The 1,153,433-nt window shown below is 32.8% G+C and overlaps 8 protein-coding genes, 1 long non-coding RNA gene and 1 other non-coding gene across 22 annotated transcripts; 5 read left to right on the top strand and 5 right to left on the bottom strand.

Annotated features, from left to right (window-relative positions):
- Positions 1–31,198: 31,198 nt before the first annotated feature.
- LOC126890114 (uncharacterized) lies at positions 31,199–34,533 on the bottom strand. The gene is made up of 2 exons (XM_050658961.1): positions 34,522–34,533; positions 31,199–31,918 (listed from the first exon to the last, which is right to left on the bottom strand). Exons 1-2 carry the CDS (start codon positions 34,531–34,533, stop codon positions 31,199–31,201), a joined length of 732 nt encoding a protein of 243 aa, XP_050514918.1.
- LOC126890707 (zinc finger protein 570-like) lies at positions 34,447–130,086 on the bottom strand. Of its 2 annotated transcripts, none has more exons than XM_050659873.1 (5): positions 129,767–130,086; positions 128,743–128,865; positions 109,022–109,147; positions 103,099–103,215; positions 34,447–35,556 (listed from the first exon to the last, which is right to left on the bottom strand). In XM_050659873.1, exons 1-5 carry the CDS (start codon positions 129,885–129,887, stop codon positions 34,712–34,714), a joined length of 1,332 nt encoding a protein of 443 aa, XP_050515830.1. In that variant the 5' UTR covers positions 129,888–130,086; the 3' UTR covers positions 34,447–34,711. The 2 variants fall into 2 exon arrangements, with proteins under 2 accessions (XP_050515830.1, XP_050515831.1); XM_050659874.1 differs by lacking the exon at positions 34,447–35,556 and adding an exon at positions 51,003–51,664.
- A 6,357-nt stretch (positions 130,087–136,443) lies between these two features.
- LOC126890700 (zinc finger protein 227-like) lies at positions 136,444–270,992 on the top strand. 6 transcript variants are annotated; one of them, XM_050659860.1, is made up of 6 exons: positions 136,444–136,774; positions 157,695–157,817; positions 164,721–164,846; positions 166,486–166,602; positions 217,247–218,506; positions 226,324–226,649. In XM_050659860.1, exons 1-6 carry the CDS (start codon positions 136,654–136,656, stop codon positions 226,356–226,358), a joined length of 1,782 nt encoding a protein of 593 aa, XP_050515817.1. In that variant the 5' UTR covers positions 136,444–136,653; the 3' UTR covers positions 226,359–226,649. The 6 variants fall into 6 exon arrangements, with proteins under 6 accessions (XP_050515817.1, XP_050515818.1, XP_050515813.1 ...); XM_050659861.1 differs by lacking the exons at positions 217,247–218,506; positions 226,324–226,649 and adding an exon at positions 269,713–270,992; XM_050659856.1 differs by lacking the exon at positions 217,247–218,506 and having other exon boundaries at positions 224,809–226,644.
- On the bottom strand, positions 147,866–148,771 carry LOC126890703 (uncharacterized). The gene is made up of 2 exons (XM_050659866.1): positions 148,467–148,771; positions 147,866–148,402 (listed from the first exon to the last, which is right to left on the bottom strand). The coding sequence occupies exons 1-2, from the start codon at positions 148,725–148,727 to the stop codon at positions 148,301–148,303; spliced, it is 363 nt and encodes a 120-aa protein (XP_050515823.1). The 5' UTR covers positions 148,728–148,771; the 3' UTR covers positions 147,866–148,300.
- On the bottom strand, positions 217,583–225,816 carry LOC126890704 (uncharacterized). The gene is made up of 3 exons (XR_007700413.1): positions 225,694–225,816; positions 225,274–225,441; positions 217,583–217,708 (listed from the first exon to the last, which is right to left on the bottom strand). It is a non-coding gene; the product is annotated as an uncharacterized LOC126890704 (long non-coding RNA).
- A 147-nt stretch (positions 270,993–271,139) lies between the features above and the next one.
- On the top strand, positions 271,140–311,471 carry LOC126890701 (zinc finger protein 271-like). 3 transcript variants are annotated; one of them, XM_050659865.1, is made up of 5 exons: positions 271,140–272,632; positions 274,100–274,225; positions 291,841–292,014; positions 304,156–304,470; positions 311,236–311,471. In XM_050659865.1, exons 1-5 carry the CDS (start codon positions 272,512–272,514, stop codon positions 311,424–311,426), a joined length of 927 nt encoding a protein of 308 aa, XP_050515822.1. In that variant the 5' UTR covers positions 271,140–272,511; the 3' UTR covers positions 311,427–311,471. The 3 variants fall into 3 exon arrangements, with proteins under 3 accessions (XP_050515822.1, XP_050515819.1, XP_050515820.1); XM_050659862.1 differs by lacking the exon at positions 311,236–311,471 and having other exon boundaries at positions 304,156–305,506; XM_050659863.1 differs by lacking the exons at positions 291,841–292,014; positions 311,236–311,471 and having other exon boundaries at positions 304,156–305,506.
- On the top strand, positions 311,471–318,233 carry LOC126890113 (zinc finger protein 235-like). Its single transcript, XM_050658960.1, has 2 exons — positions 311,471–312,206; positions 316,685–318,233. Exons 1-2 carry the CDS (start codon positions 311,661–311,663, stop codon positions 317,369–317,371), a joined length of 1,233 nt encoding a protein of 410 aa, XP_050514917.1. The 5' UTR covers positions 311,471–311,660; the 3' UTR covers positions 317,372–318,233.
- A 48,422-nt stretch (positions 318,234–366,655) lies between these two features.
- On the bottom strand, positions 366,656–1,029,995 carry LOC114336268 (calcium-activated potassium channel slowpoke). Of its 5 annotated transcripts, none has more exons than XM_050659851.1 (25): positions 1,029,462–1,029,995; positions 953,049–953,110; positions 952,829–952,840; positions 875,143–875,239; positions 844,231–844,342; positions 829,620–829,771; positions 818,508–818,675; positions 759,364–759,455; positions 721,186–721,296; positions 713,370–713,475; positions 688,459–688,611; positions 675,119–675,274; positions 639,853–639,965; positions 603,759–603,914; positions 599,195–599,271; positions 455,404–455,433; positions 445,590–445,731; positions 429,951–430,016; positions 409,249–409,423; positions 404,539–404,763; positions 398,524–398,803; positions 390,706–390,842; positions 390,536–390,648; positions 381,456–381,705; positions 366,656–372,838 (listed from the first exon to the last, which is right to left on the bottom strand). In XM_050659851.1, the coding sequence occupies exons 1-25, from the start codon at positions 1,029,783–1,029,785 to the stop codon at positions 372,719–372,721; spliced, it is 3,429 nt and encodes a 1,142-aa protein (XP_050515808.1). In that variant the 5' UTR covers positions 1,029,786–1,029,995; the 3' UTR covers positions 366,656–372,718. The 5 variants fall into 5 exon arrangements, with proteins under 5 accessions (XP_050515808.1, XP_050515807.1, XP_050515811.1 ...); XM_050659850.1 differs by lacking the exon at positions 639,853–639,965 and adding an exon at positions 618,636–618,748; XM_050659854.1 differs by lacking the exons at positions 429,951–430,016; positions 639,853–639,965 and adding an exon at positions 618,636–618,748.
- Positions 916,413–916,484, top strand: Trnaf-gaa (transfer RNA phenylalanine (anticodon GAA)). The gene has a single exon. It is a non-coding gene; the product is annotated as a tRNA-Phe (tRNA).
- Positions 1,029,996–1,094,454: 64,459 nt separating the features above from the next.
- LOC126890698 (carbonic anhydrase 2-like) lies at positions 1,094,455–1,144,107 on the top strand. The gene is made up of 4 exons (XM_050659849.1): positions 1,094,455–1,094,807; positions 1,127,365–1,127,612; positions 1,136,488–1,136,712; positions 1,143,782–1,144,107. Exons 1-4 carry the CDS (start codon positions 1,094,519–1,094,521, stop codon positions 1,143,953–1,143,955), a joined length of 936 nt encoding a protein of 311 aa, XP_050515806.1. The 5' UTR covers positions 1,094,455–1,094,518; the 3' UTR covers positions 1,143,956–1,144,107.
- The last annotated feature ends 9,326 nt before the right edge of the window (positions 1,144,108–1,153,433 follow it).

The raw sequence follows: 1,153,433 nt of genomic DNA, 5'->3' as shown, positions 1-1,153,433 counted from the left end.
TGGGTTCAGCATAGTCAAAACTAAAATAAAAACATTTTTTATCAAAATAAAATGTTGAATTCACCCATATTCTTAACATTTTTTATACAAAACAATTGTTATTGTTTAAACAATTAATAAACAATTAGCGGCAAAATTTGTGAGTAGAACTTTTTACTTTAACATATTTATAAACTAACAAAACCAGTTTTAGAAAAATATAACCTTGTTTGATTTTTTCCGAAACATTGTATCTTTTCGTTCTAATTGCACTCCCCTACATGTCTAATTTTGAAAATCGGTTATACCATTCAAAAAGTTACCGAGCTCAGAAATGTGACTTAATTTCTATTTAAAAAAGGGAAAATGTTTGTGGATATGTGTATGTATGTGGAAAAGTTAAACCGATCTGAATTTTTTTTCTGTGTTTGAAGAGGGGGGTCAGGGCCGATTCAGAACCGGTGTAGTTTTTAAATTTTGACCATCCATAAGCCAGCTATAGGACTTGGTAAGTGCAAAATGGCATATTTTTGGGGGGTATATATCTTCGGTTCAAGAAGAGACAGGAGAACCGCAAATACAACAAATCAATAGTATTGAGTTATGCTTTCAAATAGTAATTAAGCTGTCAGGATTAGACATACACACAGCTCAGTATAGCCGAAAAACTGAAAAACTAAACTTTGAAAATTTTGGTTTTTCGTAAATTACTCAAAATTTCAACCTACGAATTGCGCCAATAACTGAGCGTTTGTAGAAGGACTTTAGACGAATTTAACGGTGTATACCTAATATCCGGGAAAATTCTAATTTTTAAGTTATATACTTCATAAGTATGATCAAATCTATTTCCTATGGAAAAAACGGTTTTTCAAACTCAATAATTCCTGTAATAGTTTTAGTTATCATATTTGACCTTAGATGCATCAGATACTACTTGTCAATACGTTTAAAACTCATGTTTAGTGATCAAAATCGGTTAAGCCGTTTAAAAGTTATTAAGCCACAAAAGTATAATCCAATTAACGATTATTCCCGAAATGGTTTATATAGTTGTAGTGGTTACGACGCTAAATTTGATCTGGCAACGGGCAATCCGAGTATATTTACCATCCCCATATTTTTTTTCAATCTATTTCGAACAGAAAAAAATCTAATGTACATTCGATGGACAACTAGATCATTTGGGAGATAATGAGACAAAGGCGACCATTTATAAAGCTTAACGTATAATCGAGAAACACTGCATTCAATTTCATACATTTAATTTATAAATAACTTTGAAAAACTCCTGATACAAGAATAAAAAACCGCTAAACGCCGTAAAAATGAGTGGCGCATACAATATTCCAGCTACAAAAGATCTGATATGAGTATTACGTGGCGCGAAAATGTATTTTCCTTTTGATGTAAAACAAAATTCTAGTTTGATTTTGAAAGATTTTTTTATATTTGCTAAATTTGAAGTAAACGCGCCACAAAAGAGTTTCATTTCAAACTGTATCAAAGTTACTCTTTTGTGGCGCGTTTTACTTCAAATTGGACAAATATTACGGAAAAATCTTTTAAAATAAAACTAGAATTTTGTTTTGCATTAAAATGAAAATACATTTTCGCGCCACGTAAAACTCGTATCAGATCTTTTGTAGCTGGAATATTGTATGCGCCACTCATTTTTACGGCGTTTAGCGGTTTTTTATTCTTGTTTTTTAAATACACTAATCACAAAAAGTATCGCATAATTTTTGAAACAGAAAACAAGTTTAAAAATAATTTTTAATTTTTAACAGATTGTTATAAAATATTATATAATTATAAAGTATTATATTATAAAATACTCGTCTACCATCTTATTTAGGTGTCTACCAGTGCCGGTTTAACCTAACTTCCGGCCTTGGGCGCTGGATGTTCGGGGCCCCATTCATTGCTATTTGTGGTCAGTTTTTTAACAAGAAAACACATGCATTAACTATAAAGGTTTATTGTAAAAGCCATAAAATAATTTTTTAAACAAGCAAGAAGAATAGCAACTGTAAAAAATAATCCCGGGCCGGCATAGCTCAGGCGGTAGTATGCTTGATTCGCGTGCTGGTAGGTCGGGGTTCAAATCCCAGCGTCGGCAAGAACAACTAGACATTTTTAAAATGTCTATAAGCCCCAGGTCGACTCAGCCTGAATAAAATGAGTCCCTTGGGGTAAAGCCAGGGGTAATAATAGGCGGTTGAAGCGTAGCACTGGCCCTGTTACCCTCATTTTATACCGTAGGCCCTAGATATAGCAGACTAAACTGCTATAATCCCAAAGCCGCGTCAGCAGTATAAAACTAGAGACTATTATTATAAAAAAATAATCCAAAAAATATATTTAAAAACATAAGTCAAAAACAGAAAGTTTCACAAAACAACACATGACAAACAAAAAACATATTCCAAGAAATACATAAAGAAAAAAATTAGATCACTTTTTTTCTTGACGTGGCATTCGTAAACTGCCATATAATATTATCACAATTAAGTTTCTCCAGTTCTTCATTCTCTATAGGTATACAATAGTGATAATGCGTCTAGGTTTTCTTGACCCAAATTTGACCTGCTTAAGTCCACAGTTTCTAACGTTTTGCTTATTGCATTCACTCTTTCCAAAATTCTTGCCAAATCAGTGTTAATAGAGCTGTCTTAAGGTATCCATTTTATTGTACAGTGTCTTGGCTTCACGTCTATCTGCTGGTTTTTCATCTCTATTATTGCTTAACTGGAAAAAATATGTTTGATGGATCCGTAGTTTTAAATAATGCATTTACAGCGTCAAATCGGGCGGACCATCTAGTTTCAATTAATCTTTTTATACAACATTTGCCGCTTTCTTTCAGTAAATTCCACATTTGAGGAGAAGCCGAAAAATAACGTGTAGATACTTTGAACAGTTCTGAAATAACTAGTTGCTTCTAAGCTGGATTCACATACAAAATTTACTACAATTCGAAACATCTTTCTGACAACTTTCTGTAGTTTTTGGAAAAGGGCCCCACCACAAACATTGGCACGGGGCCCCTGTGGGGCTAGGCAACGCCATTGTGTATAGGCGTGAAGAGATGTAACAATAGAACATAGGCGTTTGCAGTGTATTGGCGTATTTGCGTATGAGATTATTTTCAGAAAATATGTAGATTATTTAGCGACTTTATTTTTGCATAATTAAAAGGAACGGGTCCCTCCGTGACCCGGGCCCCTGGGCGCCCGCCCCATGCGCCCAGTGGATAAACCGGCACTGGTGTCTACAAATCCATAACATTTCAAGTTGAAGCGTGTTTTCGCAGAAAAAAAAAAAGAATTTTTTGTGTATCCTCCACTTTTTCTATTCTTAAAGCTCTTGAAACGCTGGATTGGTGGTTTCCCATAGCATCAGTAAGATATTTCTGCGATCGCCCATCTCCAATTATAGTCCAGTCGGGTTAGACGAATAACAGGCCTAACCTTGCATTAGGAGCTGCCCCAAATTTTATTTTTCTAATCTTTAGGGAGGGTCAATATTAGTATAAATTTAAAATCTCGACTGAATTCCACCGTTGCGTTAGCCGCCATCTTGATTTTAAACGAGAACCGTTTTTGCTCAATATCTCCGCCATTTTAATTTTTTGACAAAACGTGTAGAAACTGAAATTGTTGAAAATGCGATTTTCTAAATTTCATTTATTACAATTTTTTTCGTGCGGTCGATATTTTCCGAGTTATGAGGGGAAAATAGTGACGGAGCATAATTATTGAATTATTGAATTATCTCGTTTATTATTAGTTTTACAACAAATATGTACCTGTATAAAAATGAAGGGAATTAAATTCTACACAATTTTGATCTCTTTCATTTTTTTGCTAAAATTAATATTTAAGGTAGTACGTATGCGGTAATGGCGCGAGCATAAGACCGGATTGATTTTATAGCAATTGTTTTTGTTCAATATCTACGCCATTTTCAACTAAAATTGTTCAAAATATAATTTCCTACAATTTCTTTTTAACAATTTTTTTCATGCGGTTGATATTTTCCGAGTTACATGGGAAAATAGTAAAAAGTGGTGGGGGGAGCATAATTATTGAATTGAATTTTGTTTCCGAGCTGCGCCAAATTTTATAATTCTATCCTTTAGGAGAGATCAATAGTAGTGTAAATTTAAAATCTCGACTGAATTCCGCGGTTGCATTAGCCGCCATATTGATTTTAAATGAGAACTGTTGTTGCTTAATATCTCCGCCATTTTCAACTTTTCAACATAAATGGTGGGAAAGAAAATTGTTGGAAATGCAATTTCCTACAATTTCTTTGGCACAATTTTTTATACGATCAATATTCTCCGAGTTAAGGGGGAAAATAATGGAAGCGGAGGGAAGCATAATTATTGAATTGTGTCATTTATTATTAACTTTACGACATAATTGTACATAAACAAAAATAAAGAGAATTATATTTTATACAATTTTTGAAACTTCCACTGAAACATCAACCAAACTAAGTATACAGGGTGTTTCATTAATAATTGTCCATATAGTAACTGGAGAAACCTTAGCACAAAATACGAAGATTTAACCTAAAACACTTAAATAAAATGTGGTTCCTTACTGAGTTACAGGGTGTTTTATCTAAAATATTAAAAATTATTTTTGCTCAGCATTTTAAAACTATTCGAGATATCCGTTTCATACTTGGCAGAAAGTGCGAATACTAGACACCCTACTAAATTGTGATAAACAAACGTTTCTAGCTACTACCAGAGGCGTACGACAGGGGATGGTGAATAGTTGACCCTTCTCAAATTCTACGCTACTGGAGGAATTACTATTTTAGTGCCATTTTTAGATTCTCCAATACTTTTTACGTAAATAATATACTCTTCATTGGCAACGATAAAGTCATTAGTTTTCGAGATATTTGAAGTTAAATATGAAATGACACAATTATTTTGATTAATTTATAATATGATTCATATGATTAAAATTTAAAAATTATATGTACCCAGTACTTTAAAACTAGGTGGCGTATCCTTATCATACTTGGCAGAAAGTGTAGGTACTGCACACCCTACTAAATTAAGATAAATAAACGTTTCTAGCTACTACCAGAGGCGTACGACAGGGGATAGTGGCTGGTTGACACTTCCCAAATTCTACGCCACTGACGAAATTGCTATTATAGTGTAATTTTTTGATTTTGCAATACTTTTTATGTAAATAATATACTCTTCATTCGTAACGATAAAATGATTAGTTTTCGAGATATTTGAAATTAAAAATTAAGCGACACAATACATTAATCAAAATAACCGTGTCGTTTCATTTTTAACTTCAAAGATCTCGAAAACTAATGACTTTATCGTTACGAATGAAGAGTATATTATTTTCATAGAAAGTATTGGAGAATCCAAATATTGGACTAAAATAGCAATTTCGCCAGTGGCGTAGAATTTGGAAAGGGTCAACCATTCACTTTCCCCCATCGTACGCCTCTGGTAATAGCAACAAACGTTTTTTTAACATAATTTAGTAGTTTGTACAGTACCTATACTGCCTGCCAAGTATGAAAAGGATACGTCGAATAGTTTTAAAATGCTGAGCAACAATAGTTTTTAAATTTTTAGATAAAACACCCTGTAACTCAGTAAGGAACAACATTTTATTTAAGTGTTTTAGGTTAAATCTTAGAATTTTGTGCTAAGGTTTCTCCAGTTACCACATGGACAATTATTAATGAAACACCCTGTATAAAAGACATAAGACATTATATGCATTAAGTTCACTTAATTTTATTAACTAGCGGGTTTTATTGGTTGAATTTGTCTGTCGATATTTTAAGTTTTATGTCAGCTAATATATCGTGATGTTTCAACAATTTTTTTTTTAAATTTTGGACCCTGTTGGGGGGAATTTTCCCATTTCCCCCCTTGTAGACCCGCCACTGGTTCTCTCGAAAAATTGTAGTAAATCGTAATTGCAACAATTTCAGTTCTTACACTTTTTGTCGAAAAGTTGAAAATGGCGGAGATATTGAACAAAAACAATTGCTACAAAATCAATCAGGTCTTGCGCTCGCGCCTTTACCACATACGTACTACCTTAAATATTGATTTAATAAAAAAAATGAACGGCATCAAAATTGTACAAAATTTAATTCTCTTCATTTTTGTATAGGTAAATATTTGTTGTAAAACTAATAATAAACGAGATAATTCAATAATTCAATAATTATGCTACAACGGTCACTATTTTCCCCTCATAACTCGGAAAATATCGACCGCACGAAAAAAATTATAATAAATGAAATTATAGAAAATCGCATTTTCAACAATTTCAGTTTCTACACTTTTTGTCAAAAAATTGAAAATGGCGGAGATATTGAGCAAAAACGGTTCTCGTTTAAAATCAAGATGGCGGCTAACGCAACGGAGGAATTCAGTCGAGATTTTAAATTTACACTACTATTGACCCTCCCTAAAGATAAGAAAAATAAAATTTGGGGCAGCTCCTAATGCAAGGTCAAATGGTATCCCGACTGGGCTATTAAAGCTAAATTTGGGCTTCTTGTTGCTGTTATATAACTCATTTTTTGTAAGAACACACGTGCTCATTGAAAACTCAAGCAGACATGGTGCACAGATCAAATTCTCGAATACAAATAAATATCCATTCTCTTTTGACAACGTTTTGTTTACTGTTTTTTTTTCTGCAAAAAACGCTTTAACTTGAAATGTTATGGGTTTGTAGACATCTTGAGAAGACGATAGACGAGTATTATAACATTCTGCTAAAAATTAAAAATTATTTTAAAACTTGTTTCCTGTTTCAAAAATTATGCGATACTTTTGTGATTAGTTTATTTTTGAGAAAAAACAATATCCTGTGCAAAATTTTTTTTATACATTGCATTTTTACAATCTACTCTAAACACAAAGTAATAAGTAAATAGTCTGAAAGTAAATTAAGGTGAGTTAGGTACCATCCAGTGACGGTTCTCTAAGTATTATTGTTTATTGTGGCAGGTCCTCTGGCCATATTCTCTTTAGTCTTCTTTCAGCAAGTGGTTGGGTGAATAAATTATTTATCAATTCGTTGGTGTGGTCAGTGGTGCGATTTTTATATTTTATTGAACGATTCTTTATTAAGTCCTTGATTAGTGGGATGTCCAGATCATTGTGAAGTGCCTGGTTGGATACATACCGTGGAGCTTTACTTATCATACGGAGAATTTTGGATTGGAATGTTTGGAGTATCTTCGTATTTGAAGGTTTACTGCAGCCACATAGTTCTATTACGTAAGACCAAACTGGTATAAGTATAGCTTTGTACAGAAGCAGTTTATTTTCAAGAGATAAATGAGACTTCTTGTTAAACAGCCAGTTCATATTTTTTAGTTTAAGATCTAATTGTTTACGTTTAATTTTAATGTGCGTTTTCCATATGAGTTTTTCATCCAGATGCAATCCCAAGTATTTGACAACTGGCTTGATGGGAATCGGAGTATTATTTATAGAAACTTGAGGACATGTAGATTTTCTGGTTGTAAAAGTAATTTGTACTGATTTGCTGGCATTAACATTTATTTTCCATCGCTTGAGCCAGTTTTGTAATTGGTCTAAATGATTTTGAACTTTTTGTGATGCTACATTAGGGTTGACATCCACTGCTAAGATTCCCGTATCATCGGCAAAAGTAGCTAAGAAGGTATCATTTCTGGTTGGAACGTCGGCTGTAAATATCAGATATAGAAATGGGCCGAGAACGCTACCCTGTGGTACGCCAGATTGGATGATGTGGTAATTTGAGAAGTTGTCTTCAATTTTGACTTGGAAATATCGGTCAGTAAGATATGATTTTAGAATAAAGTATAGTTGGTCTGTTAGGTGTAATTTCAGTTTATAGAGGAGACCTTGATGCCATACCCTATCAAATGCCTGTTGTATATAGAGAAACACTCCAGCGCAAAACTTTTTCTCTTCAAGAGTTGTTTTAATTATATTTACTATTCTGTGGAATTGTTGTATGGTTGAGTGTTCACGTCTAAATCCGAATTGGTGTTGTATAATTTCGTTTATGGGGACAACTTGCTCGATTTTATGTAATAGTTGCCGTTCTAATACTTTCGACATTATTGGGAGTAGGCTTATCGAGCGATATGAATTTGCTTGTGTTGCGGGTTTACCAGGTTTCGGAATCATAGTAACTTGAGCTAATTTCCATTGTATTGAAAAGTAGCGAAGACGTAGTATGCTGTTGTATATTACTGTTAATAACACCACTGCTTTTCTCGGTAGCTTCTGAAGCAATTCTCCTGGTATCAAATCATAGCCAGGAGCTTTCTGAGGATTTAGCATTTTTATTTGTTGTCGAACCTCTGTCGGAGTAAATGTTGTCAGAGGAAGAGATAGTTGACATGGAGTTTCGAGGTACTTTTTTATATCGTCATCTTCATCGTCATTGTTTTCTGGCGCTGAGAATACAGTTGCAAGATGCTCTGCGAATACTGTCGTTTTTTCTTCATTTGTGCGGACCCAGGTCATATCTGTTTTTCTTAAAGGTGAATTTGTTATTGTCGGTCGTTTAAATTTTTTTGTAGCTTTCCATATAGAGTGGTCTTCACGTGAGAGGTTCGAAACATAAAACTGGAAGGAGTCGTTTTTTTCCTCATGTAGTGCTCTATTTAGTCTATGACATCCTATTAAAATACGTTTTATTTAATGGATTTCTCGTTTGTTGCCATATGCGTCGAGCTCTTCTCTTTTCTGCTACAAGTTCTCTTATATGGAGGGGAATATTATAGTTTTCTTGAACAGTTCCTTGACGCTGCAGTGTTGCTTCCCACCCTGCTGTTTGTAAAACTGTTGTTAAATAGTCTACTGCTTCCTCTACCTCTTGATTTTCTTTTATCCTAAAATCTAGTCTAATATTTGTATTTACAGAATTTTGGAAATCCCAGTTTGTTTCTTTAGTTCACAATTTGGGTGGTAATCTTCTTCATATTATGTGTGTGCTTAAAGTTATTATTATTGTGCTGTGGTCTGATGTTAAATCGAAGTTTGACTCTATTGCACTATGGATGTCAGATATCCCTTTTGTTACAGCAAAATCTACCAAATCTGGGATTTTGTTGGGGTCCGTAGGCCAGTATGTGGGTTCTCCTGTTGATAAATATCTTAAGTTATTTTGCTGAATAGTATTCATTAATGCTCGACCTTTAGGCGTGATTAATCTGGAACCCCATGTGGTGTGTTTGGCGTTCCAGTCTCCTGCTACTATGAATTTGGATCCAAGAGTTTGTATAAAATCATGATACACTTCGCTTGAAATGGGATGTCTAGGTGGGCTGTAGATAGATGCTCCACTGAGAGAGGTATTTGTTTCGAGTTTAATGATTGCTGCTTGAATTTTTTCCGTGATGTAAGGCTGGACTGCATAGTGTTTAATTTTTGATTTAATAATAACGGCAGAACCTGCATGTGCTCCTCCGTCTGGATGGTTTGCGTAGTACACAGTATAGTAAGGTATCTTAGTAACCGTTCTTTCTGTGGCATGGCTTTCTGATATTAAGAGAATGTCTATATTATTTATTTTTAAAAATAGTGATATTTATAGTATATGGTTTGAAATGCCATTAGCATTCCACGACGCAATTCGTACCTAACGACTTTGTCATTATTTTGTTACTTTGTTAATGACTGTGGTTAACATGGTTAAAATCATGCTATTTTGGTTTAAGAGTTGACAAAACATATTTTTGAATTCGTTTATGAAATTTGATAGTTGATCTGCTAATTCATTGTTATTTTTGTTGTCTTCATTTATGTTTCCAATGACAGCATCTCTATAACTGATTCTGTTGAAATTATGGCTATGATGTTGGGTAGGTATATTTACATTGGGAGTATCGACAGGATTTTGAGTGGTGATTTGTTATTGTATCTGGCATTTAATAGTTCACGATAAACAGAACATCCTCTATAATTAGAAGGATGGTCTCCGTTGCAATGAGTGCAAATTGCTGGCGTGTTTTTTGGTTTCTTGCAGTCCTTTGTGTTGTGTGATCCAGTGCATTTTACGCAATTATATGGTTTTGCACAGTACGTTTTAGTGTGGCCATATTCTTGGCATCGTGTACATTGTGGTATATTTCTTTTAATTCTCGGTGGTTCCACCAAAAAATTATGCGATACTTTTGTGATTAGTTTATTTTTGAGAAAAAACAATATCCTGTGCAAAAATACGAAGAAGTAACTAAGCAACTTTTTTATTCCTAGAGTATTTTTTTTATTGGCTTTAGGATTAGACCATGCGGCCAGAAACAAAGAAAGTAGTACATAATATAACATAATATATCTTATCTAAATTATCTAATTATTAATCTAAGTTCAAGTTATCTAAGTCTGACCGACCTTTTTGTTAGGAATAGATATAATAAACATTTTTTTTTCAAAGTGAATTTTTGTTAAATTAATCTTAAACCTTTTGGGATAAGGACAAAGGTCACACTTTTCTCATCCAAGGATTTTTCTTAGCATTTTTTATTAATCATTGATTACCTACATACCCACCCCACACGGTAAGGCAGGCATGTAGGCAATCAAAAGGAAAGACATTTAAGGTTACAAGCCTAATCTAGTCATTATATAACTTAATTTTCCAGCTATATAGGAAAAACGAAATAAAATCAAAAATACGTTTATCACTTAGTGCCAAAAAGATACATAACATTATAGGGACCGTAAACGTTTAAAATTCTTACATTTTTTGTAAGAATGTACGTCTGATGTGTGTACTTCTTACAATCAACGGCGGATCCAGCAACCTTGCAAGGAGGGGGCAATGAAATAAAAATTTTCTCGTCACTCGCGTACGCAGGATTCTTTTTCGTAATGGGCTGTTTCTTTATTTTTTTCTTCATGTACCATGTCCTTTCAGAACGTTTGTTACTATCATAGCTATCTTAGTTTTATTCACTGCCACCCTAAATCAACCACGAAGTGCTTCTTCGTCCTGGACTGCGTTTGCCTTCTATTTTCACTTGCATAATATTTTGTAGTGACCTATATTTTGAAACTTCTCATTACATGTCAAAAATACTCCACTTATCTCTTCTTAATGCCTTCTATAGTCTCAGTAGTCTTGCTGAGACGTTCTAGTGTTGTGGAGTTTCAAATCTTCTTCACCCAAGATAAAATTCTTCTATAGAACCACATTTCGAAAGCCTCAAGGAGATTTAGGTAAGTAGATCGATTTTATTCACAGTCCAAGACTCGATAACATACAGTAAGACCGAGAACACATACTTTGGAGAAGGAATTCTGTTTTAAGTTTCATTCCGTTATTCAGTTATCAACAGGACACAAAACCCACTATTTATTTTCAATCGTAATTATCTCTTTCTTAAAAAAAGGCGACACCAGGCGAAGTCTCAAGGAGGAGGCAATTGACCCCCTCTTGGATCCGCGCCTGCTTACAATTAAAAAATATATGATCTAAGTCTGCCGTTTCATTGCAAATATCACAAAGATTGTTATCAATTATTTTTATTTTGTATAAATGTGCCGGATAGCAAGCATGTCCAAACATCATCCGAAATATGGTTGTTATGGAACTTCTCGGATAGTCGTAATTTTTAAACCAGTAATTTTTTCGAATAACGGGTTCTAGCAATGTATATCTTGTGCCTTTTGTCAAAATGAAATGTTTGTATTGTTTAGACCATTTTTTATATAAATTATCCTTAGCAATATTTATTCTCTCATATAATGTTAATAAGGGTGTAAGTAACATCTTCTCCCAACTGTATGCTTTCTTTACCCGTTTATCAGCTTGTTCATTGAATGTGATACCTGAGTGTGCTTTTAGCCACACAAAAATAAGTTTTCTCGTTTTTTGCATTTGAGAGAGCAAAGTTTTTATTTTGGCTATGCAAGGATGACTATATGCGGAGTTGATTTGTAAGTGTGATTGTAAGCTATTTAAAACCGAAAGTGAATCAGAAAAAATTATGGAGTATGAAATGTTATTTTCCATTATAAATTTTATAGCTTTCAAAACAGCAAACGCTTCTGCTGTAAAAATGCATGTTTTTCTACTCAATTTAAATCTGCGTTGTACTTGCAGTGGGACAATAAACGCCGTACCTGTGCCATAAGGATCTTTTGATGCATCTGTGTAAATGGCAGTATACATTTGATATTTATTTAAAATCTGATTGATTATTTCATTATTGAGATATCTTAATTCAGAATATCTAGGTATAATTACCTGAATGCTAAATGTTCAACAATAAAACATCTAAGTTGACTTTAACTGTTGTATGGGTGAAATCTATTGTGTTTCTAAATCCTCCACATAAAGGAAGTGAGTTTCTATTAGTCCAGTATGATCCTGTAAGGTCCTGAATATTTAGGGTGGAGATCTTTTGAGTAAGTGATGAATTTTTGACTTTGCACTTGATTATCATTTTTTGTGCCAATAATTGCCTTCTCAGCTCTAACGGAGGTTCCACAGTTTCTGCTCTTAAGGGCACCCAAAGTTATGATTGAAAATTATTCTCTGAAATCTTGTCTTTCCAACGGTATATAACATATTATAGTACAAAATTTACATGGTTACAAGACTATTTGTTTTCTGAACGTCTGCACTCAATTTACCGTGTACCGGTAGCTTTATAGACTATTAGAGTGTTTTACGTCTTTGCGATTTCCCGAATACTAGGTTTTTAACTTTTGATGTTAAATATCTCTGGTTCCTTAGATGATCTAAGGTCCAAATTTTTACAGTAGTTGTAGATAGATAATATCTAACACAGCGTAAAGTTTTATTGAAAAATGTACAAAAACAAGTAAAATAAAAAATAAAATCTAAACTTTTTTGGGTTTTTTTTGTAAGAGTATTTTAAAAAATTTTAAAATAAATGTTTCTTTTACTCTAACTTTACAAAAATCTACACGGGACTAAACAATACATGTAGTTTCAAAATAAAACAAAAATTAGGTCTCTAAGTGCTTTGGTTACAGAGCTATCTGACATAATGTTAACATTGTCGTTAAATGGGACTTTGGGTGCCCTTAACGGTTCAATTGGAGTTGATTTCATTGCACCAATGCAGAGTCGCAATGCTTTGTTTTGTAAAGTATCTATTTTTTTTTAATAAGTTATTATTAGCACTGCCATATAAGAAGCTGCCATAATCTATAATGGACCTTATATATGATTTATAAAAAATGAAAAGGCTGTTTATGGCTCCGCCCCCCAACATGTTCTCATAATGAATTTCAAGAAGTTTAATCTCTTACTACATTTTTGTAAAATTTCTTCAATATGTGCTCTAAAGGTTAATTTTTTATCTAGAGTGATTCCGAGATATTTTATTTGGTTGATTAAAGAAAAATTCATATCATTCAACTGTATGGTCATATACTGATTTATTTATGCATGTATTTATGTAGAGTTTGAGTATGGTGTCTGTTACTTCTTCTGGAATTTGTAAGTTGATTATTTTATTTCGTAGTATAGTCCAATCTACATGTGCGCAGCTATTGAAACAAGAAAAAGTGAAGAAAAGGGAATGGATGACTGAGGATATCCTTGACATGATGGAAGAGCGACGGAAGTACAAAAACAAAAACGAACCAAAGTATCGAGAAATACACAAAAAAATAAGAACAAAAATCAGAAAAGCTAAAGAGGAATGGCTGTCGGAAAAATGCAAAGAAATTGAACAATATGAAAAGAAATACGATTACCAAAACATGCACAAGAAGAAAAAAAAAAGAAATGACAAATAAAAGAAAATACAACAGCCCAGCAACTGACATACTTGACAACAACGGAATTTTGATCTTAGAACCAGCAAAGATTCTAGATACATGGAAGCAATATGTTGAAAACCTCTTTGCTTCAGACCGCCCTAATAATTACTCAATTGAAATCATCGAAAACAGTCCTTCCATTCTCAATTCAGAGGTAGAAAAAGCAATATGCTCCCTCAAAAATAACAAATCTCCAGTATCTGACAATATTCATGCTGAAGTGCTAAAACTCTTATGCGAAACGGACAACTCGTTCCTAGAAACCCTAACCACTATTTTTAATAATATATACGATAGTGGCAGAATTCCGGAAAATTGATTACAATTAACCTTCGTGGCCATTCCTAAAAAACTAAACACTAAATTGTGTGACCAACATAGACTGATAAGCCTAATTGATCATATCACCAAAGTCTTCACCAAAATCATATACAACAGAATCTACAATAAGTGTGAAGCGGAAATCAATGAGTCACAATTTGGTTTTAGGAACGCTTTGGGCACAAGGGAGGCAGTGTTTTGTCTGCAAGTACTAGTACAGAGGTGCAGAGATATGAACAAGGATGTCTACATGTGCTTTGTAGATTATTCGAAAGCCTTTGACAATGTGAGACATGACCAAGTAATTGAAATTCTACAAAGCATAGGAATTGATAATAAGGACATCCGAATTGTGACAAGTCTCTACTGGAATCAGACAGCCAGGGTAAAAGTCGGCAATGCGTCCACAGAGATCATTGATATCAGAAAAGGTGTGCGACAGGGATGTGTTCTCTCCCCTCTACTTTTTAATATCTACTCCGAACAAATTTAAAAAAAAGCACTGGATGAAGCAAACGAAGGCATAAAAATGAATGGAGAATTGACAAATAACATCTGATATGCGGACGATACACTCGTACTTGCCAGTAGTATCGATGAACTTCAGTATCTTATCGACAGGGTACAAAGAGCGAGTGAAGAAAGAGGACTTAACCTCAACATAAATAAAACAAAATGGATGCTGGTCAGCAAAACTCAAAAACCTACCAGACAATTGAAAATAAAAAACCAACTAATTGAACACGTTGACTCGTATATATACCTTGGAACAGTCGTTAACTCGAAATGGGATCAAACAACCGAAATATGATCTAGAATTGAAAAGGCCAGAGCAACATTTAACAACATGAAAAATATATTCACCCATTCCGACATATCTCTTCCACTTAAAATACGGCTGCTAAAGTGCTATGTATTTCCAGTCTTGCTGTATGGCGCAGAGGCATGGACACTGACGGAAACATTAATGAGAAACCTGGAGGCATTCGAAATGTGGGTGTATCGACGTATCCTCAAAATATCCTGGACGACTCACACCACCAACGTAGAGGTACTGCGCCGAATGGGAAAACAAAAAGAGATCTGTTTCACAATTAAGAAACGGAAACTTGAATACATCGGTCATACTATGAGACATGATAAATATCATATACTCCAACTGATAATACAGGGTAAAATAGAAAGCAAACGCGGACCCGGAAGAAGAAGACACTCATGGTTTCAAAACTTACGCCAATGGTTTGGACTAACATCGATCGAGTTATTCAGAAACGCCGCAAACAAAATTAAAATTGCTATGATGATAGCCAACGTCCGCAACGGACAAGGCACATGAAGAAGAAGAAGTCCAGTCTCACTATCATAAGCTCCTTTTTAATAATTCAAAGTAATAGAGTATTTTAATAATTCAAAGGTTTTAGTAGGAAGGTACCTAAGTTTTGAGTAATATAATGAAATACGTTTATGACTTAATTGATTTATTGTTTCTCCGATACAATTATCTGATTTGTAGCCTAAAGGTAGTTCACATTCTTTCATCAACAATAAATACAATTTTTAAGAAAAATAATCAATCCCGGGTACTAATTCAAGAGTTGATTTGCACGACCGTGCCAAAATAATTTAAAACGGACATTTGTTTGGTTTTTATCTAGTATGAGTTTTTAAATGTCTTTTCCAACTACCTTTATGAGAAAATTGCCTAAAACAAATTTCACACTTGTATGGTTTTTGCCCGGTGTGAACTTTCGTATGCATGTCTGAAGAATTTTTATAAGCAAACTCTTTGAAGCAAATTTCACACTTATAAGGTTTCTCTCCAGTGTGCAACCTCAAATGATTTTTCAAACTGTGTGATGCAGTAAATGCCTTAAAACAAATTTCACACTCATAAGGTTTTTCCCCAGTGTGCACTCTCAAATGTTGTTTCAATTCACTTGTGGTATTACAAGGCTTAAAACAAATTTCACACTTATAAGACTTTTCACCAGTGTGCACTCTCACATGTTTTTTCAAATTACTTGCATGGTTAAACTGTTTGAAACAAATTTCACACTTATAATGCTTTTCACCAGTGTGCACTCTCACATGTGTTTCCAGCTGACCTGTTTTGCTAAACTGTTTAAAACAAACTTTACACTTATAATGTTTTTCATCAGTGTGCGCTCTCAAATGTCTTTTCAAATTACTTTCATCACTAAATTTCTTCAAACAAATTTCACACTTGAAGGGTTTTTTTCCAGTGTGCAATCTCAAATGTGTTTTCATTGTACCTGCAAGGCTAAACTGTTTAAAACAAACTTCACACTTGTATGGCTTTTCCCCAGTGTGCACTCTCAAATGTCTTTTCAAATTATTTAGTTGGCTAAACTGCTTAAAACAAATTTCACACTTGTAATGCTTTTCTCCAGTGTGCACTCTCAAATGTATGTTCAAAAGACCTGTTCGACTAAACTGTTTAAAACAAATTTCACACTTATAATGCTTTTCTTCAGTGTGCACTCTCAAATGTCTTTTCAAATTACTTTCATCACTAAATTGCTTCAAACAAATTTCACACTTGCAAGGTTTTTCCCCAGTGTGCACTCTCAAATGTGTTTTCAAATGACCTGCTTGGCTAAAGTGTTTACAACAAATTTCACATTTTATTGTTTTTTCTTCAATAGGCAGATGCTTGTTCTCTTCAAGAAAGCCTAAAATAAAAAACAACAATTTATTTCCGCTGTGTATAGGTGCACGCTAACGTGTACGCAAATAAAAAAGTTAGGTACACGCGAATTAAACTTCATCAAGCCGGTGACGTCATTATTTAACGTGCGCAGTGACTTTATATTTTGGTACACGCTATTTTGATATGTTTAGGCCCGGTACTTTATGTCTCGATTAACAGCCGGTTAGCTAACTGGGGTTTAATCGGGACCTCTTTAGGGTCTCTTGCGTTGTAATAAAGGCAATTACAAGTATTATTAAATATAATTATAAATAAGGATAATAATAATTTTAATTGCATTTATTAAAACGCAAGAAACCCTAAAGAGGTCCCGGTTAACTAACCGGCTGTTAATCGCGACATAAAGTAGTAAGTAGGGCCTTAGTGTTTGTTGTTTGTTTGATAGAAAATATTTTTATTAAGGGAAGGGGAAGGGAAGCAAAACTATTCAGATGTTTTAAATTTAATTGTAATAAAACAACTGTGTATAAAAGTATATATTCAGGTTAGCAAAATAAATATTAGTTAACATGATATTATATACAAAATACTGCTAAAATAATTTTTATACGTAAGTTAATTATACCAGTTTATATTGGTGTTTATTTTTGCTGTTGTTTATTTTTATTTATACAGGGAGTTGAACTTGTTACGATTTTCATAGAAAATTGGTTATAACTTTGTAAATACCCTGTATAACATAATAAACCTTTATATTTTTGTGATATGGAAGTTAAGATTTCGAACATAAAATAAAATATAGGATGTTCCATTTCCATTTAAAAAACATAAGTTTGGTCTGCCACTATATTATCGAACGCCCTGTAACATTCTAACTAATTTTAGTAATTTTGTAATATGAAGCTCAAAGTTTGCTAAAATTTTTGTTACCAACTTTTATTGCTATCTATTACTATTGGGACCGTGCAAGTTCGGCAAAGCGACACCTGGTTTCTAAGCTGTGCAACTTAATTTGCACTTTTAATTATATTGGCCAATTATATTAGTCCTGGTTACTGGATAATTGTCAAGGCCATAGTCCAAAAAAATAATAAGAAGAAAAAATAAGATTCAGGTTATGTTATTAAAACGTAAACAATTGTATGTAGTAAATAAAATTAGTTATTAAAATGCAGTACTGTAAGCAAAATACAATTAATTAAATTTACCTTTATATAATAATTGCATATCATATCAATATTGTGGAGCAATATATAAATTTTCTTCTTCATTGACAGTAGATATGAAATATACGTCAGTTTGACACTTTCAATTGACAATGAATTATTTAAGAAAGTTGCAAGATTTCTCCGCTATTCGCGCACAATCGTTTCTCGTATCCCTTCCAAGTATTTGTACACCGCGAATAGCGGATCTACTGAGCTTTATCACACTAATCAATCACCCCGTATATTTTGTCTTATTACTTCTGTTACCCTATCACGAATTTTTGTCTCGTATCTTTTTCATACTGTTTTAGAATGTTGTTAAACTCATTAAAAGAACTAAATAATTGTCCACACTCCATACTTGAATAAAAAAAACACTAAACAAGTAAAAATAAGGAAACTCTTTACAAATCAATATTAAACTGTAAACATAACGCGATTAGACAAATTCTAACCAAACTCTGACACTCTGATACTTACATATTACAGATACTTAATACCACAGCATACACGCGGCTCAAATTAGCGTGTACCAAAAAACCCAGCACTTTTTCCTCTAAGAATCCTGAAAATTGAGCTACGCTGTCTGGCACTTTTTCATCAAGAACCAATATTACGCTTAAAAAAATAATTTCAGGTACTTATCCAAAAAGTGATGTGTATGACTATTCTTTCAAGGTTTTTATCAAGTATGAATGAATTCTCAAATGGCTTTCCAAATTCCTATTCCGAGAACAGTGTTTTTGTCCAGTGTGCATTCTCAAATAACTTTGCAAATGTTTTTTCTGGGAAAATTGCGACAAACGGATTTTACACTTTTTTTGTGTTTCTTCCAAACAACTTTCACGAGTAAACAGCTCAAAGCAAGTTTTGCATTTGTGAGGTTTTTCTCCAGTGTGCAAGTGCAATCTCAAATGTTTATTGTTTTCACCCAATTTCGAAAAAATGTGAAAACTTTGAATAGGGAACTTGCATAAAATTTTAAATTCGAAAAAAATGTTATAAATCACAACAGAACATAATTTAAAACATATCAAAGATAAAAAAAGTTGTTTTTGTGTTCCGTTTAGCCCCTCAAGACGATTCTAAATTCAAATTATTGCAGCTAGCCCAAAACGCAGCAGAAGAAGCAGCAGCAACAAATAACCAAAGATAATTATATAGAAACACCAAGCGTTTGGCAAACAGGAACACAAACAATAACAAACCACAAAAAGACAAAAGAGGGCAAGTTCTCACAACGACAGAAGAACAGACCCATAGATGGCAAGAGTATTACCAAGAACTCATAGCAGAGCAAGAAAACGAACCGTTGGCGCAAGAAGACCATGCAGCAGGACCAATTGAAAACTGTTTAAAAATAAATGCAGAGAGCCCAACGAAGAAAGAATTAGGTGAAGCAATCCGTCACCTGAGGAATAACAAAGCAGCAGGAATTGACGGTATCCCATCCGAATTGTGGAAAGCTGATATTGAGGGAACAGTGGAGTTACTGGCACCATTGCTGATAGAGATGTGGAATGAAGAACACGTACCTACAGAGTGGAATAATGGAATCATAATAAATCTCCCAAAAAGTCTAGCTAAGGTGTTCTACTTTGCAATTATTATAACAAATATGCGTGATGTAAGTGATGTTTATTGTTTTATAAATAAATATCTAACGAATACTTTAGTTAATTCAAGGATTTTTAGAAAATCTTAATAATAAGATAAATCCCATTATAAGGTGACGCGCAGCTATGCGAAAACTGGAGAGGAGTAACACTATTGTGTTCTATAAAATACTAGCCTATATTGTACATCAAAGAATTAACGTCGAAATCGATAAAAATCTTCGCAATGAACAAGCGGGTTTTAGAAGGGGAAGATCCTGTATTGACCAGATTGCTACATCACGTATCATCATAGAAGAAATTAAAGAAAAGAATGCAGCACTGATAATGACGTTTGTAGACTTTGCCAAAGCGTTTGATAGTATAAAACACAAAGCGCTTTGAAACATTTTAAGCCACGCGAAAATTCCACCTAAGATCATTAGAATAATACAAATGATGTATAACCGAACAACATTCCAGGTATTACATAAGGGTCAAATGACGGACAAAATAGAAATAGAGAAGGGGGTAAAGCAAGGCTGTATACTCTCACCTCTACTCTTCAATATATGTCTCAACTACATTTTACAAAAAACGGAATCCCTTGGAACTACTTAGATGGTAAGAAACTGGCTGATATGGAATATGCAGATGATATATGCCTGGTATCCCATACAATAGATGATATGCAGAACATGCTAAGTAAACTGGAGAAAGAGGCGGCAGCAATTGGTCTCCGAATAAATGTCAATAAGACAGTTGAGATGAGAATAGGCCAACTCCGACAGGAAAAATTATATATCAGTAAAGAAGAAGTAAAACAGGTACAAGAATTTTGCTACCTAGGAAGTATACTTGGCGTACATGGTGGAATCGAGGCGGACATTAAACATCGACTTAGAAAAGCACAACAAGTATTTGGAACACTCTCAAACATATGGAGGTCAACACACACAATTAGTCAAAACACCAAAATAAGACTGTTTAATAGTAATGTTAAAACAGTATTACTGTATGGATGCGAGATCTGGGCAATAACAGACGCAACTGTCAAAAAACTCCAAGTATTTGTAAACAGGTGCCTCCGAAAAATTTTGAAAGTATATTGGCCCAACATCATAACAAATCAAGAACTCTGGAAGAAAACCAAACAAGAGCCAATTGAAATTGCAATTAAAAGGAAAAGATGGAATTGGCTGGGACACACCCTGAGGAAGGACAACTCAGATATAACAAAGAAAGCTCTAAAATGGACAGTAGCAGGACGAAGAAAGCAAGGACGACCCGCAACGACCTGGAGAAGAACAATTGAAGCTGACTACAAAGGTATGAGAAAGAGCTGGGGAGAGGTAGCAGCTATGGCCAGAGACAGAGTCCAATGGAGAAGCTTCGTGGATGCCCTATGCTCCTTTACGGAGTAACAGGAAATAAAGCAAAAAAAAAGCACAAAACGCATATGCGATATCGTGACGTCCTATGGTTGTGTGTTTACATTCTGCACCAACAAAGTAAACAAAATTGTATATTATAATAATTTAGTAGAAAATTCGTTTGATAGTTTGAACTATTTAACAATATAGAAAACTTGTACTTTTATAAAATGGTACTAATCAACACTTATAGTGTTTTATTTTATTTTCCATAGTAAACCTTCATTCCTTTCCTTCAAAAACTGTATCAAGCTCCAATCTCAATAAACTGGTATATATTATTACAATCATCATCATCAGTTGCGTTACAGCTCTTTATGAGCCAAAGCCTTCTTCAGAACAATCCTCCATTCGCCCCTGTCTCTGGCAACTCTTCTCCATGCTCTAATTCCAATAGATTTTAAATCAGTTTCTATGTTTTCTTGGTACCTAAGTCTCGGTCTTTCTCTTGCTCGTTGTCCTATCGGCAATCTTCGGTCAAAAACTTTTCTGACTATGGCATCTTCCTCTCGCCTGATTACATGACCTATCCATCTAAGGCGTGCTACCTTAATGAATTGTACAACGTCAGGTTCTCCTATACTATTACAATGACATACGATAAATGTAATTAGAATATACATTTTTCCCTTATTCCGCGACGATGAGCTGGCCAAGTAGGTGGAGGCCAATAAACTAAAAAAGAAGAAGAAGAATACGCCTAAATATAACCATAAATATAAACATAACCATAAAGTTAAACTATGTGACGTCACGGGTCGTTTGAACTATTTTAACTCGCAGAAGACTTTAAATTTGTACTTTTAAGTTATTATTAGTTTTTGAAGCGTGAAATTTTGGAAATCTCATTTTTAAACAAAACTGAACATTATCATGTGTAGAAATATATAGTCTGCGTTAAAATCCTTATTAGGGAATAGACACTGTAATAAAAGAGAAGCAGTTTTTAGTTTTGTAGACGTAGACAGATTGAGGTTATGTAATAAGATGTAAGAATGTGAGACACGAGGTATGAAGAATAAAGACTGTTTTAGCATGGTATATTTTATTTAATGGATGAAACTAGGAAGCCGAGAGATAATTAGAAGACCAACAAATCCTACATTATGCAATACACGCTTTATACCAACAATAAATTGAACAAGAAATTGACCAATTTATTCAAGGCCAAATTTGACGTGTTCTCAAAGCACAATTTGACATCCAATTTTGTTCGTTATTCACGTCAATAAATTCGTAATTATGTTCGTTATTAACTTCACGTAGATAACAAAAGTTAACTTATATCTATATTATTACCGATTTCTGACAACTTCTAATTAGGCATTCCAATGAAACGTCAAACATGGCCGGGTGTGGGCAAAATCTAACCTTACATCGACATTAATTTGTAAAGAAAATCCTGTTTGGTTGTTTTTTATGTTAATTGTGTAGGGAAATCTGCGAAATTGTGATATCAAATTAAATATGAAGTGGTTTATCGCCTACAGAACTGGATTATCCCATATTAGTTACCAGTTTGTGTCAATACCTACCTACTATGGGATAATTCAGTTATGTAGGTGATAAACTAGTTTATATTTATTTGCTATCACAATTTCGGTGCACAATTAACAATAAAAAACAAAACCAAACAGGATATTCTTTACAAAAACTGATGTAAGCCCTATATTATTAAATTTTTGCCCACTGCCGGCCATATTATATCACGTGATTTGGAATGGTCAATTGATGCCATCTGTCACCTGTTGCATTTTCGAGAAGGTTCTCCACTCTTTTTATAAACTTTTAATTTTTTATAAAAAATAGTGTTTTTTATTATTTTGGTGATTGTTTTATATTGTTCAATTATCCTATAAATAGACCGTGTACGTTTTAGTTGTTTTTTTTTGTTTATTGAACTATCAAAAAACTTCGTCAAACATTTGTAACAAATTTGTTACATTGCCAAGTTAGGGTTATATTTTTTTTTCAATGTAAATTTTTGATTTTTTTATCACTGCAATATTTTTATGCAATTTTATTTGTTTTGCAGATAGATAGGTTGACATGGTGACAATGTAACAAATTTGTAACATAGGTCCTAGGTAAGTTCTAGGTGACTTGAGGTGCATTTTGTTACTCACATTTTGTACTAATAACATAAAACTGTCCGTAGATAACAATAGTTAACTTATATCTATATTATTAGCGATTTCTGACAACTTCTAACTGATGCCATCTGTCACCTGTTGCATTTTCGAGAAGGTTCTCCACTCTTTTTATAAACTTTAATTTTTTATAAAAAATAGTATTTTTTATTATTTTGGTGATTGTTTTATATTGTTCAATTATCCTATAAATAGACCGTGTACGATTTAGTTGTTTTTTTTTGTTTATTGAACTATCAAAAATCTTCGTCAAACATTTGTAACAAATTTGTTACATTGCCAAGTTAGGGTTATATTTTTTCTCAATGTAGATTTTTGATTTTTTTATCTCTGCAATATTTTTATGCCATTTTATTTGTTTTGCAGATAGATATGTTGACATAATGACAATGTAGCAAATTTGTAACATTTTCATTTTAGGTCCTAGGTGAGTTGAGGTGCATTTTGTTACTCACATTTTGTACCAATAACATAAAACTGTCCGTAGATAACAATAGTTAACTTATATTTTTATTATTACCGATTTCTGACAACCAATTTGTGCCATCTGTCACCTGTTGCATTTTCGAGAAGGTTCTCCACTCTTTTTACAAACTTTTAATTTTTTATAAAAAATAGTGTTTATTATTTTGAGGATTGTTTTATATTGTTCAATTATCCTATAAATAGACCGTGTACGTTTTAGTTATTTTTTTGTTTATTGAACTATCAAAAATCTTCGTCAAACATTTGTAACAAATTTGTTACATTGCCAAGTTAGGGTTATATTTTTTCTCAATGTAGATTTTTGATTTTTTTATTTCTGCAATATTTTTATGCAGTTTATTTATTTTGCAGATAGATATATAGGTTTAAAAATAGGGTAGACAAAATTATTTCTATGTTTTGTAAATCAGGCACTACTTCCTTTCAGTGCACAAAATGTGAAGGGATAGCCGACTTTGTCTTAATGGCAAAGGAAACTGTTTTTACGCATATCATCAAAAATAAGGAGTTACCTAAATCAAAAGGATTTTACTAAAAGGGGTAGTTCCCTGGGTTGGCTGTATACCTTATAGTTAAACAAACTGGAACATGAAGTAAAACCACTTAATTTACTCTACCTGCCATTTCGTACATTTAGACTAATTGCTGGGTTTGAGACAGGTAAATACTTTATACAGGGTGTAACAAAAATACAGGTCATAAATTAAATCACATATTCTGGGACCAAAAATAGTTCGATTGAACCTAACTTACCTTAGTACAAATATGCACACAAAAAAAGTTACAGCCCTTTAGAGTTACACGATAAAAATCGATTTTTTCCGATATATCGAAAACTATTAGAGATTTTTTAATGAAAATGGACAAGTGGCATTCTTATGGCAGGAACATTTTAAAAATAAATTATAGTTAAATTTGTGCACCCCGTAAAAATTTTATGGGGGTTTTGTTCCCTTAAACCCCCCAAACTTTTTTGTACGTTCCAATTAAATTATTATTGTGGTACCCTTAGTTAAACACAATGTTTTTAAAACTTTTTTCCTCTTAATATTTTTTCGATAAACCAGTTTTAATCGAGATGCGGCTTCTTTTTTAATATGTTTACATAAACATTTTATGGGGGTTCTGTGCCTTTAAACCCCCCAAATGTTTGTGTACGTTCCAATTAAACTATTATTGCGGTACCATTAGTTAAACCGGATGTTTTTAAACTTTTTTGCCTCTTAGAATTTTTCCGATGAGGCACCTTTTATCGAGATGTGGCTTCTTTTCTAATATGGTTCAAAATATACCTCAAACTGTAATTAATAAAAAAAAAATTCATATTTTTACCAGGTCTCTACAATCGTACTTAACCATATACAAATATGTGGTGGATTTGACAAATATTCAAAATATCTCGATAAAAACTAGCTTTTCCAAAAAGTACTAAGAGGCAAAAAAGTTTTAAAAACATTGTGTTTAACTAAGGGTACCACAATAATAATTTAATTGGAACGTACTAAAAAGTTTGGGGGGGTTTAAGGGAACAAAACCCCCATAAAATTTTTATGGGTTGCACAAATTTAACTATAATTTATTTTTAAAATGTTCCTGCCATAAGAATGCCACTTGTCCATTTTCATTAAAAAATCTCTAATAGTTTTCGATATATCGGAAAAAATCGATTTTTATCGTGTAACTTCAAAGGGTTGTAACTTTTTTTGTGTGCATATTTGAACTAAGGTAAGTTAGGTTCAATCGAACTATTTTTGGTCCCAGAATTTATGACCTGTATTTTGTTACACCCTGTATACAGGGTGTTTCATTAATAATTGTCCATATAGTAACTGGAGCAACCTTAGCACAAAATACGACGATTTAACCTAAAACACTTAAATACAATGTGGTTCCTTACTGAGTTACAGGGTGTTTTATCTAAAAATTTAAAAACTATTTTTGCTCAGCATTTTAAAACTGTTCGACGTATGTTTTTCATACTTGGCAGAAAGTGCGACTACTATACACCCTACTAAATTATGATAAACAAACGTTTCTAGCTACTACCAGAGGCGTACGAAAGGGGATAGTGAATGGTTGATCCTTCTCAAATTCTACGCCACTGGAGGAATTACTATTTTAGTATCATTTTTAGATTCTCCAATACTTTCTACGTAAATAATATACTCTTCATTGGTAACGATAAAGTTATTAGTTTTCGAGATATTTGAAGTTAAATATGAAACGGCACAGTTATTTTGATTAATTTATGATATGATTCATATGATTAAAATTTAAAACTTATTTGTACCCAGTACCTTAAAACTATTTGGCGTATCCTTATTATACTTGGCAGACAGTGTAGGCACTGTACAAACTACTAAATTAAGATAAATAAACGTTTCTAGCTACTACAGAGGCGTACGACAGGGGATAGTGGCTGGTTGACCCTTCCCAAATTCTATGCAACTGACGAAATTGCTATTTTAGTGTAATTTTTTTATTTTCCAATACTTTTTATGTAAATAATATACTCTTCATTTGTAACGATAAAATGATTAGTTTTCGAGATATTTGAAATTAAAAATGAAGCGACACAATACATTAATCAAAATAACCGTGTCGTTTCATTTTTAACTTCAAAGTCTCGAAAACTAATGACTTTATCGTTACGAATGAAGAGTATATTATTTTCATAGAAAGTATTGGAGAATCCAAAAATTGAACTAAAATTGTAATTCCGCCAGTGGCGTAGAATTTGGAAAGGGTCAACCATTCACTTTCCCCCGTCGTACGCCTCTGGTAATAGCCAGAAACGTTTGTTTAACGTAATTTAGTAGCTTGTACAGTACCTATACTTTCTGCCAAGTATGAAAAGGATACGTCAAATAGTTTTAAAATGCTGAGCAAAAATAATTTTTAAATTTTTAGATAAAACACCTTGTAACTCAGTAAGGAACCACATTTTATTTGTTTTAGGTTAAATCTTCGTATTTTGTGCTAAGGTTTCTCCAGTTACTATATGGACAATTATTAATGAAACACCCTGTATAATGACCTGTTTAATGTGCTTTGAATTCGGAATTTTTTAATTGTTTATGCAAATAATCGGATTAAGTGTTACTAAGAACGAGTTACTGAGATAAGTCTAATAAGACTGTAACAGAACAAATAGTCATAATTAAAGTGTATTTAGACTTTGCATACATTATAATACATTTTAAATATTTTTTTAGCTAATATTAATCGTCTTCTTCCTCACTTTCATTTTCTTCCTGATCTGTATTTTCGTCGCTATCCTCTTCATGATATGTAGTTGGAGTGCTTGCTCTCATTAAATTGACCGCCTCTTGTGAAATCGGTTTTGATTTTTTATGCTGCCTTGGTCTGCTACAGTTCAAATATGGGTCTGAACTTAGTAACAGTCTGTTCAGTACATCTTTATTACACTCAACTCGTGAGAATTTTCGAGCAAAATTCAGTCTGTATTGACGGAAATGTTTGTTACGGGCTTCAGCTGCTTCCTCCGATAATTGGCCAATCGGATGAGATATGACTTCAGCTCCATGCATCAAAATCTTGTGAATGGTTGGTGACATAGGGTGCCAACCATATAAATCTGTATACAGTTTTGCCGTTTCATGTGCATACGATTACGGGTAGCGGGTAGGAACTCTTTAAATTCTTGAAGACAGTCCTATCAGGGAAAATGAATCAATCCCTGCCCACCGCAGATTCCGGGGGTTTCCTGACCCGGGAAACTAGCACCTGTTTAGGGTCAACTAAGTGGCAACCCTTGATGTTAGGGTTAATATAAAATCAATTTCCTGGAGACGGAAGCAGCGTTTTCAGTACCAAGTTGTGGCGTACAGGAATAGATCCTGGACCGGCTCATCATTGGATACTAAGAGGCATGACTGAAACAGTTTTAATGGCTTCTACACTGCGATGAAGAAGGCAACGGGAAACCACCTCATTAAAATCCCTAGTAAAATCATCATGACTACAAGTAATGAAAGATTAAAGATTACTGATCATGGAACACGGAAACCAAGATCCGGCAGGAGTGGCATGACAACATACTGCAGGGTCCCTCTGGTCGTCAGCCTGCGAAATCCCTGCATAAAAATTGCTATATGGAATGCGAGAAGTCTATATTCTCCAGGTAAAATCGATAATGTTGTATCCGAAATGAAACGACTGAAAATAGATATTCTCGGCATAAGCGGGGAAACAACAATCCAGCTCATCTTTATGGAGTCGGTATTGTTCTGGACAGTCGCATAAATGATTCGATGATAAATTTTGTTCCTTATTCAGATAGAGTAATGCTGATACAATTAAAAGCACAACCGAAGAACATTAATATTATTCAGGTATATGCCCCTACAGCAGATAAGGATGACAATTTAATTGAGGACTTTTATACACAATTACAAGCGGTCCTCAAAAGTATACAGAAAAAGGAACCCATAATAATAATGGGTGATTTCAACGCCAAGGTGGGTCAGGGTAGAGTGGAAGATTGTGTTGGAGACTATGGGTTAGGAGACCGTAATGAACGTGGTGACAGAATGGTTCAATTTTGTCAAAATGAAAAATTTGTAATTACAAACACAATGTTTAAACTCCCGAAGCGTAGACTTTACACATGGAAATCCCCTGCCGATGGTAACGGGAGGATGATTAGAAATCAAATAGATTACATTCTGGTTAACCACAGATTTAGAAATTCTATACTATCAACAAAGACCTACCCAGGTGCGGACATTTACTCTGACCACAATCCGGTTGTATCTGTGTTAAACATAAAATTAAAGAAACTAAAAAAGAAAAAAACGACTCGGATAGATTTCACTAGACTAAAAGATACAAGAACAAGAGAAGACATAAAAGAAAAAATTAATAAAAACTTGAAAGAAATTAATAGCGTGAACTCCGAAGAAGTTGAAAATAATTGGAAACAGATAAAGGCAGCACTAACAACAGCTGTTAAAGAGACGTTGACTCCTAAACGAACTGAGAGAACTAAAAGAAAGGCATGGATGACAGAAGAAATTCTTAATTTAATGGATGAGAGACGTGCCTATAAGAACAAAAACAAACAACAATATGATGCAATAAATCGAACCATAAAGAGAATGATCAAAGAGGAAAAAGAAAAGTGGCTGTCAGACCAATGCAAGGATATTGAGGAATGTGAGAGAAAGTACGATAGTTTCGGCATGCATAAGAAGATCAGAGAAATGACTGGTACAAAGAAGAAGACTCATAGTGGAATGGTGAATGATTCAGAAGGCAAGATTATAATAGATTTCAAACAAAAACTCACAAGATGGAAAGAATACGTAAAAGAACTTTTTGACGACGAAAGAGAATTAATAACAGTGAAACGAGAAGAAATGAAGGGTTTAAGGATACTTAAACAAGAACTGGAATATGCTTTAAAAAACACCAAGGATGGTAAGACACCAGGGCCTGATGAAATACCGGTTGAAGTATTAAAACTTATTGATGGAGAAGTGATGAACATGATACTCGAGTTATTTAACAACATATATGATACTGGAACAATACCACAAGACTGGTTAAGGTTCACATTCATTTTAATACCTAAAAAATCAAATGTAAAAGAGTGCTCGGATTACAGAACGATTGCCTTGATGAGTCATATGCTTAAAGTTTTTCTAAAAATCATTCATAATAGAATTTTCCGCAAACTTGAAGAAGATATTAGTGAAACACAAATGGGCTTCAGGAACGGCCTTGGTACGAGGGAAGCGCTCTTTGGTGTGGGCGTACTATTTCAACGGTGTTTGGATATCAATCAGGATGTATACGCCTGCTTTATAGACTTTGAGAAGGCCTTCGATAGAGTCCGACACGACCGACTGAGACAACTTCTAGTCGAAAAGAACATTGATGAAAAAGATATTAGAATAATAACTAATTTGTATTGGAATCAAACAGCACGAGTCAAGGTAGATGATGAAATGACTGAGGAAATCAAAATATGTAGAGGAGTAAGACAGGGGTGTATTCTGTCTCCTCTTTTGTTTAATTTTTATAGCGAAGTCATATTTAAAGAAGCTCTGTCGGACGTTAGTTGTGGTGTAGTGATCAACGGAAATACAATCAATAATTTGAGATACGCTGACGACACAGTGATATTAGCAGACAATCTTACAGATCTGCAACGACTGATGGAACGCACTAACCACTACTGCAACAGCTACGGACTTACATTAAACCTCAGAAAAACTAAATGGATGGTAATAACAAAAGCTCCACACGCCAGTTGGTTGTCAATAACACGGTTATAGAAAGGGTATCCTCCTATAAATACCTTGGAGCTTGCCTGGATCATACAGGCGATCAAACAAAAGAAATAAGAGCAAGAATAGAAATAGCTAGATCAGCATTTAACAAGATGAAAATATTTCTCTGTAGTCGTGACATAAATCTTGATCTGAGAGTGCGTATGCTGCGGTGTTATGTATATCTTCTCCACTTTATTATACGGAGTTGAGTCATGGACCATCAAGATGGGCAGCATTAAAAACATTGAAGCTTTTGAGATGTGGTGTTACCGTAGAATGCTACGTGTATCTTGGGTGGACCACGTGACGAATGCCGAAATTTTACGTCGGATCGGAAAAGGATGTGAAGTTGTACTTACTGTTAAAAGAAGAAAGCTTGAATACTTTGGCCATGTTATGAGAGGTGACAAATACTCGCTGCTGAGACTGATCATTCAGGGTAAAATCAGGGGTAAGAGAAGTATCGGTAGGCGCAGAATATCTTGGTTAAGAAATCTGAGGGAATGGTTCGGCTGCAGTTCCATCGACCTATTTAGGGCAGCCGCCAGTAAAATAAGAATAGCTGTGATGATTTCCAACCTCCAATAGGAGACGGACTTGAAGAAGAAGAAGTGCATACGATTCAAATTTATGGACATCAACACTGTTACCACTAGAAATCACTTCTAAAATGACTTTAAATCGCTGTATTAGTTGGACATTCACGCCAGTAATTCGAGATGCACTTTCTGGGCCAACAAAAAATCGCCTTGATGTATTGCCATCATTTGTATTTCCAAATCCTGCTTTAGGAACATCAACCAGTATCCCCATTTCTTCTTTAAAAGCTTTTTGAATTTTCTCTTTTGTTTTCTTTACAACTTTTTTTTCTTCATCTGAACGTATTTGCCACTTTTCTAATGGAATTTTATAAGCCAAATGTAATAAAAATTCAAAAAAGCGTATTCTGGCATGCAAAATAGACAGGCCAAACTTCAGTGTTTCTACATTGACATCTTTTTTAATTAACTTGTTAAAGTCTTTAGATGTTTGACCGCAAATATAGCATCTCATGGTTGATGTGGTATCAGTTGCAGCATTACAAACCTTGCCATCAATCATCGTAAGCATAATCTGGTGCTTTATTTTAACTCCATCCATTTCTGTTGCCTGAAGCTGAGCGGCTTGGTTTTCAATATATGAAATTTCTTCCTCTGTAATATCTTTGGATTCACTTACGTATTGTATGCGAATCTCACTGAAGAGGGAACTGGGTTCTGCCAAATAATTTTTTTTGTTTTTCATTAATCAGTACTACCAATCTTAAAGGTACAAGTGAGCTCTGAAAGATGTTTTCGTCACTGTCCGCGCTATCTTGAAACTTTTGTTTATACTGGGTTTGTTGTGATCCATCACATCCCCATTTACAAATTAATGTCAAGTTTTGTTTTTCTTCTTGTGAACATGTTTCTATAACTTCGGCTAAATATTTATGTAGACGCAATGTAGTGTGGTCATGTAATGCCTGCAGACGAATTTCGGAACATGTCTCAGTTACGTGTATAGATTCTTCATCAGGATAACACTGCTTTTTGGCCATTTGTACAAATGAATAACAAGGGTAAATGCTATTATTCGATTTGTAAATTATTTCCCACTGTCTCCTGGTAAAGTCACCTTCAACAAAAATGGCTAGTGCTTCCTCGGGTGTATGTTTTTTTATAGTTGCTTGCTTAGTGGCAGTTTTTATCACTTTACGGATTTTCGTAGCTCTGGTTGGTGAAGAAACAATATCTTTAATTATTTTTAACGCATCAGTATTTCCTGAAGTAGGCTGACTCACACCAGCTGCGTATGTCAATTCCTTGACAGGTACGTGCTCTCGTAGCTCTTTTGTCTTGCGTCGTTTGCTGCGATCGCACAGATCTTCAAATGATTTTGGAGGTCTTCCTGTTTTTTTCGTGAAATCTTCAGGCTAGTTAGGTAATTCAATAGAGGTTGTGAGCCACTGTTCATTGCTTTTTAAAAAACGTTTTTCTTTGTAGCTAGCATCTTTCCATTTTTTTATGAAATCGCTCTTGAAATATTTCAATGCGCGAATGAAGTTATTCTTTTCATTATCTGGACAATTAACTAAATTAAAAAGTCTCTCTTCGAATAATGAAAACTTTTCATCCATTTTCTTTCCTTTGACCTCATTTAAGATGTCAAATCTCTTCTAATAAATTGAATGACGGTTCCCGAAAAATCTGTAAAAAAACAAAAAAAATATTTAACTATATTCTATGGGAAATAGGCCACAATTTTACTAAAAATATAATTTTATTAACGTTTCGACGCCCAAGTCGGGTGTCGTTGTCAAAATACAAAATAATACTAAAATAAACAAAAATGTTGCTTAGTAAAAAATTCTTCTAATAATTTATTTAATCTGACGGGTGTTGTTGTATTTTGACGAAACCCGACTTGGGCGTCGAAACGTTAATAAAATTATTTTTTTTTCAGAAAAACATTAAAAAAATATTTACTTCAAAGAATTTGAAAAATTCATTCATAAACTTTAATGTCATAGTAAACAAAATGGCGAAAGTAGGCGGATGATTTAACAACGTTGTTTGTTAGCCAACAAGTTTATTAGTACTACTCTACTATGCATAAATTGTAGCCCGACAAGACCCGACACATTAACAAAAACACTGCTGTTTGATAAATTTAAGTAAAAATATATACCAAAATAATTACTTTTATTATATGACTATTAAATATGAAAAATATTTAATTATTCATTCAATTGTAATTTTAAAATAGAGTACATACCTTCTTCTGCCATATTCACAAAGTTTTTCCTCTAAACTTCTCTACACAAAAACACAGTATTAAATTTAAAATTCACAGAAACCTTTAGATGGGTCGGTTACTTAGGTAGGGGAAAATGAGGTTTAGTCAGCGTTTTATTTAAGTTGCCGATTTCGACTTTTGTCCGGTTTTATTAAATAAATACTCCTGCGTCCGTCTGTAATTACAACTACTCCGTCAATATACCAGCTAGAATGGCAAATGAGGTGTCAAATGAAAGCTTATAATCCAAGGATGGTACTAAAGGTGAGATATTTGACGTAGGTTGTCTGTCCGTCGGTCCGTCCGACCGCGAATATAACTCCTCCGTCATTATACCAGGTAGAATGACAAATAGGTGTCAAATGAAAGCTTATAATCCAAGGATGGTACTAAAGGTGATAAATTTGACCTAGGCTGTCTATCCGTCTGTCCGTCCGACCACAAATATAACTCCTCCGTCAATATACCAGGTAGAATGACAAATAAGGTGTCAAATGAAAGCTTATAATCTAAGGATGGTACTACAGGTGAGAAATTTTAACTACTTAATTTTTAATTTTAATTTTAGCAAAAATGACTTAAAATTAGTAAATTCGTATATCAATCCACGCAAAGTTACACGAAGAATTCAAATAACGTCTTCCAGTTCTACTTTCGATTACTTTGGGTGAAAACCTAGGACTTACGAAGTCCAATTACTTGTTGTAAATAAATAATTATATTTTAAAATTATAAACTTTTTCCATTCTTAAAAGATTTTATTTTCTTAAAATTTAATGGGGGAGGGGGGTGTCGTGACGCGAGAGCACTCCCATTAAATCAGATAAAAGAAATTTCAACTTTATTCTGAGAAATCGGTTCAAACCTTAGAAAATGCATGAACCATCAGTATAATAATAAGGGGTATGGTATTCTTACTTAGGAATAAATTAAAGGTGAAATATTTGTTTAATAAATTTTTAAATAATTCTAGAAGGGTATTGATACAAAGAAAACACAGTTTTCACATTTTTATATCGGTTTGCCAAGAAAAGGGTTAAAAAATGATGACTCATAGTTTAGTAACAATGACTCGAAATTAGTAAAATCGTATCAATCGACACAAGGTTACACGAAGAGTTTAAATATCGATTTCCAGTTCTACTTTCGATTACGTTGGGTGAAAACCTAGGACTTACGAAGTCCAATTACTTGTTCAAATTTCCTTTCTGATAAACATGCTTAAAGTTCGAAATGGGACATTCACAGTTCTGGCTTCACAAAGCTATGTTTTTGTTAAACTGCATTAGGACTGTCGGAAAATCACGAGTTGAATTATTGGTACGAGAGCATACGCATCATCCCTCTTATGAGAAAACAGCAAGAATACATTGTGTAATAGTTCATCATTCTGGCATTTTCATTAAAATACAAATTAAATTTGCATGTTTTTATTTTTGAAAAACAATGTATCAGCTACCAAAATTACATTTCAAGAAAGTTATCAAGTTTTTTACTAAATAGACTAGAGTGCATCAAAGAAATTTCAAACATTAATTTGAGATTAGGGTGTCTGGAAACCAAAAATATCGGTAAGTGGTATATGAAGCAAGAAGGGTAGAGAAACACTACTCTACACGACACCCTTTTGTTAAGTTTTATATTGCTTATTACTGTCGCTTAATTTTCTATTTTTGACATTTAACGTCACAAATATCCTTCAGAAAATCTCCCATACAATATAACTAGGTTCTTTTGTACCCAAGTATCCATTGCCTTGTTGCTTTTTAATTTATCCTAATTAATCTTTTTAGCATTGCGAAGCAGAATTCGGTCAATTTTGGATTGTTTTGCACAGAGGGACAAAGAGCGCGGATAAGACTTTTATGCTCACTAAAAGAGGAATCGCTGGTTTAAACATTCGGATTTTTTTCGAAAGCTGTTTCTTTGATTAAAGATTTTCCCTAGTGTGCACTCTCAAATGTCTTTTTAAATTACTTGCTGTATTAAACTGTCTCATACAAATTTCGCATTCATAAGGTTTTTCCCCTGTGTGTACTCTCAAATGTGTTTTCAAATTAATTGCTTGGTTAAACTGTTTAAAACAAATTTCACACGTGTACGATTTTTCTTCAGTGTGCACTCTCAAATGTTTTTTCAGTGTACTTGCATGGCTAAACTGTTTAAAACAAACTTCACACTTGTATAGCTTTTCCCCAGTGTGCCCTCTCAAATGTGTTTTCAATGTACCTGCATGGCTAAACTGTTTAAAACAAACTTCACACTTGTATGGCTTTTCCCCAGTGTGCCCTCTCAAATGTGTTTTCAATGTACCTGCATGGCTAAACTGTTTAAAACAAACTTCACACTTGTATGGCTTTTCCCCAGTGTGCACTCTCAAATGTCTTTTCAAATGATTTGCTTGAATAAATGTCTTACAACAAATTTCACACTGGTACGGTTTCTCCCCAGTGTGCCCTCTCAAATGTGTTTTCAATGAATCTGCATGGCTAAACTGTTTAAAACAAACTTCACACTTGTATGGCTTTTCCCCAGTGTGCACTCTCAAATGTCTTTTCAAATCACCTGCTGTACTATACCCCTTAAAACAAATTTCACACTTGTAAGGTTTTTCCCCAGTGTGCACTCTCAAATGTCTTGTCAAAGAACAATCTTGTCTAAACTGTTTAAAACAAATTTCACACTTGTAAGGTTTTACATCAGTCTGAACTTGCATACAAGCACATTTTATTGAGTTTTCTTCAATAGGTGGATGCGTATTCTCTTCAAGAATGCCTAAAATAAAAACTAGAATACATATTTTTTCATTTCAGACATTATTAATACAATAGAAGAAAAAAATTTAATAACTCAATAGGAAAAAAAAAACAGCAAACAGATTTGTGGCAGAGATAAATAAAATACTTCATTACCCGACCACAAAAGATATTGACGAAGAATGGAAGAATATACAGATAGCGATGACAGAAGCAACGGAACTGTCTAGGAAAAGTACAAGCAGAGAAACGAAGAGACTGGTTTGACGAGGATTGTAAAATAGCATTGATACGTAGAAATAAAGCAGAGATAGAAAAAGATAAAAGTAATACACAGGATATGACAGAAAAATATAAAATGGGAAGAAGAGAAGTAAAACAAATCTGCAGAAAAAAGAACAGATTGACAAACAGTTAAAAACAACAGAAGAATTTTACATAAACAAGGAAATAAGAAATTTCTACCAAGAATTAAAAAAATCTCGAGGAACTGCAAAGAGTAAAAAAAGTTACTGTAGAAGTACACATGGTGTGCTTTTAGGAGAAACAACAGAAAAATTGAACAGATGGGCGGAGTATTTTGAAGAACTATTAAATGCAAATAAACATACGCAAAGCTTCGGACGGATTTCTCACATCGAGTTCAACTCAAGTTTAACCTGAACTTTTAGTGAACTGCAGTTAAACGTCAAAATCGTCTTTCTCAATTCCCGTTTAAAACGATTTTGGTGGTTTAAACTGCGTTCACTTTGAACGCTGAAATTCGAGCGTTCATGAACCCAGTTCATATGATTTCAGAGATTACGCGTGCCTAGTATTGTCCTGAAACGCTGTCATTAAATATGTCAAAATCAGTTTGTTATCATTCGTTAAATAGATATCTAATCATTACGAAAACATTATTTGTATTTTTGTTAGATTTATTAATAATTATTAAAATGACTGTTTGACTATAAATACTTAAAATATAACGTTATTTAGAGATAGCATAAAAATGTTCATACAAAATGGCGATAGTTTTACCTTTCGCCACCTATTGGCATTTCTCGAAAGTTACCGAATATCTAAGGATATTTGCATTGCCAACAAACATTCAGGCGGGCACGCTGCAGTTTCTCAATTGTCAGTACAGTCGGTAACACAGTCTACGAGAAGTGCGCGGTAAATTGAAGGTGTATTTACAAAAAAAGATTATGTATGTCTCTGTACTCAGTTTATAATGCTCAAAAAATTACGGGATCTGGATTTCAATGCATATTTTTTTATAATTCTCATATCAAAGTTAGGCGTATTAATGACAGTTGACAAACTGCAGGCGTAGAACGTGGGTACGCTGCAGTTTCTCAACTGTCAGTACAGTCGGTAACACAGTCTACGAGAAGTGCACGATAAATTGAAGGTGTATTTACAAAAAAAAGATTATGTATGTCTTTGTACTCGCTTTATAATGCTCAAAAAATTACGGGATTTGGATTTCAATGCATATTTTTTTTTATTTTTATTTTTTTATAATTCTCGTGTCAAAGTTACGCGTTAAGTTAGGCTTATTAATGACAGTTGAGAAACTGCGGGCGACCCGTAGAACGTCTGAAGACTGAACCTCAGTCAATTGAACTACAGATTGACTTAGTTCCTCAGTCAATTGAAAAGCCTACGGAACAATAGCCAATGCTCCATGGGTACGTATCCAACCCCAACCGGGTGAAGTCGAGTTCGCTCCGCTTCGTTCAGGTATATTTTAGAAGGGTACGAATTGGCTCCCGCATGAATGCGGGTAGGCTCTCATATAATCGCGGAAACATTAGACATTGTTGCCAAATCGTGTAATATTTATACTGCTTAGGAAATTTACATAGTGATATAGACTTTTTATAGGAAAATTATACTTTTAGACAAATACTTTTAGAGTTTGTTTTAGTTCAACATTGGCATATGTGGCAATTTTAACACAAATTATTGGTGTCGGCCGGTATGCGCTCGACCGTTTTGCGCTCTTACCTGAAATCGGCCGGTTTGCGCTCTACACTCTAATACCCGAAAGTTAAGTTAGGACCGAAGGGTTAGGTCTTCCTCCTTTCCCACAGATATTTCTAGGAAGGTACCTGTTTCTAACAAAAAGAGAAAATTTGAAAGAAGTGACAACGCTGGGTGATATTTTCGACATGTTTAGGTAAAATAAATTTTGTCTATGGGAGCCAATTCGGACTCTACCTTTTTTAGTTCAGGTAAAACTCTTACCATTGGGAGCGAACTCGACCCCGTCCATCCAACCATACCATACACAATGATCTTGGTATTCCATTCATAAAAGAAGTCATTGACCTTCAAGCAAACAGAGCCAAACAAAGAAATTCCACAAACGATTGCCAAAGCATCAGAGAACTATACCACCCGCGACTACCTACTAGACGTCTAAATAGAACCTGGCCCGAAGACCTTGGCGATTAGGTGAAGACTTGGAGAACTGTTAATGGACGGTACCATTTGTTAAATACTCCTGTAATACTGAGTAGCTTGTAAATTTGCTGTAATAAATAAATAATAAAAAAAAGATTGACTTAGTTATGAGAAATTGGCAATTAAAATTCGGAATGAGGTATCCACAGTTCTGACTTCAGAACGCTATACCTTTTTGTTAACCTGCATTTAGGACTGTCGTAAAATTAGGAGTTGAATACTTGGTACCAGAAAATACGAATCATCCCTCTTATGAGAAAACGGCAAGAATTCATTGTGTATTAGTTCATCATTCTGGTATTTTCAATAAAATACGAATTAAATTTGTCTGTTTTTATTTTTGGAAAAACAATGTATCAGCTACCAAAATTACGTTTCAAGGAAGTCATCAAGTATTTTACTAAATAGGCATCAAAGAAATTTCAAACATTTGAGATTAGGGTGTCTGGAACCCAAAACTTTCGGTAAGTGGTATATGGAGCAAGAAGGGTAGAGAGACACTACTCTACATGTCACTCTTTTTTTAAGTTTTATATTGCTTATTACTATCGCTTAATTTTCCAATTTTGACATTTAACGTCACAAATAGCCATCAGAAAATCTCCTATACATTATAACTAGTTCTTTGTACCCAAGTATCCATTATCTTGTTGCTATTTAATTTATCTTAACTAATATTTTTAGCGTTGTGTAGCAGAATTTGGTAAATTTTGGATTGTTTTGGATAGAGGGACAAAGAGTGCGGATAACACTTTTATGCTCACTGAAAGAGGAATCGCTGGAGCAAACATACGGATTTTTTCGAAAGCTGTTTCTTTGATTAAACTTTTCCCCAGTGTGCAATCTCAAATGTCTTTTTCAAAGTATACATCAGGGCCCCCGCAAGGGTGATTGGCGCCCGCGTGCGGGACATATTTTGGCACCCTTTAAATCTACTATACAGGGTGAGTGGGGAGGAACACACCAAACTTTAAGACTGTATAATATACGTAAAAATAATCAAAAATAACTCATATGCTGTGATTCGATTTTCATTTGTTTCCGAGATACGGGGTGTTAAAATTTTTCTTACAAACTGACGATTTATTTATTGCTCTAAAACCGGTTGAGGTGTGCAAATTAAATTTGGTGGGTTTTAAGACATAGTTGGTGCACATGTTTTGACACATAAGTTAAAAATTTTATATTCGCGATTGGCGCGCGTACGGGTAATAGTCTAAAATTTTTGAAACAAAAAAATAGTACGTAACTGAGACATTTCAAATTAAAAATTATTTTTGAATTCCCTGTTCAATTTCTGACAAACAATATATCTTCATGTCTGTTCATACGACGCTTCGTTTTCATGCAAAAAATAAAATATCTTAACGCTTACAAAGTATTCGAAATAAGTTTCTACACATTCATATCGAAACTTCGTCGAAAACTTTGTAAGCGTTAAGATGATTTATTTTTTGCATGAAAATGAAGTGTCTCATGAAAAAAAATGAAGATAGATTTTTTGTCACAAATTGAACGAGGAATTCAAGAAAGATTTTTAATTTGAAATATTTCAGTGGCGTACCATTTTTATCTTTAAAAAATTTCAGACTATTACCCGTACGCGCGCCAATGGTGAATATAAATTTCGTAATTGTTTGTCAAAACATGCGCAATAACTATGTCTTAAAACCCAGCAAATTTAATTTGCACACCTCAACCGGTTTTAGAGCAATAAATAAATCGTCAGTTTGTAAGAAAAATTTTAACACTCCGTATCTCGGAAACTAATAAATATTTTTGAAAAATTTAAACCCAGAATGAAAGACTACATTATTACTGAGGCCGAAAGTCCCTGAAAACTTCTATAATGCTTATTTTAATAAGTTACAGGGGTGAAAATAAAAGAGAAAATTTATTGTGTGATTTTTAATAATTGCAAATATTTAATTAAAAAGAAACTTTTTATTTATTTTAAGGGACTGTCGGCCCTCGATAATAACGGTATCTTTCATTCTGCGTTATAATTTTTTAAAACTACTTATTAGTTTTCTCAGAATTCGAAAAAAATTAATACATTTAAAACAGATTGAAAATTTTGACAGGCGACATTTTGCGCCTTTCCCCTTAAATTTTTTGCATTATTAATGAAGCACCCTGCATATTAAATTAAAAATATGGTATACATTTAAGTAAATAAACAATAATATTTTGTCATTTCAAAGTTTTCAAACAAATTTTATACAGGGTGTCTACATAACTAGGAACCATATATGATATTATGGGAGACTGTTTTATTATTAATTTTACGAGAAAAAGTTATTCTTTATAAAAAGTTCTGCATTGTCTAGAACTCAACTTGTCTAGAATGCAACTATCAAGATCAAATATCAAATTTTATGAATCTTATACGAAGTATGTCAAAAAATATGAATTTCGGTCAAGAGCAAAGTACGTTTAGTTTTCACAATATTGAAAAGTTATTATGAAAAGTTGTTCAGCATTAAAAACTATGTTTCTATATGCAATGTGCAATTACATCCTTCTAATTGAAATATATTGTGATCTAGAAAGGCACTTTACTTTTGATCGAAACTCATATTTTTTTATATATTGATGTGATCTTGATTTTTGATATGAGATAATATTCTTATATGTCACTTAATTTAATCAATGTATTAATACTAATCTAATTAATTAACCAGATCACATATCAATATGTTTTCAATCTCAGGGCGAATTATAAATTAATTACTTACTTTCGTGGCTTCAAATATTTCTTAATGGTTCCTAATCGGGATAGAAAAGAAAAGAGTAAAAAAAAATACACATATGGGTTACAATTATAATCAAAATATTTTTTATTTTATTTAAAAGGCAATCAATGCTTAATATTTGCTATTTCTTATTATTCTTAAACATAACATTTACAAATGGGAATCTTATTTCCTTTTGGTTTTCAATTGAAAGTTTTTATTAACATTTAACTATTAGGAGTTATTAGGAACAACTCTATTTAACTTTGATGAAGCTTTTCTGATATTATTGATTATGTTATTCAATTTTTTATGTGGAATTTAATACGAAAAACCCATACATTCATGTCCAAACAAATGAGACTGACCTTTTCCTGGTGAACTGAAAATGTCCTCACACAAGACCCGTTTCCTGCTATCCTTGGCTGCGATCAAACCTCGTCCTGGCTTCCAGTAATGTTCTCCTTTGAAAAACTAGCTCGAATAGCTCTCGTTCCTGCTTTTGTCGTGATGCTGTGTTCTACCTTTTTTGAAACTGCTATCAGCTACCGGGACACTCTTGGCTCAAGGAGGTTCTTTTACTCTCGACCTGGCCTACTTCTCGTTCCACGATAGATACTCCACACTCACGGAACTACATCGGCTTTCTCACTCTCCGTACACTAACGTCTACTACTCGACTTCACTTCTCGACAGCTCAAAACATTCTGCCCTCACTTTGTCATCCATTCCCCTCCTTTCTAAATATCCCTTCCAGATTCACAAATCAATCTTCCACCACCAACTCTCATTCGTAATATTCCTCAAAACCAATTTTTAATCTTTCTAAATATGCTTAATGGATTTCAAAAGAAAATATTTAATTCCCATTCTAAAATACTTTCTAACTATTTACAAATTTTAATGACCTATTCTCTCTTTCAAATGAGTCTTATTTAGCATAGGCTAATGATCGAAACCTTCCGCGAAAAACGATAATGAACTATCATCTATTTCACTGAGTTTTATTTAGCATAGGCTAATGATCGACCTTCCGAGAAGAACGATAATGGTACGCGTCATTCACTTTGTTTATCTAAGCACATTGTTCCGAGTTTCGTACGCTTATTCTAATCACTTCTTAAAATTAAATATAACAATTTGTTGTATACAGGTTGTTCTAAATTTATATGCCTGAGGTTGAGAAAATTAAAAATATTTTATATTAAAGTGAATTTTGTTTATAATTATCAAATTTTAATTTTTATATCAAATAGAAATATAACAAATCCCCGCCTTGTATTCGATAAAATTTATCTGCATTTTTAAATAAATTTTCTCGAGGCAAAACCAACTCCCTGTATATTTCCTTACTTTAATCTACGTCTTATATCCTAACTTACTATCTACTTCATGTAATTCTGTCTTTTATTCGTGATATTTGTATACATCGTGAATATTATAAATTCCTCGGATCTTTTCCGAGTTCCTGTGCCTCAACTCATAACTATTTATCCCATTTTCATTATTCACGATGTACGGGCCTTCGAAAACAGGCATCAACTTTGCGCAAATGCCGCCAGGAAGATTTGATACTCGTAATGCCCTCACGAGTACTTTTTCACCCTTTTGGAAAGTCACTGGTCTTCTTTTTCTATTTTGTTCCTGTCTTTGGATATATTTTTCGTTGCTTCGCCGTAATCTTCTCTGTACGGTTTCAATCACCTGTTGATATTCTTTTGGCTCTTGATCTTCCCATGGCCTTATCGGCAGTACACCCTTCATGATGTATTCTGGGGTCTCTTTTGTTACTGTGCTCGGAATTGTATTTAAATACCTTTCTATTTCCGCCATTTTCCTGTCCCAGTGGCGATGTTGACCATCTGTTGCAATGCGAAGAAATTTCGTCACTTCCTGTATGAATCGTTCCGAAGGATTACTCTGTGGATGCCTGATGCTGACAAAATTTGTCTCTATTCCTCGTTCTCGAAGTTGTCCCTTGAAACGATCATTTCGGAAATACGTTGCATTGTCTAGTAGAATCTTTTTTGGTGTTCCTACTATGGCTATAAAATTGTCGATTTTTCTTAATATTTCTTCCCCCTTTGTGGTGCGGCAACTGTATAATTTTACGTATTTTGAAAACACATCCACCATTACCAGAATATGTTTGTTCCTTTTAGTGGTCATAATTAGATCGCTTAACATATCTATTGCTACAATGTCTAGTTTGTTTCGGGCTTCAATATTTTTGGCAACATTTTCGTTTTTGAAATTTCGACTCTTATATTTTTGACATACATCGCACTTCTGGGTAATTTCCTTTGCAATGCGGTAATCCTGTCGGCTGATGTAATTTTCCCTAAAAACGAGCCAAACTTTTCTGCTACCGATATGCCCATTGTCCTCATGTAATTTCTTTATTATCTTTTCGGCCAATGTCTGTGTCACTAAATATAGTTCCTTTCCGTCTATTCTCTTAAAATATATGTCATTTTCTACTTCCGCTCTTCTTTTCTCTCTTTCCTCTAGGTCTTCTTGGTTTGTCCTTATCTCATTTAACGAATATATCCCTTCTTCTTGTATTAATCTATTTAGTCCCACCTGTAGAGTAATTGTTTCCTTTTTTCCCGTGTCCTCATCCCGTGTTAGAGCGTCGGCTATTATGTTGTCTTTTCCTTTTATATATCGGAACTCAAAATCATACTCCTGTAATAATAGAATGCCTCTATGTATTCTATTATTTACTAATCTATTCTTCATGATATGTACTAAAGCTGCATGGTCTGTTTCGATTGTGAATTTTGCTCCCAATAAGTAAAACCTCAATTTGTTTACGCAATATAGTACACTGGCAAACTCCAATTCTGTAACACTATATTTTCTCTCATGTGTTTTAGTCACTCGCGATATAAAACATATCGGCACTTCTTGGTCGTTTTGTATTTGAGACAGAACTCCTGCAAATTTTTGTATGGACGCATCAGTTCGGAGTATAAAAGGTAAATTGTAAATGGGGTGGTATATTTTCGTTCCTTTTGCGAATTCTCGTTTTAATGTTTCGAAAGCTTCCTCCTGTTCTTCTTTCCAATTCCATTTTATTCCTTTTTTAAGCAACTTTATCAGAGGGATTTCCTTTTGGCTCAAATCGGGAATCAGTTTTTTAAAATAATTAATCGTGCCAAGAAAACCTCTCAATGTTTTCAAATTCGTTGGTCTTGGGTATTCATCTATGAGCTTGACTCTGTCTTCGGATAATCTTACTGTTTTGGTGTCCAATTGAAAACCCAAATAAATGACTTCTTTTTGAAAAAATTGACATTTTTCAATGTTTAATTTCAATCCCGCTGTGTCCAATTCTTCCAGAATTATTTCTATGTGTTTCAGATGACTCTGAGTATCTTGTGAAAAAATTAATAAATCATCGATATAATGAACTATGAAATCTTCGTGGCGATTCAAAATGGTATGTAGAGCTCGGACGAGTGCAGCACAAGCACTCTGCAATCCAAACGGCACTACCTTAAACCGGTAGACAATACCATCAATAGAAAAAGCGGTGTAGTTTCTACACTTTTCAGCTAACGGTATCAACCAAAAACTGTGTTTTAAGTCAATTTTCGAAAATATGTGTGACCCGGTGATTCTTCCAAAAATGGCCTCGATGTTTAGAGGTGATTCATATTGTGATACAGTGTGCTGGTTGATATTCCTGGCATCTAAACATAATCTCAATTCTCCACTGCTTTTCTTTACTATCACAATCGGGTTAACATACGGTGAATCACATCTTTCGATGATTTGATCTTCCAACATTTTATTTATTTCTTCTTTCACCTCTTGTCGATACTTGTATGGAATCGGGTAAGTCTTTGATCGAAAATTTCCCAAGTTTTTCACCTCAAATGAATGTTCGTACTTTTTAGCCACTCTGTTTTCCTCATTGATCAAATTTTCGTAGTTTCTTAACATCAACCGCAATTCCTTTTCTTTCCCTTCTCCACATATCAATTTTCTGTCTTTTTTCTCAGATTCTTCACACATGTTTACCGTGCATTCTGCATCCTCGTTTGCATATACCTCCTCTTCAAATACCACTGTTTCAATCATATTCTTTTCACTTTCATTTTTTAGCTTTATATCTTCTTCTCCTGAGCCCGTCTCTTCTTTTGAGGAATCCCAGGTTTCCTTTGTTTCTGATACTCTCAAATTTTCTTCTTCTGGGCTCAACTCTTCTTTTGAGGAGCCACAGGTTTCATTTTCTTTTATCTTTTTCTGACCTTTTCTCCTTTTTCTTCTTTGTCCTTGCTTCGCTGCCAAATTCATTTCCACTGTTTGTTCTTTACCTGATTCGTCCGTATTTTGTTTCTCATGTTCCTTGTCCTGTTCTTTTTCTTTTTCTTCTGTTAGTTTCATCGTATTATTTTTAAAATCTATCACTACATGTTTTTCTGCCAATTCGTCCACTCCTACTATCATGTCATGTGACATGTTTGGCATTATTACACATTGTAGTGCATACATATTCTTGCCCAGTCGTACCATTACTCGTATGCCTTCATTTATAGTTGCCAATGTCCGTTTGTTTGCGCCCACTAAATTTACCCTAGGTATTTTATAAATTAAATTTGTTAAGTTAACTTCTTCTATTAGTTTTCTGTTGACCAATGTTATTTCAGATCCAGTGTCTATCATAATTTTAATTGGTTTCTCGTTGATAAATCCATCCACAAATTTTAAATTAACTCCATTTTTCTTTTCGTTGTTTCCTGCCAATTTAATAAACTCCTTGGGGTGACAAAAGATTCCTGTTTGATTTTTGGTTTTTAGTGAGCGCCGTCGTGAAAAGACGCCGGTTGCTCATCGTTGTTTATATTTTCGTCATAATGTCTCTCTCCGTCATATTCATCTGTCTGGGTATTATTTACTTCTCTTCTATTTTCTCTTGGTCTGTCGGATCTGTTTCGGTTTTCTTGATATCCCTGTTCATTTTGTCTACCATTATTTCTGTTTTCTTGATTTGAGCGTGTGGTGTTTCTATTCTGGTATTCTCGATTTCTGTCCTCATTCCATTGCCTATTTCTTTGTTCATAATTTCCTCTTCCGTTGTCTCTATTTTCGTTTTCCCTTCTGGGATTAAAATCTCGTCTTGTATAGTCCCTCCTATTTTGATTTCTATCTCTGTAATCTTGTGTTTCTCGGGGCCTGTAATCTTCTCGCGACCTTCTTGATTTTCTTTCTCTTAGACGTGATTCTCTTATTTGTAGGAATTGGCATAAACTATCTATGTCTTTGTAATTTTGCAATGTGTTATGGTCTTCCAGCGTTTCCTCGAAATGTCTTGCAATCAGTTCGACTAATTGTTCCGATGAGTAATTATATTGTAAATGTTTTGCATTATTGTAAATTTGCAAAGCATATGTCTTTTCTGATACACCCATCCTATCATTGTATTTCCCATTTTGCAATTCCTTGTTAATTTCCAATTGTTGGACCTTTCCCCAGAAATAATTCAAAAATTTTTGTTCAAATTGTTGCCAATTGCCGAATTCTTCTTCTTTACTATCGAACCATAGGCTTGCTTCATATTTGAGATGGTTTCTGATAGTTTCTTTTGCTGTTTCGAAATTTCCGAAGTGCTGTATTTTCTTTTTCAGGCTATTTATGAACGGCACTGGGTGTAATCTTCTTACATCCCCGCCAAACCTTATCTTCACGTCATCTGTGCTATGTATAACCATTTCTCTTCTTTCTCCGACATTCTGTTGCGTCCTGTTTTCGGTGACTTGTTTTTCTATTTCTGTGATTCTTTTTTCCACTTCTTCTCTGTCTACTTGAATAGCATTTTCCAACTTGTTTTCCAAACTTTCCATTTCTTTTTTCTGGCAATTCGTTAACTCCTTCATTTTATTTTGAATTTTCATTTCTTGTTCTTTCATGTGGTCCTTCATTTTCACTTCATACTTTTCTATGCGTTCCTCCATTTTCTTGTTGTTCTCTTCTATTGCTTGTTTCATTTTTTGTTGTGTTTCATCCATTTTTTTATCCAATTTTTGTTGTGTTTCATCCATTTTTTGATCCAATTTTTGTTGTGTTTCATCCATTTTTTGTTGTGTTTCATCCATTTTCTTTGATGTTTCTTCCTGATTTTTATCCATTGTTCGTTTTGCTTCATCCATTTTTTGTGACTGGAGTTGCATAAGTTGTAATATCTTATCTATTCCTGATAATTCTTGCTGTTCTGATGCCATGATTGTCGTGTCTAAAATATCTTCTTGGTCTGAATATTCTTTTTGTTTTTTGTTGTCCTTGCTTTGGCTTCTTGTCACAGACATTTGTTTTCAAGAAGTACTGTCCCCGCCAAATATGAAATTTTACTAGTATGTTACCAAGACGACTTTTTTTTTACCCAAATATTATAAATTGTCAATAAATATATCAAATGTAAATATCGTAAAAATAAAATATTAAATCAGTTATGTAAAATTTGTACCTAAAGAGATCTAAAATTTTATGTTATCAAATGTAAGTATCTCACTTTTTACCACAGGCATATAAATTTTCAAATACCGGCTTTACTCTTTCTATCCTTCAAATTTGCCACTAGAAATACTTTACCATGCTTTCCACGTTGGACGACAGTTGATGTGATCTTGATTTTTGATATGAGATAATATTCTTATATGTCACTTAATTTAATCAATGTATTAATACTAATCTAATTAATTAACCAGATCACATATCAATATGTTTTCAATCTCAGGGCGAATTATAAATTAATTACTTACTTTCGTGGCTTCAAATATTTCTTAATGGTTCCTAATCGGGATAGAAAAGAAAAGAGTAAAAAAAATACACATATGGGTTACAATTATAATCAAAATATTTTTTATTTTATTTAAAAGGCAATCAATGCTTAATATTTGCTATTTCTTATTATTCTTAAACATAACATTTACAAATGGGAATCTTATTTCCTTTTGGTTTTCAATTGAAAGTTTTTATTAACATTTAACTATTAGGAGTTATTAGGAACAACTCTATTTAACTTTGATGAAGCTTTTCTGATATTATTGATTATGTTATTCAATTTTTTATGTGGAATTTAATACGAAAAACCCATACATTCATGTCCAAACAAATGAGACTGACCTTTTCCTGGTGAACTGAAAATGTCCTCACACAAGACCCGTTTCCTGCTATCCTTGGCTGCGATCAAACCTCGTCCTGGCTTCCAGTAATGTTCTCCTTTGAAAAACTAGCTCGAATAGCTCTCGTTCCTGCTTTTGTCGTGATGCTGTGTTCTACCTTTTTTGAAACTGCTATCAGCTACCGGGACACTCTTGGCTCAAGGAGGTTCTTTTACTCTCGACCTGGCCTACTTCTCGTTCCACGATAGATACTCCACACTCACGGAACTACATCGGCTTTGTCACTCTCCGTACACTACCGTCTACTACTCGACTTCACTTCTCGACAGCTCAAAACATTCTGCCCTCACTTTGTCATCCATTCCCCTCCTTTCTAAATATCCCTTCCAGATTCACAAATCAATCTTCCACCACCAACTCTCATTCGTAATATTCCTCAAAACCAATTTTTAATCTTTCTAAATATGCTTAATGGATTTCAAAAGAAAATATTTAATTCCCATTCTAAAATACTTTCTAACTATTTACAAATTTTAATGACCTATTCTCTCTTTCAAATGAGTCTTATTTAGCATAGGCTAATGATCGAAACCTTCCGCGAAAAACGATAATGAACTATCATCTATTTCACTGAGTTTTATTTAGCATAGGCTAATGATCGACCTTCCGAGAAGAACGATAATGGTACGCGTCATTCACTTTGTTTATCTAAGCACATTGTTCCGAGTTTCGTACGCTTATTCTAATCACTTCTTAAAATTAAATATAACAATTTGTTGTATACAGGTTGTTCTAAATTTATATGCCTGAGGTTGAGAAAATTAAAAATATTTTATATTAAAGTGAATTTTGTTTATAATTATCAAATTTTAATTTTTATATCAAATAGAAATATAACAATATATCTCATATAAAATTGAAAAAATTTGATAGGATTTGATGGTTACATCTGAGATTTTAGACCATGCAAAGCTTTTTAGAAAGAACTTTTTATCGTACATTAATTGTACTTTTCAACAACGCCCTTTTCATTTATTAGAAATAGTATGATAAGTCTTTTATTATTAATAATAAGCCCTTTTCAGTTATTACAAATAATGTGAAAACTCTTTTATTATTATCCATTAATTAATTAATCAATAACAATATTAGAGTTAATTATCGCATTCGTATCTAATAAATGAAAAAGGCGTTGGGTATTTTTTCCCTCTGATTCTGGCCTTGGTTTAGAACTAGAACCTTTAGCCACGTAATTGTATAACTTATCACTAACTCAGGTGTAATGTGTAGTGTGTGTGTGTGTTGAGTAAGTGTCTTGTTACTTTGCAAATTCGAAGTCATTGTCTTTGCAAAGAGACGCTAATTGTATCCGAACGTCTGCGGTCCCTCCGGTGAGTACCGATCCCACAAGGACTCATTGGGTATTTGTAATTTGAGAAAAAAAATTTCAATTAAAAGGATGTAATTGCGTATTAAAACAGTTTTTAATTAATTCCAAACAACTTTTCATAACAATAATTTTCGATATTGTGAAATATAAGGTACTCTTGATCGAAATTCATATTTTTTTTATTTACAAACTCGCATCAGCCTGTACGGCTATTAGCGAAAATGATAGTTTTGTTAACAATAATAATAACTATAGAATACTACAATTAAATTTTATATAAACAGTTTATTGCTTTTAAGTATTGAAGGATCACTTTGGAACCGTACTTTAAGAATAGTATTTTCAAATCGTCCGGGATTCCGAATTGAACTCTTTCCGCACTGTGTAACGGGCACTCCACTAGAAGGTGTTTTATTGTCAGAGGGGTCTCACAAGCATAACACTCCTGTTGAGGATCTCGTGTCATCAGATGACCATGCGTGAGGCGGCTATGACCAAGCCGCAATCGCGAGATGATCACTTGGGAAAATCGATTTGTGGAATTATCAGACCATCGTTGAAATGTTTGTTTTATCTCAAATAACTGCTTCTGGTTTTCATGCCATCTGCTATTCCATATATCAACTATTTTGCTGTGGAAATATGATTTGAGATCTGACGCTGGAGTTGTTGGATAGATCTCTATAGTTGCGTCCTCTAAGGCTTCTCGAGCATGTTTATCTGCCAGTTCATTTCCAGCGATTCCAATATGAGATGGAACCCACAGGAAAGCAACATTTTTGTGATTTAGTTTGTGCAATTCTTGTCTTATGAGTTTGGCCACAGGGTGGGGAGAATAGATTTTAGAGATGATTTCTAAAGAATTTAAAGAGTCCGTAATTATGAGAAAGTTAATTTGAGAACTTTTCCTAACATGACATAGGGCTTTATATATCGCAAAGAGTTCTTCTGTTAAAATAGTGTTTGTCCCCTCTAGTTAATATTTCTTTATTTCATTCTGTGTTACAAAGGCAGATGCTACACAATATTTAGTCTTTGATCCATCAGTGAATAACTGTTCGAATGAGGAAAATTGAGAAATTAAGGTTTGATATTTAGAAATAATTATATGACGATTGGTTTCTTTCTTATTTTCTGACACTAGATCCATTATTAAATGAGGAGAAGGTATTAGCCAAGGAGGGGGAGTTGGTATTTTGCTAGGATAGATTTTGGGAACTTTAAGGTGTAGTTCATTTATGATTCGTTTGCATTTTTCTTGAAAGCGAATGTGAGTTTTTGTATGCTGAGTACTTGAAGAGCAAATAGTTTGGTGAATTTGTGAAGAGTACCGCTTCACTGCATATGTGAGTATTAATTCCTGTCTTCTTAAATCTAAAGGTAGTTCACCGAGTTCGGCCTGAAGACTTATAATAGGAGTTGTTCTAAATAATTCATATTTTTGATACTCATAAGATTGACACAATTTTATATTTGGTTGCATTTTAGTTTTTAGACTATGCAAAGCACTTTATGAAGAATACACTTTTTCCGTAAAATTAATAATAAAAAAGTTTCCCATATGGTTCCAAGTTACGCAGATGAAATGTCTTAATTATTTTCGGGAATAATTATTTTTTCAGTAATAACACAATATTTGATTTTTGAGATTTCTCTAGCTGTTCGTTGTGTGTGCGATCTGCAATGTGTTTTCAAAAAACATGCTTCACTAAACTTCTTAAAACAAATTTCACACTTGAAAGGTTTTTTGTTCAGTGTGCATTCTCAAATGTCTTTTAAAATGACTTGCAGCAATAAACTGCTTTAAACAAGTTTCACACTTTTACGGTTTTTCTTCAGTGTGTACTCTCAAATGTCTTTTTAAACTACGTTCTTCGGTAAACATATTAAAACAAAGTTCACACTTGTACAGTTTTTTTCCAATGTGAACTCTCAAATGTGATTTTAAATTACTTGCTTGGTTAAATTGTTTAAAACAAATTTCACACTTGTAAGGTTTTTCTTCAGTGTGCACTCTTAAATGTTTTCTCAGTGTACGTGTATGGCTAAACTGTTTAAAACAAATTTCACACTTGTAAGGTTTTTCTTCAGTGTGCACTCTCAAATGTTTTTTCAGTGTACCTGTATGGCTAAACTGTTTAAAACAAATTTCACACTTGTATGGCTTTTCCCCAGTGTGCACTCTCAAATGTATTTTCAAAGAACTTAATTGGCTAAACTGTTTAAAACAAATTTCACACTTGTAAGGTTTTTCCCCAGTGTGTACTCTCAAATGTGTTTTCAAATCATCTGCTCTACTAAACGGCTTAAAACATATTTCACAGTTGAAAGGTTTTACATCAGCCTGAACTTTCATACAATCACATTTTATTGTGTTTTCTTCAATAGGCGGATGCGTGTTCTCTTCAAGAAAGCCTAAAATAAAAACTAGAATACATATTTTTTCATTTCACTCAATAGGTACTCAATAGATACTCAATAGGAACAACTCAATAGGTACCTATTGACTAAAGTACAATAAAATTTGGCACTATCTAACATTATGATTTATAATATAATATGGTTTGAAATGAAATTAATGAGGTAGCACAGTCAAATAAATTATACCTTGCGATCACAAAAAGCGGGTCACTCGATGAATTATTAAAGTTAGATGTCTCGAATTTTCTAAACCTTTTGTCCGATTTGAGTGATTTTTTTAGTATGTTATAGCCTTATTCTTTAGCAATATCGCTATAATAATATTATTGCTAGACAGGTAAATTGTCATTATATACCGGGTGTAACAATCATACTCTGTTTATTCCTCAAAGTTCGGAACACCCTGTGAAATGTTTTAGCATAGATAAAATATTAAAATTAAAACTCAATTGTAGCCTTAGGCTTTCTTAACATTTTCTTTTTTGATTTATTTGTTTATGTTGGATATTAAAAAAGTTAGGTACGTTAATAACTAGCCATGTTCTTCATCAATACAGGGTGTTTCTAAATAAGTGCGACAAACTTTAGAGATAATTCTGCATGAAAAAAATAATGACAGTTTGCTTTATAAATATATGTCCGCAAATGCTTCGTTTCCGAGATATGGGATGTTGAAGTTTTTCTTACAAACTGACGATTTATTTATTGCTCTAAAACCCATAGAGATATGCAAATGAAATTTGGTAGGTTTAAAGAGGCAGTTATTGTACATTTTTGACATACAATTAATAATTGTATATTCACCATTGGCGTGCATACGGGTATAAACATTTTAGATACATCCCGTATGCACACCAATGGTGAATATAAAATTCTTAATTGTATGTAAAAAAATGCGCCATAACTACCTCTTAACACTTACCAAATTTCATTTGCATATCTCAACCGGTTTTAGAGCAATAAATAAATCGTCAGTTTGTAAGAAAAAATTCAACATCCGATATCTCGAAACCGAAGAATTTGCGGCCATACGTTTATAAAGCAAACGGTCATTATTTTTTCATGCAGAATTACCCCTTAAAGTTTGTCGCACTTATTTATAAACACCCTGTATTGATGAAGAACATGGTTAGTTGTTAACGTGTGCCTAACTTTTTTATTATCCAACATAAACAAATAAATCAAAAAAGAAAATGTTAAGAAAGCCTAAGGCTACAATTGAGTTTAGATTTTAATATTCTATCTATGCTAAAACATTCCACAGGGTGTTCCGAACTTTGAGGAATAAACACAGTATGATTGTTACACCCGATATACAATAACATTTTACCTGTCTAGCAACAGTATTATTATAGCGGTATTGTTAAAGAATAAGGCTATTCGATCTGAGCGTTAACAAAGTGTCAAAGCAAAATCGACCGACCTGCTCATGGTGGCGGTTTTTTGAAATTTTATCAGGACGCTTTGTGTATGTTTAAATGAGACATTTAAAAAAAAATGCCGTGTCCCGCTAGTGATATTATGTATTAATATAAACAGAAAATAAAAACGCACTTAATCTGATATAAATTCTTCTATTTCCAATATTGATTATCAGTTTGATTTTGTATACATAACCTCACTATCGCAGTTTATGTCAATAAATCTTTATTAACGAAAAAGAAAATATCTTTGTTGCACTATAAATTACAGTATAAATTAATAACTAATGAATTCTAACAATTGTATTCGGTTATTATCACTACAAAATAAAATATTCAAGTTTAACAAAATAATCCCATAAGACTCAATGTTAAAACGTCCTGACAAAATCTGACAGCGTGTCACGTGACTGTAAGTAGAGGGGAGACGCACGGAGCCAATAACATACTAAAAAAATTACTCAAATCGGACAACAGGTTTAGAAAATTCGAGACATCTAACTTGAATAATTCATCGAGTGACCCGCTTTTTATGATCGCAAGTGTAATAGTCAAATCGTCAGAGACTTGACCTCTAAAAATCATACAAACAAGCTGAATTTTGCTGAGAATGTCAATTTTGGGATGCCAAAAAAATACAAAACAGTTTTCCACTCCTACACCCGGGCTTCTGAAACCCCTCCTATAGGAGGGAGGAAAACATCAATTAACCAAGAAGCTTTCCGCCGTAGAAAGAAATGATTTAAACAAGGAAGTGTAGCTGAGTTAAGTTTGAACAAAAATGATTATTAGTATGCTTTTTGAAGAATGAACAATTCTCCAGAAACAACGCTTGAAGCAACCGGCGATTTTGAATGTCAGGAGCGCCAAATCATTTTAAATAAAACTTGTATGAAATCATCGGTAAAAATCGATACTTTTTAATCAGTGTTCTATTGACAAAAATCAAAATCCGTTTTAAAGGTGAAGAGTGCAGATTTTGTCTGCAATTTTTGCATTTTGCCGCAAATACAGTTCGTTTCTATAAAGCTATGAAATAAATAAACGTTGCGCGATTTTTGCCATTTTTACGATTTTCATGAGATCAACAAAATGTATTACTTCCATTGACGTCGCTATGAAATTTCCATTGGTAATTGTGTCTTAAAAATCTATGAAATTTCGATTCTGAGTTTTGGCAACAAATATGAGGTATTTTTAATAGTAGGGGAGGAAAGTATGCTAAATTTGCAGTTACTCGAGCATTATGGAGACCTATTGTGAAGACTAGGTCCTAAAACCAAAAAAGAGTTCAGTGAAGTTTTTCATTTAAGTCGGGACTTCCCATTTTTTAATTTAATTTTCCATTTCCAACAATCGTTTTTTCCGATTATAGCGCCATCTATCCATAATTCGAAAACATGTCTCGAATAAAAGTTACCTACTTATTTTTACGTAAGGAATCCAAATTTACAATAAAAAATGGTGGCTCCTATTTAATATTTAGTAACCCCCAGCCCACCTCCGTGGGGAGTCGTGTTTGGTGTCATTCGATAGACGTCAAAAATATTGAATACGTATTTTTTAGTTTTTAGATCTGACGTTTATTTTTCGAAATATTCGCTTTTTTCTTGTACTTAACTTACTTTATCTTAATCTGACATTTCTAGTTTTTCTAAGGATAGATTTTTTTCGGGCCCCCTTAACGAACTTCTCTGTAGTAAGATTCAATGTATGGTAGGGGTAAATTAACGTTTTTAGAAATTACACAATTTCAGCTATAAATTCCGCTTAATGATTTCTTCGTGGAAATATTGTGAGATCATTTTTTGTAATGTGAAAGTTGGTATTGATCTTTCATTGGTAACTTCACAGGTTTTAGTATGAAAGTTTTGAACAATTATTTGAGTTATAACTAATTTTTCCTCTAAGAACAAATAAATATTATGTTTAACCTTTTCGCGGCGGGAAACGACCGTAGTCGCTAAAACTTTCGGTACACGGTAGACGGGAAACGACTCAAGTCAAATACAAAGAGGACTTTAGGTAGGTATCGGGAATTGTAAATACCAATAATAGTCTAGTCGCAACATAGGGGGTCCCGTGGACACTTTTAGGTCGCCGTGATTTGATGGTGGTATTACAGGTTTTTTGGGTCGCTGAATCCAATGGAAGTGGTCTGGAAGCCCAAATGTGGTGCGTTTAATTGTTATTAACAAATTATGGTAAAATTAGGTGTTTTTCAGGAATTATTAGAAGCCCTGTAAATAAATTGATAGTGTTAAGGTCTTCTCTGGTGTATTTTTAGTCGCTGAATCGATTGCCACTTGTCGTGATAGCTTAAACCACGTTCCGATTTTGTTATTAATAAATTATTGCAAAAATAACGGTTTATAGTACGTTCACCCACGATTTTTGCTCTAGATTTTAAAAAACCACTTTAGACCGGGCAGTATCGTCGCCCCCGCTAGCGAAATTATTCCGATTCGATTTTTTTGCACAAACTTACTCAAAAAGAGGTCCTTATAACATATCCACAGGGTGCCGGGCGGTGCCGTGGTCGAAAAATTGTTTAAACAATTTTTTTTAAACAAATTCACAAAAATAATTTTTTCTTTTCGAACAAAATTTTTTTAGATAAATTGGCTTATTCTGAGCAAAAAAGGTTTCTTGTCATTTTTTTCTAAAATTTATTGTTGTCTAGTTATATGCGATTAAAAATTTGAAAAATGCGAAAATGGCCATTTTCAAAGCTTAATAACTCGATTAAACATTATTATTATGAAATTAAAAAAGACACCAAATCAAGTTTCAAATCCCTTCTTCAAGGTCCTGAAGAGATTTTTGTCATTATTTTATTAGAAAGCTGTTATTTTTAATTATTAACAATTAGCGCTATAGTCCAGGATGCATCGTCGCCCCCGTTAGTGAAATTATTCCGATTATATTTTTTTGCAGAAACTTACTCAAAACGAGGTCCTTATAACATTTCCACAGGGTGCCGGGCGGTGCCGTGGTCGAAAAATTGTTTAAACAATTTTTTTTAAACAAATTCACAAAAATATTTGCTAACGATTTTTTTTAGATAATTTGGGTTATTCTGAGCAAAAAAAGGTCTCTTGTGATTTTTCTCTAAAATTGATTGTTGTCGAGTTATATGGCTATTTTCGCATTTTTCAAATTATAAATCGCGTATAATTCGACAACAATCAATTTTAGAAAAAAATTACAGGAGACATTTTTTGCTCAGAATGTCCCAAATTATCTAAAAAAAAATTTGTTCGAAGTGAAAAAATTATTTTTGTGAATTTGTTTAAAAAAATTGTTTAAACAATTTTTCGACCACGTCACCGCCCGGCACCCTGTGGATATGTTATAAGTCGCCCCCGTTAGTAAAATTATTCCGATTCCATTTTTTTTGCAGAACTTACTCAAAAAGAGGTCCTTATAACATATCCACAGGGTGCCGGGCGGTGACGTGGTCGAAAAATTGTTTAAACAATTTTTTTAAACAAATTCACAAAAATAATTTTTTCACTTCGAACAAATTTTTTTTAGATAATTTGGGACATTCTGAGCAAAAAATGTCTCCTGTAATTTTTTTCTAAAATTGATTGTTGTCGAATTATTCGCGATTTATAATTTGAAAAATGCGAAAATGGCCATATAACTCAACAATCAATTTTAGAGAAAAATCACAAGAGACCTTTTTTGCTCAGAAAAACCCAAATTATCTAAAAAAAATCGTTCGCAATAAAAAAAATATTTTTGTGAATTTGTTTAAAAAAAATTGTTTAAACAATTTTTCGACCACGGCACCGCCCGGCACCCTGTGGATATGTTATAAGGACCTCGTTTTGAGTAAGTTTCTGCAAAAAAATGTAATCGGAATAATTTCACTAACGGGGGCGACGATGCATCCTGGACTATAGCGCTAATAGGGAACTTGCATAAATTTTTAAATTCGAAAAAAATGTTATAAATCACAACAGAACATAATTTAAAACATGTATCAAAGATAAAAAAAGTTTTGTTTGTCTTTCGTTTGGCCCCTAAAGACGATTAAAAATTCAAATTAAAACAGGTGGTCCAAAATGCGTCGTGACGTCACTTGGTTTTACATTTACATTTTTCCAATAAAGTAAACAGAATTTTAAATTAGACGTTATAAACGTCAGTAGAAAATACATTTATGTGACGCTACAAGTGTTTTTGATCGTTAGACCTATTCATAGAAAATTTGTACTTTTACAAAATGGTTTTATTTTCAATAGTAAACCTTCGTTCCTTTCCTTCAAAAACAGTATAAAACTACAATTTTAACAAACTGGTATATATTATTACAATGATATACGATAAATGTCATTAGAATATAAATATTTTTGACTTTTCCACGACGATGAGCTTGCGAAATACCCAAGTAGGTGGAGGCCAATAAACTAAAGAAGGAGAAGAAGAATATACCTAAATATAAGGTTGTGTCTAGGTATACGCTAACGTGTACGCAAATAAAAAAGTTAGTGTCAGTGATTTCTTATTTTTTATTTGTTTAGTGTTTGTTTTTAAATTAACTACGGAGTGTGGACAATTATTTAGTTCTTTTAATGAGTTTAAGAACATTTTAAAACAGTACGAAAAAGATAAGAGACTATAAATTAATATACATTTTTTTTAGTTATAAATGCAATAGTATTACCGTAAAAGATTAAAATAAAAGGAAGACCTAAAGCTTTCACAATAATAATTAACTTGTTCTGAAGCTATTATCCTTGTGGCATTTTTGTAATCAACTATTCTAAATGAGAACTAAGCCACAATTTAACTAAAATATTGATTTTATTAACGTTTCGACTTCTAAACCGGATGTCGTTGTCAAAATACAAAATATTATTAAATTAAACAAAAATGTTGTTGCTTAGTAAAAAATTTTTTCTAATAATTTATTTAATCTGACTAATTTTTGTATTTTGACAATGACATCCGATTTGGACGTCTAAACGTTAATAAAATATTTTTTTTAGTTTGAAACATCTGAATAGTTCTGCTTCCCTTCCTTTAACAAATATGTTTCTATCAAACAAACACTAAACATATCAAAATAGCATGTACCAAAATATATAGTCACTGCGCAAGCTAAATAATGACGTCACTGGCTTGATGAAGTTTAATTCGCGTCTACCTAACTTTTTTATTTGCGTACCAGTTATCGTGTACCTAGACACAGCGAAATATAACCATAATAAAAACTAATGCAAAACTATGTGACGTCACGCGCCGTTTGAACTACTTTATACCGCAGAAGACTTTAAATATGTATTTCTAAGTTATTACGAGTTTTTGAAGCCTGAAATTTTGGAAATCTCATTTTTAAACAAAACTGAACATTATTATCTAATAAAAAAAAATGTGCAAGTTCCCTATTGTTAATAATTAAAAATAACAGCTTTCTAATAAAATAATGACAAAAATCTCTTCAGGACCTTGAAGAAGGGATTTGAAACTTGATTTGGTGACTTTTTTAATTTCATAATAATAATGTTTAATCGAGTTATTAAGCTTTGAAAATGGCCATTTTCGCATTTTTCAAATTTTTAATCGCATATAACTAGACAACAATAAATTTTATAAAAAAATGACAAGAAACCTTTTTTGCTCAGAATAAACCAATTTATCTAAAAAAATTTTGTTCGAAAAGAAAAAATTATTTTTGTGAATTTGTTTAAAAAAAATTGTGTAAACAATTTTTCGACCACGGCACCGCCCGGCACCCTGTGGATATGTTATAAGGACCTCTTTTTGAGTAAGTTTGTGCAAAAAAATCGAATAGGAATAATTTCGCTAGCGGGGGCGACGATACTGTCCGGTCTACTTGGATTGACATGAAATTTAACATACACGTAGCTAACATGTCAAACAAAACAAGTGATATTGTGCCGATGTCTACTTTTACTTTGGGGGTGATTTTCACTCCTTTTCGGGGGTGAAAAAAGAAACCTTTAAACGGAAGTGGATAAACTGGTTGATTCTAAGCAACTTTTGTTCTACATATAGTTTTTTCACTAAGTCAATACTTTTGGAGTTATTTTTGTTTTTTTGTTGAAAAATGAACATATTCACTCGTAAATAACTCGAAAAGTATTGACTTGGTGAAAAAACTGTATGGAACAAAAGTTGCTTAGTTCACTTTATCCAATTCCGGACTTATTTTAAAGATTTCTTTTTTCGCCCCCGAAATGGGGTGAAACTCACCCCCAGGGTAAAAGCACACATCGGCACAATATCACTTGCTTTGTTTGACATGTTAGCTACGTGCATGCCAAATTTCGTGTCGTCATTCCAGGTATTTTTTTAACTTTATAGCAAAAACCGTGAGTAAACGTACTATAAACCATTATTTTTGCAATAATTTATTAATAACAAAGTCGGAACGTGGTTTAAGCTATCACGACTAGTGACAATCAATTTTGCGTATAAAAATACTATGAAAAAGACTACAAACTTGCTGCAGATAACGCATTTCGAGCTTTTCGGTGAATAAACAATTATTTTGTTATTAACAAAGTAAGAACTTATTTTGAGTAATCGCCACTAGTCGCATTCGATTCAGCGACCAAAAATACACCAGAGAAGACCTTAACACTATCAATTTATTTACAGGGTTTCTAATAATTCCTGAAAAACACCTAATTTTACCATAATTCGTTAATAACAATTAAACGCATCATATTTGGGCTTCCAGACCACTTCGATTGGATTCAGCGACCCAAATAACCTATAATACCACCATCAAATCGCGGCGACCTAAAAGTGTCCACGGGACCCCCTACGTTGCGACTAGACTATAAATGATTCATTTACGATTAAAATTACTTGCTAAAGCAAGTTTTATCGGTGACATTACAGTCTTATCTACTTCGTCAACGATATCGCGTTACATACGATTTCATCACTTTTTTATGTACAATATATTTGAGTGTTGATTTAGTTTATAGGGAAGCGCTGTCCGCACCCGCCCAGTCGATCACATTCTGGTAAACCGGTGCCGTACCGAAAAGGTCAAAAAAATAATCCCAGGTACTTATCCAAAAAGTGGTTTGTATGACTACTCTTTCAAGGTTTTTATCCAGTATGAATTTTAAAATGGCTCTCCAAATTCCTAATCAGAGAAAACTGTTTTTCCGAGAAAACTGCGTCCAACAAATTTCACACTTGATTTTTCTGCAGTGGGGAACCTCAAATACTCTAATGCGAGTCCCAAAATGTCTCCAAAAACTGCTTGAAACAAATTTCGCACTTGTAAAGACTTTCTCCTGTGGGGAATCTCAAATGATTATTCAAATTGCCTTTCTGAGAAAACTGCTTAGATCGGATTTCTCATATCGAGTTCAACTCAAGTTTAAGGGCATGAGTGCAAAATGTCCCCTGTCAAAATGTTTAATTTGTTCTAAATGTATTCGAATCCTGAAAAAACTAATAAATATTTTTGAAAAATTTAAACGCAGAATGAAAGACTACATTAGGTTCGTTCCAAGACGACACATTTGTACGATCCCTTGAACCGTCACGAAATCGATTGGACTGTTTTAATGCGCAGAATCTCCCTTAAACGGTTTTCTTTCGATCCCGAACCGATTACCGGTACGTAACCCCCTTGGAACGTATTTGTGTACCATTTCAAGTTCGAGTTGCGCCTGAGCCATTTTCAGTACGAGTACCACTAGTATGTAGTTTGCTAGATGGTTAGAAATTATCATTTCTAACATGTTCATTAAACATCACTTCAACTTCAAAATCTTCATCAGAATCGATATCTGACATAAAATCGCTGTCTTCTATGAAAAAAAAAAAAAAAAAATTATCCATATTTTTAAGATTAATTCGAAAAAAAAAGAATTAATAATTATTTAAACGAAAATCAAGATTCACAGGTACTAATAGCGTGGATTGTGGATTATTCTATTATTGAATCATCAGCTGATCTCATAGCAGTGACCAGTAAAAATGAAAACAATCCTAACTGCGCATGTCAGTACAAATAGTTTCTGCTTGAAAGCATGTATCAAAATGACCGTTCAGTTACCGATTTCGAAACGGTACATGGATCGCTTGGAACAACACGGTGTACGATACGAATCATCGGTAATGTTCGCTTGGAAGGTATTTTTTATAATGCGCATGACGAGGGCAGTACGAAGGACGATTTTCATGTCACTTGGAACGCCCCTATTATTACTGAGGACCGAAAGTCCCTGAAAACTTCTATAATGTTTATTTAAATAAGTTACCGGGGTGAAAATACAAGATAAAATTTAATGTGATTTTTAATTGTAAATATCGTGGGCGTACTGGAAAATCCACTAACTCACAAAAGTAAAGTTTTGAGAAAAACGCATTTAAACATTATTATACCTTATGGCTTACCTTTTAAAAATTGGGTAGACTGGCTGTTCAAGTTTTGGTACCTGGATATGATTTTAAAGGATGTTATCCACAGGTAGTGGGCACAAACATGTACATACATAAAATATTTGGAAAAACATTATTTTATTCATAAAAACTTAGAAAAAAATGGAGTTAGTGGATTTTCTTTGTCATTGAATGTACCGGCTTAAGCACGGTGGATGACGAATTTGGAGATATACGGTTTTTCTTGTTAACATATTGATGTTTGTGGATTTAATGGTAATAAAATCTCAAAATTAAAAAAAAATGGAGTTAGTGGATTTTCCCAGTCCGCCCACGATATTTCATTCAAAAGAAACTTTTTATTTATTCTAAGGGACTCTCGGCGTTCGGTAATAAAGTAATCTTTCATTCTTCGTTTAAATTTTTCAAAAATTCTTAATTTTCTCAGGATTCGAAAAAAATGAATACATTTAAAACACATTGAAAATTTTGACAGGCGACATTTTGCGCCTTTTCTTTTAACCTGAACTTTCAGTAAATTGCAGTTAAACGTCAAAATCGTCTTTCTAAATGCACATCCTAAGTCTTGACCTCACAAAATTGGGAGAAGCTTATATTTGACTCCAAACAATTTTGTTTATAATGTTAAACACTCATAACGAATTTTTAATTTATTGTTTACGTGGTTTGTGTGACAAAATAAGACTTTTTATTTAGGTATTTAGTTAAAGAAACGTGTCAATTAAGAAATTTTTATTCGTTTTTGCCCAGGTGAGTCAATTTAATGCAATGATTAGAACGTAAACAGTTTTGAGGTTATGATTATTTTTAACCAATAGTCGGCGCACACAGTGGAGGCGGTTTCCGCTTACGGTTAAACCGCGCGGACCCGCTTTTAAACGTTTTCAAAAATAATGCACGTCTTTAAATGTACACGAACATAGTCAAAGCAGGTCCGCGCGGGCCAACCGCTTCAACCCGCCTGACCGCTTTTGTGAATGAGAATTTAGTTTATTCCCTCTTTTATAATAAGAATTAATAGTTCTCCATGGATTAATTTTATAAATTGTACATTATAATAAACAAAAATAATAAAGTCAATCTTATTGAAACCGTAATTTTGTGTGAGTTAGGTATTTCTAAAATCATTCCAGTTGTATTATAATGTTGGTATTCGGAACATATCCGATACCGTATACCGTCCGGCGGATGATTAGTCACTGCCTTATGCCACTTGTTGTTTACCCATTCTTGTGTGGCATCATGGTTGTTCAACAATTAATAAAGAACTATAATAACTGTCTCTGGCATTATTTATAATATTATACATGGTGTCAGGTGTGGGGTACGAACCCACGCTCCCTCTCGGGACCCAAGGCTCCACGCTCTCCCTCTTGGCACCCAAGAACGATTGCTTAGAGAAACGTCTCTAACTCTACAAAAAACAATAAACGTTTGTCGTGCTTCAGAAACCAGCAAAAATTTATCAAAAGAGATGCAGGAGGTAGTACAGTTGAATGTGGTTAAGAAAATTGACCGCAAACCATCTAAGCAAGCAGATAGTGGTAGTGGTAGCAGTAACAGCTCAGGTAACAGAGAATCATGCAGGTTTTGCGGGAACTCTCACCCTCCAAGAAAGTGTCTGGCGTATAACAAAACGTGTGCCAAATGCCAAGGGAGACATCATTTTGCTAATGTTTGCAAAAGTAGGGGAAAACTTGGATCGGAAGAGGCAAGTGGGTCCAAACGAAGGGTATATCATGTCGAAGAACATGAACAGACCGATAGCGAAGGTGAAGAGTTTTATGTAAGCTCATTAGGCAGGCATGTTGGGGCGGTTCATGAGGGCAGCAACCACATGTGGACAGAGGAGCTCCAGGTAAATGAGCGGAAAATCAAGTTCAAACTAGACACTGGTGCTGAGGTAAGCGTAATGCCATTAAATGTACTGAATCGGGTGTGCCCAGATGCTTGTTTGCTTAAGTCAAAAGTGACTCTAGTTTCATATGGTAGTATTGATTTTAAAACTAGATCTCTTGGTAAAGTTGCATTAAACTGTTATAATAAAAATAATTTAGGTCATGTTTTGACATTTGAAGTTGTAAAAGCCAATGATCAGATACCTCTGTTAGGCCTGGAAGCTTGTGTAACCTTGAATTTAATTAAAAGAATTAATAGTACACAAGTTTATGAAAATAAGGGTGCTAATTTTAAAACGTTTAATGATGTTATTAAGGCTTATCCAACTGTTTTTGATGGAAAGTTAGGCAAGTTTCCAGGTCAACATCATATAACTTTAAAAGAAAATGTTGTACCAGTGGTTCAACGTGTAAGGAGGGTTCCTAGAGTTTTGTATGCTAGAGTTAGATCAAAATTAATAGAATTAGAAGATCAAGGTGTCATTTCGAAAGTTGATAAGCCCACTAAATGGTTAAACCCTCTTGTCATAGTTGAAAAGAATAATGTAAATAGAGATTTGAGGTTATGCTTGGACCCGACTTATTTGAATAAAGCTCGTGCAAGGAAAATTTTTTACTGGCCAAATTTAAGTAATGATGTAGAATTGTTTATAAAAAAATGCAAAACATGTGAAAACATTAGTAGAAAAAATTGTAAAGAAAGTTTACATCCTTTTGATATTCCAGAACGTCCGTGGCAAAGGCTAGGAGTTGATATTTTTTCTTATTCAGATAAATCGTATCTAGTAGTAATGGACGCATATTCAAACTGGTTAGAGATAATTCATATTAAGGATAAGTCTGGTCCAACCATAATATCAAAACTAAAATCATTGTTTTCCAAATTTGGAGTTCCTGATACTCTTGTCGCTGATAACATCCCATTTAATAGCTCTTGTTTTCGAAGCTTTGGTCAGGAATGGAATTTTATCATTGTGACAAGAAGTCCAAATTATCCACGTGCCAATGGATTAGCGGAAAAAGCGGTATCCATTGCAAAGAATATGATAAAAAAGTGCCTTAATGATGGCACTGACATGCATATTGCGTTACTTCAGTATAGAAACACACCACTTAAGTATATGGACTACTCTCCATCGCAGCTCCTTATGAGCCGTGTTTGCAAAACAAAATTGCCGGTTTCCAATGTGTTGCTACGTCCAAGTTTATGTGAAAATATTAAAGAGAAATTGATCGCTAAGCAAAGAAAGAATTTAGATTATTATAATCAACATGTGAGAGACTTAAGAGTTAGATATTGATAATAATATTACGGTTTATAACCATGTAAAGAAATGTTGGGAACCAGGCAGGGTTGTAGCAAAGCATGATTCACCTAGGTCATTCTTGGTAGAAAATAAAGAGGGGAATGTTGTCAGAAGAAATCGTGTGGATCTTCGACCATCACCCAATACATTCAGGGTGGAGAACCCCATTTTGAATGAAGAATTTGAAAGAGATGATATTTCTTCTGATAACAATCCACCCAAGACGTTACCTATAATAAATAGATCCGCAGAGCAAAACACCCTGTCTCCCACACCGTTTGCTCAACCTGTAAAAGATAATGTAAACAAGGAAGTAGCACTAAATCAAGCGCCTCAGCCTTCAGCTGTGGTCATAACTAGGTCTGGTAGACAGGTTAAGAAACCTAGTAGGTTTAATTTGTGAATTAAAACCAGTTTTATTTTACTCCTGATGTTAAAGACCTTTGTCATTTAAAAGGGGAGATGTATTATAATGTTGGTATTCGGAACATATCCGATACCGTATGCCGTCCGGCGGATGATTAGTCACTGCCTTATGTCACTTGTTGTTTACCCATTCTTGTGTGGCATCATGGTTGTTCAACAATTAATAAAGAACTATAATAACTGTCTCTGGCATTATTTATAATATTATACACCAGTATTAACTATTAACTAAATAAGTACTTGAAAAATAAATTTACAACAAAACTACTTACCTCAATGTTATAACAAGCCTTTCTTCCGGAAGGATTGCCTGCTTATGTAAATTACACCAGTTTTTAATTAAACGATACTCCTTCTTCTTCTTAAAGTGCCTATCCGTTCCGGATGTTGGCGATCATCATGGCTATCTTAACTTTGTTTACTGCAGCGCGGAACAGTTCAGTGGTAGTGGTGTTATACCACTTTCGTAAATTTTGAAGCCAGGAAATGCGTCTCCTTCCCGGTCATCTTTTACCATTTACCTTCCCTTGGAGAATCAGTTGGAGAAGGCCGTAACGTTCTTGATTTCTCATTACATGTCCTAGATATTCTAATTTTTTGTTTTGATGGTTATGAAAATTTCACACTCTTTCCCCATTCTACGCAGGAATTCCACATTAGTAATTCGGTCAACCCAGGATATACGTAAGATGCGCCTATAACACCACATTTCGAAAGCTTCGAGCCGATTCATAGATGCAACAGTTAGTGTCCACGCTTCCATTCCGTAGAGCAGAACTGTGAATATGTAGCATTTCAACAGACGGTATTTTGTTTTTAATGATACGAGTATGTCTCGACTGTTGAAAATGGGTCTCATTCTAACGTATGCTGCTATCGCTTTTATTATTCGCTGTTTAATTTCTGTTGAGCAGTCCCATTGGCTATTTAAATTCGTACCCAGATATGTATATTGGTCAACTCTTTCGATATTCTGTTGGTTGACTGTAAGTTGAGCGTTTAATATTGTTTTTAACGATACTCCACTTTCTTCAAAATATATTTAAAAGTCTCTTGAGTCATTCTCATATACTGGAAGAATCGTTCATTATCTTTTAATTTTTGAAATAGATGATGATATTCTCCATAAATTAATCTTTCTCGATTAATAGGATGTACATCAACTCGCTTTCTTTTCAGTTTAGTCAAAACATATTCTAACGCAATTATATCGTCATCGGAAGACGACATTTTGCTACAAGTAGTAGACGCAACTGACAAATTTGAACGATCTCTCTCGCTTTTACCCCTCTTCACTGTGTTACCATAACCGCGCGCGAGAACCGCACGGTTTGCCCGTAAGCGGAAACCGCGTCCACTATGTGTGCCGCCCTAAGGAATAAAAACCACCTGAGAAAAACGAATAAAAATCTCTTAATTAACACGTTTCTTTAACGAAATACCTAAATAAAGTCTTATTTTGCCACACAAAGCACATAAATGAAAAATTCCTTATGACCATTTAACGTTACAAACAAAATTGTTTGGAGCCAATATAAGCTCCTCCCAATTTTGTGACGTCAGACTTAGGCTGTCCATTCCCGTTCAAACGATTTTGGTGGTTTACCCTGCGTTCACTTTGAACGCTGAAATTCGAGCGTTCATGAACCCAGTTCATATGATTTCAGATTTCATTACGCATGCCTAGTATTGTCATGAAACGCTGTCATTAAATACAGTGGAACCCCGATAAGTCGGCCCCCGATAACCCGGAACTCCGGCTAACCCGGACCGATTTTTATCAGACAAACATTTCAACAATAAAAATTTATTGCTGTTACAAAATCTCGTGAACCTAATTCATTCATTTGGTGACGTCAATATACGAACGAAACGATTGATGAATCCGACATTACTGAAAATATCAGGGTGCAGATGGGACCCTGTCGCGCAATTCGCAGCAAATAAAATAGTCGTATGTTTTTGGCTTCATTTTATTTCGGTTATACATACGCTTTTTCAAGGTTCACGAGGTTTTGTACCAACTCTATGTAATATAATATTTGAGAGATAATGGAACCGGATTGAACTACATATAACATAGTAAAAATGACTCATGGTACACCACATTCATTGTCGAAAACAACATGCACCTGTATTATCCTTTATTTTTTTGAAACTGTCTGTGTTAGCATTGTTTAGAAAAGACTATTAAAATTCTTTTTTTAACAATGGTCTTAGTCATCACTTTTATTAAATAACATAACATCAGAGACGGTATTATGTGTAGTAAAGTCGTATTATTGTTCGCTTCCGTTTTGTAATCGTTCGTAAATTTATTCAGATTTTGTGTTTGCGTGTCTTTTGTCTATAAGGGCAACAAAACGTAAAAATGTTGTAGTGACAATGGAAAAGAAACTAGAAGCATTAAGTAGAATTGATAAAGGTGAATCTTGCAGCATTATATTATGGTGTCGGTACATCTACAGTATCGGATTGGAAGAAAAATAGAACTAAAATCGAAGAATTTTTTTTTCAAAATGATAACAAAAGACAGTTTAATCGGTGCAAAGCTAATAAAGCTAAGAATGAGACTTTTGACGACGCTTTGTATGTGTGGTTTTGTGTGGAATGCGAACGTGGTTTACCAGTGTCTGTGTGACAATTATAACGGAGTTTATCTGTAAGCATACCATATTTTATTAATTTTTACCATTTTCTCCGGCTAACCCGGATTTTCGATAACCCGGATCGGCCGCGGTCCCAATTAATCCGAGTTAACGGGGTTCCACTGTATGTCAAAATCAGTTTGTTATCATTTGTTAAGTAGATATCTAATCATTACGAAAACATTATTTGTATTTTTGTTAGATTTATTAATAATTATTAAAATGACTGTTTGACTATAAATAATTAAATATAACGTTATTCAGAGATAGCATAAAAATGTTCATACAAAATTGCGATAGTTTTACCTTTTGCCACCTATTGGCATTTCTCGAAAGCTACCGAATTTCTAGGGATATTTGCATTGCCAACAAATATTCAGGCGTAGAACGTGAACTACCAATGAGAATTGCATTTCCCGGCATAACCGGAGTTCAAGACTGAACCTCAGTCAATTGAACTACAGATTAACTTAGTTATGAGAAATCGGCCCCTTAAAGTTCGCAAGAAGGGGGCATCCACAGTTCCGGTTTCAGAAAGCTATACCATTTTAATAACCTGCATTTAGGACTGTCGTAAAATCACGAATTCAATAATTGGCACCAGAGCATACAAATCATCCCTATCATGAGAAAACAGCAATAATTCATTGTGTATTAATTCATCATTCTGGTATCTTCAATAAAATACGAATTAAATTTGTATGTTTTTATTTTTGGAAAAACAATGTATCAGCTATCAAAATTACATTTCAAGGTAGTTATTAAGTTTTTTATTAAACAGACTTGAGTGCATCAAAGAAATTTCAAAGCATTTGAGATTAAGGTCTGTGGAAACCAAAAATTTCGGTAAGTGGTCTATGCGGCAAGAAGGGCGGAGAAACACTAATCTACATGGACACCCTCTTGTTAAGTTTTATATTGCTGATTACTGTCGCTTAATTTTCCTTTTTTGACATTTAACGTCACAAATAGCCTTCTGGAAATCTCCCATACATTATAACTAGTTCCCCATACACATTAGTTCTCCCATATATAGTCCAGGAACCGAAGCTTTTCACCTCGCAATTTTTACAGAATGGATCGATTTGCTTGAAAATTTGAGAAAAAGTAGTGGATAGTTCAAGCATCAAAATCTATATAATGCCGAAAGGCGCTTTTACCATGGGGGTGGTTGCCACCCCATCTCGGGGATGGAAATTTTTTATTTTATTTTGACCACAAAAGTTGATAAAAACATTCATTCTAAGCCAAAAACGTTCTATACATGTTTTGATAAAATAGTTTTCGATTTATTCGCTATCGAAAGTGGTATATCTAAAAAATCAATTAATAGTTTTTCGATGGTATACTCATTTACGATTCACTCAATTTTTGCCGTAGAAAAATTTTTTCAAACCTTGTTCTTGGGAATTAAATAACCTACAATTTCATATTTAAACATTTTTTCGTATCTCTGATGCTAATCTTTCTATTCTGAAGAGAAGGGCATGTTTTACCAAATAACAAAAATTCGTTATTCGCTTTAAACTCCAGTTTTTTCAAAACTAATCATTCTAAGCCAGTCAAACTTCTAGAATTTATTAATAATACATAAATAAAGAAAAATGAATAAGGCCAATGACTAAAAACACTGCTAACTTACATTATTATGCTTCCAATTGGATTTCTCCTTAAAAAAAAAAGATATCAATTTTTTAACCGTAACTTTTTTATTTTTTATATTAGAAAGTTTGGTAAAAAATAATTTTGTAGTTTTTTACAAGATCTACACTGCGCGCCAGAGAAAACGGGCATCCCAAAAAGAGTCATTTTTGATGTCTTATATCTCCTAAACCTCTTGTCCGATTTAAGTAATTTTTTAACATTTTATAGCATTATTCTTTAACAATATCACTGTAATAATATTGTTGCTAAAAAGGTAAATTTTCATTGTATACCGGGTGTACGAATCACACTGTGTTTTTTTCTCAAAGTTCGCAACACCCTGTGGAATATTCTAGCATTTATAAAATACTGAAATTAAAACTCGACTACCTGTTGGATAATACAAATGATAGGAACTTTAACAACTAGCCATGTTCTTCATCAGTACAGGGTGTTTCTAAATAAGTGCGACTAAACTTTAAAGGCTAATTCTGCATGAAAAAATAATGACCGTTTGCTTTATAAACATATGTCAGCAAATGCTTTGTTTCCGAAATACGGGATGTTTATTTTTTTTCTTACAAATTTACGATTTATTTTTTGCCCTAAAATCAGTTAAGATATGCAAATTAAATTTGGTAGGTTTTAAGAGATAATTATTGCGCATTTTTTGACATGCAATTAAAAATTTTATATTCGCCATTGGCGCGCATGCGGGTAATAATATGACCGATCATATTGCCGTATGCACGCCAATGGTGAATATAAAATTATTAATTGTACGTCAAAAACTGTCCAATACCTACATCTTAAAACCCACCAAATTTCATTTGCATATCTCATCCGGTTTTAAAGCAATAAATAAATCGTCAGTTTGTAAGAAAAAATTTAACATCCCGTGTCTCAGAAACGAAGCATTTGCGCACATATGTTAATAAAGCAAAGGGTCATTATTTTTCCATGTAGAATTACCCCTTAACGTTTGTCGTACTTATTTAGAAACACCCTGTACTGATGAAGAACATGGCTAGTTGTTAAAGTCCTAATTTTTGTATTACTCAACATAAGTGAATGAATAAAAAAAGAGTTAAGAAAACCTGAAGCTGTAGTTGGATTTTAATTTCAGTATTTTATAAATGTTAGAATATTCCACAGGGTGTTGCGAACTTTGAGAAAAAACACAGTTTGATTCGTACACTCGGTATATAATGAAAATTTACCTGTTTAAAAACAATATTATTACAACAATATTGTTAAAGAATAAGGCTATAACATTACTTAAATCAGACAACAGGTTTAGGAGATACCGAGACATCAAGAATGGCCCATTTTTTACCGTGCCCGTTTTAGGGTGTATAAGGCTATTAATATTAAATCCTTTTAAAATCCCCAGTCACAAAAAGAGGTGACATTGAAAGGGTTGGTAAAGGTGGTTTTTGCATGTTATTACAAGTTTTAATTCTCAATAGCTCACTCAATTTTTGCTGTAGAAAACATTTTTTCAAATCATTCAGGGCATCATTTTTTTTAACGCATCATTCTAAGCCGATCAAACTTCTATAACCTATTAATAATACATAAATAAAGAAGACCAACTCAGGCCAATGACTAATTTTAATTAGGGTGGTGATTAGGGGGTTGTTTTCGATCACTTTTTGCTGAAAAAAATAGGGAATGACATTCTTTTCATTATAAGTCACTTAATTTTTGAGCAATAGACTTTTTTTATTTCTGGAGATATCTACTTTTAAATACTTTAAATTAGTTTGAACAAGTTATCCTCGAAAAATGCATAGTTTTCCCGTCTTTTGACTTTGAAACTACAATATTTAGCATTTGACGAAGAAGAGCTAACATATAATAAAGTATAGCTCGATTACTATTGGTCTTAAAGAAAATTTATTAAAAAAACGGTTTTGTTTATTTTTTTCAAAAGGTACATTTTTGTTAAGTAAAGTTGTTTTGATAAAACGAAAACTTTTGGAGTTATCAGCAGAAAACTAAATAAAAACATTGAATTTTTTCGATATAAAACTAACATTTTCGATAGCGAATAAATCGAAAACTATTAATTTTATCAAAAAAAATGTATAGAACGTTTCTTGCTTATAATGATTTTTTTACCAACTTTTGCAGTCAAAATACATATAAGTAATAAAAAATTTCCATCCCTGAGGTTGTAAAAACGCCTTTTGACATCGTATAGATTTTGATCCTTGGACTATCCACTACTTATTCGCAAATTTTCAAGCAAATCGATCTATTCTGTAAAAATTGCGAGGTTTTGTCCTATTTTAAGCTTCATTACTTGGACTAATAATCAACGTTGCTTTTTAATTAAACGATGTGGGCTCTTTTTACCATTGTGAAGCAAAATTCGGTAAATTTTGCGCGAATAAAACTTTCATGGTTACTAAACGAAGAATTTCTGATTCAAACATACGACTTTTTTGGGAAATCTGTTTCTTTGATTAAAGTTTTTTTCCCAGTGTGCACTCTCGAAATGTTTTTTCAACGGAAACCTCTTTAAACAAAGTTCACATTCGTACGGTTTTTCCCCAGTGTGCACTCTCAAATGTCTTTTCAAAGTAGATGTTTGAGAAAACTTATTAAAACAAATTTCACACTTGCAGTGTGTTTCACAAATGAAGTTCTTCACCGGTGTAAACCTTCATGTGAGTGGCCAACTGATATTTTTGAGAAAATTGCTTAAACCAGATTTCACACTTGTAAGGGTTGTGTTCAGTGTGCACTCTAGACTGTGTTTTCAAAGAATATGCGTGGCTACACTGTTTAGCATATATAGTGAAACTAACTTTTTGAAATTTTTAGCCCCCCAGGTGGTCATGTGACCCACGTAGAGCATAATTAGGGTTTTTATGTTTTTATTTTTTATTTCAGCCGCATCGAGAACTAGCGAAAAACTTTAAATAAAAAAGTTGTAAGGTTTAAAAAGTTCTGTCCGAAAAAAAATTTGTTTTTAATTTTTGGCGGGAAATTTAAACTAGAACGATTTCAAAATTTTAAATGAGTATAAACAAATAACTAAGACATTCGTTTTGACGAAAAAAATATATAACGTGTATTTTTGCATAATGTTTCACCCTGAATTTTTTAAAAATTTTAAAATCGGTGAAACGCACCTTTAAAAATAAAAAACCGCATTTTTTCGGTTTTTGTTTTCGTTTTGTGATACAATTTTATACATATTTTTCAAAAAAGGTGTCACACCGTCATTGGAGTAGGTAAAAAACTGAAAAATAATTGGGGTTTGCTTAATAAAAATTTTTTGTAACGCCATCCATTTTAAAGATACAGGGCGTTGAAAAACCAAAATTTTACACATTTTTTACGATTTTGCCGAAACTACTGGCAACATTGCAATAAAATTTGGCGAGTTTTAAGAGGTAGTTGTTGTGCATTTTTTGACATACAATTCAGAATTTAATATTTATCATTGGCGCGCATAGGGGTAATGGTGTGAACTTTTTAAAGAAAAAAGATAGTACGCCACTGACATATTTCAAATTAACAATTTTTTTCGAATCGTTTCAAATTAACAATCTTTTTGAATCCCTCGTTCAATTTGTGACAAAAAATCTATCTTCCTATTTTTTCATACGAGGCGCCGTTTTGCTGCAAAAAATAAAATATCTTAACGCTTCCAAAGTATTCGAATTAGTTTTTATAACGGATGTACGAGTTTATGTAGATGTAGAAACTACTAATAGTAGTACAGTGGTACCTCGATATACGAGCGCCCTAATATACAGTTGAGTCCGCGAGTCTTTACCCGTGCGTCATCATTTAAAGCATACGAAATAAGTCAGAAATTTACTAAACGCAACGGCAAGTGGATATTATTCCGATCACGGGTTATAGTATAAAATTTGATGTTGTCAAATAAATAGAATGTCAAATTTAAGTTTTGCTTTAACATTTTGGTGCATAATTACAGCTACATTTGAAGTAGCTTAATAAATTATTTTATTATCATTGATTAATAAATAAATAAACAATTTATAAAAGAGTTCAATAACATATTTTCTTTTTGTTATTTTATTCACTTTGGCGGAACCTTAAACACAAGCATTCAACTGTGTCAACAATGAGGTTAGCTTTGTACGTTGTCAAAATTTATCGTAAAATAACATAAATTTATTACAAAATTTCTAACTCCAATATAAAATTAGTTGTGAAAACAACTGTTTGTATACTATAAAGAACTTCAAAATGCAAAAATTCGACAAAATAACAGCAAAAAATTCAACAAACTGACAGCCACAAAAGTAAACAAACCAAAACGTCAGAAATTGTACTTAAAATATGTGAAGACATCCCAATCGTCTTTCTTTGTACCTATCTCTTTTCAATGCACTGAGTTTAAATCGTTCATAAAAATAACATGTGTTGTAACTTAATAACAGGCGGCAGCTAGTTTGTCATTAATTTCATGCGTGAAAGAGAATGATGCTAAATAAAAAGTATGTGTTTTATCTCGCCAGGTATTAATGACGCACGGGTAAAGACTCGCGGACTCAACTGTACGAGTGTTTTGCTTTGAGATGAGAGCAAAATTTGAGATACGGGAAACAGCTTTTTATTAAAATTCATGCCTCTTTTTGACTACCTACTTCTAACTTAAAGGAGGTGATAAAGGGTATAATGCCAGCTAAGGGCGTTACAATAATTTCCAAGCTCCGGATCTCTCTCCATGAAAAGATGGAGAAACTACTGATGGTGTGGGTGACAGAAGCAGTTTTAAGGAGGAACCTTAACACAAAGCATCATATGTAAGATTTATGAAAGGGAACAAACCTCTTTGGACAGACAAACCTCTTTGGACAGTTTTTTTAAACGAGCTGCAGATGAAAATGAGCAAAGTGTGACGAAAAAAGCGAAGACAACTGACGAAAATTATGCGCTTCACATTTTTCTTATTTAAAAACACTTAACAAAAACAACTAAGGTGTTTTTTTGGGACTGGAACGGATTAATGACATTTCAGTTAATTTCAATGGGGAAAATTGCTTTGACATACGAGCAATTTGACATACTAGCAAGGTTACGGACCGAATTACCCTCGTATGTCGAGGTACACTGTATTTTATTTCATAGAAGTTCGAATACTTTGTAACGGTTAAGATGTTTTATTTTTTGAATAAAAATGGCGCGTCGTATGAAAAAAAGGAAGATAGATTTTTGTCACAAATTGAACGAGGAATTAAAAAACGATTGTTAATTTGAAAGATATCAGTGGCGTACTATCTTTTTTCTTTATAAAGTTCAGACCATTATCCCTATGCGCGCCAATGATAAATATAAAATACTTAATTGTATGTCAAAAATGCACAACAACTACCTCTTAAAACTCGCCAAATTTTATTACAATGTTGCCAGTAGTTTCGGCAAAATCGTAAAAAATGTGTAAAATTTTGTTTTCTTCAACGCCCTGTATCTGGAAAATGGATGGCGTTACAAAAAATTATTATTAAGCAAACCCCAATTACTTTTTAGTTTTTTACCTACTCCAGTGACCGTGTTACCTTTTTTGAAAAATATGTATAAAATTGTATCAAAAAACGAAAAAAAAAACCGAAAAAATGCGGTTTTTTATTTTTAAAAGGTGCGTTTCATCAATTTTAAAAATTTGAAAAAATTCAGGGTGAAACATTATGCAAAAATACACGTTATATATTTTTTCGTGAAAACGAATGTCTTAGTAATTTTTTTATACTCATTTAAAATTTTGAAATCGTTCTAAAATTTAAATTTGCCGCTTAAAAAAAATTTCGGACAGAACTTTTTAAAGCTTACAACTTTTTTATTTAAAGTTTTTCGCTAGTTCTCGATGGTCTTTAGGTCAAACGAGTATTCTAAGTGCCGGATTAACCATTGGGCAAAGTAGGCAATTGCCTAGGGGCCTCGGCCCCCAGGGGGCCTCGTAGGGCGCAAAACGAAAAAATAATATGTAATTAGAATTAAATAAAATATATAAATTATATATGTTGAAAAATTCAAATATCGCGCAATACCATAAACTCGGTTTTACACGGAAATCCACAGCTAGTGAAGCTGCAACCAATGAAAAGGCACGTGATGAAATATGAAATAGAAAAAGTTGAAGAAACATAGCTTCCGTAATTGAAAAACATGAAAAAACATACAATGTCAGTTATATTCCAGTTCAAGAAAAGAACCAGAAACCGAATCTAAGTTAGAAATTGAAGTTGAAGGTAAATTGGGCCCAGAATTCCGAAACAACAGGATTATGGAATAACTGATAGAATATAACTGATAGAATATCCACAGAGAACGACAGTTCTCACCAGTGGCGCACAACACCCCTACAAGCGACACTATATATACACGAAATTTTCGATTTTCTAAACCTGACTGAATTGAAAATTGGGCCAAATCCCATCTTAAAGTTTAGGAAAAGACTCGTCCATCCATATGTTACCTCTCCATTTTGGTCCAAGGGTGTGGATTTTACGGCCCTTCCCATTTAAAGCCTATTTTTCGTTCTCGTCCCCAAAACTCCCAAAAATTTCAAAAATTTAAGCCCGACCTTTGCGGCTTCTGATAGCACAGATCATTACCTTTCCAACGCATGTTTAATTTTGAAAATCGGTTATACCATTCAAAAGTTATCGAGCTCAGAAATATGACTCAATTTTTATTTAAAAAATGGAAAATGTTTGTGGATATGTATGTATGTATGTATGTATGTATGTATGTATGTATGTATGTATGTATGTATGTGTGTGGAAAAGTTACACCGATCTGAATTTTTTTTTCTGTGTTTCAAGAAGGTGTGAGGGCCGATTCAGAGCCGATCTAATTTTTGACTTCTGACTACCCGTAAGCCAGCTAGAGGACTAGGTAGATACAAAATAGCATATTTTTTGGGCGTATATATCTTAGGTTCAAGGAAAGACAGTAAAACCGCAAATACACCAAAATCAATAGGGTTGAGTTAAGCTTTCAAGTGGCGCCTAAGCGATCAAGCTGAGACATACACACTGCTCGCCATAGCCAAAAAACTGAAAAATTAAACTTTGAAAATTTTGGTTTTTCGACAATTACTCAAAATTTCAACCTACGAATTGCACCAATAACTGAGTGTTTGTAGAAGGACTCAGGACGCGTCTAACGGTGTATACCTCATATCTGGGAAAATTCGAATTTTTAAGTTATAGGCTTCATAAGTATAATCAAATCTATTTCTTACGGGAAAAACGGTTTTTCAAGCTCAATAATTCCTGTAATACGTTCAGTTATCATACTCGATCTTGGATGCTGGTCAGATACTACTTGTCAATACGTTTCAAATTCATGTTTAGTGATCAACATCAGGTAAACCGTTCAGAAGTTATAGAGCTCCAAAAGTATAATTAGTCCAGGAACTGAAATTTTTCACTTCGCAATTTTTACAGAATGGATAGATTTGCTTGAAAATTTGACAATAAGTAGTGGATAGTCCAAGGATCAAAATCTATATGATGCCGAAAGACGCTTTTACCATGGGGTTGTTGCCACCTCATCTCGAGGGTGGAAATTTTTTATTATATTTTGACCGCAAATGCTGGTAAAAATATTAATTATAAGCAAAAAATGTTCATTATACATTTTTTTGATAAAATTAATAGTTTTCGATTTATTGGTTATCGAAGCTGTTAGTTTTATATCGAAAAAATTACCAGAGAACGGCAGTTCTCGCCAGTGGCGCAGAAATACGCCCCCCTACACGCGACACTATTATATACACGAAATTTTCAATTTTCTAAATCTGACTGAATTGAAAATTGTGCCAACTCCCATCTTCAAGTTCAGAAAAAGACTCACCCATTCATATGTCAACCATCCATTTTGGTCCAAGGGTGTCGATTTTACGGCCCTTCCTATTTAGGTCTGTTTTTCGTTCTGGCCCCCAAAACTCCCAAAAACTTCAAAAATTTAAGTCCGACCTTTGCGGCTTCTAACAGTACTGATCATTATCTTTCCAACGCATGTCTAATTTTGAAAATCGGTTATACCATTCAAAAGTTATAGAGCTTAGAAATGTGACTTAATTTTTATTTAAAAAAGGGAAAATGTTTGTGGATATATATTATGTATGTGTGTTTGAAAGTTAAACCGATTTGATATTTTTCCTCTGTGTTTGAAGAGGGGGTCAGGGCCGATTTAGAACCGGTGTAGTTTGTGACTTTTGACCACCCATAAGCCAGCTATAGGACTTGGTAGGTACAAAACGGCATATGTTTTGGGGGTATATATATTCGGATCAAGAAGAGCCAGGAGAACCGCAAATACATCAAATTAATAGTGTTGACTTAAGCTTTCAAATGGTGTCTAAGCCGTCAGAATCAGACATACACACGGCTCAGTATAGCCGAAAAACTGAAAAACTAAACTTTGAAAATTTTGGTTTTTCGACAATTACTCAACATTTCAACCTACAAATTGCGCCAATAACTTAGCGTTTATAGAAGTAAACCAGACGAATTTAACGGAGTATACCTCATATCCCGGAAAATTTGAATTTTTTAGGTTATAGGCTTCATAAGTATGATAAAATCTATTTCCTGTGGGAAAAACGGTTTCTCAAGCTCAATAATTCCTGTAGTAGCTTCAATTTTCATACTTGACCTTAGATCCATCAGATACTCCTGGTCAATACGTTTCAAACTCATGTTTACTGATCAAAGTCGGTTAAGCCGTTTAAAAGTTTTTAAGCTACAAAAGTATAATCCAATTTACGATTATTCCCGAAATGGTTTATGTAGTTGTAGTGGTTACGACGCTAAATTTGATCTGGCAACGGGCAATCCGACTTCATTTACCGGCCATCTCAATTTTTTTTCAATCTATTTTGAATAAAAAAAAATCTAGTGTACATTCGATGGACACTAGATCATTTGGGAGATAATGCAACAAAGGTGACCATTTATAAAGCTTGACGTGTAATAGAGGAACATTGCATTCAACTTCATACATTTAATTTATAAATAACTTTGAAAAACTCCTGATACAAGAATAAAAAACCGCTAAACGCCGTAAAAATGAGTGGCGCATAAAATATTCCAGCTACAAAAGATCTGATATGAATATTACGTGGCGCGAAAATGGATTTTCATTTGATGCAAAACAAAATTCTAGTTTTATTTTAAAAGATTTTTCCATAATATTTGCTAAATTTGAAGTAAACGCGCCACAAAAGAGTTTCAAAATTCAAACTGTATCAAAGTTACTCTTTTGTGGCGCGTTTACTTCAAATTTAGCAAATATTATGGAAAAATCTTTTAAAATAAAACTAGAATTTTGTTTTGCATCAAATGAAAATCCATTTTCGCGCCACGTAATATTCATATCAGATCTTTTGTAGCTGGAATATTTTATGCGCCACTCATTTTTACGGCGTTTAGCGGTTTTTTATTCTTGTATATTATAACTGAAGAAATATGGAAATTTTGGATTGGGAAAGATTCTTCAGAATGTAAAAAATCTTGATGGAAGTTTTTCAGCATCAAACAGAAATTTTGAAGGCATTACAAGATTTTTTACACAATCTATGGTTTCCGAAAATATATCAGTGTAACAAAAATTAAAAGAGATAATGTACTCTCCCTCAAATGGAAATATTTACTGCTTTCCATGTATTCTTTTTGGCGAACATGACAGCTTTTTGGAAATTTAATTTAGTCAATAACGAGATTACTGGATTCAAGTTCTGAAAAGAGTAGTCTCTGTGGTTAAGTTTTTATCTTCTCGCGGATTAGCGTTTAGAAGTGATACAGAAATCCTTCGTTCACAAAATAATCGAAACTACTTAGACATTTTAGAGCTACTTGCAGAGTATGATCCTCTTTAAACTCTCACTTAGCTAAGTATGGCAAAAGGGTACTTTAAAGCCTTCTTACTTTTCTTCAAAGATCTGGGAAGAAATAACAGAAGTAATGAAAACACGTTTTGAATACCATTGTTAAAGAAATTAAGCAAGCCAAATACTACTCGTTAAGTGTCGATTCAATACCAGATTTGTCTCATATTGACCAGTTGACTCTTTATTAAGATATGTAAATCCGGCTGATGGTAAAGTGTATGAGGGTTTTCTCACATTCATACATATAAGTAGCCATACTGGAGAAAATCTTTCTTTTGCTGTTTTAATCGTTTTAAACGACTGGCATTAATGTAAACGACATGAGGGGACAATCATTCAGCAAACATGTCAGGCAAATATAATGGTATCCAGGCTCATTTATCTAAGATTAACAAACTTGCAATTTACATTCCTTTTGATGCACACTCGCTTAATTTAGTTGGAGTAGGTGCTGCTGAAAGTTGCGTTGGAGCAATATCGTATTTGGAGTTTGTTCAGTCCATGTACAATTTTTTTTTCAGCCTTTACCAACCGTTGGAAAGTTATGATCAAATGCTTAAATGAAACTCCACTAAGCGATCATATTCGCCACGATCTAGTCATTAAAAGAATAAGCAGCATTAGATGTAATGCAAGGGCTAACGCAACAAGAGCTTTGTCTAAAGGTTACAACGTCTTTAAATCTGCTGTGAATTTCCTTGTTGAAAATACTAATCAAAAGGATGAAACAGTTCAAGAGGCTAAGTGTTTGTTGAAAGAAATGTCAAAAAAGAAACCTTCGTAATGAATGAGTTTTGGGCAACAATTTTAGAATCCATCAACGCTGTCAGTAAATAATTACAGAGAGAAGGGATTGAACTTAAAACGCAGATGGAGGATGGAGATGGATGGGTTAACCGAGGAGGTTTTGGAGAGAGAAGGCGGAGGCCTTAAAGGGCCTCATAGCTTGGGTTGCCTATGGGCCTCAAGATTCTTAATCCGGGACTGAGTATTCTACAAGGACAAAGATCCGAATATTCCAGTTAAATGTCATGTCTGTTCTACTCTACGGAGTTGAAACATGGAAAGTGACAAAAACCCTTACAGACAAACTGCAAGTCTTTGTTAACAAATGTCTACGAAGAATTGTTCGTATTTTCTGGCCAAACAATCAGAAACGAAGATCTGCTACACCTGACCCAACAAAAGCGGGTAGAAAATAAAATAAAGTCCAGAAAGTGGGGTTGGATCGGTCACACATTCCGAAAAAATAGTTCCAGTATTGCAAAGACTGCCCTAGAGTGGAATCCCCAATGAAAAAGAAAAGCAGGTCGCCCAGCACAAACTTGGAGAAGATCCATCATGGACGAGATAAGAGGTCAAGTAAAGTATTGGATGAGGTGAAGGTCTTAGCTCAAAATAGAACCCGATGGCGCGTTTTCACTGAAAAGGAGCAGGAACGCCCCAAGTGTTTCCCAAATGACATACTCCCAATGGTGACTTGACTGTGGCTGTAGTGGTTTCCCTGGGTGGTCAAATAAGGGGCTACGACTTCGTTAGGGTTTCTTCCAAATGGCTAAAAAAACATTCCCAGTTTTATCTCCCATATAAACATGAGCAAAAAGTAAAGGGAAGAAAGAAATAAATGAGGAAACTTTTTAGAAGCAATAGTATAGAAAAACCGACCATTAAAAATGGAACAAAAACCAATCTCAAGTAACCTTGAACTATTTTTGAGTGTGAAGACATGAACAACTGACCTTGAATTTGAAATGGGAATATAAAATATGATTTATCTGAGAGAATATCTGTAAAACTATATTGAATTTATAAAATATTGGATGTTCAATAAATTTAAAACCTACAGAGAAATGATAATTATTTCCAATATTAATTGAGAATTGCATATGTTTGGTTATGTCTCACCAAAATCTATTAATATATAATTTTACTTGAATATGGATATTAAATAATCGAAATAATCTATATAACTTCACCTAATGGCTTCACTAAGGAAATTTAACAATGAAACTAATACTCCAATAAAAAACTAACAAAAAAATTATTATAAAAAAGATTTTATTACCGGTGATTTCTATTCTGATTCCAAGAGGGGTTGTTTTACCCCCATGTCTCCCTACTGCATAAAACCATTTGTGGTAACTTTTCACCTCAATTAACACTGCTTGATGTTATAAAATACGTTGGATGAAATCATCCGCCATTTTATGGTACCTATTCGACACAACAGCCAACAGTCAAGTAAAGAACGAGAGCCGTTTCTCCGCCAAGGTAAACGTCAAATTCTCTCAGAACACGAAATAATTCTTGATAGGTGGCGTACATATTACGTTCCATCACCGAGGTATGACGTCACCTCAGTAGTCCTATACGAGAAATTAGAGAATTTAAATGAGAGACCGAGGGAAAATAATTATAAAAATAATTAAAGCTAATTTCGTAACGTGACCGTTACAAGCTCTATACTTCACTTAGGGAGTTCAAAAACATTATACACTCTGGGCCAAAATTAACGGGCCACCTTAAAAATGGGTCATTTTTGATATCTTATATCTCCTAAACCTGTTGTCCGATTTAAGTGTTTTTTTTAATATGTTATAGCCTAATTCCTTGACAATATCGTAATAATAATATTGTTGTTAAACAGGTAAATTTTCATTGTATACCGGGTGTACCAATCAAACAGTGTTTTTTTCTTAAAGTTTGCATCACCCTGTGGAATATTCTAGCATTTATAAAATATCGAAATTAAAACCTAACTATAGCCCCATATTTTCTCAGCATTCTGTTTTTCTATTCATTCGCTTATGTTGGATAATAAAAAAGTTAGGTAGTTTAACAACTAGCCATGTTTTTCATTAATACAGACGATTTAACTCACCAGCAAAATTAACCCCGCCACCTTTATTATTGTTTTGTTTACATTATCTGTGACAGTTTGTTTCCTAAATTTGTGTCATTGAAAGATTTTTGACATATAGTCGTTGTACGACATTGTTGCAAATCTGTTTCCGTGTTTACAACAATTCTTGAACAATGGCCTCTAATTTCATATCATTGTGAGCGAATATTGTTTAAGTTAAAATTTTAGTGCTTATTTATTGTTTGTGATTTTAAAAATGCCACTCGCTCCAACAGATGCTGCTAGGGCAGTGGCTTTAGTTGATGCTGGTTACAGTCAACGTCATATCGCCCGTACGCTCGATTTATCCAGAACTACGGTACAAAATGCCATCAGACGATTTCGGGAGACAGGATCGTACAACCGCAGGCCAGGTCAAGGCCGACAACGATGCACTTCAGTTCGAGATGACCGCTTCATTGCCACCACAGTATTGAGAAATCCCTTTTGCACCGCTCCTGAAGCTCGTAGGTCTCTTTTTGAGGTGAGAAACGTTAGTGTGAGTAGACAAACGATTAGAAGAAGACTGTCAGAAATAAACTTGAGGGCTTTCCGTCCAGCTCGCGCACTACAACTGCTCCCACAACACCGTAGGGCTAGACTTAATTTTGCGCGAGAATATGCTAACTGGACTATGGCGGAATGGAAGAATATACTGTTCTAAGATGAGAACAGAATAGCCCTAAAAGGTCCAGGTGGACGCCAACGTGTCTATAGGCGTCAAAATGAAAGGTTTGCTCCATGCGCTATAACCGAAACAGTGGCTTACCGAGGAGGGTCAATAATGATTTGGGGAGGTATTTCTTACGAAGCGCGTACTGATCTTGTTGTGTTCGGTAGAGGCAGTGTGAATGCCCAAGTATACGTGTAAGAAGTTCTCCAAGACCATGTCATGCCTTTTGCACCATTCATTGGTGATAACTTCAGACTAATGCATGACAATGCACGTTACCATACAGCAAGATCTACCCGTGAGTACTTTACTGAAGTCGGGATTCAAGTTCTACCATGGTCAGCGCACAGTCCCGATCTTAACCCAATTGAACATATCTGAAACAACCTCAAAAGACGGGTAAGAGCGAGAGTACCAGCCCCTGCATCCCTTGAAAAGCTGAACACAGCTGCGGTAGAGGAGTGGCAAAATATCCCCCAATCTGATATCCAGGATATCATGAATGGATTGCCAAACCGGCTCCAAGAAGTCCTAAGGGCTAGAGGCGGCAACATTCATTATTGATACCCAATTTTTTTTTCAATTAGACTTTTATTTCCAAAATATTGTTAATTTGAATTTTTTTAGATTTTTTTCATTTGATATTTGCTGTAACAAACGACTTTTTTTTAAAAAATTATTATTTCTCTTCCGCGGAGGTAGTTTTCACCGTATCCTTCATAAAATGTGGTCCAAGGTTAACAATTTCTGCAAATTGAAAGAAATACAAGGTGGGCGGTTAATTTTGTAGGTGAGTTTATTTATTACTTTAAAACCGGTTGAGACATGCACATGAAATTTGGTGGGTTTTAAGATGTAGTTATTGCACATTTCTTGGCATACAATTAAGCATTTAATATTCACCATTGACGCCCATACGGGTAATATGAGCCATCATATTACCCGTATGGGCGCCAATGGTGAAAATTAAATTCTTAATTGTATGTCAAAAAATATGCAATAAATACGTCATAACACCCACTAAATTGCATTTGCATACCTCAACCGGTTTTAAAGTAATAAATAAATCGTCAGTTTGTCAAAAAAATTTCAACACCCCCTATCTCGGAAACGAAGCATTTGCGGACATAAGTTTATAAAGCAAACTGTCAATGTTTTTTCATGCAGAATTACCCCTTAAAATTTTCCAAAAATTTTTAAAAACACCCTGTATTGATAAAAAACATGTCTAGTTGTTAAAGCACCTAACTTTTTTATTATCCAACATAAGCGAATCAATCAAAAAACAAAATGTTGAGAAAGCATGAGGCTATAGTTAGGTTTGAATTTCAGTATTCTACAAATGCTAGAATATTCCACAGGGTGATGCAAACTTTAAGAAAAAAACACAGTTTGATTCGTACACCCGGTATTCAATGAAAATCTACCTGTTTAGCAACAGTATTATTATAACGATATTGTCAATGAATAAGGCTATAACATATTAAAAAATCACTTAAATCGGACAACAGGTTTAGGAGAAATAAGACATCAAAAATGACCTATTTTTAAGGTGGCCCGTTAATTTTGGCCCAGAGTGTATATATGATCATGATGATGTCAGCTCTTTTTAACTTTGCGAATCAGAATTCGGTAAACTTTAGATTGTTTGCTTACATTGAGGGACAAAGGGCGTGGATAATACTTTTATGTTTAGTACAAGAAGAATTCCTGGTTCAAACAGGATTTTTTTCAAAGACTTTTTTTGATTAAAATTTTTCGCCAGTGTGCACTCTCAAATGTTTTTTCAACGGACTTTTTGAAGAAAACTGATTAGAACAAATTTCACACTTGTAAGGTTTCTCTCCTGTATGTGTTCTCATATGTTTTTTCAAATCCCCCATTTCAATAAACCTCTTTAAACAAATTTCACACTGGTACGGTTTTTCCCCAGTGTGCACTCTCAAATGTTTTTTCAAAGTAGATGTTAGAGAAAACTGCTTAAAACAAATTTCACACTTATAAGGTTTTTCTCCAGTGTGCGTTCGTAAATGATTTTTCAATTCACTTGCAGTCCTAAACTCCTTTAAACAAGTTTCACACTTGTAAGGTTTTTCGCCAGTGTGCACTCTCAAATGTATTTTCAATTTATCTGCTCTTCTAAACTGATTACAACAAATTTCACATTGGTACGGTTTTTCCCCGGTGTGCACTCTCAAATGTCTTTTCAAAGTATATTTTAAAGAAAACTGCTTAAAACAAATTTCACACTTATAAGGTTTTTCACCAGTGTGAACTTTCATGTGAGTAGTCAACTGATCTTTTCGAACAAATTGCTGAGAACAAATTTCACACTTGTAAGGGTTGTGTTCAGTGTGCACTCTCAAATGCGTTTTCAAAGAATATGCGTGGCTAAACTGTTTAAAACAAATTTCACACTTGTAATGTTCCTCTCTAGTCTGAACTTTTATATCATTATGTATAATTTTCTCTCCAATGTATTGACTCATATAGTATTCTTTATGGGATGAATCTTCAAAAACTGTCTCCATACTTTCCGTTTTGTTCTCCTCCTGAGTAAAACCTAAAATACAAACCATTTTTTAAAGAAAAAAAAATGAATTCAGACACAAATTAAGAAACAAGCAAAACGGGATACATAAAATGCTTTTCAGACAGCAAAATTCTACCCAATAGTATACTAAATATCTTTTAGGCACCTGCCTTTCTGTTTTTGTACCTTTGTTCTAAGCAAATCTTTGGAAATCAGTAAAATATATGGTAAGTCAATAACAGATATTACATGAACAATATACCATCTTTAACATCAATCATCACATCACCATCATTGTTGCTATGACAGAAGATGTACCTGGATGTATTATTAAGCTTACTTCTCCATTCCATCCTATTGCTTATAGCTTGACATCAGTTTATAAAGCATTATTTATACACTACTCCAAGAAATTAACGCACCACCTTAAAAATGGGTAATTTTTGATGTCTCGAATTTCCTAAACCTGTTGTTCAATTTAAGTGATTTTTTAAATATGTTATAGCCTTATTTTTAACAATATCGCTGTAATAAAACTGTTACTAGACAGGTAAATTGTCACTGTATACTGGGTGTACCAATCAAACTGTGTTTTATTATCAAAGTTCACCACACCCTCTGGAATATTCTAGCAATTATAAAATACTGAAATTAAAACTCAACTATTGGGACCGTGCAAGTTCGGCAAAGCGACACCTGGCTTCTACGCACAGCAACATTATTCGCACTTTTAATTATATTGGCCAATTATATTAGTCCTGGTTACTGGATAACTATCAAGGCCATAGTCCAAAAAAATAATAAGAAGAAAAAATAAGATTCAGGTTATGCTATTAAAACGTAAACAATTGTATGTAGTAAATAAAATTAGTTATTAAAATCAAAAGCAAAATACAATTAATTAAATTTACCTTTATACAAGGTGTCCCAAAAGTAGTGGAACGGTCGAATATTTCGCGAACTAAACATCGGATCGAGAAACTGAAAAATACGTGTTGAATCATTTTCAAAAATCTATCCAAAGACACCAAACACCAACCCCCACTACACCTCCAGGAGGTGGGGTAGGGAGTAACTTTAAAATCTCAAATGGAAACACCCATTTTTTCTTATAGATTTGGATTCGTTACGTAAAAGTAAGCAACTTTTATTCAAAACATTTTTTCGAACTATGGATAGATGGCGCTATAATTGGGAAAAACGATTTATCCTGAAACCATAGGTAAATTATGGAAACGGTCTAATATCTCGAGAAATACACTTTCAAATGAGAAACCAAAAAAGATTTTAATATTTTTCGAAACCCTATCAAATAACACTAAACATGACCCTCCAACCCACCCCCTGGAGGTGGGGTAGGGGGTAATTTTAATATCTTAAATAGCAACCCCCACTTTTTATTAAATTAAGCAACATTTATTTGAAACATTTTTTAAAATTGTTAATAGATGGCGCTTTAATTTGAAAAATACGATTTATTAGCGCCATCTATCAGCAATTTTAAAAAATATTTCGAATAAATGTTGCTTAATTTTTCATGACGAATCCGGATCTGCAATAAAAAGTGGGGATTGCTATTTAAGATTTTAAAGTTACTCCCCACCCCACCTCGAGGGGGTAGGTTGTAGGGTTATGTTTGGTGCTATTCGATAGGTTTTTGAAAAATATTGAATACGTGTTTTTTTGTCTTTTATTTGGAAGTGTATTTCTCGAGATATTAGACCGTTTCTATAATTTACCTATGTTATCAGGATAAATCATTTCTCAAACATCATTAGCTTGTTAATGAATTGTGGTATAAATTTTTTTTGGCTTTAAGGTAAAACCCACACAGCCAGATAAAAATTTTGTAAAAGAGAGTACAAGGATTTAACACAAGGATTACAATCTTCTCGCCCAGGGGCCGATCAGGGCATTTTATAAACGATCAACGGTAGGCCTCGGATAGATAAGGTAAGATACGTTAAGGAAAGACATAAGGTAGCAGCAAAAGGTACCTATTGTTAAATTTGTATTTTTGTTATTCTGACGAAGTATAACAAACAATCGTAAATTTCTTTTCTGTTTAAAGCAAGAAGATGCATTATGTTATATGGGCTTTCAATGTTCAATTAATTGTAGAAATTTTCTGAACAGTTCATTGGAGCCCTATATTTTTGGCAATCAAAAAAGATATGGTCCAGGTCACCGATTTTATTACAAACTTCACAAAGATCACTCTCAAGTATTTTGATTTTATGTAAGTGTGCTGGATAACATGCGTGACCAAACTTCATTCGACTAAGAGTGGTTATGCTTTTGCGATTGTAATTGTAGGTACTTATTGTACCAAGGTTTTTTCATCAATTTGGTTTCTAGTCTGGTGTAATGTGTTGGATTTGTAAAGGTGTATTCTTGCCACAAGTAGGACAATTTTCTCATCATTTTATGTTTGGATATGTTTATTTGTTCATCCGTAGTTAATTCGCAATTTATGTTCCCCCATTTCTATGCTTTATTTGGCAATTTTATCTGCAATTTCATTGTTTGTTATTCCTACGTGTGCTTTAACCCAGAAGAATTTTATAAATTTATTTTGATCTTGTAATTTTTTAATAATTGTTTGGATGTTAAGGCTATGGGTACATAATTCGCAAATATTTTACGTGTATCCCTACTTTTTCTGCCTTTACACGGCAAATTACGCGTAGTAAAATTCACACTGGTATGGATATGTAAACATTACTAGAATGTCATTCTACTTGAAAATGTCATTATTAATTTCAAGAGATGGGTTTTGAATGTTCTTGGATAACTGTTAGTTTTATAATTGGAAATTATTAATTCAGTTAATAAATGTGATAATTTTTTCACTATGTATTCAGTGATTGTAATAATTTATTTTTACAACAAAGACTAATACTCAATCGAGAAAAGAGGAAAAGTGTTAAAGTGATTTTTTAATAACATATTGTTATGGAAAGCTTAAAATTTTGAACATCTTTAACAACAAAATACTTGTATCACAGAATATATTATCCTGATGTATTCTCTGCTTGGATCTCCCACAAATAGTACACAATAAATAACTTTTTATTAAGTTCACGTCTTAAATCAATTATTTATCAAATACACTATATTTCAATAATATTTAATCAATAACTCAACATATTCCCGATGCAATGTCAAATATTTAAAATTGTCACTGATTGTCAGTGTCTGACTGACAATATATGCTGACAATATTATATTCGGCTGAGTGCGTTGTAAGACAAAGATAGATTTGGAAAATTTTACCACGGCATTGTGTTTATTTTTTTCAAATCCTGAAAAAACCAATAAATATTTTTGAAAATTTTAAACGCAGAATGAAAGACTAAATTATTACCGAGGGCCGAAAGTCCCTTAAAATAAATATAAATTTTATTTTGAATGATATATTTGAAATTAAAAATCACACTAAATTTTCTCTTAGATTTTCACCCTTGTAACTTATTAAAATAAACATTATAGAAGTTCTCAGGGACTTTCGGCCCTCGCTAATAACGTGATCTTTCATTCTGCGTTTAAATTTTTCAAAAATACTTATTAGTTTTCTCAGGATTCGAAAAAAATGAATCCCCATTTGAATTGCATGGCAGCCGAAAATACGTTCCGATCCTCTTAAAGATAATATCATGTGTTGTGTTTGAGTTGTATTGTAGTATTAATCAAAAGGCAAAAAAATAGAGAGTTGATTTTATACATTTTACGCTTTAAGACCAATATTTGGAAATAAGTAATAATATTGATGATATAACAAGAGACCTATTCTCGTGTAAAAGTTAGCGAAAATATATATTGTGCATGTAATGTGGATATAATATAGGTATACAGGGTGTCCCAGACTAATTTATCCAGGCTATATCTCTTAAACGAATGGAGATTTTCGAATGGGACAAAACTGGTCTTTTCCATTTGTAATACACTTAAACATGGCGTAGAAAAAATCATCCGCTAAATATTCATCCCTTAGTTACAACCCCTAACTTTAACTTTTTAAGGCACCCTGTATATTTTTTTATAGTTTTGGATGTGGTCTTCTATCATCTATTCAACAGATTTTTTAAAAGTAAAATCGGTTTGTAAATAATCAAGAAAATATCAGTTTATTTTTTATTTTTGTTAATTATGTGTCCCAAACTAATTTATCCAGGCTATATTTGTTAACAGAATAAAGATATTTTAATGGGGCAAAACTGATCTATTCCATTTGTAATACACTTTAATATGGCGAAGAAAAAATCATCCCCTAAATATTCATCCCTTAGTTACAACCACTAACTTTAATTTTTTTAATAGCACCCTGTACATTTTTTATAGTTTTGGCTGTGGTCTTCTATCGTCTATTCAACAGATTTTTTTTTTCATAAAATGGGGTCGTAAGGAATCAAGAAAATAATATCAGATTATTTTTTATTTTTGTTAAATTAATCAAGACAGTCTTAAAAAGAACAGGGACGCGAAGAAATACCAAGAAATCAACCAAACAATTAAAAAAGAAATACGAAGAGCCAAGGAGACATGGATGCAAGAAAAATGTAAATTAATCGAGGAGCTCCAAGTGAAACACGATCATATAAATATTCACCGAAAGATTCGAGAAGCCACTGGTCAATACAAGAGGAGAAACACACACCTCCTCATAAACAAAGACGGGAACCTGGCGACGACAGTTAAGGAGAAGCTGGTGACCTGGAAAATGTACATCGAAGAACTCTTCTGGGACTACCGAGGCAACCTTCCAGAAATAAATTGCATGACAGGGCCGTCAATACTAGAAAGCGAGGTGAAGGCGGCTTTAAAACAGTCTAAGAATGGTAAAGCTCCAGGTCCGGATGAAATACCCATCGAACTCATTAAGGTGATGAGTGAAGTAAGCACGAAGGAGTTAACTGAACTGTTCAACGCCATATACAACTCAGGTAATATCCCAGAGGAATGGCTATTGTCAACGTTTGTAACAATCCCAAAAAACGATCTGCGAAAACGTGCGAAGATTTCCGGACTATCAGCCCGATGAGTCATGCACTTAAGATTTTTCTTAAAATCATACATGCCAGAATTTACAAGAAATGCGAGGAAACTGTCGGTGAAATGCAATTTGGATTCCGCGATTCCATGGGTACACGTGAAGCACTTTTCACCTTCACGTGAAGCACAAGTTCTACTGCAGAGATGCCGCGATGTTGGTTGTGATGTCTATGCTTGTTTTATTGACTACGCCAAGGCATTTGACCGTTGCCAGCACCAGAAGATGGTCACCGCCCTACAAAGAGTAGGATTAGATGAGAAGGACATTCGGATCATCATGAATTTATACTGGAACCAGCGTGCTCAAGTCAAGGTCGAAGACCAGTTGACCGACCAAGTGAAGATCATGCGAGGAGTAAGGCAGGGCTGTGTGCTCTCGCCGACTCTTTTCAATATATACTCTGAGGAAATTTTTACTGAAGCCCTCACAAACCTAGAGATGGGAATCCGAGTGAACGGTGAATATATTAATAATATCCGCTATGCCGATGACACTGTATTACTAGCAACCAGCCTAAACGATCTACAGGCCTTACTAGACCGTGTGAGAACTGTGAGCGTAACATACGGACTGAATCTTAATATTAAGAAAACTAAATTCATGGTTGTCAGCCGTGTAAATTTAGATCCCGGGGCACTAATGGCAGATAGCGAAGAGATCCAGAGAGTCGACAGATTCACTTACCTCGGAACTACCCTCAACTCATAATGGGACCACGCTCAAGAGATTAGATCCAGAATTGAAATGGCACGGTCTACATTTATTAAGCTGAGATCCTTGCTGTGCTGCGGTGATCTCAGTTTGGGAACCAAGATGCGGATAGTGAGGTCCTACGTTCTTCCAGTGCTACTGTATGGAGTTGAAGCCTGGACACTGACGCAAGCCACTGAAAAGCGGATTGAAGCCTTCGAGAGGTGGATCTACAGGAGGATACTAAAAATATCTTATGTGAACCATGTCACCAACATTGAGGTCCTACAGCGCATGACAAAAGAAAAAGAAGTGCTTAATTTAGTAAAACAACGTAAGCTTGAGTACCTTGGCCACGTGATGCGGAACGAAGAAAAATATCGAGTTCTTCAACTCGTCATGCAGGGCAAAGTATTTGGCAGGAGAGGACCGGGACGCCGTCGTATCTCGTGGTTGAAAAACCTCCGACAATGGTTTGGGATAACCTCCGCGGAGCTGTTTCGCAGAGCAGTCAACAAGACAATGATAGCCTTGATGATCTCCAACATCCGGACCGGATAAGGCACTGAAGAAGAAGAAACCTTAAAAATAGAATAGAAAAGAAATGTGTTTTATTGCCACTGAATGACAAAACTAAATACAACAGAGCAACCCGTCAATTAAAAACGATCCTACAGAAACACAAAGAACAAGAAATAAACTATTTTCTAGAGAATCTGTCTAGCTCTGAAGAAAAGAACTACTCGTTATGGAAATTGTCTAAAAAACTGAAAACACAATCACAAACTAAAGCACCGATAAGAAAAAATGATGGCACCTGGTGTCGAAGTGACGAAGAGAGGGCTAACACCTTCGCTGAACAGCTTCAGTCAGTTTTCCAATCGCACAAGAGAGAGGTTACAGAGAACGAAGAAAAATTTATTACAGATATAGCAGATGAACCCTACTAGATGTGTCTTCCCACCAGAAAAGTTAAAATTACCGAAATTGAAGAAGTAATCAAAAACCTAAATACAAAAAAAGCACCTGGATACGACCTGATAACAGGACTAATACTCAAAGAACTACCTGAAGAAGCAATAAAGCAACTAATGTACACATACAATGCTGTCCTAAGATTGTGCTACTTCCCCTCCCAATGGAAGGTAGCACAAATCATTCGAATTCATAAACCCAACAAAGACACAACCCAACCTTCATCCTATCGTCCTATTAGCCTTCTGCCTTTACCCTCCAAAGTGTTTGAGAGGCTTCTTGTGAAAAGAATAGACACTGTCACTACAGAAAAAACCTAATACCTCATTACCAATTCGAATTTCGACAACAACATGGCACAATCGAACAAGTCCATAGGGTAGTCATAACCGCAAGAGATGCACTCGAGAACAAGAAATATTGTACAGCAGCCTTCCTGGATGTCTCCCAAGCCTTCGACAAGGTATGGCATAAAGGTCTAATATCAAAACTTAAAAGACAATTGCCTCATCCAATCTGCATGCTCCTACAATCATACGTCACCGGCAGATCGTATCAGATAAAACTAGGGGAGACCCTCTCTACTCTACATCCCATCCACTCTGGCGTACCCCAAGGAAGTGTCCTTGGACCCATACTGTACCTCCTGTTCACAGCAGATATACCAACTTCAGATCGTACAACAATTGCAACATATGCTGATGACACTCTCATAATGGCTCGCCACGAAAATCCGACCCTAGCTTCACAGATACTACAAAGTCACTTAAATAGACTTGAAATATGGTTTAAACTGTGGAGAGTCAAAGTTAATAGCTCCAAGTCAACACACATTACGTTTACACTAAGGAAGGGGATCAATCCAGCTGTAACCTTTAACAACACACCACTGTCAATACGAAGTGACGTCAAATACTTGGGGATTTACCTAGACAGCCGCCTAACATGGCAAAAGCATATTTGGAACAAACGACTGCAACTGGGACTCGTTTATAGAAAGATGTATTGGTTCATGAATCAAAAATCACGCCTAAGTCTAGACAATAAACTTCAGATCTACAAATGTGTACTGAAACCCATCTGGACGTATGGCATCAAAATCTGGGAAACTGCCAGTGAAACAAATTTACTCAAGATACAGCGCTTTCAATCAAAAGTTCTAAGGCAACTGTGCCAAGCTCCTTGGTACATTTCCAACGAGCATATACATAGGGATCTCCAAGTCCAAACCGTCAAAGAAGAAATTGTTTCTCTGTACTCCAAGTACCACAATAGACTACAGATTCACCCAAACATATTGGTCACCAAGCTCCTGACACCCCTACAGAACAGAAGACTAAAAAGAACTCTTGACCTCAACACTAACTAATCATTCCCACTTATTACTATTTAGTCCTGTCGCCAGGGGGGGTACAACGGCCTCCTGTATTCAGATGGACTTACCCAAATTTTTTTTATGTATTTTGACCCGTAGAACATGAATTTTTTGGGTAACAGTTGATCCGGATGTCGATAAGATTGTTATAAACAAAGAAGTTGAGGAATTACATAACAGCGATTTCTCGCAAAACAAAACATGTTTTTGTATTTTTTGGGCCATTCTAACCAAAAAGTGTTCCTACAAATTTGTTCGTAGGATGCATAGTTTTCGAGATAAACGCGGTGGAACTTTCAAAAAATCGAAAAATTGCAATTTTTGTACCCGAATAACTTTTGATTAAAAAATAAAATAGCAATTCTGCTTACCGCATTTGAAAGTTCAAGTCAAAGTATATCGGTTTTAGTTATTTGCATTGCTAAAAATTTATTATTTTATTGTTAAACAAAAGTATAAACACCTAGTGCTGGAGTGATTTTTTCAATGATTTTTCATTTAAAATCGAACTAGTAGGTAGAGTAGGTTCAAGTGCAAGCGAGGCTATTTCTACGTAGCATGCATGTAAACGCATGTATGAGGCACGGGAAACACTATGTGTTTATAGCTTTTTTTAGCAATAAACTCATAAATTTTTAGCAATGTATATATTCGAAACCGATAGAATTTGACTTGAACTTTCAAATGCGGTAAGCAGAATTGCTATTTTATTTTTTAATCAAAAGTTATTCGGGTTCAAAAATTGCAATTTTTCGATTTTTTGAAAGTTCAACCGCGTTTATCTCGAAAACTATGCATCCTACGAAAAAACTTGTAACATTTTTTGGTTAGAATGGCCCAAAAAATACAAAAACATGTTTTGTTTTGCGAGAAATCGCTGTTATGTAATTCCTCAACTTCTTTGTTTATAACAACCTTATCGACATCCGGATCAACTGTTACCCAAAAAATTCGTGTTCTACGGGCCAAAATACATAATAAAAACTTGGGTAAGTCCATCTGAATACAGGAGGCCGTTGTACCCCCCCTGGCGACAGGACTAATTGTACTATTCAAATTAATTCAATTAATTTATTAATAACTGTACTAATTCAATCATATTATTGTACTCTTTTAGGTATTCACCACTGGGTAAATACTGACTGTGTCACACTCTTAACACGCATATGTATTGTTTATTATTTTTTATAAAATAGATTGAAATTAAATGGATGTCAAAAAAAATTGTCACTGAAAATTTTACAAATTTTATGGTCAAAGCTTACATCAGAGTCAAAAAATATCAATTACAAATCATCCCCTAAATGTTCATCTCGTAGTTACAACCCCTAACTTTAAATTTGTTAATAGCACCCTGTACATTTTTTTATAACTTTGGATGTCTTTCATCGTCTGTTTAATTTTTTTTTTAAATAAAATGGGTTCGTAAGTAATCAAGAAAATATAAATTTATTTTTTATTTTTGTTAAATTAATCAAGAAAGTTATTATCTTCTGACTCTACATGTAAGCCTTGCCCATAGAATATTGTAAAATTTTCAGTGACAATAAAGCATATTTCTTTTCTAGTCTATTTTTGAAGGCTCTTGATTAATTTTACAAAAATAAAAAATAAACTGATATTTTCTTGATTACTTATGAACCCATTTTATTTATAAAGAATCTGTTGAAAAAGACGATAAGACCGCATCCAAAACTATAAAAAATGTACAGGGTGCTATTAAAAAATTAGTTAGGGGTTGTAACTAAGGGATGAATACTAGCGGATGATTTTTTCTATGCTATATTAAAGTGTATTACAAATGGAATAGATCAGTTTTTGTCCCATAAAATCTCTACTCGTTTAAGAGATATAGCCTGGATAAATTAGTCTGGGACACATAACAAAAATAAAAAATAAACTGATATTTTCTTGATTATTTACGAACCGATTTTATTTTTAAAAAATCTGTTGAATAGACGATAGAAGACCACATCCAAAACTATAAAAAAATGTACAGGGTGCTATTAAATAAATTGAAGTTAGGGGTTTTAACTAAGGGATGAATATTTAGAGGATGATTTTTTCTACGCCATATTAAAGTGTATTACAAATGGAATATATCAGTTTTTATCCCATTCGAAAATCTCTATTCGTTTAAGAGATATAGCCTGGATAAATTAGTCTAGGACACCCTGTATATGTACTTATATGTTAGTGGGTAGACAGCTCAAGTAAAAAATGGTAAGCTGCCATTTAACATTACACTAACAGATAAAATTTATTTATTTGATGTTTCGATTTCGATTTAACGTTTATTTGTGTCAGCCGAAACGAATATACACGAAGGATTGTGACGTCACAATTTTCGATTTTGAAGTCAGTTATCTCGAAGATGGTTCGAGATATCGAAATGCCGTTTTCAGATTTTGATTCAGAAGACAAAATTACATATGAATCCATCAGCAGATCGGCTTTGTATTATAGTATTGCAGGGGTAACAACGCATAAACGAACAGACTTTCCGAATTTATAAACGAAAATTTTGGCGCAACTAATAAATGTGTACTTTTATATTCTCTGATCACTTTACACACACAACTATTCGATACAACAACTTTATCAGCTACTCTTTTCTCAAAAGCAAACAATAGTAACGCCGGATTTTCTTGTAACTCGTTCTAATACACGTTTACAATAATCTCTTTAAATTATACACTCAAATGGCCTTTTTCGATCTCGTTTTGGGGAAACTTAAAGGTATGTTTACGAGTTCATTGGCAAACTTCGTGTCATAGATATTAATTTGTTTTGGTGACTGTACAATATACCAACTGAATTAGTTCGAGCGACTGCATATACAAACCTGCAAAGTATATAGGCTAATATTCTAATAGTAGTCAAAATAATATTAAATTTACTTACTTTAAGTTCATAAAAAACAGCAAACACTTTCGTATAATATATCACTTCAATTTAATGAAATTCGTTAATCCACATACCAAATTCGATAAATTAATTTGAAATTTTTATTCGAAATAAGTACTGTCCCAAAGAAATCTTGATTTATTTTAACTATTCTAACTAAGCACATATTTAAGTACTAAATATTATTGTCACTGGGTTAAGCGGTCGCAATAAACATATAGGTCTGGATCCCGCGTATGAAAAAAAGTTGATTATTAGCAAGCTGAAAATTTGTTAATAGCTTAAGGGTTTCTAGTCGGACAAATTTTGATATATGGGAACACTGGAACAGGGGAAGTTTTAATTATGGAACAGGTTAAAAATTTGGAACGGTCAGACCACGAAAACGGCACATGTATTTTGTCCGACAGAACAGACTTAAACTCTCCGAACAGAGATTAAACTTTCATGCAAAAATCAGACTGCTATTTATCACCAAATGGGCGTTTTAATTAGTGGAACATGTAGAATATGTCAAATGACAGGAATTATGACAGGTGATAAATACCAGTCTGATTTTTGCATGAGAGTTTAATCTCTGTTCGGAGAGTTTAAGTCTGTTCTGTCGGACAAAATAAATGTGCCGTTTTCCTGGTCTGACCGTTCCAAATTTTTAACCTGTTCGACAATTAAAACTGCCCCTGTTACAGTGTTCCCATATATCAAAGTTTATCCGACTAGACACCCTTAAGCTATTAACAAATTTTCAGTTTGCTATTAATCAACTTTTTTTTTCATACGCGGGATCCAGACCTAATAGTAAATTTTAACTATAATCGATTCGCTAATCTGAGACACAGTTGTTTACACTACAATCACAATAAAGATGCACTAGAAATAAACAAGCACGACAAGCACTCCCAAATCATGATTCTAGTCTAAGAACATTCTAGTCTAAGAGCTAGTGAACCCTCCGACTAACGGTCGTCCTGTAAGGCTAGAAATTTGTCTAGTGATAATTCATAGCACACCAAGGCTAAAAACCATGACCTGGCAGGCCTCAGCGGTGCACGTGTATCTACCAGGTGAATCGAAAAGTGCAAATTTAGGGGGTAAAATAAACTTTCTCCTGTAAGGTTTAAATTTAAGTATGTGTTTGAGTAAGTCATTTAGAAAAAATGTGTACAATGACAGGCGATTCTGAAGAGTATAAGACCTTGCCAGGCGAGGGGAAAGATTAGGGGTTTTTTCTAAAATTCTTCTTTTTGCATCGAACAAATTTTTTTTCGGTTTTTTGAATCATTCCAAACAAAAAAGGTCTTTAGTTATTTTTCTCTTAAGTTAATAGTTTTTGTTATATAAGCGATTGAAAATTTTGAAAATTGCGAAATCGGCCATTTTTAACCCTAAATCGGACATTTATCTAAAAATTTCAATGTTGCCAAGGTACGTAGATATTCTTTAAACATTGACTGATGAAATCCCGAAGAGTTTTTTGCAATAAAATATCGAAAACCCCTTTGTTTTTTTAATTGCTAATCAAGAGGGCGCGACACCGTAGTATAAGTGAGGACGTTTGAATTTGCATAAATTAATTATCTCGAGAATGGGCAAATTTCAAGAGAAATCCTCAGACAGGTCGATTTTTATTTTTGAATTAGGACTTTTTGGCATATATATGTTACAGTTCAAGTTGATTATCCAGTTGGAGTTGACTTTTACTAGTTCGTGTCAACTCTAACGGCTGGTTTCAGTAAAAGTTGATTATAAATATAAAATGAAGATTTATATTCAACATTTACTATATAGTAAAAGTAGACTCCAACTAGGAAAAGTATACTCTTCCCAATGCCATTTAGTAAAAGTTGATTCTGATTCACACAAACAGCCGATTCTAGAAATTAAATGTTACTGAATATGTTCAAATTAGTCTAGGCTGTATCGTCGCCCCCGTTAGGTAAATTACTCCGATTCGAATTTTTTGCACAAACTTACTCAAAAAGAGGTCCTTATAACAAATCTACTGGGTGCCAGGCAGTACCTTGATCGATAAATTGTTTAAACAATTTTTTTTAGACAAATTCACAAAAATAATTTTTTCACTTCGAATAATTTTTTTAGATCATTTGGGTTATTCTGAGCAAAAAAAGGTATTTTGTGATTTTTCTCTAAAATTCATTGTTGTCGAGTTATACGCGATTTAAAATTTGAAAAATGCGAAAATAGCCATTTTCAAGGCTTAATAACTCGGTTAAAATCCATTAATATGAAAATCAGAAAGTGACCAAATCAAAGTTTATAGCCCCCTCTACAAGATCCAGCAGAAATTTTTGTCACTATTTTATTACTAAGCTGTTATCTTTAATTATTAACAATGAGCGCTAAGTGTGTATTAGGCGGCCGTCAATGGTGAGTGCTAAAGAGATGCACCATTCCGGCCGTCCAATGGTGAATCTCACTCGCACTCACATTGACGGCCGCCTCAATACATGCTTAGGGCTCATTGTTGATAATTAAAAATAATATCTTATTAATGAAATAATGACAAAAATTTCTTCAGGATCTTATAGAGGTAGCTTTAATCTTAAGATTTTTTTTAGTTTCTGACTTTCATAATATATAATATCGTATGCCATTTTTGCCTTTCGGACAGTTCCGGCGCCAATTACATCTTTAACCCTGTTTCAAGTAACTAGTGTCGATGTACACTAGCCCAGGGGGACCGACGGCTTAACGCGCTCTCCGAGGCAGGGTAAGACGGCTCATGTCATTATTGGACATAAAAATGGTTTGTCTTTGGCAGGGCTCGAACCCACGTGCACTGGCGTATGAGGCCAGCGATTATGCCGTTACTCCACGGCCGCTCGCTCGACTTTCACAATAATTATCTTTAACCGAGTTATTAAACCTTGAAAATGGTTATTTTGGCGTTTTTTAAATTTTAAGTCGCTAATAACTCGACAACAGTCAATTTTAGAGAAAAAACGGCCCAAAGGATCTAAAAAAAATTTGTACGAAGCGAAAAAATTATTTTTGCGAATTTGTTAATCATTGTTTATCGCCAAACGTCACTAAAATCATTCATTATTGTACTCATTTGCCCTCATTTTCGGCAGTAAAATAACACTTTGTTGTATTGAAAGAAGAATGTTACTTTACCTGCCGCGATTATTAATTAAATTAACCGAGATTGAATGTAAGTGGTCAATGGCAGCAATCGATTATTTATTTGAGTGAAATTAAAATTTATTTACTTTAATTATTAAAAATATTGTACAAAATTTATCTTATTATTAATAAAATTTATGTCAAAAAGTAAAATTCTGTAGTGTTTCGCAATTGTATGTGTTAATGTTTTTTATTATTGACGATACAATTTTGTACCCACCACCTTACTCTTTATCGAACGCGTCTGTTGCTCGCTTCGCTTCCTCTGCTCGTAATATCAGACTCGTTCGATAAAGAGTCACTTTACTGACTTGGTACATAAATAACTATTAAACAATTTTTCGACCGCGGTACCGCGTGACAACCTGTGTATTTGTTATAAGGATTGTTATACGGATATATTTCTTTCGAGTAAGTTTGTGCAAAAAATCAAATCAGAATAATTTACCTAACGGGGGCGACGTTACAGACTATACTAATAAGTAGTTGAAACGGTCAAAACAAAGAAACGCACACTCCTCAAAAATGCACTTAGATTCTCGTATAATCAACATTTACTGAATCGATCCAGGAAGAGTCAACTCCAACTAGTAAAAGTTGATTTAAATTTTTAAAATCAACTTTTACTGCTCGTTGCAGTTGGAGTTGACTCCAACTAGTTGGAGTCAACTCTAACTGAGAATCAACTTAAACTGTAACATATATAATACTAGTGACCATCCATCTGGGCGTGATGACGTTATCGATAATTTTTTTAAATAAGAGTAGGGGTTGCGTGATAGCTCATTTGAAAGGTTATTTAATTCTCTATTCCGTAATATAAACATTAACATAATTATTTATACAGGGTGTACAAAAAAATTGTTCTTCTATTTGTCAAATTTAATCAAAGTTAATTTAATAAAAATTTTTTTCTGTACACCCTGTATAAATAATTATGTTAGTGTTTATATTAGTAAATAGAGAATTAAATACCCTTTCAAATGAGCTATTACACAACCCCTACTCTCATTTAAAAAAATCATCGATTACGTCATCACGCTCAGATGGACGACGTCACTAGTATTATATATATGCCAAAAAGTCCTAATTTAAAAATAAAAATCGACTTGTCTGAGGATTTCTCTTGAAATTTGCCCATTTTCGAGATATTGAATTTATGCCAACTCAAACGTCCTCACTTATACTAAAGTATCGCGCCCGCTTGATTAGCAATTAAAAAACAAAGGGGTTTCCGATATCATATTGCCAAAAACTCTTTGGGATTTCATCAATCAATGTTTAAAGAATATCTACCTACCTTGGCACCTTTGAAATTTTTAGATAAATGTCCGATTTAGGGTTAAAAATGGCCAATTTCGCAATTTTCAAAATTTTCAATCGCTTATATAACAAAAACTATTAACTTAAGGCTATGGGTACATAATTCGCAAATATTTTACGTGTATCCCTACTTTTTCTGTCTTTACACGGCAAATTACGTGTAGTAAAATTCACACTGGTATGGATATGTACACATTACTAGAATGTCATTCTACTTGAAAATGTCATCATTAATTTAAAGAGATGGGTTTTGAATGTTCTTGGATAACTGTTATTTTTATAATTGGAAATTATTAATTCAGTTAATAAATGTGATAATTTTTTCACTAACTATGTATTCAGTGATTGTAATAATTTATTTGTACAACAAAGACTAATACTCAATCGAGAAAAGAAGAAAAGTGTTAAAGTGATTTTTTAATAATACATTGTTATGGAACGCTTACAATTTTGAACATCTTTAACAACAAAATACTTGGATCACAGAATATATTATCCTGATGTATTCTCTGCTTGGATCTTCCACAAATAATACACAATAAATAACTTTTTATTAAGTTCACGTCTTAAATCAATTATTTATCAAATACACTATATTTCAATAATATTTAATCAATAACTCAACATATTCCCGATGCAATGTCAAATATTTAAAATTGTCACTGATTGTCAGTGTCTGACTGACAATATATGCTGACAATATTATATTCGGCTGAGTGCGTTTTAAGACAAAGATAGATTTGGAAAATATTACCACGGCATTGTGTTTATTTTTTTCGGATCCTGAAAAAACCAATAAATATTTTTGAAAAATTTAAACGCAGAATGAAAGACTAAATTATTACCGAGGGCTGAAAGTCCCTTAGAATAAATAAAAAGTTTATTTTGAATGATATATTTGAAATTAAAAATCACGCCATATTTTCTCTTAGTTTTTCACCCCTGTAACTTATTAAAATAAACATTATAGAAGTTCTCAGGGACTTTCGGCCCTCGCTAATAACGTGATCTTTCATTCTGCGTTTAAATTTTTCAAAAATACTTATTAGTTTTCTCAGGATTTGAAAAAAATGAATCCCCATTTGAATAGCATTGCAGCCGAAAATACGTACCGATCCTCTTAAGAGAAAAATCACTAAAGACCTTTTCTGGAGTTTGGAATGATTCAAAAAACTTAAAAAAAATTTGTTCGATGCAAAAAAAATAATTTTAGGAAAAACCCCTAATCTCTCCCCTCGCCTGGCAAGGTCTTATTCTCTTCAAAATCGCCTGTCACATTTCTTCTAAGTGACTTACTGAAACATATACTTAAATTTAAACCTTACAGGAGAAAGTTTATTTTACCCCCTAAATTTGCACTTTTCGATTCACCTGGTAGATACACGTGCACCGCTGATGCCTGCCAGGTCATGGTTTTTAGCCTTGGTGTGCTATGAATTATCACTATACAAATTTCTATCCTTACAGGACGACCGTTAGTCGGAGGGTTCAGTAGCTCTTAAGACTATTCAACGTGTCTTAGTCTGTTTATTTCTATATAGTGCATTTTTATTGTGATTGTGGTGTTGACAGTTGCGGCTCAGATTAGCGAATCGACCATATATGTAATTTTACTTACAGATTTGCGTTAAACTTATCCTGTTGTAAATATAGGTCTTAATTTTTCTCCAAAGTCATAGATAATATACATTTCGGTAAGCTATCTCTTGAGCAATCAAACCTCAAACAACAACAATCGCAAAGGACCACGAATATCAAAATAACACAAAATACCACAAAACAAGCGCAAAATTTAAAGCAAAATTTAAGAAATCATCCGTTCTTAAATGCAATCATGCAAATACGACTGAACGAATGAGATTTTTGCAACGCGAGTCTCGATAAAAATGCGACAAATGCGCTGTGCACAATTAAAACGCGGCAAGTACATGATATACGCATGATACTCGAGCACTCATATTTAGTTCAGCACTCTGTAGATACCGCATTTTAATTAAGTTACTACTTAAAGTATGGAAGTTAGGCACATACCGTATACTCCAATTTCTTTATTTTGGTGGTAATTAAAAAGATACGACTTTTAGACATTGTAAAAGCATAAATAAGTTTACAAGGAAGCCACATATAGCGCAAAAACTCGATTTTAAATTTTTTTCAGATACCGCATTTTAATTGAGTACGGCAGCATACATATATTTTTATTATTTATCTCACCTGATGTGTCTTCAGTCTCGCAGTCTCCAAAATCATGGGAAGTGGATGGTTGATTCTCTATATATCTTGGATCATCTTCAACGAACTCGTCCTTAAATTCAGCTTTTACTGCCCTATCTAAAAAAATGGAATTGCATCAACGTGTTTAGTATTAATTAGAGTTGTATCAAACCGTATGTATTTGTTACTAAGTAACGGGTACCTTACCAGACTAGAACATTCGTAACAAATCGTTACTCCCGCATTTATTTCGTTAATCGTATCAGATATTGCTTTATGACGTTTTAATATTAGCTTACTCTTGGAGGTAATGCATACAGAGTATTCGATCAGGACAGAAACGAATTACACAGTAAGGTAGGTAGGGAAGGCGCACATACCATATACCCCAGGCTGTGGGTGAAAAAACGTGATATAATTCAGGAATTTTTGAAACCTATCAGGTGTTGTAAAGGACGATGCCAGGAATAACTTCTACTAAAATGTAACCAAAAATATTGTGCGCTTTTTTTAATTGCGATTTTCATTTGTTATATTTGCAACTTTTAATGATTTTTAATTTTGTAGCTTAGGATATTGATTTTGGAGAAAATCTTTTTAATAGAAAGTTGTAGTAAATTAAAAAACCTACAATTTAAGCTATGGTAAGTTTAATTTCGTTAATTGGTTATTGCAAAACAGCCTGCGAAAGGTCCAAAATGGCCGTTTTTTACAATTGCATTATTGATTGTACAAATAAGTTTTTTATTTTTTAAAGCTTTAAAATGAAGATCTTTCAATTCCAAACATAAAAAAAATTGTAAAGCCAGATTAACGAATTTGTTGGTTAGATATTATTAATTGTTTATCCCAAGAGGTCAAATTTAATGTCGAAGGCTATAACTTTTTGAAAAAAAAAATCGTAGAGAGTTGGTGAAACATCCAATCTCCTTCTAAAGAGTTATATTTTCATATTCTGATGTAAATAAATGCGTAAAACATTTAGAGCTGAAGCGGCCCTGTACATCCTATGAGTTTTTAACTTACAGATTATTGTTACTGAAGATGAAACGAAGATTTATAAAAAAATAAAAAAAATTTACGACCAACTGAAGCCGAGATAATTTTTGGGTTTGAAAATAAGGGGGCAAATTTCGTTATAAACATTTAGAGCTGAAGCGGCCCTGTATATCCTATGAGTTTCTAACTTACAGATTATTGTTGCTGAAGACGAAACGAAGATTTATAAAAAATTAAAATTTTCTACAACCAACTGAAGCCGAGATAATTGTTTTTTTTTTTTCTGCCTTTATTTATAACAATTAAGAAGTTATTTTACAGTCATTGACTAAAGAAAGACTTACATTATCTTAAAATAAAAATTATTATAAAATATAATTACATTTAATTATTAAAAATTATTTTTTAAATCGGTGCTTTTGCAAGCGGCCGAATTTTGCAAATCGCCCGGCTCGCTTCAAATCCGCGCGCTCGGAAAATTTTTACGTAACTTGTATTAAATTTTGACAGAAAACAATTTAATAATATTACAATTATAATATACAGTCTATTTACCACTGTAATTGTTTTCTTGATAAACTTTTATATGTGAAATCCAAAAAGAATAGTCACTACAAGAAGAAAAATTTTTTATATTGTATAGGTATTATAGTAAGAAGTAACATTATTATTATTATATTTATATAACTATGAAAAAATTCAAAATATAGTTTATATATTTCATATATATGTATCATTTTTGTAATATTATTTCTTCAGCAAAGTTTATCAAGAAAAACAAATACAGTGGTAAATAGACTGTATATTATAATGGTTATATTATTAAATTGTTTTCTGTCAAAATTTAATACAAGTTATGTAAAAATTTTCCGACCGCGCGGATTTGAAGCGAGCCGGGCGATTTGCAAAATTCGGCCGCTCGCAAAAGCACCGATTTTAAAAATAATTTTTAATAATTAAATGTAATTATATTTTATAATAATTTTTATTTTAAGATAATGTAAGTATTTCTTTAGTCAATGACTGTAAAATAATTTCATAATTGTTATAAATAAAGGCACTACGACTTAAGCAAAAAAAAACAATTATATCGGCTTCAGTTGGTTGTAGAAAATTGTTATTGTTTTATAAATCTTCGTTTTGTCTTCAGCAACAATAATCTGTAAGTTAGAAACTCATAGAATGTACAGGGTCGCTTCAGCTCTAAATGTTTATAACGAAATTTGCGCCCTTATTTTCAAACCCAAAAATTATCTCGGCTTCAGTTGGTCGTAGAAATTTTTTATTTTTTTATAAATCTTCGTTTCATCTTCAGCAACAATAATCTGTAAGTTAAAAACTCATAGGATGTACAGGGCCGCTTCAGCTCTAAATGTTTATAACGAAATTTGCCCCCTTATTTTCAAACCCAAAAATTAGAGGTTTAAAAATGTTTTACGCATTTATTTACATCAGAATATGAAAATATAACTCTTTAGAAGGAGATTAGATGTTTCACCAACTCTCTACGATTTTTTTTCAAAAAGTTATAGCCTTCGACATTTGACCTCTTGGAATAAACAATTTATAATATCTAAGCAACAAATTCGTTAATCTGGCTTTACAATTTTTTTATGTTTGGAATTGAAAGATCTTCATTTTAAAGCTTTAAAAAATAAAAAAAATTATTTGTACAATAAATAATGCAATTGTAAAAAACGGCCATTTTGGACCTTTCGCAGGCTATTTTGCAATAACCAATTAACCAAATTAAACTTACCGTACCTCAAATTGTAGGTTTTTTAATTTACTACAACTTTCTATTAAAAAGTTTTTCTCTAAAATCAATATCCTAAGCTGCAAAATTAAAAATCATTAAAATTTGCAAATTTAACAAATGAAAATCGCAATAAAAAAGCGCACAATATTTTTGGTTACATTTTAGTAAAAGTTATTCCTGGCATCGTCCTTTACAACACCTGATAGGTTTCAAAAATTCCTGAATTATATCCTGAAATCGACCTATTTTTCACCCACAGCCTGGGGTAATAATGCAAAGACTGAATACAAGGCAATATACTGGAGGCAATAACTCAAATTGTCAGAAAGAAGGAAATGTTAGTGTGTAGGACGCTTCACCTGTGGTAAAAGGACCTGGTGAATATCTCCTGTCCTTCACACAAGAGGGGAACCAGCTTCTATAGTGGTTGATATAATTAGACTCTGATATTCTTTGTCGAGTCGAAGCAAGGTGTAAATCGGTGTTGAAATGATTAAAATACGTTTGGGATAATTAGTTTATTTAAAACAATCACTGTTATTTACAAGTATCGTACAAAATAATTATTATTGTGGTTACTACAACAAAAAACATACATAAATTTGCTATGTACAATTGACAGTAAAGTGAACCGCGATTTAAGAGTGAAACATGTGATTAATAACGAGTGAGAGAAAATTCGCGTGAAAAACCGTGTAATGTGATATGAAAATGCGAGACGTGAATACTTTCAGAGTTGAGCGAGAGACGCGACCGATTAGCTCGGTGGTTGACGAATGAATCATTGAGAGACGAGAGACTAAAAACGACTAAAAATAAGGCCTTTCGCACACACAGCTACTAAAAAGAAACTAAACTAGTTGGTAATCAGAGTTATCAACGGGTTATCAACTATGGCTCGCACATTACGCTACCGAAAATTAATAAAACGAGTCACTTCTTGACTGTACTTTGTACTGAGTAGCTTTGTTAGGCGGTGTTTAAGTTTATATATTATGTTGTCCTGAATCTATTTTCTTGTGAAATTTTTGTAATTAACTAGTTTTTAATGGGAAAGAAGCCACAATTTTACTAAAAAATAATTTTATTAATATTTTGACGTCCAAACCGGATGCCGTTGTCAAAGTACAAAAAATATTAATGAATTAAACAAAAATGTTGTTGCTTAGTAAAAAATTCTTCTAATAATTTATTTAATCTGACTCATTTATATCGGAAATTTAGACATATGTATATTATACATTTTAACGTAGAAGACTTTAAAATCATATTGTTGTTATTATTTATTGTCACCGTTGCATGTAGTTGTATTTTTAAAAGCAGATCACATGTCATGATTTTTTGTGACGGATATTCTTGAGTTGGGGTTGATTTCATGTAATCGAATAAACTATCTTTCAGTAGAGTCGTCCAAGAAACGCAACTCATAAATATTAGCAATATCATTTTAAAGTCTTCTACTTTAAAATGTATAATATATGTCTGAATTGTCGATATAAATGAGTCAGATTAAAAAAATACATATTAGAAGAATTTTTTACTAAGCAACAACATTTTTGCTTAATTCATTAATATTTTTTGTATTTTGACAACGCATCCGATTTGGACTACGAAACGTTAATAAAATCATTTTTTTAGTAAAATTGTGGATTATTTCCCATCAATAGGTACTAGTTAATTAAGTTTATATAGGCACGGATGTTTTCCACTTCTTGCATTAATTTCATATTAAACGATTCCGCCGATTTTGCGTGTTAAACTTTAACAAAATATCACAAAAGGCTAGAAACTAGTCCCCCAGCGACCTGCATGTCCAGTCCGCTGTCGACTGATCATTCCCGCATTATAGACCGGCTGCTAACTAGTAGTGCTGTGTGCGGACGCTCATTAAAATACATGGACAGTGACTACTAAGTAACTGATTGGTAACTAAAATTACCAACTGGTTTCTTTTTAGCAGCTGTGTGTGCGAATGGCCTAAGGATTCCTTTTTCCTTCGGGTTCAAAAGCGAAAAGAAGGGGAACTCATTTATCAAAGTCCTAAGCGTGTCTAATTCACTGGCGGATCCAGGGGGGGTGTCACGGGGGGTCATGACCCCCCCATAATTGTAAACCCACGTATCCTAGGGTTGGTAAGACTAAGTGACCTTGCATCAGAGAAAGATAATTAAATCATCCTCAAGACCCATGACCCCCCCCCCAAACAAAATTTCTGGATCCGCCACTGGTCTAATTTAAGTTTTCAGAAGGAAACAGAAGCTTTAATTTTGTCCGGCAGGGACAAAGCTCCCTATTGATTTTAGGAAACATAAACCTGAAAGGGGAGACAGTTTAAATCACACATTGTTAAGTTAGAGATATAAAGATTGTTCTCAATTTCGACCGAGCCTCTGGGAAACAGGATGTGTCTTAAACTCGAGTAATTTCATAAAGCAAGGGTCTTTGTATCGCAGACCACCCTCCAGAAGCAATGTTTTCTCGGAATTGGTTGATTTTGGAAGCTACAAAGGGCAGATGTGTTCGTTTGAAATTATCAATGATTCGACGAATTTTATTAAGATTAATCTAACAGTTAGAGAGGTATATGCAGCAGAGGTAAGAGAGTGGGAGAGGGAAAGAGAGATAGAAAGTGTGTGTGTGTGAGAGAGAGAAAGGGCTATTCATGTGATGCAGCAGTCTGAAGAGGATCTACCACATAATAGACTGTATGAAGGGGTGGAATTTAATTGGCAGGCAGAGAGCTGTGGGTGTATCCACGAGCATGACTGCGTGCGGATGGACCCTTTCACTATGAATCCAATACACACCAGGTCATCCTTAACCGGACACGGCCTGGTACAGTCTTTAGAACAATAAAAAAAAAAGATTACGCATCAGTAATGCGATACAGGATAATAATAAGTAGTAATGAGAGTCGTATTGGAACACAGACTGCTCAAATTAAACCTGCCTACGGAACTAAAACAAACTGCCAGAATGAATCAGTAAGTTTACATATTTTGTATCTATTGTGACTGGCGACCCAATACGATATTTGATGCTAGTATCAAAACTAACTAGTAACGATACAATAGTAATGAGTACTAAATGTTAAAGTAACGAATACATATTATGGGGATATATAATTATTTTGACAACTCTACTAATTATTATTACTTATCTTACCTGAGTTGTAATCATCTGACTCATTCTTCAATCCTTCCAGATCAAGGGAAGTGGACGGTTGGCGCTCTATATATCTTAGATCACCTTCAAGGAACTCTTCCTTAACACCAGCTTTTATTGTCAGAGCTAATGAAAATAGAAATTACAGTTTATTCTCATACCATATGCACTGGATGTAAACATTAGTTGACAGTGATGTCGTCACCAGCAACGAATGAGGCGGCGACTTGGTTCAGGTTTTTGTTATTGTTGGATAACAGTTACTTATATAATCGCGTAAATGATTCATTATGGTCAGGGATCCCAGGCCCATTTTCACCATTTATTACTAACAAGCTAATTTTTCCTGAGTAGCTTCATTTTGACGAGACGGCCAACTTTGGTTCTTACAACAATTTTTGTTTGTGGTAGCTAACAGAGGTAGCAGGGGTAAAATATGTTGATATGACGATTCTCAAAAATGTATTACTAACTGGGTTTGTTTGTTAATTGTAAAGATAATTATCTCAATTATTCGAAAAAATATTTGTCCTACAAAATACAAGGTCTTATCAAAGTGCCCCCTTTCCAACATGTATAATTAACGAGGTCATAAAAAATAATTACTAACCATCTGATTTTTTTCTGTTGATTAGTTAATACCTATTTATATAATTTAACACCCACATTGTCCTACAAATTGCATGGTACGTTATCCTGGTCTTAAGTTCAAAAGTTGTAGTAAAAATATCCGATATAAAAATAATTACTATCCAGCTGAATCTTGGCGAATAGCTTAGTTTCGATGAGACGCCCAACAATTTCCTGTATAAGAATTTTTGTTTGTGGTAGCCAATAGGGGTAGCAGGGATAAAGTATCTTAATTTGACGATTCTCAAAAATTTGTTACTAACTGGGTTTTTTTTTGTTAATTCTCAAGATAATTATCTCAATCAACAGAGAAAATATTTGTCCTACAAGTTACAAGGTCTTATCAAAGAGTCCCCCTTTCCAACATGTATCATTAACGAGGTCATGAAAAATAATTAAGTACTAACCATCTGATTTTTGAAGTTATTCTTCTTTAGGCGCGATTGAGAGTAAAATTTTTCATAAATCTGCGCGCCTGCGCACACAGACAGTATGTAGTTCCTTGCTAATCTTTCAAGATAGGTCTGTATGTATCTGTATCCGCGCAAATAAGTCATTAAAAGAATATATTAGTGTTTTTAGTAAATGTATTATTTATTATAATTCTTGTGTTTTTGGAATAATAAAATATTATGTAGGTATAACATTTTTACACTGTCTATTTGTCGCCGTGTTGTGTAATTATATCCGAAACTTACGTGTCAATTACAAGGACCTCGCTGGAGTAGTTGGTAGGGCGTTAGATCCGAGATCGGAAGGTCGCGGGTTCCAATCCTGAGCGATTCATATTTTTTTTTATTTTTGATTGTTTTAATAAAAATTTTTTGAAAGTGGTAGATAAGACAGTTAGTTTAATATTTAAATAAAACACAAATAACCTGTTAAGTATATTTACTTCGTTGAAATTACCCATATAATAGAAGAATAAATTCTTACGTGCGTACAAAGTACACACACATTCTTTTTTTCTGTTGGTTAGTTAATACTTATATAATTTAACACCCACGTTGTCCTACAAATTGCTTGGTCAGTCATTCCGGTCCTCCAATTAAATACACACAGTACGTAAATCGTCTAGCTGGACATAGGGAACATACATTATATATATTTAGATACATAAATACATACATTGTATTATATTAAGATAATTGTGGCAACTTCGCTCTCTCAATGACAATATAGTTGTTAGCATTAAGGGGCGTTAACCTCAAAATTGACAATTAATTTCGGGTGACACAAATAAACGTCAAAACATGACATTGTAGTAGAACTATTTTTGACCTAATGGGAAAACTGTGTCTGTTTAATTTGGTAATTAATTTTTAAATAAAAGATTAAAAATTAAAGTAAAATTATTAATTCATCAGTCATAGTCTTTGGTTTTGATTTATTTATGGACTGCCTTGCATTCAAAATTACTCATTCTATTCGTTCTATTCTAACAGCTCTATTGCACCAGAAACTAGTACTCGAACAGAAATTTCAACTAACACAGGTTAGCGCAGTTGCCACAATGATCTCAATGTATATTCCCTATGTCCAGCAGAACGATTTACGTACTGTATATGAAATTCATGAAATTAAAAATCAATTTATTTTCTGCTATTAGAGCTGAGTTACATTAGTACAAGTAGGCATGCGCACAGCGTTGTTTACAGTGTATTAGCAACAAATATAGACACATAGGCATTTTTATTAATTTTTTGTGCGCATGACAATTCTTGTCACACTAGCTATACATACTTGTTTTCTTGTCGGACATTGTTTTATTTGGATGAAAAATACATGTGATACCTTTTGTGATGTATGTAAATAGGTAGTGTTCGGAACGCACTCAAGTTGGTAATATTGTTAGAGTGACGTGACAGCGACAAGTATAAGGTAGCGGAAATAAAACCATTCTGAATCTAGACACGATAAATACAAGTTGTTTCATTATAACCTCTCCTCCAAAGTTAACCTAAGAACCCTACCACGTGTTACATTACATGGTGCCGAAACCGAAACCAAACCGAATACGTTAAGAAAAACATATAAGAAGCATAATGGAATTCAAGGCAGCAATAAAATCGATGCAAATGTCAGGTAACTTGTATGAAAATTGGAAATTCTTCATACAAAGATTCAAAAACTATTTACAAGCGGCAGAATTAACAAAGAAACCTGAAATAACCCAATGTACACAACTACTACAGTTAATAGGGGACGAAGGGTTTAAAATATTTTACACGTTCAAGTTCTCAACCGAAGAAAAAGACAAGTTAGAACTGCTAATAAAAAAATTGAAGCACACTTTAAACCAAAAAGCAATGTCTCAAATGCAAGGTATTGCCTGTTTACCAGAAAACAAGAAGAAGGTGAGTCAGTAGACAAATTTATAACAGATATTATTCGCGGTGTGCAAGTACTTGGAAGGGAAACGAGAAACGACCGTGCGCGAGTCGCGGAGAAATATTGCAACTATCTCAAATAATTCATATTGTCAATTGAAATTGTCAAATTGACGTATATTTCATACCTTCTGTCATTGAAGCAGAAAAATTATATATTGCTCCACAATATTGATATAATTGGCCAATATAATTGAAAGTGCGAATAAAAGTACATAGCGTAGAAATAGAGGTCGCTTTGCCGAACTTGCACGGTCCCAATAAACAAGGCAAAAAATTGTGAGCTAGAGAATTTGGAGGACAGTCTGATTAAGACTTGCATAACTTGTGGGGTAGCAGATGAAACGATGAGACAGAGACTATTAGAAGAAGATGAGATGAGCTTGGAAAAAGCAATCAATCTGTGTAAAAGTATAGAAAGTTCGAAAATCCAGTCTGAAAAAATGAAGTCAGAGGAGGTACACTACATAAAGAAAAGAAACTTCAATAAGAAATATGCAAATAGAGCCCAGTGGGAACACAGAAGAGTTAATCCAACTAATTCGAAGTCCCAAGACAGCCAGTTCAATGGTAAATCTGGAAGCAGTTCAGGGTGCAGTAGATGTGGAATGGAGCACAGAAGCCAACCCTGCAATGCATATAAAGCTAAGTGTAATTCATGTAATAAAATAGGGCATTACGCAAAAGCATGTTTTCAAAAACAAATTAAATATGTAGATGATTCAGAATCAGATGATTTGTTTATAGGCTTGGTAAATACTGAAAATAGCAATTTTGATGATGATTTCATGATAAATTTTAAAGTTAACATGCATAAATTAAGCTGTAGATTAGATACATGGGCAATAGCAAACGTAATATCAATAAATAAGTTAAATTCTCTAGAAGTTAATGTTGAACTACAGAAAACAAACTGCAGGTTAACAACATTTTCGAATGAAACACTTAGGGTCATTGGAAAATGTAGTTTAGAATGCAAATATCAAGATAACATGTACAACATAATGTTTTATGTGGTAGAAATTAATTCACCAACGGTATTAGGTCTTCCTACATGTAAAGCTTTCTGAAAATAATTTGTTTTCTAGAGAAGTTACATTTAAAAATGATTACTCTGATGTGAAAGAAATATTTAAAGAAGTTTTTTCAGGTATAGGCTGATTGGATGAGCCATACAAAATCGTGCTAAATGAAACTGCACAACCAGTTATACATCCTCCAAGAAAGATCCCACTACAGTTAAAAGATAAACTAAAACTTGAATTAGCTGAAATGGAGAAAAATGGAATAATTGAGAAGGTTGATGAACCTACAGATTGGGTCAACTCTATACTCTTGGTAAGAAAACCAAAAAATAATTCCATAAGAGTTTGTATAGATCCTAGAGACTTGAATAAAGCTATCAAAAGAGAGCACTTTCAACTCCATATGATTGATGAAATAGCTGCAAATTTGAAAGGTAACGTTTACTTCAGCAAGCTTGATGCCTCAAAAACATTTTGGAGCATAAAACTTGATGATGAAAGTAGTAAATTATGTACTTTTAACACTTGCTATGGTAGATATAAATTTTTAAGACTGCCTTATGGCATTAGTTCAGCAAGTGAGGTATTTCACAAAAGATTCAGTAAAATATTTAATATGGAGGGTGTAGAAACATATATTGATGATTTAATTGTTTATGGCTCATCAAAACAACAACATGATAAATGTTTATATTAAGTTTTAGAAAGAGCTAGGATAAATAATGTCAAATTTAATTATGAAAAATGTAGTTTTGGTGTCAAAAATATAAATTTAGGATTTAATTACAATAAAGATGGTCAAACTGTTGATAGTGATAAAATTAAAGCCATTCAAGATATGGAAAAGCCAGAAAATAAAAAAGACATACAGAGACTATTAGAAATGATAACGTATTTGTCTAAACACATAAAAAATTTGTCAGACTTAACCGCACCCCTTAGGGAATTAATTAACGAAAATGTAGAATGGCATTGGTTACATAAACATGATAAATGTTTTAGTAAAATTAAGGAAATAATTTCAAAAAGCCCAGTATTAAGACATTTTGATATAAATGAAAAGTGTTTAATATCGGTTGACTGTTCAAAAGACTCAATAGGAGCTGTACTTTTACAAAAAGGTCAACCAGTAGCTTACATATCAAAGACTTTAACACAACAAAATTATGCACAAATTGAAAAAGAACTTCTTGCGAGTTCTGGTTGTATGTGAGAAATTTCATAATTATATATATGCTTCCAAGTTTGATATATAAACTGATCACAAACCATCCATAGTAAAGAAACACTTAATGAATGCGCCACCACGACTTCAAAGAATGTTATTTAAATTGCAGAGGTATGATTATAATCTGATGTATAAAAAAGGGAAAGAATTATAGAATTATATATAGCTGATACGCTATCGAGATGTTGTTCGGAATTGCCTGTAATAAAGAATGATTTAGATATTGAACTAGAATCACAAATTTGTTTAGTAAGATTAAACATTAATGTTTCAAATAATCAACTGCAAAAAATCAAAGAAGAGACTAGCAAAGACAAAAATTTAATTGATCTAAAGACTTTCATCAAAAAAGGTTGGCCAAAACAATTAAATAATGTACATAAAGATTTAAAAGTATTTTTTAAGATTAAAGATGAAATAACCTTATTTGACAGTTTGCTGATGAGGAATAGTCAAATTATAATTCCTTATGCAATGAGGAAAGAAATGTTAAAAAGAATTCACTATGGCCATCAAGGAATAAATAAATTTAAAATGTTAGCAATACAATCAATATATTGGCCTTCCATGACAGTTGAGATTGAGAATGAAGTTAAAGGTTGCCCAATTTGCCCACAATTTGAAAATGCAAAGAGAGGACCTTTGACTCCACACGATATCCCAAAACTCCCCTGGGAGGAAGTTGGCTCCGATATATTTTACATAGGTCAAAAAAGTTATTTAATGGTGGTAGATTATTATAGTAAATATCCAGAAATTTGTCTGTTGAACGATACAACCAGTTCAACTATAATTACACATTTAAAATCGATATTTGCTCGTCATGGAATACCAAAAGTATTTTACGCTGATGGTGGACACAGCCAATGAATTTGTTAAATTTTGTCAAGAATGGGAATTTAAAAATCATAAAGTCAAGCCCAGAAAATCATAGATCTAATGGTCTAAGTCCTAAGTGAAAGATATATTCAAACCTACAAAAAAGCGTTAAGAAAATCTCTTAAAGATGGTAAAGATACATATTTAACATTGCTACAACTTATAGCAACTTTACACCATGTAACTAATTGCGCAATTAATTGCACAATTTCTTGCAGCAATAGAAATTGCATCGTGTCATACGCGAATTGCACAGAAAAGCTGCAACTTCTTGCAGCTAAATAGAACATGTCCTATTTTTCATGCAATTTTTTCTGCAATTTGGTTATATTTTTAGTAACTTTTAAGGCTACACTGTTTGTTTTGACATTCTGTCATCCTAAATTTCAAACTAAACAATTTTTGACAAAACTAGAGGCACTTTTTACCAATTTCACGCTTCACAGATAACATTATTCTGGCGGATAACTTTAATTATGCAACATAGGGATTAAAGAAACTATATTCTATTTTTATTTCTTTTGTATTTAACAACTTGTTTCCTTTTGTAAATGAATATCTAATGTATTATAGGTATACTTGCATTAGGTATTAATTGATTTTGTTATAGGTACATAATACATATTATAATTTTCTCAAATTATAATCTAACATTTTCAATCTAATAAGTATATCTGATAACTCTACTCAAAAAATTACATTTTTAATTTATAAAAACAACATAACCTAAAATTTGTGGTATGTCAAAGTTTCTGTCCATTTCATGTCAGTTTATGCAATTACTTGCACCGTGTAATCACTTTATTGCAGAAAGCTAGTTGCAACTTATTGCAGAAGTTCTTGCTGCAAGAACTTGTGCAATAAATTTCGCAATTACTTGCATCGTGTAAAGTGGCTATTAGAAATATACCAATTGGTTCAAATTTACCATCACCATCTCAACTTTTAATGTCACTAGTACTTAGAACACAGATTCCCACCACTGACAAAATTCTAAAACCAAAATTATGTAATGCTAAAATAGTGATCAGCAATTTTCAGAAAAGACAAAACATTCAAAAAGCTTTGTATGATATAGCCACTTTACACAATGCAACTAATTGCGCAATTAATTGCACAATTTCTTGCAGCAATAGAAATTGCATCGTGTCATACGCGAATTGCACAGAAAAGCTGCAACCTCTTGCAGCAAGAAGTTGCAGCTAAATAGAACATGTCCTATTTTTCATGCAATTTTTTCTGCAATTTGGTTATATTTTTAGTAACTTTTAAGGCTACACTGTTTGTTTTGACATTCTGTTATCCTAAATTTCAAACTAAACAATTTTTGACAAAACTAGAGGAACTTTTTACTAATTTCACACTTCACAGATAACATTATTCTGGTGGATAACTTTAATTATGCAACATAGGGATTAAAGAAACTATATTCTATTTTTATTTCTTTTGTATTTAACAACAACAACTTGTTTCCTTTTATAAACGAATAATGTATTATAGGTATACTTGCATTAGGTATTAATTGATTTTGTTATACATAATACATATTATAATTTTCTCAAATTATAATCTAACATTTTTAATCTAATATATCTACTCAAAAAATTACATTTTTAATTTATAAAAACAACATAACCTAAAATTTATGGTATGTCAAAGTTTCTGTCCATTTCATGTCAGTTTATGCAATTACTTGCACCGTGTAATCACTTTATTGCAGAAAGCTAGTTGCAACTTATTGCAGAAGTTCTTGCTGTAAGAACTTGTGCAATAAAAAGTGGCTAATAGAGGTACAATAAATTTAAAACCGTTTAAAAATAATGAAAAAGTTTATATTAAAGATAAAAACAAATTGAGAGAAGGTCTTATCACACATAAATTAAGAGATAAAACCTACTCGATTAAATTAAGAGATTCTGGGTCGGAAATTGCAAGAAATAGACAATTTTAGCTCGCATTCCTGCAACTTCTGACGATGAACATACAGATAACGAATCTGAAACTATAGTTGATTTTTTTACCAAGAGGAGTAAACTAAAAAGACAGATTCACACCCAAGAAAGTTACTAGAAACGTCACCAAATTCATCTTCTTTTTTGGTTGATCATATCAGCTTTCGATGATAATCCATACATATTATATTATACTAACACATCGCTAAAGAGTTCTAAAAACAACTGTTTTTATATAAAAGCGGACTAAAAATCTACAAATTAAAGGAATAATGCAGAAAACACAAAAAATCGCCGATATACTTAATTAACCTATAAAATGACGGAAGTTCCAAAATTTCAGAAATGTCATTAGTGTCAAAAGTTAATAACAGTGGAGTAAACTTGCCCGCGGTTGGACCAATTAGAAACAAGCATTACGGCGCGGTAAATTTGAATCACTCCTCTTGGTTAAAAAACAAACAATAGTGAGTCCCAAAATCTTGAAAGTGTCTCTGATAATCATTCTGATCATCACTCTCCAATAAACTTACTTCCACAAACCTCTTCAGGTCGAATTGTTAAAAAACCTGATAGACTAGATTTATAAGTAATTTTATTATAAAATAAAGGGTAAATGATGTATGAAACAATTGTGGAAATTTATAAATGTTTATTAAAAGATTTGTTAAAGAAAGTTATGTTTATTTTGTCATTATAAAAAGAGAGGGATGTGATGTATGTAAATAGGTAGTGTTCGGAACGCACTCAAGTTGGTAATATTGTTAGAGTGACGTGACAGCGACAAGTATAAGGTAGCGGAAATAAAACCATTCTGAATCTAGACACGATAAATACAAGTTTTTTCATTATAACCTCTCCTCCAAAGTTAACCTAAGAACCCTACCACGTGTTACATTACACCTTTGTCCTACAGTTACTAATAAAAAAAATGGTCTTGTGGTATTAACAACTTTTGAACGTAGGACCAGGACAACGCACTACACAATTTAATGTTTACAAACATATCTGAAGTCAAAGTAGAACCAGCTGTACAACCTTCCAATGCCTTTACATAATAATCATATAGCTTACACATTTGATCTTTTATGTACTACTAATGTAAGGGATAGTGACGCGCAACGTATAGCCACTCCTATCCAAAAGTCAACCTCACCTGCTCGTGTGATGATCAAGATCATGGTCATCTGGTACATCCTGCTAGATAACTAACGAGGCTCTGGCGTCCGAGTGATTGCCGGTATAAGCAATCCCCCACTTACTGACCAACGGCTTCGGGCGGATGAGTTGGTAAGTGGTAGGGCACTCATTTGTCCTGGGGTTGGGAAACTGGCCCTAAAGGCGGATGAGCTAAGATATTAGTCAACGGCATAAGAATACAGAAGGCAACGGGAAACCACTGTATTAAAGTCGTAAGATATCCCTAGTCGAATCATCATGAAATGAGAAGACAGAGTAAGCAGACGGGTACTGATCATGGGTAGCGGAGACCAAGATCCGGCAGGAAAGGAGTCAGGGCTTTTCAGGTCGTCAACCAGCAAAATCCCTGCCAGAAACAGAAAAAAGCAGACCGTGAATTTAAAATTGGAACGTGGAATGTAACCAGCATGTTCGAATCCGGAAAAACACACAATGTAATCCAAGAAATGAAAAGAGTTAACATCAATATTTTAGGAATAAGTGAAACCCGATGGATAGGAAATGGAAAATGTCAAGTTAGAGACCATACGATATACTATTCTGGGAATAATGACACACAACATCGACATGGCGTAGCAATAATACTGAACAATGAAGTCTCACAACACGTCCCGAATTTTCTACCTTTTTCCGAAAGAGTTATGCTACTACAACTAAAAACGACAGACAGAAAAATAAACCTCATTCAAGTCTATACCCCAACGGCCGAAAAAGATGACGAAGAGGTGGAATCGTTCTATGAACAAATTCAAGAGACATTGAGAACTACCAAAGCCCGTGACGTCACAGTAATAATGGGTGATCTAAACGCCAAAATTGGAAAGGGTAGCACAAGTAACGTAGTGGGAAATTTTGGATTAGGTGATAGAAATCAAAGAGGAGATAGGTTGATACAATTCTGCCAAGATAATAATATGATTGTTACAAACACGTTCTTTGAATTACCTAATAGACGTTTGTACACGTGGATATCGCCAAGAGATAATGAACATCAGATAATGAGAAATCAAATAGATTATATCATGATCAAAGAAAGATATCGGAATAGTATTACAGCAGTCAAAACACAACCTGGAGCAGATATATCATATAATCATAATCTCTTAGTAGCTCACATGAAAATTAAAATGAAAAGAATAGAGAAAACAGCAAAAGAAGAAAGAACTGATATAAGTGCTCTAAGAAATCCAGAAATTAGAGAAAATATCAAAGAAAGAATTAACGAACGTCTAAACACCGTACAGATTGAGGGGGAATACAGTGAAGAAAATATCAACAAAAACTGGGAAAAAATAAAGGCTGACTTAATAGAACCTTCAAAAAAGTATCTACGCAAACCCAAAGAAAAGAAAAAAGATGGGATGACAGACGAAATACTAAACTTAATGAACAAAAGAAGAGCATATAAGGACAAAAATAAATCGTTATACCAGCAAACACAAAACGAAATACGGCGACAAATTCGCATAGCAAAAGAAAATTGGTTAAAAGAAAAATGTGACGAAATAGAAACGCTACAACATAAACATGACAGCTTTAATGTACACAGGAAAATAAAAGAATTAACTAGAAAACCAGAATACAAACAAAATATACTAGTTGATGAAAATGGAGACATAGTAATGGATACAGAAAACAAATTGTTGGTATGCACAAACTATATAGAACAGCTGTTTAACGACAACCGAGGCACAATAGAAAACGAATATTTCGTTGAAGAGACTGGACCAGAAATAACGGAAAGTGAAGTAAAACACACCATTAAAGAACTGAAAACTGGGAAAGCTGTAGGACCGGACGAAATAGCGACAGAAATATTGCAACTTATAGCCGACTGCAATATATACAGTAGGAAAAATGAAAGAATACCCATGAACGAACATATAAAACCGCTGTATTTTCCTGTCATAGTGTCACACTAAAAATTGGCCAGCGCAAGTACATGTAATAATTATTGTTACATGTACTTGCACTGGACAATTTTCTTTGTGACACGGTGACAGGAAAATACAGCGTGTTTTATATGTTCGTTCATGGGTATTCTTTCATTTTTCCGACTGTATGTAATTGTCGAATTATTTAATATCATATACAGAACAGGTATATTACCTAAAGAATGGCTTCTATCAACATTCGTGACTATACCGAAAAAGAGAAACGACAGACAATGTTGCGAACACCGTACCATCAGTCTAATGTGCCACATACTCAAAGTATTTCTAAAGATTATTCATCGTAGAATATACAAAAAGTTAGAACAAGACATTGGACAAACTCAGTTCGGATTTAGAAATGCTCAAGGAACCAGAGAAGCATTATTTGCAGTAAATGTGCTAATACAGAGATGTTTAGATGTAAACCAGGACATCTATGTCTGCTTCCTAGATTATAATAAGGCATTCGATACGGTGAAACATAATCCGTTAATAAAACTACTGAGAACAAAGAACATCGACACTCGGGATATAAGAATAATAAATAATCTGTATTAGAACAAGAAGCTGTCATAAGAATAAATAATTTAAACACCAATAAAATAAAAATCAAAAGAGGCGTTAGACAGGGCTGTGTCTTGTCGCCATCACTGTTTAATGCATACTCAGAAGAAATATTCAAAAAAGCATTAGAAGATGAAGTAGCAGGCATAAAAATAAATGGCCTACCCATATGTGAAATTAGATACGCCGATGACACAATACTAATAGCAGAAACTATTACAGATCTACAAAGAATTTTAAATAAGGTTGTTGCAACAAGTGAAGAATTTGGTCTGTCACTAAACATAAAGAAAACGAAATTCATGGTTATATCAAAGAAAAATATTAGAAACATCAATCTACACGTAAATAATAAGACGATAGAACGAGTTCAGAATTATAACTATTTAGGGACGAACATTAATGAAACAAACGATTATACCAAAGAAATCCGAATTAGAATAGAAAAGGCTAGAAGTGCATTCACTAATATGAAACAAATATTGTGTAGTAGAGACCTCAGCCTAGATCTTAGAAAGCGAGTACTAAAATGTTATGTATTTTCTGTTCTTTTGTATGGTATGGAGACATGGACTCTCAATAAACAATGCCTCAATAGATTGGAAGCATTTGAGATGTGGACGTATCGAAGAATGCTGAGAATCTCCTGGACAGACAGAATAACCAATGAGGAAGTACTAAGGAGAATATAAAACAGCAGGGAGATACTGGATTCCATCAAAATAAGAAAACTTCAATACTTGGGTCATATAACACGTGGTGACAGATATGAACTCCTAAAATTAATTATGCAGGGAAAGATTCAAGGAAGGCGCAGCATAGGTAGGAGAAAAATGTCCTGGCTGAGAAATCTCAGAGAATGGTTTGGATGCAGCTCAACTGAACTCTTTCGGGCTGTAGTGTCGAAAGTGAGAATAGCAATGATGATTGCCAACCTTCGTCGCGGAGATGGCACGTAAAGAAGAAGAAGTACTACTAAAATTAACCTTATGAAGAATACTATTTTGACTTCAGAGATGGTAATTGTATAGCGATAAATAATTATTTGGCAGGTATTAATTGGGACAACTTCTCTTATGAATTAGATATTGAGTCTGCTGTACAAAAGTTTTATGAAACTCTACATGTTGTCTTTAATCAGTTTATTCCAAGAAAACTCATTAAAACCTCTAACTTTCCAAAATAGTTTTCCCTATATTTAAAAAATTTAATAATTTCAAAGATAACTATGGTTCTTTTCATGAGCATTTTTCAGTGCGTCACAGTTTTTCGATTTCTCTCTAACGCATTAAATTGTATGTGACAGAAAAAAACGCACGTCTCTGATTACATTTCGTCGGTGACATTTATAACATTTAATCTAGTTGTCAATAGATGGCGCTAATAATATAATATTAAATAATATTATATTATTCTATATAAAAAAAAATGTAATCTGTACAATTTATAAGACTATACAAATCAAAGAAAATACCATTTTATAAATGCAATAAACACCATTGATTTGTTTTTATACCAAATTGCAAATAAAATGTGACAACTGTCAGATTTAACTAAAATGTCATGTTAGAATAAATGTCATAAATGTGTATTTATCACGGACTAACCTTTTTTCTATCATTTGTGACGCACTGAAAAATGCTCATGAAAAGAACCGTAGTACCAAAAAATATTTACAAACAAAGTCTGAAGCATATTACTTGATATTTTCTGACTTAAGATCTAAATGTAAAATAGAAACTCAAAAATGTCACTCTAATTATATCAAAACTATTGGTAACAACCTGAAAGATAATCCAGCACCTTCCTGGAGATATATTAATGATAAAAAAAAATCAAACAAGTTCCAAATCACACGTACCTTGATAACCAAATGGCAGATAATGCCCAAAACATAGCTAACTTGTTTGCCGAATATTTTGCTAGTGTATATGATTCATCAACATGCCGATTGCCCAAAGCAGACTCATGTTCAAGAGCAGATATTTCTTTGTATACTATTAAAATCTCTGATATTTATGATGGTATATGTCAACTCAGAAACTCTTTTTCAACGGGACCAGATAATATTCAAAATTATTTTTTGAAACGTTCATTTACAATATCCACATCAATATATCTACTGTTTAATTTATCTTTGCTTACATGTTCCTTCCCTACTAGATGGAAAGAAAGCTATGTGTCAACTATTTTTAAAGCTGGTGACAAAAATAATGTAAAAAATTAGCGTAGTATCTCTAAGCAATCAGCAATACCAAAGTTATTCGATAAAATAGTATACAATCAACTATATTGGCAATGTAAAGAATTATTATCTGTGGTTCAACATGGGTTTGCAGCTTACGCATTATTACTAACTTGGCAGTGTATGAAATGGATCTGTTGGAGGCATTGGAGAGGAAAAGTAGACTCAGTCTACACTGACTTCTCCAAGGCTTTCGACAGAGTCAATTTCAACATTTTGCTTGCAAAACTCCTAAATTTAAGATTTTACTAAGGAGACCATAGAATGGATATCAAGTTTTTTAAAGGATCGAAAACAAAGGGTGAAACTATTTAATTTCCTATCTGAATCTTTTGAGGTTTTGTCAGGTGTCCCCAAAGGAGGCCACTGTTCACCATTACTATTTAATCTCTTTACAATTATATTTCTGATAATCTTGAATCATCAGTTTTACTTTTTGCAGACGACTTAATGTATAAAATCTATAGCTGACATACATATTATTGCAAAAGGATATTGACAGGTTATGGACTGAAGTATACAGAATAATCTTACATTAAATATCAATAAATGCTATTATATCAGTTTTTTTTAGGGGGAATAAACAATATGACATAAACTAACTTATGAACATAAGATACAGGGTGAGTCATGAGGAACTGTACATACTCCTACCTCGTATAGAGGCCCCTATGGGGAATAACAAATGACCATTAAAAAGTGTCTGCTCCCATTGTTTAATAATATACAGGGCGAGTTTCGCATTTTGACAGAAATTTGTATTCGTCATAATTTTTGAACGGTCAGATCGATGTGTCTCTTATTTTGGTCAATCGTAACACTATTGCCACCTAATCAACTGATTTATTCAAACTAGAAAAAAATCAGGTCCGGCTTTAAAAAAATTAGTTCGTTTGGGTCTTAGAAAAAATTTCACCCTGTATAAACTTTTTGAAAACTCTAATATGAATTTTACAAATAAGACAAATAGGTAATTAAAATAACATATTTATTTTTTTCCGCACACGATTGCTTAATTTTTTTATAAAAAAATCAAATTTGATTATGAATTAAAAGTTTTGTAAAGTGAACCATAGATTTAACAAAATTAACTTTTATTACCAAAATTAATTTTTTTTGAACAAATATTTAATTTATGTTACCACCAATCCACTGATTTATTCAAACAAGAAAAAAATCAGGCCCGGATTTGAAAAATAAGTTCGTTTTTGTCTTAGAAAGAATTTCACCCTGTATACGCTTTTTGAAAACTCTAATATGATTTTTACAAATTAGACAAATAGGCAATTAAAATGGCATATTTGTTTTTTCCCCACACGATTAATTTTTTATAAAAAAAAATCAAATTTGACTATGAATAATTATTAAAAGTTTGGTAAAGTGAACCATAGATTTAAAAAAAATAACTTTTATTACAAAAACGAATTTTTTTTAACAAATATTTAATTTATGTTATCACCCAATCAACTGATTTATTCAAACTAGAAAAAAAATCAGGCCCGGATTTAAAAAATTAGTTTGTTTGGGTCTTAGAAAAAATTTCACCTTGTATACGTTTTATTAAAATATTAAAATTAAAATGGCTTATTTATTTTTTTCCCCACACGATTACTTACTTTTTTATTAAAAAATCAAATTTGACTATGCATAAAAAGTTTGGCAAAGTTTTTGCATAGATTTAAAAAAATTAATTTTTTTTACAAAAATTAATTTACAAAAACAACGTTTTTCTTAAAATTAAAAGTTTTACCATTTTTTTTTTCTATAATACGTCTAGATCTAAAACTTCCAATAACACTTCTTTTGGACTCTATAGTTTAACATAGACGTGATCAAATTGATAAATTTTAAATTTTTCCACCTAATTTTTGCGATTTACAAGTTTGCAACTTTTACAAGAAGAAGACTGAAAGTCTACAACAATTTTCATAGTCTTCACAATGGTAAGAGGTATGTGCTGTAAAAATTTCAGAAAAAAAATATTAAAATGGAACAGAGTTGTAGCGAGTTAAACCGTGAGTTAATTTTTTTTTTATTTTTAGGTCAAAATTCCGATTTTGACAAATTTGATTTTTTAATAAAAAATTAAGTAATCGTGTGGGGAAAAAAATAAATATGCCGTTTTAATTGCCTATTTTCTTATTTGTAAAATTCATATTAGAGTTTTCAAAAAGCTTATACAGGGTGAAATTTTTTCTAAGACACAAACGAACTAATTTTTTAAAGCCGGACCTGATTTTTTTCTAGTTTGAATAAATTAGTCGATTGGATGGTAACATAAATTACTTATTTGTGCAAAAAAATTAATTTTTGTAATAAAAGTTTTTTTTAAATCTATGGTTCACTTTACCAAACTTTTAATTCATAGTGTAATTTGATTTTTTTTATAAAAAATTAAGTAATCGTGTGCGGAAAAAAATAAATATGCCATTTTAATTGCCTATTTGTCTAATTTGTAAAATTCATATTAGAGTTTTCAAAAAGCGTATACAGGGTGAAATTTTTTCTAAGACCCAAACGAACTAATTTTTTTAAAGCCGGACCTGATTTTTTTCTAGTTTGAATAAATTAGTTGATTAGGTGGTAATAGTGTAACGATTGGCCAAAATAAGAGACACATCGATCTGACTGTTCAAAAATTATGACGAATAAAAATTTCTGTCAAAATGCGAAACTCGCCCTGTATATTATTAAACAATGGGAGCAGACACTTTTTAATGGTCATTTGTTATTCCCCATAGGAGCCTCTATACGAGGTAGGAGTATGTACAGTTCCTCATGACTCACCCTGTATAAAAATCAAGTTAGAGACCTAGGCCTGGGCATCACTTTTAATGAAAGCATTAATTTCAATGACCATATTTCACAGATTACATTGAAAGGTCTTAAACTTCTTGGTTTAACATTGAGAAACTGTAGTGAGTTCCCAATTGATGTAACGAAAGTTGTATATTGTTCTCTTGTACGCTCTCAACTACACTGACGGGCAAAAAATTTAGGTCACTAGATGAATTATACACGTTTGATGCCTCGAATTTCCTAAACCTGTTGTCTGATTTGAGTGATTTTTTTAGTATGTTATAGCTTTATTATTTTAGAATCTCAATGTGTTAATATTGTTGGTAGACAGGTAAATGTCATTTTATACCGGGTGTAAAAATCATACTGTGTTTTTTCCTTAGAGTTCGGAACACTCTGTGGAATATTATAGCATAGATAAAATATTGAAATTAATACTCAATTGTAGCCTTAGACTTTCTCAACATTTTCTTTTTTGATTCATTTGCTTATGTTAGATAATAAAAAAGTTAGATAGTTTAACAACTAGCCATGTTCTTCATCAATATAGGGTATTTCTAAATAAATGCGACAAACTTTAAGGGGTAATTCTGCATGAAAAAATAATGACCGTTTGATTTATAAACATATGTCCACAAATGCTTCATTTCCGAGATACGGGATGTTGAATTTCTTCTTACAAACTGACGGTTTATTTGTTGCTCTAAAACCGGTTGAGGTATGAAACTGAAATTTGGTAGGTTTTAAGAGGTAGTTATTGCGCATTTTTTGACATACAATTATGAATGTTATATTCACCATTGGCGTGCATATGTGATGTATCTAAAATATTTATACCCATATGCACACCACTGGTGAATATAAAATTTTTATTTTTATGTCAAAAAATGCGCAATAACTACCTCTTAAAACCTATCAAATTTCATTTGCATATTTCAACCCGTTTTAGAGCAACAAATAAACTGTCAGTTTGTAAGAAAAAATTCAACATCCCGTATCTCGTAAAAGAAGCATTTGTGGACATATGACTATAAGGCAAACAGTCATTATTTTTTCATGCAGAATTACCCCTTAAAGTTAGTCACACTTATTTAGAAACACCCTGTATTGACGAAGAACATGGCTAGTTGTTAAAATAACTAACTTTTTTATTATGCAACATAAGCAAATGAATCAAAAAAGAAAATATTAGAAAACCTAAGGCTACAATTGAGTTTTAATTTGAATATTTTATCTATGTTATAAAATTCCACAGAGTGTTCCGAACTTTAAGGAAAAAACACAGTATGATTGCTACACCCGGTATAAAATGACATTTACCTGTCTGGCAACAATATTAATACATTGAGTTTCTTAAATAATAAAGCTATAAGATACTAAAAAAATCACTCAAATCGGACAACAGATTGAGGAAATTCGAGGCATCAAACGTGTATTATTCATCTAGTGACCTAATTTTTTTCTTTTTTAGTGTAGAATATGGCATGCTAGTCTGGTCTCCTATGTACGACCAGTATATCAATTCCATTGAGAAAGTTCAGAATAAGTTTCTTATGTATTGCGGTTACAAAATGGGAATCCCAGTTGCAAATATAGACAAAAAATGAGATTAAATCTAACATTAGTTAGATTAAATCTAAAAACACTTTATAACAGACGAATTCAGTTTGATTCTGTATTTATTTATAAATTATTAAATAATTTAATTCAATGTCCGGAACATTTAAGTAAAATAAGCTTCAATATTCCACAGCATAGACTATAAGATCTTTTGAACTTTTTCATATAAACTTTCATGCTACCAATTATGTCTGCAATAATCCATTTGATAAGATTTTAAATAGATTTAAATAGGGCCTTAAGATTTTTAAATAGTTACTGTGATATAGATCCTTTTAATTTGAGTTTAAATCAATGTAAAACCATGATTTATAGTAAACTCTAGAATTATTTCTAAGTATTGTATTTTAGAGTGTAGTTATAAGATAAATTAGATTAAAAGTATAATGTTATTATAATGTTGTAATGGGGTGAACCCGTCTATTTAATAAATAAAAAAATAAAATAAATAAATTTGTAGGACAATGTGGGTGTTAAATTATATAAATATTAACTACTTACTCTTTCTCTTATTTCTTCGTTTCTGATTCTATCTGATCTTTATTAATCACGTGATGTCTTTGGCACTTTTTAACCCCCCCCCCCTTCCCCTTGGTGATACATTGTGAGGTTTAAGACTTAAGACCCACTATATCACGTGTATTGTGACACTTGTATGGACGGCCCCCTTCTGAGAAAATATTAACTAACCAACGGAAAAAAAAAAGAATCAGGTGGTTAGTAATCACTTTTCATGACCTCGTTAATAATACATACATGCTGGAAAGGAGGGACTCTTTGATAAAACCTTGCATTTTAATTGCTCGTCTAATTTAGATAATTATCTTGAAAATTACCAAAAAACAACTAGTTGGTAATAAATTTTTGAGGATCGTCAAATCACATATTTCATCTCCGCTACCACAAACGGAAATTGTTGTAAGGAAAAAAGTTGGGCGTTGTCAAAATGAAGCCACTCACGAAAAATCTTGTTAGTAATAAATGGGCCTGGGATCCCGGACTATTAATTTAAATAAGATTATATTTTCACTATCTATGTATTCAGTGATTACAATAATTTATATACTACACAGTCAAATCTAATAATCGAAAAAGTAATGTTAATAATATACCTACTGTTACTATGGAACGAGTAGATTCATTTTGAACACCTTTAACAAGAAAAATCTTTGTTTACATGCAGTGTATGTATTATTTAAACTTAATATAACAATATCCCACTTTTTAGTGAACCAATTTTTCTTAATTGTCTTACCTGAATTAAATTCAGGTTCATTCTTGAATCCTTCCGGATCAAAGGAGGTGGATTCCTGACTCTCCACATATCTTGGATCACCATCACCAAACTCTTCCTTAATTTCAGTTTTTACAGCCATAACTAATAAAAAATAGGAATTACATTCGATTGCTTAGTACTAATTATTATTACTGTTGAACCCCGCAAATCTGAACGTTTGGCAATCCAAACAAACAGAAAGTGAAAAAAATTTAAAAACATGATTATAAAGAGTTCCTAAAACCAGTAAATTAAACAATTTAGAATTAACACGTCTTTGACATTTCAAATTTCTTAAAAATGAATACGTACTTGATATGTAGTGCTTTTATGTCGGTTGTCTTGTAGTCAACTTAAGTCCAAAAATATTGTCCACACTCTTGCGAGAGCATTTGCAGCCCCAAAGAGCATTCTTAAAGAAGTCGGTCACTTACTTCTGACACATGGAGGTGTAGCAAATTGATGCAGCAAAGTTACACGATTTACGCATAAACATTACATTGACAGGTAAGGCAGCAGAGTTCTGCTCCATGTAACGTAGAGCCACACCCAGCGCTTTCTTGCTTTTTTATCTTCATTAGGGTTGCCTTGAGGTTGAACTAAGTCTACAATGTCTTCATCCGTAAATTCTTGGTGCCCCTTGTAGTCAGCTTCAATCCATTCTGTAATTGCACTTTCTTCTTCGTTTTCTCATCTTGTTGTATGACTTCTAGGAAGTCATCTTGTAATGGAGCGTGGAAAAATGGAGCTTCTTCAAATTGTAAATCTAGCCAGAGATTAGCGACTAAACACAAACAATGACATTGGTTCTGCATCAGTGACATTAATCTGAGATGGGTGGAAGAGAGAGAGTGAAACAGGTGCAGCGACTCAAAATCAAGGACAACGAAAGCTTTGAATTATTAGTTAGGCTAACTTTCAGATAATCCGAACTTTTCGGAATCCGAACAGGCTGTCCCCTCAATTAGTTCCGATTTGCGAGGTTCTAGTGTACTAGTCTTACCTGAGTTATCTTCTGGACCACTCTTAATATGCCCAGGATCAATTAATGTGGATAGTTTATTTTCTATGTGTATTTGACCACTTCCAAGATACTCTTCCTTAATTTCAATCTTAGATTCCATAGCTAACAAATCAAAAATCAAATAAACTGAACACAATACAAACCGCTCCGTCGGTGATATAATATATAATAGTGATTTTTTACCAATTTCTTTTATTATATCCAAATCCAACGGCAAAAATACACAGCAGACAGCAGTAATTATTATTAATTTTATCCATCCATCAGTAAAAATTTGGTGACAATCAATGGAAAATCACTAAAATGAAAATATATAATATATAAATAAAAATATATATAAAATGAAAATATATTGAATGTCGAATGTCAATGTCATATGTCATATCAAATAGGGCATTTCAAGACTTTGACGTTTATGTCACTGCTGGGAGGCAATTAGGGACAGTCTACTGGGACTAGTCCACAGCGAGTAACGCTGTGTCTAGGTACACGCTAACGTGTATGCAAATAAAAAAGTTAGGTATTCGCTCCGAGCGTTAACAAAGTGTCAAAGCAAAATCGACCGACCTGCTCATGGTGGCGGTTTTTTGAAATTTTATAAGGACGCTTTGTGTATGTTTAAATGAGACATTTAAAAAAATGTCGTGTCACGCTAGTGATATTATGTATTAATATAAACAGAAAATAAAAACGCACTATAAATTCTTCACTTTCCAATATTGATTATCAGTTTGATTTTGTATGCATAACCTCACTATCGCAGTTTATGTCAATAAATATTTATTAAAAAAAAAGAAAATATTTTGTTGCACTATAAATTACAGTATAAATTAATAACTAATGAATTCTAACAATTGTATTCGGTTATTATCAGTACAAAATAAAATATTCAAGTTTAACAAAATAATCCCATAAGACTCAATGTTAAAACGTCCTTACAAAATCTGACAGCGTATCACGTGACTGTACGTAGAGGGGAGACGCACGGAGCCAATACGCGAATTACACGAAGTACAAACTTCATCAAGCCAGTGACGTCATTATTTAGCGTGCGCATGCAGTGACTGTATATTTTGGTACACGCTATTTTGATGTTTAGTATTTGTTTGATAGAAAAATATTTATTAAGGCCCCGTCTCACCATCAAATAATTGACAGTTATTTGATCAAACTTGACAGTCAAACTTGACTAGTGACACAAACTATACATACTAACTGTCACTTTGTGTCACTAACTGTCAAGTTTGATCAAATAATTGACAGTTATTTGATCAAACTTGACAGTCAAACTTGACTAGTGACACAAAGTATACATACTAACTGTCACTTTGTGTCACTAACTGTCAAGTTTGATCAAATAACTGTCAATTATTTGATGGTGAGACGGGGCCTTTGGAAGGGAAGCAGAACTATTCGGATGTTTCAAGTTTCAAATTTAATTGTAGTAAAGCAAATGTGTATCGCTGTGTCTAGGTACACGCTAACGTGTACGCAAATAAAAAAGTTAGGTACACGCTTAAACGTCATCAAGTCAGTGATGTCATTATTTAGTGTGTACTATGACTGGGTTTTTTTGGTACACGCTAATTTGAGCCGCGTGTATGCTGTGGTATTAAGTATCTGCAAGTATCGCGAGTGTCAGAGTGTGGTTAGAATTTGTCTAATCGCCTTATGTTTACACTTTAATATTGATTTGTAAAGAGTTTCCTTATTTTTTACTTGTTTAGTGTTTTTTTTTAAATTAACTATATGGAGTGTGGACAATTATTTAGTTCTTTTAATGAGTTTAACAACATTCTAAAACAGTATGAAAAAGATAAGAGACAAAAATTCGTGATTAACGATAGCAGAAGTAATAAGATAAAATATACGGGGCGATTGATTAGTCTGATAAAGCTCAGTAGATCCGCTATAGTAATAGATAGCAATAAAAGTTAGTATCAAAAATTTTAGCAAACTTTGAGCTTCATATTACAAAATTACTAAAATTAGTTATTAGTTAGAATGTTACAGGGCGTTCGATAATATAGTGGCAGACCAAACTTTTATGTTTTTTAAATGGAACATTATATATTTTGTTTTATGTTCGAAATCTTCTTAACTTCCATATCACAAAAATATAAAGGTTTATTATGTTATACAGGGTATTTACAAAGTTATAACCAATTTTCTATGAAAATCGTAACAAGTGCAACTCGCTGTATAAATAAAAATAAACACCAATATAAACTGGTATAATTAACTTACGTATAAAAATTATTTTAGCAGTATTTTGTATATATCATTTAACTAATATTTATTTTGCTAACCTGAATATATACTTTTATATGCATATTGTTTTATTACAATTAAGTTTGAAACGTCTGAATAGTTTTGCTTCCCTTCCCCTTCCCTTAATAAAGTATTTTCTATCAAACAAACAACAAACACTAAAAATATCAAAATAGCGTGTACCAAAATATAAAGTCACCGCGCACGCTAAATAATGACGTCACTGGCTTGATGAAGTTTAATTCGCGTGTACCTAACTTTTTTATTTGCGTACACGTTAGCGTGTACCTAGACACAGCGAATGTGTATACCTTGTATAAAAGTATATAATATATAATATTATTCAGGTTAGCAAAATAAATGTTTAGTTGACATGACATGTACAAAATACCAAATACTGTTAAAATATTTTTTATAAGTAAGTTAATTATATAGTCGGTTCGCTAAACTCAGACACAACTGGCTAGTGATTTTAGTAAGTAATTTTGCCAATTTGGTAAAATTGGCAAAAAAATAATTACTAATAATAGTTAATAATTACTAAATATTTTGTAATTTTGTCAATTTTGGCAAAATTGACAAAAAACAAAAAATTACAGACTAAAATCACTAGCCAGTTGTGTCTGAGTTTAGCGAACCGGCTACCAGGGACCCGGACCGAAATCAAATAAAAGGTTCCGGTCCGGTTCCGGTTCTAGTAAAATTCAAAATTTTAGGTCCGGTAAGGTTCCGGTTTTGTTAAAATATTTCGATTCGGTTCTGACCATTTTTTTCGGTTCCTACAAATTCTCAATTTTACAGTCTGATAAAATAGGAAATATATGGTGTAATTTCTCTAAGTGTATAAAAAAATTTTATGTAAGATATTATATAGTAGGTGAGGAAAGTATACTAAATTTGCAGTTACTCGAGCGTTATGGGGACCTATTGGTTTGTGAAGATTGGGTCCCAAAAATCAGAAAAATTTAACTAAAGTTTTTCATTTAAGTGGGGACTTTCCATTTTTTTATTTAATTCTCCATTTCCAACAATCGTTTTTTCTGATTATAACGCCATCTGTCAATAATTCGAAAAAATATCTCCAATAAAAGTTACTTATTTTTACGTAAGGAATCCAAATCTGCAACAAAACATGGGGGTTTCTATTTAAGATTTTAAAGAAACCCCCATCCCACCTCAGTTGGGGGTCGTGTTTGGTGTCATTTGATAGATTTTTCAAAAATATTAAATACGTGTATTTTGCACTTTTTCGATCTGATGTTCATTTGGCGAAATATCGTGGGGTTCCTATTTAAAATTAACCTCCCACTCCTCTCCTTGGAGTATCGTTTGTTATCATTCGATAGATTTTTGAAAAATATTGAACACGTAATTTTTAGTTTTTCGATCTGACGTTAATTTCTCGAAATATTCGCTTTTTTCTTGTGAAGCTTTGTGACTCACCCATTTCCTTACGCCCCGCTCAAACCGTCAGATTTTTTAAATACACACTGTTCTGCATGTACTTAACTTATCTGAATATCTTAATCTGACAATTTTGAATTTTTCTAAGGGTAGATCTTTTTTTCGGACCCACCTTAACGAACTCCCCTGTATTAAGATTGAATATATGGTAGGGGTACATTTACAGAGTACAAGGTTTCTCCCAGTGTGATTTTCTGACGCCCTCGAGTAACTGCAAAAATCTCCGCTTGGGCTTCCCTACCAATATGGCTCAATTCATTTCATCACAACCAACTCCAAAGATTTGTCACCGATTATCAATTATTATTAGTGACCCCTGATCAGGTGCAAAAGTTAACAATGGATAGAATAATTTTATTATTTTAGAATTTGCTAAAAAGGCATGAATTTAGTTAAATAAAATATTTGACAATATTCTGAAATACAAAAAATTTTATTTTCCTCAACAACTTCAGAAACATTTGTTGACCAGAATTAAAAGAGGAAATTATTATAACATAGTTTTTAAGGTTTTTGAGTTGATTTTAAAAATAATGAAACATATCTTGAAATGTATTTTTTATTTATCAACAAAAGTAGAAAACACTGCAAAGTTGTTTGCATTAGATAACTTTAACAAAAACAAAAATAACAATATTATATACAACAAAACCGAAAAAAAGCGATAAAACCGTTTGAAAAATTAAGTGTTACGGTTCGGTTCCAAAAATTATGTTTAATATCAAATAAAGGTTCAGTTTCGGTTCTGATCCACTAAAAAATATCGGTTTCGGTTCGGTTTTCTGTTTTTATCGGTACGGTCCGGGTCCCTGCCGACTACACCAATTTATAAACCACTGCTGTTGTGTTTATTTCTATTTATACAGGGAGTTGATGAACTTGTTACGATTTTCATAGAAAATTGGTTATAACTTTGTAAATACCCTGTATAACATAATAAACCTTTATATATTTGTGATGGGGACGTTAAGAAGATTTCGAACATAAAATAAAATATAGGGTGTTCGATTTAAAAAAAAAAACGTAAGTTTGGTCTGCCACTATGTTATCGAACGCCCTGTAACATTCTGACTAATTTTGTAATATGAAGCTCAAAGTTTGCTACAATTTTTGTTACTAACTTTACTACTGAGCTTTATAACACTAATCAATCGCCCTGTATATTTTATCTTAACACTTCTGCTACCCACGAATTTTTGTCTCTTATCTTTTTCATACTGTTTTAAAATGTTGTTAAATTAATTAAAAGAACTAAATAATTGTCCACATTCCATAATTAATTTAAAAACAAACACTAAACAGATAAAAAATAAGAAATATCATTACTAATCAACACTAATTTACTAATCTCTTTACCACTCTCGCGGTATTCTCAAGTTAGCATGTATGCAAAAAAACCAGTAACAGTGCACGCTAAATAGGGTTTTTCATCGATTGTCATTTGTTTCGAGCTTCTGTCATGTGTCACATAATATTAATTTATCTGCGTCATACGTCTTTGGTTTGTATCATTGGTAACGCCATAGCCACCTTTACTTAACAAGCCATGAAGTTGAAACTTGGCAACATCTATCGGTAGACCGATTAATTCTGACAGTTCTCATTTGTTTTTAAATAATTTTCACTGTATTTACAGAAAAACTGAAATATTGTACAATATTTCGTGATCCAAATTATAAAAAATATTAAAAGGTATGTTATTAAGATGATTTTAGTTCAATATAGTATATTTTTATATAAACTTGCGTGCATATAGAAATCCGTCCACTTAAAAATCTTGTCATTTTTAATGTCTTATATTTCCTAAAGCTGTTGGCAGATTTAAGTGATTTTTTTAATATGTTATAGCCTAATTCTTTAACAATACCGCTGTAATAATATTGTTGCTAACCAGTTAAATTTTTATGGTGTACCGGGCATTTATAAAATACTGAAATTAAAACCCAACTATAGACTCTGGTTTTCTTAACATTCTGTTTTTTTTTATTAATTCGCTTATGTTTAACAACTAGATTTGTCCTTTATCAATTCAGGGTGTTTCTAAATAAGTGCGACAAACTTTAAGGGGAAAGAAACAAAATGCAAAATTTTGACGCCTGTATTTTAAATGTAATCATTTTTTTCGAATTCTGAGAAAACTAATAAGTATTTTTGAAAAATTTAAACGCAGAATAGAAGATTACTGTATTACCGAGGACCGAAAGTCCCTTAGAATGAATAAAAAGTTTTTTTAATGACATATTTGAAACTAAAAATCACACTAAATTTTCTTAGTTTTTCACCCCTGTAACTTATTAAAATAAACATAGAAGTTTTCAGGGATTTTGGGCCCTCGGTCCTAAACGTAATCTTTCACTCTGCGTTTAAATTTTTGAAAAATACTTATTAGTTTTCTTAGGATTCGAAAAAAATGAATCCCGTTTATATTCTTGTTTTTGGTTTTTTTTTTTGTATAATAAACGTTACTTACAAGGAATTACTTTTAATATTATTTTGTACAAACTTCTAATTAATAATATTTTCTTGTTCGACTCAAAAAATACTATAGATTTTACTAGAATTTGTACTTTAAAATCGTAGTTTCGAAAGCGGTAGTCCGAAAGTCAGACTACCGACGTCATCAATTGCGACGTTGCCTTTTTCTCTTCATGGCTTGTAAAGTAAAGGTGGCGTATGACGTAGATATAGTAATATTATGTGACACATGACAGAAGCTCGAAACAAATGACTGTGAATGAAAAGCCCTATAGTAACGTCACTGACTTGATGACGTTTCGCGTGTACCCAATTTTTTATTTGCGTACACGTTAGCGTGTACCTAGACACAGCGAAATAAAAAAGTTAATTAATTGCCTCCCAGCAGTGACATACACGTCAAATTCTTGAAATGGCCTATTATTGTATATGACAAATGACTTGAAATGACATTGACATCCAATATTTTCTCATTCATTTTCACTTTTCACTAAATTTCACTGATGTATAAAATTAATTACTCCTGTCTGCTGTGTATTTTTGTCGTTGGATTTGGATATAATAAAGGAAATTGATAAAAAATTATACTTTACAGTTTGTATCTTATCACCGACCGAGCGGTTTGTGTTGTGTTAAGTTTATTTGATTTGTTAGCTATGGAATCTAAGATTGAAATTAAGGAAGAGTATCTTGGAAGTAGTCAAATACACAAAGAAAATAAACTATCCACAATAATTGATCCTGGGCATATTAAGAGTGGTCCAGTAGATAACTCAGGTAAGACAAGTATATTATTATACAGTACGTAAATCGTTCTGCTGGACATATAGTCCTGTCGCCAGGGGGTACAACGGCCTCCTTAATTCAGATGGACTCACCCAATTTTTTTTATGTACACACACTGGCAAAATTAGCCGAACACGTTAAAAATGGGACATGTTTGATGTCTCGTATTTCATAAACCAGTGGTCCGATTTGAGTGATTCTTTTAGTATGTTATAGCTATAGCCTTATTATTTAAGAATATCATTGTAATAATATTGGGACCGTGCAAGTTCTGTAAAGCGACCCCTATTTCTACGCTCTGCAACTTTATTCGCACTTTTAATTATATTGGCCAATTATATTAGTCCTGGTTACTGGATAATTGTCAAGGCCATACCCCAAAAAATAATAAGAAGAAAAAATAAGATTCAGGTTATGCTATCAAAACGTAAACAATTGTATGTAGTAAATAAAATTAGTTATTAAAATGCAGTACTGCAAGCAAAATACAATTAATTAAATTTACCTTTATATAACAATCGCATATCATATCAATATTGTGGAGCAATATATAATTTTTCTGTTTCAATGACAGAAGGTATGAAATATACCTCAATTTGACAATTTCATTGACAATATGAATTATTTAAGATAGTTGCAATATTTCTCCGCGACTCTCGCACGGTCGTTTCTCGTTTCCCTTCCAAGTACTTGCACACCGCGAATTGTTGCTAGACAGGTAAATACCATTTTATACCGGGTGTACCAATCATACTGTGTTTTTTTTCTTAAAGTTTGGAACACCCTGTGGAATATTCTAGCGTATGTAAAATATTAGAATTAATACTCGATTGTAGACTTAGGCTTGCTTAACATTTTCCTTTTCGATTCATTTACTTATGTGAGATAATAAAAAAGTTATGTGCGTTAACAACTATCCATGTTTTTCATCAATAAATCCTCATAGTAGGGGAGGAAAGTATACTAAATTTGCAGTTACTCGAGCATTATGGGGATCTATTGGATTGTGAAGAGTATGTGCTAAAATCAGAAAAAGGTTAGGTTGTTTTTGCATAAAGTAGGGGACTTTTCATTTTTTAATTTAATTTTCCATTTGAAATAATCATTTTTCTCCGATTAGAGCGCTATCTATCCATAATTCGAAAAAATATGTCGAATAAAAGTTGCTTATTTTTACATAAAGCATCCAAATCTGCAATAAAAATTGGGGGCTCCTATTTAAGATTTTAAATTAAATCTCCCACCCCACCTCCGTGGGGGCTCGTGACACCCCACGGAGAGGGGTGGGGGGTAAATTAAAAATTATAAATACGAACCCTGCGATATTTTGCGAAATGAACATCAGATCGTAAAACTGCAAAATACACCTATTCAATATTTTTCAAAAATCTACCGAATGGCACCAAACACGATCCCCCCACGGAGGTGGGGTGGGGGTTACATTAAAATATTAAATAGGAGCCCCCAATTTTTATTGCAGATTTGGATCCTTGACCTTAAAATAAGCAACTTTTATTTGCGACATTTTTTCCTATTATGGATAAATGGCGCTATAATCGAAAAAAACGATTAGTGGAAATGGAAAACTAAATTGAAAAATGGAGAGTCCCACACTTTGTGGAAAACTTAACTTAACATTTTTTGGTTGTACCACCCATTATTTACAATCCACTCCAGGTCCCAAGAACGCTCGAGTAATTGCAAATTTAGCATACTTTTCTCCCCTACTATGAGGATTTATTGATAAAAAACATGGCTAGTTGTTAAAGCCCATAGCTTTTTTATTTTCCAACATAAGCAAATGAATCAAAAAAGAAAATGTTAAGAAAGCCTAAGGCTATAATTGAGTTTTAATTTCAATATTTTATATATGCTAGAACATTCCACAGGGTGTTCCAAACTTTAAGAAAAAAACACAGTATTATTGTTACACCCGGTATAAAATGATATTTAGCTGTCTAGCAACAATATTATTACAATGATATTCTTAAATAATAAGGCTATAACATACTAAAAGAATCACTCAAATCGGACTACTGGTTTAGGAAATTCGTGACATCAAACATGTCCCATTTTTAAGGTGTTCGGCTAATTTTGCCGGTGTGTGTATTTTGACTCATACCTAGAACACCAATTTTTTGGGTAATAGTTGATCCGGGTGTCGATAAGATTGGTATAAACAAAGAACTTGAGAAATTACATAACAGCGATTTTTCGCAAAACAAAAGATTTTTTTGTATTTTTTGGGTGATTTTCAGGAAAAAATGGTCTTACAAGTTTTTTTTGTAGGATGTATAATTTTCGAGATAAACGCGGTTGAACTTTCAAAAAATCGAAAAAGTGCAATTTTTGAACCCGAATAACTTTTGATTAAAAAAATAAAATAGCAATTCTGCTTACTGCATTTGAAAGTTCAACTCAAATTCAGAGCCGGCCCGAGGGCCGTCCGCGCCGTGCGCCCGCACAGGGCGCCAAGGGTTTGGGGCGAATTTCCCCCTAGCCAAAAAAAAAAATTAAAAAGCGATCAATTATTTAAATTATGTTAATTTTTAAGCCAATTATTCATTCATTTATGATGAATTAGTAATATTTCACAAAGCCTTAGTCAGTTTTAATTTTATTATAGACAAAAAGACATAATTGTATGTGTGGTGGAATACTGCGCACCCCGCGCCATTTCTTCTACTGAGCGACGGGGGACTGGCGCGGTGCGTCGCCTTGCTCTCTGCATTGTGTGCAACGTGCTTTTTGAATTTAGTCAAGACCAAAAAAGGCTAGACGCATATGCAAGAAATATAGCTACAAGTTTTGCCAAAAAGTTGAAAGACTTCCGATTCATCTGATGCTTAGTAACGTGGCATATGAGTCTGTTTAATATAAACCTCATAAGCAAGAAACTTCAAGAGGTTGAAATGGACATAGCAAACTCTCTTGCTTTGATTTCTGCAACGAAGCAATTTTTTGAAGAAACGAGGAGTGATGAAGGATTCAACAGAATATTAGTCGATTGCAGGGAAGTGGCCGAAATGATTGAAGTTGGCCCAGCATTCCCTAAAGAAAGTGAACTGTGGCCGAGAAAAAAGAAGAAAATGTTTTCTTATGACTCTAGTGATAAAACAGTTCTTGATCCTGAGATCGTGTTCAAAACTAAATTCTTGTACGCGGTCTTGGATCAATGTATCTCTTCTCTGGGAGACAGATTTGATCAGCTTCAATACTATCACCAACTGTTTAGGTTTCTACATTCAAGGCTGCTAGGACTAGTGTTGCCAGGTCCGATTTATTTTTAATCGGTACATCAGCAAAAACAAATCGGGATTTAGGGTTGTAGATCGGGACAAATAAACAACAAGTTTATTTTGACCCAGTAAATGACCGTTTTGGAGTGTAATTTCCAGTCAACTCCTAATTGCATGAAAATCTGGTTTAGGTTCTACTTACTGTCTACTTCAAAGTTGAACTTGTACCGTTGGTTGCTTTTACTTGGGGGGTGGCAGTTACAGTTACCCCTTCTCGGGGGTAAAAAAAAGCGCGTTTAAAGTAAGTCCCAAAATGGATCAACTGACTAACTCTAAAAAACTTTAGTTCTATATAATTTTTAAACGAAGTCAATACTTTTCGAGTAATTTTATCGAAAAAATATTCTTAGTAAAAATGTAGCTTTTAAAAAAGCAAAAAATTGTATGTTCAGCGAGTCTATAAAACCAATAAAAGAAAAGTTATAGTTCATCAAAAGTATGTTTTTATTCGAAAAATTCCAAATCGAATTTTTCAACTTGAAATAACCAAAAAATTAAGCTATTTTCGGGCAAAACCTAATAAAAATTTTTTAAGTGTTTAAAAAAAACTTTAATTTTGTTTTCTATAAAAGTCTCTAGCATTAAATCTAAGCGAGTTACGGTCAAAATAAAGTTGGCCACTTTTTTTGGTAAAAAAATCGTGAAGATCTCCCTCTTTTAGCACCGTAAATAAAGTTAATCGTTACCGCTTTACCATTTACTTTATATGTGTATTGTTTATACGATCTGTAAGGTTTACCGGCTAGGAGTGCTTAGTTTTGAAAAAAAAACGGTTTTATAGTAAAAAAAAATTTTTCCTAAAATATTGGAAAATAAAAGTATTAGGGTTACTAAAAATCTCAAGGAGTAAAAAGTAGGTAGGTTTTGTTTTATAAATATTATAGATTCATTTTGTTTTTCTGTAAGACAAAAATTGGTTAAAATATGGCTGTTCATATTTTGCGTACACTCGTGATTAGTGACTCGTTCAGGCCCTTTCAATCATGTAAAAAATACATAAGTAAAGTAAATTGTTTGTAAAGCGGTAACGATTAATTTCATTTGGGATGCTAAAGGGGGAGATTTTCATGATTTTTTTAACAAAAAAAAAAGGAGTCAACTTGATTTTGAGCATAACTCGCTTAGTTTTGATGCTAGAAACTTTTTTAAAACTTCTTTAAAATAAATCTTTATTAAAAAAGTTTTAATTGGTTTTTCCCGAAAAGTACTTCATTTTTTGGTTATTTCACGTTGAAATATTTGATTTGGAATTTGGCGAATAAGAACGTATTTTTCATGAGCTAAAACTTTGCTTTTGCTGGGTCTATAGACTTTACGAGTTTACAATTTTTTTCATTTTTTTATATTATGCTACATTTTTGCTAAGAATATTTTTTCGATCAAATACTTACTTTTTGAGTTATTTGTGAAAATCGCCTAAAAACGTAATTTTTTTGTCGAAAAATAAACATTTTCAATCGTAAATAAATCGAAAAGTATTAACTAAGTTAAAATTCTATAGAACTAAAATTGCTTAGAATTAGTCAATTTATCCATCTCCGGACTTATTTTAAACGCGCGGTTTTTCACCCCAAAGTAGAGGTGACTGTCACCCCCCGAGTAAAAGCAACCAACGGCACAAGCCGTCCACATTTTCATGTAATTCGGAGTTGATCCTGAAAATTACACGGTATCGCCGTATTTCCCGTTCATTTACTGGACTACAAGGTGTTTCTATAATCTGTATTTAATCCTACATAATAATAATAATCAGACGAAAATACAAAAAAAAATCGTAGATTAAGTAAATTATTTATTTTTTATTAAAATTATATTTCTCATTTGATTTTGCCGCTTTTAGGAGTGCCTTGTTTTTATAACTTAGTTATAAAATTCACTGCAAGTCCTCCTGAAATTGGTTTTCGTGGGTGAAAATCGGGACATTTAGAGTCCCGATCAGGTACAAATCGGTACGCGTACCAGACCCCTTAAAATCGGGACGTCCCGCGCAAATCGGGGCACCTGGTAACGCTAGCTAGGACCTACACATTGCTCTTACTGATGGCCAGCATAGTGACATTGATGGTCACAATGTCGAAAAATAAGACAAAGGCAAAATCAAAGGCGTAGTTGACATATTGAGCTACTTAGCAGACAACGGATTTGTAGGGAACTTTCCTAACTTGTGTGTAGCACTGCGAATCCTTACTCTCCCAGTATCTGTCGCGAGTGGAGAAAGGAGTTTCTCCAAGTTGAAAATAATAAAAAATTATCTGAGGTCTTCATTGTCGCAAGACAGATTGGTGGGACTAGCTTTGATGTCAATTGAGTTTGCAGTGCTCGAGGATATTGATGTTAATGCAACTGTAAATGAGTTTGCCCAGAGAAAATCTAGGAAAGTTAACTGCGTTCAACTTAGCCTATAACATGATAACACAATGTCATGTCTCATTGCCTTACAAGGCCTAACACTTTATGTCCAAAGCTCAACATTGTTATTTTTAAGTTTAATTCATTTTCAAGTTCAATTCTTATTAATTTAATAGTTATTTATGATATAAGTGTTAAAAGTACACGTTTAAGGCACGCATGTGAAAGTTTGCAGAATGAGCGAAGCGAGTGGGGGAGGGCGCCACAATAGTAATTCGCACGGGTGAAATATTACCCATGGGCCGGCTCTGCTCAAATTCTATCGGTTTTGATTATTTGCATTGCTAAAAATGAAGTTTTTATTTGTTAAACAAAGCCATAAACACATAGTGTTTCCTGTGCCCAATGCATGCGTTTTAATGTACGTAATCTATGTAGAAATTGTCTGTATGCGTGCCTACTCGTTCAATTTCAAATGAGAAATGCATTGAAAACATCATTCAATCACTATGTGTTTATAGCTTTGTTTAACAATAAAAATATTAATTTTTAGCAATGAAAGTAATCAAAACTGATAGAATTTGACTTGAACTTTCAAATGCGGTAAGCAGAATTGGTATTTTATTTTTCAATCAAAAGTTATTCGAGTTCAAAAATTGCAATTTTTCGAGTTTTTGAAAGTTCAACCGCGTTTATGTCAAAAACTATGCATCATACAAAAAAACTTGTCAAAACTTTTTGGCTTAGAATGACCCAAAAAATACAAAAAAATGTTTCGTTTTGCGAAAAATCGCTGTTATGTAATTCCTCAAGTTCTTTGTTTATAACAATCTTATCGACATCCGGATCAACTGTTACCCAAAAAATTCGTGTTCTACAGGTCAAAATACATAAAAAAACTTGGGTAAGTCCATCTGAATTTATTAGATTTTATATATTTAATTTAAGAAAGAACTAGAGATTTGACTTTTCATAAAAACTGCTTTTTATTTATTCAACAACTACTACTTTCATTTTTATCAACAACAACCTACTTTAAAAACATTTTAAATAACAACCTAAAGGGTGGTTTATATGAACATTACAAAAACATATTCCAATATTCCCACCTTTTTGTTAAGTTGTTCAACCCATAAACAAACCTTTTAAATAAAAAAAAATATAACAAATGTCCACCAAATAAATTCAAAACTAGCTAACAAAACAAATTACTATTTCTGTTCTGTTGTCCCAATTCCAATTTTCATTCTAAGCATTTCAAATTGATTTTTAGGCAATGCTTTGGTGAAGATGTCTGCTTCTTGTTCTTTTGTATTAACATACTCTGGAAACATATGTCCAAGCTCATACTTTTCACGAACAAACTTGAACTTCACATCTATGTGTTTTGTTCTTTGGTGGAACTCTGGATTTTTAATCAGTGCAGATTTTAATCAGATTTATTGCACTCTGATTGTCTATATATAGAGTGGTAGGCAAACTTGCATGTTCTTCAAGATCTGATAAAAAGTTTTGAAGCCACACCAACTCTTTTGTTGCTTGTGATGCAGCTACAAACTCAGATTCGGTTGTTGATAAAGATACTGATGTCTGTCTCTTGCTTGTCCAGGTAATAGGACCATTTGCCATCTTAAACACGTAGCCAGTGGTGGAACGACGAGTTTCTTTATCACCTGCATAATCTGCGTCACTGTATCCATGCATGTTAACTTGATTGAATGTGTCACAGCAAATGCCATAATTTATTGTGCCTTTTAAGTACCTGATGATTCTTTTGACAACATTCCATTGTGCTGCATTGTAATTGTTTGTATAACGGCTGACTACTCCCACCGCATGTGCAATGTCAGGTCTTGACACTACGGCTAAAAACATTAATGAACCTACAGCTTGTCTATATGGCATCTTCTGGTGTACTTACAGGATTTGCATTTTGTTGACCAAATCTCTCTATTATCTGTTTTGTATAACTTGCTTGACTTAGAAACATTGTACTTTAAGTTTAACTTTAACTTTAAGTTTCTTGTAATTTCTAGTCCGACAAAATAGTTCCCAACTGACACAGTCACTTCAAAACAGTCTTTTAACACGCATAAAACTGTCTCCATTGCTAACTTTTTCTCAGAAAATAACAAACCGTCATTAACGTAAATGATTAAGATCACTTTAATATTGTCTACATATCCAGTATAAACACACTGATCAGCTGATGATTTTTGAAAACCGTAGTTAGCCAAGAACGAGTGGAATTTTCGATTCCAACACCGTGGTGATTGTTTTAAACCATACAACGACTTATCTAACTTGCACACTAGTCCGGGTTCACACTTTAGCCCCTGAGGTGGTGACATAAAAATGTCTTCGTCAAGATGTCCATATAAAAATGCTGTTTTTATATCAAACTGCATGATTTCATAGTCATTTATTGTGGCTAGAGCTAACAAGATTCTTATGGAGTCATACCTTGTTGTTGGTGCAAAAATTTCATTGTAATCTATTCCTTCTTTCTGGGCATATCCTTTAGCCCACAATCTAGCCTTATATCTTTCTATTGAGCCATCTGGATGTCTCTTGACTTTGAACACCCATTTTGAGTCTATAATGTTTTTATTGTCTGGCTTCTTAACCATAGACCATGTTTCATTTTTCAATAGTGCATCAAACTCTTCATTTATGACAATTTTCCATTTTTCTTTGTCACTACTTGACACTGCTTCTTCATATGTCTGTGGTATGTGGTATATCAACTTCAGTAAAATTTACCTCAAAATCATTTAATCTGGCTGGCAAACGTATATGTCGTTGTGGTCTCAAGTTGATATTATCATCATGTTGTAAAACTTCTGTTTCATTATTAACGTTTATTTGTTCTTCTTCTTGTCTCTCTTCAAGTTCATTTTCTTGTATTTCAAAAATTGTCACATCATCTTCTGCTGCTATCTTGATTACATTGTCTTTCTTTGCACTGTACATTTTCTCATTGAAAAACACATTTCTAGATATCACTATTTTCTTTGTTGTTGGGTTGAATAATCTATAATTTGTGGAGTTTTTGTCATATCCAACAAATATAACCTTCTGACTCTTTGCCTCTAGTTTCCTTCTTTTCTGGTCAGGAATATGTACATATGCATCACACCCAAACACTTTCATGTGGTCAAATACAGGTTTCTGCCCTGTCCACTGTTCATAAGCTGTAGAACCTGGTGTCTGTTTGCTTGTAATTCTGTTGCAAATGTAGATGGCAGTATTAACTGCCTCTGCCCATAGTCTCTTATCTACTCCAGATTGGTATAACATACATCGAACCATTTCTACAATTAATCTGTTATCTCGCTCAGATCTGCCATTTTGCTCTGGAGTGTATGCTGCTGTGGTTTCTGACTCTATACCTTCTTGTTCTAAATACTCTTTGAAAGCATTATTTGTATACTCAGTACCATTATCTGTATGCAGTTTTTCAACAGAATAGCCATACTTTGCCTTAATTTTTCTATTATATACTTTGAAACAATCTAGTACATCTGCTTTATGTCGAATAAAATATGCTACTCTATACCCGGTGTACTCATCTTTGAATGTTACAAAGTAACGTGCTCCTCGTACAGATTCAGTTTGCATAGGTCCACAAACATCACTGAATATTCTTTTTCCAGGAGGTAACTTAGTGTGTGGTCTCTCTTTAAAAGTCTTCTTATGTTGCTTTCCCATCAAACAACCTTCACACACAAAATCTTGTTTCTTTTCTGTAACACCTTTGATAAGTTCATTTTTACCATTTCTTCTAAATATTTCTTATTAACATGTCCCAGTCTTTCATGCCATATCTTTAAATCATGCATTATATATTATTGTGCGAAACATCATTTTATATGTGTTGTTTCTATCCTTTATACCAACTGCTGCTAGATTCTCATTTTCATATACTTTGGCTTCATTGTTAATCTTAATTACACTCATACCTTTGTTTGTCAAAACACCTTCTGAAAATAAATTCTTTCTCAACTGTGGGATATATAACACATCATTTATAGTGGATTTAAACCATTGTCCATTGATCAACTTCTCTATTTTAATAGTTCCCTTACCTTGTACTGGTAGTGTTTGATTATTGCCAAGTGATACCTGTGATGTAAAAGTTCTGTCAATATTAAAAAAATATTCTTCCCTGTAACACATATGTGCTGATGCACCACTGTCCATAATCCAATCATCACTTGTATCCACTTTTTCTAGCTGTTTTTCTTCTATGTTGAATGCACTCTCATTATTAACATTATAATATGCGCTACTCGAAGAACCACCATGCTGATTTTCTGTAGAGTTGCCAGCTTGTGCTCTGTCATTCTTTTTGTAACCTTTTCTGTAGTTACTAAAGCCACCTCTGCCTCGATTATGACTTCTATATGACCTGCTACTACTGTTTTCTTGTTCGTTCTTTTTCTCTTTGCAAAATTTGACAATGTGCCCTCGCTTTCTACATCCAAAACATATTACACCCCTTTCTTGACCTTTCTGATCATATTTTCCTTTGAATGACATTGTTGCCAGTGCTTGTTCTGTCTCTAAGGTTACCTATAGTTTGTTTAGCACTGTCTACGGACAACCATGCCTGTATAACATTTCTGTACTTTTGGGGCAATGTACTCAGTATTTTTGTCATAATAGCAATATCACTCACATCATCACCTGCTTCTTTAATTTGCTTAGCAAGATTCTGCACTTTTGCTATGTGTTGAGCGATAGTATCTAGGCTACTCATCTTATATTGATGAAACCGTTCATGCAACATCATTTTATTTGATTCTGATTTCTGCTCATAAATAGACTCAAAGGTCTCCATAATCTCTTTAGACAACTTTCAATCAAAGTAATCTGATTTAAACTCACTGCAGATGTTAAAGTGAACATAGCCTGGGCATCCTTTTTAAACCATGCCTGTAATTCGTCTCCTGCTACTTCTGGTTTGATTAACGAGCCATCAATAACTCCATATATACCTTTGGCTCTTAAGGCACATTTCAATTGGAACTTCCACTGTTGAAAGTTAACGCCATCAAATTTACCAACTGTGGATATATCTATTTTGTCACCCATTATTTTTTTTTGCCTCAAATTTCCGGCGACACACGCCACTCTAGTTCTTTCTTTCACTGGGTCTAGTTCTTTCTTTCAAACCCTTATACTTCGGACACACCGGCAAAGTCTTTAAATATACTTTCTTGCTTTTTCGGACACACCGTTACTTTAAACTAAATATACGCAGTAGTTAAGTATGATCTGGGGTAGTGATGTAACCAATAAAAAACGGTACCGTTTTTTTTTAAAACCGTTTTTTATTGCAAAAAAACGAAGCCTTCGTTTTTTTTGTTTTTTTTCGTTTTTTTTTTATTTTGATTTTTTAAGTGGGTACAGTTTATTTAATGACAAAAACATATAATAAATATAATATTCTGTATAATTTTATAACAAAATAAGTATTATTTCGTTTCATAATTAATTTCGTATAAATCCTTTAAATAAAAAGACCATGGGTATAAACAAAATAAGAAGAGTTTATTCGTTAACTTGCAAAATCAAAGCAAAAATAAGTAATAAAAATTTATCAAATAAAAAAAATAACGTCTTAATGATTGAAAAGGTTCAATTAATTAACCGAATCCCTTAAATGAACACTGATCCGTCCCGTCGCTATCTGCATTTTCTTCAGACTCTGAAGCTTCCTCTTCATCACTTTCAAAGACAGACTCCGACTGATCTGAATTGGATATTATCATTGGTTCCGGTTCAGATTCTAATGCAGTATTGACTGTGAAGCTAGGATAGCTGCAATTGTGTCCTCATTCCATAGAAAAGCCTTTTTGAATAGTCATTCTTTTGCAATAAAATTGACAACGTCAGCTAAGACGGCTGCTTCATCGACATCTGGCATCTTCTGTGCTACCTTGTATATGACTTCTGTCGCATCAGTCTACATTAAATAAAAAAATTAATAGAAATATAACTAAAACCCACTATAACCTAAAAAAAATTACCATCTCATCTGAGCTAAGTTCGCAGCCACGATATTTTGGATCCAAAAGGTTAGCTACAAAATGAACACTATAAATAGCAAACTTCTTCCGATTTTCAAAAATTGCCCTTGTATCTGCTTCCTCTTTGGATAACAATGGACTTTTAGTGACATTTTCTAATGAGGTGTTAACCATTTTTTTAAATAAATGCAGACATTTTGAAATCGTTGGTGTGTCACCTTCTACAGAGGTAATTGTGTTAGCAATTGGTTCCAGAAGCATAATGTATCCTTGTACCCGGTCCCAAAATATATCGCTTAGAGCATTTTTTTAAAGATGGCTGTTTGCTTACTGTCTTTTCAACTTCTTCATTGATAGCCATCCTTTTTATTATTTGTTTGTTAGCAAGCAATGATTGTAGACAAAGAACTAATGATCCCCATCTGGTAGGCACTGGGAGTTTAAGACTGCAACTTATTTTTAATTCGTTTTTTTTTTCCTTTACCCACGCAGATAATATGTGGCTTTGTCGGATGGCCTTTGTAAGGGCAACAGCCTCGGCAGTAAACGATTTCAGACTTGTTAAATTTAGCACTAAATATTATTATATATATAGTTATTTAAATAAGCACTAAACACAAATATTTCCGGCACAAGGCAAGTAAATCACAAAATAACAACAGAACACCTGAAAAAGCTAATCGGTAATTCCCCGGTTGTCTCAGCGCCAACGAATACGAGCGTCCTGCTAAATTTCGGTGATTCCCCAAAAGCAACGACGTAAAAAAATAATAGATAAAGGCAGTAAGGGTTTAATGTTTCAATATTTTTTAAAAAGGAACGTCAAACACTGAGTTTCTAGATGTTTTGGATATAATATTGAAATATTGGGTGATTTTTAGGCTTACAAACAACTCCTAATATTGATATTGTTAATATTACGTTGAGAAACTAATAAAAAACAATTAAAAACAAAAAAAACACGTTTTTTATTGTTTTTTTTTTTCGTTTTTTTAGAATTAAAAAAAAACACGTTTTTTTACATCACTAATCTGGGGCCACATAACCTATTAGATTTTATATATTTAATTTAAGAAAGAACTAGAGATTTGACTTTTCATAAAAACTACTACTTTCATTTTTATCAACAACAACCTACTTTAAAAACATTTTAAATAACAACCTAAAGGGTGGTTTATATGAACATTACAAAAACATATTCCAATAGAATTAAGGAGGCCGTTGTACCCCCACTGGCGACAGTACTAATAGGGAATATTGAATATACATTGAGATCATTGTGGCAACTGTGCTAACCTGTGTTAGTTGAATCTTCTGTTCGAGTACGAGTTTTTGGTGCAATAGAGCTGTTAGAACGAATAGAATGAGTGATTTTGAATGCAAGGCAGTCCATAAATAAATCAAAAACAAAGTATATGACTGATGAATTAATAATTCGTCAGCTTAGTGACACAGAAATCTAACTACATTTCACATTTTGAAGTTCAATCTACGAAATTGAACTTACCTTAGTGAGTTTCGTAGTGAGGAGTTTTCGTAACTCCTCACTGGGGTTTTAGGTGTTCAGAAAGAGGTGTCACTCAAAAGAACTCATTAAGGTAAGTTCAGTGGTGTAGATATCTCAAAACGAGACAAAATGTAGTTAGATTTCTGTGTCACTAAGCCGACGAATTTTACTTTAATTTTTAAAATATCTTTTATTTCAAAATTAATTTCCAAATTAAACAGATACAGTTTTCCCATTAGGTCAAAAATAGTTCTACTACAATGTCATATTTTGATGTTTATTTGTGTCACCCAAAATTAATTGTCAATTTTGAGGTTAATGCCCCTTAATGCTAACAACTATATCGTCATTGAGAGAGTGAAGTTGCCACAATTATCTTAATATAATACAATGTATGTACAGTATTTCTCATGATCATTTTTCAGTGCGTAACAGATGATAGGAAAAAGGGTAAGTCCGTGATAATAGGGAGTTTTTGTGCACACAAATACGTAAACGTAACGCATCTTTTTGACATATACGCTTGCGCATTAATGGTTGAACTCCCGTATCGCGATACGTATTACCTAAGGTTACGGGCTGGTACGTTAGGTTCATACGCATCCCTATCGAGCCGAAAGTCACCGAATGCACACGAGGATCTTGCCCGATTACCTACCAAATGAACATTTCATCAGCGTACTACCCGTTTATAAACATTTTAAGGTTATATTGGTTATTGGTTTAGTCTATTTGAGTAAAATTATTCTGTGTTTGTAATTGGAAATTGGAACTTCATAATATATTTAAAATTTTATTGTTTTTAAGTTGTCTATTAATAAAGCAAAACAAACAAATCTTGTATTAATTTAAGAAATACAGTGATCACCACAATTAATAACTAGATAAACAAATGACCTAGTTTCAGTAAAATTTTCAAATAAATATTACCACACTATTTACATTATACCTACTGGAATTCTGATGTAGGTATACAATAATTTACAACTAAAAAGTAGGTATAAACAAAAATAAAAAAATTTTAACCTAAGGAAAAATAATATTTTTATATTTAAATAGAAGCAATTAAAACCATACAATTTCATCATTCAATTATCTTTTTTTACATTTGTATATTAATTGTATATTGTGTGAACATTGTTTTATTTTTTTAAATGTCAACGGAATTTAAAAATGACTTTACGATTTCGTTTACGTTACGTTAAAGCAGTTACAAAAACTACCTATTTTAACATTCATCCTCTACGACACGTTAGTTGCTTTACGTATACGGAGATGCGTACGTTACGTAGCAACAAAAACTCCCTAATACACATTTATGACATTTATTCTAACATGACATTTTAGTTAAATCTGACAGTTGTCACATTTTATTTTCAATTTGGAATAAAAACAAATCAAAAGTGTTTCTTGCATTTATAAAATGGTATTTTCTTTGATTTGTATAGTCTTATAAATTATACAGATTATATTTGTAATATTATTATCTAATTAAAAAAAATTATTTTTTTATTATGGCGCCATCTATCGACAACTAGAATAACTAGAATAAATGTTATAAAAATGTCACCGACGAAATGTAATCACCGACGTACCTTTTTTTCTGTCACATACCTACAATTTAATGCGTTAGAAAGAAATCGAAAAACTGTGACGCACTGAAAGATGGTCATGAGAAATACTTTATTTATATATCTAAATATATACAATGTATGTTCCCTATGTCCAGCTGAACAATTTACACACTGTATATGTAGCTTTTTTACAGGCCTTTTAGGCCCAGAGCTTTGTTGTTCTTTTCCATAGCTTTCTGTTATTTGTCAACTTCTTACAGTCTGTTATTCCCTTTTCCTTTAGGTCTTCTACTACCGCCTCTCTCCATCGCTTTCGTGGTTTTCTTGTCTTTCTTTTATAATCTGGTACTCTTCATGCTATTTTCTTGAACACTCTATCAACAAATATACATCTCATAGAAGGGTACGGCCCTGTAACATTTTAGCATAGGATTTTGCGTTACAACTGAGTAGGTGCTATGGCGGTGCATACCTGACAGTGACTACAGACTACCACCGCCTGCACTCTGGCCGCATCATCCCTCGTCAACAAACCTGCGTATAAACGTAACCATCTGTTTCATATAAAAGCTTCTTCTATGAGATGTATATTCGTTGACTCTATCATTGTTCATTCTTTCTATATGGGCCAGCCACTGCAACCTTCTTGATTTTATTACCCTATCTATTTGTGATTCTCTGTAAATATTATATACTTCTTCATTTTTCCTTCTTATATACCCTTCCTATGTTCTCTTCCCTCCTAATATTCTTCTGAGTATTTTCCTTTCCCATCTTCTTACTGTTTCTTTTGTTGTTTGGTTGAATATCCATGTATCACATCCGTATGTCACTGTTGGTCTTATTATAGACTGTAACAAACATAAGTTTGGAAGTGTGACATACTGTTTTGCGCAGGTGGACAGGCTGTTTCTATCAGTGGCGAAACGAAATTTAAAATAATTTTTAATACATATATTCAAATAAAGTGAATAATTACCAAACTGGCCTTTTCCATGGTAACACTAGTATATAAGAACCACTGCGCATTGTCGAGAACTTTGTCCCATCTCGCCTTTATCTTCCTACTTTCATAACCTTGCTTTTCTTTTGATTTATTTGTAGACCCAGTTTATGTACTAATCTTTCTGTTATCTCTTTCAGTATCTTTTCACTTGTTTCTACACTTGCCACATCATCTGCATATCCCACTAATTGATGACTCTTGTACAATATGTGTCCATTTCTATTTAAGTTGATATTTCTAATGATTTTTTTAAGTATCATATTAAATATTAGTGTTGATAGCAGGTCTCCTTGCCTAAGTCCTGATCTGACTGCAAAATCTTCTGAGGTTCCCTCTGTTATTCTTATGTTGTAGGTGATATGCTTCAATGTCATCGTCACTAGTTTCTTTAGCTTCGTAGGTATCTTAAATTTTTCCATATCTTTTTCCATAAAGGAATTTCATAAAGTGATCCGAGTCCATATCTTGCATTCTTTATTGCTGTATGATGCCTTATCTATAATAGACCAGTAAGGATCTGTTTTTAGGTGGATGTGAGAGGTGGCATTCAGATTTTTGCGGATAAAGTTAGGTGATAACTTCGTTAATAATAATTGATTTATGCTCCTTCTCAAATATGCCCGGAACATTAATAAAAAAAAAAATAAAATATTTAAAAATTTCAAAAAATTTCGTTTTTTTTTCTACTTTTTTTGCTTATAACTTTAAAACGATTCATTTTGGAACAAAATCGTATAGGAATAAAACAAAGATAATTAAATTTTCTATCAGATGCGATTTGTTAAAAATGTCTTAATTTATCACCCTTGCTGCAAAATAGCAATAAATATAAAATAAGAGGGCAAAACAAACCTGTCCTTATTCAATGATTTTCCATCACTTAGGTTACACTTGGAACCTTCCTAATTCGCTTAGAAAATTTTTGTAATGTGCTAAAACTGTACACCAAATTTCATTAAAATTTACTTACTAGATTTTGAATAATAATTTTGCAATCTAAACTTTTTTTTTAAATTAAAAATTTTTAAAATCTTGCACAACAAAAACTAGAAAATACAAAGATTTGTCAATTTTTTTACATATAAAGAAGTACTCCACCTATCTAATGCACTTTACAGAATTGAAATCGGATTATTTAAGCAGCCTCAGCAATGTTTTAAAGTTATAAACAATTTTTTGGCTTATAAACAAATTAGTGCTGTGGCCAGGAGGGGGTACTAAGGGCTCCTTTATTTAGATGGACTTACCCAAGATTTTCTGTATTTTTTGACCCGTAGAACACGATTTTTTTGGGTAACAGTTGATCCGGATGTCGATAAGATTGTTATAAACAAAGAACTTGAGGAATTACATAACATCGATTTTTCGCAAAATAAAACATTTTTTTGTATTTCTTGGGTAATTCTAAGCAAAAAATGTTCTTACAAGTTTTTTCGTAAGATGCATAGTTTTCGAGATAAACGCAGTGTAACTTTCAAACAATCAAAAAATTGCAATTTTTGAACGCGAATAACTTTTGATTAAAAAATAAAATAGCAATTCTGCTGACAGCATTTGAAAGTTTAAGTCAAATTATACCGGTTTTAATTATTTGCATTGCTAAAAATTAATTTTTATTATTAAACGAAGCTATTTGTTTATAAGCCAAAAAATTGTTTATAAGTTTAAAACATTGCTGAGGCCCCTTAAATAATCCGATTTTAATTCTGTAAGTAAAGTGTATTAGATAGGTAGAGCACCTCTTTATATGTAAAAAAATTAGCCAACTTCTAAATGGTCTACTTTTTGTTCAGAAAAATTTTAAAAAATTTGAACTTTTTTAAAAACATTTAGATTGCTAATTTATTATGCAAAATCTATTAGGTCGATTTTAATGAAATTTGGTACACAATTTAAGTATGTTACAAAGAATTTCCTAAGCGAATTACTAAGCTTCTAAGTGCCACCAAAGTGGTTAAAAACATTGAATAACAACAGGCGTATTTTGCCCCCTCATTTTGTATTTATTGCTATATTGCATAAAAGGTAATACGTTAAGACATTTTTGACCAGTCGTATATCATACAAAATTCAATTATCTTTATTTTATTTCTCTACGACTTTGTTCCAAAACGAATCGTTAGTTATAAGCAAAGAAAGCAGAAAAAAAATCGACGTTTTTCGAAATTTTTAAATATTTTAATTTTTTTATTAATGTTCCGGGCATATTTGCAAAAATCCGAATGCCACCTCTCACATCCAAAAATAGACGTTTTTTTTCACAGATTCTTACTGGTCTATAACTACATGATTGATTTGATTTGTGTATTCCCCATTTGGTGCCATCCAAAATCCTTTGTAGATATCCTTGCGCTTGAAACGTGTGCTCATCACTTTCATGTTCCTTTCTTCCTCAAACTCAATTACTCTCCTTCCATTATTATTTGTTATTTCATGTTTGCTTTCCCCTCCTACTATTTTTCTGTACCTTATTTCTCTTCCTATTTTGGCATTCATATCATCCTCGTGTTTTGCTTGTTTAGTTTATTGTACTCTCTTTCTAATATTTCATAAAATTCGTCTTTTGAAGCTTCCGTCTTCTCTTCTGTTGGTGCATGTGATCTGTGTTGGTGCTCTGTGGTGCATGAATTAGTGAGATGTTACTTTTATCCTTTATTTCTAGGCAGCACACAGACAAACTTCAAGATATTTCCCTTCAATTATTTCTTTACAAGAAAGCCAACTCCATATTTCCTTGTTTCTTCTCCACATGTAAACAAAATATAATGTGCCAGCTCAGTATTTCTTGTTTCTTTTATTTGGGTCTTTTATTGCTAACACATCTAGTTTATATTTCTTTGCCTCCATTTCCAGTGGTTTTATTGCACCTTATCATTTATTCCTCATACATTTCATGTTCCAACCTCAAATGATTTTCTTTTATTTCCCTTTTTTTATGTAAATACTCTTTGTCTTTGTCCTTTTCGTTATCCTGTTTTGTCTCCTTATGGTGGTACGTGGATATTTACTATACTGGAATGGGGTTGATATCAGGAATACACTATGAACTCATAACTCCTTTATTTGGTTAAACTAATACCATATAAATGTATTCAGTTGATAGGTGATTACATAATTCTGCTCTAACGGCAGCAAACCCCCGAACCTAACTAACTAATTCGACTGACCCACTAATGACTCAAATCTGATCGTGTTCCCATATTTATCAAATACTTCGTTTTGTAAATATGTTTGTATATATTCTCGTTAGTGTGTCAAAATGAATAATCGACCTTGTTGATCTAAGCAAAACGTGGACTTTAGCTAAGGTGTCCTACTTTGCAATTATTATAACAAATATGCGTAATGTTTATTGTTTTATAAATAAATATCTAACGAATACTTTAAGGTAATTTAAGGATTTCTAAAATATCTAAATAATGAGATAAATCCCATTATATCCGTGTAATCTATTGGTGCATCCTTTCTTTGTCAATTGTATATTGTGTAATGACTATTATTTGCTGCCTTTACCAATTCATTCTTTTGCTCGTCCCAAAACCATTTTTTCCTGTTTACTATATTAGCTTCATATATCCTACCTTAGTTTGCTTTCCTCTTTTTTTCTCTTCTTTGGCTTTCTGAGCAATCTTGTTCTGAATTTCCTTTTCTTTTTTTTTGTCAGGTCTGGATTAATATATACGATTCTTGATTTTAGGTTCCTTAACTTGTATTTATTCGTAAGAATTTTCAATTTGTCTTCACAGTTTTCCATTTGCACTATACAAATATCCTTAGTCTTTTTTACATTTCTTATCTTAGTTGTTACTTGTAACTCCTTTTCTAAAAATGTCTCTACTTTTTCTTTTAAATTTTCGTTTTTTTTCCTCTTCCTTGACCAACCCTGAGATTGTGATATTCGGCTTCCTTTTGTCTCTCTCTAGCTCTTCTATTTTGTTAGTAAGTCCTTTTATTTCATTCCTCATATCTCGGTTTTTTAAAGATGGAGTTACTACAAATAAAATGGTATCTTTGGATGGTGAAATGATTGTGAAAAGCAATAGTTTTAAGTACATACCTAGGATCGGTATTACAGAGTAATGGAGAAATAGATGGAGATGCATGCAGTAAAATTAGGGCTGGATGGATGAAGTGGAAAGAAGCGAGTGGTGTGTTGTGTGACAGAAAAATTCCAATGAAGCTGAAGGGAAAATTCTATGAAACAGCCATAAGACTGGCTATGATGTACGGAACTGAATGTTGGGCAGTGAAAAAGAAAGAGGAACAGCGAATGCATGTGGCGGAAATGAGAATGCTTAGATGGATGAGTGGAGTGACAAAGAAGGATAAAATTAGAAATGAGTATATTAGGGGAAGTCTAGGTGTGGCACCAATTGATGTCAAAATGAGAGAGCATAGGTTAAGATGGTTTGGTCATGTTCAATGTCGAGACGTTAATCACCCGATATGAAGAATAGCTGAAGTGCAGATTCCTGGAAGGAGTAGGAGTGGAAGACCAAAGAAGGCCTGGGGGGAGACGATAAGGCAGGATATGTTGGTAAAGGGGATTAACATTGATATGACGCAAGATAGAATTGTGTGGAGAAATGCAATTAGGGAAGCCGATCCCACATATGGATAAGGTAAAGAGAATGATGATGATATCTCGGTTTTCTTTCATGATTTCTTCTATGTCTAAGTACTCTCTTTGCCTCATCTTTATTTCTTATCTTTTTCGTACGCCGCCTATGTTTAAATTCAGCTAAATAAATACAACAAAATCAAAGTGCCACACAATATAAAGTTAATAGAGTCTCTTATCGCGTTCGTGTTGCTCCCCGCCTCCACGGCTCAGAGGACCCACAACATGTTTACTAATTTCTAACCTCAACAACGTACCTACTACTAATATGGAAAGTTTTGCCTTATTTTGCGGGTTTTCTTGTTTTCTATTGCACTACACTGCCTTCAACACTTGTCTTTTCACTGACCGTGCAATTTTTCACTTGATACTTCTCGTTATTTTGAGTTGAATATCGGACCAAAACATTTACATGTCATTCACTTTCAGTGGAGTAGTTGTCTTTCAAGTGTTATTCAAAACAAGTATTTAATAATAATTAGTACTAAACAATGAGATGTAATTTCTATTTTTTTATTAGTTATAGCTGTAAAAACTGAAATTAAGGAAGAGTTTGGTGATGGTAATCGAAGATATGTGGAGAGTCAACCATCCACTTTTCTTGATCTGGAAGGATTCAAGAATGAACCAGAATTTAATTCAGGTAAGACAAGTAAAGAAAAATCAGTTCACTAAAAACTGTGATATACTTATGCTAAGTTTAAATAGACATGCACTGCATGTAAACAAAGAGTACTTGTCAAAGGTGTTCCAAGAGGAATCTACTAGTTCCATAGTATCAGTATATTATTAACATATCTTTTTATATAAGGGTCGGCGTAGCTACGCGGTAGTGTGCTTGGCTCGCAAGTCGGTAGTCCGGAGTTCAAATCCTACCGCCGGCAAGAACAACTAGACATTTTTAAAAATGTCTATAGACCCCAGGTCGACTCAGCCTGAATAAAATGAGTACCTTGGGTCAAACCAGGGGTAATAATAGGCGGTTGAAGCGTATCACTGGCCCTGTTACCTTCCTTGTATACCGTAGGCCCTAGATATAGCAGACTACCCTGCTATACTCCCAAAGCCACAGCGGCATAAAACGGGAGACTATTATTATTATATCTTTTTATATTTTCTTGATTATTAGACTTTATTGTATAGTATATAAATTATTGTAATCACTGAATACATAGATAGTGAAAAAATAATATTATTATTTAAATTAATAATCCAGGATCCCAGGCCTATTTATTACTAACAAGCTTTTTTCATGGGTGGCTTCATTTTGATGAGACACCCAACTTTTTTCCTTACAACAATTTCCGTTTGTGATAGCTAAGAAGGGTAGCGAGCGGGGATGAAATATGTGATTTGACAATCCTTAAAAATTTATTACTGACTGGTTGTTTTTTGTTAATTTTCAAAATAATTCTCTAAATAAGACGAAAAAATATTTGTCCTACAAAATGCAAGGTTTTATCAAACTAGTCCCTCCTTTCCAACATGTATTAACAGTGTATTAACAACAAATATAGACACATTAGCCTTTTCATCAGATTTTTTTGTGCGCATGACAAGTCTTGTCGGACTAGCTATACATATTTGTTTTCTTGTAGGACATTGTTTTATTTGGATGAAAAATACACTTACCTATCACATGATACCTTTGTCCTACAGTTACTAATAAAAAAATGGTCTTGTTGTATTAGCAACTTTTGAACCACACAATTTGTAGAACAATGTGGATGTTAAATTATATAAATATTAACTAACCAACATAAAAAAAATCAGATGGTTAGTAATTATTTTTCATGACCTCGTTAATGATATATGTTGGAAAGGTGGACTCTTTGATAAGACCTTGCATTTTGTAGGACAAATATTTTTTCTGTTGATTGAGGTAATTATCTTGAGAATTATCAAAAAAAACCCAGTTAGTAACAAATTTTTGAGAATCGTCAAATTAACATACTTCATCCCTGCTACCCCTGTTAGCTACCACAAACGAAAGTTCTCCTACAGGAAATTGTTAGGCATCTCATCTACATGAAGCTATTCACGGAGATTCAGCTGGATAGTAATTATTTTTATATCATGTATTTTTACTATAAGTTTTGAACGTAGGACCAGGATAACATACCATGCAATTTATAGGACAATGTGGGTGTTAAATTATACATATAAATATTAACTAATCAACAGAAAAAAAATCAGATGGTTAGTAATTATTTTTCATTACCTCGTTAATGATACATGTTGAAAAGGGGGACTCTTTGATAAGACCTTGTATTTTGTAGGACAAATATTTTTTCGGTTAATTAAGATTATTATCTTTACAATTAACAAAAAACCCAGTTAGTAATAAATTTTTGAGAACCGTCATATCAACATATTTCACCTCTGATATCGCTGTTACTACCACAAACAAAAATTGTTGTAAGTACAAAAGTTGGGCGTCTCGTCAAAATGAAGCTACTCGGGAAAAATTAGCTTGTTAGTAATAAATGTTTTTTTTATTCCATTTAATAAAATACATAATAACAACATACAAAAAAAAATACATTAAAAAACCAAGAGCCGTAGCTATGCTGGTTTTGTGGTAACATAATAACATAATAATAAATATAATAAGATCCAGAAAACAACACAGCCCAACAGTGCCTGGATACATTAAAACAAAAACTCTCTGTTTATTCAGGACGACTAAGGAGGTACAAAGTTAGTAACAACCGCAAAAGCGACAATGCTCTTTTTGAAAGTTCTGAAAAGGCGTTCTATCGAAAACTCAATTCCACTGTAGAACGTGTCGATAAGACTTACCCAAGCCAAGAAGAAATTCATGAGTTTTGGGGAAATCAACTTTCCACACCAGCTGCTCTTAACAACAATGCTGGATGGATAGAAGATACGACACAGAACTGCCAACACTACACTACTACTCTCTACGAACCCTTCACCACCGAAGAAGTATCAAATATCATCAAAGAGCTTCATAACTGGAAATCTCCTGGACCAGACGGAGTTCAAAACTTCTGGCTTAAGAAGTTTTGGAGTGTTCATGATTGCTTATCAACACTAATTAATAATGTTATTTCTAATCCGCAGGAAACACCATTATTTCTAACTCAGGGAACCACTTATTTAATACCGAAGGATCAAAAGCCAAGATCCAGCCAAATACCGCCCAATTACTTGTCTTCCAACTTTGTATAAATTGGTCACATCGGTGTAGCCCGGCGTATCTACCAACACTGTGCACTGAACAATATCATAGAGCCGCAACAGAAAGGATGCGCTAAGGGTTCCATGGGTTGCAAAGAACAACTTATCATTGACTCAGTCATTTCTAATCAAGCATATTCCAAAAAGAGGAACCTATTTACTGCCTTCATTGATTACAAGAAGACCTTTGATTCAGTACCGCATGAATGGCTTATCGATATATTGAGAATATATAAAATCGATGATAATATAGTGACCTTTTTACAGCATATAATGACAGAGTGGAAGACTAGAATTCACCTTCAAATACCTGGTGAAAATAACATCGGAACTGAAAATATCGCAATCAGCCGGGGCCTTTTCCAAGGAGATTCGTTAAGTCCACTGTGGTTCTGTCTAGCTATGAACCCACTATCTCAGCTATTGAACTCCACTGACGCAGGTTTTAGCGTCAAAAATAACAACAATGTGGTGGCGAAGCTTAATCATCTGTTGTATATGGATGATTTGAAATTAATGGCTTCCACTCGAAACCAACTAGATGAGATGCTAAGAACTGTAGAATCCTTTTCAAATGACATTAGTATGCACTTCGGACTAGACAAGTGCCGTGTTTTAAATATAGTCAGAGGAAAAGTACAGCCCGGTGGATTCGATATGCAAAATGGCCAGAACATCGAGGACATGGGTGAAAACGATATGTATAAATATCTTGGAGTAAAGCAAGCGCGGAAAATTGACCATAAGCAAATGAAAACTGAGATAACTGCGGAGTTTATACGAAGAGTAAAACAGCTGCTTCGGTCACACCTTAAACAGAAATTTGTTTAAGGCACTAAACACCTACGCATGTTCCGCGCTTAGCTATTCGTTTGGCATTGTTAAGTGGACAAAAACGGACATAGAGAATCTTCAGCGAAAAGTAAGAACACACCTCACAAAGGCACAAAAACACCATCCTAAAAGTGCAGTAGAAAGAACAACATTACCACGGAATCTAGGAGGAAGAGGACTTATGGATATAGGTGAGCAATTAGATAAACAAATTGCTAATTTAATAAATTATCTTCAGTTGCAAGCTGAGACATCTACTCTACATCGCGCTATTTGCGCAGTAGATGACACAACACCAATCAAACTGAGGGAACCAGAAATGCGCATAAACCACCTCACTAAAGACGAAAAAATGCGCACCTGGATGGGTAAACCTCTGCACGGGCGACATCCCAATGAGGTCAGCCAAGACTATGTCGACAATACAGCGTCGAACTATTGGTTGACATCAGGAAAGATGTTCCCCGAAACGGAGGGTTCATTACTGGCCATTCAGGATCAGGTTATACCAACCAGAAATTACCTGAAATATATCATCAAAGACCCTCAGATTCAAAACGACAGATGCCGATATGGATGTCAAGCCCAAGAAACCATCCAACATATTACGGGGGGCTGCCAGGCATTTGCTGCAACTGAATACAAGGAACGGCATGACGCAGTGGGAAAAATCCTTCATCAGGAGATAGCTATCAAGCTGGGACTTCTCCAAACGGACCATCTCCCGTATTATCAATACGTCCCTGAGAGTATGCTTGAGGATGGCAACTACAAGCTATACTGGGACCGCACTGTGCTCACAGACCAAACAGTGGCACTTAATAGACCAGATCTCGTATTGTCCTTTTCATGAGCATTTTTCAGTGCGTAACAAATGATAGGAAAAAGGGTAAGTCCGTGATAATACACATTTATGACATTTATTCTAACATGACATTTTAGTTAAATCTGACAGTTGTCACATTTTATTTTCAATTTGGAATAAAAACAAATCAAATGTGTTTCTTGCATTTATAAAATGGTATTTTCTTTTATTTGTATAGTCTTATAAATTATACAGATTATATTTGTAATATTATTATCTAATTAAAAAAAATTATTTTTTTTTATTATGGCGCCATCTATCGACAACTAGAATAACTAGCATAAATGTTGTAAATGTCTGTAATCAGAGACGTACGTTTTTTTCTGTCACATACAATTTAATGCGTTAGAAAGAAATCTAAAAACTGTGACGCACTGAAAGATGATCATGAGAAAAAGAATACTAGTTAATAAATTAACAAAACAAACAACACTAATTGATGTGGCGATACCTAACAACAATAATCTACGTAGTAAATTTCCTGAAAAGATTGCCAAGTACAGAGATCTGGAAATTCAAATACGAAGGCAATGGAGAATGCAAATTACCCAGACGGTACCGATTATCATGTCTACTACTGGAGTCATTCCGAAGACCCTCCTCGAAAGCATAAAAAAGCTGGGTCTGAATGAACATCTTTATAAGACCATGCAGAAAGCTGTACTACTCGCGACGGCCAGAAGTGTACGAAAATTTTTGGGAGATACACCTGCATTCCAAGTCACCTAGGGCTCGATAACACGGAAAGAGTCCCACCAGAGCTCAATCCTTTTGATACCGTAGGTATCTGGGATGAGTCAATTTTCCCCTTAGAGGGAGTGTGAGCCGTATGGCTAAATATGGAATATAATAAATATACAGTCAGAAAAATGAAAGAATACCCATGAACGATCACATCAATCACTTATTTTGTATTTGCTAACTTTTTCTATAACAAACGTTTGTTATTTATAGAAAAAGACAGCAAATACAAAATAAATGATTGATGTGATCGTTCATGGGTATTCTTTAATTTTTCCGACTGTACTAATAACAGATTACATAACAAAAACTTTTTAGACTACTTTACACTGAAGCTTAAGTTTTTCTATATAATAGTTATTAAGGCATCAAGGGTATTATAAGGATAATAACGCTTGAAGTCAATGGTGTATATACCGAGGGCCTTTTGCCCGAGGGATATACGTTGACCGAAAGCGTTATTATCTATAATACCCGTGGTGCCTTCAACGTTTAATGTCCGACTAAATTATTCTTTATGTGCAAAAAATTTGAATGAATTTTGAATTAATTAGTTTTCAAATAAGTACATTTACCAGCAATAGTCGTAACGTAATTGTGGTAACCATAGTTTTACTTAGGTTGTTATTTGTCAACTTCACAGTATTTAACTAGTTATTTAAATTTAATGCCCTAGGGCATTATTTTTCAAAATAACGCTATATGGTATTATATCATACTTAACTGACTTCGACATCATGTCATTATTTATTAAATAATATACCAGTCGGGCATTAATTCATTAAAGAATTGTATTAAATTATTATTAAATTATTAAAGAATTATATTCAATTAAAGCTGGATAGTAATAAATGGTCAAAATGGGTCTGGGATCCCGGACTATACTGAATCATTTATTCGATTATACAGGGTGGGCCAAAGAAAACAGTCCACCTCGATATTTGGCAGTATTTATTAGTTTTTAAGGAAATGAAGAAACAGGTCGATTTTTGATCTAAGGGGACACATTTTTACGGTACATACATCTGTCATTTGTCAACCCCCTCCCTTCCATTTCCCCCACCCCTTATTTTTAGATAGGGAATAGGGGTCGTGTGCTAGCTCATTTGAAAGGTTATTCAATTCTCTATTCAGTAATATTAACATTGACATACTTATTGATACAGGGTGTCAAAAAAAATTATTTTGAATTAAATTCATTCACACAAAAAGAAGAACGTATTCAATTTATTTAACTCAAAATACATTCTACTGCTGACAGAAAACATAAAAAATGTTTATTGCATAAATAAACATTGTTTGTTGCTTAAATTCAATATTCAACCTACCAAAAGGCAGATGAGTGGCAGCTTGAGCATTGAAATTAAGCGTAAAGCAATGTTTATTTTTCAAAAAACATTTTGTTTCTGTTTTATGACAGCAGTAGAATGTATTTTGAGTTAAATACATTACATACATTCTTCTTTTTGTTCCAATTAATTTAATTAAAATATTTTTTCTTGGACACCCTGTATAAATAATTATGTTAATGTTTGTATTACTGAATAGAGAATTGAACAACCTTTCAAATGAACTACCACACAACCTCGATTCCTTATTTAATAATAAGGGGTGGGGGAAGGGGATTGACAAATGACAGATGTATGTACCGTAAAAATGTGTCCCCCTTAGATTAAAAATCGACCTGTTTCGTAATTTTCTTAAAATCTAATAAATACTGCCAAATATCGATGTGGACTGTTTTCTTTGGCCCACTCTGTATAAGTAACTGTTATCCAACAATAATCAAAACCTGAACCAAATCGCCACCTCGTTCGTTGCTGGTGACGACATCACTGTCAACTAATATTTACATCCAGTGCATATGGTATGAGAATAAACTATAATTCCTATTTTCATTAGCTCTGATAATAAAAGCTGGTGTTAAGGAAGAGCTCCTTGAAGGTGATCTAAGATATATAAAGTGCCAACTGTCCACTTCCCTTGATCTAGAAGGATTGAAGAATGAGTCAGATGAATATAACTCAGGTAAGATAAGTAATAATAATTAGTAGAGTAGTAATAGTATATTACTTTATGAGGCGGAGAAGCATGACTTTTCTTGACGCGCCCGATATTACGCGCCGAACGAAGTGAGGCGCGTAATAGAGGGCAAGTCAAGAAAAGTTGCTTCTTTGCCGAATAAAGTATACTATTTTTTCTTCAAACGTAGCAATTTTCAACCATAAATAGTACACGGGTCACTCTTTACGACGAACTCCAGCAACACTTAATTGATGGAGGCGGAAATCTAGAATGCCTCAAACGACATGGGGGTTGGAAATCAAGCACGGTTGCCGAAGGATATATAGAGGATTCAATAAGAAATAAGAACGATAATGCTCAAAAAATTTTAAACCCTCATGATTCGCCAACATCGGGAATGATTGCTGAAAGTTGTGCTCGACCATCAGTATCATCAACAATTACCAATGCGTATCAAGAGTCGGGAACATTTTTGCACGGTTTCAATTTTGAAAATGCCTCATTAACTAATTGTACTTTTAATATTACTATAAATAAAAATGATGTTTAATTGTTGTTAATGACATTTGTATTGTTGCTTTGTGACATGTTTCATATTGTTGCCATGACAACATTTTTCCCTCCGCCGTAAAGAAATGGGAAAAAAAACTGCTGCCGGCGGAGACATCAAACTTTGACAGGATCAAGTTAGATAAGTAATGTCATCATTATTTGACGTTTGAAGAAAAAAGTAATTATATACCCCCCATTTGTATTCGTTACTTTAACATTTAGTACTCATTACTATCGTATCGTTACTCGTTACTTTTGATACTAGCATCAAGTATCGTATTGGGTCGCAAGTCGCAATTGGTACAAAATATGTAAACATACCGATTCGTTCGGGCAGTTTGTTTTAGTTCCTTATGTAAGTTTAATTTGAGCAGTCTGTGTTCCAAGACGACTCTCATTACTACTTATTTTATTATCCTATATCGCATTACTGATGCGTAATTATTTTTTTATTGTTCTAAAGCCCGTACCAGGCCGTGTCCGGTTAAGGGTGACCTGGTGTGTGTTTGATTCCAAGTGGAAGGGTCCATCCGCACGAAGTCCCCCTAGAGGAGTCATGCTCGTGGATACACCCATAGCTCTCTGCCTGCCAACTAAATTCCACCCCCTCATACAGACTATTATGTGGTAGATCCTCTCCAGACTGCTGCATCACATGAATAGCTCATCTTCCCTCTCTCTCTCACACACACTTTCTATATCTCTTTCCCTCTCCCACTCTCTTACCTCTGCTGCAGATTCCTCTCTAATATTTCCTTCTTTCTGACAATTTGAGTTATTGCCTCCAGTATTTCCTTGTATTCTGTCGTTCCTCTCATTGCTACCTGCATTATAGTATGTGAGCCTTCCCTACCTATCTTTCTGTGTAATAGTTTCTGCCCTGAACGAACACTGTATGCATTACCCCCAAGAGTATGCTAATATTAAAACGTCATAGAACAATTTCTGATACGAGTAACGAAATTAATGCGGGAGTACCGTTTTGTTACTTCGAGTCTGGTACCTTTTACTCAGTAAGGAATACGTACAATTTGATACAGCTCTAATAATTAGTACTAAACACGTTGATGCAATTCCTTTTTTTTTTAAGATGAGGCAGTAAAAGCTGAATTTAAGGACGAGTTTGTTGAAGATGATCCAACATGTATAGAGAGTCAGCCGTCCACCTCCCATGATCTTGGAGACTGCAAGAATGAAGACACATCAGGTAAGATAATTAATAAAATATGTAAGGGAAAGTGGGGGAATGGTGCGCGGCGGGTAGTGGTGCGCTGCATTTTATTTCAAATTCCGTGGAAGATTTTATGAATCCAACCAGCCTACACCTTTCGGCCGATCTCGTGAACAGTTGACGCCATTATCTTCAATCGATCGTTGCACATGGATTAAGTGAGATCCAAGTATTGAAAATTGCAAGAATTCTAGGTTTTCTTCTTCAAAAATAAAGACGTTAAGTTCGTATGCTCTATTCAGTTGGTTTGAACTTATTATTGATTTAAATCATGTTGTTTCCGTACATTTTGGTGCATCTGTTGGTTTATATGGTTCAGCAGTTTTCCATTGGTGATGACGTTTGCTGTTTCAGGCATAAATGGGTAATAATGCGCAGGAGTCCGCATGATTCCTCCACAAAACATGAAATGGTAAATATTAACATTATCACTTAGCCCAGTGATTCCCAACCGGGGGGCAATCGCCCCCTTGGGGGCGATTTGAGATTTTCAGGGGGGCGATAGACCGAAGGGGGCAATAGAGAAAAGGGGGCGATAAGGTGGGCGATTGGCATCTGGGAAAAGAGAAATGGGTAATAGAGAAGAAAAAACAATACTTTCGATCGGATATCCATAGGATAATAAAAAGTAATTAAATGTACACTAATGCAGGTAATAATAACACAAACATATCGTCTAGTAACAGAGGGCTATGAATTATGATACAATTTAATTCTATAGGTAAGTAATACATTATAATTAATTCTGCATTTTTCTTTTATCGAGCTTTCGTATTGGGCGAACATCCGCACAAACGAGAAAGGGATAGAAGTGGGATAAGAATGATGAGAGTAGTTACCGACCCTGCCGATCTGACTCCATTTGTCCAAAGTTGAACGTAGGCCTCCCCCTTATTTTTCCACTCTTCTTCGTTCAGTGCTAATCCTGTCCATCTGGTCTCAGCGTATCTTTTTGGGTCATTCGACCATATCATCTGTGGTCTGCCCTTTTCTCTTTTACGGTCCCAAGGTCTCCAGTGGATTGTCGCTTCATTCCATCTTCCGTCTTTTTGTCGGTTGTTTTATCATGTTTTTAACTAGAGCGTAGCTGCATGTTTGTTATATCTTTCACTTTGGTTTTATTTCTGATCCATGTATTTTTATTTTTGTCACTTATCTTGATACCCAGCATCTTTCTTTCCATTGCCCTTTGAGTATTGGCCATTCTTTCCATATTTTCCTTCGTGAAGGTCCATGTCTGTGCTTCATATGTAAATATTGGTCTTGTCATAGATGAGGTAAATAAAATTAAAGCAAAACCAAAGAATGATGGAATATTTCGTACACTCTGACACTCTGTAAAGAAAATGATGAGATATTTAATACATTGCTACCACAGTACTACATACGAAAGTCCGCTGGCTTTCGAAAGGGAATTGCTTACGGCGGTTCTGCAGTCTCATGGATACTCTTATCGAATTTCTGATAACTACTGACCCCACACTGAGTACAGCACTACAAGAGAAGCGAAATGACATCGCTTAACTATCAGATATTTCTGAAAAATTAAATGAAACGAATCTGAAATTACAAAGGAAGAACATAAATATGGCCAAAGCGAAAGGAGTAGTCGGAGCATTCATTGACAAACTATCTATTTTTGAAGAAAATATACAGAGAGGAGGTCTGACCAAATTCCCCAGAAATCATGTGGTTATTCTGAGGATCTTCAAACATATTGCCTCCACCTTGGAGGGGATTTGAGGTACATAGCTATTAACCAACATTGATCCAGACATAAAGAAATTATGTGAGTATCACCAGGCCCAAGGGAGAAATTAACAATTATTACTAACCATGTTCACCAACACGTGGACAAAATGCAAGAGGCACAAGATCGAAATAGAGGGAAAATTATGAGAGAGATCTATGTCCAGCAGTGGACCGGCGAAGATTGAATGATGACTTACCATGTATCATTTTACGAAATGTAAAAATAAATCAATATTGTACTGAATAATTTTTTGTTTCAATTTAATTGGGGAGGGGGGCGATTATAGTATTCACAACCGGTGAAACCTGTCGTAAGGGGGCGATCATGGGAAAAAGGTTGGGAACCACTGACTTTATATTTCCGCTGCAGGAAATTATATTCTCCTATGTTGATATATCCTTGTAAAATAATGTCTTACACACTCGCATAGCCACCTTTACTTTACAAGCCATGAAGAGAAAAAGGCAACGTCGCAATTGATGACGTCGGTAGTCTGACTTTCGGACTACCGCTTTCGAAACTACGATTTTAAAGTACAAATTCTGGTGAAATTTATAGTATTTTTTGAGTCGAACAAGAAAATATTATTAATTAGAAGTTTGTACAAAATAATATTAAAAGTAATTCCTTGTAGGTAACGTTTACTATACAAAAAAAAAACAATAAGAATATAAACGGGATTCATTTTTTTCGAATCCTGAGAAAACTAATAAGTATTTTTCAAAAATTTAAACGCAGAATGAAAGATTACGTTAGGACCGAGGGCCAAAAGTCCCTGAAAACTTCTATTTTTATTTTAAGTTACAGGGGTGAAAAACTAAGAAAATTTAGTGTGATTTTTAGTTTCAAATATGTCATTAAAAAAACTTTTTATTCATACTAAGGGACTTTCGGCCCTCGGTAATAAAGTAATCTTTCATTCTGCGTTTAAATTTTTCAAAAATACTTATTAGTTTTCTCAGGATTCGAAAAAAAATGATTACATTTAAAATACAGGCGTCAAAATTTTGCATTTTGTTCCTTTCCACTTAAAGTTTGTCGCACTTATTTAGAAACACCCTGAATTGATAAAGAACAAATCTAGTTGTTAAACATAAGCGAATTAATCAAATAAACAGAATGTTAAGAAAACCGGAGTCTATAGTTAAGTTTTAATTTCAGTAATTTAGAAATGCCCGGTACACCATAAAAATTTAACTGGCTAGCAACAATATTATTACAGCGGTATTGTAAAAGAATTAGGCTGTAACATGTTAAAAAAATCACTTAAATCTGCCAACAGCTTTAGGAAATATAAGACACTAAAAATGACAAAATTTTTAAGTGGACGGATTTCTATATGCACGCAAGTTTATATAAAAATATATTATATTGAACTAAAATAATCTTAATAACATACCTTTTAATGTTCTTTATAATTTGGAGCACGAAATATTGTAAAATATTTCAGTTTCTCTGTAAATACAGTGAAAATTATATAAAAACAAATGAGAACTGTCAGAATTAATCGGTCTACCAATAGATGTTGCCAAATTTCAACTTCATGGCTTGTTAAGTAAAGGTGACTATGACAGTTGTGAAAAATGTACTTCTTGATGCTTTATACAAATGTCCCAAAAAGGATGGATGAATACAAAACTTTTTAATGAGTAGCTGTGCCATTTCATAAGACATGCAAAGCAACTGATCCCATCCTTTTAGTGGTGGATAACCACTCCAGCCATATGTCTATTGATGCATATTATTATAATTTTTTTCAAAAAAACATTGATATGATGTCACTTTCACCACACACCTCAGATTATCTTCATGATCATCATCATCTTTGGACTTAACTTTCTTTAGTCTTTTAAAGAGAATGTGATCTTTATCTGTCTAACAGGCCATTAAAAATAACCGAAAGTAACGTCGCTGAGCTGTTAAATAAAGCATTTATGAAAGTAGCCATTATGGAGAAGGCAATGTCAGGGTTTAGTGCATTTGGAATATGTCAGTTAGATCCCGATAAATTTAATGTGGATTATTTTGCTCTTGCCAATCCTGCAAAGGAAATTATAGTAAAGGTCGCTTCTTTACCAGGGGCTTCTACAACGTCTAAACAAAATGCATTTACTGATGAGTCAATGTTATAAATATTATAGATATAGACATTACAAATGGTCAGCCTTCTACATCTAAGGAAAATTCATTTTTTGCTTTTGCTCCAATAACAGCTAAAACAGTTAAACCACAAATTAAAAGAAAATCTCATAACAAGCGACAATCGGAAATTCTTACAAGCACACCATTGAAGACAAAATTGGAGAAAGCAAGGAAAATATGATTACGGGACGAGAATCTCAAGAGAAAGGAGGAACAGAAAGCAACAAGAAAGGTTTTTGGAGTTATACTTCTTTAGACGCGATTGGGAGTGAATTTTTATTATCCTGGGCGCATGCGCACACAGACAGTATGGAGTTCGTTGCTGAATCCAAAGAATATATTACTCTCCGTTTATATTCTTTGCTAAATATTTCAAGTTATGTATGTATCAATGCAATAAAGATGTGGAAAGAATATATTAGTGTTTTTAGTAAATATATTTATTATAATTTTTGTATCTTTGGATTTGTCTTGCTCGGGAGAGTAAGATAATAAGTGTTATTAAAACGTTTTTATTTTTATACTTCACTTGATTAATTTGTCACCTTGATTGTAATTATGTCCGAGAATTGATGTAAGCAGAGCCGTGGTAGTTTATTGGTAGAGCATTCGACTAGAGTTCGAGAGGTCCCGCGTTCAAATCCGGACAATTCATATTCCTTCTTTTTTTTTTAATTTTTGGTATTGTTTTAATAAAAAATGTTTGTAAGTGGTAAGTATTAAAATAAGTTTCATATTTAAATAAAATACAAATAAAAGTATATTTATTTCGTTGAAATCATATAATAGAAGTATAACTTCTTACGTGCGTACAAAGTACACACACACATTCTTTTTTTTTCAATATTAATTTAGTGTGCACCATAAATTTAAAGAATTTACAGCAGAAGCGATTATTGTTTAAGTGCGCATCAATCCCCCACTTTCCCTTACTTTGACCTTCTTTTTGTGGTTTTTGTTTACTTCCATAATTACTTTTCATAGCATTAAGGTATTTCATCTCTAAACCTGATTTTTCTTTGTTTTTCTTATGGCCAGCCATTTTCACCAACAACAAATAAATCAGTGAATAGTTATTCGTCAAAGAAAATTTATTAGTAGATTATATTTTTATTGTGATTCAAAATAATTTTGATACATAATTTAAAGTTAAACTCACGAATTTTCATTGTTGTAGATATTTAAAGCGAGTATAACTTGTCAATTTATTCGAAGAGTAAATATTTATTTGATCAATAAATAAAATAAATCGTCTTAGACGTTAATGAAATGCAGATGTGTCTGGTTGGTGGAATAAGTTTATTCATTAAATCAACTACTATTCGTCTCGTGGATCTGAACTCCTTGGGGCCATCTTCATCCAACTAATCCTGTGTTATTCTTGTGATGTTAGGACAAGCATCATCTTGCATCAGACAAAAGTTGTCTGCAACAAATGGGGCAAACGGCAATACATGATCTTCCAAACATTGCTCAATATATCGTTGAGTGTTCAAATTGCCCCCTTGAATTGTAACAAGTTCTGTATGAGCCTCTAGGGAAATACCTTCCCATACCATTATAAAGGGTGATTCATTTAGAGGTACTTTTTTAAAAAAGAAAAAAGAATGAAAAAAATGAATTTTATTTGAAAATCTTTATTGTAAAAAAGAACCATACTTTACAATTACTACTTAAAGATAATTTCTTTTAAATGTTGACCATGACTGCGGTTAAGACGGTCCATTCTGAAGGTATAATTCTCGATGACGCGTTCGAGCTTGTCGATTGGTATTTGACCAGTGACTCGAGTAATACTGGCCTCCAATGCCTCAATCGTAGCCGGTTTATTCATGTAGACTTTGGACTTGAGGTAGGCCCAGAGGAAAACGACTAGACGTGTGATGTTACAGGATATAGGCGGCCAAGTCACTGGTCCGAAACGTGAAATAAATTGCTCACCGAACCTTTTTCTCAGTAAAGCCATGCTTTCACGGGATGTATGGCAGTTGGCGCCATATTTTTGGAACCAAATGTCACTTAAACTACAAACTTCAATCTCTGGTACCAAATAGTCTGTTACCATGGCGCGATAATGTTCTCCATTCACAGTAACATTCTGGCCGGTCCAAGACATGGACCGACGATGACACCGGCCCATAAACCACACCAAGCAGTGTTTTTTTTAATGCATTAGCAACTCTTAAACCTCTTTCGGTTGCTCATCAACCCAAATACGGGCATTTTGTTTATTCATGTCCTCATTAAGCCAAAAACGGGTCTCATCGTAAAACATTTTTTTTGCTCTAAGCGCACGAAACACATTCCTCATTGAACGCCTATTTTCGTAATATAGGTAAATAATTTCTAGACGTTGTGCCGAGTTAAGTATTTCTAGGATGAAATATCAAACAACACTGAATAAGAAAACAACTTTAGGTGATACCATTCATGCACGATCTCCCAACAAATCCTCACCAAAGAAAGTACCTCTAAATGAATCACCCTTTACCACCTCCACTAAATTGAAGTCTCGGAGTAAAACAACGTTGCTGGTAACGTTTCCCGGCTCTTCTCCAAATCCTAAGCCGCCCATCTGATGAATAACTGTTAAATCTTGATTCTTCCGTGAAAAGCGCAGCACTCTAATCGTCAACACCCCAATTAAGATGTTTGCGAGTGACGTGTAAATATTGCAAAAGTTTAATAAGTCAGGAAATAAAATTCGAAATTATTTATCCTCTGAGCCTTTTAAGTTGGAAAAATAAAGTATAACAGAGTGGCGAAATACTCGACAAGGGAAATCTAAATTCCATTTCACGTCCTGTCATTCACCGTGATAATAATTTTAGCGAACTATTTCCTTTAATATCCACCAAAGGTGAATGAAGTATAAACTAAAAGAAAAGATGGTTCAGATTTGATTACAGTACAGAGCCTCTACTATGTGCTTATACGTATTTCGGAATAACCGTCTCCTCATCGGAGCACCTGGGTAGAGGCACTGAACTGAAATCAAATCCTTTCATCTTTTCCGAGTAATTATCAAAATAATTACCAAAGATGCTATTAGCACCATCTATGAATCAAAAGTCTAATAAGTCAGGAAATAAAATTCGAAATTATTTATCCTCTGAGCTTTTTAAGTTGGAACTTACTTTACTTTTTCGTGTCTGGATCCGACTACAGTTTTTCTGCCCAATATCGGGCTACGTCTACACCCTTTGTATTTGCGAGCCATAAATCATCAAGGGTGCACTGTGATGGGCGAAGTCTGCATACTCTCAGATGCTCCACGCTCTGTATTTCCCCACATTCACAAAGTGCGTCATTATCTGTCTTGATGCCCCATTTAATAAGGTTTCTTTTACAGGGGCAACACCTGTGCGTATTCGGTTGAGTGTCCGCCAGGTTCTCCAGTCCAGGTTCATTCCATTAGGTTGTTCTGGATGTAGGGGGAACCGTTCGGGTGGTTCGACGCTGACATTTCTCATAAACCTTTTCCTTGATTTAAGTCGGCTGATTCCTGGCGGTTCGTCAAACCCGTATAATTGGTGCCTTTGTCGTCTGGTGATGCGAATCCAGCTGCCCGGTACAGTAATGGTAGAGGGGTAGGCTTCATACAACCGGTAATTATTCTACATGTTTCATTTAACGCCGTGGTGACTTGTTGGGCATGTCTAGATCTACCCCAGACGAGACAAGCATATTCCCCTGTTGAGAAACACAAGGCATCAGCTGTTGACTTTAAGACCTGGGGGTTTGCACCCCACTTGCTCCCTACAAGTTTCCGGAGAAGGTTGTTTCTCGTAGAAACCTTTTGTCTTGTGCTCTGACAGTGGAATTTATACGTTAGTGACCGGTCTAGTATCACTCCAAGATATTTGGGCCTATCAGTATGTTCCAAGCGTTGTCCCTCCCAAGAAACATTCAGTTTTACATGCGCCAGATGGTTGTTGAGGTGGAATGCACATACTTGGGTTTTAGTAGGGTTTGGCTTTAATGAGTTTTGTTTGTAGTAAGTTGACATCATGTTTAAAGCCTCTTCCATTGTCGACTCTACTTGTGTGAGTATTTTCCCCTTTACGGCGATACCGAGGTCGTCAGCGTACACAAAACTCTCAGTCCGAGGGTGCATTGGTTGGTCATTGGTGTAGATGTTAAATAGGGACGGCGCCAGAACGCTTCCTTGAGGTAGGCCATTTTTTTGGATTTTCCATCTGCTCTTCTTTCCATTTAGCACAACGTAGAAGCGTCTATTACACAACAGTGATCTAATGATATTTACCAGGTCATAGTCAAGCACAGTGTTATAGATCTTAGTTAGCAAAGTTCTGTGGTTTATCGTATCATAGGCCGCTGTGAGGTCTATCAAGGCTACTCCCACTATCTCCCTCTGCTCAAATCCCTCCTCTATGTGCTCTGTTAGGTTCAGCACTTGGCCTGTGCATGATTTACCTGGTCTTAAGCCTGCTTGTTGTGGGATTAGTTTTGCATCTAATGTTTCCTGGATGCGGTTCAAAATGAGGCGTTCATACAATTTATATAAATGACACAGAAAAGATATCGGACGGTAGCTACTCGGTAGTTCAGGGTCTTTGCCAGGTTTCAGAAGTGCTACTACTTTTGATTTACGCCATATTTGTGGAATCTGGTAGGTAGAGCGACAGATGTTAAATAAGTCGAGCACCCATTGCCTCGCTTTTTGCCCGAAGTGTTTTATCTGCTCTGTTAGGATTTCGTCCACCCCAGGGGATTTTCCATTTTTCATACAGTCAATACCATTTTTAAGCTCTTCGATGGTAAATGGGTTTCGCAAGAGAGTTGTTTCCTGGTCTTGAGTTCTTATTATCTTTGGCGTTTTGCAACGATTGTTTGTTTTGCAATTCAGAAGCAGTTGGTGGGCTATCTGATTTGGCGTTACTGCACATGGCTCTTTCACCTCTGTGGGATCACCATTAAGTTTTTTGATCATATTCCAAGCCTGCTTACTACTGTGTGTCATATCCATTTTACTCAAAGTCTCGCTCCACCGTTCTTGTCTGGAGGCGCTTAGTATTTGCTGCAGTCATAAGTGTACTTTGTCATAATGTCTTTTGCTTCATCGTTCAGACCAGATATGTAATGTTGTTGACATCCTCTGGGTATGTGTTTACATGAGGTTCGTTTTACAGGTTTGATGAACGCATCATAGTTTTTGGGGATCGGGACTATATTTTTCACTTGTGTTTCCAATTCATCAGTATATTTTTTCCAGTTCGCTTTTTTGAAATTAAACCTTCGTTTGAAAGGGATTTTGGGAGCTTTTATAGCGCTGTATACGGATATTCCCACTGGCCTATGTTGTGTCTTTGGTATAGGCTTATATATCTTTCTGACGCAACGGTCCTCTAAAGACATGCTGATGAAGGTGAGATCAGGGTTGTAACCTTTCTTCCATATTTTGCTTTGGAATGAATATGGAAGCTTTGGGTCATGCAGCAGTGCCAGGTTGTTTTGTTTTCCACAAGATCTCCATTTTTATCAGTTGAAGCGTAGCCCCAATGAACATTATGACTATGAAAATCCCCGAGAATGAATCTGGTTTTTTGAGAAGAAAAATTTTTTTTGGGGGAGGGGGAGAAAACAAAGTCTCTCCAGGGTGGTTTATAGACAGATGTAACTGTACAGGCTCCTATTTCGACGACGGTTAGAATTTCAATGTCATTGTAGCATGTTTTTTGGGCTGACGTTACATCAATATCTCTTTTCACGAAGATGGCGCTTCCGTGCTTTGTACTTGGATGTTCAATGATAAGCTGCATTCCCTCAACGCTAGGTCTATTTGCTGATATGTCACGGTGAGTCTCTTGTATGCATAATATATCACATCTGTGGATTTGACACAGTTTAGACAAAATTTCCTGTTTATTACAAGTAATACCCTCAATGTTTATGGTCATCATTGTCAATGTAGGCTCTGAGAAGAGCCGTTGATTCTCGTTTGTTTGTTCGGATCCAGTGGTGGAAGGATTGGCCGCCCGAGGAGCGTTTCCAGGGAGAGCCAGTGACATTTTGTTATTATAATATCACTTGCGTGGAGGCTCCTTCCGTGCTCCCCTTTAAGTTGGAATTTTTTTTTTAAGTTGGAAAAATAAAGCATAACATAGTGGCGAAATACTCGACAAGGGAAATCTAAATTGCATTTCACGTCCTGTCATTCACCGTGACAATAATTTTAGCGAACTATTTCCTTTACTATCCACCAAAGGTGAATAAAGTATAAACTAAAAGAAAAGAAAATATGGTTCAGATTTGATTACAGTACATCACCATTACAGAGGAATCGATGAAAGGATTTGATTTCAGTTCAGTGCCTCTACCCAGGTGCTCCGTTGAGGAAACGGTTATTCCGAAATATGTATAAGCATATAGTAGAGGCTCTGTACTGTAATCAAATCTGAACCATCTTTTCTTTTCTTTTAGTTTATACTTTATTCACCTTTGGTGGATATTAAAGGAAATAGTTCGCTAAAATTATTATCACGGTGAATGACAGGACGTGAAATGCAATTTAGATTTCCCTTGTCGAGTATTTCGCCACTCTGTTATGCTTTATTTTTCCGACTTAAAAAGCTCAGAGGATAAATTTTATTTCCTGACTTATTAGACTTTTGATTCATAGATGGTACTAGTAGCATCTTTAATAATTATTTTGACAATTACCCGGAAAGGATGAAAGGATTTGATTTCAGTTCAGTGCCTCTACCCAGGTGCTCCGATGAGGAAACGGTTATTCCGAAATACGTATAAGCACATAGTAGAGGCTCTGTACTGTAACCAAATCTGAACCATATTTTCTTTTTTTTTGTAAATATTGCCTTCGACGATTAATAAGAGGTCCCGTGACAGGTATGCTGGACCTTAATCCATATTCATTTAAGCGTCTTTGAACGGTATGAAGGGATACTGTTTCTATGGACATAATTTAATCGTTGAACCAGTACTGATGCCGATAATGTGCGATACCCTAACACTTGCAACCTCGATCTTCAACTTGACTTGTGGTTTTTTGTCTCCTGGTGTATTGTCCTGTTCTCCGAAATCTTTGTATTGCATCAAACACTGTACTTCGAAAAATTCCTAAAGCATGTGCGATGTAACGAGTGCTCCACCCATCATCTTGTAAAGCAACAACCTGTGGTACTTCTTCTGGTGTCATAACTTTTTTTTAGTGTAAGATTTAAACAGGAGACAACACAAAAACCTACAGCCGAAATTGTAAACACGTACCTACAGTACCACAATAAACTAAATTAAGCTATTTCATTTAAGCCACTATTTCACATTAATAGCAAAACATTTGTGTTGAAATGTTGTTTGCACAAAACATCTAAACAGGTTCAAACAAGAAAAAAAAACGTTATCGCTGATAAGGCATAAAATACAGTTCAAACAATAATTGATGGATTCGACCGTTACTTGATGGAAATTCATTTTATCCAGGGCTGTGCCGTGCTATGATGTGGTGAGGCAGTCGCATCAGGCGGCATCACAAGGGGGGCGGCATAATCAGTAAAATCAAAATACAAATTGAGCCATTCAATAATTAAAAATACATATTGGACCAAGTGACAGCCGAAAATATTCAACCGGTGAAGGTCTAATTGACTTTATTTTGACAAATTTGGAAAATTTTGATTTATAACTGCTCAGAGGACAATGATAGTGGGGTCAATGTGAGAGGAATAAGAAAGGGTGTGCAAAACAGAATACTTGAAAAATATCCGAGAGCGTTTTACGTGCCATGCGCATGCCTCAACAACATTTTGTATTATACAAGAACTGTGCACTTTTTTTCTGGTTCTACAAAGCGTTGGGAAGTTCTGAAAAAACATGTTTCACAACCAGCTCTAAAACTGTTGAGTAACTCTAAAACTGTTGAGTGCTAGGTACCTACTAGATGGTCAAGTCGAGTAGATGCATTGAAACCTTTTAGATTTCAATTTTGTGAAATATATGATATCTTATTCGAAACAATAGAAGACTTCAACAAAGATTCAGAAACTAAAATCAATGAGATTAGTAAAAAGTATTAAAAATTATAATGTATTTGCCGTGTAGGTAGTTCTTTGACATGCTGTTTTATTCTATATAAATTCAGTCTCAAAGATGTTGCAACTATAAATTTGTCAGATTGTGTAAAAATATTGTCAGAAACTATAGAAAAAATGACAAGTTACAGACATTCTGGCTATGACCAAATGAAAATTACTGCTGATGAAATTGAAGAAAATATTGATACCTTTTCCGTTTCGAATTTTCAGCTGAAAATTAAATTTGAGTCAGGAGAAAAAAGCGTCAATTTGATTACGAAAAATCTGTGGATCAGCTCTCAACAGAGGAAGATAAATTTAAAATAATTTTTTTCATCTATATTTTACACATTGCCATTAATTCTTTGATTGATCGATTTTCGCTTCTAGAAACTCATAATAAAACTTTTAAATTTTTATATATTTTCAAATTGAGGAAAATAGATGATAAAATACTAGAAAAATATTGTATAAATTCAATATTTTCAATAGAAAAAGAATCGGATATAGAAGCAAATTATCTTTTAGAAGAATTGCATGGTATGTCCCAAATGATACCATACTCCATGAAACCTTTAGATGTTTTGAAGTATTTGTGCCAAAATACCCTAATTTCTTTATACCTAAATGTAGTTATATCACTAAGAATTTCATTATTACCCTCTGTCTCGGTAGCTAGTGTAGAAAGGAGTTTTTCAAAATTAAAAATGTAAAAACTATTTACGAAGCTGCATAAGACAAACAAAACTAAAAAATTAGCACTCATTTCTATTTCAATAGAACTTTGACGAATTTGCAAAAATTAAAGTCAGAAGGGTAAAATTCTAATTTTTGTAAATGTTAATTAAAGTTCATAAATATTTCATTTAATTTAAAGTACCTATGTTTTGTTTTTAACATAAAAGTTTACGTTCATTTTGTGTAGTTTCATTTTATAAAAATAAAATTTAAATTTGAATAATATTTAGGGGGCAGCGTTTCGAAGACTTGCATCATATTGAAAAGATTACCGCACGGCTCTGATTTTATCTTACAATAAAACACTGAAAACGTTTGTTTTCTATACTTCCACAAAATGTAATCACATAGTTGTAATACATTTTGTGGAAGTATAGAAAACAAACGTTTTCAGTGTTTTATTGTTAGACAATTCAAACAAATTAAACAAGTTTTGATCTAAACAACAAAATCTGAGTCCGTTTAATTTTGCAACATGAATTAGGAATCTAAAATACTGAAATGTAAACCAATGGGTTATGCTTCATAATAGTATTGCCATAATCATGAAATCATGATATATACGAACATAGCAGATATTTGCCAAGGCTTATATTTGCTTACTTGAGGCTTGATTGATTTTTAAATCTTTCGAAAGTTAAATAAGATTTGTACACATTTTGTGAATTTGTGATAGATTTATTAAATTGAATCAGTCATTTCCGAAAACAACAAAGTCCATATTTGGGATAAAATAACTTTTCGCCGCCATTGATTTCAATATTCAAATCAACCATTCCAAGCGAAAACAACGCAAGTTACTGTTTAAAATATTGTATGACAAGTCGGTATGTTTTTCGGTCAGTTCGAAAATAAAGTATGTCCTTATCCATATCAACGTTTATCAGTTTAAAACATACAGAGCCGGCCCGAGGGCCGTGCGAGCCGTGCGCCCGCACAGGGCGCCAAGGGTTTGGGGCGAATGTGCCCCCTCCCCAAAAAAATTAACATGCGATAAATTATTTAACTTATGTCAATTTTTTAAGCCAATTATTCATTCATTTATGATGAATTAGTAATATTTCAGAAAGCCTTAGTAAGTTTTAATTTTATTGTAGACAAATAATGTCCATGTTCAGAATCATCCAGGAGGTCTACAATTTCTTCTCACGATCACCACATCGTTGGGATGTTCTGAAACAACACGTAACAAACTTTATCTTGAAACCTTTGAGTGAGACTAGGTGGGAGACTCGAATTAATGCGGTTGTGCCACTGAAGTATCAGCTTGGGGAAGTCTATGACGCGCTTTTTGAATGTAGTCAAGACCAAAAAAGGCTAGACGCATATGCAAGAAATACAGCTACAAGTTTAGCCAAAAAGTTGAAATATTTCCGATTCATCTGCTGCTTAGTAACGTGGCATATGATTTTGTTTAAGATAAACCTCATAAGCAAGAAACTTCAAGAGGTTGACATGGACATAGCAAATATATCTTGCTTTGATTTCTTCAACGTAGCAATTTTTTTAAGAAACAAGGATTTATGCAGGATTCAACAGAATATTAGTCGATTGCAGGGAAGTGGCCGAAATGATTGAAGTTGACTATTTATTATTTTTTTTCCATAGAACAAAGTTTTTTTAGGTTTTTTGGATCATTCCAAACAGAAAAGGTCTTTAGTGACTTTTCTCTAAAGTTGATAGTTTTTGACATATAAGCGATTAAAATTTGAAAAATTGCGAAATCGGCCATTTTTAACCTTCAAAAACTATGTGAAAAACTTAAAATTTGAATGTTGCCAAGGTAGGTAGATATTCTTTAAACATCGATTGATGAAATCCCGAAAAGTTTTTTGCAACACAGTATTCAAAACTCCTTTTTTTTAATTTCTATTCACGCGTGCTCGACACTATTTTCCACCGCTGCATGTGTAATGTGTATACAGTATGGTGCAAATGAAAGGAATAAATTCGGTATTTCGTAAACCGGCGAGTTTAATGAAAAAACCCGAAGCAGGTCGATTTTTATTTTTAAGTTATGATATTGTGGCATATATGGTATACTAGAGTGACGTCATCCGTCTGGGCGTGATGACGTAATCGATGATTTTTTTAAATGAGAATAGGGGTCGTGTGGTAGCTCATTTGAAAGGTTCTTCAATTCCCTATTCAGTAATGTAAACATTTACATAATTATTTATACAGGGTGTCCAAAAAAATTTTATTAAATTAAATTATTTGACAAAAAGAGAAGTAGAAGGACACCCTGTATAAATAATTATATAAATGTTTATATTACTGAATAGAGAATTGAAGAACCTTTCAAATGAGCTAGCACACGACCCCTATTCTCATTTAAAAAAATCATCGATTACGTCATCACGCCCAGATGGATGACGTCACTAGTATATTATATATGCCACAATATAATAACTTAAAAATAAAAATCGACCTGTTTCGGGATTTTTCCTTAAAGTCGCCAGTTTACGAAATAACGAATTTAGTCCTTTCATTTGCGCCATACTGTCGGTGGAAAATAGTGCTTGATTAGCAAATAAAAAACAAAGGAGTTTTGAATATTGTATTGCAAAAAACTCTTCGGGATTTCATCAATCGATGTTTAAAGAATATCTACCTACCTTGGCAACATTCAAATTTTCAGTTTTTCACATAGTTTTTGAGGGTTAAAAATGGCCGATATCGCAGTTTTTCAATTTTTAATCGCTTATATGTCAAATACTATCAACTTTAGAGAAATGTTACTAAAGACCTTTTTCTGTTTGGAATGATCCAAAAAACCTAAAAAAACTTTGTTCCATGCAAAATAAATAATTTTAGGAAAAAAACAAAAAAAAAAACGTTTAAAACATATGTGACCCACTTTTGGTCCTGGCAACATGCGAATTTGTTAAAAGGGCTCCTTTTTGAGTAAGATTGTGCAAAAAATCCGAATCGGAATATTTTTCCTAGCGGATGCGCAGTAGCTTTCTGGACTAATAGTCATTAAATTTGTATAACCATTTTCCAAACTGTATTCAGGACTTTTAAATAAAATCTAATTGTATAACTTGTCAACTTTCTTATAAAGTTGAACTTTTGAAAACCAGTTGCCCCTGGAGGGGGGGGGGGCGCCACAATAGAATTTCGCACGGGTGAAATATTACCCACGGGCCGGCTCTGAAAACATATGAAATATTGTATAATTTTTTGACAATGTAACATACATACATAATATACATTCGGAAAAATGACAGATTACCCATGAACCATCACATCAATCACTTATTTTGTATTTGCTGTCTTTTTCTATAAATAACAAAGGTTTGTTATAGAAAAAGACAGCAAATACAAAATAAGTAATTGATGTGATCGTTCATGGGTAATCTTTCATTTTTCCGACTGTATATAAGTTTCTACTCAAATAGCTTCTTGATTGTAACTTCGTTTCTTTAAATAGGACACCCTGTTCATTTTTACATTTTTGGATTCTTCTCGATATGTTCTTTCTTAATTAACTATTTTCTATCGGAAATAAGCCACAATTTTACTAAAAAAATGAATTTATTAACGTTTCGAAGCCCAAATCGGGTTTCGTTGTCAAAATACAAAATAAAAAAAACCCGATTTGGGCTTCGAAACGCTAATAAATTGATTTTTTTAGTAAAATTGTGGCTTATTTCCCATAGAAAATAGTTAATTATAAAAATGCCACAAGGAAATAGCTTCAGTCTTCTTTCTTAAAATATGAGGTTTTGTAATATTATACAAGGTAGTTTAAAAGATAATTACATTTGTTTTTATTAAATATATATCAACATTCACACCCTGTAGAACTGTACTGATTTGACATCAAAAACTCTATTTATGTTCAAATGATTTTTAATATCGTGTACTATTGTTAATTATTCATATGGCGATATGTTTAATTTGAGTATACACGGTTGGTCGAAACTCGGAATCCGTATTTTCTGAGTTTTCTTAAATGGAACACTCTGTATTTTAGTATTGTAATAAAATAATATTTTGTAATATTTTTTATTTCATAAGTATTGCCTATTTATACCTAACTGCGTTAATTTGTGAGTTATTCGTGATTCTTTAAGCCAGACATTAATTGCAACAAAAATTACGTGAAATTTCATTATAGGTTGGCCGTGAAAAAAATCGATCAAAAAAATTTTTTTTCGAAAATAAATATACATATTAATCTGGACTGATCCTTAATTTATTAATATTGGTTATTATAAAAAAATGACTACGTAGTTAAGATTGTTGACGCGTTCAATATTGAAAAAAACATACAATATTCTATCTAGTTGGCCATGACTTTTGACACTAAATTTACTTACACATTGTACTATTTTCATAGTTCCAGTTGCTTTGTTACCATTACTATTAATATGAATTTTTCTAATAAGGAACTGATTAATATGTTTTTTCATATATCAGCAATTCCGTGATAAATAACAACCAAGCGACCTTTACCTTTACTTTGCCTTTACTAGAAAGGTTTTAACGGACTGGAGACATAGATTACGAGAAATCTGATCGATCTTTAAGCCAGACATTAATTGCAACAAAAATTACGTGAAATTTCATTATAGGTTGGCCGTGGAAAGATTCGATCAAAAAAATTTATTTTCGAAAAGACATACATATTAATCTGGACTGATCCTTAATTTATTAATATTGGTTAAAATCATGATACTATAAATGGAAACTGGAGACCGGCAAGTTCGTAATGGTTCGTAATCATTCGTAATGTCCGATTACTTTGAATTGTTAGCGGTTGTATTTTATATTTTATCTTTGACAGTTATTTTGACTGGAATCTCGACACTAAATTCTTTTCGAATACATTGAAGTTTAATGTTATTTTGCTAATTGAATAATTTCATCACATAATGCATACAAATCCCATTTAACTTTAACAAGAATTCAAATTCAACTTCCGGTCTCGTTACGTAATCAATGCGCGAACTCGGACGTATTTGAGCTACGGGAAAATACTATCTCTTTATTTATAGTATCATGGTTAAAATAACAAAATGCCTACGTAGTGTAATCAAAGAATACAGCACCCAACAAGAAGCGAAAGCACCTGTCGGCTCCTTTGATATTCAGGGGACAGAAATATCGGTCAAGAATGATCGGATTTCCACGTATTATTACACTAAGAAAAGTAATGAAGAAATCGCTCAAAACATTAGTCAAATTTTGGTTACACTGAGAAACAGAGTAATAATTAAAACTGTAGTGTTTTTTTTTGTAGATTTTAGTTTTTATATTTTAGATTAGTGTTTTTTAAGTTAATCTGATTTATATAAATTGTATTTTTTTCTGTAAAATTTAATATAACCCATATATCAATTTTGTACCGATAAGTAAAAAGGCCTTAAGTTAAAAATATCGATTTTGACTAAAGGCCGTATAACACTATGCATTTTCTGGAATTATTTCTTATATCGTTTCTGATATTAGAAAGTTATATACATTTTCTTGTATCGTTTCTTGTACGTGCATTTGTGTCCTGTATGACACTATGCAAGATCTTGTATCGAAAATTGTATGTAATTCGGCACGTGATTGGTCGAAATTTTGTTTGCCACCCTGTCACGTAACATTGGTATGGTAGTGCTGCGTCTACAGCTGATTTTAAGAATTTTATAAAATTTATAAACTTTTAAAAACTTATAAATGTAACATTTTAATGTTAACCAGAATTTTTATGTTGACTTCTTGATGTTGATTACATATTTGCGTTTTTATTTTTTTTAATACTTTGTGCTAAAATATTTGCATTAGAATTATCTTCAGTTTGATCCAAATTAGGAACGATTGTATTTTCCTCTATTAAAAAATTATGCAACACAATAAAAAAATTATGAACTTTACTACGAGCTAAATATACCTATGGTTATAATCAGAACAGTAGTCCATATGTATCAATAAAAGATTTATAAATAATACCTACAAAAACACAAATAAATTCAGCAAGACATAAATTACATGATTCCATTTTTAGCCGCCATTATGACATTTAGATGTTTTACCAGCAGGTTATACGTTTTTGCTCTTTGCGCAGAAATTGGCGCAGTTCTTGTACAAGAATCTGTGCCTGACACAAATTCTTGTATCTGCATGACACTATGCATTTTTTGGACATATCAGAAACGCTACAAGAAAATGCATACAGTCCATCTAATTTACTTACCGTTGCACGTCATTATCTGCGCCAGAGATCTAAGTTGACATAGTTGCCAAAGTATAAAAAAATCCTGAATCCATTTTAAATTAAATAGATCACATAATAATTATTGTAAACGTGGATTATACAACAAAACAAATTATTATTCAATGTAAATAAGTAAAAACTTAAGAAAAAGATAACAAGAATTAAGTTATAATCTTTTAAGATTTGCAGTGCAAGCGTTTTTTCACTGCATTGTTAATAATAATTAAAAAACGGCTCCAAACTCTTGGCATGCAGCCGGTAGGTTTCTTTGTATTATGTCTATAATAACAACTAAAAAAGTTGTCAGTTACCTCGATTATTCCAAGTCGTGATAAAATTAGGTGAAATTTATATTTTTATTGTAGAGGATCTTTTTATAGTAAAGTAAATAATAAAAACAGTAAATATAATAAAACAGATACTTATAGTAAAGAATATAAACAAATATGAAGTGTCATCACCGCAACTGTCAAATAAATGTTACCAATTTATTCTAAAATGTCACCTTCGTTCGATTACACTTACAGTGTGATCCGAGCAAATGTGCTTCATAAAAACGCTTTATAATCCTTTTATACAAATTAAATGAAACATAATATTGTGTATTTCTTTAGGTTAACATTAATAGAAATCTTCAAATATTATTTCTGGAGTCCGGTCCTGAACATGGTAACACAAACTGTGTTTACATTTCAGTCCCAAAAAATCATCTTTTTTCAAGTAGTTTATATCCAAATAAACTTGAAAATAAGCAAAAAGTAATAGTATATAGTGCAGTTACCTTACGGAATAAACCAGTGAGTTTTTATTATTTATTTATTCAAAACATTACAAAGCATACCGTTTGTAAGGTTAAGTGACGGCCGAAAGGCCAGTTCTCGGAACTAGTTCTGGTTCTGAAACTGGTTCATAATTACTAATGAGTATACCAAATGATACCAGATCCGACCTAACTAATTTGTCAACAATCATGACTGAAGATCATCAACAACCTCAAAACAAAACCTCATATTCAACTGTGCTTAACAATGCTTCTTCAATTCAATTTCCTTCAAAGCTGCAAGCAATTTTATTTAATTCGCTACCTGATACTAAAATAGAAGAGTACTTAATAGCACTTGGTGAAGTTGTTCATCCACGGAATATTTTATTTTCATCAAGGCTATCAAATAACAGAATATGTATTTATCTCTCCAGCGAATCCCTGGTGGAAAAATTTATGTCCGGTCCAGCAGAAATAACAATTAAAGGCGAAAATCTAAAAGCACGAAAATTGATAACTCCAAACGAAAGACTGTTACTATCGGGTGTTTGCCCTTCTATTCCACATATTCTAATAGAGAATGAGTTAACCAAATTCGGTCTTAAATTAATGTCACCTTTAACCTTCCTTAGAATCGGTAGTCAACTTCCAGAATTTCAACACGTCCTCAGTTTTAGAAGACAAACTTATATTCAACCACTTGCAGATATAGACCTTCCCTCTTCTTTCTTAATGACATATGATCAAACTTCGTATCGCATATATTTAAGTTTAGATAAACCTTCATGTTTTATCTGTAAGAACACAGGTCACATTGCAGCAAATTGTTCAAATCATAATGAACAAAACGATTCCTCTCATATCCAACACCAACCGCAACAACCAATACAACAACAACCAATACAACAACAACCAATGCAACAACAACCAATACAACAACAACCAATACAACAACAACAACCAATACAACAACAACCAATACAACAACAACCACAAGAATCCCCCAAGTCTATTCCATCACCCCTAGAAATGGAACCAAATCATCCAGTCGGTAATTCTAATGCCGAACCTTCACTTAACCAACAAACAGATACTAATTTAATGCCCCCCGTATTAATTATGGAAACTAATTGTATATCTAAGGATCAGTCAACGACCAATAAGAGAACAATTTCGGAAATTAATACTACTCCATCTCCCACTGAAGAATTAAATAAAGAATTTAAAGTACCAACACAAACCAAAAAGAAACAAAAAAAGCAAACTGAATCTACCAGATCAATTCAGGAAATAATGATGCCAACAAAAACAGTATTTCACGATACGTCAAATAATTTTAACTTAACATATGAACAAACACTTGACTTTTTTGAAAATTATACTAGCTCGACTGATCCCATTAGTTTATTACAAACATACACAACGGATATACCCAACTTTATTTACATGTTAACAACAATTAAGCCATATTTTACAGAAAAAAGCATGAAAACCAAATGCACTAAATTAATAAACAAAATCGAAAAAATGCTAGACGATCCCGCTTATCAAGATAGTGATTGTTCGACAAATTCAGCTCCAGAAATAAACTAAAATCTTCGAACCGATACTACAATGGAATGTTAACGGGTTTTATCCCCGTTTAGAAATGCTTAAAAATTTATGTTCAATAATCTCACCATCAATAATATGTTTACAAGAAACAAACTTTAAAGGATATCATAGTTATGACATGAAGAATTATTCTTGTTTCCATAAAAACCGAGAAAACGCAAATATCGCTAGTGGAGGAGTTGTTACGTATGTTAACAAAAAATATGAATCAGAAGCATTAGTAATCAATAGTAATTTAGAAGTAATAGGAGTATCAGTGTCCTTTCCACAAAAAATGAATATCTGTAATATTTATATTCCACCTGACTTACCTATCACAGAAGCAGATATTTCAGATGTATTAGATCAGATTCCCACTCCCAGAATAATCGTTGGTGATTTTAACAGCCATAATCCAATATGGGGATCTCTTGGAATAAATTCCAAGGGCAAAATTTTAGAAAACATAATTACCTCAAAAAACCTAAACGTACTGAATGATGGACAATCAACAAGATATAATATTCATACAGGTACTTCATCAGCTATCGACCTGTCATTATGTGATCCTGTACTGTCAGCAAAATTTTCATGGGATGTAATTCCGTTTTTATTTGGAAGTGATCATTATCCTATTAAAGTCTCTTTTAACAGTAATTATGAAGATACTAATACAACCCCAATTCCAAAATGGAATCTAAAGAATGCCGATTGGTATTTATTCAAAAAGTATATTCAACAGAACTGCCATAGCTTAAAAGAAGTCACCGAAAATCATCATATAGATGAACTTTTGAATTCGTTTATATCATTAATCCATCTTGCCGGTGAAAATCATATAGGTAAAACACAAACTCTACATAAAAGAAATTCATTACCATGGTGGAACGCAGAGTGTACTGATATAATAAAGAAATATAAAAAATCCTTTAACAAATTGAAACGTCACAAAACACTTGAAAATACTATAGAATATAAGAAGTTACGGGCTCAAGCTAGATATTAGTTATATATTATATAACTAAAAAGAACAGAAAAAAATCTTGGCAAGAATTTATGTCATCTATTAATTCCACTATGCCTATAAGCACCGTATGGGAAAAAGTTAGAAAAATATCTGGAAGTAATACCTATAAAAAGATTCCATTTCTATGCAATAACAAACAGATAGTAACATCTAATAACGAAATAGCAGATTTATTAGCAAAACAATTTGAAATGAACTCCAGCAATAACAACTTTTCTAAAGAATTTATCAATACCAAGATGATTTCGGAAAATAAATTAATAGATTTTAATTGCATTGAAGATAATCCTCTTAATATAGCATTTACCATGGAAGAGCTTAATCACTCTTTAAGTACCAGCAAAAAATCGGCGCCAGGACCAGACGATATTCCTGTTAGTTTCTTACAAAATCTACCAGATAATGGAAAACAATATCTTCTTAACCTATACAACAGAATTTGGACTAATAATGAGTTTCCCACAAAATGGACGCAGGCGATAATAGTTCCATTACTAAAACCAAATAAACCACGAACTGATCCCGAATCCTATAGGCCAATTTCGCTTACCAACACAATGTGTAAAATCTTGGAAAAAATGGTGAATAATAGACTAAGGTGGTTTTTGGAAAATAATAAATTAATAATCAATGAACAAAGCGGCTTTCGCAGGAACAGATCCACTATAGATAATTTAATTGACCTAGAATCCGAGATAAATGAATCGTTTGCAATTGGACAGGAATGTCTTGCGGTTTTTTTCGATATAACAAAAGCGTTTGACATGGCTTGGAGATACGACATTCTTAACACACTAAGTCAGTGGGGCGTCAAAGGTAACATGCTATATTTCATTCAAAATTTTCTTAGTAAGAGACAATTTAAGGTTAAGATAAATGGTACACTATCCAGCACTAAAGACCAAACAAATGGAACACCTCAAGGATCTGTTATTAGTTCAACACTATTCTTAGTAGCAATAAACAAAATCTTAGAAAACTTTCCACAACTTGTTAAAGCGAGATTATACGCTGACGATTTAGTCATATATTCAAGAGGAAAAAATATTCTTTCTATACAGAAAAATTTACAATGTGCATTAAATCACCTTGAAAACTGGTCGAAAGCTGTAGGATTGCAACTCTCTACAACCAAAACTAAATGTATTTTATTTTCAAAAAAACGGCAGTCTACAACTCCAGATCTTCAGTTATATGGAAACAACTTAACTTATGTGGAACACTTGAAATTTCTAGGAATGATCTTTGATAAAAAACTATCTTGGAAGTACCACATTATGCACATTAAACAATCCCGTCAATCTGGTCTCAATTTAATGCGTACACTGTGCAATCGTAATTGGGGTTCAGATTGTAAAAGTTTGATTCTTATTTACAAATCTCTAGTACGATCTAAACTCGATTATGGATCAATTGTATACTCATCTGCAAAGAAGACACTTCTTGCTCAACTAGAAGTCATACAAAATACAGCATTAAGAATAGCCACAGGAGCATTCTGTACTAGCCCCATTAATAGTTTACAATGTTTAACCGGAGAACCACCTTTAAATTTCCGAAGAATGTACTTGTCATTAGTCTACGCATCATCCATATATGCAATAGAATCGCATCCCACTTTCCACCACACTATTGCAGAACGTTTCAAAGAAACTTATGTAAATAAAAAAAGAACTAACCCTCCCTTTTACGAGAGAATCAGAAAATATCTCTCTCTCAATAATATTCAATTCCCAAAATTTTTTAATCAGACAAATACAGTTACTTTTCCGCCCTGGACCTTTCCTCCCGCAATATGTGATCTAACTCTTTCTAAATACAATAAGCTTGATACCCCTTATGCAACAATTAATCAATCTTTTCTCAACATACTTGCTTCTTTCCCAGATCATTGTTATATTTATACAGATTCATCTAAGACTGCTGATGGTGTGGGATCGGCAGTTGTAGATTCAAACACTATATTACAATTTAAATTATCTTCCACTTGCAGTATTTACTCTGGAGAACTATATTCAATTCTGCAAGCCCTCATTCACATTCGTACTCAAAAAATTCAAAAATCTGTCATAATTACCGACTCTCTCAGTGCATTACATACGATAGAACAGTTATATACAAGTAATCCTATAAGTATTTTAATAAAAGAACAATTACATTTACTGAAGAACACGATGCAGCAAGTAAGCTTTATATGGGTTCCATCACACATTGGACTTCAAGGAAACGAAAAAGCAGATTTCCATGCCAGAGAAGCAATACACAGTGCGTCTTCAGTGTTAGTGAACTTAGTGCCTGTTTCCGATTACAAACCATTCCTTAAAGAAAAAGTGTTAAACAAATGGGAAAACGAATGGAATCTTTCACAATCATCTCTACACACAATAAAGCCCTCAATTGAACCTTGGTGTGAGATAGACCTAAATCGCCAGCTGTTTGTGAAGCTAAATCGTTTACGCATAGGGCATAGCAGACTTACTCACAGCTACCTAATCTCCAAGTCAAATCGCCCTATTTGTGACCTGTGTAATTGCGACATCAATGTAACACATATATTAATAGAGTGTCCTAAATATCTTAATGAAAGACAAAAACACTCCATACCTCTCAATATAAAAGCAGCCTTAGGATCACACTGTAAGCTTACGCATTTGTTTAATTATTTGAAAGACATTAATGTTTTAAACAAACTATAACCACTGTTAACATTTTATAAACCCCATTCTTAATTTGTAAATTATGATATTGTTACCTAAATGTGAACTTATGTAATACCTAATCAAAATGCTATTAGATTTAAGTAACCATGTATCAATGACAGTACAGCTAATAACCCAAAGTGGTTGATGCTGATAATAAAAAAAAAAAAAAAAAATATTATTTCTACTCGTATATAATAAAATATGTCTAGTGGCTGTAATTCCAGTGTACTCGGCAAAGTGATTCTAAAAAAGAACACACCTACCGTATAAATATTTCGTGTTGGTATCATGCGACGTCACTGACTATGACGCGGATGACGTGCAACGGTTAGTAAATTAGACGAAGTATAGTGTCATACGACCTTAAGTTTTGTACGTTAATAGTATATTATGCAACGAGCATTTAATGATGGTCATTATGAAGAGAGTATGAGGGATAAGAAACGAGCCGTATGCAGCGAGTTTCATAATGATAATTTGACGATTTCACTCGTATTGAGTACGACTTTCATAATGATAATTAAATACAAGTTGTATACACTATGTTTTCTATGATCATGCACAACAAAAAATATATTCAAATTTATTAATTTTGTAGCGCAAACAAATTAATAGTTTGTCAATTTGACAGTTTGTTTACATATTGAGAACTGTCAAAGCGTTGACTCGCCATTAGTCACTGCGCGTATACCACCTTTATCGCGAATGCCATATCGCGATTCTATTGGTGAAAAATCTGTATCGTAATGAAGTTCATTATGATACAGGTAGTGACATCATAATTGATATATTATAGTATGAGAATAGAAAAAAAAAACGATGAAATGTGATGGATTTTTAATGCTTAGTTGAATTTAATAGTTAATTTCAAAATAGAGATGAAAATTTCTATCGACTTCTATTACTTTTTTTTCGAACTAAAAAACTTGTCAAAATCGATATTTTTGACTCAATACCTTTTTACTTATCAATACAGAATTATTATACTTTCGAAATTTCTAATAACTTTGTCTTATGTTGATGACTTTTTTTGTTTCCTTTTGAGGAATCTCTTGACCTCCTTGGCAATTTAAAAGTACATTTGAGAGTGCATACTGAAGAAAAACCATACAAGTGTGAAATTTGTTTTAAACAATTTTCTAAAGCAAGCAATTTAAAAGTACATTTGAGAGTGCATACTGCAGAAAAACCCTACAAGTGTGAAATTTGTTTGAAGAAGTTTTCTACAGCAGGTAATTTGAAAGCGCACTTGAGAGTGCATACTCACAAGTATGCACTCATACCTGAAAAACCTCACAAGTGTGATATTTGTTTCAAGGAGTTTTCTGAAACATATAAATTGAAAAGGCATCTAGTGAGGCACACCGGAGAAAAACATTACAAGTGTGAAATATGTTTTAAACAGTTTAGCCACGCATATTCTTTGAAAACGCATTTGACAGTGCACACTGAACACAATCCTTACAAGTGTGAAATCTGTTTTAAGCAATTTGCTCGAAAAGATCAGTTGACTACTCACATGAAAGCTCACACTGGTGAAAAACCTCTTAAGTGTGAAATTTGTTTTAAGCAGTTTTCTTTAACATTTACTTTTAAAAGACATTTGAGAGTGCACACTGGGGAAAAACCGTACCAGTGTGGAATTCGTTTAAATAGGTTTATAGAAATGGGGAATTTGAAAAGACATATGAGAAAACATACAGGAGAGAAACCTTACAAGTGTGAAATTTGTTTCAAGCAGTTTTCTTCAAAAAGTCCGTTGAATAAACATTTGAAAGTGCACACTGGCGAAAAACTTTAATCAAAGAAACACCTTTTAAAAAAATATTGTATATATGTTTGAAGCAACGATTCCTCTTGTATATAAAGGGTGATTCAGTGAAACGGTACGATTTGAAAACGCATTTGACAGTGTACACTGAACACTATCCTTACAAGTGTGAAATCTGTTTTAAGCAATTTGCTCGAAAAGATCAGTTGACTACTCGCATGAAAGTTCACACTGGTTAAAAACCTCATAACTGTGAAATTTGTTTTGAGCAGTTTTCTTTAACATTTACTTTGAAAAGACATTTGAGAGTGCACACTGGGGAAAACCGTACCAGTGTGAAATTTGTTTAAATAGGTTTATAGAAATGGGGAATTTGAAAAGACGTATCAGAAAACATACAGGAGAGAAACCTTACAAGTGTGAAATTTGTTTTAAGCAGTTTTCTTCAAAAAGTCCGTTGAATAAACATTTGAAAGTGCACACTGGCGAAACACTTTAATCAAAGAAACACCTTTTGAAAAAAATCTTGTATATACGTTTGAACCAGCGATTCCTCTTGTATATAAAGGGTGATTCAGTGAAACGGTACGATCTGACAACGCTGCTGACGATAAAATGGAGGAGCCGCGGGCTTGCGACGTAAACGTTGTGAATCTAGAAAGTGGGAAGTTTAGTTATCATGGATAAGTGGTCGGGTGAACAACGTGCATTTGCTGTGAAAGCTTATTACAAAAATGCTGAAAAGTTTGGTACGTGTACAACGAGCGTTTCGTTTACACGTCCATTTTCCTTCCCATGCTGCAGTTCCGTCTAACATGGCTATTAAGACTTAAGTTAGGAACTTTGAAAGTAGTGGTTTAACGTCACAGAAAAGAGGTGGCAGTGTCAGAACTGCTCGCGCACCACAGAATATTGAAGCGGTGCGAAATTCATTACACGCGAGTTGTCGCAGGAATCTTCGAGGACTTGGATGTAATGAATTTCGTACGAGTGACGCACTGATGTTGACGTTTGTAGACTTTGCCAAAGATTTTGATAGCATAAAACACAAAGCTCTTTGGAGAATTTCAAGCCACGCTAAAATCCCACCTAAGATCATTATAATAATACAAATGATGTATATAAAAGGGTCAAATGACGGACAAAATAAAAGTAGAGAAGGGGGTAAAGCAAGGCTCTACAATCTCACCACTACTCTTCAATATATGTCTCAACTACATTTTACATAAAACCATAGACAGAAAAAACGGAATCTCTTGGAACTACTTAGATGGTAAGAAACTGGACGATATGGAATATGCAGACGATATACATATGCTTGGTATCACAGACAATATATTAAGAACATGCTACGTGAACTGGAGAAAGAGGCGGCAGAAATTGGTCTTCGATTAAATGCCAATACGACGATTGATATGAGAATAGGTCAAGTCCGACAGAAGAAATTATATATCTAGCAAGAAGCAGTAAAGCAGATACAACAATTTTGCTAGGAAGTATAGTTGGCGTATATGGTGGCATTGAGGCAGACAATAGTCCATGTGGTGAGACCGCTCCCGTCTGAAAAAAATTCTGATTCGGTTTCTTTCTGGATTCCTATTCAAAAATGTCTCGTTAAACAAATCTGAAGGGTGCCGGGCGGAATTTTTGGGCAGAAATTGTTTAAACAATTTTTTAAACAAATACAAAAGATCACGTTCTTTTGCTCTGGAACATATATTTTTAGGTTTTTTGGGTCATTTTAAACAAGAAAGGTATCTTGTAATTTTTCTTAAAAATTGATAGTTTTCGAGTTATAGGCGATTTAAAATCTGAAAAATGCGAAAATACGCATTTTCGAGGTTTAAAAACTCGTATTTAAATTAGTATTTTTGAGGTTGCCAGATACTTAAATCGAAGATTAAACATTCAGCTTCAAGATTATGAAGAGTAATCGCGTCTAACCTGAATTTGTACCGTTGTTTTTTAATTGTTAAATATATGCGTGTTTATCGCATGGACATGCAAATTTAACAATTAAAAAACAACGGTTTATATTAAGGTTAGACGCAATCACTCTTCAGAATCTTGAAGCTGAGTATTTAATCTTCAGATTAAGTATCTGGCAACCTAAAAAATACTAATTTAAATATGAGTTTTTAGGCCTCGCAAATGCGGATTTTCGCATTTTTCAGATTTTAAATCGCCTATAACTCAAAAACTATCAATTTTTAAGAAAAATTACAAGATACCTTTCTTGTTTATGACCCATAAAACCTAAAAATATATGTTCCAGAGCAAAAAAATGTGATCTTTTGTCTTCCAATGCAAACTACAAAACATATCTTCTGTAATTTGGTTTGCCTATCTTTGCTCCATCAATTCAAGTACACCTCATTGATGATTGCGGGTTTTCAAATTCGCCTCCCTTTTTACATCTTAGATAATTTATTTTCATTAACTCTTGTATTTATATAATTCCAACACACTGATGTTAGCTGTTATCATTGCTTGTACCATAAACAACTTTAAATTTAGTGGCTGCGTAACCAACATTTCATAAAACTTCAAGTTTCATTGACAATCAGACAGATTCGCTTTTGAAGTCTCATCTCTTAGTTGCCTGTCACCTGTTGTAACGTAATGACCGAATGTTACCTTTTGACCCACTTACCACGTGTGGGAGTCATATGTTGCCCTAGGGCCGTAGCCATAGGAATTTTATTCATCCTTTGGATTTTGCCGTGTTGGCAACTATATAAGACTTTGGACAACATCAAGTTTAGGGCAACCAAACATAACCAATTTGTAGTTGACATTTGAGGTAATCTAAAAACACTGACAGTGTTGCCATGTTGTAAAATATTTCTTACTGTAACATCTAAAATTCAAAATTGAATAGAACACAATATATAATTTAAAAATCGAAAACAAATGTAAAGTGCACTTTACATCAACAATAAATTGAACAAGAAATTGACAAAGTTATTCAAGGTCAAATTTGACTTATACAAAATACCCAATTTTGCCGTGAATAAAAAGAAAATAAAGAAATTTGACAAAATAAAACATATCCAATTGTTCTATTTCATCAAATTCCTTTATTTTCTTTTACAAACCATACATTTTGTACACGTTAAATTTGGCCTTGAATAACTTTGTCAATTTCTTGTTCAATTTATTGTTGATGTAAAGTGGACATTAGATATAAATCAGAAAATATATTAAAAGCATTAAAATTATATAAAAATCAATAGTGGCAATAGTTAATAGAAACACTAAACAATGTGAAGATTTCTAAACTGTAACTAATAAAATATCTAAAATACTAAATAGTAATAAAAAGAAACTAACTTAAACCGTAGACTGTAAACTCTAACTAATAAAATATCTAAAATACTAAATAGTAATAAAAAGAAACTAACTTAAATGAATTAACTAACCTATGAAATAAACATCTAAATTATAAAAAAAAAACATTTTAAACAAGGTCTAAATTCATATGTCTAAATTATAAACAGATATGGCAACACTGTTCACAAAATTCATGCTGTTGCATGGCCCTTGCCCTAAACTTTATGTTGTCCTAAGACTTTTAGTCTGTTTTTGAAAGGCTTTGACCTTTGTATTTTTTGGTTGGCTCACCACGTTCTTGTAAGTATAACCAAACTTTGCTTTTACCTTGGTCATAATTTTAACTTTTAACATTTTGCTTAATTAATATGGTTATACTTATTTTCGGTAACACTGATTATGCTCTTGCTACAGAGCGAAAACGTTTTGTTTCTATGTTTGTAGCCCTATAGGGGCTTTTTAAACTAATATACCTTTTACCAAGCCAAAATTTTTTATTAAATTTTACTTGATCTTTTGTATTTGTTTAGAAAAATTGTTTAAACAATTTCTGCCCAAAAATTTCGCCCGGCACCCTTCAGATTTGTTTAAAGGGGACATTTTTGAATAGTAATCCACAAATAAACCGAATCAGAAATTTTTCCAGACGGGAGGGGTCTCACCACATGGACTATAATCAGATTCCTCTCGTACTGAGCATAAAAGTCTTATCCGCGCTCTTTGTCCCTCAATGTAAGCAAACAATCTAAAGTTTGTCGATTTCTGCTTCGCAAAGATAAAAAGGCCCTACATCGTTGAATTAAAAAGCAACATTTCAATGGTACATGCGTACAACGAACTAGTTATGATATATGGGAGATTTTCTGAAGGTTGTTTTGTGAAGAAATACCAAGAAAAGGAAAACTAAGCGACAGTAAGCCAAATCTCAAATGCTTTGAAATTTCTTTGATGCACTCAAGTCTATTTAATAAAAATAACTACCTTGAAATGTAATTTTGGTAGTTGATACATTGTTTTTAAACCTTTTTTAAACCAAAAATAAAAACATACAAATTTAATTCGTATTTTATTGAAAATACCAGAATGATGAATTCAATGACTCAATGAATTCTTGCTGTTTTCTCATAATAGGGATGGTTCGTATGCTCTGGTACCAATTATTCAACTCGTGATTTGACGACAGTCCTAATTCAGGTTAACAAAAAGGTATAGCTTTCTGAAGCCAGAACTGTGGATGACCCATTGCGAACTTTAAGCAGTTTTCTCAGAAGGGTAATTTGAATAAACTTTGAGATTAAACTTAGGGAGACATTTGGGAACACACATTGGAGAAAAACCTTGCAAGTGCCAAATTTGTTTTAAGCGGTTGAGTGACTCGAGAAATTTAAGAAGCCATTTGAGGTTTCCCAGTGGAGAAAAACCACGTATGAAATTTGTTGGACGCAATTTTCCCAGAAAAACAGTTTTCTCAGAATAGTAATTTATAGAGCCATTTGAGAATACATACTGGATAAAAATTCATACTGGATAAAAATTCATACTGGATAAAAACTTTGAAAGAGTAGTCATACACCACTTTTTGGATAAGCACCTGGGATTATCTTTTTAACCCTTTCGGCACGGCACCGGTTTACTAGAATGTGACCGGCTGGACGGGTGCGGGCAGCGCTCCCCTATTGAGACCGTGCAAGTTCGGCAAAGCGACATCTATTTCTACGCTCTGCAACTTTATTCGCACTTTTAATTATATTGGCCAATTATATTAGTCCTGGTTACTGGATAATTGTCAAGGCCATAGTCCAAAAAAATAATAAGAAGAAAAAATAAGATTCAATTTATGTTATTAAAACGTAAACAATAGGGAACTTGCATAAATTTTTAAATTCGAAAAAAATGTTATAAATCACAGAACATAATTTAAAACATGTATCAAAGATAAAAAAAGTTTTGTTTGTCTTTCGTTTGGCCCCTAAAGACGATTAAAAATTCAAATTAAAACAGGTGGTCCAAAACGCGTCGTGACGTCACTGGGTTGTACATTTACATTTTTCCAATAAAGTAAACAGAATTTTAAATTAGACGTTATAAACGTCATTAGAAAATACATTTATGTGACGTTGCAAGTGTTTTTGATCGTTTGAACTATTCATAGAAAATTTGTACTTTTACAAAATGGTTTTATTTTCAATAGTAAACCTTCGTTCCTTTCCTTCAAAAACAGTATAAAACTCCAATTTTAACAAACTGGTATATATTATTACAATGACATACGATAAATGTCAGTAGAATATAAATATTTTTGACTTATTCCACGACGATGAGCTGGCCAAATACCCAAGTAGGTGGAGGCCAATAAACTAAAGAAGGAGAAGAAGAATATACCTAAATATAAGGTTGTGTCTAGGTATACGCTAACGTGTACGCAAATAAAAAAGTTAGAGTGTCAGTGATTTCTTATTTTTTATTTGTTTAGTGTTTGTTTTTAAATTAACTATGGAGTGTGGACAATTATTTAGTTCTTTTAACGAGTTTAAGAACATTTTAAAACAGTACGAAAAAGATAAGAGACTATAAATTAATATATTTTTTTTAGTTATAAATGAAATAGTATTACCGTCCAAGATTAAAATAAAAGGAAGACCTAAAGCTTTCACAATAATAATTAACTTGTTCTGAAGCTATTATCCTTGTGGTATTTTTGTAATCAACTATTTTAAATGAGAACTAAGCCACAGTTTAACTAAAAAATTGATTTTATTAACGTTTCGACGTCTAAACCGGATGTCGTTGTCAAAATACAAAATATTATTAAATTAAACAAAAATGTTGTTGCTTAGTAAAAAATTTTTTCTAATACTTTATTTAATCTGACTAATTTTTGTATTTTGACAATGACATCCGATTTGGACGTCGAAACGTTAATAAAATAATTTTTTTAGTTAAATTGTGGCTTATTTTGCATTTAGAATAGTTGATTATAATAATTCACTTACGTATAAAAATTATTTTAACAATATTTTGTACCTACATGTCATGTCAACTAAATACATATAATTATTTTGCTAACCTAAATATATACTTATAATATATATATATATATATGTTATTCAAAAAAAAAATCACTATATATATATATATATATATATATATATATATATATATATATATAATTGTTCGTAAGGGGATTTTTCCACATTCTCTATTTCATCTATTTGATTTCGTACGAGTGGTCGTTAAACCAATAACCTTGGATCTTTGGTTCACTGAGTGTGTTTCAAAGATCTACATCTTATGTTTTTAAATATATATATATATATATATATATATATATATATATATAAAAAAACAAAAGATGTAAATCTTTGAAACACACTCAGTGATCAAAAGATCTAAGTTATTGGTTTACCGACCAAACGTAACTAAATCAAACAAATGAAATAGAGAAAGTGGAAAAATCCCCTTACGAACAATTCACACATCCACCATTTCATATATATATATATATATATATATATATATATATATATATATATATATATATATATATATATATACGAATTTCTCTATTTTTGGGTATGGAAGTCAAACTGGGGCCTTAAAGTACACTATTATCCAATATTCAAGCTTTCGGAAATGTTTATTTCCTTTCTCAAGAATTTCTACAATGCAATAAGATAAAATTTAGAACATATGTATGAAAGAATAAAAAATATTAATGAGTAACTTAAGACACCGATATGCTATGACCATAGTTACATTTAGTCTTTGTCAGCCATGTATTTAGAATTTATAAATGAATTTTAAAAAGTCAATCAAAATTAGATCAAAACTTCAAAATTAATCAATTTTTTAATCTTTTCTAAAATGTTTTCTGAAGAATTTTTATTGTTTCTATGTTTTTTGAAATGTTAAACAGCCGTTTTAGTAATAGTATTTTTAATTATGTATTGTAATCAACATTCTTTTATAATCTAAATTCTGGTAAGTTACTCATTAATATTTTTTATTCTTTCATACATATGTTCTAAATTTTATCTTATTGCATTGTAGAAATTCTTGAGAAAGGAAATAAACATTTCCGAAAGCTTGAATATTGGATAATAGTGTACTTTAAGGCCCCAGTTTGACTTCTATACCCAAAAATAGAGAAATTCGTATTTCCTAATAAGTCAATTAAGATACTATTTGTATATATATATATATATATATATATATATATATATATATATATATACATTGATTTATTACAATTAAGTTTAAAACATCTGAATAGTTCTGCTTCCCTTCCCTTAACAAATATTTTTCTATCAAACAAACACTAATCATATCAAAATAGCATGTACCAAAATGTATAGTCACTGCGCAAGCTAAATAATGACGTCACTGACTTGATGAAGTTTAATTCGCGTCTACCTAACTTTTTTATTTGCGTACACGTTAGTGTGTACCTAGACACAGCGAAATATAACCATAATAATATCTAATCTAAAACTATGTGACGTCACGGGCCGTTTGAACTATTTTATACCGCAGAAGACTTTAAATATATATTTCTAAGTTATTACGAGTTTTTGAAGCGTGAAATTTTGGAAATCTCATTTTTAAACAAAACTGAACATTATTATCTAATAAAAAAAAATGTGCAAGTTCCCTATTGTATGTAGTAAATAAAATTAGGTATTAAAATGCAGTACTGCAAGCAAAATACAAATAATTAAATTTACCTTTATATAATAATTGCATGTCATATCAATATTGTGGAGCAACATATAATTTTTCTTCTTCAATGACAGTAGATATGAAATGTACCTCAATTTGACAATTTCAATTGACAATATGAATTATTTAAGAACGTTGCAATATTTCTCCGCTATTCGCGCACGATCGTTTCTCAATTCCCTTCCAAGTACTTGCACACCGCGAATAAACTAAATCAAAACATATATTGTATATAAAAAAGTGATGATATCAAGTGTAACGCGATATCGTTGACAAAGTAGATAAGACTGTAATATTATCACCGATAAAACGTGCTTTAACTTTAATAGTAAATGAATCATTTACTGGTATTTACAATTCCCGGTACCTAAAGTCCTCTTTGTATTTGACTTGAGTCGTTTCTCGTCTACCGTGCACAGAAAGTTTTAGCGACTACGGTGGTTCCCGCCGCGAAAAGGTTAAGCATAATGTTTGTTTTTAATGAAAGTCAGACACCGTCGCACAATTTTCAGAATTCTTAGGGCTAATTTCTCATATCGAGTTCAACTCCAGTTTAACCTGAACTTTTAGTTAACGTCAGTTTAAAGTCAAAATCGTCTTTCTCAATTCACGTCCAACCGATGGCAGTTTAAACTTGAACGCTGGAATTCGGCCGTTCAAAGATTTCAGAAACCAGGGCCCGGATTACGTACACTCGATACGCATCGTATCCGCCATGTTTTCCCATAAGGCGCTACAGTAAAACATGGCGGATACGATGCGTATCGAGTGTACGTAATGTTCAGATGATTTCATGGATTACGCATGCGTTGTATTAACACGAAACGCTGTCATAATATAAATATAACCTACAGTTGAATCCGCGAGTCTTTACCAGTGCGTCATTAATACCTGGTGAGATAAAACACATACTTTTTATTTAGCATCATTCTCTTGCACGCATGAAATTAATGACAGGCCAGCTGCCGCCTGTTATTTAAGTAAAAACACATGTTATTTTTATGAACGATTAAGACTAAGTGTATTGAAAAGAGATATGTACAAAGAAAGACGATTGGGGATGTCTTTACATATTTTAAGTACAATTTCTGACGTTTTGGTTTGTTTACTTTTGTGGCTGTCAGTTTGTTGAATTTTTTGCTGTTATTTTGTCGAGTTTTTGCATTAAGTTTTTTTATAGTATACAAACAGTTGTTTTCACAACTAATTTTATATTGGAGTTAGAAATTTTGTAATAAGTTTATGTTATTTTAATTTGGACGACGTACAAAGCTAACCTCATTGTTGACACAGTTGAATGCTTCTGTTTAAGGTTCCGCCAAAGTGAATAAAATAACAAAAAGAAAATATGTTATTGAATTTTTTTGTAAATTGTTTATTTATTTATTAATCAATGATAATAAAATAATTTATTAAGCTACTTCAAATGTAGCTGTAATGATGCACCAAAATTTTAAAGCAAAACTTAAATTTGACATTCTATTTATTTGATGACGTCACATTTTATAATAACCCGTGATCGGAATAATACCCATTTGCCGTTGCGTTCAGTAAATTTCCGACTTATTTCGTATGCTTTAAATCAGTGGTTCCCAAATTTTAATCTCGCGTACCACACACGAAATTATAAATTAGTAGCGTACCACTGAACTGTGGTAATCTTTAAAAAAAGAATGTGTGTGTACTTTGTACGCACGTAAGAAGTTATACTTCTATTATATGATTTAAACGAAATTAATATACTTTTTATTTATATTTTGTTTAAATATTAAACTAATTTATACTTACTACTTCTCAAACATTTTTATTAGAACAGTGCCAAAAATTAAAATAATAAAAGAATAAAACACACACAAACACATTAAACAAGCCACAAATGATGTCTGAACATTAATTGTCGAAATTTTTTTTAACTAAATACGTATTTTCTGAAAATACAATTATATAATAAATATACTTACAATCATAAAATGTATTAAAAAAAACAAAAAAGAAAGTTTCTATTGGGACTCGAACCAGCGCTGATAAGAGCGGTTGGTATTGGAATTCATTTGCCTTCTCCGCTTAGCCACGGACACTATGTGTCATTATTTACGAAGATCGACTAACTAAACGGATTAAACTTGTGATATTTTGATATTTTGAAAATTGATCAAATTATTTTAATTTTGAATTGAAATAAATTTAGAATTAAAAAATACAACAAAACATAGAGTAAAAAACAATATATTAGGTGAATATTGATAGAAATTTTGATGGTAATCAAATTATATAAATAAAAGTATTACATACTATGTATTTTGGCAGATCAAATAGGTAGGTTTATACCCATGATACATTAACAATTATTACGTACCTGTTGCTTTTAAAAACTATTTAAAAGTCACTACAATATTATAAACTTTTTTGTTTCTGTCCTCACAACAATAAAACTAATATATTATACATTTGTTTACCTTTACCTCCAAACCACAGCTGCCATATCGGATAATTTTTGACATGTCATTTGAACATCCAATCAGAACAAAGTTATAATGCGCATGCGCCGGGCTGATAGGTTTTAACATATAAAAAAATCACCCTCTGTCGCCGGTAAAGAAGTATAACTTCAAAAACCTTCAAAATGGTAAAGTAATAAAAACTGCAACAACTGTTTATGACAACATTATTATTTATTAATTATAGGAAAAAATACAATATACTCAGTGCGAAAAATGATGCTGCATGTTCGAGACAAGAGAGGAAATATCTGGCTCAGTTGTACTTAATTTCAGGCGCAAATTAGTGTCTATGTTAAGCTTGTTAAGATATTTATTTTTTATTATCAACATAGCAGAAAATCCGCTCTCACAGAGATATGTGGTTGTAAATGGAATTAGAAACAGTAATGCTTTTCTGGACAGCGATGGATATTCATTTTTAACTTTTAGCCAAAATTCACACAGCTCTTCTTTGTTGAATTCCACTTGCAAAGCTCCATCGCAAGATAACTCTATCAGAGATTCCTTTTCATTTACACTTAAATTTTCACGAACACTATCCAGATCCGAAACGAATGGGTTCCTTATCCAATTGAACTCCGAATAATATTCTTTAAAATATTCTTCAAATATTTCAACGATCATTTGGCTGTGATTTTTGATGTTATTGATCACAATTTCACTCACTGTAAGTTCATTTTCAGTTATAAAATTTTCTAAATTAGGAAAAGATGCTAGGTTCTCATTCGACACGCTCTTTTCAATCATTTGAAATTTCTTGATAAATGCTTTTATTTTGTCATTTACTGAAAATCTATTTGTAGATCTACCTTGCAAACTTAGATTTAAGTCGTTGATGCGATTGAAAATGTCTGATAAGTAAGCCAATGATATAAGCCAGTGTTCGTCTGTCAGTCGATTGCGTAATTCAAAATCAGTCCCCATCAGGAACAGCTGCACCTCAGAACGTAACTGGAATAATCTGTTCAGCATTTTGCCTCGCGAAAGCCATCTAACCTCTGTATGTAGCAGCAACTGAATATGGTTACTGCCCATTTCGGAACACAAGTTTGAAAATAAACGAGAGTTAAGTGCCCGAGATTTAATAAAATTTACCACCTTGATTGCATCTTGGAGAACATTTTTAAATTGTTCGGGCATTCGTTTTACTGCTAACGCTTGTCTGTGTATACTGCAATGCATAAAAGTACAATTCTTAGCAACAGATTTTACTTTTGTGGCTACACCTCCGAATCTACCTGTCATAGCTCGAGCGCCATCAGAGCAGAAGCCATCGCAATTCATCCAGTCAAGTCCATTTTCAGCAAAGAATTCATCCAGTTTGTTGAAAATTTCATCCGCGGTAGTTCGTGTTGATAACGGCTCACAGAATAAATAATCTTTCTTAATTGTTTTATTTTCATGTATATACCGCACGTAAACCATAAGTTGAGCATAGTTCGTTACATCTGTACTCTCATCAAGTTGTATCGAAAAGAAATCGCTACTTTTTACATGATTGATGACTTTCTTTTAACATTTGATGCCATACTGTCGATCCTACGTTGAACGGTATTATTGGACAGTGATATCAGTTCTAGCTTTTTAGCTGACGCCTCACCCAACATACAGGTAACCATATCTTTTTCTTCAGGTAACAAAACTCTTCGCCAATTGTGTGAGCTTTTCCTGACTTTGCAATTCTTAGGCTAACGAAGAATGATGCCTCTACTGATTTTTCGGTACTACCAGTAAATGAAGACATGACTTTCTTAGTGCTTTTCATTTCTGTTAATTTTCGGGTGAAAAAATCCTTCGGTTTGCTTACTAATGTAGAATGTTTTGTGTTAAAATGACGATTCAGTAATGAGGGCTTCATAATTTGATTTGATAAAATTTCAAAGCAGATGACACACTGAGGGCGTGGCTCATTATTTACATCCGTCACCGTAAATCCAATATTTATGTATTCTGGGTCATATTTTCTACTCATTTTTCGAATTTTAGTAGGTATTTTATCTTCTTGACTTACCGCACAATCTGGCTCCGAAGTGGAACTCGATAATAAAGAATTTTTAACATCATCTTGAATCACTGCACAATTTAATTCTTGAGATGAACTTGGTGGTACATTATTTTGAGCACAAGGTCTTTTTACACTACTAAGCCACTTATCCATGTTAATTCAAATATATTAAACTTGACTTAAAACAAATTAGATAGGTAATTTGACGAATGCTAGCTGGTTGGACGTGCGTGCGGACGCTCGATAGCTTTGTCACTGTTTGACTCGCGTCGCCGAAAGATGCGCTGGCCAGCAAAATAGGCGGAGCTTAATGCAAACTAGACGCGACGCCCCCACGCGCCGTGGGGTTATTAACTCAATAAATTTTACTGTGTATGTCCTATGGCTGCTTGCGTACCACCTTAATAATCGTCGCGTACCACTGGTGGTACGCGTACCACAGTTAGGGAATCGCTGCTTTAAATGATGACGCACGGGTAAAGAATTGCGGACTCAACTGTATTTTATTATATTAAGCCTAACGATAAACGATAACATTTTTGTTTTATTACATTTATTTATAATTATTAAAATGACTATTTGACTATAAATACTTAAATTTAACTTTATTCAAAAACAGCATAAAAAAGGTCGTACAAAATGGCGATAGTTTTTTACCTTTTGCCATCTATTGACATTTCTCGAAAGCTGTAGATCGTGCACTCACAATGGAGGGGCTTAGATGCTAAGGGGTACAAGTGACAAAATATTGTAAACTGAGTTAAGTGCACAAAATAATACTAGATAGTATTAAAAATTTAGTGGGAAAGAGATACAGGTGAATTAAACTACTGGTGGCGACATATCGCATGTTCTAGTTTAACTACTTACGAAATATTTAAAAACAGTTTGCGGCAAACAGGTATAACTTTATTTGTATCCCTTTGCCTGTAAGGTGTTGGATATTATTTTTGGTGATTTGTTTAGTATCTTTGCGAATCAAGCCCTTAAAAAGGATTCAAAATAAGTGAAATAATAACACAAAATGTACCAAGTAAGTTTTCATAAATAAAAATGTTTAATTTTTACGTAATTTTTCTTTTATTTTAATTTAAGAAATTCGTAAGGTACTTAAGTGCAAAATTTTGAAGCATAGGGGTACAAATGCGAACGTTTTTTCCAAATTTCAAATATTTTGAATAAAAATAAATACTAATTTTACAAAAGCTTTTACAGTTAGATAAATAAAAGGTATAAGATTAATTCTAAATAAGTTTATAAGTGATTAATTTGCTGTAGAATTTACTATGTTTTAACTTTGACTTCGTTTTTCTCAATTGAACCATTTTATCACTTGTACCCCTTAGCATCTGGGCCCCTCAATGAGAAACGCATTCCAAACAAAACCGAAGTTCACCGGTGAACCTAGTTCAACTGAACCATAGATTAATGCAGGTATGAGAAATCAACCCTTAGAGGAAAACGTGCTGCGAAAAATAGTTATAACTCAAGTAATTGTATTAAAAAAGTAATAAATTACTTTAAACAATAAACGTATCTCATTATATTGTTTAAAACTTGCATACTAAAACTTGTGAATTAACGGATAAAAGATCAATACCAACTTTCACATTACAAATGATCTCACGTCACGCGAACGTGAGTCGAACATAGTCGAACATAGGCCTCCTCCAGATATTTCCATTTTCGTCTGTTCTGCGCCTCTGCTATCCAATTGCTCACAATTCTTCTGAGGTCGTCGGTTCACCGCTTTGTGGTTCTTCCTTGGGTTCTCTTCTCTGCCCGTGGTCTCAACTCAAACAATTTTTTTTGTCCACCAGTTTGTTTGTAATGTGAAAGTTTAAATTCAACGTTTTTTAGGTATTATTTCAAATACCTCATATTTGTTGCCAAAACTCAGAATCGCAATTTCTAGATTTTTAAGATTATGCTGTAACAATGGAAATTCCATAGCGAGGTCAGTGGAAGTAATACATTTTGTTGATCTCATAAAAATCGTAAAAAATAGCAAAAATCGCGCAACATTTATTTATTTAACAGATTTGTTACAATATACAACGTTAAAAGTAGATGTTGCTCTATAGTTGTACATACTCTATGTAATGACAGTTTAGAAGTTGAAAATTGTAATGTCAAGTTTAGTAATTATAATGTCAGTTATGTTCAAGTAAAATGTTTTCCTATTGTCCTGTAATTGAGTGAATTATAATCGTTGTTAGTCATTTAGTTAGCTCACCTAACTCATTTTATAACAGGTTATGGGCCCAGTTCACGTGAACTGTGAACAGGTGAAAAAATATGGCGACCAGCAATAACGATTATAAAATTCAAGTCGATAAACTTGAGGGTCCTGAAGACTGGGCAAATGGAAATGGCACGTTTCGATGTTATTACGAGCGTATTCACTTGAATACATTGTGAACGGTACGTGTAAGTGTCCCGAGGTTGCTGAAAATTCAACTTCATTGGAAGTAGAGAAGCATCAACAATGGTTAAAAGACGATGCAAAAGCGGCAAGTTTGTTAGCAGGTACGCTAGGAAAAACTGTTGCCCAGCTCGTGTTGACATGTACTCACGCTAGTGAAATATGGGACAAATTACGTGCGCGATTTGAACGTAGCAGTACGCAACGGTTAAACATGTTAATTGAAGCCTTTTTTAGAGCCCCAACGTGATGAAAAGGAAGATATTAGCACACATGTTGCGAAGTTGAAGAAACTGTTTGTAGATTTGAATGATGAATTGCTGAAGCATGATGAAAATGTTTTATCCGAAAGAATGTTAAATGGTCGGATCTTATCAACTTTGGGTAAGAACTTTGATAATTTCAAAGATTTGTGGGACACGATACCATCAAATAATCAAACTTTAAATTTATTGATTGAGAAATTGTGTGCCATTGAATTACGTGACCAAAGTACCACAGAATCTTTTGCGTTTGTTGCACGCACTAGCCCGACAGAAAAATACAAACAGTGCCAAAGTACAACTACTACAAAGTCAAAGAAAAATGTACATCGTGCAAAAGAAAAATTTTCTTGTTACAGATGCAAGAAATTAGGCCATTGGGCGAGAGAGTGTCCATTGAAAAAATCTGCTGAGAATTTAGGCGAGAATAAAAGTAATGATGCTGTTTTTTTGTCTGTTGTTTTAAGTGCCTCATCTAACAATTGTGTTGAAGCTGGGAAATGGTATTGTGACAGTGGAGCCACAAATCATATCACTACAGATAAGCAATATTTCTCATCTTATACAGAGTTTGCTGAACCCGAAAAGATATCACTTGGTAAGAAGGATGTATGTATGCTAGCCTATGGACAAGGAACGGTGAAAATTCAAACGCGTCTGAATAATAAATGGAAAGATGCTGAACTGAAGATTGTTTTTTATGTTCCTGAAGCAAGCGCTCATTTGTTTTCTGTGAAAGCTGCTGCACAAAGAGGGTTCGTTACAGTACTCGATGATAAAGGTATATACACTCGCGATCATGAAATCCGGGTCACCTTAAAAATCACGGATATTTCATTTTTAACGAGCTTTATCGTAAATAATAATAACACAAATACAAGCTAAGACATGTTTCTGACAATTGTTGTCGACTTAGCGATTTCCTTTGTAACAAAGAATTCCAATATTGCCGATTTCGCGGAAACGTGCAAACAAGTCAAAATGAACGGTATCTATAACTGTCAAACGCAGCGAACACCGTTTATTATTGCCGTCATAATTGTTCATTAGTGTCATTATTAGTATTTATTATTGTTTATTTTTTGCCAAAAATGCCTTTGACTGTTGTTGAAACTGCACGAATCGTTGCGCTTGTGGAAGATGGTCACTCTCAAAGACAAGTCGCAAGAACTGTTGGTGTAAGCCTTTCTACGGTTCAACGAGTACTTCAACGATTTCAGGAGACGGGTCTGCTAACCAGACGGCCTGGCTCTGGACCAAAAAGAAAGACCACGGCACGAGATGACCGTTTTCTTGTGTCTCAAGCTTTACGAAACCGGACCTCAACTGCAGTTATGCATCGAAACCGTCTGCAGGAAGTACGAAATTGCAACGTTAGCGTTGCAACAGTCAGGAGAAGACTTCGCTCTTCTGGACTATCTTCTCGGGTAATGGCTATAGGACCGCCACTTCGCCGGGAGGATCGAGTTGCACGACTAGCTTTTGCTCGACAATACGCGCATTGGGGAATTAACGATTGGAGCAAAGTGTTATTCTCAGATGAATCCCGTTTCTGCCTAACTGGATCCGATGGACGTGTAAGAGTTTGGAGGAGAACCGGCGAACGATTTTCACAAGCTTGCATTGCTCCAAGAATGCCATTTGGTGGTGGCTCGGTTATGGCTTGGGGAGGTGTGGCTTCCGACTTCCGCACAGAGTTACCTTTTGTCGAAAATGGGTCCTTAACTGCACAAAGGTACATTACGGAGATTCTGGAGGAACATGTTATGCCCGCCATGGTGGGGCTTGGAGAAGATGCCGTTTTTATGCAGGACAACGCGCGACCGCACGTTGCCAGGATGAGTATGCAATACATGGACGAAGTTGGAATTACGAGGTTACCCTGGCCAGCTAGGTCTCCGGACATAAATCCTATCGAACATATCTGGGACGATTTGAAAAAACGTATTCAAACCCATACACCTTCTCCTAACAACGCACAGGAGCTTAAGGACCTGTTAATTAGAGAGTGGAATAACATACCACAACATTTAATCCGGAGTAAAATTGAGAGTATGCCCCGTCGTCTTCAAGAGGTTATTAGAGCAAGGGGAGGCAATACACGATATTAGTTATTGAAATTTCACTGATGTTCTACCACGTTCTGTACTTTTCATTTTTTTTTTCGTTTGCCTGAATTATTAACAATTTGGTTTGTTATCTGCTATCTCAATAAAAACAATAAAAACCGTTTTTTTTTTTCAAACAAACATTGATGACAAATAAAAAATACATTAGCTTAGCCTAAAAAAAGGTTATTACTGTACCAGAGGCAAAATGTCCAAGAAACTTGAAATTTTCAGGGTGACCCGGATTTCATGATCGCGAGTGTATATATATATATATATATAAAGACAGTTGAAGGTAACCGGGAACGACCCAATACTAAGGAAGCAATAAAAAACGGGTGCTTCTAAGTGAGTGTCTTTTATTAAAAGTCAAGCTTTCGCCACATAATTTTGGGCTTCATCAGAACTTGCTGGAATGGAAAAACATTCTTTACAATCATCATAAATTAAAGATGTTATTTTTTTAATCTTACCTAAATGTTGACACTATTTCTTAGTGCATAATAAAATTGATATGAAACCACACATTGTCACAAAAACAAACCAATCACATCTCCCAACTGGAGGAAAAATGGCAATCAAAGCCTTTATTAAGTATTAAAATTCATTTTTTAAATCACCATGTGGCCGGCATTTTTGACAAGTAATTGTTAATTAAGTCATGTGTCGTTTCGACTGTCAATTATCGAAACGCCACCTGTCTTAATCACTTCTTCTTTTTTCCAGCATAGGACATTAACTTTATTAAGTCACATATTAGACACTTTTTAAATTTCACACAAAATACTATAGAAATATAGGTCCCGTTCTATATAAACATATCATGTTAAATAAATTATGTGGTTTGTATTTAGTGTTGGATATAGTAGTCAACACTCCGATGAGATGTACGTATTACATACCTTTTGTTAAAGAAACAAGTATATCAGTGATGTTGATAGATGAAAAAGTTAGATCTTGTTTACAAAAGGGAAATAACACATCCGTGTAGGTGTTAGTAATGTAACAAGTAATTTCATTGTTGTCTTTTTACATTTACATTCCTTTATGTTAGTGGTATAAACATAATATGTCCAAGAAGGGTTTGACATTAACAAATTTTTTTAAAAATTCAAAATTTGACAAAATTGTCTGGTTGAAAACATAAAAATATAAAAACATGGTCTGTACATGAAGTTAAGTTTTTTTTTTTTTTTTTTTTTTTTTTTTAAATTGTTTTAAAATTATTAACAATTGACTTGTATATTAAATTGAATTCAGTACACATGTAGTGCAGGCAACCATCAGAGTCACAATAAGTAGAAAATGACAACAGTACAATTCAGTGAAGCGTGGAGCACAGTATTATGTGGATCTAATATAAGAAGGTGGTAGTTTTTTATTTTTAGTATAGATGGAACTTAAGTTATCAACATCTTTTTTGTAGTTTAGTGAATTGGAACAATTGTTAATATAACACATCTCTAAGATTTTTCGGTGAGATTCTTTTTCAGCTCTATCTAGAATTATAGTCTCATCATATAAGACACGATGGTCATTATCGTTGACATGAATACTCAAACTTGTTGCTAAGGGTTTGCGTTTGCAATCACTTTTGTGAAGGGCTAGGCGCTTACTGAGTCGTTGACTTGTGTGGCCTATGTATATTTTGCCACATTCACAGGGTATACCGTAGATTACGTTACAGTTTTTATCTAGTGGAACTGGATCTTTTAGTTTAGATCGTAGTTACGTAATCTACGGTATACCCTGTGAATGTGGCAAAATATACATAGGCCACACAAGTCAACGACTCAGTAAGCGCCTAGCCCTTCACAAAAGTGATTGCAAACGCAAACCCTTAGCAACAAGTTTGAGTATTCATGTCAACGATAATGACCATCGTGTCTTATATGATGAGACTATAATTCTAGATAGAGCTGAAAAAGAATCTCACCGAAAAATCTTAGAGATGTGTTATATTAACAATTGTTCCAATTCACTAAACTACAAAAAAGATGTTGATAACTTAAGTTCCATCTATACTTACATTTTACAACAGAAATTTACTAAAAATAAAAAACTACCACCTTCTTATATTAGATCCACATAATACTGTGCTCCACGCTTCACTGAATTGTACTGTTGTCATTTTCTACTTATTGTGACTCTGATGGTTGCCTGCACTACATGTGTACTGAATTCAATTTAATATACAAGTCAATTGTTAATAATTTTAAAACAATTTAAAAAAAAAAAAAAAAAAAAAAAAAAAAAAAAAAAAAAAAAAAAAAAAAAAAAAACTTAACTTCATGTACAGACCATGTTTTTATATTTTTATGTTTTCAACCAGACAATTTTGTCAAATTTTGAATTTTTAAAAAAAATTTGTTAATGTCAAACCCTTCTTGGACATATTATGTTTATACCACTAACATAAAGGAATGTAAATGTAAAAAGACAACAATGAAATTACTTGTTACATTACTAACACCTACACGGATGTGTTATTTCCCTTTTGTAAACAAGATCTAACTTTTTCATCTATCAACATCACTGATATACTTGTTTCTTTAACAAAAGGTATGTAATACGTACATCTCATCGGAGTGTTGACTACTATATCCAACACTAAATACAAACCACATAATTTATTTAACATGATATGTTTATATAGAACGGGACCTATATTTCTATAGTATTTTGTGTGAAATTTAAAAAGTGTCTAATATGTGACTTAATAAAGTTAATGTCCTATGCTGGAAAAAAGAAGAAGTGATTAAGACAGGTGGCGTTTCGATAATTGACAGTCGAAACGACACATGACTTAATTAACAATTACTTGTCAAAAATGCCGGCCACATGGTGATTTAAAAAATGAATTTTAATACTTAATAAAGGCTTTGATTGCCATTTTTCCTCCAGTTGGGAGATGTGATTGGTTTGTTTTTGTGACAATGTGTGGTTTCATATCAATTTTATTATGCACTAAGAAATAGTGTCAACATTTAGGTAAGATTAAAAAAATAACATCTTTAATTTATGATGATTGTAAAGAATGTTTTTCCATTCCAGCAAGTTCTGATGAAGCCCAAAATTATGTGGCGAAAGCTTGACTTTTAATAAAAGACACTCACTTAGAAGCACCCGTTTTTTATTGCTTCCTTAGTATTGGGTCGTTCCCGGTTACCTTCAACTGTCTTTGTTTTACCAGTAACCCGTTACTGTCTTTGACTTTCTTTATATATATATATATATATATATATATATATATATATATATATATATATATATATATATATATATATATATAAACTAGAAATGATCACAGCTGATTAGTAATTATCAATTTACAAATTATTGGGTTAACAGCTGAAATGGAAGACTCAGTGTACTCTTTTCTACATGATAAAAATATATATATATACATGATAAAAATACTCTTGAATCTGTAATGACTGGGTACTTCAGTAATGGCCTGTATGCACTTGATATACGTGTTATGAAACCGACCAATCCCATTCAAACGAACTTACTAGAGTCAACAGATATGTTACAAGTGTATCATGAAAGATTTGGTCATCAGCATAAGCAACACGTAAAGAAGGTCTTGAAGAAAATGAATATAGACATTGATGGGTGCAAAGAAAGCTTTTGCGATGGATATGCAATTGGAAAAATGCATAGATTGCCATTTAAGACTAGGATCAATCGGCCACAAGTCACTGGTGAGCAGATTCATGCAGATGTGAATGGGCCCATGTCTATAGAATCACTGGGAAGAGCACGTTATTACGTATGTTTTAAAGATGACTTTAGTAAGTTTCGGAAAGTTTTCTTTATGAAACACAAAAGTGAGGTATGTACCTTTTTAGAAAAATTTTTAAATGAAGCAAACACAAATGGCCATGTAGTAAAGCAACTAAGATGTGATGGAGGGAGAGAGTTTGACAACAGAAAGGTATCTGAACTTCTTGCGAGTACAGGTATAGAGCATTGTATCACTCTACCTTATACACCTCAGCAGAATGGTGTTGCTGAAAGGGAAAACCGTACCATTGTAGAGTGTGCTCGTTCGATGTTAAACAACCCATGAAAGTTATCGAAAGCATTGTGGGCAGAAGCATGTAATACTGCAGTGTATCTTCTGAATCGCACAGGATCATCAATTGAGAATAAAAGTCCCTATAAATTGTGGTATGGAAAGCCAGTTGTGAGTTTGAAACATTTAAGAATATTTGGCACTGAATGTTATGTTCACGTAAACAAAAATTTTCGCAGTAAATTTGATGATAAAGCGATACATGGTTATTTGGTTGGTTATGTGAATGACAGGGATGGTTTTAGAATATAGATTCCATCTCAAAGAAGAATCGTATCGAGCCACGACGTACGATTTAAACATGAGGCTACATGCAATTTGCGAATTTTTGAAGTTAAAGCCGAATCACTGAACCAGAATCAGTCGGAATGTTTTAGTGTACATGAAAACTCCGAAGAAGTGAAAACTGGTATGAATGCAATTGTGCAATCTGAGAATATAGAAAGTGCAGAAAGTCAAGAAGTGAATAGTCAAATGAAAATCAAGAAGTGAATAGAGAAGAAAGAAGTGATGATGGTGTTCAATAATCTAAGCGTTACAATATGCGTGTTAGAAAGAAACTAAAATTGTTTGGCTTATCTACTTTTCACGTTGAGGGAGTGTTACAATATACAACGTTAAAAGTAGATGTTGCTCTATAGTTGTACATACTCTATGTAATGACAGTTTAGAAGTTGAAAATTGTAATGTCAAGAAATAGAAAATATAATGTTAGTTATGTTCAAGTAAAATGTTTTCCTATTGTCCTGTAATTGAGTGAATTATAATCGTTGTTGGTCATTTAGTTAGCTCACCTAACTCATTTTATAACAAGATTTATAAAAACGAACTGTATTTGCGGCAAAATGTAAAAATTGCAAACAAAATCTACACCCTTTACCTTTAAAACGCATTTTGAGTTTTGTCGATAGAACACTGATTAAAAAGTATCGAATTTTTACCGACGAGTTGATACAAATTTTATTTAAAATGATTTGGCGCTCCTGACATTCAAAATCGCCGGTTGCTTCAAGCGTTGTTTCTGAGAGAACGGTTCATCCTACAAAAAGCATGCTGATCACCATTTTTGTTCTAAATTATCTCAGCTGCATTTCTTGTTTGAATTATTTTTTTCTACAGCGTAGAGTTTCTTGAAAATTCGATATTTTCCGTCCCTCTACGAGGAGGGGTTTTAGGAGCTTGGGAGTAGAAGTGGCAAACTTTTTTGCATCTTTTTGGGGTCCCAAAATTGACATTCTCAGCAAAATTCAGTATAATTTTTAGAAGTCAAGTCTCTGACGACTTTACTATATAATTTATTTGACTGTGCTACCTCATTAATTTCATTTCAAATTTCATAGAAGTGTCAATTTTTATTGACATATATGTCAGAGTTTTTCCAAACCTTTCCAAACAAACGTTGTTTAATGTGGCAAATTCGTATTTTTTATTGTTTTTTCAGTTTTTACAGAGAATATTTCCGTTTTTTGAAATATGTAAGTATTGTTATAGTTACTATGACAATTTTGCTATGACATGACTATGTTTTATATAGATAGCAATAAAATGTATGTATGGGTAAAGTAAGGTTTAGGAGACCGAATTAAGATACAGTGAAATTACAAAAACACTATAATTAAACATAAAAAATAGCACAGGAAGCAAAATTTTAACTTTATACTAATTAAAAAGTCTCGAGTTTCGATAGACGGCCGGAGTGTGATGTCACAGCCAACTGCTGCTATATTCAGTGTTATTATCACTTTTCAAACAAAGATTGTAAACATGTTGAAAAGATAGAGTTTACCGAATCTCAAGACTTTTTAATTAGTGTAAAAATTAAATTAAAATTTTGCTTCCTGTGCTATTTTTTATGTTTAATTATAGTGTTTTTTTTTTAAATTTCACTATCTTAATTCGGTCTCCTAAACCTTACTTCACCCATACATACCTTTTATTGTTATTTATATAAAACATCATGCTTTATTATTTACACAAACTTGTAAAATTGTCATAGGACTATAACAATACTTACATATTGCAAAAAATATGGAAATATTCTCTGTAAAAACTGAAAAAACAATAATGAAATACAAATTTGCCACACTAAACAACGTTTGTTTGGAAAGGTTTGGAAAATCTGACATATTTGTCATTAAAAATTGACACTTCTACGTCATCACTCCGGCCGTCTATTGTTTGTTCCGACATAACGAAAAACCGTCATGTAACGATCACGCTCCTGCGCACAGTTAACAAAATAATACGTTCCATGAGTTAACGTGATTGTTACATGACGGTTTTCCGTTGTGTTTAAACAAATCTATAAAGTTAGATTGTGCAAAATTTTATTGTTGTTTAGTCAATACGTAATAGTTGTTATAACTTTTTCTTTTATTGTATTAAATTTTTGTGAAATAAAAAAAATGTATTCTAGTTTTTATTTTAGGCTTTCTCGAAGAGAATACGCATCCATCTATTGAAGGAAAAACAATAAAATGTGAAATTTGTTTTAAACGTTTTAGCCAAGCAGGTCATTTGAAAACACATTTGAGAGTGCACACTCGAGAAAAACTGTACATGTGTGAAATTTGTTTAAAACAGTGTACTGCTGCAAGTAATTTGAAAAAACATTTGAAAGTGCACACTGGGGAAAAACCCTCTACGTGTGAAATTTGTTGCAAAAAATTCAACCAAGCATGTCATTTGAAGGGGCATTTGAGAGTGCATACTGGGGAAAAACCTTACAAGTGTGAAATTTGTTTAAAGCAGTGTACTACTGCAAGTCGTTTGAAAAAACATTTGAAAGTGCACACTGGGGAAAAACCTTACAAGTGTGAAATTTGTTGTAAGAAATTTATTCAAACAAATCATTTGAAAACACATTTGAGAGTGCACACTGAAGAAAAACCTTATAAGTGTGAAATTTGTTGTAAACAGTTTAACCAAGCAACTAATTTAAAAACACATTTGAGATTGCACACTGGAGAAAAACCTTATAAGTGTGAACTTTGCTTCAAACGGTTTGCTTATAAACTGTCTTTAGACATACATACGAAAGTTCACACCGGGCAAAAACCTCACAAGTGTGAAATTTGTTTTAAGCAGTTTACAACAGCAAATAGTTTAAAAGCACATTTGAGAGTACACAATGAAGAAAATCCCTACAAGTGTGAAATTTGTTGTAAGCAGTTTACAACAGCAAATAGTTTAAAAGCACATTTGAGAGTACACACTGGAGAAAAACCTTATAAGTGTGAAATTTGCTTCAAACAGTTTGCTTATAAACTGTCTTTAGACATACATACGAAAGTTCACACCGGGCAAAAACCTCACAAGTGTGAAATTTGTTTTAAGCGGTTTACAACAGCAAGTAGTTTAAAAGCACATTTGAGAGTACACACTGGAGAAAAGCCGTACAAGTGTGAAATTTGTTGTAAGCAGTTTAAGCAGTTACAGAGTTTAAAAACACATTTGGGAGTACACACTGGGGAAAAACCTTACAAGTGTGAAATTTGCTTAAAACAGTTTATTACAGCAAAATATTTAAAATTACATATGACATTGCACACTGGAGAGAATCCTTACAATTGTGAAATTTGCTTCAAACAGATTGCTTATAAAAATGCATTAGACATACATACGAAAGTTCACACCGGGCACAGACCATACAAGTGTGAAATTTGTTTTAAGCAGTTTTCTCAGAAAGGTAGTTTGGAACGACATTTAAAAACTCAACACTAGATAAAAACCAGGCGAATGTGAATTTTGTTTCAAATTGTGCTGGCACGGTCATACAAATCAATTCTTGTATTAGTACCCGGATTTGATTTTATTCTTAAAAATTTTATTTTTTTTTTATGAAAGAATGTGATGTACCTTTAGGCTATAAATCAGATATGTAATTGTATTGGAAAAACAATAAATTAATTAAGTAATAAACGTATTTCATTATATTGCTCAAAACGTGGGTACTTAAACCTACTAAAACCTGTGAATTAATAAAATGCTCTATAAATTAAAAAGTTGCTTACTTATTCGTGTTTTTACACAGCATATTGCTTGTTTCTCAAAAAAAAATATTTAAAACATAAATTTGTACATTTATATATAAAATGATTTTACTATCCGCTCCGTGCGTGACCATGGTGACGAAACTATGCCAGTGTCCGTAGCGGCGAAATATGACAATATTGGCGAATAATGCTAACGTGATATATGTGTAACCTTGAATATTCCCCAATCACGGTGGGCGGCATTTATGTAGCCTGCCCCAAAAAGAGGGTGTTATTTGCATAACATGAAAATGGAATTGAAATTTGACAAGATGTTGATATGTCATATAAGGTGATGTTACAAAACAAAATTCAACCAAACTTTCACAAAATGAAAATATTAAAAGAAAAATAGTATTAAATCAAAATAAAACAAAAAACATAGTCAAATAAAAAATATACATAATATACAAAATATTATAATGTAACTTATCTTATTTACTCTATACTCAATATGCTATACTCAGTCAATTCTTTATTGTTCTTACGATTCAAGAGAGAAGGAAAAAAATAATAAATTTATATTTTGTAAATCAAACATTACTTATTAAAAAACAAAAAAATGAATCTCTGATCTCTCGGTGTTACAGATTGAGACCAGATTACCAAATAAAAAAAAATGAAACAAAAAGTTCTACAAACATAAAAATGATACCTTTACAATCATTGTCCTGGTTTCTTCTGGTTGTTGGTTGGTTTGTAAGTCCAATACGCTAGTTCACTACGCGAAAATCACTTCACATTGTTAATAGCTACAGCAACAGTACATAAGGTTATCCATAGTTTATTACAAAAGTTATCATAGAAAAATTCAGCTTTCTACTCGAACAAAAATATTAAAAGTTCGTTAAACGGGATCAGAATTTACTAGCAACCTTAGGATCCAACTAGGGGGTTGAAACTAGTAACAGAAAAAAGAAAACTTATTCTGCATAATTCCTGATCTGACTGTATAAAAAAATTAGTTAATACCAAAAGTGGTATGAAATCATATCGGCGATTCGCTTAAAAACAGCGAGAAAATTGCCGGAGCTCACGCTACACACCATCATATACGCCGGGCTGGGTCAACTCAGCCGGCCGGGAAACTGGTAAAAACTACATTTTGAAACACTGACTGGGATTCAAAACTAAACTTCCTTGATGACAGAACTGAACTGCTTGATGGCTTCCAGGGAACTGACTTACTCGATCTCCTCAACCTTGGGTTCCCTCTTTCAAAAAAAGAAGTTAGCTCCTATTCTGACAGTCATCACCTACTTTGTCCAATAATGATCATTCGAAACATTTCTCTACCAATCAGGTAGCTAGAAAAACTTACTCAGGACATCCTACAAATGCCATGATTTTTTCTTTCGACCAATACGAGCTCGCTATCTTTGCAATAACAAAATCCATGAGTTCCCACGAAATTTGCTGCGTCCTAATCTCAGGCCAGTTTCGAGAATTCGATATTTGAGAGATTTATCAACACTATAGACTTATTTATGATGACATTTCCTGTCCCAAAATAAACAAATCTTCAGAACTCTGTCTCAAAATGCCATAAAAATTTCTTATCTTACAGCCTATAACAGCATGTGGCCTGTTCTAGGTACTTGAATTTCGACGCATATTATCAAGTCTTCACCTCGCGTGAGACCTATTGAAAAATATTTCGTGTGCAAAATGCGTCTTATTTCTACCCATCACGACAGGGTCGGAATTAGTTATATTTCGACGGTGACTTTGCGACTGTTTCATATGTACTAAGAGTATTAAGTATTTAATTTTTACCTTCAAAGTAAAGCAAAGTATTAAGATCGTCATCATCATTTCCTACGATAGTACGTTTCTTTAGTTCAAACACTTTTTCATTTATGACATGACGATAATTATATAAAAATGTATTTGCAGAAGCAGTCTGTCGATCTGGATAAATCAGCCTATATTCTCTTTTTGCCGCTTGCTTGTTTTTATTATTTTTTGCATAAATTGAGAATATATCTACTTTCTCATCTGCAGTATAACCCATTTCGGTATGAGGACTGATAGTTTATAATAAATTAATAATTGTTTCATTTTGAAATGTCAGTTGCATAGCCAACTATGGTTACCCTTTTGTAGTGCCATACGCCATTATAGAAGAAAACTAATGCTACACTATGTTATATATTTGTAATCAGGAAATGCACGGCTACTCAAAACTATAAAAAAATACAGGGTGTCCCATTTGAAATATTGAAGATGCATTTTATTGGGCACTCCCTGTATACAAAATTTGGTCTGTTGCTACATTGTTGGTCGGTACAGATAAAATAATACAACTTTTTTTTGTATTCCCGAAATTAAGGAAAATAAGTGGGGGTCAAAATAGAATGAGAAACCCTGTACACTTAATTAGTATTAACATCGACAACTAAACTATATCGAAAAAGTGAAGAAAAACCCTTAAAATTGATATTTTCTTCAGAGAACTTCCAAATATCCGCTTTTTAATATGACGTTTATTTGACACTCGAAGTTTTGTCTAACAATTTTTACCAACAATGGTAAATAAATATTAGGGAGCCTACCTTCCGCGCTTCCTGACAAGATCTCATGGACTGGTTTGCTGCATCTCTTTCTAACACATTGTATCGAAAATCTATGATGACATTCAGTGTGAATATAGGCACGGAAGAGGAGGACAACTGTAGCAGCTTTACTATGCGTAAGAGTGAAACAGCACTAATCCAAATAAAAAAGATGGTGTCGTCACTTGGCTCTGAATGACACTCTCTCTATGCTAATATATAACTCTATGGTACATATTCAGGTCAAATATGTCATATGTATCATGTTTAACGTCAAAATGTGGTTGCCAAAAGTGTCAGACGACTACGCTAGATGTCACGTCAGTCATGCACGGAGCGAATAAATGTGCATTTTGTTTTAACATTTTTCAGAAAAGTCCAAGAATTTTTAATACGGACAATCAATATTGTATATTTGAAAACCATTTTTAATCCTAAACAACTTTTTATGGTAACATTTTTAGATATTGTCAAAAATATGAAAGTACTATTAAGCAAAAATTACAAACCTCGTATAAGGTTAACAAAATTTAATATTTGATGAATGCTTTTTAGATTTTGGACCATTCAGGACTTTTTATAAAAAATATCTGTTTTCCTTTAAAGTAATAATAAATAAGTTTCCCATATGTGTACTTTCATAGACACACTGTATAATGTTGTGGTTCTTCCTTGGGATCTCTTCTCTGCCCGTGGTCTCAAGTCAAACAATTTTTTTTGTCCACCAGTTTGTTTGTAATGTGAAAGTTTAAATTCAACGTTTTTTAGGTATTATTTCAAATACCTCATATTTGTTGCCAAAACTCAGAATCGCAATTTCTAGATTTTTAAGATTATGCTGTAACAATGGAAATTCCATAGCGAGGTCAATGGAAGTAATACATTTTGTTGATCTCATGAAAATCGTAAAAAATAGCAAAAATCGCGCAACATTTATTTATTTAACAGATTTATAAAAACGAACTGTATTTGCGGCAAAATGTAAAAATTGCAAACAAAATCTACACCCTTTACCTTTAAAACGCATTTTGAGTTTTGTCGATAGAACACTGATTAAAAAGTATCGAATTTTTACCGACGAGTTGATACAAATTTTATTTAAAATGATTTGGCGCTCCTGACATTCAAAATCGCCGGTTGCTTCAAGCGTTGTTTCTGAGAGAACGGTTCATTCTACAAAAAGCATGCTGATCACAATTTTTGTTCTAAATTATCTCAGCTGCATTTCTTGTTTGAATTATTTTTTTCTAAGCGTAGAGTTTCTTGAAAATTCGATATTTTCCGTCCCTCTACGAGGAGGGCTTTTAGGAGCTTGGGAGTAGGAGTGGCAAACTTTTTTTGCATCTTTTTGGGGTTCCAAAATTGACATTCTCAGCAAAATTCAGTATAATTTTTAGAGGTCAAGTCTCTGACGACTTTACTACAGTTGAGTGCGCGAGTCTTTACCCGTGCGTCATCATTTAAAGCATACGAAATAAGTCGGAAATCTATTTCACGCAACAACAACTGACAGAAAGTGGCTACTGTTCCGATTACGGGTTTTATTATAAAATTTGACGTTATCAAATATATAGAATGTCAAATGTAAGTTTTGCTTCAAAATTTTTGTGCAGAATTACAGCTACATTTGAAGTAGCTTAACAAATTCTTTTATTATTATTGATTAATAAATAAATAAACAATTTATAAAAAAAATTCAATAACATATTTTATGTTTGTTATTTTATTCACTTTGACGGAAATCTAAACACAATCATTTCTTTACTGTGTGAATGACGTTAGCTTTGTATGTTTTAAATATTAATTGCAAAAATATAATTATTTACCTTAAAATTTCAAAGCCCAATATAAAATTAGTTGTGAAAACAACTGTTTGTGTAATATAAAGAAACTTCAAAACGCAACAATTCGACAAAAACCGCAAAAAATTCAACTGACTGACAAACACAAAAACAAACAAAGCAGAAACGTCAAAAAAATTGTGCTTAAAATATGAAAACATACTGAATCGTCTTTTTTGTACCTATCTCTTTTCAATGCACTGAGTCTAGATGGTTCATAAAAATAACATGTGTTTTTACTTAATAACAAACGGCAGCTGGTTTGTCATGAGTTTCATGCGTGGAAGAGAATGATGCTAGATAAAAGGTATGTGTTTTATCTCGCCTGGTATTAATGACGCACGGGTAAAGACTCGCGGACTCAACTGTATATAATTTATTTGACTGTGCTACCTCATTAATTTCATTTCAAACCATACATTGGAAATCATATAGACGGCCGGAATGATGACGTAGAAGTGTCAATTTTTATTGACATATATGTCAGATTTTTTCCAAACCTTTCCAAACAAACGTTGTTTAATGTGGCAAATTTGTATTTTTTATTGTTTTTTTTCAGTTTTTACATAGAATATTTCCGTTTTTTGCAATATGTAAGTATTGTTATAGTTACTATGACAATTTTTTAAGGTTGTGTAAATAATAAAGCATGATGTTTTATATAAATAGCAATAAAATGTATGTATGGGTAAAGTAAGGTTTAGGAGACCGAATTAAGATACAGTGAAATTACAAAAACACTATAATTAAACATAAAAATAGCACAGGAAGCAAAATTTTAACTTTATACTAATTAAAAAGTCTCGAGTTTCGATAGACGGCCGGAGTGTGATGTCACAGCCAACTGCTGCTATATTCAGTGTTATTATCACTTTTCAAACAAAGATTGTAAACATGTTGAAAAGATAGAGTTTACCGAATCTCAAGACTTTTTAATTAGTGTAAAAATTAAATTAAAATTTTGCTTCCTGTGCTATTTTTTATGTTTAATTATAGTGTTTTTTTTTTAAATTTCACTATCTTAATTCGGTCTCCTAAACCTTACTTCACCCATACATACCTTTTATTGTTATTTATATAAAACATCATGCTTTATTATTTACACAACCTTGTAAAATTGTCATAGGACTATAACAATACTTACATATTGCAAAAAATAAGGAAATATTCTCTGTAAAAACTGAAAAAACAATAATGAAATACAAATTTGCCACACTAAACAACGTTTGTTTGGAAAGGTTTGGAAAATCTGACATATTTGTCATTAAAAATTGACACTTCTATGTCATCACTCCGGCCGTCTATTGTTTGTTCCGACATAACGAAAAACCGTCATGTAACGATCACGCTCCTGCGCACAGTAAACAAAATAATACGTTAGATGAGTTAACGTGATTGTTACATGACGGTTTCCCGTTGTGTTTAAACAAATCTATAAAGTTAGATTGTGCAAAATTTTATTGTATTTTAGTCAATACCTAATAGTTGTTATAACTTTTTCTTTTATTGTATTAAATTTTTGTGAAATAAAAAAAATATGTATTCTAGTTTTTATTTTAGGCTTTCTTGAAGAGAATACGTATCCATCTATTGAAGAAAAAACAATAAAATGTGAAATTTGTTTTAAACGTTTTAGCCAAGCAGGTCATTTGAAAACACATTTGAGAGTGCACACTGGGGAAAAATCTTACAAGTGTGAAATTTGTTTTAGGCAATTTAGTGACGCAAGTAATTTGAAAACACATCTGAGAGTGCACAGTAAAGAAAAGCATTACAAGTGTGAAATTTGTTCTAAACAATTTAGCCAAGCATATTATTTGAAATCACATTTTAGAGTGCACACTGCAGGGGAAAAACCTAACAAGTGTGAAATTTGTTTAAAACAGTGTACTACTGCAAGTCGTTTGAAAAAACATTTGAAAGTGCACACTGCGGAAAAACCTTACAAGTGTGAAATGTGTTGTAAGAAATTTATTCAAGCAAATCATTTTAAAACACATTTGAGAGTGCACACTGAAGAAAAACCTTATAAGTGTGAAATTTGTTTTAAACAGTTTAACCAAGCAACTAATTTAAAAACACATTTGAGATTGCACACTGGAGAAAAACCTTATAAGTGTGAAATTTGCTTCAAACGGTTTGCTTATAAACTGTCTTTAGACATACATACGAAAGTTCACACCGGGCAAAAACCTCACAAGTGTGAAATTTGTTTTAAGCAGTTTACAACAGCAAATAGTTTAAAAGCACATTTGAGAGTACACACTGGAGAAAATCCGTACAAGTGTGAAATTTGTTTTAAACAATTTAGTGAAGCAAGGAATTTAAAAGCACATTTGAGAGTACACACCGGGGAAAAACCTTATAAGTGTGAAATTTGCTTTAAACAGTTTGCTTATAAACTGTCTTTAGACATACATACGAAAGTTCACACCGGGCAAAAACCTCACAAGTGTGAAATTTGTTTTAAGCAGTTTACAACAGCAAGTAGTTTAAAAGCACATTTGAGAGTACACACTGGAGAAAAGCCGTACAAGTGTGAAATTTGTTTTAATCAATTTAGTGAAGCAAGGAATTTAAAAGCACATTTGAGAGTACACACTGGAGAAAAACCTTATAAGTGTGAAATTTGCTTCAAACAGTTTGCTTATAAACTGTCTTTAGACATACATACGAAAGTTCACACCGGGCAAAAACCTCACAAGTGTGAAATTTGTTTTAAGCAGTTTACAACAGCAAGTAGTTTAAGAGCACATTTGAGAGTACACACTGGAGAAAAGCCGTACAAGTGTGAAATTTGTTGTAAGCAGTTTAAGCAGTTACAGAGTTTAAAAACACATTTGGGAGTACACACTGGGGAAAAACCTTACAAGTGTGAAATTTGCTTAAAACAGTTTATTACAGCAAGATATTTAAAATTACATATGAGATTGCACACTGGAAAGAATCCTTATAAGTGTGAAATTTGCTTCAAACAGTTTGCTTATAAAAATGCTTTAGACATACATACGAAAGTTCACACCGGGCACAAACCATACAAGTGTGAAATTTGTTTTAAGCAGTTTTCTCAGAAAGGTAGTTTGGAAAGACATTTAAAAACTCAACACTAGATAAAAACCAGGCGAATGTGAATTTTGTTTCAAATTGTGCTGGCACGGTCATACAAATCAATTCTTGAATTAGTACCCGGATTTGATTTTATTCTTAAAAATTGTATTTGTTTTTGATGAAAGAATGTGATGTACCTTTAGGCTATAAATCAGATACATTGTATTGGAAAAACAAAAAAATTAATTAAGTAATAAACGTATTTCATTAAATTGCTCAAAACTTGGGTACTTATACCTACTAAAACCTGTGAATTAATAAAATGCTCTAGAAATTAAAAAGTTGCTTACTTATTCGTGTTTTTACACAGCATATTGCTTGTTTCTCAAAAAAAATATTTAAAAAATAAATTTGTACATTTATATATAAAATGATTTTACTATCCGCTCCGTGCGTGACCATGGTGACGAAACTATGCCAGTGTCTAAGAGTATAAGTCATAAAAAACCTTTCTCCATTCTATATTTTGAATTTTTTAATTAATAAATAGCTAAATAAATAGTAAAGCCCAATAGCTCCGCTATAGTAATAGATAGCAATAAAAGTTTATAACAAAAATTGTAGCCAACTTTGAGCTTCATATTACAAAATTAGCTGGAATGTTACACTGTTCGATAACAGTGGCAGACCAAACTTATGTTTTTTTAAATGGAACACCCTATATTTTATTTTATATTCGAAATCCTGTTAACTTCTTCATTACAAAAATATAAAGGTTTGTTATGTTACAGGGTATTTACAAAGTTATAACCAATTTTGTATGAAAATCGTAACAGGTTCAACTCCCTGTATAAATAAATATAAGCACAATAACAACGGTTTATTAATGCCATATTTTTTTATTTATTGTCAAAATTTTCAAGAATTATTGACATTGCTAATTTTCTTTATATCAAATAAAGGGTGAGTCAAAACGTACATTATTTTCTCAGTAATGTTAAATGGAACACCCTGTATTTTATATCATTATTGAAAAGAAACATTACCGTACTTTAATTTTTATATAACATTCCCTATGTCCAAATTTATTAGTTTTCGAGATATTTTCATTTTTCAGAGCAAATTATTTTAGGTGTATAAATTTATCTAAATTTTAAGTAAGCCGTGACTGAATTGACAATTCACGATTGCTGATTATCAATCCGGTAATCAATTTAACAATGTAGCAAATAAAGAAATAAAAATAATTTATTGGTAATACATTTTACAAAAAAAAACACAACCTCAACATGCAGCATTTTTGAAACAATTAAAACTACTTTTTTATGTAAATGTAACAAATAAAGAGAGAAAATTGGTAATAAATTTTACCAAAAAACACACAAACACAAAATAAAACATTTTGTAGAGACAATTAAACACTACTTTTTTATGTAAATGTAACAAATAAAGAACGAAAAATAATTTATCAGTAATACATTTGGCAAAAAACATGTTTGAAAAAATTAGAAACTTCATTTAATAAAATATTTTTAATGTTTACTTACATAAGGTGTTCAAAATTACCTATTAACACATTTTATGCACGCCTTAAAACGATCATTGAATGAGCTACTTATTCTACGAAGCATTTGTAAATTAACACATCGAAATACGCTTTGTATTCTATTTTTCATCTCATCCCTTGTTGTTGGAGGTATTCACTATTAACGTAACCCAAAAAAAATCAGTCCAGTTTATTAAATTCTGGTGATTTGGAAGCCACGGTACTGGTCCATTGAAAAATGAAAATATCTCGAAAACTAATAAATTTAGACATCGGGAATGTTATCCAAAAATTAAAGTACGGTAATGTCACTTTTCAATAGTGATATAAAATACAGGGTGTGCCATTTAAAATTACTGAGAAAATATTGTACTTGCGTTTTGATTCACCCTGTATTTTATGTAAAGAAAATTAGCAATATCAGTCATTCCTGAAAATTTTGACAATACGTAAAAAAATATGGCATTAATAAACCATTGTTGTTTTGCTTATTTTTATTTATACAGGGAGTTGAACTTGTTACGATTTTCATATAAAATTGGTTATAACTTTGTAAATACCCTGTATAACATAACAAACCTTTATATTTTTGTGATGGAGAAGTTAACAGGATTTCGAATTTAAAATAAAATATAGGGTGTTCCATTAAAAAAAAACATAAGTTTGGTATGCCACTGTGTTATCAAACACCCTGTAATATTCTAACTAATTTTGTAATGTGAAGCTCAAAGGTGGCTAGAAGTTTTATTTTAAACTTTTATTGCTATCTATTACTATAGCGGATCTATTGAGCCCCACTAATCAATCACCCTGTATACCTAATACATTATAAATACAAAAATGCCCGTCACAGTTTGGACGAGAAATTTAGTTATTAACAAATAAGAGTCAAAAATGAGAGTTTTTTCGTTTAAATCGCTACAGGTGAAAATAGGGTAATTAAATGTCTCATTTATAATATTTTTCTTTTAGTAGATGAGCCAAGGTTTAAAATAGCGTTTTTTGAATTTTGGTCCGATTATTTGTTGCTTCGGATATTGCAAAATAAAACTAAAATTTCGAAAATAAAAAAAAATTTCTATAAATTTTCTGAAAATGAATTTAGGACTCTCATATTGCATTAAATGTTGAGTCAAAGAGTCCTTACAATGCACAAAAAATATTAAGACGATTCGTCAATTAGTTTAAATTTTATTCAATTTGTTTATCCCAAAGAGCTTTTTTTCGCAATGTTATTGTTCAGAAAATATTAATGATACAATTCTGTGAAAACAACATGAAAGAAGAATAGTCATATTTTCAAAGCGTTTAAAAAAATCATTAAAAAGTCATTTATATGACTCAGAAAACATTTTATTAAAATAGAGTCATTTTTGGCTTATAAACAATGTGAATAACTTTGTTAATATTGACTGTAGGCTAAAACTACAATGGAATTTTAAAAACTGGTATTTTTATATGAATTTTCAAAGAAAAACTTTTCGCCTAGGTTAATTACGGTCAAAGTTAGCCACTTTTTTTATTTAATTGACGGCTACTTTGTAACAATTAAGCAACCTAACTAGAGCCATTTTGAAGTTGAAGATATTTAGGTTATGTGTAAAAGTTTGAGTAAACTTTGAACCTCAACAGAGTGGTTAATAAAGCTTTAAAAATGGCGTCCGAACGGAATTAATTCGTGGTCGGTGGAGGGGAATTACTAAAATACGTGCACTCAAAAAATGAAACTGATTCTGCAAACATATGCTGCGATTAATATCGCTAGAACTTGATGGATTTTGATCATAATTTTTTTAATTTGTATGTACTCGTAGTCTTATAGAGTGTAGTCTTATAGAGTACGTTATGTACACACAACCCCACCTAACATTACAAAATGTTAGGGGGAACTCCCCTTATCACTCAGGGATATGAAAAATAGATTACGACCGATTCTAAGACCTACCGAATATACATATATAATTTCATAAAAATCAGTCAAGCGGTCTCGGAGGAGTATGGAAACTAACACTGTGACAGGAGAATTTTATAGATGTAAATATATAGATGGCTATTAACAAATAGGGGTTGGTGATAGAAGAGTGAAAATTAAGGGTTGTATGTATTTTTTAATTCTACATCATATAAAATTAAGGTAGATAATTTTGTCCAAAAAAATAAAATAAAATGTCAGGGGGCAACCCTCCTTATAACTTATGGGTATAAAAAATAGATTAAAACCTCTTCAACGTCCAACAGGATAAACATGCAAAATTTTATAAAAATTGGCCAAGCCGTTTCGGAGTAGTATGGTAACTAACACTGTTACAGGAGAATTTGATGTATATAGAAATAACTGCGAATTAAATAATAAAAGTGGCTAACTTTGAACCTAATTAACCTAGGCAAAATTTTTTTTTCTGAAAATTCGTATAAAAATACCAGCTTTGAAATCCTAAAGTAGATTTACTCTATAGTCAATATTAACAAAGTTATTCAAATTGTTTAGAAGCCAAAAATGACTCAATTTTACTAAACTTTTTTCGGAGTGTAAAAAACTACTTTTTAATGATTTTTTCAATACTTTGAAAATATACCTAACTATTATTCTTGCATGTGATTTCCACAGAATTGCTGTCATTATTTTCTGAACAATAACATTGCGAAAACTTTGCGATAAACAAATTGGATAAAATTTAAACTAATTGACGAATCGTCTTAATTTTTTTTATGCATTATATGGAATGTTTGACTTAACTTTTCTCGTGCAATATGAAAGTCTTAAGGCTATTGTCGCAAAAGTTATAGCTCATTTTTTATTTTTGAAATTTTAGTCTTATTATGCCCTTTTCGAAACAAAAAAGGATCGGACCAAAATTCAAAAAGTGCCATTTTAAACCTTGGCTCATCTACAAAAAGAAGAATATTATAAATAAGATAATTAATTACCCTATTTTTACCTGCAGCGATTTAAACGAAAAAACTGCCATTTTTGACCCTTATTTGTTAATAACTAAGTTTCTCGTCCGAACTGTGACGGACATTTTTATATTTATAATGTATTAGGTATATAGTACCCAAAAAATTCATTTGCAACCTGGCTGCTTAAGTGTCCCGACAAAAACCTTATTTCTCTGGACTACTCCGGTGAGTACCGATCCCACAAGGACAGAAACTATTTTTATTTATTAATTTATAATAAACGAAAAATTTCTGACCCTGGTGAGATTCGAACTCACGACCATTCGGACGTTTCAATCCAAAGGTAGGCGCTCTTACCACTGAGCCACAGAGGGGGTTAAAATAGGAATTAAAAATAGTTAATAACTACAATTATGAATCATATTTCGTCACCATTTCAATATTTAGTTGTAATAGTTATTTTAGCACTGGCAATAAAAACTTTAAAGAGCAGTAGGTATTGAAACATTTTCATTTTTGACATATTATACTCTTAATACGTGGTACGATAGAATGACTGAATACTAATGTTCTTCAATAGATACAGTAGACTCCCTCTATAACGAGAACTGAAATGGCAGACTAATTACCTCGTTATACGCGGATCTCGTTATATCAGACAACAATAATATTGTACATACATATGAATATATAGTTTTCTAAAGTATTAACTTTCTATAGTGAATCCATTCGGAGCAATATAAGATGCTAAATATTGTGTCCTCGACAATAAGGCTTCGCCATCATAAATTATAATTTTTTTTACAATATTCAGTATCGGTCAATAGAAAAACAGAACAGGAAGAAGTTTATTATAGGTATGCGGTGGATTTTATTACAGCACTACCCTCGCGATAACCGCACAGATGTTGGGATTTATGTATTCGCTCCGAGCGTTAACAAAGTGTCAAAGCAAAATCGACCGACCTGCTCATAGTGGCGGTTTTTTGAAATTTTATTAGGATGCTTTGTGTATGTTTAAATGGGACATTTAAAAAAAATACCGTGTCACACTAGTGATATGATGTATTAATATAAACAGAAAATAAAAACGCACTTAATCTGATATAAATTCTTCACTTTCCAACAGTTTGATTATGTATACATAACCTCACTATCGCAGTTTATGTCAATAAATCTTTATTAACGAAAAAAAAAAATATTTTTGTTGCACTATAAATTAATAACTAATGAATTCTAACAATTGTATTCGGTTATTATCACTACAAAATAAAATATTCAAGTTTAACAAAATAATCCCATAAGACTCAATGTTAAAACGTCCTTACAAAATCTGACAGCGTGTCACGTGACTATAAATAGAGGGGAGACGCACGGGACGAATACAGGTAGTTGGGGTATTTACAGACGCACGGGACGAATACAGGTAGTTGGGGTATTTACTTATAGCCATTACAGCGCTAAAAATAGATAAAGAATAATAAAGATACATATTTTACGATTTCATTTTTCCTCGTTATATCCAAATATGCCTCGTTATAGAGGTGTTCAGTTCAATAGGAATTTCATGGGACATCTAGTGTACCTCGTTATAAGCGAAACCTCGTAATAACCGTGTTCGTTATAGAGAGAGTCTACTGTATTTCGCTTACCTTATTACCGTTTTGATTTTTATTATTTATATTTTCATACTGACTTTCTTATATACCCTCCCCGATCTGGTGGTATATTCCTATCATCATCTATTTCCATTTTGTGTTACACACAAAAACACCCCCACCCACACACACACCCACACACACACACACACACACACACACACACACACACACACACACACACACACACACACACACACACACACACACACACACACACACACACACACACACACACACACACACACACACACACACACACACACACACACACACACACACACACACACACACACACACACACACACACACACACACACACACACACACACACACACACACACACACACACACACACACACACACACACACACACACACACACACACACACACACACACACACACACACACACACACACACACACACACACACACACACACACACACACACACACACACACACACACACACACACACACACACACACACACACACACACACACACACACACACACACACACACACACACACACACACACACACACACACACACACACACACACACACACACACACACACACACACACACACACACACACACACACACACACACACACACACACACACACACACACACACACACACACACACACACACACACACACACACACACACACACACACACACACACACACACACACACACACACACACACACACACACACACACACACACACACACACACACACACACACACACACACACACACACACACACACACACACACACACACACACACACACACACACACACACACACACACACACACACACACACACACACACACACACACACACACACACACACACACACACACACACACACACACACACACACACACACACACACACACACACACACACACACACACACACACACACACACACACACACACACACACACACACACACACACACACACACACACACACACACACACACACACACACACACACACACACACACACACACACACACACACACACACACACACACACACACACACACACACACACACACACACACACACACACACACACACACACACACACACACACACACACACACACACACACACACACACACACACACACACACACACACACACACACACACACACACACACACACACACACACACACACACACACACACACACACACACACACACACACACACACACACACACACACACACACACACACACACACACACACACACACACACACACACACACACACACACACACACACACACACACACACACACACACACACACACACACACACACACACACACACACACACACACACACACCACACCACACGTAATAGTTCAATAGACCCAGCTAATTAGGGGAGTGCATATAGAATTTCACCTTGGGAAAAAATCAAACAAGATAGAACTTATTGTAATTTGATTAAGAAATGTTTAATAAACAACATATCAAAAAGTTCTACTCGAGAAGTGGGTGCTTCATTTTTTATTAAACAAAGGAACTGCGAAATTAGATGTATTTTTAAGTAGGTAACTCCGAAAATATAAACTTTATAAAAAAACTGACTTGACCATTGAAAATTCAGAAAATTTTACAAAAAAAAAACCTTATACAGGGTGTTTCATTAATAATTGTCCATATAGTAACTGGAGAAACCTTAGCACAAAATACGAAGATTTAACCTAAAACACTTAAATAAAATGTGGTTCCTTACTGAGTTACAGGGTGTTTTATGTAAAAATTTAAAAACTATTTTTGCTTAGAATTTTAAAACTAATCGGCGCATCCTTTTCATACTTGGCAGGAAGTATAGGTACTGTACAAACTACTAAATTATGTTAAACAAACATTTCTGGCTATTACCAGAGGCGTACGACGGGGGAAAGTGAATAGTTGACCCTTTCCAAATTCGACGCCACTGGCGGAATTGCTATTTTAGTTCAATTTTTCTATGAAAATAATATACTCTTCATTCGTAACGATTAAGTCATTAGTTTTCGAGATCTTTGAAGTTAAAAATGAAACGACACGGGTATTTTGACTAATGTATTGTGTCGCTTCATTTTTAATTTCAAATATCTCGAAAACTAATCATTTTATCGTTACGAATGAAGGGTATATTATTTACACAAAAAGTATTGAAAAATGAAAAAATTACACTAAAATAGCAATTTCGTCAGTGGCGTAGAATTTGGGAAGGGTCAACCATCCACTATCCCCTGTCGTACGCATATGGTAGTAGCTAGAAACGTTTATTTATCTTAATTTAGTAGGGTGTACAGTACCTACACTTTCTGCCTAGTATGATAAGGATACGACAAATAGTTTTAAAGTACTGGGTGCAAATAATTTTTAAATTTTAATCATATGAATCATATCATAAATTAATCAAAATTACTGTGCCGTTTCATATTTAACTTCAAATATCTCGAAAACTAATGACTTTATTGTTACCAATGAAGAGTATATTATTTACGTAGAAAGTATTGGAGAATATAATAATGGCACTAAAATAGTAATTCCTCCAGTGGCGTAGAATTTGAGAAGGATCAACCATTCACTATCCCCTGTCGTACGCCTCTGGTAGTAGATAGAAACGTTTGTTTATCATAATTTTGTAGGGTGTACAGTAGTCGCACTTTCTGCCAAGTATGAAAAGGATACGTCGAATAGTTTTAAAATGCTGAGCAAAAATAGTTTTTAAATTTTTAAATAAAACACCCTGTAACTCAGTAAGGAACCACATTTTATTTAAGTGTTTTAGGTTAAATCTTCGTATTTTGTGCTAAGGTTTCTCCAGATACTATATGGACAATTATTAATGAAACACCCTGTATAAAGATTTTTCTAAAATTAAATCTGTAGCTTTTATAAATTTTTATTTATAACGCTAAAGTCACACTTCTCACAAACATTGGCGCTAGAGATTGCAATTGCTGGATCCAGCATCCAGCAATCCAGCTGGATCCAGCGCTTTTTTTTACATGCTGCATCCAGCAACCCGTGCTGGATCCAGCAGCGCGGATCCGCAAACATGTCAAATTCGAAATAAGTTACCTAATGTCCTCATTAGCCTCTTTATTCAAAACCGTGAGTCGGCAACTTTCGATTCTATCGCGCTAGTAGTAGCTCAGTATGCTGGAAAGTTTTCTCCAGCTTACAAGTTTGCATCGATAAAGTGTTGACTTTATCATTGATTATTGACCACTGCTAGCTGGCGAGTGGTCAATAATCAATGAGTTGATCGCCACTCTTTTACTCTTTAACTGGTGAAACTGGCTGTAGAAGCTCTTTGCAGAAGAGAGTCCACTTTGATAACAGCCGACACAACCATGAAATTTGTCTTAGACAAAATAAATAGCCAGGACTCTAGCCTTAGTGCCGATCTGTAGGAAGCATTATTCGACAGAATCACCGAACGGCGCCTGTTTAAATTACGGGTATATTAGTGTACTTACAAAGTACACTAATTACTTTTTAAAAAAAAGTAAACTTTTTAAAGTTTGACGAAGGACTAAACAATCCTGGTTACTTCCCCATGCCTAAAAAGAATGCAATGCGACAAGAGATGAAAAATTTGTCGAGTGGTATAAATAAACAAGTGATTGTGGAACCGCAGTGCAAGAGAACATATAATAGAAGATGGTCCAACTAATCCGGAGTCCGCGCGTTTTACTTTGGAACAAGAACTTGAGATTGAATTGAAACAAGAAATAAAAAGCTTTTATACCAAAAAAAACTGGTTCTCAAAAAGATTACGAAATGATTTTGGAAACGACATGGCGCTTTATGAGACCGAAGGAGTGAAAGGCGATCATTTGTCCATGGTCTATAACTATTTGATGACCTTAAAACCGACCAGCATAGAGACAGAAAGGGCCTTTCTCTACAACCGGCTATATTTGCAGTTCTGTGCGAAGTATGTGTGTGTGTGAGAGAAAAAATGGCTTGGATGCGGGTCCGTTAGCCACCTGTGCGAAGTAAGTTAGGCGATGTGACGATAGATAAAATATGATTTTTTATGGTCTCACTTCCAAAAAACTACATAATTCATGTTTCTATTGATTAGAAATTTAGAATACACACAAAAAAAAACAATAAAATCGTGTTTTTATTTTGATTCCACATTTTGCTGGATCCGCGCTGGATCCAGCTGGATTAAGGCCAATCTTGCAAAAATCCAGCTGGATTGAAAATGCTGCTAGTTCTTTAACCTTCGGATTACCAAGCGGGGGAAATTGTGACCCCAGCGTATGTTTTTCTTTAATAAATTCAAAAGTATTTTCAATTTTTAACTCATTATTTTTTTATTTGACTTAACATCATTCTAGATATCCTCATATTTTGAAATAAAAAAAATTCCCTATATCTTACGAATAAAAAATATATTCTGAAGTTGATGTTTAAAAAAATACCGTCTATTATGTGTAATTCCAAGTAGTTTTACGCTAATGACGTCGACTTTGCAAAGTCACAAGACACTTACTCAACATACACACTACACATGACACTAATGCTCATGTTGTGACTGGCTGAATGACATAAAGTCCGTGCCATAAAAAAAATTAAAAAAAAACTTCTTTTTTTGTTAATTGTCATTTTTGACCTGGGGTCATTCCACCCCCCCCCCCCCCCCGCTTGGTCACTCGTGTAACAAAAAAAGGTTGGTCATCGGAAGGTTAACTAATGGATCAAATGAAATTTTACAAATTGGACATGAAAGAAGAATAACTAGGCTATCTTATGTTTATATTAAAAAGAAATAAAATGTATGGGCATAAGCACGGTGTGGGCGGAAAATGAGACTTACATGAATTTTGTTTAAAAATGTGTAACTAATACAATATTTTTTATAAAACTCTCAATTTTGCACAACTTACCTTTCACCTTACTAAACGATGTTTCATTCAAAAAAAAAATTCAAAAATTTAATTCAAATGATATGACGTCTCAAAAAATGTAATTTTTGGAAACTTCGTAGTTTTACAGAATTACCACCACTTTAAGAAGGTATTACTCAAGTTTGAACAGATTTATTACCATTTTATAAGTGCTTTTTTAGAGATTAGGATGTAGTCTTTAAGATGCGCTAAATTATTTTACTTTAGAAATGAAATAGACTATTTCTTTTTGAGAAAATTAAGAAAGATAACAAAAATGTAATACAAAAACCGAAAAAAAAACCAGCTAAAAAAATGTTTATACAAAGTGATCAAAACTTTTTTTTGTAAAACTTACCTAAAATACATTTAATAATAAACTTCAACAATAATAAATGTTCAACAAAAAAATTTTTTTTAGCTCTTATACAGTATATCTGCGTAACTTGGAACCTATTAATAACTTTTTTATTATCAGTTTTAAAAAAAAGTTATTCTTTATAAAATACTCTGCAGCGTATATAATCTAAGATGCAACCATTAAATATCAAATTTTATTAATTTTAAATGAGGTATGTCAAAAATTATGGATTTCACTCAAGAGTAAAGTACCTTTATATTTCACAATATCGAAAATTGTTATAAGGAAAGTTGTTTCTAACTAAAAATTATGTTCCAGTGTTCAATTACATCCTTCTAATTAAAATATTGTGAATAATAAAGGCACTTCACTCTTAAGAAAAATTCATATTTTTTACATACCTCGTATAAAATTGAAAAAGTATGATATATGATGGTTGTATCTTAGATTTTAGACCAGGTAGAGCATTTTATGAAGAATAACTTTTTCGTAAAATTGATAATAAAATAGTTATCATACCTACTTGTAATAAAATGATGATTGGTGTCCGTAACCAAATTTGAGAAAAAATTGAATTTTTTTTTTCGATTAGAATGATGTAATTGTATATTAAAACATAGTTTTTAATTTCAAACAACTTTTCCTAACAGCATTTTTTGATGTTCTGGAATATAAAGGTACTTTACTCTTTAACGGAATTCATATTTTTGACATACGTCGTATAAAATTGATAAAATTTGAAATCTGATGGTTGTTTTAAATTTTTGCCTATCCAGGGCATTTTATAAAGAATAACTTTTTTTCGTAAAATTGATAATAAAAAAGTTTTCCATGTGGTTCCTAGTTACGCAAACATACTGTATAAGAGCTTCTGTACAAGAATTTTCAAATTGTAATGCCATATTCGGATTCAGCATATTCAAAAACAAAATAGAAACATATTTGATCAAAGTAAAATGTTGAATTCAACGATATTTTTAAAATTATTTATACACAACAATTGTTATTGTTTAAACAATTAATAAACAATTAGCGGCCAAATCTGCGAGTAGAACTTTTTACTTTAACATGTATATAAACTAACAAAAAAAGTTTTAGAAAAATATAAGCTTGTTTGAATTATTCCGAAACAATGCATGTTTTCGTTCTAATTGTACTCCCCTAAATGTTAAAATTTGATAGTAATAATTCACACTGCCTATTTGCTTTGAATGTACAGGGTTTCTCATTATATTTTGACCCCCACTTATTGTCCTTAATTTCGGGAATACAAAAAAAAGTTTCAAATAAAAGTTTTATTATTTTATCTGTACCGACCAACAATGTAGCAACAGACCAAATTTTGTATACAGGGAGTGCTCAATAAAATGCATCTTCAATATTTCAAATGGGACACCCTGTATTTTTTTATAGTTTTGAGTAGACCTGCATTTCCTGATTACAAATATATATCATAGTGTAGCATTAGTTTTGTTCTATAATGGCGTATGGTACTACTATACTATACTAAGATAAGAAAAAAATATATTTAGAAAAAATATATTTAGAAAGTCAACAAAATTAATGACTTACAATACTACATTTAAGATTCAATATTACATTTAAGATTACAATAGATGCTCAAAGTGCCCTCCATTGTTATCAGTGCACAAGTAATATCTTCGTCTCAAATTTTCTAATGCGTCAGATATTGTGTTACTCGTATTATGACCATTTAAATTTTCAATTTCCTCGCGAACTTTTGCCGTGATAGTGTTAATATTTGTATTTGAATCAAAATACACTTTTTCTTTTAAAAAACCCCATAAAAAGCTATCACATGGTGTTAAGTTGGGACTATTTGGTGGCCATGTAATGGTACCCTTATTGCCGATCCACACATTAAATTGATTATTTAAATGTTCTTGAACGGCTACGACATTATGTGGCGGTACTCCATCTTGTTGCCATATCATACTATTTAATTGATTTTGTGTGTAATTTTGATTTAATAACTCATTTACTTCTGTAATGACTGTGTCCAAATATGATTCCCAGTTAATTTATAATCATAAAACAATGGTCCAACTATTTTGTTTTGAAATATTCCGCACCACACATTTATTGATTTTCTTCCTGACTTTTTTATTTGCTTAATTTTTCTTTTTCTATTATTTTTCTGTTCCCACGAATACCTATTTCTTCTATTGAAATGCGTGAAGTTGAAAAATTTGATTCATCTGTCCATAAAATGTTATAAAAATAATTAGGATCATTGTTCAAATTTGTAATAAGCATGTCTTGACAGAACTGTAAACGCTTTCTCTTATAAACATCGGAAGTTCTTGTACCGGTAATATTTTGTACGGCTTATAGTTGTGCTTTTTTAAAACTCTATGTATGGCTTTTCTCTAACACGGCTTTTCTCTAATGCATTAGTAGCATTGTTTAGACTAGTTTCGGAATTTTCTAAAATAAAAATGTTATTATTAGTATGATAGAATTGATTAAAAAAAAATGACATAACCCAGACATCCAAAGTGAAAGTTATCCTCCAACACCAAATTGTTCTATATGGTCCATATAATGTTTAGAAAAAAGTCACACCTTTTTGAGCGTCGGGTTTGGGGGGGAGAGGGGGGAGAAGTCGGTGAATTCGTGTTTTTTAGGTTTTTCGTCAATATTTCTAAAACTATGAGGTTTAGCATGAACAACCTTCTATACAAAAATGTTCTACATTAAATTTGAAATAAAAAAGGCCCTATACAAAATCCTTCTAAAATGAACGGTTTCAAAGTTACGGAGGTAGTATAGTATAATTGGTCCAAAAAAAGGCCTAACCCAGACATTCAAAGCAAAAGTTTTCCTCCAACACCAAATTGTTCTATATGGTCCACATATTGTTCAGTAAAAAGTTACACCATTTTGAACGTCCGGTTTGGGGGGGGGGGGGGAGATGGGGGAAAAGTTGGTAAATTGTAGTTTCTGTAGGTTTTTCGTCAAAATTTCTAAAACTATGTTCAAGCGTAAACAATGTCCTATACAAAAACGTTCTACATAAAATTTAAAACAAAAATGGTCCTATCCATAATTTTATAAAATCAACGGTGCCAGAGTTACGGAGGGTGAAATGTGGAGGTTTTCGATACTTTTTATATTTTTTGGGCAGTTGATGATGATTTTGGGTGGTGATATTGACGTTTCTTCAAGGGCTTATCACTAACATACCATCTGCCACTGAAATAGCAAATCCTGTTAAAGAAAATTTCTTTCAATCAGTAAAAATATTATAAATTGCCCAAGTAATATAAAAAGTATCGAAAACCTCCACTTTTCATCCTCCGTAACTCTGGAATCGTTGATTTTATAACAATTATGTATAGGACCTTTTTGGTTTTAAATTTGATGTAGAACATTTTTGTACAGAACATTGTTTACGCTAAAGCATATTTTTAGAAATATTGACGAAAAATATAAAAAAACTACTAATTTACCGATTTCTCCCCCATCTCCCCCCCCCCAAACCGGACGCTCAAAATGGTGTAACTTTTTACTGAACAATATCTGGACCATATAGAACAATTTGGTGTTGGAGGATAACTTTTATACTTTGGATGTCTGGGTTAGGCCTTTTTTGGACCAATTATACTATACTACCTCCGTAACTTTGAAACCGTTCATTTTAGAAGGATTATGCATAGGGCCTTTTTGTTTCAAATTTAATGTAGAACATTTTTGTATAGAAGGTTGTTCATGCTAAACCGCATAGTTTTAGAAATATTGACGAAAAACTTAAAAAACTACGAATTTACCGATTTCTCCCCCCTCTCCCTCCCAAACCCGACACTCAAAATGGTGTTACTTTTTTCTGAACATTATGTAGACCATATAGAACAATTTGGTGTTGGAGGATAACTTTCACTTCGGATGTCTGGGTTTGGATCTAGTTATACCTTACTATATGGATTTAATCTATTATTTAAGTATTTAATTTTTACCTTCAAAGTAAAGCAAAGTATTAAGATCTACATCATCATTTCCTACGATAGTACGTTTCTTCCGTTCAAACATTTTTCCATTTATGAGATGACGATAATTATATAAAAATCTATTTGCAGAAGGAGTCTGTCGATCTGGATAAATCAGCCTATATTCTCTTTTTGTCGCTTGCTTGTTTTTATTATTTTTTGCATAAATTGAGAATATATCTACTTTTTCATCTGCAGTATAACCCATTTCGGTATGAGGACTGACAGTTTATAATAAATTAATAATTGTTTCATTTTGAAATGTCAGTTACATATGGTTACCCTTTTGCAGTGCCATACGCCATTATAGAACAAAACTAATGCTACACTATGTTATATATTTGTAATCAGGAAACGCAGGGCTACTCAAAACTATAAAAAAATACAGGGTGTCCCATTTGAAATATTGAAGATGCATTTTATTGGGCACTCCCTGTATAAAAATTTGGTCTGTTGCTACATTTTTGGTCGGTACAGATAAAATAATACAACTTTTTTTTGTATTCCCGAAATTAAGGAAAATAAGTGGGGGTCAAAATATAATGAGAAATCCTGTACACTTAATTAGTATTAACATGGACAACTAAACTATATCGAAAAAGTGAAGAAAAACCCTTAAAATTGATATTTTCTTCAGAGAACTTCCAAATATCCGCTTTTTAATATGACGTTTATTTGACACTCGAACTTTTGTCTAACAATTTTTACCAACAATGGTAAATAAATATTAGGTGCATATTCACGTCAAATATGTCATATGTGATATGTCCTTAAGTACCTTAACCATTGTTTAATTAACAAGACCACTGTCGATGGAATAATTCATATTTATTACTAACATGTCATTCAATACATTTTACATTCAGTTTTCTACCACTCCTGCTTGCCCCGTTGTTCTCTGCTTTTTTGTCAGTCCGCATGGAACATCATCGCAGAACAGTAAGTGTCAGATGGTCATCTCTCTCAGAGCTACCAACTCACTTTAAGCTGTGTTTACACTTAAAACATCCCAACTTATCACCCTCACCCTTAATTTATATCTACCCAAATATGATTAATATGATTATGTAAAACCTAACTGAACAATTTTTTTTTTACTTACTCTAGAATGAAATCATTGTATTTCTTTGGCATATTTGTAACACGTCTGCTTCTACCTGTTTGAGACATATTATCAGATGGATTATTAACAATAATGTTTTGTTCATTATCTGACCTGTAAACTGTATCAGTTGATGATCTGTTGCCAGTGTCTGAAGAAGTAGCCATGTCCAGCAAAACTGGCTCACCTTGGGTTTCCATCGTTAACTTCTCCAAATTTGATTCAGATTGTGTTATACTCTCACCTACCGGATGTACTACGTTTGGTAGTTTTATATATTGAAAGTCATTGTTACTGTCAAGTTCATTTTCCCTGTTGTTTGCAAACTCAGTGCTACACCTGCCTACCTGATTCGTATGACGCTTCCATACCTGACCACTATCTAATCTGCAATAATAAGTTTTCTTACCTACTTTATTTATTATTTTAGCTGCCACCCACAACTTTCGGTTTGTTTCCCTATAGTCTCTTACCATAACCCTTTCTCCTATTTCAAAACATCTTTTCTCCTTTATAGAAATATTTTGCTGTTCTTTACTGGGCTTTTCGGCCATCATTGACATTCTTGTTCGCAATGATCTATTATATACAAGTTCAGCTGGTGACTTTTCTGTTACTGGGTGTTTTGTGTTGCGATATGTTAGTAAATATCTTGATATTAATGTAGACAGCGGAATACCAGAGTTTCTTGGATCATCTAGGGCTGTTTTCAGCTTCATTTTAAATGTCCTGTCATACCGTTCTGCAGCTCCGTTGCTGGATGGATGGTAAGGTGCCCCTGTTAAATGCTTAACCCCATTTTTCTTAAAGAATATTTCCATGGTTTTGTCTACTAATTGAGGTCCATTGTCACTCACACATAACCTTGGTAGTCCCATTCTGGCAAAAACTTCCCTTAGTTTTTCTTGCGTTTCTGCTGCTGTCGCCCTACTCATAGGAAATACCTCTACCCATTTGCTGTAAGCATCCACCAATATTAAGCACAACTTGCTTTTTAATTGTAAAAAATCTATATGCACTCTGTCAAATACTTTGTCCACTTCAGGCCACGGTGAAAACTCTGATGGAGGGTTGTCTCTATTCTTTAAACATGGACCACAACTTTTTACCCTTTGCTCTATGTCGGAATCTATTTTAGGCCAGTAAACATATGATCTCGCCCAAGTAGCAATTTGTCGACTCGACAACGTTGTCTACCGCGTGGCAACGTTTTGTTACAACGTTGTTATTGCCTAGAAGACGACCCTATTCTGCACTAATTTGGTGGACGATTTTTGAGTTGTCTTGACGTTGCCTAGGCAACCTCCTATGAAGCAACATCGTTTCGTAAGCGTTGCATAAGACAACTGAAGCGACTATAAAAAGAACCTGCGCGTGCAATGGTTGCTCAAGGAGTCAGACTAGTTATGTTTTTTTACCTATATTTTTAACACCTGTATGGTGAATGCGAAAACCAAAATGGTAACTATTTTGACATCGTATTAGGTATTTAAATTTATATAAATACATAAAGGACTTAAACAAAATTACCTGGGGTGAGAGCACGCCAAATAGAATTCTATTTTAGTGACGTCACGTTGCCTAGCAACCGTCGATTCTCCCATTGTGAAATTCGATTTTGTGACGTCAGCAAAATAGAATTCTATTTGGCGTGCTCTCACCCCTGATCTGAAAATTTATAAACGCATCTCAGATTACCGTCAAATATGGATATTTCACCTTTAAAAAACACACGCGCTACTTTTTTACGACATTTTTGATAAAAAATATGCAAATTTAAAAAAATCAAATTTTAATATAAAAGTTAAAATTTATGTTAAAGATGTTCTGTATAAATTTAATGTGTTGATGGTGCTTTTAAAGCTATCAGAAAAAGGTATCATTTTTTATATTCTGTATTTTCATTTTCTTTACATCCCAAAAATCTCAAGTAAAACCAAAATGGTGCATTAAACAATATTACCTTATTACTAAAAAAATACCTTATTACCAACCCTAGACCGATAAGTCAACTTAGAAGTCCAATCGCCAACCAAGCCCGGCCGCGCTGACTATCCCAACCATTTTAGAACGCACCCTCTTATTGGGTGACAGAGAGGTCATGTGACCAGTGTCAAAAGTGTAGCATTCTCCTTAACAGCGTTGCCACATTTTGGAGATTTCTATTTTTTTGGTAGATTTTTGATATTTTTTAAAATATTCTAGTAGGTAATATTGTTTAGTAGATTTTTGTTATATTTCAACATTTTGTTATGACTAAAATAAAATTTGCTTTTTAATAGTATTTACCCCATTTCTAAATTAATTTTCACACATTTGGTTACAATTTCCCAATCCGAAAATAAGACCGAAAATAAGATTCAGAATAATTAGGTCATTACCGAAAATAAGATTCAGGACGTAGATGATGAATATTACAGAGAAATGAAACTGGAAACTGGATTCTTGTGTAACAAACTTGCAGATTTCAAGTAACAGTGCAAGCAGTATTTCAGGTGTTATTGAAGAGTTCTGGCATTCGGTGAGCCTATTAGAAGCTAACGATGGAAAACTAAAATATCTAAACATATGTAACTTTGCAAAACACAAAATGTTGTGTTCACGTGTTTCTAATGTTAAATGCGAAACAATTGTTTGAAGAATTTGATCCAGACATGCAGCTGTTAAAATTAGTGGATGACAAAATATTCTAGTTGTTAAATGTACGTATTAATTTTTTTCGAATCATGAGGAAACTATAGTAAGTATTTTTGAAAAATTTAAACGCAGAGTGAAAGACTGCATTATTTAGAAAAACCAAAACGTTTCTTTTGAATGAGATATTTGGAATTAAAATGACACTACATTTTGTCCTTTTTTCACCCCTGTAACTTATTAAAATAAACATTATAGAAGTTTTCAGGGACTTTCGGTCCTCGGTAATAACGTAATCTTTCTTTCTGCGTTTAAATTTTTGAAAATACTTATTAGTTTTCTCAGGATTCGCAAAAAATGAAAACATTTAAAATACATTGAACATTTTAACGGGCGACATTTTGCGCCTATCCCCTTAAGTTAGCTGTTGTTTTTATTATCAAAAATCCCAAATATATCCCAAAAATCCTTAAGTATATTTTAGTTTTTGATTTAGTAGATTTTAGCTAAAAATTGGTAATTACCAGTTGTTGTTTTGGAATAATTAGATTTCCAATTTTTTGGAATTCCTCTTGGACAGTTAAGACGGATATGCAGATTACTGTATAAGTATACTGTATTTACATGGCCTAAAAAGAATCTACTGATTTTGTGAAAGCAAAACTACTAAAAGAGTAAAAACTGACCTGGCAACCCCGTCTAGCAGGCAACCCCGTCTGCCGTCTAGCAAAGCTGATACAAAGATTGAAAGATTAAGGTTATCAAATCTACTGATAAAACAGTGGACAATGGAATGGAAACCAGCTATTAAAAAAACAAACAAACAGGTTGTTAAATAAATCGAAAATTTCCAGCAAAATAAAACATATAATAAGAAAAAAATAAGGTTATAAAGTAAATTCTTTTTCTCCTTCTGAAGTTGCTGCAAAGGTGTCACACACCTAGAACAACACCTAGGGTCGTGACAGACAACTTCAGAGTCGGCCAGGGCGTAAATTAGTTTAGCATTATAACGTTTTTAAGTCGTTGCGATTGTTGAAAAAACAACTGTGATATGTAGTTGTCACAATGGTAATAAATTAGTTGCCCGTGTAACTAAACGTATTACTTAAAGTTGTAACATCGCAATGTCAGTCGGGATAGGGGACGTTGGCCGAAACAACTTAAAATGCTCTCGGGCAACGTTATATACAGTGCATTTGTTTGTACTGACAACCAATGCGTCGAAAAATTGCTACTTGGCTCGCTAATGACTTGCACCTGACTTCCAAAATGTCCTGCATGGAGCTCATCGAGGATTTGTGGTCTTAGACTTGATGGTACCACAATACGATGTCCCCACATTATTATGTGCTCATCTAAATACAACTCTTGTCGTTTATGGTAAAATGGCATTATTTCATCACTTAAATGTTTGGGCCATCTTTCCGTTTTAATATACATCTTTATTGCCCTTAAAATGCCATCTTTGTCTGTTTCTTCTCTAAGTACTTTGTTGTTAATTGGCCAGTATTCTATAGACTCCGTGAAATGAATATATGTCATTCCTTCCGCTGGTTCCTCTACTGTTCCCGTAACCTGCACTGGTGACCTTGGTGACCTTGACAAATAATCAGCTACAGGATTGTTTATTCCCTTGATATGTTCAATACTGTAGTCAAACGATGCCAAAAATAAAGCCCACCTTTGTATCCTGTTTGCGGACATTTTAGGGATGCTCCTGTGTTCTCCAAATAATGCAACTAGCGCTTTTTGATCTGTCCTTAATTTAAACTTATTACAGCAGAGGTACTGGTAAAATTTATTTATGGTAAAATGAACTGCTAAAGCCTCTTTTTTTCAACTGTAGAATATTTTTTTTCTGCTGGCATGAGAGTTCTTGACACACATGCTACTGTTCTCTCCTCTCCCTCTTTAACTTGGCTTAACATGCCTGAAATACCCTTGTCACTTGCATCTGTTGTTACTATTATTGGAAGGTCAGGGTCAAAATAAACTAAACAATTATCTGATGCTATTATATCTTTTATAATATTGAATGCCCTTTCACATTCTTTTGACCAGAAAAACTTTACATTACCTTTTAAAAGCTTGTATATTGGTTCTAAGATCTGGGCAGCCTGAGGTATAAATTTATGGTAATAATTTACTAGCCCTGTAAAAGCTCTAACTTCTGTTATATTTTCTGGTTTAGGTGCATTTATTATTGCAGCAATTTTACTATCTGTTTTCTTAAGGCCTTCTTTTGATATTTTGTACCCCAAGTATTCAACTTCCTCTTTAAAAAATACACATTTCTCTTTACAAACTGTCAGTCCAGCTTTTTCAAGTTTGCTAAGAACTTCCCTCAAGTTAGTCATATGTTCTTCTGCTGTTTCCCCCGTTACTATTATATCATCTAAAAAGTTTGTTACATTTTTCTTGCCCTTAAAGAGATTTTCAATTTCTCGTTGAAATATACTACTTGCTGATTTTATTCCGAATGGTAATCTTTTAACTGCGTACAAACCCCTGTGAGTGTTCCACGCTAACAACTTACTTGATTCAATATTTAAGGAGAACTGTGTATAAGCTAGTTGTAAATCAATTTTTGAAAAACGTTGACCTTTTTTTAGTTTATTCCATAATTTATCAATTTTTGGAAGTGGATATTTCACATCTTCTAAATGTTTATTTATTGTTGTTTTGTAATCCCCACATATTCGTATTTTCCCATTTGATTTTTGAACAAAGACTAAAGGTGTTCCCCAATCTGAATTGTCTATTAGTTCTATTACTCCCTCTTTCTCTAACCTATCTAACTCTAACTCTACCTCTTTCGCATAGGCTAAAGGAACAGCTCTGTGCTTGCAAAAAACTGGTTTAGCATTTTCCACAACTTTAATTGAAATTTCCTTATGATTAAAATTTCCTAACTTACTAGTAAATACGTTTGAAAAACTGTTTATTAGATCTAGAATTTTACTATTACTTACTTACAATTTGATTCATCATTTCAAGCCTAATATTGAAGGCCTTTATCCAGTCTCTCCCTAGAATATTTGCAGAACCTTTTTGCACAACGTATAGCTTTACTGGTATTTTCTTGCTTTTATAGCCCATATCTATTATAAAATATCCCTCTGGTGAAAAGACACTACCTTCATAACTTTTTAGCAACAGATCATCATTGGTTAGCCTAAAATGAGAAAAATTATTTATATATGTTTCTTTTGTGATTGCACTTATACCAGCGCCACTATCAATGATCATCTCATATATTTTCCTTCAATCTTTACCTGGATTTTAAAGGGATTGTCTACCTTGACTTGTACATGGCACAGATCAACAATTCTTGATTCTATGCTGTCTAAAGGCAGTGTTCCCAGATAACTTTTTTGAGGATCAGGAAGTGTCGCCACGAACGATCAGGAGACAGGAGATTTCAGGAGACTCGCTCGCCTCAAAAATTGGTAGAATTCTGTAGTTTCAGTCTTTACGTTTATAGATAGGCAACTAGATGTCGCCACGAAAAATCAGTAGAATCAGTTGGTGGAGTATTTTTACGTTTATAGGTAGGCATGCAACTCTATAAAATCTGTAAGGGACGGCTGTGGCAACGCTAGATGGCGGCTAAAGCATAAAAATAATAAAAAAATGAAATAGGATAAAATTCTGAAAAATTCAAACTCCATACAAAACCGTTCTTGAATCGTTACGCGCATGCGCAATAACGAATAATGCTGCGCAGTAACACATTTTTCGTTACTGCGCATCCTCGTAATCATTCAAGAACGGTTTTGTATCGAGTTGGAACAAAACCAGATGATTTTCAGAATTTCATCACTTCATCAGGAGGTTAAAGGACGCCATCAGTAGATCAGTAGGCGAGGGTCGCCATCAGTAGGTCTCCTGAAATTTCAGGAGGTCTGAGAACACTGTCTAAAGGCCCCGTCTCACCATCAAATAATTGACAGTTATTTGATCAAACTTGACAGTTAGTGACACAAAGTGACAGTTAGTATGTATAGTTTGTGTCACTAGCATAGAGTTAAATATTAGCATAGAGAGAGTGTCATTCAGAGCGAAGTGACGACACCATCTTTTTTATTTGGATTAGTGCTGTTTCACTCTTACGCATAGTAAAGCTGCTACAGTTGTCCTCCTCTTCCGTGCCTATATTCACACTGAATGTCATTATAGATTCTCGATACAATGTGTTAGAAGGAGATGCAGCAAACCAGTCCCTGAGATCTTGTCGTCAGGAAGCGCGGAAGGTAGGCTCCCTCTATGCTAATATATACCTCTATGGTCACTAGTCAAGTTTGACTGTAAAGTTTGATCAAATAACTGTCAATTATTTGATGGTGAGACGGGGCCTTAATGTATAAATGTCCTCTTCCGCCTCACTATCTATAAAATTAACACTATCTTTATGTGCCAAACAGACCCTAGCCAAATGCCCCTTTTTTTACATATATTACAAATGTAATCTTTATATTTACAACTATTTTTGTGTCTATTTCCACATATCTTATGGGGCTAGTACACGTTGGGCCAATCAGTTGGGCCAAAGTGTACAGGACCACTTGGCATGAGTTTGCGATTGGCGGTCAGCGTTGGTCTACAAACCGAATCTTGTCGGTATTTGGTGCACAAATCAAAGGATTTTTGGGACTTGCGCGATCTGCCAAACAGCTGTTTGGTTATGAACACTGAACACGTTGTTGTCGTTGAGTTTAAAATATTTGTTTTCTCTTCTCACAATACTGATACTGTTTATAAGTATTAATTTTAAGGTTGTGTTTTATATGAATACTTTTTTCGGTGTAAAAGCACCGTCGTTTGCGCCATTGTTTTTTAATCACTCTTGTTTGGTACACTTTTCTATAAGCATTGAACGCATTGTACAAATTAATTGCGGCAGCTGCTACAGTCTCCACATCCATATCCATAATCAGAGTTTGTTTTTTGTTTATCCACTAAGAAAGGTTAATGCAGACTGATAACTCCACCAACGTGTAATCACCATGTATTCACTGTTCTTACTTGGCCCAACTCATTGGCCAACTAGTTGGCCCAACGTGTACTGGAGCCGTTACATCTTGACATCTGATTGACACTTGAATTTACATTGACGTTTGAGCTGCCATGCGTTGTCCGCCTTGTCCCATGTTGCCAACCTCCATCCTGTCCCTGCCGACGAACTCGAGAACTCGACGATGACGAAGCTTGCTGATGATCTATCACGTGAACATTTACAGTTGACCTCGAGCTTGTTTTTGAAGCCATAATAGCATTTTCTGTCTTCATTGCCAGACTCACATCTGCTCCATCGTCGCCTTTTCATCCTCTTCGCATAATCTGTCGAGAATTTTACTAGGACACATACCACTCACGAACTTATTTAGCAGCCTTTTGGTTAGATCTGCCCCAAACTTGCACGTAACTGCAGCACTTCTTATCCTAGCATACCAGTCAGCTATTTTTTCCTCAGTTTCTTGCCTCAGGTCAAAAAATGTACATATTTCTCTCCATGTACTCACTTGACCTCGGTAATGGGTAGCTAATAACTTTGATAATTCTGCAAATGTTTTGGTTTTGGGAGCTTCTGGAAAACATAGATCTCTCAACAAGGTGTATGTGGGTGCACTCACCGAACTGATTAGGATCGCTACTTTAATAGCTTCCTCTTCAACCCCATTTGCCACAAAATGTTGTTCCAATCTTTCTTCGTAAATATTCCACGGTTGTAAATCTGGAATAAATTCTTCGAACTTTTTGTTCGCCATCTTGATTCACTAACAAAGGTACCGGACATCGGTTTACATAAAACAATTAGTATTTACTTCGTTACCACTTTTATCCTTGTCGCCATTGATATGTCCTTGTACCTTAACCATTGTTTAATTAACAAGACCACTGTCGATGGAATAATTCATATTTATTACTAACATGTCATTCAATACATTTTACATTCAGTTTTCTACCACTCCTGCTTGCCCCACAGATCACTTAACTCTCTTTAGATGTTTCACGCAGGTATCTCAAGGTCATACTAAACTAAATGTCATTTTTAGTAATGATACGTTTTTTGAGATGTCGCCATGCACCTGGAGTGAAGATTTCTTCTATCACTGAGTCTGAGTGTCATTATAATTTGTCAATTGTCATCATTGTCAGTATGCCTTTATCTTTTATTTTTGTCAGTAAAAGTTTATCTGATTGTTAGCAATAATAAAAAAATCCTGATTTAGATAAAATGGATTCAAATACAGTTTTTGAAACAAAACGAATGTGATTTGAAGATCCCTAGGAAGATCAAATTCCTAGCTTACATTTGCATGGTGAGTTCAACAAGTATTTGTTATTAGAGAACAAGTAACACTGTTAGTGGTGTAGGGAAGCAAACGAATGTAACACCAAGTAAGTAACCCCTACAGAAAATATATAATTAATACAAATTATTTTACGTGAAATGAATATGGTTATTATCAAATCAATTATATTAATTTTTTGTTTTAGTTGGAAGTCCTTCAACAAGTAGAGATGCACACATGTTTCAGTCATTTGAGATACCCTTTTGTAGAAGAATTTGGAAGATAACTATTAATAATTTCATTTGTAAAGATACGATTTCTAAAAAAGTATATACAAAGTGGTTTTGCTGGTATTAAATAAATAAATAAAAATACATTGTCATGTCTTATTTTTTCCCAAATGGTATTTTGTATATTTAAAATTAAAAATAATTTTCATATTTTAAAACCAAATTATTTTTTTTTCAACTATACAAATATTTTAACCTAACATTTTCTTCCCACCAAAATTACATTTTGAAATTCCCGCTTGCATTAGTTCCGATACAAGCGGCATGGAGCGCTGTTTTTCATATTTAACCAAAGCGTTATCGTGAAACATCTAGAGGAGGTAGGTGATCTGTGGCTTGCCCCGTTGTTCTCTGCTTTTTTGTCAGTCCGCATGGAACATCATCGCAGAACAGTAAAGGCCGCGTCCCACCATCAAATAATTTGATCAAACTGGTTTGAGCAAACTGAAAGTGACAAGAAAGTGACAGTTAGTGACGTCACATCCTGAGCGTTCATTGTGGATAATAATGAAAAATTTTAATTTTAAATAAAGTACAAACAAGTTAGACAACTCAATACAAAAAATTTGATCAAACTAGACTGATAGTGAGAGCACAGATTTTTAGAATTTCAAAAAAACTGCATTGTGACGTCACTTTGACGTACTTCCTCAAGTACGTCAAGTTTGCTCAAACTGTTTGATCAAATTATTTGATGGTGAGACGCGGCCTTTAGTGTCAGATGGTCATCTCTCTCAGAGCTACCAACTCACTTTAAGCTGTGTTTACACTTAAAACATCCCAACTTATCAATATGTATCATGTTTAACGTCAAATTGTGGTCGCCAAAAGTGTCAGGCGACTACGCTAGATGTCACGTCAGTCATGCACGGAGCGAATAAATGTGCATTTTGTTTTAACATTTTTCAGAAAAGTCCAAAAATTTTTAATACTGACAATCAATATTGTATATTTGAAAACCATTTTTAATCCTAAACAACTTTTTATGGTAACATTTTTAGATATTGTCAAAAATATGAAAGTACTATTAAGCAAAAATTACAAACCTCGTATAAGGTTAACAAAATTTAATATTTGATGAATGCATTTTAGATTTTGGACCATTCAGGACTTTTTATAAAAAATATCTGTTTTCCTTTAAAGTAATAATAAATAAGTTTCCCATATGTCTACTTTCATAGACACACTGTATAATGATTTGGCGTTCCTGATATTCAAAATCGTCGGTTGCTTCAATCGTTGTTTCTGAGAGATCTGTTCATTCTACACAAAAATTGCTAATAAATATTTTTGCTCAAAATTATCTCAATTGCATTTCTTGTTTGAATTATTTTTTTCTACGGCTTACAACTTTCTTTGAAAATCGATGTTTTCCCTACCAAGGGAGGCTTTAGGTGAAAGCCCGAGAGGAGGAGTTGCAAACTGTTTTGCATCTTTTTTCATCATCGTCATAAATGGCTCGAAAATCCGTTGTGGATCTTGGCCATCTCGCAAAGAAGTCGCCACTCCTGTCGATTCCTGCCAACTTCTCTCCATCTTCTGATCCCTAGAATCTTTAGGTCTTCATCCACATCATCAATCCATCTTCGTGGTTGTCCTCTACTTCTTGTGCCCTCTGAAGTTGATTTCTTAGTGTATTCGTGATCTGGTATTCTAATAGTATAATGTGTCCAGCGCATCTAAGTCTCTGCACCTTAACGAATTTCATAATATCTGGATCGGTGTATAACTGATACAGTTTAAAGTTGTATCTTCGACGTCATAGCCCATTTTCATTTACGGCCCCAAAAATCTTTCTAAACATTTTTCTCTCAAAAATACCAAGAAGTTTTTCATCATTTTGTGATAAGGTCCACGTTTCAGCCCATATAGGTATCGAAACCGGTCTTACTAAGCAGTGGCGTAGCGTAGTGGGGGCAGCAGAGGCGGCCCGCCCCGGGCGGCATTTTTTATTACTTATTACAATTTTTATTACTTATTTTGTGACGAATTTGGGGAATTCCTTATCTTTTATTGATATTTTGTAGCGACTGTCAACAACGTCTATACTGACTTGTGGGAATTCCTCGTTTATGCCTAACAATCAGCGAGAATGACTTCTATTACATACATCGGCAATTATTTTACTACCCTATACGTTATTCAGTGTGTGGAACAAAGAAAACACTTAATTGTTTTAATACGAATTGCAAAAAAAAATTGTTCAACTCTGCAGTCAGGTACAGCCAAATCAGTTGAATCAAATACATTAGACGATAATACATCCAACTGCCACAGAAAACTGGAAGCACGTTGCCACTAGTCAGTGCCGGATTAACCATTAGGCGGACTAGGCGGCCGCCTAGGGCCCGGGCACTTGATGGGGCCCGCATCCCACACAAATGCATTCATTAATATTTAATTATTTAAGCAGTTATTTAAAAAAAAATTAAATGTTAAAAAAATCCAATAGGGCTAACTGAGACAAAAAAAAGAAAATGGTTAATTTATGATTTCCAATCAAACTCAGTTTTTGCTTTGTCTTTTGTCAAATATTAAAAAAATACAACCGACTTCAAGACAAATTAAGCAGTTATCTTCAAAGCCATTTTTATATTCCATGTTATAATCATTCCCTCAATTTGGTAATCAATTTTGCAAGCAAATTTTGATAAAAGCTGGTAATTATTTTGGTATGGTACGTTTTTTTTTTCAATTTCTACCCACCGATGGGCCTTATAGTCCATTCACTCACGGTAAAATATTGCAAAACCTCCGGATTTTAAAGAACCTTTGGATTTGAAACAAGAGCTTGGGATTGACATGAAATTTGGTATAAGCATAGCTAACATGTCAAATAAAAAAGTGATATTGTGCTAATGTGTGTATTTGCTCTATGGTTGAGTACACCCCTTCTCGGAGGTCAAAAAATATACCGTCAAAATACGTCCGGAAGTGGATAAACTGACTAATTCTAAGCAACTTTTGTTCAATAGAGTTTTTCATCAAACATTTCGAGTTATTTGCAAGTGAATATCTTCATTTTTCAACAAAAAATAACACGCTTTTAGAGGGTTTTTCGCAAATAAGTCAAAAATAAGTGTTTTATCGAAAATATATTCTTAGCAAAAATATAGCTTTTAAAAAATTGGAAAAATAATGTATGTGTGTAGCAGTGTTGCCAATCGGCGGATAATTATCCGATTTGCGTACCTTTTTGAGAGTTGTCGTATCTTCTTCGTATCTTTAAATAAATCGGATAGTTGCGGATATTTTTCAGTGTATCTACCATCGACTAAAACTTTCTCATCCATATATTCCCAACACCAACAACACATTCATTTTGTTTGGTTCCACCCAAATTTTTATAAATAGCCTATACTGGATGAATGTTAGTGGCATCCGATACTTTTCATCTTTTGACAAAAGGGACATGTGCCGATTTTTTGTTTAGAATTTAAATGCACAAGTGCATCCACTTAAGGCATACTAATCCAATTCAAATTTCAAAAACCGTCTGCCGTCCGATGTTATTTATGAGTTTTAGTTTTTAGTCTTTAAACTTATGAAAGCTAATTCACGCACGATTTAGTGTTAATTTCATTTTATGTAGTGCAGTGCTTAAGTAAACGTTTCCAGATTTCTCGGACATGAGATGTAGTTAAATCTAGTTCTTTTTTGTAAAGTTCTATCAAATCTAATATCTTAAACAAAACCATTTCATCAAAACATGTTGTACTTACCTAATTATATTTATGATTTTTTTGAGGAATGTAATGGGACTATGCAGAAAAGAACTTTCCGGCACAGAAACGTCACTTTTCTGCACACTACTGTTAGTTATTCTGTGAGAAAATATTAAGTTCGTTAACATAAAATTGTGCAGAAAAATGCATTTGGAATAGTGGTTGTAGAAAAATCTCCTTATTTGAAACTAGTAATATCTAGATATCTACTAATTAACTCAAAAATCCTTCAAATTTTTTGCCTATAAAAATTATTTAGTCGGGCATTAACGTTGAACCCACGACGGGTATTATGGATACTAACTTTGATACCTTAATAACTACAAGATTGTCAAATACATTTCTATTGTTTTAGTTGTAATAAATCTTTAGTTGTTAAAAGAACGTAGGCGCAAAATTTCGGACCAATAATCTTTAAACGTATTAATTTTTTTTGAATCCTGAGAAAACTAATAAATATTTTTGAAAAATTTGAACGTAGAATGAAAGATTACATTATTACCGAGGGCTGAAAGTCCCTTAGAATAAACAAAATGTTTCTTTTAACCCTGCTGTCCTGTTCGGGTCTATTTGACCCAAAAAATAATTTATTTCTTATTTTACAAATTATTACGCGGCGTAACGATTTGGTGTTTCGTGACTTTATTACCTAATATGAGGTCTTTTAATTGCATATGAGATAAACAATCAACTTCCTGATTTTTTTGATAAAAATGAAATTGTTACCTAGGGTACGTTCGGGTCAATGTGACCCGCGTATTTAAACCGTTAAAAACTACCTGTGTATGTGTGTTTAGTTGGCAGTATTCTATATTGGCAGTACCTGTGTGTTTGTCAGCCGGATACGTCTGTAAATAAAAATAGGTTTCTACAAGCTAAAACTTGTAAAATAAACTGTAGTATAGCTGCACGAAGTTGCAAACCAAATTATAAATATGACCAACATGGACGGACAGCATGTCTTTGGAACCAACAGAAAAGACATGAATAAAGTTGTTGGTTTCCAAGCATACATTGGTCTTTTATTTCTAGCTCGAGTTTATAAGTCCCATGGTGAATCAACTAAAAGTTTGTGGAATGAAGAAAAGGCTCGTAGTATATTTCAATCAACAATGTCACTTGTCACTTGATATATTTACAAAAAGTTTGCAAGTAATATGTTTTACAATACGTTTTGATAACAAAATTACTAGACAGGATAGGAGACGTTTTGATAAACTTGCTGCAATACGTGAAATTAATGAAACATAGGTAGAAAATGTACCAAAATTTTTTAACCCTGATGAAAATGTTACCATCGATAAGCAACTAGTTGCTTTTAGAGGCCGCTCTTCCTTCAAATGGTATATTCCAAGCAAGCCAGCGAAATATGGCACAAAAGTCTGGGTTCTTTTGTAATTATGAACAGAAAAACTTCTTATGCCCTAAAATTGCAGATCTATATAGGAATGCGTGTGATGTGTGACTTGAGTAGTGATTTGGAAGGCTACAATTTACGTGTAATAACTTTTTTACATCGTAAAATTTAGGACAATTTCTTCTAAAACAAAGTAGGTACAATGCCGGGGATTATAAGTAAAATACACCGGAGCTGTCAGCACAAATCGCGAATAAAGAAGTTCTTAGCTCGTCTGTTTTGCTTCATGCAAGATACCACTGTTGTTGACAATATTCCTAAAAATAATAGAAATGTTGTTCTTATGAGTACTTTGCATCATGAATCGATGAATCATGCATCACTTTCATCAAATGAAAAAGCCCCAAATTATTTTAGATTACAATTCAAATAAGGGAGCAGTGGAAACTCTAGATTAGCTTGTTGGCACGTATACATGTCGGAAGAGATAAATCGCTGGCCAATGATTGTTTTTTCTACTCTACTGGACATTTCTGCCTACAACGGGTTCGTGTTATGGGCGTCAATAAATATTCAATGGAATACCAATAAATTGGGAAAACGGCGAATTTTTCTGGAGGAATTGGGAAAAAACTAATGAAACCAGTCATCATTTCCAGAAAAAATATACCAATAACTAAAGGCTCTCACGAACTGATAAAAAGGACACGAGCAGGAACAAGTAGACAAGATGGAAATGCTAGTGAACCTTCTATGCACAATCTAACTCCGCCTGCTAAACGAGCAAGCTGTAAACTTGCCCTACAAACGATAACATGACTAATTATTATGTTGTATATATTACAAACATATTTGTAAAATCCATTCTTTTTATTACTGTCCCAGTTGTAAACTAAATTATGTTTTTGTAGATATTTGTTACTAGGCTTTTTTGAAAGAAAAAATGCCTTTTATTTTTGTTAATAAGGTTTAATTTACATTAGCAATATAATTTTTGTTTAATTAACCATAATTTCTTGTTAATAAAGTTTTATTTATCACCATTAGCTTATTTTATTTCGATTAAGGAGCGTAAACCATAGTTGGGTCATATTGACCCGAACAGTACATTTGTGTAGTTGACTCGAACGGGACAGCAGGGTTAAATGAGATATTTGAAACTAAAAATCACACTTAATATTCTCTTTTCCTTTTACCCCTGTAACATATTAGAATAAAAATTATAGAAGTCTTCAGGGACTTTCGGCCCTCGGTAATAATGTAATCTTTCATTCTGCGTTTAAATTTTGAAATAATACTTATTAGCTTTCTCAGAAATTTTGCGCCTATGCTATTAATGTAGCTGTAGTTTATTTTGTATTGATTTATTTATTATTTATTTTTCCAGTACCTAGTTTTAGGTAGTTATTACGTTTTAATAAAATAATATTTAAAAGTGTTTTTTTTTACTTAAATAATTATTATAATAAAATAATATAACGATCCAAATAATGAAATATTTAGATTTATTTATTTATTTAGAATTTAACACTTACGATAATACAAAATACGAATAATATAATAATAGTAAGTAAATAGTATTTACATACATGGATTAGGTAATAATCAGCTAGGATACGAGATTTTCATCTATAAACGAAAATTTTTAAACTGTGAAATAGAGAATCCAGTAGATTAAAGAACCGGTTGTTCGAACGCTAATCAGAAATGGATTCAACTGATCATTATCAAATATTTAATTACTGCAGTGGCGGCTCGTGACATCTGCTATAGGGTGTGCTGCATGAACCACGGCCAATATAAAATAATAGAAATAGAATAACATACGAAAACAAAAACAATAAAATTAGCTTTAATACTAATTAATAGTAACTAATAACGACATGCTATAAAAATCTGATTAACTTACATTTATTGCATTTTTCTAAATTGGAAATTAATACGCCGGTCCTTTTTTGTCGCAAACTTTTCGATTACTTTATCGTTAAAGTTCGGTATTGAAGCGATGAACTTTTTTTCTATCGAGAGTGTGGAAAGGGCTGTTAATCTGTCTTCGCGCATTGAATTTCTTAAAAATGTTTTGATCCGTTTTAAAGTTGAAAAACTACGTTCAGCTTCTGCTGTGGTCATTGGCGTAGTCACCAGAATTTGTATCAACTTTTTGGTTTCTGTTAATGTGTCCTCTAAATTATTAGAAATTATAAATTTTAGTAAAGGCACTGCACCTTTTAATGTTCTACACTCGATATTGGAATACAAAACTGACAGTTCTGTTCGCAAACTGTTTTTATCAAAGAAGTTATAAGCTGTACAAGTTAAATCCAATTCATTTTCAGGAAACTTATTATTATATTTTTCGAAATGTTCTGAAGATAAAAGTGTTGCGGCAACTAGATGATTTGTATATGCAAACCGTTCTTTTGCATTGTTTATAATAACATCACAAACTTCTAGACAGGCAATACGGTGATCCTGTTGGCTGTTATTTGGGCGTTTCCTTTTTTGGACACTAGGCGCCGCATTTAAATTTGAAGCTTGATGTATGATAGGGTCTATTTTATTTCGGACATTGTTAATACTTTGCTCAAAAACATGTATAGCTTTCTGTGCTTCGGTTGGGTCCATGTTCTTTTTTTGAAGATTATTGTACAAAACGTCAACATGTGGCATAATATAATGAAAAACAGTCAGCCAGAAAGTAAAATTTTGATCTTCCAGAATACGTCTAAGTCCTCTTGCTTCCTTGGAAGTAATAGCATTTGACTCTTCTTCTAGTTGCTCCATACACTCAATAATAAAGTCTCTATATTCGTAAACGACATTTACTGTACGAATATTGAAATTCCAGCGTGTAGGGATTGAACGAGGAATATTTTTTCCAACTATTTGATTTAAGACAGCTATTCTTTGAGGTGAATGACTAAAAAATCCAGGTATATCATGTAAATCTCCAAAAAATACGCGTACTTGGGAATTAATAGAACATGCTCTTGACATTATTAGATTCAATTGATGGGCGTAACAGTGCACAAAATGAGCAGTTTCATATTTTCTCTTAATTATTGTTTGCACTCCGCCATGTATCCCACTCATAACAGCTGCTCCGTCATAACTTTGTGCAATGAGCTTATTTTTGTTATTCTTTAATATTGGGTCTAAAACATTCAAAATTGTGTTAGCTAAGGTTTCAGCATCCTTTCAACTGGAGCACCGTTTTTTACATAACGAAAAACAATGACCATTTGAAATTTCATAGAAACATCCGTTGTCTCATCAGCTATCACTGCTAAAAATGGGGCTTCATTGATTTCGTTTAAAATCTCCTCAGCGTATACTTCTAGCATGCAATCCAAAATATCATTTTGTATTGTTTTTGAGGTACCTTTGAAAATTGTCGCATTTGTAAGGTGTTCACTAAGTGTTTTATCAAGTTCAGCAGAAAAATTCACTAAACCACGAAAAATTCCAGGGTTATCTGATGTTTCAGATTCATCGTGTCCTCGTAAGGCGAGCTCAAAAGCCCCACAGAATTTTATACAGTCAATTATTTTTGACAAAACATACCTGTTTTTCGTCACCTCTTCATTGTGTTTTTGTATATTTATCCAATAAGCAGAGTCAAGTTGGGCCTGTATATTAAGTTTCCCAAATAATGCAAATCGCATTTCATTGTTCATATGAGTTTGCGTGTTTTCATGCTTCTTTATTTTTTCACTTAAATGCACTAGATCCCGCACTCCTGTCTCGCGCCACAATTTTTCCTCTTTATCTGCGCCGAATAATGCACACGGAAAACAGAAAAAAGCATTTTTTTCGGAACATCCACAAATCCACTGATTTCGTAGATACATGTCTTTATTAAATTTACGCGTATATGTTTTTCCACGGCTTTTACCGGACACTTCAATATTAAGATCAGGCATAGGACGGCCACGTTCTTTTATAATCAACTGTTGTTGATAGTGAAGTTTTTGAAATTTATTTACACCTAATTTAAATTGAAACTCCATTGTTTTAAACACGCTCGAACAAAACAAATTAAACAAAATTGTAACCTAAGAATTTCTAAACACGGCACAGATGCAACGGTCACGAATAACTGTCGTGAATTGCAGCTCGCAAACACATTTCCGAGGCCGTTAATCAGCCGATTGCCGAAGCACATCGGCTAAGATCGCCGTTTGCCTAATAAATGCATTTTACCGCTGCCAGTGTTTCGGTTGTTATCGACGCGGCTTCACTGGAGCAGCAAATACGTAAAAAGATTGCTTCACTGGAGCACCAAATACGTAAAAAAATTATACGGTTTCACTAGAGGAGTAAATACGTAAAAAAAATAATATTAATCATCGTTGTTGGTGAATTATTATTAACAGTTGATGTTTAATATGATAATATGGCAGATTTGAAATAAAACTATATTAATTATTCTTTAATAATTAAGATTTGCTATGGTTGTTTGGTAGTTCTGCAGCTCAGCAGCACATAAAGAAAAGCCGCCACTGAATTACTGTCAATGTCAACTTTGATTGGGTTGCTGAAAACATAATTGATTACAATTATGAGATTAATTGATTAATTAATCAATTATGTTAATAATTGTTACGTTAATTGATAATTAATAATTAATTAATCAATCAATTATGTTAATTATCATAATGATAATGGATTACAATCAACTGATTGGCGTACGAACAACGGATTTTGTTTTTTGATGGTTGTTAAGGGGACTAAAAGAATAACATTGGCAACATTGATTTTAATAACAGAATAATTTTTGACCTAGCGTACCTTTTCGTGACAAATCGGATATTTTTCGAGCGATCATCGGATAATCTAGAGAAATCCGATTGGCAACACTGGGTGTAATCTGTAGACCCAGTAGAAGCAGAGTTGTAGCTAATGAAAAGTAGGTTCTTATTCGTCAAATTCCAAATCGAATATTTCAACGTGAAATAATCAAAAAATGAAGCACTTTTCATGAAAAACTCATCATAACTTGTTTAAATGTTTTAAAAAAGCATTATTCTTGTTTTTAAAAAAAATTCTATCATAAAAAGTAAGCAAGCTACTCAGAATAAAGTTGATCCCATTTTTTAGGTAAGAAAAACTGGTGAAAATAACCCCCTAATTAGCATCCCAAATGAAATTAATCCTTACCGCTTCACAAGCTACTTTACTTATGTATTGTTTATATGCTCTGTAAGTTTTATCGGTATAAAGTACTTATTTATAAAAGGGCTGTAGTAGAAAGGGCTTGAACAAGTCACTAATCACGAGTGTATACAATTTTTTTTATTTGGCCCAAGCTTAATGCCTCGACAACTAATGGCCATTGGCATGGTACAGTGGATTTTTCCAATCAGGTACCTAGTGTAGTGGGTAGTGTGTGTGTTGAGTAAATGTCTTGTTACTTAGCAAAGTCGTCATTGTTTTTGCAAAGAGACGCTAATTGTATCCGAACGTCCGGCCCATCCGGTGAGTACCGATCCCACAAGGATAGAAACTATTTTCATTTATTAATTTTTAATAAATGAAAAATTCTCTACCCAGTGTATGCAAATTTTGAACAGTCATATCTTAACCAATTTTTATCTTCCAAAAAAGCGAAAATCTGAAATATTCAGAAAATCAAAATCTATATTTTTTACTCTTTAAGATTTTTGGTAACACTAATAATTTTTAAGTTATTTTGAAAAAAGACATTTTTTTCAAAATTTAAAAAAATTTGTTTTACTTTAAATCCCAATGTTTTGAAATATAAGCACTGTGAACCGGTGAAACTTACAGATCATATAAATAATATAAGTTTTTTCAAGATTTTCATAAATTTTCAAGATTTTTGTAAAAAAAAGGAATCAATTTTGATACTTGAAACTTGTTAAAAAAAGCAAAAATAAAACTCTTTTTTAACACTTTAAAAAAGTTGTGATGATTTTTCACCGAAAAGTGCTTCATTTTTTGGTAATTTACGTTGAAATATTTGATTTGGAATTTGTCGAATAAGAATCTACTTTTCATTAGCTCCAGTTCTGCTTATACTGGGTCTACATACTTCATAGATACACCATTTTTTTAAATTTTGTATACGCTATATTTTTTCTAAGAATATTTTTTCGATAAAATACTTAATTTTGGAGTTATTTGCCAAAAACCGTCTAAAAAGGTGTTTTTTTTTGTTGAAAAATGAACATATTCACTCGCAAATAACTCAAAAAGTATTGATTTAGTGAAAAACTCGATAGAACAAAAGTTACTCTTAGAATTAATCAGTTATCCATTATTGTGAATGTATGTTTTTTCACCCCCGAAGGGGTGGCACTCATACCCAGGGCAAAATCACATATCGACACAATATCCCTTTTTTTCTTTGGCATATTAGCTTCTTCTTCTTGCAGTACCGTCTCCTATCGGAGGTTGGCTACCATCACAGCAATCTTAACTTTGTTGGCTGCAGCTCTGAACAACTGTATTGAACTTCACCCTTAAATTTAGCAACCAGGAAATCCTCCTACGTCCCACATTTCTCTTTCCCGAGATTTTTCCTTGGATTATGAGTCTTAGCAGAGAGTACTTCTCTCCTGTCATTATGTGGCCTAGATATTCCAGTTTTTTCGTTTGTATGGTTTTTATGACTTCGCATTCCTCCCCATCTTCAGCAAAACATCTTGATTTGTTACTCTTTCTGTCCATGGTATTTTCCACATTCTCCTGCATATTAGCTATGGAATATTAATGAGAAGTTGTTGCGAAATGTAAAAAAAAAGAAAAATGATCTTTTTTACATTGTCGTAATTTATTTTTGGAGTAACTACTTCCCAAAACAACATAAATATCTGTAAAGTTGTTTTAAGTAAATCGTCGATATAAAGGGGCCTACTTCTTATGGCCGCCTAGGGCCCCATGATGCCTTAAACCGTCACTGCCACTAGCGCCTCTGCCGGCTTGAGTTGAACTAAGTTTTCTCAACGTAAACATACAAATTTAATTTTGTTAATTTTTGGATAATTAATTAGCTAATCTTGGTAAATTGTGTTTGTATTTTTACACAAAATGTCTTATAAAATAGGTTCGGTAAAAATGGATTCTCAGCAAATACCTAGGATGGCAACAAAATTAAGTAAAAAGTGTTTAACGCAACGACGTGTTGCAACGGCGTTTATAGTCGGTTCGCTAAACTCACACAACTGGCTAGTGATTTTAATCAGTCGGTAATTTTTTTGTTTTTGGACACTTTTGCTAAAATTGGCAAAATGACTAATTATTTAGTAATTATTACATATTTAGTAGTTATTTTTTTGCCAATTTTAGGAAATTGGCAAAATTACTTACTAAAATCACTAGCCAGTTGTGTCTGAGTTTAGCGAACAGACTATAGCTGCAATTTCTTTTTACAAGAAGGCTAACCCCAGACTGTATTGGAAATTTATTTTCTATTATTGGGGCTAAGGATACACCTGGTAGTGTGAAATTCAGGTGTAACTTATAAAGGGAGCTTCAGATAAAATTAATGTTATATTTAAAAGGTATTTTTAAAATTATATACAAGAGAGTGTTGAAAATGTTAAATATAATTTAAAATTAAAATGTTACAAGAAACTCCCAAAAATGTATGTACATAAATATGTACCTACAAATTGTCACAAAACTTTTATAGATAAATATTTTGATCTTTTAATAAAAGCGTATGTAAATAAAATTAACGATAGTAAAAAGGAAAAATTATGTAAATTAAAAACTAAGAATATAAAATTAAATAAAATAGCTCACAACTAAATTTGTATTTTGATTTAATCATATAAAATTTTTTTTTTAAGAAATGCTGTTCTTTAGTTACGAGTGCCTAAAATTAAAAATATAAAAAATCAACTAAAAAGCAAAAAATAAAAAAATTGAAAAAATCTAACACATTCGTTAAAGAAAAGCGTGGCGCGTCTTCATCGAATAAACGGTTTTCGCCCCACGCTTTTCTTTAACGAATGTGTTAGATTTTTTCATTTTTTTTTATTTTTTGCTTTTTAGTTGATTTTATATTTTTTTAATTTTAGGCACTCGTAACTAAAAAAAGCGTTTCTTAAATTTTTTTTATATTATTCAATTTTTTACTTTTTAGTCTTACACTTTTCAAACATTAAAATAAATCGTCATGTTTATTAAAATATGTATAAAACATAATATGATGTAGGTACAAACATTAAAAGTAGTCGGAATCGGCAAACAATTTGAAACTTTATTGCATTACGTAAACAATTAACGTAAAAAGAAAAATTATGTATAGTTCATATAATTAGCTACAATCTGTAAAAGTTTCAAGTTTCTTCATTGTAAAAAACAAGAGATTTTAATCATTTTCCGTTAAAATCGTTTTTTTATTTAGAGAATTAATAAACATAAACAATTGTTTATTGACTATTCGTGTATTGTTTCCGCGAATGCATATGTTTGCAAACTTTTAGTCATTTGCATTGAGCAAAAGGCAGTCAAATTAACGTCCAAAGATTTGACCCAAACGATTGAACTAAAGAAAAGCGTTTAATTAATACGCCAAAACGAATGCGTTAATGTTAATTGTAGCACAAAACCTCTCTACCGGTGGTTTTTCTAAGACTACGATAAAAACAGGAATTTTTTTAATTCGAGGTTTGGTTGAATAGAAGTTTTGTTTCGTATCATATTTAAATTTGACACGACTAATAGGGGAGCAAAGTATGCTAAATTTGCAGTCACTCGAGCGCTATGGGGACCTATTGGGTTGTTATTATTAGGTCCTAAAACCAAAAAAAGTTTAGTAAAATTTTCCATTTTAGTGGGAACTTTCCACTTTTTAATTTAATTTTCCATTTCCAACAATCGTTTTTTCCGATTATAGCGCCATCTATCCATAGCTCGAAAAATATCTCGAATAAAAGTTGCCTATTTTTACGTAAAGAATCCAAATCTGCAATAAAAATTTGGGGCTTCCATTTAAGATTTTAAAGTAACCTCCAACCCCACCTCGTGGGAGGTCATGTTTAATACCATTCGATAGATTTTTCAAAAACATAATGAAATTGTATTTTGCAGTTTTTTGATCTGATGTTTATTTTGCGAAATATAGCGGGTTTGAATTTAAAATTTACTCACCAACCCTCTCCGTGGGGGGTCATGTTGGGTACCATTCAATCGATTTTTGAAAAATATTGAAGCCGTATTTTTTAGTTTTTTGATCTGACGTTCATTTCACGAAATATTCGTTTTTTTTTGTGAAATTTTTTGATTCACGCATTTCCTTACGCCCCTCAAGTCGTCAGATTTTTGAAATATACACTCTTTTGCATGTACTTAACTTACCTTATCTTAATCTGACAATTTCGAGTATTTTTAAGGATAGATTTTATTTTCGGGCTCCCCATAACGAACTTCCCTGTGTTAAGAGCCAATATATGGCAGAGGTACATCTGCAGGGTACCAGGTTTCTCCCCATATGATAATCTAACGCGCTCAAGTAACTGCAAAAATCCCCGCTTGGGCTCCCCTACCATAAGCGCCGATTTTTATATAAACAAATATGAGCGTTCAAAATTTGAAACTTCATTGTTTATCTATGAAGCATAACGTAAACAATTAACGTAAAAAGTGAAATTATGTATAGTTCATATCATTAGCTACAAAAGGTAAAAGTTTCAAGTTTCTACATTGTAAAAGACAAGAGAATTTAAGCATTTTCCATTAAAATCGTTTTGTTTTATTTAAACAATTAATAAACATAAAAAATTTTTATTGACTATTCGTGTATTGTTCCCGCGAATACATATGTCTGCAAATTTTCATTCGTTTGCATTGAAGAAATGGCAGTCAAATTAACGTCTAAAGATTTGACCCAAACGATTGAACTAAAGAAAAGCGTTTAATAAAAATACCTTTCTTTTAAATGCATAGTTTGTGGTTACAACCCATACCACTAGATGGCGCTATTTTGTTTGCTTCCACAAAATTAATGGGAAATGTCAAGAGTTGTATGTATTATCGTCTAATGTATTTGGTTGAATGCAATGAGACTTGCATGTATGATCGATTAGGTTTTTGTTCACTGCGAGAGGGTGGTTTGTTCGAACATTTAATTGGTTAGAGTTTTTATAATGCCTTTAATTTTAATTTAATGATTGAGAACAAATTTTTCAGTTGGTTGTTTTCGTATGATTTTTTTTTAAATGCCTTTAATTTTAATTTAGTTATTTATAATTATTGTTATGTTAGTTGGTTCTCTTATAAAAGAATAAATATTTATTTTGTTATGTAAGTTAATTGTTTTTTTTTCGATGCAGTCATTTTCCTTTCTTTGTTTTTTTGGCCTGTGGCAACCGGTGCTACATGAAGTGAATGATGCTCAAAAATATTTACAAACAAGGGGACTTGACATAAGATTGTGTGCTCAAAAAATAAATGCTGTGCAGATGATATTGACAGAGGAAAGAGAGGAATGGGCAAATGGCGCTGTAGGTTATGCAAAAAATATGTGTGAAGAACTTTCATAAAACCTCGGAGGCGCATAACAAGTAATATTTTTGATGACGGAACTAGAGACGCTAAGCGCTTGTTCACAATGGACGTAACCATAAGATGAACGTAAACCGTTATAATTTCGTAAACCGTAATTTGTACATAATTGTACAGGCTGTCTTTACGTAAAATTTAAGTCTATTGTGAACGCTGCATAAAATTATGTACAAATTACGGTTTAGGATATGATAACGGTTTACGTTCATCTTATGGTTACGTCCATTGTGAACAAGCGCTAACTTGTCTTGTGAAAATGAGTTGAGGCGAAAGCTGTTTTTTTCGTTAAAGTTATTGTAGAAATTCGTGAGCGTTTTCAACAGCTACAAAATTTAACTGATAAGTTTGCTTATCTAACGCCGGCTATATTATTAGATCCAGACAACACTTAATGTAATCTAGAAATCTAGACTACGCATCCGACGAAATTGACTAGCAAGATTTTAAGCTGGAAAGAGTTCGATTGCGGACTTTCGTTGCTGCTACAGGCAACAAAAATAAATTGATTAATGCAGACTTACTTGAATTATTTAAATTTATTGTTAAATTCAAGCTGGAAGATACTCTGCCCAATATTTTATTAATGTTCCGAATATTTTTCACAGTTGCTATAGGCAATAGGCAATGCCAGCTGTGAGAGAAGTTTTTTAAAATTGAAATTGATTAAAAATTATTTAAGATCGACAATGAGTATTCTAAAACTAATTTGACTGTTTTGTCTATTGAGCAAGAGGTGTGTGATGCGAAAGACATTGACGGTGCAATAAAAGACTTTGCTCTTAAAAAAAGTAGACGTATAAATTTTTAATTGAAGACGGAAGTTTTGTTTTTAATTCTAACAAATACTCATTACTTTTCAATAAAAATAAAAATATAACATTATATTATCGTTCTAGTTCTAATTAAAAATTGATTTTATTTAATCTTGTCGATCGTCAAGGTGTACCTAATCTTAGTGATAGGTATTGTCGAAGCGAAGATCGGTGGAATATGCGCATTTTATCAATGAAATTCGATATTTTTAAGATATTCCAGAAGCCGCTACAGATAAAATGTTTTAACGATCTATTCATCATTCAGAATTACTCAACGGATATTAGTACAGTTAAAATAATTAAGACGATAACCGGATAACATTGATTTAATGAGTAAAATTTAGTTTTTTTTACTTTAATGACAAAAAAAGCAAGCCCATTAGCAGAACCCAATTAAAAATTATTTTGCACATCATATTTGAAACATTATTTGGTTGAAAAATCTCATTTTTGTTGGCAAAAAAATATATTAATTTATTTGGACTAAATTACAGTTATGCTTATCTTAAAAAGGATATGTTATCATCAACATTCGCACAGTGTTGCCAAGCTGAATTTTGTTATTTTGGGTGTAAATTTTTTCCACGGATCTCCGAGGGTACTATACCTAAAACCTAAGTTACATCAATGTATTTAATTGGTTAAAGTAAAATAATTTTTGTATTAATAAACGTGATTGTAAAAATTAGATAAACTTTTTTATTTAAAACCTAACCTGTATATTGCAAAATAACGATGACTGTTCTCGCCGAAAAGTTCTCTATAATTAACGTATGTAATGTATATTATTATACATTAAATTAAAATACCTAAATAAGAGGACGGCAGAATTGTCTTCCGCCCCGGGCAGCCGACACTCACGCTACGCCACTGTTATTAAGGTCTTGTATATTTGAAATCCATTTGTAATCCTAAATGTTTTTTGGAGTCCCAAAATTGACATTCTTTGCAAAATTTAGCTTGTTCGTATGATTTTTAGAGGTTAAGTCTCTGACGACTGTACTATACAATTCAGTTGACCGTGCTACCCTTATTACTTTCATTTCAAACCATATTTTGGAACTCATTAGTTATATTGTGTCAAATTTTATTGTAGATACCGTAGTCAATACATATTGAGTTAAAAAAGGGTTCAAGGCAGGTTTTCGTTTTCCTCGTAATACATATTGAGTTGTTAAAATTGTTTCTTCTATTGCGTTAAATTTTTTTGCAATAAAAAAATATGCATTCTAGTTTTTTTTATTTTAGGCTTTCTTGAAGACACCCAGCATCCACCTATGGAAGACAAAACAATAATATGTGACATTTGTTTCAAAAGGTTTAGTCGAACAGGTCATTTGAAAACACATTTGAGAGTGCACACTGGGGAAAAACCTTACAAGTGTGAATTTTGTTTCAAACAGTTTAACCAAACATGTCATTTGAAAACACATTTGAAAGTGCACACTGGGGAAAAACCTTACAAGTGTGAAATTTGTTTAACACAATGTAGTACTACAAGTAATTTGAAAAAACATTTGAGAGTGCATACTGGGGAAAAAACTTACAAGTGTGAAATTTGTTTTAAACAATTCCGTCAAGCATATCATTTGAAAAGACATGTGAGAGTGCACACTGGGGAAAAACCTTACAAGTGTGAAATTTGCTTAAAACAGTTTATTACAGCAAGTTATTTAAAATTACATATGAGATTGCACACTGGAGAGAATCCTTACAATTGTGAAATTTGCTTCAAGCAGTTTGCTTATAAAAATGCTTTAGACATACATACGAAAGTTCACACCGGGCACAAACCATACAAGTGTGAAATTTGTTTTAAACAGTTTTCTCAGAAAGGTAGTTTGGAAAGACATTTAAATACTCACTAGGTAAAAACCAGGCAAATGTGAATTTTGTTTCAAATTATTCTGGCATGGTCACGCAAATCAATTCTTGAATTAATAACCGGGACAACAAACAACAAACCATTAGCACTGATATTTGTGGACTCCGAGAAAGCATTCGATACCATAAGCCAACAGAAAATGGTAAAAGCATTGCCAGAATTTCGAGTAGACCATCGCTACACTAACATTATCAAATATATCTATCAAAAGGCAACATCTAGCTTAACCTTCTGAACAACAAACAAATACATTCTGTATACAGCCAGGAGTACGGCAAGGAGACACCATCTCACGAAAGCTATTCACAACCCTTTTAGAACACACTTTTAAGAAGGCAGATCTAAACGAAGATGGTATCAAAGAATATAGACTATGTATAGAGTATAAGATATATGGTATATGGTATCAACATAAATGGAGAGAAGCTCAGTCATTTGAGATTCTCAGATGGCATCATCCTTATTCGCTCCGAGCGTTAACAAAGTGTCAAAGCAAAATCGACCGACCTGCTCATGGTGGCGGTTTTTTGAAATTTTATCAGGACGCTTTGTGTATGTTTAAATGAAGCATTTAAAAAAATGCCGTGTCACGCTAGTGATATTATGTATTAATAAACAAAAAATAAAAACGCACTTAATCTGATATAAATGCTTCACTTTCCAATATTGACTATCAGTTTGATTTTGTATACATAACCTCACTATCGCAGTTTATGGCAATAAATCTTTATTAACGAAAAAGAAAATATTTTTGTTGCACTATAAATTACGGTATAAATTAATAACTAATTAATTCTAACAATTGTATTCGGTTATTATCACTACAAAATAAAATATTCAAGTTTAACAAAATAATCCCATAAGACTCAATGTTAAAACGTCCTGACAAAATCTGACAGCGTGTCACGTGACTGTAAGTAGAGGGGAGACGCACGGAGCCAATAGCCGATCGTATGGATGATGAAATAATAAAATAAGGAACAAATTATATTACGCTTCCTTAGCGGTCGGACTAAAGATTAACATAACCAAGACGCAAATAATGACTAATTTCAAATAATAACACTCGATTGGGAAGAGATAACAGACATGCGAGCACCAACGTCGCATAGGATTAGCCTGGGCAGCGTTTTAAACTGAACTACATTTAAATCGGACTTGCCTATATGCCTAAAAGGAAAATCTTGGACCAGTGTTTTGCCTTGCCTAATTTACTAATTATTATATCTATGACTCCAACACCAAGACGTCCGTCGTTTTGTTTAACCTCTCGTTTTTTAATAATTTAATCTCGTTGTTCGCGAACCCCTACGAGGTTTCGTCCACACACCAAGTTCGCAAACTTAGTGTGTACGCGGCTTAAGACCTTGTTCCGTCAAATTATAGGAAGTTATTTAAAAACTGTTCCAACAGATAACGTGTTAACTTCAGAGATATGTAAAGAAAATAGATCAGGCTAGTCATATGCCACTCAATGCATCGGGGTGTAACGCCGATATCAAGTACGGTGGTCTAGCTATCTTTGTCTGTCGTGCGAGTGTGAGCGTATCTACCAAGAGGTGGGAATAACGGAATGACAGTGACACACCGGCGGCGGCCATCATATGCTAGAGAGAGAAAGCTAAGCGCCGGTAGAGAGAGACAGATAGACCACCGACCCGAACTGTTCCGCGTTACGCTATTTTTCGAACTGGCCTGATCTATTCTGTTATATCTATGGTTAACTTACAGTACAGATTAGGAGCTATGAGCCCAGATGTGCGGGTACGGCTCTTGAACATTCAAGTTTATCAAAAATGAATAACCATTTTCAATTTAAAGTCTTATTCAAGTTTATATTTACGGATCCAGGCCGGATAGCCCTGGCAGATAAGACCAATCAAAAGAAGAGAAGAAGTATTTTCATTGTGACCATCATATTGTGACTTTGACTTGACACTTGACAGTGGCTTTATTTTTAATTTTTATTGTTAACGATTATCCATTAGTTTAGTCTGTTAATCACCTGTTAATTTGTTTAACGTTATTTGTTTGTAAACTAAATACATACTAAATAGTAGTAATAGTTGTGTTTACACGCTTAAAGTTTATATAACCCAGCAAAAATTTAAATACATATTTTCCCTATCAATAAGTAAGAGGATAGATTTTATTTGCTCCTTATGGAATTTAAAATTGAAATTAAAGAAGAGCTTGTTGAATATGACCAAAGACATACTGAGAGTCCGCTATCCACGTCAATAAATCTTGGACACTTGAAGAGTGAACCAGAGGTTAATTCAGGTAAGACAATTTAGAAAAATTGGTTGACTAAAAATCATGGTAAGTGGCTCCACAATCCTGACAATCTGTTGTGAATCTTGGCCTGCTCACAAATAAGTCGCCACTCATGTCGATTTCTGGCAACTTCCCTCCATCTTCTGACCCCTAGAATCTTTAGGTCTTCTTCCATATCATCAAACCATCTTCGTGGTCGTCCTCTACTTGTTGTGCCCTCTGGTTTTGAAAATGTTAACTTCCCATGTATTCGTGATCTGACATCCTAGCAATGAGTCCAGCCCATCTAAGTTTCTGCACTTTAACGAATTTCACAATATCTGAATCAGTGTATAACTGATACAGGTTAAAGTTGTATCTTCGACACCATAGCCCATTTTCATGTATGGCCCCAAAAATCTTTCTAAGAATTTTTCTCAAAAATACCAAGAAGTCTTTCATCATTTTGAGATAAGGTCTACGTTTCAGCCCCATATATCAAAACGGGTCTTTTTAAGGTCTTGTATCTATTGAGCTTTACTACACCTTTTATATTTTTATTTTATAAATGTTTCTGGAGACTGTGAACAGTTCTGTTTGTTATTGCTATGAATGATTTTATTTCGTCACTTATTGTGTTTATTGAGTTCACTAGAGATCCAAGATATGTGAATTCCTTGACTTCCCTCAAAGGTATGGTTGTTAATTTGAATTCTCTGTTGCATATTTCAGGAGTTTTTAGAAACCAACATATAATTGGTTTTTTCCTCGTTTACCACAAATCCTAATTCACTTGCCGCATATCTGCAAGCCTTGTAAAACACTGCACCATGTCTCTCATACGTCTGTCCACTATACTATAACTATATCATCAGCAAATGTGATAATTTGCGTCAATCTATTAAAAATAGTTCCATTCATTCTAATATTTAATTTTCCCACTGACTTTTCCAAGGCAATATTAAATAGGAGGCAAGCCAGCATGTCCCCCTGTCTTAGACCATTATTAATTTCAAAGAACGTAGAGTTTTCTCCTTGAATTCTAACATATGAGCTTACATTTTCCATTGTTAGTTAGGTCAACTTAACTAACTTAGGTGGGATCCCAGAGATGGTGGGTATCTATATATTCTAGTGACTTTTCTAGAATCTGCCTATAATTTGATGTACAGTTGACTTTCCAACAGTAAATCCGCATTGATATTGACCAACAACATCCTTTGTAAAATGTGTCTTTCAAACAATATATTGCCAAAGATTTTATATGCAGATGCTAACAGAGTAATGCCTCTATAGTTCTTACAATCCAGTTGAACACCTTTTTTGTGCTACGGACATATTATTCCCTTTATGTATGTACCCTCTTCTAGTACCAATTCATTTTGCCATATAAGTTCTATTAGTTTATGGATTGCTGCAAAAAGATGATCACCAACTTTTTTTATAAATTTCACTTAGACATGCTTACATACTTATAATTCCTATTTTTATTAGCTCTCACAATAAAAGCTGGAGTTAAGGAAGAGTTTGGTGATGGTGATCCAAGATATATACAGAGTCAACCATCCTCCTCCCTTGATCCCAAAGGCTTAAAGAATGAGTCAGACGAATATAACTTGGGTAAGAAAAATGATAAAATATTGACAGAGTTATGCATAACTGGACCAAGCACAAAAAATAATTTTGAGATAAATGTCTCCAAAGTTTTTGGTTTGGTAAAAATACATTTATTAATAATTATGGAGGGTTCAGAATACAAGTGAACCAAGTCCACTTTAGCTACATTTGAGCTGCACAGGTTTAACGTGAAAGCTTTGTAACAAAATCATCTGTTAACATTTTTAAAAGTATAATACAGTGGAACCTCGATTATCCGTCTCTCCATTAACCGTCACCTCTGTTAACCGTCAGGGTCCGAACATAAGTTGTATTGAGTACATAAGCAAAAAATTGAGTCATCCATTCATTTTTTTTAGCATTGTGATAAGCCAAACGAAATTCGCTGAATTGTACAGTGCGGTAACAAATGAAGTTATGGCTGAATCAACTGTTTTGTTTACGTTGCCTAAAGATGACGAATGGTTAATTTGTGATGAGGACGCAAATGACTATCGATTGCTGACAGCTGATGAAATTGTTGAAATGGCAAAACAGAGGCTGACGAAACAGGTTTAGAAGCTGACACAAACTTGTAATTTGACGGTGGCGATGTCGATGATGCTTTTGCAACTGACAAAGATTTGCCTAAAGAAGCTAGAGAAGCTGCATCTCACATACAACCATTCATCGTGTGGTATTCTCGACAAAAAGAATCCAATAAAGTAGATTGCATGATCTTACGCCGAATAAGAAAATCAGCCCTTGCAAAATGTGAAGCATCAGTAAAACAAACAAAGATTTCAGAATATTTTAAATCAAATTCGACAATATTAACATGAACACAAATTTCTCTTATATCATTAGACAAAACATACAAATAAAATTTGAGAGTTTTATTATCAATTTTTATTTTTTTTAATGTTCTGTTAACCGTCTTTTCGATCATCCGTCATACCCTTCGTCCAGTGCCCTGACAGATAATCGAGGTTCTACTGTATACAAGAATAAAAGAACCGCTAAACGCTGTAAAAATGAGTGGCGCATACAATATTCCAGCTACAAACAAGCTGATATGAATATTACATGGCGCAAAAATGTATTTTCATTATTTATTTATTTATTTATTTTCAACAGGCTGCTGCCCAATATGATTACAAGTTTATAATATAATATTTGAATATACATGTGTGTCAATAATTATTAAAATATAATAAAATAGTTATAATAATACAATAATATATAAATATCACAAACAGATCTACATATCACAACAATGACTATATCCATTCCACAACTACTCAAATAAACATACGCCTGAGGCCCAAAATGAATTCAGCTTTCGGTGCAAAAAAATCTAGATCAGGGTGAATATTTGCCCATCTTAGTGCTCGAGATAAAAAGTTGTTATAAGCATAGTTGGTTCTGTGAATAGTAACATAGAAAGTTTGGTTTAATCGGGTTCTGCGGAGAGGTACATGGAGACCAACCTGCTCAAGTAGCTGAGGATACAAAACCGTTGAATTAAATATGCCGTAAAGCATCTTCGCATCTTTAATGATTTGTCGGTTTTGCAATACTTACTTACTTTCCGTGTCCGGAACACCAACAACTTTAAATTCTGTATTTCCAATGGTTGGCCACATAGATGGCCCTGTCATTTGCTATAATTAAGTCTTGTTCTGTGCAGGTCTCTCTCATCTCTGTGCATGATAGTAGATGCCGGCTGGTCTGAACCGCGCCACAGTCGCAGGTATCGTCCTCCTGGTATCCCCATTTTTTCAGGTTACTAGCACAACGTGAAACGCCGGTTCTTAGTCTGTTTAGCGCTTTCCAAGTCGGATACGGTAAATTGTGTCCAGCAGCCATTTCCTCCGAGGGAGGAAAATGTGTCGCGGTAGCTGACGCTTGCCGTGTTCGGGGATGGATCTTGATATTTTCAGGAAGCTTTTCCGAGATCTCTGCTTGGCTGAGTTTGGTGGTCATATAAGGGGTGTCTTCGGTCCGTCTCCTGCTTTTTCCGTTCTACCTCTGACGTGACCTTCCTCCTGATAGGTGGTGGAGCAATTCCAGCAATGGGGTATACCTCTTCGATAGGTGTCGGTTTCAGGCAACCCGATATTATACGGACCGTTACATTTAGAGCCACGTCGACGTTCTTTGCGTGAGCAGAGTTTGCCCATACTGGTGCTCCAAACTCCGCGGCCGAAAAACATAATGCCAAGGCAGAAATGCGGAGAGTGTGTGGTTGTGCTCCCCATTTTGTATTAGTTAGCTTGCGGATGATATTATTTCTGGCACTTACTTTCTTCTTGACATCTTGACAGTGGTATCGGTAAGACAGAGTTCTATCCAGACGGACGCCAAGGTATTTTGGCGTCTTGTTGTGTTCCAGCATCTGACCACGCCATTCCACCTCCAGCGACCTTCGGGCATGCTTGTTTCTCAGGTGGAAAGCACATACCTGGGTTTTTGTGGGATTGGGTTTCAGATGGTTTTTATCATAGTATTGAGCTAAGTCTCCCAGGGCATCTGTCAGTTTCACTTCGACTTCATTGAAGGTTCTTCCCTGAGCTGCCACCGCTGTATCATCAGCGTAAATAAATTGCCTTGTTTGTTGGTGTATGGGTTGGTCGTTGGTGTATATGTTGTATAGAATCGGCGCGAGGACACTTCCCTGTGGTAGCCCATTTTTTTTGGTCCCTCCACCGACTGTTCTTGGACTGGAGCGTTATGTAGAAGCGTCTATTCTGGAGGAGACATTTCACTAACCTTGTTAGTCGGAAATCCTTTGTAGTTTCGTAGAGTTTTGCGAGTAGCCGTTGATGGTTAACTGTATCATAGGCGGCAGTTAGGTCTATGAACGCTACTCTTGTTATTTCCTTCCGTTCAAAACCATCTTCAATATGTTGGGTGAGATTAAGAATTTGACTGCAGCAGCACTTTCCGGGCCTGAATCCTGCTTGTTCTGGAATAATTTTAGACCTTGAAAAGGTGGCACAAGAGAGATACAGGTCTAAAACTCTTTGTATCCGCCGGATCCTTCCCTGGTTTTAAGAGGGCTACCACTCTAGCTTTCCTCCAGATTTTGGGGATTTGTAATGTACGGATGCAGCAATTCATCATTTTTACGAGCCACTCTACAGTTTTTAGTCCAAAGTTCTTTATTTGCTCTGTTCGTATGTCGTCCAGGCCAGCCGCTTTATTATCTTTCATTTGATGGAGCGCGCCTCTCATCTCCTATAGACAAAAAGAGGTACCTGGAACATCTCTTTCTTCGTCGATATTCCGTTGAGCTCTCACCTTGTTCTTTCTTGATGTCGTCTTACCGTTCATTAGAAGATGATGGGCTATCTGATCGGGTGTGACTTCTGTCATGTTGACTGCCGGAGCAGCGGGATCGTTGCCAAGATTCCGAATCAGCTTGCACCACCTTTCCGTTCTGTTGGCGGATATCGCATGTAACATTTCCTCCCCAGCCTGTATTGTCGCTTCCGAGAAAGGGTCTTCTTCATATAGCTGTTCGTATCTTTTAAGTAGGGGTTTAGATTCTTCATTGAGCCCCGCTATGTACTCAGTTCGACAACTCAGGGATAAATTTCCGTGATACTTGCTTTACGATTTCTACAAATTTATCGTATGAATCAGGGCAAGGTTCTAGCTGGGAAACTCTTGATCCAATGTTTCAGAGAATTTTTCCCATTTTGCTTTAGTAAAGTTGAACCTTCTCTTGAAAGGAACAATTTCGTATCTGATTGCCGCGTTGGAAAGACAAATTATTGGTCTGTGCTGTGTCTTTGGGAGGGCGCTTCCAACGATTTTTGTCACCTGGTCTCCAATTCTGTCGCTGACAAATATATTGTCTGGGTTGTAACCTCTGCGCCATCTTCCGCTGTTGAACGACGCAGGCTGCTTTGGATCGTGAATAAGTTTTAGGTTCATGCTTTCAGCCCATTTTTCTAGTTCTTCGCCATTGGAATCTGTTTCGTTGTAACCCCACGCGACACTGTGATAGTTGAAGTCACCCAGTACGAATTTGATTTGCTGTGATTGAAAGTTATTCGGTTCCTCAAAAGCAAAGTCAGCGTTTGGTGGTTTGTAGATTGACGTTACTGTACAGGAGTTTATCTCCACTGTGAGGATCTCGATGTCATTTTGATCTGTTAGAGATGTGGATGCTACGTCGATATCTGGTCTGACGAAGACTGCGCTACCATATTGGTCGTGTGGTCTCTCCAGTATGAGCTTCATACCCCGAATCCTTGGTCTGCGGCTTGCAGTACCTCTATGGGTTTCTTGAACCAGTAGAACATCGACACCATGTTCTCTGCACATATTAGACAATAGGTCTTCTTTATCTGCTGATAGTCCTTCAATATTAATTGAGGTCGTCATCAAAAATGGCCTTGATAAAGACCGTTTTCATTTTGATTGCATCTGTGTTGTTGGTGCACCGGTGTTGAAAGGATTAGCCGACATTACTCGTTTCCAGGGGACGCACGATTGTATTCACAAGTGATCACAATCTACGTGGAGGCTCCTTTCATGTCCCCCGGTTTTGCAATGAGAAAATGCCAAGTTGGGTTTCAATTTGATGATAATTTACTTGATTTAACTCAAAAGGTATACCCAGTTTATATGCTACATATTTCAAGAACTTGTGTTGGACTGTCTCGATTTTTGATATGTAAATATTATAAGATATATAATAGTATATAATATATCGATACATTTTTGGCAAAGTAACGTAAGTGACATTTTGTGTGTTTTCCATTAAACTAAAGCTATTATTGTTTAGAAGGTACTGCCAAAGTGTAGTAAGTCTAGAATTACTTCAACTAGGCTTACAACACTTTGGCAGTACCTTCTAAACGATAATAGAGTTTGTTTAATGGAAAAGGATGATTCGCCAAAAATGTCACTTACGTTACTTTGCCAAAAATGTATATCTTATAATATCCATACACAAGCATAATACTCTAGATGAGGTCTAACTAAAGAACAATATAGTAGTTTAATTGCTTCAATATTCTGAAAGTCTCTAGTGTATCCTTTTATAAAACCAACCATTTGTAAAGATTTGGAAATTTTTGACGTATAATGTGATTAAAATAAAAGTTTACAGTCTAAGTTAACTCCCAAATCACGAATTTTAGTAACCCAGTCAACAGGAATATTCTGTATATTATAATTATATTCTATTGGGTCTATCGATCGTCCAAAAGAAATAGCATGACACTTGGATGCATTCAGGGCCATGGCATTCAACATACACCACTCACTCAACCGATCAAGATCATGTTGAAGATTAATACAATCTTCTGTATTGTTGATAATTGTGTAGAACTTTAGATCATCTGCAAAAAGAAGATGTGAACTGTGCCGGAAGCAGTGGTGTATATCATTGATGAATATGTTAAATAACAGGGGCCCCAAATGTGAACCCTGAGGTACTCCTGAATGAACCTTAATCTCACTGGAAACAAAATCCCTGATACGCACCATCTGAACTCGGTCCATCAAGTATGTTCTCAGCCACTCAAGAAGTGGACCATTAACACCCATTTGTTTATGTTTAAATATTAAAATATTATGGTTGACCCGATCGAAGGCCTTGGAGAAATCGGTGTATAGTGCATGTACATGTACCCTACAGCCCCTCTCCAAGGCCTTCCTCAGGAAGTCCACAAACACTAGTATATTACATTCTGTTGATCTGCTATTCCGAAATCCAAATTGTTGGTCTACTAGCTGTTTTTCAAGTGAAGCTTTAAGATAGTCACATACAAAACATTCAAATATCTTTGGTATTACACTAATTATACTAATGGGCCTGTAATTATTCACCAATGAATTATCTCCCGCTTTATAAGTAGGTGTTAAAAAACTATTTTTCCAACATTCTGGAAATTCACCCTCATTTAAGGATGGATTAAAGATGAGAAAAAAGGTCTGGATAATATGAAACAACAGTTCTTGAGAAAGCTGGGAGGCAACCCATCAGGACTAGGACTCTTATTCGCATCCAGTTCTGATAATTTTAGATAAATATCAGATATAGTTATCTTGAAACCAGTCAGGTTAGTAAGACCAAATGTAGGTGAGTCACTGGGTATGACACATATTTGAGTGGAATATACTGTAGAAAAATATTCTGCAAAAAGATTTCCAATATCTGGTCCTTGATTGGATTCAACACCACCATACCTTAACACAGCAGGCAATGAGGGCTTTCCCCTCCGTGAATCCACAAACGACCAAAATCCCTTCAAATTATTTCTTAGTGATAATTCTGTTAAGTAGATATGATTTCTGTAGCTTTCAGCTTTTAACAATTTACAATTAGTCCTCAGCTGAGAAAAAGTCTGATAATCCAGAACTGATTTAGATAAAAGATATTTTTTGTGAGCTTTGTTTTTCTCAACTATCAGGTTCTTTAACTCTAAAGAGAACCAAGGAGGGAATCTACGTTTTGAATACCTTTTTAGGGGGATGAATAATTCTATAGCTAAGTAAACTATATCATAAAAAATATTTACAATTTGATTCAATGTTTTTCCTAAAAATAAATTATTCCAACAGAACTGTGACAAAAAATCAATTATTTTCACATAGTCAGCCGACTTGATAGAAACCGTCACTAACCAAACCACTATCATTGGGGTGCCCTTTGGTCATCTTTATCTCAAATTCCAGGGGTGGGTTATGCATACTCAAAAGAGCTTCATCAGCTCTGGACACAGTTACATCAGCATCAGCGACCAACACCAAGTCCAGAATATTACCAGTTGCATTCAGAATAGTGTTGGACTGAAACAAATTGTGGTATGCACACATACCAGATACAACCTGCAGGGCTTCAACTTCAGAAGCTGTGGCATCTGGTAGAGGAATTGTTGTAGAGCACATATCATTTGAAAGCCTGATTTGCCCATATAAATGAGTCAGATTAAATAAATTATTAGAAGAATTCTTTACTTCGCAACAACCATATCTCGGATGAAGTTTGGACATGCTTGCTATCCGGCACATTTATACAAAATAAAAATAATTGATAACAATTTTTGTGATATTTGCAATGAAACGGCAGACTTAGATCATATATTTTTTAATTGTAAGAAGTACACACATCAGTCGGACATTCTTACAAAAAATTTAAGAAGTTTAAACGTTTACGGTCCCTATAATGTTATGTATCTTTTGGCTCTGAGTGATAAACGGATTTTTGAGTTTATTTTGTTTTTCCTATATGACTGTAGAATTAAGTTATAGAAGACTAGATTAGGCTTGTAACCTTAAATGTCTTTCCTTTTGATTTCCTACATGCCTGCCTTACCGTGTGGGGTGGGTATGTAGGTAATCAATAATTAATAAAAAATGATAAGAAAAACCCTTGGATGAGCAAAGTGTGACCCTTGTCCTTATCCCAAAATGTTTATTAAGATTAATTTAACAAAAATTCACTTTGAAAAAAAAATGTTTAACAATAATATATCTATTCTTAACAAAAAGGTCGGTCAGACTTAGATAACCTTAACTTAGATTACTGTTTAGATAATTTAGATAAGATATATTATGTTTACTTATGTTTTGTTTATATTATGTATATTTGTTTTGTTTGTATTTTGTTTATATTAACTACTACTTACTTTGTTTCCGACTGCATGGTCTTATTCTAAAGCCAATAAAAAAAAAACAACATTTTTGTTTAATTCATTAATATTTTTTGTATTTTGACAAAGGCATCCGATTTGGACGTCGAAACGTTAAATAAAATCATTTTTTTAGTAAAATTGTGGCTTATTTCCCATTAAAAAATAGTTAATTACAAAAAATGCCACAATAAAATAGCTTCAAAACAACATTGTCCTTCACTTTCAAACAGCCAAGTCCAGATGGTAAAGTTCGCAGCACTTAAGTACACTTCACCGTTTTCTTTTTGTATAACAAAGAAACAATAGTGGTAGTACAATATTGAATTCTCTATGACTGGTACACTGTGACAACTTCAGCAACAATCATTTATTGACTGCAATTTTCTTTTATATTTGTTGACTGCACTAATTAATTCTCGAAAAAGAATTGCTCACATTTTATTAAAAAAAAAACTTAAAACATTAAATGTTTAATGTAGCTACTTGTATCGGCTTTACTGATAATTCTTCTTCTAAAGGTGCCTATCTTCTGGAGATGTTGGCGATCACATTGACCCGTCTTATTCTATTCACAGCAGCTCGAAATAGATCAGTTGGCGTTAGACCAGTCCACTTCCTAAGATTGGCCAGCCAGGATATACATCTATGTCCAGGGTCTCTCCTACCCTCAATCTTGCGTTGTAGAATCAACTGTGGCAGTCAGTATTTATCATTACGCATAATGTGGCCGAAGTAAGCCAATTTTCTGTTCTTTACGGTGTTAATTATTTCTTTATCTTTTCTTAGCCTCTTGAGAATAGTTATATTAGTTATATTAGTGTGGTGTATATGTTATAGTCAAAGCCCGAATTTCAGGCACTCCTAGGTTTGACTAGGCAATCCTCAGGTCTGACTGATGGTCTTAGTCAAAGCCCGAAATAAATTACAGTTTCGGCCTTTGACTAGTCAAACGTAGGAGAGACTAAGTTGGTCAGGCAAAGGGGCAAATCGGGGTTTGACTAGTCAAACCCCGATCAGCTATTAAAATGTCGTAATTTGTTAGGTTTAATAAAACAAGAATAAAAAACCGCTAAACGCCTTAAAATGAGTGGCGCATACAATATTCCAGGTACAAAAGATCTGATATGAATATTATGTGGCGCGAAAATGTATTTTAATTTTGATGTAAAACAAAATTCTAGTTTTATTTTAAAATATTTTTCCATAATATTTGCTAAATTTGAAGTAAACGCGCCACAAAAGAGTAACTTTGATACAGTTTGAATTTTGAAACTCTTTTGTGGCGCGTTTACTTCAAGTTTAGCAAATATTATGGAAAAATCTTTTAAAACAAAACTAGAATTTTGTTTTACATCAAAATGAAAATACATTTTCGCGCCACGTAATATTCATATTAGATCTTTTGTAGCTGGAATATTGTATGCGCCACTCATTTTTAAGGCGTTTAGCGGTTTTCTATTCTTGTATCCGGAGTTTTTCAAAGTTATTTATAAATTAAATGTATGAAGTTGAATGCAATGTTCCTCTATTACTCGTTAAGCTTTATAAATGGTCACCTTTGTTACATTATCTCCCAAATGATCTAGTGTCCATCGAATGTACACTAGATTTTTTTCTATTCGAAATAGATTGAAAAAAAATATTGAGATGACCGGTAAATGAAGTCGGATTGCCCGTTGCCAGATCAAATTTAGCGTCGTAATCACTACAACTACATAAACCATTTCAGGAATAATCGTTAATTGGATTATACTTTTGTAGCTTAATAACTTCTAAAAGGCTTAACCTATTTTGATCAGTAAACATGAGTTTGAAACGTATTTACCAGTAGTATATGATGGATCTAAGGTCAAGTATGATAACTGAAGCTATTAAAGGAATTATTGAGCTTGAGAAGCCGTTTTTCCCGTAGGAAACAGATTTGATCATACTTATGAAGCCTATAACTTAAAAATTCGAATTTTCCCGGATATAACGTATACACCGTTAGATTCGTCTAGAGTCCTTCTGCAAACGCTCAGTTATTGGCGCAATTCGTAGGTTGAAATTTTGAGTAATTGTCGAAAAACCAAAATTTTCAAAGTATAGTTTTTCAATTTTTCGGCTATACTGAGCCGTGTGTATGCCTGATCCTGACGGCTTAGACACCATTTGAAAGCTTAACTCAACACTATTGATTTGGTGTATTTGCGGTTCTCCTGTCTCTTCTTGTTCCGAAGATATATACCCCCCAAAAATATGCCGTTTTGTACCTACCAAGTCCTCTAGCTGGCTTATGGGTGGTCAAAAGTCACAAACTACACCGGTTCTGAATCGGCCCTTACCTCCTCTTCAAACACAGAAAAAAAATTCAAATCGGTTTAACTTTCAAACACACATACATACATATCCACAAACATTTTCCCTTTTTTAAATAAAAATTGAGTCATACTTCTGAGCTCGGTAACTTTTGAATGGTATAACATATTTTTAAAATTAGACATGCGTTGAAAAGGTAATGATCACTACTAGTAGAAGCCGCAAAGGTCAGACTTAAACCTTTGAAGTTTTTGGAAGTTTTGGGGACGAGAACGAAGAACAGACCCTAAATAGAAAGGGCCGTAAAATCCACACCCTTGGACCAAAATGGATGGTTGACATATGAATGGGTGAGTCTTTTCCTGAACTTTAAGATGGGACTTGGCCCATCTTTCAAATCAATCAGATTTAGAAAATCGAAAATTTCGTGTATATATAGTGTCGCTTGTAGGGGGTGTTGGTGTGCGCCACTGGCAAGAACTGCCGTTCTCTGGTAATGTCATTTTTTAATTTTACTATTTATTATTTTTATATTGTATAATTAAAATAAGAAAATTAGTGTTTATTCGCACATGTTGAGGCATTATGACATTTAGAGTTGCACAATAGAAACCTTTTACACTTCGTAATTTGAAAGAGCATTTCTTATTGCACTAGCATTTTATAAATCCTTTTTCTCTAAATTTAGAATCTTTTGTACTAATTTCTCTTAGAGACAGAGACAGCTTAACATCTGGAACATCTTCGAAATTAGGAAATTTCTCTTTGCATTCTCTTATTTGATTTCTTGAAAAAAATGTGTTTGTTGTTCCTTATTTCGTACCAACTCTATATAAACCGTCAATTGTTTTATCTTGTATGCTCCTCAAAATATTTCGAGTATCCTCTTTGGCTCTATCAAAGCTGGGGATAGGTATTGTTACAGTTTTTCCGATCGAAATTGGAGGACATTTTTTTCACTTAATAGTTTCATAGCACTAGCCTGGGCATGAAGACCTTCAATCGCATTTCCTTTATTTATTGTAATCTTTTCTGTTTGTGCACAACGCATGCTCAAACGCATGACAAGAAGATGCTCGAAATATTTTGGATATCATACAAGATAAAACAATAATTGACAGTTTATATAGGGATGGTACGAAATACGGACAATAAACACACTTTTTCCAAGAAATCAAATAAGGGAATGCAAAGAGAATTTTCCTAATTTCGAAGATGTTCCAGACGTTAAGCTGCCTCTATGAGAAATGAGTACAAAAGATTCTAACTTTGGAGGACAAGGATTTATAAAATACCACTGCGATAAGAAGTGCTCTTCAAAACCATGTAAGTGCAAAAGGTCTAACGTATTATCCAACTCTAAATGCCATAATGCCTCAACACGCGAGAATAAACACTAATTTTTTATTTTAATTACGACAATATAAAAATAATAAACATTACAATTAAAAAATGACGTTCTATTAAACCTAATTTAACAAATTACGACATTTTAATAGCTAATCGGGGATTGACGAGAAATTAAATTTCGACCTTTGCTTGACCAACGTAGTCTCTCCTAGGTTTGACTAGTCAAAGGCCTAAACTGTAATTTATTTCGGGTCTTGACTAAGACCGTCAGTCAGACGGACGATTGCCTAGTCAAACCTAGGAGTGCCTGAAATTCGGACTTTGACTATAACATATATATGAGACCCTCAACATACGTCGGTAGCACCACATTTCAAACGCCTCTAACCGTTTTATGGCATCTTCTGCGAGACTCCAGCTTTCAACTCCTTAGAGAAGGGCACTATAAGGGCACGACGTAACATCTATGAATTCTCATGCTTATATTGATACTTAAAGACAAGTTGCACAGTATCTTCCTAAGACTGTTAAAAGAGCTTCTGGCTTTTTCAATACGAGTTTTTATTTCGTAGCTATGATCCCAAGTATCCTTAATGTTGCAGCCCAGATAGCACATTTTCTGTACTCTCTCTAGGGGTGTATTGTTTAGGGTAATTTGGGCGTTTATGTTGGTGTTTTTACTAATGATCATTATTTTTGTTTTATTTTACAATTTAGTTTTAGGCCGTATTTGTTACATGCTTCTACAACATTATCCATGATCCTTTGGAGCCCCTGCGCACTATCTGCCAGCAATACTGTATTGTCTGCATATCTAATATTATTTATAAGTCGTCCATTCACTGCAATCCCATCTTCGATTCGTCCAAGGCCTCTCTAAAGATGTTTTCAGAGTATATGTTAAATAATGCTGGTGACAGTATGCAACCCTGTTTAACTCCTTTTTCGACTGTGAAGATTTCGGACAGTTCATTTTCGAATCGAACTGTTGCTTTTTGTTGGAGATATAAGTTTGAGACAAGTCTTACATCCTTACCATCGAGTCCTGATGTTTTTAGGATATCGATTAGTTTTTCCATGTGGGACTTTATCAAATGCCTTCTCGAAATCTATGAAACAAGCATACACATCGCAGTTGACATCCCTGGCTCTCTGTTAGAGAATTAACTTCTGACTATTTATCAAAAGAACTTGATATGTTTATTGCACCTAAATGCAAGATATGCCGGGTGAAAAAGATGACATAACACCAGACACTGCACAGTTAACTAGAATCGACTTATTCTCTTGCTCGTCTGATCGATCATCCTTTTTTAGATCGCCATGGATCACTTCCAAGCCTAAGAAAGAGTGATATAAAAACCTCTCTCAAACATATAACAAAACATCTAGTCCAGCCAATTACATTGAGATATCCAAAACTCCTATGACGTATTAACCACTCAGAACAGAGGACAATAGTTCTTTGTTTACGTTCCCAAATTCGCGCTAATAGAGATGCAGTGCCGTAACTACCATTGTGCAACTGGGGCACTGCATAGATTTTAACGAGGAAATAAAAATATGTATTTTAAAAGCCGATCCCAACGAAATATTTTCAAATGACACAATTTCCTGAGGCCTGAGGTAAGCTGGAGCTCTTGAGGCCTAAGCTAAGCTGGGGTCCCCGAGACCTTAACATAAAAATTTAAATTATTACTTAGAAAATTAGTTATTTCGGCATAATAAAACCTAAAATGCCATTGGAAGACGGTCCCGGGCTAAGCTGGGGCCTCCGAGACCTTTCTTAGTGCCGGCGCAAATTGATCTTAAGCCAGACACAGCCTGGCACCGGCGAGTTGCGTAGAGAGTTCTGCGCATCCTATATCAGTGAATACAGTGCCAGGTCTACACATGCGAACGTTTGTCATCGAAACACAGTTTTCTGGTGTCGTGGGACGCGCGACTCAATTCTCAGATGTGGTTTTGGTTTCGAGATGGACGTAGAGAAGCTAATAGAAATCGTTCGGAATTATCCCTTTGTATATGATACCAGATAAAAAGATTTTAAAGTTATTTTATAACATATTTTACTATCAGTAGCGGAGAGATTATTAAATAATTCTGATATTATTTTAAATATGTATTGTGTGCAAAAATAAAATATTCAGTATAAGATATCTTTTTATGGGCCCTATTATGATCAAATTCGATGTTTTCGAAAGTCATGCCGCTACGAGTACTAGGGAGATGTTAGGTATTTAAAACGTTACAAGTACGTAAATACGGATTTAAAGTTGCCTACTCAATTCAGTACAAGGATCAGATACATCTTCTTCTTCTTCAAGTGCCATCTTCGTTCCGAAGGTTGGCGATCATCAGGGCTATACGTATTTTCGAAACTGCTGACCGAAACAATTCGTTGTTGCTACAGCTATACCATTTCCGTAGATTCCTTAGCCAGGAGTTTCGTCTTCTTCCTATGGACCTTTTTCCTGCTATTTTCCCTTGCATAATTATTAGAAGCAGTTCATATCTTTCGCCTCTTGTACTGTGTACCAAGTATTGCAGTTTTCGTTTTTTTGATCGTAAATATGACTTCCTTTTCTTTATTCATTCTTCTCAAGACCTCGACGTTTGTGACTCTCTCCGTCCATGATATTCTCAAGATTCTGCGATACATCCACAGTTCAAATGCCTCTAATTTTTTGGTATCAATCTTTTTCAGCGTCCATGACTCCATTCCGAGGAACAGCATAGAAAGTACGTAACATCTCATCAGGCGAAGTTTCATTTCAAGGCTCAAATCTCTTCCACAGAACACTCTCTTCATTTTAGTGAATATGGATCTGGCTTTTTCTATTATTATTTTGATTTCTGCTGAGCTATCGTTGTCTTCATTTATAAAAGTGCCTTAATATTTGTATTTGCTAACTCGATCGATAATTTCATTGTGTAAATATAAATTTTGGACATTTCGTGTTGATTTCGATATTACCATAAATTTAGTTTTCTTTATGTTCAAAGATAGTCCATATTCTTCGCTGCAGTCTGCTATCTTATTCACCAATGTCTGTAGCTCTTCAAGTGTTTCTGCGATCAGAACGGTGTCGTCGGCAAATCTCAGATTGTTTAATCTAACACCATTTATTTTAATACCTATGGATTGCTCAGAGAGTGTTCTATTCATTACGTCTTCGAAATAGAGATTAAACAGGGTTGGTGACAGTATACACCCTTGTCTCACACCTCGCTTTATTTCAATTTCTTCAGTGGTATTATTCTCTACTCTCACTACTGCTTTCTGATTATAGTAATATTTGCTATTAGTCGGATATCTCGTTTATCTAAATTCTTTTCTGCCAGGAGTCTGATTAGATGATCATGCCGCACTTTATCAAAGGCCTTGTTATAATCTATGAAACACATCAGATACAGATACATCAGTATTTTGTAATCAGTATTTGTACTCATTATCTACCACTGAGACCCGGTATCAAAAGTAACCGTTACACGTCCGCACTGATTTTGCCCGTCCCTCTATTCGTTGCAGAGACAGCCAACGGTTGGGTTTTGTTGTGAACAATATGCGGTGCTCTAGAAAAATAACTACACAGGTCACCCGTCCCGCCGGTGCCAGGTTGTGCTCGCTTAGGATCAATTTGCGCCGGCACTTAACCTTTAACTACACGCGCTGGCGTACTTTGTACGCCAGATATAAGAATTCTACTGGAAATATATTTAAAAATTTAATTTTTGACCTTGCTTATTTTTCTAACCTATCACTGGAATGTGCTTTACAATTTGGTTTTAGTTTCGTTATAATCGTCGTTCTGGAAATATGGTAATTTACATTTTATTATTTGTTGTTTCCGGTGGTGGACAATATACCCCAGGATTATATTACTATAAGTCGTAATACAGAGAGAGTCTGTAAAGTGGAATAAATTCAATATCTCAAATACTAATTGTTTTTTTGGAAAATGCTCAGACCCGTCGATTAGTATTTCAAATTGTCCTTTTTGACATTCAATAATAATGTATACAGGGTGTCCCAATTTAGAGATATGACGTCATCGTCGATTTTCTTAAATGGCAACACTGTCATTTTGATAGCTAATTTGATAGGGTTTGTAAAGTTATACATAACTGCAAAATATCAAATTTTTATTCTCTACCATTTACAAGATAATAGAAAATAACAAAGTTATATCTGTAATTTGGTATATATTCAATAATTAAAATACTAACTGTTTTTTTGAAAAATGCTCAGACCCGTCGATTAGTATATCAAATTGTCCTTTTTGACATATAATAATAATGTATACAGGGTATCCCAATTTAGAGATATGACGTCATCGTTGATTTTCTTAAATGGCAACACTGTCATTTTGATAGCTATTTTGATAGGGTGTGTAAAGTTATACACAACTACAAAATTTCAAATTTGTATTCTCTACCATTTAGATGATAATAAAAAATAACAAAGTTATGAAAAAGAAGTAATCAACTAATAATTGAATTTAATTATTTCAATAAATTAAGCAAAAACTCATAATGTTGCCCTCAATTATTGTCAAATTGTCAATGGGCAACGTTATGAGCATTTGCTTAATTGAAATAAATAAATTCAATTATTATTTGATTACTTCTTGTTCTTCATAACTTTGTTATTTTTTATTATCTTGTAAATGGTAGGGAATAAAATTTTGAAATTTTTCAGATGTGTATAACTTTACACACGCTATCAAAATAGCTATCAAAATGATAGTGTTGCCATTTAAGAAAATCAACGATGACGTCATATCTCTAAATTGGGACACCCTGTATACATTATTATTATATGTCAAAAATGACAATTTGATATACTAATCGACGGGTCTGAGCATTTTTCAAAAAAACAGTTAGTATTTTAATTATTGAATATATTCCAAATTACAGATATAACTTTGTTATTTTCTATTATCTTGTAAATGGTAGAGAATAAAAATTTGATATTTTGCAGTTATGTATAACTTTACAAACCCTATCAAATTAGCTATCAAAATGACAGTGTTGCCATTTAAGAAAATCGACGATGACGTCATATCTCTAAATTGGGACACCCTGTATACATTTTTATTGAATGTCAAAAAGGACAATTTGAAATACTAATCGACGGGTCTGAGCATTTTCCAAAAAAACGATTAGTATTTGAGATATTGAATTTATTCCACTTTACAGACTCTCTCTGTATAAGTACATATTTTAATTGTTTTTTAGTCATTATGGCAAAAAATATATTTTTCTTTGTAAACAATACTTTTTCTCCTGTAAAAAATCACATTTAAAAAAAATTTTATTAGTAATTTTATTTATCATGGAATCCAGTTATTCCATGATTCCAGTTATAAATCCCAATTGGCTTACTGAAAAGGAACTCCAAGTATTCACTGATGCCGAATAAGGTTTATAACAAACAACTAAGTTCATTTTAAAAAAAAAATTAAACAAATCCGCTATTTTTAAGTGTATTTTCTTGTGGCGTACAAAGTACGCCACGCGTGTAGTTATGTTATAACTTGATGCGCGGGTAGTTAAAGGTTAAATATATAAATTGTTACTGAGGAAATTAGTTATTTTGGCGAAATAAAAACTAAAATGCAACCGGAGTAGGGGCCCAGCTACTTTGTCTTAATCAATTTACCCCAGACCCCATTTTGGTATGTAAAAAGAACCAGATTTTTCCGGACCAACCCCCCCCTTTCCGCTGGGGGTAAACCACCAGACCCATCGGTAGGGGGCCCCCAGATCACGTTTGCCCCGGAGCCCCGAACATCGTACTTACGACCCTGTAGAGATGGTTCTATTCGGCTTAAAACGTAAAAGATTGCTCATTATTTAATCCAAATAAAACTTACTTAAGTGCCTATTCTGGCAACACAAAGAAATTCAAATAAACAGATCTGACCGTTTCTTCATAAATTCTATTAGAAAATAAAAATAAGCTTGAATTTTAGTATTCTGTCTTAAAAGCGGATGGGTAAGAAAACCAAACACATGAAATCCCTCGGGAGAACTTTATGATGCGTAGGAAATATTCTCAAGCAGCAATTTTTTAACTACATAGTTTTTACTACAAAAAACTCGTATGATATACAGTAAAATGAAAGATAATGTTTTCTGCAAAAGATGAAATTTAACAAAAAATTAAGTGTTTTTGTTTCTCGTTACAATCTATACAAATGAATTTGGTCTTTACTGTGCCGTGCCAAGCTGTGACGAGCCGGGCGTTCATAATGGCTTTCCTGCTGTAATCGGCCAGACATTTTTCCTTTCTTAAATTAAAACAATATAATAATATAGTTTTTATTTTAGGCTTTCTTGAAAAGAAGAACACATCAGAAACTATGAAAACAAAACTTGTACGGTCAAGTAATAAAGAACAACATATCAGCCAACCTGTTGAAAACAAATCATTTAAATGTGAAATTTGTTTGAAGCAGTTTTGCCAAGCAATTCGTTTGAAAAACCATTTAAGACTCCACTCCGGTGAGAAACCTTATAAGTGTGATGTTTGTTTCAAAGAGTATACTGTAGCAGATAGTCTGAAACGCCACATCAAATTGCACATTGGGGCAGTGCCCATGTGCAGAATTTGTTCTAAGCATTTTAGTACTGCGAGTAATTTAAAAGCACATTTGAAGTTACATACAGGAGAGAAACCTTTCAATTGTGATATTTGCTTTAAGCAGTTTACGCAAGCAGGTCACCTGACGTCACATTTGAAATTACACACTGGAGAAAAACCTCACAAGTGTGAAATTTGTTTGAAGCAATTTAGTGTTGAAAGTTATTTGAAAAGCCATTTGAGATTACACACTGGGGAAAAACCTTACAAGTGCGAAATTTGTTTAAAACAGTTTAGTACCGCAGCTCATTTGAAAATACATTCTAGAACACACACTGGGGAAAAACCTTACAAGTGCAAAATTTGTACTAAACAATTTACTATGGGAGGTAGTTTAAAAATACATATTAGAAAACATACAGGAGAGAAACCTTACAAGTGTGAAATTTGTTTTAAACAGTTTACTTATAGACCTACTTTTAATAATCATATGCAAATACACACTACAGGCGAGTAAAACCGCAGTTTGGTGACTCGTTAGTAAAGCTATTGCAATACCGCGGTTTTATATATCGGCCTCATAAAAATGACGTTGCAGGGTTCAAAAGCGGCAGTCAGAGTAGACGGAAAACGGACCCCCCTGTTTTATAGCAACATGGGAGTGAGACAGGGACACGCTCTATCAACCATGCTATTCAACCTAGTTCTTGAGTCAGTCATCAGCAAAACCAATGTAACCGGCCATATAAACATCAAGAAAGTACAAATTACTGCATATGCAGATGATGTAGCTATCATTAGTAGGAACAAGCTACGATTAATGGAATCGTTCAAAGAAATTGATCTTGAAGCAGGAACGAGGGGGCTTAAAATAAACGAAGTACAAGACCGTCAAAAGAACATTTGACAATGAAAGTTATATCACAACAGACAACTATACTATTGAACGTGTGGATGCCTTCACATATCTGGGCACAGAAATCAATCGAAAGAATTCCGTAAGTAGCGAAATTAATGCACGTATTTACAGCGGGAATCGTACATACTATGCTAATAAAAGATTGATGACATCGAAATTATTAGACAAAAGAACCAAAATGACTATCTACAGAACATTGATTAGCCCCGTAGTAACCTATGGTTGTGAAACATGGGTAATGACGAAAAGAGATGAAGCCTAACTCGGGATATTCGAGAAAAAATACTAAGAAAAGTATATGACCCGGTGCAAGAGGAAGAGAGGCACATGGAGAATCAGGAGAATCGGCGAGGTTAATGAATTGAATTAAGGTTGCGATATTGTACAATTTGTGAAAAGTCAAAGACTGTCATGGCTGGGTTATGTGCAGAGACAAGACAATGAAAAAACAACAATAGTATATTATTCAACGAGCATATAATAATGGCTATTATAGTATGATACAGTTGATCCAAAAAAGGCATAACCCAGACATCCAAAGTGAAAGTTATCCTTCAACACCAAATTGTTCTATTGGGACCGTGCAAGTTCGGAAAAGCGACACCTGGTTTCTACGCTCTGCACTTTTATTCGCACTTTTAATTATATTGGCCAATCATATGGTCCTGGTTACTGCATAATTGTCAAGGCCATAGTCCAAAAAAAATAAGAAGAAAAAATTAGATTTAGGTTATGTTATTAAAACGTAAATAATTGTATGTAGTAAATAAAATTAGTTATTAAAATGCAGTACTGCAAGCAAAATACAATTAATTAAATTTACCTTTATATAATAATTGCATATCATATCAATATTGTGGAGCAATATGTAATTTTTCTTCTTAAATGACAATAGGTATGAAATGTACGTCAATTTGACAATTTCAATTGACAATATGAATTATTTACGAAAGTTGCAATTTTTCTCCGCTATTCGCGCACGATCGTTTCGCGTATCCCTTCCAAGTACTTGCACACCGCGAATACGGTCCATATTATGTTCAGTAAAAAGTCACACCATTTTGAGCGTCGTGATTGGGGGGGGGGGGGAGGTGGGGTGAGAAGTTGATAAATTAGGAGTTTTTTACGTTTTTCGTCAATATTTCTAAAACTATGCGGTTTAGCGTGAACAATGTTCTATATAAAAATGTTCTACATTAAATTTTAAACAAAAAAGGCCCTATGCATAATCCTTCTAAAATGAACGGTTCCAAAGTTACAGAGGTAGTATAGTATAATTGGTCCAAAAAAGGCCTAACCCCGTCATCCCAAATTACAGTTTCCCTCCAACACCAAATTGTTCTATATGGTCCACATATTCTTCAGTAAAAAGTTCCACCATTTTGAGCGTCGGGTTTGGGGTAGAGGGGAAAGGAAAAGTCGGTAAATTAGTAGTTTTTTATGTTTTTCGTCAATATTTCAAAACCTAAGCGGTTTAGCGTGAACAATACTCTATACAAAAATGTTTTGCATTAAATTTGAAATGAAAAAGGTCGTATGCATAATTGTTCTAAAATCAACGGTTCCGGAGTTACGGAGGGTGTAAAGTGGAGCTTTTCCATATTTTTTATATTGCTTGGACAAATTATATTATTACTGAAGAAACTACATAATTTTTTTTAACAGGATTGTGTTTTCTAAATATAATTTGCTATTTCAATTGCCGGTGGTATGTTACTGATAAGCCCTTGAAGGAACGTCAACCTCACCAATAGGCTTTTACAGGCCTAGGCCATATAAATCTCTGGTACGGAGAAACCCAACCTCAACTTTCTATGGACAATGTCGCATGAATATCTTTACAACAGTAAAATTTTTGTTTCAAATTTAATGTAGAACATTTTTGTATGGAATATTGTTTACGCTAAACCGCTTAGGTTTTGAAATATTGACGAAAAACGTAAAAAACTACGAATTTACCGACTTTTCTCCTCCCCTTCCCCCAAACCCGACGCTCAAATTGAATATGTGGACCATATAGAACAATTTGGTGTTGGAGGGAAACTTTAATTTGGGATGACGGGGTTAAGCCTGTTTTTGGACCAATTATGCTATACTACCTCCGTAACTTTGGAACCAACCATTCGTTTTAGAAGGATTATGCATAGGACCCTGTAATGATACGCTGATACGCCGAACAAGCATCGACCTTGGAACCGTGCGATTCTCTTTACCCAGTCCCTGCTCGGGCGCCATTTTAACGGGTAGTTCTTTTAAGGGACGACAGACTCAGTAAAACACAGGTTAAAAATAAAGTAAATATATTAAAGATAATTATATACAGTTTAAAACAAATAAAATATAATTCCGTCTTCTGCAAAAGAAAAACAATATTAAACTTTATTACAGTTATCCGATGATAATAGCAACATTAAAATAATACGATAAACAATATATATTATTATGTATCACTTTATCAATCAAAGATAGAGTAAAAATTTTAATTTTTTAATTATAACGCGGGCACATAAATTTAATACACCCTGTATATTGATTTGTAACTATTTAGTAGAAGGTAGCTTTTACGCAATGGGTTTATCCTTAATGAGTTTTTCCCTGAAGACTTAAAGACATTTGTAAATAAAGCGAAGTGAAAAGACAATTTATTTAGGATTATAATTTAAAAAGATTGTTGGTTACGTGAAAGGTAAAATCCACAGGTAGCTGTAATTATTAGTTTTTAGAAAAATAAAGGTAGAGAGATTTGGAATTTTAAGGCTGTTTGTTTAAGCACAAGAATATTTGTATAATTTCCGAAAAGTGATTAGTTTGAGTAGAAGTATTGTTTGAAAGAAAGCCTGGGTTTTTCGAATGAAAAAGAGGAATGTGGAAAGAGAAATGTTTCTGATTGGCTTGGCAATTTGGAAGGGGAAAAGAGAAGTTTGAATGTTGAGACAGTTTGGAAAAGAAAGATTATTGTGTGGCCGGCATCCGAGAAGGGCAGTCAAAGTTTTCGCGGATAGTTCAGAAGCAAGTACTAGTGGTTGTTTGTTAGTGGATAGTAGCTGAAAAGTGGAACGAGAGACAAATCAAATCGAGAAGAAATACCTCTTTGATTCTGTAAAGTCCAAGAGAGTAAGTTATAGTTATTAAAATTATTTGTGACACCAAGTAAAAAAGATACTTGGGTCTCAGGAGATTATTATTGAGAGAAGGAGAGGAGAGAGTTTTGGAGTTTATTGAACGAGTACTGGTCAAAAGAGGCCTGGCTTGTGTTTTGGAGAAATAGTTGCTGGTACGCTGCTGGATTGATGCTGAGAACGGAGAGGGCTTTGATTGGTAGCCTAACATAGTCAACAAGGAAGAGCTGTTTGGGTCAAGAGGAGACACCATTGTGTGTGAATCAAAAAGGTCAGTCAATAACTTATGTGATAGATGTTCTTTATAATCAGAAGTTAAAATTTTGCGTAAAAGCATATGAATTAAGATTCCAACATTTCAAAAAATTTAATTAGAAGTATAAGTAGTTTTTGCAAATACCTAAATTTGTTTGTTTAGCTTATTTTATTAATGGTATCAGGAACAAAGCGATAAATATTTGTTTGAATTAGATTAATTATATGGTAAAAGTTTCATTTGGACAATTATGCCCACAGGATTTAATTATAGATTTTCAGAGCATTGCTTTTGATAATAAAGGTATTTGTATGTGCTTATTTATGGTTTTTCTATTTATTTCCTTTTCCTATTTTATCCCGATAAGGATCAACTAAGAGATACTGAAGCCACGAGAAAGGATAAGTATAACCTAAGATAATTTAGTTAATTTTTATGACAAAAAGGCACCCTAAGATTTTTTATTAATTTATTTTGTATGATTTGCGTCAATTCAATAATTAATTAAATAAATAGTAATTAATATAAAAGTAAGAGAAAGCAGATCATAACAATATACAATAACAATCTCGCTGCGTTAACTCAACGCTGCCCTATATTCCGATCCGGAGATCATTCCTCGCTACTACCGCCTACTGCGATACCGATCATGGCAAGACCCACGTCACTACTGTGGCGTCCGCCTAGGCATAGTCCCACCTCATATACGGTGCATCTTTTGCCAAGTCAGCTAATGCTAGTTCAATACGCTAGCAGCAGCTGTTGAGCCATGGTTAGTTCAATACGATAGCCACGACTGATTTTATCATTCTCCTGGCTCGCCTTAAATATGCTCTCGCTGCCACTACTCCTTCGATTTCCCCCAACGGCGCTATGCGCCAACACGGATGCTCCTCCGGTCGTCTCTGGTAAAACAGCTCATCGTTTGTCGTGGCATCACATCGTTACAACCTTTTTAATGTAGAAGATTTTTGTATAGAACATTGTTCACGCTAAACTGCTTAGTTTTAGAAATATTGACGAAAACTGTAAAAAACTCCTAATTTACCAACTTCTCCCTCACCTTCCCCCCAAACCCGACGCTCAAAATGGTGTGACTTTTTACTGAACAATATATGGACCATATAGAACAATTTGGTGTTGAAAGATAACTTTCACTTTGGATGTCTAGGTTTGGGTCTAGTTATACCATACTATTACTCACGATCATGAAATTTGCGACACGAGCCGTAGGCGAGTGTCGTAATTTATCAGAGTTAGTAATAGCCATTACATGCGAGTAGAATACTATAGTTTTTCTACGACCCTTTTTATTTTAATTAGTAAAAATTATTATCAACTACTCGAAATTTAAATTATAATAATTTACAAAAATACCTAAATTCTGTTTACCCCTAGTACGTGTCTGAATAATTGGTTGCCTAATATTACCAAATTCTTATGTATTGTAAAAATACAACAAGAAATAGTCAATTCAAGATCTATTCGTTTCCCAAAAATTATAGGCATAAATTTGTACCTACTGTCAATGAATCTAATAAAGATTATTGCTATTACAAGTTAATTATTGATATAAATTACAATAATTATTGTATTGAATATTGTATTAAATAAATAAATAAGTAATTTTATTTGAAGTTTATATACGATTAATGTTAAAAGTGGCATGCGCCACTTGAATCTAACTTCAGCCTATGAGTAATGAATTATTATTCACGGGTAAAGTAACGGGTGCTATTATCTATTAAAAAATAGCGAATAATGAGCATGTTATTAAACGGTCGTAGAAAAAAAATATATTACAATGGAGGCCGATAGGAACGCGATAAAATTCCCCAGAACGAGATGGTTGTATAACGTGGAAGACTACCTGAAAACCATAAACTTTATAAGACAATGGAGAAAAAGGGCACAAGAGAGATCTGAATGGGAGTACACAGGCAGACAGGCAAAGACCCATCCAGGGTTATGATGCCAAAAGAAGAATACCGCGGTTTTTTTATAGGTGTTTCATTAATAATTGGAAATAGCTTAACTGTAGATTCCTGGAATCAAAATAATGTGGTTTAACCTAAATGATCTAGTCCTAAACTGCTTCCTAAGGAAGCTAGAGCTCTTTGAAGAAGGCATTCTAGAACAAACACTGGAGAAAAACCTTACAAGTGCAAAATTTGTACTAAAGAGTTTAATACTATATGGGAGGTAGTTTAAGAATACATATGCAAATTCACACTGTAGACAAACTAATTAAGGCCCTGATCGAAGCGAGTTAATCCGCGGTTTTGTGGCTCGTTCTATAAAGTCGCCAGTGTATCATTGCAATACCGCGGATCTATACAGGGTGCCCCGAAAAGATTTGTTATAAATTATACCACATATTCTGTGGTCAAAAATAGGTTGATTGTACCTCACTTACCTATATACAATAATGCACACAAAAAAAGTTAGCCCTTTGAAGTTACAAAATGAAAATCGATTTTTTTCATATATCGAAAACTTTTAGAGATTTTTTTATTGAAAATGGACATGTGGCATTCTAATGCCAAAAGCATCTTAAAAAAATTAAAGTGAAATTTGTGCACCCCATAAATATTTTATGGTGGTTTTGTTCACTTAAACCCCCCAAACTTTTGTGTACGTTCCAATTAAATTATTATTGTGGCTATAGCAGTTAAATACAATGTTTTTAAAACTTTGTTGCCTCTTGGTACTTTTTCGATAAGCCAGTGTTTATCGAGATATTTTGAATATTTGTCGAATCCACCACATATCTGTATATGGTTAAGTACGATTATAGAGACCTGTAATAATCTGAAAATTTATTTGTAATTTACATTTTCAGGTATATTTTAAAAAAGAAGCCAAATATCGATAAAAGGTGACTTATCAAAAAAAGACTAAGAGGCAAAAATGTTTTAAAAACACTGTGTTTAACTAATGGTACCACAATAATAGTTTAATTGGAACGTACACAAACATTTGGGGGGTTTAAAGGAACAAAATCCCCATAAAATTTTTATGTAAATATATTAAAAAAGAAGCTGCGTCTCGATAAAAACTGATAAAAACAAAATCCCCATAAAATTTTTATGTAAATATATTAAAAAAGAAGCTGCATCTCGATAAAAACTGGCTTATCGAAAAAATACTGAGAGGCAAAAAAGTTTTAAAAACCTTGTGTTTAACTGACGGTACTACAATAATGAATTACTTGGAACATACACAAAAGTTTGGGGGTGTTTAAGGGAACAAAACCGCCATAAAATTTTTATGGGGTGGACAAATTTCACTATAATTTTGTTTTAAGATGTTCCTGCCATAAGAATGATACGTGTCCATTTTCAATAAAAAATCTCTAATAGTTTTCGATATATCGAATAAAAATCGATTTTCATTTTGTAATTTCAAAGGGCTGTAACTTTTTTTATGAAAACATTTGTACTAAGGTAAGTTAGGTTCAATCGAACTATTTTCGATATAAATAATAATAAACATTTCAACATTCATTTCAGTAGTTTATTTTGTCACATACTGAGTTTTACCGTCACTATTAAGAGGCAACATCAGCGCGCGGAAAACGCGTTCCAAGATTGCAGATTTAATTTTAAATATTTTATCGAGATATTTGGCACACATCGTAATATAAGGTTTGTTCCAACATGAACTTTTGGACGGTCCAGCAACCGTCAAGAAACTACTTGTACCGTTTGTTGTGCGCATGTTCGTAATTGTATCGCCCAGCTATCGTCCCATGACGGTAATTTGGAAACCGATGTTGGAATGGTTATCTGACTGATAACTGATTTATCTATCATTGTCATTTGTCATTTTTGTTGGTGACAGGTTGTGTGCTTTTAGTCGATCACGATTCCCGCTTTCGATTTTCAAAAAGCCTCAAAGAATTTAAAGAATTAAATCCTAGTGCGCAAGTCAGTCCAACCGGGCCATTTGCCCGATTATGGCCCGATTACTAAATGATCATCACGAAACCGTTACTGAAAGATCACAGTTCTTGTTGGAACAGTGGGAAGGACGATCCGATGACGATCATATTTTTGTTGAAACGGATTTTGTTTACTGCGCAGGAGCGTTACCGTTTCGTGACGGTTCTCGGTCGTGTTGGAACAAACCTTATGTAAAGAATGGCGGTACACAGCCCAATTTGAGAAATATGTTAGTATGTGGAAATTACTCTATAATTCTATAATTAAATAAAATATTACAAAATCAAGCCTGTATCGCCATTAAGAAGAACAAAAAAATACACTTTTTTAAATAAAGTTTTTTATCCCATGATTAGATTTTGTGTCACATTGGAACTACTAAAAATCGATTATATAAAACAAGAAATCGAGCTTGACTGACTTGACAACATTTAGCGCGCCTATGAGTATAATTACTGGGTGCGTTCGGACGATCACAGCGGCTGACTGTCAGCACAAAGCTGCTTAGTGAATGTATCCAGCGCTAATAGGGAAAGCTTAGTAAATATCTCAGCGACTGACTTCCAGCGGTGTCGTCTGAACACCACCGCTTACTCAGCTGTCCAGCCGCTGTGGTCGTCCGAATGCACCCATTGTTTTTGAGAGTATTAATGTCACTGTCGTACTGCCGACGCACTGTTGAAAGTTCGCAGAACTTTCGAAAAACAATAATATTGATGACGCTCTGATGGATACTCTTAAAATTTTTATTAATATTTTGAAAATCGTCAAATTTAGATTGTGCCAAATTCAACAAAGGACCCCGCACAAACCTTATGGAAAATAGGTCCCAGTGGATTTCGTTCATACTTTGGGGAAAATACTCTTTGAAACATCCTGATAAAAAGTTCTCATGGGCACAACTCAATCGTATGAAGGATTTTCAAGATATAGAGGCCCAACCTCGGAAAATTATAAGATTTACGGGGTATTCCAATTCCGTGAGTTACTGGTTATTTGGCAACATGTAGAGGTTTGGATCAAGGAGAAGTACTAGTAGTCTGATTTTTTCCTGGCTATCCAATGGCGACCTTTACTTTGACCTTGACCTTCAAAGGACGTCATATAAACAGATTACACATGGGTTTTTGGGATCGCTAAACACGAATATCATCATCATCATCATTTGGCTCTACAACTCTATGTGAGTCTTGGCCGCGTTTACTATTTCCCTCCATTGTTGTCGGTCCTGAGCAGCTATTTCCCATTGCTGTACTCCCATTTTGCGTAGATCGCTGGCTACTGCGTCCTTCCATCTCTTTCTTGGGCGACCAACTGACCTTTTTCCATCGGGCCTTTCCCAGAATGTGGCGTTTAGAAGTCTTTCGTCACTTGATCTTAGTACGTGACCCGCCCATCGTATTCTGTTTGATTTAATGTAGCGTACTATGTTTTCATCTCCGTATATTGTCTGGAGTTCATCATTGTGTCTTCTTCTCCATTCTCCTGTTGTCTCTTCTCTGCAAGGCCCATATATAGTCCGCAGTATCTTTCTTTCAAGTACCAGTAATTTTGTTGTTTCCCGCTGATTCAGAGTCCATGTTTCGCTTCCATACGTTATTGTGGGACGAATTATTGTCTTATATACTCTTATTTTTGCTGGTCTTGAGAGTATTTTTGATTTAAGTAGGGTCCTTAATGAGTAGTATGCCCTGTTTCCTGCAATAATCCTGGCTGCCACGTCCTTTTCATAGTTATTTTCAGATGTTATGATCGCTCCCAGGTACTTAAATTCTTTGACGACTTCAAAATTGTATTCATTAATTGTTACGTTTTGTCTAACCCTTGGTCTTGGGTTCTTCGTAACCACCATGTACTTGGTCTTGTCCTCGTTGACCTTAAGACCAACTTCCTTGGCTCCGTTCTCGAATAGGGTGAAAACTTCTTTTGCATCTCTGGTGGATTGTGCAATTGTGTCCACGTCATCCGCAAAGGCTAATAGTATTTTTGATCCTTGGGCGGCAAATCCGTTTGTCAGTTGTGGCTGAGCTTTCCTTACTGCATGCTCCAGTGCGAAGTTAAACAGCAGGGGGGCGAGAGGATCTCCTTGTCTAAGTCCGGTGTCAATGAGAAATTCCTCCGACGTGGTGCTGCCAATTCTGATTCGTGCGGAAGCGTTCTCCGTGCTCACCTTTGTTAATCGTACCAGTTTTCCAGGTACTCCCATTTCTACCATAGTCTCCCACAATGCTTCTCTGCTAACAGAATCGTAAGCTTGTTTGAAGTCCACGAAGATTTGGTGTACATCGCGGTTGAATTCCCAGTTTTTTTCCAACACCTGGCGTAGGACGAAGATCTGGTCTATAGTCGACCTTCCCGGTCTGAATCCGCTTTGGTAGTCGCCTATTATTTCCTCTGCGTATGGAGTTAGTCTTCTAAACAGTATTATGGATATAATCTTGTATGCTGTATTAATTAACGATATTCCTCTATAGTTCCGACATATTTGTTTGTCTCCCTTCTTGTGAATAGGTATTATATGGCTTTCATGCCAGTGTTTCGGTATTTCTTCTCTTTCCCAGACTTCTCTTATAAGATGATATATCTCAAGATGTAGTTTGTCTCCCCCTTTTTTAGTAGTTCCGCCTGTATGCCGTCTGGGCCTGGGGTTTTATGGTTTTTTAGGGACGAAATTGCTGACTTTACTTCAGCTAGTGTGGGCCCTGGTATTTCAGGTTCGGCTAACTGGTACTGTCTTTGTTGCCCTGTCGAACACGAATATGCCATCAGAATTGCCCTCCGGATGACGTGGTGGCCAGAGCCTCTGCAAGGGACGTCATCTGCTAGAGTTTCGATGGTTTTCGGCATTTAATTGATGCAAATTAATTACTGGAGGGTTTTTTGAGGTCGCTATACACGAATATGCCAACAGAACCGACTCCCGGAGCACCTGATTTCCAAGGTCAATAAAAGGGGCCCATAGAGTTTCGAGGGTCTTTGGTACTACATTAATGCAAACGGATTAGTCATAGGTTTTTGGGGTTGCTGAACACGAATACATGATCAGCACAGACACAGGAGCACCTGGTGCCTAAGACAGGTTATCTTCTAGAGTTTCGGAGGGATCAAATGGATTACTCTTAGGTTTTTGGGGTTGCTGAACATGCATGCACTATTAGATCCGACCCACGAATCACATTGTGCCTACAGCACAATGTGATCACGTATTCGTGTTCAGCAACCCAAAAACCTATAACTAATCCGTTTGCATTAATGTAGTACCAAACACCCTCGAAACTCCAGGAGACCCTTTCATTGACCTTGGAAATCAGGTGCCCCGGGAGTGGGTTCTGGAGGCATATTCGTGTTTAGCGACCTTAAAAAACCCTCCAGTAATTCATTTGAATCAACTAAATGCCGAAAACCATCGAAACTCTAGAAGATGAGGTCCGTTGAAGGTCAAGATCAAAGTAAAGGTCGCCATTGGATAGCCAGGAAAAAATCCTAGACTACTAGTACTTTTCCTTAATCCAAACTTCTACATGTTGAAATAACCAGTAAGTCACGGAATTGGAATACCCCGTAAATCTTATAATTTTCCGAGTTTGGACCTTTATATCTTAAAAATCCTTCATACGATTGAGTTGTGCCCATGAGAACTTTTTATCAGGATATGCTTCCAAGAGTATTTTCCGAAAGTATGAACGAAATCCACTGGGACCTATTTTCCATAAGGTTTGTGCGGGGTCCTTTCAGGCAATAGACACTGAATTTTTAAAATGGTCTCTTCTATTGTATTACATTTTTCTTTAAATTAAAAATATATATTCTAGTTTTTATTTTAGGCTTTCTTGAAAAGAAGAACACATCAGAAACTATGAAAACGAAACTCTTACGGTCAAGTAATAAAGAAGAACATAATAATATCAGCCAACTTGTTGAAAAAAAATCATTTAAATGTGAAATTTGTTTTAAGCTGTTTAATACTGCAAGTAATTTGAAAACACATTTGAGAGTGCACACTGGAGAAAAACCGTACAAGTGTGTAATTTGTTGTAAGCAGTTTAGTGGAGCAGGTTCTTTGAAAACACATTTGAGAGTGCACACTGGAGAAAAACCGTACAAGTGTGTAATTTGTTGTAAGCAGTTTAGTGGAGCAGGTTCTTTGAAAACACATTTGAGAGTGCACACTGGAGAAAAACCGTACAAGTGTGAAATTTGTTTTAAGCAGTTTTCTCAAAATGGTGATTTGAAAACACATTTGAGAGTGCACACTGGAGAAAAACCGTACAAGTGTGAAATTTGTTTTAAGCAGTTTAGTGAAGCATGTTCTTTGAAAACACATTTGAGAGTGCACACTGGAGAAAAACCGTACAAATGTGAAATTTGTTGTAAGCAGTTTAGGGAAGCAGGTTCTTTGAAAACACATTTGAGAGTGCACACTGGAGAAAAACCGTACAAATGTGAAATTTGTTTCAAGTCTTTTATTACAACAAGTAATTTAAAAACACATTTAAGATCGCACACTGGAGAAAAACCTCACAGGTGTGAAATTTGTTTGACGCAGTTTACCCAGAAAATTAATATGGAACGTCATTTGAAGGTGCACACTGATAAAATAACTTGTAAGTGTGATGTTTGTTTTAAAGAATACACTGGAACAGATAGTCTGAATAGCCACATCAAATTGCACACTGGGGCAGTGCCCATGTGCAAAATTTGTTCTAAGAATTTTAGTACTGCGAGTAATTTAAAAAAACATTTGAAGTTACATACAGGAGAGAAACCTTTCAATTGTGATATTTGTTTTAAGCAGTTTACGCAAGCAAGTAACTTGACAGCACATTTGAAATTACACACTGGAGAAAAACCTCACAAGTGTCAAATTTGTTTTAAGCAGTTTAGCCAACCAAGTCATTTGACAGTACATTTGAGATTACACACTGGAGAGAAACCTTACAAGTGCGAAATTTGTTTAAAGCAGTTTAGCGTCGCAGTCCATTTGAAAATACATTCTAGAACACATACTGGAGAAAAACCTTACAAGTGCAAAATTTGTACTAAACAGTTTACTGTGGGAGGTAGTTTAAAAATACATATTATGAAAAAACATACAGGAGAGAAACCTCAAGTGTGAAATTTGTTTTAAACAATTTACTTATAGACCTACTTTTGATAATCATATGCAAATTCACCCTGGAGAAAAACTTTAATAAACATTTTATAAACTTTTTGATATTGATTTTATTTTATAAGTAATTTTATGTTTTGAATCCTAATTGATATTGTATATTGCAATTTTAACTCTTAATGGGGTTATTGGAAACATTGGAACTGGAACTAAAACGTCTCTGTCAGGACCAAAATGGCTGATACTGAAATCATAAACATTCAAAGTAGCCCAGTAAATGAACGGGAAATTCGGCGATACCGTGTAATTTTCAGGGGCAACTCCGAATTGCATGAAAATTTGGATTAAGGTTCTACTTACCCTCCACTTCAAAGTTGAAATTGTGCCGTTGGTTGCTTTTACTTGGGGGGTGACATTCACCCCTTCTCGGGGGTGAAAAAACATACGTTCAAGATAAGACCGGAAATGGATAAATTGACTGATTTTAAGCAACTTCTGTTTTATAGAGTTTTTTCGGAAGTCAATACTTTTCGAGTTATTTGCCATTGAAAATGTTGATTTTTCGACAAAAAAACTACGTTTTCAGACGGTCTTTCGCAAATAACTCAAAAAGTAAATATTTTATCGAAAAAAATATTCTTAGCAAAAGTGTAGCTTATAAAAAACCAAAAAAAATGGTGTATCAGTGAAGTCTATCAATCAAATAAAAACAAAGTTGTAACTCATGAAAAATACGTTCTTATTCGTCTAATTCCAAATCGAATATTTCAAGGTGAAATCACCGAATAATTAAGCACTTTTCGGGAAAAACCCATTTAAACTTTTTTAAAGTATTTATAAAAAGCTTTGTTTTAATTGTTAACAAAAGTTTTAGCATTAAAAATAAGCGAGTTACGCTCAAAATAAAGTTGGCCCTCTTTTTTTTTGTAAAAAATCATGAAAATCTCGCCGTGTTTAGCTCCTCAAATGAAATTAATCGCTACCGCTTTACAAACAATTTACTTACCTATCTATTTTTTATATGATGTGTCAGTCTCACCGATTTAAAGTGTCTATTTTTGAAAGGGTTATAATTGAGAAAGCTTGAATGGGTCAGTAATCACGAGTGTATGCCAATTTTGAACAGCCATATTATCTTAACCAATTTTTGTCTTACGGAGAAACAAAATGAAACTAGCATATTTATAATAGCAAAATCTACATTTTTTTACTCTTTAAGATTTTTCTTATCACTAATACTTTTTAAGTTATTTTGAAAAAATAAAATTTTTAGAAAATTTTTTTTACTATAAAACCAAATGTTTTCAAAAATAAGCACTTCAAACCAATAAAACTTACAGATCACATAAACAATACACACACAGTTAAAATAGATGGTAAAGCCAAACGATTAATTTCATTTAGGGTGCTAAATAGAGGGAGGTTTTCACGATTTTTTTTTACCAAAAAAAGAGGCTTACTTTTTTTCAGTCTAACTCGTTTATTTTTGATGCTGTAAACTTTTGTGGAAAGCAAATAATAAGCTTTTTCAATACTTTAAAAATATTAATAAGGTTTTCCCGGAAAACGCTTCTATCTTCAGTGATTTCGCGTTGAATTGTTCTATTTGGAATTAGACGAATAAGAACGTATTTTTCATGAGCTACAACTTTGCTTGTACTTAATTTGTGGACTTAACTGGTACACCTTTTTTTTCGTTTTTTTATAGGCTACACTTTTGCTAAAAATATTTTTTTCGATAAAATATATACTTTTTGAGTTATTTGGGAAAAACGGTCTGAAAACGTAGTTTTTTTGTCGAAAAATAAACATTTTAAATCGCGAATAACTCGAAAAGTATTGACTTACGTATAAAACTTTATAGAACAAAAGTTTTATAGATATATCGAAAAAAAATCGATTTTCATTTTGTAATTTCAAAGGGCTGTAACTTTTTTTATGAAAAAATTTGTACTAAGGTAAGTTATATAGGTTCAATCGAACTATTTTCGATATAAATAATAATAAACATTTCAACATTCATTTCAGTAGTTTATTTTGTCACATACTGAGTTTTACCGTCACTATTAAGAGGCAACATCAGCGCGCGGAAAACGCGTTCCAAGATTGCAGATTTAATTTTAAATATTTTATCGAGATATTTGGCACACATCGTAATATAAGGTTTGTTCCAACATGAACTTTTGGACGGTCCAGCAACCGTCCAGAAACTACTTGTACCGTTTGTTTTGCGCATGTTCGTAATTGTATCGCATAGCTATCGTTCCATGACGGTAATTTGGAAACCGATGTTGGAACGGTTATCTGACTGATAACTGATTTATCTATCATTGTAATTTGTCATTTTTGTTGGTGACAGGTTGTGTGCTTTTAGTCGATCACGATTCCCGTTTTCGATTTTCAAAAAGCCTCAAAGAATTTAAAGAATTAAATCCTAGTGCGCAAGTCAGTCCAACCGGGCCATTTGCCCGATTATGGCCCGGTTAAAATTTAGCCCAAAAAATTAAATTTTTAGAAAATTTTTTTTACTATAAAACCAAATGTTTTCAAAAATAAGCACTTCAAACCAATAAAACTTACAAATCACATAAACAATACACACACAGTTAAAATAGATGGTAAAACCAAACGATTAATTTCATTTAGGGTGCTAAATAGAGGGAGGTTTTCACGATTTTTTTTTACCAAAAAAAGAGGCTTACTTTTTTTCAGTCTAACTCGTTTATTTTTGATGCTGTAAACTTTTGTGGAAAGCAAATAATAAGCTTTTTCAATACTTTAAAAATATTAATAAGGTTTTCCCGGAAAACGCTTCTATCTTCAGTGATTTCGCGTTGAATTATTCTATTTGGAATTAGACGAATAAGAACGTATTTTTCATGAGCTACAACTTTGCTTGTACTTAATTTGTGGACTTTACTGGTACACCTTTTTTTTCGTTTTTTTATAGGCTACACTTTTGCTAAAAATATTTTTTTCGATAAAATATATACTTTTTGAGTTATTTGGGAAAAACGGTCTGAAAACGTAGTTTTTTTGTCGAAAAATAAACATTTTAAATCGCGAATAACTCGAAAAGTATTGACTTACGTATAAAACTTTATAGAACAAAAGGTGCTTAAAATAAGTCAATCAATTTCCGGCCTTATTTTAAACACGCGTTTTTCACCCCCCGAGAAGGGATATGTCACCCCCCAAGTAAAAGCAACCAACGGCACAAATTCAACTTTGAAGTGGAGGGTAAGTAGAACCTAAATCCTAATTTTCATGCAATTCGGAGTTGCCCCTGGAAATTACACTCCAAAACGGTCATTTATTGGGCTATATGGCCCGATTACTGAAATGATCATCACGAAACCGTCACTGAAAGATCACAGTTCTTGTTGGAACAGTGGGAAGGACGATCCGATGACGATCATATTTTTGTTGAAACGGATTTTGTTTACTGCGCAGGAGCGTTACCGTTTCGTGACGGTTCTCGGTCGTGTTGGAACAAACCTAATGTAAAGAATGGCGGTACACAGCTCAATTTGAGAGATATGTTAGTATGTGGCGTGGAAATTACTCTATAATTCTATAATTAAATAAAATATTACAAAATCAAGCCTGTACCGCCATTAAGAACAAAAAAATACACTTTTTTAAATAAAGTTTTTTATCCCATGATTAGATTTTGTGTCACATTGGAACTACTAAAAATCGATTATATAAAACAAGAAATCGAGCTTGACTGACGACAACATTTAGCGCGCCTATGAGTATAATTACTGGGTGCGTTCGGACGATCACAGCGGCTGACTGTCAGCACAAAGCTGCTTAGTGAATGTATCCAGCGCTAATAGGGAAAGCTTAGTAAATATCTCAGCGACTGACTTCCAGCGGTGTCGTCTGAACACCACCGCTTACTCAGCTGTCCAGCCGCTGTGGTCGTCCGAATGCACCCATTGTTTTTGAGAGTATTAATGTCACTGTCGTACTGCCGACGCACTGTTGAAAGTTCGCAGAACTTTCGAAAAACAATAATATTGATGACGCTCTGATGGATACTCTTAAAATTTTTATTAATATTTTGAAAATCGTCAAATTTAGATTGTGCCAAATTCAACAAAGGACCCCGCACAAACCTTATGGAAAATAGGTCCCAGTGGATTTCGTTCATACTTTGGGGAAAATACTCTTTGAAACATCCTGATAAAAAGTTCTCATGGGCACAACTCAATCGTATGAAGGATTTTCAAGATATAGAGGCCCAACCTCGGAAAATTATAAGATTTACGGGGTAGTCCAATTCCGTGAGTTACTGTTTATTTGGCAACATGTATAGGTTTGGATCAAGGAGAAGTACTAGTAGTCTGATTTTTTCCTGGCTATCCAATGGCGATCTTTACTTTGACCTTGACCTTCAAAGGACGTCATCTTCTAGAGTTTCGAGGGTTTTCGGCATTCAATTGATATAAACAGATTACACATGGGTTTTTGGGATCGCTAAACACGAATATGCCATCAGAATTGCCCTCCGGATGACGTGGTGGCCAGAGCCTCTGCAAGGGACGTCATCTGCTAGAGTTTCGATGGTTTTCGGCATTTAATTGATGCAAATTAATTACTGGAGGGTTTTTTGAGGTCGCTATACACGAATATGCCAACAGAACCGACTCCCGGAGCACCTGATTTCCAAGGTCAATAAAAGGGGCTCATAGAGTTTCGATGGTCTTTGGTACTACATTAATGCAAACGGATTAGTCATAGGTTTTTGGGGTTGCTGAACACGAATACATGATCAGCACAGACACAGGAGCACCTGGTACCTAAGACAGGTTATCTTCTGGAGTTTCGGAGGGATCAAATGGATTACTCTTAGGTTTTTGGGGTTGCTGAACATGCATGCACTATTAGATCCGACCCACGAATCACATTGTGCCTACAGCACAATGTGATCACGTATTCGTGTTCAGCAACCCCAAAAACCTATAACTAATCCGTTTGCATTAATGTAGTACCAAACACCCTCGAAACTCCAGGAGACCCTTTCATTGACCTTGGAAATCAGGTGCCCCGGGAGTGGGTTCTGGAGGCATATTCGTGTTTAGCGACCTCAAAAAACCCTCCAGTAATTCATTTGAATCAACTAAATGCCGAAAACCATCGAAACTCTAGAAGATGACGTCCGTTGAAGGTCAAGATCAAAGTAAAGGTCGCCATTGGATAGCCAGGAAAAAATCCTAGACTACTAGTACTTTTCCTTGATCCAAACTTCTACATGTTGAAATAACCAGTAAGTCACGGAATTGGAATACCCCGTAAATCTTATAATTTTCCGAGTTTGGACCTTTATATCTTAAAAATCCTTCATACGATTGAGTTGTGCCCATGAGAACTTTTTATCAGGATATGCTTCCAAGAGTATTTTCCGAAAGTATGAACGAAATCCACTGGGACCTATTTTCCATAAGGTTTGTGCGGGGTCCTTTCAGGCAATAGACACTGAATTTTTAAAATGGTCTCTTCTATTGTATTACATTTTTCTTTAAATTAAAAATACATATTCTAGTTTTTATTTTAGGCTTTCTTGAAAAGAAGAACACATCAGAAACTATGAAAACGAAACTCTTACGGTCAAGTAATAAAGAAGAACATACTAATATCAGCCAACTTGTTGAAAAAAAATCATTTAAATGTGAAATTTGTTTTAAGCTGTTTAATACTGCAAGTAATTTGAAAACACATTTGAGAGTGCACACTGGAGAAAAAGCGTACAAGTGTGTAATTTGTTGTAAGCAGTTTAGTGGAGCAGGTTCTTTGAAAACACATTTGAGAGTGCACACTGGAGAAAAACCGTACAAGTGTGTAATTTGTTGTAAGCAGTTTAGTGGAGCAGGTTCTTTGAAAACACATTTGAGAGTGCACACTGGAGAAAAACCGTACAAGTGTGAAATTTGTTTTAAGCAGTTTTCTCAAAATGGTGATTTGAAAACACATTTGTGAGTGCACACTGGAGAAAAACCGTACAAGTGTGAAATTTGTTTTAAGCAGTTTAGTGAAGCATGTTCTTTGAAAACACATTTGAGAGTGCACACTGGAGAAAAACCGTACAAATGTGAAATTTGTTTCAAGTCTTTTATTACAACAAGTAATTTAAAAACACATTTGAGATCGCACACTGGAGAAAAACCTCACAGGTGTGAAATTTGTTTGACGCAGTTTACCCAGAAAATTAATATGGAACGTCATTTGAAGGTGCACACTGATAAAATAACTTGTAAGTGTGATGTTTGTTTTAAAGAATATACTGGAACAGATAGTCTGAATAGCCACATCAAATTGCACACTGGGGCAGTGCCCATGTGCAAAATTTGTTCTAAGCATTTTAGTACTGCGAGTAATTTAAAAAAACATTTGAAGTTACATACAGGAGAGAAACCTTTCAATTGTGATATTTGTTTTAAGCAGTTTACGCAAGCAAGTAACTTGACAGCACATTTGAAATTACACACTGGAGAAAAACCTCACAAGTGTCAAATTTGTTTTAAGCAGTTTAGCCAACCAAGTCATTTGACAGTACATTTGAGATTACACACTGGAGAGAAACCTTACAAGTGCGAAATTTGTTTAAAGCAGTTTAGCGTCGCAGTCCATTTGAAAATACATTCTAGAACACATACTGGAGAAAAACCTTACAAGTGCAAAATTTGTACTAAACAGTTTACTGTGGGAGGTAGTTTAAAAATACATATTATGAAAAAACATACAGGAGAGAAACCTCAAGTGTGAAATTTGTTTTAAACAATTTACTTATAGACCTACTTTTGATAATCATATGCAAATTCACCCTGGAGAAAAACTTTAATAAACATTTTATAAACTTTTTGATATTGATTTTATTTTATAAGTAATTTTATGTTTTGAATCCTAATTGATATTGTATATTGCAATTTTAACTCTTAATGGGGTTATTGGAAACATTGGAACTGGAACTAAAACGTCTCTGTCAGGACCAAAATGGCTGATACTGAAATCATAAACATTCAAAGTAGCCCAGTAAATGAACGGGAAATTCGGCGATACCGTGTAATTTTCAGGGGCAACTCCGAATTGCATGAAAATTTGGATTAAGGTTCTACTTACCCTCCACTTCAAAGTTGAAATTGTGCCGTTGGTTGCTTTTACTTGGGGGGTGACATTCACCCCTTCTCGGGGGTGAAAAAACATACGTTCAAGATAAGACCGGAAATGGATAAATTGACTGATTTTAAGCAACTTCTGTTTTATAGAGTTTTTTCGGAAGTCAATACTTTTCGAGTTATTTGCCATTGAAAATGTTGATTTTTCGACAAAAAAACTACGTTTTCAGACGGTCTTTCGCAAATAACTCAAAAAGTAAATATTTTATCGAAAAAAATATTCTTAGCAAAAGTGTAGCTTATAAAAAACCCAAAAAAATGGTGTATCAGTGAAGTCTATCAATCAAATAAAAACAAATTTGTAACTCATGAAAAATACGTTCTTATTCGTCTTATTCCAAATCGAATATTTCAAGGTGAAATCACCGAAAAATTAAGCACTTTTCGGGAAAAACCCGTTTAAACTTTTTTAAAGTATTTATAAAAAGCTTTGTTTTAATTGTTAACAAAAGTTTTAGCATTAAAAATAAGCGAGTTACGCTCAAAATAAAGTTGGCCCTCTTTTTTTTTTGTAAAAAATCATGAAAATCTCGCCGTGTTTAGCTCCTCAAATGAAATTAATCGCTACCGCTTTACAAACAATTTACTTACCTATCTATTTTTTATATGATGTGTCAGTCTCACCGATTTAAAGTGTCTATTTTTGAAAGGGTTATAATTGAGAAAGCTTGAATGGGTCAGTAATCACGAGTGTATGCCAATTTTGAACAGCCATATTATCTTAACCAATTTTTGTCTTACGGAGAAACAAAATGAAACTAGCATATTTATAATAGCAAAATCTACATTTTTTTACTCTTTAAGATTTTTCTTATCACTAATACTTTTTAAGTTATTTTGAAAAAATAAAATTTTTAGAAAATTTTTTTTACTATAAAACCAAATGTTTTCAAAAATAAGCACTTCAAACCAATAAAACTTACAGATCACATAAACAATACACACACAGTTAAAATAGATGGTAAAGCCAAACGATTAATTTCATTTAGGGTGCTAAATAGAGGGAGGTTTTCACGATTTTTTTTTACCAAAAAAAGAGGCTTACTTTTTTTCAGTCTAACTCGTTTATTTTTGATGCTGTTAACTTTTGTGGAAAGCAAATAATAAGCTTTTTCAATACTTTAAAAATATTAATAAGGTTTTCCCGGAAAACGCTTCTATCTTCAGTGATTTCGCGTTGAATTATTCTATTTGGAATTAGACGAATAAGAACGTATTTTTCATGAGCTACAACTTTGATTGTACTTAATTTGTGGACTTTACTGGTACACCTTTTTTTTCGTTTTTTTATAGGCTACACTTTTGCTAAAAATATTTTTTTCGATAAAATATATACTTTTTGAGTTGTTTGGGAAAAACGGTCTGAAAACGTAGTTTTTTTGTCGAAAAATAAACATTTTAAATCGCGAATAACTCGAAAAGTATTGACTTACGTATAAAACTTTATAGAACAAAAGGTGCTTAAAATAAGTCAATCAATTTCCGGCCTTATTTTAAACACGCGTTTTTCACCCTCCGAGAAGGGATATGTCACCCCCCAAGTAAAAGCAACCAACGGCACAAATTCAACTTTGAAGTGGAGGGTAAGTAGAACCTAAATCCTAATTTTCATGCAATTCGGAGTTGCCCCTGGAAATTACACTCCAAAACGGTCATTTATTGGGCTATATGGCCCGATTACTAAAATGATCATCACGAAACCGTCACTGAAAGATCACAGTTCTTGTTGGAACAGTGGGAAGGACGATCCGATGACGATCATATTTTTGTTGAAACGGATTTTGTTTACTGCGCAGGAGCGTTACCGTTTCGTGACGGTTCTCGGTCGTGTTGGAACAAACCTAATGTAAAGAATGGCGGTACACAGCTCAATTTGAGAGGTATGTTAGTATGTGGCGTGTAAATTACTCTATAATTCTATAATTAAATAAAATATTACAAAATCAAGCCTGTACCGCCATTAAGAAGAACAAAAAAATACACTTTTTTAAATAAAGTTTTTTATCCCATGATTAGATTTTGTGTCACATTGGAACTACTAAAAATCGATTATATAAAACAAGAAATCGAGCTTGACTGACGACAACATTTAGCGCGCCTATGAGTATAATTACTGGGTGCGTTCGGACGATCACAGCGGCTGACTGTCAGCACAAAACTGCTTAGTGAATGTATCCAGCGCGAATAGGGAAAGCTTAGTAAATATCTCGGCGGCTGACTTCCAGCGGTGTCGTCTGAACACCACCGCTTACTCAGCTGTCCAGCCGCTGTGGTCGTCCGAATGCACCCATTGTTTTTGACAGTATTAATGTCACTGTCGTACTGCCGACGCACTGTTGAAAGTTCGCAGAACTTTCGAAAAACAATAATATAGGGCTTTTCATTCACAGTCATTTGTTTCGAGCTTCTGTCATATTTCGTATAATCCGTGTATATTAATATTATACACAGATTATACAACATATGACAGAAGCTCGAAACAAATGACAATCGATGAAAAGCCCTATTGATGACGCTCTGATGGATACTCTTAAAATTTTTATTAATATTTTGAAAATCATCAAATTTAGATTGTGCCAAATTCAACTAAGGACCCCGCACAAACCTTATGGAAAATAGGTCCCAGTGGATTTCGTTCATACTTTGGGGAAAATACTCTTTGAAACATCCTGATAGAAAGTTCTCATGGGCACAACTCAATCGTATGAAGGATTTTCAAGATATAGAGGCCCAACCTCGGAAAATTATAAGATTTACGGGGTATTCCAATTCCGTGAGTTACTGGTTATTTGGCAACATGTAGAGGTTTGGATCAAGGAGAAGTACTAGTAGTCTATGATTTTTTCCTGGCTATCCAATGGCGACCTTTACTTTGACCTTGACCTTCAAAGGACGTCATCTTCTAGAGTTTCGAGGGTTTTCGGCATTCAATTGATATAAACAGATTACTCATGGGTTTTTGGGATCGCTAAACACGAATATGCCATCAGAATTGCCCTCCGGATGACGTGGTGGCCAGAGCCTCTGCAAGGGACGTCATCTAGAGTTTCGATGGTTTTCGGCATTTAATTGATGCAAATTAATTACTAGAGGGTTTTTTGAGGTCGCTATACACGAATATGCCAACAGAACCGACTCCCGGAGCACCTGATTTCCAAGGTCAATAAAAGGGGCTCCTATAGAGTTTCGAGGGTCTTTGGTACTACATTAATGCAAACGGATTAGTCATAGGTTTTTGGGGTTGCTGAACACGAATACGTGATCAGCACAGACACAGGAGCACCTGGTGCCTAAGGCAGGTTATCTTCTGGAGTTTTGGAGGGATCAAATGGATTACTCTTAGGTTTTTGGGGTTGCTGAATATGCATACACTATTAGATCCGACCCACGAATCACATTGTGCCTACAGCACAATGTGATCACGTATTCGTGTTCAGCAACCCCAAAAACCTATAACTAATCCGATTGCATTAATGTAGTACCAAAGACCCTCGAAACTCCAGGAGACCCTTTCATTGACCTTGGAAATCAGGTGCTCCGGGAGTGGGTTCTGGAGGCATATTCGTGTTTAGCGACCTCAAAAAACCCTCCAGTAATTCATTTGAATCAACTAAATGCCGAAAACCATCGAAACTCTAGAAGATGACGTCCGTTGAAGGTGAAGATAAAAGTAAAGGTCGCCATTGGATAGCCAGGAAAAAATCCTAGACTACTAGTACTTTTCCTTGATCCAAACTTCTACATGTTGAAATAACCAGTAAGTCACGGAATTGGAATACCCCGTAAATCTTATAATTTTCCGAGTTTGGACCTTTATATCTTAAAAATCCTTCATACGATTGAGTTGTGCCCATGAGAACTTTTTATCAGGATATGCTTCCAAGAGTATTTTCCCAAAGTATGAACGAAATCCACTGGGACCTGTTTTCCATAATAAGGTTTGTGCGGGGTCCTTTCAGGCAATAGACACAGAATTTTTAAAATGGTCTCTTCTATTGTATTACATTTTTCTTTAAATTAAAAATATATATTCTAGTTTTTATTTTAGGCTTTCTTGAAAAGAAGAACACATCAGAAACTATGAAAACGAAACTTGTACGGTCAAGTAATAAAGAAGAACATAATAATATCAGCCAACCTGTTGAAAAAAAATCATTTAAATGTGAAATTTGTTTTAAGCTGGTTAATACTGCAAGTAATTTGAAAACACATTTGAGAGTGCACACTGGAGAAAAACCGTACAAGTGTGTAATTTGTTGTAAGCAGTTTAGTGGAGCAGGTTCTTTGAAAACACATTTGAGAGTGCACACTGGAGAAAAACCGTACAAGTGTGAAATTTGGTTTAAGCAGTTTTCTCAAAATGGTGATTTGAAAACACATTTGAGAGTGCACACGCACACTGGAGAAAAACCGTACAAGTGTGAAATTTGTTTTAAGCAGTTTAGTGAAGCATGTTCTTTGAAAACACATTTGAGAATGCACACTGGAGAAAAACCGTACAAATGTGAAATTTGTTGTAAGCAGTTTAGGGAAGCAGGTTCTTTGAAAACACATTTTAGAGTGCACACTGGAGAAAAACCGTACAAGTGTGAAATTTGTTTTAAGCAGTTTAGTGAAACATGTTCTTTGAAAACACATTTGAGAGTGCACACTGGAGAAAAACCGTACAAGTGTGTAATTTGTTTTAAGCAGTTTAGTGGAGCAGGTTCTTTGAAAACACATTTGAGAATGCACACCGTACAAGTGTGAAATTTGTTTTAAGCAGTTTTCTCAAAATGGTGATTTGAAAACACATTTGAGAGTGCACACTGGAGAAAAACCGTACAAGTGTGAAATTTGTTTTAAGCAGTTTAGTGAAGCATGTTCTTTGAAAACACATTTGAGAGTGCACACTGGAGAAAAACCGTACAAATATGAAATTTGTTTCAAGTCTTTTATTACAACAAGTAATTTAAAAACACATTTGAGATCGCACACTGGAGAAAAACCTCACAGGTGTGAAATTTGTTTGACGCAGTTTACCCAGAAAATTCATTTGGAACGTCATTTGAAGGTGCACACTGATAAAAGAACTTATAAGTGTGATGTTTGTTTTAAAGAATACACTGGAACAGATAGTCTGAATAGCCACACCAAATTGCACACTGGGGAAGTGCACATGTGCAAAATTTGTTCTAAGCATTTTAGTACTGCGAGTAATTTAAGAAAACATTTGAAGTTACATACAGGAGAGAAACCTTTCAATTGTGATATTTGTTTGAAGAAGTTTACGCAAGCAAGTAACTTGACAGCACATTTGAAATTACGCACTGGAGAAAAACCTCACAAGTGTCAAATTTGTTTTAAGCAGTTTAGCCAACCAAGTCATTTGACAGTACATTTGAGATTACACACTGGAGAGAAACCTTACAAGTGCGAAATTTGTTTAAAGCAGTTTAGCGTCGTAGTCCATTTGAAAATACATTCTAGAACACATACTGGAGAAAAACCTTACAAGTTCAAAATTTGTACTAAACAGTTTACTGTGGGAGGTAGTTTAAAAATACATATTATGAGAAAACATACAGGAGAGAAACCTTACAAGTGTGAAATGTGTTTTAAACAATTTACTTATAGACCTACTTTTGATAATCATATGCAAATTCACCCTGGAGAAAAACTTTAATAAACATTTTATAAACTTTTTGATATTGATTTTATTTTATAAGTAATTTTATGTTTTGAATCCTAATTGATATTGTATATTGCAATTTTAACTCCTAATGGGGTTATTGGAAACATTGGAACTGGAACTAAAACGTCTCTGTCAGGACCGAAATGGCTGATACTGAAATCATAAACATCCAAAGAGGAATTAGTCAAGGTTGTATACTATCACCATTATTACTCAACTTGTACTCAGAGAAAATCTTTGCACGAGCTCTAGATGAAGCACAAGAAGGAATATAAGTCGATGGAAAAATCGTGAACAACATCAGGTCCGCCGATGATACAGTACTTATTGCTGGCGGTGAAGAAGAACTACAAATTCTGTTAACCAAAGTAGTGCGAGAAGGAGAACTATACGGCCCAAATAGCATGGAAACTTGTGGCAAGTTTGATTCTTCTTTGATTTTAAATTGCTGCATCAAATATGACGAGGCAAGTTTGTGTCAAGTTTGCTGCAATATTGTTATGACAAAGATGGTGATTCAAGTTTGTTGCAACTTTGCTGCAAGCTTAAACCACATTCACATAGCAAATTCCCAACTATAAACAAACGCACGTGTTACTATTCGCGGTCTCATTCATCAAGAGGCTGTTAAATGTAATTTATTGCCCTAAACTAGGCCGATTCTCATTTTACAGGTCCAAACTGGTCTGTCTGCAAATTCAAATTGTAGGTAGCGTGTTGGTTTTTAAGATACACTTCAGGACGACCCTGTTTAGCTTCCATGCGCGTTTGTTTACAGTTGGGAATCTGTAAAATGAATAGACTTTAGATACGCAGTTGCAAAGCCGTCATCTATTATTTGGTGGCAGTGTTGCCAGGTCAAATTTATAAAAGTTACTATATAGATTTCACTGAAAAAAATCACTAGAATTTCACTAGATTACGCGCATGCGCAATAACATAATTATGCGCAGTAGGGATAGGGCTTTCCTAAAATTTTCAGGGATCTCCCTATTTTTGAATTATCCAGGTTAAAACGCAAAAAGACCTTACAATTATGCTGAAGTAATATGTATTCCAAACAACCATAATAGGCCTGGATCCCGCGTACCAAAAAAAAGTTAATTATTAGCAAGCTGAAAATTTGTTAATAGCTTAATTGTCGGCCGAACTTTGATGTACGGGAACACTGGAATAGGGGAATTTTTAATTGTAGAACAGTTTAAAAATTTGGAACGTCAGAGTAAGAAAACACTCATCCATGTATTTTGTCGGACAGAACTTCCAATTATTATTGATTTGTTACTGTTTCATTAAACTCTCATGCAAAAATCAGACTGCTATTTATCACCAATATAATTGCTGTCATTTGACATGTTCTTCGTGTTTTATTAAAATGCCCAGTTGGATAATACCGCAGTCTGATTTTTGCATGAGAGTTTAATGAAATGATAAGAAATCAATTGGAAGTTCTGACCGACAAAATACATGGAACGTTTTCGTAATCTGACGTTCCAAATTTTTAACCTGTTCCACAATTAAAACTTCCGCCCTGTTCCAGATATCTCATACATCAAAGTTTGATCGACTAGACACCGTTAAGTTATTAACAAATTTTCAGCCTATTAATCCAGGCCTATAATTCAAATTTAATTGATAAATAAAAAGCTTGCTAATACTATAAATAGTCCAGAAAGCCACTGCGCATCCGCTAGGAAAAATATTCTAATTCGGATTTTTTGCACAATCTTACTCAAAAAGGACAACATTAAAAGGACTTTTAACAAACTTGCATGTTGCCAGGACCAAAAGTTGGTCAAAAATTTTTTAAACGTTTTTTTTTTGTTTTTTCCTAAATCTATTTTTTTTGCATGCAACAAATTTTTTTAGGGTTTTTGGATCATTCCAAACAGAAAAGGTCTTTAGTGACTTTTCTCTAAAGTTGATAGTTTTGGACATATAAGCGATTAAAAATTGAAAAATTGCCAAATCGGCCATGTTAACCCTCAAAAACTATGTGAAAAACTGAAAATTTAAATGTTGCCAAGGTAAGTAGATATTCTTTAAACATCGATTGATGAAATGCCGAAGAGTTTTTTGCAATACAATATTCAAAACTCCTTTGTTTTTTAATTGCTAATCAGGCGTGCGCAACACTATTTTCCACCGTTGCATGTGTATACAGTATGGTGCAAATAAAAGAAATAAATTAGTTATTTCGTAAACCGGCGACTTTAAAGAAAAATCCCGAAACAGGTCGATTTTTATTTTTAAATTATGATAGTGTGGCATATATGGTATACTAGTGACGTCATCCATCTGGGCGTGATGACGTAATCGATAATTTTTTTAAATGAGAATAGGGGTCATGTGACAGCTCAATTGAAAGGTTTTTCAATTCTCTATTCAGTAATATAAACATTTACTTAATTACTTATACAGGGTGTCCAAAAAATTTTTATTAAATTAAATTATTTGACAAATTGACAAAAAATTAAATTATGGGACACCCTGTATAAATAATTATGTAAATGTTTATATTACTGAATAGATAATTGAAGAACCTTTCAAATGAGCTAGACCACGACGAAAATCATCGATTACGCCATCACGCCCAGATGGATGACGTCACTAGTATACCATATATGCCACAATATCATAACTTAAAAATAAAAATCAACCTGTTTCGGGATTTTTCCTTAAAGTCGCCGGTTTACGAAATAACTAATTTATTTCTTTCATTTGCACCATAACTGTATTGGGACCGTGCAAGTTAGGAAAAGCGACACCTGGTTTCTACGCTCTGCACTTTTATTCGCACTTTTAATTATATTGGCCAATCATATGGTCCTGGTTACTGGATAATTGTCAAGGCCATAGTCCAAAAAAAATAATAAGAAGAAAAAATAAGATTTAGGTTATGTTATTAAAACGTAAATAATTGTATGTAGTAAATAAAATTAGTTATTAAAATGCAGTACTGCAAGCAAAATACAATTAATTAAATTTACCTTTATATAATAATTGCATATCATATCAATATTGTGGAGCAATATATAATTTTTCTTCTTAAATGACAATAGGTATGAAATGTACGTCAATTTGACAATTTCAATTGACAATATGAATTATTTAAAAAAGTTGAAATTTTTCTCCGCTATTCGCGCACGATCGTTTCGCGTATCCCTTCCAAGTACTTGCACACCGCGAATACACATGCAACGGTGGAAAATAGTGTCGCGCACGCTTGATTAACAATTAAAAAACAAAGGAGTTTTGAATATTGTATTGCAAAAAACTCTTCGGCATTTCATCAATCGATGTTTAAAGAATATCTACTTACCTTGGCAACATTCAAATTTTCAGTTTTTCACATAGTTTTTGAGGGTTAAAAATGGCCGATTTGGCAATTTTTCAATTTTTAATCGCTTATATGTCAAAAACTATCAACTTTAGAGAAAAGTCACTACAGACCTTTTCTGTTTGGAATGATCCAAAAAACCTAAAAAAATTTTGTTCCATGCAAAAACAATAATTTTAGGAAAAAAACAAAAAAAAAAACGTTTAAAAACTTTTTGACCAACTTTTGGTCCTGGCAACATGCAAATTTGTTAAAAGGGGTCATTTTTGAGTAAGATTGTGCCAAAAATCCGAATTAGAATATTTTTCCTATCGGATACGCAGTGGCTTTCTGGACTAAAAGCCGGACTCAAACGACTCGTGTACTTGACGAATAATCGTCACTTGCGTATACTTGCTATGTCGTCTGAATGGGTTATTCGTACAATTATTTGTCACTCGTTGCCACTCGTTCGTCTTCCAACTGTTGTCGGTAAAAATGAACCGAGTCAAAGGGATCACGATTATTCGCATACTTGCGAAGTACATACTTGTCTATACTTGCAGAAGCGCTCAAACGAAATGGATAAATAATTGGCATTTACTGCGAATATTCATTTAGACCAGTGCATTTAGCACTAAAAACACCGGAGTAAATCGGTTTTTAAATACACCATCTAGAGACTTGCTAGTTTTGCATTGTGTTCAGGATGATGCCAGGAAAAAAGTCTACAATAGAAAAATGGATGAAAATGTCTAATTAATAATTGCTTTTTAAAGTTCTTAACATGCATTAAAAAGTGCATAAACATGTCAAAATAAGCATATTAAGGGCCAAGTTTTGTTACTCGCGAGGTTTTTGAGGTCGCTGAACATGACTACGCTATCAGAACCTACCCCCGGAGCACCTGGTGCCCAGAGTCACTGCTAGGGCACGTCATCTAGAGGTTCGATGGCTATAACGGCCCTAAATTGATGCAATCAGTTTACATGGTGGTTTGTGGAGTCGCTGAATACGAATATGCCATCAGAGCCGACCCCCGTAGCCCCTATTGCCCAGTGTCACTGCTGTGCACATCATCTTCTGGAGTTTCGAGGGATTTTGATACTAAATTAATGCAAACTGATTATACGGGGGTTTGGGGTGCTGATGAACACGAATACTCCATCAGAACCGACCCCCGGGGCACCTTGTGCCCGTGGTCACTTCTAAGGCACGTCATCTTCTGGGGTTTTTAAGGTTTTCGGCACTGAATGCATGCAAATAGATTTAAGTAGGCGGTTTTTGGGATCGCTGAATACGAATACGCCATCAGAACCGACCCCGACCACCTGGTACACAATGCTAAGGTATGTTATTTTCAGGAGTTTAAGAGGGTTTTTGGGCATCAGGTGCAACGGGGGTCGGTTTTGATGGCGTATTTTTGCTCAGCTACCCCAAAAACTCTCGAGTAATCTCTGTTTGCATAGGTAGGTACCTAAATTTAGTGCCGAAAACCCTCTAAACTCTAGATGACGTGCCTTAGCAGTGAACCTGGACACCACCCACATAACAATGATGTTCGCATCATGTTCTAAGCATATCCTACCAACATTCGTCGAAGTATATCCTTTTTAGTATATGCATAGTACAAGCGTAGCATGTACCATAAAAACATTCTAAATTTCATGTTCTTTGCATGTGCTTCAAAGAATATTCTTGCACCGAATATACTAAGCACATTCGTGTACGTAGTATCTCGGAATGTTCGTAAAAGTTTATTCTTAGAATATACCTTAATCGAATATTCTTAGTATATGCGTAAGTATACGCAAAAGTATATGCTTAACACATACTTGTATATACTTTTAAAATATCTTAAAAATAATATACTGTATGTACCTATAGGAAGAAGAATAATGTTAGCCTATAGATTATTAACTTCGCGTTAAGAATAATTAATAAAATTTAGGTATTTTGGTAGGAACTATACTGAACTATCTAATTCATTTTTTTAAACCGTTTTAATTGTATGGTAAAAAAGTTTAAAACATAATTCTATTAATTCTATTGAAGAAAAATGAGAAATTCTCGTTTCGTTTTCAATTGCAATGAATATACCATTTTGATTTGAGTTTATACCATAAATATTTTTACCTATAATTTTCGGGAATCCGGAAACGGCCATTCATTGTCATTCTGACCTACTACTATCATTGTTTGATTTGCGTGTATAGATATAATGCTATGTAGAAATGCGTTCAATGATTGTCCCCGTTTAGGATTTAGTCCTCTTCAGGGTTTGTAGTGAATGTAAAATGTTGGCAGCAAAAGCAAACAGTCCGAAAAACACACTGGGGCAAGTGCCGTATCCTGGTGTTTTTTGGATCCTGGGTTATGCCGGACGGTGGTGTCCAGAAGGCTAAGAAGTCAACAGAGAAGAAAGTTTGATGGATTGTTGTTGGTTCCATAGACATTTACGTGTACTGTCCGTGCTTTGCTCTCGACCAGTCTCCCTAGAAACCATTGTACAACGACAGGCGAACCTGCGTCCCTCGTGGGCGGTCAGGAGGTGGCTTTGAGCGCAGCGTGGACAGTGAGCGTTCGAGTGGAGAAAATAGTTGCGGCTATTTTCTTGGGACGAACAGGTATAATTGTGCAATGAAGTTGGGAAACCGCAAAAAACCAACTTCTCCCTGTTCGGGGTAGGGAAGAGGATATGTTAAAGGTGGGTACGGTAGGCTAACGGGGTAGCCTCGAGGATGTTTTCGTACTCTACCGGGAGTTCGTCAATGCATGTTTGCATTAGAGCAGACGGTAAATGAATCTTTTTGTGTTTGGGCTTTCGGTAGAGTACGTGGCCGGAAGATGAACAGGAACATTTGAGAGTTTCTTGTGTGTCGGAGGGGGGATCGTTGATTACTTTGATTGTGAAGTTCCTGTTCAGAGAGTTTATTCTCTCGGTGATTTTGGGGATGTTTGAAATGTTATGGATTTCGTTTGAGGGATATCTCCAGTGCTCGTAGTTGCATACACGCAAGATTCTACGTTCCGCTCGCAACAACCTCTCTTGTTTTGCTCTTGTGCAAAGAGTGTAGAGGCATGACTTGTACTCCATTACGGGTCGAATAAAGGTCTTGTAAGTGTGAATGAGAGTCTTCTTGTGTGTCTTGCCAATTCGTCCAGAGAGAGGGTAGATAAGTCTGGCCCTGTTCCTTACCCTATCTAAAGTTGCCTTTAGATCTGCGTCCAGTTAAGAGTCCTGGTGAACAGTACTCCCAAATAGGTTGGTCGTCTTCATTAATTATGATTCTGTGACACAGAAGGGGCGCGAAACACAATTGTTGTTGTTTTGTTCGCGTTCAGCGTGACTCTCCACTTACAACACCATTCTCCGACCCCGTCCAACAGAGCCTGGGCTCTTCTATGGATGAGTCTTGGGTTGTATCGAGAGGTTGTTGTGAGCAGAGCCGTGTCGTCTGCGTACAGAAACAGCCGAGTACCAGGGATATTTTGGTTGGTGATATCGCTGTTGTAGATGATGTACAACAGCGGTGCTAGGACTGAACCCTGGGGAACTCCAGCTTGTGGAGTGAAAGGGGTGGACTTTTGCTCGCTTATTTTCACTCTGACAGTTCGGTTGTGGAGGTATGAGTGTACAATTTTGGTAAATTGTAATGGTAGCCCGATGTCCAGAAGTTTCCGAACAAGTCCGTCGTGCCAGACCTGATCGAAAGCCTTCTGCACATCCAGGAATGTGGCTATGGCGAATGAACCATCGTTGATGGTTTGGGTAACTTTAGTTGTGAAATCTATTAATGCATGTTTAGTAGATTTACCAGACTGGAATCCGTATTGGAATTTTGGTATGATATGTTGTGGTTTTGGAGAAAGTCATTGAGCCTCTCTTTTAGGATTAGCTCAAGAACTTTACCCAGAGTGTTGGTTAAAGATATTGGTCTGTAGGATTCCACGTCGGTTGGGGGTTTGCCTTTTTTCAAAAGCATGATGGTATTGGCCACTTTCCAAGGAGTAGGAAAGTGGCTATTTTTGAGACATGCATTGAATATTTTAGTTAGAAGAGGGATGATACTCTCTGGAAGTTTTTTGAGGCACCTTCGGTTGATGCCATCAGGTCCGGGAGCGCTGTTTTTGCCAATCTCCGTTTCCCTGTTTGTGAGGGGGTCCATGATAGGATCATAGACTGGAATGTGGTGGTTGAGAGTAACATTTACTATGTATTCTGTGTTGAGTTTAAATAAGCGATCAAAGTTCGGGTTGTCTGGAGTTTGAAAATTGTTTTGAAGCGAATTTCTGAATGCTTCGGCTTTCCCTTCTGGGGAATTGACTATGTGATTGTTGACCAACAGATGAGATGGTTGAGATAGTTTTTGTTTTGTTAGGACTTTGAATTTGTGCCAGAATTTACTACCGTCTCTGTAGTCCAGTTTTGAGGTAGCATCTTCCCACCGGCGAACCGTTAGGTTAGATATCTCTCTCATTATCCTGGCGCAGATTCGGTTGTATTCTGTTTTGATTAGTGGATTTCTGTTGGCCTTGTATTGACGTAGAAGACGTCTTTTTTGTTGGATTTTGGCAATGATGTATTGATATCATTCTGACCCTTGCATTGCATATTTTATACCTGCACAAGGGAAGGGGGTAGGTAACAAAAGGGCAAAATATGAAAATAGTTTCATAGATGAGGGGGTGGGGAATAGTTTCCAGTACAGTTCTACAGTTAGGTTAGGCATTTATGCATTTAAGTATTTCTAGCTACAAGGACTAAAATAATTTTAAGAACATAAAAAGCAGCTTGAAAATAATAAATTCATATTGGTATTTCAATATTTCCTAAATACCTAGTAAGTAAAAGTATGTATAATGTATATAGATATCTATAAATTTTAGTAATTTACATACATATTATATATATTTGGCTATTATATAATATATAAGCAGCATTTTTATTTTGATGTGCACATAATAACTAAATATATTACTTATATATTTTATATATAGGCTACTTACCCATATAATATTTATTATACATAGGTACCTATATAACTAACTAAAGTTTATATATTTTATACTTACTTTTTACGTAATATTGTAGAATGTAATATTCTTGTTCTCATGATCATTTTTCAGTGCGTCACAGTTTTTCGATTTCTCTCTAATGCATTAAGTTAGATGAGACCGAAAAAGCGGTAGCTCCGTGATTAAACACAAAAATAATGCAGCATTACAATGGTTATATACATAAGATGTCTATTCCTAACCTACGTTTGATTCGTTGATATTTAGAATGCGCGTTTTTTCTAGCCAATCAAATACACGTATTACGAAGATTTGACGAAAACTTCGTTAATTTTGGCCATTTTTTAGAAGTGTCAAAGAGTCAAGTGATGGTTATTATTCAGGTCAGTATTTTGTGTACCTGTCATTTTGAAATTTCGAATTCGACTTCCCTTGTGTTTCACAACGTCTTTGTGCATTTTTTTGTGTTTTGGTTTAGAATTTAGTTCGTTAAAAGTTAGTCATTGGCGTGACGAGACTAGAGACATTTGAGATGTACCGAAGAGTGCTAAATATCTCATGAGTAGATAGAATAGCCAACGTGGAGGTAATGAGACTTACGCATAAGGAACGAGAAGAACTAACAAATAAGAAGAAAACTGAGATATATGGGACATGTGATGAGAGATGTATATCTAATACTCCAGGTCATTATGCAAGAAAAATATCTATAGTAAGGAGACGTAACTTATGGCTGAAGAACCTTAGGAACTGGTTTGGATGTAATAACAATGAATTATTTAGAGCCGCGGTTTCAGAAATAAAGATCGCTCTGATGACTGTTAACTTTTGAAGCGGAGACAGCACCTAGAGAAGGAGATAAAAACACAATTAATGGATAGTTTTGTGTCATTTTTTAATGTTTCCATATTTATAAATTTAATTAACAATATTGTTTACTTTTTAATTTTATTCCCCTTTATAAAAAATACCTACATGTTAACATATTGTGTAAAAATCAAATATACTAAATTACTAATTAGTTTAATTCCACCAGCTTTTCACCTATGGCTAAGTACGATTCTAGCATCTGTCAAATTCGTCAATAATTACATGAAATAAGTCTCGACACACCCAATACAGTATATGACGTCATAATTAATGACGCACTGAAAAATGATCATGAGAACAAGAATAACTACATTCTCATATGCAATTAGAATATGTACATATAATATATTAGTAGAACCTAGGATGAGATTGGGTGATGTTGAAAACATACTTCTGAGAAATATAGCACATCCTTGGAACATTCTTCCCATATACTAAAAATATGTGCGATAGTACATTCTAAGTATATAAATAGAAGGTTTATAGCACCTCCTTAGAACCTTCTAAAAGGTATGTTCTTGGTATATACTGAAAAGAAGTGCGGTAGTACATTCTAAGTATATACACAGAACGTTTAAGTACTGTAATGTAGTATATACTCAGTATATGCTCTGCACATTCGCAATGGTAATTACGCATATTCTAAGTATATACTTTTTCTGAAAAGTATGTTCTATGAATCTACTAAGAACATGAAATTGTTATGTGGGCAGGTGCCCCGATGGTCAGTTCTGATGGCGTATTCATCCTCAGCGACCCAAAAACCCCTGAGTAACAAAATCTGGCCCTAATACACTTATTTTGACATGTTTATGCACTTTTGGATGCATATCATGCACTTTAAAATGCAACTATGCATTTCCAGCGATTTTTCTATTGTTGACTTTTTTACTGGTGTCATTCTGAACACAATGAAAAAAGTTGTAATTTTTTACGTACTGTATTTAAATATCGATTTATTTTTTCCTAAATGTCCTGGTCTATTTATTAGTAATCACACCACTGATTCATTTGTCAAGGTCGTTAAGCCAAATGTTTACGCTCGCGTACTACATAAATTGTACACGTTGTGTGAGTGTCCTGTTTGTCATCGCAATCGCAAACTCGTATACTTTCCAAGTAGGCGAATAATTCTGTACTTGCGAAGTACACGAGTCGTTTGAGGCCGGCTTAATACATACATTTTTATTGTTGAAATGTTTGATGAAAATCTGTCCGGGTTAGCCGGACTTCCGGGTTATCGGGGGCCGACTTATCGAGGTTCCACTGTATATTAAAACTGTTTTTTTAATTTGAATTTTTTTTTCAAAATAACTTAAAATTTTTTGGTAATACCAAAAATCTCAACTAGTAAAAAATATAGATTTTACTATTGTGAATATTTTGTACTTATTGTTTTCCTAAAGACACAAATTGGTTATATAGGATAAGGCTGTTCAAAATTTGCATACACTCGTGATTAGTGACTCGTTTAAACCCATTTAACTACTGGACCAAGAGCTAGGAACGTCGGGAAAACAGTGCTTTTAAGACACTTGGTTTTTTAATATATTATTCCCTATGCTTCCTTGAACACCTTACCGGCCATCTAGCTACTGATACAGGTTGCGTTCATTACTGCGCAGCGCACCTATGCAGGTAAATATATCGAATTTAAAATTATTTTAAGACGAAAAATTTTTTTGCCATTACTTTTTAAACATTATTAGAAATATGAATTATAATATGCGCCAGACGCCATTTTTTATAAATAATAATTGAAAAATTTAAATAATTTTAGTACATATATCTGAAATTTTAATATTATATTATTTACACATAAATAAATGCAAAATTAATTTGTCAGGCATTAATTCGGTTGCATTCACCAGCCAGATGGATTTAAAATCATAAAAATAATGTGTACTTTCAGCAAAACGATTGCTGGTTGGGTTAAGAAACTAGACAAACAAAAGATACGACAATTTCGGGGGTGAATGTTGTCCGCACATGTATTAAGATGGGTCAGTCACAATTCACAGTTTGTTAACGATTCTTGTCGAGTTTCTATTTAGTGAAAAGTAATTGTGATACAATATAATGGCAAATAAAATACGATGTGTGTTTTGCAAGAAAAAAAAATGAGAATGTAATAACATTTGTGGATGAAAAACTGTTAAAGTGTAACGAAGTTTTAAGTGCGCGTATTAAATACAATTTAAAATATAATAATGTACAGTTATACCGGATCAAGTGAATACCACTGATGGATACCATAAAAAATGTTACAATTCTTTTGTAGTCTTAATGGCTAAGTAACATATCTGACAATAATTCAGTTTTGTCAAATCTTCGTCATACAGCAAGTTCTTCGCTGCCAAGTGTGAGTGACACTGTTTTAGGTAGTGATGAATTTTCCAATTTATCCTCGACAAGTTTAGTTATATTATTATTTATTATATATATCATATTCATAAATACACGTGTAAATTTTAATACGACTTCAATTTCATTTTCTCCTTTTTTTCTATGATTATTTAATTTGAAAACATTAATTTTAACAATTTAAATGAAAAAAATGATTCCCAGAATAAAAAAATATTATTTTTTATTATTTTGTTGAAAATTTCATCAATAATTTTTATTTATTAACATGTTACATATTTAATTGTCATTGTTAGCTAGATCGAGATAAATAAAAAATTAGTTAAATACCGTACGTAGATTTATTCCTGTCTCTTTCCGCCAGTCTACTCTACCGCTATCTTTCTGTAATAACTAATATATTACTGGAATACCCTACAACTTTAATTTGATCTGGCTGATGACTGCAACCGAGTTAATCTCTGGCAAATTAATTTTGCATTTATTTATGTGTTAACAATATAATATTAAAATTACAGACGTACTAAAATGATTTAAACTTTTCTATTATTATTTATAATAAATAGCGTCTGGCGCGCATTTATCAACCACATAAATGTCTGGCAATTATAATTCATGTTTCTAATAATGTTTAAAAAGTAATGACAAAAATTTTTTCATCTTAAACTAATTTTAAATATATTTACCTGTATCTTTTGTTTGTCTTATTTCTTAACACAGCCAGCGCACGTTTTGCTGAAAATATATATCATTTTCAACGATTTTAAATCCATCTGGCTGATGACTGAAACCGAGTTAATGTCTGGCAAATTAATTTTGCATTTATTTATGTGTTAATAATATAATATTAAAATTACAGACATACTAAAATGATTTAAATTTTTCTATTATTATTTATAATAAATAGCGTCTGGCGCGCATTTAGCAACCACAGAAATATCTGGCAATTGTAATTCATGTTTCTGATAATGTTTAAAAAGTAATGGCAAACAAAATTTTCGTCCTAAAATAATTTTAAATTCGATATATTTATCTGTACAGGTGTGCTGCGCGGTAATGAACGCAACCTGTTTCAGTAGCCAGATAGCCGGGAAGGTGTTCGAGGATTCATAGGGAATAATATATTAAAGAATCAGCTGTCTTAAAATACTTTCTCTAAAACGTTGATAGCCATTTAGACTATAGCGTCTGGCATGTATTTAACAACCACAGAAATGTCTGGCAATTATAATTCATATTTCTAACAATGTTTTACAAGTAATGGCAAAAAATTGTTCGTCTCAAAATAATTTTAAATTCGATATATTTACCTGTAAAGGTGCGCTGCGCAGTAATGAACGCAACCTGTCTCAGTAGCCAGATGGCTGGTAAGGTGTTCTAGGATGCATAGGGAATAATATATTAAAGAATCAGCTGTCTTAAAATAGTTTCTCGAAAACGTTGCTAGCTCTTAGACCATACAGCCTTTACAAAAATAAGCACTTTGAACCAACGAATCTTACATATCTTATAAACAATACATAAGTAATTTGTGAAGCGGTAACGATTAATTTAATTTCGGATGCTAATTAGAGGATGATTTTCACGATTTTTTTTCCAAACAAAAAAAGATACCAACAATGAACATTGGAATGAAATTTATATCAACAAAATAGATTCTGAAAATGCATATGATACATTTATAAATAAATAAAAGTTAAATAATTTGATACAAACCTCTAGGGAGATAAACTGTTAAATAAAAAAATATCAAAAAAACCTTGGATAATGGTGGTATTGATATCTTTTATCAAACGAGAAGATTTTCTTAAAAAATAATTAGTGTCTATATTTATCCATATTATCCTTACTACTACATATTGTCTATATTTAGAATTTAATTTCAGTTAATAAGAATTATCTAAAAGTACATGCTGAAGGATGAAAGTGCTATAAATACGAGTATAGAGCATTGAGCCTATGTACTGTATGGGGATTATTTTTATGACCCACCGTATAAAACTTGCATTAATCAGTTTCTGAATTTCTGCAACTTTGTAGTTTACCTACAACTTATTCATAGATCGTGCTAATATAAAAAAATACAAATGTTTGAGTTAGCACGTGTAGGCAGGCACCGGTTAGTCTTTAAACAAGTGTTGAAACAAGGGTTTCGGTATTAAGCAGGTAGGAACAACGAGTAAAGAACCTTACAAAAGCATTCCCTGTGTCTCTTAATTTTTTTTTCAAATTTTTTGATGAATAGGCGTTCTTCGTTTTTATTTATAAGTACCTACACAAAAATTAAAATTTATTAAGCAGTTACATTTCCTAGTGTATACTTGTGTAGTTCACAATGTCCCATCAAATTAGAAACAAAAGAAGCCAAAAGCGTGTAAGAGCCCTTGTTCCACTGGCTAGAGAGAATACTTCTCTTGATTAGCCTGTTTGGATTGTGATGGTACACGACAACCCTCACGGAATTTTCCTAATTTATTTGATTTAACTATGACAGATATAAATAGGAAGGTCGAGTACCTGAGACATCTTTTGTTGTCGTTGCACTCTGTTGCGCTAGTCAAGGGATCTAGTTACCGAGAAATGGGTTATCCGCGACCTATCTCAAAGTCAACATAATGTAATTGTACATTTAATTATATAAGAATAAAGTTTCTGAAAACGTTTACGTTTGTTTGTTCGGGGTACTGTCTTCGTCCAGCAACCCCCAACTTCACATGGCGACCCTGCCTTAAGTTAAATAATGGGGTTTTCTGGTTCGCATATAGATTGAGGTATGCAGCTCTACACTTAAGATGGGAAACAACCAGAACAAAGAAAAAGAGGAACAGATCTTCATAAACCAAGCAGGCAACAGCGGAGGTATGACAGCTGAAACCGGCAAAAACGAGAAGCTACCAATCCCTGGAATTTTGGGAATTGTATCGTTCAGCCTGGCCCTAATCATCGTTGGATGGATACTGCATCGACGATGGAAGAAGCAGCTTCGACGCCACATCCGACAGATATCCAAGTCAATGGAGATGCTGAGGTTAGACGCCCAGAATCCAGGACCAAACGCATAGACACATGTGCCCATATTCGTGAGTAATTTTTCTTTTTAATACAATACAGTTTAACTGCTTATGAAGTAAGTTTTGATGACTACTTTTTTTAATTTTCATATTGAAATTTTGATTTTTTTTTAAATTATATAATTGCTCACTTACTAATTTACTGACATTTTAAATATTAACGGTTATCCAATATTATTGATTATTTTATTTTACTTACATTTATATTTTATTATAATATTTTATATGTTATATTTTGTTATATTTGATATACTTAACGGCAATGATAAGATTTACGAAGTAATTGCAACTTCGAGACACTAGGCCATATACTATTGAGTAACGTAGTCAGGCCAAGCCGAATTTATGTTCGAGGAAAGATTTCAACGTATTCTGGAAGATATAACTATATTAAATAAGAATCTCACAAAAGACACTATAGAACGAAGGAAAAATAAGCTAATCACAGATAAATGGGTGAAAAAACTTGGGACTATCACGGAACAGTTTAGGACGGTGCATAAAGTATACAAAGTTGACAGCTGTAAGGCAGCAGAAGACAAATTTATTGCAGATATTATTGCAAAAATTGGAGAAAAAATCGAAAAGGTCCAAACAGAACTACGGAAAAGACAAGTTGAACATAACAACGAAAAGATGGGAGAGAAATTCGAACTGAAAACAGCAGGGAACCTGATCCCTCACATAGGGAATACTGAAGAATCAATTAGAGCATTCATAGACGCAATTGAACTGTACGATGAATTTTTAGATAATGAGGGAAAGCCGCAACTAACAAAGTACCTGTTGAAGGTGAAACTAACGCAAGCAGCAAAATTACGACTGAAAACTAGTTACAACTCAAACACTGCACTACTAACCGATATTAAAGAAAAGTTTCTAATAAAACAATCTATCCCTGTTCTGTCAGCGGAGATCAACTCAGCGAAACAAGCGAATCGGTCAATAGAAAAATTTGGAAGAAGTTTAGAGGACCTCATGGCAAAATTAACAATAGCACAAGCAGATGGAAACAGAGATGCAGAAGAAGTGCTGGCCAAAGTAAACGAAAAAATTGCAATAAGCGTGTTTACTAACGGTTTAAAAAATGACGAGATAAAGACAATTTTGAAAGCAAAGAACTTTAGCACCTTAGCGGAAGCGATCACAAGCGCAAAGAACGAAGAATCGCTAACTCGAACGGAAACTGCAGGAATGTACCACATGAATAAAACCTATAGAGGCGGAAGAAGAAATACAACAAACGGATACAAAAATAGTTTTGATAGAAGAAAAGAAGGTAACAGGACATATAATAATAGGAATACAAATGGAAACGACATAAGACAATATCATAACAGAGGTAGGTCTCAAAGAAACAGGACATGTTCAAAGAGGGAGAAATAATAATAATTGGTCGCAAGGTAGAAACCCCAGCAACATAAATTCATCAGGAGTATATTTCGCAAAACAGGAGCAGCCCCGCCAAGAGCAGCCACACACACGCACAATACAAGAAGTAAATTTTTTTCGTGGCCCATCGAATGGAGGCAGATAATTCCACAAGTGGATTAGATTATGTTAATGTTTATTACAGAGGAAAACGCAAAAAACTATTAATTGACACTGGCGCAACAGTCAGCGTTTTATTTGAAGAATGTTTAGATGAAAACTACACCGACATAAACAAAAATAGACGTATTAGCTTGCGAGGCGTTACGGGAAAAACTATATTTACAAGCGGAACTTTCTTGTGTGACCTAGAACTATTATATGACTCAGAGAATATAACATTGACACAGGAATTTGCAATTACGAAAAGTTTCACAAATAAAGTCGATGGAGTCATTGGCAGCGACTTTTTGTCCCAATATTTTGCTACAATAAATTACGAAACTTTAAAATTATCGTTGCATGTAGAACGAATGAGAAGAGATTTGGAAATGCTATCTGTGGGAGAAATTTGCACGATAATAATACCTAGGAGACGTGAAAAATTATTTTATTTTGAAATCGGGACACACTACGGAGATTTTGTAACTATACCACAGGAGATAGCGGAAGGAATTTTCTTGGCAGGAACAGTCTCAAAACCCGTTGACGGAAAAATACCAGTAAGGATATTAAATATCAATGAAAGAGAAATAATTGTTAAGAATTTTAGACCGAAGGTCGAAAGATTAGACAAGTTCGACGTTTTCCACATGGGAGAATCAAAACAATCGGTGAGTCGTGCGGAAAGACTTTTGAATATAATAAACACAACAAATTTATCGCTAGAGGAAAAAAGAGCTTCTTCTTCTTCCTTCTTGTATGTAGGCTTTAAAGCCTGTTTCTTCTTCAATATTATCCTCCTAAATTGTTTAGGTTATCGCACCACCTTTTTCTTGGTCTGCCAATAATTCTTCGTCCATTTGGTGACTTATCTCGTGCTATTCGTACTATCCTATCCTCTGCCATTCTACTAATGTGTTCGTTCCACTCCTGTTTCCGTTTTGTCACCCATCCATTTATGTCTTCTATATTGCATGATCTTCTTATGTTTTCGCTCCTCTCCCTATCCAACAGACTTTTCCCTGATATTCGTCGGAGTATTTTCATCTCTGTTGTTTCTAGTAGTCGTCTCGTTTTAGATGTGTCAGGCCTTGTCTCCGCCGTGTATGTTAATATAGGTCTAATTGCTGCTTTATAGATTCTTGCTTTTGTGTCTTGTCTTAAGTGTTTGTTCTTCCAGATTGTGTCATTGAGAGATCCCGCCGCTTTACTTGCTTTTAAGCTTTGTTGTCGTACTTCTTCTTCACCATCTCCGTAACTGGTTATATCTATTCCCAGATATCTAAACCTTGCTTCCTGCTTTATTATTTTCCCATCAATTTCGATTTTACATCGTAGTGGGTATTTAGATGTTGTCATACATTTGTTTTTTTCTGCTGATATTATCATATTGCATTTCTTGGCTGTTGTATTAAAGATGTGTGTTAATCTTTGGAGATCGTCTTCTGTCTCGGCGATTAATGCGGCGTCGTCTGCATAGCGTCGTCGGAAAAAAGAGCAATAGAAAAAATATGTGTAAAATATTCCGATGTGTTTTTCTTAGAAAACGATCCATGCACAACGACGGACGTATACAAAGCAAAAATAAAATTGCAAAAAGGAGTATCACCTGCTTATACAAAACCGTATAGATTACCACATGGACAAAAAACGGAAGTTAATAGACAAGTAGACAAAATGTTAAAAGACGGGATTATTAAAAATGCAGTATCAGAATTCTCATCTCCACTACTTATAGTACCAAAGAAAAATGATGAAAATGGAAACAAGAAATGGAGAGTTGTGATAGATTACAGACAACTAAACAACAAAATTGAGAATGACAGATTTCCATTACCATGCATAGAAGAAATCCTAGACGCTTTATCAGGAGCAACATATTTTTCACATTTAGATTTATACCAAGGGTATTACCAAATAGAACTCAATTCTAAGTCCAGACCGTACACAGCATTCGCAACCGATAGAGGTCAATATCAAATGACACGACTTCCGATGGGGTTAAAGACAATCCCTGGATGTTTCTCACGAGCCATGACTATGGCTACGTCAGGTTTAAATTATGAAAACATGTTTATATATCTTGATGATTTAATAGTCTTTGGCAACAGTCTACAAGAGCATAATCAAAATTTAGTGAAGGTATTAGAGAGACCAAGGAAAGTAAATCTGAAATTAAATCCAATTAAATGCGAGTTTATGAAAAAAGAACTATTATATTTAGGACACAAGATTTCGAATAAAGGTATAGCACCAGATCCGGAAAAGATCACTGCATTGGAACAATATCCAATACAACAAAATGCAAAAGAAGCCAGAAGATTCGTAGCCTTTTCAAATTATTACAGAAAACGTATCAATCATTTTGCAGAAATAGCCGCACCGCTAAATAGACTATCAAGAAAAAATGTAAAATTTGAGTGGACACCAGAATGCCAAAAAGCTTTTGAAAGCCTCAAGACGTCATTATCAAATCCCCCCGTAATGGAATTCCCAGATTTATCGGAGGAGAACACGTTTATTCTACGGACAGATGCATCTGGCATCGCACTAGGAGCAACTTTGTCAAACGGGAATGACAAACCAGTAGCATATGCCAGTAGAACACTTAATAAAGCGAAAATAAATTATCCTACGATAGAAAAAGAATTACTGGCAATAGTATGGAGCATCGCTAAATGGAGACTACCTTCTACAGAAATAATTTATTATTTTGACAGACCACCGACCATTGGTGTACCTATTTGGTATGACAAACCCTTCCAGCAGATTAACCAAATTTATATTGAAACTAGAAGAATACAACTTTACAATTAGATACGTGAAAGGAGCTGAAAATGTAACAGCGGACGCCTTATCACGAATAGAAGTTACATCAGAAGAACTAAAGCAACTAAATAAGGACACAGAGAAAAGTGTATTAGTGATGACGAGAGCACAAACAAAAAATCAGGAGGAAATCGCCAATTCGAAGAACGAATGGACTGATCAACCAGACGTAGTCGAATTGTTGAAATTCCCGCAAAGTGCGGTAGAGGTAAAACTGATAGACAAGGACGATTGCAAAGCAATGAAGCTAGATTCTGCTGAAGTAAATACAGATACTTAGTAGTATATTGTATAACGAAGGAGATGATATTATTTATCTGATTCGAGATTTTCGATCAGCGTCTGCACTACGAGCGTCGTTGAGAAACTCGATATATCAAGAACCTCGATCAACGTCTGCGCTACGAGCATCGTTGAGAGCCTCGATTCAAATGTGCGCACAAAAGAATATAAAGGAACTAGTACTAGTAAAGAATAATAAGAATCAGCCAATTATTGAAGAGATAAGAAAGGATCCTAAAATATTTAAAGAAAAAGATATCAAAATATGTATAGTACCTACAAGACAAACAGAATATATCAGATGAAAAATTAAGAAGAATTATAATTAATGATTTTCACATGTTACCAACAGGAGGGCATGCTGGAATAAATAGAATGTACAAAAATATAAGGAAATATTATTTTTGGAACAGTTTACGAAAAGATATCGAGGAATTTGTGAAGAGATGCGATGATTGTCAAAGGCATAAGCACTCTATCATAACCAAACAACCTCTAACTATCACATCGACTGCCACCTGCGTATTCGACACAATATTTATATGACAGTGGGAATAGATATATATTGACACTACAATGTGAGCTAAGTAAATACATAGAAGGATATGTAATAAAGAACAAAGAAGCCGAAACAGTAGCCAAGGCATTGGTAGAAAATTTTATTCTGAGGTATGGAGTACCCAGAAGAATAGTCACAGACCAAGGCTCAGAGTTTATGGGAAGAGTATTTAAGGAAACATGCTCGTTATTGCAAATAAAGAAACTAAACTCAACAGCATATCACCACGAAACAATCGGAGCTTTAGAAAATACTCATAAGCATTTAAATGCGTATTTTAGGATAGAACTATCAAAATTCCCTACAAATTGGAGTACATGGGTGCAATATTTCTGTTTTTCATATAACATTTCAGTACACTCAGCAACGGGTTATACACCGTTCGAATTAGTGTTCGAAAAAATCTGTAGACTGCCGACAAATGTTCAAAACGAAATAGAACCTTTGTATAATTTTGACGACTATCCCATGGAACTGAAATACAGACTACAAGTAGCTGCAAAGGAGGCCAGAGAAACACTAACACAGACAAAACACAGCAGAAAAAAGTATATGATGCCAAAACGAGTAAAATAACTTACAAACCAGGAGATAAGGTATTAATAAAAAATGAGCCAAACTCAAAACTTAACTCTTTGTTTTCGGGTCCATATACCGTAATTAAAGATGAAATACCTAACGTAATTATCGAGAAAAAGGGTAAACAAGTAGTCATACATAAGAATAACGTTAAGCTGTATAATATTTAAAAAGAATAAGTACTGAAAAGTGTTAAATGAATAGTGTAAAAGTGTAATAATAGTCCACCATAAGACTTTTCCTAGTACTTAAGATTCAGTGTAAATATTTATATATCCAATTTTCTTTTCATATGCTTGTTTAATTTTATTATAAAGGAGAGACGTCAGTCAACATAAATAATATAAAATAGAGATGAAAGGAAATTGTTGCTGAAATTCCCTTTCATCTTCTCCCCGCCCAGAGAGATGTGATGGTATACGACAACCCTCACGGAATTTTCCTAATTTATTTGTTATAAAAACAAGGTCAGAATATTATAGTTGCAATTTGTATAATTTATTACGATAGTAGCAAAGTTCAAAGTATTGAACTCATTTGAAAGACTACAAAGAAAGCACACGTCATATTGAAATACGTATAGAACCTAACCATATATGGTAATACGTATTGGCACTGTTTTTAACTATAACAGATATAAATAGGAAGGTCGAGTACCTGAGACATCTTTTGTTGTTGTTGCACTCTGTCACGCTAGTCAGGGGATCTAGTTACCGAGAAATGGGTTATCCGCGACCTATCTCAAAGTTAACATAATGTAATTGTACATTTAATTATATAAGAATAAAGTTTCTGAAAAAGTTTAAGTTTGTTTGTTCGGGGTAGTGTCTTCGTCCAGCAACCCCCAACTTCACAGCTTTGTTACTTTGTTGATTTGGTTTAATATTAAGGTAATAGAACAGAAAGGAATAAAATGAATAGCTAGAAGGAAAATAAAATATCACTTCTCCTCCACATTACTTTATTTCAACATATTTAATAAAAAATTTAAAGTATTAACAATGTAAAGTTGTCGTTTTCAACCTTACTAAAGTATCAAAAACACAATTTCAAATCACCCTAATATATAAATTCATCAAAATAACAGATATAACTTAAATTATTATTTAAGTTCATATCCACAAGCATAAGTGAATTTGCAAAAGAAGAATAATATTTTAGTTATATGGAAGCTTTTACTACGTACAATAATGAATGTTTTAAATAAAAAGGCGTTATTGATATGCTCATACTACATTTATCTTGTTTGTCTTAACTTGTTTGATTTATTATCAATATATTTTACCTATACATTTCTTAATAGTCAAATAAATAATACAAAATTTATTTGACTTTATTTCCAAAATACTAATAAAAATAAATGGATTAAAAGTAAAAGATAATCGCCTCAGGAATAATCACAACACTAATATATCCCCCATAGCCAGGAATCTGGACTCAATTCTATCCGATTCGATGTATTTTATTTAATTTTGTTTATTTTAATTAATTTTATTGAACTTTAATTTTATTTATTTTTATATTTTATTTATTAATTTAAAAAAAATTTATTTGATTCAATTTAATTTTAGTTCATTTTATTGAATTTTCTCTAATTTGATTTAATATTATTTAATTTTATTTAGTCAACTCCTATACGGTTGAAAACAGCGAACTGAGCGAACCCAGTCAAAAAATGCGTCGCACTACATTTTTCGTAAAAAACTTACCAAATCCATCCCAAGGTACAGAGTTAAAACGAAAACGAAGCCAGTCAAGAAGTGAAAAGCCATATTTATAGGAATGACGAGACAGGAGAAACTGAAATATTATCAAGCTTTTGAATACACAATGCTAGCCAAAAGTCTACTCCCCCTCGTTGACTTAAAAAGAACTAGGAAAATTGAAAAACGTCAATTTTTTTTGACAAGTAACCATAGGCGTATGACTATTCTACACGTTATTTTCTGCAGCGGATGACTATTCCATCCACAATTTTGGTATTTATTTTTTAAATTATTCATTAAAATCAACTTAAACCTAAACAACATCAGTATGATTGAATAGGTATTTTTAAACTTACCTACGTTTCAAACGAGATATCACTTGCCATAAGGTCCCATTTAAAATTTTCGGTCAAAATGGTAGTGATGTTTAAAAAGTAACTATTCGTTACAAAGTACTCGTTACTTACGAATGCCGAAAGTAACGATTACTATACAGAGAGGTAAATCGTTACTTTGATTACTTTGATTACTCTTATTACTTCGTACCAATCGTATCAGAGCGAGTACCTATTTTGATTTTGAGTATTGTATCTACTCGGTTGATATCGGAGTCGGACCGGTATTCCGCGAGTGTTCGGTATCAGTACAGTTAACTAACATTTTATCTATGAAGGGCGAAGGCTATGAAGAGTTTTACAGGATTACAGGGCGCTGAGAAGTAGCTGAAACAGAGGGAGGTATATAATTTAACAAAGCATGCACTCAGAAACAGATGTCTGTACGATTTGTCGAGGTAGATAATTCACAGAATTTCACAGATGTTAGTTCTTTTGAAAATAAAAATGCAACACATTAGATTTTAATAATAAATACATACTATTCTTATCAGGCCTAGAAAAAAATAGCTTAGATTGACCGGAAAATATGTAGAAATGATAATATTTCTAGACTATGATCATCAACTTTAATTTTACATGTAGGTATGGCATTGTTTTTATTAGACCACAGGGCATTTAACACTAAAAACACAGGAATAAATCTATTTTTAAATATAGTAGGTACATAGAGACTTGCCACTTTTTGCATTGTATTTAGGATTAGGATGATGTCTGGAAAAAAGTCTACAATAAAAAAAAAATAGGTGGAAATGCATTATTACATTTTAAAGTGTATAAAACGCATCGAAAAATGCATAAACATGTTAAAATCAGTATATTAAGGGCCAGATTTTCTTATTTCGGGGTATTTGGGGTCCCTGAACACGAATTTGCAATCAGAACCGACCTCCGAAGTACCTGGATGCCCAGGGTTACTACTGCTAAGGTACGTCATCTAGAGTTTCGAGCGTTTGTTTTTGGCACTTAATTGATGCAAACAGATTACTCGAGATTACTGATATTATGGAGCAGCAATGACAGAACAATTAAGTACATATCATTTAATTTCTATCCATTAAATAGATCGATGAAGGTCGTTATATCGGATCTTATACTTATACGAAATACTGAGAAATGCGATTCTCGATATGATTACCGGCACTCAAATGCAAGAGTACTTAATCATAGTAATCAAAGTATCCTACTAATACTAATACAAAATATGTACTGAGAAATGCGGTTCTCGATATGATTACCGGTACACAAATACAAAAGTAACAAAAGTAATCAAAGTAACGAATACTTTAAATGATTACTTTATACAAAAGTAACGATTTGTAACGAATACTCGAAAGTAACTATAATCAACATCACTACAAAATGGCTTTGTAACGTGATCTGTCACTATTACGTTACCTGATATGACTACAGTTGAGAAGCTTACGTTCGTTTTTTTCCTCAATGCAAAGTTCATTATTTTAAGTGTATGACCTTCAAAAGATACGAGAGGAGACCGAACTTTTGACTAATACTGTATAGTAGTAATACACTTTTAAAGTCTCTCATCATAGATTAGAATACAATTTAAACATTGATATTTAAAACAACCTATCTACACCAGGGAAATAAGGCAAAAATATACCATGTTCGGGACACTTGAGCAGCCAGGTTGCAAATGGGTTTTTTTGGGTACTATATACCTAATACATTATAAATACAAAAATGCCCGTCACAGTTTGGACGAGAAATTTAGTTATTAACAAATAAGGGTCAAAAATGAGAGTTTTTTCGTTTAAATCGCTACAGGTAAAAATAGGGTAATTAAATGTCTTATTTATATTATTTTTCTTTTAGAAGATGAGCCAAGGTTTAAAATAGGGTTTTTTGAATTTTGGTCCGATTATTTGTTGCTTCGGATATTGCAAAATAAAACTAAAGTTTCGAAAATAAAAAAAATTGCTATAACTTTTGCGAAAATGAATTTAGGACTTTCATATTGCACGAAAAGTTGAGTCAAACAGTCCATACAATGCACAAAAAATTTTAAGACGATGCGTCAATTAGTTTAAATTTTATTCAATTGGTTTATCCCAAAGAACTTTTTTTTCGCAATGTTATTGTTCAGAAAAAACATAAAAGAAGAATAGTCATATTTTCAAAGCATTTAAAAAAATCATTAAAGTCATTTTTATCACTCAGAAAACATTTTACTAAAATAGAGTCATTTTTGGCTTATAAACAATTTGAATAACTTTGTTAATATTGACTGTAGGCTAAAACTACAATAGAATTTGAAAAACTGGTATTTTTATACGAATTCTCAAAGAAAAACTTTTCGCCTAGGTTAGTTACGGTCAAAGTTAGCCACTTTTTTTATTTAACTGACGGCTACTTTGTTTATAACAATTAAGCAACCTAAATAGAGCCATTTTGAAGTTGAAGATATATAGGTTAGTTATGTGTAAAAGTTTGAGTAAACTTTGAACCTCAACAGAGTGGTTAATAAAGCTTTAAAAATGGCGTCCGAACGGAATTAATTCGTGGTCGGTGGAGGGGAATTACTAAAATACGTGCACTCAAAAAATAAAACTGATTCTGCAAACATATGCTGCGATTAATATCGCTGGAACTTGTTGATGGATTTTGATCATAATTTTTTAAATTTGTACGTACTTGTAGTCTTATAGAGTACGTTATGTACACACAACCCCACCTAACATTACAAAATGTTAGTGGGAACTCCTCTTATCACTTAGGGATATGAAAAATAGATTACGACCGATTCTAAGACCTACCGAATATACATATATAATTTCATAAAAATCGGTCAAGTGGTCTCGGAGGGGTATGGAAACTAACATTGTGACAGGAGAATTTTATAGATGTAAATATATAGATGGCTATTAATAAATAGGGGTTGGTGATAGAAGAGTGAAAATTAAGGGTTGTATGTATTTTTTAATTCTACATCATATAACATTAAGGTAGATAATTTTGTCAAAAAAAAATGTCAGGGAGTCAACCCCCCTTATAACTTATGGGTATAAAAAATAGATTAAAACTTCTTCAACGTCCTACAGGATAAACGTGTAAAATTTTATAAAAATCGGCCAAGCCGTTTCGGAGTAGTGTGGTAACTAACACTGTTACAGGAGAATTTGATGTATATAGAAGTAACTGCGAATTAAATAATAAAAGTGGCTAAGGCTAACTTTGAACCTAATTAACCTAGGCAAAAAGTTTTTTTTCTGAAAATTCGTATAAAAATACCAGCTTTTGAAATCCTGAAGTAGATTTACTCTATAGTCAATATTAACAAAGTTATTCAAATTGTTTAGAAGCCAAAAATGACTCTATTTTACTAAACTTTTTTCGGAGTGACAAAAACGACTTGTTAATGATTTTTTTCAATACTGTAAAAATATAACTATTATTCTTGCATGCGGTTTCCACAGAATTGCTATGTCATTATTATTTTCTGAACAATAACATTGCGAAAAAAAAGCTCTTTGCGATAAACAAATTGAATAAAATTTAAACTAATTGACGAATCGTCTTAAAATTTTTTGTGCATTATATGGAATGTTTGACTTAACTTTTTGTGCAATATGAAAGTCTTAAGGCCATTTTCGCAAAAGTTATACCACATTTTTTATTTTTGAAATTTTAGTCTTATTTGCACTTTTCGAAACAAAATAGGATCGTACCAAAATTCAAAAAGTGCTATTTTAAACCTTGGCTCATCTACAAAAAGAAGAATATTATAAATAAGATATTTAATTACCTTATTTTTACCTGTAGCGATTTAAACGAAAAAACTGCGATTTTTGACCCTTATTTGTTAATAACTAAGTTTCTCGTCCGAACTGTGACGGGCATTTTTGTATTTATAATGTATTAGGTATATAGTACCCAAAAAATCTATTTACAACCTGGCTGCTCAAGTGTCCCGACAAAAACCTTATTTCTCTGGACTAATCTACAACGTACCTATCATTACATATGAAGCAGAGAATTGGGTATTGAACGACAAACAAGAAAAGGGATTACAAGCCGCGGAATGAGGTACCTACTTATGAAAAGTCGTGGGAGTTAGGAGAACTGAAAAACACGTAGCGAAGATATTAGAAGAGAATTAAAAGTAAAAACATTAAAGGAAAAAATTCATGAAAAGAAATTAAAATGGACTGGGCACTTATTTAGAATGAACGACAACAGACAAGTTAAAATGACAGGGAAGCGAGGCCGATAGGGAAAAACAGGAGAGGACGACCAAGGAAACCGTGGAATACAAGTGTGATGGAAATATTGAAGACTAGAGGAAAATCATGGCAGGAAGTTAAAGAATTAGCTAGGGACATAAAAAAGTGGCGTAAGTTCGCAGAGTATAACGTGTAAATAAGATACCTCGACACCTTCCGGTATAAGAGGAACATCGATTAAGTATGTATTATGTATGTTAAACATTAATGAAACATAAAAAAAATCCCATAACAGTTGAATTGCACAATTATGAATGTGTCTAGTATAAGCTTCGATATAACTATCTAATATTACATTTATACATATGTATATATAGTCCAGAAAGCCACTGCGCATCCGCTAGGAAAAATATTCTAATTCGGAGTTTTTGCATAATCTTACTCAAAAAGGACTCCTTTTAACAAATTTGCATGTTGCCAGGACCAAAAGGTGGTCAAAAATTTTTTAAACGTTTTTTTTTTGTTTTTTTCCTAAAATTATTTTTTTTGCATGGAATAAAGTTTTTTTAGGTTTTTTGGATCATTCCAAACAGAAAAGTTCTTTAGTGATTTTTCTCTAAAAATGATAGTTTTTGACATATAAGCGATTAAAAATTGAAAAATTGCGAAATCGGCCATTTTTAACGGTCAAAAACTATGTGAAAAACTGAAAATTTGAATGTTGCCAAGGTAGGTAGATATTCTTTAAACATCGATTGATGAAATCCCGAAGAGTTTTTTGCAATATAATATTCAAAACTCCTTTGTTTTTAATTTCTAATCACGCGTGCGCGACACTATTTTCCACCGTTGTATGTGTATACAGTATGGTGCAAATGAAAGGAATAAATTCGTTATTTCGTAAACCGGCTACTTTAAGAAAAAAACCCGAAACAGGTCGATTTTTATTTTTAAGTTAAGATATTGTGGCATGTATGGTATACTAGTGACGTCATCCGTCTGGGCGTGATGACGTAATCGATTATTTTTTTAAATCAGAATAGGGGTCGTGTGGTAGCTCATTTGAAAGGTTCTTCAATTCTCTATTCAGTAATGTAAACATTTACATAATTATTTATACAGGGTGTCCAAAAAATTTTTATTAAATTAAATTATTTGACAAAAAAGAATTAGAAGGACACCCTGTATAAATAATTATATAAATGTTTATATTCCTAAATAGAGAATTGAAGAACCTTTCAAATGAGCTAACACACGACCCCTATTCTCACTTAAAAAAATCATCGATTACGTCATCACGGCCAGATGGATGACGTCACTAGTATATCATATATGCCATAATATCGTAACTTAAAAATACAAATCGACCTGTTTCGGGATTTTTCCTTAAAGTCGCCGGTTTACGAAATAACGAATTTATTCCTTTTATTTGCACCATACTGTCGGTGGAAAATAGTGTCGCGCACGCTTGATTATCAATTAAAAAACAAAGGAGTTTTGAATATTGTATTGCAAAAAACTCTTGGGATTTCATGAATCGATGTTTAAAGAATATCTACTTACTTTGGCAACATTCAAATTTTAACTTTTTCACATAGTTTTTGAGGGTTAAAAATGGCCGATTTCGAAATTTTTCAATTTTTAATCGCTTATATGTCAAAAACTATCATTTTTAGAGAAAAGTCACTAAGGACCTTTTCTGTTTGGAATGATCCAAAAAATCTAAAAAAAACTTTGTTCCATGCAAAAAAAATAATTTTAGGAAAAAAACAAAAAAAAAACGTTTAAAAAATTTTTGACCACCTTTTGGCCCTGGCAACATGCAAATTTGTTAAAAGGAGTCCTTTTTGAGTAAGATTGTGCAAAAAATCCGAATTAGAATATTTTTACTAGCGGATGCGCAGTGGCTTTCTGGACTAATATTATATACATGTATATATATCATATATACATATGTACCTAGTTCAAAATACATAATATATCTATTCATATTAGAGTCCTTGCCATGTATTTATATATTTAAACGTGAGCTTAAAAAAATATTAACCACCTACTAATAATTTACAAAGGCATATAATTTCATATCTTTTTGGCGACAAATATTATAATTATGAAATAATAGGGCTTTTCATTCACAGTCATTTGTTTCGAGCTTCTGTCATATGTCGTATAATCCGTGTATATTAATATTATACACAGATTATACAACATATGACAGAAGCTCGAAACAAATGAAAAGCCCTATACACTAAGTATTCCTAAAACAAATCATATCACTTCTATTTTATTACTTTATTTTTGGATATGACGAAGACATTTCGAAAAAAGGTAATATCTGATTTTGTTAGACTGTGTTAGTCTTCAGTGTTACTCGCTAGTAATATCGCAACGATAATATATTCGAAGTATTCCCTAATACGTCGATTTATATTTATAATAAAACATATTTTTTTTTTATAAAAATGTCGTCTCTCACTTTACAATACAAAGTATATATATAGCTACCCCACCGATAGCAAATAAGAGGTCGTTTGATAGCGTGTATCAAAGGTTTTATTTTCTATCACATGGTTTAAGTAAAAATGAACTATTTAATTTTTTTTTAGAAAATAGTTCAAAATTTATAATTATGATATAAAAAAATTATAAATAAATTATTGAAAAATGCCACAACACCGATTGATTATCATTTCATGTTTTCAAAACTGCAAAATAGGGCAGTCAATGAGGGTATGTGGCTCCGAATTCTATCCTACTATATCGATTTACGTGATAATTTCACAGTAAGTAGAGAATAGCCCAAGAAACAAAGTCTACCCTATGCCGATGTGTGCTTTTGTCTTGGGGGCGGTTCCCACCCCTTCTCGGGAGTGGAACATTTTTTGCTTAAATAACTACGGAAGTTGCTAGAGAACCTAATACTAAGCAAAAACTGTTCTATAATTTTTTTTTCGAAAACTCGATACTTTTTGAGTTATTCCTGGTTGAAAATTGGCCATTTTCATTGAAACATAACACCTTTTCAAACGGTTTTTTGCGAATAACTTAAAAACTGTGCATGTAACTAAAAAAAACTATATAAAACATTTTTGTAGCTTATAAAATAACAAAGAGATTTTTTCCTTTATGAATCTTCTAGTTATAACACAATAAGAGATATGGTAAGTGAAAAAAACTTGTTTTCTTGGTGCATGCTCAAATCAGTGTATTTAACTTGAAATAACAGAGAAACGGTCGATTTTAGGTGTATAATGCTACAAATAACTTTTATTATGGTTGAAAAGACCTTTAAAATAAGCAATATTAAATGTCGATTACATTCAAACTATGCGAGATAAACTGTAAAAAATTTGATGACTAACGTATTTTAAGAAAAAAATGAGAAGTATCTTAGCCTCTCATCCACAAGAATTTAAATGCATCGTTTTTCTTCTACAATGCATTTTACTATAGTGTTCCTTTTATGTTCAAAAAGTTAGGCTGGTTTAAAATGAATGGTTTTTGAAAAAAATAAGATCAAATTATTGAGCGCATTTTTAAATTTTCTTAAAAATCTTCCTTTTTCTCCATGTAACTCGAAAATGATAATAAGAGATGCCAAAAAAAAAGATGCCATACAAAAATGAAGGTTTCTTCTAGATAAACATTTTGATTTTATTTTTTATAACAGTATCTCTTATCATTTTCAAGTTACATGGAGAAAAAAAGATTTTTAAGAAAATTTAAATATACGCTCTATAATTTGATCTTATTTTTTTCAAAAACCATTCATTTTAAACCCGCTCAACTTTTTGAACATAAAAATGACACTGTAGTAAAATGTTTGGAGAAGGAAAACGATGCATTTAAATTCTTGTGGGTGAGGGGTTAAATATACTTTTTAATTTTTTTCTTAAAATTCGTTAGTCATCAATTTTTTGCAGCATATCTCGCTTAGTTTGAATGTAATCGACATTTAAGTAATATTGCTTATTTGAAAGGACTTTTCAAGCACAATAAAAATATCGGTAGCATTATATACATAAAATCGACCGTTTCTCTGTTATTTCAAGTTGAATACACTGCTTTGAGCATGCACCAAAAAAACAAACACTTTTTACCTACCATATCTCTTTTTGTGTTACAACTAGAAGATTGAAGAAGGAACGAATCTCTTTGTTTTTTTATGAGCTACAAAAATGTTTTATATAATTTTTTTAGTTAGATGCATTCTTTTTAAGGTATTCGCAAAAAACCGTTTGAAAAGGTGTTATATTTCAATGAAAATTGCCAATTTTCAACCACAAATAACTCAAAAAGTATTGAGTTTTCGAAAAAAAATTATAGAACAGTTTTGCTCAGAATTGGGTTCTCTAGCAACTTCCGTAGTTGTTTAACCAAAAAATTTTCCACCCCCGAGAAGGGGTGGGAACCGCCCCCAAAACAAAAGCACACATCGGCATGGGCTAGACTTTGAATAAGGAGATATTTTCAGGCTATTCCTAAAATTTCATTAAAATCCATGCAGTAGGATAGAATTCGGAGGTAATAACCTGTTCTTGCTCTCATTGACTGCCCTAAAAATGAAGATATGTATTTGAAAAAATAATTCTGAATTTTATTTTATTCTTAGTACTTATTACAATGATGCTTAGGCGTATTAAATCGTCCACAAATCTATAGTCCGTCCCACCTTGACTTTACAGTATAAGGAACATACAGGGTTAGTCAAATAAAGGGCCTATTAGTAATATCTCGAGAACGAGAACAAGAAAACCATAAGACTTACTGTTTTCTATTAATTTGGAAAAAAGGGAAAAAAGGCCTTTTTTGACACTAAATTGTTTATAAATAAAAATGGCCGCCATATCCTGCGTACGAAATAGTTATAATTTGTTCTTATAGGTATTACCTGCCGAAAAAACGCTTCAGTACTCTAGCTGCTGAAGTGTCACGAACAGGGTATATTTTTGTCTTATTACCCTGGCCTAATATACTTAGAGGGCACAAAGAAGATAAAATAAGGACAAAAACGTATTCGAAGAACAAGATATTAATCATCTATGGATAAAAATACGAGTGAATAATTTTTATGGAAATGAATGGATTATTGTTAAAGTAATTGATTGATGCATCACTTTGAAATTTTAACCTTATTTTTAACACTATGAGACCCAACTTTCCACGCAATATCAATTTCAGGAATTATTACGTTTCTCGTAGTTTTCTAAGCACTAAATTAGTAAATCAACATTCAAAAATGGCGACTTTAAGTCTTTAAACGTGTTTTATCATGTATTTACCTCTAGCACAGTATATAGAGGTTCCACATTAAAACCACTCCTCTGTCGGCGCTTTGATCTCAAGAAGTAATACAGGCAGTACGCAATTGGTAATTCACCAGTGGTGGATGCGGGTTTTCCCTTTTAAAATCCGTACTTTTCTATGCGACTAGCAATGCGAGAGTGGGGCAAAAGCGACTAAGAACATTGCGTGGTCGCCATGCGCGACTACAGATTTTACTTCCAATTTTTTGGAGAGTGGTTCTACTGTCCCTCTTTATACTGTGCCTCTAGTCTGTTCTGTAGACGAAAGTTCTTTAAATAGAGGTTTGGCTTACCAAGGTCTATAAAACTCGAAAGAAAATTCAGATGGGTGTGGGACGATTGCGCCAATTTTAGCTGAGGTACGTTCAGCTGAGGGCACGATTGCGCCGAACTAATTCAAATGGTCCCTAATCCCTGGGTATGATTGCCCGACCTCTCGTAGTGTTGTAAATGGCTTAATGTCTTTCTTATTGGGACGGGATTATCGTAACGTAATGCAATAATAGATGAAATAAGTTAGGTATACTTATAATTAAAAATTGAACGAAAATATAAGAATTTATTTCAAGAATAGGTATACACTTAGTCGATTTCTCATACCTGAGTTAATCTACAGTTAAATTGACTGACGTTCATCCTTGAACTTGGTTTTGTTTGGAAATGCATTTCTCATTGTAAGTTGAAATGTATTTCTCATTGTAAGTTCACGTTCTAAAGGTACCTTAACTAGTAGCTTCGAGAAATACCAATAGTGGCAAAAGGTAAAACTGTCGCCATTTTGTATGACATTTTTTATGCTGTTTCTGAATAAAGTTAAATTTAAGTATTTATAGTCAGAGTCATTAAATAAATCTAATAAAAATAAAAATAATGTTATCGTTTATCATCAAGTATATTCAAATGGGAAATAAGCCACAATTTTACCTAAAAATGATTTTATTAACGTTTCGACGCCCAAGTCGGGTGTCGTTGTCAAAATACAAAATAATATTATTTTGTATTTTGACAACGACACCCGACTTGGGCGTCGAAACGTTAATAAAATCATTTTTAGGTAAAATTGTGGCTTATTTCCCATTTGAATATACTTGATTATAAAAATGCCACAACAAAATAGCTTCAGAACAACATTATCGTTTATCGTTATGCTTAATATAACATAATAGGTCACATTTATATTATGAGAGTGTTTCATCTCAAGTTGCAATAATACAATGCATGCGTAATACTTGAAATCATCTGAACTTGGTTTGAACGCCCGAATTTCAGCGTTCAAGATGAACGTAGTTTAAACTGCCATCGGTTGAACGTGAATTGAGAAAGACGATTTTGACTTTAAACTGACGTTCACCAGAAGTTAAACTGGAGTTGAACTCGATATGAGAAATCGGCCCTTAGACTTACCTACCTATATCTACTATAATTTTTACTCATGATAGTGAAATGAAGCTGGCTTTACAAAACTGAATCTACTTATTTCATCGCCTTCATGTTTTTGTTCGAAATTATTCTTGCGTAATTACTATTTAGTTTAACGTAAACATTAGTTTTAATTTATGTTAAAAGTTGCATAAATTGCAAAATATTAGGATGGGGATGATAAAAACTTCGTCACATACACGACGATTAAGACTGCCACCGGCGCAATTGTGCCTACAGCTTTAAAGAACCCTTTATCGAGACCGGATTATAGCAGGTAGGTACTACCGGCGCATTCGTCCCCTGCCATGTCAAACTCAATTCCAACGACCGACGCGTTGAAGAACGTGTTGAAGGGGTTTACCAATTTAAACGTCGGCAAAGAGAGATGAAAAATATATAACAGTGAAATGGAAAGAGAGCACAGTTTGCACCCCACAGTACGGTAAAATTAATAAATATTTACTTTTATGATAAAATCAATCGGACCATCATGTCCCCAAGAATATCAAAATAAATCGCCAGTGTGGGCGGTAAAAATTTTATTAAATTAGTTCATTTGATAAAAATCTTAACACAACGTTGTTAGATCATTACATAGGTGGTAAAATTACCACAGCACTGATCGTATCAGCTCCGTAGCTCAGTAGAAAGGGGGATGCTCTAGCACCTGTATGTTAAATTTCTTTGAACTATGTCATTTTATCGACAATTCATCGGAAAAAGATCCCCACTCCTCAGGACAATCAAAATGGTGTAGACAGGCAATAAATTAGTGCTTGGTATTAGCTTAAGAGTCACAAATAAAAATTTTTGAGAGAAATTCGCTATTTCACGTTGCTTTGAATCCCGTTGTCAGTTTTTATCTTATTCTGTTACATTTTTCTATTTCACTCAGCCTGCCGTGCCTACGTTCCTTGGGATTTCTTTTTCAGATACCTGGTCTGGTCAAAGTCACAATCTTTCATGAACTTTTTTCCATTTACGTTTACGAGTAGATGACCAGCCACTTCTCGTTTGGATATTTTTGCAGATATATTATCGTTAACGAATTAGTACAACTTACGCCATGTGATGGTCGTAACACTCAGCCATCTATTTTAAAACCGACATCAATTATTACTTTAGATCTGATTTGTTTTGTTTTAGGTTGAACATACAGTATTTTATCTAATGACAAATAATGAATGGACAGCTTAAAATACATTTAGTTATTCTTAGATTGACACGGGAACTATTACATTATCGGATGCGTCATTTAAAAATATGTAAAGTTTATATACAGCCGTAGTTATGACATTTGTATCTCAAAAAATTTAAATTATTTATGCGCGGATCATTAAAAATGGATTTAGCTTTAGAGAGCAATGATTATGTCTGAATAAAAAAGGTTAAAAAGTTAGTAAATAATGCATTCCTAAAACATAAAAAATTAAAAACGGGTACACACATGCCTGTAAATTAGGGATATAGATGGCATGCCAATTGGTGGCATAAGCCAGTCACTGGCATGCCCAAAGCGCATTTGCGAGTAATTGGCATACCAATAGCTTGCATGCCCATTCTTAAATATGCTTATGCTACCCCACGCATGCGCATTGCATCTCACAGAATGCTGCTAGCACGAAAAATCAAATTGTTTGCGATTAGCTAGCATATTAGTTAACGTCAGTTTGGGGACAGTAGTTGGTGATTACTAGGTACTAGTTACAGGCATGTGTATTCCCGGCGCTATAGCGCTAACTAATCTATTAAAAGTGCTTTTCCCTTAGAACAGGCATGACAAGGATTAAATCGGGTTAAACGCGCGCTAAATTTCTGTATAGCGTTCACATAGTGCGCGATTGTCAGACGTTGAATGTACTCATTATTATCAGCTTCATAAAATATGAAGATCAGTGCTTTCCAAGCGGGTCTTCGTAAGATCATATCTGAACAAACGCTATTTGTCATGTCCCATATCGCAAGACGTTTTGCAATGTCATCTATACTTAAATAAATTCGCACTAAAATCTTTGTTTCCATTTATGAAGATTTATAGACAAATTCAGTGAGCACCTAAATACCTACATCTATCCGCGTTAAAAGCGCGCGGTCAAAGAGCTGTGAACCCTCCGATTAACGGTCTTCCTGTAAGGCTAGAAATTTGTATAGTGATAATTCATAGCACACCAAGGCTAAAAACCATGACCTGGCAGGCATCAGCCCTGCACGTGTATCTACCAGGTGAATCGAAAAGTGCATAGTTTAGGGGAAAAATAAACATTCTCATGTAAAGTTTAAATTTAAGTATGTGTTTGAGTAAGTAATTTAGAAGAAATGTGTACAATGACAGGCGATTCTGAAAAGCATAAGACATTGCCAGGCGAGGGGAAAGATAGGGGTTTTTCCTAAAATTATATTTTTTGCATCGAACAAAGTTTTTTTTAGGTTTTTTGAATCATTCCAAACAGAAAAGGTCTTTAGTGACTTTTCTCCTAGGTTAATAGTTTTTCTTATATAAGCGATTAAAAATTTTGAAAATTGCGAAATCGGCCATTTTTAACCCTAAATCGGACATTTAACTGAAAATGTCGATGTTGCCAAAGTAGGTAGATATTTTTTAAAAATCGATTGATGAAACCCCGAAGAGTTTTTTGCAGTACAATATCGAAAACCCCTTTGTATTTTAATTGTTAATCAAGCGGGGGCGAAACTGTAGTATAAGTGAGGACATTTGAGTTTGCATAAATTCATTATCTCGAGAATGGGCAAATTTGAAAAGAAATCCTTAGGCAGGTCGATTTTTATTCTTAAATTAGGACTTTTTGGCATATATATATATATATATATATATATATATATATATATATATAATACTAGTGACGTCATCCATCTGGGCGTGATGACGTAATCGATGATTTTTTTAAATGAGAGTAGGGGTTGTGTGACAGCTCATTTGAAAGGCTATTTAATTTTCTATTCAGTAATATAAACATTAACATAATTATTTATACAGGGTGTACAAAAATATTTTTTTCTTCTTTTTGTCTAAATTAATTTAATAATTTTTTTTTGTACACCCTGTATAAATAATTATGTTAGTGTTTATATTACTGAATAGAGAATTAAATAACCTTTGAAATGAGCTATCATACAACCCCTACTCTCATTTAAAAAATCATGGATTACGTCACCACGCCCAGATGGATGACGTCACTAGTATTATATTTATGCCAAAAAGTCCTAACTTAAGAACAAAAATCGACCTGTCTGAGGATTTCTCTTCAAATTTGCCCATTCTCGAGATAATGAATTTATGCAAACTCAAACGTCCTCACTTATGCTACAGTGTGGCGCCCGCTTGATTAGCAATTAAAAAACAAAGGTGTTTTCGATATTGTATTGAAAAAAACTCTTCTGGATTTCATCAATCTATGTTTATAGAATATCTATCTACCTTGGCAATATTGAAATTTTTAGTTAAATGTCCGATTTAGGGTTAAAAATGGCCGATTTCGAAATTTTCAAAATTTTAATCGCTTATATAACAAAAACTATTAACCTAAGAGAAAAAACACTAAAGATCTTTTCTGTTTGGAATGATTCAAAAAACCTAAAAAAACTTTGTTCCATGCAAAAAAAATAATTTTAGGAAAAACCCCTAATCTTTCCCCTCGCCTGGCAAGGTCTTATGCTCTTCAGAATCGCCTGTCATTGTACACATTTCTTCTAAATGACTTACTCAAACGCATACTTAAATTTAAACTTTACAGTAGAAAGTTTATTTTTCCCCTAAACTATGCACTTTTCGATTCACGCGGTAGATACACGTGCACGGCTGATGCCTGCCAGGTCATGGTTTTTAGCCTTGGTGTGCCATGAATTATCACTATACAAATTTCTAGCCTTACAGGAAGACCGTTAGTCGGAGGGTTCACTCACTAGCTCTTAGACAATGGTAACACAGACAGATAAACAATGATATTATACTTTTTCCGGGGCCACTTTAACATTTTGTTCTACTGCGTAATTTTTTTTATGATTTATCATTAATTTAATTTTGTCTAGTGATTTTCCGTTGTTTTGATTTTATATTTTTCTTTACTCGTTTTGGTTTGTATTCAAGGTGTCTGTTTTTATTTTACCTCATTTTGGTCCTTGTATGTTTTTGGAGCTTGCGAGGAACACAATCTCATTTTCTTTTCATAAATTATTTGCAGGAACAGGATTCACATTCATATACCTTTTTATTGTATTAAATTGTTTCCATTTTTTTAACAACGCTAGTAAAATTAAATAAAATTTAGGGATTATCTGTGATTGTTCCATGCCCTTTTCTATTGCAGTTTGGACATTGAATAAACGGTTATTGCTATTCCTTATATTCTTACATCACATATTTTTGTTCTATTCATGAGTTGTTTCTAATAGTGTATTTCGTTTAGTAGCTTGAGCCATTATTATAGCTGTCATTACGACTCTCAATTCTCACTTCCAAAATAGGTCTAATCTTGTCCTCGACCTTTTACTAGTTGTGTGTTGTTGTGTTCTAAATTGAACCAATCGGACACATAGGCGTAACCAGGATGATCCTAAGGGGGGGTGGGGTTACAACTACCTGAAAGGGGGGGTTACAACTACTGGAAGGTCTCTGAGGGCTATGGTGTTAAGCGTATAAAGCTCAAAGTACATCCCAATGGGGGGGGGGGGGGGGTTATGACCCCCCAAAACCCCCCTGGTTACGCCTATGATCGGACATGTTCATTGTTTATTTAATTTATTGGTCTGATTTTTAGGTCCACTTTCTATAATCTTTTTGGGAATAACATAAAATAAAAAAGTAAATTTCTATTTAAAGGTTTTGTTTTTAAATATATGCATGTCTAAAATATTGAGGTGTTAAATTAAGGTAAATATTACTTGTCAAGTCTAAGAATGACTTTAGAAATTTTGCCCACCCTCGCAGAGCAGACAGAGAAAGTATTTGGATAGAAAGAGGCTGATGAATGCAGTGACAAGTGTTCCCAGATGACTTTTTTGATGATCAGTAGGTGTCGCTTCAAAAGATCAGTAGATTTCAGTAGTATCAAGTCGCCTCAAAAATCTATTAGTTTATACATAGATAACTAGATGTCGCCCCGAAAAATCAGTAGAATTCAATAGAATTAGGGGGGGGGGGGCAACCAGATGCCTCAAAAAATCGGTGGATTCAACCGATTTTTCGTTAAATTTACCGAATTTCTCTATTAAAATAGGATGATTTTGAGTATTTTAGTAATTTTTAGTATTTCAGTAGGTTTAAGGATGCCATCAGTAGATAAGTAGACGAGGATCGAGATCAGTAGGTCTACTGATTTTTCAGTAGGTCTGGGAACACTGGCAGGGACTCAACTACTTGATTTTTAAACGTAGTTTACAGGTGTAGTTTACTTCTCTTTCTAAAGTTTGCTGCGTATTAAATGGACGTACCGATTGTAGGATTTATGAGTTTCAAGATTTTCTAGTTTTTATTTTCGCCAATGTCTTAAGACGTTCCGGTATAGTCCAATGAAAGGAGTAACATCGAGTAGTAAGTTCTCATTTCTAGCAACACTGTAGTCTAATTTAAATCGCAGATCCATGTTGGATATTAAGCTACTACGTTAACTTTTTTATGTTTGTAACTCGTGCCGGGATTTGAACCAGTAAATTTGTAGAGTACCCACATCGAAAAAGATTAGAAATATTTGTCAATATACAGAACCTTGTAGACCGCTACTATAAATAACTGTGGAGCTAGATCCAAACCATTCTTCCAAGTTATCTGCCTTCCCACATTTCATCGTTTTATTTTATTCTGAATCTTATCTTATCATTCTATTTGCTAATGTTACTCCTAATTGATTATACTCTTTTTTTTCTCCATATGGCTTTTATTGTGATGTTTTCTTAGCTCATCTAGCATTGTCCTTGTACATATTTTTACCTAAAAAGATTACATAAAGTTTTCACAAATAATATTAATGAAGAAAAGAAATTGTGTTGGAAAATATATAATTGCCAAGTTGGTATTGAGGTTATATTATATCAAAAGTTAACCAATTTGGAGGTTTGACCTGCTTGAGTATGGTGTTGCTGGCAACAGCCATGCAAATCGTAAGTTATTAAAGATTTGTGCATTGATAGCTATACCTTCTATTTAATTTGATCTCTTCCTTAAGTATGTACTGCTTCCCTATACACTTTGAAGAGTAATAGTGACATTAAGTAACCACGAAAGGCTCCTCTCTGCTAAACTTTTGAAATTTAGTTTTAGCCCATTGTTTGGTACCTATGAGACGAACTGCAGTTTCGGGCATTTGCAGATGATACTACGATGGTGATGATAATCACTGGGGTTATGTACCAAAACATTCCAAAGTAACATCATGTATGATCAAACAGTGGCGGATCCAGAAATGTGGGGGGGGGGTCATAAATCTTGGGGGTGATTTAATTACTTTTCTCTGATGCAAGGTTACTTAGTCTGACCACCCCTAGGATAAGTGGGTTTTGTGGGTTTTCAGTTATTTTTTGGATGGGCCTAAATTTTTTTTGTTTGGCATGTGACCAGACAATCAAAGATTCTTTATGACTGTTGATGGGACCATTATTTATGTTAATAAATATTAATTCTGTTTAAAACGTAATATATTGAATAGTTTTATGGAGATAAAAACTTAAAATTGCGCCAAAGCTAGCAGAAGCAAAATATTTATTAATTAAAATATGTTTGTTAGTAAAGCAAAAAGCGGTGTTCCATCTAATCAAAGACGGAGTTATATTTATGTATTAATAAAGATAATCTGCTTCTTATATACCTACCGAATTATTCATAAGATTTTTTGTCAAAATACATTTGTCATAATTTTTTTATAAATATAAATCAAAGTTTTATAAGAAAATTTAACTGATTTAGAATTTGGGTTGAATATTTCATATAAAATTTAAATTAATTAAAAATATTTATTACAATATCGTTATTAGCACTAAAGCTTTAGTATTTACAATTTATATATTTTATTATATTTACAATCTTATGGCGCTAAAGAGTTTAAGCGTATTTTTTTAACATTTACATATATTTATTTTTCAGAATATTTAAATTCACATTTATCTAAACTTTGATTTATATTGTAAGATTTTTGTAGATACAGTAGCTCATAAGTGTACAAAATGGTATGAAAAATGGGACTACTATAATATTTTAACTGAAAAATGTAAATCAGACAATAAACATTTCTACAACAGATAAAAATATTCTCGCCATTTTGCATCTTTAATTTTTCTGTTATCAAAAAAATTTAATTTGGTTTATTTATACAAATTTGTTCCTAACTTCTTAGAAAAATTGTAAATTTAACGTTTAAAGACTTATATCTTTCTTTAATAACTTCGAAGAGGCTTTTAAGATACTACTATAGTACATCTTTAGAAGACCAAAAATAATCAACTTTTCAATCGCAAAACTCTTTACATATTAATACCTAACTCTTAGAGAGTACAAAAAAATATTTTTTCATTTGTGCACGTACACTAATATTGCTGAGGGCGCAAAAGTCGAGGCCTCGAAAAATGATGACGGACAGTTGGCGGAAAATTGTCACGTAAGAAACCTTCCTTTTTCAAATGCCGTACGATTTTTTTTTTGTTTCAGAGATCCCAATCCTGAGATTAACTGTCCGCCATCGGACCTACTTTTATTCGAGCCCTCGACTTCGATAAATGAAGAAAGATTTTTTTTTGTATTCTCTAACAGTTATATATTAATACGTAAAAAGTTCTATGTTCATTTCTAATAAAGGTTCTGAGAAAAAAAATCTTGAAAAAATGCTTATTTTTGGTCTTCTAAAGTGTACTAGTACCTTAACAAAGTTGATCGAAACAAGAGTAGGAAACAATCGAAAATAGTGACTGTCCTATAAATCTTTTAGAGCTACTAAAAAGAGTATATTATCAAAACAAAAAAAAAAGTGTTGAACACTGATGAAACAGAACAAACGAAATTGGAGCTGTCTCACTTTTAGATTATTGCATTTATTTATTTTATTTTGTAGTTCTTGTGCATTTTTTGCTATTAGGACGGTATTATCAGCGTACTTGGACCTCGATTTTTGACCTTTCGCTTCGTTATCGATCATTTGCTATCTGTACATTAAACAGATATGAAGTGAATACGTTCGATAACGAAGCGAAGGGTCAAAAATCGAGGTCCTGGTGTTGTCTATTCTGGTTCCGTTAATCTTGATTCCACTTTGGACCTATAGTCTAATGCTTCGCTAAATAGCGGTGATTAGACGCAACCCTGTTGTACTCCTCATAAGATTCGTATATTTTCGGATGCTGTGTGCTTTACATCAGTTGTTGCCGTTTGGCGTCAATATAGTTCTGAGATAATTCGCAAGTCTCGTTAATCAGTTCCAGTTGTTCTCAGAATTTCGATCATTTTTTTATGGTTAACGCAGCCAAATGCTTTTCGAGAAACAATAAAATATGCATAAACATCTACCTTTATGTCTCTGTATTGTTGTTTTAACATATTTGAGACAAACAGAGCTCCTCGTGTTCCCAATCCGTTTCGAAATCCGAATTAAGTGTCATTATCTGAAATTCACACTTCTTCTTCTTCTTCAGCCTTCAGTAATCCAACTTTGGACATAGGCCTCCCCCAATTCAATCCAGTGTTGTCTATTTTGTGCCACCTGTTTCCAGTTGTGTCCTCCAAACTTCTTTATGTCATCGGCCCATCTCATTTGTGGCCTTCCTCTACTTCTTTTTCCCAACCACGGTCTCCATTGTTGTATTTCGTGATTCCATCTTTTATCCTTCAGTCGGGCATTGTGTCCTGCGAAGCTCCATTTTAATTTGGCAACATGTTCTCCTGCGTCTTTTACTTTGGTTTTGCTTCTAATCCATGTATTTGATTTTTGTCTATGAGCCTCACCCCGAGCATTGATCTTTTCATCGCTCTCTGTGCCTTTACTATTTTATCCATATTGGCCTTGGTGAGTGTCCACGTCTGTGAACCATACGTAAGTATAGGGAGGATACACTGATCGTAAACTCTGGTTCTCAAATATTGTTCTATTTTAGTGTTTTTCAAGATCCAACTCAATTTTCCAAATCCTGTCCACGCTAACCTTATTCTTCTGGTAATTTCGGCAGTTTGATTTTCTTTGTTAACTTTCATTATCTGTCACAGGTAGATGTATTCGCTTACTGTTTCTAAATCTATGTCATTCAACTTTATTTTTGTAATGTTCGGTGTATTCGTCATTATTTTTGTTTTTTCCAAGTTCATCTTAAGACCTACTTTTTCCGAAGCTTGAAATAGTCGCGTCATCATGGTCTGTAATTCTTCGAAACTTGTAGCGAATATTACAATGTCGTCAGCATATCTCAAATGACTTAGTTTTCTTCCATTAACATTTATTCCTTTATCTACCCAGTTAATATCTTTGAACACGTCTTCAAGTCCCAGTGTGAACAGCTTTGGTGAAATAACGTCTCCCTGGCGAACTCCTCTGTTGATTGGTATAGCTATGGTTTTATCGTCGATTTGTACTCTCATTGTAGCTTTCTTATAAATATTATGTATGAGCATTCTGTATCGAGAATCTATCCTGCAGTTGTTCATAGCTCGCTATATTTAGACCTCGGTTCTTTTCTATAATTTTTTCTACCTTGTTTTCATTGTAGATCCTTAAGTCTTCCTTTACTCCCTTCTTTATTTGTTTATTCAATTCTTTGAAACCGTCGGTGTTTCGCTTTCCTTCGTTTAGAAAATTCACACACTTCTTGTAAATTCGTGTATGGATGATTCTCCGAAAAATTTTAAGAATATGAGACATCAAGCTTAATATTCGATAGTCATCAAATTGTGAGAAATTGGGTTTATGGTCATATTACCAGATTCGATTTTTGCCAGTGGTACAGTCGAACCCGCTTATTGGAATAGCCTTTGTACCAGGCAAAAATATTCTTATAACCGGGATATTCTAATAACCGATCATTGGTGGCTAGTCGAAATAACTGTACCGAATATACGTAATAATATTATTTACATACTATGCCAATGTGTAGTTTTACATACTATGCCAATATGTAGTTTTACATACTATGCCAATATGTATATCATATATATACCTACATAATCAGTATATGTAAATGTTTTTAGGTCTTTTTACGTCAATAATACAGTAGTGCAGCTACTATTTATCTATGTATGTGTTAAATACCAAACTACATTATATTATGTATGTGAATGAATACAGTAGCAGTAGGTAATTAATATAAAATGTATGCAATATGTAGATATGTAAATATTTTCTTATTAAAATGCATATAACAAAATTACTTATTTTTTCTTGAGAAATTATCGGTAATTATAGCTTTTTATTGTTAATCCGTGTGGTCATCCTTAATCCATTGGTTGAATGGAACTTTTATTGGCGGCAAGAAATGGATGAATTTAACAAAGCCATCTCGCAAACAAGTAGGTAAATACTCTCTGGGTGAATTCTAAATAAACTGCTTCTAACAATTTTATAGCAGGCAACAGTGCCTTTGTGTAGACAAATAAAAATTACTTTATGACCCATGCATTTTTCGGCTAAAGATCGAATTGGTAGGCACTCGTAACAAAGTAATAAATATTTATTACCCTAATAATATCTAATCCAGCACTACAGGCCCTTGACGACTGACCATAATACCAAACATAATTTAAATTTTTAGTAAATTATAAAAAAAAATATTCGTTGACCGGCAAAATAGGCTAATAAGCGGTATTATCTAATTAGAACCTATTCCAATAAAAGGATAAATTTATTAAGGAGTAAATGGAAACGTTTCGGGAACTCGAATTTATATTCCATAAACCGGGATATTCCTATAACAGGGATTCTAATAAGCGGGTTCGACTGTATTTTACCTATGTTGTCACATATCTTATTGAATAGTGCTGTTATCTGAACCGCGGTTTCTCTTAACTCTTACTGCATGGATTAATTCTTTTTTGAATTTCTGGACCTTTAGGTAGGTATATCATCGTCAAAATGTGTCTGAATGTATTCTTTCCATCTCTCCAGTTTGTTTTCCATGCTGCCTAAAATCATTTCGTTATTGTCTTTTATTTCGTTATTTCTCTTAACCCATGCGCTGCCGATCACACGTCAGCGCGTGATATGGTTATTTCAGTCAGGTGCCGTTCAACAAAATGCCTCCTAACCGAATTCCATCCTCTTCAATAGGCAGATAATGTGTTAATATTATTTGTTGTCTTTCTGTGTCTACACGTCTTTTCTTTCACTTTTTTATGGACATTAAAGGTCCCATTAAAAGTTTTCCGAAGTTGTTAAATTTCTAGATACTTTTTGACATTTAGATTATTTCTTTGGAATCTGCAACTTTTTCTTACCATTTTAGTGATTCGTTTTTATCTTATTGGATTCGTTTTATATTTTCATCTCACGTCTACGAGGTCCATGATCTCTTGCGGTATTCATCCTTATTTTAGAATTTTACCAAACCGGTTTATTTGGCGATTCTGTATTACTATACTTATTAACCAAACACCAAGATAGCTAGCAAAAAAATAAAGAGATAGCTGTCAAAAGTAGAGATACCATTGACTTTGCAGAATTAAGCTGTCCTTGAAAACTATGTTGTACATGTACAAGAAATATATTATGTGTTTCTCTTTCTATACGGGTGTGAGACATAGACCCTAAAAACAATTACACATTCTTGAATAGTTGCAGCAGCTATTTAAGGCTTTCGCAGCTAAAGCTAAGGGCATATAACCAAAGGATGTGTTTCTAGCTGCTAATAAGCTCTGGTTCAATATTGCTGTTCACAAGATGATAACGAATCTCAGAAAACAGCCTCTAGACTTCAGTGTGAAAAGTGATTCGACCGTTACTTCCACACTTTACTTCCACAAAAAAGTTATTACAAATCAATATCGCTACAGCTGTTTCGGCAGAGTGCTTTTCTCAAGTGACGTAGGTATTTTACTGTATGTCTACAGTTTATTGTCTTTAACTGAATAGGAAATCTACCGTGAAATCTACTAAAACTTACCCTGGAACTGATATCGGTTCGGATCATAATCCAGTAGTATCTGGATAGAAGCTAGACCAAAGAAAATGAGAGAAACCATCATCCCGGCGTTCGACTTTCAGCTTAAAAGTGAACACCGACGACAAACAGTGCGCGAAGAAATCAACACCGGCCTCAGTGTAGCAGAAAACCAAATCCGCAGAACAGACAACATAGATGAAAAACTGAAGTATATAAACACTATAATAAGAACTACGGGAAAGAAACACCTAACCAAATCTCCAAAGAAACATAAGGTGTGGATGACACCAGACATACTAGAACTAATGGATGAAAGACGCAAATTGAAGAATAATTCAGAAAAATACAGAGAGGTTGATAAGAACATAAAGCAAATAATAAAGAAGGCCAAAGAATCATGGATTAAAGAACAATGTGTAGAAATGGAAGACTATGAAAGAAAGTATGACACATTCAATATACATAAAAAAGTAAAAGAACTTACAGGAACCCAAAGAAGACATGAAATAAGTTTGCTTAAGGACAAAGACGGAAATATTATTAGAGACTTAACAGAAAAAATTAATAGATGGAGTGAATACATAAGAGAATTGTTTGAGGACAACAGAAATAACATTGACACGGTAAATGGTGAAACGGGGCCTGAAATCCTAAAATGTGAAGTAGAAATGGCACTTAGAAATTTCAAAACTGGAAAGGCAAATGGACCCGATGAGGTTCCTACTGAATTACTAAAGCTCTTGAATGATGAATCAATAGGTATAATATTGCACTTATTTAACACAGTATACAATACTCGTATTATACCTCAAGAGTGGCTGCTGTCTACATTCGTTACACTGCCAAAGAAATCCAATGCAAAAGAATGTTCAGAACATCGAACAATATCTTTAATGAGCCATCTACTAAAGATATTTCTAAAAATCATCCACAACCGAGTTTATCAAAAGTTGGAGTCAGATATTAGTAATACACAGATGGGGTTCAGAAAAGGACTAGGTACTCGAGAAGCTCTCTTCGGTTTGAATGTTCTTACACAAAGATGCCTAGACGTTAATCAAGAAGTACATGCATGTTTTATCAATTTTGAAAAAGCGTTTGACAGAGTACGCCACGATAGGCTAAGAGACATTCTTGAAAGAAAAGACATAGATAATAAAGATCTGCGAATAATTCTCAACTTATATTGGAATCAGAAAGCTAACATCAAAATAGAAAACGAGATATCAAAAGCAATAGAAATACGTAGAGGAGTAAGACAGGGATGCATTTTGTCACCACTGCTATTTAATGTATATAGTGAAAGCATCTGTCAGGAAGCCCTTTTGCAAGCAAATGAAGGAATCGTAATCAATGGAGAGGTTGTAAATAATATTCGATACGCAGACGACACTGTACTAGTTACAAGAACAGTAGAAGAATTACAACGATTACTTACAAACATAAATATTGCTTGCAACAATTATGGCATAAACATTAATATCAAAAAAACCAAGTATATGGTCTTCAGTAAAATCATGACACAACCAGCACATATTAGTATAAACGGCATTCAAATTGAAAAAGTATCAAGTTATAAATACTTGGGAACTTTAATAAACGAAACTGGAGACCAAAACAATGAAATAAAAAGACGTATCGAAATTGCCAGGGCCACCTTCATAAAGATGAGAAAATTCTTCTGCAACAGATATATAAGCATCCCTCTACGATTAAGAATGCTAAGAGGCTACGTATTTAACACGCTATTATACGGTGTAGAGGCCTGGACTCTCAAACAGAACAACATAAAAAATATTGAAAGTTTCGAGATGTGGTGCTACCGTCGAATGCTGAAGATAAGTTGGGTTGAAAGAATCACAAATCTTGAAGTAATACGAAGGATAGGAAGAGACCCAGAAATTTTGTTAACGATAAAACGAAGAAAACTCGAGTATTTGGGTCACCTGATGAGAGGTCATAAATACGCATTACTTCAAAATATAATGCAAGGAAAAATAGAAGGAAAACGGAATCCAGGCCGTAGAGGAATGTCGTGGATGCGGAATTTGAGAGAGTGGTTTGGCTGCACCACTAATGAACTTTTTAGGTCAGCTGTAAACAAAGTCAGGGTAGCCTTGATGATTTCCAATTTCCGATAGGAGTGGCACAAGAAGAAGAAGAACTGAATGGGTTGAGGAGGGGGGAGCTGTTTGTCTCAAGTTTTACCATTCAGAATTATATCTATAATTTTTAATTTAATAATTTCCATAGCTTTTAATACAGGTAGTTTAAGGCCATTATTTTGAATAGGTATGGAGAATTTGAAACTGGTCATTAAAAGAATGATTATGATCTAGAAAGTAAAGTACGTACGTAGAATATGATTTTATATTATTGAAAGGACTTTTGTGTTCTGTTATAAGTTTGTTAAAGGTTCTGCCAGTTTGACCAATGTAAGTTTTTGGACAGGAACAGCCACCATATGTAAGTTTATACATATACACACCACTGTGGAAATGCTTACAACATAAGCGAGAAGAATACATTCAAAACGTTTTAAACAAGATTATACATACATATAATATGTAGAAATGGCACCATTTGTAAAGAATATTTTTATTTATTTTACAAAATAATATGTGTTGAAATTCACTATTCAATTTTAATAAACATATGAATTGTGCACTTCACTTTTGTTTTAAATTGTCTTTGTCACGTCTACTACATTATTTTATAAGTATGAAGTTATCATTCGTATTTACAATATTACCGCAATTTCTTATTTACTACGTAAAGAAAAGTTAGAAACGGGGATTGGAATGGATGGTGGGTATTATTACTATCAAAAAAATAGAAAATTACGATATTGGATGTATTTACACGTGGATCAATTTTGGAATTTTGTGTTAAGGCGTAATGTTGCAGTCTCATCTCTTGCAAGAATACAGTTTGACTTAATTTATAGTCTCTCGTTAAAGATAACAACATTTTTACCTATCTATTACAGTCATGTACTTCTAGCCCAGTAAATGAACGTGAAATACGGCGATACCGTGTGATTTTCCGTGTGATCACCGAATTTCATAAAAATTTGGATTTAGGTCCCTCTTACCCTCCACTTCATTACTGGACTTGAGCACATGGTTGCTTTTACTTGCGGAGTGAAAGCCACCTTTTCTCAGGGGTGAAAAAATACGTTCAAGACAAGTCCTAAAATGGATAATATAACTAATTTTAAACAACTTGTTCTATAGAGTTTTTTCACTCAAAAGTCAATACTTTTCGAGTTATTGGTTAGTGAAAATGTTTATTTTTCAACATAAAGCTATGTTTCAGACGGTTTTAGGAAATAACTCAACTAGTAGGTATTTTATCAAAAAAATATTCTTGGTAAAAATGTAGCCTATAAAAAATGTGTATTTATGAAGTCTATCTTCTTCTTCTTCATGTGCCATCTCCTCTAAGAAGGTTGGCAACCATCACGGCAATTCGCACTTTCGATACCGTTGCTCTAAGGAGATCAGCAGAAGTGCAGTTAAACCAAGCTCTCAAATTGTTTAACCAGGAGATGCGTCTTCTTCCGCTACTCCTTCTACCCTGTATTCTTCGTTGTATTATTAATTGTAACAAGTTATAACGCTCGCCCCTCATAACGTGTCCCAGATATTGCAGTTTTCTGACTTTAATTGTATTTAAAACCTGTTTATCTTTTCCCATTCTTCTCAACACCTCGATATTCGTGACTCTATCCACCCAACTTATTCTTAATATTCTTCTGTAGGCCCATAACTCGAAGGCTTCTAATCTGTCCGAAACATCCTTCTTTATTGTCCAAGCCTCCAACCCATAGAATAATACGGAGAACACGTAGCATCTCAGAAGTCTTATCTTTAAAGAAATTGTAATGTCCCTGCTACAGAGTACTTTTTTCAGTTTGTTGAAAGCATTTCTTGCCTGTCCTATTCTTGCTTTAATCTCTTCTGTGTACTCATTAGTTTCATTAATTATTGTACCCAAATATTTATATTTTTCAACCTTTTTAATTTGTTCTCCATGTATTGTTATGCTTTCTTGGCGCTGTTGAGCTTTTGTGATTACCATAAGTTGTGTCTTTTTTGTGTTTAGGGACAGTACGTTTTCTTGGCTGACTTCTACCACTCTGTCAACCATTTGTTGTAAATCCTCAAGACATTCGGCTAATAAAATAGTGTCGTCGGCAAACCGTATATTATTGATTGGTCGGCCATTTACTTTTATTCCCGTGGTTAGGTCTTCTAGTGCTTCCTGGATCGTTTCCTCTGAATACAAATTGAACAAAGTAGGAGACAGGACACAGCCCTGTCTGACGCCCCTCTCAATCTGTATTTCATTTGAAAAGGCGTTGTTCTCTTTTACCACAGCGATCTGATTATAATAGATAGCACTAATGATCCTGATGTCCCTCATATCTAAGTTTTTATTTTCAAGTAATTCGATAAGGCGGTTATATCTGACCTTATCGAAGGCTGTGTTGTAATCCAAGAAACACATATATACTGGCTGATTAACATCCACGCACCTTTGCACAAGTACATTTACAGCGAACAGGGCTTCCCTCGTTCCCATTGCATTTCTAAATCCAAATTGCGTGTCGCTTATGTCCTGCTCATGAGTATGACTCATTAAACTTATTATCCGGTGGTCTTGGCATTCTTTTGCATTTGGTTTTTTTGGCAGTGTTATGAACGTTGACAGCAGCCAATCTCTGGGAATGATTCCTGTACTTTATATTGTATTAAATAAGTCGACCAATATTCCAATTTGCTGTTCTTCTATTAACCGTATTATGTCTACAGGTATTTGGTCTGGACCTGTTGCCTTGTTGTTCTTTGTTCGCTTTATCGCCTCTAATACCTCATCTTCTGTTATGTCTTGGCCGTTGTCGAACTTTACCTGCTCTAGTATTATCTCAGTCCGTTCGTCTTTAAATAGCTCTTGAATATATTCCTGCCATCTTTTAAGCCTTTCACCGACGTCTATAATTATTTTGTCGTTTTTATCCAGCAGTATGTTTGATGTTTTCTTAATATTAGTGCCTGTTATTTCTCTAATTTTCTTATGAATGTTGAAGTTATCATGTTTCTCTACCAACTGTTCAATCTCTGCGCATCTGTCACTATACCATCTTTCCTTTGCCTCTCTGATCTTTCTCCTTATTTCTGTGTGTATAATATTATACATATTTTTGTCTTTGATTTTATAAGATCGCCTTGCTTCCATGAGATCTAGAATCTCCTCGGTCATCCATTCATTTTTATTCTTAATTAGTTTAGGTGTTAGTGATGTCTCACATGTGCGGATAAGAGCATCTTTTAACATGTGCCATTTCCTGTTCGCATCTTCAGTAGGAATAATTTCTATTTTGGTGAGCTCTTCTTTAATTTTTAGTGTGACTTGCTCTTTTGTTGATGGATCTCTCAAACGAGATACTTGTATCGTCTCTACTTTAGTTTTAACCACAGGTTTCTTTAGATTAATTCTAAACCTTCCTACAACTGTGTTGTGATCTGATCTCACATCAGCTCCAGGGTATGATTTTACTGATTTTATGGAATTTCGGTATCGTTTGCAGATGAGAAGGTAGTCAATTTAGTCTCCGATGACGTTATGTTGGTTGTCTGCTGGTGATTTCCATGTATAGAGTCTCCTGGTCGGCAGATCATAATAAGTATTCGTGACAATAAAATCGGTCTCTTGGCAGAATTGAGCCACTGGGCCCTGGACAGTACCCAGTCCAAAGTTTCCAATAAAATCACCTTGACTTCCTCTACCGATTTTTGCATTTAGATCTCCTATTACTATTGTAACGTGAAGTCTATAGGCCCAGTAAAATCAGAGTTGTAGCTCATGAAAAGTAGGTTCTATAGCACATTATGTATATCTTAGAAAGGTCCAGTACACGCGTTCTGATATTTCCTAAAATATGACATTGGTTTTTTACGTATCTTATAACTCAGTTAGTTTTTAAGCTATGAAATACTTAAACACCATTTTTGAGGTTTCTAAAGAGCAATAAGATCATTTAAACTATTTTTTATTATTACTCTTACTTTATTACCTTGTTTATGATCCTTATTCTTGAAAGTCGTAGTTGAAGGACTTGAACTAGTCACTAATTACGAGTGTACGCAAATTTTGAACAGCAAAACCAATTTTTGTCTAAGAGAAAACCAAAAAAACACGAAGGTTCAAAAAAGCAAAACCAAGTCAAAAGCAAAGCAAACATTTTTTATTCCTGTAGATTTTTTGTATCAATAATACTTTTTAAATTATTTTGCAAAAATATGGATTCTTTTTTTCAAAATAAGAAAATTGTTACTATAAAAATCAAATTTTTTCAAAAATAAGCACTTTGAACCGGTCAAACTTACCAGATCATAACATACACTCAATCAAACTTACAGGGAAACATTTCATATTTTCTATAGTACAGTCACTGAAGGTTTTCACCTCCAATTTCGTTGAACCTCCATCGATTTTCATGAAAATTGGTGAGTAATTAGAGGATACCTCAAGGAACAAAGGTGACAAGATGCCAACTTGCGCGTTTACCCTGGGGGTGGATGCCACCCCTTCTCGGGGGTGAAAATTATTTTATTAAAAATAATACCATAAGTCGATAGAGGGACAAATTATAAGCAAAATTTGTTATATAAAGTTATTAAAATAAATCAACACTTTTGAGTTATTTAAGACAAAAAATTTTATTTTTTCGTAAAAAAATCCATGTTTTAGATCGGTTTTCACGTATAAATAAAAAACTATAAGCTTTTACAAAAAAGTTATTATTACTGAAATTGAAGATAATAAAAAACTAAATACATTCCTCATATTAAGAACTAAATTAATGTTAGTTTAAAGTGAGTTATTGGTAATTGAATGTGTATTTTTTTCGACGAGTACTCAAATCTAAGTATTCAAGCTTAAATAACGGGAAAATGATGCAATGTGTAAAATATTCCCGCTAAACATTTGTCAAAGTACTTCGGAATACCTATCAAATGAGCTTCAGAACAAGGTAATAGCATCAAAATTAAGCAAGTTATAATGAAAATAAAAGAACCGTTTCGAATTGTTTAGGAAAACGTGAAAAATAAAACATACGCCATTTCCACAAAAATTAAAATTTATAGTAATCCTTACAAGAACTGATTTATATTAGCATAAGTAATGTTTTCGATAATTTTGACCGGTTTAGAATGCATATTTTTGAAAAAAGATATAATTTATAAAAAACATACTTTTTAAAATTATTGTAATTCTCATAATCTTTTGATAATACCTCCAAAAATACTCAATATACGTAAAAAATTATATATAACCAAATTTTAGTTTTTTCTGTGCCAAATATTTTACCTGTTTTACTATTTCTATAGGGTAAAAAATAACCGAGATAGAAACGTTTAAATCTTAAATTTTGCTGTGGTAACCATGCAACAGGGCTCATTTAACCTTTTATTTTTTTTTAAATAAGGTGTTTAAAAGATTAGATTCAACGTGCTTAAATAGCACTTGAAATTAATTTTCAATCAGTTTTTAGATGAACCTGATATCGTAAACACGAACGGAGTTATAAAAAAAACAATAACATTTTTTGGAAAAATCTTCCAATTTTGGTGTTGAAGACACCAATTTACGTGATCAATATTGTGCTGCTGGGTTAACTCGGGAGCCGGTAACTTCCTCCTGCTGTAATATACATTACTTATATACTATAGCAGGACTATATTGTAGTTCTAGGGCACGGCAACTCTTTTCTTATCGTTTTAACTAAAATATTTACACCTATAGCTTCCAAAAGCTGCAGGTTTCAAATACATAGTGATTCCATATAACTTTGGTTGAGTGTAAACAGTACATCTTTAATGTAAATTGTAAAGCGGCAACGCTTAATTTCATTTGGGGTGCTAATTAGGGGAGATTTTCACGATTTTTTTTTATCAAAAAAGGGAATAACTTTATTTTGAACGTCACGTAGCTTTAATGCCAGAAACTTTTATAAAAAATAAAAATAAAGCTATTAACTATATTTAATGGGAAATAAGCCAATATTAATATTTTTTGTATTTTGACAACGGCATCCGATTTGGACGTCGAAATGTTAAAATCATTTTTTTAGTAAAATTGTGGCTTCTTTCCCATTAAATATAGTTTACAAAAATGTCACAAGAAAATAGCTTCAGAACAACAAAAATAAAGCTTTTGTAAACACTTTAAAAAATATTTGATGATTTTGATATTTGATGAGTAAGAACCTATTTTTTATGAGCTATAACTTTGCGCTTCTACTCGGTGCATAGACTTCATCATTTATTTCGTTTTTTAGGCTACATTTTTCTAAAAATATTTTTTTCGATAAATTACTTACTTTTTGAGTTTTTTTTCCGAAAAACCGTCTGAAAACGTGGTTTTATTTATTGAAAAAGAAACATTTTCACTCGAAAATAACTCGGAAAGTATTGACGAAGAAACTCTTTAGAACGAAATAACGAAAGTTGCTTAGAATTAGTTAATTAATCCATTTCGTGACTTATCTTAAACGTATGTTTTTCGCCCCGGAGAAGGGGTGGTTTTCACCCCGCAGGTAAAAGCAACCAACGGCACAAATTCAACTTTGAAGTGGAGTCTAAGAAGAACCTTAATCCAAATTTTCAAGCAAATCCGTCGTGACTCGGAAAATTATACTCCAAAACGGCCATTTACTGGGCTATTCCTTTAATTTTTACAAACGCGCGCGTCTTGACAAAATTCCAACATTTAAAAATTATCTGGCTCAATTTCTTGCATTTGAAATTTTAGCCGGATTTTGTGTTGATAACTTGATTAACTAACTACTAAATATATGAATATGGTCCATCTGTGAGGGCGCTGCAAAGCAGCAGTCAAGAGTTTTCATCTTTATTTGTTCCTCCGCCACCTGTACCGCTCCCTTGACCGGTGCCAGTACGGCTCCTAACTTGTTTGTATTCTAGACCAGGGTCGAACTGCATCAAAACGAATACCTAAAAAAATCGAAAAATAAAATTATTAAGTACTCCACATATCTTTGTATAGTTGTTCTATCATACAGGCGCTGAAAGAACTACACACAGAGGCAAAATTACCGGAACACCTTAAAAATGAGGCATGTTAAATGTCTCGAATTTTCTAAACCTGTTGTCCAATTTGAATGACTTTTTTAATATGTTATAGCCTTATTATTTAATAAAATCGATGTAATGATATTGTTGCTAGACAGGTAAATGTCATTTTATACCGGATTTAACAATCATACTGTGTTTTTTCCTTAAAGTTCAGAACACACTGTGGAATATTCTAGCATATATAAAATATTCAAATTAAAACTCAATTGTAGCCTTAGGCTTTATTAACATTTTCTTTTTTGATTCATCAGCTTATGTTGTATAATAAAAAAGTTAGGCACGTTAACAACTAGCCATGTTTTTCATCAATAAATCCTCATTTTCTGCTTAGTTTAATAGACAAGCGTAAAGTAGGCTATGAGAGATTAACAATTTAATAGATGCCAAATTGTTAACATTCAAAAAGTGTCTGGTTTGTACTGAAAATTAGTAGATTTATTATTTAAAGTTTCACAATTAAGTTCGTATGGTTTTTGTTGTTTGGTGGAAATGGAACGCGCTACAAAGAATTTGACCCGCGATGAGCGTGTTTAAGGGCAAAACGCAAAATGTTACTCTAAATTATTTGAAATGCATTCACTTTTTTCGAATCATGCGAAAAATAATAAGTATTTTGAAAAATTTAAACGCAAAATGAAAGATTACATCATTGCCGAGGGTAGAAAGTCCCTGAAAATATGTATATTTTAATAAGTTACATGACTGAAAAAGAAGAGAAAATTGAGTGTGATTTTTAGTTTTAAATGTGTCGTTCAGAAGAAACTTTTTGTTTATTCCAAGGGACTTTCTACCATCGGTAATAATGTAATCTTTCATTTTGCGTTTAAATTTTTCAAAAATATTTACATATTAGTTTTTCCAAGATTCGAAAAAAATTAATGCATTTAAAACACGTTAGAGTGATATTTTACACCTATGCCCTTAAGCAGTGATCTTACATAGCGAAGCACTTAGCTACCATGCTATCGGCTCCTTAAATTAATAACAATTTTTTGATAACGCATGATACTGCAAGACCTCACTTTCACAAACTGTAATCGAATATTTACAACAGGTAAATCTTCGGACTTCGAATTGGCCATCGCATAGTCCAGATCTTAACCTGATCGATTACTTATGTATATAACATAATTGGCAGAAGGCTACGACAGTGTTTGCCAACTTAAAGAACCTTACAAAAGGAAGAAACAGTAGCTCTCGAGACTTGGATTGATATTGATTAACACCAAATAGCATACTACATTTGTAATATAAAAGTACATATATCTCTTTTATTATCGAACGTAAGCGAATGAATTAAAAAACAAACAAAATGTTAAGAAAGCCTAAGGCTACAATTGACTTTTAAATTCAATATTTTATATATGCAAGAATATTACACATGTTGTTCCAAACTTTAAAGAAAAATCACAGAATGGTTGTTATACCTAAAGCTCGGATTATAGGCAAAATGCCTTTTTTTGCCTATTTTGACTATTATAATTGTTTTTTGCACTTTTTGCCTTTTTTTCGTAAATTCCGCCTATTTGTGCCTTTTTTAAAATTTCATGGTACTACCCATGATATTATTCTATTACTAAACCATTCTATAATAAAATTTTGGGTCAATAATAAAATATCAATGGTTTGTTTATACAGAGAGAGTCTGTAATTTGGAATAAATTCAATATCTCAAATACTAATTATTTTTAAAAAAAATGCTCAGACCCGTCGATTAGTATTTCAAATTGTCCTTTTTGAAATACAATAATAATGTATACAGGGTGTCCCAATTTAGAGATATGATGTCATCGTTGATTTTCTTAAATGGCAACACTGTTATTTTGATAACTATTTTGATAGGGTGTGTAAAGTTATACACAACTGCAAAATATCAAATTTTTATTCTCTACCATTTACAAGATTATAGAAAATAACAAAGTTATGTCTGTAACTTGGAATAAATTCAATAATTAAAATACTAATTGTTTTTTTTGAAAAATGCTCAGACCCGTCGCTTAGTATTTCAAATTGTCATTTTTGACATACAATAATAATGTATACAGGGCGTCCCAATTTAGAGATATGACGTCATCGTCGATTTTCTTAAATGGCAACACTGTCATTTTGATAGCTATTTTGATAGGCTGTGTAAAGTTATACACAACTGCAAAATTTCAAATTTTTATTCCCCACTATTTACAAGATAATAAAAAATAAGACAGTTATGAAAAACAAGTTATCAAATAATAATTGAATTTAATTATTTCAATTAAGCAAATACTCATAATGTTTGCCTCAATTATTGTTAAACGGTCAATGGGCAACGTTATGAGCAATTGCTTATTTGTAATAATTAAATTCAATTATTATTTGGTTATTTGTTTTTCATAACTTTGTTATTTTTTATTATCTTGTAAATGGTAGGGAATAAAAATTTGAAATTTTGCAGTTGTGTATAACTATACACACCCTATCAAAATAGCTATCAAAATGACAGTGTTGCATTTAAGAAAATCAACGATGGCGTCATATCTCTAAATTGGGACACCCTGTATAAAGTATTATTGTATGTCAAAAATGACAATTTGAAATACTAATCAACGGGTCTGAGCATTTTTCAAAAAAAAAAAACAATTAGTATTATAATAATTGAATTTATTCCAAATTACAGACATAACTTTGTTAATTTCTATTATCTTGTAAATGGTAGAGAATAAAAATTTGATACTTTGCAGTTGTGTATAACTTTACACACCCTATCAAAATAGCTATCAAAATGACAGTGTTGCCATTTAAGAAAATCAACGATGACGTCATATCTCTAAATTGGGACACCCTGTATACATTATTATTGTATGTCAAAAAGGACAATTTGAAATACTAATCGACGTGTCTGAGCATTTTTCAAAAAAATCATTAGTATTTGAGATATTGAATTTATTCCAAATTACAAACTCTCTCTGTATAACAGATTTCTAGGAAAATGTACCTGATCGAGACTTGAGGGTTAACTATTTGGAAATCCCTAAGCTTTATTAGTTTATTATCAGTTGTACAGTCGGTTACTGTATCAGAGTTTAGTCACAAATTGCTATATCCTAGTTTAGTTTTGTTGCGTATACCGAAAAGCAAATAACACGTTTTAAAATGTTTTAGACATTTGTGTGAAAAGTTGACATCTAAATTAAGGCTATGGATCGCACCTTATTCGGAACTTTCTCTAGAAGGAGATGGAGCATTTTGTAAACCATGCGGCAAATCGGTAAGTTTTATTTTTTTCTCTTTTTTTCTCGTCCCACAGCATAACTAAATTCTAAAGCGGTTTTAGAATTCTAATTATTTTTTTTTACTTCTCAGATTTCAAGTAGAAAAAAGTACTTTATTGACCAGCATTGTGGAACCCCACTTCATAAACGTAATTTGGAAAAATTATATTCCTCTAAGTTAGCCCAAATATCTCTGCGGGATAGTTTAAGCAGTTAAAAAAAAGGAGGAAGACGCATTTGAATTTGATTTATGCCAGATGATGATTGCATCCAACATTCCTCTATATAAAGTTAATAACCCTAGTTTTAAATGCTTTTTCGAAAAATATCTTAATAAATCCTTACCGGACGAGAGTACATTGAGAAAACATACTGTGGAAAAATGTTATGTGGAATGTATTTCAAAAATTCAGCGGGAGTTAGAGGGCAATTTTTTGTATATTATCGTGGATGAAACGACAGATGTATGCGGCAGGTATATAGCTAATTTAATGATTGGAATTTTGAACGAAAACTTTGCGAGAAAACCTTATTTAGTTGCCGTTAAAGGATTGGAAAAAACAAACAATTTAACAATAAGTCGATTTGTACAAGATAGTTTAACAAACCTCTTTTTACCCAACCCTATACCAGTGAATTAAATAGTTTTAATGCTTTCAGATGCTGCGGCATATATGTTAAAAGCTGCTGTTAATTTAAAGATTTTTTTTATCCTAATTTAATTCATTGCACTTGTGTAGCCCACGGGGTAAATAGAATTGCTGAAGAAATAAGAAATCTGTTTCCGTTGGTAAATAATTTTATAAATTTTATGAAAAAACTTTTGTAAAGGCTCCGTTGAGGGTGCAAATATATAAAAAAAGAATTCCCGGTGTCCCTTTGCCACCTAAACCAGTAATTACAAGGTGGGGAACCTGGCTCGAAGCAGTTTTTTTACTTTGAACACTGCAATGAAATAGAATTAGTTATGTCAGAATTTGATGATGATATTTCCGAAGCCGTTCGAGAAGCAAAAAAAATATTAAAAAATCCCAAATTGAAACAGGAACTCGCTTATATCAATGACAATTATAAATTAATAGTTACCACAATTACCTTATTAGAAAAAGAAGAGATAAATTTATGTGAGTCAGTAAAATTAATAGATAATTTAAAGACGAAAATTAAATCGGCACCTGGAAGTAACGGTCAATTAATTTTTAAAAAAATGAAATATGTTTTCGACAAGAATGAAGGTTTTTCGTCTTTATCTAATGTTGCTAAAGTTTTGAATGGGACATTTTCCGAGGAATTACAAATTATGCCAGATTTATTATCCGCTCTGAAATATGCTCCAATTACATCTGTCGATGTCGAACGTTCGTTTTCAATTTACAAATTAATTTTAAGTGATCGAAGACATAGTTTTAAGACCGAAAATATTGAAAAACATTTAGTTGTTTCTATTAATGATAAAATTTTAAGTGGTTACAATGTTTAATTATTAATTAACAGTTATTTAGTTACTAGTTTATTTGTATTAATGTTATGATTATGATGTGTAAATATACCTGCCTTAAATTAATATTACGTTAATTCACTTTGTACAATAAATAATAAGTTATATTCCTTTATTGCCTATATTTTGCCTAAATGTTAATATTCCTGCCTTTTTTAATAAAAATCTTAGCCTATATAGGCGCCTTTTTCTTCAATTTTTGTTGCCTATAAATCCGAGCTCTAGTTATACCCGGTATAATATGACATTTACCTGCAGCTAGTTGCAAGTTCTTTCTACTTACGACTTTTGCGTTGCTTTATAAATTCGTACATACAAGCGCACAGCTTTTTTTTGTCCGATATACCAGGGTTTCAAACATTCGAAGCAAACTATATAAGAGCGGCTACAGGCTACAGTAGGTAGAAAAAAGACAATTTAAGTTTTCTGTTCCATAATCCATGTAGTGAAAAAACCAAATTTATTTAGATTATACGAGTGTGGAGAACGGCGATTAAAAAACTAACATCTTGGTGACATCTAACTCATACAGCAAAGCAGATTTAGAGTCCTGTATTGACTCTTCAAAGATGCAACCAAGCTACATCTGCTATATTTTCTGGTAATCATCTGATATATTCTCTGGTAATCATACAGCTCACCAACAACAGTCGAGGAATGATAAAAGAATCCACGCTTAGCATGTCTGAGTATTTATTATAATCTGACTAAGGCTTGTCTTTGAGGCTATCGTGAAGTTGGTACCACATGCGACTTGGATTGCCATGTACTGGTTGAGTATATCAGAATGCGGTATTCTGGTCTGTTTAGTTACACCAATGGACTATGCCATGGACTCCGCTACATGCATAGTATTCTAAGTTTTTTATGACAGGTATATGTGCTATTTCAATGCTATTCTGTATAATGGAAACTATTGACTAGGTAAAGTAACATAAGAGTGGTGTTTGTACCCGGTTAGACATTAAGGCAGCCTTTTAGACATAAGCCATTGACTCTTGATAAATCTGCTCATTCGATCTACTCAATCACTCATAGTGGATTTACACGTTGAAAGATCCAACCGGCCTGATAAGCCTAGAGGAAGTGGCTTTTTTGTAAAGTGGCAAAATGGGTTAGGATTTTAACACGTTCGATATGCATGTCGCTCATCGAGGACGTTCGGTTTTCCTCTCCAGTCGTATGTCTCCTACGAGCGACATGTGCCAACCCACATTATATTACAAAAATTAGTTCAGGTTCTGGGAGAAGAACTTAAAAATATATTCGCAGCGAACGTGTTAGTGGATTTAGATTTGATATTTGGGGATTAAGGTACCTTATAAATCAGGAAAACTGGTAGATACCAATGGTCTGTAGCTACTTATGGGGTATATGGATTGTGGAGTTAGCGAAACAATGATGTAGCCTACATTTCATAATTGGGTGTTCAAGGTGTTCCAAGATGTGTTTAACAAGCGTGTAACTGAGGAAGTAACGAAAAATATTAAAATAGACCAGGGGGATGAAAGTAAGTTCAAGTAAAAGGATTTTTATTCCAAATTCAATTGTAGGTATATCAAATACGTAGTCTGAGTATAAATAACTATTTAACTATACTAAATTTTCTAGCTGTTGGCACATTTATCATGTCCAAAATAACCTGAAACTGGTATATTTTAGCTTTTAACTAGTTTTTACAAATTTAAAAGAAACTTAGTTTTGGTCTTGTAATTTAATCGTTTTTTGACAGTTACGTACATCGTTGAATTTATAATAAAAATCCTTTCGTTTGAACCAACTTTTATTCCACTCAATTCAAAAATACTTCAAATGATAGTAATATTGGTCCAATTAATTTTTTATTCAATATACATATACCGTTGCACGTCATTATCTACGTCAGAGATCTAAGATAACATTGTTGCTCAATTAGAAAAAATATTGAATTCATTTTAAATCAAATATATCACATAATTATTGCGAAGTGGATTATACAACAAAACAAATTAATATTCAATGAATTTAGGAATAGAAAACAAGAATTATGTAAGTTATAATCTTACGTTAAAGTAAATAATAAAAACAGTAAACATAATAAAACAAACACTTAGGGCCGGTTGTTCGAACGCTAATCAAAAATGGAATCAACTGATCATTATCAAATATTTAATTACTGTCACCAACTGTCAATGTCAACTTTGTTTGGAGTGCTGAAAACATAATTGATTACAATTATGAGATTTATTAATCAATTATGTTAATAATTGTTATGTTAATTAATAATTACTTAATTAATCAATTATGCTAATTACCATAATGATAATTAACATAATTGATTACAATCAACTGATTGACGTACGAATGAGGGGTGTTGTTATTTGATGGTTATTAAGGGGACTTAATTATAATCAACTTCTTGATTAGCGTTCGAACAACCGGCCCGTATACGCTCTAAGCTTCACTGGTGTCTCTAACTAGCGGATTACTAATGCAACTTTCGCCGGAAATTTTTAAATTTATTATTACATTTTTATCGCGTAATATTTACAACGCAAAAAAGTAATTAAATTGTAATCGATTTTTTTAAGATTTGGCTAATCATTTTGACGTTCTATTAATGAAATATTAATTTCTTACTTCGGATACTTTCACAATTTTCGTGTATATGGATTTATTTCTCTTAGATTGATTTATAATTACATATTACGATATATTAAAAAAACTTAAATTCAGTATTTAAAACGTAAGTATATTTAAGGTAAAAATATACACCACAGCTTTGACCAACTAATATTTTTTCCTATTAATGTTTTTAATTTCAATGTTTTAAATTAATTACTTTGACATTTATGTCAAATTTCCAGAAAAAGTTCACTGACTTGTCACTATACTGGCACTCACGAACTTTTAAATATCCCCTCTACGTACGAGCTCCAGAGATATGTCAAGAATAGATCTGGCTAGGGATATGCTAAACAATGCATCGGGGTGTAACGTCGATATCAAGTACGGTGGTCTAGCTATCTTTGTCTGTCGTGCGAGTGTGAGCGTATCTACCAAGAGGTGGGAGTAATGGAACGACAGTTACACAGAGGCGGCAGCCATCATATGCTAGAGAGAGAAAGCTAAGCGTCAGTAGAGAGAGATAGATAGACCACCGACCCGAACTGCTCTGCGTTACCCTATTTTTCGGAGTTGGCCAAATCTATGTGTATAAGATCTTTGACGAGCTCACAGCGTATAGTAAAGAATAAAAACAAATCTGAATCGTCAATATCGCAACTGTCAAACAAATGCTACCAATTTATGCCAAAATGTCACCTTTGTTTGATCGCAGTTAGAGAGTAATCCGAACAAGTGTGCTTTATAAAAACGCTTTATATTCCACTTATAAAAGAAATAAAACAAGTTAGGATATGTTTCTTACATTAATAGAAATATTCCAATATTACATATGTCTATGCGTATATAATAAAATATGTCTAGTGGCTGTAATTCCAGTGCACTCAGCTAAACGATTTTAAAAAGGAACACACCTACGACTTAAATATTTCGTGTTGGTATCATGTAACGTCACGTGCTATGACGCGGATGACGTGCAACGGTATTTATATTGTACGGACGGTACTCAGTTTAAAGTATATACATATTACTATTTAGTTATATATTACACACTGTTAAAAATATTAAAAAAACATTAAAAATATTGGAATACCCTATATAAACGCTGAATGTATCTATACATTACCTGATCTGTTGGTAACAATTGAAAATCATCGGGTGGATTGGTAATAACGTATCTTTTACTACTTGCGTCGCACGAAGAACTAGTGTCCCTAAATCTATATAGTCCTATACATAACATGCCGAATTGTTTCAAGGCCGCTACGAAAAGATCTCCATATTTTCCGGTCTCACCAAATTGCGCCAATGGACCATCATATAAGGAAATTTGGCCTACTCTACATCTGTCTCGATTTGATAAACTATCTGCAGTACTGAAAATAAAATACAAATCAGATGTTAAGCACAAACTATACAGTATGTAAAAGCCAAATGGAACAAACTCATTATTTCGTAAATGAGCGATTTTGAAAATAAATCCCACAACAGCAATAAAACAATAATATATCCATATACCTGTATTACGTCTTCCCTGATTACTTCTTATAATATGAAAACAATATTTTAACATTATATTTAACCTCCAATATCATGACAGACGTAAGCTACCATTTCCAATCTCACCAAATGTAATAATGACGTCATATAAACTCGTCACTAACCCTAGCCAACGAAATGCTCGATGTAATAGACATGCCATGTAAAAACATGTGATTATTCTCTCTATGCTTTTTCTCATGAGGATCTTTCAGTGCGTCACAGTTTTTCGATTTCTTTCTAACGCATTAAATTGTATGTGACAGAAAAAAGGCACGTCGGTGATTACTTTGGTAATTATTCTAGCTCGGTGATTATTCTAGTTGTCGATAGATGGCGCCATAATCAAAAAAGAATTATTTATTAAATAAAATAATAATATTATCAATATAATCTGTACAATTTATAAGACTATACAAATCAAAGAAAAAACCATTTTATAAATGCAATAGACACAATTGATTTGTTTTTATTCCAAATTGAAAAAAAATTGACAACTGTCAGATTTAACTAAAATGTCATGTTAGAATAAATGTCATAAATGTGTATTATCACGGACTTACCTTTTTTTCTATAATTTGTAACGCACGTCGTTGATTACATTTTGTCGGTGACATTTATAACATTTATTCTAGTTGTCAATAGATAGCGCCATAATCGAAAATAAAATAATTTGCGAATTATATAATATATCTACGAATATAGTCTGAACAATTTAAAAGACTATACAAATCTAAGAAAATACCATTTTATAAATGCAATAAACACAGTTGATTTCCAAATTGCAAATAAAATTTGACAACTGTCAGATTGAACTAAAATGTCATGTCACTAAAATGTATATTATCACGGACTTACCTTTTTTTCTATCATTTGTGACGTTCTGAAAAATGCTCATGAAAAGAGGCATACCTATATTTTTTCAGATTTAGACTATGGCAATAAGGGGAAAATTTTAGGTGCAATCTTTATAGGGCTTTTCATTCACAGTCATTTGTTTCGAGCTTCTGTTATATGTCGTATAATCCGTGTATATTAATATTATACACAGATTATACAACATATGACAGAAGCTCGAAACAAATGACTATCGATGAAAAGCCCTATTGTTTGACTTTTACTATACCATTCAATTGTTTTGCCACATTCCTTGGACTTGCTCCATTTTCTAGCAATGTAACAGTCTGAACAAATTTTAGATATTTTTTCAATGTTATTAAGAAATAAACTTCACTGTAATAAGGCTCGGTCTAATAGTAAGTTATCTCAGAAACTCTTTAGAATACTACTTCACACAGTTCTTATAACAATCAATTCCGCGAAGTTTGTTGATTCGGAAATAATGAATTTTTTTTCGAGAATTTTATGGTTTAATATGTTTTACGAATTTGTTTATTTCCTTTGCATGCCCAATCTAGCTTTTCAGTACACGTGATAATCTATTTAATTTAATTAACATAAAACAAATTAAAAGAAAATGCCGGAAATTGAAAATATCGGTTATAAGAATATCCTGGTATAAGGAATAGGAATTTGAGGTCCCGAACCGGTTCTACTAGCCACCAATGGTCGGTTATTAGAATATCACGGTTATGGGAATACTTTTGCTTTACAAGAAGACTATTCCAATAAGCGAGTTCCACTGTATATCATCTTTTCTAAATTTTGTGGCTGGCTCGTTTTGTTTGACGCGCAGTTTATATGGGTTGGGATAAAATATGGAACCAAGCCAATATCTTTGAAACGAAAAGAACAATATTTATGAAACTTTGCATGCAAGTACAGTGACGCAAAAGGCAAGTTGCCATATTTTTTGTTACTACTCCACTTCCGGTTTCACCAGAAATACCATTAAGTTATTTATTTTAAATGGGACTCCCTGTATATTTTTGCGGATTTTAAAAGAACTTGTCATTTTTAATTCACACATATCAAATTTGGTAGAAAAAATTGTTAAAAAGTTTCTGTAGATAATTTTTTGTATTAATACAACGTAGTAGGAAAAAAAGAATGTGTGTGTACTTTGTACGCACGTAAGAAGTTATACTTCGAAATATGATTTCAATGAAATAAATATACTTTCGGACAGTTTATTTGTATTTTATTTAAAGATTAGATTAATTTTTACTTACTACTTTCCAAACATTTTTATTAAAACAAAACCAAAAATTAAAAAAAGATTAGAAAACAACAGGATTCGAACCGGGGTACTCTTGATCTCCAGTCCAACGCTATACTACTGAGCTATACCCTTTTGATTATCCGGGCTACAAGATTTCTCAGACATAGTGACAAACAGACGAAGTGAATTATAAAATACTTTAAATATTACTTATTATCTTATTCCCGAGGTAGACAAGTCCAAATACACAAAAATTATAATAATAGTTATTTATGATATAAATGTTAAAAATACAATTTTAAGGCACGTATGTGAAAGTTTCGTGTGAAAGATTCGCTTCGCTCATTCTGAAATTCACATGAGTGCCTTAAAAATGTACTTTTTAACACGTACCTATATCATACAATATTTTTTCTATAAACGTCTAATATATCAACAATTATAATTTATTCATTCTCAATTACAGGACAATACCTACAAAAACTTTTACTTGAACTTGACTGACATTCCGTTTTTATATTTTTCTTGACATTACATCAAAACTGCCTGTACTGTCAATACGTAAATCAGAATAACATCTACTTCTATTTTTGTCTATTCTAACAAATTTTAATAGTTTTTTTTCTACAAACGTTTTAAAAATGCAATACAGTTTAAATTAAATTTAAAAAAACCTTTTATACCACCTTTTTCAAATTGCGCAAGTTGTATTATTAATATCTATTAATGTTAATAAATGAAATATAAATATTTTGACGTTTCACAATTTGACAATTCACTTTTAACTGCAGTGCCATAAAATTTTTAAAGCACCGGTTTAAAGTAGCATTTTTAACGCTCCTATGGAGTGCTATGAATTGCATTTTTAACACGTTTGTAGAGAAATATATTTAAAAACACTAATATATTCTTTCCACACCTTTTCTGGACTGATAAATACATAAATTAAAACATTTAGTAACGAACTCCATACTGCCTGTGTGCGCATGCGCGCAGATTAATAAAATTTCACCCTCAATGAAATCGCCCCTAAAGAAGTATAACTTCAATAAACGAGTACCATCTATACTGTAGACTAAAATTGTTGTTTACATGCACTGCATGACTTATTTGAATTTAGATAGTAGGTAAAACTGAAGTAATTGACAGAAATAAGTTGTATTAAAAATGGTTCATTTTAAGTGAAAAAGAACGTATTGAAATATTAATGATTATTTCATTCATAGGAGATTCTGACCAATAGAAAACTACAGAAATAAAAATTAAACTGATAATCTTTGATAATATCCCGTCGTCGAGTATATTACGTCGGTTGCCCTTCGTTGCTACGAAAAAATACATTCAGTGACATTAATGACAATTAATGTTTTAAAAATTATAAAAGTGATGACTTTCAACCGTCAAATATTTATAACAACTGTGTGTTTAATTGTACTAATTTGTACTTACATATATAAATTACAATAAAATTTTGGGTTTGAACAGTTTTATTTATGAAATAATCGCAACAAATTGCAATCGATCTCTAAAATTATTATCGAATGTTTGCCCTCGTGACACTTTGACATAATTTCACTCCCCTTCATAATTTAAACATAAATTAAAACTGTCAAAGTGTCACTCGGGAAAAATTCGATAATTTTATAGCTCTTGTGCAATTACTACCGATAATCGGATATGGTGAATTTTCATTTTTTGGAAGTGAATTTTCCAAATCGATGGATTGGACGTAGAGGATTTATAGAGTAGCCCGCTCTTTCTCCGGACCTCAACCCGTTAGATTTTTTTCTTTGGGATTATCAAAAATCACGTGTTTACGTTAGGCGACCAACATGTTTGCAGGATTTGAGACAAAGAATAATTGATGAATGTCAACTAATACGTGGAGAAATCTTGCAAAAAGTGACTCACGAATTTATTTATAGCTTTATTTTTTTATTTTTAATATCATTGGTCTAACGTAAATAAATTAACCTATTTTTTATCTGTAAAGAGATTTATTTCTTGTTTTAATAGTTTTTTCTTCCAAACTTGGTATGTATGAATTAAAAATAACAAGTTCTTTTAAAACCTGCAAAAATGTACAGGGTGTTCCGTTTAAAGTAAATAAGTTAAGGGTATTTCCGATGAAACCGGAAGTGGAGTAGTAACAAAAAATATGGCATCAGATGCCTTTTGCGTCACTGTACTCTGGGCTAATTAGCAAAATTCATGGAAAAGTTATTTACCAGCAATTTTATTGCTGGAATCGAATTATAAGATCCTCCATATTAATAATATAGGTATGCAAAGTCCGCAGATAGTGTGCTACTTTTTTTATAAACAAAACGGCGCGGCGCCGACAAATCGTATTTTTTTAAATTATTGCTCTATAACTCCGAAGATTTTAACTTTACAACAAAAACACCCAAATAAAAATTCACCGAAATTAAATTCTGCATAGAGATATGTTTTTCACGATTTGCTCCGACGAAAATTTTCCTCGGAAAATGCGGGTTTTCCTAACAAAAACTCTAATTTTTAAATAAAGTTTTAGGTAAGTAATTATTAATCAATAATTAAATAACTTAGTGACATCAAAGCTTTCTTGGTATAGATTGTAATTCCAGAAGCCGGTGAAAATTAAACGAATATTTTAGCAACAATTCAATTGTTAATTAACAATTTATGATCGCAATAAAAACCAAAATAATCATGATACATTGATCAAACTTATAAAGATTATAAAGATGAGATGCTTATTTAATATTTTATCGACAAAATATAAATTTTTCTTTTTTTTGCATAATCATTAAATTTTGAAAAAAAAAATAGTTATAATACGCTGGTCTAATTAGTAAAGTACAAAGAAAGGTTATTTACCAGCAATTTTATTGCTGGAATCGAATTATAAGATCCTATATATTATTAATATAGGTATGCAAAGTCCGCAGATAGTGTGCTACTTTTTTTATAAACAAAATGGCGCCGACAAATCGTATTTTTTTCAATTATTGCTCTATAACTCCGAAGATTTTAACTTTACACCAAAAACACTCAAATAAAAATTCACCCCAATTTAATTCTACATAGAGGAATGTTTTTCCCGATTTGATCCGATGAAAATTTTCCTCGAAAAATGTGGGTTTTCCCAACAAAATCTCGAATTTTCAAATAATTTTTTTGGGCCAGTAATTATTTATTAATAATTGTATAGCTTAGTGAAATAAAAGCTTTCTTGGTATAGATTATAAATTCAGAAGCCAGTGAAAATGAAACAAATATTTTAGCAACAATTCAATTGTTAATTAACAATTTACAGTCGCAATAACAACCAAAATAATCATGAGACATTGATCAAACTTAGAAAGATTATAAAAGTGTGATGCCTATTTAATATTTTGTCGACAAAATATAAATTTTTCATTTTTTTGCATAATCTTTAAATGTTTAAAAAAAATTGTTATAAACAAATTAACATTTCTCAGAAATTGTTTATTATATTCTAGTTTTAAAAAATACTTAAAATGCATATTTCATAGGTCTTGAAAATGAATGCTTTAAAACATTTTTCCAACCATTTGCCAAAAAAAGTTATGAAACAGCAAAGTAAATATACGAGATCTCCGTTGTTTATAATTGGTTTTAATTGTTTCAAAGCTTAAAAGTGAGTCTATGGTACAATCTAATTGCTCACAAAGAATGTCAAAAATTAGTGTAATGGTTATATTTTAATCAAAGATTAAAAATACTTTTTTTTGTAATTTTTAGCGCAAAAGTAGGCCTGATACAGAGTCGGAGCTAAAATGTTCACTGACACGCAGCATACATTAAGTGCGTTCGCGGGTACCTGTCGGCGACTAGTTGGCGACAAATTAGCAGCAAAACGCATGCGCACTTTAAAATGATATAAATAATATCGGTAATAGATAAATATACAAGGTATATTTACCTATTATAATTTAATAATTAGTTATTAATATTAATTAAAAGTAAATATACCTTGTTTATTTATCTATTAACGATATTATTTATATTAAATGAGGTTAGAAATTGTCGGCGACAATTTGTCGTGTAAAAGTGTACGTAGCGCGGCCGCCGGTCGTCGCTCCGAGTGAACATTTTAGCTACAGTACTGTATTACTCTACTTTCGCGCGTGTAAATTACAAAAAAATATATTTATAATCTTTAATTAAAATATAACCATTAAACTTATAATCGATATTTTTTTGTAAATAATTAGCTTGTACTTCAAACTCACTTCTAAGCTTTGAAAGAATTAAAAAAAAATTATAAACACCGTAGTAATCGTATCTTTACTTTACTGTTTCATAATTTTTTTGCAAATGGTTGCAAAAAAGTTTTAAAGCATTCATTTTCAAGATATTTGAAATGTGCATTTTAGCTATTTTTTAAAATTATAATATAATAAAAACTTTCTGAGAAACGTTAATTTGTTTATAACTATTTTTTTTAAAACATTTAAAGATTATGCAAAAAAATTAAAAATTTATATTTTGTCAAGAAATTGTTAAATAGGCATCTCATCTTTATAAGATTTCAAAGTTTGATCAGTGTATCATAATTATTTTGGTTATTATTGCGACCGTAAATTATTAATTAACAATTGAATTGTTGCTAAAATATTGGTTCAATTTTCACCAGGTTCTGGAACTCTAATCTAAACCAAGAAGGCTTTTAAGTCACCAAATTATTTAATTATTAGTAGATAATTACTTATCTAAAACTTTATTTGAAAATTAAAAATTTTGTTTGGAAAACCCGCATTTTCCAAAGAAAATTTTCGTCGGAGCAGATCGGGAAATACACGTCTCTATGCAGAATTTAATCACGGTGAATTTTTATTTGGGTGTTTTTGTTGTAAAGTTAAAATCTTCGGAGTTATAGAGCAATAATTGAAAAAAACACGATTTTCGGGCGCCATTTTGTTTATAAAAAAAGTAGCACACTATCTGAGGACTTTGCATACCTATATTATTAATATATAGGATCTTATAATTCGATTCCAGCAATAAAATTGCTGGTAAATAACTTTTCCCAAAAATGGCCTATTCTCCGATAATCAGCCCAGAGTACTGGGTTTGTTATAATAGATTAATTTATTTATAAGAACAGAAAACTACATATTTTTTCCAGTTGTAGGCTTTTTTTTAGATAAACTTACTACAAGTGTACCTTTTAAAGTTAAAAACATAAATATTCTCATTTTAAAGCTGTATAATTATTTAAACAATTTTTATTTAAACAAATTAAAATTTTGTGTTATAAAAAATAAATTAATTTATTATAAAAAAACAAAAGCAAGTCTGACATTTAATAATGCATTAGTTCGATGGCTCTACTCGAGTTACTTGGGAACAAAAAAAGAATGAAGGAAATTGCTCCATGGGAAGCCGAGAAAATGCATTTTTTTAACGTATACAGATTTTGAACTTTGAGGGTTACATTTTCTCCAACCTAATTTTTGATTGGAATTTTGCTATTTTTGGCAATTTTCACACGTATTATCGATAGTTTTTATTATAATAATATATGTTATGAGTATTTTAAGGATATGAAAATTGGTGTGGAGAAAAAGGACAAAAATAAAAAGGTGATGGTTTGAAAATTATGATCCTATTGTTTATATCTTTGCCGTTAATTCCGGTCAATTTTGACCGGTTGTATCTCAGGAACTATTCATCATAATTAAACATTTTTTCTTTTAAAAGAAGCGTCCTGCCACTGTTTTTCGAATACCGTTTTCACAATTTAATTTAGTTTAATATTTCCCGAGATATTCTATTTGTTTATAAGCCAAAATATTCTTTTTAATTTTAAAATATTCCTGAGGCCGCTTAAATAGCCCAATTTCAATTCTGTAAAGTACATTAGATAGGTGTAGTGTCTTTTTATGAAAAAATCATAGTTATTCTTATGCATCATAATAATTGTCGTTATTATAGCGACCGTAAATTTTTAATTAACAATTCAATTGTTGCTAAACTGTTTATTCGATTTCCATCGGCTTCTGGAATTATAATCTATACAAAAAGGACTTTTATATTACCAAGTTATTTAATTATTGATTAACAATTACTTATCTAAAAGTTTAGTTTAAAATTAAAGATTTTGTTGGAAAAACCCGCTTTTTCCGGGGAAACTTTTCGTCGAAGTAAATCGGAAAAAACGCGTTTCGATGTAGAATTTAATTGTGGTGAACTTTTATTTGAGTGTTTTTGGTGTAAAGTTAAAATCTTTGGAGATATAGAGCAAAAATTGAAAAAAACACGATTTTCGGGCGCCATTTTGTTTATAAAAAAAGTAGCACACTATCTGAGGACTTTGCATACCTATATTATTAATATATAGGATCTTATAATTCGATTCCAGCAATAAAATTGCTGGTAAATAACTTTTCCCAAAAATGGCCTATTCTCCGATAATCAGCCCAGACTACTGTACTTGCACGCAAAGTTTCATAAATATTTTTCTTTTCGTTTCAAAGATATTTGCTTGGTTCCATACTTTATCCCAACTCTGTATAGAAAAATAACATATATACCTGTATCCTCCACGAAGCCCAGCTCCTTCAGCGAGGATTAATTCCAACTCCGGAGTAGCTCCTCCGGTAATTAATGATCTAATTAATGTTAAGGCATTTTGATTGAAGTACGTCTGAAAAATAAACATAACTTAACTATACTAATCCACACTTGCGTCTAAAGTACTTACTGTCGACATTAAAGAGTCTAAAACACTAACGGCGAAAGCAGTGCCACAAGCAAATGGCTGCGTCAAATACAATTCTGTATCCGGATCATCGTCATCATCTTGATCTAAGAATTGGACGTTGCTGTCATTTACTAATTCTAAAAACAAAAATATCATATTTTATAATTAGAACGAAAATATGCATTGTTTCGGAAAAATTCAAAGAAGCTTATATTTTTCTAAAACTTTTTTTGTTAGTTTATATACATGTTAAAGTAAAAAGTTCTACTCGCGGATTTGGCCGCTAATTGTTTATTACTTGTTTAAACAATAACAATTGTTTTGTATTAATAATTTTCAAAATATCGTTAAATTCATCATTTTACTTTGATCAAATATGTTTCTATTTTATTTTTGATTATACTGAATCGGAACATGGCATTGCAATTTGAAAATTCTTATACAGAAGCTCTTATACAGTATGTCTGCGTAGCTAGGAACCACATGGAAAACTTTTTTATTATCAATTTTACGAAAAAAAGTTATTCTTCATAAAATGCTCTGGATAGTCAAAAATCTAAAACTCAACCATCAGATATCAAATTTTATCAATTTTATACGAGTTATATGTAAAAAAATATGAATTTCGTTAAAGAGTAAAGTACCTTTATATTTCAGAATATCAAAAAATGCTATTATGAAAAGTTGTTTAAAATTAAAAATTATGTTTAAATATACAATTACATTATTCTAATCGAAAAATTTTTTTCATTTTTTTCTCAAATTACGGATACTCATCTTCATTTTATTACAATTATGATAACTATTTTATTATCACTTTAACGAAAAAAAGTTATTCTTCATAAAATGCTCTCCCTGGTCTAAAATCTAAGATACAACCATCAGATATTAAACTGTTTTAATTTTATACGAGGTATGTAAAAAATATGAATTTTTCTTAAGAATTAAGTGCCTTTATTATTCACAATATTTTAATTAGTAGGATGTAATTGAACACTAAAATAAATGTTTTAATTCCAAACAACTTTTCTTAATAACAATTTTCGATATTGTGAAATTTAACGATACTTTACTCTTGAGTGAAATTCATATTTTTGACATACCCCGTATAAAATTCATTAAATTTGATATTTGATGATTGCATCTTAGATTATTTACGATGTAGAGTATTTTATAAAGAATAACTTTTTTTTCACATAACTGGTAATAAAAAGGTTATCAATAGGTTCCAAGTTACGCAGACATACTGTATAAGAACTAAAAAAAATTTTTTGCTGAACATTTATTATTGTTGAAGTTTATTATTAAATATATTTTAGGTAAGTTTTACAGAAAAAGTTTTGATCACTTTATATAAACATTTTTTTAGCTGGTAATTTTCGGTTTTTGTACTACATTTTTGTTATCTGTCTTAATTTTCTCAAAAAGAAATAGTTTATTTCATTTCTAAAGTAAAATAATTTAGTGCATTTTAAAGATTACATCCTAACCTATAAAAAACCACTTATAAAACTGTAATAGATCTGTTCAAACTTGAGTAATACCGTCTTTAACTGATGGTAATTCTATAAAACTACCAAGATTTCAAAAATTACATTTTTCAAGACGTCATATCATTTGAATTAAATTTTTGAGATTTTTTTTGAATGACACATCATTTAGTAGGTACGATGCTTGAAAGGTAAGTTGTGCAAAATTGAGGGTTTTATAAGAAAAATTGTATTAGCTACACATTTTAAAATCATTTTTAAACAAAATTCATGTAAGGCTCACTTTCCGCCCCCACCGTACTTATGCCCATATTTTTTATTTCTTTTTATTATAACCATAAAATAGCTTAATTATTCTTCTTTTAGGTTCGATTTGTAAAATTTCATTTAATCCATTAGTTAGAGAATTACATTATAATAACTCAACCGTGCACTTCGTCGTACGCCAGTTTACAGTGCGCCAATGTTTGTGAGAAGGGTGACTTTAGCGTTATAAATAAAAAATTATAGAAGATACAGATGTAATTTTAGAAAATTCTCTATATAAGGTTTTTCTTGTAAAATTTTCTGAATTTTTCAATGGTCAAGTCAGTTTTGTTCTAAAATTTATATTTTCGGAGTTATTTAAAAAAACATCAAACTTCGTAGTTCATTTGTTTAATAAAAAATGAAGCATCCACTTCTCGAGTAGAACTTTTTGATATGTTGTTTATTAAACATTTCTTAATGAAATTACAAAAAGTTCTATCTTGTTTGATTTTTTCCGAAGTGAAGATCTATATGCACTCCCCTATAAGGGTAATTTAACTCTTATCGACAATAAAACTAAATTTCTTCTGTATGAAACCAAAAGTAAAGTTATGATAGAAGGTCATATCTCTGACAGCTTTAACATCACTAGAGGCCTACGACAAGGTGACCTGTCCACTGCATCAACCTAATACTGGAAAGAATTTTAAAGGAAAGCAATATTCACACTAAAGGCTCAATTTATCACCACAGACATCAATGCGTAGCATATGCGGACGGCCTTGCCCTAATAACAAGAAGACCATCAGAAATTTTTAAAAGATTCTAGAGAAAATTCTGAGAGTTCGGGCGGGAATTACAGTAGAAGCTCTTTATTCGCGTTATACGTGGTTATACGTTCCGTAAATATGCCGCGAATACGAAAACCGTGAATATGGAATGGTAATTTATATGGGGTTATAGGTGATACGTTCTTGGGCGACGAAATAAAAAAGCAAATACCTAAAAATATCTTCATGTAATGATTGATTTCATCAATCATTATTTAAAGAATATGTACCTACCTTAGCAACATTTAAATTTTCAGTTAAATGTCTGATTTAGGGTTAAAAATGGCCGATTTCGCAATTTTAAAATTTTTTAATCGCTTATATAACAAAAACTATTAAATGATGAAAGGGTTGCCAATGCGAGTCCATTATACCACTGGATAAGGAAATGAGTCAATACTCGCAATCTTATAGTTTGTATGTTATTTATTATTTGTTACAATCATGGGGCAACCGGTTTCGAAGCTTACATTTTATGCTTCATCTTCAGGCCCAGTACATATTTATAGTCTTCACATATACAAACTACTAGCTAAAATTAACAAAAAGACAAAACGTACCTACATACAGGGTGAGTCATAAGGAACTGTACATACTCCTACCTCGTATAGAGGCCCCTATGGGGAATAACAAATGACCATTAAAAAGTGTCTGCTCCCATTGTTTAATAATATACAGGGCGAGTTTCGCATTTTGACAGAAATTTGTATTCGTCATAATTTTTGAAAGGTCAGATCGATGTGTCTCTTGTTTTGGTCAATCGTTACACTATTACCACCTAATTAACTGATTTATTCAAACTAGAAAAAAATCAGGTCCGGCTTTAAAAAAATTAGTTCGTTTGCGTCTTAGAAAAAATTTCACCCTGTATACGCTTTTTGAAAACTCTAATATGAATTTTACAAATTAGACAAATAGGCAATTAAAATGGCATATTTATTTTTTTCCGCACACGATTGCTTAATTTTTTATATAAAAATTAAATTTGACTATGAATTAAAAGTTTGGTAAAGTGAACCATAGATTTAACAAAATTAACTTTTATTACCAAAATTAATTTATTTTAACAAATATTTAATTTATGTTACCACTCAATCAACTGATTCATTCAAACTAGAAAAAAATCAGGCCCGGATTTAAAAAATAAGTTCGTTTTGGTCTTAGAAAAAATTTCACCCTGTATACGCTTTTGGAAAACTCTAATATGATTTTTACAAATTAGACAAATAGGCAATTAAAATGGCGTATTTACTTTTTACCTACACGATTACTTAATTTTTTATAAAAAAAAATCAAATTTGACTATGAATAATTAAAAGTTTGGTAAAGTGAACCATAGATTTAAAAAAATTAACTTTTATTACAAAAATGAATTTTTTTTAACAAATATTTAATTTATGTTACCACCCAATCAACTGATTTATTCAAACTAGAAAAAAATCAGGCCCGGATTTAAAAAAAATACTTCGTTTGGGTCTTAGAAAAAATTTCACCCTGTATACGTTTTTTGAAAACTCTAATATGAATTTTACAAATAAGGCAAATAGGCAATTAAAATGGCACATTTATTTTTTTCCTCACACGATTACTTAATTTTTTATTAAAAAATCAAATTTGACTATGCATAAAGAGTTTGGCAAAGTTTTTGCATCGATTTAAAAAAATTAACTTTTTTTACAAAAACAACGATTTTCTTAAAATTAAAAGTTTTAGCATTTTTTTTTTCTATAACACGTCTAGATCTAAAATTCCCCATAACACTTCTTTTGGACTCTATCGTTTAACATAGACGTGATCAAATAGATAAATTTTAAATTTTTTCACTAATTTTTGCGATTTAACTTTGCAAATCACGAATCTGCACCTTTTAATTTTTAAAAATTCATAACTTTTACGAGAAGAAGACTGCAAGTCTACAACAATTTTCATAGTCTTCACAATGGTAACAGATATGAGCTGTAAAAATTTCAGAAAAAAAAATATTAAAATGGAACAGAGTTGTAGCGAGTTAAACCGTGAATTCATTTTTATTTTTTCATTTTTAGGTTAAAATACCAATTTTGACAAATTTGATTACTGCAAACTTTTAATTCATAGTCAAATTTGATTTTTTTATAAAAAATTTAATAATCGTGTGCGGAAAAAAAATATGCCATTTGCCTATTTGTCTAATTTGTAAAATTTATATTAGAGTTTTCAAAAACCGTATACAGGGTGAAATTTTTTCTAAGACCAAAACGAACTTATTTTTTAAATCCGGGCCTGATTTTTCTCTAGTTTGAATAAATCAGATGATTGTGTGGTAACATAAATTAAATATTTGTTAAAAAAAAATTAATTTTGGTAATAAAAGTTAATTTTGTTAAATCTATGTTTCACTTTACCAAACTTTTAATTCATAGTCAAATTTAAGTTTTATATAAAAAATTAAGCAATCGTGTGCGGAAAAAAATAAATATGCCATTTTAATTGCCCATTTGTCTAATTTGTAAAATTCATATTAGAGTTTTCAAAAAGCGTATACAGGGTTAAATTTTTTCTAAGACCCAAACGAACTAATTTTTTTAAAGCCGGACCTGATTTTTTTTGTAGTTTGAATAAATCAGTTAATTAGGTGGTAATAGTGTAACGATTGACCAAAATAAGAGACACATCGATCTGACCGTTCAAAAATTATGACGAATACAAATTTCTGTCAAAATGCGAAACTCGCCCTGTATATTATTAAACAATGGGAGCAGACACTTTTTAATGGTCATTTGTTATTCCCCATAGGAGCCTCTATACGAGGTAGGAGTATGTACAGTTCCTCATGACTCACCCTGTATAAAACATAAAAACAACTATGTCTATAAAACATAAAAACTATTATCCTAAGAGAAAAATCACTAGAGACCTTTTCTGTTTGGAATGACTCAAAAAATCTAAAAAAACTTTTTTCGATGCAAACAAATAATTTTAGGAAAAGCCCCTAATCTTTCCCCTCGCCTGGCAAGGTCTTGTGCTCTTCAGAATCGCCTGTCATTGTACACATTTCTTCTAAATGACTTACTAAAACACATACTTAAATTTAAACTTTACAGGAGTAAGTTAATTTTTCCCCTAAACTATGCACTTTTCGATTCACCTGGTAGATACACGTGCAGGGCTGATGCCTGCCAGGTCATGGTTTTTAGCCTTTTTGTGCTATGAATTATCACTATACAAATTTTTAGCCTTACAGGACTTCCGTTAGTCGGAGGGCTCACTAGCTCTTAGACTATTACCTCAAAGGAAATGCCGATAGATTTTGGAAATTTAATCTAGGTGTAGTAATAAGGTCACTTTTATTTTTTTTTTATTAGTCGATTTGCTGACTCATTGACAGATGGTACCAAATGCTTTTTATTTAGGTATATTATAAAATTTGATCCGCGAATAAAGAAATCTGGGCCGCGAATATAGGAATTGGGTGGCATTTTTTCAATCCGCGAATAGTGAAAACGCAATAGTGAAAACGCGAATAAAGGAAGCGCGAATAAGGAGCTTTTACTGTAAATGAGGAGAAGACCAAATATATGAAGATGGTGGGAAATATTGAACAGTTAGGGCAGTTTTTAAAGTATCTGCCCTAGACAAGGAATATAACTTTGAGATAGTTAGAGAGTTTGATTGTTTGAGAGTAACGTTAACAAATGGAAATTAAGAGAAATGAAGGCTAAAGATAGTAAAAGCGCTGGAAGTCTAAATAAGATCAGAGCAGCAAAAAGAAGAGCATATACTACGGTTATCCGACTGACGGTGCTTTATGCTAGCGACACCTGAATATTAAGCAAAACCATAGAACTGAAACTATACATACATGCATATTGGGAGGAAAAGATACCCAGAAGAATATATGGAGGTATAAAAGAAGGCATATCTGAAAAAGAAGAACAAATAATGTAATAATGAAATAATGCAAATGTATGGACAACAAAACATTTTAAATATTATGAAAGTTCAAAGACTAAGATGACTCGGACACATAGCTAGAATGTAGGAAGGAGGTGTCCCAAAAGAATTAATAAATACTGAAGCTGGTACAAAAAGGAAAAGAGGACGAAAACAAGAGCATGATTTTAGAAGAGACCGGTACATAATCATTCACCTTCTCGTTAGAGGTAAAATCGAGATTCACAGAGTAATTGGAAGGAAGACGATATCATGGCACAAAACATTGATTGTTTAACTATTCCGATTAGCTGAAGATCGTGAACAACTCGCCAATAAAATTGCCAACTTTGGGGGGAACTAATATGACAAAAGAAGAAAAAGAGATAAGATAGGGAAGATTTATACAGGGTGGGCAAAAGAAAAGAGTCCACCTGCATATTTGGTAGTAGTTATTAGATTTTAAAGAAATGACAAAACAGGTCGACTTTTGTTCTAAGGGGGACCCATTTTTTACGATATATACATCTGTCATTTGTCAACCCCCTCCCTTCCACGTCCTTAACACCTTATCTTTAAATAAGGAATAGGGGTCGTGCGGTAGCTCATTTGAAAGGGTATTCAATTCTCTATTTATTATCATAATTATTTATACAGGGTGTTCAAATTTTTTTTTAAATTAAATTAATTGAAAGAAAAGAGGAATGTAAGTAATTTATTTTATTTAAAATACATTCTACTGTTACCGGAAAACAGAAACAAATGTGTTTCTTTCACAAATAAACATTTCTTTTCGCTTAAATTCAATGTTCAAGCTAGCTCCCGCTATTCACCTGCCTCTTGGAAGTTTGAACATTTAATTTAAACGAACATCAATGCTTATTTGTAAAATAAACACATTTATTTCTGTTTTCTGGTAACAGTAGAATGTATTTTCAATAAAATAAATTACATACATTCTTCTTTTTTGTGAATTAATTTAATTAAAAAAAAATTGGACACCCTGTATAAATAATTATGATAATAAATAGAGAATTGAATACCCTTTCAAATGAGCTACCACACGACCCCTATTCTCTATTTAAAAATAAGGTGTTGGGGACGTGGAAGGGAGGGGGTTGACAAATGACAGCTGTATGTATCGTAAAAATATGTCCCTCTTACAACAAAAATCGACTTGTTTCGGCATTTCCTTAAAATCTAGTAACTACTGTCAAATATCGAGGTTAACTCTTTTCTTTGGCCCACCGTGTATATTATACACGATATATTCAAGGATCCACTAAAATCGTATTGTATAACAGTTTAATTCATTTATTAATATAGACCATAATTACCTGTTATCATAGGAACATTGGCTCCATACACTGATCCTCTGCGTTGAAGAATAATAGGACTACCAACAGGCGTACCAGCTTCATTAGTACCATTCGTCTGGCTCAGTACACCTATCGTATCATCAAAAGTCATTGCTTTAATGTTAAGAGATGCTAATATTGCTTCCTTATCTGCTAGAGTAGGATCATCGTTACTTGGCACTTTAGCTGACAGAATGCAACACATATCACATAAGTTTACATTAACGGCACGAAGGTCTGCTCTACTTAAGGGAGATCCCTAAAATAAAATAAAAGTTTAAAGAATTTTATTAATACACACTATATAAAACATAAAGTCCACTCAGTCACATCTTTTTGTATAGAGTTTTTTTTTGACTAAGTCAATACTTTTCGAGTTATTTGCAAGTGCAATGTTGATTTTTCAACAAAAAAAAAATAGTTATTTATGAAACAGTTCGTGAAGTATGCTTTTTGCGAACGCGCCCGATGTTTACAGTGGAGCGACTGCTATATATCGCGTAAGTTCGCAAAAAGTACTTCACGCACAGTTTCATACAATATTTTATCTACGATAAACAAATAAAAAAACTGTAACTCTCCGTCACTGGAATTCATTTCTATTCTACAATTTTTAGAACTTTGACATTTAAAAATACTACCTTCTTTCAAGCAACACAACTGTCAAAACTTTTGTTGTAATTTATTGCTCACATTTCATCACCATGACAACGCGAAAGTTAAGGATATTTGATTATATGAAAGTGTGCCAAAAAACAGTGCGAAAAAGTAAATCCCATTTAAAATACATTGTTACTTCACGCACTCTTTAAATCCTTCACGCAATGCTACCTATAATGAGAGTTTCCACAAACTAAAAACTTATACATAGTATGAGATAAAGTAGATAATAGTTATTTATGAAATATTTCGTGAATAATGCTTTTTGCGAACGCACGCGATGTTAGAGTCTACATATCGCGTAAGTTCGCAAAAAGTACTTCACGCACAGTTTCATACAATATTTTATCTACGATATACAAATAAAAAAACTGTAACTCTTCGTCACTGGAATTCATTTCTATTCTACAATTTTTAGAACTTTGACATTTAAAAATTCTAACTTCTTTCAAACCACAAAACTGTCAAAACTTTTGTTGTAATTTATTGCTCATTTTGTCATCACCATGACAACGCGAATGATTATATGAAAGTGTGTCAAAAAACAGTGCGAAAAAGTAAATCCCATTTAAAATAAATTGTTACTTCACGCACACTTTAAACCCTTCACGCACTGCTATCTATAATGACAGTTTTCACAAACTAAAAACTTATACATAATATGACATAGAGTAGATAAACAAGTTTATAGACGGTTTTTCCCAAATAACTCAAAACATAATTATTTTATCGAAAAAAAAAACATTCCTAGCAAAAGACAGCTTATAAAAAAGTGAAAAAATATGTATGCATGAAGTCCCAGTAGAAGACCCAGTAAAAGCAGAGTTTTTGCCAATCAAAGTAGGTTCTTATTAGTCAAGAATATTTCAACGTGAAATAACCTAAAATGAAACACTTTTCGGGGAAAACTCATCACAACTATTTTAAAGTATTTAAAAAAAATCTATTTTTGTTTTTTAAAAAATTTTCGTTTCTAACATTAAAAGTAAGTATGCTACGCTCAAAATAAAGTTGGTCTCCTTTTTTTGGTAAAAAAAAAATCGTGAAAATCACCTCCCAATTAGCATCCCAAATGAAATTAATCATTGTCTCTCAAAAGTTCCTTAAATTATGTATTGTTTATATGAGCTGTAAGTGTCATCGGTTCAAAGTGCTTATTTTTGAAATGGCTGTAGTTGAAAGGGCTTGAGCGAGTCACTTATCACGAGTGTATTCAAATTTTGAACAGCCATATCTTAACCAATTTTTTTCTAACAGAAAAAAAATCCAAAATATTCCCAAAAGCAAAAATTTTTTTACTCTTTAAGATTTTTGGTATTACTAATAATTTTTGAGATATTTTGAAAAAAAACTTTAAACCGATGAAACTTACAGATGATGTAGTTAAACAATATACATGTAAGTAAAGCAACTTATTTAAATTAAAATAATTCATTTAATAACGATTCTATTCATTTGATCCTTCTCAATTTGCTATTTTAATTTTTAATATTTTTTTTTAATTGAAATTTTGGAAGACCTTTAATGTCTCCAACACAGAGTTTCTTATTTTAGTTTTTTTTAATAATATTAATTTTGTCCCCCTTTTCGGGATTAACTTCCTGAATCCTACTTCCTTGGAAACACTTGACAAATAATTAGATCTACCTACAGCTCCCGGAGCGAATCATAGCCGGTGAGAGAAATCCTCTCTGCTAATGTTTAGATGGGTGTACGACCGACGACAGCGTTTGTCACCGGGCATGATTCGTTACGGGGTCTGTACATCATTTGAAGCCAACTACGTCCATTACCATACTCCACATCCAGCAAGAAATTCTGCGGTGCTATACGTACAATTTTTATTGTAAAGCTATAGGCAGGATCTGCTTGCTTCATTAAAATCTTATTTCATTTTATTGTTAATTTTATTGTTACAACTACATACATTTTACTTGAGACCGTTCACATGTCATGTGAACGGCCTCTTATTGTTATAAATATGTCTCTTAACTCCTAAATTTCTGTGGTAATTCGAATGTTACAGTAAAGCCTAATTAGTTTCCTTTTGATTTATAACGGTAATTAACAGCAACAACATACAGTAAGCTCCACGCTAGTGTACACATGGGTACCTAATTGCTAGACGCTGTGAGCTCGTACGTAGAGGGGATATTTAAAAGTTCGTGAGCGCCAGTAGTGACAAGTCAGGGAACCTTTCCTGGAAATTTTACATAAATGTCAAAGTGATTAATTTAATTAATGAATGGGTTGCATGTGTGTAGTAAAATTTTTTAATATTAAAAGTGCCAAAACAATAAAATCATTAATAACTAATTCAGAATTAAAGTCAAGTGTAAATGTAATGCAGTAAATGAAATTAAATTTATTGTAATATAAAGTTATAATTATCTGTACAGCAATAAGACTTTATGGAATATTACTAAAAAATTGAAAAAAGTAATATATGAAAAAATAATAATAAATGAAAAATATATCATTTATGCTAATATCTGTTGAATTTAATAAATAGTTCAGTAGATTAAAATTTTAAAATTAATCTACTCAACTTAAAATTAATTTTTAATCTACTCAACTATTTATTAAATTCAACAGATATTAACATAAATAAAATATTTTTCACTTATTATTATTTTTCATATATTACTTTTTTCAATTTTTTAGTAATATTCCATAAAGTCCCATTGGTGTACAGATAATTATAACTTTATATTACAATAAATTTAATTTCATTTACTGCATTACCTTTACCTTACGCTTGACTTTAATTCTGAATTAGTTATTAATGATGTTATTGTTTTGACACTTTTAATATTAAAAAATTTTTAGCAAATTTTACCAAATTACTATTGTTCAATTTCAATTTCTCAAACAAATCAAACAAAAATTTTCACAATCAGATCACAACTATTACACAACTGACCAATCTTGTTTAAAAAATTGCACACCCAACCTTACATCTATAAGTTCTTGAATATCCAGAATCCAGAGCATCATCTAATAATCCCTTATGAATAAAATCTACATTATTAATTAAAAATAAAAATAACATCACTTTATATACAACTAACAATTTTTAGTTTCACGGTTTAATGTCGCGTTTCCTTACTAATCCCCTCAAGATCCTGCCAATGTTTTGTTAATATATTACATTCAACTCTGTCCTTCTACCAACTCTCCCTTTAGCATAGTTCATAGAAAAAGTATGATATTGAATACCACTATATTCTTCCCTTATACCGAAAAAATTTAATTTTAGTTTAACCGGGACCTGAAGATGCTGTGAATATTGTAGACAGCGAAACCGGTCGTCAGTTGTAAAATAAATTGTTTGTGAGAACGTCTCTTTTTTATTTACTACAATGATTAATTTAAAATTGAAATTAAAAACATTAATTAGAAAAAAATTTAAAGCACTCATGGGAGTGCCGACAGAAGTGAAAACTTCTTATAGTATATACGGGATGACGGTCGCTAATTCAATACTTTTTCCCCATCCAAAAAGTGAACAACGTCCCTAAAGAAGTTTTCATTTCAAAAATTTATTTCGCCGAAGCGATCACGGTCGCTAATTCAACACCTTTTCCCCACCTAAAAAGTGTATAACGTCCCTAAAAAAGTTTTCGCTTCAAAAATTTATTTCGTCGAACCAATGACGGTCGCTAATTCAATAATTTTTCTCCATCTAAAAAGGGCACAACGCCCTAAAGAAGTTTTCACTTCAAAAATATATTTCGTCGAAACAATGACGGTCGCTAAATTAATATTTTTCTCCATCTAAAAGGTGCACAACGTCCCTAAAGAAGTTTTCACTTCAAAAATTTATTTCATCGAAGCAATGACGGTCGCGATGACGGTCGCTAATTCAATACTTTTTCCCCATCGAAAAAGTGCACAACGTCCCTAAAGAAGTTTTCATTTTAAAAATTAATTTCGCCGAAGCGATGACGGTCGCTAATTCAACACTTTTTCCTCATCTAAAAAGTGTATAACGTCCCTTAAAAAGTTTTCGCTTCAAAAATTTATTTCGTCGAAGTAATGACGGTCGCTAATTCAATCATTTTTCTCCATCTAGAAAGCGCACAACGTCCCTAAAGAAGTTTTCACTTCAAAAATTTATTTTGTCCAAGCAATGACGGTCGCTAATTTAATATTTTTCCCCATCTAAAAAGTGCACAACGTCCTTAAGAAAGTGTTCACTTCAAAAATTTATTTCGTCGAAGCAATGACGGTCACGATGACGGTCGCTACTTCAATACTTTTTCCCCATCTAAAAAGTGCACAACGTCTCTAAAGAAATCCACGAGGAAAATAAACTTCCTGTAGCTGGCTGTATACCATAAATCACAAAAATGCCAAGTTTCTTGTAAAAGGTATATATTAAAATACCCTAAATAAGGGTCAAAATACAAAACGTTTTCGGATTAAGGAATCCATCATCAGTGTTTAAAAGCCCTAAAATTAAGTATAACCTAATTAAATGAGATAAAAGTTAAAATTGACAGAGGTTTTCAAGAACAAGAGGTCATACTTACAAAATTTGCATGCCTGAGCCACCAAAATGTATAGGGTAAAAACCCTTTAAATGTAAATAATAAAGATGTTTTACATATTTATATAAAATTCATCGGATGTAATAGATAAACCTGGATGTTACCCAGGGCAACACAGGACTCTCCCCACGTGGTTGGAACTTTTTTTGGTGAAAACCTCACATATTGGATTTCAATGGCCAACTGACAAGTGAATTAAAGAGCAACCCGAAATGACACCAAGAACTGTCAATGTAACCTAGTTGTAATATTACTTCAGCCACAACGTTAAAGATTAATTTAAATGTTTTAAGATAAAAAACACTATCAAATTTACAAATAGTAAAAATAAAAGATGTTCACAAAAAAAAAAAAAAAATCTTTCAAAAAAAAAAAAATCTTTCATATTTTGTGAACATCTTTTATTTTTACTATTTGTAAATTTGTTTTATAACAATTTGTAATATTGTTTGTCAAAAATGACAATTTTAAATAATAATCGACGGCTCTGAGAATTTTTCAAAAAAACAATTAGTATTTTAATTATGGAATTTATTCCAAATTACAGATATAACTTTGTTATTTTCTATTATCTTGTAAATGGTAGAGTATAAAATTTGATATTTTGCAGTTGTGTATAACTTTACACACCCTATCAAAAATTTTTCAAAAAAACAATTAGTATTTGAGATATTGAATTTATTCCAAATTACAGACTCTCTCTGTATAATATATCTTTAAGCCTTTGAACTCTATGTAAAAGTGGTAAACAAAATATTTAAGATCACATAGTTTTACTTACGTTTAATACAGAAATCTTGGGCAAATTTTGCAACATCTTCCATTCTCTCCTAATGTAGTCGACTGAACCTACTATCACAACATGTTTAAGCTCATGGTAATGGAAGTTGCTAGCTCTCAGTGGCATAACTAAATTTCTAAGGCCTATTAGTGGAGAATCTGGATCGGCAAACAAACATACAACGACGTGTCCATTCAGTACAGTCATTGCCGCCTGGTTTCGATCCTAAACAAAAAACATTTCGATTATATATATCACATGCCACAATTAAAGTGCTTGGATTGACATGAAATTTGGCATACATTTTTGCCCTGGGGATGAGTTTCACCCCTTCTCGGGGGTGAAACAATATACGTCCAAAATAAGTCCGGAAATGGATAAACTGACTAATTTTAAGCAACGTTTGTTCTATAAAGTTTTTTCATTAAGTTAATACTTTTCGAGTTATTTGCGAATAAACATGTTAATTTTCAACAAAAAAAAACACGTTTTTAGACTTTTTTGCAAATAACTCAAAAAGTAAATATTTTATAGCAAAAAATATTTTAGCAAAAATATAGCCCATAAAAAAGTAAAAAAAATTGTATATGCCTAGACCCAGCAAAAGAAGAGTAGTTGTAACTAATGAAAAATAGGTTAATACTCGCTAAATTCCATACAGAATATTTCAACGTCAAATAACGAAAGAAGTAAGCACTTTTTGGGAAAAACTCATTACAACTTTTTTTAAAATATTTAAAAAATGCTGTATTTTTGTTGTATAAACAAATTCTAGCATCAAAAGTAAACAAGTTACCCTGAAAATAAAGTTGGTTCTTTTTTTTTGGTAAGAAAATCGGGAAAATCATTCCCTAATTAGCATCTCAAATGAACTTAACCGTTACCACTTCACAAGTTGCTCTACTCATGTATGTATTGTTTATACAGTGCTAGTCAAAAGTCCGTACCCCCCCTCTTATCTTTTGAACGGTTATACGTACAAAAGTGAAATTTGGAGGGAGGAAATAAACGGACATAAGCTCCTTAACTAGTCATGACAGGTGACGTAATAGTGACAGATGACGTTACAGAGCCACTGTGACCGATAATTTTAAATGGGACCTTATGGCAAGTGATACCTCGTTTGAAAGGTATTTAAAATACCTATTCAGCCATACTAATTTTTTTGGGTGTAGGTGGATTTTTATTTTGGTGAATAAATTAAATAAATATAATATTGTAGTTTCTCATTTAATTAACAAAAATTCAAATGTCTGCCTATGGTTTCTTTGTCAAAAAATTTGACGTTTTTCAATTTTCTAGTAGTTTTTACGTAAACTTCAACCCTTTTGACAAGTAATCAAGGCAGAATTTTGAATTTTTATTAATTAAATGCGAAACTACAATTTTATATTTATTTCATTTTTTCATCAAAATTAGCTTAAACTCAAACAAAATTAGTATAAATGAATAGGTATTTTCAATACCTTTCAAACGAGGTATCACTTGCCATAAGGTCCCATTTAAAATTATCTGTCACAGTGGCGCTGTAAAGTCATCTGTCACTATTACGTCATCTGTCATGACTAGTTAAGAAGCTTACGTCCGTTTATTTCCTCCCTCGAAATTTCACTATTATAGGTATAACCGTTCAAAAGATACGAGGGGGGTACGGACTTTTGACTAGCACTGTATATATGATCTATAAGTTTCATCGGTTGAAAGTCCTTATCTTTGAAAGGGCTGTAGTTGAAAGGGCTTGAACGAGTCACTAATCACGAGTGTATGCAAATTTAGAAACACCAAATTTTAACCAATTTTTGTCTTACAGAAAAACAAAAAAATACAAAATATTTAGAAAAGCAAAGCCGACTTTTTTTACTGTTTGATATTTTTGGTATCTCTTTTTGGTACATCTCTTGAAAAAAAAACCATTTTTTTTCAAAATTGAAAAATTTTAAAAATTTTACTTCGAAACCAAATTTTTTTAAAAATAAGCACTTTGAATCGATGGAACTTAGAGATCATATAACACAACATAAGTAGAGCATCTTGTGAAGCGTTAAGGATTAATTTCATTTAAGTTTTTTTAAAACATTTTAAATAAGTTGTAATGAGTTTTCCCCAAAAAGTGCTTCATTGTTTTGTTGTTCTTTAATTTTAATGTTTATTATTTTTATATTGTTGTACTTAAAATAAAAAAAATATTGTTTATTCTCACATGTTGAGGCATTATAGCATTTAGATTTGCATAATACGTTAGACCTTTTACACTTATATAATTTTGAAGAGCATTTCTTATTGCAGTAGCATTTTATAAAGCCTTGTCCTCCAAATTTAGAATCTGTAGTACTAATTTCTCTTAGAGACAGCTTAAGGTCTGGAACATCTTCGAAATTAAGTAAATTCTCTTTGCATTCTCTTATTTGATTTCTTGAAAAAGGTGTGTTTATTTTTCCTTATTTCGTACCAACTCTATATAAACCGTAAATTATTTTTTATCGTCAACTGTGAAAGAAGGTACTGCAATCGGAGAAAAAACTAAGGATCACCATAATACTAACGAAGCCCTTGGACCATCGTCACTAGGAGAGGAAGAAAATTGTCAAACAATTCAGATTACTTCTTCAGACGTGGTTTGTTGTATTTGCCAAAAAGAGAGCTCTGACGCACATACGTGCATAATTTGTAGTCAAGTGGTACATGTTGTATACGCTGACAGCACAGTTGGTGCATACTATGAAGGTTTTGAAAGAAAACTTACATAGATGCGTTGTGCACACGCAGAAAAGATTAAAATAAATAAAGGAAAGGCGACTGAAGGTCTTTATGCCCAGGCTAATGCTATGGAACAATTAAGTGAAAAAAAAAATTCCTCCAATTTCGATCGGAAAAACTGTAACAGTACCGATCCCTAGCTTTGATACAGCCAAAGGAGATGCTCGAAATATTTTGGGTATCATACAAGATAAAACAATTGACGGTTTATATAGAGTTGGTACGAAATACGGAACAATAAACACACTTTTTTCAAGAAATCAAATAATAAAATGCAATGGGTATTTCCTTAATTTCGAAGATGTTTCAGACGTTAAGCTGTCTCTAAGAGAAATTAGTACAAAAGATTCTAAATTGGGACTACAAGGCTCTATATAATGCTACTGCAATTATAATTGCTCTTCAAAATTATGCAAGTGTAAAGATCTAACGTATTGTGCAACTCTAAATGCCACAATGTCTCAACATGTGAGAATAAACAGTAATTTTTTTATTTTAATTAAGTCAATATAAAAATAATAAACATTAAAATTAAAAAATGACGTTTTATTAAACCTAATCTAATAAATTACGACATTTTAATCTAGATCGATTTCATAAAATTAAATTTCGACCTTTGACTGACCAACTTAGTGTCTCCTAGGTTTGACTAGTCAAAGGCCGAAACTGTAATTTATTTCGGGCTTTGACTAAGACTAGGATTGCCTAGTCAAACCTAGGAGTGCCTGAAATTCGGGCTTTGACTATAACACATACACCATTTTCACTTTTTTACAGGCTATATTTTTGCTAAGAATGCTTTTTCGATACTGAATTATTTGCGAAAAATTGTCTAAAAACGTGTTTTTTTGTTGGAAAGTCAACATATTCACTCCCAAATAATTCGAAAAGTATTGACTAAGTGAAAAAACTCTATAGAATAAAAGTTGCTTAGCATTAGCCAGTTTATCGAATTCTGGACTAATTTTGAACGTACATTTTTTCACGCCTGAGAAGGGGTGGAACTTACGCCCAGGACAGAAGAAAACATCGGCACAATATCACTTTTTCTCTTTGACATATTGGCTATGCGCATGCCGAATTGCATGTCAATCCAAGCGGTTCAGCCGCATGTTAAGCAGCTTTAAAAAACTAAAAAATATACAGGGTGTTTTTATAATTTTTTAAAATAAGGACAGAAATAATTTTATTCCATAAGTGCCTTTAACCCTATATATTATATATTTCATATTTACATGATCTGTATTTTTGTTACACCCTGTATAATGGGACTTTACATTTAAAAATAATTTAATTGATTTTAAAAAAATTGAAGAAAAAATCCTCTGTGTAAAAGTTATATTTATTTTAAAACCCCAATAAAGGGCTACATTAAAAAACAGAACGTTTTCGCTCTAAAGAGAGCATAATCAGTGTTCTTTGCAAGCTCTACATGCTAAGCCACCAAAAATACATGGGTTAAAATCCTTAAAATGTGGACTAAAAGTCTTACATTGACATGTTGTATACTAAATCCTGGCGATGCGCGATGGATGAAATTTCACGAAGCATGTGGGTGGTTGAGTCGATTTCTTTGTCTTCACAACGTTGGCTTTCACCTTTCTCTTTGTGAACACAAAGAAATCGACTCAACCACCCACATGCTTCGTGAAATTTCATCCATCGCGCATCGCCAGGATTTAGTATACAACATGTCAATGTAAGACTTTTAGTCGACATTTTTAGGGTTTTAACCCATGTATTTTTGGTGGCTTAGCATGTAGAGCTTGCAAAGAACACTGATGATGCTCTCTTTAGAGCGAAAACGTTCTGTTTTTTAATGTAGCCCTTTATTGGGGTTTTAAAATAAATATACCTTTTACACAGAGGATTATTTTTTGAATTTTTGTAATAAACGGTATACAGCCAGCTCCAGGAAATTTTTTCCTTATGGATTTTAATTGATTTTCTTACCAATATGCAGTCCTCGAGATTTTTCGCAGGACCCCAGTGAAACATTCCTGTACTATCATATTTCATTTCAGTTTTCTCGAAGTCAAAATCTTTAGCTTGGTCATCAGCCAAACCAACCGGCAAAGCTACTCCATTATTGTTTTGATTGTTGCTTCCACTCGTTCGGCTTGTGGGCCTAAACATAACAATATTAATTAAATACTAAGACATAATATAAACTTTTATTAATAAAGAAGTCACCTGATAAGCCATCATTGCAAGTAATTACACTTTTTTTGTAAAAGATTTTTTTTAGTCAAATAATATCAAATTGAAATCATGCTAAAATGGCAAATGTGCAGAAATTAAAAATAATATATTAATTATAAATATTACAAAATATTTTTTAAAAGGAAATCCTATAATGCAAATGTCTTACCAATTCATTAAAAATGTTGCCATAACAAAACTGATCTAATGCATTTATGGACTCATATGCAGGATATTAAAAGCAAAGCCAAAGGCTCCAGTTGGTTTTTTCCTTGCGTTACCTTCTATTTTATCGTCATGCTATGATCTTGGATTTAACCGATATTTTATTCTCCTTTTTTTATAACATTATATCTCCCCTTGACGTTTATCTTCTACTTATTCTTCTTCTTCTGTCTGTGTAGACATGACTGTTTGTTTTTTAATATACCTCCAGTAACTTGTCATTTCCTTATTTTTGTGATCATCTTCCTATTTGGGAACCATCTCTCGCTTTATTTACTACTATATTTATTGTCATTCGGCTTAAATGTTCGTTCCATTCTACTCTTCTGTTTGTTACCGAGTTTTTAATTTTCTCCACCTTGATTCTCTTTCATGTATATGTACTTTTAGTTAGCTCGGTTCCATCGATTATCGAGTGTCCTGCCATCGATTTTTCGAAGGGTTTTCATCTATGCCATTTCTAGTATTATTTTTGTCCTGTCTGGGCCAGGTCGTGTTTCTGTCGCGTATACCATTATTGGTCTGACAACTATTTTGTAAACTCAGCCTTTCATTTATTTCTCCATATTGTTTAATTCAGGCAACCTGCGGCTCTATTTGCTCTAGTCACTTGATATTCCAATTCTGTTTCTAGCGTTACGTAGCTAAATATATATAGCTATATATTGTATACATTGTTGTATATTTTTTTTGGGAAAAATTTAGAAAATAAATTTATATCAGAGACCACGAAATTATAGATTTTCATCGCCCTGTATATGACGAAAAATTGTACTAGGATAATTTAGTTAGTAATCAGTGTTTTCGCAGAAAGTGAAATCGTTAAGAAGGTGGTTTTTCTTAATGGGTTTTTGAACGGATTTAAAACAATGGTGCGGTCAGATTAGACAATACAGTTTTATTTCGCTTTGCAATGGACAATAAGACATTTTATAAAAAATTCTAAGAAGGTTAAGCGGTAAACAAATTTATTAAGTTTAGAATGTAAGGTTTTTTGTTTAGCATTTTGAAACAACGAAGTAATTTGATGACTCCCAGAATTTAACAAATTGGAAAGTTGTATACAAATTAAATTGGTTCTTAAGAAATGATAATATGGGGTAGTGGGTAGAAAGGATGTTTTGTGATTGGTGGAAAATGATGGATGGAAGGGATGAGAGTTTTAAGTCTGATTTTGACGAGAGAAAAAATACGCACTGTGAAATGAATATCTGAAGACAACAGTCCAGTTTTTGAAAAGTGAGAAGTCAGTGTAAAGTGGTGAAGTTGGCCTTTGCGAGCAGAATCAAGTTGAAACGAAATCGTTGACCGAGTTGAGAAGTTAATTTTCCTGGGTCCGAGGAAGATTCCTGTTTCTGTCAAGTTAATTACGCAATAAACAGGAATTGACAAAATTTGCAGTTACGTCATTCTTATTCCGGGCCGGCGATATTATCACACAGTATTTCTTCTTAATTCCAGTGATAAATAAGAAGCTGGTATTGCACCAGCATGTTGTACAAGCAACACGCTGACATGATTAACTCATCACAAGTTTCAGGCAAAATCGTTATTGATACATAAAATATTCAAAAGACTACAGATAACAAGCCAAAACGTTTTCCACTACACGCAGAGCCCGACATAGTCTGTAGTTCAAAATATCTTTGTGGGTGCGAAGTCTTTCTGAATATGAATTCATTATAAACATATCAAGGGCAAGAGTTTCATCATGCAATGGGAAATATGGCAAAATATTATTTGTTCACGGTCAATTTTCCAGTTCAGCAAAATTGAATGTAGAGTTCTGTATTTATTTCTCATTTCTGACTTTTTAAATATATTGCTATCGTCTTCTTTACCATCAGATCCCACATCAATTGCTATAAATTTTTAATTTGATTCAACTATTGCTGAAAATACTACGGAAAAGTAGTCTTTATAGTTTATAGTTAAAAGAGCCCCACAGTTCTGTGGTAATTTTATACGAACGTTTTTGCCATCGATGCTACAGACGCAATTACCTTCACTATCATTCAAATGACTTTTGACCAATGTTTCATAAAAGCCTCCTTTCAGTCTTGTTAAGTACAATGGTTTTATAAAATTTCTCATAAAGCAACATTAGAATAAAAAAATCGTCGCCTTCTTCTTGCAGAAAAACTTGCAGCATATCGTAATTCATATTTTTTTATATCGAATACACAATCTCAGTTGTTTTATGCCGCCACGTAACTGAAGTGGCTGATACTGACTTCAAATATGCACGACGGCAAATTTTCCACTGACCCGCAAAAGTAACCGGACACGCGAAATTCCATAGTTTTCTCCTTTTAGTTTTGTTGAATTGCCCTGTATAATAATGAAATATACTTAACATAATACGTTGAGAACTCTACATCCAATGTTGCTTAACTTCTAGATTACATTTTGGTAGTGGAGGTTTAATGGTATGGAGCGGCAGTTATTTGGAAGGACATACAGAGATGGTTATGCAAGGTTCTGGTGGCCCTAATGCCGATACGTACATTCAGGAATGTCTGCAAAAACATGTATTACCATATATATGTTACGGTTAACGTCCGAAATCAGGTTAATCTTAATATTACCCAGTTAATATCGAGATTCACCAGTCTAGTTGGTTAATGTCCGAAGGTAAACGATCTTCAGCCTTCAATCGGACATTAACCGGCTAATCTCGACATTAAGACATGTGTCTTGTTAAAGTCCACATTGTTTTGTTGCGTATTCAAGTGGCATTCGTGCAAGAAGTATAGTTATTTCAAAGTGAAAATTTAAGTATTCAATATGTCCAATGAATTTAAAGACCGGTTTTACGAGAATCTTGATAAAGTTATTTCCACAAAAAGGGATGACAACAGTGCTTATTTATCTCGTGAAAAATATGATTTACTTTGTAATCAAGTGAAAGAAGCCAAACGACAAGCTAAGAAAACAGCGTTGTCATATCGACGTTTGGCCAAATACGATGTAGTGAATGTGCACCTTACAAAATTCGTGCAATTAAGAACTTTAACTTCAAAGAAGGCGGATGAAGTAGCTACACATTTGGTAGAAATATTCTGCATTTTTGGAGCACCTTCAATACTCCAATCTGATAATGGCCGTGAGTTAACACAATAATAAATGAAGTGAAAAATATGCTAATAACGTGGATGCAAACAAATAATACATCTAAATGGTCTGAAGGCCTTAAATTTATTCAATTAATGAAAAACAGGGCCTTTCATGCAGGAATAAAACAGTCTCCCTACGAAGCAATGTTTGGGTCGAAAATAAAAGTTGGTCTATCGGATTCTATCTTTCCAAAGGACTGTATTAATGAAATAGATACAGAAGAAGATCTTCAACATTTATTAGATGAAGTAAATAGTGCAGAAGGTGTCAATAATAATAGCAAAGTTGCTGGAACAAATTCATCGGACTCTCATAACAATGATAAGAGAACTACTACAGGTAAATTGTAAAGCCATGGGTAGTAAATAATTATTGTTATTAATTATTCGTTTCTTTATTACTTACAGGTACAACTTTTATAATCAGTTCAAACAAACCAAATAAAAATTACAAATTTAGCTCTTCTGTAAACATTATTCCTCCAGTTATCACAGTCGCTGACAAATATGAAGTACTAAACGAAACTAACCATTCCAAGACATCTGTAAATATTATTCTCCCAGTAACGACAGAAATCGATGAAACAAACGAAGCTCAAAGCAATTCCTGATCTTCTGTAAATCTTCTTCCTCCAGTTAACCCAGAAGTCGGAGGAACACTTGAAGATTCAAATGAATTTAACGAAACGTTAAATGAGAATCTTATACCAAATAAGCGCCTAATTTGTTGTGGTGTTTGCGAGTTTGAATGTTCGAACGGTTGCGTCTGTATCTCGTGCAATATGTTTGTTGAAAAAGTTTCAGTTGTTCAAAAATCTCTTCGTGAAATTGCAGCGACTTCATCTCTATGTGGTGATCAAGGATACAAAAGATGCTCGTGCAAAACCAAATGTGGTTCAAAAAAGTGCTACTGTAAGGCAGCTAATATTTTATGCAACTATAAGTGCCACGGAAGTTTGTCATGTTTGAATAAATAGCAGGTATTTTTTATACAATTGGCAACGTTATATTATTTTCTAACACATTATTCAACATTAACCAAGGAGAGTAGTTAAACTAGACATTAACCTGTTAATGTTAATGTATCTGAATTCGTACGACATTAACATTACATTTCGGTTAAAGTCAAGATTAACCGGTTAATGTCGAGATTAACCATTTTCGAAGTTTAACCGTAACATATAAATTTCGTAGCTGAAAATTTCTCCTAATGGAGGATAATGCTCGGCCGCACATAGCTACGATAAACATGTACCTAATACTTTACAGAGGTTGGTAGTCCGTTACTAGCGTGGTCTCCTAGCATTCCAGAACTTAACCCGATATATCATTAGAGCAACAACTTGGGAATAGTGGTTTTACAAAATTATGGCGAGTTTGAAACTATGATAGCGTTAAAACAGACGCTAATAAACGAGTATACCGCTAAACGGGATTGCTGCCTCGATTCATAATGATAGAAAAGCTGTAATTCAAGCTCAAGGAGGAAGTAATTAATTTTATTATTCTTATATTTTAGAAATATTTTATGATTTTAATTTGAAAAATGTCTTAGGTACTCCGGATTAAAAAAATATTTTTTGTTAATTATAGGATTTTTTCTCTATTTTATTGTTTATTGTTAAATATACAATAAATAGTTATTTATGATATAAGTGTTAAAAGTACACGTTTAAGGCACGCATGTTAAAGTTTGCAGAATGAGCGATAGCGAGTTCTGCAATTCACATGAGTGCCTTAAAAATGTACTTTTTAACACGCATATCATACAATATTTTTTCTACAAACGTAATTACAGGACAATATCTACAAAAACTTTTACTTGAACGTGACTGACATTCCATTTTTATATTTTTTTGACATTACATCAAAATTGTCTATACGGTCAATACGAACTGCAGTGCCTTAAAAATATTTTAAAGCACTAGTGCCTTAAAGTAGCATTTTTAATGCTCGTATGGAGTGCTAAAAATTGCATTTTTAACACGGTAGAAAAAATAATTTATTGGAATTAGAAGTCTTTATAATACTTTTTTTACTTAAAATAATCTTAGGATTCATTTACTTTTGCGGGCCAGTGTAGTTCCTACAGTATATTTGTATATCCACAATGAGAAATTAATATAGTAGCATAATATCACTATTAGTTGAGTTTCGACAGCTAGAAAGCCGGCAGAATAACTATAATTTTAATATAAAAATTATACAGTGTATTTTACACATGTGAACAAACTATGTCTACAAACTGTCAACAAATAATTTAATAAAACCAAACCAAATATTTTGTACCTGAAAAATTATATAATATGACAATAAATTAATTTAACAGGGTTACATAATGGCTTATCGGGTATACAGTGATGAGCGCGCTAATAACCGGCAAAATAACGCAAAAGATGGAAAACATACATACTCCAGGCTGTGGGTGAAAAATAGGTCGATTTCAGGATATAATTCAGGAATTTTTGAAACCTATCAGGTGTTGTAAAGGACGATGCCAGAAATAACTTATACTAAAATGTGACCAAAAATATTGTGAGCTTTTTTTATTGCGATTTTCATTTGTTGAATTTGCAATTTTTAAAGTTTTTTAATTTTGCAGCTTAGAATATTGATTCTAGAGAAAAACTTTTTAATAGAAAGTTGTAGTAAATTAAAAAACCTAAAATTTGAGCTATGGTAAGTTTAATTCCGTTTCTTGGTTATTGCAAAACAGCCTGCGAAAGGTCCAAAATGGCCGTTTTTTACAATTGCGTTGTTTATTGTACAAATAATTTTTTTTATTTTTTAAAGCTTCAAAATAAAGATCTTTCAATTCCAAACATAAAAAAAATTGTAAGACCGGATTAACGAATTTGTTGCTTAGATATTATCAATTGTTTATCCCAAGAGGTCAAATGGCGAAGACTATAACTAAAAAAAAAATCGTAGAGAGTTGGTGAAACATCCAATCTCCTTCTAAAGAGTTATATTTTCATATTCTGATGCAAATAAATGCGTAAAACATTTTTAAACCTCTACTAATTTTTGGGTTTGAAAATAAGGAGGCAAATTTCGTTATAAACATTTAGAGCTGAAGCGGCCCTGTACATCCTATGAGTTTTTAACTTACAGATTATTGTTGCTGAAGACGAAACGAAGATTTATAAAAAATTTCTACAACCAACTGAAGCCGAGATAATTGTTTCTTTTTTCTTAAATCGTAGTGCCTTTATTTATAACAACTAAGAAATTATTTTACAGTCATTGACTAAAGAAAGATTTATATTATCTTAAAATAAAAATTATTATGAAATATAGTTACATTTAATTATTAAAAATTATTTTTAAAATCGGTGCTTTTGCGAGCGGCCGAATTTTGCAAATCGCCCGGCTCGCTTCAAATCCGCGGCTCGGAAAATTTTTACGTAATTTGTATTAAATTTTGACCGAAAACAGTTTAATAATATTACCATTATAATATACAGTGTTTTTACCACTGTATTTGTTTTTGTTAATAAACTTTTATATGTGAAATCTCATTTCTGAAGAAATAATATTATATATGAAATATTAACTATATTTTTAATTTTTTCATTGTTATATAAATATAATAATAATAATGTTACTTCTTATTATACAATATAAAACTTTTTCTTCTTGTAGTGACTATCCGTTTTGGGATGTTCTCGACCATCATGGCAATCTGTACTTGCACACTAAATCGGTACTGCTGCTCTAAAAAGATTTGTAGTTGTTGTGTTGAACGACGTACGTATATTTTCTAGCAAGGTAATCCTTTGCTTTCCTGGTTCTCAGTTTCCAAATGGGGTTTGCCAAATTGCCATGATGGTCGCCAACATCCAAAACGGATAGTCACTACCAGAAGAAAAAGTTTTATATTGTATAATAAGAAAAGTTTTATATAAACATTATTATTATTATATTTATATAACAATGAAAAAATTAAAAATATAGTTATATATTTCATATATATGTATTATTTTTGTAATATTATTTCTTCAGAAATGAGATTTCACATATAAAAGTTTATCAAAAAAAAAAAAAAAAACAAATACAGTGGTAAATAGACTGTATATTATAATGGTAATATAATTAAATTATTGTTTTCGGTCAAAATTTAATACAAGTTACGTAAAAATTTTCCGAGCGCGCGGATTTGAAGTGAGCCGGGCGATTTGCAAAATTCGGCCGCTCGCAAAAGCACCGATTTTAAAAATAATTTTTAATAATTAAATGTAACTATATTTTATATTAATTTTTATTTTAAGTTAATTTCTCTTATAAGATAATAAGACTCTTTCTTTAGTCAATGACTGTAAAATAATTTCTTAATTGTTATAAATAAAGGCACTACGATTTAAGAAAAAAGAAACAATTATCTCGGCTTCAGTTGGTTGTAGAAAATTTTTATTTTTTTATAAATCATCGTTTTCTCTTCAGCACCAATAATCTGTAAGTTAGAAACTCATAGGATGTACAGGGCCGCTTCAGTTCTAAATGTTTATAACGTTTGCCCCCTTATTTTCAAACCCAACATTTAGCTCGGCTTCAGTTGGTCGTAGAAATTTTCTATTTTTTTTTAAATCTTCGTTTAGTCTTCAGCAACAATAATCTGTAAGTTAAAAACTCATAGGATGTACAGGGCCGCTTCAGCTCTAAATGTTTATAACGAAATTTGCCCCCTTATTTTCAAACCCAAAAATTAGGTGTTTAAAAATGTTTTACGCATTTATTTACATCAGAATATGAAAATATAACTCTTTAGAAGGAGATTGGATGTTTCACCAACTCTCTACGATTTTTTTTCAAAAAGTTATAGCCTTCGACATTTGACCTCTTGGGATAAACAATTTATAATATCTAAGCAACAAATTCGTTAAACCGGCCTTACAATTTTTTTTATGTTTGGAATTGAAAGATCTTCATTTTAAAGCTTTAAAAAATAAAAAAAAAATATTTGTACAATAAATACCGAAATTGTAAAAAACGGCCATTTTGGACCTTTCGCAAGCTGTTTTGCAATAACAATAAACGAAATTAAACTTACCAGCTCAAATTGTAGGTTTTTTAATTTACTACAACTTTCTATTAAAAAGTTTTTCTCTAGAATCAATATCCTAAGCTGCAAAATTAAAAATCTTTAAAAATTGCAAATTTAACAAATGAAAATCGCAATAAAAAAAAGCTCACAATATTTTTGGTCACATTTTAGTAGAAGTTATTTCTGGCATCGTTCTTTACAACACCTGATAGGTTTCAAAAATTCCTGAATTATATCACGTTTTCCCACCCACAGCCTGGGGTAACATTGCGAAACAAAAAGAGATGAAACTAGTGGAGGTGGAAATTATCGTTATAAACGTATAAATTTGTGGCAGTAGAATTTTATAAAATACTCCTGTCACAGACGTCTAAAGGTGGGAAACTATGTAATGTAATGTGAATTTATACGTTTATAACGATAATTTCCACCTCCACTAGTTTAATCTCTTTTTGTTTTGCAATGTATTATGTTTTCCATCTTTTGCGTTATTTTGCCAGTTATTAGCACGCTCATCACTGTATTTGAGATATCTATTTTATAACTGTTTACAAAATTTATCGGAAATAATATACAAGCAATATTTAAAGGCATACTAGCTCTAGCTACTAGGTTTACCTAATTATTCTAGAAATGATACATTATAAGAACGAAATATACAATTTATTTGACATGCGGTTACTTTGTAGTCATATTTATTACTGCTAGAAAATATTTGAGGAAATGAAAGTTTGGACTTGAGTTAAAGGGCACCGCACATATCTTAAGGAATATATTATGTCACTCAAATGCAATCAAAATTACATGAATATATTCGTCTTGAAATTACAGTCATTTCATATCATTGGCCAACTCTGAATTTTAATTAATTACTGCATAAATTTTAATTAAAGTTTATAGAAATCGCATTTTTGAAGTCCGTCAAACTCATTCTTAAATACTCTTAGTCTAGTGGCTATTGAATATAGATTAATCGAGCGTAAGCTAAGCCGATTAGACAAACTATACACTTTGGTAAGACTGACCAAATTTTATCTACTTTATAGATAAGAGTAAGCCCCTATATTAATACCTGCAGAAAGATTTATGGGTTGGCGAATCACAAAATCTCTTTTCCCTCTTTAGCTCACCATTCCCTCTCACTCAACCATTTCCAATTTCGTTGCAAAACGAAAATACAGCCGCATCATATTTTAGTCCAATCAGAGAGTGCAGCAAGCACCTCTACCGGTTTCGAAACTTATTAGTCTCTCATCAGGAGGCACATACGCCGCTCTCTCGAACGAACGCTGCAACGAACGAAACGGCATAGATGCCCTAGCGGCAACTGCTAGCAAAAGCCTAAGTTTTCACTATAATGGCATATAAATCAACGTAATGTTATTCTACATCCCACCAGACTGAAAACAGTGGGAACCTTCTCTGGTTACACCTCCGAGGCTTCTACAATTTGCAAGCCATACGGATGCTGAGACTAAGGAAGATGAGGGAATTTTACAATTTATAATTCACGTCCCATCTGCTCAGCGCGGTAAAGTTCCAACGAAAATGGTTCCCTTCGTACTCCAATCAGAGTAAACATGTAAATCAAAAATGAATAACCATTTAAAATTTCGTTGCAAAACGAAAATACAGCCGCATCATATTCTAGTCCAATCAGAGAGTGCAGCAAGCACCTCTACCGGTTTCGATTACTACAGTTTCGGTACTACAGTTAGGTTACTACAAAATTTATAAAAAACCGTAATTATCTTTTAAACTACTCTGTATAATATTACAAAACCTCATATTTTAAGAAAGAAGACATCTAGCAGAATCTAAAAATGTAAAAATATATAGGGTGTGCCATTTAAAAAATGAAGTTACAATCAACTTCCGGTATAACCGGAAGTAACAAAAAGACCAAAATATTTTCATTAAATAGTTCATACCTCAAAACTACTCTATTCCAATTTTCATGATTCTCTTATCTTTAGTTCTCGAGATATTTCTAATAGGCCCTTTATCTGCCTCACCCTATATATTACACCATTATTAGGTGTCAACGTCCTTCGGTAGGGATCTATGGAGGAGTATCACTAAGCCGCAAGCCCTTATCCATTGCCGTACCGCTCCTCCATACGCCGATCAGACACCAGTTTATTCCAGACCAAGCCGTAGATTCTATAGAATTTTATACTACAACGTTGGCCTTTTTATTTTTGAATGACCGGGCTGGGGCTCGAACCTCGAGCCTTATAAAAAACCGTAATTATCTTTTAAACTACCCTGTATAATATTACAAAATCTCGTATTTTAAGAAAGAAGACATCGAGCAGAATCCAAAAATGTAAAAACATACAGGGTGTCCCATTTAAAAAATCGAGATTACAATCAACTTCCGGTATTACCGGATATAGCAGAGACCAAAATATTTTCATTATATAGTTCATACCTCAAAACCCCTGTGGTCCAATTTTCATGATTCTCTTACCTTTAGTTCTCGAGATATTTCTAATAGGCCCTTTATCTGCCTCACCCTGTATATATCAATTTACGCCGTTTTTAATCAAAGTTCAAAGCTTGCGCAATGATATGAAACGCTTTTATTCATGTAAATTATATTTCATTTGAGTGATATTATATCTTCCAATATGTGTACGGTCTCCTTTGTTATAGTCGGTTCGCTAAACTCAGACACAGCTGGCTAGTGATTTTAGTAAGTAATTTTACTAAATAAGTTACTAATTACTAAATAGTTAATAATTATGAAAATATTTTTGGCAAATTTGGCCAAAAACAAAAAAATTACCTACTAAAATCACTAGCCAGTTGTGTCTGAGTTTAGCGAACCGAGTATACTAATACGCCAGTATTTCTAAATAAAACAAGATGCTCATTCCGATGCTTCTTCCAATTAAATAGAAAATATTTATATCAAAAGTTCACAAAATTATTAGTGTTGCAACAGGGACGTGCCTTTTAGAATTAAATATATCTACATTCAAGATCGTATAAACAAAAAAATGTACTGAAGCTATTTGCTTGTGGCATCTTCATACAATTTACTATTTTTAGAGGGGAATAAGCCACAATTTTATATAGAAATTAAGTTTACTTGGCGTTTCGATTTCTACTTTGGAAATCGTTCTCAAAATACAAAATATTGAAAAAAAAAATACACAGCCCACAAAATAAACAACGTTTTGATGCTGGTGTAATAAAACACATTTTAAATATTTTGATGCACTGATTTCAAAATGTCTTTTTTTTTTTTCTACCAGCTCTAGCAGTGCTTTCGGCGTGTGGCGTTTGTCGAAAAAGGTCGATTTCATACCAACAATCTGAAACTGGTAAATCAATAGATTATGATGCCAATGTGCCCTGATTAAAGCTTGTAAAAAAATTTCTATGGTAACCTATTTATTTATAACAATTTTTGAATAAAAAGACAATTAGAGGGCTTTTCGAGGCCATTTTTTAAAAGATTGGATATCGAATTAAAATAAAAAATAAGAGATGAAAGTTTAAGTCAAGTAGTTTCAAATGCGTAATTCGTTTGAACTTTAACGTTATGAACACTGAGTGACTCTTATTCACAAGCTAGATATCGTTTTTGTCGAAAGAATAATATGATGCTACAATATTACAGTAAATATTTACCTTAGTTTACCATGGGAACTTGCTTGGTAAAGTTTGACTAAACTTTTTATGTAATATTGTAGTATCATATTCTTTCGATTAAAATAAGATTCAACTTGTGGGTAAAAAATAAACAATGTGTTTCGAACGTTAAAGTTTAGAGTTCGTCAAAATATATCCAGAAACGCAACGGTATATCAATTTGTTATACCGGGTGTCCACTTATATTTTCCCCCATTTTAACTGCCTATAACTTCTAAACGGCTCAAGATAGAAAAATGCGGTTTTCGCTGAAATGTTTTATTTTAGTAAAAGTTTTGTCTGAATGGACTGAATTTTTTATAGGACTTTCAAATACGAAAAGAAAAAAGGCGGATTTTTGAAAAAAACGTTGTTGACTTTTTTTTAATGGAACACCCAGTATATTTTTTTGTAAATTGAAAGACAGGTCATTCACCTATCCAGCGATATAAAGTTTTTCAAAATCGGTTGTCAAATCACTGAGTAATTAATTTTTAAAATGATAGGTGCAACGTGGATATCACATACCTAAATAACATAGGTAACTAAGCAAATTGATATTAATTTGTGATTTCCACATTGCATCTCTTATTTTAAAAATTAATTGCTCAGGCATTTGACCACTGATTTTAAAAAAATTTATATCGTTGGATAGGGAAATCACCGTTTTTTCAAGTTTTTAGGTAAATGACCATTTTCATGTCGCTTTTAAATAAAAAATCGCGGATTTTTGGAAAAAAAAACGTTGTTGACTTTTTTTATTGAAACACCCAGTATATTTTTTGTAGCTTGAAAAAACGGTCATTTACCTATCCAGCGATATTGAATATTTTAAAATCGGTTGTCAAATAACTGAGCAAATAATTTTTAAAATGAAAGATGCAATGTGGAAATCAAATTAGTTATGTTATTTAGGTATGTGATATCCACGTTGCACCGCTCATTTTAAAAATTAATTACTCAGTGATTTGACAACCGATTTTGAAAAACTTTATATCGCTGGACAGGTGAATGACCTTTCTTTCAACTTACAAAAAAATATACTGGGTGTTCCATTAAAAAAAGTCAAAGTCGTATTTGAAAGCGATATAAAAAATTCAATCATTTCAGACAAAACTTTTACTAAAATAAAACATTTCATCGAAAACCGCATATTTCTATCTTAAGCCGTTTAGAAGTTATAGGCAGTTAAAATGGGGGAAAATATAAGTGGACACCCGGTATATGGTATGGTATATGGATATTTTAAACTGACTTTGGAATATAAAATCTGTAAAAATGGAACTGCTTACTTTGAAATGACTTTACACAAAATATGAGCTTTCATGCCACATTTTGTGTTTTTTTTTTAATTCGATGTCCAACCTACTGAAAAACGTCCTCGAAAACTCTAAAATTGGTTTTTTCCGACATTTTTATTTGTTATTTGCATTTTAGTTTACTTTTAATTTACTTAGAGAAATTTGCTTTAAGAAATACTAACAAGAATATAGTTCGTCTTAAAATCACCCAAATTATTAAAGAAAGAAATTTCGAAGCAAAAAAAGCAATTTTTTATAATAATTTATTTAAAAATAATTGGTATAAATAAATAAATAGGTGGCCATGAAACATTTTCGATAAACGATTAAACATAGAATATTAAGCATATTGACATCATAATCTATTGATTAAACAAAGTTTCAACTTGTGGGTATGAAATCCACCTTTTTCGACAAAGGCCACTTGCCTATTTGTAGGGAAAAGGACGATTGAGCCGATGGTAATCCGATCTCGATAAAGGGTTCTTTCAGCTATGGGTACGATTGCTTCGGCACCAGATTTAATCCTCCCAACACGATTATCGAAAGCTCTCGAAATCGACCTGCCTGCTTCAGAATTTTCACAAAATCTAATGAATATTGTCAAATATCAGGGTGGACTCTTTTGAATGACCAATACCTGTATAAATCATTTCCGTACTAAATGAGCAGTGTAATAAATCCAGTAAAATAAAATACTTCTGATAAATTGTACCAGAAGTAAATAAAAAATCATATTCGAAGATACTTTCAAAGAGCTGTTTTTTTAAATACAGATTTAAGGAAAGAAGAACAGCTAGTTGATGTATATAGTCTAACTCTTCCTCGTGAGCCATTAAATTTATTTATTTATTCTAATTACTTCTATTTTGTTCAATAGATAATAATTGGTAGACTAGATACATGCGATCTTTTATGAACAAATAAAACCATGCCCGAAGGTAATATCTAACACCAATTAAATCACTAAACGATTATTAAAATATAAAATAAACAGAAATTCCATAAAATAATTTGTAATAATTGTTTTTCATTAAACAAATGAAATTTTTAATATACAAAATGTTTTAAAAAAACTTTAGGACCCTTAGTATCGATTCAGAAAGAAATGACATATTAGATTCCATACACTAAGATATCCAATCCTGCTATCTTACAAGGATGTCCAGGAATAAGAAGAACATCCGGGTTGAAGAACCTTAGAACCTGGTGCAACCCAATATCTGTGCAGCTTTTCCGCGCTGCTGTAGATATGATAAAGATTGCCATGGTGATTGCCAACATTCTTCACGAATAGACATATCAAAATGACCAAAATATGGAAGGACTACGAACTCTAAAAATGAGGTTAATCAATTTCTTAATATTCTCAATAGGTATTAACATCCGGATGTGTATCTTGGATTCTTAAACAAGCGGAACGAACAAAGATAGATGTCACTGAAATGTTCTCTTGGAGAAGAATGTTAAGAATTCCGTGGACCGACCACAGGACAAATAACTCAATTTTAATAGAACTAATAGTGGAGTCACTGAAGGTGAATATGAGCTATTACCTCCGATTTCGTTGAACCTCCATGGATTTGCATGAAAATTGGTGAGTGGTTAGATGATAGCTCAAGGAACAAAGGTGACATGGTGCCAACTTGCGCTTTTACCCTGGGGGTGGATGCCACCCCTTCTCGTGGGTGAAAATTATTTTATTAAAAATAACCCCATAATTCGATAGGGGGACAAATTTCAAGCGAAATTTGTTTTATAAAGTTATTAAAATAAATCAAAACTTTTTGAGTTATTTAAGATCAAAGATTTTCATTTTTCTTGAGGAACATGCATGTTTTTAACCAATTTTTCATCAATAACTCAAAAAGTGTAAGTTTTTACAAAAAAGCTATTATTACCAAAATTAAAGCTAATAAAAAATGAAATAAATATCGTACTAGAAAAACCTTTTAATGTGAACTAAAAGTGAGTTATAGGTAATTGAAAGTATATTTTTTTCGGCGAGTAAAAAACTCTAAGTATTCAAGCTGAAATAACGGAAAATTGATGAATTTTATAACATAAACTTATTAAACATTTGTCAAAGTACTTAAAAATATCTATCAAATGAGCCCCCGAACATGTTGATAGCGTTAAAATTTGTGCTTCAAAATTTTTTCAAAATTTATCTTTTAAAAATTTTTCCAAAAAATGTTATTGTTTTTTTTAATTACTCCGTTCGTATTTACGATATCAGGTTCATCTAAAAACTGTTTGAAAGTCAATTCAAAGGTTAAATGACCCCGGTTGCATGGTTCCCACAGCAAAATTTAAGATTTCAACGTTTCTATCTCGGTTATTTTTTACCCTATAGAAATAGTGTAACAGGTAAAATATTTGGCACAGAAAAAACTAAAATTTGGTTATATATAATTTTTTACGTATATTGAGTATTTCTGGAGTTATTATCAAAATAATATGAGAATTACAATAATTTTAAAAATTATGATTTTTTTAAATATCATACCTTTTTTTCAAAAATATGCATTCTAAACCGGTCAAAATTTTCGAAAACATTACTTATGCTAATATAAAGAAGTTCTTGTAAGGATTACTATAAATTTTAATTTTTGTGGAAATGGCGTATGTTTTTTTTTTACTTTTTCGTAAAAATTCGAAAGGGTTCTCTTATTTTCATCATAACTTGCTTAATTTTGATGCTATTAACTTCTACTGGAGCTCATTTGATAGGTATTCCGAAGTACTTTGACAAGTGTTTAACAAGTATATTATATAAAATGCATCGTTTTCCTGTTATGTAAGCTTGAATACTTAGATTTGAGTACTCGTCGAAAAAAATATACATTCAATTACCCATAACTCACTTTGAAATAACTTTAGTTTAGTTTTTCAAGTGGAGAGTGTATTAAATTTTTTATTATCTTTAATTTTGGTAACAATAGCTTTTTTAGAAAGGTTTTTTTAGAAATAAAAATGTTTTATTTTTCACTTTTTCCTAAAAAATTCGAAACGGTTCTTTTATTTTCATTATAACTTGCTTAATTTTGACGCTATTACCTCGTTCTGAAGCTCATTTGATAGGTATTCCGAAGTACTTTGACAAATGTTTAGTAGGAATATTTTATACATTGCATCGTTTTCCCGTTATTTAAGCTTGAATACTTAGATTTGAGTACTCGTCGAAAAAAATACACATTCAATTGCCAATGACTCACTTTGAACTAACATTAGTTTAGTTCTTTATGTGAGAAATGTATTCAATTTTTTATTATCTTCAATTTCAGTAATTATAACTTTTTTGTAACAGTTTGTGCTTACAGTTTTTGATTTATACGTGAAAAACCGATTTAAAACATGCATTTTTTTACGAAAAAATAAAATCTTTGGTCTTTAATAACTCAAAAAGCCTTGATTTATTTTAATAACAAATTTTGCTTATAATTTGTCCCTATATGGATTTATGGTATTATTTTTAATAAAATAATTTTCACCACCGAGAAGGGGTGGCATCCACCCCCAGAGTAAAAGCGCAAGTTGGCATCATGTCACCTTTGTTCCTTGAGGTATCCTGTAATTACTCACCAATTTTCATGAAAATCGATGGAGGCTCAACGAAATCGGAGGTGAAAATCTTCAGTGACTGCACTATAAAGGTTTTGCGATTTCGTGTTTGTGAGTTTTTTAAATTGTGAATTTTTTAATGCATAAATAGTAAATTATGTATGTGTGTATTGTGTGTTGCATGTATATTGTGTATGCTTGAGACCTGTGTTCCACATTTCCTTATCCGCTATTGTTGGTAGATTCTTGTTGTTTACTTCTTCTTTAAATATTGTCAACTAAAGCCTGCTGCATTCTTATGGGTTTTGCTTTGATGCTACACATTTTTCTTTATTTAGTAGGATGTTGGCTACTTCCTTGTTTATTCTATTTCTCATGCCTGCTTCCGTCACGATTATTGATGCATCTTTAAACTGTGGTCTCTATTCATTATTCCAGGCATGTTTGCATATCTGTGCTTTGTTGAACTCCCCGTTTTTGATGTATGTTTCATGCTAGTTTATTCTGACGTTCACCAGCCTCGAAGTCTCTCCCACATAGAAATTGTTGCATTCTCAGGGTATTTTGTAAATGCAGTTCTTTGACCTCTCTTGTGTGTTGTTGGGTTTGATTTTGGGCAGAATAGATTTGAGTGTGTAGGTTGTTTTAAATGTTTTTGTGATGTACAGTAGAACCTCGATTATCCGTCTCTCCATTAACCGTAACCTCTGTTAACCGTCAGGGTTGGTAAATATATAAGTTGTATTGCCTACATAAACAAAAATTGAGTCATCAATTCATTTTGTTTGACCATTGCGATAAGTCAAACGAATCGTTAATTTGTAATAAGGAGGAAATCGGCTATCGATTGCTGACAGATGATCGATGAAATGGCAACAGAGGCGGATAAAACAGATTGAGAAGCTGACACAGACTTGGAATTTACGTAAAGAAACTAGAAAAGCTGCATCAAAAATGCAACAATTCATCGAGTGGTATTCTCGAGTAAGTACTCGAGATGAAGAAGCCAATAAAGTAGATTGTATGATCTTACGCCGATTAAGAAATTCAGCCGTTGCAAAATGTGAAGCAACAGTAAAACAAACAAAGATTTCCATTGGATTTTATCCAAATTGATTTGACTGTACAAACACAAATACCTCTTATATTTTTAAACAAAACATAATATGGCGGTTCGCTAAACTCAGACACAACTGGCTAGTGATTTTAGTAAGTAATTTTGCCAATTTGGTGAAATTGACAAAAAAAAAATAATTTACTAAATAGTCAATAATTACTAAATAATTAGTAATTTTGCAAATTTTGACAAATTTGGCCAAAAACAAAAAAATTACGTACTAAAATCACTAGCCAGTTGTGTCTGAGCTTAGCGAACCGACATACAAATAAAATTTAAGAGTTTAATTTTTAATTTTTTTTTTCGAATGTTCTGTTAACCGTCTTTTCGATTATCCGTCATACACTTGGTCCGATGCCCTGACGGATAATCGAGGTTCCACTGTATTTTTTATTTCCTATCCTTTTTAATTTTTCTGATAAGCCCTTTACATATGGTATTGTTGTCATACTTGAGCTCCTTCTTGTGGGTGTTCTAGCACCATTACACCGTATAATCTAAAAATCAAAACTGCAAAGAAAGATAACGATTCCTGAAGATATGCACACCAACCTATTTGCTGACGAGATTTTGTCCAAACCAACCCCCAAGTCAAAAATAATGTGAAGCATTATGAATAATATATAGGATAATGTCCAGGGCCGGATTTACCGTAAGGCCAACTAGGCCCGGGCCTAGGGGCGCCGAGGTTTGAGGGGCGCCCGCGGCGCCCCGCTTTTGTTAGGCAACCGACAACAACCGTTCATGAATTGATAAAAGTTTAAAAATGAATGCTTATTGGTAGCCTCCATAAATAAGGGAAGGAAAAAACCATGAAGGAAATAGGGAAGTGCAATTTAAAAAAAACACTTTAAATAATTATTCCTCGGACGCAGACACGGTACACACACTATCGTGGGGCGCCAACGGCCATACCATGTTGAATACACCGAACATGCGTAAACCTGCGCAAGTGCGCAGGCTTGCTCGCGCCTCACCGCCTCTCCCACGCCCTCCTCCACCTCGCGCCCGTCCGCCAGTAAACGTCTCGCTGCGGCTGAGATTGCATCCGTTGTATTACCGCTCCGTATTGGTTATGCCTGTGCTTTGTTTGCTTTTAAGATAGTTTTCTGTGAGAGCTAACTCCTACAATTAAGCTACCAATTTATAATAATGGGTAGCAAGTAATTATCAGGTTACCAAAACCGTGTTCGCAAAGCAGAGGAGGATAAGAAAGCCGTAGTTACCCTGTCAAAATGCCGTAAAATTGACGAGATGTTTAGTGTGCTCCCTGATTCTGATTCAAGAATTAAGTCGGATAACAACAATAAAGTTTGCACTGCTGGTAGCGAAATCGACAGCGACAATCATCAGCAACTTGAGGTAACAAAAATTTATTAAACAGGCTTTTGATTTGGTACAATGGTAACTTTCTTAATAGTGACGTAGCGTGCTAGGCATATATATGTTAACTTAATGTTAGTTGTAAAAAAGGAACCATAGTAAATTTTAATACAATTAAAGACTTGAGACACGTTCGTCAGTTAGGCCTTCCGTCATGCGTACCGGTACTTGGTACTTGACTGCCTTGTACAGTAAAGTAGAACTGAGACGTTGTTTTAATCGTGCATTTAAATTAATACAAGATTTTTACTTGCAGCTTCAACAAGTCAAACCTAATGATGAAAACATTGTGATTGAAACTTGGATTGTGAAAATATAATAAATGTGTTTGCCGAAAAGAAGGCAAGGAAGAAAGTGTTCTAGGAACATACTTTTATTATTATTAATTAAAGTTCGATTTTCTCTGTGCTTGTATGTTTTAATCGTAAAAATAAATTCACCCCTTCTATGTTTTTTTTATTAAAGGTTAATCTTCTCATCTTATTCGTCCAAGTAAGCCTTTTAATACCCTTCCTTTCACTATTCATTTGCTCATTCAATTGGTACATATGCAGCTTTTAACTTGCACCGGCGGGGGAGGGGGGGGGGCATCTAGGGAGGGGCGCCATTGGAGACGGGCCTATAGTGAAAAATTTGGTAAATCCGGCTTTGAGAATGCCAATTACCAGCTCCCTTCAGAGCAATTAGTTTATTGTAAACATTTTTCTTCTCGTAATTGTACATTTTAAAACAGCAAATAAAGCGGGAGATTAAAAAAACTGCTTTCTCATCAAACATTTTTTTCACAAGTGAACAATAAACATTTTCATATAAAGTATTTAACCCAGAGACTTCAACATATAAGTTATAGAATTTCTGTTGTAATTGTTTAATACCAAGCGAATTTTATTATTCAAAATCACTAAAAATATACTGGACTCTCTCTACTTCACTAAAAACCAAACTAACTAGCAAATCAGGACTATCAGTCTATTTCCTAATGCAAACAATTTGCAGGCAAGGGAAGCAAGCAACAATTAAGTTAAGTCTGTAATAAAAAATTAGAAATTTGCTAAGCATACATGAGTTTTTTCACTTCATATGCTAGGTGATAACCGGCGTAAGATGTAGCTTCTTGTTCCGGCGCTCTGAAAATAGCACACTGCTGATAGCACCATATATGTTTACACTTAACACTAACAATACACAAATTAAACTTTGTTTATAGCAGTATCAGCTATCTCAGAGACTCATTAGTATTCAGCTCTTTATAATAGGCGGTATGCTATTCTTAGAAGTGCGAAATTATATAAACAAGGGATCTACTTGTTTTGTGAAATGCTCCCTTGTTTATGTAATTTCACACCTCGAACAATCGTAACCCACTGACCTGAATATTAATGAGTCTCTTAGATAGCTGATACTACTAAATTACATTTTCTTCCAATAAGCTGTGAAAATCTTTAAGTTAACAAAATTTAAACAGTTTTAATAGATTATAAAAAAATTCCGCACTAAAAGACTACATTATCTTTTTTATATTAATTAGACATATTCTGGAACTATACAATTATTTTTATATTATGAATAACAACTTTTACTTATAGAAATGATTATCTACTAATTAAATTAACTATTTACTGGACAAATATACAGGGTGTCCACAAACTCTCCTAACAAACGAAGACCGGAGAGACCTCAGGTTATTTTAAGACAATTGAATCCAATTCATCTATACTCCGTCTAATATACTTACTGTTGCACGTCATCCGCGTCATAGCCCGTGACGTCACATGATACCAACACGAAATATTTAGGCGGTAGGTGTTTTCTTTTTTATAATCATTTTGCTGAGTACACTGGAATTACAGCCACTAGACATAATATTTTACTATATACGCGTAGAAATAATATTTGAAGATTTCTATTATTGTTTACTTAAAGAAATACACATAAAGCGTTTTTATGAAGCACATTTGTTCGGAACACACTGTAACTGTAACCGAACGAAGATGATATTTTGGCATAAATTGGTAACATTTATTTGACAGTTGCGGTATTGACACTTCAGATTTGTTTTTTTCCTTACTGTAAGTATTTGTTTTATTATATTTATTATTTTTATTATTTACTTTAACGTAAGATTATAACTTAATTCTTGTTGTCTGTTTCTAATGTTTTAATTTATTTACATTGAATATTAATTTGTCTTGCTGTAGGTATAATCCACTTTTGCAATAATTATGTGATATATTTGATTTACAATGGATTTAAGATTTTTTTTATACTTTGGCAACTCTGTCAACTTAGATCTCTGACGTAGATACGTTGATGACTTAGATCGATGACGTGCAACGGTAAGTATATTAGACGGACTCTAGTTCGAAAATGTTTCCTAAGGGAGTTGGAGCTCTTCAAATTTGCGTCTTTTAATTAGTGTTTTTTAAATACCTCCAGAACGCTTCTATTTAGAAAAACGAGAACAACTAGTTTTATACGCCTATTTATCTTTTAGAGATAAATCGATTCCATTAATTGCGAATTTCCAGTATCGGTCATAGGCGTCCGTTTTGGGTAGGGCAACGGACATTTTATCGCATAACTTTTTTGTCTTTAAGTTTTAAGCATTTTTGACACTGAATTATTAAAGAGCTTACTCTTGCTTTAAGTCGGTAGGATACATCGTTTTTAAAAAAAATCCATTTGAATATTTTTCGTATTTTGAATTAAAAACTATTAAAAATTATTTTGCATTTAAACTATTAGGTATACTAATATTAAAAATTATTTTCGCTTTAAGTTGGTTAAATACACCGTCTTTTTTTTTAATTTTTTTTCAAACATTTTTCAAATTCAAAAAACGAAAAAATTTTCGAATCGATTTTTCTGGAATGAGGCATATTCTACCAACTTAAAGCAACAGTAGCTTTTAGTACTAGTATACCTTAAAACTTAATAATCCATTGTCAAAAATTCAAAGTTATGCGATAAAATAACCGTTGCTCTACCCAAAATGGACGCCTATGACCGGTATTAGAAATTCACAATTGATGAAATCAATTTACCCCTGGAAGATAAATAGGCGTACCCGTATTCGTTTTTCTAAATACAAGCGTTCTGGAGATATTTGCAAAAACTAATGAATGACAATACGTCATATTCAAAGAGTTCTAGCTTTGTCAGGAAGCATTTTCAGAATTGGTGAATTGGGTTAAATTGTCTTAAAATTATGAGCAATCTACGGTCTTTGTCAGGAGAGTTTTTGGGCACACTGTAGAATGTGCAGAATAGATAATGATAGCTACTGTTAGGAAAAATATAAAAATCACCGTCTGAAGCCCAAAGTTTTTACTACCCAAAGACAAACTGATATCCCCACAGCTTAGTGGAAAAAATGCCTCAAATGAATGTAAGCGTAGATATACAGGGTGATTCATTAAGAATGTCAAATCTCTGAGTTGTAAATTCTCGACCTCAAAATATTAAGATTTAACCCAAATCACTTAAATAAAATGTGTCTCCTTACAGAGTTACAGGGTGTTTTATTTAAAAATTGAATAAATATTTTTACCCAGTACTTTAAAACTATTTGACATATCCTTCTCATACTTTGCAGATAGTGTAGTTGCCATATACCCTTCTAAATTATGATAATTCGACGTTTCTGGTTACTACCAGAGGCGTACGACAGGGGACAGTGAATGATATACCTTTCCCAAATTCTACGCCACTGGCGGAATTGCTATTTTAGTACAATATTTCGGTTCTCCAAAACTTTTTAGGTAGATAATATACTCTTTATTCGTAAGATAAAGTCACTTCTTTTCGAGATATTTGAAGTTGAAAATGAAACGGCACAACTATTTTGATTAATGTATTGTGCCCCTTCATTTTTAACTTCAAATATCTCGAAAACTAATGATTTTATCGATTTAAATGAAGAGTATATTATTTACATAGAAAGTATTGGAGAATCGAAAAATTGCAAAATAGTAATTCCGCCAGTGGCGTAGTATGTGGGAAGGGTCAACCATTCACTTTCACCTGCCGTACTACGTCTCTGGTAGTAGCTCGAAAGGTTTATTTAACATATTTTAGTCGAATGTACAGTACCTACACCTTGTGCAAAGTATGATAAACGTATGTCAAATACTTTTAAAGTACTGGATACAAATAGTTAATACTTATGTAACAGGTAAGTTTAATTTAAAAATTATTTGTACTCAGTACTTTAAAAGTATTTTAAATATCCTTACCGTGGTAGAAAGTGTAGGTACTCTACGCCCTACTAAATTATGTTAAATAAACCTTCAGACTACTACCAGAGGCGTTCAACAGGGTAAAGTGAATGATTGACCCTTCACAAATTCTACGCCACTGACGGAATTGCTATCTTAGCAAAATTTTTAGATTCTCCAATACTTTCTATGTAAATTATATAATCTTCATTTGTAACGATATAATTATTAGTTTTCGAGATATTTGAAGTTAAAAATGAAAGGGCGCAATACATTAATCAAAAGAGCTGTCTCGTATCATTTTCAACTTCAAATATCTCTAAAACTAATGACGTTACGAATAAAGAGTGTATTATTTACTTAGAAAGTATTGGAGAATCAAAATATTGTACTAAAATAGCAATTCCGTCAGAGGCGTAGAATTTGGGAAGGGTAAATCATCCACTGTCCCCTGGCGTACGCCTCTGGTAGCAGCCAGAAACGTTTGTTTATCATAATTTAGTAGCAGGCAAAGTAACTACACTTTCTTTAAAGTATCACAATGATACGTCAAATAGTTTTAAAGTATGTACTGGTTAAAAATATTTATTAAATTTCTAAATAAAACACCCTGTAACTCAGTAACGAGGCACATTTCATTTAAGAGATTTGGGTTAAATCTTAATATTTTTAGGTCTAGAATCTACAACCCAGAGATTGGACATTCTTAATGAATCACCCTGTATAAATTGTTATTTTTTAATGATACTGATTCGTTATTTTCGAAAGTTAAATTTAAGTTTTTGGTATAAATGTAAAATTAATGTTTAAAAAGTTTTAATTTTTAAATATTAATATTTTTCGTTTGCTCGAAAAGCTATCAGTAGTTTCTTCTTTCTTTCGATAATAAATTTTGAGATCACTTATGAATAATGAATTTTGTTGTTCTGAAGCTATTTCCTTATGGCATTTTTATAATAATTAACCATTTAGTTGGGAAATAAGCCACAATTAAATTGAAAAAAATAATTTTATTAACGTTTCGACGCCCAAATCGGGTGTCGTAGTCAAAATACAAAATACTGCTAAATTAAACAAAAATGTTGTTGCTTAGCAAAAAATTCTTCTAATAATTTTTTAATCTGACTCATTTAATCGGCAATTCAGACATAAATATATTATACATTTTAGTAGAAGACTTTAAAATGAATAAGTATTGCCAATATTTATTGACCAATTAATATTAAAATGATAAGTATTGCCAATATTTACTTATTGCCAATATTTATAAGTTGTAATATTTATCGCCCGATTTGGGCATCGAAACGTTAATAAAATATTTTTTTCCAATTTAATTGTGGCTTATTTCCCATCTAAATATTTAATTATAATGAATTTTGATACAAAAACGAAATTTCAAAAATGTTTAGGTACATATACACCAAAGTACTAAATGTGAAGTAAGGTTTTCTTGAAATTTTACCGGTAAGTAAAAAATAAATTAGCAACCAAAACCTACCATATATTATGCTGAAGTGTGCTTCTATCTTGGGGGTGTAATCTACCCCAACAGAAGTGTAGGAAGCTTTATATTAAAAGAACCTCAAAAATAGATAGAAAAATATATTTTATGGAAAAAATAATCTATAAGTACATTTTATTTTATAAAAATCAATAGTCTTAGACTCACGTTAATGAAAATTTCAATTTTTCTTCTGTTTTCAATCGATTTATCACGAATAACTAAACGACTTTACATTTCATGGAAAAGGGTGTTTTTTCAAAATAGTCATGGATTTAATTTTTCAAAATAGCAAGTAAGCAAGCAATAGTGATTTAACCCAGCCTGAGAGACTTGCTCACTCCTTGAGAATGACATTCGGGTGATACAATTCATTGGGCGAGGATGATTAACTCATGTAAGCAGGAATCACTCTACCTCGCTCCAATGCTCCAGACCATCCACTTTTCCCAACGATAGCACTCTGATGAGCTATAGAGGCTCTCAATCAGAAAGTGCTTTTTATATGGGAGTCCTGGGTGCACGGACTCCCACATGAAATCCTACCTCAATCAATGCATGGATCAAGTGTTTTGCACCTGAGCGTACAGGGTCATTGATTAGTGGGGTAAAGCTTAATAGATCCGCTATCGTAACAGATAGCAATAAAACTTAATAAGAAAAATTGTAGCCAACTTTGAGCTTCACATTACAAAATTAGTTAGAAGGTTACAGGTTGTTCGATAAGACAGTGGCAGACCAAACTTATGTTTTTTTAAATGGAACACCCTATGTTTCAGTGGCGGCTCTTGGCTTTAGAGACAGGGTCGGCAAGGTTTTTTCTCCTCAGATAGGTATGCCATCTAATTAAAAGGCTTCAATTTCATAGAAAATTTTTGGTTTTTGTTTTTTTTTATATTTTTTTATTTTTTTTGTTTTTTTTTTGTAAACCTGTTTATAAATTAACTCTAGTCTATGTTGTTTCGAAGTAGCAAAATGGGTTATAACGTCATTGTAAAATTTATTATTGTTTTGGAGAGGTTTTAAAATTTTTTTTCTATTGACATTTGAGACAAGTTTAACATTCTCTCTTGTTTCATAGTGTTTCGACAATACGTTTTGACTTTTTTGAGACAAGAGAAATCCCGTTCATTTGAGGCAGAATTTGCCCACCTTTGAGCACAATAATTTATTAAATTCGGGAACAGATTGTTGTACCTAATGAATTGCAGTATATAAAATTAAACATATTTTGTAACATATCCCACCTTCCGAAAATATTTAGATCAGCATATAAAACTGTTAATCCATTTTCTTATTTTATTTGAATAAAGAATGATGGATAATTTTTAATGAACTTGTTTAATAGATATTTTGAAAATTCCTTGTAAATAATAATTGAGTTATCCTTCCGCTCAAAAAGGTCCGGAACATTGTTTAAATAATCAAAATGTCAAAAAATTAAGAAAAACTTCGATTTTTTTCTTCGTTTTTTGATCTTAACTTTCAAAGTATTCACTTCTGAGAAAAGTTACACTGACATAAAAGTTGGGTAACTAAAATTTCCTACAATATGTATAGGATTGGTTAAAAATTTTAAAAAGTGTCATCCTTGTTGCAATACAGCAATAATTGCGAAAAATAAGTATTCGCATTTTACGTTTTTCAACCATTTATGCTAACACTTACGACCTTCATATTTTAACCAGAAAACCTTTATGATATAATAAAACAATACTGTAAATTTCATTAAGATCGATTCAAAACATTTTGCAAAATAAATTTTGCAATCTAGCTTTTGCAAAAAAATTAATTTTTTCAAAATGTTGCTGTACTGACAATAAAGCAGATAGCAAGTTGAATATTTTACATATAGAAGAAAGGTACAGTATTCTTCTATACGTAAAAATAAATTCAACTTGCTGTCTGCTTTATTTTCAGTTCTGCAACATTTTGAAAAAATTAATTTTTTTGCGAAAGCTGGATTGCAAAATTTATCTTGCAAAATCTATTAAACCGATCTTAATGAAATTCACAGTATTTTTTTATTATATGATATAGTTTTTCTGGGTAAAATTATGAAGGTCTTAAGTGTAGCATAAACGGTTGAAAAACGTAAAATGCGAATACTTGTTTTTTATGATTTTTTCGCATTTATTGCTATTTTGCAACAAGGGTGACAATTTTTAAAATTTTTAGCTAATCCTTTATTGTAGAAAATTTAATTACGCAACTTTTATGTCAGTGCAAGTTTTCTCGAAAATGAACAGTTTTAAAGTTATAATCAAAAAATGAAGAAAAAACTCGAATTTTTCCTTTATTTTTTGACATTTTGATTATTTAAACAATGTTCCGGACCTTTTTGAGTGGGAGGATAACTCAAATATTATTATATGAGTTATTTTCAAGCAATTTCTGCAAACAAATATGAGTCACCTCTCAACGTCCAAATTAAATCTCAACGTCCAAGTACGTGTTTTGTTGCCGTTTGCAGATCACCGCTGTGCTCGGCAGATTGTTTTTCTGCCGTACTTGCCATTCAAATAAATACGGGGAATGTATAATTGGTTGCCTATCGGCTAATATTCCATAGCGTCTTATTACAAGCAAATTCTCAACTGGGTACGGCTAGCCGAAGCGGGCCATGAATTCACACAATGGCAGTCGGGTGTATGGCTGGCTAGGATCCTTAATTTGAAAAGTCTCTTACGCACAGCGCACAGGGATCACTTTAACGTATCAGATCGTTCGAATTCTTTTAAAAACAATGAATACAATTTAGTCCGTATTATCTCACAGATATTTTTCTTATTTCACAGAAACGAATATCATCAACTCTGATTAACTTATATATTTAAAAAAATCTATAATGTGTCCATAAATGTGTGGGTCGGCACTGCCGACCCTGCCGGCCCTGACCAGCCGCCACTGCTATGTTTTATATATTTATAATCCTGTTAACTTCTCCATCACAAAAATATAAAGGTTTGCTATGTTATACAGGGTATTTACAAAGTTATAACCAATTTTGTATGAAAATCGTAACAAGTTTATAGTCCATGTGGTGAGACCGCTCCCGTCCGAAAAATTTCTGATTCGGTTTCTTTGTGGATTCCTATTCAAAAATGTCCCCTTTAAACAAATCTGAAGGGTGCTGGGCGGAATTTTTGGGCAGAAATTGTTAAAACAATTTTTTTAAACAAATACAAAAGATCACGTTTTTTGCTCTAAAACATATATTTTTAGGTTTCCTGGGTCATTCTAAACAAGAAATGTATCTTGCAATTTTTCTTAAAAATTGATAGTTTTCGAGTTATACGCGATTTAAAATCTGAAAAATGCGACAATACGCATTTTCGAGGCTTAAAAACTCATATTTAAATTAGTATTTTTGAGGTTGCCAGATACTTAAATAATTATAGATTGAATATTCATCTTCAAGATTCTGAAGAGTGATCGCGCCTAACCTTAATCTATACCGTTGTGTTTTAATTGTTAAATATGCGTGTTTATCCGATTCTCTATTCTCTATTTCAAAAATCTCCTATTTTCCTCTGAAAAATATTTTTTCTATATTATCTAAGATATTCTAAATAAAATAAGTTTCCTGACATTTTTCTCAAAAGTTAATAGTTTTAAAGTTATAAGCGATTTAAACTCCGAAAAATGCCAAAACAACGCATTTTTGGATTTTAAATCGCTTATAACTTTAAAACTGTTAACTTTTGAGAAAAATGTCAAGAAACTTATTTTATCTAGAATGTCCCAAAGAATTTAGAAAAAATATTTTTCGGAGGAAAATTGAAGATTTTTGAAATAGAGCGCGCCGCACCGGCAAAAAAATCGGATGGACATGCATATTTAACAATTAAAAAACAACGGTTTAAATTAGGAATAGACGCAACCACTCTTCAGAGTCTGGAAGCTGAATGTTAATACTTTAATTTAAGTATCTGGCAACCTCAAAAATACTACTTTAAATATGAGTTTTTAAGCCTCGAAAATTCGTATTTTCGCATTTTTCAGATTTTAAATCGGCCATAACTCGAAAATTATCAATTTTTGAGAAAATTTACAAGATACCTTTCTTGTTTAGAATCACCCAAAAAACTTAAAAATACATGTTCCGGAGCAAAAAAACGTAATCTTTTGTATGTGTTTAAAAAAATTGTTTAAACAATTTCTGCCCATAAATTCTGCCCGGAACCCTTCAGATTTGTTTAAAGGGGACATTTTTGAACAGGAATCCACAAAGAAACCGAATCAGAAATTTTTCCAGACAGGAGCGGTCTCACCACATGGACTATTATAAATAAAAATAAGCACAACAGCAATGGTTTATTAATGCAGCAATGGTTTAATAATTTTTATTTATTTTCGAAATTTTCAGGAATTATTGACATTGCTAATTTTCTTTATATCAAATACAGGGTGAGTCAAAACGCAAGTACATTATTTTCTCAGTAATGTTAAATGGAACACCCTGTATTTTATATCATTATTGAAAAGAAACATTACTGTGCTTTAATTTTTATGTAACATTCCCTATATCCAAATTTATTAGTTTTCGAGATATTTCCATTTTTTATCTAAATTTTAAGTAAGCCATGACTGAATTGACAATTATTGACGATTACTGATTATCAATCCGGCAATCAATATAACATTGTAGCAAATAAAGAAATAAAAATAATTTATTAGTAATACATTTTACAAAAAAAAAAACACAACCACAACATGCAACATTTTTGAAACAATTAAAGACTACTTTTTTTATGTAAATGTAACAAATAAAGAAAAAAAATAGTAATAAATTTTACAAAAAAAAACACACAAACACAAAATACAACATTTTGTGAAGACAATTAAACACTACTTTTTTATGCAAATGTAACAATGTAACAAATAAAGAACGAAAAATAATTTATCAGTAATACATTTTGCAAAAAAAATATGTTTGAAAAAATTAGAAGCTACTTTTAATAAAATATGTTTAATATTTAATTACATAAAGTGTTTAAAATGACCTCCCAACACATTTATGCACGCCTAAAACCGATCATCGAATGAGCTACCTACTCTACGAAGCATTTGTAAATTAACACATTGAAATACACTTTGTATTCTATTTTTCATCTCATCCCTTGTTGTTGGAGGTATTTTATAAATTTCATTATTAACGTAACCCCAAAAAAATCAGTCCAGTTTATTAAAATTTGGTGATTTGGGTTGCCGCGCTACTGGTCCATTGAAAAATGAAAATATCTCGAAAACTAATAAATTTAGACATAGGGAATGTTGTCTATGGTAGGTGATAGACATAGGGAATGGTACTTTTCAATAGTGATATAAAATACAGGGTGTTCCATTTAAAATTACTGAGAAAATAATGTACTTTCATTTTGACTCACCCTGTATTTGATATAAAGAAAATTAGCAATATCAATCATTCTTGAAAATTTTGACAATACGTAAAAAAATATGGCATGAATAAACCATTGCTGTTTTGCTTATTTTTATTTATACAGGGAGTTCAACTTGTTACGATTTTCATATAAAATTGGTTATAACTTTGTAAATACCCTGTATAACATAACAAATCTTTATATTTTTGTGATAGAGAAGTTAACAGGATTTGGAATTTAAAATAAGATATAGGGTGTTCCATTTAAAAAAACATAAGTTTGGTCTGCCACTGTATTATCGAACACCCTGTAACATTCTAACTAATTTTGTAATGTGAAGCTCCAAGGTGGCTAAAATTTTTGTAATTAACTTTTATTGCTATCTATTACTATAGCGGATCTATTGAGCTTTACTCCACTAATCAATCACCCTGTATATTCCAAAGTTTCCAGTCGAATAACCATTTCCTGTTACTCTATGTTGAGTTTTTAAAATTTTTCGTTAAATTGTCACCTTGGATGAGTTGATAGATAAGTTTTTGACTTAGGCTTGAAAAATCGATTGAAAACATATTTAATCACGAATACGTCTAAAATTATTAATTTCTCGAAAAAACTCTATCAAACATTTTTCAACCGAATACAATTTTCTATGGATTTTAAAAGTTATTTGCAATTTAAAGGTTTGTAACCCCTAGTTGGAGTGGATTCCACCCTATAACTTCAGCATATAGTATATTTTTAAGGTAAGGGTAGATAGAGGTTAGTAAATGTATTCAATAACGATGCAAGTTGTCGTTGAAAGAAATGGGAGGTTATTCCAATTTTTTTATTGCGTTACACCGGACTACTTATAATGCCACTAGAACTGTAAAGTGGTGTCAGAGAGTAGAAGCGGTCACGTTCTTAACGGACTCTACCATTTGACAAGGGTAGATATTTATTTTCCTCGTAAAAAATCTGGAATCCAGATTGAAAAATAGTAATTTTGCTTTATAATATCATTTTTTATGATTTCTATATAGAAAAGTACCTGTATTCTCTTTTCTATCAAAATAACGGAGTCATAATTGTTGCGATAAAATATTTAGAGGAATCAACCTAGAACAAAATTTAGTGGAGAAATCGAAAGTATATTGAATTTAAAGAGTTTTATGTCAGGCCGGAGATTAGTCAGAAGAGACCAAAATACTGTACTAGTTACGTACAATAAATTACTCAAAAAATATAAAGATGATTATTATAGGAGTTGTACATTTACCACAACTTATTCTTATAATGCAAAGAAAAGTCCAAGGGTCCAAAATGTGATATAGTTGTCTGATAAGTATTTTTTTTTTGTTTTGATCTCAAAACTCATTACTTGATTAAGTTAAACACATTATATTAGACATTAGTTATTTAAGCAAAAAAACTCTGATATACAATAAAACGAAAATAACAAAAAAAAGCAACAACTTACGTTAACAATGCCATTTTGCGCTTTATTCCTTCATACATTTTTGAAAATAAATTATATCATCAACACTTTGAATATAATTAGAAAAATCCCTAACGCATTTAAAGCTAAATCCTCTTTCAATTTATTATTAACAAATTTGGAATAAATTAATTAGTGTTTGTAATCATATTAAGATTTTTTTAACAGATTTCTATGTTTATTTCGGCATTTGTCTTACCACGTAGAAAGAATAAAAACCTTTGCACACAGTAAACATAGTAGCTATTAAAATGAACTATGATTTCCAAATAAATATTTTATTGGAAATAAACAGCAAATTAAAAAATGAATAATGTTAAAAATAAGATAAACAAATCTTTAAAACAACATTCACGGAGCTCTTTTATTCCATTTAAAGCGGTGGATTAGTCCACATACATACTCTCACTATTTTTTAAACATTAATATGTTTTTTCATTGTCTACTATCTTTTCTACTCTCTTCATTTTTCTCTTCTTTTATTTTCCTGATTAGTGCGTATTATTTTCTTCATTATTTTTGTCCAAACCGATGCTAGATCATCCACCTCTATTGAGCTGCACCCCCACTTGCAAAAATTAAAAAACAAATAGCTCTGATTTATGAGCTTTCATATTCCGCAAATTAAAAATTTTGAGCTCGTTATAAGGAGCATGAATTTAATATTTTACTGGGGTTGACTCAGCCCCTCTCTACTTACAAATAGGGATATTGAATCGATCTTTGCGGCCGAATTACGAGCTATTTATGAGCTTTCGAAATGATATAGTTTCGATTGTTGAGCTCATTCCCTTCACCCTCAAACATCCCTTTACTTGATTCAACTTTAAGAGAAAAATGCTGAGAAACATTAAAATATATCGTATCGTGGATATAATTCGTATAACGTATACACTCTAAGGCAAGCCGCACACCAACGAAACATGAAACGAAAACATGAAACATGAAACGTAAAACACGTTTCATGAAAATTAAACACGGCTAAACAAATCTTGAACTCCGCCTACCAATGAAACGAGTGTGATTCATGCTCATAACACATTTTTATTTTCGGAAAGTTTCATAAATGGCCGGACGCCTATTTGTTTAGCAGTGTTTTATTTGCATGAAACGTGATTTACGTTTCATGTTTCTTTGATGTCTAAGAATAAACTCTTAAATTATATAGGCTCTTTTTTATTTTTTTATTATTATTATATAAAATTATATTTTATTATATAAAACATTAAGTGACATTTTTATCACAATTAATGTGACACACATTTTTCAACTTGTCAAAGTGAACAGCACAGAGTTTAGTAAATATTCAAACGAAGATATCAATAAAATGTTAAAATTATTTATAAATACAGTTTTATTCATGAAATAATCTTACCAAAGTACACTCGAGCGCTTAAAATTGCCGATTTTTATTGTCGTCGTGATAATTTGACATTAGATACAGAACTAAAAGTTTATTATGGTTTATTTTCTTAAATGTGACAGTTGTTAAAACTAGGAAACTCGTTGTAAATAAACAGAAGCATCTAGCAATCTACCTAAAAATATTTCCTGTATAATAATAATCTAGGTAGAATATTCCCGGTAGAGTAATAATCTGATTGGACAGAATTAAACACGTGATGAAAAATCTTACTACACGATTGGAAATTAAAATCCTTAAAAAATAACCCATATATAGTAGGGGAGGAAAGTATGCTAAATGTGCAGTCACTCGAGGGCTTTGGGGACTTATTGGGCTGTGATTATTAGGTCATAAAACCAAAAAAAGTTAAGTAAAATTTTCCATTTTAGTGGGGACTTTCCATTTTTTAATTTAATTTTCCATTTCAAACAATCGTTTTTTTCGATTATAGCGCCATCTATCCATAATTCGAAAAAATGTTTCGAATAAAAGTTGCTTATTTTTACGCACATAATTCAAATCTGTAATAAAAAATGGGGGCTCCTATTTAAGATTTTAAAGTAACCCCCCATCGCACCTCCGTGGGGGGTCGTGTTTGGTACCATTCGATAGATTTTTCAAAAATATTGAATAAGTGTATTTTGCAATTTTTCGATCTGATGTTTATTTTGCGAAATATCGCGTGATTTGTATTTAAAATTTTAAATTTACCCCCCACCTCTCTCCGCGGGTGGTCATGTTTGGTATCTCGGTAGATTTTTTTAAAAATATTGAAAACGTATTTTTTAGTTTTTCGATCTGCCGTTCATTTCGCGAAATATTCGCTTTTTTTTTGTAAAACTTTTTGACTCGCCCATTTCCGTACGCCCCGCTCAAATCGTCAGATTTTTGAAATATACACTATTTTGCATGTATTTAACTTACCTTATCTTAATCTGACAACTTCGAGTATTTTTAAGGATATATTTTTTTTCGAGCCCCCTGAACGAACGCCCCTCTGTAAAGAGCCAATATACAGGGTGAGGCAAATAAAGGGCCTATTAGAAATATCTCGAGAACTAAAGGCAACAGAATCATGAAAATTGGAATAAAGGGGTTTTGAAGGATGATCTATTAAATGAAAATATTTTCATCTCTTTGCAACTTCCGGTTATACAGGAAGTTGCTTATAACTTCATTTTTTTAATGGGACACCCTGTATATTTTTACATTTTTGGATTCTCTTCGATGTCTTCTTTCTTAAAATATGAGGTTTTGTAATATTATACAGGGTATTTTAAACGATAATTACGTTTTTTTATTAATTTCGTAGCAAAATTAACACCCTGTAGAATTGTAGTAGTTTGACATCTAAAACTCTACTTACGTTCAAATGATTTTTAATATACTCTACTATTGTTAAGAATCATTAGTATAGCTAAATTTTTAATTTTAGTATACAGGGTTGGTCGAAACTCGGAATGAGTATTTTCTGAGTTTTCTTAAATGGAACACCCTCTATTTTAGCATTGTAACGAAATGATATTTTATGGTACTTTTTTATTTCTTAAGCATTCCCTATACCTAACTGCTTTAATTTGTGCTTAATTGTTAATCGCACCAACAATCTTAACTACGTAGGTATTTTGATAGCTAAACCATTATTGGTAATTTTAAGGACCAGTCTGGATTAATATGTATTTATTTCTGAAAAATTATTTGGGATTGAGTATTTTCACGGCCAACCTAATAAAATTTTACGTATTTTTTGTTGCAATTAATGTTTAGCTTGAATCACCAATAACTCACAAATTAAAGCAGTTAAGTATAGGGAATGCTTAAGAAATAAAAAAAGTACTATAAAATATCATTTCACTACAATACAAAAATACAGGGTGTTCCATTTAAGAAAACTCAGAAAATACTCATTCCGAGTTTCGACCAACCCTGTATACTAAAATTAAAAATTTATCTATACTAATGATTCTTAACATTTAGTAGAGTATATTAAAAATCATTTGAACGTTCTACAGGGTGTGAATATTGCTACGAAATTAATAAAAAAACGTAATTATCTTTTAAAATACCCTGTATAATATTACAAAACCTCATATTTTAAGAAAGAAGACATCGAAGAGAATCCAAAAATGTAAAAATATACAGGGTGTCCCATTTAAAAAAACGAAATTATAATTCCGGTTATACCGGAAGTTGCAAAGAGATGAAAATATTTTCATTTAATAGATCATCCTTCAAAACCCCTTTAGTCCTATTTTCATAACTCTGTTGCCTTTAGTTCTCGAGATATTTCTAATAGGCCAGTTATCTGCCTCATCCTATATAGTAGAGTTGCATCTGCAGGGTACCACATTTCTCCCCATATGATAATCTGACGCGCTCGAGTAACTGCAAAAATCCCCCCTTGGGCTCTCCTACCAATAGAAAATCATAATTATCCAAATAAAGTTTGTAAAATATAGCAGCCTAAGTAATGTAGGCTTCTTCTAATACGTATCTTGTTTGCAATGGTTTTTATTCTTTATGCCTTTAGTGTCAGAATTAATACTTGTGTTAAAACATGCAGTGTTTTGAAAGCACTTTATGTGAGATATAATAAACTGTTTTGTGCTTTTTAATTTCAATAAAAAAGCAAACTTTTTGAATCATTTGTAATTGTCAGATTTTCGTGTAGATTTGTTTATTATACTAATATCAATATTTTACTAAAAATTACCTGGAATTATAATCCGGTGATGTCATATTCTCTCCAGCGTTTCTAGTGATATTTGGTTTCACTTTGTTCACCTGTTTCGTAGAATTCACCATATTCGCCATCGGTATTGTACTGTTCCTGTGATTTTGATTCCTATGGGCCACTATAAACAAATTTTTAGGTAAATAAAAGTATATAACATGAATATTTCAACATCGACATGGATATAGAAGCCAATGCATCACCATCGATGTGACAGTCTTTATGTACAGGCACAATACGTTTCTTACCAGTTACCAGTTCTTATTTAAGTAATAGGTATGTAATTCACCATATTTTTTACTATATGTACTAAAATCACAATAAAGATGCACTAGAAATAAACAAACCAAGAGACGTTGAATTTTATTAGGAGCACTCCCGAATCAAGATTAACAATGTATAAACTTTGTAAATCCTGATTTGGGAAGTACAATATATTTTACATTGTAAATCATGATTCGGAAGTGCTCCTAGTAACATTAAACGTCTCTTGGTTTATTTCTAGTGCATATCTATTGTGATTTTAGTATATACCTACCTGACTGAGCTGATATAAAACAATGTTAGTATAGTTATATTTTTTTGTTTTTGAAAGTCATAAATATGTAATTCACACTTAAAAAAGCAACTTTAAAATATTAGTTGCTTTAGGAGTTTACTTATACTCCCACTCAGTTCTTGTTTAATAACGAACCTGCTGATCAGTTTCTCTTAAGGTACGAATCCACAATGATAGCGAACCTCTTGCGCTTCGCGCTCCTGGAACTGCTCCACATAGTGGATACGTTCAAACTCCCGGACCGTATAACGATGCGCGCTCCGCCTTAGCGGTCCAATCGGTGGCGGTTTATATGTAGAGGAGCACATGTATCCATTGGAGCAGTTGAAGGGCGCGCGGAGCGCAAGAGTAGTGGATACATGTCTTTAGATATCACTTTAACATTAGTTTGTTACACAAGGGGAATTAGTTGCTTTTTCTTCTTCTTCTTCAAGTGCTGTCTCCTAATCGGAAGTTGAATATCATCATCACTATCTTTACTCTATCCACCGCTGCTCTAAAGAGTTTTATAGAACTGCATCTAAACCAGTCCCTTAAATTCTTTAACCATGACACTCTCCTTCTTCCTATACTCCTTCCGCCTCTTATCTTTCCCTGTATTATCAGTCTTAGCATTTCATATCGCGGTCCCCTCATTACGTGTCCCAGATATTGTAACTTTCTTATTTTTATTGTGTTTATTATTTCGCATTCTTTACCCATTTCTCGCAATACTTCCGTGTTCGTTTTCCTCTGTGTCCATGCTATTCTAAGCATCCTTCTGTAACACCACATTTCAAATGACTGTAGCTTATTTATGTGTTCTTGCTTTAATGTCCAGCTTTCAAGTCCATATTGTAGTATCGAGAACACGTAGTATCTCAAAGCTCTTACTCTCAGTTCTAAGCTAAGGTCTTTGTTGCAGAGAACTGTTTTCATTTTTACAAACGCATTTCTTGCTATTTCTATCCTGGCCCTAATTTCTGTTGTTTGATCATTTTTCTCTGAAATCCAGGTTCCTAGGTATTTGTATTTATCAACCCTTTCTATCGGTACATTTCCCAAATGTATGCTTGTTTGTATGTTTGTTTTCTTAGTTATTATCATGTATTTGGTCTTTTTTATATTCATTTTTAGTCCATATTCTTCACAGAAATTGTTTGTTTTGTTTAGTAGTAGTTGGAGTTGTTCAGCAGAGCTTGCCATAATCACGGTGTCATCTGCATATCTTATTTTGTTAATAGATCTTCCGTTAATTATTATTCCTTCACTTTGAGATAGCAATGCTTCTTCAAAAATGGCTTCACTATATGCATTAAAGAGTAATGGAGACACAATACATCCCTGCCGAACTCCTCTCCTGATTTCAATTTCTGGACTGGGTTCGTTATCTATTACAATTTGTGCTCTTTGATTCCAGTAAAGGTTTGTTATTATTCGTAAGTCCCTTTTGTCTATGTATTTTTTCTTTAGAATTTGGACTACTTTTTCATGTCTTACTTTGTCAAAAGTTGTCTCAAAATCAACGTAACAAACATGCACATCCACATTCATGTCCATGCATCTTTGAGTTATCACATTAAAAGCAAATAACGCCTCTCTGGTTCCTAGTCCGTTTCTGAACACAAATTGACTATCATATATTCCTTCTTCTAGTTTTTTATTTATACGACCATGTATTATTTTCAAGAATAATTTGAGAATGTAACTTATTAATGATATTGTGCAGTATTCACTGCAATCTTTAGCGTTTGTATTTTTAGGGATAGCACAAAAGGTTAAGAGGTATCATTGTTTTGGTATGTTTCCTGTTTTGTACACTGTGTTAAACAAGTCTATGAATACGATAATGTCTAAGGTTTCATCATTTATGCATTTTAAGCTTTCTACTGGGATTTGGTCTGGACCTACTGCTTTACCATTTTTGCTGTTTTTTAATGCCGATTTAATTTCTTTTTTAATATCTTCAAAACCGTATCATCTTCTACTTCGACTTCCATCTGCTCTGTTCTATTGTCTTTGAACAATTCATTTATGTATTCTGTCCATCTCTTTAATTTTTCGTTAGTACTCAACACAAGTTTACCATCTGTTTCTTTTAGTATTCCCGGTTTTCTTTTTCTGTTGTTCTGAGTTAATTCCTTAATTTTTTTATGTGTGTTAAAATTATCATATCTTTTCTGGTGTTCTTCTATTTCTGCGCATTGTTCTTTTAACCATTGTTCTTTAGCCTGCTTAATTTTGGATTTTATTTGTTTATCCACATTTTTGTACATCTGATTATCTTTATTTTTATACTGACGTCTTTCTTCCATTAAATCTAAGATTTCCTCCGTCATCCATTGTTTCTTTTTGTATCTGGTTGGTGTAAGAATTTATTTTTGACATTTATCTGTTTCTGTCTTTATTAATAACCATTTTGTCTCTGTTTCAGTATTTTGCTGGATTTGTTCTTTAACATTCATTAAACGGTTATTAATTTCATCTGTCAGGAGTTGTTTTATGAGTGGGTTTCTTAGTTTACTTCTATCTATTTTTACATCTGTTGTTCTGCGTTTTATTATTTTCATTTTGAGCCTAATTTTGGTCACTACTAGGTTGTGATCTGATCCTATGTCGGCACCTGGATAGGTTTTTAAAGATATAATTGCGTTCTTGTATCTTTGTCTAATCAATACATAATCTATTTGGTTTCACCTTTCACCTAATCACCTTTAAAACATTTTAAAAATTCAGAATTTGCTTGATAGGCAATATGCTATGCAAATATTTTAAAAGAAAATCTCTGATGCATCAAATCTTTGATGTTCTACAGGATCAATAGATTGTGGTGACGATCTAGCTGACGATATATGGAATTATTCCAGAGAAATAAACACATTAGTCCATTTTTATATTCAACTGAAAAAATTATATTGTTTTATTTAAATTATTTTAATTGTTTTATTACAGTAAACTTTGCATCTGGGTCTTTTCGTCGTCTTCCTCTTTTTACTAGAGATGTCGCTGTTTTGCGTCTCAAAGGTGATTTGATTCAGAGTTGTGACTGCATAGCTATACTGATGAAGCATGAGATGCAGAAATAGCTATCTTTAGATGGTGGTCCAACTCTGAATCAAATAAAACAAAAACTGCCTTTCACCCTTGTTCTTCTTTACTCAGATTTTTGAGTACTCGAAACTGTCTTTCGGCATTTTTCCTAGACGAAATGGGAGTAGATACGTGACCTTTGTCCTTTCTACTTTCTTCTTTATTCGTCGTCTCCGTGCTTATAAATTGTTTAAGCCGGAGATTCAGGATATAACCAGAAAGCAGTTTTTTTCAAGGAAAATCTTGGATTTAAAATATTGTTTATTATTTTATTTCAATTATTTTAATTGTTTTATTACAGTAAACTTTGCATCTGGGTCTTTTCGTCGTCTTCCTAGTTTTAAAAAAATTATTTTGAATGTCTGTTAGCGCGAGAGATTAAAATATTCTAACTTGAGATTAAAAAGGTTGTAAAAAAATGTACAAATTGTGGAAAAACGAATAAATCTCAAAAAATTAATGAAAAATCGATTATAAAAGGTATATTAAAAAACCCTTTCATGCTACATCACAGGACGTTTTCGGAATAACAATTCCATCATCAGTGCTGCTTAGAGCTGTAGATGCTTTGAGCTACCAAAAATAACTGGGTGAAAACTGTAACATCTAGGGTCCAAATAGTGACGTTTACCCTAAGGACTAGCAACCTACATTGTGGGAAAGTCCTACGTTGCCGTGATACAAAATCAAGGAAAAGTTCAAACATCATAATATAATATTTTATACAAAAATATAACTATAAAAACTGTATAAAATTGAAAGGATTTTCATACAAATATTTTTGGTGGCTCAAAGCATAATATATCCGTAGGCCGCACTGATGATGGGATTTTTTATTCCGAAAACGTTCTGCTATACAGGGTGATTAATTAGTGGGAAAAGCTCAATATATCCCCCACAGTAATAGATAGCAATAAAAGGTAATAACAAAAATTTTAGCCAACTTTAAGCTTCACATTTTAAAATTAATTAGAATATTACAGGGTCTTCGATAACATCGTGGCAGACCAAACTTATGTTTTTTTAAATGGAACACCCTATATTTTATCTTATATTCGAAATCTTCTTAACTTCCCCATTATAAAAATATAAAGGTCTGTTATGTTATACAGGGTATTTACAAAGTTATAGCCAATTTTCTATGAAAATCGTAACAAGTTCAGCTCCCTGTATAGATAAAAATAAGCACAACAGCAATGGTTTATTGATTCCATATTTTTTTATTTATTGTCAATATTCTTAAAAATGATTTACATTGCTAATTTTCGTTATATCGAATACAGGGTGAGTCCAAACGCAACTGCATTATTTTCTCAGTAATTTTAAATGGAACACCCTATATTTTATATCACTATTGAAAAGTAACATTATCGTACATTAGTTTGTATTCAACATTCCCCATGTCTAAATTTATTAGTTTTCGAGATATTTTCATTTTTTAATGGACCAGTAGCGTGGCCACCCAGATCACCAAAATTTAATAAACTGGACTGATTTTTTTGGGGTTACGTTAAGAATGAAGGTTATAAAATGTCTCCAACAATAAGGGATGATATGAAAAATAGAATACAAAGTGTATTTCGAAGTGTTAATTTATAAATGCTTCGTAATGTAAGTAACTCATTCACTCAACTCATTTTGAACACCTTTTGTAATTAAATATATAAAATATTTTACTTAAAGTAGCTTTTCATTTTTTCAAAAATGTTGTATTTTGTGTTCATATGTTTTTTTTGTAAAATTCTTTACTGATAAATTATTTTTCGTTCTTTATTTGTTATATTGTTAGAGGAAAGTTGCCAATTATGGAATACCATTTGGTTTTGGGGATATAAAATAATGCCTTTATAGAAATGAAAACAATTTAATGTTGTGACACATCAGTCATATGTTTTTATGTAGTAATTAAAAGCCTTCTATTAAATATCTTAATTAATAAAAAAAATCGAACAAAAAAACAAAATCCCAAATAAGTAACCAAATATGGAATAGGTACCCATATATGGAATATAGGCATAAACCAACATATCGATAACAAAAATAGATATAAACATCTGAGATCAAATAAATTTAAATAAGAAAATTGTGAAAAATGAAAGAAGTAGCTTAATTCACTTGCAGACATCACAGATCCATGTATGAAACTCTGGACCAGCACAATCAAAATGAGCCCACTTACACTTAATCCACTATTCCATAATTACGCACCAACGACTGTCCATATTTGGATTTGTACATTAGTTCAAACTAGTATCAACAACGTTTCAAGTCGTAATGTTTTTATTACAGAAGGTCATAAAATATCAAAATAAAGGTACTATTGATATACGCAATAGCATAACAAGTCTGTATTCATGCATAATAACCAATAATACTCGTTGAATATATTTACCTTTGAAATTTTCTGTGAGACGATAAAAAAAACGCGCCTGTCAGACACGTATCGTTCGCGCATCTGACACAGAGGTGTGAATACGATAATAAAGAGAGCGACTGAAATAGAGGATGGTCTTGTAGTGCGCTTTCAACTTATATTTTCAGAGAAATCAAGGAATTCCATATTAGGGCACTATTCCATGTTTGGTTACTTTCCTCTACATTTACATACAAAAGTAGTTTTAATTGTTTTCAGAAAATGTTGTATTTTGTGTTTGTGTTTTTTTTTTGTAAAATTTATAACTAATAAATTATTTTTTTTCTTTATTTGTTACATTTACATACAACAGTAGTTTTTAACTGTTTCAAAAATGTTGTAAGTTGTGGTTGTGTTTTTTTTTGTAAAATTTATTACTAATACATTATTTTTCTTTCTTTATTTGCTACATTGTTACATTGATTACCAGATTTATAATCAGTTATCTTAAATTATTAGTTTTAAAAAATTCAGTCATGGCTTACTTAAAATTTGGAAAGATTTAGACCCCTAATTAATAATTTGCTCTGAAAAATTAAATTATCTCGAAAACTAATAAATTTAGACATAGGGAATATTATACAAAAATTAAAGTACGGTAACGGCACTTTTCGATAGTGACATAAAATACAGGGTGTTACATTTAAAATTACTGAGAAAATAATGTACTTGCGTTTTGACTCACCCTGTATTCGATATACAGAAAATTAGCAATATCAACCATTCTTAAAAATTTTCACAATCAACAAAAAATATATGGCATCAATAAACCATTGCTATTGTGCTTATTTTTATTTATACAGGGAGCTGAACTTGTTACGATGTTCATAGAAAATTGGTTATAACTTTGTAAATACCCTCTACAACATAACAGACTTTTACATTTTTGTAATGGGGAAGTTAAGAAGATTTCGAATATAAGATAAAATAGAGGGTGTTCCATTAAAAAAAACATAAGTTTTGTGCCACGATGTTATCGAACAACCTGAAACATTCTAATTAATTTTAAAATGTGAAGCTCAAAGTTGGCTACAATTTTTGTTATTAACTTTTATTGCTATCTATTACTATAGCGGATCTATTGAGCTTTACCCCATTAATCAATCACCCTGTATAAGCCGAAAGCGTCTTTTTTAAACTAAATAATATACTTTTTATAAAGATTTTTTAATTAATTTTTTGTAAAAAAGTTAGTTACGAGTAAAAATGCGTAAGTTACAGAACTGTTTTGTGTCGTACGAATACCTCCTTCAAATCATAACTAATCGAGAAGAGGATCGTAAAACCTATTAGTTTTATAAGACCTTGCTGACTGTGGGACATACTAAATTTTATGTATTGGTAGATGGCATAGGCATAACTGAAAACTGAATCTGTTGAATGTGTTTTTTTGTAAATTAAGAATTTTTTTTAAACAATTTCTGTTTTCAATTAATTTACTCGTAGGTATCTACCACGAATATAAACGATCGCACACGGAATATATAGGCTATTTATTATGTAATTTAGAACGGAACTACAACTACTTTAAACGGGTTTTATTGTTCCATATGGTCCATGGACCCCCAAATCTGAAAAACAGCGGGGTGTTACCATTTAAAGGGGTGCGTTTTTGGGAAAGGGGGGAATTAGTATCTATACACTGGGGAGAATATTGTTGAATTCTATACACTTTTCGTACATATACCTATACATAGCTACGGAAATGTTGTGCAGAATTAAATTTCCTATCAAAATGTAACCTGTTAAAGTCAAATTTTTTTGAACATATGTATTCAGAAACCAAGAAAAAACACAAAAATCGCGAATATTTTTTCCCCAAAAATTTTTTTTTACTGGAGTATTATAGGTAGAGGTATTGCTTCACAGAAAAAGCTTCTTTCCATTGTCTAAAAAGGTTATCTAAATTGGTGACGTCCTTGTTGGCTACTTTGATGTCATAATTCATAATGTTTGATTATTGCCAAAGACCGTATTTGCTGACCCAAAGACAAAATTGAAATCTAATGGGGATCATGTGGCATGCTTTGAGAAGAGAGGACCACACAGCATTGCGTATGCGTTTTTGTTGGCATATTTTTAAATGTAAATAGTGTAAAAAAATCAAACTAATATGTACCTATATTTAACGAGATTATAATTTTTAAATCTGTGAATAATTTTAGCTCTAATCTAAAATGAATATACACCGTGTATTATTTAAACATTAAGTCCTTAAAAATGTAGAGCGTTAAAGGGTAAACATTTAAAAAGAGGATAAGTTTTGCTACATACAAGGTTGCAATATAGGAAAAAAAGATGTAATTTTATTTTATTATAAATAAAGCTATTTATAACAAAATTAAAGCGTCTTTGGGATTTAGTAATGCGTTATTTAGATTTCTTCATTCGAGTTACATCGGATAAAAAGAAGTAAGTAAATTGCTCTATTGGCAGCCGCAAAAATACATCTTTTTGCATATACCGATTTCGCAGTTTGAGATTCAATTTTCTTCAACCTAGGTTTTTTGATATTTTTCGCTCGATATTTTATAGTCCCATTAGTTTTATTTATTTTGCAATATGCTCATTATTATTGAAGTTTCATAATATTAGCTATTAAATAGCTATTTTTTAGCTAATAATATATAAAATTATCAGTTCATTTAGAAACAACTATCAAAATTTATTAAAAACAAAAAATAATTGCAATGGTTATACCTATGTATATAGTATTTTTACTAAAAAAACACGCTTACGTCATTCAAGATTTTTGACGTCAGACCGTTGCCAAAACATTAGAATATGATTTTTCATCATAACCATGTTTCTTGTGCAGTGAGAAACTAGGCATCATTATTTGTCAGAGATATTTTTTTTGTTTTACTTACTATACAAATAATATCTATAATATTATTAATTCTGTATTCTAATTAATGATGTCAAAATCGGTTTTCATTACTTGCCGAATATTTTAATTAACAACAATATTATCATAATAATGAGTAATCAATAAACTCGATCATTTAATATTATAAGGCTAAAAATGACAGATTCATATGTACTGAATAATATTTAATACAAATAAAATATTGTATTATATGTAAGCACGAGATTTTTTATGAATAAATAAACACTTTGGAAAAATTATAAAAGTTGAGGCAAATTATCCTTTATTTTCGTATTTTTGTTTAAAAATCTATACTTTAGTATTTTTTGACTTTTTAGTGTTAGGTTAAGTTAGTAATTTAAATCAACCTGTGTACCTGCGGACACATAATTTAGAAAAAAAAAAATCCAAAACCTTTATTTCTTTATAAACAATCTTGTACTATACCTACAATATTTTACTCGTATTGAATAATATTCAGTACAAGCATCTATCATGTTAAACCTTAAAATATTGAAATATTGAATACACTAAGATAATATTGTTATTAATTAATAGATTTCGGCAAGTAATGAAAATTGAATGACAACATTAATTAGAATAAAGGATTATAGATATTATTTGTACAGTAAACAAAAACAAAGAACAATATCTCTGACAAGTAAGGATGCCTAGCACTGTACAAGAAACATGGCCATGATGAAAAGTGATATTCTAATATTTTAGCAATGCTCTGACGTCAGAAATCTTGAATAAACGTGTTTTTGTAGTAAAAAAACTATAATTTAATCTTACTCTATAAATGTGTCAACATTTAAGGTAATTTTTTAGGGTATTTTAATAAAACCGATTTCTTATACAATTAAATATTACTGAAACTTACAATTGACATCATCATGACGGTTCATATCACCTGCAAATAAAAAGCAATTGATTAAGTTATGCCAACAATTTGGAAAAGCTAAAATAATGACAGAGCTATTATTGCTAAATTAAAGTAATAATAATTGACTAATTTAGAAAGCGAAAGCGGCTATAGCTAAGTCAAAATTAAAAAAGCTAGTACTCATATTAATCAATTCTTACTGTTTCTATTTTAATCCTCTCGTATGATACAATGTCAAGAAGAGTCTACTATAGTTCCTAAACTAGTTCACTGCTAATACTTTTAGTTTTCTTCAGATACGACTAAGAGAGATAGTCTAGAAATATTTAATGTCAACATCAACAGACATAGCCAGGCTAAGGCAATAAGTAACACGGTATCGAATATTTAAACATAAATAAAAATTTAGCTATATGTAATAGGGATCACTATAATATTATAATAAATATTTCATTACATATTTTGTTTTAATGTCCTATACGCTCTGAGCTTCGCTGGTGGCGCTCCTGGCGGATTACTAATTCAACTTTCACCGGTAATTTTTAAATTTATTATTTAATTGTTATCGCGTAATATTTACCACGCAAAAAATTAATTAAATTGTAATCGATTTTTTTAAGATTTTGCTAATTATTTTGACGTTCTATTTATAAAATATGAATTTCTTACTTCGGATACTTTCACAATTATCGTGTAGATGGCGCTAAGATTAATTTATAATTACATATTACAGAACATTAAAAAAACTTAAATTCAGTATTTAAAACGTAAGTATATTTAAGGTAAAAATATATACCACAGCTTTAACGAACTAATATTTTTTATAATTAATGTTTTTACTTTTAATTTTAAATTTATCACTTTGACATTTATGTCAAATTTCCGGTAAACGTTTACAGACTTGCCACTACTGGCGCTCGCGAATTTGTAAATATCCCCTCTACGTACGAGCTCACAGCGTATATCAATAATTAGTGTAACAAATCACCCATCTGTCAAGTGTAATATATTATCAAAGGGCTGTTGTCTATTAATAAAATTGTATTTTTTGTTGTTTGGTTTGTGTCATAAGACAGTTGCTTACTTTTTTTCGTCTTGTTTTCTGACCTTGGTTTGGAACCATTGGCTACGTAATTACTGTCACTAGCTCAGGGGAGTAATGTGTAGTGTGTGCGTTGCGTAAATGTCTTGTTACTTAGTAAAGTCTACTTCATTGTTTTTATAAAGAGACGCTCAGTTGCTCAGTTTTAGGATATAATATAAAAGTTTGTTTTTATTAGTTTTCAAAACACGCTGTTCATTCAAACGATCAATCATCCACTTAGTTTTTTAATAAATTAAAATAAAGGCATAAAATTATATAAATCTAATAACTAATAAATCGATCAGAAATTAAGAACCAAACACCACCACTTTTATTTCAAATCCTTATAGGATTTATCTAATAGATTTCTAAGAAAAATGTATAACTATTATTGTTCCACTTCCATAATTAATTTTCTTAAAATTCTCTCTAATACTCCACTAACGAATATAAAAAAGGAATCTCTTAAGTAGGCTTAAACAGAAGAGTATAGGACAAATGAAAAACGACTATATTAGTAAAAGTCTAGACTTGCTACTTATCGACGCTAAATTGCTGTATATTAAAGATACATTACAGTGCCCTTTTGGAAATGCCGTCATCTTTGTTTTTTGTCTTAATGTGTTTGTTACCCTCTTCCCTTTCATTTGACGCCTCATACGCCACGATCGGACCAATAGAAACGAAAATATGACGTAATGCCCTTTTAGAATGCTCCGATACGCACGGCACATACTGAGTTAAATCTTATGTTTCATCCCCTTTCCAACGACAGCTCATACGTCATCCTACGTTAAGCCGTTTGGCATTTACAACCGACGGCAGTGATTTAAGGGTTGCGATTTAAGGGACGGCCCAGAGCAGCCTTGTCTATCTACTCAGCATTAAGTTATGTTTAAAGACAAGAAGAGAATTACATAATAGGACATGAAAAGGGAGAAAAAGGCAAGAATAGCAAGAGGAAACAAAAAGTTTGGAGCATTGCCAAAATTCTAAAAATTTCGAGCTATATGTGGAACAGTCTTAGCCCATGGAGGAATTTTTACCGTTGAAATTGCGGTGATTTGTGAGGAATAGCAAAAGAGATCTTAGTGGCATCACATAGCGGTCCGCTACGGGAGGCGTTACCGGCTTTTTTCAGATACAAACAATGTTTTAGTATTTTTGGAGATCAAAGTATCTTTGGCAGTACTGTTGTTTGGTAAGAGTATACAGTCAATAAAATAGTGCGAGGTGATTAAATATTCTCCGGAAAGTTATAGAAGGATTGAAGAACAGAGAATTAGTTCTGAACCTCCGTAAGTATAATCTTCTAATTGGTCTCCAGATATCTGGAGCGTAAAAGTTTTTAAGTTGCAGTTTATGGAGGTTGTCGTAAAAGCAGGGCACAGTGCAAGTTTAATATTTTTTCTTCCGTTTTTCTTTTTGATGAAACAAATTAGTGGAAGCTAAAATTTTCTACGGTCAAGCCAATTTTTTTTAACACACAATAAAAACTTACCAGCGTATAATATTAGTGTTGTGAAAAATCCGACAATTAGTATGATAGAATTGATTCAAAAAATGACATAACCCAGACATCCAAAGTGAAAGTTATCCTCCAACACCAAATTGTTCTATAAGGTCCATATAATGTTCAGAAAAAAGTCACACCTTTTTGAGCGTCGGGTTTTGAAGGGAGAGGGGGGAAAAATCGGTAAATTCGTAGTTTTTTACGTTTTTCGTTAATATTTCTAAAACTATGAGGTTTAGCATGAACAATCTTCTATACAAAAATGTTCTACATTAAATTTGAAATAAAAAAGGCTCGATACATAATTCTTCTAAAATCGACGGTTCCAAAGTTACGGAGGTAGTATAATATAATTGGTCCAAAAAAAGGCCTAACCCAAACATCCAAAGTAAAAGTTTTCCTCCAACACCAAATTGTTCTATATGGTCCACATATTGTTCAGTAAAAATTTACACCATTTTGTTTGAGCGTCCGGTTTGGGGGGGGGGGGAGATGCGGGAGAAGTCGGTAAATTAGTAGTTTCTTTACGTTTTTCGTCAATATTTCTAAAACTATGTTTAAGCGTAAACAATGTTCTATACAAAAACGTTCTACATAAAATTTAAAACAAAAAAGGGTCCTAAATATAATTGTTATAAAATCAACGGTTTCAGAGTTACGAAGGGTGAAATGTGGAGGTTTTCGATACTTTTTATATTTTTTGGGCAATAGATGATGATTTTGGGTGGTGAGGTTGACGTTTCTTCAAGGGATTATCACTAACATACCACCGTGTGACTTTTTTCTGAACATTATGTGGACCATATAGAACAATTTGGTGTTGAAAGATAACTTTCACTTTGGATGTCTGGGTTTGGATCTAGTTATACCATACTAAATATAGTTAGTTTTAATTGTGTGGGTTAGTTTTTTTTTAAATATTTCGTGTATGATACTCTCGTAATTCAATAAGCATTACTGTCTTTTTTTGTTCTCTTAACTCCACATTAAGATTGTAAGAAGCAAGTTTATGATTTAGCTATGAATAAGCTATCAATAAAAATATAACCTATACAGGGTGTCCCGAAAAGATTGATCATAAATGATACCACAGATTCTGGGGTCAAAAATAGGTTGATTGAACCTCACTTACCTATATACAATATTGCACAAAAAAAGTTACAGCCCTTTGAAGTTACAAACTGAAAATCGATTTTTTTTCATATATCGAAAACTCCTAGAGATTTTTTATTGAAAATGGACATGTGGCATCCTTATAGTAGCAACATCTTAAAAAAAATTAAAGTGAAATTTGTGCACCCCATAAAAATTTTATGGGGGTTTTGTTCCCTTAAACCCCCCCAAAGTTTTGTGTACGTTCCAACTAAATTATTATTGTTACACTATTAGATAAACACAATGTTTTAAAAACTTTTCTTGCTCTTAGTACTTTTTCGATAAGCCAGTGGTTATCGAGATATTTTGAATATTGGTCGAATCCACCACATATTTGTATATAGGTCTGGATCCCGCGTATGAAAAAAATGTTGATTAATAGCAAGCTGAAAATTTGTTAATAGCTTAAGGGTGTCTAGTCGGATAAACTTTGATATATGGAAGACTGTAACAGGGGCAGTTTTAATTGTGGAACAGGTTAAAAATTTGGAACGGCCAGACCACGAAAACGGCACATTTATTTTGTCCGACAGAACAGACTTAAACTCTCCGAACAGAGATTAAACTCTCATGCAAAAATCAGACTGCTATTTATCAACTGTCATAATTCCTGTCATTTGACATATTCTACATGTTCCACTCATTAAAACGCCCATTTGGCGATAAATGGCAGTCTGATTTTTGCATGAGAGTTTAATTTCTGTTCGGAGAGTTTAAGTCTGTTCTGTCGGACAAAATAAATGTGCCGTTTTCGTGGTCTGACCGTTCCAAATTTTTAACCTGTTCCACAATTAGAACTTCCCCTGTTCCAGTGTTCCCATATATCAAAGTTTGTCCGACTAGACACCCTTAAGCTATTAACAAATTTTCAGCTTGCTATTAATCAACTTTTTTTTCATACGCGGGATCCAGACCTAATATGGTTAAGTACGAATATAGAAAGCTGTTTTAATAATCTGAAAATTTATTTATAATTTACATTATTAGGTATATTTTGAAAAAGAAGCCACATCTCGATAAAAGCTGACTTACTAAGAAAATACTAGGAGGCAAAAAAGTTTTAAAATCACTGTGTTTACCTAATCGTACCACAATAATAGTTTAATTGGAACGTTCACAAACATTTGGGGGATTTAAAGGAAAAAAACCCTCATAAAATTTTTATGTAAATATATTAAAAAAGAAGCCGCATCCCGATAAAAACTGGCTTATCTAAAATATACTAAGAGGCAAACAATTTTTAGAAACGTTGTGTTTAACTAATGGTACCACAATAATGAATTAACTGAAATGTACACAAAAGTTTGGGGGGGTTTAAGGGAATAAAACGCCCATAACATTTTTATGGGGTGGACAAATTTCACTATAATTTTGTTTTAAGATGTTCATGCCATAAGAATGCCCCATGTCAATTTTTAATAAAAAATCTCTAATAGTTTTCGATATATTGAAAAAAATCGATTTTCATTTTGTAACTTCAAAGGGCTGTAACTTTGTTTATGAGCACTTTTGTACTAAGGTAAGTTAGGTTCAATCGAACTATTTCTGACCCCAGAATGTAGGGTATAATTTATGACCAATCTTTTCGGGACATCCTGTATAACAACTTTGTATTGGTTAATTTCTCTAACAATCTTCTTTTCCTATGGACAAAAAAATAATTGCTAACAGGTTTGCTGAATGAATACAAGGTACTAGGGCGGTCAGATAAACACTTAGCCTTCAAAAGGAAAACGAAAATTTTGAAAAAGTGGTGATTTATTTCTGAACATAGTCTCCTTTTAGCTCGATATACTTGACCCAGCGATGCTCCACCTTCTTTAACCCGTCTGAAAAATACTTTTGCTCGAGGTCTGCAAAGTAGGCTTCGTGGCGGCGATGAACTCCCGATGAACACTCGACTTAAATTTCGGCCTGGTGGGTGACTTTTTCAAGTTTGAAAACACAAAGAAGTCGTAGAAGGCCAAATCTGGAGAATACGGTGGACGAAACACCAGTTCCCAGCCCAATTTAGCCATGGCAACGGAGAAGGCGTGAGCCGGAGTGTTGTCATGATGGATGAGTACTTTTTTCTTCCCCCATTGGGGCTGTTTTAGGGGGATGTCTTAGGAACCCCCCACATCCAGTGGCGTAGCTGAAGATTGGGGGGCCCTCCGCGACAATTTTTGTGGGCCCACGTATTATAAACATAACGACAACTAATAACAGTATAACTACTAAAACATGTGTAAATGACAATGTTTGGCCTTTCTTTAATAAGTCTTTATAAGTTAGTGTTAATAGATTTTTGGGAATAGCTATGAAAACATATTACACCTATTAAACCTATCAAACCTATTAAATATGAAAACATGAACTTCAAAACTTTTTTGCTATAAGTTATTTTTTCGTCGCAGCTGAGCCCATTGTAAAATTTTTTATATGTTTTATTGGTTTATTTTTAAATTCCGGTATAATACCCCACTTCTTCTGCTATTCCTGCTGCTTCTGCTAAAGTTTCGGAAACGAATTTCTCATTTCTCAAAGATTATAACGCGTTTTTTCAAAAAGTTGAAGGGCGGCCGTTAACTCTACCGTTTCAGATTGCAAAAGTTAGATTAATAAAGTTAAGTATTTTAGATCGAATAGTAATGATAACGGCAAATTCAAAATTATTTATACGCTCTAATAATGCATAAGCTTCTAATTTTTCATCGTTTTTTAGATAGCAATGGAATTTTCGTTAAAGTTTTGATTACTTGTCGGAAAGCTCGAGGCAAAGCTATAACAGCATCATGTCTGGATGACCGCCGGGTTTCACATAATCTTCTAAGTGTTGGCGATGAATCCAAAGTAATAATAGTACATAGTACATCCCATCTTTTAATACTTGCACTGAAAAACATATAATCTCTTAATTATATCGTAAAAAACAACTCCTGTACACCAGCAACGGCATCACTCAACACTAGGTTCAGATTATTCAGATTATGGGATGCACAATGAACATAGGAAGCTGTTTTTTCTTTGTCAGTTATGCGCCTTTGTACGCCTGAATAATACACCACTCATAACGCTTGTCCCATCACACTCCTTTCCTCAGCAGTTGTGTACCGAAAGGTGCGTTGACTGTATAAATCTTAAAATTTTATTTACAAGACCTTTGCACTTTGGTCTAACATGCGAATAAATCCCAAAAAACTTTCAACAACTTCTTCTTTGGAAGGTAAATTATTTTCATCGCAAGTTATTTTTACGTACCGGAAAATAAAACTAATAGTAGAGGAGGAAATTAGGCTAAATTTGCAATTATTCGAGCGTTATGGGGACTTATTGGGTTGGGAAGATTAGGTCCTAAAACCAAAAAAAGTTAAGTAAAGTTTTGCATTTAAGTGGGGACTTTCCATTTTTTAATTTAATTTTCTATTTCCAACAATCATTTTTTCCGATTAAATGTCTCTAATAAGAGTTACTTATTTTTACGTCAGGAATCCAAATCTGCAAGAAAAATGGGGGCTACTATTTAATATTTTAAAGTCCCCCCCCCCACCTCCGTGGGGTTGTGTTTGGCGTCATTCGATAGATTTTTCAAAATTATTGAATACGTATATTTTGCAGTTTTTCGATGTGATGTTTATTTCGCGAAATATCGCGTGGTGTCTATTTAAAATTTTAAATTTACCCCCCATCACTCTCCGTGTCGGGTCGAGTTTGGTATCATTCGATAGATTTTTAAAAAATATTTAAAACGTATTTTTTATTTTTTCGATCTGACGTCTATTTCTCGAAATATTCGCTTTTTTCTTGTGAAACTTTGTGGCTCACCCATTTCTTACTGTACTTAACTTACCTTATCTTAATCTGACGATTTAGAATTTTTCTAAGGATAGAGTTTTTTTTCGGGCCCCTTAACAAACCCTCCTGTATTAAGACTAATATATGGAAGTTTTACATTTACAGGCAACAAGGTTTCTCCCCATGTCATATTCTGACACGCTCGAATAACTGCAAAAATCCCCGCTTGGGCTCCGTACCATAAGGTGACCTTGTTTTGAAATATCTTGAGTGGTATCAAGTTTGAGTGGTATCAGTTTCTTGAGCCAGCAAATTTATAACTTCCTTTTGTATTTGGAGGCTCAAGTAATTTGTTTTAAGTTATTGTTTTTATCGATTAATTTAGCTACAACAGGATCATATTTAACTGTTAAAAGAACCACCGACAAAAAAATTACCTTTGTGGGATTCACTTTCATCTAAACTACCAATATGTCCACTAAACGCTAAATTGCACCCGGAAAGAGTAAGAGTTACGTCAATTACCTGCTTCATTACTTCCTTCCAAATTCCCTATTTTGATGCTTATTGGGGAAATATATTTTGATCTCTTTAAAAAAAAAAATAGAAGTATTAAGCTTGAAGGCTTTACGGGGCCCCGACGTTAGAGTCAGGGCGCCTTGCGGGCCCTGCGGGCCTGTCAGCTACGCCACTGCCCACATCTCTCCAGACTAAGGCCGCGTTCAGAGTGGACGAGCAAAGAGCAAAGAGCAAAGAGCAAAGAGCAAAGAGCAACGAGCAAAGAGCAAAGAGCAAAAAGTGCACGTTCAGAGTGGACGAGCAAAGAGCAAAGAGCAAAGAGCAAAGAAGTGCTAATAGCGGGTAGTTACGCTAGACGAGAGTTTAGTTCTTTTCCACTCGGCAGTATGGTAGGAACGGTAGGATATTTGCTCTTTACTCTCACAGTAGGCCATGTAGTGAGACCGCTCCCGTCTGAAAAAATTTCCGATTCGGTCTCTTTGTGGATTCTTATTTAAAAATATTTTAAAATTTTCTTTAAACAAATCTGAAGGGTGCCGGGCGGAATTTTTGGGCAGAAATTGTTTAAACAATTTTTTTAAACAAATACAAAAGATCACGTTTTTTGCTCTGGAACATATATTTTTAAGTTTTGTGTGTCATTCTAAACAACAAAGGTATCTTGTAAATGTTCTCAAAAATTGATAGTTTTCAAGTTATAGGCAATTTAAATTCTGAAAAATGCGAAAATACGCATTTTCGAGGCCTAAAAACTCATATTTAAATTAGTATTTTTGAGGTTGCCAGATACTTAAATTGAAGTTAAACATTGAGCTTCAAGACTCTGAAGAGTGATCGCGTCTAACCTTAATTTATACCGTTGTTTTTTAATTGTTAAATATGCGTGTTTATCCGATTTTTTGCCGGTGCGGCGCGCTCTATTTCAAAAATCTCCTATTTTCCTCCAAAAATTATTTTTTCTAGATTTTTTGGGATTTTCTAAATGAAATAAGTTTCTTGACATTTTTCTCAAAAGTTAACAGTTTTAAAGTTATAAGCGATTTAAAATCCAAAAATGAGTTTTTTATTAACTTATAACTTTAAAACTATTAACTTTTGAGAAAAATGTCAAGAAACTTATTTTATTTAGAATGTCCCAAAAAATCTAGAAAAAATAATTTTCGGAGGAAATAGGAGATTTTTGAAATAGAGCGCGCCGCACCGGCAAAAAAATCGGATAAACACGCATATTTAACAATTAAAAAACAACGGTATAAATTAAGGTTAGACGCGATCACAATTCAGAATCGAAGCTGAATGTTTAATCATGAATTTAAGTATCTGGCAACTTCAAAAATACTAATTGAAATATGAATTTTTAAGCCTCGAAAATGCGTATTTTCGCATTTTTCAGATTTTAAATCGCCTATAACTCGAACAATATTAATTTTTGGGAAAAATTACAAGATACCTTTTTTGTTTAGAATAACCCAAAAAACCTAAAAATATATGTTCCTGAGCAAAAAAAAACGTGATCTTTTGTATTTGTTTAAAAATAGTTATTTATGAAACAGTTCGTGAAGTATGCTTTTTTGCGAACGCACGCGATATTTAGAGCACGAGCGACAGCGGAGCGAGTGCTATACATCGCGTAAGTTCGCAAAAAGAACTTCACGCACAGTTTCATACAATATTTTATCTACTCTATCATAAACAAATAAAAAAACTGTAACTTTTCGTCACTGGAATTCATTTCTATTCTACAATTTTTAAAACTTTACTGACATTTAAAAATTCTAACTTCTTTCAAACCACAAAACTGTAAAAACTTTTGTCGTAATTTATTGCTCATTATGTCATCACCATGACAACGCCAAAGTTAAGGATATTTGATTATATGAAAGTGTGTTAAAAACAGTGCGAAAAAGTAAGTCCCATTTAAAATACATTGTTACTTCACGCTCACTTTAAACACTTCACGCACTGCTATCTAGAATGACAGTTTTCACAAACTAAAAACTTACACATAATATAACATAGAGTAGATAAAATTGTTTAAACAATTTCTGCCCAAAAATTCCGCCCGGTGCTCTTCAGATTTGTTTAAAGGGGACATTTTTGAATAGGAATTGACAAAGAAACCGAATCAAAAATTTTTTCAGACGGGAGCGGTCTCACCACATGGACCAAAGAGTGCGAGCGGAGAAATCAGACTTGTTTGGTTTCGCCGCTTTGCTCTTTGCTAGCACTCTGTGTACCTCCATTTCCCAGTATGAGTTTGATTTCTCCGCTTTGCTCTTTGCTCTTTGCTCGTCCACTCTGAACGCGGCCTAAGACTGAGCAACGCGGCCTCGTTCATATTGTGTGCCTCAAATACTGTTCATTGTTTGTTGATGTTTAGCAACATTTGATTTTTACTGATGTTTAGAACAAATCTGAAGTTGATGTTTAGCAAAACGTCCATCTTATGAAATATTATGCAATAATGTTTTAAGATTGTTTCATATGCTGACAGTTTAGTGGGGGACAAAAAATATTCTACGTTTTTTTTCCAAAAATTTATTTGTGGACACGAATTTCTCACTCGATCTACTTTATACAATCTCATGATTATATCTAGATGTTGGTTAGATACAGAATTCGCTCCACTTTGTATTCAATTGTAGACAAGCTTTTATAACCTTAAAATTTATTCTTATAAATATATAACAATATGGTTTAGTCATAAATTAAGATCTTCTAGGCTTTTAAAATCGTAATAATCGTGTAAAACTCTAAAACCTACATTTAATATTACTATTATTATATGGTCTAAAGTAATATAAATTGTTCCATTGCACTATATTATAAAAACATGCTACACAATAATTCTATTACTCTACTTTTAATGCAACGGTCATTCGATTCCCATCTATGTAATTACGAAAGAGCAATATATTAAAAACAAACCTACAATGTTACAAAGAAATTTTACCAACGAGTAACCTAAAAATTATAAAAATCACAGTTCTTAATATATTTTTTTAATTTACTACTAAATTTTAATTTTTATAACTAAAATAATAAAATATATTTTAAGTTCACTGTTTACTGAATTAGATTTTATTCTGGTTTTAGTCGTGCTTTTGCACATCTAAAACGTTTGCATGTCATTATTGGTCTAATGACTGCTTTTCTATATTCTGCCTTTCCTTTGATTCCCAATATTTTTATTTCTCCATATTTTTTCATTCAGGCAACCTACGGTTCTCTTTGCTCTATTCACTTGATCTTCCACTTCTGTTTCGAGCTTTACGAAGCTATAGTCCAAATTCAATAGGATTCTCAGGATATCGCTTAAAAAAATGATAGACTCTGGAGGGGCCCGAGACGAGAGACGAGTGTAGTTAATAGTATGATACAATTGATCCAAAAGATGGCATAACCCAGACATCCAAAGTGAAAGTTTTTCTCCAACACCAAATTGTTCTATATGGTCCACGTAATGTTCAGAAAAAAGTCACACCATTTTGAGCGTCGGGTTTGGGGGGAGAGGGGGAGAAATCGGTAAATTGTAGTTTTTTTTTAAGTTTTTCGTCAATATTTCTAAAACTATGCGGGTTAGCATGAACAACCTTCTATAGAAAAATGTTGCAAAATAAATTTGAAATAAAAAAGACCCTATGCATAATCCTCCTAAAATGAACGATTCCAAAGTTACGGAAGTAGTATAGTATAATTTGCCCAAAAAAGGCCTAGCCCAGACATCCAAAGTAAAATTTTTTTCCAACACCAAATTGTTCGATATGGTCCACATATTGTTCAGTAAAAAATTTCACCATTTTGAGCGCCCGGTTTGGGGGGAGATGGGGGAGAAGTCGGTAAATTAGTAGTTTTTTACGTTTTTCGTCAATATTACTAAAACTATGCTTTAGCGTAAACCATGTTCTATACATAAATATTCTACATACAATTTAAAACAAAAAGGGTACTAAATATAATTGTTATAAAATCAACGGTTCCAGAGTTACGGAGGGTGAAATGTGGAGGTTTTCGATACTTTTTATATTTTTCGGGCAATTGATAATAATTTTTGGTGGTGAGGTTGACGTGTCTTCAAGGGCTTATCACTAACACAAAAACGGCCACTGAAATAGCAAATTTTATTTACAAAACACAATCCTGTTAAAGAAAATTTCTTTGATCAGTAATAATATTATGAATTGTCCAAAACATATAAAAAGTATCGAAAACCTCCACATTTCACCCTTCGTAACTCTGGAACCGTTTATTTTATAACAATTATGAATAGGACCTTTTTTGTTTTAAATTTTATGTAGAACATTTTTGCATAGAACATTGTTTACACTAAAGCATAGTTTTAGAAATATTGACGAAAAACGTAAAAAACTACGAATTTACCGATTTCTCCCCCCTCTCCCCCCAAACCCGACACTCAAAATGGTGTGAATTTTTTCTGTACATTATGTGGACCATATAGAAAAATTTGGTGTTGGAGGATAACTTTCACTTCGGATGTCTGGGTTTGGGCTTAGTTATACCATACTATAAATTAATGATGGCGTGTACCTATATTTTTAAAATAATGGAAAATAAGGTCTAATTAATAAATAAATATATAGCCGCTTGCTATCAGGTGTTTACTAAATAAAAAATGTCTGCCTTGACAATCCTATTAAATTTGAAATTTTAGATCGTGTGATGCCTAGATATTTAAACTCCATAACTTATTATTTTATCTGACTGTTCAGCTCTAATTTACGTCTTAGTATATGTAACGTGGATGTTACAACTATGTATGCATTTTGTTCATACGTTGTAAATCATCTTGACTTTGAGAGATTACATACAGTATTACGTCGTCTGGATAGCAGATTATTTTAAATTATTTTTCTCATTGTACGATCATCTCATGCTATCCCATTGTCAGCTTCAATTGGGTCTGTTCGTTCTTCCTCTACTTTTACTTTTATGGTGTCATTCTAATAAATATTTTCGATCTTCTTCTTCTTTAAGTCATCATCATCAATAGGTCGACAACTCTTTTTGGGTCTTGGCTTGTTCTAGGATTTTCCGCCATTCTGTGCTGTTCCTTGCTTTGTTCTTCCAATTGCTAATCTCAAGTGTTTTCAGATCTTGTTTCACTTGTTCCATGTATCTGAGTTTGGGCCTTCCCTTTGTCCTTCTCCCTACTGGTGTCTGCCTCATTATATGTTTTGGTATTTCAGTCCTTTATGGATGTTATGACGTCTTCATTAAGTACTGTCGTACCGTGCCCAAATTTTAGGCGTGAGTAGCTTCCATGACAATTTGCCGATATCGTTCTCGATCTGCTGATAAGTTCATTGATCAAGGTTTCGGAACCATGAATATTTTTTCCTACCAATTCCACTTTTTCCGTCGATATTTTCGATAGTTTTGATTTATTCGTAGGAGCACCTCTCTTACGTACAATAAGTGGATAGCGTGTATAACTTAATTTTACCCTGTCAAATACCTTCTTATGGTCCACGAAATATAAATATGCCAGTTTGTGTATTCTAATAATTTCTTTTGCGTTAGCCTCATTGTAAACATAGATCTTCCATAGATCATTGATCATGCATGATCCTCCTGGTCTAAAACTTTGTTGTTCTTTTGGTAATGGTATAATTTCACTAAATTTGTTTGTTATTACTTTTTTTTGTTAATTTTAGTGTTGTGTTGAATAAATTATTCCCTCTGTAGTCCTCCGAGTCCATTTGTGAAGTGATTTAAGTAGGTCAGACTAAAGTATTCGTGTCATATTTGATTCGATTATAGTGCTTCTTATTCGTTTATAGTATTACGTCTCATGTATTGTAAAAAGGCTTTATTTTTTCTTCGCATTTTATCTTCAATTCCTCTCTAAACCACGGTGTTTTCTTTTTTATGTTACACATGTTAGTGTTCTTTACTTTTCTCTCTCTGTGATTACCAAGCCGGTTCCAAGCTCGGATAAAATGTAGAGGGTGATTGGTTAGGTTCGCAAACAAACAATAATTGTTATAACGAGTTTTGATCAAAGAAACAACGTAAAGCCTCGGATCTGGATTGATAATAACTTAAACATTGTAACATTTATATCAGTTACCTATATCAAGTTATTCTATTGTAGCATACATAGCTCTGCTGGCTTTGTAAACCAAAAGCGCAAAATTACTTACTAAAATCAGTAGCCAGTTGTGTCTGAGTTTAGCGAACCGACTATATCAGCGATGTTTTGTATCTTCTGCGTTATTCCTTTAATTTTTAGATTATTAGTCTGCTTTTATAAATAAAAAAAAACGAACTAGTGTAAAATAATATTTATGAATTACCATCTAAAGCCGATATGATCAACCAAAAAAGAAAATGTATTTGGTGATTTTTTTAGTGAGTTTCTTGGGTGTGAATCAGTCTTTTTAGTTTACTCCTCTTGATTTAAAAAAACGCCTAGTGCATCTTTATTGTGATATTAGTACAGGAATGAAATATTTTACACACTTTTAAAATATTTATCTTTTTCCATGCATCCATTAAAATAAATGCCAAGAAAGAAATTATTCAAAAATTCGTTTGAAAATGAATCCGCATATTAAATGGTAGGGGAGCAAAGTATGCTAAATGTGCAGTCACTCGAGCGTTATGGGGACTTATTGGGTTGTGAAGAGTAGGTCCCAAAACCAAAAAAAGTTAAGTAAAGTTTTCCATTTTAGGGCGGACTTTCCATTTTAAATTTAAGTTTCCATTTCCAACAATCGTTTTCTTTTAGATTATAGCGCCATCTATCCATAATTCGAAAAAATGTTACTTATTTTTAAGTAAGGAATCCAAATCCATAATAAAAATCGGGCCTCCCATGTAAGATTTTAAAGTAACCCCCACCCCGCCTCTGTGGGGGTCGTGTTTAGTGCCATTCGATAGATTTTTCAAAAATATCGCGGGATTCATATTTAAAATTTTAAATTTGCCCCCCACTCCTCTCCATGGGAAGTCGTGTTAGGCATCTTTCGATAGATTTTAAAAAAATATTGAGCACGTATTTTTTACTATTTCGATCTGTCATTCATTTCGCGAAATATTCGCTTTTTTCCTGTGAAACTTTGGGACTCACCCATTTCCTTACGCCCCGCTTAAATCGTAAGATTTTTTAAATATACACTGTTTTGCATGTACCTAACTTACCTTACTATCTTAATCTGACGATTTCGAATTTTTCTAAGGATATATTTTCTTTTTCGGCCCTCCGTTAACGAACTCCTCTTCATTAAGAGCCAATATATGGTAGAGGTACATTTTCAGAGTACAAGTGTAACGTTTCAATCAGCCGATTGAACGCTACACCAAGCTCCGCTTGGTATTTGTCCCTCGGACTATATATTTCTACAAGCGACCCTAGTATCGTCAAATCAATTATTAGTACATCTCTTCGAAGGTATTTAATCCGATACAAATTTGTACTTGCTCTTTTGCCATTGCCACGTAAATCAGGCACAATATTGGCATACATTATCGTGTTTGTGTATAGGCCGTTAAACAATGGGTAAGTTTGATTATCTAGTTTTAGCCTAAGTTTTTTTACTAATTTCTTTTGCGCAGCAGATACCTACTTTCTTCCTTGAAATAAGCTTTAAAAACTTTTCTAATTTTATTTCTTTTTCTCTGGTATATTATAGTATATTACTTTATTTCCTGTACATAGTTATAATATTTTATTGATAGAATTCTTTCCGTTTCTTTTTATTTTTAATAATACTACGCCGTGGTCAGAGATTTTGCTGAGATCATGTTTCTTTCAATACTCAGCTTTATTTCTGATCAGGCTTTTCTTTTGGGAGAAAACTGATCCTTGTATAAATTTTCTAGCTCCTACCTCGGGAAGAAGACTTTAGTCAAGCACTACCTGGAAAAGAAAACACACTAACTTGGAGAGCGGAACTGGCTTACAACCGTATCCTGATACATCAGTAGAATGAATTAGACAAGACAGCCCTACAGAGACAAGACAGCCCTACAGAGACAAGACAGCCCAACAAGGTAGCCCTAGACTTCCCATAACTGCCGGCGACGACAAATTCTGCAGGGATTGGGGACCTCCTTTAGGGACTGTGACGGGAAGACTTAAAGCTGAGTACATTTTTTATCTTCATAACATTTATACCGGTTACCAGCAGGGTCTCGGTCACAGGCTCAGAAAATTAACTTTTTTGTCTGTATACAATAAAATGATTTTTGTTAAGTTTTTTTTTATATCTGAATAAATAGTGTATTTAAAATGATTAGGTAGACTTTTTATTTCCTGTACCTTTCTGGGATGGGTGTGAAGGAAGAATGAACAGGGAACGAACCCAGGGCTGAGCAGTCGGGCAGAACACCATTCTGATGGATGGAACGGTGGACATTTTTCTTTTGAATATCCTAAGGGATGTTCGAGGAATTCCTCCCCTCGTTTCTCTCAGCAGTGTGGTGTTGCTTAATGCCCTGGTCTTGTTATGATCAGGATGTTACACAAGGTTTTCCTCATGTAATAATCTGACGCGGGGTTCAAATGGGGTAGTGAAGCGCAATACATGATGCTGCTTCCAGTTAGCATCTCTAGCCTCTCCTACTCAATTCCTATCCTCACCTCCACGAAGTGTGGCTTAGGCTGCACGGGTGAACCCCGGAGAACCTGAGCAACCCTGTTGGAGATTGGGTAACCAACCCCAGTGGAAGGCAGGGTCAGGGCTGACGAGGAAGGGAGAAATGGTCCTCCGAAAAGGGGGTTTTGCTATGGACCAGCAACCCATACAAGGAAAAAGAAAGACGCTACGAATCGAATACTATTGCCTCGGAATAGACATGAAACACGGATTAGACCCAAGCTACGAAATAAGGACATTCTTTTAGGCACATGGAACGTGCTAAGCTGGTTCAGGCCCGGAATTGCAACACATGCCATAAAACAGCTTCAAAAATATAAGATGGACGTAACAGCGATCCAGGAAATGAGATGGACAGGATCGGGAAGCCTGCAAATGGAAAATTCCCTGGTTTTCTGGTCAGGAGAAGAGGAAAGGCACGAATTTGGATGTGGGTTTGTAGTTAACGGAAAACTCAAGTCTGCCATAATTGATTTCAAACCAATCAACAAGCGCATGTGTTCTCTAAGGCTTAAAGGAAAATGGTTTAACCTAACCCTCTTCTCAACCCACGCACCAACTGAAGAAGCAAATGAAGATGACAAGGAGGAATTTTATGAAATTCTAGAACAACAGTACAGAATGGCACCCAGACACGACGTCAAAATCATACTGGGAGACTTCAATGCCAAACTAGGTAAAGAGGACCATCTTAGAGCGGTGATCGGTACACATAGCTTACACGATAACACCAATGATAACGGATCAAGATTGGCAGAGTTCGCTGTAGCCAACAATATGGTAGTGAAAACTACACAGTTCCAAAGGAAAAATATACATAAAGTAACCTGGGTGTCAAATGACGGAATCACACGAAACCAGATAGACCACGTGCTCATCGACGGAAGACACTCTAGCAATATCATCGGCGCACACAGTTTAAGGGGAGCAGAAAGTGACTCTGACCACTTCCTGGTCAGAATAAAAATGAGAACAAGGCTAAACACGAGACATCCAAAGCAACGCCAACAAGGAAAGAGATGGGACATTTCAAGGCTCGATCTACCTGATAATGAACGCCAATATCAGTCACTGATCCAAAATAAATTGCAGACAATGGAAGAAGAAGAGACATCAACACCAGAATTGACCATAGACCAGAAATTGCAAAATATAACAAACGCCATAGAAAGCGCCGCAGCGGAAACGATAGGGAAACAAAAGAATAACAAGAAGAAAAACCAGTGGTTTGACCAGGAGTGCGAACAAAGCTTACAGCAGAAAGCAATCAAGAGGCTGGAGTTACTAACGCGACCTACAGAAGAGAACAGGGAAGACTACAACAGAGTAAGGACTCAAACGAGAAGACTTTTGAGAAGAAAAAAGAAACAGTACCTAGAAGCACGAATACAGCAACTCGAGGAGGAACATAGAACCGGTCAGTCTAGACAGTTTTATAGGGATATAAAAACAATGACGGGCAACACGATCAACAGCCCAAGATTTATAAAAGACGATGCAGGACAATTGCTCACTGACGGCGAAGAGATAAGCCGCCAATGGAGAAAGTATTTTGAGCAACTCTTAAATACAGAAAACCCCACAACGACAGGGCAACAAAGACAGTACCAGTTAGCCGAACCTGAAATACCAGGGCCCACACTAGCTGAAGTAAAGTCCGCAATTTCGTCCCTAAAAAACCATAAAGCCCCAGGCCCAGACGGCATACAGGCGGAACTACTAAAAAAAGGGGGAGACAAACTACATCTTGAGATATATCATCTTATAAGAGAAGTCTGGGAAAGAGAAGAAATACCGAAACACTGGCATGAAAGCCATATAATACCTATTCACAAGAAGGGAGACAAACAAATATGTCGGAACTATAGAGGAATATCGTTAATTAATACAACATACAAGATTATATCCATAATACTGTTTAGAAGATTAACTCCATACGCAGAGGAAATAATAGGCGACTACCAAAGCGGATTCAGACCGGGAAGGTCGACTATAGACCAGATCTTCGTCCTACGCCAGGTGTTGGAAAAAAACTGGGAATTCAACCGCGATGTACACCAAATCTTCGTGGACTTCAAACAAGCTTACGATTCTGTTAGCAAAGAAGCATTGTGGGAGACTATGGTAGAAATGGGAGTACCTGGAAAACTGGTACGATTAGCAAAGGTGAGCACGGAGAACGCTTCCGCACGAATCAGAGTTGGCAGCAACACGTCGGAGGAATTCCTCATTGACACAGGACTTAGACAAGGAGATCCTCTCGCCCCCCTGCTGTTTAACTTCGCACTGGAACATGCAGTAAGGAAAGCTCAGCCACAACTGACAAACGGATTTGCCGCCCAAGGATCAAAAATACTATTAGCCTTTGCGGATGACGTGGACACAATTGCACAATCCACCAGAGATGCAAAAGAAGTTTTCACCCTATTCGAGAACGGAGCCAAGGAAGTTGGTCTTAAGGTCAACGAGGACAAGACCAAGTACATGGTGGTTACGAAGAACCCAAGACCAAGGGTTAGACAAAACGTAACAATTAATGAATACAATTTTGAAGTCGTCAAAGAATTTAAGTACTTGGGAGCGATCATAACATCTGAAAATAACTATGAAAAGGACGTGGCAGCCAGGATTATTGCAGGAAACAGGGCATATTACTCGTTAATGACCCTACTTAAATCAAAAATACTCTCAAGACCAGCAAAAATAAGAGTATATAAGACAATAATTCGTCCCACAATAACGTACGGAAGCGAAACCTGGACTCTGAATCAGCGGGAAACAACAAAATTACTGGTACTTGAAAGAAAGATACTGTGAACTATCTATGGGCCTTGCAGAGAAGAGACAACAGGAGAATGGAGAAGAAGACACAATTATGAACTCCAGACAATATACGGAGATGAAAACATAGTACGCTACATTAAATCAAACAGAATACGATGGGCGGGTCACGTACTAAGATCAAGTGACGAAAGACTTCTAAACGCCACATTCTGGGAAAGGACGATGGAAAAAGGTCAGTTGGTCGCCCAAGAAAGAGATGGAAGGACGCAGTAGCCAGCGATCTACGCAAAATGGGAGAACAGCAATGGGAAATAGCTGCTCAAGACCGATAACAATGGAGGGAAATAGTAAACGCGGCCAAGACTCACATAGAGTTGTAGAGCCAAATGATGATGATGATGATGATGAATAATCTGACGCGCTCGAGTAACTGCAAAAATTCCCGCTTGGGCTCCCCTACCAAAAGAAATATTTGATATATATGCCACAATAAAATAGCTTCAGAACAACATTAAGAAATATTTGATACACATATAAAACTGCATTTGCAGAAAACTATAGAGAATATTGAAGAAAATATGGATGACCTGAGAATAATAAGTTACCTAAGGGAAACAGTGAACTATTTGGACTGTTATTAATTACAAAACAAAAACAAAACAAAAGTATAATTAATATGCTAGTAGTGCAGTTACTGAGGGTTTTCACCTCCGATTTCGTTGAGCCTCCATCGATTTTCATGAAAATTGGTGAGTAGTCAGAGGATACCCCAAGGAACAATGGTGACATGATGTCAACTTGCGCTTTTACCCTGGGGGTGGATGCCACCCCTTCCCGGGGGTGAAAATTATTTTATTAAAAATAGTATCACAAATCGATAGAGGGATAAATTCTAAGCAATATATTATGTTATAAGGTTATTAATATAAATCAATACTTTTTGTTAAGATTTTATTTTTTCATAAAAAATGCATCTTTTAAAGCTGTGTTTTACGTATAACTCAAAAACTATAAGCTTTAACAAAAAGTTATTACTATTAATTCAAAGTGAGTTATGGGTAATTGAATGGATATTTTTTTTCGACGAGTACTCAAATCTAAGTATTCAAGCTTAAATAACGGGAAAACGATGTATTTTATAAAATATACCTACTAAGAACTTGACAGAGTACTTCGGATTACCTATCAAAGAGCTCCAGAAGAAGTTAATAACATCAAAATTAAGTTATGATGAAAACAACAGAATTTTCATTTTCTTTTGATAATAACTCCAAAAATACTCAATATACGTAAAAAATGGGTAATTGGGTAAATGGGTAACCAAATTTTATTTTTTTCTATATCAAATATTTTTACTTTTTTACTATTTCTGTAGGGTAAAAATGACTGAGATAGAAACGTTTAAAGCTTAAATTTTGCTACGAGAACCATGTAACCGGGGCAATTTAACCTTTTATTTTAAAAAAGTAAGAAGTTTAAAACATTTGATTCAACGTGGTTTAATAGCCATTGGGATTAGCTTTCAAATGGTTTTTAGGTAAACCGGATATCGTAAAAACTAACGGAGTTATTAAAAAAGAATAACATTTTATGGAACATTTTTTAAAGATAAATTTTGAAAACATTTTGGAGCATAAATTTTAATGCTATCAGCTTGTTCGGGCCTCATTTGATAGATATTTTTAAGTACTTTGACAAATGTTTAATACGTTTATGTTATAAAATGCAGCATTTTCCAGTTATAAGTTTGAATACTTAGATTTGGGTACTCGCCGAAAAAAATATACATTTAATTACCTATAACTCACTATAAGTTAACATAAAAAGGATTTTCTAGTAAGAAGTTCATATCATTTTTTATTAGCTTTAATTTTGGCCATAATAACTTTTTTGTAAAAACTTATAGTTTTTGAGTTATTTATGAACAATCCGTTAAAAACATGAATTTACTCACGAAAAATTAAAATCTTTGATCTTTAATAACTCAAAAAGTTTTGGTTTATTCTAATAACTCTATATATAACAAATTTAACTTATAATTTAATTCTCTATCGAATCATGGGATTATCTTTAATAAATTAAGTTTCACCCCCCGTGAAGAGTTAGCATCCACCCCCAGGGTAAAAGCGCAAGTTGGTATTATGTCACCTTTGTTCCTTGAGACATCCTTTAACCACTCACCAATTTTCGTGCAAATCGATGGAGGTTCAACGAAATCGGAGGTAATAGCTGATATCCACCTTCAGTGACTGCACTATAGATAATCTTATATTATAGGGTGTCCCGAAAAGATTGGTCATAAATTATACCACAGATTCTGGGGTCAAAAATAGGCTGATTGAACCTCACTTACCTATATACAATGATGCACACAAAAAAATTACAGATCTTTGAAGTTACAAAATGAAAATCGATTTTTTTCTCATATATCGAAAACTCTTAGAGATTTTTTATTGAAAATGGACATGTGGCATTCTTATGGTAGCAACATAAAAAAAATTAAACTGAAATTTGTGCACCCCATAAAAATTTTATGAGAGTTTTGTTCCCTTAAACCCCCCAAACTTTTGTGTACGTTCCAATTAAATTATTATTGTGGCACCATTAGTTAAACAAAATGTTTTTAAAACTTTTTTGCCTCCTAGTACTTTTTTTATAAGCCAGTGTTTATCGAGATATTTTGAATATTAAATTTGTCGGATCCACCACATATTTGTATATGGTTAAGTAAGATTATAGAGACCTGTTAATAATCTGAAAATTTATTTGTAATCATTTTTAGGTATATTTTGAAAAAGAAGCCACATCTCGATAAAATGTGACTTATCAAAAAAAGACTAAGAGGCAAAAAAGTTTTAAAAACACTGTGTTTAACCAATGGTACCACAATAATAGTTTAATTGGAACGTACACAATTATTTGGGGGGTTTACAACCCCCATAAAATTTTTATGTAAATATATTAAAAGAGAAGCCGCATCTCGATAAAAACTGGCTTATCGAAAAAATATTAAGAGGCAAAAAAAGTTTTAAAAACGTTGTTTTTAACTAATGGTACCACAATAATGAATTAGTTTGAACGTACACAAAAGTTTGGGGGGGTTTAAGGGAACAAAACCCCCATAAAATTTTTATTGGATGGACAAATTTGACTATAATTTTGTTTTAAGATATTCCTAGGATAAGAATGGTACATGTCCATTTTCAATAAAAAATCTCTAATAGTTTTCGTTATATTGAAAAAAATCGGTAACTTTTTTTATGAGCACATTTGTACTAAGGTAAGTTAGGTTCAATCGAACTATTTTGGACCCCAGAATGTGTGGTATAATTTATGACCGATCGTTTCGGGACACCCTGTATAGTAGGTACAACGTCAACGTAGTAATAAAAAAATTGTAATCGTTGACTTTGTTGACTTTTCCGCTATAAAATAAATTATTTATTGAACACACAACGTTGGAGAAACTATGTCAGAATATACGCAAAATATTTATTTATTTATGATAAAATACCGCAGTCACGCTATTAGAAACTAGGCCTCAAGGATTCCTATAAAATTCAAGACATACATGAAATGGGGAAAACGTATTGAAATATCTTCACGAATAGGGAACTTGCATAAAAAATTAAATTCGAAAAAATTCTATAAATCACAAGAGAACATAATTTAAAATATACATCAAAGAAAAAAAAGTTGTTTTTGTGTTTCGTTTGGCCCCTGAAATCAATAGAAAATTCAACTTATAGCAGCCAGACCAAGACGCGCCCTTATTGGTCGTGACGTCATATCATTAAAATGTTTGTCCGCTCCATTAATTCATTATGCTTGATATTCGTTTACTTATTTTTGTAATAATTTTATGGTGTAGGTATCTTAGTTTTATAATTCTTTAGATAGTTGCTGTGAGCTCTAATATATTTCATAATACTTGAGTGTTTTTGTTAAGACAATTTATTTAAAATGGCCGAACGGGGGTTTTCAAAAGGGCAGTATGATAACTTACCCATTAAGAAATAAATTTTTATTATTATGATTAATTTATTTTAATTTTATAGATAGTAATAAAGTTCCAGAAAAATATTTTATACGCTCTGAGCTTCGCTGGTGCCGCTCCTAGCGGATTACTAATGCAACTTTCACCGGTAATTTTTAAATTTATTATTTAATAATTGATATCGCTTAATATTTACAACGCAAAAAAGTAATCAAATTGTAATCGATTTTTTAAAGATTTTGCTAATCATTTTAACGTTATATTAATGAAATATTAATTTCTTCCTTCGGATACTTTCACAATTGTCGTGTAGATGGCGCTTAGATTAATTTATAATTACATGTTACGAAATATTAAAAAAACTTAAATTCAGTATTTAAAACGTAAGTATATTTAAGATAAAAATATACACCACAGCTTTGACCAACTAATATTATTTCCTGTTAACGTTTTTAATTTCAATGTTTTAAATTAATCACTTTGACATTTATGTCAAATTTCCAGTAAAAGCTTACAGACTTGTCACTACTGGCGCTCGCGAATTTTTAATTATCCCCTCTACCTACGAGCTCGTAGCGTAAAGGTAAATATCATCCAATGTATAATGTTGTACATCTACCAAAATATACCAAGTTATATTTTCTGTTTGCTCATAATATACTTGATTAATTAAAAAAACTATTAAGCAGACAACAGACATTAAATACTTAAATGTTCTTCACATAAATTTATGTACTGTCCGCATGTACGTAACCACTTTTTCTTATCGACTGGTAATCTAATAAATATTTTTTTGAGGGTTTTAATTGTTCTAATTTAACACAACATGACGTACTAAACAACACATAGTATTTACTTTTATATTCCTTAGTAAATACACACAATTCAATACTATCTCTTCAAAAACTGCATTCAACTCAAAAGTAAACAAACGGGTGTATAATTTTTATTTTAGGCATGAAAAATGTCATTATAAAATATTATGACATGACGTCACAATGGTTCGCGCGCTTTCTCGATCGTTTGAAATGATTTAAATATACAGAAGATTTTAAATTTGTACTTCTAAGTTCTAAGTTATTATGGGGTTTTGAGGTGTGAAATTTGGGAAATCTTGTTTTTAAACGAAACTGAATATTATTATGTAATGTGCAAGTTCCTATTCAAAATAAACTATTTCATTTTAATTAAAAAATGTGCAAGTTCCCTATTCAAAATAAACTATTTTATTTTAATCCATTATTTTTTCCTTATAATTCAGTTCGTTTTATGTTTCTCTTCGTCTCAGATAATGGGAAAGTTTTAACTAATATAGCATTTTTATCATTATGATTTAATGTGTTACGTCCATAGTAGAAATCCCTCAGTATCAGCCCTTATTTTATATTCTGGATCTAGTTCTCATTATTTTCAGTGTATCAGTCTAGCAGTCTAGCGTATAACGGTGCGTTCATATCGGAGACCATCGCCTTGTATCCTAGCCTAGAGCAAAGTATCATACTCTTAATTTTCGTGAACGCTCGCATTTAAAATAATGCATTTGTTTTACCTGGCGATCGATAATATAGTACGAGCGGGTCTACCCCAAAATCCCGACAGCCAAAATCCCGACAGCCACAATCCCGACTGCCAAAATCCCGACACGCCAGAATCCCGACAGGCCAGAATCCCGACAGGTTTGATAAGTTTCTTTTTAACATATAATTACATTTATTTCTTGTTTTTTGTTTATGGCCATCTGTTTTTTATTTTTTGTTACTAAACAAAAGTATTTTGTATTAAAAGTATTAAACAAAAGTGGGAATTTTTACTTATGCGAGGATTGTTGCATGTCGGTGTTTTGGCCGTCGGGATTTTGGCTGTCGGGATTTTGGCTGTCGGGATTTTGGCTGTCGGGATTTTGGGCGGCACCGGGTACGAGCAATACTAGGGAGCGAGGGTCGGCGCCTCGTTGTGAGCGCTCACTGAGAGACATTTGCCCACTTTTTTTGCTAGTTCTGGGTCCATTTTGTAATAACTTCTTCAATTACCGGTCATCAGTTTGTTGTACCATTTTTTAAGTCACATCCACTTCAATTTGACAATTAGTTCGATTCGTCGAATACCTAAATGGTTTTTTTAGCAAATCTTCCCATTTTTAATATATCTATTTCTATCTTTTACAGTGATTACTGTAAATGATAATACACACGATAATACACACTGGTAAAAGATACAAAGTATAACTTATTTCTTGGTTGCTGCACTGCTGCACATAGGGATTATACCTTTTCTGGGACAGGGATTATTATGTAAAACTCATGTCATTTCAAAGGTATCTTAATGGCCTTTGGAACGATGCAATTATTTAAATATTTATTTCTACAAGGTTAACCAAAACTGTTGGTTTATAACTGCAATTAACTTATTAGAAATGTTGAAATTCTTTCCTAACGATTTCGGTGAGTTCAGGAGTTATTAGTGCAATTTCCGTTCTTATGCTCCCTTTCAACCCTTTCACATTTTTCGGTCGACTTTGATACACTTTGCTATTCAAATATCCCCACAAAAGTCTAATGGAGTCAAATCTGAAGAGCTTGGCGGCCATTCGATAGGTCCACTTCTACTTATCCATCTACCTGAGAAAACGTGATTTATGTAATTTTGTACCTTAACGCCGTAGTGTGGGGGAACTCCATCCTGTTGAACCAAAAATATTTCTTTTCGTAAATAGCTGACTTGCAGTTAAGTTTTGAAAGATTTAGCTTCTCAGGATCTTGTGTCCTATATTCTTCCATCCAAAATGGATTCTCAGTTGCTCCCTATCGATATGTCTGGCGGTTTACGTGACCATTCAGCAAAAAAACCGCTTCATTTAAAAAAAGTACATTTTCTATGAAATTCTGATATCTATTACATTTTTTCTTTTGTAATAGTTTCGCAGAATCCGATTCTTCTATTAAAGTAGTCTTCTACTAGCTTTTTGACTAGATGTAGGTACATTTTACGGACGCCATTTCTACTTTTTTAGCACTTTAACAACAGTTGATTGGTGGACATTTTCATCTATTACGACCTGCCTCAAATAGATCTGAGGATTTTTTTGAAACGTCATTACAACGTCAAGTTTCCTAGCTTCAATTATTTATTTTCTACCACTTCTGGAAAAATCTTTAACCTTCCCGTTTCTCGAAACTCTTTTTTCAATTTTGCTAATATTTAGCATTAAATAAATTACAAAATTCTGCATGGTTCCTCATTCTATCTCTACAACCAACCATGATTCAAAATCTCGATTCGTTCTGTTTCTGTAAGTTTCAGTTTTATATTGTTAGTTTATTACAAATGTTATACATGTGCCATTAGTGGAGTCACTGAAGGTGTATATGAGCTATTACCTCGGATTTCGTTGAACCTCCATCGATTTGCATGAAAATTGGTGAGTGGTTAAGGATATCTCAAGGAACAAAGGTGACATGGTGCCAACTTGAGCTTTTACGCTGGGGGTGGATGCCACCCCTTCTCGGGGGTGAAAATTATTTTATTAAAAATAACCCCATAATTCGATAGAGGGACAAATTTCAAGCAAAATTTGTTATATAAAGTTATTAAAATAGGTAAATCAAAACTTTTTGAGTTATTAAAGATCAAAAATTTTAATTTTTCTTGAGAAAAATGCATGTTTTTAACCAATTTTTCATCAATAACTCAAAAAGTGTAAGTTTTTACAAAAAAATTATTATTATCAAAATTGAAGCTAATAAAAAATGAAATAAATCCCCTACTAGAAAAACCTTTTAATGTTAAATAAAAGTGAGTTATAGGTAATTGAATGTATATTTCTTTCGGCGAGTAAAAAACTCTAAAGTATTCAAGCTGAAATAACGGGAAATTGATGCATTTTATAACATAAACTTATTAAACATTTGTCAAAGTTAAAAATATCTATCAAATGAACACCACAACATGTTGATAGTGTTAAAATTTATGCTCCAACATTTTTTCAAAATTTATCTTTTAAAAATTTTTCCAAAAAATATTATTATTTTTTAATAACTCCGTTCGTGTTTACGATATCAGGCTAATCTAAAAACTGTTTGAAAGTTAATTCCAAGTGCTATTTAAGCACGTTGAACCTAATCTTCTAAACCCCTTACTTTTTTAAAGAATAAAAGGTTAAATGACCCCTGTTGCATGGTTCCCACAGCAAAATTTAAGATTTAAACGTTTCTATCTCGGTTCTTTTTTACCCTATAGAAATCGTAAAACAGGTCAAATATTTGGCACAAAAAAACTAAAATTTGGTTATATATAACTTTTTACGTATATTGAGTATTTTTGGAGTTATTATCAAAAGAATATGAGAATTACAATAATTTTAAAAATTACGATTTTTTAAATTATAACTTTTTTTTCAAAAATATGCATTCCAAGCCGGTCAAAATTATCAAAAACATTACTTATCCTAATATAAAGAAGTTTTTCTAAGGATTACTATAAATTTTAATTTTTGTGGAAATGGCGTATGTTTTATTTTTCACTTTTTCCTAAAGAATTCGAAACGGTTCTTTTATTTTCATTAAAACTTACTTAATTTTGACGATATTACCTTGTTCTGAAGCTCATTTGATAGGTATTCTGAAGTACTTTGACAAATGTTTAGCAGGAATATTTTATACATTGCATCGTTTTCCCGTTATTTAAGCTTGAATACTTAGATTTGAGTATTTCTTCGAAAAAAATACACATTAAATTGCCAATAACTTATTTTGAACTAACATTAGTTTAGTTCTTTATATGAGGAATGTATTAAATTTTTTATTATCTTCAATTTTAGTAATAACAACTTTTTTGTAAAAGCTTATAGTTTTTGATTTATACTTGAAAAACCGATTTAAAACATGCATTTTTTTACGAAAAAATAAAATCTTTGGTCTTTAATAACTCAAAAAGTGTTGCTTTATTTAATAACTTTATATAACAAATTTTGCTTATAATTTGTCCCTCTATGGACTTATGGTATTATTTTTAATAAAATAATTTTCACCCCCGAGAAGGGGTGGCATCCACCCCCAGGGTAATAGCGCAAGTTGGCATCATGTCACCTTTATTCCTTGAGGTATCCTCTAATTATTCACCAATTTTCATGAAAATCGATGGAGGTTCAACGAAATCGGAGGTGAAAACCTTCAATGACTGCACTACATTTAAATTACATAATATCTCGGTTTGTTTATGTTATGAATCTATATTTTAAGCAACATGTAGAGGTGGCACCAATTGATGCCAAAAGGAGAAAGCATAGAGGTTAATAATATTAGATACTAATACAAAGAATTGCTTTGCCGAGGTGCAAGAAGGCCTGATGGGAAAGGCTTATGACAGATATGTCCATAAAGGGGATAGATAGAGATATTGGTATCACACAATATAGAAATTTACAAAAAAATGTAATTATAGTTATTTCGGACCTTGTATGAAGATAGCAACAAACAGAAAGATAATGATTTCAAGTGAATTATATAAGTTCGTTGACATTAATTCCTTTCTTGATAATTTCGAAATTCCCTCCTCTCATGATAATATATATTTATAGAGGTACTCCTTGCTTTGTCAATAAAAAGGAAGACTATATGAAGAAAACTTTACACACGCATAAAAAAACATAGAAAGAAAAAAAGTATGATCAAGAAAAACCTCGATCGAAGGGATCATTCCAGGGTCTAAAATTCCAGAATGTTGGAAGCCGACCAATGAATAGCGCTAGAACTGTGATAATAGTGTCGATGGCGATTTAGGAGAATCTTAAACCTATTACTAGATATATCAATAGTACCTATATCATATTTTACTATCATAATCATAAATCATAACATTCTAATAAAAGTATAAAACAGTTTGAATGAGGAAACAACTTAGACATTTTTATAGTGATATATTAGTAGATATTTAGAAAGATCAAGTAGCTCAGGTTGTAGAGTGTCTGATTTTTCTCCAGAGGGTCGGGAATGAACCCCAGCGCCGAAGAAAACATCTAAATTTTATCTGAAATCTCCAGGTCCCAGGTAGACGCAGCCTGAATAAAATTGAAAGTAAAAACACGAGTAATACTAGGCGATTGATGCACTGGCCCTGATACCTTCCTTGTTTACCGCAGGCCCAACATCCCAATAGCAATACTAGGCTCAACAGCAGACTAGACTAGACCAAAGGAAGACTATTATCACTAAAAATTTAGATACTAGAACGTACATTATTGTTGTATTTTAGTTGTAGTACATCTAGAGTCATCAATATAAACACGGTATTTTGTAAAACAGAAGATGTCTTTTTTTTTTTGTTTTAATGGCATGGACTTTATGTCAATCAGCCAGTCACAACATGACTACTATATCAAGAAGATTAAATATTTAAAGACCGTAAATCCATAAAATATCAATAACTAAGAAAAATTATTTCAATAGTTGTTGAGAGGTAATTTATGTATTGAAATAAAGATATGGTACTAAGCTGAGGTAAGCTAATTATAGCCTCCTTTCAACATCATAGGTGTGTTCAAAAACGATCTACAATACAATACAATAATAAACAAGACGGTGAGGTCCTCAAAGTTTCATAGCAAGTTTTTTCTTTGTTTTTATCTTCCGCGGCTCTCTACAGAAGATGTCAAATAATGAAATATATACACTTTCTAACTTACCAGCTATTCCGAAGATAACAAAAAATATATATAAAACTAGAACTAATAACATGTTTAGTAGCTATACACTTCATTATACAGGGTGTAACAAAAATGTAGGTCATAAATTAAATTACATATTTTGGGACCAAAAAGAGTTCGATTGAACCTAACTTACCTTGGTACAAAAATGTACACACAAAAAAAGTTATAACCCTTTAAAATTACAAAATGAAAATCGATTTTTTTCAATATATCGAAAACTATTAGAGATTTTTTATTGAAAATGGACATGCGGCATTATTATGGCAGGGGCATCTCAAAAAAAAATTTCAGTAAAATTTGTACACCCCATAAAACTTTTATGGGGTTTTGTTCCCTTAAATTCCCCCAAACTTTTGCGTACGTTCCAATTAAATTATTATTGTGGTACCATTAGTTAAACACAATGTCTTTAAAACTTTTATGGCTCTTACTATTTTTTCAATAAGCCATTTTTTATCGAGATGCGTCTTCTTTTTAATATGTTTACATAAAAATTTTATGGGGATATTGTTCCTCTAAACCCCCCAAATGTTTGTGTACGTTCCAATTAAACTGTTATTGTGGCACGATTAGTTAAAGACAGTGTTTTTAAAACTTTTTTGCCTCTACTAATTTTTGCGATAGGGCACCTATTATCGAGATGTTGCTTCTTTTTTAAAATATGGTTAAAAGTATACCTAAAAATGTAAGTTATAAATCAACTTTCAGATTATTAACAGGGCCTCGATTGTTGATCCTTCGCTTCGTTATCGAACGAATACGCTTCGTATACTAAACATATACGAAGCGAATACGTTCGATAACGAAGCGAAGGGTCAAAAATCGAGGCCCAGGTCTCTAACTATACCATATTCAAATATGTGGTGGATTCGAATAATATTCAAAATATCTCGATAAATACTAGTTTATCGAAAAAGTCCTAGGAGGCAAAAAGTTTTAAAAACAATATGTTTAATTAATGTTACCACAATAATAATTTATTTGGAACGTACACAAAAGTTTGAGGGGGGTTTAAGGGAACAAAACCCCATAAAAATTTTATAAGGTGCACAAATTTCACTATAATTTATTTTTAAGATGGTTCTTGCCATAAGAATGCCACATTTATATTTTCAATAAAAAATCTATAATGGTTTTCGATATATTGAAAAAAAATCGATTTTCATTGTATAACTTCAAAGGGCTATTACTCTTTTTGTGTGCACATTTGTACTAAGATAAGTTAGGTTCAATCGAACTATTTTTGGTCCCAGAATATGTGATTTAATTTATGACCTGTATTTTTGTTACACCCTATATAATAAAAAAATAAACATATTTCAACCAATAGTTATTCAATGCTCTGAATTATATGGTTGCTAAATTAAATAAAAATAGATTACAAAATCTAGAACTAACAACAATAATCTTATGTAGCACGTTGCATCGAAAGTTAACTTACAATGTAAAAATCATTTGTGCCTATATTGAGCTAATATTTCTAAGTCTGTAATCCATTATATCCCTTTGTACGTATAGGTACCTATTATATTGTACTATTATCCCTACTTAAGTAAAAAAGTCAAAGGGAAAATTACAGTGGTTGTCTGTATGTACACCATAGCTTAAATAAAACTTACACTGAAATTAAAAAATTTTTAGATATTTTTTATTAAAAAAATATCCAAATGGATTATACATATTTTAAAAAAATTTTCGATTCAGCCGGACCAACATCAATGAAATATCTTGAGATTAGTTGAAATCAGCCACACTTTTTGTTATAAAACTTTTAGATTACATAATCTTCTTCTTAGTTTTCTATCGTCCATGTTTGGAAATGGGCCTCTCCCAACTCCTTCTATCAATCTCTATCTCGCGCAACATATTTTCAATTTATTCCGACTATTCTTTATATGTCGTCTACCCATCTTATCTGTGGTCATTCTATTGGTCGTTTACCTTCGTAAATTCTCCAATGTTGTATTGTGGTGTTCCAACGTTGGTCTTTTTTATCTAGCAGTGTGTACTGCGACTTGAGCTTGGCAATTTTTGTTGTGACGTCTCCGACTTTTGTTCATCTTGACAGTCGTTCCTCTTTTTAAAATACCATATGGTTGAATGCTCGTGTTCAATTTTCACATGTAAAAAATATTATTATATTTTTTACTGTGTTTAATCTCTTATTAAAACCCTTAACTTTAAATAAATCTCAAGCCAGCCCTGTTCAATAGTACTATCTTGTCCCTCCTATTTCTTACCCTCTCTCCTCACCCTTATAGACAGACAATATTTGGACAATTTGCGATTGAGAATTTCTCTCTTCTCCTACACCCGCCAAAGGGTGAGCTTCTCTTTTGTACCTCTCGCCACACGTGAGGGTGCAACTCTCTCTCTCATCAGCCGTTCCACGGAAAAAGTCGGTACCGCTCATCTCTTCACTCTGGATAGTCCAGCCTTTCTTTTGGGCTGAAACGAAATAGCAATACATGTTACGTTACGTGACGAACAGTAATTCGCAAGTGACGGCATACATCAGCGCGGCAATCAAAACTCAATTCGTTTGTGACCGCGGCTCTAGTGATCTACAACGTTGCACAACCTGGTAAGACTCTTTATATCTTCTTCTTCTTCTTCGCGCGACTAGGATTACTCCTGTTTGTCTGCCTCTTATTCTGTTTCAGCTGTTGTTGACTGTACATTGTCTTTCCACCTTTTCGGCGGCCTTCCAACGGGTCTTCTGCTATACGGCTTGTTGTTTTTTACAGATGTTCGCTAATCTATCTGGTTCAATTCGGTTTACATGTTCGTTTCAGTTTTTCTTTCTTGTTTTTATCCACCTGTTAATATTTTGAATTTTGCATCGTTCTCGTATACTTCTGTTGCTTTGTCTGTCTCTTAATGATATGCCCGCTATTGATCTTAATACTTTCATTTCCATATTGTTAATTTGTTGTTTCGTCTTTTTTGTATCGGTACTTGTCTCCTCTGCATATGTTAGGATAGGTCTTACTGTTGTCTTGTTGTATACTTTTATTTTGCTTTCCGTGGTCAGATATTTGTTTCTCCATATGGTTTCTCGGAGGCAACCACTTACTCTTCCCGCTTTTCTTGATTGTGTTGTGGTCTCTGTTCTTATATTCCTGTCACTAGTGATCTCTATTCTTAGGTCATTGAATTTCATTACTTGTTCTACATATTTGCCGTCTATTTCTAACTTGCATCTACGCGGCTCTTTACTTATCACTATACATTTAGTTTTTTCTACTGATATTCTCATATTGTTTATTTGCTGTGATATTGAAAGTGTGGAGCTGCCTTTGTAGGTCATTCTCGTTATCAGCAATTAGTACTGCATCATCGGCATAGCATAGTATCGTGATTTTTGGCGCTCCCATGTGGTATCCATGTCGTTTTCTTACTTCATGAATTATTTGATTCATCACCATATTGAATAACAATGGGCTGAGCGAGTCTCCTTGGCGGATTCCTCCTTTTAGTTCTATGCGTTCTGTTTCTCCTGTTGACATTATAACTCTGGTCTTGTTGTTCTTGTTAATTTCATTAATTAGCCTTATTATCTGGTGGTCTATTTGTTCAGCTTGTAATAAATTTAAGATATCATTTCGCCTCACCCTGTTAAAAGCACTTTTTAAATCTACAAAGCACATGTATGCTGGTTTTCCATATTCATTCCGGAAGCCTTGTTGTTCATCTGCCATGTTCGCTTTTTCCTCGATTTAATCTTTTATGACTGCCATCAACAATTTTAATGTGAACTAAAAAGGGGTAGTTCCCTAATTTTAATGTGGTGTTGATCAGACTAATGCCTCTATAATTTTCAGGATTTTTCGAGTCTCCCTTTTTGAGTATCGGTAGCAGAAGACTTTTTCCATTTCGCTGGTACTACTCCGATATTTATTATATCGACAAATAATTTTGGAGCCATTTGAGTAGTGTTCCTCCTCCATATTTTAGCAGTTCATTATTTATCTTATCAGGACCAGGTGCTTTTCTATTTTTAAATTTTTTATTCGTTCATGTAGCTCTTCTTCTGATATTAGTACTCTATCGTGGGTTTCATTAATGTTTATTTCTCTGTTCTCTTCTTCTCCTTCTCCATATAATTTCGAGAAATGCTCAGTCCATTGTGTCTCCGTAATGTTATGTTATGTTATGTTATCTATCCGTACAAATTCATTTATTTAACTCTTTATATAAATATCAATATTGTCTGTATAAAACCTTATACTTTATACTCCTACTTGAACCTGAACCTAGCAATCCTCATATATACAGTCCACACCCGCTGAAAGTATATTCATACTCTCACATATGTACAAGTTATCGTACAGCTCGAATATATAAATTTTAGAGAAATAAAGGGCAGATATCGAGCACTATAACTTGTTAAATCTTGCCCAAGTATACTTTCGCTCTCAGTGCACCATCAGCGGCATTTCGACAGAAAGGAAGATATACCAGAATATAGTAAACATTTGCTTAAAATTAACGATAATATTAACAAATGACACACACTGGACAAAGGACAAACAGATTAAAATTTAAAATCTGCTAAATTATTCTCAGTTGGAGCTACAGTAGTGAATTCCATTAACAGTACATTCATTAATGTACCTTCAACTTCGAATAATATAGGAGGATTTTAATTTTAATTTATTTGTCCTTTGTCCAGTGTCTGTTATTTGTTAATATTATCGTTAATTTTAAGCAAAAATGTCTACGACATTCCGGGATATTCTCCTTTCTGACAAAATACCCCTGATGATGCTCTAAGAGCGAAAGTATACTTGGGCAGATTTAATAAATTACGGTGCTCAATATCTGCCCTATATTTCTCTAAAGTTCCTCTGTTTATCTAACAGTCGAATACGTAACATTATTCTTTCCGTGTCCCTTTAGATTGTGTTGTGGCTAGTCTATTCATATTTGCCTTTGTTAGGGTTCGGATGATAGGAAGAATGCACTGGTTGAATACTTTGCTTTTTAAGTATTGGGGTAATTTGCGGTGCGTAAGTACCCAACAAAGTTTCCCAATACCTGCCCATGCTAGTCTTACCCTTCAAGTGATTTCCGCACTTTGGTTCTCTTTGTCAACTTTCAGAATTTGGATTAAAAATTACAATGGTAATTGTATTAAAATTATAAAATTCTGATGACACGATGTCGACGTTAAAAGATTCAGAAGTTATACAGGATGTACCATTTCATGAATAGAAGAACACCAGAAAAGACATGCTAGTTTTAACACACATAAAAAATTAAGGAATTAACTCAGAACAATAGAAAAGAAAACCGGGAATACTAAAAGATACAGATGGGAAACTTGGTGATGGTGATACAGATGGTGTTGAGTACTAACGAAAAATTAAAGAGATGGACAGAATACATAAATGAATTGTTCAAAGACAATAGAACAGAGCAGATGGAAGTCGAAGTAGAAGATGTTATGGCTTTAAAGATATAAGGGGTCAAAGTGGCGGTTTTCATTATTTTTTTTTGTGACGCTCATGATCTAGATAGCGCACCAAAATTTGGAAATAAGTAGGTCATGGCGTAACTAAGTAGAATCTCCAGAGGCGGAATGCTGCGTGGCCGACAAAGAGGTGGGGCAGGGGTGAATATAATAATTATAAGGGGTTTTTTGTGACGTTGGTCCCGGACCAGCGTTCCGCCCCTGGAGGTTTTACTTAGTTATGTCATGATCTACTTATTCCCAAATTTTGGTGCACTATCTCGATCAAGAACGCCACAAAAAATCCCTTATAATTTTTATATTCATCCCTGCCCCCAGCCCTTTGTCGGTCACGCAGCGTTCCGCCCCTGGAGATTTTACTTAGTTACGTCATGACTAACTTATTCCCAAATTTTGGTGCACAATCTCGATCATGAGCGTCACTCTGGTTTCCGCCTCTAGGGATTTTACTTAGTTATGTCATGGTCTGCTATTCCCAAATTTTGGTCTATATCGATCAGGAAAGTCACAAAAAACCCCTTATAATTTTTATTTTCACCCCTGCCCACACCCCTTTGTCGGCCACGCAGCATTCCGCCTCTGGAGATTCTACTTAGTTACGCCATGGCCTACTTATTTCCAAATTTTGGTGCACTATCTTGATCACGAACGTCACAAAAAACCCCTTATAATTTATATATTCACCCCTGCCCCCACCCATTTGTCCCCAACGCAGCATTTCGCTCCTGGAGATTTTACTTAGTTACGTCATGACCTACTTATTCCCAAATTTTGGTGCACTATCTCGATCATGAGCGTCACAAAAAAAATAATAAAAACTGCGACTTTGACCCCTTATAACTACCCTCGTCCCCCACTCTGGATTCCGCCCGTTGGGGAAAGTCATGTCCACCACTAATTCAACATATCCCAGTATAGTTTTTCCATATTACTCATCACGAGCAAAATCCGCTCCTAGCTCTTGGACTATTAGCACTGAGAGTAAGAGCTTTGAGATGCTACGTGATCTCGATACTGCTATATTATAGACTCGAAAGATGGACATTGAAGGGAGAACACATATGTAAATAAGCTACAGTCATTTCACATGTGGTGTTACAAAAGCATTCGTAGAATAGCATGGACGCAGTAGAAAACGATCACGGAAGTATTGCGAGAAATGAGTAAAGAATGCGAAATAATAAACACAATAAAAATAAGAAAGTTACAATATCTGGGACACGTAATGAGGGGATAGCAATATAAAATGCTAAGGCTGATAATACAGGGAAAGCTAAACGACTGAAGGAGTATAGGAGAAAGGAGAGTGTCATGGTTGAAGAATTAAGGGACCTGTTTAAATGCAGTTCTATAGAAATCTTTAGAGCAGCGGTAGATAGAGTAAAGATAGTGATGATGATATCCAACCTCCGACTAGGAGACGGCATTTAAAGAAGAAGTCCCATTTCAGTTACATAAGTTGAGGGTATTTCCCGTGAAACAAAACAACTCTGGAAGTAGGGTAGTTACAAAAATGTGGCGCCTGATAAGTTATCTGCCACTATTCTTGCATTTAAAGTTTCATGAATGGCGTCTTTTTTGTTTTAGACATATTTAGTTGGTTCCAATTTAGTTGAGCTAAAGTAAGCTCAACGCTGTATACAAATCCACCTACTATATTTATAGTTACTCCAAACATCATTATTGCGATTTCTAGGTACATATTTAACCTAAAACAATATGTTGTTCATGTGGCTGTATTATGATCTTTTTAGTAGGATATCTTATGATTCAAGAACAATAAAGCAGCCCCTTTATGTTAAGATTCTTGAATCTTATATTAACGTTTGCTGTGAACTCTGGTAAATCCCTATATGAATGACATTTTGTACGAATTTAGTAATTTTTGACAAACATACAGTAATATGTTTTGAGTTATAATGGATTATTATAGACATTTTATTAATCCTTACTAAGAGTAAGTACACTAATAATATTTATATCATCCAATAAAGAAGATTTTTGCTAATGTACTTTAACTATTTTATTTAATGTCCCCAAATCCATTCCCATTTATTCGTTAACATTACTGAAACCGTTAGAGAATCTAAAAAGTTTTAAAATAAATTAAGATACCCACATACTCACAATCAATTTATTATTTACACTGGATGCCCGGTTTCGCTGTCTATAATATGCACAGCATTATCAGGTCCTAGTAACAGTAAACTAAATGATGTCGATACAAGGAATAATTTCTGAAGCCTGCACTATCATAACTTTATGCTCAAGTTTTGCTAATAGGGAACTGATGGAAAGAATAAACTAAATTGCATTGAGTAGCAAATATTTGGGAAAATTTTTAAGGGGGACATTGACGAGTAACATCAACAATTCAGTGTTTGATAAAGTTTGTTTTAAGAGATAAAACTTGTGATGTTATATATTCAAAGTTTTATTTATATTTATTAAAGGATTCTATTTATTATATGTTGATTGTTAAATCATTTATTGTGAAACAGACAACGTTCGTTGTATTAAGATCGAACCTCCCCCTTAAGAATTATTTCTTAAGAACTTGCCCAAATATTTGCCAATAAATTTAATGCAGTTAAATCTATCCTTTCTATTAGTTTCCTTTTAGCAATAATTGAGCAAAATGGTATGATCGTTCGGGCTTCAAAAATCATTCCTTGCATTGCATCATTTAGTTCACTGTTATCGGGACCTGATGATGCTGTGCATACTATAGACGGCGAAACCAGTCGTCCGGGGTAAATAATAAATTGATCGTGAGTACGCCTCTTAATTTAGGTACTCACATATTCAACCCATTTAAAAAGTTTTATTTGTACATTTGAAATCTTCTTTTTAACGAATTAACCTTAATGTAAGGCTATGTTTGACCTATATGAGTACTAGCACTTAAGTCTAAACTACAGATTGTAGCAGAGTTTTTAAAGAAGCAGGATAGAAAAACTATAGAGAATTTGGTAATAGAGTGTTCTTTTTATTGGACGTGAACTAAGTGCATCGTGTAGATATGTTGTGTTCGGAGTAAAAGAGAGTCCCAAAATTATAACTAATTTATTGAATACAGTTAAACATAATTTTTTTTAGAAAAATAAGAACAAATAAGTCATATAATGGTCATATAAATAAAAGTTTATATGACTTAAAAATATAAAAGTTTATATCAAGTAATATTACCGAATTAAAAACATAGGTAGTGTTTAAAGAAAATTCTTGTGACAATTATACATACTCTTATATAGGTCAGGCAATCTGAACAATTCTAAATTGCGTCTATCGATATTTTGTTTTAGTCCAAAGCTTCCAATTATTATGCCAGAGACCAATATAATTGACGCAAACGTTAGGAAATATACTTTGGACCTCCAAAATATAGTTGTGTTTGCTTTATTACCACCAACGTTGGACATTGACAACACCACCAGAATTAGAAAACGTTGAACATAATACACTATTACCGAAGAAGCAGTTGTGGTTGAACAGAATGGATGACCATATTCGGTTATATCAACCAAGATCCGCTCAATATTTTCGCCAAATCAGTCTTCTTAATAACCATTTTAATCTTCAGTATTCTTCACGAAAATTACATCAATCTACGAGAGTGACCAATACCTCTTCTACAAAAAAAACCTGTTTTGCAATGATAGACAGAATCGAAATCGTAGGATCAAAAAGGGACGTCGCTATGAGCGCTTCTCTGACACAAGCAAGGAATCTCTATGTTAACTTTTCTAATAGTTGGCCATTGATATCCAATATGCGAGGTTTTCCAAAAAAAAACCACGTGAAAAAACCACAAAAATTCCAACCACGTCGGAAGAGTCCTGTCTTGCCCTGGGTAACATCCAGGCATATCTTTGACATCGCATGAATTTTATATAAATATGTAAAACAGCTAAATCGTTTACATTTAAAGGGTTTTTACCCAATACATTTTGGTGGCTCAGGCATGCAATTTTTGGCTTTTAAATACTGATGATGGATTTCTTAATCCGAAAACGTTTTGTATTGTTACCCTTATTTAGGGTATTTTAAAATATACCTTTTACAAAAAACCTGGTATTTTTGTGATTTATGGTATACAGCCAGCTACAGGAAGTTTATTTTCCTCGTGGATTTTATTCTAATACCTCTTGCTGAACACAATTTGTATGCCAAAAGGACCGAAAAGCCGTGCTTTCGCAGGCGCTATACATACTGTACATCAGGATCAAGCCAGCTTTTCCCCTAAACGCGAGGTTTATGTCCTCGCTTGAGCTAGCCTTAGAATACCTGCATTATTATGTGACAAATGTAGACATTTATCAAATAGCCCCAAACAAACTCCCCGCCTGGCAGTGTCCTCGAATCGTATCAGGCTGGAAGTAAGTGGACGCTCGAAACGAAGCACATGAACGCTATAGATTAAGAGCCGCTATAGATGAAATTTCTTAATCCTTTTAGGCACGATGGGGCCCTATAACTTAAAAAGTAGAACCTAAAAGAAAAGGTTTGAACACTGTGCCGTCACTTTTCAGTGGCGCATCAAACTTTCCTCTTATGGACGGGATAAATAAATTAAAAGTTACCCTTCCTTACTATCAGAATTCAATTTTTTTTTTATTTTTTTAAGTTCTATATGATTAACACATAAGATTCAGCGTAATTTTAACCCACCACCCCCTTCCCTTGCCCCCACTATCAAAAACTTGATTTTTCGATTTTATTTTTTTTTTGGTGGGATGCAATCAATTTTAAAATTTCAAAAAATTCACACGCATAGTTAAGGCTTTTATAAAACACGTCTATTTTTATAGAACTGTAGGTTGAGTGTACATAACCTCAAAAAAATAAAAAAAATTTTTTTGGAAAAAAGTATATAACTTTTTTTTGGGGATAGCTGCAGGTCTAATTTTTTTCTTAATTTTGTGTATTTTATCAAACACTTAAAAGAAATGACCAGAGACAGAGATCTTTGAAGACGGACAATACACGACATCACGTAGACCACTACACTCCCTCCGGGGGGTCAGGATTGAAGAGAGATTTTTACTACTATATTTTTAATTTTTTTTTAGATTTTTATCTAACGCCGGTCACCTTCAAAAATCCAAAAAACTGTTTTTTAAGGGGGTTTTGAAGGGTTTGAACGCGTTTCTCCCATTTTTAAATATTCTAAAGGATTCAGTTACTTTAAGTTGCATATAGCCTATAAAATCGAAATTGATTTGATATATTATGAAGTCTAAAAAATAGGAAAAACCCCCAAAACCCCCTTAAAAACAGTTTTTTTTATTTTTGAAGGTGACCGGCGTTACAAAAAGATCTAAAAAAAAATTAGAAATATAGTGTTTGATAAAATACACAAGATTAAGAAAAAATTAGACCTGCAGCTATTCCTCAAAAAAGTTATACGCTTAAAAAAAATTTAAATTTTTTGATGTTATGTACATTCTACCTACGGGTCTATAAAAAATAGACATGTTTTATAAAAGTCTCAGCTATGCGTGTGAATTTTTTGAAATTTTAAAATTGATTGCATCCCAGCAAAAAAAAACAAAAACGAAAAATGAAGTTTTTGATGGTGGGGGCAGGGGGAAGGGGGTGGTGGGTTAAAATTACGCTGATTCTTATGTGTTAATCACATAGAACTTAAAAAAATAAAAAAAATTGAATTCTGTTAGTAAGGGAGGGTAACTTTTAATTTATTTATCCCGTCCATAAGTGGAAAGTTTGATGTGCCACTGTCGACGCATGTGCCACTGAAAAGTGACGGCACAGTGTACAAATCTTTTCTTTTAGGTTCTACTATTTAAGTTATTGGGTCTCATCGTGCCTAAAATGATTAAGAAATTTCACTTATAGCGGCTCTTAGTCTACTAGGTTAGTATACGAAAGGCAAGCCTTATCGGAACCACGAAACCTACGAACAACACAATGCAACGAAATATTCTGTGGCTCGAAATGGCTCCATGTCTGTGACTCAAGACTTGCTCAAGAATGCTGTGACAGTAGTCGCCTCGTGAGAGAACGATGGTGTTGGCTATCATTATTGCCAGATGACGCAATATTGATAACCCAAAATGAAAATTTTAACGTGAAAGCAAAAGAATTTAATCGAAAGAACACTAAAACAATAATTATCAGCAAAGAACTAATCAGATGTAAAATAGAAATTGATAACATCAGCATTGAACAAGTAATGGAAATAAAATACCTTGGAATTAGACTGTAAAATCTGTTAAACTAGTCACCAATAAGTCAGCGAATTCGTCAATATTAACACTGAAATGAAGTCTCGAATTTATAAAGCCAAATAATGACATAAGACTCAGAAACAAGCCCCGATACAGCAACAACACAAAGACTACTGGAAGTGGCAGAGATGAGACTATTGAGAATAATTAAAGGAAATACGCTGAGAGATAAAAAGGAGAGTGAAGACATTAGAGGAAAACAGTATTTACAGTGTAAACGGATGGACCCTAAATAAAAAAAAAGAAAAAAAAAAGAATGGAATAACCACATAAGCAGAATGGGGGGCCATATGTGGTCAAAATAGCAAGAGATAAATGACAAATCGGCAACAGAAGTGTCGAACGACCGCGCAACAATGGAGTGACTAACTTCCATAGAAGTAAAAAGATTAAGTTTTCACTCTAATGGCATATAAAACAACATAATGCTATTCTACACCCCACCAGAATGAAAACAATGGGAACCTTCTCTGGTTACACCTCCGAGGCTTCTACAATTTGCAAGCCATACGGATGCTGAGACTAAGGAAGATGAGGGAATTCTACAATTTACAATTCACGTCCCATCTGCCCAGCGCGGTAAAGCTCCAACGAGAATGGTTCCCTTCATACTCCACACAGAGTAAATGTAAATGGTTCGTTGCAATCCGGGACTGCACGCTGGGGTTTGTTTTGGTTGGATCAGGGAGAGCAGCATATGTGCCTCCTGATGAGAGACTAATAAGTTTCGAAACCGGTAGGGGTGCTTGCAGCACTCTCTGATTGGACTAGAATATGGTTCGGCTGTGTTTTCGTTTTGCAACGAAATTGAAAATGGTTTTTCATTTTTGATTTACATTTACTCTGTGTGGAGTATGAAGGGAACCATTCTCGTTGAAACTTTACCGCGCTGGGCAGATGGGACGTGAATTGTAAATTGTAGAATTCCCTCATCTTCCTTAGTCTCAGCATCCGTATGGCTTGCAAATTGTAGAAGCCTCGGAGGTGTAACCAGAGAAGGTTCCCATTGTTTTCATTCTGGTGGGGTGTAGAATAGCATTATGTTGTTTTATATGCCATTAGAGTGAAAACTTAATCTTTTTGCTAGCAGTTGCCTCTAGGGCATATATGCCATTTCGTTCGTTGCAATCCGGGACTGCACGCTGGGGTTTGTTTTGGTTGGATCAGGGAGAGCAGCATATGTGCCTCCTGATGAGAGACTAATAAGTTTCGAAACCGGTAGGGGTGCTTGCAGCATTCTCTGATTGGACTAGAATATGGTTCGGTTGTGTTTTCGTTTTGCAACGAAATTGAAAATGGTTATTCATTTTCCATAGAAGTATCAATCCGCCAACAAACAAGCAGAATTGCTTATAAAGAGGAAGAAAAATAAAAAGAAGAAAAAAATACTAAGACAGCTACTAAGCTAATGTATGGACGACTAAATTATTAAGAAACTTCACAACAAATAAAATTTCCAGATTCTTTACAATTGTGCTGCTTTTAACATTTAAAAAACAATGAAACATTTTAGTTGTTATGATGGCGTTATAGGAGTTTATTCGTTTTTCTAATTCACCAGGGTTGCTAAGAGCAGGGTCTTGATTAACCATAATATAAAAAATCGATGATAAATGTTAAATTAAGATTACCCATACCAAAAGAGCAATTGATTTTTTAAAGACATATGTATGTAACAATTAACCTGTAGTCGAAAAAAAAAACGAAAACGTCAAAAGCGACAAAAAAGAGACGGAGAAAAACTTCAAGAAGATTGAAAATGTAACGAATAAGCGCACCAAAGGCGTTTAAAGCGTTGAAAAAGGAACAAAAACCATTTTGACGGCTCTTTACGACTTCTTTGTTACATTTTCAAGGCTATTTATGCTTTATAGTTGCTTTTAGTACATTCTTTCACGGTTTTTGCTGTAAATTTTAAAGAACCGCTTGGATTGACATGAAATTTGGCATACGCATAGCTAACATGTCAAAGAAAAAAAAAAGATATGGTGCCGATGTGTGCTTTTGCACTGGGGGTGACTTTCACCCCATCTCGGGGGTGAAAAAATATATGTCCAAGATAAGTCCTGAAATGGATAAATTGACAAATTTTAAGCAAATTTTGTTCTATAGAGTTTTTTCACCAAATCAATACTTTTCGAGTTACAGTAGAGCGTCGATTATCCGAACGTCGATCAACCGAACGACCGGTTATCCGAACTCCCGACTCTAAGTGCACGACGTGACTCTATCCGCGAGCAAGCGCTAGTAATTAACGCTTAAAATATCTTCAATTTTCTTCAATTGTGTATCCAAAAATATGTTGTTGCAAAGACTGCACTTTTTTTGTTTAATTGCTACAAGAATAAAAAACCGCTAAACGCCGTAAAAATGAGTGGCGCATAAAATATTCCATGTACAAAATATCTGATATGAATGTTACGTGGCGCGAAAATGGATTTTCATTTGATGCAAAACAAAATTCTAGTTTTATTTTAAAAGATTTTTCCATAATATTTGCTAAATTTGAAGTAAACGCGCCACAAAAGAGTAACTTTGATACAGTTTGAATTTTGAAACTCTTTTGTGGCGCGTTTACTTCAAATTTAGCAAATATTATGGAAAAATATTTTAAAATAAAACTAGAATTTTGTTTTGCATCAAATGAAAATCCATTTTCGCGCCACGTAACATTCATATCAGATATTTTGTAGATGGAATATTTTATGCGCCACTCATTTTTACGGCGTTTAGCGGTTTTTTATTCTTGTATCAGAAGTTTTTCAAAGTTATTTATAAATTAAATGTATGAAGTTGAATGCAATGTTCCTCTATTACACGTCAAGCTTTATAAATGGTCACCTTTGTTGCATTATCTCCCAAATGATCTAGTGTCCATCGAATGTCCACTAGATTTTTTTCTATTCGAACTACAGTACAACCTGCCATATCCGGATCAATGTGGCGACAGACCGATCTGGATATGAAAAAATCCGGATATCAAGACCACTACTTCTTTTACAGTCTCTGAAACGTTTTCTCCTTCATACATTCCAGTAATCAGCGCCGTCAGTAACTTTCGTCGATAGACACGTTTTATAGATTCTATAATACATTATTTTGCCATATTTTAGTTCTTCTTTTAGTGCGTTGTCCAACAACAGGACTGCCTTTCTCGGTAGATTTCGGTAGATCCGGACGGCGCAGAACCGTCCGGATATGGGGAGGTCCGGATATGACAGGTCCGGATATGGCAGGTTGTACTGTAAATTGAAAAAAAAATATATTGAGATGGCCGGTAAATGAAGTCGGATTGCCCGTTGCCAGATCAAATTTAGCGTCGTAACCACTACAACTACATAAACCATTTGGGGAATAATCGTTAATTGGATTATACTTTTGTATCTTAATAACTTCTAAACGGCTTAACCGATTTTGATCAGTAAACATGAGTTTGAAACGTATTGACCAGTAGTATCTGATGGATCTAAGGTCAAGTATGATAACTGAAGCTATTACAGGAATTATTGAGCTTGAGAAACCGTTTTTCCTACAAGAAATAGATTTTATCATATTTATGAAGCCTATAACCTAAAAATTCGAATTTTCCCGGATATGAGGTATACACCGTTAGATTCGTCTTGAGTCCTTCTACAAACGCTAAGTTATTGGCGCAATTCGTAGGTTGAAATGCTGAGTAATTGTCGAAAAACCCAAAGTTTAGTTTTTCAGTTTTTCGGCTATACTGAGCCGTGTGTATGTCTGATCCTGACGGCTTAAACACCATTTGAAAGCTTAAGTCAACACTATTGATTTGATTTATTTGTGGTTCTCCTACCTCTTCTTGATTCGAATATATATACCCCCAAAAAATATGCCGTTCTGTACCTACCAAGTCCTATTTATAGCTGGCTTATGGGTGGTCAAAAGTCACAAACTACACCGGTTCTAAATCGGCCCTGACCCCCTCTTTCTCTCTCTCTCGTTCCATCCCTCCTTGTGGAGTATTGGGCGCTTATGCGTTTCTTGGCCAAAAGTGTAAGATTGCTGTCTGGCCGGGACAGCGCATCTTCTTTTGTTTTTATTCTCTGGATAAATTGTGAACTAATTCCCTCCACTCTCTTCTATCTTTTGCTCTCTTTTTGACTTCGCCCCATCTTTGTCCAATTTTTTCGTGTTCTCTCGTTGTTGTTCTTTTCCAGCTGTTGTCTGGTCTGCCCCTCTTTCTTTTTCCCTCTGGTTGGTATTCAAGTGCTTGTCTTGCTATGCTGCTTTGGTCTTTCCTTAAAGTGTGGCCGATCCATTTCCATTTTTTTTCCTTGACTGTAGTAGATACGTTAGTTTGCTTTGTCCTTTCCCATAGTTCTGTATTAGTTATTTTATTTGGCCAGTATATTTTTAGGATTTTTCTTAGAGATTTGTTTACAAATGTTTGTAGTTTTTTAGTTGTATTTTCGTCCTGTTTCCATGTTTCTGCTCCATAGAGCAGTATACTTTTAATGCAACTGTTAAAGATTTTAATTTTTGTTATTTCCGATATTTCGTTTGTTTGCCAAATTTTATTTAAAGCGTTGAATGCGTGTTGCGCCTTTGTTATTCTCGTCTGTATATCCTTTTTACACCCCCCGCTCCTTTCCATGACAGATCCCAGATATGTGAACTTGTCTACCTCTTCTACTTCTTTACCGTTTATCATTATTTTATTATTTGGATGGTTATTATTTTTTAGAAGTTTAGTTTTTTCTGTGTTTATTCGAAGTCCGATCGTGTCGGAGTACTGTGCCAATTTGTCAATTTTTGCTTGCATATGATTTCGGTGTTCAGTTATAAGGCAGATGTCATCTGCAAATTCGAGATCTTCTAGCTGTTTGAAAAGGTTCCACCTGATGCCTGTTCGATCGTCGATTACTTTCCTCATTACCCAATCTATCATAATAAGAAATAGGGTAGGGGATAGTACACAACCCTGTTTGACTCCACTTTCTATGGATATCTCTTCTGTTACTTCACCTGAATGTTCTAGTTTGGCTTTGTATCCTTCGTAGAAGAGTTTAATAAAGTTTATGATTTTTTGTGGTATCCCATATAATCTAAGGATTTTCCACATCTGTGCCCTATTTACACGGTCAAAGGCCTTTTCGAAGTCGATAAAACTCACATCTATATCTTTATTCCATTCATTTGTTTGTTCCAAGATAATTCTAAGGGTGCAAATGTGATCAATAGTGGAATGGTTGGAACGGAAGCCTGCTTGGTTGTTTCTCAGTTTTTTATCTAGTTCCGGCTTCAATCTTTCCAAAATGATTTTGGTCAGCACTTTGGATGTGGCACTTAGTAGTGTTATTGCACGCCAATTGTTGCATTTGCTCAGGTCTCCTTTTTTGGGTATTTTTATAATCAATCCCTCTTTCCACTCCTTTGGCAATTCTTCGTCCGTCCATATTTTATTCAAAAGTGTATGTAGCATCTCTACTGACTGCTCGGTGTCTGCTTTTATTATGTCAATGGGTATATTGTCGATTCCTGCGGCTTTGCCATTTTTTAGTAGTTTTAGAGTGTTTCCAATTTCTTCCATTGTAATTTCTCCAATATTCACTTCTAGCTCTGGTGATTCTACTTCATCTTCTATGATTTGAGTTATTTCATGCTTAGCATATATCTCTTCGAAGTATTCCTTCCATCTTTGTATTATTTCTTTCTCATTTTTTATTCTATTTCCTTGTATATCCTTTACTTCTCGTATATTTCGTTGTGCTTTTCCTGTTAAGTTTCGTATGATTGTATATTGTGTTCGTAAGTCGTTTTCTTTCGCTGCTTCTTCTGATATATGTAGCATCTCATTTATATAGTTTCTTTTATCTTTTCTGGCTTGTTTTTTTACTTCTGCGTTTTTTGCCTTGTATTTCCTTTCAAGTGTCCTCTCTTCTTCCGATCCTTCCTTTTGTAGAATTTCTTCTTTGATCTTTTTTCTTTCTTCTATCAGTAGTAGAGTGTCTTTGGTAATCCATTTTTTATTTTGTCTTCTTTTTAATCCGATTGTTTCTTTTGCTGTATTCATCATCACTTCTTTAAAATATTTCCATGTTTCTTCGACTGACTCTCCAGTTTGTTGTGATACTGTTCGGTTAATTGCCAGTTTCTCACTAAATTTATTTCTTATACATTCTTGTTTTAGGGCATCAACGTTGTACTTGTTCCTTCTGCTGATTTTTTGGTTTTTATCTCTGGCTAATTTCATTTTTAGTCTCGCTTTGATTAGCATGTGGTCTGATCCCACATCAGCACCTCTTAAGCTCCTGACATCTTGCAGCCAGCTTCTCCATTTATATTCAATTATTATGTGGTCTATTTGATTCTTGTATCTCCCTCCCGGTGATTTCCATGTTTCCTTATGTATCCGCTTATGTTTAAAGATGCTTCCGCCTATTAAAAGTTCATTTTGCTCACAAAATTCGATTAATCGATTTCCATTGTCGTTTCTCTCTCCGATTCCCTCCTTTCCCATCACATGTTCATGTCCTTTATTATCATTTCCTATTTTTGCATTAAAGTCTCCGATTACTATTTTTATATCTCTTCTATATTTATTATTAATCTTATTAAACGTTGTTTGTAGTTGCTCGTAAAATTCTTCCTTCTCATTTTCGTCGTTTTTATTTGTGGGAGCATATACATTTATTACTATTATGTTATAATATCTTGCCTTCAGTCTCGCCCAAATAATCCTTTCTGACACTGGTTCCCACTCTACTAGAGCCTTTCTCCCCTTTTGGGCTAGCAGTATTGCCACTCCCTTTTCGTGTTTGTCATTTACATCCGTATTCCCAGAATATATCATTAGCTGTTGGTCACCTACTCGGGTTGATCCACTACCATTCCATCTTGTTTCGCTTAGTCCGACAATGTCTAATTTGTACTTATCAATCTCTTGGCTTACCTGCTCCAATTTGCCGGTTTCGTGTAGGGTTCTTACATTCCATGCACCTATAAATATGTTCTCTCTTATGTCTATTTCATGTTTATCTTTCGTTTTTGCTCTATTTCTATTTTCGTCCTTGCTCAATTCCTTTTTCTGTGCCTTGTCTGTCGTGATTTGTGCTTTTGTTTGTGTATTTTCATTTTCTGTTAGTTTTTTGGATTTCCCTGGTCTTCTTCTAGCTGGTTGCTGTATTGATTCCATTTGTGTGTTTTTCCATCTATTATTAATTTATTATATTTTATTGTAACACTTTTACCCTTATTAATTTCTTCATTTGCGACTTGTCTTATTTTTTTCTGTGTTTGTAGTTCTTCTTTTGTTATGTCATTATTTATATATACTTTATTGCCTTTTATGTGTTTTAGTTTAGCTTTATTTTGCATGATCTTTTCTTTTTCAAACTTGTTCTGTAGTTTGACCAAACATGTTTTTTCTCCCAGTTTGATAACTTCTTCGATTTGAACATTGATATTCATTTCTTTTTCCATGAAGTTTCCTACAGTTTGTTTCAGTGCATTTCTATCGATTGTATCTATTGGCAAGCCTTGTATTACAACATTATTTACTTTCCTTTCCTTTTCTAGTCTTTGTACACGTATTTTCATATAGTTTAGTTCTTTTTTCATTTCTTCCTTCTCCTTGTGTTTAGTTTGGTTTTCTTGTTTAACTTTCTCCAATTCTGTTTTCAGGTCGTTTAATTCCTCCCAGTACTTTCTCTGTTCATTCTTTATCTCTTTTACTTCCGTTGTTAAATTTTTTGTTTCTGTGGTTAAGTCATGCATCATTTTAATAATTTGATCGAGCTTATTATCTTCGTTACGGGTTTTGTTAGGCGATCTAGACACTTTTTTACTTTTTTGGAACAATTCTTCCTCTTCTTCTCTGTTCCTCTTTCTATGGTCTTCTGATGTGTCGTCGTCCGAATCCACTTTGTATCTATCCATTATTTTTACCGGTGTTAACAAATTCGAAGCCATTTTTTGTGGCGCAGCGTGCATGTATTACTCACTCCCGTTACTTAATAGTCCAATCGGTGTTTTGTCACTGTTCGGTTTGCGAAAAAGTGCCGAGCCCGCCTCAAAAGCGCGGAGGCTCTTCACCTTATCAAACCTAAATAGTTACTGTTATTTATAGTTCGTTAATTTGCATACGATATTTTTGTTCTTTCCCAATAAATATAAGAAATTGTACACATACAGATTATTTTCACTTACTTATATTCACTCCCGTTACTTAATAGTCCAATCGTTATTTTGTAACAGTTTGGTTTGCGAAAAAGTGGCGAGCCCGCCTCGATGGCTCAAAATCAAGTCACCTTATCAGAACTAATTAGTTTCTGGTTTTTATAGTTCTTTAATTTGCAAGCGATATTTTTGTTCTATTCAATAAATGTAAATATAAGAAATTGTACTTACAAATTATTCTGCTTGTTTTCTTGACTCACTTTCTGCACAATTTCACTTTGTCAGTTTATGGTTTCTTTGGCGCTTTAAAAGCTTTTTAATTATAGCCGTAATAATCACAAAACTTGATAAAAGTTACGAGCACTCATAAACACGTCTTACCAATTCAATTAGAGATGGGAATGTCCGACCCCCTCTTTAAACACAGAGAAAAAATATCAAATCGGTTTAACTTTCAAACACACATACATACATATCCACAAACATTTTCCCTTTTTTAAATACAAATTGAGTAACATTTCTAAGCTCTATAACTTTTGAATGGTATAACCGATTTTCAAAATTAGACATGCGTTGGAAAGGTAATGATCAGTTCTATTAGAAGCCATAAAGGTTGGACATAAATTTTTAAACTTTTTGGGAGTTTTGGGGACGAGAACGAAAAACAGACTCTAAATATGAAGGGCCTTAAAATCTACACCCTTGGACCAAAATGGATGGTTGACATATGAATGTGTGAATGGCACCCATTCATATGAATGACATATGAATGGGTGAGTCTTTTTCTGAACTTGAAGATGTGAGTTGGCACAATTTTCAATTCAGTCAGATTTAGAAAATTGAAAATTTCGTGTATATAATAGTGTCACGTGTAGGGGGGCGTATTTCTGCGCCACTGGCGAGAACTGCCGTTATCTGGTAATCTTTTCGATATAAAACTAACAGCTTCGATAACTAATAAATCGAAAACTATTAATTTTATCAAAAAAATTTATAATGAACATTTTTTGCTTATAATTAATATTTTTACCAGCATTTGCGGTCAAAATATAAAAAAAAATTCCACCCTCGAGATGAGGTGGCAACCACCCCATGGTAAAAGCGTCTTTCGGCATCATATAAATTTTGATCCTTGGACTATCCACTTCTTATTGTCAAATTTTCAAGCAAATCTATCCATTCTGTAAAAATTGCGAAGTGAAAAATTTCAGTTCCTGGACTAATTATTATACTTTTGGATCTCTATAACTTCTGAACGGCTTACCTGATGTTGATCACTAAACATGAATTTGAAACGTATTGACAAGTAGTATCTGATGCGTCCAAGATCGAGTATGATAACTGAACGTATTAGAGGAATTATTGAGCTTGAAAAACCGTTTTTCCCATAAGAAATAGATTTGATCATACTTATAAAGCCTATAACTTAAAAATTCGAATTTTCCCAGATATAAGGTATACACCATTAGACGCGTCCTGATTCCTTCTACAAACGCTCAGTTATTGGCGCCATTCGTAGGTTGAAATTTTGAGTAATTGTCGAAAAACCAAAATTTTCAAAGTTTAATTTTTCAGTTTTTTGGCTATGGTGAGCAGTGTGTATGTCTCAGCTTGATCGCTTAGGCGCCATTTGAAAGCTTAACTCATCCCTATTGATTTAGTGTACTTGCAGTTTTCCTGTCTTTCGTTGAACCTTAGATATATACGCCCAAAAAATATGCTATTTTGTATCTATCTAGCCCTCTAGCTGACTTACGGGTAGTCAGAAGTCAAAAATTAGACCGGTTCTGAATCGGCCCTCACACCCTCTTGAAACACAGAAAAACAAATTCAGATCGGTTTAACTTTTCCACACACATACATACATACATATCCACAAACATTTTCCATTTTTTAAATAAAAATTGAGTCATATTTCTGAGCTCGATAACTTTTGAATGGTATAACCGATTTTCAAAATTAAACATGCGTTGGAAAGGTAATGATCTGTGCTATCAGAAGCCGCAAAGGTCGGGCTTAAACTTTTGAAATTTTTGGGAGTTTTGGGGACGAGAACGAAAAACAGGCTTTAAATGGGAAGGGCCGTAAAATCCACACCCTTGGACCAAAATGGAGAAGTAACATATGGACGGACGAGTCTTTTCCTAAACTTTAAGATGGGATTTGGCCCAATTTTTAATTCAGTCAGGTTTAGAAAATCGAAAATTTCGTGTATATATAGTGTCGCATGTAGGGGTGTTGTGCGCCACTGGTGAGAACTGCCGTTCTCTGTGGATTTGTCATTATCAAGGTATAAACAAATATACAGTTATATACATAAGGTTTTTATTCACTTGTGGATAAATATGTATGACAATCTCAATATAGTTCGATTATCCGAACAAATCGGTTTTCCGAACACCCATGTCCGCCAATTAGTTCGGATAATCGATGCTCTACTGTATTTGCAAGTGAATATGTTCATTTTTCAACAAAATAACCACGTTTTTAGACGGTTTTTCGCAAATAACTCAAAACCTAAGCATTTTGTCAAAACAAATATTTCTAGCAAAACTATAGCCTATAAAAAAGTGAAAAAAACGGTGTATATATTAGGTCTCTATACCTAGCAAAACCAGAGTTATAGCTAATGAAAAATAGTTTCATATTCGAAAAATTCCAAATAGAATAATTCAATGTGAAATATCCAAATAATCAAGCATTCTTGGGGAAAACACATTACAACTTTTTTAAAATGTTTAAAAAAAGCTTTATTTCTGATTTTATAAAAAAACTTTCTAGCATCAAATGTAAGCAAGTTACGCTCAAAATAAAGTTGGCCCCTTTTGTTTTGGCAAAAAAAATCAGGAAGATCACCCCCCAATTAGCAACTTAAACGAAATTAATCGTTACCGCTTCACAAGTTACTTTACTTATATGTATTGTGTTTATATCATCTGTAAATTTCATCGATTCAAAGTGCTTATTTTTGAAAAAAATTGGTTTTAAAGTAAAATTTTTAAAAATTTTAATTTTGAAAAAAATGCTTTTTTTTTAAAATAACTTAAAAAATGTTAGAGATAGAAAAATCTTAAACAATAAAAAAAGTCGGCTTTACTTTTCTGAATATTTTGTATCTTTTTGTTTTTCTGTAAGACAAAAATTGGTTAAGATTCGGTGTTAATTTGCATACACTTTGCTACACTGAACCGATGAAACTTATAGATCATATAATCAATACTATATATCAATACTATATTATCAATACTATATATAGCAAGTAAAAAACTTGTGAAGTGGTAACAATTATTAAGTTCATTTGAAATGCTAATTAGGGGGTGATTTTCCCGATTTCTTACCAAAAAAAAAGGGTCCAACTTTATTTTGAGTGTAACTTGTTTACTTTTGATGCTAATTTTTTTTTTTTAAACAAAAACAAGCATTTTTTTTACATTTTAAAAAAGTTAAAATGAGTTTTCCCAAAAAAGTGCTTAGATTTTGGTTATGGCAAGTTAAAATATTCGCTTTGGAATTTGACGAAAATGACCTATTTTTCATTAGCTATAACTCTGCTTCTACTAGGTATAGTAACCTAATATATACACCATGCTTTTTTTTTCTTTTTAACGTGCTATATTTTTCATAAGAACTTTTTTTTCGACCAAATACTTACTTTTTGAGTTATTTGCGAAAAGCCGTCTGAAAACGTGGTTATTTTGTAGAAAAATTAACATATTCACTCGCAAATAACTCGAAAGGTATTAGCTTGGTGAAAAACCTTTATAGAACAAAAGTTGCTTAGAATTAGTCATTTTATCCATTTCCGGACTTATTTCTAACATATATTTTTCACCCGCAAAAGGGGGTGAAAGTCACCCGTAGGGCAAAAGCACACATCAGCACAATATCACTTTTTTTCTTTGACTTGTTAGCTATGCGTATGCCAAATTTCATGTCAATTTAAACGGTTCTTTAAAATTTAGAGGTTTTGCAATATTTTACTTTTCAAGAACGTACTATTTTTAGGAGCTTATGATGTTATATTGCATTTCTTCGTTTTTGACGCTTTGACCGATGGGCATCAGCCAGAGATTAAAGATCCAAGTGTAGTAAAATATCGTATTATCAACATTGTTTAAAATACATTTTTTTTAAATATACCAGGACCAAATATACCAGGATTTTAATTATACGAATCAATAATTTCAATAAAATTAGTTATATTTGGGACCAAAAATACAGGAAAAGGTAAAGGGAGAAAGTCTTGGAGCTAGGGAGGGAGTTGAGTATGTATTTATTTTTATGTCCCCTCGGTACCTTGACGTTTTTTATGTTTTTTAGTGCGTAGATTTGATTTTTCGAGAGTACCAGGATAAAGACTGGTCATATAATTTGTTGTTAATAATTAAATTGTTTAAATAATTGTATCTCTTACTTTGTATCGTTCTTTTGAAAAAAAAAAATGAAAAAATGGCATTTGGTAAACTATGTTCTGAATATTAGACCGGAGTCATAATAAGAAATTTCGTGAAAAACAATTTCAAATTGGGCTTTTCCAAGTATAGATATTAACCTCATATACATGCGATTAACTTTCAAAACCCGCTCATTTTAAAAGTAATTGTTTCAGCTTAAAAAATCTTTGCAAAATTACTTTGTCGTTATTAGTGAAAGTTATAACAATTAAGCATTAAAAATTTTAGTCAAAACTTTGCGAATTAATTTGTTTATAAAAGATTGAAACAAAATTAAGCTATATAATTTTGAAACCCTGGCTAATATACAATGCGTCCATAAAGTAACGCATAAATTCATTATTTCGTAAACCGGCGATATTAAGGAAAAATCCCGAAACAGGTCGATTTTTATTTTTAAATTCCAATTTTTTTTCATATACAGAGTGGGCCAAATAAAAGGAGCCACCCCGATATTTGGCAGTATTTATTAGATTTTAATAAAATAAAAAAACAGGTCAATTTTTGATCTAAGGGGGACACATTTCTACGATACAAACATCTGTCATTTGTCAACTCCCTCCCTTCCACTTCCCCCACTCCTTATTTTTAAATAGGGAATAGGGGTCGTGTGCTAGCTCATTTGGAAGGTTATTCAATTCTCTATTCAGTAATATCAACATCGAGTTAAAAATGTATACAGGGTGTCAAAGAAAAATTATTTTGAATTAAATTAATTGACACAAAAAGAAGAATGTATGTAATTTATTTAACTCAGAACACATTCTACTGCTGACAGAAAGCAGAAAAAAATGTTTTTTGATAAATAGACACTGCTTTTTGCTTAATTTTAATGTTCAAGCTTCCACCCATCTGCCTCTTGGTAGGTTGAATATTGAATTTAAGCAACAAATAGTATTTATTTACCAAATAAACATTGTTTTCTGTTTTTTATCAGCAGTAGAATGTATTCTGAGTTAAATAAATTACATACATTCTTCTTTTTGTGTCAATTAATTTAATTTAAAATAATTTTTGTTGGACACCCTGTATAAATTTTTATGTCAATGTTGATATTACTGAATAGAGAATTGAATAACCTTTCAAATGAGCTAGCACACGCCCCCTATTCCCTATTTAAAAATAAGGTGTGGGGGAAGTGGAAGGGAGGGAGTTGACAAATGACAGATGTTTGTACCGTAAAAATGTGTCCCCCTTAGATAAAAAATTGACCTGTTTTTTATTTTCTTAAAATCCAATAAATACTGCCAAATATCGGGGTGGCTCCTTTTATTTGGCCCACTCTGTATATCATACTAGTGACGTCATCCATCTGGGCATGATAACGTAATCGATGTTTTTTTTAAATAAGAATAGGGGTCATGTGATAGCTCATTTGAAAGGGTATTCAATTCTCTATTCACTAATATAAACCTTAACATATTTATTTATACAAGGTGTTCAAAAAAACATTTTTTTAATTAAAATAATTGAGACAAAAAGAAGAATGTATGTAATTTATTTAATTCAAAATACTTTTACTGTTGTCGTCAGAAAACAGGAAATAAATGTTTATTTGACAAATAAATATTGTTTTTCGCTTAAATTCAATGTTAAAGCTGCCACCCACCTGTCTCTTGGCAGTTTGAACATTTCGTTTAAACGAAAATCAATGTTTGTTTGTCAAATTAAATGTTTCTCTTTACTGACAGTAGTAAAATGCATTTTGAATTAAAATAAATTACATATATTCTTATTGTCTCACTTATTTTAATTAAAAAAATGTTTTCTCAACACCCTGTATAAGTACATATATTAATGTTTATATTATTGGATAGAGAATTGAATACCCTTTCAAATAAGCTATCACATGACCCCTATTCCTATTTAAAAAAATCATCGATTACGTCATCACGCCCAGATGGATGACGTCACTAGCATGACATATATGCTAAAAAATTGTAATTTACAAATAAAAATCGACCTGTTTCGGGATTTTTCCTTAAAGTCGCCGGCTTACGAAATAACGAATTTATGCGTTACTTTATGGACGCACTGTATTATAATACACTATGTCCCTGTAAGTTGTGTCCATATGAAAAACTTTTTTATTATTAATTTTGCGAAAAAAAGTTATTCTTTATAAAAAGTTCTGCATGGTCCCAAACCCAAGATTCAACCATCAGATATCAAATTTTATGAATGTTACACGAGGTTGTCAAAAAGTTTGAATTTCACTCAAGAGTAGGTAGCTTTATTTTTCACAATATTGAAAATTGCTATTATGAAAAGTTGTTTGGAATTAAAAACTATATTCTAGCATGCAATTACATTCTTCTAATTGAAAAATTATGGAAAATTAACATTATTTTCAGTAATTTCAATTCAGATAACCCTTTTATTATTCATTTTACCAAAAAAAGTGATTCTTAATAAAAAGTTCTGCATAAATACAATCATCTTATGTCAAATTTTGTCAATTTTATACGAGGTATGTCAAAAAATACGAATTTCGCTCAAGAGTAAAATACGTTTATTTTTCACAATATCGAAAATTGTTATTATGAAAAGTTATTTAGAATTAAAAACTATGTTTCAGTATGTAATTACATCCTTCTAATTGAAATATTCTGAACTATAAAGGTACTTTACGTTTGATCTAAATTTATCTTTTTTGACATACCTCGTATAAAATTGATAAATTTGATATAAGATGATTGTATTGTAGGTTTTAGACCATCCAGAACTTTTTATTAAGAATAACTTTTTTTCGTAAAATTAATAATAAACAAGCTGAAAATTCGAGCATTATCATAACGAAAACTTTGTTTATTTGCGTATTTTAATTCATAATATGGAAAATTGCTATTAAAATAAGTCGTTTAGGAATAAAAATTATGTTTTAATTTGCAATTATATCATTCTAATTTAAATATTTTGAACTATAAAGGTTCTTTAGTGTTGATCGAAATTCATATTTTTTATATACCTCGTATAAAATTAATAAAATTTGATATATGATGGTTGCATCATAAATCTTAGACCACGAAGAGCTTTTTATGAAGAATAACTTTTCTTCGTCAAATTAAAAATAAAAGAGTTATAAATGAAAATGTTGTTGGTATTCATAATTTGAGAAAAATTTTCAAATATTTTTTTCCATTAGAAGGATGCACATTAGGGTGGAACGAAAAAAATGTTTTTATAATTTCAATGTGTAATAGTGATAGAAAGTTGCCTATAGCCATTGTTAAGACACAAATAAAATATTTTTCCAAATAAAATATTTTTAGAGGTGCCGCAAAAGAGTTGAAAATTAGAATTTTTAGTTAAATTTTGCGAATTTTCATGATTTTGGTTTGGTAAAAAATAGCTATTGTAATGTCTTAATTCCTATTTTAAATGATAAATACACACTCTAAAACCACTCTCTCAAAATAATTTTAGTTTTAACTTACAAAAATCCAATATTTATTTTTACTAAAACTGGCAAAGTTTAAACTTGAATTCCACATTTAAAGAAATATTTAAGAGTAAATAGAATTTCATTCCTTAATATCATTTAACTTTCTAACTATAGTAGAAGAGAACATTTCAATTGCAGAGGAACCTGGATCAACATTCCTAGGGCATATAAGTTCTGCTTCTGGAAGAGGTGAAGCTATAAAAGATAGCGTAATGGAGCATTTTCAAGGTGACAATCCTTTGAACATTTCCAATATAATAGCTGTCGGATGTGATGGAACTGCCACTAACACCGGTGTTAACAATGATGTAATTGCTTTAATAGACAAAAAACCTAAATAAGCAGTGGCTGATTTGTTTGTTCTATACCAATAAATTTCCTTTGCGTCATTTGTTTTGCACATTGGATGGAAAAACTAAAAGTCCCTAATGAATTTGGAGGGCTTTTGGGCAAACAACTTGAAATCTGTAACCAGCTTCCTGTGGTTAATTTTGTTGCCATACAAAACAACCTCCCTATTTTAGAGATTATGGGTGATCTAAGCACAGATTAAAAATATTTACTTGAAATTCGCAAAGCAATCTCCAGTGGTATATGTCCTTCTGATCTTTCTTTAAAAAACCCTGGGAAATTAGCTCATTAACAATGGCTTACGTTGGCCAATTGCATTCTTCGGATATATGTTGCAACAGAAATTCCTTCAATAATCTGGAAACTTTAAGTACGTATGTGATGAAGGTGTAAAACATCTATGGAGACTCATTAACTTTTTACGTTATCTTTGTTGATCATCTCCAAACATGAGGAACATCTCCAAATAGTTGATCCAGCTATTCAAAGGAATGGTTACTTCTCTCACCCAGAAAATGTGCTTCTCCCCATGTTATGTAACAAGAGAAAACACTTCAGGGAGCTAGGTCTGCGGCGACTTTTGAAGGCAAGATCGGAACTCATAAATGGTGTAAGGAAGTTTTTGTCCCGAAGCTTAACGTTAATGCCAATGACTACATTGATATAATTAACTGGACGAAAGAAGAAATTATTGAGCTTCATATGACAAAACATATAATTGACGAGGACTTAAAAAAGTAAATAAGTGAAGTAAGAGATCCTAGTTGTCAGGTGCAGTGTGTGGATTTTCCGTGTTTTCCCTGTCATACACAGGCAGTGAAAAGAGTCATAAAGCTCCTGACTGAGTCATCTCTTAGTGTATGTAGTCTTGAAGCAAAAATGGCTTTGTTAGACCAAATATTACTTCCCACAAGATTATGCCCAAGTTTGAGACAAAAAAACAATTTATTTAAGTATCAAGATGAATATTGTAAATGAAGAAATCTTATAGCAATGTGTACATATAGCAATGATAGCAATGTTAACTGTTATTAGCAACAATATTTGACTAAGAAATGTTAGCTACGGCTCCAGGTTAAATATATAAAATATTTGAAATTTTCTGTATTTTTTTGTTAAAAACCTATCTCTTCAAAGCTCTTGCGGCACCTCAAGATGTAAACCTAGAACAAAAATATTTTGTAGTTTTATTGTAGACATGATAAGGCAACTTTCGAGTGCTATTAGAAAGTTCTTTGAAAAAAAAATGTTTTTTTCCTCTCCTTTCGTTCCACCCTAATGCACATATCAGACCATAATTTTTTATTCCAAACAACATTTCATATGGTCGGTTCGCTAAACTCAAACACAACTGGCTAGTGATTTTAGTCAGTAATTTTGCCAATTTGGCAAAAAAATAATTACTAAATAGTTAATAATTACCACGTAATTAGTAATTTTGCCAATTTTGACAAAATTGGCAAAAAATTAAAAAATTATATACTAAAATCTCTAGACAGTTGTGCCTGAGTTTAGCGAAATGACTATAACAATTTTCATTTCATATCAAATGGAATAGTCCATTTATCCTTAAAGGGGAGGCCGTATACTCGTATAAACCTTTTTAAAGTTTTTATTAAATTATTCATTTCAAAATATACTCAAATTGTATTTTTGAACATCTTATTTATTTTATATTATAATAATTAAATTCACTATCAAATGTCATTGATATTTTATTAACACTTCATTTAAAATTTAGTATGACATTCACGAAGTGTCAAACTCAAATGTAAATAACCTATGCTTTGCTTGACAAATCCAGATTAAACAAGCTGAAAATGCGAGCATTATCATAAGGAAAACTTTGTTTATTTGCGTATTTTAATTCATAATATGGAAAATTGCTATTATGAAACGTTGTTTAGAATTAAAAATTCTGTTTTAATGTGCAATTATATCATTCTAATTTAAATATTGTGAAAGGTACTTTACTCTTGATCGAAATTTATATTTTTTATATACCTCGTATAAAATTAATAAAAATTGATATATGATGGTTGCATCTTAAATCTTAGAGACCATGATGAGCTTTTTATGAAGAATAACTTTTCTTAGTCAAATTAAAAATAAAAGAGTTATAAATGAAAATGTTGTTGGTATCCATAACTTGAGAAAAATCTTCAAATATTTTTTTCCCTTAGAAGGATGCAATTGCACATATCAGACCATAATTTTTTATTCCAAACAACATTTCATATAGTCGGTTCGCTAAACTCAGACCCAACTGGCTAGTGATTTTAGTCAGTAATTTTGCCAATTTGGTAAGAAAATAATGACTAAATAGTTAATAATTACTAAATAATTAGTAATTTTGCCAATTTTGGCAAAATTGGCAAAACACTAAAAAATTACCTACTAAAATCACTAGCCAGTTGTGTCTGAGTTTAGCGAACCGACTATAATAACAATTTTCATTTCATATCAAATGTAACAGTCCATTTTATCATTAAGTACTCCCATTAAACTAGTCCCGCACAAAACAGAGAAAGATGGAAAGATCTGAGGGAGACATATGTCCAGCAGTGGACGCGTACGGGTTGGTGATGATGATCACTCCCATTAAAGGGGAGGCCGTATACTCGTATAAACCTTTTTAAAGTTTTTAATAAATTATTGCTTTCAAAATATACTCAAATTGTATTTTTGGACATCTTATTTATTATATATGATAATTAAATTTACTATCAAATGTCATTGTAAATAACCTATGCTCTGCTTAACAAATTCAGATTAAAAAAACTAGCCTACTTACTAGCAACGATTTCAGCTGACGGTTAGTGTGTCGGCAGAAAATAAAATGATTTTGACGTCACATTTTAGATTTTGAGGTCGATTATCTCGAAAACAGTTGGAGATATCGAAATGCCGTTTTCAGATTTGGATTTAGAAGACAAAACTACATAAGAAACCATCGATAAATCTGCTCTAAGTATTGCAGTAGCGGCAACGCAATAACACACAGATTTTGCGAATTTATAAACGAAAAGTTTTCGTTGAAAACTAGCCTACTTACTAGCAACGATTTCAGCTGACGGTTAGTGTGTCGGCAGAACATAAGATGATTGTGACGTCACATTTTAGATTTTGAGGTCGATTATCTCGAAGACGGTTAAATATATCGAAATGCCGTTTTCAGATTTGGATTCAGAAGATAAAACTACATAAGAAACCATCGATAAATCTACTCTAAGTATTGCAGGAGCGGCAACGCAATAACACACAGACTTTGCGAATTTATAAAGGAAAAGTTTTCGTTGGAAACAGTTATCATATTATTATAATCCATAATTTTTCAAAATTTTTTTTGTTTTTAATTAAAGGGATATAATTGCATATTGTAATATAGTGTTTAATTCCAAACAACTTTTCATAATAGCAATTTTCAATATTGTAAAAAATGAAGCTACTTTACTCTTGAGTGAAATTCAAACTTTTTGACATACCTCGTATAACATTCTTAAAATTTGATATCTGATGGTTGTTGAATCCTGGGTTTTGGACCATGCAGAACTTTTTATAAAAAATAACTTTTTTTTGTAAAGTAATAATAAAAAAGTTTTCCATATGGATACAACTTACAGGGACATACTGTATAAGTTATAGAACAACTCAACCAACAGTCTTAGTTTAGATAAGCGTACGGTCAGCTCCCAACGAGCTCCCATTTGAATGAAATATTTGCAATTAAAAATCATACTAAATTTTCTCTTTTATTTTCATCCGTATAACTTATTAAAATAAACATTGTAGAAGTTTTCAGGGACTTTCGGCCGTCAGTAAGAATTTAATCCTTCATTTTGCGTTTAAATTTTTCAAAAATATCTATTTATTAGTTTTCCGAAGATTCGAAAAAAATGAATACATTTAAGACACATTGAAAATTTTGACAGGCGACATTTTGCGCCTTTCCCCTTAAAATGTTCGCTTTGAAATGTTGTATAACCTTCATTGGCAAGATTTTCAAAGTTTATAGTTTTCAAATAGGTCAGGTGTTTTAAAATTCTCTTATAACCAAATGAACTAGCAACATTTTACTGAAATGGGTCATTAGTATTAAAAATCGGATCAAAGTTTACCAAAAATATTTTGTCCATTTTTCAAAAAGGAACAATTTTCATTTTGTTAAAATGAAATATTTCTAATAGTTTAGGAGATACGATAATATAAACAATTAAGGGGATCGGAGCAAAATGCAAAATTTTGACACATGTCAAAATTTTCAATGTGTTTTAAATGTATTCATTTTTTTTGAATCCTGAGAAAACTAATAAATATTTTTGAAAAATTTAAACGCATCATGAAAGATTACTTTATTACGGAGGGTTGAAAGTCCCTGAAAACTTCTATAGTGTTTATTATAATAAGTTACAGGGGTGAAAATAAAACAGAAAATTTAGTGTGATTTTTAATTGCAAATATTTCATTCAAAAGAAACTTTTTATTTATTATAAAGGGACTTTCGGCCCTCGGTAATAAAGTAGTCTTTTATTCTGCGTTTAAGTTTTTCAAAAATACTTATTAGTTTTCTCAGGATTCGAAAAAAACTAATACATTTAAAACACATTGAAAATTTTGACATGTGTCATAATTTTGCATTTTGCTCCGTTTCCCTTCTGCCTGGTTTTCAGCCTGGTACCCTCGAAAAAATCGAATGTACGTACCAAAAACATAAAAAACGTCAAGGTATCGAGGGAACATAAAAGTTCATAATCAATTCTCCTTTGGCTCGTAGACTAAGAATATATTTTGCAACCGAAACCGAAACGCAAACAAACGGAAAAAGTGGTGCTTTATTTATTAAGCTAGATATCCACTATGTGCGCAAACCTCTTGCGCTCCGCGCTCCTGCAACTGCTCCACATAGTGGAGACGTGTCCGCGCACTCTTGCACGCTCTGGTAGCGCGAACGTATCCATTATGTGGAGCAGGAGCGCAGAGCGCAAGAGATTTGCGAACATAGTGGATACAAGTCTTTAGGTGTAGGTGTAATATTTTTGGATTTTTTGATATACCTCGAATATGCACTTTCTTGGGCAACTCTGGCGGAGTAAAAGTAGGAGCGGGATGATGGTCATCTGTAAACCACAATTTAGTCTTGCTACTTTTTCAACTTATTGGTTTTTATTAACTAGTTTTTCTACTCTATTTAGTTTACAATATGAAACGGTATATGCTAAATATATTATGTGAATAACTCTAAATAGTCTGTATATAATACATTACAATGTGTTACAAGCAGTTCAGCCTTTATGCAGGACATTTTGGGGCTCGATTTTGACTTGTCAGGTTTCGAGACAGATTTTACTGTCACCGAGATTTGGAAGACTGATGTAGTAAATGCGATTTATGTAACGTAAATAACGACCCCAGAAAAATAAGTCGTGATAAATGGCGTAATATCGTTCTGAAGAGACTTTTGAACAACTTGAAGTGGACATTCTCGGTACACTTCCAATAATAGAGAGAGGAAACCAGTATTTATTGGTCGCAATGGATTATTTTTCAGAATGGGCTGAAATTGCATTACATCGGATCAAGACATGAGCTATATTTTAACCAAGGACCAAATTTTAATTCAGAAAAAGAAATAGGTCTGTTTGTGAATACCTTTCACAGGAGGGTGACAGCTTAACATTACCATGACAAGTGATAACATTAGTATTTAGAATAGTTGTCATTCTGTAGAAGTTGTAAACAAGTACAATAATATAATACAGGGTGAGTCATGAGGAACTGTACATACTCCTACCTCGTATAGAGGCTCCTATGGGGAATAACAAATGACCATTAAAAAGTGTCTGCTCCCATTGTTTAGTAATATACAGGGCGAGTTTCGCATTTTGACAGAAATTTGTATTCGTCATAATTTTTGAACGGTCAGATCGATGTGTCTCTTATTTTGGCCAATCGTTACACTATTACCACCTAATCAACTAATTAATTCAAACTAGAAAAAAATCAGGTCCGGCTTTAAAAAAATTAGTTCGTTTGGGTCTTAGAAAAAATTTCACCCTGTATACGCTTTTTGAAAACTCTAATATGAATTTTACAAATTAGACAAATAGGCAATTAAAATGGCATATTTATTTTTTTCCGCACACGATTACTTAATTTTTTATAAAAAAATCAAATTTCACTATGAATTAAAAGTTTGGTAAAGTGAATTACAAAAATTATTTTTTTTTGCACAAATAAGTAATTTATGTTACCATTCAATCAACTGATTTATTCAAACTAAAGAAAAATCAGGTCCGGATTTAAAAAATTAGTTCGTTTTGGTCTTAGGAAAAATTTCACCCTGTATAGGCTTTTTGAAATGTTAATATGAATTTTACAAATAAGACAAATAGGCAATTAAAATGGCTTATTTATTTTTTTCCCCCACGATTACTTAATTTTTTATTAAAAAATCAAATTTGTCAAAATCGGAATTTTAACCTAAAAATGAAAAAAAAAAATGAACTCACGGTTTAACTCGCTACAACTCTGTTCCATTTTAATATTTTTTTTTCTGAAATTTTCACAGCACATACCTCTTACCATTGTGAAGACTCTGAAAATTGTTGTAGACTTTCAGTCTTCTTCTATTAAAAGTTGCAAACTTGTAAATCGCAAAAATTAGGTGGAAAAATTTAAAATTTATCAATTTGATCACGTCTATGTTAAACTATAGAGTCCAAAAGAAGTGTTATGGGAAGTTTTAGATCTAGACGTGTTATAGAAAAAAAAAAAATGGTAAAACTTTTAAGTTTAAGAAAAACGTTGTTTTTGTAAATTAATTTTTGTAAAAAAAGTTAATTTTTTTAAATCTAAGCAAAAACTTTGCCAAACTTTTTATGCTTTTCAAATTTTCTAACTTTTCAAATTTGATTTTTTAATAAAAAAATAAGTAATCGTGTGGGGAAAAATAAATATGCCATTTTAATTGCCTATTTGTCTTATTTGTAAAATTCATATTAGAGTTTTCAAAAAACGTATACAAGGTGAAATTTTTTCTAAGACCCAAACAAACTAATTTTTTAAATCCGGGCCTGATTTTTTTCTAGTTTGAATAAATCAGTTGATTGGGTGATAACATAAATTAAATATTTAAAAAAAAATTAATTTTTGTAATAAAAGTTATTAAATCTATGGTTCACTTTACCAAACTTTTAATTATTCATAGTCAAATTTGATTTTTTTTATAAAAAATTAAGTAATCGTGTAAGGAAAAAAATAAATACGCCATTTTAATTGCCTATTTGTCTAATTTGTAAAAATCATATTAGAGTATTCAAAAAGCGTATACAGGGTGAAATTTTTTCTAAGACCAAAACGAACTTATTTTTTAAATCCGGGCCTGATTTTTTTCTTGTTTGAATAAATCAGTTGATTGGTGGTAACATAAATTAAATATTTGTTCAAAAAAAAATTTATTTTGGTAATAAAAGTTAATTTTGTTAAATATATGGTTCACTTTACCAAACTTTTAATTCATAATCGAAATTGAGTTTTTTATAAAAAATTAAGCAATCGTGTGCGGAAAAAATAAATATGTTGTTTTAATTGCCTATTTGTCTAATTTGTAAAATTCATATTAGAGTTTTCAAAAAGCTTATACAGGGTGAAATTTTTTCTAAGACCCAAACGAAACAATTTTTTTAAAGCCGGACCTGATTTTTTTCTAGTTTGAATAAATCAGTTGATTAGGTGACAATAGTGTAACGATTGACCAAAATAAGAGACACATCGATCTGACCGTTCAAAAATTATGACGAATACAAGTTTCTGTCAAAATGCGAAACTCGCCCTGTATATTATTAAACAATGGGAGCAGACACTTTTTAATGGTCATTTGTTATTCCCCATAGGGGCCTCTATACGAGGTAGGAGTATGTACAGTTCCTCATGACTCACCCTGTATTGTTGTTTAAATAAAAGTAAAAGGCCACAAAACAAAAAAAAAACGTCATATTTTACGAAAAACATACATCATGAAAATACACCAAAATGAGAAAAATTGACTAACATTGTTGATAATAAACTGGTTTTTAGTCACTTAGAAGCATTAAAACATAGTGAAATATATTAATCACGAGAAAAAGAAGAGTAAAATTTATTAATGTAGTTTACGTAAATAATCAATAATGCATTTTTCCAAATACCGCAAAAGATTGTGTAGGTCTTCTAAATTGCATTTTTTAGTTTTAAGACGTATATATAATATATTTAGCATATAGTAAATAAATGTAGTGCAAAAATACTCTACTAAATACAGTAATAAATATTGGCGAATGGATTTAGTGTCCGCAGTCATATAAACCCAAACAAACAACAGTAATAAATATAATAAATGCATACAAGGTAATATGCTTTTTAGAATTCATGCAAACGTGCCAAATACTTCAAGACACAAAACAAGCAACTACATATTAAAAAATGCGTTTATAAAAAGGTACGAAATTAATAATTTATAAGTACGAACATTTTCGAGCTATGAAGTGTGTTGTATTAAAAATATTTAATAATATAAGTTAATGGTCTAAAAATAAAGAAAGATAATATTATAGTCATTTTATTTCAGAAGTTTTAGTGTATAGGTACGGCACAATCGGTTTGTTATTAATATGGTATTTCATGTTTTAAGGCGCGAGATTTAAAAAAAATATTTATTATGGTAATAAATGGTAATATACAAAAAATGTCTAATAGTCCAGTCGTGATATTATTTAACCTTTCATGCCCCCTTGCATACCACCCAAGTTTTATTGTTCTAACCTTATATTGTTTTTGAAAAATGTCTAATAGTAGTTCGGTTGAGATGTTAATTAAGCTTCTATAACAAGCTACCACAAATTTTATTGTTCTATCCTTTATAGGGGTGAATAGTAGTGTAAAAAATTGTAACAGCATTCCTCCACCGTGTTAGCTGCCATCATAAATTTATAGAAGAATTAGTTTTGTTAAATATCTCGACAATTTTAACGTTTTGACGAAATGATAAATGATTTCCTTTTTACGAATATCTTAGACAAGGAAAGAGAGAGGACGGGTAACACTCATTTAATACATGTTCAAAAAGTGAAGCCAGTTTTGAGTTTGTTTGCCACCAAAAACATGGCGGTTACGTCAAATATAACAATGGGTTGCCAGTGGTGGGTGTTCGTTGAGGGTTAAAATGTGATAAAAAAATAAAGTAAATCCTTATCTAAAATTCGTAATAAAAACATATGTACGTATTGAAACATATGTACGTAATATGAGCAACTTAGTAAAACATTTACCGTACACAAATTTTTCATTTTAAATATATTTCATTTTTTCATATTAAATACTCAATCTATAACAATACCCTAAAGATACGTCGCTGATCAAAATCTCTGGTAGCAGATCGGCTTTACTTTTGGTCATAGGAGTACTCGTCCTCTCTCTTTCCTTGTCTAAGACGAATATTTTGTGCGGTGGATATTTTAGGAGTTTAGGGGAAAATACTGACCAAGTATTTTTGAATTATTTTGTTTATTAACCTTCGGATGACCAAGGGGGGTAAATTTTGACCCCAATGTATGTTTTTATTTAATAAATTCAGAAATATTTTCAATTTTAAACTCATTATTTTTCTATTTAACTTTAATATCATTCTAGACACCCTCATATTTTGTAAAAAAAAATTCCCTATATTTTACGAAAAATTAATTTTTTTTTAATTTGGGGTCAACTCCCTTGGCCTTCCATGTTCCAATTTTATATTAAGTAAATGCCGTCTATTATGTGGAATTGTTTGTAAGAAACATTCCAATATTAAAAAAAGTTGTTTGTTAAACATGTGGCGACGTGAATTAGTGTATATTTCAAAATTTCTTTAGTTCTATGTTCAGAATGATGATTCCTGTTTTGGTTCAGTTGTGATTGAAATATGTTTTACTATTGTTTATTTTATCATTTATTGATACAATACTAATATTAAAATTCCGAATAAATTATTTTATTTCTTAAAACAACTTATTTCTTTTGTCGATTGTCATTAATTTTTGACTTGGGGTTATTTTTTACCCCCGTTGGTCATCCGTGTAACAAAAAAAATTGATCATCGGAAGGTTAACTTTGAAATTTTCCATTGTAATTGCAATACGTCTACTCCAAAGAGAGTCGATCGACAAACTGTGCCTTTGGTTATGAGACAGGTTTGGTCCTATTAATTTATGGCTGCTGCTGATGACGACAGGGCCTAGGGTTCGTTGATCGCTTATGTCTAGTTAGGCTTGTCATAGACTGGAACTGTCTTTTAATTGAGTATAGCAACACTATAATTGAGTATAGTCTCACATATTTCTACTGTAGTCACAATTAGATGATCTACTAGATTGATGATCATTAGAAATTTTCCAACACTACAAATGGTCCACATTTAAAAAATTCCTAAATCTTACATTATATTAACTTATATTCAAACTTTGTGTTATTATTATTGTCTTATTTTTATATATTCCTAGTAAAAACTTCACCTTTCAAAGTTCTAAATCTCTCTATCACGGTATTATATCATACTCAATCGTTCATATTTATTCTCGTAGTTTTAGTATTTCTTAAAAAAAAAATAAATTATCAAAATATCCACTATTATACATTTTTAGCCCACACAAAAATATTTCTGCTTCTTCTGTCCATGGTCGGTATTAATCGTTGCTCATCATTTTGACGACCATATTCGCTATGATGGCTTTATTGACAGCAGCAGTAATGGTATACAAAATATTTACTGCTTATTTAAATAGAATTTCAACTGCCAGTAATTATTTAATTAGAGAAATAATGAGTGCTTGTTTATTTTTCTTTCATAAGTATAAATATCAGATACTAAAGCTGAACACTGTAAGTAGTATAGTTTAAATATAGAGAGGCAGGACTAAATCGAAACAGAGCCATTCTCAGGAAGTATTTTAAATTAACACAGTACTTTATTTTTTCATTCTGGTGGGATATGTTGTATGCCATTAGAGTGAAAACTTAGTCTTCTACAGTACTTTATGTCAAAAATGTTGTCAAAAATGACAACATTTTTGACAACCCGAGCAACAGGTCAATTTTTGATTAAAGGCGGACACATTTTTCCGATTTTTTCGATTATTTTGCTTTGACCCCTAAGCCAAGGTAAGAATCCCAATTCACGACCCAGCATTTTTTAACGGCAATGAACATGTTCAAACTGTACTTCACTAGTTTCATTAAAACTACAGGCATTTCAGTTTTTCATTTTTTATTACCTGCATTGAGTGCTTCCTGGATTTTTTTACTAATACAAAACATACTACCTATTGTCGTGTTTTTTTTATATTCATTTATGTTATAGACGGAGAGGCAGCGCTCAAAAATCTCTTTGAATTTACTAAAGCTAAATTTTTCACAGTTGATTACTGTGATTGTGCAGAGAAACATACTGCGGTCGGTCAAGCGAAACGTAGAACAGGGGTTACTGAGAGGGTAACAAAGTTGCTTTCCTACGAAGGTAATTAAATCCATTTACTAAGGCTGAAAATTAGTACACGCATTCTAAATTAATAAAAGTTATTATAGTCGGTCAGCTGTATGACGGGACAGACCCGGTCGTTCAGCCCCAATGGATGTACAGGGTTATTCACTATATTTTGACTCCCTTGTAAACTGATTTATTTACAGAATTAGAAAAAATGGAAAATACGAAAGTTATTCGATTTTTTAATTATGATTTTTTGACATATATATCGTAGTAGTGACGTCATCCATCTGGGCGTGATGACGTAATCGACTATCTTTTTAAATAAGAATAGGGGTCGTGTGCTATCTCATTTGAAAGGTTATTCAATTCTCTATACAGTACTATAAACATTAAGATCATCATTCATACAGGGTGTCCAACAATTTTTTTTTAATTATTAATTAAACAATTTAATTAAAAAATTTTTTTGGACACCCTGTATAATTAATCATGTTAATGTTTATATTACTGAATAGGAAATTGAATAACCTTTCAAATGAGCTAGAACTCGACCTATATTCCCATTTAAAAAAAATAGTCGATTGCGTCATCACGCCCAAATGGATGACGTCACTAGTACGATATATATGTCAAAAAATCATAATTTAAAAGACCGACTATAATAACTTTTATTTATATTTAATTTAGAATGTGTGTACTGATTTTCAGCCTTAGTAAATTGATTTAACCCTGGTAGGCTATTGATTATGTTCAAAATAAGAGTGCTAAAAGGAACTACAACGTTAACAGGATTTTATTGTCTCATATGGTCAACGGACCTCTATATTTGAAAAAACCGCGGAGTGCTACCATTTAAATGGGTGCGTTTTTGAGAAATGGGTGAATTAGTCCCTAGGCAAAAGGTGAATTAAGATGAGTTATATTCACTTTTGGTACAAACACTTCTACAGAAAATCCTGTTCCAGGATAAATTTACTATCGAAATATCATATTTTAAAGCCAAAAGTACTTTTTTTTTACAAAAATACATTCAAAAGAAAAGCAAGAAAAAAACACGAAAGAAAGCAATTTTGTTTTTAGCCCCATAATTTTTTCCACAATGATATAAGTAAAGGCATTGCTTCAGCGAAAAATAACTTCCATCCTTGCTCTTTAAAATGACGTTTGGTAGAAGTCTCTAGGATTTATAAATTCCGAAATAGAATTTTTCAAAATTTGCCGCTCACAAAATTTTTGAGCCATTTTCCCCATTATTTCGCAAACATTTCTGTAACTCTTTTTCTACGCATTTCTATAGGTATATTCAATGGTACATTTAGTAGAATGAGAAGTCAATTAACTTTAAAATGGTCTACTGTATAAGGTCATACGACTATTTTTATACAAGTTATGCTTTTTCAAGGTTTTATACTTTTAATGATTTTTGATATTTTTTATGATTATTATTTAAATTTCTCATTATGACTTTTTTTCTTGTACATTTAAGTATATACATTCTGTAATAAAAAAGCTTATTTTCTTTACTTTAAAATGGTGTATTGCAATCACCTCTAGGATTACTTTTAAACAAGATATCCGTAGAATATCCAAGGGTATCAGTAATTTGAGAAAAATTTTAAAATTTTTTATTTTTTAAATTAGTAGTATATAATTGCATATTGTAACATAATTTTTAATTCCAAATAACTTTTCTTAATAACACTTTTCGATATTGTGAAATATAAAGGTACTTTACTCTTCAGCAAAATTCATATTTTTTAACATACCTCGTACGCTATTGATAAAATTTTATATCTGATGATTATATCTTAGGTTTTGGACTATGCAGAGCATTTTATAAAGAATAATTTTTTTCATAAAGTTAATAATAAAAAGTTTTCCATATGGTTCCAACTTAGTGGGACCTATTGCATGTGTATATGTCAAACTTTGAAAAAGCATGTCTTGTTTAAAAATAGACCTAGAATTTTTTACAATACACCATTTTAAAGTAAAGAAAATGAGCTTTCCTTTTTATTGCACAATGTGTATACTTAAATATAGAATAAAAAAGTTATAATGAGAAATTTAAAAATAATCGTAAAATATATCAAAAATCATTAAAAGTATAAAATTTTGAAAAACCATATCTTACTTAAAAATAGTCATATAGCCTTTTACGATAGACCATTTTCAAGGTAATTGACTTTTCTTCCTATTAAATGTAACATTGCATATACCTAAATCTGCGTAAAAAAAAGTTACAGAACAATGTTTGCGAAGTAACTTTTTTTTTTTTTTTTTTTTTTTTTTTTTTTTTTATTTATTATTTATACATATGACCTGGCCTCTAGTGACTAATCCAGGTCGTTTTTTTTTCCTGATGGGATTACAGATATTTTTTTTTTATATTTTTACATTTTTTACTCAACTATTAAATCTATTTTTACAATAACAATTTGCCATAATCTCTTAATTACGTATAACAAACAAATTTAAATAAACAATTTAAAATATTTTTGGTACTATCAACTACCTTCTAAGTTATAAAGACAGTCCCTCTATTTTCAGAAGAGAGTTGGTAGTTTTTTTTTTTTTTTTTTTTTTTTTTTATTTTTTTTATTTTTATGAATTATGTATTGAATTATTATTTTTATTTATTTATTTTATATTGAATTATTATTATTATAATTGTAAATATCTATTTTTGAATTTATATTTTATTTTATTTATTTTAACTTTATCTTACTCAACTTCATCAGGGTTGGATTATTGGTTGTCTTCTTCTATTATTATAGATTTCTTGTTGTTTTTTAGATATTATTTGTGTGAGATTGTTTAATATTTCAAAATATTCTTCATTTTGTAATATATCTCTTATTTCAATTCTTTCTAATCTTCTTCTCATTTCTCTGTGTTCTTCATTTTCTATAGTATTTTCACAATGTAACACTATATGTTCTGGTGTACCTAGTTCTCCACATTCACAATATGCATCATCTTTTAAGTTAAATCTTTCCAAATATGTTGGGTACGGTCCATGTCCTGTTAAAAAGTGTATTAAACCTTGTTTTGGATTAAAATAATTTGGAATGTTTTCTAATATTGGTATAAAATTGTATAAACGTCTAGATTTTGTTGAATTTTCCCATTCATTTTGTCTTTTTCTATTTATTATTTCTTTTTTCATATTTTTCTTTTTTTAGCCAATAATTACATGCTCTTTTTTGTGTTTCTAAATGCATTGGCATTACTCCAGTTAAAACTGTGAGTGCCTGTGTTGCAGTTGTTCCAAATGCTCCCGTCATTCTTACAAGAAATCCTCTCTGAGCTCTATTTAATTTTTCCGCGTTTTTTTTATTTATTAATCTATGTGCCCATACACTTGAACCGTACCCTACAATTGATGCAAGTATTGTACTTAGGTATATTCTCATCTGTCGGAACGAAATTCTATATTCCTTCTGTGCTACACTAGCAATGCTATGCATGATCTTTGTTGCCTTTTCACAGACACAATTCATGTGTTTTGTAAATAATTTTTGTTCGTCTATTATAATACCTAAATATCTTGTTTCCATTTTTCTTTTTATTGTTTTCCCTCTAATTTTTATAATTGGATCTCTTTCTAAATTTCCTTTTATTAAACTATATGTTGTTTTTGAATCTGATATTGTTAATTTTACTTTATTCATCCAATCATTTACTCTTATTAATACTTCATTTGATTTATTTTCTAATTCTCTTCTTGAGTTTGCATCTATGATCAACAACAAATCATCTGCATATGCTATGCTTCCAAGCACTTCAGGATCTATAGTCAATTGTTCCAACAGTTCCTCTAGCATTACATCCCAGAACATAGGTCCACAAACTGATCCTTGTGGACATCCTTTTGTGATATGTTTTGTCTTTTTTCCTGTTGGACAGCTTAGGCTTGCATATCGGTCTTGACAGTAGTTTCTGAGACTTCCGTACAGATTCTTTGGACATCTCATCCTTCGAAGTCTTTCAAAGAATGACGGCCACCAAAGATTGTCAAAAGCCCCAGACACGTCTATAAAGATGTTTGCGAAGTAACAAGGAAAATCGCCCAAAATTGTTGTGAGTGGCGAAATTTGAAAAATCATTTTGGAAACTGTAAATCATACAGACTTACAGTAAACACCATTTTAAAGAGGAAGAATGGTAGTTTTTTTTCTGTGAAGCAATGCCTATACCTATATCTCCATGGAAAGAAGTTATCGCGTAAGAAACAAAAATGCTACCTTTCGTGTTTTTTTCTTGCTTTTCTTTTGAATATATTTTTGTAAAAAAAAAATATTTTTGACTTTAAAATGTGATATTTCGATAGTAAATTTAACCTGAAACAATTTTCCTGTAGACATGTTTGTGCCAAAGGTGAATAGAACTCACTCTAATTCGCCCTGTGCCTAGGGACTAATTCACCCCTTTCTCAAAAACGCACCCCTTTAAATGGTAGCACTCCGCGGTTTTTTCATATTTACAAGTCCATTGACTATATGAAACAATAAAACCCCGTTAACGTTGTTGTTCCTTTCTAAAATACATAATTAATAGCCTATGGAGCAGTCGCGCGGTTATAAAAAATCTAACATTTTACCCTTTTTCGTGATAACTCGATGAAAAATTTTGCAACATAATTTTCCACTCGTAAGTTTCTTGAGGAAGGGTGTAGTAATACGTAGGTTTATTTTTTTATTTTTTTTTTCTTCTTCTTCTTTTTGTGGAATTTATGGCTTTGGCGAGAACCAATTAGCATTAATAATTGTTAGAAATAATATTTCTAACATAACAAGTAAATAAAAATATTATAAAATAAAATTTTGTTGTAAATTAGAATTTATATTCGTATTGTTAGATAAAATCTAATGCGCGACTACTGACATGACAGAAGTGATCGCGACTGTTCCCGGGTTAATTACCTTCGTAGGAAACCAACTTTGATACCCTCTCAGTAACCCCTGTTCTACGTTTCGCTTGGCCGACCGCAGTATATTTCTCTATACAATCACAGTAATCAACTGTGAAAAATCTAGCTTTAGTAAATTCCAAGAGATTTTTCAGCGCTGCCTCTTGGACTATTATTACTGAGATGCCATATTGACACATTTATTGTTCTAAAATACAACGAAACGATATCTACCCTTTCTGAAATGGAATAAACATTGGTAGTGCATTTTTAAGACCAGAAATTAATACTTAGAACTGATATTCACAAACGTATACTCTAATTTCATGTCATTTATTTTTTATATCATCTCATTTACTTAGTGTGAGAAGTGTAACAAAAAGAAACAAATGCTGTGCGAAGAAAGAAATTAAAATCTAAACCATTGGGGCACTAAATCAATTAATTAAGCAGGAATACAATTCAAAGCTTAAAACTGTCTTAAACTAAAAAGTCTTAATCACAATTTTTATGATTTTTACCATGGCTTAGGGATCAAAGTACAATAATCGGAAATACCAGAAAAATGTGATCCATTTTAATTAAAAATTAACCTGTCACTACGTTTTTGAAAAATGTTGTCTTACTTCCTGATATTGCCTCTGTTTACCGCTTTAAAGAAACTAGCAGAATTAGTTATAATCGAAAGCAAAATCGTAAAAAGAAATCAGTAGGTACTATAGCTAAATAATCGGCGATTGATCACGAGTATTGCGATGAGAGATTCGGTCTCGAATAATACACCAGGGAAATAAGGCAAAAATATACCATGTTCGGGACACTTAAGCAGCCAGGTTGCAAATTGGTTTTTTGGGGATTATGTACCTAATACATTATAAATACAAAAATGCCCGTCACAGTTTGGACGAGAAATTTAGTTATTAACAAATAAGGGTCAAAAATGAGAGTTTTTTCGTTTAAATCGTTACAGGTAAAAATAGGGTAATTAAATGTCTTATTTATAATATTTTTCGTTTAGTAGATGAGCCAAGGTTTAAAATAGCGTTTTTTTTAAATTTTGGTCTGATTATTTGTTGCTTCGGATATTGCAAAATAAAACTAAAATTTCGAAAATAAAAAATTTGCTATAACTTTTGTGAAAATGAATTTAGGACTTTCATATTACACAAAAAGTTGAGTCAAACAGTCCATACAATGAACAAAAAATTTTAAGACAATGCGTCAATTAGTTTAAATTTTATTCAATTTGTTTATCCCAAAGAGCTTTTTTCGCAATGTTATTGTTCAGAAAATAATAATGATACAGCAATTCTGTGAAAACAACATGAAAGAAGAATAGTCATATTTTCAACGCATTTAAAAAACATAAAAAAGTTATTTTTATCACTCAGAAAACATTTTACTAAAATAGAGTCATTTTTGGCTTATAAACAATTTGAATAACTTTGTTAATAGTGACCGTAGGCTAAAATTCCAATATAATTTGAAAAACTGGTATTTTTATACGAATTTTTAAAGAAAAACTTTTCGCCAAGGTTAATTACGGTCAAAGTTAGCCACTTTTTTATTTAATTGACGGCTACTTTGTTTATAACAATTAAGCAACCTAACTAGAGCCATTTTGAAGTTGAAGATATATAGATTATGTATAAAATTTGAGTAAACTTTGAACCTCGGCAGAGTGATTAATAAAGCTTTAAAAATGGCGTCCGAACGGAATTAATTTGTGGTCGATGGAGGGGAATTACTAAAATACGTGCACTCAAAAAATGAAACTGATTCTGCAAAAATATGCTGCGATTAATATCGCTGGAACTTGTTGATGGATTTTGATCATAATTTTTTTAATTTGTATGTACTCGTAGTCTTCTAGAGTACGTTATGTACACACAACCCCACCTAACATTACAAAATGTTAGGGGGAACTCCCCTTATCACTCAGGGATATGAAAAATAGATTACGACCGATTCTAAGACCTACCGAATATACATATATAATTTCATAAAAATCGGTCAAGCGGTCTCAGAGGAGTATGGAAACTAACACTGTGACAGGAGAATTTTATAGATGTACATAATATATAGATGGCTATTAACAAATAGGGGTTGGTGATAGAAGAGTGAAAATTAAGGGTTGTATGTATTTTTTAATTCTATATCATATAAAATTAAGGAAAATAATTTTGTCCAAAAAAATAAAAAAAATGTCAGGGGGGCAACCCCCCTTATAACTTATGGGTATAAAAAATAGATTCAAACCTCTTCAACGTCCTACAGGATAAACGTGTAAAATTTTATAAAAATCGGCCTAGCCGTTTCGGAGTAGTATGGTAACTAACACTGTTACAGGAGAATTTGATGTATATAGAAGTAACTGCGAATTAAATAATAAAAGTGGCTAACTTTGAAACTAATTAACCTAGGCAAAAAGTTTTTTCTGAAAATTCGTATAAAAATGCAAGCTTTTAAAATCCTAAAGTAGATTTACTCTATAGTCAATATTAACAAAGTTATTCAAATTGCTTAGAAGCCAAAAATGACTCTATTTTACTAAACTTTTTTCGGAGTGATAAAAACGACTTTTTAATGATTTTTTCAATACTTTAAAAATATAACTATTATTCTTGCATGTGGTTTCCACAGAATTATTGCTATGTCATTATTATTTTCTGAACAATAACATTGCGAAAAAAAGGTCTTTGCGATAAACAAATTGAATAAAATTTAAACTAATTGACGAATCGTCTTAAATTTTTTTGTGAATTATATGGAATGTTCGACTCAACTTTTCGTGCAATATGAAAGTCTTAAGGCCATTTTCGCAAAAGTTATAACACATTTTTTATTTTTGAAATTTTAGTGTTTTTTTGCACTTTCCGAAACAAAAAAGGATAGGTCGAAAATTCAAAAAGTGCCATTTTGAACCTTGGCTCATCTATAAAAAGAAGAATATTATAAATAAGATATTTAATTACCCTATTTTTACCTGTAGCGATTAAAACCAAAAAAACTGCCATTTTTGATCCTTATTTGTTAATAACTAAGTTTCTCGTCCGAACTGTGACAGGCATTTTTGTATTTATAATGTACTAGGTATATAGTACCCAAAAAATGCATTTGTAACCTGGCTGCTCAAGTGTCCCGACAAAAACCTTATTTCTCTGGACTATAAGCTCGTTCATTGATACCGGCCGAAAGCGTCTTAGAAAATACGAATGATAGGAAAGAAAAATTGAGTTAATATTAAAGCAACTTGTATATGTTTGTAATCTCTTCATATTTTGTGTTCTTATCAATATCCATATTTTATATAACGTAGAATTTCTTTTAATAATACTCTCTTCTTGTTCCTTGTCAGTCGTCCGGTTTGGAATCGTATCACCTTGAACTCTCAATCATGTTTTGTGATGTATTTCCATGTTTATGTGTGTTCTGTAACACTGAAACAATAGTTTAGTGGAACTCCGACTAGGGGTCGCCAACTTCTTGAACATTTTAAGATTTTGTCTTGATCTTGTCTTGAATTCAAGAAAAGATCAAGACAAGAAGTAATTTTAGATTTCAAGACAAGACAAGAAATTTTATGTCAATACCAAGATTTCTGGTCAAGAAAACAAGAAATCTTAAAATATCTTGACTACCTAATAATAAAAACTAGATTTTATGTTAAATAACAAATTTCGCACATTTTTAAATCGGAATTGATAAGCCATGAATTAAGGCAGATCTTATGGAGTCAACGCCTAGCTGATTTCTTGGCTTTGTTATTGTTAAAGTTGCTGTTAAAATAGCCTTTCCGCAGGTACAGATGTTGCTGGCGTTCCAAGAAAATTCTTGGCCATTTTCGATAATGACGGGTAGATAATATATTTTCTTGTCTTCTCCACCAATCAAGTATGTATATTCTCAGAATCTTCTGACCTAGGCTCATTTAAGTATTTTTCAATTTCATACTTCCAAGATTGTAAGTTATTATTATCAGCTTTCTTAAATAGGTAAGTAATATCTAAATAAAATTCGTTATCTCCTTTTTTCAGACTAAGTACTGGCTCTGGTATTGGATTCTATAGATCATTCTGTGATTTATTAAAGAAGTTAGCTTTAATTATTTGTTCAAATTTTTGTACTGCCTCTGATTATAGAAGCTTTTCCCAAGATGAAGAGGAAAATGCCTCTACCTTATGGCGAGGATTCAAAATAACAACAATACAGTATATCCAATTAGTTTTGTTATAGTGTTTCAGTATTTTATCTCTCGCAGCTTAAATGCAGTAAATTAATTGCTCATCGGTAGCGCCTCTATCAATTTTATTATTAAGTTCATGAGCCCATATTTCCAGTTTGTCCAAAAGTAAATTTACTCCAATTACCACCAAATGGAGTGTGCAATATTTTTTCCCTTCGAGAATTGAAGAAAGTGTTTTAAACCTTCTCAGATACTGACAAAATTTACTGATCAGAATCATTCTTTATCTAACATTTTCCAATTATTTAGATTTTGGTTGTTGTCACAAAATATAGTTTTAAGCTTTTTTTTACACTTAAGCCCCATGTTAGCTTCTTGAAAGTTGAATGCCATCTTGTAGGCAATTCTAGTTCTGGCATAGTCATCTTACAATTTATGGTCTCGCAAGCACTGTTAAGTTTATGCTGCATTTGCCCTGAGTTTTTGATTTTTTTTATAAGGTATTTAATTTTAATTACAGGAGAGTTAATATCTAAAGTAGTAGTACTTATAGCAGTTTCTTCTTCAATCTCATCCTCCAAATAATCAAAATCCTTTTCGATGTCTAAACCGTTTCGATTTGGCTCAGAAATTTTTATCAAATTCTGGACAGCTAAGCTTAGAATATGTGCGAAACATACAAAATGCTTATTGTAAGCATGCAACTATACATCAATTTTGGGTTCGTCAGGAAACAAATGCAGATCAGGGACTCCCCCCAGTGGCAGTGGAGGCCGTGTTAGCACACAACGCAATAAAAAGGTCACTGTGGAATCATCCGACCGGGTAATCAAGAAATTTCAAGATCTTGAAATTTCTTGATTCAAGACAAGATATAACATGTTAAGAAAACGTCAAGATAATTTTTTTTAATTTCTTGATTTTTTCTCAAGACAAGAAGTTGTTGTCAAGACAAGAATTCTTATCTTGTCGATCCCTAGCTCCGACTTGTTTAGCAATGTGGCCGACATATCCTGTTGAAGTTCTTCCCCGGGCTCTCGCTCCTTTGCACCGTTCTCTACAATGTTAACCTCTTCAGAACATCTCTACGTACCCCATGACCCCATGACTAAAGGAAGCAGCATATAATATCAATGTTTCGGAGCTTTATTACTTTCTGCTGTCTTTTGCAGCAGTTAAAGAATCGAATCGCCGTTTCTTATGACGTCAGATTGACCGTAAAATATAATTTCGTTTCCTTTAATTTTTGTTGTATTTTCTCACTTTTACAATGGGTTCCACTTTATCAATATTCTTTTGGTCTCAAAAATTATTGACCCTTGCCTACTGTATTAAAGCGTTGACTAAAATTTCTTTATTTTGATACATCGAAATATTTTAATTAATAAGCAGAATTCGTGTATAGGTAAAAATATTTATGTACTTAATTTATTTCTTCTGTAATAGAATAATTTATTCGTAGGATATCATCCGCGGACGAGCAGAGTAAGAGTAAAGTCTATAATATCAAAACCCATCTATCATATTAAAAAAAACGTGTAAAATTGGCTAAAAAAAATGAAAAGAAAGTGAAGATTCACTTTCATTCCGGGACATTCCGTTGAAATGTCTATGAATCTTCTACAAAACAACAGCTTCTAAAGGAGTGTCAGACCGAATATACCTCGAAAGATATGATGCTTAATCATTTTGTGTCCAAAATGTTGAGTATGTTTTGCTTGATGACTAAGTATTATAGTTTCCAATAATTGATTCTCATTAACTTGGTAGAGGCAGATTGAAATTCAAACATTAAGGCAGAAAGACTGAATACCTACCTATAGTCTCCTTTATCATTAATATGTTTACTCAAACAAAAACTAAGCTTCTAATTTTCAAAGACTAAATAAATAGCAATACGTAGAATCGTTGGTTAAAGTTTCGTTTCAATTTATGATTTTTCACATATATTAAGGAAGAAACAAAGTGTTTTTTAAGGGGGTAGGCGCAAAATCTTGGTCCAACGCTATTTAAATGCATTAATTTTTTTTAATCCTAAGAAAACTAACAAGTATTTTTGAAACATTTAAACGCAGAATGAAAGAGTACATTATTACCGAGGGCCGAAAGTCCCTGAAAACTTCTATAATGTTTATTTTAATAAGTTACATAGGTGAAAAAAAAAAGAGAAAATTTAGTGGGATGTTTAATTTCAAATATTTCATTCAAAAGAAATTTTTTGTTTATTCTAAGGGACTTTTGGCCCTTGGTAATTATGTAATCTTTCATTCTGCGTTTAAACTTTTCAAAAATATTCATTAGTTTTTTCAGGGTTCGAAAATAATGAATGCTTTTAAATAGCATTGGACCAAGATTTTGCGCCTACCCCCTTAAAAGTAAGCAAATAGCTTTTTTTTAAACTTTCATACACACGTTAGATGGTGTGTTTTATAGATACACATGCCAAAGAAATTGCAAGCTATAGAAACAAGATAAAAAAGGAAGAACACAAAAACTGATATTTGTAGGAAATTATTATTTAACAGAAACAAGAATATAAACAACCAAGAAGGAAAGTATACCTTTCTGTCAGACGGAAAGAAGAGATCACTTCGGATCACAAGTAAAGCAGAACATCTAGTTGCAAGTCACACTATGTCACATAGAAATATTCAAAACATGTGTTTATACTAAAGATTTATTTAAAGTTTAAATTTTATTGTTTTAAAACCATTACCTGGCTTTACTCAAACTGCTATCTACTTCTAGCCTACAAGTTATTACAAAACAGATATATACAGACAACATCGAGTTCTAGACTAGCGAAATATAGTAGAAGTTTACATTTTTCGTCAAAATTGTTTTTGATGTTAGTATTATTTATTTATCATGCATTTTTTATAATATTTTTTAATTAAGTATGTGAACTTTTAAGCATTGGTTATTATATTATCGATTTTAGTAAATTTTGGTAAATCATTAATGAGAATAAATAGTTATTCGGTGCTTTAGAAGACTTACAAACTTACTCCGATGTGTAACGTTTAGTGAATTCAAAATCCAAAGCAGATCTGCGGCTTTAACCCTCTAACTAGCAAGAGCTCCGTGAGGGCCCCTTCGATTATTATTTATTTAAGCCACAGGTAAAATTAGTGTAGCCGCAAACTGTTTTGAAGCTTTTTCTCTAGTTCTTCTAGAGCCGTTTCAAAGGCATTCTAAATTCATTACACCGTAAAATTACATTTATGCCTCAGTGTTGTGCGACAGGTGATGGTGAACGCAGAACAGATATCTTTCATTAAATTTTTTTTGTTCGAAGTAACATTGTGATACTGCCAGTAATCTGAATTTAGTGAAACATTTTTTTATGAGTGCTTTACAGCTTCGATTTTCGCTATATATTAGAATTATTACAAAACAAATATTCTGAGTGTGCTGTAGAAACGAAAAAAATAGAAAGGGTTCCTGAGGGACCCCTTGTCGGTTTATGTGAAGTTTCGTCTCGATTTGTTGTGATTGTTGTTTGTTATTGTGCTATTGTTTTCCAACATTTGATCACTTAATTGTGTATTTTGCTTCTGGAAATAGAAGGCAATATCAACTGGAGAAGGAAAAAGTTTGATTTGCAGGTAATGACCGAAGATGAAATCCAAGATCTTATGGATTCTGCTGAAACGGGTTGGAAGAAAAGCAAAACGTCCCATTGATGATATTAGCTTCGACAGTATTGATCACTTTGCACTTTGGCTCAACAACGATGGTAGTAAAAAATGTAAATTTGGCAAAGTGTCGAAAATTCTATGTGTGTGTAGCAAATTTGATATTCATTTATGTTGTTCTAATGCCAAAGACTGTTTTTATAATTGTCACCATAAAAATAGTTTACATCTATTCTGTTTTGCATGTTTGTTAAGTTTATTTTAATGGAAATCGTTCAAATCAATAAAACTATTTTAACTTAAACCGGCAAGGGGCACCTGAGGACCCCTTTACATGATTTTACCTGAAAGCCAAACAAAAATTGATAATTAAATTTTAATAGTATTTCTAGGTTTCTCAATACATTATTAAACTTGAAAAAAATACCCAGCTAAATAGAATAATTTTTAGAATCTTGCCAGTTAGAGGGTTAAATAGAAATTCAAAAGTAAATCAAGTTGGTCGATGGACGAGTAGCACGGTGAGAGATAAGACCTAACGGTAAAAAAACTTTAAAAAAGTAATTGGCTGAGAAGCCCTATTTACGTTTAGTGTACTGGCACAGAGATGCCAAGATGTCAACCAAGATATACGTATGTCTGCTCTATTGACTATACTAAGGCCTTTGATAATGTTACTTCCGAAATTTCCGTTACTACCGGAAATTTTGCAAAAACTAAACATTGATTATCAAGATTTTCTAATAATATTAAGATTATACTGGGATCAATCGGAAAGAATAAAACTCGAAAGTTCCCTACCAGAGGAAATAAGTATTTGCAAGGGTATACGACAGAAAGGTATTCTATGTATTGCTACTCAATTTATACTCTGCATATATTTCCGCAAATCATTAGAAAATGAGTCACCTGGAATAGTGGTAAATGGAGTTCTTGTCGACAACATCAAACTTAATGTAATGACCAACAATTTGGAAGACCCCTAGAGACTCTTTGATAAGGTATCTATGGTTAGTATAACGCACGTTTTACAGAGCAATATCAGGAAAACCAAAATAATGGTCATTTAATAAAGGTAACAATACTTATCAGGGCCGGCGTAGCTAAGCGGTAATGTGCTTGGCTCGCGTGCTGGTAGGTCGGAGTTTAAATCCTACCGCCGGCAAGAACAACTAGACATTTTTAAAAATGTTTATAGGCCCCAGGTCGACTCAGCCTGAATAAAATGAGTACCTTGGGTAAAACCAGGGGTAATAATAGGCGTTCAAAGTGTAGCACTGGCCCTGTTACCTTCCTTGTATACCGTAGGCCCTAGATATAGCAGACGTATAAAACGGTAGACTATTATTCTTATAACAATGATAATTATTGTGAACAATTATTTTCTAATAGACAGGTCATTGAGCGGGTTTCGCTATACAACTATCTTGAAACTATTGTCCTTTGTCTAGTGTATGTTATATGTTAAAATTTTTGCCATCCCGAATTAGATAAATATTTATACCATTCAAGGATACCTTCATGATTTGACGAAATGTCCCTGATGATGCTCTAGGAGCGAAAGTGTTCACAGCAGCTACCTCGAAGGTCAGAATAGCCATAATAATTGCCAACGTTCATCGCGGAGCGATGAGTCATGTCGTGATGCCACTTGAGCCATGATGATGGCACTTAAAGAAGAATATTTTATAAAAACCATAGGAAAACTAACATAGAATTTATTTATCACCAAAAAGAATTGAAAAAAAAAGAAAAACATTCTAGATAATTGGTACGAAAAACTGCAATTTTTCAGCTATCTAATCAAAGCCAAAATATATAACATTTTGTTAATAATTACGTATTTTTTATGGGAAATAAGCCACAATTTTATTAAAAAATGAATTTATTAACGTTTCGAAGCCCAAATCGGGTTTCGTTGTCAAAATACAAAATACTATTAAAATAAAACAAACATGTTGTTGCTAAGTAAAAAAATTCTTCTAATAATTTATTTAATCTGACTCATTTATATTGGCAATTCAGACGTATATTATACATTTTAAAGTAAAAGACTTTAAAATGATATCGCCAATATTTATGAGTTGCGTTCCTGGGACGACTTTACTAAAACATAGTTCATTCGATTACATGAAATCAATCCCAGCTCAAGAATTTCCGTCGCAAAAAAATCATAGCATGTGATCTGTCTTTAAAAAGACAACCAAATGCAACGATGACAGTATAACGCGAGAATTTTACTGTCATCGTTGCATTTGGTTGTCTTTTTAAAGACAGATCACATGCTATGATTTTTTTGCGACGGAAATTCTTTAGTTGGGATTGATTTCATGTAATCGAATGAACTATCTTTTAGTAAAGTCGTCCCAGGAACGCAACTCATAAATATTGGCGATATAATTTTAAAGTCTTTTACTTTAAAATGTATAATATACGTCTGAATTGCCAATATAAATGAGTCAGATTAAATAAATTATTAGAAGAATTTTTTTACTTAGCAACAACATGTTTGTTTTATTTTAATAGTATTTTGTATTTTGAGAACGAAACCCGATTTGGGCTTCGAAACGTTAATAAATTCATTTTTTAATAAAATTGTGGCTTATTTCCCATAAAAAATACTAATTATAAAAATGCCACAAGGAAATAGCTTCAGAACAACATTTTGTTAATTTTATAAAAATTCAAGACAATTGCATCATGAGACGTAAAAGGCGCATATGAGGCGTATGGCTTGCTTAATAACTTGAGGAACTACTACTTTCAGTCAACTATCAACTAAGATGACCATCGATATAAGAGTTAACTTGAGTAGATATTAGTTCACCGACAACGGATTTTAAAAGTTTTAAAATGGAAATATTGTATAATAAAATACTGAATTGCTGCATATTTCACAGTAAAAATTATATTTCTTTGGTTTTGTAACATTCTCCAACACCTACACTGTTTATATTCACGTCAAATTTCCTTTGAGAAGAGAAACAAACTGACTATAATTATACATCGGAGTCAAATCACCATTTCATCAAACTATTTATGCCTCATGGTTGATGAAACTGTTTATATAAAATTTACTAAAACTTGAATATTGTAAAAATTAAAATATGTTATTAATAATTTGGTAATAATTTTATTTATTTAGGATTAAAATGCAATGAAAAAAACTGTAAACTTCCAAATACAATATCATATTATTCATCCTTTACTTCGCCTAAAATAAGACTAGTTCAGTAATCAGGAAAATTTTTCCTGCAAACGTCTAAAACACAGATTTGTACAAATTTTTTAATGACATAGGTATTAATCATTCAGCCAGTCGCAATCAGATTATAGTGCAATGTGTAGTGTGTGTGTGTTGAGTAAATGTGTTGTTACTTAATAAAGTCGAATTCAGTACTCGCTGGGATACAGGAGTTCAAAGTTTGAAATTTAAATAACACATTTTAAAGTCGTTTAAGACATAGCCCACCTTATGGTAAAATTTCACCCATGACGAACAATCATGCTTGCGATAACATTAATCTATCTAAGTAAATTTTTTTGTTGCTAGTGTTTGGCGATTTTTTGATTGTACGTTACCTGTTAAGAAATAAATTAAGTGAACTCATACACGGTTTCTAAAAGACGTATTTAGTCCAGAGAATTAAGGTATTCCCGTGACTTTGAATTAGCCTGTACCGTTAAATTTTTACTTCGTTAAACTTTTGCTCAAGAGTAAAATTATAACGTTGAATTTTTACTCTAGAGTAAAATTTTAACGTTATCATTTTACTTTAGGGTAAAATTTTTATGGATTAAATAGAATAAATTTTTGTTTCTTAACTATGATTGTCTTAGTTTACTAAACGTTTTGTTTACTAATTCAGGTTACTCGTAAAGAAGATCAACAACTACCGAGCTCTTTATGGAATGAAGCAATATGTTTACATGTCGCATTGCAGGAACAGAACGGTTCAGAAAGGAAAAGCATTTTAAAAGAGCTCCTTTCATAATATGCCCTATTATGAATTAAAATAACAAGACTTAACAAGAGCTTAATTACATAACCCATCAGGTGCCTTCCTAACCCAAGATATGATAAACACCATGATAAGGCTCAGTTACACGACGCTAGTAACTCGTAGGAGTCACTACAGCCGAGTACTGACTTTTAGTACTCTTCTTGTGTAAATTGGTGTTTTATATTCCAGTAGAGTACTCGCTGCGAGTGGTCATGCCAGTCGAGTAAATAAAAAGCAATCCTATTTACTGGAACGAGTAGATTTCCCCACCAATACTTCCCCCCCGTAATACTTGACTGTATGACGCACTAGCACCGGAGAGGCTGGTTACACGATTCTAACAGCTGTCACTTGAGATTAGTTGAGGTGCTAAGGAGTCTCCGCAGGCGCATCTATACATTAAAAAGCGATTTTAGCGTGTACAGTATGACCAAATTCACTTTGTATTAATTTGATACTTAGATGCGCACTTTGAGACTTAGTTGACATTGGGTAAACCGGGATTTATCTCAGTCGTAGATCAAACGTCGCGGAGGAAACGTAATTGATCTTATACGGAGTGATCTGCACGGAGTGTTTTTTCCAGAGTTGTCAGATTGGGGTATTTCCCCCCATTTTTGGGGTAATTTGAAAGCGTCTGGGGGAATTTTTTTAAGCTGTAATGGCTGGGGGATTTTTTGGGGGTAAAAAAAATTTGTGGGGGATTTTAGGGGGTCGTGGTCAATTAAATTTGTGAATGTACATAGAGCATTAGAATAGAACTGCACATTATTGTACTCTCATATAATCGAAGATTATGGAACCTATGGTTTTTTCTTTTCATGTCTCGCTTATGAGTTCCACGGTTGCCATTCTCACGGTTGCGTTGGTTGCGCTGTAGACGCCACTATTCATGTAAAATACTCGCCTCCAAAAACTCGTTCCAGTTACATACTAATCAGCCCTATTCTGTAACTTTTAACAAATCGAATAGAAATGACCAAGTCGAATCGTAATTACCCAAAATCGGAATGTTTGATATCTATCGCGTCATTTTTGTGTTTGGATCGGTATTCTGTAACTTATATCATAATCGAAATCTCTGACTTCTATTTCACGCGGTTCTGAGGAGGTGGCAACCGCGCAGTAACCAGCGAAATTGTGTTCTGTGACCTATTTTGTTACTTGAAATATGACACCGTTGCCATTTCCTCAATGTTTTCATACTTTCTTCATACTATCCTCAAAGTTTTGAGAAGTAAATAAAATATTCGTGTAAATACTGGATGCAAAAAGCTCAAAAGAAAATAAATGGTTTTAAATTAAAGTTAATTAAAATTGATATAAAAAAGAAGATAAACTGATAAATAAAAAAGATAAGTGAAGATAAGAAGTATAAATGCTTTTAAATCAGAGATATTTAAATTGATGTTATTAATTCATTATTATTAATAAATTATTTAAAATTGATATTACTAATAATATGCAATCTTTAAGATTCGATTCCAGTTGAAATAACTGCTAAACAGCTTTTCCCAAAAATGGCATCTTTTCTATAATTTGTTCAGACTATGAGCGTTGACTGATAAATATACAAGTATACTGGTATAATATTTATTTATCAATTAACGCATAAGAAGTCATGCTATTCTTGTGCATTATACCATTGATTGCAATTGTACAAGAAATATGCGAACAAAATATGGCAACAATGTGAATGGGAAACATTCAGACGCCAAGTTGCAAATAAATAAGGTTAGGTCCAATTATTCATACTCGTACAACATGTCTAAATGAAATATATATAGTTCTCTAAACAAATAACACCACAGACTAAAAATTAAGCAGCTAAAAAAAGATACAAATACTATAAATAATTATAAATAAGTAGTATGTAATTAATTATTTTTATATATAAAATATAAACGTCAAAACAAAACAAAATGCGCTTGCGTCAACCACAATTCCGATAATCGAAATCTCATCTCGACAGGGTAAATGCTGTCGAAGTGATTTCTATTCACATTACGATTGTAGAGATTCCGAAGTAGTTATGGAATACGGATTTGGACTATTTCTATTCGACTTTGTCACTTCTATTCGATTTTACTGACTTCTATCATCGAAATGAGTTACAGAATAGGCATGAATATCTTGTAACTGAGCTTTTATGCAGGTCCTATTGTAAAGTACTAAAATATTGGACTTCCCTCGCATTGTCAAGTGCGATTGAGTTACATAAAATTTAAATTTTTTTCATGCTTTAAATGATGTATTTTCATGAAGATTATTAATTTTTTTGGAAATAATTAAAATGATCCCAAGGAGCTTAGGCGTCCAATCAATTGAAATAAGTTAAATAAAACAAATACAGTCAACCCGCTTATCGGAATAGCCTTCGTGCCACGCAAAAGTATTTCTATAACCGGGATATTCTAATAACCGATCATTGGTGGCTGATAGAAACGTTTTAGGACCTCAAATTTCTATTCCTTAAAACGGTATATTCCTATAACCGATAATAATAAGAGGGATATTCCTAATAAGCGGTTTCGACTGACTAAAATTTAGTCAACATTTAATGTTTATAGGCAACGCAATTTGCACACAAAAGCAAATAAACAACGTGAATCTAGGTTAAATACTAACCATCGATTTTCCCATAGTCGCTAATACATTATACAGATACATTATAAATGAAGAATATGTGTACATAACCATCAACTGATTTTGAGTCACCGTGATAAGGAAGATAGTTGAAGGTTCTGTCAAGCTCCAAAAAATTGTTCTCTTAAATTTTTCCACTGTCGGTAATTTCCTCAAACGGTGAAAAAGTAAACAAGCACCTAAATATATTTTTTAACATTGACGACAGATCAAATTTTCCAATGTGGTACTTAATCAGAGAGTAAAATTTTTAGACACGGAGTAAACTTTAACGAAGTGAAAATTTAACGTTACACTGACCAGGCATCTGACGACACAATCTTTTTGAATAAGCGCTAAACGGGAAGTCTCAGAGCTAAACAAAAATTCTGAAATTTCTCTTGGAACCACTTTCTGGTAACATCCTTAATCTTTGCCTTTTACTGTTTATAAGGCAAGGATACAACGAATAAAGAAGATGAAAGGGACTCTACAATATGAAGTCACATTCCGCATATTCTAATAAAGTTGATTCCGTGAACCTATTCAAAATATGAGTAAAGGAAAAATTAAAAAACAGCTTAAGTTTCAGTTCGGTTAAGGGGTGATGCACCATCCACATATGTACGTTTCTGTCTCTCCACACGTCTACAGAGATGTTCATGTAGCCCCACTGAAGACGTCTGGAGAGAGAGAAACGTACGTATGGGAATGGTGAATCACCTCTGAACCGAATTGAGACATAAGCTGTTTTTTTTCATTTTACATATATTTTGAGTACACGTGATCAACTTTCGTTGGAATTTTTCCTAGACGAATAGACGGAATGTGACTGCATACTGTAGAGTCCCTTTTATCTTCTTTATTCGTCCTCCCCTTGCCTTATAAACTGTAAAATGCAGAGATGAATGATGTTACCAAAAATTGGTTCCACGAGAAGTTTCAGATTTATTGTTTAGATCTGGGACTTCTCGGTTCTCTCTGAACTTATAAAGATTCTATGGATAGCATAAGCGACATAGAGAGGGTTATTCTATTAAAAGAATAAAAAAAAAACACATTTTAAACATAACAAAATTTAATTGTAAAAACATTGCAATTTGCAAACAAACATAGCGTTTGTTTATAAGAATTAAGAAAGCATTAGTTAGTGGCAGCATTTTAAAGATTAAAGCCTTAAGTTTTATTGTGTAAAGGTCGAAAAATATGGACTGTGAACAGAATTATATAAAACATTTCTGTCCCACTCATAGTCCAGGAACCGAAGTTTTTCACCTCGCAATTTTTACAGAACGGATCGATTTGCTTGAAAATTTAAGAATCAGTAGTGAATACTCCAAGGATCAAAATCTATATGATGCCGAAATGCGCTTTTACCATGGGGGTGGTTGCCACCCCATCTCGGCGGTGAAAATTTTTTAATATATTTTGAACGCAAAAGTTGATTAAAACATTCATTCTAAGCAAAAAATGTTCTATACATTTTTTTTGATAAAATTAGTAGTTTTCGATTTATTCGCTATCGAAAGTGTTAGTTTTATATCGAAAAAATCGATGTTTTTCGATATAAGTAGGTACTCGTTTACGATTCACTCAATTTTTGCCGTAGAAAAAATTTTTTCAAACCAAGCTCTTGTATTTTTTTGTATCTCTGATGCTATTCTTTCTATTCTGAAGAAAATGGCATTTTATACCAAACTCCAAAAATTCGTTATTCGCTTTTATCTCCAGATTTTTAAGAAATAATCATTCTAAGCCAGTTAAACTTCTAGAATCCATTAGTAATACATGAATATAAAAAAATGAATAAGGTCAATGATTAAAAACCCCGCTAACGTAGTTCCGCTTCCAATTGAGTTTCTCGTTTTTTTTTTTCAAAAAAATATATTGATTTTTTAACCGTAACTTTTTTGTTTTTATCTTAGAAAGTTTGGCAAAAATAATTTTGTAGGTTTTTATAAGATATATGTATAAGCCTATTAATATTAAATCTTTTAAAAGTATTCAGTCGCAAAAAGAGGTGACTTTGAAAGGATTGGGAAAGGTGGTTTTTACATGTTATAACAAGTTTTAATTGACAATTAATAGCTCACTCAATTTTTGCCGTAGAAAAAAATTTAGCAAACCAAATTCTTGGGAATTAAATAAGCTACAATTACATATTTAAACATTTTTTGTATCTCTGATGCTAATCTGTCTATTCTGAAGAAAATTCCATTTTTTTCCAAACTACACAAATTGGTTATTCGCTTTTAACTCAATTTTTTTTAAAGCTAATCATTCTAAGCCGGTCAAACTTCTAGAACCAATTAATAATACATAAGTAAAGAAGACCAAATAAGGTCAATGACTAATTTTAATTAGGGTGGTGATTAGGGGGTTGCTTTCGATCACTTTTACGCTGAAAAATAAATAGGGAATTACATTCTTTTCCTTATAAGTCACTTAGTTTTTGAGCTAGAGACTTTTTTTTTATTTCTGCATATAAATATTTTTAAATAATTTAAATTAGTTTAAACAAGTTATCCTCGAAAAATGAATAGTTTTTCTGTCTTTTGACTTTGAAACTACAATATTCAGCATTTGACGAAGAAGAGCTAACATATAATAAAGTATAGCTCGATTACTATTGGTCTTATAGAAAACTAAAAAAAGGTTTTTTTTTTATTTTTCAAAAGGTACATTTTTGTTAAGTTGTTTTGATAAAACGAAAACTTTTTAAGTTATTAGCAGAAAACTTAAAAAATATTAATTTTTTCAATATAAAAAACACTTTCCATAGCGAATAAATCGAAAACTATTAATTTTATCAAAAAAATGTAGAAAACGTTTTTTGCTTAGAATGAATGTTTTTATCAACTTTTGTGGTCAAAATATAATAAAAAATTTCCACCTCCGAGATGGGGTGGCCACCACCCCCATGGTAAGAGCGCCTTTCAGCATCATATAGATTTTAATCCTTGGACTATCCACTACTTATTCTCAAATTTTCAAGCAAATCGGTCCATTCTGTAAAAATTGCGCGAGGTTTTGTCCTATTTCATTACTTGGACTATCATCGATATCAGACAAAACCAACAGACATACAAGAGAAAGAGAAATATTTTTCACCCCATTTTCTTTGCATATTCTGGCTAATGAAGACAACACTCGAAATACCCATTACATAATGGTAAATGGGCCAAGATATGGATAGTGGATTGGATATGGATTCTCTTCGTATATTCTTTAAACAACTATGTAATAAATAAATTTATGATAAAATATAAATGGAAATTTTGTTATAATAAAATTAACATCATCAAAGAGCAAAATTAATTTTTCCATAGTCTGTTTTACTTCAATCGTTTACTTCAATAACATTTTATTTGATTTATTTTAACAATCTGTGTTTTAGCCCTTTTGCTACCTAAACTTATTAAAAGTTTACCTGACTACTGGACCATAAACAAAACTAAAATCCGAGATTTACTGTCATATTCTAGTAGTAGCGTGACAATACCTAATTGTAACATTTAGACATACAGCAAGTGTGAATTGTATAAAATTTCTCTGGAAGCTTTTACTTTAAGTGTAAGTTTCTTAGGACACTAACTGTGAATGTGATATAGTGTGAGCACAGTGTTGACGAAGACGAACAACATTTAGATTGAGAGATAATACATACTTGCCAGGCCAACCATTTGAATGGTCCTGATTCCTTTCCTGAACGTAGCCACTGTGTAATAAACCAGATAAATTTCAATTGGTGTTACTTTTTAAGGAAAAAACTTCGTTTATCAGTACTTATAGTCAAGAAGGATAGTTACCTACATAATATCCAGCGTAAATAATCAAACACTATCAATAATATTCAATGAAAAATCGAGAGAACATCATCTATCATCTCATTCTACTTTTATACACTCATGGACAAAAATATCTAATATTTTGGCCTGCAATCCTTAGCCCTCCCATTGTCATACGAATAGGATTTCTTTTCCGAATGCGATGTTTTAAAATGTCATATAAATGCTCCATCGGATTTAAATCTAATATGGGCTATATGTTGGCCAATATAATATTTAAATTGAATCTCATCAAGATAAGTATTCACTGTTCTAGCGATATGAGGACGTGCGTTATTGTGCATTAGCACCAATATGGCTGGCAAATTACAAAGCAGAATCTTCAAAAAAATTTTCAAAGTACATGTCAGCTGTCATTTGCCCAATCACTTCCACTAGTTCGGTATGTCCTTTCCAAGAAATACCACTCTATAGCACTATGCTACTACCACCGAAATTAACGCTCTGCAGGAGGTTAAGAAGGTTACAACAGGCATATCGTCTGCCGCAAGAAACCTTGATTGGCCAACCTTCGTCTACAGAAGAGTTGCCGAAAGTTATGCCAGTTGTAACCTCATACAGAGCGTTAGTTTTGGTGGTGGTGACATAGTGCTATGGAGTGGCATTGCTTGGAAATGACATACGATACTTTTGCAGGAGATTAGACGAATCACAGCTGACATGTACATTGAAAACATTTTAAAAATCATGCTTTGCCATTGCTAGCCATCTTGGATATGGTAGATTCGTGCTATTGCACGATAACTCAAATCTTCACGTCGCGTCGGTCGCTAGAATAGTGAGTACTTACCTTGAAGAGATTCAATTTATAAAATCATATTGACTACCATATAGCCCATATCAGGTTGAAATCCGATGGAGCATTTATATGACATTTTAAAACATCGCATTTGAAAAAGAAATTCTAAACCTGTGACAATGAGAAGGCTAGGATTGCAACACAATATTTTACTTCACATGATAATTTCAAAATATTAGATAATTTTTGTCCATGGGTGTATAATTTTTTTTATTGGTTAGTTAGTATATTATTTTGTTTTTCTTATTTGTGATTATTAATTATTAGTGTAAAGAGACAGTAAAACAATAAAAGTGTATTATTTTAACGATTTTCCAGAGAGGAAAACTAAAAGGAATTCTAAAAAGAAAAACTAACAAGTGGTTCCTGTAAAACAATAAAAAGTTATATTTATTTTGTTGTCGTTTTATGTAATTATTGTAACTATCTTTTTTTTGGAAACCTTTTTTTTTTAATTAACTTTTTAATGATGAATCTTAATTATTATTCCTGTATATATTTCCCTTTTATTTGTCTTAAACATTTTTTAACGAACTATAGGGCAGTAATATTAACTGCCTTCTTCTTCTTTGGGTGCCATATTAGATCCCCTAACGTTGGCAATTACATTAGCGAGCTGTTCACAGTCTACAGCTTTTAGAAATCGTTCAGTGGTTCTGCACTGCGTATTCTTGTCCAATCGCGAATGTACTTAAGTCAGGATATCTGATTCCTTCCTATTCTTCTGCTGTTCTAGATTTTACCTTTCACGATAAGCTGAAGGATTATCTACCGGTCTCCTTTAAGAATATACCCTAGGTTTAAAATAGACAGAATTTGACCTTTCAAATGCAATAAGCAGAATTGCTATTTTATTTTTTAATCAAAAGTTATTCGGGTTAAAAAATTGCACTTTTTCGATTTTTTGAAAGTTCAACCGCGTTTATCTCGAAAACTCTGCATCCTACGAAAAAAATTGTAAGAACATTTTTTGCTGAGAATCACCCAAAAAATACAAAAAAATGTTTTGTTTTGCGATTAATCGCTGTTATGTAATTCCTCAAGTTCTTTGTTTATAACAATCTTCTCGACATCCGGATAAACTGTTTCCCAAAAAATTCGTATTCTACGGGTCAAAATACATAAAAAAACTTGGGTAAGTCCATCTGAATTAAGGAGGCCGTTGTACCCCCGCTGGCGACAGGACTATCAAGAGAATGACACCACTAAAGTATTTTTTTAATGAAGCATTTAGAAACCTCTTCTCTACGTTTTGTCTTCCTTAAAATGTGCCATTACTCCTTTTATTGACCCTTCTGTTATCCTATAACATTTCTTCCCTGTTTTAAGTACCAACATTTATTTACTCTATATTTGAAGTGCCTTTGTTTTAGACGGTCATGTTTATTAGCTTTTTGGAAATTAGTTAGTATTTATTTGTTTTCCTCCATTTCTGATATTTATTTCTTTTTTTATATTTTCATATTTTACATAAATGTGTGTAATGTTGTTTTATTTTGAGCAATTTTTCAATTTTTCACGAATAAAAAATTGTGCTGGCTTTACAAGAAAAATAATTTTTGTTGTAAATCTGGCACTGAAAAGGTAAGTTTTGAAAAAAATAAGAAAAAAATTGGAAATGACTAGGTAGTTATGGTTTAGATGTTTAATTAAACTAGTTATACTACAAAAGACATTTATTATTGAACGAGAATTAATAACTACGTAACTTATCAAATGGAAGGTTATGGAAGTTATTCTTTACCAAAATCTCTGTTTTAACATAAACTGCTTTTTTTATCATATTAGTTCCAACGATATTCTAGACTAATAATGTCTTGGTTATAAGTAAATAAATCCCTTTTGTTTTGTAGTCATTGTGCCATTTTTTTATGTTATACAAACTGATAATTCTGACTAGGAATTTGTAAATAATCAAGAACAATTTTGGCTAATTGGCTCTGCCAAAGCCATTTTTCAGAAAAAAAAACTAATGATAATTTCTGTTTAAAGCTAAATCTACAGAAAGAGGTGACTGAGCCAGCCAATAACAGATTCTTGAACTTGAACTATTGGAATCGAAGATTAATGGACTAGGCCTATATTCTGAAGAAATCTTAATTTCTTCTCCAGTAAATGAGGTTGCTCCTCTTAGATTTTGTGACTATTGTTTCAATTATTTGCCAATTATTTTTCCCTTGTATTCAATTTATATCATTAACTATAGTTTCAATAACGTCTCCTTGGAACAGAACTGGTTTGTCTTCTTTAAGGTTTGAGAATCTTTATTTGAATTATTATTAGTTTTTGGGTCCTTTCGAATTATCGAGAACATGTGCTGAAAGTTCACGACAAATATTTAGAAGTCCTTTCGAATTATGGCAAATATTATGCTGAAAGTTCACACAAATAATATTCAAAGTTGCAACAAAATGCGCTGGAATATATTTTATTGTCTAATTTGTCAGTTAAAATTTGTTTCTAGTACATATCATTTGACGTACTTAATTACCTCATGCACTTTTACATGATGTCATCTAATCTTCTATACGGTGAACCTTTTCAGTCGTATTAGGGTTATGTATCGACTACATTGTGTCTATTTTTGTGCAACAGGCTATTTTTGTGTATTCTTCATACATCTATTATAAAGACAGAAGAAGGCATGCAACAGTATGTATTATACTCTGTGTATGTATTGTACTCTAAAATAGAGGTATAGTCGGTTCGCTAAACTCAGACACAACTGGCTAGAGATTTTAGGTGGTATTTTTTTTGTTTTTTGCCAATTTTGCAAAAATTGGCAAAATTACCAACTATTTAGTAATTATTTATTGCCAATTTTACCAAAATTGGCAAAATTACTTACTAAAATCACTAGCAAGTTGTGTCCGAGTTTAGCGAATGGACTATATGAACTTAGCCCAGTAAATGAACGGGAAATACGGCGACACCGTATAATTTTCAGGGGCAACTCCGAATTGCATGAAAATTTGGATTTAAGTTGAATTTGTGCCGTTGGTTGCTTTTACTTGGGGGGATGATAGTCACTCCTTCTCGGGTGTGAAAAAACATACGTTCAAGATAATCACGGAAATAGATAAATTGACTGATTATAGGCAACTTTCGTTGTAGAGAGTTTTTTATCTGAGTCAATACTTTTCGAGGTATTTGCAATTGAAAATGTTTATTTTTGGACAAAAACTACGTCGTTAAACAGTTTTCCGCAAATAACTCAAAAAGTAAATATTTTACCAAAAAAATATTCTTAGCAAAAATGTAGCTTATAAAAAAACTAAAAATATGATGCATCAGTAAAGTCTATAAACCGAGTAAAAGCAAAGTTGTAGCTCATGAAAAATACGTTGTTAGTTGTCTAGTTCCACATCGAATATTTCAACGTAAAATCACCAAAAAATTAAGCACTTTTCGGAAAAAATCCACTTAAACTTTTTTGAAGTATTTACAAAAATCTTCATTTTCTAATTGTTTATAAAAGTTTCTAGCATTAAAAATTAGCGAGTTACGCTGAAAATAAAGTTGGTCCCCCTTTTTTTTGGTAAAAAGATCATGAAAATCTCCCAGTGTTTAGCTCCCCAAATGAAATTAATCGTTACCGCTTTACAAACAGTTTACTTTACTTTTCTATTTCTTATATGATCTGTCAGTTTCACCGGTAAAGTGCTTATTTTTGAAAGTGTTATAGTTGAAAGGGCTTGAACGACTCAATATACACGAGTGTATGCAAACTTTGAATAGCCAGATCCTAACCAATTTTTGTCTTACCGAAAAGCAAAATGTAACTATCATATTTATAACAACAAAAACTACATTTTTTTATTCTTTAAGATGTTTCGTATTACTAATACTTTTTAAGTCATTTTGAAGAAAGGAAATTTTTCCAAAATTTTTAGAAAAAATGATTTTAACTAAGCAACCTAATTTTTTTAAAAATAAGCACTTCAAACCGGTCAAACTTACAGATCATAAATATAAACAATATACATACATTTAAATTAAATGATAAAGCGGTAACTATTAGTTTTATTTAGGGTGCTAAATAGAGGAAGATTTTCACAATTTTTTTTTACCAAAAAAAGGGGTCCAACATTTTTTTGAGCGTAACTCGTTTATTTTGAGGCTAGAAACTTTTGTAAAAAATAAAAATAAAGCTTTCTTTAAACAATTTAAAAATGTTAATTAGTTTTTTCCGGGAATTGTTTAATTTTTCGATGATTTCACGTTGAAATATTCGATTTGGGATTAGACGAATAAGAACGTATTTTTTTAGTTTTTTTATAAGCTACACTTTTTCTAAAAATATTTTTTTGATAAAATATTTACTTTTTGAGTTATTTGCAGAAAACCGTCTGAAAACGTAGTTTTTTGGTCGAAAAATCAATCGCAAATATCTCGAAAAGTATTGACTTATATAAAAAACTCTATAGAATGAAAGTTGCTTATCATCAGTCAATTTATCTATTTCCGGGATTATTTTGAACGTATATTTTTCACCCCCCAAGTAAAAGCAACCAACAACACAAATTCAACTTTGAAGTGGAGGGTAAATAGAATCTAAATCCAAATTTTCATGCAATTCGGAGTTGCCCCTGAAAATGACACTCCAAAACGGTCATTTATTGGCTTAACTGTACTGAATATTGAAATTATTTAATGCTAAGGCGTGGTTTCCGAAGTAAGTTCAATTTCACAATTTTCTTTGGCGACAAAATACATTGCCATATGTATAATGTATAATTCCCATTTAGTTATATCTGTTTAAGACTCCATGTTCAATAATTGGAGCATCGTAAGTTCGAACTGTTGTATTAGCCTCAGTAGGTTTATTGACTTTCTACGATCATATTGATTGTTAAGGGACTCAACTACAATAGTCAACATATCAAATGCTTATTATATTGAGTATATATTTAGTTTTGACAGTTTCCTTGTAACTGTACCATCAATACGTTATCTTTATTCAGTATAACTTATCATACTCATTTTATATTTTAAATTTCGGTGTATTCCATTGCCATATAATAAATGTCAATCATAGTAAATAATCAAACTAATTAACTAGAGAAAGATGAACTATGGTAAACGATCTAGAAGGATCAATTAAAATTATCGAACAGTAAATATGAGTAGTATTCCTATCAAGATCCTGCCAAATTAAAAATTATACAGGATGTCCAGAAACTCTCCAGACAAAAGCAGACCGGAGACTCATCAGATAATTTTAAGACAATTTAATCTAACCCATTCAACATTTCAATTTAATCTAATTCACCTAGTCCGAAAATACTTCCTAGGGGAGCTACAGTTCTTTACATATAGGGTTTTGTAATTAATTTTTTTTAATGCCACCGGAACGCTTTTATTGAGAGAAACGAAATATGGTACGCCTATTTATGTTCCAGAGATAAACCGATTGCGAATTTCTAGTATAAATTGGCAAAATTACCGACTAAAACATCTAGAAAGTTGCGTCTGAGTTTAGCGAACAGACTATACTATTTCATAAGTATCCTTTTTGGGTAGGGCAACGGTTATTTTATCGCATAAATTATTTAGCTCTCCCTTTTAAGCATTTTTGACACTGGAATAATAAATTGTGCGGTAATGTATTACAAAAAATACTCTTTCTGTAAGTTGGTAGGATACACCGTTTTATAGAATAATCGATTTGAAAATTATTCGTTTTTTGAATTCGAAAATAATTTTCAAAATAAATGAACTATTTAGGAAAACGAAAACTGGTGCGTTTATTTATCTTCCAGAGATGAATCAATTTCACCAATTGCAAATTTCTAGTACTGGTTATTTATGCGCCCGTTTTGGGTAGGTAAACGGTTATTTTATCGCATAACTTTTTTCTTTAATTTTTAAGCATTTTGACACTATGCAGATTATTAAATTACGATGTACTCTAGTACTAAAAGTTACCCTTGTTGTCGGTAAAATGCACCGTTTTTCGCACAAATTTCCTTCATATTCAGAAATCGAAAACGTTGCATTCGAATTTTTTCTAGAAAACGGTGCATCCTACCGATTTCAACCGTACCTTTTAGTGCTAAAATATCTCACAATTTAATAATTCAGTGTCAATAATGCTTAAAAGTTATAGACAAAAAAGTTATGCGATAAAATAACCGTTGCCCTAACAAAAACGGATGCCTAGACCGGTATTAGAAACTGGCAGTTGATGGAATCTATTTATCTCTGCAAGATAAAAAATAGGCGTACCAGTTTTAGTTTTTTTAAATACAACCGTTCTGGAGATAATTAAAAAAACTAATTAGAAAGCGCCATGTTCAAAGAGCTCTAGGTACCTTATCGATCTTTCACCTTATCCACCTTCACCTGGTCCATTTTCAGACCAAATAAATCTGGTTAAATTATCTTAAAATTATCTGAGAAATCTACGGTCTTTGTTTTTCAGAAGAATTTCTGGACACCCTGCATACATACACATGTGTACATGTACATTTAGTCTTGTCATATGCGATGAGTAGAGAGCGGAATATATGCAAAGTGCATATAGATGCATATATTGCATATTTTCAGACAACAAACACAACATTGCATATTTAAGCTAAACACGATTTATTTTGCATATTTTAAAAATAAATTATATAAAAGTTTAAAATTTTCCTCTCTTAGTTGGAATTTTATAACTTCGATATGAACGAGCTCGTTATTTATCTATCTATCGCTCATTATTATCTATCTGGACTTTCCCATTACTACCTAAATTTAACAATTATGGGTGTTCCCAGAAAAATATTATTTTATTAGCGTAGCAAGTCGTAGGTACCTACCTGCTTTTAAGGGTCTAATATTTATTTTGTCAGTTTCCGGCCAACATTTGTTTAAAGTAAACGTTGTATCGTATTTAGTGTTTTTGAAGTGATTGGTATATATTAAATTTAAATATGTCTACCATTCAAAAAAGTACTTGGGTAAAGTGTTTTCCAGAGTTAAAGCTAAGTGGAGACAAAGTATTTTGCAAGGCCTGTTCCAAAATCGTAAGTTACATTCATTTTCACATTTCATTTTTTAAATGAGGAACTGACAAACAAAAGCATCATGTCCCACAAAAGAAATTTTTCTGGAAAGAGTGTTTTTATTCGACAAATTCGCTTTTACTTCTATAAAGACGGTATAAAGACTTCTATAAACAGAGTAGCAGAAGTTCTTAGAGGTGAATTTGATTTAGTCAATAAATTAATTTCAAACGTTAAAAAAGTATTTTTGAAAGCACCTTTACGTGTGCAAATGTATAAAGAAAAATTACCAGGTGTAATCTTGCCTCCAGAGCCCGTAATTACAAGATGGGGAACATGGATTAAAGCAGAAATTTTCTACGCAAATCATTTTGATGCCATAAAAGACGTTGTGTTAGATATTCAAAATGACTCGCAGTGTGTAACTGAAAGTCAAGAACTTTTAAGTAACGTACAAATTGCTAAAGAACTTATGTTCATAAAAGTTAATTTTAGTTTTTACCAAAGGAATTTACAATTAAGTGATTCGGTTAATCTTGTTAACACTTTTTCTGCTCATTGTCAAAAAATTCCCGGAAATACAGGGATTACAATTAGAAATAAATTAAAAAATGTTTTAGAAAAAAATGAGGGCTTCGATTGTTTGAGGAAAGTTGTACGTATTTTTGAAGGCAACTTTTCTGAAGATCTTACGACTTGGCACATTAGTTTACTGCCTAAATTAAAATATTGTCCTATAACATCAGTAGATGTAGAACGAACTTTTTCTGTGTCCAAACACGTTTTTAGTGATAGAAGGCAAAAGTTGCTAGTTGAAAATTTTGAAAAATATTTGAATATAAATTCATACTATAATTTAGATTCTTAATTTAATTATAATATCAGTTTTTGTGTATCATTTCATTTGTTTTTATGTGAAAAATAAATATGTATTAAACATAAATGTAGGTTGAATTTTTTAAACATAAATGTTTATATTTAATATATTGTTTTATTTTTGAGTATTTTTAATATGCATTTGCATATTTAGACAAATTTAGAAAAAATACCTGCATATTTGTAGTAAAAGTAATGCATATATATGCGCATATTTTGGTAATGTTGTGTTGCATATATTCCGCTCTCTAGCGATGAGTTTTTATATTATCTCCAACTAAAAAAAACGTATAAATTGGCGACTTATTTGAATGTCAAAGCCCAATATGAAATATTTTTAATGGGATTTATATTTATATTATAAAAATTTATTCACATTTAGTGTAATACAGAGTGATATATTATAAATAAATATATAAATTATAATTTATGAGCATCATAGCGTTAGTACCTATCAACTATTGGTATTTTGTTACTTCTTGATTTTTCTTGGTATTAAATGTGCTGGTCTACAACCTCATCATAATTCATTAAAAGCAACGGAAGGTAAACTACTTTCTAACTCAGGTCTTCAAGAAATATGGTTGCTTCGATTCCTACCTAAAACGAATTGGCAAGGAAAAGCCTAATGGATAATACTAGAGTTAACGAGAGAATGATGTCAGTGTGAGAGAAGCATAATAAGCTAATCCATTAGAAGCACAGTGGAGGACCTGATATAATTGATGTTTCGTAGCGAGAACCAAGAGTACCTGGTCAATGTTTTGGGATAATGAAAGAGAAAGACGGAATATAAATAGCGGATAAACCGAACGAGAACATGGTAATAATATCATATTTAAAAACAGTCCAGAAGTATTAGTGAAGAACTATTATATATATTTTGAACTTGGTCTTTCTCAACGAATGGATACTCTTAGTGGATCAAAATTCCTAACTATTATCATTGTTCAATGAGTTGGATAGTGTCGTATGAAGAATTTTCTTTATAGCTGTAAAATACATTTTTGAAAAATTTAAATTGACCTTTAAGAAAGAAGAAATAAATATCATACAAAATGCATTTTAATTCTCATGAGAAAATCTTATGAATGCAGCAAGTACTTACAGTATATCGGAGGAAATGTCAACAAGGTGATTTACTCTAATTGAAATAAAATGTTTCAAATTGTATACTCAGTTTGAAAATTATTGATAGCACAGTTTTTAATATGAAAGTTACTGGACTGAGTACAAAAAATGACCTGCATCGTAAAAACTGTGCTATCAATAATTTTCAAACGGATTATAGTAAGGATTGAGGTAATAAAAAAATCAAGTCAAGGGCAGTACAATTAGTTTCAACGTTTATTTTCTCTTTAATTCATATTAAAAATTAATATATAGGTATAATATATCACTCTGAAGTACCTACTTAAAATAACTATTTATAAAAATGTTATACTATCTTAAGATTGTCTATTTTACTAAGTAAAAATATTAATGGGGAACGCAAAAACTACTTATTTTTTTTTATTTTATCTCATATAAAGCAGCTAGCGCACATATCTAATGAAACTGTTTAAAACTAAATAAAAATGACATGATTCACATTTAAAAGATGAAAGTTGTTTAATTACTAACATGGCGTAATTATCTACTTTATACCAAGCGGTTGATGGTCGCCAAAAAGCACTTTTACAGGAGTTTATAAAGAACTAAAAGCTCGACTGGGCAATATTGGGCTCTAACAAATTCAAAAAATCAATACACGTTCTCAGTCTTTGTACCGGGCGATGTTACCGAAGTCACCAAAAAGAAAAAAAATCATTGGTTTTTATAGCCGGTATGTTGTAATGGCACTTGTTTTTAATAGTCTAAGAGCTAGTGAACCCTCCGACTAACGGGCTTCCTGCAAGGCTAAAAATTTGTATAGTGATAATTCATAACACACAAAGGCTAAAAAACATGACCTGGCAGGCATCAGCCTTGCACGTGTATCTACCAGGTGAATGGTAATCCTGTAAGGTTTAAATTTAAGTATGTGTTTGAGTAAGTCATTTAGAAGAAATGTGTACAATGACAGGCGATTTTGAACAGCATAAGACCTTGCCAGGCGAGGGGAAAAATTAGGGGTTTTCCTAAAATAATATTTTTTGCATCGAACAAAGTTTTTTTAGGGCTTTTAAATCATTCCAAACAGAAAAGATTTTTAGTGACTTTTCTCTTAGGTCTTAGGTTTTTGACATAAACGCGATTAAAAATTTTAAGGATTGCGAAATCGGACATTTTTAACCCTGAATCGGACATTTAACTTAAAATTTCAATGTGGCCAAGGTAGGTATATATTCTTTAAACATCGATTAATGAAATCCCGAAGAGTTTTTTGCAATACAATATCGAAATCCCCTTTGTTTTTTAATTTCTAATCAAGCGGGTTAGACACTGTAGTTTAAGTGAGGACGTTTGAATTTTCATAAATTCATTATCTCGAGAATGGGCAAATTTGAAGAGAAATCCTCAGACAGGTCGATTTTTATTTTTAAATTAGGACTTTTTGGCATAATATATAATACTAGTCACGTCATCCATCTGGGCATGATGACGTAATCGATGATTTTTTTAAATGAGAGTAGGGGTTGTGTGATAGCTGATTTGAAAGGCTATTTAATTCTCTATTCAGTAATATAAAAATTAACATAATTATTTATACAGGGTGTACAAAAAATTTTTTATTAAATTAATTTACACAAAAAGAAGATTTTTTTTTATATGCCAAAAAGTCCTAATTTAAAAATAAAATTCAACCTGTCTGAGGATTTCTCTTCAAATTTGCCCATTCTCGAGATAATGAATTTATGCAAACTTAAACGTCCTCACTTATACTACCGTGGCGCGCCCGCTTAATTAGCAAATAAAAAACATAGGGGTTTTCGATATTGAATTGCAAAAAAATCTTCGGGATTTCATCAATCGATGTTTAAAGAATACCTACCTTTCTTGGCAATATTAAAAGTTTCAGTTAAATGTCCGATTCAGGGTTAAAAATGGCCGGTTACGCAATTTTTAAAATTGTTAATCGCGTATATGTCAAAAAAACTATTAACCTAAGAGAAAAGTCACTAAACACCTTTTCTGTTTGGAATGATTCAAAATATCCAAAAAAACTTTGTTCGATACAAACAAAGTAATTTTAAGAAAAACCCCTAATTTTCCCCTCGCCTGGCAAGGTCTTATGCTGTTCAGAATTGCCTGTCATTGTACACATTTCTTCTAAATGATTTACTCAAACACATACTTAAATTTAAACCTTACAGATCATTGTTTTTAGCCTTTGTGTGCTATGAATTATCACTATACAAATTTCTAGCCTTACAGGAAGACCGTTAGTCGGAGGGTTCACTAGCTCTTAGACTATAATGCTTGTAGGCAGCGTTCTGAAATTATTTTTTTCTAATATTTTGCCTGCGAATGAGGCAGATAAGCACCCCACGAAACAAAGCATTAAAAAATCGAAAAATTACTGGGAGCTGTTTTTCAACTGGAAAATCTGAGGAAAGTCAGTAGAAAATATGTACCTCAAGGGTATCGAAATTTTTACTGGCCACGGCTTTTACCATGACTTTTAATTGACAAAAAGCGACTTTTTTTATTTATTTCCTTAGTGTGAAAAAACTACGCATAATTATTACAATAAACAATACAAAATACATTTAAAGAGAGTTCAGAGTTTTTATGTTGTTACTAAATATGCAAAAGCTGGGTCCGATCGGTCTATAGACCAGGGCGCATCTGTAAAAATATTAGTACATTTGGACGTTGAGAGGTGACTCAAATTTTTTTGCAGAAATTGCTTGAAAATAACTCAAATAATAATATTTGAGTTATTCTCCCTCTCAAACAAGTCCGGAACATTGTTTAAATAATCAAAATGTTAAAAAATGAAGGAAAAATTCGATTTTTTTCTTCGTTTTTTGATTATAACTTTAAAAGTATTCATTTCCGAGAAAAGTTGTACTGACATAAAAGTTGCGTAATTAAATTTCCTACAATATACAATTAGTTAAAAATTAAAAAATTCGTCATCCTCGTTGCAAAATAGCAATAATTGCGAAAAAAACATACAAAAATAAGTATTCTCATTTTACGTTTCTCAACCATGTAGGCTACACTTAGGACCTTCATATTTCACCCAGAAAAACTTTATGATACAGTAAAACAGTACTGTAAATTTCATTAAGATCAGTTTAATAGATTTTGCAAAATAAATTTTGCAATCCAGCTTTCGCAAAAAAAAATTCATTTTTTCAAAATGTTACAGGACTGAAAGTAAAGCAGATAGCAAGTTGAAATTTTTTTGGGTATAGAAGTTTACTGTACCAGTTCATTTGCATTTTGCAAAATTAAAATTGATTAACTACCACGGCGTCAGGAATTTTTTTAAATAAACATTAATTATTGGTGCTACGCGCAGGACAGCGGATAGTTTGCTCTGATTGGGCATTCCAATGACCTTTGATAATGATTGATACATTTTAATTTTTATTACATTTCGATATAAATAAATAAATTTGTTTATTGCAAAATAAAAACACATACCTACTCTATCTTTTGAAATAAAACTTTTTTTAGCAAAAACTTTCTTTGTTCATATATTTTAACTTAGAGAATAAAAGTTTATTATTTTTAAACATATGCAATTGTTTAAACAATATTTCACAAACAATAATAAAATTAGTTTGATTTTTGTGGAATTAAAATATTAAAATATGTACAACAAAATATAGAGTAAGAAAATAATATATTAGATAAAGATTGGAAGAAATTTTGGTGGAAATCAACTTGTGTGAATCGAACACCGCTGTCCTGCGCATAGCACCAAAAATTAATGTTTATTTAAAAAATTTCCTGACGCCGTGGTAATTAATCGATTTTAATTTTGCAAATTGCAAATGAAAGGTACAGTACACTTCTATAAGCAAAAAAATTCAACTTGCTATCTGCTCTATTTTCAGTCCTTCAACATTTAAAAAAAATGAATTTTTTTTGCGAAAGTTGGATTGCAAAATTTATTTTGCAAAATCTATGAAATCGATCTTAATGAAATTTACAGTGTTATTTTACTATATCATAAAAGTTTTTCTGAGTAAAATATGAAGATCCTATGTGTAGCGTAAATGGTTGAAAAACGTAAAATGCGAATACTTGTTTTTGTATGGTTTTTTTCGCAATTATTGCTATTTTGCAATAAGGGTGACTATTTTTTAAATTTTTAACCAATTCTGTATTGTAGGAAATTTAATTACGCAACTTTTATGTCAGTACAACTTTCTCAGAAATGAATAGTTTTAAAGTAATAATCAAAAAACCAATAAAAAATCGAATTTTTCCTTCATATTTTGACATTTTGAATATTTAAACAATGTTCCGGACCGTTTTGAGGGGGAGGATAACTCAAATATTATTATTTGAGTTATTTTTAAACAATTTCTGCAAAAAAATTCGAGTCACCTCTCAACGTCCATCTCAAAACAGATGCGCCCTGGACTACTATCTAAAAAGGTCATTTTCAAATGGCTGTAAAAGTTCTTTGTCAACACATATAAGAGTTTTTTGATCTCGTTCTCTTCGTACGTTCTCAGATTTTCATGATTTTAAAAAAGTACATTAATAATTGTTAATAGCTTCTACAAATAATTGGTGTGTGTACTTTGTACGCACATATTTTGCACTGACGTAACTTATGAAAGATTTTGCAACTCACTTCAGACTGTCGTTTTTATATTATCGTAGTTATAGCATCGTAAAAATTCACACTCAACATTTTTCTCAATCGCGCCTAAAGAAGTATAACTTCAATTAATATACTTTTTTAAAAACAGTAGATCTTATGAAGAGAATCCACAAAAAACCCTTTTAAGTGTTGACAAAGCACTTTTACAGCCATTTGAAAATGACCTCTTTTTCTCAAATTGAATAAACGAATAGAATAATTGTTTAAAAACTCCACCGATCGGCTGTATCATTTGTGCAATGTACTTTAAATATCTTTTTCTACGATCGTTTAATACTATGCTCATTATTCACTCTTTTTGAATAGATAATATCACCCATTACTTTACCCGTGAGTAATAGTTCATTACTCACGGGCTGAAGTTACTCACGGGTCATTACTCACGGGTTGAAGTTAGATTCAAGTGGTGCATGGCACTTTTACTATACTTATTATTACCAAATAAAATCATTTAAACTTTATTTAGTAAAATAATCATTGTAATTTATATTAACAATTAAGTTCGAAAAATGTTTAAAGGATTTTTAACTGTAATAATGGATCAGTACTTATATTTTCTACGTTAAAAATTCAACATTTGACATTTTAAGATTGACGTTATTAAAAATTAAAACGTAAACATAAACAATGTGTACTAATTCTGTAAGAGGGTTTATGGATATGAAAATATCAATGAATTCTGTTTTACTTACTGTTGATTGTACAATAGATTTTTATTGGGAGCAAACGTTCTTTTCATGTAATTGCCTTAAAACCTCTTATTTTTAAAAGCCACCACCATTATATACCATGACACTGACATTTCTACGATTCTAACAGTGTTGCCATAGTTATATAAAATATGTTTTCTTATGAAAAATAAAATCTTTCGATTTTAAATAATGTTACTAGTTGATAATTATATTTTTCTACTAATCCAAATAAAAAAGATCGTAGAAAAAGTATAGTAAAAAACCAATACAGAAGTAAAAACTTCGAGATGTATTCTGGTATAAAATCGTTTATTTAAAAACTATAAAATGTCATCGAATGCAGAACGTTTTCGTTCTAAACAGAACATCTTCAGTGCATCCTACCGAGTATTTTGAAACTAGCACACCGTAAATAGTGTTAACATCATCATATATGGTTTACATAATGTAATATGTTAAAATGTTATGACTACAAGTCGATGTTAATGGATAAAGTGGAACACATGCTAAAAGGGTGCCATGGTTCCCTGCTCGAAGATACTAGGTACTTGCCAATTCAATGGGCACAGACCAACTAGTAAAGTATAAAAAGTATAGTATTCTACTCGCATGTAATTGCTATTACTCACTCTGATGAATTACGACACTCGCCTACGTCTCGTGTCGCAAACTTCATTATCGTGAGTAATAGCCATCATTACTTGCTCGTTGCATAATATACTATTATTTGTTATTTTAGTATCTAAACTTACGTGCATAGAAATCGGCGCACTTAAAAATTTGGTCTTTTTTGATGTCTCGTATTTCCTAAATATGTTAGCCGATTTAAGTGATTTTTTTAATATCTCATAGCCTGATTCTTTATCAATATCGCCGTAATAATATTGTTGCTAAACAGGTAAATTTTTATTGTATACCGGGTGTACGAATCAAACTGTGTTTTTTTCTCAAATTTCGCATCACCCTGTGGAATATTCTAGCATTTATAAAATACTGATATTAAAACCCAACTACAGCTTCAGGTTTTCTTAATATTCTGTTTTTTGATTCATTTGTTTATGTTGGATATTAAAAAAGTTAGGTACTTTAACAACTAGGCATGTTCTTCATCAATACACGGTATTTCTAAATACGTACGACAAACTTTAAGGGGCATTCTGCATGAAAAAATATTGACAGTTTCCTTTATGAACGTATGTTTGCAAATGTTTAGTTTCAGAGATACGGGATGTTGAATTTTTTTTACAAACTGACGAATTATTTATTGCTCTAAAACCAGTTGAGATATGCAAATGAAATTTGGTAGGTTTTAAGAGATATTTATTGCCGATTTTTTGACATAAATTAAGAATTTTATATTCACCATTAGCGTGCTTATGGGTAATATGATCGGTTATATTACCTACCCGTATGCGCGCTAATGGTTAATGTTAAATTCTTAATGGTATGTAAAAAATATGCAATAACTACGTCTTAAAACCGACCAAATTTCATTTGCATATCTCAACCGATTTTAAAACAATCAATAAATCGTCAGTTTGTAAGAAAATTTCAACATCCCGTATCTCGGAAACGAAACATTTGCAAACATACGTTTATAAAGCAAACTGTCATTCTTTTTTAATGCAGAATTACCCCTTAAAGTTTGTCCCACTTATTTAGAAACACCGTGTATTGATGAAGGACATGTCTAGTTGTTAAAGTACCTAACGTTTTTATTATCGAACATAAACGAATGAATCAAAATATGGAATATTAAGAAAACTTGAAGCTGTAGTTGGGTTTTAATTTCAGTATTTTATAAATGCTAAAATATTCCACCGGGTGATGCAAACTTTGAGAAAAAAATACAGTTTGATTCGTACACCCGGTATACAATAAAAATTAACCTAAAATGAATAACCATTTTAAATTTCATTGCAAAACGAAAATAACAGCCGCATCATATTCTAGTCCAATCAGAGAGTGCAGCAAGCACCTCTACCGGTTTCGAAACTTATTAGTCTCTCATCAGGAGGCACATATGCTGCTCTTCTTGATCCAACCAAAACAAACCCCAGCGTGCAGTCCCGGATTGCAACGAACGAAATGGCATAGATGCCCTAGCGGCAACTGCTAGTAAAAGACTAAGTTTTCACTCTCTCTCTCTCTCCTGTCGTTTCCCCATTACTGAGGATAGTGATTTCTTCCAATATTCCTAACAATGTTTCTCCATTGGTCTCTATCTTCAGCTGCTCTAAGAGCTTCGCAGAATGAGATTCCAGCTGAATGCTTTATTTGGTCAGACCATCTAGTTGGTGATCGTCCTCTTGATCTTCTCCCCGGAACGTTTCCAGAAACAATTAATCTCTCCAAAGTGTCGTTACCTCTTCGAACCACGTGACCAAAGAATTGCAGAATTCGTTGCAGACATATTGTGGACATTTTTTTTTAATATTGAGTTGGTTTAGAATGGAAACGTTTGTCCTATGAGCTGTCCAAGGTATGCGCAGCATTCTACTCCAGCACCACATCTCAAAGGCATCAATTTTTTGGCGCTCGCATGCGCGAAGAGTCCAAGTCTCTGCTCCGTATAGAAATATTGAGAATACAAGGGCATTCACCAGTCTCATCTTGATATTTTGAGAGAGAGATCTGTCTTTCCAAAGTTTAGTTAGGCGACTCATCGCATTTTTTGCCATACCAATACGTCTCCGAACTTCTGCTTCACAGTTACCATCGTTAGTTATACTAGACCCGAGATAGACAAAGGTGTTTACTATCTGGTAAGTCTAATGGCAGTTTTCATGGTTAGTTTTCACTCTAATGGCATATAAAACAACGTAATGTTACTCTATATCCCACCAGAGTGAAAACAATGGGAACTTTCTCTGGTTACACCTCCGAGGCTTCTACAATTTGCAAGCCATACCGATGCTGAGACTAAGGAAGATGAGGGAATTTTACAATTTATAATTCACGTCCCATCTGCTCAGCGCGGTAAAGTTCCAACCAGAATGGCTCCCTTCGTACTCCAATCAGAGTAAATATGTAAATCAAAAATGAATAACCATTTTCAATTTCGTTGCAAAACGAAAATAACAGCCGCATCATATTCTAGTCCAATCAGAGAGTACAGCAAGCACCTCTACCGGTTTCTAAGCTTAGTAGTCTCTTATCAGGAGGCACATATGCTGCTCTCTCTGATCCAACCAAAACAAACCCCGGCGTGCAGTCACGGATTGCAACGAACGAAATGGCATAGATGCCCTAGCGGCAACTGCTAGTAACAGACCAAGTTTTCACTCTAATGGCATATAAAAACAACTTAGTCTTAAAAATTAACCTGTTTAGCAACAATATTATTACGGCGATATTGATAAAGCATCAGTCTATAAGATATTAAAAAAATCACTTAAATCGGCTAACAGGTTTAAGTATTATGAGACATCAAAAATGACCAAATTTTTAAGTGGGCCGATTTCTATGCACGTAAGTTTATTTATAAACTCAATTTCGGGTCTAATTTGCAATATCTATTTTGTTTATAACTAGAGAATTATTTCCAAGGAAATCGTCTGTTGAATGTTTTCATCTACAATGCCTAGGTTTTTACAATATTGAAATTAATGTAAAAAGTAACTTTTTTGCTTAAATATTAATTATAAACCATAACGCATTAAAAATGTCGATGTCCAGGATGGATATATTTTTTTATATAAACGCTGATATTCCAGTTGAAAAATAGCCCACAAATATTTTTCGATTTTTTAAGTGATTTTCGGACTTCGTTTTCTAGGGTACCTATATATTTCGTCTGCGAGTAAGGCAAATAAATATTGACAAAGGAGGAGTGACAATAACCATATACGTCTTCCATTCCATATCGCTTTTGATGCTTTTGGCAGTCGTAAACGAAATGTGGAAAAGAAATATTTCCAGATCACGGCCTATAATCACGGAAAATGTCTCATTACAAAAAGCTAGTTGTGAAAACCTGCACTGCTGTATACGATTATAAAAATGAATTTTCTGTAGTGTATATTATTACGAATGTGTATTACTAATTAAAGATCAAGAAAAATGATTCAAATAAGAGAAATAACGATTAAAATATAAAAATCGAAGTTTCAGAGAATTTGTTATCTTCTGAGAGAAATATGATTTGTTAATAAGATTTTCTCGGTAAGATGTATATGATTGATTGAAGCAATCGAAGGATAGTAGTTATAGTTATATGAACGCTAAAGCGCAGCAGTTTTTCCAAATTTTACTGAAGCTGAAACATAGCATTCAAGCACAACATGAAGTTAGGATATGAACATTTATTGATAATTTAAAAATCGTTTTTATTAATTTACAGGTTGTTTATATTTTAAAGCTGTTGTCGAAAGATTTTACTGTTATTCTTTAACATTTGTAGATATCTTATATGCAGTATATTTACTGTCTAGGTAATGTATTCATCAAACAGACCAAGAACTTATGGTGACGAAAGGAAAATATCTTGTAGCTGGCCTTAGAACGAGGCAGTGGAGTGCATTGTAAGGGGGAATAACTTAAACAAAACTATTTTTCTATTTAAGTTTTAGGTAATTAGATAATTAATATTTTTAATTTTTAGTTGTAACTCACATCCAGATGCAGAGCTTAAATTAAATGGGGACCAAGTTAAAAAAGTTAAAAAATTCCATATTTGGAATTTTTATAACAGATAGACCAAGACAAAAAATGGTAAATGCTATATTTGGTATGCACTTTTGTATGGTCCAGAAGTGTGGATTTTAAAAATATCGACCATGAGCAGAACTGAAACATTGAAAATGTGGATTCATAGACGGATGCTGAAGATACCTTGGACAGCAAGAAAATCTAATAAGTACGAAGCAGGGCCAATAAAGATACAGAACTGCTAAAAACTGTTAAATGCCCGAAAATGTCTTATCTGGGACATAGTGAGGGGAAATTTATATAAAATACTACAGCTGATCCTTAAAGGCGCAATAGAGGACCGTAAAAGTGTAGGAAGAAAGCAAGTTGCTTGCTTAAAAAACATTCATGAACGTTCTCAGATGATATCAAATGCAGAATAATTATTCCATATTGCAGAAGATCGAGAAGCCTTCGCAGTGGTGATCGCCAACATGGGACAATTCTCATATGGGACGTGAAGATGGTTAGCACTCTGAACAATTTTGATTTTTAAAATGTTTAGATGTGTTTAAGTGTCTGTACTCTTTCCTTACTTTTTCTACTTCTCAATTAGACTTCTAAACATTTTTTTCAAGCAAAAGTTTTTATCTTTTGATTCTTAATATAGTTAATATAGTTTGTTTAAGTTAATTCCCATTGAAAGAAGGGAGCTGGCTAGTTCCTATGAGTCCTTAATAAAAATAATAGCCTACAGTAAGTAAATATATAAAAGTAAACATCACAATGACAGATAATAATATAACAGCTTAAAGCATAAAAAATAGGATGGCCTACCATCCAAGTATCTTTCACAGGCTGTAAGGCTTTGTTTGACCATGCCTGTTTGCATCATGATCATTCCGACATCTGCAAAAATTAAAAAACAAAAAACGTCGGCTGCGGAATTCTAAATGGTATCAACAAATTCTGCACTATAAAGAAAAATTATTGAAATACCGTTGTAAAAAGAATAACAAATGTTTTCGCAAACTTAGCAGCCACAGCGTCTCAGAGTCTGTCTATTTAAAAAGTGTCCATGCTTCGTAAAGGCGCATCGAAACTTTTTAAATGTAAAAGACTGCAATGATTTCTGTGACCGGATCGGTTTATTCCAGATAAAAGTATTTTATCTCGTAAAATGTCAAATAACTGTGTATGTCAATTTGTTTATACAAACCAGGAATCGACGGATCGGCAAAAGTCTTATTTTGATAAAGTTAGTATTTCAAGGAATTGCTAGTATTGTAAAGGAGGCCGCGCAGTGAATCGGCTCGGACCCGTCGGCTCGGCTAAGAGCAATCGGCAGATTTTGCTATACATGAAAATAAATGAGCCACCGCGCACCGCTTAAGAACGTTCGACTCGGAACGGTCAGATCGTCTCGGCTTCGGCGGAGAATGATAGCAGAGGCAAAAACCGCCGAACGTTCTGATGCCGTTGTGTATTTTAGCAGGGGCTGGGAGTGTGCTGTGATTTTTAGTATTTTATGCATTGAAAGGTATACAGGGTTGCGAGAAAGTCTGGCAACACGGTAATTTCTCGAAAACCGCTAGAACGATTTTTATATTGGTGGTTAAAGGTTTTCAAATGCGGCCGATATTACAGTACCTAGTTGTAATTACATTGTTGTAAAGTTTCCATTTTTCTGGAAATCTAATGAACTTTCTTATTTCAAATGGAACACCCATATATTTTTTGCGTTTAAGAGTTCTTAAGAAATACTGATTATTTTTCATTTAATATTCCCTACACATACCTAAATGCCATAAATTCGGAGTTATTAGTATAGTATATGGCTTAACACCCCATGTGGGGTTTCGCCGCTTTCGCTCTCTAGATCCATTTTACGGGGTGGATCAGTCCCCATAATCATTGTATTTGTTCACTAATATGTCTCCATTTCTTCCGGTCTATTGCCCTCTCTGTCCATTTTGTAATTCCTGCTCCTCTTAGGTCCTCTTCTACTTCAGTTAACCATTTCGATCTGGGTCGACCACGTCTCCTTTTTCCTCCTGGTTGCCACAATATCATAGCTTTTGATACTGATTCTGGTTCTTGTCTCCATATGTGACCTAGCCACTTGGTTCTTTGTACTTTTATTTTCTTTACTATATCTTCACCATTTAATTCTTCTAAAATTTCTTTATTCGTTCTCCTTTTATAGTCTTGTTCTTCGATTCTCACTGGACCCAGTTTTGTCCTTATTATCTTTCGTTCATTTATCCTTATCTCTTCTTCTTTTTTTGTCATAGTCATGGTTTCTGCTGCATACATCGTTATTGGTCTTATTATTATTTTATATATATTCATTTTTGTTTGTTTGGTCAATATTTTACTCTTTAGTAGTTTTCTATTTGCTTGGTATACCCGGTTTGTCGCAGTTATTCTTTCTTCGATCTCCGTTTTTCTTTCCCCTTTGTTATTTATTATAACGCCCAGGTATTTAAATTTCTGTACTTCCTCGAATTTTTTATTTCCTATCCTTATCTCTCTGTTTTGTTCTGCTTTTCCGAGTCTCATTAATTTTCTTTTCTTTTCATTAATTCTTAGTCCCATCTTCTTTCTCTCTTCTTCTATCTTCATTAATAATTTTTTCATGATTTTTCGTGTTTTTTTTTTACTATCGCTATATCATCTGCATAGGCGATTAGTTGGTAACCTGATGATCTTAGGTTTCCCTTGTGGATCTTTCTTAACACAAAATCTACTGTCAGGTTAAATAGTGTTGCTGACAGTGAGTCACCTTGTCTCACTCCTTTATTTATTTCGAATTCTTCTGTTTCCCCTTTTTGTGTTAGGATACTTATTTTTGATTTATTCATAGACATTTTTATTAGGTTTCTTAGTTTTTTACTTACTCCTTGATATTTTAGGGCTTTCATTATTTCCTTTCTCTTTATTGAGTCAAAGGCTTGTTCAAAGTTTATAAATAATATTTCTATTTCATGTTGATGTTCGTGTGCTTTCTCCATGATTTGTTTAATGGTATGTATTGCATCTGTTGTTGATCTGCCTTTTACGAAACCGCATTGGTATTATCCTATGATATTCTTTGTTTCATCTGTTAACCTTTTTTGTATTATTGACGATGATATTTTATAGGCAAAGTTTAATAGTGTAATACCTCTGTAGTTCTTACACTCATGCTGGTCGCCTTTTTTATGGATCGTTATAATCTGTCCAATTTCCCATTCATTCGGCATTGTCACCTCTTTCCATATTTTCTTAATCAATTCATGTATTTTTTTTGGAGTTATTACATTTATAAAAACAAATTTAAAAATCAAGTTTTTTGGCACGGATAGACATTATTTTAGGCCGTTTGGATCATTGGTAACAAAAAAGGTCTTTTAATTTTCCTCTAAAATTAATCATTTCCGAGTTATAAACAATTTAAAACTGAAAAAATGGAAAAATTATTTTCTAGGACAACACAAGCAAAAAATATTATTTTTGAAACTACGAACTACCTAAATTCAAGTTCAAAGCTAATTTTATCAGCTACCGATAAGCAATTTGGTTTAATTTTATTCTAAAACATTGTTTTTTGGCTGTAAATGCATCCCGATTGCCCGTCCTCACATATGCGCTTCATTAATAATTAAAAAAAACAATGTTTTAAAATAATTAAGAACAAATTGCTTATTGGTAACTAATAAAATAAGCTTTGAGCTTGAATTTAGGCACTTCATAGTTTCAAAAATAATATTTTTAATTGTGTTTTTGAACCTATAAAATCGTAATTTTTTCATTTTTTTCAGTTTTAAATTGTTTATAACTCGGAAACGATTAACTTTAGAGGAAAATTAAAAAAGAACTTTTTTGTTCCCAATGATCCAAAGAATCTAAAATCATGCCTACCCGAGCCGAAAAAATGACTTTTAAAATTTGTTAATTTTTTTTAATGAATGTAGCATAACTCCGAAATTATGGCATTTAGGTATAGGGAATATAACATGAAAAATAATCAGTATTTCTGAATAATTTTAAAACGCAAAAAATATACAGGGTGTTCCATTTGAAATAAGAAAGTTCATTAGATTTCCAGAAAAATGGAAAATTTGACAACAATGTAATTACCACTATAATATCGGCCGCATTTGAAAACCTTCACCCACCGTGTTGTCAGACTTTCTCGCAACCCTGTATACACGTCTGATTTTTAATAAAATCACTATGGCGGACGAACTTCTTATAGAAAGCGTGAGGGAGTATTTAATTTGTAATATTATTGTTAATGAGGAATTAATTGTTAACGAAGAAATTTTCTTGTGGGGAGACGGGCATTAACAACTAAAAAACAATGTTTTAAAATGAAGTAAGTCCAAAATACTTATCAGGAACTTATAGAATAAAGTTTAAACTTGAATATAGGTACTTCGTAATTTCAAAAATGATATTTTTTACTTATGGTAAAATCGTCATCTTTCGTTCTTTTTTCAATTTTAAATTGTTTATAACTCAAAAACAATCCGCTTTGGATAAAAATTACAAAAGACCTTTTTTCTTTAGAATGATTCAAAAAATCTGAAACAATATCTGCCCGGGTCGAAATTTTTATTGTCAAATTTATAAAAAAAAGTCATTTGTTAATTATTATTCAATTATAATTAGATCAACATTAGATCGGGCACTCCTTGTTTTTTGTAATTATTAACATGCTAAATTACATAATATTCAATAATTTTTATCCAATAAACAGCTAGGTGAAGTTCGACCCTACATCGTTTAAACTAATATTTTGATATTGGATGTATATTGATACAGGAGATATTGATTTTCGTTTGTATCCTGCTTTCTAAGGGGTAATAGCTCAACGAGTTCATAAAATTTAACACTAGATATTCGAAAAACGTTTTGTCATCTCCGAATAGGTAGGTCGAAAAACAAATGATAAAACTCTCCATAAGTTTCTCGCTTTAAATTAATGTTATGAATCCAATATCTTGGTTTTTGTATTTCATTGCACGCCAAGGTATTCATACTATCTTCTTCAGAATCTGATGAACTAGAACTCATTTTTAAAATGACTGAAGTCTATACCACACTGTTGCTAATACGAAACTGCCGATATGCCGATGCCGAGGACGCCGAGGACGCCGAGGTGACCGAGTCAGTGCGCGGGTACACTTTGCCGATCGTACCATTCCGAGCCGACCGGTCCGAGCCGATTCAGTGCGCGGCCTCCTTAACGATGTGCTGTCCACCCGGCGCGCGGCGTTCGTCAGCAGGGGACCGAACGCGTTTCCATGCCAGCGCATTCCCACTACATGCCACCTCTCCGATGGAACCAAGGAGTGATGGCTACCGAGACTGTACTTAAAAGGAGAATAGAGGATCATGAAATCAGTTCCAATCAATGTACAGAATTGAAAGGAGCTCAGCGGCTGCCGGTAGGCGGCCGACCAGCGGCAGTTGTGCGATGGACTAAATCGGAACCTGCCGAGGTGAATGTGCTCCATAATGAAGAGACTCTTGCGGTAACTGTAACCAGAGTTGGTCAAAATGTGACCAATCAAATTAACCAACAGCCAGATTTCATAAAAACAATTTGATTTAGTGACCAAAATACTTTTTGCTCAATAGAAATTTTAACAGAACTTAGATAATATGAGGTATTGTAGTGACACAAATCCTCACGTCATTTTTGTGAAAAACATAGATACTCAATTGTCAGAAAAAGTAAATGTTTGGGCAAGTAACTTGGGAAACCACATAGCTGGGCCTGTTTTTCAATGATAACTTAACCGGTGAAGTGTATTTGGAGATGTTATTAAACGCAATTAAGCCGGTAATTCTAGTCCTGTCGCCAGGGGGGGTACAACGGCCTCCTTAATTCAGATGGACTTACCCAAGTTTTTTTTATATATTTTGACCCGCAGAATACGAATTTTTTGGGCAACAGTTGATCCGGATGTCGATAAGATTGTTATAGACAAAGAACTTGAGGAATTACATAACAGCGATTTCTCGCAAAACAAAACATCTTTTTGTATTTTTTGGGTCATTTTAAGCAAAAAATATTCCTACAAGTTTTTTCGTAGAATGCATAGTTTTCGAGATAACCGCGGTTGAACTTTCAAAAAATCGAAAAATTGTAATTTTTGAACCCAAATAACTTTTGATTAAAAACTAAAGTAGCAATTCTGCTTACCGCATTTGAAAGTTTAAGTCAAATTATATCGGTTTTGATTATTTGCATTGCTAGAAATTTATTATTTTATTGTTAAACAAAGCTATAAACACCTAGTATGTGAGTGATGTTTTCAATTTCTCATTTAAAATCGAACGAGTAGGTAGAGTAGCTACGAGTGCAAGCGAGGCAATTTCTACGTAGCATGCGTTAAAACGCATGTATTAGGCACGGGAAACACTATGTGTTTATAGATTAGTTTAACAATAAAAGAGTTAATTTTAAGTAATTCAAATAATCAAAACCGATATAATTTGACTTAAACTTTCAAATGCGGTAAGCAGAATTGCTACTTTATTTTTTAATCAAAAGTTATTCGGGTTCAAAAATTGCAATTTTTCGATTTTTTGAAAGTTCAACCGCGGTTATCTCGAAAACTATGCATTCTACGAAAAAACTTGTAGGAATATTTTTTGCTTAAAATGACCCAAAAAATACAAAAAGATGTTTTGTTTTGCGAGAAATCGCTGTTATGTAATTCCTCAAGTTCTTTGTCTATAACAATCTTATCGACATCCGGATCAACTGTTACCCAAAAAATTCGTATTCTACGGGTCAAAATATATAAAAAAAACTTGGTTAAGTCCATCTGAATTAAGGAGGCCGTTGTACCCCCCCGGGCGACAGGACTATTCTTGAAATTCTAGAAAATAATAAAAATGAATTCGGTCACTTGGAAATAACGTTTCAACAAGATGGTGCTCCTGCATACTATTATGGTGCAGTAAGACGTTACCTAAATGAGGAATATTGTGGTAGATGGATTGGACGACGAGGTTGATGAATGACCAGCTCGGTTACCGGACCTCACGTCACTAGATTTTGTTCTATGGAGGTACTAAAAATCTAAGGTTTACGCTATAGCACCCGACAGTATTGACATTTTGAAACAACGAATCATTGAAGAATGTAGAGCAATTTCCCTCGACATAATATATTTGAACAAGTTCGACAAAAGTATAGCAGTAGGGATGCATTATTTTCAGGAAGTATCTTGAGCCAATTTTGAATACAATATAAGAAATGGTTCTTAAATCTTTATTAATTAAATGCGAAACTATAATTTATATTTATTTTTTGTTTTATTGTCATTTATTTTATTTTTTGTTTATATAATTGTATTTATTTAATTTTGTCATCAAAATCAGCTTAAGTCCAAACAAAATTGGTATTATTGAATAGGTATGTTTAATACCTTTCAAACAAGATATCGCTTGCCATAAGGTCCCATTTAAAGTTATTGGTCACAGTGGCTCTGTAACGTCATCTATGACTGTAGTGTCACCTGTTGTGACTAGTGGACGCATGCGTCCGTTTATTTCTCCCTCCAAATTTTACTATTATATTATAATCATTCCAAAACTGCGAAGGTGGAGGGAACTTTCAGCTGACACTGTACATATAAAAATGGAGAAACTAATGCCTGCAATCGTTATCAAAGGATTAATAATATAGCGTCTATTTGAAACCACTACCAAAGAGTTCGAAAGCCCGCAGAATCACATATATAGAAGGTCAGAGTTGATTCCGACCTAGTCGATCCTGGATTAAGGCGGATCATATCCGTTAAAAATGTACTTTTAGGCCTGGATCCCGCGTACCAAAAAAAGTTTATTAATAGCAAGCTGAAAATTTGTTAATAGCTTAACGGTATCTAGTCGGACAAATTTTGATGTACGGGAACCCTGATACAGGGGAAGTTTTAATTGTGGGACAGGTTACAGGTTTCGAACGTCAGACTACGAAAACACCCCATGTATTTTGTCGGACAAAACATCAAATTGATTTGTTACCCTTTTATTAAACTCTCATGCAAAAACCAGACTGCCATTTATCACTAATATAATTCTTGTCATTTACATGTTCTACGACGTCGGACTTATTAAAATGTCCAATATATTTGTCGGACAAACATTTTTCATGTATTATATAAAGTTAGCTATTGAATAAACTTAGAAACGACCTGCTAGTTTTCACAATCATAAACGTGTCATGATGACACGTTCCACAATTAAAATCACGTTCCACAATTAAAACTTCCCCTGTTCCAGTGCTCCCATACTTCAAAGTTTGTTCGACTAGACATTGTTAAGCTATTAACAAATTTTCAGCTTGCTATTAATAAACTCTTTTTGGTACGCAAGATCCAGGCCTATTTTCTTATATCCTTCCTAATAATCATCCGATCTCGATGAAATTCTCATAGCCAATAAGAAATAACTCAAAAAATTTGCTTGCATGAAAATATAGTATTTAATACAGACTTTCAGGAAAGTTCATCAATCAACTACATTGAACAAAGACAACATTATGATCAACGTTGATAATTAATTCTAGAATTTCCGAGTTTTGTCGATGTTAAAAAGACAGTTTCTGTAGTCGTAAATCTAGGGTAAATTCTCGTAGAGTAGGATTTAAATATTAAATCAATTTTCAGTCCTTGAAATTGCAATTTTTTAAAAGAATTGTTATAATGACCCATCATTACCTTATTTTTCAATTTGGTAGGCTATACAAATTTGAAGAAAACGAATTTTACAGAAAACATCAAGCGCTATCTTTAAGGTATTTTCACAGACAAAATGTGGTAAACAGATCCTATGTTTTTCCTCAACTCTGTTCAAACTGTATCTGCGCAACGCGCATAAATAAACAAGAAAATGCAGGTCCATTAAAATATGGATAAATACCTACACTCCGTTGAATACAATACTGTATGCATAGTTAAACTTTTCTTGCAGAATATCGACAGTATTTATGTAATAAAGAAACAGAATATTCACAAAGTAGGACTTATCGATGAATATGAAAAGGTACAATACATAAGTAAAGGAATCAAAGAAGGAAAGAGGAATGATATACAAAGCATCAAATACTACAAATGTCTCCCTGTCACAATAAGTCAAAATAAGACAGGGAAGCTAATAAACATGCACAGAGAAGAATTAGGAAAAAAAACAACTAATTAAAGTACTTCATAGAAACTTGTAGAGTAGAAAAGCAACAAAGACAACTAAAAGCAATGTTTCAAAGCAGACTATGCTTCAGCCAGTAGGTACTGATGTATCTATCAACAGCGTCGGTTATAGAAAAGAAGATATTCCAAAAATCTTTTTCAACCCAAATTAGGTATGTATGGACCAAAGCGATTGAGGGTGATATGTTGGGTGTTTCACTACGATACAGGACAGGAGTGGCTGATGCGCTAGAGAGAGGAGCAAAACTGAAATGGAAATAAGCAGGTCACGTGGCTTGAATGACAGGTCATAGATAGACAACGCGGATGCTGGAGTGGAGACCAAGAGATGATGCCAACCGAAGCAGAGGTCGTCCACCAACACGTTGGATTGATGATCTAAAACGTTGTCATAGAAATTGGATGCAAGAGACATAAGATCGAAATAGGTGGAAAATTGTGAGGGAGATCTATGTCCAGCAGTGGACAAGCGAAGATTAAATTATGAGGTATGTATGGGAGAAGGCGATCTAGTTTACTTTTATTAATTTTACTTGAAGGTATAAAACTAAAAATATAGGAGAAACAAGTAAAGTGGAACGACAAGAAACGATGGGGCATATAATGAAAAAGGGATAGTGTTAATACTGCCTCTCATACGTACTTAATATGAGGTTAAACTTTTTCGCAATATTTAATCAATCTAATTAAACAGTTGCTGAACTTCTAAATAATGTAAAACCAACGCTTTTTAATAGAGACTTAAACGAAAATAATATATATGAATCTGGAAACAAGGATGAGTTATACCGATCCATAAAGAGGAAGATATAACAGACTGCAAGCACTATCTGCCGCTGCATCTTAGTTGCCCTCATTCTCAGTAAATCATATGGAACAGTTAAGGAAACCCTAGTTGTACACGAATATTAGACCAGGACGCACCTGTAAAAATATTAGTACATTTGGACGTTGAGAGGTGACTTAAATTTTTTTGCAGAAATTGCTTAAAAATAAATCAAATAATAATGCTTGAGTTATCCTCCCTCTCAAAAAGGTCCGGAACATTGTTTAAATAATCAAAATGTCAAAAAATTAAGGAAAAATTCGATTTTTTTTTTCGTTTTTTGATTATAACTTTAAAAGTATTCATTTGCGAGAAAAGTTGTACTGACATAAAAGTTGCGAATATAAATTTCCTATAATACAGAAATGGTTAAAAATTTAAAAAATAGTCACCCTTGTTGCAAAATAGCAATAATTGCGAAAAAAAAAACATACAAAAACAAGTATTTGCATTTTACGTTTTTATACCAATTATGCTACACTTAGGACCTTCGTATTTCACCCAGAAAACTATATGATACAATAAAATAATACTGTAAAGTTCATTAAGATCGGTTAAATCGATTTTGCAAAACAAATTTCGCAATCCAGCTTTCGTAAAAAAAATTCATTTTTTCAAAATGTTACAGGACTGAAAATAAAGCAGACAGCAAGTTGAAATTTTTTCTGCTTATAGAAGTGTACTGTACCTTTTATTTGCAATTTTGCAAAATTAAAATCGATTAACACCACGGCGTCAGGAATTTTTTTAAATAAACATTAATTATTGGTGCTACGCGCGGGACAGCGGATCGTTTGCTCTGATTGGGCATTCCAATGACCTTTGATAAGGATTGATACATTTTAATTTTTATTACATTTCGATATAAATAAATAAATTTGTTTATTGCAAAATAAAATCACTTACTCTATCCTTTGAAATAACACTTTTATTAGCAAAAACTTTCTTTGTTCATATATTTTAACTTAGAGAATAAAAGTTTATTATTTTTAAACATATGCAATTGTTTAAACAATATTTCACAAACAATAATAAAATTAGTTTGATTTTTGTGGAGCTGGCTAGTTCCTATGAGTCCTTAATAAAAATAATAGCCTACAGTAAGTAAATATATAAAAGTAAACATCACAATGACAGATAATAATATAACAGCTTAAAGCATAAAAAATAGGATGGCCTACCATCCAAGTATCTTTCACAGGCTGTAAGGCTTTGTTTGACCATGCCTGTTTGCATCATGATCATTCCGACATCTGCAAAAATTAAAAAACAAAAAACGTCGGCTGCGGAATTCTAAATGGTATCAACAAATTCTGCACTATAAAGAAAAATTATTGAAATACCGTTGTAAAAAGAATAACAAATGTTTTCGCAAACTTAGCAGCCACAGCGTCTCAGAGTCTGTCTATTTAAAAAGTGTCCATGCTTCGTAAAGGCGCATCGAAACTTTTTAAATGTAAAAGACTGCAATGATTTCTGTGACCGGATCGGTTTATTCCAGATAAAAGTATTTTATCTCGTAAAATGTCAAATAACTGTGTATGTCAATTTGTTTATACAAACCAGGAATCGACGGATCGGCAAAAGTCTTATTTTGATAAAGTTAGTATTTCAAGGAATTGCTAGTATTGTAAAGGAGGCCGCGCAGTGAATCGGCTCGGACCCGTCGGCTCGGCTAAGAGCAATCGGCAGATTTTGCTATACATGAAAATAAATGAGCCACCGCGCACCGCTTAAGAACGTTCGACTCGGAACGGTCAGATCGTCTCGGCTTCGGCGGAGAATGATAGCAGAGGCAAAAACCGCCGAACGTTCTGATGCCGTTGTGTATTTTAGCAGGGGCTGGGAGTGTGCTGTGATTTTTAGTATTTTATGCATTGAAAGGTATACAGGGTTGCGAGAAAGTCTGGCAACACGGTAATTTCTCGAAAACCGCTAGAACGATTTTTATATTGGTGGTTAAAGGTTTTCAAATGCGGCCGATATTACAGTACCTAGTTGTAATTACATTGTTGTAAAGTTTCCATTTTTCTGGAAATCTAATGAACTTTCTTATTTCAAATGGAACACCCATATATTTTTTGCGTTTAAGAGTTCTTAAGAAATACTGATTATTTTTCATTTAATATTCCCTACACATACCTAAATGCCATAAATTCGGAGTTATTAGTATAGTATATGGCTTAACACCCCATGTGGGGTTTCGCCGCTTTCGCTCTCTAGATCCATTTTACGGGGTGGATCAGTCCCCATAATCATTGTATTTGTTCACTAATATGTCTCCATTTCTTCCGGTCTATTGCCCTCTCTGTCCATTTTGTAATTCCTGCTCCTCTTAGGTCCTCTTCTACTTCAGTTAACCATTTCGATCTGGGTCGACCACGTCTCCTTTTTCCTCCTGGTTGCCACAATATCATAGCTTTTGATACTGATTCTGGTTCTTGTCTCCATATGTGACCTAGCCACTTGGTTCTTTGTACTTTTATTTTCTTTACTATATCTTCACCATTTAATTCTTCTAAAATTTCTTTATTCGTTCTCCTTTTATAGTCTTGTTCTTCGATTCTCACTGGACCCAGTTTTGTCCTTATTATCTTTCGTTCATTTATCCTTATCTCTTCTTCTTTTTTTGTCATAGTCATGGTTTCTGCTGCATACATCGTTATTGGTCTTATTATTATTTTATATATATTCATTTTTGTTTGTTTGGTCAATATTTTACTCTTTAGTAGTTTTCTATTTGCTTGGTATACCCGGTTTGTCGCAGTTATTCTTTCTTCGATCTCCGTTTTTCTTTCCCCTTTGTTATTTATTATAACGCCCAGGTATTTAAATTTCTGTACTTCCTCGAATTTTTTATTTCCTATCCTTATCTCTCTGTTTTGTTCTGCTTTTCCGAGTCTCATTAATTTTCTTTTCTTTTCATTAATTCTTAGTCCCATCTTCTTTCTCTCTTCTTCTATCTTCATTAATAATTTTTTCATGATTTTTCGTGTTTTTTTTTTACTATCGCTATATCATCTGCATAGGCGATTAGTTGGTAACCTGATGATCTTAGGTTTCCCTTGTGGATCTTTCTTAACACAAAATCTACTGTCAGGTTAAATAGTGTTGCTGACAGTGAGTCACCTTGTCTCACTCCTTTATTTATTTCGAATTCTTCTGTTTCCCCTTTTTGTGTTAGGATACTTATTTTTGATTTATTCATAGACATTTTTATTAGGTTTCTTAGTTTTTTACTTACTCCTTGATATTTTAGGGCTTTCATTATTTCCTTTCTCTTTATTGAGTCAAAGGCTTGTTCAAAGTTTATAAATAATATTTCTATTTCATGTTGATGTTCGTGTGCTTTCTCCATGATTTGTTTAATGGTATGTATTGCATCTGTTGTTGATCTGCCTTTTACGAAACCGCATTGGTATTATCCTATGATATTCTTTGTTTCATCTGTTAACCTTTTTTGTATTATTGACGATGATATTTTATAGGCAAAGTTTAATAGTGTAATACCTCTGTAGTTCTTACACTCATGCTGGTCGCCTTTTTTATGGATCGTTATAATCTGTCCAATTTCCCATTCATTCGGCATTGTCACCTCTTTCCATATTTTCTTAATCAATTCATGTATTTTTTTTGGAGTTATTACATTTATAAAAACAAATTTAAAAATCAAGTTTTTTGGCACGGATAGACATTATTTTAGGCCGTTTGGATCATTGGTAACAAAAAAGGTCTTTTAATTTTCCTCTAAAATTAATCATTTCCGAGTTATAAACAATTTAAAACTGAAAAAATGGAAAAATTATTTTCTAGGACAACACAAGCAAAAAATATTATTTTTGAAACTACGAACTACCTAAATTCAAGTTCAAAGCTAATTTTATCAGCTACCGATAAGCAATTTGGTTTAATTTTATTCTAAAACATTGTTTTTTGGCTGTAAATGCATCCCGATTGCCCGTCCTCACATATGCGCTTCATTAATAATTAAAAAAAACAATGTTTTAAAATAATTAAGAACAAATTGCTTATTGGTAACTAATAAAATAAGCTTTGAGCTTGAATTTAGGCACTTCATAGTTTCAAAAATAATATTTTTAATTGTGTTTTTGAACCTATAAAATCGTAATTTTTTCATTTTTTTCAGTTTTAAATTGTTTATAACTCGGAAACGATTAACTTTAGAGGAAAATTAAAAAAGAACTTTTTTGTTCCCAATGATCCAAAGAATCTAAAATCATGCCTACCCGAGCCGAAAAAATGACTTTTAAAATTTGTTAATTTTTTTTAATGAATGTAGCATAACTCCGAAATTATGGCATTTAGGTATAGGGAATATAACATGAAAAATAATCAGTATTTCTGAATAATTTTAAAACGCAAAAAATATACAGGGTGTTCCATTTGAAATAAGAAAGTTCATTAGATTTCCAGAAAAATGGAAAATTTGACAACAATGTAATTACCACTATAATATCGGCCGCATTTGAAAACCTTCACCCACCGTGTTGTCAGACTTTCTCGCAACCCTGTATACACGTCTGATTTTTAATAAAATCACTATGGCGGACGAACTTCTTATAGAAAGCGTGAGGGAGTATTTAATTTGTAATATTATTGTTAATGAGGAATTAATTGTTAACGAAGAAATTTTCTTGTGGGGAGACGGGCATTAACAACTAAAAAACAATGTTTTAAAATGAAGTAAGTCCAAAATACTTATCAGGAACTTATAGAATAAAGTTTAAACTTGAATATAGGTACTTCGTAATTTCAAAAATGATATTTTTTACTTATGGTAAAATCGTCATCTTTCGTTCTTTTTTCAATTTTAAATTGTTTATAACTCAAAAACAATCCGCTTTGGATAAAAATTACAAAAGACCTTTTTTCTTTAGAATGATTCAAAAAATCTGAAACAATATCTGCCCGGGTCGAAATTTTTATTGTCAAATTTATAAAAAAAAGTCATTTGTTAATTATTATTCAATTATAATTAGATCAACATTAGATCGGGCACTCCTTGTTTTTTGTAATTATTAACATGCTAAATTACATAATATTCAATAATTTTTATCCAATAAACAGCTAGGTGAAGTTCGACCCTACATCGTTTAAACTAATATTTTGATATTGGATGTATATTGATACAGGAGATATTGATTTTCGTTTGTATCCTGCTTTCTAAGGGGTAATAGCTCAACGAGTTCATAAAATTTAACACTAGATATTCGAAAAACGTTTTGTCATCTCCGAATAGGTAGGTCGAAAAACAAATGATAAAACTCTCCATAAGTTTCTCGCTTTAAATTAATGTTATGAATCCAATATCTTGGTTTTTGTATTTCATTGCACGCCAAGGTATTCATACTATCTTCTTCAGAATCTGATGAACTAGAACTCATTTTTAAAATGACTGAAGTCTATACCACACTGTTGCTAATACGAAACTGCCGATATGCCGATGCCGAGGACGCCGAGGACGCCGAGGTGACCGAGTCAGTGCGCGGGTACACTTTGCCGATCGTACCATTCCGAGCCGACCGGTCCGAGCCGATTCAGTGCGCGGCCTCCTTAACGATGTGCTGTCCACCCGGCGCGCGGCGTTCGTCAGCAGGGGACCGAACGCGTTTCCATGCCAGCGCATTCCCACTACATGCCACCTCTCCGATGGAACCAAGGAGTGATGGCTACCGAGACTGTACTTAAAAGGAGAATAGAGGATCATGAAATCAGTTCCAATCAATGTACAGAATTGAAAGGAGCTCAGCGGCTGCCGGTAGGCGGCCGACCAGCGGCAGTTGTGCGATGGACTAAATCGGAACCTGCCGAGGTGAATGTGCTCCATAATGAAGAGACTCTTGCGGTAACTGTAACCAGAGTTGGTCAAAATGTGACCAATCAAATTAACCAACAGCCAGATTTCATAAAAACAATTTGATTTAGTGACCAAAATACTTTTTGCTCAATAGAAATTTTAACAGAACTTAGATAATATGAGGTATTGTAGTGACACAAATCCTCACGTCATTTTTGTGAAAAACATAGATACTCAATTGTCAGAAAAAGTAAATGTTTGGGCAAGTAACTTGGGAAACCACATAGCTGGGCCTGTTTTTCAATGATAACTTAACCGGTGAAGTGTATTTGGAGATGTTATTAAACGCAATTAAGCCGGTAATTCTAGTCCTGTCGCCAGGGGGGGTACAACGGCCTCCTTAATTCAGATGGACTTACCCAAGTTTTTTTTATATATTTTGACCCGCAGAATACGAATTTTTTGGGCAACAGTTGATCCGGATGTCGATAAGATTGTTATAGACAAAGAACTTGAGGAATTACATAACAGCGATTTCTCGCAAAACAAAACATCTTTTTGTATTTTTTGGGTCATTTTAAGCAAAAAATATTCCTACAAGTTTTTTCGTAGAATGCATAGTTTTCGAGATAACCGCGGTTGAACTTTCAAAAAATCGAAAAATTGTAATTTTTGAACCCAAATAACTTTTGATTAAAAACTAAAGTAGCAATTCTGCTTACCGCATTTGAAAGTTTAAGTCAAATTATATCGGTTTTGATTATTTGCATTGCTAGAAATTTATTATTTTATTGTTAAACAAAGCTATAAACACCTAGTATGTGAGTGATGTTTTCAATTTCTCATTTAAAATCGAACGAGTAGGTAGAGTAGCTACGAGTGCAAGCGAGGCAATTTCTACGTAGCATGCGTTAAAACGCATGTATTAGGCACGGGAAACACTATGTGTTTATAGATTAGTTTAACAATAAAAGAGTTAATTTTAAGTAATTCAAATAATCAAAACCGATATAATTTGACTTAAACTTTCAAATGCGGTAAGCAGAATTGCTACTTTATTTTTTAATCAAAAGTTATTCGGGTTCAAAAATTGCAATTTTTCGATTTTTTGAAAGTTCAACCGCGGTTATCTCGAAAACTATGCATTCTACGAAAAAACTTGTAGGAATATTTTTTGCTTAAAATGACCCAAAAAATACAAAAAGATGTTTTGTTTTGCGAGAAATCGCTGTTATGTAATTCCTCAAGTTCTTTGTCTATAACAATCTTATCGACATCCGGATCAACTGTTACCCAAAAAATTCGTATTCTACGGGTCAAAATATATAAAAAAAACTTGGTTAAGTCCATCTGAATTAAGGAGGCCGTTGTACCCCCCCGGGCGACAGGACTATTCTTGAAATTCTAGAAAATAATAAAAATGAATTCGGTCACTTGGAAATAACGTTTCAACAAGATGGTGCTCCTGCATACTATTATGGTGCAGTAAGACGTTACCTAAATGAGGAATATTGTGGTAGATGGATTGGACGACGAGGTTGATGAATGACCAGCTCGGTTACCGGACCTCACGTCACTAGATTTTGTTCTATGGAGGTACTAAAAATCTAAGGTTTACGCTATAGCACCCGACAGTATTGACATTTTGAAACAACGAATCATTGAAGAATGTAGAGCAATTTCCCTCGACATAATATATTTGAACAAGTTCGACAAAAGTATAGCAGTAGGGATGCATTATTTTCAGGAAGTATCTTGAGCCAATTTTGAATACAATATAAGAAATGGTTCTTAAATCTTTATTAATTAAATGCGAAACTATAATTTATATTTATTTTTTGTTTTATTGTCATTTATTTTATTTTTTGTTTATATAATTGTATTTATTTAATTTTGTCATCAAAATCAGCTTAAGTCCAAACAAAATTGGTATTATTGAATAGGTATGTTTAATACCTTTCAAACAAGATATCGCTTGCCATAAGGTCCCATTTAAAGTTATTGGTCACAGTGGCTCTGTAACGTCATCTATGACTGTAGTGTCACCTGTTGTGACTAGTGGACGCATGCGTCCGTTTATTTCTCCCTCCAAATTTTACTATTATATTATAATCATTCCAAAACTGCGAAGGTGGAGGGAACTTTCAGCTGACACTGTACATATAAAAATGGAGAAACTAATGCCTGCAATCGTTATCAAAGGATTAATAATATAGCGTCTATTTGAAACCACTACCAAAGAGTTCGAAAGCCCGCAGAATCACATATATAGAAGGTCAGAGTTGATTCCGACCTAGTCGATCCTGGATTAAGGCGGATCATATCCGTTAAAAATGTACTTTTAGGCCTGGATCCCGCGTACCAAAAAAAGTTTATTAATAGCAAGCTGAAAATTTGTTAATAGCTTAACGGTATCTAGTCGGACAAATTTTGATGTACGGGAACCCTGATACAGGGGAAGTTTTAATTGTGGGACAGGTTACAGGTTTCGAACGTCAGACTACGAAAACACCCCATGTATTTTGTCGGACAAAACATCAAATTGATTTGTTACCCTTTTATTAAACTCTCATGCAAAAACCAGACTGCCATTTATCACTAATATAATTCTTGTCATTTACATGTTCTACGACGTCGGACTTATTAAAATGTCCAATATATTTGTCGGACAAACATTTTTCATGTATTATATAAAGTTAGCTATTGAATAAACTTAGAAACGACCTGCTAGTTTTCACAATCATAAACGTGTCATGATGACACGTTCCACAATTAAAATCACGTTCCACAATTAAAACTTCCCCTGTTCCAGTGCTCCCATACTTCAAAGTTTGTTCGACTAGACATTGTTAAGCTATTAACAAATTTTCAGCTTGCTATTAATAAACTCTTTTTGGTACGCAAGATCCAGGCCTATTTTCTTATATCCTTCCTAATAATCATCCGATCTCGATGAAATTCTCATAGCCAATAAGAAATAACTCAAAAAATTTGCTTGCATGAAAATATAGTATTTAATACAGACTTTCAGGAAAGTTCATCAATCAACTACATTGAACAAAGACAACATTATGATCAACGTTGATAATTAATTCTAGAATTTCCGAGTTTTGTCGATGTTAAAAAGACAGTTTCTGTAGTCGTAAATCTAGGGTAAATTCTCGTAGAGTAGGATTTAAATATTAAATCAATTTTCAGTCCTTGAAATTGCAATTTTTTAAAAGAATTGTTATAATGACCCATCATTACCTTATTTTTCAATTTGGTAGGCTATACAAATTTGAAGAAAACGAATTTTACAGAAAACATCAAGCGCTATCTTTAAGGTATTTTCACAGACAAAATGTGGTAAACAGATCCTATGTTTTTCCTCAACTCTGTTCAAACTGTATCTGCGCAACGCGCATAAATAAACAAGAAAATGCAGGTCCATTAAAATATGGATAAATACCTACACTCCGTTGAATACAATACTGTATGCATAGTTAAACTTTTCTTGCAGAATATCGACAGTATTTATGTAATAAAGAAACAGAATATTCACAAAGTAGGACTTATCGATGAATATGAAAAGGTACAATACATAAGTAAAGGAATCAAAGAAGGAAAGAGGAATGATATACAAAGCATCAAATACTACAAATGTCTCCCTGTCACAATAAGTCAAAATAAGACAGGGAAGCTAATAAACATGCACAGAGAAGAATTAGGAAAAAAAACAACTAATTAAAGTACTTCATAGAAACTTGTAGAGTAGAAAAGCAACAAAGACAACTAAAAGCAATGTTTCAAAGCAGACTATGCTTCAGCCAGTAGGTACTGATGTATCTATCAACAGCGTCGGTTATAGAAAAGAAGATATTCCAAAAATCTTTTTCAACCCAAATTAGGTATGTATGGACCAAAGCGATTGAGGGTGATATGTTGGGTGTTTCACTACGATACAGGACAGGAGTGGCTGATGCGCTAGAGAGAGGAGCAAAACTGAAATGGAAATAAGCAGGTCACGTGGCTTGAATGACAGGTCATAGATAGACAACGCGGATGCTGGAGTGGAGACCAAGAGATGATGCCAACCGAAGCAGAGGTCGTCCACCAACACGTTGGATTGATGATCTAAAACGTTGTCATAGAAATTGGATGCAAGAGACATAAGATCGAAATAGGTGGAAAATTGTGAGGGAGATCTATGTCCAGCAGTGGACAAGCGAAGATTAAATTATGAGGTATGTATGGGAGAAGGCGATCTAGTTTACTTTTATTAATTTTACTTGAAGGTATAAAACTAAAAATATAGGAGAAACAAGTAAAGTGGAACGACAAGAAACGATGGGGCATATAATGAAAAAGGGATAGTGTTAATACTGCCTCTCATACGTACTTAATATGAGGTTAAACTTTTTCGCAATATTTAATCAATCTAATTAAACAGTTGCTGAACTTCTAAATAATGTAAAACCAACGCTTTTTAATAGAGACTTAAACGAAAATAATATATATGAATCTGGAAACAAGGATGAGTTATACCGATCCATAAAGAGGAAGATATAACAGACTGCAAGCACTATCTGCCGCTGCATCTTAGTTGCCCTCATTCTCAGTAAATCATATGGAACAGTTAAGGAAACCCTAGTTGTACACGAATATTAGACCAGGACGCACCTGTAAAAATATTAGTACATTTGGACGTTGAGAGGTGACTTAAATTTTTTTGCAGAAATTGCTTAAAAATAAATCAAATAATAATGCTTGAGTTATCCTCCCTCTCAAAAAGGTCCGGAACATTGTTTAAATAATCAAAATGTCAAAAAATTAAGGAAAAATTCGATTTTTTTTTTCGTTTTTTGATTATAACTTTAAAAGTATTCATTTGCGAGAAAAGTTGTACTGACATAAAAGTTGCGAATATAAATTTCCTATAATACAGAAATGGTTAAAAATTTAAAAAATAGTCACCCTTGTTGCAAAATAGCAATAATTGCGAAAAAAAAAACATACAAAAACAAGTATTTGCATTTTACGTTTTTATACCAATTATGCTACACTTAGGACCTTCGTATTTCACCCAGAAAACTATATGATACAATAAAATAATACTGTAAAGTTCATTAAGATCGGTTAAATCGATTTTGCAAAACAAATTTCGCAATCCAGCTTTCGTAAAAAAAATTCATTTTTTCAAAATGTTACAGGACTGAAAATAAAGCAGACAGCAAGTTGAAATTTTTTCTGCTTATAGAAGTGTACTGTACCTTTTATTTGCAATTTTGCAAAATTAAAATCGATTAACACCACGGCGTCAGGAATTTTTTTAAATAAACATTAATTATTGGTGCTACGCGCGGGACAGCGGATCGTTTGCTCTGATTGGGCATTCCAATGACCTTTGATAAGGATTGATACATTTTAATTTTTATTACATTTCGATATAAATAAATAAATTTGTTTATTGCAAAATAAAATCACTTACTCTATCCTTTGAAATAACACTTTTATTAGCAAAAACTTTCTTTGTTCATATATTTTAACTTAGAGAATAAAAGTTTATTATTTTTAAACATATGCAATTGTTTAAACAATATTTCACAAACAATAATAAAATTAGTTTGATTTTTGTGGAATTAAAATATTAAAATACAACAAAATGTAGAGTAAGAAAATAATATATTAGATAAAGATTGGAAGAAATTTTGGTAGAAATCAACTTGTGTGAATCGAACACCGCTGTCCTGCGCGTAGCACCAAAAATTAATGTTTATTTAAAAAATTTCCTGACGCCGTGGTAATTAATCGATTTTAGTTTTGCAAATTGCAAATGAAAGGTGCTGTACACTTCTATAAGTAAAAAAATTTCAACTTGCTATCTGCTTTGTTTTCGGTCCTGTAACATTTAAAAAAAATGAATTTTTTTGCGAAAGCTGGATTGCGAAATTTATTTTGCAAAATCTATTGAACCGATCTTAATCAAACTTACAGAATTGTTTTACTGTATCATAAAGTTTTTCTGGGTAAAATGTGAAGGTCCTAAGTGTAGCATAAATGGTTGAAAAACGTAAAATGCGAATACTTGATTTTGTATGTTTTTTTCGCAATTATTGCTATTTTGCAACTAGGGTGACTTTTTTTTAATTTTAACCAACTCTATGTTATAGGAAATTTAATTATGCAACTTTTATGTTTGTACAATTTTTCTCGGAAATGAATACTTTTAAAGTTATAATCAAAAAACGAAGAAAACAATCGAATTTTTCCTTCATTTTTTGACATTTTGATTATTTAAACAATGTTCCGGACCTTTTTGAGAGGGAGGATAACTCAAATATTATTATTTGATTTATTTTTAAGCAAGTTCTGCAAAAAAATTTGAGTCACCTCTCAACAACAGATCCACACCATCTCAAAACAGATGCGCCCTGGACCATATAGCATCTACAGAATACAGTCTACAGTCCATTTAGAGAGGTTTTCCTCAGGGCGAGCAGCCTACATAGTTGGGAGTACTGCGCTGTCATGATAATCAAGTAAAAATTCAAACATCACATAATGTTAGCTTCAACAATGTAAGATTATAATAACTTTACACCATTTAAAGGGTTTTCATGGTCCATATATTTCTATTAGTCAAACCATGTATATCCTGTAAACAGCACTGACGATGGAATCGAACAATGCATTCTGAAAACGTCTGTGATGTAGTCCGAAAGAGTGTTTTTAATAAATATGCCTTTTATAAAGGATGTTGCAATAAAAATTGTTGTGATTTATGATATCCAGCCGACTGCAGTAAATTGATTTCCTTGTGGATTATGTACGTTAAAGTTTCTTCTAAATACACATTTCACATTTTGAAAGATATAATACTTTATTATCTGGAATATCTTTGATTTTTGAAATGATTAATGCCCTAGCCATGCATAAAAATGTGCAAAAGGTACCGGGTGAGAGAAAATTTACATTCAATTTAATAAAAACAGGCAAAATCAGCGAACATTCAATACATGTTGTCTAATTTTTCGATAATATGTAAGGAGAAAACAGATGTTGTTCTTTTGTTTTACTTTTCGTATGTTTATTATTATTTTTCTTTTTCAACAAGATCATTTCATTTTCGATTTATATCATATCATATCAAAACATATTTTTAGTGTATCTATGGGTATCCCTACAACATTTAGTTAACATTTTGCAATAATGAAAGAAAGCGAGAAAATTATATAATAGGAACTGTCATATGTCACTACTAAACGTTAAAAAATGTTGCTAGGTACCGTAACTAAAAAACTCTTAAATATAATTAGGCGTACAGCAAAAATAAGAAGAAATATTATGGTCTTAATATTTGCAGGGCAGTACAAAGTTCTGGTCTTGTTAGATTGTGTAAAGTGTAGAAAGAATATACTTTAATGGTTTGAGAAAAATTATAGTAAGACGATATTATAAACTCGTATATTTTTATATATTATACAGATACTTTAAAATAAATATCGTTATCGAAAACAGCATAAAATTCGTGGACGATATATCTAACTCAGTAAAGAAAATGGCGTCGAAATATTTACAGAAAATGAAACGTAATGATCGTGCCGCGGTACTTAAATAACTTTTAATCTAAAAAAGAATCGAAAACAGTTACTATACAAGTTTTAGTAGCTTATTTGCTGCATAACAACCAATATTAGGTGAATCAACGAAGCACTAAAACCCCAAAACCTAGGAATTTTGTGAAGTAAGATAAATCGTGAACTAAAATGATCTCCGAGGGATGAAAATTGCATTTTGTTCATAAGAAAAATGCATTGTCAAAGTACACCTCGAATAGATGGAAAATGAAAAATTTAGAACTCGGGAAATATTGACTAAAATGAGTTCAATTTTTACACTCAGTAGTTTTGGGAGTCGCTGAACACGAATTTCATGACGGCGATGGTCTCCGAGGTATCTTGTGGCCAGGGTGGAACTCGTCGCCTGATGTTTATGTTATTATCATTCAAAATCAGTCAATAACCATTACTCGGAGGTTTTAGGGGTCGCTGACCAGGGATTTCATGACTGAGCAGCTTGTCTGAGAGATATTTTCTTCTCTTTTATTGAGTCAGTTCCATTTTACAATAGAAATGCAAAATAAACCAGGCAACCAGGTACCTTGAGGACGATCGCATACTCAATCCGCTGGCTCGTAAACTATTATCTCAAATCATGTAAACTACAACTTCTGTCATATTCACACAGCCCAACGAGACCTGATTTTTGCGCCAACCTGCACACGTTATTTATCTCTTTAAAGCAGTCTTCTCCTTATTACTTAACGCAGTGCTCCCGATGTAAATATAAATTCGTAATAGACTAAGAGCCGGGATAGGTAAAATTTGCTTATCATTTTAATCACGATAAGAGTATATAATCTAAATAGTAGAACCTAAAAGAAAACGTATGAAAATTGTGCCGTCACTTTTTATTGGCACATGAGTCGACAGTGGCGCATCAAACTTTCCTCTTATGGACGGGATAAATAAACTAAAAGGTACCCTCCACCACTCTCAAAATTCAATTTTTCTCATTTTTTAAGTTAAGTCTCATTAAGTTCTAAGTGTCTTTAAAACAGCGTAACTTTAAACCACCATCCCCTTTCTCATTCCTTCATCATCAAAATCTTCATTTTTCGATTTGACTCTTTACTATTTTATAGACTTTAAAAATCATATCAATATTTTTCTATAGGTTATAATAATGTAAATTGAAGTAACTGAATCCTTTAGAACATTTAAAAATTGAAGAAACACGTTCAAACCCTCAAATCTCTCTAAAAAAGCAGTTTTTTGGATTTTTGTAGGTATTGCATTTTACGGAGAAAACTGAAAAAAAAAAATAGAAATATAGTGTTTAACAAACTACTTAAAATAAAAAATAGACCTGTAGCCATTGCCAAAAAAAAAGTTATACGCTTTTTGCCAAACAAAAAATAAAAATAAATGTTTGAGGTTATGTACACTCAACCTACGGGTCAATAAAAATAGGCATTTTTTGTGAAATCCTCAACTATAATGCGTGTGAATTTTTTTAATTTCAAATTTGATTACATCCCACTTAAAAAAAAACTAAAAATGAAGTTTTTGGCGGTGGGGGGAAGCAGGAAGGGGGGTGGTGAGTTAAAATTACGCTGAGTCCTATTTTTTAACCACATAGAACTTAAAAAAATGAAAAAAATTGAATTCTGGAAAAGAGAGAGGGTACCTTTTAATTTATTTATCCCGTCCATAAGTGGAAAGTTTGATGCGCCACTGTCGACGTATGTGCCGGCACAGTGTTCATACGTTTCTTTTAGGTTCTACTATTTAAGTTATAGGGTCTTATCTTGCCTAAAATTATTAGCAAATTTAACCTATACCGGCTCTTTGTCTATAAAACTTGAAATGTTTCGACTGGTAAAAATTATGACAACTTGTATAAGATATAGGGTAAACTATCATAAATGTAGTAGACTTCGATATATTTTTAAATACTACACATACCAATGGCAAGTCCTAGTGTGAGTTTTTAAAAATTGGATTGTGAATGCTTTTAATGCAAAGTTCACGATAGCAGAAAAAGGAACTAAAGAATAAAGAAGAGCTGACCCTTAAATTCAGGCATCGGACGCATTCCTTTAACACAACTTTTTAGATTACAGTAGAAAAGAAAGAAAAATAAAAACGTTGTTTTTATGATATTTTTGAAAAGATCAAAGTTAAATATTGTATGTATGGAATTCACTTTCCGCTTTTTCTAAACTAAATTAAAAAAGATGAAAATAGTTTGACTTAAAAAATGTTTTATTTTAACTTTAAATATCAGGTCTAAAGAAAATAAAAAACAAATCTTTCCTAACAGTATCGGTTTTTGAAATATTGTTTAAATTTACTGTTTTAATTTTACAGAGTTAAAAGTATCATACCTATAATTGAAAATATAATTACTTATGGAGATGTGTTGTATTGTATTGAAAACTAATTTATTTATTTAAAGTCTAGTGATTGTCTTTGACATCAGTCGCTTTTATCATCAAGTAACTAATAAATATGAGATTCAAATTGTTTAACATTTCCCAACGTATTCATTATCCTTAATAAAAACCTCCATATCCTTACAAAATTGTTGACTTATGTTAGCAATGAATCCCAGAATAATCCGTTAGTAATTTGAACGCAACTATACTTTGTTTTGGAATCAGATGCTGATGATTTACCAACCAATGACTGTACAATTGCACTTCTAAGTATAATCTACAAACTTTTTGAACGAATTCTATTTAACAAAATTAGACAAACAATACTCCAACATGGAACAAGTAGGATTTCGACCTAACCGCAACTGCACAGACCAAGTCTTAGCGCTAACTAACTATGTAGAAATAGGCTTTCAAAAATAGCTAAAAATATCTACTGTGTGGAAACAAGGGGTAATATATAAACTAATACGAGCGATTACACGCATAAAGATCACTGATGTCATTAATGCCATGCAATGCAACAGAAGTTTGCAGCAGGAGATGAGAGTAGTACCCAAATGAAACTCAACAATGGCCTCCCGCAAGGATCGATGCTAGCACACTACTCTTTTGCCTTTATATATCAGACATGCCTGAAACCAATTCAAAGAAGTTCGGATATGCAGACGACTAGGAGATCGCGACGATTAATAAAAAATTGGAAACTATTGAGAAAATTAAATGTGATTATTATATGGTTTATATATTTTTAGAACCCTTTGACTGAGCAAATATTAAGAAATGAGCTGGTTATCCTCGGAAGATATTTCCGCCGCTCGAGATTGCAGCTCATCTCAAGACAGAAGTATCGTAAATAACAGAATAGCCACTGTCAAAATTCACTTTGAAAACAGACTCCTCAGCCACACTAAATACTCAAAATATTTACGGATACGAACATACCGAAGATACATGGATGAGCGCGGTGTAGGTCGTGATCGCGGTCGAGGTTTAGGGCTTGTTTATATGCAGGCGGTTTGCCAACGTCGACGTCGCGGTGTACCTGAAAAACCCAACGCCGCGGTTCATCGTACATAATATGCAACCCCGAGTTTTACGCGGTTTACCATTGTTTAAACAGGTTAACCGCGACGTTTACGTTGGCAAACCACCCTATCTAAACAAGGCCTTACATCGATGACGGGCAGAACATACCGAAGATACCTTCCTTTCAGTGTTCTTTGAGGTTTGCTGGTACACCAGCCCTATCTACGGCGAATGTCACGTGGTTTAAAAACACCAATAAACTTTAATTTACCACGCCATCAACAGCGCGATCGCGACGTAAAACAAACTATTCAAACTATTTTGTTTTGGCATCGATATCCCTGTAAACCGCGATGATCGGTCGGGAGGGTGAACGGGTGACACATCCTTGGTATGTGCGATCTCATAAGAAAATGAAGGTTTGTTTTGACATCGATGTAGCGACCGCGATCGCGACCTACACCACGCACATCCATGTATCTTCGGCATGTTCGTACCCTAAGTTGGGGGTTCTATGGGGTTCCCCAACGACTACACTTCGATTGACAGTACTAAGACAAGTGTATCCTGTTGCGAAGTACTGTGTACCAGTGTGGCTTAACAGCTTGCACACCAAACGTGTTGAGGCCCAACTAAACCAGGCTTTACGTATTATATCAGGAAGAATCAAGATCACGCCATAGTACTAACTATCAGCACTGGGCTACATAGCCTCCTCGTATGTCCTGTTTATTTGACGTTTCGAGTTCCATTTGTGATTTATTCTCAACGAAAATAGTAAATTACATTAAAATGCCACAAGGAAATAACTTCAGAACAAGATCTAATACATTGAAATCACAAGACAGAAGGGCAATACAAGGGGCAAACATCATCATCATAGTCATTAACATCTTAGTAGATGTGTTGTGGTTCATAATTGGGCTTCAGCAGCTCGGACAGTTTGATTGATAATATTTCTCCACTGGTCGCGGCCATCAGTTACATGTATTGCCTCAGTATACTGTTTGTTGAGAAGCTTTTTAGTAATGTCCGCCCATCGCTGTGGAGATCTTCCGCGTTGGCGTTGAGTCTGAGGCCTTCCTTGGACCACCAACCGCTCCATTTTGTGATCACTCCGATGGATATGACCAAAGAACTTTAAAATTCTAGAGTAAACGGTACTGGAGAGACGCTGGGGCAAACATAATAGGGGACATATGACCAGATAACACCCCACGGACGAATGATACCAGATGAATGATTTAAGACGCTGCTTATAACAATAGAGAAGAAAACCGACCCCTCCAAATGCAGCGATTTGGGCGGCGGTTTTCGACTGACAAGTTTGATGAATCACATACTTAATATATTTTTACGAATTGTACAGAACCGAATAATTCTTATATGTGAAAGCAGAATGAAATAGCTTAGAGTACAGAAAGGCACTTTTTTGTATAGAAAATTGTATAGAGAATTCAGTGGAGGCCGAACGGAAATTTTTTAAACCATTTGCGAACATGTTGAGCGGATATAAACTTTTATCCATAAACTTCGATTAACTGAACATGAATGTCAATAGGTGAAATGCATTTTGCATTTAAAAAACATATCACAGCATGAATTGGCAGTAACAGCGACTGGGACCTCCCTTTTCGAAGGCTGCTAGGCCGACACTGAGCAATGCAGTAAGGTAAAACTGGTGAGATAAGAGAAAGGGAGAGTTGATGAGTAACACAGTGTTGCCCGTTTTCACTGAGCTTGTCGCACTTTTTCTGAGCGACATAGGGAACCTGTTTTCCAAAAGCCTTGCCGGCAACAGCGACCGGGACCTTTATTTTCGAATGCTGCTAGATCTACATTACGTACCTACACCATCCAAGGTCTACCTTGTGTTGTCAACAAAAATGCCCTGATCGATCCGTGGGCGAGAAGAGTGTAATCCCTGTTAAATCCTTTTATTTAAATAATATAATTACAGATTCTGGCTCCGTGTGAATCCACTCTAATGCCAAAAAAAGAATAATATATAGTATAGAAATTATTATATTTATATATTTATTATATTCCAAGAAACAATATTTCAAAAACGTTCAACAGTGTTTAACGGTTTCTATCACAAATTGTGCACAAAAAGAGTCTAATGAGAAAGAGTAAACGTGTAGTCAAAAATTGAAAATGTGCAAAACGTGTTTACTGTACAAAAGTAAAACAAACCGCAGTGAGTGAATTTCACACACAACTTGACAACTCCTTAAAACTAATTAGAAAAAATTGTGCTATCGGAATGAGTTCTATAGACAAATGAAAATCAGTAATGGTCAATTACCTATTTCGTGGGACCAGTTACGATGTGGTACAGCCACTAAAAGTCGTTATAAAAGTAAAAAGTAATTAAAATTATAAATAAAACTTTGCATAAAATGGTTCCCACACTTCGGATACACAAAATGGCATCTTTAAGTTATTATTCAAATAAAAGGGCTGTCAAAAACAACTAGGTAAGATGGTTGTATCATACTACATGGATATATTACATCCAAATAATAATTTTACTATCTTACTTTTCTGTAACGTCTACTGTATCTTAAGTTAAATAATATTTAATGAAATGTATTATATCGAGAATCTTCCTCTTCTCATTATTGCGCCGTCTCCTTTTGAATGTTGGCGATCCAATGTAGCTTTGGAAATTGCTGTACGAAAGATTTATGCGGATGAGCAGTTAAACCCTCAGGTCTTTCAGCCACGAGTTCTGGCGTTATCCTATTGAACTTTTGCCCTGTAATTCATATCGTTCACCTCTCATCACATGGCCCAAGTATTTTATTTTCCTTTCTTTAATTATTCTTGGTAATTCTTTTTGTTTACTCATACGCCGAAGTACCTCATCGTTAGTTACTTTTTGTAACCATGAAACTCTCAGCATCCGTCTGTATATATACATCTCAAAGGCTCTTATCTGTTTCAGAGTCCATTATACAACTTTCACAGCCATACAGCAAGAGAGAAAAACGTAATATCTGATCATTCGGGTTTTCAGCTCCAGACTAAGGTCTGATCTTCATTAGTGTTTTCTTAGCTTCTCAACAGCTACCAAATTTTCATTGAAGATAGTAGAATTCTTAAATAGGGCACTAACTAGCTTTAGAACTTCAGATCTGTAACGACCCTCCCGTTCAGTTAACAATTTAATATCAACGCGCTTGCGCACATTCTCCATGGTCTTGCCGAACACTGCATTGTTCATAAGCTTAAAAAGAATATTTTCAAATTCATTTTTCGCTACCTTCCGGAGATTTATATTCAAGTCGATGTATGTCTTTAACCAGGGACTCTGTTTAAATTTCAGGACTCTAAGGATTGTAAAGTATCGTATTAGATTGCATTGTCAGAATAAGGTGTTTTATTGTACATGAAGATCTGTTTCCCGCCATTATTTGCGTTTCAACTTATCGTTCTACTTTGTTGTCATTGGTGATTGTTACGCCTAGATATTTAAACTTTTTAAGCACTTCGAAATTATGAGCTTTTATAGTAACATTTTGCCTTACATAGTCAAGGCAGTTTCTAGAAATGTAAATTTTTCAAGAAATTTAACAAATATTTTTTGTAGACCGAGAGAATTATACTTATAGGTTATTACCATTTCATTTATAACATATTTTTTGACATTAGGTAGAAACAAATTACATTAATTTTGAAATACCAATTCAAGTTTTTAATAATGAAATTTGAAAAGGACCATTTTAAAAATGCCATTTTATGTAAAATTATCAATTATTTAAAATATTATTTCCCAACTGTTAGATACAAAAAATAATATTCCATACATTTTGGAAGCTAAGTCATCTTACACTTTTGTAATAGGATTCGAAGGATAAACACAAAATATTATTAAACAATATGTTTGGGTAGGCTTCTTAAAATTTGTACATCACTAATTCATGACCTGTTGTAACAATCTTCTATGATATAAAAGAACCTATAATTAAATATATTCATATTTTTTTTTAATATTTTTAGTAAGTTAGTTTGATGATATTTTATTTTGTCTGTAAAAGCAACAAACTTAGTATCCATTAGTCTTAATGTTTGGTTCTACAATATTGGATATCTAAGAAAGTAAAGTATTTAATAGTATTAGTAAATATACACAACTAAATATTTTGTATTTTGATTAATATTAAAAAGTTTATACTTACAGTTTTTACATTTGCATTTCTTGATTAGTGTTTCGTCTTTAATATCTTCATGACATGCCTTGCAGTAGTACCATGCTCTGAAATAAAAACATCACAATGGACAAACGAAATCAGAATATGAATTAGGCGAGCGACAGCAACCCCTAAAATCACGTTATACCGACCACGAATATAAACATTTAGGTGAATGACCAATTTTTGTCATTCTTTATGTTTTAGAGGTCGGTAAATCCGAATATGAACTTTATTTTTTTATCTAAAATTGGTGGAACATGTTCAAAAATCAAATTTTATACAAAAATGCGAAAAATCAATTTAGATGATTTTTCAACTTTAACTCGCTGTATCTTTGGTTGCTGTAAATATTTCCTTCTTAAGATAATACTGTATAATCATTGAAGCATTTAGATAACAATGAAATTTGTTCTAGAGGTTTAAACAAATTAAAAGAGGAGCTGTTAATTTTTAAACATTTTGTCATCAGATTTCGTTAGTTTCATATTTATTTAAAAAAGTTGAGTGCCAAAATTTAACACGTCAGAGTGACAGAAAAACACATCATTAAAACATGAGTCATAAAAAAGTTTCCTGGAAAATTTCAAGTCAAAATATGCAATAGGAAAAAGTTATAGACGAGTCGCAATCGCCCAAAGAACGCTTATTTCCCGAGGTACTGACCACGGTGTGGTGAATGGCTAATTTTTGTCATACTTTATGTTTTTGATGGTGCTGGAAACGATAATGAGGAATTTTTTTGGAATTTTAGGTGGGGGAACATAGTCAAAATCGCAATTTTACCCTAAAAATAAAAAAATGAAATCCTATTTTTTTAAATTAAGAGTTTCACTTTTTTGATTAGAAATTTGATTAAAAAGCTAAATTTCAAATTTTGTCACTCAACTTTTGCGATTAAACTTTGAAATTAAGAAATCTACACCTTTTATTTAAAAAATTCATAACTTTAATTATAATATGACTAAAAGATTGAAGCAGGTCCCATTGTGTTCAGAAAGGTTAGAAATATATACTATAAGAATTTCAGGAAAAAATATAAAAATGGAGTTGTAGTGAGTTAAACGCAAAAAAGCGTGATTTAATTTTTTTTAATTTTTAGGGTAAAATTGCGATTTTGACAATGCGCTCCTACATAAAATTAATAATAAACCTTGTTTTCGTTTTCACCACCATTAAAACATTAAGTATGATCAAAATTAGCCATTCACCACACCGTGGTTAGTATCTCGAGAATTAAGCATTTTTTGGGGCGTGCCGCTCGTCTATAAAGTCATATAACTTTTTTCCTATTGCATATTTTGACTTCAAACCTTCCAAAAAACTCAACTTTTTTAAGTAAACATGAAACTAACGAAATCTGACGACAAAATGTTTAAAAATTAACAACTCCTCTTTTAATTTTTTTAAATATCTCGGACAAATCTCATTGTTATTTAATTACCTCAAGCAGAATACAGTAACATTTTCAAAAGGAAATATTTAAAGCGACCAAAGATATAGTGAGTTAAATTTGAAAAATCATCAAGATTTTGAAAATCTTACACCAATTATAGATAAAAATAAACTTCATATTCGGATTCAGCGACCTCGAAAACATAAAGAATGACTATAATTTGCCATTCACCTATCATGGTCGCTTTTTAGATTTCTAAGCCTCAAATTAGGGGTGTGCCGCTCACCTAAATAGACTTCAATATACTGTGCGCACTAGTAGATTTCGATAGTAGATAAATTACGGTAGAGAGCGCTCAGTTGATCATAGTCGATTTACTAACGGTTTTTGCTCCCAATTTTAAATAACTGCTTGGATTGATCTGAAATTTGGCACGCACATAATCTATCATGTTAAAGAAAAAAAGTGATATGGTGCCGATGATGTGTGATTTTTCTCCGGGGGTGATTTTTTCTCCTTATTGGGGGTGAAAAAATGTACGTTCAAAATAAGTCAGGAAATGGATAAACTAACTAATTCTAAGCAACTTTTGTTCTATAGAGTTTTTCACTAAGTTAATATTTCTCGTGATATTTACGAGTGAATATTTCTCTTTCAACAAAGAAAACACGTTTTTAAAAATATTTTGGCAAATATCTCAGAAATTAATTATTTTATTAAATGGTGTATATAATATGAAGTCTGCAAACCCAGTAGAAGCAGAGTTGTAGCCAATGAAAACTAGTTTTTTATTCTTCAAACTTCAAATCGAATATTTCAACGTGAACTAACCAAAAAATTTCGGGGAAAACTCATCACAACTTGTTTAGAGTGCTTTATTTTTGTTTTTAAAACATTTTTAGTATTAAATGTAAGCAAGTTACGGTCAAAATAAAGTTGTTTCTTTTTCTTTTGATAAAAAAATCGTAAATATCACCGCTTTAGTAGCATCTCAAGTGAAATTAATTGTTTCTACTTCACAAGATACTTTATTTATTGTTTATATGAGCTGTAAGTTTCATTGGTTTAAAATGCTTATGGTTGGAAAATTTTGGTTTTGAAGTAAACTTTTCCCCCTAATTTCGAAAAAAAATCATTTTACTCAGAATAACTTAAAAATTATTAGTGATACCAAAATCTTGATGAGTAAAAAAATGTTGATTTTGCTTTTTTGAATATTTTGGATTTTTGTTTTCGTATAAGACAAATATTGGGCGTATACTCATAATTAGTGACTCGTTCGAGCCCTTTTAACTACAGCCCGTTCAAAAATAAGCACTTTGAACCGACGAAACCTACAGATCATATAATAATATGTACATAAGTAAAATCACTCTTGAAGCGATAACGATTAATTTCATTTGAGATACTAATTAGGGGGAGATTTTCACTATTCGTTTTACCTAAAACAAAAGGGACAACTTTATTTTAAGCATAGCTTGCTTATTTGATTCTAGAAACTTTTTTACAACACAAAAATAAAGGTTTTTATAACTTTAAAGAAGTTATAATGGGTTTTCTCCGAAAAGTGTTTATATTTTAGTTATTTAAGTATATTTTGAGTACGTTTTGAGTTACTTGCGGAAAATCACAATACAATTTTTCCTTAAAAATAGTTAAAAGAGATTAAAAGTTTTCATTTCCTGAGTATAAAATAAAATTCTGTACCTCAGAGCTAAACTGTATTAACTCATAAAATTGAAATTTTACAGAAGAGCAGTTTAAAAGAAATATAAACAGTAAATTTTAAATACAATTTTTATTTCTTTTTCTTCAAATATGTGATAAACACTATTGGATAAGTATATACCATATTTTAATATATGGTATGGCATCATTACTGTATTTGTAATTTTTTACCTCTTTAATTTTTTGAAAAAACGTGAAGTTAATACTGTTTGGCATGAAAACAATTACCATGTTCGGGAGTTAATATAATGGTAAGTTGACACACGTGAATAAATAATCTGGAGGTTATACGATACATGAAACACAATTTAGTCAAGAACACTTCTTTTTTTTTTTAATTAAATGAAATAAACAATATCTATAAAACAAAATAAGTAAATAAAACTAACGAAAAACGAAACCCAAAGGATCATGAGTGTTGTTCAATTTTACAATTATTAGTTTGGAAAAATTTTATAAATCCTCATCTACTTTATCGGAGTGGGATAAGTTTTTATAAAAATTATGAAATTCCTTTGGCTTATCGTGATTCACAGGCAGAGCCGCAGGAAACTCAACACAACTAGGATTTCTGTTAAGATCAACAGATTGGAATGTTTCCGAACTAAAATTAGTTTTGAAAAAAGTAATTACAAATTATCGCTACTTACATACTTCCAAGTGGACAACATCTGACATACGAAAGTCTGTATTCTGCTGAGCTTGTTCCTTACAATAAAATGTGAACAGTTAAAACAGTTGTTGTTTTAAAGAGTCTTAAAATCCTTGAAGTCATTTAGTTACTTTTATTTATTTTCTACAGAATACTAAATACCAGTAGCACGCCGCGGTTTTACATCGTTCCATGGAGTTAATACTTTTATTTTGCTGGGTATTAAGTGTAAACGACTGTTTAGCTCGGAGCTACGGAGGGACTTAATACACTTTAACGTTGCCTATCTTCGGAACCACATTAAATAGGATTTTATATCGTATCGCATATGAAAGATGTGAAGTGTGTTATGTAGAAAGTGAAATAATACAATTTTTCAAAACAATGGAGTTAATCCAGTTTAGCTCTGAGGTACAGAATTGATACACCATCGACACATCTAGAGCACGCTGGACTGAATACCATGACTTATGGTTCTAGAAAAATGTAGCGTCTTATAAAAAGTGCTAATAAACGTTTTTGTTCAAAATTATCATTTCTTCTTTAAAATATTTTTTTGCGCCGTACAGATTTTATGGTGGTAAATCGATGTTTTACGTTTTCTTCCCATACGAGGGAGTTTTTCAGGGGAAAGCCCGTGAGTAGGAGTTTTAAACTTGTTTGCATATATTTTTGTGTCCAAAAATTGCAATTTTCAGCAAAATTCAGCTTGCTCGTCACGTTTTTACAGATCTGAACTCTCATGACTGTACTAGAGAGAAAACTAACCAACTTACCTTTTCACTTCATCCGCTGATTGTGCAATAAAAAATCCTTGAGTATTGGCAACGATTTTCGCTCCTCTAGGATTTATCGAAATTTTGGTTTCTGCTCCCTCGGAACCCCGCACCTCTATCGCCAGCAGGAGAAGTTTAAGTTTGATGAAACATAACCTAAACATAAAATAGTTTATTAATAAAGAAAAAAAAAATGATTTTACAAATGTAATTTTGCATATTAGGGTAAGGTTAGTTGGAGAGGATATCTACGATATTTGTCATGATTAAAAAAAAATAATTTAAATGGATGTACGGCTACGGCCATTGAATAGTTTACACTCTTACATATCTAATAGCCGATTATTCAAATTTTTATCTCGTTTAAACACAAATTTTACGTTAAAGTGACGTTAGTTACCTGTGCGGTCAAAATTAAAATAAAATAAATCTATTTTACAAAATGTAACAAAATGGAAATTATAGAGAGGGGTATACAACTTTGCAATCTTCTGTTCATAGATGGCATCAATATCCGCATGTTATATATTCAATAAGCTCCTCCCATGCCTGTTAAATTACTTACAATAGTTCAATTTTATTCCGTGGCCTAAGGTTTCTTTCATTTAATGTCTTTGTCAACTCTGCCCAGACATTTCCGATAGGGTTAAGGTCTGGACTCATGGAAGGCACGGAAGAACATTAACATGAGTTTCTTCCAACCATTCTTTAACAATTATCTGCACCAGGCAATAATTGTTTGGTGGATCACTGATGGAAACATTATATTCTCAAGGATATATTTGTAATATAATCCTGTTAATTTTATATTTTATAAACTCTCACTCGATCATTGGTGTGTGATTGAAACACTTTTTCATCGGAAAATGCAACGTTAGATCAAAAGGTGTCTTCACAATTTATGAATAATTCATTACAAAATGCAACTCGTGTTCTTTTGTAATCCACAGCTAAAAAAGTTACCTTGCAGATTCACAATTTATCAATTCACTTGCTTTAATTCTTCTACGTGCAGTGCGAATTCTGCCCGAAAACGCTGCCTCTTCGCTAGCTTTTTCGACCTCTAGCAAAGAAGCTTCTTTCAGATAATCTATAAACATCTTATCTTGTTGTTCCGTGGAGATCTTCGTGCTATAGAGTGAAAATGATCCCGTTTTTGTGTGATTTTCCAGATGTACATATGGCTCACGTTCAAATCTGCAGCAACTTGCCTTAGTGACTAACCTTCTTCGAGTTTGGCAATTTCTCTTGTTTCTGCGCGTAATTCAAATGCAATATAGTCATTTTGGATGCGTTTATAGCTTTAAATTTTATTTTGCAATATGCCCAAAATTTTTTGCAAGCCCTTCGACATTTGGCAAATCCGTACGACACTGCGATTTTACAGTATTACAATGTAAAAATTAAGGTGGAAACTATTCAGTGAGCGCAGCTGTACAAAATAATTTTTGTATTTTCATGCGATATATTGGTTAGTAGGAAAACAATGCCTAATATACCAGATAAGACAGGAATAGTTTTCATTAATTTTTTTAACTGAATTGATAGCATCTAAAATCTAAAATGTTTTACATCTAGTTTTATCTATTTTTTAATTGAATTTTTAATGTAATTTTATGTGAAATTAACGTATTTTTTGGCTTCTACTACTAAAACAATAATTCAATATTCTTCAAACATATCGGAGCCTTGCCATTTTTAATTATTTTTTTTTTATCCCTCACAGGTAATATAGTATTCAAAGCTAGAATTATTACACTGACTAAAAACAAAAAAAATCTATAATTTTGTTACCACAAACGCTAATATACTATAGTTCGTAAAAGTTATGAATGTGTGTTTTGAAAATAAACATTTAATTTTGTCCCCAAGTAAATGTTTTAGAAATATTTTATATTTAAAAAAAAGTTGAAAAGGATTCAAAACTTTACAGGCGTGTTTTAAATCTAAATAGGTCATACTGTATCCACGATCTTCTACAGGGTGTCGAAGATTCCTCAGATAATTTTAAGACAATTTAACCCAATTCACATAGTCCGAAAATGCTTACTAAAGGAGCTAGGGCTCTTTGAAGATGACGTCATTTAATTATTTTTTGGTAAGTACCTTCAGCTCATTTAGCTTGCAGAGGTAAATCGATTCCATCAATTAAGAATTTCTAGTACCGGTGATAGGCGTCCGTGTTGGGTAGGGCAATGATTATTTTATCGCATAACTTTTTTGTCTTTAATTTTTAGTCATTTTGACACTGAATTATTAAATTATGAGGTATTCTAGTATCAAACGGTATGTCTGTAGGATACACCGTCTTCTAGAAAAATCGATTTGAAAATTTTTCGTTTTTGGAATTTGAAAATATTTTCAAAAAAAATCTATAGAGAAAAGCTAGTACGTTTTTTTATATTCCAAAGATGAATCGATTTCATCAATTGTAAAATTTCTAGTACTGGTCATATGCGGTCGTTTTGGATAGGTCAACGGTTATTTTATCTCATAACTTGTTTATCTTTAATTTTTAAGTTTTTTGACACTAGATTATTAAATTATAAGGTATTTTAGTACTAAAAGTTACTATTGCTTTAAGTCGGTAAAATGCACCGTTTTTTTTGAAAACTTTTTTCAAATTTTTTCAAATTCAAAAGACGAAAAATTTTCAAATTGATTTTTCTAGAAAACGGTGTATCCTACCAACTTAAATCAGGAGTACCTTTTAGTACTAGAATAACTCACAATTTAATAATCCATTATCAAAAATGCTTAAAAGTTAGACAAAAGTTATGAAATAAAATAACCGTTGCCCTACCCAAACTACTAAAAAAATTGATGGAATCGAAATTGATGGAATTAGTTTATCTTTGCATGATAAACAGGCATACTAGTTTTCGTTTTTCTAAATAGAAAGGTTCTGGAGGTATTTAAAAAAAAACTAATTACAAAGCGCCATCTTGAAAGAGCTCTAAGTCCCGTAGGAAGCATTTTCGGACTAGGGGCCGGTTGTTCGAACGCTAATCAACATTGATCACTATCAAATATTTAATTACTGTCACAACTGTCAATGTCAACTTTGGTTGGGTTGCTGAAAACATAGTTAATTATAATTATGAGATTAGTTAGTCAATTAACATAACAATTATTAACATAATTGATTAACTAATTTCATAATTGTCATCAATAATTATGTTTTCGGCAACCCAACCAAAGTTGACATTGACAGTTGTGACAGTAATTAAGTATTTGATAGTGATCAATAGGGAGCGGATTTTATGCTAAATGCATATTGCATGCATATTTCGCATATCTGAGAACTTTACTAAATTTTGCATATTTTGTGCCTATTTAAAAACATTTAAGTCCAAAAAAAAATTTAAATTTTTTAATTCGACACAAAATATTTCCCCGCACAGGCTATCGTATCTATTAATTCGAGAACTACCTGAAGAGAGACGGCTCATTCACTGCCTTTCATTTTTTCTTAGAAAATACCCAATCTTTACACAAAGTACTTATTGTGCTTATAGTACGCCGTTATAAAATGATTGTAGGGTGTTAAAGTGATGAAGGATGGTTTGTAAATCCGAATTTTGTTTACTTTTATATTTAGTAGGTACCTATAATTCTGGTGATTTTTTTAAATCCTCTATTGTTAAGAGAATTTACACCTTTAACTATAGTTTTACGATTTTCTAACGGAATGTTGTTCTGAAGCTATTTCCTTGTGGCATTTTTATGATTAATTATTTATATGGGAAATAAGCCACAATTAAATGAAAAAAATAATTTTATTAACGTTTCGACGCCCAAATCGGGTGCCGTTGTCAAAATACAAAATATTACTAAAATAAACTAAAGTGTTGTTGCTAAGCAAAAAAAATTCTTCTAATAATTTATTTAATCTCACTCATTTATATTGGCAATTCAGACATATATTATACATTTTAAAGTAGAAGACTTTAAAATGATATTGCCAATATTTATGAGTTGCGTTCCTGGGACGACTTACTGAAAGATAGTTCATTCGATTACATGAAATTAACCCCAACTCAAGAATATCCGTCATAAAAAATTATAGCATGTGATGTGTATTAAGTGAATATATATATATATATATATATATATATATATATATATATATATATATATATATATATATATATATATATATATATATATATATACATGAACGCAACTCATAAATATTGGCAATATCATTTTAAAGTCTTCTACTTTAAAATGTATAATATATGTCTGAATTGCCAATATAAATGAGTGAGATTAAATAAATTATTAGAAGAATTTTTTTTGCTTAGCAACAACACTTTAGTTTATTTTAGTAATATTTTGTATTTTGACAACGGCACCCGATTTGGGCGTCGAAACGTTAATAAAATTATTTTTTTCATTTAATTGTGTATAAATAATAATAATAATTAATCATTTCTAACGGAAATTAACAAGTTATTTTAAATACGCCTCAATTACTTCTATTGATGTTGAAAGGAGTTTTTCCAGTTATAAAAATATTTTATCTGATCAAAGAATATGTTTCCTCGTAAAGAATTTGGAAAAACACATTGTAGTGAATTATAATCGAAGATATATTTATAGTGATATTGTTGTTTTATTTTAAATAGGTAACTATTGGTAGCAGTTTTTGTAAAAACTGTGAAAAAATTGCATATATATAAAAAGAATGATTTTATTTGAAAGATAATAAATAAGATTGCCGCCCCCCTTTAAAAGAACCCCCTAGAATAGAATAGAACAGAAAATTTGTGGTTTCTCGAAATGCGCATCTTTTGAATTTTTGTGCATATCTTGCGCATATTTCGTAATTTTTTACCGCATACATATGCGCATATTTCATCAAAATTGATCGCATATAAATCCGCTCCCTAGTGATCAATGTTGATTAGCGTTCGAACAACCGGCCCTAGGTGAATTAAGTTAAATTATTTTTAAATTATCTGAGGAATCTCCGGTCCTCGTTTGTCAGGAGAGTTTCTGTACACCCTGTGTATTATGAAAAGTTCCCTAACAATATTTTTTAAGTGTTCACACTAAACTTTTCTTAAATTATTTACCAACCACAATTTAAAAAAAATACTTTACCTAGTAAATACGTCTACAAAACAACCTAAAAGAGAATATTGATGTGCGTATTGATTTACCTAAATGTACACATACCTAAAAAGTCAACATTTTATTCCTTTCATTTACTGTTAGATTGTATTTGTGTACTTTATTAATTTACTCAGGCTGCAGTTTTCATTCTAAGTATTTAACGTCCCAAACAAAATTCTATTACAAGACATCGAAATCATGCATTTTCTAATAACTTACATTCGAAGAGGTACTCGCGTCGGATAATGATAGATGAACATGCAGATAAAACTTGGGATGAAAATATGCAAACAGTGATTTTAGCGCTAGAGGCCAGGAACCGAAGCTTTTTACCTCGAAATTTTTACTATCTCGCTTCACTATTTGAATGGGACTGGGCCATTCCATTCGTATCGACAGTTCATTGGTCCTGGTATGCATTTTTTTAAAGGTTCCGCCAGTTTGAACTTGAACGATGTAAGTTTTTGGACAGTCACCTCGTGTAAGTTTGTATACACAATGTGTAATTGCTTTTTCTTTTGGCTCATATCACTGTTTTCTGACTTTTTCTATTATCTGTGTAGTATTCAACAGCTGCTTACGCGTTCCTTTTCCTGGTGCGAATCCACATTGTCTTTCGTCTATCTCTAAAGTAGAAAGTTCTTTAGCCGTTCATTGATTATAGTAGCAGGATCTTTGTTTGCATGAGGAATTAGGGGAATGATTCTGTAATTGCTGCACATGGTTAGTAATTATTTTTTATGGATATGGATAAAGGTAGATTCGCACCACTCATCAGGCCATTCACCTGTGATCGATACCATGTTGCATATGTCCAGTATTACATATACGCCAATCTCGCCCATTACTTTTAAAGTCTTCGCTAGTATGCCATTTTCTTCTTCTTCTTCTTCTTATACTGGGCCTCTTGGCCTGTTCTTACCCGATGTTGAGCTTGTATTCGTAGCTGTGATGTTGCCTGTCAGCTTTCTCGCCACCTTTTAAAGGGCCTTCCTATTGGTTTCTTTTCTGTTAGCTTTGAATCTCTGGCTATACGGGCTATTCTCTCGCTGTCCATTCTCGTCACATGCTGATTCCACTCTCGTCGCCTCTGTTTTCCCCACCGTACTGTCTTGTATGCGACAGATATCTCTTATTCTGTTGTTCGGTATTCTTTCTCTCAGTGTTTTCACAGTTATTGACCTTAACGTTCTAATTTCTGATGTTCTCAGTATCCTCTTGCTTTCTGATGTGTATCTTATTTCTATCGCGTACATCATGATAGATCTTATAGACTAAGAGCCGCTATAGGTGAAATTTCTTAATCATTTTAGGCACGACGGGACCCTATAACTTAAATAGTAGAACCTAGAAGAAAACGTTTAAGCACTGTGCCGTCACTTTTCAGTGGCACATGCGTCTACAGTGGCGCATCAAACTTTCCACTTATGGACGGGATAGGTACATAAATTAAAAAATACCCTCCCTCATTACCAGAATTTAATTTTTTTCATTTTTTTAAGTTCTGTGTGATTAAGACATAAGATTCATAGTAATTTTAACCCACCACCCCCTTCTCCCTGCCCCCACCATCAAAAACTTTATTTTTCGATTTTATTTTTTTTGGTGGGATGCAATCAATTTTAAAATTTCAAAAAATTCACACGCATAGTTAAGGCTTTTATAAAACACGTCTATTTTTTATAGATCTGTATGTTGAGTGTAAATAACCTCAAAAAATTTTTAAAACTTTTTTTTTTGAAAAAAAGTATATAACTTTTTTTTTGGACAGCTGCAGATCTAATTTTTTCTGAGTCTTGTATATTTCATCAAACACTATATTTCTGATTTTTTTCAGATTTTTCTGTAAAGCTGATCACCTTCAAAAATCCAAAAAACTGTTTTTAAGGGGGTTTTGGGGGGTTTGAACATGTTTTTCTGCTTTTTAAATATTCTGAAGGACTCAATTACTTCAAGTTACATATAACCTATAAAAACAAAATTGATTTGATATATTATGAAGTGTATAAAATAGGGAAAATTCCCGAAAACCCCCAAAAAACAGTTTTTCGGATTTTTGAAGGTGGGGAGCCTTACGGAAAAATCTGAAAAAAATTAAGAATATAGTGTTTGATAAAACACACAAGATTAAGAAAAAATTAGACCTGCAGCTATTCCTCAAAAAAAGTTATACGCTTTTTTGAAAAAAAAATTCTTTTAATTTTTTGAGGTTATGTACACTTTACCTATGGGTCTATAAAAAATAGGCATGTTTTATAAAATCCTCAGCTATGCGTGTGAATTTTTTGAAATTTTAAAATTGATTACATCCCACCAAAAAAAAATAAAAACGAAAAATGAAGTTTTTGATGGTTGGGGCAGGGAGGAGGAGATGGTGGGTTAAAATTACGCTGAATCCTATGTGTTAATCACATTGAACTTAAAAAAATTAAAAAAAATTAATTCTGGTAGTAAGGGAGGGTAACTTTTAATTTATTTATCCCGTCCATAAATGGAAAGTTTGATGCGCCACTGTCGACGTATGTGCCACTGAAAAGTGACGGCACAATGTTCAAACGTTTTCTTTTAGGTTCTATTATTTAAGTTATAGGGTCCCATCGTGCCTAAAATGATTAAAAGAAATTTCACCTATAGCGGCTCTTAGTCTATTACACATGATTTGTATATGCGTACATTCCCTTCCAGCCTCAGATCCATAGAGAAATAACAACAAGAAATAATAACAACAACCTTGTTGTTATTTCTCTATGCTCAGATCTTTATTTCTCCAGATGACATCTCTCAGACATCTTGACACGTAATTGGCTTTATTTGCTTGCTTTCCGACGCTCTCTTTAACATCTCCATAACTACATATTTTAACTCCCAGATATTCGAATGTCGAGACTTGTTCAATTAGTTCGTTGTTTTTTGCATCTTATGGGTTCCCTTGATACTACCAAGGATGTGGTCTGAGCTGTTGATATTTTCATGCTGTAGTTCTTCGCCACTGTATTGAAAGTTTGTGCCATTCGCTGTAGTTTATCCTCGTTATCGGAGACTAAGATTGCGTCGTCAGCATAACAGAGGATTTTTATTTATTTTTCTGCCATCTTATATCCTTTTCCTATACTTGTAATGTCTTCTATGCTTTTGTCCATTACTAAATTAAAAAGCAATGGGCTCAAGCTATCTTCTTGTCGGATTCCAGAGTTGATTTCTACTTCCGATGTTAGTTCATTCTCGACTATTTTATTCTGGTTTTGTTCTTCATATTAGTATGCCATCGATCCATGAATTTTTTTTATTCTTAGTTCGTTGAGAGCCTTCTGTACTTCTGTTCGTAAAATGATTGGTTCTGCCTCTCTGATTGCTATCTACCTAAGATCATATTATTGGCAGCACGTACTACCCCACCAGATAAAGTATTATCTAATAGGTCCTTGGTAGCCCTGTCAATTCACGAAATCTTTATCTAGTACAGTCCCTCTACAGTTAGTAGCTCCCTCTACACATTAAATTACAAAAAAGATAATACGCCCTAAGACAGTTTATGTCATATCTAACAGGATGTTGTTACTTTTATGAAATAATTAATAAAGCTTCATGCATGATTATTGTACCAAAAAAAGAAAATTTGTCGAAACAGTTTTATTTTAGTTACAATGTCTCTATTCTATTCGTTTTGTATGTATATGCTGAGATCATCTATCATGCACTAAAAACAATTGCACATAATATGTTCAGAATGAAACTTTTGAATCTGCTCTAGTCCTTCACCATATTAATTAGTATCTTTCATCCATGCACTAATTGTTTTATACATGGTGCAACATTAGTATGAGGAACTCCAGTTACTCGCTTGTCGTAAAAGATACGAAAAAAAGTTATTTAGGTACAAGTTGGGGCATAGGACCATAATTAAAAAAAATTCAAATATACAGGGCCCCGTGTTGACAGAGTGATACAAACTTATGTTATTTTTTAATGAAACACCCTCTATATTTTTTAAATTTTTGGATTCTCCTCGATGTCTTGTATCTTAAAATATAAGGTTTTGTAATGTTATACCAGGTAGTTTAAAAGGTAATTACGGGTTTTAATTAATTTAGTAGCAATATTCACACTCTGTAGAATTTTTGTGATTTGACATAAAAGACTCCTATCATGATTAAATGATTTTTTATATAGTCTACTATTGTTAAAAATGATTAATATAGCGAAATTTTTAATTTTAGTATACAGGGTTGGTCGAAACTAGGAATGAGTATTTTCGGAGTTTTCTTAAATGGAACACCCTGTATTTTAGAATTGTAATGAGATGATATTTTATGGTACTTTTTTATTTATTGAGCATTCCCTATACTTAAGTGCTTTAATTTGTAAGTTATTATTGATTCTATGAGCCAAGCATTAATTGCAACAAAAATTACGTGAAATTCTATTAGGTTGGTCGTGAAAATATTCAATAAAAAATAATTTTTCGAAAATAATATGTATTAATCGACACTTATCCATCCTTAATTTATTAATATTGGATGAGATATCAAAATACCTACGTATGTAAGATTGTCGGTAATATTAAAACATAGCTACATTATTCTACCTAGTTAGCTATGACTGACACTAAATTTGCTTAAACCTTTGACACTCTACTATTTTTATAGTTCCATTTGCTTTGTTATCATTACTAGTATGAATTTTTCTAACGCGGATCTGATTAATATCATCAGAAATTCTTCCATAGACGACAACCAAGAAGGGAAAGTTTTGAAAGTATACTAAAACAGTTTCCACAGACCAGACACTTAGATTATGAGAACAGTCGTACTAATATATCGCAGATTCTCAGCGACACTAAGTATTACATTTAATTCATTTTATTCATTTAAAATCTTTTTGTCAGAGCAGATTTCTCGCAATCTACATATACCTACAGTTCGTTGAAACAGTTCTAGTAAACTTTGAAAAGTTATTCTTCTTGGTTGTCGTACATCGGAAGATTGCCGAAAATAAATTTTTATTGCAACCTAATAAAATTTCACGCAATTTTTGTTTCAATTCATGTTTGGCTAAAGAATCACGAATATCTCACAAATTAAGTTAGGTAGGGAGTGGGTAGCGAGTAGGAACTCTTTAAATTATTGAAGATAGTCCTATCAGGGAAAATGAATCAATCCCTGCGCCTCGCAGATTTCGGGGGTTTCCTGACCCGGGAAACTAGCACCTGTTTAGGGTCCCTTGTCCAGGGTTACGGATGAAGTCCACAACGGCAGACATGGCGGAGAAGCGGAGCTTCGGTACGGTGTGGATGGCGGAAGTGGCAACCCTCGATTATAGGGGTAATATAGAATCAAAACCGTAGCGTCTGATCCAGAATGGACGGCTACGAACAGCGTCTGACCCAGAGTGGGCGGCTGATATAAAACTCACCAACCCGTCTAGCCAGCGTGGTGTTTTAAGGCTACCTATCCTTCCAACTACATAGAAATGGCGAATACTAAAACGAACGGATATGGACCCCAGGTGGGTACGGTATGTTATGCCAAGTCCCACACCCAGAAAAGGGTCTGCCTCGTGGAATCTGGGGGAGGCAAGAATTCGCTTAGTACACACAAAATGCACATCGGAACATATAACATCAGAACGATGAGGACAGAAGATAACCTAGAAGAGTTGCAAGAAGAACTTAAGACCATAAAATGGGACGTAGTAGGCTTATGCGAGACAAGGCTCAAAGGCGAAGAAACGACTCTACTAAAATCAGGGCACACTTTGTACCAATACAATTCAGGAAATAACCAAGGTATAGGAGGCGTAGGCTTTTTGGTACATAAAAGAATTGAAAACTTGGTAACTAAATTCCAAGCGATTTCTAATAGTTATCTATCTGGTAATAAAACTAAATTGTAGATACAGCATTCAAATAATCCATTGTTATGCGCCAACTTCTTCTGCAGATGATGAAGAGGTAGAACAACTTTATGAAGACATTACAAGAGCCAGAAACCTAGAGAAAACATATTACGTAATAATTACGGGAGATTTCAACGCTAAAATAGGAAAGAACGAAAATAACAACGACAACGAATATATTGGAAATTTTGGACTGGGAAGTAGAAATCACAGGGGTGATATGCTCGCAAACTTCCTCAGCAAAGAAAAGCTATTCTGCTTAAACACATTCTACAAGAAAAAGATGCAGAGAAAATGGACGTGGCACAGCCCAGACGGCAAAGTAAAGAATGAAATTGACTTTATACTCTCTAACTTCAAAAACATTGCTAAAGATGTTACTGTACTAAATTCTGTCGACACTGGTAGTGACCATCGATTAGTTAGGGTGCGAATAGAAGTAAATACGAAATTCGATAGAAGAAAATTATTAACACAGGATAAATTACCAAACATAGAAGCACTCGAAATGAATCAAGAGGAATATCAAAGTGAACTAAAAAAGAAACTAGGACCTTCACCAGTATTCAACACGAAAGATATAAATGAAATAACACAAAAATTAACGAATGACATAACATCAACTACAAAAAATATCTGTGGTAAAAATAAAAATCCGAGAAAAACGAAACTTAAACAAACAACACTGGATTTAATGGAAGAAAGAAGAAGAACATCTAAAGAATTACCAGAATATAAGGCTATTAACAATAAAGTTAAAAAGGGGCATAAGGTCAGACTTGCGGGCTTATAAAACAAAACAAATATTGCAAACCATCGAAGACAATAGCAACATGAGAGTATTGAAATCAAATTTAACTAAAGGAAAATCGAAGATAACTAAAATCAAAAACCAACAGGGGAATACGGTGACAGAAAAAACTCAAATACTGAAGGAAATACAAACGTTCTACAAGAATCTTTATACATCCACTATACAGAACCCCGGAACAGACCATAGAACAATTCTAAACGTCGGCTCAGAAACTCTCCCTAAAATAACTTCTTCGGAAATTAGACATGCCTTACAGCAAATGAAGAATAATAAAGCTCCTGGCGAGGATCATATAACGTCTGAAATGTTAAAAATGGGTGGCAACACCGTTGTAGAGGTTGTGGAAGTCTTGCTGAATAGGTGTCTGATAGAGAAAAGAATACCCAATCTGTGGGAAAACGCCGAAATAATACTTTTACACAAGACAGGAGACAATACTAATATTGAAAACTACAGGCCTATAAGTTTGTTGTCACATTTATACAAATTGCTAACAAGAATAATAACCAACTGCATAACAAAAAAACTTGATTTATATCAACCGGTTGAACAGGCGGGATTTCGAAAAGGGTTTGGTACTAACGATCACTTACAAACCGTCAGAACACTGGTAGAAAAAACCACAGAATATAATGTACCCTAACATATGGCATTTATTGACTTTCACAAGGCTTTCGATAGTATTGAAACCTGGTCCTTTTTGTCAGCCCTCAGGGATGCTCGAATAGACTCACGGTACACTACACTCATTAAAAACATTTATGAACAGGCCACATTCCACATCAAAATCAATGAAGACCAAAAAACCGAAAAAATACGCCTTGGTAAAGGTATTAGACAAGGTGATACTATTTCACCAAAACTTTTTACCTTAGCATTGGAAAATGTATTCAAACAGCTCGACTGGGAGGAAAAAGGTCTAAACATTGATGGTGTACATTTGAGTCATTTGAGGTTTGCGGACGACATAGTATTATTCAGTACAGATATCAAGGAACTGGAGCAAATGATGAAGGAACTAAACCAGCAGTCAAATAAAATAGGTCTCAAAATGAATCTTCAGAAAACAAAAATAATGAGTAATGTACAAACTAATCTTGTTATTGACAACGTCAGTCTTGAAAATGTAGACCACTATATATATCTGGGACATACCATTAAAATCGGCAAAGAAAACCAAATAGCCGAAATAAAAAGACGCATACAATTGTCTTGGGTAGCTTTCGGCAAGTTAAGCTTTATCTTGAAGAATAGAGATATACCAATGTGTCTAAAACGTAGAGTTTATGACAAATGTATCTTGCCTGTAACTACATATGGACTGGAGACCATGGCCTTTACAAAGAAAACCTTAGAGCAGCTCAGTACAACTCAAAGAGCGATGGAGGGGGCCATGCTAGGGATTAGTTTGAGAGACAAAATTCGAAATATCGACATTCGTGAAAGAACAAAGATTACTGATGTCGCAGAACGTATAGCAAGGCTCAAGTGGCAATGGGTCGGACATGTTGCCCCAGATAATCCCGAAAAATGGACACAGAGACTAACAAACTGGAGACCAAGAGAGAACAGGCGATTAGTAGGCAGACCGCAGAAGAGGTGGGCAGATGATATCAAACAAGTCGCGGGCAAGCAGTGGATGAGAATTGCCAAGAGTAGAAATCGATGGAAGCAAATGGAAGAGGCCTATGTCCAGCAGTGGACGAACACAGGCTGAAGAAGAAGAAGAAGAAGAAGAAGAAGAAGAAGAAGGTATAGGGAACGCTTAAAAAATAAAAAAACCATAAAATATTATTTCATTACAATACTAAAATAAAGAATGTTCTTTTTAAGAAAAGTCAGAAAATACTCATTCCGGGTTTCGACCAACCCTTTATATTAAAATTTAACATTTCGCTATATAATTAATTTTTAACAATACTAAACTATATTAAAAATCATTTGAATATAAATAGTATTTTTGATGTCAACTCACTACAATTCTACAGGGTGTGAATTTTGCTAAGAAAATAATAAAACAAAACGTAATTATCTTTTAAACTTCCTCGTATACCATTATAAAAACTTATAAGAAATAAGACATCAATGAGAATACCAAAAATGTAAAAATATACAGGATGTTCTATTAAAAAGAAACATAAGTTTGTGTTACCCTGCCAATACGAGAGGCCACTCGCCAGTCGGGAAGACGAATGACGTAACTGCAAATTTTGTCAATTTCTGTTTATTGCGTAATTATCTTCTAAAATACAGTGTACAGATGATAAAAAAGCGACAGAACTGTAACTATGTGCTGAGACACTAGAGGGTAGTTGCGTCGATATTGAAATACGCGCCATTTTAGGCCTTGCTTCAAATGAAAAATGACGCAACTGTAAATAAGGTTGAAAATGGAGGATCAAACTAAGATAATAAAATTATTACCAAAAGAGATAAAAATAAAAGCTATCGCTGTAAGATTAAATGGCATATTAAATATTTAAAAATCGTTTTTTTGTACAGAAAAAATTTTTTTAGATGAAGAATGACGCAACTGTAGATAGGATTGAAAATGGGAAGATTGCATTAAGATAATGAAATTCGAACCAATAAGGATAAAAATAAAAGCCATCGTTGTAAGAATAAACGCCATAACGATAACGCCATAAACTATAACGCCATAAACGCTCCTGGATGATTATTCTTCATTTTATCCCTTTTTAAATATTTAAAAATCGTTTTTTGCTCTCCTGAGAAATTTGGAATTTTGCAGTTACGTCATGCTTGTTCCGGACCGGCAATATATATTTGAAAATATTTTTAAAATATATGCCCCATAAAATATATGCCCGTATATGCCCCAACTTATAACTGCATAATTATTTTCGAATCTATTACAACAAACGAGTAATTGGACTTCTTCACACTAATGTCGCAGCCTGTATTACGAAACTCGCTAGATTTCCTCTACTCTAAACCTCTACCGAACTTAGAAACGAATAAATATATTTACTATCTAGTAACATTGTTCTAATTTGTTTGTTATATTTGTTTGAAAAACATCTTACTCGCTAGCCTGGGTGAAGGACATGCCAGTGAAAGAGGTGGACAACGTTTCTGTATACATCTCGCATCCCGTTCCTTGGAGATAATCGTTTTGCCAAACTTGCGTATCGGGAGACTGAAAACAATAATATACTACTGCATAGAAACATTTTCACATTTTTATACCTCAAGAGTGTTTTGTTAATTTAAAACATAAGCTTATTGAGATAAAAATAATTTTTGTATATTTTGCTGAGCGTGTAGATTTGGATTAAAAAGTATTGGATTTTAACATAGAACAACAATCTAACCAATTTTTTTTAAAGCTCCGTTTACTCTAATTTCACACGAAGACGTGGTATCAAAACGAGTGCCAGAGGCAGCTTCTCCGCTGTAATTCTCGTTATCTCGATGAAGCGCCATTTGCTCTTATAGGTGACTTCAGTTTGAAGTTAAAATCATAAGCTTTAAATTCATGGGTAATTCGACTTTTATTTTTGAGACGAAAAGATAGAATTCTTAAGATAGCGGGGCCACATGAGCGAAATCCAATTTGACCTACGCCATATTTTTTCACCCATTTTTCAATAATTTATTACTACTCTAATAATTTTTAACCACTAAACCACCCTTAGTTCTTTAAATGAATCTTTAAAAAACAGCAAAATCAGATGTACGTCTTCAAGGATTCGTCAACAGCTATCCGTCATATACTTTTGGAACCTTTAAAAACTCGTATAAGGTTTTTCAGCTGATTCTCTTTCTTTATTCGCCTATTATAAGATACCGTCTAAAAGAGATTTTTTATATAGTCATATGTTAAAATCCAATACGTTAAATTGTGTGAGCAGTGTATAGGTAGGTGTGTTAGACATGTGCTTGTGATTTATTAATTACGTAAATTGGTAAATCCCTATAATTACCCCCCACAATTTTGATAAAAATACCTTAATTTTTAAAATGAAATATTTTACAATTTTTGCGTGTTTCAGTAACAATTCCATTTTTTTTTAAATATCTTTTGAGGACTACTGGAGATGGCTTCTTTTTTTAGAAATTATTTCGATACCCCAAATTATAAAAAATACATGTGGTACAATTTATAGATCTAACAATCAATTTTTTCATGTATGTACTTAAGTTGCTTATTATAATGACTTGAGATATGGGACCGCTCTAGAAATATACTACTAAAATAATACGAACACCTTCAAATATAATACCTACTATAAGACATGTAATAAAATGACCAAGTTGTTTGTATATTAGACGAGTGGTTTATCCCCCGAAAACCAGAGCATATTTCTTTCATTTCTTCTGCATCAAACCTTTTTTATCCGATTCTCTATATTTTTTAAAGTTCAAATGTATTTTTTATAAATTTTTTTAGTGTGCCGTAAATTTTTATTCGCAAATAACTAGAAAATAAACAATTTCACCGAATCGCTCAGAATTAATTTTCAGACGGATCTTATGGAAGTAATCACTTTTCTCTCGTGGTAATTTTTCTGCAAATGCCTACTCTTCGAGTTATTTGCAATTTTTTGTTGAAAAAATGCTATCATTGGTGTATTTTTGGATTTATTTCTAAAAAAACTAATAAAACATGACAACAATAAATGTCTCTATCTTGCTAAAAACATGGATTTAAATTTAAACAAAGATAGAATTTAAACAAAGAACAATCGTATCAGAGCGAGTAACGACTATTGTATCTACTTTGATTAATTTGATTACTCTGATTATTTCGTACCAATCGTATCAGAGCGAGTAACGACTATTGTATAGTGTAAGTGTACTGGTACAACCAGTACACTTGATTACTTTCTATCAATGTATTCCAGCGAGTAACGGACGGGACCAGTATTTTACGAGTGTTATAGAATATCGTTATCGGTATGAAGCGTTTTAGGGGTGTGAAGGTGAGGAGAAGATAGAAGATGAAACAGAGGGAGGTCTAATGGTATACTTCTTCTTCTTTAAGTACCGTGCCCAAATTTTTAGGCGTGGGTAGCTTCCATAACAATTTGCCGATATCGTTCTCGATCTTGTGGGGCATGTAACAATAATTGATCTGCTGATAAGCCAGTCCATTGACGAAGGTTTCGGAGCCATGAATATTTCTTTCGACCAATTCCTCTTTTTCCGTCGATCTTTCCATTGAGTATTAACTGCAGCATCCTGTATCTGCTACCTCTCATTATATGCCCCAGATATTCAAGTTTTCTCTTTTTTATCATCTTCATTAAGTCACCTTCGCCTTGACCTACTCTGTTTAAGACTTCTCTGTTTGAAATGCGTTGAACCCAATGGTATATGTAAAATATGTATTGTATGTATATATTGTATGTCATTAACAAAGATCGAATTCGAGAACCCTATATTTTTATCTAGATCTGTGAAGGTCGTTGTTATATCGGAATACCTATACAAACTGAGAAATACGATTCTCGATATAATTATCGGTACTCAAATACAAAAGTAATCATAGTAATCAAATCATTTTTATCCCTTAAATACCTTAGTTACTTACTTATCCTCTTCGTTCCCACTGGAACATAGGGCATCTACTGTCACACTCCATTTTTGCCGATCTTGTGCTTTTTCTCTGACTTCTTTAAAGGTTAGGCCGACGCTTTCTGCTTCTTTAATAATTGTTTTCTTCCATGTATTTATCGGCATCCTCTGTTTCCGTTTTCCTGGAGGTTGGAATTCCAATGCTTGTTTTGTTGTATCTGTGTCTGGTTTCCGCAGAGTATGGCCCACCAATTTCCATCTTCTCTTTCTTATTTCTTTATGTATTTTTCTTGCTTCATTTTTTCCATAAGAGTTTTTGATTCGGTTGGGCCAAAATATTCTTAGAATTTTTCGTCAGCATTTATTGATGAAGAATTGAATCTTTCCAGTGTTGTGTTTTGTTATTCTCCAAGTTTGTGATTCGTATAATAGTACTGCCTTTACATTGCTATTGAAGATTTTTACTTTGATGTTCAGTTTTATCTCATTAGATTTCCATATATTATTTAACATATAGTATGCTGTCTGTGTTTTGTTTACCTATACAAAATACCTACCTAGTGAGAAATACGATTCTCGATATGATTACCGGTACTCAAATACAAAAGTAACAAAAGTAATCATAGTAATCAAATCCATGATATTATAAATAACATGTTATTTATAGTATCATGATCAAATCATTTTTATCCCTTAAACAGATCGGTGAAGGTCGTAGTTATATCGGAATATCTATACAAAATACCTACCTACTGAGAAATAAGATTCTCGATATGATTACCGGTACTCAAATACAAAAGTAACAAAAGTAATCATAGTAATCAAAAAACGAATACTGTAAATGATTACTTTATACAAAAGTAACGATCTGTAACGAATACTCGAAAGTAACTATAATCAACATCACTACTCGAAAGACATATTCAAATTAATTGGGTCCGTGTTTTCAGCAAGTTAGAAATCTTTTTTAGTCAAAATATTCTTATTTGTACTTGAAGTTTTAAAGATTAAATGCTTTTTGAAGAATTGCAATTTATCTAGTAGTTTTTTAGAAAAAAAAATATTCTAAAAATCACTAATTAAGGGATTTTTCAAACAAAAATTATTTTCCAAAAACAAACAAGAGAGAAAACGTGTTATTTCGATACGTCTAAAAAATTTATTTAGAAGCATTCGGGGTAACTGCTTTTTTTAGTTATTTCTTAATAACAATTTCCGTCCCACTTGGAAAAATAAAAAAAATACCTATGAACTTGGAAAAATATGCAGAATTGAATAAAAAAGATTTAGGAAAGTAGAAAAAAATTAGTCGGTATATTCTGTTTCTAAGTGTCTCTTTAGTGATAAACCGTTCGCATAATTATATGTAATTAATATAAACCCTAAAAGATATTTTAAAAACCAATAATGTTGCAAATAAAAACCTAAATAAATCAAATTAAAATAAATCTCACAAAAACAGTTCCTTTGCCTTTATTTGAAGTTCACTATATAACGTCAACTATTTTCACTAAATATCCATAACATAAAAAAGTCATTACTTTTTTTAAAATGTAATATGATTCTTCAATGAGTGTAACTCATGAAAGTCAAATAAGTATTTTTCTGTAAATTATATTTATTCTAAATTGATATAATTTACAAAAGAGTTGTCAATTTTATACCTCGGGAATTTGTACGTATTAGTGAAAATATCTGCCATCATCTACTGACTTTCGAAGATAGGCACAGAAACTGTCATGGTAATGGATATGTTTCTATTTTATTTATTGAGCATACACCTCCACTTTACCAGCTAAAAAGTTGTGACTCAGCCTTCAAAATACAAACGGAAGTAATTCTCATCTCGTCGTCAGCAGGCCTGTCTGATGAGGATAAAGCCCGAAATAGGTATAAGAAGATTTCATATGGACGAGATGTGAATATTCTACTCCGTTTGTTGTTTGTAAATTGCTTCTTTAATTGAAAGGCCTTACATGTATCAGCAATTAATAAAACATATTCTAACAAATTTTTTAAATTTTAATCATAACGTACTTTTGCAGCTATTTATAAATTTCCAAAACTTTTAAGGACCTTTATTTTATTTGTATTAGTCATAAAAGCAACATGTAAATATGAATAAAGAAAAAGCTATAATAATCTATATAATAATGTTAATAATTGGAATTCTTCAGTAGAATTTTGTGTACTGAATAACTAAATCTAAACATTAGTCATATATGCATAAACGACGTTTTTGAAATATCTTTCCCGTCATCCGAATATGTACTATCTTCTGGGAGACGTATAACTAAGATTTTAATTTTTGTTGTTTCCGATATTTCATTTGTTTGCTAAGTTTTATGTAAAGTGATATAATGTATATTGAACCGTTGTTATTCTCATCTGTATATACCTTTACATCCCCCATTCCTTTCCATGAATAAGAGGAAACAGTAGCGATCAACAGGTAGCGAAAACGCGTTCCAAGATTGCGGCTGTAATTTTGAATATTTTTCGAGATATTTGGCACACGTATTCTTAATATAATAAAGAATGGCGGTACAGAGCCCAATTTGAAAAATATATTAATATGTGGAAATTGCTCTGTAATTAAATACAATATTAAAAAAACGAGCCTGTACCGCCATTAAGAAGAACAAAAAAATACACTTTCTTCAAATAAACTTTTTTATCCGATGCCTAGATTTTGTGTCATTTTGGAACTACTAATGAAATAAAAAAATTTAGTAGTTCCAAAATGACACAAAATCTAGGCATCGGATAAAAAAGTTTATTTGAAGAAAGTACATTTTTTTGTTCTTCTTAATGGCGGTACAGGCTCGTCTTTTTAATATTGTATTTAATTACAGAGTAATTTCCACATATTAATATATTATTCAAATTGGGCTCTGTACCGCCATTCTTTATTATATTACGAATATGTATTTAAGCTAGCCCGAATACTCACTTGAGATTTAGTGTCTCTCTGCCCATTTGATTTGTTCTTCTGAGCTAAGCCACTCTTCATTAGTGTCTTAAATCTCTTCTCTTCTATTTTCCCCTATTTCGTCAGTTCTTTTTCTTTAAAAATCTCAATACCCAGAGTATAGAGGTTTCAGTTGGCCAACTTGTTAGTTTTTATTTGCATATTATTTCAGTTAGCAGGTAGACAAGATCTTCTAACTTGCTTGAATAGGTTACACCTACACCTGATATCTGTTCGGTCGTCAGTTACTTTTCTCATCACCCAATCTCTCACAATAAGAAATAAGATTAGGGGATAGTAGACAATCCTGTTTGACTTACTTTCTACGGCCATTTCTTCTGTTACTTCACCTACTGCGTGTTCTATTCTCCAAGATATTTATCCAAGTCGATAAAACATTGTGGGTATGAAATCGACCTGATTGCTCTTATTCTTTTTTAGTCCAGAAAGCCACTGCGCATCCGCTAGGAAAAATATTCTAATTCGGATTTTTTGCACAATCTTACTCAAAAAGGACTCCTTTTAACAAATTTGCATGTTGCCAGGACCAAAAGGTGGTCAAAAATTTTTTAAACGTTTTTTTTTTGTTTTTTTCCTAAAATTATTTTTTTCGCATGGAAAAAAGTTTTTTTAGGTTTTTTGGATCATTCCAAACCGAAAAGGTCTTTAGTAACTTTTCACTAAAAATGATAGTTTTTGACATATAAGCGATTAAAAATTGAAAAATTGCGAAATCGGCCATTTTTAACCCTCGAAAACTATGTGAAAAACTGAAAATTTTAATGTTACCAAGGTAGGTAGATATTCGTTAATCATCTATTGATGAAATCCCGAAGAGTTTTTTGCAATACAATATTCAAAACTCCTTTGTTTTTTAATTGCTAATCAAGCGTGCGCGACACTATTTTCCACCGACAGTATGGCGCAAATGAAAGGAATAAATTAGTTATTTCGTAAACCGGTGACTTTAAGGAAAAATCCCGAAACAGGTCGATTTTTATTTTTAAGTTATGATATTGTGGCATATATGGTATACAAGTGACGTCATCCATCTGGACGTGATGACGTAATCGATGATTTTTTTAAACGAGAATAGGGGTCGTGTGCTAGCTCATTTGAAAGGTTCTTCAATTATCTATTCAGTAATATAAACATTTACATAATTATTTATACAGGGTGTCCAAAAAATTTTTATTAAATTAAATTATTTGACAAAAAAAGAAGTAGAAGGACACCCTGTATAAATAATGATGTAAATGTTTACATTACTGAATAGAGAATTGAAGAACCTTTCAAATGAGCTACCACACGACCCCTATTCTTATTTAAAAAAATCATCGATTACGTCATCACGCCCCGACGGATGACGTCACTAGTATACCATATATGCCACAATATCATAACTTAAAAATAAAAATCGACCTGTTTCGGGATTTTTCCTTGAAGTCGCCGGTTTACGAAATAACGAATTTATTCCTTTCATTTGCACCATTACTGACGGTGGAAAATAGTGTCGCGCACGCTTGATTATCAATTAAAAAACAAAGGTGTTTTGAATATTGCATTGCAAAAAACTCTTCGGGATTTCATCAATCGATGTTTAAAGAATATCTACCTACCTTGGCAACATTAAAATTTTCAGTTTTTGACATAGTTTTCGAGGGTTAAAAATGTCCGATTTCGCAATTTTTCAATTTTTAATCGCTTATATGTCAAAAACTATAATTTTTAGAGAAAAGTCACTAAAGACCTTTTCTGTTTGGAATGATCCAAGAAACCTAAAAAAACTTTTTTCCATGGAAAAAAAATAAGTTTAGAAAAAAAAAACAAAAAAAAAACGTTTAAAAAATTTTTGACCACCTTTTGGTCCTGGCAACATGCAAATTTGTTAAAAGGAGTCCTTTTTGAGTAAGATTGTGCAAAAAATCCGAATTAGAATATTTTTCCTAGCGGATGCGCAGTGGCTTTCTGGACTATTTCTGTTTTCTCTTATTCCTATCTTTGTTTTCTTTATTTACAGTTCAGTCTACTGTTGCTTTTCAGATTACATATTTTTCTTGACTTCTAAGGTTTACGTAAGACGGTATTATTTCAATCGGCCTATGTTACCAGCACGGATTTTTTTTTGTTAGTATACTGATTCTTGTGATACTCACCTCTCTTAAGACATATATGACACAATAAAGTTTTAACAATATAGACTATGGGAATTTACCTCTGCTTTAAACCATGTCTGGTACATAGGAAAGTAATTAAGTAGGCGCAAAATTTCATGTCAATGCCTTTTAAATGCATCAAGTACTAGTACATTTTAGATGACCAAAAATAAGCATTTTTCTCAGAACCTTTATTAAAAATCAACATAAAACTTTTTACATATTAATATCTAACTCTTAGTGAATACAAAAAATATATTTTTTTTGGATTTATGCACGTACACTAACATTGTAGAGGGTTCCAAAGTCGAGGCCTCGAAAAAAAGTAGTTCCGATGGCGGACAGTTAATCTCAGGATTGGGATCACTGAAACAAAAAAATCATACGGCATTTGAAAAAGGAAGGTTTCTTACGTGACAATTTACCACCGTTAGTGAAAAATTCCGTAAAAATAGATTTTAAGAAAATTTGAAAATTTTTGTGAAAAATTCGCGCGGGTTTATTCAGTTTTTCATGGTTAAAAATATTTATTTTTTATTTTTTGGTCAAATTGTGGTAAATTGTCACGTAAGAAACCTTTCTTTTTCAAATGCGGTACGATTTTTTTGTTTTAGATATCCCAATCCTGAGATTAACTGTACGCCATCATTTTTCGAGGCCACGACTTTTGCGCCCTCTACAATATTAGTGTAAGTGTATAAATGAAAAAGGATACATTTTTTGTACTCTCTAAGAGTTAGATATTAATATGTAAAAATATTATGTTCATTTTTAATAAAGGTTCTAAGGAAAAAATTCTTGAAAAAATTATTATTTTTGGTCTTATAAACTGTACTAGTACCTCTAATCCTGAGAATACTAATAAATACTTTTGAAAAATTTAAACGCAGAATAAGAGAGTACATTATTACCGAGGGCCGAAATTCCCTGAAAACTTCTATGTGTAATGTTTATTTTAATAAGTTACAAAAGAAATTTTTTGTTTATTCTAAGGGACTTTTGGCCCTCGGTAATAATGTAATCTTTTAGTCTGCGTTAAAATTTTTCAAAAATATTTAGTAGTTTTCTCAGAATTCTAAAATAATGAACATTTAGTAAAATAGAAACAGCATTTAAAAAGCATTTCTCCGAAATTTTGCGCCTACGCTCTTAATAAATCATAGTATAAACTGATTTACTAATTATAGTTGTAATAATTTAAAATTATATTTTGTTCAATTTACTGTTGCTTTTATCTAAGCAGCTCACAAATATTTATTATTTTTTATTATTTTTATTATTTTTCCATAGTTTCATCGGTCTAGCATTTGTCAAATCTAATTTTCCATGAGAAATGGTTCTATCAGTATCATTTTTAGTAAACAAATTATTATTATTGTTTTCAGTAATCGCTTTTAGTGTTCTATCCTCTTTTCGTCTTTTGGTGGTTGTTGCGTGACTGCACCACAACTACTACTACTGTAGTGCAGTGAGTAATGAACAGTGTAGTGTCTGGGGACTCGGGAGATTGAGACCCTAGAAGCCCTGAAGAAGACATCAGACAGGATGTCGAAAGCTCGGTAGAGGGACAATCGACGCGGTTTAACCCGGAAGCCTGGTGAGATTTATATTCATTTTTGTAATAATAGTAATCTTAGTTTTAGGTTTAACTGTATTAACTTAAATATTTCCGAACATTTCTTAGACATAACTTGATTGCTTCTTAAGTTTGGCAAGTTATAACAGGAAGCAATTATACACTGCGATGCAAAAAAATCGAACCACTGAAAATTTGGTCATTTTTGATGTTTCGAATTTCCTAAACCTGTTGTCCGATTTAAGTGATTTTTTACCACGTTATAGCCTTATTAATTGACAATATCGCTGTAATAATATTGTTGCTAGACAGTCAAACTGTCATTGTATACCGGGTGTACGAGTCAAACTGTGCTTTTTCTCAAAGTTCGCATCACCCTGTGGATTTTTCTAGCATTTATAAAATACTGAAATTAAAACCCAACTATAGCCGCAGGTTTTCTTAAAATTTTGTCTTTCGATGGATTCGCTTATGTTGGATAATAAAAAAGTTAGGTACTTTAACAACTGGCCATGTTCGTCATCAGTACAGGGTGTTTCTAAATAAGTGTGACAAACTTTACGGGGAAATTTTACATGAGAAAATAATGACAAGTTGCTTTATAATCGTATGTCAGCAAACGCTTCGTTTCCGAGATACGGGATGTTAAATTTTTTTTATAAACTCACGATTTATTTATTGCTTTAAAACCAGTTGAGATATGTAAATCAAATTTGGTGGATTTTAAGACGTGGTTATTGCATATTTTTTGACATACAATTAAGAATATAATATTTACCATTGGCGCGCAAACGGGTATTATGACCGATAATATTATCTGTACGCACGCCAATGGTGAATATATAATTTTTAATTGTATGTTAAAAATGTGCAATAACTACGTCTTAAATCATATCAAATTTCATTTGCATATCTTAACTGGTTTTAAAGCAATAAATAAATCGTCAGTTTGTAAAAAAAGTTGAACATCCCGTATCTCGGAAACGAAGCGTTTGCGGACATATGATTATAAAGCAAATTGTCATTATTTTCTCATGTAAAATTACCCCTTAAAGTTTGTCGCACTTATTTAGAAGACACCCTGTACTGATGACGAACATGGCCAGTTGTTAAAGTAGCTAACTAACTTTTTTATTATCCAACATAAGCGAATGAATCGAAAGACAAAATGTTAAGAAAACCTGAGGCTATAGTTGGGTTTTAATTTCAGTATTTTATAAATGATAGAATAATCCAGAGTGTGATGAGAACTTTGAGAAAAAAGCATAGTTTGATTCGTACACCCGGTATACAATGACAGTTTGACTGTCTAGCAACAATATTATTACAGCGATATTGTCAATGCATAAGGCTATAACGTGGTAAAAAATCGCTTAACTCGGACAACAGGTTTAGGAAATTCGAAACATCAAAAATGACCAAATTTTTAGTGGATCGATTTTTTTGCACCGCAGTGTATTTCAAAAATATGTTATAAAGAAAATAAAATACCTAGTGTTGTGTTTATTTCATACTTTTTTTTTTCAGAATAATTTTATAATCCTAGTCTAAGACGAGGTGGTGGATGTTTTATAAATAGGGACACTCCCAATTGTTTATAACAAAAATTACATAATTTTAAATGCAGACATAAAAATATATAAAAGATCCAATACTATCTTATATCTAATATTAACTAATCCTCTATCGTCAATCCCTTAAAACCATTAAGTTAAGTTTTAATAAAAAACTACTTGGTGGACGGTACATATTATCTTATTGTTGTTATTTTTACCGCTCTACTGTATATAGTTAGCATTTTTGTTCGATATTATATTCTCAAAGATTTAGTGCAAATTTTGGTTGTTCTATTCTATTGTGTAGAATAAGATTCGCCTTTCTTGTATAAAAGTAGTTCAAATATATGTGAACTAAAAGACATTTTATATATAGAACATACATAAAGAAGAAACTAACGATATCATATAAAAACTAATCTTTCACTTTGGTTGGCTGGCAAAAATATAGCAAGTTAAGGTAAAAGGAGATAAAATACACTAAAAGGATGGAGTCAAAAATAAAAGCACAAACAGAGGTAAGTGACGGAAGCCATGAAGTAAAAATACATGCACATTAAAGCAGAGAGAAGAAATTAGAAAGGCATTATTTAAGAAATGACAAATTATCGGGACTTGCTAAATAATTACGATACCTACAAGGAATGTACGTCCAAGCTTGTAATCAGACACACATATAAAAGCTTATAATAACAAGACGATTGACTTACAATATTTTTAGTAGAACGCGTTCCGGCTTTGGCTCATATTATTTTGCACTTGTCAGTGATGCTCAACATTTCGCTATAATTATAAGATACTTCTTCAGATGTATAATGGGAAAGGAAAGCCGTGGACAAATGTAACAAGAATTTAATCCTAGAGGAAAAAAAATTGGTTTCTCCAAGTTTGCATTTGTTTCTTATTTTTTACCAAATAAATGTTTTCAAAACCTACGTTTTGTGATGGTTTTTGAAAAATTTTGTCTGTGATATTTTAGATTTAGTTTTTACTGGTTTTTGTTCAAGTTTTTTGTTTTAAATACACGTTTTATACGTTGTGCTACCAGTAGGACATTCTACAATTCTAGGATACACAACGAGAAGTTCGACAGGTTTGTGTATTATCACCTTTGTTATTCAATCCACATTCTGGTGACATATTTAAGGAAGCATTAAAAGATCTAGAAGATTTTGGCGTTAAGATATGTAAATATGGAGTGCTGTTAATTGCAATTAGATATTCCGACGATACTGTCATATTTTCTGACGCAATATATAGGCTTCAAGAGCTTTTAAACAGTATTAATGTAAAATGAGAAAGATTTGGGCCGAGCGTAAACGTAGCTAAAAAACAAAGTTCATGATATAGTTCGTGATAAGTCAAAAGAGGCGGAAACTAAATTTCGGATTATAATCCTCTGTGCTTTTTAAGATGTAAATATAAGGCAGAACAGAGTGATGAATTAATCGACAAGGGATTCTGTAATTGCATTCACGACTTGTCGTTCACTGTGATAATAATCTTTAGCGAACTAGTTCCTTTATACGCACAAAAATGAATAAAAATAAACCAAGAGTAAAAGCTGATTTAGATTTGATTTCAGAATAGAGTTTCCACTATATGCTTATGCGCATTTCGATCTCATAAATCTTCTCAGAGCACTTTTGTATACGCACTGAACTGGAATCAAATCTTTCTCATTTTTCGGCGTAATTATTAAAATAATTACAAAATATGCTAAACCACCAATGAACCCTAAACCAAAAGAGGCAGAAACTAAAATTCAGATTATTATCCTCTGTCCTTTTAAGATCTTCTTCTTCCTTCTTATATGTAGGCTTTGAAGCCTGTTTTTTCTGTTTTTTCTTCAATATTAGCCTCCTAGATTGTTTAAGTTATCGCACCATCTTTTTCTTGGTCTGCCAATACTTCTTCGTCCATTTGGTGACTTATCTCGTGCTATTCATACTATCCTATTCTCTGTCATTCTACTAATTTGTTCGTTCCACTCCTGTTTCCGTTTTGTCACCCATCCATTCATGTCTTCTACATTGCATGATCTTCTTATGTTTTCGCTTCTCTCCCTATCCATCAGACTTTTCCCTGATATTCGCCGGAGTATTTTCATCTCTGTTGTTTCTAGTAGTCGTCTCGTTTTAAATGTGTCAGGTCTTGTCTCCGCCGTATATGTCAAGATAGGTCTAATTGCTACTTTATAGATTCTTGCTTTTTGTCTTGTCTTAGGTGTTTGTTCTTCCAGATTGTGTCTTTAAGAGATCCCGACGCTTTATTTGCTTTTAAGCTTTGTTGTCGTACTTCCTCTTCAACATCTCCGTAACTGGTTATATCTATTCCCAGATATCTAAACCTTGCTTCCTGGTTTATTATTTTCCCATCAATTTCGATTTTACATCATAGTGGGTTATTATGTGTTGTCATACATTTGGTTTTTTTTTTGCTGATATTATCATATTGTATTTCTTGGCTGTTGTATTGAAGATGTGTGTTAATCTTTGGAGATTGTCTTCTATCTCGGCGATTAATGCGGCGTCGTCTGCATAACATAATATGTATTTGGATTTCTTTGTTCCCCATTCTGTAACCATGACCTTTACGTACTGCTTCTATTTTTGCGATTTGAGATGTAAATATAAAGCAGAAGAGAATGGTGAATTAATCGACAAGGGAATCCATAATTTCAATCATAACTTGTCGTTCACCGTGATGTTCTAGTTTCCGCCTCTTTTAACTTATGGTTCATTGATGGTGCTTGTGGCTTCTTTTATAATTATTTTAATAATCACAGCGAAAGATGAGAACAATTTGATTTCAGTTCAGTGCTTCTACAGAGGTGCTCTGAGGAGATTTATGAAATCGAAATGCGCAAAAGGACATAGTGAAAGCCGTATTCGGAAATCAAATCTCAATCATTCTTTACTTTAAGTTCATGATATTTAGTCTAACAAGATATAGCGATATCGTGTTACAAGTAAATAGAGCACAAATAGAACACTTTGAAAAATTTTTATTAATTTCTGGGAAGCATTACTAGACCAGATCTAGACCCAGACTCTAAGATTAAAAGTAGAATTAAAATGGTGATGACAACATTCAACAAAATGAGACCATTCATATGGGATGATAATCTTAACTTGAAAATATTAGAATGAATGACCAAACTCTATGTGTGGTCAATGTTGTGTTGACATGTGGATATGAAAAACGAAAAGAAATAACCATCTTGAGCCATTCCATATGTAGTTACACAGAAGAGTACGTAGCAGCTCACAGGGAAAACGTTTATATAACACATATGTTTTTTTCTTCTAGTGGCCTCCATGGCCGTTATCGATTGTTGGATATCATGTTGGCTACCATATTCGCTATCGTGACTTTATTTACAGCAGCGCTAAATAACCATATAGTCGATTTTTCGTATCATTTTCTTAGATTTTTCAGGCATGATGTCCTTCTTCTACCAGAACTACGTTTACCTTGGATCTTTTCCTGAATGGTCAGATGCAAAAGATCATATTTTTCAGGGTGTTTCGCGACCGAAGTATTTCGGCTTTATCTCTATGTAAATTTCATCTATGTTTCTTTACTAGGGATGTCGGTTATTGACAAAACACCGGTTTTCGGTTATACCGGTTTTTTTACTTACGGTTAAACCTGGCAGTTATAACTGGCCAAAAAACCGGTTATTCCGATAACCGGTGTTCGGCTTTTTTAATGAATAGCCAATACCCAGTAGTTACATTTAAATGCACTGTAGTTTGCAATTTATTTAGTTTTGCTCAACAGGCCATGTAGGCCCTGGGCGTGAAAAACACAATTACATTTTTTTTACTATACATATCTACAATATTAGTACATTGTTTACCGGGTAGGAAAAGCTTAACATTCCTGGACGACTGTGAAGATTGCTAAGTCGAGGCGCAAGCCGAGACTTAGCAACACAGAGTCCAGGAATGTGGCTTTTCCTACGAGGTAAACATACTATTTTTCCGCAAATCGTTTAAAATTCGACAGATATTGATTGATTTAAAAAAAACGCGATAATTTTATTCCCAAATAAATGGTGCTTTGAAATTCCTAATAAAATTACTTGGGTTACTATGGAAACGTATTGAGGTTGAATTGTCAAACTTGACGCTTATAAATAGAACACTAGCAACTGTACGGAATAGCTATTTGTATAACAAGGGAGGAAAGTGCTACTTTTCCTCCCGAGAATGAAGTTTACTGCCCGACGCGTAGCGGAGGGCAGTAATCATTCAAGGGAGGAAAAGGCACTTTACTCCCATGTTATACATATGGTTTTTCCACCTTCCTCAAATAACAAGTCATTTTTTCATTTCTACTTAATTTATTTACGTAACTAACCAACAAAATTTATTAGAACAAAAACAAACAAGTAGGTACAATATAACTGTCAACTGTCAAATATAAGTCAAATTATTACTGTAAACATTGTTAAATCAAAATAACAATTTACTGTTTTTTACCATTCTACAAAATACAGGGTGTTTTATAAATAAACGTTAAAATGTATAGATACTTACGTAATAGAAAATAGATATTGTACAGGGCGTCCATAAGTTGTATTTCATGAATGAAATACCATGACGTCACTTTTACTTTTCCTCCCTAGGGAGGAAAAGTACAACTTTGCTCCCTAACATCAGGTCCGGAAAAGTATACTTTCGGTAGAGGTAGGTGGAAAATATCATTTCCTTACAGTAAGGAAATGACATTTCCTTACAGTAAGGAAGTCCTGACTTTTTCTTCAAGAAATTTTGACAGGAATGTCAAAATTTCCTGGCGATTTGCGGAAAACAATATTAATTTGTCTATTTAAAAAATACATCATATAAATATATAGTTTTGCTATATAGTTTGCCATACTCCATTAAAATCGGTATCAATGTTATCGATATCGACACTATTGGAAGAGTACATCAATACCAAGATAATTAATTGATGTGTAAAGGGTTCAGGATGGCATTAGCAAAGCATAATCTCATAGACGAATTCATTTCTCATAATGTGTTCGAAACCTATCTTTTGAGATTTGATGGTGGGCTCGGTTATTTTTCATTCTTCTGAGGATCTCATCATTTACGACTCATCAGTCCACGAGATCTTAAGTATTTTTTAATATACATAGCAATATCTCAAATACTTCAAATTTTTTGTACATATCTTCGTTTAAGATCCATGATTAAACACCGTAAAAAGTGACAGAAAAGAGGTAGAATCGCCACATTCTTCTTTTTATACCAAAAGCGAGGTTGTGGCTCTTGAAGGAGGCCCTTATCCGGTTGAAGGTGGATCTAGTTTTCTCAATAGCACTCTTATTCTGGTTGTTGGTCCATTCTTCATTTATTATGGTGCCGAGGTAGCTGTAGTTCATTCTTTCTACTGGGGTTTGGTTGGCGTAGACTAGGCCTTCTGTTATCTTTTTCCTGACAATTACTATGATCTTTGTGCTCCATATTTACAATATTCTATATTCAGTCAATCTATACTAATAAATTTTGTGTTTATTCCCCAGTCAATATTAGGTTTGAAGAATAATACCTATTATATACTAGCTATCTAGCTTGTAGATGCTTTTATTTCAGTTTATATATGAATATATGAGAGTGGATTAAATGAACTCCATAATATATAAAAGAACTTCTCCATTTTTTCTCTGAATTCATTATTTTCCAGAGGTAATTTATCCGGTTTTTCACCGATTACTTTAAAATGAAAAACCGGTTCAAAAAACAACCGAAAAAACCGATTATTTCGAAGTAAAAAACCGGTTTTAGGTTATAACCGGTAGGTTTTTCCCATCCCTACTCTTTACTTTATTAACACGCATGTTATTTGTTTTATCGACCTAAGCATCTCCTCATTCCTAGCCTAGCTCTATCGATACCCTTATTCTTAGTTGTCGTCTGTATACATCTCAAAGGATTTCAATGGTTTCAGCTTAGCCTCACTTAGAGTTCCACTCCATAAAGTAGCAATGGAAAGATATAGCAATAGGACATTCGACTGCGAGGGTTTTGGCTGAATCCCACCATAAAGTGCAGAAAAATGGCATATTTGAAGTACATAATATATCATGGCTCCGAAATATTCGTGAATGGTCAGGCATAAAAAGTGCTGAACAGTCTTTCATAAAATATTTTCAAAATGCTGGAATATTAATGGCACATATCCGAGAAAGTAAAAATTTTGAAAAAGCACCTGATGTTTGACTTGGCCAAGTGACCCATTATTTTTAAAAATATGTCACACAATCTAGATTTAGCATAATGTCTCCTACAATATTCCAAAGTCTAAATGAAAAAAAAAAACAGATTTTAATTTGCAGGAAATTGTTTAGATTTTACTCTCAAGGAAAATAAAATCGATTATATTTCAGATGAATATATGCAAAAAAATACGATCTACATTTAGGACACTTTTGACTGGGTCATTCAATTGGAAGCTTAAGATAAAAAAAGCTTAGATGTGTTTAGATAACTAAACGCACTGAGCAGCGATTCAGTCTCGAGAGACTACAAGAACCAATTAGTGCAGTCACTGAAGGTTTTCACCTCCGATTTCGTTAAACCTCCATCGATTTTCATGAAAATTGGTGAGCAGTTAGAGGATACCTCAAGGAACAAAGGTGATTTGGTGCTAACTTGAGCTTTTACCCTGGGGTGGATGCCACCCCTTTTCTGGGGTGAAAATTATTTTAATAAAAATAATACCATAAATCGATAGAGGGACAAATTCTAAGCAAAATTTGTTATATTAAGTTATTAACATCAATCAATACTTTTTGAGTTATTAAAGATCAAAAATTTTATTTTTTCGTAGAAAAAATGCATGTTATAAAGCAATTTTTCACGTATAACTCAAAAACTATTAGCTTTTACAAAAAAGTTATTCTTACCAAAATTGAAGACAATAAAAAATTGAATACACTGTTCACTCAAAGTACTAAATTAATATTAGTTCAAAGTGAGTTATAGGTAACAGAATGTATGTATATTTTTTCGATGAGTACTGAAATCTAAGTATTCAAGCTTAAATAACGAGAAAACGATGCATTTTATAAAATATACATATTTAACACTTATCAAAGTACTTCAGAATACCTAACAAATAATCTCCATAAGAAGTTAATAGCATCAAAATTAAGCAAGTTATGATGAAACTAAGAGAACCCTTTCGAATTTTTTAGGAAAAAGTGAAAAATAAAACATACGCCATTTCGACAAAAATTAAAATTTATAGTAATCCTTAAAACAATTTCTTTGTATTAGTATAAGTAATGATTTGAACAATTTTCACCGGTTTAGAATGCATATTTTTGAAAAAAGATATACTTTAAAAAAATCAGAATTTTTAAAATTATCGTCATTTTCATTTTCTTTTGATAATAACTTTAAAAATGCTCAATATATGTAAAAAATGGTAAATAACCAAATTTTAGTGTTTTGTATATCAAATATTATATTTTTTCACCATTTCTCTAGGCTGAAAAATGACCGAGATAGAAACGTTTAAAGCTTAAACTTTGCTGCGAGAATCATGTAACCGTGGCCATTTAATCTTTGATTTTTATAAAAGTAAGGGGTTTGAAAGATTAGATTTAACGCATTTTAATAGCCTTTTGAATTACCTTTCAAACCGTTTTTAGGTGAACCTGATATCTTAAAAATTAACGGAGTTATTAAAAAAAACGATAATATTTTTTGGAAAAATTTTTAAAAGATAAATTTAAAAATTTTTGGAGCATAAATTTTAATGCTATTGTCCTTTTCATGATCATTTTTCAGTGCGTAACAAATGATAGGAAAAAGGGTAAGTCTGTGATAATACACATTTATGACATTTATTCTAACATGACATTTTAGTTAAATCTGACAGTTGTCACATTTGATTTTTAATTTGGAATAAAAACAAATCAAATGTGTTTCTTGCATTTATAAAATGGTATTTTCTTTGATTTGTATAGTCTTATAAATTATACAGATTATATTTGTAATATTATTATCTAATTAAAAAAAAATTTTTTTATTATGGCGCCATCTATCGACAACTAAAATAACTAGAATAAATGTTATAAAAATGTCACCGACGAAATGTAATCACCGACGTGCCTTTTTTTCTGTCACATACAATTTAATGCGTTAGAAAGAAATCGAAAAACTGTGACGCACTGAAAGATGATCATGAGAAATACTTTATTAACTTGTTCTATCTCATTTGATAGATATTTCTAAGTACTTTCGCAAATGTTTAATCAGTTTATGTTATACATAATAATGCATCAGCTTTAAGCTTGAATACTTTGGTATTCGCCAAAAAAATATGCATTCAATTATCTATAAGTCACTTTCAGTTAGTTAATACTAAAAGGTTTTTTTAGTAAGGAGTTTATTTAGTTTTTTATTAGCTTCAATTTTGGTAATAATAAATTTTTTGTAAAAACTTATAGTTTTTGAGCTATCTTAAAAATCGCTTAAAAACATTCATTTTTCTTAAGAAAAATTAAAATTTTTGGTCTTTAATAACTCAAAAAGTTTTGATTTATTTTAATAACTTTATATAACAAATTTTGCTTAGAATTTGTCCCTCTATCTAATTATGGGGTTATTTTTAATAAAATAATTTTCACCCCGAGAAGGGGTGGCATCCACCCCAGGGTAAAAGCGCAAGTTGGCACCATGTCACCTTTGTTTCTTGAGATATACTCTAACAACCACTACCAATTTTCATGCAAATCGATGAAGGTTGAACGAAATCGGAGGTAATAAGCTCATATCCACCTTCAGTGACTCCAATAAATGAGAGGATATTTTTTACGTGGAACATGTAGTCCCAAATAAATATTTTAGTTTGTTGTTTAATTTTGATTTTTCGTCCATAAATCTGTAGTTACAGCAACAAGTCTTTCTTATTATACTTATCAAGAAGTTACTTAAGACCATAGCGAAACTGGATCAAGTCGAACAACATGATCCAAAATCGGAACACAATTTATAAAAAAATTACGAACAATAATTATTGTATTGTATTTTACGAGTTTGTATATCAGAGATATTTTTCTTTAATTATAAAAATAATTTGGTTTATCACATACTAAATAATTAATATTTCCTGTGCTTCTTTCAACATAACGAAAGTATAGTAGTTTAGAGAGTCAAATATAAAAATATCCTTACTAAATCCTTCTATATTTATTTATAGTCTAGGCGCCAGCTAGATCACTGTGGCCTTTCCAATTCTGATGGGCAAACTCAACGGTTTTTTATGGATTTTTTACTGCTGATTACGAATTTCGAGAGTGGATTTCGATACTAGTGGTCAAAAAATTGTTACAAACAATTTAATTGATTATAAATTGTTTATAAGGCTCTATCTCATAAACTAAAAGAGATAAATTTTTTTTAAATAAAATTTGTGCCTTAATGTAAGATAAAGAAAACAGCGTTGACTGTTTACTAAACTTAAATCTAATAATTAAAACTTTGCAGATATTGCAATTTGCAAAATAAGTATTTTTCTAATATTCTTCGATTGTAACACAGCATACATTCGACGGATGCAAATGAGCTTTACAAAGTTACAGTTTAATTATAAGAATTATGTGATACACATGTGATAACATTTTCCCAAGAGCAGAGTGTTCCTTTTGAGTTTTTCTATCAGTAATATTTATTAAAGTATAAATGTTTATTGCTCAAATTTGCTTAACACCCTTAATAAAGAATTTTTTAAAGAAAATTATAACTTCAAACGGGTATAACTTTAATACAAATAAATATAACGTAATTTAACGAACTTTGTTTGAAAGTCTATGAGTTAAGCTTTAAAATTAGTTTGTAAAGTATAAAAGCTTTGTAAGGCTCATTGTCATGCGTAGAAGCCGAGTTACGATCGAAAAAGCTTCGAAAAATTCTATTTTGCAAATTTGCTTATGCACTAATTTTACAACATCTTGAGTTCTAATTATTAAATTTAAGATTGGTTAAACGCCAATTTCTTGGTTTTTTTTATTAAGGAACAAATTGTATTTAAAAATTTTTTCATCTCTTATAGTTTATGAGCAGGAGCCTTATAAACAATTAAATATTTTATAACAATTTTTTGACCACTCGAATCGAAATCCACCCTCGAAATTCGTAATCGGCATCCAAAAATCCATAAGAAACCGTTGAGTTTGCCCATTAGAATTGAAAAGACGACGGTGACCTATATTTGCCTATACTATTAGTAGGGTTATTAAAAACTACAAAAAACACCGCACACCAATGATAAATAGCTCTAAATGTTAAGGGACAAATAACACATTGTACAAATACACTTATAATAAACACGTATACTGATAAACGTATGACCAGAAGCAAATGGTTGATGTTTATACCTAGATACTACAACGAAGTAGGTTTGATGATTGTAGGGTCGACAATTGCTAGACCGACTTACTCTGTAGCTTTTGGAAAGGGCATGCCTATAAATGACGGACTCAGAGTTTCTGTATACATTTCCATTCCAGTGCCCCTTAAATAGTCATTGGTCCACACTTGCATATCTGAAGACTATAATTATAAGTTTAAAACGATGTATAATATATAATAATTGGTTCCATGATATCTCGTAACGCGACAGTTCGTAACCCCACAAGTGGTAACGGACAATTCGTAACGGCGACACTTCGTAATGGCGACAGTTTGTAACTATATTCATAACGGTATAATTCGGAATGCCAGCATTTAACCCTTTTTAACAATAGTACATTCCTGGACTCTGTGTTGCTAAGTCTCGGCTTGCGCCTCGACTTAGCAATCTTCACAGTCGTCCAGGAATGTTAAGCTTTTCCTACCCGGTAAACATACTATTTTTCCGCAAATCGTTTAAAATTCGACAGATATTGATTGATTTAAAAAAAACGCGATAATTTTATTCCCAAATAAATGGTGCTTTGAAATTCCTAATAAAATTACTTGGGTTACTATGGAAACGTATTGAGGTTGAATTGTCAAACTTGACGCTTATAAATTTAATTGCTGGTGTTCTCGAAAGTAAAATGATAAGTGATGATGAAATTTCCATTCCTGGGACTCCTCCAGAGCTGGTTGAGGCAGTGAATACTGCTTCATTAGAATTATTGCCAAAGAAATCAAGAGAAAAGTACGAAAATGCATACAGACGTTTTATGGATTATCGCATGAGTAAAAATACGAGTTCTTTCTCAGAAAATGTTGTAATGGCATACTTCCTAGACCCGTGTTTAAAGATGAAATCTTCAACATTATGGGCCAATTATTCAATGCTGAAGTCAACCCTTGCACTTAAAAACAATGTAGATATATCTACATACTCAAAACTTCGTTCTTTATTGAAACGGCAAGCTCAAGGTTATAGGGCAAAGAAATCTAAGATTTTAACGAAGGAAGAAATTGAAAAATTTATCCAGGAAGCTCCAGATAAAGAAAATTTAATGATTAAGGTAATTTACAAGGTTTTAATAGCACTGTGTTTTCTATCATTTATGTAGAACACTAACAACTGTACGGAAATATCATTTCCTTACAGTAAGGAAATGACATTTCCTTACAGTAAGGAAGTCCTGACTTTTTCTTCAAGAAATTTTGACAGGAATGTCAAAATTTCCTGGCGATTTGCGGAAAATTAATATTATTGAATTTATACACAAACACGTTTTGCATAATTTGTGTATACAGTATGGTGCAAATGAAAGGAATAAATTCGTTATTTCGTAAACCGGCGACTTTTAGGAAAAATCCCGAAACAGGTCGATTTTTATTTTTAAATTGCGATAATTTGGCATATATGACATACTATCGACGTCATCCATTTGTGCGTGATGACGTAATCGATGATTTTTTTTAAATGAGAATAGGGGTCGTGTGTTCTAACGTTACAAACGTCACATCTTTGATATTTTATTTTTAAATAATTATTTTATTTTATTTTCTTTAATATTTCATTAACAATAATCTTCTTCTATTTGTTTTATTATCTTCTAGATCTTCTTTTATTATCTTCTATTTACTATATCTCTTTTCATTAAAATCATCAATTGAATATACTGAACGTACATCGTTTACATTCTTACTCTGTAAGTATCTGTAAGTAACAAGACACTTACTCAACACACACACTACACATTACACCTGAGTTAGTGATAGGTAGGGAGCGGATTTCTATGCGATCAATTTTGATCAAATATGCGCATATATATGCAGTAAAAAATTACGAAATATGCGCAAGATATGCACAAAAATTCAAAAAATGCGCATTTTGAGAAACCAAAAACTGATACCAATAGTTACCTCTTTAAAATAAAACAACAATATCACTATATATTATATCTTCAATTACAATTCACTACAATGTGTTTTCGATTATAATTCACTACAGAAGTAATTTGTGGAATATTTAAAATACATTGTTAAAGCCGAAAATTCTACACCAAAATCAATTTCAAAAATTTCCATTAAAAATTTCGCGTATATCCTCCAAAGTTTTAAAGCCGTTTAAGACGGGATCTGATCCTGTCATGAATATGTCAATTTCCGTTAGAAAATCATAAACAATGGTTAAAGGTGTAAATTCTCTTAACAATAGGAGATTTAAAAGAATCACCAGAATTATAGGTACCTACTAAATGGGGATACAAAGTGTATTAAATATAATAAAAGTAAATAAAATTCGGATTTCTCGGTAAACCATCCTTTATCATTTTAACATGCTACAATAATTTTATAACGGCGCGTACTATAAGCACTATAAGTACTTTGTGTAAGGGTATTTTCTAAGAAAAAATGAAAAGGCAGTGAATGGGCGCGTTCACCAGATGCAAACGTTGGCAATCAGTTTGCGCTTTATGCTTCTGAACGACATGCTAACGTCAAACATGTTTGGAAAGCGGTCGTCATTTTTGCAAACATAAAATATTTAAATTGTATATATTGTAGAATATATTGATAAGGGTTTTATATATAAAATAAAGGCTACTGAAGACATTCTGCTACGTTATTATCTATTAAATAAATTTTCTTTTTTCCTTTAATAAAAAAAAAAAGTAAATTCAAAAACGTATTTATTGAGAAAATTTATTTTAGGTTACGTTCAAACCAAGCAAGGAAAATGTCAAATTTTAACCTAAACAACCAATCGTTCAGCTCGCTGTCAACATGTTTAGAATCAAAGCGCAAACATTTGTGAACGTGTTTGCATCTGGTGAACGCAGTCAATGAGCCGTCTCTCTTCAGGTAGTTCTCGAATTAATAGATACGACAGCCTGTGCGGGGAAATATTTTGCGCCAAATTAAAAAATTTATTTTTTTTTTGACTTAAATGTTTTGAAATAGGCACAAAATATGCATGTTTCTTTAAAAATATGCAAAATTTAGTTAACTTCTCAAATATGCGAAATATGCATGCAATATGCATTTAGCATAAAATCCGCTCCCTAGTGATAGGTTATACAATTACGTGGCTAAAGGTTCTAGTTCTAAACCAAGGCCAGAATCAGAGAAAAAAAAAAAGAAAAAAAGTATCTGTCTCAATACGGAACATGCCCGGCACTGCCTGCGTCTCACTATCATGAAAGTGACACTTCATCCCTACTCGCTGACACAAAATCCAAATGGAAGGGAAAAATAAATCTATTTAAAGGGATGAGCCCATAAGGCCTTATCTATTTCCAGACTTTCACTCTCTTGGGGTAAGAATATTATAATAATAATAATAATAATTTATTCAACAACAATAATAGGTACAATTTTTTTTAGATATTTACATATAAAGTGAATAAATTAACCCGAAGGTCTCCGAGAGGTGTGGATACACCTGTTTCGGTAAATAGGATATAAAATAATAAATAATAACATATTAACGTAAATAACATAAATAACATAAATAGCAACATAATACAATATAATATAATACAATTAATAGATAGGTACGTTTTTTTTAATTGTAAATACACAGTTATGTTTTAGTAAATATGATACGTAGAATAAATAATATAATGAAAACAATAAAATAAATACTTAGTTTAACAATAAAACACGAATAATTAATTTTTTATTAAACAATTATGTATGGCTCAATTAGTTAGTAATATTTTTGAAGAATGGTGTATATACGCATGTTTTATTAAATATGATAAAAATAATAAGCAAAATAAATCAGTTTAAAACAATATACAATTTGAAATATAGGTATAAAAATTGGTAGTGACTCTACAGTTTCATTTATTTTTTTGTTTGTTTTATGTATGTAAATGTATGTAAATTTAAGCTGCTATAATGATGTCACAAAAATTTCTTGTTTGTTCCATCAGAAATGATTTTAATTTTTTTTTTAAATACAAGAACATTCTTAGTATTTTTGATATCACTGGGGATATGATTATATATTTTTGGGGCTAGAAATAGAAAACTTCTTTGACATAAGGACTTTGTCATTTTCGGAATCATATAGAGGTGTTTGCCTCTTGTATCATACTCATGTGATGGTAAATTGTTGTCTGTTTTCATGGTGTGATATTTTAAAGACACACAAAGAAAGTATAACTGTTTCAAGTCAAATATATTACTATCCTTATATAATCTATCTGTAGAGTAGGTGTATGGTTTAGACATAATAATTTTCAGAAATCTTCTTTGTATGATTTCCAGTGGGAGAATGTGTGTTTTCAGGGCGCTTCCCCAAGCCAGTATACCATAACGGAGATGACTTTCTACTAGTCCGTAATATAGTGTGCGAAGGTATAGGTATGTGTTTTTTAAGATATTTAAACTTATACAGGATAAACTGTAGCTTTTTAATGATATATTTAATGTGAAAATCCCATTTTAGATGTGTATCTATAAAAACTCCTAGATATTTAACATTTGTTACGGGTTTCATATAAAAATTTTGTTTATTATGTGATATTTGAAGGGGTTTGAAAAGATCAGTGGTCAAGTTAGAGTTAAATATTGGTAGATAAACAGTTTTTTTTAAATTGATTGTTAGTATTTTGTAGTCAAACCATTCTTTTATTAGTTGTAGATCACATTCTGTTTTTTTTTTAATTCATACCAATTCTCAGCATCATAAATAATAGCAGTATCATCAGCAAACCCAATTATATGCCCTGTACTCTGTAATGAAAATAATCCATTTATATATAGATTAAACAGGACAGGGCCTAATACTGTTCCCTGTATATATTACGTATCATATTTTAATTACATTTCTCCATCTAACAGTGTTTCTAATGTTTTTTTTATATCTAATCTAATCTCCAATGCCAGACCATGTGTTCTGATATTTTAGTTCTAACTATATTATCTTTTTAATTTACATATTTTATATGCACGTTTAGTAATCAAAATTTTAACTATTCTCCTCATCTAAATTCCATTTAATTTACCCTTACTATTTATTATTTTTGGATACTATTTGGCGAAGGTACAATTATGTTATTAACTTCTTGATTGTGGATATGTGTTTTACGGTTACAGTTTTTGGATAAGATCACCGTCCTCCCTCTGGGAGCTTCAAAAAAGCCTATCGCCGGCGATGACACTAAGGCTGATGACAATGGGACCATGACATCTAGACAGCAGCACCCAACCTCCAAGTACGACACCACCAAGACCGTAGCTGCAATGACCTAGGGCCACAACATCTGCCCAGGTAAAGAGAAGTCCACAACAGTACCATTCAACATCAAGAAGTTACCATTGAATACCAAAAGCCATAAGTATAATCCAGAATTTTTAGTTTTTGGTAAGAATTTGAATATATTTGTTAATGCAATTTACTAAATTATATTTTTATTATATCTTTATGAACAATCAACATAATTAGTTAAAAATACTGTTTTGTTTGCTTCCATTCCAAACTTTCATAGTTCATTTCTAAGATTAGGACAAGACGAATACACACCTGAGTGACTGAGCTAAGCTAAGGGTGTAACGATGGCTTTATTAGATGATTGAGGTAATATTTTCGAATATTATTTTAATTAGCTGGGGTAGTCCATCACTTATTTCGTTTCAGTGTTAGCTTATCTTAAATGTTATTCAATTCTCTATTTAGTAATATAAACATTTACATATTTATTTATACAGGGTGTCCAAAAAAATTTATTAAATTAAATAATTTGACAAAAAAAGAAGAATGTATGTAATTTATTTAATTCAAAATACATTTTATTGCTATCACAAGTCAGAAAAAAATGTTTATTTTACAAATAAATATTGATTTTCGCTTAAATTAAATGTTCAAACTTCCAAGACGCAGGTGGTTGGTGGGAGCTGGTTTGAACATTGAATTTAATCGAAAAGCAATGTTTCTTTGTGAAATAAACTTTTTTTCTGTTTTTGGGTAACAGTAAAATGTACTTTGAATTAAATAAATTACATACATTCTTCTTTTTTTTTGTCAAATAATTTAACTAAAAAATTTTTTTGGATACCCTGTATAAATAATTATGATAATGTTTACATTACTGAATAGAGAATTAATTAATAGCCTTTCAAATGAGCTAGCACACGACCCCTATTCCTATTTTAAAATCATTGATTACGTCATTACGCATATATGGATGCCGACATTAGTATGACATATATGCCAAAAGATCATAATTTAAAAATAAAAATCGATCTCTTTCAGAATTTTTCCTTAAAGTCGCTGGTTTACGAAATAATGAATTTATTCCTTTCATTTGCACCATACTGTATACTTAAAGTAATGGTATTTTGTAAAGACTACATACTTCTTTTTAAATATTATATTTCAGACCAATTTTTGCATATATTCTTATTAATATGACAACTAAAGAGTTCTTTAAAATTATTTATCTTTAAATGAAACAAATTAAAAATAATTTAAGATAATATGTATTTATGATAATAATTAATACAATTACTATGGTTCATTTTTAAATACTAGGAGTAATTCAAATTTACCGCGTCGTAATGCTTGTTTGTAATTGGTCCAACCACAGGCAAGCTCCCTCCACTAAATTATGAAATTTTGACACTATTGACATTTATGAAATTTCGACACTAATGGGATTTAAAATTAGTGGGTTAATTAAGTTATATCCGAGATTTTTTTTGTTTTCTATGATATTTCTTTAATTTTTAGATTTCTAGCCTGCATTTTTATATAAAAAACAGCTATTTTTAAAACTATTTAGCGACGTATTACTGTAATATAATATTTATGGATTACCGTCAAATAGTCTAAGAGCTAGTGAACCCTCCAACTAACGGTCGTCCTATAAGCCTAGAAATTTTTCTAGTGATAATTCATACCACACCAAGGCTAAAAACCATGACCTAGCAGGAATCAGCGGTGCACGTGTATCTACCAGGTGAATCGAAAAGTGCAAATTTAGGGGGTAAAATAAACTTTCTCCTGTAAGGTTTAAATTTAAGTATGTGTTTGAGTAAGTCATTCAGAAGAAATGTGTACAATGACAGGCGATTCTGAAGAGCATAAGACCTTGCCAGGCGAGGGGAAAAATTAGGGGTTTTTCCTAAAATTATTCTTTTTGCATCGAACAAATTTTTTTTAGGTTTTTTGAATCATTCCAAACAGAAAAGGTCTTTAGTGATTTTTCTCTTAAGTTAATAGTTTTTGTTATATAAGCGATTGAAAATTTTGAAAATTGCGAAATCGGCTATTTTTAACCCTAAATCGGACATTTATCTAAAAATTTCAAAGTTGCCAAGGTATTTAGTAGATATTTTTTAAATATTGATTGATGAAATCCCAAAAACCCCTAATATTTCGCCTCGCCTGGCAAGGTCTTATGCTATTTAGAATCGCCTGTCATTGTACACATTTCTTCTAAATGACTTACTCAAACTCATACTTCAATTTAAACCTTACAGGAGAAAGTTTATTTTACCCCCTAAATTTGCACTTTTCGATTCACCTGGTAGATACACGTGCACGACTGATGCCTGCCAGGTCATGGTTTTTAGCCTTGGTGTGCTATGAATTATCACTAGAAAAATTTCTAGCCTTACAGGACGACCGTTAGTCGGAGGGTTCACTAGCTCTTAGACTAAAAGGCCGACATGATCAATCAAAAAGGAGATGAATCTGGTTATTTTTCTAGTGGCATTATTGGGTTTGAAGCTGTCTTTTAAGTTTACTCTTTATATTTAAAAAGTAAACCATGGATTATATTTATTTTCAGACATAATTTTAACAATATATTTATCCACGAAATATGAAATATGTTAAAAATGTTTATGCTTATGCTAGTTCGATACATTGATAAAGATAATTTCAATTGTAACTCTTCTTCTTCTTCTTCTTCTTCTTCTTCGTCTTCTTCTTCTTTTGGCATCATAACCCTGGATGGGTATTTGCCTGTCTGGCTATGTCCCTCCATTCAGTTCTCTCTTGAGCCCTTCTCCTCCATTGTCTAACCTAAACCATATTCATGGTTTTCAGGTCGTCTTCCACGTCATCCAATAATCTCGTCCTGGGTCTTCCTTTTTTCCGCCTTCCTATCGGCTTCCACTGTAACATATTCTTTGTCGTTTTCGTGTCTTCTTGTCGCTGAACATGTCCCAGCCATGACAGTCTTTGACTTTTCACAAATCTTACAATGTCATACCCTTCATTCAGTTCATTAACCTCGTCGTTTCTCATGATCCTCCATGTGCCGTCTTCCTCTTGCACCGGGCCATATACTTTTCTCAGTATCTTTCTCTCGATTGTCCTGAGTTGGGCTTCATCTTTTCTCGTCATTACCCAGGTTTCACAACCATAGGTTACTACGGGTCTAATCAAAGTTCTGTAGATAGTCATTTTGGTTCTCTTGTCTAATAATTTCGATGTCATCAATCTTTTGTTGGGATAGTATGTACGATTTTCACTGGAAATACGTGCATTAATTTCACTACTTACGGAATTCTTCTGATTGGTTTCTGTGCCCAGATATGTGAAGGCATCCACACGTTCAATATTATAGTTGTCTATTGTTATATTATTTTCATTCTCAGGTGTTCTTTTGATGGTCATGTACTTAGTTTTTGTTTCGTTTATTTTATTTTATTTTCCATGTCAATTGTAACGCTAGTAAAAGTTATTTTCCATGTCAACAATAATAAACAGAATAATTCAATTTTAACATTACGAATCACACCGTTATGAATTATCGGTGTTACGAACTGTCGCCTTTACAAATTGTCCGTTAGCATTTATGGAGTAACGAACTGTCGCGTTACGAGATGTCTTGTTACGATAAAAATTATGAAAAATATTGGACTTAATATGTGGGCTGCATGCAAGAGTGGCACAACTCAGAACTGAAAAAGTTTAGACAACCAGTTTGTAAAAATATTGCGATTTTTATTAAATTGATTTTATTTATGGTATAAGGATTGCTATTAAAAGTCATTTTTGATAGCAATACTAAAAATAAAATAAATTTAATAAAATTCGGTACAACCAAACTTTAATCACTTGTCTAAAGTATTTCAAATGTAAAGACTAAAATAGTTTTTGTACATACTTATGACTAAAAATAAACAGGGAGAATTGTACTTTTGAAGTGTGTAAAAATATATAATTCCTAGCTGAGCGCTTTCGGCTTATAAAGCCCTCTTCAGAGCTATGGTCAAAAAGTTCAAAATACCACTATGAAGAGAGGGGGATCCCATGTATAATATAAAAAGACTTCTATTCGTTATGCAGTTTTTTTAATGATAAAAAAAAACCTTGTCTGTCTGTTGGAAAAGAAACTGTTGGTGCTGTTGGTTTGTAGTCGGAAAAGTTAAAAACATCAAATACGGGCACACAGAACTTTCACACAAAAAAATTACATTACAGATTACGAATATTTGATTATGGTAAGGTCAAACAACCTACCATCTGAAGTGTACCTTGTCAGCATGCAGAATGGCGACATGGACTCATTAAAAAATTGCATAAGGAATAGAAGTCTTTTTTTATATCATACATGGAATCCTCTTCATATCATACTTTTCATAGTGGTATTTTGAACTTTTCGATCATAGCTCTGAAGATGGCTTTATAAGCCGAAAACGCTCAGCTAGGAATTATATATTTTACACACTTCAAAAGTACACTTCTCCCTGTTTATCTTTAAACTAATTCAGTTTTAAGTTGTGCCACTCTTGCATGCAGCCGTTAATGATTCTGTATTCATTATTCTATGCAGTTGATTTATCATAGGAATATACATATAATACTTCATAAAAAGTATATAAAAGCTTAATAAAGAAGCTTTCATACCTAGATTTAAAATACAGACATATATGTATATTATAATATTTCTATTTTCCGTCAAAACAGTACCACAATCTAGAGCCCTTCGGTATCTAGTAGATTTATGTTAACCATATTTGTTTAGCTATTTGACAATAATTACTTTAATTAGTTCTATACATTCGTAGTATATATAAAACAAAATCATTATTTTCTTCATACAAAGTCAGGTGTAAAAAATTCAAAGATATAGAGATATATGGCATCTTTCTGTTTAGGGGCCGTCCATTAATCACGTGATGTTTTTTTTGGCATTTTTTAACCCCCCCTACCCCTTGGTGATACATGGTGAGATTTAAAACTAACCCCCCCTACCCTATATCACGTGTATTTTTTAGTATATACAAAAAATATATTTTTTAAATAATTGTAAAATACACATCATCTAATTTTATTATAAATAATTAAAGACCACAATAATAACGTTTAGAGGTAGACAGAAAGGTTGCAGGTTGTTTTTGACTGACATAAAATAATGAAAGAAATCTGAGAAACTTTTTGTACTAAATTAGTATTACATATATCACTAAATGTACATACATAATATGTAAGTATCATGCAAATGAGTTAATGATAATATTATCATCCCCATTAATTTTATTTCATATAATATTAAAATAAAGAATTCAAAATGCCACGAATTAAAAGATATGTTTTGGATTTAAGTAATATTTAAGGTACACTTCAGTCCACGAGTCTTTACTCGTGCGTCATTAATAGGGCTCTTCATTCACAGTCATTTGTTTCGAGCTTCTGTCATATGTTATTTAATCTGTGTATAATATTAATATACACGGATTATAGGTATTTTTTCATACGATAAAGATTGTACGAGCTTCTGTCATATGTCGTATAATCCGTGTATATTAATATTATACACAGATTATACAACATATGACAGAAGCTCGAAACAAATGACAATCGATGAAAAGCCCTATACCTGGCGAGATAAAACACATATTTTTGATAACTCAAATTTTAACCCGTGATAGGATAGGTAGTTACTTACTGTCACTTGCTATTGCGTTTAGTAAATTTCAATTTCCGACTTTTTCATCGACTTATTTCGTATGCTTTAAATGATGAAACACGGGTAAAGTCTCGTGGACTCAGCTGTAGGTATGTACGCTATGCATATTTTATTTGTAAAGTAATTACATTTACTTTATCAATGTTATAAAAAATGTAAGATTTAACAATACCATAATACTGCAAATAAAACTACATAGGTGAATTCTTAGTATTAGAACAATGTCCATAAAAATATATAGTCACTAACAAATTTTAAATTATCTTTTTAGTAGTAGAATAATAAAAGAGAATATTGAAAGACCTCTTTGCTTGGTTCTTTCGGTGGTAATCTAGTAAAAGATCATTGGCCCACTTCATAAATTCTTCCTTTGTATATTTTTGTTACCCGTTAACCCACAATTCATTAAATTCTTTTTGAGCGACACCAAGATTTTTACCTTTCTTATACTCTGTAAATAGTTCTTTATACAGATCACCTAGACATTGTGATGAAAAAAGTACGAAGTTAAAAACAGTTTAAACGCATGTATTCAGTGACAAAATAACGATATAAAACTGACAGGATTTTGAGAATTTCCAATTCATCAGATAGTAGGTAAAACACATGTAAGACTAAAGGCTCATAAATAAAAAATCGGAGACGGCGACAGAGTCCCGGTCAGTATTCCTATTTTTTAGTGGAAACATATGCTAGATTCACAACAAAACGATTTGAAATGGGTCGCTTTTATCATAACATTCAAGATAATTTAGGTGGAACCAGTTTGCTGGGTTGTGTATAAAAAGATATATTTTTTTTAATATTAGTCACAGCAATGCCGCTTTCGATTTTTGTACGCATTTGACAAAAAAGTAAATACACGTAACGGGTTGAGTATCGGGCATTTTCCGAAAAAAAAATACACGTGATATATTACTGAACCCCCCTACCCCTTGTGATGTTTCGTGATTTTTTATGGACCCCTCCCCCCCTTTCGAGCATCACGTGATTAATGGACAGCCCCTTAGAGAAGCAACTAGTAATCATAAATACAATTTTCAAACTCCCAAACCCTCACATGTACACCTGCTATCATAAAAAGATGCACCTGAACTACTGGTCCGAAAACAAATTGAATATATAAACACAAAGTAATATTAAGAGTCCGAAATTGCAAAACTAAGACGAAAGTAAGGAAGAAATGAAAGCTAATTTTAGAACAGGCCAAGACCCACTATGGGTTCTAGAGCCAATGATGACGATGATAAACAAAAAGCAGAGCATCTAAGACAGAACAGCTAAGACAGAGAGAAGCTTGCAATATTTTTGTATCCAACCTCAATTAAGGGGAGGGCATTTTAAGAAAAAAAAAAAAAAAAAAGGAATGTGTGTGTACTTTGTACGCACGTAAGAAGTTATACTTCTATTATATGATTTCAACGAAATAAATATACTTTCAACAGGTTATTTGTATTTTATTTAAATATTAAACTAATTTTTACTCACTACTTTCCAAAAATGTTTATTAAAATAATACCAAAAATAAAAAAAAAAGGAAAACACACGGATTCGAACCGGCGACCTATCGATCTCCAGCCGAATGCTCTACCACTGAGCTATACTCCCTTTTGTTTTTACGGATTACAAGATTTCCAGACATAGTGACAAATAGATCAAGTGAATTATAAAAATACTTTAAATAGTACTTACTATCTTATTCCCAAGAAAGACAAATCCAAAGACACAAAAATTATAATAAATGTATTTACTAAAAACACTAATATATTCTTTCCACATCCTTTTTGGACTAATACATACATAACTTAAAATATTTAGCAACGAACTCCATACTGTCTGTGTGCGCATGCGCTCAGAATAATAAAAATTCACTCTCAATCGCGCCTAAAGAAGTATAACTTCAAAAAACTAAAAGTAGATATCTGACATGTTGATCGGTTACAAGGTAAAAACGCAAACAGTTACTACTGATAGAGAAAATAATATATGTAATAAATATTACGATCAAAAATGAAATAGCCACCATACAAAAAAGAATAAAACTTACACCAAGCGCTGGGAAGGTACATATTGAAAAAACTGTTCAGTTCAGAAATAAAACATAATAAAAAATGTTCAGGAAACAAGATTTAGTACAGTAAAAATAAGAACAAAACAAGGATGGATAACGATATGCTTTAACGCATGGACCAAGAGGAGAGAGGTAAAGAGAAGTCATAAATCAGACATAAGATAAGATATGGGAAAAAGAAGTTCATAGCAAAGTATAATGGAGTATTTTCTATGGGAAATAAGCCACAATTTTACTAAAAAATGAATTTATTAACTTTTCGAAGCCCAAATCGGGTTTCGTTGTCAAAATACAAAATACTATTAAAAATAAACAAAAATGTTGTTGCTAAGTAAAAAAATTCTTCTAATAAATTATTTAATCTGACTCATTTATATTGGCAATTCAGACGTATATTATACATTTTAAAGTAGAAGACTTTAAAATGATATCGCCAATATTTATGAGTTGCGTGTGAATTAATCGAATGAACTATCTTTTAGTAAAGTCGTCCCAGGAACTCATGAATATTGGCGATATCATTTTAAAGTAACGATTTGGGCTTCGAAACGTTAATAAATTCATTTTTTAGTAAAATTGTGGATTATTTCCCATAGAAAATACTTAATTATAAAAATGCCACAAGGAAATAGCTTCAGAACAACATAAAGTATAATAGGATTTATCTCATTATCAAGATCTTTTAAAAATCCTTTTATTAAGATCTTTTAAAAATATAAATAATAAAATGGGAAATTAAAAATGAGAAAACATAAGATCTTTCACCTGCACAACACATTAAAAGAGCTCGCCTCTTTTAATGTCTAAATAAACAAACTAAAATAAATGTCTAGGAGTCAGAAAGATAGTTTTTATAGCAGTTTTTCGTTTCATTCCACTTTTTATTTCTATCTTCTCTTTGTAGTTGTTCTTTGTTTATCAGTGTCATCTGAAATCCTTCTTCATTATGTACTTTTAGCTGTTTTTTCTGATGCATTTTTTTTATTTATGTGTAGGTTTGAGCCTGACGTTCATTTTTAGCAGCTTGCCAGGCTGAGCAGGCGTAGCTTTTACATTGATTACCGAGGTTTTCCTTCTTTCGCACACGAGTATGTAGCAGATTTTTTGATTTTTGTGTTGTTCATTTAGACTAGTCCACGTTGATAGCCTTCCTGGGTGGTGTTGATAAAGTGTATCTGCGACTAGATTATTTTCACTGAAAAACTATGTAAGATGTTTTCCTCTGTTTCTATTATTATCCAAGCCAAATGACCCGATGAATATCTTTCAAATGTGGTTCATTTTTAATTTTTCCCAGTTTTTAGTAAAAGTCTCTAATAATATATGAATAATACAGTTAAAAAATAACAATGATCTAATACGAAATCAGACCTAAATCCTTTTCTCCACAAAATTAGGTATTAGTTATAAAAATTCATAGTTAAAAAATTCAGAAATAAGATAATAATCAACTGAAAGACCTATTAGAGGAAAATGGAATAAATTTCAAAACAAAAAAAAACTAACTGAAAAAAATGCGTAGATTACAGGATTATAAGCCCTAGTCGCCCTTTACTTAAACCATTTTTAAATGTAATACACCAAAAATAATTTATACAAAATGCGACAATCAACTACTAACAAGAACATAATTCGAGTTTCGTGACGCTAGAAGAACATGCGAGACTCTTGTTGTCGTACAATTACCACTTTAAAAATGCGTGAATGTAAATTGTAACATACATATATATATATTTTCATATTGGCTTTATAACCATGCGCCTAAAAAGAATATTCACAAACGGTAAATAGCCAAATAGCGTCATATAGGTATAGTCGGTTCGCTAAACTCAGACACAACTGGCTAGTGATTTTAGTAAGTAATTTTGCCAATTTGGTAAAATTAGCGAAAAAAATAATTACTAAATAGTTAATAATTACTAAATAGTTAGCAATTTTGCCAATTTTGGCAAAATTGGCCAAAAACAAAAAAAACTATCAACTAAAATCACTGACCAGTTATGTCTGAATTCAGCGAACCGACTATATACAAATGGCACCACAGTTTTTGTAAGTAATCTGAATGATTTATCGCATACTTGAAGTCAGCAATAGCTTCGAGCTACAACATAAAAGATAAATATAATAAAGACCAAAGGAGACCGCACGCATCTTATGGAAAATATAATGTCACTCAAATGCAATAAAATTCACATGAATTTTGTCTCGAAATAACAATTATTTCATACCCATACAATAACCCCGTCAATTGTAATGAAAGTTTATGGAAATCACATATTTTAAGTCCATAAAATTTGTCACTATTGAAAATATCTTAACCCAGCGTGAGCTAAGCCAATTAGAGGAATTATATCCTTTGGTACGACTGACCAAATTATACCTACTTTATTATCTATCAGATAAGAGTAAGCCTCTGTCTTAACACCCGCAGAAAGATTTATGAACCGCAGATTCACAGAATCTCTTTTCTCTCTATGCGCTCAGAGTTAACACAATGATATGAAATGATTGTAATTTCAAGACCAATCAATTCATGTAAATTTTATTGCATTTGAGTGACATTATATTTTTCATAAGATGTGTGCGGAGTCGTTTATGACAGTTATTGTAGATGTGGTTGCCATTGGCAGGTACACGTAAACTGGTTACCAACATAAATGCACTCGTAGATAATATAAACTCATCTCTGCAATAAAACCAGAATTTTTAAATAGACTCGGAGAGATTTGAAAACATGGTGTCGATGGTATTGACCGAATGGTTAAAAAATATAGTGGAAGACTAAATACGGCCTTGGCAATGGCAGGTTTTTTACAATGTTTTGAATTAGGCGGCAAAAAAGCTTAGTTACTGCTTTAGACCAGGGGTTCCCAAACTTTTAGCAACTGCGTACCACCTGAAATATTTTGAAGATTTTGGCGTACCATCAAACACATTGGGGGGGGGGGGCATATAATGGGAAAAAGGCCCGCCTCCTAATTTTTTTTGAAACAATTAAAATAAAGGAAAACTACAACAATTATGCACATTACAGTTTATTACTCATAGCTATACAAAAACATAGTGCAATGTTATACCATTGGTACAAACTATCAGCCGAAGAAAAATATCAACAAAAACCAATATTAGTCATTGTGTATCGAGATTAATGCGAAACTTGTTGGAGCTTGTTTGTGATTAGTGTCAATTGCAGGAGTAATTGAAGTTAATTTTATTCTTAAGTCCTTTTCAATACTGTTTCTGTATTTATTTTTGATATACAATAGTTCAGAAAAAACAGTCTCACACAAGTAACTAGTGACAAATGGCATCAAAAGCAGCTTAGCTTGCCGAAAGAGCATTGGATAATCGGATTTACACCTGATCCAAAAATCAATTAACGATTTCTTTTTAAAACTGTCTTTCATAGAACTGTCTTCTGTTAGATCGATTAACGTTTTCTGCAATTCCAACTCATTTGGTGAGGTTCCTGCAAAAGGATTTCTGATCTAGTCAAGTTTGGAATAATCTTTAGAAACAAGCAACACATTGAGGAATAACATTGTCACTATTTTCTGTGCCTGTCTTCACTATAAAACCGCACTGTAAGTAGCTTTCGTGGTATTTCCAATTGGCCTGCGGTTTAGGTTTTTTACACTATCCTTTGAAGTCTCAGGCTACGGCTCCACGGGCGAGAAATTGACGCTAGCAGCAGCAGTAAAATGAATTTAAGGTTCCGCGGAACGGAATGGGAATAGCCGAACTGAACCGACTACGCACAAGTCCTGTAGTCGGTACAGTTCGGCTACTCCTATTCCGTTCCGCGGAACCTTAAGTTCATTTTACTGCCACTGCTAGCGTCAATTTCTCGCCCGTGGAGCCGTAGACTCAGGGTTCACCAAAAGCGACCCAACAGATACTGGCACTTCCGCAGACAGAGGCCCAGCGTAATCGCTTGTTTCACTCACGCGACGCGTACCACCTGAAATCTTCCCGCGTACCACCAGTGGTACGCGTACCACTGGTTGGGAACCCCTGCTTTAGACAATGAGTACAGTTGAGTCCACGAGTCTTTACCAGTGCGTCATCATTTAAAGCATACGAAATAAGTCGGAAATTTACTAAACGCAACAGCAAGTGACAGAAAGTGGGTATTATTCCGATCACGGGTTATAGTATAAAATTTGACGTTATCAAATAAATAGAATGTAAAATTTAAGTTTTGCTTTAAAATTTTGGTGCATGATTACAGCTACATTTGAAGTAGCTTAATAAATTATTTTATTATAATTATGTAATAGGTAAATAAATAAAAACTTTATAAAAAAATTCAATAACATATTTCCTCTTTGTTATTTTATTCACTTTAGCGGAACAATAAACACAAGCATTCCTTGACTGCGTCAACGATGAGGTTAGATTTGTACGTTGTCAAAATTTATCATAAAATAAAATAACATAAACTTATAAAATTTTTAACTCCAATATAAAATTAGTTGCGAAAACAACTGTTTGTATACTATAAAAAACTTCAAAATGCAAAAATTGGACAAAACAACAGCAACAAAAGTAAACAAACCAAAACGTCAGAAATTGTAATTAAAATATGTGAAACATCCCCAATCGTCTTTCATTCTACCTATCTCTTTTCAATGCACTGAGTCTAGATCGTTCATGAAAATTACATGTGTTTTTACTTAATAACAGGCGGCAGCTGGTTTATCATTAGTTTCATGCGTGGAAGAGAATGATGCTAGATAAAAGTATGTGTTTTATCTCGCCAGGTATTAATGACGCACGGGTAAAGACCCGTGGACTCAACTATATGTAGAGAGTTTCACTTGTAGCCAATTCTAGAAAATCAGTAAACAAAAAGGGTCAAATTATTAAAGATCAACCTGCTACAAAAAAAAAAAATGAATTGACACGTTTATATTACGTTAATTTATGATCCATACAAAAAAAGTCCATACACAAATGGGCTTTATAGCGTATATGACCTACAAACCTAAAAATTCATTACTCAAATTTGGTACTGTTTAGTTTGTAACGCTGACGTTTCGATATTAATTGTGATACTTTCTGTCTTTTGACCGAATCTGTATACAGCGATGAGCGCGCTAATAACTGGCAAATTAGCGCAAAAGATGGAAAACAATACATTGCGAAACAAAAAAAAAAAAATGAAACCAGTGGAGGTGGAAATGATCGTTATAAACGTATAAATTAACACTACATTACATAGTTTCCCACCTTTAGGAGTATTTTATAAAATTCTACTGTCACAGTAACAGTAAAGGTAGGAAATTTTGTAATGTAATGTTAATTTATACGTTTATAACGATAATTTCCATTTCCACTAGTTTCATCTCTTTTTGTTTCGCAATGTAATATGTTTTCCATCTTTTGCGCTATTTTGCGGGTTATTAGCGCGCTCACCACTGTATAGTGTAAGAAGCAGATTTTACTACTAAAACTTTACAAATCCTTTTTCATAAGGATAAATCAACTGTATAAAACAATAAAGTAACATTAATCAATTATTATAAATATGTCAAAATATTTAGACAATAATACTTGTATTGCAATATGTTGATGGATGACGTGACTGGTATAATATATATTATGTCAAAAATTCATAATTTAAAAATAAAAATCGACTGTTTCAGGATTTTTGCTTAAAGTCATTGGATTACGACATAACGAATTTGTTCCAAACATTTGTACCATACTGTATGATAAAATTTAAAAAAATTGTCAATGCAAAATCTAAGGAGTTAGATATTTTTAACTAATTCAAATAAAGTTGACGTAAAAAATAAAAGAAACAAGATAGAATAATAAACCAGAGACAAAAAAGATAATAAAAAACAAAAATATTAACATTGTTCTGCAGCTATTTTCTTGTGGCATTTTAATTTAAATTTGTTTAATTGAAATCCCCTTTGGTCAAGTTAGCCTTGTAAACAATCATCATCAGCCCATAGTCGTCCACTGCTGAACATAGGCCTCCTCGAAAAACTTCCATTCATTTTAAACAATACATATTTGTAAACAATAATTATTGTAATCACTTAACTGAGGTTCTGTACAGTCGCATTGATCAGGTCTTCTTATTAGTTGGCATTTGACTGCGATTTAAAATATTGTGACTTAGAAAGGGTGTTTGTTATTAATCCTCCCAAATAAAATTAATTATTACGTATTAAAGGTTTGTAGCCATTGAATGGTGTCGGAAATTTAAGAGTGAAAGAGAGAAGAGGACATTGACTACTGCATCAATAGATTGGAATGTGGCATGTGTGAAAGGCTTGATTAGAGAAAATCGAGCAACTTCACAAAATGTTGGTGTGAGTATAGAATTGGTCCATAGTATAATACACAAACTCGGTTACAGCAAAGTTTCTGCCCAATGGTTTCCTTACCTTATGTCAGAAGACCAAAAAAGCTTGCGAATTGGTTTAACCAACATCTCACAGAATACAAGCAATACGGTAATGACTTTATTTCATCAATAATCACTGACGACGAATGTTGATGTCATTATTTTGAATCGTCCAGTAAGCTGCGATCGATGAAATGGAAACACTTAATTTCTCTTCCATCAAAGAAGTTTAAAACTTAACTTTTGTCAGTCAAGGTTATGTTAACATATTTTTCGACCATGATTGATATTTGCTCATAGATTTTACAGAACCAAGATATCCAAGCAAACCTTTCTAATAAAACTTTGAACAAGTTCCATCAAGCAATAAACCAAATACAGTGTCATTCTTCTGCACGATAATGCTCGGCCTTATGTTACCAAAATAGTAGAAGAAAATTTACAATTAAAAAAATAGAGGATATTAGAGCATCTTCCCCTTATTCCCGATTTATTGCCTTGTGAGTTTAATATATTTGGGCTACTTGAAAAGGCGTTAGAAGGAAATAGTTTTCAGTCAGACGACTAAGTACAAAATAGTGTAAAAGAATTCTAGCAGCAATCACTAAAATCCTTTAAGAAGGGTATACAACGGTTAGTGAAACAATGAGATGTATTACCTAATATAATACTTTACTAATTTAATAATTGTAGTTGTAATTATTTGTAAATATATTTGTCATTACTTACATTTTTTCTAGACCAAAGATGGATTTCAATAAAACAAGCCTCGTATCATTTACTATCCAGAAAGATTATCTACTAACCACAATCGTATAATTTAATCTTTCCTCATTACTCATAACATTTTTTTAATTTAAAGATCACTTTTTTATTTAAAGATTATTAATGCCAGGTCGCACCAACATATCTCAAGCTTAAGACGTTCCTGAAGCTTAAATATATGTAAATGTAAATCCTTAAAGTCTAAGCTGAGCTGGGCTAAGCTGGAGCTTAAGATATGTTGGTCCAACCAGGCATAAGCATTGTAATTTTAGTAAATCAGAAATAGACCACGAGATAAAGGAAAAATAAATCGATTTTGAAATACAGCACCTACTGACTTTTTGCATTGTGTCTGGGATGACGTCGGGAAAATAGTCTGCAATTAGTACAATCATTTAAGCTTAAAATGGATCCAAACCTCGCAATTCTAATCGCTTTCATCGATGTTTTTGAAAATTTGGAATTCATTCATTTTACTCTCCTCTTCAAACCTGACTTGGTCGCAAAGTATGCCTTTTATTTTGAAAGGGTGCAAACTACCCCTTACTCCAACAAATTGAAAACTAGTGAATTAAACCGGTAATGGGTCATAATTATGTTTTTCTACAACCGTGTTAAAAATGCAATTTTTAGCACTCCATACGAGCGTTAAAAATGCTACTTTAAGGCACTAGTGCTTTAAAATTTTTATGGCACTGCAGTTCGTATTGAGCGTGTAGGCAATTTTGATGTAATGTCAAAAAAATTATAAAAATGGAATGTCAGTCAAGTTCAAGTAAAATTGTTTGTAGATATTGTCCTGTAATTACGTTTATAGAAAAAATATTGTACGATATGCGTGTTAAAAACTACATTTTAAGGCACTCATGTGAATTGCGGAACTCGCTTCGCTAATTCTGCAAACTTTCACATGCGTGCCTTAAACGTGTACTTTTAACACTTATATCATAAAGAACTATTAAATATGTTAAAAAATGTTGATTGCTTTAAATTATGACTTTAATATTTTGATATTTTACAGCTCACCAGCCCTTAAAGACAATCCCTCATACAAAGATTATTTAAAAAATATGGTCAAGAAACATGAATTTTTTTTATTTTGGATCGTAATAGGAGAATTTCTTTCCTTCAGGTACAAGAAATCTGACACTTAATTTTTTTAATATTGCATCCACCAAAAACCACCCCTAAAAATGAAACTTGGGAAAAAATTAAAAATTAATAAATGGAAGCAGTTGTAGACATCAATATGTTTAAACCTGTTAAAGTTTTGTTGTTTTTTTTTACAATGTAACTAATAGTTCGATATTTTTATATGTAACTACCCTTAAAAACTACCCCTCATACAGTTATTAAAAAAATGGCTGAGATTATGAAATCATTTTATTTTCAATCCTAAATAGAAAAAATATACAGAGAGAGTCTGTAAAGTGGAATAAATTCAATATCTCAAATACTAATTGTTTTTTTGGAAAATGCTCAGACCCGTCGATTAGTATTTCAAATTGTCCTTTTTGACATTCAATAAAAATGTATACAGGGTGTCCCAATTTAGAGATATGACGTCATCGTCGATTTTCTTAAATGGCAACACTGTCATTTTGATAGCTAATTTGATAGGGTTTGTAAAGTTATACATAACTGCAAAATATCAAATTTTTATTCTCTACCATTTACAAGATAATAGAAAATAAAAAAGTTATATCTGTAATTTGGAATATATTCAATAATTAAAATACTAACTGTTTTTTTGAAAAATGCTCAGACCCGTCGATTAGTATATCAAATTGTCATTTTTGACATATAATAATAATGTATACAGGGTGTCCCAATTTAGAGATATGACGTCATCGTTGATTTTCTTAAATGGCAACACTATCATTTTGATAGCTATTTTGATAGCGTGTGTAAAGTTATACACATCTGAAAAATTTCAAAATTTTATTCCCTACCATTTACAAGATAATAAAAAATAACAATGTGATGAAGAACAAGAAGTAATCAAATAATAATTGAATTTATTTATTTCAATTAAGCAAATGCTCATAACGTTGCCCATTGACAATTTGACAATAATTGAGGGCAACATTATGAGTTTTTGCTTAATTTATTGAAATAATTAAATTCAATTATTAGTTGATTACTTCTTTTTCATAACTTTGTTATTTTTTATTATCATCTTAATGGTAGAGAATACAAATTTGAAATTTTGCAGTTGTGTATAACTTTACACACCCTATCAAAATAGCTATCAAAATGACAGTGTTGCCATTTAAGAAAATCAACGATGACGTCATATCTCTAAATTGGTATACATTATTATTATATGTCAAAAAGGACAATTTGATATACTAATCGACGGGTCTGAGCATTTATCAAAAAAACAGTTAGTATTTTAATTATTGAATATATTCCAAATTACAGATATAACTTTGTTATTTTCTATTATCTTGTAAATGGTAGAGAATAAAAATTTGATATTTTGCAGTTATGTATAACTTTACAAACCCTATCAAATTAGCTATCAAAATGACAGTGTTGCCATTTAAGAAAATCGACGATGACGTCATATCTCTAAATTGGGACACCCTGTATACATTATTATTGAATGTCAAAAAGGACAATTTGAAATACTAATCGACGGGTCTGAGCATTTCCAAAAAAACAATTAGTATTTGAGATATTGAATTTATTCCACTTTACAGACTCTCTCTGTATATTATTTAAATATAAAAAACCTGATACATACAAGTTGATTCAACCCCTAAAAACTACCCCTTATCATAAAAATTAGGGAAACAATCTTTTTGAAAGCTAAAAGTAATGGAATTCGTTAAGAAAATGAAATTTAATTGTTGCTTATGATATACCTAATGATATATTTATAAAATTTGTATCCCATAAAAAATAAACGTTTGAGGAAAATTAAATTTTTAAACTTCACATTTTGATGATAATGAAAAATATTTATTTTACAACATTAAATTAAGTATAAAATTAATATATGATTTTTAATTTATATATCAATAATTTAACTTCAACTTCCAAATTCGTCTATTTCTTCTTTATCAACTTCCTTTTCTTCTTGGTTGACAGGACGACAGGAGGACAATTTTGGCAGCTATCACCGGAGCAAGAACCGCAAGATTTATTGAAGAATAATATAGTGCACGTTTGCGACACCCACAAGTTGAGCCGCAGCCTTTTTTGCAATTGCAAAATATCATTTTAAATAGTTCTTCTGGTGCAGGAATATCCGTCATTTTGTTTGGTACCAAGGTGCCATTCACTTTTGTCCATCCCCAATCAGCAAAATTGAGAGTTTTGTTGCCCAATATGTAAATACAAAGCAGACACTGCATTTATAAAAGAATAAATACTCCAAACACCTCAAAATTTAGACGCTCCGTAATTTTCAAACATTATTTCAAGAAAAATGTATTTGGTATTTTATCAATAACTCGGCTTCCTTCCTTTAAACTCTTTGCATTTATTTGCACATTATTTTGTAGGGAATTTCATGAGCTATAAGATTATGAGAGTTGAAATCTTTCTAGACCCTTTTGTTCAGAGACTTTTAATGTTAAAAGGCTAAAGAGACGCCCCCTTTGCATTGAAATCAATAATTTAAACGCTTGTATCTCGTTTAATTTATAAGTTACGTGAGTTATATAAAAAGCAAAATTTTCATTAAAAAAAAGCTAAATTTTTGGCCAGAACACTTTTTTTTATAAATCCAATTTTATTTTTGAAATATGTATTTTGAAAAAATAAGGTATTTTTAAAAAATAAAAAAAAAATAAATTTACTTAAAACGAGTTTTTTCAAAATGTAATTGTTCTAAATGATTCAAACTTTTGGAACGTGTTGTCGGAATATAAATTAAGTTAATTTTACATGGGCTACGATTAATACATATACATATTAGTTTTGCCGCACATGGCATACATTTTACCGTCATTTTTTCTTTTATAAATTCGAGGTATTTGATTAATTTTCGTCATAACTTGCTTACAGTTGAGTCCGCGAGTCTTTACCCGTGCGTCATTAATACCTGGTGAGATAAAACACATACTTTTTATTTAGCATCATTCTCTTCCACGCATGAAATTAATGACAAAACAGCTGCCGTCTGTTATTAAGTAAAAACACATGTTATTTTTATGAACGATTTAGACTCAGTGTATAGGGCTTTTCATCGACTGTCATTTGTTTCGAGCTTCTGTCATGTGTCACATAATATTAATATATCTACGCCATACGTCTTTGGTTTGTATCATTGGTATATACCAATAACGTATGACGTAGATATATTAATATTATGTGACACATGACAGAAGCTCGAAACAAATGACTGTGAATGAAAAGCCCTATTGAAAAGAGATAGATACAAAGAAAGACGATTGGGGATGTCTTCACATATTTGAAGTACAATTTCTGCCGTTTTGGTTTGTTTACTTTTGTGGCTGTCAGCTTGTTGAATTTTTTGCTGTTATTTTGTCGAATTTTTGCATTTTGAAGTTTTTTATAGTATACAAACAGTTGTTTTCACAACTAATTTTATATTGGAGTTAGCAATTTTGTAATAAGTTTATGTTATTTTACGATAAATTTTGACAACGTACAAAGCTAACCTCATTGTTGACACAGTTGAATGCTTGTGTCTAAGGTTCCGCCAAAGTGAGTAAAATAACAAAAAGAAAATATGTTATTGAATTTTTTTATAAATTGTTTATTTATTTATTAATCAATGATCATAAAATAATTTATTAAGCTACTTCAAATGTAGCTGTAATTATGCACCAAAATTTTAAAGCAAAACTTAAATTTGACATTCTATTTATTTGATAACGTCAAATTTTATAATAACCTATGATCGGAATAATATAAATTTGCCGTTGCGTTTAGTAAATTTCCGACTTATTTCATATGCTTTAAATGATGACGCACGGGTAAAGACTCGCAGACTCAACTGTAACTGTAATGCTAGAGGCTTTTATTAAAGCTTATTTTAAAGGTCTAAAAAGTACTTTAAAAATGTTTATTAACATTTTCTATGAAAAATTATTAATTTTTCCGATATTTTAGCTCAATCTTTGCATAAATTTACGAAAAACAAAAAAAAAATCGTTTTCAAGCTTCGATTTTAAAAGGAATGATCTTTTCCTAAAAATGTGTAAGTTTCGAGTTATTCGCGAAGAACTATTGAAAACCGCGTTTTTTTTTTAATTTTAAATTTTAAATTTCCACCCCCGAGAAATGGCGGCATTCACCCCCGGGGTGGAAGCATACATTGGCACCAAGTCAGGTTTGTTATTTGCATCGTTTTTGAGCTACTGTCAAAATTTCAAACAAATCCATGAAGGCCTTTAGAATTGCGAGGTGAGTTGCTTGAATGATTGTACTAAATAGAAAAATGGGAGGAATTGCATAATTGCAGTGCATAAAATGCACCCAAACGTGTATAAACATGTAAAAATTAGTATATTAAGTGCAGATTTTGTTACTTGGGGGTTTTTGAGGTCACTGATCGCGAGAATGCCATCCGAACCGACCGGACTCCCGGAATACCTGGTGCCCAGGGTCACTGCTGAGGCATGTCATCTTCTGGAGTTTAGAGAGCTGTCGTCACTAAATTGATGCAAACAGCTTACTCGGGGGGATTTTAGGGTTGATGAACACGAATATGTGGTAGTACGTATTTAGTGCCCAGGGTGATTGCTATGCACATCATCTTCTTAAATTTCGATATTTCACGACACTAAATTATTCAAACAGATTATTCGGAGGTTTATAAAAATAGTAGGTAATCTGTTTACATCAATTTAATGGCGGAAACCCCCGAAATTCTAAAAGATGATGTGCCTTAGTTGTAACCCTGAGCATCAGTTGCTCCGGGGGTCGGTCCTGATGGCGTATCCGTGTTCAGCGATCCCAAAAACCCCTGAGTAATCTGTTTCATCAATTTAGTGCCTAAAACCGTCGAAACTCCAAAAGATGGCGATCATTGGCAGTGATCCTGGGCACCAGTTCCTTTAGGGATCCGTTCTGATGGCGTATTCGTGTTCAGTGACCCCAAAAACCCCTAGTAATCTGTTTGCATCAATTTAGTGCCAATAACCGGCGATACTCCAGATGACGTACCTTAGCAGTAAGGGCCTGAGCAAACTGAACTTAAGCGAGACACAACCTGCGCCGGCAGGTCGGATGACCCGTGCATTTATTTTTCTAGCGCACCGCATATTGAACACAACCCAACCCAACCGTTGGCTATCGACGTGGCGAATAGAGGCGGGCAAAATCAGTGCGGACATGTAACGGTTACTTTTGATACCGGTTCTCTGTGGTACTGAGTACAAATACTGATTACAAAATACTGATGTATCTGATCCTTGTACTGAATTGAGTAGGCAACTTTAAATCGGTATTTCCGTACTTGTAACTAGTAACGTTTTTAAAATATCTTACACGTCCCTGGTAGTCGTAGCGGTATGACTTTCGAAAACATCGAATTTGATCATAAGCGGGTTCATAAAAGATATCTTACACTTAGTATTTTATTTCTGTACATAATATCTACATATTTAAAATAATCTCTCCCCTACTGCTCGATCATAACTCATATTCCTCAATTTACTGCTGGGATCACCATCATTATTGCAATTACTGCAGGATCGGAATCATTACAATTATTTATCTATTACAATTACTGCAGGACATAATAATTCATAATCTCTCCGCTACTGATCGGTCATAAAAAATAACACTATCGCATATTTAGTTTTTAATTTTTAAGCATAAAAAATGTAATATGTAATAAACAAAGATGTAATGTGCCGACAAGTTGAATTTGAGGGTACCTAACAGGATATTTTTATCGATCACTGTTTTAAGTAACATGAATCATTTTTCACCTTATTTTTCTAATAATGTGTTTTTGTAAAGGCATAACTTTGATTAATAATTTCGTATCGCCGCTTATTTAGTCTACCAAAAGGTATCAGAATTTACTGACAAAGACAACGCAGTTTTTTCTCGAGGTGTGACTATGCTAATATTTTTATTTATCGTAATAAATTGTACTTAGGTACCATCCGTATTCATTTCAGATACGTCCATCTCGCAAACAAAAACAAGTAAAAATAAACATCTGGTGGTGAGTCACGCGTTCCCAAGCGAGACCTGCGAACGCATGCACTGATCGTAAGATGCGCAAAACTGTCTACGCAGTTCGCCGGTGCAGGTTGTGTCTCGCTTAGGATCAATTTGCGCCAGGGCTAACCCTGGGCACCAGGTGCAACTGGGATCGATTCTGATGGCGTATTCATGTTCAGCGACCCCAAAAACTCTCGACTAACAAAATCTGACCCTTAATATACTGTTTTTGAGTTTATGCATTTTTGGATGCATTTTATGTAGTGTAAATGCAACTATACGTTTCCACCAATTTTTCTATTGAAGACCTTTCTCCTGACGTCAAACTGAACAAAATGCAAAGAGTTGCAAGTTTCTAGGTGTTGTATTTAAAAATCGATTTATTCCGGTGTTTTTTTGTTCTAAATGCCCTGATCTAAAACGTGTAAGTGAATTAAATAAAGGTGTTAAAGCTTGTGAAAGTGTAAAAAATATTATAGATTATAGTTGTATGATTTTTTCAAGCTGTACAAAATAGTACAAAACATATGCAGAAGCACAACTAATCTCCACTAAATAGGTTTTCAACAAAGACAAAAATTAAAAAGTCAACAGAATTTGAAATTAATACCAATAAAATTGATGTTCTGAAACCAATAAACACTTAGTAAATTTTTATAACCGATAAAGATTTACTGTCCGTAAAAATCAATTTGGTCATTAATATTTTATTGTGCTATTTCAATAAGTTGTCCAGTGCACCTAAATAGCAAAGAATAATAAACAATTGTATGCAATTTCTGTTTGCAATATTTTATGGAAATATTACGACATAATAATTGAAAAATAAAATTTTTATTTTATCGCTTTGATTTTCAATTATCAAAATACCAAATTATGAACTAAATTATTCATACTCTAGGCAAAATAAGCAACAAATAGACCGTCTTCGAGACACTGAATTTGTTTAGTTATTTTATACCTACCTATACGAAGAAAACTTACCTGTTTCCTGTCTAAAGTTCGGGGCCGTTTTTTAATTATTACCAATTTAGTTAAAAAACGTGATTTTTGGTTCTTTGCACCTCATTAAAAACTAAATAGTTGATACAGAATTACATAATTTGATTTTTCAGAAAAAGATTCAAAATGCATATTTTCGAAAGTTAAAAAGCCAATTTGTTGTTTTACAAACTGCAAAATAAGTGAAAATCATTATTTGTTAATAACTTTTATTAAAACTAACCGAGATATTTGATGTCTCACCCAAAGTTGGGTATTCGGGTACTCAACAATCCCTCAAAATTTGAAACTCATCCATTAATTAGTTTAAAAGTTATTCCATTTGTTTATCCCATGCCATAGACCGTTGTTTTACAATAACATAAGATAGTAAATGATGAAGATATGGCAAAGCTGTGTATGCCACATAAAAGTAGAAGAGTTATACTATCCATATGTATTAAAAATAGATACAATAGTTATTTATGAATCAGTTCGTGAAGTATGCTTTTTGCGAACGCACGCGATGTTTAGAGCACGAGCGACAGCGGAACGAGTGCTATACATCGCGTAAGCTCACAAAAAGTACTTCACGCACAGTTTCATACAATATTTTATCTACGATAAACAAATAAAAAAACTGTAACTCTTCGTCACTGAAATTCATTTCTATTCTACAATTTTTAAAACGTTGACATTTAAAAATTCTGACTTCTTTCAAACCACAAAACTGTCAAAACTTTTGTCGTAATTTATTGTTGACAATGTCATCATCATGACAACGCCAAAGTTAAGGATATTTGATTATATGAAAGTGTGTCAAAAACAGTGCGAAAGAGCAAATCCCATTTAAAATACATTGTTACTTCACGCACACTTTAAATCCTTCACGCACTGCTACCTATAATGACAGTTTTCACAAACTAAAAACTTATACATGATATGAGATAGAGTAGATAAAATTATTTATTATAGTCAAAAATCTTAATGCCAAATTTTTCAAATTTTCTATTTTATAGACAGTTAGAATAACTTCAAAAATGTTTTCCGTAGAAAAAATCCTTTTATATATTAGAAAATATGGTACCAAGAGCCAAAAAAAAGCAACTTAAAACTACTACCATTTTCTATATCTCGGGATTTAATCAATGGATTTTGATTGTTCTTTTTTTAATTTGTATATAATTTTTGTGTGCATATGCAATTTGTCTAGACATATATTAATTAATAAACAGTCTAATTTGTTTAAACAATTTTTGAAACAATAATATTGTGCAAAAATGTATTTTTTAATTATAATATGATTATTTATCATAAAAAGAGTTAAAGTACAGTTTAATTACGTTATTTAAGTACGTTAATGATACTATGATTAAAAAAATCTTTTAGGATGAAAATTATTTTTTTAAAAATTGTTTAAACAATTTAAACTATGTATTAATTAATAAATTTATAAACAAATTACATGTTTGAAATGTGAGTAGAAATTATATACAAATTAAAAAAAGAAAAATCAAAATCGATTGAGTAGATCCGGAGATATAGAAAATTTTAGTAGTTTGAAATTATAGACCAGGGTAATAAGACAAAAATATACCCTGTTCGTGATACTTCAGCAGCCAGGGTACTGAAGCGTTTTTTCGACAAGTAATACCTATAGGAACAAATTGTAACTATTTCCTGCGTAGGATCTGGCGGCCATTTTTATTTATAAACAATTAACTGTCAAAAAATGGCATTTTCCCCTTTTTTTTCAAATCAATTGAAAACAATGAAACTTATGATTTCTTTAGTACAAATATCGTTGAGATTATGGAAAAAGCTTTAAAATGACATATTACAAAGTTTGATATACTTATTTATTATTAATATAATTGAGAAAAAAGGTCGGAATTGCAAAAAAAATTATTTTCGCAATAACTGCTGTAGAAATTAGTGTACAGGTTTGAAATTTTTGTCAAATGAGGGTTCTTTGGTGCTTAATATGTGATAAAAATTTCAAAGCGATCCATTCAATTGTTTAAATTTTATTCGAATTGTTTATCTCAGAGAGCATTTTCTTTGCAATAACATAAGTCAGAAAAAAATGACGTTAGAACCATTCCACAGGTGTCAAATGGAAGAGCATGAGCTATATTTTCAACTGGTTTAGAGAAAGCGAATAAAAAATGCATTTATTAGTAATAAATAATTATGCAAAAGTATGTAAATCTTCCCTTATAGATTTTTTGAATAACTTTTTCCAAAAAAAAATAACTTTTTTTACCCTGTTTTAAGTGCACAACTACCAAGTAATGTTATTTATATCATACTTGATTAAAAATTGTAATAAATATATATAATTTCCTATATAACAAAATAAAAAGTTTATAAGGAAAGATTTACGATACTTTTGCATAATTATTTATTACTAATAAATGCATTTTTTATTCACTTTTTTAAACCAAGTTGAAAACATAGCTCATGCTCTTTCATTTGACACCTGTCGAATGGTTCTAACTTCATTTTTTTCTGACTTATGTTATTGCAAAAAAAATGCTCTCTGGGATAAACAATTAGAATAAAATTTAAACAATTGAATGAATCGCTTTGAAATTTTTATCACATATTAAGCACCAAAGAACCCTTATATGACAAAAATTTCAAAGCTGTACACTAATTTTTATAATAGATATTGCGAAATTAATTTTTTTCGCAATTCCGACTTTTTTCTCAATTATATTAACAATAAATTAGTATATCAAACTTTGTGATACGTCATTTTAAAGCTTTTTCCATAATCTCAAAGATATTTGTACTAAAAAAACCATAAGTTTCACCGTTTTCCATTGATTTGAAAAAATAGGGAAAAATGCCATTTTTTGACAGTTAATTGTTTATAAATAAAAATGGCCGCCAGATCCTACGCAGGAAATAGTTACAATTTGCTCTAATAGGTATTACCTGTCGAAAAAACGCTTCAGTACCCTGGCTGCTCGAGTGTCATGGAAAAAACCTTATTACCCTGGACTATTATTGATTGTTCGGTATTTGAACTCGGTGGATTTTTAGGTTCCCCTAGTCATCATAAAGAATTTTATCTACTCTATGTCATATTATGTATAATTTTTTAGTTTGTTAAAACTGTCATTATAAATAGAAGTGCGTGAAGGATTTAACCTTCGGATGACCAAGCGGGGGAAATTGTGACCCCAGCGTATGTTTTTCTTCAATAAATTCAAAAGTATTTTTAATTTTTAACTCATTATTTTTTATTTGACTTTAATATCAATCTAGATAGGACGCAGTAGCCAGCCATCTACGCAAAATGGGAGTACAGCAATGGGAAATAGCTGCTCAGGACCGACAACAATGGAGGGAAATAGTAAACGCGGCCAAGACTCACATAGAGTTGTAGAGCCAAATGATGATGATGATCAATCTAGATATCCTCATATTTTGAAATAAAATAAATTCCCTATATTTTACGAATAAAAAATATATTCTGAAGTTGATGTTTAGTAAAATAGCGTCTATTATGTGTAATTACAAGTAGTTTTACGCTAATGACGTCGACTTTGCAAAGTAACAAAACACTCACTCAACATACACACTACACATGACACTAATACTCATGTTGTGACTGGCTGAATGACATAAAGTCCATGCAAAAAAAAATTAAAAATTAAAAAAAAAACTTTATTTTTTTGTTAATTGTCATTTTTGACATTTTTGATCAGGGGTCATTTTTCCCCCCTTGGTCATCCGTGTAACAAAAAAAGGTTGATCGTCGGAAGGTTAAAGTGTGCGTGAAGTAACAACGTATTTTAAATGGGATTTACTTTTTCGCACTGTTTTTAACTTTCGCGTTGTAATGGTGTTGACAATATGAGCAATGAATTACAACAAAAGTTTTGACAGTTTTGTGGTTTGAAAGTAGTTAGAATTTTTTAATGTCAAAGTTCTAAAAATTGTAGAATAGAAATGTATTCCAGTGACGAAGAGTTACAGCTTTTTTATTTGTTTATCGTAGATAAAATATTGTATGAAACTGTGCGTGAAGTACTTTTTGCGAACTTACGCGATTTATAGCACTCGATCCGCTGTTGCTCGTGCTCTAAACATCGCGTGCGTTCGCAAAAAGCATACTTCATGAACTGTTTCATAAATAACTATTTTTATGTCCAATATTTTTAAGCTTATTCTAAATGTCTACAAAACTACAAAACTTTCAAAATTTGTCATTAGGATTTTTGACTATAATAGGTAATTATTTACCTTTTTTTAATATATTTTAATATTGATAGTATAAGTCTTCTATTTTCACTTAACATCCGCCGAATTGCCCTATCTTCATTATTTTCTATCTTGTGTTATTGCAACAAATAGGTCTCTGGCAAAAACAAATGTAATAACTTTTAAACTAATTAATGGATCGGTCTCAAGTCTTAAGGGTTTGTACCCAAATACACAACTTTTGGTGAAATACGTTTAGTTCTACGTTAGTTTTAATAAAGGTTATTAAAAAATAACTGTTTTCACTTAATAACAGCAACAAATTGATTTTTTAATTTTAAAAAATCGGCATTTTTTCGGCTCAATGTTCTAAAAATTCAAATTTTGTAATGTTATGTCAACTATTGAGCTGTTTAAAAGAGTGCTAAAAGTCGAAAACATTGCGTGTTTTGCACTAAGTTGTTAATAATTAAAAAACGGACGCGAACTCTAGACAGGAACCGATAGGTTTTCTTCCTATAGGTTTACAATAACTAAAAAAGTTGTCATATACCTGAATTATTCAGTGTCCCAGAAAATCGTTATTTCTCTTTACTATATTAGTTTCACAGAACCTATTTTAAAACACTTAGGGCAAGCGCCCACAATACAATAGTTCTGCAAGCGCCCACTGAGTGCGCTCGCAACTGTTTTGTGATCTTGGTAGTCCAGAAGCATGGGGATTTGCCCACAAGGTGATCCGGCTGAGACTGGTTTCTAATCAGTCTAAAACCGATTGCGTTCCAGTCTTCTCCCATGGTAATAGTTGCGTTGCGATCAACTTGTTGTAGCAAGTTATTACCTGAACATTTGACAAACACTTTAGGTCCATCAACGGTTGAATACCAGTTCCTTGTGGGCGATGCCTCTTGTACTTTTACGCTGCGTAGATAACAAAATAGTTGCGACCACAATATGTTTCCGACCCTAGTTTTAAAACAGTTACGAAGCTTAAGACTAGCTTATAAATTATTAGAGGTTGTGTATGGGTTTTGTTTTAATATCCCAAATTGAAAGTATATTTTCTTCGCAACTATTTTGCTATCTCGGCAACGTAATTGTGCGGGATTCGCCCACAAGGAACTAGTCGTCAAATGTTCAAGTAATAACGTGCTACAACAAAGTTATTGCAATGCAGGAGAAGACTCGAACAAAATCGGTTTTAGACTGATTCGAAACCATTTCAGCCGGATCACCTCGTGGACAAGTTCCATGGTTTTATTTTATTTGATTATTAATAATATTATTTGTTTTAGACTTAGTTTTTTAATTTAGACGCTATTATTCCCACAAAATATTACAAATCGATGGGGTTATAGAAGGATAAAATCTTTTGTAACAAATAATTGAGGCGCTCAGAGCAACAGTAGCCTAACGCGAAAACGAAGTTTTGAGATAAATGTTGTTCTGAAGCTATTTCCTTGTGGCATTGTTATGATTAATTATTTATATGGGAAATAAGCCACAATTAAAATGAAAAAATAATTTTATTAACGTTTCGACGTCCAAATCGGGTGCCGTTGTCAAAATACAAAATATTACTAAAATAAACAAAAATGTTGTTGCTAAGTAAAAAATTCTTCTAACAATTTATTTAATCTGACTCATTTATATTGGCAATTCAGACATATATTATACATTTTAAAGTAGAAGACTTTAAAATGATATTGCCAATATTTATGAGTTGCGTTCCTGGGACGACTTACTGAAAGATAGTTCATTCGATTACATGAAATAAACCCCAACTCAAGAATATCCGTCACAAAAAAATTATAGCATGTGATCTGTCTTTAAAAAGACAACCAAATGCAACGATAGTAAAATTCTCGCGTTAGAGACTTCATAGTAAATCACAAGGGAAAACCAGGAAAAACCCTGTGATACTATCCTAGATATAAGTATATATCTAGTATTATTAATAATAAATAATATTAATAATACTAGATATATAAGTATATATCTAGTATTATTAATATTATTTATAATTTAAACATGTTACAAGTCAGAATTTGGTATTATTTTTTGAGACTAAATTAAATGTAAGACCAAATACTTACGATGTCGGGATAGTATCACAGGGTTTTTCCTGGTTTTCCCTTGTGATTTACTATGAAGTCTCTAACGCGAGAATTTTACTGACGTTGCATTTGGTTGTCTTTTTAAAGACAGATCACATGCTATAATTTTTTTGTGACGGATATTCTTGAGTTGGGGTTGATTTCATGTAATCGAATGAACTATCTTTCAGTAAGTCGTCCCAGGAACGCAACTCATAAATATTGGCAATATCATTTTAACGTCTTCTACTTTAAAATGTATAATATATGTCTGAATTGCCAATATAAATGAGTCAGATTAAATAAATTAATAGAAGAATTTTTTACTTAGCAACAAAATTTTTGTTTATTTTAGTAATATTTTGTATTTTGACAACGGCACCCGATTTAGGCGTCGAAACGTTAATAAAATTATTTTTTCATTTTAATTGTGGCTTATTTCCCATATAAATAATTGAGATAAATGGAATCTTTGCATTCATATTTACATTGTGTTTATGGGATGGCGCTACAAATTATGTAGCACCATTTAGCCAAATATAGAAGTAGGTTGTGTAGGCCCTTGTTAATAGAAATATTAATTTAATGTTGCTGCTTTTATTGATATGTTAATCTAAAAATGCTTAATTTGTGGGTTAGGCTGCTGTTGCTCTGAGCGCCTCAATTAGGCTTCTGAAATATTCGAAAGAGAGTATATTAGGTATAACATAGGCAAAACATTTATGATAACTTACCGTTTTAAAAGATCGCATTGCAAATAAATTCGCCATCATTGTTGAAAATCCAGGAGCTAAACAGGATTGTGCTATAAAGCCTAATTTCAGTTCTGCCAAACAAATGACGTCATCTCCTTGCTTCCAGTCCCATGAAGGGATATTTAATAAATAAGCCTAAAATTTAAAAATAGTTTTCGTACAGTTATTATTAATAATACAATAATAGTAATAATTACAGAATACAAACGTAATTTTTCAAAATACAGACATATTAAAACAAGACCGATTGTTATTAAAACCGTGTTAGTCCTGTCGCCAGGGGGTACAACGGCCTCCTTAATTCAGATGGGCTTACCAAAGTTTTTTTTTCATGTATTTTGACCCGTAGAACACGAATTTTTTGGGTAACAGTTGATCCGGATGTCGGTCGATAAGATTGTTATTAACAAAGAACCTGAGGAATTATATAACAGCGGTTTTTGGCAAAACAAAACATTTTTTTTAATTTTTTGGGTGATTCTAAGCAAAAAATGTGCTTACAAGTTTTTTCGTAGAATGCATAGTTTTCGAGATAAACGCGGTTGAACTTTCAAAAAATCAAAATATTGCAATTTTTGAATCCCAATAACTTTTGATTAAAAAATAAAATAGCAATTCTGCTTACTGCATTTGAAAGTACAAGTCAAATTCTATCGGTTTTGATTATTTGCATTGCTAAAAATTAATTTTTTATTGTTAAACAAAGTTGAAATTATCTGTATGCGCGCCTACTCGTTCGATTTTAAACGAGAAATGCATTGAAAACATCATTTAAGCATTATGTGTTTATAGCTTTGTTTAACAATAAAAAAATTAATTTTTAGCAATGAAAATAATCAAAACCGATAAAATTTGACTTGAACTTTCAAATTCAGTAAGCAGAATTGCTATTTTATTTTTTAATCAAAAGTTATTGGGATTCAAAAATTGCAATCTTTTGATTTTTTGAAAGTTCAACCGCGTCTATCTCGAAAACTGTGCATCCTACGAAAAAACTTGTGAGAACATTTTTTGCTTAGAATTACCCCAAAAATACAAAAAAAGGTTTTGTTTTGTCAAAAATAGTTGTTATACAATTCCTCAGGTTCTTTGTTAATGACAATCTTATCGACATCCGGATCAACTGTTACCCAAAAAATTCGTGTTCTACGGGTCAAAATACATAAAAAACTTGGATAAGTCCATCTGAATTAAGAAGGCCGTTATACCCCTTCTGGCGACAGGACTATATTGTCTGGGTTTATAAGCCATGGTCTGGAATTATTTCTTTTAGTTCTTACAATTTGTGACTTTTGTGAGTATCTGCCGTTTTTCTATTTTTTTTTTCAGATGTCTCGTATAAATCAGTCATACTGCAGAAAATTAGCTTAACGTATATCTTTGATTTATTTACTATACCGACTTAAGAAGTTTTGGAATTTCTGCGTAATAGGGCGGTCCGATAAGTACTTAGCCTTAGGCTTCCGAGACGGTAATGACCTCCTCAGTCGACTTAAATTCCTGCCCAGCAAGTGCCTTTTTCAAGTTTGAAATCAAAACGAAGTCGCACGGGTTCAAATCGGGTAAAAGTTCGTAGCTCAGCTCGACTAATTTAGTCATGACGCCGGCAGAGGTGTGAACCGGTGCGTTTTCATGGTGGAAGAGCACTTTTTTATTCGCCAAATGGGCAGAGCCTATTTTACTTCAAATCAGGCCCGTGGCACTACATAATTTTCGGGCCCCTAACAAAAATTTAGTAGTAATAATAATTTTTTAAATGTATTAATTATTTAATAGAAATATAGTTGCAAACGAAATTTAAATTTTTATTAACAATAAATAAAATTTATATTTAACATTGTTGAATTGTTTAAACTGCAAAAACTACTGTGAAATTTCTCTACTATGTACAGCATATTATTATAAAGTCCTCACGTAAGTATATTATAAACCAGCGGCTCCAACCACTAGTAGAAATTATTAATTGGAGAGTATCAGAGAGGCTGCAGACGGGGAAGATCGACAATGGATCAAATATTTACAGTCAAGCAGGTATTGAGAAAATCATGGGACACGGCATTCATGTTCACAACATGTTTGTAGACTTCAAACAGGCATACGACTCAGTCAAAAGGAACAGACTATACTATATGAACAGCTTATTTCAGAAAGGGACTCGAGTCATGTTAACTAACTTTCGAGATATGTATATGTCTGCATATAAACTGCTTTTCTGTAGTAAACGAAAAGTATGCCATACGATTTGTCTATTATTATAATATATTTAACCTGGTTCCTTTCTACAATAAACTATATGTCTACCATCATAGTGAATGAACCCACTCTTAACAAAAAATAACAGAAGACTGACTTAGGTCCCTTTCTGAAATAAGCTGTCCATATATGGGATGAATTGGCAATACCACCCAAGCTAATTAGTAGACTTAGGCAAATATGCAAATTGCATATTTTGCATATAATGCATAAAATATGCAAAAATTTTCAATTTTGCATATTTTTATATAAGTGTGCATAAAGTGCATATAATTTTAAATTTTGGTTGTAACTATACATATATTTTTATATTACTGTAACAAGTAGCTTGGAAATTTCAATATTTAATTTTATTTTATACTCTCTTGGTACATATTCAAATTTTGGGTACCTGAATGTAGTAACTAATAAAAGAGCGGCTTATTATATAAGAGCAAAATCAGCCAGTTTATATCTCTAGGTAAAAATTTTTATTTTGTCGGCCCATTTCGCTTTTGTTGTAAAATAAGCCGTGAACACGTGTCTTCGTAATTGTGAATAATTATTGTGCTTTGAAAATGCCGCAAATAAACAGTTCAGTGTCGTGGTGTCATTCATAAAATCAAACTATAGTTTTGTTCAGAAAACTATTACTGAATTAGAATCCTCCAAATAATTATCATTGTTAGACAGTACATTTTAAATAAAAGAATTTGAATCATTGTTTTAAAACGTTAAAAGTAATACATATTGGATAGGAAATTTTTCAAAAATTTAAAGCAACCATGGAAAAAAAACACTGGTTAATACCAGATTCTTTCTCAAGTGGTTCAAGTACTAGCTGGGACATTTTTCGAAGCACTTAATTTAGAACCAACTATATTATCGTAAATTTGAACAATGCCCCAATTACATCAGTTAATCTCAAAAGAAGTTTTTCTATGTAATCAGATAGAAGCCATAAGGATTTGTTAGAAAATTTTGAACAGCATTTGATAATTATTTATTGTTACCACAATTCGAAATAATATCAATTATTTATCTGTTAGAATACTTAAATAATTAAATATTTAATTAATTAGCTTAGTTAGTAAAATATATACATGTTAATTAATACACCATGTGGAGATATTGTAAATAAAAATATTTTTAAATAAAAAAATACTGTAATTTTTTTTAATTACATGCATATTTTCTAGATAAACGTGCATATTTTTGGGTAAAATACTGCATATTTATGCGCATATTTCATACCTTTTTATTTGCATATTTGCCTAAGTCTACTAATTAGACTCATTAAAGCCACAATGTATGAAACTCAGGCATGTGTATGAGTATAAGACCACCGGACAGAATTTTTCAAAGTCTTGCAGGGATTGAAGCAAGGAGATTGGCTGGCCCTAACATTGTTTAACCTGGCACTGGAGTATGCGGTTAGGCAAATGCAAATTGGACGAAGAAACCTCCTGACCAACAGAACCGTTAATTGGCCTCTTATGCCGATGATATTAATATTATGAGTAGAACACGAACAGGAGTACAGGAAAAATATGCAGAGTTAAAAAAGCAAACGAAAAGGGATACAGACGACAAGAAAAAATATAATCCCACACAACATTAGATCTAAAGATGACATTGAAACGGTTGGAAAGTTTACATACCTGGGAGTAGAAATATATGCCGACAGATCAGAAGATGGAGAAATGCGGAAAATAATACCTCAGGCAAACAGAGAGAGTTTATTTAGTCCTCTCCAATATATTTCGATCTAAAAGTGTCTACCGAAACACAAAGATGAGAATATATAAAACCTTAATTCGACTAATAGCATGCTATGGCAGTGAAGTATGAGTCGTAAAAGAAAGATCCAAAAACAAACTCGACACATTGGAAAGGAAAGTACTGAGGAGAATACTAGGACCTGTGAGGGAAAACGGAATCTTCACAATTCGATACAACAACGAGCTTTATGAACTTTATAAGGAAACATCCCTGCCAGACTCCATTAGAATATAAAGATTGCATGTGATAATAATGGGAAAGGATATGCTACAAAAAAAAGCAATGAAGGCTAGGATACAGGGAAAGAGGCAGGTTGGAAAGCCTAGAAAGTGCTGGAAAGACACAGTAACCAGCGATGCACAAGCATTTTTAGAAGTCCGTGTATGGATAAGAGCAGCCACAGGTTTTGAGGTGTAAAATAAGATAATATTGCATCTTTTTGTGCCTGCCGTCTCTGTTCTCTTAATTTTTGCTTTTTTCGTTTTTCACTGTCACTTAAATGATTGTAACTCATGACAATAACGAAACGATTACTTAGATAAGAACAATAGGTATTTAAAGAAATTTAATAAAACGACTAATGATTAATGAGTAGATTAGTTGAAGTAACTTAAAAAGCACAGGACTGAGAACTAATACATACAAGCAAGCAATATCTTATCTTTTCATAAAACGGCATTAAACATTAAACATCAAACTAAATATTAAATTTAAAAGTGCATTTTAAATAAATATGACAATACGTGACGATAGCTCTTTTTAATCCTACCTCTTGTTATTCCTTCGGAGTGGTGTATAAATTTTGTTTATTGTTACTGGTGCGACAAGGCAATCTATTATACCTACTCCTATTGCAGTTTTATGATGGTTTATGGTTTAAGAATGGTTTATGGACTTATGGTTTATGAATATCACTCTAACCTAATTTGTTATCATTTATCATTTCATGTTCGTAAAATGAAATTATTTTGAAAATTTCTTTTTTCTCAATAAAAAATTTCTTTTAGTGATGTTTTCGGGCCCCATTAAAATGCGGGCCCGAGGCAGGGGCCTCATGGGCCTAGTGGTAAAATAGGTCCTGCAAATGAGGGCGTTTTTTCTGCAATTCGGCGTAGAATTGGCACAACAGTTCGACGTAGTAGAGCCATGTGACCGTTTGACCCTTCTTCAGGTAGTCGACGTAGATCATACCTTGTGAAGTCCAGAAATTGGTGACTATCAGCTTTCCGGTGTATTTGTCTCCTTCAGAGCAGGTCTTTGCGTGTCGTCCGCTCTTTCGACTCTTCCTTGATGTCTGGTGTATACCAGTGGGTTTATTTTTCGTCGATGGTTACGTAATGCAGTAGAAACACCTTCGGATCATGCTTAAATAGCATCAAACACTGCTCTAAAGTGGTGTTACTGTTGCGGATGTTGTCCTGAATGAGCAAATGCGGCACCCATTGCGCTCACTGCTTTCCTATTCTCAAAATTTTATGCAGTATATAATATGCCCTACGCGGTTTTTTGAAATGCCTACTATTTCGCGTACCTTCAGTAAGCACAATCGTGAATTTTTGTAACGTTATCCTCCGTGGTAGCCATTTTCAGGCAACCTAGGCATGGCTCATCAAAAACTTACGTGCGACTACGTTTAAACTCATAAAATCGATTTTGGACAGTTGCCATCGAAGGAGAAGAGTCACTGTACACAGCATCCAAGCGCTCGTTGATTTCGCTGCGTGATCTCCCTTCCAAAAACAAGACTCGAGTCACTTTCAACTAAACTAAGAGTCCGATTCAGCTGAAATTTGGACATTGCCGTCTACGAGTATGTATTATATATATATGATCGGTTTAGAACGTCTTGCGGCGTTGTCCGATTCCCAAATTCCATTCCTTCCTATTTTGCCACAGGTCATCCCTGAGGTCTCGCGCGCTCATCGCTTTCCGGATGCCGGTGGTCCAATTAACTTTCGGTCTCCCTCGCTTCCGATGTTCAGGAGGTTGCCATTCCAGACATTGTTTTGGAAGTCTCTCGTCATTCATTCTGTTTACGTGTCCATACCAGATCAGTTGTCTTCTCTCTATATCTTTCATTATTGTTCCTTCTATTCCCATTCGATTTTTAATGTCTTCATTTCTGATATGTTCTCTTCTGGATATACGTAATGACCTTCTGATTGCATCCATTTCCACTACTTCAATTTTGTTTTTGTTTTTTTCTGTAAGCCTCCAAGTTTCAGCATCATATAATAAACTACTCTTAATCATAGTTTCGTAGATATTAAATTTTCTCTTATTCGATATTTGAGTACTCCAAAGAATATTATTGAGACATCGTATTGCTCTTTTTGCTTGTATAATTATGGAAGTAATTTCTTTGTCATCAGTTCCAGTTTTATCAAATGTTACTCCTAGATATTTATAATCTTGGCAGGCTTTAATTTTTTGATTATTTTCCATAGTAAGATGAATATCGTTCTCTTCTGAACCAACACATAAGTACTTTGTTTTATCTATATTGACGTCCAATCCCCATCTTGAATATTCCTCGACCAACTTACGCATCATGTATTCTATGTCTTCCCTGTCGTTTGCTATTACGACCTGGTCGTCCGCGAACTGGAGCGTGTAGAGGCATGTATTGTTTAGCTCGATGCCCATTCCATTTACTTTCCTCTTCCAACCTTTAAGTGCTGCTGCAACGTAGATTTTAAACAGGGTCGGAGATATGCAACATCCTTGTCTAAGCCCCTTAGTTACTGGAAAGCTGTTAGTAAGTGAGTTTCCTATCTTTACTCGTGAACGTGATCCTGCATATAGATTTTTTAATGCATTGGTGAGAGTGTAGCTTACTGGTGAAGCATGTAGAACTTCCCACATCTTATTTAAGGGTATGTTATCATAAGCTTTTTGTAAGTCAACGAATATCAGGTGCACTTCTCTGTTTCTGGCTGTTTTTTTCTCTATAATTTGTTTTAAACTAAATACGTTGTCTGTACAGGAGCGGCCAGCTCTAAAGCCCCCTTGTTCTTCTTCTTCATATTGGCTATATTCGGACTCTATTAGGTCTCTCAGTATTCTACCATACAGTCTACTGAGTGTGCTGGTCACCGAAATTCCCCTGTAGTTTTCGCAATTTCGCTTATCTCCTTTCTTATGGATGGATGAGATATAAGCCATTTTCCATTCATAAGGCACTGGATGTCCATTTAACAATTCGACGAAGACTTTTGTTAGCATTCGAAATAGCTTAGCTGTTCCATTTTTAATCAGTTCTGCTGGAATACCTTCTGGACCGCAAGCTTTACCATTCTTTAAGCTTCTCACCGCTTTTATCAGACTTTCTACGTCGATATTTATATGTTCGCCTTCTATTTCTATACCTGTGTAGCTATATTTTCTAGATATTCGCCTCGTTCTTCTGTTAACAATTTTTTATAGTGGTCCATCCATTTTTGTGACTGTATACAGTGTATGGGTACTTTTTCTTTATCATTCTTTTTTACGGAATTTATAAATCTCCAAGCTTCTGTGGTTTTCCTGCCACCGATATATGTGTTTATCTCCATACATTTGCGATCCCATAAATCGTTTTTCTCCTTTATAACAGTGTTTCGCACTGCTCGCTTTATTCTGTTGTACTCTATTCGATCTTCGTCATTTTTAGTATTTAACCATTTTTGGTAAAGCTTCTTCTTGGTCAAAACTAGTTCTTCCATTTCCTCGTTCCACCAGAGTTTATTGCTTGGTTTGGTTTTTGGTTGTTCTCCTAACACTTCTTTGGCACTTTTCTGCATTGCCCAGTATGTACGAGTATGTATTACATGGTAGAAATTACGTATGCGACAGTGTCGTCATCGGGCGGTAATGCTAAGTACTTATTGTAACTAGTAGCTAGAAGTCGTGCAAAATATAAATGAATCTTTTAAATTATCTGCTAATAAATCTACATCATAAGTTTTTCCATGAAACAGTCCCATTATATGCAGATATAAGTTTACTGGCGCATTCTCATTAAGGAAACCTGTTATGATTTAAGCTGATTTATGTTAATTTGCGCAGTACTGTAGCTATAATAGCACATGTCCATTTGATACATATTTTGTAAAGTTTTTCTTGGTAGCGGATGATGCTTTTTAATACTTATAAGGAGAGCTCTGGATGGTTCCATCCAGAGATAGAACTATTTTTTAGCTGATACTCATTCCTACACCAGCCTTGATCCTAGATCCTAGATCGACGGAGCCCCGTAGCCACTTAACTATCTGTATATAAATTAAACGGTTTAAGTTCAAACTCGTTTAAGATAATTTCTCTTAAGCCGGCCATTCACTATATTGCGGCGTTGTTCAATTTTGTCGAATTCGACTAATTGGCAAAAGTTTTGATCGTGTGTGACCGTGGATCCAACAAAATCGTACAATTTTACCACAAACAGAGTGGCCTGTCTGCTGCAAAACTGATATCGTCGACGATCTTGTCGAAGGACATCGCAGTACCGTGAGCGGCCGGCCTTAGACAATGCAAAATTATATGTCTCTGCCTCTAAGGTATTATAAGGTAGAATATTTGGTATGAAATATAAAATTTTACTAAGGATCTGAAACCGCTTTCTTATTAGACCAGTGCGGATCTGTTTTGAGGTGGATGTGAGAGGTGGCATACGGATTTTTGCAGATAAAGTTAGGTGACAATTCAATAGTTATAATTCACTTATGCTCCTTCTCAAATATGCCCGGGATATTAATAAAAAAATCTAAATATTTAAAAATTTCGAAAAATATCGCATTATTTCTACTTCATTGCTTACTCGTATAACTTTAAAACGATTCATTTTGGAACAAAGTCGTAAGGAAAGAATATAAAGATAAATAAATTTTGTATAATGTACCTACGACTTGTTATGTCTTAAATTATTACCCTTTCTGCAAAATAGCAAGAAATAGAAAATAAGGGGCAAAAAAGACTGTTCGTATTCAATGTTTTTCAACCACTTTGAACACTTTGAGCACTTAGAACCTTTATAATTTGGTTACAAAATTCTTATAACATACTTAAATCGTCCACCAAATTTCATTAAAATCGACATAAGAGATTTTGTATAATAATTTTGCAATATAATTTTTTATTAAAGTTCAATTTTTTAAAAATTTTTCTGAACAAAAAGTAGGCCATTTAGAAATTTGCCAATTTTTTTGCATATAAAGAACTTCTCTACCTATTTAATACACTTTACAGAATTAAAATCGGATTATTTAAGTGCCCTCAGCTCTGTTTTAGAGTTATAAACAATGTTTTTGGGTTGTAGAGAAATACAGTGAGGACGTTTGAGTTAGAATAAATTCATTTTCTTGAGAATGGGAGACTCTGGAGATAAATACCGAAACAAATCGATTTTTATTTTAAAATTATAATTTTTTGGCATAAATATCATACTAGTGACGTCATCCATTTTGATGTGATGACGTAATCTAAATATGAATTAACTTAATTCAAAAGAAAAATTTTAATTCAAACCCTGTATAAATAATTATGTTAATGTTTATATTAGTGAATACAAAATTGAATAGCCTTTCGATTGAGCTATCACACGGCACCTATTGTCATTTAAAAAAATCATCGATTACTTCATCACGCCCAGATGGATGACGTCACTGGTATGATATATATTTCAAAAAATTAAAATTTAAAAATAAAAATCGACCTGTTTCGGGATTTATCTCCAGAGACGCCTATTCTCGAGAAAATGAATTTATGACAGCTCAAAACTTCTCACCGTATTTGTTTATAAGCCAAAAAATTGTTTAAAACTTTAAAACAGTTAAGTGCTGAGGCCGCTTAAATAATCCGATTTGAATTATACGCTGGGCTAATTAGCAAAATACAAGGAAAAGTTATTTACCAGCAATTTTATTGCTGGAATCGAATCTAATGATTGTATATATTAATAAAATAGCTATGCAAAGTCCGCAGATAGTGTGCTACTTTTTTTTATAAACAAAATGGCGTCCAAAAATCGTGTTTTTTTCAATTTTTGCTCTATAACTTCAAAGATTTTAACTTTACACCAAAAACACCCAAATAAAAATTCACCGTAATTAATAACTTTGTGGCTTTCTGCATAAAGACGTGTTTTTTCCGATTTACTTCGACGAAAATTTTCCCCAGAAAATGCCGATTTTTCTAACAAAATCTTTAATGTTCAACTTAAATTTTAGATAAGTAATTGTTCATTAATAATTAAATAACTTGGTAGTATAAAAGCTCTTTTCGTACAGATTATAATTCCAGAAGCCAATGAAAATTAAATGAACAGTTTAGCGACATTTAAATTATTAATTACAAATTTACGGCGCTATAATAACCACAATAATTACGATACATAAGAATAACTATAATTTTTGTATAGAAAGACACTGTACCTTGAAATTGGACTATTTAAGCGGCCTCAGGAATATTTTAATATTATAAACAATTTTTTGGCTTATAAACAAATAGAATATCTCGAGAAATATTAAATACCTAAAATTAAATCGTGAAAACGGTATTGGAAATAAAGCAGCAAGGCGCTTCTTTTAAAAGAAAAAAACATTTAATTGTGATGAGTGTTTCCTGAGATACAGCCGGTCAAAGTTGACCGGCATTTACGGCAAAGATATAAGCAATAGGATCATAATTTTCGAACCATGACCTTTTAATTTTTGTCCTTTTTCTCCACACCAATTTTCGGATCTTTAAAATACTTATAACATATGTTATTATAATAAAAACTATCGATATTACGAGTGAAAATTGCCAAAAATAGCAAAATTCCAATCCAAAAAAAACACTGGACTTGATTCTATCTCGATAAGATTATTAAAGGCTATGTCATCTTATGTAGTAAACCACATTGCATATTTGATAAATTTATCAATAGGTAATCGATTCTTTCCAAGTATTCTAAAAGAAGCAATCGTTCTTCCTATTTACAAAAAAGACGATCCTTAAGACATTTCAAATTATAGACCTATTTCCTTATTATGTGTACTTTCCAAAGTATTTAAGAGAATTGTGTAGAACCGTAGGTCGGAGTTTTTGGGTAGGTTTAAAATTGTAAGCGATTGTCAACATGGCTTCCGTACAGGTAGATCCACTCAGTCTGCTGCCTGCAGATTTTGTGAAAGGGTCTACAGATTTTTAGCTGCAGGTGAATATGTGGCAGGTCTCTTTTTTGATCTAACACGTGCCTTTGATTGTCTTGGTAGTCGTTTTGTTAGCTATAAACTGTATAATATTGGTTTTAGAGGCATATTTTTAGATTGGCTAATCAATTTTGGGCCGGCGTAGCTAAGTGGTAGCGTGCTTGGCTTGCGTGCAGGTGGTCCGGAGTGCAAATCCTACCGCCGGCAAAAACAACTAAACATTTTTAAAAATGTTTATAGGCCCCAGGTCGACTCAGCCTGAATAAAATGAGTACCTTGGGTAAAACCAGGGGTAATAATAGGCGGTTGAAGCGTAGCCCTGGCCCTGTTACCTTCATTTTATACCATAGGCCCTAGACATAGCAGACTACCCTGCTATACTCCCAAAGCCACGCAGTGGTATAAAACGGGAGACTATTATTTATAATCAATTTTATTTATCAGATAGGATAATTTGTGTTAAAATCAATGAAGCTATTTCGGAGGAACGTGTTATTAATCTGGGAGTTCCACAAGGCTCTGTATTAGGACCCCTGACAGGTGTCAGGTGTCGTAATGACTGTTGTCGATCTAATAACCTAATTTTAAATGTAGACAAAACAAAAGTATGTAATATATTGTAATAACTTAAATTCTGTAAATCCTGTACTACACCTAAGTTTTAGCAATGTACTACTGGATTGCTGAAATCATACAACATTTTTAGGTATCCATCTCGACTCAAAATTAAAATGGTCAGTTCACATAGACATGCTCAGTAAGTCACTTAATAAGTCATATTATGCATTATCCCATATTAAAAATATGCCCATGTCTGCGCTGTTAAATGTATACTATAGCCTTGTTTATAGTAGACTTTGTTACAACATAGTTTTATGAGGGAATTCAGTCAACAGTGACAGAATATTTATAACACAAAAACGTATAATACGAAAAATGTTTGGAATTAGACCTCTTGAGAGCTGTAAGCCCATATTTATTAAGAATAATATTTTAAGTTTTCCATGTATTTATATTTTCAGAATATTACTATATCCTGTTGATAATATTCAATATGTATGACTGAAATTATAGTTTCCACAATTGTTCGACGCGAGGTAGCGTCTTGCTGAGTGTATCTGGTCATAGATCAAGTAAATTTGAAATGTCAGTAAGTATATGAGCATTAGATTGTTTAACGTTTTACCAAAAAAATATAGAACAATGAATAAATATTTCTTTAAAAAATCCATTAATACCTTATTGGTTACCAAATGCTAGTATACTGTGGAAGAGTTTGTGTTGGACAGAAATATTACCTAAATGTTATCAATTCTATCTATCTTAAAATGTTTATAAAATTTATAAGTGTATTAATTTTATTGTTTATTTGTTTGTAAAAGTAATGACATGTAAAAGTAATGACCTACATTGTATGTCTTAAGAGGAAACAGTAGCGATCAACAGGTAGCGAAAACGCGTTCCAAGATTGGGGCTATAATTTTGAATATTTTTTCGAGATATTTGTCACACGTATTCGTAATACAATAAAGAATGGCGGTACAGAGCCCAATTTGAAAAATATATTAATATGTGGAAATTACTCTGTAATTAAATACAATATTAAAAAAACGAGCCTGTACCGCGATTAAGAAGAACAAAAAATACACTTTTCTATCCGATGCCTAGATTTTGTGTCATTTTGGAACTACTAATGAAATAAAAAATTTTAGTAGTTCCAAAATGACACAAAATCTAGGCATCGGATAAAAAAGTTTATTTGAAGAAAGTGTATTTTTTTGTTCTTCTTAATGGCGGTACAGGCTCGTTTTTTTAATATTATATTTAATTACAGAGTAATTTCCACATATTAATATATTTTTCAAATTGGGCTCTGTACCGCCATTCTTTATTATATTACGAATACGTGTGCAAAATATCTCGAAAAAATATTCAAAATTACAGCCGCAATCTTGGAACGCGTTTTTGCTACCTGTTGATCGCTACTGTATCACCTTAAAGGGTGAATAAATATTATTATTATTATTACAAGAAAGCAGTTTCAGAACCTTTTTAAATAAATTAATAATAATATTCTTAATCTTGTCTCATCGAATCAAATATTATTAGATACTAAATGATGATTTAGCAACAAACCTTATTATGATATTGCATCAATTGTATAATCACTCTAATATCATCACTATAGTTTTTTATTGAGATAACTCGCATAATGTTGGCGGCGTCTTCAGCATCCGGATCCTGGCAGTATTTGTTTGCAAGAACGAGACAGGCGTCGGCTTCGTGTACCTTAAAATTAACCATTACATCAACCAAAGTACACTTTAGAAAAAGGACGTTTATTAACAACAAACTGGTACAAATTTCTTATTGGCAGGCCCGTAGATAACAAGCCTGCAAGGGACACACTGTTTGGGGGTCGCCAAACAGGAGCGCGTCTTGTACAAAATACTAATTTAACACCCTATATACTATGCTAGAACCGAAGGGCGCTGATACTAGTTTGGAACTGATTCTTAGTTTTTATTAACTTAGCATGCCTGTGACGTTTTTTGTGTAATTTAAACATAACACATTCTGTCAATAATTAAAGGGTTTTTACATATGTATTTTTGGTGGATCAGCATGTCATGCCTGTAACAGCACTGACGATGCTCTACTTAGAGAGAAAACGTTCCATGATAGATGTCCTTTATGGGTTTTTAGACCCTTCGAAAACCTTTTAAGTGATTTTTAAATAAATAAACTAGGCCTGGATACCGCGTATCAAAAGTTGATTAATTGCAAGCTAAAAATTTGTTAATAGGTTAACGTTGTCTAGTCGGACAAACTTTGATGTATGGGAACACTGGAATAGGGTAATTTTTAATTGTGGAACGTGATTTTAATTGCGGGTTGTTTTTAAGTTTATTTAATAGCAAACATTATTATATATGAAAAAATGTTTTGGGCATTTTAATAAGTCCCAGTGGCGGCTCGTGACTTCAGTATGCGGGTAGGCGACACATACATATACCTTTCTTTATATATATACATGGGCGCCCATACCCATGGACAGGGGGGGCCGTACCCCCCCTCGCTTTTCGAGTGCTGTAAACTATATATGGTTATCCAAAGTATACAAAATATAATGTGCAACATCTTCACGTCTGCCCCCCCCTGAAAATTTTTATATGGGCGCCCGTGTATATATACACTATACTCTACTATACTCTACATATATTATATACTCGTTTACCTATATACACAGTGTGTCGCATTTAAGATGAAGGCACCCCTATATTGCGGCTATAAAAAGAAATACAGATTTAAAATTTTGCAGTCAAGCAAGTGTGATGGTTCACATTTTTTTAAAATAGTCATAGTCAACTCAAATTTAAATTTTAAACGCTATCTACTGCGAATCTGCAAACAGGGCGAATTTTCGATATTTTGCTTCGCGTTAGAGATATTTGGAAAAATTGTTCCAAATATTTTTCTAATCCCATGTACCAAATTCCATGATAAAATTCGCACTTTTAGTTTTTTCAGTATTTGTAGTCAGGATCCTAAAACATACAATTGGTTATCCCGAGATGCAGCTCGAGACAATCATTGTCGAAAGAGCAAAAAATGTAGCCTAACCTAACCCCAAAAAGTTCCCGGAAATTATCGTCCACTACGACTAGACAAGCCACAGTCAAGTTGTGCTCATTACGAGGCGCCAAGCCTTACTCCGATCAATGTATCTTACCCATGTATCCAATACCAGGTAAAATATATGCAATATTTTAAATACTGTCGGCAAACGTACAACAAACACTGAGTAAATACGAAGGGGGACGACAACAATAGATACTAGGAGAGGATACAATCCATTGCTTTCCGTAGTGACCAACTATTTAAAATATTGCATATATTTTACCTGGTATTGGATACATGGGTACGATACATTGATCGGTGTAAGGCTTGGCGCCTCGTAATGAGCACAACTTTACAGTGCTGTGCTTAGCGTAAAGAATGAGAGACGCATATCATTATTTTCTGTTCTTTAGGCGGATTTGAGAAGTGCCTGACTATAGGGTAGTTCCATAATATAGAAGTGAGTAGCACTACTACGAGGAGCGTACAATAATTACAACTTCGAAGAGAATTTAAAAAGTACATTTTTTATTTTAGATACTTACGTATTGTGTCAAAATTTATAAATTACAATTTAGAAATAAGTAATTTATATTAACAAATAATTTATTATTGTATTGTACTGTACATTTGAAGAGGTTAGGGCGGCGCCTACCTTGCCTACCTCGACAGGCCGCCCCTGATAAGTCCGACACGTAGAACATGTAAAATGACAGGAATTATGTTGGTGGTAAATATCAGTCTGATTTTTGCATGAGAGTTTAATGAAAAGGTAACAAATCAATTGGAAGTTCTGTCCGACAAAATACATGGGACGTTTTCGTAGTCTGACGTTCGAAACATGTCAGCTGTTCCACAATTAAAACTTCCCCTGTTCCAGTGTTCCCGTACATCAAAGGTTGTCCTACTAGACAACGTTGAGCTATTAACACGTTGACGGACAGTGCGTCAAATGTATAAAAAAGTGTTGTGACACTATATGAATTTTGTAAAGTAGAATGGGAAAATTGCTGAATTTCTTTTAGCGCTTATAGTTTATGGAAACAATAAGTTTTTTAACATTTTTTGTAAACATGTGGACGACGACCATGGGTGTCGCGTCACATTTCATATGCATCTGTAGATGTAATGTGACAAAAAAATCTACCGATTTTTAGTCACAACTCGGTATTTTAAAAATGTCGTCTATAGACGTTGTGTCACATTACATCAATGGAAGTTAGACGTCTATAGACGTTATGTCCGTCAACGTGTTAACAAATTTTCAGCTGGGTATTAATAAACTTTTTTTGGTTAGCGGGATCCAGGTCTATACCTTTTATAAAAAAATTTTGCATTAAATTTATTTTTACTTAAAAATGGTAATAATACAATATCCTTATGTGCCATTATTTATACATACATTAGAAACGTTAGAAACGACGAGACTTTCTGCATTCTGTTTTTCTATCACTGAAAAGTCATGACGAAATTGCGTATTAGTTCGAGAATGGGCACAAGGGGTTTTTTTGAGAAACACATATTCCTATAAAAAAACCTAGAAGAATAATAATTGAAAAACACCAATAATATAACTGGAAGGTAGGGACACCTTCATATACCTAGGCTCGCTGTTGATTAAAGATAACGTAATCGAAAATATTAGAAGAATAATGCTTGCCATAAAGTGTTACTATGGTTTAATAAGATATGGCTTCAAAACTACTTTCTCAGAAAAATTAAAGTGATCATCTATAAAACACTAATAAGACCAGAGCTAACTGCTTAAACGTTTCCAGCGAAAAATCCTAAAGGGAATATAAGGAAGGAATAAAAAGCACGGTACTACCTATGTGGCGTAGGCGTTACCTACAATGTTGAGTTGTATAGAAGATTTGGGAAACCTGGCGTTGTAAAAGCCATTAAGGCAACATGCTTTAGATGGATAAGGGCTATAGTGAGGCGAGAAGAGAAGAAAGTGTAACAAGACAACGATCCGTAGGACGACCGAAACTTAGGTACAAAGACAACTTAGAGATCTATTTAAATTCTATTCAAGTTAGAACATGGAGAGGCGTTACCAGAGAGAGGAGTGAATGGAGGATTGATCTGAAGAAGGCTTTGGCTCATGTGATGTCACTGATGGTGATGATGAAGCACATGTTATTTCCTATACTGATGATGTAGACTTGAATAAAATCAAATAGACTGGCGTCTTTTTCTCAAAGTGATAGGTGGAAGATATTAAGGCTGAATCCAAGCTCACAATTGGGGTGATTCAGATAATGGTTTAAAATGCTCACCCCTACAAGGGCCGTAGAGACATAGCGTAAAAAGGTAAATGTTGCCTTGCTGGTATGACATATTATTACGTCACAGGCGTTCGACTGGTCAAGCTAGATTGAGAGGGAAATATGAACTGGTTCTATTAATCATTTGTACCAATTTCTTGTCAACAGTCTTCAAAATTGCTATATCAAATAAAAATATTTTATATTTAAACCAAAACAAAATCTTCACTAATCTTATTTCCTTACTATAAATCACTTTGTCATTTTCTTAGTATACAAAAATAATCTAAAAGAGGAGAATATATAAATATTTATTTGATGCAACATTTTGTTTTTTAAGATATATCTCTATGCTTAAATATATTTTTGTGAAACATGTTATTCATAAAAAATAGTAACCCTCTTAAAAAATATAAAATAATACTTATGAAAAAAATCTAAGGGAAACAATATATTCTTGTAGATAAAATACTTATGCCGAATTTAACTTTCTGTTACTAATTCTAATTTTGAAAACTCTCTACACTAATTAGTTGTTCATGCTTCTGTCGTAATTTTCTACTATCTAAAATCATTCCATACAAAACTGAAAATAAAGTACGTAAATAAAAAGCATATCGCCAAAAATTTAAAAACCAATTTGTCATGTGTTGTCATGCTTATTGTGTATCCAAACCTTTTACAAATATTTAGATAATATACGAAATTTTTAAAATTGCTCGAGTTTAAAATTTGTCTGCTGTATTTACATTAAATATAAGGGAAATAGATTTATAAACCTATGTAAATTTGATAGTCTAAGATCCGAATAGGAGGTCGAAATGTAACCATCTGCTTGCCGGATGAAACATTTTTTTTATTAAATTTCATACACAGACAAACACGACCAGCATGAGTTGCCTATCAAAATCGTGTAATAGCTATGCTTAAGACGGGGGACGAAGGGGTTGAAATCAATATTCCAAACACATTTTTTTTGAAAGTATGGTAGAATTATTTTATTTTTAAATTAAATATGCATATTCAGTACAATTCATAGACTACTCAAGAAAAAATTCAAGGAAAAATACTAAAAAATAAGCCAACGGTGGCAATTTTTTAAAAGACACCTCAAAATATAATGAATTTTGCGGTGGACATCAGAACGCATCATTGTATCAAGGTAAACAAAAAACTCAAAAACATTTTATTAGCTTATGAGTTTCTCGAGGTAATACTGTCGAGCTTTTTTAATTATATCTAATTTTTACTTTTTAATATCACTCAGAAGTCAAAACAACGAATTTTTTTGCAAAATAGGGTGAAAATTAACATACTTATTATTGTTAAACAAAAAATAAGCATACAACAAAAAATATCTCGACAGCATTACCTCAAGGAATGTCTAAAGAAAATACGTGTTACAGTTCAAGTAGATTATCCAGTTGGAGTTGACTTTTCCTAGTTCGAGTCGACTCAAACGGCTGGTTTTAGTAAAAGTTGATTAGAAATAATATAAAATGAAGATTTTTATTCAACATTTACTAGTAAAAGTAGACTCCAACTAGTTAAAGTATACTCTTCCCAATGCCATTTAGTAAAAGTTGATTCACACAAACAACCGATTCTAGAAATTAAATGTTACTGTATATTATGTTCAAATCGTCATATTTATAATCCAGGCTGTATCGTCGCCCCAGTTAAGTAATTTATTCCAGTTCGATTCTTTTGCACAAACTTACTCAAAAAGAAGTCCTTATAACGAATCCACAGGGTGTCAGGTGGTACCGTAATCGAAAAATTGTTTAAACAATTTCTTTTAAACAAATTCACAAAAAAAAATTCACTTCGGACATTTTTTTTTACATCATTTGGGTCATTCGGAGCAAAAGAGGTCTTTTGTGATTTTTCTGTAAAATTTAGTGTTCTCGAGTTATACGCGATTTAAAATTTGAAAAATGCAAAAATGGCCATTTTCAAGGCTTAATAACTTAAGGTTAAAAATTATTATTATGAAAGTCAGAAAGTCACCAAATCAAATTTTAACGACCCCCCTACAAAGTACTGAAGAAATATTTGTCATTATTTTATTACTAAGCTGTTATTTTTCATTATTAACAATGAGTGCTAGGAGCGTATTGAGGCGGCTGTCAATGTGAGTGCGACTGAGATACGCCATTGGACGGTCGGAGTTCGGAATGGAGGATCTTACTCGCACTCACATTGACGGCCGCCTCAATACGCTTTTAGCGCTCATTGTTGATAATTAAAAATAACAGCTTAGTAATAAAATAATGACAAAAATTTCTTCAGGATCTTGTAGGGGGGGCTTTAAACTTTGATTAAGTGACTTTCTGACTTGCATAATAATAGTTTTTAATCGAGTTATTAAGCCTTAAAAATGGTCATTTCGCATTTTTCAAATTTTAAAACGCGTATAACTCGAAAACTATCAATTTTAGAGAAAAATCACAAGAGACCTTTTTTGCTCCGAATGACCAAAATAATCTAAAAAAATTTGTACGGAGTGAAATACTTAGTTATTTATAAAACAGTTCGTGAAGTATGCTTTTTGCGCACGCACGCGATGTTTAGAGCACAAGCGGGCCGAGTCCTATACATCGCCTAAGTGCGCAAAAAGTACTTGACGCACAGTTTCATACAATATTTTATCTACCAAAAAACAAATAAAAAAACTGCAACTCTTCGTCACTGGAATACATTCCTATTGTACAATTTTTTAGAACTTTGACATTTAAAAATTCAAACTTCTGTCAAACCACAAAACTGCCAAAACTTTTTTTGTAATTTATTGCTCACATGTCATCATCATGACAAGGCGAAAGTTAAGGATATTTGATTATATGAAAGCGTGCTAAAAACAGTGCGAAAAAGTAAATCCCACTTAAAATACATTATTACTTCAGGCACACTTTAAGCCCTTCATGTACTTGCTATCTATATTTACAATTTTCACACAGTAAAGCTTATACATAATATGAGGTAGAGTAGATAAGAATTATTTTTGTGAATTTGGTTAACAAAAATTGGTTAAACAATTTTTCGACCGCGGTACCGCCTGACACTGTGTATTTGTTATAAGGATGTATTTGTTTGAGTAAGTTTGTGCAAAAAAATCGAATCAGAATAATTTACCTAACGGGGGCGACATTACAGCCTGGACTAATAAGTAGTTGAAACGGTCAAAACAAAGAGACGCACACTCATCAAAAATGCACGTGAGATTATACTCGTATAAATTGTATAATCTACTTTTACTAACAAGGGTTAGGAAGAGTCAACTTCAACTAGTAACAGTTGATTTGAATTTTTCAAATAAACTTTTACTGCTCGTTTCAGTTGGAGTTGACTCGAACTAGGAAAAGTCAACTCTAACTGAGAATCAACTTGAACTGTAACATATACAAAATTCCAGGGGGGTCGGTCAAGTAGTTTTTGAGTTACAATATCTACAGCCTTTGAAAAAAGCAGTTTTGAGGAAAACGCGTTTAAAGTATTGTCAAGTTTTATTTTCAATTTCTTTTTTGTCTTTTAAATCGTAAAATGATGCAACATTTTCTTTATTCAAAAGAGCATTGTCATATTGGATATGTCAATTTCGTATTCATTTGTCGATGAATAGTTAAAATGCAAGAGGTTTGGACACAATGAACTGTAATAGAAGACCATTTCTAATTTTTATGTGATCTACTACTTACATCAAACTGAAGACCTAATTAGAATGATTATTTCTGGTTTGTTTATCATGCGCAGGGACGCACATTTCTTATTATAAGTAAGAATGTTAATAGTTGTATTTGTTAAATAGCTAAGCAACTTGTTTAGGAAAACACTGTTATATTAGTCTTTTGCCAGAATAGTACTAACGTTTGAATTAAATATAGATCATTTTATTTAATATTAGGTTTACCACACAGAACTATCCTAAATTATTAGGTTTCGAATAAAACTTTCTATGCTAAACTTTTTTTAGATTTAAGATCTATGTAGGTATCTAGAAAACAGGGTAAATCAACTTAACAGGACAGATACTAGTATTCTTCTCCTTGATGTGCCTATTCATGACGAATATTATCGGTCACCATGGCAATCTTAAACTTATCTGCAGCAGCGTGGAAAAGCTGCACAGATATTTTGTTGAACCAGGTTCCGAGGCTCTTTGACGATGTAGTCTAGTAAAATAAAATTACACTACATGTAAATCAAAATATAAATTCGTACAGGTTGAAACAAATTTTATATCAAAGTTTAGGTGGGTACAAAAGATATTTTCAAGAAAGTATCCAAATCATACAAGGGGATCATTGTTTAGATAATTAAAAAGGGGTCATTTTTGCAAAAAAATTACTTCTTTAATTACTAATGAAGGTCTATAGGATTATTTTCTGCAAAGTTAAAGGGCAAATCTTTCACATAAGACTTACTTTATTAAATTTGACCCCCTATTTATTTAAATAACTATACATAAAACTTTAAAAACAAATTTGCAAAACATTATTTTTAGCGTTTTAAATAAGCACTATAAAATTTCTGATTTTAACGAAGAAGTTGCGCTATATTATCAGTATTAATCAAAAAAAAAATTGGTCCAAAAATATTTAATATTTTTTGAGATACTGAATTTGTTTATTAAATGTTACTCTATTTTCAATTGCAAAAACGCGGTTGTTGCGAAAGAAATATTCACCTCTATTAAATCTTATTATTTATCTTTTTATGTATATTTTTGATAAATGTATTGATAAGTTCAAATTTCAATTAAACTTCCCCCTAAAATGGCATTTGAAAATTATTCAAATTTGTTTATAATTTGTTTTTTTAATAACGTCGCGGGGATTAAATATTTTAAAATGCCAATTCGATAATTGGGTTCCTGGGAATTTTTACCTAACTAACAAATTTTTTTGGCTTTATTCCCCTTCTTTTTTTTCTTAGAGTTATATTACTACGGGCCCTTTTAGGGTTAAGTTTCATTAATAATGTCGAATTTTTAAGTTGTAGATTTTAGACCTAAAAATATTAAGATTAGTCTAAAATCACTTTAATAAAATGTGGCTACTTACTGAGTTACAGGGTGTTTTATTTAAAAATTTAAAAATTATTTTTACCAAGTACTTTCAAACTATTTGACGTATCCTTATCATACTTGGTAAAAAGTGTGGGTACTATACAGTCTACTAAACTGTGATCAATAAAAGTTTCTAGCTACTACCAGAAGAGTACGACAGGGGATAGTTAATGGTTGACCCTTCCCAAATTCTACGCTACTAAGGGAATTACTATTTTAGCGAAATTTTTCAATTCTCCAATACTTTCTATGTAAATAATATACTCTTTACTGGTAACGATTAAGTAATTAGTTTTCGAGATATTGGACGTTAAAAATGAAACGGCATAGTTATTTTGATTCATTCATTCATTCAGTTTAAACTTCCAATATCTCTCAAACTGATGACTTTATCGATACCAATAAAGTTATTTACATACAAAGTATTGGAGAATCGAAAAACTTCGCTAAAATAGTAATTCACTCAGTGGCGTAGAATTTGGGAATGGTCAATCATTCACTATCCCCTGTCGTACGCCTCTGGCACTAACTAGAAACGTTTATTAATCACAATTTAGTAGGGTGTACAATAGCCACACTTTCTGCCAAATATGATAAGGATACGTTAAAAAGTTTTAAAGTACTTGGTAACAATAATTTTTAAATTTTTAAATAAAACACCCTCTAACTCAGTAAGTAGCCACATTTTATTTAAGTGATTTTAGTTAAATCTTAATATTTTTAGGTCTAGAATCTACAACTAAGAGATTCGACATTCTTAATAAAATTTAACCCTAAAAAGGCACGTAGTAATAGAACTCCAAGAAAAAAGAAGAAGAAGAAAAAACGACAAACATTTTTGTTAATTAGTAAAAAATTCCCAGGAACCCAATTATCGAAACGGCATTTCAAAATACTTAATCCCCGCGACGTTATTAAAAAAACAAATTATAAACAAATTTGAATAATTTTCAAATGCCATTTTAGGGGAGAGTTTAATTGAAATTTGAATTTATCCATACATTTATCGAAAATAAACATGAAAATAAAAATAATGAGATTTTAAACAGGTGAATATTTCTTTGGCAACAACCGCGTTTTTGTAATTGAAAATATAGTAACATTTAACAAACAAATTCAATATTTCAAAATATATTAAATATTTTTTGACCAATTTTTTTTTGCTTAATACTGGTAATATAGCGCAATTTAGTCTGTAAAATATTAAATTTTATAGTGCTTATTTAAAATGCTAAAAATAATTTTTTGCCAATTTGTTTTTAAAGTTTTATATACAATTATTTAAATTATTAGGGGGTCAAATTTAATTTAGTAAGTCCTATGTGAAAGATTTACCCTTCAACTTTGCAGAAAAAATCCCATAGACCTTCATTGATAAGTGAATTACCTCAGTAGTTGAAAAAGTATTTTTTTTGCAAAAATGACCCCTTTTTAATTATTTAAACAATGATCCCCTTGTATGATTTGGATACTTTCTAAAAAATATCTTTTGTACCCACCTAAACTTTGATATAAAATATGTTTTAACCTGTACGAATTTACATTTTGACTTTTTTTTTATTTTATTAGGCTAATGATGTTCCTCTTCTTTCTGGACTTCGCTTTCCAAATATTTTTTCTTTGCAGAATGGCTTCTAGGAGGGCATACCCGTATTCATTTCGCATAGTGCGTCCAAGATATTCTAACTTTCGAAATTTAGTGGTGGTCAGTACCTCTCGGTTCTATTTCATTATGGTGATGAGCTCCATATTGGGAACCCGGTCAGTCAACGAGATTGTAAGTATTCTCCGATATAGCCCCATCTCAAATGCTTCCAATTTTGTGCAAATATCTTTTTCCAAGGTCCACGATAACATAAAAAATGATTCAATACCATAAAAAAGAAGAGAGAAGACGTAGCATCGCAGCATTCTTACTTTTATGCCAAGCGAGAGGTTGTGGCTCTTAAGTGGCTCTTAAAGGTATCCGGTTGGTAAAGTGGCATCCGGTTCAAGGTAGACGCAGCTTTTTCGATGCGCGCTCTTATCTCTTCGTCTATTCTTGATTTATTATGGTGCCGAAGTAGATGTAGTGCGTCGCTCTTCCTGCAAGGGTTTGGTTAATTTAGAGTTAACTAGATGCTAGTCAGCGGACACTAATAGTAACTATGTAAGATTTTCCTCTAATCACAGTTATCATCAGTGGCATCATAGCTCGTTATAATCAAAAGAGAATAAGCTCGTTATAAGAGAAAAATCCTCCATTAACCTCTGTCTCTGGCAACTGTTCTTCATCTCTCCACTTTCTCTCGTTTGATTAGATGTCCTATCCATCTAAGTGGTACTACTTTAATGAATTTTACAATGTCAGGTTGTAAAATTCTTTTAATCCTTCACTTCCTTCATTCTTTTATTCCTCTATAGGATTCTTCTTCTTCTTAGGATTTGGCTCTCAAAACCGTTCAACAGCACTTGTTCGATGTGTGTAAGTGGCCAGGTTTCTGCTCCATCGTTAGCACTGGTCTTATTAGTATTTAATAGACGGTCACTTTAATTTCTTTGCGTATTTTTGAGGCCATCTAATCTTCTCATGCAATAGTTAGTGGCAAACACTCTTCTTCTTTTAATGTTTTAAATTCCTTGCTGACGTTTTTATCTTTAGTCAACAGTGAGCCTAGGTATATAAGGTGTCCATGAAATGGTGTTTCTTCCCTTAGTTTATGTACTTTAATTATTTCTTTGCTGTTAGTGTAGTTTCCACTAAGTAGTGATCAATGCCTATTTCATAGCTTCTTATCACCGCTACGTCTCTTATCCAGCTTCTCTTTGTGTTCATCTTTTGCACTATAGTATATCAATAATTGAATGTTGGTTTCTTGATATGACTTATTTTGTAATCTTGTAATGTTATTAGGTTATAGTAGCCTACCATATAATAAGGTTTTTAATTGCTGCCCTTGTGCCCAACGCTATATCACCTCTACATAAGTATACGCTCATTGAAATATCCATACAGTTTTCCAATATGATGGTTCCTCTTCCTTTCCTTTTTGTTCCTATTATAGCTCCTACTTCAATCTTCTTCAATTTTATTTCTTTCCGGTTTATGGCTCTTACATTCCATGTAGACATTTTTAACATTACATTCTTATTTGCTATTATGTTGCTATTTGTTATTATGTTAAAGGGTTAAATGTCGTTTTTGAAGTTATACTCCTTTAGGCGCGATTGAGAGTGAATTTTTATTATTCTGGGCGCATGCGCACACAGACAGTTTGGAGTTCGTTGCTAATCTTTCAAGTTACGCATGTATCAGCGCAAATAAGGTATGAAAAGAATATATCAGTGTTTTTAGTAAACATAATATTTATTATAATTTTTATGTCTTTGGATTTGCCTTTCTCGGGAATAAGATAATGAGTATCTATTATAACATCTTTATCTTTATACTTAACTTGATCTATTTGTCACCGTAATTTGTAATTATCTATTTGACACCGTCCCGGGTTCGATTCCGGACGATTCATATTCTTTTTTTTTTATTTTTGGTACCGTTTTAATAAACATTTTTTGAAAGTGGTAGGTAAGTATTAAAATTAGTTTAATATTTACATAAAATACAAATAAACTGTTTAGTATATTTATTTCGTTGAAATTATATAATAGAAGTATAACTTCTTATGTGCGTACAAAGTACACACACACATTCTTTTTTTTCTGTGTTATCATCTTTATATTCACTCATAAACTTATTCGGTGCTTTTTCCATTTTCTGTTCCATCCAGGTATTTTTTCCACTGGTTTTTTACTGTCTGGCACTGAATTGTTTGTGGCTTTTTCTATCACGTTTCTTTTTTTATTTCAATTTCATCTTGTCTCTTCTATAATTTTGAATCCATAAACAGTTTTTGCCCTTTTCCTATAATTTGTTATATCTTGTATAAAGTTTTGTTCTATTCTTTTTTCATTTGAACATTTTTTTCATTAGCTCTCGTTATTTTTTTAGACCTTGTTTGCAGTCATTATCAAAAATTCCTAAATCATCCCCTTCAAAAATTGTTTGGTTAATAAAATATTCAGAGAAACAAAATAGTGCGTAACTTCTGTACCCTATGTACTTTTCTAGACATTACGGACTAAATATGAGTTATCAACAAGACAGTGGAGCATTTGTCGCATTCAGGTAGGAGACGAAAAAGTGACGGAGCGGTTCCACAACTGTTGAGAATTAGTTCTCTGAATGTGGCGCTACTTGCGGAACGTGTTACGGAACGGTCGCTATGACAGTGAGCTCATGTTAATTCCGCTACCTCCGTCCTTGCCTCCGTCCAACGTATGCTACTTTTGTGAATTTGTCAATAGATTTGTTGAAAGATGGCGTCAAGTACTAATTATCAGTTAGAAAATAGCACAGACGGTAAACAATCCATGGTCTTTGACTATGATTATGAAGTAAAAACCAATTTATTGTGCAGAGGCAAGTATATAACCTCACATATAAAAGAAAGTGATAGGCTGTCACGAATTTAGGGAGCAGAGCGTTCACAAGAAGAAATACAACTGTTACCGCTCCATCAGGAACTGCTCTCTCACTTTTTCGTCTCCTTAATCCGACCATTGATTTAAAATGACGTCGATATTGCTCCTTTGGTAGTGCTGTCAAATCTTTTTGTTTTTTTGTTCCGATGCTGCTGCTACACTCTGCATTTTGGCAATCAGCTTGGCATTTTTTTGCTTTGTTCTTCGTAAAACGTTTCTTATAAGATCTCCTACATTCCTACTTTTGCTACTAATTTCAGTCGCTAGTAATGAATATGTTTGCTTCCTTAATAAGTTCTGTCCAGTTAAAATGATAGTACCCTGTATATTATAATGGTTAACTCAATTGATAAGTTGTCAAATTATTCATTGTTGAATAATAATTAAATACGTGCAAATTGAGTTTTTAGTTTTTTTGTTGACTTAAAAATATGAACAGCTACTTTAAGCTATGGAAACTTTAACAGTAATATTCATGCTTTGAACAGCATTCTTTCCTATTATATCATCCTGTAAATACAGTGTAACCAGAAAATAATGGCATATAACAACATGGTGGCTTCTCACATGCAAATATTACGATTTAAGTCAACTAATGTTATTCAGTATTGCTACTAAGAAAGGAAGAAACCTTATAAATAAATTTTTCTACAGTCACTTGATAAAGAAGACTTTTTCGCTTGTCAATGGCAACGAAAAGTTGACGTTTACTGAATACCGTCACTTTATCGCTCAAGCGCGTAATGTTTGATTTTACGCTCGTCGTCCGTAGCAACCGTCAACCGTACAACCATACAATACAAAAACATTGAACATTCAAACTAAAATATATAAAAGTTAATGTTATGACATTAAAATTACATATATATAAAATAGTTACAATAAAGTTAATGGTTTAAAAAGAGTTTCATTTTATTAAGTGATTATAGAACAAAATATTGTATGTATTACAAGCGCAAAGTGACATTATTGCTTTCGAGTAATTACCGCTCTCCGCAACGCGTCGAGCGGTAACTCTCAAGCAATAATGTATCACTTTTCGCTCTTAATACATAAATAACTATTTTATCATGTATTTTTTGAGAGTATTAGTATTATTAATTTATTGGACCTATATAATTAGTATTCGTTCTTTTTTTAAGTTTTACTTATAATACATATTTTACTTAAAAATAGTACCACCTAACATAACTTTTTATCGACAGGATCCACAAGGAAATTAAATTCCTGTAACTGACTGTATACCATTAATTACAAAAAAATACTGACATATTTTATAAAAGGTATATTTTATTAAAATTCCTAAAAAGTGATACATGCAGGACGTTTTCGGAATAACCGTTCCATCATCAGTGCCCTTTACAGGGTAAAGACATGCTTGAGTTAAAGATACGCGGGTGAAAATCCGGTAAATCTTATATATTTAAAAAATGTTTACTTATATTATTGTGTTAAAGTTAAAGTGATGTTTAAATTATTCCTGGATTTAACATCAGTCACCACAGGACTCTCAACGACACATGGGTTGTTTTTGTCCAGAGGACTGATCCTCACATCACGAACAGTAGCTAGCAACTGAAAGTTACACGGAAAGTTAGTGTCCGTGATGTAAGGATCCATCTTCTGGACAAAATCGTGTCGTTGATGTTATGCCTGATGATAAATCCAGGAATATTTTAAACACCACTTTAATTTTAACACAATAACGTAAACACTTTTTTTTTTATTGACAAGGTTTAAAAGGTTTTAACCCGCATATCTTTGTAGCATATCTTTAACCTGTTAAAAGCAGTGATGATGGAATTGTTATTCTGAAAACGTTTTGTGATGTAAGTATTTAAAAGGATTTAAAGAAAAATGGGAAAGCTGAGTAAGACTTGGATGGACCAAATCCATGATATAGGGGAAAGGAGGGGCATGAATATAAGTGATATGAAGAACCTGGCCCCCATTAGAAATGCATGAAAGAAATGGATAAGAGGCGGAATTCGACGCCCTGAAGAGCACTAAGGATTAAGAGAAAGAAGAAGATAAAGGATTTTAGTATTTTTTTTGTCAACAATGAAGTTACAACATATTTAAATACCTACATATTAGTCGGAGAGATAGAAGCGGATTTTGTGCATGATAAGTAATATGGAAAAACTATACGGGGATATATTGAATTAGTTGTGTACATGACTTTCCCCAACGGCCAGAAACCAGAGTGGGGGTCGAGAGTAGTTATAAGGGGTCAAAGTCGCGGATTTTATTATTTTTTTGTGACGCTCATGATCGAGATACTGCACCAAAATTTGCGAATAAGTAGATCATGACGTAACTAAGTAAAACTCTAGGGGCGGAACGCTGCTTGGCTGACAAAGGGGTGGGGGTAGGGGTGACTATAAAACATATAAGGGGTTTTTTGCAACGTTCGTGATTGAGATAGTTAACCAAAATTTGGGAATAAGTAGACCATGACATAGCTAAATAAAATCCCCAGAGCCAGAAACCAGAGGGGGGACGAGAGTAGTTATAAGGGGTCAAAGTCGCGGTTTTTATTATTTTTTTGTGACGCTCATGATCGAGATAGTGCACCAAAATTTGGTAATAAATAGGTTATGACATAACTAAGTAAAATCTCTAGGCGCGAAACGCTGCGTGGCCGACAAAGGCGTGGGGGCAGGTGTGAATAAAAAAATTATAAGAGATTTTTTGTGACATTCGTGATCGAGATATTTAACCAAAATTTGGGAGTAAGGAGATCATGACGTAACTAAGCAAAATCTCCAGGGGCGGAAACCAGAGTTGGGGATGAGGGTAGTTTTAAAGAGTAAAAGTCGCAGTTTGTATTATTTTTTTGTGACGCAGTACAACATTTGTCCCCCACACAGCGTTCCGCCCCTGGAGATTTTACTTAGTAATGTCATGATCTACTTATTCCCAAATTTTGGTGCGCTATCTCGATCACGAACGGCAAAAAAACCCATTATATTTTTATATTCACCCCTGCCTACCACCTCTTTGTACACCAAGCAGCGTTTCACCCCTGGAGATTTTACTTAGTTACTTCATGACCTACTTACTCCCAAATTTTGGTTCAGTATCTCGATCATGAGCGTCACAAAAAAAATAATAAAAACCGCGACTTCGACCCCTTATAACTACCCTCGTCCCCCACTCTGGTTTCCGGCTCTGTGGATTTTAGTTAGTTATTTAGTTTATGTTATGGTCTACTTATTCCCAAATTTTGGTGTACTATCTCAATCACAAACGTCACAAAAAACCCCTTATATTTTTTATATTCACCCCTACCCCCACCCCTTTGCCAGCCACGCAGCGTTCCGCCGCGTTCAGCGGAAAGTCATGTACACCACTAATTCAACATATCCCCGTATAGTTTTTCCATATTACTTATCACGCACAAGATCCGCTCCCAGCTCTTAGACTATATATTTAATCAGGAATACCTTATTAAAAAGGTAGTTTGATTTTTAAAATATTTCAAACCGATTTCAAGATATTTGTATAGTATTAAATAACTGCATAAAACACATTATTTTATAATCTAAAAACTCGTCTGTAAAAAACTCATCTGTAAAATTAATTTTATTTTATCCTAAATATTATATCGGAAAACGTATTGACACAATGAAAAATATAGATAGAATTGTTCAATCAGAAAAAAAGATTTTCCGATTCATAAACATGAAAGTTCGCGAAAAAACGTTCTCGAAAAATAAATATGTATACCGTTTTGTAAATTTGCTTGGACTTAATAAGAAAGCTCTTAAAAGTTTTTAAAAAGTTGGTGTATATTTAAAGTTATTTTAAAACAATGGGGCAAACAAAAAAGTAACTTTTCCCGGTTATTTTATAATAATTTTCCATTTCAAATCGGGCCCGAAACTTTGCTATGTGGACAATTCTTTGGTATATAAATCGAAGAACAGGGCCGAAGCCATTGAAAATAAAAAACGTGAAAAAAAAAATAGTAACAAGATGGAACCTATTGGAACAGAAAGAAGGTATATAAAAAGATTAAAGAAAAAATAATTTAAGGGTGATCTGAGATCGAGAAATGGAAAGGAGTATTTCTTTAGGGTAGGAAACGATTTATCACGATTTATGGCAAAACTACAAGCCCTATATGGAAACAAAATAAACGGAGAAGTTGTAATAATACGGTCTAGGACGTTTCATCGCCGCCAGTTCATCGCTGCCAGTTCATCGCCGGCCGATTCATCGCCAGTTAATTAATCGCTAACTGATTTATTTCCAAATTTCCGACAAAGAGTTACATTTTTATTATTTATTTTTTCTCCAACCGTGTTAAAAATGCAATTTTTAGCACTCCATAGGAGCTTTAAAAATGCTACCTTAAAGCACTACTAGTGCTTTAAAATTTTTAAGGCATTGCAGTTAAAAGTGAATTGTCAAATTGTGAAACGTCAAAATATTTATGTTTCATTTATTAACATTAATATTGATAGTACAACTTGCGCAATTGAAAAAGGTGGTTTAAAAGGTTTTTTAAAATTTAATTTAAACTGTATTATTGCATTTTTAACCACGTTTGTAGAAAAAAAGCTATTAAAATTTGTTAGAATATACAACAATAAAAGTAGATGTTATTCTATAGTTGTTATGATTTACGTATTGACAGTATAGACAGTTTTGATGTAATGTCAAGAAAAATATAAAAATGGAATGTCAATCAAGTTCAAGTAAAAGTTTTTGTAGATATTGTCCTGTAATTGAGAATAAATAAATTATAATTGTTGATATATAAGACGTTTGTGGAAAAAATATTGTATGATATACGTGTTAAAAAGTACATTTTTAAGGCACTCATGTGAATTGCAGAATTCGCTTCGCTCATTCTGCAAACTTTCACATGCGTGCTTTAAAATTGTGCTTTTACCACTTATATCATAAATAACTATTAATATTAATTAGGAATTCTAGGAAATGACCTAACCTAACCTAACCTGAGACTATGGGCCATTCCACGAACATACGCATGTTTTGGATTACTTCGACAACGAATATTTTACTGTGCAACGTAAGAAGTACAAAAATAAATGGCGCTAATAATTATTCCAATAAACAACAATGTAATTTGCAATTTACTTTCGTTCTTCTTATTTTGCACAGTAAAATATTCGTTGTCGAAGTAATCCAAAACAGGCTTATGTTCGTGGAATAGGGTATACATAAATTTGAACATATATATTTCTAAAAGGCCATTTAACACTACAAATTTATTACTATTTAGTAACAAATTTAGGGGAAGTAGAAATAGAACGGTAAATTAATATAATAATATTTTCTATCTTTTTAATTGTCATAAGTTTTGAACTGAATTTAACGTCGTGTCGTGTCATCTCCCATAATACAAAATCAACTGACTAACTGGCGATGAAACGGACGGCGATGACAGACGGCGATGAGAAGGACTGGCGATGAACCGGCGGCGGTGAACCGGCGGCGATGAAACGTCCCATTCCGGTAATAATAAGATCTAGAACTTTGGTATTTACACCTTTTTACATAACCTCAGAACGACGAGACCTTAGAGATGGAGAATGACAGAACAGAAAGCACTGGAGATGTTGGCTGAAAGAAGGAAGGCGGCGACAGCTGTAAAAATCCTTATATAGACAGGCATATCCCCAAATTTTTAGAAAATAATTCAAATAATCGAGTTTTTGGTTTTTTATTTTTATCTTTTACAAAAAAAAATTCGCATGTTTGTCGAAAACGTAACATTTTATGTCTCGGATGTACTGTAAATTTTTTTAAAGGTTCTTTTTGCTTTATTTTGATTTTATCGAAAAAGTAGCCTAATTTTCAATCGAAAATTCTCACGTTAAAATATCTGCTTTTTTAAAAAGTCGGTACCATTTTTCTTCTTTGCTCTATATTTTAAAACATATCCCTTAATCTGTTCCATGTACTATTTATGAGTCAAACAAACAACAGATTCCATCTAACTCACATATATCTAAACTTAATTTACAAGTTAAATTCAGGTTTATTCTAAATAAAATACTAACTTAATATACTAATGTTAAGTATATTTTCTTTTTCTCTTGAAGCGCTTTTTGTATTATCTGTTTTAAAGTATGATCCTGTATGACTCCACCCACATAGATTTGAAGTGTGGGTTATTTACTTTTTCAAAAGCATTAATTTGGAATGTACCGTCCCATACATTCAATATACGGCATCTGAATCTTAATAAACACGAACATGGTATTGGAATGACACTTCTTAATGGTTTTCTGTCAAAAAAGTCTTTCAGATCTCATATTCGTATTTATTGAGTGTCAGGTTCGTTTTCAAATTCATGATTTCCAAAAATCGACTAAAAATTGACATTTTGAAGCTGTATAAATAAGGAACAACTAATTTGAGTCTTTAGACGCTAAGAACTTTTGATCACCATGGCCAAAGCTCTACCTCTCAAAAAACTTCCAATCAATTTAACTGAAACTACTTTTACATAAGAAAAGTGCCGGGGTCCTTTCTGAAATGTATATATCCAATATTATAACGCTCCTTTCACACACTAAGAATTTGAAACGTGCGAGAGTTAGAACGAACGATGACATTCCAATAGTGGCTCGTACAATCGCATTGTAACTTTCAAATTACACATCGGTTGGAACGTTCAGTGAAGTCGTCGTGTAATATGAAAGGTACCAATAGACCAACAGGCAGCGCTGAAAAATCTCTTTGAATTTACTAAAGCTAGATTTTTCACAGTTGATTACTGTGAGTGTGTAGAGAAACATACTGCGGTCGGTCAAGCGAAACGTAGAACAGGGGTTACTGAGAGGGTATCAAAGTTGCTTTCCTACGAAGGTAATTATTTCCATTTACTAAAGCTGAAAATCAGTACACACATTCTAAATTAAATATAAATTAAAGTTATTCGGTCGGTCGGCCCCAATAGTCGATTGAGGAAATAAAGCATTTTGGCTCGCAATTTTTTCGTCCAGTATGGATTTACTTGAAATTTTCACAGAAGGTAGGGAATAGTCCAAGGATCATTTTATACATCATGCCGCTATCATACGATAAAACCTTTGGGGTGGTTGCCACCCCATCTCGGGGGGTGGGAATTTTTTATTACATTTTAACCATGTAATTCGATGGAAAAAATGATTATAAGAAAAAATGTTTTTTACCTTTTCTTCGTAAAACTAATATTTTTCGAGTTAGTCCGCTTGAAAATAACAGTTTTTCGACGAAAAATCGACTTTTTTAGAAGGTTTTTTGAGAATACCTCGAAAATATGCATTTAATGAAAAAAACTGTAGATATCGAAATTGTATCTTTTAGTAACACAAACCAAATTTTTTTCCTATAATATCTGTAAGACCAATACAAATAGGTCTGGATCCCGCGTATGAAAAAAAAGTTGATTAATAGCAAGCTGAAAATTTGATAATAGCTTAAGGGTGACTAGTCGGACAAACTTTAATATATGGGAACACTGGAACAGGGGCAGTTTTAATTGTGGAACAGGTTAAAAATTTGGAACGGTCAGACCACGAAAACGGCACATTTATTTTGTCCGACAGAATAGGCTTATACTCTCCGAATATAGATTAAACTCTCATGCAAAAATCAGACTGCTATTTATCACTTGTCACAATTTCTGTCAGTTGACATATTCTACATGTTCCACTCATTAAAACGCCCATTTGGTGATAAATAGCAGTCTGATTTTTGCATGAGAGTTTAATCTCTGTTCGGAGAGTTTGAATCTGTTCTGTCGGACAAAATAAATGTGCCGTTTTCGTGGTCTGACTGTTCCAAATTTTTAACCTGTTCCACAATTAAAACTTCCCCTGTTCCAGTGTTCCCATATATTAAAGTTTGTCCGACTAGACACCCTTAAGCTATTAACAAATTTTCAGCTTGCTATTAATCAACTTTTTTTTCATACGCTGGATCCAGACCTAAAACCGATATACGGCATGTTAAAGGTTAGCTTTTTTCGTCAAATGCATAATATGAAAAATTCAAAGCCAAGTAATGGGAAAAATTTGCATTTTTCGAGGAAAACTTAAATAATATTTTTTCAAGAATACAACTAGACCTTTCAAAAAAATATAATAAAAAGTTTCTAGCAAGAAAATTAAGCGACTTATAATTAAAAAAATGTCGGTGACGCTTTTCTCTACGAAAAAATCACTGAAAACAACCCTCTAACTACCTTCCTAATTCAAAATTGGTCTTCACCTTTCTGTACTTCCTTTTATGTTTATATTATCAATACACTAAAGGAGTTTGACCTATTTAAAATGTCTCATTTTGGAAAAATTGGAGTTAGAAAAATTTATTTTTTGCAATTTGGTATTTTTCACCGTTTACTTCAAAATATCTCCGAAAATACTGAAGATACGAAAAAATTCTAAACTACTAAATTGTAGCTTTTTAATGACTAAAATTACAGTGTGCATAGATTTTCATTACAGTGAATAATTAGCCAGATATAGCTGTTTAAAACCTCTATTTACCAGCAAACACCTCCTTATTCGAGCCCTTTAAACCCGCCCCAATTAAAAACTAAGGGATCTTACGGAATTTAATGTAAACAGTCTTATAGCTCTTTAAAAATCATACAAAATCGTTTTTGAAGAAACTTTTTATCGCTAAAAATATATAGAATATTTTTCGAGGTATTCTCAAAAAATCCTCTAAAACGTGGATTTTTTCGTCGAAAAACTGTTATTTTCAAGCGGGAATAACTCGAAAAATATTAGTTTTAAGAAGGAAATGTAAAAAAACATTTTTTTCTTAGAACCAATTTTTCCATCGAATTACATGGTTAAAATGTAATAAAAAATTCCCACCCCCGAGATGGGGTGGCAACCACCCCCAAGGATTTAGCGTATGACAGCGGCATGATGTATAAAATGATCCTTGGACTATTCCCTACCTTCTGTGAAAATTTCAAGTAAATCCATGCTGGACGAAAAAATTGCGAGCCAAAATTCTTTATTTTCTCAATCGACTATTAAGGCCGACCGACCGGCTCTGTCCCGTCATACAGCTGACCGACTATAATAACTTTTATTTATATTTAATTTAGAATGTGTTTACTGATTTTCAGCCTTAGTAAATGGAAATAATTACCTTACCGTAGGAAAGCAACTTTGATACCCTCTCAGTAACCCCTGTTCTACGTTTCGCTTGGCCGACCGCAGTATGTTTCTCTACACACTCACAGTAATCAACTGTGAAAAATCTAGCTTTAGTAAATTCAAAGAGATTTTTCAGCGCTGCCTCTCCGTCTACAAGCGATTACTCGAGCCACTATTGGAATGTCATCGTGCGTTCCAACCCTCGCACTTTTCAAATTCTTACGCTCCTTTCACACACTAAAAATTTGAAACGTGCAAGGGTTAGAACACACTATGATATTCCAATAGTAGCTCGAGCAATCCTATGGTACCTTTCTTATTACACGGTGATTGGAGCATCCGTGTGTGAAAGGAGCGTTAATATTGCAATTTTCCTATTAATACTTAAATGCCGGCAATACCTAATAGCCCAATAAATGACCATTTTGGAGTATAATTTTCAGGGGCAACTCCGAATTGCATGAACATTTGGATTTAGGTTCTACTTACCCTCCACTTCAAAGTTGAATTTGTGCCGTTGGTTGCTTTTACTTGGGGGATGACAGTCACCCCTTCTCGGGGGGTGAAAAACGCGTGTTTAAAATAAGCCCAGAAATGCATAAATTGAGAGATTATAAGCAACTTTCGTTCTATAAAGTTTTTTACGTAAGTCAATACTTTTCGAAATATTCGCGATTGAAAATATTGATTTTTCGACAAAAAAAACTACGTTTTCAGACCGTTTTTCGCAAATAACTCAAAAAGTAAATATTTTATCGAACAAAATATTCTTAGCAAAAGTGTAGATTATAAAAAAATGAAAAAAATGGTCTATCAGTAAAGTCTATAAATTGAGTAAAAGCAAAGTTGTAGCTTATGAAAAATACGTTCTTATTCGTCTAATTCCAAATCGAATAATTCAACGCGAAATCACCAAAAAATTAAGCACTTTTCGGGAAAAACTTATTAACTTTTTTAAAATATCTAAATATAGCTTTATATTTGTTTTTTAAAAAAGTTTCTAGCAACAAAAATAAACGAGTTACACTGAAAAAAAAAAAGTTGGCTCCTTTTTTTGGTAAAAAAATCGTGAAAACTTCCCTTTATTTAGCACTTTAAAAAAAATTTAACGTTACCGCTTTACCATTTTTTGTTTTAAGTTTGATTGGTTTGGAGTGATTATTTTAGAAAAAAATTTGGTTTATAGTAAAAAAAATTTCTAAACATTTTTGAAAAATTTCCTTAAAAAGTATTAGTGATAAGAAAAATCTTAAAGAGTAAAAAAATGTATGTTTGCTATTATAAATATGCCAGTTTCATTTTGTTTTTGCGTAAGACAAAAATTGGTTAAGATATGGCTGTTCAAAATTTGCATACACTCGTGATTAGTGACCCGTTCAAGCTTTTTCAACTATAACCCTTTCAAAAATAAGCACTTTATACCGATGAGACTCACAGATCATATAAAAAATAGATAAGTAAGTAAATTGTTTGTAAAGCGGTAGCGATTAATTTCATTTGGGGAGCTAAACAAGAGGATATTTTTATGATTTTTTACCAAAAAAAGAGGGCCAACTTTATTTTGAGCGTAACTCGCTTATTTTTAATGCTAGAAACTTTTATAAACAATTAAAATAAAGCCTTTAATAAAAAATTTGAAAAAGTTTGAATAAGTTTTCCCGAAAAGTGCTTAATTTTTCGGTGATTTCACCTTGAAATATTCGATTTAGAATTAGACGAATAAGAACGTATTTTTCATGAGCTGCAACTTTGTTTTTACTCGATTGATAGACTTTGCTGGTACACCATTTTTTTCGGTTTTTTTATAAGCTACACTCTTGCTAAGAATATTTTTTTCGATCAAATATTTACTTTTTGAGTTATCTGCGAAAAACCGTCTGAAAATGTAGTTTTCTTGTCGAAAAATAAACATTTTCAATCGCAAATAACTCGAAAAGTATTGACTTACATAAAAACTTTATAGAAGAAAAGTTGCTTAAAATCAGCCAATTTATCCATTTCCGGTCTTATCTTGAACGTATGTTTTTTCACTCTCGAGAAGGGGTGACTGTCACCCCCCAAGTAAAAGCAACCAACGGCACAATTTCAACTTTTAAATGAATGGTAAGTAGAACCTAAATCAAAATTTTCATGCAATTCGGAGTTGCCCCTGAAAATTACACGGTATCGCCGTATTTCCCGTTCATTTACTGGGCTATAAATCATATTCTCATGTTTGAAATCCACAATAATTGCTACCTGTTCCATTATTAAATGATTACACTGTATAACTTTTAAAAAAAATAATATTAGTTAACACTTATAATATGAATTTTGATCGTATTTTAATGAGAACACATATTTACGATTATTTACAGATATTTAAGAATGATTTCATTGTTAAACGGATTATCACTTTCAGGCTAACATGTTCACTCGCCCGAAACTTACCTTGACCCTTTGCAGATCAATAGGATTCATAATGGTACCTTGGAAGAATTCTACAGTGGTAAAATGTCTCTTGAAAAGACCTTCCAGTTCGAGGTCTGGCGGTTTCCTGCACATTCCAAAGTTCAGCGTAAAAATCAGGCAAGTAACAGGAAGCCTAATACTTAGTAGGTATTTCTTTTAGATTTATTATTAAAGTTAAAGTTAAGTCAATTTCAATTTAAATGAGAGCACCATGCAGATTCGCTTACTAAGTATGTAAAACTACATTTTTCAACTTTGCAAAATTTTTTAATTTTCTTCTTTATGGTAAGTTACGTTTGTCCGTAAACTGGGTACAGCCTGATTAGTTATCATCAGCTAACCTTTAAAGAACCCACATATACTTTGTAACATTTTGCTGACATTTTTGTAACGTTGAATGATAGACCATGAAGGATCTGTTTTTAGGTGGATGTGAGAGGTCGCATTCGGATTTTTGCGGATAAAGTTAGGTGATAACTTCGTTAATAATAGTTGACTTATGCTCCTTCTCAAATATGCCCGGAACATTAATAAAAAAAACAAAATATTTAAAAATTTCAAAAAATTTCGTTTTTTTTTCTACTTTCTTTGCTTATAACTTTAAAACGATTCATTTTGGAACAAAGTTGTATAGGAATAAAACAAAGATAATTAAATTTTCTATCAGATACAGTTGGTTAAACATGTCTTAATTTAACACCTTTGCTGAAAAATAGCAATAAATATAAAATAAGGGGGCAAAACAAGCCTGTCCTTATTCAATGTTTTTTCAGCACTTAGGTTACACTTGGAACCTTCCTAATTCGCTTTTTTTATAAAGAATATTATTGTAATGTGCTAAAACCGTCCGCCAAATTTCATTAAAATTGACTTACTAGATTTTGCATTATAATTTTGCAATCTAAACTTTTTTTAAAAAATTAAAATTTTTTAAAATATTGCACAACAAAAACTAGACCATACAAAGATTTGTCAATTTTTTTGCATATAAAGAAGTACTCTACCTATCTAATGCACTTTATAGAATTGAAATCGGATTATTTAAGCAGCCTCAGCAATATTTTAAAGTTATAAACATTTTTTTGGCTTATAAACAAATTAGTGCTGTGTCCAGGAGGGGGTGCTACGGGCTCCATTATTTAGATGGACTTACCCAAGTTTTTTTATGTATTTTGACCTGTAGAACGTAGAACACGAATTTTTTGGGTAACAGTTGATCCGGATGTCGATAAGATTGTTATAAACAAAGAACTTGAAGAATTACATAACATCGATTTTTCGCAAAATAAAACATTTTTTTGTATTTCTTGGGTAATTCTAAGCAAAAAATGTTCCTACAAGTTTTTTCGTAGGATCCATAGTTTTCGAGATAAAAGCGGTGGAACATTAAAAAAATCGAAAAATTGCAATTTTTGAACGAGAATAACTTTTGAATAAAAAATAAAATAGCAATTCCGCTGACAGCATTTGAAAGTTTAAGTCAAATTATACCGGTTTTAATTATTGCATTGCTAAAAATTAATTGTTTTATTATTAAACAAAGATATTTGTTTATAAGCCAAAAAATTGTTTATAATTTTAAAACACTGCCGAGGCCCATTAAAGAGTCCGATTTTAATTCTGTAAAGTGTATTAGATAGGTAGAGCACCTCTTTATATGTAAAAAAATTAGCCAACTTCTAAATGGTCTACTTTTTGTTCAGGAAGATTTTAAAAAATTTGAACTTTTTTAAAAACATTTATATTGCAAATTTATTATGCAAAATCTATTAGGTCGATTTTAATGAAATTTGGTAGACCATTTAAGTAAGTTATAAGAATTTTTTAAGCGAATTACTAAGTTTCTAAGTGCTACCAAAGTGGTTAAGAAACATTGAATAACAACAGGCGTATTTTGCCCCCTTATTTTGTATTTATTGCTATACTGCAGAAAAGGTAATACCTTAAGACATTTTTGACCAGTCGTATATCATACAAAATTCAATTATCTTTATTTTATTTTTGTACGACTTTGTTCCAAAACGAATCGTTTTAAAGTTATAAGTAAAGAAAGCATAAAAAAATCGATGTTTTTCGAAATTTTTAAATATTTTAATTTTTTTATTAATGTTCCGGGCATATTTGAGAAAAAGCATGAGTCAATTATTATTGCTGAAGGTGTCACCTAACTTTAGCTGCAAAAATCCGAATGCCACCTCTCACATCCAAAAATACACGTTTTTTTACAGATTATTCCTGGTCTATGAGTAAATCCATTACTTGACTGCCCTATATAAATAGTTCGAAAAGAATGTATCAAATACAAGTCAATGTGTACAAATAAGAAATTAAGTATGGCTATCAGATTGAGGTTCATCTGATGTTTTGTTTGGTAGAAGCTAAGGAATTGCTTTGGACTGCAAAAGTCTCAAACAAAAAGGTGGTAAGACGAATTGGACATGGCAGAAAACTTATAATCAAAACACATTGAAAAGGATACATGGATTGACCATCTAAAAAAACTACGCAGAGGAAAACCAAATGACCCTAGAACCGGAAACACCAAAAATTACCACAAATGAAGATGTTAATATAAGTACACAGGAAGTTCTAAGAACAAAGCTTATGAACACAATTAAAATAAGAAAAACATCGTATCCGGGCCACTTACTTCGAAATGATAAATACTCTCTGCTACACGTCATCATGCAAGGAAGAGTATAAGGCAGAAAAAGATTGGAAAGAAAGAAGAAATCTTGTCTGAGAAATATCAGACATTGTAGGTACTAACCTCAGTGTTGAACAGATATTTTACGTTGAAAAAGATAAGAAAGCGTTTAAAGAAGTAAAATCAAAATGTATACCATTTTTATTCAGTTGCAATGCGTAAGCAAAACTGTCTTATTTTTCACTTAGAACAGAAAGCACAAACCAGCACTCTGAATCGACGATTTTCGACTCTTTTTGAAGTCATCATCAGAGAGCCGTGGGTTTGCTGCTCTCTGCTCCAAGTGTCGAAACTCCAAGAGCTTATCCCCGCATTGACGTTTATGGAGTAGGTGTCTAGCGACATCTGGCAACTGAAAGTCAAAGTTTTCAACCTAATAGAAGAAGTTTAAAGAAGTGATCGACAATCTTCGTTAGAATGACGACATAATAAGAATTAAAAAAATCTAAGAATACTTAATCTATATTTAGAATGGGAACCGCTAGAGAGACGCATTGCGCGCCGTTATATTTGATGTCATCATGGATAAAATATTAATTAAAGTAGATATATAGTCCAGGGCGCATCTGTTTTGAGATGGACGTTGAGAGGTGACTCTTATTTTTTTGCAGAAATTGCTTGGAATTAACTCATATAATAATAATTAAGTTATCCTCCCACTCAAAAATGTCCGGAACATTATTTAAATAATCAAAATGTTAAAAAATGAAAGAAAAAATCGATTTTTTTCTTGGTTTTTTAATTATAAATTTAAAAGTATCCACTTCCGAGAAAAGTTGCAATGAAAAAACAGTTGCGTAATTAAATTTCCTATAATATAGGATTGGTTAAAAATTTTAAAAATTGTCACCCTTCGTTGCAAGATAGCAAAAATTGCGAAAAAAACATAAAAAACAAGTATTTGCATTTTCCGTTTTTTAACCATTTATGCTACACTTAGGACCTTCATATTTTACCCAGAAAAACTAAATGATATACTAAAACAATAATGTAAATTTCATTAAGATCGGTTCAATAGATTTTGCAAAATAAATTTTGCAATCCAGCTTTCGCAAAAAAATTTATTTTTTCAAAATGTTGCAGAACTGAGAGCAGATAGCAAGTTGATTTTTTTCCGTATAGAAGAATACTGTACCGTTCATCTGCAGTTTGCAAAATTAAAATAGGTTTATACCACGGTGTCAGGAATTTTTTAAATAAACAATAATTTTTGGTGCTACAGGACAGCGGTGTTCGATCCACACAAGTTGATTTCCACCAAAATTTCTTCCAACCTTTATCTAATATATTATTTTTTTACTCTATATTTTGTTGTATTTTAATATTTTAATTCAACAAAAATCAAACTAATTTGATTATTGTTTGTGAAATATTGTTTAAACAATTGCATATGTTCAAAATAATAAACTTTTATTTTCTAAGTTAAAATATACGAACAAAGAAAGTTTTTGCTAAAAAAAGTGTAATTCTAAAGGACAGAGTATGTGTTTGTATTTTGCAATAAAGAAATTTCTTTATTTATATCGAAATGTACTAAAAATTAAAATTTATCAATCATTATCAAAGGTCATTGGAATGCTCAATCAGAGTAAACGTATCCGCTGTCCTGCGCGTAGCACCAAAAATTAATGTTTATTTAAAAAAATTCCTTACGCCGTGGTAGTTAACCGATTTTAACTTTGCAAATTGCAAATGAAAGGAACAGTATTCTTCTATAAGCAAAAAAAATCAACTTGCTGTCTACTTTATTTTCAATTCTGCAACATTTTGAAAAAATTATCTTTTTGCGAAAGCTGGATTGCAAAATTTATTTTGCAAAATCTATTAAACCGTTCTTAATTAAATTTACAGCATTTTTTTACTATATCATAAAGTTCTTCTGGGTGAAATATGAAGGTCATAAGTGTAGCATAAGTGGTTGAAAGACGTAAAATGTGAATACTTCTTTTTTTACGGGTTTTTCGCAATTAATGCTATTTTGCATGGGTGACCATTTTTAACAATTTTTAACTAATCTTTTATTGTAGGAAATTTAATTACGCAACTTTTATATCAGTGCAACTTTTCTCGGAAATGAATACTTTTAAAGTTATAATCAGAAAACTAAGATAAAAATCGAATTTTTCGTTTATTTTTTAACATTTTGATTATTTAAACAATGTTCCGGACCTTTTTGAGTGGGAGGATAACTCAAATATTATTATATAAGTTATTTTCAAGCAATTTCTGCAAAAAAATATGAATCACCTCTCAACATCCAAATGTACTAATATTTTTACAGATGCGCCCTAGTCTAATAGTAAAACCAGACTATGGGAGAAAACGAAATTCACTCACATGTTATTATTCTATGCAGACGATGCAGTGCCGTTTGCTGATAAGGAAAGGTAAGAATACAAAATATCTCAAAAAATTTTGTTAGGTAAAACGGAAATGTCTCTAATCTTTTTTGGTAGCAAATTTATTCTACCAATCAGATAGATATCAACCCATGCTATTGAATACAAAAATTGTGCAAAGCTTATAGTGTATGTTGCTAAATAAAGCAAATTAAAAATTATATTCTGAAATATCATTCACGAACGAAGTCTCAAAGCCCTAAATGATACCTTGACTCTTTCAAGGTCAACTGCATTCATCATGGTTCCCTGAAAAAACTCCACGGTCGTATAATGCCTTTTCAGAAGACCTTCCAATTCCAAATCTGGCTCTTTTCTAAAAATATCCTTCGATGTATTTTACACGTCACACATTGCTATATTCTGTTTATAAAATTGTTTAGAAAATATTTTCTTTAAACAAAATGCTACACCTACAATCTTACCAGGAGTTAGATGACTTTTTGGTGTCAACTCATTGAAAGCACACTTCTTCTATGGAATGGAACTCCAATGGAAAATTTTTCGAGTTGTGTCTATTGGAATCAGAAACTGCATATCTTCTCTATATTAACAATTTTTCCGAGATATTTATTCAGTTAGATACTATGGCAAGAGTGTAGATGTTGCTTTAAATTAGTTTAAGTTAAAAAATATTTTCTAAGTAACTTGCGTAATAAAACGCGTTTAAATTCAAATTTTTGAAAACAATGTGAATTTCAAACTTTTATATCTTTAGATTATAAATAAAGTTAAATATAGTAAAATAGAATAACAAAATAAAAATATATAGCAATAAAACAGAATAGAACAAAAGAATATTTGGTCATCTATATCCATGAATATTCGCCAGGATTTTTTTAAACTATGATTCTACATGTCTATGAATCTATATCTATCATACATGATTTTAAAAAATGATCATCCAGTTTTTGGATAGTCATATTCATCTGCTGTGACAGATTCTTTCGCTTTCGCTTTTATTCGCATTGAAAGAGCTGCTTATCCTTCAGATATTTCTTCTTCCTTTTATAAACAATTCTGCTTGTTCATTGGCGGATTGATACCTCTATGGCTCTCTCTCTCTCTCTTTAACTTTTGAGCGGTCGGCCGATACTTCTACCGATTGGTGATTTATCTCTTGCTATTTTGACCACACTTGTCTCTGTCATCCTCATATGTGGTTATACCATTCTTTTTTTCTATTTGGTGCCCATTCGTTGATACACTGTATGTTCTATTTTCTTCTAATGTCTTCCTATTCCTCTCAGCGCATTTCATGCAATAATTCTTCTCAGTACTCTCATCTCTGCCGTTTCTAGTAGTGTTTGTGTTGTGGCTGTATCGGGTCTTATTTCTGATGCAGATATCATTATTGGTTTTACACTGGCTTTATAAATTCTTGACTTCATGTCAGTGTTAATATGTCCGTTTCGCCAAGCAATGTTATTAAGGCATCCTGTCAGTTAATTTTTTTTGTAGCTGATTTCTCACTTCTTGATACAGGTGTCCGTTGCTGGACAATGTAATTCCCAGATATTTTATTTCCATTACTTGTTCAATAATGATACCATCAATTTCTATTTCACATCTGATTAATTCTTTACTGGTTACCTACTATTGTTTTAGTTTTTTGAGATGAAATTGTCATGTTGAATTTTTTTGCTCTTATCTGTGGATTAAACTTTGTAGACTGTCTTAATTTTGGGCTACTATTGCGTCGTCTGCATAACACAGTAATTTTATTTCTTTTTCCCATTCTGTAACTCCTTTCTTTTTTTACGCTTTCGATAATTTTATCTATTAAATTAAAGAGCATAGGGCTCAATGAGTCCCCCTGTCTTATTATGCTGCCTATGTCTATATATTCTGTAAATTGTCCATCTATTCTAACTTCCATTTTGTTGTGTTGGTAGATTTTTCAATAGTTTTTATGATATCTATTATACAGAAGATGGATTACATTGAGTCTTACTCTGTCAAATGCTTTTTTTAAGTCATAAAGCATAAGAATGCCGGTCTATTATGCTCTAGTGATTTCTCAGTAATTTGCTTTATGACGAATGTTGCATCTGTAGACAATTTTTCAGTACGAAAAACCTGTTGTTTATCTGATAAACTTTTCCTCTAATTCATAAGTTCTTGTAGAATTTTAGTTGTAAGTTTTAGGGTGGTATTTAACAAGTTGATACCTCTGTAATTTTCTGGCTGCTTTTTAAACCCTTTTTCTCATAAAAAAGGAGAGACAAGACGTAGCATCGCAGCATTCCTCCGATCTGATTGTAGTATAGAATTATTTTCAGATTTTGGTTGCTAATTCCTGCTTCTTTTAGCATTTGCTTCATCTTAGCGTGCTGTGCTCGATCAAACTCATTCTCTTAATCAACCAAACATGCGCATACGTCGCAATTAACATCGCTGCATCTCTGGAATAAGATATGTACAGAGAACAAAGCTTTTTTTTTTCGTACAAACAGCATTTACGAACCCGAACTGGCTATATATTGGAAATTTCACTTTCACACGACTTTTAAATTTTCGTTTATATTTTTTTAAGAAGAAATGCAATAAACTCAGACTTCAGCTATTCTGTTGGTGTTACTCCAGCCTATTCTCCTAACCCTATATAATATAAACAATGTCAAACATATATAAAAATAAACTAAAACATTGCCACTTGTCTAAACTAAAGACTACATCAAAAACTTACCGATGTAAAAACACTACTTCGACATCTACATCTTCTCTATCTTCGTGAAGAAAGTCTTTTAGAAAATGCGAAACAGACTCATATGTAATATGCCCGCATACGACTATGTGCCTAAAGAAATACAAAAATTAGTACGAATTGCTAAAAGTGGTGTTTTACAAAATCGAAGCTTTTATTATAACGTATTCACAATGTATTAGATTTTTGTTGACAAAACAAATTTATATCTCATGGTGTTGGGTTTTAATAAGGCATCAGATATTTAGCTGCATTCACCAATGCTTGGTTACGATTATCTTATAATAGCATTTTTGTATAATTTTTTGAGCCTGGATGGATTTGCACCAAAATTTGGCTATATATTCTACTTACTCCCTACGTAACTTAAATTAACCCTGTGCCGTAGAGTGCTTTTACCCTGTGGACGGGGATGTCACCCATTTCCGGGGTTAAACATTTTTATATTTAAAATGCCGAAAACGCCGAAAATGAATATACAGACAGGATATACACCCTTTAAATTGCAATAGTGCTCGGTAGACGTAAACATTAGCAAGTTGTATTAGTTGCTGACGACGGAGTATCAATTTATTTGCAATTCTTAAACAATATTTATTTGCATAATCGGTTAAATTATTCATTAATTTAATTAATAGGACTATTTTTTCACTATGATTAACTATTTATAATATTTTTTCACTAAATATATGTATTCAGTGGTTACATTAAATTTATATATTATGCAATAAAAACTAATAGGTAATCAAGAAAAGAGAAAAAATGATAATGTGATTTTAACAACATATTGTTATACCCTATTCCACGAACATACGCCTGTTTTGGATTACTTCGACAACGAATATTTTACTGTGCAAAATAAGAAGAACGAAAGTAAATTGCAAATTACATTGTTGTTTATTGGAATAATTATAAGCGCCATTTACTTTCGTACTTCTTATATTGCACAGTTAAATATTCAGTGTCGAAGTAATCCAAAACAGGCGTATGTTCGTGGAATGGCCCATACTATCGGAATGAGTAGATAAAACCAAATTAAAATTAGTCCATTCTTTCACGGTTTTTGCTCTAAATTTTAAAGAACCGCTTGGATTGACATGAAATTTGGCATACATATAGCTTACATGTCAAAGAAAAAAAGTGATATTGTGCCGATGTGTGCTTTTACCCTGGGGGTGACTTTCACCCCTTCTTGGGGGTGAAAAAATATATGTCCAAAATAAGTCCGGAAATGGGTAAACTGACTAATTTTAAGTAACTTTTGTTCTATAGAGCTTTTTCGCCAAGTCAACACTTTTCGAGTTATTTGCAAGTGAATATGTTCATTTTCCAACAAAATAACCACATTTTTAGACGGTTTTTCGCAAATAACTCAAAAATTAAGTATTTTGTCGAAAAAAACGTTCTTAGCAAAAATATAGCCTATAAAAAAAGTTAAAAAAAATTGGTGTACGCGTTAGGTCTCTGGATCTCGTAGAGCCAGAGTTATAGCCAATGAAAAATAGATTCATATTCACCAAATTTCAAATAAAATATTTCGACGTGAAATATCCAAAATATTAAGCACTTTTTGGGGAAAACATATTATAGCTTTTTTAAAGTGTTTAAGAAAAGCTTTATTTCTGTTTTTATAAAAAGTTTCTAGCATTAAATTTAAGCAAGTTACGTTCAAAACAAAAGTTGGTCCCTTTTGTTTTTGCAAAAAAAAAATCGGGTAGATCATCCCCTAATTAGCAACTTAAATTAAATTAATCGTTGCCGCTCCACAAATTATTTTACTTATGTTGTGTTTATATGATCTGTAAGTTTCATCGATCCAAAGTGCTTATTTTTGAAAAAATTTGGTTTTAAAGTAAAATTTTTAAAAATTTAAATTTTGAAAAATATGCTTTTTTTCAAAATAACTTAAAAATTGTTAGAGATACTAAAAATCTCGAAAAACAAAAAAAGTTAGATTTGCTTTTCTGAATATCATGTATTTTTTTGTTTTTCTGTTGGACAAAAATTGATTAAGATTTGTTGTTTCTAAATTTGCATACATTCGTGATCAGTGACTCGTTTAACCCCTTTTAACTACAGCCCTTTCAATAATAAGGACTTTAAACCGATGAAACTTACAGATCATATTAACAATATATACAGGAGTCAAGAAACTTATGCAGTCGTACCGATTAAGTTCATTTAAGATACTAATTAGGTGGTGATTTTCTCGACTTTTTTACCAAAACCAAAAGGGACTAACTTTATTTTGAGCGTAACTTGTTTAATTTTGATGCTAGACATTTTTTTCATTAAACAAAAATGAAGCTTTTTTTAAACACATTAAATAAGTTGTAATGAGTTTTCCCCGAAATGTGCTTCATTTTTGGTTATTTCACGTTAAAGTATTTCATTTGGAATTTGACGAATATGAACCTATTTTTCATTAGCTATAACTCTGCTTCTACTAGGTGTAGAGACGTAATGTATACACCATTTTTTTAAATTTTTTACGGGCTATATTTTTGCTAAGAATGTATTTTCGACAAAATACTTACTATTTGAGTTATTTGCGAAAAACCGTCTAAAAGCGTGGTTATTTTGTTGAAAAAATGAACATATTCACTGCCAAATAACTCGAAAAGTATTGACTTAGTGAAAAAACTCTATAGAACAAAAGTTACTTAAAATTAGCCATTTTATCCATTTCCTGACTTCCTTTGGACGAAAATTTTTTCACCCCCAAGAGGGGGTGAAAACCACGCCCAGGGCAAAAGCACATATCGGCACAATATCACTTTTTTTCTTTGACTTGTTAGCTATGTGTATGCCAAATTTCATGTCAATACAAGCGGTTCTTTACAATTTAGAGGTTTTGCAATATTTTACCGTTAAAGAACGGACTAAATACAATAATTATAATTTACAGAAATGTTGCCAATTTTAGCGCCTCCTTCAGTCATATCTAATTGAAAACTAAACGGTCTGTATTAACCCATTTTAAGTAACTTTTGTTCACAGTTTTTCGTAGTTTTATTCACATGGTTCTTTTTTTCGGAATCTCCATATTTTTCAACTTATTCGCAAGTAAAAATTTCAATTTTTTAACAAAAAAGAAACACTGTTTCAGACAGTGTTTTGCGAATTAAACAAAAAGTGTGTATTTTATACAAAAATTATTATTAAAAAAAAATAGTTCATAAAAGACAAAAATAATGGTGGATTTATGGTCTTTACAGCTCCCACGCAAGCAGAGAAATAACTTATTGAAAGTTAGTTATTCTTCGTTATGCCAAAATTCAAAGTTTGAACGTGAAATATGAAGTTGTGCAAAACTCATATAATCTTTTTTGCAGTGCTTGAAAAATCTGTATTTTCATTTTTTACAAAAATCTCTAGCACCAATCCTAAGGGAGTTATGACAAAAGAGGCTTGTTCCGTAGTTTTTTTAGCGATAAAAACGTGAAAACCATCCTAATTACCACCCTAATTAAAAATAATGATTACTCCTTTACAATTCACTTTATTAATGTACATAGTATGCTCTAGAAGTTTGCCTGGATTCAAATGCTTACTTACAAAGTTGAGTTTGAATTGAGAGGAGGATTTTTTAATTATAACAAAAAATTCACTTTTCTCTTCAAATAAGTCGAAGACTAAGTACTTATAGAACTTCATAATGAAAAGTAAAAACTACAATATTGTACCCTACAGAAGATTGCGCATCTCTTATAATTTTAGATTTACTTGAAAAAAAAAATGTAATATTATGTAAAAGTTTATAAAAGTACTCCTATTTAAAACTCAATTATTTTCTAAGCATTTTAAATCAGCCAAACGATTAAAAACGAACAAAAAATATACTACAAATACCTGAGTAAAGAGAATTGTAAATGGGTAAAGATTATTTATTAACGTGGTAACTAACGGGTAAAAAAAATACATACAACATTTTTTTCCGATAGTATTGAGGCTATACAGACATCATAAACCAACCATATTTTTGTATTGTTATAAGCTTCATTTTACAAGAACGATTTTTTTGATAAAATACTTTTTGAATAATTCGCAAAATACCTTTATAAAAAGTGCTTCTTTTTAAATTACTTTTTCCTTAAGTCCAAAAGATTGACTTTAAAAAGATGTCTAGAAATAAAGCTGCATAAAAGTTATTAGTATAGTAATTTTCGGCGTTATTTTTAATAAAAATTTTACTCCCGGTAGAGGGTAGCATAATATTCAGCGACATAATATAACCCGGTCTATATAGACATTTGAAATAACAAAAATTGCCGGAGAGCCAAATTTTGGTGGAGAGCTAGGGTATACCATAACAAATAAAGTTTTAAAAGTCCCCATCGATCCCATGTGTACAACAAAAGTTATTCGGGGTCAAAGGTCAAAATTTGAGATTTTTTTGTATTTTTTTCGAAAACGGTAAGTTTTATCAACAAAACAACTTTAAATCAAAGTTGTAGAGCTTAAAATTCTCTACAAAAATAGTCCTTACTATTTTTTTCCTAAAAGTTGCTATTCCTGAGATATCGCGATTCTATATCACGATTCAATATCGCGACTAAGAGTCACATTATACATGATATTATGCACACGTCTCCACACCACCAAGTGTACTCGGAGAGTTTTTTTACCGTGTTTTCCCCTGTAGGCCTACTTCACTAACTGTTTTGACAATTTTAAGATAATTTAAGGAAACAATACCGGTCCAGTTCTAGATATTCAGCCCTATTCTGTAACTTTTAACAAATCGAATAGAAATGACCAAGTCGAATCGTAATTACCCAAAATCGGAATGTTTGATATCTATCGCGTCATTTTTGTGTTTGGATTGGTATTCTGTAACTCATATCGTAATCGAAATCTCTGACTTCTATTTCACGCGGTTCTGAGGAGGCGGCAACCGCGCATTAACCAGTGTTCTGTGACCTGGTTGTTACTCGAAATATGCCACCGTTGCCATATCCTCAATGTTTTCATACTTTCTTCATACTATCCTCAAGTTTTGAAAAGTAAATAAAATATTAGTGTAAATACTGGATGCAAAAAGCTCAAAAGAGAATAAATGGTTTTAAATTAGAGTTAATTAAAATTGATATAAAAAAGAAGATAAACTGATAAATAAAAAAATAAGTGAAAGTGAATATAAGAAGTATAAATGCTTTTAACGCTCGGTTTTATAATCAGTTAAAGTGGACTTTAAATTTTAAGATGGTACCTTTATCAATGCAATTCATACGGGTAAATGTCAACTTTAAAGTGAACTTTAGTCAATGTTCACTTTAAGTTGATTATGAAACCGGGCGTTTTAAATCAAAGATATTTAAGTTGATGTTATTAGGTTTGTTTCAACATGAACTTTTGGACGGTCCAGAAACCGTCACGAAACTACTTGTACCGTTTGTTGTGCGCATGTTCGTAATTGTGTCGCCCAGTTATCGTCCGATGACGGTAATTTGGAAACTGATGTTGGAACGGTTACCTGACTCATAACTGATTTATCTGTCAATATGTATATTGTTGTTGGTATATCCAATGATAAAAACCAAAGACGTATGCCGTAGATATATTAATTATTATGTGACACATGACAGAAGCTCGAAACAAATGACAATCAATGAAAAACTTATGAAAAAAAAAATGATTACTTAAATGGTCATCACGAAACTGTCACTACAAGATCACAATTCTTGTTGGAACAGTGAGAAGGACGATCCGATGACGATCATATTTTGTTGGAACGGATTTTGTTTAAATAAATTATTTAAAATTGATATTACTAATAATATGCAATCTTTAAGATTCGACTCCAGCTGAAATAACTGCTAAACAACTTTTCCCAAAAATGGCAACTTTTCTATAATTTGTTCAGACTATGAGCGTTGACTGATAAATATACAAGTAGGTATACTAGTATAATATACAAATATATATATTTATCAATCAACGCATAAGAAGTCTATTGTATGCTATTCTCGTAAATTATACCATTGATTGAAATTGTACAAGAAATAAAAGCAAAAACAGTATGGCAACACTGCGAGTGGCAAATATTCAGATGTCACATAGCAAATAAATAAGGTTAGGTCCTACAACATGTCTAAATTAAATATATAATTATCTAAACAAATAAAACCACAGACTAAAAATGAAGCAGCTAAAAAAAGGTAGAAATACTATAAATAATTATAAATAAGTAGTAATCAATTATTTTTATATATAAAATATAAACGCCAAAACAAAACAAAATGCGCTTGCGTCAACCACAATTCCGATAATCGAAATCTCACCTCGACAGGGTAAATGCTGTCGAAGTGATTTCTATTCACTATTACGATTGTAGAGATTCCGAAGTAGTTATGGAATACGGATTTGGACTATTTCTATTCGACTTAGCCACTTCTATTGGATTTTACTGACTTCTATCATCGAAATGAGTTACAGAATAGGCTTGATTACCTTATTATTGATATTCATTATTGATATTGCTATTGATTATTAGGTTAACTATTGTTTTGATTTCTGTAGATATTTTAATCAGATTCATATTCTTGAAAGTATACTCAACTCAGTCTTCTTCGATTTCATTTTCTTCCTCTTCCTCTTGCTGGATGTTCAAAAATTGTTCAAATGTGACTGAGTCATTGGTCTCTTCATTAAAATCACAGAAGTCTTCCTCTGTTGTACTAAACCGGACAATTGAGCAAGACTGACCTTGGCAGTTGGTACACGCTAGAGAACACAGCAACCCGACTTTTTTACATCCACATTTGGCACTACAACCTTTTTTGCAATTGCAAAAAATAGTGTTCAGGAGTTTTTCTGGAGCAGGTGGTAGTAAGGTTTTAATAGGTTCCAGAGTATTATCTATTAATTTCCAACCCCAGTTTCCTGGATTCAGTTCATTGCCTAGCCATGTTTGAACTTGATAATATACTCGATACAAATGTTGAAAAGCAGATGCTGATGTTGGAGAAAAACATGATAGCTGTTCTTGTTTCGCGTATTTTTTGCAAAAGTTAAGTATCGGTATTTATCAAGACAACTAATTTTTTTAGAGCTCCATAAACCGCAAGAAGAAAGCGAGTTCCTTCCATAATTATTGTTTGCGGTGTGGAATCAAGTTCTGTAAAAACTTTACAGCAGTCAGTCAAATCTTTTGTTTTTTTTTTCGAATAATTTAAGTACTGATGTTTTGCTCCTTCTGTACATTGCTGACGTAGTGTCGCAGCCGGTTATCACATGTAAAAATAAAATGTACTTTTGGCATTTGAGATAAGCCGATAAACTTTTCGAAGAATATACATCTCTTCGCTGTTGATCCCTTCCAGGTTTCATAAAATAAATAACTTTATCTACTGGAGTCCTTGCAGTAAGCAGTACTAACAAATCAACATCTTCACCAACTACAATTGTTGTGTTTGTTGCCTTAAATTTTTCAATTGCTGTCTCTATTATAAGGACATCTGCGTCATTTTTAGCTTGTTTCACTTCAATATTCGCAGCTGTTAATTTGTCAGTAAACATGGAAATGAAACGAAATTTATTATTAATGTTAGCGAAAAATTGTTGTTGATTCGCTGGAACTGTTATATTTTCATCAAACATAATCTCGGAACCCGATGATGTTTTTGTAGTTCGACGACGTTGTTCTGCAGCTTTAATATTCTTTGTCGAGTCACTGTAGCCGTCAAATACCACTGTCACTGTAAGCCCGTAATGTCTGCTAAATGGTAGACGCTTGTAATAAGTACTTATATTCACTTGAACTGATCCTTTAGCACTAAAAGAAACAGAACAGATACTATGAACAAGACCTACGGACAATACAATAGACAATCCATTGTTTACAATAGACAATCTGTTCTTTTTTAAACAATGGTATAGCCAAATGTTTTTCAAGGCCACGTGGATAGAGGAAATTCAGTTTGGGACTGATTATCTTTTGAAGAAATATTTTCAGGATAGTATAATATATTACATAAAATAGACACAAATAGGCAGTTATACTTGTCGTAAGTGCCACATTATGGATATACGTGGCTTATGTGCATATAAAATGTATAAAGTAATTTAAATCGCGATATCTCAGGAATGGTAACTCTTAGGAAAAAAATGTAAGGACTATTTTTGTAGAGAATGTTAAGATCTACAACTTTGATTTGATGTTTTTTTAATAAAACTTACCGTTTTCGAGAAAAATCCAAAAAATCTTAAATTTTGACCTTTGGCCCCGAATAACTTTTGTTGCACACACGGGATCGGCGGGGACTTTTAAAACTTTATTTGTTATGGCAAACTCTAACTCTCCACCAAAATTTGGCAATTTTTGTTATTTGGCAACTATTTTGATGTCTAAGTTGACCGGATTAATAGACGTACGTGCAAGACGCGGGGCAAACATAAATTCCGACCACTACCTAGTCCAAATAAAAATAAGAGCTAAAATCTGCAATGCAAAGAAAGTTAGATGAGTTAAATAGGAAAGGTTTAACGTAGAAGCGTTAAAAACCCTACAATAGCCAAGAAATTCGAGGAAAGTCTGGAACGTAAACTAGAGGACTGTACAGGTAATATAGTTGAAGGTGTTGATAACTATTGGAGGCGTTGTAAAACAATATTAGATGAGGTAGCAACTGAGGTGACTGGAAGGCAAAAGCGTGAAAAAATTCGGTCGGACTGCTACGACAAGGAATGTGCACAAAGAAAAAATCAGGCATATGCAAGGCTCCAAGCACGAAGATCGAGACAAGTAGAAGAAGAATACAGGCAGCTGAGACGAGACGAAAAACAAATACTGAAAAGAAAGGAGAAGGAGCATACCCCACCCAACAATAAAAGGACCACCCATACGGTCAGGATCAATTTTGAAGTTAAGGGTAAGTAGAACCTACAGAAAAAATTGATGTATAATGTGATGAATTTGACCGTACCATGTGATGTTTGAAATTTTTCTTGATTTTATATCACGGCAATGTAGAATTCCCAACTATGGGTTGCTTAATAATTAGTGTATTTAGCAATAGGAATAATTTATAGTTTTAGTACTAGGAAGATTTTTGTTATAAATTTTTCAGCTATAACATTAATTTGCCAAATAAAAGTGATTCAGTTTATTTGTTTAGTGTCTTTTTAAAAAAGCTAGATCCTTAACAAATATCCCACGAATTTTTGGGAACATTTTTAGAATATTTTGAATGAACATATTGTTGATTTTTTGGACTATTTTCTAAATTAGTACCACACAGATAAAATTCAATAATATTTCAAATCTGCCTGTATTATAAGTGACTGGTGAATGCAACTAATATTGTTCTGTTTGTTATGCCATCAAAAGCTAGAAATTTTAAACCAATTAAATTACTGTTTGTTGTATGTACAGCTGCGGCCATTGAATAATTTATACCCTTACAGATCTAGTAGATAGCCGATAATAAATTAATTAAGACATAAATCAAAATAAATGTTAAAATGAAGGTGTAAACTATTCAGTGACCGCAGCTGTATAACTAAATTAAATAATTTTTGATCAAATGAAATATATATGAATTTAAAACTTCGATTTTTCTTAACAATATATCAGTGCAAAGGATTGTCTAATTGTTTAAAACTAATAATATCACAGAACTGTTCGAGCACATATCCCCAAAATGTATCAAATAGTCAGAAATGTGTGGTGAGCAGAAATCAGCCAATTTCTAAAAGCCTTTAGCTAGTATTTTATAAATTAAAATTTATAAACTTTAATCTAATAATTATTTATAAATTAGATACTTAAATTAATCAATAATTCATCAATAAATGTTATTTATTTTAAACTATAGGTGGCGTTTGGTTTTGTGACGTTTTGTAGAAAATTGGTAATTTTACCTGTTTTTTTTTTACTATTTTGTGATATAACAAAAGAAAAGTATTTCTAAAAAACTACGTGTAATTTACACAAAAAAAAACGCTAAACGCCGTAAAAATGAGTGGCGCATACAATATTCCAGGTACAAAGGATCTGATATGAGTAATACGTGGCGCGAAAATGTATTTTCATTTTGACGCAAAATAAAATTTTAGTTTTATTTTAAAAGATTTTTCCATAATATTTGCTAAATTTGAAGTAAAACGCGCCACAAAAGAGTAACTTTGATACAGTTTGAATTTTGTAACTCTTTTGTGGCGCGTTTACTTCAAATTTAGCAAATATTTTGGAAAAATTTTTTTAAATATATAAAATTAAAATTTTATTTTGCATCTAAATGAAAATACATTTTCGCGCCACGTAATATCCATATCAGATCTTTTTAAGCTGGAATATTGTATGCGACACTATTTTTACGGCGTTTAGCGGTTTTTTATTCTTGTATTAGGAGTTTTTCAGTTTTTTTTTTTAAATTAAATGTATGAAGTTGCAATGCAAATGAATGCAATTTTTCTCGATTACACGTTAAGCTTTATAAATGCATTTGTCGCATTATCTCCCAAATGATCTAGTGTCCATCGAATGTACACTAAATTTTATTCTATTCGAAATAGATTGAAAAAAATTATTGGGATGGCCGGTTAATGAACTCGGATTGCCCGTTGCCAGATCAAATTTACCGTCGTACCCACTACAAATACATAAACCATTTCGGGAATAATCGTTAATTTTATTATACTTTTGTAGCTTAATAACTTCTAAACGGCTTAACCGATTTTGATCACTAACCATGAATTTGAAACGTATTGACAAGTAGTATCTGATGCATCTAAGGTCAAGTATGATAACTGAAGCTATTACAGGAATTATTGAGCTTGAAAACCCGTTTTTCCCATAGGAAATAGATTTGATCATACTTATGAAGCCTATAACTTAAAAATTCGAATTTTCCCGGATATAAGGTAGGTATACACTGTCAGATTCGTCTAGGGTCCTTTTACAAACGCTCAGTTATTGGCGCAATTCGTAGATTGAAATTTTGAGTAATTGTCGAAAAACCAAAATTTTCAAAGTTTAGTTTTTCAGTTTTTCGGCGATACTGAACCGGGTATATGTCTGATCCTGACAGTTTAGACACCATTTTAAAGCTTAACTCAACACTATTTACTTGGTGTATTTGAGGTTCTCCTGTCTCTTCTCGAACCGAAAATATATACCCCCAAAAAATATGCCGTTTTGTACCTACCAAGTCCTATAGCTGGCTTATGGGTGGTCAAAAGTCACAAGCTCCACCGGTTTTAAATCGGCCCTGACCCCCTCTTCAAACACGGAAAAAAACAGATCGGTTTAACTTTTCCAGCCACATACATACATATCCACAAACATTTTCCCTTTTTTTAAATAGAAATTGAGTCATAATTCTGAGCTCGCTAACTTTTGAACGGTATTACCGATTTTCAAAATTAGACATGCGTTAAAAAGGTAATGATCAGTAGTATTAGAAGCTGCGAAGGTCGGTCTTAAATTTTTGAAGTTTTTGGGAGTTTTGGGGACGAAAACGAAAAACAGGCCCTAAATAAGAAGGGCCGTAAAATCCACACCCTAAGACCAAAATGAATGGTTGATATATGACTAGGTGAGTCTTTTCCTGAACTTTAAGATGGAAGTTAGTAAAATTTTCAATGCCGTCAGATTTATAAAATCGAAAATTTCGTGTATATATAGTGTCGCGTGTAGGGGGGTGTGGGTGTGCGCCACTGGCGAGAACTGCTCTTCTCTGGTACTAGTGTATGTAAATGTATCTAATATCTACCACATGCCCCAGAAAACGAAACATTTAAAAATTACTGGGCGCCATTTTTCAATTGAAGTATCTGGAGGAAGTCCAGAATAAAAGACCCTTTTTACTTCGTCATGGTTTTTTATTACCATTTAAACAAAAAATATTGCGAAAAAACTACATTTTAGATGAAAACGTTCAACAATCGACTTTCTTGAAAATGATAAGTGCTGTTTAATGAGATTTTCTAGATTAAAAAAAACGCATATGATGCCAATTAAAAAAATTAATATGATGCAAAAAGTTTGTGAGTTTATCTCACAGTAAAATTTGGCGAAATTTTTTCGCGTCCCTTTCCTTGGATGCTCTCCTCCAGTTGTCCACCCTTCATATCTCTTTAGCATCGGTTATCTCTTCGTCTATCCACCTCTTCTTTGTGTCTTCCCATTGGCCGACCGACGTCGCCATTTTACCGACATTTTTTAACATAATTCCACTAAGCATTCTACTATAACATCTTCTACTACTATACTTTCTCTTATAAGTTGACCTGTCTAGCAAAATATTTTGTAGTTTTGCATAATTTACTATATAGGATTTGTAGGAATATTGATATAACTCGTGGTTGAACCTTATTCTTTACATATACAGGGTGTTTCATTGGGAAAGTAACATACGTTAACTGTAGAAAGAGGACACTAAGGCGGTCTCAAAAATACCATATTAGTGGGTCTTACTTCATTAATAACAAAGATACAGGGTGTTTTATCTATTTTGCCATTTTATTATTTGGTTCATAACTTTTTAACCACACAGTATATTTATTTTATATTTGGCACCCAAATATTCTTTAAGGTGGACAATTAATTAATTTATTTAAAATTGAAAAACCCAATTCCGGATTTAAAAATATTGGAAAAATATTCCGACCCAAAAACAACACCCTGTATATTATTTTTTTAAATGGATTTTGCATTTTAACACCATGTATATTATTTTTTTTTTATGGATTTTGCATTTGAAAGTAAGATGAAAAACTAAATTTAGTGGTATACATTGAATTTTCGGCAAAATTATTTTTCTTGTCAAATTTTGAATTTGAATTCTGAAATTATGCGAATTGCGAGAGCTCTAACTGAAAAAAATTGAAATAAGATTTACAACTTGTTAAACACACTATATTATATTTATTTTATATTTAACACCGAATATATTGTTTAAGGTGCCCAATCAATTAATTGATTTAAAATTATAAAAAATTCAGAGCCGGATTAAAAAATATTGGAAAAATGTTCCGACCCACAAAATACCCTGTACATTAATTTTTTTAAATGGATTTTGCGTTTAAAAAGGGGATGAAAACTAAATTTAGTGGTATATTTTGAATTTTCGGCAAAATTATTTTTCCGGTAAAATTTTGAATTTGAATTCTGAAATTATGTGAATTGCGAGAGTTCGAAATAAAAAAAAATAAAATGTGACTTAATTTTAATTAATACCATTATTTAATCTAAATTGGTAAAATGTTTACATTTCAGTGTTTTTTTATTATGGCGACAAATAATTCATAACAAATATTCACCTTTAATATTTAATGAATAAATAATAAAGAGACAAAAAATACATAACTTTAATCAACCAACGATCTTAAGGGAGTACGGTCCTGACAGTGATAATATACACCACGTTGTAAACCGCTGCGAAATATATCAGTTTTTAAATGATAAAAACAAAGTTGAAAATTATTTTGTTAGTTCCTCCACATTGTTATAGTGGAAACACCATGTAAACCTCGCAAACCTGACGTGAGTACCAAAAACCACATCATATTATATTTATATTAATAATAATATAACCTATAAAATATCCAAGAAATATAAATAGGACCAGTTTTGGGACAAAATCCACACCGGTTTTTGAACCGGCGACAGGGCCGGCCTTGCAACGTCTCCAAAATTAATCAAACATGACTTCGAATAACACCATGAACACTACCCAAACTACATCTCACATCTCATATTCCAGTGTTGCTAACACGTTTAAACAACCAACAAAAGACGAAGCCATAGTTCTTTCTAGTATTGAAGGAACCAAAGTTCAAGAGTACATCATAGCCGTCGGTTCAGTAGTTGGTCCACGTAACGTATCTTTCGCTTCCAGAATAGCCAATAATAGAATATGTATATATCTCTCTTCTAAAAATATGGTTGATTCATTGCTGCATTCCCATAAATGCGTCAATATAAAAGAAACTCAAGTAGAAATAAGAAGACTTATCACTCCAGCTCAAAGACTGATAATATCAAACGCTGGTCCTTCTGTTCCAACCACGTTAATTGAACAAGAACTACGTAAAATGGGTATACACGCCGTCTCTAAAATGACTTTTCTTCGGGTAGGAATGCCTGAAAGCGAATACAGCCATGTCTTGAGTTTTAGAAGGCAAACATTTATCACACCTTTAGAAAATATGTCCATTCCCGATTCTTTCATGATATCTTATGATAATACCACTTACAGACTATACCTTTCTATAGAAGGATTCAACTGTTCAAAATGCAAGACTATTGGTCACCAGGAAACAGAATGTCCTGACAATACTAATACAATCACTTCTAATGCAACCACTTCTAATACAACCAATCTTGGCTCAACCAGTTCTAATCCACCCACTTCTAATACAACAAATCCTGACCCAACCAATTCTAATCCAACCACTTCTAAAGCTCTTCCAGAAACCTCCCAAAACACACAATATATAACAAATCTACCTTATAACCAAACAGAACAAAAACCTTCTGACAAAGCCTTAATATCCACCTCTAACGATCACCCAGCATCTTCCCAAAACATATTAGATCAGATCCCAGACGTACAGGTCTCTAATAACCAATTAGAATATACCATAGAAACTGACGACATGTCAAGACCTACAAATAATACAAATGAAACAAACACTTTAAAAATCCCAACATCATCAACTTCCAACAAGATCAGCAATCTTACTCCATTAGAAATAACACAACCTAAAATTATTCCAAACGTCACAAAACATCTAAAAAGGCTCATCTCATCGTCTCCAGAAATCAACGAAAATACCACACAGACCGATTCTCATATCTTCACTTCTCCAGTAACAAGGAAATCAAAGAAAAAAACAAAAACGTCTAAAAGAAATTCTCGAGATGAACTTTTACTTTCCCTAGAGACAATTAAAGACAAAATCGCAAACAGATCACCACCATTTGTCCTTAACTTCGACGAAATATGTGACTTTCTCGAAAACACATTAAACGCAAAACATCCCGAAATAACCTCAAAAAACTATTCGAACGAAACAGCCGAATTAATTCAGATCCTTAATTTTGTTCACGCTTATACCCACAATTCAAAATTAAAAAATAATATAACTCGATTAAGAAAGAAACTAAGCCCCAATAATTTCTCTTCCACAGAAGAGACCGATGAAACACATTCTCAGTCAGAACTCGAAAATGTCTAACCCCTATATATTACAGTGGAATATCAATGGGTTCTACACCCATTTAGAACAATTAAAACTTCTAATTAATGAAACATGCCCTAAGATCTTATGTCTTCAAGAAACTCATTTTAAGCAATCCAATATTAATCTTCAAAACTACCAATGTTTTCCAAAAAAACAGAATAGCACAACAGGCAAGTGGCGGAGTAGCCATCTTTGTAAGAACAGACCTAGAAGCTAAAGCCAATCACATTAAGAGTGTCCTCAATTTCAAAAGAAAGAAGATCCCATAGAATCACAGACGATGACCTCAAGACAATCCTCACCAAAAAAGTTTCATCAGTGTTAACATATTTAAAAGACATCAAATTGTATAACTATATTTAATGTAATACTTTGTATTGTTATATCCACTAATAACCCTGCGCGGTTGATGTGGTTTTGTGTTTTAAATAAAAAAAAAAAACGATCTTAAAAATAAAAAAAAAATCAGAAAAATTTTTCAAAATTGTTATTATTAAAACTAAGTATAGTAATTGTTCAAAATGACCACCACCTTGTTGAAGACAAAGTCATGCTCTTTTTGTTATTTGTCTGACTGACTTCCTAATCTCTTTTTTTTTTGTGTCAATTTGATGGCCTTGGCCGAGCCAATTAGCCAGACATTTTGTTATTTTACAAACAAACAAATTTGATTTTTCAATCAGAGGAATTTTTTCTGTATTTCTAACTCTAAATACATAACAAACTAACATTATTATCTACAATTATTATCTAAATATTCCTAATCTCGTCAGGGATATTCTTCATTTCTTGGAAGGCGTCTCGAATTCGGTCAAGAAGTTCTGCCCTACTATTTATTTCCTCGTTATAAACTTTGGATTTTAGATATCCAAAAGTTATTTTTAAGCAATTATTTTCTGTTTTTTTTTTAATTTTTAAGATAGTTGGTTGATTAAAGATATGTATTTTTTGTGGACTCTTTATTATTTATTCGTTAATTATTAAAGGTGAATATTTGTTATGAACTATTTGTCGTCATAATAAAAAAATACTAAAAGGGTAACATTTTACTAATTTAGATTAAATAATGGTATTAATTAAAATTAAGTCACATTTTAATTTTTTTTACTTCGAGCTCTCGCAATTCACATATTTTCCGAATTCAAATTAAAAATTTTACCCGAAATATCATTTTGCCGAAAATTTAAAGTATACCACTAAATTTAGTTTTTCATCCGCTTTTTAAATATAAAAACCTGTGTTCTTTGGGTTGGAACATTTTTCCAATATTTTTTATACCGGACCTGGATTTTTTATAATTGTAAATAAATTAATTGATTGGACACTTTAAATAATATTCGGTGTTAAACATAAAATAAATATACAGTGTGTTTAACAAGTTGTAAGTCGTATTTCAATTTTTTTTCTACTTAGAGCTCTCGTAATTCGCATAATTTCAGAATTCAAATTCAAAATTTAACCAGAAAAATCATTTTGCCGAAAATTTAAAGTATACCACTAAATTTAGTATTTTATCATCTTTTCAAATGCAAAATCTATTTGAAAAAATAAATGTACAGGGTGTTGTTTTTGGATCTGAATATTTTTCCAATATTTTTTAATCCGGCCCTGGATTATTTACAATTTTAAATCAATTACTTGATTCTACATCTTAAATAATATTTGCGTGCCAAATATAAAATAAATGTACAGTGTGGTTAAAAAGTTATGAACCAAATAAGAAAATGGCAAAATAGATAAAACACCCAGTATCATTGTTATTAATGAAGTAAGACCCATTAAGTATGGTATTTTTGACACCGCCTACGTGTCCTTTTTCTACGGTTAACGTATGCTACTTTCCCAATGAAACACCCTGTATAGAGGGATTCTAATATCCTTCTTAATATCTTTCTTTCAAAGGTATTAATAGGGTCTGTTTTTATTTCTGTATTGATCAATGTTTATGCACCATATGTTGCTATTCGTCGTATGATGGTTTTATATACTTTACTTCCCTTTGGATGTCGTTGGATCCACACACATGTGACAGAAAGAAGTATGCTTTATTAGCAAGGATTATCCTTTACCGTATTATCTCCAAAGGTGACTGACGTCATCTAAATTATAGCCAGGTTGAAGTGGAGATGGGCAGGACACATAGCCAGAATTACAGATGGGCGATGGAAAAAGGGGCTATTAGAATGGATGCCAAGAGAAGACAAGAGAAGCGTCGGTCCACCGCCTACAAGATGGACTGACGACTTAAGAAAGGTAAATAAAAACTGGATGAGAGCGGCGGAGGATAGATGGGGTTGGAAACGAGGGGAGAAGGTCTATGTTCAGCAGTGGACTTTTGAGGCTGGATGATGTATTATCTCCTCCTCGCTGTCGTCCTCAGTTTTTTATCTGTGCCTACGCCTAGGTATCTGAGCTGTTGCTGAATAATTACATCATCTATTGTTAAAATTTGAAAGTTTCGTTGTTTCCTTGCTTGTATGAGGGCTTTAGGTTCATCTACGTTGACGGCTAGCTCTATTTCTTTCGCAAGTTTTCAAGCTCCACATTTGCAGAATAAAACATTGATTTTTGTTTATAATTTTGATATTTTTTTTGTTACATTATACACTTCGCACAGGTAACGCTCATTTTTATAAAGAGTCTCGTAGACCCAGCACCTCGCCTAGTGCCTCTCTGTTGGGCGCCCCGACTGATAAGCTAAAATCTATTTAATTATTTAATTGATAAACTATAACATTTTGAAATTGAAAATGGTTATCCATTTTGATTTACATGTTTACTCTGATTAGAGTACGAAGGGAACCATTCTCGTTGGAACTTTACCGCGCTGAGCAGATGGGACGTGAATTGTAAATTGTAGAATTCCCTCATCTTCCTTAGTCTGAGGATCCGTTATGGCTTGCAAATTGTAGAAGCCTCGGAGGTGTAACCAGAGAAGGTTCCCATTGTTTTCAGTCTGGTGGGATGTAGAATAACATTATGTTGTTTTATATACCATTGGATTAAAAACTTAGTTTTTGCTAGCAGTTGCCGCCAGGGCATCTATGCGATTTCATTCGTTGCAATCCGTGACGGCACGCCGGGGTTTTTTTTGGTTGGATCAAAGAGAGCAGCATATGTTCCTCCTGATGAGAGACTAATAAGTTTCGAAACCGGTAGAGGTGCTTGCTGCACTCTCTGATTGGACTAGAATATGATGCGGCTGTATTTTAGTTTTGCAACTAAACTGAAAATGGTTATCCATTTTTGATTTACATGTTTACTCTGATTGGAGTACGAAGGGAACCATTCTCGTTGGAACTTTACCGCGCTGAGCAGATGGGACGTGAATTATAAATTGTAAAATTCCCTCATCTTCCTTAGTCTCAGCATTCGTTATGGCTTGCAAATTGTAGAAGCCACGGAGGTGTAACCAGAGAAGGTTCCCATTGTTTTCAGTCTGGTGGGATGTAGAATAACATTATATTGTTTTATATGCCATTGGATTGAAAACTTAGTCTTTTTTTATAACATTTTATTTTATGGCATTTTATTAATAAAATAATAAAATAAGAAAATCTACGTTTTCGTTTTGATTAAACTCTGTCTTCCTCCATCCCCCGATAGTACTATTTTTACCATCACGGCCGTAGATTCTCGATATAAATTAAAACAATTTATATCGCAGTATGGTTAGAACGCCCTCTAACGGGGAATAAGCGAAATGAATTTCGATTCTATTCGAGTTCTCTGCTTAACATAGGTATAACCATACCAACAGGCATCGCTAGGAAACATTCCACTTTGCGGTTCAGAGAACCCATATGAAACGAGTCTGTGCACTCTATACAGAGTATGGCATTAGTAAAATAATAAAATAAGAAAATCCACGGTTTCGTTTTGATTAAAATCTGTCTTTCTCCATCCCCCGATAGTACTATTTCTAGGTCTACCTGTTGTCAAGGAGGCTCTGGGGAAGACAGATTTTTACCATCACGGCCGTAGATTCTCGATATAAATTAAAACAATTTATATCGCAGTATGGTTAGAACGCCCTCTGACGGGGAATAAGCGAAATGAATTTCGATTCTATTCGAGTTCTCTGCTTAACATAGGTATAAATATACCAACAGGCATCGCTAGGAAACATTCCACTTTGCGGTTCAGAGAACCCATATGAAACGAGTCTGTGCACTCTATACAGAGTATGGCATTAGTAAAATAATAAAATAAGAAAATCCACGGTTTCGTTTTGATTAAAATCTGTCTTTCTCCATCCCCCGATAGTACTATTTCTAGGTCTACCTGTTGTCAAGGAGGCTCTGGGGAAGACAGATTTTTACCATCACGGCCGTAGATTCTCGATATAAATTAAAACAATTTATATCGCAGTATGGTTAGAACGCCCTCTGACGGGGAATAAGCGAAATGAATTTCGATTCTATTCGAGTTCTCTGCTTAACATAGGTATAAATATACCAACAGGCATCGCTAGGAAACATTCCACTATGCGGTTCAGAGAACCCATATGAAACGAGTCTGTGCACTCTATACAGAGTATGGCATTAGTAAAATAATAAAATAAGAAAATCCACGGTTTCGTTTTGATTAAAATCTGTCTTTCTCCATCCCCCGATAGTACTATTTCTAGGTCTACCTGTTGTCAAGGAGGCTCTGGGGAAGACAGATTTTTACCATCACGGCCTTAGATTCTCGATATAAATTAAAACAATTTATATCGCAGTATGGTTAGAACGCCCTCTGACGGGGAATAAGCGAAATGAATTTCGATTCTATTCGAGTTCTCTGCTTAACATAGGTATAAATATACCAACAGGCATCGCTAGGAAACATTCCACTTTGCGGTTCAGAGAACCCATATGAAACGAGTCTGTGCACTCTATACAGAGTATGGCATTAGTAAAATAATAAAATAAGAAAATCCACGGTTTCGTTTTGATTAAAATCTGTCTTTCTCCATCCCCCGATAGTACTATTTCTAGGTCTACCTGTTGTCAAGGAGGCTCTGAGGAAGACAGATTTTTACCATCACGGCCGTAGATTCTCGATCTTAATAGTTCTCTCTTATTAATAGTTTAATATGATAATGAGTAAATAAAATTATTTTTCTACAATCACTTGATAAAGAAGACTTTTCACTTGTCGATGGCAACGAAAAGTTGACGTTTACTGAGTACCGTCACTTTATCGCTCTAGCGCGTTTAAGTTTAAAAAACGCGCGTCGTCCGTAGCAACCGTACAATTATACAATACAAACAAATTGAATATTCAAACTCATAAAGGTAATGATTTAAAAATAGTTTCATTTTATTAAATGATTGTAAAAAAATGTTATATGTATTACAAGCAAAAAGTGACATTGCTTTCGAGTAATTACCGCTCTCCGCTTCGCGTCGCGCGGTAACTATTACTCTCAAGCAATTATCACTTTTCGCTCTTAATACATAAATAACTATTATTAGAATAGTTTTTGTGATAATATTGTTATTTAGAGGCTATTTTAGAATTTCAAAGTTTGAGTATCATTTGCTGTCTAACCATTACGCCACCATTAGTTTATAATAAATAAAATAAATGTTTGTATTACTTGTTTAACAGAAAGTGACTTGTTTTATTTTACATTAAATCTCTTTAAAATGTGTCTATTTAAAAAAAGATAAAAAAATATTGCTTTCGTTTCTAAATAGTGTTTTGAAGATGTTGAAAATGTAAATATGTGATTGATCGATTTGATATACGTAAAATAATTAATACAAATAGGATGTTTTGTTTCTAGTAATAATGTAATAAGGCGAAAAAACTGTAAAAAAGAGCTCACTAGAATCACTATATGATAACACAAAGATCTTTCAATATCCATAGAGTGACCAGATCGACTCGTAAAATAAGCATGATAAGGAGGCATTGATGAGTAGAAGTCCCTAATAGAGACAAATTTAAAAACTAGACAATCATCCAATAAAACCAATCCACGCAAGGCCTTACGCTCGCGCCTTTACCGCATATGGCATCATCATCATTAGGGATGGCGGTTTTTGACAAAACACCGGTTTTTGGTTATACCGGTTTTTTTTGCTTACGGTTTAACCTGGCAGTTATAACCGGCCAAAAAAAAACGGTTTTTGGAAAAACCGGTTTTCGGTTTTTTAATCCAATAGGTTACAAAGTTACATTTACAATACACTTTAGTTTGCGATACTCCATTCGACTCGATATCAATATGATCAAAATTAGTAATACTATCGAAAGAACATGTATTACTTTTAACACGTTTTTATATTTGTAGAATAGGTACATTTTAACTCATTTAATACTTCCTGTAAGTATGAGGGTATCGTTTTGAAAACGTAGTGAAATTCTTGGAGATTCGTATTCGTAATCAGTAATTCGATATTCATAGTCAGAGCATTATTTTTGGTAATCAGAAAAAGTCATTCACCCACTTTCAATGTCAAGAGTTAAGTGTGAAAAATAGATGATGTTTGCGTCTAATTCAACCAGATCATTTCTTATGTAAATATTATGATTACAAATACCTTTTCAAGAAAATATTATAATAAAACCTAATAACTGATTTTGGCTGATGTGAGATTGCACTTTCACTTTGCTTCTGTATTTTATAAAATAAAATAAAATTTGAATTATGGTTTTGTTTGGAATAATTCCTTGAGAATAATAATTATGATTGGGATCCAAAATAATACCTAACCTAATCCTAATCACCGGAAAAACCTAATAACCGGTTTTTACTTTAAAAAGAAAAAACCGGTTACAACCGGGACAAAAAAACAACCGGTAAAACCGGTTATTGCGAAGTAAAAAAACCGGTTTTAGGTTTAAACCGGTAGGTTTTTCCCATCCCTAATCATCATCATCTTCAGCACCCAGGCCTTCCTCATTTTTGTACGTTGTGCTCTGTTTTGAGTACTTTGCATCCAATTGCTTGATATTTTTTTGAGATCGTCAGTCCAACGAGTAGGGGTTTTCCTCTACATCTTTTGTCTAATCTCGGCCTCCACTCAAGTAATCCCTTCGTCCACCTTTCATCACTGATTCGAGCGACGTGTCCGGTCCAGTTCCATTTCAGTGTGGCAATTCGGGAAATTACATCGGTAACTCCCGTTCTTCGTCTTAAGTCTTCATTTCTAACTTGGTCACGAAGTGATATACTTAGTATTGAGTTTTCCATTTTCCTCTGAGCTATTTGCAGAGTTTTAGAAGTTGTACCTGTCAATGTCAAAGTTTCGGCACCATAGGTCATCACAGGTAACACACATTGGTCAAATGTTTTACGTTTTAAAGAAATTAGTATATCGCTTTTAAAGATGTCTTTGAATTTTACATAGGCTGCCAATGCTAGGTTTATTCTTCTTCGTAGTTTGCATGTTTGGACGTCTCTTGTGATCTTTATTTCATGTCCAAGGTATATGTAGTTTTCCACCAGCTCTACTTCGTTGTCTCCAATATTGATATTTCCGCTAGGTACCAAGTTTTTCATAAATTTTGTTTTGTATATGCTTATTTTTAGACCCACACTGGCACACACTAACTGAAGTTCATGTAGCATTGTACATATCTGCTTGAGGTTGTCAGAGACCAACACTATGTCGTCTGCAAATTTAAAATTTCTTAATCTTCTACCGTCAATGTTCAGGCCTTCCTCTTCCCAGTTAAGTTTTTTACAAGCATATTCTAGTACTGCGGTAAACAGTTTAGGTGATAAGGTATCGCCCTGTCGGACTCTCTGCCGATTGGGATATGATCCGTGTTTTTATGTAGTTTCACCGACATAGTTGCGTTCCTTGTGCATATATACGACCTGAAATATTGTTTTAGCAAAAAAATGAAAGAGATCAAAATTGTATAATATATAATTCTCTCCATTTTTGGGTGTGAAATATGTGATTTTGGCTGAATTTCCCTTAATTAACTATTCCGCCTATCTTGGCTCTGGTTCATTTTTCCACCATTGCAAAGACTTTCCTTATACCCATTTATCCATGGCTGCTGTTTTATGTGTGTTCTCAACTACAAAGCAAAGCTCCGAGCCTTTGTGCTCTGGAACCCAGGCTAGTGTTAATCTATTCCACCTTCCAACCTAGGAGATGGTACTCAAACAGTCGTACACAAGTTTTGAATCAACCTGCATTAAACTGATGGCTTTAGAGCAGCTTAACTGTCGCAGTAGATGACGATTGAGTCATTCTCAACTTATCGACGTATTAGTTCCATACCACACCTTTGTATACTTGCAACTTCTGTCTGAAATGGTGGCATATGTTCCCAAGCTCAACCGGGTTTCTATCCTTGGTCTTGTGCTGCGTATATCAGCCCATGTATCTTGATCGGTTTTGAAGCCGTCTGTTTACCAACTTGGGTTTGCCCGTACCGGCTTCCCAGTTTCCCAGTCTTCTCTCTTTGTTATTATGATATTAAAATGTTTATCAAAGTGCTACACCTTTCGACTATTCGATCTACAGACGTTCTCAGAATGGAATCCACCTTTATCTCCTGATATAGTTTTGTTTGATCCACTCCTTGCGTTGTTGTTATAAGAGCTTGATCTTGTATTGGCCTGTGTAATGTTGACCTAGTCTCTTCATTCATAAACATGTGCAACGGTGGCAAGTTTAGCAACATCTCTAACGCATCTGTAGGGGCGGTTCTCATGGCTCCCGTAACACTCAAGCAATCCCATTTGTGCCACTAAGCAGCCGAATTGCTTAAAACTATTGCGTCTTGGTTCACTCTGCCACTGAACCGTAAATCATCATGGACCTTATAGTCGTTGTGTATTTAATATTAGAGAAATTAAAAAAATTATATATTCAAAAAATATGAGACTACAACATAATATCGGGGTATACTCACCTTTGTGCCTTTTTCTCCCTACAAGGTGTCTCAAACTTTTGTTTCGGTTAAAACACATGTTAAATTATAAAACCGTCTATTTTTTTTTCTATTTAATATTATTCTGATATATACTCACATTTGTACCTCGTTCTCCCTACAGGGTGTCTCAAACTTAACACAAGAAAAACATATTTTTTCTTCCACCCGGTATAAGTACAAAAAATAAGTTTGAGTAAACCTTTGCACAGCTGTGTAAATACTAAAGAAAAGGCTAAAATAACAAAAAATAGCGAAATCCGTCTGTTCGCTAAAAAATCAAATGTGAAAATCAGCAGAATTTTCTATATCCCTAACTTTTGACGAGCAGTTTATTTGTCATATCCAGGTATTATTGAATCATGTGTTGATGTAATGAGAATAAATTCAAAAAGAGTCATAATGAACTAAATACCGCTTGGAGCCAAGGCTAAGGCTAAGGCTCCACGGGCAACAAATTTACGCTAGCAGTAGCCGTAAAACGAACTTAAGGTTGCGCGAAACGGAATAGGAATAGCCAAACTGAACCGACTACAGGACTTGTGCGTAGTCGGTTCAGTTCGGCTATTCCTATTCCGTTCCGCGGAACCTTAGGCTACGGCTCCACGGGCTGGAAATTGACGCTAGCAGTAGCCGCAAAACGAACTTAAGGTTCCGCAGAACGGAATAGGAATAGCCGAACTGAACCGACTACGCACAAGTCCTGTAGTCGGTACAGTTCGGCTATTCCTATTCCGTTCTGCGGAACCTTAAGTTCGTTTTGCGGCTACTGCTAGCGTCAATTTCCAGCCCGTGGAGCCGTAGCCTTAAGTTCGTTTTACGGCTACTGCTAGCGTAAATTTGTCGCCCTTGGAGCCTTAGCCTAAGAAGTATACCTACCGATAAATGGAACTAGTGTAAAAAGATATGAGTTAAATTAAGATGAAAAGATAAAAATAAAAAAATCAGTACCATAAAAAATAATAAAAAAACTAAAGAAGCCAAATATAAAAAAATGTCATAAATGATGTTAATGTTGATAATGAAGATGGTCTAGCATAGGGTCCCGGTTTTTCAAGCTATATAATTGGTTTTTCGAATTTTAAATAATGGGGACCGTACAATAATTTAATCGAATTATTAATAATTTTCTATTAGTATTTACTGATATAGATTCAGAAAGATAAATATAATAACGAGTCACTTTCTGCATACCTAGTCTATTCTATATTTCTTCATATTCAGTTCTATAAACCAGTGTGAGCAGTCGTGTTAAAAAATGTAAGTATTTGAGACTCATTTTATTTGTTGATGAAAATACACAATTAAATGCTATAATAACAAAAACTAATACAAAATATTTGTATTTTATTAAAAGGTATTATCACATAAAATCAGTGTAACACAAATTTAAACGCAATGAAGTAGTCACTGGACATGAATATTAGTAGGTTAGTAGAATGATCACACTTTAAAAACTATGTGTAAATACTGGATAAAAAAAACTATTTGTTCAAATATAAGGAAAGTCTAAAATCATGCAACTATTATTATATTTCTGATAATTTAAAAATAAGTTTTAAAGGCTCTTTGTTGAATTATTACAATTTTACTATCATGATTAACTCGTTAAGTTTGGCAGAATATTCTCAAGAACTTGATTGGTTGTTTTGTTTTTTTTTTTTTAATTTCTACTCTAGTGGAAATTTATACGCTTTTAAACTCAACGACAAATACATATAACAATATATTATAAAAATATGTTATTATAATTATTTTGTTTGTATGTTTAAATAAAATTTACATAATACTGGACAATAGATTTTAATATTGTCTATGATTTTGTTGACCTAAAAGATTTCTATATAAATCCAATCTACTATAATAGGATTAACTTCATTATTAAGACCTTTTAAAATTTCTTAAATTAACTAAATTAGCCATGAAATATTTATTTATAAAACAATAAGCACCAGGCATGCGTTTAATTGCTTAAGAAGAATACCTTAAAGTGCACGCAATGTAGTTTTGCTAACATCAGCAAGGTTGTTTATTAAACTAGATACAGTAATGAAAAAACATAGACAAACGTATTTACATAACGATGTATTGATAAATAAGTGAACACTATTAGGTTCGGATTAATTGAGCCATTTTAGTGAGTTAGACGAGTTAGTTAGTTTTTGGGGTTTGCTACCCTTAGATCAGAATAATGTAGTCATGTGTCAACTGAATACATTTATATGGTATTTGTTTACCGAATAAACGAGTTATGACTATTTGAGAGTATTTCTGTTGATCAATCCCATTAACCACTTTATTGGCTAACACACATCTTTATACTAATAATGTCAGCAAGAATCCTTCAAACAAATGAACCATTGGTAAAAATTATGGATAATGTTTATATTGTAACGAAATGTTCATATTGTAACCTCAAATAACGGTTGCAACTGAGCAGACTGATTCGCAGAAGTCTAAAGTCTAGAGAGTTCTCTGCGCTGGCTGTTACGATAAGAGGCTAGAAGCAAGACCATGCGATGCATAGGGATGGTCGGATCATTCTCGACTTTTCTAGAAAAAACCTATTTATGAATATAAGAAGCGATATTGTTAGTTACAACAAATATATATTTAAAGGGTAAACTGATTTTAATCTTCATAAGAAATACCACAGATAAAATCGTTCTTATTTTATCATATTGTGTCTTATGTTATTTAGTCAAACAATGACAAAATCGTACCCTAACATGCGATTATCTCAAACTATACTATATTTTCTATGGAGCATATATTATGAAAATAGCTTAAAAATCAGATCAACACTACTCACGGTCATCATTTTAGAGGACTTAGGAACAGCAATATCAAGCAACTATATTTATAGACAGTTGTGAACCTCAACTATTTAGTTTAGAAGGTCTTTTACATTTCTGAGGGTGGTTTGTAGACTCCTGATTAACCAAAAAAATTAGGTTACTAAAGAATGATCGTATAATCTTATGATTTTTCTCTGTCGCTTAAAAAAAGTTTTTTTTATGACATTATTTCCCCAAATAAAACTTTTATTGACACATTTTTGTTAAACTATTAATAGGTTTGACCATTGCATGTTCCCAATTCTTACATACCCATGCCAAACATGGACCTTGACTAAAGCAAACGTGGATAAAATAATGAAGACACAAATAGCCATGGAGAGAGCAACGTTAGGAGTAAAATTAAAAGACAAAAGTAAAACAAATCGATAAGAGATAAAACAAAAGTCAAAGACGCAAGACAATACATAGCCAGGCTAAAATGGAGTTTCGCAGGTCATAACGCCAGACAAACGGACAATAGGTGGAATACCACGATACAACAATGAAAACCATGGGCAGGAAAGAGAGCAAGAGGACGACCCCACATGAGATGGGATGATGATATTAGAAGATAGGAGGAACATTCTGGAAACAGAAAGCACATAACAGAAGCGAATGGAGGTAATTGGGGGAAGCCTTTGTTCAAAAGTGGATGAATTAAAGGGCAAAAAAAGAAGAGTCAAGGGCATTATACCAAAAATAATATTATATTTTTATGATACGTTTAATAAATTCTTGACGCACATAAAATCTGCACGTGTACACACGTGATAGTTTCTTATAAGCCCCCTAACCGCGAGCAGACGCGCCGTTAGAAAAAATCTAACATTTTATCCTTTTTCGTGATAACTTGATGAAACATTTTGCAACATAACTTTCCACTCGTAAGTGCCTCGAGGAAGGGTGTAGTAATGCGTCGGTTTTTTTTTTCTTTTTTTTTCTTTTTTTTTCTTTTTCTTTTTTTGTAATTTATGGCTTTGGTGAGAAAAAATTAGCTTTAATAATGTTTAAAAATAATATTTCTACCATTACAAGCAAATAAAAATAATATAACATAAAGATTTGTTGCAAATTCGCGTCTAAATTCGTATTGTTAGACAAAATCCAATGTGCGACCGATTACGTGACAGAAAAGTGCGCGACTGTTCCCGGGATAAATATACTTTACCACCATTTTAAGAAACAGTAATTTCTGGTGTAACAGTACTGTTCTTACTCACCTGATCTAACACCCCCATTTGGAGCATGCTAAAGGAGCACCTATTTATGATGCCAGAATATCCGCTAGCAAATATTGGAGAACTATGAATCAATGTGATAATCTATTTTCACCAAATGCAGTAACCACTGTTTCATAAGAATCACTCTCCCTCTAGTTCCATCCCTCCTTGTAGTGTAAAGTATTGGACGCTTATGCGTTTCTTGGTACTAAGTGTAAGATTTCTAACTGACCGTGTCAGCGCAATACTAACCACTAGCGTGGTGTTCAATAAATATTAGTTTCACCGCCATAATACAAAAAATATAGTTAAATCAAGCAACGATTATAATAATATAAATGTTATGTCTACTTTCGATATTGTGTGTTTTGGCAACTACTGTAAGTATGTACCTAAATTTTTATTTAAAAAGTTACCCATTTCAATTAGTGCAGCAGATAATATGTGAAACAATTGTGCATTTAATGATAGAAGTATATAATTTCGACCACATATACTACACATATAAAGGTTTAAATTTATATATGAGGCCATCTCAGATTCTGCCTTTTACAAAAATGGCGGGCATTCAAAATGGCGACTATACATATGTGACTAATAGCACGATAACTTTTGAACGAGATGTCAGATTTCAATTAAATTTCGTATATAGGTTCTTTTTTGATGTATAAGATAGAGGTCTTGAACCGTAAGAATCGCTTTACCAGAACTTATGTTTTTCCTTATTTTTATGTAAAAATATGTTGTTTTTTTTCTATTCTTTCACCCTGTATGGATTAATTTTTCAAAAAGTTAATATTGTCATTGAAAAGAGCGTAGAAATATTTTTTAGGAAATTAATATTTTGAACTTTTTAGTTATGTTAATTACCATTTAATAAATGCATAACGTATCTTCACATGTACCAATGTGCGGCAGATTCGTGCAAATATTTTAAGAATTATTGTGCATTTAATGGTAGAAGCATATAATTTGGACCACATAATATACTACACATATAAAGGTTCAAATTTAGATATGAGTCCATCTCAGTTTTTGTTCCTTTTAAAAAAATAGCGGGCATTCAAAATGGCGACTATATATATATATATATATATATATATATATATATATATATATATATATATATATATATATATATATATATATATATATATAACTAATAGCACGATAACTTTTGAACGAGATGTCAGATTTCAACCAAATTTGGTATTTAGGTTCTTTTTCTGATGAGTAAGATCGAGGTCTTGAACCGGAAGAATCGGTTTATCAGAAGTTGTGTTTTTACTGTTTTTTTTTTAGGTAAAAATACGTTGTTTTTTTCAATTCTTTCACCCTGTATATATAAAGTTTTCAAAAAGGTGATACCACCATTGAAAAGAGTGTAAAAATATTTTTTAAGAAATATTTTGAACTTTTTAGTTATATTAATTACCATTTAATAAATGCATAACGTATGTTCACATGTAACTATGGGTGGAATTTCCTTTTGGATTAATTTTGAATGCCCGAATTTTGAATCTAAATTTGAATTTTTGCATATGTAGTATGTGTGGTCCAAATTATTTATGCTTAATCAACTATTTTTAATGAGAAATAAGCCACAATTTTGTAAAAAAAAAAAAATGATTTTATTAACGTTTCGACGCCTAAGTCGGGTGTCGAAACGTTAATAGAATCATTTTTTTGATAAAATTGTGGCTTATTTCCGATTAAAAATAGTTGATTATAAAAATGCCACAAGAAAATAGCTTCAGAACAACATTATTTATGCTTCTACCATTAAATGCACAATAATTCTTATATTATTATTTGCACGAATCTGCCGCACATAGGTACCTACATGTGAAGATATGTTATGCATATGTCAAAACTATATTATCGATCGCTATGTAAAATAAATACATTATTTTAAATGCGAGAATTCACGAATATAAATACTAGGGAGCGATGGTCGGAGCGAGAATACAATCCTTTGGTCTCCGTAGTGAGCACAACTTAAGTGATCTTCGCAGTTTCAGATATTGCTGTACACTTTTACAGCTCCTCTACACTAGTCGTGCGATGTAGATTTCTACAGTATAGTTCCCGTATATCTGGTACATTTAATTTACAGGGTGTCCCGAAAAGATTGGTCATAAATTATACCACACATTCTGTGGTCAAAAATAGTTCGATTGAACCTAACTTACCTTAGTACCAATGTGCTCATAAAAAAAGTTACAGCCCTTTGAAGTTACAAAATGAAAATCGATTTTTTTCAATATATCGAAAACTATTAGAGATATTTTATTAAAAATGGACATGTATCATTCTTATGGAAGGAACATCTTAAACAAAATTATAGTGAAGTTTGTTTACCCCAAAAAAATTTTATGGGAGTTTTGCTCCCTTAAACCCCCCGAAACTTTTGTGTACGTTCCAATTAATTCATTATTGTGGTACCATTAGTTAAACACAACGTTTTAAAACTTTTTGCCTCTTAGTATTTTTTCGATAAGCCAGTTTTTATCGAGATGCTGCTTCTTTTTTAATATATTTACATAAAAATGTTATGGGGGTTTTGTTCCGTTAAACCCCCCAAATGTTTGTGTACGTTCCAATTAAACTATTATTGTGGTACCATTAGTTAAACACAGCATTTTTAAAACTTTTTTGCCTTTTGGTATTTTTTTGACAAGTCACCTTTTATCGAGATGTGGCTTCTTTTTTAAAATGCACCTAAAAATGTAAATTATAAATAAATTTTCAGATTATTAACAGGTCTCTATAATCGTACTTATCCATATACAAATATGTGGTGGATTTAACAAATATTCAAAATATGTCGATAAACACTGGCTTATCGAAAAAGTAGTAAGAATTTTCTATGGGAAATAAGCCACAATTTTACTAAAAAATGAATTTATTAACGTTTCGAAGACCAAATCGGGTTTCGTAGTCAAAATACAAAATACTATTAAAATAAACAAAAATGTTGTTGCTAAGTAAAAAAATTCTTCTAATAATTTATTTAATCTGACTCATTTATATTGGCAATTCAGACGTATATTATACATTTTAAAGTAGAAGACTTTAAAATGATATCGCCAATATTTATGAGTTGCGTTCCTGGGACGACTTTACTAAAAGATAGTTCATTCAATTACATGAAATCAATCCCAACACAAGAATATCCGTCGCAAAAAAATCATAGCATGTGATCTGTCTTTAAAAAGCCAGATTAATGCGGTTACGTGGAAGAGCGCTTCTTAGCTGGTGTTTCTAGGAACATCATCTAAGAGCGAACGTCGCCTTTTGCTTTATTATAATTATTACTGTTTGTCTAGTTTGTATTTTTTTGAAAAAAAGCAATAAAGTCATTATTATTAAAGACAACCAAATGCAACGATGACAGTAAAATTCTCGCGTTAGAGATTCCATAGTAAATCACGAGGGAAAACCAGGAAAAAACCTCGTGATACTATCCCGACATCGTAAGTATTTGGTCTTACATCTTAAGATGTCGGGATAGTATCACGAGGTTTTTTCCTGGTTTTCCCTCGTGATTTACTATGGAATCTCTAACGCGAGAATTTTACTGTCATCGTTGCATTTGGTTGTCTTTTTAAAGACAGATCACATGCTATGATTTTTTTGCGACGGATATTCTTGAGTTGGGATTGATTTCATGTAATCGAATGAACTATCTTTTAGTAAAGTCGTCCCAGGAACGCAACTCATAAATATTGGCGATATCATTTTAAGGTCTTCTACTTTAAAATGTATAATATACGTCTGAATTGCCAATATAAATGAGTCAGATTAAATAAATTATTAGAAGAATTTTTTTACTTAGCAACAACATTTTTGTTTATTTTAGTAGTATTTTGTATTTTGACAACGAAACCCGATTTGGGCTTCGAAACGTTAATAAATTCATTTTTTAGTAAAATTGTGGCTTATTTCCCATAGAAAATACTTAATTATAAAAATGCCACAAGGAAATAGCTTCAGAACAACATAAAGTAGTAAGAGGCAAAAAAGTTTTAAAAACAGTGTGTTTAACTAATGGTGTCACAAAAATAATTTAATTGAAACGTACACAAAAGTTTGGGTAGGTTTAAAGGAACAAAACCCCCATACAATTTTTATGAGGTGCACAAATTTCACTTTAATGTTTTTTAAAGATGTTGCTGCCATAAGAATGCCACATGTCCATTTTAAATAAAAAATATCTAGGAGTTTTCGATATATGAAAAAAAATCGATTTTCATTTTGTAACTTCAAAGGGCTGTAACTTTTTTTTGTTGTGCACTATTGTATATATGTAAGTTAGGTTCAATCAATCTATTTTTGACCCCAGAATCTGTGGTATAATTTATGACCAATCTTTTCGGGACACCCTGTATAGTAAAATACATACTAAAGACATGACAACACAAAAGACGAATTTAAATAAGTATAGTTATAAATTTTCTTTTAAAAGGCATAACATAATGTTACGGCGATAGTAAAAGAAGCAACGTAACTAATTAATTCTTAATCCTTCTCAATCAATCAACGTTGTCAAATTCTTGCAATATACTGCCAAATGTTAAAAGTAGCATACCTACTGTTAATAAATGTCTTGACTTTATTCATTTATACAAGTAGTGTCAGCTCGTCTAATGGTGAGTACAAGGTATTTCAAAATATAGCAAAACATTCTCATTTCTCAAAACGTGTAAAAATGTGAACAACTCGTATTCTGAAACACCATGCCTTTTAAGTGAATCGTGTGTTATCAGAAATTTTTCTATTATAGTGTTCAAAAAAATCTAAAATTCTATGACTAAGTATTATTTACAATCTTAAGTGAGAGCCTATTCACAGCCTGGCCACGCACCCTCCGGTGGCACCTGATGCACCATGCAAACCACTGACTAGCGCTGGTTCCTAAGAATTGTTTGAACCAAATGCTTCCCGCCAGTATCCAGCAGAAAAATAATTTCACCTTACTTCTAATTTTAGCTATTTTACATAGTTTATTCGATAAAAAATAGTACAGTTACATTAGTACCCAATTCGTTGATTAGGCACTAATACAGCGTAAAAGTAGTGACGTAATATTGGTAATCAAGTAGGTACATAAAATAATTTTTCTGCTGTAGACTGGTAGCAATTCAAACAATACCTCGAAACGTTCATAGTTACAGTTATATCCAGTAACTACTAAATAGCAGGAGCACAACACTTAAACTGAAAAGGACATCAAGAGGGATAGAATCAGAGCGTGCAGGAAAATGGTATGTATGAAGAGCTTTTATATATTTATAGTTAACATTTTGGAAAAGACGAAAATACATCTCTTAGTAACATATGCCTCAATTCAAAATCTATTTTGGTGTACGGATCAATAATCCCTAGACAAATAATATGGACAAAAATTCCCCACAAATTGTTCCTGGACAAAAGTTCCCCAGACAAGAAATCTCCACAAAATTCCTCACAAATAATCTTCACAAATAATCCTCGAACAAAGAATCTCCACAAACATTGCCTGCCAAATAATTCCCACAAATTAGTTTGGACAAAATATCCTCACAAAAAAAATTTGGACAAAAAACCTTGAAGAAATATTTGCTGCCGAATAGTCCTCAAAAGTTTTCTTGTGCACTCAATCGACGCAATCGCCCTGAAACCACTTTTCGGCACAAAGATAATGCATTTTTGGTAACCAGTTTGGATACCAGTTTAAATAGGAAATTGGAATTCGAAATTTGGTAATCGAAATTACAATTCATGCTTAATATTAATTGCTAATCATTATTTTCGTGCCGAAAAGCGGTTTCATGGCGACTGCTATACTCTCATGCACTGAGAGTGAAAAACATTTGCGTCAATTGCGTTCACGGGAAAACTTTTGAGAACTATTTGGCAGCAAATATTTCTTGGGGATATTTTGTCCGTAATTTTTTGTGTGATTTTGTCCAAAAAAATTTGTGGGGATTATTTGACCGGAACTTTTTGTGGGGATTTTTTATCCGGGGATTATGTGTCTGGGGATTTATTGTGGGTATTTTTTGTCTGGGGATTTTTTGTCCAGGAATAATTTGTGAGGTTTTTTCCGGGATTATTTGTCCAGGGATTATTTGTCCTAGGTTCCTATTTTTACACTTTCTATTTTAATAACTTCAAAATATTTTTCAGTAAAATAGTTATTACAGTAAAATTGTTATTAAAGGATATAAATATACTATTTTTTATTTAAATGGGACACTTAATCATACAACTACTTTTTAATTGTTTTAAAATAATTTTAGTACTACTTTGTTTAAAATGCTAATTAAAGTGTTCAAATGCACTGAAAATAACTCTCTCTGGTGCATCTACTTCTAACTAGTGGTTATCAACAAATTAAAATCAATTTTTTATTTAATCCACAAACTACTAGATGGAGTAACTTTATGTAATAAGTTTTAAAAAACTTTTTAAAGACTAATATAGGTGCGAGATATATTAAACTTAATAATAAATAGAAAACTTATTTTCCTACGACTCAGCAAAAACTTCGGTTATAAATAGACTTTCGGATCAATATTTAAATATTAATAAAATCGCAAAGGTTCAAAGTGTCACAAACAAGATAAATATGGCATATAAAACATGAAATAAAAAACATAAGTAATGAATCACTAAATAATTAATTAATTATTTAAAGATTCATTGCTACAGAGGCCACGGAAAAATATAGAGTGGTGATTTGGAGTAACATGTCTAGAAAATTGGATGATTATTTCCAAAATGATAGAAAAAGACACTATAGGTAGAATCATTGATGGAATATCCGAATATCGGATATTTAATCAACAGTAGAATATATAGTAGAAAGACATTATAGAACCGACCAGAGAGCCAAGAGGAACAGGGGAGGAAACGCCTGGGCCACTTCACTATGAATGATCTACTAATCTAGTGGATCGATGGCTCAAACCCTGGCCAGAGGAAAAAAGGCTAACGTAGTAGTGTAAAATCCTAAATGGATATGCTACTTGGAACAGAAGAGGCTGGTGTATCGAATCAACCTATAGAGGAGCAGTACAGCAAGAGAGAGATGCTTGCGGCTAGGTGTTCTCACTTCCTAGTTCCTATAGGACGAGCGTGTATGCTTAAAAAACAGGATATATAACCGTCAAAGTTGTTCTTAAAACTCTTTACCACAAAGCTCGTAGTTTGTTATCTGATGAGGTTCTACAAGACAGTTTTGAGTTCTTAACTGGGTTAACAATTTTGAGGCAACAATTACTGGGTAACTTAAAGACCATCTATCGGCCAAGTTCTCTGCATTTTCGCAGAGATGATAATTTTACAGAGATGATATCTGAGTTAGAATTATCTAATTAGAACACCTGTGACAACTCTAAGTTCAGTTTTCTGAACTTCTTTATTTCTTCTTTTTTTATTAGTACGGAAAATCTTGTAATCTTTTTCTTCTTCTTCTTCTTCTTGTGCCACTCCTATCGGAGATTGGAAATCATCAAGGCTATCCTGATCTTCTCTATCTTTTTCTTGCACATGTTTAAATTGCAGGTTTTTGGTATGCTTGTTATCAGAAATTGCTTTATTAGAATCCATGGTAAAGTCATTTTGCTGTATTTACAAATTTTATTAAAAGGCTAATAGCAATTCCAATATATACAAACTCACGAGTTGTAGACTTGAGAATTATACTTGCTTAAATGTGTATTGGTAAGTTCTGGTTCAGTACTGGCATGATTAGTTTCAGGTTCTAGAATAATATCTGGGTATAGGTAAATTACACAAGAAACAAGTGTGAATATATGATGCATATTTTACAATAGGAAATAAATAACAAAAGATAAATATATTTGCTATTTTTATTACGAATGGAGTAGATTAAAAGTACTATACAATACTTGGGTCATGTGTTCAGAGGTGAAAGATATGAATTACTTCAAATAATAATTTTGTTTGGGACAAAATATCAGCAGGACGATGACAAAACTCGTGGTTGAAAGACCAGCGGAGATAGTTTGACCACAAATCCGCAGAAATCTTACAGTTGCCATTTAATCGCCAACCTTGGAAAGTAGATGGTGCAATAAGAAGAATATTAAAAGTAATAGAAAAAAAGTTATATGGTGCTTACATTTATAAAGGACTGACTTGCATCCACCACGATATATATCTACGTATTGTTAAGATTATGGCAAATAAACAGAGTTGTTAAGAGACCATGGTTCAGGAAAAAAGTAATAACAATATGTGAAGTTGATATATTCTTTCATGTAATCCACAAACTACCAAACAATCCTACAATGTATATCAAATTTTTAAAATTGGAGTTTTTTCTACCATTTTATTCTTGATTTTATTAATCATTTACAATTGACCCAATTCTACGAATAACATTGACAGAATTTAAGACGAAAACTAAAAAAAGTTGCTTAAATTAGTTTATGTATTCTTGTTAGATTTGTTAACTTAAAAATATGTAGAAACGTTGATATTTATAAACAGAAAACAAAAGTGTCCTTTCCTTGAGCCAAATTTGGAAGCTATCCTTTGGAAAAAAATTCTAAGTTGGGCATTTTTTGTACAATTTATCCAGCCTCACTTTTTCCTTAATCATCTTCACGAAGTCATTTGTCAGTTGACTCTACTCACTCGCAAATTCCAGTTATAATTCCATATTATTATGGCCTATTTATTTTTTTTCTTAAATGTTCTAATCAAGAATTTTGGCTTTTATGGTTTAATTTAGTTATTCAATATACATTCAGGCACATTTTTAGCAAAATAAGTTATGTAAAGGAACGAAATCAAATAACAAACATGCATAGATGCTTAAAATTGTTTAAAATAAAAGTCAACATCAAAATGGTTAAAATAAGTTGAAAAAAAAACGAAAGTTGTAACGGTTTTTTGCCACGTTTTAATTCTCTTCAAATATTTTTTGTAATAACTACAGATATTGTAAACTTATTTATTTGGCATTTATATTTATACCAGCAGCCCGAAGCTATTTTCTTAAATTTAGCTTAAATGCCTCGACAACTAAGGCCATTGGCATGGTGCGATTGATTTCGTAGTACGATCAGATGTAATGTGTAGTGTGTGTCTTGAGTAAATGTCTTGTTACTTTGTAAAGTCGACTTCATTGTCTTTACAAAGAGACGCTAATTGTATCCGAATGTCTGTGGTCCCTCCGGTGAGTACCGATTGAAACTATTTGTAAAATCCAATTTTTTTTAATTTAAAAATAATTAAATCGTCAGTTAGTCAAATCCGTCAAATAAAATATTTCCTTGTTAAATGTATGGTTTTATTTTAAAAACAGAAACAAATATAGACTTAAAGATGTGGATTATTGCTTGTTTCGAATATTGGACCAATAATTCACATATAAGACAGGTATTTAAAAGTTAAGGAGAGTTAAACGTTTACAAAACTTTGGGTTTTATAATTATTGTTCTCCACATAAACTTTAATTATGAATTGAATAAAATGTTGACCTTCTTTTTTGTTTAGTTTGCTATGCTCTTATTCAATCAACATTATATTTAAAATAACGGTTTAAAAATATTTTGAAGCTCACATACCAATTGCATTATAGATTTCTAAATTTCTAGTAGTTTGTAGGTTAAACAACGGCAAGCTAGAAATGAGAGATAAATCAAAATGCTTAAGTTCTTTTTAAATGTAAACTCTCTATTTTTCATAATAGAAAACAGTTTCTACCAAATTAAATTATATATTGAAACATGCTTTGCAAGACTGTGTCACACCAAAAGAAAAAACAGTATTTTCCTTGTCAATTCAGTTTGTAATAGTTTTGTTATTTAGGTAAGTTAGTTACATTCAAGCTTTTTAAAGGAGGCAATTTGACAACTATACAAAAAGCACAATAAAACATTTAGAGAGAAGTATTTTCAAAAGAAATTGATCCCATCCCGTATTCTACAGTTACAATGTATGGTCTAACCAATAAAATGGTTCACTTCTTTTATGCAAACAAAATCACTATACTATCTCACCTTCGACCTCTCTCGTTCTTCAAGGTTCCACCATATTTTGGTCTAGTCCCAATCAAGTCAATTATTTCTGGGATACAACTGGCGAATATCGCCTAGAGATTCCGAAAAAATAAAAGTCAAATATTTCGAAAAACCTTCCAGCTAATGTGATATAATCGTGTCTTGCTTTCATATTAAACATCGAACTTTTGATAACGTTTTGTTCAAAATTGCAAAGAATATAAATTATGTACAAATTAATGCTATTATACTTACAGTTAGTGTAAGTTTGGGAAAGTATGCAGCATTTATTTAAATACTTTCTTTAATATTTAACATATGACTCAAATTATTTGATTTTGATTCATCATTATTTGGTCCTTCGAGCCGGATAATGATAAATTAATGATTACCCGACACGAAGAAACACATAATGATGAATAAAATCAAATAATGTGGAATCAGTGTATTATGTTTAAAAGAAGTAGTACGCCTAATATGGAGTAGCAAGACACAATCATGGTTTTGATATATTAAACAAACTTTTCTTCAGCTGTATTTCTCGGGAAGAAACGGAAAGAGGAAGGAAATGCTGGGAGAAAGGAAACCACAATTTAAATTAAAATTTTAAATTCAGTTAAGTCCAATTGAGGAGCCTTATACGCAAAAACATCTTACAAATTTTCGAATGAATTTAGTATTTCCAATTTGTCCTTGTTAATGTTGAAATTTCTTGTAATCCTGCACTCGATATGACCGCACCGTGAGTGGCACTAGCAGGCTGTGCAGGCAGTTGTTTAAGGTGCTACTAGAAATTTCTACTAGTCGAACTAGATTAAAACTAGGCGCAAAAGTAGTAGTCCAAATCCACAAAAATATAATCATCTTTTTAGCGAATTTAAAACAGAAAAGATTTTATAGCACCATTATTAGCATCGTTTCAGTTTTTAGGAGAAATTATTGTTTCTCTGACAGTTTTAATTAAGACATATCAAATTCGTGTTTTTATTTATTAATTTTATTTGTAATTCACAAAATTCTTACGTTAGGAAAATAAGTTTTATACAACAAAAAATTTTACATTTAGTCCTGCATCCCACGTACCAAAAATAATTTTATTAATAGCAAGCTGAAAATTTGTTAACAGCCTAACGGTGTCGAGGTACAGCTTAACGGACAAACTTTGATGTATGGAAACACTGGAAGAGGAAAAGCTTTAATTGTGGAACGTGATAAAGGTGTCATCCTGACAAGTTTATTTAATTATTGTGAAAACTAGCACTTTTAAGCTTCTTCAATAGCCAACGTTATACAGGGTGTCCCGAAAAGATTGGTCATAAATTATACCACAGATTCTGGGGTCAAAAATAGGTTGATTGAACCTCACTTTTGTGTGCACTATATACAATAATGCACACAAAAAAAGTTACAGCCCTTTGAAGTTACAAAATGAAAATCGATTTTTTTTCATATATCGAAAACTCTTTTAGATTTTTTATTGAAAACGGACATGTGGCATTCTTATTGCAGCAACATTTTAAAAAAAAGTTAAAGTGAAATTTGTGCACCCCATAAAAATTTTATATCGGTTTTGTTCCTTTAAACCCCCCCAAACTTTTGTGTACGTTCCAATTAAACTATTATTGTGGCACCATTAGTTAAACACAATGTTTTTAAAACTTTTTTGCCTTTTAGTACTTTTTCGATAAGCCAGTGTTTATCGACATATTTTGAATATTTATCGAATCCACCACATATTTGTATATGGTAAGTACGATTATAGAGACCTGTTAATAATCTGAAAATTTATTTATAATTTACATTTTTAGGTATATTTTGAAAAAGAAGCCACATCTGGACAAAGGTGACTGGTCAAAAAAAGACTAAGAGGCAAAAAAGTTTTAAAAACACTGTGTTTAACTAATGGTACCACAATAATAGTTTAATTGGAACGTACACAAACATTTGGGGGGTTTAAAGGAACAAAACCCCCATAAAAATTTTATGTAAATATGTTAAAAAAGAAGCCGCATCTCGATAAAAACTGGCTTATCGAAAAAATACTAGGAAGCAAAAAGTTTTAAAAACGTTGTGTTTAACTAATGGTACCACAATAATGAATTAATTGAAACATACACAAAAGTTTGGGGGGTTTAAGGGAACAAAACCCCCATAAAATTTTTATGGGGTGGACAAACTTCACCATAATTTTGTTTTAAGATGTACCTGCGATATTAATGATACATGTCCATTTTCAATAAAAAACCTCTAATAGTTTTCGATATATTGAAACAAAGTGATTTTCATTTTGTAACTTCAAAGGGCGGTAACTTTTTTCTGAGCACATTTGTACTAAGGTAAGCTAGGTTCAATCGAACTACTTTTGACCCCAGAATGTGTGGTATAATTTATGACCAATATTTTCGAGACACCCTGTATAATGTATGAAAATATGTTTGTTCAACAAGAAAGTTGGCATTTTACCAAGTCCGACACGTGGAATATGTCAAATTATAGGAATTATGTTGGTGATAACTAGACCTATCACTTTGGTTTTTGTATGTGGGTTTAATAAATGGGTAAAAAAATCAATTGGAAGACCGATCCGACAAAATTCTTGGGACGTTTTCGTAGACCGACATTTCGTAATCAGAATTTTGTCTATATCTTACGGGTTTCGAACGTCGGAGTACGAAAACTTCCTATTAATTTTGTCGGACAGAACTTCTAATTGATTCGTTAACCTTTCATTAATAGTACCATTCTTTCACGGTTTTTGCTGTAAATTTTAAAGAACCGCTTGGATTGACATGAAATTTGGCAAACGCATAGCTAACATGTCAAAGAAAAAAAGTGATATGGTGCCGATGTGTGCTTTTGCCATGGGGGTGAGTTTTACCCCATCTCGGGGGTGAAAAAATAAATGTCCAAGTTAAGTCCCGAAATGGAAAAACTGACTAATTTTAAGCTTTGTTCTATAGAGATTTTTCACCAAATCAATACTTTTTGAGTTATTTGCAAGTGAATATGTTCATTTTTCGACAAAATAACTACATTTTTAGACGGTTTTTCGCAAATAACTCAAAACGTAAGCATTTTGTCGAAAAAAATATTCTTAACAAAACTATAGCCTATAAAAAAGTTGAATAAACAGTATATACATATATTATGTCTCTATACCTAGCAAAAGCAGAGTTATAGCTAATGAAAAATAGGTTCATATTCGAAAAATTCCAAATAGAATAATTCAGTGTAAAATATCCAAATAACGAAGCATTCTTAAGGAAAACACATTACAACTTTTTTAAAGTGTTTAAGAAAAGCTTTATTTCTGTTTTTATAAAAAAATAGCATCAAATATAAGCAAGTTACGCTCAAAATAAAGTTGGTCCTTTTGATTTGGCAAAAATAAAATCAGGAAGATCACCCCCCCCCCCCCAATTAGCAACTTAAATGAAATTAATCGTTAACGCTTCACAAGTTAATTTACTTATATTATTTTTATATGAACTGTTAGTTTCATCGATTCAAAGTAACGTTCAAAAAAATTGTTTTTAAAGTAAAATTTTTAAAAATTTTAATTTTGAAAAAAAAATGGTTTATTTCAAAATAACTTAAAAATTGTTAGAGATACCAAAAAATTTAAACAATAAAAAAAGTCGGCTTTACTTTTTTGAATATTTTGTATTTTTTTGTTTTTCTCTAAGACAAAAATTGGTTAAGATTCGGTGTTTCTAAATTTGCATACACTCGTGATAAGTGACTCGTTCAAGCCCTTTTAACTACAGATGTTTTAAAAATAAGGACTTTGAACCGACGTAACCTACAGATCATATGACCAATACATACGCGAGTAAAAAACTTGTGAAGTGGTAGCAATTAAGTTCAATTGATATACTAATTAGGGGGTGATTTTCCCGATTTATTACCAAAAAAAAGGACCAACTTTATTTTGAGCGTAACTGATTTACTTTTGATGCTAAATTTTTTTTTAAATCAAAAATAAGCTTTTTTAAACTTTTTAAAAAAGTTAAAATGAGTTTTCCTTAAAAAAGTGCTTCGTTTTTGGTTATGGCACGTTAAAATATTCGATTTGGAATTTGACGAATATAAACTTATTTTTCATTAGCTATATCTTTGCTTCTACTATGTATAGTGACCTAATATACACCATGCTTTTCACTTTTTTACGTGCTATATTTTTGATAAGAATTTTGTTTTTTCGACCAAATACTTACATTTTAAGTTATTTGCGAAAAACCATCTGAAAACGTGGTTAGTTTGTAGAAAAATTAACATATTCACTCCCAAATAACTCGAAAAATATTAGCATAGTGAAAAAACTTTATAGAACAAAAGTTGCTTAGAATTAGTCATTTTATCCATTTTCGTACGTATTTCGAACATATATTTTTCACTTCTAAAAGGGGGTGAAACTCACCCCTAGGGAAAAAGCACACATCGGCACAATATCACTTGTTAGCTATGTGTATACTAAATTTCATGTCAATCCAAGCGGTTCTTTAAAATCTAGAGGTTTTGCAATATGTTACCTTTAAAGAACATACTATAAACTCTCATGCAAAAATCAGATTACCAGTTATCACCTGTCAAATAATTTACCTACTGTTATCAGTTAAGCACAGATTGTAAATAAAACATTTTCAAAAAAAAAACGTTCAAAAAAGTTATCATTAACATAATTCCTGTCATTTGATATGTTCTACGTGTCGGACATTGTTAAAATGACCAACATTTTGGTTGGACAAACATTTTTTTCATATATAATTATCACGTTGGCTATTGAATAAATTAAAAAAAACTTCCAATCATAAACTTGTCAGGATGACACGTTTATCACGTTCCACAATTAAAACTTTACCTGTTCCTATGTTCCTATACATCAAAGTTTGTCCGACTCGACACTCTTGAACTATGAACAAATTTTCAGCTTGCTAGTAATCATTTTTTTGTATGCTGGATCCAGGACTAATTGCAATGTAACGGATGGGTTATTAACTTGTGATAACACAACTGTATTCATATAATTTAAATTATTAGATATAAACCAAGTCACTGTATGTTTTTAATAAAATTGTTATTTTTCACGATATCGGTTATCCATAAGGTTCTTTTTATTCTTCGCACGAAGTGGCTTAAGGGGGCACGTGCGAAAATCATTTCTTCGCATCGACCACGCCAGAATAACTAGAGGACGCAAAGAGATAAGTTGTGATGCATAATTTATTTGTATTGAATCTTAAGGGTAGGTACCAAAGAAACTTCAAAATGCTACGTATAGCGACAGGATGTTTTTATACCGGGTGAATTATAATTATTGGGAGATTGACTAGAATCAAGTTATTTGAACCGAGATATGCCCTTTACGTTAGACATGCCTTAATAAAATGTTACGGTGACAAAATATACAGTGTGTCCCAAAAGTAACGTATTAAATTCATAATGCTTTTTTCTGAGAGAGTTTGGAAAAAAAACAAAAATGGTTGAGTTTTATGTTCAAATTGTAATATTTTTGCTTATTTTTCGGTTATATTTATCGAAATTATCGTCATCGAATTTTGTTTTGTTAAATAGGAAACCCTATATTTAATCAAATAAATGAATAGTCCTATTAGATACCAATTTAACAGTATAGCTTTTAGCTATCTTTCTTTAATTACTTTATGAAATTAGACCAAACTGCAAGTACTATAATCAGACAATTTTATGTAAGTGGTATAGCCAGAGATTTGCTTAGATCAGGGAGGCTGATGACAATGAGGGCCCAGAATACTATGTTGAGTTGTTCTTGAAAAACCTCAGGCCTCCGTTTGGTCTTCAGGTAACAACTCTAAATTGTGAAAATCGGTAGCTTACTCCAAAATGACAATTAGTATCCCTTCACAATCAATATTTTGCTTGAACTGTGGGAAACCGTGTAAAACGATTGCAAATTTGATTGAAAGAGTAAAAAACGGTACCCTGTTTTCCGATGAAGCAACATGTTGTTTACACAGAACTAACATGTATTTGGAGCCTAGAAAATTTAAATTAGTTTCAAGAAAGATGACGAACACCATTACAAAACTGAAGACAGTCACACCACTAAATAAATTAAAGTAGAAGCGAGAATGTAGATCTTAACGAATAGACCAAAGCCAGATACTAATGAACGAACTGCTGAAATACGGCGATCAGGAACTCACTAATTGTCTCACAACATTGTTTAACAAAATCTTGGACAGAACAGTACCACAAGATTGGTACACCAGTACAGTACAACCAGTTTCACTTTGGAAAACCAGCTGGCAAGCGTCCACATAGATAGCTGACAGTCTACCTGTCTAGAAATACTTCAACGTAGGAAATAACAGATCGACAGATCTACACCATGTATAAAAAGAAGAAGAAGTTTCAAGAAAATATTACAAATGCTACAAAAAGTTAATGTTTGGGCTGGGATTGTACATAATGTATATGATAGTGGGCCCGTATTTTTTTTTCAAATTCAATAGGCGAAAATTTTTCAAATCGATTTTTTTAGAAAATGGTGTATCCTACCGACTTAAAGCAAGAGTACTTTTCTAGAATACGTCAAAATTTAATAATCCATTATGAGAAATATTTAAAAGTTAAAGACAACAAAATAACCGTTGCCCTACCCAAAACAGACGCTTATAACCAGTATTAGAAACTCGCAATTGATAAAAATCAGTTTATCTCTGAATGATAAATAATATTCACACCTGATTTAGTTTTTCTAAATAGAAGCGTTCTGGTGGTATTTAAAAAAACTAATTAAAAGAAGCCCTCTTCAAAGAGCTCTAGCTATCTTAGCAAGCATTTTCGGCCTAGGTGATTTGGGTTATAACTTAAGATTTTGTGCCTTAATCTACAGTTAAAACATTTCCAATTATTAATACAACATCTTGCTTAGGTTGTTTTCTTTTGCATAATAATACCAGTATTTCTCTAGTATTATTCTCTTAGTCCATAGGGTCCTATTAAAATTTAATTTTCGAAGTTATTGCAGAGAACATCAATTGAATTCAATACTTATATTATTTATATACATCAACATTAATAATACATAGTATTCCAAGATGTCTCTCCGAGCATATAAATATCTGACACTGCTCCAGTTACTAATTTTAGATGGCAATTAGCGATTTTCTGACATATAAAAACAGGTGACACGTTCCTCTGAATAATATTTTGTATCCGTAAAAACAAATTAATAATTCGGAATTCATAGACTTGATAGTGAAAGTTGTAGACATGTCTACAAAAAATACGTTGAAATTGTGCCAAGAGATGTTAAAATTAGGGATATTATATAAATGAAAGGTAAATGTGACAAAGGAATGATAATGCAATCGAATTAATATAAAATGAAAATTTTATACTGTAGACGCTAATAATAAAGTTAAGTATATTCAAATGGGAAATAAGCCACAATTTTACCTAAAAATGATTTTATTAACGTTTCGACGCCCAAGTCGGGTGTCGTTGTCAAAATACAAAATAATATTAAATAAACAAAAATGTTGTTGCTTAGTAAAAAATTCTTCTAATAATTTATTTAATCTGACTCATTTATATCGGCAATTCAGACATGTATTATACATTTTAAAGTAGACGACTTTAAAATGATATTGCCAATATTGATGAGTTGCGTTCCTGGGACGACTTTACTAAAAGATAGTTCATTCGATTACATGAAATCAATCCCAACTCAAGAATATCCGTCACAAAAAATCATAGCATGTGATCTGTCTTTAAAAAGACAACCAAATGCAACGGTGGCACTGAAATTCTCGCGTTAGAGATTCCATAGTAAATCACGAGGGAAAACCAGGAAAAACCTCGTGATACTATCCCGACATCGTAAGTATTTGGGTTTACATTTAGTTTACTCTCAAAACTAATACCAAATTCTGACTTGATATTTTAAAGTCGTCTACTTTAAAATGTATAATACGTGTCTGAATTGCCGATATAAATGAGTCAGATTAAATAAATTATTAGAAAAATTTTTTACTAAGCAACAACATTTTTATTTATTTAGTATTATTTTGTATTTTGATTTTGACAACGACACCCGACTTGGGCGTCGAAACGTTAATAAAATCATTTTTAGGTAAAATTGTGGCTTATTTCCCATTTGAATATACTTGATTATAAAAATGCCACAAGAAAATAGCTTCAGAACAATAATAAAGTTTTCTCGGTAGGTATACGGTGTATAAAAATTTACGAAAGACTTGAATTTAATAAAACACACTGTTTTTTTTAGATTTTAACCCTTAAGTACTAACATCTGAAATCAATGACGCAAACACTAACTAACCGCCTGACAGACAGGTTTAACATTTTACTGGTAATTTTTGTTTTTGTTAAATATTTTAATGCAAAAAAATATCTCGGTGACTTACTGAAGGTATTGATTATCTAAAAAACACAACAACTAGTCTAGTTTTTCTGTATTTATTAAAATAAAACAATTATAACAAGAATGGAACGATTGTTTGTGTACCTTTTTACCCCTGAAAAAAAGTGTGATAAAAATTAAACAAATTAAAGAATCATAATAAAAATTTATAATCGAGTTAAACAAAGAGTAAGAAAAATGAAAATAAAAAGGTTATTAAAAAATGTTAAAACAAAAAAAAACTGACAGGTACTATAGTTACTACAGTATAGCAATAGTAATCAGTGGCAATATTTTCATCACAAATTGATTCCACTTCGCTTATGTCGTCTTCTACCTCATCAAACCATTTCAATAGAGTTTCCTCAGGGTCTTTATTCCCTTATTTGATGTTTTTTGACGAACTGGGGTAGATTATGTGTAATGACGAACTGGGCACAAACATTAACACCCGTCTATTAGACGGAAATCACACTTTGATCCTAAATACAAATACTACTAAAGAACAACCCAACTTAAAAAGTCATAAACGGGTGACCTTCAAAATTTTCTAGGAAGGGAAATATCCCACTTTCGACAAGCGATGCTGTCTGAGAGACCGGGTGTTAGTACTTAAGGGTTAATTTTTTATTGAATCATAAAGTACATAGATTATGGTATGGAATATCACATCAGGCAAATGGTTTCCGCGAATTTACTGTCATATACGCACTCTTTTGTCGAAATTTTCGATTACTATTTTGGATAAATGTATCTGAATTTCGTGTCATCATCATCATTCTCTTTGCCTTATCCCTATGCCGGGTCCGCTTCCCTAATTGCATTTCTCCACACAATTCTATCTTGGGTCATAGCAATATTAATTTCCTTTACCAGCATGTCCTATCTTATCGTCTCCCCCAGGTCTTCTTTGGTCTTCCTCTCCTACTCCTTCCAGGAACCTGCACTTCAGCTATTCTTTTTATTGGGTGATTAACGTCTCGACATTGAACATGACCAAACCATCTTAACCTATGCTCTCTCATTTTGGCATCAATTGGTGCCACACCTAGACACCTATACTCATTTCTAATTTTATCCTTCTTTGTTACTCAACTCATCCATCTAAGCATTCTGATTTCCGCCACATGCATTCGCTGTTCCTCTTTATTTTTCACTGCCCAACATTCAGTTCCGTACATAATAGCCGATCTTATGGCTGTTTTATAGAATTTTCCCTTCAGCTTCATTGAAATTTTTCTGTTACACAACACACCACTCGCTTCTTTTCACTTCATCCATCCAGCTCTAATTCTACTGCATGCATCTCCATCTATTTCTCCATTACTCTGTAATACCGATCCTAGGTACTTAAAACTATTGCTTTTCACAATCATTTCACCATCCAAAGATACCATTTTATTTGTAGTAACTACATCTTTAAATGAACATTCCATATACTCTGTTTTTGTCCTAATAAGTTTTAAACCTTTTTCCTCCAGAGCTTGTCTCCACTTTTCCAGTTTTTGTTCTAAGTCTCTTTCACTATTTCCTATTAACACTACATCATCAGCATATATTAGGCACCATGGAATGCTACCCTGTAGTTTCGCTGTTATCTGGTCCAAAACTAATTAGAATAAATAAGGACTAAGCACCGAGCCATGGTACAATCCTACTTTCACCTGAAATTTATCAGTGTCTACCACACCTGTCCTAACACTAGTCGTTACTCCCTTATACACTATGTGTGGCTAAGTAGTTTTATAGCCCTGTAGTTTGTACATTGTTCTATTTCTCCCTTGTTTTTGCAGACAGGAACTAATATACTGCTTCTCCATTCGTCTGGCATTTGTCCAACTTCCATAATTCTATTAAATAGACCTGCTACCCAACTTATTCCTGTCTCTCCCAATGCTCTCCATACTTCCCCAGGAGTATCATCTGGTCCGACTACTTTTCCTTTCTTTATTTTTTGAAGCGCTTGAGCCACTTCCTCGTTTGTTATTCTGGTAACCATTGCTATTACTGTCTGCGTTAACTCCACAGGCTGCCTGTCAAATTATTCATTTAATAAACTGTCAAAATACTTTCTCCATCTCTTTTTGACATCCTTTTCGTGAATTAGTATTTTATTATTTTCATCTCGGATATATCTAATCTGATTAAAATCTCTTGCTTTTTTTGCTCTCTGTTTGGCTATTTTATATATCTTTGCTTCGCCTTCCCTGGTATCAAGTTGATCGTATAGGTTTGAATACGCTTCTGCTTTAGCTTTTGCTACTGCTACTTTCACTTTCTTTTTGGCCACCATATAGTTTTGAAGATCAATGTCCGATCTGGTTTCTTGCCACTTTTTATATAATTTTCCCTTCTCTTTTATTTTTCCTTGTACTTCATTTGACCACCACCAAGTCTCTTTATCCTCAAACTTCTTTCCTGACGTTTTCCCAAGTATTTCAATAGCCGTCTCTGTAATAATATTGGCCATTTTTCTCCAAATTGTGTTAGGATTTCCTTTCATGTTCTAATATATTTTTTCTACTATTCTTTCCCTGAATAGACCTTCTTTCTCATCTACTAGCATCCACCACTTGATTTTTTGTGGTCCTCTCCGATATTTTTGTTTAGTTTCGCTTTTTACTTCGATGTCCAGAACAAGCAGCTTATGTTGTTGGCTTACTGTCTCACTAGCTATTACCTTGCAGTCCTTTTATTCACGGATGTCTTTTTTCCTTATCATGAAGTAGTCTATTTGGGATTGATGTTGTTCACTTTTGTAGGTAATAAGTTGAGTTTCTCTCTTTTTAAAGAATGTGTTAACAATCGCCATATCCAATGCTGTTACTTATTCAAGCATGTCATCTCCAGCTTAATTTCTAGTTCCAAAGCCTAATCCCTATGTATTGTTTTATATCCTGTCTTGGCTTGGGCCACATGTGCATTGAAATCACCTCCTATTATACTTCCTATATAACTTTCTCTATATATGGATTTCGTTTATATAGGGTTAAACCTCCTCCTACAATGCACAGGTTATTATAGGCTTATTGGCATAGACCGTTGACTTCAGATAACCATATAAAAATAAATCTAATTGTATTAAGTCACAAGATCTAGGGGGCCAATGCTGATCACCGAAACGAGAGATTGCACGTACAGGAAAACTCGTATGGGGTAATTGAATTTTGTTTTACGGCCTATATGGCATGTGGCATCATCTTGTTGAAACCACATGTCGTCCATATTAATATCATCCAATTTAGGCAGCAAAATCTCTTATCATGTTGCGATATCGAGCACCAGTAAGAGTCACTGTTTATCCTTTTTTTATTCAAAAAAGCCATCAAGCTGAAAATATGCTTCATGGCTTAGGATGATTTTGCTCGAAAAATCAGCATCTACTTGTTGATGTTCAGTAATCCATTGAACGAACTCCAGTCGCTGTACATGGTCATTAGACTTCAGTTTTTGTGTCAGTTCAACTTTGTAAGCATGTAAGCATGGATATCTAAATATCTCAGTGAGCAAGACTGATTGAAATAGAAGATGCTCCTTAGCATGGACAGCATTTGGTCGATTACAAACAGTATTTAAATCAAACTTACCCATTGCTTTAAAGGAAAAAACCTTCGATCAATACGTATTTCCAGTTCTGACATATAGAACTAAACCTTGGGCTCTTGACAACAGCGTGGTCAACAAACTTTAAGTGGCTCCGAGAGCTATGGAACAGAGAATACTCAACATTAAGCTTAGCGATATCAAATTCAATGAAAAGGTAAAAAGACGATGGAAAGTAACAGATGTGATCCAGAAAATTGTCATATTAAAATATAACTGGGCAGGACACATCGGAAGAATGGAAGACAATCGTTGCGGACGAAGCGAATCCTCGAAAGGCGACCAAGGGCAAGCAAAAGAAGTAGATGCAGACCTCAAACAAGATGGACTAAATACATCAAGCGAATAGCTGGCCATGAATGGATGCAAAAAACAGAAAACAGATATGAATGGACACACCTAACGGAGACTGTCCGACGATTGATGGAATATAGATGACGATGATGATACGCTGTAGAAAGCTTCTTGAAATTTGTAATTCTTATCCACGATGCCGGATTGATGTTCCTCGACCTTCACCAACACTCTCACGCACTGCTCAATATTGACATTTGAGCAGCTTGTTTTTGGACGACCTGTATGTTTATCGTCACCAATTGATCCAGTTTCGCTGGATAATTTCCGAATTTTTCAATTAATCACTCTCTTTACAGTTGAAAATTTCATTATTTTTAAAATAATATTCAAGAATGTAAATTTGTTGTTCTTTGGTTTAACGCTTCGTTTTTACTAATTTTAAAATGTCAACTGTCAAACTATATCGTTGTTGGTCACACTATAGTGTACAGATAGTGGCAAATTCGAATCTTTCGTGAATTTTGGTACACCTTTTATGTACGTGAAACCTAGAAACAAATAAGAAATAATAAAAAAATTTTGGGAACTAAATTAATGTGTGTTACTATTAAATGTAAATACTGATAAAAATTAGATTTAGCTTGGTTGTAGGAATTCTGCTTTTTGGGTTTGTGAAATAGGAAATGTTCAAAAGAATTTAGTTTTAATGGATTATTCGATTTAAAAACAAATGTTAACATGGCTCTAGTGCGAAGACTTGCTATTTTTAATTAATTATAGAGCTGCAATAAATTACAATTTTAATTTAGAAAATTAGCGATACAACTGGTAGAAATGCATTCTCGGTAGTTTGGGTTTAAGATAACTAGAAATAACTAGACAAAAAGCAAAAATACCAAAGTTTATCACTGGATCAAACCTGTTGACTTGCAGTCTTCGATCACGTCTTATGGTGTTATTAACCTTAAAAAATAGGGGGTGACTGAATTAGTATCAAGAAGTAAGCCAGTGAGCTCGGGAATATAATGATATTATTTTCAGTGCTGAGTTTCGATATTAGTCATGGTACACGCTGGAAGAAGTTAAAAGTTAAAATCTGGATAAATTTGACTTAGCCCACACCTATATGATATTGACACCTTAAAATTATTAAGTCTTTAAGAGATTTTGAAAACGGACACTAGACTCTTCAGATTCAGAGACCAGAAAACTTTAGCCCCAACAGTTTCTCAGTAGTTGTGAAACCGCAAGAGTCTTCTCGAGTACCTTCAGCTTACTGTACAAATCCGCCGTTCTGCCTTCAACAGATTACCCCGATTTCTAGTCTCAACTATAAATCTTATGCACCTTCGATCTTAGCATCTGAATGCATATCTGCCACTCGCTTTCCGAGTTGACTGTAAGATCTTGCATAGCAGGCGGGATTCGAACGTTGGGTTAACCAAATAACTGATAGACCCACACCTACTTAGGGAATTAGGGATTCCAATGAACTGTCAGTGGTGGCCGGTGGATGGCTAAACTGACATGGCCATAGACATAGTTAAGGGGGGTGGTCATGGCGTATCTAATGTTTACATTGAATATTGACAAATTTGTAAAGAATATTCTGTTTGGTTTTGTTTTTTTGTTAATTGTGTAGCGAAATTTGTGAAATTGTGATAGCAAAGTAAATATGAAGTGGTTTAAACATTGGATACGCCTATGGATGACAGTTTCGCCATCCAGCAGCCATATTATATCACGTGATTTGGAATGCTTAATTGTGTTAACATGAATGATTTGACAAAACAACGCCTTCCATATGGTAAGCCTATTGGGGTATCGTCGCTATGAATTCCGTTTGAGAAAACACAGGCTATGTGATGGTAATGTTGCTCATATTTAAAATAAGGTATTTAGAGTCATTCAGGAAGAAGAATATGCGGTGGCATCTGTGAAAACCGTATTTTGATGGGAAGGCACAGGGCACAGTTATTTATAATAAGATATTTGATTAAAAAAATTAAAACAAATTAAAATAGATATTTGGTGGTTAACACGTGATATCTCTCATAAAAACTGAAAGATGGACAGGTTATCTAGAAGGATTGCAGCTAAATAACCCTCCTGGAGGAATCGTTATGCCACATTCTGGGAGAAGTAAACGGAGAGGTAGATCAACCACTTACACGAATAGTGTAGATGAAGATGCTAAAAAATAGGTGCAGCAATCTGACAACAGTTGGCAATGGCTGACTGACGAAATATACTTGGAAAGGTGTACTACAATAATCTAGCGCCAATGATGATGATGATACCTTAAAATACTTGAGATAGAGTGACATCAATCATAAATTGTACCAAAAAAAAATTATGATACGTATTGAAGTAATATGTACACCATTTATTAAACTTAAAAGATTTATATTATGGAAATGTAAGATTAAAGTTACGCTAAAGGATGCTTTGGTACTACATGGTGTGGACACAAAACCAACTTATTTTATCTTATGTTAATAGGACAGTCTTACATTTTGGCGTTAAAGGAGCATCCAACGAAAATCATAAATTAGTACAGGATCCGATATAAGGTTGATTTGCACCGATCTGTTTAATGGATAAAAATTATTGGATATGTAATTTAGCATAACAATTACAAAAAACAAGGGTTAAAAAATGACATTTTTTATGAATTTTTAAAAAACATTTTCGACCCAGGCAGATATTATTTCAGATTTTTTGGATTACAGTCGAACCCGCTTATTAGAATACCTGTTAAAGGAATATCTCGGTTTAAGGAATAAGATTTTGAGGTCTCGAAACGCTTCTATTAGCTACCAATGATCGGTTATTAGAATATCCCGATTATAGGAATATTTTTGCTTGGCACGAAGGCTATTCCAATAAGCGGTTTCGACTGTATTTTAAACAAAAAAGGTCTTTTGTGATTTGTCTCTAAATTTGATGGTTTTCGAGTTATAAACAATTTAAAACTGATAACAGAACGAAAAACACAAGTAAAAAATATCATTATTGTAATCATCAAGTTCATAAATTAAGTTCAAACCTTTTTCTATTAGGGCTCGATAAGAATTTTAGCCATGTTTTATTCTAAGACATATTTTTTTAATTGTTAATGAGAAAGATTTGTTATGGGGAGACGGGCATTAACAACTAAAAAACAATGTTTCAGAAAGAAATAAGTCCAAAAGACTTATGAACAATTCATAAAATAAGGTTTGAACTTGAATTTAGGTGTGTACTTAATCTCGAAAATGATATTTTATACTTATATGTTTTGGAGCCTTGCAAATCGTCATCTTTCGTTTTTTTTTTCAGTTTTAATTGTTTATAACTAGAAAACGACCAACTTGAGAGCAAAATTACAAAAGACCTTTTTTGTTTAGAATGACCTAAAATATCTGAAGTAATAATTTTCCGGGTCGATTTTTTTAATTTATAAACAAAATGTCATTTTTTAATTTAATTAATTTTTAGTTAGAACAAGATTAGATCGGGCACCCCTTGTTTTTGTAATTGTTAACATGCTAAATTACATATCCAATAATTTTTATCCATTAAACAGATCGGCGCAAATCGACCTTATATCGTATCTTAGACTAAATGAAAAGAGGGTCGTATAAATGAAATCGTTAAAATAATTAGAAAAATAGCAATAACCAGAACTAATATTAACTATCAAATGGTGATACCTTGAATATTTAGGATATGTGACGAGATAACAAAGATGCTCAATATTATAACTAATTTTGAAGGGAAAAATCGATGAAAGAAGTCGAAATGTGCGTTATGTGCGAAGATAAAGAATAGTCAGAATACAGAGCTATCGCCAATAATATTCGTATAGCCATATTGGTTAGCATCCCTTGATAGAAGAAGCAATTTAAAGGAGAAAACAACGATTTCTAAAATTGAGAAAGTATATACAAAAGTAAAAAATCTATTGCAGGAGTCACTTTAATACATTAGCGCGGATGCCGAAATTAGATCTTTATTTTAATAAATTTTATTTTTTTTATTTTCTTATTATCGACATAGACGTACATAAGTTGGTTATGCCAATTGTTACAAAAGTGTAATCAAGTCAAAAATGTTAGAACAAGAAATATAAAAGTCTACATCTAATAAAACTGATTATTTGTGCTTTAAGAATTATTAATAATATATTAATATCGGTGTATAAAAATTGGTGTAAGCAATAAGCAATAAGATTGTTGAAAAAAGTACGGTAAGATTCTTCTGAATTTTTATAAAATATTTAACCCTGTTAGATAGTAAAACCCGTAAGTTTTCAAAAGTTAATTTTTAGTTCAAAGATGCTTTAAAATATAATAAAACGTTGAAGCATAGGATTTGGATTTCTACTGTACATTGTGTATGCTGCAATAAATGTTCATGGGAAAGGTCAGTTGCTTCATGCATATTAAGTAGATTTAGCTCATTTAATCTATTTTTCAGAACAAGTCAATATTTCTGATGCTAAAACACGCAAACAAAAAAGAACACAGAACACTTTTTGTGTATTGAGTCACGAAAGTGGGTATCGGTTCGATTGTAGTAAAAATAGCCAAACAAAATACAAATAAATATAGTTTTATTGAATTTGAATTTGTATGCGTGTGTGTATGGTAACATATACCGGACTTTACTTAATAATTTATTATATGACGAACGTTTTGTATATTTTAAATTTAAATGTATTAAAATAACTTAAAACACTTTGATAAAATGTGTATCTATTGAAAGTGCTTACTAATAATGAGTTGGTGATTTGTATAGACTACGTCAGCCAACAATATCGACTCAATATAAACAAAAACTTGCAAATATTGTTAGCAAGGAAAAGATAACAGAAGGTCAACTCTATATCAACCAAACCCCAGTAAAAGGAGTGACGCACTACAACTAGGGAAAAGAGCACAGATTGGAAAAGCTAGATCCAACTTCAACCGAATGGCGCCTTCTTCAAGAGTCACGTCTACGTACTCAATGCTATATCTTTTCTACCCTTTCTTATGGCGTTGAATCGTGGATCTTGAATGAAGATATGTGCAGAAGATTAAACTTGGAGGTCCCATGGAATGACCGAGACCACGGGAAACATCCTCAGAGACGTCAAAAGAATGAAGAATAACTGAGGGGTACCTACCACATGATATCTCGAAAAATACTTCGGATATATTATGTAAAATGAATCTATCTATGGTCTCCTACAAGCCAACCTGCAAGGAAAAAGGTTTAGAAAGCGAGGTCTAGGAAGGTAAAGAACATCCTGGTTGAAGAACCTTAGACCCTGGTTTAACATAACATATAAATAACATATAAGATTGTCATGATGATTGCCAAAATTCGTCACGGAGAGACACATGAAGTAGAAGAACGGAGACGATGTAGACTAGCTAACAGGAAAATTTTCAAAAAAAATAGGAAAAATGAGTTCTGAAGCTATTTCCTTGTGGCATTTTTATAATTACGTATTTTTTATGGGAAATAAGCCACAATTTTACTAAAAAATGAATTTATTAACGTTTCGAAGCCCAAATCGGGTTTCGTTGTCAAAATACAAAATACTATTGTATATATGTCAAATATTATATATACAGGGTGTCCCGAAAAGATTGGTCATAAATTATACCACAGATTCTGGGGTCAAAAATAGGTTGATTGAACCTCACTTACCTATATACAATAGTGCACACAAAAAAAGTTACAGCCCTTTGAAATTACAAAATGAAAATCGATTTTTTTTCATATATCGAAAACTCTCAGAGATTTTTTATTGAAAATTGACATGTGGCATTTTTACGACAGCAATATCTTAAAAAAAAAATTAAGTAAAATTTGTGCACCCCATACAAATTTTATGGGGGTTTTGTTCCCTTAAACCCCCCCAAACTTTTGTGTACGTTCCAATTAAATTATTATTGTGGCACTATTAGTTAAACACATTATTTTTAAAACTTTTTTGCCTCTTTGTACTTTTTCGATAAGCCAGTGTTTATCGAGATATTTTGAATATTTGTCGAATCCACCACATATTTGTATATGGTTAAGTACGGTTATAGAGACCTGTTAATAATCTGAAAATTTATTTATAATTTACATTTTTAGGTATATTTTGAAAAAGAAGCTACATCTCGATAAAAGGTGACTTATGAACAAAAGACTAAGAGACAAAAGTTTTAAAAACACTGTGTTTAACTAATGGTACCACAATAATAGTTTAATTGGAACGTACACAAACATTAGGGGGGTTTAAAGGAACAAAACCCCCATAAAATTTTTACGTAAATATATTGAAAAAGAAGCCGCATCTCAATAAAAACTGGCTTATCGAAAAAATACTAAGAGGCAAAAAAGTTTTAAAAACGTTGTGTTTAACTAATGGTACCACAATTATGAATTAATTGGAACGTACACAAAAGTTTGGGGGGGTTTAAGGGAACAAAATCCCCATAAATTTTTTATGGGGTGGACAAATTTCACTATAATTTTGTTTTAAGAGGCTCCTGACATAAGAATTCTACATGTCCATTTTCAATACAAAATCTCTAATAGTTTTCGATATATTGAAAAAAATCGATTTTCATTTTGTAACTTCAAAGGGCTGTAACTTTTTTTGTGAGCACATTTGTACTAAGGTAAGTTAGGTTCAATCGAACTATTTTTGACCCCAGAATGTGTGGTATAATTTATGACCATTCTTTTCGGGACACCCTGTATATTATATATATGTCAAAATACAAAATACAATAGTATTTTGTATTTTGACAACGAAACCCGATTTGGGCTTCGAAACGTTAATAAATTCATTTTTTAGTAAAATTGTGGCTTATTTCCCATAAAAAATACGTAATTAGGAAAAATGAGAACTTACCATACTACAGAACTAATGTACTAGGCAAAACTTTGGAGATGAAATAGTGGTAAAAGACACTGTAAAATTATATACCAATGAATAGGAGGAAAAAAGTAGAGCTCCTGTAGAAAGGAACGAGAAAATAAAAAAAATATGGACATACCCTATTTATGATAGAACTGAGTTTAAAAAAATAGTTCTAATATAATGAACATAATAAACAAGTAATATGAATCAAATCAATACATTAAAAATCATAAACGTGGTAAAACAGGGTTATTACTAATTACAGATTTGAATTTTCGACAAATAATATTGGATCTCTAAAAAGACTGTAAATTATCCAAAAAAAAATTAGAGAAACAAACTTTGACTGTGTACCTGGTGAGATAAAGGATTTAGGTAGCTAATAAACAAGAAGTACGGTAATGAGATGATAAAGAAGAAAAAGAAACAGAAGAGGACAAAGAAAAATGCTAAATGTACAGAAAACTAGATCTAAAAAAGCTTAACAATAATTAGTTAATAAAATTCCTAACTGCAGACTCTAATATATAGATAACCAAAAACTGTAGTACATGTCAATTGCGAGGCGCTGGATCTCAAAATACAAAATCTATATGAGTAGCCAAGAGGAGATCCTGATACACTTAGATCATACCAAGCAAAAGTACCAACTTCTACAGGGAACAAAAATTCTAGACTAGGTGCAGGAAACAACAATACGCACCAAACACTATAAGCTTCAGCGTCAGTGATAACGCAGATTTTTTGAATCAGGCAGGCCCAGAGAATAAAGAAGACACAACACAAAACAAAATTAGGAAGGAAACTATGTAGCTTGGGTTACCCAAAAATCGCTGGCGGAATCGTTTCGAAGATAGTGGAGATTGACCAGATAGGACAAGAAAAAACTTTAATTTATAAAAGCATTTCTATTACGAAATTAATATTATTAATAAAAACGAATAATTATGTTTTCAATTATAACAAAATGTAATACTGGGTATGGTAAGAGCTGAGATTGTCGATGCGTTAAATAAGATGAAAACTGGTAAGGGGGTAGGACCTGATGCAATACCTGTGGAGGCTTGGAAGCCTCCAGGAAAAATGAGTAGTAGGATATATGAGGAAGACATGATGCCTAATTTATGGAGAGAGAGAGTGTGATGGTTTCATTGTATACAGATAAAGAGAACATTCAGGACTAAGAACTATAGGAATAAAGTTAATGTCTCACACAATGAAAATTTGACATTGACAACCAAACTCATCCTTTGGTTTATGACTTTAAGTTACTCCTTATTTTAATTTTTAATCAATAATAATCCCGATTAATTTGTTGCAGTTTTATTAAATGAACTACAGGTACTATTAAATTACTTATATTTCTTAAAAAATTTTACTTTCCAAAGGTACATTTATAGAATATACACAATGCAACTAAAATATCGGCAGCTAGCACCATGCCAAAATTAATCAACTGTAAAAATTGATGATGCTTAAGAGGATTTTCAAAAATATTACCCCATAAAATAATTGAAATGGGCAATATTTTTGTTATTATTTAAAATAAATCAGGCATTCGTAGAATGAAGTATATGGGATCGTAAAAATGTCGAGACTTTACGATTACTTCTCTTAATATTCTATTTTTTCTCAATGTCTCTAATGCCTTATTTATTTTTCAATAATTTATTAGGTATAGTTCAAATGCTACTTATTAATAATTTTGAAGTTAATATGATATTATTTTGAGTGGTTTTTAGTCATTTTTTGTAAATGCTAAAATGCTGAATGTTGCGTAATTTGAAATGCTAAATTTGGAAAGAAGACAATATACAATATTTTGAACAAGAATATTGTTTAAAAATATAATACAATGTGTTTAATAATAAAGAAGCCGCTATTAAATGTAAATAAATAAGAAATAACAGTGTCATATTGTTCACATCTAAGACAGAATTATGTCTATATACTTCGTTACTTTAATATTATTCGAATGCTTGATATACATACGTGGAATATTGGCTCTTTTAAGCGTACTTTGAAATAAATAACAAAATAAAAGTTAGCTCAAATAGACAGGGACTAAAAATCCGAATTGTTGTCATGCATTTAAAGATGTAAAATAATGCAATACAGAGTGATGGATTAGCCGACAAGGATATCTCTAATTTCATTTACGACCTGCCGTTCACCGTGATAACAATCTTTAGCGGACTAGTTTCTTTTACACCCACAAAAGTAAATAAAAATAAAATGAAAGTAAAGATGACTCAGATTTGATTACAGAATAGGGCATCTAGGTACTATGTACTTATACGTATTTCGGGTTTAACGTTACCCTCATAGGAGCACCATGTAGATGCACTGACACGGTACTGACAAGGTAATGTTTAATACGAAATACGTAGATGCCCTATTCTGTAATCAAATCTGTGGGTCATTCAACGAATATACGACTTCTTGGATTATCTCGACAACGAATATTTTACTGTGCAAAATATGAAGAACGAAAATAAATTAAAAATTACATTGTTGTTTATTGGAATAATTATTAGAGCCATTTACTTTCGTACTTCTTATGTTGCACAGTAAAATATTCGTTGTCGAGATAATCCAAGAGAGTCGTATATTCGTTGAATGACCCATACTCGTCTTTTTTACATACCGGTAAACAAAATATAATTGCATTTCATGATTCACTATCCACTTTCATTATTATGCTGATAACTTGGGCAGTGTACATTTTAAGTTCTTCTCTATATAGGGTGAGGCAGATAACTGGCCTATTAGAAATATCTCGAGAACTAAAGGTAACAGAATCATGAAAATTGGAATAAAGGGGTTTTAAAGGATGGTCTATTAAATGAAAATATTTTCATCTCTTTGCAACTTCCGGTTATACCGGAACTTATATATAACTTCGTTTTTTTAAATGGGACACCCTGTATATTTTTATATTTTTGGATTCTCTTCGATGTCTTCTTTATTAAAATATGAGGTTTTGTAATATTATACATGGTATGTTAAAAGATAATTACGTTTCTTTATTAATTTCGTAGCAATATTCACACCCTGTAGAATTGTAGTAGTTTGACATCTAAAACTCTACTTACGTTCAAATGATTTTTAATATACTCTACTATTGTTAAGAATCATTAGTATAGCTAAATTTTTAATTTTAGTATACAGGGTTGGTCGAAACTCGGAATGAGTATTTTCTGAGTTTTCTTAAATGGAACACCCTGTATTTTTGTATTGTAATGAAATGATATTTTATAGTACTTTTTTATTTCTTAAGAATTCCCTATACCTAACTGCTTTAATTTGTGGGTTATTGGTGATTCAAGCTAAACATTAATTGCACCAAAAAATACGTCAAATTTTATTAGGTTGGCCGTGAAAATACTCAATCCCAAATAATTTTTCAGAAATAAATACATATTAATCCAGACTGGTCCTTAAAATTACCAATAATGGTTTAGCTATCAAAATACCTACGTAGTTAAAATTGTTGGTGCGATTAACAATTAAGCACAAATTAAAGCAGTTAGGTATAGGGAATGCTTAAGAAATAAAAAAGTACCATAAAATAGCATTTCATTACAATACTAAAAAATAGGGTGTTCCATTTAAGAAAACTCAGAAAATAATCATTCTGAGTTTCGACCAACCCTGTATACTAAAATTAAAAATTTAGCTATACTAATGATTCTTCACAATAGTAGAGCATATTAAAAATCATTTGAACGTAAGTAGAGTTTTAGATGTCAAACTACTACAATTCTACAGGGTGTTAATTTTGCTACGAAATTAATAAACAAACGTAATTATCTTTTAAAATACCCTGTATAATGTTACAAAACTTCATATTTTAAGAAAGAAGACGTCGAAGAGAATCCAAAAATGTAAAAATATACAGGGTGTCCCATTTAAAAAACCGAAGTTATAAGCAACTTCCGGTATAACCGGAAGTTGCAAAGAGATGAAAATATTTTCATTTAATAGATCATCCTTCAAAACCCCTTTATTCCAATTTTCATGATTCTGTTGCCTTTAGTTCTCGAGATATTTCTAATAGGCCCTTTATTTGCCTCACCCTGTATAGTAGGTAACTAATCTTCTACTTTCCACAAACGCATTTTCAGTACAATATAATATATTCCTCAGTAGTGACACTTCATTTAAGTGACATGTGTCTATCGTGTAGAAACTGTAGATTCATAGCTGTTATTCTCATACTATTATAATAACATTAGAGTTTCACAAGATTTTAAACATCCGTGCAAGATATTCCGTAGATACTTCACATTAATATTTGTTTTTAGCAACATATGCTGTGGTCTTAAAAATGTGGAGAGGTTTTTCTATGTTGTCTGTTTTAATTGTCTGTTCTAATTTCTTTACTCTATCTGAAGTACGTAGAAACCTTCTCGTTAGAGCTTTTACCACGCTGAGCAAATGGGATGTGAATCATAAATTGTAAAATTTCCTCATTTTCCCATAGTCTTGGCATCCGTATGGCTTGTATTTTTTAGAAGCCTCGGAGGTTTTTACCAGAGAAAGTTCCCACTATTTTCCATCGGATGGAATGTGGAATAATAATATTTTAATGTTATTTTATGTGTTATTAGATTGAAAACTTAGTCTTTTTCTTAGCAGATGTCGCTACGGCATCCCAGTCATTTCGTTCATTGCAATCCGAGACTGCACTCGTCAGAGTATCCTGATTGTCAGATAGAAGAGCATATGTGTCTACTGATGAGGGGTAAAAAAGTTCCGAAACCGGTATAAAAGCTTGCTGCACTCTCTGATTGAACTAGAATATAATGCTGCTGCGTTTTCGGGTTGCACCGAAATTGAAAATGTTTATACATTTTTAATGGTGGGAAAGAATTCAATTTCCCTTAATTTATCGAATTTTGTTACTGAACATACATCTTTCGTGATTAATCCTGAAGTTGATACTTTGTACAAGTTTGTCAAATACGAGCTAAAAACTATATAATAGAACTGTAAGATTATTAGTAAATAATAATGTTACTTATCATGAAAAGCATTATAAAATAATTTATTATAATAAAGCAATTTCATCCATAATTCTGTCTGTTGTGTTAGTGCCTGTGCATAAAAAATTAAAACTTTGCAAGTTGTTGTATTCGCGATACCAATTTTATTAATAATAACATTCAGCAATTTAGATAGAATTGATTTTTGTGTCGGGTGTTGTTTCTGTTATTTGTACCTGCGTCGCACATCTTTGGTGTATTTCCCACCATACTTGGGTCGATTGGCAGCTAATTCAGTTATCTCTGGGATCCAGCTGGCAAAAACAGCCTAGCAAGAGCAACAACCGATAAACCCGAAATCAGGCTCCTCTTCGGACCACTATTTATTAACTACGATCTACTCTAAAATTTCTCGTGTCCCCTATTTATTTCGTTTTTTGTACGGAATATTGATCTCACGCATCTCTCAGTTATGTCCATTTAGAACAATTTGCGAAAAAAGGGGTTCGTCAAGGAGATCCATTGTCCACTTTGTTATTCAATATACATAGTGAGGAGGAAGCTTGTGAGGAATAGTGAAAAACATAGGTTCGGAACTCTTTTCTACAAGGAACAACAATGCCTGGCATGTGCTGATGATGTGGTTCTCATTGCAAGCAAGAGGTGGAAGAGAACTGGTCAGTACGTCAAATAGACTGAGTGGGGCTATCGCTCAGATCGGACTGAGAGTGAATATAGATAAATCTAGGTATATGGAAATTACGAGGTAAAAAGAGAAAGAAACAGCATGGGACAATTAGAGGTGGAGGATGGATCAAAGGTAGAATTTGAGATGTTGGACCAATATCTATTTGGGTACACTTATCGATTAGACATAATAAGGAAGACGCAGAAATCTAGTTAAGACTGATCAAGAAAAATGGGTACGCTGGGGCTATGAACATAATTGGGGGGGGGGGGATGATGAAAGAAATATCACTTAATACAAAAATGAGGGTATACAAATCGATAATTAGAGCCACAATGTTAGGGTCCGATACATGAAGAAGTTTGAGTAGTTGAAGAAGTGTTCATAGTAGAGGAATGGAAAGTAATGGCAGAAAACAGGGAAGAATGGAAGACATGGGTGAATGGAAATTAAAATACCCATCCCAAATCCGACACCCTGATAGGGTAAAAGGAAGGAGAGAAAGAAAGAAATAAAAAAAGAAAGAAATAAAGAAAGAAGAAATGTACCAACTGTATGTTAACCCTCAGATATCAAAAATAATGAGGAAACGCAGACTAGAATGGCTCGGTCATCTATAAAGATTGCAGGCGGGCAGGCAAATCAAGAATATACCCGTGTTGAGCTGCCCCCCCCCCCCACTTGCAAAAATTAAAAAACAAATAGCAATGATTTATGAGCTATTTATGAGCTCTCATATTCCGCAAACTAAAAATTTTGAGCTCGTTCCACTGAGCAGGAATTTAATACCCTAGTGGGGGGGGGGCTGAGTCAGCCCCCCCCGCTACTTAAAAATAGGAATATTGAATCGGCTTTTGCGGCAGAATTACGAGCTATTTATGAGCTCTTGAAATTAAATAGTTTCGATTTTTGAGCTCATCCCCTTCACCCCCAAATAACCCTTTAATTGATTTAACTTAAGAGAAAGATGCTGAGAAAACTTAAAATATATCGTATTGCGAATATAATTTCTATAGCTTATATACTCTAAGAATAAACTATTAAATCAAGAGCATTTCGATTATTGAGCTACAACCCCTTCGCCAGAAAACCACCCTATCTTCCCGGCTTAAGAGAAAGTTGTATTTAAAATGCGTTAAACTAATTATTTGGCGACCACATATCATTAAATAATTTATAAGCTTCCAAATTACGCGCATTTAGATCAGTAGATTGCAATTTATTTTGTATAGTGCAGTCACTGAAGGTAAAAATCAACGATTACCTTCAATTTCGGTGAACCTTCATCGATTTTCACGAAAATTGGTCAGTGGTTAGAGGATACGTCAAGAAACAAAGGTGACATGGTACCACCTTGCGCCTTTACCCTGAGGGTGGATACCGCCCCTTCTCGGGGGTGAAAATTATTTTATAAAAAATAAATGCACAAATCAATAAAAGAACAAATTAAAAGCAAAATTTATTATATAAAGTTAATAAAATAAGTCAATACTTTTTAAGTTATTAAAGATCAAAGATTTTAATTATTTGTGAAAAAAATGCATGTTTTGAAAAGGTTTTTTGTAAATCACTGAAAAACTTTAAGTTTTTACAAAAAAGTTAATAGTAGTTTAATTCGTATAGCTTATATTCTAAGAATAAACTCTTAAATCACGCGTCTTTCGATTATAGAGCTACAACCCCTTCGCAAGAAAACGACCCCATATTCCCGGCTTAAGAGAGAGTTGTTCTTAAAATAATTTAAATTAATTATTTGGCGACTACATATCGTTTAATAATTTATGAGCTTGCAAAATATACGCATCTCAATTATTGAATTGCCATTTTCTTTCTATAGTGCAGTCACTGAAGGTAAAAATCAACTAGTACCTTCGATTTCGGTAAATCTCCATTCATTTTCACGAAAATTGGTGAGCGGATTTTGATACTATCAACTTTTTCTGCATCTTATTTTTCATAGGTATTTCTAAGTACTTTGACAAGTATTTAGTACCTAAGTGTTATAAAATGCATCTCTTTCCCGTTATTTAAGCTTGAACCCTTAGATTTTAACAGTCGCGGAAAAAAAATATACATTTAATTACCAATAACTTACTTTAAATTAACATTAAAGGGTTTTTCAAGTAAGCAATTTATTATATTTTTTATTAGCTTCAATTTTAGTGATGAAAACTTTTTTGTAAAAATTTACAGTTTTTGAGTCATTTATGAAAAATCGCTCTAAAGCATGCATTTTCTTTCCAAAAATTTAAATATTTGATCTTTAATAACTCAAAAAGTATTGATTTATTTTAATCACATTATATAACAAATTTTGCTTAAAATTTGTCCCTCTCTCGATTTGTGGGGTTATTTTTAATAAAGTAATTTTCACTCCCGAGAAGGGGTGACATATACCCCAGGCTAAAACCCCAAGTTGTTATTGTCAATTCGTGAAAATAAATGGGGATTTACCGAAATCGAAGGTACTAGTTGATTTTTACCTTCAGTGACTGCACTATAGAAAGAAAATGGCAATTCAATAATTGAGATGCGTATATTTTGCAAGCTCATAAATTATTAAACGATATGTAGTCGCCAAATAATTAATTTAAATTATTTTAAGAACAACTCTCTCTTAAGCCGGGAATATGGGGTCGTTTTCTTGCGAAGGGGTTGTAGCTCTATAATCGAAAGACGCGTGATTTAAGAGTTTATTCTTAGAATATAAGCTATACGAATTAAACTACTATTACCTTTTTTGTAAAAACTTAAAGTTTTTCAGTGATTTACAAAAAACCTTTTCAAAACATGCATTTTTTTTCACAAATAATTAAAATCTTTGATCTTTAATAACTTAAAAAGTATTGACTTATTTTATTAACTTTATATAATAAATTTTGCTTTTAATTTGTTCTTTTATTGATTTGTGCATTTATTTTTTATAAAATAATTTTCACCCCCGAGAAGGGGCGGTATCCACCCTCAGGGTAAAGGCGCAAGGTGGTACCATGTCACCTTTGTTTCTTGACGTATCCTCTAACTACTGACCAATTTTCGTGAAAATCGATGAAGGTTCACCGAAATTGAAGGTAATCGTTGATTTTTACCTTCAGTGACTGCACTATACAAAATAAATTGCAATCTACTGATCTAAATGCGCGTAATTTGGAAGCTTATAAATTATTAAATGATATGTAGTCGCCAAATAATTAGTTTAATGCATTTTAAGTACAACTTTCTCTTAAGCCGGGAAGATAGGGTGGTTTTCTTGCGAAGGGGTTGTAGCTCAATAATCGAAATGCTCTTGATTTAATAGTTTATTCTTAGAGTATATAAGCTATATGAATTATATCCGCAATACGATATATTTTAAGTTTTCTCAGCATCTTTCTCTTAAGTTAAATCAATTAAAGGGTTGTTTGGGGGTGGAAGGGATGAGCTCAAAAATCGAAACTATATAATTTCATGAGCTCATAAATAGCTCGTAATTCTGCCGCAAAAACCGATTCAATATTCCTATTTTTAAGTAGTGGGGGGGGGCTGACTCAGCTGACTCAGCCCCCCCCCACTAGGGTATTAAATTCCTGCTCAGTGGAACGAGCTCAAAATTTTTAATTTGCGGAATATGAGAGCTCATAAGTAGCTCATAAATCAGGGCTATTTGTTTTTTAATTTTTGCAAGTGGGGGGGCCAGCTCAACACGGGTCAAAAATATTGGTTGGATAGCAACTGGGGGCAAAAAAAGAGAAGAAAACCAAGAACGATGTGGAGAGATGCAGTAATGAAAGACGCCAATGGAAAACGATGGAGATTATCTATCCAGCAATGGGCCTAAAAGTACTGTTAACACTATTGAATTTATTAAACAATTTCTGTTCCACTTCGTAACAGTCATGATACAGTCAGCATGTAAAGTTGGAATAAATTCATTATCTCGAGAATGGACGATTTTGGAAAAAAATCCCGAAACGTGTAAATTTTTATTTTTAAATTGCGACTTTTTGGCATATGTATCATACTAGTAACGTCACCCATCTGGGCGGGATGACGGCATATATAATTTTTTTTTAATGAGAATAGGGGTCGTATTATAGCTCATTTGAAAGGTTATTCAATTATATATTCAGTAATATAAACATTAACATAATTATTTATACAGGATGGCCAAAAAATATTTTTTAATAAAATTTATTGACATAAAAAGAAGAGTGTGTGTAATTTATTTAGTTCAAAAGGCGTTTGACTGCTATCAGAAAACAAGAAATAATGTTTATTTGACAAATAAATATTGTTTTTTGCTTAAATCCAATACTAAAGCCGCCACCCACCTTCGTCTTAACAGTTTGAATATTTAATTTAAGCAAAAAGCAATGATTATTTTTCAAATAAACATTTTTTTCTGTTTTCTGAGAGCAGTAAAATGTATTTTGGACTAAATAAATTACATGCATTCTTCTTTTTATGTCAATAAATTAAATTAAAAAAATTTGTTTTTGGACACCCTGTATAAATAATTATGTAAATGTTTATATAACTGAATATAGAATTAAATTACCTTTCAAATCAGCTATCATACGACCCCTATTCCCATTTAAAAAAATCATCGATGACGTCATCACGCCCAGATGGTGACGTCACTAGTATGATATATATGCCAAAAAGTCGTAATTTAAAAATAAAAATCGACCTGTTTCGGGATTTTTTTTCAAAATCTTCCATTCTTGAGAAAATGAATTTATTCCAACCTTTACGTGCTCACTGTATAATTTATTATATTATTTAATTGATTATGATATCAATTATTAACAAAAATATCTCACTTAAAAAAAAATTCAAGTATTACATACGTTAATAATTTATTAATTATTAAACTTGCATAACTGAGAGACCCTTTATTATTTGAAAAATTTTATAATTATAGATGGTAGCTTTAAGGGAAGGATAATTTTCGTTTTAAAAAAATGATTTAAAGAGAAAAGACAGGTGAATATTTTCAAAAATGATTACTACATAATAAATTATCAAATTAGCTAGATCCAAAACGTTTTGCTAAATTATTTTACCATCCTATTTAACCTATCATAAGAGTAATTTTTTAACTGTTTAATACTAAACCGGATTCAGAAAAAATATATCGATCATAGATCAGATTTTTACTATAAGGCACTATTTATTAAAGGATGGGAATTCGATAGAACTATGCATAATCTCTTCATAGATTTCCGACAAGTATACATTATAAGCGATCGGATGTAGAATGCAATGGTAGAAATTTCAGTTCCAAACAAACTTATTATAGTCCAGGGCCCATCTGTTTTGAGATGGACGTTGAGAGGTGGCTCAAATTTTTTTGCAAAAATTGTTTGAAAATAACTCAAATAATAATATTTGAGTTATCCTCCCTCTCAAAAAGGTCCGGAACATTGTTTAAATAATTAAAATGTCAAAAAATGAAGGAAAAATTCGATTTTTTTCTTCGTTTTTTGATTATAACTTTAAAAGTATTCATTTCCCAGAAAAGGTGTACTGACATAAAAGTTGCGTAATTAAATTTCCTACAATATAGAATTAGTTAAAAGTTGAAAAAATAGTCACCCTTGTTGCAAAATAGCAATAATTGCGAAAAAAACCATACAAAAACAAGTACACATATGACTTCTTACATAGTGCTACACTTATGACCTTCATATTTTACCCAGAAAAACTTTATCATACAGTAAAACAATACTGTAAATTTCATTAAGATTGGTTCAATAGATTTTGCAAAATAAATTTTGAAATCCAGCTTTCGCAAAAACAATTAATTTTTTCAAAATGTTACAGGACTAAAAATAAAGCAGATAGCAAGTTGAAATTTTTTTTGCGGATAGAAGTGTACTGTACCTTTCATTTGCAATTTGCAAAATTAAAATCGGTTAACTACCACGGCGTCAGGAATTTTTTTAAATAAACATTAATTATTGGTGCTACGCGCAGGACAGCGGTGTTCGATTCACATGAAGTTGATTTCCACCAAAATTTCTTCCAATCTTCATCTAATATATTATTTTCTTACTCTATATTTTGTTGTATTTTAATATTTTAATTCCACAAAAATCAAACTAATTTTATTATTGTTTGTGAAATATTGTTTAAACAATTGTATATGTTTAAAAATAATTAACTTTTATTCTCAAGTTAAAATATATGAACAAAGAAAGTTTTTGCTAAAAAAAGTGTTATTTCAAAGGATAGAGTATGTGTTTTTATTTTGCAATAAACAAATTTATTTATTTATATCGAAATGTAATAAAAATTAAAATGTATCAATAATTATCAAAGGTCATTGGAATGCCCAATCAGAGCAAACTATCCGGTGTCCTGCGCGCAACACCAATAATTAATGTTTATTTAAAAAAATTCCTGACGCCGTGGTGGTTAATCGATTTTAGTTTTGCAAATTGCAAATGAAAGGTACAGTACACTTCTATAAGCAAAAAAAATTTCAACTTGCTATCTGCTTTATTTTCAATCCTGTAACAGTTTGAAAAAATGAATTTTTTTTGCGAAAGCTGGATTGCAAAATTTATTTTGCAAAATCTATTAAACCGATCTTAATGAAATTTACAGTATTGTTTAACTGTATCATATAGTTTTTCTGGGTGAAATTTTAAGATAGAGTATGTGTTTTTATTTTGCAATAAACAAATTTATTTATCTATATCGAAATGTAATAAAAATTAAAATGTATCAATAATTATCAAAGGTCATTGGAATGCCCAATCAGAGCAAAATATCCGGTGTCCTGCGCGCAACACCAATAATTAATGTTTATTTAAAAAAATTCCTGACGCCGTGGTGGTTAATCGATTTTAGTTTTGCAAATTGCAAATGAAAGGTACAGTACACTTCTATAAGCAAAAAAAATTCAACTTGCTATCTGCTTTATTTTCAGTCCTGTAACAGTTTGAAAAAATGAATTTTTTTTGCGAAAGCTGGATTGCAAAATTTATTTTGCAAAATCTATTAAACCGATCTTAATGAAATTTACAGTATTGTTTAACTGTGTCATATAGTTTTTCTGGGTGAAATTTTAAGATAGAGTATGTGTTTTTATTTTGCAATAAACAAATTTATTTATTTATATCGAAATGTAATAAAAATTAAAATGTATCAATAATTATCAAAGGTCATTGGAATGCCCAATCAGAGCAGACTATCCGGTGTCCTGCGCGCAATACCAATAATTAATGTTTATTTAAAAAAATTTCTGACGCCGTGGTGGTTAATCGATTTTAGTTTTGTAAATTGCAAATGAAAGGTACAGTACACTTCTATAAGCAAAAAAAAATTCTACTTGCTATCTGCTTTATTTTCAGTCCTGTAACAGTTTGAAAAAATGAATTTTTTTTGCGAAAGCTCGATTGCAAAATTTATTTTGCAAAATCTATTGAACCGATCTTAATGAAATTTACAGTATTGTTTAACTGTATCATATAGTTTTTCTGGGTGAAATTTTAAGGTCCTAAGTTTGGCATACATGGTTGAAAAACGGAAAATGCGAATACTTGTTTTTGTATAGTTTTTTCCCAATTATTGCTATTTTGCAACAAGGGTGACTATTTTTTAAATTTTCAACCAACTCTATATTGTAGGAAATTTAATTACACAACTTTTATGTCAATACATTTTTTCTCGGAAATGAATACTCTTAAAGTTATAATCAAAAAACGAAGAAAAAATCGAATTTTTCCTTAATTTTTTGACATTTTGATTATTTAAATAATGTTCCGGACCTTTTTGAGAGGGAGGATAACTCAAATATTATTATTTGAGTTATTTTCAAGCAATTTTTGCAAAAAAATTTGAGTCACCTCTCAACGTCCAAATGTACTAATATTTTTACAGATGCGCCCTGGTCTATTAAGCTCGTTAAAATATGTGTAAATTGCTATACTGCAGGTAGATCCAGAGTACTGAGATAGGATAGGTAACAAACTCTCAGAATCGTTTAAAATAAACAGTAACCTGAAACAAGGAGACTTGTTACAAAATTACTACTAGCATACGTGAATGGCATTGCCATTGTGGGAAACACCGTCATGTCGGCGTCGTGCAAAAGAGTTTATTACTGTGGTCAGAAGATAGAAAGACAATAGGTAAACTCAAATTGGCCAGCAAATAGGAAGATTCTATTTGTTCGTAGAATATATGTCAAATAAACAGGTTGCATCATTAAATTATTTTTAATGTAGTTATGAAAATAAGACGTATTTTCTCTTTAAACCATTGAATATGTTTAAAAATACATTATCCTTGCTCTTAAACCCGACTGTTATAGTGTCAAGCATGGACAATACTTTCTATAAAAGATATTAATTTACCTAGACATCTGTGTGATATCAAATATTTATCATATTTTTGTTATAAACAAAATAAACAAGGGATCTTTATGTCAGATGTCAAAAATCAGTTTAACGGCATATTTAGGAGGAACACTGGGTATATATGGATAAAGAAATCAACGATCTGATAATTTACCCGCGGGGTAAAAACAGTTATCGATTGTCTAATACTAATAGTCTGGGAGGTAGTGTCAAATTTTTACGGTGATTTTAGCATGGATTCTATGAATATATTTTGGTAGATAGTACTTATTTGATAACAAAAATATCTGTCAGCTGGCGCGATTTTGGGGCTGTTAGGCAAGAAAAGATAAAATATAAAAGTAGATGGAAAAACTATGCAACTTATACAGTGATGATCGCGCTAATAACCGGCAAAATAACGCAAAAAATGGAAAATATATTAATTGTGAGATAAAAAGAAAAGAAACTAGTGGAGGTGGAAGATTTAACGATAAAAACATATAAACTTACATTATATTTATTGTTTCCCACCTTTAGACATATCAGATGAGTATGTCACTGTCACAGTGGCAGTTGCTAAACTCGTCCTATACCTTTAAAGGTGGGAAACAGTAAGTAGAATGTAAATTTATAGGTTTTTATCGCTTAAGTTCCCACCTCCACTAGTTTCATTTCTTTTTATCTCACAACTTATCTTTTGCGTTATTTTGTCGATTATTAGTGCGCTCATCACTGTATGTCAAATATTTATCTCCCTGACTTACATCCATAATGGCCTAATGGTTAGAATACGTGGCTCCTGGCTTTCACCCAGGCGAGTCGGGTTCGATTCCCGGCGTTGGAAATGCTTTTTTATTTTTAAAATTGACATTTTGATTTGAAAAATAATTGTCCTTATAATACCATGTTTTTATTATTTATGCGACACAAGATAAAAAAGTATTATAAAAACAATTATTTTTCAAATCGAAATGTCAATTTTAAAAACAAAAAACATTTCCGAAGCCGGGAATCGAACCCGACTCGTCTGGGTGAAAGCCAGGTATTCTAACCACTAGGCCATTATAAAAATGTAAGTCACGCAGATAAATATTTGACATATTGAAGTTACACGGTTTTTCCATGTACTATTATATTTTATCTTTTCTTGCCTAAAAGTCTCGGTTTTGGGCCAGCTGACATATCATTTGTTAATAAGGTTTAGAACAACTAACTATATAAAAAAAAGCCAGCCATGCTAAAATGCTCCGGCCACATTTGACATTACCTCCCCGGCTATAACATAAATGACATGCCAACGGGTTCAGACATTTCAGCTTTAATAACTTTGGTACACTCTTTCTTATTTCCCAAGAGCTTTTAAAATAATTCAAGAATAATTAGTTGTGGGAAAGTTAATACGCTCTTAGTTTGCGACGCAGTATGTTCAACTTCCCTTGTGTATAGTCTGGTTGTCGCAAACAAAAGCAAAAATAGTGTCATAAATAATAAACATACGAGTAAGTATACAGGGTGTCCCGAAAAGATTGGTCATAAATTATACCACAGATTCTGGGGTCAAAAATAGGTTGATTGAACCTCACTTACCTATATACAATAGTGCACACAAAAAAAGTTACAGCCCTTTGAAGTTACAAAATGAAAATCGATTTTTTTTCATATATCGAAAACTCTCAGAGATTTTTTATTGAAAATTGACATGTGGCATTTTTACGACAGCAATATCTTAAAAAAAAATTAAGTAAAATTTGTGCACCCCATACAAATTTTATGGGGGTTTTGTTCCCATAAACCCCCCCAAACTTTTGTGTACGTTCCAATTAAATTATTATTGTGGCACTATTAGTTAAACACATTGTTTTTAAAACTTTTTTGCCTCTTAGTACTTTTTCTATAAGCCAGTGTTTATCGAGATATTTTGAATATTTGTCGAATCCACCACATATTTGTATATGGTTAAGTACGGTTATAGAGACCTGTTAATAATCTGAAAATTTATTTATAATTTACATTTTTAGGTATATTTTGAAAAAGAAGCTACATCTCGATAAAAGGTGACTTATGAACAAAAGACTAAGAGACAAAAGTTTTAAAAACACTGTGTTTAACTAATGGTACCACAATAATAGTTTAATTGGAACGTACACAAACATTAGGGGGGTTTAAAGGAACAAAACCCCCATAAAATTGTTACGTAAATATATTGAAAAAGAAGCCGCATCTCAATAAAAACTGGCTTATCGAAAAAATACTAAGAGGCAAAAAAGTTTTAAAAACGTTGTGTTTAACTAATGGTACCACAATAATGAATTAATTGGAACGTACACAAAAGTTTGGGGGGGGTTTAAGGGAACAAAATCCCCATAAATTTTTTATGGGGTGGACAAATTTCACTATAATTTTGTTTTAGGATGTTCCTGACATAAGAATTATACATGTCCATTTTCAATAAAAAATCTCTAATAGTTTTCGATATATTGAAAAACATCGATTTTCATTTTGTAACTTCAAAGGGCTGTAACTTTTTTTGTGAGCACATTTGTACTAAGGTAAGTTAGGTTCAATCGAACTATTTTTGGCCCCAGAATGTGTACTATAATTTATGACCATTCTTTTCGGGACACCCTGTATAATAAGTACATAAATATTTTTAGATTTGGAAGTTATAGATTTTTAGCGTATTTTCAGCCAAACGAAGACAAAAGATAGATAAATGATAAATTCGACCGTTACTTGATGGAAGTTCATTTGTTCTGAAAGCTGGTGTTTGAAACAAACAATAACTTAAGCAAATATATTAAGAACAACAAGAGACAAAAGAAAAAGCACTTACACAGTTATAATGTAGCTAAACAAACTTACACGTGGTAACTGCCCAAAAACTTGCATTGGTCAAACAAGTAGAACCTTTAGCAAATGGATATCAGAACACAAAGGGGCTTTCAATAATAGAAAAGCAGATTCTACGTACGCACTTTACTTTCTAGATCATAGTGGAGTCACTGAAGGTTTTCACCTCCGATATCGTTGAACCTCGATCGATTTTCGTGAAAATTGGTGAGTAGTTAGAGGATACCTCAAGCAACAAAGGTGACGTGATGCAAACTTGCGCTTTTATCTTGGGGGTGGAAGCCACCCCTTCTCAGGGGTGAAAATTATTTTATCAAAAATAATACCATAAATCTATATAAGGACAAATTCTAAGCAAAATTTGTTATATAAAGTTGTTAATATAAATCAATGCTTTTTTGAGTTATTAAGGATCAAAGATTTTATTTTTTCGTAAAAAAATGCGTGCTTTAAAGCTGTTTTTCACGTGTAACTCAAAAACTATAAGCTTTTGCAAAAAAGTTATATTTACCTCAATTGAAGACAATAAAAAATTTAATACAATCCTCACTTAAAGAACTCAACTAATGTTAAGTCGAAGTGAGTTATGGGGTAACTGAATGTAAATTTTTTTAGACGAGTACTCAAATCTAAGAATTCAAGCTTAAATAACGGGAAAACGATGCATTTGATAAAATTATCCTGTTAAACACTTGTCAAAGCACTTCGGATTACCTATCAATTGAGCTTCAGAAGAAGATAATAGCAATAAAATTAAGCAAGTTATGATGAAAATAAGAGAACCCTTTAGAATTTTTCTGGAAAAAGTGAAAAATAAAACATGCCATTTCCACAAAAATTTAAATTTATATTAATCCTTACAATACATTCTTTATAATATTAGCATAAGAAATGATTTCAACAATTTTGACCGGTTTAGAATGAAAATTTTTGAAAAAAGGTATGATTTAAAAAAATTTGAATTTTTAAAATGATCGTAATTTTCATTTTCTTTTGGTAATAACTCCAAAAATACTCAATATACGTAAAAAATGATACATAACAAAATTTTAGTTTTTTTCTGTATCAAATATTCTACCTTTTTTATTATTTCTATAGGGTAAAGAAAACCGAGATAGAAACGTTTAAAGCTTAAATTTTGCTGCGAGAACCATGTAACCGGGCCACTTAACCTTTTATTTTTAAAAAAGTAAGGGGTCTAAAAGATTAAATTTAACATCATTTAATTGCTCTTAGAATTAACTTTCAAATGGTTTCTAAGTGAACCTGCTTTCCTAAAAATTAACGGAGTTATTAAAAAAAAAACAATAACATTTTTTGGAAAAAAGTTTAAAAGAAAATTTTGAAAAATTTTTGGTACATAAATTTTAATGCTATCAACTTGTTCGAGGACTCATTTAATAGATATTTCTAAGTACTTTGACAAATGCTTAATAAGTTAATGTTATAAAAAGCATAATTTTCCCGTTATTTAAGCTTGAATACTTAGATTTGGGTACTCGCCGAAAAAAATATACATTAAATTACCTATAACTCACTTTCAGTTAACATTAAAAGGTTTTTTTAGTAAGTGGTTTATTTCATATTTTATCAGCTTTAATTTTGGGTCATAATAACTTTTTTGTAAAAACTTATAGCTTTTGAGTTATTTTTAACCTTCGTCGGGCGGCATAGGTACAATTGTAACTTTTAAGTTTTTAAATTGTGATAACTTTTTTTGTTAAAGAGATTATGTTAAAGAGACTTGAACTTTTGTGACATCTCTACATTTATCCAGTAGATTATGTAAGCCAAAGATAACAAAGAAATATTCATTCAGTTCCCAGCAGGGTGCTTAAATTTTTCCTACCCCCATAAACGACGGCATAGGTACATTTGTACCTTGTATTTTTTTAAATAAATGTTATACAAAATCAATACGTTTGGTATTTAAATGATAGTTTATTTAAAACAAAAATTAAAAATGAATGTTAGTCTGGATTTTCGCAACATACATATCGTTTTAGACAAAGAATGTTCGTCACACACAGGTAGAAAACATGCTACACAACTTTCTCTCGTTTTAGGCTGTTTTTTCCGTTCGTTTCGACAAACATGGTAACTTCCGGTTACTGAAGTAGATCCACGAATGCTGTGAGATACTTGAGGAGGAGTATCTACAGCAAGACAAAGATCTTTAGAAAGATCCTTCAAAAACTTCTTGCGTTGGTCCTTTTTTGTAATGGATTGTGATCTCGATATAATGTAGGATGCTAAGCCAGTGACGTCAATCATATTACAAAAAAAGGTCAAGTACCAACTCAATGTTCAACGCTTGAGCGTACATTCCCCCAGCATTTTATCCATCGTATCAACCTCTCTTTAGTTTTACTCTAATTCTTAATCATTTCAGGCTACTTTTTCTGTCATATTCATGGACGAGAGTAACACTACTGTTTTGTTTTTCTTTAGCAAATAAGAACATACATCATCATGTTAGATGGTAGCATCATGATTTGTGGAAAAACAGCTCTTTCCTTGCTTGCTTTCATATTGGTGAGCAAAATTATATTATTTTTTTTTTTCTAAATGAGCCCACGAATGCCATGTGACACGAATTCTAGACTTTAGCGAGTTCAAAACTGGTAAAAAGTTATCTGTGGTAACCTTTTGCCCAGAACCTTTATAAGTCGTGATCAGATCCAAAACTCTTCGTTTGCCAACGTTAACTTGTCGGAAACCATATTCTGTTTTTCAAATATAAAGATGAATTTGTATGGGATAAGGTGTTTGATGCATTACAAACCCAAAATACCATGTTTAGTGTGTTTGGAAGATATATATTGTGTACATTTTGTAGGTATGGCCTCTAAACGGAAACAATTGTTCATCTATGGTTATGCATTGGGATGGTTTGTAGTCTTGTTGCACATTTTTATTCAGCATTGACCAGATATCTCGTATGAGTGCAGCCTTATCAGCTTTTTTGCGTTATTGACGCGTACTTTCGTTGTCAAATCTTATAAATATTAGCATAGTCTTGAGATGATCACGAGACATAGCGGCACGTATGAGATGCTCCATATTCTTCATCTCACACAAGTTTTCTTCGTTGATTCTATTTATAACCCTTTTGTCGGAATTTTGGTAAACTAGATGTAGAATTATTAATACTAATGATAATTTTCAGGTATACATATATTGATAAACACCAAACAACTAAATAAATGTGGATGAAATCTATGTTTCCAGTTGAAATACAATACAATGCTACTCTTCCTAGAATTTGTTAACGACCACTATTTCCAAAAGTTTATTGTTGTAGTAATTTCAATAATTTACCATAGATAACAGGGATCACTTAAAAGCGGCTTTCAATGTTTGTTTGTAAATCCATACAAGAACAAATTATCGTATATTATTATTTATTTATTGCAATATTAAACAATTGTTTACCAGTTATGCTAGAAATAAATAATATTATCTTAAAACTAACAAATATTACCTTTAGATTAAGGAATTTTTAAGAAAATATGTTATAGGTACAATTGTACCTATGCCGTCTGTTACCGGTGTAAAATTATGCCGGTCGACAAAGGTTAAAAAATCGGTTAAAAACATGCATTTTTCTCACGAAAAATTAAAATCTTTGATCTTTAGTAACTTAAAAAGTTTTGATTTATTTTAATAACTTCATATAACAAATTTTGCTTAGAATTTGTCCCTCTATCGAATTATGGGATTATTTTTAATAAAATAATTTTCACCCTCGAGAAGGGGTGGCACCCACCCCCAGGGTAAAAGTGCAAGTTGGCACCATATCACCTTAGTTCCTTGAGATATCCTATAACCACCCACCAATTTTCCAGCAAATCGATGGAGGTTCAACGAAATCGGAGGCAATAGCTCATATCCACCTTCAGTGACTGCACTAATTATAATCCTTCTTTTCCCAAAGGCCATAAAAAAATAATAAAAAAAATCCTTTTCTTATTGACCAATTGCTCATTCTCGATATTCAAAATGACGGCTTTATTAGAATCTATCGAAATTAGTAAATAAAAAAATACAGATATAATTTTGAATGACAAATTTTAGACAAACTGCTCTCTTTTCAACTCATTAAGTTAAAGACAAGGTTAAAGTATAAAATGTAGACACATAATAAAAATACATCACGTCAAAAAGGCAGTCTGTCCAAACAGTTGTAGTGACAGTCAATTGTAATAAATTTTGTGGAAGTATTGGAAATAAAAGTTTATAGTGTTTTATTGGTAGATGAATGATGGATTTTCTAAAACAGTACCGACTAGAAATGGTATTCGTTCTGTTTTTTATCATTAAAGACGAGAAATATTAAGAAATGTGAGTGAAATAATAAAGAATCTTGGAGTTAAATGAAATTGTCGTTATTTCTACTGTAAAAAATATTTTCTATTCTATTATAATAACGAATTTGTTTGGACCTTTAGAATTAAAACTCAGCTGTGATTGCAAATCTTAAGGCCGATTCTCATTAGACGTGCAAGGAACCGGCAAGGCACACGCTCGGCACGGGCAAGGTTTTCACAGCCAATTCACACTGAGACAGGCTTGCCCCCGTTCTCGAACACAGTCAATGAGCATTTCATCTTGCTCCGATGAAAAAGCAGGTCTCTGTTGACGCTTCATCGTCTATTGTCACTATGAAACTGATATCAAACAACCACGATTGCAGATTGCTTGCCGGTACGGGATTCACACTGTAGTGACCTTCACGGCACATGCTAGGCAAAGATTGTTTCGAAAAGAACGTCGCATGCAAAGCCCGTCGCTTGCCGATGCCTGGCACGCATAGTGTGAATTACATCCCGTGCAGTGCATAAGATTTTATGTAAAATGTATTTTGCCGAGCCGATGCCTTGCCCATGCCGAGCACTTGCCTTGAGCTATAATGAGAATCAGCCTTTAATCTCACGTCCTAGAAGACACAATGAGATGCGTAACCACTGATCACATCTCGTACAATGGGTTAACGTCATGAAGTTCTTGACAAAAAAAAAAAAAAAAGAGAGAGAGAGAGAGAGAGAGAGAGAGAGAGAGAGAGAGAGAGAGAGAGAGAGAGAGAGAGAGAGGGAGAGATAGAGAGAGAGAGGAGAGAGAGAGAGAGAAAGAGAAATAAAGAGAGAGAGAAATAGAGAAAGTGAAAGCTGAATTTCTAGTGTCTTAAAGCTGGGAAATATCAACTAAGGGTTAGGTTTATTAGGGGTAAATTAGGTTAGTTAGTTAGTTAGATGGCCTTATCCTATCCAACTGTGGACAGTTCCACACAACGTGTTCCGCCGTCTAGTCCTCAGACTAGGGGCTCTAAGGGAATTCTCCACGCCATAGTGTTCAGGTCACCTGCTATATTATCTCGCCATCGGAGTTGAGGGCGTCCGCGTGGTCTTCTACAGTTGGGACTTCCTCGCACGCCAGTCTTACTGTTCTTTGGTTAGAGTGTCTTATGAGATGTCCTGCCCATTGGAGTCTTCTGGACTTTATTTCTTTTATGATGTTGGCGTATGGGTAAAGTTTTTCGAGCTGTTTGTTAGTTCTTATCCTATATTGTCCTGCTGCGTCATCCAGCACACGTCCAAAGATCTTCCTTGGGATTTTTCTTTCCCAAACACATAATCTCTCTTCGTTTGCCTTTGTTATCGTCCACGTTTCGCTTCCATACATCACAACGGGTCGTATGATTGTTTTATACACGTCTTTTTTTTTGTATTTTTTGTATCTTCGTACGACTTTGTATCTTCGTACGTCTTGTTAGTTGTTTCGATTGTATCCTATTGTTTATTTCTTGTGATCCGTTATTATCTTCAGTAATTGTTGTTGCAAGATACTTATCGATGGTGATGTTTTCCGAACTCTTTGTTAGTTCTTATCCTATATTGTCCTGCTGATCCATCAAGCTCAGGTAAAAATATCTTTCTTAGGATTTTTCTTTCCCCAATACGTAGTAGCTTATCGTTTGCTTTTGTTATCGTTTACGTTTTGCTATCATACACCACTATGGGTCGAATTACTATATTTCGATTAAAGTCTACGTATGTACCACCCCTTACTTACTTACTTACTTACTTACTTACTCCGTGGCGTTACAACCCTTCGTGGGTTTTAGCCGACTCGACAACATACCTCCACTGTTCTCGGTCTTGAGCAACCTCCATCCAATTGTCCACGCCCATAGTTTTCAGGTCTCCTTCTATATTATCTCGCCATCGGAGTCGCGGGGGTCCGCGTGGTCTTCTTCCAGTTGAGACTTCCTCCCACAATAGTCTTACTGTTCTTTGATCAGAATGTCTTCTGAGGTGTCCTGCCCATTGGAGTTTTTGGACTTTATTTCTTTTATGATGTTGGCGTCTGGGTAAAGTTCTTCGATAGCTTTATTAGTTCTTATCCTATATTGTCCTGATGCTTTATCCAGCACAGGCACAAAGATCTTCCTTAGGATTTTTCTTTCCCAAACACATAGTCTCTCTTCGTTGGCCTTTATTGTGGTCCACGTTTCGCTTCCATACATCACAACGGGTCGTATGATTGTTTTATACACTTGTATCTTCGTACGTCTTGTGAGTTGTTTCGATTCTATAAGGTTTTGGAAGGCAAAAGAACATCTGTTGCCGGCCTGTATCCTATTGTTTATTTCTTGTGATCCGTTATTATCTTCAGTTAATGTTGTTCCAAGATACTTAAATTCTCTAACGCGCTCAAAGTTTAAGTCATCGATGGTGATGTTCTGAGTTCTTACCGATTCTGTCTCTGCTTTGGTTATTGCGGCTCATATACACATATTTCGTCTTGTTTTCGTGAATTTGCTGCCCCATCTTCTCTGCTTCCTTCTAGAACCTCACAAAAGTCTCCTTCATCCTTAATCGGGTGTTTCATATTAGATCGACATCGTCTGCAAATGCCAGTAGTAAGTTTGAATCTTCTCGATGCAATACCTTATTCGGTTTTTCGATTCTTGCACTTCTGATTATGTGTTCCAGAGCTAAGTTGAAGAGTTGTGGTGAGAGTGCATCTCCCTGTTCTAGTCCATTATTTATTTCAAATGTCTCCGAGTATTGTTGTTCAACTCTCACCTTATATCGCAATTCACACTTTCTGTCAGTCCGATTTGGTTAATGAACCCGTTGAGGCGACAGTGTCCTGTTAAGCGACCTACAGTGATTCTCAGATCATTGCTATTCTTATTTACCAGATAAATATTCAAATATCTCTTTCGAATATAAATATAAAGGCCTTCGAATGTTTAGAAACCCATTTGTTCGTACCATTAGTTACGTTTTATCTAGTCCAATATTGTTGTTTTGGCTGTGCTTATTGCTTCGTTAACCACAGGTTTTGGGCATATGAATGTTTCTTGTATCCCTTCCCTGGCCAGTAGTTCCGCTTTTTCATTTCTTACAAGACCAGTATATCCAGGCATCGAGAGTAAACTTACTTTATTCCTTTTTCCGGTCCAAATCAGCTACTGAAGACAGTTCCAAACTCACTTGGAGTCTGTCCGATTGAATTCCAGGGCCTTTGGAATACACTTATTTGTTAGTTCCTGTAGATATATCTATATAGCAAAAATTTTCGCTGAAAAGATAATAGAGTGATTACCTAAGCTTTCACCAAGACTTAGCCTTGGTTTTCCTTATATTTTGGTTTTCCTTGGTTAATTCCACTCCTTCATCGGTTTTAGAGCCATCTGTATACCAATATTGATCTACCATTATTAGATTCATTTTATTCGACTCACATCGTACCTTCCTGGAAAGAGGACAGTAAAGCGCTCTTTGAATTTATATTTAGATTGGGTGATTTTTAATTATGTCTCCAGATTTGATCCTGGATTCCTTTTGCCTTGCTTCCTGGAATCATATGCACCGTCTGTAAGCTCCTATATTCGCTCCTATTGTAAAATAATATGTTTTTGGTATTGGACGATAGGGAGTTGACAAATGACAGGTATCTGTATCGTTAATAGATGAACCCTTTGGAATAAGAACCGATCTATTACAGCGTTTTCACAAAATCAGACGAATATTGCCAAATATCAGAGTGGACTCCTTTTCGTGGTCAACCCTGTATATGCCGCTACGGTGAGCCACAATTTAATAAGTTACAGTTGTCTTCATTCTTCTTCTGTTCTTTCGGATAGACGTTTTTGATAATTGATATACTTAATGAAATTTTTTTTTCATTTTATTAAGTGCAAATTTACAATCTACTCCAATTACAACACAGAGTATTTAGCAAATAGTAGCAAAGTCTTGAATCCTGGCATGCTTTGGGCACCATCCATCGATGGTTCTCCAATACACCTAATCAGTTAGGTCCTCTGGCCATGTCCTTTTCAGTCTTATTCCCACAAGTGGCGGCTGGTAGAGTTGTTGAATAGTTTGACTTTCATGGGCAAAATTTCTTTCTTGGGCTTTGGTTGCCTGTAGTTTAATAACATCTTCGATGAATGGTATCCCAAGGTCATTATGGATAGTTATATTGGAGACGTACCATGGTGCATTCTCTATCATGCGCAGCGTCTTTGATTGAAAAGTTTGCAGTATTTTAGTGTTGCTCGGTTTGCTGCAGCCCCATAACTTTATACCATAACTCCATATCGGCTTTAGTATAATTTTGTATAATAATACTTTGTTTTCTAATGATAACTGGGATCTTTTACCTAGGAGCCAATACATTTGTCTGACTTTTAAATTTAGTTGAGCTTTCTTGGTTTTGATATGGTTCTTCCATGTCAGCTTTCGGTCCAAATGGAGTCCCAGGTACTTGACATCTGATTTTAAGGGGATAGGAATGTTGTTAATATGAACCTGTGGACAGTCGATCCTTCTTGTTGTGAACGTAATTTGTGAAGACTTTTCACCGTTTACTTTAATCTTCCATTTTGTTAACCATGTTTGAAGTGAATTTAAATAGTTTTGCAGTTTGTTAGAAGCTCTATCTGGGTTATCGTCTGATGTAAGGATTCCTGTGTCGTCGGCAAATGTGGCCATAGTAATGTCATCATCAGCAGGTATATCAGCAGTGTAAAGGAGATAAAGGAAGGGACCGAGGACACTACCTTGAGGTACTCCGGATTGTATAGGATGATATTTGGAAAGTGAGGTATTTACTTTGATTTGGAAAAATCGCTCATTCAGATATGATTTTAATATCAGGTATATTTCATTAGGCATATTCTTTTTCACTTTATACAACAGGCCTTTATGCCACACCTTATCAAATGCCCTTTCCACATCAAGGAATACTGCCGCACACATTTTCTTTCCCTCTAAAGTTTCTTTTATATAATTTACAATCCTATGGCACTGCTGTATTGTTGAGTAGTTCTGTCGAAAGCCAAATTGATGGTCAGGTATTATGTTATTTATGTTTATTCTTTCGAGAATTCGGACTAAAAGAAGTTTTTCGAAAATGTTTGACATTATTGGTAGAAGGCTTATAGGACGATAGGAGGAGGGTTCTGTAGGCGGTTTTCCCGGTTTCGCACTCATAATTATTTATGCGTATTTCCATTGAATAGGAAAGTGACACAGTCTTATCATGCTGTTATATACAATAGTTAGCAGGACTATCGCTTTTCTAGGCAAATTCTTTAGTACATCACCATTAATTAAGTCATAACCTGGAGCCTTATGAGGGTTTATTTTATTTATCGCCTTCCAGATCTCTGTTGGTGTACATGGCTTCAGTGGTAGTGATAATTGACAAGGAGCGTCGAGAAATGTGTATACTTCTTCATCTTCAGCATTGACTTCTGTATGTAAACTAAATACCTGGGCGAGGTGTTGTGCTAATGTGTTTGATTTTTCTTCATCAGTTTTTGCCCAGCTTAGATCCGATTTTCTAATTGGTGGAATAGATGCTATTGGTCTCTTGAATTTTTTGGTCGCTTGCCATAATGAATGGTCATTAGGTGTTAGGTTGGAGATGTAATATTTAAAAGTCTCATTACGGGCCTGGATTAAAGCTGTACGTAGTTGATGTGTTAACCGATTTAATTGTGTTTTATCCCGGGGATTCCTTGACCGCTGCCATTTGGCTCTAGCTCTTCTTTTTTCATTTAAAATTTCTTTAATTTGTAAAGGAATGTTATGATCATGGGTGGTAATTTTTTTATCATCTGGAGTTGACTTCCATGCAGAATCTTGTATTACTTCTGTTAAATGTTGCACTGCTTTTTATATTTCATGAGGTTCTTTAATTCGATGTTTTAAGTTTATATATACTTCATGAAATATGTTCTTTAACTTGACTTACGTACCCAATTATCATTATTAATGATAAATTTAAATATTCTGAATACTACACAGATCATTTTCATAACTAAAATTTTATTTATTTACTTTTAACCTTTGTCAAAAAAGTTATAGCTTCTCAAAAAATGCTTGCTCCCGCTAATTTGGCGTTTTTTTTTATTTCTATGTGTCTTAATTATATTCTGTTTTTTTATAGCATCATTAGGCTTTCTCCCATCGCTCAGGAATTTTTTTGGAATAATTATTGTTTTATAAAACATCGTAGTTTTTAACAAGAACATTATAAAAAAGCAATTGGACTTCGTAAGTCTTAGGTATTCACCTAACATGACCAGTCGATATTTCAACTCTTTCGTTAACTTTGCCAAACTTCCGGTCATAACTTTTTAATCGGTAGTTATAATATAGAGTATATATTATTTGTTCTCTCATTTCTAAATCGCGTTGAATAAGACATCGCTTGTACTATGTATTTCGGCGACTTTAATGCAGTAGGTATATACTGTGCGTTGCTGAAACCGAAAGTTCGAGGTAAAATTTCCAACCTTTAATAACATCTTTGGGTCTTAAGCTCTCATTTCTCATTTGTCATTCTCTCTGTTGTAATAACGGAGGAGTTGTGTTTATGGACGGACAGACAGACAGGGATAATTCAAGGTTTTCACATTTAAATGTTGTAAAATGGGCGAATACAAGAGTTAATCAATTTTTACCGCATTTTTAATTTAAAAACCATTGGGTTTTGTAGTTTTACCACAAAAAAAAGTTGAACTGTTGTCGCAAAAATTATTGTATTAAAGCTGAAACGTTTAAAAAGTACTCGACGCATTTCTTACAATTTACACCCCAGTTAAAATAAGTCAAGTAGTAAACAGCAAACATTGTGTCTATTTTTGTGCCAACTTAATTGTAATCCTATTATATTTAGCTGTTAATATTTTTAAACTGTGCATATACAAAACGAATTAGTAGGTAATGTAGTATTGATCCATAAGTGACAAATACTTGTAATTATTTCACAGTAGAAAACAAAAAAAAAATTGATTAGAAGGAAAGAAGAATGGTAAAATGAGTCATGTATTATTTGACTTTCTGACTAAACGGCGAATTACATTTCTCAGTCCAGAAAAACGAGTATTTCTCAGAACTTAACGCAAGAGCTAGAAATTTGATCATATTTTTTTTTTCATTAATATATATCTGTAGTAAGAAAACTGGACTTGAAGAAGGCATACTAAAAGCAGGAGCACCAATTCGGCACTGGCTTCATATTCGAGGAAAATCTTGGAAAGTGGGGTCAGTCATAACCATCAAGCCCATTAACGAAAGGCTGTATTATATCAGAATGAAACTGCATAACTATTCTATAGAATCTATAGAAACTGACAAATGATCTCCCCAAACCAGACATGCCTATTATCTTGGGAGATTACAGTATAAAGATTTGCAAGGAAGCAATATACAGACCAACACTAATAGATAACCATAGTCTCCATATCAGTAATGATAATTAATCAACGTTAATATACTTTGCAGCATCCCACAACCTACCAATAAAATCAAAAATCTTCGAACACATCAACATACACAAAAAGACGTCACGACGACGTTTAACGACGACGTCACAACAAATGAAATCTATCATTTTCTAGTATATGCCAGGAGGAGTGGTACATACGTAGACGTAAGAAGTCAAAGACCTGTAAGAATGAAATCTATCATTTTCTAGTATATGCTAGGAAGAGTGGTCGTTGCCAACTCCGCCGTTGCCTGGTCCCAAGTCCAGGATGAAAAAGGAGGAGGGTTAAGCAAGGGACTAACTACTCCTTCTTGTAACAAAACACAGTTATGAAAACGAAGCACATGCCTCGGATAAGTATAGATCTTATCAGACGACAAAAGCGACGACAAAGGACAATAAATATAGGAACCGGAACGTACTAAGCCTATATCGGCCTGGAGCCCTAACTCAGGTGGTCAAAGAACTTAAATCCAGAAACATGCACATAACTGCCTTACAAGAGATCAGATGGACTGGAGAAGACACACTAAAAACTAATAAATCAGTAGTATTTTTCAGCGGAAGCGAACAGGAACATCAATTCGACACTGGCTTTATAGTCAAGGAAGGTCTTGTGGGGTCAGTCTTAACATTCAAACCCGTTCACGAAAGGTTCTGTTATATCAGACTCAAAACAACTGCATAACCATTCCCTAGTTGCTGCCCGTGCACCGACAGAGGAAAAGGAAGAGCATATAAAAGATAACTTCTATGAGAAACTAGAGGAACTGATAAATAATATCTCCAAACAAGACAGGCATATTATCTTAAGAGATTTCAATGCAAAGATTGGGAAGGAAGCAGCGTACAAACCAACAATAGGTAACCATAGTCTTCACGATGTCAGCAACGATAATGGAACAAAGTTAATAGACTTTGCAGCGTCTCACAACGTACTAATAAAATCAACAATGTTCGAATACAAGAAAATACACAAAGAAACATGGGTCTCCAACGACGGCGTCACAAGAAATCAGATCGATCATCGAGAAAATTAAAGAGAGGGAACCCTAAGAGGATCTGATGGAGACACGGATCCTTTTCTGGTAAAAATGAAGATAAGAACAATAATAGCGTCCCAAAAAATATACAAGAACCAACACCATTATGGAATAACTAAGTTCCACGTAATAATGAGACAAAACAGAAATTTCAAAAGGCTATAGAAATAGCTCTAGCACAGGCAGAGAACTATAACAATATGGACTCAGCTTGGAAAAATATAAAATTAGCTCTGACAAGTGTATCAGATAAAATACTAGCACACAAAAAGAAAACAACAAAAAATGGTTCGATGATGATTGTCTGAAATCCATAACAGAAAGAAATACGGCTAGAAGAAAACAATAATGAAACGTATAAACAAAGAAGAACAGAGACAAAAAAACTAATGAAATGGAAGAAAAGGGAGTATCAGGAACAAATAATCAGAGATATAGAAGAAAAAGAGAGAACAAACAAGCAAGACAGTTCTTCAAAGGAGTTTCAGAGATCAAGACCGGGTGCAAGAACAGGAAACTTCCTCAAAAACGACACCGGGCAGCTTATCACTGATGACAAAAAAATCCTAAAAACCTGGAAGGAATACTTTTATCAACTATTAAGTTCAAGGGTACGTCCAAGGGTGTACCAATCAAACTGTTATTTTTTCTCAAAGCTCGCGTGATCCTGTGGAATATTCTAGCATTTTTAAAATACTGAAATTAAAATCTAACTATAGCCTCATGTTTTCTTAACATTCTATTTTTTTATTCATTCGCTTATGTTGGACATTAAAAAATTAGGTACTTTAACAACTAGCCATGTTTTTTCATCAGTAAAGGGTGTTTTTAAAAAAGTATGGCAAACTTTAAGGGGTAATTCTGCAGGGAAAAATAATGACAGTTTACTTTATAAACATATGTTCGCAAATGCTTCGTTTCCGAGATAGGGAGTGTTAAAATTTTTGTTATAAACTGACGATGTATTTATTGCTCTAAACCCGGTTAAGATATGCAAATAAAATTTGGTGGGTTATAAGAGGTAGTTGTTGCGCATTTTTTGATATACAATTAGCAATTTAATATTCACCATTGGCGCGCATACGGGTAATATGACCCGCATGTGTGCCAATGGTGAACATAAAATTCGTAATTATATGTCAAAAAATGCACAATAACTACCAAATTTCATGCACACCTCTTAAATCACACCAAATTTCATTTGCATACCTCAACCGGTTTTAGAGTAATAAGTAAATCGTCAGTTTGTAAGAAAACTTTCAATATTCTCTATCTCGGGAACGAAGCATTTGCTTACATACGTTTATAAATCAAACTGTCATTATTTTTCATGTAGAATCACCCCTTAAAGTTTGCAATACTTATTTAAAAACAGCCTGTATTGATGAAAAACAGGGCTAGTTGTTAAAGTACCTAACGTTTTTTATTATCCAACATAAGGATGAAACAAAAAACATAATCTTAAGAAACATGAGGCTATCGTTGGGTTTTATTTCAGTATTTTTTAAATACTAGACTATTCCACAGAACTTTGAGAAAAAGTCACAGTTTGATTGGTACACCCGGTACATAATGACAATTTGCATGGCTAACAACAATATTATTACAGCGATATTGTTAAAGAATAAGACTATAACATGTTAAAAAAATCAATTAAATCACACAAGAGGTTTAAAAAATTCGAGAAATTAAAAATGACCAATTTTCAAGGTGATGCGTTAATTTCTTGGAGAAGTGTATAATATAGTATTAATTGGAAAAAAATTGAAAAAGTTGAAAAAGATAGACTTTTATATTTTACTCTTCTGAAATTTTTCTTAGATCATACCAAATGTAACAATGAGTTTTTAAAAATTTACTTTGAGGCTAATACATAAATTATAGAACAAGGGCAAAATATTCGTTTTGGCATACAAAGTTTAAAAACATCGCTCCAAGCATAAAGTGATATATGCATCAGGGGACACTAAACAAAGTTTTCAAGTGATAAATCTGTTCAAAACAAAGGTTATTTGGCTGCCAACTCTATTTTTTGGGAACTGAAACTTTCATATTCAGTCTCCAGATTTGGGGTGCAAAAACACGTCTAAATTCAATTTGGGTACTATATATACGAGGTACGCTCCATAAATTCTCCTATTGGTGCTGTAAATTCAGATTACAAATCTAGTGACATTTAGGCCACGAGAATTTAATAAATATTTTTATAAAACTGCTTATATCTTAACTTGTTAAAAAAATGTTCCCTAATTGAAGATCAACAATAAGACATAAATTGAAATAATGGGTCATCTGAAGTGACCAGTGGAATCAATTCAGTTAATTCTAAGTGGAGTTTAAATAAATATGATTTAGATATTAACAAAAATTAAATTTTAAAATTATTTACTGTTATTACAATCACTACTAGCCGAATTTATCGTCATCCAACGGTAACCAACTTCTGCAGGATTTGTAATTTTTATAGATATTTTGCATTAAAATCAAATATTAAAAAGAAGAATTGTGACAGAAATTTGTCAAACGTCACCTGTTGGCTATTTTTCTTTAAATAATTATTTTATTATGTTTAATCTGTATTATTTAATTTAAGTTTGAACTTATTCCTTTCCTATTCTATTGTCATTTATTCTTAGTATATCCCCCGCATCCAAAAACCATCGCCAGTTTAGCTAGCGATAAGGTGAAAGTGTTTTGTTTTTAATATCTCTATCTATTTAAAGTGGGATTTTTGTTTTGACATTCATTTATACGCTCTGAGCTTCGCTGGTGTCGCTCCTAGCGGTTACTAATTCAACTTTTACCGGAAATTTTTAAAGTTATTATTTAATTGTTATCGCTTAATATTTACAACGCAAAAAAGTAATTAAATTGTAATCGATTTTTTAAAGATTTTTCTAATCATTTTGACGTTCTATTGATAAAATATCAATTTCTTACTTCGGATACTTTGACAATAATCGTGTAGATGGCGCTAAGATTATAATAGATTATTTATAATTAGATATTACGGAACATTAAAAAAACTTAAATTCAGTATTTAAAACGTAAGTATATTTAAGGTAAAAATATATACCACAGCTTTGACCAACTAATATTGTTTATAATTAATGTTTTTAATTTTAATTTTAAATTAATCACTTTGACATTTATGTCAAATTTCCGGTAAACGTTTAAAAACTTGTCACTACTGGCGTTCGCGAATTTGTAAATATCCCCTCTACGTACGAGCTCACAGCGTATAGTATTTTTACTACAAAAGCGATATTACCTAGGTCAAAATTTTTGACGTAAGAGAACTGTCAAAACATTAGAATGTGACTTTTCATTATTGCCATGTTTATTATAATTATTATAAACATGGCAAAGTCACATTCTAATGTTTTGACAGTTCTCTTACGTCAAAAATTTTAACCTACGTAATAACGCTTTTGTAGTAAGAATACTATATATCCTTCCGTCTATTAGACCATTCCAGGGTGACGTCATTTGACAGCGGCTAAGCGGCAAACATATTGTAAACAAAGTACGTTTACTTCAGAAAACTATTGTTTAATTTAATAATATGATTAAAATACCAGCGTTTTGTTCAGTTGTGAAGTGTTTCAGTAAAGGTAAAAGGGATAAAGTGAGTTTTTTTAGGATACCAGCCGAATTTAAAGATCGAGATGTTTTAAATGCACTGTCAAGAGAACGACGAGAGTTGTGGGTCACGGATACTGATTTACTGATTATACCGGGTTTTTACATCCCCTGTGAGAGTGTCATAATATCCAATATTTTAGATTTTTGTAGTTAAAACCACATATTTTTTATAATAAAACGAGAAAATAGCAAAAAGAACACTGAAAACACAATATTTGCCCCTCAGGTACGCTGTTAAAGTTACGTGACCGGATATGGTCTATTGAATTTTGAGTTTTTTCGTATTAATAAATCTTCACTCATGCTTCTGTATTGGTTCGGCGTTACCTTAAATTTTTGTCCAGTAGTGTCGAGTTACTTATAGAATGTTCTAATTTATTATTATCTCTTATTTCTGTCTATTAAGTTCATTATTTAAGTGATTTTGTTTTCGTTCTTATGTATTATCTTTTCTTTCCTTCTATTTGTTAGGTAATTCTCGACTGTGATGGGTTAATTTGTCAGGTTATCAGTGTTTAGTATACTGCATTATCTTTTTATTATGTTACATTACTGCATTCATTATCAAACCACTAATTTGTACAATAGACCGGGGGATATAAGACAGAAGTTCAGCCATGATTTGTAAATCTTAATTTAATAATATGTAATATCTTAATATGAAACTGTTATATCTTAATTTTAAGTGAATAGAACATATTTTATCCAAGTTTTTTAAAAATAAATAATTTTACAATTTATTCTAGGAATTATGTCGAATTTAAAAATAAAAAAAAATTATTAATTATAATTAATCAAAATATTTAAATATTAATAAAAAAAAATTTAAGCGGAGATGTTTTGTATTAATTCATACAATTTATATTAATGCCGAGAATTGCATTTTTAAAAGCTTTTTAAAATAAAAGCAAAAATATTATTTAATATTAAGGAAGAGTAATAAATCACTGTAAGTTGTCATTCCTTTTATGATTATAACTTCGAGCATACAGTTTATTTTATTAGTTTTTGCAACTAAGGTGCACTATAAATACAGGGGCAAATAATAACTATTTCGAGATAAAAAATACAATTTTTCCTAAACAAAAAAGGTCATAATTTTTTAAAAATACACCTCGACAAAAAAATATGGCAACAGATAGTCATACTGATCATATGGTGGAAATATTTTCAAACATGATTGAAACTGAAAAGTCCACTATATACCGGTTAATACTTGAAGGAAGGATGGAACCACGTGTCAATAAAAGTCATCACCAGGAAGGCTTAAAAATCTATCGACGAAAATAAAACATTAAAAACATAATATAAGAAAAAAAGTACGTTTCTTGTATCGTAATAACAAAATTATGATTTAAAAGTTTGACGTTTCTTGTCATTATAAAGCATTAAGGGAAAAGGCGCAAAATGTCGCCTGTCAAAATTTTCAATGTGTTTTAAATATAGACTTATATGTTATCATAGACAGAATGTCACTCACCGGAGGGACCGCAGACGTTCGGATACAATTAGCGTATCTTTGCAAAGACAATGACATCGACCTTGCAAAGTAAAAGGCACTTACTCAACACACACTACCCATGGCACTAAAATACCTCATGTTGTGACTGGCTGATTGATATAAAGTCCATGCCATTAAAAAACAAGACAGAGTGTCATTCAGAGCAAAGTGACGACACCATCTTTTTTATTTGGCTCAGTGCTGTTTCACTCTTACGCATAGTAAATTTGCGACAGTGGTCCTCCCCTTCCGTGACTGTACTCACACTTAATGTCATCTAAGTTTCTCGATACAATGTGCTAGAAAGAGATACCGCAAACCAGTCCAAGAGATCTTGTCGTCACGAAGCGCGGAGGGTAGTCTCACTCTATGTTAATATATAACTCTATGGTTTTAAATGTATTAATTTTTTTCAAATCTTCAGAAAACTGATAAGTATTTTTGAAAAATTTAAACGCAGAATGAAATATTAGATTACTACTGAGGGCTGAAAGTCTCTGAAAACTTCTATACTTAATGTCTATCTTAATAAGTCATAGGGGTGAAAATAAAAAAAAATGAGTGTGATTTTTAATTGCAAATATTTCATTCAAAAGAGACTATTTATTAATTCTAAGGTATTTTCGGCCCTCGATAATAACCCAAATTTGATGGTGTATATATCAATTAATATATTTAAATATTGCTTATTTTTAATGTACGCATAAAGTACATACATCTTAAAAAAGAAACGTCGAAATCCAAAAACGAGAACCTGAGATACAGTTAACAGCTCCTTCCGCCTTTTGATCTCTCACCCAAATTTCAAGGCCGGCCGATTTTCAGGGCCACATTTTGGAGCTTTGTGGACGATTTTCTTAAAAGGAAATCTTTTTTATATTTGGTATATTAAAACTATATTTTTATATTTGGTATATATGAAGTATGTTCTTTCAAATGCGTCTAATTTTATTTTTTAATTGTTATAAACAAAGCTGCTGTGAATTAACGAAGGGGGGGGGGGGGGCAACTTCATCCCTAATTATCCTAGGACAATTTTTTCTCTTTCTAAATTTGTAAAAAATTCAGTCTTTCTAAATATGAAAAAATAATTTTTCTGCGGTAATGGTTAAAAAGTTATTCTTTGTTTTTAAGCAAAAATTGACATGTTTAAAATTATTTTTCTTTAAGTAAATTAATAGTATAAATCTTCTTCTTTCATAAACTATCCGAAGTATTACTGTAACTTCATCATTGTCTGACTTATATTGTTGCAAAAACAATTAATTTGGGATAAACAAGTTAAATAACTTTTAAACTCACCGGAGGGCCCGCAGACGTTCGGATACAATTAGCGTCTCTTTGCAAAGACAATGACGTCGACTTTGCAAAGTAACAAGACACTTACTCAACGCACACACTACACATTACACCTGAGTTAAATCCAATTACGTGGCTAAAGGTTCTAGTTCTAAACCAAGGCCAGAATCAGAGAAAAAAAAAACTTTTAAACTACTTAACCAATTACTTTTAAATTTAGAGTATAATTTAAGTACCAGAAGTCTCAGCATTCCTTGTAATAAGAAGGTTCCAACTTAATTTTTAAATAAGTTATGAACATTTATAAAAACTAAAAATTTATGACTTATTTTGTAATTTTCTAAGCAACAAATAAGGGTAGACATATAGAGTGAACGCCGTATTGAAGTTTTTTATACGATTTATGAGATTTTTAGTCTCAAATTTGTTTAAAATGCTTCACTTTTTGATAATAAACTAAAAAACCTAAAATTAACTGTTTTTTGATCTTCATTTGTTTATAACTATGTATATCATCAAAATCGGCTGCAGGAAACATATAATTTCTTATTATAGATGTCCATACTACTCAAAAAATTTGTTTTTGGGCTGAAGAGGGATGTATCGCGAGAAAAATCTTATTTCTTTGGACTATAGTCTTTCGTTCTGCGTTTAAATTTTTCAAAAATATTAGTTATTAGTTTTACTTTTATTTCCTAGTTTTCTCAGGATTCGAAAAAAATTAATACGTTTAAAACACATTTAAAATTTTGACAGGAGACATTTTGCGCCTTTACCCTTAAGAAATTTAAAAGTTTTTTTTTTATTTTTCAGTTGATTTAGACGTTTACACAAATGTATCATATACAGTCGGAAAAATGAAAGAATGCCCATGAACGAACATATAAAACACACTGTATTTTCCTGTCACCGTGTCACAAAGAAAATTGTCCAGTGCAAGTACATGTAACAATAATTATTACATGTACTGGCGCTGGCAAATTTTTTGTGTGACACGGTGACAGGAAAATACAGTGTGTTTTATATGTTCGTTCATGGGTATTCTTTCATTTTTCCGACTGTACATAAAACAATTATCAGATGGTATTTTTGTAACAGCAGCTTAGGTCTTGACAAGACAAGGTATTTAACTAAAGAAAGATGTCAAAAATATATTGACTTGGGGTGGTAAAAAACATAAGCAGATTAAAAAAAACGATGTTGGAAAGAAAATAATGCTGTAACTTAAAAGTGGGAAGCATAGGACAGAAAAAGATCTACTGCCTTACTAATAAAACACTCGTATTCTAAGGTTATTCCGTATTTATATCTAGAATAGTTATTCTAAGTATAAGGTAGATATAATACAAAAATAATTTGTTACCAATAAACTCCGTATAAGTTAGTTATAAGTATTCCCACTTTATTCCGAAATATTAGTTTGGCAACGACGCAATCTTCTACACAAATGCATAAAACAACGATATATTGGGTAAAATATGTCAATTTTGACTTTTCTCTACAAATAATACACCAAATTCCGTCATTTTTTGATGAACTACCCGCAGTTGCTTTTCCCTTTATGAGTCGTATAAACTCAAAAAATATGTAGATTACATAATTTTTTGATGGACTATGGTCGTTGTATTCTCTGCTATATTTTAATAAATCGTTATTTCTTATATTGTATGTTGAGTTTGAGCATTTCATAAAATGGCTTCGAATAAAAGGAACTTTGTATTTTCTGCTGTATTGTAATAAATCGTTATTTCGTATGTTGTATGTTATATTTGAGCATTTCATAAAATGGCTTCAAATAAAACAGAACTTTACATTAAATGGGAAAGTGAAGAAAAAGTAAACTTTATTTATTTGACTTATAAATGCAATGTAAATATATGTTAATTTCAGCATATTTTGAAGAATATTGTGAGAGATTTTCTACATATTATAGAAAATAAAGACCTTATTTTTCTTGTAGAGTGGAGGATAAGCCTCCTCCTCGCTTGTTCACAATAAGTGAATCACCTACTAATTTTTCTAAAAATCTTACATCATCTTTAGGAAACCGGATTTTTATTCTGCTTTGTTTGAAAAAGAATTTATGCTTTCTTTGAAAGTTTTCCTTTTTCGTGTATTTTCCATCATGTTAATTAAATTATCAACTTCCTCGTTAGCCGCAATACCTCTTAAACACATTTTTTTATTGTATATCTACTCACAAAACAAATCAAAAAATAATATATTTTTGTCTCTGATGACTTTGACAGTCATAAAATAGGTTATACCAGACTTAAACAAGGGTGTGGGTCGGTATAAACTTGGACTAAATTCTTATACCAAGTATAACCTATACCTAAGTTATTCCATGTTTATTGGTAGTGATTTTGCCTATACCTGACTTATTCTCAGTATAACTTTTATACTTCGTTTATTAGTAACAGTGATACACTGTTACTAATAAACCAAGTATAAAAGTTATACTGAGAATAAATCAAGTATAGGCAAAATCACTACCAATAAACATGGAATAACTTCGGTATAAGTTATATTTGGTATAAGAATTTAGTCCAAGTTTATACCGACCCACACCCTTGTTTAAGTCTGGTATAACCTATTTTATGAATGTCAAAGTCATCAGAGACAAAAATTTATTATTTTTTGATTTGTTTTTTGAGTAGACATATAATAAAAAAATGTATTTAAGAGGTATTGCGGCTAACGAGGAAGTTGATAATTTAATTAACATGATGATGTAAAATACACGAAAAAGGAAAACTTTCAAAGAAAGCATAAATTCCTTCTCAAAGAATGCAGAATAAAAATCCGGTTTCCTAAAGATGATGTAAAGTTTTTAGAAAAATTAGTAGGTGATTCACTTATTGTAAACAAGCGAAGGCTTATCCTCCAATCTACAAGAAAAATAAGGTCTTTATTTTCTATAATATGTAGAACATCTCTCAAAATATGCTGAAATTAACATATTTACATTGCATTTATTAGTAAAATAAATCAGTTTGTTTACTTTTTCTTCACTTTCCCATTTAATGTAACGTTCTCTTTTATTTGAAGCCATTTTATGAAATACTCAAACTCAACATACAACATATGAAATAACAATTTATTAAAATATAGCAGAAAATACAAAGTACGAAAAATGACGAAATTTGGCTTGTCAGTTGTAGAGAAAAGTCAAAATTGACATATTTCACCCAATATATCGTTGTTTTATGCAATTGTGTAGAAGATTGCGCCGTTGCCAAACTATTATTTCGGAATAAAGTGGGAATACTTATAACTAACTTATACCGAGTTTATTGGTAACAAATTATTTTCGTATTATATCTACCTTATACCTATTATAACTATTCTAGATATAAATACGGAATAACCTTAGAATACGAGTGTTTTATTAGTAAGGCAGTAAGTGTTATGGAAATGGACGCAATAAGATCATTTAGAGTAATTAGTTGGGGCCCACAAGAGTAAAAATAAACGTAAAAAATAAATAACTGGGGTCAAAAAAACGTTACCTACTTTAAAATAGATAGATTAGATAGTTTTGCACCTTTCTTTCTACGTTTAATATATTTATTTTACAAGAAAGAAGTTAAATTAAACAATATTAAGGGCATCTTAACTGGTACATATTAAAAATTTAGCTCTATTTATTACAATTTCTGTAGCAGATGGAGAATAATTTATAGAGCGTATTTCGCACAAGTCAAAATTGTCGAGTACTTTTTAAATTTTCGCGTATCGAAATGTCAGAAAAGAGACTACATCTATTCCACGACTACACATAAGAGAATAAAATACGTCAACTTACCAAACCGACGAGTAGAAAAAAAACTAGAAATCCTCTTCCTAATACCGTGTGACAATAAACATCACCGTATCCCACCGTTGACATAGTAACGATCAAGAAATATACACAATTCCAATATGGCAAAGATTGGTGGTTTTTGAAGTCTAAGGGATCACCGGAGTTTTCCAACTGAAAATAAAAAATTATGTTATTTATTAATAATCCAGGGGGATATTTTTGAATTGGATAATTTTAATAGGAGTCTATTTTTTGCTGGAATTTATATTCCAAGGTATTTAGGATAGGTATACCTTGTATAAATTGCGCTAGTCGCAATCCTTGTGCTTAATTTTTTATTTCGTATTTTTGTTTATTATTGGAGCAAGTTGTGATTTTGAATTCGCCGATTCACCTGTTAGCCCAGTAAATGAACGGGAAATTCGGCGATACCGTGTAATTTTCAGGGGCAACTCCGAATTGCATGAAAATTTGGATTTAGGTTCTACTTACCCTCCACTTCAAAGTTAAAATTGTGCCGTTGGTTGCTTTTACTTGGGGGGTGACAGTCACCCCTTCTCGGGGGTGAAAAAACATACGTTCAAGATAAGACCGGAAATGGATAAATTGACTGATTTTAAGCAACTTTTATTTTATAGAGTTTTTTAAGTAAGTCAATACTTTTCGAGTTATTTGCCATTGAAAATGTTAATTTTTCGACAAAAAAACTACGTTTTCAGACGGTTTTTTGCAAATAACTCAAAAAGTAAATATTTTATCGAAAAAAATATCCTTAGCAGAAGTGTAGCTTGTAAAAAACCCAAGAAAATAGTGTATCAGTTAAGTCTATCAATCAAATAAAAACAAAGTTGTAACTCATGAAAAATACGTTCTTATTCGTCTAATTCCAAATCGGATATTTCAAGGTAAATCACCGAAAAATTAAGCACTTTTCGGGAAAAACCCATTTAAACTTTTTTAAAGTGTTTATAAAAAGCTTTGTTTTAATTGTTAACAAAAGTTTTAGCATTAAAAATAAGCGAGTTATGCTCAAGATAAAGTTGGCCCTCTTTTTTTTGGTAAAAAATCATGAAAATCTTGCCGTGTTTAGCTCCCCAAATGAAATTAATTGCTACCGCTTTAAAAACAATTTCCTTACCTATCTATTTTTTATATGATCTGTCAGTCTCACCGGTTTAAAGTGATTATTTTTGAAAGGGTTATGATTGAGAAAGCTTGAATGGGTCACTAATCACGAGTGTATGCAAATTTTGAACAGCCATATCTTAACCAATTTTGTCTTACGGAGAAACAAAATGAAACTGGCACATTTATAATAACAAAACCTACTTTTTTACTCTTTAAGATTTTTCTTATAACTAATACCTTTTAAGTTATTTTGAAAAAATGAAATTTTCCAAAAATTTTTAGAAATTTTTTGTGCTATAAAACCAAATGTTTTCAAAAATAAGCACTTCAAACCAATCAAACTTACAGATCATATAAACAATACACATACAGTTAAAATAGATGGTAAAGCCAAACGATTAATTTCATTTAGGGTGCTAAATAGAGGGAGGTTTTCACGATTTTTTTACAAAAAAAAGGGGTCAACATTTTTTTCAGTGTAACTTGTTTATTTTTGATGCTGTAAACTTTTGTAAAAAACAAATAATAAGCTTTTTTCCATAGTTTAAAAATGTTAATAAGGTTTTCCCGAAAAACGCTTCTTTCTTCGGTGATTTCGCGTTGAATTATTCGATTTGGAATTGGACTAATAAGAACGTATTTTTCCTGAGCTACAACTTTGCTTCTACTCAATTTGTAGACTTTACTGGTACAACATTTTTTTCGTTTTTTTTTTTATAGTCTACACTTTTGCTAAACATATTTTTTTCAATAAGGTATTTACTTTTTGAGTTATTTGGTAAAAACGGTTTGAAAACGTAGTTTTTTTTGTCGAAAAATCAACATTTTAAATCGCGAATAACTCGAAAAGTATTGACTTACGTAAAAAACTTTATAGAACAAAAGGTGCTTAAAATAAGTCAATTTATCCATTTCCGGCCTTATTTTAAACACGCGTTTTTCACTCCCCGAGAAGGGGTAAATGTCACCCCCCAAATAAAAGCAACCAACGGCACAAATTCAACTTTGAAGTGGAGGGTAAGTAGAATCTAAATCCAAATTTTCATGCAATTCGTAGTTGCCCCTGGAAATTACACTCCAAAACGGTCATTTATTGGGCTATGTGCTCACCATCATAACTTTAAAAAAAAGTCCCTAGACTCTCTTAGTTAACTGTGCTAAATAGTTATACAAATGGGCGCAGTTGCCAAAGGCCATAAAAGAAGAAAAAAAAATAATAATTGAGCATAAACCTAGATTCAGGTTTTCGATTTACGAAACATTTTACAAATAATGTAGTCCAGAAGATGGAGCAAAGAAGAGCAGCCCTAACGAAGATTTTGCCTAATATAGGCGGGCCAAATAGCCACAAGAGAAGGATATACCTTCTACTATCCTTTACGGGGACAACATAAATGGACTGTCGGACATATGTTGTGAGAATCTCTCTCTTCAATCTTGACCCCCCGGACGGAGTGTAGTGGTCGACGTGATGTCGTGTATTGTCCGTCTCCAAAGATCTCTGTCTCTGGTCACTTCTTTTAACTCATGCATAGGTCTTTTCCATATTCCTGTAATTTGATCGATCCATCTTGTTGGGGATCTTCCTCGTGATCTTCGGCCTTCCGTCGTGAGAATGACGAAGTATAAACGATAACGAGAGTACAAAGAAAGCCCGTCTAAGAGTATTAGGTGCTACTCTTTGGACTACATCACCTAGATTGTAGATTGCAAAGGGGTCGATTGGCCCAGTTGACCTTACTACACTGCGACCTAAAGGATCTTTTGTGTATACCCTACATCTATATTTTAGTACAAAAGGTCTAGGCTTCTAAGAAAGTCCATTATCCGTTTTGGAACTAGGTTTGTAATCTGATCAGGATCAAGGAATACCTGTTCCAGATATTTATGGCGTTGCCGAACAATTACTCTGCAATTTCAGATAATATGTTCTGACGTCTCATCTGCCTCATCGCAGCATCTACATGTCCCACTGTCCAGTATGCCCATTTTACAGAGATGGTATCTGAGTGAGCAGTGTCCAGTGAGAATTCCTGTGATTACTCTGAGATCAGATTTCTGAAGCTCTAAGAGTAATTTCGCGTAGCGGGCAGAGGGTCGTAATAACCTTTTTGCCTGTCTTTGGCCTGGAACATTTTTCCAGTAGGCTGCACTGAGTTCCTTTTCATATTTTCGAACTTCTTCCATTATGCGGCTTTTTGGTATGCCACAAAATGGTTCAGGTCCGATGAAAGGAGTACAATCAAGCTCCTTCCTTTGCGAGACTATCGGCAATCTCATTTCCGACAATTCCTTTATGCCCTGGCACCCATAGCAACGTTAGTTTGCTGCGTCTAGCCAGTTGTTTAAGGGATTGTTTGCAATTCCAGGCTATTTTTGACTCGTAAATTGTGGACTTCAGAGCCTTCAAAGCAGCCTGACTATCAGATGCAATAAATATTCTTGCTGAGTTGAGCCCTTTTCTTAGGCACTCTTGAGCACAGAACTCTATTGCTATTAGTTCTGCTTGAAATATTGTTGGAGCATTTCCAAGGGCTGCGGATATCCTAATATTAGGACCTGTGATTCCTATTCCTACTCCTTCGTTTGTTTTTGACCCATCAGTATAGTAAGTGAGGGCACCTTTTGTGATTTGAGCGATTTCGTTTTCTGTCAACTCGCGGTCGTTAATAATAACATCTAACGCGAGTTCGAAATCTTGTTTTGCAGGCATTACGTCTATAGGCATCTTCATGATTTGGGTTGTTCCAGCCCTTAATACCTCAAGATGTCCCGTTAAGTCACCGGGTTTTAGAGATTTAGTCTGTGTCAGCCTATAGGCATTTTCTAGAACGATCCTCTGTACATGTAAATGTAGTGGAGGAAGGTCTAGCATTGCCTCTAAGGCTGCGGTAGGACACGATCTCATTGCACCCGTGATCCCAATACAGGCAAGTCGTTGCACTTTTTGCAACTCGTTTATTGCCTTTTGCTGCTTTGTTTTGGTCCACCAAACCATCGCAGCATAAGTGATAATGGGTCTGACAACCGTTAAATATGACCAGTAGATCATTTTTGGCTTCAGACCCCAGGTTTTCCCAAAAAGCCTACAGCACATCCAGAAAGCCCTTGTTGCTTTTATGGTAATATGAGTGAGGTGTACATTCCACGTAAGTCTCCTATCAAGGATGACTCCTAGGTACTTAACCTCTTCTGAGAAAGAAAGGGTTATTCCATTCATGATCGGAGGCTGTAATGTTAGTTTCCTCCTGTTAGTGAACGGAATAAGTGTCGTTTTGTTGGGATTGACTGATAGCCCTTCCCTCGAACACCAAGTGGTTATAATGTTTACGGCCTGCTGCATGCGTTCGGCAATAATACCGTCATGTTTGCCTCTAACCACTATAACTAGATCGTCAGCATAGCCCAGAGCACGAAATCCTGCTCTTTTGAGCTTTGTTAGGAGGTCGTCAACCACTAGCGACCACAGTAGAGGTGATAAGACTCCTCCTTGAGGACAACCTTTTACTGCTTTTATAGTAGTTGATTTGCCTCCTAGGTAGGTAATAATTTTCCTAGTGTTTAGCATGGATTGAATCCATTTAGTTATGGAAGGTTGGATACCTTTTGCTGTTGCGGCGGCGCTGATTGATTCATATGAGGTGTTGTCAAACGCACCCTCTATATCTATGAATGCACATAGCGCCACTTCCTTTGATCCTATTGCCTTTTCTATGTCTTTTACGAGACAGTGCAAGGCATCCACGGTGGATTTGCCTGATTGGTAGACAAATTGTTCTTTGTGAAGCGGTATACAGTGTGTCCCAGACTAATTTAGCCAAGCTATATCTCTTAAACGAATAGAGATTTTCGAATGGGACAAAAAGTGGTCTATTCTACTTGTAATACACTTTAATATGACGTAGAAAAAAATCATCCCCTAAATATTCATCCCTTAGTTACAACCCCTAACTTTAATTTTTTTAATAGCACCATGTATACTTTTTTATAGTTTTGGATGTGGTCTTCTATCTTCTATTGAACACATTTTTTAAAAATAAAATCGGTTTGTAAATAACCAAGAAAATATCAGTTTAGTTTTGTTAATTATGTGTCCCAGACTAATTTATCCAGGCTATATTTCTTAAACGAATAGATATTTTCGAATGGGACAAAAACTGATCTATTACATTTGTAATACACTTTAATATGGAGTAGAAAAAAAATTATCCCCTAAATATTCATCCCTTAGGTACAACCCTTAACTTTTTTTTAATAGCACCCTGTAAGTTAGGGATGAATATTTAGGGGATGAATTTTTTCTACGCCATATGAAAGTGTATTACAAATGTAATAGATCAGTTTTTGTCCCATTCGAAAATTTCTATTCGTTTAAGAAATATAGCCTGGATAAATTTGTCTGGGACACACAATTAACAATAATAAACTGATAGTTTCTTGGTTATTTACGAACCGATTTTATTTTAAAAAAATGTGTTGAATAGACGATAAAAGACCACATACAAAACTATAAGAAAATATACAGGGTGCTATTAAAAAAATTAAAGTTAGGGTTCGTAACTAAGGGATGAATACTTAGGGGATGATTTTTTTGTACGCCATATTAAAGTGTATTACAAGTAGAATATATCACTGTTTGTTCCATTCGAAAATCTCTATTCGTTTAAGAGATATAGCGTGGCTAAATTAGTCTGGGACACCCTGTATTTGTTAAATATTCGCTTCTTATGTATATATACAGTATGTCCCTGTAAGTTGTATCCATATGGAAAACTTTTTTATTATTAATTTTACGAAAAAAAGTTATTCTTTATAAAAAGCTCTGCATGGTCCAAAACCTAAGATTTAACCATCAAATATCAAATTTTTTGAATATTATACGAGGTATGTCAAAAAGTTTGAATTTCACTCAAGAGTAAAGTAGCTGTATTTTTTACAATATTGAAAATTGCTATTATGAAAAGTTGTTTGGAATTAAAAACTGTATTCTAGTATGCAATTACATCCTTCTAATTGAAAAATTTTTTTCTTTGAAAAATTATGGATAACTAACATTATTTTCAGTTATTTTAATTCAGATAACTCTTTTATTATTAATTTTACGAAAAAAAGTGATTCTTAATAAAAAGTTCTGCATGGTCTAAAATGTAAAATACAATCATCATCTTTGGTCAAATTTTATCAATTTTATACGAGGTATGTCAAAAAATATGAATTTCGCTCAAGAGTAAAATGTGTTTATTTTTTCACAATATCGAAAATTGTTATTATGAAAAGTTATTTAGAACTAAAAACTATGTTTCAGTATGTAATTACATCCTTCTAATTGAAATATTCTGAAATATAAAGGTACTTTACTTTTGATCTAAATTTATCTCTTTTGACATACCTCGTATAAAATTGATAAAATAAGATGGTTGTATTTTAAGTTTTAGACCATCCAGAACTTGTTATTAAGAAACACTTTTTTTCGTAAAATTCATAATAAAAGAATTATCAGAATTGAAATAACTGAAAAAATAATGATAGTTATCCATAATTTCTCAAAAAAATGTTTTTTTTTCAATTAGAAGCATGTAATTGCATATTAGAATATAGTTTTTAATTCCAAACAACTTTTCATAATAGCAATTTCCAATATTACGAAAAATAAAGCTACTTTACTCTTGAGTGAAATTCAAACTTTTTGACATACCTCGTATAATATTCAAAAAATTTGATATTTGATGGTTAAATCTTAGGTTTTGGACCATGCAGAGCTTTTTATAAAGAATAACTTTTTTTCGTAAAATTAATAATAAAAAAGTTTTCCATATGGATACAACTTACAGGGACATACTGTATATATATATCAAGTATTTTTTCCATACTTTTAAGTAGAAAGGAGGTAAGGCTTATGGGTCTATATGACTTCGGCTCCTCTGGAGGGCGTTTATCACTCTTAGGAATGAAGCATACCCTAACCTCTCTCCACCCTTTTGGAATGTAGCCCAAGATGAAGCTCATCTTGAATATTTTGACTAGATGAGGAGTTAATGTATCAACGCCCTGTTGTAGCAGGGCTGGAAAGATACCATCCTCTCCAGGAGATTTGTAGGGCTTAAATCTATGTATTTCCCATTTAATTCTATTTTTGGTGAAAATTTTTTCCCGATAGGCTTTTTGCAGCTCTTGATGTTCTGTACTACATCACCTAGCAAAAGAAATAAAGATTATCTATAAGAATAGAGATGGCCATGTATCATAGGTAAGAAGAGACATACTAGACGAAATACTCGATGAATGGCAAAATGAATGTAAGGCACATACTGAAAAGGCACAATGGACAAAGACAATTCCTGATGTAAAAGAGTGATACAAGTGTAGGTTTACACAAACGTAGGGGTTTTTTTGAGTTTCATGTGGCAGGCAGGTGTCCAGACCTGATGATCGGACTGAATCACACACATCGGAGGAGGGGGCAGTGCCCCTACTATTTCTTTGGCTACCGCTGCCTCCTCTGATGGCCGTGTGCAGCATTTAGGAATAATAGTGTATACTTGGAAGTAATAGTATTACCACAAATCTTAAAAGAACAGTCTTAAGATGCCTGTATATTATCAGCGCGAACCTAATGGTTTAGAAACGATGGCTGTAACAGAAAAGTATTCAAATCAGTTAAGGGTTATACGAAGGGCAATGAAACGGAAAATGCTTGGTATTATCTTAGATACAGAAGAACAAAAAATGAAGAAATCCGGCAAAGGACCAAAATTTCAGATATGTTAGAACATATTGCAGAACTTAAATGGCAATGATTAGAACATGTATCGCGTCAATATTAAACCAAATAATCAATCAAACTAGTCGATTGAGGACCAAGATAGATGAAACTTAATGTCTAAAGACCCAAGAAGGGATCTATTGCTGATATCAAAACATATGCAAGAAATAAGTGGTTAAAATACCACAGATCAGGACACCACGACATCGAAAAATATGAAAGACGCCTATGTTCGTGGCGGACAAAAAGTTGCTGAAGAATAAGAAGATTGCTAAAAATATGACAGTGCTTGTTACGGTTAAGATACAACTTGGCTGAATTAAGACCCTACTGTCCCAAAGGTATGGCAAATGTTTTAAATCTGTAGTCATAACTGGCATCGATCAATTTCATTGACTACGTTTCAACAGGTACTCTCTAATAGTCCAGAGAAATAAGGTTTTTGTCGGGACACTTTAGCAGCCAGGTTGCAAATAGATTTTTTGGGTACTATATACCTAATACATTATAAATACAAAAATGCCCGTCACAGTTCGGACGAGAAACTTAGTTATTAACAAATAAGGGTCAAAAATGGCAGTGTTTTCGTTTAACTCGCTACAGGTAAAAATGGAGTAATTAAATATCTTATTTATAATAAGTATTCTTCTTTTTGTAGATGAGCCAAGGTTTAAAATGGCACTTTTTGAATTTTGGTCCGATGCTTTTTTGTTTCGGAAAGTGCAAAATAAGACTAAAATTTCAAAAATAAAAAATGTGCTATAACTTTTGCGAAAATGACCTTAAGACTTTCATATTGCACGAAAAGTTGAGTGAAACATTCCATATATATATATATATATATATATATATATATATATATATATATATATATATATATATATATATATATATATATATATATATATATATATATATATATATATATATATATATATATAATAATGCACAAAATATTTTAAGACGATTAGTCAATTAGTTTAAATTTTATTCAATGTGTTTATCGCAAGAGCTTTTTCTTTCGCAATGTTATTGTTCAGAAAATAATAATGACATAGCAATTATGTGGAAACCACATGCAAGAATAAAAGTTATATTTTTAAAGGATTGAAAAAAATCATTAAAAAGTCGTTTTTATCACTCCGAGAAAAGTTTAGTAATTTTTGTCATTTTTGGCTTCTAAACAATTTGAATAACTTTGTTAATATTGACTATAAAGTAAATCTGGATTTTAAAAGCTGCAATTTAGTAATTTTTAGAAAAAAAACTTTTTGCCTAGGTTAATTAGGTTCAAAGTTAGCCACTTTTATTATTTAATTCGCAGTTACTTCTATATACATTAAATTCTCCTGTAACTAACAGTGTTAGTTACCATTCTACTCCGAAACGGCTTGGCCGATGTTTATTAAAGTTTACACGTTTATCCTGTAGGACGTTGAAGAGGTTTTAATCTATTTTTTATACCCATAAGTTATAAGCGGGATGGCCCCCTGACATTTTTTTTATTTTTTTGGACAAAATTATCTACCTTAATTTTATATGATGTAGAATTAAAAAATACATACAACCCTTAATTTTCACTCTTCTATCACCAACCCCTATTTGTTAATAGCCATCTATATATTTACATCTATAAAATTCTCCTGTCACAGTGTTAGTTTCCATACTGCTCCGAGACCGCTTGACCGATTTTTATGAAGTTATATATGTATATTCGGTAGGTGTTAGAATCGGTTGTAATCTATTTTTCATATCCCTGAGTGATAAGGGGAGTTCCCCCTAACATTTTGTAATGTTAGGTGGGGTTGTGTGTACATAAGGTACTCTATAAGACTACGAGTACATACAAATTAAAAAAATATGATCAAATCCATCAACGCGTTCCAGCGATATTAATCGCAGCATATGTTTGCAGAATCAGTTTCATTTTTTGAGTGCACGTATTTTAGTAATTCCCCTCCACCGACCACGAATTAATTCCGTTCGGACGCCATTTTAAAGCTTTATTAACCACTCTGTTGAGGTTGAAAGTTTACTAAAACTTTGACACACAACCTATATATCTTCAACTTCAAAAAGGCTCTAGTTAGGTTGCTTAATTGTTATAAACAAAGTAGCCGTCAATTAAATAAAAAAGTGGCTAACTTTGACCGTAATTAACCTAGGCCAAAAGTTTTTCTTTAAAAATTTGTATAAAAATACGAGTTTTTCAAATTCGATTGTAGTTTTAGCCTACAGTCAATATTAACAAAGTTATTCAAATCGTTTATAAGCCAAAAATGACTCTATTTTAGTAAAATGTTTTCTGGGTGATAAAAATGACTTGTTAATGATTGTTTCAAATGCGTTGAAAATATGACTATTCTTCTTTTACGTTGTTTTCACAGAATTGCTGCATCATTATTATTTTCTGAACAATAATATTGCGAAAAAAAAGCTCTTTGGGATAAACAAATTGAATAAAATTTAAACTAATTGACGCGTCATCTTAAAATTTTTTGTACATTGTATGGAGTGTTTGACTCAATTTTTCATGCAATATGAAAATCCTAAATTCAATTTCGCAAAAGTTATAGCAAATTTTTTATTTTCGAAATTTTAGTTTTATTTTGCAATATCCGAAGCAACAAATAATCGGACCAAAATTCAAAAAACGCTATTTTACACCTTGGCTCATCTACTAAAAGAAAAATATTATAAATAAGACATTTAATTACCCTATTTTTACCTGCAGCGATTTAAACTAAAAAACTCTCATTTTTGACCCTTATTTGTTAATAACTAAATTTCTCGTCCAAACTCTGACGAGCATTTTTGTATTTATAATGTATTAGGCATATAGTATCCAAAAAAACCATTTGCAACCTGGCTGCTCAAGTGTCCCGAACATGGTATATTTTTGCCTTATTTCCTTGGTGTATAAATCCAATATACTTTATCTTCTTTAAAGTGCTAAACACGTTTCAAATCATTATAAGATTATTTTTAAAATTCAGTTTAAAAGCATGAACGATGGGTAACTGAATTTTAAGTGACCGACAGCAATGAGTGATCTATAGTTCATTCTATCTAACGAACATTATTCTACTGTTTATTTATACTTCTCACAAGAACCAAAATGTACGCAACGTAGTCATCTGCGACTTTTGAAGATAAAATATTATCGTACTTTTATATTTTTGCAACAAATACTGATTTTGACTGATAAATATTGATTTACTTACTAAATGGATTATTCCTGCAGCAGTGAGCCATACAGATATGAATATGGAAACTAACTGAGCAAGCCGTATAGAACTAGAAGTCTTTAAAATGTTGAGGTACTGCAATATGTCGGGTACAGTCATTAAACGTAATGCTCGTAGGAAACGTAGACCTGAAAGAGAATATTTTTGATTAACATAATTACATTGAGACAAAAAATGGCAGGCAGCTTTAAATTCCGCATTTTAAAAGTAGCTACAGTCTTACAGGATGTCATAAAAGGGCGTGCTAGATTAAAGATATATATTTTTTAATGACACACATTGTATTTTTATTTTAAATTTAAAATCTGCTTTACTTCTCCGTCACAGCTATATAAAGTTATAACATTAAAGTTAATACTAATAAAGTTATAACTAAAAAGGTATAACCAATATTACGTTAAAATCGTATTAATATATAATTAAAAAATAGTATAAGAATAATGATCAATTTTAATTAATTTTAATAATATTCATTAAATCCAATACCGAATAAGCCAAAATGCAAGTAAATTATTATCTTGGTAATGTTAAATGGATATCACCCTGTAATTTATATCATTATCGAAAAGTACTATTATCATACTTCAATTCTTTTGAAGGAAGTTATATAAGACATTTTCGTTTTTCGATCAAAGTATTATGGTAGGGGACTCATGGTATTATGGTAGTCACTCGCGCGTTATGGGGACCTATTGTGTTGTGATTATTAAGTCCTAAAACCAAAAAAAGTGAATTAAAATTTTCAATTTTAGTGGAGACTTTCCATTTTTTAATTTAATTTTCATTTCCAACAATCGTTTTTTTTCCGATTCTAGCGCCATCTATCCATAATTTGAAAAAATGTCTCGAATAAAAGTTGCTTATTTTTACGTAGATAATCCAAATCTGCAATAAAAATTTGGGAGTCCCATTTAAGATTTTAAAGTAACGCCTTATCCCACCCCGTGGGGGGTTGTTTATTACCATTCGATAGATTTTTCAAAAACATTTTGAAAGTGTATTTTGCAGTTTTTCGATCTTAAGTTCATTTTGCGAAATATCGCGGGGTTTGTATTTAAAATTTTAAATTTACCCTCACCCCTTTCCGTGATGGCCATGTTTAGTACCACTCGATAGATTTTTGAAAAATATTGAAGGGATATTTTTTAGTTTTTCGATCTGATGTTCATTTCGCGAAATATTCGCTTTTTTTGTGAAACTTTTTGACCCATTTCCTTAAGCCTCGCTCAAATCGTCAGATTTTTGAAATATACACTCTTTTGCATGTACCTACTTAACTTACCTTATCTTAATCTAACAATTTCGAGTATTTTCAAAGACAGATTTTTTTTCGGGCCCCCCTTAACGAACGTCCCTGTGTTAAGAGCCAATATATGGTAGATGTACATCTCAGGGTACCAGGTTTCTTCCCATATGATAATCTGACGCGCTCGAGTAACTGCAAAAATCCCCGCTTGGGCTCCCCTACCATTAATTAGGTAGATATTTTAACATTTACCAATAATGATTTCGAGTTGTCCAAAAAATAATAATTTGCCAAAAAATAAGTTTGTCATTATTGAGTTTGAAGTAAAACGAGCACTTAGGTTAGGAGCTTAAGTATTAATTGTCTAAGGGTAAGAACAAAACAGATGAAATAAAATGATGAAATAAAAAGACGCATAGCAATAGCAAACAGAACTGTTCACGGTCTCCATAAACATTTAAAAAATAAAAATATAGAACGTGCAGTAAAGCTCAATATATATATATATATATATATATATATATATATATATATATATATATATATATATATATATATATATATATAACCTAATTGCTTTATATATATATATATTATAAAGCAGTTAGGTAATATTGACTGACACTATGTAAAATCTTGTTAATTTTGAGGTTGCAGTCATAAATTTCAGGGGGCAGGATAAGTAAAACTCTTAGTTATTATCAAGCTTTCGCAAAATTTATTTGCTTCTTCAAGATATGCTAAAAAAGTTTTAGTAAATACAATGAAATTAAGATGATTAAAAATATTGCTAAAACTAATATTTTACAAATTACTTATATCCATAAATTCTATAATAAGTACGCAGATAAGAAATAATAAAAAACTAGTTATTAGCAACTTAAAATAAAATATAATAAACAGATACAAATGTCTTTCTGACATACTAAATTTCAAATTAAATTGTCAAATTATTTTTCTCTTTTTAAATTAACTAAAATTAAGGCATTGTAGAAAATTAGGAATTAGATTAAGAATTTTATATATTTTTTTGTTATGTATGCCAAAAATTTAATGGATTAACCTCACGTTGTAAGTTTTTTATGCTTTTTATGTACAATATTTTTTATCATCTTAATTTCATTGTATTTACTAAAACTTTTTTAGCATATCTTGAAGAAGCAAATAAATTTTGCGAAAGCTTGATAATAACTAAGAGTTTTACTTATCCTGCCCCCTGAAATTTATGACTGCAACCTCAAAATTAACAAGATTTATATATATATATATATATATATATATATATATATATATATATATATATATATATATATATATATATATATATATATATATATAACAAACAAGTGGTTTATTAGGGTTGCAGTCAGAAGTTTGGCCAGGATATCAAAGAAACACTCTTTTGACTTTTTGTCTAGCTTTCGGGATTGTTTGACCCCTTTATCAAGACTCTGTAATATAAAACAAAAATGTAAGTATTTTAAAATATTACATTGTTTTAGTAAACCTACTAGTCGTTGAGATTATTAAAGAGAAGCTTGATGATGCTCAACATTTCAAATTAACACAAATATTGGAAACAGAAAACAAAGGACACAATACATTTTAAAATTTTTGAATAATTAGCAGAAATACAATAATTATTCTGTCATGTTAACCTACTGATAATGTAAGTCAAAAACTCTGACACATAGAGAACAGAAAGAAGAAACAATCAAATTAAATAGTATCAAATAAAAAAGTAATTAAGTGTTATGATTATTGTGGTTCTTTTTAAAACATCAGAGGCCCATACAAGGTGTGTTCAAATTCACTAACTGTACTTAAGAGTATGCAACTCATTATACGTCCATGTGTGTTTTGTAAAACAAACAAGTATTTTTATGTTTTGGTTTTTAGTGTTGCGCAAGTAGATAACAATATATGTTGCTAAGTTTTTCTATATCTGATTTTTTATTTATACATGAGTTGCTCGATTTTATGCAACACATTTCCACAAAAACGCGTTTACAGTGGTTTGTTTCCCTTGCCAAAATACAGGAACCCTCGAAATTGAACTCATGTTTCAATGTTATAGCATGTTCTGTTAGTGCACATGCATTTATTTTGTTAACTTTTATGTCACTACGGTGACTGATGGCTCTACTATGGAAATTACGAGATGTTTCGCCAATGTACACGTTGTTACAATTGAAACAAGGTATAGAATATACAACATTCGAAGATTCCTGCATAGTGAAGGGATCCTTAGTTTTTGTGTATAACATAGACACCGTTTTCACATTCCTTGTTGCGATTTTTAAGCCATTCACATTTTTGAAAATGTTGAATAGCTTCGGTGTCAGATCAGGAATGTAGGGCAAGGAACCAAAAGTTATTTTGGGTGGTACTACTGATGTGTTGCCTGTCAGTTGTCGGACTTCATTATTATGACAATTTCGTCCGTCAGCTGATTGACAAGAAGAAGAACCAAAAATAAGTTTGTTTAGAAGCCCTATGGGATAAGAATTTTCTAATAATATGGATCTCAGCTTTTTTAGTCCCCTATCCCTAAATTCCAGGTGCGACAATTTAGTGACTCTACTTTTTAAGGCCAAAACCAAGTTTGTTTTCATCTTAGATGGGTGTTGGGAATGAAAATTTATGAAACGGTTACTAAAACAAGGCTTGCGATACCACTCAGTCTTCAGAATGCCATCCCTGCCACGATGAATGAGCATGTCTAAAAAAGGAATCATATTATCCGCCTCCCTCTCAACCGTAAACTTAAGGTGTTCACATTGGTTATTAAAAGTGTTTAAAACATCAGTTACTTTGTTCTCTGGAACCTGAGATCCATATTATTAGAAAATTCTTATCCCATAGGGCTTCTAAACAAACTTATTTTTGGTTCTCCTTCTTGTCAATCAGCTGACGGACGAAATTGTCATAATAATGAAGTCCGACAACTGACAGGCAACACATCAGTAGTACCACCCAAAATAACTTTTGGTTCCTTGCCCTACATTCCTGATCTGACACCGAAGCTATTCAACATTTTCAAAAATGTGAATGGCTTAAAAATCGCAACAAGGAATGTGAAAACGGTGTCTATGTTATACACAAAAACTAAGGATCCCTTCACTATGCAGGAATCTTCGAATGTTGTATATTCTATACCTTGTTTCAATTGTAACAACGTGTACATTGGCGAAACATCTCGTAATTTCCATAGTAGAGCCATCAGTCACCGTAGTGACATAAAAGTTAACAAAATAAATGCATGTGCACTAACAGAACATGCTATAACATTGAAACATGAGTTCAATTTCGAGGGTTTTTGTATTTTGGCAAGGGAAACAAACCACTGTAAACGCGTTTTTGTGGAAATGTGTTGCATAAAATCGAGCAACTCATGTATAAATAAAAAATCAGATATAGAAAAACTTAGCAACATATATTGTTATCTACTTGCGCAACACTAAAAACCAAAACATAAAAATACTTGTTTGTTTTACAAAACACACATGGACGTATAATGAGTTGCATACTCTTAAGTACAGTTAGTGAATTTGAACACACCTTGTATGGGCCTCTGATGTTTTAAAAAGAACCACAATAATCATAACACTTAATTACTTTTTTATTTGATACTATTTAATTTGATTGTTTCTTCTTTCTGTTCTCTATGTGTCAGAGTTTTTGACTTACATTATCAGTAGGTTAACATGACAGAATAATTATTGTATTTCTGCTAATTATTCAAAAATTTTAAAATGTATTGTGTCCTTTGTTTTCTGTTTCCAATATTTGTGTTAATTTGAAATGTTGAGCATCATCAAGCTTCTCTTTAATAATCTCAACGACTAGTAGGTTTACTAAAACAATGTAATATTTTAAAATACTTACATTTTTGTTTTATATTACAGAGTCTTGATAAAGGGGTCAAACAATCCCGAAAGCTAGACAAAAAGTCAAAAGAGTGTTTCTTTGATATCCTGGCCAAACTTCTGACTGCAACCCTAATAAACCACTTGTTTGTTGATATTGACAGTCACTAATATCCAGTATTTCTATATATATATATATATATATATATATATATATATATATATATATATATATATATATATATATATATATATATATATATATATATATAATCGGTTCATAACGTTCTACGACGTCTTCCGATTCCCAATCGCCATTGCTCTCGATCGTAGCACATGTCTTCGTTCAAGCCTCTTTCTCCGATTTCCCTATGGATTCCTTCTATCCAGCTTTTCCTAGGTCTTCCTCTCTTCCGCCGTCCTTTTGGTGCCCATCGTAGCACTTGCTTGGGTAATCTGTCTTCTTCCATACGTTGTACGTGGCCAAACCATCTTAGTTGCTTTGTTTTTATATCGTCCATTATTGTATGCTTTACATCCATTATCTCCAATATTCTTGTATTTCTGATTTTTTGTATTCTTGATATACCAGCAGATCTTCTCCAGAAGTCCATTTCAGTTGTTCTGAGCATATTTTCGGATTTTTCTTTAAGTGGCCAAACTTCGCTGCTGTATGTTATAATGCTCTTAACAATGCTGTTATAGATGTTACGTTTATTTTCTTTGGAGATACTTTGGTCCCATAGGATTTTGTTCAATAATGCGATAGCTTTCCTTCCTTGTGTGAACCTTTCTTGGATATTCTTGTCCAACGTTCCATCTTGTGTAATTGTAAGACCCAAGTATTTATATTCCTGACAGTGATTAATAGTTATTTCATTTTCCAACGCTAGATCCTGCTGTATACCTCCAACGCACATATATAGCTCAATATACAGGGTGTCCCGAAAAGAATGGTCATAAATTATACCACACATTCTGGGGTCAAAAATAGTTCGATTGAACCTAACTTACCTTAGTACAAATGTGCTCACAAAAAAAGTTACAGCCCTTTGAAGTTACAAAATGAAAATCGATTTTTTTCAATATATCGAAAACTATTAGAGATTTTTTATTGAAAATGGACATGTATAATTCTTATGTCAGGAACATCTTAAAACAAAATTATAGTGAAATTTGTCCACCCCATAAAAAATTTATGGGGATTTTGTTCCCTTAAACCCCCCCAAACTTTTGTGTACGTTCCAATTAATTCATTATTGTGGTACCATTAGTTAAACACAACGTTTTTAAAACTTTTTTGCCTCTTAGTATTTTTTCGATAAGCCAGTTTTTATTGAGATGCGGCTTCTTTTTCAATATATTTACGTAAAAATTTTATGGGGGTTCCTTTAAACCCCCCTAATGTTTGTGTACGTTCCAATTAAACTATTATTGTGGTACCATTAGTTAAACACAGTGTTTTTAAAACTTTTGTCTCTTAGTCTTTTGTTCATAAGTCACCTTTTATCGAGATGTAGCTTCTTTTTCAAAATATACCTAAAAATGTAAATTATAAATAAATTTTCAGATTATTAACAGGTCTCTATAACCGTACTTAACCATATACAAATATGTGGTGGATTCGACAAATATTCAAAATATCTCGATAAACACTGGCTTATCGAAAAAGTACTAAGAGGCAAAAAAGTTTTAAAAATAATGTGTTTAACTAATAGTGCCACAATAATAATTTAATTGAAACGTACACAAAAGTTTGGGGCGGTTTAAGGGAACAAAACCCCCATAAAATTTGTATGGGGTGCACAAATTTTACTTAATTTTTTTTAAGATATTGCTGTCGTAAAAATGCCACATGTCAATTTTCAATAAAAAATCTCTGAGAGTTTTCGATATATGAAAAAAAATCGATTTTCATTTTGTAACTTCAAAGGACGGTAACTTTTTTTGTGTGCACTATTGTATATAGGTAAGTGAGGTTCAATCAACCTATTTTTGACCCCAGAATCTGTGGTATAATTTATGACCAATCTTTTCGGGACACCCTGTATATATAGCTCCAACGCACAGCTCAATATATACAAGACCTTAATAAGACCGGTTTTGATATATGGAGCTGAAACGTGGACCCTATCTCAGAGTGATGAAAGACTTTTCTTGGTATTTTTGAGAGAAAAATTCTTAGAAAGATTTTTGGGGCAGTAAATGAAAATGGGCTATGGCGTCGAAGATACAACTTTGAACTGTATCAGTTATACACCGATCCAGATATTGTGAAATTCGTTAAAGTGCAGAGACTTAGATGGGCTGGACACATTGCTAGGATGTCAGACCACGAATACACTAAGAGATTATCATTTTCAAAACCAGAAGGTACAAGAAGTAGAGGACGACCACGAAGAAGATGGATTGATGATGTTGAAGAAGACCTAAAAATTCTAGGGGTCAGAAGATGGAGGGAAGTTGCCAGGAATCGACAGGAGTGGCGACTTCTTTGTGAGCAGGCCAAGATCCACAACGGATTGTTGAGCCACTTATGATGATAAGAACAAAACAAGTAGGTCGAGGTGGAGGTGTAGGTGTCGGTCGCGGTCGATGTCGACACCCATGTAAAACAAACACATTGTAATGAATGGAAGCGAACAGAGCAGGTAAGTCGCGATGGAGGCTTAGCGCGATGCCATCCAGAAGGTTTACATCGATGCTTTTAAAAATAAAATGAGTTAGTTTTACATGGATGTCTACTGTGCGGCCTACAAGGATGCTTCCCTGTAATTGTTCCGTTCGAGGTCAAGTTGTCATTACCTGCGCTATTTGACTTGATACTTTTTATATAATCCCTTTTTTGTATTCAGTTTATTTTTGAATTTCTTCAAATTTCATTAAACTACTTCACTTGATAGTGGTTCTAGCTCGACTGACAGCGCAGGTGACCTCCTTGCTATGTGCTGTCGACATCGACTGAGACTTAACTAGTGGCATCCACCGGGACCTACACCTCTACCTCGACTTACTTGGGTCGCGGTGGAGGTGGAGGTGTCGGTCGCGGTCGATGTCGACACCCATGTAAAACAAACACATTGTAATGAATGGAAGCGAACAGAGCAGGTAAGTCGCGATGGAGGCTTAGCGCGATGCCATCCAGAAGGTTTACATCGATGCTTTTAAAAATAAAATGAGTTAGTTTTACATGGATGTCTACTGTGCGGCCTACAAGGATGCTTCCCTGTAATTGTTCCGTTCGAGGTCAAGTTGTCATTACCTGCGCTATTTGACTTGATACTTTTTATATAATCCCTTTTTTGTATTCAGTTTGCTTTTGAATTTCTAAAGTAATTAAATACAGTAAGTTTTTGAAATATGACGGAGGATCTGATTATCTACAGCTGACATTTCATCACTATCATCACTTGACTGACACAACATCGCAAAAGCACAGTCTTTTTGTCATTCAAATTTCATTAAACTACTTCACTTGATAGTGGTTCTAGCTCGGCTGACAGCGCAGGTGACCTCCTTGCTATGTGCTGTCGAGATCGACCGCGAATTAACTAGTAGCATCCACCGCGAACTACACCTCCACACTAACCCACTTGTTCTGTTCTTACCCTAACATCGGGTAGGTAGTTATTATCTTATTCTGTTCGGTTATGAATGCTCACATGTATGCCGTTATGGTGGCTCACATGTATGCCGTCCGCACAGAACGTGTTAAAAAGAAAAAATACAATGATTATTGCGGAATTGGGAAACTTTATAATAAAATACTAGACAGCTACTCATATAAACAGCTAACAGCTAACATATAAACAACTATTTTCACCTCTTCTTTATTAAGTTATTTTTCTTATTAGAGGTTTAACCCATAGGCACCCACCACGTTTATCGGTCATAACTTTTTACAATAAGCTAAAAACGTTGTTTCTTTCCAACGATCATTTAGACTTTAGAGTACCTAAAAATCTAATGGTGTATCTAAAACGAAATCGTTTGAATAACATTTGAAGTATTACACATCAACTGATAACTAATAGAGGACATTTAACAGAAAATTCGCAAATTAGATCTACACTCACTGGCACGAAAAACGGTCATCCCAAAAAATGGGTCATTTTTGATGTTAGGTATCTCCTAAACCTGTTGTTCGATTTAAGTAATTTTTTTAATGTGTTATAGCCTTATTCCTTAACAACATCGATGTAATAATATTGTTGCTAGACTGGTAAATTTTCATTGTATACCGGGTGTGCCAATCAAACTGGGTTTTTTTTCTCAATTTTCACAACACCACAATATTCTAATAATGTACACCCGGTATGCAATGAAAATTTACCTGTCTAGCAACAATAGCATTACAGCGATATTGTTAAGGAATAAGGCTATAACACATTAAAAAAATTACTTAAATCGGACAACAGGTTTAGGAGATACAAGACATCAAAAATTACCCATTTTTTGGGGTGCCCGTTTTTCGTGCCGGTCAGTGTACTTCAATACTTGGGATATGAGGTATACCAGAATTTGGTGGTACTCAAAAGTACCGTGGGGATACCTAATTTTGGTCTAAGAGCAACGTTTCCGAGAAAGTATTTTAAAACAGCTTATTCTTTAATATATTGTTCCCCATGCTTTCTCGAACACCGTACCGGCCATATGGCTGCTGATACAGGTTGCGTTCATTACTGCGCAGCACACTTGTACAGGTAAATACAAAATCGGTGTGATTGATTAGTGTGATGATAAAGCTTAGTAGATCCGCTATAGTAATATATAGCAATAAAAGTTAATAACAAAAATTGTAGCCAATCTGGAGCTTCACATTACAAATTAATCAGAATGTTACAGGGTGTTCGATAATATAGTGGCAGACCAAACTTTTGTTTTTTTTTTTAATGGAACACCCTATATTTTATTTTATATTTGAAATCTTCTTAACTTCCCAATCACAAAAATATAAAGGTTTGTTATGTTATACAGGGTATTTACAAAGTTATAACCAATGTTCTATGAAAATCGTAATAAGTTCAGCTTCCTGTATAAATAAAAATAAGCACAACAGCAATAGTTTATTGGCGCCATATTTTTTGTTGATTGTCAAAATTTATAAAAATGGTTGATACTGCTAATTTGTTTATATCGAATATAGGGTCAAAACGCAAGTAGGTACATTATGTTCTTAATAATTTTAAATAGAACACCCTAATTAATAACTTGCTCTGAAAAATGAAAATATCTCGAAAACTAACAAATTTAGACATAAGGAATATTATACAAAAATTTAAGTACGGTAATGGTACTTTTCGATAGTGATATAAAATATAGGTGTATAAAATTTCTGAGAAAATAATGTACTTGCGTTTTGACTCATCGTGTATTCGATATAAAGAAAATTAGCAATATCAACAATCCTTAAATATTTTCACAATCATTAAAATAATATGGCACCAATAATAACCCATTGCTGTTGTGTTTATTTTTATTTATGCAGCGAGCTGAACTTGTTACGATTTTCATAGAAAATTGGTTATAACTTTAAAAAAACCGTATAACATAACAACCCTTTATATTTTTGTGATGGGGAAGTTAAGAGGATTTCGAATGTAAAATAAAATATAGGGTATTTCATTTAAAAAAACAAAAGTTTGGTCTGCCACTATGTTATCGAACACCCTGTAACACTGTAACTAATTTTTTAATTTGAAGCTCAAAGTTTGCTACAGTTTTGGTTATTAACTTTTATTGCTATCTATTACTATAGCGGATCTACTGAGCTTTATCATACTATTCAATCTTACTGCATATTAAATTTAAAATTATTTTAAGACAAAAAATTGTTTGTCATTAATTTTTAAACCACAGAAATGTCTAGCAATTTTAATTCATATTTCTAATAATGTTTAAAAAGTAATGACAAAAAAATTTTTCGTCTTACAATAATTTTAAATTCGATATATTTACCGGTACCCCGTCAAAATAGCCCCGTCAAAAAAGCTCCGACAAAATAGCCCCGACATAATATCCCGCACACAAAATAGCTCCGACAAAATAGCCTGCAGACAAAATAGCCGCGGAATAACAGCCCGCCGACAAAATAGCCCCGATAAAATAGCCTCGACAAAATAGCCCCGACAAAATAGCTCCCTTCAGAATTCATCATGAAATAATTCCTTAAAAATACATTTTTTCGGAAATGGTAATTATCCTCTATTCAGATGTTTATCTTAGCTACATTAAATAAAAACGGACTTTTCAGAGAACTCGAGTCCTGTCTTCCCTGCCTCTTGGAAGTTTGATTATTTAAGTTAAGCGAAAATCAATGTTTATTTATGATATAAACAATTTTTTCTGTTTTCGGGCAACAGTAAAATGCATTTTAAATTAAATAAATTAAATACATTCTTCCTTTTTGTCAAATAATTTAAATTAAAAAAAAAGTTTTTGGACACCTTGTATAAATAATTATGTAATTGTTTATAAGAGGCTGTTTTAGCCGGGGCTATTTTAGCCAGGGCTGTTTTGACCGGGGCTGTTTTGTGTGCGATCTATTTTGTCGGGGCTGTTTTGACCGGGCTATTTTGACGGGTCACGATATTTACCTGTACAAGTGTGCCGCGTGCCGCGCAGTAATGAATACAATCTGTAATCAGTAGCCAGATGGCCGGTACGGTGTTCCAAGGAGCATAGGGAATAATATATTAAAGAACCAGTTGTCTTAAAATAATAAATTTTTTTCCGACGTTGCTAGCTCTTGAGCATTTCTTGAGCATATTAACCAATTGTGACAGCTTTTATTTTAAATTGTATGGTCCCACCACTAAACTAAATAAGAAAAATTGCGTTATTTAGGATTATTTATTTAATAAATTTTAGTTTGTCGCGTTATAAATAAATTAACCCGGAAAAAGTCCCGCGCTCTCTTCTATCACGTTCCGCGCGTTAGATTTTATGTAACAATAGACCGGACAGTATCGTCGCCCCCGCTAGCGCAATTATTCCGATTGGATTTTTTTGCACAAACTTACTCAAAAAGAGGTCCTTATCACATATCCACAGGGTGCCGGGCGGTGCCGTGGTCGAAAAATTTTTTAAACAATTTTTTTTAAACAAATTCACAAAAATAATTTTTTTATTTCCAACAATTTTTTTTAGATAATTTGGGTCATTCTTCAGCGTTGTGAAGAGATTTTTGTCATTAATTCATTACAAAGCTGTTATTTTTAGTTATTAACAATTAGCGCTATAGTCTAACTGTATCGTCGCCCCCGTTAGCGGAACAATTTCGATCAGATTTTTTTGCACAAACTTGCTCAAAAAATGGTCCTTATAACATATCCACAGAGTGCCTTGCGGTGCCGTGGTCGAAAAATTTTTTAAACAATTTTTTTAAACAAATTCACAAAAATAATTTTTTCATTTCCAACAATTTTTTTTAGATACCTTGGGTCATTCTGAGCAAAAAAGGTCGCTTTCTCTTGTCATTTTTCTCTAAAATTGACTGTTGTCGAGTTATACGCGATTAAAAATTTGAAAAATGCGAAAATGGACATTTTCAAGGCTTCATAACTCGATCAAAAATGATTATTATGAAATTCAAAAAGTGACAAAATCAAGATTCAAATACCTTTTTCAGCGTTCTGAAGAGATTTTTGTCATTAATTTATTACAAAGCTGTTATTTTTAGTTATTAACAATTAGCGCTATAGTCTAACTGTATCGTTGCCCCCGTTAGCGGAACAATTTCGATCAGATTTTTTTGCACAAACTTGCTCAAAAAGGGGTCCTCATAACATATCCACAGGGTACCTTGCGGTGCCGTGGTCGAAAAATTTTTTAAACAATTTTTTTAAACAAATTCACAAAAATAATTTTTTCATTTCCAACAATTTTTTTTCAACAAAAATCTCTTCAGGACGCTAAAGAACGTATTTGAATATTGATCTTGTCACTTTTTTAATTTCATAATAATAATTTTTAATCGAGTTATGAAGCCTTGAAAATGGCGATTTTCGCATTTTTCAAATTTTTAATCGCGTATAACTCGACAACAGTCAAGTTTAGAGAAAAATGACCAAAGACCTTTTTTGCTCACAATGATCCAAATTATCTAAAAAAAATCGTGGGAAATGAAAAAATTATTTTTGTGAATTTGTTTAAAAAAAAATTGTTTAAAAAATTTTTCGACCACGGCACCGCCCGGCACCCTGTGGATATGTTATTTTTTATTATTATTTTTTTTCAACAAAAATCTCTTCAGGACGCTAAAGAACGTATTTGAATATTGATCTTGTCTTTTTGAGTAAGTTTGTGCAAAAAAATCTAATCGAAGTAGTTCCGCTAACGGGGGCGACGATACAGTTGGACTATATCGCTAATTGTTAATAACTAAAAATAACAGCTTTGTAATAAAATAGTGACAAAAATCTCTTCAGGACGTTGAAGAAGGTGTTCGAATCTTGATGTTGTCACTTTTTGAATTTCATAATAATCATTTTTAATCGAGTTATGAAGCCTTGAAAATGGCCATTTTCGCATTTTTCAAATTTTTAATCGCGTATAACTCGACAAAAGTCAATTTTGGAGAAAAATTACAGGAGACCTTTTTTGCTCAGCATGACCCAAATTATCTAAAAAAAATTGTTGGAAATAAAAAAATTATTTTTGTGAATTTGTTAAAAAAAAATGTTTAAAAAATTTTTCGACCACGGCACCGCCCGGCACCCTGTGGATATGTTATAAGAACCTCTTTTTGAGTAAGTTTGTGCAAAAAAATCGAATCGGAATAATTGCGCTAGCGGGGGCGATGATACTGCCCGGTCTACAATACGAATATAAGAATTTAAAAAATATATATGTATATTTTTATTTACCTACTCGTTATGTTAAGAATATCTATTTATTTTAAAGCTAATTGGTTTTCACCTAAGCCATAAATTCCACAAAAAAATATAAAAGAAAGTAAATAAAAAAATACCTACGCATTACTACAATCTTCCTCGAGGCACTTACGAGTGGAGAGTTTTGTGCCAAAATTGTTCATCAAGTTATCACGGAAAAGGATAAAATTTTCGATTTTTTCTAACGGCGCGACTGCTCCCGGGTTTAGAGCGTAGGCGCAAAATTTCGAACCAATGCTTTTTAAACGCATTTTTTTTCGAATCCTGAGAAACTTTTTTTAAAAATTTGAAGGCAGAATGAAGGATTACATTATTTCCGAGCGTTTAAAGTCCCTGAGAATAAACAAAAAGATTCTTTTGAATGAAATATTTGAAATTAAATCTCAGACTAAATTTTCTCTTTTTTTCACCTCTGTAAGTTATTAAAATGAACATTATAGAAGTTTTCGGAGACTTCCGGCCCTCAATAATAATGTAATCTTTCATTCTGCGTTTAAATTTTTCAAAAATACTTTTGCATCCGAAATTTTTCGACTACCCTCTTAATAGTATTAAGAAAATAAAGCATAAGGACTTACCTATCCATGTTCGATCTAAATAGATCGAAACAAACGATGGAGGAATTGTAAAATAGTCTACGAAAGAGTACATTTCCAACATGAACCACAGCTTGTCACTAGCAGCTATGAACTGAAAAAAAAAATATATTAAATTTTAATAATACGAAACATTTATACGGTGTATATCAGGCAAATGGAATAAACTCAATTAAAAATCAATGTTCGAAAAACGCTTCGACTTTTCGATTAGTATTATTTATCGTAACCCGTCAAAATAGCCCGGTTAAAACAGCCCCGTCAAAAAAGCCCCGTCAAAATAGCCCGAACACAAAATAGCCTCGACAAAATAGCCCGCAAACAAAATAGCCCCGACAAAATAGATCGCACACAAAATAGCCCCGGTCAAAACAGCCCCGGCTAAAATAGCCCCGGCTAAAACAGCCTCTTATACACAATTACATAATTATTTATACAAGGTGTCCAAAAACTTTTTTTAATTGAAATTATTTGACAAAAATGAAGAAATTATTTAATTTATTTAATTTAAAATGCATTTTACTGTTGCCTGAAAACAGAAAAAATTGTTTATATCATAAATTAACATTGATTTTCGCTTAACTTAAATGTTCAAACTTCCAAGAGGCAGGAAAGACAGGACTCGAGTTCTCTGAAAAGACAATTTTTATTTAATGTGGTTAAGATAAACATCTGAATAGAGGATAATTACCATTTCGGAAAAAATGTATTTTGAAGGAATTATTTCATGATTAATTCTGAAGGGAGCGCTTTTTTTTCGGAGCTATTGTGTCGGGGCCATTTTGTCGGGGCTATTTTGTCGGCGGGCTATTATTCCGCGGCTATTTTGTCTGCAGGCTAGTTTGTCGGAGCTATTTTGTGTGCGGGATATTATGTCGGGGCTATTTTGTCGGAGCTTTTTTGACGGGGCTATTTTGACGGGGTACCATTATTTATTACGCACTTTTTTTCGCTTTTGCGTCGATTTCTACCTTTGAAGGGTGTAAAATCAAAGTCGGCAATCTCCCATCTCCATAATTTTGGGAAACCGCGAAAAACTGTAAAAACTAACAAAATGAAATTAAAACAATAAAACTGATAAATAATCATATAAAATTTGGTTTGTTATCGGATGTCCAGAAAGAGGGGCTTAAGAAAATTATTTCTTTTCCTTTTTTTAATATTTTAGTTTGGAGATTGCCGTTTTTTTTGCAGTGCTTGGAGATTGACGGATATGAAAATTATCTATAAGGATATTGCCAGTTTTGAAACTAATAAAAAATCATTGTGCCGGCTATGTAGTGAAGAAAAATAAATTTTAATATTGAACAATAATATAATTTAGGGGTTTGGTCCACTGATACTAATGACCAGAGCAGAGAATGTGGAAAATACCGTGGACAGATAGAATAACAAATCAAGATGTTTTGTTGCTGAAGATGAGGAAGGAATGGGAAGTAATAAAAACAATACAAACGAGAAAACTGGAATATCTAGGGCACATAATGAGAGAGAAAAGTACTCCCTGCTAAGGCTCACAATCCAAGAAAAAATCTCGGGAAAGAGAAATGGGGGACGTAGGAGTTTTTCCTGGTTGCGAAATTTAAGAAGGCGGTACGGGTGCAGTTCAATACAATTGTTCAGAGCTGCAGCCAACAAAGTTAAAATTGCTGTGATGGTAGCCAACCTCCGATAGGAGACGGTACTGTAAGCAGAAGAAAATAATATAATACGTAAAAGCAATTTATATGCATATCACTTAAACTAAAATATTCGGAAGTTCGGGTATATATTCACATTCACAGGTTTCGACAGAGTTCACGACATTCACAGTTGATCACATGCGAGCGTTACGTGGCTCTTACTGGCCGCAGCGGAGATTGTCGTGTTTGGTACGCACTCAGCTATGGATATTGCCGCTTTTGATCCCAATATGAATTTTTCACTGCGACTTGTATACAGTTAAGACCGCTTTTGGTTCTTGAAAATAGTTTTATCTAACAGATAATAAAAAAACGCAACAGAAGGCGTCCCTAACTCAAAACAAGAAAAAGTGGAGATTGCCGCCTTTGATTTTACACCTCTATTTTGTCTTATTTGTCTGGCACTTTGTATAGTATCCTTGACGTATCCCTTACGGTACGAAGGACGAGGTTTTCGAATGGAATAAGCAAGAGGCCCGTAAAAAGCTGCATGAGTCTACAGTTCGTGGGGTTCAATTTTTACTGAACCCATTAAAATTAAAAGAACGTTATCTATTTATTGTACGCAAGAGAGGTACCTATAGGAATAATTAAAACTATCGAAAATATCTACCAGAGTAACACAATAAAAGTAAAAGTAGATGAAGAACTAGCTGACCCAATTGAAGCTGCCAATGGGATAAGACAGGGTCCTGGTAAGAGATGAGTCCTTGATTGTTCAACCTGATCATGGATGAAATAATAAAAAAGTAATTACAAAAAAAGTACAGTAAATGGGAGAAAAACAACTTAAAATAATCGGCTATGCAGACGACGTCAATACTAATATCTCAATAACATCTCAAATATCTCAAAGTGAAGATGATTTACAACGTATGCTGCACCAACTAAATATAACTGCAAAAATACTAAATGCGTGGTTATAACAGCAAATCTAATAAGGTGTAAATTAGAGCTGGAGGGTCAGACAATAGAACAAATGAAGAAGTTTAAATATCTAGGCATTACACTATCTAGCTACGGAAAGCTCGAAACAGAATAAGCAAGCACAGCCCCAGAATGCCCGATTGAAACAATATGGAGCTATAAAAATGTCGGGAAAGAAGTGAAAGGAAGAATTTACAAAACAGTCATCAGATCAATAATGACATACGCGGCAGAAACACGACCTGATACAGAAAGGACAAAAAGATTGCTAGAAACAGCAGAGATGAAAAAAATTCGAAAAATCGATGGTAAGACACTATACGATAAAGCTAGAAGTGCAGATATACGATGGAGATGCAAGTTGAACATTTATAACTGGGTGAAAAGCAGAAGAGTAGAATGGAACATAAGCCGAATGACAACAAATAGAGTAATAAGAACGGCTAGAGACGTTTCTCCAATAGAAAGTCGTTCAGTGGGAAGACCACGAAAACGATGGAATGACAACTTACTGGAGGCACATTGAAAAACAGACAGAGTCATGTCTACACGAGAAGCAGAAGAAGAAGAAGAAGAAGAAGAAGAAGAAGAAGAAGAAGAAGAAGAAGAAGAAGAAGAAGAAGAAGAAGAAGAAGAAGAAGAAGAAGAAGAAGAAGGAGAAGCATTATTTTCAGTAAATAACTTTTCATACAGAATGTAGATTTTGACATTACACATATAGACATATTGTATTTATATGGGATTAGTGAAGTAATGACCATTATATTTTTATGGCTAAAACCGCTTGAATTGACATAAAATTTGGCATACACATAGCTAACATGTCAAAGAAAAGAGTGATATTGTGCCGATGTGTGCTTTTGCTCTGGGGGTGATTCTCACCTGTTCGCGGGGGTGAAACAACATACGTTCAAAATAAGTCTGTGATTGCATAAACTGATTAATTCTAGGCAACTGAGAAAAGAGTTTTTTTACTACAACAGTTTTCGAGTTATTGGCAAGTGAATAATACGTTAATTTGTCAACAGAAAAATACACGTTTTTAGACAGTTTTTCGGAAATAACTCAAAATATAAGTATTTTACCGAAACAAATATCGCACCTCCGCTCAAAGAGTGTCACAACTCAAAAAAAATTAAAAACGGTTTTATTGCACCAACAGTTTAACAAAACTACAAATTCCTATCTCAAGAAGTGTTGCGTCTAAGGCTAAAGTATTTATCGTTAGATGATACTAGTGTCATTATAGTCTAGTCGCAACATAGGGGGTCCCATGAGCACTTTTAGCTCGCCGCGATTTGATGGTGGTATTATAGGTTTTTTGGGTCGCTGAATGCAATGGAAGTGGTCTGAAAAACCAAAATGTGGTGGGTTTAATTGTTATTAACAAATTATGGTAAAATTAGGTATTTTTCAGGAATTATTATTAGAAGCCCTGTAAATAAATTGATAGTGTAAAGGTTTTCTCTGGTGTATTTTTGGTCGCTAAATTGAATGCGACTAGTCGCAATTAGACGATTACTCAAAATATGTTCTTATTTTGTTAATAACAAAATAATTGTTTATTCGCCGAAAAGCTCGAAATAACGCGCTATCTACAGCAAGTTTGTAGTCTTTTTCATAGTATTTTGATACGCTAAATCGATTGCCACTAGTCGTGATAGTTTAAACCACGTTCCGACTTTGTTATTAATAAATTATTGCAAAAATAATGATTTCTATAATATAATAATTTCTATAAATTATTGCAAATAATGATAATATTTCAATAAATTATTGCAAAAATAATGATTTCTATAATATAATAATTTCTATAATAGTCTCTCCCACCTTGACTTTACAGTATAGGGAACATAGGCAATGCAGTCCTTATGAGAGTTTTTAGCGTGGTGATGCCGATTTTATCAAAAAGAATTTGTAATCGAAAATTAGAGAGATTAAATTAAAACTGTTTTAGAAAGACAATCTACCATTTTAGGATTGGTATGCGTTTTAAGTTTATTTGATATACTAAAGTTATTACGCATATGAATCCTAAAATTATTTTTGATAAAATCGGCATCACCATGCTAAAAACTCTCATAAGGACTGCATTGCCTATGTTCCCTATACTGTAAAGTCAAGGTGGGACGGACATTAGTACGTTTACTAACGGTTTTTGCTCTAAATTAAAAAAAAAAAACACTTGTATTGACATGCAATTTGGCATACACGTAGATAACATGTCAAACAAAACAAGTGATATTGTGCCGATGTGTGATTTTACCCTGGGGTGATTTTCACCCCTTTTCGGGGGTGAAAAAAGAAATATTTAAAATAAGTCCGGAGGTAGATAAACTGATCAATTCTAATCAACTTTTGTTCTACACAGTTTTTTCACTAAGTTAATACTTTTCGATTTATTTGCGAGTGAATATGTTCATTTTTCAACAAAATACCCACGTTTGTAGACGGTTTTTCGTAAACAACTTAAAAACTAAGTATTTTTTCAAAAAAAAATTTCTTAACAAAAATATTGACTATAAAAAGTGAAAAAAACAGTGTATGTGCGAGGTCCGTAGACCCAGGAGAAGCGGAGTTGTAGCTAATGAACAACAGGTTCATATTCGTCCAATTCCAAATCAAATATTTCAACATAGAATAACCAAAAAATGAAGAACTTTTTGAGGAAAACTCATTACAACTTTTTAAAAGTTTTTATAAAATCCTTTATTCCTATTTTTTGAAAAAGTATCTAGTATCAAAAATAAGCAAGTTACGCTCAAAATAAAGTTGGCCCATTTTTTTTGATAAAAAAAAGACAGAAAAATCACCCCCTAGTTAGCATCTCAAATGAAATTAATAGTTACTGCTTCACAAATTCACAAGTTACTTTACTTATGTTGTGTCTATACGTTCTCTAACTTTCATCAGTTCGAAAGTGCTTATAAAACCACCAAAAACGTGTTTTTCTTTTGTTGAAAAAATGAACATATTCACTAGCAAGTAACTCGAAAAGTATTGACTTAGTGAAAAAAACGTACAGAAAAAAAGTTGCTTAGAATTAATCAGTTTATCCACTTCCGGACATATTTTAAACGTTTCTTTTTTCCCCCATGGTAAAAGCACACATCTACACAATAGCACTTGTTTTATTTGACACGTTAGCTACGTGTATGCCAAATTTCATGTCAGTACAAGTGGTTTTTTTTTAATCTAGAGCAAAAACCGTGAGTAAACGTACTATAAACCATTATTTTTGCAATAATTTATAAATAACAAAGTCGGAACGTAATTTAAACTATCACGACTAGTGGAAATCGATTAATCGTATAAAAATACTATGAAAAAGACTACAAACTTGCTGTAGATAGCGCATTATTTCGAGCTTTTTTGCGAATAAACAATTATTTTGTTATTAACAAAATAAGAACATATTTTGAGTAATGGTGACTAGTCGCATTAGACTTAGTGACCAAAAATACACCAGAGAATACCTTAACACTATCAATTTATTTACAGGGCTTCTAATAATTCCTGAAAAATACACAAACAATTAAAAGCACCACATTTGGGCTTCCAGACCACTTCCATTGGATTCAACGACCCAAAAAACCTATAATACCACCATCAAATCGCGGCGAGCTAAAAGTGCCCACGGGACCCCCTATGTTGCGACTAGATTATTATATGCCCCAAAATTATAATTTAAACCCGAGAAAAGCTCCTGGCTTTGATTTAATAACAGGACAAATATTAAAACAGCTGCCAAGAAAAGCAATTGTCAAGTTAACATATTTAATTAATGTCACGATCAGATTAAAATATGTTCCTTCGTTGTGGAAAGTGGCGGAAATAGTAATGATACCAAAACCAGGTAAACCACCACATATGACCTATTCCTATAGACCAATATCACTGCTACCCACAATGTCTAAATTATTTGAAAAACTTCTCCTCAGAAGATTGCAACCAATTAAAGTAAACAAAAAATTAATTCTAAATCACCAGTTTGGCTTTAGGCAGAAACACTCAACTATAGACCAACTCCACAGAGTCACCGATATTATAGATAATGCATTAGAGGAAAGAAAAGTTTGTTCAGCTTTATTCTTAGATGTTGCCCAGGCATTTGACAGAGTTTGGCATGAAGGACTATTATATAAATTAGAGACAGTTCTTCCAAAATCATACACAGACATAATTCAATCGTACTTAACTGATAGATATTTCAGAATCAAGCAAGATGATGCTTATTTTGAACTTAAAGAAATGAAAGCCGGAGTCCCCCAGGGTAGCGTATTGGACCCGGTCCTATATCTCCTTTATACATGTGATCTACCAGAATTCGATAACTACTGTTTAGCTACCTTTGCCGACGACACCGCCATATTAGCAGTAGGTAAAGATACCGTAGAAACAGCCAATAAACTACAAAATGCGATGAGCAAATTCCAAAAATGGACTAAGACGTGGAAGATTACATTGAATGAAAGCAAATCAGTACATGTTGATTTCACTAATAAAACAATTATGTACGCACCAATAAAAATTAATGGACAAGACATTCCTTATGCCAACACAGCCAAATACCTGGGCTTAACCCTAGACACGAAGCTTCGCTGGAAAGCCCATGTAAAGAAAAAGAAGGAATAATTAAATATCAAATATAAAGAATTGTACTGGCTACTGGGAAGATACTCAGGGTTGTCAACGTATAACAAGATGCTAATCTGCAAACAAGTTATAAAACCAGTATGGACGTATGGTATCCAACTATGGGGATGTACAAAAAAGACAAACTTAAAAATAATACAAACTTTTCAAAACAAAGTATTAAGGGGCATAGTTAACGCACCCTGGTACATCCGTAATGACGACCTCCACAAGGATCTACGAATGGAGCCCGTCGACAAAGAAATCCGAAAACACGCAGAAAGTCATGAAAAAAGACTTCTTCTCCACGAAAATATTGAGGCCATCCAGCTCCTGGACAACTCAAACCAGAAAAAAAGACTGAAGAGGACCAAACCTCACGAGTTGGTGTAGTTTGCGAAAAAGCTAATAGCGGAGCATTGCGCGACTAGTGTGCAAGCAACGTGTTAGTGTAGTGCGTGATAAAGTGAAAAGCAGCGCTTTGTGTGATAGTGCACAAGCAAAAAGTGCGCCAGTAATAATAAAGACAACTAAGAAGACATCAAAGGGTGGCTCTTAGATATTAAGTAGTTAGTAGGATAGGATAGATAAAATGTTACTCATTGGTCAAAGACCAGATTGTAGCACTTGGCAAATAAATAAATAAAAAAAAAATATGCCCCAAAATCAACGATGCCCCGAACATATACAGTGTCACATATCGACTTGTGCAAGGTATTTGTCCATCTAAGATCGGTATAAAACGTCGCCGTCGTTTGTTGCGTTAAGACAGTATATGTGATTACTTTATTCAAAACAATCTGCGAATATGCTCAAGTAAAGTAACATATTTATTTTTCTTTTTGTAGTATTTGTTATATTTCTTAAACAGTTATTGTTCTAATTTTAATAGTTTTTGAATTAAACCCGGAAAAGTTCTAGCACAAATTTTGAACGTCATTTTCTCGATAATTTGCTTTTTTGACTTATAACACTCTTTGAGCGGAGGTGCGATATTCTTCCAGTTCTAGTAGAAGCAAAGTTGTAGCTAACGAAAAGTAGGTTCGTATTCGTCAAATTTCAAATCGAATATTTTAACGTGGAATAACATGAAAATTGTGAACGTGTGAACGTGAAAATTCATCACAACTTTTTTAAAAGACGTTGACGGACAGTGCGTCAAATGTATAAGCAAGTGTTGTGACACGATATGTATTTTGCAAAGAGAATAGGGAAATCCTCAATGATTTTAGCGCTTATAGTTTATGAAGACAATGAGTTTTTTTAACATTTTTTGTAAAAATGTGGACGACGACCGTAGACGTCGGCGTCGTGTGACATTTCATATGCATCTGTAGATGTAATGTGATATTTTTTGACACCGATTTTTCACCACAACTCGATATTGTAGAAATGTCGTCTATAGACGTTGTGTCACATTACATCAATGGAAATTAAACGTCTATAGACGTTCTGTCCGTCAACGTGTTAAAGTGTTTAAAAAGGCATTGATTTTATTTTTTAAAAGAGTTTCTAGCATCAAAAGTAAAAAAGTTACGGTCGAAATAAAGCTGGTTCCTTTTTTTGGTAAAAAATCGTAAATATTATACCCTAATTAGCATCTCAAATGAAATTAATCGTTACCGCTTCACAAGTTATTTTAGTTATGTATGATTTATTTGATCTGTAAGTTTCATCGGTACAAGGTGCTCAATTTAAAAAAAAAATACGGTTTTAAGTAATTTTTTTTTAATATTCTTGTCTCCTGTTTTATACCGCTACCGTGGCTTTGGGATTATAGCAGGGTAGTCTGCTATATCTAGGCCCTACGGTTAGGGGTCGCCAAGTGCTTGAAAATTTCAAGATCTTGTCTTGATCTTGTCTTGATTTCAAGACAAGATCAAGACAAGAAGTAATTTTAGATTTCAAGACAAGACAAGAAATTTTATGTCAATACCAATATTTCTTGTCAAGAAATCAAGAAATCTTGAAATATCTTAACTAATAATGAAAACTCTAAAACCTGTGTAAGAATTGATAAGCCATGCATTAAAGCAGATAACACTTTTTAAGGAGTCAATGTCTAGCCGATTTCTTGGCTTTGTTATTGTTAAAGCTGCTCTTGAAAATAGCCTTTCCGCAGATACAGATGTTGCTGGCGTTTCGAGAAAATCCTTGGCCATTTTCGATAACGACTGGTAAGTATTTTTGTGTCTTCAACTTCAATATATATATTCTCAGAATCTTCTGGCCTACGCTTATTTAAGTATTTTTCAAGTTCATGCTTCCTAGATTGTTAGAAGTTATCAATATCAGCTTTTTTAAATAGGCAAGTACCCAATATCTAAATCAAATTGGTTATTTCTTTTTTAGGACTAAGTGTTATTGGATTCTGTCGATCATTCTTGGATTTATTAAAGTAGTTAGCTTTAAATATTTCTTCAATTTTTTTACTGCCTCTGATTGTAGGAGCCTTCCCCAAGATGAAGAGGAAAAGGCATCTACTTTATGCCGAGGATCCAAAATAAGAACTATATAATATAGTGCATAATATAGTGCGGTGGAATAAGTGTTGCCCCCCCCCCTGTTAACTTGTTTATTTTAAGAATATAAGCAAAACGCTCGCACAGGTCGATTTTAAAACTAATCATAGTATATCATAGCACCAACTTTTCGAACTTTTCGAACTTTACGCGATCCCTCTTCAGGTGACAGGCATAACTTTGATTTTTTTTAAATGGTAAAGTACATCATGTGACACCTCATTTAACAGCTTTTAAAATACTGATTTCAAAAATGTATAATACTTTAATCCTTTTTGAGATCGCAGGCCCAAAATTTCGGTCGAACTCTTTTTAAACACATTTATTTTTTTCGAATTCTGAGAAAAATAATAAGTATTTTTGAAAAATTTAAACGCAGAATAAAAGATTAGATTATTACTGAGGGCTGACAGTCCCTTAGAATAAACAAAAAGTTTCTTTTGAACGATATATTTGAAATTAAAAATCACACTAAATTTTCTCTTTTTTCTACCACTGTGACTTATTAAAATAAACATTATAGGAGTTCTCAGGGAATTTGGACCATCGAGAATACTGTAATATTTCATTCTGCGTTTAAATTTTTAAAAAATATTTATTATTTTTTTCAGGATTCGAAAAAAATTATTGCATTTAGAAAGAATTCGACCGAAATTTTGGCCTACGCTCTCAAACAAAGTATTATACATTTTTGAACTCAGTATTTTAAGAGCTTTTAAATGAGATGTCACATGATGTACTTTCCCATTTAAAAAAATCAAAGTTATGGCTGCCACCTGAAGAGGGATCGCGTAAAGTTCGAAACGTTGATGCTATAATATACTATGGTTAGTTTAAAAATCGATCTGTCCGAGCGTTTTGCTTATATTCTTAAAATAAACAAGTTAACAGGGGGGGGGCAACACTTATTCCACCGCACTGTATATCCAATTAGTTGTGTTATAGTGTTTCAGTATTTTATGTCTCGCAGCTTGAATGCAGCAAATTAATTGATCTTCGGTAGCGTCTCTATCAATTTTATTATCAAGTTAATGAGCCCATATTTCCAGTTTGTTTAGAAGTAAATTTATTGCCATTACTACCAATGGGAGTGTGCAATATTTTTCCCCTTCGAGTATTGAAGAAAGTGTTTTAAAGCTTCTCAGATACTGACAACATTTGCTGATCAGAACTCATTCTTTATCTAATACCTTGCATTTATTTAGTTAGATTTTCGATGTTATCGCAAAATACAGTTAAAGCATTTTTTACACTTAAACCCCATGTTAGCATCTCGAAAGTTAAATGCCATTTTGTAGGCACATCTAATTTTGGCATAGTCATATTAAGGCCTCGCAAGCACTGTTTAAGTTGCATCTGCTCTGAGTTCTTGATTTTTTTACAAGATATTTATTTAATTTTACTCACAGGAGTAAAATCTGAAGCAGTATAACTTATATCATTTTCTACTTCTATCGTATCCTACAAATTATCAAAATTCTTTTCGATGTCTAAACTGTTTCGAACTGTTCAACAACTTTTATGAAATCCTGGACAGCTATGTTTAGAGTATGCGCGAAACGTACAAAATGCTTATTTTATTAGCACGCAACGCAATAAAAAGGTCGCCGGAGAATCACCAAACCGGGTAATCAAGAAATTTCAAGATCTTGCAATTTCTTGAGTCAAGACAAGATATAAGATGTCAAGAAAACGTCAAGACAAGATTTTTTAGAATTTCTTGATTTTTTCTCAAGACAAGACAAGAAGTTGTTATCAAGACAAGATTTCTTGTCTTGTCGACCCCTACCTACGGTATACAAGAAAGGTAACAAGACCAGTGCTACGCTTCAACAGCCTACTATTATTAGCCCTGGTTTTCACAAGGTGCTCATTTTATTCAGGCTGAGTTGACCTGGGCCTCGATTTTTGTCCCTTCGCGTCGTTATCGAACGTATTCGCTTCGTATACTAAACAGATCACAGATCACTTAACTCTCTTTAGATGTTTCACGCAGGTATCTCAAGGTCATACTAAACTAAATGTCATTTTCAGTAATGATACGTTTTTTGGGATGTCGCCATGCACCTGGAGTGAAGATTTCTTCTATATCACTGAGTCTGAGTGTCATGTCATTTTACTTACCAGGAATTACCTTTCAAAACTGTTCAAATATAACTGGTAACTATAATTTTAAATAAATAAAAGTATATAAATATTAAGAATGTTAAATACCTACATATGTGTATAATATGTATTTTATTTCCATTTTGGCATATAATCTACATAAAAGCACCTAAATTATTTAATTTTGAAGTTTGAACTATTGACAAAAACGCATCCATAGAAAAAGGACAGTGTACAACACGTGAAAAAACGACATATTTCTCCCTGGCTTGATTTGCAGCACTCGCCTCGTACCTCGGCTCGTGCCAACAAACTTACGCGCTCGTGAGAAATATGTCTTTTTTCTCTCTTGTTGTACAATATACTATTGTTTTAGTTGAAAGTCCTTCAACAAGTAGAGATGCACACATGTTTCAATCATTTGAGATACCCTTTTGTAGAAGTATTTGGAACTCAGTTTGGAAGATAACTATTAATAATTTCATTTGTACAGATACGATTTGTAAAAAAGTATATACAAAGTGGTTTTGCTGGTATTAAATAAATAAATAAAAATACGTTGTCATGTCTCATTTTTTCCCAAATGGTATTTTGTATATTTGAAATTAAAAATAATTTGCGTATTTTAAAACCAAATTATTTTTTTTTTCAACTACAAATATTTTAACCTAACATTTTCTTCTCACCAAAATTACATTTTGAAATTCCCGCTTGGATTAGTTCCGATACAAGCGGCATGGAGCGCTGTTTATCATATTTAACCAAAACGTTATCGTGGAACATCTAAAGGAGGTAGGTGATCCGTGAAACAGATATTACGAAACGAATACGTTCGATAACGAAGCGAAGGGTCAAAAATCGAGGCCGGGGGCCTATAGACATTTTTAAAAATGTCTATAAAGGTACGATTCCGACAACGACTGCAGACGGCAACTGCAGGCGACAGTTAGAGTTGTCACCATAACGACGTCATTACTTTGCACTATTAATTTTTATATTTATTAGCAACTGCTGTTCGGCAGAACGTGCGTCAGTTGCTAAGAAATATACAAATTAATAGTGCAAAGTAATGACGTCGTCGTTCGCTATTCGGCAGAACGTCAGTTGCTAAGAAATATACAACTTAATAGTGCAAAGTAATGACGTCGTCCTGGCGACAACTGCAACTGCCTCTTGCAGTTGCCGTCTACGGCCTGCTGTCGATGTCCGAATCGTGCGTTTAGCTGTTCTCGCTGGCACTGGGATTTAAACTTTGCTCTAACTGTATGGAAGTCAGACATCCTAGAACCTGAGCTTCTTTTTAATTTTGAAAAAATTTCTTTTTTTCAAAATAACTTAAAAATTATTAGTGATACCAAAAATCTCAAGGTATAAAAAATGTATGTTTTGCTTTTCTGAATATTTTGGATTTTTTGTTTTCCCGTCACGGGAAAAGTAATTTTTGTTTTGACAAAAATTGGTTAATATAAATGGCTATTCAAAATTTGCATACATTAGTGATTCACTCGTTCAAGCCCTTTTAACTACAGCCTTTTCAAAAATGGGCATTTTGAACCGATGAAACTTATATATACTATCGATTTACAACGTTCTCCGTCTTCCGATACCCGTTCGCCGTTCCTCTCTGTGCGCACATTGATCTACTTGCAGACCTCTTTCATCCATGGCTGTGTTTATTCCTTCCTGCCAACTGTTTTTCGGTCTACCTCTTTTTCTTCTACCTTGCGGTTTCCCGTTTTGTACTTGTTTTGGGATTCTGTCCGAATGCATTCTTTGTAAATGACCAAACCAAACAAAGTTGTATTTTGTTGATTTCGTCATTTATTGTATGTGTGACCTTCATTATTTCTCTTATCCGTTCGTTGGTGACATGTTCTCTTCTTGATCTTCCTGTAACTCTTTTCCAGAAATCCATTTCGGTGACCTCTAACATTTGTTTTGATTTTTCCTTCACAGGCCATACTTCGCAGCTGTGTGTTTTTCACTACAGCATTTTAGATCTTTTTCTTATTTGGCTGTTTATTTGCTTGTCCCAGAGTACTGAGTTTCGAAGCGCATTTGCTTTCCTGCCCTGAATATTTCGGTCTTTAATGTCTCCTTCCAGTGTTCCATCATTCGTGATTTTCATAGCCATGTATTTATATTTGTTACATTTACTGATTGTTTCTTCTCCGTCTAGTATCAAGTCCTGCTGCGTTTCACCGATATTCATATATTTGGTTTTTCCTATGTTGATATCTAGTCCCCATTTCCTGTATTCCTCTATTAGATTTCTTTTCATGTAACATAAATATATCATTGTAGTCTTGTGCTATTAATATTTAGTCGTCTGCGAAACAAAGAGTATAATATAGTGTGTGGTCATTCAATGGAAGTCCCTTATTCTTTCATTGCCGTTTCCAATTTTTCAGAGCTTGTTCCGAATATATTTTAAAAAGTGTTGAAGAGAGGCAGCATCCTTGTTTGAGCCCTTTATTTGTCAAAAACTCTTCGGTAAGTTTGTTTCCTTGTTTAATTCTCGTGGTAGTGTTGTTATAAAAATAAACCGATGAAACTTACAGATTGTATAAACAATACATAAGTAAAGTAACTTGTGAAGCAGTAAAGATTAATTTCATTTGATATGCTAATTATGGGGTGATTTTTACGATTTTTTTTACCAAAAAAAGGACCAACTTTATTTTGAGCTTAACTTACTTTTGATGTTAAAAACTTCTTTTAAAAACAGAAATAAAGCTTTTTATAAACACTTCAAAAAAGTTTTAATGGGTTTTACCCGAAAAGTGCTTAATTTTTTCATTAGCTACAACTCTGCTTCAACTATGTCTACAGACTTCATATAAACACCATTTTATTTCACTTCTTTAAAAGCTATATTTTTGTTAATATTTTTTTTAGATATAATACCTACTTTTGGAGTTATTTGCGAAAAACCGTCTAAAATCTTGTTTTCTTTTATATCTCACATAACTAGGAAAGTATTGACTTATCTCTATCGAACAAAAATTGCTTAGAATTAGTCAGTTTATCTAATTCCAGACTTATTTTGAACGTATGTTTTTTCACCCCCAGAAGGGGTGAATCTCACCCCTACGGCAAAAGCACACATCGGCACAATATCACTTTTTTTCTTTGACATGTTGGCTATGTGTATGCCAAATTTCATGTCAATCCAAGCGGTTCTTTTAAATTGGGAGGTTTTGCAATATTTTACCGTGAGCCAATGGACTAATAGTGCCAATTAAATTTATTTTAATTTCGAAAATAAGATCGCGTTAATCAGAAATTAAATAAATATGCCTTCAGGGAGAAATAAATGTATGCGTTTGTTGAAAACTTATTTTAATATAATGGTATATTGTTCTATACAATATTGTTTATTTTAGTTAAGTAGAAATTCATAAATTTTGTAAATAGCTATTTTTATTTTAATTAGTTCAATTAATTGGTATTGGAGTATATTTATTTATTTAATGTGCACGTTTTAATAGAATTTATAATTTTAATTTCAGCATCACCCACTGGCGTACACCAGAAATATAAAAATTATTTATAAGTGGTATATTTAATAATAGGTAATAAAGAATTAGTAATAGAGCTGGTAGACATTTTTGGGTAGGTACCTATTTTAGGCAGCTTTTATATTATAACGAATTAGACAAAACACTGAAAGCAAAAAAGAAGAAGTTAATATTATTTTAGGCGACTTTAATGCGAAGCTAGGGAAACGAAAATATGGACAGGTAGTAGGCAAATATGGACTAGGAACACGTAATGAGAGAGGAAAGAGTCTAGTTCAGTTTTGCAAGGAAAACGAACTCATTATAAACACATGGTAGAAACTACCAAAACGAACCTGGAAAACCCCTAGAGATGACGGTAAAAACATAATAAGAAACTAGATCGACTACATCATTATAAACCAAAGATTTCATAATGCAATAGTATCTACTAAAGCTTTCTCGGGAGCAGATATAGGAAATGACCACAACATTGTTTTACAGAACAGCCACCAAAACACATAGCATAGAATTAATTAAGAAAACTATAAAAAGCTGATCTCTGTCAACAGATCAAAGAACAAACACACCAGGAAGTCCAGAAGGTAGAAAGATAAAGACAACTTAATGCTACAGAAAAATGGAGAGAGTTAGAGACGATCCTGAGGAACATCATACAACAATCACCGGAGAAAGATATCTACATTCCCTAAAAACCAACAATGCATAACACAAGAATTAAAGTTAATGTTATCGGAAAGAAGGAAATATAAAAAAAAAATGAACAACAAAAACGTAAATATAGCAAAGGAATTGTGGCTATCAGAAATATGTGCAGAGATAGAAAGATTAGATAAACAACATGACAGCTTTAACACATACAGAAAAATTAAAGAAATATCTTGCACATACAATGGAAAGAAGAGAAAATACCAACAAAATGGCATGAAAGTGTAGAGGAACTGGTCCGAATATGGGCCCCTCATTTGTTTTTTTATTGAAACTTGCTTATTATATTTTGATAATACTGTTTAAATGTCATGTATACATGCTATAAGACCTTAGAAATAAAACTGCTAACTATGTATTTTTTATTATAAAGCTTATTTATTTTACAGGTAATAATATGAAGTGGGGCATATTTTTCTAACCAGGCCAGGCTGTCTGAAATATGGGCCCCATTAAAAAACTATCAAAATTTTCTTTTGACAATAAAAATACGACATAACTTAGCCAACAATTCATGCTTAAGGAATAATAAATATCTCTGAAAAATAAAATAAAATTATCTATAAAAATCGCAAACGTAGATAAGAGTCTCTTTCTGCTCCGGAACACTGTTCATGTGCCCAGAGATTGCACATTAAACATTGAACCAGTTTCTTCTCCATTATCTAGTATCATCAGAAAACTGTTTTTTACATACATAATAGACATGTGGCTCCACTGCTTTCAGGAGATTATTGTCCTATCTGCGCTATGTCAAGGTCTTCATCAGCGGGCAAAAATTCCTCTTTATCTTCTTCATCCGAACTGAATTTGGTTTTGTTTTTTCTCTTGGATTTCTTTATATTTTTCCCCTATTAGCTTTCCCTTTCCTTCCTTTATCTTTACATTTTCTTTTAATTCAACTGAAAATACTGTTCTTTTTTCCTTCCCTTCTTCTGATTGTCTTATATTCTCAATTGTTAATTTACGAACCAATTTATACCGAGATAAAGTTATAATTTAAGAACCAAGAAGTTTTCCTTCCTCTTAAAAACGCTCGGTTCGTAACTGATGGGGCAGGTGAATGAACGAATGGACTGATGAATATTTTTGAACAATGTTCTGGCATACTTAGTTGTTGCGGTCGCTGTGTTCCTTAATGGTCGATCTGGGTCTTTAGAATAACTTGGTCCTTGATCTTCTGAACGAACTGTTATATTTTCTAAAGAAATCGTTTCTGCAAGGTGACCTGTCAATCCTTCCAAATAAATTCCAGTCGAGTTACAACTTTTCTCAGATTCAAGTTTCTCAGCACCGAAATCAGCATCAGAAAAAATGGTTATATTTATTGGCCCTAGTCCTGTTACTTTAAACCCATTCTTAGCTGCCGTCTGGCATTTCAGAAAGGCTTTTTCCAACAGTTCTTCTAGATCAATGCGGGTGGTCTGAATATGAGCCCCTAGCCCATATTTACGTCACACAAGGGGCCCATATTTCAAAATATGTACGTTCAAGAAAAATATTAGCTTATGATTTTGTAATTACTTTTTGGTCATAATCTACAATAACACCCTTTTCTTCCCTCTTTCTGTCGCACAAGCAAAATATATCAATTCCGAAATAATGTACATAAACACAAATATCACTTTATATAAACTTACCCAATAAAATTTTTTCAAGAGTCAAAATCAAACGGTCTACACTGTGTAACAACAACATATGCACTGGTGGAGGAATCTGCAAATATATGACAAGAGAGGGGCCCTCTAGTATATTTGGGCATTTTCTAACAGATAGCACTACTTGTTTCCTAGGTAGTGTGGTGGCCCATATTAAATACATAGCCCATATTCGAACCAGTTCCTCTAATAATCCCCATCCATAAAAAAGGAGACAAAACCAAGTGCTCCAATTATAGAGACATCTCTTTACTTAATACGGCGTATATAATCTTATCGAACATCCTATTAAGTAGGCTAACACCGTTTGTAGAAGATTTCATAGTGGAATACCAAGCCGGCTTCAGAAAAAATAGATCGATCATAGACTAGATTTTTACTCTAAGACAGCTGCTTGAAAAATGATGAGAATTCAATAGAGCTATCCATAATCTCTTCATAGATTTCCGACAAGCGTAGGATAGCATTAAAAGGGATCAGATATGGAATGAAATGGCAGAACTTTCAGTTCCAAAAAAACTTATCCAGCTTGTTAAGATATGCGTAAACGGCTGTAGATCCAGAGTACGGATAGGTAACAAACTCTCAGAATCGTTCTAAATAAGCAATGGCCTGAAACAAGGAGATGCACTGTCACCTCTCCTTTTTAATATAATCCTGGAGAAATTAGTAAGAACAGTACAAATTAGAACAGAATTACTGACAGTAAATGGACCAAAATTACTACTAGCGTACGCGGATGACATTGACATTGTTGGAAACATAGTCACCAATGTGAAGAAAACTTTCAATAAATTGGTAGGAGGCGAAGAAAACTGGTTTAAGGGTTAATGAAGAGAAAACCAAATACATGTGCATCAACAGACAAAAGGGATGAGATAGAATAGGGCAAAATGTTGCGATAGACCCATATAACTTTGAAAGAGTGGAGAGTTTTAAATACCTCGGAGCAACAATCACTGCAGATAACGATATCATGGAAGAGATTAAAGGGAGAATTCAGGCAGTAAACAGATGTATGTATAGCCTCCACAATACTATTAAATCTAAGAGCCTAACACGAGCATCAAAGATCAGAATGTATAAAACAGTGATTAGACCGGTGCTCATGTATGGGTGTAAGACGTGGACTCTGACCAAAGCAATTGAAAGAAAACTTTGATGTTTTGAGAGAAAAATCTTCAGAAGAATCTTTGGACCTTATCACGACTATAATAGCAACCAATACCGAATGAGAACAAATGCTGAGGTCAAGCAGATATATAGGCGAGTGACATAGTCCAAAAATTAAACCCCAGCGTCTAAGTTCGGCCATGTCCATAGACTCCCTAATAACCGCCTTACCAAACTGACCTGGGAGGAAGCTCCGATAGAAAGAAGGCCCTTAGGATACCCACGAATGCGATAAAGAGACAATATATGGTCAGACCTAAGAACAATGGGGCTACCCAGTGACCCACTGGAACTATCATGGACGACCGTTCGAGATGAAAGCGAGTTGTGCAGTCAGCCAAGACCCACCCCGGGTTGCACTGCTACCAAAAGAAGAAGAAGAAGAAGAAGAAGAAGAACCATATTTATTTTAAAAGTTTTCTTGCGTGTAATTCATAAATGTCGCTACAAAAAACTAGACCATAGCAACAGAAAACCAACTGTGATTTAAAAAGGGCTTTGGCACCAGAGAGGCATAATTTACTATGCAAACACTTATAGAACAATGTTGAGATGTCAAGTGTGACGTATTCATATGTCTGGTTTACATTAAGAAAGCCTTCGACAAAATACAAAACAGAAGGCTTGCAAACATATTACGGAACACATAAATAGATGATCATGATGTGACCACCTATATTTTTTTAACACAGTTAATGGACAAACAAATAACCTACAATCAAGAACTGCATTTAGTGTACATAGACTTTAAAAAAAGCATACGATACTGTACCACAAAGTAAACTTTGGGAAGCCCTCGAAAAAACTAACATCAGTCTGAATCTCATTAAAGCTGTAAAAAATCTATACCACCATAATATAGCAAAAGTTAAGCTAGGCAAGGAAATCTCAGGATTTGAAGTGAATAAGGGTCTTAAACAGGGCTGCTGTCTATCGCCGACACTATTTAAAATATATTTAGAGCAAGTTTTGAAATCCTGGAAAAGGAAATGTAAGAATATGGGTATACCGCTAAATGATGATAATATCTACTCTATGTTTTGCGGATGATCAGATTCTTATGGCCCAGGATTATCACGATATTAAATATATGACCCGAAAAATCATAGAAGAGTACCGGAACTGGGGTTTAGAAGTGAATACCAAGAAAACGGAATATATGTGCGTTGGAGGTATATAGCAGGATCTAGCGTTGGAAAATGAAATAACTATTAATCACTGTCAGGAATATAAATACTTGGGCCTTAAAATTACACAAGATGGAACATTGGACAAGAATATCCAAGAAATGTGCATACAAGGAAGGAAAGCTATCGCATTATTGAACAAAATCCTATGGGACCAAAGTATCTCCAAAGAAAATAAACATAATATCTATAACAGCATTGTTAAGAGCATTATAACATACAGCAGCGAAGTTGGCCACTTAAAGAAAAATCCGAAAATATGCTCAGAACAACTGAAATGGACTTCTGGAGAAGATCTGATGGTATATCAAGAATACAAAAATCAGAAATACAAGAATATTGGAGATAATGGATGTAAAGCATACAATAATGGACGATATAAAAACAAAGCAACTAAGATTTTTTGGCCACGTACAACGTATGGAAGACGACAGATTACCCAAGCAAGTGCTACGGTGGGCACCAAAAGGACGGCGGAAAAGAGGAAGACCTAGGAAAAGCTGGATAGAAGGAATCCAAAGGGAAATCAGAGAAAGAGGCTAGAACGAAGACATGTGCTACGATCGAGAGCAATGGCAATTGGGAATCGGAAGACGTCGTAGAACGTTATGAACCGATTATATATATATATATATATATATATATATATATATATATATATATATATATATATAACAATTTTGAGTTTCGGTGGGTTGGAGTCAATAAAAGTCAATAAAAATCAAACATGATCTTTGTTCCACTTTATCAGTTACTTTTTAGCTCTTGAAAATGAATGTAAACACATTCGAAAGCTTGAGTAATTAAAAAATAGTCTTCTAGTAGCCCTTTTATTGACTCCAACCCACCGAAACTCAAAATTGTTTTATCCAAACAAGTCAACAAAGTACTTCTTTTTTCTTTACTTTATATATATATATATATATATATATATATATATATATATATATATATATATATATATATATATATATATATATAATATCGATATATATAAAAGAATAAAGCTTCTAGCAAAGCTTGCTATTGCTTTTATGAATTAAAACGCCATAATACATGGCATTGGAGCACAAATTCGTCAAAACTTCCGTGATTTAACTGGTACCAATAGACTGATATATCGATATTTCAAGGTCTCCCTCTCATCAGTCAATCGAGCTGGTACTTTTGACGAATTTGTGCTCCAATGCCATGTATTATGGCGTTTTAATTCATAAAAGCAATAGCAAGCTTTGCTAGAAGCTTTATTCTTTTTGCACATTCCGATACCTCAGAGGATAGGAGACGGTATTATTAAATCGTCTTCGTTCCCTGCCATCAAAAGAGATGGCGCCTCTGTAAGCTGCCACTAGAGTGGCGAAATTTTTGGAGACGTTCAGAGAAACTTCCGTGATTTAATTTGTAGTACCAGCTCGACTGACTGATGAGAGGGAGACCTTGAAATATCGATATATCAGTCTATTGGTACCAGTTAAATCACGGAAGTTTTGACGAATTTGTGCTCCAATGCCATGTATTATGGCGTTTTAATTCATATATATATATATATATATATATATATATATATATATATATATATATATATATATATATATATATATACATATATATATATATATATACAGTGCTAGTCAAAAGTCCGTACCCCCCTCGTATCTTTTGAACGGTTATACCTATAATAGTGAAATTTGGAGGGAAGAAATAAACGGACGTAAGCTTCTTAACTAGTCATGACAGGTGACGTAATAGTGACAGATGACTTTACAGCGCCACTCTGACAGATAATTTTAAATGAGACCTTATGACAAGTGATACATCGTTTGAAAGGTATTGAAAATGCCTATTCAGATATACTAATTTTGTTTGAGTTTAAGCAAATTTTGATGAATAAATGAAATAAATATAAAATTGTACTTTCGCATTTAATTGATAAAAATTCTAAATTCCGCCTATGATTACTTGTCAAAAAGGTTGATGTTGTCGTAAAACTACTAGAGAATTGAAAAACGTCAACTTTTTTGACAAAAAAAACCATAGGCGGACATTTGAATTTTTATTAATTAAATGCGAATCTACAATATTATATTTATTTAATTTATTCACCAAAATCAAAATCCACTTAAACCCAAAAAAAATAGTATGACTGAATAGGTATTTTGAGTACCTTTCAAACGAGGTATCACTTGCCATAAGGTTCCATTTAAAATTATCGGTCACAGTGGCTCTGTAACGCCATCTGTCACTATTACGTCACCTGTCATGAATAGTTAAGAAGCTTATGTCCGTTTATTTCCTCCCTCCAAATTTCACTATTATAGGTATAACCGTTCAAAAGATAAGAGGGGGGGTACGGACTTTTGACTAGCACTGTATATATATATGATGTGAGAATCATTATACATTTATACCGATATCAGAAAGCCACAATTCGCGTAGATCAACAAAAATCAGATAATACAATAACCAGATGATACAATACTAATAGCAGAAAATATTACAGATCTGCAAAGAATTTTAAAAAAGGTTGTTGCAACAAGTGAAGAATTTGGTCTCTCACTAAATATAAAGAAAACAAAATTCATGGTTATACCAAAGAAAAATATTAGAAACCTTAATCTACACGTAAGTAATAAGACAATAGAGCGAGTTCAGAATTATAACTATTTAGGGACAAACATTAATGAAACAAACGATTATAGCAAGGGAAAGATTCAAGTAAGGCGCAGCATAGGTAGAATAAAAATGTCCTGGCTGAGAAATCTCAGAGAATGGTTTCGATGCAGCTCAAATGAACTCTTTCGGTAGGGGGGAGGGGTGCGTATAGTGTCAAAACTTAGAATAGCAATGATGATTGCCAATCTTCGTCGCGGAAATGGCACGTAAAGAAGAACAAAAATCTAAAGAGATTTCAATAGAAGAGGAACACGACAAGGATATGAACTATCCCCTCTAGTTTTTAAGTGCTTAGAAGAAACGGATCACTAGTGAATAATCTCAGAGATGCAGATGATAAAATATGTACATACAATACTCCTTACAGACAGTAGAGAATGGCTTCAAATGTTGATTGATCGCACTACGCAGTACTGCGTAGAAAGGTATGGAACGGACACAAAAAATTTGTGTCACCCTGTCACGACGGGTGGCTCTGTATAATATTTAAAAATATTTTTAAATTACGGTCCTATCTTTCCCCAACTTTTACCTAAATAAATTTTTTTCGTACCTCTTACGACAAACGAGTAATTGGACTTGCTCGCACTAATGCTACACCCTGTATGTAAATTTACGAAAGGACGAATGTCAGATTATTGAATTTTATTTGGTAACAATTTTTTACTTATTCTAAATTAAACTACACTTGCGAACAAAACAATCGACTCGAAAGTAAAATATATGTAAGTTATATTTTTTGACTACGCTGTTTGGTGTCTATCCACATATTATAGATAAAATTAGAAGTAAAATATTGTGAACAGAAGAGATTTTTATTGCAATGGCACCAATACTTATAAAGTTAGTAACTAAAGAACATAACAAAGATGACTTGATAATATTTTATATGAGAAAACATGTTTTGAATGAAACTCATTATGTAATGAACGTATTGTTCGTCCGCTATAACTTTTCCCATGCGTCACGATTCATTTTCAAACAAATTAAGTCAAAACATAAAGTGAAACGTATGCCGATGTGTGTAGTATATAGCAGGGCTTCCCAAACTGTGCGTCGCGACGCCTTGGGCGTCGCGGCGTTGTCCCAGGCGTGTCACATGTCAGAGCGAACTTTTAATACAGAAAATATATTTATTTGATTTTAAATGAGTATAAAATATCTAAATAAATAAATCAAATAAAAAATATAACATCAAGTCGATAGACCCCTGAGTTTCCGAATTATTCAAAAAATTGTTCAATCCGAAAATTATCCGATGGTCCACGAAATTATCCGAAAATCGGATAATTATCCGGACATTGGCGACTTATTCGTGGAGCATGCCCTGAACGTACCCAGAGGGAGATCGCCTGCGCATTACGTTTTCGGAGGAAAATATTCCAATTTTGTGATGCGCAGGCCTTCTCCCTCTGGGTACGTCCGGGGTATACAGCGCGAAAAGGCCGAGGAACTGATCGCTGTATCGCTGAGGAACTGATCTTACCTGCAGCGGTTGATATGGTAAAAGTGATGATTGGAGAACCAGCAGCTAAAGAAATAAAAATGTACTTATATCAAACAATACAGTTAGTCGCTGTATTCACGACATGGCAGAAGATATTAATGAGCAAATTGTTGGGAAACTTTCACGTTTATTTGTCATTCAACTGGACGAGGAGACTGATAGTAGTGATGATGCTCAATTGATATGTTATGTAAGGTACATACAAGAATGAGGATTTGTTATTTTGCAGAAGGACAACTGTTTGAATTTTGTAGCTCACTTTGTCATGAATATCATGCCGTCAGCACTGCTATATTAAAGGTTTTATTACCATTTGCTACTTCGTACTTGTGCGACACGGGCTTTTCTGCAATTACACTAATTAAAAACAAGTACAGAAAAAGGAACGAGGGTGGTAATTTCCAAACTGGAGTGCCGGTTTCATACGCTGTGCTCAAAAAAGCAAGCACATCCCTCACATTAACCAGCCAGTTATATAAATAAATATACCTTTTTATTTTTGTGTCTATGTTTTGATTTCATTCTTAATTTCTAATAGAAATTATAAATGTTCAAATAGTGTTTTTGTTATAACTATAACCTCTTACTAGGCTAGTGGTTAAATTGGGAAGTATTATTTGTAGGCTGAATTGAGGGGCGTCGCAAAAAATAGCAAAGTCCCAAGGGCGTCACAGTAAGAATAAGTTTGGGAAGCCCTGGTATATAGTATACAGTATATAAAATGTATATACACATCGACGTTCGTTTTACTTTATGTTTTGACTTAATTTGTTTGAAAATTAATCGTGACGCATGGGAAAAGTTATAGCGGACGGACTATAACAATAAATTAACACAAAAAATCAAAATGAATACGTTGTGTTACACTTTCCAAGCGAGGTCTTAAGGTACTCATTAAGTTTTGGCTGATTGCTTAATAATCGCTTCCCACTTTTTTTCTAATGCAGTTATTAACTTCGCCACTGTCGCTGGTGCTGGAGTACGGACCCGAACCTTGAGTTTGAGCTCATCCCATATGTGTTCGATGAGATTCATGTCCGGACTCAATGGAGGAGAGTCCATTGTTGTTGTCCATATTGGTGCTGACCAGGTAATCCCTTGTAATCCGCTCTGTGTGAAATCGAGCGTTATCATACATGAGCATGAAACCGTCGCCTATGTAGTCGGCGCGCGGCGTAAGGAACAACATGGTCTTGGAGAATATCCGTAATATAAGACAAGCCGTTTACCAACGTGGCAACCAAATGGCGTGGCAATGACGTGCAAGAGGTGTGGTGACCCAGTGGTGGGTAGAATTGCCAAACCTTTATAAACATATGTAGTCAAATGAATCGAAAGGTCGTACATATGTTTATACAGGTTTAGCAATTCTACCTGCCACTGGTTCACCACACCACTTGCACGCCATTGCCACGCCATTTGGTTGCCACGTTGGTGACCAACGATGCGCTGTTAAACACCCTTTTGCGACCACCATCGGACACGAACATACGCTCTAATTTTCCTTATAAAGATATATTATAGGCTATTAATTTTGTATTTTAGAAAGGAACTACGACGTTAACGGGGTTTTATTATTTTATATATTCAATGAGCCTCTAAATATGAAAAAACCGTGGAGTGCTACCATTTAAAGGGGTGCGTTTTTGAGAAAGGGGTGAATTAGTCCCTAGGCACAGGGCGAATTAGGGTGAGTTCTATGCACTTTTGGTACAAACACGTCTACAGGAAAATTGTTCCAGGTTAATTTTACTCTCGAAATATCATATTTATAGTCAAAAATATTTTCTTTTAACAAAAATATATTCAAAAGAAAAGCTAGAGAAAAACACGAAAAACATCAATTTTGTTTTTTGCCCCATAACTTTTTTCCGCGGTGATATAGGTATAGACATTGCTTTAGCGAAAAAAAGCTTCCATCCTTTCTCTTTAAAATGGCGTCTAGTAGAAGTCTCTGTCATTTACAGTTTCCAAAATATGATTTTTCAAACTTCACCACTCACAGCGATTTTGGGCCATTTTCCTTGTTACTTCGCAAACATTGTTCTGTAACTTTTTTCTACGCAGCTTTACATAATATGCATTGTTACATTTAATAGGAAGAGAAGTGAATTATCTTTAAAATGGTCTATTGTAGAAGGCCGTATGGTATTTATGGCTTTAAGCAAGATACGGTTTTTTAAAGTTTTATACTTCTATTGATTTTTGATATATTTTACGATTATTTTTAAATTTCTCATTATAATTTTTTTTGTTGTACATTTAGGTATATACATTGTGGAATAAAAAAGATAGCATATTTTCTTTACTTTAAAATGGTGTATCGTAAAAAATTCTAGGACTATTTTTAAACTAGATATGCTTTTTCAAAATTTCTACACATGCAATAGGTCCCACTAAGTTGGAACCATATGGAAAAATATTTTATTATTAACTTTATGAAAAAAATTATTCTTTATTAAATGCTCTGTATAGTCTAAAACCTAATCTGCAATCATCAAATATCAAATTTTATCAATAGTGTAGAAGGTATGTTAAAAAATATTAATTTCGCTCAAGAGTAAAGTACCTTTGAATTTCACAATATCGAAAAGTGTTATTAACAAAAGTTATTTGGAATTAAAAATTATGTTATAATATGCAATTATATTCTTCTAATTGAAAAAAATAAAGAAATTTAAAATTTTTCTCAGATAGCGGATACCCTTGGATATTCTACGGATACCTTGTTTAAAAATAGTCCTAGAATTTTTTGCAATACACAATTTTAAAGTAAAAAAAAAATAAGCTTTTTGAAGTTATACTTCTTTATGCGCGATTGAGATTGAGGGTGAATTTATATTGATCTGCGCGCATGCGCACACCGGCAGTATGGTATTAGTCGTTATACGGGCTCTGATTGGGTGCTGAAATGATCTGTCAATAATAAAAAAAAAGAATGTATGTACTTTGTACGCACGTAAAAAGTTATACTTCTATTATATGATTTCAACGAAATCAATATACTTTAAACAGTTTCTCTACTACTTTCCAAAAATTTTTATTAAAACAATACCAACAATTAAAAAAATAAAAGGATAAAACACACATAAACACATTGAAAAATGCCACAAATTATTTCTGAACAATAATTGTTGCCAAAAAGTTTAATTAAATACGTATTTTCTGAAAAAAATTATATAATAATATACTTACAATCATAAAATCTATAAAAAAAAATAAAAAAAATGATATAACTTGCATTGGGCTTGAACCTACTTCCCGTGTATCCGCCGTACGAGAGTCGAAGCGATTTCAAGCTGCACCACCTTCGCGTATACGTCATGTGGGAATATACACAAACTGAACAACTTTTTGACATTTTGTTTATATGAATTTTTATTAGTTTGATTTTTGTCGAATTAAAATACAACAATATATAGAGTAAGAAAACGATACATTAGATGAAAATTTGTAGAACGTTTGTTCGTAATAAGATTATGTAAATTAAAGCATTGCCTACTAGGGGTATAGCATATCAAGTACTAGGTAAGTACATTATTTTTTTTACATTTTCCAAATAGGTATGAAGATAATTTTTTATTGGAAACATTTAGAACGTGGCAACAACTGAAACATTTAGAATTACGTACCTGTGGCTTTTCAAAACTATTTAAAAAGTCACTATAATTATAAATTTGATTTTATTTCTGTCCTCACAACAATAAAAACTAATATATTATACAACATTTTTGTTTACCGATAACCTCCATATTGAACAATTATTGACAGATCATTTCAACACCCAATCAGAGCCATAAAGACTAATACCAAACTGTCGGTGTGCGCATGCGCGCAGATCAATATAAATTCACCTTCAATCTCAATCGCGCCTAAAGAAGTATAACTTCAATAATTGTTCAATATAAAGGTAAACAAATGTATAATATATTAGTTTTATTGTTGTGAGGACAGAAACAAAAAAGTTTATAATTGTAGTGACTTTTAAATAGTTTTTAAAAGCAACAGGTACGTAATAATTGTAAATGTATCATAGGTACCTACCTATTTGAACCTACCAAAATACATAGTATGTAATACTTTTATTTACATAATTTGATTACCATCAAAATTTCTATCAATGTTCACCTAATATATTGTTTTCTTACTCTATGCTTTGTTGTATGTTTTCAATTCTAAATAATTTCAATTCAAAATCAAAATAATTTAATTTAATTCAAATATGTCAAAAGCTTAATCTGTTTAGTTAGTCGATCTTCGCACATAATGACACATTGCCTCCGTGGCGAAGCGTTTAAAGCGAATGAACCCCAATATACCAACCGCGCTGATAGCTGGTTCGAATCCCAATAAAAACTTTTATTTTTTTATTTTTTTATACATTTTATGATTGTAAGTATATTTATTATATAATTTTATTTTCAGAAAATACGTATTTAGTTAAAAAAATTTCCGACAATTAATGTTCAGAAATCATTTGTGGCATTTTTAATGTGTTTGTGTGTGTTTTATTCTTTTATTATTGTAATTTTTGGCACTGTTTTAATAAAAATGTTTGAGAAGTAGTACGTATAAATTAGTTTAATATTTAAATAAAATATAAATAAAAAGTATATTAATTTCGTTTAAATCATATAATAGAAGTATAACTTCTTACGTGCGTACAAAGTACACACACATTCTTTTTTTATTCCACAATGTATATAATACCTAAATGTACAAGAAGAAAAGTCATAGTGAGAAATTTAAAAAATAATCATAAGAAATATCAAAAATCATTAAAAGTATAAAACCTTGGAAAATCAGAACTTGCTTAAAAATAGTCGTACAACCTTATTCAGTAGACCATTATAAAAGTAATTGACTTCTCTTTCTACTAAATGCACAATTGTATATACCTAGAAATGCGTAGAAAAAAGTTACAGAACAATGATTGCAAAATAATGGGGGAAATGGTCCAAATATGCTGTAAGCGGCGAACTTTGAAAAATCCTATTTCGGAAACTATAAATCCTGGAGACTTCTATCAAACGTCATTTTAAAGAAGAAAGATGGAGGTTATTTTTCGCTGAAGTAATGTCTATACCTATATCACTGTGAAAAAAAGTTATGGGGCAAAAAATAAAATTGTTTTCTTTCGTGTTTTTTCTTGCTTTTCTTTTGAATATATTTTTGTAAAAAAAAATATTTTTGACTTTAAAATGAGATATTTCGATAGTAAATTTAACCTGGAACAATTTTCCGGTAGACGTGTTTGTACCAAAAGTGCATAGAACTCACCCTAATTCGCCCTGTGCCTAGGGACTAATTCACCGCTTTCTCAAAAACGCACCCATTTGAATGGTAGCACTCCGTGGTTTTTTTAAATATAGAGGTCTGTTAACTATATGAGATAATAAAATCCCGTTAACGTTGTAGTTCCTTTTAGCTCTCTTATTTTGAACATAATCAATAGCCCCCAAATCATTCACGAACCACCTTCATAGCTCACTGTTTTGACATTGCAGCACTGGACAAATGGTTCTCCGGTCATCGATAGACGCATCATCTGTCATTGCTTTACAAGCACATTAGACTCTCATCAGAGAACAAAACTGCTCCATTGGCCAAGGTCCCAATTGACGTGTTCTCGGGTAAACTGAAGTCGAGCTTGTTTCTAACGTGCGTTCAATTTAGCCCCTATATTAACTTGTCTGGGAGTCAAGTGGTAGCCTTAAGTCTTCTAACTATCTACTGAGCTACGGTGACACCTTGAACATTCCTAAATGATTGTTGAAGCTTAACTCCTATCGCGTGCCGATTCCGCAAGGCACTCAGGACAATGAATCGATAATCTCCCTATGGCATTAGACGTCGCTTACCCGAACCTGGTGGTTGATTGTAGCTATCGTTCTCCTGGTATCAACAGTAAGCCCTTGAGACTGCATACTGCGTCATAAGGAGGCGACGGGCGACAGACCTCTGACTATAACCCTCTCCTAATTTTGCAATTACCCGAGCCGCCGTAATTGTAAAATATTCACTTACTCCATTTCGAAGTCCACATACAGATCAACGTTTGAAAAGTGACTGAGACGACCACAGACAAACTCATAGAGGTTTTTTTTATTGGCATACACATTAGTGATTCAGCCAGTCACAACATACATATTATAGCCCTAACTAACCTAAATAATCCTAACTACCCTAAGCGAATATTCGAAATAAAAATCAATAATTATGTCAAAAGGAACATTAACTGGGACACACACTTCTCGTCCAGGGACCCATCAGGACATTTTCATACAACAACACAAGACTAGGTCATAGAGGTTTACATTGTATATAAACACTCCCTTTACAATAGCGTACCGGCATAGAACATTCCCGTTACAATGTTTGCTTCATTCTCTATGTCATACAGAAGTAAACAAATGTTACAAGACGTTGCCAATTTACACAAAAAAAAAATATGTTTTGGAAGCTCTATAATAGACAATTTTTTTTAAATTAGTCATTTTAATTCAAAGAACTCATAAGAATAAACTACAATTATTCATTGAATTGGTCGATTTTTTTGCTCGCATATGTATTAATAGTTTTAAGATCTACTTACTCGTATAAAAAAATAGACCATAAAAAATATGTTAAAGGCAAGGTCGATTTGTTGGGTAATATTCTTGCTCCATGATTGGCAACGTTCTACCTTTTCACTGAAAAACAAAATCACAATATTAATTAATGTAAAATTACAGACCACTAGCTAATATTAAAACAGTAAATATAGAGCTTTAATTATATAGTTAGATTTAATTTATGGACACAATGTAATGCGTGTCATAATACGTAACCGTTAAATTCTACGTCACATATCTAAATGATGAAGTCGCCAAGTCAAAATACTTGTATGTATTTCCAAGTTTTTAATCTGCTCATATCTGCTATACCCCATTTTTATTAAGACTAAAAGGAAATATGTTAAAAGAAAATAGCTTTACAATATTATTGGACAGACATTCGAGAATTTACTTATTAAATTAATTATCTATGGTGTGTAGTTCTCTCGATATAATTTACAAATTCTATCGATTTTTAACATGGCATTAATAAGTCACATTCTTAAATTATTCTTGAAAATAATAAATGGTCTTATAAATAAAAAACTGGGAGAATGAATAGATGATAGTTAGGGTGGTTCGAAAAAAACTTTTTTTTTATTCAGATCGCTATAGTGGGCAAAAGTTGCCATTGGTATAGACTTGAAAAAAACACTAATTATTACTTTTTTAATAATTTGTCTTCCGGTCGCGCAATGCCATCGAAGTTAGCAAGAATTGTGAAAAACCTTAATTTTTCATATATTTTTTAAACAGGCCAGATGATTTTAATTGCGTTCCTATATGTACCATGAATTAACTACTAAAAGTATGTAAAATCAATATAAATGCACTTATTATACATTTGTTTCATATCTTCCGATCGCGCAAAATAATACAAAATGTGTACAATTAGTAGTTTTTGCAAAATTTCAAAGTTTGACTGTTTGGTACAATTTAATCATACGACTTTTAGAGATCCTATAGTTTAATTCAATTACAATAATATATTTAAAATCCAAGCATATAAGATAAATTTTGATATTCAAGTGGAATTCGGTCGCGCAGCTTCGTCAAAAACAGCAGACTACCGAGAGGCGAGGCGAAAGTGACGAATGCCAGCGAAGCGCGCGCAGCCTCAAATAAAGATACATGTGGGAATACCTCTACAATGGAGTATTTTTCTTCTTTATTACAACGAACTGCCTTCCATCACCTTTTCCAACACTTAAATGAAAATACAACAGGCCCAGTAGGATATACCGGACCAATTGGAAATGCCCTACCTGATTGTGAAAGACTACCACTTATTGATTTTAATCATATTGATTGTGAGATTCCAAAAGTTGACAAGCGTATTCTTATCAAGCACCAATTTGTACTTGCTTGAGATATCAGAAGTCATCAAGTCAGGATATTGTTCAGAAGACTTTGTAGTGGGTACGTGATCCTAGCCCAACGTCACATTCAAGATGGCTTACTACTGCAAACCGAGTTTTGCGTTTCTACATCAGCGTGTCCAATCCTTCTGAAAATCTGAGAGAGATTGTCACATTCATTCTCAAATGTTATAATATGCCTATGTGGTTTGCCACAAAAATAAACCACAAATTCACAGATGGGCCTAGACATGATTAGAAAATCATTGAATCTTCAAGGTACTTACCAGAAGAGCTTCTTGTTGATCCCGTTTTACAACCGAATGCTTACTTTGCCCATCCCGAAAATTTACTTTTGGCTATGGTAACTGATGAATGAAACCATATCCGAGAGCTGGGCTTTAGGCATATCAGGAAGGAAAAGCAAGCAATATCTAAAAGTGACTCGATCAGAAACTTTAAACTACCAAACTTAAACTTTGAAGCTAAATAGTATTACTAAATTATCAAATGGAACACCAGTACACTGACTCCTCTCCACTGATAAGAACATTGACTAATGAAGAGATAAAACAGTATGTGAGCAATGACTTCAAGCCTGTTATGAGTATAGATACTTTCCCATGCCATACACAGGCAGTTGAAAGATGCGTTAAGCTAGTGACCGAAGCTTCAAGTAAAGTGTGTGGACACAGTTCCAGAGACGGCTATATTAGAACCACGTTATTGCACCGCTCAGCGATGCTAACTTTGACATTGCGCCAGGATCACGTACTACCAAGTCTTCTGAACAATGTCCTAACTTGACGACTTCTGATATCTCAAGCAAGTACAATCGGTCCTTGCTATGAATACGCTTATCAACTTTTTGAATCTCACAATCGATAAGATTAAAATCAACAACTGGTATTATTTCACAATCAGGTAGGGCTTTCCAATCGGTCCGGATATCCTATTGTGCCTGTTGTAGAACGCTTTTTGCCCACTTCTCTTTTATACATACATAGTGGCTAAACACCCCTTTAGGGGTTACGCCGCTTACGCTCTCTAGATCTATGGTTTGAGGTAGATCAGTCCTCATGTTCGTTATTTAATTTTCTCGGTTATTTTTCTCCACTCTTTCCTGTCTCTGGTTTTTTCTTTCCAATGTCGTATGCCCGCCTTGTTGAGATCACTTACTACTTCTTGTAACCATGTAGATCTTGGTCTTCCACGTCTTCTTTTGCCAGCTGGTGTCCATTCCAATATTGAGAATATCGTCGTAGTTGATCCGGATCTCCATATGTGTCCTAGCTATTTTGCTCTTTGTTGTTTTATTTTACACACTATATTCTCCTTAATTTCTTCCAGTAGCTCAAGGTTCGTTCTTTGTCTATATTCATTGTCACTTATTTTTATTGGTCCTAATATTGGTCTTAGTATTTTTCTTTCTTGTATTCTAAGGTTTTCCTCTTGTTTTTTTGTCATGCTAAGAGTTTCGGCTGCATACGTCATCGTCGGTCGAATTATTGTTTTGTCTACTTTCGTTTTTGATTTCTTACTCAATAACTTATTTTTAAGTAATTTTTTATTTGCATGGAAGCTCTTATTTGCTGTAATAATCCTTTCTTTGATTTCGGTTTCTCTTTCTCCATTGTTTGTTATTAATATTCCTAAATATTTAAATTTTTCGACTTCTTCAAAAGTCTATTCTCCTACTCTAACCTTTCTCTTTTCAAAGTTTTTGTCAAATCTCATTATTTTGGTTTTTCTTGGTTTATTTTTAATCCCATTACTTTTCCTTCTGTTACCATTTCGTTTAACATTCGTTCCATTGTTTTTCTATTTTTTTTTTATTAGCACAATATCATCAGCGTATGCTATTATTTGTCCTTCTCTCGTTCGGAGAGTGCCTTTGTTGATCTTCCTGACGATGTATTCTAGGGCAAGATTAAACACAGTTGCTGATAATGAATCTCCTTGTCTCACGCCTTTATTGATGACAAATTCTTCTGTGTCGCCTATTTGAGTTTTTATACTAACTACAGTTCTACTCATTGTCATTTGTATTAATCTTCTTAATTTATTTTGTATTCCCATTTCTTTCAAAGCTACCATTAATTTTGATCTCTTTATTGTATCAAATGCTTGCTGAAAATCTATAAAAAGCAGTTCAATTTCTATTTTATATCCATGAGCTTTTTCCTTAATTTGTTTAACCGTATGTATGACATCTGTTGTAGACTTTCCCTTAACAAATCCGTATTGATAGTGTCCTATGATATTCGTGGTAGCTTCGGTCAGTCTTCGTTGTATTAAGGCGGACATGATTTTATATGCTGTGTTTAATAGCGTCAGTCCTCTGTAGTTATTACACATCTGTTGATCTCCTTTTTTATGAATCGTGATAATTTGTTCTTTGTACCATTCTTCCGGCATTTTTTCTTCGTTCCATATGTCTTTTATTAAATTGTATAATTTATTTTTTAATTCTTCACCACCATATTTTATAAGCTCCATATTGATACAGTCCGATCCTGAGGCTTTACCATTACGACTACTATTAATAATTTCCTCAACTTCGTCTTTTGTTGGTTTTTCTAGCTGGTTTCCTAACATCATTGTCTCTTCTTCTATGTTTTCATTTAGGTCTTGATCTTCCTGTTCTGTCAATAATTCTGTAAAATATTTAGTCCAAATTTCTTTATACCCTTCATCGTTTTCTGATACTTTTCCATTGTCATCTTTTATGCCTTTTATCTTTCCTTTAAAGGTTTTGTTCTGCTCACTAATTTTCTTATAGAATTATTTTTTGTTTCTGTTCTTACTTTCTTTTTCTATTTCTTTTATCTTATCATCCAACCAGTCACGTCTAATTTTCCTTATTTTTTTCTTAAATTCATGTCTTATTCTATTGTATTCTTCCCTATAATCCTGTCTATTTGTTCTGAGACAAATGTGGATAACATTTGTCTCATTTCTACCTTCTTTTTTAGCATGTTATGGCATTCTTCGTTATACCATTCTTGTCTTTTTTTGTTTCTTTTTATACCTATGTGTACATCCGCTGTTTAATTTATACATTTTTTTATATTTCTCCAGTCTGTTTCTATATCCCTTGTAGGTTTATATTGTTCCTTTAGTTTTTTGTTCATGTCATCAGCATACTTAATTCTTATGTCTGGAGCATTCAGTTTTTCTACATGCCATTTATTTTTTGTTGTCGTATTTTGGATGATTGAGGTAATATTTTTGAATAATATTTAAATTAGCTGGGGTAGTTCATTGCTTATTTCGTTTCACTGGCGCCCAACGTGGAGCACGAAAAAGCAAGTTAAAACGAATAGAAGATAATTATTAATGAAATTTTAAAGAAAATAGAATAAAATAATTATTTAAAAATAAAATAAGAAATATGTGACGTTTGTAACGTTACACACTCCTCTCACCCATCAGAAAAATTTTGAACACAAGTGAGAAATTTTTCTCAAAGAAAACAGAAACCGAAACATTACACACGTCACATCTTTCTTATTTTATTTTTAAATAATTATTTTATTCTATTTTCTTTAATATTTCATTAATAATTATCTTCTATTCGTCTTAACTTGCTTTTTCGTGCCCCACGTTGGGCGCCAGTGAAACGAAATAAGCGATAGACTACCCCAGCTAATTGAAATAATATTCGAAAATATTACCTCAATCGTCCAAGATAGCCATCGCTACACCCTCAGCTTAGCTCAGTCTCTCAGGTTTGTGTTTGTCTTGTCCTAATCTCAGATATGAACTCTGAAAATTTAGAATGGACGCAAACAAAACAATATTTTTAACTAATCATGTTTATTGTTCATAAAAATATAATAAAAATATGACTTATTATGTGCATTAACAAATATATTCAAATTCTTGCCGGAATGAGACAATGACATCCAGACTGCAACGACCCCCATCTTTAGCTGCAGGGGCCTAGGGCCGAACATCCGCCCAGGCCTACAAGAAGGCTACAGCAGTAAAATTCGACATCAAGAAGTTACCATCAAATACCAGCTATCAAAAGCCATAAGTATAATCCACAATTGTTAGTTTTTGGCAAGAATTTGAATATATTTGTTATATATATATATATCGGTTTTAAAACGTTCTCCTACGTCTTCCGATGCCTAGTCGCCATTCACTTCGGTCCATCCAAAGGTCTTCATCCAATTCTCTTTCTCTCATTTCTCGATTTATGCCTTCTCTCCAACTCAGGCGGGGTCTTCCTCTTTTTCGTCTACCATGAGGGGTCCACGTTAGGATTTGTTTCGGGAGTCGTTCTTCGGACATTCTTTGTACGTGTCCATACCATCTAAGCTGTTTGGTACTAATGTCATCTACTATTGTGTGTTTCACATTCATTATTTCCCTAATTCTGTTGTTGGTTACCCTTTCTAATCTTGATTTTCCTGCTGAGCGCCTCCAGAAATCCATTTCTGTTGCTTCAAGTTTTCTCTTGTATCTTTCTTTTATTTGCCATACTTTTGAATATATATATACATGAATATATTTGTTAATGCACATAATAAGTCATATTTTTTCAAAGAAAACATTTCGTTTATAAATTCGCAAAAGTGTGTGTGTTATTGCGTTGCCGCTCCTGCATTACTCAGATCAGATTTATCGATGGATTCTTATGTAGTTTTTCCTTCTGAATCCAAATCTGAAAACAACATTTCGATATTTCTAACCGTCTTCGAGATAATCGACTTCAAAGTCTAAAATGTGACGTCACAATCGTTTTATTTTCTGCCGACACACTACACGTCCAGCTGAAATCGTTGCTATTAAGTAGGCTAGTTTTTTAATCTCAATTTGTTAAGCAAAGCATAGGTTATTTACATTTGAGTTTGACACTTCGTGAATGTCAAACTAAATTTTAAATTAAGTATTAATAAAACATCAATGACATTTTTGATAGTGAATTTAATTATTATATAAAATAAATAAGATGTTCAAAAATACAATTTGAGTATATTTTAAAAGCAATAATTATTTATTAACAGCTTTAAAAAGGTCTATACGGGTATACGGCCTCCCCTTTATGATAAATGGACTGTTCTATTTGCTATGAAATTAAAAACTCGGCTCGCTAAACTCGACACAACTGGCTAGTAATTTTAGTAGGTAATTTTTTGTTTTTGCGAATTTTGCCAAAATTGACAAAATTACTAATTATTTAGTAATTATTAACTAATTAGTAATTATTTTTTTTGCCAAATTGTCAAAATTATTGACTAAAATCACAAACCAGTTGTGTCTGAGTTTAGCGAACCGACAGTATATGAAATAATATTGTTTGGTATAAAAAATTATGGTCTGATATGTGCAAAATTACATCCTTCTAATGGAAAAAATATTTGAAGATTTTTCTCAAATTATGGATACCAACAACATTTTCATTTATAACTCTTTTATTTTTAATTTGACGAAGAAAAGTTATTCTTCATAAAAACCTCTTCATGTTCTAAGATTTATGATGCAACCATCATATGTAAAATTTTATTAATTTTATACGAGGTATATAAAAAATATGAATTTCGATCAAAAGTAAACTACCTTTATAGTTCATAACATTTAAATTAGAATGATATAATTGCACATTAAAACATAATTATTAATTCTAAACTACTTTTCATAATAGCAATTTTCCATATTATGAATTAAAATACGTAAATAAACAAAGTTTTCGTTATGATAATGCTCGCATTTTCAGCTCGCTTATTATATTTTTATGAACAATAAACATGATTAGTTAAAAATATTGTTTTGTTTGCTTCCATTCTAAATTTTTAGAGTTAATATCTAAGATTAGGACAAGACGGACACACACCTGAGAGACTGAGCTAAGCTGAGGGTGTAGCGATGGCTATCTTGGACCATTGAGGTAATATTCTCGAATATTATTTCAATTAGCTGGGGTAGTCCATCGCTTATTTCTTTTTAACTTTATGAGTTTATTCCAAATTTTATTAATTAAAACTGTATTCGAACTTAATTAACATAGACTATTGTTATTTTTCTGCCATACTTTAACATTTTTGTCGTTAAACAACTTCTTCTAGCCATTCAGTTTTGTTTCATATCAAAGAGAACTGGTAAAAACTATAAAAACTTTTGTACACCCCTTGTAAGTTTTGCGTTTTTTGCTATAATCAGGAAAAAACATAGCCCCTGTAATTCGGATTTTATTACGCTTTAAACGTATTACAAGCCCAAAGCACATAAAACTGTGTCGTCCCTACCGTTCAAACTGTCAGTCGATATTGCGAATACAGACCCGTCCATCAGTTCCAATAAAACGTCGAATAAATTGTCAATTTTGTGCTAATATATGGCAGTTTTCGCTCTCAATACTCCGAAAAGGCTGATACCTAACAGTTTGACCTTTATTACATTGGTTTAACATGATCGACGTGTGTTCAGTCACACTCAGCGCTCAACTATCGACCGTATGGGAAAAAACGTTGGACGAAAGAGCCGCCCGAGAACTTTATCGTACCGATCTATTATCTTTATCGTACTAGATACTGGCATTCTATAGAAATAGCAAAGTTACTCGTTATTTAGATATTTTAGAAACACCTTGTATACTTGAAAATATTTTATGTCTCTACGCATCAATAATTCCTCCATTTGAGAAAATGTTCGGTGCCATATTTCGGGGACACACTATAGATGTATAGATTATTGCATAAATCAATAGAATATTATAGTCATACTTTCATTTCAAATTAGTTCATTTTTTTGAGAAATTAATAGTTTACAATATTTGCATTTCATTCTATTTCTATTACGCCATTCAATGCGCGAGATTGAGAACAAGATATTACCTCCGAATTTTATCCTACTGCATGGATTTTAATGAAATTTTCGGAGTAGCCCAATCACCTGATTCAAAGTCTATCCCATATACTAGGGCGCTTTTATCATGGGGGCGGTTCCCACCACTTCTTGGGGGTGGAACATTTTTATTTTAGAATTACATGGAGAAAAAAAAGGTTTTTAAGAAAATTTAAAAATGCATTCTATAATTTGATAACATTTTTTACAAAAACCATTTATTTTAAACTCGTTCAACTTTTTGAAGTATAAATAACACTATAGTAAAAGGTATTGCAGAAGAAAAACAATGCATTTAAATTATGGTGGGTGAGGGGTTAAATGTATGTGCTTTTCATTTTTCCTTAAAGTACATTAGTCATATATTTTTTTGCACCATATCTCGCTTAGTTTGAATGTAACCGGCATTTAATGGTGCTCGCTTTAAAGGCCTTTTCAAACACTACAAAAGGCGTTGGTAGCATTATACACCTAAAACCTACCGTTCCTCTGTTATTTCAAGTTCAATACACCAATTTGAACATGCACCAAAAAACAAACTCTTTTCACCTAGCATATCTCTTTTTGTATTATAAATAGAACATTTACGAAGGAACGAATCTCTTTGTTATTTATAATCTAAAAAATGTTTTATACATATAGTATCCTTAGTTCGATGCATAGTTTTTAAGGTATTCACAAAAAATCCGTCCGAAAAGAGGTCCATGTCACCAGCCCCCCCTTTTTCGATTTGAGGGTCAAAAAAAAGCTCATTCGTTTGTATTGCGTTAGTACTGGATTGTATCACCCTTCATTTGTTTGTACTGCCCCCACCCTTTTAAATCTACCTGGAGGGGCTGGTGACATGCCATCCCCCCCTTTTTCGATTTGAGGGTCAAAAAAAAGCTCATTTGTTTGTATTGCGTTAGTACTGGATTGTATCACCCTTCATTCGTTTGTACTGCCCCCACCCTTTTAAATCTGCCTGGAGGGGCTGGTGACATGTCACCCCCCCTTTTTCGATCTGGGAGTCCGGGATGGGTATGTTCGTTTGTACTGCGTTAGTATCGGATTGTATCGCCCTTATTTTGTTTGTACTGTCCCCACCCGTCTAGATTGGCCTGGGGGGGCCAGTGACATGCTACCCTCTGCTCTGCACTTTTTGCCTTCTGAATGTCGAAAATAGGCTATTTCGTTTGTACTGCGTTAGTACTGGATTGTATCACCCTTCATTCGTTTGTACCGCCTCCACCCTTTTAAATCTGCCTGGAGGGGCTGGTGATATGTCATCCCCCCTTTTTCGATATGGGGGTCCGGGATGGGTATGTTCGTTTGTACTATGTTAGTATCGGATTGTATCGCCCTTATTTTGTTTGTACCGCCCCCACCCGTCTAGATTGGCCTGGGGGGCCAGTGACATGCTACCCCTCTACTATGCATTCTTTGCCATCTGAATGTCAAAAATAGGCTATTTCGTTTGTACTGCGTTAGTACTGGATTGTACCGCCCTTATTTTGTTTGTACTACCCCTACCGTTCTACATTTAAAAAAGAGAGAAGGATTAGTGCTAGGAGTAAGGACACAAAATCAGCCAAACCTTGCACATAGTAACACCGCGGGTGTAAAATTTGGTAAATTCGTCAAAAATGAAACGAATTAAATTTTGAAACTGAAAAACAGGCTTGCAAGCCACTCTCCACTCTCCATGGGGAATGGAAATTTACCCCCTCAGATGGATCTCGGAGTAGTAGCGATTTGAAAAATGGTACATGTATTTGTTGGAGATATTTTGAACACCATGTTCAATCAGAAATCAGAGCAGCGACCTTGTCTTTTCCTACTAGGAAGAAATTTATCCATCCCCTCAATAAATTTTACAGTTTCAGACGCTATCGATATGAAAATCAAAGATCTTATGCGGCGCATTCCGAAATGCACTCTTCGTTGTACAATTTCAACCTCTCTGGAAAACTGATTAACTGAAACATACATACGGCAGAATTCATTGGAATCGAACATTATTAAAAGTATTTGGAACATTAAATGAAAAATTCCCACAATCAATATCTTTCTTACCATCTAATGTCAGAGACCAGATAACAATAATTGCCGCTGCTATGTTATGGCAATTTGGTTTCTACAAAGGTTTGTATTGTTCGTTTATGACTGCAATAAGATTCAGAATTTCTGTATTTCATTTGTAAAATAAATATAGTGTCAAAAACTTGCTTATACATTTGACGCACTGTCCGTCAACGTGTTAATTGACTCTACAGATTCAGTGCCAAAACGAGACATTTTTATAGAAAAATATTTTCAAGTATATTAAATGCCAAACTGACCTATTAAATAAACAATGACATTGTAATTTTCGATTTCTACTATGGAATTATCGCTGTATAGGCCAGGGCGGATCTGTTTTGAGGTGGATGTGAGAGGTGGCATTCCGATTTTTGCAGATAAAATTAGGTGACAACTTCAGTAATTATAATTGACTTATGCTCCTTCTCAAATATGTTTGGAACATTATTAAAAAAATTTAAATTTTTAAGAATTTCGAAAAACATCGATTTTTTTCAACTTTCATTGCTTGTAACTTAAAAACGATTCATTTTGGAACAAAGTCATAGGGAAATAAAATAAAGATAATTGAATTTTGTATTATATATGACAGGATTGGTATAAAATATCTTAAATGATTATCCTTTCTGAAAAATAGCAATAAATACAAAATAAGAGGGCAAAATAAGCCTCTTTTTATTCAATGTTTTCAACCACTTTGGTTGCACATAGAACCTTCGTATTTTACTTAGAAAATTCTTACAACATACTCAATCCGTCCACCAAATTTCATTAAAATCGACATAATAGATTTTGCATAATAATTTTGCAATCCAAATTTTTTTAGAAAAAGTTCAAATTTTTTGAAAACTTTCTGAACAAAAAGTAGACCTGTTAGAAGTTTGCTAATTTTTTTACGTATTGAGAGGTACTTTACCAATCCAATACAATTTACAAAATTAAAATCGGAATATTTAAGCGGTTTCAGCACTGTTTTAAGGATATAAACAATTTTTTTGCTTATAAACAAATATAGTGAGGACGTTTGAGTTGGAATACATTCATTTTCTCGAGAATGGTCAACACTGGAGATAAATTCCTAAACAGGTCGATTTTTATATTTAAATTATAATTTTTGGGATATCTATCATACTACTAACGTCATCCATCTGAATGTGATGACGTAATCGATGATTTTTTTAAATGAAAATGTGGGTCGTGTGCTAGCTTATTTGAAAGATTATTCAATTCTCTATTTATTACATAATTATTTATACAGGGTGCCCAAATTTTTTTTTAATTAATTGAGACAAACAGAAGAAAGAATTTAATTTAGTTAATTCGAGATTCATTTTACTGTTGTCCTAAAACAGAAAAAAATGTTTATTTGATAAATGACAGAAAAATGAATTTATTCGTATTTATTAACTCAAACGTCCTCACTGTATTTGTTTATAAGCCAAAAAATTGTGTATATCTTTAAAGCATTGCTGAGGCCGATTAAATAAACCAACTTAAGTTCTGTAAAGTGTATTAGATAGGTAGGATGTATCTTTATATGTAAAAAAATTAGCAAACTTCTAAATAATGGTCTACTTTTTGTTCAGAAAGTTTATAAAAAATTTTAACTTTTTAAAAAAAAAATTTAGATTGCAAAATTATTATGCAAAATCTATTAAGTGTATTTTATAGTCGTATATCATAAAAAATTCAATTATCTTTATTTTATTTCCCTACGACTTTGTTCCAAAATGAATCGTTTTAAAAACGATTGAAAAGTTGAAAAAAATCGATGTTTTTCGAAATTTTTAAATATTTGAATGTTTTTATTAATGTTCCGGACATATTTGAGAAGGAGCATAAGCCAATTATAATTACTAAAGTTGTCACCTAATTTTATCTGCAAAAATCGGAATGCCACCTCTTACATCCACTTCAAAACAGATCCGTCCTGGTCTATACAGCGATAATTCCATAGTAAAAAATCGAAAATTGCACTGTCATTGTTTATTTAATAGGTCAGTTTGGCATTTCATACATTTGCCAATATTTATCTATAAAAATGTCTCGTTTTGGCACTGAATCTGTAGAGTCAATTAACACGTTGACGGACAGTGCGTCAAATGTATAAGCAAGTTTTTGACACTATATTTATTTTTCAAATGGAATACGGAAATTCTGAATCTCATTGCGGTCATAAATGAACAATACAAACCTTTCTAGAAAACAAATTACCATAACATAGCAACGGCAATTATTGTTATCTGATCTCTCGCATTAGATGGTAGGAAAAACATTGATTGTGGGAATTTTTCATTTAATGTTCCAAATACTTTTAGTAATTTTCGATGCCAATGAATTCTGCCGTATGTATGTTTCAGTTAATCAGTTATCCAGAGAGGTTGAAATTGTACAACGAAGAGTGCATTTCGGAATGCGCCGCATGAGATCTTTGATTTTCATATCGATAGCGTGTAAAACTGTAAAATTTATTGAGGGGATGGATAAATTTCTTCCTAGTAGGAAAAGGCAAGGTCGCTCCTCTGATTTCTGATCGAAAATGCTTTTCAAAATATCTCCAACAAATACATGTACCATTTTTCAAATCGGTAGCGTAGAACTACTCCGAGATCCATCTGAGGGTGTAACTTTCCAATCTCCATGGAGAGTGGCTTGCAAGCCTGTTTTTCAGTTTCAAAATGTAATTCGTTACATTTTTGACGAATTTACCAAATTTTACACCCGCGGTGTTACTATAATAGTGTAACAAAAGAGAAAAACTTGGCCGACCGCCGTATAACAGTAAACACCTCGAGAATGACGTCATCGAATGATCTAGGCCTCGGCGGAAAGGAGGAGGAACTTCTCGAACATACGACCCGTAGGCGGAACACGCTGATAGCTAGAGATGGGCGTCGATTGTTCCAGAATAACAACTGGGTATAAATACGGGCATATTTGTAAATACAGTTTAGTCTTAAGCCAAAGTTTGTAAAGTAAACTTGTATAAATAAATAATAAAGTCGTAAATAAATACGAACCGCTAGTTTTATTGTAATTATAAGTAATTACAATAGTCACGTTACAGTTGGTGTCAGGTGTGGGGTTAACTTAGTGCGATATAAATAAGTGAATTACAGAGAGATTTTAAAAGACTTTTGAACTTTATTCGTCGGGAATAACCGGAGTGCGTTAATTGTTCGGTATTCGGAAAGACTTTAAAAGACTTTTGGACTTTATTCGTCGGGAATAGTTAAAGTGCGTTGATTGTTCGGTATTCGGAAAGACTGTTAAAAGACATTTTGGAAAGTACGTGTGTGCCGACCAAAGATGTTGCTACAAGAACTTACAGTAAAACAGCTCCGTGAACAGCTAGAGGAACGGGATCTGGACAGCAGTGGGCTCAAGATAGTCCTACAAGCACGACTCGAGGATGTCCTCACGAAGAACGGAGAAGACCCAAAGACGTTCCACTTCCAGTCAGCAGAACAAGTAATCTTATCGAAATTAAAAACTGTTTCTGAAACGATCGATGAAACTTCTAGAAGAAGCAACGAGAAACTTGAAGAAGTTAGTAGACAGAACAACGAGAAATTTGAAAGTGTTTCTCAAAAGATCGATGAAACTTCTAAAAAAAGCGACGAGAAATTTGAAAGTGTTTCTCAAGTAATTAAAGACGTTTGTAGACAGAATGACGAGAAATTTGAAGAAGTTTCTAGAACATTCGATAAGATGCAGAAAAGTGTAGAGACCGTAGAAGAAAAGATCAAACAACTAGAGAGCATGATAACCGATACACAAGTACAACCATCAGTTAATGCAGCAGCGTTAGATCCTGTAGTGAAAGATGAACTACCGAGAGACGAAACGTCGCATAATATGAGATTCAAATTACCACCATTCGATGGAAAGTCCTCTTGGTCCATATATCTTAGACAATTTGAAGCTATTGCGACCGCCAATCATTGGACCGAACAGGAAAAGGCTGTTTCCTTGACTGCTGCTTTGCGAGGTGATGCTGCAGATATATCAAGATCAATTCCTAAGGGTCAAGAAAATTGTTACCAGACCTTGTTCACTCGTCTAGAAAAACGCTATGGAGATGCCCATCTACAACAAGTATACAAAGCACAACTGCGAAGTAGAAGTCAACGAGCAAGTGATAATCTGCAAGAATTTGAAGCAGATGTGGCTCGTGTGATGCGGTTGGCTTATCCAGAGGTGCCAGACAGCGTTTTAGAAGAAATTGCAGTAGATACCTTCGTCAATGGGCTGAAAGATAATGAACTACAGAAAGCTTTACGACTAGCAAGGCCGAAAGTTTTAGATGAAGCACTTGCTATTGCATTGGAACACGAAACGGCTAGTCAAACTTCACGAGGCCATAGAGTAAGAACCATTGAAGAAAGTGACGAACACAACGATGAACGTCTGGAGGAAATGATACGGGGAGTATTAAGTAATCAGATGCCAAAGAGACGCGAGCCTAGATGTTGGAATTGTGGAGACGTAGGCCACATTCGTCGTAATTGTAAGAAGATCGTACAGCCGTCGGAAAACTAGAGCGGGTCGACACCAAGGGGCAACTGCCGACCTCGAGAACTAGAGCCCCCATAGTAACTGTCAACCTCACGTCCTCCGGTGGAATCCACAACTTATACATCGAAGGTCGTATCAGTAATAGATGTAGATCATTTTTGGTGGTTACAGGTGCAACGAGAACTATCGCACGTCCAGATGTAGTACGAGACCATAATAAATTATCACCTGCAACAGTAAAGCTTAGAACAGCGACTGGTGAGCTAATTAATACATATGGCGAGGCTAATATGTCAGTATCCATTGGCCAGACCACAGTTGAACATCAAGTATTAATTGCCGAGATCTCCGACGAATTCATATTGGGGATGGACGTACTAAGGAAAGTGGGGGCAATATTGGATGTTCAAAATGGAGTTCTCAAGATCAATGGTGAAGAGTTGCCCTTTCACGACGACAAAGAAGATGTCATCCGCTTACTTACTACATGCGACGTAACCATACCCGGTAATAGTGAGAAAATTCTGATGACCATGCTTGATGGACACTGCCGAGAGGGAAGTTTAAGGATGGTCGAAGATGTGGATAATGTCGAGTTCCTAACGGCGAAAACTTTGGTAAAAGTTCGAGATGTGATCCCTGTAAGAGTTATGAATTTAAGGGAAACTGCTATCAAGTTAAGTAGAGGAGCTTTGATCGGGCAGTGTGTTCCCGTGGCTTCAATTTGCTCTGTGAATACCAATGAGAAATCATCGAAGGCGAAGTATCCAAAGGAGCTTGTTGAGATGATCATTGAAAGATGCCAAGATCTTGATCATGAACGAACGGAAAAAGTGACGTCTATGCTGATAGAGTATCAAGATGTTTTTGCTATTGACACGAAGGATAAGGGAAAAACAAGCATAGTGACGCATAAAATAAATACCGGAGACGCTCAGCCAATCAGACAACGGCCTAGACGACTTCCATTTGCGAAAAGAGATGAATCCGAAGAGATTATCAAGGATATGGACAAACAAGGGTTAATTGAACCATCGAACAGTCCATGGACATCACCAGTAGTTCTGGTAAAGAAGAAAGATGGTTCAACGCGTTTTTGTATCGACTACCGCCAGCTCAATGCGGTAACAAAAAAAGATAGTTATCCTTTGCCCAGAATAGACGATACATTGGATACTCTCTCCGGTTCTCGTTGGTTTTCCACACTCGATTTAAAAAGTGGATATTGGCAAGTAGACATGGAGCCAGCCGATCGGGAGAAAACCGCATTTTCGATAGGATCAGGGCTTTGGCAGTTTACGGCTATGCCGTTTGGTTTATGTAATGCCCCTGCCACATTTGAAAGATTAATGGAGGCAGTTTTAAGAGGTCTAACATGGAAAACATGCCTGGTTTACTTGGATGATGTAATTGTGGTTCGAAGGTCCTTTGATGAACATGCCAAGAATCTAATAGAAGTCTTTCAACGATTGAGGGCAGCGAACTTGAAGTTAAGTCCGAAGAAATGTCACATGTTTCGACGAGAAGTTAAGTATTTGGGACATATTGTATCGAGTAATGGTGTAACAGCTGATCCTGAAAAGATTGAAGCAATTAAAGATTGGCCAGTACCAAAAGATAAAAATGAAATTAGAAGTTTCCTTGGCCTATGTACATATTACCGACGATTTGTCAAAGGATTTGCCAATATCTCCAAGCCTCTAACAAAGTTGACGGAGGAGGGCAAATAATATACATGGAGTGAGGAGTGTCAAAAAGCTTTCGAACAACTACAAAGGGCTCTGATCAGTGCACCGATATTAAGCTACCCGGGACAGGCAGGAAAATTTGTTTTGGATACCGACGCTAGCAACAGTGCCATAGGAGCTGTTCTCTCACAAATCCAGGATGGACAGGAAAAAGTCATCGCTTATTTCAGCAAAGTCCTGTCGAAACCAGAAAGAAACTATTGCGTTACCAGAAGAGAACTGCTGGGTGTAGTGAAGGCTTGCTAACATTTCCATAAATACTTGTACGGCAGAAAGTTCCTTCTTCGAACAGATCACGCTGCTCTAAAATGGCTCATACAATTCCGTAATCCAGAGGGCCAGATGGCAAGATGGTTAGAACGACTGCAAGAATATGATTATGAGATAGAACACAGGGCCGGAAGAGTTCATTCAAATGCTGATGCCCTTTTGAGACGACCATGCAGTGCAAATTGTAATCACTGTGCCAAATTAGAGGAACGATTTTGCCCCGTGAGACGAACCACCGTAGTTAATGAGCAATGGCAGCCCCAACAGTTACAAAACGCCCAAGAAGATGATCCATGTATAAAAAGAGTATTGGATTGGATGCGGCAAGGTGAAAGACCTAGTTGGCAGAACATTAGTGCATGTAGTCCAGAAGTCAAGGCCTACTGGAGCCAATGGAATTGCCTGGTACTAAAAGATGATCTTCTGTACAGAACCTTTGAGAACGATGATGGTACAGAATCTAAGCTGCAGTTGATTGTACCTAAAAGTAAAGTGTCAGAAGTATTGCGTCAGTTGCATGACGGTACATCAGGTGGACACTTTGGTATTACGAAGACTCTGCAAAAGGTTCGAGAACGGTTCTATTGGGTGAACTGTAAAGATGATGTAAGAAGATGGTGCCGGAAATGTGAACTGTGTGCATCCGGTAATGGTCCAGTTGGTAAAAAGAGAGCACCCATGAGACAGTACAATGTTGGAAGTCCTATGGAAAGAGTAGCAATCGACATTGCAGGTCCATTTCCAGAAACCGATGCTGGAAATAAATACATTCTGGTAGCCATGGACTATTTTACGAAATGGACCGAGGCCTATGCATTACCGAATCAAGAAGCTGCTACCGTTGCAGAGGTACTTGTTAAAGAATTCTTCAGCCGATTTGGTGTTCCCTTGGAGATCCACTCCGACCAAGGGCGAAACTTTGAGTCAGCTCTTTTCCAAAACGTTTGTAAATTTATTGGTGCCCATAAGACCAGAACAACACCCCTGCATCCTCAATCAGATGGAATGGTCGAGAGGATCAACCGAACGATGGGTAAACACTTGTCCAAAGTTGTATCTGAACATCAGCGAGATTGGGACCAACACATTCATTTATTCCTGATGGCCTACCGCTCGGCCGGGAATGAAACTACAGGTCAAACACCAACCTGCCTGATGTTGGGTCGTGAAGTTCGTTTGCCCTGCGACCTAGAGTTTGGCTGCAGATCTTCCGAGGAATATGTTGCAGGCGAAGAATACGTAGACCGCCTGAAGTTACGAATGAACAACATTCATGAACTTGCCCGACAACACATCCAGATAGCCAGTGACAGAATGAAAGATCAATATGATTCTCGCTGTAAGAATGAAAGCTTCGAAGTAGGTGATCTTGTCTGGCTTTATAATCCACAACGTCGTCGAGGCCTGTGTCCTAAACTGCAAAGACAATGGGAAGGTCCGTATGAAGTTAAGAAGAAAATAAATGACGTAATATACAGAATTAAGAAGTTACCAAACGGTAAACCAAAAGTTATTCACATAAATCGTCTTGCACCATATGCTGGCTCAAATGAAACAGAGGAAGCCCGACTCCTCCAACAGGAGATGAAAGATGCACCACAGCCAAGTTTTAAGGAATTTATGTCAAATTACGCAGAAAGAAAGAGTGCTAGATTCGGCGTGACCACAGAAGTTCAGCAAGATCTGTTTGGTGTTCCAGAAAACGTCTCTCTAGCCCACTGTGTTGCCCAAGACCTCGAGATGACTAAAGGAATCTCGTCCGTATTCAATAGAAAGTTCGGCCGCCTGGATGAGTTAAGGAATCAACAACCTAAAATTGGAAGAGTATTGCGATTGGAAGATGGTCCTCGATCTTTTTCTGTATATAGTGACCAGGAAGTCTTATACGGACACGCCAAGCTACGAGAACATATGGCGTGCTCTAACTAATTTGAAGAAAATCGTGTGTAATTATGACATCGAAGATTTGGCTATACCAAAAATAGGCCATGCAGTAGAAAATCTGGATTGGAAGATTGTGAGAAGCATGCTTGAAGTGATCTTCAGAGAAACTGGCGTACGAATTACTGTGTGTTGCATGAACCCGAAGGGGTTTTTCTTCTTGAAGGGTGTATGCAGAGCTGGAGAGTCGTGTAGATTCCGCCATCCTGGGCCTTCATCTAGAGTTGCTGATCGGGACGCTCAGATCTTAAGAGGGGAGCAGTGTAATAAAAGAGAAAAACTTGGCCGACCGCCGTATAACAGTAAACACCTCGAGAATGACGTCATCGAATGATCTAGGCCTCGGCGGAAAGGAGGAGGAACTTCTCGAACATACGACCCGTAGGCGGAACACGCTGATAGCTAGAGATGGGCGTCGATTGTTCCAGAATAACAACTGGGTATAAATACGGGCATATTTGTAAATACAGTTTAGTCTTAAGCCAAAGTTTGTAAAGTAAACTTGTATAAATAAATAATAAAGTCGTAAATAAATACGAACCGCTAGTTTTATTGTAATTATAAGTAATTACAATAGTCACGTTACAATAGTTTTGGCTAATTTTGTGTCCTTACTCCTAGAATTTATCCTCCCCTTTTTTAAATGTAAAGGGTAGCATTTCACTGGCCCCCTAGGCCAATTTAGACGGGTGGGGGCGGTACAAACAAAATAAGGGCGATACAATCCGATACTAACGCAGTACAAATGAACATACCCATCCCGGACCCCGTGATCGAAAAAAGGGATCCCCCTCCAGTCAGATTTAAAAGGGTGGGGCAGTACAAACGGATGAAGGGTGATACAATCCAGTACTAACGCTACTAACGCAGTACAAACGAAATAGCCTACTTTCGACGTCAGATGGCAAAAAGTGCAGATTAGAGGGGTAGCATGTCACTGGCCCCTCCAGGCGAATCTAGACGGGTGGGGGCGGTACAAACAAAATAAGGGCGATACAATCCGATACTAACGTAGTACAAACGAACATACCCATCCCTGACCCCCATATCGAAAAAGGGGGGATGGCATGTCACCAGCCCCTCCAGGCAGATTTAAAAGGGTGGAGGCAGTACAAAAGAATGAAGGGTGATACAATCCAGTACTAACGCAGTACAAACAAAATAGCCTATTTTCGACATTCAGAAGGCAAAAAGTGCAGAGTAGAGGGTAGCATGTCACTGGCCCCCCCAGGCCAATCTAGACGGGTGGGGGCAGTACAAACAAAATAAGGACGATACAATCCGATACTAACGCAGTACAAACGAACATACCCATCCCGGACCCTCAGATCGAAAAAGGGGGGGATGGCATGTCACCAGCCCCTCCAGGCAGATTTAAAAGGGTGGGGGCAGTACAAACGAATGAAGGGTGATACAATCCAGTACTAACGCAATACAAACGAATGAGCTTTTTTTTGACCTTCAAATCGAAAAAGGGGGGGATGGCATGTCACCAGCCCCTCCAGGCAGATTTAAAAGGGTGGGGGCAGTACAAACGAACGAAGGGTGATACAATCCAGTACTAACGCAATACAAACGAATGAGCTTTTTTTTGACCCTCAAATTGAAAAAGGGGGGGCTGGTGACATGGACCTTCCGAAAAGGACGGTTCAATGAAAATGGCCAATTGTCAACTACGCATAACTCAAAAAGTATTGAGTTCTCAAAAAAAGCATAGACCAGTTTTTGCTTAGAGATAGGTTCTCTATCCATTTCCGTGCTTATTTTGACCAACAAATTTTCCACCCCCTTGAAGGGGTGGGAACCGCCCCAAGAAAAAGCGCCACAGTATATAGGGTAGATTTTGTTTCTTGAGCTATTCCCTACTTACTGTGAAAATATCAAGTACATCAATGTAGTAGAATGGAATTCGGAGCCAAATACCCTCATTGGCTGCCCTATAATAATGCTCTGCTATGATCGCGTGAGAGAAGACACACACAAGATTATAGCAAAATTTCTATTTACTGTAACTTTTCGAGATTTTGAGCAACGGCAACGAGTTTTATGTCATTGGAAAGGTAATTTTACATTATTTCAAAATATGTAAAAATATACAGGGCGTATCTAAAAAAATTAAGATATTTTTTCATTTCCGGGTCAACCAGAAGCCACATTTTGGGTAAAATTTATTGTTATAATAGATAATAAAGTACCATCTATGGGGAGTTAATAAATCTGACTAATGTCATTCAATTTACCAATAGGATATCAAAAATATATCAAAAAATATACAAATTCCTTGGAGCCATTTTTGAGAAAATCTAGTTCAAAATTATGTCAAATTTTGACCTCTTAAATACATATAGGCAACCCATAACTTTTTCTGAAAAACGATAATATTCTTCTTATAGCCCCATCTTTAGGCTATATAACGACTTTTTCAAATTAAACTTAGCTTAAACAAGTTTTTAGATAGGTAGGGAAATGTGTCGGGTGGGCAGTCGGCCATGTTGGCTGCCATTTTGAATTTGGAAGTGTCAAATTCTGTATTTCTATTTACCTATCGATGAGCTAACTTTGAGTTAAATTTTATTCGTTTCGGTCCCCCTTTGAGATTTTTTTTAAAGCTTAGTTTCTCTACAAAATTCTCTTAAACTTAATCATACCGAATTTCATCGAAATCGGTTCGGTAGTTTTTGCTGGGCGGTGGCGACATATATACGTACGTACGTACATACATACGTACATACTTCCGACATGTTTTTTTATTTGCTTTTTAGGGGGACTCAAAACGTCGAAAAAAAAAATGAAATCTGAAAAAAAAAATTTTGCACGATCCTATAACTTTATCTATTATATTCTTTTTCTCATGATCATCTTTCAGTGCGTCACAGTTTTTCGATTTCTCTCTAACGCATTAAATTGTATGTGACAGAAAAAAAGGCACGTCTGTGAATACTTTGGTAATTATTCTAGTTTGGTGATTATTCTAGTTGTCGATAGATGGCGCCATAATCAAAAAAGAATTATTTATTAAATAAAATAATACTATTAACAATATAATCTGTACAATTTATAAGACTATACAAATGAAAGAAAATACCATTTTATAAATGCAATAGACACAATCAGGGACGTATTTAGGGGTTGGCGAAAGAGGCGCCCGCCAAGGGCGCAAGAGTGAGGGGGCGCAAAATTAGCGGAAGAAAAACTTCTAGGAAATCCAAGATTTTAATTTTATAAACAGTAAATATTGAACAATTTCAATTCCCAACGTCAGATGATGGAAGACACTTGAGCAGTAAGTGGTCTTTAAGCCAAGCCGCACACCAAAGAAACATGAAACGAAAAACATGTTTCATGAAAAGAAAACACTGCTAAACAAATCTCAAAGTCCGCCTACCAATGAAACGAGTGTAATTCATGCTCATGACACATTTTTATTTTCGGAGAGTTTCATAAATGGCCGGACATATATTTGTTTAGCAGTGGTTTATTTCCATGAAACGTAATTTACGTTTTATGTTTCTTTGATGTGCGGCCTGCCTTAAAGACCTACCTAATGGTGAAACTGTTAAAAGACAGTGGATGTTGTACAGTACATCAAAAAATGTCTATTGTTTCCCGTGCCTTCTTTTTGAAAAACATTCTAGCCCTAGAGTATTTGCGCATATCAAACAAGGATTTGATGACTGCAAGCACCTCAACCCTCATTTTAAACTACATGAAAACTCAGAAATTCGCAGAAATTTTTATCTGAAATGGAAGGAACTAGATTAGACTCAAGAAAAATTTATGTTTAGATGCAAATTTTCAAAAAGCAATCAACATGGAGGTGGAAAAATGGCGAAAAATATTAAAAGTTGTTGTAGATGTGATTTTGCACTGTGCAAAAACCAATTTATCTCTTAGGGGGTCATCAGATTCAATATACGATCAAAGCTGTGGTGTCTTTTTGAGCACTTTGTATCTTATAAGTTATTACCACCCCCAATTGAAACCACACATTGAATACGTAAGATCAACAAAGAATGCTACAAGATATCTCTCACCTGGTATCCAAAATGAAATTATTGAGCTTCTTGGAAATAAAGTTCGCTCATATATCTTGTTGAAAATTAAATCAGCAAAGTATTTTTCTATCATCTTTGACTGTACTCCAGACGTTTCGCATTCCGAACAAATGAGTCAAGTCATAAGATACATTGATTTCTCTAGTGGTCAGGCTCAAATCGTGGAGAGTTTTGTTGATTTTATTGTTAGCCACAAGAAAACTGGTGAAGGAATCTCAAATAAAATTCGAACAAAATTGAAAGAAGATGGATTGGACGTAAATGATTGTCGTGGCCAAGGCTTCGATAACGGATCGAACATGGCAGGAATTTACAAGCGTACAAGCTCACATTGGCAACATCAATGACTTAGCTAGATTTGTGAAAAGTGCCGCGCACAGCTTGAATTTGGTTGGTGTTCAGTCAGAAGAAGTATCCCCAATGATGATCACTTTTTTTGGTATTGTACAGAGTATATTCTGTTTTGCCAGTGCTTCATCGATACGATGGGAATATTTTAACAAGTATTTGAGTAGCACTCTGAAGGGAAACAGTGACACACGATGGTCTTCAAAAAGACAGGCCATCACTTCTATTGAGAAAAACACTAAGGGATTATACACTGTTCTAAATGAGATCATGAATGGAATAATGAAACTGTTTTTGGGGCTTCAAGAATAATCAAAAACATTGATTTTAAGTTTATAAGCCTGCTCTATTTGTGGTTTGAAATATTAATATCAATTGATTGTACAAACAAGTCATTACAAGCTAAAGACACGTCTCTTGACATTGCATCAAAACTGTTGAATGGCCTGTCCAATAAGATTAAGAAACGGCGTGATGATGGTGTGGATGATATAATTTCCAAAGCTGTATCAACATGTGATGAAATTGGCATTGAGAGTTCATTTCCAAATAAACGAACTAAGAGAGTTAAAGCCTTATCATCAGAAATGGCCATGGATGTGATTTGCCTCATACCTCAAAGACAAGAATTCCAACGAGAATGTTTTTTGGTTTATGATTATGACAAATTAATAACCGAAATGAGTAAAAGATCAGAGGCCTACACAAAAGTTTCAAATGATTTTGGATTCTTATCAGGGTCATCACTGCAAAAAACAACAGACTCTGATTTGGAAAACTGTGCAAAAGATTCTGGCCTCAAATACAGCAGAGACGACGTGGACGCTGTTGAAATAGTAAGAGACATTGGAAGTTTCAAATTCCATATGAACGAGCTGTTTGAACAGTTGGGCTCGGCATCCCACTTGGAAATTTTACAGGCAGTTCATAAGTACCAGCTAAGAGATGCTTACCCAAATATTGAAATTGCTTACAGAATTTACCTTACAATGCCCGTTAGCGTTGCATCGTGTGAAAGGACATTTAGTAAACTTAAACTTATTAAGAACTATTTACGGTCGAGAACTGGTCAAACACGCATGAGCAATCTGGCAATCTTATCAACTGAATACGAAACAGCTTCAAAACTTAACTTTGACGACGTCATAAATGAATTCGCATCTATTAAAGCACGCAAAGTGAAATTTTAACAATAATAAAAGATACCAGGTTAAATCAACAAAATTAAATTGACTAAAAATTTAAATTCTAAATCAAAACTTTATGAACTGTTGTAGGCTATTATTTATATCAATATGTTTTCAATATGTTATGTATTATGTATATCAATATATTTTCGCTAAAGTAATAAGTAATGTAACATAAGTGCATAGGTATGATAGTTTATGCAAGTAAGTACATTTTGTCATGAATGTAACATATTCACAAATTGTGAATCACAATATTACAAAAGTAGTAGTGAGTAAAATAAATAATGTTTCAAAAATACCTCCTTTATTGTTATTGTTTTTTGAAACTAGGCCTAATACATTTTAAAGTAGTAGTTATAGTAATTTGCCTACAACTATTTAAAAATTGTTACATTACAGTCCCACTGCATAGTGAATGTGAATTGTGGTTGCAATTAATGGGAGTCTCGTTTTTTGTGGAAAGGGGGGCGGGAGCATTGAATTTCGCCAAGGGCGCAGGAATGGCAAGATACTTCCCTGGACACAATTGATTTGGTTTTATTCCAAATTGAAAATAAAATTTGACAACTGTCAGATTTAACTAAAATGTCAAGTTAGAATAAATGTCATAAATGTGTATTATCACGGACTTACCTTTTTTTTCTATAATTTGTGACGCACTGAAAAATGTTCATGAAAAGGAGAATACTATACTACGTATGTAGTACGATAAAGTCAAAACCGTTGAATTAGGAAATTTTACATTGCATTGCATGAGACTGCTATGGGAAAATATATGTAAAACATTTATTTTATCTGGCTTTTTCATTTTAGAATAATTAAAAGGTTTATTTTTCAACTTATACTTTATAGGTTGAGCAATTCTCTCCCAGTATTTGCTCTTATTAAGACCTCATCCTCGTTTCTCACCGTATCTGTCCATGGCAAGCGGAACATTCTTCGCAAGATATATTCAACGTCCATGTCACCATGCCGTATAAGAATATGGACCATACATAGCAGTTAACTATTTTGTAACGAGATTGAAGGAAAGACTGCGGTTACAAAGTAGCGGTTTAAATTTAATAAAAGCTTGTCGTGCTTGTTCGGTACGACATTTTATTTCTTGTTGAGGATCCCATTGGTCATTTACCACCATTCCCAAGTATTTGAATGTCTTCAGTTTTCACTTGCTCGATTGGAGCATTATCTAACTTGCAGTTGTACTCAAGTGCACCCTATCTTATTGCCATGCATTTAGTTTTTAGTTTTTTTAGTTAATTTCATTTATACATGTATGATACAATTGATCCAAAAAATGGCATAACCCAGACATCCAAAGTGAAAGTTATCCTCCAACACCAAATTGTTCTATATGGTCCACATATTGTTCAGTAAAAAGTTACACCGTTTTGAGCGTCCGGTTTGCGGGGGGGGGGGGGGAGATAGGGGAGAAGTCGGTAAATTAAAATAGTAGTTTTTTACGTCTTTCGTCAATATTTCTAAAACTATGCTATAGTATAAACAGTGTTCTCTACAGGAATGTTCTACAAAAAATTTAAAACAAAAAAGGTCGGTAACATAATTGTTATAAAATGAACGGTTCCAGAGTTACGGAGGGTGAAAAGTGGAGGTTTTCGATACTTTTTATATTTTTTGGGCCATTGATGATGATTTTGGGTGGTGATGTTGACGTTTCTTCAAGGGCTTATCACTAACATACCATCGGCCACTTCAATAGCAAATTTTATTTACAAAATACAATCCTGTTCAAAGGAATTCTAAACGTTACAATTCACAACCCCCGTCCGTCTGCAGCTTGGTAAAGTTCCAACGGAAAATGGACCTAGTTACTCTTAAGGAGTAATACTAATGTAAATTCTAAAAATGTATACAATTTTTATTCAGTTGCAATGCGTAGGTAAAACAATCTTATTTTTTACTTGAATAGGGAGCGCAGTTCAGCACTCCGAATCGACGATTTTCGACTCTTATTCGTTTTTCGTTTAGAATTCCTTCCTTTTGTCTTTACTGCAGCATCCATTTGGCTTGCAAATTTTAGAAGCCTTGGAGGTGTCACCAGGGAATTGGACCAATAAGTTTTCAATTTAAAAATCTTTTAGTAATGTTTTTAATATTTTTCAATATTATTGATGTTGCTATTAGGATTGAAAACTTTACCTTTTAATTGCCAGATGACGCTAGTCACCTAATCCTTATACTCAGTTGCAATGTGGGGATAAGCTTCCAGGGTTGGTCACTTCGAGTAGAGAGCAGCAGGCCTAGGCCTCTTCAATGATGACTCCAATAAGAGTCGAAAATCGTCTATTCAGAGTGCTGGACTGCGCTCCCTATTCTAAGTGAAAAATAAGATTGTTTTACCATCGCATTAAAACTGAATAAAAATGATATAGGTACATTTTTATTTTTTATATTATTGTATATGTTTTGGAGCAGTTTTTAGTACCGATAATACTTTCTAAACATTATGCTGTTAATTTATTGTATCAAATTCTTCATGAAAATTTATTATGGCACACAATAAAAGATCAAAAATATTAATGAGGGTAATTGATCTTCTTATATTAGGCCTCTTGGTCTGTTCTTAACCGATTTTGAGCTTGTATTCGTAGCTATGATGTTGACTGCCAGCTATCTCGCCACCTTTTAACTTCGCCTACCCGCTGTTGGGTGAAATAACTAGCTCATCAGCGGGTTGCGCGGGTTGCCGGTCCCAAGCCCGGATAAAGGAGGAGGGTTTGAGGGTGAGGTTAGCGACCTACCACGGTAAAAACGAAAATGCTCATAGAACCGATCACCAAGCCCTGGAGGGTAATTGATAATGTCAATAATTATAAGAAAAATTAGATCATATAAGATATTGTGTTTAAAAAAATCTGCAAAAATGATTTATCACCCGCTTAAACTACATGATCAAAAATGCCAACCTTAACAAAAGAAAAAATTAACAGTTATTATAAGAGTGGGCCAAAGAAAACAGTCTACCTCGATATTTGGCAGTATTTATTAGATTCTAAGGAAATGACGAAACAGGTCGATTTTTTATATAAGGAGGAAACATTTTTACGGTACATACATTTGTAATTTGTCAACCACCTCCCTTTTACTTCCCCTCACCCTCACGTATTACGTGATTTTGTTCATGAGGACTTGTAGGTCTTCTAGGTTGTCCGCAAATACTATGGTGTCATCTGCATACCTGATGTTATTTAGCCGGTAGCCGTTTAGTAAAATACCTTTTTCAGTTTCGTGCAAAGCTTCGATAAATATTCTTTCAGAGTAAAGATTAAAAATTAGGAGGGACAAAGTGCAGCCTTGCCTCACTTCACCAATGATTTTCACATACTCGGTGTGTTCACCGTCAACTCTGAGGTTTACAGTCTGATTCCAGTAAACGTTTCTAATTATTTTCAGATCTTGGTTGTTAATTCCTGCTTCTTTTAGTATTTGCATCACCTTGCACTGTACTCGATCAAACGCTTTCTCGTAATCAACCAGTCAAATCCAGAATATCTAGCCACAAATACAAGAAAACAACAATAACCCCCCATTGGAACATGGACGAAATGCAGAACATAGAGAAACATCAAAAATATATAGAACAACTTGAAAACAAACCTTGAACCCTGAAACAGTTTACAATGATATAGAAAAGCTGTGGGAAACGACTGCCGAAATAATAACCAAGACAGCTGACAAGATTTTTGGAAGGAGTAGGCAGAAGAGAACAAAAACATGGTATGACGATGAATGTCGGAAACAGCTGGAAAAAAGACAAACAGTAAGGAAGACATGGATACAACTACAAATAGACAAAAGTAAAAAGGAATACGACGACTGCCGAAAAGAAACAGGAAAAATGATACGCACAAACAAAAGAAACTACGAACAACAAAAATATGAAGCTATGGAGAGAGACTTTTCGCAAGGCCTTGAAAGCTTATTTGCTAGAGAGAGCTTTTGATACAGTGAATGACTTTTTTATAAACGATTTGAATTCAGCAAATTGACTTGCAGGATTATTACTTTCGAGTACTTTTGTACATACTTGCAGCGGCATAGAACTTTTGATTTACTTTCCCTTTCCCTTTTCCTTGTTCGCCTTATTTTTGCTCTGACGTTGTATACATATTGTTTGCAAAATTTTTAATTTTTTAATGTGTACTTAATAACTGTAAAATTATATTAAGTAGTATAACTCACGCCATTTACTTGGTGTCTGTTTATGTTTTTGTTTTGTCTGTAGTTTTTTATTATTTTTTGTTTTTTATTGTATTTTTTTATTTTGTATAAGCTTTGTCCACAAATTGGTAAAATTTTATGACAATAAAGCATACCTTACTTACTTACTTACTAGACCGACCCAAACCAGGCTCCAGAGAATTCTATAAAGCAATCTTCACTGAGAAAAGAGGACAAAGAACCAATTCTATTCATACACTGAGAGACAATCAAGGCCATATGATAATCGACGATAAAGAACTAACATAAGAATTGAAAGGGTATTTCAGGGACTTTCTAAACATCATACAGGAAGAACAGCACAAAAAAGAGATCTATATAACAGCAGACATGCCCGTAGAAAATCCCTCTTTTGAAGAAACCCGAAAGGCCTTAAATAAGCTGAAAAATCACAAAGCGCCGGGTACGGACGAGATACCAGCAGAATTACTGAAATATGGTGGAGAAACACTACCAGAGATGGGCATCGACACGTCGACTTTAATTGTCGACACAGACGTGTCGACAATGTCGAGAACGTGTCAACAATGTCGACAATGTCGACAATGTCAGCAACGTGTCCATAATGGAAAAAAGTGAGGTTATGTTATGAAATTATTCAGTTGTAAACTTTGCATGTGATCTGATCTGATCAGAATCAAAATGAGTGGCAGAAAACTGAATAAAAACTATGATATATTATCATTCAAAGTATTAAAGATAGAAGGAAAGCACGCGGCTAAATATTGTGTATGTGGAAATGTGATAAAAAATACAGCTGCAGCAAGATTGCAAAGTCACAGGTAAGAAGAAATATTTTAATTAATTTTAGCTGGATAGCTATAGAGATTTATTCTCTGAAATTGATATTTGTATCGGCTGATAACTAACCCCGTCCCGTACTTTCATTTTAAGAAACGTCTGCAAGTTAGATCGTGGCAATGGTAATCAATCCAATAATGAAATGTCGCATGTTTCGATATACGAAAATACTGGCTCAGACACAGGTTTTACACCTACAGTTAATCCACAAGTGAGTATATAGGACGTATGTTCTACTACATATTTAGCAGGGGCGGATCTAGAAAAAATTTTGGGGGGAACTTTTTGAAATTACATTTATCTATAATATAAAAATGAATCGTAAAATGTGTTCGGAGCCGCATAACTCAACAACGCATGGATCACCATTTCGGTAGTAGTATATTGGAGAAAACATGGCGTCAAAAACCGTATAGCCATCTAACGGCAAGAAGTGAAAATAACGCACTATATATTATTGTAGATTTCTTGATTACTATTTAATTCGAATTCGGAAGGGGACATAAATTGCATCAGTTTTCACCCCAGAATTTGTATTCTGAGGTTTTCACGTTGTTGCATCTCTATATACAGGGTGTCCCATTTAAAAAACACCAAGTTTAGTATTTTACGGCAAAAAACGGATTGGCCTATTGAATTAAGTACAAAACGCTGTATCTATGCCAACTTCTGTATACAGGGTGTCCGTAGATCCGCCCTTCATATTTAGTCACCCTTAGAGTTTCTTTTTATTTTGAATTTTAGAATACAACGAACGGTAGTTACGAAGTTATGGAAGATGGTTCGCTAGCTATTGTGACTGGAACTTCACCTAAAAACATGCTAAATGGAATTATAGAAAATTCATTAGATACCGATGCCGCCTTATTGGAATTGGAAGAAAACAATGGTGTAGCAATTCAAGGCACTCATAGTATTGTTGAAAATATGATGTTATCAACTACTGATACTGAGAGTAGTAATTTGACTAACTTAAGTACTCCAACTTCCTCCAGCACAAGCTACACAAGCACGAATAAAAGAAATTTATTCGCTACATCTCAAGCTAGACCAGCCAAAAAATCAAAAAAAATCACCGACTATATGGACATATTACAAGAGTATGAAGAGGAGAAGATAAGCACTGCACTAGCCAAATTTATATTCGGCTGTAACTTACCATTTACTGTGGTAGAATCACCTCTCTTTAAAAATTTTATAAAAACGATCCGTCCTGCTTATTTAGACAAAATTCCTGGCCGGAAAAAACTTTGTACATCGCTTTTAAATAAGTGCTATGAAGACTGTATTGAGATTTCACGTAAAAAAGTGGAAACCGAGTCAGTCATTTTGTGTGACGGTTGGAAAAACTCATCTACTAATTCTAAAACGGTTGTGACAATGTTGCATAGTGCAGACGGAAAAAATGCCTTTCTTGATGCTTGGGATTTAACCACGGAGTCTGAGACTGGAGAAAAACTTGCCGAAATAATAACAGAATCTAAAAAAAATTGCAAAAGAAAAATACGATGTAGATGCGTACGGTATAGTTTCGGATAATGCTAGTGCAATGATTAAAATGGGATCCCTCCTCAAGCACAACATGTGGCACTCTACGTGCAGTAGCCACACCGGCAACCTTTTAGCCAAAGACGTGCTGGATAAAAAGTTAGTCGACAATGTAGTCATTGTCCTCAAAGAATTTAAGCAACCAGATTTAGAAAAAATGATAGTTGATAAGGGAGGGCGCAGAATCAAATTGCCGGCCGAAACAAGATGGTGCTCTTACCGAGATTCTTTCGAAAGTCTCCTAGAAAATCTGGTATATATGAAACAAGTAGCCGCTGTAACGAAAAAAAAGGTTAAGCCGAAAGTCAAGGAATTAATCTTCAACGATGAATTTGTGGATGAGATTCAACAGAACATAGAAATTTATGAACCCATTTGTAATCTGATCAATGTTTGTCAGAAATCTGACACATCTGTAGCAGATGCCGTTCATCTGTGGCTCAATTTGAATCTGCCAGATAACCTTAAAGAAAAATTGAAAGACAGACAACAAATGGCGTTAAACGTGTACGCATTAACTGCGTACTATCTGCATCCGAAATATGAAAATTCCAAGCTTACGTCAGAGCACACTGGTATAATAACTCAGTTCTTACTCAGAAAGTTGTTCAATCAGGGCATAGAAGAATGGGACAAATTTAACACTAAATCGGGTAAGTCTTTCAGACAAAATTATCGCTCTTTTGATTTTTAATATATTAGGTTTACAATTTCAGGAATATTCTCAACACTTTGGGAAAAAGAAGTTGAAAAGCCTCTAGTATTTTGGCAAGTGGTCAATCTGGAATGCCCAATTCTTGCTAAAATGGCTCTCAGACTTCTAAAAATGCCAGCCTCCTCAGCTCAAATCGAGAGACTCTTTTCAAATTGGGGACACATTCACAGTCTGATAAGAAATAGATTAACGTTCACTAATTCCAAGAAATTGGTACATATTTATGTTTCATTAAAGGGAGAGTATCCTGATAAAAATAGTTATGACCTGGACGAGGAAGAAATTGTAGATATGGACGGGGAAAGTACAACTATTTGATGTATTATTGGTTAAATGTTTTCTTTGGTTAAAAATTAGCAAAACCGCAAAATGTTGTAATGTTTTTATTATGCAGTCTCTGCCAAAGCACGAAGAGATTCAACACTGTTTCAGTAATTATTATACTATAATTATTATAATAAAGAGTTAGTAAAATTTAAAAAAAAGTAAACGAAATGTTAGGAAACAAGGTAAGGTTTCAATGTACTGAGATATGTTTGATTGTGGTTTTGAATCTTACCTCGTTTACTGACGTTTAGGTTTACGTTTCTTTTTAATTTTTTTAAACCTTTCTGTAAATGTTACGAGTTTACGAGTAACGATAGAAAATTAAAAATCTATGAAAATTTGTTTTGCTGGTTTTTTCTGCTTTTGCATCTATATGGTAATATTTTAGATTCATTACATTGCATTACTCTATCATGAGGTTTGCACATAATAAATTGTCTCTATATGAATCTATTTAAAATTCATTTACACTTGAAAAACCTGCAATCAAACAATTATGGAATATCCTATGAATTTGACAATCGCAAGTTAATAGTGAGGTTAAAAGTTTCAAAAGTTTGAGATTATTTGGTCTCTTTGCAACTTGTTGAAACATTAATGCATACTTTTTCAATAAGTCAGCGCAGTCAGATTAACCTAAAATTTCAAATTAGTGCGCACGGAACGTCATTCTGATCGTTTGCTAATTGTCGACATACTCGACATTGTCGACATTGGCAACAACTTTAAATCACTCGACATCGACATGATTGTCGACATGTCGACAATCGAATTGTCGACATGACATTATCGACACCGCCCATCCCTGAACACTACATCGGCAAATTCACCAATTAATAACACAGATATGGTTAGAAGAAAGGATACCAGCAAGATGGAAGGAAAACATCATAGTGCCCATCAACAAAAAAAAAACAAAATGCGCGAATTACAGAGGAATTTCACTCTTAACCTTCGGAGTACGAAGACTGGGTCAAGCGTGACCCGAAATTCACTTATTTCTTAATATTTTATGAAATAATTTTTTTACAAATCCGATTGATCGTAAGTTCTCCTTATTTGTTTCAATCTATTTTTTCGTATATAATTCGTGAACATGCAAATTACAGTTTTTCCTCTACGTAACATCTATGATGCCGGGTCACTCCTGACCCGGTCTTCGGATTTCTAAAAATATTTTTAATATGTTTGTAGGTACACGTAAATCGCAGCCGTCTCTGTTTACGGGTATACGTATTCAAATATATGGCCGGAGCGAATTTACCTATGCCCGTTTTCTGTAAGGTATTAAAATCTGGCCGCCGGAGCGAACTAGTATATACCCATGGGAAACCATCTTAAAAAATTTAAATACAATAATTCAGGATTATAATTGTTATGTTTGTTTGTTTTTTGTTGAATTAAAGATACTGTTTATTAATACTGACTATTTAAAACATCCTTATAAATAAAATGAGAATGGGTCACGCTTGACCCATCTTCGTAATCTAAGTAAGTCAAATAATCTCCGTACTCCGAAGGTTAAACACGGCATATAAAATCCTCTCAAACATCATTCTTAGTAGACTAACCCCTTATGCTGAAAATGTCCTAGGAGAATATCAAGCCGGTTTTAGAGCAAACAGATCCACAATAGATCAACTATAACAGAGTATAACAGACCCATACATAATCTCTTCAAAGACTTTCGAGAGACATATGACAGCGTAGAAAGAAGCCAAGTATGGAATGCCATGGCGGAGTTCTCAATACCACAGAAACTCATTCGGATGACTAAAGTCTGTATGGAGGGTGGAATGTCAAAAGTACGTGTAAATAATAAACTGTCTGACAGCTTCGAAATCAACAGTAGACTCAAACAGCGTTATCACCACTACTTTTTAACCTTGTATTAGAGAAAGCCATGAGGTCGGCCGAAATAAAAACAGAACTGCTATCGGTTCAAGGTCCCAAGTTATTACTAGCATACGCAGATGACATTGATCTCGTTGGAGACTCCATCCTATCCACAAAAGCCATTTTCAACAAGGTGGAAGGAGCAACAAGCGAAGTAGGGCTGAGGATTAATGAAGAGAAGACGAAATATATGTGTATAAATAGAACGACACCAAGAGACAGTATAGGACAAAATGTGACGGTCAACACCTTCAATTTCGAAAGAGTACAACGTTTTAAGTATCTGGGGGGCGTAATCACAGCTGACAACGATGTTACTGAAAAAATAAAAGACAGAATCCAATCAGCAAATCGCTGTCTATTCGCACTGGATACGCTTATAAAATCAAAAAATCTTACAAGAAGTTCCAAGATCAAAATCTATAAATTCATCGTCAGACCTGTACTAACATATGGTTGCGAAATGTGGACCATGACCAAATCAAACGAAGAAAAGCTCAGACGTTTTGAACGAAAAATACTTAGAAAAATTTTCGGACGTCACCACGACCTAGGATCACAACACAAACCAGTATAGGATCAGAACCAACCTCGAATTAAAAGAACTTTACAATGACACCGATATTATCCAAGAAATTAAATCACAGCGTCTAAGATGGGCAGGCCACGTGCACAGACTTCATAACGAGAGACTTGTAAGACTGGTATTGGAGGAGATTCCTACAGGCAAAAGACCACTCGGACGTCCCAGAATGCGATGGAGAGATAACATCCAAGCAGATCTCCGAAAAATGAACATCCCATTTGACCCTAGGTTGATGGAAGACCGAAAAATTGGAAGAAAGTTGTACAGTCAGCCAGGACCCACCCAGGGTTGTAGCGCTACGTGATGATGAACCAGACATGCGTATACGTCGCAATTGACGTCTCTGCATTTCTGGAATAAGACGTGTATTGAATACACAGCCTCTCTCGTAGCAAGAGCATTTATGAACCCGAAGTGGTTGGGCGAAATTTGACTTTCAATTTCAATGTTAATGTTTAAATTTCAATAGTCTTGTTAATTCATTTATTATATAAATACTCTACTAAAGTTGAGGTAATTATACAATCTTGTAAATGTATGGGATAAACGTGTAAGGCAATAAAACTGCGTTATTTGATGGGAGATGTAATTTAGATGCAAATTCATGTGTTCATTACAGTAATGCACTTTTTTTTTAAACTTCTAATGATTGCCGAGTAAAATTAGAATAAAATGATATATAAGAGATCTATAATTTTTTTCTCTAAATATATATTGCCACCATGACATAAATTAAAAATACTATCCATAATTTATATTTTAAAAACCTTATTATATGCACATATTATTATGTAGGTAATAGGATATGAGCCGGTATAGGTGAGCTAATCTTTTAGGCACGATAAGAGTCTATATCTATAACTTAAGTAGTAGAACCTAAAAGAAAACGTATGAACATTGTGCCGTCACTTTTTAGTGGCACATGCGTCGATAGTGGAGCATCAAAATTTCCACTTATGGAAGGGATAAATAAATTTAAAGGTACCCTCCCTCACTACTATAATTCATTATTTTTTCATTTTTTTAAGTTCCATTGGATTAAAAATAAGACTTAATTTTAACCCACCAGGGTGTGACGGGAAAATGTGAGAACGGGGACTATCAGTACTAGTACCGTTAGGTACTTTACAGTACAGTATAGTACCGCTAGGTACTTTGATAGACTGCGATAATATTCTATTTGCCATATTATGTTGCACTTTTTATTTCCCCTGCTGTGCTATTATTACGTTTAACCGATGTTATATCATTTAAGAACTTCTACGCAAAATTCTACTCTTTTCATTAATCCAAATAAGGAAAAGTGATAATTAAATTGTTGAAGAAAATCTGCCAAAAACTAATATGTATTTTCCGTAAATATCTTTTTTTTTTTATAGTAAAAAAAGGTACGAAGAGACACACTTGACACCCAGAGACAAGCATGGAGATATTTACGTCTTTTCTATTTGAGCTGTACGTCTCCCAATACGTTTAACTGTATCTCGATACGGTGAAGCAACAATCCTCCATATCATCATCACCATCATGCCCCGCGCACTCTAATAAAAAAAATGTAATCGTATTTATTTTCCTTCCAATTTGTCAGAGGCGCTGATGTCGGCATCGTGATTGGTGGAACATGACTTTTGACAAATCTTGCGCTATCTGATTGGCTATCTGTGTTCAGTCATTCAGCCGAGTACCTTTCAACCGTATCAATCGAGTACCTTTTTAAAGGTAAGTTTTTCTGATTGTAAGGTAGAGATTTTCTGATTGTAGGTACTGTTTATCCAACAGTTTTAAAATACACATTTTATTTCGCGTTTTGTTGTTAGGTCTAATTAGGAAAAATCCAACAAGTAAACATCTATTTAATCCAAATTAAATTCTCATTTTTCTATGTAAAATATCACATTATTGTATAAATAAATAATTAAGAAACAAAAGTTGTTTGTGTTGTACCTTTATTATCCACTTGAATAAAATATTAAATATTGGAAGTACCGTATGGAGGCTATGATGTACCTAGCATGGAGGCTAGATTACGCCACTCTTCCTATCCAATCAACAACAAGAACGTTTAAAATTTCACACCCATCATGTCGAAGCTACAGACCACTTATGTGGAGGCCAGATTTGTAGTATCCTTCCAATTAACCAGGTGCTGAAATGGCGCTGAAATACGTGACATATTTTTTGAAGAGTAAGATCGCATTCTACCCAATCACACAACACTTTTTTCTATGATCACCATCAATCAGCCAATCGCGTCCACTGCTGGAAATAGGCCTCCCTCAGTTCTTTCTGGTGGGCCACTGGCCACTGGACCTTCCTACACTGGGCCACTTGTAGCCAGTTTTCCGCTACTCCTTTTAAGTCGTCGGTCGATCTAGTCAGTGGTCGTCCTAGGCTGTTTTTATAGTAGCTGGGGCTCCATTCCAAGATTCGTCTTGTACCCATATACCACTCATCAGCGGTAAAAGCTGTAAAACCGTGGAATTTTGAGAATCAACACCCATTTTAATAAAAATTTAGGTTTAAGCTCTGTTGACACTCTTCTTCAAAATCTACCCTATGCCGAACTGCGCTTTTGCTCTGGGGTGAAAACAACCCCATCTAGAAGATGAACATTGTTTAATCAAAATAACTATGGAAATCGATAGAGTGACCCATTCTGAGTAAATTCTGTTCTATAAAATTTTTTTGCTAATTTACACTTTTAAGTTATTTGCGATTTGAAACTGTGTATTTTTCATTGAAAAAACGTTTTATAACCGTCTTTCATGAATAACTTAAAAAAAATTTAATTTTATAGAAAAAATTAAGAACAAAATTATGACTAATAAAAACAAACATATTCGCGTTGGAAAGGCCTAGATAAATTCAATAGCGACTGAGTTATTGCTTTTTAAAGGAGGGTTATTTTCGAAAAACCTCGAACTGGAGAACCTTCAATCTCAAATAACTCGAATGTGGTGCAATTTTTTTTTAGAAAACTTAAAAGACATATTTTAAAGTCCATCAAAAAATCTTTCAAATAAACTCCGACAAAAGTATTTTGCATAAGAACTGACTGACTTTATTTAGGTATATTTGATACGATTCATGTAATTCGACCGGTTTGGAATGAAAAAATATTTGATAAAATCGAAAATGACATTATTATAATTTAAAAAAAGTGCATTTTTCTTAAATAAACCTAAAAGTATTCATGATACAAAAACAAAAAAAATCAAAATTTTCAGTAAAAGAAATTCTACAATAAATATTTGAAACATTTTTTCATATTATGAATACTTTTAGATTTATTTAAGAAAAATGCACTTTTTTTAATTTTAAAAATGTAATTTTCGATTTAATCAACTTTAAAGAGCAATAGCTCAGTCGTTATTGGGTTTACATAGGTCTTTAAGACACGAATCTCTTTGTTTTTTTTTTTATTATCTATAACTTTGTTTTTAATGATTTTTTCCATTAGTAATTGGTTCAAAAATTAAATTTTTTCAAGTTATTAATGACAAACGGTTATAAAACGTGAGTTTTTTCAATGAAAAATGCATAGTTTCAATCGCAAATAACTTGGAAAGTGTCAATTTTGCGAAAACAATTTATTGAACAAAATTTACTCAGAATTGGTCACTCTATCGATTTAAATAGTTATTTTGATTAAAAAAATTCATTCCCTAGATGAGAATTTTCAAGAAAATCAAACCTTGGTTCTCAAAATTCCACGAGAAAATGGCTGTTGATTTGACTAACAGTCCATCTTGTGTTCTAGCTAAGTGCCCTGCCCATTTCCACTTAAGCGTCGTGATTCTTTCGATGACGTCTTGAACTCTTGATCTTTACCTGATTTGTTGGATTGTTATGTTGTCCCGAAGGCTTGCACCTTCCATGACCCGTTATGGAACTCTGTGTCTGAGTTTATTAGCGGATTTTTCCCCTATTAGTCCAGGAACCGAAGCATTTCACCTCGCAATTTTTACAGAATGGATCGATTTGCTTGAAAATTTGAGAATAAGTAGTGGATAGTTCAAGGATCAAAATCTATATGACGCCGAAAGGCGCTTTTACCATGGGAGCGGTTGCCACCCCATCTTAGGGGTGGAAATTTTTCATTATATTTTGACTACAAAAGTTGATAAAAACATTCATTCTAAGCAAAAAATGTTCTATACATTTTTTTGATAAAATTAATACTTTTCGATTTATTCGCTATCGAAAGTGTTAGTTTTATATAGAAAAAATCAATGTTTTTCGATATATACTCATTTACCATTCACTCAATTTTTACCGTAGAAAAAATTTTTTCAAACCAAGTTCTTGGGAATTAAATAACCTACAATTTCATATAAAAACATTTTTTCGTATATCTGATGCTAATCTTTCTATTTTGAAGAAAATGGCATTTTTTACCAAACTACAAAAAGTTGTTATTCGCTTTTAACTCCAGTTTTTTAAAGCTAATCATTGTAAGCCAGTCAAACTTCTAAAATCTATTAACAATACATAAATAAAGAAGAATGAATAAGGCCAATGACTAAAAGCAAAGCTGACTTACATTATTATGCTTCCAATTGGATTTCTTTTTGAAAAAAATATATTGATATTTTAACCGTAACCTTTTTGATTTTTATTTCAGAAAGTTTGTAAAAAAATATATTTGTAGATTTTTACAAGATGTATAAGACTATTAATACTAAATCCTTTTAAAATCCTCAGTCGCAAAAAGAGGTGACTTTGAAAGGGTTGGTAAAGGTGATTTTTGCATGTTATTACAAGTTTTAATTGTCAATAGCTCACTCAATTTTTACCGTAGAAAAAAATTTTGCAAACCAAGTTCTTGGAAATTAAAGAAGCTACAATTTCATATATAAATATTTTTTTGTATCTCTGATGATAATCTTTCTATTCTGAAGAGAAGGGAATCTTTTACCAAACTTGAAAAATTTGATATTTGCTTTTGACTCCATTTTTTTAAAAACTAATCATTCTAAACCAGTTAAACTTCTAGAACCTATTAATAATACATAAGTAAAGAAGACGAAATAAGGTCAATGACTAATTTTAATCAGGGTGGTGATTAGGGGTTTGCTTTCGATCACTTTTTCGCAGAAAAATATAGGGTCTGACATTCTTTTCATTATAAGCCACCTAATTTTTGAGCTAAAGACTTTTTTTTTATTTCTGGAGATAGATATTTTTAAATACTTCAAATTAGTTTAAACAAGTTATCCTCGAAAAATGCATAGTTTTCCCGTCTTTTGACTTTGAAACTTTATTTAGCATTTGACGAAGAAGAGCTAACATATAATAAAGTATAGCTCGATTACTATTGGTCTTAAAGAAAATTTAAAAAACGGTTTTGTTGATTTTTTCAAAAGGTACATTTTTTTAAGCAAAGTTGTTTTGATAAAACGAAAACTTTTTGAGTTATTTGCAGAAAACTAATTAAAAACATTAATTTTTTTAATATAAAACTAACACTTTCGATAGCGAATAAATAGAAAACTATTAATTCTATCAAAAAAATGTATAGAACATTTTTTGCTTGGAATGAATGTTTTTACCAACTTTTGCGGTCAAAATATAATAAAAAATTCTCACCCCCGACATGGGGTGGCAACCACCCCATGGTAAAAGCGCCTTTCGGCATCATATAGATTTTGATCCTTGGACTATCCACTACTTATTCTCAAATTTTCAATCAAATCGATCCATTCTGTAAAAATTGCGAGGTTTTGTCCTATTTTAAGCTTCATTACTTGGACTATATCTTTCATTCATATTTTTTCTCATATTCTCCATGGAAAAATAAGGTAAAATAGTACCCTGTTGAGGACTTTGATGGGCTAGGTATCTGACAAGTTTTATGGACTTCGAGTACCAAAAGCTCTACATTTCCTGAATATGGTTGGGTAGACTTTTTCATACATATTACTAAAAAATTAGAGGCAAATATATACCATTTTAGGAACTTTCGTCTACCAGTAAAAAGTAAAATAGTTTGGACGGATCGTTGAAGTGTAAAACACGTTGAAAACTTTAAAACAGAAATTTATGAATGTCGATTTACTATTTTTTTTTAAGAAAACTGGAAAATTATAAAAAGTTATCCATGTTCTAAAAGCTATCATCAAAGACTAAAATTTTCCAGTCACACGAGGTTTTTTTACCATAACGAAGTTTGTCAAAAAAATATGAATATAAAATTCATATTTTTTGACAAATCGCATATATGACTAAAAAATTTTAATATCTGATGATTGCACTTTAAGTTCTAGATCATTCAGGACTTTTGATAAAGAATAACTTTTTTAATATATCATCATATTCACATATTATTCATACAGTGCACTGGAATAAGTATAACACCCCCTCCCCCCTATTAACTTATTTATTTTTAGCACATAAGCAAAACGCTCGGACAGATCTATTTTTAAAATACTCATAATATATTATAGCATCAATGTTTCGAACTTTACGCGATCCCTCTTCAGGTGACAGTCATAATTTTAATTTTTTGCAGTTATACTTCTTTAGGCGCGATTGGGAGTTTTTTATTATTTTGCGCGCATGCGCACACAGACAGTATTGAGTTCGTTGCTAAATGTTAGTTACGTATGTATTATAGTCTAAAAAAGATGTGGAAAGAATATATTAGTGTTTTTATAAATATATTTATTATAATTTTTGTATCTTTGGATTTGTCTACCTCGAGAATAAGATAATAAAAGTAATATTTACAGTACTTTTATAGTTCACTTTCACTGAGTCTATTTGACACATTGTCTGAGAAATCTTGTAGTCAGTACCCGCACAAACATAAGGAGTATATCTCAGTGGTAGAGCGTTTGACTGAAGATCAAGAGATCCCCGGTTCGAATCCGGGTGTTTTCAAATTTTTTTTAATTTTTGGTGTTGTGTTAATAAAAAATTTTGGAAAGTAGTAAGTAAAAATTAGTTGAATCTTTAAATAAAATATAAATAAACTGTTCAAAAGTATATTTATTTCGTTGAAATCATGTAATAGAAGTATTCTTACGTGCGTACAAAATACACACACATTTTTTTTTAATAGGAAAGTACATCATGTCGTAACACCTCATTTAAAAGATTTTGAAATACTGATTACAAAAATGTATAATACTTTAATACTTTTTAAGAGAGTAGACGCAAAATTTTGATGTTTATTTTAATAAGTTGCATGAGTGAAATAGTAGAGAAAACTGAGTATGATTTTTAATTTCAAATATATCATTCAAAAGAAACTTTTGGTTTATTCTAAGGGACTTTCAGTCCTCGGTAATAATGTAATCCTGAAGAGATTTCGCGTAAAGTTCTAAACATTGATGCTATAATAATACTATGGTTATTTTAAGAGTCGGCCTGTCCCAGCGCTTTACTTATGTTTAAAATATATTAGGGGGGAACTTTTAATTTCATGAAAAAAGATATTCTTTATAAAAAGTTCTCAATGATCTAAAATCTAGAATGCAATTATTAGATATAAACCATATTCAGTCATATATGGGTTTATCAAAAAATATTAACTTTATGTTAGAGCATTGTTTAAAAAGTACCCTACTGTGGTAGGTTATTAATCAATGTGTAGGTTATAAATCAAGGGTAACAGTAACAATATCCACAATTTACATTGTTTAACAAACCGCGTATATAGGTACGTACCTGAAAAATCTAATATTTGATGATTGTATTCTAGGTTTTGAATCATCTAAAACTTTTTGTAGAGAATTTTTTTTTCATAAAATTAAAAATAAGAAAGTTCCCCATATGGTGGAAATTAATTATTCACTATGGGAAACTATTTTATTTTTAATTTTATAAAAAAGTTATACCTTATAAAAAGATCTGAATGATCTATACCTAGAATATAATAATTATCAGCTTTTAAATTGTTTTAGCAATATACGTGGTTTGTCAAAAAATATGAATTTTATATTCATATTTTTGACAAACCTCGTATATGACTAACAAATTTAATATTTTGATGATTGAATTTTAGGTTTTAGAACATGCAGATCTTTCTATAAAGAATCACTTTTTTTCATATAGGAAAAAATAAAAATGTCTCCCATATAGTGCCGACTTAAATTGGTTACATTACATGATATAAAATTAATTATTTATCAATAAATAACTCAAATTAATTTAACAACACTTAAAATTATCATGCTTGGTTGATTTCATATAAAAAAACATTTTACGCTCCACAAAACAATTTTAAAATTAACTACAATTTTCTTGTATACAGGCATACGGCATTTTAATGTTCATAGCAAAAATATGTTTTTCAAAACAGCTAGTTGTATTAAACATTCACTTTGAAAACAAGACATGACATGTTAGAGGTAGTATTGTTTAAGAGTGCCAATTGGTTAGAGAATTTTCATGCAAATTATATTTAAAAATTTAATATTCTTATATTTCCATTGTATACTCGAAAAATTTTTGTATTGTATATAAAAAGACAGAATCAACCTGAATTAATTAATTCTTCTAAAAGTATTACCATATTACTAACATTATTTCAAATAATAATAATAATAATATAGATATAGGATGTAAAAACCTAACTTCCAACACATTACTTTAACACTTTATATTTTAGTTAAATATACACCGTTATTAGGCGTCAACGCCCTTCGGTAGGGATCTATTGAGGAGTATCACCAAGCCGCAAACCCTTACCCCTTGCCGTACTGATCCTCCATAGGCCGATCAGACACCAGTTTATTCCAGACCAAGTCATAGATTCTATTGAATTTTATACTACCGACGCGCGACGTTGGCCTTTTATTAATTTAACGACCTGGCTGAGGCTCAAACCGTCGATCGCAAATCCACTAAACTTGTCGATCGACTGCGCCTCTGCCAACTGAGCCGTCGTGACCGACTATTTTAGTTAAATTAATCAGTTTCATAAAAACCAGCTCTCTAGTATAGTATTAGAATATTAATAGACCAGGAAGGATCTGTTTTTAGGTGGATGTGAGAGGTGGCATTCGGATTTTTGCGGATAAAGTTAGGTGATAACTTCGTTAATAATAATTGACTTATGCTCCTTCTTAAATATGCCCGGAACATTAATAAAAAAAATAAAATATTTAAAAATTTCGTTTTTTTTTTCTACTTTCTTTGCTTATAACTTTAAAACGATTCATTTTGGAACAAAATCGTATAGAAATAAAACAAAGATAATTAAATTTTCTATCAGATACGATTGGTTAAAAATTTCTCAATTTAACACCCTTGCTGCAAAATAGCAATAAATATAAAATAAGGGGAAAACAAGCCTGTCCTTATTCAATGTTTTTCCATCACTTAGGTTACACTTACACTTAGATACAGTTTACCTTCCTAATTCGCTTAGAAAATTTTTGTAACGTGCTAAAACCGTCCACCAAATTTCATTAAAATTGAATTACTAGATTTTGCATAATAATTTTGCAATCTAAACTTTTTTAAAAAATTAAAAGTTTTTAAAATCTTGCACAACAAAAACTAGAACAGGGGTGGCGAACGTGCGGCCTTAAGGCCGCATGTGGCCTTTACTTGCCCAAGTTGTGATCTTTTCATAAATTAAAAGTTATAAAAATTTTACGATACTAAACGATAAAAAAAAATTACGATACTAAAAATACCATTAGTAATCATTTATTCAAACAAAAAAAATTGTTTCAAATACCGTTCAATTATTGGAAGGTACGCCACTGACTAAGAAGGAAATGTCACATTCTATCTGCTATCACCTCGATTCCTTCCCCGTGCCTATAAACTGTTTGGCTTCAAATTTCGGTGAACAAAGTGTAGAGCATGCCTAGTCCATCTTTATTTATACGTCCATGAAAACGATCGTCGCAGTTGCATAAAGGAACGCAGCCAAGTAACGTCGAGGCAACTAAATTGCCGGTGTATAACTGTATCAACTTTACTAAATGTTGTTTATTTTTTTAATAAGGTAAGTTGTAAGATAATATATGGATGCGGCCTTCTCAAAAATGGTAAAATGAAAATTGGCCTTCTAATATAAAAAGGTTCGCCACCCCTGAACTAGAACATACAAAGATTTGTCAATTTTTTACATATAAATAAGCACTCCACCTATCTAATGCACTTTACATAATTGAAATAGGATTATTTAAGCAGCCTCAGCAATGTTTTAAGTTATAAACAATTTTTTGGCTTATAAACAAATTAGTGCTGTGTCCATGAGGGGGTGCTACGGGCTCCTTTCTTTAGATGGACTTACCCAAGTTTTTTTATGTATTTTGACCCGTAGAACACGAATTTTTTGGGTAACAGTTGATCCGGATGTCGATAAGATTGTTATAAACAAAGAACTTGAGGAATTACATAACATCGATTTTTCGCAAAACATTTTTTTGTATTTCTTGGGTAATTCTAAGCAAAAAAGTGTTCTTAAAAGGTTTGTCGTAGGATGCATAGTTTTCGAGATAAACCCGGTGGAACATTCAAAAAATCGAAAAATTGAAATTTTTGAAATAGAATAACTTTTGATTAAAAAATAAAATAGCAATTCTGCTGACAGCATTTGAAAGTTTAAGTCAAATTATACCGGTTTTAATTATTTGCATTGCTAATAATTAATTTTTTATTATTAAACAAAGCTATTTGTTTATAGGCCAAAAAATTGTTTATAATTTTAAAACATTTTAACACAAGTGTATTAGATAGGTAGAGCACCTCTTTATATGTAAAAAATTGGCCAACTTCTAAATGGTCTACTTTTTGTTCAGAAACATTTTAAAAAATTTGAACTTTTTAAAAACATTTATATTGCAAATTTATTATGCAAAATCTATTAGGTCGATTTTAATGAAATTTGGTAGACCATTTAAGTGAGTTATAAGTATTTTCTAAGCGAATTACTAAGGTTCTAAGTGCCACCAAAAACGTTAAGAAACATTGAATAACAACAGGCGTATTTTGCCCCCATATTTTGTATTTATTGCTATATTGCAGAAAAGGTAATAACTTAAGACATTTTTGACAAGTCGTATATCATACAAAATGCAATTATCTTTATTTTATTTCTGTACGACTTTGTTCCAAAACGAACCGTTTTAAAGTTATAAGCAAAGAAAGCAGAAAAATCGATGTTTTTTAAAATTTTTAAATATTTTAATTTTTTTATTAATGTTATTATTATTACTGAAAGTGTCACCTAACTTTATCTGCAAAAATCCGAATGCCACCTCTCACATCCAAAAATACACGTTTTTTTACAGATTAGTCCTGGTCTATAAAGATTTGCAGAGAATAGACCAAAAACTTTATATGGCAAGTTTACATTATGGCTTGAATATGAACTTAGATAAAACCAAGTTTCTAATGTTTACCAAGAAACCAAATAATATTGCCCAATTTATTATTGATGGCCAAAATACCAGATATATCTTGGAACGATAATATATTATGAGAATAACGATTTTGCAATGAATGTAACAATCAGAATTAAAATTGCACGCAACTCATTTTTGAAAATGAAAAAAAAATTTGCAATAGGACTTTGAAGCGTTGACATAAAAAGGCACATGTCACATAAATATTTATTATCCTCCTATAATATAATACAATATAGAAGGAGCCACTGTAAATCGATTATAAGAAAAGTGGAAGTTTTAGAGATTTCGCTTTATCGAAGAATCCAAGGATCCTGAGAATGCCTTACCTAAACACAATCACGACTGAAGACGTTTTGTGAAGACTCTCAGAAGAAAGAAAACTGAATAATGAAAACAATATTCAAAAACGACAATACCTTGGCCACGTGATGAAATATTACTAATAGACCTAGATCCCGCGTACTAAAAAAAGTTGATTAATAGTAAGCTGAAAATTTGTTAATAGCTTAACGGTGTCTAGTCGGACAAACTTTGATTTACGGAAATACTGGAATACTGGAATACCGGAAGTTTTAATTGTGGAACAGTTTAAAAATTTGGAACGTCAGATTACGAAAACGTCTCATTTATTTTGTCGGACAGAACATCCAATTGATTTGTTACCCTTTCATTAAATTCTCTCCCATTAAACCCAAAGACATGAATAATGTCAGCCTACAAATTAATGGAGACTGATTGAAAAATTTGGGGGAACATAACTGAACATACCCGATTGAAAATAATCACCGTGCGAAAAAATCAGCCTGCTATTACTAACCAGTAAGCAACCAGGTGCAAGCTGGTCACGAGTCTGGACATGAAACAAAACAGCAGACGTGCCTGGAAGCTGATTCGGAATCTTGGCAACGATCCCGCTGCTCCGGCAGTCAACATGGCAGAAGTCACACCCGATCAGATAGCACATAATCTTCTAATAAACGGTAAGAAGACATCAAGAAAGAACAAGATGAGAGCTCAACGGAATATCGACGAAGAAAGAGATGTTCTAGGTACCTCTTTTTGTCTAGAGGAGATGAGAGGCGCGATCCACCAAATGAAAGATAATAAAACGGCTGGCCTGAACGACATACGAACGAAGCAAATAAAGAACTTTGTACTAAAAACCGTAGAGTGACTCGTAAAAATGATGAATTGCTGCATACGTACATTACAAATCCCCAAAATCTGGACGAAAGCTAGAGTGGTAGTCCTCTTAAAACCAGGGAAGGATCCAGCGGATGCAAAGAGCTTTAGACCTGTATCTCTCTTGTGCCACCTTTACAAGGCCTTTGAAAGAATGATATTGAACCGGATCGCAGAATATGTGGAGACTAAAATTATTCCAGAACAAGCAGGATTCAGGCCCGGAAAGTGCTGCTGCAATCAAATTCTTAATCTCACCCAACATATTGAAGATGGTTTTGAACGGAAGGAAATAACAGGAGTAGCGTTCATAGACCTAACTGCCGCCTATGATACAGTTAACCATCAACGGCTACTCGCAAAAATCTACGAAACTACAAAGGATTTCTGACTAACAAGGTTAGTGAAATGCCTCCTTCAGAATAAACACTTCTACATAACGCTCCAGTCCAAGAACAGTCGGTGGAGGGACCAAAAAAATGGGTTACCACAGGGAAGTGTCCTCGCGCCGATTCTATACAACATATACACCAACGACCAACCCATACACCAACAAACAAGGCAATTTATTTACGCTGATGATACAGCTGTGGCAGCTCAGGGAAAAACCTTCAATGAAGTCGAAGTGAAACTGACAGATGCCCTGGGAGACTTAGCTCTATACTATGATAAAAACCATCTGAAACCCAATCCCACAAAAACCCAGGTATGTGCTTTCCACCTGAGAAACAAGCATGCCCGAAGGCCGCTGGAGGTGGAATGGCGTGGTCAGATGCTGGAACACAACAAGACGCCAAAATACCTTGGCGTCCGTCTGGATAGAACTCTGTCTTACCGATACCACTGTCAAGATGTCAAGAAGAAAGTAAGTGCCAGAAATAATATCATCCGCAAGCTAACTAATACAAAATGGGGAGCACAACCACACACTCTACGCACTTCTGCCTTGGCATTATGTTTTTCGGCCGCGGAGTTTGGAGCACCAGTATGGGCAAACTCTGCTCACGCAAAGAACGTCGACGTGGCTCTAAATGAAACGGTCCGTATAATATCGGGTTGCCTGAAACCGACACCTATCGAAGAGGTATACCCCATAGCTGGAATTGCTCCACCACCTATCAGGAGAAAGGTCACGTCAGAGGTAGAACGGAAAAAGCAGGAGACGGACCGAAGACACCCCTTATATGACCACCAAACTCAGCCAAGCAGACTAAGATCTCGGAAAAGCTTCCTGAAAACATCAAGATCCATCTCCGAAGCGCCAGAGACGCGCCGAATACACCTATGGCAAGCGTCAGCTACTGCAACACATTTTCCTCCCTCAGAGGAAATGGCTGCTGGACACAATTTACCGTATCCGACTTGGAAAGCGCTAAACAGACTAAAAACCGGCGTTTCACGTTGTGCTAGTAACCTGAAAAAATTAGGATACCAGGAGGACGATACCTGCGACTGTGGCGCGGTTCAGACCAGCCGGCATCTACTATCATGCACAGAGATGAGAGAGACCTGCACAGAAGAAGACTTAATTATAGCAAATGACAGTGCCATCTATGTGGCCAACCATTGGAAATACAGAATTTAAAGTTGTTGGTGTTCCGGACACGGAAAGTAAGTATTACTAACCAACATGATTTCTGTCATTTGACATGTTCTTCGTGTTCCACTCATTAAAATGCCCAGTTGGTGATAAACACCAGTCTGATTTTTGCATGAGAGTTTAATGAAATGGTAACAAATCAATTGGAAGTTCTGTCCGACAAAATACATGGAACTTTTTCGTAGTTTGACGTTCCAAATTTTTAACGTGTTCCACAATTAAAACTTCCCGTGTTCCAGTGTTCGCATACATCAAAGTTTGTCCGACTAGACACCATTAAGATATTGGCCAATTTTCAGCTTGCTATTAATCAACTTTCTTTGATACGCGGGATCCAGGTTTATAATCAAAAATCAAAAAATGGAATATTAATGGAGAATGTATCCCGAACTAAGTAATCGTTAAAAAAAGACATGAATAATGTCAGCCTACAAATTAATGGAGATTGATTGAAAAATTTGGAGAAACATAATTGAAAGATCCCCGATTGAAAATAATCACCGTGCGAAAAAATAGGACTTATTAAAATTATGATAATGTTACAGATTACTATAAATAAGTTAGTAGCATTTGAAATATTGGGCATATTAATAATTATAGGAGGGGACAAATATTAAATTCTGTAAAATATGATCCAAAGAAATATTTATGAGAAAAACAAGTATAGCTATAGGAAGAAGAAGAAGAAGAATATTACGATTGCGAAATTTAAGAGAAAATCGTTTAGTTACAACTATAACTAACTATCTCGTGCAGCTGTAACCAAAATTTAAATAGCTATAATGCTGGACAAACTTTGGAAATGAAGGATACGTTATGTTACGGCTGGAGTCCATTGTTTAAAAATGTCATAATAATAAAACTAACTTATGTGGGAGTTTTTGTCAGTTCTTCTATTAAGCCCTCTTAAGAAGGGGAGATGCTACCATAATATTCTTGACGTCGATATTATAGTCAAAGGGTAGCAGAAATACCTGACAAGGAACAAAAATAATTGACACAGCAGAACAATAACAGCAGATGTTACAGATACGCTGTTAAAAAGTATGTAAATTGAAGTTCCATCCCACTGTATAGTGGTAGCCTATACATTCGAATAATTACAAATGCTGATTTACTGTGCAGCAAAAGCAATTTGCTAATAGCATAGGCATTAAGATCAGAATACGATGGCGTTCTAGTGTCGGAAGGACTGATATTAAGTCCTTCAAATGGAAGGACTAATAACAAATGCTGAGAAAGATTTAAATACTGCCTCAGGATATTGGACAATTTTTGGGATATATCCTACGGGTACGAATTTAAAAAGTAATCAAAAGTGCTGAAGAAATATTGAACACTTCAATACACTCAAAACATTATCCATAGCTCAACAATGCCTGGACACATTAAAATAATATCTCTCCATTTATTTCAACCGCCTAAGGAGATAAAAAGTTACTAAATACCGGAAGCGCAACAATATATTTTTGAGCTTGCAGAGAAGGTGATTTAGAACATACTTAATTCCACATTATAGAAAGTGAAAATAAATCCTACCCAAGCCAAGAAAAAATTAAGTTTTGGGGAAATCAACTTTCAACTCCAGCTACTTTTAACACCAATGCTGGATGGATTGAAAAAGACTAAAATATATACAGAAAATATTCAGCGAAAAGTACGAACATATCTCACAAAGGCAAAAATACATCGTAGTAGAAAAGACATTACCGCTTACCGGACTTATGGATATAGGCAGCAATAACACAATAGATTGCTAATTTAAGAACTTATTTTTAAGGAAGAAAATAACACATTTTTAAGGAAAAAATGCCCCCTTTTATAGGTAAATCTCTTCATGTGCAACATCCCAATGAATTCAGCCAAGACTATGCCAAAAATATAACGCCGAACTGTCCAATGACATCAGAAACCATGTTACCTCCAAAAGAAAGTTATTTACTTGCCATTCGGGATCAGGATAAAACAACCAAAATTTATTAGAAATACAGTAAGGTCTCTTTTTATGCGGATTTTTTTTATGCGATTTTGAAGTTATGCGGTTTGTATTTCATCCAAAAATTTCTATTATTAATAACTAGTATAATTAATATTACCTATTCCCATCCAGATGTCACTCATTTGAGGGTTTGCAATTCGGGTATTCCCCTTGTTCCATGATGTAGCATGTAGCTATTACATCAATCTGAGTTTCGCATTGAAAGGTATAACCTGTAATTCTTTTGAAATTAAATTTAAATGTTTAAGTATTTAAGAGTTTAACGCTCGGTTTCATAATCAGTTAAAGTGGACTTTAAATTTTAAGTTGTTACCTTTATCAACGCAATTCATATGGGTAAATGCAGTGGCGTAGCTGAAGATTGCGGGACCCCCCCGCGACAATTTTTGTGGGCCCCCCGTATTATAAACATAACGACAACCAATAACAGTATAATTAATAAAATATGTGTAAATGAAAATATTTGGCCTTTCTTTAATAAGTCTTCATTAGTTAGTGTTAATACATTTTTTGGGAATAGACATGAAAACTTATTATACATGTTTCTTAATTCGACAAACCTATTAGTGAGTTGTTGCAATATTATAACTAAACTTACATTGAAAACATTAACTTCAAAACTTTTTATTGCTGCAAGTAATTTTTTCGTCGCAGCTGAGCTCATCGTACATTTTTTTATACGTTTTATCCGTTTATTTTTAAATTCCCGTATAATGTTGTTCTGAAGCTATTTCCTTGTGGCATTTTTATAATAATTAACTATTTAGATGGGAAATAAGCTACAATTAAATTGATAAAAATAATTTTGCTAACGTTTCGACGCCCAAATCGGGTGTCGTTTTACAAAATACTACTAAATTAAACAAAAATGTTGTTGCTTAGTAAAAAATTCTTCTAATAATTTATTTAATCTGACTAACTTATATCGGCAATTAAGACATATTATGTTTTAAAGTAGAAGACTTTAAAATGATATTGCCAATATTTATGAGTTGCGTTCCTGGGACGACTTTACTGAAAGATGAAATCGATTACATGAAATAAACCCCAACTCAAGAATATCCGACAGTAAAATTCTCGCGTTAGAGATTCCATAGTAAATCATGATATAAATGAGTCAGATTAGATAAATTATTAGAATAATTTTTTACTAAGCAACAACATTTTTGTTTAATTTAGTAGTATTTTGTATTTTGACAACGACACTCGACTTGGGCGTCGAAACGTTAATAAAATTATTTTTTCAATTTAATTGTGGCTTATTTCCCGTCCTGTATAATACCCCACTATTCTGCTATTCCTGCTGCTTCTTATAAAGTTTTGGAAAACGAATTTCTCATTTCTCAAAGATTGTCACGAGATTTTTCAAAAAGTTGACGGGCGACCGTTATCTCTTCCATAATCAGATTGCAAAAGTTTTGATGTTAGATTAATAAAGTTAGGTACGTACATATTTTAGATTGAATAGTACTGTTAACGGCAAATTCAAAATTATTCATATGCTCTAATTCATTAGCTTCTACTTTTACATCGTTTTTTTAGATAGTAATGAAATTTTCGTTAAAGATTTCATTACTTGTAGGAAAGCTCGACGCAAAGCCATAACAGCATCATGCCTGGATGACCACCGGGTTTCACATAACCTATTAAGTGTTGGCAAACGCGATGAATCCAAAGTCATAATAGTACCTAGTACATCCCATCTTTTAATACTTGCACTAAAAAAATTTCATTATATCGTAAAAAAACAACTCATGCACACCAGCAACGGCTTTATTCAACACTAGGTTCAGATTATGGGATGCACAATGAACATAGGAACCTGTTTTTTTTAATGTCAGTTATGTGCCTTTGTACGCCTGAATAAACACCACTCATAACAAAAACTAATTTTTCAATCTAATAGTACATAAAACAACATCCAAAAATGCTACTATACATCCTACCAGATTGAAAACAATAATAAGTTTCGAAACCGGTAGAGGTGCTTGCTGCACTCTCTGATTGAACTGGAATAATGATGCGGCTGTAGTTTCGTGTTGCAACGAAATTGAAAATGGTTATTCATTTTTGACCACTCATAACGTTTGCCCCATCATCCCCCTTTCCTCTGTAGTTGTGTACGGAAAGGTGCTTTGATTGTATAAATTTTAAAATTTCATTTACAAGACCTTCTGCACTTTGGTCTAATATGCGAATAAATCCCAAAAATATTTTAACAACTTCTGCTTTGGAAGGTAAATTATTTTCATCGCAAGTTATTTTTATATACCAGAAAATAAAACTAAGCTGATCGTCTTTGGAAATATCTTGAGTGGTATCAAATGAATAAAAACAATTTTTTAACAATTTTTTCAGTTTCTTGAGCCAGCAAACTTATAACTTCGTCCAGTCTTTGGGGGCCCAAGTAATTTGTTTTTAAGTTATTGTTTTTATCAATTAATTTAACTAAAGCAGGACCATATTTAGCTGGTAAAAGAACCACTGACAAAAAATTACCTTTTTGGGATTCGCTTTCGTCTAAACTACCAACATGTCCACGAAACGCTAAATTGCACCCGGAAAGAGTAAGTGTTACGTCAATTACCCACTTCATTACTTCCTTTCAAATTTTTATTTTGATGCTCATTAGGAAAATATGTTTTGGTCCCCAATTTAAAGAAAGTAGAAGTATTAAGCTTGAAGGCCTTAAGGGGCCCCTCCTAACGTCGGGGCCCCCGCCTTGCAGGCCCTGCGGGCCTGTCAGCTACGCCACTGGGTAAATGTCAACGTTAATGTGAACTTAAGTTAATGTTCACTTTAAGATGATTATGAAACCGGGCGTAAATGCTGCTGATTTCAGTTGCAGTATAATAAACAGCACATTTTGATTTCTGGATTGAAACATTTAATTAAGTGTCATAAAGTTTTATGTTTCATTAGAAGAGGTTTTTGCAATTTCAATATCGTTAGTTTGCATTTTTAATTCCTTTTTTAAGATTTTATCTGGCCTAATGGAGAAAAAAGCATCAAACACATACAATTTTTGGTGGACAAACGTCCACCATTTTATGTGATTTTAGAAATCTACGGAACGTATCCCTACTTTTTCAATGCAATTAAAGTCTTTTTTTATGCGCTTTTCTGTAGAACGTATCCACCGCATAAAACGAGACCTTCCTGTATATCGTCAAAGACCCTCAGATCTAAAACTACAATTGCCGATATAGATGTTAAACTCAAGAAACCATCCCATATCTTACCGGGGGCTGGCAGGCATTTGCTGCAACTAACTATAAGAAGCGGCATGACTCAACAGAAAAGATAATTCATCAAGAGGTAGCTAACAAACTGGGACTTCTCTAATACAACTATCTCTCCTAATATCAATACGTTCTGAGTAGGGAAGTCAATGAGGGTATTGGGCTCCGAATTCCATCCTAAATTCCATTTACTTGATATGGCTCCGATGGCTCCGAATTCCATTTACTTGATATTTTCACATTAAGTAGGGAATGTCTCAAGAAACAAATTTTACCCTATACACTATGGCGCTTTTATCTTGGGAGCAGTTCCCACCCCTTCAAGGGGGTGAAAAAGTTGTTGATCAAAATAACCACAGAAGTGGCTAGAGAACCTAATTCTAAGCAAGAACTGTTCTATATTTTTTTTTCAAAATTCAATACTTTTTGAGAAAAAAAAATATAATATAATGATATGTTGTATCAAAAAAATAATATTGTAGTACTTACGTTACGAAATAAGAAATTTATGACTGACTATGAATCTGCAATCAATCACAAAAAAGTCTGGCTAATTGGCTCTGCCAAAGCCATTTTTCAAGCAAAAAAAAAACTTGAAATAACAGAGAAACGGTCGATTCTATGTGTATAATGCTACCAATGCCTTTTGTAGTACATACTTAAAAAGACCTTTAAAATGAGCAATATTAAATATCGATTAAATTTAAACTAAGCGAGATATTATTATTTAGAATAATAACTTTTAACCTAGTTGTTAAGCCTTAAAAATCGCCATTTTTCGTTTTTTTCAATTTTAAATTGCTTATAACTCGAAAATGATCAACTTTAGAAAAAATTATAACAGACATTTTTTATCCAGAATGGTGCAAAAAACCTAAAAAAAATTGTCCGGGCCAAAAATATTGATTTTTACAATTTGATTAAAAAAAATTGTTAAAAAAAATTTGGACCACTTTTCACGTGGGCGACTTCTTGAACCTTATTCTGGGATGTCTCACGAATGTGATTATGGAAAAAAATCTCATGGGAATATTTTTTCCAATGAGCTCGCCGTTTTTGCCTTGTCTATTAGGAACGTATTAATTATTTATAATAAGGGTAATGGTCGATATAGAGAATTCCCAGTTTGCTAACTAGTTCGTGGTGATTATCTTTCCAACTGTGATGCCGTACTTTTCTTTATAATGAGTTCCGACAAATGTCTGGCAGTCCAGGCTAAGATGTTGGATGATTTCTTGGACTTGATATACATAGTGACTTTGTCGTTTTGGATGTGAGGGTCTTTGACAATATATTTCAGGTAGTTTTTGGAATAACCGGATCCTCAATGGCAAGTAGCAGACCCTCTTTCTAGGAAAACATATTTCCAAATGTCAACAAATAATTAGACGCCGTAATGTCGACATATTTTTGGCTAATCTCATTAAGATGTTGCTCATGCAGAAGTTTACCCATCCAGGTGCGTATTTTTTCTTGCTTGGATATATGGATTATGCGCAGTTCTTTTTCCCTCAGTTTAAATGGCGTTGTGTCATCTACGGCGCAAATTGCACGAGCACGATGCCAACTATAGGTTTGTTCCAACTCGATACAAAACCGTTTATGAATCGTAATGCGCATGCGCAATAACGTATGATTATGAGCAGTAACACATTTTTCGTTACTGCGCATACTCGTAACCGTTCAAGAGCGGTTTTGTATCGAGTTGGAACAAACCTTATATTATGTCTTAGTTCCCCTTCTGAAAATAGGTTCTTAAATTAGCAATTTTATCCAATTGCTCACTCGTGTCCCTGAGTTCTTTTCTTATGTAATATTTTTCTCCAGTGTACTGCGTGGGTAATGTTTTTCTGGTTTTGTGAGAAGTCTTCTTACTTTCTGTTGAAGTTTGTACATATTAATTATATCCGTTTTCGACTACTTTAAAATTACTCTGGGCTAATTAGCAAAATACAAGGAAAAGTTATTTACCAGCAATTTTATTGCTGGAATCGAATCTTATGATTCTGTATATTAATAATATAGTTATGCAAAGTCCGCAGATAGTGTGCTACTTTTTTTATAAACAAAATGGCACCCCCAAATCGTGTTTATTTTTAATTTTTGCTCTATTTCTTCAAAGATTTTAACTCTTGCACCAAAAACACTTAAATAAAAGTTCACCGTAATTAAATTCTGGATAGAGACGTGTTTTTCCCGGTTTACTTCGACGAAAATTTTCCCCGAAAAATGCGGGTTTTTCCAACAAAATCTTTAATTTTCAACTAAAATTTTAGATAAGTAATTGTTTGTTAATAATTAAATAACTTGGTAATATAAAAGCTCTTTTCGTATAGATTATAATTCCAGAAGCCGATGAAAATTGAATGAATTGTTTAGCAACAATTTTATTGTAAATGAAAAATTTACGGTCGCTATAATAACCACAATAATTGTGATACATAAGAATAGCTATGATTTTTGTATAAAAAGATACTGTACCTATCTAATGTACTTTACAGAATTGAAATTGGACTATGTCAGCGGCCTCAGGAATATTTTAAAATTATAAACATTTTTTTGGCTTGTAGACAAATAAAATATCTGGGGAAATATTAAATTAAATTAAATCATGAAAACGGTGATTGGAAAAAAGTGGCAGGACACTTCTTCTGAAAGAAAAAACGTTTAATTTTGATGAGTGGTTCCTGAGATACAACCGGTCAAAGTTAATCGGCATTTACAGCAAAGATATAAAAAATAGGATCATAATTTTTGAACCATCACCTTTTTATTTTTGGCCTCTTTGATCACACAAATTTTCATATCTTTAAAATACTCATAACATAGATTATTATAGTAAAAACTATCGATATTACGAGTGAAAATTGCCAAAAATAGCAAAATTCCAATCAAAAGTTATGTTGGAGATAATGTAATCTCAAAGTTCAAAATCGATATACGTTAAAAATGCATTTTCTCGGCTTCCCATGGAGCATTTTTCTTCATTCTTTTTTTGTTCCCAAGTAACTCGAGTAGAGCCATCTAACTAAAGTATTGTTAAATGTCAAACTTGCTTTAGTTTTGTTATAATAGATTAATTTATTTATAAGAAAAGATAACTATAATTTTTTCCACCAGTGGTAGACTTTTTTTAGATAAACTTACTACAAGTGTACCTTTTAACGTTAAAAACACAAATATTCTCATTTGAAAGCTGTATAATTATCTAAACAATCTTTATTTAAACAAATTTAAAAATTTTGTTATAACAAATACTTTAATTTATTATAACAAAACAAATGACACGTTGACATTTAAAAATGCGTTAGTTAGATGGGTCTACTCGAGTTACTTGGGATCAAAAAAAGAATGAAGAAAATTGCTCCATGGGAAGCCGAGAAAATGAATTTTTTCTTAAGGTATACCGATTTTGCACTTTGAAATTACATTTTCTCCAACCCAATTCTTGATTGGAATTTTGCTATTTTTGGCAATTTTCACACGTATTATCGATAGTTTTTATTATAATAATATATGTTATGAGGATTTTAAATATATAAAAATTGGTGTAGAGAAAATGGACAATAATAAAAAGGTGATTTGAAAATAAAAAGTTTGAAAATTATGATCCAATTGATTATATCTTTACCGTAAATGCCGGTCAACTTTGACCGGTTGTATCTCAGGAACCATCCATCACAATTAACCGTTTTATCTTTTAAAAGAAGCGGCCAGCCGCTAGTTTTCCAATACCGTTTTCATGATGTAATTTAATTTAATATGTCCGAGACTATTTAGACCAGTAAGGATCTGCGAAAAAACGTCTATTTTTGGATGTGAGAGGTAGCATTCGGATTTTTGCAGATAAAGTTAGGTGACACCTACAGTAATAATAATTGACTTATGCTCCTTCTCAAATATGCCCGGAACATTAATAAAAAAATTAAAATATTTAAAAATTTCGAAAAACATCGATTTTTTTCTTTTTTATTTGCTTATAACTTTAAAACGATTCGTTTTGGAACAAAGTCGTACAGAAATAAAATATATATAATTGAATTTTGTATGATACACGACTGCTAAAAAATGTCTGAAGGTATTACCTTTTCTGCAATATAGCAATAAATACAAAATAAGGGGGCCAAATACGTCTGTTGTTATTCAATATTTTTTAACCACTTTGGTGGCACTTAGAACCTCAGTAATTCGCTTAGGAAATTATTTGTAACATACTTAAATCGTGCACCAAATTTCATTAAAATCGACTTAATAAATTTTGCATAATAAATTTCCAATCTAAATGTTTTTAAAAAAGTTCAAATTTTTTAAAATCTTTCTGAACAAAAAGTAGACCATTTAGAAGTTGGCTAATTTTGTTACATATAAAGAGGTGCTCTACCTATCTAATACACTTTACAGAATTAAAATCGGATTATTTAAGGGGCCCCAGCAATGTTTTAAATTTATAAACAATTTTTTGGCTTATAAACAAATAGCTTTGTTTAATAATAAAATAATTAATTTTTAGCAATGAAAATAATTAAAACCGGTATAATTTGACTTAAAGTTTTAAATGCTGTCAGCAGAATTGGTATTTTATTTTTTAATCATAAGTTATTCACATTCAAAAATTGCAATTTCTCGATTTTTTGAAAGTTCCACCGCGTTTATCTCGAAAAATATGCATCCTATGAAAAAACTTGTAGGAACATTTTTTGCTTAGAAGTACCCAAGAAGTACAAAAAATGTTTTATTTTGCGAAAAATCGATGTTATGTAATTCCTCAAGTTCTTTGTTTATAACAATCTTATCGACATCCGGATCAACTGTTACCCAAAAAATTCGTGTTCTACGGGTCAAAATACATAAAAAAACTTGGGTATATCCATCTAAATAAAGGAGCCCGTAGCACCCCCTCCTGGCCACAGCACTAATTTGTTTATAATCAAAAAAATTGTTTATAACTTTACTTTACGTTTAAAACATTACTGAGGCTGCTTAAATAATCCGATTTCAATTCTCTAAAGTGTATTAGATAGGTGGAGTACTTCTTTATATGTAAAAAAATTGACAAATCTTTGTATGTTCTAATTTTGGTTGTGCAAGATTTTAAAAAATTTTAATTTTTTAAAAAAAAGTTTAGATTGCAAAATTATTATGCAAAATCTAGTTAGTCAATTTTAATGAAATTTGGTGTACGGTTTTAGCACATTACAAAAATTTTCTAAGCGAATTACTAAGGTTTCAAGTGTAACCTAAGTGATGGAAAATCATTAAATAAAGACAGGCTTGTTTTGCCCCCTTATTTTATATTTATTGCTATTTTGAAGCAAGGGTGATAAATTAAGACATTTTTAACCAATCGCATCTGATAGAAAATTTAATTATCTTTGTTTTATTCCTTTAGGACTTTGTTCTAAAGTGAATAGTTTTTATAAGCAAAAAAAGTAGAAAAAAAAAAGAGATTTTTTGAAAATTTTTAATATTTTGTTTTTTTTTTTTTATTAAAGTTCCGAGCATATTTGAGAAGGAGCATAAATCAATTATTATTAACGAAGTTATCACCTAACTTTATCCGCAAAAAATCTGAATGCCACCTCTCACATTCACCTAAAAACAGATCCTTACTGGTCTAATTTGTTTATAAGCCAAAAAATTGTTTATAATTTTAAAATATTCCTGAGGCCGCTTACATAGTCCAATTTTAATTCTGTAAAGTACATTAGATAGGTACAGTGTCTTTTTATACAAAAACCATAGTTATTCTTATGTATCTTAATTATTGTGGTTATTATAGAGACCGTAATTTTTTTTAATTAACAATTCAATTGTTGCTTAACTGTTCATTCAATTTCCAGCGGCTTCAGGAATTATAATCTATACGAAAAGAGCTTTTATATTAGCAAGTTATTTAATTATTGATAAACAATTACTTATCTAAAATTTTATTTGAAAATTAAAGATTTTGTTGGAAAAACCTGGATTTCCCGGGGAAAGCTTTGTCGAAGTAAACCGAAAAAAACACGTCTCTATGCACAAGTTAATTACGGTGAATTTTGTTTGGGTGTTTTTGGTGTAAAATTAAAATCTTTGAAGTGATAGAGCAAAAACTGAAAAAAACGCAATTTCGGGGCGCCATTTTGTTTATAAAAAAAGTAGCACACTATCTGCGGACTTTGCATAATATACAATCATAAGATTCGATTCCAGCAATAAAATTGCTGGTAAATAACTTTTCCCGAAAATGGCCTATTCTCCGATAATCTGCCCAGACTAAATACCAAATAACCAGCTAAGCGCGAAATAGCCGTACATACATATTTAATGGTAGGGGAGCCCAAGCGGGAATTTTTGCAGTTACTCGAGCGCGTCAGAATATTATATGGGGAGAAACCTGGTACCCTGCAGATGTACCTACCTCTACCATATATTGTCTCTTAACACAGGGAAGTTCGTTCAGGGGGCCCAAAAAAAATCTATCCTTAAAAATACTCGAAATTGTCAGATTAAGATAAGGTAAGTTAACATGCAAAATAGTGTATATGTCCAAAATCTTAAGGCGGCTGCACAATTGCCCGGGAACGGGAACGAGAACGGAAACGGGAACGGGAAAAAAGTTAACCTCTACGTAAATTAATGTTGTAGATACACAATAACCGAGAACGAGACGCAGTCCGGTAACGGGAACGGGAAAGTTGACCATGTTTTAACTTTCTCGTTTCCGTTGTATTCCCGGAACCAATCAGAAGGCAGTATTAAGAATACTGTCAAATGCCCAATAAAAATTTGTTATTAGAAGTGTGTGACCAAGTTTTAGTGACAATTTTGATACATTTTGCATTAAAATAAATGACGAAAAATTGATTTCTTTATTGGAAAAATGTCCTCATCCGTATGATTGATGTAGATCATAGTACGTACTTATATGGTAATAAGATACAATAATAATATAAATATTTGAATGATATGCTTTTTATCTTTATGCTGACGAACCTTTGCGACTGCACACATATTATGTAAATTAGTTCCAAGATCATAAAAAACGAAAATATTAAAAGCTCGTCATCAAATAAATCCATATTTTTAGAGTTAACAGACATGTTCTTTTAATAAAATTAGAAAAAGATAGTTCCACAAAATTTATTTTGAGAAGAAAAATAATTAATAGCACAAGTGACAGTGACACAAAACAGCTGTTTACCATTTAATTGTGAATCTGCTGATGCTTTCAGTTTCCGTTCTCGTTCCCGTTTCCGATCTCGTTCCCGTTCCCGGTCAATTGTGCAGCCGCCTTTACAATTTGAGGAGCGTAAGAGAATGGGCGAGTCAAAAATTTTCTCAAAAAAAGCGAATATTTCGCGAAATGAACGTCAGATCGAAAAACTAAAAAATACGTCTTCAATATTTTTTAAAAATCTATCGAATGGTACTAAAGTAGACCCCTCACGGAGGGGGGAGGGGGGTAAATTTAAAATTTTAAATACAAACCCCGCGATATTTCGAAAAATGAACATCAGATCGAAAAACTGCAAAATACACTTTCAAAATATTTTTGAAAAATCTATCGAATGGTACCAAACACGAGACCCCACGGAGGTGGGGTGTGGGTTACTTTAAAATCTTAAATGGGACCCCCAAATTTTTATTGCAGATTTGGATTCTTTACGTAAAAATAAGCAACTTTTATTCGAGACATTTTTTCGAATTATGGATAGATGGCGCTATAATCGGAGAAAACAATTGCTGGAAATGGAAAATAAATTAAAAAATATAAAGTCCCCACTAAAATGGACCATTTACTTAACTTTTTTTGGTTTTAGGACCTAATAATCACAACCCAATAGGTCCCCATAACGCTCGAGTGACTGCAAATTTAGCATACTTTGCTCTCCTACCATAATGCCTTAAACAATTTTTTTAGTATTGAGGTATGACCGATTTAGCTGTCTTACTCTTTCTTCGTACACACTCGGAAGTCATTTTTACTATTATCACTATAATTCACTATTACCTACTTTTATTATTATTTTGTTTCTTATAAATTTATATATGTTACTATTAATTATATATTTTTTTATAATCTTTTCTTATTTAATATCGAAAGTGCACACTGACAAGGACAGAACACTTTAAGTTTTACGGTGCAGTGCAAAATAGTGCATATACAGTGCAAGATGACATTTTGATTAGTTTGTAATTAATCATATTATAGTAGAATGTTTGGAGATACATATTTTTACTATTCTCATACATTATTATTAATACTTTTAGCTTGACACAATTTTGTTTAATTTATTTTCAATTTATTTTGTATTATTTTATGCAGTATTTCTATAATAATTTTAGAAAAACTCATCCAACGCTTCAACAGGGCGTTCATATAAGTACTATTGACACCTTTTATTTTTAACGATTTTAGAAATAGTACAATTGATGATGATCAATTGATTGAATGATCAATTAATTCAGATTGCCTTCTGTATACCAATAACTGTCTTTTTATTCTTAAAATGTATCTAAAGTTCACGCTCATATTCTAAGCAAAGTTTGTTAACCTATTGCAATATTGAGTCAATACATAAAAAAGGAATATTTCTATGACCCTAATATATTAATTTTAATTGGTTTACAATAACGTGTTCACAGATAACACTTTTATCAAGCTTCTAGACGGCATCCTTTAAATTAAACTGCAGGAAATAATTTAGATAGCATAATTATTATAAGTATATTCTTAGATTTCCTGACTACAGTCTCTTAAGATTTTAATAAGTTCTCTGGTATATAGATATTTTTGAAATAGTTTTAAAACAACACATATTTTTCAAAAAAATTTTAGATTATTGTCATCTATAACAATAGTTACCACTTAAGACCTAGTACTAAAATGAATAGGTTTAAGGATGAAATAAGCGCATTATATGGCATTATCGAATAATAAAGGGTTTCAAATTAAAACATTATAGTCTAAGAGCTAGTGAACCCTCCGACTAACGGTCTTCCTGTAAGGCTAGAAATTTGTATAGTGATAATTCATAGTACACCAAGACTAAAAGCCATGACCTGGCAGGCATCAGCCCTAGGCGTGTATCTACCAGGTGAATCGAAAACATAGCTTAGGGGGAAAATAAACTTTCTCCTGTAAAGTTTAAATTTAAATTTAGGTATGTGTCTGAGTAAGTCATTTAGAAGAAATGTGTACAATGACAGGCGATTCTGAACAGCATAAGACCTTGCCAGGCGAGGGGAAAAATTAGGGGTTTTTCCTAAAATTTTTTTTTGCATCGAACAAATTTTTTTTTAGGTATTTTGAACTATTCCAAACAGAAAAGGTCTTTAGTTACTTTTCTCTTAGATTAATAGTTTTTGTTATATAAGCGATTAAAAATTTTGAAAATTGCGAAATCGGCCATTTTTAACCCTAAATCGGTCATTTAACTAAAAATTTCAAAGTTGCCAAGATAGGTAGATATTCTTTAAACATTGGTTGATGAAGTCCCGAACAAAATACAATATCGAAAACCCCTTTGTTTTTTAATTGTTAATCAAGCGGGCGCGACACTGTAGTATAAGTGAGGACGTTTGAGTTTGCATAAATTCATTATCTCGAGAATGGATAAATTTGAAGAGAAATCCTCAGACAGGTCGATTTTTATTTTTGAATTAGTACTTTTTGGCGTATATATAATACTAGTGACGTAATCCATCTGGGCGTGATGACGTAATCGATGGTTTTTTTAAATGAGAGTAGGGATTGTGTGATAGCTCATTTGAAAGGTTAGTTAATTCTCTATTCAGTAAAGTAAACATTAACATAATTATTTATATAGGGTGTATAAAAATTTTTTTTATTAAATTAATTTAGACAAAAAGAAAAAAAATTTGTACACCCTGTATAAATAATTATGTTAATGTTTATATTACTGAATAGATAATTAAATAAACTTTCAAATGAGCTATCACACAACCCCTACTCTTATTTAAAAAAATCATCTATTACATCATCACGCCCAGATGGATGACGTCACTAGTGTTATACAGGGTGTCCAGAAACTCTACCGACAAACGAAGACAGGAGATTCTTCAGATAATTTTAAGATAATTTAACCCAATTCACTTAGTCCGAAAATGCTTCCTAAGGGAGCTAGAGCTCTTTGAAGATGGCGTCTTGTAATTAGTTTTTCTTAAATACCTCCAGAATGCTTCTATTTAGAAAAACAAAAATTGGTGCGCGTATTTATCTTCAAGATATAAATCTAATCCATCTATTTCAAATTTCTAGTACCGATCATAGGCGTCCGTTTTAGGTAGGGCAACGGTTATTTTATCGCATAACTTTTTTATCTTTAACTTTTATGCATTTCTGACACTGGATTATTAAATTGTGAAGTATTCTAGTACTAAAAGATACTCTTGTTTTAAATCGGTAGGACACACCGTTTTCTAGAAAAATCGATTTGAAAATTTTTCGCTTTATGAATTAAAAAAAAATTTCAAAAAAAAACTGTTTAGAAAGACGAAAACTGGTACATTTATTTATATTCCAGAGATAAATCGATTTCATTAATTGCGAATTTCTAGTACTGGTCATAGGCGTCCGTTTGGGGTAGATCAACTGTTATTTTATAACATACCTTTCTTGTCTTGAATTTTTGAGCATTTTTGACACTAGATTATTAAATTATGAGGTATTCGAGTACTAAAAGTTACTCTTACTTTATGTTGGTAAAATACTTCGTTTTTTGTAGAAAAGTTCTTTCAATTTTTTTTCAAATTCCAAAAACGAAAAACTTTCAAATCGATATTTCTAGAAAACGGTGTGTCCTATCGACTTAAAACAAGAGTATCTTTAAGTACTAGAATACCTTACAATTTAATAATCCGGTGTCAGAAATGCATAAAAGTTAAGGACAAAAAAGTTATGCGATAAAATACCCGTTGCTCTACCCAAAACGGACGCCTATGACCGGTACTAGAAATTTGCAATGGATGGAATCGATTCATCTCTGAAAAGTAAATATACATACCAATTTTCGTTTTTCTAAATAGAAGCGTTCTAGAGGTATTTAAGAAAAACTAATTTCATGACGCCATCTTCAAAGAGCTCTAGCTCCCTTAAGAAGCATTTTAGGACTAGGAGAATTGGGCTGAATTATCTTAAAATTATCTAAGGAATCTCCTGTCTTCGTTTGTCGGTAGAGTTTCTGGATACCCTGTATATATGCCAAAAAGTCCTAATTTAAAAATAAAAATCGACCTGTCTGAGGATTTCTCTTCAAATTTGCCCATTCTCGAGATAATAAATTTATGCAAACTCAAACGTCCTCACTTATACTACAGTGTCGCGCCCGCTTGATTAGCAATTCAAAACAAAGGGGTTTTCGATATTGTATTGCAAAAAAACTCTTCAGAATTTCATCAATCAATGTTTAAAGAATATCTACCTACCTTGGCAACATTTAAATTTTTAGTTAAATGGATTTAGGGTTAAAAATGGCGGATTTCGCAATTTTCAAAATGTTTAATCGCTTATATAACAAAAACTATTAACCTAAGAGAAAAGTCACCAAAGACCTTTTCTGTTTGGAATGATTCAGAAAACCTAAAAAAACTTTGTTCGATGCAAGAAAAATAATTTTAGGAAAAACCCCTAATCTTTCCCCTCGCCTGGCAAGGTCTTATGCTGTTCAGAATCGCCTGTCATTGTACACATTTCTTCTGAATGACTTACTGAAACACATACTTAAATTTAAACTTTACAAGAGAAAGTTTATTTTCCCCTAAAGTAGGCACTTTTCGATTCACCTGGTAGATACACGTGCAGGGCTGATGCCTGCCAGGTCGTGAGTTTTAGCCTTGGTGTGCTATGGATTATCACTATACAAATTTCTAGCCTTACAGGAAGAACGTTAGTCGGAGGATTCACTAGCTCTTAGACTATATTTGCAAGATTATACAGGGTGTAACAAAAATAGAGGTCATAAATTAAATCACATATTCTGGCACCAAAAATAGTTCGAATGAACCTAACTTACCTTAGTACAAATATGCACATAAAAAAAGTTACAGCCCTTTGAAGTTACAAAATGAAAATCGATTTTTTCGAATATATCGAAAACTATTGGAAATTTTTTATTGAAAATGGACATGTGGCATTCTTATGGCAGGAACATCTTAAAAAAAATTATAGTAAAATTTGTGCACCCCATAAAAATTTTATGGGGATTTTGTTCCCTTAAACCCCCTTAAACTTTTGTGAACGTCTCAATAAAATTATTATTGTGGTACCATTAGTTAAATTCAATATTATTTAAACTTTTTTGCCTCTTAGTATTTTTTCGATAAGGCAGTTTTTATCGAGTGTAAGCTTATTTTTCAATATGTTTACATAAAAATTTTATGGGGGTTTTGTTCTTTTAAACCCCCCAAATGTTTGTTTACGTTCCAATTAAAATATTACTGCGGTACCATTAGTTAAACACAGTGTTTTTAAAACTTTTTTGCCTCTTTGTATTTTTTCGAAAAGGCGCCTTTTATCGAGATGTGACTTCTTTTTTAATATGGTTCAAGATATCCCTAAAAATGTAAATCATAAATAAATGTTCATATTATTACCAAGTCTCCATAATCGTACTTAACCATATACAAATATGTGGTGGATTTGACAAATATTCGAAATATCTCGATAAAAACTGACTTTTCGAAAAAATACTAAGAGGCAAAAAAGTTTTAAAAACATTGTGTTTAACTAGTGGTACTACAAAAATAATTTAATTGGAACGTACACAAAAGTTTGGGGGGGGGTTAAAGGAACAAAACACCCATAAAATTTTTATGGGGTATCCAAATTTCACTATAATTTTTTCTTAAGATGATACTGCCATAAGAATGCCACATGTCCATTTTCAATAAAAAATCTCCAATAGTTTTCGATACATTCGAAAAAATCGATTTACATTTTGTAACTTTAAAGGGGCTGTAACTTTTTTTATGTGCACATTTGTACTAAGGTAAGTTAGGTTCAATCGAATTATTTTTGGTCCCATAATATGTGATTAAATTTATGACCTGTATTTTTGTTACGCCCTGTATAATAATGTAATATTTAATATATTATACACACACCCAAACTTATATGGAATCACCATGTATTTCAAAGTAATATTTATTTCTTTTGAAAAAACTTGTTATTGTTGCTAAGATTAAAGGTTTTTATTGAAAATAAACAATCGGTAATAAGACAATCGGATAGTGCAAACCGGTACGGTATAGATTATTTGCTTGAGTTGCAAGTTGAACGAAAATAAATAAACTAACTTTTGCGTCCAAAAACGAAAATATGCCTCATGTGGGGTTATAGAACTTACAACGAGGAAAGATTATTGGTCTTGTGGAGAAAGTAATGTTCTCAGATGGACATAGTTGCAGAGCTAGGAGTAATACAGGGCGTTCTCTCCAAAACATATGCTAGGTAACAGAAACTAGGAAAGCTCAAAAAAAAGCAAGGAAATGACGCCAAAAGTAATAACGGCTCTCCACGATCGTTAAATTGTCCAATCAGCTGGAAGACACCCAACCATTTCTCACCTGCAGCTCCAAAGGCAACTTTTGGAAGCTACAGGTGTAACTGTTTCAGTTGAAAGGATAAGAAGAAGAGTTCGTACCAAGAAGTATACAGCAGGTGACAGTTATGGGTTACCGAGTTATTCAGGCAGCACAAGATTGATCGCCTAAATTGGTGTCTTCACCACCAAAACTTGACGAAATGTGCTATTTTCAAAAACCGTCAGAATTTAATGTAATCAGATGGAAAATCAGATGACTCACGAAATCGTGTAAGAGATTGAGAAAGACAAGCAAGAACGAAGACTGTCAGATCTGTTCACAATTATACAAGGGAAAGTGTAATGTTCTGGAGAGGAATTGTGGACCGTAAAAAAAACTCCTTTAATTTTAATCCAATCAACTTTAACTGCTCACAGGTATGTTGATAACCTGTAGTCAGGCTCTGGAGAGGCGCAACAGGAGAAAATTTAATTTTATTGCATGATAATGTACCTCTACATACCATTAGAGTGACTACAGACATCATTGAAGCAGAAGCTATCCCTTGTTTGGAGTGGCCTGCTTGCTCACTCGAGCTTAATTCTATAGAGTATTTGTGGGATATGCTTAAAAGAAAAATTGGAGCTCGTCGAGATAACCCACAAAACACCACAAGGCTAGTACAAACTGCTTTTAAAGGATGGAGCAACCTACCACAACAAAATGTTGATAATTTGATTAGGAGCGTGCCCACGCAAACTGAAGCTTGCATAAGGGCTAGAGGTGATAACACTGACTACCACAGAATACAAAAAAAATAAATAAAATCAAAATAAACAGTATTCGTTTTACATTGAGATTTTGTATGCTATTGACTTTAAAACAACTACTTTCAATTTGTTTGTTAAATACGTTATTGTTTTATTTAATTGTTATGTATTTGTTATTAAATTGCTTTCAAATAAATATTGTTTGACTTCGTGTGTTCGTTTTTTTAAATTCGTCCGAAATAATAAGAAATATCAGGTGATTCCATATAAGTTTGGGTGTGTGTACATATACAATCAACCCAGAACAAAATAAAAACGAGACACAAATAACAACAGGGCTTGTAACATCAAAAGTATTAAAGCAAGGATGTTGCTGTCCCCCACTTTATTTAAAATATACCTCGAAAGTGTTTTAAAAAGATGGAAACAAAAATGTAAAACAATAGGGATACCAATCACCAAAACTGTAGTATATACAGCGTGTCTACTTGAGTTGGAAACATATGGGAAACTTTTTTATTATTAATTTTACAAAAAAAAGTTATTCTTTATAAAAAGTTCTGCATGCCCCAAAACCTAAGATTCAATTATCAGATATCAAATTTTCTCAATATTATTCAAGGTATGTCAAAAAATATGAATTTCGGCTAAGGGTAAAGTACCTTTATTTCTCTCAATATCGAAAATTCTTATTATGAAAAGTTGTTTGGAAATAAAAACCAAGCTCAAATATGTAATTACATGCTTCTAATTGGAAAAAAATATTTTCCAAATTTTTCTCAAATTTATTGATACTAACTTCGTTTTTATTCATTACACATACGATAACTCTTTTATTATTACTTTTACGAAAAAAAGGTATTCTTTATAAAAATCTCTGTATGTCCTAAGACCGAAGATTCAACCAACAGATATGACATTTTATTAATTTTATACGAGTTATGTCAAAAAATATGAATTTCACTCAAGAGTAAAGTACCTTTATTTTTCACAATATTGAAAACGGTTATTAAAAAAGTTGTTTAGAATTAAAAACTATGTGTCAATATGCAATTACATCCTTCTAATTGAAATACTGTGAAATATAAAGGTGCTATAATATTGAGCGAATTTCATATTTTTTGACACACCTCGTATAAAATTAATAAAAGTTGATATATCATGGTTGTATCTTAGATTTTAGACCATGCAAAGTTTTTTATGAAGAATAACTTTTTTTCGTAAAATGAATAATAAACGAGTTATGATATTTGTAATAATTAAAAACCATGTTGGGTATCCATAAATTTGAGAAAAATATCTTTTTTTTCAATAAGAAGCATGTAATTGCATATTTCATCTTAGTTTTTAATTCTAAACAACTTTTTATTCTAAGAATTTTCGATATTGAGAGAAATAAAGGTACTTTACCCTTAGCCGAAATTCATATTTTTTGACATACCTCGTATAATATTGAGAAAATTTGATATCTGATAATTGAATCTTAGGTTTTGGGGCATGCAGAACTTTTTATAAAGAATAACTTTTTTTCGTAAAATTAATAATAAAAAAGTTTCCCATATGTTTCCAACTCAAGTAGACACGCTGTATATGTTACACTCAAACTCCGAATTCGTACAATGTCCGAAATTTTTACTCACTTCGCGATGTGGACAACGTGAACTACCCATGTCGCGGAGTGAGCAATTTATTCGGACATGGGCCGAAGCAAAATACTCAGAACGCGTTATGGGCAAAGGAAAGTACTCAATTGCCGAAATAAACACGTTCACCGGAGATTGAGCAAAACCATAATACCCATAACCCGACGTGGATAATCTATTTTACCTTCATCGGCTTGTGGGTATTTGTAATTTACGCAAACCGCTAAAAGCCTTCAAACACAACCACACCCTACACTAATTTCATAATAACATATAAAATAAAATCAAATTTTCCTTGAAATTCCATTTATTTTATGTATACTTATGTTACAAAAAACATGTATTTACTTGTAATGTATATTTAAAAAAAACTATACAGTAAAATACAACAAGTGTCTTATTATTGAAAATAGAAAAAAATATATTAAACGTTTTCATACATATACGTCTTTTATACGAGTCTTTTTCATACATGTACCATGTACCACTTTCAATGTGTATTACAGTTCTTTTCAGAAAATATTCACTTTACTTGTTAGCACAAGGAGTGCTACCGTGACATTTAGAATTACATTTTATGTTTGATTTTACACATTTGCAAGATTTGCCCGAACAGTTCTTCTTGCATTCACATCTGACGAAACCTTGTTTGGACCTGGATGACATCATTGCTTCTATACGGACATTGAGCTGTTCATCGGTTACATCGATGTTATTAATAAATTTAGTACATGGGGGTGACATGTCTCGACCTGCACGCCTGAACCGTGAGAAATGAATTTAGGAGTTTGCGCAAACTAGAAATACCTACAACCCGACATGGGTAAAATAGATTACCCACGTCGGGTTATGGGTGTTATGGTTTTGCTCAATCTCCGGTGAACGTGTTTATTTCGGCAATTGAGTACTTTCGTTTACCCACGACGCGTTCTGGGTATTTTGCTTTGGCCAATGTCCGAATAAAACGCTAATTCCGCGACGTGGGTAATTCACGTTGTCCACATCGAGAAGTGATTAAAGATTTCAGACATTGTCCGAATTCGGAGTTTGAGCCTAACATATACACTCAACTTTGCAGACGATCAAGTAATAATGGCTCAAGATTATGACGATTTAAACTATATGGCCCGAAAATTAATTGAAGACTAGTATAAGTACGCTAATTACTGGCTCGGGAATTCAAACCCAGAAATTACGCTATAGAGGATGAGACAGGTAATATGGTAAGCGATATGGATGCGGTTCTGGAGACTTGGAAGAAATACTGCACAGAACTCTATAAAGCTGATACCTCTAACATTAATCATATAACAGCAATGCAAGTCTCAACAGCAACCCTAGAACCAAATATTCTAAGGTCTGAAGTCGATGAAGCCAAAAACACCTTAAAAGAAATAAATCACCTGGTTGCGATGACATCACGGCAGAACTTTTACACAACATGGGTGAACATGGTCTCCAGTTAATGTGGAGACTGTGCAATCATGTATGGAGAATCGGCAAATGGCCCAGTGATTGGTGTACCGCACTATTTACTTCCATTTATAAGAAAGGCGTAACCACAAAATGTAGTAACTACCGAACCATTTCACTAATTTCACACCCAAGTAAAATTCTGTTGAGAATCATCAAGTGTCGCATGCAGACATACCTGGATAGACAAATACCACAAGAACAGGTAGGATTCGTGAAGAGTAAAGGCACAAGGGAGCAAATTTTTAATATGCGACAACTCATTGAGAAAGCACGAGAATTCAAAATTCCGATGATCATCTGCTTTCTGGATTATCATAAGGCATTTAACTGTGTAAACTGGATAGTTTTGTGGAAAGTTCTACATGAGATGGGGGTTCCTGATCATCTGTCAGCTCTGGTGAAAAGCCTATATGAGAACAGTGAAACCAGAATAAGAATTAAAAACCATAAGTCCGATCCTTTTAAAATAGGCAGAGGAGTCCGACAAGGATGTATTCTCTCTCCAGGTCTTTCTAATTTCTATGGGGAATATATAATGAGAAAAGCACTCGACAAATGGAATGGCGGTATTTCTATCGCAGGAAAGAAGATCTCAAATATCAGATATGCAGATGGTAAAACATTAATAACTGCATCCGAAGAAGAAATGTCCAGCCTGCTGTAGCTAGTGGAAGCCGAAAGCAACAGATGTGGTCTCAAGATCAGTAAACAAAAAACAAAAATTATGATAGTAGATTATTCAAATTCACTTCAGACAACAGGAGCCTTGGATCAGTTTGAAGCGGTTAATGAGTTCAATTATCTAGGATCCTACATCAGTAATACAGGATCTTGTGAAACAGAAATACGTAGGAGAATAGGCATGGCCAAAAACGCTATGAGTCGATTATCGAAAATCTGGAAAGATTGCACTTTATCGAAGAACATCAAAATAAGATTAGTACGTGCCTTAATTTTTCCCATATTAAATTATGGATCCGAAACATGGACAATGAAATCAGACGACAGAAAAAGGATTGACGCCTTTGAAATGTGGTGCTGGAGAAGAATGCTTCGGATCTCATGGACGGAACAGAGAACAAATCACTCAATCCTCCAAGAGCTTAATATTCAAACTCGACTTTCCTCTATTTGCCTCTCCACCATCTTAAAATTTTTCGGCCATATTGCAAGAAAAAGTGATGATAATCTTGAGAGACTTATAATTAAAGACCGGATTATATGTTTTTTGCATATCGATAACCATCAAAGATACAATCAAACGCTTCAGGATGTGGACGAATTATGATAATTAAAGGCGTTTGACACTAATTTAATTTTACATATTTAGAATATTTTCTGTTTTTTAACATATTTTGATGGCTTGAACATATTTTCGACCGTTTGACATATTTTTAACATATTTTGGCATATTTTTAACATATTTTGGCATATTTTGACATATTTTTGGCTGTAAACAGCTTGACACAGTTAACCATGTAACAATGGTTAGGTTTATAAATGATGCATTCATGAACTTTTTCCTTCCCGACATTGTTCCAGCTAACAAAATCTTGCTTATGGTTTCCGATGCTGCGTCATACATGGTCAAATCTGACCAACAACTAAAAGTTTTATATCCCAATTTAATTCATGTGACGTGTTTGGTGCATGGTTTAGACAGAGTGGCGGAAGAAATTCGAAATTCATTTCCTACATTTAATAGTTTAATTAGCAACGTGAAGAAAATATTTGTAAAATCGCCTTTAAGGATTCAGATATATAAAGAAAAATTACCAAATACTCCTTTGCCACCGGAGCCTATAATCACAAGTTAGGGAACATATTTAAAAGCTGCCTGTTTTTATGCGGAACATTTTCTCCCTATAAAAGAACTAATTTTATGTTTTGAAGAAACAAATATTGGTGCGATTTCAAAATGCAAATCAAGTTTAGAAAACAGATCACTGCACAATGAGCTTTGTTTTATTAAATCGAATTATGAATTTGTTTATAAAACCATCCTCAATCTTGAAACTGAATCGTTTCCACTACAAGAGTCCCTTAATTTAATTCAGAAATTTAAGGAAAACGCTGAAGAAGTTTCTGGAAGGATTGGACAATCAATAAATAAAAAATGGATTGAAACTTTACAGAAAAATAGTGATTTAAAATTATTATTACAGGAAGCAAACCAAATTATTTGTGGCGATTTTGATGTCAATACCAATTTAAATGCGGAGATTGTTAATGTTTGCACCAATCACATCAGTTGATGTTGAACAAAGATTTTCAACATACAAATTACTACTAACGGATAGGCGGCATAATTTTACTATTGAAAATATTTAAAAACATTTGATTGTGAATTGTTTTTATAAGAAGGAATAAAATGTAGAAACGTAAGTAATAGTAATAGGTACTAAATAGGTATACATTCGTATATTTAGGTTAATTTTGTCAATATATGTACTTACCGTTATTTAATAAAACTTTTATACATTTTTTAATGCATATTTTCTTGTTACTTTAAAATGTTTTTCACATATTCCACATATTTGGAACATATTTTAAACTTTTAGGGAATATTTTCAACATATTTTACTCATATTTCAGACATATATATGCACATATTTCAGTCAAATCAGGAACATATAATCCGGTCTTTACTTATAATTTCGGGAAACGTTGAAGGACGCAAAAGTAGAGGTCGCTCACCTACTCGATGGACGGATCAAGTACAGAAAGCCAGTGGAAAAACATTTTCTGAATCCATGAGGGAAGCTCAGGACAGAAGCCGATGGAAAGAGATAGTTGCTTGTACTATAAGGAATCACGACACTTAGCAATGAGGAAACGACTGAGGAGGAGGATAAGTACGGGGTCTAGAAGTGAATAAAAGAAAACCGAATACCTGTGCATTGGAGGAGAACAAAAAGTCGCATATTAGACGACATGACCACGACGAACCACTGCTACGACTACAAATATCTAAGTATCAATATGTCGAAAGATCGAACATTAGAGAAAGCCATAAGAAAACGAAATACGTCAAGTAGAAAAGCCAGCACAATGTTAAACAGTATTTTACGGGACCAGTCTATCAATAAAGAAAACAAAAAGGGTATAGTAAAAATTATCACCCTATACAGCTGTGATGTATGGCTATTGAAAGAAAGAACAGTGGCAACGCTGAGAGCAACGGGAATGGAGTTTTGGAGAAGAGCAGCAGGAAGATCTGGAAAAGGAAGGACTACCAGCAAATGCATTAGAGAAATAATGGGAATTGAACGAACAATTATTACCTCCATTTTTGACCCTTCGCTTCATTACCGAACGTATTCGCTTCGTATCTGTTTAGTGTACAGATAGCAATGATCGATAACGAAGCGAAGAGTCAAAAATCGAGGCCCTGGACCTCTTAGGTAGGAAGGAATTAGCTTCTTATACATCTTCCAATATCATCATGATACTCATTGCAGCATTATGGAACCATTTAAAAATTTGTGCAGCTCTATTCGTATTCGAAGCGAATACGGGCGAATACGAATAGACCTGCACAAATTGATAAATGGTTCCATAATCCTGCAATGACTCTCATGAAGATATTGGAATATGTATAAGAAGCTAATTGAATGCAGTATGACGATTTACGACAGACAGGTTTAAAACTAAATGTTCGCACGAGTAACGAAAATAAACATATTAATAAGTATGTAAATGATAACTAAAATTAATGATACAGTCATAAATCTACCAAGAATTACGCTAGTGAAAAAACAGTTATAAAACGAAGAGACCACCAAATAGAGATCTAAAAATCTAATATGAAAACAAGCTTACATACGAATAACTGACAACATCAAAGCAAATTATGATCAAATCATAATACACCCTGCGCGTCAGATAAAACGGGCCACACACAAAATGGGTAATTTTTGATGTATAGAGTTTCCTAAAGCTGTTGTCCGATTTAGGTGATTTTTTTAATATGTTCTAGCCTTATTCTTTAGCAATATCGCTGTAAAAATATTGTTTCTAGACAGGTAAATTGTCATTGTATAGCGGGTGTACCGATCAAACTGTGTTGTTTTTTCAAAGTTCAGCACACCCTGTGGAATATGCTAGCATTTATAAAATACTGAAATTGAAACCCAACTATAGCCTCAGGTTTTCCTTAATATTCTGTTTTTTTTTATTCTTTCGCTTATGTTGGATAATAAAAAAGTTAGGTACCTTAACAACTTCATAATACCCGTATGCACGCCAATGGTGAATATAAAATTCTTAACTGTATGTCAACAAATGCGCAATAACTACCTTTTAAAACCTACAAAATTTCATTTGCATATCTTAACCAGTTTTAGAGCAATAAAATCATCAGTTTGTAAGACAAAATTCAACATCCCGTATCTCGGAAACGAAGCATTCGCGGACATATGTTTATAAAGCAAACGGTCATTATTTTTCCATACAGAATTACTCCTTAAAGTTTATCGAACTTATTTAGAAACACTCTGTATTGATGAAGAGCACGGGTAGTTGTTAAACAACATAGTACCTAACTTTTTTATTATCCAACATAAGCGAATGAATCAAACAACAAAATGTTATGAAAACCCGAGGCTGTAGTTGAGCTGAGGGTGCGGTGAACTTTAAGAAAAAAGCATAGTTTGATCGGTATACCCGGTATACAATGACAATTTACCTGTCTAGCAACAATATTATTACAGTGATATTGTTAAAGAATAAGGCTATAACATAAACAAATCACTTAGATCGGACAACAGGTTTAGGAAATACGAGACATCAAAAATGACCGATTTTGTGGGTGACCTGTTTTCTCTGACGCGCAGTGTATAAAATTAAATTATAAAATAATACCAACTAAAGACTTAAAAAGGCGGCTTGCAAAATAATATATGATGTATAGCAGACACTGAAATTGGATCACAACATTGCTCAAAACTCTCATATCGTTTATTTCTAATCTAGATTATGCAATATATGAAAGCAGTAGGGCCACAGATGTGATATTAATAAGTAGAATAGTTAACATGATTTGGAAATTAGCGCATTATTTTTTTTTAATATTTCTTTTAATATTAAAAAATTAATAATCTATTAATAATTTAAGAAAAAGATCTTCTGTGTAAGAGGTATATTTATTTGAAAATCCCAATAAAGGGCCACATTAAAAAACAGAACGTTTTCGCTCTAAAGAGAGCATCATCAGTGTTCTAAGCAAGCTCTACATGCTAAGCCACCAAAAATACATAGGTTAAAACCCTTAAAATGCCGACTAAAATCCTTACATTGGCGTGGTATATATTAAACCCTGGCGATGGGTGAAATTTAAAAAAGATATACCTCAAAGCATCATATGACTATACCACGAGCATGTGAGTGGTTGAGTTGATTTCTCTGTCTTCACAAAAAGAAAGATGAAAGACAGAGAAATCAACTCAACCACCCACATTCTGCTTTGGTGGTTAGCATGTTAGATTCTGAGTGAGTATAGCCTATAACTTTTTATAACCTTAGTCAACATTTTAAATACTTTGCATCATTTTATCTGGTTATAAACATTTTAGGATTACACTGATGATGATCGGTCAACCGATTGAAAACTAGTTATGTCTTTGATGTAGCCCTGTATAGGGATTTTAACAAATATACCTTTTATAAAGGATTGTATATTTTACGAAATTTTTTTTAGGTGTTTTGGATCATTCTGGATAAAAAGGTCTGGTATAATTTTTCTCTAAAGTTGATCGTTTTCGAGGTAAAAGCATTTTAAAATTGAAAAAAAAAAACGAAAAATGGCGATTTTCAAGGCTTAATAACTCGGTTAAAAGTTATTACTATGAAAGTCAGAAAGCGACTAAATCAAAGTTTGAATCCCCCCCTGCAAGATGCTGAAGAAATTTTTGTTATTATTTGATTACTAAGTTGTTATTTTTAAGTTATAATAAAAATTGGGCCGAAAAAATTGGTTTTTGCAATTTGATTAAAAAAAAATTTTTTTTTTAAATTTGGACCATTTTTCGCGTGGGCGACTTCTTGAACCTTATTCTGGGTTGTCTCATGAATGTGATTATGCAAAAAAATCTCATGGGAATATTTTTTCCAACGAACCCGCCGTTTTTGCCTTGTCTATATGTGTCAGCTACAACTCAAAGTTAAGAAACAATTAGCAAATCATTTGAGCGCATCTGTGTTGTTTTGTCATATTTCAAAAAAAAATGAATATACCAAGAACCTTCAATCAAAAAGTATCATAAAATAACCTTTTTAAACACTTAAACGACAAGGACATAACTGTTGTTAGTTGTGTTATAAGAATTTTAAGACCAATTGTGTATTAATGCAAAAAGTGTAACAACTTTTGTATACTTATCTGATGATGTAATTTGGTTAGCAAAAATATATTTACCCTGGACGCATACTAAAAAAAAATAAATAAATGATAAAAATGTGATAAAATCGTACATATTTTTCAAATTTGAGTTTTTGATACACTCTTTAGGGTAACTTTAATATTTTTTTGTGATTAAATAGAAATTTTTAATGATTACATTGCTTATTTTAGAGTCTTGTATTTTCAACTGAATGGTTTTCTTTTTTTTTTAGATAAAAACTAGTTTATGACTTACCTTGAGGCATCTATGAAATATATAATTAACGAAGCTATGCTTAAAATGAATACTAGAACAACCTGAAACAAAAACAGATGGTTAATAATGTATGATAATTTTTAGCATAATAATTGTATAATCAATCAGAATAAAACAATAGTATATTATTCAACGAGCATGTAATGATGGCTATTACTCACGATGATGAAGTTTGCGACACGAGCCGTAGGAGAGTGTCGTAATTCATCAGAGTGAGTAATAGCCATTACATGCGAGTAGAAGTACAGGAGAAGATGTAAACAATAACCAAGACTGCCAACAAGATCTTTGGAAAGAGTAGGCAGAAGAGGGCAGAAAGATGGTATGACGAGGAATATCGGAAACAGCTGGAAAAAAGACAAAAAATAAGGAAGACATGGATACAACTACAAACAGACAGAAGTAAAACGGAATACGACTGCCGAAAAGAAACAAGAAAAATGATATGCACAAAGAAAAGAAACTATGAACAACAAAAATATGAAGCTATGGGGAGAGATCGACCCAGACCAGGCTCCAGAGAATTCTATAAAGCTATTTTCACTTAGAAAAGAGGACATATTATAACCAATTCTATCCATACACTGAGAGACAAGCAAGGTCATATGATATTCGACGATAAAGAACTAACAGAAGAATCGAAAGGGTATTTTAGGGACCTTCTAAACATCATACAGGAAGATTAGCACAAAGAAGAGATCTATACCACAGCGGACATGCCCGTTGAAAATCCCTCTTTTGAATAAACCCAAAAGACCTTAAATAAGCTGAAAAATTACAAAGCGCCGGATACGGACGAGATACCAGCAGAACGTGTGAATATGGTGGAAACGCACTACATCGCCAAATACACCACTTGTTAGAAGAAAGTATACCAGCAATATGAAAGGAAAACATCATAGTGCCCATCCACAAAAAAGGGGACAAAACAAAATCGCGAATTATAGATGAATTTCACTCCTAAACACGGCATATAAAATCCTCTCAAACATAATTCTTAGTAGACTAACCCTCTATGTTGGAAATGTCCTAGGAGAATATCAAGCCGCTTTTAGGACAAACAGATCCACAATAGATCAACTATTCACGCTGAGACAGCTTTTAGAAAAGGGATGGGAGTATAACAGACCCATACAAAATATCTTCATAGACTTTCGACAGGCATATGATAGCGTAGAAAGAAGGCAAGTATGGAATGCCATGGCGGAGTTCTCAATACCAAAGAAACTCATTCGCATGGCTAAGTCTGTATGGAGGGTAGAATATCAAAAGTACGTGTAAATAATAAACTGTCTGACAGCTTTGAAATCAACAGTGGACTCAAACAGGGTGATGCGTTATCTCCACTACTTTTTAACCTTGTATTAGAGAAAGCTAGAGGTCGGCCAAAATAAAAACAGACTTGCTATCGGTTCAAGGTCCCAAGTTATTACTAGCTTACGCAGATGACATTGATCTCGTTGGAGACTCCATCTTATCCACAAAAGCCATTTTCAACAAGGTGGAAGGAGCAACAAGCGAAGTAGGGCTGAGGATTAATAAAGAGAAGACGAAATATGTGTATAAATAGAACGACACGAAGAGACAGGATAGGACAAAATGTGACGGTCAACACCTTCAATTTTGAAAGAGTACAACGTTTTAAGTATCTGTGGGCCGTAATCACAGGTGACAACGATGTTACTGAAGAAATTAAAGACAGAATCCAATCAGCAAAATCGCTGTCTATTCGCACTGGATAAGCTTATAAAATCAAAAAATCTTACAAGAAGTTCCAAGATCAAAATCTATAAATCCATCGTCAGACCTGTACTAACATATGGATGCGAAACGTGGACCACGACCAAATCAAACGAAGAAAAGCTCAGACGTTTTGAACAAAAAATACTTAAAAAAATTTTCGGACCTCACCACGACATTAACACGAACCAGTATCAGTAGAGGATCAGAACCAACATCGAATTAAAAGCACTCTACAATGACACCGATATATATTGTCCAAGAAATTAAATCACTGCGACTAAGATGGGCTTCATAACGAGAGACTTGTAAAACTGGTATGGGAGGAGATTCCTACATGCAAAAGACCACTCGGGCGTCCCAGAATGCGATTGAGAGATAACATCCAATCAGATCTCCGAAAAATGAACATTACATTTGACCCTAGGTTGATCGAAGACCGAGCAAATTGGAAGAAAGTTGTACAGTCAGCCAGGACCCACCCAGGGTTGTAGCGCTACTTGATGATGAAGATGAGAGTAAATAGAATAACAGAGATAAAAATTGGTGAAAATAAATTCCATAGTAGACCAGGGCATTTACCACTAAAAACACCGTAAAAAATCGACTTTTAAATGCAACAGCATCTCCAGCCTTGCAGCTTTTTGCATTCCGTTCAGAATGATGTCAGGAAAAAGTCTACAATAGAAAAATGGGTGTAAATGCATAATTGCAGTTTAAAGTGTATAACATGCATCCAAAAGTGCATTAACATGTCACAATAAGTATATTAAGTGCTGGATTTTGTCATTCGAGAGGTTTTTGGGGTCGCTGAATACAACTACGCCATCAGAAATGGCCACTGGGGCCCAGGATCACTGCTAAGGAACCTTGTCTGAAATTTCGATAGTTATCTGCACTAAATTAATGCAAACCGATCACTTTAAGATTTTGGGGACACTGGACACAAATACGCCATCAGAACCAACTCCCCGAAGCACATGGTATCCAGTATCATTCCTAAGGCACGACATCTTCTGGAGTTTCGAGGGTTCTCGACATTAAAACATCATCAGAACCACATCAGGGGCACTTGGTGTCTAGGGCCAAGTCATCTTCTGGAGTTTCGAGTGATTTTACACTAAATTGATGCAAACAGATTACACGAGGGGTTTTTGGGTTTCCTGAACACGAATGCGCCATCAGAACCGACTCTCGGAGCACATGGTGCCCATGCAGTCACTGCTGAGGAATGTTATCTTCTGGAGTTGCGAAGGTTTTCGGCAATAAATGGATGCAAATAGATTACTAGGCAGTTTCTGGGGTCGCTGAATACGAATTTGCTATCAGAACTTACCCCCTAACCACCTGGTGTCCAAGTTCACTGCTAAGACATGGCATCTTCTAGAGTTTGAAGGTTTTGAACACCAGGTGCACCAGGAGTCAGTTCTGATGACGTATTCTTGTTCAGCAACCCAAAACTCCCCGAGTAATCTGTTTGTATCCATTGAGTGACAAAAACCCTAGAAACTTCAGATGACGTATCTTAGCAGTGAACCTGGGTACCAGGTGTTCCGGTGGTCGGTGGGCATCAGTTGCTCAGGCAAATGAGATGGGCAGATGATATCAAGAAGCACGTGGGCTCGGATGACTGTAGCGGCAGAGAGAGAAGAATAGAAAAGAATTGCGGAGGCCTAAAACTAAAGATGGACCGAAAAGGCTAGTTAGAGGTTATAACAACAACTGATTTTAAAATAGAATATTTTTTGAAAACTATTTTCTGATAAACTATAAACTGAGTATAAACTTTTCTCTATAATAGACCTGGATCCCGCGTACCAAAAAAAGTTGATTAATAGCAAGCTGAAAATTTGTGAATAGCTTAACGGTGTCTAGTCGGACAAACTTTGATGTACGGGAACACTGGAACAGGGGAAGTTTTAATTGTTGAACAGTTTAAAAATTTGGAACATCAGATTACTAAAACGTCCCATGTATTTTATCGGACAGAACATCCAATTGATTTGTTACCCTTTCATTAAATTCTCATGCGAAAATCAGACTGCTATTACTAACCAACTATTAATAACCAGTTGGTGATAAACACCAGTCTGATTTTTTGCATGAGAGTTTAATGAAATGGTAACAAATCAATTTGAAGTTCTGTCAGACAAAATACATGGAACGTTTTCGTAGTATGACGTTAAAAATTTTTAACCTGTTCCACAATTAACAAACTTCCCCTGTTCCAGTGTTCCCATACATCAACATTTGTCCGACTAGACACCGTTAAGCTATTAACAAATTTTGAGCTTGCTATTAATCAACTTTTTTTTGGTACGCGGTCTATAAAAGGTCTATAAACTGAGCGGTAGTCTAGTCGCAACATAGGGGGTCCCGTGGGCACTTTTATGTCGCCGCGATTTGATGGTAATAAAGTTTAAAAAATTAATATAAATAATATGGTTTTTTGGGTCGCTGAATCCAATGGAAGTGGTCTGGAAGCCCAAATGTGGTGCGTTTAATTGTTATTAACAAATTATGTTAAAATTAGGTGTTTTTCAGGAATTATTAGACGCCCTGTAAATAACTTTATAGTCTAAGGTCTTCTTTGGTGTATTTTTGGTCGCTAAATCGAATGCGACTAGTCTCGATTACTCAAAATATGTTCTTATTTTGTTAATAACAAAATAATTGTTTATTCGCCGAAAAGCTCGAAATAATGCTCCATCTACAGCAAGTTTGTAGTCTTTTTCATAGTATTTTTATACTCAAAATCGATTGTCACTAGTCGTGATAGCTTAAACCACGTTCCGACTTTGTTATTAATAAATTATTGCAAAAATAATGGTTTATAGTACGTTTACTCACGGTTTTTCCTCTAAATTGTAAAAAACCAACATAAAAATACTATGAAAAAGACTACAAACTTGCTGTAGATGCCGCATTTCGAGCTTTTCGGCGAATAAACAATTATTTTGTTATTAACAAAATAAGAACATATTTTGGGTAATCGCGACTCGTCGCATTCGATTCAGTGACCAAAAATACACCAGAGAAGACCTTAACACTATCAATTTATTTACAGGGCTTCTAATAATTCCTGAAAAACACATAATTTTACCATCATTTGTTAATAACAATTAAACGCACCACATTTGAGCTTCCAGACCCCTTCCATTGGATTCAGCAACCTAAAAAACCTATAATACCACCATCAAATCGCGGCGACCTAAAAGTCCCCACAGGATCCCCTATGTTGCGACTAGACTTTGGAAAAAATCGAAACATTAAAATTAAACATAAAATGCAATTTTTATTGCAATCAATTGTGATTAACATTTAGCATCCCCTCTCTGTGAACACACACACAAGTATTGTGGTTTAAACACGTGTAAATACAATATTAAGGGCAGAGGCGCAAAATGTCTCCTGTCAAAATGTTCAATGTATTTTAAATGTATTCATTTTTTCGAATCCTGAGAAAACTAATAAATATTTTTGAAAAATTTAAACGCAGAATGAAATATTGCATTATTACCGAGGGCCGAAAGTCCTTTAGAATAACCAGAAAGTTTCTTTTGAATTAGATATTTAAAATTAAAAGGCACACTAAATTTTCTCTTTTTTTTACCCCTGTAACTTATTAAAATAAAGACTATAGAAGTTTTCAGGGACTTTGGGCCCTCGGTCGGTAATAACGTAATCTTTCATTATGAGTTTAAATTCTTCAGAATTAATTATTAGTTTTCTCAGGATTCGAAAAAAAGGAATACATTAAAGGATACAAAAATACTTATGAAATGTCATGAAAAAATCTATAACCAAAATAAGCGATAATCAAGAATAGAACAAATAAATTATTTCAAAAGTAAACAAAAGGCTACACATAGTTTCCAAATACTTCTAAAAACAAAAAAGAAAAAAGGTATACAATGATGAGCGCGCTAATAACCGGCAAAATAACCCAAAAGATGGAAAACACAATATATTATAGTCCTGTCGCCAGGGGGGTACAACGGCCTCCTTAATTCAGATGGACTTACCCAAATTTTTTTTATGTATTTTGACCTGTAGAACACGAATTTTTTGGGTAACAGTTGATCCGCATGTCGATAAGATTGTTATAAACCAAGAAGTTCACATAACAGCGATTTCTCGCAAAACAAAACATTTTTTTGTATTTTTTGGGTAATTCTCAGCAAAAAATGATCGTAGGTAAAAGTTTTTTCGTAGGTGTGCATAATTTTCGAGATAAACGCGGTTGAACTTTCAAAAAAGTGCAATTTTTGAACCCGAATTACCTTTGATTAAAAAACAAAATAGCAGTTATGCTTACTGCATTTGAAAGTTCAAGTTAAATTCTATCGGTTTTGATTATTTCCATTGCTTAAAATTAAGTTTTTATTTGTTAAACAAAGCCATAAACACATAGTGTTTCCCGTGCCCAATAAATGCGTTTTAATGTACATAATCTGCATAGAAATTGTCTGTATGTGCGCCTACTCGTTCGATTTTAAATGAGAAATGCATTGAAAATATCATTCAATCACTATGTGTTTATAGCTTTGTTTAACAATAAAAAAAATCATTTTTATCAATGAAAGTAATCAAAACCGACAGAATTTGACTTGAACTTTCAAATGCGATAAGCAGAATTGCTATTTTATTTTTCAATCAAAAATTATTCGGCTTCAAAAATTGAAATTTTTCGATTTGTTGAAAGTTCAACCCCGTTTATGTCGAAAACTATGCATCCTACAAAAAAACTTATAAAAACATTTTTGCTGAGAATGACCAAAAAAAATACAAAAAATATTTTGTTTTGCGAAAAATCGCTGTTATGTGATTCCTCAAGTTCTTTGTTTATAACAATCTTATCGATATCCGGATCGACTGTTACCCAAAAAATTCGTGTTCTACGAGTCAAAATACATAAAAAAACCTGGGTAAGTCCATCTGAATTAAGGAGGCCGTTGTACCCTCACTGGTGACAGGACTAGTAAGTTGTGCGATAAAAAGAAATGAAACTAGTATCGGACCAGTTTGGTGGCAACTGTGACAACTTTAGTTGACATACTCCTCTGATACGTCTAAAGGGGGAAACAAAAAATAGAATGTAAATTTATAGGTTTTTATCGCTTAATTTTCCAACTCCACTAGCTTCATTTCTTTTTATCTCACAACTTAATATGTTTTCCATCTTTTGCATTATTTTGCCGGTTATTAGCGCACTCATCACTGTATAAACGTATTGATTTAAAACCAGAAAGAAAACTTTCTCCCTTTACCAATTAAATTCTTTCAAATACTGAAGGTATTTTTTTCGTGATTTATCTTTTCTCTATTGATTGGCCTTGATCAATGACGTAAGCTACAATTGAAATAGGTCCATAATTCATTCCCTCTAGATACTACCCTGACACGCACTACAGCGCCACCCAAAAGGTTAAAGGTGGTTTAGCTGTCTAATAATCAGGAAGTGGTGGAGTAAACAATATATTATGCATTTATTGTTTACTGCTCTAACTTACAATAGATAATTACTCTGGGTAAATTATGAAAAAACAAGAAATATATATTTACCAGCTATTTTATTGCTGGAATCGAATCTTAAAATTGCATATATTAGTAATGTAGGTCTGCGAAATCTGCAGAAAGTGTGCTATTTTGTTTATAAGCCACGAAATCTTCTTTTTTTCAATTATTGTTCTGTAACTCCGAAGATTTTAACTATAAACCAAAAACATCGAAATAAGAATTCACCATAATTTAATTCTGCACAGGCATTTTTTTTTCGATTTCCTTCGGCGAAAATTTTCCTCGTAAAATCCGGGTTTTCCCAACAAAATCTTTAATTTTCAACTTAAATTTTAGGGAACTAAGTATTTACCTATTAATAATTAAATAGATTGGTAACATAAAATATTTTTTGAAGTAGATTATATTTCCAGAAGCCGGCAATAATTTAACAAATAGTTTGGCAACAATTAAATTGTCGATTCAAAATTTACAGTTTCAGTAATAACCAAAATAATAATTATGATATATATACCTACCAGAATAACTACAAGGGCCTATAAAAAAAAGTTGATTAATAGCAAGCTGAAAATTTGTTAATAGCTCAACGGTGTCTAGTCGGACAAACTTTGATGTATGGGAACACTGGAGCAGGGGAAGTTTTAATTGTGGAATAGGTTAAAAATTTGGAACGTCAGACTACGAAAACGTCACATGTATTTTGTCAGACAGAACTTCCAATTGATTTGTCTTCCTTTCATTAAACTTTCAGTTCCTGTCATTTGACATGTTCTACGTGTCGGACTTATTAAAATGCTCAGTTGGTGATAAATACCAGTCTGATTTTTGCATGAGAGTTTAACGAGAGGGTAACAAATCAATTGGAAGTTCTGTCCGACAAAATACTTGGGACGTTTTCGTAGTCTGACATTTCAAATTTTTAAACTGTTCCACAATTAAAACTTCCCCTGTTCCAGTGTTCCCGTACATCAAAGTTTGTACAACTAGACACCGTTTAGCTATTAACAAATTTTCAGCTTGCTATTAATCAACTTTTTTTGGTACGCTTGATCCAGGTCTATACGATTTTTTGTATAAAACAGCACTATACCTATCTAAGTATACCTGGCTCGATTTTTCACAGACATCATGGAAACTGGAAATATTCCACAAGAACTAAAGCGCTCTAAGATAATAGCCATACTAAAGCCAGGCAAACCCGCCGACAGCCTAAAAAACTACAGACCAATTGCGCTTCTCTCTACCATCTACAAAATATTAGAGAGGCTTACATATAATAGAATCAGCACAGAACTGTTCCAGGTGATCCCAGTCGAACAAGCAGGTTTTCGACCAGAACGAAGCTGCGCGGACCAGGTAATGTCACTCACCACCTACATCGAAGCGGGTTTCCAAAGAAGACAAAATTTCAGCGGCATTTATTGATCTCTCGGCAGCTTACGATAAAGTATGGAGAGAGGGCCTTATATACAAAATTCTCCGTGCAATCCCCTGTAAACCAATAGCAGGCCTAATAGATAGCATGCTCAACGACCGAATGTTTCAAGTAGTGATGGGCACAGATATCAGCCCACCAAAGAAACTTAAGAATGGCCTACCACAGGGGTCAGTGCTCTCTCCACTACTATTTAGCTTATACTTAGCAGATATGCCGGAAACACAATCAAGAAAGTTCGGATACGCCGATGACTGGGCCCTCACTACACGATGCAGAACACTAGAAACGTCTGAAGAAGTTCTGACGGCAGACTTATATATCGTTATGATCTGCTTCTTATTAATTTTATATTAATTATTATTTATTTGATTAATCATTTAATTGTCGCAAATCATACAGAAAAAATGAATAAAAAAATCTCAGGGTGCCTTTTTATAATATTAAAAAAATGTCTAAACTATCTTACGTTATAATTATCTTCTCTCGTGGTTTCAGTATCTCTTAGTTGATCCTAATCGGGATAAAATAGGAAAAAGAAATAAAACAAAAATATAAAATAAACATACAGAATTGTCTTTTATTTATCAAAATCAATACTCTAAAAATCTATCAAATCTAAAACCTGTGGACACAGATGTCCGAATGAAAAGTTCTACCACTTAAATTTATTCTAGTTAAAAAAAAACAATTTATCGGGTTGTTCCCGATGACTTTGGTAAAACAAACCAAATTATGTATTCGCAAGATTAGCTATATTTCCTATTTACTTTTTGAAATATTGGAATTTTAATACCTACGCTTTTTACTCAAAATTTTAGTTTCCGAACATAAAAATATCTTTCACATAAGTTGACTGACCTTTTGCTTCACTCACTCTGATGTCTTCTCGTGACCCAAAACAGCTCTCCCTCGTTGACTATGTTAAAGGCTACTCATCAAAGCCCTCTCCGTTCTCCAGCTTCAAAACTATCAGCATACCAGCACCAATTCTCCAACGAGCCAAAGCCTCTTTTGACCAGTACTCGATTCACACAGACTCCAAAATTTCTCTGCTCTCCTTCTCACAATAATACAGAATCAAAGAGGTATTTCGTCTCAATTTGATCTGTCTCTCTTTCCACTTTTCAGCACTATTCTCTACTATCCAACAACCACTGGTACTTGCTAACTATCTATCCACGAAAACGTCGAACTGCTCCTCAGCGATGCCAATAACATACTGCCTTCCTTTTCAAACTCACTCAATCATTCAAACCACTTTTCCCCTTCCAAATTGCCAAGAATCAGAAGCATTTATCTTTTCCATTCGATGAACAAACAGTCATTCTTTCAAAATTATTCCGACCATCTTAATTACTTTCGGGGAAACTCTACAACATTTACTCGGGGTGAAACAAAGATATTAAAATTCCAAACTTCCTTTTAAACCATTTTTCTAGAAAATGATAATTACCTCTACTTGTGGATTCTATAGTTCCCGTAATAAACAATATTTTTCCAGTTTAAACCTAAATGCATCGTTCTTTTCACTTTAATTATTCACAAAAGTCTTTAATGGTTCATCGGAAAGCTCATAAAAAAAGAAATCCACTTACATCCAAACTAAATTCTAATAAATATTTACAGATCAATATACAGGGTGTATCAAATTTATGTGCCCGCGTTATTTAAAAAAAATTTAATTTAATTTTTATTTTGCCCTTGATTGATAAAATTGAAAACACAATAATATATTGGGCAAATATTTTCGCAAGTGGCGACTTCAACCAAATGCATCCAAAACAGAAGTTAGTTGCTTTCACCTGAACAATAAACTTGCTGGAAAGGAACTCAACATACGGTTTTGAAAATGCCACACTTACCCAAAACAAAACACCGAAGTACCTGGGCATAACACTAGACAGAACGCTATCATTTAAAGAGCATTTAACAAAAACTGCCCAAAAGTTGAGTACAAGAAATAACATCATACAGAAGCTCTGCGGTACCACCTGGGGAGCATCGGCTTCCACTCTCCGCTCTACTGCCTTAGCCCCTGTTTTCTCGACCGCTGAATATTGTGCTCCAGTTTGGCTACACAGCCCACACGTAAAAAAGGTCGACACTCAGCTGCACAGTACTATGAGGATGATAGCTGGTACAATTGAATCAACTCCCACCCAATGGCTTCCAGTGTTAAGTCACATCCCACCTCCACATTAACGACGAGTTGGCGCACTTACACGTGAATACAAAGAGATCATGAACAATATAAATCTGCCGATCGACCAAGATACCGAGGATGCATGAAATACCCGTCTCCGCTCTAGACAACCACCAATAAAAACGACAAGAATGATACATGAGGAGTTCAACATCACGAATGCATGGTCCCAAGAATGGAACGCATGGCAAAATAATATGCCCTGCATTACCCACAAGCCACCAGATTTTGATCTTCCACGCAAAACATGGTCCACTCTGAATATGATCTGAACCAGACATGGCAGATGTGCATGCATGCTACATAAATGGGGAAAGAACCCGTCTCCTCAATGTGACTGTGGGGAGAACCAAACCATTGACCACATTATGATGAGTGCCCCTCAATATCTTACAATGGTAGCCCTGAAGACTTCCTGTTTGCAACTTGAGAGTCAATTGATTATATTAATACACTTGATGTTTGTTTGTAACTATTTAAAGTTTGTCATATACCTATATTACTAGTGTTTGTAATTTTGTTCTAAATGTGTTGTAACTGCCATACAATAAATAAAATACCTATCTAAGTCAATGGTCTCCAATACACGCTGTACGCAACCTACGGCGCCTATTGGAGAAAACCGGCCAAGTCAGTGGTCACTTCAATAAACCTCGTAATTAGAATTTATTTTAGAATTACTCTTTTTTAACTATTTTCGGTTGTAAGATAGTTTTTGCCCCTCAAAGTTTATTAAAAGTCATCATCATCATCATCATCATTTGACTCTACAACTCTATGTGAGCCTTGGCCGCGTTTACTATTTCCCTCCATTGTTGTCGGTCCTGAGCAGCTATTTCCCATTGCTGTACTCCCATTTTGCGTAGATCGCTGGCTACTGCGTCCTTCCATCTCTTTCTTGGGCGACCAACTGACCTTTTTCCATCGGGCCTTTCCCAGAATATGGCGTTTAGAAGTCTTTCGTCACTTGATCTTAGTACGTGACCCGCCCATCGTATTCTGTTTGTTTTAATGTAGCGTACTATGTTTTCATCTCCGTATATTGTCTGGAGTTCATCATTGTGTCTTCGTCTCCATTCTCCTGTTGTCTCTTCTCTGCAAGGTCCATAGATAGTCCGCAGTATCTTTCATTCAAGTACCAGTAATTTTGTTGTTTCCCGCTGATTCAGAGTCCAGGTTTCGCTTCCGTACGTTATTGTGGGACGAATTATTGTCTTATATACTCTTATTTTTGCTGGTCTTGAGAGTATTTTTGATATAAGTAGGGTCCTTAACGAGTAATATGCCCTGTTTCCTGCAATAATCCTGGCTGCCACGTCCTTTTCATAGTTATTTTCAGATGTTATGATCGCTCCCAAGTACTTAAATTCTTTGACGACTTCAAAATTGTATTCATTAATTGTCACGTTTTGTCTAACCCTTGGTCTTGGGTTCTTCGTAACCACCATGTACTTGGTCTTGTCCTCGTTGACCTTAAGACCAACTTCCTTGGCTCCGTTCTCGAATAGGGTGAAAACTTCTTTTGCATCTCTGGTGGATTGTGCAATTGTGTCCACGTCATCCGCAAAGGCTAATAGTATTTTTGATCCTTGGGCGGCAAATCCGTTTGTCAGTTGTGGCTGAGCTTTCCTTACTGCATGTTCCAGTGCGAAGTTAAACAGCAGGGGGGCGAGAGGATCTCCTTGTCTAAGTCCTGTGTCAATGAGGAATTCCTCCGACGTGTTGCTGCCAACTCTGATTCGTGCGGAAGCGTTCTCCGTGCTCACCTTTGCTAATCGTACCAGTTTTCCAGGTACTCCCATTTCTATCATAGTCTCCCACAATGCTTCTCTGCTAACAGAATCGTAAGCTTGTTTGAGGTCCACGAAGATTTGGTGTACATCGCGGTTGAATTCCCAGTTTTTTTCCAACACCTGGCGTAGGACGAAGATCTGGTCTATAGTCGACCTTCCCGGTCTGAATCCGCTTTAGTAGTCGCCTATTATTTCCTCTGCGTATGGAGTTAATCTTCTAAACAGTATTATGGATATAATCTTGTATGTTGTATTAATTAACGATATTCCTCTATAGTTCCGACATATTTGTTTGTCTCCCTTCTTGTGAATAGGTATTATATGGCTTTCATGCCAGTGTTTCGGTATTTCTTCTCTTTCCCAGACTTCTCTTATAAGATGATATATCTCAAGATGTAGTTTGTCTCCCCCTTTTTTTAGTAGTTCCGCCTGTATGCCGTCTGGGCCTGGGGCTTTATGGTTTTTTAGGGACGAAATTGCGGACTTTACTTCAGCTAGTGTGGGCCCTGGTATTTCAGGTTCGGCTAACTGGTACTGTCTTTGTTGCCCTGTCGTTGTGGGGTTTTCTGTATTTAAGAGTTGCTCAAAATACTTTCTCCATTGGCGGCTTATCTCTTCGTCGTCAGTGAGCAATTGTCCTGCATCGTCTTTTATAAATCTTGGGCTGTTGATCGTGTTGCCCGTCATTGTTTTTATGTCCCTATAAAACTGTCTAGACTGACCGGTTCTATGTTCCTCCTCGAGTTGCTGTATTCGTGCTTCTAGGTACTGTTTCTTTTTTCTTCTCAAAAGTCTTCTCGTTTGAGTCCTTACTCTGTTGTAGTCTTCCCTGTTCTCTTCTGTACGTGGCGTTAGTAGCTCCAGCCTCTTGATTGCTTTCTGCTGTAAGCTTTGTTCGCACCCCTGGTCAAACCACTGGTTTTTCTTCTTGTTATTCTTTTGTTTCCCTATCGTTTCCGCTGCGGCGCTTTCTATGGCGTTATTTTGCAATTTCTGGTCTATGGTCAATTCTGGTGTTGATGTCTCTTCTTCTTCCATTGTCTGCAATTTATTTTGGATCAGTGACTGATATTGGCGTTCATTATCAGGTAGATCGAGCCTTGAAATGTCCCATCTGTTTCCTTGTTGGCGTTGCTTTGGATGTCTCGTGTTTAGCCTTGTTCTCATTTTTATTCTGACCAGGAAGTGGTCAGAGTCACTTTCTGCTCCCCTTAAACTGTGTGCGCCGATGATATTGCTAGAGTGTCTTCCGTCAATGAGCACGTGGTCTATCTGGTTTCGTGTGATTCCGTCATTTGACACCCAGGTTACTTTATGTATATTTTTCCTTTGGAACTGTGTAGTTTTCACTACCATATTGTTGGCTACAGCGAACTCTGCCAATCTTGATCCGTTATCATTGGTGTTATCGTGTAAGCTATGTGTACCGATCACCGCTCTAAGATGGTCCTCTTTACCTAGTTTGGCATTGAAGTCTCCCAGTATGATTTTGACGTCGTGTCTTGGTGCCATTCTGTACTGTTGTTCTAGAATTTCATAAAATTCCTCCTTGTCGTCTTCATTAAAAGTAACACGTCATATTTCCTACGACATGACGCTGTACGCAACTTACGGCATTTATTGGAGACCACAGCTCAAAGTACTTTACAGAATTAAAACTGGACTATTTGAGCGGCCTCAGGAATGTTTTAAATAGGGGAGTGCAATTAGAACGATTATTTCATTCATAGGAGATTCTGACCAATAGAAAGCTACAGAAATCTGAATTAAATCGATAATTTTTGATAATCTCCCGTCGTTAAGTATATTACGTCAGATGCCCTTCGTTGCTACGAAAAAATACATTCAGTGACATTAATGACAAATGTTTTAAAAATTATAAAAGTGATGACTTTCAACCGTCAAATACATATTTATAACAACTGTGTGTTTAATTGTACTAATTTGTACTTACATACAAACTTACATACGAAATTTTGGTTTTGAACAGTTTTATTCATGAAATAATCGCAACAAATTGCATTCGATCTCTAAAATTAATATAGAATTTTAGAGCTCTTGTGCAATTACTACTGAAAACATGCATTGTTTCGGAAAAATTCAAACAAGATTATATTTTTCTAAAATTTTTTGTTAGTTTATATGTTACAGTTCAAGCTGATTATCCAGTTGGAGTTGACTCCAACTAGCTGGTTTCAGTAAAAGTTGATTATAAATATAAAATGAAGATTTATATTCAACATTTACTAGTAAAAGTAGACTCCAACTAGGAAAAGTATACTCTTCCCAATGCCATTTAGTAAAAGTTGATTCTGATTCACACAAACAGCCGATTCTAGAAATTAAATGTTACTGAATATGTTCAAATTAGTCTAGGCTGTATCGTCGCCCCCGTTAGGTAAATTACTCTGATTCGAATTTTTTGCACAAACTTACTCAAAAAGAGGTCCTTATAACAAATCTACTGGGTGCCAGGCAGTACCTTGATCGATAAATTGTTGTTTAAACAATTTTTTTAGACAAATTCACAAAAATAATTTTTTCACTTCGAACAATTTTTTTTTTAGATCATTTGGGTTATTCTGAGCAAAAAAGGTATTTTGTGATTTTTCTCTAAAATTGATTGTTGTCGAGTTATACGCGATTTAAAATTTGAAAAATGCGAAAATAGCCATTTTCAAGGCTTAATAACTCGGTTAAAATCCATTATTATGAAAGTCAGAAAGTGACCAAATCAAAGGTTATAGCCCCCTCTACAAGATCCAGCAGAAATTTTTGTCACCATTTTATTACTAAGCTTTATCTTTAATTATTAACAATGAGCGCTAAGTGCGTATTAGGCGGCGGTCAATGGTGAGTGCTAAAGAGATGCACCATTCCAGCCATCCAATGGTGAATCTCAATCGCACTCACATTGACGGCGCCTCAATACACGGTTAGCGCTCATTGTTGATAATTAAAAATAATATCTTATTAATGAAATAATGACAAAAATTTCTTCAGGATCTTATAGAGGTAGCTTTAATCTTTGATTTTTTTAGTTTCTGACTTTCATAATATATAATATCGTATGGCATTTTTGCCTTTCGGACAGTTCCGGCGCCAATTGCATCTTTAACCCTGTTTCAAGTAACTAGTGTCGATGTACACTAGCCCAGGGGGACCGACTGCTTAACGTGCTCTCCGAGGCACGGTGAGACGGCTCGTGTCATTATTGAAAATGAAAATGGTTTGTCTTTAGGAGGGCTCGAACCCACGTACACTGGCGTATGAGGCCAGTGATTATGCCGTTACTCCACGGCCGCTCTCTCGACTTTCACAATAATTATCTTTAACCGAGTCATTAAACCTTGAAAATGGTTATTTTGGCGTTTTTCAAATTTTAAGTCGCTAATAACTCGACAACAGTCAATTTTAGAAAAAAAAAGGCCCAACGGATCTAAAAAAAATTTGTACGAAGTGAAAAAACTATGTATTTTTGCGAATTTGTTTAAAATCATTGTTTATCGCCAAACTTCACTAAAATCATTCATTATTGTACTCAAGTACTCATTTTGTACTCATTTTCGGCAGTAAAGTAACACTTTGTTGTATTGAAAGAAGAATGTTGCTTTACCTGCCGCGATAATTAATCAAATTAACCGAGATTGAATGTAAGTGGTCAATGGCAGCAATCGATTATTTATTTGAGTGAAATTAAAATTTATTTACTTTAATTATTAAAAATATTGTACCAAATTTATCTTATTATTAATAAAATTTATGTCAAAAAGTAAAATTCTGTACTAATTCAACTTTCACCGGTAATTTTTAAATTTATTATTTAATTGTTATCGTTTAATATTTACAACGCTAAAAAGTAATTAAATTTTAATAGATTTTTTTAAGATTTTGCTAATCATTTTGACGTTCTATTAATGAAATATTAATTTCTTACTTCGGATACTTTCACAATTATCATGTAGATGGCGCCAAGATTAATTTATAAGTACATATTACAGAACATCAAAAACGCAAATTCAGTATTTAAAACGTAAGTATATTTAAGGTAAAAATATATACCACAGCTTTGATCAACTAATATTTTTTATAATTAATGTTTTTAATTTTAATTTTAAATTAATCACTTTGACATTTATGTCAAATTTCCGGTAAACGTTTACAGACTTGTCACTACTGGCGCTCACGAATTTATAAATATCCCCTCTACGTACGAGCTCACAGCGGATACAATATTGATAACTATCGATTAAACATCAAAACCGGCCATCATGCAAAAGTCATCTGTCATTACTGTCATACGAATTTTTTATTTCGTCTAAAATTAAAAAAATTTCCTCAAAGTTGTAAGTAAGTGTTAATGTTTTTTATGATTAACGATACAATTTTGTACGCACCACCTCAATACTCTTTATCGAACGCATCTGTTCCTCTGGTCGTAATATCAGACTCGTCCGATAAAGAGTCACTTTACTGACTGACTTTACTGAAATTGGTTAAACAATTTTTCGACCGCGGTACCTCGTGACACCCTGTGTATTTGTTATAAGGATTGTTATACGGATGTATTTCTTTGAGTAAGTTTGTGCAAAAAATCGAATCAGAATAATTTACCTAACGGGGGCGACGTTACAGACTATACTAATAAGTAGTTGAAACGGTCAAAACAAAGAAACGCACACTCATCAAAAATGCACTTGAGATTCTCGTATAATCAACATTTACTGAATCGATCCAGGAAGAGTCAACTCCAACTAGTAAAAGTTGATTTAAATTTTTAAAATCAACTTTTACTGCTCGTTTCAGTTGGGGTTGACTCCAACTACATAGTTGGAGTCAACTCTAACTGAGAATCAACTTGAACTGTAACATATATAAATGTTAAAGTAAAAAGTTCTACTCGCAGATCTGGCCGGTAATTGTTTATTAATTGTTTAAACAATAACAATTATTTTGTATAAATAATTTTAAAAATATCGTTAAATTCATCATTTTGCTTTGATCAAATATGTTTCTATTTTGTTTTTGATTATGCTGAGTCCGAATATGGCATTGTAATTCGAAAACTCTAATACAGAAGCTCTTATACAGTGTGTCTGTGTAGCTGGAAACCACATGGAAAACTTTTTTATTATCAATTTTACGAAAAAAAGTTATTCTTGGTAAAATGCTCTGGATAGTCAACAATCTAAAACTCAATCATCAGATATCAAATTTTATCAATTTTATACGAGTTATGTCAAAAATATGAATTTCGTTAAAGACTAAAGTACCTTTATATTCCAGAATATCAAAAAATGCTATTATAATTGAACACTAAAACAAATTTTTTAATTCCAAACAACTTTTCTTAATAACAATTTTCGATATTGTGAAATGTAAAGGTACGTTTAGTCCTGTCGCCAGGGGGAGTACAACGGCCTCCAGTATTCATATGGACTTACCCAAGTTTTTTTATGTATTTTGACCTGTAGAACACGAATTTTTTGGGTAACAGTTGATCCGCATGTCGATAAGATTGTTATAAACCAAGAAGTTGAGGAATCACATAACAGCGATTTCTCGCAAAACAAAACATTTTTTTGTATTTTTTGGGCCATTCTAACCAAAAAATGTTCCTACAAATTTTTTTGTAGGATGCATAGTTTTCGAGATAAACGCGGTTGAACTTTCAAAAAATTTAAAAATTGCAATTTTTGAACCCGAATAACTTTTGATTAAAAAATAAAATAGCAATTCTGCTTACCGCATTTGAAAGTTCAAGTCAAATTATATCGGTTTTAATTATTTGTATTGCTAAAAATTTATTATTTTATTGTTAAAAAAAGCTATAAACACCTAGTGCTTGAGTGATGTTTTCAATGATTTCTCATTTAAAATCGAACGAGTATGTAGAAGAGGTAAAAGTGCAAGCGGGGCTATTTCTACGGAGCATGCATTAAAACGCATGTATTAGATACGGGAAACACTATGTGTTTTTTAACAATCAAAAGCTTTTTTTAACAATCAAAAAATAAATTTTTAGCAATGCAAATATTCAAAACAGATATAATTTGACTCAAACTTTTAAAGGGGTAAGCAGAATTGCTATTTTATTTTTCATTCAAAGGTTATCCGGGTTCAAAAATTGCAATTTTTAGATTTTTTGAAAGTTCAACCGCGTTTATCTCGAAAACTATGCATCTTACGAAAAAACTTGTATTAACATTTTTTGGTTAGAATGAGCCAAAAAATACAAAAAATGTTTTGTTTTGCGAGAAATCGCTGTTATGTAATTCCTCAACTTCTTTGTTTATAACAATCTTATCGACATCCGGATCAACTGTTACCCAAAAAATTCGTGTTCTACGCGCCAAAATACATAAAAAAACTTGGGTAAGTCCATCTGAATTAAGAAGGCCGTTGTAACCCCACTGGCGACAGGACTATTTTTAGTCTTGAGTGAAATTTATATTTTTTGACATACCTCGTATAACATTAATTAAATTTGATATTTGATCATTGCATCTTAGATTATACGATGCAGAGTATTTTATAAAGAATAACTTTTTTTCGTAAAACTGATAATAAAAAAGTTATCAATAGGTTCCAAGTTACGCAGACATACAGTATAAGAGTTAAAAAAAATTTTTTGCTGAACATTTATTATTGTTGAGGCTTATTATTAAATGTATTTTAGGTAAGTTGTACAGAAAAAGATTTGATCACTTTGTATATACATTTTTTTAGCTGATAATTTTCGGTTTTTGTGTTACATTTTTGTTATCTTTCTTAATTTTCTTAAAAAAAATAGTTTATTTCATTTCTAAAGTAAAATAATTTAGTGCAATTTAAAGATTACATCCTAAGCTTTAAAAAAGCACTTATAAAACTGTAATAGATCTGTTCAAGGATACCGTCTTAAAGTGGTGGTAATTCTATAAAACTACGAAGATTTCAAAAATTACATTTTTTGAGACGTCATATCATTTGAATTATTTTTTTTTTAATCAAACCTCATTTAGTAAGATGCTTGAAAGGTAAGTTGTGCAAAATTGAGAGTTTTATAAGAAAAATTGTATTAGTTACACATTTTTAAATCATTTTTAAACAAAATTCATGTAAGGCTCACATTCCGCTCACACCGTACTTATGTCCATACATTTTATTTCTTTCTATTATAACGATAATAGTCTAGGCGCCAGAGGGGTCACCGTGTCCTTTTCAATTCTGATGGACAAACTCAACGGTTTCTTATGGATTTTTGGCTGCTGATTACGAATTTCGAGGGTGGATTTCGATCCGAGTGGTCAAAAAATTGTTTATAAATTAAATTGTTTATAAATTGTTTCTAAAGCTCTGGCTCATAAACTAAAAGAGATAAAAAAGGATGTTTCAAATAAAATTTGTTCTTTGATAAAAAACTAAGAGAAAAACGTTAACTAAACTTAAATCCAACGGTTAAAACTTAAGATATTGTAATATTAGTGCACAATGCAAATTGCAAATTGCAAAATAAGTATTTTTCGAAGCTTTACCGATCGTAACTCAGCTTCTACGCAAGCAAATGAGCCTTAGAAGGTCTCATTTTAAAGCTTTATTAATATAATTTCAAACAAAGTTTGTTAAATTGCTTTATCTTCATTTGTTTTAAAGTTATACCAGTTTGAAGTTATAATTTTCTTTAAAAAATTGTACATTAATTGGTTTATAAGGGTTTCAAGTAAAGAGCTGCAACCATTTATACTTTAATTAACAATAATGATATAAGAACTCAAAAGGAACATTTTGAGCTTTTTTAAATGTTAGTAAGTTTATTTTTGGTCAAGATATCGATATTTTAATGACGCGCTATGAGGCGCAAAATCGGCTCACAGTCAAGTATGTAAGTATTTTTCGACGCTTTATCGATCGTAACTCGGCTTCTACGCATGCAAATGAGCCAATATGTGAAGCTAAAGTAATTTAACAAACTTTTTTTGGAATAATATTCATTAAACTTTAAAATGAGATCTTCCAAGGCTCATTTTCATGCGTAGAAGCCGAGTTACGATCGATAAAGCTTCGAAAAATACGTATTTTGCAATTTTCAATTTGTAGTGTGCACTAATTTTACAATATCTTGAGTTCTAATTGTTGGATTTAAGTTAAGTAAACGTTTTTTTCTTTGTTTTTTATGAACGAACAAATTTTATTTGAAACATTATCTTTTATTTCTTTTAGTTTATGAGCCAGGGCCTTATAAAAAATTTATAAACAATTAAATTGTTTATAACAATTTTTTGACCACTCGGATGGAATTCCACTCTCGAAATTCGTAATCAGCAGCCAAAAATCCATAAGAAATCGTTGAGTTTGTCCATCAGAATTGAAAAGGACACGGTGACCTCTATTTGGCGCCTAGACTATAAGATAGCTTAATTATTCTTCTTTCATGTTCAGTTTGTAAAATTTCATTTGATCCATTAGTTAAAGAATGTACCAATGTTTGTGAGAAGGGTGACTTTATCGTTATAAATAACAAATTATAGAAGATACAGATTTAATTTTAGAAAATTCTTTATATAAGGTTTTTTTGTAAAATTTTTTGAATTTTTCAAGGATCAAGTCAGTTTTTTCTAAAATTTATATTTTCGGAGTTATTTAAAAAATCATCTAATTTCGTAGTTCATTATTTGTTTAATAAAAAATGAAGCACCCACTTCTTGAGTAGAACTTTTTGATATGTTGTTTATTAAATATTTCTTAATGAAATTACAAAAAGTTCTATCTTGTTTGATTTTTTCCGAATTGAAAATCTATATGCACTCCCCTAAAAGTTATAAAAAATATTTGGGTTATAGACAAATAGAATATCTCGGCAACTATTTGATTAAATTAAATTAAGAAAACGGTATGTGAAAGGACGCGGCAAGACTCTCTCTTATTTCAATGCAAAAAAGTTAAATTTTATGGAGTGGTTCCTGAGTTACAACCGGTCAAAATGACATACGATCGGCATTTGCGACGAAGTTATAAATAATAGGATGTTTTGGAAAGGCCAGGCTCGACTTGGGCTGTAGCGCCATAGGAAAGAGAACTTGTTCGTCTCTTCTATTACTTGCTCTATGTTTGACTTCACCCCACCTTAATCCAATTTTTTGTGTTATACGCTCACGGACAAAAATATTGCATATTTTTAAATTAACGTGTGAAATAAAACTTTTGTGCTGCCACCAGTGTCATAGGAATAGGATTTCTTTTCGGAATGTGATGTTTTGAAGTATCATAAATGGTATAGTCGGATTTAAATTTGATATGGGCTATATGATGGACAGTATAATTTTTAGATTAAATCTCATCAAGGTACGTATTCACTATTCTGCCGAGATGACAAGGACGGATCCAGGACCGATTTTCGGGAGGGGCCATGAACTTTTTTTGGAGAGGAGTACCGGAGGGTTTGGGGATAATTAAAAAAAATTGGGTTACAATGGTGAGTTTTAAGGCACTTTTCACACACCTTTGAGTACCATAAAGACATTCAAAACTTATCGTTATTAAAGTATTTTTAAAGTCAGTAAAATTTCCTACATATTTCTTCGGATCCAAGTGCAGTTCTTTTAACAAGTTTAATACTCTTTTTCCCAATGCTTCTCCTGTCGGGCGTTGTTCTTTCCCTCTTTCTAATTTTCAGTATTTATTTTTATGTTCTCATAAGCGTCAATGACCTTGACAAAGTCTTCACGAATGTGTATGTATCTCAAATTTAGAGAAAGATGTTCCAAGTTTTTCACGTGGGATACGTCGGTCATTTCATCAAATATGACAGAGTAATAATTTGCACTTTGAACCTGATTAATTATTTGTTCAATTATGTCTTCACCACAACATGCTATCAATTGATTTTGACCAGTGCTACTAATGTATGTTGCTCGGGAAGATGCTGTAGATAGGTGTTGTTATCTTATGGTGATCTTATCTCCTGATGCGATTTTAAACGTTTACAATTCCCTTCATTATTAGGTCCAGCATCTTCGTCCAGAAGCAGAAGGCTATCATTACGATGGCCTCTTAAAGGGTATTTTGTCGACTTAGAACACTATAGATTCTATTATTAGTCGTAGTCTTTCTCTATTTTCTTGCACCTATTTAGACCTCTGAGGGTATATCTGGTTAATGACTGACTTTTGCGGTTTGCGATAACTTTGTAGAAAATTCATCTTAACCTGAATGCACTCCTTGTGGTATGATGTTTTTTTATGGGTTTGTATGGCTTTGTCTTTGACCATGAGTTTGGCGAAAGATGTTAAATGGTTAGTGACAAGACTTTGGGCTATCATCCCTTTATTGTGACCATATTTTTCGTAAAAAAAATAAAACGCGATACTTTATAAACAATCCCTTTAAATCTAAATCACTTTAAAACATCGCATTCGGAAAAGAAATTCTATTCCTATGATACAGGGGGGCCAGTAGCGGATCCAGGGGTGGGGCATGGGGCACGTGCCCTCCCTAGACGGATCAAAAATACACTAGATATAATAGATTTTATCGGGGTATATTCCAGACTCCTTGAGTTTGTACCCTATGTGCCCCCCCTAATCGATTTTCTGGATCCGCCCCTGAGGGGGGCTAAGGATAACAGCACAAAAAATTTCATTACGCATGCATATGCAATATTTTTGTCCGTGAGTATAATATAGTCGTAGTCTTTCCAGCTATTGACTGGCTTTTTCTCTTAAGAATAAATGGATAAATGGAAATTAAGGATAACTTAACAATACACAGTAACCAGAGAGTCTGTCGAAGAAACATGGAAGCACTTTAAAGAAGTGATAATTAATAAAGCGATAAAAATAATCTGATTGAAAAGAAGAAAATGTGAAAAATTGATAACTAGAGTCCGGATTTCTAAGCATAATGCTTATAGTAAATAATACAAGCAGGACTATTTTCTCTTTAAATACGAACGAAATATGCAAAAATAAGTCATTTTGACAGCACTTTTTTTATGCTTCTTTGCTTCTTTAAAATTTGTATGCCTTTTTTGAATTTTTGTGCTTATTTGGTGCTTTTTTATATATAATTATCATTTTTATACAAATCTAATTCACTGTACGTGTTTAGCACACGGCCTGAATCGCGTTGCTGAGATTATACGGCTGCAATTTTCACTTGTTAATGAGTTGATAAAAAAATGGGAAAAAAGTTTTCCACCTACCTCTACTGAAAGTATACTTCTCCGGACCTGATTGTAAGGAGCAAAGTTGTACTTTTCCTCCCTAGGGAGCAAAGTTGTACTTTTCCTCCATAGGGAGCAAAAGTAAAAGTGACGTCATGGTATTTCATTCATGAAATATAACATATTGACGCCCTGTACAATATCTATTTTCTATTACGTAAGTATCTATACATTTTAACGTTTATTTATAAAACACCCTGTATTTTGCAGAATGGTAAAAAACAGTAAATTGTCATTTTGATTTAACAATGTTTACATTAATAATTTGACTTATATTTGACAGTTGACAGTTATATTGTACCTACTTGTTAGTTTTAGTTTAAATAAATTTTGTTGGTTAGTTACATAAATAAATTAAGTAAAAATGAAACATGACTTGTTATTAATTTGAGGAAGGAGGAAAAACCATATGTATAACATGGGAGTAAAGTGCCTTTCCTCCCTTGAATGAGATTCCCTAACACTCTATTACCACCGGAACCAGTGTCAACTAAATAGGGTACATGCTTTATACTAGGCCGAATATTTCGAAAATTTTAAAAGCTTCTTATTGGAATTTAAAGATACTGCTAGCAAATCGATAAAAGATTGTCAGGATATTTTAGGTAAAACAGAATTACAAAACAATCTTGCTTTGTGAGTGAAACAATAAAATATTTGGAGAAACAGCAAATGTCAGTTGAGTCGATCCAAAAAATAAACAGTTTTGAAAAAATATGGAAGGTATCTCTGGAAAAATTGGTCAGATAGTATTAACAAAAATCAAAGATGTATTAACAAAAAACGAAGGATTTAAAAAAATAAAGAAAATATTTTCAAAGTAAGTTATCAATCGAAGTAGCACAGAAAACGACAATAAATATCGTTCCCATACCACCGGATTGACAACAGGTGGAATACTTTCTTTGGTTACACCTCCTCAGATTTTCAAAGTTTATAAATCAAACAGGATGCCGAGGAAATTAAAATGAGAGAATTTTAAATAATTCACAACTCATCTGCTCAGAGTGGTAAAAGTTCCAACAAGAAAGATTCCTTAAGGAATCTTTCCTTAAGGAAAGAAGCTTTTTGATATACAAAAATGTTTTGAGTGACAGGCGCCGAAACTTTACGATGGAACATTTAAATAAATTAAATAAAAAATAAAAAAATAAAAATAAAAATGTATACCATTTTTATTCAGTTGCAATGCGAAGCCAAAACCGTCTTAATTTTTACTTAGATTAGAGAGTGCAGCCAGCACTCTTATCGACGATTTCACCTCTTGTTAGAGGCTCTTCAGAGAATGCATAGGCTGCTTTCTCTAGTCCAGGTAAAATTTTTTCGACATATTAGTCCCCCATTGCAACTGACGTGAAAGGTAGCAGGTGCGTAGCGGCATCTGCTAAATGAAAGACTAAGTTTTTCAACCTAATAAAAATATTTGTAAAATAAAATATTTTTAAAAGATTTTTAATTGAAAAACCTATTGGCCCATTTTCCTGGTGACACCTCTACTCCAAGGCTTCTACAATATGCAAGCCAGACGGATGCTGCAGTGAAGACAAAAGGGAAGGAATTCTACACTATGCAATTCACAACCCCCGTCTGCAGCTTGGTAAAGTTCCAACGGAAAATGAACCTAGTTACTCTATAGGAGTAATACTTTAATATAAAATAAAAATGTATACCATTTTTATTCAGTTGCAATGCGAAGCCAAAACCGTCTTAATTTTTACTTAAATTAGAGAGTGCAGCCAGCACTCATATCGACAATTTCATTTTTTGTTAGAGGCTCTTCAGAGAATGCATAGGCTGCTTTCTCTAGTCCAGGTAAAATTTTTTCGACATATTAACCCCCCATTGCAATTGACGTGAAGGTAGTAGGTGCGTAGCGGCATTTAAATAAGTATTTAGTTATTTCATGCTTTAAAAAAAATGATATATTTTTCATAATGTAAAGCGTGTCGATAAAAATTAGGTTAAAGCATTTTTGTTTCAGTTATATATTTTTTTTTGTTTATTCTATCTTATTAATTTTTAAATTTATAATAGGTACTTACTAGTTCTTAAGCTAAGCTAAGCTTAGGAATAATTATAAAAATTTTATTCTTATTTTCGTAAAAAAATGGTTTGTCAAATTTTATATGCTTATTTTCATGCTTTTTTTTGTATAATAAAATGCTTTTTTTCATAAAATCGTTATGCTTTTTTTGCGTTTCTTTATGCTTTTCAATCCGAACTCTATTGATAACTAAAAATACTCTACAACTGATAGAATACATGAGGAAAATTAAAGAAAAAATCTTACAAATGGAAGGATCGCAAGGGGATGGGGTATTTAAAGAAAATAAAAGTCACAAAACGCAGAAGTGAAAAAAGAGGCAAAAAGAAAAAAAACTTTATAAATGAAATGCTAAAAATATCAGAGAAAGCTGTGCAAGAAAAATAATTTAAATAGGAAAAGCTCAAAGAAATATTCGAGAAATAAAAAAAAGAAGAAAAGAAAAAAAAATTGTAAGAAATAATACAAATATTAAAGGAACACGTCCATGAAATATATTATGCTAAACATAAAATAATAAGTCATAGCAGACGAAGTAGGCCCACCAGGGCTAGAAATGGATAAAAGAAAGCAAAGGATAATTTAGTCATTCAAGAAGGAAAAATGTGGCAACCAGCTTAGTGGAGTCAATGAAGGTGGATATGAGTTATTACCTCAGATTTCGTTGAACCTCCATCGATTTTCATAAAAATTGGTGAGTGGTTAAAGGATACCTCAAGGAACAAAGGTGACATAGTGCCAACTTGCGCTTTTTGCATTTTAGGGGTGAAATACACCCCTTTTTTAAAAATTATTTTTTAGATTTCTGAAAGTGCAGTCACTGTACCCCTTTTTTAAAAATTATTTTTTAGATTTCTGAAAGTGCAGTCACTGTAAGTTTTCACTTCCTATTTCGTTGAACCTTCATCGATTTTCATGAAAATCGGTAAATGGTTAGAGGATACCTCAAGCAATAAAAGTTATATAGCATCAACTTGCGCTTTTGCATTTTAGGGGTGCAATACACCCCTACTTTTTAAATTGTAAAAAATGCAGATTTCCGCATTATGGCGCAAGTAATCTTTAATTAAGAAAAATAAATATTTGTTTTATAATTATGTGCATGAATTACTTTTTTTTTTAATTTTTCAAACCTTATAGTAACCAACAATCCGAAAATTAACAAGTCGAAAATCACGAAAACCTTATTCTTCTATATTTCTGAAAGTGTAGTCACTGAATGTTTTCACCCACGATTTCTTTGAACCTTCATCGATTTTCATGAAAATTGTTGATTAGTTAGAGGATACCTCAAAAAACAAAAGTGATATGGTACCAAGTTGCGCTTTCTGCATTTTAGGGGTGAAATCCACCTTTTTTTTTTAATGATAAAAATGCAGATTTCAGCATTCTGGCTCAAGCAATCTCGTTTAATTAAGTAAAATAAATATTTTTTTACATTAATGTGCATGATTTATAATTTTTATTAATTTTTCAAACCTTATAGCAACCAAAAATCAGAAAATTAGCAAATCGACAATTACGAAAAAAATTATTCTTTTGTATTTCCAAAAAGGCAGTCCCTGAAGCTTTTCACCCCTGATTTCGTTGAACCTCCATCAATTTTCATGAAAATTGGTAAGTAGATAGAGGATACCTCAAGAAACAAAAATGATGAGGTACCAACTTGCGCTTTTATCCTGGGGGTGGATGTTACCCCTTCTCATGGGTGAACACTATTTTATTAAAAATAACCCCATAATTAGATAGAGGAGTAAATTCTAAGCAAACTTTCTTTTATCAAGTTTATAAATTTTTTATTTAAATAATATTTCATAATTTAATAAAATATTATTGGTACAGTAGAACCTGCCAATAACGGCAACTAAAAATAGAAAACAATTGGCCGTTATAGAAATGTGGCCGCTAATGCTAGGTTTCCTTTTCCACAAATACATAAAATATAATTGAAAATTTATTTATTTTAGTAATTAAAGCAAATCTAATTAAATATAATTCTACAAACAAACGGAACATACTAAAACTAAATTCAATTTACTACAATATAAAACAATATCTATACGAAAAAACAACTACAAGAAAAACAGAATTTTTGTTTGTTTTACATTTTTTTAGATAAACGAAACATACTAAAACTAATTTAATATAGGTAATACATAATATAAAACAACATACTATAGCTACTACGAAAAATACGCTTATCACTAAAGTATCGTCGTGCTTTCATGCTATATTCAACAAAACCAACTTGGTACGGCCTTTAATTAGATATCGCAAATCACTTTGACTGATTTTGTCTGCATATATGTTATGTTTGAAGAATTCCTTTTTTGTGAGACTGGATATAGGACATTTCTCAAGTATGAATTCACATTCATGGTATATCGTTGCTATACAGGGATAATAATCTGTGCAATGTTATGGTACAGGCTACGTTAAATATGAAGTAAATGTGGAAGATATACACTGGTTATTCATTACAATTTAATTTGATTGTTTTTTAATCGTTTACAATATTTAAAATAATTAAAAACATAAAGTTAGGGATTTCAAAAATAAATTCAGTTCTCACTGGCAGGGTGGGAAATAATAACGTGCCATACAATAGCATTTCATTATAATGCTCATTACAGGCATTACAGGCTGCTCCGTTTGAGAAAACTCATATTCTCAAACTTTGAGAAAACACTCATTCAGTTTCGACCAACCCTGTATTAGCTAAAATTAAACGTTTTGCTAGATTAATATTTTTTAAGAATAATAGACTATATTAAAAATCACTTGAACATAAATTGATTTTCTGATGTCAAATCACTACAATTGTACAGGGGGTGAATATTACTATGAAATTTGAAAAAAAAAAACGTAATTATCTTTTAAACTACTTCGTATAACATCACAAAACCTGATATTTTAAGGAATAAAACAAGTAAAAATATACAGGGTGTTCCATTAAACAAAAGATAATTTTGTTTCACCCTGTCAATATGGGTGGCCCTGTTTATTTGGAAATTTATTTAAATTCTGATATTATCTATGCCCCAATCTCACCTAAATAAACTTTTTTCGTATCTCCTACAACAAACAACTAATTGGACTTCACACAACCTGTATACATACAAAATCTCCGCTATAAAATTTTTTCAAAGAAAATGTTATTGGTTTTTTTAAAATAACTCAGTTAATTTTTGAAATAGGAGATTTATCGAAAAACCATTACAGAGCTAAGTAAACGGTCTATAACACTGTATTAAACATCATTTTCTAAATCCTTTATTTTTTTTTTAAATACAAGGTGAAATGGCCCCGGTTACATGGTTCTCGCAGTAAAATTTAGGTTTTAAATGTTTCTATCTCGGTTATTTTTGTCGTAAAAAAATATTAAAAAAAGAAAAAGCTTAAATAAAGTTAAAACTAAAATTTTGTTCTGTGCCATTTTTTAAGTATATCGAGTATTTTTGGAGTTATTATCAAAAGAAAATGAAATTCACTAAAATTTGAAAAATTCTAATTTTTTTAATCGTATTTTTTTCAAAAATATGCATTCTAAACCGGTCAAAATTGTTGACGTTATTACTCATGTTAAAATAAATAAAATTTTTAAATGGGTTACTATAAATTTTAATTTTTGTGGAAATGACGTATGTTTCATTTTTCATTCTTCCCTAAAAAATCTGAAAGGATCCTCTTATTTCCATCATAACTTGCTTAATTTTAATGCTATCGACTTCTTATATAGCTTTTTGATAGTTACCTTTAAGTGCTTTATTAAAATGTTTAGTATCTATATTTAACAAAGTGCATCGTTTTCCTGTTATTTAAGCTTGAATACTAAGATTTGAGTACTCGCGGAAAAAAAAATATACATTCAATTGCATATAACTCACTTTGTATATGTAATAAAGGATTTCTCGAATAAGGAACTTATTTATTTTTATATTATCTTCGGTTTTGGTAATAACAACTTTTTTAAAGAAACTTATGGTTTTTGAGTTATTTATGAAAAACTGCTTTAAAACATGGATTTTTTCAGGAAAAATCAAAACTTTTGATCTTTAATAACTCAAAAACTATTGATTTATTGGAATAACTTTATATAACAAATTTTACTTATAATTTGTCCCTCTATCGATTAGTGGTATTATTTTTAATGAAATAATTTCCACTCCCGAGAAGGGGTGGCATCCCCCCCAGGGTAAAAGCGCAAGTTGGCACCATGTCACCTTTGATTCTTGAGGTATCCTCTACATACTTACCAATTTTCATGAAAATCGATGGAGGTTCAACGAAATCGGAGGTGAAAACCTTCATTGACTCCACTAGCTATAGTTTCCAACAAGTTACACTAAGTTTAAATAAGACATGCACTGCATGTAAACAAAGATTTTACTTGTTAAAGGTGTTCAAAAGTATCTATCCTTTCTAGCAACAATATTATTACATCGACTTTATTAAATAATAAGGTTATAAGATACAAAAAAAATCACTCAAATGGACAACTGAAGCAAGCTAAAAGTTTGTTAATAGCTTAAGGCCATCGGTACATAATTCGCAAATATTTTACGGCTATCACTACTTTTTCTGTCTTTACACGGCAAATTAGGTGTAGTAAAACTCACAGTGGTATGGATACATCAATATTACTAATTAGAATATCATTCTACTTGAAAATGTCATCATTAACTTTAAAGAGATGGCTTTTGAATGTTCTTGGATAACTGTTATTTGTATAATTGCAAATTATTAATTCAGTTAATAAATGTGATAATTTTTTCACTAACTAGAAAAGAGGAGTTCAAATTTTTTCTAATGGGTGAGAGGAATGTGTAACGTTACAAACGTCACATCTGTGATATTTTATTTTTAAATAATTATTTTACTTTATTTTTTTGAATATTTTATTAATAATTTTCTTCTATTTGTTTAAACTGTTTTCTTCGTTAAAAACTCGTTGGCGCCCCCTTTTATTTATCCTCTTTTATTACACTCTTTTATTATCCTCTTTTATTATCCTCTTTTATTATCCTGTTTTATTATCTTCTATTTACTATATCCCTTTTCATTTAAATCATCGATTGAACATACTGAACCTACCCTGTATATTCTTACCCTGTAAATATCTGTATTTCAATACGGAACATGCCTGCTACTTCATAGTACTTGGAAGTCATTTCAAATGTCATTTTCAATGACAGTGTCACTTCATCCCTACCCGATGACACAAAATGGAAGGGACAAATTATGTCTTAAAAAGGCAGGTAATGTGAAAAATAAATCATTTTTATTCAAATCATCTTTCTCTTGGGGTAAGAATTCATTATTATTTTTTTTTGTAATTACATTTCTAAATCTAAATTTTTCTAGTTTTTTCTAAAAAATTTTATATCTAACCTCCAATGTCAAAAGCATGGTTTCCGATATTTTAGTTTTAAATATATTATCTTTTTAATTTACATATATGCACGTTTGGTAATCAAATTTTAACTATTCTTCTCATCTAAATTTCATTTAATTTATTCTTGTCATCTGCTACTCTTTCTGACGATTAGAATGGCAGACGGCACACGTTGGTTTATATTCTTGATTGTTGATATGTGTTTTACTGTTCTAGTTTTTGGCATAAGATCACCGTTCTCCCTCAGGGAGTTTCAACAACCCTCAAATCGCCGGCGATAGAACAACGAGGACATGTCATCCATGCTGCACCCACATCACCAAGACTGCAATGACCAATATCCGTAGGCCTGATGGAATACAACACCTACAAACCCAGAGCCCGTTGGAGAACCAGCAGCAGTACCATTCAACATTAAGAAGTTACCATCAGATACCAAAAGCCATAAGTATAAAAAATAATGGTTAGTTTTTGGCAATAATTTGAATATATTTGTTAATGCAACTTACTAAGTCATATTTTTATTATATTTTTATGAACAATAAACATGATTAATTAAAAATAATGTTTTGTTTGCTTCCATTCCAAATTTTCATAGTTCATATCTAAGATTAGGACAAGACGAACACACACCTTGACAGACTGAGCTAAGCTGAGGGTGAACGATGGCTATCTTGGATGATTGAGGTAATATTTTCGGATATTATTTTAATTAGCTGGGGTAGTCCATCGCTTATTTCGTTTTAGTGTTAAAGTGATTTTTTAATAATATATTGTTACTATGGAACGCTTACAATTTTGAACATCTTTAACAACAAAATACTTGGCTCACAGAATATATCCTGGTCAATTCTCTGCTTGGATCGTCCATAAATAACAAACAATTAACTTTTTATTAAGTTCACGTCTTAAATCAATTATTTATCTAATACACTATCAATTTAATCAATTTAATCAACGACTCAAAATATTCCCGATGCCATGTCAAATATTTAAAACTGTCACTGTCTTGTCATAATATTCTATTTGAATTAGTGCGTTGTGTGACAAATATAGCGAATGTTCGATTTGGAAAAAATCACCACGGACATGGTGTCCATTTTTTTCGAATCCTGAAAAAACTATTTTTAAAAAATTGAAACGCATAATGAAAGACTAAAGTTATTATCGAGGGCCGAAAGTTCCTTAGAATGTATAAAATAGTTATTTTTCTACAACCACTATTCAAAGTGCACTTTTCTGCACGGTTTTATGTTAGCAAACTTGATATTTTCTCACAGTGTAAGATATTTGACATTAGTGTGCAGAAAAGTGACGTTTCTGTGCCGCAAAGTGACGTTTCTGTGCCGCAAAGTTCTTTTCTACACAGTTGACTACCTCATTCTGAGTAACGTTATATTCTGTTTACATCCGTGGACTACCGCATTCTGAGTAACGTTATATTCTGTTTACATCCGTGGTTAAACTTTAGACAAATATATAACCTATAAGACAATTATTATATTTAGCTATAGCATAGAAACTAAATTATGGATTTTACAACTGTTTTATTTTACAATTTTATTTTTATTAAACATTTTATAATTATCAAATAACCAATAAGGATTTAGCAACCTGTGCAAGAGACGTCGAATGAAGTAGGTTTTGTGTAAATCCGTGACTGCATAAATATAATGTCAATAATGTGTAATAATTGTTTAAATTTAAACAAATTAAGGCAGTGCATTAATTTTTTAACTGATTTCTGTGCAATTTATTTAGGTATAAGGAATTTAAATTGATTAGTAGGTATTAATTAAATACAGTTTAAAATTTATCACATAGGTACCTATTATAATTAATCGTCGTTTGGAAATTGTGATTTTTATTTTTAGGAAAAACTGTGCTTGTAGAAAAAGTATAGAGTGAAACACGTGCAGAAAGGTAATTTCTCACTCGTTTGAATTGCGGCACTCGCTTGCGCTCGTACCGCAACTTTTCAAACTCGTGAGAAATTAGTAGGTACCTTTCTGCACTTGTTGCACAATATACTAATTCCTAACAAGTGCAGAAAGTCATACTTTTCCGCACGCGACTGCAGTTTGCCGAACGACGCGAAGCGGGAGTCCGGCAAGCAGTCGAGTGCGGAAAAGCGACTTTCTGCAAGAGTTAGGAACAATATTTTTTCTACGAGTCTAAAAAATGACCAAATCTTAATCAATTAATTTAATTAATATGAAAATACGTACACAAATTAATTCTTTGAGAAGGTTGTCAAAACCAAACTTTCAATATAATTAGTTAGCATGACGACGATCTTGGTTTCCATGACGATGATTCAAAACGAGTGTTATTGTCTACTGATTTAACTTTCGAATAATATTTAACTTTCGAATATTATGTCAAAATAATTTTATTTCATCGAATTATCAGTAGTAATTGCACAAGAGCTCTAAAATTATTGAATTTTTCCCGAGTGACACTTTGACAGTTTTAATTTCACGAGCCGAAAGCGAATGAAATTATGACAAAAGTGTCACGAGGGCAAAAATTCTATATTAATTTTAGAGACCGAGTGCAATTTGTTGCGATTATTTCATGAATAAAACTTTTCAAAACCAAAATTTTATTGTAATTTATATAAGTACAAATTAGTACAATTAAACAAACAGTTGTCATAAATATTAATTTGACGGTTGAAAGTCATCACTTTTATAATTTTTAAAAACATTAATTGTCATTAATGTCACTGAATGTATTTTTTCGTAGCAACGAAGGACATCTGACATAATATACTTGACGACGGGAAATTATCAAAAATTATCGGGTATAATATCACAAGACAGTGAGAATAAATTGAAAATAATGCGACAGTTTTTCAAAAATTTGTTGTCTGGCAATAGACACGAGAGCCCGCAGGGCTCGAGTGGCTATTGCCCAATGACAACGAATTTAAGTAAAAATGAAGCATTATTTTCTTAGTTATTCTTACTGTCGTGTGACATTCGTAAGATTATTTTTTAATACGTATGTTATGGATATTTTCTTAAATGTGACAGTTGTCAAAACTAGGAAACTGGTTGCCATTAAACAGAAACAATCTACTTGAAAAAATTCTATCGGTAATTTTCTACAGTAGATAATTCTCAGTATAATTTTAATCTGATTGAACAGAATTAAACACGTGATCAAATATCTTACTATACGATTGGAAGTTAAAATCATCAAAAAAGAATCGATTTAATTTAGATTTCTGTAGCTTTCTATTGGTCAGAATCTCCTATGAATGAAATAATCAGTAGTAATTGAACAAGAGCTCTAAAATTATTGAATTTTTCCCAAGTGTCACTTTGACAGTTTTAATTTCACTAGCCGAAGGCGAGTGAAATTATGTCAAAATGTCACGAGGGCAAAAATTATATATTAATTTTAGAGATCGAGTACAATTTGATGCGATTATTTCATGAATAAAACTGTTCAAAACCAAAATTTGATTGTAATTTATTTATGTAAGTAAAAATTAGTACAATTAAACACACAGTTATTATAAATATTGACGGTTTAAAGTCATCGCTTTTATAATTTTTAAAATATTAATTCTCACAATAAAACACTGAAAAACGTTTGTTTTTCTATACTTCCACAAAATTTATTACAACTATGTTATTACTACAGCTGTTTCGGCAAAGTGCCTTTCTCAAGTGATATATTTTACAATGTGTTTGCCTTTTTAAGTCTTTAACTGAAGAGGTTGAGGAGTGGGGAGCTGTTTGTCTCGAGTTGGTCATTCAGAATTATATCTGTATTTTTCAATTTATTAATTTCCTTTGATTCTAAAAGTGATAGCTTAAGGCCTTTATTTTGAATATGTAGAATTTGAAACTCTTCATTGAAAGAATGATTATGATCTAGAAGGTGAAGTGAGTATGTAGAAGTGTCTGTTTTTCTAATGTTGAAAGCCCTTTTGTGTTCTGCTATCCGTTTGTCAAAAGTTCTGCCAGTTTGACCGATGTAAGTTTTCGGACAGTCACCACAAGTTAGTTTGTACACACCACTCTGTAGTTGCTTTCTCTTTCGGCTTTTATTGTTTTTAATATGACATCGCCCAAGTAGCAATTTTTCGACGCATTGGTTGTCAGTACAAACAAATGCACTGTATATAACGTTGCCACAGTGGACTTTCAGTTGTTTCGGCCAACGACCCCTAACCCGACTGACATTACGATGTTACGACGTTAAGTAATATCTTTAGTTATATGGGCAACTAAGTTATTACTATTGTGACAACTACATATCACAGTTAAGTTTTTTCAACAATCGCAACTACTTAAAAACGTTATAATGCTAAACTAATTTACGCCCATGGGTTTTCTGGCTGACTAGGTAGTTGTCTCTCACGACCCCAGGGCCTTCACGTATAGTTCTATAGTTGTGTGACACGTTTACGGCAACTTCAGGAGCAAAAAAAGAATTTACTTTATAACCTTACTTTTTTCTTATTATTTTATATTTTATTTTGCTGGAAATTTTCGATTTATTAACAACCTGTTTATTTGTTTTTTATTAGCTGGTTTCTCCATTGTCCATGGTTTATCAGTAGATTTGATAAGCTTAAATCTTTGTATCAGCTTTGCTAGACAGGGTTGCCAGGCCAGTTCTTACTCTTTCAGTACTATATCCATTGCAAGATAATTTGGCTGAAAGTCCGACAAAATATGTACTTTTTGTACATATTTTGTCTGAATTAAATCCGAATTATCTTGCAGCGGATAGTAGTTTTGCTTTCAAAAAATCAATAGAAATCAGTAGATTCGTTAATTTTAGGCCCTGTAAATACAGTAAAATCTGTGTTAACGGTTACCTGTCAAAATCGCCCGGTTTCATAATCAACTTAAAGTAAACATTAAGTAAAGTTCACTTTAAAGTTGACATTTACCCATATATGAATTGTGATAAAGGTAGGTACCAACTAACTTAAAATTTAAAATCCACTTTAACTGATTATGAAACCGAGCGTTACAATCATTTTGAAAATTCTCCAAACCAATTATATGAAGATTTCCTTATTTAGATCTGGTATTTACCAGTTTCATTTCTCTGTCCATCTATTATCATCATCTACGTCCTGAATCTTATTTTCGGTAATGACATTGGGAAATTGTAACAAAATGTCTGAAAATTAATTTAGAAATGGGGTGAATACTATTAAAAAGCAAATTGTATTTTAGTGATAACAAAATATTGAAATATACCAAACATCTAATAAAAAAACATTGCCTACTAGAATTTTTTAAATAATATCAAAAATATACCAAAACAGTAGATATCTACTAAATGCGGCAACGCTGTTAAGGAGAATGATGCACTTCATTGCACTGGTCACATGACCTCTGTCACCCAATAAGAGGGTGCGTTCTAAAGTGGTTGGGATAGTCGGTCCAGGCCGTGTTTGGTCGGCGATTGGACTTCTCGGTTGTCTCATCCGTCTATGGTTGGTAATAAGGTATATTTTAAGTAATATTGGTAATGTTGTTTAATGCACCATTTTGGTTTTTTTTTAAATGTAAAGAAAATAAAAACACAAAATATAAAAAATGCAGGCATTTTCTAATACCTTTAAAAGCACCATCAATACATTAAATTTATACAAAACATCTTTAACATAAATTCTGGCTTTTATATTAAAATTAGATTTTTTAAATTTACATATTTTTTGTTAAAAAGGTGATAAAAAATGAGCGCGTGTGTTTTTTAAAGGTGGAATATCCATATTTGACGGTAATCTGAGATGCGTTTATAAATTTCACATCAGGTAATTTTGTTTAAGTCCTTATTTATGTATTTATATAAATTTAAATATCTGATATGATGTCAAAATAGTTTACTTTTTATATAGGTAAAAAAACATAACCAGTCCGACTCTTTGAGCACGCAGGCACTTTTTATAGTCGCTTCAGTTGTCTTATGCAACGCTTAAGGTTGCCTAGGCAACGTCAAGACAACTCAAAAATCGTTCACCAAATTAGTGCAGAATTGGGTCGTCTTCTAGTCAATAACAACGTTGTAACAAAACGTTGCCACGCGGTAGACAACGTTGTCGCGTCGACAAATTGCTACTTGGGCGGTCAAACTGGCAGAACTTTTGACAAACGGATAGCAGAACACAAAAGGGCTTTCAACAATAGAAAAACAGACACTTCTACATACGCACTTCACCTTCTAGATCATAATCATTCTTTCAATGAAAAGTTTCAAATTCTACATATTCAAAATAAAGGCCTTAAGCTATCACTTTTAGAATCAATGGAAATTAATAAATTGAAAAATACAGATATAATTCTGAATGACCAACTCGAGACAAACAGCTCCCCACTCCTCAACCTCTTCATTTAAAGACTTAAAAGGCAAACACATTGTAAAATATATCACTTGAGAAAGGCACTTTGCCGAAACAGCTGTAGTAATAACATAGTTGTAATAAATTTTGTGGAAGTATAGAAAAACAAACGTTTTTCAGTGTTTTATTGTGAGATAAAATGAACTTCCATCAAGTAACGGTCGAATCCATCAAAATATTAATTGTCATTAATGTCACTGAATGTATTTTTGCGTAGCAACGAAGGGCATCTGACGTAATATACTTGACGACGGGAAATTATCAAAAATTATAAATTTAATTTAGATTTCTGTAGCTTTCTATTGGTCAGAATCTCCTATGAATGATGTTTAGGCAATACGTAAAGTATCCTTAACAATAGTAACCTATACTTATTGTACGGTTATAGAGTATATTCCCATAGGTAAGCTGGTTAAGAGTAGATAACGATTTTTCATATGTAATTTAAAGTATTATCTGCATAAATGGCACAAAGAATATTTGCTACGAGAGGTATATGGTTCAAAATGCATACAGTATCACGACTAATAAGTTATGTTCACATACATGTAGAGTACTTACAGTTTTATTCCTTGATGACGTGTCACATCAGAGCTCTGATTGAATTCCATAATCCATTTGGTTCATTTGTAAGGCACTCACTAATACGCTAAATAAATCATCGTCGATAATACTGAGCAGATTGAATTATCTGAGCGGTATAAAACGATAGCAAAAAAAAGCCGGTAAAATGCGGCCTTTTTACGAATAGCGGGAGCGTCGATAGATTAGAGATGATTCTCGTTAGGAAGCTTTTGACGATCTGCCCCGGCGAGGGGTTCAAATGCGAGTCTCAACAATAACCTGGAGTTTCCAGAAAGGTTACATAAATACTACTTGAATTTTAAGTAATCAGTAGTACAGGGGCGTAACTAATTATTTTAGTGAGCCGTGTATAATATATTTATTGTACATATTGCCGGGGGCGACAGGCGAGAGAGATGGCCTATATCACCTCGAAGAGAGGGGATTGGCAAAGATGTGCACAACGATAAGAAATGTTTGAAGAAATTAGAGTTTATATACACAAGGGGTAACAACGATAAAATGGAGGAAAACGATAAGTTTTCCCCCTAGGGATAGATTTTAATCTTCCAGGGGAATCACAGCGATTTTCGTAATACCACGAAGAAAATCACCGTGAGTAGTGTGAATCTTGACAGTACGAACTAGACCATCCTTACCAGGCAATACATCTATTACCCTGGCAGTTGGCCATAAGAGTGGAGGAGTACCATCCTCCTTCAACAGAACCAAATCCCCGATCTTGACAGGGTCAGTAGGGTCGGTCCATTTATTTCTTTGCTGCAGGAGGCAAAGATAGTCTTTTTTCCACAATTTCCAAAATTGCTGTTGAATTTTACTAATACGCTGAAAAAGATTCAACCTATTTTCAGGTATCTCTGAAACACTTGGTTCAGGGGGCGCGGTTAAACTTCTTTGAACTAAGAAGTGAGCTGGAGATAGGAAAGCGAAGTCATTGGCGTCAGACGACATCCTAGTGATGGGTCTCGAATTTAGAATAGCCTCGATTTGGCATAATACTGTGTTAAACACTTCAAAGGTGAAGTGGGAATTTCCTATAATTCGATAGAGGTGATACTTCACACTCTTTATTCCTACCTCATGGAGGCCGAATTGATGGGGGTTGCGGGGAACACCCATCTTGAAAGTTATGGAGTTTTGAGTACAGAATTCCTTAATCTGTTCCGAATTATTTTGATTTAAGAAAAAATCATAGAATTCGCGCATTTCATTTTTTGCCCCATGGAAATTTGTGGCATTGTCGCTCCAAATAATACTGGGCGTGGATCTTCTGGCAATAAACCTTTTCAGAGTAAGAATATAGGCTTCTGCGCTTAATCCTGTGACGAGTTCGATATGAACACATTTAGTGCTCATGCAAATGAAATAGGCTACGTATGCTTTGTAAAGCGGTGCCTTCCTCAAATGTGAGGACTTAATTAAGAAGAACCCCCCATAGTCCACTGAGACGACTTGGAAGGGTCTAGTGGGGAGTACACGATCGGGATGCATATCTGCCATCTGTTGAACAGAATTGGGTGTCCTGAATCGGAAACAGTTTACACACTTACGAATTAAGCGTTTAATCTGTCTTAATCCGTCAATTGGCCAGTACTTCATTTTGACATACGAAAGTACTGTTTGCGCGCCTGAATGTAATAACTTATGATGAGCTTGAGTCAAGATTAGTTCTACAACTCGACATTTAGAAGGAAGTAGAATGGGGTGTTTTTGATTATACGATATGGGGGCGTGTCGGAGACGTCCTCCCACACGAATCAGCCCATCATTATGTTGTAGGAAGGGGTTGAGTTTACGAATGGCTTTATTGGTCACGAGTTTAGCATTTTTCAATTCAAGAATCTCTTTTTTAAAGTAGATACTTTGGATATACCTGATGATCGCGTGATCAGCGATCTCCATTTCGGGTGGCGTCAATATATCCGTATCTCGTGGAGAGTTATTTATTTTCTTTTTAATATTACTGATGAATCTAAAAAGATAAGCGACAATTCTTTGAATTTTACGAAAAGAAGAAGATTTAGCGAATAGATTTTCAAAGGTGTCGTTGAGTTCGTGATTTGTTGCTATGTTTGAGACAACTAACTTCCTTAATTCAGGAAGATCATCCTGAAAATGAGGAATTTGATGAAGAGAAAAATCGATGGGATTGTCTCTAATAAAGCTAGGTCCGCATAACCAGTCTTCGGTGGTCTGGGGATTATCAAAGACATTTATCCCTCTGGAAGCGGGGTCAGCGATGTTTTCGTGACTTCTGACGAAATGGAAATCACAAGGAAAAGTTTCCAACAAGGAATTGACCTTTTGAATTCTGTTTTGTACAAAAATGTTCCAAATGTGTTTTTTAGAAAGTATCCAAGACAAGGCAATTGTAGAGTCAGCAAAGAGATGAGATGAAGATATACTCAAATTTTTCTTGAAGATGTGAAAAAGTCTATGAGCCAGAGTGACTCCCAACACTATTCCACAAAGTTCCAATTTGGGGATGGTGAGTTTATTTTTTAGCGGAGAAATTTTGTTTTTAGAAGCGATAAGCCGCGACGATACAGAAAAGTCTGAGTATGTCGCTTTGAGATACACACAAGTGCTGTATATTTTTTCCGATGCGTCGGTGAAAATAATTAATTGAACATCAACAACTTTCTTTTGTAAAAGTAAGCATCGAGGTACCTTGACCTCTTCTATAGTTTTGAATGTCGATAAGAGGTTTTGCCAATTTTTCATAATGATGGGTGAGTCAATGGGTTGATCCCAGTCCAATTTCTGGGACCATATTTCCTGTATCAAGAGCTTAGCGTTCACAAGGACAGGGGATAACCATCCTAGCGGGTCATACAAAGTAGCAATGTAGGAGAGAATAGTACGTTTAGTAACAACATTAGCCAATTTGAAGATAGGAGTTTTAAACGAAAAGTGGTCGCGTTCTGAATCCCAGAATATGCCTAAGACTTTATCAGATCCCGTGAAGTTAAGACTGACTTCAGAGACGGGATTTAAATTGTGTTGAGACAGAAATTCTGAAGAACTGCAGTTCCACTTGTGGAGGAGGAAACCATGGGTTTCTAGCAAAGAAGTTAATTGTTCGAAAAGACAACTTAATTCATGAAGACTGTCAGCACCGCTGATCAGGTCATCCATATAGATAGATTCTTGCAGAACACTAGTAGCAAGTTCGTGGGTATGTTTGTTGTTGTCAGCGATGTGCTTGATAACTCTTTGAGCGATAAATGGGCTACTTGGGAGCCCGAAGGGTAATCTTTGAAATTGATAGCACCGTAAAGGCTGCTGAATATTGTCCCTAAAGAGAAAATTTAACAGAAATGTTTCAGTGGGACAAATGGCGATTTGTAGGAACATAGCCTTGATGTCGCCTACTAGTGCGAATTTAAACTGACGAAACTTAGCGAGAATGTCAAAAAGTTCATGTTGGACGACATAACCTTTGTCTATGACGTCACTGAGGGAGATTCCCGTAGACGATTTATTGTTTGGATCGAAAACTATACGAGTGGAAGTAGTAGAGTTGGATTTGAAAACGGGAAAGTGAGGGAGAAAGTAATTAGGTTTACCTGAGTCATTTAGCATTTTTAACGGCACTTGAATTATTTGTCCGTTATTGAGATATTCCGATATAATGTCCTGATATTTTTCCAATAAATCAGGGTTGAGTTGAAAACGTTTCTCGAGACTGAGAAAACGTCTTTTTGCCGAGAGAAACGAATTTCCCATGTCTATATCTTCGATAGGGAGTTTGAGATTGAGTGTGGACTCATATCGTCCATTGGGGAGAACATTAACATGTTTTACAAAATTAATTTCAGCGGGGTGATCATTAATGAGATCGGTGTTCTGAGGAGCGGCTTCTTCCAGCTCCCAGAATTTTTGTAAATGATCGGATAGTTCCTCGTTGGACACTACCGGCTCATTTACGGCGGAAGGAGTGTTATGAGAACAACAAGTAACGAGAGAGTTTGAATAAAATTCCAAAGCCTTTTTAGTATTTTTCGACTTAAGAGCAAAGTCTGGAACTGACCCTGATATCGTGTACCCGAGTAGAGTGCGTTGAAGAACGGGAAGACCTTTTCCCAAACGAATTATTTCAGGTTGAATGATATCGTTATACAGGTCTGCACCGAGCAGGATACCAATTGGGGATGTTACATGGAACATCGGATCACCTAATGGTATCTCTGAGGGTATGTTTAGTTTGCTCGCCGAAATAGAAATTTGAGGAAGCGGATTTGTTATCTTTGGGAGTACAGAGCACGAGATGTCAAAAGGAACGTCGTTAGCGACAGCGAAAATTGTTGTATCTACAATAGATTGAGACGAGGATGAGGTGGAGTTAATTCCATTGATCCGTAATTTTCCATCTCTAGTGGTGAGTGACAGTTCCTTTACGAGGTCAGCACTAATAAATGAAACCTGTGAGGCCGAGTCTAAAAGTGCCTTTGCGAAGACCCTCTTGCCGCTAGGAGCGACAAGATAGACCTGGAGTGTGCTTAATAACACCAAATGATTATCAAGCGAGGCTGCAGATAGAGCCATTGAATGTGGAGTCGAATTTTGAAGATTAACTTCCGTTTCAGGAGCTCTAACATGTGAGGGCCCCTGTTGTGAATTACCCTGTGTATGGGAGTTATTTGAGATAGCGGTTTTATTATGATTATTTGAGTTGTGTTGGCCAACAGCCGCGGAAGGGTTACTATGACCCGTTTTGTCGAAATGGAGCAACGTGTGATGACGAGATTTACAAACTATGCAAGAGAATTTGGATTTACACTGATCGAGCATGTGAGACCCAAGACAATTAATACAAAATTTATTTTGTTTGACAAAACTAAAACGTTCTTTAGAATTCAACTGCTTGAACTGAGGACAAGAGTAGATCGAGTGAGAGTCGTTGCAATAGGAACATTTCTTAGGACCTAAGCGAGGCGAAAGGTTACTGGTAGAAGTGTCTGAGGCTAGGTGTAAAGAGTGTCTGGAAGTAGTAGTCGATTTTGGTTTTGATTGAGATTGAATATTCTCAAGATGAACAACGCGTGTCTCGATTTCCCCTAGAAAATGGACAAAATCAGGGGTAGCTTGGCTACCACCGGATTGGAACTCAAGAGCCCTAATGGTAGGTGCGTCGAGTTTCTGAGTAGCGATATGTATGAGAAGTAAATGCAAGAGATCTGAAGGGGGCCTATTCAAGTTCAATAGGGCCTTGAAATTATTTGACATGACCGTATGAAAATTTCTTAATTGTGAGTGATTTGCGTTTCCAGAAATAGGAGGCGCATCAAGAATTTGAGAGATGAGAGTTTTGATAAGCGATTTAGAGTTGGCGTACCTTTGTGTCAGGTTATCCCGGGCTATTTTGTAATTGTCACCTGTGAGTGGGATATGCTCGAGAAGCGTCAAAGGCTCGGAAGTTAGAAAACTTTTGAGGTAAATGAGTTTTTCCAGATCACTTAATGTAGTATCAGATCCTATTATTGTATCAAAGGTCTCAATGAATGAATTGTATTCAGTAACTAAGCCACTAAATGGTTTTAACTGAATACGAGGGAGGTTTACTGTTCGTTGCCTAGCCATAGACTGTGAGGTTAGAGAAGAATTAGGGTCAAATTGGAGGGAGGGGGTAGCAGTCACATTAGAACTTTCAATGACCTCTAACCTTTCTTCCAATAGAGAAATTGTATCCAAATATTTATCAAAAACCACAGAGGAATCAGTAGAGGGGGTAGGTTCCTCGGGGATCGTCTCCAGCACATTTTGAGCATCGCGGAAAAGTCCGTAAGAATGTTTGAGTTGTGAAATTATTTCACGAATTTTATATTTGTTTAGAGAATTAAGAGTTGTGGGAACCGAATCAGCCAACTTGGTTATATCAAGTTTTGCGGTGAGCCTCTGTCGGTTATATTTTGATCGGTCAGCCATGTTGCGAGAATGTGAGATTAGATAGATTATTTGCAAATGTCTAAACCTATAAATCGATGCGAAAATGAGAGAATATGTACAATATATTATATATTACACGTTTAATAGTGTGAGATTGGCTTAATAGTATCACCCTGTATGAGCGCAGATTAGTATATGAAATGCAAAACTATAAAATTTCAAAATATATGCAATTTTCCAAAATGGGTATTTTTCAGCAAGTGTGAGACACCCTTAACAAGTATTTAAATTAATTAAATTGAAGGAAAAAACAATTATTTATTTTCTATAGTTTTCTAGAAGTGTAAAATGAGCTTAAGCGAAGCTAAATGTAGCAAAAACTTACAATTTATGCAAGAAAACAAAATTATTTTTAATAATTTTTGTAACCTGTGAACCAGGCTTAATCGGATTCAAAATTATAAATTTAATTTAAATCAAAAGGTTGAACAAACAATGTTAAAATTATAACACCCGTACTATCAGCCAAGAAATGAGTACACTTTTTGTATACTATAAACAGAAAAATATATTTACGAAAATAAAATAATGTAATATATGCAAATATTTTTTCATACAAACAAAACGACTCCTTTATTTGAACAAAGCAAGTAGTTTCTGAAATTGCACGTGTAGACCGGGCTTAACAACCTACCAGCTATTGTAGAGACGTGCTGGGTTAAATACTGAGAATTTGAGTGCAGAAAGAGAGGAATATTTTATTTTTGTGCCGGGGCGGCGTGGCTTGGAAATTTCCAAATGCAACAGAAAGACACTATAAATGAAAAACCGTTATTCTCAGAATAGAGATTATCAAAATATGCAAATACGAAGGACCTTGAGGATTTAATTAATAAATAATTAATATGATACGGCTCGATGGAACAGAAATGTTTAGGCAATACGTAAAGTATCCTTAACAATAGTAACCTATACTTATTGTACGGTTATAGAGTATATTCCCATAGGTAAGCTGGTTAAGAGTAGATAACGATTTTTCATATGTAATTTAAAGTATTATCTGCATAAATGGCACAAAGAATATTTGCTACGAGAGGTATATGGTTCAAAATGCATACAGTATCACGACTAATAAGTTATGTTCACATACATGTAGAGTACTTACAGTTTTATTCCTTGATGACGTGTCACATCAGAGCTCTGATTGAATTCCATAATCCATTTGGTTCATTTGTAAGGCACTCACTAATACGCTAAATAAATCATCGTCGATAATACTGAGCAGATTGAATTATCTGAGCGGTATAAAACGATAGCAAAAAAAAGCCGGTAAAATGCGGCCTTTTTACGAATAGCGGGAGCGTCGATAGATTAGAGATGATTCTCGTTAGGAAGCTTTTGACGATCTGCCCCGGCGAGGGGTTCAAATGCGAGTCTCAACAATAACCTGGAGTTTCCAGAAAGGTTACATAAATACTACTTGAATTTTAAGTAATCAGTAGTACAGGGGCGTAACTAATTATTTTAGTGAGCCGTGTATAATATATTTATTGTACAAATGAAATAATCGCGTTAATTTCATTAAAACAGGAACACAATAAGATACACTTGAAATAAAATAGTAAATAATATCTAAATATTAGTGTATTGCATGTATTATAATTATTTTAAGGCCGTATTAAAATATCTACACGCGTGCGGAAACGTAAAACGCGTGCGGAAAAGTGAAACTTTCTAAACTAAAACGCGTGCGCGAAAGTAGACATTTTTGCACGCTCGTAGAAAAAGTTTCTTTTGAATGGGATATTTGAAATAAAAAATCACACTACACTTCCTCTTAGTTTTTCACCCCTGTAACTTATTAAAATAAACATTATATAAGTTTTCAGGGACTTTCGACCCTCGGTAAGAACGTTATCTTTCAATCTGCGTTTAAACTTTTTAAAAATACTTATTAGTTTTCTCAGGATTCGAAAAAATGAATCCGCGTTTAAATACCATTGCAGTCGAAAATACGTACCCATCCCCTTAACAGTGTTTAGTCGGACACACTTTGATGTATGGGAACACTGGAACAGGGGAAGTTTTAATTGTGGAACGTGATTTTAATTGTTGAACTTGTCGTCCTGGCAAGTTTATGATTGAGAAAACTAGCAGGTTGTTTTTAAGTTTATTCAATAGCAAACTTTAATATATGAAAAAAAGTGTTTATCCGACAAATATGGTGGGCATTTTAATAAATCCAACACGTAGAACATTTTAAATGGCAGGAATTATGTTAGTGATAAAAATAGCAGTCTGATTTTTGCATGAGAATTTAATGAAATGGTAACAAATCAATAATTGGAAGTTCTCTCCGACAAAATACATGGGACGTTTTCGTAGTCTGACGTTCGAAACTGTAACCTGTTCCACCCCTGTTCCAATGTTCCCCTGTTCCAATGTTCCCGTACATCAAAGTTTGTCCGACTAGACACCATTAAGGTATTAACAAATTTTTAGCTTGCTATTAATAAATTTTTTTTGGGACGCGGGATCCAGGCCTATATCTCTGATTTCTCCTTTTCATATAAAGTTTTTTTGTAATAGTCATTTATTTTTCAAGAGTAATATTAATCAAGAACTAAACCAAATTCATCGTTTTAGGCAAGGGTTGTTAATCAATGATTATTCTTTCATTTTGAATAACGGACTGACGTAAATTTATGCCAACATAAAAACATCATAGACAGAATTGTTCTTTTGTTCGATGATGAATTAAAAACTTACCGCTGTGTTATTTTGATATACTTCAAATATTAAATAAATGCCTATTTGATTTTCCAGTAGTTATTGTAGTCTTAAAAAACAATTTTATAGTAGTAAAAATAGCCCGTGAAAGTATAAATACTGCAAACAATACTTGTTTGTCCAATATGACGTAAAAAACTTTAATTGTTACAGATAATTCATCATATTTTGATTCAGTGGGATAAAGAAAATATGGGATATAGTGCAGTCACTGAAGTGACTATAGTGCAGTCAATGAAGGTGGATATGAGCTACCCAAGAAGCAATTGGACGTAATATTACGACGTCTTAACGTTGGATTAAATGCCCCAACGTTAATACGCGACGTTGCGACGACGGTTAGAAAACCGCTATTTGCACCTAAGTGGGGAATAGAAATACGGGTTGCCTCGACGTCCCCCTCTCGACTTCTCAGCTCGAGATATTTTATCGTCAAATTACGTTAGTTTTTAGGACTTTGGTCTTGTAAAGTAATAGTATAAAATTCTCTACCACAGAAGTACGGCCGACACACTTCATTTTTACCAAATAGGTTAATAATCTTGGAGGATATTAAATCATCAGAAACTAAGATGCATGACTATTCAGAATATAACCTAAGTGACTTGTATAATTATTTTATTATAATCATCTGCCTCATTGCATAATGCGGTCGAAAATTTACAAACGCAAGGAAGTGTACTGTTAAACTAGGTATAAAAATTGCTAAAAACTGAAAGCGCCTCAGAAATTTACAGGTTAAATCGAAAAAAACGGTAAAAATAGAAGTAACCATCGTAATTAAAAAAACATATTATTATGTCTAGACCCATACAAAATTATCCTTGATTTATATATAAACAAAATTCATTAATTAAAATCAAATATTCATTAAAATCTAGCAAAAAAATTGCCAAACATTATGTTTCAAAAAATGGCTGAACCATGGCGATTTTTCATTAATGGCGGATTTGACTCACGACCTCAATTGCACTACATTTTAACTGATTTGGACAAGGACACTCCCTGCCGATCTTTAGTATAACCTATTTTTACCTTGCACACCTCGAATTTACCTATTGGTATACCTAATACGTCCTAAAGTAAGCGCAAACAACCTGGTCTTGACGACAGACTCCCGACGACCGGTCGTCGTCATATACCCGACGTCAGCTTAACGTTAAACCTTAACCTAATAATTAACGTTGGTATTCTCAACGTTGGATTGTCGTTGTCGTCTTCCCGAAAAATACGTCTACCATACTCGATAAAACACCAACGTCCTCTGAACGTTGGCATCTATCCTAAAAAATACGTTGTAATTCCCGACGTTGAGTAGTCGTTGATGTATGCCACTTAATTGCACATACTACAGATAGGTTAAGACCGACGTCAGCTTAACGTCAAACCTTATCCTAATAATTGACGTCGTTATTCCCGATGTCGATTGGTCATCAGATTATATTACTTATTAGCAGCAACGTTGGTCCATAGGAAAAACAGACGTTGACCTTGGTTAATGCTTATTGTGAACCAATTTTGTCCTTAAATTTAACGTCCCATTAGGACAAAATTGGTTGCAGGTCGTAAAATTGCTACTTGGGTATTACCTCCAATTTTGGTGAACCTCCATCGATTTTCATGACAATTGGTGGATAGTTAGAGAATGCCTCAAGAAATAAAATTGACATGGTGCCAACTTGAGCTTTTACCCTGAGGATGGATGCCGCTCCTTCTAGGCGGTGAAAATTATTTTATTAAAAATATCCCCATAAATTAATAGAGGGACAAATTCTAAATTTGTCATATTTAGTTATTAACATAATCACTACGTTTTGAGTTATTAGAGATGAAAAATTTTACTTTCGTAAAAAAATTCATGTTTTAAAGCGGTTTTTCATAAATAACTCAAAAACTATAAGTAGTTTTTACAAAAAGTTATTCTTACCAAAAGCTAAACGAAAAAATAAAAATAAATACAAAAACCAAAAAATCACGTCCTCGAAAAACCTTCTTATATTAATTCAAAGTAATAGGTCTGGATCCCGCGTACCAAAAAAAGTCTATTAATAACAAGCTGAAAATTTGTTAATAGCTTAACAGTGTCTAGTCGAACAAACTTTGATGTACGGGAAAACTGGAACAGAGCAAGTTTTAATTGTGGAACAGGTTACAGGTTTCGAACGTCATACTACGAAAACGTCCAATGTATTTTGTACAGAGGCCCACACAGGGGCGTAACAGAGGGGGCCCCAATCTGTCAGGGGCCCCAATCGATCATGGGCCCCACCTTGTCGTCTGATATTAGGTAAACATCTGTTATTGATATATTATTTTACGTTGTGTGTTTAAATTTAACAACGTAAATTTCTCAATAGGCATGTTCGGCAAGTGAATCATCTCACATCTATAAACTTAATCCTTTCCGGTCTTCCGAAACTTTTATGGTGACGACAATAAACTATAATGCTTTGTACGTGACCATTGAAAAATTTGAGAATTGCAATTTGCCGAATTTTAGAACAATATTTCTAATTCTAGAAATGAGCTCTCTTTACATTAAATGCTAAATTTTAGTATTTCGATACAATTATTATCGGTAGTAGTTTCCAGAGGCGTACCAGAGGCCCCCGCAGCATGGTCTATCAATATTGGGTCGTCTGCATAACAGAGTATTTTTACTTCTTTGTTTCCCACTCTGTATCCTCTTCCTTTGTTGATGCCGTTGGCGATTTCATTCATGATTAAATTGAAGAGAATTGGGCTCAATGAGTCCCCTGCCTTATTCCATTGCGCATGTCTATAGGTTCTGTAAGTTGTCCATCTATTCTACAGGAACTTCTCTATTAATCTATTACACAGGAGATGGATTACCCGTCTAAGTCTTGAAGCTTGCGGGGAGCCCCATCTTGTCGTCTAAGATATGTAAAAATTTGTCATTTTTATATTATTTTACGCATACATACGCAACGTTTTTTTAAGCAGTTTAGTATTGAAAATAAAGTTGTCCATCAGATAGATATGTAGTAATAACATTGTAGATATATTGGCTGATAATAGTGCACGAAGAAAGTTGTTCCTCTCATCAATAATACTATGCAATAATGTAATAATTTATTAATTTTTGTTCTATTTTATTCTATACCAATAAAGATGCAAAATTTAAGTTGTCATAAACATATGTATAATGTATACACAAATAGCCCAGTAAATGACCGATTTGGAGTGTAATTATCAGCGTCACGACGGATTTGCTTAAAAATTTGGATTTTGATTCTACTTACCCTCCACTTGGGAGGTAAAAAACATACGTTTAAAATAAGTCCGGAAATGGTTAAATTGACTAATTATAAGCAATAGTCCACAGTGCATCGTCCTTTTTGGAAGATGACTACAAAGGTCTTAATTATCAAGACTGCTTCGTTTGAGCGAGTCTACCACTTGAGAAATTTCAGAGTGCAAGTTGGACGCATTTCCGCGTTCCGCGTCATTAACATATTTACGTTGTCGGACTAACGAAACGCTGCTGTTCGACGAAGAGATCGACAATCTTTAGTAGTATGTTAAATAAAGTACTTTAAATTGAAAATTAAGAGTTTTGTGTTAACAAAATCGTAGAGTCCGACACCCGCAAGATATCATTCTATACTTTATTTCACGTTAAGAATAGAACATTAGGCTTAAGGAGATCAGTGTTGACAAACCTCTCGGCACGGGTGGCTACTCGACTGCCGATATACGATTCATTTTAATCAGTACGGCGTGGCATCGGCCCGCTTCTATCGTTCATAATAAATGCATGGGGCTATCTTCATAATGTTCTATTCTTAACGTGAAATAAAGTTTAGCGCGGTAGTTTTGTTATTACAAAACTCTTAATTTTCAGTTTAAAATACTTATATTTAATTAATAAAGATTGTCGATCTCTTGTTCGACAAATTTACAGCTGAGTTTCGTTAGTCCGACGACGTAAATATGTTAATGACGCGGAAACGCGCCCAACTTGCACTCTCCAATTTTTCTGAAAGTGGTAGACTCGTTCAAACGAAGCAGTTAAGAACATTTTTAAGACTCTTATCATCTTCCAAAAAAAAACGATGTACTGTGGACTACAACTTTTGTTAAATATTTTTCGAGTTATTGCGAGTGAAATTGTTTACTTTTTAACAAAAAAAAAACAAAAATTTTTCTCGAATTAAATATCATCAAAAAATATTTTTAGTAAAAATTTAGCTTATAAAATAATGGTCTATTCATGAAGTCAATCGATACAGTAAAAGCAAAGTTAAAGCTCATGAAAACTTGTTCCTATTCGTCAAAATAACCAAAAAATGAAGCACTTTTCGGGGAAAACTCATTAAAATTTTTTTAAATGTTTAAAAAAAGCTTTATTTTTATTTTTTATAAACGTTTTTAGGATCAAAACTAAGCCAGATACGCTCAAAATAAAGTTGGCTCGTTTTTTTTTTGGTAAAAAAAATCGTGAAAAGGTCCCCCTGTTTACCACCTCAAATAAAATTTATCGTTAGCACTTTACCGTTGACTTTGTATGTGTATTGTTTTTATGATCTGTAAGGGTTCAAAAGTTTAACCGGTTTGTACACAATTCTTATTTAGTGACTTTTTAAAGGGGGCCCCATTTCCAATCCTGCGGGGGGGCCTCGACGGAGTTTGTTACGCCACTGCCCTTTCATTAAACTCTCATGCAAAAATCAGACTGCTATTTATCACTAACATAATTCCTGTCATTTGAAATGTTCTACGTGTCGGACTTATTAAAACGCCCAATATATCTGTCAGACAAACATTTTTTCATATATTACATAAAGTTTGCTATTGAATAAACTTAAAAACAACATGCTAGTTTTCACAATCATAAACTTGTCAGGAAGACACGTTCCACAATTAAAACTTCCCCTGTTCCACTATTCCCATACATCAAAGTTTGTCCAACTAGACACCGTTAAGCTATTAATAAATTTTCAGCTTGCTTCAGCAGCTTTTTTTGGCACGCGGGATCCAGGTCTCTAAGTTCTAGGTAATTGGTAAGGTAATAATAAGGTGTAAGGAAATGAGTGTCACAAAGTTTCACAAGCAAAAAGCGAGTATTTCGAGAAATAAACATCAGATCTAAAAACTGCAACATATACGTATTCAATATTTTTGAAAAATCTATCGAATGACACCAAACATGACACCCAACGGAGGTGGGGTGGGGGGTTACTTTAAAATCTTAAATAGGTGCCCCCATTTTCTATTGCAGATTTGGATTACCTACATAAAAATAAGTAACTTTCATTCAAGAGATTTTTTCGAATTATGAGTAGATATCGCCATAATCGGAAAAAAACGATTGTTGGAAATAAAAAGTTAAATTAAAAAACGGAAAGTCCCCACTTAAATAGAAAATTTTACTTAACTTTTTTTGGTTTTAGGACCTAATCTTCACAACCCAATAGGCCCCCATAACGCTCAAATAACTGCAAATGTAGCATACTTTCCTCCCCTACTATAAGTATGCAATTTGATTACAGCAATAAAGTAACTGCTAACAAACTTTTCCCAACATTGGCCTTTTTCGATAATTTGTCCAGACTATACAGCTTAATATTCCACATTTATAATACAATACAGTGATGAGCGCGTTAATAACCGGCAAAATATTATATCATAAAAGATGGAAAAAGTATTACGTTTTTAGATAAAAAGAAATGAAACTATGTATATAATAAAATTTTTATTTTATTTTTAGAAATGAAACTAGTCGAGCTGGGAAATTTAGCGATATTAACCCATTAATTTATATTATATTGATTGTTTCCCACCTTTAGACGTATCGGACGAGTTTGGCAAATACAACTGGCACAGTGACAGTTTTAGTTGACATACTCCTCTGACACGTGTAAAGCTGGAAAACAATCAATATAATGTAAATAAAATAGTTACTATCGCTAAATTTCCCAGCTCGACCAGTTTGATTTCATTATACGCTGTGAGCTCGTACGTAGAGGGGATATTTACAAATTCGCGAGCGCCAGTAGTGACAAGTCTGTAAACGTTTACCGGAAATTTGACATAAATTTCAAAGTGATTAATTTAAAATTAAAATTAAAAACATTAATTATAAAAAATATTAGTTGGTCAAAGCTGTGGTATATATTTTTACCTTAAATATATTTACGTTTTAAATACTGAATTTAGGTTTTTTTACTGTTCCGTAATATTTAATTATAAATTATTCTGTTAATCTCAGCACCATCAACACGATAACTGTGAAAGTATCCGAAGTAAGAAATTCATATTTTATCAATAGAACGTCAAAATGATTAGCAAAATCTTAAAAAAAAATCGATTACAATTTAATTACTTTTTTGCGTTGTAAATATTAAGCGATAACAATTAAATAATAAATTTAAAAATTACCGGTGAAAGTTGAATTAGTAATCCGCTAGGAGTGTCACCAGCGAAGCTCAGAGCGTATATCTCACAGCTTAAATACTTTTTTCTACAAACGTGTTAAAAATGCAATTTTTAGCACTACATACGAGCGTTAAAAATGCTACTTTAAGGCACTAGTGCTTTAAAAAAAATTTTCTACAACCGTGTTAAAAATGCAATTTTTAGCACTCCATACGAGAGTTAAAAATGCTACTTTAAGGCACTAGTGCTTTAAAATTTTTATGGGACTGCAGTTTATATTGACCGTATAGGCAATTTTGATGTAATGTCAAAAAATATAAAAATGGAATGTCAGTCAAGTTCAAGTAAAAGTTTTTGTAGATATTGTCCTGTAATTACGTTTGTAGAAAAAATATTGTATGATATGCGTGTTTAAAAGGACATTTTTAAGGCACTCATGTGAATTGCAGAACTCGCTTCGCACATTCTGCAAACTTTCACATGCGTGCCTTACACGTGTACTTTTAACACTTATATCATAAATAACTATTTTCTACAACCGTGTTAAAAATGCAATTCTTAGCACTCCATACGAGCATTAAAAATGCTACTTTAAGTCACTAGTGCTTTAAAAATTTTATGGCACTGCAGTTCGTATTGACCGTATTGGGACCGTGCAAGTTCGGCAAAGCGACACCTATTTCTACGCTCTGCAACTTTATTCGCACTTTTAATTATATTGGCCAATTATATTAGTCCTGGTTACTGGATAATGGTCAAGGCCATAGTCCAAAAAAATAATAAGAAAAAAAAAATAAGATTCAGGTTATGTTATTAAAACGTAAACAATTGTAGGTAGTAAATAAAATTAGTTATTAAAATGCAGTACTGCAAGCAAAATACAATTAATTAAATTTACCTTTATATAATAATTGCATATTATATCAATATTGTGGAGCAACATATAATTTTTCTTCTTCAATGACAGTAGCTATGAAATGTACGTCAATTTGACAATTTCAATTGACAATATGAATTATTTAAGAAAGTTGCAATATTTCTCCGCTATTCACGCACGATCGTTTCTCAATTCCCTTCCAAGTATGTACTTGCACACCGCGAATAGGCAATTTTGATGTAATGTCAAAAAAATATAAAAATGGAATGTCAGTCAAGTTCAAGCAAAAGTTTTTGTAGATATTGTCCTGTAATTACGTTTGTAGAAAAAATATTGTATGATATGCGTGTTAAAAAGTACATTTTTAAGGCACTCATGTGAATTGCAGAACTCGCTTCGCTCATTCTGCAAACTTTCACATGCGTGCCTTAAACGTGTACTTTTAACACTTATATCATAAATAATTATTAAGTCACTGTAGTTAAAATTTACGTATTGACAGTATAGGCAATTTTGATGTAATGTCAAGAAATATAAAAATAGAATATCAGTCGTCAAGTTCAAAAGTTTTTGTAGATTTTGTCCTGTAATTACGTTTGTAGAAAAAATATTGTATGATATACGTGTTAAAAAGTACATTTTTAAGGCACTCTTTCACATGCGTGCGTTAAACGTGTACTTTTAACACTTATATCATAATAACTATTTCCGTCTTTTGTGTTGCCGGTTATTAGTGCGCTCGTCACTGTATATCTCACATTTATTAAATCTTGTACAAGGAATTATTTTATTCAGTGACTCATGTGACTCATACAAAAATATATCTTTAGACAAGTGAACATCCAAAGTGAACTGCTTCTTTTAGAGTTGGAGCGTCGCCAAAAAGTCGCACCAGTCCGTAGTAATGACATTATATATCTTGATGACAAGAATAACAGATACAGGCACAACATCAACACACGAAAAACTCACATTTTTCTCGCTAACTACGTAAAAATATTGTGGTTATTTTAATGGGTTTTAGATTTTTAACGGAGGTTAAAGTTGTTTGCAATTTTTTTATTAAAATTGTTAGTATATCTAATAATATGGATATAAATAGGTCAACTATGCTTGCTATACACTTAGTTTGTTTAAAGTTACACATGCAATGATTATTATATTGTTGTAAGATAATTTATAAAGGAAATACGTGTTAAAGTGTAACAATGTTTGGCTTTTTAATAGAATAATCAACGAAAATTAAGAAAATATAACGGTGTATTTTTACAGGCGCCAAAGTTTAGCCCGAAATCTAGCAACAGGAAATAGCTATTTGTATAACAAGGGAGGAAAGTGCTACTTTTCCTCCCGAGCATGAAGTTTACTGCCCGACGCTTAGCGGAGGGCAGTAATCATTCAAGGGAGGAAAAGGCACTTTACTCCCATGTTATACATATGGTTTTTCCACCTTCCTCAAATTAATAACAAGTCATTTTTCATTTTTACTTAATTTACTTATGTAACTAACCAACAAAATTTATTAAAACTAAAACTAACAAGTAGGTACACTATAACTGTCAACTGTCAAATATAAGTCAAATTATTAATGTAAACATTGTTATAATCTGTTCGCTAAACTCAGACGCAACTTTCTAGATATTTTAGTAGGTAATTTTGCCAATTTTAGTAAAATTGGCAAAAAATAATTACTAAATAGTTAATAATCACTAAATAGATAGTAATTTTGACAATTTTTGCAAAATTGGCAAAAAACAAAAAAATTATCGACTAAAATATCTAGCCAGTTGCGTCTGAGTTTAGCGAACCGACTATAAATCAAAATAACAATTTACTGTTTTTTACCATTCTGCAAAATACAGGGTGTTTTATAAATAAACGTTAAAATGTATAGATACTTACGTAATAGAAAATAGATATTGTACAGGGCGTCAATAAGTTATATTTCATGAATGAAATACCATGACGTCAATTTTACTTTGTAACATTTTTTTATATACTATCTAATCAGCCCTAAACATCCATCCTTGGATATAGGCCTCCTCTTCCTTCTTCCATGCCTCTCTTGGGCAATTTGCATCCATTTTGACCCAGTGTGTTTCTTCAGGTCATCTGACCATCGCATCTGTGGCCTTTTTTATATACTAGGATTAGTTAATAATTAATTTACCCGTTGGATTAAATTTTAAACCCACTAGTACTCATTACGGGTACGCCTATGGCCGTTTCCGTAAATAACTACCCTTAGCTAAAATTGGCTATCATAACGGTACTGGCAAAATCGTGTCGGTTAGGTATTTTTACCTTCTTTTGCGGTATCTGTGTGACGTAACGTTAATTTACCTAAAAACGCAAGTAGGTCGGATCTTTTTTAAGAGTTGCAATTTTTTTGAGTAGGGAGATATCCCCACTTTTTTAGAAGGAAAGCATCGCAAAGATTGCGAAGGGAAAATGGACTTCGTGGCTAAGTATCGTGGGGTACAGACGTCTGTCTAGTATCTAATACCTTATCTACCATCTACCTTACCTACAATATATCTTATCTGAGTGATATTCACTCTCGTATCGTATCTGTAATTGGATCTAACATCCGACTAGATTCAATTACCAAATAACTTCAGTGTTTGGTTACTAAGTAAAGTAAATAATATAGAGTCAGTGCAGATTAAGAGGCAGAGCAACTGCAAGTGTCTTAATAATCCTACCTAAAACTACTTTCAAAAATAGAGCAATCTATGGGCTATCTACCACAACATATCTTCATCTGTGGTTAAGGCTAACCTCCGATGAATCTCATCAGCGATTTCATCAATACAATCCTTTATTCATTAATAAAACTTTTCATTGTCAAAACTAAGTACCTACAAACATTCACTAATTCATTAATAGCTGTGCGATTGGCTTTTTGTTTATGAAACCAAGTGCGGGGTGGTTTTTGATTTTTGAACAGTAAACGTTTGTTACTTTTGTATGCTTTGCATTCAATTTTATTATATCTTTGTACGTTATATTTTCTATCAATCATTAAGGTTACCATATCCGTTATCTCGAGATAAGCCCTAAACCAGTAAAGAGAGATTTCTCATTATAGATGCTTGATTTGTTTTTTTTTTAATTCATAACCAGGCTCTCTTTACTGTGTTTTTAATTGTGCATGTTTTTGTTATAATATGTTACTTGTATTTATTCCATCATAATTTTTGTTTATTTCTAACTGTACACCAAAACACATTAATTGTTGATGCAGTTTTGATGGGTGTATATACATTGTTTTCTCTTTATTTCTTGTGTTTTTTTTTTTTGGACTCACCCTTCTGGTGAGCCATTTGTTTAATATATTGTTTTTTATTTATTTTACTAGTTTTATTTATCTACTCATAATAAATTCCCTGATAATAAATTACCGCTAAATATTTACTAATTACCTGTCTATATCTTTTCTTGTATTTGGTCTTAGAACCTCATTATCTTTTCTTGCCTACCTGTTTTCGTTTCTAAGGTTTCTTAATTTTCCCCTTTCAACCCCAAAAAGTTAAGTGGCGCCCTGTATCTCTTCTCTTATCTTAGGTAACTTTACCTATCTATCTTTTTATCTGTTTCTCTCTCTTCTCTTATCTACCTTCTCTTGTCTTACCTTTACCTATTTCTTCTATTGGCTCTCTTCCACGTTCCAAAAGCTAGTTTCGAACCCACGACTCGCTTTCCACCTACCATCTGGCTGCCGTCGCAGTGTCTCCATTGGTGACTTTTCTAGCACCATCCAAGAAAAGGTTTTCGAGGTTACAACTTTTCCTCCCTAGGAACAAAAGTACAACTTTGCTCCCTACAATCAGGGCCGGAAAAGTATACTTTCGGTAGAGGTAGGTGGATAATAAATTATTAGAATAAAAAATCGATCGCATTTGCCGTAGAAAGGTCGAAATCAACACTTAAATACGAAAAAATGTTTTTGTGGTTGTTTTTTATAATCAATTTCCTATAACGTCCAGAAAACTTCCCCTCTCTTCCAAGCCTGAATAAGTAATACGCTAACCTAGGGATGGCGGTTTTCGACAAAACACCTGTTTTTGGTTATAAAGTTTTTTTACTTACGGTTTAACCTGGCAGTTATAACCGGTAAAAAAAGTTATTGCAAAAACCAGTTTTCGGTTTTTTAATCAATCATTTATTCCCATTAGGTTACAATGTTACATTTACTTTGTAGGTACTTTAGTTTGCGGTACTCCACTCGAATCGGTTTCAATAATAATAATAATAATAGGGGAGTGCAATTAGAACGAAAATATGCATTGTTTCGGAAAAATTCAAACAAGCTTATATTTTTCTAAAAATTTTTTTGTTAGTTTATTTACATGTTAAAGTAAAAAGTTCTACTCGCAGATTTGGCCGCTAATTGTTTATTAATTGTTTAAACGATAACAAATATTTTGTATAAATAATTTTCAAAATATCGTTAAATTCATCATTTTACTTTGATCAAATATGTTTCTATTTTGTTTTTGAATATGCTGAATCCGAATATGGCATTGCAATTTGAAAATTCTTATACAGAAGCTCTCATACAGTGTGTCTGCGTAGCTAGGAACCACATGAAAAACTTTTAAATTATTAATTTTACGAAAAAAAGTTATTCATAATAAAATGCTCTGGATAGTCAAAAATCTAAAACTCAACCATCAGATATCAAAGTTTATCAATTGTATACGAGTTATGTCAAAAATATGAATTTCGTTAAAAAGTAAAATACCTCTATATTCCAGAATATCAAAAAATGCTATTATGAAAAGTTGTTTGAAATTAGAAACTATGTCTAAATATACAATTACATATATCATTCTAATATCGATTATCGATATCGATACTATTAAAAGAATACATATAATAAAATACATACTAAAATAATCAATCGATATATAAACGATTTAGTATGGCTTGTAGGAGGGCATATCTGGATTCATTTCTCATATTGTGTCCGGCTTTCGAGATTTGATGGTGACCTCGGTCATTCATCATTCTTCTGAGGGCCTCCTCTTTTAGGACTCGTCATATAGCACAATCTCAAATTATTCCAATTTTCTGCATGTATCTTCGTTCAAGATCCACGATTCAACAGAGTAATAAAGGACAGAAAAGACATAATATCATGATCGCATTCTTATTTTTATAGCAAGATCTAGGCAGTGGCTCTTGAAGGAGGCCTTTCAAGAGGCACGGCCACCTTCTTGAAGCTGGATTTTCCAATGAGCACTCTTATGCCCTAGATATTCTTCATTCATTATAGTGCCGATGTATGTAGCTGTAATTCATCACTCTTTCTACCGTGGTTTGGTTGACGTAGATCTGACCTTCTGTTATTCTTGTTCTTGCCAATTTTCATGAGCGTTGTGCTCTATATTTACAGTAATCCACAATTCTGGCACACTGATAAAAAAATAGTCGATCTATGCTAGTTTAACCCTTAAGTACTAACACACCGTCTCTCAGACGGCATCGCTTGTTGAAAGTGGGATATTTCCCTTCCTAGAAAATTTTGAAGGTCACTCGTTTATGACTTTTTAAGTTGGTTTTTATTTAGTAGTATTGAATACGGCAATTTACGGCAGGTTGTTATTCGAAAGATATTTAGACTCAAAGTATGATTTCCGTCTAATAGAGGGGGTGTTAGTGTTTGTGCCCAGTTCGTCATTTAACATAATGTGCCCTAGTTCATCAAAAAGTTCAAATAAGGAGATAAAGACTATAAGGAAACTCTTTTGAAATGACTTGATGAGATAGAAGACGACATAAGCGAAGTGGGATCAATTTGTGATGAAAATGTTGCCACTGACTACCATTGCTACACTGTACAAATTTTAGTGCCTGTCAGTTTTTTTTTGTTTTAACATTTTTTAAAAACTTTTTATTTTCATGTTTATTACTCTTTGTTTAACTCGATTCTAAATTTTTATCAAAATTTAATTTGTTTCATTTTTATCACACTTTTTTTCAGAAACAAAAAGTCACACAAACAATCCTTCCATTCTTGTTATAATGTTTTTTATTTTAATAAATACAGAAAAACTAGATCAATTACTGTGTTTTTTTAGATAATTAATACTTTCATTAAGTCATCGAAATATTTTTTTGCATTAAAATATTTCACATATAAAAAATAACGAGTAAAATGTTAAACCCGTCTGTCAGGCGGTTAGTTAGTGTTTATGTCATTGATTTAAGATGTTAGTAGGTACTTAAGGTTTTTTTTATTGGCTTTAGGATAAGACCATGCGGCCAAAAACAAAATAAGTAGTACATAATATAAACATAATACAAACAAAACAATTATACATAATATAAACAAAATACTTAAGGGTTAATGTTCGTTTATCGTCCATCCAATAATAGGTTTTCAGAATAATACATAATATATTAGACCTAAAAAAAGTTTAATTAATAGCAAGCTGAGAATTTGTTAATGGCTTAACGGTGTCTAGTCGAACAAACTTTGATAAAGGGGCACACTGGAACAGGGGAAGTTTTAATTGTGGAGCAGGTTAAAATTTTAGAACGTCAGACTACGAAAACATCTCATGTATTTTGTCGGACAGAACTTCCAATTGATTAGTTACCCTTTCATTAAACTCTCATTAGTCCATTCTTTCACGGTTTTTGCTGTAAATTTTAAAGATCCGCGTGGATTGACATTAAATTTGACATGCGCATAGCTAACATGTCATAGAAAAAAAGTGATATGGTGCCGATGTGTGCTTTTGCCCTGGGGGTGAGTTTCACCCCATCTCGGGGGTGAAAAAATATATGTTCAAGATAAGTTCCGAAATGGATAAATTAACTAATTTTAAGCAACTTTTGTTCTATAGAGTTTTTTCACCAAATCAATACTTTTCGAGTTATCTGCAAGTGAATATGTTCATTTTTCAACAAAATAACCACGTTTTTAGACGGTTTTTCGCAAATAACTCAAAACGTAAGCATTTTGTCGATAGCAAAACTATAGCCTATAAAAAAGTAAAAAAAATGGTGTATATATTAGGTCCCTATACCTAGCAAAAGCAGAGTTATAGCTAATGAAAAATAGGTTCATATTCGAAAAATTCCCAATGGAATAATTCAATGTGAAATATCCAAATAATGAAGCATTCTTGGGGAAAACACATTACAACTTTATTAAAGTGTTTAAAAAAATCTTTATTTCTGTTTTTATAAAAAAAATTCTAGCATCAAATGTAAGCAAGTTACGTTCAAAATAAAATTGGTCCGTTTTGTGTTGGCAAAAACAATCAGGAAGATCACCCCCAATTAGCAACTTAAATGAAATTAATCGTTACCGCTTCACAAGTTACTTTACTTATGTTGTGTTTATATGATCTGTAAGTTTCATCGATTCAAAGTGCTTATTTTTGAAAAAAATTTGATTTTAAAATAAAATTTTAAAAATTTTAATTTTGAAAAAATGCTTTTTATCAAAATAACATAAAAATGGTTAGAGATACCAAAAGTCTTAAACAACAAAAAAAAGTCGGCTTTACTTTTCTGAATATTTTGTATTTTTTTGTTTTTCTGTAAGAAAAAAATTGGTCAAAATTCGGTGTTTCTAAATTTGCATACACTCGTGATAAGTGACTTGTTCAAGTCCTTTTGAGGGAGCAAATATTGAGGGAGCTGACTACTTTTTCAGTTATTGTTGACTGTTGACCTATAGGATGAAAACCTACATGTTTCCTGTCTAGAGTTCGCGTCCGTTTTTTAATTATTAACAATTTAGTTCAATCCAAGCGATTTTTTCCATTTTTTGCACTCAATTAAAAAGCTAAATAATTTACATAAAATTACAAAATTTATTTTTTTTAGAACATTGAAAAACCTTCAAAATGACGATTTTTGAAAGTCAAAAGGTTAATTTGTTGCTTCGTAAACTGCAAAATAACTGAAAATCGTTATTTATTAATAACTTTTACTAAAACTAACTTAGAACTGTTTGTCCAGAAAGCCACTGCGCATCCGCTAGGAAAAATATTCTAATTCGGATTTTTTGCACAATCTTACTCAAAAAGGACTCCTTTTAACAAATTTGCATGTTGCCAGGACCAAAAGGTGGTCAAAAATTTTTTAAACGTTTTTTTTTTGTTTTTTTCCTAAAATTATTTTTTTTGCATGGAACAAAGTTTTTTTAGGTTTTTTGGATCATTCCAAACAGAAAAGGCCTTTAGTGATTTTTCTCTAAAAATGATAGTTTTTGACATATAAGCGGTTAAAAATTAAAAAATTGCGAAATCGGCCATTTTTAACGCTCAAAAACTATATGAAAAACTGAAAATTTGAATGTTGCCAAGGTAGGTAGATATTCTTTAAACATCGATTGATGAAATCCCGAAGAGTTTTTTGCAATATAATATTCAAAACTCCTTTGTTTTTAATTTCTAATCACGCGTGCGCGACACTATTTTCCACCGTTGCATGTGTATACATTATGGTGCAAATGAAAGGAATAAATTCGTTATTTCGTAAACCGGCTACTTTATGAAAAAACCCGAAACAGGTCGATTTTTATTTTTAAGTTATGATATTGTGGCATGTATGGTATACTAATGACGTCATCCGTCTGGGCGTGATGACGTAATCGATTATTTTTTTAAATCAGAATGGGGGTCGTGTGGTAGCTCATTTAAAAGGTTCTTCAATTCTCTATTCAGTAATGTAAACATTTACATAATTATTTATACAGGGTGTCCAAAAAATTTTTATTAAATTAAATTATTTGACAAAAAAGAATTAGAAGGACACCCTGTATAAATAATTATATAAATGTTTATATTACTAAATAGAGAATTGAAGAACCTTTCAAATGAGCTAGCACACGACCCCTATTATTATTTACAAAAATCATCGATTACGTTATCACGGCCAGATGGATGACGTCACTAGTATATCATATATGCCATAATATCGTAACTTAAAAATACAAATCGACCTGTTTCGGGATTTTTCCTTAAAGTCGCCGGTTTACGAAATAACGAATTTATTCCTTTTATTTGCACCATACTGTCGGTGGAAAATAGTGTCGCGCACGCTTGATTATCAATTAAAAAACAAAGGAGTTTTGAATATTGTATTGCAAAAAAATCTTCGGGATTTCATGAATCGATGTTTAAAGAATATCTACTTACTTTGGCAACATTCAAATTTTAACTTTTTCACATAGTTTTTGAGGGTTAAAAATGGCCAATTTCGCAATTTTTCAATTTTTAATCGCTTATATGTCAAAAACTATCATTTTTAGAGAAAAGTCACTAAAGACCTTTTCTGTTTGGAATGATCCAAAAAATCTAAAAAAAACTTTATTCCATGCAAAAAAAATAATTTTAGGAAAAAAACAAAAAAAAAACGTTTAAAAAATTTTTGACCACCTTTTGGCCCTGGCAACATGCAAATTTGTTAAAAGGAGTCCTTTTTGAGTAAGATTGTGCAAAAAATCCGAATTAGAATATTTTTCCTAGCGGATGCGCAGTGGCTTTCTGGACTAGTAGTATTTCACTCAAAGTTGGGTATTGGAGTACATAACAAACCCTCAAAATTTGAGACCGATTCATTAATTAGTTTAAAAGTTATTCTATTTGTTTATCCGAGAGACCTTTGTTTTGTAATAACAAATGACAAAAAATAATGAAGATAGGACAATTCTGCGTATGCCAAATGAAAGTAGAAAAGTGATACTATCAAAATGTATTAATAAAAGATAAACAATTATCTAATATAGTAAAAAATCCTAGTTTATAAACATTTAGAAAAACTTTAAAAATATTGTCAGTAGAAAACATTTTTTACATATTCGAAATGGTGATATTTTACTCGAATTTTTAAAAATGTAGTTGAAATGGTGACTAGTCATGGTAAGTGAAGGGGGAGCTGCTGCTTTGATTGCACTACATTGTTAATAATTAAAAAACGGACGCGAACTCTAGGCAGGAAACATGCAGGTTTTCAGCCTATAGGTCAACAATAACTAAAAAAGTTGTCAGCTACCTGGCGGGAGCCGACAAATGCATGAGTTCAAAAACTAAAAAAGCAACTTAAAATTACTATCATTTTCTACATCTTGGGATCTACTCAATGGATGTTGATCTTTCTTCTTTTAATTTGTAATTACTTTTGTGTACATTACAAATATGCAATTTGTCTAGGCATTTTTATTAATTAATAAACAGTCTAATTTTTTTAAACAATTTATGAAAAAATAATTTTTTCACAAAAATCCATTTTTTGTTATCATACTATCATTATTAATAGAAAAAGTTAGGGTATACTTTAATAAATAAATTATGTTCAATAAATAATTAATTAATAAAAATAATTTATTTATTAAAATATACTTTAACTTTTTCTGTGATCATTAATGATATGATTAAAAAAATAGATTTTTGGAAAAAAATATATGTTTTCAAGGAATGTTTAAGCAAATTAGACCCTTTATTAATTAATACATTTATAATAAAATTGAATATTTGTTATGTATGTAGAAATTACATGAAAATTAAAAAAAAATTACATACAAATACATATTTGGAATTAAAAACCATGTTTCGATATACAATTATTGCATTCCGTCCTGTTGCCCGAGGGGTTACAACGGCCTACTTTATTCAGATGGACTTACCCAAGTTTTTTATGTATTTTGAAGAACACGAATTTTTTTTAACAGTTGATCCGGATGTCGATAAGATTGTTATAAACAAAGAACTTGAGGAATTATATAACAGCGATTCTTAGCAAAACAAACCTGGTTTTTTGGGTCTTTCTAAGCAAAAATGTTGTTACAAGTTTTTTCGTAGGATGCATAGTTTTCGGGATAAACGTGGTTGAACTTTCAAAATATCGAAAAATTGCAATTTTTGAACCCGAATAACTTTTGATTAAAAATAAAATAGCAATTCTGCTTACCGCATTTGAAAGTGCATGTCAAATTATACCGGTTTTGATTATTTGCATTACTAAAAATTAATTTTTTTATTGTTAAACAAAGCTATAAACACATAGTGCTCGAGTAATGTTTTCAATGCATCTATCATTTAAAATCGAACGATTAAGCGCGCCTACAAACAGGCAATTTCTACGTATTATGCGTTAAAACGCATGCATTGGGCACAGGTCAAAACGCTCAAACATACTTATAATAGTAATATGTAACATTACGACTGATGTAAAATAAAGAATATTTTTAACACATTTCCAAATATTATCTGAAGAACCTAACATTCTTATTTAAATAAAAAATTCTGTTTGCATTTTTTTTTTTCGCAAAAATGTTAGGTACATGTTTGAAGGGCGGCTACTAGAGAATTGCCTAGGGCGTCGTTTGACCTAAACGCGGCCCTGAGTGTGATGACGTAATCGATGATTTTTTTAAATGAGAGGACGGGTTGTGTGATAGCTCATTTGAAAAGTTATTTAATTCTCTATTTAGTAATATAAACATTTACATAATTATTTATAGAGGGTGTACAAAAACAATTTGTCTTATTAAATTAATTTACGCAAAAAAAGGATATAAACAATTTATTTAATTCAAAATACATTTTACTGCTGTCAGAAAAACAGGTAATAATATTTAGTTCACAAATAAACATTGCCTTTCGCTTAAATTCAATGTTCAAATTGTTAAGAGACAGGTGGGTGGCAGTTTTAACATTGAATTTAAGCGAAAAACAATGTTTATTTGTCAAATAAACATTTCTGTCTATTTTCTGATAGCACTCAAATGTATTTTGAAATAAATGAATTACATACATTCTTCTTTTTGTCCCAATTAATTTAATTAAAAAAATTTATTTGGACACCCTGTATAAATAATTATGTTAACGTTTATATTACCGAATAGAGACTTAAATAACCTTACAAATGAGCTATTACACGACCCCTACTCTCATTTAAAAAAATCATCGATTACGTTATCACGCCCAGATGAATAACGTCACTAGTATGATATACCGGGTGTCCACTTATATTTTCCCCCATTTTAACTGCCTATAACTTCTAAACGGCTCAAGATACAAATATGCGGTTTTCGCAGAAATGTTTTATTTTAGTAAAAGTTTTGTCTCAATGGATTGAATGTTTTATATCGCTTTCAAATACGAAAAAAAATGGCGGATTATTGAAAAAAAACGTTGTTGAATTTTTTTTAATGGAACACCCAGTATATTTTTCTGGAAATTGAAAGAAAGATCATTCACCTATCCAGCGATATAAAGCTTTTCAAAATCGGTTGTCAAATCACTGAGTAATTAATTTTTAAAATGAGAGGTGCAACGTGGATATCACATACCTAAATAACATAACTAAGCAAATTGATATTATGTTATGCGATTTCCACATTGCATGTCTAATTTAAAAAAATAATTGCTCAGTCATTTGACAACCGATTTTAAAAAAATGTATATCGCTGGATAGGTAAATGACCGTTTTTTCAAGTTTTTAGGTAAATGACCATTTCTTGTATCGCTTTTAAAAAAAATGGCGGATTTTTGAAAAAAAAAACTTTGTTGACTCTTTTTATTAAAATACCAGTACATTTTTTGGTAACTTGAAAAAACGGTCATTTACCTATCTAGCGATATAAAATTTTTTAAAATCGGTTGTCAAATGACTGAGAAATTAATTTTTAAAATGAGAGGTGCAATGTGGAAATCACATAAAAAAATCATTTTGCTTAGTTATATTATTTAGGTATGTGATATCCACGTTGCACCTCTCATTTTACTGAAATTACCCTTCTTTCAATTTGCTGAAAAATATACTGGGTGTTCCATTAAAAAAAATCAACAATGTTTTTTTCAAAAATCCTCCATTTTTTTTTCGTATTTCAAAGCGATATAAAAAATTCAATCCATTCAGACAAAACTTTTACTAAAATAAAACATTTCAGCGAAAACCGCATATTTCTATCTTGAGCCGTTTAGAAGTTATAGGCAGTTAAAATGGGGGAAAATATAAGTGGACACCCGGTATATGACGAAAAGTCATAATTTAAAAATAAAAATCGACCTGTCTCAGGATTTCCCTCCAAATTCTCCCCTTCTCGAGATAATGAATTTATTCCAACTCAAACGTCATCACTGTATAAAGTTTGCTATTGAATAAACTTAAAAACAACCTGCTAGTTTTCACAATCCTAAACTTGTCAGGATGACACGTTCCACAATTAAAACTTCCCCTGTTCCACTGTTCCCATACATCAAAGTTTGTCCGACTAGACACCGTTAATCTATTAACAAATTTTCAGCTTGCTATTAATCAACTTTTTTTGATACGCGGGATCCAGAGCTATATAATATGGACACCATAATATACAAAAAAATATCACCTTTTTTTCTCAAAATTCATTATTTTTTCCAGAGGTAACTTATACGGTTTTTCACCGGTTATTACTTTAAAAAGAAAATACCGGTTATAATCGGGACAAAAAAACAATCGGAAAATCCGATTGTCGCGGAGCAAAAAAACCGATTTTAGGTTATAACCGGTAGGTTTTTCCCATCCCTAGTCTAACCACAAATTCTACAAACCGTAGATATAAAACAAGATATCCTCGATGTTTACATGCACCTCCATCTCCTCCATCAACAACATGAATAACCTCTTACACAATCTACACAATAACTTACACAATCTACACAGGACACAGCAAGTAGCAATAAGGGGTGAAAGGGGAAAATTAGTGCAGTTACTAAATGTTTTCACCTCCTATTCGTTGAACCTCCATCGATTTGCATGAAAATTGGTGAGTAGTTAGAGGATACCTCAAGAAACAAAAATGATATGGTGCCAACTTGCGATTTTCCTCTGGGGGTGGATGCCACCCCCTCTCGTGGGTGAAAATTATTTTATTAAAGATAACTCCTTAAATCGATAGAGGGATAAATTTTAAGTAAAATTTGTTATATCAAGTTACTAAAATATTGGCAGGGGAGCCCAAGAGGGGATTTTTGCAGTTACTTGAGCGCGTCAGATTATCATATGGGGAGAAACCTGGTACCCTGCAGATGTACCTCTACCATATATTGGCTCTTAATACAGGGAAGTTCGTTAAGGGGGGCCCGAAAAGCATATATCCTTAAAAATACTCGAAATTGTCAGATTAAGATAAGGTAAGTTAAGTACATGCAAAAGAGTGTATAATAAAAAAATCTGATGATTTGAGCGATTCGTAAAGAAATGGGTGAGTCAAAAAGTTTCACAAAAAAAAGCGAATATTCCGCGAAATGAACGTCAGATCGAAAAACTAAAAAATAGTTCGTCAATATTTTTCAAAAATCTATCGAATGGTACTAAACATTAGACCCCCCACGGAGAGGGGTGGGGGTAAATTTATAATTTTAAATACAAACCCCACGATATTTCGCAAAATTAACATCAAATCGAAAAACTGCAAAATATACGTTAAAAATGTTTTTGAAAAATCCATCGAATGTTACCAAACACGACACCCCACGGAGGTGGGTGGGGGGTTACTTTAAAATCTTAAATGAAACCCCCAAATTTTTATTGTAGATTTGGATTCTTTGCGTTTTACTTAACTTTTTTTGGTTTTAGGACGTAATAATCACAACCCAATAGCTCCCCATAACGCTCGAGTAACTGCAAATTTAGCATAATTTGCTCCCCTACCAATATCAATACTTTTTGAGTTATTAAAGATTAAAAATTTTTCTTTTTCGCGAAAAATGCATGGTTTTAAGCGGTTTTTGATAAATATAATTCAAAAACGAGTTTCACCAAAAAGTTATAATCACCAAAATTAAAGATAATAAAAAATCAAATAGATTTTAAAAAGGTAGTTTCAAGGGCTATAAAACAATTTTAAACTTAATCTTTTATATCCCTTATTTTCTAAAGATATGTTTACATGGTTACATTGTTCTCGCAGTAAGATTTCTGTTGTTCGGAAGCTATTTCCTTGTGGTATTTTTGTAATCAACTATTCCAAACGGGAAATGAGCCACAATTTTACTAAAAAATGATTTTATTAAGAGGAAACAGTAGCGATCAACAGGTAGCGAAAACGCGTTCCAAGATTGCGGCTGTAATTTTGAATATTTTTTCGTGATATTTAGCACACGCATTCGTAATATAATAAAGAATGGCGGTACAGAGCCCAATTTGAAAAATATATTAATATGTGAAAATTACTCTGTAATTAAATACAATATTAAAAAACGAGCCTGTACCGCCATTAAGAAGAACAAAATAATACACTTTCTTCAAATAAACATTTTTATCCGATGCCTAGATTTTGTGTCATTTTGGAACTACTAAAATTTTTTATTTCATTAGTAGTTCCAAAATGACACAAAATCTAGGCATCGGATAAAACAGTTTATTTAAAGAAAGTGTATTTTTTTGTTCTTCTTAATGACGGTACAGGCTCGTTTTTTTAATATTGTATTTAATTACAGAGTAATTTAAAAATGTAAAAAACTACAGCCGTAATCTTGGAACGCGTTTTGGCTACCTGTTGATCGCTATTGTATCACCTTAACGTTTTAATGTCCACATATTGACAACGACTAAATGCTAAAATAAAGAAAGTATTATAGGACCTACTATAAATTTTAATTTTTGTGGAAATAGAGTATATTTATTTTTTCACCTTTTTCTAAAAAAATTGAAAGGGTTCTCTTATTTACATCATGACTTGCTTAGCTTTGATGCTATCAACTTCATCTGGAGTTCACTTGATAGATATTCTTATGGTAGAGGAGCCTAAGCGGGGATTTTTGCAGTTACTCGAGCGCATCAGATTATCATACGGGGAGAAACCTGGTGCCCTGCAGATATACCTCTACCATATATTGGCTCTTAACACAGGGGTGTTCGTTAAGGGGGGCCCGAAAAAAAATCTATCCTTAAAAATACTCGAAATTGTCAGATTAAGATAAGGTAAGTTAAGTACATGCAAAAGAGTGTATATTTAATAAATCTGACGATTTGAGCGGAACGTAAGGAAATAGGCGAGTTTAAAAGTTTCACAAAAAAAAGCGAATAATTCGCGAAATGAACGTTAGATGGAAAAACTAAAAAATACGTGTTCAATATTTTTCAAAAATCTATCGACTGATACCAAACATGACACCCCAAGGAGAGGGGTGGGGGCAAATTTAAAATTTTAAATACAAATCCCGCGATATTTCGCAAAATAAACATTAGATCGAAAAAGTTCAAAATATACTTAATCAATATTTTTGAAAAAATCTATCGAATGGTACCAAACACGACTTTATGGTACGAATGGTACTTTAAAATCTTAAATAGGAGCACTAAATTTTTATTCCAGATTTGGATTCTTTACGTAAAAATAAGCAACTTTTATTCAAAATATTTTTTCGAACTATGGATAGATGGCGCTTTAATCGGAAAAAACGATTGTTGAAAATGGAAAAATAATTAAAAAATGGCAAGCGCCCACTAAAATGGAAAACTTTACTAAACTTTCCAAAAAAAATAGTTATAAACAAATTAACGTTTCTCAAAAAGTTTTTATTATATTCTAATTTTAAAAAATAGTTAAATTGTGTATTTCAAATATCTTGAAAATGAATGCTTTAAATCTTTTTTGCAACCATTTGCAAAAAAGTTATGAAACAGCAAAATAACATACGATTACTACGTTGTTTATAATTTTTTTTAATTCTTTCAAAGCGTAAAAGTGAGTTTAAAGTACAAGCTAATTATTTACAAAAAATATCGATTATTGATTTAATGGTTATATTTTAATTAAAGATTATAAATATATTTTTTTGTAATTTACAAGCGCGAAAGTAGACTAATACAGTACTGTAGCTAAAATTTTCACTCGAAGCGACGACCGCCTCGCGACGTACACTTAATAATAAAAATTATAGTATTATGTATGCTGCGTGTCAGTCGCTTCGAGTGAACATTTTAGCTCTGGCTCTGTATCAAGCCTACTTTCGCGCAAAAAATTACAAAAAAAAGTATTTTAATCTTTGATTAAAATATAACCATTGAACTAATATTTGATATTCTTTGTGAGTAATTAGATTGTACCACAGACTCACTTTTAAGCTTTGAAACAATTAAAAAAAATCATAAACAACGGAGCAATCCTATATTTATTTTGCTGTTTCATAACTTTTTTGCAAATGGTTGGAAAAGATTTCTGAAGCATTCATTTTCAAGTCCTTTGAAATACGCATTTTAAGTATTTTTTAAAATTAGAATATAGTAAATAATTTCTGAGAAATGTTAATTTGTGTATAACTATTTTTTTAAACATTTAAAGATTATGTAAAAAAATTAAAAATTTATATTTTGTCGACAAAATATTAAATAGGCATCACATCTTTATAATATTTCTAAGTTTTATCAATGTCTCATGATTATTTTGGTTGTTATTGCGACTGTAAATTGTTAATTAACAATTGAATTGTTGCTAAAATATTCGTTTCATTTTCACCGGCTTCTGAATTTATAATCTATACCAAGAAAGCTTTTATTTCACCAATTTATTTAAATATTGATAAATAATTACTTGCCCAAAAAATTTATTTGAAAATTCGAGATTTTGTTGGGAAAGCCCACATTTTCCGGGGAAAATTTTCGTCGGAGCAAATCGGGAAAAACATGTCTCTATTTAGAATTAAATTTTGGTGAATTTTTATTTGAGTGTTTTTGGTGTCAAGTTAAAATCTTCGGAGTTATATACCAATAATTGAAAAAAACACGATTTGGGGACGCCATTTTGTTAATAAAAAAAAGTAGCACACTATCTGCGGACTTTTCACACCTATATTATTAATATATAGGATCATAATATTCGATTCCAGTAATAAAATTGCTGGTAAATAACCTTTCTTTGTACTTTACTAATTAGTCCAGCGTATTATAACATTTTTATCACCAACCGTCACTAAAGTCATTCATTATTGTACTCATTTGCCGCCATTTGCGGCAGTAAAGTAACACTTTATTGTACTGAAAGAAGAGTTTTACTTTACCTGCCGCGATTAATCAAATTAACTGAGATTGAATGTAAGTGGTCGATGGCAGTAATCGATTATTAATTTGAGTGACCTTAAAATTTATTTACTTTAATTATTAAAAATATTGTACAAAATTTGCGTTATTATTAATTAAATTTATGTCAGAAAATGAAATTCTGTAGTATTTTGCAATTATATTTATAAAACATAAATCAAAACTTTACAGACTTAGTATTTAGGTATTCAATATTGATACCTAACAACTATCGATTAAACATCGAAATCGGCCGTCATGCAACCAAGAGCCTTCTGTCATTACTGTCATACGAAATTTTTATTTTGTGTAAAAGTAAAAGAATTCTTAAATCTTTTAAGTTTCGTATTAATGCGAATATAGTATGAAATGGTGTTTTTGTTAATTCGATTATATATAGGACGGTCATAGATATGTAGGTACTGATAATTTGTTAGCAAATATAAAATATGTATGTATTTATTTAGATTTTCTACTATTCATCACGGCAAATCAACTTCGCTGCGGCAGGCTACACGCTACACTTCATAAACAATGACCTAACTATTAACGGTATTTTTAATTTTTGGTATTTTACTTTAAGTGTTAAAATTAGTATATTATTTAAATATAAATACGATAAAACTGTTTAAAATATATTTATTTCGTTGAAATCATGATAATAGAAGTATAACTTCTGTGCGTACAAAGTACACACGCTCTTTGTTCATTAGAAGGATATAATTAAGTAAGTTTTAAGTAAGTGTTAATGTTTTTTATGATTGGCGATAAAATTTTTTATGCACCACGTCAGTAAAGACTCTTGATCGAACTCGTCTGTTATTCGCCTTGCTCGCTACGCTCGCTCGGCTCATAATATCAGACTCGTTCGATAAAGAGTCACTTTACTGACTTGGTACATAAATAACTATTTTTCAAAATTTAATAATTATGCAAAAAAACGAAAAATTTATATTTTGTCGATAAAATATTAAATAAGCATCTCATCTTTATAATCTTTATAAGTTTGATCAATATATCATGATTATTTTGTTTATTATTGCGAACGTAAATTGTTAATTAACAATTGAATTGTTGCTAAATTATTCCTTTAATTTTCACCGGCTTCTGGAATTACAATCTATACCAAGAAAGCTTTGATTTCACTAAGTTATTTCATTATTATTGATTAATAATTACTTACCTAAAACTTTATTTGAAAATTAGAGTTTTTGTTAGGAAAACCCGCATTTTCCGAGGAAAATTTTCATCGGAGGAAATCGTGAAAAACTTATCTCTATGCAGAGTTTAATTGCGGTGAATTTTTATTTGGGTGTTTTTGTTGTAAAGTTAAAATCTTCAGAGTTATAGAGCAATAATTGAAAAAAATACGATTTGTCGGCGCCATTTTGTTTATAAAAAAGTAGCACACTATCTGCGGACTTTGCATACCTATATTATTAATATGCAGGATCTTATAATTAGATTCCAGCAATAAAATTGCTGGTAAATAACTTTTCCATGAATTTTGCTAATTAGCCCAGAGTATATATTAATAATATGTATATCAAGGTACTAAATAAGTTAAATAATATATTGAGGATACATAATTTAAGTATATTGCTGTGAAACTCTGAGAACATCATTTAAAAAAAGCAAAAACAAAAAAAAATAGAAAGAAAATATGTTACAAACAAATTATTCAAACAAATACAAAAATAATTATTTATTAGTAGAATTGTTTATTAGAGATTAATATTAGTATTAGTTTTAGGTAGATACGAAGAAACGACTAATAAGTAAAAAAAATTGTAAAATGGGCGAATAGATTTAGTGTCATAAAAACTGAAACAAACAACAACACCATTTATTACATAAAATAACATACATATAAAATCAGAATTTGGTGAGTAAACTAAATGAAAGACCAAATACTTAACACGTCGGGATAATATTATTGAATTTTTTTCCTGGTTTTTTCCTTGTGTTTTACTATGAGATCATTAACACAAGAATGTTACTGAAATCATTACATGTGATTGTCGTTTTAAAGATAGAGCACATACAATAACTTTTCTGATGGATATTCTTGAGGTAAAGTTGATTTTGTGACATAATGTGGCATCATAATGCAATTTACAATAATTTTTATTTGGAATAAGTCACACTTTTACTTTCAGCAAAGTACTAATCAGTTAAGAGTGGAAACGACGCCTACGATAAGAGCAAGACCTTAATAAAAAGCAGATAAAAAGAATATAAATATTGAATTTTACAATACCCTAATGACATCCACAATATCACATTTAATAGAAACAACCACAATGAACAAAAACAATTAATCTAAAAATACTAAAATATAAGGGCATGAGATTCAGACTTGGAACAAACATAACAAGAGAGGATGAAATACGAGAAAAACGTAGAAATGAAGGAAGAACTGAATGGATAAGATACAATGCAACACCAAAATAACTTTAGAATTATTGTGTACTACAGTTTTAGAAGACAAACAACATAAATATTTAAGAGTTATGACCTGAACTTCTATAAAACAAAGAAAAAGATGAAGTTACAGAAAAAGCTGGAGAAACAATGGCAGATAAAAAAGTATGGAGTACTATTATTATCGCAAATCCAATACTACCAAAAATAAGAATCAAATAACCAGTTTTTTTCAGTACATAAATAAAAATAGTATAAATAAAAATAAAAAAAGCAGTGCACTTTCATCAAATTTTAGAAATCATAAAATAGCTATTAGATAAGTAGATCATCTTATAAACGATAAATTGCAGAGATTTGCATAAATTAAAGAAATGTCTGAAGAATACGAAAACAAAAGCTCTTATATAAAAAAAGATGAAAAGTTCAATCAAGGACGTAATATGTAAGATAAAATATTAGGACAAAATTTAAAAACTACAAAATTGCGAAAAAAGAATCAATCGTGCGAAATCTTCGAAGAAATAATAGACCGAAAAATATTTAATCACATAATATGACAATAATTGAGACAAGAAAAAAATGAGTAGTATAAAAGTAGTACAAAACAAGTAGTATAAAATAAAACAAGAAGCAAGATTATTTTCTTGTATATTGTGACGACCATCCTAGGTCAGTTGATGTTTTTAGACCATGAGAGACAACTTTTTTGTATAATTTTCAAATACTTAAATTTTTGGTTATATTAACTAAAAAAAGAACTAAAATGGTGTAGACACATTACAACAAAAAAATTGTTTTGAATTGTTGAGCGTATACTCGTAATGAAAACAGAATTTTAAAAAAAATTTTAAAATAATTTCAAACTTAACTTCGACATATCAAAGAAAGATAGAAGACATGGAAGAAGCTGTAGAATGGTTTAAAAAAAAAAAGCAAATAAATGAGAGTATCAGAAAGATCAGATCTAGTGTACAAATTACATTAAATTGATGCATGAGATTCCTTACTTTCATATTTGAACAAATTAGATAAAAAAAAGACGAAAAGGTCAAGCAACAACGGAATGTGTAAGATAAAGATAAATTAATATCAAAACTTCAAATCATCCACCAAAGGACCTATGGAATTTCGAAAAAGAATCAATCGTGAAAAATCATCGAAGAAATAATAGCAAGCCGAAAAATATTATTATGTGACAATAATTAAGCCAAGAAAGAAAGCAAGTAATAGAAAAGAAAGCGAGAAGCAAGATAATTTTTTTGTATATTGCCAAGACCACCCTAGGTCATTTGATGTTTTCACAGCAGTATTTATGAGTTGTCAAACTACTAGTCATTAAAAAAGAACAAAGAAAATCGTTTGTAAACAAATTAATTTTGAGCTGTTTTAAAGTACGCCCTTTTGAAAAAAAATGGTTTATTTGTCCACACAATGAAAGTAGAGAAATTAGAAAAAAATTAGCCTATCCTACTGTATTAAAATTTTCTTAGGTAGCCTAATAGATAATGCTACTTTATTGGAAAAAAACTTGTTTTAAGTCGTTATAAAGATTTTAACTTCATGGAATGTGTACTGGGAAGTGTAGTGACCTTTTGACATAAAAGAGAATATCGATAAATTTTGTATCCCTTTTAATTTATGATTTAATACGTTAAAATTAGATATGAAGATAAATGTTCTTACCAATATTCTTCCAGTAGTCGTTTGACCAGATATCAGCTCTCCCGCCCAGTCCTTGGCCTCTGTCATAAAAGTCCCTTCGAATTCTTGTTTCCCCTGTCTGGCAGCCTTCTGCTCCTTCTGTTTGGGATCATTGGGCCCCAATTCGGGATCCTTTCTACAACACAGAAACGCAAACAATCTCCACACGAGCACAATGAGCAAGCCCGCGATAAAAGTACAAATGGAGGAGAGCAAGAAGCACCAGTACTTTCTGTCGTCAAGGCAAGTGTCGTGGATTTCATGAAGGGTAAGGTTGACGGGCACGTCCTCACCGGTAGACGACATTTTGTGCCAAACGAAGGCATTCACGCGGTTGTTTCTTCTATTTCACCTAGGATATCGCATAGGGCTTCCTGGGGGACTACCGCTCTGGAGCGCGTTTACGTTTTGAACTCGACTGAATACGGTGGCAACGAGAATACGTGTCGGAGACGCTCGCCGTCCGATGCGCGCTGTTAGACGTTGCACATTTCGGCGTCGTTGCCTAACATTGATTTTTTTCTTACCCTGGAAACAAATGGAAATTTAAACAAAAATTTACAACTTTATTATTCCTTATAAACGCACAACTTAGTTATTAACGTAAATTATTTTATATTAAAATAAAACCGACGCTACGAGGGAGTTGTCAAATATTAAAAACACAACGTTGTTTTGGTTGCGATAGTTTAATCAATGTAACGATCGTACTAGACACTAGGTGAACGGGGTAACTGAATTTCGGTCAAGTTTCTTGATAACCTAATTACTCGAGCAGATGACATCAGAATTTTTGGTCATATGTTCCAAATAAATAAATTAATTTGATCGATCTAAAAAAGAATTTTAAAGAAGATCGTTCATTCTTATTCAAATTAAGTCATTTAAATAATATAGAATATATTTTTGTGTTATAAAGGTATTGCCTAAAAGTATAATACTTATACATCGATGTGGGGGAGAAAATAGATTGTTTGTTTTCTGATAGCCAAGAAAAATCCAGTTTCATATTGTAGAATAATGCATCTGATAAGAAAAATAACAAAAAATTGCATTAGTTATCATTACATGTCACAATGGAACAAACGTTTTTGTGTTATTTATATGTTTTTTAAAGTAAATATATATGATCCTGTTAGTACATTCTTTCACGGTCTTTGCTGTAAATTTTAACGAACCGCTTGGATTGACATGAAATTTGGCATACGTATAGCTAACACGTCAAAGAAAAAAAGTGATATGGTGTCGATGTGTGCTTTTGCCCTAGGGGTGAGTTTCACCCCATCTCGGGGGTGAAAAAATATATGTCCAAGATAGTCCCGAAATGGATAAACTGACTAATTTTAAGCAACTTTTGTTCTATAGAGTTTTTTCACCAAATCAATAGTTTTCGAGTTATTCTCAAGTGAATATGTTCATTTTCAACAAAATAACCACGTTTTTAGACGGTTTTTCGAAAATAACTCAAAACGTAGGCATTCTGTCAAAAAAAACATTCCTATCAAAACTGTAGCCTATAAAAAGTGAAAAAAAAGCGGTGTATATATTAGGTCTCTATACCTAGCAAAAGCAGAGTTATAGCTAATGAAAAATAGGTTCATATTCAAAAAGTTCCAAATAGAATAATTCAATGTGAAATATCCAAATAATGAAGCATTCTTGGGGAAAACACATTACAACTTTTTAAAGTGTTTTTATAAAAAAAAAATTCTGGCATCAAATGTAACCAAGTTACGCTCAAAATAAAGTTGGTCCCTTTTGTTTTGGAAAAAAAAAATCAGGAAGATCACCCCCCAATTAGCAACTTAAATAAAATTAATCGTTACCGCTTCACAAGTTAATTTACTTATGTTGTGTTTATATGATCTGTAAGTTTCATCAATTCAAAGTGCTTATTTTTGAAAAAATTTAGTTTTAAAATAAAATTTTTAAAAATTTTAATTTTGAAAAAATGCTTTTTTCAAAATAACTTAAAAATTGTTAGAGATACCAAAAATCTTAAACAATAAAAAAAGTCGGCTTTACTTTTCTGAATACTTTGTATTTTTTTTTTTGTTTTTCTGTAAGACAAAAATTGGTTAAGATTCGGTGTTTCTAAATTTGCATACACTCGTGATAAATGACTAGTTCAAGCCCTTTTAATATAGCTTTTTCCAAAAAAAAGGGCTTTGAACCGATGAATCTTACAGATCATATGATCAATACATACGCGAGTAAAAAACTTGTAAAGTGGTAACAATTAAGTTCATTTGAAATGCTAATTAGGGGGTAATTTTCCCGATTTCTTACCAAAAAAGGGACCAACTTTATTTTGAGCGTAACTTGTTTACTTTTGATGCTAAAAATTTTTTTTAAAAAACAAAAATAAGCATTTTTTAAACACTTTTCGTTTTTTGGTTATGGCACGTTAAAGTATTCGATTTGCAATTTGACGAATATGAACCTATTTTTCATTAGCTATAACTCTGCTTTTATACTAGTTGTAGTGACCTAATATATACACCATGTTTTTCACTTTTTTACGTGCTATATTTTTAAAACGAATTTTTTTCGACCAAATACTTACTTTTTGAGTTATTTGCGAAAAACCGTCTGAAAACGTGGTTATTTTGTAGAAAAATTAACATATTCACTCGCAAATAACTCGAAAAGTATTAACTTGGTGAAAAAGCTTTATAGAACCTAAGTTGCTTAGAATTAGTCATTTTATCTATTTTCGGACTTATTTGGAGCATATATTTTCCACCCCCAAAAGAGGGTGAAACTCATCCCTAGGGCAAAAGCACACATCGGCACAATATCATTTTTTTTTCTTTGACTTGTTAGCTGTGTATGCCAAATTTCATGTCAATCCAAGCGGTTCTTTAAAATTTAGAGGTTAGCAATATTTTACCTTTAAAGAACGTAATACTACCACTTCTAAATCCATTTTGTGCTTTGTCTGATATGTGTTCTGTCATTATTCCTAATATTTATTATTTGGAGAGTTTGAATAAATATACGAAAAGTAACGTCAATCCTCGGTAGTTAATACTTTCTCTCTTATCTCATTTTTTTTAGATGGATACTATTAGTAACACTTTCCAATCCGTAAGGGTATTTTCATTTTTCCATATTTTGTCATTATTTTTAGTAATATTTGTTCTCCATTTTTCCTTTTTTTTATTTTCTGCAGTTATTCTATTCACTTCAGGAGCTTTTCCATACTTCAAGGTCTTTAACAATAAAACACTGAAAACGTTTGTTTTCTATACTTCCACAAAATTTATTACAACTATGTGACTACAGCTGTTTCGACAGAGTGCCTTTCTCAAGTGATATAGTTTACAATGTGTTTGCCTTTTTAAGTCTTTAACTGAAGAGGTTTAGAAATGTCGAGCTGTTTGTCTCGAGTTGGTCTTTCAGAATTATATCTGTATTTTTCAATTTATTAATTTCCATAGATTCTAAAAAAGATAGCTTAAGGCCTTTATTTTGAATATGCAGAATTTGAAACTCTTCATTGAAAGAATGATTATGATCTAGAAGGTGAAGTGCGTATGTAGAAGTGTCTGTTTTTCTATTGTTGAAAGCCCTTTTGTGTTCTGCTATCCCTGTGTCAAAGGTTCTGCCAGTTTGACCGATGTAAGTTTTCGGACAGACAGTCACCACAAGTTAGTTTGTACACCACTCTGTAGTTGCTTTCTCTTTCGGCTCTTATTGTTCTTAATATATTTGCTTAAGTTGTTGTTAGTTCTGAAAGCTGGTGTTATTCCTTTCTTTTTTTTTATGTATCTGGCTATTTTTGTTGTTATCTTGCCAGTAAAGTGAAAAGCAGCGCTTTGTGTGATAGTGCGCAAGCAAAAAGTGCCCCAGTAATAATAAAGACAACTAAGAAGACATCAAAGGGTGACTCTTAGATATTAAGTAGTTAGTAAGATAGGATAGATAAAAAGTTACTCATTGGTCAAAGACCAGATTGTAGCACTTAGCAAATAAAAAAAAAAGCTTGCCAGTATATGTGAGAGAGCAGAAGGTACTGGGTTCTTTCTGTGGTGGTGGATACACTAATTTCAGAGCTTTCTTATGGAGTGTTTGGTTTAAAATTTTGTTAACTGTTTGTTCGTTATAGCCATTGTTTACTGCTATTTGTTTAATGATGTTTAGTTCTATCTCGAAGCCGAAAGAGAAAGCAACTACAGAGTGGTGTGTACAAACTAACTTGTGGTGACTGTCCGAAAACTTACATCGGTCAAACTGGCAGAACCTTTGACAAACGGATAGCAGAACACAAAAGGGCTCACAACAATAGAAAAACAGACAATTCTACATACGCACTTCACCTTCTAGATCATAATCATTCTTTCAATAAGGAGTTTCAAATTCTGCATATTCAAAATAAACGCCTTAAGCTATCTTTTTTAGAATCTATGGAAATTAATAAATTGAAAAATACAGATATAATTCTGAATGATCAACTCGAGACAAACAGCTCCCCACTCCTCAACCTCTTCAGTTAAAGACTTAAAAAGGCAAACACATTGTAAACTATATCACTTGAGAAAGGCACTGTGTCGAAACAGCTGTAGTCACATAGTTGTAATAAATTTTGTGGAAGTATCGAAAACAAACGTTTTCAGTGTTTTATTGTTAGATAAAATGAACTTCCATCAAGTAATGGTCGAATCCATCAATTATTTCAAGGTCTTTATTGATTCTTCTAGTTCTTCCTCTTTTATTGAGTTTTGTGTGTTATCTTCCAATATATTATTCTGTCGTTCATTAATATCATATTGGTTTATATCTGTTAATACTTCTTCAAAGTTTTGTTTCCAAGTTTTAACTATTTATTTTGTTTCTGTTATTCATTTTCCATTTCTATTTTTAATGCTGTATATTTCTTATGTTTGTCTGCGAATTTTTCCCAATTCTCTCTCTTTACTGCTGTTACTAATGTTTTCACCTTTTGTATTTCATTTTGATGGTTACTGTAATTCTCGTTTGTTTTATCTTTCAGATACTGCTTCCATGCTTTTTCTTTCACTTGTACTTGTTTTTTTATTTTTTCGGACCACCCCTGCTGGGACTTCTGTTTCTTTTATTGTTCTAATTTTTTATTTACTTATTTCTCAGATATTTTTGCATTTCTTTGTTTCTTAGCTTATACGTTTTATCGTCTACGAGGGAAGTGTCAAATATTAAAAATACGATGTTGTTTTTGTTGCGATAGTTTAATCAATGTAACGATCGTACTAGGCAGTAGATGAACGGGGTAAGTGAATTTCGGTCAAATTTATTCACAACCTAATTACTCGAGCAGATGACATCAGAATTTTTGGTCATATATGTTCAAATAATTTGATAGATCTAAAAAAATGATTTAATTAAAAAAAATCGTTCATTCTTGGAAAAGCATTCATAATAATATAGAATAATGTAGAATATAATATATTTTGTATTATACAAAATATGAAAATAAATATTTCAATATGGAGGAGAAAATAGATGGCTTGGTACTGGTTTTCTGATAGTGAAGAAATTCAAGAACTCGATAGTCGGAATCAGTCCAGTTCAGTCTAGTACTTAGCATTATGTGTAGTAATGGAGGGAAAACGTAGATAGAATAAAGAGAAGATGTAAAAAGGATTATTTATTTTATAAAAGGCAAAAATATCACATTTTAGCGCGGTATATGAAAATTACTTACCTACGCTTAGCGTAAAAAAGAGCGCTAAAATCTGTATTTTGCCGGTGTATAACACAGTATTTTTTTCTATAACTCGCAAAAAACACCAGAAGTTTCAACTATTGTGCCGTAAAAACAAAAATTTATATAATATCAAAAATAAATCAGCAAAGTAGGGGACGTTGTCTAGGTAAATACTAATTATGGAATTTTCTTCAATTAGTAATAAAAACATGTTATCAATTATGATAATAATTTATAATTTTTTAATGTTCACAAGCGGGGTAATAAATAAACTAATTTGATCGATCCAAAGAATTATCTAAAAAAATCGTACATTCTTGGAAATAATTTATTTTAAAAAATAATATAGAACATACATTTTTGTATTATAAAAAATATTAAAATATGTATATTTCAATACGGAGGAGAAAATACATTGGTTGATACTGGTTTTCTAATATGTATTGAAGAAATTCAAGAACTCCATAGTCATATTCAGTCCAATTCAGTCCAGTACTTAGCATTACATGTAGTAACGGAGGAAAAATGTAGAGAAATTAGGAAAATGGCAGATTTAAAAAAAACGCTAAAATCTGCATTTTGCGCCATGTATAATACAATGTTTTTTCTATAACTCGTCAGAAATACCAAAACTTTCAACAATTTTGCCGTAAAAAATAAAAATTAATATAATATTAAAAATAATCAGGAAAATAGGGGACGTTGTCTAGGTCAATACTAATTAAGAAGTTTTCTTCAATTAACAACAAAAAGGGTGATCATTTATGATGATAATTTATAATTTAAAGTTGACGATCGGGGTAGAAATTAAATATTATACCACAGTATACCACGGGGAAATAGGAAACCGGAAGTATATATTATTTCTTGCTCTCGTCTTGCTAAGGCGCTTCGAATAATATATCGCTTGTACTATTCTGGTCACTTTAAATTAGTTCTTCCGATTGCATTTCTAAAACCGGAAGTCCTAGGTCAAAATTTATCACATGTGGTACCATCCTTGGATTACAAGCTTTCATTTGACACGTCACTTGCCATTCTACCTGGTATAATGACGGAGAAATTATATTCACCGACGGACAGACAGACGGACAGACATTCGTAAAACCGGAAGTATATATTTGTTCTGGTCTTACTAAGACGCTTCGAAAAATATAGCTTGTACTATTCCGGTGACTTTAAAACGGTACTTCCGGATTTATTTTTAAAACCGAAAGTGCTAGGTCAAATTTCTCACCTTTAATTCTACCTGGCATAATGATGGAGGAGTTGTGTTCACGGACGAACAAACAAACGTGGATAATTCAACATTTTCACATGTTTTCAAAATTGGGTGAAAATAATATGTATCTGAATAAGGACAATATCAAAAAATTGCATTAGATACTATTTCACATTGGAAGAAAAATTTTTGTGTTGTGTTTTCTCTCTCTTTCTATTATCTGGTCGTCCCCTCTTCCTTGTCCCCTCAGGTTGATAAACGAGTGCTTGTCTTGTGATGTTACTAGGATCTTTTCTTAACGTATGGCCGATCCATTTCCATTTCTTCTGTCTGATTGTTGTTATTACACTGGTTTGTTTCGTTCGTTTCCATAGTTCTTCATTCGTTATTTTATTAGCTGATTAAAGAGGTACCATCTAATGTATGTCCGATCATCCGTTACTTTCCTTATAATCCAGTCTACCAAGATAAGAAACAAAGCAGGAGATAAGATACAACCTTGTTTAACACCGCTTTCAATAGCTGTTTCTTCTGTGATCGCTCCCTCGTATTCTAGTCTAGCTTTATACCCATCATAAAACAGTTTGATCAGGTTAATAATTTCTGTTGGTAGACCATACTGTCTTAAAATTTTCCCCATTTGTTCCCTATTGAGTCCGTCTAAAGCCTTTTCAAAGTCGATAAAACTTAAGTTTATGTCTTTCTGCCTTTCATTAGCTTGTTCTAGGATGATTCTTAAGGTGCATATGTGATCTATAGTGGAGCGTTTAGCACGAAAGCCTGCTTGGTTACTTCTCAGTTTCTTGTCCAATTCTTCTTTCATTCTTTCGAGCAGAATTTTTGTTAGCACCTTGGATGAGGCGCTTAATAGAGTTATTGCACGCCAATTTTTAGTTACTCAGATCTCCCTTCTTTGGTATTTTTATTATCAGTCCCTCTTCCCATTCTTGTGGCAGTTCTTCGTTGGTCCATATTCCAAGTAATTTATGTATCATATCTATGGCTTTTTCGGTGTCTGCTTTTATCAGGTCGATAGGTAAATTCCATATCTGTTCCTGCGGATTTGCCATTCTTTAATAATTTAAGTGCGTTGGCAATTTCTTCTCTTGTAATTGCCCCAGTGTTAACCTCTAATTCTTGTATTTCAATTTGATCATCCAATTCTTGGGTTCGGTCATGTTTGGCGTATATTTCTTCAAAGTACTCTTGTTTATCTTTTATTTCTCTTACATTTCTTACTCGATTGCCTGTTAGGTTTCGTATAATCGTATATTTTGTTCGTAGATCATTATCTTGTGCTGCTTTCTCTGCTGATTTTAGCATTTCGTTTATGTAATTCCTTTTATCTTTTCTAGATGCCTTTTTCACTTCTATGTTTTTTGCTTTGTATTTTCTTTCGAGGATCTCTTCTTCCCTTGTTCCTTCTTTCTGCAATATGTCTTCCTTGATTTTCTTTCTTTCTTCAATAAGCTGTAACGTGTCTTTAGTTATGCATTTTTTATTTTCCCTTTTTTTCAGCCCGATTGTTTCATCTGCTGTCTTCATCATGACCTCTTTGAAGTTTTTCCATATTTCTTCCACAGAATCTCCATTGCAGTGGTGTATGGTAACTGGTTTACTGTAAGTCAGTCAGTGAATATTTTCCTTGTTTCTTCTTGCTTTAGGGTTTCTACATTGTATTTTTTTCTGACCTATGTTGTGTTTTAAAGTAAATAAAATATAATGGTTCTGTATACTTCTACTACATCTAAATCCACTGTGTACTTCGTTTAATGTGTTCTGTCATTATTCTTAATATTTGATTTATTATTTTTTCCAAGAGTTTGATACATGTACAAAAATAGCAACGTCAACCATCGCTAGTTATTACATTCTCTCTGATCTCCTTTTTTGTATATGGATACTATTACTTAGTAACACTTTCCAATCCTTAGGGTATTTTCATTTTTCCATATTTTTTTCATTATTTTAGTTCATGTGATGAGACCGCTTCCATCTGAAAAAATTTCTGATTCGGTTTCTTTGTGGATTCCTATTTAAAAATGTCCCTTTTAAACAAATCTGAAGGTTATCGGGCGTAATTTTTGGGCAGAAATTGTTTAAACAATTTTTTTAAACAAATACAAAAGACCACGTTTTTTGCTCTGGAACATATATTTTTAGGTTTTTTCGGTCATTCTAAACAGGACAGGTATCTTGTAATTTTTCTTAAAAATTGATGGTTTTCGAGTAATAGGCGATTTAAGATCTGAAAAATGCGAAAATACGCATTTTCGAGACTTAAAAACTCATATTTAAGTTAGTATTTTTGATGTTGCAAAATACTTAAATTGAAGACCAAACATTCAGCTTCAATATTCTGAAGAGTGATCGTGTCTAACCTTAAATTATAACCTTTGTTTTTTAATTGTTACATATGCGTGTTTATCCGATTTTTTTGTCCGTGCGGCGCGCTCTATTTCAAAAATCCTTATATTTTCCTCGGAAAAATATTTTTTCTGCTTTCTTTGGGATATTCTAAATAAAATAAGTTTCTCGACATTTTTCTCAAAAGTTGATAGTTTTAAAGTTATAAGCGATTTAAAATCTGAAAAATGCCAAAAAAAACGCATTTTTGGATTTTAAATCGTTTATAACTCTAAAACCGTTAACTTTTGAGAAAAATATCAAGAAACTTATTTTATTTAGAATGTCCCAAAGAAACTAGAAAAAATATTTTTCCGAGGAAAATAGGAGATTTTTGAAATAGAGCGCGCCGCACCGACAAAAAAATCGGATAAACACGCATATTTAACAATTAAAAAACAAAGGTATTAATTTAAGGTTAGACACGATCACTCGTGTTATTTGTTAAAAATTTAACATTTGTTATTTTTTATGCCTGTTATTAAATGTACTTTGGATGAATTATACACAAAAAGGTTTGGATGACTTTGTATAAATTTTGTAACTGATATTGTTCGGTTTTTTTATAACATTTTTTTATCTTTCTCAATTTAGTATAGTATAGTTGATCCAAAAGATGGCATAACCCAGACATCCAAAGTGAAAGTTATCCTTCAACACCAAATTGTTCTATATGGTCCACACAATGTCCAGAAAAAAGTCACACCTTTTTGAGCGTCGGGTTTGGGGGGGAGAGAGGGGGGAAATCGGTAAATTCGTAGTTTTTTAAGATTTTCGCCAATATTTCTAAAACTATGCGGTTTAGCATGAACAACCTTCTATACAAATTGTTCTACATGAAATTTGAAATAAAAAAGGCCCTATGCATAATCTTTCTAAAATGAATGGTTCCAAAGTTACGGAGATAGTATAGTATAACTGGTCTAAAAAAAGGCCTAACCCAAACATCCAAAGTAAAAGTTTTCCTCCAACACCAAAATGTTCTATATGGTCCACATATTGTTCAGTAAAAAGTTACACCATTTTGGGTGGGAGATGGAAGATGGGAGACGGGAGAGAAGCCGGTAAATTAGTAGTTTTTTTACGTTTTTCATCAATATTTCTAAAACTGTGCTTTAGCGTAAACAATGTTATATACAAAAATATTTTACATGAAATTTAAAACAAAAAATGTTCTATACATAATTGTTATAAAATCAACGGTTCCAGAGTTACGGAGGGTGAAATTCGAGGTTTTCGATACTTTTTATATTTTTTGGGCAATATTTATGATATAACTATACCTAGAACCCAGACATCCAAAGTGAAAGTTATCCTCCAACACCAAATTGTTCTATATGGTCCACATAATGTTCAGAAAAAATTCACACCATTTTGAGCGTCGGGTTTGGGGGGGAGGAGGGGGGAGAAATCGGTAAGTATAAAAAGTATCGAAAACCGCCAATTTTCACCCTCCGTAACTCTGGAACCGTTGATTTCATAACAATTATGTATAGAACCTTTTTTATTTTAAATTTTATGTAGAACATTCCTCTATAGAACATTCCTTAGGCTAAAGCATAGTTTTAGAAATATTGACGAAAAACGTAAAAAAATTACTAATTTACCGACTTCTCCCCCATCTCCCCCCAAACCGGACGCTCAAAATGGTGTAACTTTTTACTGAACAATATGTGGACCATTTATAACAATTTAGTGTTGAAGGAAAACTTTTTGGATGTTTAGGTTAGGCCTTTTTTTGGACCAATTATACTATACTAACTCCGTAACTTTGGAACCGTTCATTTTAGAAGGGTTATGCATAGGGCCTTTTTTATTTCAAATTAAATGTAGAACAATTTTGTGTAGAGGGTTGCTCATGCTAAACCGCTTAGTTTTAGAAATATTGACGAAAAACGTAAAAAACTACGAATTTGCAGATTTCTCCCCCCTCTCCCCCCCCCCCCAAACCCGACGCTCAAAATGGTGTGACTTTTTTCTGAACATTATGTGGACCATATAGAACAATTTGGTGTTGGAGGATAACTTTCACTTTGGATGTCTGGGTTTGGTACTAACTATACCATACTAATTGTCTCAAAAAGAAGTTTTTATTTCTATTTTAAAGTAAAGTAATTTAGTGCATTTTTTAAAGACTACGTCTTAATTCTTAAAAAAATACCTATAAAATTGTAACTGTAAAACTATGAAGTTTTTCAAAAATTACATTTTTTTAGACATCGTATCATTTGAATTAAATTTTTGAGATTGGTTTTGAATGAAACATAGTTTACTCGTTAAGCAAGATGTTTTAAAAGTAAGATGTCCAAATTTGAGGGTTTTATAATACTTAAATAGTTATTTATGATATATGTAAGTGTTAAAAGTACACGTTTAAGGCACGCATGTGAAAGTTTGCAGAATGAGCGATAGCGAGTTCTGCAATTCACATGAATGCCTTAAAGATGTACTTTTTAACACGCATATCATACAATATTTTTTCTACAAACGTAATTACAGGACAATATCTACAAAAACTTTTACTTGAACTTGACTGAGATTCCATTTTTATATTTTTTTGACATTACATCAAAATTGCCTATACGGTCAATACGAACTGCAGTGCCTTAAAAATATTTTAAAGCACTAGTGCCTTAAAGTAGCATTTTTAACGCTCGTATGGAGTGCTAAAAATTGCATTTTTTTAACACGATTGTAGAAAAAATATATTATTAATTAATTAGAGTAACACATTTTTAAATCATGTTTAAACAAAATTTATGTAAGTCACGCTTTCCGCCCACGCTGTACTTATGCACATATTTTTTCATTGTATTGGGTATAACCGTAAGATAGCTTTATTGTTCTTCTTTCATTTCCAATTTGTAAAATTTAATTTAATCAATTAGTTAAAAAATTATGTTTTATGGAGGACCAACATGTTTTTGAGAATGGTTACTTGAGTGTTATAAATAAAAAATTAAATTAAATAAAAATCTTTATATAAGATTTTTTGTGTAAAATTTTCTGAATTTTTCAATGGTCAAGTCAGTTTTTTTCTAAAATTTATATTTTCGAGGTATTTAAAAAACAACTAATTTCGCAGTTTATTTGTTTAATAAAACATTAAGCACCCAATTTTGGAGTAGAACTTTTTGATATATTGTTTATTATACATTTCTTAACAACGTAGGCACAAAATTTCGATCCAATGCTTTTTAAATGCATTATTTTTTTTTAATCCTGAGAAAACTAATAAGCATTTTTGAAAAATTTAAAGGCAGAATGAAAGATTATATTATTACCGAGAGTCTGAAGTCTCTGAAAGCTTCTATAATGTTTATTTTAATAAATTACAGGGGTGAAAAAAAAAAGAGAAAATTGAGTGTAATTTTTAATTTCGAATATCTCGTTCAAAAGAAACTTTTTGCTTATTCTAAAGGACTTTCAGCCCTTGGTAATAATGAAATCTTTTATTCTACGTTTAAATTTTTCAAAAATATTTATTAGTTTTTTCAGGATCCGAAAAAAATGATTGCATTTAAAAAGCATTGGCCCGAAATTTTGCGCCTACGCTCTTAATAAAATTATAAAATATTCTACTTATATTGTTTGATTTTTCCGTAAGTCAAGCTCCATTGACTCCACTATAATATAAAGTAATATCGAATAAAAATTAAAATAATTCATGAATTTTTAAATACTTACCAAAACAAAACCACAAACTATCACAAATTTATTCTTTAATGAAGTGTTACGATATTATGAACCAATTTTTACAAACCACTAAAGAGCAGATAAAATTTTACTTTGTGTGACTAATAAAAGATTGTAAAGGCAAAGACATACTACTATTTATAAATCTGATTATATTATGCATTACTCAGGCAATATTATTATTGTTGTTCGATTTGAATTGCTCCAAGCACGGCCTATGCATTTTAAATATTATCTGGAAATCAATTTAATAACAAGTGACCTAACATTTTCATGCACAGAATCGATAATGAATAGGTACCTAATATTAGATTTAAATCAGGAAATAAGCCATTTAATTAATATAAATAATACGTCAGATACTCGACCTAGTTTACCTGCTATTGTCCAGCTTAACCCATTAACGCCCAAGTTATTCTTTTTTTCAAATTTCAAAATTTTAATCATACATAATATTCGGTAAATTTGTTCTAAATATGAAAATATTAATGAAATTTAAATATCACATTTATATAAGATTGAGCCACAAACTAATGGTGTTATAAAAATTACATTTTTAGTTAACTAATGTTGACGTTTCGATTGCCGCTCAAATCATTCTCAAAAAAGAATAATTATTCTTCTTTTTTTTTTTAATTGACAAACTACGCTTCGATCTTGTAGGTCACAGCATGTGTATGGTTGAAAAAAATTTTTTGAAGGTGGTGTTATTACCCTAGGGATGTCAGCTTCTGGCGTGATTTGATTTTTCCGACTGTATATTATAATATTACATTCATATGCCGTGTAGGTACAACAAATCGAAATTGCTTTAATTTTAGGAGATAATATTTCAAAAACTATGAAGTGATTAATTACTGCATTCTACTAAAAATTATATTAATTCCATATTTTCGAGTGATTTATATTATTTTTTTTTTCAGGTATTTACTATTACTGTTTAATGTTACGCTGATAATACAGTACAAATTGGAATTGCTCAGTGCCACTTGCTACCATAAAGTCAGGATGTCTACAAGTCAGATTCGAGCTCAATGGTACCTAGAGCATGAAACATTGGATATTTTAAACATCCACGTTTACTTTCACATTTTATTTCTATATTCCTATGACGGATTAATAGACAAGGCGAAAACGGCGGGTTCGTTGGGAGAAATATTCCCATGAGCTTTTTTTGCATAATCACTCGTCCACTTGTGCATCTTACTCGCACTCACATTTACAGCCGCATCAATACGATCTAACCGCTCATTGTTATTAATTGAAAATAACAGCTAAGAAATAAATTAATGACACAGATTTCTTCAGGGTCATGTTGCGGGGGCTTTCAACTTTGATTTAGTCACTTTCTAACTTTCATAATAATAACTTTTAACCAAGTTATTAAGCCTTAAAAATGGCCATTTTCGCGTTTTTCAAATTTTAAATTGTTTATAACTCGAAAACGCTCAACTTCAGTGAAAAAATATAACAGACTTTTTTGTTCAGAATGGTCCAAAAAACCTAAAAAAAATTTGTCCGGGCCAAAAATATTGATTTTTGCAATTTGATGCAAAAAAACCATGTTAAAAAAAATTTGGACAACTTTCGCGTGGGCGACTTCTTGAACCTTATTCTGGGGTATCTCAACGAACCCGCTGTTTTCGTCTTGTCTATAATTGTAAAGGGTTTTTACCCAAATATTTTTTACTTTGTTGGTTAGCATGTTAGATTCACGCAAACACTGATGATGATCGGTTAACCGATTGAAAACTAGTTCTGTTCTGTGATGTAGCCCTGTATGGGGATTTTAACATATTTCCATTTTATAAAGGTTTTTATGTTTTCTTTTTGAAGTGAAATCTTCTTGAGAGACCCACTTTTTGGATGGGGTAAAGCAATAAATTCGCGACCGTCATTGCGACCGTCATCGTGGCCGTCATTGCGACCGTCATCGCGACCATCATCGCGACCGTCACCGCGGCCGTCATCGCTTCGGTGAAATAAATATTGTTAGACGAAGCAACGAAGCACTAAAAAGCCCAAAACCTAGGAATTTTGTGCAGTAAGATGAATCGTCATGGAACTTTTTTCATTCGATTAGAGAGAGTGTCAGGCAACTTTGTGAACTAAATTCATCTAGGGCAAAAGTTTTTGTGCATAAGAAAATGCATTTTAAAAGTGCATCTCGAAGAGGTGAAAATGAAAAATTTTGAACTTGGGAAATATTGACGGAAATGAGATGAATTTTTACACTCGGGGGTTTTGGGGATCGCTGAGCACGAATTTCATATCGGCGATGGTCTCCAAGGTACCTGGTGCCCACGGTGGAACTCGTCGCCTAGAGTTTTATGTTATAATCATTAAAAATCAGTTTATATCCATTAGTCGGGGGGTTTTTGGGGTCGCCAGCCACGAATTTAATGTTGGCGATGGCATCCAAGATACCTGGTGCCCAGGGTGGAACTCGTCGCCTAGAGTTTTTGGTTATATTTATCCAAAATCAGCCAAAAACTATTACCCTGGCGGTTTTGGGGGTCGCTGAGTACGAATTTCATGTCGGCGATGGTCTCCAAGGTACCGTGGGCCCAGTGTGGAACTCGTCGCCTGGAGTTTTATGTTATAATAATTAAAAATCAATTAATATCCATTACACGGTGGTTTTTGGAGTCGCTGACCACGAATTTAATGTCGGCGATGGTCTCCAAGATACCTGGTGTCTAAAGTGGAACTCGTCGCCAAGAGTTTTTAGTCATAATTATTCAAAATTAGTCAAAAACTATTACCCTGGTGGTTTTGAGGGTCCCTGAGTACGAATTTTATGTCGGCGATGGTGCCCAAGGTACCTGGTGCCTTGGAACTCGTTGCCTAGCGTTTTATGTTATAACCATTCAACATCAGTCAATAACCATTACTCTGGAGTTTTTGGAGTCGCTAAAGACAATTTAATGTTGGCGGTGGTCTCCAAGGTGCCTGGTGCCCAGGGTGAAACTCGTCGCCTGGAGTTTTATGTCATAATTATTCAAAATCAATGAAAAACCATTACTCTGGGGGTTTTCGGGGTCGCTTAGTACGAATTTCATGTCGGCGATGGTCTCTAAGTTACCTGGTGCCCAGGGTGAAACTCGTCGTCTGGAGTTTTATGTTGTAACCATTCAAAACCAGTCAATAACCATTACTCGGGGGTTTTTGGGGTCTCTGAGTACGAATTTCATGTCGGCGATGGTCTCCAAAGTTCTCCAGTTTTATGTTATATTCATTCAAAATCAGTCAATATCCATTACTTCGGTGTATTGGGGGTCGCTAAATATATTTTTCATTAATAATTTTTCTTAAAACACTTTTATATTATATCCTAAAAAATTTAAACCTATTTAAAAATTATTTTAAAATTTTGTCGCTTTTAAAACAGTTGTCGTTAAATTTTGACACTAATGACATTTATGAAATTTTGACATAATTGGCATTTCAAGGGTAATTAAGTTATATCAGCGATTTTTTGTGTTTTCTACAGTATTATTTTAATTTTTAAATTTCTTGTCTGCTTTTATATAAAAAACAGTGGTTTTTAGAACTCTTTAGCGACGTATTAGTATAATATAATGTTGATGGATTACCGTCGAAGGCCGATATGATCAACCAAAAAAGAAGATGTATATGGTGATTTTTCTATTGACTTTCTTGGGTGTGAATCTGTCTTTTTTATTTTACTGCTCCTAGTTTAAAAACAAAGCATAGTATATATGTGAATACCTCCAAGCTACAGTATTTCTCATGATCATCTTTCAGTGCGTCATAGTTTTTCGATTTCTTTCTAACGCATTAAATTGTATGTGACAGAAAAAAGGCGCGTCGGTGATTACATTTCGTCGGTGACATTTTTATAACATTTATTCTAGTTATTCTAGTTGTCGATAGATGGCGCCATAATAACAAAATAATTTTTTTAATTAGATAATAATATTACAAATATAATCTGTATAATTTATAAGACTATACAAATCAAAGAAAATACCATTTTATAAATGCAAGAAACACATTTGATTTGTTTTTATTCCAAATTGAAAATAAAATGTGACAACTGTCAGATTTAACTAAAATGTCATGTTAGAATAAATGACATAAATGTGTATTATCACGGACTTACCCTTTTTCCTATCATTTGTTACGCACTGAAAAATGATCATGAAAAGGACAATACACTTTTATATAGTTCTGTTCTTTTAAAAAATTTTAATTAATTATAAAAAAACATCTAAAAAGTGATACCAGATTTAAAGCAAAGTAAGTTTTTAATGTTGGTGTTTTGAAAAAGTCATATATTTTATACTTATTAGTTTTGTTAATTACAGAATAAATAATATTATAATATCAAGCCGTTTAAGATTGGTATTAAAGGAATTTTCATTATCTACTGTAGATACTGTAACAGTCTATAGCTGCGCTGTTTTATAATTTTGGTTTTCGAAATTGCGGAAGAGAGAAATTTGTGTAACTTCAAGTAAGTAAATGTATTTTTTTATTTTATTTTACTTTTTTATTAATTTTTTCATTATATTATACAAATAAATTGATTATGAATACGTGCACAAACATTTAATTTACCAGGTATTTTTTAGATTATTGTATACCTACCTTGAAGACCATCGCCAACATGAAATTGGTGCCCAGCGACCCCTAAAACCTTCATAGTAATGGTTATTGACTGATTTTGTATGATTATACCATAAAACTCCAGGCGACGAGTTCCACACTGGGCACCAGGTACCTTGGAGACCATCACCGTCATGAAATTCATGTTCAGCGACCCCCAAAACTCCCCGAGTAATGGTTTTAAATGATTTGTAATAATTATAACATAAAACTCCCGAGGAAGAGTTCCACGTTGGGCACCAGGTACCTTGGAGACCATCAAACACATGAAATTATTGTTCAGCGATCCCCAAAATCCTCAGAGTAATGGTTATTGACTGATTGTGAATGATTATAACATAAAACACCAGGCGACGAGTTCCACCCTGGGTACCAGGTACACAGGAGAATATCGCCGTCATGAAATTCGTGCTCAGCGACCCCAAAACCCCCCGCTAAATGGTTTTAAATGATTTGGAATAATTATAACATAATACTCCAGACGACGAGCTCCACCCTGGGCACCAGGTATCTTAGAGTCCATCGACCACATGAAACACTTGTTCAGCGACCCCAAAACCCTCAGAGTAATGGTTATTGACTGATTTTGAATGATTATAACATAAAACTCCAGGCGACGAGTTTCTCCAGGTATCTTGGAGACCATCGCCAACACTAAATTCGTGGCCGGCGACCCCAAAAACCCCCCGAGTAATGGATATTGACTGATTTTTAATGATTATAACGTAAAACTCTAGACTCTTCGGCGAAATAAATTTTGTACGTATAATTATTTTGTGTATGTATATACAGAGAGAGTCTGTAATTTGGAATAAATTCAATATCTCAAATACTACTTGTTTTTTGAAAAATCCTCAGACCCGTCAATTAGTATTTCAAATTGTCCTTTTTGACATACAATAATAATGTATACATGGTGTCCCAATTTAGAGATATGACGTCATCGTTGACTTTCTTAAACGGCAACACTGTCATTTTGATAGCTATTTTGATAGGGTTGTAAAGTTATACCTGACTGCAAAATATTAAATTTTTATTTTTTACCATCTTTAAAATAATAAAAAATAACAAAATTATGTCTGTAATTTGGAATAAATTCAATAATTCAAATACTAATTGTATTTTTGAAAAATGCTTAGAGTCGTCGATTAGTATTTCAAATTGTCATTTTTGACATACCTATAATAATAATGTATACAGAGAGTCCCAATTTAGAGATATGACGTCATCGTTGATTTTCTTAAATGGTAACACTGTAATTTTGATAGTTATTTTAATAGGGTGTGTAAAGTTATAGATAACTGCAAAATTTCAAATTTTTATTCCCTACCATTTACAAGATAATAAAAAATAACAAAGTTATACAAAACAAGTAATCGAATATTAATTGAATTTAATTATTTCAATTAAACAAATGCTCATAATGTTGCCCATTGACAATTTGACAATAATTAAGGGCAACATTATGAGCATTTGCTTAACTGAAATAATTAAATTCAATTATTATTCGATTACTTGTTTTTCATAACTTTGTTATTTTTTTATTACATATCTTGTAAATGGTAGGAAATAAAAATTTGAAATTTTGCAGTTATGTAAAACTTTATACATCCTATCAAAATAAGAGTGTTGCCATTTAAGAAAATCAATGATGACGTTATATCTCTAAATTGGGACACCCTGTATACATTATTATTGTATGTCAAAAATGACAATTTGAAGTAGTAATCAACGGGTCTAAGCATTTTTCAAAAAAACAATTAATATTTGAATTATTGAATTTATTCCAAATTACAGACATAACTTTGATATTTTTTATTATCTTGTAAGTGGTAGAAAATAAAAAATTTATATTTAGCAGTTATGTATGACTTTACACACCCTATCAAAATAGCTATCAAATGGACAGTGTTGCCATTTAAGAAAATCAACGATGACATCATATCTCTAAATTGGGACACCCTTTGTACATTATTATTGTATGTCAAAGAGGACAATTTGAAATACTAATCGACGGGTCTGAGCATTTTTCAAAAAAAACAATTAGTATTTGAGATATTGAATTTATTCCAAATTACACACTCTTTCTGTATTAATTGTGTAGAAGTATTTAAATTTAAAATAAATATACAATCTATTTTGGGATGGGGAAAAAGGATTGATTTCACGACCGTCATGTCATGCTTCGACGAAATAAATTTTGTACGTATATTATTATAATCTACGTATAATAATAGTAATATTATTGACGTGAATACTTCTTTAGGGACTTTGTGCATTTTTTAGATGGGGGAAAAGCGACCGTCATTGCTTCGACGAAATAAAGTTTTGAAGTTAACACTTCTTTAGGGACGTTGTGCACTTTTTAGATGGGGAAGAAGTATTGAATTAGTGACCGTCATCGCGACCGTCATTACTTCGACGAAATAATGTTTTGAAGTGAAAACTTTCTTAGGGACGTTTTGCCCTTTTTAAATGGGGAAAAAGTGTTGAATTAGCGACCGTCATCGCTTCGGCGAAATAAATTTTTGAAGTGAAAACTTCTGTAGAAAAGTTGTGCACTTTTTAGATGGGGAAAAAGTATTGAATTAGCGACCGTCATCCCGACCGTCATTGCTTCGACGAAATACATTTTTGAAGTGAAAACTTCTTTAGGGAGGTTGTGCACTTTTTAGATGGGGAAAATATTGAATTAGCGACCGTCATCGCGATCGTCATTACTTCGACAAAATAATGTTTTGAAGTAAAAACTTTCTTAGGGACGTTTTGCCCTTTTTAAATGGGGAAAAATAGTGAATCAGCGACCGTCATCGCGACCGTCATTGCCTTGACGAACTAATTTTTGAAGTGAAATCTGCTTTAAGGACGTTTTGCACTTTTTCGATAGGGAAAAAGTATTAAATTAACGACCGTCATTGCTTTAATGAAATAATTTTTTTCTTTAGGGACGTTGTGCACTTTTTGGATGGGAAAAGTATTAAATTGGCGACCGACATCGCGACCGTCATCGCTTCGAAGAAATAAATTTTTGAAGTGAAAACTTCTTGATGGTCGTTGTGCACTTTTTGGATGGGGAAAAAGTATTAAATTAGCGACCGTCATCGCTTCGACGAAATAAATTTTTGAAGTGAAAATTTCTTTAGGGACGTTGTGCACTTTTTAGATGAGGAAAAAGTATTGAATTAGCGACCGTCATCGCTTCGACGAAATAAACATTTGAAGTGAAAACTTCTTTAGGGACGTTGTGCTCTTTTTGGATGAGGAAAAGGTATTAAATTGGCGACCGTCATCGCGATTATCATCGCTTCAGCGAAATAAATTTTTAAAGTAAAAACTTCTTTTTGGATGGAGAAAAAGCATTGAGCTCGTAATTTATATACTATAAGAAGTTTTCACTTTTGTCAGCACTCCCACGAGTGCCTTCAATTTTTTTTACTCACAGAAACTAGAATCGCAAAATTAAGCTGCTTGTCCATATAAACCACAATAAGTTAGTTAAACAAAGATAAGTAATACGGCGTCTTTGATACTTTATTTACTAAGAATTTTGACCTTTATCATTTTCAGTGACATTGGCGCATTTGTTGTCCAGACCCTCCGAAAAGAGAATTCCCTCCAATCTACGGCTCAAATACGAGAACTGGCACGAGAAGTACTTAAGAGGTGGAGGCCGCGAAACTAAACGGAGAAGTAATAATTAAACCTTTAGGCTTTGTTTGTACATTTCATTGTAATTTTTATTTTCAAACATAATTGTTAAAGCGACTAACTGTTACTCTCTTATTTGATTACTTCAGCTAATTATGTATTTTTAAGCTAATGTGACAAGTAATATTTTTAAACATACATACATACATTAAACTACATGCGTCTGGCTATAGTTCAGTCGAAAGAGAACTTATTTGTTTATTTTCGGAATTACTGTTTAACTTTTTGTTTTTTTTTTTTTATTTATTTATTACAATTCTCTATTTATTTTTATATTAGTAATAGTCGTTACGTTGTTCAAGCTCTTTACTTTTGAGTCCATCAATCTCCTCAGTAGTGAAAAAAAGATCAAACACTTTAATAAAATAACTTTATAAAATACGTCCACCGGGATAATATCCATTTCCTAATAATTACACTGATAGTACATGTCGACGTACAATACGTTTCACTTAATGTTTTGATTTAACTTGTTTCCACATCAATCACGTTTGCACGTTTGTGCAAAGATCCGTTGGAACAACTGTAGCTTTGTTTAAAAATAGAACGATTTTTTTATTTTCGTGAACAATACCAGCAGGTGCACGGGTCCTAAAAGCAATGAAAAAATGTCTGTTGCATAGCCTATGCAGCATAGGCCAGCGGCTACTTATATCCATCCCGGTAGTAGAGTCGAAGTGGCCAAATGAATGGCTGGCATGCGACAGAGAATAGACCAAATAGGCTAGTTATCAATGGTCAGAAAACATTTATAAGCATTGTTTTGTAAATAATTTTATTGTATTATATGTACGTATCTCCCCGCATGCTTTTCCTGTTTTGATTATATTTATGATTTCGTCAATTTTCTCTCTTGTTATCTCCGGTTTAAGCTTTCCACTACTTCGTCTTCCTCTAAGTACCTACCTATTCTTCTACCAGTTCACCCCCAATTATTTGTTTCAGCTTTCTAATATTACTATTTGCTCTATTTTTTAGTTGACCGTTTTTGTCTTTTATTGCTCTTATTTCTTTTCTTTTGTTGCCTTTAAACCTCTTTATGAGAGCCCAGAATTGTCTGTTATTTATTTTATATCCTTCAAACCACCAATTTTTTTCTTTTTGTCACTTTGTAACGTTACAAACGTCACATCTTTGATATTTTATTTTTAAATAATTATTTTACTTTATTTTCTTTAATATTTCATTAAAAATAATTTCCTTCTATTTGTTTTACCAATTTTTTTCGTTAAAAACTCGTTGGCGCCCTCTTTTATTATCCTCTTTTTTATCTTCTATTTAATATATCTCTTTTCATCTAACATCTAAGTCATCATACTAAACCTACCCCGTATATTCTTACTCTGTAAGTATCTGTTTTTCAATACGGAACATGCCCGCCATTGCCTACCTCGCACTGTCATTAAAGTGACACTTCATCCCTATTCGCTGACACAAAATCAAAATGGAAGGGAAAAATAAATCTATTTAAAGAGATGGGCCCATAAGGCCCTATCTATTTCCAGACTTTCATTATCTTGGGGTGAGTTGTGTATTCTAATTATTTTCTTTTTGTAATTCTTCTTCTTAAAGTTCCGCTCCTATCGGAGATTGGAAATCATTCTGGCAATTATAATTTTGTTGGTTACGCGCCGGAGTAGTTCAATTGAGCTGCAACCAAACCATTCACGGAGATTGCGTAGCCACGAGATTTTACGTCTTCCTACGCTTCTTCTGCCTTTGATTTTGCCCTGCATTATATTCCTTAATAGTTCGTATTTTTCACCTCTCATGATGTGCCCCAAGTATTCCAACTTCCTGATTTTTATGGAATTTAAAATTTCGCATTGTTTTCCTAGTTGTTCGAGCACTTGTGCGTTTGTTTTACGATCTGTCCATGATATTTTCAGAATACGTCTATAACACCACATTTCGAATGCTTCCAGGTTTTTAATGTTGGATTGTTTTAGTGTCCAAGCCTCAACCCCATACAAAAGGATGGAGAAAATATAACAACGAAGCATTCTTATCCGGAGCGTTATATTGATATTGCGATTACAGAAAAGTTTCCTCATTCTGTTAAAAATGGATCGTGCAATTTCAATGCGGCATCTTATTTCTTTTGTCTGATCAGTATCTTCTGTGATCCATGCTCCAAGGTATTTGTACGAAGATATTTGCTCAATTTCTGTATTATCCAGTACTAGTCTAACTCTGATGTTTTGTGCTTTTGTGAATACCACGAACTTGGTTTTCTTCAAATTTATTTTTAGTCCATAATCGTTGCAATGTATATTTAGTTGTTGAGCAAGGTGTTGCAATTTTTGTAATTACATTTCTACATCTAACGCCTTTTTCTAAAAATTTTTATATCTAACCTAACCTCCCATCTAAAGGCATAGTTTCTGATATTTTAGTTTTAAATAGATCTTTTTAATTTACATATAGGCATGTTTAGTAATCAAAATTTTAACTATTCTCCTCATCTTAATTTCATTTAATTTACCCCTTGCTATCTGCTACTGTTTGAATACTTTTTGGCAAAGGGTACCTTTTCTTCTTGATTTCAAAACTTATACACGCATTGTTCTTCTAGTTTTTGGGAACAAATCACTTTTCTCCCTTCGGGAGACACCAGCATTCTCACCGGTGATGGAACTAAGCTGACAAGAATGAAAGAATGAAGACCATGCCATCTAGACTGCAACAACGAACATCTTCAGCTGCAGGGGCCTAGGGCAGAACATCCGCCCAGGCCTACAAGAAGTCTACAGCAGTACCATTCGACATCAAGGAGTTACCAAAAGCCATAAGTATAATCCAGAATTGTTAGTTTTTGGCAAGAATTTGAATATATTTGTTAATGCAATTAATAAGTCATATTTTTGTTATATCTTTATTGAACAATAAACATGATTAGTTAAAAATATTGTTGTGTTTGCTTCATTCCGAATTTTCATAGTTCATTTCTAAGATTAGGACAAGACGAGCACACACCTTGAGAGACTGAGCTAAGCTAAGGGTGTAGCGATGGCTATTTTGGATGATTGAGGTAATATTTTCGGATATTATTTCAATTAGCTGGGGTAGTCCATTCGCCTTTTTTCGTTTCAACTTTGATTGCCATTTTTATTTTTGCTATATTTCTCTTTGCAATAGTATACTTCTTCTTATTATTTCTACATGTACATGTTTATGTTTGGTTGCATTTCTTACAGTCAGTTTTCTTTTGCTTTATTAATATGTTGATTTCTTCGATCTACCATTATATTCTTTTAAAAACTTCGTTAAATTTTCTTATTCCGTATACTTCATGCTGCTTGTTAGTTATTTTTTTAATATTTTCCACTATTCTTTCAGATTTCTTTGGATTTCTTCATTTTCTAATTTTTGGAACTCTTTGTTTATTTTAAATTGTATTTTTCTTGCATTTCTCTCTTCTTTAGTTTGAATTGTTATGATCTACTTTTTATTACTTTTATATCAATTAGTCTTTATTTGATTACTCCAATTAATTATTTAATCAATTATCCAATTGTTACAAATCATACAAAAAAATTAAAAAAAATTCTCAGGGTGCCTTTTTATAATACAAAAAAAAATATCTAAATTATCTTATGTTTTACTTATCTTCTCTCGTGGTTTCAGTATCTCTTAGTTGGTTCTAATCGGGAAAAAATATTAGGAAAAGGAATTAAATAGAAATATAAAATAAGCATACAGAATTGTCTTTTATTATCAAAATCAATACTCTAAAAATTGATCAAATTAAAACCTGTGGACACAGCTGTCCGAATGAAATTTTTACCACTTAAATTTATTCTAGTTCAAATAACAATTTATCGGTTTGTTCCCGATGACTTTGATGAAACAAGTTAAACAAACAAATTTAGGTATTCGCAAAATTACTTATACTTCACTCACTCTGACGTCTTCTCTTGACCCAAAACAGCTCTCCCTTGTTGACTATGTTAGGCTACCCATCAAAGCACTCTCCGTTCTCAAGTTTCAATCTAGCAGCACACCAGCACCAATTCTCCAACAAAAACAAACTCTAAAAATTCTCTCCTCTCCTTCTCACAATAATACAGAATCAAAGAAGTATTTCGTCTCAATTTGATCTGTCTCTCGTTCCACTTTTCAGCTCTATTCTCCACTATCAAACACCCACTGGTACTTCCTATCTAACTATCCACGAAAACGTTGACTGCTCTTCAGCGATGCCAATATCATAATAACCTTTTCTTTTTCAAACTGTCTCAACTTTCAAGCTTCTCTTTCCCCCTTCCAAATTGTCTAGCCAATCAGAAACATTTATCTCTCCACCTTCCTCTCTTTTCATTCGAAAACAAACATTCTTTCAAAATTATTCCTACCATCATATTAATTACTTTCGGGAAATTCTACAACATTTACTCGGGGTTAAACAAAAAGAGATTAAAATTCCAAACTTTCCTTTAAACTATTTTTCTAGAACCTAATAATTACCGCTACCTGTAGATTCTACTTTTCCCGTAATAAACAATCTTTTTACATTATGATCCTAAACAAATCTTCCTTTCACTTTAATTATTCACAAAAGTCTTTAATTCTTCATCGAAAAGCTCATTAAAGGAGAGACCCACTTACATGCAAGCTAACTTCTAATAAATATTTACAAATCAATATACAGGGTGGATCAAATTTATGTGCCCGTGTTTTTCACTTATTTTCTTCCATTTCCTCTGTTAGTTTAATATCTTTTCCTGTTAGTGATGTTATACGCCATATTCTTATTTCTATTTTTATCAGTGATATGAGAAGACAAAAAAGATTCTGTCTTTTGCTGCGCTATTCTTACTTATAATGTTAGTCTCCTTCTCCCTATCTTTTAGGTTGTTTCAATCACTCCCATCTTTTTACTAACTGCTACTTTCACTAATAATATCCATACTATCAAATTCATAGTTATTCCTATAGTTAATATAATTACTACTATTAGCATGACAGCCTCCAATGGGCACATTATTAATACTAATACTTTTAGTTTTCATAATGTTATTACTGTTTACTTTAGTACTATTACTCTGGGCTAATTAGCAAAATACAAGGAAAAGTTATTTACCAGCAATTTTACTGCTGAAATCGAATCTTATTATTGTATGTATTAATAATATAGATATGCAAAGTCCGCAGATGGTGTGCTACTTTTTTTACAAACAAAATGGCGCCCGAAAATCGTGTTTTTTTCAATTTTTGCTCTATAACTCCAAAGATTTTAACTTTACACCAAAAATACCCAAATAAAAATTCACCCCAATTAAATTCTGCATAGAGACGTGTTTTTCCCGATTTATTTCGACGAAAACTTTCCCCGGAAAAAGCGGGTTTGTCCAACAAAATCTTTAATTTTCAACTAAAATTTTAGATACGTAATTGTTAATCAATATAGTATAGATTTTTCGTATAGATTATAATTCCAGAAGCCGATTAAAGCCAGAAATTGAATAAACTGTTTAGTAACAATTGAATTGTTAATTAAAAATTTACGGTCGCTATAATAACGGCAATAATTATGGTGCATAAGAATAACTATAATTTTTTCATAAAAATACACTATACCTATCTAATGTACTTTACAGAAATAAAATTGGAATATTTAAGCGGCCTCAGGAATATTTTAAAATTATAAACATTTTGTTGGCTTATAAACAAATAGAATATCTCGGGAAATATTAAACTAAATTAAATTATGAAAACGTTATTCGAAAATCAGCAGCCGGGCGCTTCTTTTAAAAGAAAAATCGTTTAATTATTACGAGTGGTTCCTAAGATACAGCCGGTCAAAGTTGACCGGAATTTACGGCAAAGATATAAACAATAGATTCATAATTTTCAAACCATCACCTTTTTATTTTTGTCCTCTTTCTCCACACCAATTTTCATATCTTTAAAATACTTATAACATATATTATTATAATAAAAACAATCGATAATACGTGTGAAAATTGACAAAAATAGCAAAATTCCAATCACAAATTAGATTGGAGAAAATGTAACCCTCAAGCTCAAAATCGGTATACGTGAAAAAATGCATTTTCTCGGCTTCCCATTAAGCAATTTCCTTCATTCTTTTTTTGTTCCCTAATAACTCGAGTAGAGCCATCGAACTAACGTATTATTAAATGTCAAACTTGCTTTTGTTTTGTTATAATAAATTAATTTATTTATAAGAACAGAAAACTACATATTTTTTCCAGTTGTAGGCTTTTTTTTAGATAAACTTACTACAAGTGTACCTTTTAAAGTTAAAAACATAAATGTTCTCATTTGAAAGCTGTATAATTATTTAAACAATTTTTATTTAAACAAATTAAAATTTTGTGTTATAATAAATAAATTAATTTATTATAACAAAACAAAAGCAAGTTTGACATTTAACAATGCATTAGTTCGATGGCTCTACTCGAGTTACTTGGGAACAAAAAAAGAATGAAGGAAATTGCTCCATGAGAAGCCGAGAAAATGCATTTTTTTAACGTATACCGATTTTGAACTTTGAGTGTTACATTTTCTCCAACCTAATTTTTGATTGGAATTTTGCTATTTTTGGCAATTTTCACACGTGTTATCGAGAGTTTTTATTATAATAATATATGTTATGAGTATTTTAAGGATATGAAAATTGGTGTAGAGAAATAGAACAAAAATAAAAAGGTGATGGCTTGAAAATTATGATCCTATTGTTTATATCTTTGTCGTAAATTCCGGTCAAATTTGACCGGTTGTATCTCAGGAACTACTCAACATAATTAAACGTTTTTTCTTTTAAAAGAAGAGTCCTGCCGCTATTTTTCGAATACCGTTTTTACAATTTAATTTAGTTTAATATTTCCCGAGATATTCTATTTGTTTATAAGCCAAAAAATTGTTTATAATTTTAAAATACTCCTGAGGCCGCTTAAATAGTCCAATTTCAATTCTGTAAAGTACGTTAGATAGGTATAGTGCCTTTTTATGAAAAAGTCATAGTTATTCTTATGCACCATAATTATTGTCGTTATTATGGTGACCGTAAATTTCTAATTAACAATTCAATTTTTGCTAAACGGTTCATTCAATTTCCATCGGCTTCTGGAATTATAGTCTATGCAAAAAGGGATTTTACATTACCGAGTTATTTAACTATTGATTAACAATTACTTATCTAAAATTTTAGTTGAAAATTAAAGATTTTGTTGGAAAAACCCGCTTTTTCCGGGGAAAGTTTTCGTCGAAGTGAATCGGGAAAAACACGTGTCTATGCAGAATTTAATTGTGGTGAATTTTTATTTGGGTGTTTTTGGTGTAAAATTAAAATCTTTGGAGTTATAGAGCAAAAATTGAAAAAAACACGGTTTTCGGGTGCCATTTTGTTTATAAAAAAAGTAGCACACTACCTGCGGACTTTGCATACCTATATTATTAATATATACCATCATAAGGTTCGATTCCAGCAATAAAATTGCTGGTAAATAACTTTTCCCAAAAATGGCCTATTCTCCGATAATCAGCCCAGACTATATTTATAAAAGTACTTTTTTCGTAGAAGAAACAATATGTTGACTTTATCTTTGCAGTCCGTATATTCTAATCATTCTCGTATCCATCACTTTAGACTAATTTACTCCAAGGAACTTCCTCGACGACTCTGTAGGTAGTTTCTGAGGTTTATAACTTCCTTCAGTAGGTGTCTGCCTAGAAAGTGTAGGTATACCTGCCTTTGGTTCATCAACTTTATAGACTCCTTTAGAAGCAGGTGGACTGGGCTGCCAGCTGGAATTTCAAGATGATGGACTATGAAAAAAAGCTTTTTTATATGCGGTATATTTATCTGAGATGAAATTGGTGCCAATAATGTCGATTATTTCATTCATAGGAAATTCTGACCAATAGAAAGCTACAGAAATCTGAATTCAATCGATAATTTTTGATAATCTCCCGTCGTTAAGTATATTACGTCAGATGCCCTTCGTTGCTACGAAAAAACACATTTAGTGACATTAATGACAATTAATGTTTTAAAAATTATAAAAGTGATGACTTTCAATCGTCAAATATTTATAAAAACTGTGTGTTTAATGGTACTTACATAAATAAATTACAATAAAATTTTGGTGTTGAACAGTTTTATTCATGAAATAATCGCAACAAATTGCACTCGACCTCTGAAATTAATATAGAATTTTTGCTCTCGTGACACTTTGACATAATTTCACTCGCCTACGGCTCGTGAAATTAAAACTGTCAAAGTGTCACTCGGGAAAAATTCAATAATTTCAGAGCACTTGTGCAATTACTACTGATAATATTTTTGAATAGTTTCTAGTAGAACCGCATTTTAGATGCACTAAAAGATTTATTCTATAAGGGTTAAAAGTTGCTATTTCTTTAAATGTTGACAGTTTCAACAGCAACAGAATTTTTTATTTTGAAAAATGTACTAAGTCCTGTCGCCAGTGGGGGTACAACGGTCTCCTTAATTCAGATGGACTTACCCAAGTTTTTTATGTATTTTGTCCCGTAGAACACGAATTTTTTGTTTTTTGGGTAACAGTCGATCCGGATGTCGATAAGATTGTTATAAACAAAGAGCTTGAGGAATCATGTAACAGCGATTTTTCGCAAAACAAAACATTTTTTTTTTTTGTATTTTTTGGGTCATTCTAAGCAAAAAATGGTCTTATGCTTTTTCTCATGAGGATCTTTCAGTGCGTCACAGTTTATCGATTTGTTTCTAACGCGGTAAATTGCATGTGACAGAAAAAACGCACGTCGGTGATTACATTTCGTCGGTGACATTTATAACATTTATTCTAATTGTCAATAGATGGCGCTATAATCGAGATAAAAATTATTTTCGAATTGTATAATATATCTACGAATTTAATCTGTACAATTTGTAAGACTATACAAATCAAAGAAAATACCATTTTATAAATGCAATAAACAGAATTGATTTGTTTTTATGCCAAATTGCAAATAAAATTTGACAACTGTCAGATTTAACTAAAATGTCATGTCACTAAAATGTATATTATCACGGACTTACCTTTTTTTCTATCATTTGTGACGCACTGAAAAATGCTCATGAAAAGAAGCATACAAGTTTTTTCGTAGGATGCATAGTAAAAAATTGCACTTTTTCAATTTTTTGGAAAGTTTAACAGCGTTTATCTCGAAAACTATGCATCCTACGAAAAAACTTGTAAGACCATTTTTTGCTGAGAATCACCCAAAAACACAAAAAAATGTTTCGTTTTGCGAAAAATCGCTGTTATGTAATATCGACATAACAGCGTATAACAATCTTATCGACATCCGGATCAACTGTTACCCAAAAAAATTCGTGTTCTATGGGTCAAAATACATAAAAAAACTTGGGTAAGTCCATCTGAATTAAGGAGGCCGTTGTACCCCACCTGGTGACAGGACTAACTGTTTCTACTAAATCAATTTTTTATATACTACATTTGCTCTCGCGAGATTTTTTTGACACATTCGGAATAGGAAACATACAACACAAAAATTCCTACCTCACACTATTAACTGCTAAAATCAACTCAAATCAACTTAATCTTTCATTAAAAAAAGAAGAATTATTAGAAATAGTGGGAGTGTCTACTAATCCAATAAAATTTTCTGAAATTTATTTCTACAAAATATTTTTATTTTGTACAATAAATAATTTTCTCATTTGTTGTCAATACATTATAATGGTGTAAATAAATAATTATTGATTGGCGTAAGGTTTATGTTATTTTTATGTCTGTTTACTATTAATAATATTGGATATGAGCAGGTGCGTTGGTTTTGTAGTAATTTCCAGTCACTTCTGACAACTGAACTTTCCAAAAAAGAAATTACTAACGTCAGTGTCAAAGTGAATCTCGATAGAGCGAATTCAGTATACTAGACTGTTCAATAAGTTTTGCGGTTCGATAAGAGAGGACACCACAAACCATACATACTTATAGACGTTTCACGACCATGTTAATCTTTCGGATCGAATTAACGCCATCTCTTGATTGGAATGGGAACTAAATTGACAAATTTTAGTTACGTGAGAATTTCAAATTATAAATTTTGCGGGATTTTTGATGAAATTGCGCAGGAAATTAAAACAACAGAAAGACAATTCAATGTTTTATTCCATATTTTACTGAAAACTTCAAATATTCCAATTTGTTTTCAAAATGATAAACACTACTGCTATGTGTCACGTGAAAGCACTGATGTGTATCGAGTTGAATGAAAATTTTTGAAAGAATCTTGTACATAGGATGACTGTTTAGATAAATATTACCTTATAATCTTTTACAAACTTCCAAAAATATATAGGTCCGAAATGTTGATGATACACTTGTCTATTGGAATAATAATATGTTTCAGGATCTATTATATTGTTTTTTTAATGTGGAGAAACACAACACGGGATGATCAATGTAAACTAAAAATTCTACTCATAAAAATGGCGAGGAGGTTAATACACTTATTAAAATTGTAATTAAATCTAATTAAAAACGTAACACCACTATAATAAAATAATTAAGCCACAAACTGTAAAATAAAAAGTAAATAATAAATTAATTTAATTGTCAACTCTCAGTTGTTAAATATGACAAGAGAATTGACTGACAGCGACATCTCTGGATTGGAATGGTAACTAATTTGCTGTCTTGACCTTGACAATTTACGTGAAACGTCTATAAGTATGTATGGTTTGTGGAGGACACTGCTACGTGCCTAATTTTTTTTTGTTAAGTTGGTACCACAAACCATTCATACTCAGTTGGTACACTCTCCATATGAATGTGTGTGAAGTGGGTCGCCCATGTTTCTCCAACTGTCATCAATCCGACTAACTTCACGCGTAACTTTGATACGAGAATTATAAAAAAAAATATGCATTGAAATCCAGATCCCGTAATTTTTTTAGCGTTATAAAGTGAGTACAAAGACATACATACCTATTTCTTTTTTTGTAATTACAGCTTCAATTTACCGTACACTTCTCGTATACGCTCTGAGCTTCGCTGGTGTCGCTCCTGGCGGATTACTAATTCAACTTTCACCGGTAATTTTTAAATTTATTATTTAATTGTTATCGCTTAATATTTACAACGCTAAAAATTAATTAAATTGTAATAGATTTTTTTAAGATTTTGCTAATCAATTTGACGTTCTATTGATGAAATATTAATTTCTTACTTCGGATACTTTCACAATTATCGTGTAGATGGCGCTAAGAATTTATAATTACATATTACGGAACATTAAAAAAACGTAAATTCAGTATTTAAAACGTAAGTATATTTAAGGTAAAAATATATACCACTGCTTTGACCAACTAATATTTTTTATAATTAATGTTTTTAATTTTAATTTTAAATTAATCACTTTGACATTTATGTCAAATTTCCGGTAAACGTTTATAGACTTGCCACTACTGGCGCTCGCGAATTTATAAATATCCCCTCTACGTACGAGCTCACAGCGTATAGACTCTGCTGATAAGGTAGAAATGTGTTGGGGAAACCTGGCGTGCCCGTGTGAAGTTTTATTTTAATCTGTCAATTCATTTTTTGTTTACAAGCCATTTACTATCGACGCGTCACAGTATCTTTTACAAAGGAAACAATCAAGTATGGTGCAGTGATGGATTTTTTATTTTTGGGAGTATTAAAAGCAAACGAAATTTATGAACAAATGGTACAAGTGTATAAGGACTCTTCGGCTTCATTTAGTACAGTAGAAAGATGCTGTATTTAAACGTGGTGGTACAAGCCTTGAAGACCTTGATTTTCTATGTCAAGTACGTCCAAAAACAGCAAGTACAGCAAAAATCGTAGAAAAAATACAGGATAGGGTATTGTAATATCGTCGAGTGACTGAAAAAGATTTAGTAGGGATGCCCTAGGTATCTTATTAGGCAGTGTAAGAAATAGTTTTAGTATTGTGTATTTGAAGTATTGTGTTACAGAAAGCTTTTTTCACAATAGATGCCGCATTCGCTAAAACATATTCGAATGCGACTTTCAAAAGGATGATGTAGATTTTGTGCGTCGATTCATCACTATAGGTCTACGACTTGGGTCTATAACCATGATCTTGAATCAAAACCAGAGGCTAAAAGTGGTGTGAACCTAGTTCTTCGGCTTCGAAACGGGTTTGTGTCCAGAAATCGGCCAAAAGGGTGTTAGCATCAGTTTTTTGAGATGTTTGAGGAATTTTGTTTAGGGATTATTTGCAAACTGGTAAAACAATAAATGCTGGATATTGTTCTAACCTTCTAGAGCTAAAGGAAAACATTCGTGAAAAGAAAAACCGGTTTGCAGAAGAAAAATCGTTTTTCATCAGGACAATGCACCTTGTCATACGAGCATTTTAACAATGGCTAAAATCTATGAATTAAAGTTCGACATGTTGGAATATCCACCGTATTCATCAGATTTAGCCCCTAGCGACTTTCATCTATTTCAGTACCTAAAAAAATCATGCGTGAAAAGCGTTTTTATCAAATGATGAGGTCATAACAGCCGTGGAAACGTATTTTGCAGCCCTTCCTGATTCTCACTTCAGAGTAGTTCAGAGATGGAATTTATAAATTAAAATGTCATTGGAACCCGTCTCTTGATGTTCAGGAAGACTATACTTAATAATAAAGTGTATTTTAAACCATAAAATTGGGGTTTTCCTATCGAACCGCAAAACATTTTCCTATTGAACAACCTTGTAATAGTCCAGAGAAATAAGGATTTTCTCAGGACACTCAAAGATCCAGGTAGCTGACTACTTTTTTAGTTATTGTAGACCTATAGGAAGAAAACCTACCTGTTTCCTGACTAGAGTTCGCGTCCGTTTTTTAATTATTAACAATTTAGTGAAAAATTCGCGATTTTTTCGATTTTTTGCACCCCATTCAATAGCTAAACATTTAACATAAATCTACAAAATTTAACTTTTTAGAACATTAAAAAACCTTCAATATGCCGACTTTTGAAAGTTAAAAAGTTAATTTGTTGCTTCGAAAATTGCAAAATAAATGACAATTGATATGTGTTAGTAACTTTTACTAAATTTAACTTAGAATTTTAGGGTTTCACAAAAAAGAATGTGTGTGTACTTTGTACGCACCTAAGAAGTTATACTTCTATTATAATATAATTTCAACGAAATAAATATACCTACTTAACAGTTACAATACAAAAAATTAACAAAAATTACCAAAAATGAACCAAAACTTAACAATGCCAAATATTAAAAAAAAAAAAGAAAAAAATATGAATCGTCCGGGATTTGAACCCGCAATCTCGCGATTTTTTGATCTCTGGTCCAATGCTCTACCAACAAGGCCATCAAGCCGCACGCTACTTACCTTTCAGATATATAGTATTTTTACTACAAAAACGATATTACGTAGGTCAAAATTTTTGACGTAAGAGAACTGTCAAAACATTAGAATGTGACTTTTCATTATTGCCATATTTATAATAAACATGGCAATAATGAAAAGTCACATTCTAATGTTTTGACAGTTCTCTTACGTCAAAAATTTTGACCTACGTAATATCGCTTTTTGTTTATAATAAACATGGCAATAATGAAAAGTCACATTCTAATGTTTTGACAGTTCTCTTATATAACTTATCTCGTTAACAGTCTCTCTTATATAAGGTCAAAAACTTTGACCTACGTAATATCGCTTTTGTAGTAAAAATACTATACATAATTATACATCACGGTGACAAGTGAAATATAAAAATAGATGTTTTATTATTTTGCGCCCAAGGAAGACAAATCCAAAGACACAAAATTATAATAAGAAACCTCTTAAACCACCTTTTTCAAATTGCGCAAGTTGTATTATTAATCTTAATGTTAATAAATGAAATATAAATATTTGGACGTTTCACAATTTGACAATTCACTTTTAACTGCAGTGCCTTAAAAATTTTAAAGCACTAGTGCCTTAAAGTTGCATTTTTAACGCTCCTATGGAGTCCTAAAAATTGCATTTTTAACACGTTTGTAGAAAAATATATTTAAAAACACTAATATATTCTTTCCACACCTTTTCTGGACTGATACATACATAAATTAAAACATTGTGAAGTATAACTTCAAAAATATAATATGAAAACTATTTAAAAAGGCAGTATAACTATTAACTAACCTCTGTTGTTTCTCTTCCCACAAATTTTAAAACGCAACAACCAAACCGTCAACCGTCCAAACCACAGCTGCGCTACAGCTGCCATATTGGATAATTTTTGACATGTCATTTGAACATCCAATCAGAACAAAGTTATAATGCGCATGCGCCGGGATTGTAGGTTTTAACATATAAAAATTCACCCTCATATCGCGCGTAAAGAAGAATAACTTCAAAAAGTTGCGTATTTTGGTAATTATCAAACCCTCAAAATTTTAGACCCATCCATCCCATCCATTAATTAGTTTAAAATTTATTCTATTTGTTTATCCCAGAGATCTTTATTTTTCAATAACATAAGAAAGAAAATAATGAGCATTGGTCAATTCTGAGTATGCCAAATGAAAGTAGAAGACTGATAGTATCAAAATGTATTAAAAAAAGATAAAAAAATAATTAATATATTCAAAAATCCTAATGCCAAATTTTTTAAATTTTGTAGTTTATAAACTTTTAGAATAACTTTAAAAATATTGTCTGTAGGAACAATCTTTTTATATATTCGAAAAGCTAGGATTTTAACACGAATTTTCAAATAAAAAAATTTAGTTCATTTGGGACAAAATTAGCCAAGTGTTTTGTTTAATTCACAGCTAATTTGTTTATAATAACTATGAAATTTCATTGATGCTATTTTAAAGAATGGGATTTATATTTTTTATTAAAAAATCTGCACAAACATTGTATCTTCACAGCACCCTCTACGATTTTTCAAAAATGTAGTTCAAACGGTTACTAGGGGGAACCGACGAATCCACCAAGTTAAAATATCGAAAAAGCAATTTCAAATTAATACAATTTTCTGTATCTCCGGATCAACTCAATGGATTTTGATCTTCCTTTTTTTAATTTGTATGTAATTTCTACGTACATTACAAACATGCAATTTGTTTATAAATGTATTAATTAATAATCAGTCTAATTTGTTTAAACAGTTCTTGAAAAAATATGTTTTTAAAAAAATCTATTTTTTTATTCACAATATCATGAATTATCATAGAAAAAGTTAAAGTACACTTTAATAAATAAATTATATTTATTAGATAACTATTTATTGAAGATAATTTATTTATTAAAGTAAACTTTTACTTTTTCTATGATTCATAATAATAGTATATATGATTAAGAACATGGATTCTTGGGGAAAAAATATTTTTTCAAAAATTGTTTGAACAAATTAGACTGTTTATTAATTAATAAATGTCAAATTGCAAATAGACAAATTGGACGGGATTCGATTCTGCAGAAAAGATCCAAACCACACTTTGTTAAAACTGAGATATTAGCCAAAAATTTTACGATAAAATTGAAAGTTCTCAATTAAAAATAATCATGGTTTAACATTAAAATCGTCAATATATGCATTAGATCTGATTTAACACATACTGTTTGATTCAAGAAAACAGTTGTTTTCCAAAAAAAATCCACTTTTGTGGCTTGGTTCACTTCTGCAAAACAACTTAGGTGAATTCAAAGTTTTTTCAAACAAATTCAAACAAGCATTTATTTTCCATTATTGAGGTACATAATCAAGCGTATAATATAAAAAAATGTTAATATGAAATTACTGTGATTTAATAATTTGTTCGATTTCAAAATCTGGAAGTCCCGTGAATTCAAGAAAACAGTTGTTTAAAAAAGTCCACTTTTGTGTCTTGGTTCCCTTCTGCAAAACAACTTAAGTGAATTCAAAGTTAACAAACATTTATTTTCCGTTATTGAGTTACATAATCAGGCGTATAATCTAAAAAAAAATGTTAATATGAAATTACTGGCATTTAATAATTTGTTCTGGAAGTCCCGTGAATTCAAGAAAACAGTTGTTGTCTTAAAAAAAAATTCACTTTTGTAGCTTGGTTCCCTTCTTCAAAATAACTTAAGTGAATTTGCATAAAGGAACCAACCCACATGGATCTTCTCTGCAGAACGCTGTCATGCTGCAACGATAATGTCGGTTGGTTCTTTCGCTCATAGAGCACGGTATATATCGTATGTGGCTTGGTTATTTTCTGCACAAGTATCTACAGGGTATTTTACAACCTACGAGACTGTTAATAGGAAAAATACATATTTGTGGTTTGGTTCCTTTCTGCAGAATCCCGTCCAATTGCATATTTGTAATGTATCTATAGAAAAATTAAAAAAAGAAAGATCAAAATATATTCAGTAGATCCCGAGGTATAGAAAATGATACTAGTTTTAAGTTGCCTTTTTTAGTTTTTGAACTCGTGCATTTGTCGGCTCCCAGCTCCCCCTTCACTTACCACGACACCACGACTAGTCACCAATTAAACTACATTTTTAAAAATTCGTTTAAAATACCAACTTTTCGAATATGTAAAATAATTTTTACTATGGATAATATTTTTAAAGTTACTCTAAATGTTTATAAACTACAAAATTTCAAAAATTTGGCATTAGGATTTTTGACTATATTAGATAATTGTTTATCTTTTTTATACATTTTGATAGTATCACTTTGCTACTTTCATTTGACATACGCAGAATTGCCCTATCTTCATTATTTTCTGTCTTATGTTATTGCAAAATACAGGTCTCTGGGATAAACAAATAGAATAACTTTTAAACTAATTAATGGATCGGTCTCAAATTTTGAGTGTTTATTAAGTACCCAAATACCCAACTTTGTGTGAAACACCAAAGTTCTAAAGTAGTTTTAGTAAAAATTATTAACAAATAACGATTTTCACATATTTTGCAGTTTGCGTAGCAACAAATTAACTTTTTAGCTTTTAAAAATCAGCATTTTGGAGGTCTTTCAATGTTCTAAAAAATTAAATTGTGTAGTTTTATGTCAACTGTTTAGCTTTTGTATGGGGTGCAAAAAATCGAAGAAATCGCGATTTTTGCACTAAATTGTTAATAATTAAAAAACGGACGCAAACTCTAGGCACGAAAGAGGTAGGATTTCTTCCTATAGGTCTACAATAACTAAAAAAGTAGTCAGCTACTTTTTTAGCTGAAATACTCAGCTAGCGTATTGTCCTGGAGTATAAATGCCAATCTGCATTTTTATAATAAAAAAATGAGTTCTCCTAGTTGATGTGATAAAATTCTAGGTCGACCATTATACGACTAAATAGTTATGACGTTTGTTCCGATCTCTCTTCCGGAACATGAAAGTTTATAGACCAAGAACAATTCCAGTAAATATACTTTTTAATTTGGCAGTTAAAAGTTAATGTTGGTGAGTTTCCCGAATCGGGACGGGAGGTATCTCGCGTGATATGTGAAGAGCGGCGCTGTTGTGCCAGTTGCGCCGTCGGAGTTCAAGGCGCGTCGACGCCGTCGTCTCGGTGAAAACGTTGTCGTTGGCACCGTTATCGATTGTCGCAACGTCCGAATTTAAGAATCGCTACTCGGTGGTGCCATATGATAACCTACATTCGCGGTGTAGGTACATACAGACTGTCTCCAACATATAATAAATACGAAGAATGAAAGTTTTACTTTTAATATTAACAATATCAAAAATAAAACTTTATTAGAACTAATCTTCTATGTTACACCATTCATGGCTTATAAAATTTGCAAGCCAACGAACTGCCGGAGCTAAAAAGGCCGAGGGAAATCTATCAGGTTACATCGCATCTCACTTCTCGCCTGTCCTTCTTCTTCTACGGAAATATCTTCGGTGAGATACAATATAGGTAAAGCAAATTATGAACTATTAAAGTCTGAGTTTCGACCACCTTGTCTGATACAAAGGGGAAAGAATTAACCAAACAAATTAAAAAGCAATGGATATAGCAATACCAAAAATAAAAGAAAATAGTAAAGTAAAAAACTCAGCCTGGAAGGAAAACCTCACAAGAATGAGAAGCAGAGTTAGATATGCGCGAAAGCGATATCAACGATGTGGTATCTATCTTGAGAGGCAAATCCTTCTAGGTGAGTATAGAAGACTTAAACAAGAATATAAACAAGAAATAAAAATAACAAAAGCTAAAAGTTGGGAAACCTTCGTATCAAGACACTTAGAATTAGATATGTGGGGAATACCATATAAAATAGTTTCTAAAAAAATTAGATGTCCGACAATGCTTTCTACTTAAAAAAAAAGAAGATGGAGCATTTACAGAAAATTGGGAAGAATCGGCCGAAACATTACTTAATGTATTATTACCTCCAGATAAATTAGAAGGAGAAACATTAGAACAAAGAAATATAAGAGAAGAAATGATACAAGAATACCAAATAAAAGAAGAAAGAGAAATAGAGGAATTCACAGAAGAAGAAGTATATGAAAGTATGAGAGAAATGAAAAGAAAGAAGGCACCTGGACCGGATAATATTCATGTTGAAATACTTCAAGCATTGTCGGAACAAATAATTCCAGTACTAACATCATTATATAATGAATGTCTTAGACAAAGAAGGTTTCCCAATAATTTTAAACAAGCAGAAGTTATAATAATACATAAAGGGGAAGATAAAGATCCTGCCTTACCGAAATCATATAGACCGGTATGTTTATTGAATACAATGGGAAAATTACAAAAAAAATTACTATGTAAAAAATTAAATCAAATAAGAACAGAAATTGGATTACATCCTGGTCAGTATGGTTTTAGGAAAGGTAGATCAACAGAAGATGCAATAAATAAATATTAGATTTTATATATTTAATTTAAGAAAGAACTAGAGATCTGACTTTTGATAAAAACTGCTTTTTATTTATTCAACAACTACTATGATTTTTATCAACAACAACCTACTTTTTTTATATACATTTTAAATAACAACCTAAAGGGTGGTTTATATGAACATTACAAAAACATATTCCAATACTCCCACCTTTTTGTTAAGTTGTTCAACCCATAAACAAACCAGTTAAATAAAAAAAAATATAACAAATGTCCACTTTATTGCACTCTGTTTGTCTATCTCTTACTTGTCCAGTGTCCAAAACGTAGTCAATGGTGGAACGACGAGTTTCTATATCACCTGCATAATCTGCGTCACTGTATCCATGCATGTTAGCTTCATTGTATTTGTAGTTACAATAACTCATGCCATAATTATAGCGGCTGATTACTCCCACCGCATGTGCAATGTCAGGTCTCGACACTATGGCTGTTAAGTCAGCACTTACATCTTCTGCTATACTTACAGATTTGCATTGTGTTGACCAAATCTATCTATTATTTGTTTTGTATACCTTGCTTGACTTAACATTGTACCAGCCTCTAAGTTTCTTGTAATTTCTAGTCCGACAAAATAGTTCCCAACCGTCACGGTCACTTCAAAACATTCTTTTATCGCACGCAAAACTGTCTCTATTGCTAAATTTTTCTCAGAAAATAACAAACCATCATCAACGTAAATGATTAAGATCACTTTAATATTGTCTACATGTCCAGTATAAACACACTGATTAGTTGATGATTTTTGAAAACCGTAGTTAGCCAAGAACGAGTGGCATTTTCGATTCCAACACCGTGGTGATTGTTTTAAACCGTACAACGACTTATCTAACTTGCACACTAGTCCTGGTTCACACTTTAGCTCCTGAGGTGGTGACATAAAAATGTCATCGTCAGGATGTCCATATAAAAATGCTGTTTGTATATCGAACTTCATGTCTTGCTTCTTAACCATAGTACATGTTTCATTTTTCACTAGTGCATCAAACTCTTCATTTATGGCAGTTTTCCATTTTTCTTTGTCACTACTTGACACTGCTTCTTCATATCTCTGTGGTATATCAATTTCAGTAAAATTTACCTCTAAATCATTTAATCTGGCTGGTAAACGTCTATTTCGTTATGGTCTCAAGTTGGGTATATTGTCAACATCTTGTAAAACTTCTATTTCATTATTAACATTTATTTGTTCTTCTTGTCTCTCTTCAAGTTCATTTTCTTGTATTTCAAAAATTGTCACATTATCTTCTGTTGCTATCTTGATCACATTGTCTTTCTTTGCACTGTACATTTTCTCATTGAAAAACACATTTCTAAATATCACTATTTTCTGTGTTGTTGGGTTGAATAATCTATAATATGTGGAGTTTTTGTCATATCCAACAAATATAACCTTCTCACTCTTTGTATCTAGTTTCCTTCTATTCTGGTCAGGAATATGTACATATGCATCACACCCAAACACTTTCATGTGGTCAAATACAGGTTTCTGCACTGTCCACTGTTCATAAGCTGTAGAACCTGGTGTTTGTTTGCTTGTAATTCTGTTGCAAATGTAGATGGCAGTATTAACTGCCTCTGCCCATAGCCTCTTATCTACTCCAGATTGGTATAACATACATCGAACCATTTCTACAATCAATCTGTTATCTCGCTCAGATCTGCCATTTTGCTCTGGAGTGTATGGTGCTGTGGTTTCTGACTCTATACCTTCTTGTTCTAAACACAATTTGAAAGCATTATTTGTATACTCAGTACCATTATCTGTATGCAGTTTTTCAACAGAGTAGCCATACTTTGCCTTTATTTTGCTATTATACACTTTGAAACAATCTAGTACATCTGATTTATGTCTAATAAAATATGCTACTCTATACCCTGTGTACTCATCTTTGAATGTTACAAAGTAACGTGCTCCTTACATAGATTCAGTTTGCATAGGTCCACAAATATCACTGAATATTCTTTTTCCAGGAGGTAACTTAGTGTGTGGTCTCTCTTTAAAAGTCTTCTTATGTTGTTTTCCCATCAAGCAACCTTCACACACAAAATCTTGTTTCTTTTCCGTAACACCTTTGATTAAGTTCATTTTTACCATTTCTTCTAAATATTTCTTATTAACATGTCCTAATCTTTCATGCCATATCTTTAAATCATCTACTGTAGTCACACATGCATTATATATTATTGTGCGAAACATCATTTTATATGTGTTGTTTCTATCCTTTATACCAACTGCTGCTAGATTCTCATTTTCATATACTTTGGCTTCATTGTTAATCTTAATTACACTCATACCTTTGTTTGTCAAAACACCTTCTGAAAATAAATTCTTTCTCAACTGTGGGATATATAGCACATCATTTATAGTGGATTTAAACCATTGTCCATTGATCAACTTCTCTATTTTAATAGTTCCCTTACCTTGTACTGGTAGTGTTTGATTATTGCCAAGTGATACGTGTGATGTAAAAGTTCTGTCAATATTAAAAAAATATTCTTCCCTGTAACACATATATGCTGATGCACCACTGTCCATAATCAAATCATCACTTGTATCCACTTTTTCTGGCTGTTTTTCTTCTATGTTGAATGCACTCTCATTATTAACATTATAATATACGCTACTCGAAGAACCACCATGCTGATTTTCTGTAGAGTTGCCAGCTTGTGCTCTGTCATTCTTTTTGTAACCTTTTCTGTAGTTACTAAAGCCACCACCTCTGCCTCGACTATGACTTCTATATGACCTGCTACTACTGTTTTCTTGTTCGTTCTTTTTCTCTCTGCAAAATTTGACAATGTGCCCTCGGTTTCTACATCCAAAACATATTACACCCCTTTCTTGACCTTTCTGATCATATTTTCCTTTGAATGACATTGTTGCCAGTGCTTGTTCTGTCTCTTCATATGCAGTTAAGTTCATTTCTTCATCTAACAGTCTTGCGGTGAGGTTACCTATAGTTTGTTTAGCACTGTCTACGGACAACCACGCCTGTCTAACATTTCTATACTTTTGGGGCAATGTACTCAGTATTTTTGTCATAATAGCAATATCACTCACATTATCACCTGCTTCTTTAATTTGCTTAGCAAGATTCTGCACTTTTGCTATGTGTTGAGCGATAGTATCTAGGCTACTCATCTTATATTGATGAAACCGTTCATGCAACATCATTTTATTTGATTCTGATTTCTGCTCATAAATATACTCAAAGGTCTCCATAATCTCTTTAGCAGTATTACAACTTTCAATCAAAGTAATCTGATTTAAACTCACTGCAGATGTTAAAGTGAACATAGCCTGGGCATCCTTTTTAAACCATGCCTGTAATTCGTCTCCTGCTACTTCTGGTTTGATTAACGAGCCATCAATAACTCCATATATACCTTTGGCCCTTAAGGCACATTTCAGTTGGAACTTCCACTGTTGAAAGTTAACGCCATCAAATTTACCAACTGTGAATATATCTATTTTGTCACCCATTATTTTTTTTGCTTCAAATTTCCGGCGACACACGCCACTCTAGTTCTTTCTTTCACTGGGTCTAGTTCTTCCTTTCAAACCCTTATATTTCGGACACACCGGCAAAGTTCTTAAATATACTTTCTTGCTTTTTTTCGGACACACCGATACTTTAAACTATATATACGCAGTAGTTAAGTATGATCTGGGGCCACATAACCTATTAGATTTTATACATTTAATTTAAGAAAGAACTAGAGATTTGACTTTTCATAAAAACTGCTTTTTATTTATTCAACAACTACTATCATTTTTATCAACAACAACCTACTTTTTTTTATAATATACATTTTAAATAACAACCTAAAGGGTGGTTTATATGAACATTACAAAAACATATTCCAATAATAAAGTATTTGAAATAGTAAATGAAAGCATAAAAAAGTATGTTTTAATGATCTTTATAGACGTGTCTGGGGCTTTTGACAATCTTTGGTGGCCGTCATTCTTTGAAAGAATTCGAAAAATGAGATGTCCAAAGAATATGAACGGAAGTCTCAGAAACTACTGTCAAGACCGATATGCAAGCCTAAGCTGTCCAACAGGAAAAAAGACAAAACATATCACAAAAGGATGTCCACAAGGATCAGTATGTGGACCTATGTTCTAGGATGTAATGCTAGAGGAACTGTTGGAACAATTGACTATAGATCCTTAAGTACTTGGAAGCATAGCATATGCAGATGATTTGTTGTTGATCATAGATGCAAACCCAAGAAGAGAATTAGAAAATAAATCAAATGAAGTATTAATAAGAGTAAATGATTGGATGAATAAAGTAAAATTAACAATATCAGATTCAAAAACAACATATAGTTTAATAAAAGGAAATTTAGAAAGAGATCCAATTATAAAAATTAGAGGGAAAACAATAAAAAGAAAAATGGAAACAAGATATTTAGGTATTATAATAGACGAACAAAAATTATTTACAAAACACATGACATGAGTTGTGTCTGTGAAAAGGCAACAAAGATCATGCATAGCATTGCTAGTCTAGCACAGAAGGAATATAGAATTTCGTTCCGACAGATGAGAATATACCTAAGTACAATACTTGCATCAATTGTAGGGTACGGTTCAAGTGTATGGGCACATATATTAATAAATAAAGAAAATGCAGAAAAATTCAATAGAGCTCAGAGGGGATTTCTTGTGAGAATGACGGGAGCATTTGGAACAACTGCAACACAGGCACTCACAGTTTTAACTGGAGTAATGCCAATGCATTTATAAACACAAAAAAGAGCATGTAATTATTGGCTAAAAAAAGAAAAATATGAAAAAATAATACAAATAATAGGATTAGATAAAAGAAATAAAAGAGAATTAAAAGAAATAATAAATAGAAAAAGACAAAATGAATGGGAAAATTCAATAAAATCTAGACGTTTATACAATTTTATACCAATATTAGAAAACATTCCAAATTATTTTAATCCAAAACAAGGTTTAGTACACTTTTTAACAGGACATGGACCGTACCCAACATATTTGGAAAGATTTAACTAAAAATATTATGCATATTGTGAATGTGGAGAACTAGGTACATCAGAACATATAGTGTTACATTGTGAAAATACTATAGAAAATGAAGAACATAGAGAAATCAGAAGAAGATTAGAAAGAATTGAAATAAAAGATATATTACAAAATGAAGAATATTTTGGAATATTAAACAATCTAACAGAAATAATATCTAAAAAACAACAAGAAATCTATAATAATAGAAGAAGACAACAAATAATCCAACCCTGATGAAGTTGAGTAAGATAAAGTTAAAATAAATAAAATAAAATATAAATTCAAAAATATATATTTACAATTATAATAATAATAATTCAATATAAATAAAGATAATAATTCAATAAATAATTCATTAAATTTAAAAAAAAAGAAAAGACTACCAACTCTCTTCTGAAAATAGAGGGAATGTCTTTATAACTTAGAAGTGAGTTGATAGTACCAAAAATATTTTAACAAATGTATATTGTTTATTTAAATTTGTTAAATGTAATTAATAGATTATGGCAAATTAATTAATAAATTGTAAAAATAGATTAAGTAGTTTAGTAAAAAATGTAGAAATATAAAAAAATATCTGTAATCCCATCAGGAAAAAACGACCTGGATTAGTCACTAGAGGCCAGGTCATATGTATAAACAATAAATAAATAAAAAAAATGTCCTTCTTCTTCTTTAAGTACCGTGCCCAAATTTTAGGCATGAGTAACTTCCATGACAATTTGCCAATATCGTTCTCGATCTTGCGCGACATGTAACAATTCATCTGCTGATATTCCAGTCCATTGACGAAGGTTTCGGAGCCATGAATATTTCTTCCTGCCAATTCCTCTTTGTCCGTCGATATTTCCGTTGAGCATTAACTGCATTATCCTGTATCTGCTACCTCTCATTATATACCCCAGATGCCCAGATATTCAAGTTTTCTGTTTTTATCATATTCATTAAGTCACCTTCGCCTTGACGTACTCTGTTTAAAACTTCTGTGTTCGAAATTCGTCGAACCCAAGATATTTTGAGCATTATACGATATGACCACATCTCGAAGGCTTCTAATTTGTTCATCGTGTTAACCTTTATGATCCAGGTTTCACATCTATACAGTAATATAGGATACACGTAACATTTTAGGAACTTGATTCTTAGTTGTAAATTCAGCTGAGAATTGCTCAGAATAGATCTAAGTTTCATAAATGCCCCTCTTGCAAATTTAGTTTCTTGTTTATCTAACATCCTAGGTATTTGAAGTGGTTAACTTTTGTTATCGGTTCATTACTGACAATTAGTTGCATAGGGCCGACGTCTTGTTTACTAACCACAAGTAACTTAGTCTTTGTTGTATTTATGCTTAGTCAGGTATTAGAGCATTCTCTAGTGACTCGATCTATAATGATTTGAAGATCTTCGATACTGTCAGCCATGACTGCGGTGTCATCTGCATTCTGATGTTGTTAATAGTTTTTCCCCGATTCGAACTCCACATTGCCCTTCCAAGGCTTCGTTAGAAATTATTTCTGAGTAGACGTTAAACAAAGTTGGGGATAGCACACAACCCTTTATGGCACCTCTTTGAATGCAAATTTTGTCTGTTTCTTTGGCGTGTACCAGAATAGAAGCTTCTTAATTCCAATATAGATGTTGTAAAAGTCTCAGATCTTTATCATCTATTCCAATCATTTCTAGATATTCAAACAGCCTATCATGTTGAACCCTATCAAACGCCTTCTCAAAATCTATAAAGCAGACGTAAATTGGTTTCTGTATTTCCCATGATCGTTGAAGTAATGTTAGCATTGAGAACAAAGCTACCCTTGTTCCCAATCCTTCTCTAAAACCGAATTGTTCGTTTCCCATTGTCTCTTCACATTTCTGCATGATTCTATTAAGAATTATCTTAAGAAGTAGCTTGAGAGAGTGGCTCCTGAGACTAATTAGTTTAAAGTCTTTACATGATGATGTATTAGGATTCTTTGGAAGTGGGATAAAATATGTAGGCTCCAACCATATTTGTGGCATTATTCCAGTTTCGTATATGTGGTTATAAATGTTTGTTAGCTCTGAGACATTGTCGTCATCTAGAAGTTTGAGCCAGTCTGATGGTATTTGATGAGGGCCTGCAGATTTCCCATTTTTGTTTGTCTGCCTGTCCAGCACGGTAAAATTCCAAAAAAGATTAGTTCCCAATATTGAGATTAGGAGTGGCACGAATAAAAATAATAAATAATCATTTCGTTGTGAAGCGAAACAAGAGCCGTCTTATTTTAGTTGGTTCAGAGAGCGCCAAAACAACTCCAACTAGTTTCAACCCTCCTTATGGTCTCATCGGAGAGTGCATATTTGATATTGTTAATATTAAAAGTAAAACTTTCGTCTTTAGCAGGTGCCGCAACGGCATCCATACCATCATGTTATTTCGTTGTGAACCGATACCGACAACCCGAGTTTTAGTGGTTCAGTTTTAGAGGTTCAGAGAGAATCAAATATATGCACTCTGTGATGAGACCCTTAAAAGGGTTGAAACTAGTTAAAGCGCTTTTGGCGCTCTCTGAAGTAACTAAAATAAGACGGCTCTTGTTTCGCTTCACAAGGAAATGATTATTTTATTATTTTTATTTAGTCCAAGTAATGAAGCATTACATTTATGTAATTTTAGTAAAGTGAATTGTTATTGTTTTGTTTTCTTGACTTCTGGTAAGCTTTGTCGATAAAATTGTACAATTTTTCATGACAATAAAGCATATATCTATTCTATTCTATTCTAAGCTTAAAATAGGACAAAACCTCGCAATTTTTACAGAATGGATCGCTTTGCTTGAAAATTGGAGAATAAATAGTGGATAGTTTAAGGATCAAAATATATGATGTCGAAAGGCGCTTTTACCATGGGGGTGGTTGCCACCCCATGTCGGGGGTGGAAATTTTTTATTATATTTTAATCACAAAAGTTGTTAAAAACTTCCATTCTAAGAAAAAAACGTTCTATACATTTTTCTGATAAAATTAATAGTTTTCGATTTATTCGCTATCGAACGTGTTAGTTTTATATCGAAAAAATCAATATTTTTAATAAGTTTTCTGCTTATAACTCCAAAGGTTTAGTTTTATCAAAACAACTTTACTTAACAAAAATGTACCTTTTGAAAAAATAAACCAAACCGTCTTTTTGTAATTTTCTTAAGACCAATATTAATCGAGCTATATTTTATTATATGTTGGCTCTTCTTCGTCAAATGCTAAATATTGTAGTTTCAAAGTCAAAAGACGGGAAAACTATGCATTTTTCGAGGACAACTTGTTCAAACTAATATAAAGTAAAATAAAAATGTGTACCATTTTTATTCGGCTGCAATACGAAGGAAAAACAATCTTACTTTTTAATTAGAATAAGGAGTGCAGCCAGTCCCTTTAACTGCAGTTTTCTGCTCTTATTGGAGCGTCATCAGAAGGAACGTAGGCACTGTTCTCCTTAATCCAATCAAATCGCATCGAAAGGTTTTCCCAAATATTGCAGCCAAAGTGATGGTAATGGGTGGCTAGCGCCATCTGGCCGTAAAAATACGAAGCAAGTTTTCAATCCTAATAGCAAATAATTAATATTGAAAAATATCAAAAATCACTAAAAGATTTTTAAATTGAAAACTTACTGGTACATCCCCATGTATACGCCTCCAAGACTTCTACAATTTGCAAGTCATATGGATGCTGCAGTAAAGACGATAGGGAAGGAATTCTAAACCTTGCAATTCAAATCCCCCGTCTGCAGCCGGCTAGGAACTGAAAGATGCACCATAGTTACTCTACTGAGTAATACGAAAATAAAATAAAAATGTGTACCATTTTTATTCGGCTGCAATAGTAAGATTGTTTTTCCTTCGTATTGCAGCCGAATAAAAATGGTACACATTTTTATTTTATTTTCGTATTACTCAGTAGAGTAACTATGGTGCATCTTTCAGTTCCTAGCCGGCTGCAGACGGGGGATTTGAATTGCAAGGTTTAGAATTCCTTCCCTATCGTCTTTACTGCAGCATCCATATGACTTGCAAATTGTAGAAGTCTTGGAGGCGTATACATGGGGATGTACCAGTAAGTTTTCAATTTAAAAATCTTTTAGTGATTTTTGATATTTTTCAATATTAATTATTTGCTATTAGGATTGAAAACTTGCTTCGTATTTTTACGGCCAGATGGCGCTAGCCACCCATTACCATCACTTTGGCTGCAATATTTGGGAAAACATTTCGATGCGATTTGATTGGATTAAGGAGAACAGTGCCTACGTTCCTTCTGATGACGCTCCAATAAGAGCAGAAAACTGCAGTTAAAGGGACTGGCTGCACTCCTTATTCTAATTAAAAAGTAAGATTGTTTTTCCTTCGTATTGCAGCCGAATAAAAATGGTACACATTTTTATTTTATTTTCGTATTACTCAGTAGAGTAACTATGGTGCATCTTTCAGTTCCTAGCCGGCTGCAGACGGGGGATTTGAATTGCAAGGTTTAGAATTCCTTCCCTATCGTCTTTACTGCAGCATCCATATGACTTGCAAATTGTAGAAGTCTTGGAGGCGTATACATGGGGATGTACCAGTAAGTTTTCAATTTAAAAATCTTTTAGTGATTTTTGATATTTTTCAATATTAATTATTTGCTATTAGGATTGAAAACTTGCTTCGTATTTTTACGGCCAGATGGCGCTAGCCACCCATTACCATCACTTTGGCTGCAATATTTGGGAAAACCTTTCGATGCGATTTGATTGGATTAAGGAGAACAGTGCCTACGTTCCTTCTGATGACGCTCCAATAAGAGCAGAAAACTACAGTTAAAAGGACTGGCTGCACTCCTTATTCTAATTAAAAAGTAAGATTGTTTTTCCTTCGTATTGCAGCCGAATAAAAATGGTACACATTTTTATTTTATTTTCGTATTACTCAGTAGAGTAACTATGGTGCATCTTTCAGTTCCTAGCCGGCTGCAGACGGGGGATTTGAATTGCAACGTTTAGAATTCCTTCCCTATCGTCTTTACTGCAGCATCCATATGACTTGCAAATTGTAGAAGTCTTGGAGGCGTATACATGGGGATGTACCAGTAAGTTTTCAATTTAAAAATCTTTTAGTGATTTTTGATATTTTTCAATATTAATTATTTGCTATTAGGATTGAAAACTTGCTTCGTATTATTATTATTAATATAAAGTACTTAAAAATATATATCTCCAGAAATAAAAAAAGTCTCTAGCTTAAAAAATTAAGTGGCTTGTAATGAAAAGAATGTCAGTCCCTATTTTTCCAGCGAAAAAGAAAGTGATCGCAAGCAACCCCCTAATCACCACCCTAATTAAAATTAGTCATTGAACTTATTCGGTCTTTTTTATTTATGTATTGTTAATAGGTTCTAAAAGTTTGACCGGCTAAGAATGATTAGATTTAAAAAATGGAGTTAAAAGCGAATAACGAATTTTTGTAGTTTGGAAAAAATTGCCTTTTCTTCAGAATAGCAAGATTAGCATCAGAGATACGAGAAAATATTTAAATATGAAATTGTAGCTTATTTAATTTCCAAGAACCGGGTTTGCAAAAGTTTTTTCTGCGGAGAAAATTGAGTGAGCTCTTGACATTTAAAACTTGTAATAACATGCAAAAAACACCTTTACCAACCCTTTCATAGAAACCTCTTTTTGCTACTGAGAATTTAAAAAAGATTTAATATTAATAGGCTTATAGATAAAAAAGAATGTGTGTGTACTTTGTACGCACGTAAGAAGTTATACTTCTATTATATGATTATATGATTAAATGATTATAAACGAAATTAATATACTTTTTATTTATATTTTATTTAAATATTAAATTAATTTATACTTAATACTTCTCAAACATTTTTATTAAAACAGTGCCAAAAATTAAAATAATAAAAAAATAAAACACACACAAACACATTAAAAATGCCACAAATGATTTCTGAACATTAATTGTCGGAAAAATTTTTAACTAAATACGTATTTTCTGAAAATAAAATTATATAATAAATATACTTACAATCAGAGAGCGCAAGAGATCTTAGAGAGGGCCAATGGGATGATAGAGTGTCATGGAAATTAGGCATCGGACAACGTCGCAAGACGTTTTAAAACCGATTGATAGATAGATACTTACAATCATAAAATGTATAAAAAAAAATAAAAAAATAAAAGTTTCTATTGGGATTCGAACCAACTTACCACGCGGCTGGTATTTGCGTTGTATTGGGATTCACCCGCATTAAAACTGCGCTACAGACACAGCTTGTCATTATGTGCGAAGATCGTCTAACTAAACAGATTAACCTTTTGACATTTTTAACTTATGTAAATCAAATTATTTTGATTTTGAATTGAAATGATTTAGAATTGAAAAAATACAACAAAACATAGGGTAAGAAGACAATATATTAGGTGAATATTAAGGTGTAAAATAAAAGTATTACATACTACTTATGTATTTTGGTAGGTTCAAGGTAGGTATCGGAGCCCGTATAACGACTAATAAATTTCGCAATCAATTGCGTCGTGCGAAGTGGCTATGTTCAAATATCATAACAAAATTTGATCAACTATTTATAAAACACTTACCAGTGAAAGATTATTTAGCTTTGAATAAGCGAGATCTGCGGCACTCATACTAGGCACAGTTTGATGAGCTTTCACATTGGCATGCAACAATCATCTCTTCTATGTAAATAAGTCCAAAAATATAATATGAAAACTATTTAAAAAGGCAGTATAACCATTAACTAACTTTTTGTTTGTTGTTTCTCTTCCTACAAATTTTAAAACGCAACAAGCATACATTATAACCAAACCATGCACAGTCCCACAGCTGTGTCACAGCTGCCATATCGGATAATTTTTGTCATGTCATTTGAACATCCAATCAGAACAAAGTTATAATGCGCATGCGCCCGGTCGCTAGGTTTTCCCATATAAAATTTCACCGTCATTACGCCCGTAAAGAAGTATAACTTCAAAAATAAAATGTTACGGTTAAAAAATCAATATTTTTTTTGAAAAAAGGAAATTCCAATTATGCTTCCAATTTTGAAAATTGGAAGCATAATAATGTAAGTTAGCGGTGGTTTTAGTCATTGGCCTTATTCATTCTTATTTATTTATGTATTATTAATGGATTCTAGAAGTTTGATTGGCTTAGAATGATAAGTTTTTAAAAAACTGGAGTTAAAAGCGAATAACGAATTTTTGTAGTGTGGTAAAAAATGCAATTTTCTTCAGAATAGAAAGAATTGCATCAGAGAAACGAAAAAATGTTTCAATATAAAATATTGTAGGTTATTTAATTCCCAAGAACTTGGTGTGAAAAAATTTTTTCTACGGCAAAAATTGAGTGAATCGTAAATGAGTAAATATTATATCGAAAAACATTGATCTTTTCTATACAAAACTAACACTTGCGATAGCGAATAAATCGAAAACTCTTAATTTTATCAAAAAAATGTATGGAACATTTTTTGCTTAGAATGAATGTTTTTATTAACTTTTGCGGTCAAAATACCGGGTGTCCACTTATATTTTCCCCCATTTTAACTGATTATAACTTCTAAACGGCTCAAGATAGAAATATGCGGTTTTCGCTGAAATGTTTTATTTTAGTAAAAGTTTTGTCTGAATGGACTGAATTTTTTATATCGCTTTCAAATACGAAAAGAAAAATGGCGGATTTAAAAAAAAACGTTGTTGACTTTTTTTTAATGGAACACCCAGTATATTTTTTTGTAAATTGAAAGAAAGGTCATTCACCTATCCAGCGATATAAACTTTTTCAAAATCGGTTGTCAAATCGCTGAGTAATTAATTTTTAAAATGAGAGATGCAACGTGGATATCACATACCTAAATAACATAACTAAGCAAATTGATATTATGTTATGTGATTTCCACATTGCAACTCTCATTTTAAAAATTAATTGCTCAATCATTTGAACACCGATTTTTAAAAATTTATATCGTTGGATAGGGAAATGACCGTTTTTTCAAGTTTTTAGGTAAATGACCATTTTTTATGTCGTTTTTAAATAAAAAATGGCGGATTTTTGAAAAAAAAAACGTTGTTGACTTTTTTTAGTGAAACACCCAGTATATTTTTTTGTAGCTTGAAAAAACTGTCATTTACCTATCCAGCGATACTAAATTTTTTAAAATCGGTTGTCAAATAACTGAGCAAATAATTTTTAAAATGAAAGATGCAATGTGGAAATCACATAACATAATGTTATTTTGCTTAGTTATGTTATTTAGGTACTTATGTGATATCCACGTTGCACCGCTCATTTTAAAAATTAATTACTCAGTGATTTGACAACCGATTTTAAAAAACTTTATATCGCTGGATAGGTGAATGGCCTTTCTTTCAATTTACAAAAAAATATACTGGGTGTTCCATTAAAAAAAGTCAACAACGTTTTTTTCACAAATCCTCCATTTTTCCTTTCGTATTTGAAAGTGATATAAAAAATTCAATCCATTCAGACAAAACTTTTACTAAAATAAAACATTTCATCGAAAACCGCATATTTCTATCTTAAGCCGTTTAGAAGTTATAGGCAGTTAAAATGGGGGAAAATATAAGTGGACACCCGGTATAATAAAAAAATTTCCACCCCCGAGATGAAAAATTACCCACCCCCATGGTAAAAGCGCATTTCGGCATCATATAGATTTTGATCCTTGGACCCACTACTTATTCTCAAATTTTCAAACAAATCGGTCCATTCTGTAAACATTGCGAGGTGAAAAGCTTCGGTTCCTGGCCTAATTAGTTCCAACTCCTATTCTGAGTATTGGAAACTAATTTTTGTTGTAATTTTACCGTGCTGGACAGGCGGGAAGTGAGATGCAACCTCGGCCTTCTTAAACCCGTCAATTCGTTGGCTTGCAAATTTTAAAAGCCGCGAATGGTGTAACCAGAAGATTAGTTAATATTAAAAGTAAAACTTTAATTCGTCTTTAGCAGATGCCACCCCGGTATCCATGCCATCGTGTTATTTGGTTGTGAACCGATACTGGCAGCCCAAATTTTAGTGGTTCAGAGAGAATCAAATATGCACTCTCTAATGAGACCCTAAGAAGTGTTGAAACAAGTTAGGGTGCTTTTGACGCTCTCTGGACTAACTAAAATAAGACGGCTCTTGTTTCGCTTCACAACGAAGTGATTATAGTCGGAGAGATAGAAGCGGATTTTGTGCGTGATAAGTAATATGGAAAAACTATACGGGGATATGTTGAATTAGTTGTGTGCATGACTTTCCCCAACGGCCGGAAACCAAAGTGGGGGACGAGGGTAGTTTTAAGGGGTTAAAGTCGCGATTTTTATTATTTCTTTTGTGACGCTCATGATCGAGAGAGTGCACCAAAAGTTGGGAATAAGTAGATTATGACGTAACTAAGTAAAATCTCTAGGGGCGGAACGTTGCGTGACCGACAAAGGGGTGGGGGTAGGGGTGAATATAAAAAATATAAAGGGTTTTTTGCGACGTTCGTGATATAGATAGTGCACCAAAATTTGTGAATAAGTAGACCATGTCATAACTAAGTAAAATCCCCAGAGCCGGAAACCAGAGAGGGGGACGAGGGTCGTTATAAGGGGTCAAAGTCGCGGTTTTTATTATTTTTTTGTGGCGCTCATGATCGAGATAGTGCACCAAAATTTGGTAATAAGTAGGTCATGACGTAACCAAGTAAAATGTCCAGGGGGAACGCTGCGTGGCCGACAAAGGGGCAGGGACAGGGGTGAATATAAAAATTATAAGGTATTTTTTGTGACGTTCGTGATTGAGATAATGAACCAAAATTTGGGAGTAAGTAGATCATGACGTAACTAAGCAAAATCTCCAGGTGCGGAAACCAGAGTTGGGGATGCGGGTAGTTTTAAGGGGTCAAAGTCGCAGTTTGTATTATTTTTTTGTGACGCAGCATAACATTTGCCCCCGCGAAGCATTCTGTCCCTGGGGATTTTACTTAGTAATGTCATGATCTACTTATTCCCAAATTTTGGTACACTATTTCGATCACGAACGGCAAGAAAACACCATATATTTTTATACTCACGCCTGCCTACCACCCCTTTCTACCCAAGCAGCGTTACGCCCCTAGAGATTTTATAGAGATACTTAGTTACGTCATTACCTACTTACTCCAAAATTTTGGTGCGCTATATCCATCATGGCGTCACAAAAAAAATGGTTTCCGCCTCTGGGAATTTTACTTAGTTATGTCATGGTCTACTTATTCCCAAATTTTGGTGCACTATCTCAATCACGAACGTCGCAAAAATCCCCTTATATTTTTTATATTCACCCCTGCCCCACCCCTTTTTCGGCCACGCAGCGTTCCACCCCTGGAGATTTTACTTAATTACGTCATAACCTACTTATTCCCAAATTTTGGTGCACTATCTCTATCATGAACGGCGCAAAAAACCCCTTATATTTTTTATATTCACCCCTACTCCCACCTCTTTGTCGGCCACGCAGCGTTCTGTCCCTAGAGATTTTACTTAGTTACGTCATGACCTACTTATTCCCAAATTTTGGTGCACTATCTCGATCATGAGCGTCACAAAAAAAATAATAAAAACCGCGACTTTGACCCCTTATAACTACCCTCGTCCCCCACTATGGTTTCCGGTCGTTGGGGAAAGTCATGTACATAACTAAGTCAACATATACCCGTATAGTTTTCCCATATTACTTATCACGCACAAAATCAGCTCCCAGCTCTTAGACTATTATTTATTATAGTAAACAAATAAATAATAAAATAACGCATCCCAGGGTGTCCCAAAGGTAGCGGGACGGTCAAATATTTCGCGTACTGAACATAGGATTGAAAATCTGAAAAAAAAATGTTCAATATTTTTGAAAAATCTATCGAATGACACCAAACACGACCCCCACTCTATCCGCTGGAGGTGAAGTGAGGGGTAACATTAAACTTTAACTACCCGCGCATCAAGTTATGACATAACTACACGCGTGGCGTACTTTATACGCCACAAGAAAATACACAATAACAGCGGATTTGTTTATTTTTTTTGAAAAGATACACTTAGTTGTTTGTTATAAACCTTATTCGGCATCAGTGAATACTTGGAGTTCCTTCTCAGTAAGCCAATTGGGATTTATAACTGGAATCATGGAATAACTGCATTCCATGATAAATAAAATTGCTAATAAAAATTTTTTTGAAATGTGATTTTTTACAGGAGAAAAGTATTGTTTATAAAGAAAAATATATTTTGTGCCATAATAACTAAAAAACAATTGAAATATGTACTTATATTACTACTTATATTAATATAATCGTGGTGCATATTGTCCACCACCGGAAACAACAAATAATAAACTGTAAATCACGATCTTCCTAGAACGCCGATTATAACGAAACTAAAACCAAATTGTAAAGCACATTCCAGTGATAGGTTAGAGACATAAACAAGGTCAAAAATTAAATTTTTAAATATATTTGCAGTAGAATTCTTATATCTGGCGTACAAAATACGCCAGCGCGTGCAGTTAAAGGTTAAAATCTTAAATAGGAACCTCCACGCATTATTGCAGGTTTAAATTCCTTAAGTAAAAATAAGCAACTTTTATTCAAGACATTTTTTCGAATTGTGGATAGATGGCGCTATAATCAGAAAAATTATTTATCGTGATACCTTAGGTAAATTGTAGAAACGGCATAATATCTCAAGAAATACACTCCAAATGACAAGTCGGAAAATCGACCCCCCATTCCACCCCGAAAGTGTGCTTTATTCAAGACATTTTTAGAATTAAGGCGGGTTGACATTACTAGTGAATAATGAACGTGGCTCACGCTTACGTATTTTGCCCGTGCTATTTTGAGATATTTTATTATCTATTTTCAAACTCGAGCAGTACATTTGCATCTATGCATCGCATAAATACAAATGCACTGCTCGAGTTTGAAAATAGATAATAAAATATCTAACAATAGCACGGGCAAAATACGTAAGCGTGAGCCACGTTCGTTATTCACTAGTAATGTCAACCCACCTTTATGGATAGATGGCGTTATAATCGGAAAAAACTATTTATCGTCATACAATGTGAATTTAGTAACTATTTATCGTGAATACAAAAAAAAAATATCCGATTATTTTAGTAATTGTATGTTGACCAAGCATGATTCTTGGTCTTGGTCTTGACCAAGAATTATAGAAACGACCTAATATCTCAAGAAATACAATTCCAGATGAAAAGCCAAAAAACTCTTTTTTTTTATTTTTCAAAAACCTATCGAGCGACACCAAACAAGATCCGCTCCCCATCCTCCAAAGGTTCGCTGGGATAATTTTAAAATCATAAATAGGAACCCCTGCAGATTTGAATTCCTGATAAAAAAATATTTTTTTAGTCCCTAAAATGGAGGTCCCTATTTAGGATTTCAAAATTAGCCCCGTTCCACCCTAAATATATTTAATACGTTTATAAATATACTTAGTAAATATAGTATGGTTATGTATATAAATTACTAATCAATATATAGTAAATACTTCTTCTTGTTTACTTTGACCTATTCACTAAAAAAATATTAGACAACATTCTATTAAAATAAAGTGAAGGACCAAAAATTAATTAAGTCAAAGAAAATTTACTGAAGCCAAAACAGAAAAATTTATAAATTGTACCAAAAATAAATAAAAAATAATAGTAAATAGAGAAATGAGAATTTTCAGACTAAACAATAAATCTGAAAATTCTCCTTGAACCACTTTCTGGTAACATCCTTAATACCTGCCTTTTACAATTTATAAGGCAAGGAGACGACGAATAAAGAAGACGGAAAGACTCTACAATATGCAGTCACATTCCGTCTATTCGTCTAGGAAAAATTCTAACGAAAGTTGATTCCGTGTACTCAAAATATACTACACTCACCGGCACAAAATTCCGCCACCCAAAATTTTTGATTAAGTTTGACAATCTATAACTTTATTATTTGTACTCCGATTTTCAAGATTCTTGGATCAGTTTGTAGGTACATGTATTGGTGTCGTTTGTTATGGAATAGAAGCGTTGTTTTTTCTTCTAACTTTAAAAAGTTCTGTGGAAAAATTGGAGGGCTGATTTTGTTTCATACTCCTTTTGTATTATCCTGGAGGTATCACTAAGGTTTTGTTGTTTGAATTATCCGAAAATCTCTTTTCTTGTAAGTGTTGTAAATAAAAACACTGCTTTGAAGGTTTTTCTAATTAAACATATCAAACGCACTAAAACTAACAAAACAAAACAAAATTAACAACAAAACAAAACAATTCAATAGCGGTTATGTTCACCTCTTGCAGCAACGACTGCTCGCAATCTGTTTGGCATCGATTAAATATGTGTTATCCTTGCCTGGGGAATAGCCTGATATTCCTCTACCAGGGCCATGACTGTATCAAATTCTCCAGAGACCTATGATGACGGCGAATAGCTTTTTTTAATTCATCCCATAAATGCTCAATAGGATTGAGATCTGGGCTGCATGTGGGCCATTCTAATCTGACCGATCCAACCTCTATTTTATGAGTCCATCAGTGATTTTATTTACACAAAATGGTATAGCTCTTACAAGAAAAGACATATTCGGATAATTCAACAAACAGAATTTTGTGGTGCCTCCGGGATAATATGACAGGACTATGAAACAAAATTAGCTCTTCCATTTTTCCACGGAATTTTTTAAAGTTAGTAGAAAATATAACGCTTCCATTCACCCCTGTATAATGCCATGCAAGCAAAATTGTTTTGTTACCGGAATAGTACCAAACTATAACAATACATGTACCTACAAACTGGTGCAATAATCTTGATTATTTCATTCATAGGAGATTCTGACCAATAGAAAGCTACAGAAATCTGAATTAAATCGATAATTTTTGATAATTGCCCGTCGTTAAGTATATTACGTCAGATGCCCTTCGTTGCTACGAAAAAATACATTCAGTGACATTAATGACAATTAATGTTTTAAAAATTATAAAAGTGATGACTTTCAATCGTCAAATATTTATAAAAACTTTGTGTTTAATTGTACTAATTTGTACTTACATAAATAAATTACAATAAAATTTTGGTTTTGAACAGTTTTATTCATGAAATAATCGCAAAAAATTGCACTCGAACTCTAAAATTAATATAGAATTTTTGCGTCGTGACACTTTGACATAATTTCACTCGCCTTTGGCTCGTGAAATTAAAACTGTCAAAGTGTCACTCGGGAAAAATTCAATAACTTTAGAGCTCTTGTGCAATTACTACTGATTATTTCATTCATAGGAGATTCTGATCAATAGAAAGCTACAGAAATCTGAATTAAATCGATAATTTTTGATAATTGCCCGTCGTTAAGTATATTATTTCAGATGCCCTTCATTGCTACGAAAAAATACATTCAGTGACATTAATGAAAATTAGTGTTTTAAAAATTATAAAAGTGATGACTTTCTATCGTCAAATATTTATAAAAACTTTGTGTTTAATTGTACTAATTTGTACTTACATAAATAAATTACAATATAATCTTGGTTCTGAACAGTTTTATTCATGAAATAATCGCAACAAATTGCACTCGAACTCTAAAATTAATATAGAATTTTAGAGCTCTTGTGCAATTACTACTGAAAATCTGAGCACAAATAATAAAGTTATAAATTGTCAAACTTAATCAAAAATATTGGGTGGCGAAATTTTGTTGTGAGTGGCGAAATTTTGTTGCGGTGAGTGTATATAATGAAAAATTAAAAAACAGCTTATACGTCCCCAGACGTACGTTGCTGTCTCTCCAGGCGTCTTTAGTGGGGCCACATGAACACCTCTGAATCGAAAGCAAGCAAGCAAGCAATTTGATTCAACCCGACCTGTGGGAATGTCCACCCTCTCGAAAGAGTACATTCGGGTGTAACAATTCATTGGGGCGAGGTGTTTTGACCCGAGTATAAACAGGGATCACCCCACCTCGCTCCAATGCCCCAGGCCATCCCTTTCCCCCCCATAGCACGCTGATGCGCGATGAGGGCACAACTATCGTACCCAAATGCTCTTCACAATGGAATCCTGGGTAATAAGATTCCATGTGGTACCCTAATCGAATGCAAAAAACTAGGCCAGCGTGAGGCGCTCTATTCCTTTATCATCTTACTTACTTATCCGCGGTAACTAAAATTGCTTGCTTGGGCCCCAAGTCATTGTGCTGAGCCCTATTGGGCTCTGCCCAATGACTTGTTGCTCGAGTTTTTATGTGTTTTTTTTTGGTTTTATTATATTTTTTTGGGGGCTTACGCCTTTTTTATATTTTATATATTTTTTGGGGGGCTTGCGCCCTTCTATAATTTTCTATAATTGTCTTACCTTGAAGGTGATCGTGGTGTTGGATCTTCGTGTGTAACGCTGTCTTCGGCACTTGTTTTCGAGCTACGAACTGACTACTATCACTTTTCACTTTTATTTTTGTTCACTTTATTCCACTATTTGCTGTTTCGGACGTTTATGCTTCCATCGGTGGAACTCATCATACCTTAGCATCTCTCGCAGTATGTGACTTGGGTGGTGCTCCAGTTCCGCGAATTTGACCCTTGCCTTGTCTGTCATAATTTCGGTGACTCTCACCTGTTGGAGTTCTCTGAACAGGAATCTTTCTGCTACGTATCTTGGGACTCTGGCGGCTTTTCTCAAGCTGCTGTTGTGGACCGCTTCCTCTGAATCGAAACGAAACCAAGCTGCTTATTTAAGCAGAATTTTAAAAATAATTCTGCGTATCGGACGCTCTAGCGGTCATCTAGCGACATCTATTATTGCAGGGAAATGAGAATTCCCAGATTACAAAGAAATGAAAATTTCTAATTTTAAACAGTAAATAAATTAAGATTATATTTAATTAATTCTTCTCAGTACTTACATCTCTACCAATAGTCATTCCAATAGTCTTTTTGGTTCTATGTCTGATGCATATATTCTGATATTGTGGCCATATTATGTTCTGATGCATATGTTTGGTCTTATACTAGCTTTATAAATTTTTGACTTCATCGCAGTGTTAGTATGTCGGTTTTGCAATAAAGTACCCCGCACAAACCTTATGGAAAATAGGTTCCAGTGGATTTTGTTCATACTTTGGGAAAATACTCTTTGAAACATCCTGATAAAAAGTTATCATGGGCACAACTCAATCGTATGAAGGATTTTCATGATATAGAGGCACAAACTCGGAAAATTATAAGATTAACTGGGTTTTCCAATTCCCTGAATTACTGATTATCTGGCAACATGCAGAAGTTTGGAACAAGGAACTTGTAGTAGTATTAGTAGTCTAGGATTTTTTCCTGGTTATCCAATGTCGACCTTTACTTTGACCTTGACCTTCAACGGACGTCATCTTCTAGAGTTTCGAGGGTTTTTGGCATTAAGGGCCGGTTGTTCGAACGCTAATCAACAATGATCACTATCAAATATTTAATTACTGTCACCAACTGTCAATGTCAACTTTGATTGGGTTGCTGAAAACATAATTGATTATAATTATGAGATTAGTTAATCAATTAACATAACAATTATTAACATAATTGATTAACTAATTTCATAATTGTAATCCATAATTATGTTTTCAGCAACCCAAACAAAGTTGACATTGACAGTTGGTGACAGTAATTAAATATTTGATAGTGATCATTGTTGATTAGTGATTGATTAGCATTCGAACAACCGGCCCTAAATTGATATAAACAGATTACTCATGGGTTTTTGGGATCGCTAAACACGAATATGCCATCTGACCTCTGGATGACGTGGTGGCCAGGGCTACTGCAAAAGACGTCATCGTCTAGAGTTTCGATGGTTTTCGGCATTTAATTGATGCAAAGGATTTACTGGAGGGTTTTTTGAGGTCACTAAACACGAACATGCCACAAGAACCGACTCCCGTAGCACCTGGTTTCCAAGGTCAATGAAAGGCGCTCCTAGAATTTCGAGGGTCTTTGGTACTACATTAATGCAAACGGATTAGTTATAGGTTTTTGGAGTTGCTGAACACGAATGCGTGATTAGTACAGACACAGGAGCACCTGGTGCCTAAGACAGTTTATCTTCTGGAGTTAAAAACCTAGAAATAGAGTAATCCATTTGATTCCTAGATTTGATTTCTCCGAAACTCCAGAAGATAACCTGTCTTATACACCAGGTGGTCCTGTGTCTGTGCTGATCACGTATTCGTGTCCAGCAACCCCAAAAACCTATAACTAATCCGCTTGCATTAAAGTGTTACCAAAGACCCTCGAAACTCCAGGAGCCCCTTTCATTGACCTAGGAAACCAGGTGCTCCGGGAGTCGGTTCTGGTGGCATATTCGTGTTTAGCGACCTTAAAAAACCCTCCAGTAATTCATTTGCATCAATTAAATGCCGAAAACCATCGAAACTCTAGAAGATGACGTCCCTTGCAGTGGCCTTGGCCACCACGTCCTCCGAAGGTCAATTCTGATGGCGTATTCGTGTTTAGCAATCCCAAAAACCCATGAGTAATCTGTTTATATCAATTTAATGCCAAAAACCCTCGAAACTCTAGAAGATGGCGTCCGTTGAAAGTCAAGGTCACAGTAAAGGTCGCCATTGGATAGCCAAGAAAAATCCTGGACTACTAGTATTTTCCTTGATCCAAACTTCTACATGTTGCCAGATATCCAGTAACTCAGGGAATTGGAATACCCAGTAAATATTATAATTTTCCGAGTTTGTGCCTCTATAAATTGAAAATCCTTCATACGATTGAGTTGTGCCCATGAGAAATTTTTATCAGGATGCTTCAAAGAGTATTTTCCCAAAGTATGAATGACATCCACTGGGACCTAATTTCCATAAGGTTTGTGCGGGGTACTTATTAGCGTTGTTAAGGTACCCCTCCAGTCTATTTGCTTTTTGCACTTGATCTTTCACTTCTCTGTCCAGGTCTCCGTAGGTGGATAGTGTAACTCCAAGGTATTTTAATTCCATTACTTTTTCAATAATACCGATGCCACCAATTTATATTTTACATCTGATTGGTTATTTTCTGATTACTACTTCTTTAATTTTCTGAGTTGAGATTGTCATATTAAACTTTTTTGCTCTTACGTTCAATCTGTGGACTAGTTTTTGCAGCCTATCTTCATCCTGGGCTATAAATATTGCGTCGTCTGTGTAAATTAGTATCTGTACTTCTTTGATTCCCATTCTGTATCATTTTCCTTTGTTGACACTTTTGATGTTTTCATCCATTATTAAATTGAAAAGCATAAGGCTCAATAAGTCTTATTCCGCTACCAAGGTCTATAGGTTTTGTTAATTATCCAACTATTCTGACTTCCATATTGTTTAGTTGGTTGATGTTTTCATCTGTGATCTAGTGGATCTGTTTGTGATATTTTTATCTGGATCTGTGGACTAGTCTTTGCAGCCTATCTTCATCCTGGGTTATCAATAGTGCGTCGTCTACGTCAATTAGTATTTTTACTTCTTTGATCCCATTCTGTATCCTTTTTCTTTTTTGAAACTTTTGGTGTTTTCATCCATTAATAAATTGGAAAGCATAGGGCTCAATGAGCCTTATTCCGCTACCTGGGTCTACCTATAGGTTCTGTTAATTGCCCAACTATTCTGACTTTCATTTTGTTTTGTTGGTAGATGTTTTCAATAGTTTTTATGATATTTAAGGAAACTTCTCCATCATACAGAAGATGGATTACATTCTTGAGTTCGTCTGTCAAATACTTTCATCAATCAGACAACAAAATGCTGATCCTTTATACTCTAGTGATTTCTCAGTAATTTGCTTTTTGACGAATATTGCAACTGTACATTATCTTCCACTAAGAAAACCCTGTTGTTCGTCTTCTAAACTTATCCTTTGATGTATTAGTTCTTCTAAAATTTTAGTGAGGTATAAGTTTTAGGGTAGTATTTAACAAGTTTATACCTGTAGGTCCTTTTCTGGGTGCTTTTTGTCTCTTTTTTAAATAGTAGAATTGGTTCATTAGTTCTCCATTCTTCCAGTATTTTGTTATTTTATAATTTTGTTAAATAATGCTGTTAATTGTTCTCTCATTGATGCTCCACAACAGTTTAGTACTCATAATTCCTTTGGTGTCTCCCTGAGGGACCGAATCCCAAACAATACAATACGTCGTAGAAGAAGAACAGCGAACTTCGTCGAAAGGGCACGACACGTCGCCAGATTGTCAGACAACCGATGGACAAAACGTATTGTCGAGTGGAGGCCACGAGAAAAAGCACTACGGAGCAGAGGACGACCACCAACCAGATGGGCTGACGATCTGAAGCGTATTGTCGGCAACTGGATGCAAGCCGCACAAAACAGAGAAAGATGGAAAGAGCTGAGGGAGACCTATGTCCAGCAGTGGACGCGTACGGGTTGATGATGATGATGATGATGATGAATTCCTTTGGTATTTAATCTTAACTTGCAGCCTAATAAATATAATATTGCTATAATTTTATAAACTCTTTCAGTTTACTCATATTGTTAAACTGAACTGGTAATTATCTTTTGCTCAGCTATGGCGAGTATGACGTGACAAGTGTTATATATTTTAGATATGACAACTATTATTTACAAATATGTCATGTCATGTTACAAATATGTCATGTTAAGGAACAGTCATATACACTAAAAAACTGTCAAATCATTAAATTCAACACATATTATGAGCAAAATTATTGATAGTACCGATGAATCTGAAACTATTGTAAGCGACGGAGAAAAAGAACTAGAAATCGAGGAAATTTTCAAGAAAGTTGAAACAGAAAATGGAGGATCTTCCGTGTACAAGAAACTGATGTGGATTAGGGACTTACCAATGAACGAAGGATGTTTTGAATCTCCTATAGACATTAACTTAAAGAATGCTAAAGAGATGGATTTACCACCGTTAATCTGGATGAATTTCGAAACCCCTCCAAAAAAAACTAAAATCACTAATACGGGACATACCAGTAAGTAGATATTATAAATTTAAAAAAAAATCATTGAATGTTATCTTTGGTATATTTTTCCTCATTACACTAAGGCTACTTCTATGTGCTTGCATTTCTTTTTTCTTTAAATATAGTCAACCTTTTTTAAACGGATCTCCATAATGTTGATCCACAGTTTTTTCGTTGTTCCTTTTTATCTTTACTATAAGCATTGTATAACTAGACATTGTGTAGGTAAACAATGCTATAAGTAAGGTGCCGGCTATAAGTAAGGTGCCGGCTATAATGTAAGGTGCTATAAGTAAGTAAGACAATGTAGCCGGCTTGTTTGGATCTAAATGTTAAACAAACACACCTCCAAGCAATATTTGCTCATATGTTTTTATAATGGTAGGGGAGCAAAGTATGCTAAATGTACAGTCACTCGAGCGATATGGGGACCTATTGGGTTGTGAAGAGTAGGTCCTAAAACCAAAAAAAGTTAAGTAAAGTTTTTCATTTTTGTGGGCGCTTGTCATTTTTTAATTTAATTTTCCATTTCCAACAATCGTTTTTTCCAATTATAACGCCATCTGTCTATAAAATTGAAAAAATGTTTCGAATAAAAGTTACCTATTTTTACGTAAGGAATCCAAATCTGCAATAAAAAATGGGGGCTCCTATTTAAGATTTTAAAGTAACCTCCCACCCCACTTCCGTGGGGGGTCGTGTTTGGTGCCATTCGATAGATTTTTCAAAAATATTGAAGAAGTGTATTTTACAGTTTTTCGATCTGTTGTTCATTTCAAGAAATATCGCGGGATTCGTAATTAAAATATTATATTTACCCCCACCCCTCTCCGTGGGATATCGTGTTTGTTATCATTCGATAGATTTTAAAAAAATATTGAGCACATATTTTTTAGTTTTTCGATCTGTCATTTATTTCGCGAAATAGGTATTCGCTTTTTTCTTGTGAAACTTTGGGACTCACCCATTTTCTTACGACCGGCTCAAATCGTCAGATTTTTGAAATATGCACTCTTTTGCATGTACTTAACTTGTATGTATGTATCGGTTTTAGAACGTCTTTCAACGTTGTCCGATGCCTAACTTCCACGTCCTTCTATCATCCCATTGGCCATCTCTAAGATCCCTTGTACTCATTGCTTTGGTTACCCCTTCTTTCCATGTCTTTTTGGGTCTTCTTCGTTTTTTACGGTTTGGTGGTACCCACTCCAAGATCTTTTTGGGCGATCTTGTGTCTTCCATTCTTTGAACATGACCATACCAAATCAACTGTTTCCTCTCAATATCTGTTGTTAAGTAACCATCTATTCCAATTCAATTCGTCGTCTTACTTCCTCATTTCGAATTCTTTCCCTACGGGATATACCTAACGATCTTCTAAACACATCCATTTCTACAGCTTCTAATTTTTTCCTGTTGTTCTCGGTTATTATCCAAGTTTCTGCTCCGTAAAATAGGCTACTTTTTAATAAGTGTTTCTTATGTATGTACTTTTTTTTTGTTCTGATTCTGGCCTTGGTTTATAACCTTTAGCCACGTAATTAAATATAAAATTATTATTCATTCATAAGTACAAAATTGTCCAGTATACACTTAAAAATAAAGAATAATAAAAAATAAAGCTTACAAATAATAATCTCTACTTACTATGTTAATAAATACAACAACTATACTAATTTTTTTTCTCTTTTTTTTTCTCTTTTTTTTCCACTACGGTAGGAACTAAATCCGATTCATCCTCGCGGATGTATGTACTTAACTTACCTTATCTTAATCTGGCAATTTCGAGTTTATTTAAGGATAGATTTTTTTTTCGGGACCCCTTAACGAACTCCCCTGTGTTAAGAGCCAATATATGGTAGAGGTACATCTGCAGGGTACCAGGTTTCTCCCCATATGATAATCTGACGCGCTCGAGTAACTGCAAAAATCCCTGCTTGGGCTCCCCTACCATAACTGTTTTCTCACATCCCTATGTAGTTGGTTTACTTCCGTGCTTACTTCTGAATTTCTAGTTCTGTTTGCTCTTCTTCACATCCTATTTCTTTCACCTAAAAGTCTTTGAAGTTGTTGCTTACCTCCTGAAATCTTCCTTTTACAGTTAGTTTTTTTATTATTGGGCTTTTTCCAACAGCTTTTAGTGTATACCTATCCAATTCTGTGACATAAAGAATAAAGAAAAATAATGTATAAAGAAAACTTATTGAATAAATCTAAGACCTCAAGGAGTTGCTTTTAATAGTCATATTTCTCTTACTTAAGACGTAGGCGCAAAATTTCGCGCCAATGTGTTTCATTTTTTTCGAATCCTGAGAAAACTAATAAGTATTTTTGAAAAATTTAAAAGTAGAATGAAATATTTCATTATTACCGAGGGCCAAAAATCCCTAAAAATTTTCACAATGTTTATTTTCACAATAATATTTTAATAATGGGTGAAAAAAAAAAGAAAATATATAGTGATTTTTATTTTCAAATATCTCATTCAAAAGAAACTTTTTGGCTATTCTAAGGGACTTTCGCCCCTCGGTAATACGGTAATCTTTCATTCTGCGTTTAAATTTTTCAAAAATACTTATTAGTCTTTTCAGGATTCGAAAAAAATTAATGCATTTAAAACACATTGAATCATATTATTGAATCATGATGAATAGCTCGAATATGTTAAAATTATTTTTTATCTATACAAATATATTTTTAATCGACTGTACTTCATGATACTGCCACGGAAGTCAAAATAACGTGCATTGTTGCGTTACACCTCGTTCCCACTCTCAATGAATTTATTTGCAAATTTTTTTGCAGAGTGTAACGTAAATTTTTAATAGTAATTTACTTAACTAGTTCCGAAAGTGATATTTTACGAGGTGAGTAGAAAGTTTCCAGGGCGAGCCGTAGGCGAGTCCTGAAATCCTGCGAGTCTCGTAAAATCACTTTTGGATCGTGTTACGTACCATATTTTTTCTGCAGCCGTTTTGTATGTTAAAAAGAACATATGGATAAACTTTACTTATGAACTTTTATTAAACACTTTAATCTTACTCTCGTGAATTCAACATTAGAAAAATCTACTTAAAAAAAATATTAATAACACAATTATAACAATTATTTACATTGATATTGCATATGCATGGCATATGCAGATAACGTGGACCTAGTGACCCGCACAACACGCAAGCTAGAAGAAATGTATACCACCTTCTCAAATGCCTCAAAAATATGGGCCTGCAAGTAAACGAGGAGAAAACTAAGATGATGGCATCAACACCCAATAATAGAGTCAGAAACATCGGTCACCAATTCACGGTTGATAACTCTACCTTTGAAGTGACGTCTACCCCTGAGAACGTCATGACGGAAGAAATCAAGCGAAGGATAATCCTAGCAAACAAATGCTATTTTGGACTGAGTAGACATATGAAAAGCAGAAACTTAAGCCAAAAAACAAAACTAACCATATACAAAACCCTTCTACAACCAGCGTTGACATATGGATCAGAGGATGGACCATCTTCAAGGCAGATGAAAACATTCTGCTTATATTTGAACGAAGAATCATGAGAGGAATATTCGGTGGTATCTGTGAAAATGGTGTTTGGAGGAGGAGGTACAACTACGAGGTATACCACAGATATAAACAAAAATTTGGTGGTAAAGACGTGGAATCTAGTATCTCTTATAAGAATAGGAAGACTATAATGGGCAGGACATCTAGCAAGATCACAGCAGAACAACCCTCCTAGAAGATTCCTTATGTCACAATCTGTGGGAAGTAGAAATAGGGGTAGGCCAAAACTCAGATGGAAGGATGGTGTGGATGAGGATGGGAGAAAAATAGGCGCAGCAAACTGGCAACAGTTAGCAATGGATAGGACTGACTGGCGTAATAGACTTAGGAAGGTCGAGGCTCTTTCATAGGGCTGTAGTACCATTGATGATGATGATTATTAGGAATATTAACAGAAGTGACAGTATTGAAATTAGTGTTAAACGTGTCAGTACCTATTTTTACTATTTTTTGAGATATTAATTTGGTTAATCACACACGAATCTTAAATGACAAGCGTTGTCATAATAAAACACAAAGTTGATGTTATCGTCAAAGCCGCTACCTAGCTACCCAAAATCGTCCCGAAAGTGAAAAAATTAGTCCAGAAAGTAGTTACTTTCGGTATGAGTTGTGTAAACTGCTACGTTTTAGGTTTGGATCCCGCGTATGAAAAAAAAGTTGATTAATAGCAAGCTAAAAATATGTTAATAGCTTAAGGGTGTCTAGTCGGACAAACTTTGATATATGGGAACACTGGAACAGGGGAAGTTTTAATTGTGGAACAGGTTAAAAATTTGGAACGGTCAGACCACGAAAACGTCACATGTATTTTGTTCGACAAAACTTCCAATTGATTTGTTACCCTTTCATTAAATTCTCACGCAAAAATTAGACTGCTATTTATCACCTGTCATAATTCCTGTTATTTGACATTTTCTACGTGTTCCACTCATTATAATGCCCATTTGGTGATAAATAGCAGCCTGATTTTTGCATGAGTTTAATGAAAGGGTAACAAATCAATTGGAAGTTCTGTCGGACAAAATACATGTGACTTTTCGTGGTCTGACCGTACCAAATTTTTAACCTGTTTCACAAGTAAAACTTTCCCTGTTCCAGTGTTCCTATATATCAAAGTTTGTCCGACTAGACACCCTTAAGCTATTAACAAATTTTCAGCTTGCTATTAATCAACTTTTTTTTCATACGCGGGATCCAGACATATTCGATTTAATAGAAAGTTTTATTTTCGGGGCGGCTGCAGAAAAAGTTTATTGCGGAAGTTTATTACGGTACAGTCTGTTATCTACAGTGGCGCACCTAGAATTTTTTTGTATTGCTTTTGAAAGACAAGTTACATTTTCCTACTATTCTTTATATATTTTTTATACGCCCTGGGAGGGGTTTTAACTCCCAAAAACTCCCCGTAGTGCGCCACTGGTTATCTAGCACGACAAATACATTGTTTTCTACTTCTTCTTTAAGTGCCATCTCCGCGACGGAGGTCGGCAATCATCATAGCTATTCGGACTTTGGAGACGGCGGCTCTGAAAATTTCGTTTGATGTTGTACATCCGTACCATTCTCTCAGGTTGCGAAGTTACGATATTCTGCGTCTCACTATGCTTCTGTTTCCCTGAACCATTCGCTGCATAATGAGTTGAAGCAAGTTGTATCTTTCTCCACGTAGTCCAGAGAAATAAGATTTTTCTCGTGACACATCCCCCTCCAGGCCGAAACCAAATTTTTTGAGAAGTATGGACATCTATATTATTAACCTATATGTTTCCTGCAGCCGATTTTGATGATATACATAGTTATAAACAAATGAAGATCAAAAAACGCTAAATTTTCGCTTTTTTCGTCTATTATCAAAAAGTTAAGCACTTTAAACAAATTTGAGTGTAAGAAACTCATAAATCGTATAAAAAAGTTCAATATGGCGTTCGCTGAATATGTCCATCCTTATTGGTTGCTTAGAAAATTGCAAAATAAATCATAAATTTTGAGTTTATAAAAATATTCATAACTTATGTAAAAATTAACTTAGAACCTTCTTATTACACGGAATGCTGACACTTCTTGTACTTAAATTATATTTTAAATTTCAAAGCAATTGGTCAAATAGTTTAAAAGTTATTTAATTTGTTTATCCCAAATTCATTTTTTTGCAACACTACAAGTCAGAATATTATGAGGCTACAATCATACTTCGGACAGTTTATGAAAGAAGAACATTTATACTATTACCATTATTAAAAATAAATGACAAAAAATAATTTTAAACAGTGTAAAATTATTTTGAAAAAACGTCGATTTTTTGCTTACTTAAAAACAATTAGAATAACTTTTTAACCGTTACCTGTAGAAAAATTATTTTTTCATATTTAGAAAGACTGAATTTTTATACACATTTAGAAAGAAAACAACTGTCCTAGGACAATTAGGGACAAAGTTAGCCCCCCCCCCATTTTTTTAATTCACATGTTTTTGCAAAATAATTTTGCAATATTTATAATTATTTTTTGTAATTTTTTTTTAATTAAATTAATACTGTAAATTTCCTTCTTCCATAAACTATCCAAAGTATTACTGTAGCTTCATCATTTTCTGACTTACAGTGTTGCAAAAAAAATAAATTTGGGATAAACAAATTAAATAACTTTTAAACTATTTGACCAATTTCTTCGAAATTTAGGGTATGAATTAAGCACCATAAGTCTCAGCATTCCGTGTAATAAGAAGGTTCTAAGTTAATTTTTACATAAGTTATAAATATTTATAAAAACTCAAAATTTATGATTTATTTTGCAACCAATAAGGATAGACATATTAAGCAAACGCCATATTGAAGTTTTTTATACCGTTTATGAGTTTCTTACTCTCAAATTTGTTTAAAATGACTATTTTCTTAGTAATAGACGAAAAAAGCGAAAATTTACCGTTTTTTGATCTTCATTTGTTTATAACTATGTATATCATCAAAATCGGCTGCAGGAAATATATCGGTTATTATTATAGATGTCCATATTACTCAAAAAATTTGGTTTCAGCCTGGAGGGGGTTGTGTCACCAACAGGCTATTTTTTTTTTCCTTATTTCTCTGAACTAACGTGTAATATATCCGAGATATTCCAATTTTCTAGTTTTGATTGTACTTAAGAGTTCCATTTCTTTAGTCATCTTCCTCAGAACCTCTTTGTTTGTGACGTGTTTTGTCCATGATATTTTCAGAATTCTTCTATATACCCACAACTAGAATGATTTCAGTTTTTATATTGATGCGGCATTCAAGGTCCAAGCTTCCATTTCGTAAAACAGAGTAGAGAAAACCTAGCACCTAGCCAACCTTACTCTTAGCTTTAACTCCCTTATCTATGCTTTAACTTTAGATCTCTTGTACATAGTCTTGTACACTTTTCTTATTTTGTTAAAATTCGCTCTAGCCTTTTCTATTCTAATTTTAAGCTCCTTGTAGTAATCATTTGTGGAGTTGATCATTTTTCCAAGATATGCAAATTGGTGTACTTGTTCGACATTGGTTCCGTTTATGAGGAGATTCTCGATATTTCTTTGAGTTTTAGATATTCTCATTAAATTTGCCTTCTTGATGTTCATTGTTAGACCGTATTCTTGGCTATATATCGCTATTCTGTTAACCAGTCTCTGAAGATCTTCAACATTTTCGGCTAAGACGACAGTGTCATCCGAATATAGTCGGTGATGTGACAATACCTCTTATCTGATTTTTTATAATTTTTTAAGAAAGACTTCAAGCTTTTTTTAGGATCACCTCCTGTTTTCATATGATAAATTAAAATATTTATTTACTACAAAACAAGTCAAAACTTACATATGAAAACAGGAGATAAACCTAGAAAAGGTTTTTCATATCTCCCACAAAACTCTTGAAAAAGCAGATAGGAGGTATTTTCACATCACCGACGATATCTAATCACGTTAATGGGAACTCCGTTCACCTTTATTCCAGCTGTTTCACCCTTTTTACTATTTCTGTCGAGTAGGCATTAAAGAAAACTGACGACCATACGCATCCCTGTCTCACCCCACGTCTAATTTCGATTTCCTCTGACAGCTGTTCGTTAACACGTACTTTTGCTCGCTGCTTGCAGTATAAATTAGCTATGATCCTGAGGTCATTGTAGTCTATCTTCTTTAATTTCAGGACATTCATTAATTGTTCATGTCCTACTTTATCGAAAGCTTTTTTATAGTAAGTATAACAGACATGTCTGGTCTAACGTCAACTGATCTATTTCGAGCTGCCGTAAATAGAATAAGATGGGTCAATGTGGTCGCCAACATCTCCAGAAGATAGGCACCTTTAGAAGAAGATAACAGACATATTATATTTCTTGATTGACGTATAGGCATCTTTGTATTAGGATATTAAGTGAGAAATCTTCACGGGTTGCTAGGCCTTTGCGAAACCCAAATTGTGTATCATTAATATCTATGTCCTTCTTCTTCTTTAAGTGCCGTCTCCTAATCGGAGGTTGAATATCATCATCACTATCTTTACTCTATCTACAGCTGCTCTGAAGATTTCTCTTGAACTGCACTTAAACCAGTCCGTTAAATTCTTCAACCATGACACTCTCTTCCTATACTTCTTCCTCCTCCTTTTATCTTTCCCTGTATGATCACTCTTAGTAGTTCATATCTTTGTCCCCTCATTACGTGTCCTAGATATTGTAACTTTCTTATTTTTATCGTGTTTATAATTTCGTATTATTTGTCCATTTCTCGCAATACTTCCGTGTTAGTTTTTTTCTGTGTCCATGCTATTCTCAGCATCCTCCTGTAACACCACATTTCAAAGGACTGAAGTTTATTTATGTGTTCTTGCTTCAATGTCCAGCTTTCAAGTCCATATTGCAGTATTGAAAACACGTAGCATCTCAAAGCTCTTACTCTCAGTTCTAATCTAAGGTCTTTGTTGCAGAGAATTGTTCTCATTTTTACAAATGCATTTCTTGCTATTTCTATTATTATGTTTGATCATTATTGTCTGAAATCCAAATCCCTATTTATTTGTATTTATCTACTCTTTCTATCGGTACATTTCCCAAATGTATGTTTGTTTGTATATTTTTTTCTTTACGTTGTTATGAAGCTATTCCCTTGTGGCATTTTTATGATTAACTATTTAGATGGGAAATAAGCCACAATTAAATTGAAAAAATAATTTTATTAACGTTTCGAAGCCCAAATCTGGCTTCGTTGTCAAAATACAAAATACTACTAAAATAAACAAAAATGTTGTTGCTAAGTAAAAAAATTCTTCTAATAATTTATTTAATCTGACTCATTTATATTGGCAATTCAGACGTATATTATACATTTTAAAGTAGAAGACCTTAAAATTACATCGCCAATATTTATGAGTTGCGTTCCTGGGACGACTTTACTAAAAGATAGTTCATTCGATTACATGAAATCAATCCCAACTCAAGAATATCTGTCACAAAAAATTCATAGCATGTGATCTGTCTTTAAAAACACAACCAAATGCAACGATGACAGTAAAATTCTCGCGTTAGAGATTCCATTGTAAATCACGAAGGAAAACCAGGAAAATTTTTTTCTTTGTTATTATCGTGTATTTGGTCTTTTTTATATTCATTTTTAGTCCATATTTTTCACAGAAACTGTTTGTTTTGCTTAGCAGTAATTTGAGTTGTTTAGCAGAGCTTGCCATAATGACGGTGTCATCTGCAGTGACGTACCAATAGATCAGCGGGTCCTGGTTCCAGTTGGGATGCGGGCCCACCCGCCCAATAAAAACTCACATTATATAACACGAGTATCGAGCATCTAGCCTATTGTATTGGGATTATTTTTATGACTGTATAAAACTTGCATTGAATATCTCAGTTTCAGAATTTCTGCAACTTTGTAGTTTACCTACAACTTATTCATGGATCGTGCTAATATAAAAAATACAAGCGTTTGAGTTGGCACGTGTAGGCATGCACCGGCGGTTAGTCTTTAAACAGGGACTTTGGCAAGCAGGTAAAACGAGCAAGGATCCCTACAAAAGCATTCCCAAAGTTTCTTAATAAATTTTAATTTCAAATTTTTTTATGAATTTTTATTCTTCGTTTTTATTAATAAGTATCTAGACAAAAATTAAAATTTATTAAGCAGTTACATTTCGTAGTATGTACTTGTGTAGTAAAAAGCGCTTTAGAGCGGCCCCTGCGAGGCCCGGGTCCTGTTTCCGCGGAGGCCGTGGAACCATGCTCAGTACGCCACTGGTCATCTGCATATCTTATGTTGTTAATAGATGTTCCGTTAATTATTATTCCTTCACTTTGAGATAGTAGTGCTTCTGCAAAAATGGCTTCACCATATACATTAAATAGTAAGGGAGACATAATACATCCCTGCCTAACTCCTCTCCTGATTTCAATTTCTGAACTGGGTTGGTTATCTACTACAATTTGTGCTCTTTGATTCCAGTAGGTAGAGGTTTGTTATTATTCGTAAGTCCCTTTTTTCTATGTTTTTTGTCTTTAGAATCTGGACTAATTTTTTATGTCTTAGGTACTTTGTCAAATGCTTTTTATGTAACAAACATGCACATCTATATTCATATCCATGCATTTTTGCGCTAATACATTAAAATCAAATAACGCCTCTCTGGTTGCTAGTCCGTTTCTGAATCCAAACTGACTATCATATAAATATTCCTTCTTCCAGTTTTTTATTTATACGACCATGTATTATTTTCAAAAATAATTTGAGAATGTGACTTATTAATGATATTGTTCTGTATTCACTGCAATCTTTAGCGTTTGTATTTTTAGGGAGAGCACAAAAGGTGGAGAGTAGCCACTGTTTCGGTATATATGTCCAGTTTATGATATATTCGGTTATGGATGACTTTCAGTAGCAACTTCAGCACATGGGACATCATGTAATGGTGCGGTTGGTAATCGGCGCATTCTCTTGCGTTCTTCTTTGGGGAGACAAACAAAGATCGACGTTAACCATTCTTTGGGTAATACGCCTGAGCTATAAGTTTGGTTCAAGAGTATCACTAGAGCATCAATGTGCTGTTCATCTATAATTTTTATTAATTCGATAGGAAGCATGTCAGTTCCAGGGCTTTTTCCGTTCTTCATTGTTTTTAATGCGTGTGCTATTTCTTCTTTTGTGATATCTGGACCTATTTCTTCTGAAGTAAGTTCTATGTTTTCCAGGTCTCCTCTTTCATCATCGAACAGTTCATCTATGCATTCTGTCCAGCGTTGTACTTTCTCATCGGTTTGTGTTATAGTAATCCCGTGTCTATCCAGAAGTGCACCAGTGAGACTTTGTTTTCTTAGCCGTGACATTTTTTTAAATTTCTTGTGTAGATTAAATAGATCGTATCTTTTTGAAGGTTTTCGATCTCTTTGCATTTCTCTTCAAAGTGTTTTTCTTTTGCCTGCTTTATCATCCTTCTTATCCGGTGGTTAATCTCCCTGTATTTATTGTTATCTTTGTTCTTTTGTTGCCTCCGTTGTTCCATCATATTGAGTATCTCGTCGTTCATCCATTCTTCATTTCTTTTTGTAGAAGTCTTCAGTATTTCTTTGTACGGTTCTAGTAGACAATGTTTTAGTCGATCCCAGTGCTCGTTAATCGGTGGAATGCATAAAACGTAGTAGATGCTATTGCTTTAGTAAATAGGATCTACTTTGTAGCATTTTCTTTTACATAAAAGTAGGTGCTTTTGTTGAGAAGAACATACTACACAACAGAAGTAGAATTACCTACTACTGACCTAAAGTATCTACTACAAAGCGTAGCGCCAGCCGTGTCTGCATTACACCAATGGTAATGGAACTAGTTTTCCATGTGCTTGTGATTTGTGAATTCACATTTTTACGTACCAAATTATTAGAATAGGGAACTTGCACATTTTTTTTATTACATAATAATGTTCAGTTTTGTATAAAAATGAGATTTCCAAAATTTCACGCTTCAAAAACTCATAATAACTTAGAAGTACAAATTTAAAGTCTTCGGTATCTTAAAATAGGTCAAACGGACCGTGACGTCACTCAGTTTAACTATATGGCTCCGTTTATGGTTATAATTAGGTATATTTTTCTTCTTCTTCTTTAGTTTATTGGCCTCCACCTATTTTGGTATACCTCGTCGCGAAATAAAGGAAAAATATTTATATTTTATTAACATTTATCGTATGTCATTGTAATAATATATACCAGTTTGTTGACATTGGAGTTTGATATAGTTATTGAAGGAAAGGAAAGAAGGTTTACTACGGAAAATAAAACCATTTTGTAAAAGTACAGTTTTCTATGAATAGTTCAAACGATCAAAACACTTGTAACGTCAAATAAATGTATTTTCTACTGACGTTTATAATAACGTCTAATTTAAAATTCTGTTTACTTTGTTGGAAAAATGTAAATGTACAGTTACGGTAATTGAATAGTTTACAGGCTTACGTATCTAGGAGCCGCTTTTTTAAATTTTTACCTCGTTTAAACGCACCTTTTACGTCAAAGTGACGTTGCCAGTGGTGTACCTAGCTAGAATAGGTTGATTAAAATTAAAAAATCTAAATATTTTAAAAAATTTAACAAAATGGAAAGTATAGAAAGAAGTTTTTTTGAATAAAATGGATTATGGTTAAATAACTAAAATAAATAAGTCTAGTTTTAAAATATGCATTTTATTTTAAATCTATTTTATATTAAATAATGATAAACAATGATAAATAATAAAAAAATAATTCAAAAATTCATTAAAAAATTCAACTGGTCTCCTCTTGTGATCCTCACTCAAAAAAGGTTTCCTTGCAGGTGCACAATTTAGCGGTCCACTTGCTTTAATTCTTCTATGTGCAGTGCAAATACTGCCTGGAAAGGCTGTCTCTTCTCTTGCTTTTTGAGCTGTGGCAAAAGGAGATTCCCTCAAATAATCTACTAACATCTCATCCTGTTGATCAATGGAGATCTTCTGCCCTCTTGAACCGCCCAACCGTGCTATAGAGTGAAAATTATCCCATCTTTGTTTGATCTTCCATAAGCACATACGGCTCACGTTCAAATCAGCAGCAACTTTGCGTTAGTGACCAACTTTCTTCGAGTTTGGCAATTGCTCTTGCTTTTTGCGCATCATTCAAATGTATTATAACCATTTTGGAGGAGTTTGATACACGGTTATTAGACTTTATTACGGTTGTCTTGTCCGACGGTGGTGGGGAGACTTATATTTTTGACTTTACGTCACAAGAGTTTACATTCCCATATTTTTAAATTATTTTCGATCATTGAATGTGTGTTATTGTGTATATATGTGTATTTTTTGTGTTATTATAAAATAATAAGACAAATAGTACACATTTTATCTTATACCGGGTGGCGAATCGTAAAAAGGGCCATAGGAAACTCAATGTAAAGTTCTGAATTGTTGAATTCCTGCTTCCCTAATTATTCTACATCAAAAGTCATGAGAGAATACTTGTAGAGAATTAAAATCTGTATTAAAATCAAAAGTTAAAATTGTTCTACGATTTAAATGCATTCCAATATTTTGAAAAATATGATACATTTGCCACAATAGGTATGCGTGTAAAAGTAAGGCCACACGTTACTATTTAACTGACAGTGCTCACACCATTGACTGAATAAAAAAATCTTTATTATTAATGCTTTCTCCGCAACTGAGGGTATCTTAACAACTGTATTGTTTTTAAACAATAGATGATAAAATAAAAATATTGACAGTTCAAAAATGTGAACATTATTGCATTGTGTGTGGCCTAAGTTTGGGCTGAAAATTAAAATGTATTACATTTTTACAAAATTTTGGAATATGTTTAATTACGTAGACCAATTTTAACAGTTATTTCCAATAAAGATTTCAATTCTCTTCAAATAGTTTCTAATATCTTTTGATGTAAAATAATTATTAAGGAAGCTGGAATTCAACAGTTCAGAATTTTACATTGAGAATGCAAAACTTTGACGCATGTCAAAATTCTCAATGTGTTTTAATTGTATTCATTTTTTTCGAATCCTGAGAAAACTAATAAATATTTTTGAAAAATTTAAACTCAGAATGAAAGACTACATTATTACCGAGGGCTGAAAGTCCCTGAAAACTTCTATAATGTTTATTTTAATAAGTTACAGGGCTGAAAATGAAAGAGAAGTGTGATATTTAATTTCAAATATTTCATTCAATAGAATCTGCTTGTTTATTCTAAAGGGCTTTCCGCCCTCGGTAATAATGTAATCTTGCATCCTGCGTTTAAATTTTTCTAAAATACTTGGTTTTTTCAGGATTCGAAAAAAATCATATTACGATTCAAATGACAGTAAACTCTCGTGACGTAATCTCACCCTTAATGTTCATTGGTTAGTCGATTTAGGCAACCGTAGTAATGTCTAAGAACCGTGAGATTGATATACTTTTATTTTATTTTTGAACACTCGCGAAAGTTTTGACAAGCATTGACGTTTTGAAAGTTTTTGACTTTGACATTTGTCAAATCCGTACGACACTGCAATTTTACAGTATTACAATATTAAAAGTAATGGGGCTAGTACACGTTGGGCCAATCAGTTGGGCCAAGGAGTTGGGCCAACGTGTACAGGACCACTTGGCATGAGTTTGCGATTGGCGGTCAGCGTTGGTCTACAAACCGAATCTTGTCGGTATTTGGTGCACAAATCAAAGGATTTTTGGGACTTGCGCGATCTGCCAAACAGCTGTTTGGTTATGAACATTGAACACGTTGTTGTCGTTGAGTTTAAAATATTTGTTTTCTCTTCTCACAATACTGATACTGTTTATAAGTATTAATTTTAAGGTTGTGTTTTAATATGAATACTTTTTTCGGTGTAAAAGCACCGTCGTTTGCGCCATTGTTTTTTAATCACTCTTGTTTGGTACACTTTTCTATAAGCATTGAACGCATTGTACAAATTAATTGCGGCAGCTGCTACAATCTCCACATCCATATCCATAATCAGAGTTTGTTTTTTGTTTATCCACTAAGAAAGGTTAATGCAGACTGATAACTCCACCAACGTGTAATCACCATATATTCACTGTTCTTACTTGGCCCAACTTATTGGCCCAACTCATTGGCCAACTAGTTGGCCCAACGTGTACTGGAGCCATAGTGTAAACTATTCAGTGATCGTAACTGTACAAACGAATGACGTCACGACGCGTTTTAGGCCACCTGTTTTAATTTGAATTTTTAATCGCCTTTGGGGGCCAAACGAAAGATCTACAAAAATTTTTTATCTTTGATACATGTTTTAAATTATATTCTGTTGTGATTTATAACATTTTTTTCGAATTTAAAAATTTATGCAAGTTCCCTATTGTACATGAGTAAAACAGTGATTCAGAAGCGACAAAAGAGTTACGAGAGGATAAAAATTAACAATTTTATTGTTATGTGTTAATCTTCTTGAGAATTACTAAATTTTATTTGATAAAAGAATGACCTCAAAAATTAAGAATCGTCTTCCTAGTTTGTAGATTTTTCTATGAGACACATTCATAAATGCTGTCATACTGTAACAAATAAATACGAAAAAATACGCCGAAGTCGTCCATCCACCAACTTCACTTAAACTGAAGCAAATACTACTAAACTAGCAAATACTTCAAAAGCTTAGTACAATCTTCCATGTATCTGGTAAATAGTAACAGATGCTACGGAGAAAAGTAAATGCTTTGTCAGTGTAGTAAAATCTTTAAAAATGTAGTACGTACTTGAAGCATTAGCAGGTACTACGGTTTATGCATTCCAGCCATTATCATTGGTGTCTATGTTCAGTTTGCTATAGTTCATATGCAGTTCGTGTTGGAGGCATTCTTTTACGTTTTGTTGTTTAAGCTTGTTGGTATCTGTTGTAGGAGTTCTTTGATGTCTGTTAACGTTTTTAAGTGTGAGTATAATCCTGGCGATAAGTGGGTTGTGGTCTGAGGCCACGTCTGCTCCGGGATATGCTTTCACGGCTTTAACAGTGTTACGGTATCTTTCATTTATCATAATGTAGTCTATCTGGTTCCTAACTACTTTCTCCGATGTATTTGCGGGCGATCGCCATGTATAGAGTCGTCTGTTTGGTAGCTTGAAAAATGTGTTTGTAATAATTAAAGAGCGGAATATATGCAAAGTGCATATAGATGCATATATTGCATATTTTCAGACAACAAACACAACATTACATATTTAAGCTAAACACGATTTATTTTGCATATTTTAAAAATAAATTATATAAAAGTTTAAAATTTTCCTCTCTTAGTTGGAATTTTATTTCTTCGATATGAACGAGCTCGTTATTTATCTATCTATCGCTCATTATTATCTATCTGGACTTTCCCATTACTAACTGAATTTAACAATTATGGGTGTTCCCAGAAAAATATTATTTTATTAGCGTAGCAAGTCGTAGGTACCTACCTGCTTTTAAGGGTCTAATATTTATTTTGTAAGTTTCCGGCCAACATTTGTTTAAAGTAAACGTTGTATCGTATTTAGTGTTTTTGAAGTGATTGGTATATATTAAATTTAAATATGTCTACCATTCAAAAAAGTGCTTGGATAAAGTGTTTTCCCGAGTTAAAGCTAAGTGGGGACAAAGTATTTTGCAAGGCCTGTTCCAAAATCGTAAGTTACATTCATTTTCACATTTCATTTTTTAAATGAGGAACTGACAAACAAAAGCATCATGTCCCACAAAAGAAATTTTTCTGGAAAGAGTGTTTTTATTCGACAAATTCGCTTTTACTTCTATAAAGACGGACATAGAGAGAAGCATCAAAATACAAAAATCCATCAAATTGTAGACAATTCCGCTTTTGTTCTTCAGCTTCTCGTATGAAAATTGATTTCTTTTTGGTGCTTGAACATTTTTTTTAACGTACTTTTTAACGTAACTTTTAAGTAACGTACAAATTGCTAAAGAACTTATGTTCATAAAAGTTAATTTTAGTTTTTTACCAGATCTAATAAAGTCATTAGAACAAAGGAATTTACAATTAAGTGATTCGGTTAATCCTGTTAACACTTTTTCTGCTCATTGTCAAAAAATTCCCGGAAATACAGGGATTACAATTAGAAATAAATTAAAAAATGTTTTAGAAAAAAATGAGGGCTTCGATTGTTTGAGAAAAGTTGTACGTATTTTTGAAGGAAACTTTTCTGAAGATCCTACGACTTGGCAAATTAGTTTACTGCCTAAATTAAAATATTGTCCTATAACATCAGTAGATGTAAAACGAACTTTTTCTGTGTCCAAACACGTTTTTAATGATAGAAGGCAAAAGTTTCTAGTTGAAAATTTTGAAAAATATTTCATTATAAATTCATACTATAATTTAGATTCTTAATTTAATTATAATATCAGTTTTTGTGTGTCATTTCATTTGTTTTTATGTGAAAAATAAATATGTATTAAACATAAATGTAGGTTGAATTTTTTAAACATAAATGTTTATATTTAATATACTGTTTTATTTTTGAGTATTTTTAATATGCATTTGCATATTTAGACAAATTTAGAAAAAATACCTGCATATTTGTAGTAAAAGTAATGCATATATATATATACTATATATTTGTAGTAAAAGTAATGCATATATATATATATATATATATATATATATATATATATATATATATATATATATATATATATATATATATATATATATATATATATATATATATATATATATATATATATATATATATATATATATATATATATATATATATATATATATATATATATATACATCCTACTATCAATTTGGCATCGATACATTATGCATTTACCATCGATTTGGCATCGTCTTGCAAAGTGGCATCTGTATATCGATGCCACTTTACACTACCTTAATAACTTTATTCCTGTACTTGCTACCAGAAGTCTAATCAGCTCGGTAGTTAGAGATTTGATTCCTTGATGTTACTTTAATATATCAGCTTTCCTTGTTTACCTCTTACTAAGTTATATAAGTTTATTCCATAAAATGTTTGAGTCCAAAATGATCGTACAGTGAAAATATTATATACATTTAGTTCAGTGTTTTACCGTTTTGTCGCTGCCGTTATATACATGAAAACGTATATCCCACTTTCATTATCAATCATTTTGGCATCAGAAATTTGGCATCACTGTTGAATACAATATTATTCACAACGAAAAATAGACAATTTGAGAATGTATATATTATTTTCATAAAGAAATCAGTCTGGCATCATGTTTTATTGTTTTCACCCAATTTTGAAAAAATGTGAAAACTTTGTATTATCCACGTCCGTCTGTCCGTCTGTCTGTAACCACAACTCCTCCGTCAATATACCAGCTAGAATGACAAATGAGGTATCAAATGAAAGCTGATAATCCAAGGATGGTACTAAAGGTGAGATATTTGACCTTGGCGGTCTGTCCGTCGGTCTTTACGACCGCGAATATAACTCCTCCATCATTATACCAGGTAGAATGACAAATGAGGTGTCAAATGAAAGCATATAATCCAAGGATGGTACTAACGGTGAGATATTTGACCTAGGCTGTCTTTCCGCCGGTCCCTCAGACCGCAAATATAACTCCTCCGTCATTATACCAGGTAGAATGACAAATGAGGTGTCAAAAGAAAGCTTATAATACAAGGATGGTACTAAAGGTGAGATATTTGACTTAGGCGGTCTGTGACTCGGTCCCTCCGACCGCGAATATAACTTATCCGTCATTATACCAGGTAGAATGACAAATGAGGTGTCAAATGAAAGCTGATAATCCTAGGATGGTACTAAAGGTGAGATATTTGACCTAGGCTGTCTTTCGGTCGGTCCCTCCGACCGCGAATATAACTCCTCCGTCATTATACCAGGTAGAATGACAAATGAGGTGTCAAAAGAAAGCTTATAATACAAGGATGGTACTAAAGGTGAGATATTTAACTTAGGCGATCTGTGCGCCGGTCCCTCCGACCGCCAATATAACTCCTCCATCATTATACCAGGTAGAATGACAAATGAGGTGTCAAATGAAAGCTTATATTCCAAGGATGGTAATAAAGGTGAGATATTTGACCTAGGCTGTCTTTCCGACGGTCCGTACGACCGGGAATATAACTCCTCCGTCATTATACCATGTAGAATGAGAAATGAGGTGTCAAATGAAGGCTGATATTCCAAGGATGGTACTAAAGGTGAGATATTTGACCTACATGGTCTGTCCGTCGGTCCGTCCGACCGCGAGTATAACTCCTCAATCATTATACCAGGTAGAATGATAAATGAGGTGTCAAATGAAAGCTTATAATCCAAGGATGGTACTAAAGGCGAGATATTTGGCCTAGGCAATCTTTCTGTCGGTCCGTACGACCGCTAATATAACTTCTCCGTCATTATACCAGGTAGAATGACAAATGAGGTGTCAAATGAAAGCTGATAATCCAATGATAGTACTACAGGTGAGCGATTTGACCTAGGCTGTCTTTCCGCCGGTCCGTACGACCGCGACTATAACTTCTGCGTCTTTATACCAAGTAGAATGACAAATGAGGTGTCAAATGAAAGCTGATAATCCAATGATGGTACTACAGGTGAGCGATTTGACCTAAGCTGTCTTTCCGCCGGTCCGTACGACCGCGACTATAACTTCTGCGTCTTTATACCAAGTAGAATGATAAATAAGGTGTCAAATGAAAGCTTATAATCCAAGGATGGTACTAAAAGTGAGATATTTGGCCTAGACAATCTTTCTGTCGGTCCGTACGACCGCGAATATAACTTCTCCGTCATTATACCAGGTAGAACGACAAATAAGGTGTCAAATGTAAGCTGGTAACACAAGGATGGTACTAAAGGTGAGATATTTGACCTAGGCGGTCTGTCGGTGGGTCCGTCCGACCGCGAATGTAACTCCTCTATCATTATACCAGCTATAATAATAAATGAGGTGTCAAATGAAAGCTTATAATCCAAGGATGGTACTAAAGGTGAGATATTTGAGCTGGGTACTCTTTCTGTCGGTCCGTACGACCGCCAATATAACTCCTCCGCCATTATACCGGGTAGAATGACAAATGAGGTGTCAAATAAAAGCTTGTGGGTGAAAACCTAGGACTTACGAAGTCCAATTTAAAAATAGGGCATATCAGAGATATGCCTTAGACATCATAGAAGACAATGACACAGAAAAATCAAACAAGCAATATGTCAAAAGGGCCTTAGTTATGTATCTTCGGTCCTGTTGGTCCAATCGTGATGTATAGCACCTCAAATGATAGGATTTGACAAACAGAATACAATGAGAGAAAAATCAAATACAACCTCATGTCAAAAGGGCCTTAGTCGCGTATCTTCGGTCCTATAAGACCAATCGTGACGTACGGCATCTCAAATAATAGGACTTGACAAATAAAATACAATGACACAGAAAAATCAAATACAGCAACAAGTCAAAAGGGCCCTAGTTATGTATATCTAGTCCTATTGGTCCAATTGTGACGTACAGCAGCTCAAATGGTAGGGTTTAATGAACAGAATACAATGACACAGAAAAATCAAATACAGCAATATGTCAAAAGGGCCTTATTTACGTATCTTCGCTCCTATTGGTCCAATCGTGGCGTACAGCACCTAAAATAACTGGATTTGACTAATATAATACAATGACGTATGAAAATCAATTACAGCATCATGTCAAAAGGGCCTTAGTCTTGTATCTACGGTTCTATTGGTTCAATCGTGACGTACAGCGTCTGAAATGATGGGATTTAACTGGCAGAATAAGATGGTGTAGACAAATGAAAATGACGGCATGTAATAACACTTTAAAATTGTAGAAATAAAATGGATTAACACACATGGTATGACATATTAGGTGAGAGTATTTAACAAATAGAATACGATTACATACGTCCAGTTTTTGACAAGCGACTTCTCTACATATGATAAACGCGAAAGGGCCCCAACGTTCACTGCTCGACATAGGCCTCCCGTTCACTGCATATACCCACTGCTTTCTGACGCTGTGACTTGAGAGGATAGGATTTAACGAATAGAACGACAAAGAAGACTAAACAAGGCAGCTCACGGGAAAAACACAACTGTCCGTTTTATACTCTACAGGGAAGCATCAAATATTCAACGTAAGAATATATTAGAGTATAACGGTATGATAAATCTTTTTCTTCTTTTTTTCATTTAGTGCATTCCGTACGTTTTTTAAACATAATCAGGAGAAGTTGTTGAATTTCTGAAGTCTATAAAAGAATTTCTTAACAAACCTTTTTTTAATTGTGTTATGGATTATTTTTAAGAATGTGTTTAAAAGGCAGTTCGCAGGCTTATTGTTCAATGGTCTTATCACTTTCAAGCGCCTGTCTTTTTTGTAGGACTATTAATTGTTACTTGTGATTTCAACCATTCTAGCGGGGCAATGCCTTTTCTATAACTGAAATGAATATTGTTATCCATTTAATTTTTTTCCTCAATTAATTGAATGCCTCCTACTGGTGTTTGGTCTAAGCTTACCGCTTTTCCCCATTTAAGCTAAACTGCTCGTCAAAAGTTAGGGATATAGAAAATTATGCTCATTTTCATAGCTAATTTTTTCGAGAACAGATTAACGGATTCCACTATTTTTTTTTAATATTTTAAATTTTTCTTTAGTATTTACACAGTTGTGCAAAGGTTTACACAAACTTCTTTTTTGTACTTATACCGAGTGGTAGGTATAAGTACAGAAAAGAAGTTTGAGTAAACCTCTTGATAGGTATTAGTTACGTATCTTCACTCCCATTGGTCCCAACGTGTCGTACGGCGGCTCAAATCATTGGAATCAGCCAACAGAATACAATGACTAGGGAGCGGATTTATATGCGATCAATTTTGATGAAATATTCGCATATATATGCGGTAAAAAATTACGAAATATGCGCAAGATATGCACAAAAATTCAAAAAATGCGCATTTCGGGAAACCACAAATTTTCTGTCTTATTTAGTAATCTTATTTATTATTTTTCAAATAAAATCATTTTTTATATATGCAATTTATTCACAGTTTTTACAAAAACTGCTACCAATAGTTACCTATTTAAAATAAAACAACAATATCACTATAAATATATCTTCGATTATAATTCACTACAATGTGTTTTTCCAAATTCTTTACGAGGAAACATATTCTTTGATCAGACAAAATATTTTTATAACTTGAAAAACTCCTTTCAACATCGATAATTGGTGCGTATTTAAAATAACTTGTTAATTTCCGTTAGAAAATCGTAAAACTTTGGCTAAAGGTGTAAATTCTCTTAACAATAGAGGATTTAAAAAATCACCAGAATTATAGGTAGGTACCTACCCTAATAGCACAAGGACGTCCAATGGACGTCCTTCACGGACTTTAGGGACGTCCATTGGACGTCCGTTTTCGTCCGAGGAACGTCCTTTATACGTCCTATTTTGGTCCAAATGTCGCGCTACCGAACGTCCATTGGACGTCCATCTAATGTCCGAGGGGACATATATTGGATCTTAATCGGACGTGAATTGGACCTTAATCGGACGTCCTAGGGGACGTAAATTGGACCCTAATCGGACGTAAATTGGACCTTAATCGGACGTAAATTGAACCTTAATCGGACGTAAATTGGACCTTAATCGGACGTAAATTGAACCTTAATCGGACGTAAATTGGACTTTAATCGGACGTAAATTGGACCTTAATCGGACGTAAATGGGACCTTAATTGGACGTAAATTGGACCTTAATCGGAGTAAATTGGATCTTAATCGGACGTCTTAGGGGACGTGAATTGGACCTTAACAGGACGTCCAATTTTGGTCCAAATTCCACGTTGCCAAACGCCCAATGGAGGTCCACCTAACGTCCGAAGGGACGTTCGGTGGACGTCAATTGGGCCTTCATAGGACGTCCCAGTTTGGTCCAATGTATTGCTGCCGATCATCCATCTAACGTCCTGGGAGGACGTTCGGTGGACGTCTAGAGACGATATTTATACCTGTGGAGAATGTATTGTGGGAAATAAAAAATATATTTTTTAAGGAACTTATATTACATCTTATATTAATTTACAATTATTGGATATTAGATTATTTACATTAAATTATAATTACATTTCTCCAAGAAATTAACGCACCACCTTAAAAATGGGCCATTTTTGATGTCTCGAATTTCCTAAAGCCATTGTCCCATCTAAGTGATTTTTTTAATAATATTATAGCCTAGGCTATATGGGCTACCTCCATAAGCTTGTCATGCACGGGGAGCTATACTGTAATAATATTATATCACATCGCTGAGGGAACTCTACATTACATATACTTTTCGAATCAAAACTTTTATTCTCTTAATATTATTACTTAAAAAATATATACTACATTCGTCTCGCTAAACTCGAAAAATAACTTATAAACCATAAAAATCTCCAAAAATATAAATGACATAAATGAGAATTGGCACAATTATTATTATGGTGTTTTAAGTTGATTTTTCGGATTTAACTACAATATTATGCAAAAAATTATGTTATATCGCAGATTTAAAATGGGTTTATCTCGAAAACAGTTATATTAAGTTTAGCGAGATGATTGTAGTACACTTTTTTTAAGTAAAAATATTAAGAGAATAAAAGTAGACTGGTACGCAGTCTGATTTTTGCATAAGAGTTTAATGAAATGGTAACAAATCAATTGGAAGTTCTGTCCGACAAAATACATGGAACGTTTTCGGTAGTCTGATGTTCCAAGTTTTTAACCTGTTCCACAATTAAAACTTCCCCGGTTCCAGTATTCCCGTACATCAAAGTTTGTCCGACTAGACACCGTGAAGCTATTAACAAATTTTCAGCTTGCTGTTAATCAACTTTTTTTATTACGCGGTATCCAGGTCTATAAATGAATACAATAAATAAGTAGGTAGGTACATATTATACACTTATTTATACGAGTACAATTAATAGTAGAGCTGGTTTTTGGGATGTTACAAGCAGCATTTGCATTTCCACAGAGATACTTATGACAGAAATAATAAAATACCGAGACGGACTATTATTATAATAATTTACAATAGGACCCGACGGCCGACGCTATAGGGACAGGTAAAATTTATGACTGAACAATGCACCGAGCATCGATACAAGCAATATGTACCGGTCGAAGGTTATTTTTTATTGTGCCAAATGGACGTATGTAGTACCTACCTTTAAAAATCGAATACACAAATTAAAAGATATTTAACAACCATAAAGATTTGTCAAACTCTATCACCGACTTCATGAAAACAAGTATTACTACATTCTTTGATGGTTTTTGCTGTAAATTTTAAAGGATTGACATGAAATTTGGCATACGCATAGCTAACATGCCAAAGAAAAAAAGTGATATTGTGCCAATGTGTGCTATTGCCCTGGGGTGAGTTTCACTCTTTCTCTGGGGTGAAAAACGTTCAAAATAAGTCCGGACTTCGATAAACTGATTAATATTAAGCAACCTTTATTCCATACTTACAAAGTATGTGTACTTACAAATTAGTATGTGAATTTGGGGGGTGAGTTTCACCCCGAGGAGGGGTGATATACAAAATATAGATAGATACACAAAAGATATACAAAAATGTTTCAAAACATCGAAAAAATGTGGTAAAATGCAAATATACATATCATATTATGATAAAATTGCGATTTTGGCGATTTGCCTTTTTGGATAGAATGATGATGATGTTGATTAGGATAAAACTGCGAAGAATTTTTTTATCGAAATATAGTAAAAAATATGAAAAATATACCAAAAAGCTTGAAAAAATATGTAAGTATGTAAGGAAAAACATAAATAATTAAATAAACTTTTGACAACACAACACAAAAGTTTGAAACACTCACTATTTGGATTGGTTGTCCTGGCTTGTGATTTTCTTCTTTGCAGATGACGCTCACGGATCGATGTCAATGTCCAACGGACGTCCGAGCACGGACGTCCAATGGACGTTCATATTTATTCAACACGTAAGTACGTCCAACGTCGGACGTCCGAAGGACGTTCATTTATAGTCCATCCGCATTAGGACTAAAACTGGACCTATTTTGGGCACACGTACGCTCAACTTCAAAAAGATGCTCTCAATATTCATCTGTAGTAAGGATACATTGATAAAAATTATATTTTTGCTTATTAGAATTAACCACCAAACTTCTATCATCTTGGTAAAGGGAATAATAAAACATTATAAAGTCCACTTTACATCAACAATAATTGAACAAGAAATTGACGACAAGTTATTCAAGGTCAAATTTGGCTTATACAAAACACAATTCTACTTCCAATTTTGCCGTGAATAAACAGAAAATAAAGAAATTTGACAAAATAAAACATATCCAATTGTTCTATTTCATCAAATTCCTTCATTTTCTTTTACAAATCATACATTTTGTACTCGTCAAATTTGGCCTTGAATAACTTAGTCAATTTCTTGTTCAATTTATTGTTGATGTAGAGTGGACATAACGAATAATTTACCGATCAGATTTTCACACTTTACATAAAAACAAAAACATGTATTAGATATTAAACTACATATACAGTTTTGAATTAAATATGATTTATAATCTTTTCCATTTAAACTATTTTATTAACATAATTAAGTTAATATTTTATTACATAATTTTGCTGTTTAATCCCCTTATTGGTAGAATATGTACAATATGGACGATTGGAAAAGGTCCGTATTTCGTCCGAGTACGGACGTCCAAAGGACGTTCATATTTATTCCACCCGAAGGACGTCCAACACCGGACGTCCGAAGGACGTACATATTTAGTCCACCCGAAGGACGTCCAACGCCGGACGTCCAAAGGACGTACATATTTAGTCCACCTGAAGGACGTCCAACGCCGGACGTCCAAAGGACGTACATATTTAGTACACCCGAAGTACGTCCAGCGTCGGACGTCCAAAGGACGTCCGTTTATGGTCCATGGACGTTAGGACCAAAAATTGACCTATTTTGGACGTCCAAAGGACGTCGTGTGCTATTAGGGTATTAAATATAACAAAAGTATATAAAATTCGGATTTCCGGGTAAAACATCCTTCGTCATTTTAACATCCTACAATCATTTCATAACGGCGGCGTATTATCCTATAAGTACTTTGTGTAGAGATCGTTTATTTTCTAAGAAAAAATGAAAGGCGGTTAATGAGCTGTCTCTCTTGGTTCTCGAATTAATACAGACCACAGCCTGTGCGTGGAAATATTTTGTCGAATTAAAAAATTTAAATTTTGTTTTGGACTAATGAAATAAAACATTTTAGTAGTTCCAAAATGACACAAAATCTAGGCATCGGATAAAAAAGTTTATTTGAAGAAAGTGTATTTTTTTGTTCTTCTTAATGGCGGTACAGGCTCGTTTTTTTAATATTGTATTTAATTACAGAATAATTTTCAAATATTACCTAACATATTTTTCAAATTGGGCTCTGTACCGCCATTCTTTATTATATTACGGATACGTGTGCCCAATATCTTGAAAAAATATTCAAAATTACAGCCGCAATCTTGGAACGCGTTTTGGCTACCTGTTGATCGCTACTGTATCACCTTAAACAATTTTTTAAACAAATTCACAAAAATAATTTTTTCATTACGAACGATTTTTTAGATAAGTTGGGTTATTCTGAGCAAAAAAGGTATCTTGAGATTTTTCTCTAAAATTGATTTTTGTCGAGTTATATGGCCATTTTCGCATTTTTCAGGTTTTAAATCGCGTATAACTCGACAACAATCAATTTTAGAGAAAATTGACAAGAGACCTTTTTTGTTCAGAATGTCCAAAATTATCTAAAAAAAATTGTTCAAAGTGAAAAAATTATTTTTGTGGATTTGTTTAAAAAATTGTTTAAACAATTTTTCGACCACGGCACCTTGTGAATATGTTATAAGGACCTCTTTTTGAGTAAGTTTGTGCAAAAAAATCGAATCGGAATAATTTCACTAACAGGGGCGACGATAAATCCGGGACTATAGCGCTAATTATTAATAATTAAAAATAACAGCTTTGTAATAAAATAATGACAAAAATCTCTTAAGGACCTTGAAGCAAGGGTTTGAAACTTGATCTGCTCACTTTTTAATTTCATAATAATAACTTTTAATCGAGTTATTAAGACTTAAAAATGGCCATTTTCGCATTTTTCAAATTTTTAATCGCATATAACTCGACAACAATCAATTTTAAACAAAAATGGCAAGACACCTTTTTTGCCCAGAATGACACAAGTTATCTAAAAAAAATTGTTCGAAATGAAAAAATTGTTTTTGTGAATTTGTTTCAAAAAAATTTTTTAATTTTTTAAACAATTTTTCGACCAATGCACCGCCCGGCACCCTTTGGATATGTTATAAGGACCTCTTTTTGAGTAAGTTTGTGCAAAAAAATCGAATCGGAATAATTTCGCTAGCGGGGGCGACGATACTGCCCGGTCTACTTTTGATGCTGATGGTGATAGAATAGATACTTTTTATATAACAAAAATAAAACTTTTTTTAAACTCTTTAAAAAATTTGTGGCGGGTTTTCCCCGAAAAGTGCGTTATTTTTTGGACATTTTACGTTGAACTAGTCGATTTGGAATTTGACGAATAAGAACCAACTTTTGATTAGCTCCAACTCTGTTTTTATTGTGTGTCCAGACTTCATACATACATCATTTTTTTTACTGTTTTATAAGCTTTATATTTGCTAGGAATAGTTTTTCGATCAAATACTTACTTTTTGATTTATTTGCGAAAAACCATCTAAAAACAAAAGTTACAAGGAATTTAATTAGTTTATCCACTTACGGACTTATTTGGACCTATATTTTTTCACACTCGAGAAGGGGGTGGTACTCATCCCCAGAAAAAAAGCACACACTGGCACTCTGATGTTCATTTAGCGAAATATCGCAGGGTTCGTATTTAAAATTTTTAATTTACTCCTCACCCCTTTCCGTGGGGGTTCGTTTTTGGTATCATTCGATAGACTTTTGAAAAATATTGAACACGCATTTTTTAGTTTTTCGATCTGACGTTCATTTCGCGAAATATTCGCTTTTTTGTGAAACTTTGTGACTCGCCCATCATTTCTTCAGATTTGGGAACACTTAATAATCGGAGGGGGCCAAGTCAGGAGAGTAAGCCGCATGAGAAAGTAATTAGAACCCCAACTCGAATTTTTGCTACTGTCACAACGCTCTTGTGAGTCGATGTATTGTCTTAGGTCTTGAGAACACTTTTTTCTTCTGCTTATGGAGTCGTTTTTCATTCATCACATACCGGAACTCACCACATAAATTTTGAAGACCCTGACATCAAAACTGTATTAAATTATATGTGATCTAAGTAAGTTAATGAAAAGTCAGAATAGATAGAGTAGAACACTTATAAAAAAAATTGTAACAAGCAATTGGACATCGTAAGTTCTAATTTTTCACAAAAAGTGACCGGAAGTTGAACCGGCAGTCGATATTTGAACCCTTCGTGTAACTTTTTGTCAGCTGATATGACGGATGAATTTTGTTCACCTACAGATATGGACGAACAGACAGGCATGAAACCGGAAGTATGTATTTGTTCTGGTCTTTCTTAGTCGTGTTGACCAATAGTTTGTACTATTTCGACGAATTTAAAACAGTACTTTCGGTTGCAACTCTGGAACAGGCAGTCCGAGGTCAAACTTCTCACATGTAATATCATATTTTGGTTATAGGCTTTCATTTGACACCTTATTTGTCATTCTTTCTGTCCTACTAATAGACGAGTTGTGTTTATTGACGGACAGACATGGATAATTCTAGGTTTTCACATTTAATGATAAAAACAATAATTATACAATTCAGTTAACCTGACTATATCATTGTGATAATGACTTCTTATCTAAAAGTGACAACGGCAATAATTGCCGTTGTAATAATTATTATTCCATTCACTCACGATAAAATATCGCAAAACCTCCAGATTTTAAAGAACCGCTTGGATTGACATAAAATTTGGCACACACGTAGCTAAAATGCCAAAGAAAAAAGTGAGATTATGCCGATATGTTCTCTTGTCCTGGATGTGACTTTCACCCCTTCTTGGAGGTGAAAAAACATACGTGCAAAATAAGTCCGGAAGTGGATAAACTGACTAATTCTAATTCTAAGCAAATTTTGTTCTATAAAAGTTTTAGGTCAATACTTTTCGAGGTATGTGCGAGTGAATATGTTTATTTTTCATAGAAAAACACGTTTTGGACGGATTTTCGCAAATAACTCAAAAAGTAAGTATGTACATATTTTATCGAAGAAAATATTCCTAGCAATAATATAGCTTATGAAAAAGAGGTGTCAGTATAAGGTCTGTAGACCCAGTAGAAGCAGGGTTGCAGCTAATGAAAAATAGGTTCTTATTCGTCAAATACCAAATCGAATATTTCAACGTAAAATAACCAAAAAAATAAAGCACTTTTCGGGAAACACTCATCATAACTCTTTTAAAGTGTTTAAAAAAAATTTTTTTTGGTGTTTTTAAAACAGTTTCTAGCGTGAAAAGTAAGCAAGTTACGCTGAAAATAAAATCGTTCCCTGTTTTTCGGCAAAAGAAAGTCATGAAAATTAATTGTTACCGCTTCACACGTTACTTTAGATAAATGTATTGTTTATACAGGGTGTCTCCGAAAATAGTGCGTTCCTTTAAGGTGTGGATATAATACACAATTTAGAACAAAAAGGTGTTGTAACATTTTTTCCTTAAGTTAACCGTTTCAACAAAAATTACGTTGTTCTCCATAAGAGTAAATTTTTATTTTCATAAATTTATATGACCTGGCAACATGGCGTAGAAGAACCTGTGACTGTGAAATTTAATCTAATGGGACCCCTTGTTTATTTACTAATTGAGTATCAATTTGCATATCAAAATGTGTTTTCGTTTTTTGGTCAAACGGCTGAATTTAGAATAAAATGTTATAAGACTTTTTTGCTCTACATTGTGCTTTCTATCTATACCTTTAAGGAACGCACTATTTTCGGGGAAACCCTGTATATGATCTGTAAGTTGCATTGGTTCAAAATGCTTATTTTTGAAAGGGGTTTTGTTGAAAGGCCTCGAACGAATCACTAGTCACGAGTATGTATATGCAAATTTTGAACAGCCATATCTTAACCAATTTTTGTCTTCCAGAAAATCAAAAAATTCCAAATATTTAAAAAAGCAACACCTACATTTTTTACTCTTTAAGATATTTGGTATCACTAATAATTTTTAAGTTATATTGACAAAAGTCTTTTTTTCAAAATTAAAGATTTAAAAAAATTTACTTTAAAACCAAATTTTTCCACAAATAAGCACTTTGAACTGATGAAACTTACAAACACAAACAATACATAAAGTTACTTGTGAAGTGGTAACGATTAATTCCATTTGGGCTGTTAATTAGAGGGAGTTTTTAGAATATTTTTAACCAAAAAAAAAGGAACAACTGTATTTTGAGCGTAACCTGCTTACTCTTGCTGCTGGAAACTTTAAAAAAAAATTAAAATAAACGTTTTCTTAAACACTTTAAGAAAGTTGTAATAAGTTTTCCCAGAAAAGTGTTTCATTTTTTTTATTTCACGTTAAAATATTCGATTTGGAATTTGAGATATAAGAGCTTATTTTTCACTATAGTCTGTTTTTAAACAAGAGGAGTCATTCAAATTTCCCGCGCCGTACACCTTGTTTGTAATTGGTACAACCTCAGGCAATTTTACTCATATCAAATTTTGACACTATTGGCATTTCATAGGTCAGTTTATTTATTTTATCAGCAATTTTTGTATTTTCTGCGTTCTTCCTTTTATTTGTAGATTTTTAGTCAAGATTACCGTCAAAGGCCGATATGATCAACCAAAAAAGAAGATTTATCTGATGATATTTCTAGTGACTTTCTTGGGTGTGAATCTGCCATTTAGTTTACCTACTCCTCTTGGTTTTAAAACAAAGCTTAGCAATAACTCTGCTTCTACTGGGTCTACAGACCTGACACATATACCATTTTTTCACTTTTTTATAAGCTATATTTACTATTTGCTAATTTTTTTTCAATAAAGTACCTACTTTTTGAGTTATTTGCGAAAAACCGTATAAAAACGTTTTTTTTTTTGTTGAAAAATGAACATATTCACTCGCAAATATCTCTAAAAGTATTGACTTAGTGAAAAACGCTATAAAATAGAAGTTGCTTAGAATTAGTCAGTTTATCCAATTCCGGACTTATTTGAACGTATTTGTTTTCATACCCTATAACCGACGAAACTCACCTCCAGATCAAAAGCACATATCGGCACAATATCACTTTTTTTCTTTAACATATTAGCTATAGGTACGTGTCCCAAATTTTATGTCAAACCAAGCGTTTCTTCAAAATTCTGACCAAAAACCCTAAGTAAATTAAACGAAAATATAAAATGAATTTTTCAAACAAATATTTTAAGTCGGTATGAGAAATTTTAATTTAACAGATGAAATCAAATAGACACAATTCAACTCGTAAAATATTTAGACCCTTGCTTGGTAATCCAGCTGAACAGGTAAAGAACCTACCTTTTATGTAGTTTATAATCTGAGAGGATGGAATATTTTACCAAAATATTCCATCCTCTAAGTTTACAATAGACCTTTTCTACCTGTCCTCAAAAGATCGGTATTTTTAACTCGTGGCAACGTCGAAAAGCGGCAAAATGATGGGAAATACACATTTTTATGTGGTGGAAGTCAAAATGGTTATGAAGTGTAAAAATTTTTGTATATAATTTAAATTTTTAAAATTAAAATTTTAGAAAACTGAGAACGATACAGGGCGTTAAAAAATGCGCTCAACAAACATACACGAATTAAAATTCGAAAATGATAGTATTTCTTGGTGATGCCAAATGACTGCAACATGAAAAGATGACATAATGATAGCGGGATGTATATATATATATATATATATATATATATAGATTATAGTTTTGTTTTGGGGTTGCAGTCATTTATTTTTTAGGGGCAGGATAAGTAAAACTCTGTGTTATTACCTAGCTTTCGCAAAATATATTTGCTTCTTCAGGGTAAGCTGAAATGAGTATATATATATATATATATAAGCATATATATTATTTATATATATATATATATATAAGTATATATATAAGCAAATATATTTTGCGAAAGCTAGGTAATAACACAGAGTTTTACTTATCCTGCCCCTAAAAAATAAATGACTGCAACCCCAAAACAAAACTATAATCTACATAGTATCAGTCAATATTACCTAATTACTTTATATATATATATATATATATATATATATATATATATATATATATATATATATATATGCGCATATTTTGGTAATGTTGTGTTGCATATATTCCGCTTTCTAGTAATAATCAAGTTCTGCTCTTAAATTCTGATACAAATTTATCAGAAAGACCGATAAATTTGTACACACTTGAATGAATAAAGGAAGTGAAAAAATAGTATGTATATCAAAGTGTGTAAGAAGTATTTATTTCTTTACCTCAGCGCTTTCGACATAAACGTCATCATCCGAGCTAACGGTCAATTAGAAAAAAGTACCATTTCTTGAGGCATATGAGTGAGCATCTTGACAATATTAATCTGCCTTATAATATGTAACCATGTATACCATTGAGTTGTTTGGTCCTGCGTACAACTCCCAAGCAGAAAAAATATAAAAAACGGCCACATAAACGTTACAAACACATAAAAAACAGTTTTCCTGGCGTGGGTGTATCACCCAACCATTTTGGCCTAGGAGAGACGGCTGACTGACCAGTCAGCAGTCGCTACTAGACCAGACTGACTTTTTATAAGTTTCTTCTTTCTTGTACATAAAACTAAGAATTTAAGGAACAACATTTTTTTAAACTTTAAGATTTGTGTTCTTTTAAATAATAATTCAGTAATTTTCAGTGCAAAATGGAAGGAAGAAAGACCATACATTGCGAACGGTCCACTTATTGGGAAATACGTTTTCTCTAATTTCCACTTCCATTGGGGAGCTGATGCAATGGAAGGTAGTGAGCACAGCGTGGATGGATACAAATATCCAGCAGAACTCCATGTCCTCTTCTTTAGGAGCAGCTATCTTACTCAGGAAGCGGCATTAAAGGAACAAGATGGATGTGCAGCGTTGGTGTATTTGTTTAATGTTAGTTATTTGAGATACATATATTTTTAGAAATTTAGTATTTTAGTGTAGATTTCTGTAATAGGCTATTGAACAGCCTATTACAGAATTGTCATTTTGACCTCTTCAAAATGACAATTAGTAAGGTAACCATGAAGACCAGATACAATTAGAAACTCCCAGTATAGGCTATTGATTATGTATAATAAAAGGAACTACAACGTTACCGGAGTTTTATTGTTTAATATAGTCAATGGACCTCTAACTATGAAAAACCGCGGAGTGCTACCATTTAAAGGGGTGCGTTTTTGAGAAAGGGGTGAATTACTCCCTAGGCACAGGGCGAATTAGGGTGAGTTCTATGCACTTTTGGTACAAACACGTCTACAGGAAAATTGTTCCAGGTTAAATTTACTATGAAAGCATCACATTTTAAACTCAAAAATATTTTTTTTTACAAAAATATAGGTATTCTAGAGAAAAGCAAGAAAAAAACACGAAAGACGGCAATTTTGTTTTTTGCCCCATAACTTTTTCCACGAGGATATAGGTATAAGCATTGCTTCTTAGAAAAATAACTTTCATTCTTCATCTTTAAAATGGCGTTAGGTATAAGTCTTATGATTTATAGTTTCCAAAATATGATTTTTCAAAGTTCGCCACTCACAGCGATTTTGGACCATTTTCCTTGTTACTTCTCAAACATTGTTCTGTAACTTTTTTCTATGTAGATTTAGGTATATGCAATGTTATATTTAATAGGAAGAAAACTAAATTTCCTTTACAATGGTCTATCGTAGAAGACTGTATGACTATTTTTAAGCAAGATATGGTTGTTTAAAGTTTTATAGTTTTATTGATTTTTTATATATTTTACGATTATTTTTAAATTTCTCATTATAACTTTTTTATTGTATATTTAGGTATATACATTGTACAATAAAAAATAAATCTTATTTCTTTACTTTAAAATGGTGTATTGTAAAAAATTATAGGACTACTTTTAAACAAGATATGCTTTTTCAAAATGTGACATATACACATGCGATAGTCCCTACTAAGTTGGAACCATATGGAAAACTTTTTTATTATTAACTTTATGAAAAAAAATATTGTTCATAAAATGCTCTGCATAGTCTAAAACCTAAGATACAATCATCAGATATTAAATTTTATCAATAGTGTACGAGGTATGTTAAAAAATATGAATTTCGGTCAAGAGTAAAGTACCTTTATATTTCACAATATCAAAAAGTGTTATTAAGAAAAGTTATTTGTAATTAAAAATTATGTTATAATATGCAATTATATTCTAAAAAAAATTTTCAGAATTTTTCTCAAATTACGGATACCCTTGGATATCCTACGGATATCGAAACGTTAATAAAATCATTTTTTTGGTAAAATTGTGGCTTATATCCCATTTAAAATAGTGGATTACGGATATCTTGTTTAAAAATAGTCCTAGAATTTTTTGCAATGCACCATTTTAAAGTAAGGAAAATAACCTTTTTTATTCCATAATGTATATACCTAAATGTACAAGAAAAAAAAGCCATAATGAGAAATTTAAAAAATAATCATTAAAAATATCAAAAATCATTAAAAGTATAAAACCTTAAAAAAGCATAGCTTGATCAAAAAGAGCCGTATAATCTTATACAATAGACCATTTTAAAGGTAATTGACTTCTCTTTCTACTAAATGTACCATTACATATACCTTGAAATGCGTAGAAAAAAGTTACAGAACAATGTGTGCAAAATAATAGGGAAAATGGCCCAAAAATCCTGTGAGTGGCGAACTTTGAAAAATCATATTTCGGGAACTGTAAATCCTAGAGACTTTTGCCAAACTTCACTTTAAAGAGGAAGGATGGAAGTTATTTTTCGCTGAAGCAATGCCTATACCTTTATCCCTGTGGAAAAAAGTTATGGGGCAAAATACAAAATTGCTTTCTTTCGAGTTTTTTCTTGCTTTTCTTTTGAATATATTTTTGTAAAAAAAATATATTTGACTTTAAAATGTGATATTTCGATAGTAAATTTAACCTGGAACAATTTTCCTGTAGACGTGTTTGTACCAAAAGTGCATAGAACTCACTCTAATTCACCCTGTGCCTAGGGACTAATCCACCCCTTTCTCAAAAACGCACCCATTTAAATGGTAGCACTCCGCGGTTTTTTTTTCAAATTTAGGTTTCTATTGACAATATGAGATAATAAAATTCTGTTAACGTTGTAATTCCTTTTATCTCTCTTATTTTGAACATAATCCATAGCCTATAAATAAGTACAGATATTTTTTTATTCGTTATCTTCAGTTCCCTTATTTCCTCCCCGGTATTTAATCCCAATCCCTTATATAGGAATATGGTGTCACCATCAAATTTTTATAATTTCTTTCCATCGTTCAAATTTTGTAGTTTATAAACATTTTGAATAACTTTAAAAATATGGTCGGTAGAAAAAATAATTTTACATAATAATTTGTGTAAAGTATCAGCAAAATGCTGATACTTTACACAAATTTTTAAAAATGTAGTTCAATTTGTGACTAGTCGTGGTAAGTGAAGGGGGAGCTTGGATCCGACAAATGCACGAGTTCAAAAACTAAAAAAGGCAACTTAAAACTACTATCATTTTCTACAGGGTGTCCCAGACTAATTTAGCCGGGCTATATCTCTTAAACGAATAGAGATTTTCGAATGGGACAAAAACTGATCTATTCCATTTGTAATACACTGTTATATGGCGTAGAAAAAATCATCCCCTAAATATTCATCCCTTAGTTACAACCCCTAACTTTAATTTTTTTAATAGCACCCTGTACAATTTTTTATAGTTTTGGATGTGGTCTTTGATCGTCTATTCAGTACATTTTTTTAAAATAAAATCGGTTCGTAAATAATCAAGAAAATATCAGTTTAATTTTGTTAATTATGTGTTCCAGACTAATTTATCCAGGCTATATTTCCTAAACGAATAAAGATTTTCGAATGGCACAAAAACTGATCTATTCCCAGTGGCGTAGCTAGGGTGGGGCGGGGGGGGCGGTCCGCCCCGGGTGTCACCCCTTCAGGGGTGACACCCGAGAGACCCGATCACAAAAGAATAAATCATTAATTTGTGACTTTACTCACGTATCAATCTAAAGTTCGATATTATTTTGTGAACACACGAAACCACAGTATAAATAGGGACACTAGAACTGCTCTGAGAAAAATTGGAAGTAAAATCGTAAAAAGAAGTAAAGAAGTAAGAAGTAAAAAAGGCGCATGGCGACCGCGCAAGGTTCCCAGTCGCTAGACCGCTAGAGTACCACTCTCGCATTGCTACGTACCGGTTAACTTCCGGTAGTACTTCTTGAGATCAAAGTGTCTACATAGAAGAAATTTTACTGTTCCTCTTTATACTGTTCCTCTTTATACTGTGACGAAACCGAGAGAAGTCGAGGTGTAAGAAGCATTTCTTGGATTTTTTTCCGTTAAATGGAAAAAAGCAGTTAATCTAAGTAACGAAATTCTCAAGAAGCTTGAAATTGATGGTGTAGAAATATTATGAAATACCGTTCACAGGGATACGATAATGCATCTGTTATGAGCGGCGTACATGGAGGAATACAAGCTATTATTAAAGCAAAAATCAAAAAGGCCATTTTCCTCGGATCTATTGATCATTTAATTAATTTATGTGGCCAGCACTCTTTTGCACAAAACACATCTTGTATAACATTTTCCAGAACTGAAGAAGCAATTTTTAAGTTTTTTATGTGTTTCCATTAGCTGCTAGGAAGTGCTTATTAAACACAGCAAAACATCTGTTAAGCGACTTTCCACAACGCGTTGGAGTTCTCAGTCACTGCGCACTATGCTGGCTGCAGTTAAAGTATTGGCAGAACATTTTTATAGTGTTGTTCCTTCAATTTACAAAGTCTCTCATCAACAAGAAAATTTATACACCAGAGGTGCCACACATAACCTTATGCCCGCTTTGTATAATTAAAGGCATTGATCAATCAGCGACCAAAATAGGGGTACTTCGTCTTTATATTGAAGAAAAACATAATCATATTATAAAATAAAGTAATACATATATTTTGCAACGACAAAATATGAAGACGACGACATTTCTACCTAAAAACTCTACACTTCGAGCCGAACTTCAAAAAGATAATATTATGTTGAAATGTTTTGACATTCAATGTTGAACTCGAAACCAGTTCAGTCCATCCATATGGCTTTTTTGTTCGAGGCTGTGCAGACACACACTTTACTTTTCCACGAACAGTAAACAGTTGAAATTAGCTGTTTCAACATTTTGTGACTTTTACCATGAAGAGGTATCAGAAGAAGACCTCCTGCTAGAAATACCAAGGCTTAGAAGACTTTTACAAGCGGCCAATATTACAGTATCTAAATGGTTAGCTGTAGACTTTTTAAAATTCATGGTGGAATGCGATTTTATGGAATCTCTCCCAAACTTGGTCGCCTTAAACTTGTTTATGACCATTTTTGCATCGGTTGCTTCATGTGAGAGAAGTTTTGGGAAGCTAAAATCAATCAAGAATTACTTGCGAGAAACAATGACGTCAACAAGGCTTAATAACCTCGGTTTATTAACTATCGAACGGAGCAATTAATGTTAGGAGAATGGAGCGGTCAATGTTAGGAATAACAATGCGAGACAAAATCAAAAACGAAGAAATTAGCAGAAGAACAAAGGTGACTAACGTCATCGAAAGGATAGCCAGGTTGAAGTGGAGATGGGCAGGACACATAGCCAGAACGACAGATGGGCGATGGACGAAGAGGTTACTGGAATGGAGGTCAGGAGAAGACAAGAGAAGCGTCGGTCGACCGCCTACAAGATGGACTGACGACTTAAGAAAGCTAAAAAAACTGGATCAGAGCGGCGCAGGATAGATGGAGATGGAAACGAGGGGAGGAGGCCTATGTTCAGCAGTGGACTATTGAGGCTGGATGATGATGATGATTAACTATCGAACATGAAGCAACACAAAACATAAATATAGAAAATGTGATTTCAGAACTTTTCGCTAGTAAAGCTAAAAAATATTTTAATTCATTCACATAGTGTAAAACAAAAAAGTAAATAAACTATTATATAGAACTGCCGGGAACTAGAGAGTGGTAGCTCGAGATAGGGAGACATGCAGAAACTTAAGAGGCCTATGTTCAGCAGTGGACGATAGCGGTTAGACGACGACGATGATATACTATTTACTGCAGTTTCGTTAACTATAATTCTTAATTTTTTCATTATTCAAAACATACGGTTATCGGATTTTTAGGATTTGGGGTGACACCATCGATTACCGCCCCGGGTGTCACCCACCCTAGCTACGCCACTGTCTATTCCATTTGTAATACACTTTAATATGGTGTAGAAAAAAATCATCATCTACATATTCATCTCTTAGTTACAGGGTGCTATTAAAAAAATGAAAGTTAGGGGTTGTAACTAAGGGATGAATATTTAGGGGATGATTTTTTTCTACGCCATATTAAAGTGTATTACAAATGGAAAAGATTAGTTTTTGTCCCATTCGAAAATCTTTATTCGTTTAAGAAATATAGCCTGGATAAATTAGTCTGAGACACATAATTATCAAAAATAAACTGATATTTTTCTTGATTACTTACTAACCGATTTTATTTTCAAAAAATGTGTTGAATAGATGATCGAAGACCGCACATCCAAAACTTTAAAAAAATGTACAGGTTGCTATTTAAAAAATTAAAGTTAGGGGTTGTAACTAAGGGATGAATATTTAAGGGATGATTTTTTCTACGCCATATTACAGTGTATTACAAATGGAATAGATCAGTTTTTGTCCCATTCGAAAATCTCTATTCTTTTAAGAGATATAGCCTGGCTAAATATATTTCGGGATCTACTGAATATATTTGGATCTTTATTTTTTTAATTCGTATGTAATTCTTCTGTACATTACAAAAAATTTTAAAAAATATTTTTTCCCATAGATCCATGTGTATTAATAATATATATTTATTATATCACAAAAATAATCATACTATCATTATTAATCATAGAAAAAGTTAAGGTATACTTTTATAAATAAATTGTCTTCAATAAATAATTATCTAATAAAAATAATTTATGTATTAAAGTGTACTTTAATTTTTTCTATGATCATTAATGATACTATGATTAAAAAATAGATTTTTGTAAAAAAAATTCAAGAATTGTTTAAACAAATTAGACTGTTTATTAATTAATAAATTTATAAACAAATTTCATATTTGTAATGTACGAAGAAATTACACACAATTTAAAAAAAGAAAGATCAAAATCCATTGTGTTGGTCCGGAGATACAGAAAATTCTATTAGCTTGAAATTGCTTTTTCGGTATTTTAACTCGGTGGATTAGTAGGTTCCCCCTAGTAACCGCTTGTACTACATTTTTGAAAAATCGTAGAGGGTGCTGTAAAGGTACAATGTTTGTGCAAATTTTTTAACAAAAAATACAAATCCCATTTTTCAAGCCCAAGCTAAATTTCTTTACTTGAAAATTCGTGTTAAAATACTAGCTTTTCGAATATATAACAAGATTTTTTCTACAGATAATATTTTTAAAGTCATTGTAAATGTTTATAAACTACAAAATTTCAAAAATTTGGCAGTAGGATTTTTGCCTGTATGTGTTAATTAATTTTTTATCTTTTTTTAATACATTTTGATACTATTACTCTTCTACTTTCATTTGGCATACTCAGAATTGCTCTATGTTCATTATTTTCTGTCTTATATTATTGCAGAATAAAGGTCTCTTGGATAAACAAATAGAATAACTTTTAAACTAATTAATGGATCGGTCTCAAATTTTGAGCGTGTGTTAAGTACCTACCAAAATACCCAAGTTTGGATGAAACCCCAAAATTCTAGGTTAAAAGTAAGGTAAGGTCGCCAATTAAGGCCACCTTAAGGTTTAAATATCTGTAATATTTTATTCAGGAACAATATGGGGGAAAACTCTTGTATACGTATGGCCTAACATTTTAGCTATCTAATTTCAGGATAAAATACTTACTAAATAAATAAAGAAATATAAAATTTCAACATTGAATAAATCTGGAATATTTGGCCTTACTAGGAACTGGTAGCTTAATAAGGCCAATTTCATTTTTTACGCAAATTGAGGTGGATAATAAAGTTTAAACCTAAGAATTAAAGAACAAATACAAAATTTAGTGAAAGAAACTTTTATTCATATTAAAAACAAAAATTCGTCAATACATTAAGCACACATATCGCACATTTACACACATCTAGGACAATTGGCTTTATTAGGACACTGTCTACTTTTTTATTTAACATAAAAATAAAATAATAAAAAGCAATATAGAGAAAAACCAGTTCCAGTTCCTTAAAAAGTATTAATTTACTATCGCTTTACAAAGAAAAAATAATTGACTTATATTCACTCAGTACCATTTTAGTAATTTTATAACTTACCTAAAATTTATAAACGAACTTCCGCACCGTAATAAACACGTGTCTAGTCTACTTGGCGCTGCTATGTGATACTACCGACTGATTGGCGTAGACAATTTTGACTGAAAAGACATTTACGGTGACCTCTAATATATAATACAGTGGAACCTCGATTATCCGTCTCTCCATAACCGTCACCTCTGTTAACCGTCAGGGTCCGTACGTAAGTTGTATTGACTATATAAGCAAAAATTGGATCATCAATTCATTTTGTTTGAGCACTTCGTTAAGCCAAACGAAATTTGCTGAAATGTAGCAGTGCGGTTACGAATGAAGTTATGGCTGAATCAACTGTTTTGTTTTCGTTGACTTAAGATGACATAAACGAATCGTTAATTTGTGATAAGGACGCAAAAGGCTATTGATTGCTGACAGATGATGAAATCATTTAAATGGCAAAAGAGGCGGATGAAACAGATTCAGAAGCTGACACAGACTCGGAATTTGATGGTGGCGATGTTGATGATGTTATTGCAACTGACTGAACTGACAAAGATTTGCATAACGAGGCTAGAGAAGCTTCATCGCACATGCAACAATTCATCGAGTGGTATTCTTGACAAGAGGAATCCAATAAAGTAGATTGCATATTCTTACGCGTATTAAGAAAAATGTGAAGCATCAGTAAAACAATGCTTTTAGAATATTTTAAACCAAATTGACTCGTTTGTATAAACAAAAATTCCTCTTATCTTGTAAAACAAAATATATATGTAAATAAAATTTGAGAGTTGTACTATCAATTTTCAATTTTTTTAATGTTCTGTTAACCGTCTTTTCGATTATCCGTCATACCCTTGGTCCGGTGCCCTGACGGATAATCGAGGTTCCACTGTATCTATATTTAAGAAAATATTTGCAATTGGCCTAATTAAGACACTGGCCTTATTTGGCGACACTACCTTAAAAGTTATTAACAAAAATCGATTATCATTTATTTTGCAATTTGCGAAGTAACAAATTGACTTTTTAACATTCAAAAATCGGTATTTTGAAGCTTTTTTAATGTTCTAAAAAATCAAATTTTGTAATTTTATGTCCACTATTTAGCTTTTTAAGGGGTGCAAAAATTCGAAAAAATCGCGTTTTTTGCACTAAATTACTAAATTGTTAATAATAATTAAAAAACGGACCCGAACTCTAGGCAGGAAATAGGTAGGTTTTTTTCCTATAGGTCTACAATAACTAAAAAAGTAGTCAGCTACCTGGATCTTTAGAGTGTCCTGAGAAAATCCTTATTTCTCTGGACTATCATCGATTTCATAGATAATATAGAACGATTTCTATACGACTCGACTGTAGGCTTTACTAAAATGATTAATTTAATGTTTCGTTTAATTTCATTTAATCATTTTAGCTACAAGACGAGATAAATCCAACGTTTCAAATAATAATACAGTCCTTAGAACACATAGCAGATGCAAATTGTTCAAAGAAAATTGAAAATATTGTCTTAACAAAACTGATTAAACCTTTTCAAGATGACTACTTTTTTTACTGGGGATCTGTTAGTACTGAAGACTGTATCCATTACATTATGTGGTTAATAGCAAGAGAACCTATAGGAATCTCAATTGAGCAGGTGAGTCAAAGTAATCTTCTTCTTCTTCTTGTGCCTTGTCCGTTGAGGACGTTGGTTATCAACATAGGAATTTTAATGTTGTTTGCGGCGTTTCTGAATAACTCGATCGATGTTAGTCCAAACCATTGTCTTCTTCCGAGTTCGCGTTTGCTTTCTATTTTACTCTATATTATCAGTTGAAGTATACTATATTTATCACGTCTCATATTATGAACGAGATATTCAAGTTTCTGTTTCTTAATTGTGAAAGAGATTTCTTTTTGTTTTCCCATTCGACGCAATACATCTACGTTGGTGATGTGGGTCGTCCAGGATATTTTGAGGATACGTCGGTACACCCACATTTTGAATGCCTCTAGCTTTTGCAATAGTGTTTCCGTTATTCTCCAAGCCCCTGCGCCATACTGCAAAAAAAACTGGAAACGCATAGCAGCCGTATTTTTAGTGGGAGAGATATATCGTAATGGGTGAATATATTTCTCATGTTGTTAAATGTTGCGTTGACCTTTTTAACTCTAGATCATGTTTCGGTTCATCGTGTTTGATCTCATTTCGAGTTGACGACCGTTGGAAGGTATACTAAGTCTACTTGTTGTATTAATTTGTTTTTTATTTTCAATTGTCTGACAAGTGTTTGTGTTTTGCTCACCAGCATCCATTTTGTTTTATTTATTAAGGTTAAGTCCTCTTTCTTCACTCGCTCTCTGTACCCTGTCCATAAGATGCTGAAGTTCATCAATACTACTGGCAAGTACAACTGTATCGTCCGCATATCGGATAATATTTGTTAATGCCTTCGTTTGCTTCATCCAATGCTTTTTTTTAATTTGTTTGTAATAAATAAACACAATAAACACTGAGACACGTAACGAGGGGACAACGATATGAAATGCTAAGATTGATAATACAGGGAAGATAAGAGGCGGAAGGAGTATAGGAAGAAGGAGAGTGTCATGGTTGAAGAATTTAAGGGACTGGTTTAAATGCAGTTCAATAGAACTCTTCAGATCAGCGGTAGATAGAGTAAAGATAGTGATGATGATATCCAACCTCCGATTAGGAGACGGCACTTAAAGAAGGAGAAATATTAAAAAGGAGAAGGGAGAGAGGACATTCCTGTCACACTCCTTTTCTGATCTCAATACTCTCGGTGAACGAATTGCCAATTTTACCCTGGCTGTCTGATTCCAGTAAAGACTTGAACCACTGAAGTTGATCAACTAAAATCAAACCGTGAGAATGCGCCTTTAGATTTTTAAAGTTGATTGTTATTATTACTTTTATGTTGATCCTTTTTTATTTTTAATATGAATGTGAAAATATTTTTTAACGGTACGTTATTGTTCTTAATTTCGGCGTTCCCTCTTTTTGTAGGTTCCACAGGGTTTTTTTTTGTAAGCATTTATTAACAATCAGTATTACATATTCTATAAGCTAATTTGATAACAAGTACAATAACATATATCAATGTATTATTGTACACTAAAATGCCGATATGAGGTACATCACCCAGCGGTTTCACCTCAGTTTCAGCGAAGATCTATGGGCCATAATCTTCGCAATCTTCTGTTGTTTAGTGGCTGCAGTAATGGTAATATTAATTGGTTTGATAGTTCATCCTCCAATAAAAAAACAGTTTGATTCGTACACCCGGTATACAATAAAAATTTACCTGTTTAGCAACAATATTATTACAGCGATATTGTTAAAGAATCAGGCTATAGCTAAAAAAAATCACTTAAATCGGCCAACAAGTTTAGGAAATACGAGATATCAAAAACGACCGAATTTTTAAGTGGGCCGATTTATATGCACGTAAGTTTATTTCGGTGACTTTAAAACAGTACTTACGGTTACAACTCTAAAACCAGAAGTCTGATGTCAAGTTCCTCATCTTTAATACCATCCTTGGGTCATAAGCTTTCATTCGACACCTCATTTGTCATTCTATCTAGATTAATAACGGTGGAGTTGAATTCGCGGACGGACGGACGGACAGTCATAAAACCGGAAGTATATATTTGTTCTCATCTTGCGAAGACGCGTCGAATAATATATCACTGGTACTACTACCGATTCCGGTGGCATTAAAACAGTACTTCTGGTCACATTTCTAAAACCGGAAGTTCAAGGTCAAATTTCTCACCTTTGCCCGTTGTCCTAGGTGAACGACAAACGTGACAACGCGACACGACGCGACGCGACGCGAAAATATCAAGTAATGGTTGTATTTGTGTATGGCCTACGTTTTCGGGTTAATCAGTCTACGACAAGACGCGACGAAGTGCGAACTTGATTTGTTCGCGACGAGACACGACACAGTGTGACGCCCCATTGCTTTTTTCAATTCAAATTAAAACTAATAATAACTATATAGTACCAGTGTTTTTTCATTAACATACCTTAGTCAGTAACAGCCCCTCCTCAATAGAATTTGGTTTTTGAAAATTACTTATTGACAGTTATTGATAGCTCAGTTATTAATACTGAGTTTAACAGATGCAATTATATAATCGAAAGTGAATAAGCCACAATACTCTTTAAACCAACGTGGATTATTTCATTAATTTCGGATATAAATATAATTAAACTCTCCAAATTTACTCGTTCTAAATATATGACATTTGTTGTCTTTCTTTTTCGTTTATGGAATTTTTTAGCTAAGTATTTAAAATATGAATTTTCTAGTAACACTGCCGTATACCTCCCCAAACTTAAGAATAGGAATGAATAATTGACATCGTCACGTTTGTCCTGGTTTGAGTGATGGAAAGCGACGCGATGCGACGCTACATAAGCCACACGTCGCGTGAATTACTGGTCGCATCGCATCGCATCGTATCGCGTCGTTTTCCGTCGCTCACCTAGGACAACGGGTTAGTACCATCTATGGATTATAAGATTTTATTTGACACCTCATTTGTCATTCTACATGGATTCATGACGGAGTAGTTATATTCGCGGTCGGACGGACAGACAGCCTAGGTCAAATTTCTCACCTTTAGTACCATCCTTGGATTATAACCTTTTATTTGACACCTCATTTGTCATTCTACCTGGTATAATGACGGATGAGTTATATTCGCGGTCGGACGGACAGACAGCCTAGGTCAAATTTCTCACCTTTAGTATCATCCTTGGATTATAATCTTTCATTTGAAATCTCATTTGCATGCCTGGTATAATGATGGAGGAGTTATATTCAGACAGTCTGGGTCAAATGTCTCACCATTATTACCATCATTGGATTATAAGCTTTCATTTGACACCTCATTTGTCATTCTACCTCGTATAATGACGGAGGAGTTGTGATTACAGATAGACGGACGTGGATAATTCAACGTTTCCACATTTTTTCAAAATAGGTGAAAACAACAATTACAAAGACCAAGAAACGGCCAAATATAGAAATTTTATAAATTATTTAAAAATATCGAACAAAAAGGGCCGGTACTTTTTGTCCCTGGTAAGATGAATTTTGGCTGACAAAATTCCTCTAAGTGGGGTTTAATCGAGACAAAATACCTACCGGCCCAATATATCAAAATCTAATATGACTAAGAAGACTGACAATATTCCAACAAAAGTCGTTAAATTAATTTCATAGGTCACGTGGATGAGAGGACACAATAAATTTTGTTGTATTTAATCTGCGAAAGTGTTGTACAAAGTAATTGATATGGCAACGCTGCTAGTATAAAGTTCTGTTTGACGCGATTCAAGCAGAAGGTAGGGTCGAAGCGAAGATCGGTGGGATATGCGCATTTTATCAATGAAATTCGATATTTTTAAGACATTCCAGAAGCCGCTACAGATAAAATGTTTTAACAACCTATTAATCATTCAGAATTACTCGACGGATGTTAGTACAGTTAAAATAATTAAGACGATAACCGGACAATAATTCTATAATGAGTGAAATTTAAAGTTTTTTTACTATAATGACAAAAAAAGCAAGCCCATTAGCAGAACCCAATTAAAAATTATTTTGCACATCATATTTGAAACATTATTTGGTTGAATAATCTCATTTTTGTTGGCAAAAAATATATTAATTTGTTTGGACTAAATTACAGTTGTGTTTATCTTAAAAAGGATATGTTACTATCAACATTCACACAGTGTTGCCAAACTGAATTTTGTTATTTTGAGTGGAAATTTTCCCAGCAATCTCCGAGGGTACTATACTACTATCTATCGAACATAAATATTACCGATGTTATAGATGGAGCCATTTCACGGTAGCAAAAATTGATAGCGGCAATTCAAGGTATAATTCTTGTTTAACGAGATTTTTCATATGTTTAGGAAAAAATATTTAACATTTTATTGCAAATCTTTTCCACTCTTACAGTTTTATAATACAGTGATGAGCGCACTAATAACCGGCAAAATAACGCAAAAGATGAAAAACATATTAAGTTGTGAGATAAAAAGAGATGAACCTAGTGGAGGTGTTAAATTTAGCGATAGTAACTTATAGATTGACATTATATTGATTGTTTCCCACCATCGGACGAATTTGAGAAATGCCTGGAAATGCCACTGTCACAGTGACAGTTTTAGTTGACATACTCCTTTGATACGTCTAAAGGTGGAAAAAAAACAATGTCAACTTATTGGGACCGTGCAAGTTCGGAAACGCGACACCTGGGCCCGGATTACGAACACTCGATACGAATCATATCCGCCATGTTTTCCCATAAGGCGCTACGGTAAAACATGGCGGATACGATGCGTATCGAGTGTACGTAATCCGGGCCCTGGTTTCTTCGCTCTGCACTTTTATTCGCACTTTTAATTATATTGGCCAATCATATGGTCCTGGTTACTGGATAATTGTCAAGGCCATAGTCCAAAAAAAAATAATAAGAAGAAAAAATAAGATTTAGGTTATGTTATTAAAACGTAAACAATTGTATGTAGTAAATAAAATTAGTTATTAAAATGCAGTACTGCAAGCAAAATACAATTAATTAAATTTACCTTTATATAATAATTGCATATCATATCAATATTGTGAAGCAATATATAATTTTTCTTCTGAAATGACAATAGGTATGAAATGTACGTCAATTTGACAATTTCAATTGACAATATGAATTATTTAAGAAAGTTGCAATATTTCTCCGCTATTCGCGCACGAGTACTTGCACACCGCGGATAGGTTACTATCGCTAAATTTAACAACTCTACTAGTTTGATTTCTTTTTATCTCACAGTTTAATATGTTTTCCACCGTTTGTGCTATTTTGCCGGTTATTAGCACGCTCATCACTGTATTTATGTTGTTATTAAAATTTTGTCCGATTTCTTACCGGTAGCTTTATTAATAGCCGTAACATATTATTTTTTCCTATTGTGGCAAAACTGTACATTCAGAAATTTTCAAAAAATTCATATGTATTTCTTAGGAGTATATCTTTATGCTGTACGAAAATTAACAAAATTGTATGTTTGGTTTTCCCGCTTTTTACTTGGAAAAAAGTAGTTTTTTGAGTTTTTTCGAGTAGTTTGCGAAAACATGAAGTTTGCTCAAAATTTGGCAAAATACTTCTAGTGATCACATATAACTTCTCAATTTTTTTCAAATTTTTTGAATGTGTAGTTTTTTTTTGTTGGGGAGTGCAGATAAACCTAAAAAATTTGGCATCAATTTATTTTGACAATAAATAAAAAATATGGCCTCAATAATCCATTGCTATTTTGCTTATTTTTATTTATACAGTGAGTTGAACCTGTTATGATTTTCATATAAAATTGACTATTTTCAATGGAAAATAAGCCACAATTTTACCAAAAAAATGATTTAATTAACGTTTCGATGCCCAAGTCGGGTGTGTCGTTGTCAAAATACAAAATAATACTAAATTAAACAAAAATGTTCTTGCTTAGTAAAAAATTCTTCTAATAATTTATTTAATCTGACTTATTTATATCGGCAATTAAGACATATATTATACATTTTAAAGTAGAAGACTTTAAAATGATATTGCCAATATTGATGAGTTACGTTCCTGGGACGACTTTACTATAAAGATAGTTCATTTGATTACATGAAATCAACCCAACTCAACAATATCCGCCACAAAAAATCATAGCATGTGATCTGTCTTTAAAAATATAACCAAATGCAACGGTGGCAGTAAAATTCTCGGGTTAGAGATTCCATAGTAAATCAAGAGAGAAAACCAGGAAAAAACCTCGTGATACTATCCCGACATCGTAAGTATTTGGGCTTACATTTAGTTTACTCTCAAATCTAATACCAAATTCTGACTTTAATAAATTATTCATTATTTATTATATATACTTTAATATATTTAATATATTATAAATATTAATAATACATAGATATTACATACATAATACTAAAATATAAAATATGTACTAAATCGATATGTTACTGACTTACTAATCGTGGTATTTTCTTTCTATTGACTTCCTCTTTTAGTATGGGTAACCACATCCTACTAAATTAGATTAAATAAATTATTAGAAGAATTTTTTTACTTAGCAACAACATTTTTGTTTATTTTAGTAGTATTTTGTATTTTGACAACGAAACCTAATTTGGGCTTCGAAACGTTAATAAAATCATTTTTTTGATAAAATTGTGGCTTATTTTCCATTGAAAATAGTTGATTATAAAAATGCCACAAGGAAATATGTAGCTTCAGAACAACATATAAAATCGGTTATAACCTTGTAAATACCCTGTATAATATAACAAACCTTTATATTTTTGTGATGGAGAAGAAAATTTCGAATATAAAATCAAATACAGGGTGTTCCATTTAACAAAAACATATGGTTGGTCTGCCACTATATGTTATCGAACACCCTGTAACCTTCTAACTAACTTTGTAATGTGAAACTTAAAGTTAGCTACAATTTTTGTTATTAACTTTTATTGCTATCTATTACTACAGCGGATCTACTGAGCTTTATCACACTAATCAATCACCCTGTATGTACAGGTGGTCTGATAACTAACCTCCCTTGAAATAAAAAACATGGTTTTCCAAATTACAGATTAAATATACCTAATATTACTCTTTTATTTTAGCTCAATGCATTGCGGTACATCTTTGACGAAAACGGAGATCCTCTTCTACGTAATTATCGTGAAGTTCAAGATTTACATAACAGAACTATCCTCCATATTTCTCCATCAACATCACGATACGCTACTTTACTTCCGTTACCTGGTTATGAACATCCTCCAGTACAAGAATGTTAAGCATATGAATCTAAGAAACGAAGAGATTATTCAAAAAATGTGATTTTATTACCGGTTTTATCAGTATTCAAAATTTATATTCATTAATTTATACATTCACTTAACTTTATGCAAAATATACAACAATCAATAAACAACTACAGACAGTTAAAGGTATTGTTATTTCGTCCTTTTTTATTCTTGTCACAGAAGGCAGGTGCATAACTAAATACTGGGCAATGCTTGTTATGTATGATCGTGACTAGTGCTTGAGTAATGCATTTGTGATATGACGTGTAGGAGCATGAAGTTGATGGAAGAATGGTGAAAACATCAACAGCATCACTGTCGTCCTTAGGAAAAACGCCGTATCTGCAGAGAGATCACATTTGAGTAAAATCGGTTATTGTTTAAATGCCTAGCCGTTGAAAACTATTTAGATTTTTTTTGTTTTCTACTTTATATACATAATAAATATCATAGAATTCATATTTATACATAAGATTGGCAAAATATATCTGATTTTTCTCTAAAAACTCATGTTACTGCGTTCTTTCTAAGTATACTACATAAATTAACTTCTTCCTCCTTAGGAAGAATGCAGTACTGCGTTTGCGCTAAGCATTTTCTTATTTTATAATACAGTGTACTCTCTCTATAACGAACACGGTTATTACGAGGTTTCGCTGATAACGAGGTACACTAGATGTCCCATGAAATTCCTATTGAACTGAACAACTCTATAACGAGGCATATTTGGATATAACGAGGAAAAATAAAATCGTAAAATATGTATCTTTATTATTCTTTATCTATTTTTAGCGCTGTAATGGCTATAAGTAAATACCCCAACTATGTACCTGTATACATAAATTCCCAACATCTGTGCGGTTATCGAGGGTAGTGCTTTAATAAAAATCCACCGCCTACCTATAATAAAACTTCTTCCTGTTCTGCTTATACAGGGTGTCCCAGACTAATTTACCCACGTTATATCTCTTAAACGAATAGAGATTTTTGAATGGGACAAAAGGTGATATATTCTACTTGTAATACACTTTAATATGGCGTAAAAAAAATCATCCCCTAAATAATCATCCCTTAGTTACAACCCCTAACTTTAATTTTTTTAATAGCACCCTGTACATTTTTTTATAGTTTTGGATGTGGTCTTCTATCGTCTATTCAACACATTTTTTGAAAATAAAATCGGTTCGTAAATAACCAAGAAAATATCAGTTTAGTTTTGTTAATTATGTGTAACAGACTAATTTATCAAGGCTATACATATTTCATAAACGAATAGAGATTTTCGAATGGGACAAAAACTGATTTATTACATTTGTAATACACTTTAATATGGCGTAGAAAAAAAATATCCCCTAAATATTCATCCCTTAGTTACAACCCCTAACTTTATTTTTTTTTAAATAGCACCCTGTAAGTTAGGGATGAATATTTAGGGGATGAATTTTTTCTACGCCATATGAAAGTGTATTACAAATGGAATAGATCAGTTTTTGTGCCATTCGAAAATCTCTATTCGTTTAAGAAATATAGCCTGGATAAATTAGTCTGGGACACACAATTTAACAAAAATAAACTGATAGTTTCTAGGTTATTTACGAACCGATTTTATTTTCAAAAAATGTGTTGAATAGACGATAAAAGACCACATCCAAAACTATAAAAAATATATACAGGGTGCTATTAAAAAAATTAAAGTTAGGGGTTGTAACTAAGGGATGATTATTTAGGGGATGATTTTTTTGTACGCCATATTAAAAAAGTATTACAAGTAGAATATATCACCTTTTATCCCATTCGAAAATCTCTATTCGTTTAAGAGATATAGCGTGGGTAAATTAGTCTGGGACACCCTGTATATTGGCCGATACTGAATATTGTAAAGAAAATTATAATTTATGATGGCGAAGCCTTATTGTCGAGGAAACAATATTTAGCATCTTATATTGATCCGAATGGCATCACTATAGAAAGTTAATATTTTAGACAACTATACACGGTGAGGCAGATAACTGGCCTATTAGAAATATCTCGAGAACTAAAGGCCACAGAATCATGAAAATTGGAATACAGGGGTTTTGAAGGATGATCTATTAAATGAAAATATTTTCATCTCTTTGCAACTTCCGGTTATACTGGAAGTTGCTTATAACTTCGGTTTTTTAAATGGGACACCCTGTATATTTTTACATTTTTGGATTCTCTTCGATGTCTTCTTTCTTAAAATATGAAGATTTGTAATGTTATACAGGGTATGTTAAAAAATAAATACGTTTTTTTATTAATTTCGTAGCAATATTCACACCCTGTAGAATTGTAGTAGTTTGACAACTAAAACTCTACTTACGTTCAAATGATTTTTAATATAGTCTACTATTGTTAAGAATCATTAGTATAGCTAAATTTTTAATTTTAGTATACAAGATTGGTCGAAACTCGGAATGAGTATGTTCCGAGTTATCTTAAATGGAACACCCTGTATTTTAGTATTATAATGAAATGATATTTTATGGTACTTTTTTATTTCTTAAGCATTCCCTATACCTAACTGCTTTAGTTTTTGCTTAATTGTTAGTCGCACCAACAATTTTAACTATTATACGTAGGTATTTTGATAGCTAAACCATTATTGGTAATTTTAAGGATCAGTGTGGATTAATATGTATTTATTTCTGAAAAATTATTTGTGATTGAATATTTTCGCAGCAAACCTAATAAAATTTTAGGTATTTTTTTTGTTGCAATTAATGTTTAGCTTGAATCACCAATAACTCACAATTTAAAGAAGTTAGGTATAGGGAATACTTATAAAATAAAAGTACTATGAAATATCATTTCATTACAATACTAAAATACAGGGTGTTCTATTTAAGAAAACTCAGAAAATATTCATTCCGAGTTTCGACCAACCCTGTATACTAAAATTTCAAAATTAGCTATACTAATTATTCTTAACAATAATAGACTATATTAAAAATCACTTGAGCGTAAGCAGAGTTTTTAATGTCAAACTATTACAATTCTACAGGGTATGAATGTTGCTACGAAATTAATAAAAAAACGTAAATATCTTTTAAAATACCTTGTATAATATTACAAAATTTCATATTTTAAGAAAGAAGATATTGAGGAGAATCCAAAAATGTAAAAATATACAGGGTGTCCCATTTAAAAAAACCAAGTTATAAGCAACTTCCGGTATAACCGGAAGTTGCAAAGAGATGAAAATATTTTCATTTAATAGATCATCCTTCAAAGCCCCTTTATTGTTGTATCTGTTGTCTTTAGTACTCGATATATTTCTAATAGGCCAGTTACCTGCCTCACCCTATATATGTATGCACAATATTATTGTTGTCTGATATAACGAGATCCGCGTATAACGAGGTAATTAGTCTGCCATTTCAGTTCTCGTTATAGAGGTAGTCTACTGTATAATAAATACAATATAACGATGAAAAAGGAGAATAAAAAACATTTTTTATAAGTGTGTCATGAACATGGACAAAAAAAGTGCTGTAAATAATTTTGGAATTAATAAGTTTGCCGCCCAAATCACACAACACTTTTTTCTATGTTTGCCGCTAAGGGGCGTTTCTTGCATTTTAAAATTAAAAACATTTCAGAAACGATTAACATTTACGATCAAGTTTATTTTTAATTATTAATTATTAGACATTGATTTAACTATGTACTTTTATAATACATTTTTTATTTGGAAATTCTACGACTTACGGCGACCAAAATACTTCGTACCAAAATTCGTATTTCGAACAAACTTTATAAAATATGCGTTGTTTAAAATGCCTGATGTAACGTAATAATACAATGTCGCATCAACAACAACAATATACATACACATAGGAAACTCCACATTTAGTGGAAGTATTTGTCCCACTTAGTAGTACCGCATTGTTTTTAGAACCACACATTATTTCTTGATCACCAACAACTTAACATATGTGTTTAGATTTTATGTTGATACAGAAAAAATAGCCTTCTGCAGTATTAACTTTGTTCTATTTGATATATTTAAAAAATTATATCAAGCAACCGTTCTCGTTGAAAAATGGCAACAAACTAACCTTATTAAAAAATTTACACATGCTGTAACCTATAAAAATATGTCAAATGCTTAGGCAGAACGCATCAAGTGCCTGCTTAGGATAAACGCGGCAAGTGACCTTTAAATACGGCGCACAGTGATCAAAATTGGTCAAAGCCTGATCGAAACTAAATTTGTTTAAGCTGTAAAAGTTATCTCGCTGAAAACTTAGAATATTTGAGGTATTATACCGTATAACGAGTATATATATAATAGGGGTCGTTTTTTTAGTTTTCATCCCTTCATTAGGGGGTATTTTACTTAAAAAATATCGTTATACAGGGTGTTTCATTAAAAATGTCCAATCTTTGAGTTGTAGATCCTAGACCTCAAAATATTAAGATTTAACCCAAATCACTTAAATAAAATGTGGCTCCTTACAGAGTTACAGGGTGTTTTAAAAATTTAAAAACTACTTTTGCTCAGTGGTTTAAAACTTTTCGACGTATCCTTTTCATACTTGGCAAAAAGTGTACGTACTGTACACCCTATAAAATTCTGTTAAACAAACGTTTCTGGCTATTACCAGAGGCGTACGACAGGGGACAGTGAATGGTTGACCCTATCCAAATTCTACGCCACTGGCGGAAATGCCATTTTAGCGCAATTTTTCGATTCTCCAATACTCTCTATGTAAATAACATACACTTCATTCGCAACGATATGAAAAAAATAATTTTCGAGATATTTGAAGTTGAACATGTAACGGTACAGATATTTGATTAATTAGACCAGTAAGGATCTGCGAAAAAACGTCTATTTTTGGATGTGAGAGGTGGCATTCGGATTTTTGCAGATAAAGTTAGGTGACACCTTTAGTCATAATAATTGACTTATGCTCCTTCTCAAATATGCCCGTAACATTAATAAAAAAATTAAAATATTTAAAAATTTCGAAAAACATCGATTTTTTTCTGCTTTCTTTGCTTATAACTTTAAAACGATTCGTTTTGGAACAAAGTCGTACAGAAATTAAATAAAGATAATTGAATTTTGTATGATATACGACTGGTAAAACATGTCTTAAGGTATTACCTTTTCTGCAATATAGCAATAAATACAAAATAAGGGGGCAAAATAAGTCTGTTGTTATTCAATATTTTTTAACCACTTTGGTGGCACTTAGAACTTTAGTAATTCGCTTAGGAAATTTTCTTTGTAACATAATTAAATCGTGTACCAAATTTCAGTAAAATCGACCTAATAAATTTTGCATAATAAATTTGCAATCTAAATGTTTTTAAAAAAGTTCAAATTTTTAAAAATATTTCTGCACAAAAAGTAGACCATTTAGAAGTTGGCTAATTTTTTTACATATAAAGAGGTGCTCTACCTATCTAATACACTTTACAGAATTAATGTTTTAAATTTATAAACAATCTTTTGGCTTATAAACAAATAGCATTGTTTAATAATAAAAAAAATGAATTTTTAGCAATGCAAATAATTAAAACCGGTATAATTTGACTTAAACTTTGAAATGCTGTCGTGAAAAGTGTCTTATTTTGCGAAAAATCGATGTTATGTAATTCCTCAAGTTCTTTGTTTATAACAATCTTATCGACATCCGGATCAACTGTTACCCAAAAAATTCGTGTTCTACGGGTCAAAATACATAAAAAACTTGGGTAAGTCCATCTAAATAAAGGAGCCCGTAGCACCCCCTCCTGGCCACAGCACTAATTTGTTTATAAGCCAAAAAATTGTTTATAACTTTAAAACATTGCTGAGGCTGCTTAAATAATCCGATTTCAATTCTGTAAAGTGCATTAGATAGGTGGAGTACTTCTTTATATGTAAAAAAATTGACAAATCTTTGTATTATAGTTTTTATATAGTTTTTGTGCAAGATTTTAAAAAATTTTAATTTTTTAAAAAAGTTTAGATTGCAAAATTATTATGCAAAATCTAGTAAGTCAATTTTAATGAAATTTGGTGTACGGTTTTAGCACATTACAAAAATTTTCTAAGCGAATTAGGAAGGTTTCAAGTGTAACCTAAATGATGGAAAATCATTGAATAAGGTCAGGCTTGTTTTGCCCCCTTATTTTATATTTATTGCTATTTTGAAGCAAGGGTGATAAATTAAGACATTTTTAACCAATCGCATCTGATAGAAAATTTAATTATCTTTGTTTTATTCCTATACGACTTTGTTCTAAAATGAATAGTTTTTAAGTTATAAGCAAAAAAAGTAGAAAAAAAAACGAAATTTTTTGAAATTTTTAAATATTTTATTTTTTTTTTTTTATTGATGTTCCGGGCATATTTGAGAAGGAGCATAAATCAATTATTATTAGCGAAGTTATCACCTAACTTTATCCGCAAAAATCTGAATGCCACCTCTCACATCCATCTAAAAACAGATCCTTACTAATTGTATTGTGCCGCTTAATTTTAAACTTCAAATATCTCTAAAATCAATGATTTTATCGTTAAGACTGAAGAGTGTATTTTTCATTCATAATGAGAAAATCATTAGTTTTCGAGATATTTGAAATTAAAAATTAAGCAGCACAATACATTAATCAAAATATCTGTGCCGTTACTTTACTTGTTTAAGTTCAAATATCTCGAAAACTAATAATTTTATCGTTAGGAGTGAGGAGTATGTTATTTACATAGAGAGTATATTCCCTATTGAGGAATAACACTACTTCATCAAAACTAAAATCTCTTTTCGTAACCCTAACAAATAACATGTGTTTGACATACTTGTAAACAATACGTACGAGTGCAATTATTAATTCAGACAAATGCGCGCGGTGCTCGATACAAACTTATGCGCATGTACTCAGTTGAGCACCTTTGCGCAGTTTGTCTTATATATTTTTGTATTCCTTACATTGTAGTCCTTCATATAGTGAAGGATTTAATTTGGCACAAGATGGCACAATAAACGAAATACGCTGTCAAACATTAATTTTATCAAAAATTGGATAGGTTTTTAGACAGCCGATTATATCAAAATCAAAATCACCTTTCAGTGAAGCTAACTATGCTATTTTAATCTTTAAAGTATTTATTTTTATCTCAAATAATTACTTTTATATTAGCTATCCACACAAATGAAGTAATAATTAAAGTAAAAGGCAGCCTCTGAGGATTTAAATTTGATGTATAAAATTATATTGAATTTTGTACTTTTGATCATTAATACATCTGGCCCTAACAAACATAAAAAATCAATTTTTGCTGAGAAGTTGCATCATGAGTAGTACAAACAAGCCCCTTAATTTGGGCATTCTCAGATTTATTTTTTTTTTGTACTTACGATCACGTTTCCTTCAAATTTGAACACTGTGCGGCGTTTGTTCTAAGTATTTTTCAGATGACGCATTTATTCTAAGTATCCATGAACATTTTTGCAGATACGGCATAAAATGCGTTGTGTTTAATGTATTTTAGCTTAACTTACGTTATTTTTAGTAAGCAAATAAGATAGATATGCACATTTGGGTTAGAAAAATGTATAAATCTAATTTTTTCAGATTTTTGCAGATACGGCGTTTTCGCTAAGCACGGCAGATCAGATGTGCCCATGACACGGTATTGATTGCGGATTCCGACTTGGGTCTACAACGACTCATCGACAGGACCAACGCGATATGTGAGCTATTCGACATGAAAATAAACATTAAGAAAACCAAGGTGATGTCAATCCGAAAAGAAAAAACAAAATGTACCTCAAGCTTGGCAAATAAACGGGCACATTTTAGAAGGGGTCAATAAATTTAAGTACATAGAGTGTTGGATCAATAGCAGCCTAAATCCTGATCTAGAATCCTCGAATAAACCTCGAAATTCGACTACGTCTTGTTAAATCTTCTCTATACAGTTGAAACGTGGACCCTTAAAACAGCAACCGTAAATAAATTAGAGGCCTTTGAAATGGGGATCTACCGGAGAATCCTCAAAATTTCATGGACATCGCATAACTCAAACGAAGAAGTGCTGCACGGAATAGGCAAAGAACGAGGCACAGTGAAAGTTAGAAAAACATCATACCTGGGCCACACACTGAGAAACAATAAGTACCAATATGGGCTCAACTAATAGTGAAAGAAAAGATCGAGGAGAAGAAAGGACTAGGAAGAAAAAGACTATCGTGGCTAAGAAACATCCGCCAATTCACAGGGCTAAATTTTAATAAGTTAATAAAAATGGCTGAAGACAAACCAGAATTTGTAATTGTAGTAGCCCACCTCGATTGAGGAGAGGGCACTTTAAGAAGAAGATGGAAGAATATAAATAAGAAAAAAAAAATTAAATTTAAAAATCCCAGTGGTTGGCTGTATAAAATAGTTTAAACAAACTTTCAATGTGAAGTAAAAAACTTCTGTAGAATTGTAAATAGTTTACCTTAATGTTTAAGACTCCTGTATATAATTTTTCTTATTTATTATTACGAAAACGAAATCAGAGTCTCACATATGGACCTACGTTTGCCCAGATGGGTGGAACGGATTGGGATTACTACGGTAGCGGACTACTTTTTCCTTTATAAGTAAGAATAACATTCGCCACTGTGAACCAAATTTTATTACTAATAGGGATCGAAATTTATTGCAGTAGAATTTTAATAGTTTCGGATTTAAGCATGAGGAGGGGAAGACAGGAGACTGTTTTGGTTTTAGCGTAGGGATGCGAGAGGCAGTCGATTTTGAGGAAAGACATTGTATTTGGCAATAATCGAAGGGACGAAGTTTAAGACGTATTTATATATTGACAAGCCGGTCATATATTAAGTAGATACACGCGATTATTTCAAAGACAGTTTCTTTTGACAGACAAATGGTAACAAAGCAACTGGAAGTTCTGTCCGACCAAATACATGGAACGTTTTCGTAGTCTGGCGTCCCAAATGTTTAACCTGTTCCACAATTAAAACTTCCCCTGTTCCAGTGTTCCCATACATCAAAGTTTGTCCGACTAGACACCGTTGTTATTATCAAATTTTCAGCTTGCTATTAATCAACTTTTGTTTGGTACGCGGGATCCAGGACTATTATAAATATCTTCAAAACGTTTATGTACTACACTTCAACCCGGGAGCCTTAAAAATCAACTGATCGACGAAGCCTTACTGTCTTTCTGGTATGAATATTAAACGGATAATGCTCTGAGACTACATGTTGTCTGTTCAAAGTAATTGGAATGAATGTATTTAAAGCCACATATTGACTGTTTGAGAGAGATGTTGAAAAGTATCTATTCATTACAAAGTACTCGTTACTTATGAATAGCGACAGTAACCATTACTATACAGAGAGGCTAATTGTTACTTTGATTACTTCGTTACTTCGTACCAAACGTATCAGAGCGAGTAAAGACTATTGTATCTACAAACCAGGACACTTGATTACT

The sequence above is a fragment of the Diabrotica virgifera genome, chromosome 8 (assembly GCF_917563875.1).
Source record: "Diabrotica virgifera virgifera chromosome 8, PGI_DIABVI_V3a".
In the NCBI taxonomy this organism is placed as follows: Eukaryota; Metazoa; Arthropoda; class Insecta; order Coleoptera; family Chrysomelidae; genus Diabrotica; species Diabrotica virgifera.
Note: the sequence above shows the minus strand (reverse complement) of the source record. Positions and strands in the feature narration are given on the sequence as shown.

What these genes read in the sequence shown, in the direction of transcription:
- LOC126890707 (XM_050659873.1), bottom strand. Translation starts at nt 129,887, where the DNA reads ATGGAATCTAAGATTGAAATTAAGGAAGAGTATCTTGGAAGTGGTCAA. An exon ending in TGGTCCAGAAGATAACTCAG is followed by an intron (nt 128,866 to 129,766) that starts GTAAGACTAGTA and finishes ATTTTTTATTAG; the next exon opens with TTATGGCTGTAAAAACTGAA. An exon ending in CGAGACTGAAGACACATCAG is followed by an intron (nt 35,557 to 103,098) that starts GTGAGATAAATA and finishes TTTTTATTTTAG; the next exon opens with GCATTCTTGAAGAGAATACG.
- LOC114336268 (XM_050659851.1), bottom strand. Translation starts at nt 1,029,785, where the DNA reads ATGTCGTCTACCGGTGAGGACGTGCCCGTCAACCTTACCCTTCATGAA. An exon ending in TGGTCTATTTTTTTATACGA is followed by an intron (nt 844,343 to 875,142) that starts GTAAGTAGATCT and finishes TTTTTTTTTCAG; the next exon opens with TTCATAGCTGCTAGTGACAA. An exon ending in TCACCGGATTATAATTCCAG is followed by an intron (nt 430,017 to 445,589) that starts GTAATTTTTAGT and finishes TGCTATTTTCAG; the next exon opens with AGCGCCGGAACAAGAAGCTA.
- LOC126890703 (XM_050659866.1), bottom strand. Translation starts at nt 148,727, where the DNA reads ATGCTTCTGGAACCAATTGCTAACACAATTACCTCTGTAGAAGGTGAC. An exon ending in AACTTAGCTCAGATGAGATG is followed by an intron (nt 148,403 to 148,466) that starts GTAATTTTTTTT and finishes TATTTAATGTAG; the next exon opens with ACTGATGCGACAGAAGTCAT.
- LOC126890113 (XM_050658960.1), top strand. Translation starts at nt 311,661, where the DNA reads ATGGAACGTCATTTGAAGGTGCACACTGATAAAATAACTTGTAAGTGT. An exon ending in ATACAGGAGAGAAACCTCAA is followed by an intron (nt 312,207 to 316,684) that starts GTGTGAAATTTG and finishes TTTCTTGAAAAG; the next exon opens with AAGAACACATCAGAAACTAT.
- LOC126890700 (XM_050659856.1), top strand. Translation starts at nt 136,654, where the DNA reads ATGGAATCTAAGATTGAAATTAAGGAAGAGTATCTTGGAAGTAGTCAA. An exon ending in TGGTCCAGTAGATAACTCAG is followed by an intron (nt 136,775 to 157,694) that starts GTAAGACAAGTA and finishes TTTTTTTATTAG; the next exon opens with TTATAGCTGTAAAAACTGAA. An exon ending in TGAACCAGAATTTAATTCAG is followed by an intron (nt 157,818 to 164,720) that starts GTAAGACAAGTA and finishes TATTTTCATTAG; the next exon opens with CTCTGATAATAAAAGCTGGT.
- LOC126890701 (XM_050659862.1), top strand. Translation starts at nt 272,512, where the DNA reads ATGGAATTTAAAATTGAAATTAAAGAAGAGCTTGTTGAATATGACCAA. An exon ending in TGAACCAGAGGTTAATTCAG is followed by an intron (nt 272,633 to 274,099) that starts GTAAGACAATTT and finishes TATTTTTATTAG; the next exon opens with CTCTCACAATAAAAGCTGGA. An exon ending in GTCAGACGAATATAACTTGG is followed by an intron (nt 274,226 to 291,840) that starts GTAAGAAAAATG and finishes TTTTTATTTTAG; the next exon opens with GCTTTCTTGAAAAGAAGAAC.
- LOC126890698 (XM_050659849.1), top strand. Translation starts at nt 1,094,519, where the DNA reads ATGAGCAAAATTATTGATAGTACCGATGAATCTGAAACTATTGTAAGC. An exon ending in CGTTGGTGTATTTGTTTAAT is followed by an intron (nt 1,127,613 to 1,136,487) that starts GTTAGTTATTTG and finishes TAATCATTTTAG; the next exon opens with CTACAAGACGAGATAAATCC. An exon ending in TAGGAATCTCAATTGAGCAG is followed by an intron (nt 1,136,713 to 1,143,781) that starts GTGAGTCAAAGT and finishes CTTTTATTTTAG; the next exon opens with CTCAATGCATTGCGGTACAT.